The following is a 976,628-nucleotide window of genomic DNA, read 5'->3' as shown; positions in this document are numbered from 1 at the left end:
TTGATATATCTGGAAGGGTGCAAGGTCTGCTGAATTCCTCCTCTTGAAATCTGGCTTTCATGTATGACACAATGCAGTCTGTTAGTTCCATTCACCATCCATGGGGGGTTTTAGATGTGTCTTGCATAGTATTCATGCTTGGGGTGGATGAGGTTGGAGTTGTATAGTGGGCAAGCTGCTTGCAGCTTGTTGGAAAATTATGGCATGTTGGGACACTTGCCTCAATATTTTGCTGTGATCCAATCAATATGTTGTGACACTATACATGCTATTGGTGTTGGGCCCATCTTATGTTGTGACAGGGGTGGATCTTACTAGATGGACCTGTCCTTGTTTTATGGCAATATAAAAGATATTACTGAAGGGCCTGTCCATCCATTATGACCATATAAATAATACTGCTGAAGGGCCTGTCCTTATGTTGTGACCACATAAATGATACTGCTGAAGGGCCCTTCCATATGTTGTGATGCTATAAATGATATTACTGATGGGCCCATCTTTATGTTGTGACAGGGGCACATCTTACTAGATGGGCCTCAGCTTCAACCAACTTTGAAGTCTGAGGTGGAACTCCTTCCATTCATTATATTGGAACACTTACTTACCTACCTACAGTATATTCCTCTCTATAGGTAGTTAATTGTTTAGCTTCAACCAACTTGAAGTCTGAATATATTCCTCTCTATAGACTTGACAGTCCTGCAGCTCATCATCCTCCAAAAGGTTATGAGCCCTGCTTGCAAGTTCTAATCCTAGGAAAGTTGAACACATCAAGTCTGGTACAAAGTGTCTACTATGTCTGGTCTGTCAGCATCCACTTCCAGTCCCTCAAAGGTCCCAGTCTCCACCTCAACAGTAACCTCTACTACACCTTCAGGTAAAGCTACTCAAGCCTCCAGTCGACTCTATGACATACCATCCCTCAAAGACAATGGTTCAAACTTCCAGACGTGGAAGTACTGAATTATGATGATCCTAGATGTCTGTGGACTTTGGGAGCTCATAGAAGGAAAGTTGAAGGCACCTGATGCAGCAGCTGATCCAGTTGCATGTGCAGACTGGCAATACAAGGATAAAGAAGCAAGGGCTCAAATCATGCTTACTCTAAAGGACAACCCACTTAGTGGTGTTCTGCATGCCATGATGGCAGCAGAAGTCTGGAAAAAGCTATGCAAGTGCTATGAAGGCAAAGGGAAACAAACAATAGCCTACCTTATTGGCGAACTATTTCATGGTACCCTAGCAGATGACATCTTGATGGAGTCACAGCTTAATGCCATGTGGCAGAAGGCAACAATCCTAAAGTCTCTTGGACAGCCCCTTGAAGACTCTCTTGTTGCCATAGCCATGGTCATCTCCCTTCCAACCTCATACTCAACCCTTTGCACTATACTCATGTCATCCAATGAGAAACTAACTCCAGACTCTGTCATTTCCCAAGTCTTGATAGAAGAGAAGTCTTGCTGCACCTCTTCGGCACAAACTGCCCTTGTAACAAAGATGCCTAACAAAAAGGGAAAGAGCAATGACAAGAAAAAGAAAAAGGCTTGTGGCTATTGCAAGAAGATGAACCATGTTGAAGATGACTGCTACAAGAAGAAGGCTGATGAGGCAGCCAAGTCCCCATCACAGGCTGAAAAGGATAAGCCTAAGGAGGACAAACTTGTTGCTAAAGTTGTGCACATCTCACCTGCTGAAGACAGTGCCCCACAGCTCTTCATAGCCACTGACAATGGCAAGAATCTACACATGCACTGGGTCATTGACTCTGGTGCCTCTGTGAATATGTGCTGTCAGCAGAAATGGTTCACTTTGCTAAAGATGCTCTCACCCCTGCAGCCTGTAGTCATTGGAAATGGGAGCACAATTCCTGCTACTGCCATTGGACAGATCGAACTTTGTATGGATCTTCCAAATGGGAAGACCAGTAGAATCCTACTACAGAAGGTCTATTTTGTTCCAGATCTCAGCGCAAACCTCCTCTCAGTGGCATGCCTTGCTACTAGAAATGTCCAGGTCACCTTCATGGGTGGAACATGCTCAATCACTGACAGTACAGACACTGTAGGTGTGGGTCATCGTCAAGGCTCACTCTACATCCTTGCAGCAAGGACTCACTCTCTGAGTCATGGAGCACTTGTCGTACAAGGACCATCTCCACTACTTGACCCTACCCTTACTTTCCATGGTACTCGCAGCTGCAGCACCAAAGTCTGTAGCCACACTTGACTTGTGGCATCGATGACTTGGGCATGCAAATACAAAATCTGTGCTTAAACTGGTTAAAGCAGGAATGGTTGAAGGCATGGAGCTTACTGGCACTGAGCACTTGAACTCAGTATGCCAACCTTGCCTTGAAGGGAAGCAACACCATAAGGTGATACCCATCAGGTCAAACATTGAAAGCCCAACAGTACTCTACCAGACATACTCTGATGTATGTGGCCCCATGGAGACTACAGCCCAAACTGGACACTGCTACTTTGTAACCTTCATTGATGCTCGCTCGCACCACCTTGTGGTTAAACTAATAAAATCCAAGGACAAAGTCTTCCCCTCAGTGAAAGACTACCTCACTTGAGCTGAAGTCAAGACTGGTGAAAAAGCAAATTATTTTCAGAGTGATGGAGGTGGGGAGTATGGCTCAGATGAGTTCAAGGCCTACCTCAAGTCAAAAGGGGTCTACCACGAGAAGATGAATGCCTATTCCCCACAGGAGAATGGCATTGCCAAGCAGATGAACCGCACACTTGTTGAAAGTGTGTGGGCAATGCTAAAAGACACTGGACTGCCAAATAAATATTGGGGGGATGCTATCCAGTATGCAGCCTACCTAATCAACCAATCACCAACCTGTGCTATCTCCGAGGATGTCACACCATATGAAGCCTTTACAGGGATTAAGCCATCACTGGCCCATATCCAAACCTTTGGCTGCACCACACATGTACATATACCTGAGGAAAAAAGAAAGAAGCTAGATGCAAAGTCCTTAAAATGCATTCATCTGGGCTTTGCAGAGAACAAGAAAGCATACCTATGCTTACACCAGCCCACTGGTCATGTCTTCAAATCCCAGGATGTAGTATTTGATGAGGGAAGCACAGCAGCAGGCCTAGATCGCATCTGGATAGAAGAAGATCCTGCAGGCATGGTTAGTAAACCAGCAAACATAAGAGGGAATGCCCAAAAGGGCAATACATTGCACCTGGATACCATCAGGGCTTCAGGCATGGAAGGCCATGCTCACATGGAGTCTGATGATGGGGATCTCAAGTCTAGTGAGGGAGAGAGTGAAGATGTTATCCATGAGGTCAAAATTGAGTCAAATGATGCACCTGATCACTCAGGATCAAAGGTAGATCATTCCCCACAGCACTCAGAGGGTAACATGCCAGGCAGCAGCCAGAGTCCTAAAAAAGCGCTTGAAATGGCCTCAAAACCATCAGTAAAGCAAGCTAGGATGACACCGAAACCTACCATGCATAAAGCGACACCCCTGCAGCCCTATCCAACTCCAATTCTGCCTCGAGAGACCCGCAGGTCCACCAGAACACAAAAAGTGCCACCTAGAGATGATGATTATTGCTTTTTCATCAATTCCTATGACAGGACAACCTTACCTAGTCAACAGCTTGAGGCACCAGAGGGTTCAGGTGCAGAGAGTGAGGGGGGAAGCCCCATTGATGAAGTTGCTCGAGAGCAAGAGCATGCATGTGGCAACAGTGAGGCTGAGGTGGCTGAGACAAATGAGGAAGTGGCTTACAAAGCATCCACAACACATGACAATGAACCTCACTTGTTCAACAATGCAATGCAACACACCAATGCAGATCAGTGGTATGCTGCAATGATTGATGAATTACAGACCCTTAAGTCCATTGGACTGAACAAGGAAGTTGCCCTGCCTCCTGGCCATAAACTGATTGACTTGAAATGGGTCTACAAGATCAAGCGAGGGCCAACTGGTGAAATTGAGAGGTACAAGGCTTGTTTGGTAGCCAAAGGCTTTACACAGGTACACAGGATCAACTACATGGAGACATTTGCACCTGTCACCAAGTTCGCAACCATCTGCATACTCCTGGCACTTGCCGCTAAGTATAATCTTGAAATTCATCAGATGGATGTTAAATCTGCATTCCTAAATGGACTATTAGATGAAGAAATATACCTTCACCCCCCTCTGGGCTTTCCTCCTGACAGCAACAAAGTCTAGCAGCTGCTACGAGCACTCTATGGCCTTAAACAGGCCCCCGAGTCATGGTACTCTCATCTTTAGACTGTTTTCAAATCCCTGGGTTTCACTTGAAGCCAGGCCAACCATAGCCTCTTCTTTAAAGTCAAGAATGGCATACTCATTGTTGTTGCTGTCTACGTAGATGACAAGCTAATACTCTCAAAGTGCTGCACAACCATTGAGTGCATCAAGGCTCAGCTCTTGCAGGAGTACAAGATGAAAGACCTGGGGGAGGCACGTTGGATTTCAGGAATGGAGATACTGCATGACCATGATAAAGGTATCATACAGCTCTCACAGAAGAGATATGTCAAGAGTATTCTTGAGTGCTTTGGAATGAGTGAGGGGTGAGCCATCATGACCCCCATCGAGCCTAACCTAAAGCTCAAAAAACTAGAAATTCCAGAGGCTGACACCAAGTCATACCAGGGCACTCTCAGAGCCCTTATGTATGCAATGCTAGCAACAAGGCCTGACCTTGCCTTTACTGTAGGCATCTTGAGCCATCATGCTGCATGCCCTGGGCATGAACACTCTACTGCACTAAAGCATGTTTTTCACTATCTGTGACACACCCCTGATGTCCATCTTACCTATAAGTGAGACTCAAATGCATGCGCGATCAGGTATGTAGATGCAGATTGGGCAGCAGATATCAATGACCACCACTCTGTTACTGGCTATACTTTCATCCTTTCTGGTGGAGCTGTTAGCTGGTCATCGAAAAAGCAATCATCTGTTGCTCTCTTGAGTACAGAAGCCAAGTACATGGCCACATGTGCTGCCACAAAGGAAGCTATCTGGATTCGTACCCTAGTCCTCGAACTCAAGACTGTGTTGTCACATGAACCCACTCCACTCCTCATTGACAATCAATCTGCTATCTCACTGGCTCAAAATGTGATGTTCCATGACCGCATGAAACATATTGCAATCCATCATCACTTCATACGAGAGAAGGTGGATTCTGGAGAAGTAGTTGTCAACTATGTGTCTACCAATGACCAGGTGGCCAATGTGCTGACTAAGGGTGTGTCTAGGGAGAAGCATGTTCATTTCTCTGAAGCTATGGGTATTATTATCTTTTAATTCCTTCTTGACTATACTCATTGAAGGGGCATGTTGGAGTTTATCACTTTTACCTTAGTTGTGGTTCACTGAGCACAGCATTACATAATCCAAAAGCGGACACTTAGCAGTTTATTTTTTCCTTACTGCACCTCAGCTTCAACCAACTTGAAGTCTGAGGTGGGACTCCTTCCATTCATTATATTGGAACACTTACTTACCTACCTACAGTATATTCCTCTCTATAGGTAGTTAATTGTTTAGCTTCAACCAACTTGAAGTCTGAGTATATTCCTCTCTATAGACTTGACAATCCTGCAGCTCATCATCCTCCAAAAGTCTTTATGTTGTGACAGGGGTGCATCTTACTGGACAGGCCTGTCTATGTGCTGTGATGCTGTAAATGATATTACTGATGGGCCCATCTTTATGTTGTGACAGGCATACATGTTGCTATTGACAGGCCTGTCCATTGACAACTCTTTTGTAATTCAGCAAGCCTCCTTATTGGCCAATGAGTGTTTTACCACTGTTCACGATGCTTGTCTTCATGGTCTAGCACCAAGAGTAGCCTATACAAGGCATCCAACACTTATATATCCACTTGTAGTGCCACAGGTGTGGAAGGTGATTGAGGTCAGCCACAGAATTGACACAGATCTTCACTTTTACTGCAGTTCCCTGCTACATATCGAGCCAAAGGCACAAGCTTGACAACGGTAGAAAATGCAGCGGTGCTCTCGGAAACGAGAACATGGTATGATGATCAATCAGTGAGCAGTCGTTAACGAGCGGATCGAGCGATAGCCAAGCAATCAGAAGTCGGACTACCCGCATGAATTACAAGCCGCCCCAACATCCGAGTTACACCGACTGAACCTTGACCACCCTGATAAGTACAATTGTAAGGATGATTAGGCTGGGATAGGATACGAACAGAAGTAAGTATTGCTCGGGACGGAAGTGGCCTAAAGTAGCAATCAACGGACATGTAGATCGTAGTAAGAAGTGAGAACAGTGTTCCGGCAACGCCACCAACCCAACGTAACCTTACCATCATTGGTTCAGGTGCGCCTGAGGTGTCATAATGCAGTTGTTGGAAGAAAGTGTGAACTGCTCCATGAAAGATGTAATGCTTGAATGGCTATGCGCCCGTGAGGAAGCGCGCGAATAAGGATAAGGTCCTTTGATCTTTGCCACCAGAGGCGGTTCCGCGACGAGGACAGAGAGGGTTGATTTGATACGACGTAGCCCGGAAGGTGCTTCAACGCCGCCGACGTCAGTACGAAGAAGATCCCTCGTCTCCGCAATGCTGACGATTGGATCGCCCTTTGGGCGAGTAGAAGCCCAGCTGTATAACTCCGATTCTATGTCGTTCGGGTCGTGTCGTTCGTGATTCATGTGTTCCTGGACACCACGTCTCCCAGCACACGTCTCCGTGCCGTCCCCGCGTACGACACGAACATTTTCGTTATCAATATCGTGCTCAAGGCGTGCTTCGCAGATCCCTCCAAGGAGCTTCGGCGAGGGGTCTTGCAACCCGGAAAGCTTGAAAAAGACAAAGTCATGGCAGGATGCGAAGGCAGCATTCACCAAGCCTAGAAAAGGAAACGATTGGAAGACATGGACCTATGAAACAAGTATGAATGCAAGATGACAGTGTTGAAGGTGAGAAATTTACCGCGTCTTCGTATATTTCGTGTTGGACGTAAACGCCAGCCAGCGACGCCTTGTGCGCAAGGAGTCCTATTTCATCCCTCAAAACCTCCGCCTCCCCACATTGTATAAGTAACGGAGGTAGCCCTTCAAACCTGCCAAACAACGGGCTAGCATATGGGTGTGTCAGATATTGCTGTAATCCATCCCCTAGATACATCACCACCGGGTGCAGGTGTGCATCAGGACCCGGTGACGGAACTATGTCATACGCAGCATTTGTCTCCCAAGAGGGACAGCTAAGGGTGAGGTCTTTCGAGTTGTTAGGGCGGATGAGACACCAAATGCTGCTGGCCGCGCACTTACCAACCCAAGGCGAGAACAGAATTGCCCCGCCAGGCATGTTATACCCATTGTCTCGCAGATACAATAACAATGCCAGACATAAACCACCGCCTGCGCTGTCTCCTGCGACAACTATATTCCCCGAAGGAACTTGTAGGTCGTCAGTCAAGCGCATGTATGCACTGACCACGTCGTGCAGAGGGCCAGGAAACTGGGTTTCGGGTGCAAGGCGATAGTTGATAGCTAGTAAATGCACTTAGTATCAAGCTGAATCGGAAAACTGGAACTTACCAAACACGCGAGCATCCGTGTATTTCGACAGAGGTATTGAAATCATTCTCTGCGCAGCAGCGCTAGAATAACAATATGCACCTGCAGACGTTAACGCGTATGGACATGATCTGTCGAAAAATAGGAGACTGACCGCCGTGAATATACAGCATGACTCGCGAATGGTGTCGCCCAACAGACCCGTCACTGCTAATCGACTGCACCAGTATACTCTCTTCGTCGACTTGTCTCGTCGATCGATCGTCTGACTGCAAAGCCTGCCACAATTTCTTCCCAACAATCCACTCTCCAGAAAGCTCACGTTCACCGGTTTCCTGTGCGTCCAGGGCCTGTATAATACCGCGGAGGTTGCGTTTGTGTACTCGAAAGGTGACAGGGGTGACCAGTGCATCGCCTGGAAGAGGGACCAATCCGGATAGCCCCATTACCATACGGACCATGGCCTGCTAAAGGGTTCATCGGAGTAATACAGCAAGTTCAAGTGAGACACACTATGTCTGCAAGAGCCGAATGCCGGGAAACATCCCTCATCAGACTACTGATAATAGTCATTTCAATGCCCCATGTCCTCCTTCGGGGACCCCATATGCTATAGGCAACTATATCACGAGCGAGACAAGCCGCTAAAGGACAGGGGATGACTACAATAGTCGTGACCGTATAATTTTCAGAAATTCACCAACCTTTTCCGACCGCGAATGCGGGGTATTTCCACATATCCCAAAAGTTCCAAGGACGTCGGCTCTGAAGCTTGAGCGTACGGTCGATCCGTGCAGATGGAGGTAAGACACCAGGGGTTTCATAGTCACGCAGTAGAGTTGACAATGATTTGCAATCCGAAGGAGATGCTGCAGGAGAGGCAGAAGCGTAGTATAGAAAACGTAAGGAATCGCGAAGCATCGGAATGTCGTGCTGGGTGATAGCCACACCATGCAAGGGTTGCAGTCGAGAGGAAAGGAGACACTGACCTTGAGCAAGGGACTCAGGGGCTGCAGGAGCGGAGTTTCTCTTTTGAGACGTCGTACAAGCGCACATGCACGCTAGATCAGCCGACAGAGATGACGCACATCGCCAAACTGCGGGGGCTCGCATTTACAAAGACTGCTTGCTCAGCAACAGGTACCAAGATCACTGTTCCAAGGTAGAGAAATATATCTAACTTGGAAGAAACGCCTAATAGTCATCCCCACGACTGACGACTTCCTTCACTGTAGGTCGCAGAAGGATCGTGTGCTCCTATTTGTTGCAACGGGTCACTCGTCCACCACCGAATCATTCATGTGATAACTTACAAATTGCGCCGTCATTGAACCAATAGCGTCACAAAGGGGTGGATAGTCTTGTATTATGCCTTGTTGAACGAGGTGGTTGAGCTGGAAGGATCTGTCTAGCCGCGTTATTACTCGAAGAAGAGTAAACTAACCGCGAGCAGATATTTGCTTTCACCGATTCGGTCCAAGTATCTGCGGCAGAACGGAAGTGTACCGAAATTGGTGGAAATGGTCCTCAACAACGACTTCGCGGACGTCAACCTTGAAATCGTGTGTATAGTTGTTCTTCGCTGGAGAAAAAGGTAAGGCAAATGACTTACCGTATAGGAACTCTGGGGGCATTGATAATCTTAGCAAAATGAGAGCAATCTCCCTGTATGAGGCTGATGAGTATTGTTTAATAGTAAGATGAGAGTAAAACGAGTTCCTACATTGTCTACGACACGGCCACGTCCCGTGGAGCCGAACGTTTCAATGGCGAAATAATCGCCCTCCTCCATTTTTGTTGGATCTTCGTTCTTCACAAGCAATACCGACTTGCCACCATGTATTTGATACATGCCAATGGAATGGCCGCTAAGATTCTCTATCGGTTTGACTGTCAAACGCAGGATGAGCAGATGACACTCGCAACGTCGTCTCGAGTTCATACCGCGAAGAACCTTGCCCTTGACCTCGACTTCATATGATTCCATGGTTTCTTGAATATACCCTGCGAGTTCGCCGAGCCTAACGTCAATTCCAGCTTCCTGGTTGAGGATGAATTAGATGATATCCTTACAAAAATCGAAGCTTACCCTGACGCCAGTGTCTGTGGCGGCCTTAACAGCCTCGACAAGCCTATCATACGTGGGTTCCCATGTGAGGGTGAATGCGGAATCGAGGATTCGACCCTTGACATGCACTCCGAAATCAACCTTGAGAATATCACCACTCTGAAGGACTGATATTTGATGAGTAGTGTCGCTCGATAAACAGTGGTCGGCGTACTTGTTGTGTCCCCTGCATTGGGAGTAAAGTGGGCAGCACAATTATTCAAGCTTAACCCAGTAGGAAAGCCAACACCGCACTCCAAACCATTCTCTTCCACTAGCGCTCGAGTACCATTCTCAATATATTCAGCAATTTCGGTCAAACTCTGACCGGGGCGAATGTATTTGCGAGCGTATTGTCGTACTTGGCGGTGGACTTCTGCAGCTCGGCGAATGTTCTGATAGGTGACCTCTGGATCTTCCACGGCCATCTTTTCCAGATATCTCTTTTCCTCAGAGGTGGTTCTCCAGGCATTGCTAGAACATGGTCAGCAAGTCGACTTCATACACATTCCACGTGAACCCTACTCGTCCTTGTATGGCTGAATTTCGCCCTCGGGGTAGACGCCGTCCGTGAAGATTTTGGAAAGGCCAACACGGGGAGGGTCGCTTTGTTCGACACGCTTCTTCTTGGGTTTCTTTTTCTTTTTCTTCTTCTTCTTTGTGTCACCTACATACATTGGGGTCACCTCCAGCGTGGCAGGAGTCAGATGAAGCCTAGACATACCTGCAACGTTCACAGATTCTTCCACAGCCCCTTCATCACTATCCGCTTCTTCGTAATGCCCAACCACCACCTCCTTCTCTGGGGCAGCCATAGACATCTCTTCAGATTTGGTTATCATTAGGGCCTATTGGCGTCCCGTATTTCGGTGGATGTGGGCTTGACCTTGACCTTTGCTGTTAATTATGCCTCGTTATGTAGTCGGAAATCGGGTGTGGGACCCCCTAACTTGAAGTTATGATCAATCCTACTTGTCTCACCATCATTGAACGATGTCTCTACTCAGCGATTCTGCCCTCGATTTCTTACGCTCTGTGTTCTCATCTCGTTCGAAAGAAGATGCAGAGACTGACAGAACATTAGTCACGTTGACATTTGCCCAATCTTTGGATGCCAAGATAGCTGGAAAGGGCGGAAGGCAGCTCCTTCTAAGCTGCCCAGAGAGCATGCTCATGACCCACTGGTACTCGCCCTCGCGTCAATTCATTACTCTTTCACGCTCCAGCTTCACTATTAGGATGAGATCCATGCATGATGCAATCCTCGTCGGCATCGGGACGGCTCTGAATGACAACCCCCAACTGAACAGTAAGCATTACAGACTTGAGTTCTGGCTTCATGGATGTGGTCATGATTCACAGCCCGTTTAATTCCGGAGGCATCACGACCAAGTAAACTTCCTCGACCAATTGTCTTAGACGCCCATCTGCGACTACCAATTGATTGCAAACTTTTATCCAACTTCCGTCAAGGAGTGGGCCTCCAGCCCTGGATCTTTTGCTCGTCTTCAAACTTCCCTGAGATGAGTAGCCGACGATCTACTCTCTTGGAGGCTGGTGCAGTCATTTTCGACGTGCCGTGCGAAGATGGTGGGATCTACCTGCGGCTCGTAATTGTATATTTCCTTACACCCCGGAAGGGTTCCTCTCAATTCCTCAGGTACTTGTGGAACTGTATATACAAGGCATCAAGAGTTTAATGGTAGAAGGGGGAGCCACCATTATCAATAGCTTCTTGAAGTGCTCGCAACAATCGGATGGTTTTGGTGCTCCACCTGTGATTGACACCATTATTATCACTACTGCGCCGATGTTTGTGGGTGATGGCGGTGTAGGGTACGAGGTCGGTGGTTCAAAACAGGCTGAAGAAGCATGTCTGATTTTCTTTGGCTGAGTAATATGTTAACTAGTTCTCTTACTAGGCACCTGCGTTGCAACCCGTTCAGACCGCGCTTATGGGCATAGACACTGTTGCTGCAGTCAGGATCCTACGTCGCCAATAGTATTTGAAATGACGAAGAAACATATACCGTGACATCATATCGTGTGAAAGGTAAATATCCGCTGTAATACCAGAGTATCTACCAACTCAAGTATCACAATGTCTAAAGTAGAGTAGAGTCCAAGTCTCGGAAATAGTCTATATGGTCCTTGGAAACGTCTAAGTGGCATTTTGTATATAAGAGTGTCAAATAAGAGTGTCAAACATTGGTCCATTGAAAAGGAACAAGCGAGTCCTGTACCCTCAGTGAAACAAGCGCGAACGAATTTAAGTTGGGGTGCACAATTGTTCACCCGACTGAAGAGTGTATCCAGGTTGGCAAGACGTGGTAACACAACGCCCAGAGACACATGCGACAGACAGCGCGAGGGGATCAGCCCTACAATTGAACCTGACTCATTCCAATCAAGTGACCATATGTTCTGAATTAAGTTGACTTACCTATCGAAATCTTGACTCGAGCAGCCTCCACAATGGTCCAAATCCGTCATAAAGTCCACGCACTCATATTCAACATTCTCATCGCCTGAGAGCAGCCCAAATTGATTCCGAATAGGACAAGCAGAAAGCCCTGCGGGGCAGAATTCGGGGCTCGGGAACATCGGTATTTGGGGTGCCGCCTTGCTCCGCTTGTGGTGCGCCTGGCTTGGCGAGGGTACATGCGGACTAGAGTCAGCCGGTATATCGCGTTTACCAGGGTGGTGTTACGAAGGTGCAGCTTGATGAGTCTCGTGCGCAGAGGAAACTAAACGGCGAGCATACCTATCGGATGGAACCTCCTGGCGGGGTGTGTGCCGCGGTGAAGGGTCCACTTGACGATGCGTATGCACCCGGGACGGTGCAGCTGCAGCCTGACGAGGGGTGTGCGCCCGAGATGGTGCAGCCTGGCGAGGGGCGTGCACCCGGGACGGTACGGGAGCATCCTGACGAGGGGTGTGTGCCCGAGATGGTGCAGCCTGACGAGGGGCGTGCACCCGTGACGGTACGGGAGCATCCTGACGAGGGGCGTGTGCCCGAGATGGTGCTGCCTGACGAGGAGAGTGCTGTTTGGATGGAATGGCTTCGCGGGGACGAGCTGCCTGACGAGACCCAACCCGTCTGGACGGAGTTGCATCACGGCGAGCATCATACCTTCCAGAGAGGTCTCCGTAAAGGCCCTAATGTCGAAGAAGGATCAACATACCGTTTGGCTACCTCAGTAGTATCGAAGGACGAAACATAGCGTCTGGAAGGGGTAGCGGCATGGGTATTCGCAGAGTCGCTCAGAATCGCTGCGGTAGAAACGAAGCACAATAAGAGAATGACGAAGAGGTATTTGACATGATGTATCATCATGACAGAGAGGGAAGAGAACTTCGACCAACCCTCCTCTGCAGCCAGCAAGTTATATTACCACTCCTGACGGCGTTCTCTCCCCGGTAATATGACTTTGAAACTGGCTGTTCTGGTCGTAGTACTTGGCCCCCAACCAAGCTGCCTCCTGTGCCGTAGAGTATTTGTCTTCGTTTCCAGCAAAGGCATCATGTCATTTGTCAGAGCGGACTCATTGCTGTAATATGACATCATACCACTTAGGGGTCACAACAGTGGTATACCTTATCAACATATATTTATCGACAACTCCCAACCGTCTTCTAAAAAGTACGCTCTGGACCTGGATCGGAAGCAAACCCCAAACCCGATCTCAATCATCGGGGACGACGTGGTCAACCTGAAGGTGCATATATCAGGACATATATACGTTTCTTTTTTCATGCTTCCAGGTACCTTCGAATCGAAGGGGTCTAGCCCCGCTGCAACCCTGCAGCCAGCAATCAAAGCACTCCAGTCAAGAACGTCCCACTGCTGGGAGCTTGTTTGCTTTTGTCGTTGGTGAATGGCACGAGCAGTGATCATTCGCTGGTGGGCGACGTCAATAGTGGGTATGGGACAGTTAGTTTCTGCCGCCAAACGGCGGACGTGACTACCGAAACGATGAGGGTAACGACCGTGCTCAAATGATAAGATGGTGAACGGCGTACATTGAATCCTTTATGCCGAGGTCTATGGCGAACCCAGCACTGCCATCGAACTGATCGTTCACCATCTTGTCAGCGTAAGCCATGAGACTAACACCGGTGCATTAGTCATCACTACCAAAGGAAAACGACTATGGCGCACAGGGGTGCTGGCATGATTTCTGAATTGACAGTATGAGAAATTCGAAAACCAAGGGAAAGTTGGTTTTGCACCTTTCACGAGATTCTGCACCGTTTGAGCGCCTATACCCGACTTCTCTCCCAGGGTGAGAGTTTCTGCCAGTAGCTCGTTGGCACCCATGATCATTCCGTTGCCAATCAACTTGAGCGTAGGTGCTATTAGCAGTGTTTCAGAATACAACGATAATCGCATGTGACCGTATCACAGACCCTTTTCGATGTTCCCACCAAGGTCGATGACTTTCCTACCTACTCCTGGAAGCATGAGATGGGCAGCCTCCTGTTTGGACCGATAGTCGCCACTCATAGCGATCACTAGCTTTCCTGCGTTGGCTACTGCGGGGGGACCAAAAACGGGAGATGCAACGAAGTGACAATAAGCAAATTTTGACAGCAGCTTGTCGATTTCAGCTGGAAGATAAGTCCTTCAGTGTTTTTATCCGTTCAGTGCCATAAAAGACACCCTAACCTGCCAGCGATGGGTAAATCTGCGAGACGTCGGTGATCAGAGTACAGACTGAATTGCACCGCTGCGACTTACCGTGCTGGTGTCTACGAATATCTTTGATCTAGTAGGATGAGATGACTGATGGGATTTGTTCGTGATCATCTCCACGAGGGGTCGTAGCAATCAACGCACAGATAAGGTCTTATTGAAGTCGTTATACACGCTCTGCACAGCAGCGTCGTTGGCGAGATTAGTGAATATGACGTCGCAATCCGTGACAAGCTGGGCAGGACTTGATGCTACGACAGCAGCAGAACTTCCGACCTCGCTGACAAGCTTCTCTGCTTTCTCTAAAGTGCGATTGTAGACCAATATAGGTGACGCTGAGGCCGGGTGAAGTCTCTTTGATGTTGCGATGTTGCGGGCCATGAAATAACCCATGGCTCCGAGACCATACCATCCAATTCTGAGAGGGTGGGGGCCCGGAGTTGGAGGGCGAGAGAATGGGACGGCGTCTGGCAACATTGTGGTGGGGTGCGTATCGACAAAAATTTGACTTTATCAGGATTGATTAGGATGCAACGAAACGAGTGTACGGCCGACTAGAGGGCCAGATCGGAATCGGATGTTTACTAGTTACGAGCTGATATCGATCGACGCATCCAGGTATTACAAAGCTAGATACTTGAATAGGAGCTAGTACTTACTCGGTATTACCTCTCACGTGACTTGATGCAGTAGTGCTCACCTGTATCGAAACCTGAGAGAAGCAAGAAACGGTAGCGCTGCCTCAGTGGCAGCCTGCGCTTGTCTGCGGGTCTCCGTGGCCGTACATTTTTGATTTTTGCTTCAACTATGCAACAATCACTGTATCAGAACAAGGGAACCCTCGTCCCGGGTCAGACGATATCAGTCAACAAGTATACCGTGCAAGTCGAGAAGTACCTCAGCCAAGGTGGGCTTGAACCCTACCCCTTCCAGCCTTCAGCTCATACTGTATAAGGTGGCTTCTCTCATGTATATCTTGTGAGGACACCGGCTCCCATCTACAATACCACCCACCATGTCCTCAAACGCATCGCAGTCGCGAGTGACACCATGCTTGCGGAGGTGAAGAAGGAAGTTGATATCATGGCACGTACTTTGATCCAGAACCATGCCGGTAGACTTCACATCTTACTTTAGAGGATCCTGAAAGGCCATCCGAACGTTGTATACCTGATCGACGCTGCCTGGCATCGGATGTCCAACGGTCAATACGAGGTTTTCATCCTTATGGAATTCTGTCAGGGTTCGTATGTACTCGCGACTTTGCATGTATTTCCTCACCGTCTCCTTGATAGGCGGGGGCATCATCGATATGATGAACAGGCGGCTTCGCGAACGCCTCACAGAGGCTGAAATACTGCAGATTTTCGTTGATGTCTGTGAAGGAGTTGCCGCGATGCACAACTTGCGACCCCCTTTGTTGCACCGTGACCTGAAAGTCGAAAATATTCTTCAGTCTTCCTCAACTACCTTCAAACTATGCGATTTCGGTTCAGCAACGCCCGTGTCCCCTAGACCACCAGCTACAACGCAGGAAATCCGGATCCTTGAAGCAGATCTCAACCGTCACACGACGCTTCAATATCGGGCTCCAGAGATGATCGACCCTTACCTCCGTCGCCCTGTTGATGAAAAATCAGACGTATGGGCACTAGGCGTCTTGCTCTACAAGTTATGCTATTATACAACCCCATTCGAGGAACACGGCCCTCTTGCTATACTAAACGTGCAGTATCGTATCCCCCCGTATCCCGTATATTCTCCGCAGCTCAACGCTCTAATTGGTATGTGTCATCCCTCTTCAAAGGAACTGAGTTGACTGGTTCTCTCTTCTTGTAGCATCGATGCTGCGCGAACACGGAACACAGCGGCCTAGCGTGTTTGAACTTCTTGATCAAGTTCACCGCATGCGCGGTACCAAGTCCCGATTTGTATACCATATACCACCACCCCAACCACTTTCTCCGCGCGCCGTGCACCCTCATCCTACTACCTCCCGTGACAATTCAGCAGCATCGATTCGCCCAAAGTCTTCAAATGCACAGTCCAAACAGAAGGATGCTATTCCTGCAGTACAAATCAAAGAGAAGGCTTTGGACAATGTTGCTCTGCGGAGGGGCCGCCCTGGCCTCCAGAAGGAGTCGTTGTTGTCCTCGACGTCTCGTCCCGCGAGTCCAACAACAGGATCATTGTCAACATCAGTGAAAGTTGTGAAGCGTGACTGGCTGGCCGATGACGAAGACAAAGCATGGAGAGCCCTGAAGAGTAATACACCGAGTGCAGGGGATAACAGACCTCAGGGATCCGGCGATGCCGGTTGGTCTGCATGGAAGCCTAAGAGCGTTTCTTCTAGTAGCTTGGCCGATGAACCTTCGGTACCGAAACACACGGAACCAGGCTCGGCACTCACGACGTTCGGTGATAACTTCACAGAACCGTGGCGTACTAGTGACACCGTGGTGACGAGCTCTGCTCCGATTGCATCCAAAGTCAGGTTAACACCTTCAAAGCTTGCGTCACATCCCGAAGGCTCTCGAAATACGAAGCTTGTCATATCCAAGGGGAGGGACGCCTTCGATGGGTTAGGGTTGCCTACATCTGTACCTCAACCACCGACGTTGGGTGAGGCACGCAAGCTAAGAACTGGCTTGGCTACAATTGGTGATTATAGGCACCGCGTCTCTGTGGCACCAAATCCCTCAGTTATCCCTGTGATACCTTCTTCTGCAGCATCTCCTCGTCCCCCACTTCCTCGTACTGGCTCATCTCAAAAATCCAGTCCCTCCGTGAAACCCATGCCCTTGGTTTCTGCAAAATTATCAGAGGCGCTCCAACCACACGATATCCCCATCGAGGCGAGATTCCCGCCATTAGAGCAACTGGACCCTACCCTCGCAGCAGTGAATCCTTCTCGTCCTAGTTCACCGGCAGATTTATCTGTTCGGGAGAATATAATCGATTTATCTGAACCACCTTTATCACGATTCCTTCAGGCCCAGCGCTTAGCTCCTTATCCTCCTCAGCGCGTCGCCCATTCCCAAGAAATCTCAGGTGGTACAATTAGGGACACGAAAGCCGACCAATTGCGATCGCACGTTACACTGGGTGGTGTCAATGATGCAGCCCCGCACACACGTCTCAGTCGCTTAGGTGTATCTCCGTCGCCATCGCCTGGGAAGCATGCAGCAAGTGCTCATACACAAACAGAGCAGCCAAGCGGACTTCTCGATATTGGAAGCTCCTCAGCGCCCAGCCTGTCAGAGGTGCACAATGCTCAAGAACCTAGAGACTGGCTGACTGGAGATGTTGACAGTCAGCTATCCGCAGTAAAGGAGTCGCAGCTTGCAAATACCGATACACCGGAGACACCAGTACTGCGCGAGTTCACGAAGAAGCGGTCGTCCTTCATCGAGGAAAATACCGTCTGCATCCCATCGCCGCAAGAAGGCATTACAGGCCAACAGCCCCTACCTAAATCTGCGAACCCTCAATTGTCGACCAAGACATTCCCCCACTCCCCGCGTCCCGAGGATCGCCACCGAATTGGCCGCACTGCAGCTTCAGAGAGCACCAAGGTAGCTACTGTTTACTCTCATCTCAACGCTCCAGGATTTGATAACGGTCGTTATCAGGGTTCAACCACAGAACCTATCCGACCATCTCCAGAAAGAATAGGTGGCAGCTGGCAATATTCGTTCCTAGAGAGCGCACAGGAAGCAAAGTCTTCGAGTGATGAGGAGAGCCCTGAAGACGCTGCAGGGGTGATTCCAGGCAAACTAGCTGAGAAAGGTAGAAGTTCTGTACGGAAACGGAGAGGAAGACAAAGTTCTGTGCACGATCTCGTCGACCTTTGGGGTGGTGGGGTGGTGCAGACCAGGGAGAGGGTGAAGGATGCAATCCAGGACTCCGTCGTCCGCAACCCGAGTAATGATCTCGTGACACATTCGTCGAAGACTCGCTCGATAATTGCGCCGCTGGCCACGACACCCGGAACGCCACAGTGTGCACAGGCACGCTCGTCGGATGGTGGGGCGGTTGATGCGCCTCGTCCACCCAGCAGAACATCTGGCCGACGCTCCCCCGTGTCACAAGTCAAGCGGATGTCAACTTCAGCCTCGACTGCGTCTCCTGCACCTACATTGTCCCATACACGCCCCCAATCCCTTTTACTATTTCCGGTGTCAAAACCAGTTTCTGACGGGAAGTCGGAAACACCTAGCACCCCCACTGGGTTGAGTGTCCCGCAAGATGGGTTTCGGAAGAATGGGTCTCGGCGAACATCCATTACGGATATGGTACAACGATATGAGGCGATCAATGCAAACGTGAAGGCTACTGGGCACGGACCACCTTTGACCCTTCCTAAACCGTCGGGTTTGAAGATTTCTCCTGCAGCCACTTCTTCTAGCACTGGGACTCGACCGACACAGACCATTCGATCGCCTTCCATTTCTAGATTCAGTTCTTCGCGAGTTAGCGAGCACTCCTCACCGGACAAAGATGCTGATAAGCGGCCTTCGCCCAGTGGTTCGACCATGCCTAGTTCATATGAACTGTTAACTGGGTTGCCCAGTAGTTCTAGCAGCAAGTTTTTACCCTCTCCTTCTGAGCGTCATGGACCAATCGATGGGCTGCCCCCTGTCCACAGTACAGTACCTTCTGAAGAACATCGGCGCTCACCATCACCTGAGAAACCTTACCAAGGTGTTGGCAAACTGATCGATCAGTGGCAAAGGAAATCTGAGGAGGCTGACTCTGCACGCAATCCTTTGCCTCGAAGGGGATATGCTCCCAAGCGAGCCGGCCTCGTTTAGGACTGTTAGTCGTCTATACGAACCTGCGACCCTCATTTGCTATTTACTTGCTTTCTGTCTCGACGAACTAAGATTATAACATTGAAAGATACATCATCCGAAGTGGAAGGCTGCACACATTGACACGATGGCAGACACTCATCTCAGCTATGGCTGCTCCCTCCAAACAACTCTCTTGCAACAGTCCTACCATTACCACTCTCCCAGGTTCCATCATCCAGAAGTCTGTTTCCCTTAACCAACTCGGTATCGCCTGCGATGCCGAGTTCGAACGCTGCAGCATCTGCCCGGGCCAAATTTGAGTCATATGGGTGAATGAACATGGCAGTTGGCTTTGACTTGGTGCGAACTGTCCCACGAGGTTCTGCGGCATGCCCCAAGAGCGGCTCGCTAACGCTAAAATGCCACCATTAAAGAACAACTCGGTGGAGACGATATTATCGCTCACAGTCTCTCCGAGTTCACCATCCCCTCGTAATTGAGATAATACTCGACGAAGAATTGGCCTATTGACAAGGAGATGACCTGGCGATTGTTTTCTCAAATCGAGTAGCACCGAACAAGCTTGAGTATCTCACAGCAACAGTTATTATTCTGGCATCACTTCAGCTAGCTTTTGCAGTACAAACGTCATCAATGCCACTTACCCTGCTTGGTACGACATGATTATGAGCATGTACAGTCTGTTCCCAACATCCTTAACACGAGAAATATCGTAGCTCTGCAGATCGCTCACACTCTAAATAGGGTCACAAGTCCATACAACGCGGCATCCCAGCCCGCACAGGTAAGCCGCGAGCGGGATGCCCATCGTGGTCGGGCAATCTTGTTGGAAAACGCAGTCAAAAACCTGCACATATGTAGCATTCTCAGACTTGTCCAGTACACCAGTAAGAGAACAACCTCACCTTTCAACTAGACATATCACAACGACAAGAATGCTGCCCAAACAAAACGTCCAAAAGGAGTCCAGCCGAAGCGAATGGAAAAGAACATGTTCTCCAGAAAAGGAGACGTGGAGATAGTCCACCCATCCATCCATGTAGGATGATAGTAAGTACACAGACGTGTGACAGACCTGAGCAAGAAAAGTTTACTGGCAACGGTTGAAAGTTCATCGAGCTGTGCCTAGCCACTGATCAAGGTCGGTAACAACCCTCCATATTTAGCTACTATATATTGAAATGTCCTCTTAAACCAATAGTCCAATACATTATTCCCGGCTACATGCAATGAGTGTCCATCGCTAGGCAACTTGTTCGAGTCAGCAGCTAAACTGCCTTAACGTTCAAGTACATCTTACTGTCGCCTCCGTTCAAGCGCAGCAGCGGCTACCTCGGTGGCTTTTTCCTCCCTCCATTCACACGACCCTTGGTATTCACAAGTACTGAAGAGGGCTGAGTCGGACAAGCAAATAACGAGGAATTGTGCTCACAAGCATCGATAGGTATGGGCAACCGTGACCCCTCTAGGTTTACGGCTGCCCATCCACCATTGAAGAATGTCGGCAAGATGGGAGTCAAGCTGGGCGTCGTCCATTGGGAACTTCCTTGTCCCGATAATTGGTGACATTTTGGATACATCTGACTCTTGACCCTGGTGTTTCGTTTCAGTAAATACGGGCGCACTGGAGGAGCCGACGCCTAGAGATCTGGAATTATTCCCGATTGTCAGTGAGACAAAAATCATCACATACCTTGAGAAACGAGTTCATTTTTCGAGTGGTACCACGTCATCCTTGCTTGTTCTGCGCAAGACAAAAGAGAATCTTGGATTGCCCACTGAAGAGCAACATTCTCTTGGTCGGAACTAGCACCGATTAGCTCGGACCAGGCGGAAGGATAATGCTCTGGAGGGTAAGGAAGCTTAATCTTTTCTGCGATTGTGTTGGCGATGTTGCTAGCACCTTCTCCCTCCACACCGGATTCAGGTAGCTTCTCTGCAACAGCGCGGGCTATGACTAGCTGCTCTTCAAGCGCAAGAGCCTGCAACGGATCGTTCAGTTCCACGTGCTCCTTGCCTTGGTTATCAGTCAGGTTCAACGCCCGGCGGTAGATCAGTTCTAGTTCTGTATTTACTCCCTTCAGGCGGCCCTCCTCTGTTTTCTCTCTGTGGACAATTGCAACCCATTCGGATACCAGAGAATTCAAGTCCATGGAGAGCTCTCCACCTGACGTAGCATCCCCCAATTCTATATCGCATACAAACTGGCGAGAGAAAGGTCTGTTAGGATCGAGGTCCATGAGACTCCAGAGAAGAGGGAAATCAACCATCCCAGGAGTGAGCAGGGATGCCAGCATGCGGTGGTAGAGCATGAGCTGTAGTTTCGGTGAGCGACTATCCTCTTCGGGAGGTAAGTATTCTGCTCGACGCGTCTTGTAATCGATGAGCCCAAGTGTATAAGCGTCTTGCGAGGATGTGTTGGATAATTGCAGGTGTTCTCTAGGGTCGCCGTTGCTCGAAGGTGACTTTGCACCCCCACCAAATTTGTCCGCGCTTTCTGAAGCTGTGCGAACTTGGACGACCTCATCCTTCTTGCATTAGTCAGAAACAAGGACAAATTTTCTGGACGACGTACGATGACTCCAACAACAGGGTGTCCATGAATAATTCCAAAAACAGGTAATTCTCTCTAGTTATCGAACTGAGCATCAGACGCACAAGTAAAATCGAGGACCCACCGTTTTTCCACTGACGATGACCTCGTTAAAGCCAGTAATCAATTGTGCGATCCTGTATATGAAGTTAGTTTTGAATGTGTGAAATATGAGTAATGCTTACCGCAGTCCGAAGCGTTCTTCTGGTGTATTTGCTGCGACGATCACCTTCACCGGGTGTAGCTCATCTTCCAGAGCTTGATGAGTAGACTTGTACAACAATTAGTGCAGCTTCCAAGAAAAAGGATAAATTTGCAACCTTTCCTCGCTTAAGCCTGCGGTCACTTCTTGTAGCTCTATCGCATTGAACGTGCACCTGCTTGCCACTCCTAGACATGAAGGAAGAAGGTCGCAAATGGGGCGGCTTATCTTTCTTGCCGAGGAGGCCATATTCATATTGAAGCTCACACCTTGAAGAAAATTGGAAAACATATATAATGGCGTGATGTAGATTTGACATACCAGGCGGGACCGACCAAGTCAGTGACAGAGAACGCCTTTTTCCAAGAACGAAACTGGGAGTACGGACTATCCGCCGCTGGAGATATAAAAAGAAACGTGGAGCTGGCAGTCGTAGAGGCAGTCACCACGTTACTTTGCTCCAATGTTATTTGTATCTTTGGACCAGCAGACGAAGCAGGATGCTCAGGGGTGGAGCGCAGCATGTGAGAGACGTTGGCGTCCACGGCGGTTAATTCTTCTGATGTAAATTCGGAAAGGTCATATTCATCATACTCATCGAAAGTCATGAAGAATCAGTGTCCCGCAGCACACTTGAAGTTCGGTGAAGACTGCAATGGTTGAAATGTTCCCAAACGAGTAAGGGGTAAACGTCCACGGTGCCAAGTTATGTTGCTTATATAATCCAGACAGGAGAAGGTACCGAGTTGTGACAGAACGTCAAGTACGCAGCAGAAAGCATACGACTGCGCAAATCTCAATACAAAATTATGAGAAGCAGACCGTGCCACATCTTCCGAATCTAGAACCGAAGCTCTTTTCGATATTTAATGAAAGCTATCAGGTTGTCCCTCACTTCCTCTCCTCTCAGCTTTAGGTCGGTTTCTGTCTTCCGATTTATGGCGCGCACTGCTTTCCTAAGTCCTTCCACACTTTGAGCTAATCTGTCTTCGAATTTCCCTTCCCGAAAGTTAACGTCATAATGCAGGCTTTCGTCAGAATAGATGTCGATGAGCGCAGAGACTGCTTGGATAAGAGGCTCAGTGCCTTTGGGCGACGGCGATGTAGACGTTGGAAGAATGTCAAGAAGATAAGAAGAGATGACCTATTCGACATTGAACCCCCTGTTAGTGGAGACCAATGGACCAACGTACCCTGTTAGCATCGAGGCTGTTGGGATGCTGCGCAAGGCACTCCAGTGCACCTATGCATTTCACCTGTACCTGAGAATCCGTGCTTGCGTCGCAGATACTCATTAGAATGCGTACATGCTCCTCCGTTGGAACCTGATGAAAGACCGTGCAAGTTCAGAGGGGTTGGACAGGAGCAGTACAAAAATGTAGCAGGTCTTACAAGTTTCCCTTTCCAAATCTTGCCTACGCCCCACAGTACACCAACAGCAATTTCCCATATCACCTGCTTTTGTTCCTGACCAACAGCGATATCGACGCCAACTTTGGATAGCGACGTCCAGATCTCACTCCATATGGTCTGGGCAGCCGAATCATCGGCGCAACGTTCTGAGTGTGGGTGCGCAGCGAGTGATAGGAATATGTTATTAAGGCACTCGAAGGCACTGACATGGAGGGACACTCAAAGCTGACGTCGTGGGCGGATGGCACGATGGTGCAGATGGGGGAGGGAATGAAAGTGCGGTCGGTTGAATCAGGGTTAACAGAGGCCGTACAAGCGAGGGAAGAGAAAGAGATGTATGTAGATCGCCTGCCACTGGTTGCGAAGATTGGTCGAGGTCCATAGCGTCCTCCATTGGGGCATCTGACATATTTCCATCTCCATCTCCATCTGTGGGAGTTCAGCACAGGGGCAGTTCGGTAGACAGCTACCAACCTTCTAATTCTTCCCTGTCATCATTACCTAGTTCTGCCTCTGCGACAGGATCCGGTAGCGTCGCATATACACCTGTCAAAATCTCAAGTGCAAGCTGCACCGTCCTGAGACGGTTCTCTAACTTTTCGAGCTCGAGCTCCGTTGATAATTTGTGGTCAGATTTGGGTACATGTTTCAAGGAGAGTTTCTCGATCTCCAGAGGCTCGTTAGCCTATGCTAGGTATGAAGTTTAGTCTGAATAGAAGAATGTCTTTAACGGTACCTGGCGTGCGACGAGTTCTTGCACCCGCTGCACAGCTGCATCCAGGGATACGGAAGAGATGACAGGATGAAGACGAGGAAATATGAGATCCTTGCTCACGTCAAAATTTGGTGCGGAACTGGGCGGAGGGAGCGGAGATATGTTACCCAGGATGCCTGTCGAAGGTATCAGAAAGCCTGGTTTCCCAGGATAAACAAAAGCAACTCTACCACAACACAACACGTAGAGCATCACAAAGCGATCGTCAGATGTCTCGTTGTTTTGTTCGTTCACGCGGACGATGTCCAGGAGGCACGAAATGTAGTATCACCTCAGACCGTATTGCATCGATAGCCGGCCAGTTGTCATCCGTTAGAACGTACAGGCTCTGTGCTGCCGCCGGAAACAACCAGATAACGTTGTTACTAAGTGCAGAAGACAAAATCTCTACACTCACCTGCTGCAGTGACAGTAGCAGTAGGGAGCTTATCTCTTGCTCCCAAGAATGACATCAGGAAAGGAATCAAAGCCAATCGCATTAATCGCATTCAGAGCCTTGTTCGACGTCTCCCTGATTTTGTTTTGGCCAAAGGAGTGGCTTGAAAAGTTGGAGAGACATACTTACGACAGACACCAGAATATGGTGATTACGTTCTCTGCAAACTCGTACACTACTCTTCGAGCATTTTCAGGCAGAGATTTTGGTGAATCGATGAATTGTGAGAGGGCCGAGGATATCTGGCCCTGACCGTAAACAGGGCTACGCGCACGCAGTGTCAAAGATCCAGACCCACCCTCGGTACGAAAGCCTTCAAGGGGGCTAGTATGTTTTTGTTGTACATCTCGGCACAAATGTCGTACCCGCCGTCAATGCACAAATTTCTGTGTCTAATGGGTCAACGACTCTTCCGGAAGAAAGACGCCTCCGTAATTCACCGCAGAGCACCAGCTGCTTCTATCCAAACTTCTTCCTCGCTGTCCGATAGTCGAGTAATCAGAGATCCAACGACGTTTTTGCCTTGCAGCAGCCTCCGTGTCGATGGATCATTTTGAATGAGATTGGACGCTGCAACGCACGCCCACTTGCGTTCTGAACTATCAGGGCTTTCCATCTACGTGGATAGACACGTTCAGTCGTGCCTCCGAGCGAGTTATGTGCATACTTTCTGCATAATGGGCAGGACGGCCTCTTTTTTGGCGGAGGACTCTGCGGCAGATTCGAGACCTTTTGGAAGATGCGAGTCCGGGACTCGCATTGGGTTGTGTCTTCTCATCAACCGCTTTTTCTGGGACTTGCCCATGCTAGACGATTAGAGCAAGAAGAGTAATGAGAGGGTCAACTGCAAACCTCTTCCTTACTATTAGTAGCCAGAAGTCACCTAATCAGGGAATTATAGCGCAAAAACTGAGAGCGTGAAAGTTGATGGAAAGCTTGGATTATCAAGACAGTTGCACTAAGATACTTGTACATGCTACCACGTTAAGTGACCCATGAATGAAAATAAACCTCATCCCATAGCTGTCAAGGGTGATATGAGGGAGGTATAGCGTTCATTGCAGATGATGATGAAAGTCGCCAAGAAGACGAAGTACTGGAAGGTACTAGAGGATGCGAATGAGAGGTAAGAGCGTCAGTAATGAGATGGGAATGGTCACATAGATGATCATTGCCCTCATCCTCCAATGAGGGCGCGGATGGTTCCACAGGAAAGCGTTCATCAGGTGGGGCACTCGCAGTAAGCAGTCCGTCATCAATTGGGTCCATGATTGGAATATCCTGCCCTTTTAGCACGGAAGTTTTGGAGGGGGGTGAGGGGAAACAAGGGTGTGGGTCTGCTGAGTATGGCTCTAGCTCAGGGTATGCATCTAAGTCTTCCAGTGCCTCGTCGAACGTCGGCACTGAGGCCGCCATACGTGAGCTCCCAGCAATGATGATCTCTGGTTCTGGAGGTGCACTTGCTAGTTCGCCCAGACGTCCAAGCTCCCTCTTATCGTCTATAGAGATGTGTCCCGAAGTAGGTGGGGTATAAGGAGCAGGCTCTGCGTGTGGGGTAGATGAATGACTACCAGGGTCAGAAAGAAACGAAGTCCTCCGCGAGGTTGATGCATTCAAGTCAGCAGGGGACGATGGCCTGTAAGCAGGTGGAAGAGATTGTTCTGGTAGCCTCTGAGGATCCGGTAGGTGTAACCGAAGCCCGTTCGGCAGCATCCTGACTTTCTGCGTTTGCAGGAGATGGGCAACGAGATGGGTCCGCGGCAGATGGTTCATGATGCTCAGACGGAGCAGGAGAGTGAGAGCGAACACCTCGTGACATGGTGGACTGTTTCTTCCGACGGCGGCGAGCGGATTGCCGGACGTTTGCTTTCCACCGAGCGGTCGCCTTTGCCCAAACCCGCATCTTTCCCCGCACCTCCTTCTCCAGCTCCCCGTGCTCAAACTCGTCGTCCGATCGTAGCTTACGACGCAACTTGGCCTCGAGGTCATGCTTCGCGGCTTTCTTCTTCTTTCTCCTTTTCCAAATGGCACACGCGACGATGAAGACGAACAAGGAAACGGCAAGGATTATGGAGAGAGCGAGGATGATGGTTGGCTCTGCACCGGTGCTAGTCGATGTTTGCCAGCCGGCTGGGAGGGCAGCAGCGTCGAGTTCGTCGGGCGTCACGCTGGCAGAGGAATAGGTAGAGGTTGGTGACGGCGATGTTAGTACATCATTGACGTTTGATGTGCTCGAACAGCACTACGGACGGGGAATGTGTGAGGACAGAGGGGGGATCAAAGTAATGTGTGTCCATACCGTAGAGCCGAACAAAGTCCATTCATCCGTCTTTCGCCATTGGCTGTCCATGCCTTTGATGTACTTATCAGCTAGGCGACGACGGGAGGAAGACTGGGAAGTAGGGGTTGGGGTGGAAGCGCGGTTGTTAAACCGGAGTGGTGGTACGGGAGGAATGGTGGGTAGGGAGGGGAGAGTGTAATGGTGTTCGATGGAAGGGCAGAGGAAGACAGGAGGCGCGGTCTGAATTGGCAGTGGACTGCCGGAGACGGATGATTGCGAAGTGGCGATAAAGGCAAGGGCAGATAAGACCGCAGAAGAAGGGCTCGGCGCTGAGGAGGGCGTCGAAGCAGATGGGAGACGCTCGTCGTTGTGGTTGTCGTCGAGCCTACGGAGATAAGAGCTATCATGACGACGACCTTTCTTGTCAATACCACCCGCTTCGCTGTTTCTGCTATTGGCATGCTTAGGCTTGGCCGTCATCGCAGCTGCACCCACGGAAAGTCTGAACACGGCTCGCCAAGAGAGTCTCGTTCTCTCAGTGTGGCGCAAAAAAACTTGAGCCGAGAGCTGGTTTGGCTCAGAAACTTGTACCGGCGAATGAAATGCTCCCTGCTTGGTTTCCAATACGTCGTCCTAGACACACCGGGGCCCCTCGTCCTTGTCCTCGTTCTCGTCGCTCGCTGCGCAGCTCTCAGGGAAGATCTGTGTCTGAGTCGCGGGCCATAGACGGTCTCAACTTTTGGGCCCGCTTAAGTAATAAAAATTTGTATTTTTACCACTTATTAGTTTATTTGTTTGAGAGCTGTCCACCAGGGCGCGTCTAAAAATAGACCCCTTTCCCGATTGCCAGCCAAATATAGCGAACTATGACAAATTACAGCACACGTGATATTTTATTACCAAACCAGCCAACGAGATCGACTGCGCTCCTCGTTCCGTGCCCTTGCTCGTTCCCGAAGCTCGCGCTCTTCCTCCTCACTTCGTTCCCGCACCAGCACGTCTTCTGCGTTTGCCTCGTAAAGCAACTTGTATGTCCTAGGACTGATCCTAATTCGCATCGTATTCCACCCTGGCCACACCCGTGGCGATTCATCGGTCGGTACATGCCTATTTTTATATCAGCGATCACCACATCAACCGCATAAACCCGCCGTCATGATACTCACTTTCGCAGGAAAAGTGCATCGCTCCTCTGCCGCGTTTGGCTTGGGACCCATTCAGTCGGCTGCCGCAGCACATACGAGTCCATATATTCTTGCCACCGCCCAACTGCAGTCCGATCTCCTCCCACGCTCGGGTCGTCAGCGTCAAGCAGCTGGATGTACATCTTTTTCAGGTGGGGATCCTGATCCGTTCCGTCAGTCCCATACCATGCGCATGTAAAATTTAGTTCAACTCACCCACTCCACGCGATACAGGTGTTCATCCGACCCTACATGTTTCTCTGACTCTCGTCGATATCGGATCATGTCTTGATTAGTCAGAACACCAACCCGGCGCACATCCCTCAACAACGCCCATAATTCCTGACACTTGTTATCGGACACCACGAACTGGACCTGCGATGGGAAATAGGAGTCAGGCAAATGCACTTATCCATGAATAACTATAACAACTCGCACATGCTCACCTGTTTAACGAATGCTGCAATCAGTTTGTCCAGAGTAAACAAATAGAATGCCTATGGGAATGTCTCAATTTTATTCTAAGCATGAAACATAGGGGTCAACCCACCTTGTTTCCGAAAAACCATCGCATGTGTTCCTCAAATAGCCCAGGGTCCAGTTCATTATCGAACAATTTCTCACAGGCCTCCAGAAAATATAGATAGAAAACATCTGCGGTCTCGTTCGGTCGCCGGTCTCCCAGGGCTTCCATGGCCTGAACAAGAACCGCAGCAGGACCAGCAGGATCATCTAAACCGAGATCAACTGCGATCGGATTGCAGTCCGTGGGATTCAGCATTTTTGCTGTCTGTCGGGCTGCTTCCTTGCAAATCATGACCCGAGAATACATTAGCTATACCCGCCATTTTTAGAGACAATTCGCTTGGAGAAACAGACTGGGAAAATACCTGAAGCAGGCACAGCATCGTGTAGAAGGTCGTGTTGCAAAAGAACGGTTTGCATTTCCACTGGTTAAGACCTACACGTGTGTTCGTTTGCGATATGCGGATCCATACATTCTCCGAACCGCCTTCAAACAATACACTCTTGTTTTCGGTGTCACCTGGATCGCGAACAGATTTGGGTGAGGTTGGGCTGGACTGTATTGCATTGCAACCTTCCGTCCGAAGAGCCCTCTCTTGAGCCGCTCGCAGCAACTGTCTTCGCAGATCTCCCGCCGCGACCGGGGAGTTTTGGAGGGCGCCTCCACCAGCCGATCTACTACCGCTTCGTTGCGCGTGCAATACTTCGTGCTCTGTGTCATCGTCTCGAAGACCGTCGGCAAGTCCGCACACGGCGTCAAAGTCCGCGGTTGGGAACGTGCACAGCAGAGGCACAAAGGAACGCAAGAAACCCGCAATTAAGCGTCGCTCCTGGGCACTGTAGTGGGCATGAGAGTGGTCCAGGAACGAGTACACTAGTCGTAAAATATCTTGCAGCACCGATGTCTGACTCAGGTCGAATTCCAGTTGGTGCCCAGGTGATCCGGCAGCAAAGGAGGGTCGTTGCCGCTCACGTTCACGCTTCTGCATTTGCTCAGCCTTGATGGTCTCGATATTCCCGACGAAATGTTTAGCCGTAATGCACCGCTTGTCATTCGTCTTAAAAACGATCCCCTGATGATCGAGAGACTTGTAAAAGTTCTTCGCATCGACTTCGCGCCAGGTCTTGTTCCACTCCCTCTGGGCGCGCCGCCATTCCTCGTCCTTGGCTTTCAGCCGCGTAAAGACGACCGGAACAGCAAAGCTCGGGCATTCCTGGATAGCTTGGATAATCTCCGACCCCGCGTCGCGGCCGTAGACCTTCTTTAGTATCCTGTGATATATGCTTTTGCTGGGCCCGCCAAAATCGGCCTTTAGACGGAATGCTGCCCGCTCTTCGCTGGTCATCTCTTCAATGCGCGCATTAACTGGCTCGAAGAGTGCGATCGTGCGTGCGAGCGCTTCTAGCTGGACATGATACTCATGACGCTCCTCCTCGCTCTTGTGTAATTGTTCCTCGAATGCATTCTTCTTGTGAGAAATGAATCCAGCCTCTTCGGACGCCCAAGTAGGATGGGAAACCCAGACATCATTAAGAACGGATCGACACAGCTGGTCACGACCTGAACATGCTAGTCGAATTTCCTAAATAAGGGCGTCAAGTCGCGTAATTGCATGGAACGCAATACTGACGGTGTCTGGGAGCCTGCGATAGCTCGGTCCTTCCCCTTCGCCGGCGGGTTGTGCAGAGACCGGTTCTGGCGGCCCTGTGCGAATGCTACCGGGTGGCCCACGCTCGACATTATCTTGACAATCGTCGTACCCAGCAACTTCCTTGAACTGAGAGAGCAACTCTCCGTCTCCAAGGAAGGCTTGTGCCAGGTCGACGAGCGTCTTCGTGTCGATAATATCTTTTGAGTAGAGGTTGAGTAACTTCAAAAACTCCTCGTACGTGTCCTTGCTTTCGAGGGTTCGCTTTGCGCGTTCGAAGAAGAGGAGGTCATCGGGAGGAGACACAACGGAAGGATGCGCACCGGGAACGATGGGTTGCATGCCAGGGATAATTGGCAAGTGAGCAAAAGCGGACGCATGTGAGTGGATAAGCGCTGCTGAGTGACTGGGATGAGGGGGGGAAGCCGTGGGTAAGCCGTAAGGAGAGAAATGAGGTGACTCAGGTTCCCCAGGTCGGTGGGTATGCTTGATCTTCTTTGTCTACTGCTGTATGAGCCTGGACGGAGGAGATTGGAACGAAGCGCGTACTCGGTTGGTGGTTGACCTAGACGGGGGTATTGGGGTCGTGTCTTTATCTTGGGCTTTCCGCCTCTTCTTTCCCGATGGAATCGATGCTGCGGGAGGCTTTCTGCCGGGCTTATCCTTGTCAGACGACTGAGTGTGAGTAACGGTGCTTCAAATGGAGGTTGAATGCCCACCACATTGTTTGTAGCGGAAACGGCGATGGGTGCCTCCGGTAGGAAGTCTTTAAACTCGGCGAGAAGGTCTGGGGCGTCCTTGAAGAGAACCTGGACTTGCAAATAGACCTGTGACTGAGAAACAGGACATGAGCTGTGGTGAGTGCGATGAGAAAGGACATACGTCTTGGAGTTGACGCTGTTCCTTTTGGTATGTCTGAAGCATCTCGAGGAATTGTTTGTAGATGTCGGGGTCGTCAGCAAAACGGGCCTTTATCTTGTTGAGGTATTGGATTGCGTGGTTGAATTCACCTGCGGGCCTGTTTTCCAACTTGTTGTTCAAATTTCCGAGAAAGGACGCAGCTGCAGCTGCAGTAGTGGAGGGGGGTTGTAGACCGGATGTAAGTGCATCCATGGGGAGTTGTAAGTGGGCCAGCTGGTATGGAGTTGTGGACCGAGGCAATTGCGGATAGGGCAGTCCTGGGAGCGACGACTTGAGTATAGCTTCACGGGAGCGGGCTGGTTCGGACGTTGATTGAGTGGTGGTGCCCATGGGTGTTGTGACGGTGATCATGTTGGGATCTGACGGGTCTGAGGAAATTTCGATGCGATAGCCAGGGGGGAGGAAGGTATTGAATCCTTGGATGAGGGGGGGACTGCCGTGAAATAGCATGGAGACACGTTCGATGACGCCTGGGGTGTCGATGCTGGAAGGGAAGGGGTGAGGAAAGAGACGAAGAACCGCAGAGGGGGGCAACATACACTTCGCTCTTGAAGTCTTTCATGATGTCCAAGAAGTTATTGTACACGTCTGGTCTGTCATGGAACTGGATCTTGACAGCATCGAGATAGGTGAGGGCGTCTGTGACGTTGAGTGGGCGGTTGGGGTCGGTTGGTTTTTGCGGGTGGTATGGGTCGGACGAGTCGCCGGCGGTGCGGGGACGCGGTGTGGGTGGTTTGGGTGTCCTGGCGGGCATCTGTGCGGAGTCGGTCGCTCCGGGGTCTGAGGGCGGGGGTGGCGATGGCAGACCCTCTGAGGCCATCCTCGCTCAGTCCTCTCTCTGTCTGTCTCCCGGTTTACGGCAACCGCGTTTCACGGAGGCATTAAGCTCGTCGTGGGAAATATCGCTATCTTATCTTATCTGTGCAGGACCACCGTGGGAATGTCTGACACACCACGTGGATGTGTCTTCAACGTCGTCTCGTCGACTCAGCGACTCAAACATAACCTCGCCAACGACAGAGACCATCCCGCCGCCGACGATGCCTCCGCGAGGAAACGAAGGCCTCGACTTCACTCCCATCCTCACCCACTACCTCTTCCTGTTTACAACCATCCTTGCCGTGGTAAGTCCATATTCCCCCTCCAACTAGCCCGTCTTCCCCGCCAACCACCTCGATCCCGCCCAGCTCGCATGGTTCATCGCGTTCATCTCACAAGCTATAGCAACTGCCCAGAGTGAGTCGTCCATCTCCCCGTCGCTTCCCCCTCCCCCCTCTTACAACCCGTCTCCCAAGTCGGTTCTGTCAACGTCGCGTGGTTCGGAATATTCCTCCAACTCTTCCTCATCCTCGGTGTCATATATACCCTCGCAAGTGACTCTATCGCCATGCATCGCTTCCAGATATCTGTCTTCGGCGCAGTCGCCATCGTATTCGCCGTCATTGCCGTAAACGACAGCATATTCAGCGGTCGCGCCCCTCTCGATGCAATGGCCGCTGGCTGGCTTATCCTGGCTATCGTCGACATTCTTTGGGTGTTGTACTTCACTTCCGAAGAAGACTCGCTCGCTTGGTATCTCCTCAACTCTCTCGGAACCGGCGGTCTAACCCCTCCCTCCCGCCGCCGTAGAACTCGCGGCACTTCCGTTCACAATATGGGCACCAATGGTTACGCCCCAAATTATGGCGGAGGCATCAGCTCTCATGATGTACCCTATGATTCGGCCACAAAAACAACCCCTGGTATTGGCCCTGCTGGCGTCAGGAGCCAAAATAGCTTCGTCGGGGGTGCTAGCAATGATGGCGGTGCGCCGAGGAGTCTTGGCCCAGCAGCAGGCGCCGGCAGCATCCATAGCAACCAAAACGTCGCACCGAGCCCTCTCGCTAATCCCGAAAATAACCTGGGTGCAAGTTCACCCCTAATGGGTCCAGGTGCCGCAGGAGTCGGAGCTGGCGGTGGCCCAAGTAACTCTAGCCAAGGCGCACCAGAACAGACCCCCGAACAAGACGTGTACATGTACAAGGCCAAAGCCCTATATGCTTGTAGGTACCCACGCCGTCCATCCTTGGCATGCGTCATTGACAGGGCTCTGCAGACACAGCCTCGCCAGACGACCCTAACGAGATATCGTTCACCAAAGGCGAGGTTCTCGATATCATCGACAAGCAAGGAAAATGGTGGCAAGCAAGGAAGGTGGACGGTACCATCGGAAGTAAGTCATCCCATCCTCCTACCGCAACAGTCGTTCAACCCGGACCCCTCTAGTCGCCCCATCAAACTACCTCCAGCTCATATGATCAATCAAGCTGGTATCACCCATATGCACTTATCACGAATTCTCGACGCGTCCCAACGAGTTTGATGTCTTCTAGGTCACTTGGCTGTCACCAACATCGGTTCTGTTACATCACCCGGCCCTTTTTTTTCTATTTATTTTAGCAATTCGACGATACCATTTTCTGACATGACCTTTGCATGCCGTGTTCTCGATAGCGACATCTTTGTACTGGGGAAACCTAGGCACCCCTCTTGGTGTTTCACGCAGAGGTGTAGATACAGGTGCGGACAGTGGATTCACATTATGGTACACACATTTTTTCCTCACCCGAACGGACCGCCTCATAGCGGAAGTGTACGGCGTGGCGGGCGCGGGGTGGGACGGCGGCTGACGAGGTCGTAACCGCCGGTAAAAATGATCCATAGTGCGTATCGAGAAGCTGGAAATGGTACCTTTGAAATACTACGATTTTTTAGTACGCCGATTCGCTACCTCTATACTACCCTAGCAACATAAGCCTTGTACCCCCTCACGACACATAATTGTGCATGGCTCCTTTCTCTCCCTTTTTCGAGTTGTAAGATGTGAAGGCATTCATGGCATGGCACTTAAGACACGACGGAATTTTACCTTCCGGTGCCTACGAGCAGTTTAGTTCACTCATTCAACAAGGCCTGGGATGATCCGGGATTTGCCTATCATGTCCGATATCGGTACTATGTACAACAGTGGTACCGTACTCGAGTGGGGACTACGTACAGTTCTTACCTCCCGTCACTCGATGGCACCCAACTCGGATTGTAAACTCCCCCCGGAGCTGTGGCTAACTATCTTTCGCTTGGCAACACAACCAGACGATGGACAATTGACCGCCATATATGAGCCATTCGAAGGCTGTTTCGATATGGTCTCGGAGGTGGTCCTCAGAACAAGGAGGTCACTCGTGCAGGTCTGCCGTACGTGGCGGACCCTTGCCACTGTCTTTCTGTACGAGGATGTGAGGGTTAGGCCCGACGTGGAGGACACCCTGAAGAAGTTTCTAGAGAGCGATCAGTTCAGCTCGGAGGGCAAACCTTCCACGCCCGGAAGATGGGTTCGACGCCTCGAACTGCCTTACACCCTGACAGACCACAGCAGCTCTGGCACCGACGCTATCCAGATTTTATCATCCTGTCCATTCCTTCAAACTCTCGTCCGACCATATTTGCCAGAAGTCCGCGGGCAGTCCCCCGAGCCACAACTGGGGTTCCCCATGGGAATCGTAGCCTTGTCGTCCCTGACTCGACTGGATTGGTGGCACTGCCACACAGTTGCTGGATCTGGCGGCATAAACTCCCTCGTTGATGTACTTCACAACGCTCCGCACTTGCAGTATCTTACTCTTGGAGGGGAATTCCATACCGCACAGGAGCTGGACGCTCTGCACCTACCAGCGTTAACGACTCTCCGGCTGCGGCGAGTGAGCGCCTCATTCCTGCTGCGAATTTGTGGATGGGTGCTCCCTTCTCTCGCCCATATAATCCTAGACTTTCCAAGTGAAAGCTACGCAATCGAGCAGGTCTGGTCTACCTTTGGTCGGCAACTTTCCACAGTAGAGTTCGGACGGAATGTCGCCTTCCTCATCAACGACCAGATTACTCCATTCTTACGTGCTGGTGCTTCCTCCGTCAAAACTTTCAATTACTTTATCTTTTTCACCATGCCTCCTCAACACTGCTGTGGAAGTAGAAGCTTCGGTGGAATGCGTGGGCATCCATGCCTTCCCATGCAAGATGTCATCTAATAATTTGTGGGCACATCTCGACCGCCATTTTTGGTGGCTTGCTGGTCCATCGTTGCCTGCCCTCCAGCACGTAGTTCTCTACGGTAACTGGAGTGAGATAATGGAAGATCCGCGGTTTCCTCGGTTGCGACGCCGGCTAGAGGATAAAGGATGTAAAATTAAATTTGCAAGCGAGGGCGGTTGATTAGGTGGCCGTGATGTCAGGTAGACAGACCTGCATGATCATAATTCGTTCCCGCTGACAATATTTGACTCCGCTCTCGAACACTCGGATGTATTATGTCGTGTTCGGAGTGCTCGGTATTACTTTTTTGGTACACCGCATCAGTAAAGTGGGCAACTTCTCGCTTATAGTCGCTTGGGGTGACAGCAATTAACGGGGTTTACGTAGAGCTTACGACAAAGAGATCTCTATGACGCTATGACGCTGCATCTGTAACATTAAACAAACAAAAATAAAACAGCTGATTGCGCGACTTTTGCAGTAATGCGCAGAAAATTTGCAGGTGGCTGTGCCCACAGCTACTGACTAAGCAGGGCACGTGCACAGGGGAGCGAGTGAGTCAGGACTACACGCACTCCTCGCCCGTTCCTCGGGACTCGTTTCGATGCTACTGTACATAACCCATGTAATAATGGGTATTTTGCCAAGAAACGGGCCCAAATTCGCTAGGCCAGTGATGACTTGTGGCGTGGAGTGCGGTCACATGAATTTGCAGGTGGCGATGCCGTGGGAATTTCCCGAAGGAGCAATCCCGCCGCCAGGCGGGAGGGGCGGGGGAGGGGGTCGAGTGTTCGAGCGGGCCCTGTGGGGCATCACGGCCTCGTGGATTGGGCGGGATGACTGGGGAGGGTGCCGACGAACTGTGTTCACGTCCTGCCTACATTTATCTATTTTATCTGCCCTCCTAGCTAGTGCAAAGTGGTACAAGGTGGCTGTGTTAAAAATTATGCAGGGGTAGTATAAAAAGTTGCACAGGAGCAGTGCTGAAAAAGTCGCGCAATCAGCTGTTTTATTTTTGTTTGTTTAATGTTACAGATGCAGCGTCATATCCTCGGGGATTGGACACCGTTTTTTTTTTTTTTTTCTATTTGCATCATGCCCAACCGCAACGGAACTATAGACCCGTAAGACATTCCTGCGTTGCAGCTGTCGATGGAGCTCTCGCATGCCCGCACGGTCTACCTCGTCAGTGCTGGAATGTGTATATGATCGGATCGGCAGTAGGTGTTTTACTGCTTCGGGTTTTGTTCAAATCATCTTATAGTCACACTTTCGCCTTGGTAACTGACCATTCGAAGGGCTCAGGTTACTGTAACTTGCACCCATAGCACCCCTTTTTTGTATCTCGCTGGTGCAGAAACATGGCCCGAACACGGTACTCTTGGTATCAGTGCCAGTGGCGTACAACCTTCTCCCGGTCTCTTATCTTTATATTCTCATATAGGAATTCAGGAACAGATTCTTTCCCAGACAGCGGGACAACTTGACTTAGCTTCTGGTCGATGACTGAGTATATAATGCCACTCATACTTGAAGCTTGAAGATTCATCCCTTCTATCTGCGTCATGACGATTGAACTGCAAGCCACAACAGAACCGCAGACCCGAAAGGCATTCCTATGTTGCAGTCGTCGGTGGGGGGCTGTGTGGTCTCGTGTGTGCGGTGTACCTCGTCCGGGCTGGCATCAAGGTGGATGTGTTCGAGTCTGCAGTAGGTGCTTTACTGTCACGAGCTTTGCTCATTCATGATCTGCTCTCAGTCCAAGTTCGGAGAAGTTGGTGCTGGTATATGGCTAGGCAAGTCTATGTGATCGTTGAATAGCACACTTGCTAGAAGCGACTACCGCACTAGGACCAAACGCCTTGCGCGCGTTGGATGAGATGGGTTTGAAAGATGCCATCGTTGCCCATGCGGATGGAGCGGTTCCAGCGCTAACGCCGTTCACCTTCGTATCTGCAGAGCAGGGACATCAGCTCATTCACAGCGTTGGTTCCTCTCCAATAGCCCACTGGCACTAGCTGAATCGGTGTCCCATACAGTACCAACTCAGTGCAGAAGACGAGACATTGGGTATACACAGGTTTGTGCAACTTCCGGTGATTAAAGGAAGATTTCGATGGGATAGAACTTTAGAGCTGCATGCCTTGAAGCCCTCGCGGAACTCCTCAACCCATCTGCCATCCATTTTAATAAGCGATGCACCCACATTTCTCAGGAGAACAGTTCGCGACCAGTTATCCACTTCAAGGATGGCACGTCATATGCAGCTGACGTTGTTATTGGTACGGATGGGATCAAGAGCATGGTCCGACAAGCAATATCGGGAGAAACTGGTAGGCTGGGCGTGAGGTTTACGGGGACGGTCGCGTACCGCGCTTTATTCCATCTCGACGACGTGCGGCGCATAGGCATACAGACGGACCTGTCGTGTAACCCCCATTGCTTCGTAGGGGCGGCTAAGGTCGGGTTCTTCACCATCTCCGACATCGTGCAAAGTGATTCATTGTGTACATTCGTGCCCGCAGCATATTATTACTGTTCCCATCAAAGGCGGCAAGATAGTAAGCTCTTTCCAGTATTCTGCTCTAACCGTTTTGTTTGAGAATTGGCTTGTAGCTAAACGTTGTCATTTTCTATACCGATCGTTCGTTATTAGGTTCCGTGGAAATGCCTCCAAATGAATGGGTCACCCCAGCTTCGAAGGAGGAGGTCCTAGAAAAATTTTCGGACTGCGGTCCCGACGTGAAGAAGCTACTATCTTTGATCGAAACGTGTAATAAATGGTGCATCCATGCCATCGATCCTCCTCTCGATTACTTTGTGAAAGGACAGGTCGCGTTGGCTGGGGACTCTGCACATGGCATGTGTCCGCATCTCGGTTCTGGTTTCGGTCAAGGGATAGAAGACGCTCTGTTGCTCGGTCGTTTACTCAGGCATCCAAGCATCGATTCGTTCAACGTTCAGGTAGGCATTGTCACCATGTCATGCGACCAGGGCTAACGGGGATTATGCGTAGGAGGCGCTTCGGGTGTACGACCGCGTACGCTGTCCACGGGCAAACATGGTCCTAACCCGAAGCGCATGGGCTGGGGAAGTCTACGAGTCTTTGCCATGCAAGGCCGATGACAATACCAAGTTCGAGACTCTCCATAGTAGTTTGGCAGTTTTGTGGGAACCGGTTTGGCGTCATGACCTTCAAGAGCACTTAGCTACTGCAATGGATATGCTCAGGGTACTAGACGGCACAATGTTAGTTGAACAGTTTACGTAGTAACTTGAGCTTTGCGTTGACGGTGACCGAGCTAGTAGGACCTAGCGACCCTGGCCCCCCGGTCAGCAAGGCCCACGCAAGATGCACCGGTACCCATGGATAAAGACTTAACGGAAATATCGTACAGAGAGTAGATGGACGCAATACCCAGTCGACTAGTCTGGATACCGGACTACCAGTCAACGTAATATTACCGTGCTATACCAACCTCCTGATGGAAGTCTGATGCCGCTGACCTTGACATATGATTCTTAGCATACTTTGAACGCGTTTCTGTTAAAATGATTATGAACTCGCTAAATGTCACTTCTTTAAGTAATGTTATATGATCGGACCGGTCTGAGTAACCCGCCACAGTATTGAAAAATACTTGGTTAGTCGGGTGAATACGCCGAAGAGAAGTCGCAGTTATTATAGCCGTATTCCGACATAACGGGTAACGGCTGCTGTGGGAGAGCACCTGCGCCGAACTTGAGGCTCCGGTTCCGGGCGAAAGTGATATCAGACCAAGAGTTACCAACGGATGAGTGGGGAGACGGCAGATCCAATTGACCGCAAAGCTACAGGAAAGCATGACATACATGAGACGATACGTCGTTAAACCAGTCACCTAACGAAGAATGGTTATCATTCCTTACTCCTACGCGAGCACGATAGCCGTTACTTTCCAAGTATTCTGTGATCCAAAGTCCCCGGTCTACCGGCTGGTAGACATTAACGCATGTCCTGCCAGTCAGCATCGAGAACTCGGATTCCCCTTCGTCCAAGACGACGTCGCCAGTTCCGTAACTCGCCTTGCACACCGGTTTCCTGTGCACGGTTGGACATGCCCGGGTCAAGCCAACGCACATCCCTGATACGTACAGCCTTGAGACTGGGTAGGTAAGGTAGTAGCCGTTCTAGGACCCGCCAAAACCTCATATCTGGCCTGGGGATAGACACGATCTGAAGGGGGAGCGTAGGCAACGTTGAATCTGGTAAGGCGAGTTCCGGTAACGGATACTCCAGTGAGAGGTGGCGCAAATTAGGGCAGGTATGAAATAGTGTAGAGGGCGAGGGATGAAGCAGTGTCGGCCAGGACTTTGGGGTAAAGAAAGAGAGTGTGAAAATGGATTGTCCGTGGACATCCAGGAAACGCGATGTGCATGATGCAGGGTATGGGATATCGTCGTAGGGCGTGATAGACAACGCTCTCAGGCGTGGCAACCTAGTATCGAGGAGGGAAACCAACAAGGAAGAGGTCGGCATTGACAAAATGGTTAGACTATGAAGCTTGGGAAGGAATAATTTCACTGTTGAGGCTGGTTCTTGAAACAAAGCATCGGGAAAAGATTCAAAATCACTGTCAAAGCCCCTTCCAATAATTTCCAGGCGCTCTAGGTTATAGCATCTCTGAAGTAGCCGGACGAATGGATCGCCTCCGGTGGCGACGGGCGAGTGAAATGATGCATCATAGCATATGCCACCAAGAGACCGCAGGTTGGAATTCCCATCCCTATTCGTTAGCGACGAGAAAACCCGGCGGCTTAATGGCACAGCCGGAGTCAGGCATAGCTTTGTCAGGAAGGGAACGAGAGGGAAGAGATTGGTAAGGAGCAAGTCCACTGTATAGACTAGCCGGGAATCCACGGTGTCTGCCAACTCTGAGAGGTCAAGCACCTGCACCCAACGACCGGGTGTAGAATAGGGGATCCTGCGGATAGAGTCCCATTTTTGGTCGGCAGCACACAGACAAGTGGACAATTTATCGAGGCAGCTGACGGTACGGATTTTAATCCTCCCATACATGAGAGGTAGTGCCACGTCCTGGAGCGGGTGGTGACGGTCAGTCAAACATGTCGGACATATTACACAAAAAACGCAGCATGTAGCCTCCTCGAAACACACTGTCCTGAAGGATGGACGGAATTCGCTCAAGACCACACAAGTGCGGGTGCGAAGTCGCCACTGCAAGAACCAACGACTTGCCTTGAAACTTCTACAAACCATCACGAGGGACATGCATAATCGAGCTCTATCCGCCAACGGGTTTGCGGCAAGACTCTCTGAGAGGACAAATGAGAAAACCTCGGACCATATCTCGGATGGCAGAGGTTTCAGCGGAGGCCTTTGCGGCAGGAGTGGTAGGAGAAGAAGTCGCCCGGCACAACGAGCCAAGGGTCGGGGGCACAGCAAGAGAGTGTCACTCATGACTTTCACTTGGAGAGAAATATCGGAGGGTTTCTTCTTAACGTGCACGTCATTTATAAGTAAACGTAAGACATGATCGAGGCTTAGTGAGGTCTGCCCTGGCTAAGCCAAACGCATGCTGAGATTAATATTGCGCGTCTACTTTACCCCACCCACGTTGTCTAAGTGTGTCACAAGGCGATATTGGATTACAACAGCAGTATCAGTATGAATCGATGCAGTGCGCGTCTACCCATTGCACGGACTTATCATTCAGGCTTACCCAAAATGTCGCTCATTTCTTCTAGGAACTTCTGATAATCGTTCTTGGTTTTGGGAGCTGGTCCATGGCAAGAGGCTTCCCTAACCGGCGGTGGCGGAGCTCCGAACTGATTGCGCAGGGTACTTACGAGATCTGGTTTAGCCGTTGGTGGCGGCTCCCTGGATTCAGACCCTGCCCTACCCACAGATGGCGCAGCGTTAACCTTCGGTCCAGCAACCGAAGGCCCGGAAGTTTTCTTTCTTTTGAGAGATGAGGGAACGAAGGCTGTCGCCTCCTTCTTCAGATCGCGTAACTCTGGCCCGGCAGAGATTGTTGCAGAGGAACCTGCTGCGTGAGCAGGCAGAGAGGTGGAAACAGTGGTAGAGGGCTTGGGTGGTAACGACGGATACCCTGTGACTGCTCCATTAGAGTGTTGTACCTGATCTGGTCGATGAGAAACAGGAGAAAGGGGGTCATGCATCGTGGCGGCATTACGAGGGAAGAACCCAGGCGGAGGGGCCGGTAGTGGCGTTGGACCGGGTGGCGGTGGGAAAGTACCACGAGTACCGGCGGGATGAGGCGGGTAGAAATTCCCCGCGTATCCGGGAGGTGGTGGGGGTGGAACAAAGCCCACTGGAAGGAGTGAGGTGAAGGATGGTGGTGGCGGAGGCAGGGGAGGAAGTGGCGGAAGTGGAGAGGGTAAAGTTGAACTTTGATCTAAGTTACGTCAGCTTATCGGGTCTGTGAAACATATTCAGTCCATACTTTGTAAGGCGCTCGGGGGCGGACCTTCAGGCATAGGGATGTCATCGTCACTGTCGTCATCACTATTGACACCCGGTGGTGGACCAGCGGGCATCACGATATCATCATCAGTGCCTGAGACGTGTCAAGTGAGTAACAGCGGAAGGACGGAATTGATCACGCTACCATCTTCATCGCTGGCTACTTCATCTTCCCGCAAAGCTACAATCCTTTTACATGAACTGGAGGAAGTACACGGGTTCAAAATGTCACTCACGCCTCTCAATATAAGGCATACCAGGGGGTGGAACACCGTAAGGATTCATCACTGGGTCATAATAAATGCTGCGTTCAGGATGGCGAGGAAGACCACGTTTGTCAAACAAATTGCGCTTCTCTTCACCGAGCGGGACCGACGGCTGATCGCTACCCTTGTCTCTCCTGTGACGGAACACTAGCTTGCGATGTTCAGGATGTTCTTTCACGTATTCTTCCTTCTTTGCCACGACCTTCGCCAGCTCGGCTTTGAGTTCCGCTAACCGGGATTTATCTGCAGCGGAAAAGTCGGTTGCTGTTTCCAGCTTCTCGATTTCGTCTTCCAGGTCTGCAGAGCCTGAGAACTGCAGATTCAGAGAAAAACAATGAATGCATACCATGCGTGTCCTTCTTGACCAGAGCGAACTCGCGAGCCTTAGTCCTTTCTGTCTTGTTCTACCACATCAAGAGTACGGCGACGGTCAGCGACACAAGACAGAGAAACATGCGAAGAAACATGCCTTCTTAAGCTCTTTCTTCCGCAAGGCCTTGCCTATAAAATGTACGTTTATGCCAGGACATCGATGCAAGATAGAGAGACACACGATAGGCATCGGCAGGGTTTTGGCTCTTTCCTTTCGCCATCGTGCAGGCTGAGGTATCACCCGATAAGAACCTGTCGTAGTTCAAGGAGAGCCCAACTTGTACAATGCGCAAACTCACTGGGAGTCCCACTACGCGGTGGTGTGTGCTGTATCTGTCAAGGTCCCGTGCACGTGACCGAGACGTCAGAGTCATAAGGCGGCTCCGGCCAGTGCACGTAGGATCGGTCCTGTGTGGTTGGCTCCCCGCTTCGAGGGAACCACCCCTCAAGGGTCCTAGACGCACCATACTCTTCGGGAGTGGCTTGCTGACACGATAAAACCACCTATGTCGCCTCAGATGGCTAGTGAACCAACTGGACAAATGACCCCAAAACGACCTGCTAAGATGACTTCGACTCAGTCCTTGAATCACCTCTTGAACTTCACCCTTCCTCCCAGGCACACCCAACCTCAGAGCTTTCCCAGGCGAGGAAAGAAGTCTTCCGGCCATGGTGTATGGAATAAAGAGAGTGAGCATCCTCCCCTTGATCACAGCCTAATTCTAATGATATCACACCAAGGGTTCGTGAACGCACAGTATCGGTTTGTCATGAATCCTGCCGGTGACTATACAGCGCACTTCGCTGATCCCGATATGTAAGCTTCATGCGCTGGACCCTCTCGCGTTCTAATTCTCTTCAGCTTCTTCCAATGGCAAGATATCTTGCAGGTTATCATACCCCGCACATCAGCCTTCGCGCTAACCACACTAATAAGCGGAGAATCTCGTGAGCTTGAAGAAGGGCTGTCCAGCTGCCCCATTTGCCTGTCCCCACCTGTTGCTCCTCGCATGACGAAGTGTGGTCACGTTAGTAGTGCAACTCAGTATGTGAACTTTAGGTTGATGATACACCAGGTGTTCTGCTTTCCCTGTATCCTGCACTATTTGAGCATGTCGAAGACATCCAATTGGGCTCGCTGTCCGATATGCTTCGACTCGGTCCATGAGAAACAGCTCAAGAGCGTCAAGTGGCATGAGCCTCCGACCGGAGATCAGAAGCCTCTGGTTCCTGGCGCTTCTTCCCCGTCATCTGTTCGTGATGACATCGAAGGCTTACCCGCGACAGGTTCGACCCTACGTATGCGCCTCATACGGCGTCCCCATATCACTACGTTGGCTCTTCCTCGTTCGCCTACCTGGCCTTCGGACTTGCTTCCTCCTCATCAAGCGCCATTCCATTTCCTTCCAGATGTCTACAATTTTTCCAAGTTTATGCTTGCCACGCCAGAGTACTTGGTTTCTCATTTGTTACAGGATCTAGGAGCTCTCGCTGCCGAAAGGCTTTCCTTAGTTGCCATGAAGGATGAACTCAGTCTATTGTTTATAGATGCCGCAAGGGAGGAATTGTGTCACCAAATCTCACAGGTGTCCAGCCTAGAATCTCCTCAGCTCGCTTGTACAATCGCGAAGGCTCGAGCCCAGTGCGAAGAGCTTGAGCGTCGCAATATCCATGTAGTCAACCGTACTGAATCTCGAAAGAACTCAGGCAGCGTGCTATCTGATGTTCCGGTTGATTTCTTGGCTGTTCAACGCGTTCCGCCTGTTACTTCATCACCTTCACCTAATGCTGGCTCGCACGCTGCAACATCGGGACCAGAGGCCTCCCTTCTTGGCCGTACCCATAAACTCCGGCGGAATCTGAACCCGCCTCCCCCCACTACACAAACTTACTACTACTATCAAGCTGCATCTGGCCTCCCGGTGTTCCTCCATCCCCTCGACATTAAGATCCTGCATTCTCATTTCAAGAGTTACCCCTCGTTCCCGGACGGCATTACAATCCGCGTTGAATCTGCTGTGGAAGGCTCGGTAAATGAAGACCTCCGCAAGCGTTGCAAGTATCTGGCGCACATGCCTGAAGGTGCCGATGTCGTATTTGTCGAAGCTGATCTTGAGGGCGTAGTTGGCAAGGAAGGTTTGACGAATTTTGAGGGCCCGTTGAAGCAACGCACTGCGCGGCGAAAGGAGAAAGAGAGGAGGGATGACCGCGCGCGCGCGCGTGCAGAGGAGAAGGCGAAAGAGAGGGAAAGATTGTTTTCTCGCGAGTCCTCTGTTACTGTGCACGTCGATCCCCCACCTAGCGTCACCCCACTTCCCGTGGTCGAAGCTGAGATACATCCTGACGCAGAGCGCCATCCTACGTCGGGCGCGTGGGGTTCGAGAAGTTTCGCGTCTGCATTACATTCATCTCCTGCCTCGAGGCCAGCGTCAGTGAACAAGAATGCCTCCACCGAACTCAATGAATGGGATCTAGACGCAGCTTGGCACGAGCTTGAGCGTAGTGGCGGACGCAAGAAGCACGGAAAGAAACTGGTGTTACTCGGTGGGGGAGGTGGACGTCAGCGTTAGCTGTGGTATAGACAGAATACCAATAGCGGTTCGCAAAGCAAGTGTAACTTACATACTATCTATCACAACCTCAGGCTTCGAACACCAACGGTATAAAGAATGCAACCCAATATAATATCTACGGACATGAATCACCTGAAAGCTAGTTAAAGGAATTACTACCCATGCTTAGAGTCTGCCGTTGTTCGTTAATGTAAAGGGTTCACTGCACGGAACCATAACCCCGAGGGCAATTCTGTTGCGCAATGCTTGACGAGCCACTACGGATGTAACAGATTCTTGCAGTTACACACTCACCAGTGCAGGGCGGTGTGAAGACAGAGCCTTTGCCTTGGTAGGTGTTCCACACATCCTACGGTTGCACATAATTAAGTCACTACTCGGTAGAATATCAGCGCACCCTGACGTACCGATACTAATGATGAGTTTGTCTCCATTTCTGTGGACATGCGTGAGTAAACGGGATAGAATGTTAACACGGGGGGGCACTCAACGCTCAGTCACAAGGTGCCACCATGTTGCATTTAAGGGGTCATTGGCACCCCAGGGTATATTCCCGCCGTACGCATCACGAGCGCTGTATTCGAATTCAAAGGCGGGGCCGTACTGTAGCTGGGAGTCCAGTTGGCTATAGGTATCTACGGGGCTCTTCCAACTGTCAATGAGTAAGTATCGATGTGCAGACTTATCAGATTACTTTCAGCTTACGTGTAGGCGTCAAGCACCTCAAACGTCTGTTGGACGACTCATTTAATGTAGAAATATCCAGACATGGGAAGTTTGCACGTACCCCTGAGTCAACTTCGTACATTCGGAATCCAGAATTCAACTTGGTGAGAGGAGTGACAGAAGGCCCCATCTATTCAAAGTGAGCCGGAAGATGGGCAAAACCTAACTTTTAACATACCCAGGACACGGCTTGGGCCGTTTCTGCACTGATGTTCGTGCCGTTGTTGGTATAAAAGATCTATCGAGAAACGGTGAGCATGCAGCGCTTAGTCACATCGGAAAAGAAAGAAAGACGTACTGATAACTCGTCTTCGTGCATGTGGCCCCAGAAGATGTCTGCATGACTTCTATTAACGAGTTTAGTTTGAAACACACGCTGTAACACGTACTAGCAATTACATGTGGGGTATATCGGTCCACGCTACCTTTTTATGTCAGGGCATGAAGCGACGGCTCGACGATACTCACATTTGATAGACTAGATGTCGCCGAGCGTCATGGTAAGTTTCTTTGAGTGGAAAGAACACTCACATAGGTCAGTAGGGTTATAAAGTCCATTCGTACCGTCCCAACCACTAGGAACGTGCCCAATGATCCACGCTGTCTTGAGGTCAAAACATGAATGCCCAAGCCCTTAGGCTTTCTTACCGCGATCGCCTGCATCTTCCGCCGCTTGCAACTCGTCCGTAAGGAATCTCATCATCCCAGAGGTGTCAGGATGAGAAGCATTGATATAATTGAGGTAGTTCGCACTGCGCCCGTGAGGAAGAGCGAGGCAGAGATAAGTAGCAACTCACCGATACCCTGTGGTAATAAAGTGTAAGCCGCCGCCTTCATCTAATAAGTACGTCGAAGTGCTTACATAGATTGGTATTCAAACTGATGATCCTCAGTCCATCCGCCCGTTTAACCATGTACGCTGCGTAATGGGCGCGCGAGTCTTCCACTGAGGCAGCTGGCAACCAACCCTGGTATTCCCAGAGAGCAGTGACATGGTCGTATAACCTGATGGAAGACATCTAAAACTTGAGGTAAGGGCAACGGCGCCCAACTGACGTACCAACTAAACTGTTGACCGAGATCACCATCCATCGATAGGGGTGCTGCCTGATCAGTGGGATAGCTATCATGATTTCCGAGTGTAACGTATACGGGGCCCGGTCCCAACATGCGCTTGATAAGATCAAACAGAACAACCTTGTCTCGAGGTGAGAAACTGCTGCCATGAAACTGGACTGGCCTCTTTACCTCAGAATACTCATTGTAAGCCCTATCAAACTTGCTCAGCAAAATGAAAAAGTAGCGATGAATTCTCCAACCTAGACTGTTGGTAATCTGGGTCATGCGCTAGCATATCACCAGTGAACAGAGTAAAATTGAAACCTGTGGTTTCAGACCCTGTTAGAGGTGGAATAGCCTGCAAGACTGCAGCGATCAAAGCGTATGGCGAATCACTGTCTGTGTGTTGTAGCAACCAATGACAACGGTGCCGAGTTTTGGCTCACCACAAGAAGTACCCAAAGCGGGGAGCGGGTAGGATGGGGGTATGTGGGCTCTCAGAATTGTATGAATTCTCACGACAGCATAGTCCGCTTGTGCAATTGGCCTCAGCGTTGTTTGCGTACCCTGCATTATGCTTGAACACAGACACAGTTAGCAATTCGAGCAGACATCTCACGAGGATCAATGTGGAGATCTGATATATGTAACACCTTGAGGCGTTCCCCGGTGGGTTGCTTTGGAGGTGGGAGTGGGTTAGGTTTTGGTTTGGAAAACCAACCAGTCAAGTTAAGAGGCAGTGTGGGTGGGACCGAACAAAGTCCCAGAAATTCGGCACAAATGAGCTAAGACGACGTCAATACTGGCATGTCTGACGACTTCAATGCGTCGCCACTTACCTGGCCATCGTATCCTCCCACATCCGCATAAGCGACAACTTGGGTAAAAATGGGACCGAGGGCAAGCGGACCGTAATTGGCAGTACATGTGGAGGAGTAATTAAAGTACTCGCAGAGGGATACTGCGAGACTTGGACCTTGGTCGGGAGCACTCAAAGCAACAAATTTCGCAACTTCGAGAGAAGCTTGGCAGCGTGCACACTGACTATTTCCAAAGGCTGCATTGGCGGCTATTGATTGGATTTGCGTAATTGCTTGTTGCAGGATCTGTGAAGGAGAGGCAATAGGAGGGAGGGGATGCGGGTCGACCGTATCGTTCTGCCGGGCTAATGAGAGAGTACGTCGGGGACTGTAGTTAAAAACAATACTTGAGGAATATCATCAGGGTCTGTCAACGACAGCGGAAACACCTCGTGCTGATGACAACACACACATGGTTAGCGCGTTCATCTCTTATTAATGGCAGTCCCGACTTACTGTGACCGGATCAGAAATGACAGGCTGGGGCTGGGCAGTGGTAGCAGTTGGGCTGTTGTAGTACTTGGAGTAGAGCGAGGTTGGGAATGCACCAGGCACCGTGAATGCCGACTCTGACTGGCCATTCGCAGTGACTCCGAACAAGCAACAAACCACCCCAGCAACAACGTGGAACCCGGGTGCAGAATACACCATGATAGCGTTCTAACAGAGACACCGGCTCCACCACCCAGGGTCCTTCTTTGAATGGGCTGCCAGATCCTGGGAAGATATATAATCATTAGACACAACAAACGTGCATCCTTACCACCACATGCCGTGGCATGCATCTGGGCGAAGAACATGGCACATGCTTCCGTTCTCCAGCAGTAACAAACATCATAATCATTCATCATCTTGGGATAAATCTGAAGGTTACATAAACAGGGTAACTTCTTCTTGACGACCCATCGGACCGCAACATCGCTCTCGACCTGTCGACAGGCCTGCATTGACAAAGTAGAGATCATACTATGTGCGGGAAGATACATATCAATTCCTAACTCCGTCATGGGAGCATTCGGTATTATTTCGCCATGATAGGACAGATCATAATTGGACGATAAAATTCTTGTGGCAACGAGGATCAGCCAGCAGCCGCATTCCAAGTACCCGAGGAACACGCACATCGATTAATGGATGTAATCCGGAGCATGCCATGATTTGTGAAAGTTGTTTCTGCGACATAGGGTAGGTGCCAGGTGGTAGATTGATCTATCGCATAACCGCTCGTCGCTGATATCGTCATTACGCCGACTTTTGACAGGATGGGCTCCCCGTTGAGGACATGCGGGAAGGACAAAGCCACTTACCTGACGATGCTCCGTGCGGCATGCGGGGTGTGGATTGTCAGTCGTGCGTAGTCGATCTATGGGATTGTGGCGAACACGACTCGGGTTGCTTCCGCCATCGTGAAGCGTCTTCGACATCCCTACGAGCTGCCTTGTTGCGCGCTTTCTCCTCTGCCACTCTCCTAGATTCCGTCCACAGCCTGAGAGTATAGTCGTGGAGGGATCGAGAATATGACAGGAAGGGGTCTTTGTTAAAGTCGGCGCGAGACATGGCGAATGCAGTGGAAGCTGGTTCAGAGAGCATGATAACAGAGAATGAGAGAAGGGATGGAAGCGGGTTATAAATGGAGGAGACAACAGGTCTTTAAGCGTGTCGGATCAGTGAACTGCCCTTGTAATATGTATATGTATGTCATTCATTGCTCCACTCGGCGGAGGCAGTTTCGTACAATAGCCTCAGGACGCAACGTTTCACCCCCAGTCTGATTCCGAGACACGACCATGGCACCATTTCTGACGAGATCAGATGGCTAGCTCTTATATACATGTGGGAGGGATGACCAGATTGTCGATTTGCGGGACGCACATGTGCAAGAATGCTCACGCAGTGACACCATTAAGCTGCCAGTTCCCAAGCCATCCAGTGGATTGAATTAGATAAAGGATCCTGTGTCATTTGTTCTTTACTGACATACGGACCTGCCAGCAGACTCCACAGCGGCCTTCCGTTTTTGGGTATGTCTTGCAGGCCACGTGGCCTCGACTATCACGGCGAACTGGTTGCTCTGCAATTCATCTGCTGGGATGGTCACTCCTGCTTTCAAAAATGTGGGCTGGCATGCTCCCTCTGATATCATCTACTCATCAGGTCTCATAGGCAACAACAATTGCGACGCTACAAGAAGCGCAGACGGAGGCATTGCTCTCCCTCCTCAATCTAAATAATCCGCTTGAACAGGGCGCGGCTCCACCTGGCCCCGTCGCAACCAAATCTACACCAGCAGCTACCTCGAAACTCTCAACTTCGAGCGCCCCTCTTGTATGGAAGGTTTTAGTTCTAGATCAGCAGACGAAGGACGTATTTGCCACTGTCCTCCGTGTACAGGATCTCCGAGACGTCGGCGTGACATTACACGTGTAAGCATGGCAGAAACCGAGCTCAAATCGTGTATAACAAAGTTTCAGTCAACTGCATTCTACACGTCCCCCGCTGCGCGACGTACCTGCTGTATATTTCGTCTCCCCGACCTTAGCCAACATTCGCCGGATAGCTGAGGACTTGGATAAATGTCTGTATGAGTCATTCCATCTCAACTTCGTCGAGCCTTTGCCAAGAGCACTGCTGGAAGAGCTTGCGGCTTCTGCTGCCAGTGCGAGCACCGGAGAATTAGTGGAACAGGTGGGCGGCCCCTTTGGCAGACTTGTCATGTTCGCTCAATGCGGCTGTCATAGGTTATTGATCAGTATCTTTCGTTCATCGCTCCTTCACCCTCATTATTTTCCTTACTTTCACCGCTCCCCGTCCTGCTGCCTGGGTCTTCACAACCCAGTCGCCATTACTCTTACCAACTCCTCAATTCTCCCTCCTCGTCTGAGCAGCAAATCGAGGACGAAGTTGAACGCATAGCAAATGGCCTGTTTAGTGCGGTTGTCACAGCAGGTTTGTCGGTATTTGAAATATCATCTTGTGGAATTGTTTAGCTTGCTTACTCAGGGCATGTGCCCATCATCCGCGCTCCGAGAGGGAATGCGGCAGAAATGGTGGCAAAGAAACTTGAGCAGAAGATACGAGACGCGCTGCTCACCTCTTCGCGCACACATGGAACGACCACCCTATTCTCTCAAGACTCTTCCGGGCTCTCCAGCCTACAGCGACCTTGTAAGCGTTCCGTCGGTCGCATCTGCTACTGCAAAATTAAATTCTATAGTATTACTCATTCTCGATAGGAACGTCGATCTAGTGCCTATGATTTCACATGGCTGGACGTACCAAGCGCTTGTGTCCGACTGTCTGGATATGAAGCTTAACCGCGTTGTGGTGACGCAGCCCCAGAAGCGAGTGTATGATCTCGATTCAAAGGACTTTTTCTGGGCTAGGAACGCTGCAAATCCGTTCCCTCAGGTCGCGGAGGAGATTGATGCGGAGCTGAACAAGTACAAGCAAGACGCTGCAGAGATCACGCGGTCAACGGGTGTTAGTGACGTGAACGATATTTCTCAACTGTGAGTATTCCTACGAGTACGCTGTTCCTGACATATTGATCATGAACGTAGGGATTTAACATCGAACGCTGCCCACTTGAAGACCGCAATCACTCAACTTCCCGAATTAACGGCACGCAAAGCGACGCTAGATACCCATATGAACATTGCCACGGCATTGCTTGAACAAATCAAGAAGCGTGGTTTGGACGAACTGTTCAGCACCGAAGAAGCCATCAATAAACAGGTTCGTCTTCCGTACTCGCAGTCTGTGAACCAGAACTGAAATCATCGTATATTACTCTAGACTGTTGCATCGATCTTAGAAACACTGCGTGCGCCTAGACCGGACGGGCTGTTCACGCCTGAAGACGAGCTGCGTCTTGTTCTGGTCTTTTATCTTTCTTCGCCCGACCACGCCATATCCAAGGATGACATCGCCGAACTCGAAAAAGAGCTCAAAAGCGTCGGTGTAGACGTTGCGGCGTTTGAGTATGTCCGTCGCATGCGGGACGTTTCCCGAATGACGGTGAGTGCGGTTGTGGGGGGAACGTCGACACCGGTACTTGGCGGTGGGCAGGGCGAACTATTTCGGGGATTTACAGCACTCGGCAACAGAGTGAGTAATTGTTCTAGTACTCGTCACCGATGTCTAAGTCCTTCCCCCATGCAGTTGACAGACCGGCTGAAAGAGGGTGGCCTTGAAAACCTTATCTCGGGAGTAAAAAATTTCCTCCCCGCGAATAAGCTGCTTCCGGTCACACGCCTTACCGAAGCACTCATGGATCCTTCTGCCGCATCCAACCAGTCCTTAACCGAGACAGACGATTATGTTTTTCTTGACCCCCGTGGACCTCGACACGCTCAGACAGGTATGGGCGCCACTGCTGTTACAGGTGGGCCTTCTACTGGAGGTGCGTCGGGACACGGGCGGGCCAGGCGGATGGCTTTCGCCGAAGGTATGGTGTTCGTTGTGGGAGGAGCGAGTTATGTCGAGTACGGAAACCTCGAAGAATGGGCCGGGAAGACGGGTAAGCGGTTGACGTACGGTGGAACTGAGATTGTCGATCCACAAGGGTTCGTTGGTCTCCTTGGAACTTTGGGCAAGGCAAGTACATGACTACGAATTTCAACACATGGACGCTTGGAGTGTAATCAATGTGATCGGCACAACTAATACATGTGATGCGAAGTAGTAAAAAGGCAAGTCAGACGATTGAGCGACCATAAGCACGCTGAGAGATGCGAGAAAAACCTGTTATTTCCTGTCTGAGCGCATCGCGAGAACTTGCACCATACGGATGCTAGGAATTTAAGGAGACTCAGCAGTTATCACACTAGAGTACGGCCAACGTACAAAATGTTAATCATGTCCAGTTCGAGGGAGATAGCCTTCCCCTATGGGGTCTGGTGCCATTAAACCCATCCGCACGGCCCGCCCGTGCTGCAAGATTTTTTGAGTGCTAGTCACAGGCTCATCAGTACTACCTGATCACCAAAGGGAGCCCTTCCTTACTCATAAAGCACGAAACCGCTAAAGACAGCCAGGCCGCCATAGATTGATAGGGCTTCGGCAACGGCAAGGCCGCGTAGGCCTAGTGGGAGGGCCATAGGGGCTATTGAACTTAGGGCCACAACCGTCACTCCAGCCAGGAGTGGACCGCCCATATATAGGTATTTCTCGTTTCTGCCGGTATTAGAAAAAGCTATATAACAAAAGAAAAAGGGAAACGGACTTAGCGGTGGCACCAACATACGACAGAGCACCGACGACACCACATGTGTAAAGTGCAGCGCGAGCTAGTATGGCTGGACTGAAGAAGAAGATAGGACTCAGGGTAGCTCCTTGGCAGACGTTAAATGCCTGTAGTCCTTGTGAGCACGTATATACGCTTAGAATGCATGCCTTCATACCGCCCAGAAAAGGTGCTTCTGTGTGGACTTCTCTGGAGGGGTGTAGTACACTCCCATCATGGTTCCAATGCTTCCGAGCAGACTGACACCAAGCACGGCCCCTGTGAGGAGACCAGAACACGTTCAAGATGTAACCCTGGCTAGATGTCCATCGTGACTCACATGGATTGGCTAGCATCATCCTGTAGGGGAGACCAGCTTTGAACATGCTCCTTGCGGAAAGAGCAGTCAGGGCGAGACCCCCTGCAGTGTACTTGAAGCTATCATGAAGATATGATCGTTCGACCGGGTTCAGAACATCTCTTGTGTCCCTATTTAAAAAGGCTTCTGCAACAATTATAGTACCCGCAACAGCTGCCTGAACATCATATTAGAGTGGAAACGTGGCAGAATTACTCAGATGGAACCTACGGCCGTAATTCCAAACCGCTTCCACGCCTCTTGTGAAGAATTCGCGGTAACAGCATGAGCATCTGTGGTGACTGAGCGAGAAAGTATTGCAGGCGCAGACAGCAAAGAGCGCTTTTGCCCGACGTTCGCCAGCAAACCACGACCTACACTTGGACCAGTGGAGAACGCGGCAATCCTAGGACACGTAGCAGACAGAAAGCTGTTGCGACACACTGCTGGTCTAAAGGCGGACGACAATCCGAGAATCAACATTGCGGTGAAGGAAGAACGAGACGACAGTGGAGAGTTGTCGTCAGCAGGTATACGATTAAAACGGTCGACGTCACTTGGACCTTCCGGCGATCACGTCACCACCCGGCAAGCAGATCTATATTATGTAAGCAGCCCGCAGTAGAAATCATGACTGGTTCAGCAGAGAAAAACGCTGAAGCGCTAGATATACATGCTCACTAGCTGGAACATAGGCACTAACCTAGGTCTCATATTGTGAGTACTTAAACAGCACGAAACAACAGATTTTTGGGGTAATCTCAGAGATATGGAGAAGGCATCGCTGTGTCACATTTACAGTCCAGTCGTTTCTCTATAAGGCTTACTACACCGCAGTGCAGTCGCAGCCCAAGTTAAGGGGCGGGGCTAGTTGGAACTGTCCCGACTGGTACAAAATTTGCGAGTGAGCCACAGGTTACCAAGTTACTGTTTACGGGTATGCAGTAATTAATGGTGGCTGCCTGGGTTGAGAATCGAGTGTGCGATAGGATCGCCCTCTGCGGTCGCAGGCGAACGGCTGTAGCATAACTAAACGTGAGGGCGCACTAAGCCAGTTTATTCTTTTACTCGTTCTCAACGAATTACCTACGACGTACAGTAATCAGCACAGCTACATTGCGACAGAAGAATAGACAAAGTATAAAATATACACCAGTAGCTAGGCCTCACGTGGTCTTCTGAATAGCATGCAATTTCGTTGGATCGACGATGACAACTGCCCGGTGCTCCGTCGCAAGAGCAATACGGCTGACATCCCCCCATTTTCTCCAGTCTATCTCAAAATATACCCAATCGCATACCAGCAGACCAAGACCAGACTTTGTCGCCCGTCTTGATTATTATCAGCTTCCGCCGTCCTGGTACAAGCAGGCGACTCACTTTTACATCGTACAACTGCAAATAGCCATCAGCCGCCTCCAGTCGCCAGCTGGAACCCCTCCGGGCTAAAGGACAGAGAATAAACAGGTTTGCTATGGTCAGTAAGAAGTTGCAAGCAATCTCCGGTTACGGAGTCCCATAGTCGCACAGTCATATCAAATGAAGCCCTGCAAACGGGATGAGATGGCCAGAGAATAAACGTCCGCCTGTAAACTTACGTGGCAACAAGTTCGTGCGTTCCTGGATCGGTGTACGGGCACCATTTAACGGACGTAAGGCATTTCGTATGACCTTTCAGAACTACAGGCGCCGGCATCTTATCCATGAGAATGGCTTCTAGATTCCATACTCGTGCAGTAGTATCGTCTGAGCCAGAAATCAAACGAGTGCGTGACGGATTGCATCTGACCATGGTCAGCTCGGCCGTGTGACCCCTAGGCGAAGTTCAGGAAGCAAGGACATAGGTACGGTAGGCATCGATGGAACATACCTTGAGTGTCTGTAATGGTTTGGTGCCGCTGAGAGAAACGATGTGGGCCAAGCAGTCGCCCCCAGAGCTAACGAAGATGGAATCGCCGATCCAATCCACATCCAGGCAACATGCATCTAGCAGAGACCGTATGAATCCATGGGAAATTTGAAAATCAGAGTAGAACGTAACCACCATGGTTTCGGTATTGTCGGTGCAGTCTCTTGTCTTTCACGTCCCATACACAAGAGGTGTTGTCCAAGCTTGCCGTGACGATCCACTGACCAGACGGTGAGAACTTAGCAGCGAATATAGGGCCCTAGGACGCGTTAACTATTTGCCAATTCGTTGTGGCTAACTTTCACCTTATGATGGTGGTCTATCATGTATGTCTTGCCTGATGTATCGCATATTCGAAGGACGGAGTCGAGCGACCCAATAGCTACTAACGTACCATCTTTGTTCCAGTCCAGAGAGGTCAAATCCGCTTTTGCAGAATTGGTAAGACTGATCTTCGCGGTGGGCTGCAAAGAAGAAACCACCAAGCCGTCATGCGAGTTGGTAGGAATATCCCAATACATAATCGTAGCATCCCTTGCACTGGATAGAGGTGAGCGACGATCTAACATATAGTGTGTTCATACCCAGTTATCAGGCTCCCGGTAGAGGTTGGATTCCAGGAAGCGACGAAAACCTTGATATTCTTGTTGGCGAAGGAAGGTGGGCTCGAGTGACAGTCTTACCTCCTGACTTGTGTGCTCGCAATACGGTTACTGCTTCTGATTTAGGCAGAGTAGCTCCTTTCGTCTTATGCTTTTTGAACACACCCTCCGTAAACAATGGTTGCAGCTCAAGCGAGAGACTTTACCTCCTTGGGAATTGTCTTGGGCATGCCTGAGCGGTGAAGTTCAATAGAAAGAAGGCCGAAATATGGAGAACACGCACCATCAACAGCCATTGCAGATTCACTATCTTCATCCTCTCTCCTGGGGCGTTTCTCGACATGCCCATCCTCACTAGAGGGCGTGACAGACTTCCGCTTGCTCTTCGTATCTCCAACGATTGCCAGAGAAGTGAGTCCCCCATTTGGCTGAGTAGACGGGTGTGACTGCCCATCTGCATCAAACGAGCATACGTGGTGCTCAAGGAGAGAGAAGTTATTCTTGCAGTTGCTTGCAAGACCGTCTTCCTTCCAATGAGCCTCGACTTCGCTGTAGAGGAGTGCTTTGCTGAGGAGTTCTACCAATTCTCCGCGTGGAATGTGCTTTTTGATGTGGTGTGAGTTGTCTAGACGGCCCTCCATACGGAGAGTGAATGCTGAATGCTGAAAGCCTGGTTGGAGAATGAGAATGCGCGGGGAATAAACCAGATACGCGAACCTGAATCCTGGAAGTATGCATGGATGAGGCAATTAACCTCCTCAGCGGTAATGGTCATAGTGCCCGCCATCGTTCTGCCAGTCAAGCCTAATAGCGAGGAAGACCTCCGTCGGAGTTGGAAAGCCTGTCTGTCGTGTACACTACACAACCAAAAGTACTCAGGATGCCCCCCAAAGCACTGCTATCTGTACAGTATATTCCAATGCTGATACTGTGAGATCTCGGGTAGCAGGTAGACTTCAAAAATGACTCATGACGATGACAACAAGCGTGTCACCCTCTCACAGGGGGTTGGTCTGCAGGCTAAGATTATATATCAAGTCCCCTGAGTCCGTGCCGCCTCTCAGTGCACGCCATGGAACCCCAGTACTACTTAGACAGGCCTTCAGACGACGACGATGACGAAGGCTTTGAGGGTCCAGATGCTTATCTCGACGGTGAGGATCACGACCTCGAGCTGGAAATCAACAACGATGATATGTCGACCGCACCCGTCAGCGCTACCACTATATCGCAGCTGCTGCACTGTAAGTGCCCCTACTACATATGCTTTTCGTTCTCAACAGATCGTCCAGCCCTTTTTGAACTGCAGCACGGTGATTCTTCGAGGCCAGTTACACAGACAAACGATGCTGACGACGGACAACTGGAACCCGGAATATTTTCGTTTGGCGACCTTCTGCGATCGGGTAGTAGCGGTGGACCTTGCATCTGCAGTGTTCGATTTTGACGAAGAAGAAGAAGGGATGGACGACGACGACGACTATTACGATGATGATTTCTTTATTGCAAGGCGCTATGGTTCAGTTCCTCGGCATGAGCAGTGGTTTCCTCCACATAAAGAGCCTCAACGGGAGGGCTTAGAACTATTGAGAGGGGGTGAATTTGGTCGAGTTACGAAGAAGCGCATCATGAACATATCACGCGTCTTTCTCGATAGGTCTTCGAGGCAAATTGGACCTACAAGGGAGGAGCTGGCGGGTGTAAGTACTTCGTATTTCTGTGCACGAGTTTTGCGTACAGATTGCTTCCTGACAGGATCTGATACCAAACAGTAATGGAACTGCCGTCGCCTCTCACGGAGCAAACCTTTATGCAGGCCAATTCTCCAAAGGTACTCGTCGCTACAAAGAATCACTTCGGTCCTCCTTATCTCTTCTTCAGATTCCTCGTTCTACTATACATGCAGTCAAGGTTGGTGCGGAATAAGGTCCCATGAAGGATGGAGTGTCAACTTCGCGTTTTCTAGATTTTCGCCTTCACGTTTATGACATGACAGCACCACCGTCGAAATACATTAGGCAACGCCGAAGTGCCAGGCGACCTATTACATCAGACTGGGACACTGACGATCGAGACCATGAGACAACCCTGAAGGTTCTTAAAATTATTGAAGGCAGGCAAGGTTCTTGGACGATCACCGACTCTCACCTAAGTCCAGACAACGAAAGGTAAGTTAGCTTATCCACACAAGACCCCCGGATCCAACTCAGCCGCCTATCCTTGTAGGATAATTTACTCGTCAATAGTAAACCAGATATTAGCCTCGATTCGTCATCGTACTCACCCATCGTTGTAGACACCCACAGTATATATGGCCAGCACCTTGGATTCTTCGACCGCCCAAACACCTATACGGTTTTCTGATCAAAACCGCCGGTCTGACAGAGGCGGTTTTGGAATCTGGAGTTGCAGATTCTCTGCTGACGGGAACGAAGTAATTGCCGGTGGCTCTGGCCACATTTTCGGTGGGTAGGAACCTTTGACAGATTCTCGGATGGTTCTTGACCGCCTGTAGTGTATAATCTTCCTGCGGACAGGAAAACCGTTGAGATCCACGCGCATGATGACGACGTTAACAGTTGCTGCTGGGCAGACAGTGTCTCGGGGAACGTACTCGTTAGTGCGTCGGACGACACATTCTTGAAAGTCTGGTGAGTTGCAAACGGGACTAATTCAGTCATTCTCAGGACGTCCATAACAGGGATAGACGTTCTTTGGGGATGTCACAGAAACCATCAGGTGTCTTGGTGGGACACACCGAAGGTATAACCAACGTATCGGCTAAAGGGGATGGTAGGTATGTCATATCAAATGGCAAGGATCAGGCGCTTCGCCTGTGGGATTTGCGAAGGATGAGGAGCAGCGCCGAGTTCGACAGGCTTCCACATAGACGTTATGGAGCTCCTGGGTATGATTATCGGTAATGAAGCCACGCCTACTTTTTGCGTTTGCAACTAATCACCGCCCAGATATGGGGACTACCCGAAACCGAGAAGAAATGCACACCCTAATGATTGCAGTGTGATGACCTATCGAGGTCATGCTGTTTTGCGCACACTCATTCGCTGCAACTTCAGTCCCGCTGAGACCACTGGAAGTAAATACATTTATTCGGGTTCTGCTGATGGGAGGATCCACGTGAGTATTACCAGGGTCACGACGCAGAGGGCAAACTGATGTGAGTGACATATGTAGATATGGTCGCTGGATGGTCGCATCGTAAAAGGTCCTTGATCGCTCTGAAACCTTACCTATGTCTTACCACCCTTCCGGGCCTGAATTGCAACCGCTACCGCGATCTCATACAGTTGTCTGCGTTCGTGATGTCAGCTGGAGTTCGACGGTAGTACCATATGTTCTGATATCAGTCTGGTCTGAGCTTACGTGTCCATTAGGAAGCCCGTCATGATGAGCGTCGGATGGGAAGGCTCACGAGCTGGAGGAAGCATCGTCGCTCGTCACGAGTGGAAAGGTCTCTCTAAGATGTCGTATTCGTTAGAAGATTGGGTGGAGAAACAGCGAGCTGAGGAAAACACCTCGCGGGTACCAGAATGGGGAGACCCCTGATGTAGATGAGGCGTAGCAGATATACGCGTTTGTATCAACTTAGCCCTACCTTTTGTACTGTCCTGCGCCGCCCTTCGATTCGAGTTGCTGTATCTCCCTTACTGTAATCGTGCAAGTGTCCTCCCTATCGGAACACGGAAGCCGTCCGCCAAGTTTCATCCAGTGCTGACAGCTTTACTGCTGCAAACCCCTGAAATTCACCACCGAGATGACCACGGACAACGCGAACGCACAATTGTTCGGATTTCCGCCAGGATACTTTGTGATCCGATCTCTTGCGACTGGTCGTCTTTGGGATGTCAGTGCAGATGCAGTCGAAGATGGGACAGAGGTCATCCTTTGGCCAGAGAAAGAGCACTCCCTCATCGAAAGTGAGCGTATAAGCAGCTTGAATTCGTTATAGCATGACGAGACCCACACACTGTTGGTAGGTTTGAGGAACCCAGATGCGAACAATCAGGTTTGCTGCACCTCTCGTGACGGTCGCTTACTCCCCAGTCTTACATATACATACTCGCGGGACGGATCTATAGGTATTCTTTATCGATACTTCGGGTGCACTGTGCTCGAGAGCTTCAGGTCATGCTATTGATGTCGAAGGTAAGCTATCGGCCATCGTGCAGCTGGCGCGCTCATGCGTTTATTGGTGTTTAAGGGGTGGAACGGCTCGTCCTGAGACATAGGAGACCCATTTCCAAGCCATATCCAAACGCATACTCTCACCCAATTCCGCAATTTTCTTATAATCCGAAGACAAGAGAGATTTCGGTGACATTTGCACAGAATCCAGCGTATCCTCAACCACGCGATGGCACGTCGAGCGCCTGGAGAAGGAAGACATACATCCTTTCCGCGATCCCGATGCTGAAACCACGTTCACTCGCCGACAATGCTTCCGACTTTATATCGAGTGCTGTAGCAACACCGTTATCTTTCTTTTCCGGAAGCAAAAGCACGAGCCCCAAGGCGACTCCAGAGGATGTGTTCCACGAGGGAATCGATTTGACTGAGGATGAAGTGTTGGAGCGAGAGAGAGGAGAAGAGGGTGAGGCAGATGACTCTCCAGAACTCATGAGAAGACTTCGCGTTCTTACCATTGATCCCGGAGACCCTCAGCCTGACGGAATCAATGCCAGGAAACGGAGGCAGTGGGAAATCCTAACACTGCGAACTACTCCTGCTCAACGTCGGGTGTAATGTAATTTACGTCGTAGTGGACCCTTCAGTGACTTCGCTCGTACTACCTGTCAACGTTCATGTACTTTTAGAGCTCTTTCACATGGAGCTTATCTACAATTTTTGCCTGTGGCCTCGAGATAAGCCCCACAGGCAGGCTGTAGTGGTACTTCCAAAGCACACCTATGAAGGCAGCAGCATCGACATTTCTGCTCCTTATCACCCATAGCGTCCTGGGGCACAGCCAACATCACTTTGGAGACGGTCAAGAAACGTGGCTATCAAAGTACGGAAAGCAAGTCGATCAGCCATTCTCCGGGCCATTGACCTTTTCGCATCTGGCTTATGCACGATGTTTGGAGGACGAGTCGATCGATTTTGACATTGCGATCCTTGGGATACCTATTTGATACTGGAACCTCGTACCGCCCAGGTGCTCGCTTTGGACCATATGCAATTCGTTCAGGAAGCAGGCGGCAAAGAGAAATCCGTGCCTACAGCCTTGCATGGGGTAGCAACCCTTACGAACAAGGCTCTAAGATCATTGATTGCGGAGACGTGTGTCACTGAAGAAGCATGAAAGTGCTCTGATCCTCACTGGCTTTCCAGGTCCCCGTCTCACCGTTTGACAATGCCCTTGCAATAGACCAAATGGAAGTCGCGTACTCAACTCTTCTGGCGCGTTCGATTTCGTCAAAGGCCCTTTCTGCATGGAAGCATGGTGCTGTTCTTGCAAAGGATGGCCGCGAGCATCCAAGAATTATCAGGTATGATGTTGTACGTCTTCACGTTAATGTGCACAGACGCTGCATATGTAGGTGACTTCCTAGCATGGGCGGCGATCACACCATCGTACTTCCCATACTGCGCGCACTCTACAAGATATATGGTCCCATTGCTGTGATACATTTCGACGCGCATTTGGATACTTGGTCCGGATATCCTGGAGCTGTTACAGAACAATCCCGTATCACTCACGGAACGTTCTTCTACACCGCTAGCCAAGAAGGCCTTATCTCCAACAATAGCATCCACGCTGGTATCAGGTGCAAGCTGACCGTGAGTTATGCGAAAGCGCGCAAGTACTAGGCTGAGTATGCATTGGAAGGGTTTGGACGATGTTGAGAATGACGAGTCCGTTGGCTTCCATTTCATTACCAGTGATGACATCGACATCCATGGCGTCCCCGCGATCATCAGGCGTATTAGAGAGAGAGTTGGAGATAGCCCCGTGTACCTAAGGTGAGACACTTTCAGTTGGGTGATAAATGGACTGATTTGGTTCTACTTGGTCAGTCTGGACATTGATGTCATCGGTAAGTAGAAATTCTCTTGGACATAGAAGGCGCTGAGCCCCGCTTGAGATCCTGGCCTTGCACCTGGTAGTGAGTCTTCTCCTTGACGGGTATCTTGTCCTTTGAACGCCAGAACGTTGTAGCTGGCACCCCTGAAGCTGGTGGATGGACCAGCAGAGAACTAAAGAGAATCATACGAGGATTAGTGGGGTTGAACTTCGTGTAAGCCTTTCGCAGATCATTCTATGCATTGGAATTCATCCATGTTCTCAGTGGCGCTGATGTCGTTGAAGTTGCTCCAGCATACGATCATGGTGTGCCTCCTTTGTGCTGAATGAGTGTAGGTGTAGGCTGATGAAAGTCGCAGCCGAGGTAACAGGAACTACAGCAGCGGACATTGTCCATGACTTGCTGTCCTTACTCGTCTTCCAAATGCCGCCAACCCAACCCAGCCGTTCTGAAATGTGGCCAAGAGATGAGCTGTGACATTCGGCACATGTGTCTTTCACACCGTGGTGTCATGACCCCCACGGTGCTGTGAAGCTGGAGCGAACGCTATCTTCTGGAGCTTCTGGCAGCTTCTATGCCCTGCAACTACCGGCAATACCTACATTTCTGCCACTTCTTTCGGTGTTCAAGTTACCCTGTTCAGTCGTGGAAGAATGCCTTACGCTTCCAATGAAAGTTGATAATGCTGTTGTAAGCTTGTGGGGCTCGGGGAACTCCGGCAATCTTGGATGCCGCTGGTTCGATAGTTCCGACGTAGCCGAAGAGCTGGTAGCAAATATAACGCAGATGGAACATAAGTATGACGATGAGCACTTGGAATACGATACACAAGAAGGGAGAACGCGTCAGGGTATCCTCAGAGTCGCACACGAGTCATCATCTGGGCAGTCCGTAAAGGCCATATAAGACATAGAGCAGGATAGGAAATTGTCGTGTAATTGTTTTATTAGCCTTTTCTCCCCCATTGTCCAGCCATGCCTGAAAGACCAGCTTCATAATCTGGTGGATTATCGTTATGGGTTGAAGGAGGGGACAATACAATACTCGTCCTTGGGTCCCTCGGGCCTCTTACAGGGCTTGCGGTCGTCGACGGTGCTCGCAGGATGTTGGTGTCAACGGTAGGTGGTGAGGCAGTTGGTTGGGGCACTGTGTAAGACGAACTTTGATAGAGTCTGTAGGGGTCGTTCGTCTGTGCTGATGGCACAGCATTGGTGCCGTACGCACCCCCACCAAGAGCGTAGCTCTGTTCAGGCTGATTGCCGCCGACAGGTGTATAAGCGTCGTAGGGAGCGCGTGATGGGGGTGATTGGGAGACAGTTCTGGCAGCATACCCGGGACTGTAAGTGATCACATTTTGTGAAGGTTCTGCGTATTGAGACTGCGCTCGTGTGTCGTACGGATTGTAATATGAGTTGTCTGCGGGGGCATCTGTAAAGAGGGTCATCATCCGGGACCTTTGAAAACGATTGAATTACTGACAAGCACTGTCTCCTGTAACGTGTCGATGTGGTTGGATGCCATATGGGTCCTGGTTGTAGTAGTTTGTCGGTGAGGGTTCATGCAGCGGGGCAAGAGACGGGGCGGGTGCAGGAACGATCGACGGGGGAATTGCAGGAGCGTGCGTGTGATGACGACGGCGCATATGATGAAGGATAGCTGGATGCAGTAAGCTGAGTTTGCGTACTGCCTCGTCGTCGAGGCTGGGGAGGATAAGATGGCACGTTATTAAATCCGTCAACAGCGCGAGTGCCGACAGGGGCTGGAGCATAGCCGCTCCCCGGGTACCCACTTTGGGAGCCCCGGGGACTGTAGCTGTCTCGATATTGGGGTCCATCGTCCAAGTAAATCTCGTCCCCATCCATTTTTGCCTTCAGTGGTTGAGACTGCTCAAACTCTTGGAAGGCGGGTAGGCCCGTTTCGCCCTGTGCTAGGCGTGCTTTACGGTCCGCCTCTGCCTTGACGGCATCGAGCCGTACATGTTCGCGGTTTCTGAAGCCGTTCGCATCGTCGTTTGGTTGTCCGCCCCACATGTCCTTCCCTCGTCTTCGGATACAGCATCTTCCTATTCCATAGAAGCATCCGCTGAAGAAGAGAAGGAGTGCGGCCACTAAAGTAAGCCATACAGCATTTCCAATGGAAGCAGAGCCTCCGGAGACGGAATTCATTTGTGACTTCGCTACGAAGAAGATGGCAATGTCGAAGATAAAAGCGATGAGTGCGACGGTAGCGCCGAAGCCAGAGATGCAGCTACTGAAGCAGCTCATTGCCATTTCGCGTACATGGGCGAGCAGACCGAACAGAGCTGCCACGCCTGCCAATCCAAATGCAACGATGTGGAGGACCAGAGCGTAGGTGAGCCATTTGACGACGACGGTTGGAATTTGTAGGCTTGAGTTATCTCCTACGAGTGCGTTGATATCTTGGACGCAGGGGATGAGAGTCGGCATGCGCGACCAGAGAACGTCCTGAAAGCTCACCCAGTTCGTAGCCGACGCCGGCACTCGAGCACGAGGTTGAACCAGATATTGTCATACAATAGCCCAGCGTTCCGAATGTGATTGTGCCATCGATGTTCTCGACGGTTAATGATGCCTTGAGGAAGTAAACAGACTTGATAAGTGGGACGGAGAATGATACCACTGCGAGCAGGATTGCCGCCACGGAAGTTACGATGAAACCGGGCGTTGCGGGTCTCATGCACCCCATCTTCTTTGAGCAAGATGCACACTACTTCGGCAACGTTTTATACAGCGACAAAAAGGAGAAAAACAAGAGAGGGAATGTACCAGAAACGAGGCTGATGAGCCCCGAAAGCCACAATTTGCTGGTCGAACAAGGGGAGTGGCTGTACCTACTGATTAGTATGTAACACAGTGCCAGCAGGTCACCTACGCCGCAGTGCTCAGCCTCACTGCTGTTCGCATTTCCATTCAAGATAATTTAACCGCTTGCGTTCTCCCCTGACCGTCTTTCCGTTGTCCAGAACGCCCTTCAACACGAATCCGCTCTTCTCGAACACCCGCAGGCTCCCCGCGTTTCCCACAAAGGTATACCCCGACATATGTCGCACCCCCATCCTCGGAATCGCCCACGAGTATAGGACAAGCCTCATGGCCGCCGACATGATCCCACGGCCATGGTGCGACGGGGCAATGTAATCTGGGAAACCAGTCAGTGACCAGTTGCTTGGCACATAAATGGACTCGCCTCCGAACGTCCAAACAATGCTGGGATCTCCGAGCGGCTTGCTTTCATTAATCTCAACTTGTTTCCTTCTCTCCTCCGGATCTAGTATTTCTTCGAACGGTGCTCTCCCGATATCGATGTCTCCGAGGTACACATCCGTTCCGTCCGGTAAGACCTCTCGGATGTGTCGAACTGGACATCCGCCGACGAGTTTTAGATAACCTCCTGGTCTCAACGTATCCTCCGCTGTCAGTTCATCTAGGATAGCTTTACTTTGTTGGGTAATGATTTCAATCCATTCCGCTGCATGTTCATCCGTGTATGGGATAGGCGGCCCCTCCAGCCACTGCCAGACACGCGGGTCATTCAGAATCGGCGGGAAACATTGCGCGTCGGAGAGACGTGGAGGGGTAATAATGATGTTTTCATTGGGCTGGGGAAGACGGAGAAACGGTTCCGCCGTTGCAGGGTTGACCTCAAGAGGGTATAGCTGACTGTGGGTCATGGTACTTAGTCCGTACCGCATCCTCTGACCGTACAGCTTTATTAGACAAACGCAAATCGGTGTCAGTCATCACAAGTCGGGCCAGTCAAGGATCGAGTCAGATTATCTTCCCGGCGCCCAAAGGTCATCATTGGTAAGGTGGTCGTTGGCGCGATTGCGTACTGCACGTAACGATGTTCCCTGTGATTATGCGGTGTCTACTATGAAAAGAATATCTGGTATTGTCTCGTGTTATTACTTCCTGTTCAAGTACGCAGCTTCTGCGACACTCAATGCCTCCTCGACTTTGTCTACATGGACACCGACGCCCTGAGAGCCCTCCTCTTTGCCTCCAGCCTGCGTCGGAAATGAATCCCTGGATATAGGCACTGACGAATTTACGCACCTTTCCGCCCAAAATCTCAGTTACCTTCGAAGCCCATATCTTGGCGTCAAAGCCTTGTGATCGGACAATTTCGGGAAGGTAGTTGGCATGTGCAACTTTGCCCCCCTCGGTATCAGCGCTAAAAACGTACACGGCTTTGCCGAGTTTCTTGCCCTGTGCAATAACATTTTGCAGGATCTAGATAACGTACTCAGTAATTGTAAATGACCGGCAAGTTCGTATTCACCTTCGCATTTCCATTCACCTCCAAGATCGCAAAATATCCCTCGGAGTCCGGCTTCTCCTGGAAGTGGGCTACGAGCGCATCTACTGCCTGTAGGTAGGTTTTAGAGACAAATGCCCTAAGTCATGGAAGTTAGGCGTACCGCTTTATTAGCTGCAGCTTCCTTTTCCTTGATTTGTTTATCGAATGCCTTCCGAACTGCGGCAAGGCGATCCTTGAGCTCAGCCTTCCGCAAGACAGAAATGTCTGCTTGGCCAAGTTCCTGAAATGGCAGTTACGACCGGGTAAGGCACATTTCTAAAACATTTCATACTCACCACACTAAGCGTCTTCAGTCCTGCATCCTTTTCCTTACCGGAGACCGACTCCAGTGCGTCTAGCCGCGCCTTGAACTCGTCTGCAACACGTGCAGCTTCGTGGGCTTCCTGTCCCGTGACTGCGGTTATTCTCCGAATGCCCTTGGCAATGCCTGATTCCTCCGTGATAACAAAATCCTTGATATCTCCTGTCTTAGCGACGTGGGTACCACCGCAGAACTCGATGCTCGTGTTTCGCCACATGGGATTCTCGGCATCGTTTGCGATTTCGTCGACATCATACCCAAGCACGACGACGCGGACAGGGTCAGGATATGCTTCGCCAAACACCGCACGTACACCCGGAATCTTGTAAGCCGTTTTCAGATCCAGGTCTTTACTATAAACTTTGACGTTGCGTGTGATCCAGTCAATGCTCATTGATTCAACCTTAGCTAGCTCGGGTAACGAAATCTGCGCCTTGTGCGAGAAATCAAAGCGGAGCTTCGTTGGTGCAACAAGTGATCCCTTCTGATCGATGTGGTCGCCCAAGACTTCGCGGAGACAGAAGTTAAGGACGTGCGTCGCAGTGTGGTTGCTCCTCAATGGCCATCTCCGAAGCTCATCGTAGGATGAAATGACCTCATCACCAACGTTCAGTTGGCCATACTTGAGGTAGCCAGTGTGAAGAACATATCCGCTGTATGCCTGAACATTAGTAACCTCGAAGTCACAAACATCGTCGATAACGATGTTTCCCGTGTCGTACTCTTGACCGCCTGCTTCGGCATAAAAACTCGTGCGGTCCAGCAAAATGCCCAAGTTGGCACCCTCAGGTATACTTGACGTCGACGAAAGGAACTGACGGTTATAGAAGATGCCCTTGACCTGGGCGCTGATGTTGCCGGTACCTTGAGAACGTGTCAGAGTCCTCCTAGGCCAAATGATTATGAGGGCGCTCACCAAACTTTGCCGAGTCGTCCGTCTTTGGGATTGCAGTATTCTTCTCGAGCGCTGCCAAGTCATGGACGTCAAGCTTGAGTGCCTCTGACTTATCCTTCTTAAATGTCCCTTTGCTAGCAAGCTTGGACCGTTCCTGCGCCGCCTCAAACTCCTTTTCGTTAACTGTCATGCCGAGCTCTTCCGCCATCAGTCGCGTCAAATCAACCGGGAATCCGAAGGTATCATATAATCGCCACACGTCAGCGCCGCCGAGTTCATTCGAGCCCACCTCCTTCGCTTTGGAGGCATATTGATCAAAGAGCTTCTCGCCTCGGTCAAGCGTTCGAGAAAATGATTCTTCTTCCTCGTCTAGGATTTCCTTGATCTCATCTTGTTTCCGCTTGAGTTCGGGGAAAACATCACCCTGTCGACCTCTCAGTATTAGCACGAACGAAACGTCGCGCAAAGGGTAAGCCGACCATTTGTTCGACGACGACGAGCATCAACGACGAGAAGAAGGTCCCGATCGGTGCACCGAACTTCTTTCTGACGTACCGGCACCCCCGACGCAAGATGCGACGAAGGACGTAACCCCTGCCGACGTTATTTGGCATGCCACCGTCGCTCAAGGCAAATGACAGGGTGCGGACGTGATCGGCGATGACTCGGTAGGCGGTGTCGATGCCGTCTACGTCTTCCGCACCGAATTTGCCGGTGTATGGACGAGCACCCGTGAGTTCTTCTATCCTGGCCATGATGGGTGAGAACACATCGGTGTCGTAGTTGGACATCTTCTCCTGAAGTACGGACACAACACGTTCGAATCCCATGCCCGTGTCGACGTGTTTTTGTGGTAATGGTTTGAGCGTGCCGTCTGTTTCCCGGTTGAATTGGATAAAGACGTTGTTCCATATCTCGACGACCGTCGGGTCGTCACCGTCGACGAGATGAGCGACCTCACGGCCACCTATCCGGTCGACGTGTACTTCGCTAGGATACGTTAACTAGTTTCCAGAGGGACTGGAGAGGGGAATACCTGCAGGGTCCACAAGGACCGGTCGAGCCCATCTCTAAGGCAGCCGTTAGCGTATGCGACGTCCGAAACGAAGACACGCACCCCAAAAGTTAAATTTTGAGGGTATAACGTGTGTGGGGTCCATTCCAAGACTCAGCCAAGTTTGTTTTGCCTCGTCGTCGGAAGGTATGTTGTTTGGAGGATCGCCTGCGAAGTACGTGACATATAATCTCTCTTTGGGCAACTTGAATACATGAGTGAGGAGCTCGAAAGTGAACGTAATAGACTCTTTCTATGTCGTGGATGTGACATGAGCGGGTGGTTTCGGCTCTTGCGGCGGCCGAGGCGTACCTTGAAGTAGTCACCAAAGGACCAATTTCCGAGCATCTCAAAGAATGTATGGTGGTAGGAGTCTTTCCCAACATCCTCGAGATCTGGGTGAACTCGGGTGAGATCGGCAGTCGGTGGAGAAGGAGGAACATACCATTATGTTTGCCGCCAGCTCGTATGCATTTTTGCGTGTTGAATGCACGTTTGAGTTTTCCTCGCTCAGAATTGGCATCTACGGTTCCGAGGAAGATGGTTTTGAACTAATTCGAGTGAGTGAGGGAGTCAGATTGTGTCGATGGGAGTCAAGAGATGTGTCGCATGCCTGATTCATGCCGGCGTTGGCGAAGAGGAGGGTTGGGTCATCGTAAGGGATGGTCGATGACGAGGGTACGAATGTATGGCCCCGATTCCTGAAGTAATCGAAGAATTCCTGTCGTACTCTGCGAGCTGGCCAAGGACCGTTGTAAGTGGACATCCTGCGTAGCGGTGGTAGGAGAGATCGATAACGGATCATCCCAGTACCTTAATCTATTAGCAGAAGCAGTGACTCGATGCTTAGTAGCAATAGTGACTCGGTGCTAAGTACTAATAGTGACTCAATGCTAATCCCAACTACTATAAGACAAGAACGCGCCTGCCCTCAACTCATAGATCGATAAGGCCCCCCCAGAAAAAATCCGAATCGCAATCCCGCCGCGTCGTTGTTTTCAGCCGACTCTCATCTCGTTGCATATCTTCTCTGCCCTGTAGTTCAAGATGGTGTACGTTCTTCTCTCTCTTTTCGTTCCAATCCACTCTTATCAGTTCCCGTTCGATGCAGCAACTTCACAGTAGGTGTGTATATCCATCGCACGTCTCCTCATCATCCCATGAACTTCGCCTCCAGACCAGATCCGGGTCTTGATGGACCGGCCCACCAACATTCGTAACATGAGTGTCATCGCTCATGGTATGCTCTCTCCTATCGCTCTATCACTCATCTTATCTACATCCTCACCTTCACAGTCGATCACGGCAAATCTACTCTCACAGATTCACTCGTCTCAAAAGCTGGTATCATTGCTTCGGCAAAAACTGGTGAAGTGCGTTTTACGGACACCCGTGAGGACGAAAAGGAGCGTGGTATTACAATCAAGTCCACCGCCATTTCAATGTACTTTGAAATGGGCAAGGATGAGGTCGAAGTCATCAAACAAAAAACTGATGGCACGTTTTTATCACTCCTGTTCATTCTGCCCCTTTTCCTTATATTCCGTCGCAGGAAACGAATTCTTGATCAACTTGATCGACTCCCCAGGACATGTCGACTTCTCCTCAGAAGTCACTGCAGCACTTCGTGTAACTGATGGTGCCCTTGTCGTTGTCGACTGTATCGAAGGTGTCTGCGTTCAAACAGAGACCGTCCTTCGTCAGGCCCTTACAGAACGTATTAAACCCGTCGTCATCATCAACAAGGTCGACCGTGCTCTCCTCGAACTTCAAGTACAAAAAGAAGACCTCTACCAAACATTCCAGCGTACCATAGAAACGGTCAACGTCATCATCTCAACTTACCATGATGAAGCTCTTGGTGACGTTCAGGTCTACCCCGAGAAGGGTACCGTTGCTTTTGGCTCAGGTCTACACGGATGGGGCTTCACCCTCCGTCAATTCGCCGGTCGCTACTCCAAGAGATTCGGTGTGCCAATGGACAAGCTAATGGCCAAACTTTGGGGTGATAACTTCTTCAACCCTGTCACACGCAAGTGGTCAACGAAATCTGTCGACGGTGACGGTAAACCTCTCGAGCGCGCTTTCAACATGTTCGTTCTTGATCCCATCTACAAAATCTTCGACGCCGTTATGAACTTCAAGAAGGATCAGATCGCCCCCATGTGCGAGAAACTCGACATTAAGCTCCTTCAGGAAGAGCGTGACCAAGAGGGAAAGCCTCTTCTCAAAACTATCATGCGCAAGTTCTTGCCTGCAGGTGACTCCCTCTTGGAGATGATTGTCATTCATCTTCCTTCGCCCGCAACCGCTCAGCGTTATCGTGTCGAGACTCTCTACGAGGGTCCTATGGACGATGAATCCGCTATCGGTATCCGTGATTGCGATCCAAAAGGTCCTCTCGTACTATATGTATCGAAGATGGTGCCTACATCGGACAAGGGTCGGTTCTATGCATTCGGTCGTGTCTTCTCTGGAACTGTTCGCTCTGGTCCCAAGATTCGTATCCAGGGTCCTAACTACGTCCCTGGAAAGAAAGATGACTTGTTTGTCAAGTCCGTTCAGCGCACCGTTCTTATGATGGGCCGTTATGTGGAGCCCATAGAAGACTGCCCGGCCGGTAACATTGTCGGTCTTGTCGGCATCGATCAGTTCCTGCTCAAAAGCGGAACTCTCACCACTTCCGAAACCGCACACAACATGAGGGTGATGAAGTTCTCCGTCTCCCCCGTCGTCCAAGTCGCCGTCGAGGTCAAAAATGCGGCCGATCTTCCTAAGCTCGTCGAAGGTCTCAAGCGTCTCTCGAAATCGGATCCCTGTGTCCAGGCTTGGATTGCTGATACTGGTGAGCACATTGTCGCAGGTGCCGGAGAACTCCACTTGGAAATTTGCCTCAAGGTACGTGTGCCGTGATTTGTGTCAGAATTCTCTACTTAGCCTGCGTGAAATCAGGACTTGCAAGAAGACCATGCTGGCGTCCCGCTCAAGATTTCGGACCCCGTCGTCGGTTACTGTGAGACGGTGAAAGCCGAGTCGTCGATTGTTGCCTTGTCCAAATCCCAAAACAAGCACAACCGTATATACGCCAAGGCTCTGCCCCTCGACGAGGAGCTCACCAAGGCCATCGAGGGCGGCGTTATCAGTGCCCGTGACGACTTCAAGGCGCGTGCACGTATCCTCGCCGATGAGTACGGTTGGGATGTCACCGACGCCAGGAAAATCTGGTGCTTCGGTCCTGAGACAACAGGCCCCAACTTGCTGGTTGATGTTACCAAGGGTGTCCAGTACCTGAATGAAATCAAGGATTCTTGTGTTGCTGCCTTCCAGTGGGCGACAAAAGAAGGTGTCTGCGCTGAGGAGAAGATGCGCGGTGTTCGCTTTAACATCCTTGATGTGACGGTATGTTTGCCGTGCGCTCTATTTTTATTACAGTGGTTTTACAACGTGCCCCGTCCCAGCTACATGCTGATGCCATCCACCGTGGTGGAGGACAAATCATCCCTACGTGCCGTCGCGTCTGCTATGCCGCTTGCTTGCTTGCAACTCCAGGTCTTCAGGAACCTGTATACCTCGGTGAGCGTCAACCTTCGTGTTTGTTTGTATTTAAACTTAAGACGTGCGTGCAGTGGAAATACAGTGTCCTGAGAACGCTATCGGCGGTATCTACAGTGTATTGAACAGGCGTCGTGGTCAAGTCTTCAGTGAGGAGCAGAGGCCGGGAACACCGATGTTCACAGTCAAGGCATACCTCCCTGTCATGGAGTCCTTTGGTTTCAACGGTGATCTCCGCTCGCAAACCGGTGGACAGGCATTCCCCCAAAGTGTATTCGACCACTGGGAACTTATGAACGGCTGTACGTAAACCGATCGTCTTGGTGACGACGATGTGCTCATCGTTACTTTTGCCCAGCGCCCCTTGAGAAGGGCAGCAAACTCGAGGAACTCGTCAAGAATATCCGTATACGCAAGGGTCTCAAGGTGTGTTTGCTGGATGCCAGTGATGTGACCTTGCCTTACGCTTTTTATCACAGCCTGATATCCCGCCGCTCGACTACTACTATGACAAGCTGTAATGAGGATTGTTCTCGAAATCGAGAACTTACGTGTTGTAGTACCATCCACCAATTTTCATTTGTACTATCTTCTGGGCTGTGTTGCGGATTAGATCGAATCACAACCAGTGCCTCTATGACTCATTGGATCCGAAGTTGACTCTAGTGAGTCGGTTGCTAGATGTTCTGAGTCAGCCGAACTACTAGCTAGTCATCATCGCACCCGAAAGCGGATTATAAAGGCGATCTGAGAAGTGAGCAAACTGAGTGATTCGTTGACGATGTCAGATACCCCCGAGGCACTAGCTACCCCTGCCGGTGTCCAAGCCTATCTCGAAGACACGGCTTTTGCCTCACGCACAGTCGACCTTCTGAAAGGAGGGTATTCCGCCTTCACGTACAGGATTCATCTGCGTACACCTATCGATAGAAGATCGACCTTTGTCCTGAAATATACGCCTTCATATGCGGCTGCATCCATAGGCGAACGCCACACGGATGCTGCTTTCTGCGGAACGTCAGGTAAGTCTGATGAGATTCGTCAGCGTTTGTGACGGCAAGCTGACGTAGGTGCTGAACAGAAGTTCGAAGCCGAGGCATTCCGGCTATCTCGCCAGTTGTCGATACGAAGCGGTGAGATCACCGTGGAGGTTCCCGCCTTACGCCTCTATGACGAAGAAAAGCATGTCATGATAGTCGATGACGCTGGAACTGACGCGCGTACCTTGAAGGAGATCCTGATCAACGAGAGTCTTCCGACAGCTCTGCTCCAGGAGATGGGGACTGCACTCGGATATTTCCTCAGCCACCTACATGGATTGAGCGAGTGTCACGATGTCGACCTGAGCCTATTCACGAACAACGAGGTCGGGAAGATGATTACAGCTTGGATGACATACAGTCGGACTGTCTCCACGCTGACTGGTAAGGACGAGATTCCCGCGCTCTCGAACCCTCCTCTCGAGATCTCCGGCGAGAAGCTAGCGGCTTTCTCCAAGCTGGTGGAGATAAGATCGAGAGAGATTCACTCTTCGACTGGTTCGGACGTCATGACCCATGGCGACTTCTGGCCGGGTAATATAATGGTGTGCCTTCGACGAGGTGCGAACGGGACGGTAGAGGCCGTGGAAAAATTGTATGTTGTGGACTGGGAGGTAGCGAAGATGGGACTTCCAGGGTTGGATCTTGGCCAGCTCTGCGCGGAACTGTATCTCATCTCGAGATTCTATCCCCGTCGCAAGGAGTCTGCGGAAGCAGTGATAACCTCCTTCCTGTCAACGTACAGGCGGTGCAACAATAAAGTGGATCCTGCGCTCGCAGGCGTCACTGTGGGTCACATTGGCGCGCACCTGGTAACATTGGGTCCTCGCATCAGTTGGGGCGGTCGGGAGCAGACCAGGAAGGTAGTACAAGAGGGTGTAGAAATGCTTACGCTTGGGTGTACGGGCTCTGTGTCATCGTTACAGGAAAGCATCGTAGGACCACTCCTGTCTGAGTAGTAGGATATAGACTTACGTCGTCATCCGCCATCACATTACCCAAACCAGTCAATATGCCCTCTAACCTTGCGGAACTCCCATCAGAAATATACTCAGCGATTTTGACCCAAGTTCCCCCAGACGAGAGGCAGCAGGCAGTCTTATCGCTTTCTAGAGCCATCCCGCAGTCTCCGGTGCCCTTGCACCATCTATTCGAATGCATCCGCTTAAAGACGTCCGAGGGTGTTTTTCAGTTGTACCGCCGTGTTCGTGGTTCCCCAGAGGAGGCCGGTTGGGTGAAGTCATTCGCGTTGGAGACTTGGACGGTCGACGCAGATATAGTGGTCAACTTAGTATTCGTCCTCACTTGCCTTCGCAGGATCACGCTGTTTGTTGGACCGAACTTCGCACCAGAACATCTGGAGGAGATATTAAAAAAGCCGCGAGAGGACTTGCTCTGCCTATCGTTGCGCTTTCGACCCTAGTAAGCCACCTCATCCATCTGCGAGTTCAAGGTCCAACGTCCAACTGCCAACTACAGTACCATACTAGCGTACAAAAAGCCACTTATTATCAATTCCTCAAGGTACTTATGTCTCAGTCTTCTCCCAAACCCATCACGAAGCCAGTTGATGCCAAACACTAGGGTGCATATTTTGACACCACTCTGCAAGCACTCGCTCGATGGCCATCGTACAGCCTGCCTACATTATCGATCGTACAGGATCCTTTGGACCCTGAAATAGCTCGGGCACAGCGCTTTGCACAGCCCCTCGTATTCTTTCACCTCGATGTATTGTCGAAGCTGGTGTGCTCGCCCTGTTTTCGGTCAGCATCAAATTTTCGACTCCGGATCCCTTCGCGGCAGGTTGCACCTTTCTTGTTCAACACCCCCAGAACTGCTACGGCATTTGACCCTCCTGGACTTGTCGACGTGTCATGTTCGGTCTGTAGATGTAGAGGGGCTGCTGGTTCGGTTCAGCCATCTGAAACATCTAATCTTGGACGGTTGCACTATTGCGCAAGGGCAATCACACGAGGGGGATTGGGCGGCCGTTGGCAAGATGGTTGCGCTGGGGACCGTCAAGGCAGCTAAAGACCGGGAGAAGAAGCTGAAGACCTGGTTGGAGAGCAACGCAGCTCGTCTGCAGACCAGCGAAGGCGGTATTTCACAGCAGCCTATCGGCGAGCAGCGCACAGGAAGAAGAATTAGGCCCGGACGGCGCGGTCTGGCGACAGCTACAATTTCCCTCCGAGACTCTCCGCCAAGAGAGGCAGTTCACGTCGTTCACCATAACATCAGCGTCCCAAAAATTCGTGTCTTACCCGCTGCTCCTACCATCTGCTCCCTCAGCACCACTCTCGATGCCCACAACAGGGACATACATACCATTCGGACGGAGTTTCAGCAAGGGTGGGGGGAGGGTATTGCTCAATTGAATGCCATCCACAGACGATTGTATCAATCCTGGAAGAATGGCGTCAGAGTAATGTGCATTTCGGATGACCAAGACATGGGGGATGGGTTTGAAGGCTTGGAAGACATTGAAAGCGAGACTCTCTTTTATGATGTCCTCTGCATGGCCCCTGTCCTGTGTCTCGCAGATTCCAACGGGACAAACGAACATGCGGAGGGATGTGGCCATGCTGCGGCTATTCACATATGGGACGACGCTATCTAGACTGTAGACGGATCGGCTGGTCTGGTGGGATTACGAGCGACACGGCGAGTCTAAGACGCGGTACAATAGGTTGGAGGTTGGCGATAGGTAGATATATTTAAAAGCGTTTCCCTGTCCAACATTCGCTTGGTGACTTCGTGCGGCCGTCGCAGAGAGGCCCGAGTTCTATCGGGGTTCTTTGAAGTTTGGACACTACTCGATATTACGAATAGGTGACCAACGGCTGTTGGTTGCATTGCTCGTGACACGCGCGTTGAACATTTTTGCCACCTGTACCTTGTGCACTGCTGAGAACCGACACTAGTAGTGGTACTCGAATTACACACAAGTACTTCTAACATTAGCATGAATTTCAAAGTACTTGTCATGCTACGTAGACCAACAAAGACCAAAATCGCAAAAACCCCTGCCACGCTACCTCTATTCCTCCATTGAATCATCCCCCCCTCCATCCACTTCCTTTCTCATCTTAGGCACGTCCACATAAGGTACCCTGTCCTTAAACCACCTCCCGCGCAACCAGTCCACCCTACAAAGCCCTGATCCCGACCCAGATGCTAACAGTGATGCGTATCCAAGTCCATTTCCACAATTCCAAGTGACACGGTGGACGCCGATTTCTGGCGACCATACGCCCGTACTGCGGACGGAACCTGATAATGATTCGTCACCGACTTTTGCTTTCGTCTTCGCACTAGGTCCTTTCTCTTGGATTGCCTGTGGGGGGGAGGAAATTAGGAGATGGATCCGTGAAGACAGTTAAGGGTAACTGACTTGCGGGATAAAACGCTCCAACATACGGAATTCTCCCGTCTTACGACTATAATCCAGTTGATATATTTTGTGAATGTAAAACGGCTGGACGGCGTCATGAAATCTTCCATCCAAAAGCACTCGGGAGTCTTACCACTAGTCCACCCCTCCGCGTAGATTTGAGCAGGTTAGTCGTTGAACACGATCCGTCCGCAGATCCAACAACAAGTTGTGGATGGTAGTCCGAAGCATGGACGTGCTAATAGGGGGGAAAAATCATCATCTGCATAGCCAAGTGTGGCTTCTCTGTGCTAACCCAAACAGGTCCATCTGGTTCCATTAAAATGTGACCTCGCCCAAGCATGGTAGGCGAAACTGAATAAGCCTTCACAGTATTATCGTGGTCGATCATAATCGGACCAGCCGCAAAGACAGAATAAGTCGCAGTGGTGATCACATCTGCATATGGCGGCCCACTCGTCAATTAATATTTGGACACGGAGGTCATACACGTACCCCGCGTCCTGTTTATGACGTGTCCATGGAGTTCACGGATATCGGTGAAACATTCGACCCCGTCGTAACCGCCACTAGCGATCACCGTTGGGTCTTCGCTTGTGGTAGGGTCTCCTCGAGCGCTCTGCGGGGGAACCCGGATCCAAGTAATGGCGCGCACCGCGGATTGGTGGACGGATATAAAGTGCGTCGGGAGCATGTCTAAAGGTATAGTGAGATCATCACGTAGTGTGATGCACAAGCATCTAACTCACTTCTGCAGATTCCCCCATTAAGTGCATCGCTTACGTCGTAGATTGCGATGCAACCTGCCCACCGTTAGAATCCGAACAAAAACAGGCCTAATGGCGAACCGTTTGTGCAGCCTATCGCGAGAACTTCACTATTTGCCCAGTCCAACGACCAGCAGGACGTGTTCTCTAGCTCGACTCTCAAAGTTGGTTCAGATAGTTTCACTGTCCAACGCTCAGAACAGTCTATCAAAAAAAAATCGACGACATACCGAAAAGTGGAGAAGTGCCACTCTGCGTTGCATTGGTGATATCTACGGGATCAGGGACAACGTATATAGACAATGAGCCGTCCTCAAATGCGCCTGCTAGTACGCCCAACTTCCGGGGACTGCTAACCCTTTGTCTGTCGTCCCACTACATTGGGAAGCGTCAGGGATGAGGATAAATGACAGTACCGGGCAACCAACACGGTCATGAGCAGGTAATGGACACCACTTGATATCCTGGGCAGGACCTGCATCCAAACACAAAACCATCTCGCATCGTATTTCGCCAGGCTCGCGATCTTTCTCTGAGACGTCATCGTACTCCCCCACGTTATCCTTGGCTGTACGAGGTCGCAACGCCCATATTTGCACACAAGCTGGAGATGGGCGTTGAGCCTTAAAACCGATGTTCGGTGCATGGGCACGGGATGGAAATGGAGCAACAGCCAAGTATTGCTTGAACTGTCTGACTTGAGGAGACGAGGTTTAAACACGAATATGCCCCGTACATGGTGGGAGTAGAGTAGACTTACACGGTCGATCCGCAGGGTGAGTAGGACACCAATCGAGGCCCCAAACAGGTGAACCGACGTTGAAAATGTAAGAGCTACCGCCCTTAATAAACTCGGCTTCGGGGTAGTTGAAAGACACCTGGGAAAGCAAAGGAACAAAACATACATGTAGCATGACTATCGAACATTTCGAACAGAACGCGTGTTTGCTCCCCGAACAGACCCAAGTGACATGCAACTGGCGGGGGCGGTTTGAACATCCCATCGTCAGTCGTGGCAACGTCAGTGGGAAGATACGCAAGTGCGTCCCTAGCAGTCATTGAACCATTGTGCTCGAAAGCAGCGGCAAGGAAGGGGTATATTACATACCGATAATCCAGAATCGTCCATCCTGGTCGCACGGATAGACCCTGATAGACTCTAGGTCTTCGAGAAGCCTCGTCCCTCGGATCCGAATCCGAACGGACAGATTCCTTGAAACAAGATCTATCCTCCAAGAGCTCCCATACCGGACCCGGGCCAACATTATACCCCCATGCTTTGCTTATCCTTTCTGTAAGGAGTGGGTCAGCGGTCATACTGTTCGTCGATGTAATTTTGGGTTCATTAAAAAGGACCGGGTGTCGATCCAGCCTCTCAACTTGGTCTTTGCGGTGGTAGATGGGGATGGCACGGTGTCGATGATGTGCACTCGGGTTAGGCAATGCGTACATCTTTGCTGCTCGCGTTGCTGGTAGACCAGGAACTGGCGTCGGTGTTGGGGTGACGACCCCTTGAGTTTTCGACGATTTCCCGTGGGCCTTTTGCTTCAACTTCCTCCTCGATGGACCGAGGGATGACGTTTGGCTAGTAGGCGGTCCTGGTTCTGCACGACCGTCCCCGGTCTTTCGAGTTTTTCTCGGTTCCGCCACTTCCTCCTCTTCCTCGTCTACGTCCATGAGGTCGGTCAGACTAGATTCGTCACCATCTTCGTTGCCTTGCTGTGTGGGTACTTTTTTGGGCGCAAATTCGCTACTATTCTCCTCGGGGATTTGGGGCTGGGCTGTTGAACTTGAGGAGCCGTCGCAATTGTTACCCCCGTCTGTTTGATACCCTGCCAGCGTAGCATAACTCGGGCGAGACTTCCTAGAACGCAGTTCACGAGGCATAGCTGAGGTTTTTAGTGTCCAGTTGGATGGGATGATAAAAGGTTCGGCGATTATCTAGAACTCGAAAGTTTGGAAGTGGGTCGAGAAACAAACACAGTTAGAGACAACTGTCTACATATAACTATATTTCACTGGAAAGTACATACTCTTGGGTGTCGGGAATGGTCGCCGGGAAAGTGAGTTAATAGCTCATCATCACTCAGAACTAATAGTGACCGGGAGATGAACGAGTTCGTTGTACCGGTCCCCGAATTCCTTGATCGGCGTCAAAAGTGCTGACGTCACAGTGACGCTGTGACGTTGATCAATGACTGCACGACGACGATCCCACTCATACAGAGACGGAGAGCGGAAAGCGGATACAGGTGGGTGACAAATATCGGCACGGAGTCACGGACCGTCGTCAACAAGTTGTCGACGTCGCGGGTGAACGTCGGATGTGGCAGAAGGGGTAGGTACTAATGCCAATTGCCGGCGGGCCTCACTGAATCATAGCATTCTCAGTGACGGGCCGCACAAAACTGTCTGCGGATGGAGTGAACAGGTATAAGAAGTAGAAATGAGAATTGTCGTCCTCGCAAGAGAAGATCGGTCTCATCTCTGCTTCTCATACTGTCCAGTCTTCCGACTACCACAACACCACCACACCACCACGCTCCTTCCCTCGACTCAACGTTATGCGTTTGTCGTCTTTCTTTACTTTTCGATTGACATCCCTTGTTATTTCTGCGTTGAGTCTTCCCCCTTCTGCGAGCGCTCAGGATCGTACTACCGAGCAGGGAGAGGCTCAAATTTCAGGTGAGTTTTAGTTCAGCGTTCCATGGTGGGGTTGGGGGGGAGGGGCTACATGCTTTGCGGGGGCTTCTCCGAAGAAGTATGCCCGTCGAACCTCATAGTTCGTCGTAGCGTCGAGTTTCTTCCTGCCCTTGCCATGAATCGACGTTCCCTTGAAGTCCGGGCATCCTCTGTGCTGAATGCAATCCTCGCATGTCGTGTATTGCGTCTCGTTTTAAGGCCGCACTAGTCGAGTATTGGTTTTCCCGAACGTCCACTTATGTTGTAAAACAGATCCTACCGTAGAATGCTCGCCATATCAGTATCCACCGGTCGACAATGCCCAGAGCAACTTTCCATCGAGTTGGACAGTAGCTACCATTTTACCCGGTGACTCTGCCGCTCAAGCGAAGTACCAGAGTATCGAGAGTCTGATTCTAAACATCCCCCCGAAGGGAAAGCAGCCGGGTGCTTTAACAGGCAATTTCGCAGGCGTCAACTATGATTCGAGTGACCCTGACTGTTGGTGGACGTACTCGATGTGTACTAGTCCCAACGTTTCGGGTATTCCAAACGATATAGCAGAACTTCCAGAGGTCAGTATGCTATCTAACGAAAACGGTTGGAGCAGTTGATGTTCACTTCGCAATCGAAAACAGCCGAACATTCTTGGTTACGGCTTTGACGACGGTCCAAATTGCTCCCATAACGCTTTCTACGACTATTTACTGTCAAAAGACCAGAAGGCCAGTAAGTCAATTTCCTCGTTTGGTTTGTAAGAGTGACATCCCGACATCCCGTAGCTGTGTTTTATATCGGCAGCAACGTCCAGCAATTCCCTCTTGAAGCCCAGCGTGCGTTAACAGATGGACATGAGATTTGCGCTCGTAAGTAGCCTTGCTGTGCATCCGCAGATGTTCCGTGTTGAAACGTTGACTTTTGGCTCAGATACTTGGTCTCACCACTACAGTTCGTCATTTTCGTGAGGACCACAGCGCACTGTTTCAATGCATCTTGATTTACAGTGACCTCTCTCACCAATGAACAAGCATTTGCAGAGCTTTGGTATAGTGCGTGACTCTCCATTGCGAGGATGGCATTACACTGAGTTGTTCATTTTAGCCGTGCGCTCGAATCAGTTTTTTTGCGTGAATACTCCTGAAAATAATAAAATAGATGCAAATGATCAAACTAGTCGTTGGCGTGACCCCCACCTGCTGGAGGGTAAGTGCTTTTTTTTGGCACTATATCTTGCTTAGGAGCCTAGCCTCCCTACGGTGATATCGACGACCGCATCCGAACAATTGCTGATGCGCTTGACTTAACGACTATCATGTGGCAATACGACTCAGACGATTGGCGTGGAATTGGCAGTGAAACCGAGGTTGATAACAACTACATGAATCTTATCACTGCCGCACAAAATGGTACCTTCAGCATGGTGAGCAGCCACCGACTGATAAAGTATACTGCACTAATTTTTGTGGACAGTCTGGCACAATCATGCTTACTCACGAATTGACCAATTTCACCATGTCCGAGGCCGTCAAATTCTACGACCAGTTGGCTTCTGCGTTTTCTTACCTTGTCCCGGTCGGCGTCGCCCTCAATGTCACTACTCCTTACGTCGAGGATGGATACACGCTCCCCACCTTTGCAGAGTGTAAGTGGGCACCACCTTTGAATGTCGCACGCTCATTCACGACCTTATTTTTATCGTAGATATTGATGGTATACATGCCGGACCAGTTTCTGGGAGCGGCAGCGGCGACAGCAGCGATCCATCCACTAGCGGGTCTTCCGACGGTTCTGTGACTAATGGGACTAGTGGCAGTACCAGTGCTACATCCGGGAATTCAACAAACACGAGTAATAGCGGGGCTGCCAAAGTCTCGTTTGGTCACGTTGGCTCGTTCGCAAGTGCTGTTGTTCTCATTGCGGGAGTCCAGTTTATGTTGTGAATCCGCCCCCTGGCGCGTTTCTGTGGTCTCCGCCATTCTCTTGGCTTGCCGTTACGCCCTGTGATTCATGTATCCTCCGCACACTCTTCAATATGGTCTCCTTATTTCATACACGGGTAGAAAGTGTCAGTACCAGTTTCTTTTGGTATATTTGGACATTGGACAGCTGCATTCACAGTTCGGTGGTCTTGTTCTCCAACTGTACAATTTTGTAGCGAATAGAGTACTTACCTATCAAATGGACAACTTTATTCCTTAATTTGCGAGTAACCGGTCTACGGACTCTCCCTTCAATATTGCTGTTTAGCAAGACGACATCCATTTAGAAAAGAGGGATAGGAGGAGTGTATTGCTCGATTGAATGCCATCCGCAATCGACTGCATCAATCCCGGGAGAACACCAAGGCATGGAGGATAAGTCCGAAGGCTGGCAAGACAAACTTTGATAGAGACCCTCTCCCAACGTGCCCTCTGGTCAGCCCCTGTCCCATATCCCGCAGGCCCCGCATAGGGATGTCGCCGCGGCACGGCTACTCGCATACGGGACGACACTATCTAGACTGCAGAGGGACTATCCAGTACGTAGCCAATAACGCGTTTCACTCGTTCGGTTGATGTCGGGCAAACAAAGTCCTAAGCCAAGTAGCTTCCTTCTCCATTTCCTCCAAAGTTCGTGGTGGTCGGCTCTCATCGGCATCGACTCTGAGTGGTTCGTGTTGATGGTCTGATGCACCCCTTGACTCTAGGAAACTTCTGGGTAGGGACGCCTCAGATTTCTCTAAGGCAGGGTATATATCGTCCATCCGCTGCGAGAAAAAATCACCCCTAAATTTCCGGGGCAGGATATGGAAATGGACATGAGGTATTGATTGTCCCGCAGCCTTTCCGTCCTAGTAATCATTTAGGCGCGTCTATTTAATGGTGTCTCGTTGTCGTGTGCTCCATACCTGACATGCCACGGTGAGGGCGTCACCTCCGTATGCTTTCTCGATCACGTTGCCTACGGTTTGAACGGATGTGATGAGGGAGCTCAACTCAGGTCCAGAGAGGTCGGCTAGTCTAGGGACGACCCGCGTCGGGATCACAAGCACATCTATCATTCGTCATAAATTTGCAGGGATAACGGGAGTCCAGGGAAGACGTACGGCCCGGTACGATAGGTTTGAGGTTGACGATGGCATATGAAAGCGCTTCCCTGTAAAACACTTGCCTGGTGACCTCGAATGCTCGAAAACAATACCGGTGCAACCATCGCCAGTAGAGACAAGTTGACAGTACTGGTACACTTCGCCTACCGTATTGTCGTCTTACCTAAAAAGGAAATTAATTCACACCATCAGTGGCCATAACATGCTTATGTAATAGGACCGGCCTCATCTTGATACGCAAAATATACTGCAGTCCGCAGTTTCTACATACACTTTCAAACTTCGTCGAACTTTGGTATGTAGTTTTACTCGTCGACATAACAGTTTGTTTCAAGCATGTAGTTGTGTTGGGTCTGAATTTCGGCCACTTCCTCGGCATATCCCCTGACGCTCAGAGCTAGGGGCGGGCCTGTGGGAGTGACAGTTTGAGTTGTCGTATTTACATACTTGTTACATACATGACAGCCGTGTAACATTCGTGCTCGCTCGACACATATCCCATCCTGCGCACGAAGACCGTATCTGGCACTCCCTAATGTCGAGCCCAACTAAGGTCTACCTGCCTCCAGACCTGCCGTATCCCATCAAAGTCTCGTCACTGGACGTCAAACCGTCCGCATCAGTCCAGCGTGGTGTACGGCTACTCAGCTACTCCTTCAAATATCAACCCACAACTCCCGGGTCACGCTCGGAATTTCGCTTCGGAACATGGGACTGTTCCCTTGAAGGCATTGTTGATGCTTGGAAAATTCGAGTGGGGGAAGTGATCACCCTTCAGCGAGCCAAAGAGCCTGTCATCACCATCATCGAGCCCTGCAAGCACGGGATCCAGGTTGGAGGCCTATGTGGGCTATGCGGGAAGGACATGACAGTGTATGTCGATTCAAGCAGCCCAAGGCATCTTACTTACAATCATACAGTTATGACTACACAGGTTTCTCTGATGCGTCGCGTGCATCCATTCAGATGACCCACTCCGCCTTCGGGCCTACCGTATCCTTGGAAGAGGCACAGAGAATCGAACAGGAGACTGCAGAACGTCTACTGAAATTCCGGAAATTGTCTCTAATAGTCGATTTAGACCAAACTATCGTTCATGCCACAGTGGATCCCACAGTTGGCGAGTGGATTGCAGAGGGCGAGGCTTGGGAAGCTGGACAGGCTAAGAAGACAACTTCAGCTTCCACATCAATTGACTCGGATTCTGACACAGATGACGCAGAGGACGAGTGTAATCCGAATTGGGACGCACTCAAGGACGTGCGTAGGTTCCGACTCGGCCCTGAAGCTTTGGGTATTCCTCGACGTAGTGGTCCAACAAGGGCCGAGGGAAAACAAAAACATATTGAAAACCAAGGCTGTATGTACTACATTAAACCTCGGTGCGTGCTTCCGGGTAACACTAAATGACGCCACCGACACCCCACATAGTCCAGGTTGGCAGGACTTCCTCAAACGGCTATCTTACAAGTACGAGATGCATGTCTATACTATGGGCACTCGAGCATATGCCGAGGAGGTCTGTGCGGCCATAGATCCAGATGGTAAGGTATTTGGCGGCCGTATCCTGAGTAGAGACGAAAGCGGAAGTAAGTATGTCCCTATGTCGTTCAAGCCTTCTCTCATGGCATTCAGGTCTCACGGAGAAAAATCTTCAGCGCTTGTTTCCATGCGACACTTCTATGGTAGTCGTCATCGACGACCGAGCTGACGTATGGAAATGGAGCCCCAACCTGATCAAAGTGATACCTTGTACGTGCCGTTCCTGGGATGTAGTTAGTGATTGACATTCTGGCAGATGATTTCTTTGTCGGGATCGGGGACATTAATTCCACATTTCTTCCAAAAGTGGATTCTCTCGGCTATGACCAGAATTCTCAGAGTAAATTTCCCTTCACTTTTAATGTAGTTTGTTACTGAAATAATTTTCACAGACAAAACTGCCATTCCTCCAGCCGTCGGCGAATCTGTCGTACCAACAGCGTCTCTATCACCTCTTTCTGAGCCTGAAGAGAAAGAGCGAGCAGAGAGCGAATCTAAGGCCATGTTGACGCAAAATTCTCTTGCTCTGGAAGCACAGGTGGAAGAACGACCATTGGCAAAAAAACAGGAGGAGTTACAGACGAGTTCTAATGAAGCCAGCAGCTCAGGCAGTCAGAATGCTCCTTCAGAATCACTAAGCACAGCTGCGTCACAGCGTTTAAAGGGTGTACCACCGCGAAAAGCACTACTAAAGAATGATGATGTCGAATTAAAGCGTGTTGGTGATGTAAGTCAAGCTATTGCTAATCACATTCTTCCCTCGTAACTTCTTCGTTAGCTGCTGGAAGGTGTCCACCGATGGTTCTACACTGCGTATGATAACTATTCTGCGGAGGAACGCAAGAATAAGCGCACATTGGCGCCCACCGGAACCTCATCCGCCAAGCCATATGATGTTACGGTGAGTAGTCCGGAACGTAGTAGTTTCACTGTTTAAAAGGGTGACTTCTTGTAGCAAATTATCCCTCGAATGCGCGAAGCGAACCCTGGAAGGCGTGCACATTCTGTTTTCTAGTGTGATACCACTGGATACACAGCCAGACACAACGGAGGTATGGAAAGTCGCATGCATGTTTGGCGCCAGGTGTTATCAAGAACTTTCCCCCCGCGTAACGCATGTCGTTGCTGCCAAGGTTAGATTTGGGAATCCTCCCATCGTTTAGCTCATTGTTTAATACTTTTCAGCACGGAACTGCGAAGGTTGATGCAGCGAGAAAAAGAGGAGGTGTTAAGATTGTATGGTTGTCCTGGTTTACCGATTCGGTAGCGCTTTGGCAGCGACAAGATGAAACACCATATCTTCTTGACGCTCCTACACCCTCAGCTGCAAGTCTAAGTCCCAATCTCGACCCTAATCAGATATCGTCTGATCCGGAGCCAGACGCCGATGACTGGGATGTCGTACCGGTTGCTGAAAACCCAGCGCTCGAGCTTGACAGTATCGATTGGAACGATGTCAACGCCGAGGTGGAAGCAGCTATGAATGAAAGCGATGATGATGACGATGTAGCAAGTGAGCGCGGTAGTCTGAAGAGTGGCATGGCGACGGATGACGAGATGGCGACTGATGATTCGCGTAGTCGGATCAGGTCTGTTCATGCGCTCGTGCTCGAGTACATTCTTTCGCTCAACGAACTGCACACACAGCAGTACGAATTCCTCACCACGGCTCAAGCGTAAACGCCTCCGCAGTGTCACACCGTCAGACAGCGGCAATGGGCCAGCTGATCAACAAGACCTCCTGCGGTCCCCGCTTTCCAAGCGGAAGAAACTTGTAGCGAGTCGGACTGGGGCATCTAGACTGAAGGAGGCATTCACCGCTGAGCAGATTGCTGAGGCTACGCGAGGAAGGAGCCGCAGCAATAGCCTTCAACTACCACTGCCTTCGTCAGGTATTCCGAGTCCAGCGGATGAGGACGATGAAGATGAAGAGGATGATTTCCTGGCCCGAGAATTAGGGGAAGATTGGGGATAGTGCGTTCTTTGATACTAATCTATTCGCGATCCATTGTCGCCTTGTTTGTTTTCTCCACTACTTATCATTGTAGCTTCTACAGTTGTAATTACCACACTACTCGAACTTGCACGCGGGGGGAATCATCGGTTATACCTGTCCTTTCTGCCCATCGTGCTTCTTCAAATCCTGGCAGTAGGTGTTCCACAAGACGTCAACCGAATCCCCTGCGACAGCTAAGAACACCTTGGTGTCGTACTTCCTGTCTTTCAAAAATGCGTTGAGCTTGCGGATAGTGCCTCTGCCACATCGCTGCTCGATCCAGTCGAGGAAGTACGCCGTGGTATCGTATCCCTTATCCCATTTGTCGCCACCTGCAGGTTTCCAGTGAGGTGGAATGTAACCTGCATTCAGCCTCACGAAATCTAGTATCCGTCAACGCACTCGATCATTGTCAACGACGCTTGCTGCCAGACCTGCGATGCCCTCTATCAGTCCCCCTGGACATGTATCGAGGCCGTTGTACTGGTAGCAGTGTACGACCTCATGGACCAGGACGCCTTGAATCTCGTCTTTGGCTCGAGCTGCGGAGCCGGCTATGTAATCGAGGGAGAAGTGGATCTCCTTATCCACATGGGTGCCGGACGTGTACGCTACGCCATCGAATGATCGGAGGACAAGGGTAATGGTCTCCACGCTTGAAAGACACGAAAGATGAGAGCTTTCTTGGGTGAAATAGGCAGGGGAGCTTCAGCACGTACTGCCTAGGTGCTGTTAGTGGTGTATATAGCCAAGTGTATGAGGTCTCCACGGCGAGCTTGAGCGCTTCCTTGGGTTTGACGTTGTCGAAGAAAACGGATGCACCTTCGTGGTCAAGGTTCTCGACCCTCAGCACAAAATTAGGAATGTGCCAGTGGGGCAGCGAATTCAGCCTCTTTGCAGGTGGAGGCATGGCAAAGATATCGGACGTGATCAGTGAGAGTAGCAAGGGTACAATCGAGAGGCCATGCCAGCAGTAGGGCTGGATGGACGCGCACCGATGGTAACCAATAGCAACACTATTCGACGCCGAAACTAAAGGTTGCCAATTCTTTCAGACGATGCACGTTCACCATCGATGGCGATGGCTATTACACGAATATAGGCTACACATATACATTAATTCATATGCACGTTATACTAATACAATAAATTCACGCCCTGTAAATAGATTTAATGTAATAGTCATCGCAACTTTCAGAAGAGACTGACTGTCAAGAGCACAACAAACCGGCCGGGTGCCTGCGCCTTCAGTGCGGTGCAATGATCCCAGCTGCAGCCTCCAAGCACAAGACCTCTTCTCTGAGGGCATCTCGCCCTTCCTCCAGCCAACGACAATACTCCACAGCGCGGAACAGGACCCCGCTTTTGCCTTTAGTGTGACCTTTGCAGTTAGTCCCGCTGCCCTTAGGTCTCCCTCTGGATGGCAGGTCGATGGACTGTGCGCCAGCAGGAGCAATGAGTGATATCAGCTGGGCATATCCATCACGTATTGCGTTCCGACGCCTTTGCTCTGACATGATATGATTGAGTCGCTTCTGGGGAGTGGACAAGAGAGCTTTGGCTCTCGCAGGCTGCCGCGATTCAGATGTATCTTTCCGCCTGGCAGACCTCGTACGTGATTGTGATTTACTCCGCAGCGAGCCCTTCCCGGAAGTAAACTCGTCTTCCTCGTACTCTATGACATCGTCGTCCGCTGTGTTGGATGGGACTGTCATCGGGAGAACGGGGAGTACAGAGGGACAGTCAGCCACCATCAACGGCTGTGAGGGAGGGGCAATAGAAGCTGTAGAAGATGGTTGGGGTGGATTAGGAGCGTCCGGCAGCAACAGATCAGGTTCAAAGTCCCAGTTAAAGTTATCTAGGAACCCCAGGAGATCCGTGGTTTCTGAGGGGGAAAATAGGTCTGCAGATGATGGTAGCGGTGCTGGAAGAGGAGGAAACAGTTCAGAGAGCGCTGGATCAAATGCATACTCAAACTCTGAGAATGGCACCGGTGGCTGCGGCGATGCTGGACGCGACATGATCATCGATGATAACGAGCCCGTTGCGAGCGGGGACGGCTTCCGACAGGAACGTGGGATGTCGGCCGCCTGCCGTTCTTGGGAATGACGGCAGGTCGTTCCGGGAGTGCAAACAAGGACAAACCCCATGCCTCCTCCGAAGCAATTCCATATATACGCCTGCTGGACCGAACAGGCCACCGGAACCCCCCCGATCCGCAAACACCCATGTCGGCTCTCAGTGACGCATCTACACCGGCGCAGGACCCGGCGGCGGCGTCGGCCATTGACACGCAGCAACTTCATCAGCTGTCCCACCCCTCAGAAGTACACCAGCAACAACCACAGGGCGTAAACGGTGCAGGAGAGGTCACCACACGCAAAGGTCAGCTCCTGTCACCGCGTCATCAGGCAGCTTAATGAGACGGAACCTTTAGCCAAGGCACCGTCGGTAAGGCGCGCCTGCACTGCTTGTCATGCGGGAAAGACAAGGTGCAGCGAAGTACTTCCCTGCCAGGTGGGTCGCTTCCGAGGCCGCGTACCAATCCTATAACGACCTCGTGATCACTCGTGTGCCAGAGTTGTCTCAAGAGAGGCATCGGCGCAACATGTGCCTACCCCGACCCCGACCCCGACCATAATCCATCGCAGCCTAGTATGTCCATTGCCAACGTTCGTTCCCTACGCCACCCATAACCCGTGTATACAGCACCAGGCGTGTCGACTTTCGCACAGTCGACCATAGGGTACGTGCATGGAGCACCGACTCTCAGTCAGCATCAGTATTACGATTACAATGGCACGTTTACTGGTGCTTCCTCCTCCACGTTCCGTCCGAGTAAGCGGCCACGGAACCTGACTGAAGAGGAGGCTGCTGCTATAACACGGAATTTTACCCGTGGTGACTTCTTCGTAGGCACGAGCGCTCCGGTCCGCATAGACCCAAGGCTGCCAGTCCGACTTACATTGGGGGAGGGTGATCATGTACATTTTAGCATCACTGAAACCTTGTCGTAGTATATCTTCCATGGACCATTTACTATCTACTTTACAGTTGTCCTCGTAGTCAGTGCTTACACGTGTATCCTCTTCGCTGTTTTTGCTATGGAATGTCTCATCAGATTACGAACCATGCGAGAATGTATAAAAATGATCCAAAAAGATGTGACGAGAGTGGGATTCGAACCCACGCCCTTTCGGACCAGATATACTGTGGTCATTGAATGACCTAGTCCTTAGTCTGGCGCCTTAGACCGCTCGGCCATCTCGCCGATTCTTCATTCTGCTTTCGTTGCAAGATGTCCCATTGAGGCCGCCGGGGGGGGGGTCAGGAGGCGCCTCTCTCGGGAAAAGTGCAGCTCCCGTAGTCCGGGACAACAGACCATAACACTGTTGGTCACGCCGTGACAAAGGTATGTACTTACCCTTACGTAAGAGGTTGGTAGAGTGCGCAAATGACTAACTTGTGTTTGCTCGAGACTCTTGTCAACGCAAGAGTCGACGAGACACAAGGTGTAGTTGCGTGATGATTATCACACCTGCAAGCAAGGGTTCAGCGCTCCAACGATCGCGCGGATGACTCATCGGCGATACTTTGCAGCCCCTTGTAGTCGCGGAACAGCAGACAATTATTCACACACCGGTACGTTTACAATAACCAAATATCATTTAAACATCCAGATGGGGCCTGTGCTCCGGCACGGACCCACCGTCAAAGTTAGACACAGGGTGTGTGCAAAGTAAGTCCGTAAAATGTTGTCTTTAGATACCTCTCAGGTTCCGCCAAAACTTGCAACTGGTCTGAAGAGTGCGAAAACCGTGCCACTAAAAGAAATGATCTTGGCCGACCGAGAAGCCATGTCCTTCCATCCGAGCTTATGAAGGCGGACTGTGCCTGGATCTTGTTCTGTTGATCTGTCCAGGCAACAATGGGATGTCTGATGCAATTAACCCCAGTATCTGACGAAAACGTGATACAACGTATCACTGGGAAGGAACTTACTTCCATGCCGACACTAGACATTCTACCCGTCCCCCACTCATCCCACTTATGTCGGAAGTGTGCAACACGGAAGAGAGGAGTGTGCCCTCTCTTCCCTACTGACAACGCTGGTGAAGCTGCTTACCGTTACTCAGGTGTTGTAGACAACTTAATACCACTAGGTGACTAATTATTTGGTGCGACACACTACTATCACGAAGCGATCTTCTGGCCCATCTTCGGCGAGCGATGCTTCACTGCGGAGTTGGATTTATCTGATCTTGGGTACGATTGTCATTCACTTCACTACAGAAACACACTTGACTCGTTTCGGTGGGATGCACTGCTGTGCTCACCTGAGAACACATGTGCCTTGTGCCTCCCGTCCTCATCCTTCCAATGTTCAAGGCACCATTGACCACAGGTACAATCTTGTGATAGGCTGGCGTCCTGCTGAGCCCGAAAGTTGTTGTCAGATCAAGGGCGGTGAGCTCGTAGCATTATATATTGCAGTTGGTGTGGCATAACCTCCGGTCAGTGAGAATATTTCGTGTCATATCGAAGTGCCTGGTCTGTATGCTAGTCTGGTTCACAATTGGGGTCTGTCAACGGCCGCCTGGCAGTGCTTCTCCCGAGTTACATGGATACCAATAAACTGGCGATGTGCTAAAATTACGCTATATTACAAACCCACATCACCCGGGAACGAACAGGCCTTCTCCAAAAAGATGTGACGAGAGTGGGATTCGAACCCACGCCCTTTCGGACCAGATATGCTGCGGTCATCGAATGACCTAGTCCTTAGTCTGGCGCCTTAGACCGCTCGGCCATCTCGCCGTTAGAACCGAGGAAGAGCTGGTCTTCGAAAGGGGGAGGTATGAGGGAACTGCTCTCGTGCCGAAATAGGGGGCGTGTGATCATATCCGATGACTTGGTAGCCGAGAGTGTTTCAGCTGCGGGTCACAGCTACGCTGACTGTTCCAACGCTAAACGTCTCGTTGCGATGCTAAGAAACACCATCTGTCACTAACTGAGCTTGCACTTTCTCACCCTTTCTTTCCACTTGCTCTCATGCGTTCCTTGTCGTTCCCACCGGCGCTGGCCGCCCTGATTGCGTGCTATGTCCCGTTCTTGGCACTGTTGAGCGAATTCGTAGCAGCCTCTCCGTACACGCCAGGAGTTCGCCGAGCAACGACCTGTAACGGTAGCCCAGACTTGTGTGCCCGGTCGTTTGGGAATGTCACCTTCGTCGGCACTCACGACTCCTATGCCGTGGGCGTTAATAACCGTCAGTGGGCTACATGCATTCTTCAGAGGAGCCACGTGCTGATTAGCTACAGTGGCCGCCAACCAGGATTATAACAGTGAGCTCGACTTCGAAATTCTTGAGTAAAATCCTCACGAAGTCGCGGGAAACCAGTTTCTCAACAGTTGAAAGATGGTATTCGGATGCTCCAGGTACAGGCACACAATCAAAGTGGTACCATCGAGCTTTGCCACACTTCCTGTGTTCGTGAATATTCCGTCTGACCGGTTTCCAAGTCATCCAAGGCTCACCGTTCGCAGCTTTTGTATGATGGTGGTCCACTTTCGGCGTACCTCCAAACAGGTGGGCCGTTAACACACGGAAATGACATGCCTAACGCGTCACCGCAGTGAAATCTTGGCTAGACGCCAACCCCAACGATGGTAAGTTCCGTTGCGAAGGAGACCAGGCTCCAAATTCAGCGTACCTCTACATCCAGTGCTTTCGATTCTTGTTGTTAATTCCGACGGTTTCCCGCCAACCGCCTATGACAGTCTCTACAAGTCTGCTGGGCTTGACACTGTGTCATACTCACCCCCATCAGCATCGATGCCCGCCAGTCAGTGGCCTACCTTAGGCACTCTCATTGACTCTGGGACACGCCTCATTACCTTTATGGATACAAATGCGGATTTCGCCAGCGTTCCTTACATCATCAGTGGTACGTTGTACACCTGTTGAACGCTGGAAGCTACATCTGTCGTTGATCAGAATTCACCAACATCTGGGAAACTCCTTACGACGTTACCACGACATTTGATTGCAGTGTCAACCGTACTGGAGGGGATCCATCCACACAGATGTACCTGATAAATCATTTTCTTGATCAGATGCTCCTCGGGCAGCCCGTACCTGATCCAGGGCAAGCGAATGAGACCAACGCCGTCTCAGGTCCCAATTCACTTGGTGCTCAGCTCGAGCTCTGTGTTAGTGAATATGGGAGGAACCCAAATTTCATGCTGGTAGACGTTAGTGAGGACTTGCCTTTGTCACGAATACACGCTCAACTTTCCGCCCTAGTTCTACGAGTATGGTGGGGGCTCTGTCTTCGAGGTCGCCGCCGCCGCCAATGGTGTAACGTATAACCCATCCACACCGATTGCCACCCCTATACCTCAGACCAACTCTTCGGGATCTGGTGGATCAAATTCAAGTGCCAATAGTGCACCACTTTCTGGTTTTGGACCGGGGACGGTGGGGCTTCTCATATCTGGTGTCGTCTTGGGTAATGGCTACATACTTTGGTAAAAGATGGATCGACATGTGCAGAGCCAATGTTAGATGGAGAAACGGACATGGTACTCAGACGCTCATATATTATGGACCGAATGTCTTGATCTATTAGGACGTGGTACCTGCGTCAACGCATGACAGTTGAAGTTTTTTGGTTGCACTATACCTCATCGCTTTCTTTCTACACGCCACTTGTATATACGAGGTTTGTAGGTCTTTGGATTAGATTCTCGTACTGGCGTACGCTGATCGTTGTCTTCGTCGTCATCCTCGTTGTCGGCACCTATCCCCTATCTCTTCTACTCCACGGATCTTTCTACGGCCGCCCTTGCCAACAAGTTGGCGCTGCATCTCTAGCTCGCGTAGCGCGTACAGGAGTTGACTGTCTCTATTCAGGCGGGCAGCGAGTTCTTTCAGGAGACGTTTGCGGTGTTTCTAGACATCGTCGTCAGTGGGCATATATGATCACTCCGGGAAAGCTACTGGTACAATATTCCCTGCCTCCTCTTCGTCAACGTCACCAACTGTATCTTTGGTATCTTCATGGCGTGTCCGTCGTCGTCCGGCCCTCGTCGAGGTAGTGTCTTTCCAGCCTAGGTCAACTGGCTCATCCAACGGGGCGGGGTTTTCTAAATCTGCTGACTGGCTGTTTGAATGATGGAGGTCCAGGTATTTTTGTGCTGGCGTGCGAGGAACACGTTATTATCCGAGAGGTAATAAATGATACTGGGACTACCATCCGTTTCATCTTCTGCAAAAACTACAAGCCGCGGTGTGGCGTTGCGTTTTCGCTTGCCCTTGGATTTGGGCTCGGGAGGAAGCACCCCAGCTACGCGCAACGTCTCTAGCTCAGACTCGTCCAATGGCTCGTCGCCGACATCCAGATCTTCGTCCGAAAAGGATACCAGGTTTGCCAGTGACGTGAGCTGATTTTTCAGCTTCTCGATTTTCTGTTGCGGGAGTCGATGCATGCAATCAAATACGACAGGATGGCAAACCTTGAGCCCGGCAGCTCTCATAGTGCGAATATATCCCTCATCCTGGGTTTTTAAGAGTTTGACCATATCCATTGGTATGGATTTGTTTCCCCTGTCTTGAACGTGGACGCCCTCGACCGTTCTCTCCTTGTGCATGGAAAAATAGAACTCGTCTTTGTTCCTGTCTGCAGCCTTTTGGCGAAGACGGTTGAGATGGTCCTGCTTTGCATGGTAGTCTCTAGCACGGAGCACATAGTCCTTGTGTTTTTCGAGTAGCCCGAACCGGGCGCGGTGGGCGAGCTGCCCGCGCTCCTTGTGAGAGCGGCGATGCAACGAATTCCGGAGCGAGGAAGTCATAGCTGGGAGGAAGAGAACACGCGTGACACAGAGACCGCGTGACAGGGATGGGGAAACACGGTGTCACGTTTGAATTGCGCCTTGAAGCGGGCCAATTTTGCGCTGGTTTTTTGACGAAAAGAGGATGAGTTTCCAGCATTTCAGGCTGGGCCAGCTGGCCATGTCCCAGCCTTTGCCTCCACATTTGCAGCAGAACACGGCTTTCTCACAAAACATCCAGTCGGCCTCCACCCAGACGACCGCCCCGTCCATCACCAAACAGTCCTCCACCCGCCCGCCCTATGGCTCAGGCGACACCGACGACGGCTACACCCTCGTCTTCCAAGACCTCGCCGCCTTCCAGGAGTGGCGAACTCGCGAGGAGGAAACACAGATGGTCGAGTTTGTAAAGGGAGACACGCATGGCAGCAAAGCTATCCCTCCTCGCTTCAAGGACCACACCAAACTCGTTTGTGCTCGTCACTCCCGCAGCGGCCGCAAAAAGTACGTCAAGAAGCATCCGGAACGCGTCAGAAAGGTCCCCAGCAGAAAAGTAAGCCCCTAACCTCCCCCCTCCTCTCTCCTGCACACGTGTTGTTGACGTGTTGTTACCGCGGAAGCTGGAGGGACAGGGGTGTCAGGCGTCCATCAGCTACAAGACATACTACGACACCGAGGAGGTCCGAGTGTGCTGTTAGTTGCTTCCCGATGATACATAGCATATGCCTTGTAGTCCTTAACACATTTCTAGACGTATCTGAACACTCGCACCCTATCGGACCCGCTAATCTCCAGTTTACCCGTAGGGGCAGACGAGCTGCTGTCGAGGCTGAAAAGGCCAGAAATAAGCGTCAGACTGCACCCTCAGCTGGAACAGATTCAACTCCATCCACGAGCGCCGCGCCTGTTTCCGCCCCCGGGCCTCCTTCGCAACAGCCACCCATGCCCGGCTTCCCTGCAGCGACCCCCCTACCCAACCTACCGCATCCTTTTCCACACTACGCTGCGCCAGGCGTCACACCGTCCTACCCCCCGCTATCCGTGATAGCAACCGGCCCACAGGCGCACACGGTACAAGAACAGTGGGACCGCATGAGTGTGCTTTTCAGTGCCATCCGCGAACACGCCCGAACATACGATTACCCTGTCGCGAGCGCCGTCGCCCTTGAGAGCGTGCTCATTCGTCTGTACCTTGAGAGTCCGGTAGGTGTCGTAGGGGGTGGTGTTGGGCTCGCTGCCGGCATGCATGGACCCTGTCCGGTCCCACAGCAGCCGACGCAGACGCAGCAGCCCCATGTCCAAGATTCGCACTCTCAGACTACCATGGTTGGCACCCCGAGTACAGGGGAGCAACAACCGAGTGCCGAAATTGAGACCGGCATAGAAACCGGTTGAATCGCACCTTTCGCCTTCTTTCCGACCTATGCATCATTATGATATGGACTGAGAAACTATTGGGTGTCGAATTTCTTGCCGTCTCACTTCTCCACCTCTTTGGCCAGTCCCATCCTACCAATATGTAGCCTATTGTAATCTGCCAGTGACTTGACTTACATTCGAATTATGGATTCAGAGCTTCGTAGGTGTACATGGGTAATGGAAATAAATACCCCAAGGTCATCAGTCTGCAAAAGGGTCGGCAAATGGATCTTCCACATTTTCCGACTCTTCATGCCCGTGGGTATTCGAACTTGGTCCTGCACGATAATTTTCATGCAGATCCTCGCTTTCAAAATCGCTGAATTCAGAAAGATTTGCGCGTTGCTGATCCCACTCGTCGTCGGAAGATCCGTGCCGTGTAGAGGGTCTCATTGGCGGTGGCAGCGACCCTTGTTCATCTCCCAGAGAACCAAAGGACAGGTCCTGCAGATCAGGGTGGATAGTGCTGCCATTTCGTTCGTCTTCGTAACTGTTAATTTCTCGTTCATTCTGTCCCTGAAGCCTCGAGCGGCCGCCGGGGTGGAGCGACATAGCTTCTACCCCAGATTGTATGTCAGCAGAACGATCCTTCGAAGGAGCTCCTGCTGCAACGAGCTGCGGGGCTCCCGTTAGCTCTCCATTTGCAACGTGCGAAAGTGTAGACCGACGAACGTCATCATGCATTTGGATAGCGGCGATAACTTGTTCGTTTGCAGTGATAAGCGTTCCGATCATCTCCTCGTTTTCAACGAGCTGGAAAGGACATCGGAACGGTAAAACATATCACCGGAAGGAACCATACTTGGATATACCGCACAATAGTCTTGCGTGCCGCTTTCGCCTTCTCCAGACAATCTTTCACGTGGGAATTAGTTGCGACACTTTCCTTATCCAAGTTGACGAGTTTCATGGCGTTGATGAGATTACTACTCGCTTGACTGGCATTGGCAATGGAGTTGATAATTTGGGGTTTTTCCTGTCACAGGAAGGCGTCTAGTCATCACTGTTCCGATGAACCGTCAGGGTCCTCGTACTTTGTCAAAGTCAAAGCGCCTTCGCGACCGGTCTTTCGATCTCCGAGCTTCCTCTTCCGCCCTACGTTTCGCCTCTGCCTTCTCCTGTTTAGCTTTGCGCTTCGCTTCTTCTTTGGCTTCCTTTACCTCCTTATCCTTCTTTTTCTGTTCTGCACCGTCGGAGGACAACCAAGCATTGTGCAACATCTTATCGACCTCCGTCCTGTTCCCTCCTGGAGCCTGCTGCTGCGACGGGCGATGAAGATCCTCGTATTGTGCATACACACTCGCGATGTGTGACAGGAAAGGTTCGCCCTTGTACTGGACACTCCAGCCCGAAAGAACTTTTGCGAGCTTCCTGCGGACTTCGCTGTCTGCGTAAGGGTCAGAGGCGAGCTGCTTGAGGGCATCGACGAGTTGGTGGTCCATGCATTTGGCTATGACCATGTAGTGGTGTCATTGAGATCATTGTGGTTCATGGCGGAATCCTTACTTCGAAATGTCTGATCTCCGTTTGCCATCAAGGCGTCCAGTATCTGGTCACACGGGATATTATGTGGGACAAGGAGCACGTAATCACGTTACCCGAAGGATTTCTGTCAGTAGAGGGCAAGAGATCCTTGACAGTGGCGAGGGGACGCACGAACAGGGCTCTGTACTTCTGGTGTGAATCTCCGTGTTTGATTTTCTTTCTTAGTGCCCTGGACGCCTCAGCTGGTCTGTTTTCATGTGCTCAGCCAGCGGGCGCCTGAGGGAGGGCGATTTTCACTGTTTGCTCACCCGGTGGACTGTAGGCCTTTAGATTGCAAAGATATCGAGCTGGCAAGTTCTGGTAGGCTATGATGGATGGTTCATATGAGTGTCTGTCAGATGGGGGCGCCACGACTGGACGTACTCGTCATACGATTCTTTTGCGTGGTCCTGCCCGGTCAGGAGGTTGACCAGCTGTGTGATTGAGGACTGGATGCGACGGTCATATATTTCGGCATGTCCCAATTACCCGTGTCAGGGATATCCTGCCACTTACATGCGGTTTCTTCTCTTTGGTGAACATTGGCAGAGGTCGTCGGCCAGCAGCAAACTCTCGGCGCTGTCTTATCACACCCGACTCGGAGATAACCTGAGATAACCCATGCTGATTTCGTCCATTTATGGAAGGCACACTGGGCTCGTGTGACGTCACAGGACTTGGGGTAAATGCATGTCTCAGGGGGAACAGCACCAAGGCCGTAAATCAGTTGCGCACGCAGAGAACGGCACACCGCCAATGCGAGCGGATAGCAAGGAAAGCTCCATTTGCAAAAGAGACGCGCTCATGACGTCACACAAATACACTACAAACAACCTCCCTCTCCAACTTATCTCCTTCTTGCACTGTGGACATCATCCAGATCAACGATGCCAGTGCAGACACGCAGTGGAGGTCACAGGAGTACGAGTGCCCCCCACGAGAAGGCCGAAGTCAGCCCTCGCAGGGGGAGGAGGAGACGGGCCGCGACAGCCGAATCAACGAAACACACTGAGGAACAGCAACAGGTCGGCGACAAGCGAGAGGCCCAGGAGGAGGTAGAACCCAGGGACGACGAGGAGGAAACAGGGACGGGGGAAGCTCAGGCGAAGAAAGCAAGAACAGACGAGGATGAGGCAAAGAGGTATTCCTTTCAAGAAGGTTTGCATACTCCCATCTTGTTACTGTTACTCTCATCCTTTCATTCGCTAGGGGCTATCGAACGGGGTCACATCTACTTTTTCTACCGACCGAAAGTTCAGCATGAGGAGGTTCAAGATATTGACGATGTCAAGAACTTTCACATGCTCCTCATTCCTCGCCCACCGGAATTCAGTGTGCATACCGAGGGCCAACATCCATCTGAAGTGAAAACAGACAATCAAGACAGCGATGAAATGTCCACTATCGCTGAAGGGGCAGACGTCGTCCCGGCTCCGTCGCCTAAAGACCAACTGAAGACACACTTTCGGCTCATCACCATCGGTAAGAAGCGCCTACCCGATCCTGATGTTCCCAGTGGCAAGGGAGTCTATTGGGCGAGTGTAACTGCGGTAGGAGACGATCTCCATAGCCTCGAGAAGGGGCTTGGGGAGCGGTCGTACCAAACCAAGACACGAGGTACACATTTATCCATGTAAGACAAACAAGACAAAATTGACAGCACGACCAGGAGAACGCCATGAAGGCCCGGTACGTCTTGCGGGGCGCGGAGTCTATGCGATCGTGAACACTCGAGGCAAGACAGTCTCTAGGAACGTGACCCATCTCGGGTACCATCTCTCGCACCCGTCGGAAGCAGGGGAAGTCCAGTTAGAGCTGGGGATCCACACTGCGTCATCCTTTGTGCTTCAGGTTAAGAACCCGGAGGCGGAACCCACTTCATTTGGACAGCGCGTTGGGCTTCCTGCTGGGAGACGGGCAAGCTACCCCGAGGGGATTTTAAAGTATGTCTTTGAGAAGGAGACAAGGGGAAGGTCGTTCGGACTACGTTTCACTCCTTGCAAATGCATCGACTTGTTGGATTACGAAGGGGCGGAGCTGTTACTTATTGCGGCACGGTCAGGGACAGAAGGAACTGACGAGAGCCTAGGTGAGAACAGGGGCGAAGGTTGGTAGCACTCGCAATATTTTTAGCGGTACTGATCGTTCTCTACACGCAGCTTTGAAGACAGTTGGAGAGACAGAATCACAGGAGCCCACTGAAGAGATATTCAGAGAACTCGCGATCGAAAAGGATCATTTCCCCGCGGAACCGATTGAAGGGAAATGGATTTGACTGCGAAATCCTGTTATTTTTGCTCGTGCAGCAGTCCTGGAGGATATGGGGGTATGCGAAACTATTTTTCTCCTGTTATACATACATCAGGACGTGGATACGGTATCTGGTGTTGATCATGATTGGGGTTCAGCGTCTCCCTCGTCGTTTACACGCAACACCTTTATCCATTCCCTATAGTTGAAGTTGCCTTGTCGGTCGGTGAACGAGCCTTTGAGGAACTTGTCGATCTAAGAGGGGAATTGGATACAGGACGTGACGGAGACAGGAAAGGGCTTGCCTCTTGCTGATCCATTCTCTCGCCGACCTCTCCCATCCATTTTCGCATTTCGTCTACCTTGACCATACCTGTGTCACCTTCGTCGAAGCATTCGAATGCCTCTTTTAATTCCGCCTCCGGGTCAAATTCAAACAGTCGTTCGCTCATCATGGTCAGGAACATGGTAAAGTTTATTCCTCTATCGACAGCGGAGGGGACGTGGTCCTGTGGTGACAGTGTGGGGCGCGTATGAGGGGTGGCTGTGCCACCAGGACGTGCACTGAGCAACTCGTCCAGCATTTTCTTCGTCGGGGATATCCCTAGACTGGTGAGGGGGAGGGTGTTTCTTGCAGGGAAGGCACACACCTAGACTTGCAAAGACTTCCTTGAGATCTGATTCGGTCACCCAGCCGTCCTTGTCATGGTCGATGAGTTGAAAGGCTTCCTTGAATTGTTGGATCTGGGGGGCCTGGAAGAGAGAGAATACGCCCGAAGCTTCGCGTCTTGCACGCGATTTGGAGTGGCGAGGCGATACCGGGCCTGCAGAGAGGTGGTCCGGGTATTTTGACGACATATTCTGCTTGGAATCGAACGCGCATGAGCTATATTGAAGGATGGCCTGATTTGGAAGTTGGGTTTTCCACGCTGTGCCAAGAAGCAGCCCAAGTGAATTCCGCAGCAGAAACTGTAGTATTGCCCATCTGCACCACCACACAGCCGCTATCACCTATCACCTATCCACAGACAGCTATGTACTTGAGTTCCTTGTGTGTTGGTCACCCAGGAACGATGTGGCCGGCGGGAATTAGTCAGCAGAGCGAAGTCACGGAGGGACCACGTGGAAGAGGACCTCCTTAGCCCCCAACAGAGCCAAGGGATTGCCAAGATAGTCTCAGTACTTCTAAAATGTCATCGTGGGAGTGCTTGGCGATTTTCCCATAAAAGGAAATGTCTTGGCTGGGCAAGAGAGTGCCAAGTCTTGGCCAAGGACGGGAGACCATTGCAAGTGACGAGTTAAATTCGACCACACCGGTCAAAGCTTGGAGTATTACCCCTTCCACCATGGAACGACAGCCATCCCCCACCCAAGACAACGACAAGCAGGATTCATTTCCTTGCCAATGGCTCGACTGCACCTCCGCATTCAACGATCCCGAGTTGCTCTACAACCATCTCTGCAACGAGCACATCGGCAGAAAGAGCACCAACAACCTTTGTCTCACTTGCAAGTGGAAAGACTGCAACACGTCTTGTGCAAAGCGCGATCACATCACTAGCCATCTCAGAGGCATGTATATTCCTCCCCCCCCCTCTCCCGCTCATGCATTGCTCATCTTCCCCCCCGTTTCAGTTCACACCCCTCTGAAACCTCATGTTTGCGAGGTACCTCACATCCCCCCCACATCACCTTTCGTCCGTCTGCTAACCCTTGCTTAGATCTGCAAAAAGTCCTTCAAACGCCCGCAGGACCTCAAGAAACACGAAAAAATTCACACTGAAGAACATCATGCTCAGCACAAACACTCAAAGGCAATCACCGTCAGCGATCCAGCTTATCTCACTCGTATTCGTGGCGAGCACGCGAGAGGCATCCTCAACAAACCCTTATCCACGAAGCCTTCATCCGCAGCAGTAAACACGACCACACCTGCAAAGACTCCGTTTGCTCGCACTAAACCACCTTCTGATGGTACGTCCTTAGCCGACATTTTCCCGCCGGCCCACATTGACTGCCTGATAACAGCACCCCATTATGCTATCCTTCCTACTCCGTCCCCTGAGTTGGACCGCGACGTTCACCTCTCGCGCCACGTCTCTGCTTATGATTCCTTCTCTTCGAATCATACATCGTGGGATGACATCAAGACTCCCTCCGTCCCTGCACGCAATAAGCGTCCCATGGAGTACAGCGTAAATGATTTCTTCTCTGACATGAAGAAAAGGAAGGTCAGTCCTTCCTATGACTCCGGTAAGTGTTTTTTTTCATTTGTCTAACGATGACAATCCAGAAATTAAAGTCTTCCGTCGCAGACATGGCACACCGGCTGAATACCCTCGCCTACGGCCATGTCCCTCACCACGAGGATTCTTTCAACCCTCGATCGATATCCTTGGATATCCGGACGCCGGATGAGCTCGCCGCAGTCAACGAATTCCTCGTTGCTCTCGGACGCGACGTTACTGGCGTCAGTCACCGTGGCCAGGCACATCCCCTCGTTCCAGAACGCCTTTCTCCATCTTCCTACTTTGACCCCGATGGCCTCAATCAATTAGGCCTTGCTGGCATGCCAGGCCTCCCAACCCCGATGGGTTCGTTTGGCCAAGACCAAGGGTACACCCAGACGTCCACTCCGTACTCCATGTCGAGCTCTTATCCATCTCCCCCTGCTCTTGGCAGGTCCTCTTATCCGTCTGTTCAGCAGAACCAATATGGACAGGTGTACACAGTGCAGCCTTCTCAAGCGGACGCATTTGCACCTTCGCAGCAACGCACCGTTGCTGCTGTAACCCAAGACCACCCCATCAATCCTTCGTCGTACACGACGTCGTCCCTTTATCACCCTACTGCCAGTTATCATCACCCGACCCCACCGCTAGATCCCACCTCACCATATTCATCTAGCTCGACGCCTTCGAATGCTACCCCTCCCCATTATTCGACCATTGCAGACTCCTTCCAGTTCGATTACTCTCGACCTTCTCGCGGTGCCCAACCCCCCGTCCACCTGGAAGCACCCGACTTCACGAGGAAAGCATTGCACACGATGGTTCCGCTGAAGACCGCCTCGCGAAGTGCTCCAGAGCCGATGGAGCCCAAGCTGAACGGCCCTGGCTCTGCTCGTCCTGCCAAGCTGAGCCCTCTTACGGCACCCAAGGTCACGCTGTCTTCATTGAATAAACTTTATCCTCGCTTGCTTCCCGAGGACTCCGATCTTAAACTCCCCTCCCTCAAGCACCAGCAGGAAGCCGGGCCGTGCAGACTCCCACCCATTACGACGATGTACCCTCCCCGATCGCCACCTCCTTGCTCTCCGGACATGTCCCGTGGAACGACCCCGAGCTCATCACGGTCTTCGCCTACGGCATCGCACACCGTCCTGCCCAGCCTTCGCTCCATCACCGAGACTTCCGAGGGGAGCAGCGACGAGCACGAACTGGCACGCAAAGTAGGTGGAATCGAGCTTGACCATTACAATCCGGGCAAGGAAATCACAATCGAGCAGCGGAGAAAGCACGCAGAACTTATTCGCAATCTGCTTGTAAAAATTAATGTCGACTACAAGCAGCAGTATGGCACGCCACGCTTGACCACAGTAGTTAAGCGGGAGCCGATAGATTCTCCGCGGCTTCGGGACGTTGAGATGGCCATTGCGTGATTATTTGCCGCTTTTTTTTTTCCTTCTTTTTTGTAGTTTGTTTTTCATCAGATGGCTGGCTCCTGCGCATATGTGAATCAATCATGCAAATAGTGTTCTTTGCCTTGTAAATATGGTTACAGTATTCTAAGTAAGACAAAAGCGCGAACTAAAAAGAAACGTGAAAATCATGAACGCTTCAGAGTTAATTTTATCTTCGGCGCTGAACTTGACGGCGTTTCAACATCACGGTCCTCCATCGCTGACAGCGGCGGACTGGTCGCCAAGGGCGAAGGAACGGCAGCGCCAAACGTGAAACCAGCATTTTGCGTTGGTCGGTTAAACCCACTAAAACTGGGCATGCCAGGTGTCACAGCCGTTGGGTTTGTGGCAGAGTTGGGAGGCACGGGAAGAGGCGGAGTTCCGCTGTTGAATTCGGCCCAACGGGGACATTTCCGGTTCGTCTCTGTAGTTCCATTGACCGGGTCAGTGGGTCGCCCGATCATCGTACAGGTGGGATGATAACATACTCATGTGACCCATCTGCCCGCAATGTCCACAGCGCCTCTGTATGGGAAGAGAATATTAGCGCAACAAGTTTTCCCAACATAAATTTATATTTCCTCCACACGGACGAAACGTGTCCAAAGAACGTGTCGGAAAAAAGGCCTCACCGTCGTATCTGGCTTAAGTGGTCTGTCAATTTGCATCGGCGCACCTCCCTCCTTGACAAGCTTGGCATTCTTGCGATGCAGACGGCGTTCCTGGTTCTTCTTCATTCTGGCTATCCGTTCTTCCAGTCTGTTATTTTATTTTATTTTTATTTTTTTTGGGGGGTATGGCAGGTTAAATGACATCCGGCATGCAACATTAAGAACATGGTCCCATACCTCTTCTTGTACCGTTTGTCGGTGTCCGCATCGCCAGTGGGCGCCAAGTTATCGGCCAGAGTCGTCTCCTCCTCAATTTGTTGCCGCGCACGCACGTAGGCACGGATTACGGCGGGATCACGAATAATCTCCGTCCGCCAGTCACCATCTACCTGTTACGAGGGCTTCCATCAGAAACAGCGCCCGCTCATTCACTCAGAATAGCCCACCAGACGCTTTATCCGCAGTACCTTGCGGCTCCCGTCAGGGCCCATGCTCATTTCTCGGTCCCGGTCTAGCGAGGACCCACGACTGAATGCGGGAGAAGAAGGGCCAACAGGGGCTGGTGACACCGCAGCGGGAGAAAGGGGCGTGTCGAACCGATAAGATCCTTGTCTTTGAAGTTTTTTCGGCTCAGGAGGCACCTCGTCATCCGGCGAAAGTTCGGGTTCGTCCTTCCTGCTTAGAGAATCAATATTGAGCTTTCCAGATTCGCTCGATCTCAGACTTGTAAATCTGCTGTTGCTCAGCGACATTATATCTGTGAGCTGACTTTGGCCGATTTTCAGCCTCGGCTGATAGGACCAAGTCAGTTTGCTGAAGTATACAGCGTTAGGAATTATCACCATTACCTAGCTTCTGTTCATAGTCTTCTCCAGCCTTGACAAATATGTCTTTCATCGATATGCGAATGAAACTAAATGCCTCCCCCTCGCCCAGTTGGATCTCCTTCTCCGTGAAGTCGGAGCATTGCCTTTGCCTGTGTCGCGAACAGGAAATTTTTCGTCGTAATCCACGGTGCAAGCTGCTGTTCGATCGAGAGTTTGCTTTCGCCCTCCTCATCACCATCCACATCTGCGGTCTGAGTGTAGCCCGAATCCTGCAAGTGGCGCTGTCCAACCTGCATACTCTCCATGAGCACAACCTGCTCTGGACCAACCATTTTGAGCATATCCGATTCACTCGGTACTATTGTCGTAGATTTGAGCCGCCAGAAGCCTTGATGAGGTCCTCTCCTATGATACTCCATAAATTCCTTCAGCCTTTGTCGCATTTGCAACTCGTTTTGATCTGGGAAATACTTCATCAGGCGTGAAATCTTAAGACGCTCGTCTCGGCTTTTCTTAAGTAACTTGAACGCGATGATCTGGAGCCTGTGTTTAATAGTGCTTGTGATTTTTCGGGAGTGGGGCCCTGGGACCTCAGTAACCGGATAAGTTTGACCTATCACGAAGAGGTTCTTGATCTCTCTCAAATAATACTTGCTCTCCCCCTTGTTAGTGCTTCTGTTTGCGCTCGTCAGTAATATCAAAAGCAGCATCCAGGGAACTTCCGCACTTCACAACAAGAAAGTCTGTCAGATATGGCTTGTGACGGAAAAGAGGTGCTCGGACTAGATTATTGTACAGCGCCGGAAACGTCTGTCCGGGGTATACATAACCGAACTTCATGAACGGTGACTCATCTTGAGGTTCTAGTACAAAGGGCACACCAAGATCAAGCTGCAAAGGGTCGAGTCACTGCGATGTGGGGCTGTAGATAGCGAACCCCACCTTAGGCATATAGTCGTCTTTTTCGTCTTTCTTGCGGTAGTAATTGACGAGGATACTACCCATGCCGAAGTTCGGAATGATTGGGGGGTGTTCTTCCTGCCGCATACTGTGAGATTTCATTATAGACAGAACGAAATGTGCGTACAGAATATTCCCAAAGGACAAAATTGCTCGTGTCCTTTAAGGTCAGGTCACCAGTCCTACTGCAATCCTTCACCAACATTCCCGCCTTTTCCAAGCTTTCTCCCAGCCTTATCTTTCTTCTTCTTCTTCGCCGTACGTACTTTGCTGAAGCGAAATTCAATATTCGTAGGAAACTGTAAGGCTGGCCGATGGAACGAGCGCGCTTCGTGCTTGGAAAGGCGAGTTTTGTACTGATGTGGTCACTGTTTCAGTAGCTCTCATAATCGGACTACTTGAATGCTCACAAATGGCAGCTGAAGCTTTTGTGCAGGGTATGCATGTTCCACAACCAGTTGGCCGAACGTCTGGCGTACTCGGTGGCGGCCTCCTTCCTTGGCTACCTCATAGAGGTGGTCGTTGGATAGATTGAATTTATCACGAGGTTGCGTAGTGTCAGCCCTCATGCGCTTGCGTGGTCTGACAGTCTCGGCTGACACAAGATAAAGGCGTGTATGTCGATGAAGGCAAAAGACCTACTCTGAGGGCGTTCCTCGTGGGCAAAATCGTCCTCGCTAAGCTCGAGCTGAGTAAAATGGCGGAACGGTTGTCCGAAACCCCATATGATGCTTTGTGTCCATGCCCCAGACTCTAGTGCCTTGTTCACAGGGGTAGTCAGACTGTCAGACTCGGGAGGTGGGAATGCTGTTGTATCCTTGGATTCGTAAACAATCTTATCCTCCCAATTCGACAATAACACTAGGTCGAAACTTCTGTCATGCAAGGGAAGCGTAACTGGAAGTGCAGATTTCTCGCGTTCCTGCTCCTTGTGAGTCACAGTTTGATGAATAGCGGAGTATGCGTTACCTCGATGGCTCGTATAAGATCGTTCTCTATACTGCCAGCAGACATAGCCTCTTCAACACGTCTGTTCTCATTCTGGCGTTTGGCGTCACCGACAATTGCATCGAGGAAAGCTCTGGCGGTCTCCCTCTTGCGGGGATAGACGCTCTCAGCTGCAAAACTCGGCATTCTAGTCAAATGCAAACGAATCGACTCACCGGCAAGGGGACGTTTAGCTATGCGAGACTTCTTGGATATGTAACCCTTGAACAACTCTGAGAAGTCCAGAACCTTGTCCTTCTCGAAAGCTGGAAAGCGTTCGTAGACGCTCTTTGGTCTCTCGATCATTCGCTTCACAGTCCTGACGCGCTTTCGCGGGGGTTGCACAGCAGTCGGGGACTGGACTTCTAGTTTGACCACACCGTCGCCAGCCATCTCCTGCTCAAGCTCCCTGTCGACCTCATCTTCAAAATCTTCTCCCTCATCTGCTCCAACAGCTCCTTCGTCATCCCACTTGTCGTTATAGATCTGTGAGGCATCTATTGCAGGCAAACCGGAGAGACCGAGGGTGCTAGAAAGACCAGAAGCTGCAGGTAGAGACAGATCCGCGAGGACGTTGCTCAGAGAAAACCCTGTCAGAGTGGATATGACATCGGTTTCTTCCTACAAACTGCTTGACTATCGTTTGCTTGGTGATGGACGTGGCACGCACCTGGTTGTCCATTCCGGCCCAAGCTCTGTCACGAACGTCACTGAGACAAGCTTGAGCAATTGTCTTGCTGACAAATACACTTCCCCTTTATTAGTCGACTACGTACCCTCTAACCGTAGCACTACATCATGTCGTTGTCCAAAGAGGACTCAGAGAAGTTGGAGGTAAGGTGGCCGGCGCTTTGTGGGCTTATAGAGTTGCTGAGTGGAATTGCAGACATTTCGCACCAAGACAGCATCTGTTGCAAGTGACATCGTATTCCGTCTCTTCCCAGCCAAAGTAAGATTATCGTCTCTTCGAAGATTATATATCGGGCTTCTAACCGCTAGTGACACAGATTATGTACGAGTAATCTATGCGGTTCCGCTGCTCTCGCTGATTTGGCTTGCAGTGAGCTGACAACTTTGATCGAATCTACTAAGGCGCCGGACTCGCCGTTCAATATAGCCCATGCGTCCACTCTAACGGACGCCCGGGTGTATCCAGCTCCAAGTGACTACGTGGACTCAAATGGTCCAGCAAAGCGTAAGCGAACAGAGGACGGCAGTGTGCCATCACTCTCCAACAGCGACATCCCCAATGCACGGTACCCTGACCTTGTGCACGCGAACAAACATATCCTGAAATTGTCCGAAACCACTAAGTCGGAGTGTACACAACTGTCTGACTGTTGCGTGAGGAATAACTATTCAGCTTTTCTTCCTTTAGCTAAAGTTCTTCCGTCCAGGACAAAGTCAAGTTATGGGTCAATCTTACAATGCCCAAGTGCGTGCTCTCCTGCTCATCCTTGCTCCGTTTGTTTACGTGGTAACTTAGGATCGAAGAGTACGTCGTTGTGCTTGACCTGCTTGATTGTTTCTCAACGTATTTTTTCAAGTGGTGACAATTTTGGTATTGTTACTCATCTCATCCCCGGCTCAATGGCTAACCGCGACGATAAAAGGGGTTCAGATTCAGGAAGGTATATCCTTGTGTTTCAAGACTCTGTTTCAGGCACTCGACGTTCACGGAATTATCAGAGGCTTCTAAGCGAGCTGCTTCGCTCACAAGAAAGTGCCTATAACATCCGTGATAGCGTTCGACAACATCATCTTGCTCGCGCGAAAATATGCTCTAAGCTGATCAAGTATCCAAACGTCGAGGATTATGCTGTAAGACAATTGATTGCAGTTGCAAGCATGATTTTAATATCTGTAGCTTGCACTACGGGAGCACGACGAAAAGCAACTGTTCTTCGCACGCCAAAATCTCATCGACATCCGCAATATATATGCGGTTATAACTGACATACTTCACAAGAACATGGCCAAGGTGGGCCCTTGGGATTCGTTGAAATATGAAGTGTGCAAATCTAACTGCCCAATACCCATAGATACGTTCGCCAAGAGGCAACAATCGCGCGGGGCTTTACTGACCGGGCGTAGAATATTAACGCGCTCCTTCAACGTGTAGATAAAATCCGTGCTGGGACGCCAAAGTATATATTCCTTAGGGTACTTTTGTTCTCCGACGGCATACGCAGCGGTCTAATTCTAAACTGATATAGTTTTAAATATGTTGAAACCATCCAGCGCAGTGGTGATGACAGTGCCGGGGATCTGCGGATGCCAATGGACCTCCTTGACATCCTTTTGTCCTTGGTGGATAAAGAGCAGCTGAGGGGGGACTTCTTGGTCGCCGTCGGGCGTTACGTTCATTGCAGTACCCACGTCTTCATCGTCTTGCTCTACTCCGAGGTCCCATAAGGTGACTTGATCATCAGCACCAGAAGCGACGAAGACCGAATCATCTGTTGAATGCCACTCGATGGATGTGATCGGTGCCTTGTGCCATGTGAAGGCGGCAACGGGGCTAGAGACGCCCCCAGATGAACTGCAGGCATACTAAGTCGAGAGGGTGGAAGGAACTCGGAGAAACATACCCTCGCTTTTTCACGCTTCGCAAATCCCATACCTTGATTCCGCCTTCGTCTCCACCACTCAACATCAAGTAAGTCGTGTTTCTATTCCAGCTGATGACATTCACGTCGCTCTCATGAGCATGGTCGATGCCGGTCGCACTTTGACGACCTCTGGTGCGTACGTCCCATATTTGTACACTACAGTCTGCAGAACACGACGCAAAGACAGTGGGTTCGGTTGGGCTCCATTGGATGTCTTCAACACTGGATGTATGCGACACGAATGGCTGAGAAAGGGGATTAAAACCAGACGGTGTGGTTATCGTTAGGTAAATTTTCGAGTGGATATCTCCAGTGAGAAGACGGAGGGCGGACGGATTGGCTCCACCTGACGATGCCCAATCCATGGCAAAACCTTCCGCGTGACCATGTGAGTTGATGGAGAAGGTCGGTTTGTTGGTCCTTGTCTTTTCAAGGGAGTATCCAGGCGTGTCGAGTGATTCTATGAGCGGACGTATATCCCAAATGTGTACCTTCCCTGTTTCTGCCCACGTTGCGGCATAGTACGGTTGGGACACAGGGGGGAGACCAGAAGATGGCGGCAAAGGTTGCGCCCGAACCCGATTCACTCCACCGTCGTGTGGAACCGACCTGTACTCTAGTACAGGGTCTTCATCGAGGTCGTCTTCGTTATCCTCGCCGTCAGAGTCGGAGTCTTCTGTAGTAGGGATTCAATATACCACATCGGCCAAGCAGACAAGAGACATACCTCCGTTTTTTTGCGTGCGATAGAGCGAGCTCATCTTATAAACAGAGACCTCGTTGTTGCTCCCTCTGTCCGCCTGCGTTCCAGCCACGATGTAGGCAACTGCGGGATATCTCTGTCGTTCATCACCCAGATTGTCTCGTAGGACGTCAAATGAAAGACAAGGCCAGGATACGTTCATTGAATGGCGCATAATATATACCGTGTCGTCAGGTTCCAGTACTTCGTCTTTCCCGAGAACATGGGTGCCGGGTATGAATGCCTCTGGTTCTGACGGTTTTTCTTCAGACTCCTCGATAGCAGGCATAACCTCGTCAACATCCATGCCTAAACAAAGTACGTTACAACCTGTGAAAGATGTGCACCTGTGTCCTCGTACCGTCCACTCCTCCGTCAGCATCAGCATCTACTGCCTCTCCTTCAGACTCGATCTCGTCCTCCCATGCATCTTCAAATTCGCCCATCTCATCAGCGGTTGCATCGTTGCGTCTGGATGCATTTCCGGATACTTTTGTATATGCCTGGCCTTCTGTTTGACTGTCCGCTGCTGATCGTTTTGACATTTTTTTTCGGTACGGCGTAAGAAGCCGCTGTTGCACAGCGATTCGAGCAAGAACGACTGTGCATCAATTATAATCGAGATATCATTGCCATTTGTGGTAGGTGCCCTGGAAACGGATCCATCTGGCTATTACCCATTGAAAAGCTACTATCTGGCTATTACCATCGAAAAGTTACCAGGTGGCAGCTGTAGTCGATGTTGCTTGCAAAGTGCGTCCTCGGTCTCTATCCGATCGTCCCAAGCTCGGATGGGTTAAGATTCGACCATAGTACGCTGTGCCCTTTTTCCTGTATGCATCAGCCTACACGTCAACAGTAGCTTACGCATGCACACGCGTCGCAGTCATTTGAATCAAGTTATTAAATTAGTGATACAGGCCTACGTTGCCCCCTCGGCTGCTTACTGCTGCAGACTGTCTCGCTGTGCGTAAGGAATGTACTAGAATGCTTGGGTTGCCAGGGTCTCATTCATGATGACGCCTCCCTTCGGCACGTGCGAATGCTAATAGATGATACAGATCTCAGGTCTGCGACTATAAGTACCACAAGGTGACGAGCTTCGAATTGCTCAATATCCTACTTGAAAGCGCACACATTTTTCCCATCTATCGTAATATGTCACCTATCCCTGCTCCCAGAAGAGTGGGTGTTGGTCCGTCAGTGGCTGACTTCGACTAATGGTTTACACATTAGATACAAGTATGTCGCAGGCCCTCTGGTATCGCTGGGCTGGGTGCTGTTCTGGCAGGCGTTGCTCGTAGGTCGGGCTCGCAGACGGTCGGGGATAACATACCCTCAAAGCAAGTAAATGTCTTCGGTTGTAGCCTCGGCCTAACCTGTTCATTACAGTGTATGCCGAGCAGGCTGAATGCAAGGCGAATCCTGCTGCGTTGAAATTTAACTGTACTCAGCGTTAGTCGATTCAGAGTTGCCTGCACGAGACTTGTTGATCGACGTGTCATTTTAGGTGCTCACCAGAACACCTTGGAGTTCGTCCCTATTGTCGTTATCGGGTAAGTATCAAATGAGGTCCTGGTGTACCCACCTGCAGGGATCAATTGACACGGTTGGACAGAACATTGGTTACTGGTTTCAAGTGCCCCCTCCTTGCTACTGCTTTAGGTAGCGCATTCTCTGTCGGGCGGGTCTTATACACCTACGGATACAAGACTGGCGATCCAGCCAAGGTATGAAATGGAAAGCGTTTGATATCGAGCGTCGTAACCTTGTCCACAGCGTCTTCCCGGCGGTATAATCAGCAATGGTGCTGCAACAGGTGAGCCCCATGATCGAGATGCTGCACAATCTGCATTGACACTTCTTTGAAACAGGTCTTCTTTTGGGGGCGACCTATTCCGCTTACCAGCTCTTCCTTTCTTTGTGAGGCCGATCATCAGTGGTGGAAACCTATTACCGCTTGGGGGTTTGGATAGCGATGTTTTAGCTTGGAAGTAGTGCCCGACTTAGTCTATACTTACTATTGTACGATCGAATCCAAATTCCATATGACATTCGTCGTTGTCTAGAACGCACCACTCAGTACTAATTTCACTGCAGCCTCCGGAGTAAAGAGGAGTTTACTTCGTTGTCTGCTGTTCGGCTCTGGACCTTTAGTATTATTCCGTTCAGGAATGGGGGTGAATGGATGGATGCGTCAGCGTTCTCCATCCAAACACAACGATCACTGCCAAGCGCCAGGCTTCCGATCAGCACATGTGGTGATGTCGCGCTCTCCACGCCGTCTATCGTTTCCCTCTTCATCGCAAGATTTTGCTCTGCCATTGAGCTCGACTCTAGTAACCTCCCCCGAAGGCTCGCCCAGTCCTCTGTTTCTACGTTTCCGACGCCCATCACTTCTCCCGAGGCCTACTACCGCCTATGCTGATAAACACACAAGCAGCCCACTGGCCATATCGTTCTCAATACCCACACGTAGATATAGAAGTGTTGGCGGTGAAGAATCAGAGAGTGACCGAGAACGGATGTGCACCGAGAGCTCGCCGTCCAACAGCTCAGGCAACCCAACGCCTCCTATTTCCGTGCCGGCTTCCAAAGACGCTGAAAGACTTGGGGACGAGAGCAGTGAAGATACGTTGAACCCATCGACTCCACCAAATCACAACATTAGTGTCTTGGCACCGGCACCCCTCTACAGTCCCGCCGTGGTCAACTCAAGGCGTCCAACATACCCGGTAAGTATACAGTGGAACAGGAGACACGACGTGTAGCTGAGGACCAGCGCGTCCACAGCTCAAGCTTGCTCGCATCCTTAACATATTAGCCGAGTCAACCCGCCCCGAGGATGACGAGGTGAAGTCGGAGGCTGCATTTCAACGTCTAATAGCATCGTACTCAGAGCTTCCGGTGCGACCCCGCACTCCTCGTGCACCTTCAAACAAAGGGCGTTACCCGGAGGAAGCAGTTGATGAAGACTTTGACCGAGAGGATACGCCGAGTGACGAAGACGATGTGGATGGCATTTTCGCTTTTGACCCTCCTAGCGAGTCGGCCACAACCAAACCTTGTACGCCTGCGCAAAGCGTGAACGGTGATGATTTTGCAACATGTACCTCCGGAAGTCCTATGGTAGTAGCTATGGATGTGGATCCAGTGCGTATCTTGTGGCCGTAATTTACTTGGGGCTGATGGTTGTCACCAGCCGCTGACCTCACCATTGGTAACTTCCACACCTGCTGTCCAATGGCGATACACACCACCTCCAACGGCCAGTGCTGTTCGCTCCAACAAGCGGAAACGTGTGTATAGAGTGCATATCTGTCTAGTTGGTGATCAGTCATTCACGTGTCCCCTTCTTTCACAGTCGATGATCGTTACGATCCATATCCTACTGCTGCAAAGCGCCGAGCGGTTTCGCCATCGATATCTTACCTGAGAGAGGTACACCCTTCTCTGTCTTACCCCCGGACGCCAAATGGGAGACCCTCATTTCCAAACCCCCTGGCGATACCGATCTCGAACGGCGGATCGGCGAACTCGTCTCCCACAGTGACTAGCTACAACATGCCTATTTACACAACTTCTCGACAAGTAGGACTCGGATCGATGAGCGTTTCATCTAGCCCGATTCTACGGCCAACTCTAGGCCTTGCAAGTCCGATTCTCCGACCGCTCGCTAGAAATAGGCGTGGGATAGATGGCGACGAGAGGGACGTCGAAGGTGCCAATGAAGGTGTGAACGGTCTCACCCTCAGTTAGGGATAGGCTGGGATAGGGCTCTCCTTGTTATGGAGTACCTGTTCAAGATGAGATGACCCTGTGGATGTGAACAAGGATGCCGGAGTATGCCACACACGATGATGGCTACTCGATTCCGGCTTATCCTCGTTTGGTACACAATGGCCGGCGGTCGTTGCCGTATGTGATACTGTAATATGGATATGCCTAGGTAGCAAAACCTGGGCTGTATGACTCCCGTCCGGTGGCAGGGCATGTGTAGCTTGAAATTGACTTAGATGTAGCCATACACCTTGATGAGTAGCTCAGGTATTGGTGCCAGCAAGGAGGCGTAAGCCACGTATTTAAGGAGAAAAAATTCAAGAGCAAGATGGACACATGAGGCCTAGCGTAAGTAACGAGAAGGAAGTTTGGAAGATGCCATCACGTGATGATATATGTGATGTACACACTCGTGATGGAGGCTTCTTCCACACACACAGGCCCGGGGATGTTGAGTTACCGAGCCCTATAAATGTCGTCCTATGCGGAAGCTCACAAAGCGAGAAAAGAAGAGTATCGCTTTTCGCGACCGGAGGCAGGGCAAGAAGGGACAGAAAAGCGCAGAGTTGGAATTGGCAGATAACGATGTCTCCTGTCCTCGAAGATCAAATTCTTGCTGAGAGCGGGATTGGTATACCGCAATGTGAAGAGGGCGATGAACCGGGCGCGGGGTTTGTGGTCGACCACAGAACAGGGAACCCCAAGGCGGGAGCAACAAGGGTGGTGGGGTCGAAGAAGAGGAAGGGCGAAACTGGTGAAGAAACGCAAGGAACAGGAGAGCAGCCCGACAGGCCAAAACGCAAGAGGCGGAAAGGGCCTGATGGGGAGCCTGTCGTCGATGTGGAACAAGCTGTAGAAGGCGAGGAGAGTGGTGAGGAGTCGGGGAAGTCGAATCAACGGTTCATTCTTTTTCTCGGTATGGCGGTCCATTCGCAATTGGTTGCACCCCCAGGGTCTTATGTTGTCCTCCTAGGTAATCTCAAGTATACCACGACGGCGGAAACCATTCGAGGACATTTCTCCGCATGTGGTACGTCAGGAATTCCAATTGGCTTGTCGGAGATGTTCAACTCCAGTGCAAGATCCACCACCCACTGTACGATTACTTACACCCAAACTATCAACGAGCAAACCTCCGACAAAACTTATCACGAAATCAAAAGGATGTGCTTTTCTCGAGTTTGAGAATAAGCATGCCCTTCAACGGGCTCTTAAGCTGCATCACTCTGAGCTGGAGGGTCGCAAAATTAACGTAGAATTGACCGCAGGAGGCGGAGGTAAAGGAGAAGCCCGTTTAAAGAAGCTCAAAGATCGTAACAAGGGATTGGATGGGCAGCGAGTATGTGTACTTCGCCTCAGTTCTCTTGACTCGAACTTGACGATGTATCGAAGCGTAAAAAACAAGGGGGGCAGGCTCGCACCGATATCACGACAAGTGATCAAACTCAAGGCACACAGCGCTTTCTCCGCGACTTCTGGGGCGGAGCAAGTTCAAGTTAAGAAGCGGACTTGGAGCGTTGGTGACGTAGTAGAAACCGAGAAGCATCGTGGCGGTAAGAAGCATGCAAAGGACGGCCAGGGACGCAAAGCCAAGAGTTTTGGGACTGGTGTCAATGCCATACGAGTAGGGTAGTATCTGCGACGGTCGTGAGATTCGATCTATCTATGTTCTGAAACGCCATGCCCAGTAGTGATGATGACGATAGCTCGAAAACAGTGCCCAAATATCAATGGTCCGTATCAGGATACCAGAATAAATACAAGGAACTACGAGAGCGACTGGTCAACGTGGTTGCAACTTGAGGGGATGTCACTTACAAAAACGATTAAGATGCCAAATACTTTGAGCATTAACCAACGGTTGCTGGATATACTAGCGTAGTACTTCAATAGTTCTCTCTGTGCTCCACTGACGTTTGATGCAATGTCCATAGTGTCTGCGTCAATGCGCTGCACTGTTTCCCGCTGCTCCGCGACCATGTGTGCTAATTGATTGAATATTTGTCCTAACTCTGCTATCGTGGACTCAATGGATTCGATTGCTGTAGAGCGTGATTGAATGTAGGAGTCCTAGAGACCAATAAATATTAAAAGCGTGACGCAAGAAGCTAATACATGCCTGCTGTTCCACCAGTTGCATTTGCATAAAAGCACCTCCACCATTTGCAGCGAGACCGCCCTCTGCCAAATCTAGGTCCATGGCAAGCACGTCTCCAGTTTGAGGTGCCCTCCCTTTACCCTTTGAACTCGGGCGACTGCCACTACCGTCACCCATGGGATCGAAACGGCCGTTTAATAACACGGAATCTAACAAAGCAGTAAGTTCAGTAACAGTAAGTGGTGATACGACGGGGATGTACTCTGTGGTGCTTGATGGGCGGCGGCAGCCGTAGAGTGCATGAACTGCTCTGTTCGGTCTTTCGTCTCCTTCATGTTCTATTGACAGGGTTCGAGCGTGGCGTTCTCATGTAGAAGAGCGGGTCCTTACTTGGGTTCGAACTTCTAGTACGTCCTTGAATGTCATGCTAGTGTTGGCTAGTTTACTTTGGAGCATCATGACGACGTTGTGGTTGTGCTCGTCAATTTGCTTCCCTTCTGTCGAGCCTCCTTGTGCATTGCGCTGCTTCACGAAGGACTGGAGGGCGGCTATTTGACGGTTGATGCTAGCGATGTCTTGTTTGATGATAAAGGTCAATTCCTAACACATGAAGTTAGGATACGCAGAACGAGCGGTGGGAAGGACACGCACGCTGATCTCCACAGGTCTGTCATCGAAGAGCGTTTTGCGTTTCGCAACTTGCGGAGGTGATTAGCTGGGTGAACACAACAGCGGTATTGGTACAGACACCTACGTTGAGCAAGTTTCCCTAGTTTGACGGTAGTGGTGCTGATGTCCTTGGCAATTGCAGATGCCATACGCGAGAATTCGCTCTTTGGGGTGCCCTTTGCATGGGATTGCAGCAGGCGTTGTTTTGCCTCAGCCGGATGGGGCAGCGGGGCAGACCTGTTGCGAATTGAGTCGACACATGTGCGAAATTCGTTTGTCCGGTCCTGTATTGCCATGGAGGGGAAGGTGGTAAGTACACTCTGGCAGGTGTGTTAGCGGTGGTTGCGCAGCGGACGGAGCACCGGCCGGGAAGTACTGCCTAATATAGAAAGTGACCCGGCGCACGCGACGGTCGACGCGTTTGCGGTAAGCAGTGATATCATAGGCAGAATCTTAAATAGTCTGCCTCTCCACTCGGCCTTGCATGCTGGTCACGCGACTCTGCATCCCTGGCCACTGTCATCCATCGGCTTTGTCGCTCTATCGGTCGGTATTTATTCCGACCAGGACACCAGGACTGTTCTCTCGTCCTCTGTCGTCCCGCATGTCTTCTTCTCCCACACCCAAATCCAGAGTTCTTGTCCTCGGGGCAGGCAACTTTGGAAGCTGCCTTGCAGATCATCTCGGCGACTGTGAACACGAGGTATTTCTCTGGTCTCGCGACCCCGGCTTCGTAGAGTACTTCAACGTTCACCATCGCAACCCCAACTACCTCAAAGACCATGCATTCTCCACCAACATTCATGCATTGGGGCCCGAAATACCAAACAAGGAGACGGTGCAGCAGATGGAGGTCCTCCTCTTTGCGATACCCACCCAAGGAATCAGGTATGCAAACTATCCTCGACTCCTCTGACCAAGCCGTCATCGCCATCATCTAGAGAAACTCTCACAAAGCTCCAGCCAAGCCTCACTGGGGAAAAGTTACCCTTGATGATTTTCGTCAACAAAGGTATCGAGACCGGCACGCAGGCTCTTACTCTCGAAATCATTGCGGATACATGCGGAAGTAGAGTAGCTCGCGAGGCAACCTTTATCGTGAGTTGCTTCCTACTGCCCTTGGGATTGAAAATGCTCATGGCACGCAGTCAGGCCCTTCCTTCGCAAAGGAAAGTCAGTGCATCCCGTAGTCCACTCTTTGCCGCAGACTAGCTCACTCGTCTGGTCAGTCGTTCGCAGACAGCCTACTTCTGTTTCCGTTGCTTCCTTGACGGAGTCTCGAGCTGAAAAGGCTTCAGAGGTATTCCATCAACCTTGGTTTCGCTGGTAAGGCTTGTCAATGCCGTCTACCTTTTTATTTTGAACGATCGTGTTTTCAGTTATACAGGGCGGGATCCAATAGGACTGGAGCTGGCGGGGGCTTTGAAGAACGTGTATGCCATTGCCGCTGGGATGGCGGATGGTTTAGGCTTTGAAAACAATACGCGAGCAAGTTGAGTACATGTCAAGTCTGATAGGGGTTTTTCGGGCGCTAAATTACTTAAGTGTTGATCACCCGGGGCTTGGCGGAGATGACGAAGATCGGGACTGCTTATGGTGCATCTCCACTGACGTTCCTGGGTCTCGCTGGTGTGGGAGATTTGTTCCTCACGTGTAGCTCACCTAGCAGTCGGAATTACACTGTGGGCTATCGGCTTGGGAAAGGCGAAGCGCTGGAAGATATTATCAGGACGCTTGGTAGCGTGGCGGAAGGCGTTACGACGGCCAAGGGACTGAAGAAGATCATAGATGAGATGGACGTGAACGCCTCCATTGCGACCGAGGTGAGTATGTCTTCCCGGCGGATGTTCCCGATGGTAACCCGTGCCCTAGATATATCAAGTGCTTTATGAAGGTGCGTTATTGATGGAGGGGGCGTGTGTGTGTGGAGATGCTCATTCATGTACCAGGCAAGGACGTCAAAACAAGCGTGCAGGAGCTTATGAGTCGACCGCCTTCACGCGAACTGGATCTGCCAGAGAAGACGGGCGAACACGCAAAGGGTCTGCTGAAGAAGCTGGGCTTGGATACTAGCATTAATGGGGATATCGTAAAACATACTTCCCAATATGGACATGAGTGCCCGGTGCCTTGATGCTTAAAATCCGACATTACATAATGGTCATTATGCGTTACATAATCATCCACCTCATCTTTCCCACGCCTTTTTTTTCGTGCTGCATCCGAATTCCGACGGGACCGTCTGGGCTCTGCCGGGTTTTCTTTTCGCTTTTCATTTTGAGTGACGTTCTCGCTGGGTGTCCGCTTGTTCTTTTTATTGTTGTTGCCTGCCTTGTGCCCTTGTTTTCTCTGTTTCTTAAAGAATTCAAGTCATGGTCTCCCCGCTCTGGTCTGCGTGCTCTGAGGGGAACATCGAAGCCGTCCTCGGTTTACTCAGCCAGGCATCTCCGGTCGATATCGAGATCAAAGGTGGGTTGGCAGAATTCTATTTCATTAGCCTTTCTGCTGCTTTTATGTCCCTCATGGCCTCCTGCTCACCTCATGCACTCATCCCAGATCACACCGGTGCCACACCTCTCCTCGAGGCAGTGAAAAAGGGCCATCTTGACGTGGTGAAGGCACTCCTAGCCAAAGGTACTCATCCGATCTCCTCTATTCACTTGTGTGATCCTACGATCTCATCTTCCTCACCTCAAGGTGCCGACCCCTCTGTCGTTGCTGCTCAAAGTGGTCCCGAAGCGCACACTTGTAATCCCGAGATCATCCATCTTCTTAACAATGCCTCTGCAAAAACAGCTTCGGAAGAGGCTCAAGTCCAAGAACAAACCTATCCTCAGGATCCTAATGCTGATCCGTCAAAACCTTACTACCCTGTCGCCACACACCCTACGTACGGGTACTACCCGCCTGTGGCGACCCTTCCAGATGGATCCCCGGCATACTACCAGGGTCCCCCAGTGCCAGTAGGCGAGAACAACGGTTTCGGAAATCTCCCCCCTCCCGAGGTCGCGAGGTATATCCCCTGCCGGTATTATCCAGCCTGTCGCTACGGCTCGTCATGTATTTTCGCTCACCCGCAGGGACCTTACTACCCCGGGCCGCCTCCTCCTGCACAATATCCTGCCCGTTTCGATCCCATGACCCAACAGCAGTACGCTCACAGTTACTACCCGCCGCCACCGCCACCCCCAACATATCCCCCCGTGCCTGTTCCTCACATGAACCCAGTATCGCCCACTTCAGGTCCTACTCACACTTCCCCTCATCCCCCGATGATCCACACAAGGTCTGGTTCAGAGGCATTGTCCCCTGTACAAACACCCTTCAGTCCTCCTAGTGCCCCTCCTGCACCGTATCCTGCCATGTCTCCTGTTTCTTATCCTCCCCCTCCTCCTCAGCCTCTGCCACTTTCTATTCCCTCACTTCCCTCTTCCCATCAACCAACCACTGGGCATGGCCCTCAATCACCCCAGTCTGCTTATCCCAACGGGCCGACATCTGCTCCTCCATTCTCCGTCCGTCAAGATCCCTCGCCGTATCCCCCCCAAAGTGCACACGTATTCTCCGAGATAAACGGAAATCCCAAATCTCCTCGTACGCACCTACAAGCCGACAACTATGGTCCTCCTGCGTTCCGACAGGGTACATATCACCATCGTCGGGGAAGCATGCGCAGAGGGCCTTTCGCAGGAAGCAGGAAACATGCTCCTGCGTGCCTCTTCTATCCTGCTGGCAGGTGTAGAAATGGGTAGGTCTGTCATGGTCTAATGCGATTTGGCGTCTGACGTACTTGCCCAGTGACGATTGCCGCTTCCCTCATGTTATACCTGATCTGTCGGGTCAGCACCATGCAGGTGGACGCGCACCACGTCCACGAGACGGTCCCAATGGTATCAATACGATTGAAGAACAATTCGCTTCCATGACCGTTAGAGAAGTAAGTAGAAATGTCCTTTCTGGCTTGCTGCCATTTCTTACGTTAACATGAAAGGAGAATCAACCACGCAAAAATGGCACTACCAACTCTAGCCGTTCACAGTCCACCGATGCTGGTGCCCGCTCACGAGGCAACAAACCTATGTGGAACAAAGCTGATAGAAAACCTAGCGTGAAGCAACAGAGAGTGCCGAATGCCGATGACTTTCCGGTGCTCGGTGGTTTGACATCTTCCAAAAATCTAGTCAACGGCGGTCCAGCTACGAACGGGTCTGCAGGCCCAACTGCGGCGCAGGTACTGCAAGCTCCTCCGCCTGCCCGTAAAGACCCTACAAAAGAGTCCACTACTCGCAGCGCCTCTCCTGAGGAACGTCAGGTGAAGACTCAAGTAGTAAGTGCGCCCGAGCCTTCGCATGTAACAAGACACGTTCACTAACTTTCCTTCTGTAGGAGAACCGACCAGCTGAATGCAACGGCATTCAATCTAATGGGATCATCAACTCCACTGCATCCAAGTTTCCGGTCTCCTTTGCGGCCGCCACCACTGGCATTGCTGATTTAGCAAAGGAAGTGTCTGTTCCTGCTTGATATTGGAAGTCGTATCTGCATTGTAGGCATATTACATCGGTCTTCTTTCTCTGTCTTTCTATTTCCTTGTGACTTCCGGTTTCATTTATACTGCTAGTTCGTGCTCCCTGCATACACCACAAATTAGCTCCTCTTTCTTCTTTTTTTCTTGGTCGGTCATCATATATACACTGTGCGCTTCTGCAGCTTGGTCTTCCATGTTTGTTCCGCTTCAAGGCGTCATGTCCAACGCCGGTACACCTACTATTTTACACCCTCCTATTACTCAACCATTTCAGCTCTCTGTCTTGTTCACTAGTGCGCGCAATGTTTTCCTGCATAGCATAATAGCCACTGCATATGGACGATGCGTTCCGAAAAAAACAAAAACAAAATATGTAGTACTTCCCCCAGGTTGCCGGACTTGGAGATGCTAGTGCTATCTATCATATACATAGACATCTAGATTTTAGTTTGTTGCCCAGTACTCGAGATTCTTCATCTCAACTCCACTCTTGTCTGTTACCTCCCCGACTATGTAAACAGGCGCATTACTGCCCTGGCGTAGAAGGTCCAGCGTCCTTTCTACTTGGTCCTTGGCCACGATAGCAATGAGCCCAATGCCATTGTTGAAGGTACGTGCCATTTGCAAAGGTTCAACACTTCCATGCTCCATAAGGAAGCGGAAGACGGGTGGTAGCGGCCAAGTCGATGCGTCGATGTAACAGCCAAGCCGCTTGGGTAGGACACGGGGAATGTTCTCAATAAACCCTCCACCCGTAATGTGGGACATGCCCTTGAGGAGACCCGTTTTAACAGCTGGGAGGACCTGCTTAATATAGATGCGCGTTGGCTCCAGGAGGTGCTTTCCCAGCGAAATATTCTCGTCCCAAGGACATGGAGAGGAGTAACTGAGGCCGGATATGGACACGATCTTACGCACGAGGGAGAACCCGTTGGAATGCAAACCCGAGGAGGCTATTCCAAGCAAAACGTCTCCAGGGACAATATCCTGACGAGGAAGTATCAAATGCCTTTCAACAGCACCCACGGCGAAGCCGGCAAGATCGTAGTCGCCTGACGGATGTATCAGTAGCTGGGCAGGGTAATGCTATTTCTGAATGGGTTCTCTTACCTTCACGATACATGCCTGGCATCTCTGCTGTCTCCCCTCCGATGAGAGCGCATCCTGCCTCTCGACAACCTTGCGCAATGCCCTTGACCACCTCGGCTGCGGTAGTGACGTCCAACTTGCTACATCCGTAGTAATCGAGGAAAAAGAGGGGCTCAGCCCCCTGCACCAGTAAGTCATTGACAGACATAGCCACAAGGTCGATTCCTGAAACGTTATTGAAACCGATCCATTTGTCTGTCAGAATAGCCTGCCTGCTGACCTACGGTGTCATGAAGCCCAACCTCAATTGCGATGTGGAGCTTGGTACCAACACCATCGGTACCGCCGACAAGGACTGGGTCATCGTATCCAGTGGCCTTCAAGTCGAATATGCCTCCAAAACCACCGATCTCGGCATCGGACCCAGGGCGCCTTGTGGAATGTACATATGGCTTGATGGCAGTTACTAGGGCATTGCCAGCATCCACAGATACGCCAGCGTCTGCGTATGTCAGCCCTTGCGCAGTTTTTTTTGAGGCAGTCAAAGCCCTAAAATAGAATGAACACCGTAAGTTGGCGTGGGGATGAGAACTGACCTGTGAGCTATATCGCGGCGATAAGTCATTCCCTCAAAAGATATTTTGTCACAGGCAGTGTAAGCCAGCGTCAGCGCGTCCTTAAGTGCTGGGGCAGTAGCCGTCACTGCCATCACACGACCACCAGAAGTAACAAGCAGGTTGCCCTTTAGAGCCGTTCCGCAGTGGAACACGACTACGCCTAGCTACCTGGTCAGCACACGAGATATAGAAAGTGAGAGCCGTGCGTACCTGAGGGTATATCGCCGATCTCGATATGTTTACCCTTCGGATAAGGGCCTGGGTAACCCCCCGAAACCAAGACAACTGACACCGAAAATGCTTGACGAGTACTTATCTGGACGGAGTCTAGTCTACGCTCTGCACAAGCCTGACAAATGTAACCATGTGGTCAGGAGCGTGGATCCAATCGTAGACGCGTCTCATACCAGGAGAATCGCAGCAAGATCAACATCATCGCCGAGAAGAAGCATGAGTGCTTCCGTCTCAGGATCGCCGAACCTAACATTGTACTCCAGCACCTTTGGTCCAGCATCGGTAAGCATGAAGCCAGCGAATAGGAGGCCAACGAATGGGAAACCTGTCCGTGGAGGGTGAGTAATATCGTCTGCTGTGGGAAGTGGAAGATCACAAACCTTCTTTCCTCATCCCGTCTATGGTGGGTCGAAGAGTCTCCCTCATGATGCGATTCATAGTAACCGGATTAGCCACAGGTGCGGGAGCATAAGCACCCATTCCACCGGTGTTAGGACCGGTGTCACCTTCGCCAACACGTTTGTGATCTTGAGCCGCAGGGAGCGGGACGATAGTGTAACCATCGGAGAATGCGAGAACCGATATCTCTGGCCCCTCAAGAAGCTCCTCGATCACAACTTGATCACCTAAGGCAGATCCTCGTTTATGAAACAACACAGAATCCAGGTGAGTGACGAACCTGCGGCACCAAAGGTGTTCGCTACCATTATCTGCTTCAGACCCTCTACAGCCTCGTCGACGTTACTGGGAATCAGGACACCCTTCCCTGCAGCGAGGCCACTCGCTTTCAATACCACACGAAAACCACAATTGCGAACGTAGTCTACGGCGTCGCCCAACTGCGCCGACGAGAAAGTCCGGAATTTTGCAGTGGGTATGTTGTGACGCTCCATAAATTCTTTGGAAAATGCCTTGCTGCCCTCCATCCTCGCAGCGAGCTCAGAGGGACCAAAAACAGGGATCCCCACTGCGTAATAGGTTTAGTGCTCTGCACTGCGACGGGTTACGGAGTGACGGACCTTTTCGGAAGTGCTTCTCAACACCAAGCACGAGCGGCTCCTCAGGACCCGGTAGGACTAGGTTTATCTAGAAATTTTCTGGAATGTAGAGCTGAGTTCCACGAAGGGAACATGCGAACCTCGTTCTGAACGGCAAAGCATACTAAATCCTGATACGGTGGTGTGAGGGAGAGGCTGAGGTTTGTGGTCTTGGGGTTAGTGGCGGTTCCACCGTTGCCAGGGCAGACGTAGATGTGTTCGACGAGGTCTGACTGTGCAAGTTTCCACGCGAGTGCATGTTCCCTACCTCCACTCCCTAATACGAGGATTTTTGCACCCATGTGCGAGCAGTATTTGCTACTAGATGAAGAAAAGATTGTAGAGGAGGAATAGATAAGATAATCAGTCGGGGGGCCCATCAGGACCCCGCCCACCGACCCCCTGTCAGATGCAACCTAGTGAAGCTACGATGCCAGAGCAACCTCATCCTAGTAACTGTGTTCCATGATTAGATCCCTGTAGCCTATTACGCCTGCTGCGGGCGGAGTGGGATCAGAGCCATATACAGCAGCTGGTGCAGGGGCTAATCAATGGGTTAGCTTGGTAGGCTCGTTGTGGTGCGCGTGATCTGATCATCGAATTGCAAAAAGAGGGGCAGTTGCTTCGTCTCAGCGTCATCCACAGCAAGTCACCACCAACAAGTTGCTAGTGCAGAAGACGTACTGCCAGCTGCGGCAAGCGGTATCAAGCTCTGCTACTGTTTCGAAGTGAAGGGGTGAAGAGAGCCATGGCTAGTTTGGGCAGTCCGTTATTCCAGAGCATGCTTGAGCCGTTTCAGGAGGCGAGTAAATCTCCCGCGCTGTCGTGACATTTGCTGCGCGCAGTGTGTTGATACGCGAGCAACCACTGTTGGTTTGTCCGGCTTTGTGTTGCTTTTTTTTTTTTTGTTCTGCAGAGCCTAGGAACGAGCCCGTCGCCAGATGTGCTGGGAGGTGAATACGCTCAGATGTCGGACGAAAGACCTGTAGGTCAGCGTAAACTGTCGAGACGGAGCCCAAAGAACACCGGTGGGGGCAGGTCATTATGGCACAGACCGTCCTTCAAGAAGGCAACCGAGGGAGCCACTGCCACGCGAAACCATTCTTCCGCCCTCAACGCCGACAGCACGCACTCCCTCGTCAACATGGACTCTAACGGCGTCAACGACGCTGCTAGACCCTCCCAAGACGACGCCGACGACCAATTATCTATCCTTTTTTCCCATTCTATCATCCCAGACCCTCTCGGCGAACTTCCAGCCTGGTCCAAGAAAGAGAACGACATGGCTGCCGCGAACGTCTCGACATTCAGAATAAAGTTCCCGTTGCACAATCCACAAGGTCCTCGCTGGTACAAAAACCACCACTTAATCCCTCCGTCCGCTCTCAATCCTCCCCCTTCGTTTTTCTCCCCTTCTTTTCCCCCCGATGGCAGCCTCCCTCCACGATCGTTCGGAAGATTCGACGCGCCCTCCTGGCCCGAGCCGGAGTCCCTCTGGCACTCCTTTGCCAACCCCAAGCTCGTCTCAGGTGCGCATACCGGAAACCGGTGGCAAACCACGTAGTCGAAAGACCTCCCAAGACAACGTCGACTTGATGGATCTCAGCGACCCGTGGGGCACCCACTGGCATCACGAGTCCCCGTATGATGCAGGTACTAATAGTAGCCCCGTATCCGTAGATCACCCAGAGGTGTGTGTCCCTCACTTTCCCGTCTCTCACCAACCTCTCATGGACACGCAGACTACCCCGCGCAGTCGATCTCGCCTCTCCAGCCTGAATGCTGGACAACCCCGCCACAAGACCGTAAACCCCTCGCCGCTTTCACAGTCAACGTCGGCCGTTCACTTGCAGGCGCCAGAGCCTCAAGTAACACGCAAGTTAAGCAAACGACGCAAACCTGGCTTAGTTGGCCTATTTGGTCCCCACGATAAGGGAACCACCCAAGACGAGCCGACCTCTGCCATGTCTCCCAGCGCATCATCAGCCGCGAATCGTTCGTCTCTCGTACCGAGTAGCCTGCAATTCAGTACGGGTGCAAGACGTCATTCTTCCCTCTCGCCTGTGTCTATGCCACTTAATGTGTCCTCAGTGGCTCTATCAACTCACACAGCCAACAAGAACGAGAAACGCGGAAGTGTCCTTGGCCGCCTGGTGAGGAGGTTCAGTGTCTTGAGACGGGGTACTCAAGATCCCGGTGCTACTATCAGCGAATCCATCGAGAATGAGAAGCGTGACAATGCACCCCCAGCTGGTGAGGAAGGAGCCTCGCGACGCTCCTTCTTTTCTCAGAGGCCCCCGTCACCTGAGAAGCCTGGCGGCAGAGAAACGGCATTTTGATCCGTCCAAACGCGTTCCCCCTCCAAGGATAGACTCGGAGTTGTTGACACTAGCCGAAAATAGCGGGGGCGTCTCCTCCTGAGCTTGAGCGCGAGATCAACGATCACAGGTCATCTCTCTCTGGCGACGTGTTATTCTCTCCTCTAGGCAAGTTGACGATAACTAACCCGGATCTTCCGAACTCTGGAGGTACGACTCCCATAGGAGTTACCCTCTCTCTGCCGTCCGAGCATCCAAAGGATCATCTTCCCTAAACCCGATTGTCAGACACAGAATAACGGGCATCATCCTGAATTACTGCAAACGACTCCGGGCGACCCAGTCACAAGTCGGTAAGCGACTTTCGGTGCCGCACATTTCTGCTCCCGCCCCACTAGCGGCCGGGAGGTCATCACCTGTTAAGGGCCTACTAAGTCCCCTCACCGTTCCTCCTCCATCCCCCTCACCTCCGCAACTGGACCCTGCTAATTCATCGGCGCATTTCGTTACGAGGAAGGAGTCCCCCTCTGCGAAGGAGTCGGTGTCTGACCCTACATTATCAACAAGCGCTCCCGTATTCCTTTCCCAGTCCGTTAAGACCCTCATCTGAGTTGGCTCGTCCCATCTTACCGTACTTGACTTTGCATCAAATTGACGATTCTCCCCTTTCTCGGGCTTCCGTGTTGGTCAATCCCCCGACACCTTGCAATCCTGATGAGTCCCGCGCCAGACTACCGACACCTAAGGAACAGCCGAAACAATCGAAGGGTCCACATGCGGAGAAGGTATCATCACGTGATCCCTCTCCAGCGAAGTCAACTACTGAGGCGGTCCCCTTAACGAAGTCAAACTCGACCACTAGTCGGCAGACAGAGACTTTTAGGTTGGTAAGAAGTCCATCGGAAAAGAAGTCAATATCGGAGTCGATAATAGCGGAGGGTGAGCAATGGCTACTAGTCAATGCTGAGGATGCTCTGCGCCGCAGGCGCACCAGAGACAAAGAGGAGAAGGGCACCAAGCCTGAGAGGACAGAGAAAGTTTCGTCGCGTTCCAGAGACCGGGAGACTAGAAGAAGTCAGGGCAAGCAAGACAAGGGCGAGACGAGTGATAGTCGGCAACGGGCTACCAGTCACGCCAAGGTGAAGTCGCAGCCAGTCAATCAAGGTGACAACAGTCACATGTCCGTGCGCCCTTCGCGGGCCCTTAGCCTCGATGGGGTGCAGCGACCAGTCCTAATCCAGCCTATGGTCTTCACTCTTCAAGACCAGCCCCCCCGAGCTCGGAAAAGTGACGATAGGCGGCGCGACTCTGGTCACTCTAAGTCTACTCGCGCCGGTCCAAGCTCTATCGTAGCCGTTGCACGAATGGAGCGTGTACCATCTGGCTCTTCCCGACCAACGTCGGAACTAACGCCCTCTGCCGACATCAACTCTCTCAAAGCTCGTGAGGCTTGGGACATGGATCGTTTGTGGAAAGGAAGGAGCATGTATCACGGGCACCCAGAGACAACTTTCATTCCCACTCACTCTATTTCGACGTCGAAGAAAGAGCCCAAACCAGCGAAGGTCGAGCCTTCTCAGCAGGACGTTGTACCTTCGCACGGTGTAACTCACGGCTCCAGTCGCACATCATACGTCGTTCAACCACTGCAAGCTCATCCAGTCCCTGCCAGTGTCTTCTACGCCAACATGCCCTCCGCACCTCCACCGATTATCTACGCTTCTACCTCGCCGTATGGACAGGTTCCTCACCGCTCCCGCGATTACAAAACATTTCGGTCTCTACCTGATTTCTCCTTCCAGTCTCAGGACACATCTGATCCTCCTAGTCTTCCATCCAACCCACTCCCCCCACCTCCACGAGAGTCGAGTTACCAGCCAGCACCTTTTCCAGCCTTACCAGGCCAAAGCAGTGGATCTGCTTCAGAATATTGGACCAAATGCACTAGCGTACCCCTGCATTGATTTTATATATAAATACCCGGTTTTCTTTACCTATGCATTGGTGTGAAACAATGGTGTGTAGCAGACCGCATATTGACCTTAGTAGAACTTTTGTCATGCACATTCCCTTCATGTTCTTCATCTTGGGGCCTTGCGCTTCCGCACTGGTGTCTTCTACATCCATAAACCTGTGGACTTTGGACCGTTCTTGTACACGCTTCGATAATATGAGCAAAGGCAATTTGGCCTTTTATTCCTTGCATTCCGTAAATGTTGAAGCTCTCACTAGTTGGGTCTGAACGGCGTCTTGACGAGAAGATACACCACGTGGAAGAAAACAGCAGAAGCCTAGCGAACGTTTCCGAGCGGGCACTGACAGATATCACAGCACACCAGCCGTCTCGCACGGTCGCAACGATGATCTGAGTAACTACAGTAAAACCATAATACAAGGTATACGTTGTTTGCATCACAATGCACCATAATGCGGTAACTGATGAGACGGGGGGGCCAGTGGTACACAAAAGAACCTGATGAACGCAGTCCAAAAGAAAAGGATGTGGAAAGCTATCATGATGTGCCATATGCGCGATAATCCAGAGGAAACTCGGGAACAGGATAGTCGTTCCACTGTCGCTCGCCCCCATCAAGGAAGCGACGCAGCCTGGCGACCTGCGAAGACAAATACATGAGTATTATCTGCATCTTGATATCGAGCTTCAGCTTGAGTATATCCTCGCAGGTCTTGAGAGCCTGAACTCGTGTTGCTACAAACATGTTTCCTGAAAAGCCGAGCTCTTTGAGACTATCAATCATTTCTCCAAATTCCGAGCACCACGCCAGTACACCAAGCTATAGAGGATTTCAAATTTACCTCATGGAAATGAAAGAGAAACACGTACCTGGCCATACTGCTTGAAGCGCCCGTACAGCACGTTCGGCGCGGCCTTCAGAGCAAAGTCAAAGGCCTCATTTTGCCTAATAACCCCCTCAGATGGCACGTATGGTTGGACAACCGGCTGAGGCTACCCCAAATGGTCAGTCAGGATATTGATCACTCAGAGACTGGCTGGCCTACCTCTGGTCGTGGTGGAGGCTCTTGGAACCATTGGTAACTGGAGTAGTCTACTTCGCCGCCGAAATCAACGGCGTCAAAGTTCTTTGCAGTGTAATCCATTGCGGAACGTGAAAAGGAGTCTATAATACCCGACTGAATAAAGTATCCTTCAAGCAGTGATGCAAGGTCTTTCGGTAAGGGTGATGGTTTGACTATGGGAGAATCTCTCGTTTGGCGGGAAGGAATGAATATCGTTCGGTCGTCTGATGAGCTGTCGCTTTGGGCGTAGAATAAGCGAGCGTGAACTTTAGATCACAGAGTAGCAGGAACATACCCGGTTAACGGAGATGGTGGAACTTTGACAAGATGGACCTTTGCACCGCCACAGGGTGACTTGCGGGAGCAGATATCCTGCAGGCATGTCATATATATATAGCCGTGACTGTTGGCTGACAAAGAACCTCATTACCTTAAATACCGGATTTAGAGATGGCCTGTTCTCGGTAAAAGAGCGTCGTCGAGTACGAGGTGTGGCAAGACGAGCCTTCTTCGCGCGTGCTATCGAATTGCGATGACGTTCGACGTTAATCCGATCGAAACTAATTAGTCGGCGATGTGGTGCTTGTGAAGGCGAGGGGAAGGCAGTCGCAAAGACGGTCGTTGGTGTTGTGCTAGAGTGCGAGGAATAGAGCGTGCTCTCAGCTGGCGTAGGCGAAGTGACGAACGAATCCGTGTCCGTCTCTGGGCTTGCCGGTCGAATATCAGTCACAAGACGCTGTAGAGATGGCCTGTACGGTGAGGGGTGAAAACGACGTGAGTGCGGTGGTGGAACCGGGACAAGAGGTGGTGGAATAGGTAACGCTCGAGGTGAATCGGGAGCAAAGAGCGCTGACGGGAAGAATTTAACACTTTCGGGAACAAGCAAATGTCCCGATTCACTTAAAGCTGAAATACTGGAGGGAGGGCAAGCCAGCTGAGTTTCAGAATCGCTCGGGTCGAGGTGTCGAACGTTTCGCCCAAGCCAAGATGGGGACGGGAGAATGAACGAGGATCTGGTCGAATGTATGAGGAGACTTTCCACCAACGGTGATGGAGATGCAGTAAGCTGTGATGGATTGACAAATTCGTACTTGGTAGGGTTGAGTATACCGCACAGGAGCAGATGATGTCCTGCGCAGCGGGGGGGATACTGATATTGGTGGTGCAACAGGTGAAGGCGACCCTTGTATGGAAGTTGCAGTGGTAGAAGCGTTGCTGTTGACTGTGTGAACAACCACAGGAGATATAGACGTAGATGTGATACGCGAGGATGGGTGGGAGCGAGATGAGGCAGCACAAACCGTAGACTCGGTTGGAAACGGCTCCGAGTTGAGGTCACTGTTGTGAGCGTGCGCTTCCTCTACTACAGCAGTGTTAGGCAATGCCTCAGTCGAGTGGGATATAAATGATTCGCGAAGAATCTGCGAGAATGTTTTGAACCGTCTGAAGGATTCCACGAATCTGTGGCGAGGCTTCACGGGATTTCCCAAAAGTTGAGAGGAAACGACCGGCGGATGGGCTGTCACAGTAGAGTCGCGTGTGGGTTCTGGACCCGGAGGTGCAACGAAGGAATCCCGATGGCAAGCAGAGTTCGTCGTTAAGGGGTTTGACCCCGGAAGTGAACAAGATGAAGTAAGGTCGCGCGACGGAGAATCTCCCTGTGTCGATGTACTGGGCGGCGCAGCAACGTATACTGATGCTACAGGAATGTGGGTAGGTGGTTGTGGAAACGCGAGGTATAAATCTGATTCTTCGGTTGTGGTCCCGGTCGGGCAGGAGGAAGGATCGGTTGCAACAGAGAGATGGATGGAGGCCTTGGAAAAATTCTTCGACCGGAATAAAGAAGACTTAGTGTAGGAAACGGTCGGCGCTGACGGGGCGGTATACGTGAGAGGAGGGCAATCTTCCTGGCTGCAAGCGGTGTCAGGGAGTGTACCTCTACGGTCCGTTAAGTTCTCCTCCGGTTGTAAAGAAGCCTCGTCGTGACCGATGAGCTCGAAATCTTCGGAGCCTTGGTCAGGCGGGGGCAAGTCCTGTCGTTCAGGTTGGGTCTGTTTCTTGCCGAAAAGACCTGTCCTGGACGGACGAGCGAAAGCCCGTGCAAGGAGGCGGGCGGGTTGAGTCGAGCTGCGCAGGGAGCCACGAAGGCCGCGAGGTAGTCTCGACTGCAAAAAGTTGTGTGCTGACGACGTTGTGTCTTCGCAAGTCCTTCAAAACACGGACTTGTGAAGAAGGGAAATGCACACAAGCTGCGACCTTTGAGTGAAATCGGGCGCTGCACGGCGTGACGAGAGCGTGACAGCCAGAAATGCGGTGATAATGACGAGGTCGAATTCACTGACCTCGTGTCTCGGAACTCGTTCGTTTTTTGTGTGTCTCCCTCGAGGCAAACCTTCAATATGTGATCGACCACTCCCTTTTTGGGTCGTCTGCATAAGCATTCGTCGTCATGCTTCACACCAGGCCATCTGCTTCTATCAATGCCCATAGGCAAGTATGAGATCTCCGTCCACATGGAAGACGCCACTTGCTATCTCCCAAGCAGCGGCATGCGTGATGTTAGGCGCGGAAACCTCTACCGAGTGATGCTTTCCTGCGTACTTAACACCCGATAGCGACGTAAGGACGGAACAGCATTACCAGTTTACTATAGTATCATTAAATGGCAGTAATTTTTTCCGGTTCCGTGGCAACTTGCGCACGTACAACGGCATATTCGTCCTACATCCTGGGGGACACGTTGCGCGAAGTGATCAGGTGGCACATTTCCTTCATTTGCCATCAATAGCCTAGAAGGTGCCATTCCCTCGATGTCTTTGCGTGACCCCAGTCGACTCTCTGAACGATCATGCAACTCCTTCAGGGGATTGGTGTGGATCCTGGGTGAGTACGCCTCACATACATGCGCTGCACGCAATGACCATGTGTATACGGACATGAAGTGATCCCCGCTTCAGAACTTGTGAGCCGTCTACTCACCCTTCCCCCGCGACTCGTGGCTTTCTGTGCAGATATCCAGGAAGCCACTAGAGGCGCTGAACACCTGGCAATGTGGTATCTGGCGACTTCCTGCAGGCGTACAGGCACATGGATGTACTGGTCAGCAAGATGGTGGCGTCCGCATGTGCTCCGAGCGAGTTGAATGAATACATACATAGTCGTATGTGTGTCGATATCAGGGGCCAATTTTAATCTTGCTCACTGGCCGAGGATTGTCAACTCTAATAGACATGGTCAATGCCTCCTTCGAGTCAGTGCAGATGCGCTTCATGTTGTGCCGCAAATCATACGAGTGCCTCACCGAAACTGGTGGACGCCCGACTCGGTATTGATGATGAATAACCTACACGACACAAACGGCCGATATCCCCGTAATAACACAGGGTCGAAATAGCCTGTCAGGGTTGTCGCACGCTCATCGGTATTCTGAGAATGTCGACTTGTAGCCGGAATCGTCGAAGTCAGCATGTGACTGCCCTGCAACCTGCAGCACATCCCCGGCAAACCTACCATCAAGATCGTCGTCAGGGCCATCAAGGAGATGGAAAGGGAGACAAGCGTTCACGAAGAACAGGGTCCAATTGTAGCCATGAACGTTTGAATATTGTGCCATGCAGCCTCCTTGAGAGCGGCCACGCAGGATACTGGGACAGTCTCATTTGCAGCCGGCTCGGGGGGTTCGACTTGCTAGTTCAACCTCGATTTCAAGACTTCAACAATAGAATCACGTATGTACATCCAATACACAGCGGACACAACAGCAAGTTGCTAACATACACCAAGAGATGTCACAGTTCCATCAGGAAGCGAATATTAAATGGTTTAAACCTGTCACTGGCTGGTCGTGACCGCGATTTCGTCATTCCCTGTGCCTCTGATGCAGCCTATCCCAATAGACATTGACGCTCTGTATTTTCATCCGCATGATGTCCATCCACGCCGGACGTAGTTAGTGCTCGTCGGAGCAATGGGATCTTGTCAAATAGGAACGTGCCGCTGGTTAGCACCACAGTCGCGCGCTTGCCAACGTTGGTGACCAGATAGCGAGCAGCAACGTTGCTACCCATCGCAGCAGCCAAGACTACAAGAACAAAAAACTCTCCCACACTTGCATAGATGGTTCGCCTCTCATTGAATGGCCAAGGAGTTCCAATAGTCCTCTCCCACGAGCCCGCGCCGACTTGCATGATCTCCTCGATTCCCTGGCCTCCGACACCACTAACACCAGTAGTTCCACCATCACACCATAAAACCATACTTCCTTGTTCTGCCGCACGCATCTTTGCTTGCTCCCACATGGCAAGGCTCACTGTGGTCTCCCAAGTGCGTGCGGGGGCGAGTATGAGGGCCGGGCGAGATTCCAAACTTGTGAATGCTGTCGGGGATGCAAGGTCTAAACAAATTGAGGTTGTGAATGGGACCGATCGCGTGAAGTTGGGCGCTGGTGCCCATTCGGGGGCTGTCACGCCTTTGGGATGCGACAATTCCAAGTGATGTATTCTCGGGGGATCGACTGAAGGTATCTTGGAAAATGATTCGGTCACTGTTCTCTCCGTCAGTGATGGCAATTATACAAATAGTAACGACTTACGAGGCACTAGCCTCTGCTTATAATACTGAACCACCTCTTCTCCCGGACTTTGCTTGTGGTGGATTATGGCAAGCCCATTCATCGTGCGAGAACCCGAGGAAGGAACTGTGTCATCTGCAACATACTGCTCAAAAGCAACTCCAACATAGGCTCCATTTGATTGCTTGCGCACTCTCTCAAAGGCCGATTCACGTTCCTTTTCAGAATTGAAGATAACTGCGCTCTCGGGCCATAGAAGAAATTTGGCACCCGTCATTTTCGCTGTTTCCTTGACGAAATCATCCAGCGATGGATGACCGTGATCCAGCGGATGCGGCAACACGCATCCAACTTTCAGGGACGTTGCTTGCATATATACATCAGTACGAAGGGGTAGGTTGTCGTGTGCAAATGATGGAAGCATGAGGGCGAGGAGTAGCGTTCCGAGGCTAAAGAAAGCGGAACCCCTATACGAACTCTTTGATGTGTCGAGTGGCTCGTAGTTTTCGAAACCCATGAGCCACAGTGCAAACATCTCTGAGAGGAGACTTGCCCATGCTGCGACGAGCCAATCTATGGCAGTTGGCCCCATGAAAGGTGTGACCCAATTATACGAATGAGAGGCAGAAGCAGGACTCCAATTGAGCAGGCGGCCGACCGGTGAGACATGGGAGATGACACTCCAAGTGATAGCCCATAAGAAAGGAAACAGAGTAATCTGGCTCCAAAAAGAAGCAGATCGCCACTGTCTCTTGACGTGAATGTCTAGATAGATGGCTGCAACCGCAAAGAGATATGTGATCGACGACAGGATGACGATAGCGGAAAAAGACTGGGCCGGACTGGACAGAGCAGCTGATGTTGCATGGCGATGAGCGACCGTGGACCCGATAGTTATACCTATCCATGAGCAAAACAATTCCCTACCCCTCGTATGGCGGTAGGCAATCCTTTGTCCATGAATACGCAGCACTGATATAAGTAATACGAGAGGAATGAAGCGGGGGACAGGTCCCAGCGCAAGAGTGGATAGTGCACACTCCAAGACAGAGAAGAACGGAGTAGGATACTCGTTGAGCATCAAGTTCTGGACACTGGACACGACCATGATGGGCACCTGGTGAGGTGGGAGATGGGAACAACTTGGAGGGCTGGTATATATGCGTGGTATACGGGCGGAGTCCCAAACTTGCTCCTTTTATAGCCTCCACCAAGTACTGGAACGCGCGCATGGCTACCAGAAGACGGATTGGAGTTCGCGTTGCAACGACCGAGGCGGCAAGGCGCCAGTTGATGCAGCCAGTCGTATGCTGGGAAAAGGCCTGGGTCACACCAGAGCATGCCCCAAGTTCGACGATGCGGATATACAAATGGGTCAAGACGGAGAAGAAGCAGGTTGGTGCTATTAGCTTGAAAGTGGTCATTTGGACAGCTGTTTTGATTCACGAAAGCAATTCAGCGATGATGAAGAGGGTGCCGATGAGCCCCTTGCCCCCTTGCCTGATGAACCGGAAGTCATAGAGGGTGACGAGGACATGGATCAGGATGAACCGGCGGCATCCGTACCCCCCGAAACTGAACCTCCGACGTTAAATGCAACGGAAACCAACTCCGTGTTGCAATCAGAACCCCAGACCAAGCCCCCTTCGCCAACGCCGCCAACCCTCTCACTTGATCAAGCCGGCCCTTCGTTAACATCACTCGAAGGTGCTGACATGCTTGATGTCTCGTTGTCAGTACTAGGTGGATCTATGAATGTCGATGGCGGGGATGCGAACTCAGCAGATGTCGGAGGTTTGGACATGGGGATGTTAGGTCCTGACGGACCAGCGTTTGCGAATGTAGACAATCTGAATCAAATGACAGGCGATGATGCGCTCTTGGGTGGCGCGTTGATAGACGGTAATGGCGACCCGTTCTCCGAACCGGTGAACCCTGCGCCGTCGCATTCAGACGTAACTGGCTGACCAAGTCACGGATATTATTATCGCAATTCTCTGTAATTCCTCTCATAACATGGCAGGCAATTGATGCTTAACAACTGTCGTTACGCTGATGCAAGGGTGCATTCGATCGTAAATAATTGCTATATCTACAAGGTAAGGGTCTGGACACCAAAAAGCCCAACGGTTATGTGTGGCCTGTGATGCGGGAAGCTATGACTCGTGTTGCGTCTTTAAATCACTTCCTCCGCCCATCGTAGCACTTCGTCAGTAGTTATGGTCGCTCCCGATGTCTGACCGAGTCAACCAAAGTTAGGAACCACCTGTTCAACATGCGTACCGAAGTCTCATGTAGAGTGCCCGTATTCTGCTTTGGCACCATCTCCAGAGCAGTTGTACGAAGACCTTGCAAGCGAGATTCAAGTTCGTCGCATTTCCTTGAGGGGACTCCGTCAAAAAGAAGTGTGATATATTCAAAACGACTGACACGTGAATGGCTCTCGTTTCTTCTCGGCGCAGGTCAAGCTGACGTTGCATCATACGCTCAAGGTTCCCCCTCGCCTGCGTTACCCACATTAGCAACGAGACAATGCCAAAAACCGGGGCAATATACCTGGACCGGGCGTAAATCGTTTGCAGCCGCCATCAAATTTTGTGCCAGAACGGTGATCCACTCCACATATCGATGCCACTCCGGTGGAACTTGTGAAAATGGAGGAGGCGGTGGGGCGACGATAGCCCCGATGAGATTAGAGTAGGTGACCAAGAGTGAACGTACGATGGACAGAAGTGCGGGACGTCGATCTGAGCAACCGAAATGTGGACGAGCCACACAAAGGGAAGAGCAAGATGGCTATCCTACCTACACTGGGATCTGGTGGGTAGAGTTGATGACCACCAAGCTCGGCTAAGGATGGGATGGTTTCCTTGACCTTGGAGTCGGGGTGTAAGAGGACTCGGCTCGAGCAGCGAAGACATGATTCATACAAACCACGTGTCCCCGAATACACTGTAGTGGCCCTCTTCGAGAATCCAGTCAACCCTAGGTTTGTCCAACTGAGTCAGGGGCCATGGTGGGATATCAGCGAGATCTGAAAGGATTTCGTGCTGGTCGACGCTGGCAATGTCTGTGGTGTCTTTGACGCGATCTTTGAGTGTCTCCAAGAGTTTCAAGTTGTGGGACGTGTACTTGACATAGTGCGACGGCGGTGAGGGGAACGGATTCCTCAACTCTGACTCTTCCGCTTCGTCCATGCAGGGGAAGAGAATATTCCATTTTAATTATTTTGTGTGGATAAGAGAAAAGGAAAGGAAAATAAAATAAAAATAAAAATAAAAATAAACTGTTTTCCCTTGTCCCCCAAGATGGTACGCCGTATCGCGTCGCAGGTGCACAAGCAAGTGTCGCGTCTGATGCGCGTCAACTACATCAAGGACGAGCCTGTCTGGTACCAGGCTGTCCTCCAGTTCCCCCCTCTCCCCCTCCCCCCAAAGTCACCGCCATTCCGTCAGGACGGTGCCCGTCATTCCAAACTCGTGCCTCCAAAACACAAGCCCGTCAACATCGCTTATCTGGAGGACGAGGTTCGGCGGCAGTTCTTTCGTGACCACCCCTTTGAGGCGTTCAGACCAGTGTCAATCGTAGAGGGTGGCGTCGTCACGGAAGAACACCCGGTTCAGGGCAAGGATTGGATACGACTGAGCCAGCGGGGCAGGTGTCCTTCTCCGGAAGAGTGAGGCTATCCTCTTGCGTCCTTTCGTGTACTCAATTCTCGGTCTAGCGCGGTGCGGTTCGCAGTCAACCTCCACAAACATCACAAAGTGTCGTTGACTGTCGCATATACTCGGGCCGTCGCGGAGTTCCGTGCCCTCCGAGCGGAGCACGATATTGCCAGCTCCTTTTCTCGGATGGAAGCTGAGGCCTATGGCGCGGTTTTCCCCTCAGAAGTCGACAGGACGTTCCAGAAGGAAGATATGGTTTATAAGGCCCCAGAACGCAAACGAGCCCTCGATGAGGGTGCTCTTCTCGCTCGCAAACGCTGGAGAGCCATCCTCAGCATTGACAGCGGCATGGGCAACACCTGGAGTAGGGGTCACGAATATGCCAAACTACAAGATCAGGGCATACGCCCGAGGCACACATACCTTGACAAGTTATCGAATCCATCGTCGCTACAACAGGAAATCGCATCACCAGCAACAGATTCACAATCTGCTAACCCAGATTTTTTGCGAATATTATAGGCGGATGATAGATGCTCAGGTGGCCACAGGGTCTGCAGGATTGCAAGTCGGGTCTAGACGAATTCCACGAATACACTACTCTACAGATAGTAAATAGTCGCTATGCCTTTACCCGTGACTGGGCTGCCAATGCGGCATTCATGCCCATCCAAGTCTTCTCGGCCAGTCCCAATAACCTCTGCATATCTGAGCTCCAATCATTCATAACATCCTCCGTTGTCCGCTTGCTCTTGAAGTTGACAATACCGGCTGGTCGGTCTATCCGGGCCCAGATAGTTTTCGAGACCACTAAGCGGGCAAGGGTTTCTTCTGTCTGCTGTGGGGTAAGATCAAGCAGGGTCGTTAGACGAGACAAGGTGATGCGAGTATAGTAGTATGCTACGACGCGAATATTCTGCAGGAATCGTCAACAGACCATTTGATCAGTTGCTCCCGTACTCACATGTTCTATCACACGGGTATGGAGGTCTTCCCATTGTTTTGCAACAGAAAAGACAGGGGTCACTCGCAGGAAGGGTCCATACAACGCTTCAATGCCCGGCCATCTCATCAACTCGCGCGTCACAAATGATTTTACAAGGTTGCTTGGGTGGAGTCAGTGAATGTTCTCAGAGGTGAATTTCGGACGCACTAGTGAAGTTCGAGCTTCTCAAGAGCAGGGTTCACGAACAAATGATGCAACATATCTGACTGCTCGTTGTCATGGGGTGCGAGGACAACATAGTAGACGATGTGCTCCAAGGCCTATAATTGTGTGATTACAATGCTCTGTTGCAAGAGGCTAAAAGTGCTTACTGCTCGATTTTTGCCCTCGTCTTCTTTGATAGACGGTGTGTCCCATACTTTCTCGTAATGTTTCGCGACATCTAAGTACGCGGATCGGTGCAAGGCCAGTTGAATCATCAGCTCATAGAACTTGAGTTTGAGATCCTGAAGTGCACGGTTCAGACGCGCATTTCACAGGGTGATGGCCTGGAGAATGTCCTACCTCGTTCTCTTTCTCCTTGAGGAAAGTTTCATTGATCTTACGACCCCCAACTCTTGCCTTTACCCATTCAGGTTCCCCATCACCGAGGCCAATTTTCCCCTCCTTCCCCTTTGTTTTCGTCACTTCAGCATCTTTCAAACGCGCAAGTGCGATCAATAACCGGATTTGTTCCAAGATAAACTCTGTCTTCTCCCGCCGCTCCATGGAAGAGTATGTTTCTACCTGCAAGTCAGACAAGCAAGTCACACGCGGTCTGCAGCGATTCCTTGCTACTCGAGGGTGACGCTGTCGGTTGCTTCGCAAGTGCTTCATGGTACTGCGATAACACGAGGGTGACGCGCGCACGAGGCGTTTCCAGGAAGATCTGGTATAATAATTTAGCGCGAATGGCCATCCAACGTGACGACCTGGACCTGCCTTGCCCTCTGTAACTGTTCGCAGGGTTTCCGCCAGTTCCAGCCATATTTGATCGCCCTCACAGTCGTCGAATCTCCAGGAGCCACTCTGCGACCTGCTCGACGAATGCCTGTATTACGCCTTTGAGTTGGCCAGTGTTTCTTAGACAGGAGGTGAATCGTGGCATTCAGCTGCGTATAGTCTCGTGCTTCGTAACATAGATCCAATATTGTCTTTGCAAGTCGCGTCGTGGAGGAAAGGTCGGAGGCCTGAACGACACGTGTCAGTACAAGTATCCTCTAAAGATATTTCACCATACGTTTCTGGTCTGTTTCTCGAGGGCAAACAGCTTCTCCAATGCTTCCGAAAGCTTGCCCGCCTACGTAGGTCCAATCAGGCCAACATGTTGGGTGGGTGCACGAGACGAGTACGCACCTTCCCAAGCTCTGTTGCTTCCGGAATCAGCGTATCTACCTCTGGCGAGAAGTCTTTCTCTTGTTTCTTCACCTCCGCCATCGCTTGACTGTAGTGTAACCGTGAATATGGCCTGTCTGGCTTTGGCGTGAACTGACGCGTCCCCACAAAAATGTTTGGTTCTATTTTCCCTTCACACCTTCCTTCTTTGGAATGCCCCTGTGTGGACTGAGCGCTGCCACCATCGCACTGGGTGTCGTCAACTTCACTGCATTCAGAGGGTCGAGTCTGAGGTTCATCAGTCCACTGCTTTCCTTTCCAATCTGCGTTATAGTAATATTCGTGAAAATACCCCTACAACAAGTGCCGGCACCAGTGTACTATATGAGTAAAAAAGTCCATTGCGAAGTAGAGATCATAGACAAACAGGAGGGATATCATGGTCCAGAAGTTCCGTCGTCGTCGAGCATGATGGTGATTCTTGAAGTTCATGGTTTTCACGCGAAGGCTCATCACCATTCGCTGCTTTTTCTGCATGAAGCATAGAAAATGACCTGTCGAACATATCTTTGGGAATCGTGAGGGGATACGTAAGGAAAAGGCGGTATGCGAGGGCCACCAGCCCGGTGAAGACTGCGGGGAGAACAGAAGGGATTGCATGGAGGTCATATCTGTGGAAGAAGAGGCCCGATTTTTCGTCATAGTGTATATCCTCTTGGCGTTTCTCCGTCGGAGGAGGCGTCGCATCAATCCCTGCCTCAACTTTCATCAGGCTCTACCCCTACTGACTTGTGGCATACTTGTGGCGTGGCGTCGACCTGGGTCTCGACGCATCGCGGTGTGGCATCAACAAAGACGGAAAGCAAGTCAGGCTTGACTTGTGTCATCCTATCGACGAGGGATGGTGTCGACTGGACGGCCCTCTCGCTGGTCTTTGGCCGAACGTGTGCAAACTTGTTCACATATGTACGCTTGTCTGTAGCATCCACACTCTGGTCTTTCATCACCACTTCTGGCTTCTTCATTGCGGCAACTCTGCCCCTCTCCATGAGGCGAACGCCTTGGAGGTGTGGCAGCCAATCCGACACTCTCTGCCATCCGAGGGCATTGGCTTCCACGAAGCCGGGACGGTTTTTCTCGTGGAACCACTTCAATATCTCTAGATGAGGCGCAAGATGGCTGAGAAGAATGGAGGCGTGCAGCGGATCGCTAATTGCCGAATGACCCACGTGTAACCGGAGAAGCGACCTCGAGGACACTTCAAGGGAAGACAAGGTCTCTTCGGAACCCCTACGCGCATCTATTACGAGTGCAAGAGTGTGAAGCCGCCTGCAGTTCGTCGTGAGGACGGAAACACCTTCTAGGGTGAGACCGGGGCCCGAGGTTCCTGAAAAGCGTGCCATTGGGCACAGCCTCACCATCTCGATGTTCGGGCAGGCTTTCGCGAGGCATTGCAAATCCTCGTCCCGGAAAATGGTTGACTCTGGCAGGTCTATCTCTAGGCGGACCAAGCAGGGGAGGGAGGTGAGGTACCGGAGAGGGAGATGACGGGACGTTGGGTCGCCACCACGAGAAGTCGATCTGACAAGTTCGGAGAAACGTGACGACCCGGTCGCTGTTATCCGCAGAGAACGTAACGACTGGCTGAAGCGGTCGCAGATAATAAGCGAGAGATCCCGCCAGTCAGCCATTTCAGGGGGGTCTTCGATGACGAGTTCCAGAGAAGTGAGTTGACTGGTAAGGTGCTTCAGGAACACCGCAATGTTAGAGGTTTCACCTGTCAACTCTACATGCCGGAGGCCGACAAAGATACCACCACTGCGTAGGTCCCCCGTGAGACGAAGCGAAGATTTGCGGATTTCTGTGAAGTCAATCTCATCACCAGAGTGTATGCTGCTGTTGGATGTTGTGTCGCTGGGAGTATTAGCCCCTGACGGAATGATATCGTCGAAGAAGCCTTCTACCGCAGTCATTGAGCGGCCGGTGAGGTCAAGCTCGAGCGAATGGAGGGCAGGGAGCGAAGCTGCCCACTGTCCAACTTGAGATGACAACGCCCCGGGGGCGACCAAGCACAGTTTTTCCAAAGTATTTTGAGAACGCAGCAAGTCAGTGAAGTTTTGGGGCAGCGTGGTAGGCGACGTGAACGAGAAGGCGGTGAGCTGGGTGAGACTGCAGACCTTGGACAGGTATGCGTCGAGCTTTGGAATCCTGTTCCCGACTTCCAGCACCAAACTCTGCAATTCGGGGTTCATGAAAAGGATAGAGGCTTCCAATCCGGCAGCAGTTTCAACCTTCCAGACAAGCTCCTGCAAGTTGGGCAAGATATAGGTCACGGGACTGTGGTCGTTGATCGTCGCGAATATAGCAGGAGAGATGGCGGGAGACGTCTCGGAATATGTAATACGGCGAACACGTTGACCGTACTCAAGGAGCCGGTCCCAGTCCTCGGGGTTTGGAGCCTTGGCCTGTTGTAAAGAATGGTCAGCACCCAAAGGTTTTACGAGGAGGAACGACTCGCCAAGCCAAGCCCAGGGCGACGGGTTCGTTTCAATAGGTGGTTCGGGAACAACCCAACGAGTGGGAGAAGTGAGTCTAATTCCTTCCATAGAACATCCAAGGCTGGTTCGCATATGGCCTTGCAAGTTCGAGCAAGCCTAGAAATGGAACGGCGCCCACTTGGAGATTCAGCGATGGTGTCGAGCAGCTTCTTTGCTGCGTCTGGATCACGGAGGATGGTAGCAAGCATTTGTACTGGCTAATCAACGTAGGGGAATGTGAGAATGCTTTTGCCTGTGCAGCTACTGAGTTTACGAATTCGAGGAAGTAACGGTGGATAGAGGTCAGGACGTCGGGATGCAATAGATTGCAGGCGTGCGTGGATGGTTAAATAGTAGGCACCACCCACTTGCTGCGTTCACGCCACGCAATCTGGACCTGTGCAAGCAGGAGGAACAGGGCTGGCTGGAACAACCAATCATGTGTGGGCCATGGGCCGTTGGAGAATCGAGCCACGCTCCTGCATCGAGACACGGAGTCAAACACGCACAGGTGGTGCGCTCCAAGTGAGGCACAGAAGCGAGTGGAAGACGCCTAGACCATGCCCCAAGACTCTATCGAATCGTTGTTCAAGCTGCACTTACGCGCTGAGACATGTCGGGGTTGCTCATCAGCAGTGATAATTGCTAAGGATTGAGAGTGTCGGACAGCCGACGCACTGGAGAATTACCCCATCAACCACGTGGTATACGTGCCGAGTTCATTCCGGCGGTGCTTCCGGGGCTCATTCTGCAAAAGGCAGGGGTAAATATTGTGTGAAATACAGTGAGTTGAAGCACCGGAAATGTGGACGTGCCAAAGACAAAACTATCAAGTTACAATTCTCCGACTTCCCAGGGCACAGGTGCGCCTTCCCAATCATCCTCGGTGTCTGCATCACGCACACCGTCGTCCCACTCTCCGGCATCCCATACTTCGCCCCCTCTAGAAGGGTCGTAGTGGTCAACCCGCTCACCGTACAACAGGCCACGAACAACACGTTCCTCCCTTCTGTTTAGATCTTGTGATGGTGATATAGCCAACACATGGCGGAGCGTGTCAGGCAAGTCCACGCTGAACGCGCCAGACTCGTGACGATCTGCTTCAAGGTGAACCATGGTAATTGGATCGTGGTCTCGGGCATGGATATTCAATATTGGATCGAAATCGAGGTCATCGTCATTCTGTTGCAGTAGTCTGCCGTTGCTTTGAGCAATCACCTTGACAGTGATGCCATCTGAGCTATCATCTTCATCATCGCCCGGCTGAAGCACAACTCTCGGTTTTTTGCGACTCGAGCCAGATCCGCCTTTCAGCCTTCCCGGACCGGTCAAGTCTTCAGGAGGCGGGGAGGGAGGAACCAAAGAGTAGTGAGTAACCGGCCGAGTGCTACCCTTCGGCTCGTTCTCTTGCAAAGCACGCTTTGTCGTCGACCTCGCCCGACCCGACTCCAAGTGGTTCGCATTAGGCGAGAGTGTACATTCCGTTCTCTCAGCAACAGCGTCATTGTCACGATCTTGAGACGGCATTGAGGAGAAAGCTTTATTTAATCGACGAGCCGAAATCGAAGCAGTGGAAGGGGATTTTGTGCTGTCGAGCCATCCTCTTTTCGAGCTCCCTTGCGTGAAAAGATCTCGAGAATCACGCGCAGAGCGCGTACCTAGCGTGGTTGGTTTATTGTGAGGGGGAGGCACTGACTCGTCAACTTTCTTAGGTACACTCAACGCTGGTAGTGTATCGTCGAACAACAGCTTGAAAGACCTTCCCCCGGCAGGAGCCTTGACAGGGGAATCATCGACAGAAGAAACGTTCAGGTCACCAACACCTGCTGCGACATCTAGGTCGTTGTCACTATCTGAAGACACTTCCGGTTTAAGGGTGGGAACCTGAAGACCGATACGTTGACGTTTCTGTTTGTTAGGAGAGGGTGAAACAGGTTCGCCTCGCAAACGCTTGCGGGCGCGCGACACCGCTGGGTTGGCTGGTTGGTCATGGGGAGAAGTGTTTATGTGGGTCTGTACGATGGATGGAAAGGGATCTGGGGAAGGCGTGCGAGGATGCGTATGACTGGCCTTTTGCTTGGTAGGGGTGGTGAAAGGATTGTTGGGCGGCCTGGATATATGCAAAGTATCACTATCTTTTCCTTTGTTCTTGATAGGGGAGAATGGATTAAAGCCGGGCAGTGGAGGGACAGCTTCTGCCTTGCGGGATTCTGGTATGGCAGCTGAGGTTCGCGATGGGGACGGAGGAGTGCGAGGAAGGGTAGAAGGATTCTTGGATGCAGATGATGTGAGACGACTGGAGAACGAAGACGACGTGGTGGCCGACTTGGACAGCTTCTTGTATAGCTTGTACTTGTCGGCTGTGACGCGACTCGATGACACGGGCAGGACGCGACGAGCAAAAGGCTTACCTACCGATGTGAGGTTGGTCTCTTATGTCTTGGATCGAAGGGTCTCTGCCCCGGGCAGACCTGAAGTCGCGTTCCCAAGCCTTAATCTGCGCACGGACAGCAGCCAGTTCAGCCATGTACAGCGACAGTGTGGTGACTTCCGAGAGACAAACAAGTGGCAAGTCAAGCAACCCCCCACAGGACAAGCAGCCAGCCTCGATGGCACTGCGGCCTTTCATTTCATTCTCTCATCTCCCAGTGGTAAGATGGCCTGGGGTGTCTTCTATCGTCCACAAGGCTCAACTTGGGAAGGCAGCCCTGCCATCCCCGTCAGCAGTCACCAGCAGCCCGGCGGTTTCGTCAAGGAATACTACTCTTATCCCGTCTCATCTGCCAACTACACTCCACAGCACCCCCCGCAGAAGCCAGTTCTTCCCCACTTCAGAACACCGTTGTCAGAGGCAGTACTTAATGATCCAGCTTTCTCTGCAGACCCTCGCTCTCATCCGCATTTCCCCTTTACCGATGCCCGATCATACAAAGCGTTGCCCGCCAAGTCCCCCCGCAGCACCGTCCTTCCTGCCCCCACATTAAATGAGCCCACGACGCAACAAAGTATAAAGTATCCCATTACACCAGCTCCTGCGAAAACAGCAAAACGTCCATTCCCACCTGCACTCCCTGTATCACTAGAACATGAATTCCACGCACCGAAGTCCGTTGCTTCCACGCCGTCCACTGTATCATCAATCACCACGATTAGACCTCCACTTGTGCAGACTCAAGGTAGTCGCACTACTATACCTTCTGTATCACGAACGTCAACCTCTTCCGACCCACCCCCATATAATAAATATCCATCCAATCACAACGAGAGTTCTGGCGCTCCCACCCCAGGAACGGTCCGTCCCCCCATGTCCTACACTACGCCCTCGAAAATATTCCAAGCGCGAGTGAAACCACGACCCAAAGTCACTCCCGCACGTGCAGACACAAAATCAAACTTTGCGAGAATCTCCGCCAGCAAAGGCCGGATTAAAAACCTTGTCCGACGACTTACCACACGCCACCATCTTGACCGTATCGACGAGTTGGATGAGACGGATCCTTTCGGGATTGGTTTCCACCATAGCGGTCCTTACGAAGCAATAGCCAGCAATCTTGCCGAGGAAACTTCCCCACTTTCGCACAATCTTACAGACAAGTTCACTGGCCGGAGGAATAATTCAAAGTTTGAGGTAGGCAGCATGTCGGAAGCTGCCTCCGTAAGGACATACTTAATGAGAGTGGCGTAGAGCGATACTACTAAAGCTGCTCAACCTCCGCGTTTGGACACCGAGGTGGGTACAATGACTCGTTCTTTGTATTTTTGTTCATAGATGTATTTGCAACACAGCCTTCTCTGGGAAATCAAACATCAGTTGATACCGGCAGAACAGCGGATGAGATTTCGACTCATGAAGTCCAAGTCGGGACAATGTCCGCCGTTCCCCGAGAAACCACCACAAAGTCAATTCAGTCTGACTATACCAGGCTTCAGCCGCTCCCTAATCAGACGGTTCATCCTCCCCAATTGTACCCCGTCGTAAACCAAAGTCCGCCGCCCATACCTGCTCCTCGGGTGCACCATTTTGGTGATATCATACCTCGCATACCTGGTAAACAGACACCTTATATAAATCCCCCTCCTGCGCCCTATGTCCCTGAAAAGCCGCAATTAACGACCTATTCTCACGAATCTGTTCCGCACAACCCATCACCGCCGCGATCCCCCAAACGACTGCCGAACACAAACCATATGGCTTCTCAACCAGCTCAGTCTGACGGAGGGAGACCAGTAGCTGATTTGCAACCTCTACATTCCACGTTGCCCAAGAGCGCTTCTTCTTCGGACGTGTCTCATAGCGCTCCTGCTCGAACGCCGTGCGGTCATGGTAAGCCTCCGCGAGTACAGCACCTTCCGAAACGTCTAGTTATGCCGGCACCTCTACACATTCCGCAAGCCTCAGAGCAGCCCTCCCGACGACCCTTTCCTAATCCGGACGGTCGAACTGCTATCAACCCTGTTTCAGTGCCATCAAGGACCAACCAAACGCAAAAGTTGCGGCGGAAGAAGTCCGCTACCTTCCCTAGTAGTGTTCCGCTTCCTTTGCGGCCATCCACATACCAGCCTGACGTTGGTCAGACGATCGTCAAGAATTTGGCAAATGCAGCCGTTAAGGGGCAAGGAATCCATCAAGAGCCACGTCGCCGACGGCTCAGTAAGCGAAAATTTGACGTCTGAGGGGGAGAATTTTATCACTTCTTCAGGGCGGAAATTGACTGGCCAGATTATTAAGCAGCGGTCTTCTCCATCATTAAATGCATTATAGAACTGAGTCACATATCAGATACATATGTACATATCATATCACCTTGAAGTGGCTAAGTCAACGCAGTCGACTGAGATCCGGAAGATTTCCACGGGATAACAATAGTCAGGGCGTGGCCCATGTCAAGCCGCATACCTAGCGAAAAGTTCTCTCGTGTGGTTTTTTCATTTGTTGTACTACTCATCTGGCCGCACATCGAGAAAGTAATTGCTCCAACTAGATAGTGCGCTTTCACTTCCGTTCCATAAGGAGTGCGAGGCGGAAAACGGAACGTTCACGCAAACAGCCTCGATTTGCCAGAGATTGCGACATGCGGATGTGGGCCCTGTGATCCGTTCGTCAGGTGCGGACATTTATCGCCTCAGTCATCCCAAAAACGCGGAAATGTGCTGCCTCTCTGATCTGACGACGTCAGAACCGCCTTCATTTCCCTCCTGGTGGGTGATTGATTTCGCACAGGCCTCTGGTCGTCTGCCCGGCGCACGCTCCAAAATCTGAAACGTGTTGACTGATGAACCTAATCCCGTTTGTTCCTCAGTTTTCCTCGGTGTTTGGTCAGTAGTAACTGGTAGTCATAGGCGATCGCCATGCTACTTCTTGTACCCCGAAAAAAGAGATGTCCTTTGCCAATTACCCTCACGACCAAAACAATCCCGACGGCCAACATCCCCAGCGCCACTGCTCGGGTTTAATTTACATACGAGAAACTTAATGTGGCTAGCCGGGGACTGAACGCACTCCAACTCTAAATCGACGTTATCGCTTTCAATTCTCCGACATAAATATTTAACTTCACGAAGCCCCTTCTGAAATGAACCTCTTGTACCGTTGCTCACAGCTCATGGACGGGATAACTCTCTCCGCTTGCGCTCTCGCAGTCGCCCTGGCCATTGTAGTGGGGATCGATCGCACGCGTTGGTCAAAGGCATGTCGTGTTTCGTCTCTGAGTCCCTTTCCGTCGTCAATGCCTCTCTTCGCAGCTGGACTACATACCCTCCGTCGGGCCCTCTGGACACCTCACCTCGTACTACGGAGCTGTCAGGTTTATTCTGCATGCAAAACATATGATACGGAAAGGATACGAGCAGGTGGGTCACGTCCTCTTCATCATCACATTCTTTGGTGCCCCTGAACATGTATCAGAACAAGGAAGGATTCTTCAAGGTTCCAATGATAGACCGATGGATGGTAGTGGTATCAGGTCCACGTTTTGTGGACGAACTTTGCAAAATTCCCGACGAAAAGCTGTCCTTTGATCATGCTATGCAGGACGTACGTTGGCATGCCCGACTGTAGCTAACATGATTCGTAACTGTGGTCCAGATCCTGCAAGTGAAGTACACGTTCGGTCTCGAAGCACAAGAACATCCGTATCATGTTCAGGTAGTACGGGAGCACCTCAAACGCAACTTTGAGGAACTCTTCCCCAGAATATTTGAAGAGATACGCCTTGTCTTCGACGAACTTGTTCCTTTTCAAGAGCACGGTAAGCGATCACATGTTCGGCATCACAAAAAGCTCTTGTTAACCCATCCGCAGGTTGGGTAAGGGTAGGAGCATACTCCGCGGCAATGAAAGCAACGTGCCGTGCAAGCAACCGCGTCTTTGTTGGGTTCCCAATCTGTATGGTTTATCAGCACCCTCGCACCGCACACGTGTTGAGCGAAGTTTGCAGGCCAGTCGCCCGAATTTGAAAAAATCCAATTGAAATTTGCTTTACAAGTGGCAACGCGGGCCACTGTAATCAATATCTTCCCCAAGCTACTTCGTCCGTAGGTGTATCAGCTTCAACGACAACGCAATCGTGCAGACATACCTCGCAGAGTTATTGGTCGTTTGTTGACCAACACACCCAGCAGCCTAAGGCACTGCATGGAAGTGCTTCGACCTATCGTAGACGAGCGCTTGAAGAAAGAGAAGTTCTTTGGAAATAATTGGCCCGGAAGACCGGTACGTGTGTGGAGATGACGCGCCTGATAACATATCAAACTCGGCTATTTCGGAGCAGAACGATATGCTCAGCTGGCTCATCGATGTCTCCTCCCCAGAAGACCGCAACCTCCGTAGTATTGCGCTGCGTATTTTGGTGCTAAATTTTGCATCCTTACATACATCAGCGCAGGTGAGTGTGCATACATGCCACGTTTAGATAATCCCACATGTCCGTTCTAGAGCTTTGCCCATGCATTATTTAACCTTGCAGCCCACCCGCAGTACATAGAGCCTCTAAGGGAAGAGGTGAAGGGTGTGGTTGGTCAGTACGGTTGGACGCAGGACTCCATGTCACAGCTACCGAAAGTAGATAGTTTTTTGAAGGAAAGTCAGAGGGTGAGCTGCACCTGCTTAAGTACGATTATAGCCTCATTATTCCCTGTACCCGACTAACATTTGTATTGCCAGCGCCGGTGGTACGAAAGGCCATGGAAGACATCATATTTTCGGATGGGACTAGAATCCCAGCAGGCACTCACTTAGCCATGTCTCCAACGACCATGTCTCTCGACGATCAATACTACCCAAACCCCGATGAGTTTGAACCATTCAGGTTTTACGCAATGCATCAGGGGGCAATGACAAAGTCTGAACGTTTCTCCATGCGTTTGCCTGCCCTTAATTTTGGCCAAGGCAAACGAGCATGGTATGTAGCCTGACAGACGTCTGGAGATATGAGTCTGACCATTTGGTGCAGCCCAGGGCGGTCTTTCGCCACAACGACGATGACAGCCATGATGGCCTACTTGGTTCTCAACTATGACATGAAACTAGAGGACGGGGTTCGGCCCCCAGATGAGTGGCTGTTCGTGAATTGCTCTCCCAACCGAACCGCGGAAATTCTGTTCAAGAAGTGCTAAGAGGGGAGGAGGTTACGTATAAGTAGGTGTCCTGGTAAAAAGAGCTACCCTGCTCTTATTCCATTATGATCTAGCTTATCTATTTATTTTCCTCGGCGTGAAATAACCGAAAGTCAGGGTTGCACAAGCTGATGCCGGTGGCTGGGCACGACAACTTCAACGAGTACATGGTCGCAAGAGACCGATGGGAGTGACCGATGGGAGTGACCGATGTTGATCGTGTCGATGCAAATGCCCTGTTATGCGGCTTCTCTGCATGTGCTGTGTGTCTTCCTTCTGATCACCGCATGTATGGACTGCCAGAAAATTTGTCAACGCAGTCGCGGGTGCAACTCTTGCCATTTTTCATCGAGTGCGACTTGGCTGAACCACCCACGTGCGTCCAGGAAGACGAATACCACACTCACAACCATTTTCCAAGGAAGAAGACTTCAGCGAGTAGTTCCCATGCTACAAAGGGTTTTGTCCTATGAAGTCACCATGGTGGTGGTGCTCTCAGGAGTCAGACCCCCATGCATTCTCGTGTGTTCGTTCTACTATTGACCGCAGTCGTGGCAACCGCTTTGGTGCACCGCCGATCTGGTGGTTGTACTTGCGGTAACAATTATTACACCTCTACGAACATCTATGACGCCATCTCCCAAGCTGAGAGTGGTGGTGGAGGGTAAGGTAACCTGCTGCATGAGGTTATGAGAGACTCACAAGACCAATAGGGACTATCCCCACCAGTATGAAGACTATGAGGTTACAACGTCATACACAGGCCCAAGAAGCTCCATGACTGACTAAGCTTTGTAGGGTTTCTCCTTTCCGTCGTGCACCGGGGAATTCTTTGAGTATCCTTTGGAGCAAGGGTATGTTTATACCGGAGGTTCGCCTGGAGCAGATCGCGTCATTTACGACTCTTCGGGAGACTTTTGCGGTGAGAGATCTTCATTTCAACAGTAACACCATCCCTGACCGAGTTACCAGCGTGTCATACCCACACTGGAACATCTACATATGACGGATTTGTTGAGTGCAGCATGTAGTACAAACTCATTACACATCGTATGTATTACATTCAAACTTGTAGTCCCGTCGAGTACGTGGCTCACTTGGTCCTTAACTGTGACATGAAACTGGAGAAGGAGAGGAACAGGGCTCAGCCCGCCGGTGAACGGCTGTTTGTGAATTGCTCTCCCAATTGAACCGCGGAGATTCTCTCAAGAGGTGTTAAGAGGGGGGTCATGTATAAGTGGGTGTCCTGGTAAAAAGGAATGCGTTACGCTTCTTCCATTATGAATCTAGCTTATCTATTCGTCTTCAACAACGGTGGGTCGGGGGCTAGCACGACAAACTCAAAGAGCACATGGTTGCCAGAGATCGATGGGATCACAGCTAATCGTTTCCATGCGAATGCGCTGGTGCGCGGCTCCCCTGCACATACTCACAATGTCTTCCCTATTAGGCCTGCCGCATGTACGGGCCGTCAGAAAACCTGTCAACCCAGTTACGCGTGCAGCTCTTGCCAGTTTTTACCAGGTACGACTTGGCTGAACCACGCACGTGTGTCCAGGAAGACGGATACCGTACTCCCCCCTTTGCCGAGGGAGAGGAGACTCGAGGGAATAGTTCTCATGCTGTCAAGAGGGGTTGTCTAATAAATTCACCTGGTAGTACTTCCAGGAGCCAATCCCCATGCATTCTCGTGTGCTCGTTCTGCTACTGGCAGTAGTCGCGGCATCCGCTTTGGTGGACCGGCAACCCGGGGGTTGTGCTTGCGGTAGCAATGACTACACTTCTACAGACATCTATAACGCCGTCTCTCAGGCCGAGAGTGGCGGTGCGGGGTAAGTTGCATAAATGCTGTACACTTCGAGAGACACAAGGTCAATAGGGAATACCTCACTGGTACAAAGACTACGAGGCACAACGTCATAGGTCCAAGAGTTGCCATGACTAACCAAGCGTTGTAGGATTTCCCCTTCCTCTCGTGCAGTAGGGAATTCTTCGAATATCCTCTGGAGTAAGGGTATGTGTATACTGGAGGCACGCTTGAACCAGACCGTGTCATTTACGACTCGTCGGGAGACCTTTGTGGTGAGAAATCTCCAAGTTAATAGTCACACGGCATCCCTGAGAAGTTATCAGCGTGTCTTACACCAGAGCATCTAAGCATGACGGATTTGTTGAGTGCAACATGGAGTATAAACCTACTTACGTATTACATGAGAACTGGCAGCTCCATGAAGTACAACTTAGTAAGAGAGACGGAACATAAACTGGAAACTGTACTGCTTAGTGTCTGGGTCCCAATGTGACCAGTTCCAGTATCCAGCGTCATCTGCCTCGTCTTCGATCTCTCGAGCTGGAATACGGAATGCGATAGTCTCATACGGCTCCGCTGCGACCTTCGCGAAAGGATGAGCAACGTTCACAGTAGAGACATTGGCTAGCCTTACGATCAAGTATTGGTAGGCTTTATTGGGGGGTTCCCTCTTTTGTTCCCATGCGCTCATGAATCGCCGTCGGGGGATAACACCAGGCTTTATTTGGGGAAGGTGTACTTGCACCATCATGCCTTCTTTACCAGTGTCTCTGTCGCGGACCTTAGTCACCCGATAGCCCGGGCGACCGATTTTGAGGAAGACTTTTCGCTGGACACTGCTTTGAGTGGGTGCAACCATGAGCTGCGTCTCCTTAGCATCCCGGGCAGCACGCCTGGCAAGGTTGGTCTGATGTTTTTTACCTTGGGTATGAGCCAAGTAGGAACCTTCATTGGTGTGAAGCGTCAAGCAGAGTCGGCATTCGAGGGAACCGAGGTGATTGCGTAGAATGTATGGGTCCTGTGGACACATGAGAAATACATAAGTTTTGTTGTTGCATCGCGGGGATCACATACCTTTGCAAGGTCTATCGTTTCTAGGGCGAGCTTCCTCAGACGCTCCCTCCTGTCCACGTTAGTCTCTGAAGCACCTGCCACACCACCGCCGCCAAACTTGGAACCAACGCGATTCTGGAAGAAAACTCAGATTTAATGGGGAAAAGAGTGACTAGGACAGTATTATCCAACCTGGTAATCTTGGGAGATGCGTAAACGACACGAGTAGTAGAAATGGAACGGCAGACTCACCCATATCGTCTTTCAGACAGAGAAGTTGCAGGACAAGAGGGCACCCCAGGATACTTGTTACATAATACGGAGTTTTCAGCTTCCCGATTTGGAACGCAGCAGGCCGTCAGAAAAAGTTTGGGCTTGATATTAGGACCTGCACTCCTTGGCACCATACCATCAACATGGCAGGGAAAAAACGCGCACTAGAAGACGGCACCTCTAGTCGGAAAGCTAAGAAAGCCAAAGGATCGTCAGGAAAGTCGCATGAAAAATATCCAGGCGAGGATTCGTTTCCAGTGGATTCCACGGTGATGGCGGAGGAGGTGGATTTCCCTCGTGGTGGGGGAACTAACTTGACCGCTCTTGAGGAGAAGGAGATTCGGGCGGAGGCTATTAAAGGGGTAGACAAGGGACTACTTTCTGTGAGTGAAACAGATGATATACTTTGTCGAACCGTGGCGAATTCATAACGCGAAGAAGCCCAAAGTGAATCGGAGGAAGAGTAAGTCCCAACTCGAGCTCAAACCTGAAGGTTCCAAGAAGGAAGGCCTACGCATTGAACATCTCAATTACAAGGTAGTAGAACTTCTCTTCCCGCCTGACGTGGGTTGACATTGAGTTCGTAGCGTATGGTGCCAGGCACGAAAATTCTCGGACAGGTTGTCTCCGTCCAACCCCTTGCGCTTGTGGTCTCTTTACCCAACCAACTCGTCGCCCACGTTCCCATTACAAAAATCACGTCGCAGCTTAGTCGACTGCTAGAGTCAATGGATGTACGAAGTGATGCTTCTGGCGAATCAGATAATGACGTGGTAGCCGACAATGTGCCAGATTTATCCGAGCTGTTCCATCCAGGACAGTATGTACGCTGCGTGGTAACAAATGCGCACCCACCTGGAACTACAGACCTAACGGGGCTCGCGCGTTCGCGCGACGAGGTTGTCAGGGCGAGTCGTCGAGTGGAGCTCAGTCTTGTTCCCGAGGAGGTTAATGCTGGGGTTCGCAAGTCGGACTTGAAGGATGGCTACGTATGTGACAGGAGTCTCTGACGAAAGCCGCTTAATCATGACAGTTGTTAGACCATGTCCGCTGCGGTTCAAAGCACCGAGGACCATGGATATATCTTAGACCTTGGCATCTCTGGGGTGTCAGGATTCTTATCCTTTAGGGATGCACACAAGGAGGGTTCTGTCGAAAGATTCCGGATCGGCTGTCTTATCGATATCGTTGTGCTCCGCTTGTCTGCCAATGGAAGAACATGCAATGTCACCACTGACTCAAAGACACTAGTTGCTACATCGGTGTGCACAGGCATATCTTCATCGTGACCGGTATTGTTGATGCGATTTAGGTGTCGGAGGTTAGCGATGTAACCTCGGTGCTGCCAGGAATGCTGGTTCAATCTTTGGTTACTGCAGTAACAGCCAACGGTCTTGGCTTACAAATTCTGGGGTTCTTCGATGCAACTGCCGATGAATATCACCAGTCGCGGACACAGAAAACACCCAAGGTGGGCCAAAGAGTAAAAGCCAGGATACTATATAACATTCCCGGGACGTCGCCGCCCCGATTTTCCGTTACACTCTCCGATCATCATCTTGCTCTCGGGGTAAAATCCGCTGCAGTTGACTTGGATGGGTATTCTTTGGTTGATGCTTTCCCGATCGGCACTACTTTGGACTCAGTGAAAGTCAGACATGTGGAGCCCGAGCAGGGTTTACTCGTGGAGGTACAACCCACCGTGGATGGTTTTCGTACACGTGAGCCACGACCCTCGTCTCTTTGATATTCTGACCGAACAAGCTGTAGATATCCCAAGTGTCAGATGAACATACGCCTACCCTTTCTGGGACCTCAGGCCATTGGAAAATCGCCACTCTGCACAAGGCAAGAGTGATTGGTCACCACATGTTTGACGGGATCCTCCAACTTTCTCTTCGGCCATCGGTCTTCTTGCAGAAGTTCCTACAGGTTGGGGATATTCGAGTCGGGGAAGTTATCAAGGGGACAGTGAAAAGTTTGACAGATTCCGCCGTTTTCGTATCAATATCCGAGAGGTTGGATGGCGTTATATGGCCTAACCACTACGCAGACGTACCGCTCAAATATCCCGCGAAGAAATTCAAGGTTGGAGCGAGTATCAAATGCCGGGTAAGTCTCATGAAGTCTTATGATGTATATATTACCAACCAACACCTATGTGTGTCTCAGGTACTTACTGTTGAACCGGAGCGGAACCGCGTTATTTTGACGACTAAAAGGACGCTTTTGGATACTACCCAACCAATCCTGACTTCCTATGAAGATGCCAAAATTGGCGCTGTTACCCATGGGGTCATCTTCGCAGTTTCAGAAAAGGGACTGAAGGTGGAATTCTTCAACAACGTCAAGGCTACAATTCCCACCCGCGAGGCAAGGTTAGTTCTAGCGATCACGAACATTGAGCTTAACTCAAGCATTCGTACGTGCAGTGAAACTGGCGCGAAGTTGACAGACGCCTTTACCCCTGGAAAAGTTACGAGAGTGCGTATCATTGCCGTCCGCAAGGATACTCGGCGTATTGTCGCAAGCATACGACAAGCAACGTCTGCCTTTAGCCCAGCCGTCACCGACGTTTCTAGTCTTTCTGTCGGCGACACCGTTCAAGGCGCTATCGTAGAACTTCAAAAAGCCAACATCATACTAAGTCTACAGCCATCTGAAGCTCGTGCTCATCTTTCTTTTGTTACACTGGCGAATATCCGCGGAACCACCGTCCCGGAACTTAGAACATCATTGAAGCCGGGCACTATTATAGATTCCCTTGTGGTCACGTCGGTGGAAGAAGGTTTTGTTGTTGTCGGCGGCAAGCCGGGGTCGTTAACAAAACCCAAAACCAGTTTGTCCATGGGTACAGTTGCCATTGGCCAAATCGTTCGCGGAAGGGTGACTGGGCATGGCCGTTCTGGAACTACGGTTAAATTATTGGCACGCATCACTGGCTCCTTCCACCCTACGGATGCTTGCGATGATTATGAAGTTGGAAATCCTTTCCCCGCCGTGGGCTCTGTTTTGCAAGCGGTAGTCATAGGTATTGATGAAAGCGCCAATCATCTGACACTATCCACCCGACCGTCGAAAATTTCTCCAGACTCGGCCAATCCACCAGTGGACCGCGAGCTAAGTTGTTTTGAAGACTTGAAGATGGGCGACACCATCAGAGGTTTCATTAAGAGCGTGTCTGAACATGGCCTCTTCGTTACGATTGGTCGTGGCATCGATGCAAGGGTTCAAATCAGGGAGCTTTTTGATGAGGTAAATAGCTTATACGGACTGAAGTACACGCGTGTCTGACGCATTTGCAGTACATCAAAGATTGGAAAAGTCGTTTTGTCGCCAACCAATTGGTTAAGGGCCGGATACTTAGGTACGTGTGTTTGATGAACCGACCCCTCGAAGAACTCATGGTTTTCCAGCGTCGACGTCGATAACAAGAAAGTTGAAATGACGTTTAAATCGGGTGATTTAGCAAGGAGCCACTCAAAGATGATAACTTTCAATGATCTACAAGAAGGTCAGAAGGTGATGGGTAAGGTGAAGCGTATTGAGCAATATGGCCTTTTCATCGTGATCGATGGTTCCAAGGTTACGGGACTCTGCCACAAGTCGCAGGTGTGTTCTGGCTGTGTTTGCCATCGACGTCCGCCAACACTTTTGACAGCTATCTGACAACAAGGATGCGGATGTAACTATTGCGCTGCGTACTTTCAGGGAAGGCGATAGAGTCAGGGCCATCATCCTTTCCCGCGACTCAGAAAAGAAGCAATTGTCGCTGGGCCTAAAGCCATCTTATTTCGCGGGGGATGAGGATATAGAGGTCAAAGATGATCAAAGCTTGAAAGGGGATGGCAGTTCTGCAAGTGAAGCTGAGATAGAAGAAGAGGACGACCCTAGCCACATGTCCGACCAATCTACGGAAGAGAACTTGGAAGAGGCCACTGAAGACGATGGCGAGGACGATCAGCGGGGTATCGGTATCGAGAATCAACCCGAGGAACTGTCCGTTTTGAGTCAGAAGAGGCAGGTCCCTCTCAAACTCGAAGGATTCCAGTGGTTTTCCGGGGATGTGATATCAGAGGACTCCGGGCCTGGAAGCTGTAGTGAGGACGAAACCGAGTCAAGGAAGAAGAAACGAAGGAAGCGGAAAGAAATCCAACAAGACTTGACCACAGATATGCACACCAAGGTTCCCGAATCCTCCGCTGATTTTGAAAGGCTGTTATTGGGGTCTCCCAATTCCTCTTACCTGTGGATCCAATACATGTCCTTCTACCTGCAGATGTCCGAGATAGACAAGGCTCGGGCAATCGGCAGACGTGCAGTCCAGACTATTAACTTCCGCGAGGAACAGGAGAGGCTCAACGTTTGGATAGCTTTACTCAATATAGAGAACACTTACGGTTCAGACACGACGATGGAAGCAGTCTTCAAGGATGCAGCGCGACATAACGACTCGAAAACGGTCCATCTTCGACTTGCGGTCATTTTCGAAGATAGCCAAAGATACGAGGTTTGCTATCAGAAATTTGTGCGCGGAACTTGCTTGCTTACCTTTACACAGAAAGCTGAGGAGCAATACAAGCGGACGTGCAAGAAATTTGGGCAAAGCTCTAAAGCGTGGACATTATTCGCTGAGCACTACCTGCGACGCGGACAACTCGAAGAGGCTCGCAAATTGCTCCCGCGTTCCTTGCAAAGTTTAGAAAAGCAGAAACGTAGGTAGAGGGACCGATATTCCAGTCACCTTGCTCATACTCTCGCATATCAGATATCAAAACAATATCAAAATTCGCGCAAATGGAATATAAGCTCGGGGATCCCGAGCGTGGTAGGACCATCTTCGAAGGTATCGTGGATTCGCACCCCAAACGGTGGGATCTTTGGTCTATCTACATGGACATGGAAGCAAAACAAGAGGATATCCAACACTTGCGGTACTTGGTGCATCTTGAAGCTGAAAATGACGTTACTAAATTGAACATAGGAACATCTTCGGCCGTGTTCTCGCCATCAAGATGACGAGCCACAAGGCCAAGTACGTATTTCTTTGGGTTGATCTTCCATCTCGTGCTAACTTCACCAAGGTCCTTCTTCAAGAAGTGGTTAAACCTCGAGCACAAGATAGGTGACGACGAGGGTGCTGCTACCGTGAAACAGAGAGCAATTGAGTGGACACAGCGAGCTGCGGCAGCATCATAGTAATACCTCAACTTGACGATGACTTATTGCTCGTATAAATATATATATTAGTAAAGGTCAACCACGAACAAGACGAGCATGAGAACGAAATCCAAACGAGCGTGCAATGATGAGGAAACTAAGCAGTGTGGGTATAACAGATATATAGACAAACCGAGTATAGTATCACCTAGGACTATAATGATGTTATGATCGAGAGTTTATCCGACTGTGTCCATGGGGTGGCGACTCGATTCCACTCAAGGGTCGGCGCGTACTCATGGAACTGGCGAGTTGTCGTTGCCAATCATCTAACTCGTTCGAGAGGTGTTCGAAATTCTCTGAACTGGACATACTTGATGGTCTGTTGAACGGCGGTTGGTCGACCTCCAAGAGCAGATGTATTTTGTGCGAAAGTTGCTCATTCTCCCTCTTCAGGTTCGTGTTCTCCATGGTGAGCTGCTCCACGGCTGTTTCGTCCGAACCCTTCCGGTATATCGCCAATGTGGCATTAAGCCTTTCTATCTCATGTTCCAGTTCTTCGACGCGCGAGTACCGGTCATCCGACTCTCTTTGAGACATCATAAAGCTTTCCCTCATCGAGACAAGATCCTTCTCTAGCAACTCTATGCGTTGTCGCAGTTCCTTATTCTCAGTTGACAATCGCTGGGAATACTGTTGAGCCTCGGAAAGTTGGGAGCGGAGATCATGGCTGTCGTCCGACGGTGTGGTCCGGCCGTTGACACGCGCTCGAGAACCAGGCTCCGTACTTGATCGACCTCGTGCAGCGTCTAGCTCTGCCTGAAGAGTAGAATTCGCGGCCTTCTGCTTCGTCAGTTCATCTTTCATCCTCCGCATCATTTTCTCGGTGCCCCTGTTGGACAACCAGTAAGACAACGCATGCATTTCAGAGTGTATCGAACTCACTTCAAATAGTGGACAGCAAGCTGATAGTCCTCTTCCATCTGCTGCATCCTTGTTTTGTAGCTTCGCTCGGTTTCCTCCAATTTGCGCTCTGCTTCAGTAGCACGAGCGATCGCGGAATCGTTCTCTACCATGGAGTTTTGCGGAGAGGAATGCGTACGGTCTAGTTGTGACGTAAGAGCACTGAGTTGAGCTTCTGCATCGCGTGTCCGGCGTACCGCCTGAGCTAGCTCCCGTTCCGAATTCTCGTGAAGGCGGATACGTTCTTCCAGCTGCTTTTCAAGCTCAGCTACCTTAGCCGAGTTATCACTGATTGAGCCTGGAGCATCTTGGTCAGGGCTGATTCCATTTTCCGCGAGATAGTTGCGAAGCATCGCCAGTCGAACATTGGCGTCTGCAGCTTCCTTCAGTGCCTCCGAAAGCTCCGCCTCCTTGTCTGTATACTCCTTTCGCAAACGCCCGTTATCAGAGAGGGAGTTGGATAGCTGCCCACGAAGTCCGACAATTTGCGAACGGAGGAATAATTGCTCGGACTCTGTTTCTCGTACTCGGCGACGCTCTTCACTGAGTTCTGCTTGTACGTCCTCCACCCTCTGGGATGCCTCTTTGAGGATCCTACGCAGTGACGCAGCTTCCGTCTCCATGGCCTCGGTTTTCTCTGCGTAGCCACGAGCATGACGGTCCTCATCAGTCTTTAGGTCGCGATGGGAGTCGAGAAGTTCGCCGAGGCTACCAGTCGTTAGAGCTCTGAAGGCATCTGCCTCCTCGCGGGACTTGGCCCACGAATTCTCCACCTCCGCCAAACGGGCTCGCAATGACTCGACTTCCAACGTACGGGCCTCCAGGTCGCCTTTCACTTCGACCAGGTCCGTCTCAAGTTGGGCGATTCGTTCGCGGGAGCGTTGATGATTGCTATCCACTTCATCTGAACGGGACATGGCAGTTTGAACGGCAGCGCGGGCTTGCTCCAATGCACGAATATGTTGATCTTGGAACTGCGTAAGCTCCTGGACATGACTCTTGGCCTGCGAGCATTCAGCTTCTTTCTGTTCTAAGAGTGATGTCTGCGAGGCGAGGCGATCCGCGTGCTCCCGAAGAGCCGCTTCTAAAAGCACCTGACGATCCTGGAGCTCTGCATGAGCACGAGTATGTCGTTCATGAGATTCTTCCAAAGTGTCAGCACGTTTATTTGCATCCACCGCGCGCGCCTCCGCCTGTTCAAGCAATGTTGTCTGCAAAGCCAACGAATCAGTGGCTTCAACCACCTTGCGACGCAGGACATTCTGCTCAGACAAGAGCGTAGCTAGATGTCGTTCAAGGTCAGCAACGCGCTCCCGCTCGACGCGAGCTACGTCAGTTGGCGCATTCGCTTCCCAGGCGGTAAGCTTTGCACGGTAATATGCAGCTTCTTGAGTTGCACCGGTCTTCATCCGCTCCGCATCTGCCACACGGTCAGAAGCCTCTCTCGCCTGAGTTGCGAGAAGCATCTGGTGAACCTCAAGTTAGCAGGCCCGCGGAAGCGAAGAACAAGCGGACTGTACCTGCATCTGCGTCTTGAAATGCTTGAAATTCAATATCATATCTGCCAGTTTACGCTGGTCATCGCTGGTATCTTCACCAAGGCCGAGTCCCTCCGCCTCAATCGACTCTTCATCAAATTGGACAAACCCATTCCTGTGTGCCTTCAGGAGGGCGGTCTTCATCCACGCCTCCCGCTTACGCAACACCTCTACTTCGATCTCTTTGGCCTTGTAGTCGCGGATGAGGTCAGCTGCGACATTCCCCGTGGAGCCGAGTTTGGACCCTCCGTGAGTATGATGGGGATGGGCGTAACCGTTCGCGTGCGAAGAGCCGGATGGCGGGGGTTGGATCAGGCCGTCCGGGGGCGACTTGCTTCTGTCCACAACTGGAGATGGGCTACGTGCCGAGAGACCAGCGGTCAAATTCATGGCAACACTCGTCATGGATGGGGCGGCCTGATGTGCCTGTCGCTGCTGTGGATAGGCACCTCCACTCACTGGCGACATCGCGCGTCCAGTGGTACTGAGCAACGTGGGACTCCGCGCGCGTTGAGGCTCCGTCGGCGATGGCGCACGCGCAGTAGAAACGCCGAGATCGGAGGCGGTGCCTGTATCCGTCCCATGCCCATCGTCCGTTCCTGTAACATCGTCATCATCGCGACGCGGCCTCGTCGGTGCCTTGACCTTTCCATTCACGGCCATGCTAGTTACCCCGGGAGTACCCTGAATTATACTTCCATTCGGGGTACGAGTCCCAGGACGAACGCCAAGTGGTGAAACAGCAGTACGTAAATCATCAACGTCTGCGGTCCCAGGCCCCGTTGGTGACATAGCACGAGAGCCATTAGCAACATGGTGTTGTACTTGGGACTGCGGTTGTACTGGAGGCTGGGTGGGTGGTTGTTGGGAGACCGCTGTTTTGCGAGCAACGGCAGCAATGAGGCTGGGATTCGCGGGGGGTTTATTGGCGTCAGGATATTTGATATGTTCTGGATGTCGCAGTGATGAATAGTAAAATATTTTGCAACCAACATTCGTCAGGAACGTGCCTGAAACGAGAACAACGAAGACCCACTGGTATCAAGTACGTGAACGATTCCATGGTCGTCGCCCCTTGCGGGGGTGAATGATTCTCCGCCCAAAACAAACACCCTGCTCCCCATCGAGGCCATGGCATGACCAGACCTGGCAGTGGGAGCGGGCCCCATGTTCTGAAACATGTACCATCTCTGATCTGCAGAAACCTTGTCAGCTCTGTGGACTCACCCCCAGAAGCCCGCATAGCGCCTCATCTCGACTGCGAAACTACAATGGTCAACTCACTGCTCATCTTGAATGCGGCTAAATCCCCCAAGTCTTTACCGTCGACGCCCCGCCCACCAAATATGTATATCACATCATCCACTACGGCGGCTGCATGGCCCTCTCGCGGTGACGGAATGAATCCTATGCACTGGAGCTCCGTCCAGCGGCGTGAGTTAACATCATACGCCCAAGTATCGTTGTAGTGATATTGACCATCAGTCCCACCGAACCTAAAGAGGGGACAGGTCGGAGACCAGATAACCGCAGGAGAAGACAACCTACACGATAATTCGGTCACCATGCGTCACGCAGATATGACCTGTCCGCGGAGCAGGTTTTTCGGAGCCCGCAGGCTGACAAAGCTCCCACTGTGTCTGGGATCTCACTTATCCAGCGGGCAAAGAGCGGATTTTTCAGGTTAGTATAACCAAAAGAAATTGAGTTCTTCGAACAGCACAGGAACCGGTCGAAGCTTACGAGTGTTGAGATCAAATGACCACAAGTCATTGAGGAACTCTCCATCCACTTGACCTCCAAAAACAAAAAACCTGGTTCCAACCATGGTAACAGCATGGCCGTACCTGCCAGCTGGTGATGGACCGCACATTGTTACTCTTGTCCACTCCTTCGAAACTGCACGGTGTGGTTAGTTCGGTCAACCAGCCATCACATAAGACATCGAAAGTCGGTGATATCGGCACTTACCAAGATTAAGCAGATATAACCCATCATCTTGTTTCTCCGCCGAGTTAGTCGTCGGGTCTGTCTTGGTGTCCCCGCCCCAGACGATTAATACACTGCTCACAATTGCGCTTGCATGGCCTACTCTGGGAGTGGGAATTTCACCGGTGGTTTGTACCAGAGTTGCGCTCAGATCACGCGTGGAAAAGAGGTACAAGTCGTTACGGGCGGCTTCACGCACAAGGCCGCCAAAGAGGTACAGTTCACCGGCAGCAGTGGCGGTCGCCGGAAGAGCGTGACCGTAGCGCGGGAACGGAGGAGGGGAAGGCGTAGTTGGGGGCGCGACGCCTGGTTTGGGAAGGACCACGGGCGGTGGGAGGTGGAGACGGCGTACAGACCACGGGTAGGCAGGGCGTTGTTGGGGCTGCTGAGGTTGGGGCTGTTGTTGGGGTTGTTGTTGGGTGGATTGGGGCTGCTGGGAGGGAGGTGTTCCTTGCTGTTGCGGATGGGGTTGAGATGGTTGAGGGATGATACTAGGGCTGCCGTTCCGATTTTGTTGCTGGCGTTGCTGTGGCGCCAAGGAAGCAGGTCCGCTGGCAGTTCTAGACATTGAACGGAGTGAACAACGGATGATGTGAGGCTCAGCAACGACTAGAGAACTGAATATAATACTACCACTCACGCATCGTTTTCGCGGGGTGAACTGCCCTGCTGGGAAGTATCTTTGGCAGCGAGTTGAGCAAGAGCCTGGGAGGGAGTCTGAGCAACGGTCACATTGGAGACAAGTTGTGAAGCACTCGGATGCTTCTTCCTCGAGAAGAAGGACATTCTACGAGTTCTAGTTCCGAGGATGGACGGTATGGCTGGCTACGTAGGGTAGTGTTGGACAGCGCAGGGCGTGTTTTTTTTCTCAAAACAGCGACGAATGTGAGCTGGGGACGGCTATCGGATTGAGTAGACGTTCCAAGTTTGTTCAGAGAGGCTTTGAGGGGAGAAAAAAACGAAATGCTATGGAATAAAGTAGAATGGCTGGGAGGGCGTCGATGCAGTCGAGAGTGTCGATGCACACTGCTCTGGAGCAGTCCGATTCACTTGCTTTATCACTGTTTGCCCCGCTCGGCGTCTCGTCACACAGCGACACTCCCTGCACGAATATCAATATCTGTATCGAATCTCATCAAACGAACGTTGTCGCTAGCCAGTGCTCGCGTGCCGTCCTCGTGAACTCGATTCAACCATCCTCATCTCATGCAGCGCAGCCAAGCGGGTCTCACATTCCCCTCGTCAGGACATATGGGAAAGTAGCCTGAACACTTCTTCCCCTCGCTCCGACCTCCAAGGTTTCATCAACCCTGGGGCAGTGCAGAATTCTTCCACGACGTCCATCACGACAGTACACGTCGTTTCACTTGCGGATTTACCTGGACAGAGTACCGTACCGTGTCATGATCCATAGAGCAGCACGTGACCTGCGACGCGTTCTCTTCATATCGCTGAGCGCGCCAAGTCCAGCGACCGTGTCGAGACACGACAATGAAACAGAGCACAGACGCCATCCTCGACAACCCAACCCAACCAGTTCCATCTGTTCCTTCCTCCTCTGCTCGTGCTCTGACATCCCCAGATGTATGCGCCAAGTTCATCACCACCACCAGTGACGGACGTACAGAAGGTGTCCAAAACACCGCATTTACCGAGCCCCGTACTGATGCATTTCCACAAAGCACTTCTCCTGAGTGTTGGAAAACCTATCCTCATAGGCAGGAATCCGAACATCTGGTTGCCATGCATCATCACTAGCAAGGACGTGCATATTAACTGACATACTACTCTTGATCGCCGCCGCTAGCTCGTACGTCATCCCAGACATAGTCGTCTCCAGCCTGCATTGCAAAATATATGCGTCAGTATTTGTTCAGTCTCACCCATAGGGTGCTCATTCTTCCCAGCATTCAATCGAGCGCGGGAGCAATTCTCATTTCGTGCCAGGTACCATTCTCTCAGCTTCCTCCATTATGCCGTACAACCATGCATGACAGGACATGTCGACTAACGGCGTCGTCATCAACGGTTATAAAATTCGCAAGACCTCCGCTATCGTCATGCACGGAGACACGATCAAAATCCCAGCCTCACTAAGTAGACCAGCAAATACGACCTAGTCCATTTGCCTGACGTAACGTTAGCTTTCCAGTGCGTCCAAAAATGGAGGTGTCTCCCAGACAGGCGTACGACCCTCCTTGTCCCCTCACCTCATTCAATCAAGGTACGTTGCAACTGACTAACCATGCCAGGCAAAAATCTTCGATGGAGTCCCTTAGAACATGGGTCGATATCTTATCACACCACATTGCCTCGGGACGGGTAGTTACGCCACTGTTCATCTCGCCATCGATACATCTGCGCATCGGCAGGCTGCGTGTAAGATCATTAGGAGGAAAGAAGGTTCCGATCTCAAGAAAGACATGAAGGAGGCTACCATGCTAATGGCATTGCATCACGTACGTCGCACAGCTATCCCCTCCCACCCCACACATCCATTCAAATTCATTACGACAGCCGAACATTAATAGGGTATATGCGGTTGAATCCGACTCGGAATTCTTATACATCATGCTCCAACTCTCCACCGGTGGTGATTTATTTACCTACATTACTACTCATGTCCGGCACCGCCTTTGCGAAGGCGAAAGCAAGTATATTACGTATCAGCTACTCAAGGCCTTAAAGTACCTGCATGATCGGATGATCTCGCATCGGGGTATGCACGCGTCTCCCACGTCTTATACCTTGCTCACTTCCCTCCGTTCGCAGACCTAAAAGTCAGTCCGGCTACTACATATACCTTGCTCCTGAGCCATCTTTTTACGTCTAGCCGGAAAACATTCTTCTTCATACCCCCGGTCCATACCCGCGCATACAAATCGCGGACTTTGGTCTAGCACGTCCAAAGGCATTCCAGGAGACCCTGCATGTCTGCGGCACAATTTCCTACTTGCCTCCAGAGGCTGTCCGTGCACTGGACTGCCCTGATCTTGGCTACGTGGGAATGCCTGCAGACTGCTGGAGCACAGGCGTCGTGATCTTCGCTATGCTTTCGTGGGTCCTCTCGTTTCGACCAAGCGCACTTGTTCCACTCTACCCCGTGCTGACCTGTGTTCTTTCCAGAGGCAGTCATCCATTTGATTTTGAGGGTTCTCTATATGGTACCGAAGACTCCTCGTTTTCGGAAGAGGTAGGTTCGGACGGCCTTGGCACCGGCTGGTCACAGGGTTCGCACATTCGCGACGAACGAACAAAGCAACGAATTCTCGAGGGAAACATTACCTTTTGCGAGGTCATATGGGACCCTTTAAAAGATGGTGGGTACACACTTGTCCCGGCGATGCACTATGTGTTATTGTATCTCGCGAATCTATGACATGACGCTATGATTCATCGACACCCGGTCTTTCTTTCAAACTCTCGGGAAAACTGTAGCCAAACGTCTTGTTTGCGACCTCCTTGTTCCCGACCCTCGGAAGCGAGCAACGGTCTACGAAGCATTAAAAAGCTGCTGGATTTGCTCCGACCTCGAAGAACTCGAACGTGCTTACAGGGAACGCATTCGCGGGATGCCCTCGTAATATACAGTTCCGTCAGATGCGCCGGACTTTCCCACATTCACTTTCCCGTACGTGTTTTGACGACAGGTTTAATAGTACGGCACTCTTGTTTGTACTACTATCGTGTATTACACGAACCTTCTACGCCTTAAGGAATCCGGCATGAACTGTGTCGCGGGTACAGTTAGTTCCCTTTCCAGGGTTATGAAGCAAGACACCTCTCACACTTCACGTGTTCTGAAGCGAATGTAGAGACCTGCCGTGAACCGAGTCAGCATAGACCAAGTAGCTCGAAGCACAACACACAAAGTAGTAACCGTGATCATAGTCATCTTGGCCGCGAACCCGCACTTGCGACTCGTCGAATCCGGCTTTGCGCGCAGCGTCAGCGAACAGGTCCGGCATTAACTGGTGCTTGAATTCATCTGCAGTACCCTGTCGGGCACAAGCGGAAGCCGTCAACGCTCAAGGTCCATGAGGAGAGAGAGAGAGAGAGAGAGAGAAAACTCACATAATCGATCAATATATTGACGGGACCCTTGACTTTTCCAATGAGCGTAGTCGCATCGTACTTGTCTCGTCCTTCTTCAACGCCGCCAGCGAGGTACCCATTGAAACCCTTAATACCCCAAGGCACGACAGAGGGCGCACAGACGGGCGAGAACGCCGAACAAGAGCGATACGTATTCCTTCCAGAAAGAATGGATGTAAGGTATAGCACAAGGGCACCGTGTCCTCCCATCGAGTGTCCGAGTATGGACTGCCGAGAGAAGTCCTGGAAGATATGACAGTCGGAATTCCAAAATCATGTGCGAACCCAAGGTAAATCAAGAATATCTACGACAAAATCGGGAGAGATAAACGCACAATCGGAAGTCCCGACGCCTCGATGACCTGTGGCAATTCTTGCGTCACATGCGTGAACATCCTGTAGTGCTTGGCCCACTGCGGGTGGGTGGCGTCAACGTACCAGCCAGCGCCTGAAGTTCACGGTTATGATCGGTGGTAACAGAATGTGAGCGACGACTCGATATCAACGAGGCGGGATGAATTACCTGTCCCAAAGTCCCAGTGATCGTCTTCTCCTTGGATTCCGGCACCTCGCGGTGATGTGTCTGGAAAGATTATTGCAATGCCTTCCGCAGCTGCGTCGCGCATGAAACCACCCTTTTGTGCGCTGGGAAAAAAATTGAGTTGTATTTCATCAAGATCAAGAGAATGGTAATATGTTTGGTGATCGCACGCATAGTACTAGGTCAAAGGGGACGTACGCATTGTCCTCGGTGCACGTCAATCCTCCGAGGTACATCAGTACCTGTACTTTGCCATGAACAGAGTTACCGGGTAGGAAGATGTTGAGCCTGGCGTCAAGGTCGCCGAGAGCAGTGGACTGTAGCAAACGTAGTGTTTCAGTACGCCTCGGGGATCAGTTCACATCATACTTATTACGCACTCTGAACTTGTACTTGGTTAGCTTACCGCCGAAATGCTTCGAGCACGATAGCTGCTCCAACTTGGCCATGTTCAACTTCTAGTTGACCGTGGAGATATGAAAAGTGCGGGAGCGGTGCAGTAGCACAGAGGGCGCCCGGCAGCCTCCCATGACCAATCTTATCAGAGACGCTCCATCTCATATTTGGCAACTCGGCATGCCCCTTTCCAGTATTACAAATTGCAATGGGGGATTAGTTTGATGACCGGACATGTCTGAGGCAAGTTTCGTATTAGAAGATACTATGTAGTGTGACTCCTCTCTAGTGTGGTGCGGACGAAGCATTTATATACATACATTGTGTACTGTATGGTAAATCATATCAGTCGTTTCGCCGATCCATGTGGGCGCGAAAGCCCACGTATGCCTTGACTGTTAGTGGATGCCGCGAGTAAGTCGTGAATAGTGCATGTACATAGTGATGTGAGGAGGTGACGTGTGAAGCCGCTTGCCCAGGTACACGCACTCTGGCCACCGGATAAGCTTCGCGAAACAAGGGAGAGTGCGTACTACATGCCAGCGAATGTTGCGTTGGGCAGCGCAACCAGTATCATACCCTAAGCTAACAAGCAAGCAGGCTTGAGCTTGGCGCAGAACGGGAGAACTTGCGCGTGTTATGTGTCCGATCGTCCGTTAGACTTCGGCAAGCGATGGGGTGGCTTTAAGCATTGGCTGAGAACCTTCAGCTTCATCCATCTCTTCACCTTCGCCATCTTTGGATTCGGAAGGGGAGGGTGTTCGGCGCAATACTTCCTCCATCCTGGCTCTGGCCTTATCCGATGAACTCCGTTGGATGGGTGTGCCCTCAACTATGGGTGCTTCTCGTTCTCGGAACTTGTCTATGAGAGTGGCCCTCCCTCTCAACCCGACCCAAACACCATCCTTAACATAGCCCTCTTCCTCTTCGACCCCTGCTAACAAATCTGCTACACCCAGATAAAACCGCCCAGGGCTGAATCCGACCTCCTTCCCGCGGACCGCTGCTCGCATTCCCCGGATGTTTAGCGTAGGGAGACCAAGCCCACCCGCGATACCATCTGTCCAGCCGACGAGATCGAGGTGGTTCACGTCCTTCAGTGTACCGAGGTAGGTACCCCACCGCGCTGACCGCACGGAGACGAGTCCGTCATTTGGACCCTCCTTGGCGTATATGACGGAATGCGGATATCTTTGCCGAGATGGGTGAATGGTGTGACAAAAGCACAGAGGCAACGAACTCACTTCCACGTATCAAATAGTCCTGGTTCATAATCTGCACCCCAACTGAAATAGCGCACGCCTTCAATGTCGGGTGTGTTTTCGTTGAACTCTGCCATAGCTTCCAGTGTCAGACACTCAAATGCCTTGCCATCGCCTCCTCCGTTTGGAAGAAGTTCGAGGAGTGCGAGGACAGCCGGAAGATGGGCACTGGCCAAGGAAAGGAAATGGTTTGCAAAGGTGGATCCACGATGAGGAGTAGCGATGGTAGTGAGCGAAAGGACGGAAAAAGAACGCTGGGTAAGATGGGTGATAAGATGTCGGCAGTCAATACCGCCCTAGGAAGTGGGAATTTGAGGACGCAGGTCAAGTAATAGACAGTAGACGCACCATACTGTGTCCTGTTGCGTGTGAAACTGTTTAGCGCAGGACACAGAACAAGTACAGGAAATGCACACCAATGAGGTGAACAGCACGGCCAGGGTAAGTTTCAGATATCGTTTTCTCCAGGACTTTGGCACGGTCGACCGGCGAGCTCGTTGCGGGTACACGAGTGATAAGGACTTCGCACCCATTGTCTTGCAGTACTTCCTTGATGCCACGCCAATGTGATATTTGTAGGGGAGCGATAGCGGGGCCAATGGTGACTGAGTCGAAGCCCATGAGACCGTGACAGAACACCAGAGGAGCCTTTGGTGCACGGACTAGTGAGAGATTGTTATGACGCGTTCCTGGGAAGATGAATCGTAACCTACAATTCTTGGCGATGTCCTCTTTACTATCTTCTTCATCCAATACGCTTGCGGCTCTCTCCTTGCTGGCGGAATCCCAATCAGTCTGGAACCACCACCTTGAGACGGATTGAGATGTAGTGAATTGTGTTGATGTGGACGTGTGTATCGAACGAAGAGCATCCAGAGAAGTGCGCGTTGGGGAGGTGGGCCTTGCGGGTGTCGTGTGCGACGAGCTAGGGACGAGCGGGGAGTCGTGTGCAGGCGAGAGGGATGCGGTGGGATGAGTAGGGCGGACTGCGGTCAGCAGAGGAGGTCGTGACAAGACACGAGAAGGTGAAAAGGCAAGGGGAAGTCTTGCGGGCGGTGGAGGACAAGGAAGGATGCATTCCGAGAGGGCCTCGTTGAGAGCGGCAATGACGGGCGTGGGCGGCCGCGATGACGAAGACAGAAGAAGCTGACCTTCGGACTGGCAACGACTGCCAGCATTGTTCCATCGCACGAGAGGCGTTGAGGGCATCTGAGAGAACGTCGATGGGGGCAGTCGTGGCACCCTCGTTCGCTTCATGACTGCACGTGTGGAGCGGTCCATCCCCAGCATGTCCACCTGCGCAGCTGCAGCACTAATGCCAGTCTGTGGCTGGGTGGTCGAGAATACCGACTCGACTCGATCTGAGAGTGACTTCTGCGTCGCATCGAACAGCGACGGGCGTTCCATCCACCCATCCAGAGTCAGGGTTAGAGCCGTTCTCGGTGGCTGTGATCCAATCTCTCTCCAATGGACGGTCCCCGACTGCCTTCCATCCTCAAATCTGCTCCTGCAATGCAAGACAGTAAGAAACCTGACATGGACACCCCCTGCACACCTCGTTGATGTCCAGCGCAGCGACAAGCACCATTGACCAGATAAACACTGGTCATGGACGAGTCACGTTTCCCGAAGAGTATGTCCCCATCCCCCTGTCGATGCGCATCTCTAAATCGGCTTCGTCGCACACTAGGACGCCTATTTACATCTGCGCATTTCAAGGTAACTTCGTTCTGTCACACGTGTACGATTCATTGCAATGCGTGTCGACTCTCAGACTGCAACCGACTCTTTCCTTCTCGTGACCGCGTCATGCTTCATCGCAAACGCGACCACGACTCTGGGGATGACCGCGACATCCTCACCTGGAACGAGTAATTGTGAGGCATAGGACACGTGCTGAAGTCTTTGCCCATCATTGAATGATTCAGCGTGCACGGGCCAATGGACATCCCAAGTATCTGTAAAGTAACTAGTCGTAACCTTTTCCACTTCTCTGTTTTACCCTTTTCATTTTCTTATGGTTCTTCTTCCCATTTATCTCCCTTGCACCTGTGCCAACACCCCTTGCCCCCGGTGGTAGCAAACGTCCATCATCCCCGACCATGTTCTGGTGCGGGTACATTCGATTCCGCGTGAACGGCTGGCCGTGCTTCCCCGCACTCTGAACGAATGGACGCGAGCGCATTAGGTCATCTTCTGCAAAGAATTCTCGGTCTAGGCTCAATGATTTCAAAGATGACCCCAGATTAGTTGAAACATCCGACCCAGGTGCTGTTGGTAAGGAGGGCGGAACGAAGGTATCAGCACCCTTGCCAACCCGAGTCAGCGGCGCGCGTTTTTTTCCCGCCATCCGCTTTTGTGAAAGCTCGTGCGTGTGCATATTGAACGTGTCCTCAGATACACCTGGCGGAGGGTGGCAGAATAGTAGCTTGCCGCTGACATAGTCTTTGAGAATGTATCGGGCAGCACGAGCTTCATCTGGATTTCCTTGTCCCGAGCGCATAAACCCGCGAGCAACTGCATGGCGCGGTTCGTTAGAGATCCTTTCGTAGTGGAGAAGATGGTAACGCACTAGCGTATACGATAAGGAGGTCCTCTGCCGTGATTTTGCCATCTCCGCCCTCCTCTTCAAGTCTGAGTTTAATGCTTAGCCCGTACGTCGCCTCCAATACCTCCTTTGGAATCCTCTTTACGACAAGGGCAACAGGCCCCGTGTATTCCCGCATTTGATCTATTGGTAGGACGCCGTCGCACACCAAGGCCGCTTTTGTAGTGGCAAATTGGGGGAAGACCAACCCAGGGCAGTCACAAAGGACTATCGTAGAAGAGAGGTGGATCGTCTGGAAATGCTTGGTCCTTCCCGGAGTGGACGACACGCTGACCTTCTTCTCGCCTAGAAGTGCATTAATCGTGCTCGATTTCCCGACGTTCGGATACCCCACAAGGCCAACGACCAGCTTCGTTGGCGGGGAACCAGAGGAACCAGTAAATACTACGAACGAAAATTAGATGACGCCGACAACCCTTGATCGCAAAGCTTACATGAGGGGTCTGGCGCAGAACTGAGGAACAACTCTTCTAGTTCTAACACAGATAACACCTTCGTTCTTGGGTCCCTTCCATCTGGTGTATCTTCTTCTGTATGTACATACCCGTACTCATCATCTGAGGCGTCATGCTCCTCTAGGTCGGGAAGATCGGCCTCGCTATCTGATCCATCCGCGCTGCCATTGTCGTGAGGTGCATGCTGATCCCCGGTAGAGGATTCAGTGTCTTCATCTAAAGCTTGCTTCGTCTCAACGTGCTGAGTGTCAGGCTGTGAAGGTACGTCGCGCCGTAATTTCTGTAGGGCAGCAGCGTTGGCGGCAGAGAAAAATGCATATTGAATGCGTTGCGAGTCAAAGTGATCTGCCCATATCCGTCTTTGCATCAGCTTTAGCATAGCACCATCAATCATAAGGTTTGCGGGTACGGAATTGTTGCAAAATCCAACGCATCAACTCACCGTTGTGTCGCCGTTAACAAGTCTGCCTTATTAATTAATAGCAGATTTTTTCGCAGATTTTTTCCAGTTCCGGCTTCGCCTTCGGGGCCCTCTACATCCCTCACGTACGCCTCGAGATCTTCACAACGGAAGCGGAGGGGATTTCGGGCGTCAACAATCTGGACCACCAGATGGGATCGTTCAATGACTCTCCACAGCTGACGCCATACTTCGATGTTGCGCTCGAACGGGGTAAGTAAGAATTTTTCGCCCTCCTGTAGTCTTAATCCGTGAATATAAACACCCTAATTATGTCGGTGCACACAAGTCGTACTCACCTTGCTAGTCCTCTTCTCCATTCTAGAAATGCGTCTTTCTCTTGCCTGTCCAGCTGGGCAGTAGTGATCAACTTGGTCCAGGGCGGCCGACGTGGGACCCTTAACCTGGACTTGTTTTCTTGGTGTTTGACAAGCGTGGACCGTTCCTCTTGATCACTGAGTAGGAACGGGTTATGAGATGAGCCAGCAGGCGACTGGATGATCTTTATGTTTCGCCGCTCTGAGGGAAATCAAACGTCGGAACATACGTCATAGAGTTGTGAAATGGAAGAGAAAGAAGCGCACCCGCTGTAAATTCCATACCTGCCAACTGCGCGGTGTTTAGGAATTCGTCCAAGTCTTTCTCCTGGGTGACGGATCTGAGCCGGGAAGTTGGATCAGTGTCCGTCGTATACTACATGAGAAGTAAATGGCCATTGAGAAAGAATCGGTGAGACATAAAGTACTACTCACAAGCCCAGATTCCTGACGTTCACGAGTATCTTTGACCCTGCGATTGATGATGGCTCGCCCGAGGCCTGATGGATTTAGATTTTTCTGCTTTGGAGCCTGACATAAATCCGCGTATCAAGATAGCTTGTGTTAGGAATAACAAGGAGCTCACCATCGTAGAGTCCCGGTGAAAACTGGTTGTGGTGTGATGATAAGATTATAAGATTTCGGTGCGTCACCAAAATGTTGACATCACCGATCACAGCGAAAACCTAACAAGCATTTGTAGAAGTAAGGTACGTTTATATTTTCTTATAATCTACCACTACATCGTGCATTTCCTTGTCGTGTCTGTGCTGATTTACTCGTATATAATTTCATTGCACCCGAAAATGGTGCTGGATATTATTATATCTCCAACGCCGACCGCTACCCGCAAGACTTTATCGATCGCATATTCGACTTCAACGACGACATCCCCGAAGAATTCAAGGGGGTGCGCGAAGAGCGCGCATATCCGGGTAGATGTGGAGTGTGTCGAGGAAGTTGGTGTGAGGGCTTATGCCCGTCGTGGCTTCCGCTTGCGGAAGAGACCCGTCATGGAGGTCGGGGGAAGCTTCTATGAATGAGGACGGAGAAGGTTCAGCGTCAGGGTCAGGTTTAATGGTGTCGACAGCGTCCGGTACAACGTCCGAAGCGCTGGTACAACTAGGTTTGGGTGGCTCGTCGGACTCAGGTGTGCTGGTGGACCTAGGTCCAGTTTCTGCCCCGATTTTAGAGGGTTCCAGTTTAACATCATCGGCATCTATTTTTTTCCATTGCACTTTTGTCCATTTAGGTAGTGAACCGGGATTCGATGCGTCTAGCGTATCTCCTTCTTCGAGTTTTACCTGGTTTCATGAGCCAGAATCATTCAAAGATGGAAAGACATGCTTACTTTTTCTCCCTCTTCATTTTCTTTCTTTGACTTCAACTTAATGGGTATAACCCCCGGATCGTATATCTCTCCGAGCCCCAACCCCACGACTTTCTTCCGCAACTTAAATGCACGAACATCACCATCTTCAGCCTCAATGGCAGAGGCAGGTGCTGGCCTCTTTCGTTCCTCCACACTCCCAGAAGAAGCCATCGTTTCCTCAGTAGTGGGCTTGGCCTCTGTGTTGTTGGACCATGTCCATTCTCCGGGGATTCCCATCCCCTTCCTCCGTTCCGCTTCTTCTGCATCAGGATCAGTGATCCCCAACTGAGCCGCTGTGGTGTAGTTGGCGAAGGGATTCGTCGGCTTGACTCTAGTAGACGGGGGTGGGGCCGAGCGGGAGGATGATGCGATTGAAGACGAATGTGATACGGGGGCGCGACCGGATGCTACGTCAAGTGCATAAGCCACTTCCGCTGCCTAGAAGAATCGTTACGGTAAACGGCTATGCAGGACGAGATTGTCGACTACGGATGGGGCTAGGAGGAACATGTTGAATACTAACCTTCTTGACGCCAGCCATGATGCCTTTCTCCTCTTCTCTAGTCCCGGACGCGCTTCTCTCCCTCCTTGTAGAGCCCTCTTATGAACCGCTCGACATTGCCCTTGTGACGAAGACCATTTTCATGCTGAGTGCGCGAGGGTTTGTCGTCGGCAATGTAGATGTTGCAGTACTTGCAGTGGTAGCGTTTGTGAGAGACCCAGTACTCGGACATGGTTGTAGCCGATCAAAGCAGTTAGAAGCGATTCAACTTCAGCCTCAGTCAGGGGCTGTCTGTCTGCGGCCACTCCCAACAGCGCAGTACTTCCGGCTCCAACGATGTTAGACATGTCTCCTGGAGCGATATTCTCGATCTACCGCAAATATATTCGCGAAGTCAGAAGGCTTCCGCACATCTACCTTCGGTTTGAAGCATTACCCCAAGAATGTCGCATTTTCACTGATACACCGCAGCCAGTTCTACCAGATCCAGGGTTCGGATACCTTCCGACGCGTCCTTCAGACCGAGCCCGAGGGCATGAGACGCACGAAGCTCAAAAGAATATTGAAGGTAAAAATAATAGTAGCTATAAATCGAGCTACTCTGCTACTGGCAATATTCAGGGCCTACGACGGCTGCAACTGGCAAATACGGGCAATCACATTGCGTTTAACCGCATGCTCGATGTGGCCTATGGGAGGGTTGGGAAGCTACGATACGAATTGTTAGAGGTATGCGGCTAGTTTTAGCGTGCCACCCTCTGAACCTCATGTAACCTTGTGAAGCCGCTGCTCTCTGACCCTCGTGCCACACGTCCTCCTCCCATCATACCGGGGAATGAGAAATCACGGCCGCCTGTCTACTCCACGGAGCTCAAAGCTCTTCTCACATCCGCTTATTCTCGCAAAAACCCTCTGAAGGATAAAGACCTTGCATTTCCTCCCACATTACCCGAGCGTGCCAGACCCGGCTCTGAAGAAGCTAAGCTCTTAGGTCCCTTGAGTAAACGGCGCGAAGTGAACACGCGATGGCGCTTTTTCACCACAGAAGTGAACAAAGTCCTTCCGCCCCTTCAAATCTCAGTCGAACCTCCGTCGTCTGACAGCGGCACGAATGGCGATGCGACGCAGCCCCGGTGTTTCGGTTTTGAGGAAACTAACCTCCTCCAGCAAGTATTCGACTTAGCAGGATACCCCTGCATTTCACCATCGCCTACTATTAGGTGGCAACGTGGTCCTGGCACTACCCCAGAACGCTCTAGCAATCCCTTTGACGGTAAACTACCAGTTCGTTGGCTCCGGCGGCGTTACCGGGAGCTTCTGGGACGTCTTCCTATCTTAACTTACCATCCTGCCAAAAGCGAATCTCACAGCTACACGGTATCTATACCCAGGAATGCGCTGATGGGAGGAAAGTTGCAGACGTCGCGACTGCGTTTCGTCGATGGAGAAGACCTTGCATGGCTACGAGACATAACCTCACGATAGACAACATTAAATTATGCTCGGGACTGCTTATACTACAGAAACTACCTACTCGGCAGGTATCTCGTGAGGGGCTGAACGCTGGGCGTATGGTGTGTGTAAGACAGCCGTGCGACCACACGGCGCCTTACGGTCATGTGCTAATAGTTCGTCTCGGTCTCAGCAGAGTTCTCGAGCTCCAAGCCGTGCAATTCGATGGTATACATCCCGTGGTTTGGGTCGTTGGCTTTTGCTGCAGCTGCATCCCCCAGGCTCTGGTCCACTCCACACTGGAGATCCAGCATCACTTTGTATTCGTCGAAGGAGAATACGTTCTTGGAGCGGACGCTATCGAGCAAGCCCTGGAATGTGGTTACAATATGAGTCGTGAAGGAGAATTATCCCCTACCTGTGGGCCCAAGTAAAAGAGCGAATAATACAATCTAGCCCTCTCCAACTGTGCGCCTTGTCTACCACCCCCAACTGACCTTATACCTTGCTGTAACGCCAGGATGTTCCGTATTACCTTCGTGGTCCCAAGGTTGTTGGCTGATCGTATGAGCCTGGCGTTTGCGACCAAGAGATGTTCCACAAGATCTTCCAAACCACAGAAGACAAAGCTATCTCATATTGGTTATTAAAGAAATACCTGGTAAGAGAGAATGGACAGACTCTTGTTCTTCTTTGAGTAATGTGGAGAGCACGCATTCGTCAATTTTGCTGAGTTCTGTGTTCAAGTCAACAATGTAAGGATCCGGTTCCCCGACCTCGTGATCAATTTGATAGTTTCCCTGAAGAAATGGTGGGGAAGTCATGAATGCCATGGGAGCGGAACTTACAAGGCGGAAGGCTGCATCAAGATGATACATTGTCCGACAACGAACTTCTATTCTGATAGTATGAAGGATCATCTCAGCCAACTGAGTATATGTCTTCTGAAGTGCGCTGAATCGCCTGCATTTTTTCATAAATAAGATGTACACCGAGAGACGTGAAACGCTTACATTGCCATCTCTCTGGAGAGCGGCAAGTTTACTTCGTTTTGTTCAGAAACGGACGGGAAGACGGGGAGGAATGGTGACGGTGTGAACGGTGCAAAAACGTTGGGTAATTCCGAGCGTGGTGCGGTTCCTGGGGACAGAACACCGTCCCGTGCTGACTTCAGATTGCTTAATTGCTCGGTTATCCACGCCTGCGGGAGACGTTGGCGAAGTGAAATGAAATATAATATGCCACTCACAACGCTCCTATGCAGACTGCAAAGCGCCGCAATACCGCGTATAGAGACAACCAAGTCCTCTTTGCTTACAGTCCCCTGACCCAGCAGACTCATTTCGAGATGGATTTCTTGTCTGCAGAGTGATCGTCTAACCGAGCCATCCTAGTAGCACGAATAATAAGTTGGAGAATACACGCCTGAAGAAATCTCGTATTACGTACAGTTGACATAGAAAATTCCGACAAACACGCGTTCAACTCTGGTCTTTGGGCCCACTGAGCCGCTAGTGACACTCGCGGAATATCTCCATGTCGCTCTGTGGATACGAGGGCCTGTAGCCGATCACTACAACGTTGGTATAGTTGAATGATAACCCCGATGATCAGGCGGGAATAATTCTCTTGGTGAAATGGAGTAGTGCGAAGCATTATACACAGTGAATTTATGAGTGCCATGATCTGCGTGGTCACCTGGAAAATATGAGGATGAATATACGGAGATGACAATCCACAAGTACCTTTAGTAGTGGTTGAGGACTGAAGCGAGTTGACAGGATGTCGGGTTGGAATGCATCGGGGCCTGATCGCAGTCAGCTCTTAGACAAACATGAAAGAGGAGGAGAGAATATCATACTCGAGATTGCGTGGTGGAACAATAAAGATACTTTCTCTTCTAGCTGTGGCAAGTATACCTTGAGCACGAAATCATCCAATAGCTCAGCCATTGAGCGGGCATTATCCACGTCATTGGGAAGGACATCCGCTATTCGATTCAAGAATGTCAACGTGGGCTGGAATAACACGCTGACATGGAATGCGTCCGGTTTAATGAGCAACCGATGGTGCTGGCCCGGGCCAGCCGCATGGTCGTCGGCTGTAACAGTAGAAAGTGTTGTCTGAATAGTGCTTTCCGAGGAGCTTTGAGCTAATCCAGGCATGGTGTCGCGAAGAGAATGTAAGAGTTCGCTTTCATGTCTTCTAAGAACTTTTGTGGATGACCTGATATCGGAATCGGAAAATCGAAAGATAACCTGCAGATGTCACCAGCAATCAGAAGAAGAAAAACAAGATAGACGTAAAGCACAAGATCGACCTTCAGTTTGTCTCGCGTGAAGCGTCCTTCTCGAAGCACTTCATTGATGGAAGCGATTGGGTTTCGTCCTGCCACGGAGCTCTGCTCTTCGTCGGTTAGGTAATCATGCAGAAGTGTCCGAACCTATCAGGGCATTAGAGCAGAACCGGGAGACATTATGCGTTATCAGGTACTTCGGCCTGTACCAAACCCCAGACATCGGCAATAGGGAAAAGTGCACCAGTTTTAGCACCTGAGGAGTCCTTGAAGTCGCGACGCTAAATAAAAAAATCAAGAATATCAACGGCCATGTGAAGCACTTTCAGCGTACCGTTCCAATACGGTTTGAAACCTCAAAAACAACGCAGAGACCCTGAGTGACAGCATCAAGTTTCGAAAATACTGTCCAAAAGAGGTCCCTCAAAATTTCGTGATCGGCTTGTTTCGCTGGTAATTCCAGTGCGGCGAGGCGTAATGAAGATACCAACATAGCCGGCGCACCCACAGCAGGATGCAAGCAGGCTGAGTGCATGGCGGGCGGGGCGCTACAAGTAAAGATGTATCCACCTTCCGACTTACTTCCCACACTGGTGCTGAGAATGAGGGAGTTTCTCTTGGATTGTTCTGCTCGTTCCTCTACCTCGTTGACTGTTGCTTCAACCAAGGCATAAATTTCGCCAGGTAGACGCTGCATGACTGTATCCAGAGTATTGCCAAGCTTGCCTAAGATGGCAAGCGACTCCAATAGCATTTCGATATATGCAAAGGAATCCGCTTCCGGGTCGATATTTGCCTGCACCGCTTGGAATGTTGTGGAAGATATTGACATCGAAGTTTCCCGGGCCGCACCATGGCTAACGAGGTTCGCCCCATTAAGGTCATCGGGAGGGTCGTTGGGTCGCGAAGCCAGACTATTGAGATACCTCGACAGACGACTAGTTTGAGAGTTCTGAGGAAAGGATGTTGCGACAGGGCGAGCCACGGTCGGCATATCCGGACGGGCGGATTCGTCTTCAAAAGGAACCTTTGCAACTGGTTACGTTTGTCAGCGATGTAAAGCAATAGGCACGGATACATACGTGTCCTTTGATTTGGAGTGTATGCGGCCCAACGCGTCTCACAAAAGAAGGATTTGAGATAAAGGTGGTTATGCAACTCATCGACAAGAATTTCCCGAAGAGCCTATGCAACATTCAACGGCGCGTGACACGAAAAGATATATGACCCCCACATTCTCTTGGCCAGTGAGATAACTTCGCAAGTCACCAACAGCACCAATCTCCTGCATGTCTGGTTTGTTGATCAATTTAAGGCTCCGTATCAACAAAGCAGCTGCTTGTATCAATCGTTTTTCTGATATGAGAGTCTCCAACGCGTCAGGGATGGACTTGAGGTGTTCACTTTGAGTGGTTCAGCCACATCTTCACTGAAATGGGAATAAAATACTTACATGTCATCCAACAAGCGGATCATTTCTTCAAGCATTTGACCCCGCGACCATAGCTGAACTAGATCTGCGCGTCTGCTGCCAAGGGCGTCTTTTGCTTCTTGTAAGGAACTCCGCGTTCCCTTGACTTGCGTTTGGGCAAGTCCCAGGTGGCTCAAAATGGCAGCGTGGTGTGGCAATGCGTCTGCGAAAGCTTTGTAGTGTTCTTTGTGATCAATGCATGAGCGACGTTGCAAAGCGATGAGACGGTTGTGTTACTAACTGTCCACAGATCCTTTCAGCGCTTGGGATAGTGTAGCCTTGGTCCGTTTGAATGAATCCAGGCTTTTGCCGGTAGATGGTCCATCTAGGAGAGCTAGTACCAAATCTACGTTGTTAAACTGGGGAAATGGTTTGAGTACATTAGGGGGAAGAAAAGAAAAGATGCCGTTCATACATCAGGGTCGATAACAAACTCCCATTCGTCTTTGATTTCATCCAGGATCGCTGTGACCGGACTCAGTGACACACTCATACCCAGATGGCGCCGCTGTCGGAGGCTTTGTGGTTCTTGGCTATAAGATACTCACCGTCGATATCGCCAGCTTTGGCCTTACCGGTAGGCCTACGTCCAGGCATACGTTCCCTGATGCGTTCCTGTCTGGACTTTTGTCGCTCTATCTCTGCTTTCCTATCCCTCTCATATTCCTCGTTTCCCTCGTTCGTCATGCCACGTTTCCTAGCACCAGCATCTTTAAAAGCGGCCATGACAGGCAGAAAGCGCAGGGGATGTGGCGATAGAAGTTGGCGACGTCGTCCGCACATCATCCATCGAACTACGGGAAAGGTCCAGTCGAGGCCTGCTGTCGGCGAGAGACCCATTATGGTATCGCTGGGATGCGGATGCATCGGAACGTATGGTACTGGAGCTGTCCCTACGGTCTCTTCCGTTGTAGTCATGAGCGAGGCGCGAAGAAGACGTGGAGGCTCGTTCGGCGGTGGAGTAGTCAGATGGCTGCCGAGATCTCAGTTCCGACCGTTGGGGACGAACGGGGCCCTTTGGCGAGGAGAAGATGGAACCTTTGGGGGACGAGGGTGCGAAGGTGTTGTTACTTGGGGTGACTGGGCGAGAGGGCGGACGGGTAATCAGGAGAGGCCTGGTTGAAGGCAGCGACAATACTGGGGGACTTCCGTTTGAATTTGACACGGACGGTGCGCGATTTCGTCGCTGGGGGTCAGGGGGCACGCGGGACATGTCTGGTTTGTATGGCAGGACTCGCCGAACTGGACTTGGCAGTGTGCAGGTGTGACCAAATCAGGAAAGTAGTACCTTTCAGGGGCTAATGAGCACGTGACCATACTGACAAAGCGTGACCAGCCCGAAAACACGCTTGGGGACTTTCATCCGCGACCGTGTCTGTCCAGCCTCGACGCGTTCTGGGGGGTATCAGAGTCGTGGCGTTGCTGAAATGAATGCACCAGCAAGCCCAGATCCAATACTACTCAGTACCTCCCCTAAGCCTTCGGATTCACCACCCAGGTCCACTACCCCACCCCTGCCCGCCGAAGTGGCGGTTCATGGAAAACCTACTTTTTTCATCGAAATATCCAAGCCACCTTCCTTTGAGAGAGACCTATACGAACCCGTCCCAGATAGCTTCAACGACGGAGTCTCGTTTGGTCGTGACGATCTCAAAGCTATAGCAGGTGAATGGCGCGAGGGCAGGGCCTTGTATTATTATGTGCGCTTCTCAGATGGTCTTGCACACAAGGTGGGTTACGACATCGGAATTCCTACTGTAGCTTCTTACGGTAAAACCGTGCAGCTTCCTGCGGCTGCATTCAAAGCTCAGTACGAGGATCTCGTTAACGAATATGGTGGGTCCACAATCGTGCGGATGAAATGAAGCTCACTTAGCTGTTCAGAGCGGAACAAGTTGGAGGGTTCTCTTGAGGCATTTGATCCCTCCTCGAGCACTGTTCACAAGGACTCGCGAATCAAGCATATAGTCACAATAAACGGACACTCTGTCACATCAAAGACGTTCACCGGCAGCATACCTCAACTTTCAGACTCTGAACTTTCTCCGCTGACAGAAACGGATGATTCGGACGACGAAAACGACGACGATTTTAGCGAGCCCACTTACCGTCTCCCTACTACAAGAAGCACCAAGGCCCTCAAACAGAGCAAACTACCTTTCAGCCCCAGAAAGTTAAGAAGGCCACTCCGGTCATCACAGACAGTTTCCGATTCGGAGGACGAGCTTGGAGGCTATAGCGATGTTGAGATGGTCCCCACGAGACCATCGACTCGTGCTAGGAAGGCTGCACGTTTGAACCTCAATGACGACTTTGATAATGAAACCATGAGTACAGATGACGAGGAAGGTTCGGACCGCAGGTTTGCCAAGTTAGATGCTACGAAGAAGCCTAAGAAGCGGCGTCCCGTCCCATCTCACCCAGCTTACGGTCATTTTCGAGACATTAATGACCTTGACTTTGATCCATATGACGACGAAGACACTGCTTCTCTTCGTGCACATAGGGAAGTCTGTGAGAAATGCCACGAAGGCCCTGCTCATGAGTTGCTGAGAGCAGCAATGAAGCCCAAAAGGGGTCGCCACAGGAGGAACAGTGACGCTGACCTGGAAGAGAACGAGGAAGAGCAGATTCGGCACCTGGGTGGCTGGGTTCGATGGTATGGTCATACTACAGTTGTTTATATTCTTTCTAATACGCATTACAGCCTCAAGTGCCCTGTGGCCGCTCACTGGCGATGCCTGGCGAGCACCCAAAGGGATGAGATTACGAGAGCTGCTCATTCTCGTGATAAGGAGAGAAAAGATCACGAGCACATACAGGATATATCTGCTGCAAATGGATTGCCAGATAGAAAGGAGCTTGGTATCGACCAAACCACCGAGTTCATCTGTGGTGCTTGCATGAAAGGTGGCATATGCATGGGATGCGGCGAAGTAGCTTTGGAACCTCGGCAACATATTGGCGATCCGATTGCACCGAAGGAATCTAGTCCTTCAGCGCAACTGGTCGTCGATGTCACCGCTGAAGTTGAGAAGCCTATTGATAGCAATCATGCTACAGCTTCTGGCGCACTGAAGCCCTCAAGAGAGCTTCTATTTCGTTGCGTCTCATGCAAGAGGCTTGCCCATTATCAGCACTTACCCGATCCTGACAATGACGAACCATCGTACTCAGATGCAGAACGGGCAGAGCACTACCAGTCGAACAACGACTGGCAGTGTGCCGATTGCGCATCCTTCGTTTATCCTTTGGACAAGATACTTGCTTGGCGTTTCTTTCCGCCAGATGCGACGGAACCCAAGTCAGTGGACTATACGCCGGACATCAAGGCTTCTCTGCCTAGGGAATACTTGGTGAAATGGTCAGAAAGGAGTTACCGCAGAGTTCAATGGGTCCCTCACATGTGGCTTGTCTCTACCCATTTCGCAAAGCTCAAAAACTTTCTGGCCAGTGGCCCTAAAGTTGAGCTACTAGAAGACCCTGTCATGACTTCTGGGGATACTGAGACTGACAAAACCACCTTTGAGCCTGGGATTGTTACAGCGCCGAAAGTTCAACGCCGAACTAAACTAGATCATTTCGCACCTCAACCACTAAAGGACGCGGAACTTCGAATTCCACCAGTGTGGAAGACAGTCGACCGTGTTTTGGATGTGCAACTCTGGCATCCGCCCGCTGCGATGGAAATGCGCCGCCGTCAGCGTCAGTATATTGCAACTAGCGATGATGACGATACGGTCACCATGCCTAAGGGTCTTCAATTGCAATGGGAGCGTGCCTTCAACGACGGCGAGCAGCCGGACAACGCTTTACTGGAATCTGTCGACGAGTGGGAGACCAGGACCAAACGCAAGTTAGACAAGGAAGACATCAATCAAGTTGTATGGGCATTTATCAAATGGGAGGATCTCGGGTACGAGGAAGGTGAGTTGTTGAATGATTAAGTTGTGCGGATCGTCTCACTCTTTCACAGTGACCTGGGACTCGCCGCCCCGTCCCGGCGAGCCAGGATATTCCGCATTTGAACGGGCTTTCGTATCCTTCCTTGAGTCTCGTACTATTTCCGTCCTTAAATCCCCAAAGGAAATGCAGAGACTTGATAATCGACGCCGTGATGGTTATGCGTCGCATGTTATCGATTCAACAACAGAAGAACAGCCAAAGTTGGGACAGAGTGATCAGTTGAAACTGATGAAATTCCAGGTATGTGAACCCTCTGCCGTGAGTTGTTGACAGCTCGCGAATATCTCGCACTAGATCGATGGGCTAAACTGGCTCTGTGATAACTGGTGGATTCGGCAGCCATGCATATTAGCCGACGAAATGGGACTCGTGAGTGAAGTCGCTCCGTGCTACACGCCTCTAGCTGATGTTTTGTTTGAGGGAAAAACAGTGCAAATAGTAACTTTTCTAGGGAGGCTGGTCGGCGAATTCAAAGCTGCTCCGGCTTTGGTTGTCGTTCCCAACAGCACGATTACTAATTGGGTCCGGGAGTTCTCTCGTTGGGCGCCGAGACTCAGAGTGGTACCATTTTATGGCGAAGCTAAGTCGAGGGACGTGGTCATTCAGTACGAACTGTTCCATGGTTCGACCAAACGTGGAGCAGCGAATCCGAAATACCACGTGCTGATCACGACCTATGAGACTGTAACCAGTAACCGTGATTTTGCTGTCGTTTTCAGAAATATCCCTCGCTGGGAAGTTCTGGTGGTGGATGAAGGTCAACGACGTAAGTGGATTCTTTCCCACCTCATCAACAAGAAACGTCCTAAATACGGTCCCTTGCAGTCAAGAGCGACACGAGTTTGTTGTTCCGGAAGCTCAACGAGCTAAATGTCGTGCACCGCGTCATCATGACAGGAGTGAGTAACCCCGTATGCTGGACCACATACTTCCTCACACCGCCCTGAAGACCCCGTTGAACAACAACATCCGGGAACTTTTCAACTTAATGAATTTCCTCGATCCAAATCAATGGAACGACCTCGAAACCCTTGCTAAGGAGTACGAGGTCCTCAACGAAGACCTTGTCCGGCAACTCCACGCAAGACTGAAGCCATACTTTTTGCGCCGTATCAAGAGTGATGTCCTCCAACTTCCTCCAAAGGTTTGTGCCCGGTTCTAGGACTCGGCCACATTTACTTATTGTTGCTTAGAACGAGGTTATTGTCCCAGTCTCGATGAGTCCGTTACAGAAAGAGGTTTACCGTTCTATCCTAAGTACGACCCCTGTCCACGTCAACGCGCAAGACTGACTGATTGTTTTAGGCCAAAACCTGCAAATCCTCAGTAACCTCGTACGATCCTCGTCTGCAGCCGTGCAGCATGGCCGGTCGCTGTCGATCAAGGCCAATTTGAACAACCTATTGATGCAACTGCGAAAGTTAGCGTTCAAAATGCAAAACTTCACGTCTTCCACTCCACTGAGCCCGTTACGCAGATGCCTGCAACACCCGTATCTTATCTCAGATACCATAGAACCCGCAGGTCTACCCCTTGCTGAGGCTCACGAGAGATTGATTAGCGCAAGCGCTAAACTTCGACTGCTAAAGTGCTTGTTACCCAAGCTGAAAGCACGCGGTCATCGCGTCTTGTTATTTAGTCAGGTGGGCTCGATTCTTAATCTTACTTAACCTTGCCTTATGAACCCCTCCAAGTTTGTCCTGGTGCTCGATATTGTGGAGGACTTCTTGACAGGAGAAGGCTACAAGTTTTTAAGACTGGTATGTCACAACTCACTACATTTTGTACATTGTGCGATTTTTTTTCTTTCACTTCTAGGACGGGGACACGAAGCAAAGCGTTAGGCAGAAAGGCATGGACGAATTCAATCAGCCTGACTCCGACGTCTTCATATATATCCTCACTACACGTGCCGGAGGTGTCGGCATCAATCTCTACACGGCAGATACTGTGATCATATTTGACCCGGACTTCAACCCCCACCAGGTGGGTCTCCTTATACAGTCCCACCTTATGTCCCATGTCATTAATGAATGCATATGTGCAGGATTTGCAAGTTGAGAACATTTGATCGATTTTGTCAATGCGCTTATACGCAGCTTCTAGGCAATTTCCCGTTCGCATCGGTATGGTCAACAGAAGACTTGTCTTGTTTTCAAACTCATGGTCAAAGACTCTGCTGAGGGTAAGTTATTCCACCATCGCACGGAATCTCACGGAATCGGACATCATATTCCACAGAAAAAATAATGCAAGCTGGGAAGAAGAAGCTTGTCCTCGACCACCTGATCGTCCAGAAGATGGATGACGATGAGAATGGCGCAGGGGATTTGGAGTCAATACTAACTTTTGGTGCAAAGGAGCTTTTCGAAGAAAACGACCAAAATGCGCGTGACATAGTGTGTAAGCACTGCTTTATTTTCCTGTCGTAACACCGCTCCGACCTCGCCCAGATACCGACAATGACCTTGATAAACTCATCGAGAAGACTGAGGTTGAAGGGGAACAAGAAGAAGTTACAAAGGACGGGGGCTTGAAGTTCAGTTTTGCAAAGGTATGGGCCGCAAATAAGGGCACGTTCGAGGATATTGGCAATGAGACACCGGAACCTCACGATGATTCATGGGCCCAAACTTTACAACGCATAGCGGTGGCGAAGAATACATCCCAAGTACACGAAGCGACGGGCCGCGGAGTTCGTCGCAAGGCAGCGGCGTCTTTCCCTCAGGTGCGTTTTTGGCTTCATAATGGCATTACTTGTTGATTTACTCTATTTCAGCAACGGCTGGATCATATAGAGGGTTTGGAAGATAGCCCCCAGGCGAGCAAGAAGAGATGGAAGAAGGACCGTTCGTCCAAACCTGGCACATCTTCGGATTCTGATGCATGGGCTGCATCCAATCATGCTGAAGATTCTGACTCTTCTGTGGTATCCATGAATGCGGAACCAGACCCCTCCATGAAGCGTAAGAGGCGCGAAATCCACGGATTGACAACAGGTGTCCAGACTATCCAACGCGACGTTGGCCAGAAGTGTGGCCTCTGCGATAGTGTTCATGCCGGCACATGCACGATGACCGAAAACTCAATAAATCTGGTGGAATATCGCGCGATGCTGCTTCATTCAAATGATGAGCCAGCAGAAACAAGGGTAGGTAGACGTGCCCACTGCATACCTGTCTCCTTCATGACATCGCCTGTAGAATGCCGCAATCGAAGCGATAGACCAAGAGCTTCAACGACGTGGACAATGGCATTTGATAGTTGGTCAAATGCCAAGACCTACAAAGACGACCGCTAAGAAGAAGACAACACAGAAATGGGCTTCGAATCCCCCGCTTGCGGTGTCCTCGTCCCATACTCTGGGTGGTCTGTCATCCCAACCCCGCAAGTTTCCTCCTGTTGCAGTGCCACCGTCCGCTCCTGCCACTGACGTACGAGCCCCCGTACCCCGACTCCAACCACCGCTGTTTGCGAGCAAACCATCTACCCTGATTCCCTACCAGAACAAACAAGGGAAGGGAGCTGACCGTTTCCAAATGCTAAGCAACTCCCATCCTGATTCTTCCACTCTTCCGTCAAAGCGCGAAAGGTCGCCTCACGCCGAAGTAGGGATGGTCCCAAAGAAGCCCAAACCAGCCACATCAGTCCGGTGTGTGGTATGCCGAGGACCTTATCATTTGGTTAAGGATTGTCCAGTGGTCGCCGAGGGCCCGACAAGGTATGTTACTACGTAGGTGTGCTAGCAAGATCTCATTCCATCAAGCATTGCGAGGCAGATAGTGCGGTTATCTGAAGACCCGACTCACGGGCACACTGTCAGTGTTCTTAGGCACCTTCTAGAGAAGCAAAGACGATAATAAACCTCTCTAGGAAAGGGACGGCTCACCCCAGTCTTGACTCCAGTGTAATATAGAGCACCAGACATAGCGTACTGCATGTTATTAATTACAGGCGTCAATAAGCGAGTCACTGCTTTTGAAATATAGCAGGTGGTTGACAAATATGCCAATATATAGGTGGAGTTCTCTCAAGACTTGCGCAGAAGTAGTTCCGCGCCTCATTGTCTTGATGGTACTCACACCCCGACTCCGAAGTCATATCGCCGATCCATCAACTGTGGAAACCGATATGTCTTCAGAGCCCAACGTGAGCTACATTTCCCGCAAGCGACACCACTCCGTAACCTATGATGGCTTTCCGGGGCTCCCACCGCTGCCCAAACTCTCCGGCATGCCCGTGCTCGCGGTGTTTACGCATAAATCACTTCGACTCGCCTGCCACGCGACGTACGACGACAACGAGCGTCTGACTATCTTAGGACAACATGTTCTGGACATGGTCACCACACATTTGTTGTTCTCCAGGAAACCAAAACTCAAGAATGAAAACATCGAGGTGAGTCGAGGTGTCGTTAAGCATGGGGGGCTGGCTTGGTAATTCTTAGAAGGTCTTGAGACGAACGTTGCTATCCGACCAGGTCATCGATTTTTGGTCGAGGTTATACCGCTTACGAGATGAGTTGCGGTACGATCCTTCCTTCCGATCCTCGGTGGATGAGCCTGAGGTGAGCATCTCACCATAATCATCACAAGGATTAAGTTACGGAACATGATACCGGTATTAAGCATGGACGAACGTTATTTCTTGCGTATCTCGCTGCTGCTTTTGAAGAACATGGACTCCCCGACGTTCAGAAGTGGATCAGGATGCTTTTCCAAGTCACCGCTAACGTAATGGACGAATTTCCAGCCATTGATTTTGGATATGATGCTTCTGAAGAGCAAGCTGGAAAACGAATGAAAGTCGAAGGAGCTCCACAGGGGCCTTTTAGCTTTTCACCGAATTTTGCTCCTCTTGGCAAATCAAGTGTCGACATCCCAATGAAATCCATATATAATCCTTATTCTAGTCAACCTGCCCCGCCTTCCAGTGCTCCACCGCCGATACCGCCGCCGCCGCCGCCTCCTATACCCTCTATGCCACCTTTCCCCCCAAATCCTCTTGCACCTGCCCAACCGAGTCTGGCATTCTTACCATTGTTTAACCAAACAGCCGCACAGCGGGGGATGAGCGTTGAATATCCCGCCACGTTTGCTGGTCCTCCCCACGCAGGAAGATGGCATGTGATTTGTAAAGGTAAGCTAGTTACACCTCAGATCGAGTTTGTGGTTCTCAAAGTGACCGATCCACGAAGTGAACGGGATAGAAAAGGGCAAGGGAACTGGGTCTAGTAAGCAGCTTGCGAAAGAGCAAGCTGCTAGAACGGCATACTTTGCAATGGGCTGGGCACCCCGTGCGTACTAGTGATTCTATCTACGAGATAGTACTTATCCGCATGGCATAAGGAGGTTGACGGCGGGGATGAGGATGAGCCTATGTGTGAGTGTTTAGATGCCGGGAGGTTCCCATATTAGTTCTCTCCGAGTGCTTCGCAGTCTCGTTCTCTCTCACACAGGGAATGTGACTGCGGAATACCTGGAAAGCACCACTGTGCGAAAGGAAGGTTTCTGACATTCACGGATGAGTCTGTTGAAGCACAGTTACTAGTAGCGGGAGGATTTCACAGGGAAGGCATTTTACTAGTAATTTGCTGTACAGTGTATATACATACGTAGAGTTGCTGTGAACGCATGATCCGTGTATGTAGTCTGCTGACTCAGATGCGGCTGGGTCGAGGACATCCGGTAATTACACTTATACGGGTGTCGTTTATGCTGGACTTGGTACAAAGTTGTTGAAGCAGGTAAGAAGTCGGCCTCGTCATTAGCGCTGACACCACTGCAAGACCAGCTACCGCTAGTTCGCCCCACCATCCATGAGCAATGGCTACCGACGCAGCTTCGCATTCGGCGTCCATATCCAACTTGTCGCCTTTCAACCAATCCAATCACATAGACTTGACACTAGATGACGATGATCCGCGCCATTCTGCTGCTGGAACGCAGGGTTCTTCGTTGCACAGACAAGATTCTACCGCTTTGTCACCCAGGCAGACTACGTTCTTTGACCCGATACGCTCTGCAGTCCAGCAGCAGTACCACCAGCATACGCCTTTCCACACCCCCAAGTTTCCTGTGTCACCGTCCACATCCCACCCATCACAGCAACCTACTCAGTCGTACCCTTCGGGGCATCCATCGACCCCATTCCGACCGAGCTTTGCAGGCCCTTCGGCCTCGCACTCCTTTACTTCTCATGCTCCACGCTCACAGGGCCTCTTTCCTCCATCGTATTTTTCTCCGCCGACACCGCCCGCATTGTTAAACAATGTTCCTAGTCGACCGCCGCCCTTCACGCAACCTAATGATCACATCATCGACCTTACAAACTCTCCTTCTCCTCCTTTGTCCCCGCGCCTGCATCCATCCTTGTGCACCGCATTGTCTGATGATCTTCCGCCCAAGACCCCTGTTTGCATCGGACAGCTTACCGTTACAGCCCTGGTCCTTTATCCAGTGCCTTATATTCAGCTGCAGGACCCAGCCCGAACTGAAGGTGATTGGGCAAGTGTTCGTTTACAGTACGAATACAACCCACAAAAGGCTCCGGCTTCCGAAACCATCCATATCAAGACTCCGCATATCAGAGGTTCAAGCGAAGCACCCCAGGGAGAAGGTTTCGCTGTCGTCGAACAAAGGGTTGCATCCCAGCTTGGCCCAATGCTAGGCAAAGGCCTCATCCGACTGGATGCCAAAGTGCGCCGCGACTACGGTAATGTGAGTGTAACATAATCTTATTACGTGGCACCACTTAATTTTCTACCGACCAGCCCCCTATATTGCCCTTGCAGATGCTCATTTACACACCGAAAGGAAATATTACCGCCGTTGGCAATTTTCTGTCCCAATGCGGCCTGTACCTTGATCATCCCTCAGACCCCTCAAAGCTGGCCAACTGTCATTATTACAATCCGCATAACCCGCCGCTCGGAGGATTCCGCCAATCGCCCGTGTCTGGGCGTGTCCATTACGCAGGTCCTGGTGGTAGTAGTTCACGCTGGGGTACTCCGGCAGCGTCGGGAAAGACATTGGAAATTCAAAGAAGCCAGGTCGACGAGTTGTTCAAGAATTTAAAAAGTGGCGACGAACTCGCTGAAACTGAACCCGGTAAATTTTGCCACCTCCCTTTTTCCCGGTGCTCTTTTCAAACTTATCTATGCCCAAAATTAGCGTTCGAAGTCGGCACTCCACTCTATCCCCACCAGAAGAAAGCGCTTACCTTTCTTCTTGAGCGCGAACGGGAGAGGTGTTGTTCCGACGGACGGTACTCGTCCCTGTGGCAGCCCAGATTTGATTCCCACGCTGGACAGCAGTCCTGGTTCCACATTGTCACCCAAAAAGAGGTTTTTCAAGAACCAGTGGAAGCTAGAAGTGCTATCTTAGCTGATGACGTACGGTCGTCTACCTTGGGGTTTTCGATTTTACTAAGAACTTGGTGCAGATGGGCCTAGGGAAGACAATAACTTGTGTCTCCTTGATCGCTGCCACATTAGATTCTGCCGATGCATTTGCCTCTTCACCATTGGAGGTTCCCCCACCTCCCCCAGAGCGCAATCGGAACGAGGACATACTGTCCGTGGCCCATTTTGCCGGCAGCGTTTGGGGTATGCCCGATATTCCCGAAACCATCACTGTAACTTCTTCCAAGGGAAAGGCGAAAGCAGTGAAGGAACAGGATAAGGCTGAAGCCGAGTACGCGCGAGCTTGTCGCATCAAAGCGAAAAGTCGCGCTACACTTATAATTTGCCCACTATCTACGGTCTCAAACTGGGAAGACCAGTTCAGAGAGCATTGGCGAGGGGATGTATTTGTTGTTGGCGGAGGCGGAGTGAGCTGTTCAGCGGCTGTGTCAGTGTCTGCCTCGGGGAGTTCGACACCACCTGCATCCCAAACGCCTTCCACGCAGTTTGAAATGACTGGCAGCGCAAAATGTCATCGTCTGCGGGAGGGGAGGCCGTTACGGGTGTACATATATCATGGAAATGCTCGTCGGCCTGATATTGCTTTCCTCGCGGATTTCGACGCTGTTATCACGACATATGCTACCCTGGCTTCGGAATACTCAAGACAAAACCGTAAGACCGTCTCTACTGAAGCAGATGACGACGATGACGGAAGTAGCGATGGGGGTCTTGGAGGCAATGACACCGACCCTGGCGTCACGCGAGCTAAGCCCAAGAGGGCAGGCATGAAACGGAAGAAATCATGCTTTACTTTAGGTGGATCGACTGAAGCCACCAGTCCATTGCAGATGATTCACTGGTTCAGAGTTGTTCTTGATGAAGCTCAGTACGCGCATCATTTCATCTACTGTTCTCGTATAATAATAGCCTTGCAGTTCCATCAAAGAAACAGCAACTGTTGGCAGCCGTGCCTCGTGCGATTTAATGGCTCAACGTCGCCTCTGTTTGACTGGTACACCAGTTCAGAACAAGCTCGATGATGTGTTTGCTTTGATCAAGTTTCTGCGCTTAGACCCGCTCGATGACAAGAATGTCTGGACGGAGTATATCGGTACTCCGGTGAAGTACGGCCAGTCACTGGGAGTCGTACGACTGCAAACTATCATGAAGTGCATCACACTTCGTCGTACAAAGGACTCCAAAGCTTCTGACGGGAAGAAAATCCTCAGCCTCCCACCTCGGCGCGACGAACTTCGTTACCTGAAATTCGAGCCTCATGAACAGGTCATTTATGACCAGTTCTTCAGGGAATCCAAGGCAGAATTCAACGAACTCTCAAGCAAGAACGAAGTGATGAAAAACTACGTTGGTATTCTCCAGAAGATCCTGAGGCTGCGGCAGATTTGCGACCACTTCGAGCTTGTAGAGGGCAAGGGACTTGGAGAAGTTGCGTCAGCTGATCCTGGCAATTATGAGGACATCGTTGCCGCCATTGAACGTGATGGGCTGAATTCACATTATGCAGCAGCGATCGTAATGCTACTCCGCGAGGCTGGGACATCGCAATGTGTCGAATGCGGAGAGGAACTTTGTACCCATGGGGAACGTGAACAGATGACCGATGGAGGGATGGGCATGGACGTCGATGGTCCCTCAGCACCGAAGCGCGGCAAGAAAGCCAGAGGTGTCCTATCCCGTGCTCCTACAAGACCCAGCAGTCCTTCAACACCGTGTCTGGTCTTAACCCGCTGTCTACACCTGTTCTGTTTGTCATGCTTCCGGCAATGTATATGGCCTGGCTGGCCCGACGTCCCACCTGATGCGTACCACGGTTGCTCTGCCTGTCAAACAGAACTGTCGCCTCAAGATGTTATTCAGGTTCGTCCAGACTGCTCGCCACAAGACCCTGCACCGAGGAAGAAAACAGTAAAACGGGAAAAGAGACAGAAGAGTATTGGCATAGAGAAGTTTCAGCCGTCTACCAAAGTTAGAGCACTACTTGGGGATCTCATCCAGTTTTCGAAGATGAACCCCTATTCTGCAAATTATGACCCAGAGTCCATCGAAGTACAAATGGTGGATGGCGACGGAAAGCGTGTGGATGATTATGTGACAAAAACGGTCGTATTGTAAGTCATCCTTTGCCTTGTTGCTGAATTATGCGAATCACTGCTTGCATAGCTCTCAGTGGACCTCAATGTTGGACAAGTACGTATCCGCTCTTCGTGTCTGGTTCCAACTTAACCCATTATGCTTCAGAGTGGAAGACGCCCTAGAGGCGGCAAGCATTCGGTATGACCGACTAGACGGAACCATGAAACGTGACGAACGAACACGAGCAATGGATGCCCTGAAGTATGATCCAACTTGTGAAGTTCTTTTAGTTAGCTTGAAAGCCGGTGGCGTCGGCCTCAACCTTACTGCTGCGCAGCGTGTTTACTTGATGGACCCTTATTGGTGCGCGCCACAGAACCTCTTTATAGGCCGATACTCATTGTTTTGCAGGAACCCAGCTGTAGAGAACCAAGCTGTGGACCGCATTGTGAACCATTCGCTGCCTTGAAAATTACCTGCACTTCCTGACTGCTTCAACTTTTCTAGCATCGACTCGGACAAACGCGGCCTGTCACCACCGTCAAGCTTATCATAGAAAATTCAATCGAAGACCGGCTTTTGGAAGTTCAAAGGAAGAAAACAGAATTGGCCAACATGACTTTAGGTCAGACCGTCAGCAAAGCTGAGCTATTACAGCGGCGGATGGAGGAATTGCACCAGCTGTTTGGCACGTAAATTACTGAAATCGTCCTCCCCGCCCTTCCCAATACTCACTGGTAGCTAGTAATGTACGATTGTAATTCACTACATGTAGAGCAACGCTGCTTTAATACATATTTATACCAGAAACTCGTATGGATGAACTTCAGATTGCCCAGTAGTTTGAGATCCGCTCTGCGGACATATCACTTACGATGCCGAGCGCAGTGTCCGAGACCCGATGGATGCACTTGCACTTGACCACCGGAGCGACTGGAGCGTTAGAACTGTCGAACAGAGTTCACTCGACCGTCCTCTCGCCAGAAGGTTATTAGTTTACAATCGCTGTGGGAAATAATCACCGGGCCAGTGGTTCACTGCGACTATCGTCCCCGTTTGCCGTGAAATAACGACGAGCGGCGTGTCACATGTCAGTACTGAAGTATAATTCACATACACTAAATATATCGTTGGTTCCGAGTTGGCATACCCAAGAATGATAGGGATGGGCGGTTGAAAGAGTAGCCTCGACCATCTAAACACCACCTACTGTTCTATCCACCCTTAGGTGTAAGCTGCCAGTCAGTGGTGCAACGGCGAGAAGTACGTCAGATTATAAAGGCCTGTCTGCTCATGATTAGAAGTCCTCCGAGTTGTATATGCATGCATAACTTCTTCAAAACAATGACCGGGTATACGATAAGGTGAAAAGATACTGTATAAAAATGCCGCAATGGCAACATATGTGAAGGAACGGAAATACCAGGAAAGGGCGATCCCTCCAAATCGGGACACTCAGAATCGAACGGGGGACCAAGTACAACGAGGCGTTGGAGATTCACAGCGCAAATGAACATGGGTCGTAGCGTGAAGGTGTGGATGCCGCGCGTTTTCCGCGAGGCTTTGGTCCAGCGGGAGGGCTTTCGTTAGATCGAGTTAAGCGAGGTCGGAATTCATGCTGAGGAGCTGGCATCGCGTGATCGATCGAGTTCGGCCTTTAAGCTGCAGGGAAAACGCGTAAAAATCACAATACAAGGCCAGAGATGGATGCCCAAAGTTAGTAAAAAAAAATCGTGAATGAAACAGAAGGGCCATAAGTTAACGAAGACGGTGCATGTAATAATACACGAAAAGTATTCAAATGAAGTCAAATATCACGGCCAACGCGATAACTACACCGAACAAACTTTGAAGTCCAAAAACCTTCACATACCGAGTAATAGAGTCTTGACTTTCTTCTTGTTCTTGTTCGAGATACTGGATCTCCATGTTCCTCCGAGCGAGATCTGACTGTACCTCCTCCAAGCGGTTCTGAACTGTCTCCAACTCGAGTTTCACCCCTCTGACGACACGTTCATGCTCCGCCTGCAGGTCGTGGAGCTTTAGATTGTGCGCTTCGTGGGTCTTCTGGAGCTCCTCCCTGGTCACATTAGTTGTGGAGGGGAGGACAGCTCCATTGCTCCTTGGAGCGGCCGCTGATTCCGCGGCAGCAAGGCGAGCCTTGAGCATTGCGATCTCGTTTTCCAGGTCACCAAGTGAGCGCGATAACTCTGACTTTTGTGCAGCGAGCGTGCTGATTTCTTTCTCGTGCTCGGTACCGAGTCTAGTTACTTCCTCCACGCGGGCCTTTGCAGCCTCCTCAAGTTCTTTACTGTGATTTACCGACATCTCCGAGAGAGACTCTTTGGTCACTGCGAGGACATCGTTCAGCATGGCGTTTTCGTCACGCACGCTAGCCAACTGCTTGGAGAGTCGCTCGAGCTCAGCTGCTTGGTCTGCATTGGAGGATGCTACGATAGCGGCAGCCCGAGCATCTTCAACTTGGGCTTTGAGATTGTCGCACTCTGAGCGCGCAGCCTCCAAGGCAGATTTAGCCTTGGTAAGGTCGTCTTGGGTGGCACGAAGCTCGAGGCCTTGATTGTTAAGCTTCTGCTCCAGAGCACTACTCTGCGAATCGAGGGTAGTTTGGTGCTCAGCCTCGAGATCGTTAACAAACGACTGGTGCGCGTTACGAAGCTGTTCGATCGCAGCCTGCGATTCAGCTCGCAGAGCCTGAAGTTCTTGGCCATGGAGCTCTGCAGCTTCCCCCTACACACCATCGCGTAAGCCTGTATTCCAAAAGTCTGTATAGCAGAGGACACACTTTCGCCCGTTCAAACGCCTCCTGGAGATGTGTATCGTGTTCAGCCTTCACAGCCTCCACTTTTTCGTTGTACTTCGCCTCCTGTTGCTGAGCACGGTCGTCTTCAGTCAATGCACATGAAATTAAGTCGTCAACGCACCTCAAGCTCCGCACTGAGCCTCTTGATCTCCTCCGAGAATTCTATATGCTTCGAAAGATACGATCGCTCAGACTCCTCCAGTTGTCGCTCGTGCTCTTCAGCAGCAGTTTCGGTCTCCTTTTTCATCTCCTCATAGGAGACATTGACAGCTGCGAGTTGATTCTTCACGTCCGCGATCTCTGCGATTGCACTCGCCAAATCATCCTCGAGTAACGCTATCTTCTCCTCGTACGCTTGTTGGAGATCGGCGATTTCCCTAGCACTTTCTTCTTCCTTCGCATTGGCGTCCTGGATTTGTCCCTCCAACGCTGAATGAGCCTGTCCAAGGTCCGCCTCCGCCTTCTTGAGACTGGTGATAAGCTTATTGCGTTCGTCTTCAGCATTTTCTTGACTCTCTTTCAGCTCGAGAACTTCGACCTCCAGTTCGGAGATTCTATGGGCATTCTCCTCCCGTTCGGCCTTGAGGGCCTCGATCAAAGCAGTCAAAGATGCCACTTCGGATGCACGCTGTTGCGCTTCGGTCAGTTGGATAGCTGCATCTTGGAGAGCAATATCGTGCAGTTGTTCTGAGAGCCTCCATCTCTGCATGCACTGCGTCAAGGTCGGCCTTGGCACGGAGGAAAGATTCACGTTCCGCCTGAGCGGCTGCCGCGGCTTCTGTTGAGGACTGATCGCTTGTCACACGGAGGGACTCGAAATTCTTCTCAGCAACCGCTATCTCGGAAGTGAGAGTGTCAACTTGTCCCTGAAGCTTTTCAATGAGCGCTAGTTTGGTCATCGCCGGCCTGTTTCGTAATTTCGAGCTGCGCGAGACTGCTGAGACATTTCGCAATGGAAAGATACAAACACGTACTTGTTGTTTGAGAGCGTTGAGTTGGTTCAGGTCACGGGCATGCTCGTTGTCCAGGCGTTGCAAGCTAGCTCTAGCAGTAGCAAGAGCTGCCTCTGCAGACTGCTTCTCTTGTTCGAGCTGCTCAACAGCCGAACTTTTGGCCTTGGCATCTGCCAACGCGGTGTCCAAGAGATGATCGCAATTCTGATTTTTGTTTTTCCAGTTGGGATATAGGCCTCCGTCTTTTCCAGAAGGCTTTCATTTGCCTCCTTTAGCTATATGACCTGGTTAGTGCTATCTATAGAAATAGAGTGAGGTTGCGGACCTTCTCTTGGACATCTACAAGGGCCTTGTCGTCATGGGCCTCCCGAATTGAAGATATCGATCCAACGGTGCGCATGGCCCGCGTCGGAACGCCACCCCCCGTACTTGGAGGAGCTTGCTTGGACGATGTGGATGGTGTTCTCTTGACAGCTTCAGAGACCGAGGCACGTGGACGAGCCGGAGCAGGTGCTGCTGCAGATTTAATAGACGTAGTCGAACCCGAGGGAGAAACGACCGAAGGACGAGATGCATTGGCATCGCTAGGCGCAGGCTTAGATGACGCCGAACTCGCCCACCCAGAAAACAATGTGGATGTTCTAGACTTGGGAGGCAACGGAGAACCCGTAGCAGAGGGGGCTCTGGGCGGCAGCATAGATGACCGCCTACTCGGCTGCGGGGGAGCGGGTCTGGACGACATGGTTGTGGTCTTGGAGGAAGGATTCGTTGGGGAAGCGGGTGTTACCTTCTTTACTGTTGAGGGTGTAGTAGAAGTCGACTTAGAAAGAGCGGATGTGATAGATGTAGTGGCGGCCTTGCTAGAAGGGGCTGTCTTTGCCGTGACATTTGAACTTGCAACCTAAACGTGTGCATGGCCGAAATGAAAAAACTGCTGGAGGGTGTACTGCGTTACACACCTTTTTCACAGTCGGCGAAAGTGGACTTGGTTTGACGGGAGAACCCTTGGTAGGCTTGTCCTTACCAATTGCTGTTGAAACCTTGGCAGCAGCACCGGTAGGTTTCTTGGTCGTAGCGGTAACTTGTGCGGTCTGAGTCGGCATTTCGACATGTGTTTGTGCGTCATCAGCATTGTCTTTCACATTATCATCCAACGTGGTATCAGGCTGGACATGATTAACGAGGTCATCCTGTGCGTCCTCATGGTCGTCCACCGTGCCAGACGCCTCGTGTTGACTGTGAGGTGGGGCGTCAGCTTCGGATATAGCTCCTAAGGAGCCTTCGACGTCTGTCGTGGGGGACTGGAGCTCTGCGTTGTCGGCCATGATCACAAGTACTGGATCAAAGAGACACTACAGAGGAAAATAAAAAAGGACAGGCGTAGCCGAGGATTGACCTTTTTAACCGGCGCACTCCGTCCAACCCTTATGTACTTAAATTTACACAAGTATCTACACACCCTATGCTTCGTGTGCGTACAGATTCAATGCATCCAAGACAGGCTCATCAAGAGAATGATGATTGTATGACATGACTGCAACCTATCTCACCATCAGTCAACTGCTTTCAAGAATAGCAAGCGGCCTTACCCCTCCCGGCCCGACATTGAAGTGATTCCCTGAATCGCAAATCAGCCGCTGTTTGGGACAGTACATGGATCGCACGATACCAAGTGCAAGATCAAAATTGTTCCATCGGGCGATCATGGCACGGTTAAAGTGCCCGTGCGCAACGATGAGGACGTCACGGCTGCCTTCTCCTTCTTCAACCCATTTGCGGTGATAATCGCGGACCTGGCTACCGTCAGTAAAACGACGGGTCTGAAAACCACCCTCAAACCTTGGCAATTACACGATCAACACGGGTCTGCATCTCCTCGACGGATTCCCCTCCGGGACAACTGGCGTTGTTTGAGAATGACCTCACCCAACAAAATTCATACCCACCCAGATTTCCAAATGTCCCATCCAGGGCTTCTTGACTACAATTTCCTGCCTCACGAGGCCTTCGTATTCCCCGTAGTCCCACTCGCGAACATCTTCTGTGATCTGATGGTCTGGGAACTTGGGCAAATGCTCGAATAGGAGGTGAAAAGTTCTATGTGCGCGGATTCTGGGTGAAACTATAGCAGTGCAAATATTCTTCGGATCTATGGGGTCCTAAAAAGCCATAGCACGAATTATCTCGATGACCACTGACGGACGTCACTCACGTCCTTCTCCCACAAGGACTGCCGCTTGCGCTCTTACCTGCGCCTCTCCGTGGGGTGTCAAACAGATGTCAGTTCTCCCAGTCTACAGTAACTTAGTCGGGATCCAGTTGTGGTTACAATAATGCATGGATCTTACGTGGCGTCTAGGGCAGATCCATGAGAAAGGCGCACGTGAAAGCCAGCGAAAGAACTAACCCGTTGCGAGACCATTCAGTCTCGCCTGGGCAGAGGTCGAGTGCCTGTTAACTGGTGAATGTAATAGACTTACCATGACGAACGAGAAACAATCTGGGGGACAGCACGCGCCATTTCGGACTGTTTGATAGTGCGAGCCAGGAGTAAAACGTCATCGATCATAGAAGTACCAGCCACTTCATTACATAATGGTCAGGTCATCTACTTACCTTTGACCATGTTCGACGAATGTAAGTAAGTCTTGTTTCGTCGTGTCGCGCTCAGTGTCAATGTCGCAGTTGTCGAGCACGTCGCGCCAGCGACCGGATTCTCGCATGCAAAGTTGCCCCAAGTCCATTACGAAGGCTTTGAGCTTTCCCCCTCTGATGACGACGCCCTCGTCGAGGCACACGGTCTAGGGAGCGCGGTGAGCGTCGTTGTACAGTCTCGTTACTTGCCACTGAATGACTGCAGGACGACGGTCACTTCCCTAACTCCGAGTCCGCCGGCCAGCCGATATTCGACCTCTGTCCAGTCCAGTACACACTCCCTGCACCGCTAGTTTCCCTTGCCGTATCGTCGGATAAAATGGCTATGGGTCTTGCTTCCAACGTCATAGTACTCATTGAGCTTGCCCACCCGGAACAGATTCTTCAGATACCCATTCCCCGTAAGCCGACGGAGATGTCACTGTACAAGATATTCCTGGATCCCTCCGGTAGACATCTCGTCATTACATCACACCAGGGAGAGAATTGGTACCTTTTTCGTGGGTGGAGGAAGCCTAAACAGCTCAAGTCCTTCAAGATGGTTATCGAGAGCATCGCTTGGAACGAGTCCGCACTCCTCTCTTCCCCTCATTCCACGTCGACGAGGGAATTATTAGTTGGTGCTCGAAACGGCGGGATATATGAAGCTGTCCTCGACGCAGCGGAGGACTTCTTCAAATCTCAAGAACGTTACTTACATTTGCTTTTCACATTGCCCGAGAAAACTCCAATAACTGGGATTAGGCTTGACGTGTTCCCACCACCAGATCCAAAAACTGCCTTAATCATCGTAACGACTCCTACGCGGATATACCAATTTGTTGGTTCCCCAGACCGACGTCCAGAAGAAAGTGGGCGCATGTTCTTAACCTTGTTCTCCGCATACAAAGAAACCGTACCCAGTGAGTTATATCAAATTGTCCCAGGTTTTTGTGCTCACAAAGAAAAGAGATTTCCGAGTTGCCTGGAAATTTAATCTATTCGGAACTGCACTTTTTTAGGCCAAGCGACCAAGCGTTCTCCTTGCCCAAGTCCCTTGCATGGTTGACTGGTGAGGGGCATCAAATGGTGTCCATCATATGCTCATGACTACCCATCTAGCCCCAGGAATATATTATGGCACACTTAATTTCGAACAGAACGTTGACGATCACATCGATTCTACACAGTTGTTCCCTTATCCATCGTTGTCACAACATTCGACGTCGACAGCATCACCACCCCCGCCGCAAGTGCCGCTATCGATTGCACTCACAGAATTCCACCTGGTCTTACTATACAAAGACCGTCTCACGGGTATATGCACGCTTAATGGCAAGCAGAACTACGAGGACACTGTGTCCTCTGGTAAGGTAGCCACCTTGCCCTGTTGTCTTGATCTGATGGTTTCGCAGAGACCAAATGAAGTGGTCCGAGGAATAGCCGCAGATCCGGTGCGAAAGACATACTGGGTTTATACAGACCAATCCATATTCGAACTTATAGTCAGAAATGAGAGCCGAGACATCTGGCAAATATTTTTAGGACAGCAAAAGTTTGACGTTGCGCTTCAATATGTTCAGGTTAGTAAGAGACTATACAAGGAGATACAACCTTATCTACTTCTACCAGACTGCCTTGCAACGGGATCAAGTGCTCTCTGTACAGGCGAGAACTTTCTTCGACGAAGGGCGATTTTTCCAGGCAGCGCAATACTACGCACAATGTTCAGTCCCCTTTGAAGAGGTCGCTGCTCAGATTTTTGGACGCTGGCGAACGTGATGCCCTGCGTTCGTATCTCATTTCGCGACTGGAAGCGAACAAAAAAGACGGTGCGTGCACCCTCTTGGTAGTTATGTCACAAGGCCTGCTAATGCCTTGTCAGGACTTGACCCAGCGGATGATGCTAGCAACGTGGCTTGTCGAGTTCTATCTTAGCAAGTGCGACGAGCTCGATGACTTTTGTGCAGCGGAGACAGCAACTAGCGACGTGCAAAATGTGGAAACGGAACGGATTATCCTTGAAGAAGACCTACGGCACTTCTTCGAAGCATACAAAGTGAGCTGATGCATCTCGTCGTTCACCCGGCTCATGTTAACTCATTCATAGTCAAACCTTGACCGCGATACCGTATACGAGCTAATCCAAGGTCATGGACGAACAGATATGTTACTCTTCTTCGCGACGATCGTTGGTGACCATGAGTACGTCATCCAGCATTGGGTACTCGAGGAGGAATGGTCGAAGGCAATTGATGCTCTCAACCGTCAGGTGAGTTTCACGGTTGCGTTAACCAGCAAGTTTAATTACCAACGGCAGTCAGACCTCGAGTCGTACTATCGATTCGGTACTGTTCTCACGAGACACGCACCTAAGGAAATGGTGGATGCTTGGCTTCGGCAACCAGCTCTTGACCCCCTGCGACTTATACCCTCCCTCCTACAGCTGCAGCACGCCCCAAGGGATGCGTTGTCGTCGAATCAGGCTGTCAGATACCTTAACCATGTCGTATTCCAACAATCGAACACTTCCTCCATCATTCACAACCTTCTGGTAACCTTCCATGCAATACTCTCCCCGGCTCCCAGCGATGACGGTCCACTTCTTCGATTCCTGACTACGGCTCCTTGTGACCCGTTGACGGGAAAGCCATATTATGACTTGGACTATGCTCTGCGGTTATGCAAAGGGGCAGGCCGCATCCAAGCCTGTGTACACATCTACGCGAAGATGGAGCTTTACGAGAACAGTGTGGATCTCGCACTTCAGAAAGGCGACCTAGAGTTGGCCAAGGTCAATGCCGACATGCCGGAAAATGACCTTCCACTGCGCAAGAAGTTGTGGTTGAAAATCGCGCGGTACGTCGTACAGGATAAGAAAGATATTAAGTCGTAAGTCTTGCCATTAAGGTGAAATGTAAATGGTGACGTTGTTTGTACAGGGCTATGCGCTTCTTGGAAGACACGGACTTGTTGAAGATAGAGGATATCTTGCCCTTTTTCCCTGATTTCGTTGTCATTGACGACTTCAAAGAAGAGATCGCCCATGCTTTGGAAGGTTACTCGGCTCACATCGACGAACTAAAGAGGGAAATGGACGAAGCAACGCGCACGGCAGAATCCATCAAGGAAGATATAGCCGAGTTGCGCGGCCGGTTTGTCACCATCGCCGCCGAGGAAGCGTGTTCTGTCTGCGCGCAGCTGTTGTTGACCAGACAATTTTATGTTTTTCCCTGCCAGCACACTTTCCACACGGATTGCTTGGTTGGTTTGGTGAGCTGGCTGGTGCGACATTACCCGAGAAACAGCGCCACTAACGGCACTATTTTAACGCAGGCTAGGGAGTGTCTACCTACTCACGCTCTAAGGCGTGTTCTCGCACTACAAACGGAACTAGTCAAAGAAAGTCAGACAGGCGCAACCGAGCGTTCCACAACAGGAACCGTTGATGAACAAGTGAGACAACCTGTACGGCAACGTACGCTGCTATCAACCAATTTCGTGGGCCCTGCTTTCCAGAACGGTACAAAAGCAGTAGCCCCCCTCGGACGCAACATACTATCTGCAGGGGACAAGTTACGAGACCTCATTATCCCTGATGCGCTTGCGGCTGTAGCTACGGCTCCGGTTGGATGGATACCTGGCATGGGTCTTGCGGGAGGAAAGAAGTCTGGATCCGACAAGGATGCTGAGAAGCGAACTGAAAGGTTACGTGCTGAATTGGACGACATACTCGCGAGCAGTTGCCCCATGTGTGAGAGTGTCGTTGCTGGATTGGACAGGCCGTTTGTTGACCCTGGAGAGATGGACACGACGTGGGTATTGTAAATAGCCTCTTTTGATCATCGAATATCGACGCAAGTATGGTGAGTATCGACATGGATTGCATACAGAATAACCTGCGTAGATTACAGTAGCACAGTACATTGGGAGAGAATCAACCCTTGACTTTCTTCGACCGCCCTGCTTTTCGACGATGTCTGGCCGCTTTTCGGGCACTCATCTAGGAGCGGTGAAAACTAAGGCGGAAGATTGAGGAAAGAGGCCTTACCTTTGCCTTTTCTTCTTCCAATCTGCAACGTTCTTCCGCTGCTTTTTTACGTTCCGTGGTGATCTCTCGCCGTCTACGCTGAAACTGAGTCCCTCGGGCATCTCAACCTAGTGCTACCACTGACCTTTGCAGTTCAGCCCGCCTTTCTTCCTTGAGCTCATTTTCTAGCTTTTTGATAGCCTTCCCCCTCTTATTCCTTTCCATTCGCTCCTCCCATTTTGTCTTTTGATCCTTGGAGCATTGTGACCGACTGGTGGAGAACCGGTGCCGTGCATCAATAGGGTAATAACAAGGAAAGTAATTCGCTTACACAGTGGCTTTTTTCAATGGCTTCCATTGCTTTCCTGAGGCTCTCCCGTTTGATGAGGACCCCAAGGGGATGACATTGTTCTCCGCTTGTTGGTCTGCCATGCGATGTTTAGTTGATGCGAACAAGCCGGCGGTTCGATGATGTCGAGTGTGTATGGCCAAGGCACACTCGAGTACTACACATGGTATTTATTGCTAACGTCACGAGGATATGTCCCTACGAACTGCGAGTCGTGTATCTTCTCGAATCAGATCAAGTCGTAATGATATCTCAGAGATAAAGGAACTAGCTCATGACAAGGAAGGGTAAGGATGGGAAAAAGTGTAAGACCGACAGCAGACATCCAAATATTTCCGTTCCCTCCCGTCCCCTCCCCTTCGTGAGTGCTCGGGATCTGCCCGCCCCGTCTGCCAGCCACCATGTCGAGGCATGTCGGTCTCGATCACAGTCGTGGTCCTTTTGACGAAGCCGATCCTTGCGAACAAATATTTTATCCCGGTCACCACAGTCGACTCGGACCTGACGACGCCGCCTCTGCCAACAGCTCCCTAGGCTCGGAGGGCGACACCGATTCAGACGTAGAGGACATCGATTCCACCTGCAGAATCAGTGTACGAGGCCCAACAATTCGATTTCATTCTCGTGCTCCCTGGGAAACAAGTGACACTGAAGAAAGGGAAGAGTCTACCTATACACTGGCAAGACTGGCCGCAAAGGCGAAGGGGAAGTCCACTACGGCAGACGGCCTTGTGCGCACTCTAGCTCGGGCGTCTCCCCTCATAAGTAGACAAAGTGTGGAATCAGGCTACTCACAAGAGAGTCCAAAACCGTCGCTGGAATTTTCCTCAGACGGTAGCCCACATCGCGCAATATTGCGGTTAGTCTTCTTCTCGGCCCTCCGTGCAGGTCTTCTAACGCACTGCTGCTCACTCAGCCACGGCTCGGGCCACATGCCGGTATCAAGCACACTTCCATTAATACCTATACCCTCCCCTTCCCTCCCCCACAACACTGAGCCCTACGGCGAGGGAACTGGCTCGCTTTCCAGTTACCACTCTAGCACGGAGGACGGGTCGTCATGCACTACACGAGGCCACGGGGGAACATCATCTACCCATCATGGCTCTGAAGTCTCCCACTCCTCCACGGATGCGATCTCCGCCTATAGTCGCAGCTCCTCTCGTTCATCTCAAGAGTGCTTACCCCGTGAAGATTTCGTGCACCCTTATGCCAACCCTAACTTAATCGCTCCCTATTCCTCAAACCCCTCCCAACGATCCAAATTCAAAAGGAGCGACTCGATTACCACAGTGACTGACACCATCAGTAGCAAGTCAACCTCGTCGGCGATACCGAGGGACTCGTCAGAGGTTTCCCCCATATCCAAGGACGCTCAGAACAGTCAGCGTCTACGTAAAAAGGAAATATCCTCTCCGTCTATTATCCTTCATGGAACCGACATTAATCCTGCATACTTGGATCGGGACGCCAAGTTTTTATCGCTTCATCCCCCACTTCGCGGATCTGCGAGCCCTGGATGGATCGCTCATCACCACTCTCCTCCAGTAGCCCTTATTTCCCTCGAGGAGGCCCAAGCGCGAGAGAAGTCACGCACTGCTTCGCTTCATCCTGGGGCGGCGCACTCGAAAGCGGTGGATTCAACGTCACATGTCCCCTCGTCGCATCCAGGCGAGTTAACCGCCACACCTAATAATCCGAACAATCTGGGCCGCATGTCAAATTCGGTCAGGCGGAGGGCACGGTCGATAAGTGCTAGTGCCCGAGCGAAAACTGCTTTACACTCCGTAGTGGGGACTACGTCCCACTCCGAACGGCAAGACCCAGGTTTCTCGTCAAGCGGAACATCCGGGAGTCGCGCTCTTAAGCACAAAAAGAGTGGTTTTCTGCGATTATTCAGTGGCCGTGGCGAAGGGGATCAGCCTTCTCCGCCGCCAGTGCCTTCACTCCGTGACACATACGTACCGCAGAGTCTCTGCGGCCAGCTCTCCGAGGAATTTCCCGAGGGGCCGCTATCCAGGAGCCCTGAACTACATCCGGACGAAAACCAAGATCCTGGACGCGAACGAACTGTCCACACCACCAGTAAGCTGCTGCCGCCACCTCTTAACATTGACATCGGCACGTCCAGCCATTTTACCTCTATCCCGAATTTTGGTCCAGATGTACAATCCCGGCCACATGACAACAATCCACACTCGGGATTGTCGCTACCCTTAAATGTACCTCAGAGTGCTCCTTCCACTGCGTTGGACTTCCAGGCTCTCCAGTTGCGTCCAGTATCTTCGCTGTTTAGCTCCCATTTTGCGGAATATGTCGGCGGCTCTGATGCAGACACGTCTCTGGACTCAGCCACAACTAGTCCTACCAGCAATTCCGGAGCCGTGCTTTCACCACTCACTCCTCTTTCGAGCCGGCCGAGTAATGACGAACCACGTCATGGTGTGGGAGTATCTGGAGAAAACCCATCTGTTGTCAAGGCTCTTCAGGAACAAATGTTATCCGCTAATAGAGCATGGCAACGGCAGGTTCAAGATTTGCAGCAACAGGTCAGAAATCTGCAAGCCAAAGTGGAGGAACTTCGTGCTGCAGACGACAAAGGATACTGTGAAGTCTGTCGGCGGATTGTCCCCCTGCAGTGGCTTAAAGACGATGAATCCCACTAAAACTTCGGCACTTTCAGCCGACCTAGGAGCCATATTATCGCGTAATTTGCTTCGTATCTATTCGAGTGACCATTTGCCTTACTCGTCACGTTGTTTTTGCCTGACTATAGCTGAGATAACACCTTTCCGGAATATTTTGTTATGACTAGTATATTGTAGTTTATCACCGGCTTATCTTTATTCGATCACCCTACTGCGTGTACTTGCCACACTTGATACCCTTCCTTCTCCCACTCTGTTAGTGCTCGCTTCGTCCGAGTTTCAGCGCGGTCCGGGATGCAAAAAGTTCTTTGAAATGAACAAAACCGTCGAAGGAGCACAGTACTACAGCTACTTTGGCATTAGCTCTCATCTGCCCCAAGCAGCCAACCTATCCCCCTCTGAAGGACACGACTGGCGTGGGCCGAGACATCTTCACCGTTGAGCCCAAGTCTACTACCATCACTACTTCCTGCTCTTGTGTCGTCCCCTGACGCATTCGAGCGGCTTCGTCCACCCACCGTAAACGGAAGAGTGGAAGTAACGCGGTTGAAGGCTCTGCCCGCCAGCGCAGCTGCATCTTCTGCATTGATGAGAGGCGCCATTGGTAGATGGAAGTCTGTGAGTTTCGCTTGAAGAGAGGATACAGGCTTCCGACTTGCCACGGGACGTCGCTGGTGTGTAGTCGACCGACTGGAAATGGATTCACGACGAGTGTCCAAATCCTCCCTCTGGAGTCGGTGCCATGACGTAAGAATATTACCGAGCTTGTCCTCCGGGCAAAGCTCAAGAGCGCGACCTAAGACCACCAGCTTCTTCTCTACATCTTTGAATTCTGGATGTCTGCCGAGCTGATAACATGCCACCCAGCATACTTCGCATGCCTCGTGGACGGCAGGATCGTCTGACGAAGCCGGAGCCTTCGCGCGTAATCTTAAAACCGTTTCAATCATCCTCTGACTCGTCTCGTAAGCCCGTGTAAAGTCTTCTGCTTGAAGGGCGGTATCAGAAAGCATGGCGAGTGTTTTGACCTCTGCAACCACGTCGCCTTTGTAACCTAGCTTGTAAAGGAGATCGAGAACGACTTGCATGTGCTTGTAAGCATCAGCCGTGCCGGAAAGTATGCGCGAAATCAGGGAAAGACGGTCTTTGGTAAGGCGTATCTCGATGGGGGATAGCTTCACACCAGGTCGCGAATAAACATTGTAGGAGGAGATCCTTGAAGTAGCTTCGATGAAATCACGCTCTCTAGAGAGGCGCTCTGATGGCTGCCAGACGGCGAGGCTAGCACAACCCTCAGCTCTAGACCCTCAGCCCGAACTTCGAGACTCACCAGTCGTAGGCTAATTTCATGTCACCGATCTTGAAGTTTGTGGAACTTGCGTTATCATAAAACTCCCGTGAAACAGAGAGACAAATGTCCTCTACGACAGAAACCGGCAAAGAGAGTTTGCTAGGCTTTTTATGCAGAAATTCACGCGCAATATCAAACACTAAGGAAATCAGTCAATAACAGCATCCAGACTCAGAAAGGTGGTAGGACTCACAGCCGGAGCTGAGCAGACCAGTGAGGAATATCGAGGAAATATCCACTTCGGACATGAGACCAAAAGCTCCTTTAATTCCAGCCTTGCTCGTTTCACGTAGCTTGTACATATCATCCAGTAACCACTCCCAGTCATCTTTACTTTTCATCTCACCGGGGGAGCTTCCAGTGCGTCGCGCCATCCGATTGGCCCTTGCGCGCTGCTCAACAACATCACCTGCACTTTGAGGGAACCAGCGGAGGGGTGCAGGTACATTCCACCGTGAGAGTATCTCGCCACACATAAGATGGACATCCAAGATGTCCAAAGCACGTGAAAGAGAAACAATGGGCAATGGCTTGAAGAACAAAAGTAAATCAGCGGCTGAGCAATGGGAACTTGTCGTGGATGGTGTGACGAATGCCCCAAGTGAGGCGATGGTCGCATCTGCTTCGTCGGCTTCGTCCATTGCACCAGGTTGAATATCCCATGCAGGGAGGCACTCAAATATAGAACTCATAGTATGCCATGCGTCGAGACTATCGCTACTGTAGAGGCAAGCAAGAGCCAGCCTGGCCATATCTTCGTCGTTGCGAATTATCCTCTGCGATAAAGGTAGTGTAGGTTTTGATGCCTCAAAGATTGCAGCGGCCATTGGTAGGGGGGCACTAAGGACGTAGTCATAGAGCAGGTGTGTTGTAAGATCGGAATCGGGCTGACCAGCACGTTCTGCACGAGCATCCAATACGAAAAGGTACGGCATGACAATCTGCATCATGTCCCTTGCCACTGTTTCCCGGGTTGAGTATGCAAGATAAGCCTGGACGACTTGAGCGGGTTCCAGTGACTTCCAGCGGCTGAGAGTCCAATCTTCTACGTTGCTTGATCCGCTGGGCTGCGGAGCATCGTAGACCAAACGCGCAAGGAGACTAAGGTCTTCTTCTAATTGGTCTAGATCCGGCACACCCAAAGAAACACCATGCTGGACCGTAGCAAGTGCTACGTCAAGCATACCTGTTGAGGTGATGACATCGTCTGCACGCCGTGCATACCATGCGGTCAATTTCTGGGGATCCAGAGGGTCGTCTACAGGCAACGGCACCGCGCGAGTAATGTGTCCTGCGTGAGGGGGCGCCTGCGAACCTGTAAGAGCAGCCCTGACTTCCCCAGACTCTACCCAATCACTTTCGCTTCTCCAACTGTGTGAGCGAGGGACATGTTCTGCGCCTTGACCGACGTCATAGGCAGGTAAGACCTCAGAATATTCCGAAGGTAAAGCATGAGTGGGTATACTGTTCAGCACAGCGAAACGGAATGGCCATAACGAAGATGAGTGGTGAGTCATGAGAATGAAAACTGCAGGGTAAAGCTCCAGCGACGCAAAGAAACGGGCGACGTCCACTATGTCCATGACCAGGAATTCCGATAGAGGGATATGCGAGCTGGCAGCGGAAGAAAGGTTGAGTTTGTGTGTTTCGTCGGGATCATCGCCCCAAGGGTCATCCTCCCATTCAGAGTCGATGTCGTCAGGTCCCTCCGATTGAGGCTGCACAATCCTGTAAATTTCCACGAACGAAGATAGTCTGTCGAGTCGGTCCAGGAAAATGGCACGGAGCTGGCAAAGTTGAGTGTCGCCAGGGACCTGCTCAAAGTACGCGTTGAGGGCACCCTTCGTACACAAAGTCCTAGACTCAGGACCTTGCACCAGAGAAGTTTTGGCCCTGTCGACAGCAGAGGACGTACGACTCAAACCGAGTTCCAAAAGCTCCCGCTGCACATCGACGTCATTCACAAGCCTGTCCGCACAAGCGGCGGCTACCCAGAAATCGTCGTCGATGGCGTTAAGAATGTCGCGGACGATGTGCACGGTGAGTTCGTCGTCCCCTACGTTCTGCCAGCGGGCGTGAGGTTGGTGTGCGGACATCCTTGATGGGCATGTGTAAGATGGCCGTCCCGCCGGTTGGCTTCACTATTAGGTGTATGGCAATGTATTACATAATCTTCAACTGGCTATATTCATGTCAAGTTCTGAGTACTTTTATTCACGGAATTTGCTTGTCGACAATTTCCATGCATTTTCTTGACAGCCCCGTTCATCGTTTGCATATGGGTTGGGATAACTGTAATGAAAGTTTCGCCAACAACAGGAGTTGGAGCGAGACTGGCAGCCCATATCACCAGTGTGCCTTGTTTTCCAACTGAGGGCCAACCTAGTGCACAGGAGTCGGCCAAGATGACCGTTTGGGATTATTTTGATACGCACTGTATTTTAGAATGTCAACAGACGGAATACAACTTCATACGAGAGTATCCTGTGTCGATCGTCAGCTATCACAAAACTGCTGGGGTAAACTTGCTCGACCTCGTCTCGGAGATATTCTCCAACATCCCTAGAAAGCACGTCTAAGATGCAAGGGAAAAGTAAATACCATCATTGCACTCACGCTTGGTGGAATGCGATGATTGCTGTAGGATCTAGTTTTCGGGTATCCACTGTTGACCGTGCAGTCACGCCGAATCCCTGGAAAAAAATGTGCCAACGGAAAAACCATAGTCTAAACCTCTCACCAATGGGATATCGTTCATGTTAAACACCACGACGCCTTGATGTTCGGGGGTATCTTCAGTTATCCGGCCCAAGTGTGCTTTCAGGACGTGATTGCCGTACAAGAATGGCATTTCACCATTAGGTTTTATCCAAATCTAAGATGCCCCATCTCAGAGAGAAAAATAGCAGGGTTACAATAACACTGACCTTGTATTTAGCGTACTGGGCGAGGTAGTCGAGAGCAGTAACGTGTAGCTTGAACTTGCCACTTTTAGAGAATTTTCCGAAGCAAGTGCCCAGACTTATGAGATTTGGTCTGGCAACTGATATGCTCAGACGCATGTTTGCCTCTGAGGCATAGTAAACCTTGTCCTTGTGTAGCCTGAAGCAATACGGTTCGTCGTTGCGATCGATGAGGTGAACCAGATTCTTGCCCTGTTTGAACCATTGTCAGTGCAGTTAGTTTCACAAAAAGATAATTGAGAGTACAATGTAATTTGCAAGTTTTGTGAATACAGCCTTGCTCTCCTCCTCCGTCAGGGGACGCATGTCGGAATCGGTGAAGGGAAACTGCAGAAGTGCGATAAAATAATTAATCCGGAAGATCAGTGCCAAATATAGAAGCCTCCGTCCGGATTCACCGCCAGGCCGGTCACGGTGACCCATCGTCGTGCCTGCAGCTGTCAGACGGCCAACAGTATTTTCCCAGCAGTTAACAGATCGAGCGAGTCGATGTCTGCTCCCTCGCTCCCCTCGTTCACCCCCTCCTTTTCTTCCTTCCCAGTCCTACCTGATCCTGGCCCAAGCAAGCGCACCAGATCACCCGACCAGTTCGACACCACGATTGTACATCGAGACCACTCAAATGAGGCCTACCAAAGGAACAGAGAAGACAGGAGCGACTGGTGGGATCGTAGACTAGACAAGGAAAAGAAATCTAAACGAGAGAAACATATTTCACACTTCCCGGAGCCCACACGTCATAGTAGCTGGGTCAAGGACATAGTCCATCACGATGAGCGGAACAAACAGGACGAAGACCGTCGTTTTGCAGTACAGGACCACACCCAATGGTCTTTCTTCTCAGATCGTAAGGGAGATCCCCTCAACATCACTTATGGTAGCATACACGCAGGCGACCTTCCCAAATATCGTCCAGTGAACCGTAAGTACAGCCTCTGTGCTGTACTGGACAACTAACGATTTACAAGAGGGCAGGCATATCCTTGGTCTCGTTGGCAATTGGTCCGTCTCTCGCAAATCGGGAAAGGGGATAGAGATCGTGTTGGGTGGGGGTCGAAAAGTAAGCGCGCAATGATTCAGGTTCTTTTCGTCATTCTGATCTGCGCTGCATTTTGCAGCAGTTAGGATTGACGGACCCCGGCACTAGGGCGCTTCTGAATACTCCAGCCCGGCGTCTGATTGCAAATGCCAGCAATTACAAATACCAAGAAGTCAACGGATTTCTTCCTCTCCCATCTCGCGGGGGTCGCGTGCCGGGGGAATTTTACGGCTCTTTCCAGGACGAAACCGACACCGACTCAGAGTCTTCAGAAGGGAAAGAGGATAATTCTGATGACGATGAAGGGCTACTCGCTTTGCCGTCGGAGCAACTTGCTATCAAGGACCTTGAACAGAAAATCGCACTTCAACCGTCTTCTGTGGAAATATGGTTATCCCTTGTTACTCGTTCACTAGCGACTGTTCCCCCAGCGTCCAAGAACGCGTCAGCCGTTCGTGCTGAAATAACTTTGTCGGTTCTCGACCGTGCTCTCGCGGCTCACCCTTCCAATCGCACATCGCGGCTCCTCCGACTGAAATATCTCCGCGCAGGCGAGGAAGTCTGGTATGAAAGCAAACTCCAAGTCGAGTGGGAAGAGGCACTTAAATTGGGTGGTGTTGAGATTTGGATGGAATGGCTAGAGTGGCGGATCCGGAAATCGACTGAAAGCATCGATAGTGTTGTGACCGATGCTACACGTGCATTACACGCGCTGGGTGATTCATCGGATAGCGAGGTGGACAAACTACGAGTAGTGTGGCGCGTTGCTGTGACATTTCAAGAGGCAGGTACGTCCATCTGGCAAGAGCTGTCTGGCGATTTTTCTCTGATCACTTATCCCGAAAGGCTTCTATGAACGTGCAACAGCACTGTTCCAAGCTCAGGCAGAACTGTGAGGTCTATTTCAATCGTCTGCACGCTCAGTCTGACTGCTCTCAAGAACGTTCGAAGTCCCCCAATCGTTGTATGGATTACCGATTGAAACGCAACTGGAAGCACTAGAAGAGTTTTGGGAGTCTGAAGCGCCGCGCGTTGGGGAGGTCGATGCCAAAGGCTGGTCGGCGTGGACATCATCCGGCCGACCAGAGATAGGCACCATTAGCGAGGAAAGCATCCAAATGGACGTTGGTATCAAGCCGTCCGCGGATCCGTTCTCTTCGTGGTACAACGACGAAGCACGAGCTGATCGTCTCTTGCGTGCCCCGACACGTTCAATGACAGAGCGAGCTGCGTCTGACCCATACTCAACTGTACTATTTTCAGATATCCGCCCACTCCTGCTGTCGCTTACGACACAGCGAGCAAAAAGCATTTTTAGGCTTCTGTGGCTGGCCTTTCTAGGGCTTCATGTTCCAGGATTCTCGCGGTCTCTGGCAGATGATGCGTGGGACCGGTGGTCCTATACATTTTTCACGAGCCCAGCTTGCTTGTCGTCCATATTCCCTGAAAGAGGATCTGCGCGACAGTTTCTTGCGGACTCTTATTCTGGCGTTCTGGTCGGTAAAGAAAGAGAGTATTTGAGTGCTTTTGGGCCCATAAAGGAGTGGAGTTTAAATGTTATTGCGCCACTTGAATGGGTAGGGAAGGATCATTGGCGGATGTGGACAGAAAAAGACGTCGAAGGTGTCAACCAGGAGTTTGTGAGAGCGATATTTAGTCAGCTTCGGTGTGGGACAGAGGATCACGAGTGGGATATCTACGCGTTAGCCTTTGAGGCTGCGGTGAACGTGAAACGGTGAGTGGTGCTACTCGGTCACTATTGGACTGGTATTAATTTCACACGTTTAGCGCACTGAAGCTCTCGCGATCATTCCTCTCGACCGCTCGTGAGTCGCTTGCTCACTGGGCTGCACATGCCCGACTTGAACGTCTACGTGGACGCGTCGAGGATGCACGCAAAGTTTATCAGACGGCTCTCATTGCTGTTCGTCGTCCGCCTACCCACGCATTCGTTGGCCAATTATGGTGGGATTGGGCGGAAATGGAATGGCTAAATGGTGATCAAGAAGTCGCTCTGCGCGTGGTAATGCGTGCCGGCAATGTTGACGGCTCAGGGGGGATGATGGTCCTGAGGGCGAAACGCAATCTGGAGGATATCACCAACGCATCGCACGAACGATGGAAGGATCGTGAGGCGTGGATAAAGCTTAGAGCTGTGGTAGAGCTTTTGACGGCGTCCTCTCCAGCATCCGCTTTGGCAATTTTTGATGCACCACCCCCATCTGGTTTGAGGATGTCCGCTGAGCAGCAGGAGAGCTTAACGGTTGCGTCGTTGTTGATGTTGTATAATCATTCATCCACCCTCCGTAACTCTACACCACCTGCCTTCTTGCGGGATCGATTGCAGACCGCACTGGAGACGTATCCCAACAACACCATTATCCTTGGAATGTTTCTTGAAGCTGAAAAGGGGCACGGTCTGTGGGGACGAGTCAGGAATCAGATGGGCCAAGTTAACAAAGAAAAGGATATTACGAGAAGGATTGCCGAGGTATGGACGGCGGGATGGGAGAAAGGCCGTTGGGAAAGGGAAATCGAGCGGACAAGAGCGGGATTGTTCGCAGCGGCGGAGAGCGAAAGGTACATTTCAAGCTTGCTGAATACTGTTAGATCGGCACTGACGCTCCCAAAGGACAAAGAACAGCTCAATCATCTGGCGTGTCATCATGGAGTTCGAGATCCGTGCTGGCCAGACGCAAAGAGCCAAGGATCTACTTTATAGGGCTGTTAGTGAATGCCCTCTCTCAAAGGGTTGGTATCTGGCATTATAATTCGGTTCTGGACCAAGATTGATAACGCGACACAGAACTGTATCTACTAGCGTTTGGACCCTTAAGACAAGTATTCAAGCCTCACGAACTACATGGTTTTGTTGAAGTTATGGCAGACAGGGGGTTGCGGATGAGAAGAAGTTTAGAGGACTACACGCGGAACTACAGGGGGGTACGAGGGTCAGAGGACCCGAGAGGAGGTTCAGAGGCAAGCGATGATGAGATTGAAAGGGATGCAAGGGAGCGGCGACGACTCATGCCGTATTGACCTTAAGTGCAGCACGGTCACTTTTGTGTACGGAGTGTTTGTGTTAGATTGTTTGTGCACCGATTCACCAGCGCGTGACGTGACAGTCACAATGGTGTGGCGGCCAGCATATCCAAGCACGTTTACTTCGTTTACTCAACCCGACAGACGCCCGACAAGCCAAGCCTCGACGTTGGCCAACAAACGCAAGGTCAAGACAATCGTAGCTATTGTTCTGACTATCCGGAGGGGTACTTTGTAGGGGGTCTCCCGTGCGATTGTCCGCTCTTCAAAGCGATTTCGCACCGGATCTCCTCCCTACAATTCCCCACTTCCATTCTCTCCACCAAGTCTCCTGAAAATTCACCATCGCTCGCCCCCAGCACGGGGCATTTCTACACTACACTCTCTACTAGTCTAACATGACCACCGTCCCAGCACCGATCGCTCCCCAATCTGGGGAAGAATGGCCCGACGCCGACTTCGACCTTCCTGAAGGAGACCACATAAGGTCTCTCGTAGTTGAATCCGACAAAGAAGATGAAGATGAAGGCATGGACTGGGACACCGAACTGGACTTTGGGAAGACGGGTGGCGCAAAGGCTAACGCTGTTGTCTCCGCCCTGGCCGCTCGGAATGAGCTCTCCAGACTGAGTTCAGGCGGCATGGTCACGATCCGACCTCCCCTTACTTGTCAGGAGGAAGAGGAGGAGGATGAAGGTGTATCTACCATCAAAGTCGCCCATCTTCCGAGAACCACTGTCAACAAGCCGCCCCCCACCCCCATCGACGAGGACTTTGAGTCCGCTTTCGCTCTCCCGTCCGACCTTACACAACTTTCTCTAGCCCCTCTACCACTGAGCCATCGATCATCAAAGAATTCCCTAGAATGGGGAGACAGGGATCAAACCTCTTCCTCACAATCATCAGATGCCTACTCTACCCTTGGCTTTGCCGATGCTTGCTCCTCGAATTCAGCGTCCTCGATCTCTTTACCAGGGACGGAGGAAAGTGATTGTGAGGAAAATGAAAGCGAGCTCGAAGGTCTTGTCATTCCGCTGGGTTTATTTGAATCTGGACAGAGTGGAAAACATCTCAAGAGGTTGCTTGAGATAAAGAAGAAAACCCAGATAGCCGACCACAGGGTAAAACCAGCGTATCCAGACCCTGAAGATGATTTTGAAATGGGGCTCGTCATCGAAGACGATGACGACTTTAACCCCAGCAGGCTCGTCAGCGCAAAGCAGACGCAGCATCCCGCCACTCGCAGTAAGAGCGCTCCTGCCAGAGCTCCTCCCCCTGCACGACCTCCCTCTCGGCTGAGGACAGCTCGTGCCAAATCACCAATCAACCCTCCCGTATCGTCCGCTCGCCAGCTCCAGCGTATCAAGTTGTCCTCATCCCCTCCTCCGCTAGTCCCCACTTCCACACGTACATACAAGGAGGCCCTCACCACAGCACCTCCGACATCCACAAATACCCTTTTGTCTCCAAAGCCTGGCAGTTTACGCGGACAAAAATCACATTCAGGTCTCAAACCTCTGACACCACCATCCCAACGCAGAGGACTCACTCGCAAAGCCTCGTTGTCCTCATTAATGGAAACCAGTACATCCCAAGCAGCAGGCTCCGGGATAGTTTACACAACAGGCTCTTCGACGGTAGCGAAGCCTACGAGGTACGATGCTCCTACAGCTGCATCGCGTGCTAAATCACATACAAGTTCCACGAGTCGGATGCACACACTTGACTTTATGGTACCACCCACGCGACCATCAACTCCTTCATCAAATTCTGCTGCTTTACGTCTGACTATGCCCACCTCGTTGCGTGTAAAATCGAGACCCTCCCTGTCCTCCGTGTTTCCAGGCTCTTCTCCCAACCCCTCACCCCATCCAGCGCATCGTGCCACTTCTCCTATTCCTCACCGTCCTCCGTCAACGTCCTCGCTACGAAAGGGTGTAGCACCCACTCAGATGCCTTCTATCACCCCATCCATAGCACCCAAACTACTACGCCGCCCAAAGCGGCAAAGAACCTATGGCGACGGTACGGAGCTGGACGGTTTCGATGATCTCCCCACCGATCGGGAGAAGGAATGCAAGTTTCGAATACAGCCCAAGGCCATGGGCCGAGGCGTCGTTAACGGCGTGCTGAAGTCTTCTGACAAGGAGAAAGAGACGGGCACAATGCGGAAAAAGGGGCGAAGAGATGGGCGCAGTCCCACTCCAGGTCAGTACTTCCTCGATTGGGGCGTAGCATATTCTCAATGCCTCCTACTTAGATTCATCAGCCGCATTCACACCTTTTACTAATACTCTGAGGCGTACTGGTTGTTTCGAGCTTTCCAAAGTCAGTGCCCCAGTCGTGGAGCCTGTTCGAAAGAAAAAGGATGCTTCTTCGCAATCCCCAGTGCTCGGTCATACCAGAAGGAAACCAACGCTCATACGACATCTCGGTATACCCAGTGGCCCAAAAGGTATGTGGTGTGGTTGCTACCGGCCATAGGTGCTCAAGTACTTTCTTAGTGGTATGTGGCATGAAATGGAATCCATCATCTCTTCGTTGGGAGGGAAATGATCAAGTGCTCCGGGACTTTGATGCAGTTGTCGGCACATCGACCCGCCCGGCCTTAATAACGCATCTTACCGGTTCTTCTATTGGCTCGCCCGTAGGTTCCTTCGCTTCTGGAGCGCGAAAAGTTGGCAATATGATTTTCGACCCTGCTCGGATGTGCTGGATATCAACGCTGCCTCCGGGTGAGGAGGAGCCTGATGTTTTTGCTGACTTGGCTGATGATGAAGATGAGGAAGCATGGGAGACCAAGGGAGGAACGATACGTGCTAGCCAGCAGAGTTCCGCAGCTCATGCAACCCTCGATACGAGTGTGCCTTGCTCATCAACAATTGTAGTCACTGCTCCAAGTCCAGCGCGCAGCCGCACTCGAACAACCTCCGAGTCGGAAAGTGACCGAGGCTCGCGAGCCTCAATAGTCTATGATGTTGCGGACGATTTCGTGGAGGTTTGCCGCTCCGCCGAAGATCGACATCGTTCAGAAATAAGGGGCTGGCGTTCACTGGCGTCACGACAAACTGACCCTTTTGCTGAACCTGACAGGTCATTTTTGTACGAGATCCGCGCACTCGCAACGAGGAAGTACTGACTAGTAAATTCCTACCTTGTCTTCTCAACTTCATCCATGTCCTTTAAGTGGACCTTCCGAACTTTTTCGTTCGCAGTATAGAGCTTCGGTGACTCGACATTCACACTCGTTTTGTATCCTTTGTTCTTGCTATCTTATATTATTGTCTTCCATGTCACATCCTTGTCAGTTACCTTCGCTCGTTTCTTTTGTTTCTGCTGACACGTACTCGGCGTGTCTAGGGCCATGCATGTGATATGGAAATACTACGTGTTCACATAAATTGCGACTTGTAGGGAATAATTGATGTTCGTTAAAACCTTTTGGGAAACTTAACTTATTAACTTAAGACCGTGCCCGCTAGTGATTATGGTGCCAACGGTGGACGACCGCATTGCTCCTGGACATGGGAAGATAACCTGCTCTCTCAATGGTGTATCGGTTGTGTTCTCAGAACTGTCGTCGACATACCCTCTCAAGCTCCTTTCTCCCCGGGTGGCCGACAATGATGTAGCCATAGTGTATGTGATGAACTATGGGGGCGGTCTTGTCTGCGGAGATCGCATCAAGTTGCAGGTACGAGCGGAGGGTGGAAGCAAACTCCTATTGCTATCTCAGGTTTGTTGCTCTACCCTCCACCTCCATTGCAGACAACTCAACCCCCAGCCAACAGGGATCGACCAAGGTCTTTAAAGCGCGTTCCGCCAACCGGGCATCAGCTCGTTTGGGGAACTTGCCGACTGACGCCAACCTACTTAACAATGCCACGACGACGCAGCTGATGGACATATACGTTGCACCCACAAGTGCTGTCTTCCTCCTCCCGGATCCTGTGACATGCTTTCGATCTGCGTCATATACCCAAGTGCAGAGGTTTCACCTTTCAAATGGTGCCTCGTTGGTCCTTCTGGATTGGTTCACGTCGGGTCGCAGGTCACTAGGAGAGGAATGGGTATTTTCGCGTTATTTCAGCGTGAATGAAGTCACGGTTAATGGGCGACGCATCGCTAAGGACGTCATGCTACTTGAAGAGCCTCTACACGACGACGATGCAGCCGTTGTCACGCATCGGCCTAATAGGTCACGGCGTTCGCTAAGTGACAGGCTCAAGCCTTACTCATGCTATGCAACGCTCATTGTCTGTGGTCCCCTCGTACACGGTGTCGTTGCCCAGTTGAAGGACAAGTTAAGATCTTGCTACGTCTTGAGCATGGCCGCACCCCCACGCGTGCTGTGGGCTATGACCCCTGTGGATGATGGAAATACCTTCGTAATAAGAGCAGCAGGACTGGAGACGGAGGACGTGAAAGATTGGCTACGTGAATCCCTCAAACCCCTCGAAGAAGTTGTTGGCATCGACACATATCGCAAAGCATTCTCGTAGTCACTCCACATCAGACCTCCAAATATTCAAATAACACGTCAACTTCCACTTGCATGGCATGGTTCTCCGCCGCGAATATGATGATAACATTCCAAAGGATCAACGTGACGAGGTCGTTACCATCTGTCAACCCACCAGATACCCAGGTGTTACGATTTGCGGGTTCAGGCAGACAAGGCGCACTAGGTGAGCAGGACCAGGGGAAATTGAATGGAGCGGTTTTTTTTTTTCGGCACGAATTACAATAGAGTTTTAGTGTGTCGATGTTCACTGCGGATGATATCTAAGGCAGATGGCGGCTCTGCAACGCGAGACTGAGGTGGTTAGGTTGAATCTTTATCTGAGCCTGCAGTCACCTATCCTCGTATAAGTCACGACTGGCGAAGGCACTGAATCTCCAGGTGCTGAATCAGATTCCTCAATTGGAGGAGGAGCGCTACGCTCATGTCCACGGTGTTGATCGAGCCATTTGTCCATGTCATCCGCTTGGTTAGCAAAAGGGCGCTTCCCAAGAAGGTCGATCATATCTTCCCTGTCGAACTGTTCAGAGTTGCCGACCTAGTATGGTGCCGAGTGACTGACCGTGTAAGGACCTCTTTCTCCAAAAGTCGCTTGGCAATCTTCTCAACGTCCTCACGATGTTGAGTAAGGAGCTCTGTAGTCCGTTGATGAGCAGTTCTGCAGAACGGCGACATCAATAACACTACTCTTCGATGAGGCCTCTACACGCACATGATCATTTTCCGAACTTCGGCGTCCAACATCTCGCCAGTCTTCTCGCTGAAAGGCTTCGTCCAACTCTCCTTCTGCCCTTCTCGACCACCATAACTGACAGGGCCAATTATGTTGTTCATACCGTAGTTGGCGCATGCCTCAAATGCCATTCGCGTGATCTTCTGGAGATCATCTTGGGCGCCAGTAGTGATATTCCCGGCGCCAAAGAAAATTTCTTCTGAGACTCGTCCACCTAGAGTCATGCAAATACGATCCATCATTTGTGGTGTGGAAAGCAGGTAGCGATCCGGAGGAAGGTACTGTAAGCAGTATAAGCCAGGTCAACGTATTCCAATGCTATCAAGAAATATATACCTGTGCGTAACCCAATGCACCTACTCCACGGGGGATGATGCTGACTTTCAGGAGAGGGTCCGCATGTTGTAAAAACCAGCCACACACGGCATGTCCAGCCTCATGGTACGCAACAATCTTCTTCTCTTCGGGACTGAGCACCCTACTCTTCCGCTCGAGACCAGCTATAACCCGCTCAATGGCACTCTCAAAATCCCCGTCCGTGACGTATTCGTGGCCCTTCCGAGCGGCATGCAGTGCAGCTTCGTTACAAACGTTTGCAATGTCTGCACCAGAAAAACCAGGTGTGAGGACAGCGAGCTTCTGGGCAAGAACGGGCATGTCCGAAATGTCCGGAGCAAGGCGTAAGGGTTTGAGATGGACCATGAAAATACCCTTACGTCCCGACACGTCTGGCCTATCAATGGTGATGTGCCGGTCGAAGCGGCCAGGACGCATAAGAGCAGGGTCGAGTACATCAGGACGGTTGGTGCCAGCCAGCACTACGATGTGTTCTTGTGTGCCAAATCCGTCCATTTCAACCAACAACTGGTTGAGAGTAGACTCTCGCTCGTCGTTACCTCCGAAGCTTGCCGACTTCCCTCGCGACTTTCCAATCGCGTCGATTTCGTCAATGAAGATGATACAAGGAGCATTTTTCTTGGCAGACGCAAACAAGTCACGGACGCGGGAGGAGCCGACACCAACGAACATTTCAACGAACTCGGACCCAGAGACAGAGAGGAAGGGAACTGATGCTTCTCCGGCAGTGGCTTTTGCCAATAGCGTCTTCCCCGTGCCCGGAGGGCCAGAAAGTATTGCGCCACGAGGAATTTTGGCACCGAGCTTCTCGTACTTTCCAGGCTCCTTTAAGAACTTCACAAATTCCATAATCTCCTCCTTCGCTTCGTCCATCCCAGCAACGTCTTTAAATTTGATCTTGACGTCCGTATCCTGGTTAAATAGTCGGGCTCTACTTTTACCGATGCTGAAGATCCCTCCGGGTCCACCACCGGCGGACGACCCAGCTCTGCGACTCATGTAGAAGAGTAAGCCTGCAAAAAGGAGAGTAGGAGCAAAATTGAGAAGGGTATGAACTGTTGAGATCTCGTCGTGGTAGGCGACTGGTATTCGTTCGCTAGGGGGAATTCCGAGCTCATCCTGAGCTTCCTCGAGCTTGTGCTCGAATGCCTCTACGCTGCCGATGGAGAACCAGTAGTCGCTACCCCCTAGGGAGTACATACTGCCCGCTGCGTTTGAATGTAATTTGACCCGCACTTTCTGTCGATTGGCGACTATGAGTTTTTCGACCAAACCCTTGTCGAGAAACGCGGTTCTGAACTCTTGCCAAGTAATCTCCCTCGACTGCGACCCCGAGGAACCACTGAGGGCATAAAAGATGACGGCGGAAGTAACAAGGAGCGCTAGCTGATTAGGATTGAAGTTGTTGTTGCTCCCGCCTTGGGGTGGGGGTTTAACGCGAGGTTGTTCATCTTCCTGTGTATCCGACTGCTTAGATGACCATTGCTGCCTCTGTTTGGACTGCTGATAGCGCTGGAAAAAGCCCTCCAATCCTCTAGGTAGTTCCTGAGGGGCCTCCGCCCGTTTGTTATCTGCGTCGTCGGCCTTTGCCTTTCCTTTGTCGTCGTCAGTTCCCGGCTTCGGGACCTGATCCCTCTGCTCGTGATTACTCGAGGAACTAGCGAACGACCTCAATAGACGGGACCTGTTCAGCGAGGTCAGCCTACGTTCCGCAAGACCAGCGACACGAAAAGAACGCGATAACATGGTAGATGGAACAACTCGGGCTGACGGTTGACGGAGGCACTGCTAATAGGCCTTGGAGGAACGGAGGCGGCATTAGTCAGCAATACCTCGCCGGGCCGATGGCGTGCGCGTCGGTCGTCGCAAGCAAGGTCATATTCCTATCGTATGTAGATATGTACACGTCAACTGATCACATCGTCCTCGACTTCGAAGGCACAGCAGAAAGTATCTTTGTCCATCAATACCAGCCCCTTTCCATCCGGTGCCCATCGAATGTCCCTCGTTTCGTACATCACTACGGGAAAGTAGTGTCGAAGAAGCCACGAGCCAATAAACTACTTACTGTTGGTGGGCACTCCAATGCACTCGGCCATATCTTCCTCCTCGCCGCCTTCCCCTTGCCACTCATCACTCCACGTGTAGACACTTTGCGTGCCGCAACAAATCGCTAAATTGCCCTTACGCACGGGATTCCATCGTGCGCTTAGAACAGGTTTCTGGTGTTGCAGCACGCACCGCAGACGCGGAACAAACGGTTCAGAGGGCGTCGGAAAATCGTAGATATGCACCAGAGTTGGCACGTTCTCTGTTGGTCGTCAGCGCTGACTATGTGAATTATACGAAGCAGAGCTACCAAATCGCACTAATAAGAGAGTCCCTGTCTTATTCCATTCGAGCTGCACTGCACCTGATTTCTGATTTGGTTTTGTGAGATCCACCCGGCATATACTGACGCTCTGAGGACCCCTGAGGCGCTCATCTAGGTAATTCATATGTCAGTCGTTGCACGAACATGAGATAACGACTCACATGAGATGAACCCTCTGCCCTGCGTTGACTCAAGCCAGTCAGCAGGCTCTCGCCACAGCACCTGTCATTACTTGAATGATCAGCCTGTCACACAAATCGAGGTCACCTTACGACGCCATTAGGTATTCTGCTAGAAAGCTCCAGGGTTGACGCCGCTGACCATGTGAGGCTGTCAAGTATGTGAATCTAAAGGTGTCAGCACATATAAACATCGTCCCGGCAACTTCCCTCTACTTACCTTATCGTCCCATCCTCCAACGGCGATGAACATTCCAGTTGGATGCCACGCTGCATGGCGAATGCCGAAACCCGGGTCGGGAGTTGGAGTAAAAGTACCTTGGACGTCACCAGCAAGAGAAAGGATGTGTAACTTGTACTGCAGACGTGTACGCGTTACGGTTGTAAAATGGCTTGCAAGATCAACGTGCCTCTAGGATGCTTTCCCATACTGCAAGGTAATTTCCGGACGGGGACAGAGCAAGTGAAGATAGATTCGTCGTTGGGGATGGAAAGTGCTGTGTAGTTCCACTTGGCTTCCAGCATTTCCAGCAAAGCAGGAATAGTAACGTACCCGCACTAATCTGTAATTGCTGGAGGTATCATAGATACCCATGGTGTCCTTCGACTTGTGACGTTCAGCCAAAACGAAGTATCGTGCATCTGCACGGAAGGCATATCCTATGCTTCATAAGCAACTGCAAGATATCTATAAAAAAACATCTTATAACCACCTCTATCGGGATGAATTGGAAATTGTATATATGTTGCACTAGCTGTCAACAGTGACCATATGGTAACGCGAAGCTGAAGGAAGAGTCAAAGATGCTTGATGCAGCAATATTATTGACAATGCGCCGGCTTACACCCCATTCAGAGAAACAGAGGATATGGCGTCCGTCCGGTGCCCATTCTGCCTTTACCAAGCCTTCTGCGCCTGTCTCCATTCTGGCGTTCCAGTCTTCGTCTCTGAGTTTGAATACATGGACAACACCTCTCCTGGAAGAAGCAGCCAAGATGTACTCGGAGTCGCAGGACCAGCCCGCTTGTGATATCCACTGACTATTGGAGGTCGCTGTCCCATGAGACTTGGAATGAGATGTGATAACGACGGTTTCTGAGGGGGGGCCGATGGACCAGGTGCGGGTTACTTGGAGGGTATCAGTGCGACGGACGACGAGAGTGTCTTCAGCAGCATTGAGGATAAAATGAGCGCCAGGGCTGAAGTACACCAGATTACCAGTCTGTCTGTAAACTTCAGTGAAATCCATCTGCTGTGGAGTGTGTAGTGACATACTACTTCGGATGATCGTCATCGTTGATGACATAACATCGTCCTAATTAGGCAAATGGGTATGAGCCAATCGGTGCTGACACAGACTTGGTGAAATGCAATCACAGCTGCGACATCGCAGACTGGATGACTGAGGTTAGTAGTAATCCGTCGGAGACCTCTCCGGGCATATCGTTCGGCGTGCGGCTCATCACTATAAATGCGCGCCATGCGGGCCTCTGACGTCCTACCCTATACTTGCGTATCTCTCCCCTCGTTGGCTTTTGTCAATGCATGACCTTACAACTGTGCGTACCAACTCGACGGCTGCAACTACTCATGTAGTGCCACCGAAAATCCTGAAGGCGCTGCCGGACGAGCCAAATAAGGATGCCGATCCGTTCATGGTATCTTTCTCCGAGAGCGATCCCGATAACCCAAAGGCGTGTCTACGCGTGCTTTCTTTCCGTTGATAGTCCTTACAGTTGATATGTAGAACTGGTCGTCAGTCAAACGATGGTACCTAACAGGGATTGCAGGCCTCCTCGTCCTCAATGCGTAAGGATACCTTCATTACTACTTGTTCATTCAATCAATAACGTCACTTTCAGGACGTTCGCAAGTAGTGCCCCATCAGCTTTGGTTCCGACGCTGATGGATGAATTTGGTATTTCCCGAGAAGTGGGCAATCTGATGGTCTCCCTGTTCGTAGCCGGATACTGTGTTGGACCTCTCATCTGGGGCCCACTGTCCGAGCAGTATGGCCGTCGACCGGTCTTCATCTTAACTTTTTTTGTTTACATGGTACGACCCCTGTAGGAATCATTATCAATACATTCTCTAATCATTTTGATGCTAGTGCTTTCAAATTGGATGTGCGCTATCGAAGAACATAGCATCATTACTTGTTTTCCGCTTCATTGGAGGCACGTTTGCATCCTGTCCACTCGCCAATTCTGGGTAAGCAGGTATTACCCAGTCTTTTTATCTTTATTCAGACATGGTGTCAGGGCCTTGATAGGTGACATATGGGATGCGAAAAGGCTTGGTATAGCATCGGCTATCTTTGCTGTTGCTCCTTTCGCCGGCCCGGGTATAGGTCCGGTCGTTTCTGGGTATTTGGTGCAGAGTGAAGTATCATGGCGTTGGTTATTCTGGATTCTTACCATCTTTGTAAGTGAAGCTCCCACTTGTCATACATGTCCACAACTTCATGCCATGATAGGCTGGAGTATGTCTCCTCCTGATCGTCTTTACAGTGCCGGAAACCTTCCAGTAAGTTTTTTTTTCTATGCAAGGATAGTCAAATGTTTATATGATTCAAATAGGCCTGTCATACTCGTGAAGAAGGCACAAAAAGTGCGCAGGCAAACGGGTAATGAGAGATATTACGCGTCGTTCGAAACACGAAAGCTCTCCTTTGCCCAACAGATGGAGAATATACTGGCTCGTCCTTTCAAAATTCTTTTTAATGAGCCAATGCTCATTGCAATTACACTGTACATGAGTGTGAGTCCATTTCCAGCATCGTGAGCATTCTCGTCATATCGATATATCTTTCAGTTCGTGTACGGTTGTATCTACCTCCTGTTTGAAGCGTACCCCATAGTATTCACAGAGGGTCACCACATGGGGGCTGGTCCTTCGGGATTGACTTTTTTGCCGTTGCCAATTGGTGGAGTTATCGCAACGCTCGTGGCAGGTCGATTCCCTTGTCCATTTAAGCCATTCTGACCCTAAAATGCAATTGCAGTATATTGCCTTCTTCAACCCACGATACGAACGCAAGATTAAAGAGTTTGCACCAAAGCCTGTTCCTCCAGAGTACCGGCTGGAGATGGCCATGCTCGCGGGTCCATTTTTTGCCATCTCATTCTTTTGGTTTGCGTAAGTCGAAACGGATTTATACCAGCGCCCTTCTGACCTCTTTGGTCAGATGGACATCGTTCCCTAGTGTGAGCCTGTGGGTTCCGTTAGCATCCGGATTGTTGTTGGGGTGTGGTGTATGCTGGATTTTCGTGAGTATCTTTCAGAGTAATTACCGCTGGCGACTTAGCATCCCCTTAGCTCTCCCTTCTCAACTATATCATCGATGCTTACATGGTCGTTGCAGCCTCTGCGCTGGCAGCGAACACAGTTATTCGCAGTATCTTTGGCGCTGTCTTTCCGGTATGTGCAATAGCCCCACTCGATGTGTACGCATGTTCACTCGCGCAGTTGTTCGCCAATCAAATGTACGACAGACTCGGAGCCCAATGGGCGTCCTCATTATTGGGTTTCGTTGCTCTGGCTATGGCACCGATTCCATTTGCGTTGTCAAGATATGGGCCTGCGCTGCGCGTCAGGTCCAGGTATGCACCAACCGACCAGTCGATCTCGAGGGCGAGTTCACCGGTTTGAAACCTGTTGACTTGATGGACATTATAACAGCACCTATACATCTTTTATTACATAGTACATACCAGGCAATACGTGCACCTAATAAAGCTCGACGTCTGAATAACTAGCTCGAAAGAAGACAAGGTTCCCTGCTAATCAAAGATCTGTTTGTTTGTGTGTACGATTTGCATACGAAGGACCATGCAAGCAAGCATTATGTAATTGACCAACTGTGCTCTTCGTCACATTTAATACGCTCTGACAAAATGTCGCCCATGGCGTTCACTGGTACGGTGACCAAAGTCGGTTGCATGAATAAGACAGCGACTGTAACTGTCTCCCGATTCGTGATCCACAAAGTGACAGGAAAAGTAGGTTTCGTCGTTGAGGGTGGCCTCTGTCCTGAGTTTTCATGCACAGCGTATCGAGAGAAGTACTAAAATTCTGACTCATGACGAGCGCAACAGTACGTGTCCGTTTTGAGGGTAGATTTGGAATAAGCTGACGTTGCATAAGAACTCCGTCTGAACGACAGAGTGATCATCCGCAACTGTCCCCCCATATCCGCTCGCAAGCGCTTCAAACTGGAGAAGATCATCCAAAGTCCCGAGACAGAACGAGAATTGGCCCATTCGGCGTCAACGACGGAAAATACGACACGCTAACAGAGCTGCTGCAATGATTTCCCGGGTATGGGCTGCCCTTAGGTTCCGTGAGTTATCTTTTGTGGCGGAAACCCTGCTGCTGAAACTCTCGTCTCCTCGCGAGACCAATAGTGACCAGATGTTCCCACAGATAGCAAATGTTATTTGAAACATTACGATTGTCATTCACCGCATGATAGAGCTACCCTGCAATCTACAGACTTAACTCCGCACGGCCACCTGACCAAGGTGGACTTTCCCTTGCCCATATGATGCGATTCATCACGTCTGGAGAGTCACTAACCAGTGACTCGATGACGTCCGATCGGTTTCTGCGGACTGGTATACTACCCTCGGTGGCAGGAACCGTCTCGGGCCCGACGAAGAACGGAAAGCTGATGGGCACTGAGAGATGCAAATGTTAAAGAGCGAGGACACGGAAGCTATCGTTTATGTAAGAGGATTCAGGTTGTTTTGCCCAATAATAGATACCTGCAAAAGCCCGCCAATGCACATTTCTCAGAACCATTCTGAGTTGATTCGGCTTATGAGGCGCGCCCGGAGGCATGTTGGATGAGCGTGATAGTCTGTAGTAACTAACACGGAGCGCGGCCTTCCGGTGACAGGCCGAGCGACAGGCACTTCCTCTTATGGAAACTTACCCGCGTACTACCCCAGTGGTTATTTATTAGGCTCCTTGTCGGCTTGTTGAAACTTGCCCTTTTTTCTGTTCCTTCTCCCTCTCTTTTTTGTTCTTTCTCCCCTCGCCACGACGACCGCACACGATGGCAATACAAAAGGAACCTGGTCAAAAGGGCGTCAACTGGTCTAACATTGCCGTCGGTCAGTTCTAATACCGTTTGTTTACTGCTCCATGCTTAACAAAACTCCCAAAGGTGCTATTATGAACATGGTACTGTATACGTTATTTTCAATAGGACCAATTCTCACGTCTGGTGCTTCCGTGTGCTCCTTTCGTGTATTAGTTCGTAAGTCCTGTGTTACTGGTTTTCCAAATCGTTGCTGACCTAGGTCATCCTGCAGGAGGTATGTCCTCATGATGTGTCGCGCTTGCCGAAATAGCTTACATCCATGGCTACGAAAGGTCACTACCCTTGGTCAGCCTTTGGAGGTCCTCAAAACACAGATGGCTGCCAACCGGAGCCAGACTATGCTCGAGGCTACTAGGTCTGTATGGGCGCGTGGCGGTGTCGCCGGCTTCTTCCAAGGCCTTATTCCTTGGGTATGTATGGGTCTGATTTTGACTGCTTTCAGTACACTTACACAATCATTATCTCAAGGCGTGGATCGAAGCATCAACCAAGGGAGCAGTCTTACTTTTCACCGCCTCCGAGATCGAGGATACCTGTGCAAGAATGGGCGTCCATCCGTTCTTTGCTGGCCTTGCAGGTGGCTGCGGCGGTGGGATTGCTCAGGCTTACGCGACTATGGGTAAGTTTGTTGGTAATATATCCATGGAGCATATAATGCAAAATCATACACGAGGGCTCGCTCCCCTCCGCCTTTTTGCGTTTTGACCATGCCGTCCTGGGCTGGTCTCGGGTAATTTTATTGCAAGTACTGAGGCGTACTTGATAGGATTCACGACCTGCATGAAAACTGTCGAAATTACTAGACATAAGGAGGCTGCCGCTGGTGTGCAGCGCTCCACATTCCAGGTATTCATGGACATATACCGCAAGGAGGGAATCCGAGGTGTCAACAAGGGAGTCAATGCTGTTGCCGTGCGGCAGTGCACTAACTGGGGCTCTCGGTAAGTTTTCATCGGGTATCTAACAGGCTTCCGGAGTTTATGGTCCTTCCCCATAGTATGGGCTTCGCTCGTCTGGCGGAAAATTCCATCCGTAAGGCTCGTGGCAAGGGTGAGGACGAAAAACTGGGTACTATGGATAAAATCCTTGCTTCGACTATCGGCGGTGCACTCGCGACGTGGAACCAGCCCATCGAGGTTGTCCGCGTCGAGATGCAGTCTATGGCCAAGGCGACCGAAAACGTCAATCGTCCGCAGAAGCTCACAGTCTTCAATACGCTCGCCTTCATCTACAAGGAGAATGGTATCAAGGGTCTATATCGTGGTGTAACGCCACGTATAGGCCTCGGCATTTGGCAAACCGTGTGCATGGTCTCCTTTGCTGATTATGTGAAGGCTTGGTATGTTCTCCACATTGGCAAGCTGTCTATCGTCTGATTGAATGATCACAGGGTTAAGGGGCGTCAATGAGGGATTTTAGACAGCATGGTTTATAATTTAATATCCATAGAGATATCTTCGGTTGAGCCTAATAGAACTCGTTTATGATTTCCAGTTTCCTTGTCGCTGGCAGTCTGCACCGTACAATTGTACAGTAGAAACTCAAACAGACTACCATAGACACCGGCGACGCATTGACCGCTGATGCACTGATGAAATTGATCCTCCAAGTAGCGAGCAGTGCCTCGATGGTGAATGATATATCGACATTGATCGTTTGAGCACTGCCATAGCGCGATGTCCTGAATGGTAGAGCGTTGAAGGCAGCGTGCAACGAGTGAACGTGTTATTCGTCGAGATTGCTCTGTTCCTGTTGCAAATACAAGCATTTCTCTTCTGTCTTTCACACCGTATCGATCGACAATGAACACGCCTATTTCACATTCACCAAAGCTCCACCCACTGCTCGCACAGTACGCCCTGCAGCTGGCGGTTCACCCTCTGCGAACTAAAGCTCTAACATCCGGTTTGGTTCACCCTTACCATACTCCGGATCCAGACTCACATTCTGTTTAGCGACCCTCTCGTTCCTGCAGGAGGTTATCGGATCCAACGCAGCTGGTCTACCGCCCACTCCAACACCAAAAGATCCTTCCCCTCTCACGAAAATCCTTGCGAGATACCATATCGATGCCAAGGCTATAAAGATGGCCATCTACGGCTTCTTCGTCTCCGCACCTCTAGGGCACTACTTGGTGGGACTCTTGCAGAAAGCGTTCACGGGCAAAGTTGGAGTCAAGTACAGAGTAGCACAACTCGTAGCGAGCAACTTTCTTGTTGCGCCTGTCCAAACGACTGGCAAGTATCTCTCATTCATTGTTTCGTCCAGTACCTGTGCAACTTTTTATTTTTCAGTGTTCCTTGCGTCCATGGCTATCATTAATGGTGCTAAATCACTTGACGAGGTTATCCGCACTGTTAAGGGAGGATTCTGGGCTGTAATACGGGTAGGAACCGTCATCGTGGACATATGAACTCTATTTTTACTCCTCATCAAGGTGACGTGGATAGTGTCACCACTATCGATGATATTCGCGCAACAATTCGTCCCCACGGAGGTACGTCCTATCGTTCATAATCTGTGGGATTTCTTAACCAAGTCAACCTCCTTGATTCGCAGCTGTGGGTGCCATTTTTCAATATGGTACAGTTTACTCTTGGTGTAAGTGATTACCACCAGTTTTTGCGATCTGATGTTTCTTACGATCGGTTATGTAGACGCTGTTCAACATCAAGGTAAAGAAGATGCGCCTTGCGGCAGCGAGGAAGGAGGCAGAAGAACGGGATCGTCAAAGAGCGAAAAAAACTGTGGACCCGCCTTCAGACGATGAATAGGATACTCCATTAATGCTAACTCATGAAACCAGAAGCCTGACCATCACGTAGTTGGATGTCGACCATTGGTTCCTTTATTCTTTGGTGACACGGAGTTTTTGACTTGGACTCGCACATCACGACTGTCGGCGTTATGCGCTATAGGCTATATCCCTGTGTTTATGTTGATTCTACCCTAGACTAGGTGTGTGAACTATTTACGGTGAAGCATGAACAGTATTCTGCTGGTGGGCCTTGAACGTAACAGTGTCTCGTCTGCCAGAGTGTTTTACTTCCGTCCAACCAAGATTCGCCGACTTCCACCTCGGCTTCCCACCGGGAGAGTGCATACATTCCGGGGCAGGAGACCCAGAGGCGCGTCTCGACTGATGATGACTCGGAGGGCTGTAAAGTACCGCGGATGGTCAGCGGGCTTATATAGCGCGGTGCAAGTAGATTCCTGAACGTCGATTAGATCGTCATGTTTCGAATTTATTTTGCAAAGAGAGCTTACAGTGGGCCCACAGCAGCAATCTTAGAGAGACTGGGTTTGAATTTTAGTGTGTATCGTAAGGGATGTGTCAATGAATAATTCCTTAGGGTGAATGTAACATGAACTAGACAACCCCTGCATATCCGAAGTCAGCAAAAGCACCTCCGAGGGTAGTAAGAGGGAATAGGTACCCTTTGTCGAAGTCATGCTCTATGACGAGGCCGTCCTCTACTGAAACGACTAGGGGATTGGACACGGCGTTCCATTCACTGTTTCGAATCGACTCCAACATCTCCATCTTCTCTCGTTGGGTTTCCGCGTACATGCTTCGCTTCATTTTGGCCTGCTCCACGTCACTGATAATTTCTTGCAATCCGCCGTGACTTGAACCAAGAGTTAATGATGAAAGTAGCGTGAAACCACACCGCTGTTCTAAAGGTATTTCCCAGAACACCAGGATATCGAGGGAAAGTGGGTTATAGAACGGGAAGGTGCTCGAACGAGACGCCTCAGGAATATGAGGGTGTGAACGGGCTATCGAGCTAGCGACGACATTCCTTCTTCCACAAAAATACAGATGCGATACTGCTGGGTTTAGCAGCGGGAGATGATCTTCACTCTAAAGCAAAAAACAATTGACGGATAAATCGCAGAGAGGCGGACCACCTACATTGAAAGCATGGTTGCAAGACAGACGTAGTGGCGGAGGGTTACCCGACTCGACCTTGCGACCATTAAGGACATCGCCTAGCGTTCTTGCAACAAAGTCAAGCGTCTTCCTTATGCAGTCCTTGTCTTCCGAAGGAAATGCAGCTAATGACAAGTTGACGGACTGGGCGAGCTCCAGGGGCGCCCTGCAACAAGTGAATACTCTCTCAGCCAGTACTCACCCGGAGACTTACGAAGAAGATAGATGGAGTGGGCGACACTGCCAGATGGGACTAATCGTAACGACTTGGGTAAGACGCAGTGCAGTAGACGATATATTGGAGATTTCGACATTGACCTGGAATGGATGGAACTTGAGAGGAGTGGTATATGTCTTCGCAGAAACCGTCAGGCATGAGTTAATTTCGTAGTTCTTCGTTGCTTTCGTGCAGTAGAATGTGGAACCCCCTCTCTAAGTGAGCTCCATGTTAGCGATGCACGTTACGATAATAATCAGACCTACATCTCTATAAATGAACAACAAACAAATGCGCTGGCTGACACTACGAATTGGTCGCCAAATCAGAGTTGTTCCGATTCCTACAGAGGGTTGCAGATCCTCTTCGAGAGGGACGTTATAAGGAGTCCACTGGGGGAGTTTGTTGTCTGTGAAGAGAACACCTGCAAGGTCGCCTGGTCTCAGAGTAAGGCAAACACTCCAAGCGGAATACAGAATAGGAACTTGCGTGATATTTCTCCTGGTGGGCAATAAGGGGAAATCTGGTCTTCAGGACCAGCTAACAACCAGACCTCGCCAATTGCCCTTGATCCTACATTCGATAGCCTCACTTCCAGCCACCTGTATTCACCTTCCAGGACCAAAAGTGGCTCATCCGTCGCGAAGGACACGTCAAGCTCAAGATTATCGTGCTCTATTTCAGCTTTAATAAGAATATCGGGAGCATAAGTTGGGATCAGTCGCTGTTGCAATGTATCTTGTAGCCGCAGACCGCGCCGCGCTAGCGACTCCTTGGTCGGCAAAAGGCCAAGAAAATCGTATTTGAGGTCAGTAATAATAAGGGTGCTCGCTTCCGAGGCCCTGACAGCGAATGAAACCTGCAAGGGCGCATGAGAAAGACAATGTCTCAACTGTTGGTGAGTCACCCACCGGGCGGCTCTCTTTCGCACAAAGAGTAATTTCATCGATGTTTTCGACTTGGATGTTCCTCGACAGCCAATCGCGATCATGACCTTGAGCCTCTACGATCAACGTCAGGTTTGCGAGAGTCACTTCTGCGTCAAGGGGGTTGTGTAAAACCACCTCGACCCAAAAGCTGTCTTGTGAAAATCAGTTAGTCTGAGCCTGTGTTGTAGACCTTGCTATGATTACCTCCAACCACTGCCTTCCCGCTCCTCTCTAACGTTTCCTTCCCTCGTGGCTTCCAGAATGATTTCCATGTTTCCTCCATGTGCACCCATTCTAACTCCCCCGCGCCGACAACATCTCTACGCAAAATGAGTCGACAAGACGCTGGCACAGCAAATCTGATGGGTATAATCAAATCATTCAAGTAGACCTCTTGGCTAGATATGGACTTCAGATGCTGGCAATAACACCATGAATACACATGTCGCGGACTTCTCTATCGACACATACCGATAGCGCAACCGTGAAGTCCTCAAGATAACTTTTGTCAGAGTCCAGAGACTCTTCACTGTTGCCATCGTAACGGTTTTCCCCGTCTGAAACCGCAGAAGACAAGCGCAAAAGACCTAGAAATAGCTTGATGGCACCCTGTACCTCTCCCGTGGCATACAGCAACCTGCCTGCATGAGAGTCATGTGGACATCGATGGCACATTGAAAAACTCATACCTAGCGGATGCTCTACACCAGATACAGCCGCATTAAATCCCACGTTCTCTGAAGCGATAATTCCTTGTGATTCCCAGAATGATGGAGATAACAGCTTTCGTGGCTTGTCGCTGAGTATCTCATGTGCTCGACGAAGGAAATACATTGCCAGTGGTTTCTAACAGCTGTTGATTCGACCGGTCATTGCAAGGTGACTGATATGCCACCTACTATGCCACATTTCTGCAGTTTGCTGGCAGCAAAGAAATACCACAATGCAGCACGCCGCTTGGACTGCTTACGAACACTCAGAAGTGCAGCATGTGCCAGAAGCAGGGCTGACGGCGCTTCCTCTGACTTCAGGTTGCTAGCACGATCAGTTCTTCTCTCTGGAGAAAAAGAACTGATGGAAACTTACGTTACCCGCTGCCCACACAAGCCATCGTTCCCCTTCGAGGGTGTCGCTCAGAAAGTCGTTGGGAGAAATGCTCGTTTCCCAACGGATTGCGTATCTCAGAGCTTGAAGTTGAGCATGTGTGGGAAGCTCCGAAGCGGTTGGAAATATAGCCGCAAGCGAGTGAGTGATGTGCAGTGTTGTTGCAGGTGAAGGTGAAAGTAATATCGGTAATATGTCCTATTGAGAGTCGACCTACATCATCATCACGCAGGACGGGCGATGAACTTACTGAACCACCCTTTCCCTCTTTTCGCAGTGACTCCCAAACACCTATTGCAAGCTTATGGTCACCCAGGACTGTGGCAAATTCAGCTAGTCGTCGCTGCTGCGACGGTGGAGGGAGTAAGAAACTCGGGCCGGATAAAGAAGTCTGAGATGTGCTGTAGGTGTGTGAACGAACTGGCAAGGATGAAAGTGAGGTAGAGGAAGCATGAACAGGAGTCTGTGGAGTGGAAGTGCCAGAGCCAAACAGCCGGCGAGTTGATGAGAACAGCCGTGAGGGCAGTCGCCTGCTGGAAGAATAGGCTTCATTCCATTCGATTACACATTTTTCCATCCAGGGCACGAGACTCATGACCACAAATTCCCGCATGAACCGCACTGTTCGTTGAATATCCCCTTCGGACATTCTCAATGAATTGGGTCTGGCATCGAGGAATTCTCGGGTATTAGAGAGCGTGGATTTCGGTTTACCAGGGATATCATGTTGTTCCACGTCAACAGGTGGTGGTGGTAATTGCGGTGGGAGAGGAGGGATCGGCACTAGTGGTGGTGGTGGCGATGGTAGAATGAAGGGAAGAAGATACACGTGTACGCCATACTGTTTCTTGACAGCGTTAAACAACGCCGTTGCTCTGCAGAAATAGCGGGTCAGTCTTTCCACGGCCACGACACAGAATCGAAATCACGTACTCCTCGTCAGACAAGGTCGAGGTTGAGGGGTGTATGATGAGAGTGCACACGAGGTGAGTGGTGTCTACCCACGACGGGAATTCCAAGGTACGCGAATGCAGGGTGGTCACTGCTTGGAGAGGGTTTGGAGCTGTGGTAGATACCGCCAAAATAACTGTGATGCACGATGGCTGCTCAACAGCATGGATTTCTATGAAAACATGGTACTGACTTGACACAGGATGATTCCAACCCTCTGTCTTCGAGGGTATGTTATCGCCTTCCAGACAGCGTCGAAGTTCGTCCCACCATGGTGGCCTCTTACTGTCTCTGGCGGAATCCTTCTCCAAATCTGCGACCCATTTGGGGCATCGCTGGTTAATCCGCTCACCGATCCAGTCGATAGTTCTAGCGGATCGCTTCTCCTCATCCTCCATGCACGCATTCTCCACATCTACTAGATTAGAAAACCGGATAGCGAAGGTGTCGTGAGGGACAGTAATGAGACTAGTCGTTCGCGTCGTAACTGTCCAAGAGCTCGTATTCACATCGTCTATGAGGCAACAGTGCGACACACCTTGTGGCAATGGCGAAAAAGACTGTAATATATCTTCCAGTGGGGGGAGGAATGAGGCCTGTAAAAGCTGCTCCAGGTCTGGTGAGGAGACGACGCATACATGAGGACTCAAAGACGAGGGCAATGCGAACGCCATCGTCGAGCAGTACTTGCACAGGGGCAGACTACTAGCAACAGTCGATGTAGTCCAACCAGTCAATCAATAGTTCCCACGGCACAGCACACTACAATTTTCAAGTTCTTCAAATGAGCGTTATTGATGACGCACTCGACCTATGGCACTCGTGTTACACTGAACACCGACGTTTCAGTCCGTGCCCTATCTCTGCTCCAGCCTTCAACTTCGAAGGAATGTCCCAGACCGTGCAAGCGATTCAGAGAGGATAGGAGTAATAACCCCACCCAATAAATTCGCTGGCGGATGGGATAAAATCTCTCTTGGCCCGCAACCTAGACATGGCGAGGCGATCGCTACAGTATGGAGGAGGGCGTCGGACCTCCCTTTATACCTGGTGGTGCTGCTACTCCTCCAACGTACTGTCTACACAGACTGTTTGCTGCAGGCATGCCAGTCCAGACAAACAACGTAAAGAAAGGACATATATGCACACGTGGTTTTATGCGCTGGGGAAATAACTATCTCGATATGAGAGTCAAACCAAGAAATTGTCTTGCGTGATAAATCAGTGATCTCGAACGCGCACAGTAATTGTGTCAGTACCCAAAAAGGTCAGCACGAAGAAGTCAGCCTGGGAGAACCACGGAAGAACCGAAACGCTGTCCCAGCAGCGAGTCATGGGTACCGGTGTTGCGTATGTAGGGACTTGATTATCTCTCGAATTTTCCGGATCTTTTGCTCAGTTGGCATCTAACATTGGTAGTATTCGGAGAGTGAGTGAAACATCAATGCAACAAAATAAGATTTGACGGACCTGAAAGAACATATGCATCTGCTTTCGTCGCTCCTCACTCACTGCTTCTTGTCGCGCGATGCTATCAACGAAGTCGTGTGGATCGTCGTAGGTCCAGTGAGGGGCCGGGGTCTGTTCAGTGATATCCCAGGTCTCTGCGACATTCCATTCTGCATGATGGTCATGAGCTACCGTAGTCCAGTGTTTCGCCGTGTCCCAATCCTTATTACTTCTTCCGTCGGAGTCATGAATAGCCCAGTCCTCCACTATGCCCCACCCCTTGTCCTGTTCGCCCATAGGAGTTAAGTCAGAAGCAGCCTTTCGTGACGATCTCCTCTGGTCCGCTAGCAAATTCCACACATCGCTCGCAAGTGTCCACCCCCCATCCCCCTCCATCTTCTCAAGAAACTCCTCCAGTCGAAGTTCCTCACCCCGCTCTGCTGCATCGACCGCTTGGCGCCAGAATGGAACGAGATCAAAGACGTGGTCAACGTGCATATGCATGCCCCATTGCTGGAGACGTTCTGACGTGAGGCGATGCTCTGGATCAGTTCCCCCGGCTACCTCGTTCTCCCGACTGTTGTCACACCTGCAGTCGGTGGCCAGAAGCTCATTCTCTAGCTCTACCGCGGCATGAATATCGCCCTCAGCAGTTTGCTCATGCTGTGGCCCTGATATCTGGTGTCGTTTACGGTGGCCAGCATCCTGACCAGTAGCACAATGGGTAAGGTCTTGTAAAGCATATTGCAGACGTGAGTCAAAGGTGGCCCTGGTAAACCTGGCACGATGTCATGCGTACCTCGACCCTTTCTTTTAGACTTCGCTCCAGCAGGATGCATTGGAGTAATCCAGAGGGTTTAGTACAGCCGATCGCCTGGTATTACTTTTATATATTTTTCACAGCGGTCTAAAATGGGGAGATGTGTGCCTTCCACTCTCACCCAAGGCTGTGACCATCTGAAGTGCCTATATCTATTATCCGAGAATTCATGATTAACAACATTGCTACCGAGTCTGGTCTTTATAATTCAAGTATCAAACTGACAACTCTCCACCACGAGACGAAAACATCTGGCGCAATGTCAGACATCCTGACGTATGGCGGCCAATTCAGACGTTCCTCCTCAGAGCTCTCCATGCCTCCCTTAAGATCGTGGAATTCTGGGAAAATATCCCTCTCTATGAACGGCGTGCACGATGCTCCATCTGCAATGAAGCCACTGAGTCCTTAGAACATATCCTCCTTGACTGCCATCGGGGCCAGGCCAACAGCATCTAGACACTTGCAAAATCAATATGGCCAACCGATTTTGGTGCCTGGCCAGAACTCACTTAGAAACAATACTAGGCTGCAGTTCCGTATCCCCACCCGCCCCTCAGAATGACAACTGCCTGAACCCTGGGAAATCGCGCCTGCTACGGACTCTATTACTATCAGAATCTGCACACCTAATCTGGCTGCTCCGCTGCGAGCGAGTTATACAAGAAATACTCCATACAAACGAGCCAGCGAAGACATGATGGTACAACAAGATTAACCATTGACTCTCTCTAGGCTGATACATAACTTCAAAGTGGAAATAGAAAACCAGTCACACAAGAGACAGTGAAGAGGACATGGTATCCCTCATTCCTCCAAACCTCCCCAGATCTGACAGAGGACTGGATCACAAACTTGGATGTTTTAGAAGGTATCAAGCTGCCATAACCCCCTGCTCACTGGGGACTTTTGGCAGTGCAGGAGCCCTACACTACCCCCCTCACTAGGGATGTGCATAAGAGCATTTCCCCTCAGACTGATGGAGTAGGGGAGGCAGGACAGGGGTGTAGGACACAGCCATAGATGATTGGTCAGCAGGGACAAGGTGTGGGCATGGAGTGGCAGTAGAGATGTGAGGCTAGAACAACACTGTACAAGAACAGAACACATGAGGATGCATGAACAGGGTTCCACACTGTTCCATGTGGTGAAGAGAGTGGATTCAACCCAAGCACCATAACACTGCACCACAACACTGCACTGCAACACCATACCATAACACTGCACTGCAATACCACACAAACACAGCAACAAACTACCATGAAATGGATGCAAGGCAACCACACAGAGCACATGTGTAGAAGAGTACAAAAGAACGAGCTAAGTAACAAGTTTAGAAACAACCACCACACCACTACCAATCTGCCTAACAGAAACCAACCATGCAATGCATGGGGTTGCTTTGTGACTTTGCACATGCCTGATGTATCACCAATGTGGTCACTGATAGGAACCCCCTTCACCAGTGACTACTCACTTCCATTGGTCCCACAGACACCAGAAAACACACTGTCATCACCCCAGGAACAAGCCTCAACCCATGGAATTCCTCCAACCAGAACAAACTCCCCAGAGTACCCAGGAGAGGATGACTCCTATACAGTGTTCCCCACACTACTGCTACCAACCCCACCAACTTCATCAGCAATGATAATCTGCCAAAGGGAGAGAGTGCTCTCAGTCCCAGCCCTACCACCACCATACATGCCAACAACACTCCCAACTCCATCACCAGCAGTACCCCCACCCTTGTTACCCCCACCAGTCCCACAGCCAACACCATCGACAGGATGCCCAAGAGCAATGGCAGAAGCAGTTCCCCTCTTCTATGGGGACTGCACAGAGGCAGAAAACCCAAGTGACTTCATCAAAGCATTCAACTGCAGCATGCTATTCCTCAATCTGCTCTCAACTGACACACAGAAGATCAAAGCACTAGCCAACTACCTTGGAATGGGCTTGCCAGCTGAGCATTGGTATGAGGACCTCACAACAACACAGTTAGCTAGCTGGGATGGGCTGACTAAGGTGTTCAATGACAGATGGCCCACAATGAAGAGCGCATCCCAAACATCAGAGGAATACCAAACAGAACTACTGTCACACAAAATGCTTGAAGAAGACATTGGAATAATCCAGACAGTAGGCCAGCAGAAGGTATGGTCACATGTAAGGTGGGTGGATGAGGCCATGGAGCTTGCAAGACTAGCAAAGATTGAGGGAGGGTCCACATTAATATGGCAGGTCAAGAAGCAGCTCCCACAAGCAATCAGGAAACTACTAGATGATGAATACATGAATTGGAAAATGTTCATGGATGATGTCAAGAAGCTGAATACATTGAAGCTGAAACAGGAATGTGAGGAGATAGAAGAGAGAAAGAAGAGAGAGGAGGAGTGAGACCAGAAGCTACTACAGAAGCTGGAAGTGGCAAAAAGAGCAACAACAGCAGACATCACAGCACAACTACAATGCCTCACAATCAGGCAGGTTGCAGTGCCCTGTACTGTGCCAAGAACCTTGCCCTCAATGACATCCCCCAGCTCACGATTCACACTACAGCAGATACCAAGATGCAATGTGCAGTACACCCCACCAACTGTTATGCTTCCATCAGGGGTCTTTCCTTTTTTGACTTCTCTCAGCCATGTGTGTCACATGCCTTGTCACATCTCTCATAATTGTTGCCATCCTAGGGGCTTGAATGCTCCAGGGAATGTTCAGATCTCCAGCTGTCAAGGTATTTCCAATACCTGTTGAGACCATGTTGCCACTGTGATCCAGTGTTCCACTGCCCTCTCTGATGGATGACTTGTGACATTCCTGATTCTTTGACTCACCTTTATTGCTCGTATGTTGTACTATAGATCTGGTGTCTGGCTCCTCACTGTGCACTGATTGTGCCAGCCAGTATAGCCTTCGTTGCCTCCCTACCCCCATCATTGACACCATATGACTCTTATTTATTTCACTGATTGTTCTGTTGACTACTGTGGATACATGTCACAACTGGTACAGTACTTGTACTTAGGGGTATATAAACATATGTACTTTGACCTGTATCTGCAGTTTTTCAATAGCTTGCAACTCAGTTAACTTCCTTCTCACTCGTCCTTGTTTTCTCTCTGTGCAAACAACCTTAGGGACTCGCCAGCAGACAAAACCTTTGTTGGACTTTTGGGATAACTGAGCCATAGGGGTTATGACAAGTTCGGCCCATAGTCTCCCCCTCGCACGCTTCGTGCCTATTCCATTTGAAGAAGTCACCGTGCTTGGGCATAACAAAATTGAAAAATTCAACACAGCTTTTGGGACTCATTGACCTCTTCACGAAAGTCTATTCATCCCTGGTTACTGAACTTCAACAAACCATCTTCATTCAACCAAAGGCTTGTTGGTCTCCCTCAGTGCAAAGACTAACTTGCTTTTGTCCCTGCTCCTCAATGCATCAAAAAAAAGCTGCTAACAAAATTGAGAAGCACCCCTCTACCCTTAATCAAATCCACCACTCTACAGGCAGCCACTAGGCTTTAATAGATCACCTCCCTAGAGTCAGCACTTGTGTCTCCCTACATGTAAAGCCACTCATGCACCAATGCCCCTATGCTGACAGGTTTCTTTCGAGAAATAAATCCTCCCTCAGCCTTTGTTATCACTTCTCGTTAAAGTGCCTAACCCAAACAAGTCGAGACCACCAGTCCCTCCTCGTCCCAACCCCCTCGGACTTGGAAGGAATCCTCCTTTACCCCTGATCCCCTTAGGAAGATTAGGCCCCTCAGCTACTGCCACAAACCCTCACTTATCTTATCTGTCCCACTTTAGGGATTCAGAAGTTGTGCTTAGTTCAGAAGAAGAAGACGATCAGAAGTCTGATACTTCATTTGGATCAGTCCTCAAGGAAGAACAAGAAGCCTGTGAGTTACCCAAAATGTCCATGACCCTTGGTCACGGAGAATCCACTCCTGAAATGCCTCCTAGGAACATTTCCGAAGAGGAGCTGAGACAACAGTTGGAAGACCAATGGCTCGCTATGGCAGAAGAGCTTTGCAAGGCGATGCATGCCCAAAGTAGCAACCCCTTTCCAACAGGAATGCCTATGGACTTGGCATTATGTGAATGGTATGCCAGGAACTTTGGAAAGGTAATCCCCCCAGAGGTCCCCATTAGTGGGTCCAGTAAGGGTCAGGCCCCAGCTGATCCTGATGACCAGTATGATTGCCACCCACCCAATGGAGGTAGGGAGTTTAATGTTGGGCATCCCAGAGAATATGATGGAAGCCATAATGGGCTCCAGACCTGGGTTACACAGGTCGAAGGTTATTTGAACCTGAACAAGCATGTGTACAACATGGAATCACTCAAGATCTCCTTTGCACTTACATATATGACCAAAGGTGCAGCAGTTTCTTTTGCTGAAAATTACCAAAACAAAAACAAGCTTCTTGACAGCACCATCTATTACACCGACACCTTCCAAAGGTTCGTGGAACATCTCAAAGCTACCTTCGAATCTGGTGATCAAACTGCCCTTGCAATTCTCTGCCTTTTGGACATCTCTCAAGGCAAATGCGAATTGGAATCTTATATTGCCGAGTTTACCGGACTTGTGAACAAGGCTCAACTCAAGGAAGAATCGTGTGAAGCAGGGATCTTCTTCAGAAAAGGATTGAACAAAGAGTATCATGACTGGGTTCTTAACTCTGGGCACATGCCTTCCACAGTCATTGAGTGGATACAGTGTGCGGGAGAAGCTTGAACTGTGATTGTGATGAAGCATATCCTAGAAGGGAAGGAATCTTGGTATGAAAGAAAGTTCATTCATTACCATGGAGGTTCCTGAGATCCTGATGTGATGGACGTCGATAAATGTAAACAGAACATCTGATGTTCCAGATCAAAGGTCGTTTGTTTCAACTGTGGTGTCGAAGGCCATTTCAAATGAGAATGCAAGGCCCAAATCAAGCAACTTTCAGGAATCTGCATAGTCCTCAGGGAGGACAGCATGAAGACTGCCTATGTCGGAGATCGTGTGGCAACAGTGGATGAAAGAAAGACGTTTGGGTTGGATTTTTAAAAAGGACTGATGAAATTCCTGCTTCAGTCAGTCCTGTATCTATGTTGTCTGCTAAATGTACCTCTATAGATGACGAATTGACCATGTGAATCTGTTTGCCACTCGGAAGGGTTGTTCTACCAGACTTCAACACAGGAATTATGGCCTGTATCGACTCGGGAGCTGAAGTCTCCCTTGTATTGGAATGAATGGTCCAGAAACTCCAGATACCAATGTATCATGTCAAGAACAAGTTCAAGACCACATCATTTACTGGAAAGGATGTTGAATGGGTGACCTGCAAGGTAACCCTGAGAATGATCATCAAGAACAGGATCATTTGGGTCAAGTGTTACATTGGACCATTGGTAGGAAAGGAACATGTCCTCCTTGGAATGCTGTTTCTCAAGGAATTCAAAACACATATGGATTGGGAAACTGGAAAAATTACTTGCTGGGATGACAGGTATGTTCCTACTAGAGAATCTGACATGTATATCAAACAGGTAGTACCTTCATATGAAGGTGGCACCATCCAAACTTCTGAAAAATCTTCGGAAGAGGTAAAACCAGAGATGGGTGAAACCCCCATTGCTGTTAACAAAACCACTTTGTCCACAAAACTCAAGGTGGCCCTTGTGAACACAAAGGAAGAGGTAAAACTCCCAGAAATTTACAAGGAATTCACTCGAGTGTTCTCAGAAGACGATATCCTGCTCCCAGCACACTGGCCAGGATTGGATCACGAAATTTGGCTTTGTGAAGACTTCAAACCAAAGAAGGCTGCAGTATATCCAATGGCTCCCAATGAACTCAAGGTACTAGACAAGTTCTTGGACGAAAACCTTAAGTGCAAGAAAATTTGACCCTCGACATCACTGCAAGTGGCACCAGTGTTCTTTGTGGCCAAGAAAGATGGGAAGAAGCATCTAATTCAAGATTACTGCTATCTCAACTCCTTCACCATCCCAGATGCACACCCGTTGCCTAATGCCCAGGCCTTGTTTGACGAGCTGGTTGAATCTAAGTATTATGCCAAGTTTGACATTCATTGGGGATTTACTAACCTATGAGTAAAAGAAGGAGATGAATGGAAAGGAGCATTTATTATGCCTAGAGGGCCCTTTGAGCCCACAGTAATGTTCTTTGGCCAGTGTAACTCACCCCCTTTTCAAAGGTATATGGATCATACCTTCAAAAGTCAATGAGGAAAGCAAGTCAGATACATGGATGACGTTGCTATCCATGCCAAGACAAAGGAAGAACTCCATTCGTGGGTTCATGAGTTTTTAATGATTTGCGACTGAGAAGGACTACACCTCAAGATTAGCAAATGTGTCTTTGAGGCCGAAGAAGTAGAATTCCTTGGAATGATCATAGGAAAGGGGTGTATGGAGACTTTGCTGACAAAGACTGATGCCATCAGTACCTGGGAAGCCCCTGACAATCTTACAGGACTTTGATGATTCCTTGGCTTCTGCAACTTCTACTGAAAATTCATCCCTTCCTTCTCAAGTGTCACATGTCCCCTCCACAACCTCACCAAGAAAGGAGTGTCCTATCAATGGACTCCTGAGCGCAATGCCGCATTTGAAACCCTGAAATCTTTGTTATGCTCCTCACCAGTACTTGCCATCCTGGACTTCTCCAAACCCTTTGTGTTGTTCACCGATGTGTCAAAGCTTGGAACCAGTGCAGTACTCACTCAAAAGGGATCAGATGGTGAATGGCATCTGTGCTCGTACCTTTCCCAGTCCCTTGTCGGTGCAGAACAACAGTACCAGGTCTATGACCTAGGAATGCTGGCTGTCATCCATGTGCTCAAGGTGTTCCAACCCTACCTGCTATCCCTGGCTGAACCTATGGTGGTCTTTACTGACCACAAAAACTTGGAGTACTATTGTGATCCTCAACAGCTCACTCCCCACCAGGCCTGGTGGGCCACCACTGTCCAGTCTTATCCTATCAGGTTTTCCTGGCAGGCTGGATGGTTGCAGGTTCCTGCTGACACCCTCTCTTGCAAGCATCTCTTGGAGGAGCCTGCCCCTGTGGCCACAGTCCTTCTGCCAGACCTTTGGCTTTCGACAGGGGTGGACACTCAAGTTTGCCTTGTTTCCCCTTCTTTTTCTGTTACAAAATTACAAAAACAACTAAAAATTAATCATCTCTGCCATATAGGATGTCTCCTGGCTAGATGTGCATGTTCCAAAAACAACCTCAAACCTTATTCCTGCCCATCTGAGGAAAAGTCAAAAGGGAAAAGGTTGCCTGAAGCTCGCCCATCTGAGGAACCAGTCAAAGGAGCTCGGGGGGTTTATGCCATCTCCGCAGATCTGTATAATCAAGTCAGAAATGATGCGTCTGCAAGGTCTGCCAGTCTGGAACCCGAAAACAATGTCACAGTAGCAGAAGATGGAACAAAACGATTTGGGACTATGCACCTTTATATCCCTCCTGACCATCGAAGACACTGTATGCGCTCGTACCACAATCATGAGTCTGCAGGACATCCAGGGCAGAAAGCCATGTTTGCCAAGATGCGCAAGGAAGTGTGGTGGGAAGGTATGGGAAAGGATATCAAAGCTTATGTTGCAGGATGCCTGGCTTGCCAAACAACGAAGGTGGTAACTCACCCCCCAACTCCTCTGGTCATCCCACATGAAACACCAAAAACCGCATTCCCCTTTCAACAAATCTCTATGGACCTCATCACAGATCTCCCCATCTCGGGAGAACAACAATATGATTCTATTCTCACAGTTGTCAATCAGGGACTGACAAAAGCAGCCCTTTTCATCCCATGTCACAAGACTATAGACTCTGTCGGAGTTGCCCGGTTATTTCATCAATTCATATATTCCCAATATGGAGTCCCAGAGTCAGTAATCTCAGATCATGGACCCCAGTTTGCATCATCCTTCACCAAAGAACTTTACAAGGCAATAGGGGTCAAAGCAAAACTCTCAACAGGTTACCACCTGCAAACAAATGGAGAAAGCGAATGGGTCAATCAGGAGGTAGAAGGATATTTATGGCTGTACTGCACAGAAGCCCCAAACTCCTGGGCTGCAAAACTCCCCTCTGCTGAATTTGCCCACAACTCCTGAATCCATTCTGTCCATCAAATGACTCCATTTTCACTCATACTCGGATACGACCCCTCCCCTTACCCTGAGGTATGGCTCACAGCAGTTTCCTCGGTTGATGAAAGATTAGAAAGACTGGCCTTGAACTGTGATGTTGCCATTCTTGCACACAAAAAGGCACAAGACCTGATGCATTCATGCTCAAAAGGGTCTTATGTTGCACCCAAGGTTGGAGATCAAGTCCTCCTGGATACTGGGCACCTGCACATCAAAAACCAGTGTGACAAGATTGCACCCCAACAGCTCGGACTGTTTAGGGTGACTCAAGTCGTTTCACCTGTCACCTTCCGATGGAGTTGCCACCAACGTGGAAGGTACACCCAGTCTTTCATGCCTCTCGGATCTTTCTGTTCACTGAAAATGACACTTATGGAACTGCGCCTGCAGTGCCTCTACCCAAGCTAGTGGATGATGAAATTGAATGGGAGGTCGAGTCAATAATCAATCACAAAACTGATGGTCACAGAGGTAAACAACACTATTTGGTCAAATGGAAAGGGTTCCCCCATTCATTGAATACCTGGGAACCCGAAGAACATATAAAGGACCACATGTCAGAAGCCCTTGACCGGTACAAACTTGCCTGACATCTAAAGTAAACGGACTCTCCACGCTCCATCAATACTGAGAATGACTATGCCAACCTCTCCTATGCCCCCAAATCCGTTCATGACACCACAGACAACGGGCTCATCCCGTCTGTCACCATCTATTCACCAACCTCTCCCCCAATGTCCCCTGCCAGTTTTCATATCTCAGGATATTCGTTGCCCTTCTCTCAACCCCACTCGTTATCCCCTCCTGTCCCCAGAACTAAGGGCCCACATCCACTCATGGGGATCTCGGTCAGAAGATGTCCTGCACCTTTGGCCAGAGTCGCCCCTGGTGGTGACAGTAACCGAAAGGGAAAAGGACAAGGAGGTCCCTCACGATGACGCCAGTAATGCAAGAACCACAGCCAACCCCACCCATGCTCCCCAACCTTCCGACCTTCGCTCCACCTTCACCACCTACTCTGGTGGCACTCAACATGCAGCCCTCAATCTCCTTGCCATGGCCACCTCTGCCAGGCTTGACCAGCAATGACTACCAATCTCAGCAAGTGATTACTTGGACATTGTTAGGGTGCTTGACATCTTCCACGATGGGGACAACATTGATGGGTGCTCACCAGAACAGGTTGAGTATTTTGGGATGCTGTCTCAAATCTACAGAGCATCAGACATGATCAATGGCCTGGTCTCCAAAATTTGAACCAGGAAGCTTAGTGGAACTGCGCCACTGTCAGAAGTAATCATGATTGACATGTTGGAGAAGGCTTCTTCAGATCTTACCAAGGCTGTGACTGGAGGTGCTTATCACCACTTATGCAACCAACAGATAGGGGAATTCTTGGTGCCACCCACTTCTTGTATCCTAGATTGCATCAAACTGAAGCAAGAGGAACCATTGGCTTTGAGGTTAAAAATGGAAATCATGGATCAGGAGAAGGAGAAGGAGTGGCACACCATTGAGTTAGGGTATGTTGACTTGGGTGAATTGTTTAAAGAGGTTGGTGCACGACTTGGGACAGGGACTCACAACTCTGCTTGGGAGGTTTTACTACAGGATGTGTCATGGGCTGGCATGCACAAGAATCTTTTCAATGCCATCCACTCCTCCAACCCTCTCCCTGCTACTCCCTTTGTCCTCATCCCTACTGATCAACTTCAGTTCTATCTCAGAGGACAGTCTCCAGTCCCTAGCAATCATGTCCTGTACCAACACATGTGCTACCAATGCCATTACCTGGGACATTGGTCGTGCCGTAACAGATGTGGCTCCCGCTATACTCCATCCCTCAAGGAGCTGCCATCTCCATTGCCTCCATCGCCCCTGTCACCACTCGCACACATTCCTGCATCTATACTACTAGGCAACCCCTATCCTCCCATCCTGCCAACATGACTTTTGGCCTGTCCTCAAGGGTCTGAGGACCTTAGAGGGGGGAGACTATGGGCTGAACTTGTCATAACCCATATGGCTCAGTTATCCCGAAAGTCTGACAAAGGTTTTGTCTGCTGGCGAGTCCCTAAGGTAGTTCATGCGGAGAGAAAACAAGGACAAGCAAGAAGGAAGTTAGCTGAGTTGCAAGCTATTGAAAAACTGCAGATACAGGTCGAAGTATGTAGGTTTATATACCCCTAAGTATGAGTACCATACCAGTCATGACAGATGCATCACAACACGTATCTGCAATAGTCAACAGAACAATCAGTGAAATAAATAAGAGTCATATGGTGTCAATGATGGGGGTAGGGAGGCAATGAAGGCTATACCAGCTGGCACAATCAGTGTGCAGTGAGGAGCCAGACACCAGATCTATAGTACAACATACGAGCAATAAAGGTGAGTCAAAGAATCAGGAACATCACAAGTCATCCATCAGAGAGGGTGGTGGAATACCAGATCACAGTGGCAACACGGTCTTGACAGGTATTGGAAATACCTTGACAGCTGGAGATCTGAACATCCCCTGGAGCATTTGAGCCCCTAGGATGGTGACAATTATGAGAGACATGATGAGGCACATGATGCACATGACCGAGAGAAGTCAAAAAAGGAAAGACCCCTGATGGAAGCATAACATCACCCCCCCTCACATGCTTCGTGCCTATTCCATTTGAAGAAGTCACTGTGCTTGGGCATAATACCAACAGAAGAACTAAAGGAAACAGTACAGAAGGGACTGGAGCAGCTTCTGCACCACCCTGATGATGAAGAGGGCCAGAGGAGGTACCTGTCCCAACTGGCATCATGGACCATGAAGCATGGAGAAACTGCACAAGTTACAGAACACATGCCATACCCCCTCAAACCAGGAACTGCAATGATATGCTCCAGAGAATGTTTCAGGTGTGGAATGCATGGACATGGAAGTAGGGACTGCCTGGTGCTAGAAGGAGATTTGTCCAGGTTAAGCCACAATGAAACAGCATGGAGAGCACTATGTAACAGGGTCCTGGGTCCATTCAATAGGAGCACTGCATACAGTATCAGACTCATAGCACTAGATGACCAGGGAAATGAGACAGGGTCGTTGTGATGGACAGCACACCAACCCAGGTCCTTGACACATCTACTACAATAACACCAGCTTTGCCTGTACATCATATTGAGCCAACAACCATCAATCTATACTCTGTGGCAGTACATGAAGGATGAAGCGATGTAGCAGATAAAACAATTCAACCTGTCCCATTCATACACCCAGTCATGCTAAAAAATGAGGATGGCACAGGAACAACAGTACAAGCATTGTTCAATGATGGCACCATGACAGGAGCCATGTTGTCAAGCATGTTCAACACAGTCAAACACATGCTAAAAGGATGGAGACTGTTGTCACAAATCCTACACATGGCAAATGGAACCATCGTTCCATCAGAGGCTGTGTGGACAGGCACAATAAACATAAAAAACACAAAGGTAATGGGAACCTTCGAGGTCTTCGACAGTGCAGGGGGCTGGTCATTCCTATTCAGGAAACCACTACTACAAGCCTTCAAAGCAATACACAACTATGCAACAGATGAGGTAACAGTCACAGACAGCAACACCATGGCAGTACTATGAAACCACTTCATCAACACAACACGACCACAAAGAGAGATGGAATACAACAATTTAACACAAGAGGTGACAAAGACAGAAAATGGAACTAACGTGTTCACCAGGAAAACAAACCCATTGTGAGTCAAAGTGTGGTTCAGTGGTGAAAACCAACCAGAACCAACACAAAAGACAAAAAGAGCAAGTGGTGGTGTGCCTATGTGGTACCTAGATGGTAGAACCTGTTCTTTGGGAGGGTTTTTGTGAGCTACAACACTCAAAGACAAGTGCTGAGGGTTGGGGGTGCTCCTGATGAAGAAGAAGCAGGAATGTGAGAGAATGCGATAGGGTAGGCTGCTGTCAGCCTACAGAAGGATGGATGACAACTTAATTTGATGTCCTAAGCTGCACTGAGCTCAGGGAGGGCTTGGAGTGAAGTATATTGATGATAGACAAGGATAAGTGAAGTAGATGATAGTTAGACCCTTAATAAAGTCTCAACTATCAAAGCTGCTGAATGAATTACTGAGTGATGATAAAATGCGAGCAAGAGGGGCTCTCTGATGTCTTCTTTTTTTTGCTATTTAAGTACAGTGATTTATATACAGTACAGGGGTGTTGCCCTTGGAAAACAAGGTGCAAACACTTGGTAAGTGATTGGTAACTGATGAGTAAGGAATGTAAGCAATGGGTAATCATCTTGGAAAGCATTGGTAAGCATTGGTAAGGATTAGCAAGCCAAAAAGTGAAGAATCAGTAAGCAAAGTCAAAAGATTGGTAAGTATTGGCAATAGGTGAGTCAAAGACAGTCAGAATGTCAAAGTATGAGTCAAGTAATGTCAGGAACTGGGAAAGCACACTGGAATCACATTAGGGGGAGGCTGTGCATGTCACATCTTGAAGAGATCACTTCTAGGCCAAGGTGGGATGACAGAGAGGCAGTGCTGATCTGATGCTGATATAGTACATCCAAAAGTGGACAGGGTGAGTCAGATGTCAACAGGGGTCAAGCTTTGGGGGTCTGTGGGGTGACAGGAGCATAGGGGATCACAACTTTCCCCCCCAAACCATCCTCTCAGGGAAGCAAATAAAAACTTCATGAATGAGGCTCTGTTGGAAGAGAGGATGAAGGGGGAGTGTCTTCTGCTGTATCTTGCAACAAGGAGGCAAGATGTGCATCATACTTGTCATGGATGCAATCAGGGAGAGTGGAGAACAGTAGATTATACTGTAGCTGTCACAATCTTGGAAGAATGATGGATGAGACTGGTATGAAGACATTGCAGGGAGCAGGGAGGAAGGATCCATATGCTTCTTGGACTGGAGAGACTGAAACAACCACATAAGACCTTTCCAAGTGAATGACAGACCTGAGGCAACCAAAGAATGTCCTCCTAGAGGTCATACTGACAAAAAGAACATGCTGTCCAAGCTGGATGGGCTGAGAGGGCACAGACAAGGGTGGGATGTACCAGGATGCTTCAGGACAGAAGCTGGTAGGAACTCCTGGTAGATATATGTAGCCACAGTCCCTAGCAAAGGGGACAAGCAAAATGATTGATGTAGAGGCAGCCATATCAGAAGAATTTAGCAAAATGAGCATCTTTTGGAGGGAGTGCTGTAGAAACATGTGGAGTGTGCAAATCCTTTCCAATTTTGGAAGGTAAGATCATGTGGCTGAGCACTACAAGCGAGTGTGGGAATGGTCTTGGTATCTGCAGAAATGGCAGAGATATGTCAAAAACCAGAATGCTGTACACAGGTGCTTAAGAATTTTAGCCAGTGCTTAACTCACTCCCTTTCTTTTTCTCTGGCACTGATGACTTGTTCTTGTGTGAGGGATGACTGCTGACATTCCTGGCTGTCCTTCTTCACATGAGGGCTATGGTCTTCATCTCCATTCATCAGCTGTATCCATGTCCACCTCACCAAACACCTTTGGTGTGTGACACTGTCCATATGTTGTGATGCTATGCATGAGATTACTGACAGGCCCATCTTTATGTTGTGACTCTATTAAATGATATTAGTGACAGGCCTGTCTTTATGTTTTGACAGGGTACATCTTACTGGGGCTGGGCCTGCCCATATGTTGTGATGATATAAATAATACTACTGAAGGGCCTGTCCATATGTTGTGACTCTATTAAATGATATTAGTGACAGGCCCATCTTTATGTTTTGACAGGGTACATCTTACTGGGGCTGGGCCCACCCATATGTTGCGATGATATAAATAATACTACTGAAGGGCCTGCCCATATGTTGTGATGCTATACATGAGATTACTGACAGGCCTGTCTTTATGTCTTGTCAGAGGTACATCTTACTGGGGCTGGGCCTGTCCATATGTTGCATAATACTACTGATGGGCCTGACCTTATGTTGTGACTCTATTAAATGATACTAGTGACAGGCCCATCTTTATGTTTCAACATCCTTACCCACCATGGGCCCTCCCATATGTTGTGGTAATGCACTTACAGGCCCATACATATGTTGCTCTCACTTTAGTCCCTTGGGCCTGTCCATGTGTACTGGCTAATCTATTTAGGCAGGCCTGTCTCGGGGTCTATATGAGTGTTGGTGTTTTAGTGCACAGGCTGCCCATGTGTTGTGACTAAATGTGACTACACTATGTGGGCAGACCAGTCCCAGGGGAGTTCAGCACATGAAGACTATGTGCATTCATAGCAAGAGAAGGAACACAACTACATGCAGATCAACAAGAATACCTGGCACAACTACAAAGCACAGAAACAGAACAAGACATACCAGAAGGGATGGCAAGGGAAGGGAGAAGGAATGTGGATGGAGGAAGCAAATCAGATGGTGCAAGGAGTGAAGAGGATGATGAGACAGACACTAATGATGATGGTGGCAAAGGGCAAGCACCTGGAAGAGAGGAAGAGGCAGCATTGGGAGAAGTCAAATGGGGAAGAACAGACAGCATGCAGGAAGAGTTGGGTGGTGAGCTAACAGATGACAAGGATGTCATCATGTTTAAAGGGGGGCACATGGAGTAGGGGAGGCAGGACAGGGGTGTCGGACACAGCTGTAGATGATTGGTCAGCAGGGACAAGGTGTGGGCATGGAGTGGTGGTAGAGACATGAGGCTAGAACAACACTGTACAAGAATGGAACATGCAAGGATGCATGAACAGGGTTCCACACTGTTCCACCGAAGCTCAGCTGGGTGTTCAATATAGTTATTATGTAGAGCTTGACTTGTCATGGCTACATAATGTTTATCACTTGTCCAAAAAAAAGTATTAAACTGTGAACAGGGCTGCAGTCCAAAGTATGGTCATCAGGAAATTAACAAAATTCTATTCACACTATTTCGGACTTCTTTGAGACTTTTGAGACTTTTGAGACTTGCTGGATGATTCGAACAATGTAAATAGCTCAAAGTGTTCAAAAAAGTGAGAAAAGTACACAAGTCACACAAGTCACATTTGAGAATATAATTCATGGTGTTACATAAAGGTATGCAAAGATGCTTCCAGCCAGTCGTTCCTCCTTTCGAGTGGTTTTGGGGCCATTATTCTCATGGTAAACAAGGGCTGTGGGGGTGCTCGAGCAATGTGGAATCCATGATGAGAAGAACATTGGCTTCAAAGGGAAAAGGGAGCAGAGACGACAGCAGTAATGGTGGGGTTGTGGGAGTGTTCAAGCAACACACAGTCCATGGAGAGAAATGTGTCGGCTTGAAGGGGAGACAGGAGTGGAGACAATGGTGGCAATGGTGGGGTTGTGGGGGTGCTCGAGAAACACAGAGTCCATGGCAGGAATGGTATTGGTTTGAAGGGGAGACAGGAGTGGAGACAACAGCAGCAATGGATCTATGTTTGTGGGGTAGTCATTACTATGTGATTGAATGTTAAAACAAATTGCCTACAAGATGTCACAGGTACCATATACTGACTTGGAATAGCCAGACAAACAAAGAAAGAAAATACAATACAATAAATTGAGTAACCATGCAAGAAGGGAGAAATGTGAATGGCAGGGGTGAGGGCAGTACTTCCATTTCAATCTGCAACTCTAGGTCTCCAGTTCACATATGGCAAACACCATCAGTCGCCTTGCAGATGGATAAGCCTTCAATGGTGGTGTGAGTCATGCCAGGTCCATCACTGCTGTTTCTGACTCTACACCCCCTGTCACTGAATTCTTCATGGCCCATCATTTATTCATTTTTGTTGTGCATGTTAACAGATGATATCACATACCATTCAACCCCACCAAGCCTCCAACTCCAGTGCTGAGTCTCACTGCCCTGTGTGACTGCTTGATCTTTGCATATTTCCATGTTCTCATCACATGTCTCATGGCTATTCACAGTGTCACATTAGGTATACAAATAAAAAAACACTGACACTGACAAATGGTTGTGGAATAGGGATTGGGTGGTATTCTGTACAAGAAGGTGAGCAATGAAATGTTGGGGGATGGGAAATGAACACCATATGAGGAAACGAGAGTGAGGTGAGTTGAATGACTTCACATGCCATAACTTGTGGTTAGGATGCAATTTTGAATGCATGATGGTCAGCAAATTTATTCACATAGTAATGGAGAAACTTGTCATATGATTCATTAGGCTTGATGCTTGCTGGGTCAATTTGGTGGTTCGCATATACAGGAATGAGATGAGCTGTGCAATAGATAGTATCAATGTGGATGATAGTGATGTCTTGGGCATTGTGCACACAAACTATCCACATTCCTGTGCAGGTATCTGGGCCATCTCCTATATGGTCAAACCAACATACAATCGCACAAGGATACTCCGTGCCTAGGTACTTAAAAGAAAAAAAAAAACACAGGACATGAGCAACATCCAGACCAAGCATGCCCTCCACATGAGGATTAGTCATAACAAAAACACAGTCATAATGGGGGCCTTTGTTCCTCCATGTAGAGGAACAACATATGTGTTTGCAATGCATGCTGTGGAGGCCACTCATGTCACTGGGTGCATAGAACGTCAAGGATGCAGAGTTGTAGACACAGATACATCCATCATAAAAGGGACATTCATCCAAGGGGACATCTTCTGGATTGTGGTTGTCTTGCTGAAGCTGCGATTGAAGAAAGCAGCACAAGATATCAAGGAGCTGGGGTATGTTAAGTTCAGTTGCTAGGTCCCTCATATTCCTTGCTGTTGGAGATATATTCTCCCCTGTGTTCTGCTCACTTTGGTGCGATGTTTGGGTGCTTACATAATCACCTTAGAGCGCACATTTTACAGTAGTTTATTCACTGTTCCTTCAGTAGCTTGTTGCACTACTGAGGGTAAGCTCACTTTCACTACCAGTATTATACTTACTGATATCCTGTAGATACCTACAGGTTGGTCTAATACATTAGTAGCTTGTTGCACTACTGAGGATACCTATAGCATCCTTCAAAACTCGCATGTGTCCATTCTATGATTAACCAATTAGAATTCATACACATGAAGCCATGAGCAAAGGCATATGGTAGGTCTGGGCCAACAATACATGGGCCTCAACTGACATAGGAGAGTCATCCATATCACCTGGGTCTTCTTCGAAACTTGCTGTGGGTTCATCAGCACTGTCTTTGCAGTCCTGATTGTTAGACACATCATGGTCAGTTTCATTACTAGTTTCATTAGTATATTGTTCTAGAATACAGTGAGCATCAAGAACAATGTCTAAGAATGCTCACACCTAGAGTCACAAGCACATGTGACAGGCAAGTCCCTCTCAACATGCCATGCTTTTCAAAGTCTGCACACACTGCAGCAAATTTGTCAAGCCTCTGGTTGATCACAAGTATCTGTCCAAGAGCCTGAAAGCAGTTAGTACACTGATAAGGCCACTTGACTGCTTTGATATGTTTGGACTTGGTAATCAATGAACAGAGCCCATTCGGCATGCCAAACTGGCATATAAGATAGGGACAATGCTTCATAGCATGTTGCTGGGGTAATGAAAATGTAGCGACTACTTGAGCATTCCAGAAGACTTCACAATATGAGTGGAAGCATGCAAGTGCATCCCCAATCACAGCAAGAGTTGGTTTGGTGATAACATTTCGGTGGATGAGGTAACAAAACTTGAGAAAGGCACAAAATGACATCCTGTGGGACATAGCCTTCAATGGCTGCAATATATACCTATAGAGGACCAGTCAATCATCATATGGCATTTAAAAAGGATTGAAGAACCTTCATGAGGCCTTTGGAGTCATTGCCAGTCCATTGTTTAAAGTGTTGGCCTTGAGGGAAACATCACAGCCCAGTGAATGGGGCAATAGCTGCAATCCTGGAATTCAATGAGGTCAGTCAGTGCACAATGACAGAGGTCAGGCAACACACCTTCGATCAATATCATCCAGTATTTTTTCTGTGGCACTCCTTCCATGAGTATGGGTGAGATACCTTTCCACCCAGTCAACCAGATGATCTTTGAATCCACCCTTGATGAGTTGATGGAGAATGTCCAGTGAAAGCATTCTCTGGATGTCCACACATGGAAACCCACTTGTAAATGGCTGTCCTCAATCAGTCATGAAAAAAGAAAGCAGTATATTGTACATACCACTATATCTCCATCAATGCCATACTCATCCCAAAGTGTCAGAGCACCCAACTCCCTGATGATCAATTCAGTGTGCTCACAGTGACACCAGAGTGCATCTTCATCAAGATTCTCCTGATGTGCAAGACATTTCAGACACCATTTACACACAATACATGACAGGAGGACCTGCTCTTCATAGTCAGCTATGTAAGCTGCGAGTGCATGGATGATGTGTCAGTAGTACTGATCACCAAATAGTACTGTTTCTGGAGCTGTCATTGCAGGACCAAGTGACCAAAGAATGCTTGCCAGTGATGAATGAAAGAGCTGCTTCTTGAATTTACAGAACACTTGTGTATTAGCATGCTCCCTAGTCACTATTGGGCTATCAGCAGTGGTACGAAGTAATAGAATTTGAAGTGCTTACTCTTTGGCATTGCAAGAAATCCAATGAGCACTACCACATCACAGTGTGCACAACAAGCAGTGTTGCACACATTTCCAATGGAAAGATAGAGTGGGTAGTAATCTGTTTGCCCAGTTGCAACAGAAACAGTGGTCTTGTCACTGCCAAGGATGATGGGAACTAATGTTGCTCTGCCTACTGATGGGTTATCACTGATAATCTTGTCCTAGAAGTATGAGGTTAGTAGGACCTACATCAAGACAAACCTAGTACATACCACTTCATCCCAGGCCCAGTTGCCCAACATAAAATCCTCCCAATGCCTCTGGTCACTTGTGGCATCAAACTCCTGGTATGGTACAAAGTCCATTTCATCCTTAATGTCAGCATGTCCAAGGAGGTTGTGGATAACTTGACAGGGGTCTCAATACCATACATCATAGATGTCAAACATCCAAGGGGCCTCGGGTTCACCCTGGCCATCTTGACCATCCTGACCACCTGGACCACCCAGTTCAATCACTTTGTCCTGCTCATCCAGTTCATCCTGTCCATCCCGCTTGTGCTTGTAAGTGATTTTGAAGTTTTCCCACTTGACTGTGCCAACAGACATGCTGTCTATTACATGATAGAGATCCATGTGGTTGGTAAATAGTGGGTTGCCACCTAACTTGAGCAATGATGTGGCCCAGATTTCAAGCAATGTGTTGATTTGGTTTGCCAGCATTTCTGCATGTTTAAAAAGAAACTTGGCAAGTTCAAATTCTATTTGACTGCAGTACAGAGCCCAATCATCTGGCAATCCCTGTACATGAAGCAGCAGTGGAGCATCATCTGTTAGAAAATGGCCCTGGGAGTCACATCTTCATGCTGTAATAAAATGTATGAGTAGAGGCAGAATCATGTATATGTAGGCTTACTGTTAAGACCCACGTGATAATTACAGTAAACCTTGTCGCCAGGACCAACAAAATTTATGATCATTCCATCCAGTTCTTGATCCAATGTTGTGCTGTGGTTGAAGTCATGTGGACCACCATCATGATCTACAATGTGTTCAGCTACTGGGGGTATGGCATTTAAACTGTGGTCCTGTTTGCAATAACCAGGAGACCTTTGAAAGTGGTTGAGCTTGTGCAGATGGCTGCACTTGTGCTGAGTGAGCTCCAACTGGTTTTTGAACCAACAGTTGCAGCCTGGCAAGTTGCAAGGGAGATGGAGAGCACTGAATTTTGACTGTTGAGAGTTTCAGGTGCTGCCTCTGCACAGTGGCATTTTGATGCTAAACAAACATGTTTGGGGACCCTTGCATGATTGGTAAATGATTAGAAACCTAAGTTAGGTGGAACTTTGCATATTTGTTTGCAAGGAACAAGACTCTATAGTGCATTTATTTGGAAGAAAATTTTCCTGCATAAAAACAACAGGTTCAAACTCACCTTGTGCTGTCTTTGTCTCACCCCACACATGATAAGTATTATGTCAGCTTCTTCTACTAATCATCCATGATGAAAGAAAGCCAACTGCATCCAGGGAGGATCGTTCTCGAAGTGCAAACCAAACAGTGTACCCCAGCCCAGAAGAAGGCCGATGACTTGCATGTGCAGGAAGTTATCAATGCTCAGGCAACTGCTATCCAGCAGGCTCATGCCCAAGTCAGCAAGATGGAGACTGCCATGGAGGCTGGGCAGGTCATCCAAGACACTGCCAAAGCAAAGCCAGTCAGACTGAGACAGGTGCCTGCCAGTAGCAGGTCTACAAATACACCCATCCAACCTTGCATTGAAGGTAAGAACAATTATGTCAGTTGACCACAGAAACTGATAACATGACACTAGATACTCACCAGAGAATTGGTCCTCCTGTTGCAATGGAGGCCAGACAGGCAATCCAAGTCACTGCTAAAGTGAAGTCAGTCAGACCAAGACAGGGGCCTGTCAGCCTTCAAGGAAAACCTGGAAGTGTGGCCATCCAACCTCATGTTGAAGGTGAGGACATTTTGATTATGTCATCTGATCACAGACACTGGTAACTTATCAGAAGTTGCTGATATGGAAGGTATGGAAGTTGATGCTCACCAGGTAACTGCTCCTGCTATTGCAGACTATACAAGTGACAAGCCACAGAGTGGGAGAACAGCTACCCACATGTTGAGAAGGCAAGGTGCAGTCACTGATGATCTGCTGGCATGTGTGGCATTGACATGTGGATCCAATGAAATCTCCCAGCAAATGTATGCTCTTATTTTCCACTGTTTGATACCACAGATGCTGCTACTTACTGAGTCAACTTTGTTTTGGCTGAACCTCACCTGGAATGCTCTCAGTACCCCAAACAATCCAGGTATCAATTTGGACTGCCAGGTCCATCATTGGGTCAAGGACATCCCAACTGGGCTGATGCCACATTCCAACAGATTATCAACCTCTGTCCCTTCCTTGACAAGCAGAGCTACTACCACCATCAACTCCAATGCAAACCTAGCATACCAGGTATGTGCTATGTTATCAAGTAGGATCAGTCATCTTCAACACATTTGGTTAGGGAAAGATGCCTGTGCCAACCCACAATGTGGATGAAGAGGAATTAGAAGACCAACTGGCTTTCCCTGTCAAGGTTGTAGGTCATGACAAATTCAAGGTATGTCTCTTGATGCAAATCAACTGCTGTATTCTATATTGCTTCTAGGTGGTCACAAGCATGGCTAATGATGTAGAGAGCAACAATGAATTCAGTCAGCTCATTTTCAAGGAGGTGCAGGCTAGCTCGAAGCACAAGCATTTGGATTGTGATGATGCTGACTATGTCACCTCATATGAGGTTGAGGACTTTGATGATGAATACTTTGACATTGAGGATTATAATTTGAACTCTTGTATGTTGCCTGCTAAGGAATTGTGTGTCATGATGGTATGTTTTTAGTCTATTTGAACTGTACATTAATTCTTTTGGAATCACAGACCAATAATGGAGTGGACAAACCAAAGAAATCAAAGGTCAACAGGGATGTGGACCAAGAACCACAACAGACAAGCACCACAGAAGGTCAAGCATCTTCAATGAGGACCACAGGCAAGGCCAGCAAGCACCCTTGTTACTGAAACCAAGATCTGCATCTGTACTGACAGTGGGCAAGTTGTGGACAAAAGCCATCATACCCACTCTCCTTGTGTGGGCTGGAAGCTTAGCTGACCCTTGGACAATCTCAGATGATGAACTCATATGGTCACTGCAAATCATTATCCTAACTATTGCCCCAGATTTTGAGGACCTGAATGACATTTGTCCTGGGATGGCAATCTTTAATACTGTACTGTTAGTATTATTTACCTTGCTACCTGACTCATGCTTTCTTGGGCAGGTGTGTCAATGACTCTGCCAGTGGCACAGCAACTTTGGATCCATTGCAATTACTCTTATCACTCACTTCCTTGTCTCAGATCCAGAAATTGGCATGCTGTCTCTTGCCCAGGCTCAGGAGCTCTGTTCTAAGCTGTTGGAAGGCTTCACATTTTTATATGTAGACCAAGATTCTCACAAACCAGAGAACATTTTCCAGTCATACTTCATATTATTCCTCCTTGGCCACATGCATCTGTGACCCTGTGCTGATTCTCCTGATGTTCCAAAACTGAAGATCAGGGAACTGAAAAAAATTGGCATCAAGGGTGCACTAGCCCTCTGCTGTGCAGTGGTATGTATTGCATTTTAGCCCTAGACAGTCAGCTAAATCATTTTCTTTAGTTGTACCATACCCTTTCCCTGTTCAAAACCAGCAAGCTGCAAATTGATGTGAAGTACATGTCCTTCAGAAAGGCAGCCATCAAGATCCCCCTCAAGGTGAACAAGGTGACCAGGAAGGAATTGTCAGCTGTTTCAGCATTCTCCAAGCAGAATTGTGGCCCCTGCACCAGGCAATATGCTATAGCCATCGATAAGTGTGATAATGCTGTGCTCCATGACATCATTGTGGGAGCAACTATCCTCATTCCATGCAGTATGGATGCCATATCAGAGGAAGGGAGCTTTCAACATGGGGAGGACAATGTCAATGATCTAATTGCTGCTCTCTGTAAGTTATTTCATTGTTTATGCACACTACTGACAAGTCATTGATAGGATCTCATCATTTGGATGTGATCTCATTCTCTCCCTCCCTCTGTCCTGAGTCACTCATTGGCAATTACAGTCATTTAACTAATTGTGTTTGTTTTTGTGTTTCATCTTGAGTCACCTTCATTTTGGATTGCCATAGGGCTATGCTCATTTAATTTTTTTGTGTCACACTTCATCCCAAATGCATTGCATTTTATTTCCTACCTGTGAGCTGAACAAAAGCAAAAAATAGTGAAAATAAGTGCAAAGAAAGTTTCATTCAACAACAAGTTAAATAGTAGAAATAGTGGGTAAAATAGCACAAATAGTTGAAAAATAGCACAAAAAAAAGTATGGATAGAAAACGAACCTACTAAAATGACTATTATGTCCTTTTTGACTATTTTGGTGTGAATAGTACAGAAAATAGTAATGTCCTCTGGTGGGAGATGGACTTTCCCCTCACTAGACCTTGACAAGGTCCAGAGGCTTGGTGTGGTGGCTGCCCCACTGCCTAAGAAGTGAGTTATATGGGTGAAATCCCCATCAGGTGTTCAAAGTGAAACTAGTCCACCCCCTCCATCCGAAGGATGGGCATCAAGCTTCCCTGAGCCGATGCTAAAAACAATCAGTGAGCCTTTAGAGGTATGCACAGTCGGGGGTACAACCCCAGGGCACTAGAGGGAGTTGTTTGGTCTAGGCCCTTCTGCAGGAGGTTTCTGTTGGCACAGATATTCAGCCAGCCACCTTGCTTAATCCTGACACCTTTGTATACAAATTGGAGGTAATCCCCCAAAGAGGGTGGCAAAGGCGCACCAGGAAGCATGGTGTGCAGCTGTTTTGACCCCTCTGGATTGGCTCCCTGTGTGGTCAGCAGTCCCCTTGTCAGGGTCTGTGTTATTGACTGGGAGGTTTTTAGTCAGTCAGGCCCCTTCAACACCTTGAGTGCAATGCTGTTTCCCTAGCATGGGTAGCCCAACCTGACATCACTGGGGTTGATAACTGGTACTCATTCATGAGTTTTCCTCCTACCTAAACAAAAAAAAAAAAAAAAAAAAAATAGTTATGTGTGAATTTGCTGATGGTTGACTGGTCGACTGTCTGTCCTACGTGACTTGCACTGTAGAAGGGGATATTCTACTGTACTTCTCAGTTGATACTCTATACTGACCGAGGTCTATTCACATTTCATTACTGTAAACTGCATCAAGACGGTCCGGGAAGTGAATTGACCCGTATCCCGTTAGGCCACAACGTTGCAAGCATTGTAAAGTCACCTGCGGAACTTCCACTCGTATACTATTTATCAAAATGTCGCAACCATAATGCAGTACGATACCAGGAAACTCATAACCAATCTGAAGAAGTGCGGGAATCCTGCTTCCAACTCAGTGAGGGAATAATTTAGAGCATTTCTGGCGTATCGCTCAAAGTCATCTACAAAGAGTAAGAATCCGATCCACCCCTGAGTTACCAGTGCACTCGGCATGGTTGACCAGAAGACGGTCTGGTATCCCAAGGGTACCGAAGGGCGATAAGTGATCGAATTGGTAAGGAACTCGGACAGCGGTGATCCGGTAGGCCCGTTGGCCGCAAGTTGACAAGGTTTCAAACGCAACCATTGACACCGCGACGGAAAGATACTCACATCCGTCGCCGTTTGTAAGTTCGAGGCAAACCCGAAGGTTGCAACCCCGTTGAGAAACATACCGAGCAGAGAGCCTTGATATATAGCAGATGGACGTAGCAAGAACCCAGTGCTGGGGAGTAAGACCGTGGATCTAATGTAGTGTTTCAAACGGAATCGAAGTCCCGGGGAGAAATGCAAGAGCTATTAGGGAAACAAGCCACCACTGACATACCATCCAAGGTACCTGGGCAGCCAGCTAGTCTTTTCGATGACGCGCACCTGGTTCAAAACGAGTGCGAGAACAATCAAAACCATGATTATGAAGGCAGCCAGCCCTCCTGGCTGTTGTGTGATATCAGCAACGGTGAGCCGATCTATTGGTGTGTTCGCGATGGTAAGGTTGGTCGAGACTCCAGCGCAGTAGGATACGAGGTGCCAAACCATTGCCTCGAAAGGAGAATTTGCGAAAACGGGCGGCGTGAATCGCCATGACACTCTCCAGAGACCGTAATTGACAAAAAAAAAAGGGGGGGGGGGTAAGAAGGCATCAAAAGCCACGTCTAACGGCGGTGGATTTTGCTGAGGTTGCGAGAAAAGTGCAACGTCCCAGAAGCCAATGCACACTAGGAACCAATAAAGCACCACAAATATTGGACGGAAGACAACACAGAGAAGACAGGCTGCCGAGATGTTGACAACAAGCGCGATGCTACGAAGTCCGTACACTATCCGAGTGCGCTGTCCGTTCTCAAGCGGTAAGACATCGGAGAATGTTGTTTGAAATCAACGGAAGACAGCACAAAGGACGCGGTTAGTAAATATTCGGTGAGTTGTGCAGTAAGGTTTACTGTGGCACAACCACCGGCTGAGTCCTTGATGATACCACTGTGGTAAAAACATGTAGGTGAATCATATGTTTCACTATGAAGGGTGCAGCTTACGCTCAAACGGCTGGAGCGCACAGGAAACTGTCGGCCTGATATGTTTGTCAGGAAGTTCACATCCAAATCACCAACAATTCAAGGATGTTACAGTACAACAGAGCTGTACTGGGCTGGAGATCAAAAACTGAAAAATTAAATGGAGATAAATCCCCATTCAAAGCGCGACCTGTATCTTCAGTTCAGAGCACTGACGTTGGGATAAGGAGGCCTGGAGACAGCAAGTGGGGACACAGCCACATGATGCTTAGTCAGGTGGACGAGTACACTGACAGCTAGACAGATCATCAGGCCTACTGCTTGCCTCGAGCTCAGCTCATCGCTCGTGAGGCTCTCTCCTACTATTCCGACGTGCAATTGACGAAGGAGGATGCAGGAATGAGGTACCACCGAGAACTGACAATGAAAAGTGAAGATACGACGTATACAACAACGAAGACGGCTAACAGGGAAAGTGAAGTGAACGGACGGGTCAAATGCGAGGTTGCTGATTCGATTGTAATTTGTAAGAGTGATTGTATGGTCCCTGAATGTACAAGAGTGGTCAAGGAGAGGGGTTGGAGCGTAAGTAGGAGAACTGACCTGTAAGATCGATGTTGGGTCGTGGTCCACGGATGTAACTCAGACCTCTTAAACTTTTTTCGTATAGGCAGGGAAATCAAACCTTCAGAGGTCGTTGAAGGACGCTTCTCTTCCTTGCGGAGTATTCCGGCGCAAACATCTCCCCTAGCTCCGTCTCTGCATTCCGTGCGTCGTTACTCGTGCTTACACGACTAGACCGTGAGCTATTTGGTCTCAGATCACTCTTCACCGAGACTGAAGTGAGTACGAAGAAGTTCAAACTCCAAGAGCACGTGTCCCTTGGAAGCCACAACAAGGAAAATTAAATATAGAGAGTAGGCCCAGGTGTTGTTTCCCATGTCGATTGTCAAGGGAAAGGTAGCGGGAAACATGCGACATTCGGGTATGATGTAAGCGGTATAGATATCTTAGTTTGTCCCGTCTAACACGTAGGTCAATCTTATTGGTGAGATTATGCCAGGATGTGGTGGCTCTTACAATACTTGTAGGCAAGGCGAACGCAAACTGGACCATCTTTCTTGCCCGAAGAAGTGAGTGAGGTGAGCCTGAGATGCTGTCTTTCGCCGTTAACGAACTGGAAACCCCAGGTCTAAAGATCGACAACGTTAGAGAAAGTTGGTCACGTTAGCATCAGCATCGAGCATACCTGCTCCGCTGTCCACGTGTAACCACCGCTGTGGTTCTCGGGATCACTCCAAGCGACGGTATGAATGATACCGTCTGCAATGGTGTCCTCGGTCCAACCAGTCTTGAGGAATTCATCCTTAATTAGCTCTGGCGAGACTCTGCGCGTCTTATAAATCAACGGGCCGAAAACGTCGTCGTTGCAGGAGCGCTCCTGCCAGTCAAGGATGTGATTATCACTACCGCCAGGGATGCCACCAGAAAGTTTCTGGTCTGCGTCAATGTGCTCCACGCCATCATCATCTGTGTAGTGCTTGATAGAGAGTGTGAGGTTAAACATGGAGACAGCGCGCCGCTTGTACCACGACATGCCCTGCAGTCGAAGCAGTTCATCTGTGCTGTCGCTGGACTGCTTGTCCTGTTTATATCCAACCCGTCGTGAACGCCCAATGCAAAGAATAGACCATTCACGAACCGAAACGAACACACCGCTGAGGTTCTTGGTGGTTACACCGGATGGGGCAGCCATTAATACTGTATGCCACGTCGAGTGTGCAGGAGAGCAGACTCGTCCAGAGCAAGTGTAACATGCATAAAATACTCTTTCTGTAGTTGCGTATTTGCGGTAAGGGTTACCGTGGTCGTGTCCCACCGGCACAGAGCCACGTCGTTCGTACTGTCATTTCAATCATTCCCGGGGGGGAAATACAGTAACAACCCGCCACACCGCATCCTTACCCCGTTCCCAAGCCTGAGGACCTCGGGCCTCCGTTCCCTCCGAACTCTACCATGATACCTTCCTTGGACCACTCGCACCATATATTGATCGATTCCGATGATGGACCTGTCCCACCTCCTTTCCTACAAGGCTCTCCCAGCCAACTGACGAATTCTTTACCTGTTGTGTTTGCGGCTATATTCATGGAGGACTGTGTTGAGCCCTCGCCGTGCGCAGATGCTGCTCGAGGTATCCTCAATGGCAACAATGGGCATGGCGAGAAGGCGAGCGGTGCAGATCGACCGGGAGTCTCAGGTCTTCCGTTGTCAGATCGTGGCTTCAGCTCATTGTATATGTCAATGCCTTCCAGACCCAAACAGTCGTCCTTGAGTTGATCTCTCGCTAGCCCAGCCTTGGGTTTATATCCCCCTCGTGGTGCAAACTGTAGACTGATGCCGAGTCTGTGGTAATTGTAGTAAACCATGTCTGGATATGCCTTCACTTCTGGGATCAGGGCTTCGGCCCGGGGATCGATTTCCTTGAGAAAATTGGTGACACTGACTGCAGACGGGGAGCTGCCAAAAAGGTTTCTGGCATTGATATCCATGATCGTTGCAACGGGGGGCTGCTGTTACTTCGTGAGGGTTATGAAAGACAGGAAAACATGGTCGAAACTACCACTAATAGTGATATCGAGTAGTGTTCCGAAGTCAGCGTGGTTATGCTTGTGGTGACCGCGGTTAGAAGTCTTATTCGAGGGTCGCACCAGACACTACCGAACACAGAAAATTGTTGGCAGGGGAAATATGCCGTATTTAGACGTGATCAAGGGATAACAAGATAATATCAATGATACCCGAATGGCACCATCAATTCGATCCCATTCCTTATTTTCAAAATGCCCCAGCGATGCTCTAGTGCTTGTTTTCGGCTGAGGCGTGGGGGGTTAATATATTTGGGGGAATCATGTTAGGATGTGAAGTAGCACTTACAATAATCATAAACACCACGAAAGTGGAATGGACCATCTGTCTTGCCTGAGGAGGTGAGGGAGACGAGCCTGACATACCTCCTTTCTCCATCGACGACCTGGAAACCCCATACCTAGAGACAGGCGAAGTTAGAGAAGGTTAGTCTGTTAGCTATGATCGGACATACCTGCTCTGACTCCCACGTGTAACCGTCGCCAGAATTCTTGGGGTCATTGGAGACAATGTTGTGAATAACGCCGTCTACAACGGTGTCCTCAGACCAACCAGCCTTGAGGAACTCGTTCTCAATCAGCTCTGGCGAGACTCTGCGCGTCTTTACAGTCAACGAGCCGAAGGAGGAGTCCGTAACAGTGCGCTCCTGCCAGTCAAGAATGAAGTGGTCGCTAGCGGCAGTGATGCCACCAGCGACTTTCTGTTCCATGTCAACGTGTTCCACGCCATCATCGTCTGTGCGGTGCTTCATAGAGAGAATGATATTCAACATTTTGGCAATGCTGCGCTTGGCCCATGACAGACCCTGTAGTCGAAGCAGTTCATCCGAGTTGCCGCTGAATTGTTTGTTCTGTGCATGCCAACCGCCTATCAACATTCACCAGAGGATTTAAAGTAGACAATTCACAAACCGTAGCAAACGAGCCGCTGAGATTCTTGGTCGTTACACTGAGTGGGACGGCCATTCTTTACTGAGGTGAGTGTGCAGAAGTGCGATCTCACCCGAACAAGGACTGCTACTTAGGCGTAAGATACTTATACATACCTCTGCCCGTCTATTTACGTATTCAGTGAGATCGTGCCCTAAAGTCTCCGCCAACGAAAGCACACACCTCGAGGGGCAATTTTCGGTTCGGGTCAGTGTCTGTCGTAGGGTATCCTTTTATAGGCAGATGAACAATAAATTTTTTGGAGGACCGCACTTCAAGCATTCGGTTCAGGGGGATACTACTGCCACGCTGTGTCTGCAGTTCTGATGGAAAGAGAAGACTGTGAAGAGCCCTCGGATGCCGAGTGTTACTTGGGAGGCGGTAGTCCCTTAATAATGATACACGCCTGGTGGCACGTGATATTACCATCTGATGGATCGGTTAGCCGCGGTGATCCACCAACTCGACGATGGCGGCTTCGTCGCACCCCATCAAAGTCGAGCCGGGAGACGAAAAACCTGATCTGCTGTCCGCCCCACACGTGGGCAACCCCGCACCGCCCCCGCCTGTTCCACTGTTTATTCGTCTCCTGCGGCCCTTTGCCCCACAGCTAGTGCCTCTGTTGGTCTTCCTAGCTTTAATCCCCATCGTCGTTTCACTTTCCCTGTTCTCGGGATGGTACGTTTGGAGGAACGTAGCGGTTAGCTGGAAGACGGAGGTTTATCTACAATATGGGTGAGTACCACACCCACTCGATGCACCACCCTTGAACACCTCGCTCTGTCTGAAGTGACGGAGTTCCGCCGTATGCAGAGGTTTCTCTACCTCAGCTTTCACCTAGCCATCCATATGATATATCCCTTCATCTTTTGGTACCAGCGTCCGACGCCAATTTAGCGCTGGGGAATTTTATGGCTTCTCTGACCCTCGTCACGCCATCTAACAAGACACTTGCGACCGTAAGGAGACCTGTATGTTAACCGGCTTTACTCGTTCGCTTCATCTCTTATACGTCATTCAAGGCCATTGCATTACCACCACGTCGATCATACTTGCTCTCTTCGTCGCCCCCCTTGATCAGTTTGGATATTGTTCTTTTGACCTCCTATGCTCCTGGGACCTCCAGGGTCAATGCACGCGTTGAAATTGGGCGCCGTGATGAATGGAGGAAACTGGGAGGTGGCGAGGGCCGTGAATTGAGTGTCGCTACCGCTTCCTTGAAGGGGACCGTCCGGTACCAGGGTGTCAGGTATGACCGTTTTCCCGCCATTTTGTGTTTGCCTCACTCCGAACAACTACGCACTGTAGGGGCTTGGTAGCACGCTTTCCTCTCGTTTCGGCGATCTTGTCTCTTGCAGCCTTTTTCGTGTTGTCGGTGCTCGTCCTCACTGCTTGCATCTTGCCGACCATTAAATGGCAGCTACCTAATGAAGAGGATACCCTTCTCGCTCCACGCTCCCCGTCACCACCCAAGAGAACTCCAAGTCATGGGAAATCTTTCCGTCCTCGGAAACGACAGCGAATGGCATATCCCATGGAAAGTCGTTCGCAGAGCAGCGTCGGTCCCACCACGTCTTCAGTCGAATTTTTTACTGACGGTTGTCTGAACTTACAGGCTTTTAAAATAGAAGACGTCCCTGTTGATATCCCTCCCGTAGCTCATGATGAACGACCTTTGCGAAGACGTCGCTCACGCGCCACCGACTCACTGTACGATTCTGATCATTAGGACCAGGTCGTGCCTAATTCACCCCATACTACTTATCGGCGTCATGCCCACTTTATGCCTGCGGCGTGGCATGCTTCACTTCAGCCGCGTGCGGGTAGAAACCCTAAGCATTACATGTCTTTTGTACGTCGCGAGGCAAAGAACAAGATGGTGCTTGGGCAGGAAGTTTCACTTGGGTTGTGAACGTGTGATCAGCCCTATTTTGGCTTGAGAAGTGGTGATACCAGGGATGTGCGTGACAACCTCCCGATGAACTCCATCCGCAGCCGTGGAAACACCACTCTGGTTTCAACAGGATACGGCCCTGGCAACATTCCACCGTTGGCACATAGATTACAAGCCCTGTTTCACACTTTCTATGCGATCGCCAGTACATTTGCCTTCCATCGCAAGTCCCCTACTAGCCATCCTGTGTGTCCCCTCCAGCACCTTCCGCCGTCGGCTTCGAGGAGCTTCCATCGCCACCAAGACTCTTCACGATATCGGCTGCATCGTCGCCGCCGAGCCCAAGCTCTTCGACCAATTTCTTAAGTTCGTCATCAGTAACCCTTACTCCCTGAAGTCCAAATCCCTGCAGCTCTGAGCCGATGTCAAAATCGTTCCCTTTGTTCACGGGTTTAAGAGGGGAATTCGGATCTTTTGGGAAAAACTTGGGTTTGTGATGTTCTGGCGTCATTTGCGAAACTGGGACCGCTCCGGGAACCCCAACAGGTTTCGCTACAGGGGCGGGCCGGTCTTCATCTGCGGCTGTGTTCCATGTTTCCTTGAGTCTTAAGAATGTGTCAAGTTCCTCGTATTCGACTGCTTCTTCACTGATAGAGCCGATCAGCTGTACGGACGGTTGGACAGTAAAATAATAGCATACAACGCGTCGAAGTCCTAGACGTTTAGCATTCAGCAACTACGAAGCTAGTGAACGATAATGCAGCACACACCCCTGGGTACCTGCCTCCGACGAGGATGCCTGGAAGTTGTTGCTTATCTGAACGGGGCGGTGCATAGTGCTTGAGGAGTCTGCACGACTGCATCATGGTGTAACAACGTTCATACCGAGAGGAGCCTTGCGCTTCCAAAGTCTCTTCGCCTCTTCATCACAGGCTAAATCGTAAGATATAAACGGGATTTTCTTCGTCTGCAGAATCCGCAAGATGTACTCTGTTAACAAACCACGCGGTAGTATGAGATCGCCTCGCTGTAAGTCGGTGCTTTAACGCTCACATCCACAACGAGTTCCTACCTTGCCGCTTCCTGAGCTCTGGCTGAGATGCGATGGTCGTGAGAAAGACTTGGATGGGTGGGGAGGGCATGGTTGATTTGAAACCAAGGTAGATTGTGGTCCGGTACTACATGGTAGTGGTCACTATGCCTACCTATACGGTAGGAGGGCGGTCACCGTGGTAGTTAGTGTGACCAGACGTGACGAGACAAGATAAGATAAATTCGACTCATACTACGTATACACCAAACGTACACACTTACAATCTGATCACTAGATTTGCGGCTGCTTATCATCGCCTCGAACAATGACACTTTCGGTCTTGATCGTATGTCTTGGTAACATCTGCCGCTCCCCCATGGGGGAAGCCGTTCTCAAGCACGAAGCTGAGAAGCGGGGCATTGTAATCAAGGTGGACAGTGCAGGCACCGGTGCTTATCACCTCGGAAAAGATCCTGACGAGCGGTAAGGTATTCTAAGAGATTGTGATCCCACTGACTAACTATCCGTGAATCTACCAGCACAGTCAAAACCTGTAAGGAGGTGGGGGGAGAATCCACACTGTAAATATTTGCCTCTGAAGAGAATTTAACAAGCATAATGTTCCCATCAATCACTCCGCAAGGCAAGTTCAGCAGTCCGATTTCAAGGACTTCCAATATATCCTAGCGGCGGACGAGTCAAACCTCCGGAACCTCGAGGCAATCCGGCCTCGCTCTGCCACGGCACAACTCCGTCTCTGGGGATCTTACTTGGACAACAAGCCCATCCCTGACCCTTACTATGGTGGTATCGTACGTCTATCCTGTGCCCCTTGTCAGCGGAAAAACACTCACATTTTTGTCGTGCAGACGGGGTTCCAACGATGCTTTGAACAGTGCACGAATCTTTCTAACGCATTTTTAGACGAGGTTGTGGGGAAATAATCGGTCTTTCGTGTTGAAATGATACCCGTTGTGCGATGTATAAGTACAAAGTATTTACCGACCCAAGTCAATTCGGAAATAGATGAAGCCAAGCGCAACTAGTTCATCGTTGGCATGTTAACTGATGCCCGATTTCCGACGGCGTCTTCTGCTCGCCAGAGACTGGTAGTGGTCTGCGGCGGGGTCATCCATCTAGACAGTAGCCTCAGCTTTTTGACGTACCTTGTTCTGAGTGTAAAAATTGATCCCACTGGAGTCATGTCAAAAACTGCCATATCTCAGCTACAGTGCAAAGCTCACCTCTTGCCATAGAACCCAATATCTCCCAAAACACTGCCCTTGTTCCCGCTCCAAGCAAACATAGGAAGAGGTACAGGGATGGGTACATTGATGCCAACCTGACCAACATTGACCTCGGTCTCGAACTTACGTGCAGTCGCCCCTGACTGAGTGAAGATGACAGCGCCATTCCCGTACGGATTTGCATTGATGATATCGAGAGCATCGTCCAGCGTGTCGGCAGTAATGACTGTGAGTGCAGGTCCAAATATCTCTTCCCTGCACATGGGATAAATGATCGAAAAAATAAGGAAAAGCGAGTTATGTTCACCGGTAGCACCTCATAGTCGTGTCTGCCTCTATGATAGTCGGGCCGACGAAATTGCCATTAGGATATCCTGGCACCGAGATCCCACGGCCATCAAGGTGGATTCGACCACCTTCCTGCTCAACTGAAGATATGGTTTCTTCGACTCGTTTCTTGGAAGCAGGCGAGATCAAAGGACCGCTTTGCAATGACATGAGTTCGAATGATTATAGCAGACCCCAAGATAACTCACAGGTCTGCACCTTTTTCGAAACCTCCGTTTACTTGTAACTTCTTCGCCCGCTCGACAAGGTCAGGGAGCCAAGACTGAGCAGTTCCAACGAGAATAACTAGAAGGGACCAGGGTGATTTCACAAGGAGGCACTGTGGGGGAAAGAAACTAACCAACGGAGACGGCCATACACCGTTGCCCAGCGGCTGGAACACAATGGAGCCATTTAGAAAGGAAAAGGCTAGAAAATTGATATTGACCAACCGCCAAAGGCAGCTCCCAGTACCGAGTTGAGAGCAAGGTTCTTGTTGGCTTAAAGACGGTTAGTAAGCAGAAGATACATGATGGGCACGTTTACCATCGGACATCAGTACCGCATGGTTTTTAGCCCCCATATTAGCCTACCCAGTGTCCAGTAAAAACGGCTATTGAATACGTCGGTAAGACATACCTGCACTCGCTTTCCATTCCTGGTGCCTCTAACCGAGCACGATTAACCAACGAGGAACATAATTTAACAGAACAAACCAACCGTTCAAAAATGTGACGACCTGCCCTGTCCCCACCGACAAAGCTGATCGCCTTGATAGCAGGGCTATCGCATATGGCATTGACAATTGGAACAGTACCATGAACAACGTTGAGCACTCCCGCGGGAAGTCCTGTTGCATTGCAATTGAAGAACGATAGGGAGAATTAGCCGCTCACTAACCTGCTCTTTCGCAAAGTTCCGCTATTATCATTGCTGCGCCTGGGTCACGTTCAGAGGGCTTGAGAATGAGGGTGTTCCCAGTGACTGTTGCCATGGGAATTGTCCACAACGGTATCATTCTGCGGATATGGTCAAGGAAGGGAAGTTCGCCATGATCAAATTTGACATACGCTGGGAAGTTGAAAGGTGCTATGCTACTTATGCGTGAGTAAGCGGCGTGGTACAGAGGATGGAGTATTCACCTCGCACATACGCCGAGAGGGACTTTGCGAACCTCGGTGTCCATATCTCTGCTGACTACAAGGAGTGAGTGAAACTGAGGAGTTTGGAATCACCACGCAGACCTTCTAATTTCTCGCCCATTAGAGTAGAGGTAATTCCGATCGCCGTTTCCACGACCTGCAAGCCACGGAGGACGTCACCATGTGCGTCTACGGAGCGTTGAGGGAGACTTCTTGGAACGAAAACATGGAAACGTACCAGCGAGGGTTTTACCCTGCTGTAAAACGATGCTGTCAGCGAGAGCTTCGGCGTTTTTGCGGATCAAGTGCTGCAATCTGAACCGGAATAAGAGCCGGTAGACAGAGGAGTGACCAGAACGCCTACTCGATCACAAAACGTTGTCGTGCAAGAACGCTTGTTCTACTCCATGACTTGTAGGCGTGAGAGGCAGCCTCAATAGCCCGATCAAACTCGGATGGCGTTGTCTCAGGGACGCGTGTCAACAATGTCTGCGTGGCCTGTGCAGGGTGTTACTGACGTGCCAGGACACTGCACTGCAGAATGACGAACGGGATCAAGGACGTCATGCCATTTATCTGACGTGCTATCCACGAACTCTCCGCCGATGTAATTCCTAGTGCTGTTACCTGTTGCGCTGGTTCCCTTCCAGTCAGCAGATAGCTTACCGGCCTTTGCACGCGCAGTGGCGTTGAGAGTGGAGACAGACACATAAGAGCGGCATGGGAGTGTATACAGGCGAGCGAGACGGTGCCGTAGCAGCCATGGCCAGTGTAAGTGAGTGTGTGGGGAAGCTCCGTCTTACAAGTTGTTCCGAGACCACGTGGCTCATGTAACATACCCGCGTCCGAGAACCGCAGAACCACAGAACCACAACTTGCCATGAATATTAATGGCACGCACGTCCGCCCCTCAACTGAACCAGACAACGTGGCCTCCAGTCTGAAAAATCAGGTCCAGTTCAATCACGTGCCCACTGACCCCTCTAGGCTGCCTCCTGCCCAACAGAATATCCTAAACCCATCAATAATGTTCTCCCATCTCCCCCAGTCTGGCATGCCACCTCAGCTCTCTTCTCAACATGCTCAGCCTTTCGATCCTACATCCTTTCTCCCTCAGCACTTCATGCAGGAGTTCCTTCGGCTGAGCACCCCCGTCGGTCAAAGCCCCGACGACGATACTGTTCTTGCTCGGGCCCTGCATGATAGCAAACAGAACGGCAAGACTTACAGACAGGCCCTCGAGGGCCTTCACGGCGTATGTCAGGCGCGTCCGCATCGTGCAATTTCTGACCATCTCATTTGATGCAGGTTAATAACCATGCCGCTAACCTATGGAAAGACTACTACCTTGATCACCACGATCGTATCGAAATGCTCGTCTCTCGTCTTAGCCATCCACCTAAAACTGTCAAGAAACCATTTACCACCTTTCCCATTCCCATTGCCGAAGAGCAGTCAGGAACCAGTTCATCTCAAGCCACTCAGAAGCGCAAGGTGTCCCCCACTCCAGCTTCCAGTCGCCCCTCTCCCAAACCACGGGCTCAGCCTCCTAAACAGTTCCCAAGTAGACGTGTCTCCCATACTCCTCCAGTTCAGACTGCCATCACCAACCGCCCACCAAAACGCGCTAGAGCGACCATCAACAGCTTGTCTGTGGACTCTATATCGATGGCCAACAGCATGGTTCATGGCTTGACGCCCCCGCACGCAGATATTTTGGTTCCCGACCCGCCTTCGCGATCCCCATCACCTCCCACAAAAATACATGTAGGGACCCACGGAAACAGGTATACACTGGAAGACCGGGACTACTTCATCAAATTCATCACTTGGACTCTGAAACAGGACCCTTCATTGACAAAAAGGCAGCTATGTGACCTGCTAGCTGCCAAGGTATCCTGATCTCTCGTGGAAAGAAAACTTGTACTCAACTAAGTGGATACTGCAGGTACCCCACCACTCCAGTACTTCTTGGGCATCGCACTGGCATGCTCGTCACGACCTGGCAGATAAAATTCTGGCGACTTATCGGAGAAGAGCAGACACAGGGGAGGAGGATGCAGATTCCGAGCCAGAGTCAGCAGTGCATACCAGCGAACGTCGCTCTCTATCCTATTGCAGATGGTTGGCCAGATTGGAGCGATCATGATGCTGATACAGAAGACGACGAAGCCGACATGGGTGAACCGGGAACACCTTTCACACGTGGAGATTGGTGCATGCTGGCAAGATTCATAGCCCGGACTGACTGGCATAACATGACGAGCAAGGAACGGTTTGATACATTTTCCGAATCTGTTCGTATTGCTTCTGTCTTCCTATCTCTTGTGACGCTCACACCTACTCCAGTATGACACGGAACGATCTGCAAAATCATGGGCCGAATTTTATCGTAAAAACGAACATGGTACGCGTGAGATGCTCGCTGCCAACCATCCCTGCTCACCGCCATTTAGCGCTCTTAAACCTGGCAAAGAGATATCCAAAACAAAACAAAGATAGCGAAGATATATACAGTCGACGTGCATATCCGTCGTGGGCGCAGAAGTGTGCCGCTAGCGATAGAATTGCTCTATCAGATGAGGACGGCGACCATGAAATTGATGAGGCGACGACTGAGTACTGAGTCAAGTCTCGTGCATCCTCACGAACCCAGAGTCGTGTTCGATGCACTCTTAATGTCATCCGGGTTAGCATTGGTACTTACACTACATAGCGTAGTTTATAGACTCAGTGTAGGAGGTAAGCCCACACGTGGCTAATATGGAGTATATACATAAGTCACTGCGATATACTAAGTGCCCCACCACTCAGTGAGTGACTCCCTACGTCCACCCATCGTTCACCGTCTATCCTAGTACTGCCGTTTCCTTCTCTCATCATATATCCGACGATTCGCCATGGATGAGGAATACGATGTAATTCAACTCCTGATCTAATATACTAATGGCTCGATACCATTGACGCCTCTCGCAGGTCATCGTGCTGGGGACGGGTTTGACGGAATGCATCCTTTCGGGTCTACTGTCTGTCGACGGCAAGAAAGTCCTTCACATGGACAGAAACGATTACTACGGCGGTGACAGCGCAAGCTTGAACCTGACTCAAGTAAGTAGGAGTGAATGTTCCTCTCGCCCTGATCTGCTGACTATCATCGATACCAGCTCTATCGCAAGTTCAGGCCTAACCAGACACCGCCTGCAGACCTTGGCAGAGATCGTGATTACGCTGTCGATCTCATTCCAAAATTCATAATCGCATCCGGGGAGCTCACTAAGATCCTCGTGCATACGGACGTGACGCGCTACTTGGAATTCAAACAAATTGCAGGTAGCTTCGTGTACAGAGACGGGAGGATCTCCAAAGTACCAAGTACAGAATTGGAAGCCGTAAAGAGTCCCCTGATGGGACTGTTTGAGAAACGTCGGGCCAAGAAGTTCTTCGAGTTCCTCCAAGGTTGGAGGGACGAAGATCCGGTGACTCATCAAGGCAAGCATCTTTCCGCCTACGTGGGCATGATGGTTGATATAAAAGTGCCTTCGTTAACTCAGGCATCAACCTGGACACCGACAGCATGAAGGCTGTATACGAGAAATTCGGCCTCGAGCCCGGTACGCAAGACTTCATCGGTCATGCCATGGCCTTGTACCTCGACGACGAGTGAGATAGTCACAGCTTAACCTAAGCTCACCCATTCTTACCTTGCATACAGTTACATTGACAAGCCCGCTCGCCCAACTTACGATCGTATTGTGTTATACACTTCTTCCATGGCTCGCTACGGCAAATCGCCATACATCTATCCATTGTACGGCCTCGGAGAGCTTCCCCAGTCCTTTGCCCGTCTCTCCGCCATTTACGGAGGGACGTACATGCTCGACAAGAAAATCGACGAGATTATCACTGATGCGGACGGCAAATTTGTCGGTGTACGCAGTGGCACTGAGACCGTCAAAGCCAAGCAAGTTATTGGTGATCCAAGCTATTTCGGTGCTGGCGCGGAAGTCGGTGACGGCGGCAGGCTACGAGTAATCGAGGAGAAAAGGGTGATCCGAGCCATCTGCATCCTCAAGCACCCTATTCCTGGTACAGACGGTAGCGATAGCGTACAGATCGTCATCCCTCAGAACCAGGTCAACAGGCGGAACGGCGAGTACCTTGATCTCCAACACACTCTTATCCCTGACCTCGAGCTAGACATTTACATTGCGATGGTCTCGTCGACTCATAATGTCTGTGCAAAGGATGTCTATGTTGCGATCGTCAGCACCATCGTCGAGACCTCAAAACCGGAGCTAGAAATTCAGCCTGGTCTTCAGCTCCTGGGTTCCATCTACGAGAAGTAAAAGTTTCGCGGTTTTTGCATGGAACCATCTTCTAAATCCTGTTTATTAGATTTGTCACTGTCAGCCCTCTCTACATGCCGTTGTCCACTGGCGAAGCCGACAATATCTTCATCACTCGTTCTTATGACGCAACGTCGCACTTCGAGACCGTCGTTGACGATGTTAAAGATGTCTGGGGGCGTGTAACAGGCAAGGATCTCGTCCTAAAGCAGCGTAATCCAGAAGAAGCAGAGCAGCAGGAGTAGAGTACGGAGGTTATTATACTCGACCACGTCGTCTCTTAGGTTTCTGTGGATGGATCCCATCACGCAGTTGTACGATCGTTAAGCGTCATTTCCATTCATCGGTTAAAAAAAAGCGTTGATGTCGAACTCGGGTACTTGGGTGTCATGCTTCGCAGACTTTATCAAGCTTCCCAACCCAGCTTTCCGTGCAAGACGATCGGGCTCATCCTCTCTAACTATAGCTGGTGGCTTCGGGGTGGTTTGCCCTGACGGGGTGCGGGAATCGACATCCATGTCGATCACAATAGACGATCTCCTCCTCAGCAGGAAAGGATCCGTGGTAAGCGACCTGCGTGATAGTTGTGGGCTTGGTGGTAACTTCAAGTCGACCGTCGAAACTGCTGTTGGTCGCTCGAACGACCATGATCGAACTAAATCGAGCGCCAATGCGTGACAACCTTTCGAGGATTGATAGTATGTCCTAGCAGACTGATAGAACGATTGAAACCCACCCATACGACAGAAGACTCTAGCAACTTGAAGGACGAAGTTAAACTCGGATTTTCCAGAAATTTCACTGGTTCCTGTGGCTGTTTGCAATGACTTGGAGCGTAGTTGAGAGAACAACAGAGCAAGACTTGGATCGTCGAAATACGGTTCTCCGACATCTTTCACGTTGATGCCGAATGCATCGACGATGTCTTGCAGCGGGGTCTGAAAGCGGATCAGGATTGTACTTCGACGAGACTGCCGGAAAGCATTACCAGAAGTACCCTAACTGATAAATCCCTTCGGTGTAACATCCAAAAAGCCCAACTACACAACCATTTGTTCCCACCTTCGACCGCCATAGGGAGAACAGTATTCTTGAGAATGCCCTGGAATACTGGACCATCGTTACCCTGTTCCACCACACGGGCCAGAGCAATGGCAAGCTGGAAGTCAGAGAGCTGTTTAATGCAGACACTGACAGCGTCTTTCAAACTGCCTCCAAGAAGAAAAAAGGCGGCTGCGTATTCTGAGTGCGGAACCAAGCGTTAGTGGTCGAAAACCAAGACGAAAGACTGACCAAAACGCTGTTTGCTGAGTAAAACGTAAGCATTTTTCAGCGCTGCAGTTTTCCAGCGAGGTTTTGTGAAGTCGTTCGACAGAAACTTGAGCATTATTGCTTGCTCCTTGTGCCACACAGCTTGACGCCACAACCCATGCACGAGCTTGAACTTTCCCAGGGCGAAGTAGAAAAGCGAGCATGCAGCAGGATCCCGAAGGTCGCCAGACATGTATTCATTTCGAGCAATCGTTTCCATGTGGGATCTCTGGGAAAAGGATATTGCATGAGTCCCCCGAGACAATAAACGCGGGCTATGCACCATTACATCAACCGAATTGAGCCATATGAATACGCCAAGTGCCCTTGCATCAGACCATAACATCTTCCCATTGCACGCTGCGACAGATGCATTAAGAAGGATATCTTGGCTCTCACTGTGGAAGGCCCAAATCATGTCTCGATAACGAAGGCGATCTCTCCAGCCAGTCTTCCGCGCGATGTCGCCACTCGACTGGGGGCTATTAGGATCAGAAGCAATCCTACGGTTCAGAATGTAAAATGACCGCATCGACAGCACATAACGGAACCCGTTTGCATCTAACGCACGGCGTTGTTCATCGATCTGAAATTGTGTTTTACGATGGTTCGATGCGAGGGCAATCAATCACGGGCGACTCACCTCGAGAGTAGTTTGAATGAGAACTATAAGATGAGCATGCTCGTTTGGAGTGAGATGGGAAAGCGGATGGGTTTCCAGTCGCTCAATTAGTGATTCTACCAATGCGCGAGAAAACCTTTGGTCTTCTGCACTGGAATGAAAGTTTAGTAATACAACCCTGACGTGTCAAATAACTCACAGCTCTCCCTGATCCGTTGAACCAAGCAAAAAGTCATATGGTTTTGCCGGCTTCGCAGTCATCCTCAGTGTCAGATGACACTAGACACAGCACTGTAGTGTAAGCTTACACGGCGTGTGGTCCATTCTTCCCCGTAGTATTCTTCGATCGGTAATGGTTTCCAACGGAATTCATTTGAGCCTCTAAAGATTTGTGCCATCCTAACTATAGTTTGTTTCACAAGCAATATTTTTCCTGCTGACAGGTCAGAAACAGTTGAGGGAAGGAAGTCAGAGTATACCCCAAAGCAGGCACTGTAGTAGCATCTGCGGATGATAATCATCAAGAGGACCATTACTACGGGCAACACTCTCGAACAGACTACACGAGGAGGTATCTCTTGCCAGGGAAGAAGTTTGCGAAAATAGAAACATCTGATGGCCGGCTCCTATCAGGAAACTACCGTTGGCAAGCCAAATGGAGTCACTGATGGGGTAAGGAACGAAACTAGCCTCTGGAGTTAGTCATCTAGCAATGGGGTGCGGCTATTCGTCGCACTTTCCGATTTCAACTTTGCAGTATATGACCCAGGCTGGGTCATCGTCAAAATATGTCTTGCGTTGCTGGCACAGCAGTTCCACATGATGTGTAAACCCAACCGCAAGAATAGATTGATTGTCAGGGGTCGACGTCCAATCCAACTCGTGGATAGGCTCAGCAGCGCTTGGTAAAATATGAAAAAGTGATGGTAGACTCGAGACGATACCACACACCTGAAAATCCGCCTATGCTCAAGACCAGATGCGAACTCAGATTCATTCGAGTCCCAGATGGTCAGTTCCTGTCCTTCTGCATCCCTTGTGACTATAAAAAAAGTAAGCGCGAACGACGTAGGGATAGGTCAAGAACTATACCTAGTACGGACTTCTTAGCAGAGCTACACCTTGCATTTGTGAACTTCCTTCTTCCGGTCCTGACTTTTCCGGTGCACCGCCATCCTGAGTTCTTGCTGTGCTCTAGGATCCAGAAGCGCAGTTCACCATCATCCGAAATGCTGAGCAAATGATCGTAATTCGAAATGGTAGCCCGACTCCATGCCATTGGATCGACCGGAAGTATTAGCTTTGGTCTTTTTGGAAGAGGGAGAGCACCGCACGAATGTAAAACTAGTGTTGGACAGGGGGTAGTACTTATGTGAATGTGCAGAATGGACATCTCATCCGTCACACCGACGATGGATTCGTGCTTTGACTGCGACGGAGTCGAGAAAAGAGCAGAAATACGTGGAACGGTAAGTACGGATGGAGGACTCGAGTGCAGCAACAATTTGCTGTCGTCCGTGGAATACGTCGCTATCAACTTCCCTGCGAAGGGGTTTGAGAATATTCGCAAGACTTCGGAGAGACACCTACCACCGTCCAGAACTACGACATAATCTGCAGTGGACCAAGAATCAACCTGGGACAAATTTGCCCCGCTGTCTGTCACCATCCACGTCTCCCCTCCATTTGCACGCACAACACCAACGCCCCGTCCCGCAGGAGTTCTGACGAAATGCGTAATTTTACTGTCTTGCAGTGGCAGCTTGTCAGGTCCAGCGGCACAAAGCTGAAAGCTATCAGCCCGACCACTAAGCAAGCTCGACGCTGGCACTTCAAATGTGCGTAATGGTGGAGAAGTCACGAGTGTAAGCATGGTCAGCTCCGCACGAGGCAAAATATAGATGTTTGATGGCAGTGGATAGATCGTTCCAGGAGGAGAACGAGAGATCATGAAGTGACGGAGAAGCGTAGGCGGCTTGCGATCGATATTCTACGGTGCGGAATAAATAAACCCGTCATTTCATCCTCCATTTGAAAGACACTTACGGCGACAGCACTCAACACTAACGATCCATCGTCGAGGACTCTAATGAACAGGTCTGACTTTTCTTCATCGACTTCCCGCAACTTCTCCAATTCGATGCTTCGAGTGGCAGCTGGTGAACCTTCTAACAGAGTTTTGACTACAGGGCCAATAATCTCTTTGTCTAACCACATAATTTTCGATGTTGAGTAACTTGGGACTCCCAAGGTGTTGGAGGGTGTCAAAGATGTCAATGTGTCGATGGCAAGGTGCAATTGGAGGCGACGGGGAGAATCGACTACCGGTAAAAATATGCGGAGCACTGAATCAGATGTAATAGTGAATAGGACGGGGTCGTCACTGTGGATCGTAAATGGACTGTAACGTACGCGACTAGGAAGTAAACTGACCCTCGCGAGGTGGAAGAATGCCGCCACATCACGTCCGACACTGGGCGGGGATGTGGGATTACTTGACTCTCCACCCCAGACGTAGTGGAATATACCCTGACTTGAGTAGCATCCTAGTAAAATTGTCAGTGATGGTCGAATAAACAGATTCGGACCCACAAAGGTCGTAGTAGCAATATATGCGAGTGTGGGCGAGAATGCGACTGAACGCGGCGTAACGGCACTACATTCAGAGGCGTAAGCGATAGACTTAGGTCGACGAGGTCAACGTACCCTGTGAACCATTTTGCGGTCCAAGTCAATAGATCGTTTTCGAGGATCAACGTGAAGACCGATAGGCCCTTCTGGCTTCCTATAGCGAGCAAACCTAGCTAAAGTTTAGCTGAATAGCCAACCTTAGTTTCGCTATGATCACCTGCTCTACAGTCCAAAGCTGTCACTGGGTCATCATCAGGGAGAATTAAAGATGAGTGCACGCGAAAGGTATTGCTTTGTACGCCGGACAGCGACCAGGCGGCGATCCGTGTGCCTGTAGACACTACGATCTATCGTTGTGCGCCAAGGAAAATTCAGAGCGACGCAAACAAAGGAAGAGACGTACAACTTTTAGGGCTGGATCCACTGCGAAGCATGAGACAGTTCGTTGAGTGCCGGGAAAAACTTCCTTCAGCGCGAGTACACGGACCAACGCAAGACTGCTCGCATTGAGAATGATGATGGCGTCAGCAGAGGGGTACACCTGAAACTTTCGGTCAGCGCGGGACTGCAATGGACCTGGTACGCAGTTGACGTACAATGAGAGTCGCATGGGGCAACACAAGGTGCTTGAGGGGCCCAGCAGGGCATCCAGTGAAGGTTCGGGTGAGATGGAGCATCTGGCGGGCCCGATGTCAACCAGCCGGTCGTCACTTGTGCTCGTGGACGTCGTTAGGGTCACAATGGCCCACGTCCAAACGCTTCGCCGTGGCTGCGCCCGCCGTAGTCAACACACGAGGCCTGCAGTACTAAGAAGTACATAGCTGCACTACCTCGCCTTGCACCCCACTCCACTACCAGTACTACCACCACCACCACACCACCACCACCGTGTCTACATCGTTCCTCTGAGCTTTCTGTTACATACTGGGGATCTGAACGCACGCTGAGGCCATTAGCATGTGGCTCTGGCGTTACATCCCTCTCTCACTACTGGTGGCGGTCTGCGGGGTTTCGTCCTCACAGCTGCCGTGGCATTCTACATTGACCGACAAGCCCAGGACTCTGGTCGAAGTACTCAACAGAGACGACGACTATTCTCTCTTGCTCTCCCTCCTACAAAGGACACGTCTGATCCCGACCCTCAACAAGCTCAACGGTAGCACCTTCTTCGCACCCACGAATGACGCAATTAAACGTCGTTCTGGAAAGGATGGTCTTCTACAACGAGCGTTGGAAGGCGATGACCTCGGGGTTCCCGATAATGTGCAAGAAGAGCTCAGACAACAGTTATTCTATCACTTGCTCAATTACACCATCCCAGTACCCGTGGAGCAGGCCACCCAGACCCTGAAGACCTTGCACTTCCCTAGGCGATCCATAAGCCCACCTACCCACAAGCCTCCGCCGTCTCCTCCATGGCTGCCAATTCCGGAGGGTACACTTGGCGGGGAGCCGCAGCGACTGAGACTGACGTCACGAGATAAGTCCCTGTGGGTGGGTACCGATTCATTCGGTCAAGGAGGTGTAGAGGTGGTCAAGGAGAGGACGGTTGCAAGCAATGGTGTCGTATACGGGATTTCTGACATGCTCCAAGTGCCGCCAAGCCTGGGTATGACATGCCGTCGGCTTTCTTGGTCCTGACCTGACCGTTTGTGTAGCCAACATCGTTGGAAATGAAACGTCGTTGTCTTACCTTCGAACAATCCTTACACCAGATCTTGAGGATTTTCTGAACGACACCTCGTGCCTGTCTCTCTTCATGCCTGTGGATGCTGCCTGGGAATCTATCGACCCACTTGAACGACTTTACTTAGAAAGCGCGTTCGCGGAGGATGACCGTCGGCGGATCCTAGACATGCACTCCGTCGTTGAAGAAGGTGTCAAATGGTCTGAATCATTCTCATCTTCAACTAAGAGTGGGTGACATGCGAGCTGGGGAGCGCATTAACTAATTTACCCACTAGTGACCACCGAGTACGGTTCCATCCTTGATGTCGAGGTTTCGTCCAAAGGCGCGACAATAAACGGTACCAAGGTCGTCCAACCTGATGTCTACGCCAGCAATGGTGTCTTGCACCTCGTGTCTTCACTCCTTATACCTCCCGGTGCTCTTCAGCTCACTCCGGAGAAATACCTCCTTACATTGAATTGCACATCTTTCGTCTCGCTGTTACACTCCGTAAACCTCACTCACCTTGTTAACAACTCGGACCATCACTACACCATACTTGCACCAAAGGATGATGTGCTTTCATTCTTCAACGACGGATTGCCCAAAGCAGGAAGCGAAGAGTTGAAACAGATATTGCAGTATCACTTCATTCCTGGGATTTGGGCGCCCAAAAAGCTTGACCATGGGGCACTGCTCGAGACTGAGCTCCGTGAGCCAGGTTTGGATAATGGAAGACAGGTACTCCAAGTTGAAGTTCATAATGGAGAGAAATCAGCGGCCGATTCCAAGCATATTTCCTTCGGAGGTGCTGGTATTATTGGCGAACATGGTAGGTGTTGATTGTCTCTGCGGCTATTCTACTAAAGTGGGTCTGTAGTGGACTTGAACAATACTATTATCTATTTCATTTCGCGACCTCTTGAACCCCCTGTTGACCCCTTGCAAACCGCGTTGCCGTCCCTTGATCTGTCATCCTTCTTGGCAGCTGTATTCTCAACGTCGCTCGCAGACGTGATCAAAAAGACGCCCCGCACCACCTTTCTTATCCCACGCAATAGTGCATTCAAGCGTCTGGGTCGTTTGGTCAGCGATCACTTACTCGCGGCATCCTCGAAAGCCGACCTGGAGAATGTTATTCTACACCATGTGATCGACAGCGTGCGATACTCAAAGAGCCTTGTTAATGAATCTCAACACACGTTCGCCACTCTGGAAGGGTCTGACCTACAGCTGGAGCGGGCTGACAACGGTTCTGTCTTTATCCGTGCCAGCGGAGGTTGGACTGACACACAAAGCGCATTATATCCGCAAAACCTGCTTACCGAAACCGGTGTGATCCACGAAGTCTCTGACCTGATGATTCCACGTACAGTCGAGCTGAATGTCGGGAAATTGATGAAAGCAGCGAAAGCAACAACTATGGCAAGCATGATAACGAAGGCTGGTTTTGACTGGGTTTTGAATGGGACAGCTCCACCCGAGGATTCAGAGTGGACGGGTAGAGGCCTTGATGGCGCGAGCTGGACAGTGCTTTGTCCAACCGATGATGCTTTCAAGGAATTCAACTTGACAGAACTCCTCCAAGACCAGGAAGCCCTACGATCTGTCGTCAGCCAGCACCTTATTCCCACCCCCCCGTTGTCTATTTCCAGCGGTTCGGGCACCGTTGATCCGAACAACAACAACCGCCCACTGCCCCTTTACGACCTCGGCACATACTCGACGCTCTTGTCACCATCCTCTGCCTACGGTGACATAGTGTTCCGAACTCTGGAAGACAAGACAGGATCTGAGTACATGGTTGGGATCAAAGGTGCTCGAGGGACCGACGGCAAAGCTGATTGGGCGCGAGTGCTTGGCTGGGGACGAACTACTACTGGGAGTGGTACTGGTGGCGTCATTCAAGTCGACCAGTTGCTGATGCCATATCTTCCCAAGTGGTGGGTAGAGTATGGTCCACCATCATTCGTTGGTGCGGTTGGGGTAGTTCTCATCTGCTTATTCTTCTATGGAGTACGCATTGTTTGGAATCGGGATGTGACGGAAGCCACGTATGAACCCATGGGAGGGTTCGGTGATTGCGATGAATAGCCCGACGCACCAGTACAATGACTATCACTTAGACTACGTTGTATGCGTGCTGCCAGTGTATACATGCAAGGTGACTGTATATGTAGCTCACGGGGCTGATAAATGCTTGAATCCGTTGATCTCTCTCATCGAAGCAGTCGTGGAGATTGACCGGCCTAACCGTGTATGCAATCATATGAAAACGCGGCAATATATAAGTATCGTCTCCGAAGCACCTTTGGGAGGACAGTACCTCCACTCGTCTCTATTCTCTTAGGACGTTAGCCATGGTCAGTCGTATCGAGGTCATTTTCGCCAGGTCACGGTGCCGACCCTCACCCTATAGAGTGCCGAGGCGCAATCACCGGAAGACAACAAGAGCTTGGCAGGCGAAAATGTCAAGTCCTTCACTGCAGGAGGGTTTGGGGGTGTCTGTGCGGTACTAGTGGGCAAGTACATGCTTGTCATTCGATCCATCTCTCCGTTCCGAGTGATCGACGGCTACTCAAGGTCACCCCTTTGATTTGACCAAAACGCGTCTTCAAACCGCCGCAGCTGGTCAATATACCGGAGCAATTGATGTTGTCAGAAAGACACTCGCCCGTGACGGCGTTACTGGGTATCCTCCATCGCACATCACACCGAAGCCACACTTATGAAGTGCAATCTGTAGATTGTACAGAGGTATTGTGCCTCCGTTACTGGGCGTAACGCCTATCTTTGCTATGTCTTTTTGGGTATGATCGCTTCACCTCTAGAATTGTAACCGCTGCTTATGCTGTCCAAGGCCTACGATGCATCAAAGAGTTTGATCTACGCATTTACCCCAAATCGCACCAGCGGAACGCTATCGACTTTGGAACTTGCTACGGCTGGGTTTCTGTCCGCTGTGCCGACCACCCTAGTGACCGCGCCAGTGGAGCGGGCGAAGGTAGTGTTGCAGGTAGGCACTCATACATACGAATTCGATATACCTTCCGACCAGCGATAGGTGCAAGGGCAAGGGACATCGAGTACGCAATACAAGGGTGTCGTCGATGTAATGCGGCACCTTTATCGAGAAGGTGGTATCCGAAGTATATTCCGGGGAACCGGGGCAACCCTCGCTCGCGATGGACCCGGAAGTGCTGCGTGAGTGGTGTTCGGTTACTAATTTCTGACATTGCAATGAATAACAATGGGCTAAGGTACTTTGCTGCATATGAAGTTACCAAGAAATCGTTGATACCCAGAGAGTCGACATCGGGTGATCTCAATCTGGGAGCTATCATTTTCGCTGGCGGCACTGCAGGCGTGGCGATGTGGTCGTTGGCTATACCGCCAGATGTGCGTTTATTTTATTTTATTTTATTTTATTTTATTCATTTGTGTTTACTCTCCCATCCCACGCATCAAGGTCCTGAAATCCCGTTTGCAATCAGCACCCGCCGGAACCTATTCTGGCTTATTCGATTGCTTCAGGAAAACCGTAGCACAGGATGGTATCACTGCGCTGTGGAAAGGATTTGGACCGGCGATGGCCAGAGTGCGTATTAATTACGTGCAGCACTTCGGTAATTCATTGACACATTGCTCAGGCTTTCCCTGCAAATGCTGCTACCTTCGTATGTTTTTATTTTATTTTTGTGTTCCTTCTATCGTGCAATTAAGTTGCAATCGCAGCTCGGGGTTGAAGCATCAAGAAAGCTGCTGGATAGTTTATTCTGACCTAAAGTCTGTTACGTAACTAGATGTCTGTTATTGTTTCTGACGTGTATGCCACAGGTGGAAATTCCTTCAGGTTGATACCTGGTTGGCATCGCAGACGGTTGCGTCGATGCGGTGGTGACCGGAACTACTGCTCGATGTAAATACGTAATCGACTCTGCTCACAACATGTATTGGGTACACAAGGGTACACCATATTACTGGTGTAACACTATCTTTACAACGTCTACGTAGGTCATAATCAGTGACATTAACTGGCGCCGACGTGATCGACGATTCCAGTTTACCTGGTATATGATTTACGCAGTCCCCCCAGCGACCCCGGGGCGACCCGCTGGTTTACCAGGTTTGCATACGCTGAGTAGTTGACCTCAGGACTACCCATACCTGTGCTACGAAGTAGCAAGATGCGGTTTCACCATGTAAGTGAAGTATATCACATGCAACAGTACGGTACCGCATCTCGGTCCCGGTTCACCTGGCGTTGTCAGGTGAAATACTCGTATCTGCAATCTATATGTTACCTACCGTCGTTCATGTATCACTTCTTCATTGACCTCATTCAAGTCGCCAGCTAGAAGACTTGACTGAAGCTGAGCCATTCTGTTCGAAATAACGATCACTGGCACCGCACGTTCAGGTATTACTGAACCGTACTGTACCGCGGTCGCCAAGTGTCGTCCCCGTGGGGGATTCAAAGCCCTGAAATGCGGAGTGGAACCCGGGTACAGCTGTACTGGATGGGACAGTGGCATCACCCCTGGTATACACATTACTCTACCCACTCGATAGATACACTATACCAGAAATCAGCCAGAAATATACCCATGTTATTTCCATGCAGATGGGAGTTTGGTGACAACGTCTGCCCACTGTTCTAACCTCTCAGCTTCCCAGCTTTCAACGTATGACAACCCGGAGTCAGCACGTTGACTTTCCTCCCGCTTAAGTCTCTTCTCGGCGTCACACCAAAAAAGGACCCAGGAACCCAAGCGTATGTGTCCGGAGCTTCGATCAAAGTACCACTTATTGATTTTGTTATCCGCACGGCTGCGCCAAACTAAATCCCGACCTTCGCCTTTGCCTTGCTTTCCGCCATTGGGATTAACGGAGAATGGGTGTCCCAGACCATAAGTCTCATCGTGCAGAGCAACCCATAGGAAATCTACTGTGCCATCCCCCTGATGGCTCGGTAAAACGGCGAACTTGTCCAGGTAGGATATTGGCGGAAAACCTTGACCAGGACCAGGCTCGTTCGTAACGATGGCTGCTCCAACATAATCTCCAGCTACGATGACGAAGTCGAGGTACTTCTCCAGGCGTGTGTAGAATGGTGCTACATCCAGCGTCCGCCCGAATGAAGTTTCCAGGAGATGAGTAAGTTTTTTCCTATTGACATTAGCAAGATTGCGGATGACTTGTATGGGCTGACCACGACGTATTAGGGTTGGGGTTTCAGGCGTGAGTTTTCGGTTGCCTTGCAGTAGGGCGTGAGGTAGGCTGGATGAAACAGCTGGTTTGTTCGTAACAAGATTTGCTATGAGAGAGCTGGGGGAACGATGTGAAACCATGATAGCCGAAGACGTGGGTGGCATGTAAGACAAGCACATTCGGGCAAGTGCTAAATTCGAAAGAGCTGACGGTCTCTCCTTCAACCAGGAAGGTTCGAACGTGTCTCGGATGAAGTCGTATTCCGACGAAAGGTTTATAAGAAGATGGGGGTATCCGGAACGCGCATACGATGGCACTCCACCCTCGCGATTAATGATCATGAGCCTTAAAGGGATGAGGTTAATGTCTTCTGAGTAGTCTGCATGCGGGTCACGAGGCTGTCTGCCCTGAAGGCTGCCGTCAAGCTCAGCCGCCTGGACCATACCGCGTACGAGGGCGGCGATCACGTCATTGGCATCTATCCGCACGGAACGACAGAAAGAATCCAGGGCGAAAGGTGGAAGAACTGGAATTTCACCAGCACGGAGGGACGAACGGATTGGCACCAAATCAGGTGGAAAGACATGAGCTTCCGGAGATGGCACGTCATGAGAAGTGGAATCTTGATGACCGCAAGGCATCGGACCAAGTCGGACGACAGTGCCTAATACCGGGCGTGCTTTCGCGCCATGAGCCTCTAGGACGCCGACGACACGCATAGTTTCTTCGATAATAGTAGCTCGTTCACCTTCATCCCCTCTGGCCAGCTTGTCATGTTCGATGACCATGACACTGACCAAGCCCAGTTTCTCGAGATATACCATTCCCCTAGCGATGCTATCGAGTTGTTTGTCGGTGAAAGGACCTTGAAGTTTAACAAGAGCGGTCCGGCGATAAATAGGATTCAAAATTGAGGAGATGACGTGACTAGTTTTTAACGGTTCTGCGGCAATTTTCGGTAACTCGTTTTCTCGCCGATCAACAGGTGGAAGGATAGTGGCGATGTCAGGCAGATCTGAAGATTTTGCGCGTTCGGGTTCGCGATGTCCAAAGGAAGCAAGATATGACTTGGTGTCACGCAAGGAGGGATTTGCTCGTAGTATCGACAAGATGAAATCCTAATAGGCAGGTCAACCTGGACATCGGGCAAGAGCGTTCTGGTACGCACATTATCTGACGGGTCTATTTCATCAACGTCAGGTGATTTTGGTAACGGCTGTCGAAGGCCTCGTATGGTCTGTATAGTGATATGTTCATGGGTTCGTTGGTGTAAGTGTAGGAGTACCTACTGCATAAGAAGCCGTGATGCCGTATGACCGCGGGGGTTTCAGGAATACGGGGGAGAAGATCGAAGGCATGTGGAGACGATTGTGGGGAATCATAGTGGAGGCAGTCTATGAAAGTTCAAGAGAACAGAAGGAGGGCTAATAGGTGAGGGAGATATAGGTGGGGCGTTAACTTTTTATGCAAGGAGGCACGGGTAGATACACGGGGGAGGTCCATCGGAACATTCCACCTACTGGATGGCTCAACAGCAAGGTTGGAGAACGGAAGAAACGCCGTTGGCCAGGCTTGTCTCTGAGGTCAATCTGCCAGTTGCGTGCTCATCATCGTTGGCACAGCAGCAGAGGAAAAATAACCATACAGGAACTCCAAAAACTTCAAACACGAAAATTTCACATGAATGACGCATGACAAGTCATTTCGGCAGGTCACGACGTAATCGCACATATCGCTCAAGTCCATACGAAGGTAAAGTATCTAACGGCCTCGCGGTCGGCCATCTCGCCACCAGAAGGTCCGCGAAGATATCTTTGCACCGCGAGTAAAGCATCTTCTAATTTCGATCTCATCGGTGATATCCTAACAGTTGACGCGCCTAGAATGTCAGTAGGCGGAAATTACGATGTCGCGCCTGTGTGGGATATCTATCCATGAGGGCCGACTCAACAAGAGCAACGAGAGATCGTACATCGACCAAGATAATATTATCTTCGCTGCACAGTGCTTCTGCGAAGCGAAGCCAATGTTGCTCCTGCAAGGGAAGGTCTCGCCTGACAACCCGATACGGCAGGCTTGTGTCGATGTCCTCCAGAAAAACGCTATGTTGGACCAAGGAGTAGTCACAGTCATGCCATTCGATGTCAGGATGGCCCTCCACCTCCGTCGTGTCCATCACCCCTTGACATCTTTCTTTTTGCATACCAATAGCATTGAAATCCCAAACCTCCAGCGTGCGAACACGACCTCCAAGTTCGAAACCGCCATGCACGAGTGATACAAACTTTGCACCAAAAACGAAGCATACCCAGATCTGAGAGTGCGGTGGCGACTCCATTAAGCGAGTGTTCTCTGGCCCCCAATCCTTCCAACTGAAGTTATGACGGACGTTTTCAGAACCAAGCCCCTCAGCCAGAGACAACAGGGCTCTCGATAGGACGAAGAGATCGAACGAAACAAGTTCTTGGCCAATTGCAACGTACATCGTGATGACAAGCAACCTCAAGTCCCGATCTACGAAAAAAGGCACATCGGAAGACGCAGGTGGTACCCAAGGGGACATCGGATCTGCGCGGATTTGGAAACCGAGGGGGGTGACCCAGGGGACACATTGTGGATACGCGAACGCACAGCGGTAGTTCACGTCTTCCAGGGTAACTGGCTGACCATCGCACTTTGTCAGATCTATGACGTAGAGACGCGGCTCGGTAATCCGATCGCGGTCGTCAAAACCGCCCACGAGCATATAACGATTGGAAAGGAAGGAAATTGCCCTGAGATCGTGGCTGTGTATGTTCTGTTACAGGTATTGAGACGGGAACCAAGATGATCGACGGCAAAGATTGCCTACCAGTTCCTTCCGTCCAGTCTTCCAGTTCCAGACGACCAAATCTGACGGAACTGCTTCGTGAGACATAAAGTGCACCGCTACGCGATCTTCGCAGACTTGGACGACAAAGCTAAATTCCATGACACCCGCATCTACCGAGTGCTGCAGAATTGGAGGATCAGGTGCAAGGGGATGGCGGTTTCCAGTGGTCAGAGATCGCAAGTGTACCGCTGTTTCGAGCCGAGTGCCCAATGCGTGATGCCTTGGCCCAAGTAAGAAAGATCTGATCATGAACTAGCGGTTGACATACTGTCTCGGTCGTGCAATAAGAACCAGAAGATCTTGGGCCGGATCCATGGTGAAGTCACGCAAATCCACGTCGGACGTTGATACCGACCAAACGTACTCTTCGATTCCGCGGATTTGAGAGGGGAGACGACGGAAACGTAAAGTAAGATCGGAATCTGACTGGGCTAGGACCCCGCCGTACAGCTCCCATAATCCCCCGCGAAGCATGGGGATGTCGCAGGTATTGGCCCATTGCAACGCCCCCCAAGCAGCCTGGTGCTGTCGCAATACAGCGAGCTTCCGAGAAAAATCGAGGGAACTACGAGGATTATCCTGTTTTCCTGCAACTGCAAGCTCCAAAGTGTACTGAAGGAGGGAACTTTCTGCAATGAGCGTGTTGAAAAGGTAACACACCTTGTGTGGGTTGGGTGTGTGAACACGGCTCAGCCAGAGCCAGTAAAACCATACTCACCTGCTGGCAAGCAAGAAGGGACTGGTAGTCCAGCATCATAAGGATTCTAACGATGAGCTCTGTTGGCAGAATATGAGTGATAGATCTGGTGGTCATTGTTTTAAATGAGATCTATATGAGGGTGTGAGACGCTCGCTCCTATGTCATCAGACGATCCGGTACTGCTCTGCACGTGACCTTAGTGGCCTTCGCTTGCCATCATCACAGCCCTTGTTACCCGCACCCAGATGTCTACCAGCAACAAGACTATACAGACCAAGGTCAGTCTACCTTGGCCAGTTCGGTGTGTGCGGTAACACAAGAATGTCGCATAGTTTTACCAGGAAGACATTGTCCGGCGGAATGACTCGCCGAATGTCCTGGGGGTGGTATTGGTACGTGACACTGAGGGTTGTCTATTGGTTTGCTCAAGCATCGTCCTTAAGCGTTGTTGGCACGACCCAGAAGATCTTCCTATAGCAGGTCCAATCATGGATCCCCTCATGCGACCGCTGAAGCGAGGAGAGGTCGGTGTATCCTTCTTCCCTGGTGGTGTTCGCGAAATCGTCGCCGAAGCCGATTATACCTTGGTCGATCGTACATTCCAAATAGGAGATTATTGCAAGCGCAGCATCGACGATGTTTGTTCCGGAGTTGTGATTAGCACCAAGGTACAAGCGAAGCTTGTTCATGCTATCACAAACGAACCCGTGGAAGGCTGGAAAGACGTACAGGATCTCAGGCATTCCACCAGTATCAATGGCGGTGATTATGTGGTCTATGACGACTGGGTTGGCCAGGTGAGTGTGCCTCATATTCCAATCTCCTGCTCGAAACTCACCTTTAAACGAGGTCATCGAGGTATGCCTCCATGCACAATCATCTTTTTGTCTATTTATCCCATCAGCTTTTCGACGAACTCGTCGTTTCTACCTCTGGTATCTTGGTTCGAATACCGGAAATTAGCACTCGACTTACCGTTGGCGACAAAGGCATCGTGTGTTCATTCGTGCTTCGCTTGGTTCAGGCATGTATTAACGCATGGTCAGGATCTTCTGCCCAGCCCTATTGGTCACCAGACCATATACAGTGGGTGTCATGCGACGCCAATCCCAACTCCCAACGACACTGTTGTAGATGTCAAACATACTGTGCTTGCCATATGTTGGCTGGCGGTGAATCAAAGTGTGCGTTTTATATCAACACATTTTCATATCTCGTACCTACTCCTCTCAGCTTGATCCAGAAGTTGCTCAATCTAAACACCGCCCAGAACGATTCTGGTACGGTGAACAATTATCCAAGCTCACTGTCATTAGATCCAAATCAGGAGACATCCGTGTTGGTGATAAAGTTACCCTCGAGGGCGGTCGAAAAGTTCCGGCCACCGTGTACGACACAGGCAGCGATATCAACGATAAAATCATCGTACGAACGCTCTGTGTACGGGAAACCAGAACGGTAGCAACGGTATTATGGCAGGATGGTACCCGGCAAACCCTGTCCTCCACGGAATTAATTCCATACCTGAACATTGATGAGTATGATTGCTGGTGTGTAGTGTTCGCAGTCATTGCCTACGTAACTATAACTTGTGACTAAACAGGCCAGGCGACCATGTACTGTGGAAAAGCGAAGATCAAGCACAAGTTGCCGTGGTTCAGTCTGTGAGCTCTGCGGACAGAGTAGCTCTCATACGGTGTTTGGGCACAGGAACCCTTGAAACCGTATCTGCTCTTGAACTTGACCCTAACGGTGCCGGAGACCTTGGTGGTAATATACTGCATAACTACGGCCTTGGCGTACGGCGGGGTGATTCGGTGTTTATACATCGCGAAGGAACAACTAATGGCTTTGACTCACCGAAAGTTCCGAAGATCGGCGAAATCGAAGAATGGGTTCGCGAACATCCCGTAAGGAATGACGGGGAATTGGGTGGTTGGAGGCGCACTATGGCGGATCTGGGTGCAAGGCTAGCAACAGAGCACGGGACTTACAGGACCCAAGTCTACGATGTCAAATCACCGAAAGCGGACAGGTCTCTCGTGTGGTTTGGGGAAGTCTCAGAGGTGGGAGATGGTTAATCCGTCAAAGTTGTCGCAACTTAACCTGTCAACCTGATTCACAGCTCCGTCTTGACGGTTCGGTGGAAGTGACTCATCCAAACGGGGAAATTTCTGTTTTACCTCTGGAAAGATTAACGAGGCTATACGACAGCCTGGAACAAATTGAGGATGACGGCTGGGGTGATGAAATATCAAGTCATAATTCCCATAGTGATTATCCAGATGGTGTATGGTTGCAAGACGACAACGGCATTTGGCGGTACGACAAAGGCGAGGATGACGAAGATGACGAGTGGGAGGAAATGGACGAAATTGAAGGTGCAATGGAAATTGACATCCCTTGGGCGGAGGACGAGCCCTCTGCAGTAGTGGATGACGTGATCGATTCTCTGCCGAGGAGTGTGACCCCCGACATTGCTGATTCGGTCTCCCCGTTACCTGTGTCGCCGTCTACGACCACTCCAGATGCGAGCCAGGAAATAGATATTGGAGGTGACCAAGAAGATTCTCCCTGGAATCTCTTCGACATCCTACCCAGTGCCCCTCCTGACCACGCCTTCTACACGACTCCATGCAACCAGCCGTCGAAGGCTTTCCTTGCTCGTATAACGAAGGAATACCGAGCGCTCTCCAATAGTCTACCTGGTGTGTTATTCTGATATTCTCACCCGGTTAACTGCTGAGGTGTCGGTGACAGAATCCATCCTTATTCGAGCATATGAAGATCGAACAGATCTTTTACGGTCGTTGATCATTGGTCCAGAGAATACACCATACGAAAATGCGCCTTTCGTCATCGACTGGATGCTTGATTCCAATTTTCCGCAGAGCCCCCCGATTGCGCACTTTCATAGTTGGACAAATGGCAATGGAAGGATAAACCCGTGGGCCCAATCGCCAATTGACACCTGATGCATTGCCTAACTGCTGCTTTGACTAGAAACTTATACGAAGAGGGTAAGGTGTGCTTGTCCATACTGGGCACGTGGACGGGTGACCGCACCGAGACCTGGAGCCCAGCGAGATCAAGTCTTCTTCAGGCATTTGTTTCCATCCAAGGACTCGTTTTGGTCAAGGAACCGTGAGTGTCATCACTATTTCTTTCATAGACCTGGCTGATCTTTCCATGTAGGTGGTTTTGCGAACCTGCATACGACAAATTAAGGGGTACTGAGGAAGGTATGGTTAACAGGTACGCTTTTTCCCTTCCGGTTCTGCCATGCTTGCGCATTTGTCATGCTTGCAATAGTCGGCTGTACAACGAAAAGGCATACGTCCTCTCCCGTGGGTTTGTCCGCCGTGCGTTGGAAATGCCTCCGGGAGGACTACAAGCCGAACTCACGTGGCTATACTGCACGAAGGGGAAGCTTGCTAAGGTGCTCCGAGATTCCCGGCAGCTCATTGAGAAGAGCAAGCAGGCACACTCGTCCTCGACCTTAACATCTATGGACCACCAGGACGTTGCTGTACCTCGCTTGACGGCGGGAGGGATTATCACGCTCGAGCGCACGTTAGTCAGACTCCAAACTCTCCATGACAGTTGGCAAGCGAAAGACCCGAACCGGCAATAACCTTCTTCAGATTTATAAATATACCTTCCTGGGCGGTTATAGTGAAACTGATTGGGCAAATGCAGCGGAAGCACGATGGCATTAGTATTTGTATGTTCATCATATTACCACAAACGGATGTAAACATGGAACTCCCTTGATAGTTTGCGCCTGCCACAGTTGTGAAAGAGAGGTGAGGCCGCACAGCGAGCCCTCGGTCTATCTCCTTTAAACGACGTCAAGCGGGCAGAAATCTGAAGCTAAGCAAGGGGTCGACCTCTGCATGCTTGTAACGTTCCAAAACAAACACGTAAATCGTATGGGAGAATGCCACATGGTCGCGATGATAAAAACAGCGTAAGATATTTATAGATAATGAAAAAAGATCAATGCAAAAACGAAACCACCGATGAGTATTGCAAGACCATCCATGGAGAAGAGGCTTTGCTGACACAACGATCAGACCCTGCTTAGCACTGGTCCAGGAAACTGCTCTTAGGGAACGGTTGTCCGTAATCTCCCGTCCAGGTTGTTAGATTCGGGTTAGTATATGCTTCGATGTACCTGGTGGACGGGCCGAAATGATCAGGAGCCATTGACAATGAATGACATACACCACTCACTCGTCTATGTAGGCAGCCGTTGGGAAATCTTTAGGGTCGCAGCCGATGTTGATGGAATTTTTTGGTTGGTAGACGCGGATCCAATCCACTGTCATCACAGCCGGAAATACAAGGTCAGTAAAGTCGATGATCGCGAAATTGGGGGATATGGCCAAGTTCATGATTAAATACTGAATAGTGTTAGATCATCGGCCAAACCGCATTGGAAAAGAGAGAGCACACCATTGGTTCCTGAGGCACGGGTCTGCTACTAATATTCACCAAAGAATCGGCGGCCATCCCAGCCGCATCAAGGGTCCAAGCAACTTGGTCATTCGCTATCCAGGAGATATACTGTCGCATGTCGTGAGATAGGTTGTAGAGCCCCTGCAATTTACTTACTCCACCGTCAGATTGGTACCCTGTGAGTCAAGGATTAACTGAGGATCAAGCGATGGTTACCCAAAACGCTAACCTGGCTGATACTCGTACCCGTACGTTGCGAAGCACCCAGAAAGCCCTGTATAACACGACTGATCTGACGGCAAATGATTGTTTGAATCCTGTGTTGTTCTAATACCACCACTCACTCGTCTGCGTCACGCCTGATGTTGCCTGCTGGTAAACACCACCCATGTATGGATTGAGAGTAGTGACCGAAGGGTTTGGGATGTTGAAGTTGCCCGAAGTATTGAACCATTGGTAAGCGGCATTCATAGGCTGTTTTAATGTCATTTAATCGAGTTCCTATTAAATAGCAAAGACGACCGCTACGTACTGCCCACTGCGCGGATTGTGACACTTGACCTGTCAAAGGATCTCCAGTAATCTGGTTCAAGATAAGAAAGTGAGAAAGCAGGGGATATAAACAACATCACCTGGGCCTCAAATATATCTATTTCGGGGGCGGACCGGCCTACATATGTTCCGTCTGAATGAACGGGCCCGGGGTGTGATTCTCCTGGACATGTGCACCTCGACAAACGCTGTCCCGGTAGGTACGAAAGAACGTCGCCATTACTGGGATCACCATTGGTGAGAGCAGCTGCCGGTTGTCCATTATGTGTTTGGTTCGGCGCGGTACCCACGTCGCAACTGTCGTAGCTATATGGCCACTGGGAATTCCATCGTCGGCACGGGCTTGTTATCGAGCAAAAATGCGCCTACCATTCCTTCAAGACTTGCGCCATAACCGACGCGACCTAAGGGGGACGTCAGCATGATGCGAATGCGATGGGGCAAGGCGCGAGAGTCGCTGACCTAGATTGCCCATCGTCCAGACTGCACAAGGTCAGCACACCGTTGAAGGACCAAGGAATAGTGATGACAAGCGTACCTGCAGGCCAGAGACCTGTGTGAAGTTGTTTAACAAAAGATAGTCAACCCATGAAGGGGATACGTACCGGAGATGTCATTGGCTCCAGGAAGACTGACAGAAACAAGGACCATGCCACCAGTGAAGCAGAACTTGTTCCAAGAAGACATTAAACCGCTCGTGTAGTTGAGGTTGTTCATCGTACGCTCTGACATGGTGATTTGCAGGTAACCGTCTTTGGTAGTTATGGCGCCAGGGTAATACCACTCCAAGTCATTTGTCTGATGAAATGGGTAGAGGAATGCATGAGTGCGGGTAAAGACATGCATAAGTTTTGAAAGGCTCACCTGCCAGTAATGGAGATCGGCTGCTTCCCAATATGGATCGTCGCCGGGCCAAAAAGTCCGACCGTCTACGTTGAACTCGTCACTAAACACAAGTTGCCATTCTGAACCATCAGCGAAAGACGCGATTGTGTGTGCTGAGGAAGGAGTGTCGACATCGATGAGACCCCAGTTGTTCGGCATGCTTGGTAGCTGTGGCGCGATTAATGGTGAGAGGGTGGGCTTAGAAGGGAAAAGGTTGCAACAGACCTGGCCGCTTGCGTTGATACCGCCTAAGTTGAAACCGCTATTGAGGGATAAACTATGACGGGTGAAGTAGGATAACATGGGATAACCGGCGCTGCGAAAAGAATGAGTAGACGGCGCAGGTGGGGGTGTGGCACGTACAATAAGGCAACAAGGCCGGTCGCGAGGACAAGCAGGCAACCCAAGTTTGTTAGACCTCTGTAAGTGAGGACGTGACCACCACGGTCATGTTTCCTGTCACGACGAGGATCGGGGTTGTGTAGGTAGTCGTCTGGTTCGGGGTGATTTGGGGAGAGGTCTGCACCCCAGGTTCGTGGATCTGGCGAGAGGGAAAACTGGATAGGCGAGGACGTCAGCCGTTGTAGAGGGAGAGAAGGGAGAGACACGCCTTGTCTGATAAGGAGTTTACTACTTGCGAACCAGCTGCTGTCCGACCTGCGGCTGCGCCGGAGTAAGGAGAATCACTCTTGGCAAACATGCGTATGAGATCAATCGAGCAAAAAAAGACGCGAGGGATACGAACGAGTGAGTTTACGCTCGGTACACTCCGAAGGGGCTGCGGTGCTCTGGCAAAGGCGGCCTGTACTGCACTCTGGTTGGGACTTCTTGCCGAGGGGGGTATGAGACTTGCAGTCGACGGTGCATTTGAGGCAGGCTGCGCGTAGAAACGCCGCTGGGAGGCCATTTACAGGAGGAAGAGGAAGACAGAAATGAACGGAATGTACACAGCGAGACTCTCTAGTAGTAGCAATAGCAACAGCGGTGGAGTGGTTGTTGTATTGTGATCAGACATCGTGAGAAAACACCGGGAAAAGTCCCGCCCCTTCCAACAAAGACAGCAGCCCCCCGCGTCCTCCGCCAATCTCGCCTGCCGCCCGCTCCACCCGGTCAAGCCCAGTCCTGTCGCCGCCCTCTCCGCCTACCTCGAGTCCCTCTACCGCTGCTGCTTCATCCATCTTCCGCATGCGTCTCACCACCGCGTCGCTCGCACGTCGCAGTGCAGCCGACCCACCTGCGTCGTCCTTACCCAGCTCGGCCCACAACTCCGATTTGCACGTTCGATAATCGGAACGCGTCGCCACTGGTCGCTGCGACAGGAGCGCGTGTCTCGTTACCGTCCCACTGGTCTCCGATCCATTCCCCACATCATACGTTTGTTTTGTCTGATCGAGCCACTTACTCAGCGAGGCAAGAGAATCCTTGGCTTTCTTCTTTTTCTCTAGCTTCGAAAGTCGCCCCCTCTTCTTTTTTCCAACTTCTTCCACGACCAACTCGCGGGGAATTTCCCTGGGGTTCAAAGGACACACCTTAGAGTGAGGTAGGATTTGAAATGCGCCCGCAAGTCCCGATAGCACGTAGATCACATGAGGTCGAAGTCGCTCCAGAAGCTCAGTGTTCAGTGTGTCCGGAAGACACACGATAGTATCATAGAGATCTACCATGCACATATCATCTGAGTCGACAGTCGCGTAGTAATAGCACATCCAAACTCACCGCTGGTTACTTCTACATGCGAGACGGAATGCAATTTTGGAACGGACATGGATGGCTGTGTGTTCAAAAATGCGTACAGACCAAACAGGGCAGCCACACGTCTGAGCGGCGTCTCGGTCACGCTCATGTGTTCTGTAAGACGTTCAGACACGACGACGACCCATGACATATGACGCACCAGTAAAGATTCGCATCATCACTTTCAAGAAGGCTTCACGCGATCGAGCATCAAATATCTTGAAATGAATCCAGGTCCATCCCTGACTCACCCAAATGTCCTTGAAGAGCGTAAACGGGTGCAGCGGACGAAGACGTTCATACTGCTCAGCGTAACACTGGATCAGCAAAGAAACATCTTCGCGTGCAGGGTTGACAAACGCTGAGGACGTGAAATAAGACGGCTGTACGACGATCTGTCCACGACTTCCCGAAGACGGTGCCAGCGACATGTGGAACAGAGGAGACCACGCGAGGCTCTTTCCTTTCCCGTAAATTCGCAAACAAACACAAACATGCCCCCCACTCGACGGACAACTGCTACTTGGCACGTGGTCCAGACGATGCCATCGTTCATACGGAGGGCGGGTGCTGTGTCGTGTTTCTTCTGCCAATCACGGCTCTCCCCAAATGACCCCCGTTCTTTCCGCTGCACTCAGTGCAATTGTTGGAATAGATATGACGCCAACGGCGAAATCATGTCTGACGAACCTGCCATGCACGACGAGAAGCTGAACGCGACGTCATTCGCTAGGCGAGGTAAGCAGGCCCCTCGAACCACATTCACGCTTGCTGACTCTTCGTAGCCTCGCCGGACAAGAACCGCTTTCCATCGACCTACGCCACGGGACAGTTCTGCCATACATGTCAAACCAACCAAATGTTGCTCGTCAACCTGCTCTCAAATTATTTGCCCCATCCACAGGTACTAAGATGCTTTCCCTTCGATGACGCTCTCCTGACACTCCCCATGCAAGCATCCCGATTATGCTAGTCGTCTCGAGCAGCTCCCTGCTTACCGTGAATCGCTGCATATCCGGTACCCACCGGTTTGTGTACAGTGCTCACCCGCAGTCGAGGACGAGATAAAACGCAAAGATCAAATGGCACGGACGCAGGCATTGGCAGGTTTCCTCAAAGACACCAAGGGAAAGGACAGGCAACGCCGAGTATCTGCCACTGGGAAGGAGTGGGAAAAGCTCGAGTCCCAGTTAGCCATCTGGAGGCTAAGGGGAGTGTTGTGGTGGGTCACTTTGCTATGCGTGATGGCGTGTCATTCAGCCGGTTAGTACGCCACTCCTGCCTCTAATACCAATGACTGACTGTGGGGACCTGTAGTGATTCTTGGATACGACTTCCCGCATATTCTGGGGTGCATAGTGCCTTTTCTTCCTTTGATCGCCTTCCTGTCCCTACTTTACACTGCGTGGGATCCAACCTACTACTCCTTTAAAAAAGCGCGAATACAAGGGCGTGACGTCCGCGTCCGTGGAAAAGGTCGTTACATCGTAAGTAGATCGATCCTACGACTTCACGAGTATTTGAATGTCACAACTTCGCATACCCTAGGCGCTTCAGCTGACGGCCTGGTTCTCCAGACTGGTGACATCAGTCCTCCTCGCCTTGCCGCGTTGGCATCATTCTTCTATTTATTTTTATCCTTCGTCATATCACATTCACGTATACTGTTCGGCTTTGCTTACACTTGAGATCACGGTGGGCGTGTCTTCAATCTTCTAGAAATGCCTTTTAAATTGATCATTTGGCCAGATATTCGTCACATCCTTCGCTATGTTGCACCTCCAACGGCCACCGACCATCCGTCTCATCGACACGTCGCTATCCGATCACCTTCACCCCCATTCTTCCCGTGCCACTCCCGAGCATTCCAGTGCAACGACGATCACACGCTCATCCTCCGTCCCCGCGTTCCCCACACACACGGAGCCGGATCTTACTGCGCTCAGCCTCTCCTCCAACCCTGTTGTCCCACAATCCTCAAATCCCATATTTGGCATGCCTTCACTTTTGTCCACCACTTCCGGCCGTCCTGCCGATATGGACGGCTGCCCTGATGAGGACGCGATGGACTGGACACCAACTAACCCCTCACCACACAAACCAGGTAAAAAATCTGTCAACGACGAAGACGGGTCATGGCTTCGCCCGCAACGGTTCTTTCCACCAGAACAGCCGACGGGCCTTGAATCCCTCTTGGCGACTACGAAGCTCGATGACGCTGAAAATAAGTCTACAAGAGCGGGGGCTAACACTGGGGTGTGGATATGGCAAAACCATGGCGGGAATGCCAGGCTTGATATGAGAGGTTCAGTTTGGCGACGGCTTGCTGTTGTGACGGTTGCTCTTGTGGTGCTGGGCGCCATCGCTTATCAGAGATGGACGTGGAGACCCATTTCGACTGACAATCATGTCGTCATTAATGATGAAGGGTAGAAAGGAAGTATTACCATCATGATCACACAGTGCTTCTACGATCACGAAAATAGATAATTGATCGTCGTGAACATACGTGAGACCAATGATAAAACATGATCATGACGTGACGGTCAACGTCAGACGTGTCGCCTGGAGAGCAGAAGAACGTATGGAAACCAACGATACAATGCAATCTGATTGCAGAACGGGGGTATCCAAGAGTATCCACCGTATTATCTGTATGTACTATTCTGCCTGCGGCATCTAGAGAAAGGGATGCGTCATTGTGTCAGAGATGCAAGTCAAGCATGCACACCAACACGCCCCACCTTCAGAAGATCAAGAAAAAAAGGATGAAAAAAAAAAAGGTAGGGTTGCATCGTCCAGCAAGCAAACGGAAAATATGGTATAAATGGAACAGGATAACATGGATCCAAGAGCATCAGGGACGACCTCGTGAAAGTACAAGTGTCACCCGTCGCAGGTATTCTTCTCGCCAGCCCCGTTAGTAGCTAGGTGCGTTGTACCCATGGTGAAGGGGGACACCATATTGATCATATTGATACTGGTGATTGAGGCTCGGTGCACGGCCCAAAGCTTCTTGCATGGCAGGTTCGGAACCAGGGGCAGGACCGCGCGCAAGGTCCGCATAACCGCCAACAGGGGCGAAATGAACTGGTCCGGGGGTGAAATCATGTTCGGGGAGAGAAGAATGAGCAGCCGCGCTATGTCCGGCACTGTGTGTCTGGCTGTGGTCGTCAGCGGATTGGTGGGAGCCTGAGTGGAAGGAAGATGCGTTGGAGAGGGGACGGCGTGTGCCTGGAAGTCCACTGTCCTCGCCACAATCAGGCCGCCAGTCGATGGGTTGCATGCGGTCTTCGAAGTTGGAGGAAGGCTTGAACTTCCACTTGCGGATGATCGTCCAGACGATAATGGAAGCGCCGATGCTAACGGCGATGACAATGAGGACTGTCACAGCGGTATGAGAGAGGGTTGAAGCCGACTCGGGCGTGCTTGATTCGGTAGGTGTTGACGAAGCGCTGGAAGTGATGTAGTAGACGGAAGGTGACTGTTGCTGTTGCTGCTCAGATTGTTGTGAGGTGGGAACACTCCCGGCTGCAACCTGCGTCGTTGGTGTACCCGACGTGGTGGGGGTTGTAATTGCAGCAGAAGTTGCAGTTGATGAGGAAGCCGAACTTGACGTGGTTGGCAATATGCCACCAACAACACTACCCAGAAGACCTCCACTAGACGAGGTGGCACTCTGAAGGAAAATTGGCCACCGTCAACGGGGTGATCACAAGAGGTGGGTCTAAGCTTACCGCGGGAGAAGCCGAAGAAGAACTCGCAGAAGCGGCGGCGGGTGTGGTGGGTGTCGCCGCAGTAGAGTCGCTGGAAGAAGCAGCACCAGCAGCCGAAGGCAAGGCAGCCTGAGAGGACGACTGGACATCTGCTAAGACATTGCCAAGGCCTCCTCCTCCTCCTCCTCCTGATGACCTTTTTTTGATTAAGCGACTAAGGCTGCCATGGGACCGGCGGTGGGATTCGACCACGTTGATATTGGCGTAAACGGTTGCACAGAAAATGAGGGAGACGTAGAGAACGAGTAGGAAGCTGAGCCTCGCCATCTGCGGTCGAGTTGCGGAGCGCAGGGAGGTCGCTGATGAGGGGGGTATCTGACTAGTGACAAAGTGGGCCAGAGAGGCAGACAAGAGGCCGTCAGACTCACAGATCTAATAAAACCTGTTGGAAAACGACTTTCTGGAGAGCGAACGTGGGTCTTCAAAAGAGCGTACAGTGGACTCTAGAAGTGCACTCAGTGCAGGCGGGAATGACAATAATTGCATGGGCCAAGTCAACCACCACTGCCAAGGAAACACGTTTCTCACGACCATCACAACAACATACCAAAAACAATGTCCCCAACTACATACTGGTCTTATCTACAAACTACTGTCCCTCAACGAACAAAAAGTGTGGTATGAATAAGGGAGCGACTATGGGTGGCTAGTGAGCGACCACTGGCTCAATGGCACAGAGCTAGGTGTAACGTAAGATGTAGAAGACACTCCTGGCCACTGTGGCGTCATAAGAACTTCGAGCGTGTACGTTCCAGCCGGCAAACTAATCACAAGGACAGTGACACCTGGGTTGGGCTGGTCGGGGCTACCAGAAGGAGTAGCCGGATCCGTACTCAAGCGAACAGCGTCCATGGTGGAGAACTGAGCACCAGAAGGTGCATTCAAAAGATCAACATGTAAGGTCCGCGTGTCGATGGTAAGCGTCGCAGTTAGACCATTATTGCCGATGGACACTGTAGCATTCGTGTGCGCCCTCCACATCACGGACGCTTGTGCATTGATTTCATCCTGCAGGAGAACCTGGGTGCGCGAGTTAAGAAGGCGGATTCCGCGAGAGAAAGATGTCCTATTCGACACGTGTGAACAAGAAGAAAAAGGAATCGGTGCGAAAAGAAAACTCACACATTGAAATAGGCACTCGCAAGGTCACCAATGAAGTACGCATTCGAGCCGCTTGGAACATTGAAAACTGTGCTGGACCCTTGGGCAGTACCGGATGAATCGTACTGGATCGTGGGTGCAGCAAGCACGTTCTGATTCTCGCCACCAACGAGAATAGTGTTCTGTCCCTCCGTCCTCTTGCGATAATACAGCCATCGCGGACTGTCTTGTGCATCACTTTCGAAGTAGCCATAAGAAAGGTAATCCCCATCACCGAGTTCCCCGAACCAGCGGGTACCCAAGGCATCCATAACAAAATCACCACAGTCGAGGTCATTATGAGTTTGGTGACCTTGCAGCGTGCCAGCCTTGATGGCTACGAATAGCGCGTTCTCATCTGTCCAACTTGAACGCATAGATCCCCACTGATCGGTGTTGTTATTAAAGAAGTGGTCAAGAGCGAGGCCATCCCAGAAAGCGCCGGTAACGGTGGGATCGTACCAGAACATGGTCCATGGATCTGGGGCATCTGCCTGATCACGCTGGAAGAGCTGGTAAGCTGGCTGGTTGTAGTACCCGCCGTAAAAGAACAGGCCGTTGGCCGTGGCGGTGAACTTGTTTGGACCAGTATCACCGTAATTGAACAGCGATCCTGGGCCGGTGCCATACATGTGGAAGAGACTGCTGAGATTAAGGCCTGGGTTAACATCCAGCAAATCGTATGAGGACCCCGTAGCGGAAAGAAGGGAAGCCGACAGCTCCACGTGACCAGTTGTACCAAAGTACCAATAGTCGGACGTTTCAGACCAAGTACCGTCACTGGAGGGGGCCAAGGCACAGTTCTGAACAGCGTTCGAAACGGTCATGCCTAAGAGTTGTTGAGCGATACCAGAAGTATCGTCGCCTAGGATGGCAAGGGCTCCCATGGTCAAACCGTTATTGCAGACACAGTTCCAGTTCCCCATCGTGTTATTTGTCCACCAACCGTAGTACAATGGGTCGTTACTGCTATAACAGGTGACGCCGTTGTTGAGGCCGTATTCGATCATCGTCCAGATGATAGATGCCTTCTGATCGGAGGTCCACTGGTCGTACAACCAGTCGTATGCAATGGCATAGGCTGCTGTGAGCTCAGCAGTGTCGAGAAAGTGGCTAGGGTTCCATTTGGTGCTGTTGTCTGGTCCCCAACCACCCGTGAGATTACCTGCAGCATTCTGAAGGAGGTATTCAGAAGAGAGGGAAGGGAGGTGGAAGATTCGTTCACACCTGAAGTTCAGTCCACGTTCTGTCGACCCACTTGGTGTCGTTGGTCATTCGATAGACATAAGAGAATGCTTTGACACGTTGTTTGATTTGACGGGCGACGTCCAGGATACCGTTACCACCATCAAGGTAGTAGGCGACGGGAGGCAAGGCGTTATAAGTTGAAGCGTTTCCGAAAATAGAGTTGTTCCAGGATGCCATGTACGGATCATTGGCAATTAATTGTGGGAGAACGGCCCACTTGTAAGAGGGAGCGATGAGACGAGGTCTGTCTGAGCGGACTTGGGTGGGATTTGGATTAGAGGGTTGGAAAGGATCCTGAGGCCAGGCATAGTTTGCGTTGTTCGTCGACACGAAGGTGGGCGTCGTGAACGCTGCGGTATTGGTCTAAAATAAACCGTCAAAAACGATGGAAAGAGAAGCGGTTGGGTAGATGGGATACTAACAGTAGCGGGGTATAATGGCAGCATGTACAGGCTATCCGTGCCCATTGGAAAGATGCCCAGGTTGTTCTTGGCACCGATGGCCGAGGTTGCAGCAGCGGAGCTGCCGGCTGCGCTCTCGCTTGCGTTCTTGTTGGCAGCACGGGTCCCAAGGACGGCGCCGACGACAACGCCGACGATGACGACTATCGCCACGGGTATGCCAAACTTGATCCAGCTGCTGGTTTTCTTTACTGGCGGACGCTGCGGGGTGACATAGCCTGTAGATTCGTTGTAGTAAGGGTCACCAGAACCGTAGGGCGAGGTCTGTGTGTTATTGACGGTAGCATAGTTTGCTGCCATGGGGGGAGCAGAAGAACACAAACGAGGGACGAGAGTAGGCACCAATAGCGTTGCAATGAGTGACAGAAAAGTTTTGACACAATGACCTGGAAACGGAGATGACCTGGCCGGATCACATGAGTCTGGGTCACGTGCACGCCGCATGTCATATCCGGATTCAGACTGTCGTCATATGTTGCGAATGGACTGGCTCGCCGACGTGGCTGCCGTCGTCGGACTAGGCTGGTACGCCGTGCTCTGGGCTCTGGGCTTGCTGGGGTGCAGGACAGCGTAAGTAGCAAGCTTCGTTAATCTCAGTCGCCTGCCAGAGTCACTGCATTCGCCCCGACAGGCGGTCACGCTATCGCACCCGGCCGCGCTCCCCGCTCGCATCCTCCAGCGATGCTCCGGGTGTGTCCATCTTGCGTCCCCTCAAGGGTCTCGACACGAATCTATACGAAAACATAGAATCCACTTTCATTCAGGAATACCCCAATTTTGAAATACTCCTCTCCGTCGCCGATGAGCGTGACCAGGCCCTCGTCATCGTGCGGGATCTCATTGCCAAATACCCCCACGTCAACGCTAGAATCATCATCGGTTCGTCCTCTGTCGTGTGACATCATCCCCGCCCACTCATTCCACTCAGGTGAAGAAACCGTCGGAGTCAATCCGAAAGTAAACAACCTCGTTCGCTCGTATCGGGAGGCCGCTCATGATATCCTCTGGGTCATCGATTCTAACATTTCCGTCGCACCCGGCACTCTTGCCCGTTCAGTCGACATCCTCACCCGTAGCCCATCCCAAAACTCGTCTGGCAAACGCGTTGCCCTCGTTCATCACGTGCCGTTCGCAATTGTTCATGAAAATTGTCTAGGTGCCGCCGTCGAACAAGCTTTCTTGAACACTAATCATGCTAAGATGTATCTCGCCATAAACACTGTCGCCATCGAGTCCTGCGTCGTAGGTAAATCCAACTTGTACCGTCGCTCCGACTTGGAACGCGTTGATGGCTCGCTAAAGCCGAAAACCGTCAACGGTGATTCACTCGCAGGCGAACATGGCCTGCCTGCTTTTGCACCCTTTCTAGCCGAGGATAACATGATTGCCAGCGCCCTTTGGCACGAGCTCGATCTCCGTCACGACCTTTCCTGCGACACTGCCAACAATGCAATCGGCAGGATGTCCCTCGCAGACTACGTCTGGCGTCGAGTCCGTTGGATACGTGTCCGAAAACACATGGTCCTTGCAGCCACCATCGCTGAACCATTCACAGAGTGCTTCGTCGTCAGTTCGATAGCAGCCGCCAGCTTGCGCCATCTTTTCGCCATCTCCCCCTGGGCCTTCTTCCCAATTCATCTCATCGCCTGGCTGTGGATCGACTTTGACGTATATGAGTCCCTTGCCGGGCATCCAGTTCCTTCCGGGAAACGCGCATGGCAGTTCATGAGTGCCTGGTTCATTCGAGAATTTTTGGCACTGCCAATATTCCTTGTGGCCATATTCGGAAATGAAGTGGTATGGCGCGGCGAGAAGTATCGAGTTATGCAGGCAGGCCGGGTTACAAGTACTCGTCGCCGCGTTTCCTACCCGAGGGAATGGCTGTGGTGGACGGCAAAGGCGGATCTTACCAATGAGTATGAACCTCTACCAACGGATCAACTCATTTGAAAATGCAATACCTCTTTTTTATGAACCAGGTTCTACAGTATCGTGATTAAGCGTGAATTATGAATGATACACATGGATGGTGCAGTAATTAGGATGTACAGAAAAGAACCTCGATGTATACTTACAAAAGATGACTGAATGCTCATGTCAAGCGTGGGGGTGCATGTGTCGTGTCCGTGGTGCTAATGTTAGAACTGTGGAGAGCCGCTCTCGCCTCATCCTGACTGAGTTTAGCCAGAAGCCGAAAGTTGTGGATCATGACCACTTCATCAAAAAAAGTATCCGTCCAAGTCTCCGCGCTGCAGGAGTCAAGGGCCGACACCCTGACCCGCATCTCTCGGCCGTCACAGTTTATCTTGCATAGCGATGCTTCCAGGACACTGGTAGCAGCAAGAGAGGGGCTTTGCTGCCGTGAGTCCCGAGCGTCTTTCTGGCGCTGGTTGGAAAACCAGTTCTTCACTTGATGGTACTCCCTATGGCATTGCTGTGAGAAATGCAGACAACAGGTCGCCTCACACAATCAGTCACCTATTGATAATGATGCCCAGCTGAGAAACCCAGGCCTCATCAGGATAAGGGGTAATTTCGTCGTAAACCATCTGCATCACCATGCGTTGGCGCATGGTTGCGGGTGTCTTGCCGGTAGAAGGGATGGACAGCGCGCGGCTCTTCAGATCACGGACTCTAGCCTCCCTCTCGGAGGAGGTCCTGTGGGATACTTGGGGGCCAGTTTGTTTCTGCTTGTTGCTATCTTCTTCAGAAGTGCCACGGTTGTTGGACCGAGATCGGGAATTCGAGGTGGACGTCGGGATAGGTCTGAACCTGAGGGCGGACTTGTCAATGACTGGATTCCTTTTCCTCAGAGTTCTTCTTGACTGCTTTTCGGGCTGGGGCAGCGCGGGCGCTGTAGCGGAGCGAACGTTCCCATCCATGTCCATAGGGTGTACGGAGACATCTACAGAGACATCTCGCGAGTAGGAGGAGATGGGGCTGGTAGAACGGTCCTCTCGGGCATCGACAGACGAGAGAATGTCTTGGGACGACAGAGTGGAAGAAGAAGTGGTCGACAAACCTGCTGTAGACGGTGGCATGGTAGAAAGAAGGTGGGTATCAGTACGAACTCAAGGTGCGGAGCAGAGGACGCGAAATGGCTCGCCTAAGGAATAGCAAGGACCTTTGTCCTCAGGTGCAAAATCAAGCGGTACGGGCGGTTTTATTGTCTCGCTGCCGTGGCGGTGGTGGACCGACCACAAGGATGGATTATCTTCGGAGTGTATTATGTGCACAGCAAGACACGATTTGGATCTTAGAGTCGAGGACAGCGCCGTGTGTGCTTAGAACTTAGATCGACGGCGACATTCGCCTGTCGGTGGCAGTTAGTAGTTGCAGAGCTTATGGGTGAGCCCTTTTTAAATGTGTGGGGCTATGTATTGTATATTTACATACGCGCCCGCCCATGGGACGTATTACAAGTCATGGCAGACAACGACCATACCCGCCAGCGCATCATAACCTCCGTGTTTGACAAGCGCAATGCGGGTGCTGCAATCCAGGAATCCTATGTTGCCCATGTCAAGATCTGGGAGGACGCAGGTGAGGGTCAGGGGAAGAAGCCGCGATACATCTTGCTGTCTAGTGCGTCCCGCTCGAGCAACGCCGTACGCTGACCGTTGTTGATACGCCTACGCCCCAAGGGGCCAGCGATAGCACCGGTTTCATTCACAAATCTAAGCTGAACACGAACGGCTCGTTCTCTGTCGGAAAGACATGGAAGCTCGCCGAACTGCGAGGCATCGAAGTCTTCAATGTCGGTGAAACCATTCGTCCACAACTAACGATCCTATCCGCGGTTATCTGATGCCCTCGTTTTGCCAGCCCATATTCTTCAGCATCACTCTTGGTAGAACTTACAAGTGGCAGACGGAGAACCCCGTCGATCAGTCTGCGTTTATCCACGCACTTATCGATCTATTCCGGTCCCTGATAGGCAGCCACCTCCAGCTCCACGGCGTCAACGATCCGACAGTACCTACTCTCCCCTGTGAGCCGTCTTCTATTACTTCATTAACCGATCTGCTCACGCCCCTGGTCATTATCATAGCAAACCACGGGACACACCAGCGAGGCTCGGATGTTTCAGTGCAGAGTCGCCCAACTTCGGATGCACCCACTACCGGAAAACAGACGCCTGTTCCCACTACATCCATCCCTCAGGTCAGCCATGAACGCGCTCAGACTCCATTTTCACAATCACCCGCCCGTTCTTACCTCATAAATCCTCCCTCTCGTTCCGCCTCACCGGCAGACTCGTTACCTGGCCCCCCATCGCATGTAACAGCTACTCAAGTCACTGCAAATTACCGGTCTCCATCACCTACCACTGTCCAGCAGCATCAGCAACCACAAACAGCCCTCCCTAGTCCATTGAGGCCTAGAGTCACACGTCGGCCGTCCAACACAACACCGCCTGTGTCCGCACCCGCTATAGCGGCATCCCATCCATCCAGTCTTGTGCCTTCGCGCCAGCAGATGAGCAATCCGCCTTCCAGACAATCCCATGAAAGCGTTTCCAGCGCCAAACCATCCTTGGATCCGTCTCAAGGCCATAGTCCATTGTCAGCATATCCTCCAACGGCAGCGCTGCCACCAACTCGCGTCGATTCACCTGGTCTGACTCCGAGTACGAACCGTACAGAGGCTCTGAAACCCCCTGGGACACCGCTTGCAAGGAGAGAGCATAGCAATAGGGTTTCCTTCTTTGACCCTGCAAACCAAGCTGCGATCGGTAGGCTCGTGGCTGGTGGCCTCGGAGAAGAGGAAGACATTGAAGGCGGTCAAGAAACTAGTCAGGCAGCGATGCTTAGCGTGGAAGAAATGCTAGAAGGTTATGATTGGGCCAGCGACGATATGTTTGATCGCAAGTCGACAAGAGGGGCTGCGGATTTAGTGGAAGCCCGCTTGCTGGACGAGTTGACGGCATTGGAAAAGGTCCTTTTTTAAATCAGGTTTATTCCCTCACTCGCTCACGTGCGTCTTGAAGGCAAATATCCATTCGTTCTTGGAATCGGACGACCGGGTCAACCTTGTCATCAAATATTTGGATGAGGCCTTGTCAGAGGTAGATGCCATTGACAGCTTGTTATCGTCATATAAAATCCATTTGAATGTACGCGGGATCTCGAATACTCCCGCACATTACTGATTTGTGTCAGGCTGTCGGAGATGACATTTCTTTTATCCAGTCGCAACGACGGGGCCTGCAAGTGCATACGCAAAATCAAAGGGCATTGTTGAACGAACTCGAAAACTTACTGGTAGGTAATAGTCGATAGGTTCACTAATTGCAAGACTAACTTCGCCCAAGCAAACGGTGCAAGTGAGTGATGAAGCTCTGCACACCTTAGCCCAGGAATCTCTAGAGAAGCCCGCTGGCGTACAGCGACTAGAGGAAGCAGCAACTGAACTTTACAAGGCGCTGCAAGCAAGTCAAGATACAGGCGAGGGCTGTCCATAGATAAAGCACCGATGTGCCACTAACAAGTAGACAGAAATGGCTGCTACGATGGAGAGGTTGGACGAGTATCGAACATACAATACGCAATTCTGCAAGCGCGTATTTGATTACCTTTCTATCATAATGGTCGCCAAGGTAAGCTGTTCTCACCAGGCAGTCTACCGGACGTCGATGACATGATTTTCACAGTCCAAGACCATATTAGAAAGCAACAATGGCGTCAGTCGAGAAAACGCGCGTGCACGACCCACTCTAGTAGATCATGGAAGTATGGAAACATACCTTGGTCGATATGCTGGTCTAGTATTGTATCTCAAGGAAATGGATGAGGTAGCGTACTCGAAGCTGTGCGCTGTATGTATGGTTTTATTTTTTCCTTGAACGAGGCCGCTCATTGTTCGCAGGCATATTTTTCCGCCGTCAGCGACTTGCACGGAAAGCAAATGCGGACCGTTTTCTCAATCTATTCAGGTTTGCTTAAAAAAAATTCCGAAGAAGAAAGTGAACAGAGTATGCATCCCGAAGTAATTCTGTTGGGCGTTTTCCTGACTCCTCGCTCAGGTTTCGCAGCTGCGGGTAATACTGTGAAGGCAGGGGCCATCCGGCGCGCAGGTACCATCATTCGGTCACCAATGGAGTTACAGAAGCGTGATCGCGATAAGCGGCGTGATGATGACTATCAACCATCAGAAGTTCGTCCTTCTCCTAGTAGGTTCAAACCTGTGTACTGATCGCGTAGCAGGCGTTCGGTTTTATCCTGGAAGAAATCGCGCCACTAATCAGTCGGGAAGGGGATTTCATCGCAGATTTCTTGCAGATTAATGATGCAGGCCTCACATTTGCGGACTACGCCGGTCTGGAAAACTACTTTAGGCGCCAGGCGGCGCGAAGTGCAGGCCTTAGCCAGTCCACAACGAAGCTTGTCCGGGGTGCTATGGATCTTATATTTGGTTTCCTCCCACAGGAAATCAAGCAGTGGGTCGAGATCGCGATAGCGAAAGATACTCTGTAAGACCCGTGCAACCGACTGTATGCGAATACTCACACCCGATTAGACAGGTAGTAGGTGTTATCGTCTGCTTGGAACGCTTTTTAGACGAGGCAGGAGAAGGTGATAACACGTTCTTCCTCCAAATGCTGGACAAACAACATCTTCGTTTGAAGGGAACCTTTGATCGGCATGTCGTATGTGTGCTGAATACCGTCAGTGACCGGGTGACCGAACATCTTTGCAGAATCAGCAAATAAAAATGGTGGAAGAAACGAAACTGACGAGTAAAAAACGTAAAGGTGTTGCGCAATTTATCAAGTATTTCCCGGTGTACGTCAACCGTGTGGAACAGCAGCTTGTTGGTGCGGACGGACTTGAAATCCGGACAAGTGTCGATCTTGCGTACGAGAAAATCGTGCATAGCATGTTTGAATGCTTAAAACACATGGCTACGCTGGATGGCGATGGCGAAGACAAGGGACAACTCAATTACCATGTGTTGCTAGTCGGTGAGCGTCGCCGCTTGGACCCTTTCACCGTACCATTTGAGTTACCGTGGTTCCTATAGAAAACATGCATTACTTCGTTGCCGAGATGTCTCAACTGGGGGTCGGCTCCGTTACTGGGTTCTTGAAGCAGGCAGAGGCTATGTACAACGAGAATCTGAGCGCCTACGTGAAGATCGTGTTGAAGCGGCCCTTTGCTAAGCTGATTGTGAGTTCCGTTGACTCTGCCTTTGTGCACCGGGACGCTGAGGTCTTCCGCAGGACTTTTTTGAGGGCGTGGAGCGCCTGTTGAAGACAACTGCACCATCGGAAGTTCAAAAGAATAGCAGTTACAACAAGCCTGCACTCAAACGGGTTCTCAAGGAATATGATGGGAAAGACGTCCGAAAACACATCGATGTCCTGTTCCGTCGAGTGGAGAAGCACTTCACGGAGGCGGAAGAGAAAACGACAAGAGAGGAGAGCAGCGGGATTGCACCTGGGACAGTGATGGTAGGAGTGTGGAAAGCTTGTGAGGAAGAGTTGCAGAGGATGACTGAGAATTTCAACGCAAAGCTGTCGCAATGTTACTCTGACAGTGGGCTGTCGCTGGAGTACAGCTCCGGTGATGTCGATACTGCATTCAAACGCCACCATACATGATGCATGAAGTACCGTCCATCTATCCTTTACCACTAAATATTAATGGAAATGTATCAGCCAGACGCTAATGAGCCCCATGCAAGGTAGGATATCGACAAGTGTGTAAGTATTTCTAACATGGACAACGGCTTCAGTTCAGTGCGCTGGTATTGTAGGCCCTGTTAGATTGAGGCGGCAGGGTGACGGGTGTTTTGTTTAACAAGCTGAAGATGTCAGTCACGCTGGCAAGGCGAGACTGGAAGAATTCTAGGATGCTGCCGGTGGCCGACGCGATCCCAGCATCAAACTCAGCTTCATTGATTCGGCAGAACGGTTCAAGGTAGGTTTTGTAGACATAAGTCGAACCCTTTTGGAGGGGGTTAGCGAAAAGGGGCGGGCACGAACCATGGTACAAACCTGGATCTGGGGAAGCGACAAGTAGAGTAGGAGCAATGTCCTGAGTTCCCAATAAAAGGGGAGCCTGCGAAAAGCGTTGAGAGGGGGTGAAGTGATGAAGACCACTGACAGATAGATACCAGGATATGAAAAACCCGAGTATGTTTTCGACTGCGATGAATGCGCCGATAACTGCCCAATACATGCACCATACTTGGATCTGGTCACCGTGCGGAGGTGCATGGGAGAGGGTCTTGAAGGTGGAATAGCACGGTAGCAAGAAGACAAACCACGCGCTGGGCAGCAGCAGTGAGAAAGAACGCTTGCGAGCAGCTGACAGACGGTACACACCTCAGCAAGTGGGATGCCAGCTGTGCGAGCATGATGGGGGGAGGAGGCAGTATTGACTGGTGTTTGTGTCGTATACACGAGTGGGTGTGTTTAGGCGCTGCTCTCTCTTTTGTAGCCTACCGACTCGCTTGCGAAGTGCGGCTCATTCCAAGCGGCCGTCGCACCGACGCAGTGGCCAACCGAGTCCAGTCCACCCACAGCCCGGGCGAGCCCAGCTTCGTCCTCGTCATGGATTCCAACATCTCCCCAGTCAAGAAGGTCGAGGATGGCCCCAGCGATCCTTCCAAGCTTCCCCAAAAGCCTGATGTCAAGCCTATCGCAAAGACGCTCAACAGAGTACCCCGTATGCCATCCTTCCTCCTCTCCCTGGTGCCATCATGCTCATCGATGCACCTTTTTTTCAACAGGCGCATGCGTAATTCCTCATCCCTACCCTCCCCGAGAACAACCGCTGATCCTCCTTTCCATACAGAACGCATGCCGAAAGCAGAAGATGCGCTGCGAAGGAGCCGACAATCCACCCTGTCGACGCTGCCGTCACGCTGGTTTAGAATGCTTGTTCGAGAAACCCTCCAGAGAGGCAACCCTCACCGGCGAAGCCGGGCTGGAGTAAGCCGACCAAAGTCATCTCAGAAATCTCAATCTGATATACTCCTTCCAGGCGCATTCGCAGCCTCGAGGCTCACGTTGCAGACATTAAGACCTCCCAGGCATCAATACAAAACTCGCTGCACGAGATTATGGCTCATTTGAGGGGCCCAGGCTCATACACTAATCGCTCCCCGTCTACCTACCAACAGCCTCAGTATGCCCACTCACCCACAACCCAATCCATGGGTACTCCCCCGATGCCGTCGGGCTCTAACGGATCACACCCTCCCGATCATTCAATAGCTGGCGCAGCCACTTCAACCACCTACCAGTCGAGTCATCACACTCTCCCTCCAATGCACAATCTGACCTCCCGCCATTCACGAGCTTCAATCTCCCAGAGCTCTCTCGTGTCTTCAAGCCAACAACAGGTCGTGGGGGATTACCACTCACCTCAATTGCCCCCTGTGCACTCGGCTCATGGTTCAAATCAACAGTACACCTACGTAGTCCCTTCTTCTGGTGCAGTCCTTCCCCCCTTTTCAAGTATCGGCGGAGTGGGCACTGGCGCCACTCACGGCCACATGCCTGCGCGTTATCCTGCTGATACAGCCCAACGCTTTCATGCAAGCAGGAATTACAGAGCGCCGACACCGTCAGGATCGAGGCGTGCATTACCATCATCTTCGAATGTTACCAGTGCTGACTCCTCAGATGTCGACGACGAGGACAATGGGGAACTGCCCGCGTCCGGCTTAGTGGCTCCGTGGGAAGTCTTACGAGGATTGGCTGATGTTGCTGTCGAGAGAGCTACCAAGGTGTGTGCGATGCGAAATCGTCCTTCCGTGGTAACCTCTGTATCTGGCATACACCCTAGGAAAATGGTGAAGCAAGCAGTGAACCCCAGAGTAGAGCAAGAACGCCATCTCCAGAACGACAGACCCGGCCAAGTAAGAGGAGAAAGATTCGCCACAAGGCAGCTCGCAGTCCAGTGTTCCCTGATGGTAAGTATATTTACCTCTGAGTGATATATCGAAAGAAAATGAACGGTTGCGTGCATCCCCAGTTGTCACGCAAAACCTGGTTTCAGAAGAAGAGGCTCGCGAGCTATTTCGGATGTGCGCTTGTTCCTTTTACCCCTTGTTCGACTCTTGACCTCCAATAGCTTTTATGCGGGGTGCTCCACATTCCTTCCTGTGTTTGACTCTCACGTCGATTCCTTCGACGCTCTGCACGAGCGTTCGCCGTTTGCAGTGGATGCTATATGCATGGTTGCTGCTCGTGTTCGTGACGGTGGAGGTCAGTGTAGACTGCATGCATCTTCGCAACACACCGACACCTTACCAGGTAAAGCGAGCGAAACGTACACCCGTTGCTTGGAAGCAGTGCAAAACATATCAAGAGCTACACTTTTCGCACCTGTTACGCGTGTAGAGGCTGTTCAAGCTATGAGTGAGTCTTCCTGTTTAAATTTCCTTTAGTGGGACGGCTTTTCACCTTTCGAAGTTCTTGTCTCAGGTTGGTCTGACAATGGTTGGCTTAGTGGTGGTCATGCCGTCCGTATGGCGATGGAACTCTGTGAGTTACGGTGCTGCTGCTATGCTACTATAGCTCTTACATATCTTCTCAGCATTACATAAGGCGTGGCCCAGACTGCTCAGACGGATGCAAAACAGAAGCTCCAACTATGACCCGAATGACGATCGTGAGCTTGTGATTGCGTCGCGAACCTGGTTCTGCTTGTATCTTTTTGAGCACCAGTATGGAGTTGTCCAGTTCTCCTGCGGTCCGCGTTTGCTGATCTCTTTTTTTATAAGGTTATCCTATGGCACTGGTCGGCCTGCAATCTTGACAGAGGACGAGAGCATCTGCCAAGGCCGCTTATTGTTGCAACACCCTCTTGCCATCGAAGACGACATGCGTCTCGTGTCAACTGTTGAACTCATGGCAATACGCGAGAGAGTCCATAACAAGCTTTCACCATTTGATCGCCCTGTTGACGAGGTCACCTTTGCTGTCATTGATCAAGCAGACACAGATTTTCGCAATTGGTACAACACTTGGGATGAAGCCTTTTCTCAGAAGTATGAAGACGCGGGTGTGTATATGCTAAAGCGATATCAATCGTTGCTAAAAAAAAAATTGCAGCTTTCTACCGGCAAAGCCTGCAGATCCAACAACTACACGCACAGCTATTCCATAATGCAACAGCTCTCCGCGGTATCAACAGTCCAGATGATGTGCAAAAAATGCCGAAGGCGCAGAGGGAACTCGCCATCCGTTCGATAAAGGTCGCTCGTCAAGGCCTTGATATTACGGTTAATTCACCGTCCTACAGCGAAGGAATGAAATACGGTTAGTAGTCCTTCAACGACCGTCTAGCAGCTGACAAACAATACGGAAGCCGTCCACTACACTCATGCAACTGCCACATTCGCAGCGTCTTTCCTTCTGAGGTTGGCTCGTCTCTTGTGAGTTTTCATGCTTGCCCAACGGTACACTAAGTTTGACTGCAAGGGACTAGCCCGAACGATTGCGATACACAGGAAATAAGAATGCAAGTTGAGCGACTGGTCGATATGATGTCCCACAGTAAGTTGAAGCCGATGTTAGGTTGTGTTTCTTACACTCTCCAAGTCCCTGGAAAACGATATGCCATTACTCTCCAGCTCATGCTCAAGAGAGCCAAGAAGCGCAAGGCTCCGTCCACCTCTCGATCCCCGAATATTTCCCGGGAGGTGCCGCGCACGATTCCTATGGCTGTCGAGCAGCATTCAGGCATGCACGATACATTCTCTCCTACGTACGACCCCTCGTTCTCCAGTCCTGAAGCGGTGCACCGGACGCAGATGGGCATGGTACCCCAGTCTGGAGCGGACGCTGATACCATCTGGCGAGGATTTGAAATGACTTCGAACGAACAGTTACCCTTCTGGATCACTGACCACAGTCTGGGCGGAAACACATTCTCGCAACAAGGAATGGATGCTTTCCTGCTACCTCCGGATTACCGTGCGCCCCAGATATGGTGAATGTCTGACGTATGTAGTGTGAACCTTGTTGTAATCCAACTGTATGAGTTATACCAATTGTCATGTTGTATCATACCACCCAACGTTCCCGAGCTTGTTTCGGCCGTGCGTGTGCATCAGCGAATGATGTGATGGGGAGTACTGTGTTACTGCAAGTAGTTGAACCCACGTGAGGTAAGCAGATAATCAGGAGCTTTGGTTCGATTCGTTCGCTCTCAAAATCTAACCGCTCGCAAACTAAATCGTTAAATCAAGACAAAATACATCAAAGAGTTTTCTTATTTCCAGGTTTGTATTCGGCAGTACGAGCGGCTTCCTGATTTTTTGGAGCACGGGTTCTAACCACTCGAGCTCAAGGATCAATCCTACCCTGACGGCTCCAATTTCTCAGAGGGGCACAATAACAATGACGGGTGACAATTCCGTTTTCGTAATCGTTCGTAGCTATCACGCTTAAGTTATAGCGTGGTTTCCATTGACGATCTTTTTAGGCTCACCATGGCCGCCTGCAAAAGTACTTCGACGCGAAAGGGATTCGCTACGGTGTTCAATGGCAGATAGCGCGATTGGTCACGATGGGGCATATGTCATATGAAGATGTTGCCATCCCTGAGCTAGACAGACTCAAGGGTCCCAATCAGCTTGCAGCCCCGCTGGTAGACAATCTTTACGGTGGAAGCAGCGGTGAAAATGTTGAAGTATCAGAGGTTTTTTTTAGCAGGGAGAGGGAAGCGACGGTACATAACTCTTCATACTTCAATGCAATGACTTATCAACATATTTAGTCACCTTGGAAAGAACTCGACCACGAGTACGAACGTGCAAACTCGCAGGAGCGGTTTCACAGACATCCGGATGGATGGTATGGCGGCAGAGTTCACTTCTCTGCATCGCTGAAGCTGTACAACTATGTATTGAAAGGCTCGGAGTCCAGCAACTACAAGATTGTCCTCAACAGACCTGAACTCGGCTGCTCAACGCGTCTCTCCCGCCAGTTTGGCTCTTATGCAATCATCCGGGTCCGTGTAGCACGCAAGGTGATGAACAAGGCGCGCCCCGCACTAATCGCTTTTTTTTCTCAACGCTTCTTGCTATGCGGCATCGTCTATCGTGCGTTTTATGCGAAGGATAGTAGCGTCTTCCTTGGCGCAACCAATGAACTCCTTGAATCATTACCTTGCCTGCCTCTGCATGCATGTCCCCCTCCCCCATCATTCATGAATTTCTTGAATTGGCATAACCCCATCGAAGTCAATAGCTCACAGGTGAGTCGTGTGGAAATTCTGCATAGATTGTTTGGTTCACTAAATTTCACCCGTCAAGTCAATGGCTAAATGGGCATCTCGTTTTGCTCTTGGGTTGTCAAACTCCGTCCCTGGAATTGACCTGAACCCAAATGACATTTTACCCGCTGACGACATAGGTAAGGTGGGTTGGTCACTGGTGCAGGGTATTATTCACTATTCCACAGTTGCTGGTGACTCGGTCATGACTGATGGTTGTGGTTTCATCAACTTGGCAGCTATGAAGAAAATGTGTGCCATTTTTAATTGGGATACTTGCCCCACTGCAATACAGTGCAGGATAGCAGGTGCAAAGGTATGAAATAGGAAAGCCTTGTTGACGACCATCCTACCAATGCATCATCAGGGACTCTTGATTGTCCACCCTGACTCATTTACCAATAATTCTGAGCCACCCTGTGTCTGGCTTCGGCCATCACAGATCAAGATAAAATATCCTGTTGGCATTCCACTGCCAAAGGCACAGGTCACTATTGATGTCCTAAGATCATCCCACTTGTGCTGCCCTTCCTGCTTATCTGCTGAGATTATTGTCAATTTGGCTGAGAATGGAGTCCCTTATGGTGTCTTCCTTGACCTAACCAGGCAGAACTTGGATGACATTGTGGACAAACTTCTTGCATGGGATGGTCCATCTGCAATGTTTGAACTTTGGTGTCATGTGGCACAGGCAGGAGGGGTAATTGGTGCAAGGAAGGCTCGTGAGGCAGCAGGTGAGGCAAGGATGAGGGGTTTGTCTGAGAAAGGTGATGAGGAGGATGAGGAGGATGAGGATGACCTTGAAAGCTTTGGGTATTCTCCACAATCAGCTGCATGGTGGGCAGATGAGCTAAGTGGATGTCCCTCATCCATAGCTGAAACCATTCTGGTCATGCTTGATGCTGGGTTCATACCACAAGATTGTCCTTATCTTGCTGACAAGATCAAGAATTTTGCCAGGAGTTCTGTGAAAACTTATGTCAAGCACCCCAGGTTGGAAGTGAGCATGTCATGCACAGCCTGGATGGTACCAGGTACATGACTCCATTTTGTCTTGGGATCCTGCCCTGAATGAGTTTTGCCACAGACCCCTGTGGGATCCTAGCCCCTGATGAAGTTCAAATTCTCACAAGGGATGCCAAGTTTCTCCAACCAGATGGCACTGTCTCCCACTTTGTTGTGGGAGATGTTTTGGTATGCCTTTTTTGGTTATGCCATTATGCATTCCTGGTAACATGTGTGTGAAGCTTGCACGTTATCCTTGCAAATTGCCAACAGATGTACGAAAGGTTAATCAGAAGAACACTGCAAGAGGCTGCAGATTTCTGATTTCTGGCAGGTCACAGCAGTAGTCAAACCAGAATTGAGCAATTATGTCGATGTCATTGTTTGTCCTGTTCAAGGATCTCGTCGCTTTGCAGATATCCTTGCTGGTGGTAAGTCATGGAAGTGATTGAAATGTATGGGTAAACCAAGTGACCTGCTCATTGTGTATTATCAGGTGACTATGATGGTGACAAGGCTATTGCAATATGGCAACCCACCATTGTTGCTTCTTTCAAGAATGCATCTCTTCATCACTCTTTTCCACCAGGAGACCTACTCAGCAACTTCAACAAGGATGGTTGTTCTGTGTCTGATTTGATCAAGGAGCATGAATTCCATCCCTCTATGACAGGAGCAAGGATCCAGTCTTTCCTTCTTGGTGGTTTGCAATCAAATACACTAGTTGGAAAGTATTCCAACTTCCATGATGTGGCTATCTACACACTAGGCTACAACCATAAGGAGACTATCCGTCTTGCATACATGTGAGTTGGCTGTTCTATCACTCACCATGTCAACACAAGTTCATGCCTGTGCAGGTTTTGCCATGTTCTTGACTCCACAAAGTCTGGCTTAACAGTGCTACCTGAAGTCCTGCAAAGGGATATGCACAAATACCAGAAACGTGCTCCTTCATGGAAGGAGACAGATGAAGAGGCCACTCTGCACGAGCAGAATGAGCTCAATGTCAGTCGTCCTCATACACTCCCAGAATTCATCATGGATGCTATCACAAGAGAGGCCAGGTGCTATGGCAATATCAAGTTGTCAAAAGTGCAATCGGTGGTCCCTGAAGCAACTTTCAAGGATACCGCACTTTTGAAACCTTGGGACGATGCTAAAGAAAGGGTAGCCAGAATGCGGTTATTGGATCAAGATCATGCAGCTCGAATGGACTTAGAACTTTCTCGCATCCAAGCCCACGTGGAGGAGATCTTTCCAGAGTACAAGGTCAAAGTCCGCTCAGGAGGCTTCACGATGCACAAGATTGAGCGCCGTCAGGATATTCTTCGCGGTCTCACACGGCAGTTTGCCAGGAACCCCACTCCAGAGTGCCTGTGCTTCTCTGAGTACGAATTGGCTCACCTGAAAGCATCATACGCATACAAGATTGATCCAGAGGGAAAGTTCCCGTTCTGTGTTGCAATGAGGGATATGGGGTACATCAAGGCTCGGAGTCGGGGTCCATCAAAAGCAGTATCGCACGTGTTTTACGATAAGTTCACCATCAAAAAATCGCTCTTTCGTTAAAGAAAACACTTCGTGTTGATAGCAACTTGTCTACACCATAACTAGGCTGGTGGATTCTTCAATTGAGACTGCCGTATGTTCGTTTGGATAACAACCAGCTAATATATTGAATGCGTCAGTCAGTTGTCGCTACTACAGTCGTGTATGACGTGCCTCGGCTCGTTTCTTTTCTGTTTGCTGTTCTGTCTCTTTTATTTGAGACTCGACTCGTTTTCTGCACGCAGTGTTTACGGAGCTTGTGAACAAGAGGAGTGAATTGAGCTTACATTTCTCCACGAATGAACTCCAATCGTGTTTCTACATTGCTCTTAGCTTCGGCCTGGTCTTGGGGAACAAGGACAGGCCCAATGAATTTGTAGATGGTGTTGTTTGCAGTGAGGTTGGCGAACTCCTGTTAGTAAGAATTCAGCAGGAGCACTGACGCGACAGTAGCGTTACATGTGGACTGATTTATCGAAAGAAGTGTGGAGGTGTTCACCTTTTTGACCATCTCGTTTTCAGAAAGCTGGGCTTCTAGTCGAGTTCGTTTATCGACTAGGATCGTCAAATCCGTTTGCAGCTTCTGGTACTCTGCAGATATTTCTTGAAGTGTCGACTCCATAGTACGAACGGGATGGATGATCGATGCTGGAGTCTAACTTGCAATTTCTGTGGATCACGGCAAGTTTAATCAAGTTTCTCTACTCTGACTGTGCGTCCGGGACACCATATGTTGATCGTTCGGCGCACGGTTCCAAGTCACGAGTTCCGGTTACAGTAATCGCTGTGAATGACGATCTGCTGAGATTGGGATTAGCACCTTGCCATCTGTCGATGCAAGAAGTTGCCCACTTGGTAAGCTCTTTCACAACTCGTAACACATATCTCATGCTAGTCTGGTATCCAGACTAATCTCACACCATCTTGTCCTCGTTTCCGTTGGTCGCACCGACGATGCCCACAGTTACATTGGATTGGGAGAAGATTAATCAGCCCGACCTTGTGTTCCAACGATTCCCCAGTCGTCGCCCTCAAATATATAGTACGAAAGGGATCGTTGCATGTTCTCAGCCCCTGGCAGCGGAAGCTGGCCTGGAAATCCTTCGCAGGGGTGGAAACGCAGGTCAATTCTAATACCTTCAGTCTTGGCCCGAGTCTGATGTATCGGGCAATGCAGCGGATGCAGCTGTGGCCACAGCTGCAGCACTGAATGTCGCTGAGCCGACTTCCTGTGGTATTGGGGGGTCGGTGACTTTTTTATATCATGGCAGTGACACTGATTACTGTCAAGTGACGCATTCTGTCTATTTTACAATGCTGAAACCAAGACTGTGAGGGGTTTGAATGGGTCTGGTCGTGCACCCGCAAAGTTGACTTTGAACCTCCTGCGCCAACGTGGGATCAGTGGCAGCCAGATTCCGCTTACTGACCTCAACTCTGTCACTGTCCCTGGTAGGCTCGGATCTAACGCACCTTCCGTTCTCGCTGATTGGGCGTCGGAGGTGCTGCCGCTGCTTGGGTTGATACCGTTCACGCTTTTGGAAGTCACAAGTTATCCGTGGCAGAGGTACTCGCACCGGCCATACGGCTTGCAGAAGAGGGGTACGTTTGATCTTCCACCTAGAAGAACTATGTGTGGACATTGCATCACAGAGTCCCAGTTTCAGAAGTCCACAGCTTTTCGGTATAAGCAAGAGTTTCACTCTGGCTACTCGCCTGTGCTGATGATGGCCTGCATAGTGGCAGCGTTCGGAACAACTCATCAGGGATGCATCTCCAAACGCGGAGGAAATGCTGTTAGACGGGGTAGCTCCACTGCCCGGACAGATAATGAAATTTCCCAATTTAGCCCACACCTTCCGTGCTGTTGCTGAGCGAGGGAAAGATGGCTTTTACAAGGGTGAGGTTGCCAAAGCAATTGTTGAGCTGATCCAAAGCAAGGGCGGGGTCATGGAAATGGAGGACTTAGCGACTCATGAAACCACGTTTGTCGAACCGATTAAACATACCTACGGCAATGAAGTCACAGTTTACGAAGTAAGATAAGATCAGCCGACGTTGGACTTTGCCTACCTGAACCCATGATAGTGTCCCCCGAACGGCCAGGGTGACTTTTCATCGCCCCGTCATTGCAGGGTCATATACTGAATACCCTTGCAGGAATTACTGCTCTCGTCGCTCTTGGAATCTTGGAACAGATTCAGGAACAAGAAAAAGTGAAGCCCTTGATAGAAATGGAACACAATTCTCCTGAGTACCTCCACACCCTCATCGAGGCATTGCGGCGAGTATCTGGCCTTGCTTATCTAAAATCCTTTTACTCATGCCCTGAGCAGGTTTGCATTCGCTGGTAGCTCTGTGCAGTAAATTGTCTCCGTGGTGGTGCTAATCAGGCTCCTTTCGTCCAGACAGCCAGTATTATGTTACGGATCCGGAGTTCCATCATATCCCGGTCGACAAGTTGCTAAGCGAGGTTTTTTTTTTCGACTTCCTACACACCAATAATATACTGATGCAAGTTGAGAACAGGATTACCTTGCCGGCCGAGCGCGTTTGTTCAACCCAACCAGAGCGAATCCTAACGTTATCAATGGAAATCCCGTAAACTCTTCGGACACTGTATACTTCACTGGTACGACTCTCCATTGGTGTGTATCTTGCCTTGACACGCTCGTAGTCGCGGACCAGTGGGGGAATGCATGCAGTTTCATTCAGAGCAACTATGCAGGTTCGCTGTGATATCTATTTGTATTAAACAGCGTTCTGACCTTGGTCACCAAGGTTTTGGGACAGGTGGTACGAAAGACGCCGGGCATTTCATACTACATCATTGGTTCACACTTGTTCAGCCGTGCCTAAGGATTGTGGTTTCACACTCCAAAACCGAGGCGCGGGTTTCGTTCTGAAAGAGGGACATCCGAACTGCGTGCAAGTGAGACTAGATACTCCTCAGCAGAGTTACACGCTTCTGAAACGGAGTTTAGGGTGGCAAACGCCCCTACCACACGATTATCCCTGCCATGGCCCTCAAGGGCGACGAACTTTTCCTGTCATATGGCGTGATGGGAGGTTTCATGCAGGTAATGCATACAAATTAGCACGATTGTGAAGTCTCATTCCCCTTAGCCCCAAGGGCATATCCAAGTTCTGTTGAATATACTCCGTGGTTTCACGACGCAGGCTGCTCTTGATGCGCCTCGCTTTTGCATTTCCCCAGGTACACCAGAGGCAGGCGGTCGGGACGAGTTTTCAGTAGTCAACGGTGAGATCTACTTTGAAGAGACCTTTGCACCTGCCACAATCAATAAACTCAGAGGTGAGCTACCCATTCGGGTATGTTGGGCGCTGCTCATTACATAATCTCTCTACCCTACCAGAGATGGGCCATGATGCTAGGGTTGCAAGCGGCTTTAGTAGAGGGATGATGGGCCGCGGTCAAATTATCCAGAAACTTGTGGATAAGTCTGGGAAATTTGTCTGGGCAGCAGGATCTGACCCTCGAGCGGATGGCCACGCAGTCCCCCAAATATAAGTGGCAACGAACGTCCTTGAGGGATTAGTACGATGTAGAGTAGAAAACGGATACGACAAGCAAAGGTGGCAGGAGGTGGCAGGATGTATATGCCTACATCCTCCTTTGTCGTTCGCTTCCGACTATAAAAAGAGCTTGAAACGACATCTCAATTAGGATAGTGAGCACTAACCTGATTGCTGCCGACGGAACTCCCGCAATGCCAGAGTTCTGTCAGGTCCGCGGATCTCACCCCACCCTACGAGAGGAACGACGATAGCGGTGGCATTATCTTCACCTCCCAATTCCTGAGAAAACGCAAGTATTCGGTCCGCAGCTGCCTTTGGCGTCGGCGCTTCTCGAGCTAGGTCGACAATCTCATCGTCTGAGAGGATGGATGATATGCCGTCTGAAACCATAACCATGTACGCCCAATCCTTGCCTGGAATGTTACATGGTCAATGGGCAGGACTTATAATAGCGAATGCTCCTGGTATCAATACCTTCTAGAAGTTTGGCACGCACTTCAGGTTCGGGGGTTACACCGTACGGTTTGTATCTGAGATCACCAATCCTGGAAAAATGTCTGCAAGCGAGGATCCCACTCGATAAATTTTACTTACGCTCTTGTATTAGCGAGGGCACCCATCCAACTGACTTCGTGTAAGTATTTGTCGGAAGAGGTGATGACCTGGGAATTACCGAGACTCCCCGAACGAGTCAGTGATGAGTGCTGAGCCCATCACACGTCGGAGGCGTGTAGCCTCGACTGGGGTATCGGGATGATGATCTTCCGTCATTGGATAAACGAAACCTCCGTCTGTTGAACACAGCAAAACACGGGCATCACTTTGTACAGTGTGAGTTGCTAGATGTTAGAGGCCGAAAGCTGCCTCACCCACAGTGCGCCACGGTAAGGGCGAGCTTGCGGGAGGAGAAAAAAGGACGTGCAGGATTGTCTATAGAATGAAGGATGGCAACAGATGCCGTGGCACCACATACTTTGGCCTGACTTTCGATGGACAGAAGTTTGTCTGGAGCATGGTCAGGCATACCAAGAGACACAAGATCGGATTGGGCCTTACCGACTTCGAAGAAGGCTTGTGTGGCACGAGCCTCCAGATCCAACGGTGGAGAGTCCCCGGCATGGTGTATCCAGGGAGCGAGAACGCCACCAGTGAACCTCTTAAAGTAACCGCCTTGATGCTTGATCCACAGGAACAGTTCAGGGATGTGGGATTTGTCGACAGACTCAAAGAGGCCGTGTAGTTCCTGGCGCAGAAACTGGGATACCGTTGAACCACCATGTCTGTCGACGGGGACAAACACTAAGCCATTGGCGTAAAGCTAGCAGACTATGGAACTGACCCATCATAAAGACCAACGAACACCACTTGACGGGCCACGCGATCTTTGGGATTCTCGGGTACCCAGTCGAAATTCAGAGTCTTCTGTATACTCGAACGAAGTCCGTCGACATCCAAACAAAGGGCAGCCAAGGCATGATAGTCCGCCTGGTGACTAGATGGAGGAACGCGTCAAACGACCATGGAAACCAACTGCAAGCTGCAACACCTGCCTTCTGTTGCCGCGAGAAGATGCTACGCCTGTGATATTGGGAGAGTGCAAGGGGATGCGACCGACTCCACCTGATGGAGAGAGAGAATTACGGATGAGACACGATACGATCCGGAAAGAATATGGATTGTAGTACCCTGTGTAGAGAACCGGACATAATCATGATAAAGTCGACCGTGACGAGGCCTTGAGGGGAGGAACCATCTCCAAGACTTGGAGTAGTGCAAGACAAAAGACATTAGCTGCGATGGGAAGCATTGCCTATGGGAGTGACTTGGACACAACTACACTGCACATACCAAGTATCTGTGCCAATCTACTCCTTACTGTCAGCGGCCCACTTGCTGTGAGCTGCCATGTGCACAGGCCGGCATCTATTAATAGGTACCATCAGCACGCAGCATTTCCGCGTTGCATCCGCAATATAGAAGGATATGTGTGGTCCATAACCGGAACGGCCCATCTATCGCAACCATTTAATCCAGCCCCTGCCAGGGCACAGATGTCTCCTGCGTCAACAAACTAGCTATGAGTGACCAATTCAACGTCGGGGTCAGGGTCGGGATGGCCATCATAGTCCTAGCGTCTGCTGCGTCAGCATTTGCCGTCGGCGGTGTGTTGCTTTACATTGCGGTCAGTTTCTAGTTTCAACTTCCTCCGCCGCCGTCAGGCAGCCTGATTTTCACGTCAGTATAGCGCTGTCACTATCCATCGAAATGCTTCGCGGAGGTGGACCACCGACACCCATATACACTACTATTTCCTCAATTTGATGTTTTCGGACCTTATCCAGGCTGTGGGTCGGTACATACTACTTTGTGGTTTCTGTTGACGACTGACGAGGTACAGGTGGATTGCTGAACATCAAGTGGATCATAGAAGCGGTGAGCCTACCACGCATTTTCGAAACCTTGCACCCGTTCATCCGGCTGCCAGGCCGTGTATTCCGGTCCTTTTTGCACTGTCCAAGGTATCTCTACTTTCCATTTTCCTTCGCCCCCGTCTGTCATTGTATGCAGGTTTCTTCAAGCAAGTGGGTGATGTCGGAGTCGCTTTTAGGTACGTGTCAAAATTGGGAAGAAATCCCCTTTACGTGTTCATAGACTTCCGTTGCCAGTATAATGGTACGCCGGTCACATAAACCATGGTGGCAATAAGTTGATTCGAGATAGGCCATTGCCTTGCACATGCTCCAAGTATTGGTGCTTGAATGGAGATCTCCACCAAAATTTGCGCTCCTTGTGCTGGCAGTAATTTGGCTAGTCATCCTTATTCTGGTGGTCGTGCCGAATGTGGCTGAACATAATATCTATGGTCCCACCGGCCATTGTAAGTTTTTATGTTCCAAATCTTACCTTTGATATATCCTAAATCGACACTGTCGTTCAGGGTGCTGGATTGAGGAAAGCACCATGGAGCAAATTGGCTTCGATTATATATGGATGTGGCTAGCTGCCGCACTGAACATCATCGCATACCTATTCCTTGCACTTGTTATCAAGCGAGTCGTTCTTGTGGATGGCAACAGATTCCGATGCTGGTCAAAGCAAGAGAGGAGAACCGTCTCGTCTGGAGCAGAGACGTCTGCAGAGGGTGTCAAAGCAATTCAGATGATTTTGTAAGTGGCTCTTGGTCTATAATCTGTGGCTTCTCCGGACGATGAGTCACTCTGCAGTTACCCCCTGGTGTACATTATAATTGTGGGTGGTCTTCCGTATCTTTGATATGATTGTACTGAACGAGTGATAGGTGTTGCCTATATCAGCGGCTCGGTTTTCTGAATTCAGGGGTCAGGATGTTCCGTTTGCAGTGACGGCTTTCGCAGACACGTTGTTCGCATCGTCCGGTCTGTTCAACACGATCTTGTATGCTCTTACTCGCCCAGGGTTGATGCCACGTAGACCTTCGCACGATCCGCAGTCAACACTCCTAGCACGTGTGACGATGCATGCGCGCGATCGCTTTCCACAGGATTATATGATGGAGGACGGCAACTTTGTTTTTGGGAATGGCCAGCCCAGGTCCCATGACACGCATTTTCTACAGTCACCAAGGTCTGCACGAATATAGCCAATTGTCCGACGTAGTTGTCGGTTGGCTCCTTATTGTAAATCTACTACTTGATGTAATCGGAATACATACATAAGCACTCTGAGGGACAAACATTGGTCGGTCACTAGGCCCACACTGCGGCCGTCATTCATAGACAAGGACTCGGACTTATTGCTGACTGAGTTTATTATGGGCCTGACCCAGTCTGCCCCAAAGATCACTGCACAAGACCGTGCAGTCCTCGAGTACGCACGCTCTTTGTTACATCCGCTGACACTTAACTGGCGCGCCCCTCATACAGTCTTAAACTGCAACGTGACAAGTTGAAACAATACCAGAGAAAGGTAGGCTCCTTTTATCCAGTCCTCAGTCTGGCACAACTAACACACCTAGATCCAAGTAATCCTTGACCGGGAGTATGAAATTGCGAAGTCCTACCTCGCCGCGGGTGACAGGGACCGCGCGGTCATAGCTCTCAGAAGGCGGAAATATCAACAGAGCCTCCTTTTAAAGACCGACGGTCAACTCGAAAATCTCGAGCAACTGGTTTGTGCGATCCCCACAACGCCTTACATCGCATCTGAACTCCAGTTTCTGGTATGGCCATAGGTATCAACGATCGAGTTTTCCTTGGTGGAAATGTCTGTCCTACATGGTTTAAAGCAAGGCAACGAAGTTCTCAAAGAAATTCATCGGGAGATGAGTATAGAGAGCGTTGAGAAACTCATGGGGGAAACCCAGGAAGCTAGAGAATACCAATTGGTGTGTGCCCTTGTGTGCTCTAACTTCATCCGATCTCCTATTCACATTTATACCAGGAAATCGGAAATTTACTGGGTAACCAACTGTCGGTCGATGACGAAGAAGCTGTACAAGAAGAGCTAAGGCAGTTGCAGGTTCAGAGCGTAAGTCTTCTACCGTGGCTTCGCGAATGTGACACAATTTTTGTTGGTTAAATAGACGCAACCCGAATTCCGCGTGAAGCTGCCTTCAGTACCAGCTGAGCAGCCCGTTGCCATCGAGATACAGGGTACGTATAACGCTCATCCACCGTTCCTGGTCTAACCCTTATTGGCTTGTCAGACACGCAACCCATGTTGTCCAGAGAAGCGAGGGAGCGAGTCCCAGTGCCAGGCTGACATGATTTCACTTCTCTACCATTGCAATGTATTCGTCACTGTACGCTACACACTCATGTATTACAATAATCTAGGGACATGCATTTGTTGCACTCCACAAATGCTACCAGTTGTCGAAGTTACCGAAACCAATGCGCCTTTTCTTTTTACTCTCGTCGGCTGTCTCGCTGGAAAGGTCTTTTCGAGGTGTCAGCTCATCGAGTTGCCTCTTAACCCCAAGGTATCTTCCAACACCTCTCTCAGCATCTCCATTTGCAGCATCTGATTTTCCTGTCCCGACTCTGACGCCAAACCAATTACTGTCATCCCCCGGCTTCTTCACAACAGGCTTTGCTTCATCCGCTCCAGACTCTACGCGTTTCGCTAGCTTCTTGGCAAGGCGTGCCTTATAATCGCTAAAAGGATCTTGGTGTCTAAGTGAAAGAAGCCCGCGTCAAATATATTCTTCAACTTGAAAGTGTAACATACATAACAACTTGTGTTATTCTCACTGGTTTGGCAGGCCGTTCGGTCCCATCTTTTAGGGACAGTTTCTCCAGTGCGTTAAGCACGTCTTCACCTCCAACCAACTTACCGAACACGGTATGCTTGTTGTCAAGGTGCGGCGTTGCTCTAAATGTGATATAAAACTGTGATCTATACCCTGATGAGGTCTATCATTGGCAGACTTGAAAGGGGATAACACTAACCCATTTGTACTGGCACCTTTATTCGCCATCGCAACAATACCTCGACTGTCATGCTTAGCCGCTCCCTTCGCATTGTATTCATCGCGGAATGGCGTTCCCCAGTAGGATTCCCCGCCTGCGCCAGTACCCGTGGGGTCTCCAGTTTGAACCTGCCGGAAAAACATTCATAAGTCATCATTTAGTTGTGAAACATGCTTACCATAAAACCTGGAACCAATCGGTGGAAGAGGCAGTTATCATACTTGCCGGCCTTAGCGAGCATCAGAAAGTTATAGCAAGTTTTTGGTGCCTAAAGAACCCATCAGCGTAGGACAGAGATGACACCTGCGGGCTACTTGCCTTTTCGCAGTATAACTCGAGGTTCAATGACCCACCGAGACTCGTGACCACTCGTACGTAGGCCCGACGCTTGCCAACATCTTTCTCTTTCCCTTTGCCTTTTGGCGGGGTGGATATTTCCTCAAACATCAGTTCTTCCTGAAGGGTGTGGTCATTATATCGTCAACCGGAGAACGGATTTATTTACCTCGTCCCACAGGAGGTTGGTGGACTGAGTTTGCGGGTCGACAGACGTGGATGTGAAGGAGGCACCGGCTGCTCCGGAGGAATACGGTGAGATATTCCCTGGAGAAACAATGGCCTTGAGTATAGATCTAGGCAAGGGAAATAACGTACATGGTGTAGGTTTCTTGGTTTCTGTGATAGGTTTAGGTGCTATTGCCTTGGGCTTTTCGACCTTTGCCTCAACCACCGCACTCGCTGCTCCGGTAAGTGCGGTGGGTTCAGAGATGCCATGAGGATTCTGCAACGTGATGATGTCCTCTCTATAGATAGTCAGATGTAGGGTTTGAGGAGACACTCCGTCTTACTTGGAAAACTTTTTGTCTTCAAGGAGGTCTTTACCGCCTTTAATGCTATCAGCGAGGAAGACGTTACCAGTAGTTGCAATGGCGATGATGTGGGAGTGTTCTGAGAACGGTTTGAACGAGATGGGGTCATGTATTTCCCCCGAAGGCTTCCTTGAATAATGGAGAGGGATGAGGTCATTCGGTTTCAATGTCTCCTTAGTGATTGGGTTGATATTATTATGTTTCCTTGGAGAGAAACGTATAAGATGATGACATGTGGCCCAACGGACACTGAGCGTACTTTAACCAAGGGATGATATTCACGAGATCAAAAACAAAGCCAGTCCCGTCCTTGTTACGCGCGCAAACAGGGTGCTCGAATGGCTGGAAAGAGAGTGCACAGCAGTCGAAAGGTGTCTGGGCCCGTGCGGTCGGTACAGATGCCTTGCTACTGTTAGTTAGTCACATCGCTTGGGAGAAGAATGACCAGCCACACGCACGCTCTGTATCCCACCGACGCAGAATGCTGACCCAACTCACCGGTGTGTTCAGCATGGGTGATATAGAGCTTGTTCGAGTTACCGTGACCCATTGGTTGTCGTCGTGCTAGTCGTGCACAGTCACTTATGTTATGTATTAGCACTCGCAACAACCTCAAACAAACACTATACCCGACCGGAGTCGACGCAAGCATGTCAACGCTATGCTCAGACAACTTTCCTGCCGGCCCCCGTGGACTAGGAACGTCCGTCTTTTCGACTCCCTCCCACCCGCCATCCGCAGTCACCAGTATGCCGGTGCCAGCAGCCGACCGGTGAAGCTCAACGCATCGCTGATGTCATTCCAGACCACCCGGAACACCGTCAGCCTCTTTAATGGACTGGATGGTGCCATTCCGGATGCAGATGTCACTTTCTTCAATGAAAGTGTTCTCAGGCTTCGGCGTGCTCTTCATATCCGTGATGTAAAGCGCGTATGGGAGTGTTGGTCGCAATTGAGGGACAGGAAGCTCCTGAAGCTACTCGGACCAGAATTACAGAGCTACTCTCTGCAACTTTCCAAGCTCTGCCCTCGCACAGCGGAAGTGGGACAGGCGCAGAAACTCAAAACCATCGAAACTATGGCGTTGTACTCCGCAGGGCGGGGTGCCGTTGCTGCTCTTGCAGCTTGTATGACTGCATATTTGCAAGTAGGCAACTCTCGCGCAGTTATGGACCTCTTCGACAGCTATCTGAATGAGCTCCACGAGTGTCGGGGAAATCCTTTGCCATCCGACGTCCTTCCTGCAGAAGGACAGGGAGAAGAAGACTTAGAAGACTTCACCTCAGGGCCTTCGTCCGATGCCTCCCGGCAAATTCCAGTTCCCCACACTATCCTCCTCGCGCTGATCACTGCTTTTGCCATTGACAACGCTTTTCCCGCTGCCTTGCACGCGTATCTGCAATTTCCGAGGAAATTTCCGAAAGATATGGTAAAGCAATTCCTGTCGCAATTCTCCGATTCGTCTCTTTGCTCCAAAGTGGAGAGTTATGTCCAACGGCTACATATAGCAAGATATCTGTCTCAGCCTCGTCTTCTCACGTATCGCACGTCTCTGCTTGCAAGCAACTCGGACGATACAGGGCTTCAGAGGCTGTATAACCAGGTCATCGATGGGCTCGGTGGTGAAGAAGCGTACATCACTGTCCGTCCAGCCGAGCTCACCGAGCGTAAGCCCGTTGCACTAGAGGAAATAAACTGGGCAGCATTCTTGACAGCCTTTCTCAAGTGCAATCGTAGGGATCTCGGCGTATCGTTATGGAATGACATGTTAAGGTTTGGCGCCAAACCGACCGCCATATCTTGGACGGCACTGCTGGATGGATATGACGGCCTGAAAACGCCGGAGGACGCAGAAAAAGCATGGAACGTTATGACTGCCCATGGTATGGAGCCATCCGCGACGACCTATCGTGCCATCATATCTACGTTTTTCAACGCTCATGAACCAGCCGGTGCTCTCCGATATTTCCAGCTTTTTCAACAGCGGCTTTCAGAAGGGTGGGAGGCCGACATAGGGGATTGCGTAGCGGTATACAACACAGTTCTCCATGGCCTTCTTATCAATGGTCGCAGTGGGGATGCCCATGCGCTGCTACAGCACCTCCGGGAGAAGGGACCCAAACCTGACATTGTCTCATTTAACACAGTCCTGCGCTACCATGGTCGCCGAGGTGAATTCCGCCATGTGTCTCGTATCCTGGACCAAATGAGCGAGGATGGCCTTACTGGTGACGTCTACACCTTCTCGACTGTACTTTCGTCGCTGCTTAAGATTGGGAGGACGGACGCGACGGACCTCATTCTTAATCTTATGCGAAAACAAAACATTGAGCCGAATGCTGCTGTTTTCTCAGCCATCATCGACCACCAAGTTCGAGAAGGAACGGAGCAGGATTTACAGGCAGCGATGGAGCTTCTCCGGCGCATGGAGCGGTCTCCAGAAGCGCGGCCAAACGATATAACGTACACGAGCATCTTGGCAGGATTGCACCGCCAGCATTGGGTGAACACAACATTTACACACGAGTGTAAACGTTATGTTCTTGGGCGGATGAAAGAACGGGGAATTCAGTTTAACCGTACGGTCTACCACATCTTACTCAAAGCGTGTTTAGAAAACCCGGCGCCGGAGGGACTCCAGGAGGCAATGGGGTATTACAAGGAGATGGTGAAGAAGAAAGTTTCATTGAGCTACGATACGTGGTATGTGCTATTACGAGGGCTTATCAGCAGGGAGGCGTGGGACGTTGCAGATGAGTTGGTGCGAGACCTCAAGCGACAGATGATACTGCGTGGGTCATTGGAAAACTTGGTTTCAAGGGTCAGAAAGCGAACGGCTTGGAGGAAGAGGTTAGGACCTAATGTATATTTATGACTTGGTCATCGAGTGCCTCTGAATGATGTTCATGATGAAATAGTGGGATGCGTCACCGAGGAAGAACGTCCTCCCCAAACCGACCCGCTTGTAGCGGTCGTACACTGAAGGGGTCGTTCAGCCAGGCGGGAGACAAAAAAGTGTCAGCACGCACGCCAGTAACTGGTTTTTCTTCCTAAAAACTTGCCCACCCAAGGCAAAAGCAGAACGAGGGCGAGTTGCTGCAGTTCTTGCATGCTCTCCTCCCACTCTTGCTGGGCGAGCCGATAGTCCTCATCTGACTCATAAGACAAGTCAGAGGCTGAATCCAAGGATGTCTCCGAGCGAGGCATGAAAGCTAGTCTAAAGGGGGTCTCTCTGTTGGTTTACTACCGTACAGTCGACCAAAACCTGTTCAGCGCCGTCCAAGTACTTACGAGGGTGTATAGCCACTGTTCGCTGATGGCTGTGGCGCGGCGGGAGTTTGGTTTGCCAGAGACTCCACCCAAGTGTTTTAGTACTTACTGTCAACGGATCGCGTGTGAGAGAGACGCCGTCCCCTTCGTTTGTCTCGCCCACTGCCAGTAACGACAACTGTCGCATTGTAGATGCCATCATGTCAGACTTGTCGCCTCCCTCTTCTCGACCTAGGCTCGTCGGGCAACCCCTACTCTATGCAATCTCAATCTTCGCTAGCCTGGGTGTCTTCCTCGTATGTCGTTTGTACTCTCCTGCTTCAAGCGCCCTAATCTTCTTCGTCCTCAGTTCGGTTATGACCAGGGGTCCGTTTTTTCTAGGCCGCCTGCTGACCTTCGTTAAGCTCACCTTCGCTCATCCAGTGTCATGTCCGGCATCATTACCGGGCCCTACTTTAAGCAGTTTTTCAACTCACCTGGTCCGATAGAGGTTGGGACTATGGTAGCAGTGCTAGAACTCGGCGCCCTCAGTACGTAGACCCCTCTTGTGTGCACTCTAAGCACTCACCACCTCGTAGCCACGTCCATCGCTGCTGGTCGCGTGGGCGACATCATCGGAAGAAAAGGAACGCTTTTCATAGGCGCCTTGGTGTTCACCATTGGTGGTGCCATCCAAACATTCACTACAGGATTCTATGTCATGATTATAGGTCGAGTCGTCAGTGGGTTCGGTGTCGGGTTGCTATCGTGTGTTTGTCGCATCTGTTCTCTCTCGCGTGCTCACAATGGTCCGTAGCACAATCGTCCCAATATACCAGAGTGAAATTTCGCCCCCGGATCATGTATGTAGCGTTTACCTCTGCCTACTTCGCCCCGCCAGCTAATGACTCTGTAGAGAGGTGCCCTTGCTTGTATGGAGTTCACAGGCAATATCGTCGGTTATGCGTCCTCAGTTGTAAGGGTACTATACAGCGGTGGTTCATCAATGGGCTGATACTGTCTGCAGTGGACGGATTATTTCTGTTCTTTCATTGATTCAGACCTTTCTTGGCGTATTCCCCTCTTCATTCAATGCGTAATTGGTGGAATTCTTGCAGCTGGTAGCTTGGTCATGCCCGAGAGTCCTCGGTAATGAACAATCTTGCGTCGGGATCATCTGCTTATCTCCTCTCGTAGATGGCTTATAGACACCGACCAAGATGAGGCTGGAATGCGGGTCATCGTCAATCTACATGGAGGTGACCCCAACGATATCGTGGCGAAGGCCGAGTTTCAAGAAATTAAAGATAAGGTGATGGAAGAGGTAAAGTCAACGCTGTTAGTGTTATGGGCAAGTGACGATATTAGTCAGCGGGGTGAGAGTCGGTCCTACGCAACTATGTGGAAGAGGTACAAACGTCGCGTTCTTCTTGCCATGTCCTCCCAGGCTTTCGCTCAACTGGTACGTTCGCTTCTCCGCTAATGTATATCTATCTAATATTTGTTTGGTTTGCGCAGAACGGGATCAATGGTACGTTCTTGCACTTTGTTTTCTTCCATTTCCCCCTGACATTCATTGTTGTGCAGTCATATCTTATTACGCTCGTAAGTTCGATTATTACTATGTAAATGTGCCCGCCGCTAATGCACGGGTCAAGCTTCCGTTTTTGAAGGTGCCATTGCTCATGTACGGGTTGGAACTCGTAACTGACTTGTCTGGTAGAGGCTGGATGGCTCGGTCGGGACGCTGTACTGATGACTGGCATCAACGCCATAATCTATGTCCTGAGCACAATCCCTACGTGGGTCGTCTCCATACGTTTTAGATAACTTACACGTTTCACATAGATGGTACTTGGTGGATCGATGGGGTCGCCGGTTCATCTTGCTCTCCGGTGCAGTCACTGTGTGTCATTTGCTATCGCACATTCATCCGTATTCTCATTCTATGCCCAGATGGGCATCGCACTTGCTTTCACGGGTTGGTGGATGTATATTGATGTCCCAGAAACCCCGCAGGCGGTAGTCTTCTGTGTCATTGTATTCAATGCTGCATTTGGCTATAGGTATGCCCATTGAGGTTTTTATAGTCGTGTTGACTCAATTCTGGCGAAGTTGGGGACCTATTCCGTGGTTGTATCCCCCTGAGGCAGGTCGACGTGCACATACACGATGTTTTGTCCGAAATTAATGGGAGTTACAGATTATGCCGCTCACCTTCCGCTCCAAAGGTGTTTCACTTTCTACAGCGACAAACTGGTGGGTACGGCGGCTTGATGAATGACAGCGATTTAATGTAGTCTCAGGGCATTCAATTTCATTGTCGGAGAAACCACCCCTTACCTACAGGAGGTTATCACTTGGAGATTATACCCCATGCACGGGTTCTACTGTGCATGCAGCTTCATTTTGGTTTACTTCCGTACGTCTGACAAGCGTCTTATTGATTCATACTAACCGAAGGAAGTTTATCCGGAGACCAAGGGTGTACCCTTAGAAGAAATGGACGCTGTTTTTGGCGAAGGTGAAGTGGTCATCCGTTCTGTATTGTCGCCATCTCAAGGCATTTTTCAGAGGAGAGACTTGATTATGAATCCGAACGGGCCTCTCTCATGTCCAACCATTCCGGCCGAACGTCTGTTCGCTCCCGCGGATCTGCCAAGAGCGCCAACCGTGGGCGACTTAGTCGGTTGTTGTACGGCAACGACAGGAGCACGTATCAGCCCATTGGGGATCATGAAGAATAGGAACTCGCGAGGATGGAAAGCAAACCCGACGATGAGACCGATGAGATCGAAACAGCTCATGATGCGACGGAGGAATTGATGATCCCTTCCTCGTCGTCACAGGCAGATGCTTCCAATGAGCATGCTGCATAGTCATTGGCTTTATGACCTCGTTCATCGTCCTGCTACCGTGTGCCGACGTTGCCACTGTGGCGTTATGTAACGCAACACCTCGCTTTTGCTTTGTCCCTGTGTGCGTGGTCTCCCCGCGCTTTCCATCCTCACGGTATAGTATAATCTGGCTATCGCGGTGGCTGGCATATGTATTTTCCTGTTTTGAATTGTTCATAGTCTGTATCTTTACACCGTAGTTGAAGTCAAGTGACGATGCTCAGTTCTCGAGATTTTCGGACATGGGGTGCATCGTGAGCCGAGTTCATAAGCTTGAGTATGTAAGTTGGCATATGTGTACTGCACCCAGCGCGGTCACGTGGTCATCCAATGCGTTTTCTTCTCTCTTCACCGACAAGATATCCAGGCAGCAGCTGGGCATGTCGACATTGTCAACAGCGATGTCACAGGGCCGTTCTGGCGCGTTATCTTGGATCATTCCGTCATTCAAATCCCACTGGAGAACAGGAGACGGACGGTTTTGAAGCAGCTGGCATACGGCCCACGGTGGCTTCTTCGCTCCGTGCTGCGTTTCCGAATGTAAAGCACCCGACATTAATGCAGAAGAAGTTGATTTCAGCGATGCTTGAGAAGAACGATATCGTGCTGCAGGATTATACTGGCAGCGGCAAGTAGGTGTTGCTATGCCTCATAATATGTTTTGAATTTGGACCAACTATGTGACAACACATAGGTCGTTCGCGGTAATGCTTGCGCTGCTGAGCAAACGCCGGGTCTTCGTTCGCGATTCCGAGGATGACAAAGAAAAATCAACGAAGAAGGGCATTACTACCCTCCTTATTGTTCCTCATCGCGATCTCGCATACCAGTACCTCCATTGGATCCACAGTATCGTCACGGCAAGGGATAAGTTGTCCCTCTCGACAGTACCATCTATAGCAAAAGTTCTTGTCCGTGGATCTCATTCGGAAAGTGTCTACAATGATTTTAGTCACCTAATCGTGTCCCCCTCATCGGACCTGTCACCGCTTCGCCGCGATCCGCCACATATACTCATTGGAACTCCAACTGCGATAATGGACGTGATTCTCCGCGCCCCCGAGTTCTTGCATTTGGACACCTTGTCCACGGTGGTCGTGGATGAGGTAGATTCGCTCCTTGAGTGGGTTCCCTCACACACGTCACTGAGCACTCGCAGGAAGATCGAGAAGAAGTTCGCGAAACATCCCATGGTGCTGCGCCAGGTCATGGATGTTATACTTGGTAAACGGGAGGTGGATCATTCTCCTAGTTATCGCGACGACCGTGTTCGACAGCCCCAGTTGGTGTTCCTGAGCGCGACCATGCGAAGCAGGCTCCGGAAGGCGTTGTACGACTTCGAGTGGTTGAAATCAAGACGTGTTGTCTCGTTAGTGAATGCGCCCTCTAAATCGCTTCCAGCTCATGCATTGAACCGAGTGGCGATTCATCATGTGCTCGTGGTTTCCGAGGATGGAAGTATTAAGAATCTCCCGGGGGCCCACTCACGAGAAATAGATGAAAAGATTCTTGGCATAATGTCCAACCAGGACACGGGCTTTACGGAAAACGAAAATGATTTTCTATATGAGGAGGATATGATGGTAGTCAACGAGGCTGATGCAGGTGGGCGTTTGTGCGCTAGACTATGATCCGTGTCTCACCCGGTACAGATATTCTGAATGCTCCGCTTGCGATCAACCCCGCCATGCTCGAAGCTGTTGCAACTACTTTCGCACTGGATGTTCCGCAAGTTGCGCTTCTCGTTTTACCTGCAACAGCTTCCTTGCGCAAGGTTATTTTCGAGCTGCGTCAACTGGGCGTGAATGCCCACGCCTTAGATCTCTTAGGAAATGCAGCTGATTTTATTCACCTCCGTTCTCAGGATGGTGTGGTGACTGACAATCCGACGTTACTCGTCTCTACTCTATCTACCACGCGTGGTATTGATTTTCCAGAACTGTCACACGTCTTCTTGCTCGGGATACCAGAAGGCCGATCGGGGGACGCATATTTGCACATCGCAGGAAGGGTTGGTCGATTTGGTAGACAAGGTAAGGTCGTCACCATACTCGAGGGACAGAAAGAGGAAGGGAAGAAAAAGAAGGGCAAGGTGATGGTCAAGGACGAACCTAAGAAGATGGCCGTTATATTGAAGCAGATGGGCATTTCGCCGACTAGGCTGGAGCACTTCGAGTGACGAACGAAAGTGTAATTGACAGTTTATGTAAGGGGTACTTCTGCAAATGCTTGCATCGATGCGATCGTTGTGCGGCTCGCGGTAAGTAGAGGGCTGTAGTATACGTTATGAATTACAAACGACCGCAGTGGAGGCCAAGGCATGCCCCCTCCGTGCGATGCAAAGTAGTGTGCATATCGCAAGCATGCTGGAAACGCAAGGCCGGTATCTTCAATACCTGCAGAAAACAAAAAAAAACAAAACAAAAACAAAAAAAAAGGGAGAACCGAGATATGATTAAATGACGATTGGCGCCAGGCCCTCAAATGCAATAGTAAATGTCCGTCTTGACGACGCTCGTTGGAGGGGTGCCTTCAGAACTGATTTGATGACGTTATTTCTGGCTTCCCGCGGGCACGTTCTCCCGCTCCTCTCATCTCGGCCAGCGTGTCCCCTCCCCGGCTTTTTGGCCTCTCACGTCGTCGAGGTGCAGTCGACGCTTATACCCCGCTGCTACCAGCACCGTCAGCGGTTGAATGCCTTCGAACATGGTTCCCCTTGCCATCAGACTGGGTCTCCTGTCATGTCTTCTCCTTTTCTCGTCTCTCTTTCGGCATGTTTCAGCGCAGTCGACGTCGATTCCAACCACCACCACTTCGGGCCAAGCAGCGTCCACTTCGTCTCTCTCATCAAATCTTACCACTACTACCGCTACTATTACCCCAAATATTACCATCTTCCCTGTTACTACTTCGGCCACTCTCACCTCGGTTAGCCAGTCTGGCTCTCAGAACGTGACCATTGCAACTGTTGTACCCACCGCCTTTAATGTTACCAGTACATTCGCTTCACCTACTGCAACTTCATCCACTACTTCGTCCGCCACCCCAACCCCCATAGTGCTTGCAACCAAAATCACCCCTGCATTTGGCGTCCTTGGGGCTATTCTCGTTTTGACAGGTCTACCTAGTGCCTTTTGGGGTCACAAGAACCGATGGTAGCAGGTCATTCCCTATCTTGTAGATGGTCTACTAATATTGTGCTCACAGGACTTCGTTCTTTCTCATTGGTTTCTATACCTTCACGCTTGTGTGTTTCGTTCTCATCGCCAAGTTTGGTATTCTCCCTGCCGTGAATCCCCCGAGTGCCACGCTACAAGGCATGTTTGTCTTGTCGTGCGCAATATCTGGTATCATGGGTGGTGCCATCAGCATATTCTTTTGGAAGGCTACCAAATATTTCATTGGCGCCTGGGGAGGTTTTGCCGTCGCCTTGTGGATCCAGTGCTTCAAGGATGGCGGCCTCATAACTCCCGTTGGTACCCGCTGGATAGTATACATTTGTAAGTCATGCCGGGGCTTTGTTGCGCTTTGCACTCATACCAACTATCACCGCTCAAGCTTTGGGAGTGGTTGGCTTTGTTTTGTGTACGATCCCAAAGATTCACTGGCACATCTTACTACTTGCTACTGCATTCGTTGGTTCCTCCGTCTTTATGCTCGGTGTCGACTGTTACACTACTGCGGGCTTGAAGGAGGTCAGTGTAATTCCCTCGTCATCCCCTTGTTCTGACTTTTCCTCGCTAGTTTTACGTGTGGAATCTTGGATTCACTGGACTTTTCCCCAAATATACCGACAGCGGCATTGCTTTTCCCGTCTCCCAGACCATGCAAATCGAACTCGGTCTTATTGGTGCGGTTGCACTAATGGGTGGCTCCGTGCAACTGCGCATACTACGTGTCCTGCAGCGCAAACTCAAGGAAATCGCCGAAGAACAACGACGTAGAGACGAAGAAGCTGAACTCGATGCTTCCGGCCGCTTTGCCGACCTGGAAAAGGAGAGAAAGGAATGGGAGAGCGATCACCCGCCACTTCGTATGCATGCTCGGACCGGAAGTGGATACTCCGGCACCCCTCTTATGAACGACTTTCCTGCGTCTAGTTCCAACGAAGGTCCTTCGTCTACCAACACGCTCATTGCTGGCCGTGGCCGATACACCTCCGGCGTTTCTGATTTCTTGGCAGCGCCAGTACCGGATGACGATGTGCGGCGAACGGCGAAAAGTCACCTCCAGAAGGGACTCCTCCCTAACTTGGATCTTGGTACCGGCATCCAGGATGATGTCCCGACCGGCTTCATCACAGAGACGGAGCCTGAAAGCAAGGAGTCCAAGGCGGCCAAAGAAGCGAAGAAGGCCGAAATTTCGGCAGAGCTGGAGGCGTTGTCCCGCAAAGAGGAACTGCTCACCGAGATCCAAACTATAAGGCGCTCCATTGATGCGCTGCGTTCCGACACACCCGGCGTGGATTCCGATGATTCCCGCTCTCGCAGAATTTCGCTCAGTTCCAAACGCACACTGAGCTGCGACCTCGACACCGTCACTGGCACTCGTCTGCACGCACGACCACCGAGACAGCCTGATCCCCGCGTCCGCACCCATTCTATGGAGTTCTCCAAGATTATTGATGCTCCCCCCTTGGGCGCGTCCATTAGCCGCCCTACAAGCGTGCCTCTTAAAAATGAGGACTGGGATTCATATGTCCAGGATCGCAAGCTGTTGCAGCCTCCTTCCGGCGTGACTGCACCTATACCAACGACTCCTGTGTCTTCACGACTGCCCATGCCGGCTGCTGTGAGCGAGGCGCTGGCTCAACGCAAGCGTCGTGAAAGCAGTTTACTTGATTTCGGTGGTATTGACATTACGCTGAAGGACGTTTCTGAAGAAGACATCCCGATTGGTAGTCTTGCGGGCATGAAATTACAGCCGAAGCAGAAGGGACCGCATACTAGCGGTAGCATACCTCAAGTGCTACTTCAACAGCCGGGCTCTGCATCAGCACCGGAACCACCTTCAAACAGCGTCCCGTTGATTGTGACACGCCCCAGGCCAGTCAAGGCTACCTCAGTCGAGGCCACCAACAGTAATATTCCGATTGTGCTCCCACCTAGCCGACCATTGAAGGCGGCGGCCCTGGAATCGTCAAACAGCGCACCCTACATCGCTTCTCGAGGTGGAACTGCTGTCCCCCTGAAGCCTGAACCCCAGCGTGTGGCGACGTTTGAGGAGCTGGAGGAACGTCACCGTCAGAAGATGAGGGGGTTGCAGGCACCACTGACACAGGTTGAAAAGGAGCATGCCGAAGTTGAGGCGGCGAAGAATCGCTGGGAGCGATCGCGGGCTATTGAACGGGAGGTGGTGAATAAGAGGCAGGCTGAGAAGGCTGCACAACTCGAGCGAGAGGAGAAGGTTCGACGGAAGTCGCAGGATGGGTTGGGAAAGCGCGGGTCCACCCTTCTTGACTCTGGCAAGACCGGTGATAGGAGCTCAAACGTGCTGAACGCGGAGAAACTTGCAGTTGTCGGAGGAAAGTCTTCGCCGTCGTCGAAGAGACAATCGATAATGCGGGTGGAAGATTGGCAACGTCACCAACAGGATGCGGAGATAGGTATTCGTCCTGACGCGAGTGGCTCGAAGCGGGAGTCTCGTTCGATGGCTCTTGCGACGGTCCCCTTCCCTGGACAAAATAGGGCGCGCGAGAAGGGGAGCGATAGGCGACGGGCGTCTGGCTCCCCGCGCGACCCTCCCAATTGAATCGCTTCTTTTGTTTTTAAGGACGAGATTGTCTGCAACACATATCCATTCATTTCATGAACTGGGACGACATTTTTTCGACTCATTCGGGGACGGTACTGAAGGCAAGAGTTTATTTTCTTCGCTTTTCTTGTTTTGTCCTCGACATATATAATATGTGATTGTTAGAGATATCCGTACAACATTTTCATCTTTCATTACACGGCTGCGGACTTTGAAAAACTGTCGAATCTTTGGGGAAGGGGTGGAACCATTGATGATGGTATGGGGAGGCAGGGCACTCTCCGTAGATGACTACGATGGCCCTGCGCCGCTCCAGGACGGCGCCAAGCTCGCTGCTTGAGGAGCATGACAGAAAATGCGTCGGTTTGACGCGAGCAAGGACGGAAGGTGATATACACGCAGGAGCATCATCATTTGATAGGGACGAGAGAGGGGATCCGTTCAACCTTGCGGGATTCTTTCCGCCGACGAGCTTTGCAGTGGAGAGGAGCCTATGGACGGAAGATGGTGGGCACTCGTCGTTCTCAGAGTCAGACAGTGACTCTCCACGGACGCCGGAAGACAACGATGCGATCGCTACAGGAAGTGCACTGCCAGGTCAGTCGGTCGTCATGGTCAGCTGTCTGCATATGTGTTCGCTGAAACTGTATTCTAATATTCCACAGGGAAGGTGATGCGGTGGTTGGTGGGACTGCTTGAGCCGGGGTCTTTGTTTTGACATGTTTGTGCCGTATTTATAATGCGAGTTCTCACGGGCCTCCTGTGTGTGTGTTTTTTTTTCCCACCTCTCGCTCTTCGTTCCCACAGCTGGCAGTGAGCACGAGTGAGCTTGTTAAGTGATCCCTGGCGGGAAGTTTATTATGAGGACGTTCCACCCCTTCGCATCCTCCCCACACGGCCAGATGCCCGACTCAGCACAGCTCGACGCCCACGTACAACAGCCTCAGCCCCTCCACAACAAGAGCGAGTCCCCCCACCCGTCCTCGCCCTCCCAGCTCTCCCCAAATCTACTTGTGGACTCGTCCCCCTCCGCTAACACCGAACAGCAGCAGCACATCCCCCAGCCGTCCACCTCCAATGGCACCCCTCAACTCCCTCACCCCTCTCTCGCGGCCGCTCCCCCTTCCGTGCTCTCAAGTCCAGATCCAAACGCGTCCATTCAGTCCATCCTCGCTGCAAATTCAAAGGACAAGGTCCTGCAGCAACAAGACCTCCACCACTCATGGGTCATCCCCTCCGTATCCGCACCTCCCCAACACACCACCCTCGTCTCCCAGGTATGTCCATCCTCCGGCGCTTAATCATCCGAAGCGACCGCTCACCTGTCACCGCGTCTCCAAGTCCCAAAGCACCAAGAACGGCAAGCGAAAACTAGACGAGTCCGAGCAGAACGACCCCCATCCAAAGATTCGCCGTACTGTGCGCAACCATGTCTCCCAAGACCCGACTCGCGTCATGCCGATGACAACGGTCATGTGTCTTCACGCGGCAGTAGCCCAGAAATCATACGGCAGCGAAAAACGCTTCCTCTGCCCACCTCCAGTTGTCCATATCCAGGGCCCTGTATGGCAGATGCGTTCCCAGCAACTGGCCATGGCAGTCGTCTCCGAACAAGGGGACCGCTCCCATGATCAAAAGACCGTTCTTGACAACAACATGACTGGCAGTTTCAAGTTTCTCCATGTAACCGGTACTGCTAAAGCCAAGAGTTTCTTGCTTTCTCTTGATATCGTGGATCCACCCCCGTCTGTGTCCGGGGATAGCAACGAAGCAGCACCCGGCCGAGTTTGGGCTACCTTTGATTCAGCTCCTGTAACAATTATATCTAAGCCATCAAAGAAGACTGCCAAGACACGTAACATTTCTTCGTGCATCCTTGCTGGTGGTCCAGTTTCCCTCTTCAATCGCATCAACTCTCAGACCGTTCGCACGAAATACATGACGATTGAGTCCAGTCAATTGTGTGCCAGTAACTCTGCTTGGTCGGCATTCAACGTCAACGTCGTTCGGCGCCCAGATGATGCCCCGCCACCACATGGTACGTCCTCACGTGACTGGAACTGTATCACACTTCGATGCTTACGATCACTTTCGCGGACCGTTGGCCATACCAGGCGGCCCACAGCCAGTGACGTATGGCTGTGAAATCGTGTTATCCGATTCACTATCCAACATCGCAACATCTCCCCTTATCATACGCAAGGTCGACAAGGGTCGGGTCTCGCCCGAAGATGGAGGGCCCGTTAGTCAGATGCAAAAGATAGCTCTTCAAAGAGTGAACGCTGACGGTTCTAGACATTATCTGTCCGCCGCAGGGCCTATCCCTGGCGCTCCAGGTGTGGTATCCCCATCTACTCCTGGGGTCACCTCGCAAGGCGGAACACACCCTCTGATCTTCCAAGCGCCTCGTGTCAGAGAAGAAGTAAAAGAAGGTGTGCGGATACTGTCCGACGAAGTCGACGACTATTTATGCTGGACCATAGTCGGCATATGTATGTTTTTGCCATCAATGCGAATCTTGGCTAATCTACTGTTGTGTAGCGAAATTTCAGTACACGTTCTTTGATGCATTTGGTCAGAACAACTCTATACCTGAAATGCCCATAACTCCTTTCCCCACACTCTTCACCGCGCCAGTTTATCGTGCTGCCAACAATTCGTTGGAAATGGCCGTCTCGCACTTCTTTTATGATGACCCTAAGACACATTCACAACAACCACTCGCTGTTTACCTTGGCAATATAGGTCCGCTGCGAGCCCGATTCTTTCCAGCATCTTCACCAGGTCCGCTCACGAATGTCGCATCATTCGGTGGTGGTGTCCCTGGACACTCACTAGAAATGCCTTCCACAAGTGAAGCAGGTGTTGCTGTACCTGCCCCAGTGTCCCCCGGGAGATACGTCACACAGCCACTGCATACGATCGTCACTGTGGATATGCCATCGTTAGCCGAAGTTATAAAGGCGCTGCAAGAAGATGTCATGTCGCCGAATGGGCTGACTCCAGGCGGCGGCGGCCCTCACATGTCGCCACCGGGCATGGATGCCAGAAGTGGTGGGCAAGTGGACGGTGCGGCTGCGAGCGGTTCGCAAGTTTCAACAAGTGCCCCATTGCCAACGATTGCGGGCAGAAGTCTTCCCCTGTTGTTTATCAGAGCGTATGACGGTGTGGGGTACCACTCCGGGCGAACGATTACATGTGAGAACGTGTTTCAATCAATGGATCTCGGCGTCATGGCTCCGGGGCACGTTCTGTCACCCCCTGGTGGAGCTACAGCGGACCCTAACTGGCTAGCTGCGGCCCAGGCTGCTGCGACGGCTGCGACTGCGGATGGCGGTCTACACGGCTGGACGTTGAGAGTCATGTGAAGATATTTGGTTCGTTCCATTCGGGTTATCATGTCGCTTTTCATTCTTGTTGTCAGTGTCATCGTGTTGCTTTGGACACTGCTAAGCTTGATAGCCACCTCAGTGAGAATTGTTTTGTTGTGCACATCCTATTATTACTATCTGGTTCTTGTTTCATATACTTTCATACCTCGGCGTGGATGATTTTTTATTAGTTGCCAAGCAGATTTATGTCGTATTGCCGTTACACTACCGCCGATGAGTCTGCCCGTGGAACGTGTGATGGGATGGAACGTTGGGGTGTCAACTTGGCAGATGACAAGTCAACACAAATTAAATGAAAGGATTGGATGGCTGGTCCAACGTTTGGCACAGGCCTTAATTTGCGCTGATCCATCCGACGTTAGTACGGAGGTACATAGATTTGATAACAATCTTACGCTAATCTTAACTTGTCCTGGACCACCATCATCGTCGGGTAAGTACTAGCGTCCCTTCCCGTCCCCAACCAAGCGTTTCGAGAGAGAGGTACTGGTATATGTATATCTTATATATGACCTTCCTCCTTTCTTTTTTCCACTCCGCAGTTCGCACCAGAGCTGACTCCCTTATCCATCGCAGTCTCCATCTCACCCAGCTGCATCGTTCCGCTCAAAAATCATCCACCATGTTCACCTACGATGGCACCCGATCCCAGCTCGAGTGGTTCTCCACACTCAACATCTCGAAGGCTCCAGTGCCAACCCCAGAGACCAAGTTCCTGCGCAAGGTGTGTCCCCCTCTCCTTATCCCAGAACAAAGAGCCGCCTATGCAATGTTTGTTTGTCCCAGACTTCAATCATCGCCACGATTGGTGCGTATATGGACGCCGCTAGACCATCTGTCCACCCTCATCTCCCCTGCAGGTCCCAATACCAATTCAGTGGAGAAACTCGCGGCCCTCAGACGGGCGGGCGTCAATGTTGGTTAGTGCGATCCCAATCTGACAGTGGTGATCCGCCACTGACAGCGCGATGATGGTTGATATGCATCAATAGTTCGCATGAACTTCTCTCATGGCTCATACGACTACCACCAGAGCGTCATTGATAACACGAGGAAAATGGTGGCCTGTAATGTCTTATCTTGTTTTCGCATTTTACGTTTCACTGACTGTGTTACCAGCGGAGCCAGGACGTCCTGTCGCTATTGCTCTTGACACGGTTAGCGGGATTTTTTTTCGCGTTCCTTGCGCCGGCCCTGACGACCCACGTCATATTTTAGAAAGGCCCTGAGATCCGAACTGGGATGATGAAAAATGGAAAAGACGTACGCATGCATGTATGCGTCGATTCTACTCCGATTGATGTCCGAGTTTTCCTAGATCCCCATCAAGGCGGGTCATGAGTTCATCATCACGACCGACGACAAGTATAGCGAGTGCTGCGACGATAAGATTCTCTGGCTCGACTATGTATGTTTCCCGGTCCCGATTTCAGGTGCTCTGCGGGTTATACTCAGTTGCATATAGAAAAACCTTTCCAGGGTGATCTCCCCAGGAAAACTCATCTACATCGATGATGGTAATTAAAGCTGTCTTGTCGTGCCACACTGATTCACCACTCCATCAGGTATTCTGTCCCTCTTGGTTCTTTCCATCGACGGACCCACCGTCCACGTCCGTGCTGTGAACAATGGCACCCTATCTTCTCGCAAGGGTGTCAACCTTCCGAAGACCGACGTTGATCTTCCGGCGCTCTCTGAGAAGGACAAGAAGGATCTCCAATTTGGTGTTAAAAACGGTGTCGATATGATTTTTGCCTCCTTCATCCGACGGGCGCAAGACGTCAAGGATATTCGCCAAGTTCTCGGCCCAGACGGCGCCAGCATCAAAATCATCGTTAAGATAGAAAATGAGCAGGGTGTGGAGAACTTCGATGAGATACTCCGAGAAACGGATGGTGTCATGGTTGCCCGTGGTGACCTTGGCATCGAAATCCCTGCTAGTCAGGTGTTCCTTGCACAGAAGATGATGATTTCCAAGTGCAATATTGTTGGCAAGCCCGTCATTGTTGCAACACAGATGCTCGAGGTAAGCGTCTTGTGCTTGTATTGGATTATTCGGGAGCTAATGCTTCCCTCAGTCGATGACGGTAGGCCAGGATGCTTCGCCTGAAACATAGCTATTGAACCCTATTAGTACAATCCCAGGCCCACCCGTGCGGAGGTCAGCGACGTTGCCAACGCAGTTCTTGATGGTGCCGATTGTGTTATGTTGTCCGGAGAGACTGCAAAAGGAGGTTATCCTGTCGAGTCTGGTATGTGAATTACCGTGCCTTTTCTTGTTTCCTGGCTGAGGGAAACACTAGTTCTTATGATGGCTGAGACTTGTCTCATTGCCGAGTCCGCTATCTGCTACCCACCCTTATACAACGAATTGAAGTCCGTCCAGCCTCTCCCCACGGATACGGCTGAGACGGTTGCAATTGCTGCCGTTGCAGCTGCATCGGAACAGAAGGCCAGTGCCATCGTTGTGCTATCCACCAGTGGCAACACCGCCCGCCTGGTGTCTAAATACAGACCCGTGGCACCTATTATTTGCGGTACGTTCAGCTCAAGAGTATTTTCTACGTCGGTGACGGGACCCTTCTGCAGTCACACGTAATGAGCAAACCGCGCGTCAAATCCACCTGCACAGGGGGTGCTACCCATTCTGGTACCCCGAACCCCGTGGCGTCCATGAGGGCCAATGGCAAAAGGATGTAAGTGACACTCTGTACAGTTGGGAGCTATTCCACGAACGCTTCGACAGGTGGACAACCGCATCCGGTTTGGGTTGAAGAATGCGCTCGCTTTGAACATCATCAAGACAGGCACAACCATCATCGCCGTCCAAGGATGGAAGGGTGGTCTCGGACACACCAATACGCTTCGTATATTGTCTGTGCCCACCGATTCGGCTGACCTGGAGATGCAGCCGCTCGGTTCGCAGTGAGCTGGGAATTGTATGAAGATGAACGCATTTTTTCTCCTTAGAAGCCTGCAATGATGTACAGTCTACCATAGTTTGGCAGAATAGATCTGAGACCCAACGGTTCGTTGGGGCCGCGATTAAGTTTCAAACATTCCGACGATGATGACACGTACTTAGGGAAAAGTGTATTGGCTGTGCGACTGCGGCGAAGTAGTTTGTTCGCACGATATTGTCGGTCTTACACTTCGGTTAGCAACCAGATTTTACGCCAGGTCTCCTTTCACCGCACATACGACGGTGTCCTCGCCGTTCGCTGGGCTGAATGGCCATCTCCAGCTACTTCTCTACCCCGCAACGGGCCAATGGTTATCCAGAGAAAACCCGTCTTTCCAATGGCCTTCCCACTTATTCTTCGGCAGTCCAGGAGAAAATGAACAGACACGGTCGGTCTATGTCATGGGTGGTCCCCGTTACTGTTGCTATCCCCGGCGTTCGCACCCGCCGTCTGCGTCTTTATATGCCAAACCTCAGTCGCGTCCACCATCTGGGTATTTCTCGCTTCGTCCGCAGACGCGGTCCAATGGTACTTTGCTTCCTTGTCATCATCTCCGTCTTCGCCGTCCTCTCATTTGCACGGCGGTTCGGACCTGAGGAAAAGCAGTGGACGCCAAACTTTGGTGAACCATCTACCCTCGTCTTTGGTCGCGAAGATTTGCAACGCATATGGAAGTGGGAAATTTCCGGTGGTCACTACCCAAGCAAACGCGAGAGTGAGTCCCATGACCTTCTTGCACTATCACCACCTCAACCAACTGATTTCCACAAGTTCCCGAACAAATAGGGCTGACGGAGCCTCCCCTCAATCCTGCCCTCCCCCCGCGAAAAGCTCCATCCCTACCCTCACGCTTCAGACCTCCTCCGGGGCCCGTGTCCACTACAACGCGTGGTGATGGTCCGCGACGCGTCTACCTTGATTTACAGGGCCAACCTCCCGGTGTTGCATACCCCCCTCGCCCCGTTCCTGGTTCGGTTGCTGACTTGGACAGTGTCATGGACCATTGCGACTTTTCGCAGAACAAAGTAGGTCCTACAGGCTTACAACACTGATACACCGTGCTCATCACAATCAAGTATGTGCGTGATTGTCTAGAAGTCTTACGAGTGGGCGCTGGCCTCGATAATGGCAATCATGTCCGGCGAGGAAAAATGGACGAGTGGAAATACATCTATATGGAGCAAGATCGCGAGAATTTCACCGAGCCTGCTCAGATGTCCTTGGGTAACGTAATGGCACCTCGACCCCTCCAGTCCACGGGCATCCAAGACCCCAATGCGGGCCTCATCAAAAAGCGTGGTGTAGAATGGGAAGCTCCACTAGAACTTCGACCTACTTTACAACATACCCCGTACTCGAGTCTTCCATCGCCCTGCGACCCAGAGAACCCTCGCGTTTTCCATCTCTTTTGGACTGGTCCGTTTACCGACAAGCCCTACCTCGCTCTTCTATCTTTCCTCTTTACTCAGAACCTTGGTCTTCACCTCAAAGATGGCTCGGAGCCAAATGTCTGCAGACCGGAGTTCTGGCTATGGATTAACCCAGGCCCTGCAGCTTCCATACCCAATCCAAATGCACTCGGCGATATGTTCGATCAACTCAAAACGAATCCTTGGGCAGCTCCCTTCTTGCACCCGCGGTTTAAGGACGTGATTAAATTCAAACTTTGGAATACCACGGAGCAGCTCGACGGAGTTCCAGAGATCAAAAACGAATGGCGCGAACTCAGAGAAACGCTATTTAATTCCGGTGGCCACATCATCAACGTTCCCGTCGAAAAGCAGCAAACTTCCTCAAGTATAGTCGAGGAAGCGAGCAACGCCACGAACGTTGACGCCAAGCCGTCAGCTACTGGTGGTGATAAGTCAGATGAAGACGACATGCTAAATCGCTTGGGCTCCAAGTCCTCGTCTTCCTACGACCGCCTCTCCGTTATCTTGTCCGATATGGCGCGGTTCGTCTTATGTCACAGGTTCGGTGGTATCTATCTCGATGCAGATACCATCTTTTTACGAGACTGGGAGGAACTGTGGGGCTGGAAAGGTGCTTTTGCTTATCGATGGTCCCGCCTGAAGAAGTACAACACCGCTGTGCTTCGCATGAACAAGAATTCAGCCCTGGGGTCGTTCCTTTTCCGTACGGCTCTTAGGAATGGTCTTGACTTCCATCCTATGACGGTTTCTCGGTACACAAAGGATGCACACCTTGAAGGACTGTTGTTACGCCTTCCAGATGCACTGTTTGACTCAGCATGGCTTAACACCGAAGTATTCCAACGCGAGAGACCACCCCAGCCTTACTTCACTGAGTAATACCTCGTGCCTTCACAGTGAGCCACCCGCTAATTTATTCGCTTCAGGTTTGCCGACTTCTTCGACACTCCAGCGCAGTCGAGTGCACAACCCCAGGCACTAGGGTTTGATGGTTTCTTCCGTGGGGCGTATTCCTATCACTTCCATAACTTCTGGTGCGTATCGATCCAGATTCATGAGTACATCATCCAATTGGCACTGTCAGGTGGAAGCCTTTTGATCCTTCGCGCAATTGGCCAGATCTTGGCCCAAGGTTTTCTGCTGGCGAGAAGGCAGCCCGTGCTGCTGCAATGCCTGATATCGATCCCGAAGAATGGGCAGACAAAGTTGCTGATGATAAAAGAGACCTCGATTGGGCGACTGTTCTTAAGCGGACCTTTGAAGCATACATCCGAAACGAAAGACCAAACATGTACGGCGAATGGCTTCAATGGTAACGTTGAACCCAAGCTCCGAGTGCTTTTGCTTCGTGCTTTCACGTTTGGTCAATCGATCTTGGCCCGATATCACTGTTCTTCAATATCCTTAAGAACACAGAATTTGCCACTCTTTCTATTGTTGGATTAGGACCTCAAACAGACCGCGACGTATACCTTTCAGATGATTATAACTTGTCGTGTATATCTTTGCGGACCGTCATAGACAGCCGGTGGAGGATGCCGAAACCATAGGACTTGCTTAGGTCTTAACGTAGCCGATTTTAATGGTCTTTAGCTTTACGCACGAGCATTTGAAGGCTTGAAACGCGACGCTGCATGTGCAACACTAAACAGATAAAATAAAAAGGTGGTCGCGTAACTTGTGTAGTATGACGCTATGACGCTGCATTATGACGCTGCATCTGTAACATTAAACAAACAAAAATAAAACAGCTGATTGCGCGACTTTTGCAGCACTGCTCCTGCGCAACTTTTTATACTAACCCTGCATAATTTTTAACACAGCCACCTTGTACCACTTTGCACTAGCTAGGAGGGCAGATAAAATAGATAAACGTAGGCAGGACGTGAACACAGTTCGTCGGCACCCTCCCCAGTCATCCCACCCAATCCACGAGGCCGTGATGCCCCACAGGGCCCGCTCGAACGCTCGACCCCCTTCCCGCCCCTCCCGCCTGGTGGCGGGATTGCTCCTTCGGGAAATTCACACGGCATCGCCACCTGCAAATTCATGTGACCGCACTCCGCGCCACAAGTCATCACTGGCCTAGCGAATTTGGGCCCGTTTCTTGGCATCACGGCCTCGTGGATTGGGTGGGATGACTGGGGAGGGTGCCGACGAACTGTGTTCACGTCCTGCCTACGTTTATCTATTTTATCTGCCCTCCTAGCTAGTGCAAAGTGGTACAAGGTGGCTGTGTTAAAAATTATGCAGGGTTAGTATAAAAAGTTGCGCAGGAGCAGTGCTGCAAAAGTCGCGCAATCAGCTGTTTTATTTTTGTTTGTTTAATGTTACAGATGCAGCGTCATATACTCAGTCCACAATTATCAATCAGACGGAGTTGTTTGCCTGTGCGGTAATAACGGCATTCTTCAAGGCCGTAATGACTTCTTCCGGATTGCCAGCATGGAAGATAGCAGTCCCCGCTACTATGACGTTGCTTCCTGAGTGCGAAGTGAACTTCGTTGCCAAAGCCTGTCCAAGAGATTAGGCAGACGTACCTGCCTCTGCGCAACTCTGTACAGTCTTGGGTCCGACCCCGCCATCAACCTCAATATCCTTGTTAGGAAATCGGGCACGCAATTCTGCCACTTTGGGCACACAGCGATCCAAAAATTTCTGCCCGCCACGCCCTAATAACCCATGGTTTGTGCATGAAAAGACCTGAACGTATCGAGGTTCTACACACCAGGATAGACCGTCATGACTAACAACATATCCGCTGCTAGACCTATTTCGTCTGTTATGGCAGTCGAAGGTGTATCAGGGGAAATCGCTACCCCTACTTTCATGTTTTTTTCACGGACGAACTTGATGAGGGACAGGGGATCGGCTTGGTCGGACGTAAGGGTGTGTGAATAAATCGAGCAGGAAGACCATATTGAACGTACAGGTTGCCTCGATGTGGAAGCAGTACAAAGAACCGCCAGCTGCCGCAATGTCATCGACCCACTAACAGCAGATCATGAGTACATGGTAACTCCGAGCAGTTATCCTGTTCCCCACCTTTTCTGGATGTTCAACCATCATATGGCAATCCATGAAAATGCCGGGAACGCTTTTCGCCACGCAAGACAGTACGGGGGCGCCTGTTGCAAAAGGGTGAGGGAGCTACTGAGACCGCTGCCATAAGAATAACCTATGGTAATGTTCGGGACAAAGTGACTGCAATGCGTGTGAGCGTCACCGACCTCGGCAACTACACCGAATACGCACCCGTCCATGACATCTGAGCGGGACAAGCAGGTAGAGGTGTCCAGCTACATGGTCATTTAGCTGAGATAAGATTGCGCACCCATGTGGAGCCATTCCGCTCCTCCTTTGATCATGCGCTTGCATTCTATAGTCAACTGGCCGAAATCTGAGGCGAGGACGGACGGGGAGATGATGGGACGAGGCATGTCGTCTTGTGGAGTGGGAGGCAAGCTCAGACGGTGTGCGGATTAAATAGTGACAGTCTGACAGGAGGCGTCCCTTCCTTTCATGGAGCTGTATTTCTCATTGGATCGATATCAAAAGGAAGACAGGCGAATCGTGCTCTTGGACGGTCCGTGCAGATCCTGTGATAGCACATCTCACATCGGTCGTGTCACCCGGCTACGGAGGGACAGAGGCCTAACCTACCATCGGACGGTGCACCGGCACACCGTTGTCTTTGGTTGTGATATCCTTCTCGTGAATATTCTGCACCGACTCACCGACAGTTGTCAGGCGGCTTCTTGGCACACCATCAGTGAGCGCCAGTTGAGCGTCCACTCGGACGCAATTCCACAGCACCCATGTAACGATCGAGACTACGAACGTATCTAATGCTAACCCGCACGGCTCACACCTCAAGCCAGTGGCTTCCACTGGCGACGAATTTAATCGTACAGCTGCGGTGGAATGGCTAGAAGTGTCAGCGCTTCTGCTGGCGGTGCAGCCTGCACATTTGCTACCAGCTGTACCGGCGTCACCACTGCCGATCACAGCTCACGCTCACGGTTATACCAATTCCACGAGACGAATACTAGAATCATCGCAAAATGCCATGCTGGTCAATGTGCTGCTCTTCATAGCCCACTTGCCCGACGAGAAAGTACCTTTTCAACCTGATACATAGTCACAACAAGACCGAGGATCTGACTGTGATCAATATTGGCATGTCTGTTGGTGGTTGACTGACGTTCTGACGGAATCTCCATCTACTAAGATGATCAAGAAAGCAGCATTCGAACGATTCAGGGCTGTCTTCTAATCCAACGTTGATTATTTACTGGCGCCAGGGATGCATGTTCGATGCAATATATTGACCGACAAGTTACAAAGCAAGGTCGGTCGAAATCCCAGGGGCGAGCCACATGTTAGGGCAGGAATAGAAATCCACATCTACCTGTATGGTAGTCGTCACTCTTCCTGGTTCATGTCCTTGTTTACCTGGGAAGTAATGTCAAATCGCATCCCATATTCAGTGTATTACACGCTGCGTCGACGAACCTCTGCTTTGAAGAAAAGCGAGTTGTTGCCCCAAGGGAAAGGTTTCACCCGACGGTTTAGGTATTCATAAGCAGGAGGTTCAGGTAGCTTCCCGCCATGCAACTCTTTCTCATGCTCTTCGTGGGCGTGGTGCTCATGCTCGACGTTGTATACCCATGCCATACACAGAACGACTAAATTAGGCGTTTGGTGAGTGAGATGATATTGATCAATTGCGCAACGTACTCGACGGGAACGCAACATAATAGCTACAGAGAAGGTCAGCAGAAGATCTCGTCAAGAACGATTAGTACATACCTGATTTTACGCCAAAGTTCAGTGGATGCTTTGGCAATGTAAGTCAAGTATGAAAAATTATTGAGCTTTGTGGTCCTTGCCTTGGGCATGTTCTTGAACAGCCTGTCGTTTGGCAAAATAATCGCCTCCTGTTGCATCAGCTGCGAATCTGCGCGAGCCTCTTGGTATGGCGCGAACGGTTGCGCGAGCAGCGTTCCTGGCCAGGAAGTTCATTGTGGAGAATGAAGCAGTACTCTGGATTGCGGACGGCATCGGGAAGGCATGTCGAGTAGATTCAATGTCCGACCATCTCCGCTTGAAAGACTTCAAGTCTATTATGTAGGAAGGTGACGCGTACGCCATTGGCAAGTCCTCCACATTCGTGATTATGGTCGTTCGTGCTCACTCATCAGCGGCTGGCGCGCTCGCATTGCTCTCGGAACCGGACATAGTGTTCAAGCAGCATGCTCTGAAGGCTTTAAACCAGCTTGTTCCTCAGTTTTGGGCGGAAATTTCAGAACACATTGCCCTCATGTGCGTGTTTCACCAGAGACATGTTGTAACTTGTCTGACTCCCGTTCGCAATTCAGCGAGAGCTTGTACGAGTTTGAAGAGCTCCCAAAGGAAGTCCGTGACATCGCTGCTCTGCTTGCAAGCAAGGTGTACTACTACCTCGGCGAGTACGACGAGGCGTTATCGTTTGCCCTCGATGCAGGCAACGCGTTTCAGGCAGAGACTCGAACATATGACGCAAAGGAGTATGTGGAAACTGTTGTTTGTAAGTCGCGATGCTACTTTTCTCTGATAATTCGTATACATGATAATTGGCTCTTAGCCAAGGCAATTGACAGATACATTCACTTGTGCTCGAACTGAGGTTTCTTCCGGTTCGAAGATTGAGGCTCGATTGCAGTTCATTATAGAAACCATATTCCAGCGGTGCATAGATGAAGGGGAGTACAAACAGGTGATACATCACCCTGCGTCTCTATACCCATTTTCTCATCGCGCTATTAGGCCATTGGCATTGCTTTGGAATCCCGTCGGCTCGACATAATTTCCCAAATTTACAACCTCACCGGCGATGTTTCCCTCTTATCTTATGCCATGGGAATTGTTCTTGATACGGGTTTCTCCCTCTCCTATCGTGATCAAGTTCTTAATTTCTTGTCGCCACTGTTCCCGCTACCATCGCAAGCCAATTCTACACACATGCTTGCGCTTGCACGGCTTCACGTGACGTTGAACAACCCTTCTATAACGGTCTCCCTACTGTCTTCACTGGTTCCAAAGGAGAAGCTCGTTGCCTATCAATTCGCATTCGATTTGGTAGAAGGTGGGGCAAGAGATTTCTTGGAAGGGGTGCGGAAGGACCTTCCCCAAGGTAAAGATGTGAGATTCGAGTTTTCGATTTGTATGAATCTTGCCACTAATGCGAAGTAGGAAACCAAGGAAATCCTTGAAAACCTCCGCAACATATTAGGAGGGGAAGAAACTGTGAAACTCTACCTAGAGTTCTTGAAACGGAACAACAAAGTGGACATGCTCATCTTAAAGCATAGTAAAGTAAGTGTTGACGTCGAATCAACTGAAACCTCATTTCATTAGAATTACAGGATGTACTGGAACCTCGGTCCTCCATATACCACACAGCACTTACACTGCAAAATGCATTCATGCATGCAGGAACAACATCCGATATATTCCTCAGGGAACATCTAGAGTGGCTAGGAATGGCTACAAATTGGGCCAAGTTCTCCACTACCGCAGCACTTGGTGTCATCCACAAGGGGTACTTCCAACAAGGGATGACCATTCTAGGTCCTTACCTTCCTCAAACTGGCACCGAAAGTCAGATACAGGGTGCAATGTATTCGGAAGGTGGAGCATTGTACGCTTTGGGTATGATCAATGCTTATGGAGGCGGCCAAACCGTGGATTATCTCCGGGAAGCTCTGCGAAGCTCTCAGAACGAAGTTGTTCAACACGGTGCCGCCCTCGGACTTGGCATTGCTGGGATGGGTAGTCGGAACACTGATGCTTATGATGATTTGCGGGAGACTCTTTTTTCGGATTCTGCTGTTGCTGGAGAGGCCGCTGGTTATGCCATGGGCTTGATCATGCTCGGTTCTGCCAGCCAGGCGCGTGCGGAGGAAATGATCACTTATGCGCGTGAAACTCAGCATGAGAAGATTATTCGGGGCGTGGCGATGGGATTGTCGTTTGTGTTTTATGGACGGCAGGAAGAAGCTGATGACACCATCCGGCTACTATTAGCCGAAAAGGTTGGTGGCATTCGTTCACAACACGTTTTTGTGCCTGACGACTGTTCCAGGATCCGATCTTGCGCTACGGAGGTGTTTACACCTTAGCTCTTGCATACGCAGGAACTTCAAATAATGATGCAGTGCGACGCTTGTTGCATATTGCAGTATCGGACACATCTGATGATGTGCGGAGGGCTGCCGTGATTTCGCTGGCATTTTTACTATTTAAAAATCCCGGCCAAGTTCCTCGAATTGTGCAACTCCTGAGCGAAAGTTACAATCCGCACGTGAGATGTGGTGCCACATTAGCTCTAGGTATTGCATGTGCAGGTACCGGTATGCAGGTAAGACGGTGAATTCGGATCTAGCTGTATAGCTCAACGCCAGCTTGCAGGATGCCGTTCAGATTCTGGAACCAATGACTAAGGACGGCGTGGACTTCGTCCGTCAGGGAGCTTTTATTGCTCTCGGCATGATCCTTGTCCAACAGTCTGAGTCGACTCCTTCTATGGCATCGACTCGCGCCCTCTACGCGAAGGTGATATCCGATAAGCATGAGGACCCGATGGCACGTTTTGGTGCTGCCCTTGGTCAAGGTCTTATTGATGCGGGGGGGCGCAATGTTACCATTAGCCTTCAAAGCCGTGCAGGTACCCGCAATACAAGTGCTATTGTGGGGATGACACTATTCTGTCAATTCTGGTATTGGTACCCATTGGCTCACTGCGCGTGCCTTGCCTTTGAGCCAACTGCTATCATCGGCCTCAACGAGGACTTGAAGGTCTAGCATTTCTCTCTTGCACAGGTTAGATCATCATTGAAATCTTTCAGGTGCCTAAATTTGAATTTGTGTCGAATGCGCGACCGAGTTTGTTTGCCTATCCTGCGCCAGCAACACCACCTAAGAAGGAGACGGCCGCTAAGATGGTCACTGCCGTGCTTTCTACCACTGCGAAGGTGAAGGCAAGAGAGAAAAAGAAGGCTGCCGCCGACCAGGAGAGTATGGACACAGTGAGTGCTTAAGCTCGAGTATCGACGGTGAGCCCTGATTCCTCGGAAGGACGAGAAGGTGGAAGTCAGGAAGGACACAGACGTAGAAATGAAGACCGAAGAGGCCCCCTCGTCGTCAAGACGGAAGTCTGAACCTGCCTCTGAAAAACTGGCCAATTTTTCTCGTGTTACCCCTATTCAGCTGGGCTACGTCAGCTTCCCATCTGATGGTCGATACCAGCCCGTCCGCCCGGTAACGTCCAACACACTAATTCCCAAGGGTACCAAGGGAGCATCCTCTCAGCCCACTAAAAAAGGGCTGGTATCAGAACGGTACGCTGGTGGGGGCGGCATCTTAATCTTGGTTGATGAGCGTCCAATCGAGGAAGCCGAGTTCATCGAGCTCCAACCCCCGGCTCCACCGGGCGGCGGTCCCACCGGAGGTGCTGTGCCAAACGGCCATGCGGACGTCGCAGACCGTCAGTTGCACATCGACCTGAGTTCAAACACAGAGGCGGACCCGCCTGAGCCCTTCGAGGTGCGTGACGATCTCCCCATCGTGAACAATGACTGACTAGCAGCTGCAGTATCCATTTGATAGCTGAAGTATTACCTCGGGAGTCGTATTACAGTAAACGAACGCCCCTCAGACTGTTGTAGTTTTGACAATTTTTGTGTGGAACTTGCCACTGAGAGAGTGCACGTGACTTGCTGTGACCTTGCGTATGCGCGATCTCTGAAAAGACGCGAGTGGCCGGTCGCTCGCTTTCATCTTTTTCATCTATCTTTGTATCCCCGCGCGAAAGATCAAACTTATCGGCCATGGAGTCACGCACGATGGAACATCGGAGAGCCAGTACGTGTTCTGATGCGACCCACAATAATATCAGTGTCCAATCCGTCCATCAGCCTATAAGAACAAAGGTGGCCTGAAGCAGGATGATCTTAGGCGGCGTCGCGAAGAGCAACAGGTCGAAATTAGACGACAGAAACGTGAGGAGAACATCGCGAAAAGGAGGAATTTCCTCCCGACATCCTCTCTCGACTCTGATGAAGAGCCAACGACGAGCTCTTGGGAGCCGCCAGTATGTATCCGAACATCTTGCTTTATCTCTGTAACTAATTTTGGTTAGCTTGCGGAAGAAATGATCTCGGGTGTGTTCTCAAACGACCCAGATCGTCAGCTAGACGCGACGACCAAGTTCAGAAAGTTGTTGTCAAAGGAGAGGAACCCTCCCATCGACAAAGTCATCGAATGTGGTGTAGTCCCCCGATTTGTAGAATTTCTGCGAGGCGGAAATTCTATGCTCCAGGTGGGTGGTGTTTGTCTCTTTGCATTGCTGGAGTACTTGATACGAAGCACATTGATCGCAGTTCGAGGCAGCCTGGGCACTGACAAATATCGCCTCAGGAACCGCAGAGCATACCCAAGTCGTCATTGCTAGCGGAGCTGTCCCTGAGTTCATCAATCTCCTATCTTCCCCAGTGTTGGACGTCCGCGAACAAGCTGTGTGGGCCTTGGGAAACATTGCTGGTGACAGCCCGCAATGCAGAGATTATGTCTTGCAGCAGGGTGCACTGAGGCCCTTGTTACAACTCCTGAGTGAGAACCACAAATTAAGCATGCTGAGGAACGCTACATGGACCTTGAGCAACTTCTGCCGAGGAAAGAACCCGCAACCAGATTGGGAACTGGTGAGTTCCGTTCACTCAAGTTCCCCCCTCCTTTAACGGGCACTGATACTTATTCTGTAGATCTCCCCTTCGTTGTCTGTCTTGACGAAGCTAATCTACTCGATGGATGACGAGATTCTGATAGATGCTTGCTGGGCTATCTCCTACCTCTCAGATGGCTCTAATGATAAAATCCAAGCCGTCATCGAGTCGGCCGTGTGCCGAAGACTGGTAGATCTTCTCATGCATCCTTCAACTGCTGTGCAGACCCCTGCTCTCCGTTCCATTGGAAACATCGTCACCGGGGACGATCTTCAGACTCAAGTGGTCATTGCATCCGGCGCTCTCCCTGCGTTACTCTCTCTGCTGTCTTCACCGAAGGAAGGCATCAGAAAAGAGGCTTGTTGGACCATCTCCAACATCACAGCAGGATCGCCTGCTCAGATTCAAGCGGTTATCGACGCCAACATTATTCCACCACTTATCAACATCCTTCAAAATGCAGATTTCAAAACCCGCAAAGAAGCCTGTTGGGCCATTTCGAACGCTACGTCCGGTGGCCTCCAGGAACCTGCACAGATCCGTTATCTTGTTTCCCAGGGTTGCATCAAACCTCTTTGTGACCTGCTGACCATGATGGACAACAAGATTATCCAGGTGGCTCTTGATGGACTCGACAACATCTTAAAAGTCGGTGAGATGGACAAGCAGGCTGCAGGACCGGGTGCTGTCAATCAATATGCCGTGTATGTCGAGGAGGCTGGTGGGATGGTGACCATCCACAATCTTCAGTCGCATGACAATTTGGATATCTATAAAAAGGCATTCAACATCATGGACAAGTACTTCCCCGACGAAGAAGAGGTCGACGCAGCTATCAGTGCTCCTAGCGTCGACTCTTCCGGCGCTTATGCTGTGAGTGATCGTGATCTGTGTATGGTTGATTAACGCTGATCTTTTGAATGTATAGTTCCACTCTGATGTCAGTGCCCCGCAAGGTGGCTTCAGCTTTGGCCAACAGTGATTCATGTCCTCACACCCACACTGTTAAACTTTCTCCTCTTCAATCGCCGTTCTGCGTAATGAAATGTCACGTATTCCCTGCATACAGCTAGTTGTAGTTGGTACCTATCTGTAGCGACACGCGTCTAACGGACGCTCTGCAGTTCGCAAGTAACGAAGTTTGTATTGTCCATGAAGACGTACTCGTAGTGGATTGGTAATTGGCGACGATTATTTGATTTTGCCGTACTTGTAACTTTTGAGGGGCGATTTACCGCAAGTTGACCAGGAATCAGATTAAGAGTCAACTAGTCACGGCCACCCCGTGCAGGGTCAACTTATGGCGTCTCAGATCCTCCCCCTCGGTGAGCGTGAATTATGGTAGAACGATGGTGACTGCTCATAGCGGCGCGTTTTTTTGTAGAACTCATTGATAGATGTATCGGATCGCGCATATGGGTGATCATGAAAAATGACCGCGAGTTCACCGGGACCCTCTTGGGTTTCGACGACTTTGTCAGTGAGTGGAGCCCGCAATATTCTACTGTACCTAACAAACTTCCCATGTCCGCAGATATGGTGTTGGAGGACGTGACAGAATAGTGAGTCTGAGCCTCCGATCGGGGCTCCACTTGCGCATCGATTTTTGCAGCGAGACGACTCCCCAAGGCATAAAGCACGCGAAACTCAATCAGACGTTGCTTAACGGGAACAATATTTGCATGGCACGTATCTGATGTCCTACATCCGTATGGACCGCTACTCATTCGAACCACATAGCTGATCCCTGGTAGCTCGGGTCCGGATTCGTGACGAGCCTCAAATCGGAATTGAGTATTCACTGCACACTAGTAGGATCCACGATTCGGGTGATTCTAGTATTAAGTTCATCATATGCGAACCAAGGTCGCGCTTTACACCGAATTTACATCTGGACTTCTACATACTGTCCCTCCCGATAAATTGCTAGTGTACTAGTTGTCCGGACCAAACAGAGTCACAACACATGCGAGTGTCTTTCACTTAGCTGTTCTTTGACAAAGCCAACCGACCACGATGACCGTCCGCCTGCGCATGGCTCTCCACGGCACCAGGCACAACCGTATTTTTCATTTGGTCGCCATAGATCATCGTAGACGCCGCGATGCCAAGCCCATAGAGCTCTTGGGTGTATTCGAGCCATCCCCGAAGTTGGACAAAGTCGGGGAGCATTCGTATAAGACCATGAAATGGAGTGTCGATAGAATCAAGTATTGGTTGGGCGTCGGAGCCGTTCCAAGCAAACCCGTAACACGCTTTCTGGAATGGGTGGGTATAGAAGTTTTGGACTTGGTTGTGTACTTAAGAGTAACTCCAGGGGGGAATCATACCGCCGGACTCAGGATACTCTTCCAAACCTCTTTCGCCGCAGCATCTGGGAACCCATCCGAATCCTCAATCATCGACACAATGCGGATCATAGAGTGAGATGCCGTCCGGATTCGAGTAAGTATTGGGTTCCTTCTACGCAACCACACCTAGGTACTTCTGTTAGCCTTGCTTTCCTACTGTCCATCACTAAGTGCCTGACTCAGACGACGTCTGTGGTAGTTGTAAAGTGCCACCCATTCTATACTATGGTACTGCCTTCTCGTAAAAGGGCAGAGAGCTTGCTGTGGCCTGCAATCTCAGCCAATTCCGCTGCTGTCAAGTTATCCGGATCCTAAAGCCAGATGAGCAACTGAAGCCGACAACAGGTACAAAGTACCTTGAGCAACGGGTCCCCGCCGTGCTCGAGTAGCACTTTAGCTGTAGGCAAATTTCCTCTATCAAAAGCAAGGTGTAACGCCGTATATCCCTGATGGTTGACATGCGTTTATCATCGGGCAAGGAATCGGCACGGTCAGGAACCTACGAATTCGTCACGTTCATTGATATCCAGTAGTGGGTGTGCCTCCAGGAATCGAGAGACCTTGTCTGGATCTCCTTCAATAGCTAGTTTGTGCAGCGTCTCTGCTCCGTCCTGAGTTATGGGCCGCGCTAGAGCACTGACAGTTGTGCCCATGCCTCCTCTATGATTGCTCGCAGAATCGGAGACTCTCATGCCTAGCTCATCATCCCACACCTCACCAGGCGATGCCTGATCCGAAGGGCTAATCAGTTGAGTACCTGCGTCACCAGGTATCCACCCGAGTTCGCGCGCGATCTCCAGATACCTCTTCTCAGCGTCTGCCTTGCGATCGTTGTACGTCTTTTCCGTGCTAGTCCAAGCATCCCATTTCGCGCGTCCTGTCATGTCAAACAGCGAGGGTCGCGAGGTCTGCGGCAGCGGGGAGACCGTAAGAAACTTGTACAACCCATATAACTGTAGATTGCACCAAGTCAGGCCTCGCTTACAGTCAAGAAATCTCGGCCAACCTCGAGCTTTGTGCTATTTGGTACGCTGGAGAGTGATGACCCACGCGACAGATAGGCTGCTGCCTCCAGCAAAGCCGGGGACGCCGACCCGTCCATAGTCGTAGTACACAGGTAACGTGTCTTATGTAAACAAGAGAACCCCAATGTATCTACGCATCTACCTGGGTATACTAAGGAAGGTGTATGGAACTCGTTATCTATACGAGACCAGCCGCTTTCATAGCCTGTATAGGTGAACAGCATTTGTAAGTGTGTTTTGCTTTCGCCGGAAACAACAAACCTTGAGCATTTCTGCACCAATTTTTGCTGGACTATCGGTGACAATGGCACCAGCCTTTTCAAGTGCGGCTACTTTATCTGTAGCAGCGCCTGGAAAGGGATCAGGAGAACGTCGCCGCAGGATAATCGTACCACTCACCTTTTCCACCAGAGATGATGGCACCGGCATGGCCCATACGACGTCCAGGTGGAGCAGTCCGACCAGCAATAAAGCCCACGACCGGTTTGGGATTCTTGCGTGTTTTGTTGTACTTCTCCAAATACTCGGCGGCCTCCTCTTCCATGGAACCACCGATCTCGCCAATGATGACAATTCCTGGCGAAGAATTAACGACAACGTTCGAGATGAATGGAAAAAGAGCTAAAACTGATTACCTTCTGTGGCGTCGTCCTCAAGGAAGACTTTGATAACGTCGATGTGTCGTGTGCCAGGGAATGGGTCACCGCCGATGCCCACACAAAGTGACTGTCCGAGTCCAACGTCCGTTGTTTGAGCAACAGCTTCATACGTCAGCGTGCCGGACCGAGAAACGATACCTGGGTGAGGTGTTTCAGGCCAGGCCTCCCCCTACTTGTAACGGAAGACTTACCGATTTTGCCGGGCTTGTGTATGTGGCCGGGCTGGATACCCATCTTGCAGCCCAGTGGGTTGATGACACCAGGGCAATTAGGCCCGACAAGGCGTGACTTGGACTGACTCTCGAGAACATTCACCACCTGCAAGGCGGGTGTTGGACAAGTAACGGAGCAAAATGCAAGCAGTCTCACCCTTATCTCATCTGCCTGTGGAATACCCTCTGTGATACAAACAATCAAACCAATCTCGTTCTCGACGGCCTCTATGATGGCATCTGCGGCCGTTGGTGGTGGGACATACAGGACAGTAGCATCGGGTTGTGTTTCTCTGACGGCCTGATACAAGGAGGGTCAACCTAAGCGTCACCACGACGGGAGTACACATACCTCCCGGACGGAGCCAAACACAGGCAGACCGAGATGAGTTTGACCCGCCTTGTTGGGAGAAACACCCCCCACCATTTTGGTACCGTAAGCTAATGCCTCCCTGCAGTGGAATGTGCCCTATTGCGGCACTCAGTCAAGGTATTGCTCTTCTGGGGCCACAAAATGAGTTGGTCTGCTCACGGTTTTGCCAGTAAAACCTTGGCAAAGCACCTTTGTATCCTTGTGGATACGCAAGTTCTGGATAGTATCACTATAGCTCCTGCGGGCGGTCGAAGTGGAGAACGACCGGAGACCTGCTATGGTCAAAATTAAAACACAATATCAGCTTCAAGTTCCTCGGTGTACGTACCATTAGAGGCGGTGGACCGACCAAGGCAGCGAAGCATCGTGGATTGAGTAGCAGGAAATGCGAAACAGCTTTTGAACCCTTCCGTTCTCGACCGGCAGTGCCGGTCTGTCGCACCAAATCGGGAAACTCGGACTATGGTCCATAGCAATGTTAACAACCTATCGAAGTTACACAAGTCTCGTATATCATTTATTCATTCAGTGGTGCTACACGTCGCCGGTCTCGAGCTTTCCTAGAGGCTCGGTTAAAACTAAGAACTGCGTACTTCACTTTATCAAATTGCCGGGTGTCAACTGCGCTGTTGAGAGTCTTCAGTCGACGTCCTGCATGTAGGGGCAAGAATCAACGTACTTGGACACATCTACCAGAAACTGCTGTTTGGCTTCGTTTGGTGCGCTTGTCGCAGGTAATTGCTGCAGAACCACCGGCAGCCACACCAGGATCTGGGAGGGAAGTAACGTGGATAGGGAGCGAAGGATGGAGATAACGCATGACGCAGAATCCTCAGGAAAGTCGCCAACCAAACCACTTAATAAATAGCCAACAAGATCAAAGCCCTCTTTCTCTAGCACCGCTTTGATAGCAGCGGCGTAGAGACCATTCTTGGGGTTCGGGGGAACAGACGAGAAACAGTCGTGGGTCACAATGTTTCGGAACAAATCCAGCGCTGCAAAAGTTATGTCAGAGTGGATAAGGCCAAGTGTAGCCATCGACACCCGAAATGCCAGTGGAAATGCAGAGGACTGGTAGAAAACATCTGGAACCACGTCTTCAAGTTGCAAAAGCATTTGCACGTAGTCTTCCAAAACTGCCGATAACCACGACTTCAGCATCATATGCAATACCAGGTATGTTACTGACCGTCTGGTATGTCTCTAGCCGCTGTCGATTGCAGTAAGCTAACCAGTTTGTTCGTAGACCGCTCGAATAACTCCTGAAAAGAGCGCTGGAGGGCTGGTTCGGATTCCCGACCAAATCTCCCAACAATCTTTCCTGCAATCCATAAGAAAGCAGAAAATCCAGTCGCCTCAAAAGACGAGACCATCCGTGACAATAAGGCGGGCGCAATAGGGAGCGCCGATCGGCCAAAGAGCGCCAGTGCAGGGCGAAGTACACGAGTTGTTCGTTCCGTAGTGTCATAATCAAAGGCAAACTTGGCAATAAAGACATCGAAAACAGACCAAGCCTCTCGGCAACTGTTTTGGCAAGCCGCGGGTAAATGATCTCCAAACGGACCGACGACATGCAACATGACTTCCAGATTTTCTAAACCATCTGTGGAGGAGGGGTTGATCAACGTGGATATTACAGAACCAGACGACGTACGGCCTATGTCCTTAAGTTCCTGTTTACTTAGGGAGGTGACCTGGCCAGCGGCCGTGTGGATTTGCGACAAAATGTCCAAGGAGAATGTTTTCAGAGACTCAGCTGCCTTCTCCATAGGCATGGCAGAGATAACATATGCAATAGCCTCATACACTTGCAGTCTGTCGTCTTGAGCTAACTTGCGCCCGGTCGTTTTCAAAAACGCATGCAGGGTTGGAAGGAAGTCTGTAAGATGCTATAGAGAGGATAAACGTGAACTTCAATAAAGCCTGGGGCGACTTACCTGCTTACAGTCCTGGCAAAGATGTTTTAGGGCTTGACCTGCCGCGGCGTTCACATCGTCATTGGAATCCTCAAATCCTGCAGAAATATACTGCAATTGGAAAGATATGTAGTCGGGGTGGCGATTGACCCATTCGGTATATCGAGATATGATGAGCAACGCAGCATACCGAACCCTTTGATGGCTTGGGAGTGATGGTATAAGGTCCATGATCTTTGGGACAGTGTTGTCATCTGATGGGTCTACCTCGGCACCCATTGAACGCATAGCGAACAACGGTGCTTCAATCTCTTGCCACGAAACGGAGCCACCTCGCGAGAGGGCGACGGTGACGAGACCGTACGCGTTCAGTAGGCACGCATCTGCACCTAAGACGAGACAACAGTCTTTCAGCGTATCGCCCATGACGTGCCTGAAGGAACGGAAGTTATCTGCTTCTTGACCCGTCATAGTAGTCGCATCAGGGGGGAAGTGGAGATGGCGGATGATGACATTCGTGAGAGCTTTGTACGCCTCCAATAGTAATGGCTCGACCGAAGCCTTCTTCCCAATAGTCTGAGCCAGACGCATCCAGAAGGGAAACGTAATAGGAACGATATCCAAATCCGGGTAGGCGGAACATTGACCAATAGCTTCGACAATTGGGTAAAAGGTCTCAGTGTGACGGATAATTAGAAGCCGATATGTCTCCCCCGCCTCTGCGAAGATCCGCGCGAACCCCCTAATTTTCTCGGGATCATCTTTACATTCTTCGAGCTTGGGTCTCAAGGCAATGATCCGCGGAACGATGAGTTCGATGACAGACATGTTATCATCCGCTTCCTGCGTCTCGTGAATCAGCTCGCAGATAACGTCCACAGCCGAATCAAAAAGTTCATCCGACGCCAACGCTTCAAAGACGCCGTCGAAGAGCAAAGACTTGCAAAAGGCTTTAATATCGACCTCTCCAGCTATGGTCCACGTGCGTAAGCACTCGAATATCTGGTTTTGCACCGCGGGAGTAACACCTAATGGCAACTCGATGACTGAGTATTGTCATGGGAAGCATGACATGTTTGTGGGCGTACCAGATGCATTATTGTACATGGACAAGAGATCAATAACTCGTCTGGAGTTTACCGTGAGAATCTTGGCGGATCTGTCACGGTACTCGTCATCCTGCGCGAAGGCGTCAGAAGGTAATGGAACGTAATTGAAGTACTCACAGTGACAGGTATTCTCGTGTTGCTAGTCAACTCTTCGGGAAGAACTTTAAGAAATTGTAAGAGGACAGGGACGGTGGCCGGGTTTGGCCCAAATGTCTCGATCATGGTCTGGACGGCGTTGTCCCATGCAGGGAGCTGTAAAGCCAAACCTGCAAGAGCGAGACAGAGCTGGGTGATTATGGCCTTTGGACCGACGTGATACTTGTCTAATGCTGTGATCAGAGTGTCACGCAACGGAAGAAGATTGGCGGCATTGACTTGGTGAAGATCGTAGGTGACCTAGGTCTGGTGAGAGGGGGATGGAGCCACAGCACAGTGACCGACGCTACCTTGGAGCGGAAAGTTTGGGCAGCGAATAATTTCGCGGCTATAGGGGCATCAGGGGAGAGGAGGAGGACATTACAAGTCGACCAGGCCTCGGGCTAGGACGGGGACGGAGGACGAAGTCAGATGTCCTTGTTGCAAGACTGGGCCAAGGGCGAAAGTGGATTTACAGAATGCTGAAAGTCCTGAAGCCAACTATTTGCGTTTTCCAGGGACACCTTGTCTGGTGCGCGGGCGAACACGTCGAGGGCAGAGAGGAGGGCCTGTATACTATCCATGACGCTGTCAAGTGCTTTGTCCTGTGGAGATCAAAAAGTCATCGCTCGCATTATCTGTTTGTCATTGTTTGGGTCGGGACACACCACTAGCACTTGGAGGGGTATAACATCGATTCATTTCGTTAGCAACTACTGGAAAACAAGAAAATCAACGTCCTGGAGACGTGGATTGGTTCCTGGTCGTAAGATAAAGGAAATGAAAGAGACGCTAGCCGGATATCAATTCAAAGGAGTGTAGAAGATATTTCCAGACTGAGGTGTAACGAGTGGGAAGCACGAAGACGATTTACGCAGGCAAATGTACTAAACGGCAAATAAGAACCAACGGGCGCTGCTGGAGCAAAGATGAGGAGAGCTGTGTCCATCACCACGCGGCCTATATGACACAGGTGAGACCCTAACGAAGGAAGCGACGGTTCTTGGTCTGCAATAGCGTTGAGACAGGATGACGGGAACTCGTGCTCGAAGTGACTCACAGCATTCTTTTCGGGAGTAAGCGGTCGACCACTCTCGATCCTCCGCTTCTTCTCCTCCAAATCGCCACGCTGCTTTTCCAGTGCGTCTTTCATCTCTTTGTGTCGAGAGTACAGCTCCTCCTCTGATTGCTTCAATTTGGATTCCTTTTCCTGCACCTTTTGCTGGAACACCATCTTCATTTCGGCTTCCATCTTGGCCAACTTGGCCTCGTGCATGATGCGCTCTTCCTGAATCTTCGCAGAAGGGCTACCAAAAGACATCAGACCGGAAGAAAACGGCTTGCGCGAGAGTATCTTACTTGATCTCGCGGAAGACGCTCGAGTCTTGTGCAACACCCATGCTGAGAAGCTTTTCGGTTCTCCAGTTTTCGTAGAGAACGTCGTTGGTGTACTCCCTCAACTCTTCCATATATGTACGCACGAGCATCTGGCGAAGCTTGACAAAGTCACAGTGGTCTTCGTTATCGACTTCGACGACACCCCATGGATAGGCACGACCACGGACTTCGCGACCGTCAGCAGTTTCGACCAGACTATCTGAGCCGACAACAGCGAATGGAATCTTGCTTGCAATCTCCGCGGCTTCAGCAAGAGTTTCCTCGTCTTCGTTTTCGTATGTAGGAGCCTGGAAAATGTGGATTTTGTGATAGGCAATATCAGCAAGTATCTAATGCCAGAGGGTTAGCTATGAGGAAGGCAAACGTAACAAACAACATACCCTGGCCTTGAAGTCGCGCACTTCCTCATCAGTCAACGTGTCAGCTTTGGCAATGATGGGAATGAGGTTAACACGCGTGTGCAGGCGACGCATGAATTCGATGTCAATCTGCTTAAGACTAGGAACCGAAGTTCGGCGTTAAGGAGAGGAACAACTAAGAGTCACTTACGAGTGTCCTGTGGGTTGGATGAAGTACAGACAGGCATGGACACGGTTGTCCACAATCTTCTGCCTGTTGACACGGTTCTCTTGCTCGAGGTACGAGTCAAAGCGCGACTCGATATTCTCCACTATGGGCCGCCAACTGAATTATGTTTGGAGTCAGACAGAAAATTTACGCAGAAGAAGACGAATACCTCTCGTCGTTGTTAACAAAATCACCGAAGCCAGGAGTGTCAACAACCGTTAAATGCAGACGAACGCCATTCTCCTCGATGTCTTGAAGGTGTCAATAAGCATTCCCTGATCAAAATGAGAGTAACAAACCTGCCCCAATGCTTTCAATGGCCACCGTCTTTGGACGCTCTGCGGAAGGAGGCAGAGAGTCCTTGGGTGGGTATAGAGGCGTATTGAAAAGGGTGTTGATGAGAGTGGACTTGCCCAAGCCCGACTCGCCTACGCAGGAACTAAGAATGAAAGACAAGGGGGTCACACGAGAGACGTACCAACTACCATGGCGGTAAACTGGAAACCCTTGCGCACACTCTTCCTATGAACCTGATTGGGGAGGTTTGCGAAACCAACGTAGCCTGCCAGCTTTTTGCGAATGACAGGCATGGTCGCGTTAGACTGAGCGAGGGAATGCGTAGTACTAGTTCCGTTAGGGTAACCGTTGGAGTACAAGTCAGCCATGAGCACGACAGTCAGTTGTACCGGGTTGAGGAGGAGCGGACGAAAATTAGTTTGGGTGTTGGCCCGCAATGGGGGAAGCGACTTGTCACGGCTTTGTGCTTGTTTGGCTGGGTGGCGGACACAAATAACCGAGCTATTAGCATTTTATTACTGACACATGGAGTCCAAGTATAAGTAAGTATGTAGTAGAAAACATTCAATCATCCCATACATTCGTCCACCCGGATGTACATGTCAAACATCTCTCTAACCGCTGTGTCGTCGCCCTCTCGTACCTGCGAACCAGTCGTGGGGTCGTCGTCATTCCAAAATAATACCCCCTCCTGAGTCAGATATCGGCCTGAACATGCCGAACACCCTGTAAACAGCTCCTTTCTCTTTGTCTCCTCCGCGTCAATCTTTTCCAGCTGCTCTAACGCCGTCAGACTAGACATTCGGCCCATTCCTTCCAACCAGCCACTGCGAGTACTGTCTGAACAGGTGTCTGTGTCGACACCAGAGGGCACTAGGTTGGCGTTGTATATCGTTCTGCCCCGCACTCGCATTGCAAGGCCCCTGTCCAAAGAAAGGGGGGCGTCGTGCCCCTTTGTTGCCGGCTTTGGTGATTTTACCCCATCCGGTACGTTTACGTTCCGTCGCTGCAACGGCAAATGCGATGTAACCGGTTTCATTCCCGCCTGCGGGTGTGGATATCGCGAAAAATAACTTGCCATCAAGGCAGTACGGGCATCCGCAGAGTCATAAGCCGTCATGGTCAGCACAAGGTAATGAGAATAGGCGCGGAGCGGTGGGACCAGCCGCCAAGTGTAGAGGGTGAAATGCTATGATCTGAATCCATCCGTCCAGACTCGCCTTATATCCCTTGCAGGAGACCATGCGCTTTGAGTTCGACATCCGACGAGATAGTGGAATCAGCAATAAAGGCCCGTGATTGCTCTTTATTGAATAGCCCACTCTGTCACATCAAAAGTTGGTGATATCGTTCTCAGCGATCCAGACATTGGCATCCAGTCTCATTGGGTGTGGTGGGCTGGCAACAGTGGAAGGTGGCATCACGCCCACCGAGCAGCCTACTAGCTGTTCCGATCGGACGTGGTCACCAACTTTGGACCACGCTTTGACTGCAAGTGTCCACCAGTAATTGAGAGCTTCAGTAGGATCACCTGAAACAAAGAACCACCTTGCATTATCATGAAACATACCGGTCCAGAATGCTGTAAAGTACACCGCGTGTGCCACACGACAAAATGACATGCAGAAATATCAAAGACAATGTCATTATAAAGGTCTACGAATTGGTTGTTGGCTGCACACTTTGAGATACCGATCGCGCAAGCCATTCGGTAGGGAAGTCCTTTATGCTCGGTCGACGATTTCTGCCTCGTGCGTGTTCACCTTCCTTAGCTTTCATGACCTGCGCTTCTAGGTGTCTCGTGTCGAGGGGCAGATCTTGGTAAGCCTTGTGATTTTCGTCCTGGAGAAGACAATGAAAATGCGAACATGTAGGCAGAACAAAAAGCTCACGTTGGCTTCGGCAACGAGCCCGTCGATCGTGTCACTAATCCATTTCAAGTTCATCGATGGTCGAGGGAAGTCTTCGCACGAAATTTTTATGTAGCCATGCTTCCCCTCTTCGCTGTTGCATTGCACTCCAGAATTCTTCGGCGGCTCTATCGACCAACGCACTCCGGCAAGTAACTTGGCTCTGTGTACAGCAGCCTCATTCTTCAGCGGTAGTTGCGCGACTGGGACCACGACACTACGCTTGACGGTTGCCGGATGACTCTCACCGGCATAGTCCACAGACCGGACGACGAGGGGAGTCGAAGCCGACGGTGGGACGAAAGGCTTGCGGAAGGCTAGAACCTCATTCAGCGATGATGTCTGACGAGTCACTCGCCCTACTTACCAACCAGTTCGGGCAATTCATTTTCGATGAGGCGTAGGTAATGGGCGACCTGTCGCTGCTGGTCCAAGTACATGTGTCCGGTAGCGGGTATATCATCACCCTGAAACTCTGAGAAATCCGCTTCCAAATCCCATTCTGCCAAGTCGTCTGCTAGTGGAATATTGCGCGAAACCCTTTGTCGTGTTCGAGCGACTGAAGAACTGAAGAACCTGGCCGTGCTCAGCAGGGGATTAGCTTGACATCGCAGGGCTCGCCACATTTTTGGGCCAGTGCACCTTCGATTTTGGCTGACATTTCAATGTCTGTGACACAAACAAGTACAAACTTACGTGTTGTAGATAGCTATTAGTGTCACTGTAGCAGTAGTACCACTTGCCATTGATCTCGATCCTATAGGCCGCAGTTCGCTGGTCATGGTAGTAAGTACCTGTCCACGGACTTCACCACCAGAAGGTGCTTCCATCTGTACTTCCAGCGCTTGAAGTTGGAGATCCAAGCAGACCTAGAGAATGTCACGGATCTGAGACCCTCTTCCAACGATTTTGATTTCTTCTTCAAGGTGTTTCAGTCTGATGCCCTTACAGACAAGTACCGTTCATCCATCTATTCAATAGGTCACCTGTACTTCTTGTCATGAGATGCACCCAAAGCCCGTGTCGGTTAATCGTGCGGTGAGTCCCCCCCGTCCCGCTATCTTGATTTGTCGGCCTAACCTCCATTGTCAAATCCTGCTTAGCAAGAGCGCGAGGTTAGCGGAGGCAAGCACGCCACCGCCCATTTCGTTTGGCGTTGTGGAAACTGCAAACGAGAAAGCTCTGCAAAGTTTGACCCCTCCGCTGCTGTTCGTCCCTATAGCGATTCTGGTAACTTTGCGGAACTTCTTGTGATCGAGTGCAGGGGTTTGGAATTTGTTGGTTTTGATCCTGTGAGTTGCGGAGCTCTATCAGTTTTCGACCTAGTTGATGGACCAGCAGAGGGGGACTTGGGCATGCAACGGCACTAAGGGCCAATCATTTGAAGTGGAATTCCAGGACAACGACTGGGTAGACTACGACGAGAACGTGAGTACTATGACATCTGTTACATCCTTTCGCTTATTTTCCGATCCTTCAGGCACGCCTCCCTGTCCAGATCAATTTCAAAGGGAGTCGATGGAGTAGGGCGTAAGAGCACACTGGTTCGTGTTACCCCGTACCGTCGGACATATTGCCCGTAAAGAAATCATCATTCTCATGCAAGCAAAAATGTGAAACTGAATTCGCGCACCAGCGCCAGTACTAAGATCATTGCTATCAATACATCCTGAATTATCGCTAAGAACAGATGAAGCAACATGACCCAAGCATTTGGAAGATAGATGAGGAAGAATCTGGAACCGATCACCTAGTTGGATGGGGTAATATGCAAGATTCAATTCTATGGGTTCACTTGAAGTCGTTGAATGTCCAGCCCTCCGGGAGGATCAGGTATGGATGTTTAATTAATTCAGCGGCGTTTGCACGCAGCTCGGGGTCCCTATATCCTAAGGTGAGTGCCACAAGAAGAAAACAAAGCTGGCTGACACTCACACTGCGAAACACCTGTCTTTGAAATCTCGTGCCAGGTCAGAGAGGATAACGTCCGACGGTATAGGCGGAGATTCTCCGTTGTGCGAAACCTATTTTCGGGGTTGTTAGACATCCGGAATGAATGACAAGCCCGCATCCTTACCTTGTACATTACCGTGAAGAAATCTTCATCCGGCCATGGTCGTCTGCCAGCCCACATTTCAAGGACGACGCACCCAACACTCCATATGTCAACCTTGGAATTGTACCCTCTCCCCCTCTGGCTACCAATTACTTCCGGGGCCATCCAAAAAACGGTGCCCTGCATGGCGGTGAAAGCACCTTGATCATCGTCGGTGCGTTTGGAAATCCCGAAATCAGAAATCTTGCAGATACCAGTCTTTTCGACCAGTATGTTGTCTGCTTTCAAATCCTGCCAAAGAACAAATTTAGACGAATTCAGATATAGGAGACAACGACATGCCCTGTGGATAATATTCTTCGAATGCAAATATGCCAAACCGGAAAGGATTTGAGCGGTAAATGATTTTGTAACGCATTCGTCAAACTTTCCGTGATCTCGCAAGCAGCTGCCAACTGACCCTCCGGGAACGTACTCCAAGAATCTGGAAAATATTGACATTTCTGGTCCGAGAAAAATCAAGAACCTTACATGCTCAAGAAGTTCGGTGTCTCCTCGAATCCAAGGTACGCGACAATATGGGGATGATCGAGGTCCTTCAGCGTCTCACTTTCCATCTTCAGTGCTTGCACGAAGTTGACCTGACGACTGTCGTTCTTGTCACTGGCAGTGGTTGGAATTTCTACCTGTTTCACAGCAATCATCTCGCCGGTGGTAGCATTGAGAGCAAGGTAGACACGGCCATAGGTTCCCTTCCCTATGAGTTCTCCGCGCACCCATTTGAAGATTGCTGTCACGAGGAATTAGGATGGAATCGGGTAACCGAATGGAAAACATACGTCTTGGACCACCAGATGGACTTTCGGGTAATGACTTAGCGTATGTCGGCTTTTTCTGTGAGGTTGTCACTTCTTCAAGACGACCTCCCCAGAGCTTGGTGCTTCTCTTGCGGATCATGTTACTACTGTAAGTAGATTCCACCCTCGATGTGCGATCGATGCGCCTCTTGTGTTCTTCCGCGACAATACGAATGGACTTCTTACCCCGCATGCCTGTTAACCTCTCTCTATCATCAGGAGGAATGCCGTATGCGTGTTCTGTGGCAGTCGGGGACGTTCCGCCCGAGTTCGCATCAATGACCGGTTTGTCAAGGTCATGTTCAGGGAAGAACTCTTCTAGACGGTCGAAAACGTCTTCAGGCGGAGGACGGCGAGCCCAAGTAGACTCTTCGAAGGTGTTACCCTTAAGACCTGTACGAGGACGTGCTTGTCGAGGTTGTGGTTGAAGTTGGGGGATGTAGTCTGGGGGTGGAGGAAAGTTCGGGGGAACGCCGCGAGTATTGGCAATGTGGCTTTGCGTGATGACATTGAGTGCTGGTCGGGGGCTGGGTTGGAGGCTCGCATCTAAACGATTCTTATCCGTCTCGTGCACCATCTGGCTAATTGGCCTACGAGACCACAAGTCTTCAGTCGCGGTACCATAGGAGTCGTTGGAACCGATGCTGTCTTCTTGCAGACTGGAGTCAATCTGCTGAGCGTTTTGCGAGGCAACTAGACTTTTCAGGTCCCAAATCAGCTTATCTCTATCATCTGGCCGGAAAGTTGATTCGGACAAAGTATCTTCCCCGGTTGAAGAGGATAATTGCCTAGATGGAACCATAGTACCAGAAGAGGAATATGAGCCTATGCTGGAGCTTGTGGAAGTGTTCCTCGGACCCGAAGCACCCACAGGGCTGCGAGGAGTGTCTGGGGAGTCACACGAACGCGCTGCTATATTGCTGTAGGCTCCAGGACGCAAGGACGCAGGCAATGTAGGGACCCCATAGCCTTCCTCTCGGAGTGGTGTCTCTCCGAACTTGGAAAGGGACCCAGTGGAGTGAGACGGGTTATGCATACCAGTGTATGCACGTTGAACCTCCCGCTCGCGGGGGGAGTTCTGCAACCGAAGCATCAATCGGCTTGAGATATCTCTGTTGTGAAGGAGATGTGGTTTGTGGTCCCGAACATGACTCCTGGGAAAGTGATGGATAAGCAGCGCCCGAAACATTCGCAGGAGGAGACTGCAAGAAAGATCGTGTGGATTGCCCGGGTTCCGAACTTGCGGGCTCAGCAGCAGACGCTTGGGTGAGCGGAAGAGGCCTGATGGGGATAGGAAGACCAGTACTCGCCGAAACATGCAGTTGCGGGCGACTCGGTGAAGTGCGAAGATGTGGAGCGCCTGTTGGAATTACTTTGAGCATATCCATGCTCTTTGCACTCTTCAGGGGTTTGTCTGATGCCTTCCAGGCGACCATGTGACCAGCTGGTGCAGGTTGTCCACCGCTTCTGCGCGGTGGTTGACGTGGTCGAGGTACAGGAGGTCCATCCAACCTAGGCACCTTCTTTTTAAACGAGGACGATCTGGTCATCACTGTGGAAGACTTATTGTTTGCTGAATCTTGTTCCTTGGGGGGCAGGGCCCATCTCTCGCTGGTCAGGTCATCTGAAGTAGACGGACTGCCTCGACGGCGTTGGTTAGATATTTTCCATCTGCTGAGTGCTCCGAGAGGACTGGGCTGATTGCGTGACCACTCCTTATCCGCATGATCAGTGCTCCGGTCGTTCTCACGGGGGGTTTGTTCAACGTCCCGTGCGTTCGAGCCTCTGCGGACATGCTGACGCGGAGGGGTTAATACATCTTCCGAGACCGGAGGAGAGGGAGATGCAGGTAAAGCTATTCCTTGATTGTGATCAGCCTCAAATTTTCTGCGCCTGTCACCAGAATAAGACAGTTTGGCGGAGGCAGGTGACGGGGGTTGACGATTGTCGTAACGTGGACCCTGGGAAGGCGAGACAAAGCTCCTCGGGAAATTTGCAGCGAACTGCTGAGGGCGTATCGTACTCCTATGCTCGTCCTCAAAATCATCGGATACTGCTGAAGGCTCATAGCCGGTGTCTGGTGCGGGGTCCTCAGAAGAAATGCTCTCTTGACGAGAGGACTTGGATGGTTTCGATCGAGGGACAAGCGGGCCGAAGACAGACGGAGGCGGAGGAATTGACAATACTGGTGAGGTAGGTAAGGAAGATTCCTGTACTCGCGCTTGCGGGTGGCACACGAGAAATTTTAGACTGCCTTCCGCATCTCCGTGGTCTCGGACCAACCGGAATAAGCTCTCGTGGCTCAAGGCTTCTCCCAGAGCTGCCTTGCTCACTTGTGTTCGGTAAATAGCAAACTCAGATGACTGATCTTCGTCTGGAATTTTGAGCTTTGTAGCATAGGTCAGACGAGTAATATCCATAGGATAGGAGTCAAACGTACCTCGGTGAAAATTCGCTCCCAGATGAATGCAGCACTCTTTGGGGATGTTACATCGACAGCCGTATAAGCATGGCAATCGTACGTGACCATGATAACAACAGCTCGGTCCTGTGACTTTGAATTGGGCAAGCGACACGAAGAAGACTACAAGTAAAACTAGTAAGCATTCGGAGAGCAGATACAGAACGATGATTACACACGTTTCCAGATGACTCTGGTTCGATTGGTCGATGCGAAGATGGCCTACGAGACTTCCAGATCTTATCCGAAAGCTTTTGCAAGCGGTTGGGGTGGTGCACTTCTGTGCGCTCATTTACGGAAGAACCGTCATCATGAGTAAACGAAGGGGCTGCGATGTCTGGCGGCACAACCTGACCAGGTGTACTGGGCGGCGGAGTGGATTCGACGGCGTTAGAGCTTTGGCTAGAAGGAGAAGAGAGGGTGGGGTTTGAATGGGAAGACGTGATATGACGAGGGAGGTCCGTTGTTAGGGGCGTGGGGGGCCCCGGTTTTATGGGGCGATAAGGTGACGGCGGAACAGGCGGAGGCGAAGGCTGGTGTAGAGAAGAGTCGGATGTCGGGGGCTGCGGGCGAACTCGACGACGGTCGTCTTCGCTACTGCTTGAGTCGCCTGGATCGGGATTTGAGAGGACGAGTACACGTCGACCTCTCGCGTGGCTGGACCTGTTGTCCTCAGACATGAGAGGGGGAGGCATGCGCTGCTATGCAACGTCGCCTGATCTCCAGATGAACGGATTGCTCGTCAAATCGGGTGAAACGCGCACCAGCTACTATTCGAGGGGCCAGACGGGAAGCTTAGAAGGGTTGGCAGAGTGTGCCAGAAAGAAGGAAAACAAGCTGGGCTGAACTAATGCAACAAAATGCCTCTCGCAGACGATGAGCAAGTGAGAGATCAGCGGACGGCTGACATAAGCAGAGACATGCATGGCCTTAAGACGCTAAGAAACGACGACCACGATGGGTCCACGCGACCCAAGACCCGGCAAGGGCGTGTCCTGGCATGTCCAATCAATTAATCATACATGAGCTCACTGGTCAAGTGACACCCTCTGCATTCCATGAGGAAAACACCAACCATGTGGTGTAACACGTCCACATATCCTAACAGAATAGACTATACGACACTGGCATCACTCGTGCATCGATAACTCCTCGCTCCCTTCCACCTTCTTCCCGCCTCTCCGCAAGTCAATCTGTACCGCAATGCCCTCAGTAAATCCCCAAGATGATAGCATATTATGGCGGGACACTTGCCTTTGGAAAGTCAGCACGCTCCTCAAGCATGCTCTCTCCCCAACAAAGAAGCTTCAGCAGCTGCACTAACTTAACCTCTTTTCCCTGACTAAAACTCTCTAAAATAGCGGCATTCACCTCGCCAGCCGTCTTCATTCGTTGAGCCGGTGACAACAAATCAGTGATCGCAGGCGGTGGCGAAGATGTAGAGTCAAATGCCAAGAGTGCCATGGTCCGTTCCAACTCAGCCAAGAATTCCGGGCTCTCCTCACCCCTCGGTGCCAGTTCATCTTGAGCAAACCGTAAAGCCTCGGCGATGCGGCTCTGTCGTATCAGCTCTATTAGTCTCTGCTGTTGTAGGCGAAAATACAATGCTGGATTTGTATCAAGTATCTGCCCACAACTTATCAGCATCATGCATGGTCACATATCAACAATAATAAGCGGAGGAGCATCATGTTGAAGACTGAAGATTTCGTTTACAGATTTCATCACCGACTTCTTAGAAGTCTGAGAGTGGTGCATGAAACGGATTAATCCTCTGCCACCACCCGCTATGCAGTGCCTCGGTAACGACAAGCTTACCTCTGGATTCAAGTCGTTGACCCGGGTGATCGCTTCCTCGACGTCACCGCGTTGCAAAGCTTCGCGAATTACCATCCTGCTCTCGATACTTTCGAAATCCACGGGGGGAACCACGCCCGCTTCACTACTAAACTCTTCAGCAGCTGACCTATATCCTTCAATGACGAGATAGTCCATAATAAGACGGTTGAGATCACTGGAGAAAACGCTGGCATCAGAATTCTTGCGAACGAAGGAATAATCAAAGGAACAAGACGAAATCAGATAATACATGCAATTTGACACATCAACGTACTCTCAGAGAGATTCCCAATGATGTGTTTCATCCAGTCAAGTACCACAAGGGTTGAACACTCACTCTTTCGTCACATGGACTTCGTGAAGGCGCCGCTCCCATTCCTCCTTGCGTATCGATATCTTGGGAGGCTAAAAGAAAAGGTCACCACACGGATCTCTAAGTGCCAGTTCATCACAGGCGGAAAAGGAAGACAAACCATAAAAACCTACAGCAAGAGATGGTCGCGAAATTTAAACAGCCAACTTATCTTTAGGGCAGGATCCACGGTTTACCGATTGGATTACATAATACATAGGGGCTAATACTATACTTTTGACACCAGTGTTCCACCAGATCTAATCAGGTCGAAGAAACTGTCCTTGTCCACAGCAGCTTTTGGTGGTCGCGTCAGTTCGGGAGACGTATGAGTTGCGTACGATGTACATACACTCTTTGCCTCTCCCTATCAAGTTATCTTTCTGCTTGTTTTTGCGCTTTCCCTTGCCATGGTTGTCCAATGTAGGTGCAGGCAGCGCTGGTTTGCCGGTGCCACGAGCCCCCAATGCCTCTGCTTCTTCCGCTGCCGCTGCCGTCTGTGATTGCTGTATCGAGTTGAAAAGCTTGACAACTGATCCGGGGACAGTCGTTAGCAATACGGAGTAGATTTGCTTTCAGACCTACCTCCTCTTTGCGCTACTTTGCGGAGAGATCGTTCGCTTTCTGCACCCCATCCTTCGATGACACCCCTTATCCGACCTCTATCTTCCTTTTCTTTCCTCTCGACTTGGATCATCTTCCTGGCTTTTAGTTCTAACTTTGCATCATTGCGTCGACGCGCTATGGAAGGCTTTAGAGAAAGCGGGAGGGCAGAGGGTGTCTCCGTCTCCAGGAGAGACTGGAGAATTGTTCCAAACTGCGACGGCCCAGTGGCGCGCCTCTTGCGTTTTAGCGTCCCCTTTGTTTTACTTGCGCTTGCACGAGGAACTTCGTCGTCTGTATCAACCCGCGAGCTGCATTCTTCGGTGCCTTCGCCCTCGGCCGCAGACGAAAAAGCCTCTGACACGACGGATGCACCAGTGTCGTCATCTTCCATCGAGGTTCCCATCTTTCTGACGATGTGTAGTGGTAAAGAGTGAAAGTACGTGGTAACTTATTCCGGTAAGCTCCATGTGACGGCGAAGTGGACTATTAGTGTACTGTCACCGACTCCGAGAGTGATCAGACAAAACAGATCACTAGGGTACCAGAGGGCACCTCACTGTAGTATCCTATTCAAGGTCTTTGTACAACTGTTTCGTTACTGTCCAACTTCCGCGATTTCTTGCAAAAAGTATAACAGCAACCGTTCACTCTCACCCCGACGCGCTCGGGCTGCTTTCTTCCTACCACGACATCTTGTTCGGCCTGCATGGCTGAGCTCCACCATGGGACGCTCCGTCCTTTAGACCTGATCCCAGAACCAGAGCTGCACCCATTGTATCCGAGTCCCAACCAGATTCCTCCGCTGTTATCAACAAATTCCGGGTTGAACCCCTCACAAAAGGCCGAACTCGTCTCCCATTGTCTGTCGCGTGCCTGTCTGTTCAGCGATCTCAGTCTTCTTCAATATCTACTATGCGACAAGCAGGCTCGGTCTTACGTCGATCTCGATTCGCGTGATGACGATGGCCTTGGCCTCCTCAGCCAGACTATACAGGGGTTCGGTGCAGAATCCGAGAGAGACGTTGAACGCGAAGAATGCGTTCGTCTTCTCATCGCCCAAGGTGCTGATGTGCACAGCTATGATCAAGGTACGTAGTTTCGTTTGTTTCTAAGAGCTCTCTCATCTCTCCGGCAGCCGGCTGGACACCCCTTCACCACGCTGCATTGCTGGCACCTCCAACTCTGGTGTCCCATTTGATGACACACGGATGTTCACCGTTCTCGGTGACGCAGAGGCAGTTGACGCCACTTGACATAGTGACAGCTCATACCCCTCTCCCCGGACGCGAGGATATAGCTATTTTGTTAGAAGAGGCCATGCGCAGCGAAGGTTGGACCGGGGGCCGAATGGAGCAGAGACGCAGAGCACTTGATGAACGGATTAAACGGAGAGAAAGACGAAAAGGCATACATCAGAACATAGCCAAGATAATAGAAGTTCCTCCTCAGTGGTGGGGAGATGACGAGACCGAAATGTCATTCGACGAGTCTGACTCTGAAGAGGATGACGATTCCAACGACGAAATATATGTGAGTGGCGAAGGCTCAACTGCTCATGCACAAGGCTGATATCCGGCACAGACACCGTCTTTGGACTTCACGTCTATGCTTGCTTGGTCTCCTCAAGACTTACACGACATTTTCGAAGCGATCATAACAAACTTCCGTGCAACTGCACGGAATACTGAACCTGCCAATGCGCTTTATTTGATGGCGCGCTTCGCGTACCTGATGTGCGATTCAACCTGGTTGGAGGATCTAATCCTCGGGGCCACTGATGTTATCGAGGAGAAATTCTTTGTGAGTGTTGGCTTAGAGTTTCGTTTTCTTACTCCATGGCCTTGCAGAACAACTCAGAAGACGTCACATGTTTGATTTTCTGGCTACACAACGTAGTCATATGGCTTCACCTTATGCAATGCGACAATTCGATAAACGACGCTTGTGAAATGCTGGGATCATTTGAGCTCCTAGAACAAGTGATCAACTCTGTATTTGGTGAAGAGCTTCCTGGCGTCTTCTTGACTCGTGCTGAAAACGTCGATTCCAGTCTTTATCATTCGTTTTGCGGAAAGGAAGATAGACCAATTGTTGGATGCTGCGCTATTGGAGAATTCCTTGATACCTGCCGATACGGTGCAGTTTGAATCCGAGTGGTCGTTTCTGCGGCCGTTCGGCACTAAGAAGAAGGCTCCCAATTCAACCCCAAATGCTTCTATCCGCAACGGAATATCATCACCGCCTCCGCTTCCTCCACCACGTCCTCCATCTCCATCCGTCCAGTTAATCAATGGCCCTCCTACCACTCCGAAGACATTATCTTCACTTCGGCACACTTTTTCTCGTGCGAAGGTGCCAGCCACCCCCACCAGCACAGACAATTTAGAGAGTTCAGCGCCCAACGGTCTGCGGGAGTTGCTTGCTTTCCTTACGGCATTGCATGTACTATTGACGTTATCGGATATCAACCCAGCGCTGACCACGCAATTCTGGTCACAAGTGATGTATTGGACATCAAGTGAGTTGATTGTCATCGAGTGGTGTATACAAATGACCGACTGATTTATGTAGGTGAGATGTTCAATCGTATGCTGACGCGGAAAAAAATTCTATGCAGGTGTGTATTCCATGACCATGTACTTGCGCTACAATCTGAGTAGGTGAAGATCTCGGGCCACCCAGATTGGCATGAATCTGAGCGCGCTTGAAGATTGGATTGATGCCATGGATTTGCCCTGTGGGATTAAAGCACATTTTTCTCCTGTCAAGAACCTTATTACATGGCTGCAGGTATTGGTAGTCTGGTGCTCAATTCCATAACAACTAATAGTTCCTTCTAGCGGCTGTCGTCTATCAGTGATTTCTCAGATCTGGTTGCAACGATACAAGTTATGAGGAACGTCAACCCCCTCCAGGTCGCTAATGTTCTTACTCTTAATTCTATTGTGGTTGATGTTTTCGACTCTAGATGCGGCGTGCCGTTCGCGACTACAAATATGAAGTCAGCGAGGGCCGCATGGATGATGAGTGTATCCAATATCTGACGCAACTACAAAAGGACTGGGAACGGCATCGAGTGAAGATGGGCGTAGAAGCGTTGCGCAAGGAGGTAAGTCGACGCCGTTGATCATCCAAAGTAAGCTGACCTCTGCGAGACAGATCGGCGAACGTGAGCGCGAACACGACTTTGATGACAGTTCTGTTATTAGCGGCAATCCTGGAAACCCCAAAACTCCTAGCGTCTTCACCACAGAAAACACCGCGGATCGACACGGCATCGACCCTCTGTTTAATCGAAGCTTTGACAAATCTACATGGGAGCCCCCGAGGGCTCCTCAGGTATTGGGAGAACTTCTGGACTCTCGCCATATGTTGCCATTATTCCTTCCGTCCGACCCTCGTCGGTTGTCCGCGACCTCAGACAAAACGCATGTTGCGGAGTATGCGAAGCGGCTGGCTGGCTCTCGTCTTGATGCCCACAGTACTGGTCATGCGAGCACACAGGGCCCAATGGGATGGAAATGCCGGAGCTGTAAGGTCCGCAATGTTAGCATCCAAACCCTGCGATGGATCGACAGGTTGAAGCCGCCTTCGAGCTGGGGGAGATCAACTGGTTTGCATCACGCTCATTACGGCGATGACGAGTTGTCGAGTCCAATTAGTGAAACTGAAGGCCTTCACATTGATACTAATGTTCCGCGTGCGACTTCTCAATCTACGCCACTCACTCGCAAACCATCTGCCCGGAGCAGGGGTCACCGTCTGAGCTTGGGAGGGGATCAGTTATCACCGCTCTTGGCTTCATGATGTATTCAAACTCGAGCCTCTTGGGTTCTTTTTATCTCTACCCAATTCACAGACTGGCCTGTATCACATCGCTTTCTTGCATTGTGTAGATCATGTAGATCATGTAAGTGTAGACAGTTGCACCACAGATGCTAAGCTACGGACGAACAATACAGTCCCGGTTACGTCTGTCGCGTTTCTGGTTTGCGTAGGGGAGACTATATCTAAGGCTGTACTCAGACCTGCTCAGGGCAATCTTCCAATGGAAACGTGGAAGTGCAATGTGGCGGTTGTGTGCTTGGATGAATGTATTAGGCTGTGGAGCCCGATGGCAGTGCTGTGACAGCCAAGCCCTTGTGCCTCCTCAAATACAGCACATATCAACGACCTGCCCGTTGCTTAACCTTCTCTCTCACATTTCGCACGGCGCCCCATCAATGGCGCACTCGATTCGGTACGATGACCGCCCAGCATCCCAAGGGTATGCAGATCCCTTCTCAGATGATGCACGAGATGAACCTTTTCGACCTCCTGACTTCTTGTCGCACGGCGAGGCGGATATGTTCGCGACGTCTGGCACGAGTGGTCTTCCTGCCATTGGATCTCCAACCCCCCTTCCTAATACCTCAGACATGACAGAGGCTCAGTTGGTAGCCACTGGTTACCGCCAAATGAACACAACGCCCGCTCCATCTGTAGGACAGCACCTTTCGGTATCGCATCCTGATGTGCCTCCTGCGAGCCCCGGAAATTTAAATGCTGCATACCCCGACGATGACTTGTATTCAGCTTTCCGTCAAAGCTCGATAATGAGCAAGGGAGATGAAGCGTCATTGATCGAAAATTCAACACACAAGGGTCAAACTGTACATTACCAGGACTTAGGTAAGTTCCTGCCACCAACACGCTAACTTGTGTCCTGAAATCGGCTGGCCAGATTATGCAGAGCCAGATCACAAAGAACCAAAACGTGTTGAAGAGAGTCCGGATTCGTGGCAAAAGCTTCTTGGCACCGGGAAGTACCCATTAGAGCAGAGAATCGAAGACAAGAAACGGGGAATTGGTCGGCAGAAATACCCGTTCGTCGGTAAGTCCTGCATTCTGTAGCGTATTGCGCGTACCAATTGATGCAGTATGGGCCTTGACGATTGCCATGGTCGGCGTGTTTATTAATGAGCTGGTGGTGAATGCTAGAGCACAAGGGTCACCTGTGTCACTCAAGGTTTGTGGACTAAATATTCTATCGTTATAGGCAGCGGTTTACAGCTGTTGTCCAGCCCGTCGTGAACCCCATGTTAGGACCATCGGAGAGCGCGCTCATTAATCTCGGTGCTCGCTTCCCGCCCTGTATGAAATCTGTCACGAACATCTCTTCGTCGACTTTAATGCCATGTAGGAAATAACTTGTATGGCTAGTTGTCAATGCTCAGCGCTATTGCTTTAGGCTTGAACGATACTGCAAACCCACCGACGAGCTTATGCACTATTGAAGACGTGTGCGGCTTCGGAGGATGGGGAAACGGAACTCCCAATCAGTGGTTTCGGTGAGAAATTATCTCTGCGTCCAAAGGACTCGTTTTTGACCACAAGAGTACTTAGATTCATCACTCCGATATTCTTGCACGCGGGCATCATTCACATTGCGCTGAACATGCTAGCGCAATTAACTGTGTCTGCACAGGTAGCACATGTGGCTGCTGCTGTGACTAGATGAACTCAACTTATCTTACTAGATTGAGCGCGAAATGGGCTCGGGAGGATTCTTCTTAACTTACTTCGCCGCTGGCATTTTTGGGTATGTTGCAGCCCGTCACACGTCACACTGCTCACACGTTCGATAGCAATGTTTTGGGTGGTAACTTCTCACTAGTTGGTGCGCCATCCGTGGGTGCCAGTGGTGCAATTTTTGGCACAGTTGCAGTTTGTGGTCTTATTCGTGTTTTGTTCTGTGGTATCCTAACACCGACAAAGGTGACGTGGGTGGATTTGTTTGCACATTGGCGTTATCATCATCAGCCACGGAAGAGGGTATGGTTGGACATTACCTGTAGTTCGAGATCTCACACTTGGCGCTTAGCTTGCGTGGATGAGCGTAGAACTCGTATTCGGCATTGCTCTTGGTTATATTCCCTGTAGGTTTCCACTTGCCCCGCGCTTTAACCAATTGACGAACTTACCGGAATCGAGATGTTGATAATTTTGGTCCGTGCTCTTTACTTCGTGTTTGCCACGAGTGCTGACGCCACTTTAGCCCACCTCGGAGGGCTTTGCATGGGTCTTCTTGTTGGAACGACTTTTTACCCAGTCATTAGTCCGACGCGTCGGCACAAGGCTATCATGTGGGCCTTCAGACTTGCGGCTATTCCATTGGCAGTTGTCCTGTTCGTAGTCCTTGTACGCAACTTCTACACTTCAGATCCGTATGCCGGTATGTGCCCTGTGCAGATTGCCTGCATCAACTCATGAACTGTCACTAGCATGCTCTGGCTGTCGATACTTGTCTTGCATACCCTTGTCGTCCAATGACTACTGCCAAGGGACTGGTATGTCTGAAATTTAATTTTTCTGCTGGCCTTTTCGACAGATTATTCCAGGTTTCACTTACTCAACGACGACCACCGGAGGGTCTAGTATATAGTCTTTTTGCCTTTTTTCTTAGAACGGACTTGCCAGTAAGGCATCATCGGACACTCATGTAGTGAAGGACGATGTTTAGGTGTTGTTCAATACTTACATAATTTGCAAATGTTTTTGCGAGTGTATACCGTAATGAATGAATTAACTTAACGGACTTCTGTGGCCGTATCACCTTTTCTTGCAGTTGCAGCCTCACTTTTCATGATCGCAGGCAACTTTTAAGCTTTTCTCAACCTCATGACAAGAACGAGACTGGGACCGTTATGGCACGACCATCTGGTCCTGCTCATCATCGTGTTCTCAGTTCTGTTAGGATTGCTGCGGTTGTTTCTGTTTGGTATCTGTACATGGGCGAATATATCTCGTCTTCTGCTCATACATCGTTTCAGACCAACTGGACCCCACCCGTTGCGATGCACTATTAACAAAGGGAAGTTGGTTAGACGATGCCCATCGCAACTGGCAGCCAGAAGGCGAGTACGAGTCCTGCGTTGGCCTGCGTTTATTCATCTCTAGTACCCTAGGTTGTATGTTACATTTCTACAAAGCCGCAGAAGCCTCTCGTTGTCTTGCATCTCGACATGTCGCTTTTGTGGGTGACTCCGTAACACGGACATTGTACTTCCAATTCATCCACATCGTTGACCCCAAACTACCGAGTGCACCCCCTCAAGATGATCGGAAGCATACCGACTTTTCCTTTGTCGCGGACTCTAATGTTACTCTTGACTTCGTCTGGGATCCATTTCTGAACACGTCATCTGCCCTAGCCTTAATCAATCCCCATGAACACCACAGTTGGAAATTCGAGCCCCCAGGTGCCTGCTCTTTTAGTCGTTGGGTCGGGCCTTTGGTACCTTCGCTACGCTAATACATCCGGAGGCCTGCCTGCATGGGAGGCAATGGTCGACGAACATATTACGGCCGTATCTGCAGCCCCAGTCAAACCTGCAGAAACAACGGTTTTTCTTCCCGTCGAAGATGTTGTTGCCTCGAAACTGTCACCGGAGCGGTACAGTACCATGCGTTCGCCGGACATAGATGCAATGAACTCCGACCTCTACCATCGCATTAAACCATCACATGTTGGCTCTCTGTGGCAGTTCTCCGGAGCCATGGAAGCTGCACCGGTCTTGTTTCCTCTCGTTTTTAATCAAATGCTAGACGACTCTCAAACGGAGGATGGATTACATTTCTCGGATTCCGTGGTCAAAACACAGGCCAACATTCTACTTAATCTACGCTGTAACAATGAGTGGCCCAAGATTCCCCCCATGGATAAGACTTGTTGTCGGGCGTACCCTTGGCCATCGACGATGCAATTCATCGTTCTTACTATCATTGCGGTGCGGACCTGCATCTCTGTTCGATTATGTAGGTGTACTCCAAGTTAATGCTTCATCCCGAACCAGTCTTACCATTACTTAGGGCTTCAGAGTGCTGGCAAGGGTGGCGTTAACAGCAAAAACTACCTTGCACTAGCAGTGTTCGGAGCCACTGTTTGCATGATATACCTCGCGGACCGCACTGGATTATGGCTTAAGGAGCAGAAAGAATTTAGCTCCTTGCCCTTCGCCTTCCTTTTCTTGGCATCCCTTCTCGTAGGAATGGCGACCCTTCATCGAGCTGACAAGGATTTGGGCTTCTTAAACCGTGATCAAAGTGACGAATGGAAGGGATGGATGCAGAGTGTGTCCTTCTGATCCACCTGTTTAATGGAGATCTAACATGTTCCTAGTCGCAATTCTGATTTATCATTATTTTGGAGCATCCAAAATATCTGGTATTTATAATCCGATCCGCGTCCTAGTTGCCGCATACCTGTTTATGACTGGTTATGGACACACTACCTTTTACCTGAAGAAAGCAGATTTCAGCTTTCTTCGTGTCGCGCAGGTAAGTGCGGAGTGTTATGTCCAAGACGGAAACATATGTTGACGTTGCTTTTCTCTTTGCAGGTTATGGTTCGATTGAACCTCCTCACGCTTGTGCTGGTGTATACCATGAACACGAATTACCTTTCATACTACTTCACGCCGCTGGTTTCTATGTGGTTCATGATCATCTACGGCACGATGGCGATCGGTTCCCAACTGAACGGCAACAGCCTTTTCCTCGTTTGCAAGATCCTGTTGTCCATGGCCATGTTTGCAATTTTCATGCGCCAGAACTGGCCGCTGGAGTCGCTGTTCACGGTGCTCAAGCAGTTATTTAACATCGACTGGTCTGTGCGCGAATGGCATTTCCGAGTGACGCTCGACCAATACATAGTTTATTGGGGGATGTTGACTGCTGTCGCAGTTGTGAAAATCCGTGAATATCACCTCACCGACCATCCTTTGTGGCCCGCGCTGGTCAAGGTGGGATGTGGCTGTTCCGTCCTCACCTTACTCTGGTTCACTGGCTTCGAACTTCTGCAAGAAAGCAAGTTTACATACAATTCATGGCACCCTTACATCTCATTTCTACCGATAACCGCATTCGTCATTCTGCGCAATGCTACACCACTCTTACGATCTTCCTCGTCCCGCGCCTTTGCGTTCGTAGGAAAGTGTTCGCTGGAGACCTTCATCATTCAGTTCCACCTCTGGCTCGCTGGAGACACGAAGGGCATTCTTCTCGTTATTCCCGGTACCAGATGGCGACCACTGAATTTCGTTCTCACATCCCTCGTTTTCATCTACGTGTCGCATCAAGCTGCATGGGCTAGCGGGGAGATCACGTCGTGGGTCTGCGATCCACGCGACCAAACGCTACCGACGAGCAATCGGGAGGTGCCTGGGCACGGGTATAGCGAACATGCTACCAGTGAGTGTGTAGAAGCTGTCCGTCTGGTGCGGCCAGGTGAGGATCCCACGAGTAGTGGGGAGGACTGCCCTGAAACCGACACCTCTGTACACTCCCAGCACTGGTTAAAAGATTTAACACGAGTGGCGCAGTGTCAGTCAACTATTATCAAGGCCTGGAATCACAGCCAGCTCGAGGTGAAAGTCAGAGTTGGGCTTGCCGTCGTGTTTATGTGGATAGCCAACATGTTATGGACAAACTCTTAACTCGTAAAAGAACGGACTATAGACATGATGGGTCCTACAATAGTATTATACGATAGTTAATATTCGCCCGATATCCCTATACCGTGCTTCGTGTACGTTGGCATTCTGTGGAAAAGCAAGATTAGCAAGAGTTCGGAATCTCGATGCGCAAGGATCAGTATTAGCATGGATGCTCATCAACGCTTGCCCCAAGGACAAGGTCAGGGCTTGACTTCTATTTTATTGCATCACATGGAAGTAGATTGGTTAAATTAACCCACCTCTAGGAAACTTGACGCAGATGGGACTAATAACTTCGTTGATTAGTGACATGAATTACAATGGAACAGAAGAAGCTCAGAAATTTGGGTATAAGAGATGACTCACAAGCCCATATGGGCTTCGACGTAGCGATTCATTGGCTCGTCACAGCGAGAAGTCGCCACCGGGAAGCCGTACTCACCTCTGAAAAGCGCCAGGACAAAGAAAAAGAAAAAAAGATGGGCTTGGGAACAAACTACCAATTTTTATAGCACGTGATCATGAATGAGGGCCGGTCGGCTTTGTCGTGCCGCGTTGCAACGGGCTGGACAAGGATGGTACTCGTACTCGTATACCGACATTACATCCCTCAATATCAACCATTCCTGGCCATCGCTCACCACCATGGCGAACGTTGTCCACCCACAGTTGGACTTTCTTCATAACCCTGCCAGCCACCCCAGCTCACGGTTTGGGTTTGGCTTCGCACTATCTGGCGGTCCGCCTTTTATGAATCCAGGCAAGCAAGAACCTGGACACAAACAACCAGTTGCCTTTCAGCAACTTACTTCCCACATGAATATCCCCCATCAAATTCAACGGGTACAGAAACGTCGTCACGAGCCGGATGAAGAGCCAGACTCATTTCGCCAGGCGGGGAGGGATGTCACAATGGACCGAAGCCCCACGCCAGAGCGACCGAGACGTGCGGTGCCAAAGCGGGCAAGGGTGGCAAACCCTACCGATGCAAACGGCGAATCTAATACAAAAGAAAGCAAGCAACGAAATGAAGAGGAAGACGTGGACGTTGGCATTCTACTTGGTATGTTCATGCATGTGCTGGGCGTCCCTGGTTCCCTGAAATTCTCTCCGCAGCTAGCTTACCTCCCCAGTCTCTGCTGCCACTCTTGAACGCTATGCTCAATGCACAACCCTCGCTCAAGTCACTTATTTTACCCCTGATACCACCTCCAACACTCGAGATCACGTTACAAGCTTTGGACCACTCCGCCAGAAAATTACGAGATGCCTATCCATATTCTAGTACGCCAACCTTCACACCTGTCTCCACCACACCCTCCCTAGGGTTCGGATTCGGATTTGGGTCGCAGAAATCGAATCTGAACAATGTTGATCATCAAAGCGTAACTGATGGCAGTCAGATGCGAGAATCTTACATTTTATCTCGGCTGCGACCACATATCAATGACTTTGTATCTGTCTGCATGTCTTACGTGCCTTATTTCTCCTATGTTCGCGCTGCTGAAGCTTCTGCCAATGGCTCCGGCTCCTCTTCCCGAAGCCACTCGACAACCCTGCAGTTGCAACATAAAGACAAATCGCATCCATCCGAAACTTTCCTATTTCTCTCTGCCCTCACAACACACATTCTTTCTCAACCGCCTCTTACGCAGTCTTCGCTTGTGCCACTATTAATGCCCCGTCTATCGCAAGAATGGATGACTTGGATAGACAGGATAGATGAAGTAGTTAACAGCGAGGGAGGGATGTTCGGAGGAGAAACTGTCCGCGCATGGGAAAGAACATTGGATGAATTCGCAGATGCAAGGGGCCCTGACGGCTGGAGTGTCATGAAGGACATAAGGGATCGTTGGGTAGCCAAGGTTGGTTGGTTGGTTGGGCGGAGTGTGCAGCAGGCAATGGACGAACTCTAATGACTATAGTGGTTTATTTCCTTCCTTTATTCACTTGGATCTTCGGAGGGTCAGATACACATCACACGTTCTATCTGTAGCACAATACACATGTCTGTTCATGCCAAGCTGGTGTCCCCGACAGGAGTAGTTGATGACTGGTTATAGTATATCGTTTGGCACTGTTTGGTCTAAACGTCAACACTTCTGAAAACTACGAACACAAGTTTCCTGGTCGCAGCAAAGCTTCGAGACTGCTGTAAGTACAAAGAGGCCAGTGTTTGAACCAAGTAATCAATGGATTTTCAGTTGCTACTCATGCATGCTTCATCATGCCGCCCATTTGGTCTCTACTCCAAGTGTGACACCGTTGTCATCGGTCTTGCAGTCCGCCGCTGCCCGTGCATGGACTCGACGCGCTCATATCAGCGACATCCGCTTGACTACCAAGAGAAGGCTGGATACGCCCGGTTCTAGTCACCGCGTCCTCATTCCCTCTTCGCGCTTCCTTCACAAACCCAGGGTAACTGAGCTTCCTCCTATGCAGGGGCCCACCGGTGTCCAGTCCATTGATCCAGACACACTATCTGAGCACGATATGAACTGGACAGACCCAGGGAAGGCAGATCCTATGCGTTACCTAGACCCTCCTGCAGAGAGCACGCCCCTGGTCACCTCAACCTCCCGAGAGAATGTTTTAATTCCTCAGTTTCTTGTCCCAACGTCGCAGAAGTCACTTTATCGAAACCTTTTGCGGATCACCGCGTCCAATTCACACTCCATGAAAACTGCAATAAACTACCATTTTCGTTACCCTAAAGCTTTCCGGTCTGCACGTTCCTACAACTTTCTTATCAACCTAGCAATTCGACATGCAGCATTCGGAACAGCGATGCGCCTTCTTCTTTCCATGCGAGAGGAGCTCATACCCGCAAATATGGAAACGTGGAAATTGATTGTTAGGTGGCTAGTACGCACAGGCCGATGGGATGAAGCCCGGGAGCGCGTTTCCCGCGTTTCCCGACGGTTATTGGGCCGGCAGCCTACAGTTAAACAATCCGCATCCTCATACCATTCCACTGCCTCTATGGCTGGAGCTTTTTGGCTCGCAGAAGCGCGGTGCTCTTCGATACTACGATAGACGTAGGGTCTCAGCCGCCGTCAGATATGAGAAGTGCGGTTCACGGGGACCCTCGCGGATAAATCTACGACCATGTCCATCCCATATATCACCGGTTGCAGCCATGTTTCATTACCAAGTGCTCATGAAGGCCTTTCCCTTACTTACTTCTGAAATTCGACCACGGATTATTCTCATTCTCTCACGCATAATGATAGAAACGGGCCATCGACAACTTGCATGCTCAATGGCCTCCTCTTATCTGAAGAACCTTCCATTGCGCATCAGGCCCTGCCATCGACGGACGATTCTGAACATCATTCATCTACATATGTGTACCCTTCCCATCAAGCACGGACTCTCACGTCATTTTACCCAACGCCGCATTCTCTTCGACTTTCTTGGTGTCTGCCCTAGTTTCAAACCGTCACCGATGTCGTTATTCCTGTTGTTAGGAAGTTTACGCGGTTCCCGTCGCTGTGGGACGCTAGCTCTCCAGTGTTTGCGAAAATTTCGGCAACAGTGGGGACCACATATCGAGTCTGGCATGGTCAGGAGACGTGTTGTCAGCCTTGCTTTGAAAGAAGGCCGTTTAGACATTGCAGAAGATATCCTTCGAAGCGAGAAAACGGCTCGCATGATTAAGCACGGATGGAGGTTGCAAATCGAAGTATTTGGAGATCCCCCTTCGTGGTCCTCGTACAAGGCGCAACGAAGATGGCCACTTCGAAGTTATTTTAGTCGTGAGGGTGTAGAGAACCGGAGATGGTCGTTGCTGGAGAAGAAATTCCTGCGGATGAAGGAACGAAGCGACAGCCAAAAACAACCATTATTATAGCCCTCTGTTTTTACCCAAATCTTGTGGTAGTCGGAGCCGTTTACCCCCATTTTAGAGGTCGCTCGACTCAACATGTTACAGAAGTGAGATAGCGCTCAAAAGTAGATACCGCAAGAAGGTGCACTTAGTATTGTTACAGCATAGGTGGTTGTACAATATGGACCAATGAGCAAGCGTTCATTTCGACAAGGTGACGAGAGGTAAAAGAAGTAATTGGACAGTTAGAAGCACGTTACAGATAACAGCGGGAAAAGCTACTTGGTGGAAGGGAGCACGGCCAATTGCCTGCTGAGACCTCGCCCTCCCACTCAGGTGCAACGGTGCGGTATAAATCGAGCGCTGCACGAGAGTTTTCCACCTGTGAAAGTAATGGTGTTTAGCAATTCCGTGATCCGGGCATCAAAGACAACTAGACGTAAAAAAAAAGCCTTTAAAAGACCTACGGGATGTAAATGACCGTCTTGGCAACGGCGACGCATGAGATGCCACATGAGGGTTTGAAGCCCAACCACTTGATTTGGAGAGCGAAGTGCATTCTTAAAAGGTTGATACAATGCAACATCCCTCGTGCCCACGGCGGGATGCGCGATACCTAGGACTATAGCACTGTAAGCACAGAGAGCTGTAGGAACAATCCATGGCCCTCACCTGACAGGTCGTGCCAGAGACTGTGGCCGACAATTATCTTTCCTTTAATAAGGTCCGCAATGTGCTGCTGGACTCGATCAAACGACGGGATTTCAGCTATTTCGCAGAACATTTCGTATTGCATTGTATTCGAGAGCAGACATCGTGACTTACGGGACAAGAGATGTGAAGGTTCGATCCCCGTTGTTGTAGTCCTATAGTCACTGACCTCCATAGTTGGAGCTACGAAGGTGTTCAATACGACGTCGCCCTTGTAGTCAACAATCGCGACGCGACTATGAACGATGAATGAGGCACCGGACATCACAGCTATCAGAACACGCACGCAAGCATAGCTGTCGTCCCCCCGGGACCTACGCCCACGTTCGTACAAGAGAGAGCGAGAATCTGATCCGTGGTAGGGAGCGAAGTTAGTTCTGACTCCATTTCGAATGGGGAGCACTCACTAGTTGGGAGAGGATATTTAAGGGGTAGGATCAGACCCGGAAATCCCATTCGATTGGGGCTAGATCCACTTCAAAGATCGTTATCCGCTTGAAAAAGAATATATATATATATGTAAGATACCGCTGGACGACGATTTAGTTCCACTAGGGGAAAGATCTGTGGGCCTAAGCAGGCGTGAGCGTCAGGGCAGACGAGGTTTCCGTTTAAATCGAAAGATGGGCCTCTTTCATGGTCGATTAAGCACTAGCGAAGCACTTCAGCTTGGCCAGGGCGGGGATTCCCGAGTTTATTCCAAAGAGCCGATGGGGAAACGGACTTGGTCGACAACGTTAGCTTCAAAGTAGGTCCATTTTGATCTAAAAACAGGAATAAGTACCCGTAACGCTCCGCCCAGGGGGTCTTCGCACCTCAAGACCACTGGTAGTATTCTGAGACTTGGTTCTTTGCCGACTTGGCGGGGAATAAATGACTGCACTTAACTGGCGTAATTCCCAAAGGTCTATCCCAGCTAAAGTTCATGTCGTGCATGGAGAAACTCCGCTCTTACCGGTGTTTTGTGAAATGGGGTGCAGATCAAGTATGGAAAAAAATGTGCCATCACATATGATTGACTGCTTCGACCCCGAAGACAACCATACTTATCTGCGGCGGTAGGTACCCCGATCGTCTGGAATGATGTGATCGTTGTCAGAATAAACCTCCATGAGTTTGTAGATTTACTCTCAATATCATGCCAGTCATCGCTGTCAGAACGAACCTCCGTCAGTAGACTGTACCTCAGTGCCATGTCAGTCAGGCTGAGTTCGTCATGGAGATACGTACCACAACACTTTGGCATTAGGTGCTCCCAAACTACATTTTATTCCGTCTTACGGTGAAGACGCTTCGTTAAAGCGCCAAAGAGCGGCACGCGTTTTACACGACGGCTTGCTAGCTGCAATGCGGAAAACATTGTATCAACCGATCAATAAGCATAATAAAAAGGAACAGTCCCACAGCACAGGCTAGCCTGAGATATCCAGCGGAGCTTACCTTTGAAAGGGACCATCGACTGTCATAAAAGCCTGTGATAAGAATATGCAGCAGGGTTCACCAGGAGCGACGCCGCTTTTCCAGTCGGATCAAACCCGAATTTGCCGCTCTTGTCGTCCAAAAGGTCAAGCTCAACGCAAGATACAGAGCAAAGGGAATGAAACCAAAAGCGGATATGTGCCCATGCATATTTGTACAGGGCACGAAAGCACATCCAGATCAACCGGTAGGGGTGAGGTGGCACTCGATGCTGGCGTCCCAATAGCAGGGGGCAAGTGTGCAATGCTGCAGACCACGAATGAATCGGTGTCAGAGTGGACCTCTACCCGCACGTTTTACTTGTTTAGCACGGGCCATTGTCCGACATGGGGTGCGGCAGGAAAAGTACCGTTGGAATGCCGAGATAATGAGCAGTACAGCAGACGTAAAATGATGCTCTGGCCCCATTCACGTTTCTGGTGAACGCGATGGTGAGTGCAGGGTGGCGTGAAATAAGGATGAGCGATCTAAAACGATTCCTGGTGAGACAGAGGCGTGAACTGCGGCCAAGCGAAGTTCCGAGTAGCCGGGGTATGAATTTCCAGCGTACGTGTGGGCACGTTGAGCAGGAGCCCAACAGAAACAGAAAACAGTCCCATTCCAAGTCCCCTTTCGACTCACGTCAATCATATGTCGGAGCGGCATGAGATTACATAATGGAACATCACTACATTGACCATATTTGGTTTGGCGACTGCCGTCCTGCCCACACTTGAATAGCATGCAAGACGACAGTCAGTCTCGTGACAAACCCCAGCCAACCCAGCAGGACAAGACCTGCAGGATATGCTTCGACGGAGAGGATCCAACACTGGGTAGACTCATCAAACCCTGCCTCTGTACTGGTTCCATAAGCGTGAGTATTCAATATGATGCTATTTCATCCAAAACTCATCACTATTTCAGTATGTCCACGTCAAGTGCCTGCAGAGATGGAGAACACAGTCCTCAGGGGATAACGCGTTCTATCGTTGTCCGCAATGCAGGTTCCACTACCGCTTCGCCCGCACCGAGGTTGTGGGGCTGGCAACAAATCCGCGTGCGTGACACTCCGCGGTTATCGTGCTCTCCTTTGTTGCTCACATCTTCACACAGTGGCAATCGGCATTCTTTCATCCCTTTTATTCACCATACTGGTTATGTGCTCATCATTCATCACCACATACTTTCTGAGCTACATTGAGGAACAGCCAACCTTCGGGTCCACCTACTTTTTCATATCCCCAATCGACGTTGGTCAGGACCTGATGCGTGCGGCCATTCGTATACTACGTGACCAGGGTATTTTGACCACTGAGGACTATCCCGTACCCTTGAATTCGAGGGTCACCTTACGCGCGCCAGAAACCCCTGGTCTACTCAAACGTTTCATTCGCAGATTTGTCTTGGGTCTGCCCATGATAGGAGCAGGGTCCTTGATCCACATGTTGTTCTCTATGCCCGTTCTCGCTCCTTTGCAATGGGTTGCAAGATGGAGAGGTAACAGAAGCAGAAGAGGAAGCAGTAGAGACATGGCAGCTGCTATCATCGTGGCATTCATCGTGATCGGAGCTTTAAGGTAGGCAGCAATGAAATCTGTGGTGTCTTGTTACTCACTCATGTCTCCAGAGCATTGTACAAGGTATATTGTTTGACAAGGAAAATGACAGAACGCCTTCTGCTTTACGCAGAGAATGTCATCCTGGAAGTAAATTGAAGTGTTGCCGCATTCCTGACTCGAGTCAGGTTGAAGTGGGATATAAGCTCAGGGACTTCCACTACTAGGTATATTTTCTTATCATTGTAACCTAGTTGACAGCTACTTCACCAGTTTCGCCGAAGTTCTCGTCTAATACCTTCGTAGACCATCTTGGTATCTGTACTACTAGAGTCCAGCTCGCTAAGGTATTGCCCGATCCCTGCGTCTATCCGCCCCACGGGCAGTTCTCGGCGTACAACCGATGACTGGGGTCGTTTGGCTTCTTCTACCCAGTCTCTCAGTAGAACAGCGATGTCGGAAGATATAGCCTGGACACTCTTTTGCTGGTTGAATGGCGGAATCTTGTCTCATAGGCATTGAGCTATGGTCTTGATAGCGGAGTCAAGGAGCCACTCACATGTGATTCATACATGTCATGCAGTACTTCCCATACCTCAGAGTATGGAACATCACATTGTACCAAAACTCGGGGAGTCCAACCTTTAGGAAGCTGGGCCAAGTACTTCAACGAGAACCTCATGAGCGATGACGCAATATGTCCTGTACCGAGAAAGGTTGGAACGAGGCTGTAGCGCTGAAAGTGACATAGAACTTACGTAACGGGAAAGCATATTCCGACGGATAGAACCGTTTCCCAAGAGGTACAACGTTTGCTACGAGATGATCCGCATTCGTTTCGGGATCTGTGTCCTTTTCCAAAGCTGACGAAAGGCATTAGGTTGGCACAAACAAATAGGATCACCCATACCATCTTCAAATATCCTGTCCCAAATCGAACAGACGAGATGGTCATCCCGGTGCTCTGATACGTGGAGTATGAGAAGTTTCATAACAGGTAGGTCGAAGGGTTCCGCATATGATTGGTAAAGCTACGCTCGACAGCCAGAAAATCTAGACAGCTCGACAACATTCCAGAAAGTCTTACCTGTGACATTGTCAATAAGTGCTTACCCAGGTGGCGTATCTTCTCGCCATCTTCCCCTGGGTCATTGATATGAGGAAGAAGGGAATTGTAGATTTCTAGTTGCACTTGAGCTACATCGAGTTTCTCTTCAAGATCAGTCAAGAATGCGATTGCCGTCTCGTGTCTGCCATTCGCAGTCACGGGGTGCGATTTTGCATTGCCAACAGCAAGGATCAGGGACTCCAATCGTGTATCCAGGGTGACGTCAAAGCTGAAGTGGTAGAGTAAATAGAATCCAACAGGAGTAAACTTTGAACGTACTTCTGAGACTCCGCCAAGGCAGCGAGGACTTCAGCTGCCCGCAGCGGCTGTCCATCTTTGACATAGAATTGCCATAGCAGTTGGTATTTTGAAACAGTCGCAGGCTCTCGCCGAAGATGGGCCTCAAGGAACATGGGCCTCATCTGTACGCGTTTCCTATGAGGCACCGGAGGGACGGAGCGGAACGATTACACATACCGCCAGCAAATCGTCGGTATGGCCCTTCTCAATCAACCAGTCGTAAAGCGTCGAGTGGAACATTTCGTCTTCACTAGCAAATGCAAGTTCAAACGCATGATCCCTCACGGTTTCAGGACTTTCGGCGGAAACGACGTTTGACGAGGAGTGCTGTAAAGCCTTCTCTTCAAAGCCATTCAGGGACTCCAATACGAGTTGGTAACAATTGCTCCGTTTTTTTGCAAGTTCCGAACGATCGTCATTTGGCGGACAACCCGTTAACCAGTATTCAAGCCCGATACCGTCGGGATCAAGGGCCAATGCGCAATATAACGGCAATTCAACGGCACCTAAAAGGCGTTAGGACAGCCTACAACTTCAACCCGAGCGACACACCTTTTGCATAACCCAACTGTTGATACTCGGTACAGACCTCCCGGATTTTGTCGAATTCTAAGACCCGGGCACCCTTGGCAAACAACCTACCAGTCCTTTAGATCAAATACAGACTAAGACATATTTTCTCACCTCAGCGATTCTCCGAGCCAGTTCTGGCGCTCAGCGGGATTGCGAGATTCCACAGCTTTGCGGACATCTTCTCTCGCCTACCAAGCTATATCAGAAAAGTCGGAGTGACATTTGCAATAGGGCTATATACCTTGTATAGCATAACGTCATCCGCGCTGCAGAAGGAACCACACCTCTGTTGCAGAACTTCACTGATAGTATCAACCTATGAAACAGGTCACGATTGCTGCTACAAGCGGTATAACAGACTTACACTAATTTGCTGACCAATTTGTTGATCAATAACTACGTTGACAAGTGCTCGGGATACATTCAATCCGTTCTGGGTGGTTATCAGGTCTTCGTAAGTCATAGAGGTGATGAGCTTCTGGGTATCGGAGTCGCATCTTGTACGGTAATCAAAATTAGGCCCTTGAGGCGGGTTGTCAGAACTCACCTCGTTATGAGTTCGCCTAATCGATAATCGTTCAGTAGCAACACGAATGAGATCGCCTCGATCGTTCTCGTTAGGAGTGATAGCAATTGAGCTACCGAACTTTGCTCTGCCTGCGAAAACGGTTAGGACATTCCACGAGGATGAAAGAATGAGTGAACCTTCCATGCTTCTTGCTCATGCCCCGCTGGGCTGCGCGACGCTGCAGGATCGCCGGGCGTGGAGTGGAAAAGATGGGGGTTCTTTTCCAAAAACTCCCTCAGCGCATACAGATTCTTTTGAATTGTTGCCAGCAGGTTGTCCTGAACGTTTAGTTCATGTAACCCTAAAGACCTGCGCGAACGATAAGAGTCATTCACAGATGTAGACGAAGGCCATATACCCAGATTTAGTGATCTTATCCTTCCAGATGGGCCTGACTAGACGAGCGAAGTAGATCGCAAACCCTTCTCTGCGACCACTGAAGATAGCACTTCCCGAAGCTTCGCCTGAAGGTAGGCGGTCACATACCCACACCCAGATGAGGTGACAAGCTGACTCACTCGTACCGTACGTCACTCTCTCCGTCCATATCGGCCGCTCCCCAAAATCATAGAAGGCTTGCTTGGCGATATTCGCGACATCAGGACTGGGCGTATATAGAGTACCCACTGTAGCTTGGTCACCACTGTCCAAGAAGGTATTTCCGGAAGCGAGGCCAAGAAGCATAGCACACGTCTGATCTCTCCCGAAACTTTTAGCTGTCAGTCAGTTTCATGAGCATTCGGAATGTACCACAGAACCCACCTGTCTCTGAACTCAATGATCGGCTGTACCGCGCCTTCAGACAGGACTTCCTCTACAACGGCTTTCAGGTAGTCCAGTGACCGCCTTTTAACAAGGAAAGTCAGCCCGACATTTGTAAGGATCATAAACTGTCGCGAGGGCTCAGAAAACTGCGATGCAAGTTCGTTTATAGTAGAAGGAGAGGGAGACAAAGATGACGTAGATGGCGACCTTGGAACACTAGCCGTCGCCCATGTCCGACCAGGGATGGCTAGTAACGTTGCATACTCTACCAGAGGTGGGCGCTGAGTCCCACCTGAAGCATATGATGCACCATATACGGAAGGCTGAGAGGCGGCAGGATACTGATGTTGTGCGGTCTGTACCTGCCCGAGAGCGCCTATTCTTGTCAGGTCTGGGGCAGTACACAGTAAAAAGTCAGTCCCCTCAGCATCCCCGGGCTGCGCCGAAATCATCAAGCCATCCACATAACAAGAATTTTCGATCCCCGACACAACAAATGGGCGGGAGGGAGGTGGAGGAGGCACTCCCCGGGCAGGATTGTACGAAGAAGCAGTGGGGCGATATGGATGCGACAGCTCGTCAGGATGATATAGATTCGAGGGCGGGAGGCGAACGTGGGTGAGCTGCAAGGGACGGAGGGACTCTCTAAGGTTTGAACTGGGAACGTGCGAAAATCCGTAGGTGGCAGGGGAGAAGTACAATCGTACACCATTCATTGTCACACCAATGAGCTGTACGCCCGTCCGGGACTCGTCGGGGTTGACTACATGCAGAGAAACGACTTGGAAGTGTGATGGGGCAAGTGCGGGGGAGCTAGGAGCTTTGTCTTGTGCAGCCTTGTAAAGATTGGACATGGTTTGTATGTGGTGGAGAGTCTTTTCGCCACCTAGCTGATAAACAGAGATTGAATTTTTCGCCGTGAGCGTATATAGGCACTTGCGGTTCACGTCGAATACTACTGACAAGATACGGTCTGACCCGCCGTTGGAGTTAGCCAATTTGGAACAAAACTGTTGCATACCTTCATGTTTAGATGAAGTAAAACGAGGGAATAAACTTTGCACCCCTCCCACTGAGTGGTTGATGAGCTGCACTCTCTTCCCGAACCACGACTCGCTCTGTTGATAGTGCAATTCGTACAGGCAGCCATCCTGCGAGCCGCACATAAATATTCTGCCGTCATGGGATCCAGCGACAGACGACATTTCTACATCAGTCGATATGGACATGTCTGTGGCGTACATCCTGATCTCTTTACGCCGTCGGTTATTTGGTCCTACAACAGACGATGCCGAGAGGCCGACGAGAAGGATAGATACGGGGGTGCATATTACCATCACTGAGGTGATTTCGTCGACGAATACACCTGGTGTGGGTTTGACGACGGCCACGCTGGTGATGACGTCTGGCTGGTCCACGAATGAACTAATGTCTTGCCTATAACCAGAAAATCAGCGATGATCACTGAGTTCTGCTTGACCTACCCCTCAATGTAGTCCCAGAGAAATAGTTTGTGGTCTATGGATATCCAAACGCGCTCGATTTCGGGTAGAAGTCCCATGTGTGAGGTGACATTGGTGGCTATGTACAAGTCAAACCCGGGCAGCAGCATGCAAAATAAACGTCATACTGTTATAGTATTGGAACAAAGCTTCCGGGATACCGACGAGTCTCCGTTTTTGAAAAGGGACCCGGTAGTCGTCAGGGAACACACTGTATGATGCGGAGGAAGCTCCTCCAGCTGTTTCGTGGAAAGATTAGAAAATGAAGGAGAGCGGAGGTAGAAACGTACCCAACAGCAATTCGCCGAGGTCAGGTATAATTTGAGAATCCTTTACAAGTTGCTCGTGCAGAACGCGACTTGCATCCTGGAGGCTCGATAAGTCCACTACTGAGCTTGGCTTCGATGCGACCTGGTCGGAACTAAACACGGTAACGTGTTTGGCCTTGGTTGAGACTGAGGTGGTGGGTGGAAGGGCGAGCGGCATGGTCATCGACAAGACGAAGCTGCAACGCGTCGATGGGGCCGTGCCCAAACCTCACAGCCACCCTAACTTCTTACCTTTTATGGCAGTTGATCGGCCGTGAATAATATTGCTGACGTGGGTCAGTCCAACAGCCTCTACCGCAATGAGCTATCGATTTTGAAAATCGGATCGGGCCGTAGAGCGTCATGGGCGGCACTCTGCAGTCTCAGATCCGGTCTCAGTCAAAGTTCTCATCTTCTCTCATCTTCTCTCTTAGTTCCGATGAGCCCAGGAGTGTTAGCCATGATCAAATCTTGGTTCCGAAGGGAATTCCTCACTCCCAGGCGTCTTTTTTTCAATGTCCTTTTCTACGGCACTCAATTGGCTATATTTGCTGTGGGCTGGTACCTGCAGGTTCGTCGGAATCCTCACCTTTTGCACTCTCGTTCCTCATCATCTCCAAAGGAAACTGACAAACGGTTGGCTGCGCTTAACCAACTAACCTACTCAGTTTGGGTTTCTCGGGGTGCAGGGTTGACTCTTGCCTTCGATGCCGGCCTTCTGCTCATACCGATGCTGCGCAATGTCATCCGCGTCGTCCGCCCCAAGCTCAGATGGCTATTGCCTATAGATGAAAATATCTGGTTTCATCGCCAGGTCGCCTATTCCTTAGCATTCTGGGCAATGGTGCATACTACCGCACACTATGTCAACTTCTTCAACGTCGAGCGAACGCGTGAGTGCTGTCGCTATTTTCATTCGTGTCCTTGACGCCCTGCTAGAGGTTCGTCGCCTGTCTGCCCTAGATATCCACTACACCCAAGCGGGTGGTATCACTGGCCATTTCATGCTGTTCATCATGCTGTTGATGTACACCACTGCTCACCACAAAATTCGCCACCAGTGCTTCGAAGCCTTCTGGTACACTCATCATCTGGCATTCTTCTTTTTCCTTGCGCTTTACTCACACGCAACTGGGTGCTTTGTCCGCGATTCTGTGCAACCGGACTACATCAAGTCTTTTCCTTTTTACTCAACTCAGCACTGCCTTGGCTATGAGAGCTGGAGGTTCATTATTTGGCCTGGAATCGCATACTTTGTTGAGAGGATATATCGCGAGTATCGTGCCAGGAGAGAAACAACACTATCTAAGGTGCTCGTGCACCCGAGCGGCGCCATGGAACTACGGATAATCAAGCCTGACTTCAAGTACACTGCCGGCCAGTGGCTTTTCCTCCAAGTCCCCGAATTATCTAGATGGCAATGGCACCCTGTATGTCAACTTCGGGGATGCAGATCGATTGTTGCCGTTCACTGATGTGTCGTGGTAGTTCACCATAACCTCCGCGCCTGAAGACCCATACGTATCTGTTCATATTCGTCAAGTAGGTGACTGGACTCAGGCCCTCGGCGAGCGCCTTGGATGTGGTCCGCCAGTTGTTGCTGCAATGACAAAGGTAGCTATGGACGGAGTCGAGAAAGAGGACGGGTTCACAGGAACTCGCCGCGACTTCGTTGAGTTAGACACAGACTCTGTCACTCGTCCTTCGCCTCGTGTCCGTATTGACGGCCCATATGGTGCGCCTGCAGAGGACGTATTTGATAACGAAGTGGCCATTCTGATTGGTGCGGGAATTGGTATGTTTCCAGAATCTTTGCTTTTTTTCTGCTCATCAACATTTTTCTAAGGAGTCACGCCGTTTGCCTCGATTCTTAGACACATTTGGTATCGGCAACAGAGGGGGAGCGTGGGCTCACTTCGCAAGGTGGAATTTTTCTGGGTTTGCCGCGACGCACCTTCGTTTGGATGGTTCCAATCCCTTCTTCACGAAATCGAACTCTCTCAGTCCGACCGTACGTTGCTGAATTGGTCATGTGTCTATCTACTCACGTTATTTTCCTGATAGCAAATTTCCTCCGCATCAACATCTACTTGACACAAAAGGTCAAAGAGAATATGTTCTGGAACATAGTAGTTAATGATCCTGGTGCGGAGTACGACCCTCTCACCTTGCTTCATACTCGCACTATGTTTGGACGTCCCGACTGGAAGCGCATTTATCGTCGCATGCAAGAAGCCATCGAATTCGGGCAGTATCTTCCTGGTCGCGAAGCTCAATTAAGGACTAGAGTCGGTGTGCGTCCGCCCTAAATGTCATTAGAAGTTTCTTCTTAATACAGATCCAGACATACTTCTGTGGACCCAGCGCTCTCGCCGCAGCCATCAAGGAGGCTACCCAGCAACGCACCACTCAGAGTGTTGCATTTTCCTTTTCAAAGGTAGGCATCCACACCTATACCTAGCACAGCCAAGTGCAGATAATGCGACATTACCTAGGAGCATTTCTGATTCACAATCTGAATCTGTGTAATGTTACTGTTAATTACGGTCGTCAAATGTATCTCTATACGCTGCAGCTTAAGCTGCCTGATGTATTGATAATGTCCTTCAACGTCTAGACCGCCAGCTTACTAAGGAAAACCGTAGATCAGAGGGCATACACAGTGCTTAAGTTATGTAACCACCTTCAAGCAGTGAGAAAACCCGACACATTGATGGCGGTGTTTCTGTCTGTTCGATGACCAGTTAAATTAGCATTGAAAACCCGTTGATAGACTACACGGACGTAGTTGTTTTCAATCCAATACAGGGGCCGCGATGCACTTATGTAATATGTTGTTTTCAAGTGGTCTCCTCAACTTCATAGCGAGTACAACGCGCTCATATGTCGTCTAATACGCCTGCCCCGTCTTCCACAGGGGTTTCTCCGTCCACCGCAAACGCAAACGCTCAAGATGCCGCGCAGAGTGCGAACCCAGTTGATCGACTCGTGCTGGAGTATCTGCGTGCTCGTGGTCACAAAAGTGCAGAAGCTGCGTTGCTCGAAGCAATCGAGAGTGGAAGCACTGAAGTCTCCGGGAATACACTGTCGTCCGACGATTTGATTAAGGGTTTAGCAGTGTTTGCACAGAAGCCATCGCGGCCTGGCGAAAATGTCTTGAAGGACAGCTCAAGCGTTCTCCAAGAGTTGAGCACGATGGGAAATCCTTCGAGTATTCAAACTCTGATCGCAAGCCTCGGTACTGCTGGCGCCGAAGAAATACTCTCACTTGACCCCACCGATAAACACGAAGGGTTCAGAGAACTCGAATCATGGGTGGAAGGGTCGTTGGACATGTACAAGGTGACATCACGTCGGGTCCGGAATTCTGCATGGTCTGATTTCTTTCCAGCCTGAGTTTCTTCCGATGCTTTTCCCGATATTCTGTCACTTCTACCTTGATTTAGTCCAAAAAGGCTTTAAGGAGGCAGGTCCGTTTCCTGCTCTCTTTCTTGTGAATTGTATTGAACGTCTCCTCAGCACTTCATTTTCATGCAACTTTTTCCCCATCCTTGGCACCAACCCATAATGTGACTTTACATCACCTGTCAACCTTGATGTTGCCGTCGCACGTCCAAAATGATGACCTAGCACAGCGTTTTCGCAACGAGAAATACGTTATAAGGATGAGCCGGTCTGGTTTCAGCCTCCTAATAGGTTGGTTAACGGAAGGTGTGGGTGGAGAAACACCCGGTGCAGGTGAGGGCTTTTCCGGCGAAAAAGGGAAGCGAGGACGGGCAGCAGTCATGCGCGTTGTAAATAACCATTTGCGCTTTGACGGTAAGTTGTGTTTGGCCTTGTACTTGCAATGCTTATGCACCTCGCCAGTCACAAACGCGAGTGCGACGTCGGTATCTCCCAATGCATGGGAGGAATCCACTGGGCTCCTGTCATCGCTCATTCCTGCAATCGCTCAGCCGAATGGTTCATCGGCTGTGCCGAATCCACACACTTTTAACACTTCCAAAGGTGAACTGAAGCTCGGTCCAGCTCCTACCTCTGAGGAGCTTCGAGCGGAGGCGGAACGCATCCTCCGAGAACAAGCGATGCTAGATCGTGATCCCAGTGCCCAATATGACGCACATTTCACTCGTCCACAGGCCTTGCCTGGTATTGTTTCACCCACCGAGGCTGATTTACTCCCACACCCCCCTTCGTTTAAAACGATTGATGTGCAGAGGGAGGTAGAAAAAGTGCGTGATGCAAGAAAGCGGATACGGCTTGACCCCTCAGCTATGAGCTCGATGGATATGAACTCTACCCAAAGCACGTCCGCACGGTCGAAAGCCTTACCCAGTATCTGCGCCTACACCATGCATGATGTTGGAGAAGGGTACGTGTCGGTAGCTCATCGGGTTTTCTCTTCTTTGGTTCATTCCATAACAGAGTACCATGCTGCACTTTCTCCTCTGACATCAGCCTGATGGCAGCGGGATTCTCTGAAAGTTACATTCGATTATGGAGTCTGAAGGGCGAAAAGCTGAGGGGACTGCGTAGTGATGCCTCACCGGACGTAGCAGACTGTAAGATGGTAGCATGGTGTGTCCCCACGAATCTGACCACCTTGCTCTTCAGCTAGTGGTATTTCACGATTGCTAGAACCGGATGGGAGCAACACACGGAAGCTGATCGGACATAGTGGTCCTGTATACTCTCTCTCATTCGATCCCCTCGGTGGTTCTGCAGCGCCCCCAAAATATTTACTCTCTGCATCTGCTGACGCAACCACCCGACTCTGGTCCCTTGATACTATGACAAACGTGGTCGCCTACCACGGTCACCAAAACCCAGTCTGGGACGTGCAGTGGAGCCCCATGGGTACATATTTTGCAACTGCTAGTCGAGATCGAACAGCAAGGCTGTGGTCGACGGATCGTACCTCTGCCTTGCGATTATACGTTGGACATTTAAGCGATGTAGATGTAAGTGCAGTCAATGGGATGACGTATTGCCTTGTTAATCCGTCAAAAGTGTGTGCGCTTTCATCCCAATTCGTTGTACCTAGCCACTGGCTCTGATGATTGGACCGCCCGCCTTTGGGATGTCCAACGCGGAACTTGCGTCAGGGTGTTTATTGGCCACCAGGGGACATTATCCGCCCTAGCCATTAGCCCAGATGGCCGGTACCTCGCGAGTGCGGGTGAAGATCTGGCAATTAATCTTTGGGATCTTGGCTCCGGTCGCCGCATCAAGAAAATGACTGGCCATGCTGCTTCCATATACTCTTTGTCATTTAGCGCTGAATCTTCGTTATTGGTCAGTGGGGGTGCCGATTGGACAGTGCGCTGTTGGGACGTGAGGGGCGCTGGAAGTCAAGTGAAACCTCACGAAAATGGAGTGGATGAACCACAAACACTCCGGCCGGCGGAGGAGAGCAATGAAACGTATGAATCATCTCCTTCACTGAAGCGGGGTCTCTCACCTCACAACAGCACTGACCTACTTGCAACTTTCCCCACAAAGCGGACTCCGGTAATCAATGTTCACTTCACGCCACGCAATCTTTGCCTTGCGGCCGGTTACTGCCTTCCCCTCGAACCGAGATAGTGTATCAATCTTCCGAGACATCTGGATTTTCCGGACCTCGTTAACATGAGATTCATGACATACAAGCATTGCACTGTAACATCCTAATGCTTTCATGCCCTATTAGGCCACAACTTTAGTTGCTCTCGATTTCGTATGATCCACCTATCTACCATTTCCATCTCTCCCACCGTCAGTCCATAAAGGATTGCGATTAGCGCTTTCGCGAACCTCCGTCGATCTGGGCTGAGGATTTCATGAGGATCCTGGTACAGCGCCTTATGGATTAATTTTATCTTCTCCCTAGTTATTTCTTTGTCCTCACAAAGAGCCTGTTCCGGAGTGCGCTGATCTACGGGCGCTGGGCTAGCACGGCCCGAAGAGGAGCCCTCCGGAAAGCTGTCGGTCTCCATTTCCGAGTCCTCTTCTTCGGTGGAACCAGCGCTTCTATACATTCCAGAGAGGCTGCTGTCGCTGGAGATGTCTGTGCTTTGAGAAGAGCCCTGGTTATAGAGTTCCTGTGGATCGAGATAGAAATCGTCATCTTCTTGGTCTCGCTTTTGGAGCGTGAGTGATTTTTTGGTGAACAAACTGTATGGCCTCACTTTCTTCTCGTGTGCCTCAAGGACCTTGTCATCTTTGATGATCTCATATCTTTGAGCGTCCACCTCATCTTCATGCGCGAGCTGGGACGAAGTTAGCTCGAAAGAACTCCCGGAGGAGTCTACGGTCAGTGGTCGAGGATAGCAAGCGCGGATTGTGGTCGTCCTCATAATGAGCTGTCAGATCATTCCCCCCCGACTCACCTTCTTATACATCTGCTAAGTCTTTCATCGATATCGGTGGCTCAAAGAACGGCAATATTGTTCCATGCGAGAAAGAGCAACGCGTTGTAGTCTGCTGATTGTGATGAACACAAACGCAACACAACACTCTGCCCTTTGACTAGGAAAAAGCACCATTGAGCACTCGGCTATGTAAAAGCGAAATCATTAGCTATGGTAGATTCCGCTTAAGTACTGAGTTTGAGTTCCACATACCATACAGGCTGTCACGTGGTGTAAACGAGCTATCAAACACCTGGGTTATAATGGTGGCAGGGTGTTAACTACGTCTTCTGCCACACTTCTTGGATATAACCCAGACACCAAGTATGCCTGATTTAGGCCTGCATATTAGTGTCATCGTGTCGCTGATACAGTTTCGCACAGATGGACGAAGACGCTGTAATGGCGGATACCCCATTACAAGTATCCGAGGGTCAAGTAACGGTGACCTATGACAAGCCTGCAGGCTGTACGTACCGATACTTTCAGCAATATAGTGGCACACTAACATTTCTCCACGATCATTGAAACTTGTGGTGTCCGTCTCGCAGCAGTGGCACAGCCTAGTCGAGAGTTTAAAGACATCCAGGTCAAGGTCCATGTCAGACGACCGGAGAGGGACTCGTGGGTGTACTTGGGACGTGCGCTGGTCTCCCAAGAGTTCATGGGTCAAAACTCCCGAGTGGGTAAGTGTGGAGACGATCTTGTACTCCGCTATGTCTACATGTCCTTCTAGTGGTGCGGTCCATGTCTTCGGGAAAGGTTCTCGTAGTCTTCGGAGAGGTCAAGGTGTATGTTCGGATTGACCAATCTTGTTCTAAATGGAAACCCTTAGGTGTCCGATCTGCAAGCTGAAAAACGCGGCAATTTTGTCGTGATCGGTTGTATCGAGGGCGGCAGTGTCGTTTCTTGGTCTTTGAATGTTAGTGCATCACTTGTTGGTACTGTTTTGGTCGGCTTCTCACAGCTATGTTAGGCATTGAATAATTCGGAGACACTCCGTCTACTTGCAAGTGTCGAACTTGCGTGTTACAAGTGCAGCCTAGCTGTCATTGACCCTAGAACCCATGCCAAAGTCCGCCGGCGCATTGAGCGCACTATAAAGGAAGACAGACGGAGAAGGCACAAGCGACGCAAAGACCACGACGCCATGATTGATGCCTTTTCTAGACAGCACTTGGATGAAGATGTAGAGTCAAATTCATGAAGGTTACCTCCGACTGGTGGCTGAAGTATAGTCCCTCGGAAAGTATTTGGGGGGATGTGAGGCCAGCCCTTTCACTAGGGGCCTCAGTGCAGTTGTTATGTATTTCTTACAGACTTTCATTTCTTCGCTGTCCTTTACCATGCTATATTTTTAAGGAGCAAAGGAAATGTAGGTATGCACCTGTGGAGATTCTGCTGAGTGTGCGATCTTATCGTTCTCCCCGCCTAATTGGCCTGCTAAGAGTACATAGTGAAATAGCAAAGCCGCTAGGAATGTCCACAAATATCTGCGAGGGGAACGGGAACGAGCGTGGGCTGAAAACTATGGAAGAGAACGGGAGCCCAATAAGTTAGCCAGAAAGAAGCGCTACGCTATGTATCCAAATAGTCCGGTTTTTTCTGAATGTAAGTAAGGTGGGCATGGCTATGGTGGCGAGTGAGGTGGCCGAAAATCGGAATTTGCGTCTATGGCGTTCGACGCATAGGCAAGCTCCGTGTCTCCGTACTCAGTTCCTGACGACAGAGGCCGTGATTGTGATTGTTGCAGTCCGGACCCTGGCCTTTCTGAGTATTGTGGTGGGAGTTCGATGACCTGCGGTGCGGCAGGCGGAACGTCTTCTGCATCCGTATGAATAATGAAGCGTGTGGGAGCACTCATAACAGTCATGGAACCCTTCCCACGAGCAGATGACGGCACCGACGACATGCCTGTATCACTATATGGCGCAGAATTGGGGGAGTGAGCGCCGATGGAAGAGTCCCCTTGCAGGCTTGTCAAAGTGCGGGGTAAACTGTGAGTGTCCTGAAGAGCACGGTGGGACATGCTGGGTGTAGTCTGACCTGACGGCACGAAGGAACGAGCGTGGTCTCGCTGGTATGGAAAGGGGTATACGGTCGCATTCATGGACGTATCCGGATCGTGATGAAGGTCCCCCGATGAATGTAAAAGAGGCGCATTACGTGGTGTGGCAAGGGAGTACATGGAATAGTTCCTGCGCCTCTTTCGGATAAGGAACAATCCAAGGAACACCAGCGCGGCAAGGGCAACCACACCTCCACCAGCTATTCCAATGATAGTGGCAGTAGAAATTTTTGTCGAGCTAGAACCAGTTGGGCTAGTAGACGGAGAGGAAGACCCCGATTGTGATGACTGCGGGATGCTCGCAGTGGATAAAGGGGAAGTGGAACTTAGGCAAGAAGCATCGTTTGAGAGCTGCACTGTCTCGAGGTCAGAACTGCCGCCTGTCCTATTTTGAGCATCCAACATTGAAAATATAATCGAGGTCCCGGCCTGCACATTTGTCGTCCAGGTGTAGCTGCTGGTTGCCACACCAGACTGAAGGACAAAGGCCTCCCCGCCAGGAATGAGCCCCTGCATTTAATCTGAGCGCGAGGAGGCGTGCAAAGCAACAAGTTACTGACCACAAAAGTAACAGGCAATGCCGCTCCTTGGTATCCGTTGAAGACGTAGGGTCTAGGGTGGAGTGGCGCGTCAGCGAGAACGTCCATGACGGGCACAGCGCTACGACTTACGCGCATTGCTGAAGAGACGATGGTAAATTGTAAGTGTAGCTAAGGGCCGGAGTAGTAGTGTTGCAGCTGGAGCTACTGGTGGACTCCGCCACCTGTATCACATCAGTTGCACCCCCGGTTCCGAACCCGGTAGCATCAGATACCGTCAACACGAACTTAGTCCCCTGTGCCAGTGGCAACTGAGAAATGGTATAAGATCCTTGGTTTCCATTGTATGCCGAGGATGGCACAGAGTAGAATCTCGGGACGTCGAAAACCTTTGTAACCGCTGTCTAGAGAACAGGTTACCTGGTACGCAGGAGAACTCACGGGGAAAATAGAAATCTGAAAGGGGCTTTGGCCGCCTGTGCGCCAACACACGTGAGGGCACCAAGAAGAGCGGGGTACATAAAGGACTTACCTGTCCAAGAGACGGTGAATGAGGCGCATTCAACAGCGGTTCCCACCGACACGCTGAATGCCTTCGCCATCAATATGGGCGGGAAAAGGATGAAAATGGACCGCAGGAGGAGCGTCGAGCGCATCCTCGCGAACACAGAGTCAAGGAAACAGAAAAATAAGCGCCAGATTGGGAAAATTCGGTGATGGTTATCCTGACAGCGGTGGGATATATCGTACATGCCTTGTTCACTTACATAATCCCACATGCTGACGATGTGGCTATGTTAACTTAAACCTCGTTAAGCAAGGTCTGCGGCGATTTTGCGACCGCTGGTTGTAAACATACATAAGTCATTGATCGGGCCAGCGGGAGCTCTGATGTGCACAACCAACGGCAGTGTTCGCAGGGCCAAAAAGGTCGTTAGCAAGGAGCGTGCTTCCTAATGAACGGCGGTACTAAAGACTTCGCAACTGTTATTGGGAATAGAGTTCATGCCGAAAAGGCTGAGCTATTAATGGTATTCAAAGTGCACTACATCAGTAAATCACTTTTGCTGGCCAGAGCTGTCCAGAGCTGTCCAGCACTGGACAGATTCCTTAGGACTACCAGCTCACAAAGCGGTCTACTGATGTAAGCTGACAACTAAGCTGGCAAACTTTGCTTGCTAAACCCTACTAAACTTTTCCTAAGATTTTCACCATGTACATCAGTAAATCACTTTTGCTGGCCAGAGCTGTCCAGAGCTGTCCAGCACTGGACAGATTCCCTAGGACTGCCAGCACACAAAGTGGTTTACTGATGTAGATAATTCAAGCAGAGTTTTAAAGCATGCCTCCCCTCCACCCAAACCTTCAATGTTTTGCTCACCTACAGGTCAAGTCTGTAACTATCATGGCCAGGGCCTCCTCTGTTGCTAGTACAAGAAATCCCCCCCCCCCTGTCCATCCCCCAACCCTCCCCCAATGCTGTGTCATCCAAGCCCAAGCAGAGGGCTTCTGGGGGTGAAACTATTTACTGGGAGAGGTATACCCACCTTACCAGAGAGCTACTGACTTGGCTATGGGAAAATCCAGCAGATCATGCCATCCTATTCAACAAGAGGAGAGATCAGAGTGCCCTGGGGAATGCAAGGCCCCATGCCCATTGCAAAAAAGCGATCAATGCTGTTATTGCTCAAGTGATCTTCTCTAAAGATCTTGTATATGGGGCAGTTTATGTGACCCAGACTGAGAGGTTTGCTTCAGTGGTTGGTAGCCACCTGGCAAGGTATGTCTTATCACATTGTTCCAAGAGATTAATCGAAATCCTTGTTACAGCTTGAAGGCCAAATATTGGCAACAAGCATCAAGGTTTGAGTCCACCAGTGAAGGCATTGATCCTAACAATCCAGCTTATTCCAACCTTCTGGGTGTGTACCATGGTCCTCCTCTGTACACCATGTGGTTGATCTCACACATGGTTTCTATTTTAGAGGAAGTTGTTGTTGCAGAGTTCCCATTCTGGGAGGAATGCAATCACATGTGGCATGGGAACCCTACTTATGATGCAAGATTATTCAATCCAGCTCCTGGCACAAACAAGACAGGCGACTTTCTTTCCATCATGAATCAGGGTGGTACTACTGTGACTGTGACTCCTAGTGGCTCTACTGCAACCACAACTGTGACTCCTACAGTTGCTGGTGTGCAAGTCCAACAACTGACCAACCAGAACAATACAATGGCAGGGGGCAATCTGGAGGTCGAACCTTTTGGGAGTTTTACACTAATCAACCCTCAGGGTACTTCTGGACCTGTCACAGGTGAGGGCACAAGTATCAATGACTTTTCTATGGGTGGGATGGAGCAGGGGGAGGTATGTGAGGGAAGGGGGCCTGGGGAACACCCTCAGTTCATGTCAGTTAATTCTGAACTAACATTCAATGATGGTGCAGTGAATGACACCCACCACATGAGTCACTATAAAACTCCTCACTCATGTTACTAATGGGAACATTAGCCTGTTGATTCTACCCATACAATATTGCCATTCAACAAGCCTGGCCATCAAACACTGTCATGGGACAACTGTTCAGCATTCCAGATGTCTCCATATGCCAGATCCCCCCCCTCTGTTATCTCTACATCTACAATGACCTCTGCTGTCAGTGATGGTGCTAGCCAGCACCAGGTGGAAAGCTCTGAGACCTCTCAAACAAAGGGGAAAAACATGCTTACTCAGCTCAAGGTGGATTTCAATGAGCAGCTTGGTGAGTTAAATGGAAATTCCTTGGATCAGTGGTGCCAGTTAGCTGTGCTCAAGACTGAATGCAAAGTGGTCAAGACCCAGGCTTATATGCATGACAAGGAGATAGCTCATTTGGAAGCAGAGGGTGAGAAGGAGCACAGGGAGGCTCAGAAGATCCACAAGCATTTCATGGAGAGAAAAAAGTTAGACATACAATACCTCAAGGAGGAAGGGGAGAATCTCCATCTCAGAGTCCAACTGGCAATGCTCCAAGCTCAACCAACCTCATCTTTGGACCCCAAGTCCCAAGTTTTCAATGGCACCTCATCCACCACCACCACTGTGCCATCTCTTTATCCCACCTTGCCTTTCACTGCCTTTGATGATCTCATTGCAGATGCCTGAATACCAATCAACCTCATACATGCTGTATCACTCTTCCCCCCAATCCCCTTTGTTCCTCTATTTTCCACAACTATAACCTATGTACTTGCTAGTACAATGTATGTGTGCATGTGGAATGAAACAGTCATCTTTCCTGTGATTCAAAGTGCTTTGTACATGCACATGTGGTGTAGTCTACATGTGAATCCCATGTTGCTCAAACAGCCTTTCCATCAGCATGAGGTGATGTTGCTGCCCCAGTGTCCCCTGTTGTTCCTCACCTACATCCTCATCCCCACCACCATCCAACTCCTTGCCTTCCCTTATTGCCCAGTGCATCATTCCTTTGCCAAGCATATCCCTCCATTCACTCTCAAAGTGAATGACCATGTTGTGTAGGATCATGCAGCACATGATCCAATACATGGTAACATGTAAGTCGCTGTCCTTATTCACCTTGAGCTGAAGCTCTTGCAACAACTGAAAGCAGCCTTTGAGGGCTGCAAATGCATGTTCCACCCTTACTCACACCTTTGAAACACTGAGAATGGTATTTCTGCACAACTGGCCTGCAGGTGCACACCTTTGATAAATATTGATTGTATATATTCTGTCTACACATCAGGCTACCTCCCCTTGGCTTCTTGAAAGGCACAACACACCACTTCTCCATTGGATAGGCAGAGTCTGCCCAAATCCAGTGATGTGGAGGGATGAAGTTCACAGGATCCTGGTACATTCTTGTTCCTTGGAAGGCAAATGTGTTGTGCACACTACTGGGTTGCCCCAAGGCATAATCCACTATGCTGAGGTTATGTGTCATGATTACAGCCTTTGCATTTCAGGTGAGCATTCATTCCCAATCTGACATTTAAACCTACTTGACAATTTAGTGAAAAATGCAATTTCTGATGATAAAATGCATCTCCAAACATTCCTGGCTGTGCATGAAAGTTTACTGAAGTCCTATCAGCCATGAACACCCCATTTCTCCATGCATGGCAAGTCTGACTCCATGAATGTCCACACTTGATGCATTTCCTCCAAACAGACATGTGGGATGTAGATGAATCTATCATGCTGATTGAGAATTGCAGCCATGATGTGGTGCATACAGTTCACCACTGTCCCAACACTGACACCAGCCCATTGCCCAATATCTTCAGGGGATCAAGCATTGCCATAATGACCTGCATGAAAGAGGAAGATCATGAGTTGGATAGACACCGGTAACTGCTTGTTATTTGATTGGTTATGGAAGACAGGGTGGTGTTGGAAATATGATAATATGTCCAACATCTAGATTCATCTAGATTTACACATTTTGATACACATGTTATGTCACATGACTTGCCTTAGCAATCAGCTCCACAATGACATCAGAATGACATCACTTATTGTGTCATATTCCATAGCATTCTCTGCTATTCCTTACTATATGTAGTAACAGTTTCCTTATACATTACTGGTCCATGCATACAGAAACATGTATATATACTCAGGGATTTTGACCCTAGATCTACATTGAATTCTACATTTGTTCTACTATTCTATCAAGAACAAGAGCCCCAGCAACTAAAATTCCAATCTACTGATTAACTCAAGCATAAAGGCAAGTGCTCTTGTCTTTGCTCTTCATACCATAGCCCATCCTCTGCACAATAGGTTATGAGCCCCACCTTCTAGGTGAGTACTATTTACATGGTTTGCATAGAATAGATCACTGCTGATGGGCAAATCACTATGGATCATGTAGGCCTAGATGCACTAGAGTTAATGGTAGTCACTTTCATTTTGTTGCTTCTTGCAGGCTGTCAACAGTCTGTTCTTTTACTATATTATGGAGCTTATGATCCTGGTGACTTGCATTGGCTCTTTGTGAGCTTGACAGCATTCTGGATGATGTTCTTAGGTCTCTCTGCATGGTGGCATTGTCACCAACAATTGCTTGAACAAGCAGTTGTGTGCCATGCTTTATTACAAGCACTGGTTATGTGCCCACCTACTCCTCTGCCTCACTATTTCCATTTCCATCTTCCCAATGTTGACTTCAACACTGACCTAGATCCTGTACCTCCTTACACTGAGAATGGAGCAGTTGACCCTGCACCTCCTTGTCATGCTCTGATGCCTTTGGCTGAGGAAATTGAGGTACTGAATGAGTTGCTCAACCTAGAGCCCATTCTTGCCATCATCAAAGATGATGTTGCTGAGTTTGATCTCCTTTAAAAACTTGTTCATCCTCTATTTATTCAATTACAGGAACTAATCTACTTCAAGAATGTCTTTGGTCATCACTAAGTGTTTGCAAACTCAAATTGCTGAACACTGTGACAGGATGTATGAGGGGGCTAAGTAGAGGAAGTACATGGTAAAAGAGATCATAGAGTTTATGGAGATGCTATATGTATGAGATTGTAGTAGTTGGTGTGAGGCTGTGCCCTCTTCCATGGCATTCTTCAAGCAGCTGAACCTGGACACTTATCTTGTTCCACTCACGGTCATGGGAACAGTGTGGCAACTTATGCCCCACTTTCCCAGCTTTGATTTGCCTTACTTCTGTCCTGGGATTCATGTCACTTATCACAGCTATTTTACCAACTTCATTCCAAAGCTAACCCACTCCTCTTCTCCTCATGTGATAGCTCATTTCAACAGTTGTGATCTTCCATCTCTAACATATGAAGATCCTTTGCTCTTCACTGTCCCTGCCTCAACCATCACTCATGACACTTTTGTCTATGTCACCTATAATGCCCATTTCCATTACAGTCCCAAGTTCTGCAGGATGATCCTGCCTCTTTGGCTTTGGCATGAGCATCTTGAATGCTCTTTCTAAGGAATTTGGGCTGATGGTACCACTGACATCAGATGCATCCCAAGGTGGTTCTGTGAAAGACAAGTCAGTGGAGATCGGTTCAATGAGAAGTTGTTCACCTTTATCTGTGAACTTAAAATTCAAGGAGAATTGGGTAATAGCCTGCAATACTCATCCTCTAACTGCCATCTTGGATGGGTTAACTCAGCCAGTAGATGAGAATACACTTACTGGCCATCCCAGGAGGATGTTTTTTGAGATCTTGAACATGCCATGGAGAAAGATAATTTTGACTATCTTGCACAGCCCAGAGGCTGCCCAACACCTGCTACTGCTCTTGCAAGAGCTTTCAGCTCTTGTGCCACTTGTGCACTCCTATCCTTTCCCCAGTACAATGGATGTACTGTATGCATCTGGAGGCCACTACCATGATGCTTCTGACAGTTGTAGTATTGGGGATTCATATAGTGCTTTTGAAATTATTGTACAATCAGGATGTCTGGGTTTCCAAAATTTGCAATTCTTTCCTTTTCCATATAGTTGTGCCAAACCTTACTTAGGGTTCACAAGGAATGGACTTCCACTACATGACATAGCATGGAGCTCCTTTGGGTACCACTATTTTGGTCCCTTAGAATTTGATCTCCTTGAGAAAAATAACTCTCACATTTCCTTATGGAGATTTGCTGAGAGAGGCACTCCTATCATAAAGGAATGGCAAAATCCATGTCCCCATATACCCAAGCCTTGTTGTAACTGAAAATCACAATCTGCTAGAGCTTCTGCTTGCAGACTGAAATGCCAAGCCAATCATTTATTGAATCCTCCTTCCTATTCAACTCATCCTGTCAAGTTGTTCTTGTATGAACACTTGCTAATGGACTTCTAAAAAGATGTACAAAGGCCTTTCTAAACAGATCCCAAAACTTAATGGCCTTAATTATGCCTCTTGGTCAGTTCTTATGAAAGCTTATATGCAAACACTTGGCATTATGGATATTGTCTCTGGGGAAAAACCTATGCCTGCAGATGTCACTCAGCAGGAACCTTGGTGCATATCTGATACTCAGGCCCAAGGAATCATTATGCTATACTGCGATTCAATGATCACTATGTCTATTGATGGACAAGATACTTTGAAAAAGAAGTGGGATGAACTTAAGTCCAAATATGGTGAAACTTCTGCCATGACCATGTTCATGGAATTTCAAAGGTTGATCTGTATTCAGATCAAACCTAAGGATGACATCATGGTTAAGATCTCAGAGATCACCATGATCATGGCCACTATCCAGGGCCAGGACATCAGTCTCAATGACAAAATGAAGGCCCTTATTCTTGTCCATTCCATGTCCCAAGCCTGGGAACAGGCACCTGTCAATATACTTTCATCTATTCCTGCCGATCAATTATCTGCTGATACCATCATACCTCATATGAAAGAAGTCTGATCTCACAAATCTGGAAAGTCTCTTCTCCCTCAGCAGGAGAAACCTTCAACCTCTGGCACTACTGTAAAGCAAGAGTCAAATTCACTTCTTGCTTGAATGAATAAGCCGCCACTCTGCAATATATGCCATGGCAGGCACAATACCCAAGATCACTGTGGAGGTGGTGGATCTGGATTGGGTTTCCATGGAGTCACAGAGGTCATGGAGGTCAAGGAGGATCTTGCAGAGGTAGTGGACATGGCAGTTATACACCTTACCCACAACAAAACCAGCAGCAACAACAACAGTCTGGTTCCTCAGGCTGTGGCTGAGGACAAAGCTGTAGATGCAGCAAGGGCAAAGCCTGAGCTAACAATGTTGAAGTTGAGGGTGCTGAAGCTGTTGAATCAGCTTACATTGAAGAAATCCCCAACTATCAACAGTTTGAATATGCTGCTGATGATTTCAATATCACTGCTATCAAAATACCTCACAATCAATCTCCTGAATATTCTCCTGAGCAACCTGCTCCAGTTGAGAATGTTTACTCAAATGACCTTAACACTTACATTGGTTCTCATGTCATTGGTGAATCCATGGCATATGACCCAGATCTCACCAGACAAGATATAACAACTGCTATGGAATTAGTCAAGCTTACTCCTAATCTCCCGGTTGATGCCTCCACAGGCCAACTAGCTTCATGGTATCTGGATGAGATTCAGAACCATCAACCAGATCTAGTTGAGTCAGTCAAGATTTGTATTAAAATCCCTCAAACTGATTTGCCTTGCACCTGTTCTATATGTCACCAAGCAGCCCTTGCTCTGCAGTGAGTGGTCTCACCCCTATGGGAACTCTGGGAATGGGAGACTTCAAACTCTCTTCAGAGGCAGATTCCCCCTCCCATTATTGGGGAGGACAGGATATGTCCTTGTAGTCCCAGCTCACCCTCAAACCAAGTGGCAGATTCCCTTTTGGCTTGTGAGGACATGGTGGTGACTAGGGATGTTGAGGGAAATGGCAGGTCATCTCCAAAGGCAGATGGGTATTCTAGTAACCCTGCTGGAGATGTTCAAGGACATGATCATTGCAACTGAAGATCTGTCCGAGTTTTAAAGAAAAACCACCTGATGTCCTTAAAGACATTTTATGAATCTGTGCCTACACCTGTGCCATGTAAACTTTTCTGTATTAAACACAATCCAGACATTGAGTATGACCCTAACGAATCAGCTGCAGGATATTTCCCTGGTGAATTTGATAGGAATGCTTATGATGCTTTTGACTGCTACCCTTTGGATGTGCACACATCTTTCAAGAACCTTTGAAAGGGTGAGTCAATATGGATGCTAGATTCAGGTGCTTCACATCATGTGACACCATTTAAAACTGATTTCCTCACCTTTTGAGAATTTAAAACTCCTTCCCTTGCATCAACTGCTGGGTTAAGTTGAGTACAATTGTTAGGTGAAGGAACAGTGGTTATTCACCTTGAAAATGGGCAGAATTTACTGCTCCATAATGTTGTTTACAGTCCTCTCTTCTCAAAGAGACTGTGTTCAAGAAATGCACTCCTTAAAAATGGGTATAGGAGCACTGCAACATTATCCAATGAAGTGATCTGAGCACCAGACAGCCGGATTGTATTAGAGGTGAAATTAGCCTCTCCTACTTCACTGCTACATTGGTTTGTGGGCATACTGCTTCCACCTACCAATGCATACACAGTCCTTTGCCCTTTGGTTAGGACTTTGCTGGAACAATTATGGCATAATTGACTTTGCCATCCTGCCCAAGCTATTCTTAGGCACCTCTGTTGATTGGGTCTTCCCAAAATACAAATACAGGGGGAGACATCTTCCTGTAAAGGATGTGCTCAGGGGAAGTTATCCTCTGAAGTTTTCAACCCTTCTTGGAAATGTGCAACTAAACCTCTCAGATTGGTCCATGCTGATTTATTGGAGTTACTGGTGGAATCATACTTCTGCTCCAAATACCTCCTTACTTTTCTTGACAATTATTTGTCATTCAGCTTCTGTCTCTACCTTCACAACAAATCTGACACTTATACTGCTTTTGCCAATTGGATGGTTTCTGTCCAGTACCAAATTGGTCACCATCTTCTTGCACTCTGTTCAGATCAAGGGGGAGAATTCATGGGTTCTACTTTCAAAGCACTCCTTTCTACATGCAGTATTACTCATCAATTATCTATTGCCAATCAACCTCAACAGAATGGTCATGCTGAAAGATTTAACCAAACCATTTCTGAGAAAGCCAGTACTATTTGGCATCATGCATGTGTTCCAAAACACTTCTGGAACTTTGCCTTTGATTGTGCCTTACACATGTACAATCAAACTCCGCTTAAGTGGATCTTATTCAAAACTCCCATGGAACTATTCTTAGGAAAAGTTCCCAACATATCCTATTTTCACACCTTTGGCTGCAAAGCCTTTGTATGGGTTCCAAAAGAACAAAGAAAAGATAAATTGGAACCTCATGCTATCAAGATGGTTTTCCTAGGCTACAAGCCAAATACAAAAGGTTACCATTTTCTAAATGGTCAAAAGATCATTTTATCTCATACAGCAAAATTCATAGAAGACTCCTTTCCTTTCTGCTTGGATAACAAAAAGACTGAAACCTTTGACCCTGGTTCCAAAAGTGACTCATCATCTGAATCATCATCCAACTCTGAAAGCCTACATTCATTACCAGATCCTGATCAGATCCAACCACCACCTCATCACTGGCAACCACCATGTCCAATCACACCACCAAACCCACAGCAAGGAAAAGCTGCAGACCAGCCTAGAGCTTCCAGTTCAAATCAACCAATTAGAAGAGCACCTGCTGCTGCACCATCAGTCAACCCTCGAGTTCTTCATCATCCTCATGAACCTTATTCTGTTCCTGGAAACTCCCAAAATGTTTGGAGAGCACAGCCACAACAAACTGAAGACCGAGAACCATGTGCTAAATGTCATTTTATCCCTGTTTCCTGTCCTGGAAACATTTATGGAGATAGACCTCCAGTCCAAATTGAAAGGGATATTCAACAAAATCATGATCAGGCTCAACAATGGATTTGAAATGCAGAGCATAATATTGGAGAGAGAGAAGAAGCTAGGAGATGTTATGATGAGGAGCATAGACCACCTTCACCAGTCTGGCCACCAGCAATGATACCTCCTCAAGTTCCTTGTCAGTGGACTGAACATCCACAGGGAACTACTCCTCCTTCTCCCTTATCTCCTCTTGCTGCTCACATCAAAGAATCTCCAGAACACTACAAAGATGTTCTAAAATTATCTCCTGATTTGCAGAAGAAATGGTTTGACACCATGAAGGACGAATTAAAGTCTATTGAAGAAAGACAAGTCTGGACCTTGGTGGATCCTCCCAGAGATCAGAAACCTGTAAAGTGTCAATGGGTTTTCACTATTAAAAGTGATGGTTGCTACAAAGCTCAACTTGTGGCTAAAGGCTTTACACAAGAATTCAGCACTGACTTTGAAGATACCTTCTCTCCAGTTGCCAGATTCAAAACCATGCAAAGCTTACTCACAATTGCTGCCCAAAAGAATTGGGAAATGGAGGTACTGGATGTAAAAACTGCTTTCCTCTATGGAAACCTCAATGAAGAAATTTATATGGAGCAACCAGAAGTTGTTCAAGTTAAGGGTCAAGAGCACAAGGTTTATCAGCTGCTTCAAGCCTTATATGGCTTAAAGCAAGCAGTGCTTGCATGGAATGAAGCCCTACATGCTTCCTTACTTTGCATGGGCTACATATGCTCAAAAGTGGATGCTGGAATCTACATATACTCCTCAAAAGCTGGCATTGTCATTTTCCTTGTCTACATTGATAATGGACTATTTTTAGGATCAGACAAATGTCTTCTCAAAGCCAAAAAAGAAGAATTCATGAAGAAATGGGAATCCCATGACCTTGGAGAAGTCAAAGAATATCTCGGAATTCAAATTCACCAAGATCAATCAAAGAAAGAAATCTATCTTGATCAGACTCCCTATGTCAAAAAGGTCATTAAAAGATTTGGAATGGAGACTGCTCGAAATGTTCACATTCCACTTCCCTCAGGATATCAACTGGAAAAAGCCCCTTCCAATTATCAAGCAACTTCACAGATCTGTTCCCAGTACCAGTCTATTATAGGGTCTCTACTCTATATGGCACTTGGAACTTGTCCAGATATTGCCTTTGCGGTGTGAGTTGAAGTGAGGTTCAGTGGTGAAAACCAACCAAAACCAACACAAAAGACAACGAAAGCGAGTGGTGGTGTCCCTATGCGGTACCTAGATGGTAGAACCTGTTCTTTGGGAGGGTTTTTTGCAAGCTACAACACTCAAAGATGAGTGCTGAGGGTTGGGGGTGCTCCTGACGAAGAGGGAGCAAGAATGTGATGGAAAGCGATAGGGTAGACTGCTGTCAGCCTACAGAAGGATGGATGGTGACTTAATTCGATGTCCTAAGCTGTACTGAGCTCAGGGAGGGCTTGGAGCGAAGTATATGGATGATAGATGATGATAAGCAAAGTAGATGATAGCTAGACCCTTAATAAAGTCTCAACTATCGAAGCTGATGAATGATTTACTGAGAGATGATAAATTGCGAGCAAGAGGGGCTCTCTGATGTCTTCTTCTTTTGCTACCTAAGTACAGTGACTTATATACAGTACAGGGGAGTTGCCTATGGAAAACAAGGTGCAAACACTTGGCAAGCGATTGGTAACTGATGAGTAAGGAATGTAAGCAATGGGTAATCGTCTTGGAAAGCATTGGTAAGCATTGGTAAGGATAAGTAAGCCAAAAGGCGAAGAATCAGTAAGCAAAGTCAAAAGATTGGTAAGTATTGGCAATAGGTGAGTCAAAGACAGTCAGAATGTCAAAGTATGAGTCAAGCAATGTCAGGAACCAAGAAAGCGCACTGGAATCACATCAGGGGGAGGCTGTGCATGTCACATCTTGAAGAGATCGCTTCTAGGCCAAAGTGGGATGACAGAGAGGCAGTGCTGATCTGATGCCGATATAGTACATCCAAAAGTGGACAGGGTGAGTCAGATGTCAACAGGGGTCAAGCCTTGGGGGTCTGTGGGGTGACAGGAGCATAGGGGATCGCAACTTTCCCCCCCAAACCATCCTCTCAGTGGAGCAAATAAAAACTTCATGAATGAGGCTCTGTTGGAAGAGAGGATGAAGGGGGAGCGTCTTCTGCTGTATCTTGCAACAAGGAGGCAAGATGTGCATCATACTCGTCATGGATGTGATCAGGGAGAGTGGAGAACAGTAGATTATACTGTAGCTGTCGCAATTTTGGAAGAATGATGGACGAGACTGGTATGAAGACGTTGCAGGGGGCAGGGAGGAAGGATCCATATGCTTCTTGGACTGGAGAGACTGAAACAACCACATAAGACCTTTCCAAGCAAATGACAGACCTGAGGCGACCAAAGAACATCCTCCTGGAGGTCATACTGACAAAAAGAACACGCTGTCCAAGCTGGATGGGCTGAGAGGGGGCAGATGAGGGTGGGATGTACCAGGACGTTTCAGGACGGAAGCTGGTAGGAACTCCTGGCAGATATATGTAGCCATGGTCCCTAGCAAAGGGGACAAGCGAAATGACTGATGTGGAGGCAGCCATATCAGAAGAATTAGCGAAATGAGCGTCTTTTGGAGGGAGTGCTGTAGAAATGTGTGGAGTGTGCAAATCCTTTCCAATCTTGGAAGGTAGGATCACGTGGCTGAGCACTACAAGCAAGTGTGGGAATGGTTTCGGTGTCTGCAGAACTGGTGGAGATATGTCAAAAACTGGAATGCCATACACGGGTGCTTAAGAACTTTATTGGTGCTTAACTCGCCTCCTCCTTCTTCTTTGGCATTGACAACCTGTTCTTGTGCGAGGGATGACTGCCAACATTGCTGGCTGTCCTTCTTTGCATGAGGGCTATGGTCTTCACCTCCATTCATCAGCTACATCCATGTCCACCTCACCAAACACCTTTGGTGTGTGACAGCAGTCATTCACATGTCTCAATATATGGCAAATCCTACAAAGGATCATCGAAATAAAGCATTGCACATAGTTTGCTATGTTGCTTCAACTCCAAAGTTAGTGCTTTATTATTCTGGACTCAAATCACAGATATTTGGTTTTGCTGATTCTGATTGGGTGTCAAAAAAAGACACACATCATTTGACAACCAGTTATGCTATGTTCCTCAGAACATCCCTCATCTCTTGGTGATCACATAAACAGAAGACAGTCATGCTCTCCTCTACAGAAGCCAAATATATGGCTCTCTGTGATGCTGCACATCAAATCAAATGGCTTCATATGCTATTTGATGAACTCAAACTCAAAAACAAAAAGACCATACTCTATTGTGACAATATGGGTGCTCGCTTTATAGCTGAGAACCCAGTCTCAGATGGACACTCCAAACACATTGACATCCAATGGCACTATGTACGTGAATGTGTACAAGATGGTTTGTTCAGTATTGAATATGTTCAAACTGACAAACAAAAAGCTGATGGTCTTATGAAATCCTTGATGTGGCAAAAATTTGAAACAAATCACTTGTTGATGGGACTTGTTAATCTCCCATTCTAGAGCAAGGGGGAGTGTTGGAAATATGATAATATTTCTGACATCTAGATTCATCTAGATTTACACATTCTGATACACATGTTATGTCACATGACTTGCCTTAGCAATCAGCTCCACAATGACATCAGAATGACATCACTTATTGTGTCATATTCCATAACATTCTCTGCTATTCCTTACTATATGTAGTAACAGTTTCCTTATACATTACTGGTCCATGCATACAGAAACATGTATATAAACTCAGGGATTTTGACCCTAGATCTACATTGAATTCTACATTTGTTCTACTGTTCTATCAAGAACAAGAGCCCCAGCAACTAAAATTCCAATCTACCAACTAACTCAAGCATAAAGGCAAGTGCTCTTGTCTTTGCTCTTCATACTGTAGCCTGTCCTCTGCACAATAGGTGGTGACTGATTTGATCAAGGATATCATCAAATATCTCTGGATTAATGTGCAACTTTTTATGAAAGAGGTCCAGGTGATGTTCTGCAAAGTGTTCCAGAAGGTGCAGCTGAGGCACTCTCAGCATTGGTTCCACTGGGCATTCAAGTACCCTGGCAGCCTCAATCTCATCACATAGGGCTTGGATCACACTCAGCAAGTTTGTATAAGGTGCGGCAATCATATCCATTGTGTTATGCCTGAGCATGGTGACTTCTTCAAATGGAATAGGCACAAAGCATGCAAGGGGGAGTCTATGGGCCAAACTTGTTGTAACCCCTATGGCTCAGTTATTGCAGTCATCCAACAGAGGTTCACTCCTTCTGGTGAGTTCTTCTGAGATCACACAGAGGAGGGAACAAGGATGAGAGCAAAGGGATGAAGCTGAGTTGCAAGCTATTGAAAAACTGAGGATACAAGGTATAGTACGTGAATTTATATACCCCTAAGTACAAGTACCATACCAGTTGTGATGGGACACATTGCGACACATATCCACAGTAGTCAACAGAACAATCAGTCAAATAAATAAGTCAGAAGGAGTCATACAGTGTCATATGATGGGGGTAGACAGGGGAAAGGCTATACTGGCTGCGCAATCAATGCACAGTGAGGAGCCAGACACCAGAGCTATAGTACAACATATAAGCAATATAAACAAGTCAGAAACAAGTCAGAAAAGTAAGAACATAACATGTTGTCCATCAGAGAGGGCAGTGGAACACTGGATCAAGTGAGAGGTGCAGTCTTGACAGGTATTGGAAATACCTTGACAGCTGGAGATCCGAGGGAGCCTTGTAGCATACGAACCCCTAGGATGGTGATGATTATGAGAGACATGACAAGGCATGTGACACACATGACTGCAAGAAGTCAAAGAAGGAAAGACCCCTGACATGGGCATAACATCACCCCCCCTCTAAGGTCCTCAGACCCTTGAGGATGAGCCAGACACATTGGTGGGGTGGGTGGAAAGGGGTCAGCAAGTAGTATAGATGCGGGAACAAGTGCAATTGGCAATGGGCAATGATGGTGATGGAGACAGTGGTTCCTCAAGGGCTGGAGTAAAGTGGGAGCCATGTCCATTGTGGCGTGACCAATGTCCCAGGTAATGACACTGGAAACACACATGTTGATAGAGTACATGGTTGGTGGGGACAGGGGACTGCCCTCCAAGGTAGAACTGGAGTTGATCAAGAGGGACAGGGACAAAGGGAGTCTCAGGGAGAGGGTTGGTGGCATGGATGGTGTTATGATAGTGCTTGTGAATTCCAGCCCACAATGCATCCTGTAGGAGGACCTCCCAGGCAGAGTTGTGAGTCCCTGTCCCAAGACAAGCACCAACCTCTTTATACAAATCTCTGGAGTCAACGTATGTCAACTCCATCACCTTCCACTCATCAACCTTCTTTCATTCCTCCTCCTTCTCTTCTTTTTGTTCACAGGAAACCAATGGTTCCTCTTGTTTCAGGTGAATCTGATCAAGAAGATGAGAGGCAGGTGGGGCAAGGAAGTTGCTGATCTGTTGATGAAGAAGATGATGGTAGGCACCTCCTGTGATGGCTTCCAGAAGCCCCAATGAACTCTGCTCTAACATGTTAATCATGATCACCCCTGACAGCAGCACAGTTCCAGTGAGCTTCTGAGTGTGTATCTTCAAGATGGCAGAGTTGACTATGTCTGTCACTCTGTAGATTTCAGACAACAGCCTAAAATACTCAACCTGTTCTGGTGAGCACCCATCAATGTCATCCCCATTGTGGAAGATGTCAAGTGCTCTAACAATGTCCAGGTAGTCACTTGCTGTGATTGGTAGTCGAGGCTCATCATCCCAGGCAAGGGCAGCCAAGGCAAGGAGGTCAAGGGCAGTGCAGTGGGCTCTGTCAGAGTAGGTGGTGAAGGTGGTGCATATGTTGGGAGGTTCGGGAGCATCAGAGGGGCCAGTCTTGGCTGCTCAACTATTGGAGTCATCATCAACCTGCACCTTACCCTTTCCCTTTCCCTGCTGGTTACTGTCCCCACTAGGGAGGACTCTGGCCTTGGGGGCAGGGACCCTCTTGACCAAGAAGGACATGTGTGGATGCAGTCAGAGAGGGTGGGCGACAGGGGGCAATGTTGCATGAGGTTGCAAGATGGGGGACAAGGGGTACAAGTCAAGAAAGCTGGAGGCAGTCATTGGAGGTGAGGTTGGGGCATAGATAGTGATTGGGGGGGATGAAGAGGTCATCCCAGTCAGCTGCAGGGTCATAAAGGGATTCTGTGAAGGGGAGATCGGCATAGTCATTCTCAGTGTTGATGGAGTGAGGGGAGTCCATTAATTTCAAAGATGGCGGGCAAGTTTGTACTGGGAGAGAGCCTCCACAGTGTTGTCTTTTATGTGTTCTTCGGGTTCCCATGTATTGGATGAATGAGGGAATCCTTTCCACTTTACCAAGTATCTTTGTTTACCTCTGCGCCCATCGACCTTGTGATTGATTATTGACTTGACTTCCCATTCAATTTCATCATCCACCAGTTCCAGTAGTGGTGCTGGCAGAGTTCTTCTGTAGGTGTTGTTTTCTGTATAAGGATAGATTCAAGAGGCATGGAACATGGGGTGGACTTTCCAGGTCAGGGGGAGTTCCAGTTGGAACACCACTGGTGACATGACCTGAGTCACCTGGAATGGTCCAAGACATTGGGGTGCAATTTTGTCACACTGGTTCTTGACATGGAGATGTCCGGTGTCAAGGAGAACTTGATCTCTGACCTTGGGCGACACATAAGACCCTTTTGAGTGCAAATGCATCAGGTCCTGTGCTTTCTTGTGTGTGAGGATGGCAATATCTCAGTTTGAGGCCAGCCTTTCTAATCTTTCATCCACTGAGGGCACTGTGGTTAACTGAACTTCTGGATAGGGGGACAGGTCATAACCCAGGAGCAGCAAAAACAGTGTCATTTGATGGACAGAGTGGACACAGGAGTTGTGAGCAAACTTGGTGGAGGGGAGTTTTGCTGCCCACAAGTTTGGTGCTTCAGCACAGTACAGCTGAGGGTATCCTTCCACTTCCTGGATGACATGTTTGCTTTCTCTGTTGGTTTGCAGGTGATATCCTGTTGAAAGTTTAGGAGTTACCCCTATCGCTTTGTAAAGTTCCTTCGTAAAGGAAGACATGAACTGCAGGCTTCAATCAGAGATTACTGATTTGGGCACTCCAAATCAGGAATAAATGAATTGATGGAACAACTGGGCAATCCCTATGGAGTCAATAGTTTTGTGGCATGGAACAAACAGGGTGGCTTTTGTAAGACCCTGATTGACAACCATGAGAATAGAGTCATATTTTTGTTCTCCTGACACTGGGAGATCTGTGATGAGATCCATAGATATTTGTTGGAATGGAAATGCAGTCTTGGGTGTATCATGCAGGATGGCAGGCAGTGTTGGTGGATGAGTCACAACCTTGGTCATTTGACATGTTGGGCAACCTGCCATGTAAGCTTGTATATCCTTTCCCATACCTTCCCACCATACTTCCTTTCACATCTTTGTGAACATTGCTTTCTGTCCTGGATGTCTGGCAGACTTGTGGTCATGATACGAATGCATGCAGTGGTGGCAGTCTTCTGGGGGAATGTAGAGCTGCATTATTCCAAACCATTTTTTTCCATCTTCTGTGATAGTGACATTATCTTTAGGCTCTGGACCTGCAGTGTCCTTTGGCATATCATTTTTGACATGCTCATACAGGTCCATGGATATAGTGTAGATTCCCCACACTCCTTTTACAGGTTTCCTCAAAGGGCAAGTGTCAGACAGCCTATTCTCCTTTGGTTTTTCCTCAGACAGGTGAGAATATGGCTTTGAACTGGACTTGGAATGCTGGATCTGGGCAGGTAGACATCCTATGCAGGTTAGACAGTGGATTTTTAGCTGTTTTTGTATTTTTGTAATTGAAAAAGATGGTGAAACAAGGCAAATTTGGGGACCCACCCCCTCCAAAAGCCAAAGGTCCAGGGGAAGGACCATGGCCACCAGGGTGGGCTCCTCCAGGGTGCCTTTATGAGAAAGAGTGTTGGCCAGGACCTGTAGGCAACCAGCCTGCCAGGAGAACCAGATAGGGTAGGACTGAATGGTAGCAGCCCAGTGGGCCTGGCAAGGAGTGAGCTGTTGAGGCTCGCAATAGTACTCCAAGTTCTTGTGATCAGTAAAGACCACAGTCAGTTTGATGGGGGAGAGGAGGTAAGGATGGAAGGCCTTGAGGGCTTGAATGACTGCAAGCATTTCCAAGTCATAGACCTGGTAATGTTGCTTGGCCCTGACCAAGGACTGGGAAAGGTAGGAACAGGGATGCCACTCATTGTCAGCTCCTTTTTGAGCAAGGACAGCCCCAGTTCCAAGCTTCAAAGCATCTGTAAAGAGGGCAAAGGGCTTCGAAAAGTCTGGGATAGTGAGGACCAGAGAGGAGCATAACAAAGATTTTAACTTTTTGAACACAGCATCATGTTCCAGAGTCCATTGGTAGGAAACTCCTTTCTTGGTGAGGTCATGAAGGGGACATGCTGTCACACACCAAAGGTGTTTGGTGAGGTGGACATGGATGTAGCTGATGAATGGAGGTGAAGACCATAGCCCTCATGCAAAGAAGGACAGCCAGCAATGTTGGCAGTCATCCCTCGCACAAGAACAGGTTGTCAATGCCAAAGAAGAAGGAGGAGGCGAGTTAAGCACCAATAAAGTTCTTAAGCACCCGTGTATGGCATTCCAGTTTTTGACATATCTCCACCAGTTCTGCAGACACCGAAACCATTCCCACACTTGCTTGTAGTGCTCAGCCACGTGATCCTACCTTCCAAGATTGGAAAGGATTTGCACACTCCACACATTTCTACAGCACTCCCTCCAAAAGACGCTCATTTCGCTAATTCTTCTGATATGGCTGCCTCCACATCAGTCATTTCGCTTGTCCCCTTTGCTAGGGACCATGGCTACATATATCTGCCAGGAGTTCCTACCAGCTTCCGTCCTGAAACGTCCTGGTACATCCCACCCTCATCTGCCCCCTCTCAGCCCATCCAGCTTGGACAGCGTGTTCTTTTTGTCAGTATGACCTCCAGGAGGATGTTCTTTGGTCGCCTCAGGTCTGTCATTTGCTTGGAAAGGTCTTATGTGGTTGTTTCAGTCTCTCCAGTCCAAGAAGCATATGGATCCTTCCTCCCTGCCCCCTGCAACGTCTTCATACCAGTCTCGTCCATCATTCTTCCAAAATTGCGACAGCTACAGTATAATCTACTGTTCTCCACTCTCCCTGATCACATCCATGACGAGTATGATGCACATCTTGCCTCCTTGTTGCAAGATACAGCAGAAGACGCTCCCCCTTCATCCTCTCTTCCAACAGAGCCTCATTCATGAAGTTTTTATTTGCTTCACTGAGAGGATGGTTTGGGGGGGAAAGTTGCGATCCCCTATGCTCCTGTCACCCCACAGACCCCCAAGGCTTGACCCCTGTTGACATCTGACTCACCCTGTCCACTTTTGGATGTACTATATCGGCATCAGATCAGCACTGCCTCTCTGTCATCCCACTTTGGCCTAGAAGCGATCTCTTCAAGATGTGACATGCACAGCCTCCCCCTGATGTGATTCCAGTGCGCTTTCTTGGTTCCTGACATTGCTTGACTCATACTTTGACATTCTGACTGTCTTTGACTCACCTATTGCCAATACTTACCAATCTTTTGACTTTGCTTACTGATTCTTCGCCTTTTGGCTTACTTATCCTTACCAATGCTTACCAATGCTTTCCAAGACGATTACCCATTGCTTACATTCCTTACTCATCAGTTACCAATCGCTTGCCAAGTGTTTGCACCTTGTTTTCCATAGGCAACTCCCCTGTACTGTATATAAGTCACTGTACTTAGGTAGCAAAAGAAGAAGACATCAGAGAGCCCCTCTTGCTCGCAATTTATCATCTCTCAGTAAATCATTCATCAGCTTCGATAGTTGAGACTTTATTAAGGGTCTAGCTATCATCTACTTTGCTTATCATCATCTATCATCCATATACTTCGCTCCAAGCCCTCCCTGAGCTCAGTACAGCTTAGGACATCGAATTAAGTCACCATCCATCCTTCTGTAGGCTGACAGCAGTCTACCCTATCGCTTTCCATCACATTCTTGCTCCCTCTTCGTCAGGAGCACCCCCAACCCTCAGCACTCATCTTTGAGTGTTGTAGCTTGCAAAAAACCCTCCCAAAGAACAGGTTCTACCATCTAGGTACCGCATAGGGACACCACCACTCGCTTTCGTTGTCTTTTGTGTTGGTTTTGGTTGGTTTTCACCACTGAACCTCACTTCAACTCACAACGCGACACTTGAGAAGGAAGGGATAAACTTTCAATAGAAGTTACAGAATCCAAGGAATCTGTGAAGTCCCATAAGATTGTCAGGGGCTTCCCAAGTACTGATGGCATCGGTCTGCATTGGCAAAGTTTCCATATGCCCTTTTCCTATGATCATTCTGAGGAATTCTATTTCTTCAGCCTCAAAGACACGCTTGCTGATCTTGAGGCATAGTCCTTCCTTGTCACAGATCTTCAGGAACTCATGGACACAATTTCAGAGTTCTTCCTTGGTCTTGGCATGGATGGTGACATTATCCATATATCTGACTTGCTTTCCTTGTTGGGATTCAAAGGTTTTATCCATATACCTTTGGAAAGAAGGGGGTGAGTTGCATTGACCAAAGAACATTACTGTGGGCTCAAACAGCCCTCTTGGTGTGATAAATGCTCCTTTCCACTCATCTCCTTCTTTGACACAAAGGTTAGTAAAACCCCACTGAATATCAAACTTGGCATAATACTTTGATTCAACCAACTCATCAAACAAGGCCTGTGCATTAGGCAGTGGGTGTGTGTCAGGGATGGTAAATGAATTGAGATAGCAGTAATCTTGAATTAACCGCTTCTTTCCATCCTTTTTGGCAACAAAGAACACCAGTGCTGCTTGAGGCAAAGTTGACAGTCAAATCTTCTTGCATTTAAGGTTCTCATCCAAGAACTCATCTAAAACTTTAAGTTCATCAGGGGACATTGGGTATATGGCAGCCTTCTTCAGTTTGAAGTCTTCACAAAGTCAAATTTTGTGATCTAATCCTGGCTAATGTGCCAGGAGCAGGATGTCATCTTCAGTGAACACCTTGGTGAACTCCCTGTAAATTTCTGGAAGCTTGACTTCCTCTTTGCCTGCCACCAAGGCAGCCTTGAGTTCTGTGGACAAGGTTGTTTTGTTATTTTTACTTTGGGGGTTTCACCCAAACCCTGTTTTACCACTTCTGGGGACAAACTGGAAGATTCCTTTGTATTGTCCATGTCTGAAGACACTACCTGTTTGACAAAGTAATCAGATCCTTCAGGATACACATACCCATCATCCCAGCATGTAATTTTGCCAGTTTCCCATGTTCATTCTTGGTTTGAGCTCCTTGAGGAATGGCATCCTGAGAAGGACATGTTCTTTTCTGATGAGAGGGCCAACATAACACTTGACCCAGATAATTTGCCTCCTTGATCTCCATCTTCAGGGTTACCTTGTGGGTTACCCACTCTTCATCTTTTCCAGTGAATGAGGTCATCTTGAACTTCTTTTCTACCCTGATATGTCAGGATCCTGCACACTGTATCCACTTGATCACCATGGAAGGGGCATGTCCAGAATTAAGAACCCAGTTGCAATATTCTTTGTTTAAGCCTTTCCCAAAGAAGATCCCTGCTTCACATGATTCTTCTTTAAGCTGAGCCTTGTTAACAAGCCCTGTAAACTCAGCGATGTATGCCTCAAGTTCTCATTTGCCTTGTTGAATGTCCAAAAGATGTAAAATTGTGAGAGTGGTTTGATCACCTGACTTGAAAGTAGCCTTCAACCTTTTGACTGAACCTTTGAAAGGTATCAGGTGTAGTAGATCAAGCTGTCAAGTAACTTGTTTTCATTTTGGTAGTTCTTGGCAAAAGAGACTGCTGTGCCTTTGGTCATATATGTGAGTGCAAATGAAATCTTGAGGGACTCTGTGTTGTAGACATGCTTGTTCAGGTTCAAGTATCCTTTGACCTGCATAATCCAGGTCTGAAGCCCATTGTGGCTTCCATTGTATTCACCAGGATGCCCAACATTAAACTCCCAACCTCTGTTGGGTGGGTGGCTTGAGTAGTCATTGTCTTCATCAGCTTTGGCTTTCCCCTTACTGTTACCACTGATGGGTAACTCTGGGGGTATGGCCTTTCTGAAGTTCCTACAATACCATTCTCTCAAAGCTGAGTCCATAGGCATACCTGTTGGGAACAGGGTCACTTGCACTTGCATGCATAGCCTGGCAGAGCTCCTCTACCATAGTGAACTCTTTGTTCTTCCAACCTCTGTCTCAGTTCCTCTTCTGAAATGGTCCTCAGGGGCATTTCAGGAACTGAATCTCCATGACCAATCAGTCATGGACATTTCTTCTTTATCACATGCTTCTTGTTCTTCTTTGAGGACTGATCCAAAAGAAGTCTCAGACTTCTGATCATCTTCTTCTTCTGAACTAAGCACAATTTCTGACTCCCTAAAGTGGGATAGATAAGATAACTGGGGATTGGTTGCAGTAACCAAAGGACTGAGTCATCCTAAAGGGATGGGCAGTAAGGGTGGATTCCTGTCCAAGTCCAAGGGGATTAGGTCGAGGAAGGGACTGGAGGTTTTGATTTCTGTGGGTTAGACACTTTTACAGATAGTGACAAGCAAAGGCTGAGGGAGGATTTATTTCTCAAAAGAAACCTGTCAGCATAGAGGGGTTTGATTTGTGTGCAAGTGACTTTACATGTAGGGAGACACGAGTGCTGACTCTAGAGAAGCGATCTATTAAAGCCTAGTGGCTGCCTGTAGAGCAGTGTATTTGGTTGAGGGTAGAGGGATGCTTCTCAATCTTGTTCAAGGAAGCAAACAAAGGCAAGTTAGTCTTTACATGTAGGGAGAGCAATGAGCCTTGTGCTAAGAATGGATTTGGTTTGTTGAAGTTCAGTAACCAGGGACAAGTAGACTTTCACAAAGAGGTTGACGAGTCCCAAAAGCTGCATGGAGTTTTTCAATTTTGTTATGCCCAAGCATGGTGACTTCTTCAAATGGAATAGGCATGAAGCATGTGAGGGGGAGTCTACAGGCCGAACTTGTCATAACCCCTATGGCTCAGTTATCACAGTCATCTGACAGAGGTTCACTCCTTCTGGTGAGTTCTTCTGAGATCACACAGAGGAGGGAACAAGGATGAGAGCAAAGGGATGAAGCTGAGTTGCAAGCTATCAAAAAACTGAGGATACAAGGTATAGTACGTGGGTTTATATACCCCTAAGTACGAGTACTGTACCAGTCACAATGGGACACATTGTGATGCATATCTGCAGTAGTCAACAGAACAATCAGTCAAATAAATAAGTCAGAAGGAGTCATACAGTGTCATATGATGGGGGTAGACAGGGGAACAAAGGCTATACCAGCTGTGCAATCAATGCACAGCAAGGAGCCAGACACCAGAGCTATAGTACAACATATAAGCAATATAAACAAGTCAGAAACAAGTCAGAAAAGTAAGAACATAACATGTTGTCCATCAGAGAGGGCAGTGGAACACCAGATCAAGTGAGAGGCATGGTCTTGACAGGTATTGGAAATACCTTGACAGCTGGAGATCTGAGGGAGCCTCATAGCATACAAACCCCTAGGATGGCAATGATTATGAGAGACACAACAAGGCACATGATGCATGTGACCATGAGAAGTTGAAAAAGGAAAGACCCCTGATGCAGGCATAACACATTGTGGAAATGGAGCTGGTAGATGCTGATTCTGAGTCAACTGACATGGATCCCAGGGCTGAAAGGATCAGCAATTCCAGGGAGAGGGGGGAAATTGTTATGCTTCCATCAGGGGTCTTTCCTTTTTTGACTTCTCGCAGTCATGTGCATGACATGCCTTGTCATGTCTCTAATAATCGTTGCCATCCTAGGGGCTCGAATGCTCCAGGGAATGTTTGGATCTCCCACTGTCAAGGTATTTCCAATACCTGTCAAGACCATGTTGCCACTGTGATCCGGTATTCCACTGCCCTCTCTGATGGATGACTTGTTCATTTCCTGTTTTCATGACTTGTCTCTGACTTGTTTATATTGCTCAGATGTTGTACTATAGTTCTGGTGTCAGGCTCCTCGCTGTGCATTGATTGCACCAGCTGGTATAGCCTTCATTGCCTCTCTACCTCCATCATTGACACCATATGACTCCTATTTATTTGACTGATAACTTTGTTGATTACTGCAGATATGCAGTTGCGAACACATCTGTCATGACTGCTACTGGTACTTGTACTGAGGGGTATATAGACCTACATACTTCATCCTGTATCTGCAGTTTTTGGATAGCTTGCAACTGAGCTTCATCCCTTTGCTTTATCCTCATTCTCTCTCTGTGCAAACAACCTTAGGGACTTGCACCAGCAGACAGAACCTCTGCCGGATTACTGCTGATAACTCAGCCATAGGGGTTATGACAAGTTTGGCCTGTAGACTCCCACCTCATGCACTTCGTGCCTATTCCATTTGAAGAAGTCACCACGCTCAGGCATAACAGAAATGATCATCGGGCTCAGTGCACTAGGGGAGAGTTAGACAATGTATCCATCCAACTGGTGAGCTCTGAATCCATCTCATCAAATAGTTGTGCTCTAATCTCTTCATTTTGCATTTGGGTAGCAGTGACTGCCATGACATTGAGAAGTTCCAGTATTTCTACACAGAGGGATACCCTCAGCATCTTGATGGATGGGTGGACAACCTGATCTATCACTTGTTCCATTTTTTACACTACCACATGTATACTATGCTTCGAAGCACTTGTATGATAATTTTGGACTTAGAAAACTCAGACATTGGATATGTAGAATGTGCCAATTCGGAGCTTGAACTCCCTCTCGGCCACACAAAGTTTAGTAGGGTTTAGCATGCAAAATTTGCCAGCTTAGTTGTCGGCTTAGTCGGCTTAGTGCGCTTTGAATACCATTATTACCTCAACGAGCCCACATGCTGGCCGCCCATCGCCAAATTCGGAGCACATTCGGTAGGGAATTCTGTCACGTGACGAGAAATGAAGCGGCGCATCAAAGTCAAGGAAGTTGCCGTGCACTCAATATTCTCGTGCAAGTAAGGCGTCCTCACCGTCTGCAGCGTCAAGAAAACCCCCCTCAAGGTGAGTCCTGCTGTCTAGTTTGTCTGCGACTGCCGTTGGCATGGATGTATGCTTGCAAAATCGAAAATTCACACCGTCTCACCTGGCATGCAACGATGGATTTGTTGTGGCTCCTCTGGATGACTTGATGTTCTATTGCTAACCACGATCGCACAGATCTAAGACATGGGTTTCCGCCACAACAATGGTATGCACTTTCGCACTTCATTGGAGCCACTTTGACCACTGAATCCAACAGTTCTTCATGCCAACCATTTCCACAAGGACTGGCAGCGCCGGGTGCGCACTTGGTTCGACCAACCTGGACGTAAACTCCGCAGACGCAACGCCCGCAAGGCCAAGGCCGCCAGGCTCGGCGTTCGTCCACTCACGCTTCTCCGCCCAGCTGTCCGCGGCCAAACCGTCCGTTACAACCGCAAGCTTCGGGAGGGTCGCGGCTTCACGTTGGCAGAACTGAAGGAGGTTGGAATTAATCGTAAGGAGGCTCGTGGTATTGGTATCGTCGTCGACCACAGGAGGAGAAATCTGAGCGAGGAGGGCAAACAACTTAATGTTGAGAGGTTGAAGGCTTACAAGGCCCGTTTGATTGTCTTCCCTAAGAAAGCAGGGAAGCCGAAAAAAGGCGACTCCACCGTGCGGGTTTCAGGATTTACTTTGTGTGTTCAGCCAATGACATTTGCGCAGGGTGACGATCTGCAAGCTGAGACCACGCGGACGAACCTTCTCATTGCTGACCCCTACGTGCACGAAGCCCCCCGCAAAATTACCGATGAGGAACGGTCTTTCGAGGCGTACAGAACTCTCCGCATCTCTCGTGCCAATGCTCGGTACGAAGGCATACGCAAAGTACGCGCTGCCAAGGTTCGTTTGTTCTCGGTGTCTCCTGCCCACAAACTTAGCAATCAACCCCACGCAGAAGGAAGAGGAGGAGGCAAACAAGAAAAAATAAAGCCTTGTCCGCCCCCCCTGATGATCTTTTTCTTTTTCTGCTTTCGAGTGTATACTCTCAAAATCGACCCTCCATATGTTCACCCATAGGTTATTGCGTGTACCGCCATGCCACATGCATACTTATGAACGCATTTTTTGTCCTGAACAGACTGAGTATTCCTCTGTTAGGGCGCGCCATCAGGGGCGCACGGGTATCCAACATAAGTGTCCGGATATATATCTAGTCTTCAATGCACCTTCTTCATTGCCCCCTGTATCTCATTCTCGGCAACTGTCCCCAATATCCGTGCCTGCTCTGCAACTGCCTTGAGAACACCCAGTACCGCTCGATTACCTCCGATGAATCCGAACTCAGCATAGGAAAGCCCTTGTTCCCGAGCGAACTGCTTGACCAAGACGCTGGCTTCCCGCAAGTTATGACGGGGAAGTCGTGGGAACAGATGGTGTGTGACTTGAAGGTGCAAACCTCCATGCAAAAAAGCCAGATATGGAGGACATATCACGTCGGTAGTGGTTCTAAGCTGGCGGTGCGGGAACGACTCTGTGGGTCCGAGATCGTCAGTGGACATGGCAAAGTGTGACAGGACGATCTGTGGCCAGCAATGTTAGTTTGCGAAAGAGTATCATAGAATGCAGGCGTGCCTGTACGTGTAGGGGGCTGGTGACCAGGTGGGACGTGAGGAGATAGGCGAGGGCCATCTTCCATGAACCACATCCCCTAAGCAGGGCTCCAAACCAACACCAAAAAAAGGCGACGCCAGTTACCTCCAACCACCACGACCACCTGCCACCTTTGGCTTTTCGATGATCGAATGCCTTTCGAAGCAAAAAACCATAAGCGTTGGCGTAGAGGTTAAACCGTCCAAAGGCCATTAAGATATAGAAGAGTTTGTGTTGTAGAGACAAAAGGAATGCGGAGAACCGGTCAAAGGTCATTGCACGTTTGTAGTAAGTGGACCATAAAGAATTGAAGAATGCAGTCGAGATGGCAAAAAATGGCAGATGTTCGATGTCAGGGTCGCTGAATATCCAAGGAGATTAGCAAGAGTATTCGTTTGTAATAGGGAAAGACTGACTGTGAGGGGTGATTGGTAACAACTGGGAAGCAAGGTGAGGGGTGGGATGCATCATTAAAAACAAACTACTCACGGTGGTGCACGTTGTGATTCTGGATCGAAGACCGGTCGGGACACATCACTAACTTAACGGGAGACGCGAAGAGACGGGAGTGAAACTCACATCCACCCACCATCCTACACTCAAACCGCCGATGAAGTCAGCAAGGAATATGGCAAGAAGTCTGTCGATATTCCAATCATGGGTGACGCCCATATGGCCTAGATCATGAACGGTGAACACGAGTTGATGCCATAGGAAACCAAGGCAAATGGCGCTTGTAATAAGCCAATTGTTGGAGTACGCATAAGCGGAAGAGAAGGCCAAGAAGAGGTATCGGGCGATTTCCGGACCGTAGCCGGAGAGGTAACGAGTCTGATATAAACCTGCTTTAATGATGCGTTCGTGGAGCTGTTTGTAAGCAGCGGAATGTTGGGCCTGAACTTCAAGGGATAAATTCGAGGGAGGGGGAATCAGATGAGAAAGTGATGGGCCGCCGGACTGATGTTGTTTAGTGCCAGGAGTATGGTTGGGGACGAGAAGGGTCCCGGAAGAGAGGTTTGAGGCAGGGATGGCGGATGCTTCGTGATGCCACGTGAACGAGCCATCAGACGCCTGTTTGCGGATCCAGCCCGACATAACGGGTGGCAGGAATGGCGCCCAACCATAAGGTGAAGTCTCTACGGTTCCGACACAGAACATATTAATTTTACGCATCGCGTCCTGTGAGTGGTACGCGTCGATTTCGTCGGTTGCATCACGGCCGACGAAGTGCAGGATGGCAAGAGAACCGCCGGGGTGAGCGTTCAGCCATGCTTGGGGGATGCGGAGCAGCCGGTCGTTGTATACGACGAGCGTGTCTCCGGCGAGGATACGGTCGGCGACCTCTTGTCGAGACCACACCATGGTCGACGCTGAGACAGGCCGTGCAATGTTTTATGTAAGGGGGGTCGTGTTCATGTCATTACGTAACCGAGGGGGGTGGCTGTGATGGCCCAAACTCCACAGGGCTTCGGGCGACATGCACGGTTGAAGACGGACGACATCCAAACGAGTTGTGTTGTGCTGGTTTGGTGACACTCTTGCCCGTACTCTGGTGCCGTTGTTTGCGTGGGAAGAAGACGATGTCAAGACAGCCAGTTCCATCCGGAAACAAGCCGTCAAAAGTTGTCCATCCACCTCACAGGTCCCGCCACAGGTCCTACTCTGACCCTTTCTCTGACCCAATCTACCCCGCCTCAAAGCCCGTCCCCCGTCTCCCTCCAGATCCCCCCCAGAAACACCCCCACTACAACCCCAAAGTCCTTCCTCCCCAAAAGCCCACCCATCACCGCGATCACATGGCAGACGCCCTCAGGGACACAGTCCAATACCGCCAATATTCTGATCAACCATCCCGCTCAAGGACAGGAAGAAGTCAGACTGTCGTTCCGTATGTCCTACTGTCCTTTTTTTTCTCATCTCCTCTCAAGCCCTTCCTCCCCTAGCAGTTCGTCCGCCAACGCTACCCGCCCCTCAGCTCGCGGCCGTCGCTCCCAATCACAGGATTCAGGCTCTTCGCGCTCCAAACATCATGGAAAAGCCCAAACCAAAGCCTCACGGCAAGAAAGGTTCGATACATGCCGATGTCATAGACAGACTCGATTTTACCGGCGTCGGTCCGAGTACGTATATCTTCTTGTCCACCTCGTTACCTCCCCACTAATGCATTACTTTGTCAGTGTTCCACCATGACGGCCCCTTCGATGCTTGTGCTCCTTCTCGCAATCGTCATCGTGCGAAGGCCCCTATGCTCGCTTGGGGCAGCAACCCTGCAGAGCAATATGCGTTGGCTTCCGGCGGCCCGTACCCATCCCCAGATGCTTATAACGGAGGGTTTACTCCCATCTTCGATGCCCCCAAGAAAAAGGTCGATGCAATCGCAGAAGCTTGGGGCATCCACGAACCCGAACCTTACGAAGAATTTTTCGCCGGTGGTGGTGCTACACGCCGCGACGGGGGGACACCCGCCAGTTCCATCTATGGTGGTCGTGAGGGCCAATTTTCTCGCAACGCTACTCCACAGCATTCCATAGGCCGACGCTCAAAGGACGGTCGTGATCTTCGCGAAGTGTACAGGGAATACCTAGACGATGACACGAGGCAGACGCAATCACGAGATAAAGATCGCTCCGATCGTCGTGCCAAGCGTGGTGTCCTGCCCCCACCACAACCCATCCTCGTACCAGAAGCGTACCATTCCGACGCCGAGGGTGGAATGATCTCCCCCTCCGGTCAGCCCAAGCGCACCAAATCACTTATGCAGCGCTTCCGCAAGTTACGGGAGAACCCGAATATCCCCGCGGATGGCCCAGCGGCTGACCCTCCCTCTCCTACCGGAAGAGACCCTCAAGGCACTACCCGCCCCACTCATCGTTCCCAAAACTCCTTCCTGGGACGGCTGGCACCGGGCAGCGGTGAGCGCAATGACCGCCGCGGGTATACGAATGAGAACACGTCGCCGCTCTCGGATGCATCTGAAGCATTCGTTTATGTCGATGATCCACGAAGAGAGAAGCGACTCCCTGCCACACCTCGTACACCTACTGCTAACCGCCCATCTTCTGGCGAGGATAGGTATGGTTACTTTGACGCTACCCCCGGTTCTCCAGGGAACGGGGGTGCCAATCTCGGCCGGAAGACCAGCCTTCTGAAGAAGGTCAAGGATGTCGTCAGGGGCCCGAAATGATGGATGTTTTCCCATCTTTCCTTTGTTTTGGTCGTATTTTCTTGTACCTTTTTCCTGTTCCAGGTCTGAATTTCGTCTTCTTTTTGCTTTGACCTTATCTTCCCCTGTCTTCTTCCTTTATTGAAGCTAACAACATGCTCTTTGTATCCATCTCGGTGTTCCATTATCTAGGCATACCCGTCTCCTTTGAGACGTATGTAGGTTAAAGATCGTGACAATTTATCCAGTACTGTATTACGTGCTCACTCTCTGTGAGCTGATGTTGAGAGCTTGCCTAAGAGCATGAAATGAAAGTTCGCGAACACCGGAGTGTTTAGTTGCATTGGTGCCTGTTCTACACACCTACTTCATTCATTTATAAATAGATGTGCTTGTCAAGTAATCCGGGTATTAAATCCCTCGCATTGTAGCGCGGCCTTGACATCCCTAATGCTAACTTCGTCTCGATGGAATATCCCGGCAGCCAAAGCTGATTCTACGTTCGTCTCCCTGAAGACGTCCACAAAGTGCTTCGTCGTGCCTGCGCCACTGCTCGCCACCACAGGTATGGTGACGGCACGCTTTATCATTCCAATCAAGTCGTGGTCGAAGCCGAGGCCTGTCCCGTCTCGGTCGATACTGTTTAGCAATATCTCCCCTGCCCCGAGCATCTCCGCGCCTCTGGCCAATTCTACAGCCGACACCGGCCGCGTTTCGCGACCTCCCGAAACGGTGCACTGGTACCACCATGCCTTGCCTCGTTCAGCCATTGGACCATCATCCTTCCCGAAAACTAGTTCGTCCTTGTAAGGTCCATCATAGGTGGATGGGTCGACATATACCCGCCGGGGGTCAACGGAAACGACAACAGCCTGCCTGCCATACATCTTTGATATTGTCTCTATTGCACTTGTACCGTCTCCGGACCCGGCAGCCCGTAGTTTCTCGACCGCATAAACAGCCTCGGACCCTATGCTGACTTTGTCAGCACCCACGCGGAAATAAGCACCTGCGACCTCGACGGCGGGACGTTTCGTGCCGTCAGGGTCAACAGCATCCTTGATTCCTCCGCCAATTGTGAGCGGGACGAAGACACGTTCCGCTGCGGCCCGGACGACGGCTAACATCGGCTGATCATGCAAGGGAGAGTTCCGGAACGAGGTGATGTTTAAGAGGCAGAGCTCATCTGCCCCTGATTCAAAGTATTTTGAAGCAAGTGCAACGGGCTTCCCAAGGTTTCGAACGGCGCCAGCGGCGTCGACTGTCGAGGAGTTGGGTGCAGCCTTTTCACGTACGTCATACTGATCTCCTTTGGTAACAACTAGGTCACCTTCATCGTTTGCACGGACATCCATGCAAGCGATAATTCGCTTCGTGAAGCCGTCTGCTGGCTTTGGGAGTCTGGGTACACGAGTCACAGTTGCAGTAGGGACGCGTCCAGCCAAAGACTGTTTTATCCAAGCATCCAGATTGGCCAGCCCTGCAGCTCCGGACTTTTCGGGATGAAACTGCGCTCCGAAGACATTCCCCTTTCGGACGGTCGATACAAAGACATCGTTCCCGTACTGTGTGGTTGAGTGGGCCCACTCTGCAGCCACGGGATTCCTTTCTGGGTCGTAAATAGCGCAATAAGAATGAACGAAATAATAGTGCGATGTTGCCGAGAGTCCTTCAGTGGACTGTGGATCTGATGAGGGGTCAAGGCATTCGATAGTGTTCCATCCCATGTGAGGGACCGCCTTGTCTGTATCATCAAAGCGAACGATATCACACGGTATGATGCCTAAGCCGCGCACGGACGGGGATTCGGCGGACGATGCGAATAGGACCTGCATGCCGATGCAAATACCGAAATACGGCTTTCCGGAGTTGATGTAGTCCAAGAGTGGATGCAGCAAGCCACGGGCTGTCAAACATTCTATTGCAGTATGGAATGCACCCTGCCCTGGGAAGATGAGAACCTATGAGAAATATGAGACGAGCCTGTGATAATGAGAGAGAAGCTTGCTCACGGTTGCCTTTTGGAAGTCCTCTGGAGTGGATATCCACGAAAACGGATAGCCTAGCCGTTTTATCGAGTTAGCGAGGCTCTGGACATTGCCCGCGCCATGGTCGAGAAGGAAGAGGGTCATAGGGAAAGGATGCCAATCCACTTGTCGTTTGGCATATTAACCCGGCTCGTTCGGAGTCAATCAATCAATGTCTCTTTCCTTATCGGGAATGCCAAATTGATTTCGGACGAAGGTTGCGTGCTCGTTCGTCAATAGCAGTCAGACAGACCCGGTTACATAAAAGCATAGCGACAGCTATGAACCACCTTGTATACTTCCAAACGCCCACCATGGCACCCCAGCCCATCGCCATCCCCCAAAAGTCTCCTCGAGTCGTCGCTACGTCGATTTCTCCTCCTACCCAGACCCTGCACGACAGGCTAAGGCACAGGGAGTCTCATGCATCCTTCGGGGTAATTCGCCAGCCCAAAGTTTTGCATCCAGTCGACAACGAGGGCTTGAGACTCCTCCTCCTGGAAAATATTAGCCAAGAGGCTGTTTCGTATCTCCGGGCACAGGGGTTCACAGTAGACCATTATACCAAAGCATTGTCAGAGGACGAACTCGTGGAAAAAATCCCACATTATCATGCTATTGGCATCCGCAGCAAGACGAGAATCACCGAGCGTGTAATCAAGGCTGCGTCAAAGGTATGCCCGTACAACCATTTGGAAAAATCCCTCCTGACCGTACCTTTCTCAGTTACTTGTCATTGGCTGCTTCTGCATCGGTACCAACCAGGTCGACCTCGCCACTGCGGCAAAGGCTGGCATTCCGGTCTTCAACTCGCCATTCTCGAATTCCCGCTCCGTTGCGGAATTGGTCATTGCCGAGATCATCGCTTTGTCCCGGCAGCTGTTCCAACGTTCGTTTGAACTGCGGGCAGGTATCTGGAACAAGCAATCCAAGGGTTGCTGGGAAGTTCGTGGGAAGACCCTTGGGATTGTGGGCTATGGCCATATTGGTTCTCAGCTGTCTGTCCTTGCAGAGGCCCTTGGGATGCGTGTCATCTTCTACGACGTGATCAATTTGATGCCTCTCGGGTCAGCTCGACAGGTCGACCCTCTTCAAGCGCTTCTCGCCGAAGCCGACTTCGTGACACTCCACGTACCGGAACTGCCGGAGACTGTTAACATGATCTCGAAAACGGAGCTCGAGCAGATGAAGGAGGGATCATATCTTATCAACAACGCGCGCGGGCGCGTGGTGGACATTCCAGCCTTAATAGAGGCCCTACAGTCAAAACATCTCGCAGGTGCTGCACTAGATGTATTCCCGGCCGAACCGGCGTCCAATGGTGCGACTTTCGACGACAGCATTAATTCTTGGTCTAGTACTCTCCGCAGCCTCCCGAACGTCATACTTAGTCCTCACATCGGTGGCTCGACAGAAGAAGCTCAGCGGAATGATCGGAGAAGAGGTTTCCCAAGCGTTGGCACGGTATCTGAACTATGGTTCAACCGTAGGAGCTGTCAACTTCCCGGAGGTTGACCTTCGCTGCTATAACCGCTGAGCAAGGCGACCACGTCCGTGTTTGTCACGTACACAACAACCAACCCGGTGTGCTGCGGCAGGTCAATGACATTTTATCACCATACAATGTGGAGAAGCAGTACTCGGATTCCAAGGGCGACGTGGCATACCTCCTCGCTGACATAGCCGATGTCAGTCCGACGGACTGTTAATAAATTGAGGGAGCAGATCAGTAAGACTCGCGCAAACATCCTAACGCGTTTGTTGGCGTAGCGATAAAGCGCATGGTTCCCTGTGTAGCGTTATTTTATGTATATTCATAGCCTTAACGGCTCAATCACCACTCAACTGGTTGTACTCCATTCCTTGACGAGATTTATCTTCGCTACGCTTTTTGCAATATGAGTACATTCATCGTGGAACTTACAGGAAAACAGTGCTAGTGCGAAGGCAGGGCATCGATCATATCTACGAGACAAATGGAATAATCAAGAGTCGTCACGATTCCTCTTCGGGGTCTCCGATACCACTAGGAAGAATAGCAAATTGTGTCTCCATCTCAGGAAGGCACGGTGAATCATATATTTTACATATTCGCGTGTTTCCGCGGCCTTTCTTAAGCTGCAAGCTGGATGAAGAGAATTAATATGCGAGCTTTATTTCGCCTACATGTTGAAAGGACCGACCGTGTAGTAGTGGCATGGGCCATTATATTCCCGCCTATGGGTTTCTTCTCGTTTGCAGCATACTGGGCCAGCAGATGCGTCCGGGTTAGACATGACCTGATTCGTCACGACAACAGCGACGCCAAACTGCTGAAGTTCTCAGAGAGTCCCACTCAAGCAATAACCACGGATTCGTACCTCGTCCGCCAAACGCTGAAGAGTGCGTAGGAACTTTCCCAGGTGATTCTGACGGGCAGATAGCTCGCTCCGGCCACTAAAATCTGTTCGGTATAAAGCAGTGCACGAATCCACGATGAGGAGGCAAAACCTAGTCGCCATCATCAACTTGCGACCCCAACGCACGTGCAATGGTTCTGTACCTCGACTCTGCCATGAGAGCACTCGCACTTATTAACAGGCTATTTTGGTGGTCTGCGTTGTAGGCTCGCGCATATGCAACGTTATCAAGAACTTCCTCCCCATTGAGGCCATACCTCTCTGCAACGGCAAGTAGTCGGGCAGGCCGGAAGGTGCCCTCGGTATCGATATACAAGCATTTGCCTTCCCCGCCACCCATACTAACGGGTAGTTGACACGTCACCGAGAGCGTGTGGCACAACTGAGACTTTCCGGTTCTAAATTCGCCAAACAATTCTGTGATGGCACCTGTCTCCATGCCACCTACATGCGCTCACTATCACGAGTTGACGGGGGGAATGCGCCAACACTCACCTCCTAGCAATGCGTCGAGTTGCTTCGAACCAGTAGTGATGTGAACAAGCTCAGAGCGGCGCGCATGAACTTCCGTAGCACTCTGAAATCCAAGGGGAACAATTTTATGTGCTAAACAGATGAGGAGTTATTCACGGACGCCGTGCCAGAGGTGTATTTGCAAGATCCCGACCTTCGGTAAGGATCTTGTCGGCCTTGGCTTCTGAGATGCCTTTGATGGCGAGTAAGTTCTTCTTTGGTGTGAATGCTACGGCTTCAACAGTATTGAGGCCAGCGTCTGCAAGTTTCTTGATATCGTTAGCGTGTATGCCGGCTTCTTCCAGTTTTGAAACCAGAAGTGGGCCAGACATAGAGTACTCTTGTTGGGGATCTTCTGTCTGAGACATGGTTAAGCAAAGAAAGCGGCGAAGGAGGTCGGATAGCTTAAACTTGAGCTTGAGGACTGATAGCGGACCTCGGCCTTAGACCGACCCGATGAGTCAAGGCAGCAGCCGCGTGCGCACCATTGCGTGGGACGCGTTCATCACGTGGACGTGCAGCCCACCACATGGACCGTCGTATTAATTGAGTTACAGAGAGACGATGTCTCTCGTTGATGCAGATGGGCCCCCACCGCCTGTATCCTCCTCTCTGCGTGCAACGATGGTTAGATCAAGTCTAAAGATAATGCAGGTCTGTCGCTCCTATCGCTCCCGACTCCCTGTGTCGTGGGGTGATCCAAGAACATGCATACTAATGGGTCGAAGCACTCGAGGCAAAGACAGGACACTGTCAGATAAGGTTTGGAGCGTGAGTAAGCACGCCGACTCGGACAGGTACAGAAAGGGACGGCGACTAGGGCAGCGCTACGAAGGAAAAGTGAACCTGGTAGAAATACAGATTGGTAGCCGAAATGCGAGAAACGACAAAACTGGGCCCCCTTGAAAGGCGAAAAACTCAAGACGCTGAGAAGACTAAAAGTACATGGACGAGGACCGATAGACCGGATAGCTGATAATGATAGGATGAAGAAAATTGACTGTAGTCCATGTGCGTGTACTCCAGTACTATCATTCAGCGAGCTGCCTGTGAATACTAGTGCTGTATTACTCCCACTGCCTGAGTATCTGTAATCAATCAATCGGCCGCTGGTTGACCCATATATGGTCGTGGGAAAATTGACTGAACTCCATCCTAAGGCGACACACACCAAGTACCCGCCATCCCGACTCTCTTCAAGGTTTACTGAGGGTAAGTGTGGTCTACGGAAGTGTCCAAGTTGTTTCTTTGAGTTCCTGGAAGGGGAGGCATGATGATTTTGGTTGGATTTGATGGGAACGAGCTGGATGCGTCTGTGTGGACTTGGATGACCCATGAAAGCTTCTGGTGACCCAAAACTAATCTGTCACGATTCTAGTCGAACTCGCTCGACCATTTCGTTTTCATCCGCAAAATGTCAACCAAAGCTGTCCAGACGTTCGGTAAAAAGAAGGCACGTTCGATATTCGACATGCGTCCGATATGCAATAACTCTTTCTTAGACCGCAACTGCGGTAGCCCATGCTAAGGAGGGCCGTGGACTCATCCGCATTAACGGCTCACCCATCAACCTCGTCCGACCAGAGATCCTCCGCTTCAAGATATATGAACCTGTTCTTGTTGTTGGCGAGGAGTCTTTCTCACTTCTGGACATCCGCGTCCGCGTAAAGGGAGGAGGTCACACCTCGCAGATTTATGCTATCCGCCAAGCGATTGCAAAAGCCGTCGTTGCTTACTACTCCAAATACGTCGACGCTTACAGCGCGATGGAGTTGAAGAAGAAGTTGATCGCGTATGACCGGACGCTCCTCATTGCGGATCCTAGACGGATGGAACCCAAGAAGTTTGGCGGTCACGGTGCACGCGCTCGCAGACAAAAGAGGTATGCGTGTGCAATGCTTCGATTTCTCCGCTCCACTGATAACGATGCCTTGCAGCTACCGGTGAAGAGTGTTGGATATTTTCTTTGCGTTGCTATGTTACACTGCCACTCTTGTTATGCCGTACATACGATAAAAACCTTTATGGCTATGCATCCTTCTGGAGAAAGGCTTCCTCTGGCTTGGAGCATGTAAACTGCCGCTACGTTGGCGAGCTGTATCGAATTTGAGTTCGGGTTTGACTCGCTACACTACTTGAATAGCTCAAGTATTCTACGTCAAAGTATGCACAGCATGCATGAGAAAAACATGCCCGAGCATCGATTGCGGAACAATATAGCACGCCAACCATGCATGTCACGTGACGATGGAGATGTGTCATGTAGGCGTCATGCTGTTAACCGGCTGGCTCATGTTCAAGGCAGTAGTTGCATGGAACTTTCAGTACCATTGTCGCAAGATTCTGGCGGTCAGCCAAACCCAATTTTCGTAGATGCGCATGGAAACGCTTGCAAGGTGAACGTGCAAGCGGTTGAACTCGAAGGTCGTCCGAGGCTGGTGCGAACCCTGAAGGTCAGCCCACTTTGCTATGGTGCACGCAGCTCATTAAAACCACCCATTTTAACGTAGAGTGCGGGTGCCACAGTCATCAGTAATACAAAAGACGCAGATATCATACTTGTTGACCCTTCGACAGAATGTGGACGACGTCTTATTCGAATGTGGGGAAAGGATCTCTCAAAAGTCGTTCTTCACCGCGAGTGGGTCAAACTATCCATAAGCAATGGTCACCCATTACTTCAAGCGGACGGGTGGGGCGGTATGCGGGCTGTGGATGATGGACTACCTGTCAGGATAGACGGTGTCACTGTGGACGAGGAACCGGTAGAAGACCTGATTAGCAAGTCAGTGACTAGTTACTTCCTTGCCGCACGTCGCTGATCTGTTGGACCAAGAAGTCCATTGCCTACACCAAGAATCACACCTGTCGACTCCTCGATGCCGAGCCCTGAAGTTACAAACTTGCCCCCACGCACCACTGCTGGGGCTTGGCAGTCGTCCACGTCTTGTGCAGCAACAGCCCCACCATCCGTAACTACATATACCAGCCCTTCGGCATTAGAAGTCCCTCCTTCGAGTCAAGATCAGTCTCCTTTCTCACTATACCAAACGCAGACTGGCGCATCCTTCCCATTTGTAACCGCTCAGACGCAACCCCATGTATCACCGATACCAAACTCTTACGGCTCTCTCATCCCACCCCCTTCCGCATTTCAGCAGGCCATGACACTTTCTGCACCGTCATTTTACACCGCGTTCATGACGATGTTGGAGGTTGTGGCCCGCAGTGGGGCTACCGCCAACCAGGCTCCTCGCTGGGGCGGAGATACGCCTGAATCTCAAATGTACTCTAACATCCTCCGACCAACACATCCTTCTCAGCCAACTCTAAGCACTCCGTCGTTTCCACTTTCCTCTCAGCCAACTTCAGGTGTCCCATTGTTTCCACCTTCTCACTCCCAGATCGCAGCCGAGCATACAGTTACCAATGGGTCCGAAGTCTTGCCATCGCATGATCACAGTGCAAATGATGATGAGCATAGCTCCTCCCTAGGTATGGATGTGACCAATAGCCATCCTCCGTTCGTTCGAGATGCCCCCCTTCATTTATCGCCTCGTCAATTGTCCACCGAGCCCCCTTCATCACATGTGTCTCGCAAGCACGCTGCGACCATCAAGGCGGCCCTACCTCCCCCATCGATAACCAAGAGAAGAAGAATGGCTGCCGCGCCCTTGAACTCTGATGAAGCTGAGCCCCACACCGACGCGTCGCCGAATTTACAGGACACTCCTGTGCAACCATCCTATCCCTCCACTCCCCCGGAACCTGCAAGAATTGTTATAGATCGCAGAAATCCTTGTGAAACTTTCTCATCTGGAGGGGAATCCGTGAACTTCTATGTTCAAGTTGACCTTCATAGACGCCATAATGTAGTTTCAAATATTAAGGTACATATTCTTCCACGTGATGGGGTAGGCTGGTAGCTTATTCTCTCCGATTAGAAACACAAAGGCAGGATTGTCAACAACATTCCTGATGCCGACTACGTCATCGCCTCCACTCGGGCGAAGTCGTACGATTGGGTGCTCAAGGAAGCTACTTCCCTCGGGAAGATTCCTATACAGAGTGCTTTCGTAACTGACTGTATAGATGAAAACGCTATCCTGGATGAAACACCTTACGCCCTGGAAGCTGAAACGAGTATCCGCTATGTTAGGCGCGGCCGACCTGGAGCCTTTTCCGAAGTCAAATGGGAGAAGTCAGCCGACAAGTCTAATAAAAAACCTAGGGCTTCGGTAGTCAAAACAGAAAAGCTGGACAGTCCATCGAAGATACTGCTGGAAGATGATGATTTACAACAACGTTCTACGCGTGGGAAGACTCCGCCGCCGCCAGGAACTTGCCAACGTATGTCCGGGGGGAAATACTACTTTACAGCGGAGGAGAATGAGTACTTTTGTCAGTTTGCGCAATACCATCTTGGTTGGGATCCGTCAATGCCCACCCATGCACTGATACAGAGGTTGTGCGAAAAGGTACGCGTATGGTCATACAAGGGGAGTTGGTTATTGACGCATACCTTTTGCAGATGCCTCACCACACTAGTGCCTCATGGCAAAACCATATTTCCCAAAAACTTAAGACCAAACTGGAACATATTCGAAAGAGGGCAAGCATCGCTAAGCGCAAGGGCACAACAGACGATGATCAGCCTCGTTCTTTCGAAGGTACCAGTGGTAATCGTGTGCCTTCTGACGCCGTGCCGTATAAGAGACGTAGGATGAGTTCAAGCCCCTCGATGATCACCCAGGATGATCCGTTGCCGCCAACGGTGGACTCAGACCAAGATCCAGAGAAGGATGACTTTGATAATATATGCTCCTTCTTTGCTTTGGGTGGAGGAGATGATGACGATGACGAGCGTGTTTGGCAAGCGCTGGCAGGACAAGTGAGTTAAAGTTTCTCTCAAAACTTGAAACTTGCTTTACGAAGTTCTATCACAGCGACCCTGTAAAACAGCCAAATCCTGGCCTGAATATTATGCAGCGCACAAAGAGGCGGTCTATGCTCGTATCGAGGAGCTTATGGCTGGACTGGCTGCGAGAAGGGACAACTCGTGATCTTACCCACAGATCATAACGCGACACCGTGCATTTTGCTGTTACAAACGCAACGCGAGTTATTGTAGAACACGCCTCTCACTAATTGTTAATTTTGGGTCGAGTATAAATGTACTTTCCAAGTATAAGTATAGCTGGTTCACTCAGACGGGGGGTTACGCTGGAGGGAGATTGGTAGAGATTTGAAGAACCGTTTCTGTTTTTCCTCCCTAACTTGCTTGCGTTCACCAGCGAGCTGCCCAGCATAGTCGAAGGTACCCATAGCAGCGCCGGCCACGGCGCAAGAGCCAAGAGCCATCGGAAGGGAACGTGCTGCCGCCAATGTTAGAGAAGTAAATTGGGTAGAATGTGAAGTGACCGTACTCCGTATACCCGCCAAAAAGCCAGCAGCACAACCACCAACGACTCCATTGAAAGCATCGTCCTTCTGCCGCTCGTTGGCCACGGTTGCCTCTGTGAATGCAAATATGGTACCCATTGCAGCTTCGCAAGGTAATAAGCATGGGTGAGAGAAGAAATGGCGGAAAGGATGCTCACTGAACATGCCGATGGTTCCCCCAGTCCGGGTGAGGACACCCAGTGCACCAGCCTTGTGAGATGACAGAGCGTTCTGCAGAACGCTGACAAGTGCACCGACAGCGGCTGCCTGGTATGCTACCGTGGTTGCATTACGAATCGGGGATTTGGGTTCATAGAAATTATCTGCAGGACTTGATGGTACATCTGCCATCGAGGGTATCGTTTAGCGACGTTGACTGACTGCAGTCAGAAGGTATCGAATGCAGGAGCAAGTCGCAGGTTTGTTCCCGACTTCCCTTTTCTGGTCATCGACACCAAGTTGTCTGTCACTAGCCATGCAGACACGGACACACCAAGCATCTAGTAAATCATACAGTCCAAACATGAGGCTCAACAGCACTGTGGACGTTCGTGCTACTCCAGGTCACCTAACCTCGTCTTACTCTGGACCATCTTCAGCTCCAGTTTCTTGGTACATGTCACTCGATGGCATTATTCCCCTGGGACTATCAATCCCTGGAGAGCTTGTGGTCCGGAGACATGAACAAACCCGATATACGCGAAGGCTGGAAGTTGATGATCGACCACTTTCTTGGAGCTATCGTCGTCGGTGGTACAAACGCATTGGCTGTCTTCACTTCAAGGGGTTCTCCAGGGGGGTTTTGTTTACGGATCTCCGATGATAAAACCCCTGTTCGCATTTCGCGACACGTCGGTCTTCACCTACTTATGACTCCGGTCAACAGGGCGAGCTCCGTGCTGTTGCATGGGCTCTATCGAACGAGAAACCCTTGGAACCTTTGATCGTCTGTTCGAGGGGAAGCATGCTTTATGTACTCAACGCGAAAAACAAGCAAATAATTGGCCAGTTGAGAGGGCATGGTGGCGTAAGATGTCCTACGTGACGAGATGTACCTTGCCCCAGGCTGACGAAAAGAACCAGGAAATCACATCGATTGTCGTGCATCCGTCCTTCCCTTACCTTGTCTGCACTTGCTCGAGAGACTTCTCTGCAAGGATATATGATCTTACTATGCCTCCACGGGACAAACCCAACAACCCTCATTGGCCTCCCTCCACAGCACCCAGCCTTGGTGGAGCGCCACATGGCTTTCAATCCAGCGAACCTGAAGGGATTGGAATTGGCCGCTGCCTAGTCGTCTTGTGCGGAGGGCCGTCTGGGGGTCATGAAGCCGCCGTTCTTGGTGCGGTACGTAGCGTGGGGCCACGGTTGGGCGCGCTCTTATTTTACTTATAGGCATTTCATCCTACACATCCACTGATTGCAACTTGCGGAGTGCGTCTTCGTGGTTGGGGTTAATGTTTGAATCTCTTACACTGCCCTTTCCCATAGATGGACAGAGCAGTCAAGATATGGAGATTGCCTCGGATGTCTTTTGACCACATGGCTCGCGAGGATAAGGCTCTGTTCAGTTCGACACGAATACACAAGGCTAGAATCTTATCGGTGAACTGGTAGGTGCCTTGCGTATTCACTGACCCCCTTTTGACGGTCAATAAATTAATGGTTGTATCAGGCTGGGGCTGGATGTACTCGCTACGTCTAGCGCGCCGGCTCTTATGCGCCGTAACGGTGATCAGAATGACTTGTATTACGAGGACGGTACAATTGGGATATGGCGCTGGCTCGGTTTCGATCGTTTTTTTCCTGCAACTCGGCCAAAGCCGTCCAAAGTTATGCGAGGTTGTGCTTCGGTTAGTATAATCACGGCCTTCAGCTTCGTTTGTTCATTCACGCCTCGCGCAGGACTATCAAGAGAGTTGTAAGCCCATCTACGCGTCTACATGAAGCTCTCTCAAGTGATTCGTGCTGTAGCATCTTTCAAGCTTTTATCGGTGGTCCCGATCTCGCAATCTACAAGGCATTTACACATTGCCCAGGCACACACTAATGACTATGTGATCGTCGTCACACTTCCAGACCGCGTGTGCCTCCATAACGTCAGCGACTTCGAGCCCCGAGCACCACCCAGTTTCCCCCTAGACCAAGATTTAGTCACAAGCTTGAGCAGTAAGTTACACCTGGACGACGATGGCGATGAAGATGTACCGGTCGTTCTTACAACGAATGTCGAGAAACCGCTTCTGAAGGGGACGGAGATCACAGTGCCGAACGTTACAGACAATCTACAAGCCAGCGTTCTGGGGTTCTACGGACTACTGCTTGGTATATTAGACAACAAGGGACGCGTGTGGGTTTGGACAGACACAACACAGGCTTGAATTGTTATAATTGTGTATATCTTACACGCATTCTCCGGACTGCAGTTTCCAAAATGTTTATCAAGAACTCTTCCTAAGAGATCTTGGCTTTCGAGAAGTCCAACTCTGGGTGAGCAGCCTGGAATTTCTTGAGGGCCTAATCACGTCACGGTATGATTATTGTTCCACGCCCGAGCAATACTGAAACGCACCTCCATCTTCTTGAGTTCGTCAGAGGTTGGCTTTCCCAGATGCTATAAACACAAAGACCGGGTAAAGAAGCGCGAAAGGAAAGGATCTATATTTATACACATACCCTTTGCTGGTTGTCAAACTTGAGGATGGTGTGCGTCAGAATAATTGCGGAGTAGTGAGAAACGGGAATTCACCATCATCTTCTCGACCAAACCCCTGCAACAAAATCAGTATCACATTACGCGCATCGGGCTCATTCCTACCTAGTTTCTCCATCCAAGTCGCTTAATTTGCTGTTCTCGGGCTGAATCTTGCGGGTGTCGATCTTGGGGTGATGTTGGAGGACGTTCTCCCACCACTCCTGTTTGTTGACTTTCTCGAGATGAATAAGCACCGATTGCTGATCTTCTGAAATGTAATAAGTACGGCAGGGGCGGGGGAGCAGGTCAGTGTTGTATCTACCCAAGGTCCAGGTACTTTCTTCAACCTTGATCTCCTTGCACAAATCGCCTGCAATAATGGGTTCCTTTCCCTTGAGACCTACGCTAAGCTTTGTCTTTTGTATAGCTACTAGAAGGTCTCTTCCACGTGTTCCCTTGGGCACGGGAACGGTGATATCGACTTCGCCGAGCTCTTGAGCCCATCTGTACGGCAGGGCTGTCCATCTGCGTCAGATGGCGCGGCCTGTCGTGTGTGACAGTAACCATACCTGCCTGTTCTTTTTGTTCGCGTTCCCTGTCAGCCCTGTCGCGGGCCTCCTGCTCTTTGTTGTCGTACTCGTCGTCAGACATGATCAAGAAGGCGATTAGATATCCACGTGATCACCCCCGGAGGGGCTCGTCTTTGTTTACACATGTGTACAGTCTTTCGTAGTTCAGTCACAAGCCAATGGAGGGCTGCCGCCTTGAACTCAGCCTTCTGCCTTGTCGCATTCAAGGTCACCGCAGATGATAAATGGCTGCCAACGATAGCTGGGCTGATTTCGAAGTAAGTCGCGTGTGACGTCATGCCCTTTGCGTTGGTTAATCCTCTTCCAGAACTTACGCCATACCGTGAAACATAATACTGTCGATAAACTGAAGCAAGTCTTGACCGGCTTCAATGAGCAGTGCAACACGTCGTTCCACAAGTCAGGAAAGAAACAGGATCTGATAGATAGAATCGTTCTCCAGATGGATTCTTGGCGTCAAGCCAATAACGTCGATAAATGGACAAAGGCGCAAGCAGTTTTAAGTCAGGTCCGCAATACAGGAGTGTACGTCTGTTCTCTTCTGGTATCCCCCCTCCACCATCGTGGTGTCCCCTGCGGTCATATTTTCTGGGGAAATACGATTATCCGTGTCGTTGATCACGTTTTGCCGTTCACAGTTATTCCCAAAGTCGAGTCGTCGGAGCATCTGGACAGCAACCTTCTCAGCCAATGACCAATCCTTCTTATGGGGTCACAACCATCGGTGGTGGGTTCACTAACCAAATGGGCCGTTACGACCCGTATGCGCCCCCTCGTGTTCCTCCGCCTCCAATTGGCGCCTCTTCCTCATCTATGTCCAAACATGGTAAGATTCTCACTTGACTTCCTCCAGATCTTTCCTCGAACATTCCCCAGTGATCAACTTCAAGATTTCGCCCTTCTTTCGGATTGAACGACCTATTTCTGCCATAGTAGAATGTCCAGGTCTGTGGTCTGTCAGGAACTTTCATTCGGGGCTAACCCTCCCTTAAGAGTCGACCAGTTCGACGGATCGAAAGCAACAGACGTTCTCGTTTACCTTGACCAGCGAACATGCTTCAAAACTTAGCCAAACTAGGTATGTTGGCGAAACCTCTTGGTTCGGCAATTCCTCAAGACAGACGACAGTCCCAAATACCAGCTACGATTGTACTGTACGACTTCAACGTTCTACACTCCTAACCATATGGGACTTCGGGTACCTGGTCCGTGTCCGATTGAATTTCCACCTACCTGCGAAGTGCGCGTGAATGGCGCGGTGTTGAATGCGAACCTGAAAGGTATGAAGAAGAAACCTGGTACCGCCCAACCTGCGGACATAAGCAAATCAGTGCGGCCGACGGGCCAGAACCGCATCGAAATGGTGTACGTGAATAGTCAACAGCCCGTCCAGCCAAAGGTTAGTTGTCGATCGAGTACGACGAAGTCCAGAATTAACTGAGCGCAGAAATATTACCTGATGGTGTTCTTGGTCGAGGTTACGACGGTAGCACAATTAGTCGACAGGTTGAGGAAGGGCAAATATCGGAGCTGCGAAGACATTATGGCACCCAGTAGGTTTGACGACATGGTGATAATCTATTTCCCCGTTAATTCCTTCTGTAGTGAGAACCAGGGCCACAATTGACGACGACGATATTGTTGCAGGGCCGCAAAAAATGTCACTGAGATGTCCGGTAGGCGTTAATTCTTGTTGCTCCTTTCGTCACCGCTGAGCAGGATTTTCTTATGGTTAGCTGACTCACATGCGCGTTGAAACGCCGTGTAGATCGGCGCTTTGCGTCCATTCGCGGTGTTTTGACGCCACGTCGTGGTTTTCCTGCATGGAACAAACTCCAACGTGGCTTTGCCCTGTTTGCGACAAGGTTGTCAATCCTGACGATCTCATCATTGACGGGTCCGTTTGGATGCCAGCCATGTCGACTTCAACTGATGAAGTGTTAGGTACTTTGACCAGATCCTGCGAGAGACGCCAGAAGACATAGAAGAAGTTATAGTTGAGAACGACGGGCAATGGCACACCAATGACAACAGATATGCTTCTGTCGCGTGGCGCGCTGCCCACCCGTGCACCGCTCCTTGTGATCCCTCACCGCCGCGTCCATCGACGCCAGGTTCAGATGGGGAGGCAGAAGCTAAGGGGCAGATAAAGGATGTAGAGATTTTGGTGTTGGACTCGGATGATGAAGATGAAGGACGAGTGAAGAGGGAGTTATCCGAGTCTCACAACCCCTTGGCCAAGCTAGCATCGCCTCGCGCTCCACCGGCAGCGATTCGACATTCTCGTCGTGATGACGTGATAGACTTGACTGCAGATTCTGATGAGGAACAATTGCAGCTTGCGCCATGCGCGGGTGAGAAGCGCAAGGCGACGCCTGGCACTCAGTCACCAACCGAGCAAATATGGAAAAAGTCGCGGTTAGAATCTGTCGTTCCCCACGCGCATTCGAATCCTGGTACAGCACAGGTTTCACCAGCGTCGCCGACTACGGCGACGTTACCGCGACCGCTTCCTTATGGGGGGTCTAGTGCTGTCTCGTACCCGGGGCCGACGTTACCGCCACTACGTCTTCCGTCCGGGACGTATGTTCCTCAGACAGCGCCAGTGTTTAGACCTCCGATAGCTCCCGTTGCACCCCCTCGCGACAACCCGCGTAGTGCCTATGACCACACAGGCAATTATTTCACCGCTCGGCCTGGTAGCTCTACATCGCGATCTGTATGGCCCTAATCACCGTATTACACCGTCAGTACATAGTCGCCTAGTTTATGTGGACGTTTTTAATACACCGCATGCCTTTTCCGAACAACAGAAGGCATTGCATTTCTGTTGCGACGCTAAAACCATCGGAGAAAAAGCCGCACCGCTACATCAAGAGCGTGGGAATATCACGGTTCCGGAAAATTCCGCTCGCCGTCAAAAACGCGCCAAATTTTCGACCATTGCTTTCATCCTTAGACTTCCATCTTCCACCACTCAGTCTTTTCGTGGTCCACCCGTCCTAAAAAAAAACATGGCTGAAGCTAAGAGGGTCAAGACTCCCCAGGAGTTCATCAGTACGCTTCAGTCTCGTCGTCGTGGGACCGTGTTCATGTTTTGTCTTTGCATAGCTGACTTTCTGATGGGCGGTGTCTCAGCTGTTAGCACTCCACCTTTCTGTGGTCGTCACGCTTTTACTGACGTACTTGTAGGCCGTCGCAAAGACTTCAGCAGCACCCTATTGAACGCATCAAGCTTCTAGTCCAAAATCAGGATGAGATGGTATGTTTGCAAGCGTATTCGTTGTCCCACCGCCCCAAAACTTGGATTTTCCTCTGTAGATCAAACAAGGTCGTCTTGCCACCCCCTACAAGGGTGTCACCGATGCATTCGCTCGGACGTACAAGGAGGAGGGTCTCGTCTCCTTGTGGAGAGGTAACACTGCCAACGTTATCCGATACTTCCCGACACAGGCCTTGAACTTCGCCTTCAGTGCGTCTCCCACTTCTGTTGCGGGACTTCCCTTTCTTACACACCTAATATAGAGGACTACTTCAAATCCTTGTTCGGGTTCAAGAAGTCTGAAGGGTACTGGAAATGGTTTGCTGGCAACGTTGCATCTGGTGGTGCTGCTGGTGCTTCGTCACTTCTCTTTGTTTACTCCTTGGACTACGCCCGTACTCGTCTTGCCAACGATGCCAAGTCAGTGAAAGGTGGTGGACAGCGCCAGTTCAATGGTCTCGTTGATGTCTACAAGAAGACACTTGCATCTGATGGTATCGCCGGCCTCTACCGTGGCTTCGTTCCATCAGTTGTCGGTATCATCGTCTATCGTGGTCTCTACTTCGGTGTCTACGACTCGTTGAGTACGTTTTTTTGACTTACTGACGCTGGACATGCCTGATTAGCTCTTGCAGAGCCCGTCGTCCTTGTGGGTGCTCTTGAAGGCTCATTCTTGGCATCCTTCTTCCTTGGTTGGGGTGTCACTATTGGTGCTGGTCTTGCGTCGTATCCTCTTGACACCATTCGGTACGTGCTTTGTGCAGTGGATCACTACTTGCTGCTAACTATGGGACAGTCGTCGTATGATGATGACTTCGGGTGCTGGTGTTCACTACAAGTCCATGTTTGACGCTGGTTCGCAAATCATCCAAAAGGAGGGTGTGAAGTCACTATTCAAGGGTGCTGGTGCCAATATTCTCCGTGGTGTCGCTGGTGCTGGTGTGCTTTCGCTCTACGACAAGCTCCAGCAGGTGATGTTCGGCAAGGTCTACTCCGGTGGCTCTGGCTGAGCATTTGTGGTCCCCTCTCCATTTTATATCTCCATAGAATGTCTTATTCCCTTAATCTCTGGTATTGGCTGTCGAGTATGGACAGTTCATGCTGCATGCGTACACTACTATACCGAATGCATGACTTACTGGCCAAACCCCGTAAACTGAGTGACCTCAGAGCAACCAAACTGTGAGCGACAAGGTGGGTACACTGGCAAGCTATGGTACTTACGACCGATCGTTGGGGGCGCGTCGATCGTGACATCCATATATGATTAGGTTGCGGCCCTACCAGGAGGCTTGCTTGGAGGCATGTCGGGCTGCACTCGCAGCTGGTAGGCGTCGCATTGGCGTGTCGTTGCCCACTGGCGCTGGGAAGACGACGGTGTTCCTCACTCTCCTCTCACGAATTGCCCCGCCAGAACAGTCCCCCTCCGCCGCCAAGTCCCTCATCATTGTCAACAGCATCGAGCTCGCTCGCCAGGCAGCTGTCCAGGCAGCACGTTTGTTCCCCGATTGGCGAGTAGAAATTGAACAGGGTGCCAAACACAGAGCATCGGGATTGGCAGACGTGTAGGCCTTGAGACCGTGCACACCGATACCCACCACTCAAATTATCCCAGCACCGTCGCGACCATTCAGACACTCCTCCAGCCGCAGCGGTTAGAAAAGTTTCGACCGGAAACTCTCAAGGCCATCGTCGTCGACGAAGCCCACCATGCCGCTGCCCTCTCGTAATACCGTTGTCCTGCTCACATAATAGATATTGACCACCGTCCTCTAACAGTTATCGTCGGATATTGTCCCATTTTGACATGGCCATCAAGAACCCTGGGGGAACGTTCCCGAAGTCTATTCCGCCACACCCAATCCCGGTCATTGGCTTTTCAGCTACATTCAGTCGCCACGACGGACTTGCTCTCGGCTCGGTTTTTCAAGAGATTGTGTATCACCATGACTTCCTGCAGATGATCAAGGAACAGTGGTATGTCTGGCTCAATTCCGAGCGTAAAGTATGCTCAGTCGATGTACTAGGCTCTGCGACGTCAGGTTCACCACCGTACATGCGAACATCGACTTGCGAGATGTAACTATCAACACGAAGACTGGTGACTTTAATGCATCTAGTCTCGCCCATGTGGTCAGCACAGACACAGTCAACAACCTGGTCGTGCGAGTATGGATGGATCGTGCAGGTCTGTCATACACGTGTCGTATCCTATGTATGTATTAACTTGGGAAAACAGGGGACCGCAAATCCACCCTAGTTTTCTGCGTTAACCGTGATCACGTTCGGCGCCTAACACAGACCTTTCGAGATTTCGGGATTGAAGCTCATTACGTCCATGCAGGCACGCCGCCCCAAGAGCGACAAGCCTTGATCACAGATTTCAAAGCTGGCCTATACCCTGTCCTCATTAATTGTGGTTTGTCAAGTTGTTTACCTTTCCTCCAGGGGGCTTATTGGCACCATGCCAAATAGCAATCCTCACAGAGGGCGCGGATATCCCTAACATAGATTGCGTGGTCATCGCACGTCCGACTCGTTCACGGAATCTCTTTGCTCAGATGGTGTGTTTGATGTTTGTTCCAAGCACGCGATGCATTGAGTCTGCAGATCGGCAGAGGTTTGAGACAATCTCCCACGACTGGCAAAGTCGATTGTCGCATCATTGACTTCATCGATACCAGGAACCGTATCCCAGGGGTGTTCTCAACACCGACGTTGTTTGGTCTCGACCCTGCAGAAGTCATAGATGGTGAGCCTTTTTTCCCTTCGAAGTTCTTCTGTTTTGACCTAGCATCCGGACCAGATAAAAGTCTCAGTGAATTGGAAGCTAGCACCAAATCCTCCAGTACCAGCGATGCCATCATCGAATCGAGCAGTATCAACACCGAGCTACCTGATCCAAAGTCTGTAACTTATATCGACTACGAGGATCCTTTTGCATTTGTGGACAATTTCTCTGGGGCGCCCCACGTCTTGAAATTGACTTCCAATGCGTGGGTAGGGTGTGGAGGTGATGTCTACGTCCTGGAATGTCTCGGCAGGGGATACGTACGCATAGAACCTTTCGTCGCAGAAGGTAAAAACTATTTGCGTGTGCTGCTCTATTTTGTTTTCTCTACTTGTTTTATAGGGGACCCTGCTCGATATCGAGCAACGTTCACGGAGGCGACTATGGATGGATCCTCTGCAAGAGCTATGAAGCTATCACCATACATGCGAAAGAGGGTCATCATGACATCGGATTCTCTGAGTAACATTTTCAAGGGTTGTGACACGTACGTAGCCCGGAAAGTGCTACCGGGCGGTCAGAGTATCAGGTAACGCACTTAGCTCCATATCCTTCTGTCTCTCATTCCGTAGTCTGCTTCGGACCGCGCCATGGCGCAAGGCGCCCGCATCACCGAGTCAGAAGACAGTAATCCTCAAGAGATGGGGGAAATGTCGCGATGATACCATACAAAAACTCGAAACTCTCTCTAAAGGGGAGGCAGCAAATATAATCACCAGATTACGCCACGGTGCTCAGGTGCCGGTTTTCAATCCTGATCCGGAAATTGATGTCTTACATTATCGTAGGCATACTATGAAAAGAAAGCTAAGGAGGCGCGCAAGCAGTCTCTCATCGCAGAGAAGGAGGACGAGCGGAAGAAGCGCGAGCTCGTTCGAGTGGGACCCCTCTGAGTACATTACACGTTTGGGAGATGTAAGGGAAGTCACTGCAGAGGTTGCATTGATAGCGATGAAAGTAATGGGGATACTGCAGAGGAACTCTGCAGTGTCAATGTGGCAGCCTGCTGAGAAATATCTATGGCATTCCTTAGAGCCACGACGTCCAGGAACGTTTTGGGGTTTCGGACCAGCATTGCCAGCAGTGTCCCGACCAATGTATCCCCTGCCCCAGTGGTATTCACCACTGTGCCTGGCGGAATATGTATTGGGGGGAAATGTTGTACGACAATTGTTTCGGCTGAAACTTGCGAGTGAGCAACAATATATCTGCCTTGCAGATTGCTGCGCTCCATCGACCAATTGCCAACGTTTGCGTCCCCAAGTCGCATTACGACTACTACCCCATGTTCCCCGCACTTGATTACGAGGTGCTGAAAGAAGGGCAAGAGGTTGATAGCCATTTGAACAACGCCCTTGTTGACAAGGAAAGATAAGTCGCCCAGTTCGGGAGCTTTATCGGAGACTGGCGCTCTTCCTAATTGGTCTAGTTCCATTCGGAAGCTAGAACCCAGGGAAAAACCGTCGATGACTCGCCACCAGTGGTCGTGGGACATGAGGTCGAATGTAGTACGTGCTTCCTCATACAAGTGGCCGAGTTCCAGGAGGTTAGGGGAGGCGTATGAGATGAGGGATCGTGGCGTCCGACCGAGGTTAGCGGCTATCGCTGGAAGAATTCGGGTGGATTTTGTGACAGAAGTAGGCTCGCTGGAAAGAGTGAATAAAAGACGAACACTGCAAAATAAGTAGCACTGACAAAAAGACTGTCGGGAGTCAGCCTTCCTCCGTATATGTGCGCTAGAAAATCTCACCTTCGATGTTAGATGTTGTAGCTTCGGCGACGACCGCACTCATTGTTTCTGAAGAAATGTTACCATCAAGAACAAGAAGCCGCGGACGGTGATGACGCAAGACTGAGAAAACCTTGACGAAGTTGTGATTATTTTAGGTGCTCGGAGTATGGTTGAGCTTACCTCCGACCCTTTCCACAATTGTGAAAGATCCATATCCGCGATACCGGTCTCAAGTCCCCCTTGAGCGTCAAGAAGAACATTGCAAACGGCACTTTGCTGACCTGGAACTAATGATAATCCATCTGTTCTCATGCCCATGGATCGTGTCAAATCCGTAATGAGTCTACCAAAGATATCCTCGCCAACCGGTGCCATAAGAAGAGTGGCGGCATTTTGGTTTTTGGACCCAGCCAAAACCCTGTGTGCGGCTTCTGCGATATTACGAGCCACACCCCCGAGAGTTAAAGTGAGTTTTCCCGGGTGGGTGGTCTTCTGTGAGAAAGTCGGTGTCTGCTGGACTTTCGATGTAATATCCACAGCAGCACATCCGACCACTACTATAGATGCCTTTTCATCATTCAAAGCCTCCGAGGGTCCGGTGTGTATCTCGCCCGTCGTATTGCACACGTTTTGGACACAACTTCGGGCAGAAGAGGAGCTTGGTTGGAAACCGGGATAACGAAGCTAGATATATTGAGCATCACGATGGGCACTGACGGCAGGGAACGTACGTCAGTTTGCTCATTTTCCCAGGCTAGGTTGGCGTATTCTCGTGCAATCTGTCCGCCTGACAAGCAGTTGGTGGTAGTTTATGCTGATACACATGAAGGATATTACCAATTAAAGCAGTGTTCCGAACTAAAGCAACGTCTAGGCACTGGTCAGATTTCACAGGCAGATTAGTTCGGGAGACAACTTACTGCTTTCCAATGATCTCCCTTGTGTGAGCTCACCCACACGTTTAAGCAGCCAGGGTGTAACCTCTTTCCCAAGCTTTGATATTCCAGACTCCTCCGACTCACGCACTGCAAGCTCTACGGCCTCCTGTATGACAGCACCATTGGCTTCATACTTCTCGGGGATTGGAACCGCGAATAGTGCTCCATTTGTCATTCCTAATTGCCGATGTGTGTCTATGTTAGGAAGATCAGTAAAGAAATAAGGACAATTGTTCTTCCTTACAAAGTACTCGAGCTGCATCAATAGCATTGGTGACATTCCATGGCGCCTGTTCAACCTGAGTCAGTTGAGATAGCCAACGTTGTGTGAGATCCTCCACCTGGTGGCCACTTTTCCGACTATAGAACGCAGGAAAGTCTTTGGTTTCTCTATAGGATATAACCGGCACCCCAAGTGTTTCCTATTGAAGGCAACACCGTTACGCTAAAGATCTGGTGGGCATGACGCTGACGAACAACTGACAAGGTATTCAAGTGTCCTGCAACACCACAAGATTGGTTAGTCTTAACAAACAATTACGGGGTCTGACCAATTCACCTCCCAATATCCAGTATTGATTTGACCCCGGCACACACCAGTCCTACAGAACAACGAGTGAGCTCGTGCAAGTCGGCCGAGACATCCAATGCTGTTGAATTATGAGTTCCGAGGGGATGATCAAATTTAGTGATACAGACTATTCTCTCCTCCTCGATGCACGCCACCCAGACTGGACTATGTTGTCAGTGTGACATTGGTATCAAGAGCACCCGCAAAAGCTTACCCTCCAGTGGCAAAGACCTGTATTGGCAGTTGCAGTAAGGGAAAGGATGTCCAGGAATAAACAAGAGGGCAACTCACCCTAATTCCAGCCAGTGCAGCAAATATGAGAGTTGAACTACAGGTAGTGCCGCCATCCCTCTCGGATACGATGGCAGCACTTATGTCTCGCCTGGATATTTTCAACGGGTTACCGCTGCGGCTTGCCAGCCGTTCAAGTTGACTAGGCTCTAAACCGATCTTTACGCGACCATCTATAATTCCTATGGTTGCAGGGATACACCCTGTAGACCTGACGGTATTCTCCACCGACCGTGCCATGTCGATAGAAGTGGGGTATGGCATTCCATGAGTGATGATGGTGGACTCGAGGGCTACTACCGGTTTGTTATGGCTAAGTGCCTCTTCCACCTCGGGATGGATGTCAACTGGTGCTCCAGTTTCCTGAAGACTGCGAAATTGAGACGTCAGGAATCTTCTGCATGGATGTGTTTCGTGACTGAGGGACACCCTCCTCAGGGCACTTGATACTGTGCAACTGCCAATTGGCATCTTGAACGGGAATGGTGACATGAAGACGTCCGCTTAAACCCGGAGTGCGGTAATTGCTAGCAATCAGGGGCAACAACTACATAAAAGTGATCTTGACGTCTTGGGACCCATACGATTCAGATGCCTACGTCGACTCCAAGTACGTCCGTCGCATCAAGGGAAGAATGGGGAAGAAACGTCTGCGTGTTGACTTATGACGAGCTGGACGTCCAGTCCATCACACGCTCAGTGGAAGATGATGGTGCTGGTGCGACCGTGGTCTTCGTCGGGACCACTCGTAACACTTTCAAAGGCACGACCATTATTTATCTACAATCCATCAACTTCAAACCGAGACATGACATACAGGCAAGGTCGTGGCACGACTGGAGTACCAAGCTTACAGCAAGCTTGCCATAAAAACAGTGGCAGAGGTTGTCCGAAACGCACACGACGATTCGGTCAGGCGGGCGAGTAACTCGACCTCCACGTCCCATGTGATATCCTCCGCCGTTCACCATCGGCTAGGAGCGGTGCCTGTGGGGGAGGCATCCATAGTAATTGCCGTGTCCTCACCCCACCGCCAAGAGGCATTCGTGGCATGCGAACAGATACTCGAAGGTGTGAAGCAGAAAGCGCAGATCTGGAAGAGGGAATACTACCAAGGGGAGGACGAGGAAAAGGCGGTGTGGAAAGCAAACTACTCCTAACGCAGTGAGCGTGTAGTGCCATATTACACACCCAACCGTCTCCGTAAAACCTACTCTACCTTCCATTTCACAGAGACGTCATCCCCGTCCGGGCTGACGGTTAGTTCAACAGACCACAAAAAGAGGGTGAACATGATATTCGCCCAGCGCCACCAAACCTGAGAAGCAGGATCGAGAACTAGTAAGAATTTCATGAGAGCAGTTTGCATCTGCAGAGGTCGAACCACTCACGTAGCAAGTGGGAATATACCATGACAAAAATTGACTGTCTGTATGTCAGTAGTATGCGAGTCATGATGGATGTCTGACAGATATGGCGAGCATAAATCGTTGGGACTGCAAACCGCAAACGCAATTGTTAATTACCGGTCGTCCATCCCACCCATCACCAGACTCGTCGGCCTCCCACGCATCCGCTCCGATAGTGGGAAGTATGCGAGAAGCAAGCTGAAGAATTGCGAGCCTGTAGACTAGTGCGGCGAGCACCGGCTTTGGCAGGGTATTGGTAATAAAGTTCACCAGTGTCTGCAGGTGTGGTAGAATATTAGAGAGTAATGGCGCACTTAAAACCAAAGTGAGAAGTGAGCGGAGGCGACACGAGCTTTCACGCACTAAGAAGATGCGGGATCCGTGAACGACGTTTGATCGAAACCGCAGAGCCAAACGTTATATGCGAGAAAGAGAGAGAGCATCGCTGACTCCACGATATTTGTTCGTCGAAGCCGGAAACCAATGACAGTCAAAAACAAGAAAGCTGTCAATGCCACGCCCAATAACGTAGATGAAAGCGGCGAAGTTGCTGCAGCTGGATACGCCTGAGCAGATGATCATCAGTGCACAACCGGACCAACGAACGTGTCATCCACAGACCACGACAATCCACCAGAAAGCCATCACATAGGCAGCTGCTGAAGCAAGAAGTATAGCTAACTGGTAACTCTCGGCCTCATCGGCTAGTGCTTTCCCAACCTGGCCAACCTTTTGCGCAACCAGCAGGCTCGATAGACCTTCCAAAGCAACGAAAGAAGGCCCTGAAAATGTCAGGAATTTCCCCCACCACCTGGTCGCAGTTGCGAGCAACGGATGTGTGATTTGTGCAAACGCGTTGAAAGAGACGAGTAAGAGGAATGGGTGCATGGGGACTTGCAGCACAGATAAAGCCGACGACCCCCACAAAAGAATGAGCGTTCCATGGATAAGTGAATGTATCGACAGCAGGAGAGAAAGAAGAAGAAAGGCTGAAGTAGAGAGCGTTGCAAGCGTCAGTGGAAGGTATAGTAGGATTTGCAGCACAGTTGAGAGCCTGTGGCATGGTAAGCTGGTAAAACGTTTGGAGAGACGGGCATACGAACCTCGCCGTGTGCGATAGTGCAGACCACAACAACCAAGGATTCATGATGTTCAGGGCCACAGGCAACTTGACACGCAGGCGGACTAACCACTAGCAGTGGCTGAACGTGGGTCCTCGGGGTGAGTTTCTCCGCAAGTCGTATTTATTTACAATTCTAAAAAGTACACCTCTCGGGAATGCAAAAGGAAAGCGAAGTCTTCAAAGGTACAGACTTCAGCCACGAACCACACGAGGTACGAAGTACTGAGACTATATAACTATCTGAGGTGCAGGTTCTCTGCCTTGCACGGGGGCGAGGGAATTCCGGGGACTGAGGAGACCTTTGGCGGCGGCGAAGTCCGTTCCCCTGTTAAGTGCCGCCGGATCGGAAGGTGAGACGTAGAACTTGTCAATGATCGGTATTTGCAGAAAGTTCATCTTGGGTGTGATGACCACCATGTTATTCGTCCGTATTTCCATCCAATCAGCTTACGCTGCTGTGTCAGTAGAGCGCTTGCATCAGGTTTTTGCCCTGACATTTACCTTTCTCGAATGTCAGCGGCTCGCTTGCAATCTGATAAACGGTTAGTATTCCCAGGTGGCACTCAAATCATAACACCGACCATGATAATGTTTTCACGCTTATCAGCCTTGGTCATTTTATAATGGCCTCCCGTCATATATTCACTGAAGGTAGTCCCAGAAGAGAACCACTGTAGATGCCATCAACGAGGAAATAGTGTCGACGAAGTTCTAATTCTGATTACCAAAGAAGCAGCTTCGTCCTGGCGGGACGAAATATATCGCGTGGCCACCACACTTTCGCCATCGGTTACGCAGAAGTTCATAAGGCTGGGCTTCGGAAGGTGCACTGACAAGTCATTCGCAAGCGAATTCACATACCTCGGTGATACCAGCCTCTTCAGCGTAGCTGTTAAGAGCTGAGATCGTGTTGAGCATGGCTTGCTGTAGCACCTGCGGCGTGAACGATTTGGCATGAGGGTTGGGAAGCTGACAACAAATCAGCCTTGAATTTCCACAAGGAAGCCCTCTTGACTACCTTAGACAAAAACAGTGCGAAGGCCCATTCCGAGTCTGACAAGGGTGAGTAATCGTGTGCGGGTTGGTGCAATAACGATAGTCTAACCTGTATTCCCCTGCACTGTATTGAAAACTTCGTCAGATAGGCCCGACTGCAGCTTCCGCTTTATGAGATGGAAATCTGCGATTCCCCCGTTATGCATGAACTGCGATTTACTGCGCACAAGTTCATAGGAAGGTGTGGAAACAGTTGCGCACCATAATCTTTCCAAACACAAATGGGTGGCAATTATCTAGAGATAGTGATCCAGCCGTAGTGGCTCTTACGTGCCCACTATGCCGGTGAGTGAAGATAAGTGACTGCCGGAATGCACCCAGGGGGCCGACGCACAATACAAGGGGAGATTTGATCTTCTCGGCGAGCCGGATAAGATTAGCGTTGTTCCATGCCTATTGAGAAATGGCTCGGGCGAAATTATATCGTCCGAAGCAGTGGTAAACTGACCGGAGTCACCGAAGTGAATATGCAGGGCTGACTACCTAGCTCCTCGTCGTATACTGTGTCATACCAACCTTAAGTGACATCCGGTTAGACACCTGCTAGTGCGTTCGAAAACGGAGAGAGACACACCGACACCAAAGCCGTCTCCGTTTATGGGTCTCCGGCGGTCTAAGCGTAGCCGGGAGTCAAATGCCTGATTGATGATGGAATGGCACGGCCGAGTCAAAAGCTGGGAAATGCGAGTCAGAAACTCCGCCCTGCACGCGTACAACTTCAGTTTCAGAGATTTCACTCACATGGGATAATTGTACGGGGGAGGTACCCTTGTAGATGACGAAGCGGCACATAGGCAACTACCGTGGCTGTCAAAGTTCTCAGAAGTTACGAGGAAGGCAGTGGGAGGTGTGAGGGGACAGTCAAATACAGCTGATGTTCTACTTGCAAACCTACACCCACTTGCGCGAGGATTGCGACCAACCACCACGACCAGTCGCAATATAAGCGGCTGGCGGCAGCAGCCTTGTCCCGGCAGTTGCCGAAGGGCACGCCATGTCGTCATTGCAACTTTGCGGTATTACAGGGTACAGTAAGAGCACACAAATTCCGTTCCTCGTCACAAAAATTCTTTAGGTCGCTGAGACCGATCACCACCAGCTTCGTCATACACCAATCCCGCTACGCGGAATGCAAGATCTACAGCGAAAAACGTCAGTTCTGGTGGTTGGCGTTCCAGTAGTCTCCGCTATACCATCTGTCTGTCGCCTCGTAGTCGCTTCCGCGTAAACTCTGACAACATCTTCCGTCCCACTAGGCCGAACAAATGATCGCCCTTCGGAATACTTCGTGACCAACTCGTCGATCTTGTTCTGCAAAGCCCCTGGGCTAACCAAACGACGCTCCGCATCTACGGTCTTGAAGATGTTCCTATCTGGAACCACAACCTTCACCAACCTGTTCGGCAAGTCAGTGTACAGAGAATCCCACTCAGCTCCTCCGTAGGACTTGTGAGCGAGTACAACTTCGACGAGTAACATGTCAGAAAGGGCGTCTCCGACAGTCTGATTAATAACGTTCAAAATGTTTTGCAGGTGCGTCAGTGCTGTCAACTGCGTAGGGGTGGATGGTTGATGAGAGAAGATTAAATCTTGCGCTGGTTGAGAGAACACCACAGTGCCGTGGCCATTTGCCTCGAAGTACACCCCGATGTCATACTGCTCCGCTGCGTGGTGCAAGTGTTTCACCCCCGTTGGAACGCATTTGACAGGTAACCTCTGTGGGGGATAATTCAGACAATGTCCGATTATATCACACTCCCCACACACCTCGGAAAGGTACTTCGTGGAACTTCCATTGGCATACGCAGTTTGTACGACGCCGACTTTCAATTTTTCGCTTAAGCCAACGGTTTTCACGAGTTCAACGATGAAGCTGGCCACAAGGGTGGTGATTTTATCCCCGTCAAGCATGTGGAATTCGCGGTGCTCATCGAGATAGAAATAGATAAGTCGATCCGCATCTCCATCCAAGCTACACCCCCGTTGGCAGGGCCCCAACACATCTGTGAGAGAGGGTGGGAGTTTCTGGTTCACCTTGACAAAATCAGCTCCGCATGAGTTGTTTAGTGCTCCTGGGGTATCGATTGCAGTGTTCTCCAGTTCAACAGGTAAAGAATTCACAAGGTACCGGCTGAGGGCCCGCGCAGCAAGAGCACCGACGCCGTTCGCGCAGTCGATGACGAGCGGAGGTCGTGGTGGCCTTCCGACCTGTCATTTCATTTCCACGTTACGGTAGGTCCCATCTATTATGCTTGCACGTACCATGAGCTTGTTAAAGGCACTGCTGAGCTTGGTGTAATATCCTTCCTCGGTGTCGGTCCCGTAAGACTCCTTACTTCCTTTGGTATTGATTGTTCTGACCAGATAATGAAGGATGGGGGTCGTAGTAACGCCGGCATTCCTACCCTCCGCGCTCATGGCTTTCAAACCATCTTCAAGGGCGGCCACCAGCGCAGGGCCAGATGGGCGCGTATCGCGGGCGTATACTACTCTGGCAGGTTTGGAAATGTCTATTTTGGTCGTTTTGACGAAATCCTGGAGCGCGGAAATAAACTCATCGGTCGATGGCGTATTTGCGAGAACCGTGGCATGAGACTCCCAGGAGCTTTCTAACATTTCGCCTCGGGGGTCGACCAGCTTGACCCCGTTATCCTGCGCAGTCGGGTGATGCGTAATCTCGCGCACCCAACATGATGGACATGCTTACTGGTTCAGGATTGTGAGAGGCGGTGACCATTACACCGATAGTTTTTCCATCCAACTTCTTGCTCCTGAGAGCCGCTAGGATTCCGACTCTAAAGAGCACTGAGTCGAGTACCTTGCCCCTGATGGATGGGCGGATAAGCTGATTTCTGGATGGTACGATAAAGGACGCACAAAGTCCTAAATCCTGCGGTCCCATACTGATAGTTGATATGCTGTGGTTTGGGGTGGAGTTCTGATAGCCTGCGGATGTCGTTGACTGGGAGGGACATTTCAACAATAGTCGAGGCAATTATTGGCGTCGCGATTGAATATTGTTATCCGTAGCATAGTCACGTGACTCCCAAGACTAATTCACTGACTGCCGACTTTATGTGACGTGCTAGGAGCCACCATGCCATCAAAATCTCCTGCTCAGACGCTGCTGGAGAGGGCCGACAAGAAAGCTAATTCTTCTACTGGATGGTTCAGCTCAACGTCTACGAAGTTTGAGGAAGCCGGCGATCTCTACCAGCAGGCTGCAAACGCTTTCAAGCTGGAGAAGCAATTCAGGGAGGCTGGTGATGCGTATGCAAGGGAAGCTGAGTGCAGGGAGAAGTGCAAGGAAATCAACGAAGCTGCAAATGCGTGGTGGAATGCTGCCAAAGCGTACAAGAGAGGTCATCCTGGTTGTACGCCCACTGTTCGTTTTGTAGATCAGGGCCATGCAACTCAATTTTGACATCCACAGTGGCTGTCCAAGCATTAGGACAGACCGTTACACACTTGACCTCGTCCGGTCGTTTTCGACAGGCCGCAGACAGAGAGAAAGAGATCGCCCAGATATATCAGCATGAACTGAGTGATCTTCGGAGGGCATGCGACAGTCTCGAGCGTGCGGCGGATTGGTATGCTCAAGAAGATGCAACTGCGTTCGTGTCCTTTTACTCTCATGTCGTCGAATATCCTCAGCTTCATCCACGCCAGCACTGCGAACGCATGTTTTAAAGACGCTGCGGATTTGCATGCCGAGCTCGAGGAGTATCCCGCAGCCATTCAACGTTATGAACAAGTAGCAGACCAATCCCTTACGTCGGCGCTCACGAAGTACAGTGTCAAGGACTATTGGTTGAAGGCCTGTCTTTGTGCGCTTGCCATGAAGGTCGTATTGCTTCCGCCGCGTCTACCCCCGTTCTTTACTGACTTTTCCTAGGATTCCATTACCGCGAAGCGTAACATTCAGAAGTATATGGCACAAGATCCTACTTTCGCGTCCACCCGCGAGTGCAAATTTGTCAATGCTATAATCGACGCTATCCAAGCTGACGATCAGCAAGCATTCACTGGATGTGTAGTGGAATATGACCAAGTCACGAAGCTGGATAATTGGAAAACTTCCATTTTACTAAAGATTAAGAGAACTATCGAATCAGAACCAACTATTCTCTAGTTGACCAACAATGCTAGTCATTTGTAACTACTACATACCTACGTTCCCCTGGACAGTGCAAAAGGCTCAGAAATCCGCAGTGGACGACGTGGACACGCAATACGCCGTCACGTGACCTTAACACATACATTATGGGGGGAACGTCTCCAAGCAACTGACTTTTTATGTGTCTCCGATGCCCCCTCACTGGACCCTGCGTCTTGTCCACAGCTTCTATGTCGTAGCGGTCGCGGTACTAGCTCAGATGCAGAAGTGGAGGCAGCAACAGCCGTCTGCGCCAAACGTCCATCGCAACAAGGTTCCGATGCACCTCTGCTTGAATTTGGTGGGCAGCAATGAATTCACCTCAGAAGAGGTTGAAGCAGCTTTCCTCGAGTGTCTCCAGAGAACCACAAGATGGTGTAGAGAGGTAGGTATTGCAGTGCTTACAGTTTACGATCGCGACGGTGCGTATCCACTTGGTTCTAGCTTACCTTGTTGCAACGAGCTTCCCTATCAGGTGTCCTTGTCTGGTGCCAAGAGAGTGTGCGCGAGTGCATTTCTCAGCTGGAGATGCCGGGTGAAGACAGTTGTGAGTCAGAGGTGGAATACCCCCTGACCCCTCCACTGTCAGAGCCTTCTATTTCGAGAAGCCAGTCACCCGAGTCTGCCAAGTTACATCAAGGACTTGCTGTGATCACGTTCAAGACGCCCTTTAGCGGACGTTTGCACAAGCGAAGACACGTTGCTGTTCGCCGACGCCCAAAAAGTGAGCCTTGGCGGCGTGCTCCCTCCAACTACTTCTCATCACAGATCATAGAAGATTCGACCTCACGGTTGAACAGTCTCACTATTCATATGGCATCGCGTAGTTCAGGGAAACCCGCCATCGCATGTGCAGCCCGCTCATTACTGAAGGGTTATGTGCAAAACAGGGGCGCAGCAGGGGGTGTGCCACCAGAGAACCGTGTGTTTCAACTGTCATCCTCTGAACTTGGACCGTTGTTAGAAGGTGGGTTTCATAACGTGGTAAAGCACTGCTGATGACTTCACGTTGCAAAGGTTTCTTGCCGCCACCGGACCTTATGATTGTTCACAGCATTGGAAAAACTAAGTCACCGGCACCACCCCTAGAGATACATGGATTCCCACCCTGGCAAATTATGCTTACAGAATTCGAGTGAGGACCTCCCTTTGCGACTCTCCCACCGACAGTCATCTAACCTTGCTCGTCCCTAGTTACACTCGTCCAGAAGACCTGGGAGAGTCCAAACTACCAGATGCCGAGTCACCATGTACTCCTATGCTCATATCTGAAACAGCTTTTCGTCGCGCGTTGGATGAATATGCCGATGCACAGTTTCGTTTAGGACGATAGTAGTGGTACAGCAGTTTACAGCTTACATTTTAATTTGCTGTATCACTAATGAAACCGCGGACACTATAAATACATCAACAGTGCTTTCCATGATCTCGGCGAGGCCCATCAGATGAACCTCCAAGCCGAACGCTCGTGTGGCAGTGGTCGTGGACTACACATGCTCTGGTCGGCTCTGGGTTGCCCCCTTTCCGACTACATGTGTGAGTACAAGTTCTATATTTACACACCAACGTGTTTCTCAATATTGGCGCCAAAGGAGGGGCGGGAACAGGAACGCATTATATTCGGAATGCCGGGAGATCAATCGATCACTCAGTACTGCGTCAGCATTTGGCTGAGTGCCATGCTGCGCGATGCTGACATTGCGTTCCACACGCGGTGTGGATTTCGGTGGCTGTTTATGCATATATTAATGACTTCAGTCGTTTCATCATGTCCTGGCAACCCCTCCACCTCATATCGTGTCTAGTATCCAACGACCATCGCAAATCCGTTTACCATGACCAACAGCATCAAGAAGAGAATCGTTGTTTGCTGCGATGGGCTAGTATTCCATCCTCATCTTCGTCTAAGTCTTATGTTGTGATTCGCGAATTCTATAGAACGTGGCAAGACGGTATAATAGTCAAGGAACGCTGGAAGTATACCAACATCCTTGTCCGTGCCTTGGACGCCACCCTTGTTTTTGGAATGCTTACGAGGAGATCTGCAGAAACTGTCCCGAGCACTGAACAATGTCGATGTGCGAGGGTCCGTGGATTTTCGAGCCCCTGAGCCTACTACTCATCGAAAACGGTAGAGAGGTCCCCGTACCCCAAATCGTGTTCTATCAAAATGGGATAGGAAGCTCGCCTAATTTCTACTCCGAATACGTGCAAGGTAATTGATCGTTCTAAAATGACTCCATGGGGCGTTCGCTTACGTCGAGACCGCCAGGAGCAACGGGTTCCTCACTTGGTAACTCAAATTTGATAGTTCACTACGTATCTGATTACATGGATGCTAAATGTACAGGAGAAAAAATCCAGGAAGCATATGCGTTCGTCGCACAGTAAGTCATGGAAGGTGCCACCTACAGTCTTAAACTCACCCGGCCTGTGTTCTCAGAAATTACTCTCCCGGGGACGAGGTGCGAATTTTATGTCTGCACGAAAATATTCAATTAACGTTCACCAAGATTTTCCTCTTTGGCTTCTCAAGGGTGCGTTTGATAGAACACAAGCTATTGTTACTCATTATTGACGCGACCAGGGAGCGTATACGGCCAGAATGGTCGCCATGTTAATTGTAGGTGACTAACATTGCTGATACCACCTATCTACTCAACTCTTGGTGACAGGGCGTCATCGGCCTGTTGGACAAGACCAACATGGACCATTTTGGAGAGATATTCGTTACTTGTCAGAAATTAGGAAGAACCACAGACGCGGCTGGTTTGTTCAACCGTTACGAGGGGCAGAGTCACTATTAAGAACCTTTGCAGAGATTGCGAGACTGAAGGCACAGCTCGAACCCTGGGACTCCCCTGCATTTGACGGAAAAGGAAGGACGAAACTTGCGAGTAATACCTCAATCAAGTGAGTCTCCAAACATCATGTTGGGGTGTCTCGCTTCCAGTCCTTGATAGGTGTGTCGGTGTGTTTGACACCGTCGGTTCCGTTGGCTTGCCAGAAGAGATCACACATAAGTCCCCTTCGACTACGTCCATTTTTGGATTCCCAAACACAAGGCTTGGAGATCATATTGAGCGAGCATATCAAGCACTCGCCATCAACGAGACTAGAGTTGACTTCGTATGTGCGTTCCTTGTTAGATTAGACCACTGCTAATTTCTAGTGGACACCGGGAAGGACTGCACCAAGTTTGAACAGACTGAGAGTGGTCGCAGGAAGGGGCAAGTTCTAAAGCAGGTGAGGAGTTAAAAGGTCGTATATGGTACTTTACGGTTTGACATTCTTCGCAGTGTTGGTTCGCTGGTAAGTGCTACCCTACCACCCGGAACCCCAGATCACAGTGATTCTGTTTGGTAGGATCACACTCTGATGTCAGCGCACTTCGTTCGTAACTGCGTGTAGTTCACTGATGTACCCAACGCAGATTGGAGGTGGTTGGCATGAGCACGATCTTTCCGACCTAACTTTGACCTGGATGATAGTCTGTCCCAGCTTCTATGCAGTCCAGTGTACAGACTGACACGGTATTTTTTAAGGCGAACGTCGAAGACATGTTGTCTGTGGACTTTAAATACGTTGCTTCCCTTCCTGACCCGGTGGCGCCTTGGGGACAACAGCGTCCCCATGAGTGAGTGTTTCGAGAGACTAACATTCGTATTCCCTTGTTGACGGCGGGAAAGTCCTTGCACTGGAATCTTTGCCCTCGCGAAGGAACACACTCGCCAGCTTCCCAGCAAGACCGACGAGGTTACTCATGAAACTGTTCATCCTTCCGTTCTCAAGCAAGTCCATCTTGTTCCGCAGTTAGTCAAGAGCATACAAGATAACCCATCTCTGGTCTGCGGGCTCCTTCCTCTGGAAGTGAGGATGAAAAGAGATTGGGCTTATGATCCCAAGAAAGGCAAGATCGTAGAACCTGAATGTGAAGCCCCGACCAACTTCCAGTGGAGAATTTCCAAGAGTGTTGTCAGCGTTCATGCGGAATTGGAGCAAGGGGTAAATGAACAGATTAAAACAACCAAGGTCACCACAGACATGTGTAGTAATGGAACACAGAGTCTGGCTGTGACTGACTCTGGGCTTGATGGGTGGCTAGCGCGGCTCACTCACGAAAGTCACGTCGGGACGATGTTGAGGGCGTGCCAGGATTTAGTTCATTCATAGCAAGGCCTTTGGCAGGGGGCGATATGACCGTACTGCTGTATACATGCCAATCTGTACTTATTACCATGAATCTACTTATTGTTTAGCGACAGGTACTTTGATGTTGGACTGGACGCCCAAAAAAGGTTAACATTCACACACTAGCACGTACACTGCGTGGTGCTTGACACATGTATATGCCCATGTCGCTGCAATATCGTGGAGCCGCCCTGTCATTCCAACCCACTGTTTCTGTTCCTTATGACTGCCACCCACGTCTCGTTCGGTGCTGCAGATAGCCAGGAAGCCAACCACGATATCTATCGTGGGGACCGCCAGCATATCTCTGGCCCAATGGATGTCCATTCAATACACTCGTCATTTTCCTCAACGTCCTCATCTGGTTCGTCCCCGGCATCAGGTGTAGGCGCTCTAGCGGCCGTGGTCGAGCATGCTATCTCCCGCTGGGCACATAGATACTTGCCGGCTTCGTTGCCCTCTGGTTCATCGATCTCTTTATACACTCAACGCTCCTCTGCTTATACTCACTCCCGCCGCCATGGTTGGCGACGCAAGGGACGACCAGTCTCTCTCGACACGACAATTGCCTCTGAATTCGACATGAGTGCACGTGTCCGGGCCCGACGGGAGTCGCGACGTGTTCCACGGGAATTTGCTCTGTATTTACCACCAGAAATGACCCGTGACAACTCAGCTTTCCCTTCCCTGCATACCCAACAAGCTGTATTTCGTGGGATGTCGCTGCCCCGTATACTCAGTCGACTCGAGAAGGCACGGAAGAATGCTGCACAACCTAGGAAGGGCAAGAAGGTCTACTACCCTACCGGTCTTCCTTTGACAATTGCAGTTCCCTCTGGGCAATCGGAAGGACCCAGTCGTTCTGTCTCGTTGATGGACGTTACAGCTGTTCGACCGTCGAAGGGCAAACAGAGGGCGATGCCAGCTCCTACACCTGTTCCAAAGGAGAAGGCATCCAAGGCCTGGTGGCTTGACGTTGCAAACCCTAATTGGGACGACTTGCGCACGATCGGCAAGGTTTGTTAATTATTTCCGGGAGTGGGACTGTTACCAATAAAATACTGTTAGTTGCTCCACTTGCATCCATTGACGCTTGAGGATATTCTCCAACGAGATATGCGAGAAAAGCTTGAGTTATTCCCTAGGCTGGGTTATCGATTTATCGTGTTCCGGGCCACGGACAATGCTATCACTCGCGAGCCGTTTGGACGGCAAGGCGATGAAGGGTTACTTGGGGAAGCAAGCATATACTTGGTTGTATTTCGGGATGGAATATGCACGGTTAGTCAATCGGGCATTTCGCGATCATCTGTTGTTAAATCTTGTAATAGTTCCATTTCACCGACATATCCGGTAAGTCCGACGGGCCCTGTTACCCAGTGAATGGGTTTACAGTTGTAATCCATAGATCATATCGAGCGTATACGGAACAGAATAGAGCTACTCGAGGACAATGTTCACACGACCAGTGGTTGGTGCCAATTCTGACATCATTGTGATTATTACGAACAGAGATCACCAGACTGGATTGCTCATGGCTTGTTGGACTCAGTGGTGAACTCCTTTTTCCCGATTCTGCGGGAGATCGAAAAGGAGGTCGCTGCTGTAGAAACTATCCTATTTTCTAACGGGGAATGTGCTAGCAGCCCATCGGCTGGCAGCTCAACCGCCTCCACTACCACTGTGGAAGAGGAGAAAGTAGAGTTATCATCCATTCCATGCTCTGAAAAGATTGAAATCATCGCTGGGGAGGGTTCCCGCTTCTCAGCTCCTCGTTTTGCGGTCCCCTTAGCCTCCCGCTACCTGAAGCAAAAAGTTAATCTTTTCTTGAACAGCGTCTTCTCTACTCCCAAGGCAAAATTCGTCTCATCACAGGCTGCTACTACAGCGACCCTCAGGCGTATTGCACGTACCAGACGACTCGTTACGTCTTTGACTCGATTACTGGCATCCAAGTCTGAGGTATTGTCACGGGTTCGTAAAAGGTACCTCAATGGTACAACGGTCGTGCAAAGTGATGACGTGGAAATTGCTATGTATATGGGTGATGTCCATGGTACTTGTTCTGAATCAAATTTGGTCTTTCCTAGCTTATTGTTTCTAGATCACATTCTTGCTTTACAGCAAGCTCTCTCTCATTACGAGCATATTCTTAGTCAATCGCATCCCATATACCTCTCGCAGCTGCGGATGAATGTATCAAATGCGAGAACAGGTTCTGACAAAGCTATCCTGATTCTGTCGCTCGTCAGCTTTGGGGCGATGGTTCCTGCACCAATTATCGGTATGTCGATTTGGTAGTTATGTTATACGGAGCTTGTCGTTCTCAAACCCACCTAAGGAGCCTTTTCGATGAATATACATACCCCACGCAATACTGTTAACAATCCGATACCATCTGGAGATTATTATTGGTTTGGAGTAGTACTTGCGGTAGTCGTTTTTGTGGAGTGCGGCTTTGTAGCTTTAGTACGATACTGGTGGGTGCGAGCGAAGCGGCAGCGGCAATCAAAATTGATTTAGTGCAATGGGATTATGTACCGTATCTACAGAACTGCATAGACATAGAAAGCACTGTGTCAGGGTATACAGTTGCGGTATCACATGGAGAAAGCCTTAACAAGGAATTATGGATTGAAGTAAGGTCATCATGACTCTCCGCTCCGCTTCGAACCACAAAGCGCAAGTACTTGCTCGGTTTCATGTAAAACAGCCTTGACTAATTTCAAAAAAAGGATGTCAACATTTGAGACAATTTTCATACATGACAGCACTACCTTGTGTCTGATACTGGACATGTTTTTGCTCCAGTTGCTCGAACCCCGCGCGTAACTTTTCTTCTTGGTCGCGAATAACTTCATCTTCACGCTGCAATCTCTCAGTCTCCAATTTTAGCTTGGATAAAGTCTCTGTGACACTACGTCGCAGGACTTTCAGGCCTGCCAGCTCGTCCTTGCACTTGTCACGAATTACCCCCCATTCCTGGTCTGTTAAGTTGCTCAGTACAACATAAATTGCGAAGTAAGAATGACCCACCGACATATCCCACCTGTTCAGCGGCAGCATGGTACTGGGATATTTGATGAGACCAGTCGCGATCCATGGCCCAGGACACCGTCTTGCTTGAATAAGCCATACTCATGCGCAACTCAGAGTTGCTGCGTTTCAGGCTGCTTCGTCTCCGTAGGGCGTCCGGACGAGGCATGCCATCCGCATCCGTAGGTTCCTCCTCTGAGGGAGGAGACTGTGAACCATTTAATGGAGAGTGCCTTCCTTGATCACGGGAGTCATTCATGTCCACCGGACTCGTGACCGTGTCTTTGAAGGCAGCCGATAAGGACCCGTTATATGGAATAGGAACGGGATCTGGAGAGACGATTGACAGGCGACCAGTCGACTCCACGTCGTGGCGGCTCTCCGATGCGGAGCGAATGCTTGAAGTAGCACTGTGTTCATGAGGATCTTCAGGGATCACATGCATATCGCGTTTCTTCCGCTCCAGGTTGGTCTCCGCTAGCAGCATACTCGCTTCGACTGAAGTGCTCCGATGATCGGAAGAATGGATTTGGAATTCTTCCAGGCTCAATTCTCGACGGTTGGTATGTCCTGCTCCAGTTGATTCTCGAACACTGTCGTGCTCGTGGACGTACACATCGTGAGTCCTGCTCTCTTGCGATCTGAAGTCATGTCGAGCGACAGAACTGGATGACGATTTGCTTATGACTTCGTTTTGATTACCTCTAGAGGCTTTCGCGTGTTTAGAGACCGAAGGACCGGTCAAGTGCGCCCATTCCGACGCTGATGATGATGATCGACGAGAATGCACAGAGTGCGAGGAAGCACGACGGTGTGACACGGTATGATTGTGTGGAACCAGATTGGCGCAGCGATCACAACAGAATGAAGGGCGCGACTTGACACCATCTGGAGAATTTTTTTTCGTGAACAATGAATCCGACCCCTCCTGAAAACGAATCCACTTTTCCATCTCTTTGAGCCGGAAGTCGGGTGGGGCGTGGAGGGTAAGAAATGGGACACGGGCAGCCTGGTTATTGACTGAGTATGCTTGAGCGAGGCGTTGGCATTTCCTTATCATGCGGTCTTTGAGACGCCGGATGTCGACGATGCGGTCCCAAGAGGCATCACGCTTCTTGGCGAGTTCGTTGAGCTCCGCCTTTAAAAGAACGGCATAAAGTTGGGCTGTACGGGGAGGGAGTAGTACCTTTAAAACGAGTGTGGTTACTATGAGATGAGGGATGATTTGGTTACGGAGCAGGACGAACCTTGAGTTCGTTGGGAGTATCTGTGCACTGGAGAAAACGCCAGCCCGACTTTTTGGTTACCTCGTCATGAGGCTCGAGCTGTCCTCTGACTGGACTTGCCTGGAGGTAGTCAAGAGGGGGCAAGGAAACGGTAGTGGGCGACGGCTCTCCGTGCATCAGACTTGGTTGAGGTCTGGGACAAAAGCGACAAGCCACGAGTCCCTTCCTCGTTGCTGCTTGCCATAACCTTTTAGCCGACAAGACAGTCCCATTGTCCCTCCCAAGGGAGATACACTGTCAGCGAAGACACACAAAGTACTACGGCACTGCTCTACTACGATTTGGGTACATTGGACGTGAGAATTGATACTGACAACCACCTCAGCGTCCCTCAATACCCATGTCGTCGGCATTGGCGAGATATGAAGACTTTCTGGTCAAAAACGTTTCGACCATCTCTTCGGTGGAGTCTACTCTCAAGTCCATCACCTGGCTCTTGCCTGGAAGGTTCAAAGACGCTGAACTTGCATCAGAAGCCTGTTCGTCACATTCTCATTGATGCGCATCGTGTATTCTCAAGCAATAGGGTCTACAACAGTGTCTGCCCTGCTCAATGTAACCAGCTTGTATCACGATACGTTGCTCGCTAAGATTGCTCAGAACGACACGAAGCGGAAACCCATTCTCCCCCTACCTCTCCACACCAAGTACACCCGTGCCTGGTGCGAGAAAGACAGAAAATACAAATGGACTGCTAGGATACTTGAGCTCGTTCGCTTCACCCAACTTCTCGTTGAGATGGGAATGCGGCGCAAGTTCTCTGAGAAGAACAGGTGGAGAGGCGTTGTCGTTATCGAGAGTATCAAGTATATATCTCCAGCTACTCCGCATGGGCTTGTGCTAATTACTACATTCTTCAGGGTCATTCTCCGCCTCGTTATGCTCAGGATAACTCGCAGACCCCTCGTTTCGCCCGCTATTCCAGAGCGCTACTTTGATCCTGCTTCCCTTCCGCCGTCCTCAATCCATTCTTCCCCTACTCTCGTTCCGACCACTCCGCCTGCTTCTCCACCTGCGACGCCGGACCATCTGAAGAACAATCATGTACCATTACAACCCAGCTCTTTAATGCTGACTCCTCCTCCCGGCCACTCGGATTCTTCCATCGAAGATTATCTCCTTCCAAAGGCGTTGACCACTTCGTCCGTCCGACCTTCTCTTCAACTTGTTGCCCCACTTGCATCCATCCAAGACTGGCTGGCTGAGGTCATATACGTCGCCAGGCCTCTAATATACGGTGTGGTCGTGCTTCTACCTGCGGCGCTTATTGAACTGATCCATGTACCGTAGTCTCCATGTTGAGCACAAGCAGGCATAAAGACCGCGCTCTCCTAACTGCCCTTGGGATTGACATTTTGTCCCGCAATCTTCGGAGGGCGCCCTCATGCTCTGCGTCTGTCGAGGGAAACGAATATGCACGCAGGGACCGTGACTTGGTTTGGTATCTCTTCAGGGGGTCCGCCTGGGAGCTGTACACACGGTGCGTCACAGGTACTTTCCGCTTGCGCTATCTGAATGTTGTCCATTCAAGGCCAAAACTCGAGTCGCTGGTTGAAAAGGCAGCCCATGTACCAGGTTTAAGTCTGATAAGCGCAGTAGTGAAAGACTGGGTACCCCTGATTGACGAATACTACTATTGTGAGGGGTGGTCTCATTTTTCCCGGCCTCGGAAAGCTGATGGCATGGCCCAGATACTGCACTATGACTTCACCTAGTATGGTCACGAGCCACAAGATAAATTATCCCCTTTTTTCACGTCGAAGGTCAAGTTGATCCCTTTTATGCCTCACCAAACAATAGTCGGATGGGAGATGAAGTCAACGCTGGGATGATGGCGTTACACAAAGACAATTTCTAGGCATTGTCACTGCTGTAGCTTCCACCTTCAAAGTTGATATGAACTTGTTGGATATTGGGAACTTACATCTGGAGGTTCTATGTAAACTGTCGACAGAGTTGTAATTTTGCAAGCCTCCATGGTGACTGAGTCCTCACTGCAATTGTGCACACAAGGGCTCCTCGCCTTGCCAGCATGTCTGCTCGATGAACATTGTGCGCAGGGCTGAGAAATTGTGGCCTTGTGTGGCTGTGCTGAGTTCGAAAGTTTTCGCATGCTAGCTGTGCTCCTCCGACACCCCACCCACCGCACTTTGAGCGAGGCACAATGTCCAGCACCAACGGTAGGATGGACGTCGACACTTCGCCGAATAGAAAGTCGTGCGTTTTTGTAAACTTGTGTCGCATGCAACCTGTGATGATTCACTGGTCTACAGCTCTCGGAACCACTCGACGGACACCCACCGCACAAGGCGCTCTCACCGGTCCTACTCGAGGGACAGACGAGAGCGCCATAGGGAAAGAGACAGGGATATAGATGAAAGGCGACGGAGAAGTCGCGACCGCGGCAGCGAGAGGGATTACAGAGATAGAGAGAGGCGCAGCCGGTCTCGCGAGAGGTCTCACAGAGACAAAGACAGAGACAGGGACCACAGGGAGAGAGATCGTCGCCACCGTGGCGATAGGCGGGATGAACAGGGTCGCTACTATGATCATGAGGACAGAGAAAGGCGTCGCAAGAGGGAAGACGGAAACGAGTCTCCAGAAAGGGACCCTGAACGATCCAAGAGAAAGAGGCATGAGGAAAGTGACGATCCTCATGCTCCCGCCTCCGTCAAGGACAGTCCTCGAAGCAGGATCGCTGACCGGACAGACCGCTCACGCGAACGTAGGTACGACAGGAGAGTGCGCGACCCCCGCGACGAGTTCGACGAACCACTTCGGCACCAAAGAGACAGGGATCGTCGTGATTCTAAGCGCGCTCCATCTGACGAAGGTACACTTGAAGACGAATTTGATAAACGGTCTTTGCGTCCCAGTCCCACCAGACAGTAAGTATACGTTGTAAATGGCGTTGCCTTCTTTTCATCCACACTGTGTCAGACGTCCTTCTCCGACTTATGAGGTTCCAGTTGAAGACTATAACCCCGAAGAGCCCAAAGAAGACGATTCGGAAGCTCGGTCTGTGTTCGTTTCTCAGCTCGCTGCTCGTCTTACGGCACGTGATCTTGGGTACTTCTTCGAGGACAAGTTAGGCGAAGGTACAGTTGTCGATGCTCGCATCGTTACCGACAGAATCTCTCGTCGGTCGAAAGGGTAAGTCATGAGACTTGGCGCGGTTCAAGGCTTAATAGTCTACTAGCATTGGTTATGTCGAGTTCCGCTCCGTCGATCTCGTTGAAAAGGCCATGGCCCTCAGTGGCACGATCGTAATGGGTTTACCTATCATGGTGCAGTTGACTGAAGCAGAGAGGAATAGGCTTCACCCAGGAGACGGGTTGGTACTTGCTTATCTCACCCATATGTTTATTAATCCATTTTCCCAGGAACCTGAACCTTCCCCCCGGTGTCAATACATCACACGGGGCAATGCAGTGGGCTTTCCTTATCGTGATAAGTCCTGTCGCGCTGACACGGTATTGCTGCAGACTTTATGTTGGTTCCTTGCATTTCAACCTCACCGAATCCGATATCAGACAAGTCTTTGAGCCATTTGGTGAACTGGCATTTGTTGATTTGCACAGGGACCCGATGACGGGCAGGAGTAAAGGTTATGCATTCATACAGTCAGTGGTCACCCCAATGCCGGTTGCGACCTTGAACTAGCGAATTTTCCAGGTACAAAAGAGGTGAAGATGCCAAAATGGCTTTGGAGCAAATGGAAGGCTTCGAGCTCGCTGGAAGAACAGTATGTACTGTAGTTGTTATCCCCGCATATCCCTCACTGTTGTGGCATCAGCTCCGCGTCAACACTGTGCACGAGAAAGGTAGCGTGAGGTATACCCAGCAGGATTCCCTGGACGAAGCTGGCGGTGAGCAGATTTATCTAGGCAATAACTACTCTCATGCCGTTCCTTCGAAGGCGGTAATTTGAATGCAGCGTCACGTCAAGCGCTAATGCAAAAACTTGCCAGAATCGAGCCAACTCCGAAGCTTCCAACTGTGTTCGTCTTGTCGATTTCGGATTCGTCGTGCACTACTGATGATAACAGTAACAAACCAAACATTCCACAGACAATGCAATCACGTTCAGTCCTACTGAAGAATATGTTCAATCCGGAAGAGTGAGTTATTCGCTCCGTAGTTGACCGATGTGACTGACCAAGAGGGATTAGGGAGACAGAACGCGACTGGGATAGGGAATTAGCTGACGACGTTAAAGGCGAATGTGAAGAAAAGTACGGCAAAGTTGAGATCATCAAAATCGAAAAAGACAGCCAAGTATGTTCTCGTTATTGTTAGGGTGCACTGGCCTCATGATAGTGCTCAGGGTGAAATTTATGTCAAGTTCGGCTCAGTTGAATCTGCCAAAAAGGCTATTCAAGGACTGAATGGGCGGTGGTTTGGGGGACGACAAATCTCAGCTGCATTCATTTCGGACGCGATCATGATGGCACACCAATGAGCTTGATTTTTTAAGGGTAATCGAACTTCAGTGAACCGTAATAATTTCCACGTGCAGCAGGTTTCCTCACGTCGTCTTGGTACACCCGAGTTGCGCATTTTGGCGCCAGATCATGCAGAGGCAGGTCCAACAAGCGACTTTCCATCTTTGCTGTACTATGCATCATCCCCTCAAAGGTTTTTTTCTTGTAGATTGACACAAATACAAAGGCCGTTCTTCACTTCTGGCAGCAGTGGGAGCCATTGATAGATATTGTCTTACATGCATTCACCTTCGTGTTTAAGTAAGTGCCAAGTTGATCCCCGGGAAGCTTGAGAAGTGCTGTCAGGTTTTCGATACTCCGCTACCATGACACGTATTCACGTATTGCGTCGGCCATGGCAAGAGGTGAGTAGGACGGGTATTTCCAGCAACATGCCTTGATTGTTGTCTGAGTGGTTATTAATTGGTGTAGTTCCCCATGACATGCACTTGCCAAGGGACCATCGATCACCAGAAAAGAAATCCTTGTAGTCCGCTCACCCACGACTTGCCCAATTTGTTCTTCACACATCGATTGTGTTAATATACGACGTTGCCGCTGCCACGACTGCTTGGCTTTTGTGTGACCCCTGTACGTTGACAGAACTCCCATTATATTCCCTGCTTCTCCTGTTGGTTAGCATGTACTGCATTCCGGGCGGAAAATTATTCAATCAACACTTAGTAGCATGTCGTTAGCCCTTGGGTCACGGATAAGTAATTGGTTCGGTTGCGGTGGGTTGCGGTGGCTGCCGCAGTTTATCCGTGTAGAAAGCATGGCGTAGACTCGTCGCTGATGTTGTGGAGTAGTACGCGCGAGGGAATAAACAATTGAGAGTTGGCAGCTATTGCCCTACTGGGGGTTCTGTATGAATATGACATGCAACTTCTGCCAGAATTTCATGTGGAAACGAAAGATAAGATACCATTGCAACTCCCACTGAGTGGGTTACCACTTTCCTACCTCTTATAGTAGTATGCTTGCAATGACGCCACTCCTACAGACGAATACTCCCTGGGGTTTCCTCCCGGTTGACAAGGGTGCTCTGGTCAAGGAATTCGCTGGACAACCTCTCGATGCACTCCGAACACCGGCCTTCGTCGTAGATCGCACTGCGTTTAAGGAGAACTGTGCCAAAATGCACCAAAATGCTAAGGACTGGGGTGCTAGCTTCAGAGCTCACTTGAAGACGCACAAGGTATTAACTACGGTATTATATAGCTTTACGCGCTATGACATTCAGGAGCAGACCATCGAAGGTACAAGATTGCAACTCGATTTCAGTGTCGCTAAGAGCAGCGCAGTGATCGTCTCGACGATGATGGAGGCATGGGGAGTCGTCCATGGTGGCCTGGTTGAAGATGGCACCGTCAAGGATGTCAGTTCACTTTTCCGGCCATACCTATTCGTTGCTTGATATCTACTAGATATTGTATGGCCTTCCGGTGGGACCAAACAAACTTGACGATCTGTCTGTACTGCACGAAGAAATGGTCAAGTACGGTGGGACCGTCCGAATCATGGTGGATAACCTGGAACAGGTTAAGTTTCTGGAAGAGTACGAAAGACAACGCCAACAACCAAAGAAGTGGTCTACGTTCATCAAGATGGACGGCGGTCAGAAGTGCGTCCGATAATGTTTCCGAAATGGATATAAATGCGTTGACAGGGATCAGACGCGCTGGTACATCTCCAAAGCCAGAATCATTCAAGCCATTCATGAAAACTGTGTTCGCATCGGCCGCCATATCTGTCTTTGGTTTCTACAGCCATGCAGGAGATTCCTATGGGTCGACATCTCGAGAACAGGCCGTTTCTTACTTGACGGGCGAAGTACAGCTGGTTAACGATGCTGCACTGATGGCTCAAGAGGTCCTGGCAGAATACCAAAACAAGAGCATTCGCTCCCAACCTTTTGTGCTGTCTGTGGGATCTACACCAACTGCCCTTGGCGCAACTGCAAAAGCAAAGATCATATCACAGCTCTGTGGGTATTCTTGAGCTACACGCAGGTGCGCACAAGTAAACGGAATGTGCTACGTTCTTCTCTCCTGACAGAGGAGTTGAAATCACAGGCAACTACCCAATGCTTGACCTTCAACAACTGCACACGACGCTGATCGACCGATCTAGTATTTCGCAACGTGTACTCGCAACGATTATCTCGTATTATCCCGGTAGAGGAAGAGATGGCCTAGATGAAGCGCTGTGTGATGCCGGAGCAATTTCAATGAGTAAAGACGGCGGACGGATTCCTGGTTTTGGAGAAGTTGTCGGCAAGTTCTGGAGGCTAGGACGGATTTCCCGGAACATGGCGTCCTTGAGCAACTGCCAACTAATGCATCGCCTGAGAGCAAAGCTGACCCAGTACTGACGATTGGGGAAAGGATTGAAATTGTTGGACAGCATGCATGTCTCATTGCAGCGGGACATCCGTGGTATTATGTGGTGGACGGAGGATCAGAGAGAATGGTTGATGTTTGGGTGCCATGGAAGGGTTGGTAAATAACAATTACTGCACAGTCACCGTGAGAATATGCTGTGGACACGCTTTGTCGTCGTGTTACTGCAGGTCTCATTCGGCGATCACTATGCCACTCGACGACTATGAGGTCGATGCCACGGAGCTCTTAGAAACTTACGGTCGGTTTCTCTTGGTGTTGTCCTGGCTGTCGCTCATCTAGTAGGTGTTAGATTTCTTGATGAAGTATATCATAATCGGTTAGCATGGATCACTCTATGTTGAGGGCGAAAGTTGAGAAACATTGTTTACCGCAGGTGAAGCCGGCACGGGTAAATCGTGTCTTCTCCACCATTTCATACACAATGCTTGTAGGCACTTCTGTTCTTCGCCCTGAGAACCATCGCCTAAAATTCCCCAAGTCAAGGATCACTCCCAACACACGATCGGGGTGGAGTTCTCTAGTCGGACAGTAAAGCTTGGAGAGAAGAGAATTAAACTTCAGGTATGTTCTCTCGGTGATTCTTAATGTACTTTTTTGAAAGGTACCACAGTTATGGGATACCGCGGGGCAGGAACGATTCCGGTTCGTGTCACGCATGCTACGTTCCCGCCATTTAACTCATTGTCATCCAGGTCAGTTACGCGCAGTTATTACCGCGGCGCAGCGGGAGTAATACTTGTGTATGACATCACAAGGTTTGTATCGTGATTTAAGGTGTCCGTTGTAGCCACTGACTGACTTTTATCCAGTCGAGAGTCGTTTCTCAATCTGTCTCGGTGGTTAGCTGATGCCAGGGCTCTTGCAAGCCCGCATTTGGTTGCTGTTCTGGTTGGGAACAAATCAGATAGAGAAGAAGAACGCGAGGTTGAATGGGCGGAGGCTAGTAGATGGGCTGCTGAGAATGGCAAGCTTTTTTTTTTGAAATGTATGATTGGCGGTTGCCTAAACCCTTGTCCCCTAGATGTTCACTTTCTGGAGGTATCTTCGTTGTCAGGAGAAAACGTTGAGACACCATTCCTACTCGCAGCACGAGCCATCCTATTATCCATAGAGTCTGGAGTGCTCGATCCGGAGAAAGTAGGGAGTGGCGTTAGCTACGGTGATCGAGCACTGCGGAGAGTAACCAGTTCTAGCCATCTCAGTTTTGGAAGTCTGAGTGGGGCCCGCAGAAGACGATCAAATCGGCTGAAGAACTGGATACCAACAGGCAAATGTTGTTAGGACTAGCGCCAGTCACCACAGACATCTCCTGGAGCCTCTCAAGTGGTGCGGCAAGGTACATTTTGTCTATTGTTCTTTACACAGCATGTTATCAGTACCATTTATTCTATCGTTGCAAGCACATTCTTCTGATCGGAGTCACCTGCCCAATTTAGATATATCTGTAGCGACGTCTTTATGTTTTCTTTCTGTCACCGCCGTTCTTGGATGTCTGCTAATATGTACCATCTATTTTCCATGTGTCTGCTTCAAATTACCCCCGTTGATAATCGTACGCGTTTATTTAGGCATGAACAAAGGCTTGCATGGGTATAGATATGGTTTGACAAGTATTATGAAGCTCTCATGTCGGGCTGGGTGGTTTCGGAGTCCCCGCTTGAATGATTCTTGTTGTATCCGCCACGAAGCCGTATCAACACAGTAAATCAGAGGCGACGCACATTTCCCGTGTTATATGTGACGCTCTCTAGTCCACCAGAAGGTGAGGTAGTAGTAATGATGTCTTTGACGAGCATACAATATCTATAGTGCCCCAAACACACCAATAAACATAGGTGACAATATACCCTGCAAACGGTCGCCTGCGGACGTGTTAATCTCACCTGATTAGCACTAATTAACGGTGTGGTGATGCTGTTCCGAAAGTACAGATCCAGCACACTTCGGCATCCCCATAGCCCGCTCATTCTCCGTTGTGGATTTGGCACTCAAAAGTCAACCGGTCAGCACGCACGATGGCTGTATTGGTGTTTGAAAAAAATGTACACCCGTTTTTGCGAATCCAGAGGTCACCCCCAGCCGGTCGGCCTTTGCAGAGGCCTATATGATTCCGAGTTATATTCCCCGCGCATCAGAAGCCTCCAAAAACCACCTCGAAGTTCTGACTCAAAGCCGCCTTCCCTGCCTGTTCTGAAACTGCGTACAAGGAGAAATTCATTTCAACTCATGGTCAGTAAGTCCCCAGTTACTACATTTATAGTCAATGACGCTGCATCGGAAGGCATTGGATACAACTTACACCCAAAGTATCTTCACTCCCAACTAGCGAAGGGCAGAAAGCACCTTTAACAGAGGGGCGACGCACTTCGGGCCCGTGGAATGATCTCTCAGTTGTGGATGCAGGCGGAAGTCGTGGCACTTGTGTGTCAAATCTGGAAACCTATTGAAAGACGAGGTACTTCTGCATGCCGACAACTGCAGCTGCGGTGGCAGTTCTGTTGGCCCTGATGACGCGATCGCTGTCGACAGCTACCTCGAGTTGGGTGGAGCACAGGGGGGGACCAGGGTGAGAACGCTTGGCAACGTGTTGAGTGCGAGAGATATCAACAAGATCGGATGACTCCACCCAGAAAGATGCTGCGTTACTGTATTCGACTGCACTAGATACTCTCGGCCAGCGGATCATGATAATCAGCTTGGGACATGAAGGATTTGAGTGGGAGGGCCCCGTGTATATCCCAGCAGAGGGCTTGGCTTGATATACAAAAGGCATGGTCGTACTACGACCTAACCATTGGCTGGCCACGATATACAGATGCTGCTCTCATTCCGCAGCATGTGGGAGGTGGAGGACATGCAATCAACGCGTGATAATATTCTGTCAAAGCTAAGACTACGTGCAAGTTTCCTGTCTGTGGCGTCCATGTGAATCGCGAGGTCAAAATGCAGAACAATGCAGTATATAGGGATACAACCGCGTACTAAGATAAGTGTCCGGCATTCAAAAGAATGTCCATCTGGCCTCCTGCATTTGTCATCGTGATGCAGATGGGAGTGTGTTTTGAGTGAGAGTATATGGGTGATTGCATAAATACGAGGGCAAAATCATATCGAGTGTTCACTGAGTGTATCAGGCATATTGCGGACCTGCTGGATGTTCAATACATAAACTGCATGAAGAAGACACCACGTACTGTTAGAACGGGACGACTATAATCCTCGTCATCCCTGAGGTTAGCAGTCCCCAGACTATTCGATCTTGTTCGCTTGCGTATATCCGGATCAAGCCGGTCATCCGTGCTTCTATTCGAAGACTCATCGTCAAGGACGCGAGAACCTCGATTGGGTGCGCTGGACGCGTCGACGAGTCGTTGTGGATTCCGTGGTGGGGGAGTAGGGGGGGCATTCGGAGCCGACTCAGAGGCCTGTCCATAGCCAGACAGTAAGGGTTCGAAACTACCAGCACTATATGTTGGCGTATGACCATAAGAACTTTTGCGGTCACGATTAGAGCCAAATTCGTCCGTGCCCATAGCGGAGAGTGCGGGTCGTTCGGCACCAGGAGGAGGACTTGCAGTGCGTGTGGGTATGTAACCGCCAGCGTGCCTAGGTCCCTGTCGAGAGGAAGGATAGTCCGCATAGGGGTTAAAACCTCCTTGACCGTCGTCAAGCACTGGCGGTCCACTTGGCAAAGAACCGAATGTGTAACTCCCGCGTTGGCCCATTTCCGTGGAGAATTGCGAATGCGAATAGGGCGTTCTACCATGCCCATCGTCATCATCATCTAGTGGAACTCGATTGAAACCCGCAGCGGCGACAGCAGCCTGAATTGCGCTATCGTGTTCAATCTGGCGCATGCGATACCGTCGGCGGAGTGCAAAAAGAATCCAGAGTATTATGGAGGCCGCGGCTAAGCCAACGACAACAAAAACACCCGCTACGGCGCCTGTATTTGAAAAGAAACTAGATTGGTGTTAAATGTGAAGCATGAACGGTAAAGAACGGTCTCACGAAGAGGCTTCGTTCGTGCTATTGTTCGAAGCAAGCGTCGGGTTCACCACAGCTTGAGTCACTGTCGTGACAGAACCAGCCCCGTTGGTCGATGTGAACAATTGGGTCACTATTGCCGGAACACTGGTTATCGTCTGACCCTCGACATTGGTAGTCGTGACAAATATCGTGGTATGTCCTGTCACAGTAGCTCTGCAAAGCATTCAAGGAAATGGTGGTGACATAACATATGGAAAATCTTACACCGGATTACTCGTTGCTGCTGGAGGTGAACTACTAGTTTCTTGCGTCTCCGCTGGCGTGCTTGGTGAAGGGGATGACGAAGTGCTTGGGGATGTGCTTGAGGAAGTACTTGACAAACTACTTGGAGAGGAGGATGTACTGGTGGAAGGTGATACAGGTGTGGTAGACGTGGTACTGGGAGAATTTGTTGAGGATGTCGTAAGAACGGACGTCTGCTCGGTTGAAGAACTCGATGACGTAGGAGGTATTGTTGAGGTGGTAACAGGCTGAGAAGTGACTGGATTGGAAGTCGTCGTGACGACATTAGAGGTAGATGACATCGTGGATTGCGCGGACGTGCTGACGGAGAAGGTGGAAGGAGATGACGGACTGGCCGTTGCAGAGCTTGAGGTACTAGCCACGTTTGTAGTTGCACTGCATTACCGGTGACAGGCGTGCGACACAAATGGTTGTGAGCTACTTACGAAAGCTGCGACGCAGACTGCTGTGTAGAGGGTGTGACGGCGGAAGTTGAGGGTACCGTCGAGGGTGTGGTAACGGCGGAGGATCCGGATATTATTGATGAGGCCATTAAGGTTTGGGTTGCGGGGAGAAAAAAATAAGTGAGAGGAAGATCAGAGAAAACTTGAACAAGAACATGAGAACACGAAGGAAAGTAGAAAAGCAGGATAAGGCTGACAATGCCGTAGAGGAGTGTGATACTCTCCACCTCCGAGTGTGGTGAAGCAACGGTATCGAAGAGGGAAACACTACGCAGACGACCCGATGTAGTCTGAATGACCAGACAGAAGTTCAGGGAAACGGCGAGAAGAATGAACTCACTTCAAAGTAGCTTGCCCTGGATGGAATTCAATGGCGATGACGGTTCTGACAAAGGAACCAAATGGGCATGGTGCCTGACCTGACCAATGTTGGGAAGGGTGGTTTTTGCCGCCTAAAGTTGGCCTAACGCTGTGATTTCAGCAACGAACAAGCTTCGTATGTAAATAAAACTGCTACCCACCGACACGCAGCTGGCGGTGTGGATGGAGACGTGACTGTGTAGAAACCTCGTCAGTGGTCTGATTACATAAGTCAGCGCCTGGTCTTGGACGACGACGATGGCCATCGGCATCATTGACGGTCCCAATCAGCGAGACCAACAGCCGGAGGCATCTGCCTCGTCCGCGCCTCCTCCGTTCGAGGCGAGTATGTCAGACCCGGTTCTGCAGGTCTCCAAAAACGAGGTGCTAATGCCTCGCGGGGGTGAAGACCCTCCTGCGTTCGCTCCCTACGAAGCCTCTTGCTTCACTTCCAGCGACGGATCATTGATCTCTCATGATCCGCACTTGAACGAAGATGGTGCGCTGCTTCAGCCAGAGTGGTCAACTATATGGTAATCAGTCCCTTCCAAAGGAGAGGCTCTTTACCGCTTTCTACTGTCCCAAGTTTCTATCCCACCTACACTGGTCCTTCACTGCAAGGGCTCACACGATGAAACTCACACTCGTTTTGTCACCTACCATGACAATGGCAACAACAGAAGCACAGAGACGGAGCAGTACACTGAGAAGGTTGTCGATTTCGACTTTAAGATAGATGTAGGCCAACACATCATCGGAGACCCAACACATTGGTCAGTGGCAGACTCCGCCCCAGGCTACCGTGGACGTATTTTCCACGAGGTGGGAGTGGGCGATGACAGGCATAAGGCCACCAGAGCAGAGAGGAAGGCGGCCAAGAGTTGGGACGATGAACGCTCTCGTAAAGGCTTTCCTCCGTGGATCAGCAGCAACTATACGTGGAGACAAGGGCAGCCATCCGTCATGCATTCTGATAGCGTTTTACAATCATCCTGGACGCTTCGTCGCTGGGCTGACGATTACTGTTCCAGCAGCAAGTACCTCAAAGAGTTTGACTACGAGAAGGTCTGCTAGCCATTATCTTATTCACACCTCACTAGACGAATTCCACAGGTTGTTTATGGATGGAATTTCGATGCCATCGTAGCTGCTACACGATCCTTGATAAAGTCTACATACTACAGCGGAGACATTTACGTCGGCTTCGAAACTTCTCGCTCCCTGATTTCCGTTCGGTCGGAAAATCGACTCTCTCGAATGCTTTCTAACGGGTGGATCAAGTTCTTCCTCATTATCACCTTTATATACCCTTTTTTATGGCTCTTCAAGCGATTCCATAGCCGAGGCGGTGGAACCTGGAAAGTTTGTGGCGGCGCATACGCACTTAAACGAATTGTACAGGCCACTGAGCAGCCCATGGACATGAAGCACACAGAAAGTCGGTTACGAGGTGCACCCGACCTTTTAGAACAGTATCCCAGATCGTGGCATACACCAGCTGCGATGAGAGTCGAAGGATTAAGGGAGGGGGTATGGTTCCAACAATGGGAGGGGACAATTCGGCGGGCTGTTCACAACCGACTAAGAGATATGGAAGCATTGGTAAGACCTGATAATCATTCAACTTCGATATCTCAAGCTGCCCTGCTGGATGGTTATTCTCTGCTTTAATCATGTCAACACTTATTAATATGCTCCTGGTTATATCTTTGCAAAGTGGTATCACAAGGTCCGATATGTCCAACACGGCGCATGGGTGTTTCGCATGCCACGTGAGACAAAGTCAGCGAGCGGATCCTACGACAGAGAAAGTGTGTTTCCGTGAGAGAGCGTAGTGCTGTCTGTCCACACGCTGGAAGCGCTGACGTTCAACGTCTCTCGGTCTGCCGTGGGAAGACTCTCGAGCTCGAAATCGGAGTAATCGTCGGCTTCTAGCAATGCTAAAGCTGTCTCCAAAAACCACATATGTTTCTTGATGAAATGCACGACGACTGTTCCTCCGACCCGCCTATTCTGGTAGTGTCTGAGGCGACCTTCTCGGTGACGCCAGGCATATGCGACGTCTGCAGGTGCGCCTATGGACAAGTCAGCCATACACCCCCGACAGTCATCCATGCAAACCTTCGCGTATTCTCGACATCTCACTTCCCTCCACAAGAGCTTCCACGCTCTCCGCCGTGGTGAGATCTTGCAAAGGCGCTTGATAAGTCACTCCAAATGTGGAAACGCTCGACTGCGCCCATGATAATGGTGTCGGAATACCAAGCCCATAAATATTGCCCTGCATCGGAGAGGTAGAATCATTCTGTGAAGCCGCCTCGATGTAAGACAAAACGGAGCGTTTGATCCGTTCGACGTGAGAAGGAAACAAAAATCCATGAGAATAGCTGTAATATTCGTCTGAGTGTGAGAAGAGAGAATGAAAACAACAGCTGGGGTACCTACACAGTGCTGGCACGAGGGTGGTCATATATCCAACAACGTTCACTTGCCCAGCGGATTTCACTCGCTTGTGGATGTATGGTCATCCATTTCGCAGTCTGCTTGTCCTCGGCGCCCGTGATATAGCCCCTGACGGCGGTGCTAGTCGACACCCAATCGACCAGTCTCCAACTCAAACCATACATTTCACCTGCCATGAAGCGTTCTTTTACAAGATAGCCCCAGTAGACAAGCGGATCTCGGGAGGAATTTGGAGCCGAGTCGCCGTGCGGACCTTCTTCCCGAACTACACTGCCACTCGGTTTGAGCTCTGGCTGTTCGCCAACGGAAGACGTTGACGTAGTGGTGTTAACCGGAGTATACGGTTCATGCCGAGTAGCGTACAGTTCCAGTCTCATGCGAGACTCGAGCTCTGCCAACATGACAAAGGCGTCGTCATCTACTTTAGCAACATAGTCCGGGCGCACCCAAGGCCGAGGATGGCCAGACGCATGGTCAATCCAAACGAAATGAGAATCATGGGGTGCAGGGCGAGGTGATGATGTGGATTGATTGGAATAACTAAATCGGGGCACTGATGCTGAGCTATTGAAGTATGCTGGAGGCACCCATGCATTTTCGGCAGCCCAAGTAAAGTAGGCATGAGTTTTGCCGGAATTCATATTCTCGGGACAAGGCAAGATGATGATGTCATTGTACACTTAGGCCAAGCGTTCGTCAGTTTGCTTCTCCTTAGAAAAAAGTACGCAAACACGGGGTCCGGTACTTACTTTCCATCTCTGTTTGTATGCGTCTTTCCCACCCCTTGCGAGGCTGCCCTAGAATAAAACGCACAACTGTTCGTGATGTGCCACGCCCGTCATCTCCTGCGCCTGCACCGTTGCGACTTCGGGGATGGGTAGCCCATGTGGTCCTTATGAGCATCCGACGTTCCAGTGACATATCCGTGGAAAAGACACCGAGAAAAACTCCTGCAGGCGGAAGGGTATCTAGATCGTCGGGGGGAAAACTTGGAGGCACTTCCTTTGGAAGAGGGTTAATATAAGGATAAGGTAGTGTCTGGCGGAAGTGTGGAGGGAGCGTGGTGGTTGGAGGGATCGAACAGTATGCTTGCCAAGGTAGGGGTTCCTTGTCAGGATTTAGTATATACATGAGAAGAAGAGTGAGCGAAATTGCGAAAAGCGTGAACAACAGCAGGGCGAATATCTGAGTGTCTGTGAGCAATTACACTACATGGGAGAAATGAGGTTATGTGTCCTCACTATTGTGAGCGGTTGTCTCGGAAACAGTGGATGTCGAACGACCCTTCTCGCTCCCTTCTTTAATGTCCTCCATATCTTGCGTTCGCGCGTCCTCATCCTCCGAGGGTTTGGATTCAGGTGCCACAGATTACGAATTCCATCTCGGAAAGTGTATGCTTCCCCTTGACTGGGTAGTAATGGTGACGTTGGACCATCATCTACTTCAGAGATGGACGAGGACAGACGGTGCGACGGGTACGTGGGAGACGGTGACGGTGTACGGAAGGGAGTCGGCGTGGCGGTTGATTCTGAGGACGAACGTTCCAATGCAGTTTCGACATCACTGGAAACGCGATCATGCGCTAACGCCCAGGGTGGGGTATCAGTGGTTACATCCTCTTGCGCTGTGGATAGGAATTCGTATGCTTCGTTCGACGGCCGAGGTTGCCTGGAGATGCCCAGGAAACCAAGCATTACGCCGCAAACTGTGCAAGCAGAGATTGAATCGCGTCAACGAAAGTAAATGAGCCTTGCCGTTCTGGTTGGGAGTCGAGTTTGTGCAAACAAAACGAGAGAAATCGCGCAGACATGCGAGGAACATACCTAATTGGGATGACCCCTAATGCATCGACCAGTGAGACATTCGTCAAGTGTTTTAGAACCAGAAAGACTCCAAGGAGCACAGCAGTCCCGAACAGAAATGTCTCTCAGGCGATCCAGTCTATATACATAAATAGATGAAGGAAGTGGGGACAATATTGATCGCCAGGTGAGATATGTAAGTCAGCCAGCAGTGTCGTTCGTCAATACCTTAGTCATCCACCCCACGACAATTCGGTCAGCCAGCACCGAAGGAACGGTGTTTGGGTGATTAATGAGATTGCTCCATGCTCGCCAGACGAGTTCACTCGAGAGTATTTACGGTACGAACAGACCACGGGGGAGTTGCTAATGACTCACGTGACTGTCAGCACTGGAACTTTCTTGAGATATCGGACAGGGGGCTCTGCACACTTGCATTCTACAACGATCTCTTACCATTCAATTCAGCAATAGCCATGAGCCTAAGGAATGCCTGTCATTTTTTTTTTCCAGCTTGACTACTAACACAGAGCAGGCACGAGTTCTATGAGACAGACGAGGCGCTGACAATCGCCATATTCGATCGAGGGGCCGATCCAGAACAGGTGTCTGTCAAACTCGAGCCTCGCAAGGTACGCCTTGATTTGCAGTCTCTGGCCCATCTGTGGAGCTCAAGCGATTCAAGTTGACGTACCAAAATGGCGACAAAGTCTTAACCCTGCAGCCTCTGAAGGGTCAAATCGATCCCGACAAGCGTGACTTTGTTGTTGGCAAAATGAAAGTCGAAATAAGACTCAGCAAGGCCACATATGGACGATGGGGGGCACTAATAGGTGATGCGCCCGATAGTGCGTGCCTTGCCATGATTTGCGTTACGCCGCTCACCCACCTTCTTAGTATTAGCAAACTATACGATACCACCCACGCCATCAGTAACGGGTACCTCTAAGAGGAAGAACTGGGAAGGAATCACTACGGAGATCCTTGACAGCGAGAAGGAAAAAGATTCTCAGGAAGATCCCAACGTCGGTGGGGACGCTGCCGTCAACGCTTTCTTTCAGAAAATCTTTGCTGACGCCGATGATGACACGAGACGCGCCATGATGAAGAGCTTCCAAGAAAGTGGCGGCACCACACTCAGCACAAACTGGGACGAAGTGAAGAAGGAGAAAGTGGAGGTCAAGCCACCCGCTGGAGCGGAGTGGAAAAAGTGGAATTGAGTAGCCTTAAACATTTTCGCCCCACGGTTTAGGTTTTGTTGCAGTTGTGTGTAGCAGAGGGCGTGCTCATCTCTTAAAAGTATAATGACCTGCCGACTTCCAGGTGCTTAACATGTGAGATCGCATTTTTTGTATCCAGCCTCAAATTGTTCTTTAGGCCAACTGGGGATCGGAAATTTTCTGGTCAATGCGCTTTCCGCGCACATCATGGTGTTCGCCGGACAGTCGTTAGTCACTAGTTTCAACGACACTCCCATAGGTGAGTGCTTGGAAAAATTGCTTGTTCACTGGAACACAAAAGAGAAACGGCAGGGTGTGAATGACAACATGGCTGCAAATCTACATTAGGGTAGATGCGGTGCTCAGCAAGCCCTTCGAACCGAGCGGGTGTACGCTCAGCCCTGGCGCTAATGAAGTGTTCAGTTTGAGGTTGACAAGGACTATTTACCACATACCTGCTTGTGTTTGGGATTCTTGGAGCACACGACATAGACGCGGCCTTTTCTTATGACGATGCTACAGCCGTCACACATAACTTTGACCGAAGAGCGAACTTTCATCCCCCTGGTGAATGTCGGAACGGCAGACTCGACACGAGTAACGGTGGATGGGAGTGGGAGGCTGATACCCGGGAACGTAGCAGCGCGTGCCCGCGTGAGTAGCGGCCTGCTCGATGTCAGGAGCCTCCGGAGCATTAATGATGGCTATTGCGGTGAGGATGATGAAATCGAGTTTTTGGGACGGACCCACATTTTGTAATCACGTGGTCTACGTTTTCTGCGGTATGTGAGTGTCGGCTCGAAGCAGCGGTGGAGGAAAATGTGGCCTGTCGGGTGACGTATTATTGGGCTCGCTCACAACCATCTCCACCTTGCTAGAAAGTGCTGCACAAGACGTCCGGGATGCACGAGTCCATTCACGCACCCAACCTAGGTGGCAAAAGCGCAGTTGCAGTTTTCGTCGCAGTTCTGCTGGCCTTTGTCGTGGAGACTCAACTCACGCAGGTTCTTATCTCTGATACCTCTGTTGTGCCCGATTATTGATCTCACTCTTTTCAGTACCTACAAACGACCCTGGAGTATAGGCAGTCATATTTCATCTTGTTAGTCCACGGGCTCCTCCATGGTACCTTGAGAGGCTAAATCTTGATAGCTATATCGTCCATTCCTGTTTCTCGCTTTCTTTTCCAATCCACTTGATCTACCTGCTCTCCACAACCGAAAACGAGCTACTGCCGGTAACACTCGGGCTCCGCTTCGCAATCATGCGGCAGTTGACTTCCAGATCCGAAGGACATGTAGACATCCGGCACAGGGCAATTCCCTTTGCCAAGACAGCATTCCTGATCGTTTCACTCACTGTTTTCTATAGTTCACCCGCTTTACTATGGTTTGTTGCGGTTCCCCTGGCTTCGTACGGCTTTCCTCCTTTTCCCCGTCGCGTGCTGAGCGTCGTGCAGTGTCACCGATGTAACTGCTATATGGAATGCCAACGCATTCTTTACGTATGTTTTCAGCGTGAAGTTACTTGGCCTGAAATGGGGAACCTTTCGGCTACTGGCAGTCTGCCTCGCAACTTTGGGTGTCATCACTATTGTATATGGTGGTACCGCAGCATCTTCACCTGGTCCTGGGTCAGCCGTAACGAGCGCAGTCCACCAGCCTGCACCCTTCGTTGGTGACATGCTGACTCTCGTGGCATCTCTTCTCTATGCGCTCTACCAAGTGATCTATAAGAAATACATCGCATTACCCACAGATTCTGATCTGACCTCCGAGCCCGCGAATTGTCAAGGACTATACTCTGCAGACGATGTCGATAATGAAATACAGTCTTGTCCTTTGTTGAAGGATGAGATCGTATATCCGCCGCCGTTCGGGCTGCACCCAAACCTGATTACAGCTTCCATGGGAATGTGCACCTTACTTGTCTTGTGGATACCCATACCCATCCTTCACTATTACGGACTAGAAGAATTTCGGCTACCAACTCGCCCGGACATTCTAACGGCTATAGCCGGTATCGCCGCATCGGGTGTAATTTTCAATGCTGGCTTTATGGTAAGGCGGGCTCCTCTCTCTGCCTCGTTTCCCCTGACTCTGGCTAATCTTACCACCACGCAGATCCTTCTAGGAATCTGGGGTCCAATAGTAACATCAGTGGGGAGCCTCATGACCATAGTCCTCACCCTTTTCTCGGACATGTTCTTTGGGACAGTTGCGTTGACATTCGGCGGATTGGTGGGAACTGGTATGATAGTTGGAGCATTCGCCATGCTTGTATTTGACATGTCATAACATCCACTTGTAAGTACATTGAAGCCCAACACTAGATATAGATGTACGGGACAACGTTGCCTACAACCAGTTGTCTTTATAGTGCCAGAGCCCACGCTCCACCAATACTGTATATCACAGACAAAACAAATATGCGATGGGTTAATAAAGATCCTAAGACCACTGACAGAGGTGGGTAACCAAGAGAAAACACAAGAGAAAATATAACTGTACGTTAGGAGGGAAACGAGAGTGAATGAGGATGTAGTGAATTACAAATTTGTACCTCCGACATAAACGAGCGTGCAACGAGAAGCCGGTTCGGAACGGATGCGTAGCTATTAAGCCGCGTGGAGCCTAGCGCAAGAGTGCGAAGATAGAATCGGTGAGCAACCAAGCATCCGCCGAAGCTGTACATAGAGACACGTGGATATGTAGAACAGTCCAACCAGCAGTATGGACGACTGTCGTTTAGCCGTCCTATTGAAGTGACTTAAAAGCAAGCCTCTAACGATCATGTTGCGGTCGCCATTAAGCTAACGAACGACGGTTCATGTCAGGGTTCCCAAACGGAGAGTGAAAGAGTACGCACCTCTTCCGTTTGGCCTTGGTCATCTCCTTCCGCAAGGCATGACCATCCAAAGGTTTCAACAATTCGAATGCACATAGTAAGTCCTCCGATACGCTGCGAATCAAGCATAAGAGATAGATCGTAGAAAGCAATATCCGACAAACCTCATGCATGCACCGTAATTGTCGAACTCTGTACATTTCGAGGTCATTGCCTGTGCTGCAAAGGAGAGCCAGAACTTACCGCCACAGTAATTCGGAGCGCTGAAAACGGTGACCAACGTCCGATCATTCCAGAATTCATAACCATCTTCTACGACCATGTGTGCACGACAGATGAGATCCATGTCGTATCGCACAAGGAAATCATTGATGACTGCCTTCCCAAAGCAATAGCTGACACCACGTTCATTGTCCTCCCAATCTAGAGCGGTATCTGATGGATCAGACCATAGTAAGTCGTTCAGAAGACCATAGTCAGGCACATCCGTGGGTCGCTGTATGCGTTTGATGTCGTCCATGGAGTGTAGTGACGGCGATAGACCGCCATGTACGCAAAAGATTTTGGAAGCGACCACAGCTGCGATAGGCAGACAATTGAAGACGTCTATGAATGTTTTCCAGGTCTTGATATTACATCTTCGCTTGCACTCGTCGTAAAACCCATATACTGCATTGGAACCGATTAGGCATGGCAGTGTGTCACAAAGTATGAACAAACCTCGCGTGACGTTCGCACATTCATGATTCCCTCGAAGGAGAAAAAAGTTCTCCGGAAACTTAATTTTGTAGCATAGCAGCAGCAAAATTGTTTCCAGGCTTTGCTTCCCCCGATCCACGTAGTCGCCAAGGAAGAGGTAATTAGCTGCCGGAGGAAATCCGCACATTTCGAACAAACGTATGAGGTCGGAGTACTGTCCATGAACATCGCCTACAATCTTGACGGGTGGGGATAACTCGATAAGGGTTGGCTGGCTAAGAAAGATCTCGCGAGCTGTTTGGCAAATAGCAACTATCTCCGCGTTTTTTAAACACAGAGACTTGCTAACTTTCCCAGTGTAACCCACATCTAGAAGACGTTGGATCATGTCGTCGATGTCCAATTGTTTCACTTTATCCTTTCCTCCGTTGCCTGTAGGGCTTAGAGAATCGTTTAAAGGGAAGCTGCTTGCAGTCGACCCAGGAGTGAACGATGAAGAGATAGTATTTGAGAGTATAGTCTGTGTGGAAGGTATGTCAAGGGGTGCGGGAGATGGCTTCATGGACGGGCTTAAGGTCGGAGGCGCCGAGGTGGACAATGGTAAAGAAGGTGGTGCACTGTTCGGGGGTATGGATATGTTAGAGCTCTGCACGGTGGGTGAACCGGACGGCCCAGTAGCATTTCCGGAACCTGCGTCATCTTCCTGCAAATCTGTGGGGATGTTTGCTTCGCTACGCACAGCATCATATTCGTGCAAGGCACTCTGGGAAAGACTGGGGTGAGCAGTCGTGCGAGTGGGACCGCCATGCGGGGTTGGATCGGGCAGGTCAGTTACAGCACTGTCCTGGGTGATGTCTCCCTCCCTTTCCTTGCCGCCCTTTTTGGCCTTTTTGGACTGTTGTTGACCCATCGATTGGGTCTGGGTCTGGGATTCGGGTAAGGCTGACCGAGACTGCAAGGACGGTGGCTTTGACCTGGAAAGCTTTGAGGTCAGGACAGCGAGCAGTGTTGGAGCCAGCTTGGACGACGGCGGAAGGGCAACCGAGGACGGCGTTTCCTCTGACTGACAGTTGAGTGACTTGGGCCACGCGATCGCTTGCTGTCGTCGTGTATCACAAAACCGGCGCCTTGTTTGTCCACTTGTTTGTCCCGTTCAACCACATCTCGTTTGCATGCTGTAGACATAGCATAGTGCGACACGGAATGAAAAGGACAATCATATATATGCTAGATGCTATCATAAAGCCCGTCCCTGGTGTCTCAGAATTTCCCAAAGGCTTTCGCTGCCGCCTTGTTCTTCGCCACCCGCAACACGTTGAACCGCACGGTTTTTGACAGCGGTCGACATTGACCTTGGCAAGACAACTCAATCACGAAACCGGTGCGGGGTGACAGTCATACGTACCGACTGTTACAGTGTCGCCAACTTCAACGCGGAATGCGGGTGAAACGTGAGCAGCCAGGTTCTTATGTCTCTTTTCGTAACGGTCTGGGAATCAATCAGCATCCGCAAGCCATTCAGCATCCCACGGTGACATACTGTACTTGGGAACGTAGTGTAGGTAGTCCCTGCGGATGATAATTGTCCGTGTCATCTTGGTCGAGATAACTTTACCCGTCAAAATACGACCACGGATAGAAATGTTCCCCGTGAACGGGCACTTCTTATCTAGCATAGGTGCTCAGGCTCGCCGTACATAGACAGCAGGGCACGTGTGGCCTACCGATGTAAGTGCCGTGAATTGCCTCTGATGGGGTCTTAAAGCCAAGACCGACATCCTTGTACCATCGCTTGGCCTTTGTTGTCTTGCCACCTTTTATCGCCCAACATAGCAATATGAGGCTCCACGCACGAACGAACGAAACATGCACTCGTACCCCGCGCTTTGGCATTTTGGAATAGGTGTTGCTTCTGGAAAGCCTTTTCGATCTACGAACAGTCAACAACTCGGAAAACTCGGAAACAGATATTTGCAAACCTGCTCGGCCATGCTGAAGTGTGTCTTGACGATGAATTGTACGCGCTGCCCTCGCTCACCGCTGCTTTGCTTGTTGGCGGTAGGCCAGGGCAAAGCCACAAGTCTGAAAACTGCACAGTCCTCGGCAAACGCCGCTGCCGCTCTTCATTTGGAAAGATTGTCCCACACCATCACGCGCCTTGTGACAGTTGTGATGTGTGACAGGCGCGTTCATGTTCGCCGCGCGCCACATTGGTCGCGTCATGGGAAGACAACAGACACTAGGTACTGGTTTCTGCCTTTCTCAACATATTTTTGTAGTTCAATACCCTTAGGCAAGTTCTTTGAGATGCCAAGAGGCATGAAGCCTGCTCCTCCACAACAGTCAAGTCTCTCACAAATGTGGGGAAGGTCGAAACCAAAGGAGTTGGCATCAAATGTGGGTGACCCTAAACCGGAAGTTGGGGAGGAGAATGTGGAAAGTACGTTCAGTTCACGGTAACGTGCTCCTGGGTTCTAACAAGGAATGCTGGCAGATTCAAAGCCAAAGCGCAGAGCGCCAGGTATGGTTCTGGACTGCGCATCCATTAAGTGTTACTCAAGTCGATTCAAGTAGGTGGCTCGCCCTCCCCTGGACCTTCCACTTCTAAGCGCCGGCGAGTCGTTCACTCTGACGATGAAAAGGATGTGAAAGATGAGGGACCCCTGCATATCCCGTCAGGTACGTCTCGATGGTCTGGCCACGGATATTAGTACAAAACGTACATACCAGCACCCCCAAGTTCCAGGAGCATAACCCCACCCGCAAGACCACCCAGTAGTGGAGGTAAAGGCAAAGCAGCCATTTTACCACATCCTCCCCCGGAAGATGAGGGGTTGTCGGGTAGTGAAAGGGAGGAAGGAGTGGGTGACGATGAGGCAGCTGGCATTGAGGACGATGCGGATGATGCCACCCAGAAGTGAGCGCCGATTTCTTTGCACCTGACGTCGAAAGCACTGATTCCGGCGCGAGTGCGGAAGCAGCCCTCTCGCGAGTAGCTGACGTGGATGTTAAGGGTGGCTGGAAATCAGGAGATCCGTATGTGGATCGATCTATCCGTGTTACATATTGCTCAGTCTTCTGTTCAGTATACCGTATGCCGCTCTAGCCAAGACCTTTTCCCTCATCGAAGCTACGACAAAGCGCTTGGAAAAGACGTCCATCCTCACGAGTTTTTTCTTCCTTGTCATCCAGCGAAGAGCGAAGAGCGACTCAAGTTCCCTTTTGCAATCCGTCTATTTGTGCATCAATCGGGTAACTCGTGACCCTTATATGTAGATGATATAGAACTGACTATATTCAAGCTGAGTCCGGATTATGTCGGCGTGGAACTTGGAATCGGCGAGAGTCTCCTCATCAAGGCGATCAGCGAGTCCACGGGTCGCAGTCTCGTTACTCTGAAAGCGGAACTCAAGAAGGAAGGAGACTTGGGTCTCGTAGCAACGGTTAGTTTTAGCGGAATTGTTCGGTCCACTCAAATAACGATGCAATGAGAAGAACTCCAAGAAAAGCCAGAAGACACTTTTCAAACCAAAGCCTTTGACTGTCCCCTTCGTTTTTACCAACCTACGAGAAATCGCTCTCTCCACCGGTCATTCAGTAAGAATATCAGTTAATCCGACAACTTTTGAATAACCTATCCTATTAGTCGCAAGCAAAGAAAGTCTCAATCATAACTAAGCTTCTTGCAGCTTGTCAGGAGATGGAGGCCAAGTATATTGTCCGTAGTTTGGAAGGCAAGCTTCGCATAGGAAATGCAGAGCGAACGGTGCTGGTTGCCCTGGCTCACGCGGCTATCTTGGCGGAGAAAGAGCAGAGTATGTCTTCCGGGATCCCTGTAAGGCTGTAGCTCACTCTACCTATAGGTGGAAAGAAGTGGAGCGAAGAGAAGCTGGCAAGTCGACTCGAAGAGGCTACGAGTATCATGAAATCTGTTTATAGGTTCGTACGCTGCATGCAGTGGAGGCGAACTCATCTCTTTTTTAGCGAACTTCCAAGCTATGACCTAGTCGTTCCAGCCCTTCTGGATCATGGAGTGATGAAATTAAAGGACGTATGCCGGTTAACACCAGGCGTACCTCTGAAACCTATGCTTGCCAAACCAACCAAGGCGATTGGCGAGGTTCTAGATCGCTTTGAGAACAAACACTTCACTTGTGAATACAAATATGACGGGGAACGTGCACAAGTTCATAAGCTGGCAGGGGGATCCGTTGCCATTTTCAGCAGAAATTCCGAGGACATGAGCAAGAAGTATCCAGACCTGGTCGAACGCCTTTCGCACGTAAATTTTCCGATTTTGTGGTCTTATGTGATTCCTTAATTGCTGGGTATTTGCTGTCTAGTGCATCAAGCCAGAAACGAAATCGTTTGTCCTCGATGCAGAGGCTGTTGCTGTCGAGAACACGACAGGAAAGCTCATGCCGTTCCAGGAGCTCGGCAGGCGGAAACGCAAAGATGTCAAAGTGGAGGACATTCAAGTTCTTGTTTGCTTGTTTGGTTTCGATCTCCTGTACTTGAACGGGGAGGTCCGGCTACTAATTAAGTGCTTTCATTGCCTTGCTGATGTACGTTCCAGCCCCTCCTCCAAAAACCCCTCCGGGAACGACGAGAACTTTTGCGGAAACACTTTCAAGTTGTCCCTGGGGAGTTTGACTTTGCCAGGTCATCTGATGGAGAATCGACGGAAGAAATACAGGCGTTCCTGGAAGAGAGCGTTAAGGATGGGTGCGAAGGTCTTATGATCAAGATGCTGGAGAGTGATGCAAGTTACTACGAGCCGAGCCGACGCAGCGTTAATTGGTTAAAGGTCAGTTTCAACACTGTTGCGCACGCGTCGCTTGACATTTGCCTTAGCTCAAGAAGGATTACCTTGCTGGTGTTGGTGATTCACTTGATCTAGTTGTTGTGGGAGGTTACTACGGCAAGGGTAAACGTACCAATGTCTATGGTGCCTTCCTTCTCGCCTGCTACGACGCTGACGCCGAGGAGTATCAAACTATTTGTAAAATTGGGACCGGCTTCAGCGAGGAGGTATTGCAGAACCATTGGGATGCCCTACGACCGCTGGAAAACCAGAAGCCGCGTGGGGATGTGAAGACTGGTGGTGCCAAACCTGATGTATGGTTTGAACCGAAGGTTGTGTGGGAAGTGCTTACAGCCGATCTCAGTCTCAGTCCTGTTTATACCGCTGCTCAGGGCCTGGTGAGAATGGAGTTTCGTACTTTCCGATGGCATCTGGAATTTATTATTTTTAAGGTTGACGAAAGGGGTATTTCGTTGCGTTTCCCTCGCTTCATTCGTGTAAGAGATGATAAGTCGGCCGAGGATGCCACAGGAGCAGAGCAGGTAATCTTCCGTTATAAATCTGACCACCATCTTCTAACAGCACCAGATTGCAGAAATGTACGAGCGTCAGGTCCTTGCTCAGAGTAGAGGTGGCAAGAATAAAAAAGCATCCGACGGAGATGATGGATTTTGGTAACTTTCGAAGTATACTACCCACTAATGGTATCTTGCACTGGTTACCGTCAATTTCAGTTTGGTCCCATCACCAAAGAGGAGCTTACAGGACGGTCTATTTAGTGCTGGAAACTTCGTTGCTTTGTTGCTTTGTTGCCTCTATTGCCTCTGTTACAGGTCTGTTTGTATTGTTGTCCGCGAGGCCATACTTTTTCTCCCGACCACCGAAGTACCAGTAATTGACGAAGCGGGCATCTTGAACCGACTGAGCTGTTGCGTTCGTTGCGTGACATGCAAACAGCAGGTAATTCCGGGGTTGTACTCTCCAAGCTGTGGGGGCATATCAAAAGACGTGATCACCTGCGGCTGTAACATCAATTACCAAAACGCATGAAGACCATCCTAAAAATCGAGTGTAAATCGACTCGAGAAATCTACCACTAAGAAAGAATTGGGCATACGAATAACATGCGAGAGCAGTTGTCATCGTCCCAGAAATAACTTCCTCGTCTTTGCTCAGGTCAGCGATGGCAGCCAACGGAAGACCCCAGTTTGCAACCTAGAAACACCGGTTGGACACGAAGTGCACATACGGACAGAACACCGACCGGTCCCCAAAAGTGAGTACCTAAGTGAAGGTGAGATCTGCGTATAGGAATAAGGAGCAGATGAGACGCTACTCACTGAAGAAATACTCGCGAGCTGCTGGCGACCGCAACCAGGTGAAGAACGTCGAAGCCATGGAAAAAGTCAGAAAAGCGTAATAACCGTCTGACTCGTAATGGCAGTAACTTTAAGCTAATGGATGTGCGATCACGTGACAGATCGAAAAGGACCTCGCTCGTACGACACACCCTTTCCGTTTTCTTTTCTTACCTGCGGTCGGAGGGGGGACCCCCGAGATATTGGGTGAGTTTCCAATTCGTGGGAGGGCGAAAGTACGAGCAGCGGTCCGAATCCGACAGCTCATAAGTGGACTGGCACTTCGGCATTTCTGTATCGTCCTACAACGCATCTTGTGGCGGGAAAAGCACCCTTTTCACGGGAGTAGTTGGAACGTTTATACCACCGTTTCCGAGCCTTGGTGGCAATTCACGTACGACTCCCGGCTTGTCCTTTCACTTTCTCGTAGGGCGGTCAGAGGTGATCAGGCTATAATCGCAATGCTCCCTAGGCACGAGACAATGATGCTGTTCTTATGGGTGTATACGCCAATGGTAGGAACATACAGGTCGCAGAGCAGATCATGCGGACCAGGGACGCAGGCTTTGAACCAGAAGCGGTCGTGCACACGGTGCTTATTGCTGGTTACGGCCGGCAAGGTAAGTCCGAGCTAGCTATGGGGCGTTCCATCCTATGATATCTACCGGTGTCACGCCTGTGCCGGTGATCGATGCCTCCTTTTCGGTCGGTGCTTGCAAGGTCTCGAGGCGCGTTCTCTTGCAATTATGGACACAGGTCAAGCCGGTTTAGCACGAGTTACAGGGTGCTACATTGAAGCAGTTAGCATTTCAGCGAGGGTGAGCAACCACTTGCATAGGCGTCGGTGAAACGCCACTGACACATGTGATTGTGCGCCCTCGAATAAATATAATAATAACGAACAATAGAGTCCACGAAATCCTGTGGTCGCGCATGAATTTGGAGTCTAGCATTCCTTACTCCATCTGCATTCGCTTCATGCAACCTCCTGCGGCCGCTCTCAGTCAGAACGTTCTGGGGTACAAATCGCGGTGGGGAGTTATGCTGATGGGGATCCGTGAGTAATACAGACTGGATGTCTTCAGCCTCGCCTTCATTGTGAAGTCCAGCTATACGTTCTGGAGTGATGGATCCCGGAGCCGGAGATTGACAACGCGGGATCCTGTACACTTCGACTTACGTGCCACCCCCTCAGCCAAGAGCGTCAAATCCACGAAAGCGACATGGGGATGTGATTTGAACTAATGTCATGCATCATCCGTTGGTGTGGTCTCAGAACCATGCGAAGGGTTGGTTGAGGAAATAATGGGCGCAATTCCCCAGGAACCACATTTACTGACATCCACACAACACTCGCCTACCAAGATCTTGTCGGAATGATTGCTTCGCCGAGAACAATCAATGCATGGTGCGGATGACACAGTGGATGATGATTTGACAGAGCGCTTTCCCGAAGGTATCGTCTGTGCATGCCATACAATCATCGGGGTCACCAGAACATCTAGGGATGGTTGTGGACGATGACGATCGCAGCGGGATGAGTGTTGGATCCATCTGACAATGCGTCAAAGTGGTACAGTCGCATAGTAAGAGGGTAGGTTGTCAAATATGCTTAGATGAGCGGGGGCATCTAGAACGAGTTGGCTGAAGGGAGAAAGAACTAATGGCCGATTCAGTTTATCGAGCGGCAACTCCAACGCAGAAGTGCCGACAAGTACTCCATTCGTTACTTGTTGGAGAACAATCTCCCGACCACGGCAGGGGGCGTTTGGACTACTTAGGATGCACTAGAAGGAGTCGACGGCACTTGATCCGGCAATTGCTGCATAACCAAGTACGTCATCAGCAGCTGGAGGGGCAGGTGTCGAAAAGTGGGCTGAAAGCGCCTCGCGGGCAGAAGAGAAATCCCGGCAGGTTCAAGGGACGATGGTACCACAGCAGACGGGGGTGTTCCCAACTTGTCGCCCGCTCTAGCCCTCTCTCTCTGGGATTCATTAGAGGAACCGTCGTACGACCTTGCGGCAGAATCACTCCTGGTTCGTCTTGTATGCATTTCGATTTTCTCCTCCAGCTGTGCAATCTTCTCCTTGAGGATAAGATTCTCCCTCCGCAGCTGCTCATTCTCCCCTTTCATTTTCTTCGCCACGTCTTGTGATGCGACATTGCGTTCGGTTCCGTCGTTCTTCCCGGTGACTTATGGGTGACAGCAAAGCTCACCATGAAAGAGGCCTTCGAATCAAATCTCAGTGCCTTCGCCGCGAGGAACAGAAATCGATTGAGAGTACTACCGCAGCGGGGTTAAAAACTCGGAGACATACTTACTGAACAATACAGAATGGCTGGCAAAGCGGCACAACTACTGGCATATAGCTTGCTCAAGCTGCCTGGAACGGTCGACGAAAGGACGAAACAAGTCCCCCACGGGCGACCCAAATGCTCTTCTTATGCCTACCCTTCGACACAATATTGCTGGGACGAAACGGTTCAATCTAATCCGTAAGAGAAGTGAAGTGAAAGAATGTCTGTGGAAGGTATTGAGAATGCAAATTTACATGCCTTGAAAGCTGCAGATACGGGACCCAGCAATGCCTGAACTTGGCTCCTGTCGACGATATCTTCGGCGACCCCACTAGCGGAGTTTGAAACTTGCGATGAGTTTATTTATTTATTTATTTTTCTTCGTGGCTTGTAAGGACAAGTCCAGCCTCCGGTGCAAGCTCGATCCTCTCAGTGACTTCGTTGTCGAATCCGAATTCTTTTGCACCTGTGGGGGAAGAGTGTACAAGCGGCATGCCATGGCCAATGCTTCATGAGCGATGGTCGTAATTACTCCCTCGTCTGCCAGGAATGGCAATGAACATCACCCACGTTGCGGGTGCACTACTAGTTCCTTAGTCCGCATGTCGTTCGCTGTGCTGCATTATCGCAAGTCCGATCTTCTCGATATCTTACATCCCTCCCAGTCGCATTTTGATTCTCGCCATGTATGGTGCCTATTCAAACGTCAATTACCCTTACTATGGTCCACCGTATCATTTTCCCCATGGATATCCCCAGCAGCCACCGCGGTCAGATTTCCCCAGCGCTTCTGGTCACATGAATCCTTCTGCTGCAGATCCATGGTCGAGAGAGAAGGTTTCGTTTCCCCAACCAATGGGCATGCTGCCCCCTCGACCACCGACCACCGATCAAAGCCCTCCTTTCATACCCCCGGACCTGGACATACAAAGCGCTGGCCGCACCCCGCGCCCGCGACCAAAACGACATCACTCAGTTAATCCTTCTTCATTCACTGAGAAGCCTTTGAAGTCTGCTTTGAAGCAGAAAGGTGTAGCACGCTCTGACTCTGTCTCAGTGCCTATCCAGAGGGTCAGGACCAACTCAGACGTTCGTCAGAGGCTAGCACCAATGACTCGCACGCGTACAAACTCCAATCCCTCCTTTCAACCCGGTAATTACTTCTTTTTCAGTCCGTGACATGCCTGGTTTATTTTCGCTCTCGATAAAGACCACATGTTTGTCTCGTTCCATGGCTCAAACGAACTCCGCCTGGGAAACGTAGCTTACCAGGACACTCTGGATGAGATACGCGAACACTTCATACCGATGTGGCCTCATGGGGTATCTAACGAGGTAACATCGGGTCATTCGTGGCGCGTGACCCTCTCGAAAAATCCATGGACTGCAACGGGATCGGAGGCCACCATGTAAGGGAGCATCGTCAGTTATGAACTTAACTGACTCCTCTCAAGTGTGTACAGGATGATATCTGAACTTTTCACTCGTCTGTCCCGTCATGTTCGTTCCGCCTCACCATGCCTCGAGGATACTGACTACTGCACCTTCCGAATAGGGGTATCGGTACCTAACTTCGTTAAATACTGGATATGCAGTAAGAGTGTTGCCAACGCAGCGAACTCCCAGCTAACACTCGTATCAGCATCCACAACTCGTCTTTAAAGATGCCCAAAAAGACGAAGACTCAGATTTCTTCGTGGCCTATTTGTCGCGCTCGGGACGTAAGATTACTCTTGTCCGACCACCTCATCGCATCGGTGATCAGCTAGGTTCCCGTTTACGTAGCGTGTGGCCATACAAGATTGCCTCTGATAGGGCGAGTGAAGAGGAGATATACACGATCGAGCTGAAGCGCAACGCAATTGGAGGTTTGCATGCGCCTGCATCCTTTGATTTCTAACCTTATCTGTTTCTTCAGCACACAACGTTGACAGAGATATATTTGTTTCGCATTCTCTGCAAGAAATTAGTCTGATGGGATTCAAGCTGGAAGCTACTGTGATGTTACCGCCAACTGGGATTTTTGGATTCGGGGACAAGAGAGAGGTGTGGGTCTTCCGGGGAACACGAATGCGTACTCGAATCAATTCACGGAGTGGCCCGGCGGGCTTGAACGCCTCGGAAGCTGGGACGCGGTCAGGCCATTAATAAGTAGTTTTGACTGTTCGGCTTGTTACACAAGGATATCGACGCCAACTGCGTTGTTAGGACTCCATGGGAGTCGGAGTAGTCGAGCAGTGGTCACCAGGGGTCTACAATAACCACAGAGTTCGACATCTTGTACTACATCTGCAAATCGTTCTCTACCTGAAACTAGTAGGATTGTGTTGGGATGCCCATGCAAAAGCACTACGTCATCTTGATAACTTTCGAGCCATCCACGATACCCGCAAGACTCTTCGCATACACCAGTCCATTGTCTCCCTTGCGTTTGAGCAACTCATCCCACCAGCTGAAGAGGTAATCACGGGCAATTAGCTTGAACCACGGCGTGAAGGAGTTGGCTGCACAGGGATCTTCCATCAACACCCAGCGTGAACCTTGGATCCAACTCACCACTGTCTTCAAACATGTTTTGCAGCTCGACCTTGTCAACCCATTCGTAGTCGCGAATTTCGTTCAGGTTGGGGTTGACGGTGACGTCAGCCGTCAGGAATAGAATGTAGTCGACTTATCGGAAGTTTCAGAAGGAAGTCACCGGCGGTGTGATGATTTTTACCTTCGTGCTCGCCCCATGTGCCATTTGAAGGCGCGAGGTAATGTATCCTGGTAAGGTACTGAAGTTGGTCTACGGGTGTTTGACTCCGCGGAATCCCCAGTTCATGTTCTAATTTCCTTGACGCAGCATGACGAACACCGAGCTGGTCCTTCTCCACCTTTTCCACTTCGAAATCATACAGTGGATGGGAACAGCATGTGTTTGTCCACATGTCCGGGAATGTTATCTTCGAACTTGCGCGCTGTTGCAGGAGCAGTTTCCCATCCGATGGCCGAAACACGAAAGCAGAGAAGGCACGATGAAGAAGACCTTTATTGATGTTTTCCATCAAATGACCTGGAAAATGACTATCAGACTATCGCGCAACTTCCTGGATAGATGTAGTACATGTCTTCTTGTCCATAGGTCCGATCGCATTATCCTGTTCATCGACGAGGATACATCTTTCGTCCATCAGCCGGGACTGTTCCGGGTCATAGTTCGATAAGTCAATGCTGGCCAGAGCTGCACGAGCGGCTAAAATCGCTGGCGAAGACATGGCGGGAGAATATGTGTAGGGTGTCGAATGGGCGGAGAAGACAAGCAGCGTTGGGGGAGGCGTCCAGCGATTTGGGCGGCAGAAAAGTCGGCTCCGACAGGAAGTAGTTACTCCCAGTGGTGGTACGATTTAAGGCAGAGCTCTTAATGATACCATGATAGATCCGAACCTGTGTCTTAAATTACTCAAGAAGTACTTAGAACGTTTGGAACACGTTCCATCAGTGGCAACGGATAAAATTCGGCTCGCTCAGTAAATCGGTAGCACGAGGAGTGGCTAGTGTGCACTCTCGTTCACACCTCTGACGACAACAGACATCAGGATTACAGTCACCATTCCATAGAGTTTATGCTATTTTATCTGAATTGTAATCGGGCCATATGATTCTTCTTGTTGCAGGGCTAATAAATCCTTCGTTGCCAGTACTAGACCACAGAGAAAGCATGAGATAAGAACTAGTGGAATCGCTGTGGTAATTCTAGCTTACCGAGGCAGTGGTACATCGCTGCAGCGGCAACATGTGAAGTACTGCTTGCCCTTGGTACCACATCATCAAAAACGAGGCGTGATGATAAGCCGGAAAGAGATCGGTACTGCATCCGGGCGTACCTACGAGGGGTCAGATAAAGGACCAGCGAGGAACACCTGCACTGACTCCAAGAAGTTGAGGGAGTTTTTTTCTAGCTTGTGAAGACTGGCTTGACTATCCGATCCATCAGATGCGGCAGGGGGACCATCCGCGGGGACTTTCGCATATGCATGAGCCAAGGGTGATTCTAACACAATCAAAAGGGACCCCGACCGTCAAACATGAAGTCATCGTCTGTTCCAGAACCTCGGAGAAGTGCAGGTGGTGATTCGACTCCAAATTGAAGGCTTTGGGGACGACTGGGTATCGAACTTGCTTTGCGACTCGAAGAATCTCTCGTAAGTTTCGTCTCAGCATAGTCTACGTTCATTCTGTCGTCAAGCCCTGCTCTGAAGTTATCATCGAGTCCGGGGGAGTTGTCCCTTGCGTTATCCCAGGGGAATAACGTGCTTCGTTGTGAATTCCCGGAGATCTGGACATCGATGCCCAGCAAGTGGGAAGGGGCGGAAGAACGGCGAGAAACCTGACGGCCTTGCCCAGGTTCCTAGGAGATTTTAACGTTACTTTTCGCTATGAAGGGAAAAGCTGGTACCTCTGACGAGCGCAACTTGCTAGATTCCACGCACTCGTCGGCATGTACTATCAATTGTTCAAATACAGCTGCAACCCGAATTCAGCAACGACGTACTCTCGGTCCCATAATCGAATGCAATGTCCAACTCGTTCGTTTCGAAGACTGCAGTTAGATCGGCATCCGGCCATTCGACGTCGGTGACCATGGGTATACTTGGGATTCCCTGTGCGACATTCACTTGGTCGGGGGGAGCGGTTGGCTCGCCTATTCCTTTTTTCATGTAATCGAGTGAAGGATGCTTGTCTGCATAACGACGGTCAAGCGTTTGAATAGGTGCCCTCCTCGCGCACCCAGATCAGGGAATAACAAACCTGATCTGGCTTCAATCCTTGTTTTGTATTGACTGACCCAAAATTCGACAAGTTCTTCAGCCTGCACTGTAGGAGTTTATCAGACGACGAAGACGTCGCTTTTGTGCACAACTACCGTTGTCGGGGACGCCCCAAAGCAGATCGTTGATGAAAATGGCACGTTCCCTCTCGAATTTTTTGATTTGTAGCTCCCGTCGGATTGTACCCTGGTTTTCCACGTAATGCATGCGAATTACCTTGACGCATCATATGAAATGTTAACTGACTTGCAGTCATCCTTGAAGTGCGTACCTTCAACTCTGCGTCGGTTAATTCTGTTCGGGCGTCAAATACCAACCTCGGGCGTTTATTCCTCTTCGGAAGGCAAGCTTTCTCTTCTAAAGGTTCGCTTGCACCTACTTCATCAGGCTGGTTGGTGATCGGGTAGAGCGATTGCACAGATACATTGGTAGGTGTGGGAAGGAATCCAACTGGTAGTCGGTATAGCCATAAAACATACGGAAACAGATCGGCAGCAGGATAAAAGCTGACCTGGTTGATCATGTGTGTTTGGACGGGAAGTAGCAGCGTCGTCGGGTTGCAAGGGATCTTGCACGATCATGTCGACATTTGGGTCGTGCGTCTCATAGTCCATGTCGGCGGCGTATCCAAAGTCCTCGAGCACGGAGGATTTTCTGAATCGACATTGAAGTAAGTTCACTATGGGTGAAGGACAACAAGCTATTACTCTTCGGCTTTCGACTTCGCAGGGCTGATACCCCATCCCTCCCCTAACTCCTTTAGTAGGTCGTCTCCAATACCTTCGGTAATGTCCAGGCCATCGAAAGCGCCGAAAAACGCGTCGTCAAATCCAAATCCGCCTAATTTGGAGGAGGGGATCATCGCGGCACTTCCACATGAGGACCCATCAAGCGTGTGTGGAAAAAGGAATTCATGACTTTCGTCAAGTGTATGCGTGTTTGCACGGGCTGCCTCGGCAACGCTCGAGGACGGCATACCTGAATTTCGACCTTTTGTTTTCCGCTTCTGTTTCTGGGCTCTCGGATCATAGTCGTCATCGGACGAAACGTCGGGAACTGTGGGAATTTGTGGGGACATGCGTTGGAGGATCAATATATCTGCATTAAGGGACGAACCTGGGAAGTTCAAATATTCGTCCCAATTCTGCACCACAAGCAATCGTTGGGTGACCAACAACATGTATAGCCTCTTAACTTACCACGACCACATTATCCAGATTAAGTGAAAACGCTGCATTCGGATCAACACGCAGAGTGACGGCGGAAGGTCTTGTTTAGTACCGGGACAAATATCCTGAGTATGTAGCACATAGTTGAACCGGTTGACTTACTTCACGCTGGGCTGAGCCATCTGAAGCTGCGCCTCCGACGTTGCAGACGAGCGGAAATCTTCCACTAGGCGCTTCAGAGAATTGAAGCACGTCGTGAGGTCTGCGATATAGATCTCTTGCTTGGCTGTAGAATTGTTAGCTGAACCCATCCCGCGGGACGACGAAGTTCACCTCTATACACGCTACATCACGGATAGAAGTTAGACTCTTGTTTACCGCTGCAGTCAAAGGACATCAAACAGCTCACCGCGCGGCTCCTACTAACAGGTTACTTGAGAGGCGCAGTGCCAGAGGTTCGGCGGGTGTGGCGATAAGGTCACATAGTTGAGTGATGTCAGCGGATATGACAGAACGCTTTGGCAATTTTCTGAATGAAGACTTGGAACCCAGCGTAGCAGCGAGCCTACCCCGGTCCCCTCAGCCACGGCGGTTGACTTATACGAGGGAGGGGGAGCTATAACTACCATAAAAGACCGAATCCGCTGTCCCTCTTGGAGAGCAGGTCTGAAGAGAAAAACATAGAATAACTTGGCTATTGGGCATAAGAGGGAACGTGAATACGTTAGCGAGACATGCACGTACAAGAACGGGGACTTGTCGGACGATTGGAGAAAGGGAAAGGGTTCCTTATAATACTCGGTATATAACCTCTGGAGGCAAGAGCACCGGAATTGTCCGAGTCCCGACTGGCCTTCTCGCAAGCTACGCGCGAAGCCTGCCACGCGCGACCGGCGTCGATCTTGCTCTCGTCAACATCATAACCTCATCCAACGTCCGCCATCACGTCCGAGAAGCCTTGCAAACAGTTCGTCTCGGTCCCCCACCCAGTGAAACCTTTCTTCCCTCACTACACCTTCGGTATCTTGGTCCGTTGGTGCCCAAGCAATGGCAAGCCCCTTCATGAGACCTGTCTTTTTCACACTGCGGAGCTGACTATAAGGTACAACAAGCTTTGCCTGCATCGCCGTGAGGGACGTGAAATATATCGTCGTAGAAGTTAGTGTGATCAAACCGAGAGCCGACGTATGTTGAGCGGGAAAAGCTGGTGGAATGCTTTAGTTTCAGCACACACACAAGTGGAATGTTACCGCTCACTATGGACCTGCTCGAGTTGGGAACTATAACGGTCCGGCTGCGTTTGACGGGGCAGTTTGTCGAATAAAGACTGTGGCACTGAGCCATTCTTTCGCATGGATGAGCAAGTAAGACAACTTACACGGCTAAGTGACGAGATAGACTTGTTTTCCTCCAACAAGGATTTACCTTGAGCAATTCGTGCACCCCACTTCTTCCAGCTCAACCCTTCCCTTTCTTCAGTCTGTTCACTGTCGATCGATTCAGTCACTGTCAGATCAAGCCCACTGCTACTGGGGTTCGCCACGCGGTCACGAGTCTTGCTACATGAAGTCAGCTCTGTGCCACTAGCGACACGCTGGCCGATTAGTTCTATAGCATACTCTACATCTGTAGGCGCATCTGCAAAAAGAGGGGGAATTCTGGGACTCACATCAGGTCACGAGTAAATATAGAGAAGACTTGCCTACCTAGCTCTATTTGCGGGGGATAATGCCGCGACGACGGGAACCAAATGCCAATAAACAATTCCCAAAAGCATACACATCAATTTAGGGACGTATTGAGCTGGAAGAACGATAACAGACAGGGCCGCGATGGAGAGCAACTGGAGGCTATGTTTAGCGAGGTTTGCGGAAGAGCTACAAACTTACAATACAATATCGTCTTGTCACGGCCGGCCGGCGCCACATAAGAATGCTATTCCGAGGGTCAGCGGCGGTCGACTAGATTGCTAGATTACCTGTGACTTACTTGTTGATGCGTTCGTGAAGGTCAGCAACCACGTCCAGCAGGTGTAGCAGATCGCGCTTCAGACTTTGGATTTCCTCACTGTCCTCAGCACCTTCAAGGATAGTGTTTTCGCCGTCAGACTCCGAAACACTCGTGGAATTTCCGGTCGTCTCATCAGGCCGAGACCGGAACCCGCCCTTCGGTAAATGCTTTGTCTTGTCGTGAGAGGAGGCTCTATAAGCTCGGAAAAGCCTCCATATCTCTACTGGACCCAGCGTTGATACCGACAACCTCTGCTGTACTTCATCCCCAAACCGACGTGCCCGGGTGGCATTCCGCCGTTTTTCTTGAAACTCAGCGAGAGATGGATATGGCAGGAAACGGCGTCGTAAGAGGCACCAAACGATCCGACACAAGAAAGCAGCAAGTAGTCCATCATGGTACCAAAGAACCCAGAAACACTGAAAGCGATCAATGATCGGTGCAGCTCCTTCGGAAGATGACATACTGCGCAGTACAACAGACTTCGTTGTTTGTCCTTCCACAGAGCCAAAGAGGCCAAATCCAACAATAATGGCTGATAAGTGGGAACGATGGTAAGGTACAACCGTTGACTCGCTAGTCTAAACCGCCTAGTCGTGAAGGGTGGTGGAGTAGACCTGTCTAGCGGCAAGTAAGGCAGAACTAAGTCCTACGGAAGTTGAGTAAGGAGTGAGTGCAGCAGACTCAACGCTCACGTTTGCAATATATTCTGATATGGGTCGATTGCCTGGATTGCTTAGACGTGGGGGAAGTGGAGGGGGAACTGGGTTGGAGGAACAGTGGTTGCTGGACTCACGGTCAGAGGTGTCGGGGAGTCTCACTTCTGTGACATACTACATAGACAAGTTTAAGACATTTCTGCCAGGGCCAAGGGCGACGGAGTACCCACAGCTGAAATGAGATGCATGAGCCGTTCAGCCTCCTCCTCGTCATATAGGCGTCTAAGTTGAGCTTCTGAGAGCTGCTGGGGGCTTATTGATGACTCTCCAGCTTGAGAGACTACGTTTTCCTCACTCTCCGGCTTCGAAGAAAGCTCGCAGGGCGAACCAGAATGCGACATTTTGGTGGTTCAAGTGCTCGACGGGCAATTAATACGGGTTGGCACTGCCACAGTCTTCCGGAAGTTACGATCACGTGCCAAAAGATGGTCGTCGCGCCACTTGGTTGATTTTTCGTGACCTTTTCGACTCCCCCAGGCATCCTCGCACCCATGTCGCAGAAAGATGGAAGCGGGATCCAGGCTTGGACAACATCCATACGAGTAGCTATGGCGAACGATCCTTGTCGACAGTTATTTGAGGATCAGATTCAGGTTCACGCGTTCCTATTTCTTGAGGATTATTTCGAGAGTATAATCTCGGGGCCTCAGCAAGCGTATGTCTCGCTCTGTCCGATTTAGCTGTCTACTGATGAAAAACGAAGTCCAATCATCGATCTAGTTAAGACGCCAAGTCGGAAGAAGAAAAATATCCCCCGAAACACCAGGACGGTTACTGCGGACCCTATCTCACTTTTGGAGTTCCAACCCATTACTAGTGACGACCGAAGTCAGAATTCTTCACTCCCGCTTCCTTCCCAAGGCCGTACCAACGAGCTTTCTGTCATCGCCGAAGATGACGAGTCCCCCGAGCGCAGTCATGTTCATACCATGCCTCCACCGACCGCATCTCCTGGGCACAGACACCTAGAAACGGGGACACCTGTTGTACCTAAGGATTCGCTGACTGATTCCGGTATCCAACCACCTGATGTCGTTGATGTGGGCTCTGGTGCAGAGGAGTTGCTTACCTCGGCGACGGACAGCAAAACCACTGTCACACCCATTAAGACTTCGCATCATGTTTCCCTCGTTTCGTCCCATCCGCCGCACCCTTCGAATACTTTCATAGGCGACGACGCGCCTTCGTCTCCTCAGCCAAGCCATACTGCGAGCATAGTTCCTCATGACGCTTCTTCGTTGGTTCCCTCGTCACTGCTTTCCAACCTGTCACCAGAACCAATGACCGTTCTTCTTGACAAGCCCGAATCCGCTAACAGCGCCCATACAAGCGGTGGGTCTCATTATCCTGACTCTGCCCGCTCCGTCGCCGCTGCGTAAATCCATACGTGCGCCTGCGGAGATGACCATTTCGCTTCCGTCTATCACCCCAGCTCCTGCACCTCTTGGCAAACGCACCTCTTGGCTTGTAAAAGCGCGAGAGGCTAAAGCCATGGAAGGCGTTGTGGCACGTTCGGACACCTTGCATAATACTGGTGCTGCTGCGGAACCGAGTGCACCAGAAGTTTCCGTTGTATCTGTCTCCGTGAAACGCAAGAGTGGAGAGATGCTAGGAAGTGTCTATCACCCTCGGAGGACCGGAGAGAGGGCGTCCAAAGTTCCGAAGATGAACGGGTCGGACACAGTGTCGACTATAAAAGATGACGGAGAGAAGTCGGCTGGCCACGGATCGGTAGATGCAAAGGGAATGGGTGAGGAAGGTTTCATTGGTCAATTTAAGCGAACTGTCGAAGGTCTTGGGGTCCGTTCTGGTAAGAGTATGACCAGATCGCTAGGAGGTGCCGCCGCCGCCGCTGCCCTTGCCGAAGCTCGCGCTGCAGCCGAGGCGAGAGTAGCTGAGCGAAATAAAGTCACAGACGCGAGCAGTGATCTGACCAATGTCCCTGCACCCACCGTTACACCTCAGTCTCTCTCTCTTCACCAGGACGACCGCCCGACCTCACCACGATCCAAGCCTGACGATGTCGAGCGACCAAACCTTGTCGTCGACTTGGTTTCCGACACTGCGAAGCTCCAAGGCACACGAACACAGGGAGCTTTACAAAGTCAGAACCACAATGCTCATGACAGTGCATCGACCACACCTCCCCACTCCCCACGTCAGGAACACAAGGTTGTTGTCCAGCACACCGGGCCAGTATTCACCAAACCAACCGCCCAAACCACACTTGCACCTGCGAAACCTCTTACTTCGTCGATGCAGCTCAAAGATTTCTCCAATTTGTCATTGGGTACATTCACGCTGACTACCCCGAGGACTTTCGGGGTAGTTCCCCAGCTTGATTCACGCACCGCTATCCTCACAAAGGGTTTGGAGGACGAAGGGAAAGCGTCGGATGCACTGGCAGCTGCAGAGAATGATGACGTAACCGAGCTTGACCACATCGATGGCCATGAGGAGGATGCTGTCGATTCTCTGGATTCGGAAGGCTCTATGATGGATATATGTGAACTTGGTGATGTCTCTGAACCGGCGCAATGCACAGCTAATCAAGGCGAGGTGGGTTATCATATTTCAGCACGATATTGCACTAAACCTTGATCCCTCGAAGCGGGCTGGTGTGATACGAAGTAGCAGCCAGTTATCCATGACGTCAGTGACTTCTTCATCACAGTCAGAAACCGGATTTTTCGGCCAAGCAACGAAACTCGTCGCGAGCATGCTTGGCGGAGGGAAGAAGGAAAAGCCAGAAATCAAAAGCTTGCAACGGGCTGCTGCCATGGCAAAGAGGGTCCGTGGATTCTAATGCTTCACCTTCGTCCACTTGCTAAAACGAGCCGCTTTGCAGCAGCAAGACGAAGCCGATAAGAAGGCCTTGCGCCTCAAAGAGATGGAGGTACGGCGACAGGCTATACTTTCCAGGAAAGCGGAAGAGGAAAAGGCTCGAATTTTGGAGGACGAGAAGAAGACCAAAGAGAACAGCGAGAGGCGCAAACGAGAACGAGAGGAAAACACCGACAAACGACCCGTGAAACTTCCGACAGTAGCCGTCAAGAAAATGGAGGATGATTCGACCAAGAAGCGAAAATTTGTAGTGGAGACCCAGAAGAAGGTGGAAGCCAAGAAACCGGTGTCCAAGGACAAAAAGGAACCTGTGCCGTTCAAGTTAGTGAAACCGAGTGTGCCGACGCCCACTGCAAAACCGGCTCGTCCTCCGAAATCTGTGAGAAGCGTTGCATCTGCTCTGGTATCATCCGCAGCCTACAATGTGTCACAGAACTTGCCGGGAGGGTCCTCTGGTTCCAAACCAGCCATCCCGGAGGCAAAACCATTTAAATTGGCACCTAACCAAAAGGACAAGGGCAAAGCCGTGGCACAAAATGACGGAAGTGACAAATTGCCTTCTGCCATGATCCAAACTCAGATGGCCGCTCGCGCAAAAGCGCAGATAGAAGCTAGCAAGCAGCAAGCCACCGAGGTCCCCAGTGAATCCATTGAGCTACCGGAAATCAATAGTGAATACTCGGATTCCGAAGACGAGAACCGAGTCCGCACGTTTGATCCCCCCGATTGGGCCCAGTCACCCGAACTACGACAAGCGTTGCAGATGCAAAGCACAGTTAATCCTGATGATATCTTCGGCGCCATCCGACCCCTGCGGATGGAGGAGATGTTCCGCACCAGGCAAAGTCGATTTAGAGCTCGCACGAGCTCTGCAAACTGGTCTGGAGCGGACAGGCTTACGATAGAGGAGGTTCGAGAGTACGAGCGCAGGATGGGCTTCCAATCACAAGCATAGTGACAATGAAACAAGGGGCATCACATTTGATCATTGTACTTTACAGCAGTATATTTACTACTACGGCATCAGCAACATGGACAGATCCTTCATACACGGCTCTGCTCTATACAACTTCTCAGCAGGAAGCTTATGCCTTTGTGACTGGTGGCATTCTATCACACTGAGTCTTGCTATGGTCGTGGATTAATGGCTTCCTACAACAAATACAGGAAACGTCGTCACAAGCGGTTTCGTGCAACCGATCCACGGATTCAGGAGCTCCTTGTTTTGATTCTGTAAGTGCTCTGATTACTGAGGATGACTGTTTGTACATATTTGGCGCACGGTTCCGTGCGGCTGACGAGCGGTTGGGGTGTCCATACATACGATGCTGGGTATCATAGCCTCCACTGCAAACACTCCTTGTTCATACAAAGATCGTCACTAAGCCTGGCACCCTGACTCTCCTTCGACTTTTTGCTTTTCTTTTACAATGACGTCTTCGTCTTCCTCCTCCCCAGAAATGCAACCAGCACCGACAGCGGATACAACAGAACGCTTCACCTACAAGCATGCTACACATGAAGAAGTTCTCGAAGATCTTTCGAGGTTTGTCTATTATCCAGTTATTGACTGCTGGCTCACGGTGGCTCAGCCGTTTCCTGCTCAACCTGCCCGAAGAGGAGCTCTCTTCTCTTGAGCGGATATGTTTCCAGGTGGAGCAAGCGTAAGTCATTTCCTCCCACCTCTTCACAGCTCACTCAAAATTTCATAGCCACTGGTTCTACGAAGATTTCGTCCGCGAGCAAAATCCCAAGTTCCCTTCGTTACCGCTCAAGAAATTCTCCGCAATGCTTTTCCACGCTTGTCCACTGCTACATCAGTGGAGCCACGATCATGAACAAGCATTCAACACATTCATGCAATACAAAACAAGAGTTCCTGTGTGCGGTGCCATAATGTTGAATGAATCCTGGGAGAAGGTAAGTTGCTTAATCGGATGCAGAGTGCGCATAGCGACTGCTTTCCTAGTGCATTCTTGTCAAGGGTTGGAAATCATCTTCAGGCTGGGGCTTTCCTAAGGGAAAGATAAACGAGCACGAACCCCCGCACGAATGTGCTATTCGTGAAGTAGGTTGTCATCCCCCATTACATGGCTGCTGCATGACGAACTATTGGTCTAGGTCCTTGAGGAGACGGGTTACAACCTGGCTGGGAAAATCAACCCGGCGGACGTTATAGAAATGTCTATTAAGGAACAGTTGATCTCTTTGTTCATTGTTCCGGGTATTCCAGATGACTTCCCGTTTAAAACTCGCACAAGGAAAGAAATCAGCGTAGGTGTTGTCCACACGTCTTAGCAAACCTCGGTACTTACTCGCTGTTCAGAGAATCGAATGGTTCAAGCTAACGGATCTCCCTACATGGAAACGTAACAAGGCTTCGCCTGGCAAATTCTATCTGATTTCTCCCTTTATCGCGTGCGTCTTGTCGGAATGTTGTTGCAACTATCACTGATCACGTAGCGTATGGGACAGTGCTTTGAAGGCTTTCGTCACCGCACGCAAACCTAGTGGGCTGGGCGCAAGGAACATAAAAGCCACCCCAGAAGCCGCCATAGAGAGCAGCCCACAAGAATCTGGCTCATCATCCGTGGATAATGGTGAACCACACACCCCATCATCACAAAGTAGCGAGGGGGCACTTGCCAGCAACAAGCTTTCCATAGCGGCTCATCCATCAGACGACGATTCACTTTCCCAGCCGGTGGATCCACACGTTGCTAGGCTTCTAACATCTTTGTCTCTTTCGGCCAAAAAGACCGACCTCAAGCCAGCGTCCACTGTGCCAGACATCCGCCGATCTGTGGAGATCTCCCCTAGGCTTGCGCACAATGGCACGCCGCCAGCAACACATTTGCGCCACACTTCCGCGAAATTTGTAGAAGCCACCCATCGATTCCAACATTCGGAAACCACCTTATCAGTTCATGCCAATGATCCACCCTTCTCCAAGCAAGGTATTCTCCAGGACACTCGCACGTCGAGCGCTGCAGTAGCCCCAGCTACTTCTTCCCTACTATCGTATGGTGCTTCTAATGAATCATCGAGTGTGGTCTTGCCTACTTCATCGGCCCCACCACTGGCTCCATTGCAGGCTGGTGCTACTAAACAATTACCCTCTTCTCGTCGAAGTTCAAGCATTGCTGATATTTCACCATACTTGACAACCCCAACCGAAGTACCAACTTCAGGCAAGAGGTTGAAGCAGCTTGCGCTTCTGGAATTAGTAGCGGACGAATCATCGAAGATGACGCCTACTCTGGTGTCCCGTGAGCTACCCACTAGTCGGGCATACGATTTCCCTCCCCTTAGACATCCCGGGCCGTGTGCTTCTGTCCCGCCTTCAACTACCTATGAATCCTTGGGTCAACGCCAGTTCCAGCATGACTCCATTGGCGGGGTATCTGGGTCACTTCTTCCACACTCTCGGGGAAACAAAGCATCTTCACCTCTCAACCAACTTCAACATTCCTTACTACCAGATCCTTTCCACACTCGATCGCAGTCCAGTCACCTTGACTGCTGCAACCCGGCGTATGCACCCTGTTTTCAAGCACATCGAGTTGTGCATCAGGGCCAACTTCCTCCTTTGTCAGCTGATTATTCTCCATCTGGACGGGCCGAGCGGCGCGCTTCCCAACTTCCCGTGTCCCAACATTCTTACTCTCTACCTTCAGTGGCTTACGCGCCGCAATACGCCACGTCAGAGGTTAACGTGCTCCCAGCCGGTTGTCCATCTCGTGTTTCACGGTCGCCGTTGGCGATGCAAGCTACGTTTCCTCCGCTCCCTCGTCCACCACCACCTGGTAGCGCCCAGCTGCTGTCCATCCTAAATAGTGGTGGCCAAGCTGGTGGCCGGGTTCCTCCGACTCACTCCCACCCTTCCGGATGTTCTGCACGTGTCGGCTAAGTAAACCCCCTGCATACTCCTCAGGAATTCACCTACATTGTCTGCGTTTGTCGTCCCCTTTCTCGCGATAGACTTTTTGTTTTATTCTTTGCGTTCATGACCTTTTCGGTTTACTATAGTCCATTCGAGTTGCTCTTCAGGGTTTCAGGGTGAGCTAAGTCACTGCAGCTTTTCGCCTGTCGCTATTTCGTTGTCATAATTCTTTTTCACTGCCCACTTTCTTTCATGATCGCTTCCCCCGCTGTTCCCCCTGTTCATTGTGGCTCCGGGATCTTACAGTACTAGTACAATGTACATCCAACCATTCCTCAGCCGTCAAATCTCATAGTATGTTCTTGCAATACCGACCTCTGTAGTTTGTAGCGCACCTTCCTTCTTATTACTCAGTCCCCTACCTCTTTTATTATTGTCGTCGCCTCTGTACTATATGTGCACATTTGAGTGTGGTCTCGGTATATTCTTATTGCGTGTACGTGCTGCATCGCAGCACTATGATATGTGTCGTAGCAGACAAATCCCTTGCAGAGACGTATCGTTGTGCTTAGTCAGCAAATTTTGGCTCATGTTTGTGCCACGTGCCCCTCAGCTCGTAATCCCGGTTTTTATCTTTGTCCGGGTATATACTTTTTTCTTGCTGTTTCATCAGGTTCATGGACATTTCTCTTTCTTGACCCTCCTTGTTTTTATTTCTCTTGTTAAGTTAAACCACCATGTTAAATGGCACTGGAGTCAAAATCTTTACTGGTGCGTAATGTGACGTCTATCGGTCTTCAAGAACGGAGGCTGACTGTAGAGCGATCCAAGGGACAAGCCATCCCGAGCTCGCGGAGATTATTGCACGACGGTAAATTCAGAACGGTATACTAGGATTGGGTGCTGTTTCACCCATGCGACGATGTTCCTTCTCTAGCCTTGGTCTGTCCCTAGCCAAAGCTGAAGTGACAAAGAGCGGCATTGGCGAGACGCAGGTGTGCATCGCCGAGAGCGTGCGTGAAAACGATGTATACATCATCAACACCGGCTGCGGGGCGGTCAACACGGCGCTGATGGAGCTTTGCATTATGATCCACGCTTGCAAGATTGCGAGTGCAAAACGCATCACTGCGGTCGTGCCGCTGTTCCCGTACGCTCGGCAAGACAAGAAGGACAAAAGTCGTGCTCCAATTACTGCGAAACTCGTCGCAAACATGTTACAAAAGTCGGGGTGTGATCACGTCATCGTAAGTTGTCTTTTCACCCAATTGATGATCGTGTCTGATGCATGGAGAAGACGATGGACCTTCATGCCTCACAAATCCAAGGGTTCTTTGATGTTCCCGTGGACAAGTGGGTGTTTTCTTTTTTGCACCGGTGACATTTCATTTGTTCACCTAACGGTTGCCCACGGCCGTCCCGTTTTGGTCGGATGCAGCGTAAGTGCTGTGTTGGGCGATAAGATCGAGTCTAGACCTCACCTATCCGCATTAGCTGTACGCCGAGCCTTCATCGATCCAATATATCCGCACGCATTTTGACGTGAAGAACGTGGTGATCGTTTCGCCCGATGCTGGAGGTGCCAAGAGGTGGGTTAAGTGTATCAGGGTTGGATAGGAGTGTGACTGACGGCAATGCGAAACGGCAGGGCGACGTCGATTGCGGACCGACTGGCCGTCGACTTCGCACTGTTTCATAAAGAGCGGAAAAAGGCGAATGCAGTATCTCGAATGGTGTTAGTTGGACACGTCAAAGACAAAGTAGCGATTTTGGTGGACGACATGGCGGATACGTGTGGAACGCTATGTCTTGCAGCGCAGCATCTTGCAGAGGCAGGGGCATCAAAAATCTATGCGATCGTGACACACGGAATACTGAGTGGGAACGCGCTGAAGAATGTGGAGGAGAGCGCGCTGGAAAAGCTGATAGTGACGAATACGTTGCCTCAATCGGCAAACCAGGCCAAGTGCAGCAAAATCGAAGTGATCAATATCGGGCCAGTTCTCGGGGAGGTGATCAGACGGAGTCACTATGGGGAGAGCGTGTCGAAGCTATTCCACGAGGTGCCATACTGATCTAAGGAGACGATATGATAGATAGACCAGTGGTGTACACATATGTACTTAGTGCTCAGTTTCGCCGTGATTTAGACATTGACAGACATTGATGGGGGATTGGATATGTGTGATGCCCGCAAATAATTAATATGGGCGTGGGCGCCCACAACTTGACAGATGGGTACGGGAGCATTACATAACACATTACTGGAAAGTGCCGGTGATTGTGTGGGACGAGTCACGTGGTGAGCATCAGACTGCGTTTCAGAGACTCCGTGTTGGTGGCAGCTGGGTGGGTGTGCAGGTGGGTGGGTACACGGTGAGGGCGAGTCCCACTATGTAATGAAGTGCGGGCGGATCGTCTTCGGTGGAAATACTTGCTTTTTAAAACGATAATGAAACTGTTGCTTCGGTTGGGTCGGTTAGCACGGGATGACTTACCAAACTGGTGCTGGTATGGCGCTTGTCCGATGAATGTTCTGGCGAGGACTTCGTCTGATGCTGAGTCTTTTGCTCCTTGCATGTCTTCCTAATAGTCCGCCCCTGCCGCTTTCCCTTCGCCCTAAGCCCTCTCTCTCTTCCCGGTCGTACAAGGCGATGCTCTGTGTGTCATGTTCACGCCCTCGAATCATGCAGCCCAAAGCAACGCCGATCCAAACAGCATCCCTGTCCCGAATAACCATCAACCTTGCCCAAAACCCTCCTCACAGCCAAAAGAAACCATCCACGTCGTCGCCGTTCCCGCCGTATCGATACAGAACGGAAAGCTCGTCGTCGGTGATGCGAATTCAAGTATGTCTACCACCACCTCCTTCTCTTTGCCCCGCACACGCTCATCTTCCCCTCCGTAGGCTCCAGCCGCTCATTCACTCCAATCAAGACCCTGGGCGACGGTTCCTTTGGTACCGTCCTGCTATGTGATTGGCACGGTGCCCTGCCTCCCAACACTCCCCTCTCTCCAATGCAATGTGGTGGCGGCGCTCGACCTGAGTGGGTCGGAAAACGTCTCGTTGCAGTTAAGAAGATGAAAAAGAAATGGGAAGGCGGGTGGGACGAGTGCAAAAAGCTAAAGGAACTTGAGGTGCCTCCACTCTTGGCTTGTTTTCAGCGTGCCTCTGACACGCATACAGTCACTTCGCGCAATTCCTTTTCACCCTTGCATCATACCGTTGTACGACTTTTTTCTCCTACCAGATACCAAGGAGCTATATTTCGTTTTCGAGAGCATGGAAGGAAATCTTTATCACCTTATCAAAGCTCGCAAAGGCAGGCCACTTGCAGGTGGTCTTGTCGCCTCCATATTCCGTCAGATCGTGTCTGGCCTGCACCACATCCATTCCTCGGGCTATTTTCATCGTGACATGAAACCGGAAAACGTCCTGGTCACCACAACCGGTCACTTTGAATATCGCTCCTTGTCTCCCGTCTCACCACCTGGTGTGGCCGAAAAGGATGTCGTAGCCATCATCAAGCTGGCTGACTTCGGTCTCGCAAGAGAAACACTCAGCGCCCCACCTTATACGACTTATGTCTCTACGAGGTGGTATCGCGCGCCCGAGGTCCTAATGTCCAGCAGAGACTATTCCAATCCTGTTGATATGTGGGCTTTGGGGACCATCATGGCTGAACTCGTCAACCTCCGACCTCTGTTTCCTGGTTCTGACCATGTCGATCAAATACATCGCATGTGCGAGATACTTGGTGATCCTGTTGATTACGGTACTGATTCTCGAGGCAAACCTCTCGGAGGTGGAAAGTGGAATAAAGGTCTCAAGATGGCCAAGCAGTTCAACTTTGCTTTCCCCAAGGTCGGCGTTAGCAATGATGCCTTTTAACGCGGATCACTTATAAGCTACCTCACAGAGTCAACCAAAAGATTTTTACTCGTATTTTGAACGGAGCGTCCCTAGGAAGCTCATCGAGTGCATATCTGATTTGCTCAAATACGACCCGGACCTCCGCCTCACGAGCCGGCAGTGTTTAGAACACCCATATCTTATAGAAGCGTTGCCGCAAAATGTGCCCCCGATGCCTCCAGCATTGTATGTACAGACGGCGGCCTCCACACCTGCAAGGCCTCACATCAACGGCGCGCCCTTTCTCACGCCTTCTGCTTCTCCTCGTAGTATCCCTCCCTCACATTCTCACAATCCACCACATCTACACCCACTTCATATACCAGACGCTTCTTCTTCTCACCGCACTGCGTTCGTTCCCTCCATTGCCACCTCGGGTACCCATACCCCGGGATCGCGAAGAGTCGACGATTCACATGGACCCCCACCTCCGTCCTACTCGCAAGAGGAGGCTCGAATACAAGGCGCTGCCCTGCCGTGGCCGACCAACCATCCACGAAATGGCTCGCACTGGATGGGCACTCCGCCCTCACAAGCCTACCCGTCTCTAGAGGACCAGAGAATGGTCTTCCAATCTTCAACAGTTGCCGAAATGCGTACTGAATCCGAGCCGATGCATGTTCAGGAAACAGTCCAGACGCCAAGCAGCAAACTCAGCAGGCTCGGCTCTCTTGGTTTTGGCAAGAAGCATTCGAAGTGGGGCCTCGGCATGTTCGGGCATGGGGACAAAGTTCACCAGCATTCACTGCCGCCCGTAGACGAGGACCCGGGGTCAAGCTCCATGCCATCGCTTAAACGATCGCAATCCATAGGTTCGGATACGCCGTTGGCCGGCGAGGGTACTGCTACGAATGTGCGCAAAGATACCAAAGCAAACAGGAAGGAAGCAGAAAGATTACAACGGGAAGCTGAGAAACAACGCCGTGCTATGGTGGAGCGGGCACACAGAGAGCAAGCACGTGCGGTTATGCAAAAGCGTAAGATGCTCGTGCAAACGACCGCGAAGCATGAGGTGGAGTGGAAGTGGGCACACTCGGGCAGTTTGCTCAGTGTCAATTCTCGTGCCATATACGCTGCTGACCTCGAGAAGAGCAAGGCTGCGGCTTCTGGTCCAATACGGCAGAACCAAAATGGCTCTGCCAAGGTCAGTTCACCCACTTTGAACGCGGCTTCGGGTCGGTTTTTGAAGCCTCCAGACGGCACTCTTGCACCTGGTGACCGGTGGCTGCCTAGAGATGAGCGGTTAAGCAAGGTTCGGCGGCGAGACTTCGACGACGATCATTCCATGTCGTCGTCGGACATCCACAGTACCGGACGGATGTCTGCCATATCATTTGCTACAGTCGATAGTGATCCAGGGCCCGCTCGAATTCGGCGACCCCCAGCGGGCGGCGTAAACCGAATGACATCCACTTCTTCGCTCCGAACTGGAACGACGTCATTCGACGACTTCCCAACCTCGGCGCGCTCGTCCAATTCGATTTCCCTGGATCATCAGTTAAACGAGTTTCATATTCGTGCCTCCGTCGATACGACCTCTTCCGTCTCAGGGACATCCTCGCCCCCACCCATCAATCTCTTGTCCTTGTCCCCGTCGCCCAATTCATGGATGCACTCGCATAATTCACACGATTCCACTAGTCCACAGCACACTTCTTACATAGGTGCCCCGATGATTCAGTATCCCTCGTCTTCCCATACGACATACGAATGTAATGGCAAGATGTTTGGTCATCCTCCAAGTCCTGGAATAGATCCGCATGTAGCAGTCAACCCTATATTCAAAGTGGTGGGTACTAGAAAGCCGGGGTCATTATTCCAACTGATGCAGTTTACGCAGGCGCCGCTACCATCGTCACTACTTGACCATCCGTCGCCACATTCGCTCCCGCCATTTTCGCAGCTCGAAGCAGTCGCAGAAGGGGAGTATCCCCCATTATCTCCTATGTCCTTTACCTCGCCCGACGATAACTAACGGGTGGGCGTCCGCGCGTTCCTTTAACATTTTTATTTATTTATCCTCTCCTTGTTTGATATTACCTCATGGGTTTTGGGAACCACTCTCCTCACGATACTTCAATTTCAATGGACCCAGTGCCACTAACACCATTCATTGTTACATCCGTCTGCCACTGCTATGTCCTTTGTCTCCCCTATTTCGTACATGACGGTAGCTGTCTCGTATTGTCTCATCCCCGAGCGAGCGATAGAGGGACCTTCCAGGCTTTCGAGTCTCCGAGCGACTTTCTTACCCTCTTACCCTCCTTATTCCTTCCCGCTGTGGCTCGGTGTCTTCGAAGGAGCTTCGCCTGCTCGTGCTTATCCTCGTGCTTATCTTACTCATCACCCATAGTCGCATTAATTAGGATCAACTAGGCGTTGCAGAGCGCCACAGGAATTGTACTCTTAAAACCTGCTAACCCTTTATGATGCAAGTACCAGTCCGACTTGATGCTCAACAAGGCAGAGTACTGGTTGAAATTGGCAAGGTAGTGACAAGGATAGAAATCATGAGGCTTCTGCTACGCTGCCTATGCATTTGGGGTGCACTTCCATAGCTCTAGTGCTCATGTCCATGGTGTACAGCTTGTTCAAACTGGATCCCGCTGCAGTATTGTGAGCCGGGGCCCCCATTCGGTGAGGCATCAACTTACCAATAGCTGAGAAGGGCGCCAGGAGAAAAAACAGACGAAATGTCAGTGCGTCATACGGGCGGTGCTTATAAGCGACATACCCACATGCATGTGGACCAGGTTTATCCTGTAAAATACGTTCAAAGATTAGTTCGACGGTAGTCATAACATGATGCACACCAAGTTTATGAAGATTTTGGGGTGACCTAGGGGACCTCCACCTAACAGCATAGATCACAATCTTAGGACAGAATAGACTTGGACACACGACATACCACCATCACAGACGGCCTTGCGACCTTGTACAATGCGCGCGGGCTCACTGGCTATGAGCTCCATGGCACTGAACGGATTCGGTTGAAGGTCCATGATAGTTTGCTCAAAGCGGGGACCAGAACGCGCAGCAGGTCGGGGCCGCTGGTTCGTTGACCATGGTGTCGGATAATTGGGAGCTTGAGGTGCGATGCCGGTTGGAGTATTTTCAGCAGGAATTGACTGTAAAGAGGTAGTAGCAACAGAGGGTGCTTTGGTTGAGGATGGGCGTCTTGAGCAAGGCCGGAGGGTTCGTAAGACGACTCGACGACTAAACATCGCAGTGTTATGATCGACGAACGGAAAACCTCGCAAACACTTCACAGGTATGATTACATAATTACAAGTTGTGTGCTCGCTAACGATACAATGTGTTGCAACAAACGATGAGTACATGGAACCTCCTTCAGTCAATCTCTTCAATCTCAATATCATCATCCAATCCGTCCAAATCCATACCTTCCACCCCTTTTTCTGGGTGATTCGGTATGATGACTAACCTGTTTCCGGGGCCGTCGAACTTGACATGAACAGTTTCGTTGTCTTGTATCTGCCCAGAAAGGAGGAGGACCGACAGTGGGTTCAAAAGTTCGCTCTGAATCGCCCGGTTCAACGGGCGAGCACCGAAAGCTGGATTATAACCAACGGAAACAAGGTACTGCTTTGCCTCGGGTTCAACATCGAGGGTGATTTTTCGATCTGAAAGTCGGTCTTCCACCTCTTTGAGACGCAAGTCGACAATTTTGAGAACATTATCCCTTGACAGTGTGTGCTGTAGCGATACGGTCAGTCGAGATGCACTTTGTCACGAATAGAGTTGCTTACGAAGATGATAATCTCGTCAATGCGATTAACAAATTCCGGAGGGAAGTGGGCCTGGATCGCACCCATGACTAATTGGCGTGTGTTGAAGTCCACTCTCCCTTCCGACATGTCGTTGAGATAAGCAGCACCGAGATTCGAGGTCATGATGATGACTGTATTCCGGAAGTCTACTACCCGACCCTGGCCATCCGTAAGGCGGCCATCATCGAGGACTTGCAAGAACAACGTCACAAATTCCCTAGATGCCTTCTCGATTTCATCGATAAGCACAATACAATATGGTTTGCGGCGAACGTATTCCGTAAGCTGACCACCTGCGTCGTGGCCGACATACCCGGGAGGCGCACCGATCAAACGTGCAATGGAATGTTTTTCCGAGTACTCAGATCCATCGATGCGTATCATGGCATCTGGGGAATCAAAGAGAATGGTTGCAAGCTACCCACGAGTCAGTCCAGGCTACAGGTCCATGAAGTACAACCAAACGTACCGTTTTACTCATCAACGTCTTGCCCGTGCCGGAAGGCCCAGCCATCAAAAAGCTAGCGATTGGCCGGTTTGCGCTTGCCAACCCACTTCTCGACAACCTGATGGCATTAGCCACAGCCTTCGCAGCGTCAGGTTGGCCAACGACACTATTGGCCAGAATTTTCTCCATTTTGAGTAACTTCTCCTTCTCCGTTGACATCAGTCTTGTGACAGGGATGCCAGTCCAGCGCGCCACGATCTCGGCAATTTGTTCAGGGGTTACGTTGTCAGAGCCTGGTTGTCCGTTCGTTTCCTCCTCCGCCTTCTTAGCTAGCAGTTGTTCAAGGCGACTCTGCAGCTCTGGCAGAGCATAGTAACGCAGGTCCGACGCAGTCTCTAAATCGTATCTGCCAGTGTGATGAGCACTAGGGGCGCACTTGCAATTCACGAACTTACCGTCGCTCGGCGTCATCCGCCTTGGCCTTGAGTTCATCTATCCGTTTGCGGACGTGATTAATTTCATCACCAATCCTTTTCTGTGCCTCGTACGCAGCCTGCAAAGGCCGGAGTTGATCATCAACCTCTGCGATAGCTTTGCGAGCAAGAACGAGGCGCTCCTTGCTGGCCTGATCTTTCTCGCGCTCAAGGGCATGTACTTCAACTTCGAGTTCAAGTCTGCGTCGCTGCAATTTGTCAATTGCTTCAGGCGCCGTCTCCCGTGTGACTCGGACGCTAAATTCGACATATTAACATTCTAAAAACCTCGATCAGTGATGCACGACTTACCTTGCGCAGGCTTCGTCGACGAGGTCGATCGCAGCATCCGGCAATCGACGAGATGTCAAGTAGCGATGTGCTAAGGTCGCCGCGGAAATCATCGCACCGTCAAGAATTCTGACACCATGATGGACTTCATATTTCTCCCTGATACCACGAAGGATGTTGATAGTCTCGCCAACGGTTGGTTCGTTAACGATGACTTGAGCAAACCTTCGCTCCAGCGCCGCGTCCGTCTCGATGTACTTTCTGTATTCAGCGAGTGTAGTAGCACCAATGCACCGCAGCTTGCCTCTGGCCAAGAGGGGTTTGAATAGGTTACCAGCATCCATGCCGCCACCTTCGGCACCTCGCCCTGCCATGATAAGGTGAAGCTCATCAACAAAAAGGATAACCTGGTTTCCTTGTTCAACAGATTTTTCCACTTCATTTAGAACGCTTTTGATGCGCTCTTCGTATTCACCCTTATACTTGGCACCAGCCATCAAGGCACCCATATCCAAAGAAAATAGTCGTCCAAGGAGGGATGCAGGGACATCGCGATTCACGATGCGCTGAGCAAGGCCCTCTACAATGGAGGTCTTCCCAACACCAGGTTCACCGATAAGAACGGGATTATTCTTTGTCCTGTAGAACTGTTAGCAACATTCCGAATATATTTTTGACGAGGCAATCCCACCTTCTGCACAGAATACGGATAACTCTGCGGATCTCGTTATCTCGCCCGATGACTGGGTCAATCTTGCCTTCCTCCGCAAGTGCTGTTAGGTCGACTGCGTACTTTTGCAGAGCCTCGAATCCAGCCTCCGCGTTTCTGCTTTCGATGCGCCGGTTACCGCGTATCTGTTGAATCACCGTCTTAACAACAGCCTCCGTCAAGCCAGCTTCTTTGAGGACAGATTGGATCGTGGTGTCTTTGATGAGAGCGAGAAGAAGGTGATCTTGCGCAACATAGGAATCATGCATAGTTTTCTGTAATTCTACTGCCTCTCGCAGCACCTTCAATGCCATTCCGGTGAATGACACTTCTTCTGGAGGTGGTGACTGTGATGGTAATCTGATGATGATTTTCTGGAGTCCACGCTTTACGGTAACCTTCAGAACCGAGGCGTCAGTAGACTAAACAATCAAGCACGACTAGCATCTCACCTTGTCGCCACCAGCTTTCTCGATGACCGATGCAAATAAGGATGCTGTACTCTGGTCTCCTTGCACTACACCGTCTGGTCCTGTGCCCTCATTTAGGAGGGCGGCTCCAATATGAGCAGGATGTACTATAAAGGTCGATCAGCGCGAACCAATGGCACTAAAGAAGATGCACCAAACCTTGCGCATTTGCATGATCTCTTGCTAGTTGGATAGCAGCAGCAATTGTCTGTTGTGACCTTTCGGTTAAGGTGTCCAAATTCATAGTCGAAGTCTTGGGTTAAGTCCTGAAGCAAGGTTGTCAGGTCGCGGACAAGGCTTTTATGTGCGTACACCACTGAATCGACGTCTGTCGATTCCCCCAGACGAACGGAGCACAATCGAACTGGGCATTTCTCCTGTGCGCTAGAACGCCGTCGAAAGTTTGAGTGACATCACGTCACGTGCCTACTGCACTTGCATCACCTTCGTGGGTTTACACTATTACTTATGGCCGTCTCGGAGTCGTACGACACCGTGCTGCCAGCGGACTCCGTCGAATTCTGTCCTCACGAAGATTCTCGGGATATCTTTGTTTGTGGAACATACAAGCTGGAACATGAACGGGCCGCCGATGTTACCGTGAGCCCGAATGAAACCGCGTCGGAACCAGAGAGTTCCGGCCAGTACCGTTGGGGAAAATGCTTCGTATTCAAAGTGACAGATACAAAGGCCAAGCTGTGGTCAGTAGTCTTCCATAATTTCCGTCTGGCTTCAAAACATGGGGATTCAGCACCTTGATCCAAGAGATGACCTTGTCCGCAATCCTCGATCAGAAATGGTACCTCTAGGGAATGGATTCTCATCTTCCTCATGCTCACCCTTTTTTCAGGTGCCATAGATCACGAACGAGTACTGCAATTTTAGGCATTGCCGATTCAGAGGGGAGAATATCTGTTCAGGAGTGGCAATCTCAAAATGTATCACGTTTGTCTCGATCTTTCCAGTCGACATCTTAATCCTGTATTGCAGCACGCTTTTCGCTGCTTACAGAAGATATCCTGCGCTTCCGCGGACGTTTTATGCTTGTCGTTGGATTGGTCCAATAGGCGTTATCCAAGTGATCATCTGGGATCGTTAATCGTGTCTCTTTCAGATGGATCCCTTTGTCTTCTAAATCCTTCCTCTCCACATGGCCTTGTTGTATCTGATGTGTGGAAGGCACATGTTTATGAACCTTGGGTCGCTGCGTGGAATTATTGGGAGAGTTCCGTAGTGTATTCTGGTAGGTGCCCCGTGAGTGCAAGGCGAGATGTTTGACCGCGACTCTTCAATGCATGATAGGTGGTGACGACCTGAATCTGAAAGGTTGGGATGTCCGTCAGCCCCTGCACCGCCCAATATTTGCCAATCGATCGTACGTGTCGCCGACGTGAACTTCAATGATGTAGTCTGTCAACATATCTAAGAGCAGGTTCGATGCCGGAGTGACTAGTGTTCAAAACCATCCATACGTCGAGCATCTACTTGCAGTTGGCAGGTGGGTGAACTCTTTGGCAGCTATTATCACGGACCAACTTTCCTCAGTTATAATAACGCCGTCCGGCTTTTCGATATGCGGAAGCCCTTGTCGGCCCTCATCACCATGGATGTTGGTGGGGGTGCTTGGCGTGTCAAATGGCATCCATTACCAGAGCGCAAGAATGATCTTCTTGTTGCATGTATGCACGATGGTTTCAAGGTTGTCAGCACAGACCTCAAGGAAATCACGATGTCCTACGGCATCGGAAAATGCTTTGATCAGCATGAATCACTGGGTTATGGTGTAGACTGGTCTTTTCACGAAGATGTCCACGAGGAGACATTGATTGCAAGTTGTTCGTTCTATGATCATAAGTTGTGCCTGTGGTCTGGGTAATAGCAGTGTGATATGTCACGATCGTTAACATAGGTGTTGAGTGCCAGTTAATTTTAGTTTCGGTGAACATTCCGAGGCTGCTGGACATCCGTTCTAGGGTCATCAGTGGTACTCTGTTTGCGCTTCCTCCAGGCAGTGGCATTGAGTCCCTTCATGATGAAAGCTGCCATCCACCCTGCAAGGCCTCTTAAGGCATCTGGCCTGTATACCGCAGTTGTCGAAAGAGCTGCCATCGAAAACGTGAATATTGCACTGCCAGACGTGTTTTTCATTATCAGCTGCCCGTTTGACCAACTGCTAGTAGATAGTGACTATACCATTCTACAAACTTGGCGGCGGGAGACTTGATCCAGTTATTGGGTATAGAAGCCCTTAAACCTTTCGGTAAGACGTATAAAGCCATGTCGCCCCTTCTCTTGGCACTTTCGATGAATATACTAGTGCCGCACACGAGTGAACCAGCGAAGGCACCACCATACGGTCCATCCCATGTATCGTGGGATATATTGGGGAGTAGTCGCGCAAGAACTAACGTCCGTGTCATACAGACTGCGAACCAGTAAGAGGATATAAATGCGGAGAGGAAGGCTGCACTGCGCATAGCAGAGGCAACACGAGGGATAAAGCAGCCAGGACGTAGAAATGATCTCGGCTGGGTAAGTAGAAGGGGAGTGAAATATACCTGACCATGCGACCGAAGAAGAGAATGAGACTACCTTAAGGCTTGCAAACAAAACTCACGGGAAGATATATGACGAATGCCTCCATCAATGCGTGAACAGCCCTGAATATCGCATTGGCAACACAGCTGTCTGCAAGACCAAACCAAGCAACCGCCCGGCCATGGACGAGCTGGCATGGTAAACCGCCGACACTATCTCTGCCATTCACTCCGAGCGCCGCCCACGCTCTACTAGCTGTTTGTCCACCGTGGGCTGGGAGAAGTTCGGGATTACCCCAGGACGTAGGATACCCAAGGTCAGAGGCCAAGGTTGAGGCGAGCCCATGTTGGTCTGACCCGTGAATATATGACCAATTCCCTTGTCTCACTGCACGTAAGAGTTCTAAAAGTCGCCAATCGACGCGAGCAAGTCTGTCTATCCTGGGAAACTTGCATTATTTACCTAGCAACACGCATCATATTCATTGGTTTTTCCATACCATCTGACATAGGAACGCGGCAATCTGCCGCATTGGGGTTGACACTTAGAAGATTCGAGACAACAGCCATGAAGAATTAATTACCTTTGCGGTTCGTAGAAGAAGCACCACATAATCCTGGTAGGACAATGACTAAGAAGGTCAACTTCAGGCCGCTATTAACAAACCTTGCGCTACATGCCCAGAAGAGCAAACTGTCAAACCATGCATTGACTCTTATGCGCTCCTTGGAAAGAATCTCAGAGGTAGCGATATCGTTGCTCGGCTCCCCTTCTGAGGAAGGACCTCGAGTCTGCACATCTCGCGTAGGAGCACTCACACAGCGAGAAGTGGCTTTATTCTTCCCCGACAGCAATCTTGACTGTACGAGTGCGTCCAGTGCATGAACAAGCAACCACAGGGTCAAGTCTAGAGTGGAGGACTTCGTACCGGAACGCCGGTGCGACGATGAATACGACCGATCCCTCCGGTGTAGGACGGCTGCACCTACACCAGAGGCCATTGCATTCATCGCGAATACTTTCTGGTACGCAGTGAGTTTAGAGTCGAGAGCTTGGATGGAACCCCTAAGGGTATGTTTGAACAACAAGGGGAGAGAATGAGAGGAACGCCGACTGGCGGGCGCAGAAGACTTGGGTTGCTTCTTCAGGGTTTCCCACAAAAGTTTTAGACACTGGCCACCCCCAACGGCGACGGCAAGGGCAAACGGCAAGCCCCTTGAGCATAGTTCCTTGGATAGTGCGAGCTTCAGAGCACCTAGCCTGTCCTTCAAACCTTGAGGATCCCTGACAAGTGCGGTTGCAACTGGGAGAAGAGAGGGACCAAGCAACAATGAAGAAGCCAGGATGTAGGTGCGTAGGGTGATCTGCACGGCGAAAGAAGCCTCGGGAACACTCTTGTTGTGCTGCTCAGTTCTTTCGTTTGCAGGGTTCGCGACAACGTCGACATCCCAGGTGGCCTTTGATGAAGACATCTCCCCGTCATGTAGCACTTGTTACTTGCGTAAGGAAAGAGAGCGAAGAAAAAAGACAATCCACGTGTACATGTGCCATTGCAAATGGAAAGGACCGTCGGTTGCCAGGACGAAGTTGGGACCCACGATAGGCTTCGTGATTGGACATGATATGTACTGCTTGTATCACAGCTGGTACTTCACTATCTACTCATCATGGTTTCATGGGGGAGATCAAACACTACTCTCTAGGAATTTGTTGAAACCACCTGCGTAACTCCAGAAGTCCACGACCTCAGGGTATATATTCTCCATTTTTCTGAGGTCGTCCAATAGTCCAGCAAGCCTTAGCAACTCGAGGAACTGTGCGCGAGAGTCAGGAAAGACAAACATTCGAATAATGGAATTCGCCTGTGATAGCTTTTCAGAAGTTGTACTGCAGACATCAACGATGGTCAACGCACGTGGCTTTGAAGCATCGTAGACAGGTACGGCAACGGGGGCGGGTTTCCCCTGAGTAGCTGACTGTTGCAATGCATTGCCTTGGAGGGACAACATGACTGGTCTCCATTACTTTGCTTACCCTTGCCCTTTAGGTCGCGAGTGTCTTGGGTAATGTAGGGATCAAGCCAGGTGCGCCAAAGCTCAAGTTTGCGTCCGTCGGAGCCAAGATGCTTCATCAAGCTATAACAATGCTGCCAATCTACTTGCGGAATTCCCTGCCATAGAGGACCTGCCTTGTGCTCAAGGGAGTCCAGCGTTGTCTCCGAAGAACGTGCGGCAGGAGGAAGCAGAGACGCCAGACCCTCAAAGTGATTGTCGGCCGACCCGAGGAAGTCTGATTTCCAATTGGCTGGTCGCATCATAAGTCTAATCCACCTTCTGCGTCTCACCCACGCGCCGGCGCTGAGGGGTCCAATCTCCGCGCGCCAGTGCTTTTCGCGGAACGACCAGTTGTACTCAAATCCGTCGTGCTGCACCTCCCCGAGATCCGTGCGCATGTCAATCAACCATGCCTTAGACACCCAATGCCATGTTGCATCGGGAAGGGGATAGTTACTGAGTGAGACATTCGGCTGCTGCGAACGTTTTGTGCTTGCCTTGGGAATAGTAAAGGGAAAGGGGTCAGTAGGGAGAAGAAATAGGCTAGAGTAATAAGGCGACGAGAAGATGGTCAATCTAGAGTATGTGAGTGAGAGGCGATGTGAGAGGAACAAAGACCTACCCTCTCTGGTTTTCATATAGGACAGCCCAACGATATGTATCCTGTTCTTCTGAGGAGTCTGGAAGTCTCTCTGCACTTAACGTTATGCTCCGAGTGTCATCTTCAGATTGCGACAGTAAACGGTTATCCTTCAGAATGGGGGGTCCCTTAAGGTGCGGATTGAGCCTCTTCTTTGAGCACACTCTGCGCAACGAAGCGAACAAGTGAAAGCGGGATTTTGAAGCTAGTCGACGACGTGCAGGTTCGGCGTTTGCTGGGTCGTCTGGCTGTAATATTGCATGGGAGGGCTGGAGTTGGGAGGTACTTGCGGGACAGTCATCGTAGTAGTACGTCATGATATAAGTTTAGCCGCCTGTCGGAGCGGTTACATTATTACATATCGATTCCACCTGCACCATCCGGCCATGTTGCGTCTCTCAGCGCACTCGCTACTTGTCAGCAGGGTTGCCCACAGCCCAGTTTGTCTACGAGGCAGGTTCCGCTCAGACCTCCAATCGTTGAGACTGGTGTCAACCACGCACATCACCTCACTGACCAGGACATGTCCTTCATGCGGAGCACTGCTCCCTGCACGGCTACCCGTCTGTCTGTCCTGCAACTGGATTTCCGGAGTTCACAATTCGATCCCTTTCCATGAACTGATGGGGCTGCCGTATAGCCCGAACCCGTTTGTGGTGGATACCGCTCTCCTCAAGCGTCGCTTTTTGGAGGCCCAGCGGATATGCCATCCCGATGCATGGGCTACGAAGACCGAGGTATTCTCTTGACCATGGATTTTATGCGCATATGCATCTGACGTACTGAAGCCAGAAAAGGAGGCAGCACTCGAGCTATCCAATACTGTAAACGCAGCATACAAAACCCTAACTTCCCCACTTCATCGAATAGAGTATATCCTGAAGCGCAATGGTGTAGAATTGGAGGAGGCGGACCAATTAAACGATTTCGAACTCATAAACGAGATTATGGAAGCCAGGGAGGAGATCGACAACGTGCAACCTGGAAATGCAGACCGACTACATGGGTTGCGGGACGAGAACAACGGTACCGTAGCCTGCGTTCAGTATAATGCTAATCCTGCTAACAGTTCTTGTACCAGCTAAAATATTGCAACTGGTGAAAATGATAGAGAGGCTGGTTGCGAAGGCTGACTGGAGGGAGACAAAGAATGCCGCCATAAGGCTGAAGTACTTGGACGGAATAGAACAAGCAATACGGCGACGACTGGAGATTATGTAATACTACAACAAACTATAGATTCTAATAGTGGTGCTCAAGGTGGCACTGGATGGCTCTGGAAGCACTCTGGAAGCACTCTGGAATTGGCAAATTCATGAGCACTGCCAGGATGGAGTTTGAAAATTATGCCTCCCTTTTGGTGATGCCCTGATGGTCTGTTTGCTTGCAGGCCCTCTTATCATGACCCATGGCTTCATCAAGTGGACATGCTTGTCAAGGAAGGCCTCCCATAAATGCAATTGCTGGTGATGGACCATCCTCACAAGTATTTCCTGTGAATCTCACTGGGAGAAGGAGTAAAGGGAAGAGCCCAGTGCTCAATGAGCATCAGACAACCACCTCTGCTGGCAACTCCTGCACTGAGAATATCCAGCCAAAGAACATCAACTGGGATGCCCCTCATACTGAGATACTTGTTCAATGGCTTCTTAGCCATCCTGCCAACTGCAGGGTTCTGTTCAGCAACAAAAACACAGGAGAGTTTCTGTTATGCTCCAATGTGGTGGCTTCATCAAATGGACTAGACATGAAGTGAAGGAGGGACACACTGTGGGCCAAACTTGTCATAACCCCTATGGATCCACTACTAACCCTGACTTTGATAGGTTCCCTCTGTTAGGAGTTCACACCCAATGCAAGGAGAGAGAGAGAGAGAGGGAGAGAGAGAGAATGGTTGAGGGGATTTGCAAGGTAGCAAAAAACTAAGGATACAGAGTACCATACTCTAGCTATATACCTCCCTGGAGAGGGCTCACAATAACTCTGTAACTGGTTAATCACTGTAGACAGTGGCATGGTGGTTCAAATAGCATTGAAGTAGATGTTGTCACAACCTACCCAGGCAGCATTGTGGAGTAAAGCCTCCCAGTTGCTCACATAATTCAGTCAACCACAGTCCTGAAACTGGGACACCTGAAATGTACATTTTCCCTGAAAGTAGGACTAACCAATGTCAGCCAACAGCCCTGAAAGTGGGTTGGCCCCTGGAAGTGGTGTCAGCTGACACAGCCCTCAGCATGAAGGAGCTCCCTGGAAGGGGTGTTGGCTGACATCACCTAAGCATGGATGAGCTCCCTAGATGTGGTGTTGGCCAATGTAGCCTCAGCATGAGGAAGCCCCCTAGAAGTGGTGTTGGCTGACATCACCTAAGCATGGCCCAGCCCCCTGGAAGTAGTAGTGGCTGACCTAGCCTCAGCATAAGGGAGCCCCCTGGAAGTGGTATCAGCCATCACAGCCTCAGCATGAGGGAGCTCCTGGAAGGGGTGTTGGCCATATCACCTAAGCATGGATGAGCTCCCTAGAAGTGGTGTCAGCAGATGTAGCCTCAGCATGAGGGAGCCCCCTAGAAGTGGTGTCAGCTGACATCACCTAAGCATGGCCCAGCCCCCTGGAAGTGGTAGTGGCTGACATAGCCTCAACATGAGGGAGCCCCCTGGAAGTAGTATCAGTTGATGCAGCCTCTGCATGGCCAAGCCCCTGAAAGTGATATCAGATGACCTAACCTCAGCATGGGCCATCCCCCTGGAAGGGGGTCAGCCAATGTAGCCAAACCATGGCCCAGCCCACCAGAAGTGGTGTTGGTGGACCTTACTTAAGCCCAACCCAGCATCAGCAAAGCATGCAGCAGACATGCAAAATTATATATGCATATCAGCTGTGAAACCTCCAGAATAAACAAGGATCTGTTTCTTCTATAATTTTCAACATATTTTCTTAGGAAAGATGGGACATTCTTACAGTATGGGCCATATCATTGGATTCATTCTTTATAAACAGCCCATTTTTTATGTACTGTGTACTTTGGAGGTATATGTATTTTACAAATTTTCTACCAACCATGCAGATGACTTTTTTCCATCTGGTAATTTTTTGGCTCCTTGAGGCATAGAAATGGTATAAGTTTTGGGTGGCAATGCAGTCCTCTCCAAGTCCTTCCCACAATCAGGATACTGGCTCTGATAGGAATAAGTTGAATCAGCACTAGCAGCCAGCCATTCTTGTATGCTCCCACACTGAGGGCATTGAGCAGGCAAGTTCTGACCCCAAGGTTTGATGAACTTGTCAGTCCAAATGTACCTTTCCACCAATACCCTCCCTCCTTGAGACCCCCAAAACATGAGGATGATGTTTGAGTGTTTACCCAGCACCCCAAAGTCCTTGAGGGCAGCCTTGACTGTCTTATCCATCTGTTGAAAGCCTTGGATGATGGTAAGGTCCAAAACACTCATGAGGAAAGGAATGGTGTTGACAGGGAGTAACCTGTCTGCATCAAAGAGGAGCATTGACCTTGGCTTGAAGCTGGAATGGTGGTGAGTGACAAATAAGTGCTCAGATAGAGGACACTTACTGGTTCATGGCTGACTTGAGGTCTTGGAAACTCTCCTGATGCTTGACCAGATATCCACACACCAGGAAGATGAGGTCACCTCCCTCAACAACCTTGGAGAGGGGTGTGAGGAGAGCCTCTAAAACCTGGAAATGGTGAGGTGAGAGTAAAGATTGAGAAATGGTGACTCACCTCAAAGACCTTTGATACAAATACCTGCCCATCCCTACTTCCAGCAAAGAGATCCCCACTTTGTTCTTCACTGTGGGTAGTGAAGAAGAGAACCACCCTTGCATAAGGGGCCAGGAAGGAAGAGAGCACTTCAGCTGCAGTTTCATAGGCAGCCCTAGATTCCTGAGTTCCCAAGTCATAAGGCAACTGTGCAAAACTGTAAGTGCCCTCTGGTTTGAAATACCCTTGTATCATGGATTGGATGATATGGACTGGGTCAGGGTCCAGGGTCAAGCCATCCAGGTGAAGGTGGTTGATGGCTGTGGAAAGGGTAGCCACTTCAGAGGTGGTAGCATGCTGGAATGTGCCCATGACAGCAGGGGGCTTGCTGAGGGCATGCTTGTCACCCAGATAGAAGCCCTGTATTTGGAATTAGGTTGGATGGGGGAAGTTTGGATGGACTTACATAGTAGGGCTAAGGAGTTCCATGTCTGGTCCTCTTCCAATGACAACTGACATACCTGAGGAGAAACAAAAGGACTTGAGGTGATGAAATAGGGTGGTGGGTGAACATACCTAAAGGAGACACCAGGCTGGGTGATCTGTTGAAGGGAATCTTCTGGAACCACCAGACACTTGTTGCAGACCACCCTCCAGCAGCCCATGACATCACACTCCCATAAAGTGCCCCCATCCCTACACATGAGACAGAACTGAAAGAAGATATGAGTATCATGATCAGAGGAAAGAGTAAACTCACAGATTTCCTTATCCTCCTCTTCTTGACTTGAAGTGGAGCCCTGATGGCATTGGCAGTGGCAGCCTGGGCAGCTTGTTGCTCCTTGGCTTGTAAATTGACCAGAGAGACTCTGCCAGGCTTGTCACCAACATTCCTCTTGGAAGTTTGCTTTGTCCTTGCCATGGTAGTCTAGCAGCACAAGGTCAGTACCATGCAACCAAATACTTGGGGGAGGGAGACAATGACAGAACATGGGTAGACCCCAGCTGACTTGGAATATAATGGAACAAGGAATGGAATTATCAATATAAATGTGTACACTTCTAGACAAGGAAGACAGGGGAAAAGTAGGTAGGATGATTTATGTTGTGTATGACACAGAGGGTGGTGGGAGAGGGAGGGATCAGCCAAGAAGACCTGTCAGCAACCTAGGATGAATGTGAGAGGCAGCTTAGAACTTACATACCTTGTTTTGGCTTGGAAAGAGTGGGTGGGAGGAGGGGGGGGAGATGACAAAGCTAGATGGAAAGGAAAGTGGTTAGTAGGGGGGGAGATGCACCTGGAAAAAAAAAATCATGTACTTTTGTTTTTGGGTGGACAGTGCTGAGAAGAGGAGGGGGGGGGGGGGGGGGCACCAACACCCAAGAATTACGAAGCTAGATGAAAACAAAAAAGATTAGTGAAAGGTTGTGGAGAAAGAAATTATGTACCTTTTTTTTGGTTTGGAAAATGAGGAGGGGAAGAAGGGGAAGGGGGGGACACAGCACCAAGAGCACACAGCTTTTTTTGGTGTGGAAAGGTGGCAAATGGAGGGAGGGGGACAGTCAAAAGGGAAACAGTATTTACAAAGCTTGGGTGCAGCCACTCAGGCTGTTGTGGCATGTTTGGTGATGTCACATGACAGGTGAACAAGGGAATGAGACACTCATGGGGATGTGTGGGGGATAAGCAATATCATTGCAGAACCAAAGGTCAGATGTTGGGTCAACAAGACAGCTGATTGGCAGTGGGGCTGATGTTGAATGCTCATTGGTGGCAGCCTGGTACTTTGGCTCATTCAGATCACATTGTGCCTGTCCTGGTAATTTGGATCCACCAATCTTTGTTCACAAAAAAATGTGTTCATCCATATGTAACTCCTACTGGCAATAGAAACTATGTAGATTGTTACCAAAAATAGTTATTATCTCATCCTAGGGGATCTGCTACATGCAGTCTCTGCTCCAGTGAACATGGGGGACAAGTGATTGAGTCACTGCTGATGGTCAGATGGGCCAGGCCAATGGGACAGCCAATGTCACAGTAAAGCCAACATTGAATGTGGATATGTTGGTGGCAGCCCAGTGTTTCAGCTCATTCAAATTACATTGTGCCTGTACCAGTAATATGGATCCACCAATCTTTGCTTGCAAAAACTGTATTCATCCATATGTAACTCCTACTGACAATAGACACTATGTAGATTATTACCAAAAATGGTTATTATCTTGTCCTAGGGGATCTGCTACATGCAGTCTTTGCTCTTGCAAACACAGGGGACAAGTGATTGGGCCACTGGGCAACAAATGGTTGGATGCCAGGCCAATGGGACAGCCAATGTCACAGTAGCACCAACATTGAATGTGGATGTGTTTGTGGCAGCCTGGTATTTTGGCTCATTCAAATCACATTGTGCCTGTACTGGTAATTTGGATCCACCAGTCTTTGCTCACAAAAGCTGTATTCATCCATATGTAACTCCTATTGGCAATAGTAACTATGCAGGTTATTACCAAAAATGGTTATCATCTTGTCTGAGGGGATCTGTTACATGCAGTCTTTGCTTGAGTGTCCCAGACACACACAGGACAAGGATAAAGTGATGTCAGTGAGGAACCAAATGCCTGATTTGGACCCTGAGCAGTGAATGTGTCACACTGTGACACATGGTTGTTGACATTGAACTCCTTTGTACAGCCCCTTGGGTAGTTTTGCAGATTAGCAGTGGAACTGTATAGTAATCAATATTGATTGATCTGAAATAACAGCCTTTCTGCTCTGCAGTGACACATGCCACCAGCCCTTGGCAAGTAATGACAAAAATTGTATACAACTCCAGCAATCCAGATGGCAAGTGACATTTGGTTGTTCAGTCACCAATTTTGCATACCAAGTACAATAGCTATTTAGGGCATTACTTGTCAGTAATAATGGTATGTTGATTAGGAGATCTAGGCTAGATCAGCCAGTATTCATTGAGTCTATTCTTGGAACAAGAATATGCTTAACATTGTGTTGTGAATGACAGATTGACATTGCTTCATACTGAATGGTGACACATGACACATGATTTCACAATCACAATGGGCAGCTGAGAGCCACACCTGCAAGTGGTTGTTTGGTGATCTTGGCATGTACATATTGGGAATTGAATGTCTGGTGCAATACTGAATATTCAGTACAACAGCTGGTGGCTAATTCACTCACAACTGACAGCATTTACCAATAGCATACAATGGCACAGCAAATAAACACAAACAACATGTTCCCTTATAAACCTGGCATGTGCACCAAAACCACATGTTCATCACTTTCTCTCCCCCCAATGATCCCTCCTGCCTTGTTGCTACCTCCAACCTCCCCTCCACCCTCCTTGTCAAGTCCCTCATTGCATCTTTGCTCCAAAGGTTCATCATTTTGTGTTCTTTCACTGATCCACCTTGCCTTTGCAGATTACCTCCCCCTTGAAAGTGTGCTGCAGGCACTGGACAGGGGGGGGAAGTCCCTCAGTCATCTGTTGTGCCTGGCCAGCATGACATCTGACTGGGGGACCTCTTGGGTTGTGGGGGTTTTCATCTATGCTCACTCATTTGGGCTAGCAATATGGGAACTGGGGGACTTTTCATCTGTGCTCACTCATGTGGGCCAGCTTCTCTACTTAGGGTACTGGGGGATTACTGATGTTTTCTATTAGTTGTGCTGTTTCTGTGATATCAGGTAAATGAAGTTCCTATTCATTTTTTTATGTTGCACAATTGACTGTCTTCACTAGTTTTTATACTACTGTGGTTTTGGTGTTTTTTTACTTGAGGTATGTGTTCACCATTCTTCATTGAAGGAACTGACTCTATTGTACAGGTTACTGTGCAATTTTTGGGGTTTTTGGTTGCATTTGAGGATGTTGTTCTAGAGATGTAACTGTACTCCTTGGGGAGGGCCCCCTCTGGATGCAGGAAAGTCTCAGTTCCACTTGGAACTTTTGTCTATGTATATTTTTTGCAATGTAACTTAGATTCATAGGTAGCACAATATTAGAATTGATTGTCTTTCTTTAAATATGGGGATTTCAGGTCTCTGTCAAATTTTTTTGACCCATCACTGCTCTAACCCTAACCCTGATGCAAATTGCCTAACTGGAGGTATAGGATTGGTTTCTTTTATGCAAGTCTTCTTCTAACCCTAACCTAACCTAACCCTAACCCTAATACAAATTTATGGTGTTGATCTTTTTGCAAGTCTTCTGAGTCTTTTAAGTGCATATGCTGTGGATATTTTTCCAAGTTGTGCAGTCTTTTTGCCCACTGTCCACTGTAAACACCTCCCTGTAATGTAATTAGTACCTTTTCCCTTCTAAATTAAAAATTGGGTATCAAGTACCAGTAGTGTGGTGCTGGTACTGCAGACCTAGAGACAAAGGCTTTGAGTTGATCAGATTCCAGAAGATGTGTCTAGTGAGTTATTTCACAATTTGGGGTTTCATGTTCATATTGCATTCACTGCATATCTGCAGCACCCTGTTTCAATCTACATTTATGTTCAAGCCCTCAGGACTATTCATAATTGGCAGAACCAGAGGCTGGTCACTGCCACAAACCAAGTGCCAGGGAGTGCCTTCATGTGGGAAGGTTATGCCTGGAGACTGTGTGACTTCTGGATCCAGATAATAAATATTATTTTGATGGACACTGATAATACCCTGGGGCCTCAAGTCTGTTCATGAAGAACTGTATTCTTCAGTTTTGAGGGTATGATTGTTTGATTACAGAGTCAATGTGCCATAAACCTTTGATACTCAGTGCAACAATAAGAGGTGGGATACAGACCACATTCACATGATTCACTCAACTGTAGTCTGCATTTTGGCCTAAAGCTGACCTCTGTAGCTGCCATAGAGAAGTAAGAAAAGAAAGGAAAAGGACATCAAGTGTAGACCTCACACATGGGTGGGGGAGGTCACTTGGTGATGATGCCTGCCCTCATTGGAATCTTTCTGCAACTTTCCATGTCTTTCCCACCCTTCAATTTTTTCATTCTCCACCTTTCTTCCTTCCTTCCTCCACCTAACCCAGTTCCCCTCATGGATCTCCAAATGTCTTTGACTGCTACTGTTGCTTCCATGCTTAAGACTGCATTTGGGGCCATCCCCAACTTCTCATCTGGCACTGTTCTCACAAGGGACCATCTCACCAAGCCTAGGTCAGCTCCCTGCCTCTTCCTATCTCCAAAGCTTCTAGTGACATCTTCATAGACTCCAAGCCCTCTCCCTTTTGGCCAATGCCCAAGCAGCCCTCCAACAACCCAATCTTCCTGATGATACCATCACTTCCCTTGAAGTCAGATTGGCTGCTGCTGTCATTTCCCATGCAATCCTGAATCCATGTAGGGTGACTTTCCCATCCAAAACAATTCACCTCTCACTCCTTGCAGATGTAGTTGATAGGGATGTTGATCAGTTTTCAGATCCTTTGCCTGGTGCCAAGGACAAGTTTATCTATTTTGAACACCCCAACATTGGCTCTCTGGATGCTCCAGCCACAGTTCTAGATAGGCATGGCAGGCTCCTGGTATGGTATTTGCCAGGAATCATCCATGGTGCAAGGATTGTGTGTGTTTTCCCCTGCTATTGGCCTGTCTTTCACCTCTTTTCATACAGCAACTTCTCAATGAACTTCACCTTTCCATCAAGAACTCCCTCAGGTCAAAGCACAAGCACAAGCACAAGGACCTGTCCAGGGTTAACAAACATTATGGTCATAAACATCAACCTGCAGACTCTCCCACCTATGGCCATGGCAGGATCTCCATGTCTCCAGCCACCTTTGTGCAGGCTCACCAGGTTGGCTACTCCCTCTCATCTGTTAAACTGTCACTGAGATCCCTGAAGAGGCTTGTGGACAATCTGCACCAAAGTGCTTCCCTCAAGAGGAAAGCTACAAGAAAATGGCTCCAGCTGATTGCCTATGTTGAAAAGTTCTGGAGTGACATTACAACAGTCACTTTGCCTGACCTTGCCAGGGCTGGCTCAGAAGTTGTCTCTGCAAAGACTGGCAGTGTGCTGAATGAGGATCCCTTGGACTGGCCATCTGTCCTGTACCAACATTGATGTCATTGTCAACCAGGAAACTCCTCTCCATGAAGATGCTGGCTCTGCCCCCACCCTTTTGGATTTGTTGGTCAGCTTGGGCTCCCATGATGCTAATTTCTTGGTGCCAGACTTGGGGGAAAAAATTTGTATTTGCCAGGCACCATGATTTTCTTGGCTGGCAAAATTCTCTCACATCCAGTTCCAAAGTGGGGAAGGGGTGAAAGGATTGCCATTGTACACCACATGAAGGACAGGGTGCATGACAGACTCCAGGTCACCAGGCCTACCTGGACTGTCCAGAGGGACATTATGTCTTCTGTTCTTAGCTACAACTAAACCTCCCTCCTGTGGTTCAGTATCTTGTTGTGTTCTATTTGCCCAATGAAGTTTTTAGGCCATGTGTATTTTCCAGCAGTCCCCAACTCCTCTTAGTTTTCTACCATTATCTGCTTTTCACATGCATAGGAGAAAGTACAAGGTGCTGGGCAAATGGTCTGGCCAAAGTTCATTATATGCTTTTGAACCAACCAGGACCAGGAGAGGAAAGCTTACATATAAGGAAGTTGATGCCAGGCACCTGTACCTCCCCTCTCAGAGTGGACCTTCAACTCCAAGAACCCCAAGGACTATAGCCTCCCAGAATGTCAATTTTTCTGACTTCCCAAACTCCCTTGAGATTCCTGGCTCAGACTGGAATGAAGGGGATGATGCCTTGAAGACCAGGAGGGTCACCAAGGTAAGTAGTCTTACTTAGTGGTACATGGGCTAAATAAAATTTAACAGAGTCAGAATGACTTTATCAGAGAATGGCTGCCTTGGAGAACAGATTATATCAAAGTCATTCTGGAAGGAGAGCAACTGGCTAAGGCAGGGATATGTGAGCAGTGCAGACAGGCAGAAGGAAGTATCCAGTGCATGTCCTGTTCAGGCATGCATGCCTGGTGTGGCCCCTGTTCTGTGGAAGCTCACTGAAATCTCCCCTTCCACAAGGTACAAAATTGGAATGGTACCCATTACCAGACCACTTCCTTGATGGAACCTTGGATTCCTTTGGCACATTGGCCATGGGGGAAGTCCATGCCCTTGCAATGAGGTGATTCCCATGCCCAATACAGATCCAGAGGATTTGGGCTACCTTTCTGGGGAAGGGCTGCCCAATTACAGGTCAGTGGCATTCATTTCCTGCAGCCTTCTGATAACATTTGGTGCCAGGAGGTCATCTTGGTCACAAATGACCATTGTGCACAACAAAGGAATTTTCACCCATGAGTTTTGCTGGTGCAGCTGCCCTGGGTCTGATTCTGCAGACTGGCACCTTCATTTACTCAGGGAAAGACTCTTTCCAGCCAGCATAACAAAGCCCAGAACTGCTTTCACCTTTGATGTCCTCAATCACTTTCTTATTGATGCTTTGGAGTGCAAGACCTCAGCTATGAGTTTCTATCAGAAGCTGAAGAGGTTCACCAATAATGCTTTTCCTGACAGGGTACCAGTTGAGTGCTATTCCCCATTGAGTGGCTTGCATTAATACTTTCCTCTCCATTCAGGACCAGTACCAAGAGCTGATGTGGGTGTCCCAACTGTGGAGGGATTTGAAACATAGGAAATGGTTTGGGTTTGGTCATGATTCTGAGCAAGATCCTGTGCAGGGAGGACTTGCACTCTTTTGCCCTGCTTGCCCAGAACCAGGTATTAATTTACCTCCAGATTGGAGAACTTGCTACAGCAGGTAAGGGGTTTTAATCCATAGGCATTCTATTTCTAACCCCCTTCAGTGACACTGTGATGAGGCAATATGTGATGGATGGCAACTTCACTGTACAGCATATGAAAATGAACAAGCCAGAGCTGGATGTGTCATTATCAGATGGAAAAGGCTACATGGTTTCTGAGGCACCCTATCAGACTCATCTCCAGCAGTCTTTGGATAACAAGGAGGTAAGTAATTGGAGGCTTGAAGGCCCTGGAATATAAAAGACCCACCATACTGTTAGAGATCCACCTGCAGCAATCACAGGGCCATCAATGCTGCCAATATCAACAAGTCCAATCTCTGGTCCACTGGCATTGGTGCAACAGCCTGTGCAAGACATGGTTGCTTTGTTCCCCATTCTGTGGTGGATTTTCAAAGAGGGGAAAGGTGAGTTGGCTTATCAGGCAGAATGGATGAGTTGGAGCTCACTTTGGGCCAGGTATATGAACACTGACTACTCCATCTGCAATGCTCTTGATTACCATTCCCAAGGCATCCAAAAGGCCCTTGTCATTTATGATGTAGGGTGCCAATGGAGTATCAACTTCTGGAGTCAGGTAAAGTCCAGCTGCTCTCTCACTCTTCCACCTGGTCTCCAGATCATTCCTGCTGTGGGGAAGTTTCATCTGGCTGCCCACAAACTCTCTTGCTTTCCAAGATATAGCCTCAACTTTGTCAAGGGTGCTGGCCACCTGGATGGTGAATATTTGGAGACATTGTGTGCTCCATTCAATAAGATCTCTCCAACTGCAAGGTCTATGACTCAAGCCCACAGACAAGAGGTGTATGATGATCATACAAGAGATTCTAACTGGAAAAAAATTGTGGGCATAGGCAAGAGATCTCCTCTTCAAAGAGAAGTGAGTTTACATTGTTCTTCTTTTTGGAGGATGACAAGCTGCAGGATTGTCAAGTCTATAGAGAGGAATATACTCAGACTTCAAGTTGGTTGAAGCTAATAGGTAGGTAAGTAAGTGTTCCAATATAATGAATGGAAGGAGTCCCACCTCAGACTTCAAGTTGGTTGAAGCTGAGGTGCAGTTGGAAAAAATAAACTGCTAAGTGTCCGCTTTTGGATTATGTAATGCTGTGCTCAGTGAACCACAACTAAGGTAAAAGTGATAAACTCCAACACTTCTCAGTCCCTTCACTGCTAAAAAAATACAAAACTTCAAACAAGTGTCTGGAGGAAATGAATCAGGCATATGAGCAGTTGACAGCTGTCCTAGACCCTAGTAAGGCTACAGGATGGGAATTGGATGCTCTAGAGGCAGAGGCAGACAGAGGGGAGGCCCTAGATATTTATTTGTTGAAAGGGGAGAAAGGTCAGTCAGTTTATCCCAACCATGGGCCTGTCTGATGATCTGTAGCCCCTACCATGGGTGAAGTGCAGTTAAAGCTCATGAAAAATCCACCTTCATCCTCAGGAAACCTTGGTTCTGTGGCTTGGCTTGCAGAAGGAATCAGCATAGAGGATGCACAGTCTCATGTCTACCAGACAAAAAGTCAAAGTCTCTGAGAAGAGACAGAGACTTTCTGCCAGAATTGAGAAATTCAATGGCAGGGGACAAGCTTTTCTTGAAGGTTTGGAGGTAGATGATGTTTTAATTTCCCAGGATGATCCAGCATTCCTTGGGCAAGAAGAAGTGGAAGATGAAGAAGAGTTCTGGGAAGATGGAGAGGAGGACTGGGAGGCTGCAGAAGAGGAAGGAGACTTGGCTGCTGAAGTCATGAGTATATGGATGCCCTCATCCATTGGAGCAGCCAAACTGACAGAGCTTGGCCTTCATGCCCTTCTCAAAGAAGAAATGGAACTCAGGATTGGGCAAGCTAATGATTGTTTAGAGGGGCTTCAAACTGACCTGGGCAACAAGGCAATGTTATATTGGCAGAATTTTCAGAATGCAAATTCCACCAGGGAGGGTACCAGAACCACAAAGGAGATCCAAAAGGTGGTGTCCAGAATAAACAAGCATGTCAGAAGTTATCAAAGGTCTAAGGCAGGCCATTCTTTCGACTGGAACCTGATGTTAGCATCAGAGAAAAATATCAGGAAATTCTTCCTCAGGACCTTGCATGTGAGTAAAGAGGTGACAGAGGAGAACAGGTTTGGTCAAGGGACCAGTAAATTGGCATGGTTTTGGATGATGGAAGGTGAACAGGGTCAGAGGAATGTGGACAGTGGGGGCTCAATGGAAGAGTGTAAGTGTGAATATTGCATGGAGACATATTACTAATATATTGCATGGCAGTTTATAGGATCAATTGGCTCAAAGCAAGGGCAAGAAGGGACAGATGGAAAGAAGAATTGTCATTGGTCAGGCATGAGATGCTTTGGACCACCTTATGGTTCAAGTTCCAGAAGAAACATATGGGAGAAAAGGGCAGGGCAATCCATTGAGCCAGGGATGGAAGCTTATGCTAATAAGCAGATGGGGTTGTGTGGTGACTTTGCCAAAAAGGCCAGGTTGATGTTCCAAGGTAAAGAAATAGGATTGTATTTAGAACAGGGGTATATTTCAGGTCTACATGTTGCCTTGGAACTTGGTATCTGGTTCAGGAGTGAAAAGTAAATATGTCAAAACAAACATTCCAACATGGTAGTTTCCCTGAATGAGTGATGGCTGGCAACAGCCTGACATTTTCAACCTCCTTGCCTAAATTAGGAAGGGCCTGAAATTTTCATCTTGCCACTGCACTCCACAAATCCTCTACTGCCTTATTCACCTCCCTGTGATTTGACAAAATGGCTGACTGGTCTGAAGTCTACTCTGATCTCCTGTCTTCCTATGTAGGCAAGTTCAAAGATGCCCAAGGAAATTCTGACCTCAGGGCCAAGATCCTGGCCCAGGTGAAGTCCAAGATCCTTCAGCATGCATCTGAGGGATCTGTGGCATTGCCACAGAACTTGAGAGTGGTATGATAATAGTTTTATCAAGTTTAACATATCTCAAGCTTATCTAGGCCATCAGAAGGAAGTTTCTTCCAGAACTGGACCCCAATGACCAAGATGATGAGGAGAACATCATCCAGCACATCCTGGCTGTAGCAGAAAAGAGGAAGGAAGAGACTGGTGGGGGTGAGGATGCCAGAGAGGAGAGAATGAGACCTTTGAAGGCAGGTGACTACAGAAAACCCTTTACTGAATTTACTGCAGGTCAGCAGCTCTTCAAGGAGGACATAGATGCCTATGATAGGGAGAGGAGGGACACCAAGGACCCCAAGACCATAGGCCAGAGGACCAAAATCATCCAACAATGGTGGGAGTCTGTTTCCAATGATAAAAAAACTGAAGCTGGGAGGGCTGCTGAGAAGTGGAATAAGTTGGGTGGTCCCAAAGGGACTCATGAATCATAGGTGTCCCTCTGGTTTGCAGGCCTTACCCTAACCTTTCAAAATCACAGGTACTGGAGAAAAAACTTCCACAGCATGGCTAAAGAGTTCACAGAAACACTTTGGAGAACCATGGGGGTGCATGTAGTAATGTTTGCTTCCCATGAGACCCCAGATGCTCAGATCAAGATGGCTATGTAAGTCCCCCTTCCCCTGGTCTATCCAATGCTCACAAAGAGATGTAGTTTGGAGACAGCACCCCCTGATGGCAAGAAGGCCTTCTCTGTGTCTTCAGAGCCCACCAAGGATTGGGTGCTGAAAGGGGAGCAAATGTTAACAGATTATCTTTTGACTGAACCTGGGAAGTTTGGAGCATTGTCTATCAAGATATGTACCTAGTTTGATCCCATTCTTAGGTGAAGAAGATTTGAATGACAAGAAGCAAGCAGTGGAAATAGCCCTGGATGATGAAGGAAACCCCCAGGTGCCAGCTTTTACTGGGCAGAAGCTGAAGGCCCAGCAGAGTTTGGCTAGAGCTGTCTTCCAAGCAGCCTATGGTATGGTCTTGATCCCCCCATGCATTTTCAGTTGCTGATTGAAGTTGGAATAACAGCAAAGTTTACCAGGAAGCCAAAGGCCAAGGTTCCCTGGGGCTTGCTTATCAAGTCCCCTTTGGAGTATCTGGACTCAACATCCATCCCAGATGGATTTGTGATGAAGGATCCTTCAAAATGGACCAAGGCTGACCTTAGGTTGCTTTGGAATCATTGGCATTCCCTAGAGAATGAGGATAAGGTGATCACTTCATTTATCAATTGCAAAAAGGATGACAAGCCTTTGGGAAGGCCCTTTCACCAGAAAACCAGCAGGAAAAAAAGAGTGTGGGTGAGCCCTGATGATGACAATGAAGCTGGGGGGGAGCCCAGTGGAGTGGCTGGGGCATCAGACTCAGAGGCAGAGTTGGAAACTGGTGGGGTAAGGCCATCCAAGGTAACTCCAGTTGTCCAGGAGGATAGGCTTGACTCTGGGGCCTCCTCATCTCAAAATACCCCTCATGACTCCAGTCCTGCTTGGCATGCCAATGGGGACCAGATGAAATTTTTAAAGACCCTTTCCATCATGCCCAGGTACCAGGATCTCATTGATCTTGGATATGCCTTACCAGAGACAGTAAGTGCCAATCTTGCATCAAAGACTAGGCTAACAAACATATTGCACAAGAACCTGATATGGAACCCAGGGTAGGGTTGCCTGAATGGGCACCATGGACTTGGAGTGCCCAGTATCTGCCCCAAGAGATCCATGCCAATGGGGGTTCCTTCTGGAAGGCACTGGGTCAATTGCAATCTCAGAGGTTTACTTCCAGGGTGAAAGGTCTTCCTGTGGTACTTGGATTTGGTATGTTGTGGAGGGAGTGTAAGAGGGCACAGGAAGTAGAAGAGGATGACCCAGAAGTTGCTAATCTGGGTTTCTTGCTGGACTCTAAGCTTGATATCAGCAGAGGCAAAGATGTTATGGCTGCAGTGGGGGTGGTAATTGCAAGGTTGGTGCAAAATTCTGGTGACTCAGAGGAACAGGGAGGCTCTGGGAAAAAAACTGGTGGAGATGCAGAGCACTCTGGTGACAGTGGGAGGGGTGGTGAGGAAAAGGAACCAGAGGATACACCCCAGGAGAAAAGGAAAAGGAAAAGGGGAGGCAGTGGGAATGTTGAGAGGAAGAAGAAGAAGACAAAGGGGGGTTCAAGGGAAGATGGGGTTCAGGAGAAAGAGGGCAAGAGACCAAGCAGATGTCAGCAACCAACCAAGAGAGCTCTGGGACAGGGTTTGTAGATACAATTTAGATGTTGTAACTTCCAGGGGGTTTGCTGGAAATCAAAGCTTGCTTCACAGCTAACCTAATCTCTGCTGCTGATGGATATACACCCCCATCAACTCAAAGGTTGCTTCCAGCCAACCTAATTTCTGGCCAATCCCACATCCAATGGGGAGGTTGGTCAATTTCATGTCCAGGGGGTGGGAACCTCCAGTAGTGAGGTTGGCCAATCCCACTTCCAGGGGGTGGGAACATCTGCCCCAGAGGTCAGCCAATCCCACTTCCAGGGGCTGGGAACATCTACCCCAGGGGTCAGCTGATCCCACTTCCAGGGGGTGGGAACATCTACCCCAGAGGTCAGCTGATCCCACTTCCAGGGGGTGGGAACATCTACCCCAGAGGTTGGCCAATCCCACTTCCAGGGGGTGGGAACCTCCAGTAGTGAGGTTGGCCTATCCCACTTCCAGGGGCTGGGAACATCTACCCCAGGGGTTGGCTGATCCCACTTCCAGGGGGTGGGAACATCTACCCCAGGGGTTGGCTGATCCCACTTCCAGGGGGTGGGAACCTCCAGTAGTGAGGTTGGCTGATCCCACTTCCAGGGGCTGGGAACATCTACCCCAGGGGTTGGCTGATCCCACCTCCAGGGAGTGGGAACATCTACCCCAGAGGTCAGCTGATCCCACTTCCAGGGGGTGGGAACATCTACCCCAGAGGTTGGCCAATCCCACTTCCAGGGGGTGGGAACCTCCAGTAGTGAGGTTGGCCTATCCCACTTCCAGGGGGTGGGAACCTCCAGTAGTGAGGTTGGCCAATCCCACTTCCAGGGGCTGGGAACATCTACCCCAGAGGTCAGCCAATCCCACTTCCAGGGGGTGGGAACATCTACCCCAGAGGTTGGCCAATCCCACTTCCAGGGAGTGGGAACATCCACTAGTGAGGCTGGCCAATCCCACTTTCAGGGGCTGTCTTTATCCTCCAGTGAGGTAGGCCAGCCCCACTTCCAGGCAGGGGGTCCATCCACCAGCATGTTCAGCCAACTCCACCCCTACATGTTGGCCTACCCCCCCTCACCACCCACCAGCTGGTGTTGGTTAGTCCCACTTTCAGGGCAAATATACACTTCAGGTGTCCCAGTTTCAGGACTAAGGTTGACTGAAGGGTCTGTGTGTGGGAGGAGAGTTAGTGTGTGCACAGGAGGTCTGAGGGATGGGGGGGGAGCAACTGACCTGTTTGAGTCCAGACTGTATGTCCCTGGTGTCTAGGTCTCATCCTATGTCTGCTATCAAGTCTTCATTTATGGTGCTGATGTTTTATGCTTGGTTTCAGGCAACTTTGTCATGCCAATCTTGCCTTACTTTGGATGCATAGTGCAGCAGCACTCTCTCTCCACAGTCTCCTGTTGGAACATAAAGTGCCCCTGTGGTACTTGACCACTGTGCGATGTTTTGGCTGATTACATAAGCTGAGATAGCACACCTACTTGTAGTATTTTCTACTAGTATTCCCTCAGTAGTTTGTTCACTACTGAGGGTAAGTCTGTTTATATTACAAGTATGCTACTATACTGACATCCTGTAGTAGCCTACAGGTACATTAATACACTCAGTAGTTTGTTCACTACTGAGGTAGCCTACAGATATTTCTACAGTACCACATGTGAATGAACCTGAAGGCCTCTATTTTTTTTAGAGCATACTCCACTGGTTGCATTGGGAGATTGGACAATACCATGGTGTCTGGGTTGAAGGTGGGGGGATTGGTTTCAGTGGGACATTGTGGGGGGTGTTCAGGGCCTGCAGCTGGTGGTTGGGCTGGCAGGCATGGGGGTTCCTTGAGGGGATTCTCTTGGTCTCCTTCCTGCTGGTGTTCTTCTGGTGGGTTGTCCTGATCCCAGTGTCATCCTAACTCTTCAATGGCTTCCTCCTGAAACATGTTTGCTCCAGCCATCACTAGTTGTACCATGCCTTGGAAAGCAGGTAGGTAGAAATCAGGTCATTGTGGCCACTGGGGCTGTTGGGCATCCATTCCTGTGGCATCAGGTGTGTGTGGTTGCTCACAGTCTTGGCTTGTGTGAGAGGGATGTGAGTTTCAGGAAAGGTAAGGAGTGACTTAATAGTTGGAGGATTAAAGAGCAACTAGAAAGGGAATGAAAACTGAACAGTGAGAGGCCCATGCTGTGGGCTGGTCTCTGATGATGATGGAGGAAGGAAGAACAAGGGGCGCAGCAGCACAGCCACTCACACAAAGACACTATTCTATTACTGGTCATGCCTCCTATGTACTAGAATTTCTAACTGTAACATGAAGCTTAGGACTCTGACACTGAGCTGAACAGGGCCAACTTCCATAGTAATCCCATGACTCTTAGATTGTCCCCTGTACTCTTCATCTTCAACTTCATCACATGCACTCAACTCATGTTTTGCACTGACAGCATGTTCCTCTCCCTGTGGGTGTTTCCAATGTGTCAAACATGCCCTCAGCCGTTCCCAGTCTGTCTGTGGCCTCTGCATCCACTGTGCTCACTAACCCTCCTCCAGCTCCTACCCTCACCATACCAACACCTCCTATTGGCACTTCCCCTGCAGTTGCCATGCTACCTCCCCCAAAGATCCCCCAACCCCAATCTGGAAATTCTGGAAGTCAATGTCAGCAGATTTTGGCCACATATATGCTATTGTCTCCCTCCTCTAAGGCTTCTGTTGACACTTTCATTGATGCTGAGTACAATCACTTGTCTGCTTCTCACTGGTCTATAGTCAAACTTGCCCTTTGCTTTGATTTGGATGAGCAAGCTCCAGTTGTCACTCCTGATGGCAATACCATATCCATTTCCAGTCTTATCAATGATTTGGCAGATGCAGGATATCATGTCCCACTCTCACTCTTCACCCTATGAATCACTTTTTAAGCTGTGGAACCAGTGTCACCCTGTGAAGATTAGAAAATTTACCAGAAAAATCAGAAGGTCTACATTCTTGACAGCAGCCAGTTTCCAAAGGAAATTGACATCTGCCCCCTGGATTGGTATTTGGCTTGGGATCACTACCTAGAATGGACTGGTAAACAGGACACCTACAAAGCCATCACAAATCAAACCTTGAGCACTCATGTGGTCTGTGAGTCCTGCCATGCAAGGGAGTTGATGGGTCAATAGCACAATGGGTGGTCTATACATCACAATGCAATGTCATTACTCAGCAACAATACATCCATACAGACTGGTGTGATGTAAATCAATTGCAAAATAATGGCATCAGCATTGTCTGGGGTGGAGTGGAGAGCCATCAAGCCATCGGTACAGGATTTCAGCTCCTCTACCCTGTGTACTCCAAGATATTGCAAATGGCATAGTTCCTAGGTGGGGACTGAGCTTGATCACATCACATTGAGTGTGGTGTGAGTCAAAGTGTGGTTCAGTGGTGAAAACCAACCAAAACCAACACAAAAGACAAAAAGAGCGAGTGGTGGTGTGCCTATGCAGTACCTAGATGGTAGAACCTTTGATTTGGGTGGGTTTTTGTGAGCTACAACACTCAAAGATGAGTGCTGAGGGTTGGGGGTGCTCCTGATGAAGAGGGAGCAAGAATGCGATAGAAAGTGATAGGGTAGACTGCTGTCAGCTTACAGAAAGATGGATGGTGACTTAATTTGATGTCCTAAGCTGCACTGAGCTCAGGGAGGGCTTGGAGCAAAGTATATTGATGATAGATGATATTAAGCAAAGTAGATGATAGCTAGACCCTTAATAAAGTCTCAACTATTGAAGCTGATGGAGGATTTACTGAGTGATGATAAAATATGAGCAAGAGGGGCTCTCTGATGTCTTCTTCTTTTTTTGCTATCTAAGTACAGTGATTTATATACAGTACAGGGGTGTTGCCCTTGGAAAACAAGGTGCAAACACTTGGTAAGTGATTGGTAACTGATGAGTAAGGAATGTAAGCAATGGGTAATCATCTTGGAAAGCATTGGTAAGCATTGGTAAGGATTAGCAAGCCAAAAAGTGAAGAATCAGTAAGCAAAGTCAAAAGATTGGTAAGTATTAGCAATAGGTGAGTCAAAGACAGTCAGAATGTCAAAGTATGAGTCAAGTAATGTCAGGAACTGGGAAAGCACACTGGAATCACATTAGGGGGAGGCTGTGCATGTCACATCTCAAAGAGATCGCTTCTAGGCCAAGGTGGGATGACAGGAGGTAGTGCCAATCTGATGCTGATACAGTACATCCAAAAGTGGACAGGGTGAGTCAGATGTCAACAGGGGTCAAGCTTTGGGGGTCTGTGGGGTGACAGGAGCATAGGGGATCACAACCTTCCCCCCCAAACCATCCTCTCAGTGAAGCAAATAAAAACTTCATGAACGAGGCTCTGTTGGAAGAGAGGATGAAGGGGGGGTGTCCTCTGCTGTATCTTGCAACAAGGAGGCAAGATGTGCATCATACTCGTCATGGATGCAATCAGGGAGAGTGGAGAACAGTAGATTATACTGTAGCTGTCACAATCTTGGAAGAATGACAGATGAGACTGGTATGAAGACACTGCAGGGAGCAGGGAGGAAGGATCCATATGCTTCTTGGACTGGAGAGACTGAAATGACCATGTAAGTCCTTTCCAAGCAAATGACAGACCTGAGGTGACCAAAGAACATCCTCCTAGAGGTCATACTGACAAAAAGAACATGCTGTCCAAGCTGGATGGGCTGAGAGGGTGCAGATGAGGGTGGGATGTACCAGGATGCTTCAGGATGGAAGCTGGTAGGAACTCCTGGTAGATGTATGTAGCCATGGTCCCTAGCAAAGGGGACAAGCAAAATGATTGATGTGGAGGCAGCCATATCAGAAGAATTAACAAAATGAGTGTCTTTTGGAGGGAGTGCTGTAGAAACATGTGGAGTGCACAAATCCTTTCCAATTTTGGAAGGTAGGATCGTGTGGCTGAGCACTACAAGCAAGTGTGGGAATGGTCTTGGTATCTGCAGAAAGAGCAGAGATATGTTGAAAACCAGAATGCTGTACATGGGCACTTAAGAATTTTAACCAGCACTTAACTCACTCTCTTTCTTTTTCTTTGGCACTGATGACTCATTCTTGTGTGAGGGATGACTGCCAACATTTCTGGCTGTCCTTCTTCACATGAGGGCTATGGTCTTCATCTCCATTCATCAGCTGTATCCATGTCCACCTCACCAAACACCTTTGGTGTGTGACAGTGGGCTGGCATACCTTTGCTTGAAATGTGTCACCAATGCCTGGGGGTTCTGTGGACATGCCTGTGATGATTCTAAATTGACACTATGGCAGTGGGTCATTTGACTCAGTGTGCTGTTGGATCCCCCATAATAACTTATCTGGCATACTGGCTACTATCCACATCGATGGAGGTCACTTGCAGTACATGCATGTTATGGTTCTTGTCCTTGTCCATAGTGGCCCCTGGCACTGACAAGACCTTAATTCCTGAAAGAGCAAACTGACTTGAGGTGTTCTTGATGGTCAGAGCTGTGAGGTTGTCTGGGTTGTGGTAGAGGATGAACACATGCTCACCAGGGTGGCTAGGAAGTAATGACAGCAGAGAGTTGTTGGCATGGCAATATTGGATGTTGATGTGGGCAAGTACACTTGAGGGTTGTGCAGATGTGCTGGACTGGAGTGTGTTGTGAGATGGTGGTGCACTCAAAGAGGCTGTCATTGCAGTGAAGTGTTATGTAATAGCGACTCAGCATTGGCCTTCTTTTTGACTCTTCTGAGCAGAGATTCTCTCCCTTCTGTGTTGGGATCCTTTCAATATACTCATTGGTTCTTCCACAGATCACCTTCTTTCATTGCCATGTTATTTCATTTTTATGTGTTGTTTTATGCTGAGATCATGAAACTGCCTCCAGCATGGACATTCATGGGCCATATAGAGCCTTGCTCATGGGATGGGGAAATTGTCTGGGGAGACTCTTTCTTGTCAAGAGGGTAATGACTATTAGGAAATATGTCATCCACTATGATGTGCAAGGAAAAGGTGACCCCTGTAGTGACAGGGTCAGATCTGCACCACTGGAAAAGCATGGAAGTCCTGCACACAGATCATCTTGAACATGCAGATGGTAAGCAGAATCCTTTTGCTGACCTATACTCAATCACTGCACCCCCTACAGAATCTACCACCAATCTGCCTCCTGCTCTCAATGGTCAAGCCCTACAATCTCTCAGGCTGCGGCACTCGAAATGTCTCCTGTGGAGGTGGAGGGGCACCTTCATGTCACTTCTGTACAATTGTTTGTTTATTCCCAAGGTTTGTACCTAGCAGGCAAAGCTGTGGGGATGCTGTCAGTACAGCAGCTTTTCCTTATCCTCTGACCTAGATTTCACACACATAGTTTTGCTCTCATGGTGCTCAAGACCAACCAATTGCATCACTAGCCATATGCCCTCTGTACATGTCCTTCCTACTTCTGACTATGTATGTTATTTTGTTTTTGTGTTGTTTCCTGTGTCCATATTGTGCATATCTATACTTTAATTATATTTTCACACATGCACAGGCTGGGTGTGTATGCCAATCTGATATTGACACCCACTTGGTCATTCTGTTTCATGCATTACTTCATTTACCTTGCTCTCGCACTTTGATCAGTACTGGAATGCATGTTTTCCTTGTGCAAACATGGCCTTCTGCTTGCCTGTTTTTTCCCCTTTGTCTCATCATATGTGGGAGTACATGCAAATATAAATCTGGCGAATCAAATGCCTAGCTCACAATGTGGCCTTTCAAAATTTCAATGATGGCACACCATTGCAGGGCAGTCTCAAATGTGCTCAGCCCCCCCTGAAGCCTTGCACCACAGACAAACACCACCAGCAATGCAACATGCATATAAACTAATCCAAAGAATAGTATGCTCCCAAGTTGAGATTTGCCCCAGTGGTAGGCAATGTTAGGAAGGTATTTACTTAATAAATCATCTTCATTACTTGTGTCATTGCCAACTTGCACTCCAATGGTCAAAATGGGCCCATTATACAGCATTCAGTTCATATGTATTTATGGGTCCACCTGCAATATTTCATTACAATGCAGAATTTGTGTACTCTGTAGCCATCCTCATTAGGCCATCACTTACAGGTCTGTCTACCAATCTGGTGTCACACACCAAAGGTGTTGTGGACATGGTTACAGCTGACTCTGCCTAGCTTGTCAATGAGTTGTGCACAACACCCATGCCATGCAGATGAAGACTAAAGGCCTCATGTGTAGAAAGACTGCCGGACGTTAACAGTCATCCTTTGCACAAGAACAAGTTGTCAGTGCTAAAGAGAAAAGAGGAAGTGAGTTAAGTGCACATTAAAGGTTTTTAACACCCATGTATGGCATTCCAGCTTTCATTGTATCTCCACCATTTCCTAAGATATTGACTCTGTTCTCACACCCACTTAAAGTGCTCAGCCACACAGTTCTGCCTTCCAAATTTGGAGAGGATCCTTGCACCCTGTGTGTTTCTACAGCACTCCATCCATCAGATGCTCATTTTGCTAAGTCCATCAATCATGGCCACCCCTTCATCAATTGTCTTGCTTGTCTCATTTGCTAGAGACAGTGGCTACATATATCTGCCAGGCATTCCCACCAGCTTCTGTCCTGAAGCCCCCTGGTTTATTCTGTCATTGTCAGCCCCATCTCATCCCATGCAGCTTGGTCAGTGTGTTCTCCTTGTCAGTATGACTTCCAGAAGGACATTCTTTGGTCACCTCAGGTCTGTCACTCTGTGAGAAAGGTCTTATGTGGTCATTTTGGTCTCCCCTCTTGATGAAGCATATAGACTGTTCCTCCCTGCTCCCTGCACCATCTTTATTCCAATCTCATCTGTCATTCTTCCTGCATTGCGACAGCTGCAGCATAGTCTACTGTTCTCCCACCTCCCTGATCACATTCATGACAAGTATGATGTGCCTCTTGCCTTCTTACTGCAAGATCCAGCAGAAGATGTCCCCCCTTCTCCTCCTCCTCTGTCAGAGCCCCATTCATGAAGCTTTTGTTAACTTTGCTGAGAGGATGAAAGGGTGGGAGACATGATTGCTTATGCTCCCATTGCCCCACAGACCCCCAATGCCCTAGCCCCTTTGACACCTGACTCATGCCCTTCAATTCTGGAATTAATACTTCCCTATCTGGAAACACCATCCATCTGTCATGCCATCTTTGGATCTAGAGATGTCTCCACTGAGATCTGACTTGCATTGCCACCCCCTAATGTGATATCAGTGTGCTTACTCAGTTTCTGACTCCATTTGACTCATTCTGTGATATTTTGACTGTCCTTGACTCATTTATTGCCAATATTTACCAATCTTCTTTGCTTGCTTACTTTTCATTTCTTGCTTACTCATCATGATTACTCAGTCTTTACTCATTACTTACCAAGTGTTTGTGCCTTGTTTGTCACAAGCTGAGCTCCCCCCACAGTATATAAACCCCCATGTACTTGGCTACACCCCCCAGTGAACCAGAAGCCATTCACTCAGCAGTCAGTTCAGCTCAGCTCAGCTCAGCATAACTCATTGTTGACAGTTGAGGCTCATTTGGAAGAGTCTATCTGTCTTCATTCATATCATTGGTAGTTGAGGCTCTACAAAGGGGTCTATCTACCTCCATCATTATCTGAAGCTTCATCCACACTTAGTCAGCAGGTGTGCTTAGTCATCCATCCACTCCTGCATAACTTGTCATTGACTTGTGCCAGGAGCATATTCTATCAAGGTCCATTACTCCCAAGTACTTTTGGCTGAACACCTTCACTCTGTTCAGCATCCCCTTCTCAATCAGCATTCATTCATCTTCTCCTGCATAACTTGCCATCAACTTGCACTAGGAGCACCTGCCATTGAAATTTCCCCCACTTTAGGTTCCTCTGCCCTCCAGGTTCTGCAGGGGTAAACCACCGCTTGCTCATATTTGTCTTTGGTGTTGGTTTTGGTTGGTTTTCACCACCTTTCCACACTTTGACTCACACTGGACATGTATATGCATGCACCCCTACAAGATATGACCAGATGAAGGAGAACTATAAGTAAACAGCAGGACAATGTGGATGTCAATACCAGATATCATAATGTCATGGCTATCTAAACAATATTGAATATCCAAATTTTGCTTTTCAGAATGCTGGCCTGGTCTTTGGGCTGAGCAGTAATGCAAGTAGAAGACATGATCCTTTTGTGCTCATTATGAGGTAGTTGACTCAACAGAAGAGCATTAAATAGCCTCTCAAGTGTAGAGAGCAGCTGTTCTTCAGTCACAGCATCTAGTTCAGCAGATGAACCAGGCAACTTTGAGTGCCAAGGGCAAACAAGTTGCAGAGAACCTTGTGACTGCATTTCATCTTCTAGCTTGTTTGGCAGTGTGATCTCAACTGGCCTCACACTGGTGTCACACACCAAAGGTGTTTGGTGAGGTGGACATGGATACAGCTGATGAATGGAGATGGAGACCATAGCCCTCATGCAAAGAAGGACAGCCAGAAATGTCAGCAGTCATCCCTTGCACAAGAATGGGTCATCAGTGCCAAAGAAAAAGAAAGGGAGTGAGTTAAGCACTGGGTAAAATTCTTAAGTGCCCATGTATGGCATTCTGGTTTTCAACATATCTCTGCCATTTCTGCAGATACCAAGACCATTCCCACACTCACTTGTAGTGCTCAGCCACACAATCTTACCTTCCAAAATTGGAAAGGATTTGCACACTCCACATGTTTCTACAGCACTCCCTCCAAAAGATGCTCATTTTGCTAAATTCTTCTGATATGGCTGCCTCCACATCAATCATTTCACTTGTCCCCTTTGCTAGGGACTATGGCTACATATATCTACCAGGAGTTCCTACTAGCTTCCATCCTGAAGCATCCTGGTACATCCCACCCTTGTCTGTGCCCTCTCAGCCCATCCAGCTTGGACAGCATGTTCTTTTTGTCAGTATGACCTCTAGGAGGACATTCTTTGGTCGCCTCAGGTCTGTTGTTCACTTGGAAAGGTCTTATGTGGTTGTTTCAGTCTCTCCAGTCCAAGAAGCATATGGATCCTTCCTCCCTGCTCCCTGCAATGTCTTCATACCAGTCTTGTCCATCATTCTTCCAAGATTGTGACAGCTACAGTATAATCTACTGTTCTCCACTCTCCCTGATCACATCCATGATGAGTATGATGCACATCTTGCCTCCTTGTTGCAAGATACAGCAGAAGACACTCCCCCTTCATCCTCTCTTCCAATAGAGCCTCATTCATGAAGTTTTTATTTGCTTCACTGAGAGGATGGTCTGGGGGGGAAAGTTGCAATCCCCTATGCTCCTGTCACCCCACAGACCCCCAAAGCTTGACCCCTGTTGACATCTGACTCACCCTGTCCACTTTTGGATGTACTATATCAGCATCAGATCAGCACTGCCTCTCTGTCATCCCACCTTGGCCTAGAAGCAATCTCTTCAAGATGTGACATGCACAGCCTCCCCCTAATGTGATTCCAGTGTGCTTTCCCAGTTCCTGACATTACTTGACTCATACTTTGACATTCTGACTGTCTTTGACTCACCTATTGCCAATACTTACCAATCTTTTGACTTTGCTTTCTGATTCTTTGCTTTTTGGCTTGCTAATCCTTACCAATGTTTACCAATGCTTTCCAAGATGATTACCCATTGCTTACATTCCTTACTCATCAGTTACCAATCACTTACCAAGTGTTTGCACCTTGTTTTCCAAGGGCAACACCCCTGTACTGCATATAAATCACTGTACTTAGATAGCAAAAAAAAAAAGACATCAGAGAGCCCCTCTTGCTTGCATTTTATCATCACTCAGTAATTCATTCGGCAGCTTCAATAGTTGAGACTTTATTAAGGGTCTAACTATCATCTACTTTGCTTATCCTTGTCTATCATCAATATACTTCACTCCAAGCCCTCCCTGAGCTCAGTGCAGCTTAGGACATCGAATTAAGTCATCATCCATCCTTCTGTAGGCTGACAGCAGTCTACCCTATCACATTCTCTCGCATTCCTGCTCCTTCTTCATCAGGAGCACCCCCAACCCTCAGCACTTGTCTTTGAGTGTTGTAGCTCACAAAAACCCTCCCAAAGAACAGGTTCTACCATCTAGGTACCACATAGGCACACCACCACTCACTCTTTTTGTCTTTTGTGTTGGTTTTGGTTGGTTTTCACCACTGAACCACACTTTGACTCACACTGGATGCCTGGATATTATATGTGTAAATCAGTGCCAATGGATCTGACCCTTTCAGATGAACCACTTTAACACAATGAGCAATACATGGTAGTATGAGATGGGGATTGAGAGAACGTGGAAGGGGCACCCTAGTAAGCAAGTGTAAGTCATACACATCACGTGGTGTGTACAAATCTGGAGTGTGAAGTGGGATCACCAGAAAGTGCTGGGTAATGCCTGATGGTGTTTGGGGTCAGCCAAAAAGCTGAGGGAGGTGTGATGTAGTGAGTGAGCCATGCAACCTTCACAGTACTCTGAATGGTAACATAGACTGTGAACTCATTGTCAACAATTGTTCATCTGCATTAGGTTGGGCTGGAGGCAATGGTAGCACTCAGTAGGAGTTGATGTGAGCAGGGAAACAGCTATGAAATGGTGATGGTTCCCAACCCAATCCAGAACTGAGACATCCCCAGACTGTGAAATGATTTTGCCTAGGAGACACCCAAGCACTTTCTCAGCAGATTCACCATACAGAACAGGAAGGTGAAGATTGAAGATCCCAAAAAGTGAGTAGGTGATGTCCTCAGGCTGCATGGTTCAATTCAAAGATGCCCATTGTAGTCTCGAGCACACATCATCCATGCCAGGATAAACGTTGGACAGGAATCAGGACTCTATCCCAGTTGCCATCATTAGTTCTTCCAGCACAGCGACATCAGTTTTATGGTTCAAGGACACCAGGTTCTTGTAAAGTGACCAGTTTGGGGTGTAGAATAGTATGCATTTGGGAGCCAGTAGTTCTTGGAGGGTCCACCCATGCTTGAACCATTCACTGCACTCAAACAAGCTGGTATCAGAAATGTCAGCAAGGTTTATGATGGTCAAGGCAGACTGTCAATACCATGCAAACATTGATCCAATCATTTCTTGCACCTTGGCACTGCTGTGTCTGTCAATGTAGCACATGTCGCTCCATGCCCATAAGTAACCCCACTCCAAAGCAACACAACAGAAGCCTTGGAGCTTTCCAAAGCTCCCCTTGGCTGACATGCCATATATTGGGTGGCCCTCAATGTTGCACAAAGATGGCTCTGTTTCTTCATCCCAGTGGTGTGAAAGCATGGCATACTGGAAGTATTTCAGGACATCAGTATGGATGAGGTCCATTTGCTGGTCCTGGCTGCATGTTGTGCATAGTGACACCAGCTGTTTGCACTGTTGGCTGTTCATAAAATGTGATACCTGCACATCATGACTGCACAAGATGCCAGTAGGTGTGTACAGCAGCCTGATTGGGGTAGTTTTGAGTGTTTCAAATGCAATGTTATGGGTGATTTGCTTAACATCAAAGAGGGTAATATGTAATATGTGAGGCATCTGAGGACACCATAGCAGCTTGTGGGTTAGATTTCATTTGGAGGCAGGCTGTAAGACAGCATCAAGACACCTCATGACCCAGGTCTTCACATAGGAGTAATTCCAGGGCTTCTTGCTCAAGAGCAATAGCCTCATTCAGATCCACTGTGGCAGGTTGTTGACAAAACCGGTGTGCTAGACACTGTGCCAGGCTATGCAGGGGCAAAGCACAACCAGGATGGTCAGTCAGGAAGGATTGCAATACATATCAACACAGTGTTATGTCCTCATTCAGACCAACAATTGCATGTTGATTGCCAGATCTATGCCCCACAAAGTAATTGACCAGAGCACCTAGATTGTCTATCTCTCGACCAAGTATGACAGGTTCATCTGAGTCAGTGGCCTGGACTGGCCTCTGAACCCAAGCTCCCTCATAGTGGGAGTCTCATGGTAACCAAAGTTCCAGAGCATATGTTGCACAGCAAATGGCATTGTCAAAGTCCATCATCACAGCCTCCTTCAGGAGCCTGTCCCAGAGGTGGAGTGAGAACTTGAGAAGTGAGGATGCAAGATCAGCCATGCTTGTTGGATGGACCGCCAACACAGCTTCATGAAGAGAATTCACACTGTACAACCCAGGCATGTCAAATTGTTTCTGAAACTTTGTCCAGAGGTCACAAGCAAGGTTGTAAAGATATTCACCATGATCTGGATGCCCTAGCAGACTGAGCTCTAGTGCTGCACATCTGAGCAAGATGGCTTCCTCCAAGTTGCCAATGGCAGCCTGTTTGTCAAACCTGCACTTGAGGTAGCCAGCAAGGCCATGGAGAGTGGCATCACGATCAGGATGCCCTGGCAGACAGAGCTCTAGCACTGCACATGAGAGTGAGATGGCTTCATCCAAGTCACAGATTGCAGCTTGTTTTTCAAACTTCTTGTTGAGGTAAAAAGCAAGATTGTAGAGAGTGAAATCATGATGAGGATGCCCTGGTGGATGGAGCTCTAGTGCTGCACATGAGAGCAAGATGGCTTCCTCCAAGTCACAGATTGCAGCCTGTTTTTCAAACCTGTTGTCAAGGTAGAAGGTGAGCTGGTGGAGAGTGGCATCACAGTTGGGATGCCCTGGTGGACAGAGCTCCAGTGCTGCACATGAGAGCAAGATGGCTTCATCCATGTCACAGATTGCAGCCTGTTTTTCAAATCTCTTGTTGAGGTAGAAGGCAAGATTGTGGAGAGTGGCATCACAATCAGGATGCCCTGGTGGATGGAGCTCTAGTTCTGCATGTGAGAGCAAGATGGCTTCATCCACATCACAGATTGCAGCCTGTCTTTTGAACCTCTTGTTGAGGTAGAAGGCAAGATCATGGAGAGTGGCATCACAATCAGGATGCCCTGGTGGACAGAGCTCTAGTGCTGCACGTAAGACTGAGATGGCTTCCTCCAAGTCGCCGATGGCAGCCTGTTTGCCGAAGCTGGTGTTGAGGTAGGCGGCGAGATTGTAGAGAGTGGCATCACGATTGGGATGCCCTGGTGGACGGAGCTCTAGTTCTGCACGTGAGAGCGAGATGGCTTCATCCAAGTCGTCGACTGCCCTCTGCTCGTCATATCTATCCGACAGACAGACAGCGAGGTTGTTGAGTGACGTGGACCGATCGCCTTTCTCGTTTTCGACTGGTCGAAGTTCCATAGCAGCTCGGTGGAAATCGATTGCCTCGTTCAAGTCATTGATTTTACACTCTTTTCTGTATCTCTGGTGGAGTTCGCACGCCAGGCGGACGAGGGCTACAGCCCGGCCAATTTCCCCTGGAGGACAACGTTCCAAGTTTTTTCGTTCGCGGGAAACGTCGTCTGTTGAAGCCACCGAATGTCATTGCACCGGGACGCTATACACGACGGAAATGGTTCTGCCTTTGCGCTAGGTTCGGTGATCACTTACAACAAGACAGGGACAGTAAAGTCATACCCTTTGAAACGGGAAAGGAATCCGGTGAGCAATATTGAGTGTCAGCTGAATGCTGCTCAAACCAGCGAGGCTCACCAAGCAGCGCAAAAGAACCCACAGTAAAGACACGAAGTCTCGAGCTGGCAACCTCGGGTGTCGGTAAGAAGTACAAACTGTGGATAAGGTTACACGCAGGTCAACGCACATAACGCAAGGATGGTCCGATAGGAACTCACCAATAGATGCGAAAAGTGCAACGTGGTTGGAAAAGCGAGAGAAAATCGGGATTTGCTGCTTGAGTGAGTCACACAACTTGAAGAACTGGGGAGGCGCTCACTAGTACAGCAACGGTTAGTGGACGTTTGTGGGAGAGAGAGGGCACGAGGCTGCGCCGTGCGAAAAGTATAGGCTTTGCCTCTCCCCTAGACGCTGCCCGCACACGTTCCCGTGTGTCTGATGCTCCCCAAGTACTTGAGCTTCTTAGTGAGTCCCCCTCTGTGACCATCGTAACGGCGATACTCTGCGATACTTTATGTCCGCCTGATCTCGCGATGCGAGGCCCTTCCCGAAACTGGTCTCGTTGGTGAACCTCAAGCTACTTCCAATGCCAACCCATAGCTGATCTTGGTCACTCGCTAACTTCGTTGCTGGTGGGGACCCTTGTTGGCGAAAATCACGTCTGCGGAACAACCGATGGCTTTCTTCAACGAAGGGCACGAGCATGCTCATAGTGCTGCTGATATAACGTCAGTTGCCGTCCATAACTGCCTCGTGCCACATATGAAATGAATGGGATGGCGCTGTGTCTCCCAGGTTGCACTCAGATCTACCGCGCATGACGTCGCATTTGTTCCACTCGAAGAGGCTTTCTACGACCACCCCAAAATCGTACCACACGCACCTTGAATGCAGAGGAAGTGAATTATAAAATATATTCCTATTTTACCCAACAAGTACAACTCAGCGACTGGGGAGCATACGTACTAGTGTTCACAAACATGAAAATTCTTGGATGATCTCTTGCTAGAGTTAGTACTCGGGGAACGACTAAGCATTGCTACCAGTTTCTCAGTGGGAGTTGGAGGGGCGCGTTGTCTCATGGATAGTTTCCTTTCCCAGCTGTCTTCGTCGTCATCTGGTAATCGACTCCAATGCTCGAGATGTGAGTGATGACGTGAGGCATCAGTTGCGGCGTTACATGGCAAGGAGGTGGAGTGTGTTAGAACAGTAGGACGGGGAGAACGAGCAATATACACATTGCAGTGACCGTGATTAAGGAAGTCTGACTGGCTGAGGAAGAGGCGGAGGTGGCAGTCGTAGGTGAGTCGGATAAGATGTGAAAACCAAGCCGATTCCGCACGTCTCACTTTGACCCCAAACATGCACCGGACGCCCTGGACATCGTCTGGATCCCTTACATCTGACCGTATACCAGCGCGACACCTCCCCGCAAAGCAACAAGCAAAAGGAAGGGGGCAAGGGCCTCCCAAAAGCAAGGCCGTCTTAGCACTCGAAACGCGCCTTCACAACCTAGAATACGCTTCTGGGAAGGAGAAAGACCCCAAAGGCGGTTGTTTCTGTTTAGGTACGTATCCGATCGCTCTTCTTACCACTGCCGGGACAATACTCAGTGTGTCTGTGTGTGCGGGCCGCCAACTGTCCAGCCAGGGAACACGATCTATCTACCTACGTTCCCCTTTGCTATGGCTGCGGCCTCGTTCTTTGCAATCTCAACTTACCGCACTATGCCTGCCCACATTGTGGCGAGTCGTTCCTTGACAATAGCCGTCGCCCGGCGTTAGTCGGCCAGATACAAGAGGAGCTGTGTATGCAAGTCGTGAAAGAGGACGAGGAACGGCAACGAGCTATCGTGGAGGCTCGCAAGGCAGAGGGCGCATTCCCCATGCTTCCCGGTGCCGCCGGCGGTACACAGGGAGCACGCAAGGGCACGGCTGCCGGTCCCCAGTCAAGCCATAAAGTCATGTCGTTGAACAACACAACGAAGAAAGTAACCGTGTCGTCGTACACTGACACACCCGTTTCCTCGCGTCCACCATCTCCCGCTCCGGAAGAACCCCGTAGGGTCCCTCCCCCTCCAAAAGAAATAAGCTACGTGAAACAACCTCCAGATCCAGCGCACACTTGGAAAAATATGCAATTTCCCGACCTGCAATATGTTCCTCCTCCCAAAGACCCTAACACGCACGGCAAACAGCAGCAGAAGAAAGGCAGGGGACAATAGATACTATTACCACGCCCAGATATGCTACATTGACGCCGATACGCAAAACAGATAAGTAAGACAACAAGTCCATATAGTAACAGAATACGCAAGGGAATATGACGGGTGGATAATCACGAAAGCAAATGGATAGCCAAAAAGAGGGAGAGAGAGATTTACATTCACAATTCAAATATCATGCCTCCCTGTCCTGTGGTGGACTGGGGAGCTGTATTTGTCGTCGCAGATCTTCGACTTCCATCCGCAACTGAACTAGTGCATTTTCTTTCTGCGCTAGATTTTCTCTAGCTGTCGTAAGGGCATCTTCCACTCGCTGTATATCGGCAGGGGTAGGACTCTGTGAAGAAACAAATCGAGGCGAAAAAGTCGGAGAAGACGTTCGCACAGGGGAGAAGGGCAATGGTATAAGAGAAGGGTCGATTGGCTCTGGTGGGGTATTGTGATTCTGCATGGATAAAAGCATAGTAGGTTGAAGAGGTGTCGCAAGTTCCATACTTTCTTCTGCTGTACTGGCATCGACGGGGAACAGTGGCTGTAATACGTGAGTCTCCTAGATTCCAATAATTTAGCACAAGTACTCACAGAAGACGATCGCCTGGCCTGAGACTGTAAGAGTTCAATCTCTTTCAAAAGCTTTTCTTCACGCGATCTTGCGTCAGCCTTGGCCTTGTCCATCTGCTGTTGAAGGTGGCAGACCTGAGCTGACAATCTGCCTCGGAATCAGTACACGATAGTAAGGCACAGAAACGAATATGAACATACCGGACACACTCGTCTTCTATGCGTAGAATATCTTCCATATTATGCGCCTTCATGCCAGACGTTACCTGCCTTAGGATGAACCACACAACAGTGTCATGAGAACGTAGAAGCATACCCGTTTTTGTCTTGCCGCGGCCGTGACAAGGGCCTTTCGTTCAGCTTTCGAAGCCTCAAGTTGCGCAGACATTTCACAAATGTGGTCATCTAATTGAACGATGGCCAACATGGCCGAAGGGGAGTTAGGGGAATGTGTAGTATATGGACAATCATGCTGCGGTTCTCCTTCACTTCTGGACGGTAACGAAGGGGGAAGGTTTGGAGTTGGTGCGGCTGGGGCACACGGGATCCGTGTTTCGGGACTCGCACAACGTACCAAACGATCGCCGTGAGATAGATTACCATTACTCGATAGCGCGCTACGTTGGGGTACTTCGGGACGATAGTCAGGTCCACTCGGCGAGGGCACCGCGAGTCTAGCCTCCTCCAACTATCCCTCGTTACATCAAGCACTGTGACAATAAGGGTAGGGAACGAATGGCTTACCTTGGCAAGTATGCCACGGATCTCGGTTTCCATCGATCTATTTCGCGCACTATTACTCTCCAGAACACGAAAGCATTCCTCGTGCGAGAGCGTCTTCGGACATAAACGTACGTTTGTCGGTATCTTTCGTACGGTTAAATGACTACCGGTGTCACCTTCAAATACTCTTTGACTTGGCAAACGAATACGCGTCTCCAGTTCCGTCTCCCTGACGGCGACCTGTGCTTCGAGTTCTTCGATACGATGGTTAGCTTCCTCGACTGTATTCCGATGCTCGCGACGTTCAAATTCAAGTTCACTCCGTAACCTGGCGATAATCGCAGATGCGTATGCAAGAAGGTCGTCGTTGGGACTCTTGGCTGTAGATTCCAGTTCATTGGCGGGCATATAGGGAAGTTCTGGAAATTCCTAAGTTCCGAAGTAGGCCCGAGTGGGTAGGGAACTCACCAGCAGGTTTGGAGATGTGCAGGCGACTGCAAGGCCACGAAGTCCATTCGTTGGATATCTGAACTATGTTCCGTCAGAACTTGAGAGAATAAACTCAAAGTTGGTTCTACACACACTTTTCTCGATAAGATCCTCCACTACATCCTTCATCTCATCTTTTTCAACTTCCAATGTTTTGGAGACGGTACGCCATTGGTCAACGTTGTGTGTAAGTTTAATCTTCTCCTGCTCTAGAGCAGAGATTTCCGAAGCATGTTGTGCCCTCAGCGAGTCTAGGACGTCCACAGTTTTGAGTAAGCGAATGTGAGTCGCAGATGCTCGAGCACTGCAAGCTTCCAACTGGCGTTCAAGGGCTACTATCTTGCGATGAAAAATTGAGCGGGCGGTTGCAGTGAACTATTAGACGTACTTGCTCGTCCTTCTCTCGAAGTAGCGCTTTCAGTTGTTCATCTTGGTTTAGCTTTCGACTGGGTCCCATAGGTGTTCGTGTTCGATAAGTACAATGTCAGTCTATTCACGCAGGTCGACGTGCTGAAGCTTCACGAACATGCCCTCCGGGTCGACGGTCGCAGTGGTCGATATTGCGTCGGGGCCACTTTACAATTACCGCACAGGCTCATCTGCTATTGGCATCCACACCAACAGTGGTTTTTCATGTCTTTTTCAGCATACTACACATTACCCATGCAGGTGAATTGGCCATAACACTGTAGGTACCATAACTATTTACTCAACCTGCAGTGTCCTAACTTTGCATTGCAAAATGTTGTCTGTATCCAAAGGTTGAGCAATAATAGAGGTAGAAGATGCATTCCTTCTGTACTCGTTGTGGGCTAGCTCGATCAATAAAAGAGCATTCAACGGCCTCCCCAGTGTAACAAGTAGCTGCTCTTCAGGAGTAGTGCATATCATCTCGGTGGATGAACCAAGTAGCTTCGAGTGCCAAGGGCGAACGAGTAACCAAGCACGTTGCGACACTGTCGTTTTCAAGCTTGCTTGGCAGTGTAATTTCGAGCCGTCTCAGACAGGATGCCTGCATTTTGTACGTGTGGCTCCGTCCAGACGGATTTGCCCTTCTCTGCTGAACCACTGTAACAACGTAAGTGATGCACGGCAGTGTAAGGCGGGTGACGACAACGCGGGCTCTTCTCTCAACCTCGATGCAAGTCTTGTTGTCGCACGTTCTTCTGCATCTGGTTGGAGTGGAGACAACGGTAGCTTTTGGTACGAAGTAATGTGGGCGGGGACCTAAAATGGGTAGTACGGTCATCGACCCTTGCTTTTATACTTACTGCAAAGCTATCTACGACACCCACATGGCTAAAATTTCGGTTTTTTTAAAGTATTCTTGCTGCCCTACTCGCCTTCTATTATTCTAAGCGCCAAAAATTAAACCGAAAGCGTTCTCCACCCAGGTGCCATCGTAACGCCGCAAATGACGTTTCGCGTCGTCGCTCGCATCTTGAGCCTTGGGGTCGCTTACCAGATGTCAATGAAGATCGTTGGGAAGGAAAATTATCCATGAGACAACGTCTCATTTCAACTCCTATTGAGAAACTGGCAACAATGTTCAATCGTCTCCCGAGTACCACCACTGGGGAGAAATCATCCGAGGGCCCTCATGTTTGCCAATCTTTTCACTCATTACAACCTTTGAGAAATACCATTCTGACTTGGCTGCTGAGATGGCTTCGCAGGCTGCTATTGCAGAACCAGATGCCGAGATCATGAAACTGCTTCCAGCATGGACATTCGTGGGCCATGTAGAGTCTTTCTCATGGGACGGAGAAACTATCCGGGGAGCTCTTTCTTGTCGAGGGGGTCACGACTATTAGGAAATATGTCGCCCACTACGATGTGCAAGGAAAAGGTGACCCCTGCAGCGACAGGGTCAGATCTGCACCACTGGCAAAGCGCGGAAGTCCTGCACACAGATCATCTAGAACATACAGATGGTAATCAGAATTCTTTCACGGACACCGTGGCCGTTCCGCCGAAGAGGGCGGCAAGTAACCCCTTCTTCAATGCACAAGACAAGCCAACCAAACGGACGCTGCTTCTGGACACTACGGCAAATCCTTTCGCTGACTTATACTCAATCACTGCACCCCCTACAGAATCTACCACCAGTACGCCTCCTACCAGCAATGGTCGAGCCCTACAATCTCTCACTGCAACACTCGAAACGTCTCCTGCGGAGGTGGAGGGGTGTCTTCGCGCCGTTTCTGCGCAAACGTCTGTTTATTCCCGGGGTTCGTATGTAGCGAGCGAAACCGGCGAGGATGCCGTCATTATAGCAGCTTTTCCTGATCCTCCGACTCAAATTTCGCATGCATGGTTTTGCTGTCGTGGTGCTCAAGACCGACCAATTGCATCGCTAGCCGTACGCCCTCCGTGCACATCCTTCCTACTTCCGACTACGTATGTTATTCCGTTTTTTCGTGTTTCCGTATTGTGCATATCTATACTTTTATTATATTTTCACACATGCACAGGCCGGGTGCGCACGCCGATCAGCGATGCAACATGCATATATACTAATCCAAATAATAGTATGCTCCCAAGTCGAGATTCGCCCCAGTGGAAGATATTTACTTACATAATAAATCGTCTTCGTTACTTGTCATTGCCAACTTGTGCTCTGATGGTCAAAAAGGGCCCATTGTACAGCGTTCGGTTCGTATGTATTTATGGGTCCACCTGCAACATTTCATTACAATGCAGAACTCGGGTACTCCGTAGCCGTCCCTGTTAGGCCGTCAATTACAGGTCTGCCTGCCAATCCGGCCAATGACGACGCGAACGCGACCAGTCAGACTGCGATTCACTGGACATGTGTATGCATGCACTCCTACAAGATATGATCGGACGAAGGAAAACAAAAAGTAAAGGGGAGGACAATGTGGATGTCGATACCAGATATCATAACGCCACAGCTATCTACGCAATATTGAATATCCGAATTTTGCTTTTCAGAATGCTGGCCTGGTCTATGGGCTGAGCAGTAATGCGCGTAGAAGACGCGATCCTCTTGTGCTCGTTATGAGGTAGTTGACTCAACAAAAGAGCGTTAAATGGCCACTCAAGTGTAGAGAGCAGCTGTTCTTCAGTCGCGGCATCTAGTTCGGCAGATGAGCCAGGCAATTTCGAGTGCCAAGGGCGAACAAGTTGCAGAGAACCTTGCAGCCGCGTTTCATCTTCTAGCTTGTTTGGAAGAGTGATCTCAAGTGGCCTCAGACCGAATGCCTGGATGCTATACGTGTAACTCGGTGCCGATGGATCTGACCCTTTCAGATGAACCACTGTGACACAATGGGCAATACATGGTAGTATGAGGCGGCGATTGAGAAAACGTGGAAGGGGCACCCTAGTGAGTGAGTGGAAGTCGTACACGTCACCTGGGGAGTATGAATCCGGGGCTCGCAAATGAACCCCCGGAACGTGATGGTCGATATTGGATAATGTAAAGTAACGACTGAAAATGTCTGGCAAGAGCGGCGCCGCGAGTGAGCCACACAAGTTTCGCAGTGCTTCGAATGATATTGGTGAGGGACCCTGACTTATCGCCGCTGAGGGCTTTTCTGCATTAGGCTGAGGTCGGAGCAACGGTAGCGTTTGGAACGAGGTGATCTGGGCAGGGAAACAGCTATGAAACCGCGACGCATCCCCAACCCAATCCAGAACTGAGATATCCCCAGACTGTGAAATGATTTCGGCCAGGAGACGCCCAAGAGCGTTCTCAGCAGATTCACCATACAGAACGGGAAGGTGAAGATTAAAGATCCCAAAAAGTGAATAGGCGATATCCTCAGGCCGCGTGGTACGACGTAATGACGCCCATTGGAGTCTCGAACGAGCGTCATCCGTACCTGGGGAAAAGTGAGTGAGAAACCGGGACTCTATTCCAGTCGCCCTTTCCAGCTCTTCCAGCACCGCGATATCGGTTTTATGGTTCGAAGATGTGAGGTTCTTGTAGAGTGACCAGGATTGAGTGTAGAATAATATGTTTCCGGAGGCCAGTAGTTCTTGGAGGGTCCACCCACGTCTGAACCATTCGCTGCTCTCGAACGAACCGGTATCTGGAACATCAGAGAGATACACAATGGTTAGGGAAGATCGTCGATACCACGCAAACATCGATCCTATGGCTTCTTGCAACTCAGCACTGCTGTCTTTGTCTATGCAGCACGTGTCACTCCATGCCCACAGAAAACCTCGCTCACAGGCAACAACGCAGAAGGTTTGCAGCTTTTCAAAGCCCTCCTTTTCTGACATATCATATATCAGGTGGCCCTCGATGTCGCGCAATGATGGCTCGTCTTCACCCCAACGGTGAGAAAGCATGATGTACTGAAAGTATTCCAAGATGGCCGTATGGACCAGCTCCATTCGCTGATCTGGGTAGCATGTTGTGCAAAGCGACACCAGCTGTTTGTACTGTTTGCTGTTCATAAACCGGGTCAACTGCGCATGCCGGTTGCACAGGACACCAGTATGCGTGTGCAGCAGCCTGGTCGGCATAGTTTTGAGGGTTTCAAATGCAACATTACGGATGAGTTGCTCGACGTCAAAGTGGGTAACAGGTGAGGCATTGGAGGATGTCATGGGAACTCGTGACTTGACCTTCATGCGGAGGTAGGCTGCAAGGGAGCACTGGGATATGTCGTAACCGGGATCCCCAGGCATGAGTACCTGCAAGACTTCTTGCTCCAACGAAATAGCCTCGTCGAGATCTGCTGCTGCGGATTGTTGACGAAACCGGTGTGCTAGACACTGTGCCAGGTTATGCAGGGACGAAGCACGACTGGGATGGTCAGTCGGGCGGAAGTCGCAGTACATATCGACACAGTGTTATGGCCTCGTTCAGACCGACAAATGGGTGTTGATTACCACACCTATGCCTCACAAAGTAATTGACCAGAGCACCTAGATTGTCGATCTCTCGACGAAGTACGGCAGGTTCATCTGAGTCAGTGCCCTGGGCTGGCCTCTGAACCCAGGCTCCCCCGTGATGGGAGTCTCGTGGTAACCAAAGTTCCAAAGCATACGCTGCATAGCAAATAGCATCGTCCAGGTCGGTCATCGCAGCCTCCTTCTGGAACCTGTCCCAGAGGTGGAGTGAGAGCGTGAGAAGCGAGGAAGCGAGATCAGCTGTGCTTGTTGGATGGTCCACCGACGCAGCTTGATGAAGAGAATTCGCACCGTGCAACCCAGGCATGCCAGCCTGTTTCTGAAACTTTGTCCAGAGGTCGCAAGCGAGGTTGTAAAGATATATGCCGCGGCCGGGGTGCCCTAGCGGATGGAGGTCTAGTGCTGCACGTCTGAACGAGATGGCTTCCTCCAAGTCGCCAATGGCACCCTGTTTGTCGAACCTCTCGTTGAGGAAGATGGCGAGATTGTGGAGAGTGGAATCACGATCAGGATGCCCTGGTGGATGGAGCTCTAGTGCTGCACGTGAGAGCGAGATGGCTTCATCCAGGTCACCGATTTCAGCCTGTTTTTGAAACCTGTCCTTGAGGTAGTTGGCGAGATTGTGGAGAGTGACATCACGATTGGGATGCCCTGGTGGACGGAGCTCTAGTGCTGCACGTCCAAGCAAGATGGCTTCTTCTAAGTCGTCGACTGCCCCCTGCTCGTCAAATCTATCCGACAGACAGACAGCGAGCTCGTTGAGTGACACGGTCCGATCGCCTTTCTCGTTTTCGACTGGTCGGAGTTCCAAAGCAGCCCGGTGGTGATCGATTGCCTCGTTCAAGTCGTTGATGTTACACTCTTCTCTGTATCTATGGCGTAGGGCCCACGCCAGGCCGAAGAGGGCATCATCCCGGCCATCTTCCCCTGGAGGATAACGTTTCAAGTTTTCTCGTTCGCGGGGAACGTAGTCTGTTGAAGCCATCGAATGTCGTTACACTGGGACGCTATACACGACGGAAATGGTTCTGCCTTTGCGCTAGGTTCGGTGATCACTTGCAACAAGACAGGGTCAGTAAAGCCATACCCTTTGAAACGGAAAAGAAACCCAGCGAGCGATCTTGAGCGTCAGCTGAACGCCGCTCAAATCAGCGAGGCTAACCAAGCGGCGCAAAAGAACCCACGGTGAAGACACGAGGTCTCGAGCAGGTACTCTCGGGTGTCGGCACGAAGCACAAACTGTGGATAAGGTTACACGCGGTTCAATGCATATAACGCAAAGATGGTCCGATAGGAACTCACCAATAGATACGAAAAGTGCAAGTTGGTTGGAAAGGCGAGAGGAAATCGGGCTTTGCTGCTTGAGTGAGTCACACAGCTTGAAGAATTGAGGAGGCGCTCACCAGTACAGCAACGGTTAGTGGACGTTTGTGGGAGAGAGAGAGCGCACGTGGCTACGGCGTACGAAGAGCATGGGCTTTGCCTCTCCCCTAGACGCTGCCCGTACACGTTCCCGCACGTCCGATGCTCCCCAAGTACTCAAGTACTCAAGCTTCTTGGTTAGTCCCCCTTTGTGAGCAACGCAACGGTGATACCCTGTGATACTGTATGTTCACCTGATCTCGCGATGCGAAGCCGCAGTTCGTGCGGGAAACTGGCTATGCCCCCTCTCAAAACTGGTCTCGTTGGTGAACCTCCAGGTACTGCATATGCCAACCCATAGCTGATCTTGGTCACTCGCCAACTTCGTCGCTGGTGGGGACCCTTGTTGGCGAAATTCACGTCTGCGACACAACCGATGCCTTTCTTCAATGAAGGGCATGAGTATACTCATATTTGCTGATATAACGTCAGTTGCCGTTCACAACCTGCCTCGTGCCACATGAAATGAATGGGATGGCACCGTCTCCCAGGTTGCATTCAGATCTACTCCGCATGAAGTCGCATTCATCCCACGCGAAGAGGCTTTCTACGACCCCCCCAAAGTCGTATCACCCACCTTGAACGCAGAAGAAGTTATGAAATATATTCCTATCGTTGCCCAACAAGTACACCTCAGTGACTGGGGAGCATGCGTACTGGCCTTTTGTGGTGTATGCAGAGAAGGACACAACAGTATGACACCAGGGGCTGCACACAGTTAGAAGAAGTCCACGACACGTATCAGCGGATGGTCTACCGGTAGATCGTTAGGTGTGCCGCAATTCCTCGGTATTGGTATACTGTATATACTTGTTATATTGCTCGTCACAACATGGTTTCCAATGTATATCTCTCTCCTGCCTTGTGATGGTGTGCAACCATTCAGAGGCCGTACAATGTAGTACCCGATTCACCAGATATGTGTTTGCATGCGCTCCTATAGTACATAAGACGGAACGAGAGGTGAAGAAAAGGCAAGTGGAAGGACATACTTGCACAAGGAAAATGCAAATTCCATTGTCGATCAAAGTGCGAGAAAAAGACACACGAAGCAATACATGAAAGGGATGACCAAGTGGGTGTCGATGCCAGATCGGCGTGCACGCCCGGCCTGTGCGCGACACAATATGGAATCACGAAATGGCACATAAAAACGAAATAACATACGTACTCGGAAGTAACGAAGATGTGCAGGTATGGCTAAGGATGCCATTGGTCGGTCTTGAGCACCACGAGAGTAAAGCTATGAGCGCGCAATCTGAACCGGAGGGTAGGGGAAGGCCACTACCTAACGCCATTCTCGCCGGTTTCGTTCGCTAGATACGAACCTCGGGAATAAACAGACGATTGCACGGAAAATGACGTGTAGATATTCCCCCACCTCCGTAGGAAACGTTTCGAGCGCCGAGATTGTAGGGCTCGAGCATTGCCGGTGAAGAGCGGATTGGTGGCACATTCTATGGGAGGTGCGGTGATAGAGGATAAGTCAGCGAAAGGATTTGCAGTAATGTTCGGAAGTAGCGACCGTATGATTGGCTTTTCGTGCGCATTGAAGAAGGGGTTACTTGCCGCTCTCTTCAGCGGAACAGCCACGGCGTCTGCGAAAGCATTTTCTTTACCACCCGCATCTTTCAGAGGACTTCCTCGCGTTCCCAGCGATGCAGATCGCTGCAGGGGTCATCTATTCATCGGAAACCATGTTGGGGGACATACTTTCTGATAGTCGTGGCCCTCTCTACAAGAATGAATCAATGCAGACAGCTTCCCCGTCCCATGAATTAGACAGTACATGGCACACGAATGTCCGTGCTAGCAGTGGTTTCATGATCTCGGTATCCGCCTCGGCGACCGCAGCCTGCGAAGCCATCTTGGGGGCCAAGTCGGACGGTGTTTCTCGAACGGTTGCAACGTGTTCACGAACATGAAAATTCTCGGATGATCTCTCCCTAGAGTTAGTACTCGGAAAACGACTGAACGTCGCTGTCAGTTTCTTAGTAGGAGTTGAAGGGGCGCGTTGTCTCATGGATAATTTCCTTTCCCAACTATCGTCGTCTGGTAAGCGACCCCATTACTCGAGAAGTGAGTCATGACGTGAGGCATCATTTGCAGTGTTATATAGTAGGACGGGAAGAACGAGCAATACAAACGTTACAATGACCGTGATTAAGGAAACCCAGTGACTGGCTGAGGAAGAGGCGGAGGTGGCAGCCGTAGATGAGTCGGATACGGCCGTGGTCGAGGTTAGCTCGGAGTTATTTGAGGTCGCGACGAATGGTATGCAGTTGTGAAAACCAAGCCGATTCCGCATGTCTCATTTTGCCCTCAAACATGCACCGAACGCCCTGGACATCGTCTGGATCCCTTACATCTGATCGTATACCAGCGCGACCCCTCCCTGCAAAGCAACAAGCAAAAGGAAGGGGGCAAGGGCCTCCCAAAAGCAAGGCCGTCTTAGCACTCGAAACGCGCCTTCACAACGTAGAATACGTTTCTGGGAAGGAGAAAGACCCCAAAGGCGGTTGTTTCTGTTTAGGTACGTATCCGATCGCTCTTCTTACCACTGCCGGGACAATACTCAGTGTGTCTGTGTGTGCGGGCCGCCAACTGTCCAGCCAGGGAACACGATCTATCTACCTACGTTCCCCTTTGCTATGGCTGCGGCCTCGTTCTTTGCAATCTCAACTTACCGCACTATGCCTGCCCACATTGTGGCGAGTCGTTCCTTGACAATAGCCGTCGCCCGGCGTTAGTCGGCCAGATACAAGAGGAGCTTGTGTATGCAAGTCCGTGAAAGAGGACGAGGAACGGCAACGAGCTATCGTGGAGGCTCGCAAGGCAGAGGGCGCATTCCCCATGCTTCCCGGTGCCGCCGGCGGTACACAGGGAGCATGCAAGGGCACGGCTGCCGGTCCCCAGTCAAGCCATAAAGTCATGTCGCTGAACAACACAACGAAGAAAGTAACCGTGTCGTCGTACACTAACACACCCGTTTCCTCGCGTCCACCATCTCCCGCTCCGGAAGAACCCCGTAGGGTCCCTCCCCCTCCAAAAGGAATAAGCTACGTGAAGCAACCTCCGGATCCAGCACACCCTTGGAAAAATATGCAATTTCCCGACCTGCAATATGTTCCTCCTCCCAAAGACCCTAACACGCACGGCAAACAGCAGCAGAAGAAAGGCAGGGGACAATAGATACTATTACCACGCCCAGATATGCTACATTGACGCCGATACGCAAAACAGATAAGTAAGACAACAAGTCCATATAGTAACAGAATACGCAAGGGAATATGACGGGTAGATAATCACGAAAGCAAATGGATAGCCAAAAAGAGGGAGAGAGAGATTTACATTCACACTTCAAATATCATGCCTCCCTGTCCTGTGGGTGGACTGGGGAGCGGTATTTGTCGTCGCAGATCTTCGACTTCCATCCGCAACTGAGCTAGTGCATTTTCTTTCTGCGCTAGATTTTCTCTAGCTGTCGTAAGGGCATCTTCCACTCGCTGTATATCGGCAGGGGTAGGACTCTGTGAAGAAACAAATCGAGGCGAAAAAGTCGGAGAAGACGCTCGCACAGGGGAGAAGGGCAATGGTATAAGAGAAGGGTCGATTGGCTCTGGTGGGGTATTGTGATTCTGCATGGATAAAAGCATAGTAGGTTGAAGAGGTGTCGCAAGTTCCATACTTTCTTCTGCTGTACTGGCATCGACGGGGAACAGTGGCTGTAATACGTGAGTCTCCTAGATTCCAATAATTTAGCGCAAGTACTCACAGAAGACGATCGCCTGGCCTGAGACTGTAAGAGTTCAATCTCTTTCAAAAGCTTTTCTTCACGCGATCTTGCGTCAGCCTTGGCCTTGTCCATCTGCTGTTGAAGGTGGCAGACCTGAGCTGACAATCTGCCTCGGAATCAGTACACGATAGTAAGGCATAGAAACGAATATGAACATACCGGACACACTCGTCTTCTATGCGTAGAATATCTTCCATATTATGCGCCTTCATGCCAGACGTTACCTGCCTTAGGATGAACCACACAACAGTGTCATGAGAACGTAGCAGCATACCCGTTTTTGTCTCGCCGCGGCCGTGACAAGGGCCTTTCGTTCAGCTTTCGAAGCCTCAAGTTGCGCAGACATCTCACAAATGTGGTCATCTAATTGAACGATGGCCAACATGGCCTGAAGGGGAGTCAGGGGAATGTGTAGTATAGCGGACAATCAGGATGCAGGTTCTCCTTCATCTTCTGGACGAGTAACGAAGGGGGAAGGTTTGGAGTTGGGGTGGCTGAGGCACACGGGGATCCGTGTTTGCGGGACTCGCGCAACGTAGCCAAACGATCGCCGTGAGATAGATTACCATTACTCGATACGACGCGCTACGTTGGGGTTACTTCCGGACGATAGTCAGGTCCACTCGGCGAGGGCGCCGCGAGTCTAGCCTCCTCCAGCTATCCCCTCGTTACATCAAGCACTGCTGACAATAAGAGGTAGGGAACGAATGGCTTACCTTGGCAAGTATGCCACGGATCTCGGTTTCCATCGATCTATTTCGCGCACCTATTACTCTCCAGAACACGAAAGCATTCCTCGTGCGAGAGCGTCTTCGGACATAAACGTACGTTTGTCGGTATCTTTCGTACGGTTAAATGACTACCGGTGTCACCTTCAAATACTCTTTGACTTGGCAAACGAATACGCGTCTCCAGTTCCGTCTCCCTGACGGCGACCTGTGCTTCGAGTTCTTCAATACGATGGTTAGCTTCCTCGACTGTATTCCGATGCTCGCGACGTTCAAATTCAAGTTCACTCCGTAACCTGGCGATAATCGCAGATGCGTATGCAAGAAGGTCGTCGTTGGGACTCTTGGCTGTAGATTCCAGTTCATTGGCGGGCATATAGGGAAGTTCTGGAAATTCCTAAGTTCCGAAGTAGGCCCGAGTGGGTAGGGAACTCACCAGCAGGTTTGGAGATGTGCAGGCGACTGCAAGGCCACGAAGTCCATTCGTTGGATATCTGAACTATGTTCCGTCAGAACTTAAGAGAATAGACTCAAAGTTGGTTCTACACACACTTTTCTCGATAAGATCCTCCACTACATCCTTCATCTCATCTTTTTCAACTTCCAATGTTTTGGAGACGGTACGCCATTGGTCAACGTTGTGTGTAAGTTTAATCTTCTCCTTGCTCTAGAGCAGAGATTTCCGAAGCATGTTGTGCCCTCAGCGAGTCTAGGACGTCCACAGTTTTGAGTAAGCGAATGTGAGTCGCAGATGCTCGAGCACTGCAAGCTTCCAACTGGCGTTCAAGGGCTACTATCTTGCGAAAAAAAAATGAGCGGACGGTTGCAGTGAACTATTAGACGTACTCGTTCGTCCTTCTCTCGAAGTAGCGCTTTCAGTTGTTCATCTTGGCTTAGCTTTCGACTGGGTCCCATAGGTGTTCGTGTTCGATAAGTACGATGCCAGTCTATTCATGCAGGTCGACGTGCTGAAGCTTCACGAACATGCCCTCCGGGTCGACGGTCGCAGCGGTCGATATTCAGGGCCACTTTACAATTACCGCACAGGCTCATCTGCTATTGGCATCCACACCAACAGTGGTTTTTCATGTCTCTTTCAGCATATACTACACATTACCCGCATGCAGGTGAATTGGCCATAACACTGTAGGTACCATAACTATTTACACAATCTGCAGTGTCCTAACTCTGCATTGAAAAATGTTGTCTGTATCCAAAGGTTGAGCAATAATAGAGGTAGAAGATGCAATCCTTCTGTACTCGTTGTGAAGCTAGCTCGATCAATAAAAGAGCATTAAACGGCCTCCCCAGCGTAACAGGTAGCTACTCTTCAGGAGTAGTGTATATCATCTCGGTGGATGAACCAAGTAGCTTCGAGTGCCAAGGGCGAACGAGTAACCAAGCACGTTGCGACACTGTCGTTTTCAAGCTTGCTTGGCAGTGTAATTTCGAGCCGTCTCAGACCGGATGCCTGGATTTTGTACGTGTAGCTCCGTCCAGACGGATTTGCCCTCTGCTGAACCAGCGATGCACGGCAGTGTAAGGCGATGACTGAAAAATCGCGGGAGGGGCGACGACGACGCGGGCTCTTCTCTCAACCTCGATGCAAGTCTTGTTGTCGCACGTTCTTCTGCATCTGGTTGGAGTGGAGACAATGGTAGCTCTTGGTACGAAGTAATGTGGGCGGGGACCTAAAATGGGTAGTACGGCCATCGACCCTTGCTTTTATACTTACTGCAAAGCTATCTACGACACTCACATGGCTAAAATTTCAGTTTTTTTTTTAACTTTCCTGGGGCCTCTACGTTGCTGGTCGCTACGAAGGCACAGTAATGCTCCCAACAACACCGTTTCACCTTCCATCCTTCGTGCCTCATCTCAACTCACATTCGCCCGGGTATGGGTCTTGACAAGGTGCTTGCCACCAACACATGGAGCGTGGGTGCGTAGATGGTATACGAACCGGCCACCTGCCACCTCAACGGTGGGGAAGAGACGGCGAGTATCGGGTGAGAGAACAGCGTCTGATATCTTCTGATCACAATTCACGATAAGCGTAAAGATAGTTCTACAACTGGGTGGCCGTAACTTTTATCGCTGCCAGTATACTTCGTACTTTTCTCTGTCCTCCCTCGGTATCCCTCACATACTGTACTAATCCAGAGAAAGACGTGCGCCAGGCAAATGATTTGATGATGTCCACCGTCCCCGCATTCAAAGCTCGCTAACTAACGTCAAGCACGTTCTTGATCACCTGAGTGGGATGACATCTAGGACAAGCACCCATATATCTATGCGAAAGTTATGCCATCCGCCCAAACTGTGTTGATCCTTGACACGGGTTGTGGAGGGGCATCCAACAATCACTGTATCGGGGTGAAAAGTCTGAGAGAATTCCTTCGAAACGGTCGCCGTCGAGGAAAATGAGAGAGCACCTCTGAACCCCGGAGGGCAGTTGGCGTACTGATCGTCGTACAAAGCCACTGCCACTATGATTATATACGTAGGTGTCTAGAAAACGTCCTATCAGATGACGCTGAATAAGAACTTGTACGCTCAGTGGGGATGGAAGCGTTTGCTTCGGACAGCGTGATCCTTGGCTCCGAACATGATCCAACCTTTGCCTCACCAGAAAACCTCCCTGCGCATTCGCTCTGTGAATCCCTAGGTATCAGGACACCGTCTTACAAGCTTGAAACTTGTCCCCCATCTCCACGACATCCTTTCCGCCAACAATGAGGTATCCCTAGGAGTCACGGTGTTGCATACTCCCGGACATACCCCCGGATGAACTGGCACTCTGGGATGCCAGGGAAAGCATGCTCTACGTCGGCGACACCCTCTATGAGGACGACCCCATCATTTTCCCAGAAGAGGGTAACCTCCCCGACTGGTTTTCTACGGTTGATGACCTGCTCGCCTTTGTTAGCAAACAGTCGGATCCCAACAATGTCAAAATCAATTGTGGTCATGCGACAGCTATGAAGCCGGCAATTGAAGTCCTTCGGGCAACGAAAGAATTCATGATAGGACGTGGTATCGGGGACGGAATCGCCTAGAAGGCGTTTTAACAGGAGAGGGCAGTGGGTGGTCGAATATAAACAGATGAGCGGCCGATTTTCTCTGATATGTCCAGAAAGACTAGTATCACAGGCCAGGAAGGCCATGTCAATCTGAAAGTATCAAATATTTAGGGTCCAACGGAACTTACAATGTGATGGCAAATATTTACTGCTACCTCCGTTTCTTACGCACTTCTTGTTCTAGCTGAGCCAAAAAGGCATCCGCGTTTGCCGTCGTCCCCGCTTGTGAACGAGCTGCTGCTCGCTTAGGTTCAGGTAATGGCGGTTTAGGTACCTGCTGCTCCAATGTAGCGAACGGATCCCTAGGTGGAGTGTCAACAGGAGTCTGTGATATCGACTTTAATCGTGCATTCGGTGGCACGTCCCCGTCGGTTTTCAGTTTCTTCCATTTTACGTCGAGAAAAGCACGCCTCTTGTGTTCCTTGAGTGCTTGACTGCCCGGGCTGCTCGAACCTTCGGCATGCACACCCTCTACCTCACCAGGAACCACGGCGATCGCACCCATATCCTCTCGCATATTCTTCGTCTCTTCGCGAGCGGAACGAAGTTCCTCTATCTGCTGCCTCCTGGTTTCCTCGCCCGCAAAGAACTGGTAGAACGCAGCACCCTCCGCGTGCACTTCTTTCGTTGCATGATAATGCGTTTCCGGACGTTTCTGCCCCTCGGTTACTCCTCTGCCACAGCCTTGATCGGCTCTGCAGCAGGCCCTTAAACGGGAAAGAGGTCCATAGGATTGTCAATGGGGTCCTTGTCTCGGAACTTGCGCAACATACCAAACGATTGCCGTGAGTTAGATTACCATTACTCAATGGCGTTCTACTTTGAGATACTTCAGGAGGACAGACAGGTCCACTCGGCGAGGGCGTCGCGAATTTAGCTTCCTCCAGCCACCTCTCGTCATAGCAATAAGAGGTGGGGAACGCATGGCTTACCTCGGCAGGTATACCACAAATCCCGGTTTCCCTCGACGTATTTCGCTCACTATTGCTCTCCAGAACACGAAGGCATTCCTCGTGCGAGTGTCTTCGGACATAAACGCACCTTCGTTGGTATCTTTCGTACGAGTAAACGAATACCGGGGTCACCTTCAAATACTTTTTGACTTTGACTTGATAAACGAATACACGTTTCCAGTTCCGTCTCCCTGATGGCGACCTGTGCTTCGAGTTCTTCGGGTTCTTCGATACGATGGTTAGCTTCCTCAACTGTCTTCCGATGCTCGCGGCGTTCGAATTCAAGTTCGCTCCATAATCTGGCAATGGTTGCGGATGCGTATGCAAGGTCATCATTAGGACTCTTGATTGTAGATTCCAGTTCACTGTCGGGCATACAGGGAAGTCCTGGGAATGCCCATGTTCTGAAGTAAGCACCAGCAAGTAGGGAACTTGCCGGCGGATTTGGAGATGTGTAGGTGACTGCAAGGCCACGAAGTCCACTCGTTGGATATCCGAACTACGTTGCATCAGAACTGGAGAGAATAAATACTAAGTTCTACACAAACTTTTCTCGATAAGATCCTCCACCACATCCTTTATTTCGTCTGTTTCAACCTCCAATGCTTTGGAGACGACGGTCATTGATCGAAGTCATGCGCAGGTTTAATCTTCTCCTGCTCTACAAGGGAAGATTCGGAGCCAACAAATTCACGAAACTAATTTCAAGGCTATACCACTACACCTGATACTGGCGACTTTCCTCTCGGCAGACCAATTATTTGTTCTACTTCGCTTCGGTGTTCAAAATCGTTCAAGTCGAAGCTACGTGTACCCAGCGGCCATTCCTTCAGCAAGAACAGTCACCTAGTACGCTGTCGCTGGCAACCATGCCGCTCAAGTAATCTTCTCGTCACTCCGTCGTTCTTTCTGTTGAATTGGGAGATGCGTTGAGCAGCGGGGTCAGCACGTTGACCCCAGTATGGGCAACGGCGATGGTGATCTAGTTTTTGCATACTTGCACTAACCTGTTAGCATCAGTATATCCCAGTACGTCCGTGCTGAATCGACCCAAGTAGTCAGGCCGCTTCAGTAATGTGCAACAACAAAAGGCGAGTGAAGACAGCAAGCCGAACAAGTCTCGCCGAAGTAGGAACCACTTAAGGGTGCCCTGCAAGCCCTCTCACAGAGACGCTGGGTAAGACGCAATAATATAAAGTTTAAAAAGGTGTTGGGTCCCAATAAATGAGGAATGAGCTAGGAGGCAACTAGGAATGCACGACGCGGTAAGCATATTGAAGTTAATCTCTGACTCTGACCCTCGCGGCTGCTGTAGCTCGAGCCATCCGGAAAGCGAGGGATCTGAGATAAGGAAAAGTGCAAGTTAATGGACGGCTATAACCTGGCCTACACTTGTTACTCGTGCAGGTGAGCTGGTTATGGCACTGTGGATGTTATGACACCATGACTATCTACACAATGTCAAATATCCTAACTTCGCTTCGCCGAATGTTGGCCGAACCTAAAGGGTGAGCAATGATGGAGGTAGAAGACGCGATCCGTTTGTACTCGTCGTGAGGTAGTTCGATCAACAAAAGAGCGTCAAACGGCCTCCCCAGTGTAAAAAGAATGTGCTCTTCAGTCGTGGCGTATAACTCGGTCGGACCAAGCAGTTTCGAGTGCCAAGGGCGAACAAGCTGCAGAGCACCATTTTCTAATTCGTTTGGCAGTGTGATCTCAAGTGGCCTCAGACCGGATGCCTGAATTTCGTACGTGTAGCTCGGAGCGTGTGGACTTGAGCCTATCAGCTGTACGGCTGTAACGCAATGGCCAATACATGGTAATGTAAGGCGGCGAGTGACGAATCGTGGAAGGGGCGCTCTAGCGAGTGCGCGATACAGCGCTTGTAGTGCTGCTGATGATGTGGGCCGCTCACTCGCCACCGGCACATGTCCTTCTACGTTAGGTCGGTGTGGAAGCAATGGTACCGTTTGATACGAGGTGACGTAGGCAGGGAAACAGCTATGATATGGTGATGCCTCTCCGACCCAATCCAGAATCGAGATATCGCCAGACTGCGATATGATTTCGGCCAGAAGCCGGCCAAGCGCGTTCTCAGCGGATTCGCCATACAGAACGGGTAGGTGGAGGTTAAATATCCCGAAAAGCGAATAAGCGATATCTTCAGGCCGAGTGGTACGACGCGATGATGCCCATTGAAGCCTCGAACGTGCGTCATCCATGCCAGGAGAAAAGTTGGTGAGGAACCGGGACTCTATTCCAGTTGCCCTCTCCAGTTCTTCCAGCACGACGACCTCGGTCTTATGGTTAGAAGATGTGAGATTCTTATAGAGTAACCAGGTTTGAGTGTAGAATAGTACACATCGGGGAGCTAGTAGTTCCTGGAGGGTCCACCCACGTCTGAACCATTCGCTGCTCTCAAACGAACTGGTCGCGGGAACGTCAGCAAGGTACACGATGGTCAAGGCAGACCGTCGATACCACGCGAACATTGATCCTATCGCCTCTTGCAACTCGGCACTGCTGTCTTTGTCTATACAGCATGTGTCGCTCCATGCCCAAAGGTAATCCCACCCCAAAGCGATAGTACAGAAGGCTTGGAGCTTTCTCAAGCCCCCCCTGGATGGCATGTTATATATCGGGTGGCCCTCGATGTTGCGCAATAATGGCTCGCCTTCACCCCAGTGGTGAGAGAGCATGACGAACCGAAAGTATCTCGAGACCTCAGTACGGATAAGTTCCATTCGCTGATCCGCATTGCACGTTGCGCACGAAGACAACAGCTGATTGCACTGTTGACTACCCATGAAATGGGATACTTGTGCGTCCCGGTTGCATAGGATACCAGTAAATGTGTGCAGCAGCCTGGGCGGGGTGGCTTTGAGTGTTTCAAATACAACATTACGGATGATTTGTGTAATGTCGAATTTGGCAGCAGAAGGTGCGTCAAGTGACGGCATAGGAATTTGTGACCCGATCTTCATTTGGAGGTAGAATGTAAGAGAGCGCCGAAATGAATCGTAAAAAGGATCTCCGGGTTTGAGTAGCTGCACGGCTTCTTGCTGAAGCGCAATGGCCTCGTCCAGATGAACTGCGCCACGATCAGGATGCCCAGATGCACGGAGTAATAGTGTTGCACGATCTTGCGCCGTGGCTTCTTTGAAGTCAATAGCTACCATTTGTTTGTCATATAAACAGCGAGCGAGGCTGTGGAGTGATGGAGATCGATTAGGATGTCCCGAGGGACGTAATTCCAAAGCTGCACGGAGCAGCTCGATCGCTTCATCCAAGTCATGCACCACAGCTCGTTTCTGGAACATCTTCCAAAGATGGTTAGCAAGACTGTAGAGATACACACTACGATCTGGATGCTCTAGTGGACAGAACTCCAGTGCTTCACGTCCAAGCGTGGTGGCTTCTTCTAAGTCGACCTCTTCCCCCTGATTGTCATATCTAACGGAAAGGCAGATAGCAAGTTCATTGAGTGATACGGACCGACCATACTTGTTGTGTTCGACGGGTCGCAACTCCAAAGCAGCGCGAGACAAATCGATCGCCTCGTTCAAGTCGTCCATTTCACCCTCTTTTTCGAATCTCTCGTAGAGGGCGGACGCCAGTTTGCTGAGGGCATCAAACCGGCGATGATGACCTGGAGGGCGACGTCTCAGCCGTGCTCGCTTGCGGGAAACGTCGTCTGTCGATTCCATCGAACGCCGATACACTGAGAGGGTATACGACGTAGAAATGGTTGTGCCTTCAGGTCAGGTTCGGTAACCAGTTGCAATAAAACAAGGAACAGTTGAACCCTACGTTATCCCTGGAAACGAGAAACAATCGAGGTAAGCAATCTTAAGTGTTGAACTACTACCCAAATCAACGAGCCTAATTAAATGGCAAGAACGGACCCACGGCTAAAGACACAGAAAATGGAGGCAATCTTAGGTATCGGTGAGAACAAAGCACGGACAACACTATTTGGAGATCAATGGATATAACGCAATCATACACCAACATGAACCTCACCGATAGGCGCGAAAAGTGAAAATCGGCTAGAGAAGCGAAAGGGAATCAGTTGTGCTCCTTCAGCAATTGGAAATGGGCTCGGAGGTGCTCAGAAGTCATCCGCGGCTGGCGAACGTCTGGGAGAGAGAGAGAGAGAGAGAGAGAGAGAGAGAGAGAGAGAGAGAGAATAAGAAGCACGGACCATGCCTACGGCACAGCTGATGCGCTCATAGGCTCTGAACCGATTAATACTGCTATGGCAACTTCCAACAAGTTAGGTAACTATTTATCATGGTCACTCGCTGATTCCGTCGTCAAGGAATTAGTGAAATTCAGAGTTCAGGAACAGGAACCACCCTTCGCCCTGAAGCATCTTCAGAGTACTGCTCGTACAATCCGCTTGCCAAGTCCGTCGAGTTGATGGAGTCCACAAGACTTCACAACCTACCTCGTGCATGTAAAATGAGCTGGACGCGGGTCTCTTAGGTTGCGCTCAGAGCTGCTGCATACGACGTCGCAGTTGTACCCCTGGAAAAGCTTTCTACGACAGTGCCAAACCCATATCATACGCATATCTCTTGAATGCGGACCACGTGAATTCTAGAAGTTGCCTACCAGGCGCATTTCAACGACTTGGGGGCATGCGTACTTGTCTCGTGCAGCATAAGCGGGGAAAGGCACGACAGGGTGAATACCAGGTGCTACGCATAGCTAGAGATGATCGAAAGTCCGTTAGCGTTCTACGATTGCCTGGATTGGTATATATACATACCAGTTGCATTGCTTGTCGTGTTTGTCCGCAGTGTGGTTTCAAATGTACACACTTGGTTCTCCCCTTCCGACCTGAGGGGCCACATTGTGAGGCACTCGATTTACCAGAGATGTATTTCCATGTACTCTTACGAATGACGGGACGACGGAGGGAAAAAAAAATAAGTGGTATGGAAACACGAGACGATACGGAAACGGTAAAACATGCGTACTCAGAAGATGTGCTTGGAAGGCGGTAACAGCCATGGATGCAACCAGATTCTCTTGAACACTAAGAAAGCAAAACTATGAGTGCGGAATCTAAGCCAGAGGGGAGGAAAAGGCCGTCATACTGACAGCGTTCTCACCATTCTCACTTCTTAGGTACGAACTTCGACGCGATTGTATAGAAACGACGCGGGGGCACTCCTCATGCCTGCGGGGAGCATTTCGAGTGCTACAACAAGAGATTGTAGAACCCAGGCACCGTTAGGAGGGGGTGGATTGGCGATCGATTCTGGCGGAGGAGCCGCGACAAAGTACGAGTCAGCGAGGGATTTGTTCAGTAGTCGAGCCTTCTTGGTTGGCTTTTCCTGTGCATCGAATAAGGGAGTACTCGTCGCCTTCTTCAGCAGAATACTTGCAGTGTCCACGAAAGCGTCCCATTTACCATATACAGGCTTCGGATGATCTGCGTGCAGAACTTCCGCACTTTCCCAGCGATGAAGCTACTCTATTGCTGCGGGTGTCGTCTCTTCCTCGGATATCATGGTTGGCGACGTAGTTGTACCCTCTCGACAAGAAGGAATCAATAAGAACAATTTCCCCGCCCCGTGATATAGATTGTAAATGGCCCAGAATATTCGTGCCGGAAGTGGTTATGACCTGGGTATCTGCTTCTGCGACCACAGTTTGTGAAGTCATCTCCGCGACCAAGTTGGGGTGGTACTTGTCGTAAGGCTGTTGTGTACCGAGAAATTTGCGAATGGAGGAGGCACAATTGGTACTCCACGTGCGACGGAACATCGCTACCGGATTCTCATTAGGGTTTGAAAGGGAAATGAGCGTCATTGTATGAATAGTTTTCCTTCCCGATCTTTGTGATTTGGTAAACGACCCCAAGCCTCGAGATGTGAGAAGCGAAGCGAGCACCATTATGATGACGGGAAGACGGAGAACATTGGTTGCTTTACCTTTTGACACTTCGATAGGTGGCATGGTGGGTTCAACTCCAGTGAAAACTGGTTATGTCGGCGTGGGTCTAACTCTCTGACTGACGTTATCCTAAATATATTTCTGCTTATGTAATCAGTTTCTCCCCTCCCACTGGTTGCCAATTTTCGTGTAAGATTGAAGAAGGCCCCCCATCGCTGAACCTGCAGATACTACCTGTGGCAAGCAACAATTTATCATGGTCAATGGCTCCCTGCGCCTGAACCGTCTTTGCTCAGTATTCTCTGTAGGAATACCAACCTGCCGTCACACCCAAATAAGGAAACGATGACGCGTAGAGAGCGCGGGACACATGTCATAACCCCAAAAAGGGGACAAGCAAAATGAAAAATATAAAGGCGGGAGTAGGGGTGGACGCGCCCCAACAGACGAGATATCAAATGTACGACGTAGATATAAGGTAGCTACCGCAGGGGAAAGAATCCCCATGAGACGAGAACGTCACCTCGTCGACCCACTTCCCTGACTTAACGCACTGAGTCCTGAGCCGGCTATCCTCGCACATATCTTTGCTCGCACCTAATCAGTCTCACGTCAGCCACTGCGCACACATCATCCCCGACATTCTCATAGCGCTTCTCATACATTCCGCTTGCCAAGCCCGCGGCGCCGATTGAGGCCACGAGACTTTACAACCTGTCTCGTGCGTATGAAATGAGGGTGACGAGTATCTCCTAGGCTGCGCTCACGACGTCGCAGTTGTACCCTTGAAGAAGCTTTCTATAATAGTGCCAAACTCGTATCATATGCATATGACATATCTCTTGAACTAGGACGAATCCTAAGTACACCGCTAACGTTGCCTAGCAGACATATCTCAGCTACTTGGGAGTAGGGTACGGTGAAATAGATTGTCGCCCGGAATTCACCGGTTATAATTAATTAGCAACGGCTTTTTGGCGCCTCAAATTCACACTTGTAAATTAGTGCTAATTTCCCAAGGCGTTAATTAACGTTAATTAACAGTGAAAATGGTGTTAAAATGGTGAAAAAGCGTCGAATAGCACCAGTCTACAATAACAAAGTGTATCTATGGCCATTCCTCCCAGGCAGTACTCTCAGGATTGGTGCCCACAGCGCCAGCTGACACTTTAATTGGAGCAGTAGAGGGAGGTTGTTGTGACGGCCTAGTGGCTGGATTGAAAATCTCACGAAGGTATAGTGCTCGCAAATCAATCTTGTCACAGCCCGAAAGTGTGAAAGACTGTAACGCAGTACTGTAAAACGCAGTGGGGAGGCCACGAAGGACCATCCAGCTACTCGGGTTCATCAGAACTCGGGCCCATTTCGGAACTGGATGGGAACACCGGGCCTGGCGGCGTGTTACCAGATGGCAGAAGGTCATCAACATCGTCCATTGCTGATGCCTTGTGTTTGCCCAAAATAGTAGTTTCCATATCACGCCAGGAGATGAGAGGCTTGTACGCTACCTCTGCAAATTTCTCAGTTGTGAATGGGTGCTTGATTAGCAGACTGTTAGGGATGTGGAACCTCATTTCTCCAACTCACTGCAGGTTTGTAACAATGCCACTGGCGAATTTTGATGTGATCTTGGAGTGTACCAACTTGTTGATGGTTCCAGTTGGGTGAATTTGGCCAGGTGATTGTAGACTGTGTGCGCTCATCTGCCATGGACACGGGAACAGCGGAAAAAATCTTCTGAACGAGTGCCTGGGTGCAGCAGTGAGTTCCATGCAGTTACTCCACACTGTAGGCTAGACTTACAGAGAGAACATCTGAATACTTGTCCCTTGCTACTGCATTCCACCAGTGGAGGGGCCCCTCATGCAAGCACATTTTGTGACCAATGGGTCGTCACTACAAATGTATGCTTTGAATTGATCCCAAAGTCATTCCAAGGCCTGTGCTGGTGTGTACTTGGAAAGGTTTGGATTGTGAACCTTCATCTCTGTGGCCGAATCTGAGGACCCACTGCATCGCTTAGTTGCAGGGTCAACAAGCGGAATGGGGGCCGGGAGATTTGCAAGGTAGCGCTGAAGACGACCAATGTTAGCTCTTGTCTGGTCATCCATGTGTCAGCAACACAGTACATGAGTTTTTTTTGTCCGGTGATATTAATGTAGCATAATACTTCACAAGTTGACAGCTGTCAGACCTTCAGACAGGCAGCTACCTATTTCACCCTGTTTAACATGGTCCATTCAGCCCTGTGCTATTTAACATGCAAATTTACACCCCCCTGCTTCACCGTACCCTACTTGGGAGCATGCGTACTTGTCTTGTGTCGTAGTTGGCTAACTACGAGAGTGGGTGGTATATACAGAGAGGGGCACGATAGGATGAACATTAAGGGGCTGCACACAGCTAGAGACGACTGCATGGATTAGTTTATATACCTGTTGCATTGCTTACCGCGCTCGTCCACGATGCAGCTTCAAATGTAAATACTTGACTCTCCCATGCCACACTGTGAGGCATTCGAATCACCAGAAACATATTTGCGCGCACTCCTAGTGACTACGAATGATGGGACCCACGAGGAAAAAAAGGTAAATGGTACAGAAACACGATATCGCGATCGAGACGACACGTAGAGACGATATAGCATACGTAGATAAAGGACAGCAACAGCTAGAGTGCAGTGGAATGTCTTGAACACCACGGAAGGAAAACCATGATTGGCGGCATCCTCGCTAGCATCACTTGCTAGGTAAAAACTTCGGGAATAAACAGACAATTGCATGGAAATGATGCAAGGGTGCTCTCGCCTCTGCGGAAGACGTTTCGAGTGCCGCAAAAAGTACGAGTCAGCGAAGGATTTCAGAAGGCGAGTCTTGTTGGTTGGCTGTTCCAGTGCATTGAAGCAGGGGCTGCTCGCCACCCTCTTTAGCAGAACATCGGCAATATTCGCGAAAATAAGAGTCAGGGTTATCTGTGTGCAGGACTTCCACACTCTTTCAGTGACGATACTACTCTGTTGCTGTGGGTGTCATCTGTTCCCGGACAGCCTCTTGTATACAGCTCGAGCTACACAGAAAGCGGAAGACAAGTAAGAAGAAACCAGAATGGGGCTGAGTGCGAATTAATGGACAGCTGTAGCCTGCCCCACACCTACGTTTTACTCGTGCAGGCGATACGATAATAATGCTATGGATGTTGTAGCGCCCTGACTATCTACACAATCTTCAAAGTCCTCACATGGCTTTGCAAAATGCTAGCCAAGTTTATAGGCTGAGCAATTATGGAGGTAGAACACGCGATCCGTTTGTACTCGTTGTGACGGAGCTGGATCAACAAAAGAGCGTTAAACGGCCTCTCCAGTGTAAAAAGTAGCTGCTCTTGGGTTGTGGCGTATGACTCGGTAGTTGGACCAAGCAGCTTCGAGCACCAAGGGCGAACAAGCTGCAGAGTACCACTTTCTAACTCGCTTGGCAGTGTAATCTCAAGAGTTTTCAGACCGGATGCTTGGATTTTGTACTTGTAACCCCGCGCGAATGGTTCTGCCCTTCTCCGCTGAACCCCTGTAACGGCATAAACGATGCATGACAGTATAAGCCGGTGATTGACAAATCGCGGGAGGGGCAACTTAGTGAGCGAGCGATACAGCGTCTGTAGCGCTGTAGACGACGAGGGCTGCTCTGCCATCCTCCACGCAACTCTTGTTGTCACATGTTCCACTGTACTAGCTTGGGGTGGGAAAAAGGGTGGCTTTTGATACGAGGTGATGTTGAAGGGAAAACAACTATGAAACGGTGATGCTTCTCCGGTCCAATCCAAAACCGAGATGTCTCCATAGTGCGATATGATTTCAGCCAGCAGACGGGCAAGTGCATTCTTGGCAGATTCACCATACAGAACGGGGAGGCGGATATTAAAGATCCCAAACAAGGAATAGGCAATATCTTCAGGCCGAGTGGTACGACGTGATGATGCCCATTGAAGTCTCAAACGTGCGTCATCCACGCCAGGAAAAAAGTTGGTGAGGAACCGGGACTTTATTCCAGTTGCCCTCTCCAGTTCTCCCAGCACGGAGACGTCGGCCTTGTGGTTCAAAGACGTGAGGTTCTTGTAAAGCGACCAGGTTTGAGTGTAGAATAGGATGCGGCTAGGAGCCAGTAGTTCTTGCAGGGTCCACCCACGTTCGAACCATTCGCTAATCCCAAGCGAACCGGTACCGGAAACGTCAGGAAGGTACACGATGGTCAGGGCAGAACGTCGATACCATGTAAACATTGATCCTATCGCTTCTTGCAACTCGGCACTACTGTCTTTGTCTATGCAGCACGTGTCGCTCCATGCCCAAAGGTATTCACACTCCGAAGCGACAGTACAGAAGACTTGGAGCTTTCTCAAGCCCCCCTTGGCTCGCATGTTATATATCGCGCGGTCCTCGATGTCGCGCAATAATGGCTCGCGTTTACCCCAGCGGTGAGAGAACATGACGAACTGAAAGTATCTCGAAACTTCGGTACGGATGAGCCGCATTCGCTGATCCGGGTCGCACTTTGCGCACGAAGAAAGCAACTGATTGCACTGTTGGCTGCCCATGAAACGTGATATCTGTACGTTTCGGTTGCATAGGGTGCCAGTACCTGTGTGCAGAAGCCTGGGCGGCATGGTTTTGAGAGTTTCAAATGCGACATTACGGATGGCTTGCTTAAGGTCAAAGGGGGGAACTGGTGAGGTATCGGAGAAGGGCATATTAGCTTGTGACTTGGTCTTCAGTCGAACGCAGAGTATAAGAGAGGACCGGCATATAGTGTAACGAAAATCTCCGGGTCTAAGTAGCTGCATAGCTTCTTTCTCAAGCGCGATAGCCTCATCTATATCGGCTGTACCACCATCAGGATGTCCAGGTTGACGAGGCGTTAAAACTGTTCCAAGTAGAATGGCTCCTCCGTAGTTGGCAACTACCCGATATCTATCCGAAAGACATCGAGCGAGGCTGTGCAGTAATAGAGACCGATGAAGCTGTCCAGGGGGACGTAGTTTCAATGTGTCGCGGAGCAGCTCAATCGCTTCGTTCAGGTCAAGCATATCAGCTTGTTTCTCGAACTTCCTGCGAAGGTCCCTAGCCAGATTGTAGAGAACTACATCACGACTGGGATGCCCTGGTCGATGGAGCTGTAGTGCTTCACGTCCAAGTCTGATAGCCTCTTTCAAGTCGTCGACAGCCCCCTTCTCGCAATATCTATATGAGAGACAGAGAGCAAGTTCATGGAGCGACCGAGCCCGACTGTCATTCTTGAGTTGTCGGAGTTCCAAAGCATCGCCGTGCAAAGTGATTGCCTCATTCAAGTCGTTGATTCTACGCTTTTTTTTGAATCTCTCGTGGAGGACCCACGCCAGGTCGAAGAGGGCATCATCACGGCCACGGTGCCCTGGAGGACAACATTTCAACTGTGCTCGCTTGTGGGAAACATCGTCCGTCGAATCCATCGAATGCCGGTACGTTGCAGAGGGTATACGCAGTAGAGAAGGCTGTGCCTTCAGGTCGGGTTCGATAATCAGTTGCAGGAACAGTAGAACCGTACGTTACCCCTACAACCGAGAAATAAACGAGGTAGGAGCAGTCTTGAACATCAGAATACTAATCAGAGAGGCTACGTAAACAACCCGAAAGAGCTCACTGATCAACACAGTATAGAGGCAATCCTGGGTATCGACGAGAACAAAGCGTGGATAAGACTACATGGAGGTCAACCCAGATAGCGCAACGATGGACCGATAAGAACCTCACCGATGAATGCGAAAAGTGCAGATCGGCTAGAGAAACGAGGGAGACCAAGTTGGCTATTCTCATCGAATAAATCACGCCCGTCGCAGATTAGAGAAGGGAAGGAGCTCACCAGTGGGCCGATTGTAGACGTCTATGGATAAGAACGAGCTATGCCTCTAACCCAGCCCTGACTGAACCTGATGCGCCACTGACCCCAAACAGTAGCTAGTTCCCCCCTCCTGAACCCGCGCTACAAAGGTGTAGCTCCTGATTGTCGTGTAAGAGGGCCCGATCTGCCCGTGGCGACCAATAGGTTATCATAGTCACTCGCTGATTTCGCCGCTGGTAGAACTCTTGTCGGCGATATTCAATGCTGTGGAACAAGCGCCGTTCTTCGCCTGAAGCATCCTCATAGCGCTGCTCATAGTTGCTCATACAACCCGCTCGACAAGGCCATCGGATTGATCAGATCCACAAGACTTCAATGCCTGCCTCGTGCATATGATCTGAGGGCGACGCGGGTCTCCCAGGGTGCGCTGGGAGCTGCGACGTGCATTGTTGCAGTTATACTCTTGAAGAAGCTTTCTAGGACAGTGGCAAACTCGTATCAAATGCACGTCCATTGAACGCGGACGACGTAGATTCCGGGTATATTCCCGGTGTTTCCTACCCGGCGCATCTCAGAGAATTTGAAGCATGTGTATAACGCATTTGTCTTGTATGGCGTTACGGAGAATGGCACAACAGGGTGAACACTAGGTGCTACGCACAGTCAGAGATGATCGGAAGTCCGTTAGGCATTCCGCGATTGCCTGGACTAGTATATATACATACCAGTTGCATTGCTTGCCGAGCTCGTCCACAGTGTGGCTTCATATGTACGTATGTACATGGCTCTCTTCTGCCACCCTGCGGTGGCGTGCTGTCGTTCAGAGGCCACATCATGAGGAGCTCGATTTACCAGACATATATCTGTATGTAATCCGTACTACGAACGGGAAGCGAAAGTGAGTGGTATGGAAACCCAAAGTGACGCATAGAAACAACATAACACACGTACCCGAAGGTGGGAAAGACGTGCAAGGAGGGCGTAATGGCGAGGGATGCAACTGGACTGTCTTAAACACCCAGCTTCACTTGCCAGGCACAAACTTCGGGAATAAACAGACGATTACATAGAAACGACGCGGGGGCGGTCCCCTTCTACAAGAGACGTTTCGAGTGCTGCAATGAGAAATTGTAGGGCTCGAGCACTGTCAAGAGGAAGACAGATTAGCGGTAGATTCTATCGGAGCAGTGACAAAGTACAGTCGGCGAAGGATTTATTCAGAAGTCGAGTCTTTTACGTTCGCTTTTCGCGTGCATTGAAGAAGTGGGGGGACCTGCCACCCTCCTCAACGGAACGCTGGGCAGTGTCCGCGAAAGCATTTTGCCATCTATAGGATCAGAATGATCTGTGCGCAGGACTTTCATATTTTTCAGCGATGAAGCTACTCCGCCGCTGTGGGAGTCAAGTTTTCCTCGGAGGAGGTCCCTCAGACGATTTCTCCCCAGATTTGAAAACCACTGTAAAGAAACAATTCCACGTACGAGTGACTCAGCATCGTTGCTAGAAACAATAATTTTCCTTCCCGATCTTTGTCGTCATCTGATAAGTGATCCCAAGGTTCGAGACGCTGAGAAGCGACGCGAGCGGTGTTACGACGGCGAGGAGATGGAGGGCTTTTTGGTTTGCGTTTTGGTGATAGGCATGCAACTGCAAGGCCACGAAGTCCATTCGCTGGATATTTGAACGATATCGATCCGTCAGGACTTGACAGAATAGACAAGGTACCACCCACACATTTCATTTTTTAATGGAACTGTCTACCACATCCTGAGTCATCACAGCTTGAGTGCTTCGGACACAATACGCCTTTACTTGACTTAATACGTACGCAAGTTCAATTTTCTCCTGCTGTACAGCGGATATTTCCAAAGCATATTCTGCCCACAGCGAGTCCGAGGTTTTGGGCCAGCAAATACGAGTGGAGCACTGCAGCTGGATCCCAGGCCCCAAATGGGATGACAGACTGGGACATGCGGTTCTTAAACTCTTCTACCCCGAGCACGCCGTTGGTTGCACGTGGGTTGATCATCCTGAGATCAACCTTTCTCCCGAATCTCAGACTCGCTCGATGTCAAGGCTATACTACCACCCCATCGGCGACTCCCCTGTTGGCAGAACCGCTGTTTGTTCTACCTCGCATTGGTATTTAAGATCGTTCAAGCCGAAGGTACGGGTGGGTAGCAGTATTGACGTGCCGGTGTGCATACTTGCAAGAAGGGGTTAGGCCATCAGCATATCTCAGAACATCGTGCTCACTCGACCCAAGTGGTGGGGTGTCGAGCGACTTGGAGAGCGTAAAACAGCGGAGAAAAGTGAACACTGCACGCCGATCGTTGAACAGGTCGCACCAGAATCGGAAGCACTGAGGGTCCCTTGCAAGTCTTCTTACGGCTGGTCTCCCCTAAGCAAACCGAAGACTCGACGGAAGACAATCATTCCCTCCCCACTGTGCCCACGGCGACTCTGGGATAACCGCGATGGCAGGAAATTCAGTAAGGTGCTGGGCACCAATAAATGGAGAAGCTAAGGGGTGGCGCTTACCCTCGCGAGCCTCAAACCACGTGAAATTGTCCTCAGCGATTGGCTACGTCCTCTTCCGGAAAGCTATAAGAAAGGGATTGAACGGACGGCCGAAACCTGCCATACAGTTATTACTCGTGCGGGCGAACCAGCTATAGCACAATTGTGGATGTCACACTAACACCATGAGTATCTACACAATATCGAATATCCTAACTGCGCTTCGCAGAATGCTGGCCGAATCTACAGGTTGAGCAGTGATGGGGGTAAAAGATGCAATCCGTTTGTACTCGTTCTGACGTACTTCGATCAATAGAAGAGCGTTAAACGACCTTCCCAGCGTAAAAAGCAGCTGCTCTTCAGTCGTGGTGTACAACTCGGCCGATGGACCAAGTAGCTTCGAGTGCCAAGGGCGAACGAGTTGCAGAGCACCATTTTCTAACTTGCTCGGCAGTGTAATCTCGAGCGGTTTCAGACCAGATGCCTGGATTCTGTACGTGTAACTCCATGCAGATGGATTTGTCCTCCTCCGCTGAACCGCTGTAACAGCGTAGGCGATGCATGGCAGCGTGAGCCGACGACTGAGAAATCGCGGAAGGGGCGATTTAGAGAGTGAGCGATAGAGGGTTCGTAGCGCTGCGGGCGACATCACGGGTTGGTCTGTCAGCCGCGACGAAGACTCCATCGGCACATGAGGCAATGGCGGTTCTTGATACGAAGAAATCTGAGCAGGGAAACAGCTGTGGTACGACGACGCTTCTCCCGTCCAGTCCAGAACCGAGATGTCCCCAGACTGTGATATGATTTCGGCGAGAAGCCGGCCAAGCGCATTCTCAGCAGATTCGCCATACAGGATGGGGAGGTGGATATCAAAGATCCCGAAAAGTGAATAGGCGATATCCTCGGGCCGGGTGGTACGACGCAGCGATGCCCATTGCAGCCTTGACCGTGCGTCATCCATACCTGGTGAAAAGTTGGTGAGGAACTGAGACTCTATTCCAGTTGCTCTCTCCAGTTCGTCCAGCACAGTGGCATCGGCTTTATGGTTCGAAGATACGAGGTTCTTGTAAGATAACCAGTTCTGGGTGTAGAATAATATAGCTCGAGGAGCCAGTAGTTCCTGGAGCGTCCACCCACGTTTGAACCATTCGCTGTTCCCAAACGAACCAGTATCGGGAACATCAGAAAGGTATACGATAGTCAAGGCAGACTGTCGATACCACGCAAACATTGATCCTATCGTTTCTTGCACCTCCGCACTGCTGTGTTTGTCGATGCAGCACGTGTCGCTCCACGCCCATAGGTAATCCCACTCGCAAACAACAGTACAGAAGGATTGGAGCTTTCTCAAGCCTCCCTTTGGTGGCATATCATATATTGAGCGGCCCTCGATGTCACGTAATGATGGTTCGGCTTCACCCCAGCGGTGAGAAAGCTTAACGAACCGAAAGTATCTCAAGACTTCGGTATGGATGAGTTTCATTCCTTGATCCGGATCGCACGTTACGCACGAAGACTGCAACTGATTGTACTGTTGACTGCCCATAAAATGTGATATCTGTGTGTCTCGGTTACACAGGGTGCCAGTAACTGTGTGCAGTAGCCTGGGCGGGGCAGTTTTGAGTGTTTCAAGTGCAACATTGCGGACAATTTGCGTAATGTCAAAGCTGGCGACAGGTGGGGAATCAAAAGACGGTGTAGGAGCTTGTAACCGGATCTTCTTTTGGAGGTAGGATGTAAGTGAGCGCCGAAATGAGTCGTAAAAAGGATTTTCGGGTATGAGTAGCTGTACGGCTTCTTGCTCGCGCGCGATAGCCTCGTCCAGATCAGCTGTGCCACGATCAGGATGCCCAGGTGGCCGGACTACTAGTCCTGCACGGCCAGCCGTCTCGGCTTCTCTGAAGTCAGCGACTACTCCCTGATTGTCAAATCTGTCCACAAGACAGAGAGCAAGTCCATGGAGCGATAAAGGCCGATGCGGATGTTTAGGGGGACGTAGGTCCAAAGCTGCACGGTGCAGCCCAATTGCTTCATCCAGGTTATGCATGTCAGCTTTTTGCATGAACCTCGTCCTGAGGTCGCATGCCAGATCGTAAAGAACTGCGCCACGATCGGGATGCCCTGGTGGACAGAGCTCAAGTACTGCACGTCCACGCATTATAGCTTCTTCTAAATCGTCGATTTCCCCCTGCTCGTCATATCTACTTGAAAGACAAACAGCAAGACTGTTGAGTGGGACGGCCCGCTTGTGATTCCCTAGTGGTCGGAGTTCCAAAACATCACGGAGTAGTGTGATGGCCTCATTCAAGTCGTCGATTCTATGCTCTTTTTTGAATTTCTCGTAAAGGACCCACGCCAGGTCGAAGAGGGCGTCATCCCGGCCACGACGTCCTGGGGGACAACGTCTCAACTCTGCCCGCTTGCGGGAAACTTCGTCTGTCGATTCCATCGAATGCCGGTACGCAGTAGAAACGGTTGCACCTTCATGTCAGGTTCGGTAATCAGGGGCAATAAGACAAGAACAGTAGGACTATACGTTACCCTTAGAAGCGACGAACGAGCGAGGTAGGCAATTTTGAGGGTCAAAATGCTACCCAAATCAGCGAGGCTAACTAAGCAACGCGAAAAAACCCACAGGTAAAGACACAGAGCATACAAGAGGCAATCTTGGGTATCGGTGGGAACAAAGCGCCGGTAGCACTACTTGGGGGTCAGCGCATATAACGCAGCGATGGTCCAGTAGGATCCTCACCGGTAAGTGAGAAGCAAGTTGCTTGGGGAGGCGAAAAGGAATTTGGCTGTGCTTCTTGAGCAAGCCATGCAGATTGGCGATGGGGAGCAGTTCACCAGTAGCCGAACGGTTGGCGGACGGCTGTACGAGAGAAAGGCAGCAGGCGGCTACGACGTGCGAAAAGGGATCCGTGTTCCCGCACGCCTGACGCCGCCACTGATCTCAAACAGTAGCGAATTCCTAATCGGTTCTCCTCTCAGATCCTGCGTTCCGAGGCTGCAGTAGCCGATTTCCGTGTGAGACGGTCCTCATTACTGAGCCCGCAGGCGCTAACTTTTCATGGTCACTCACTGACTTCGTCGCTGATTGAGCTATTGTCAGCGAAATTCAAAGCTACCGAATAGGCGCCGGCCTTCGCCTGAAGCATTCGTTCAGCATTCTCATAGTGCTGCTCATGCATGGCGCCTCCCCGGTTGCACTTGAAGCTGCTGCATATGAAGTCGCATTCGTCCCCTCGAAAATGCTTTCTATAAAAGTGACAGATTCTATATACTCTTAGCGTTGCCCACCATCTCAGCGACTTCGGAGCATGCGCACTTGCCTTGTGCTGCATATGCAGAGAAGGGCATCATAGGGTAAATACCAAGGGCTGTGCACAGGTAGAAGAGGCCACCAAACATATCAATAGTATGCCGCAATTGCTTGGATCGATTCATATACCTGTCGCAGTGCTTGCCGTCTTAAATGCCCCTGGCCTGTGATTGTGAGGCACTCGATTCACCAGACCTATATTATTTGCGAGAACTCTCACCACTAATCACCACCTTGTTTACAAGGTCACTCCACCCCGAAATTCGTAACGTTTTTTTGGTCAGCCGCGATTATCATATTTTGGGTCTCAGCACTGTACTCCGCTGCTCCGCAACTCCGAAGTACCGCCATGTGCAATGTCGCGGGACGGACGCCCTCCGATTTACAAGGTGAACGGGCTCGATTTCGTCAGACAGTCCAGCACTTTCCTGTCTGTTGCTTTACGTATGGGCGCGAGCGCGATAAATAAGGTGCTTGCCGTGCAAAACGGCCTTATTCTAGTGAGATAGAGGAGAACAAAAGTAAGTGACAAGAAGACACAAAAACAGTATAGCGTACCTACTCAGAAGTAGGGAAATGTGCATTGAGGGCCCCACGAATAGGGTTGCGATTGGCCTGTCTTGTGCACCATGTCGGAGGGTAGGGAAAGATTGTTACACCGACGACGTCTCGCCAGTTTCACTGGCTGCGTACGAAACCTCGGGAATAAACAAATGATTGCATGGATATCACACGAAGACGCTCCTTCACCTCTACAGGAGATCCTTCGAGTACTACAAAGAGAGAATGTAGGGGTCGAAAATTGCCAATAGGGAGCAGATTGATAGTAGACTCTGTCCGGGGAGCCGGCGAAGGAATTTGTTCGGAAGTAGCGCCTTTTTGGTTGACTTTTCCGGTGCATTGAAGAGGTTGCCACCCTCTTCAGAGGAATGCCGGTAGTGTCCATAAAAGTATCCCATTGCCCAAATGTAAGGTCCGCGTGGTCTGTACGCAAGACTAGTGATTACGCTCGGTGGGCATCATGGTAAGCTACACCCTCTTCCCAAAATGGTGCATTGTGCAGAGAGTAAAATACCTCCAATGGTTCCTCCTCAGAATTGATACTGGCTGAACGATTGAACGTCATTGCCAGCTTCTCAATAGGGCTTGAGGAAGAGGTTGTCTCATGGATAATTGCCTTCTCCGCAGTCGTCGTCGGCATCTGGTAAGCGACCCCAAGGCTCGAGACGTGAGTGACGATGCGAACAGCGTAAAAATCGCGGGAAGGTGGAGAAAATTTTCATGCGACTGCAAAGCCACCAAGTCCATCTGAACTATGTAAACGGATCCGTCAGGAGGCCAGACATTAGGCAAGGATGCCACACACATTTTCTCAATGAGATCCTTTACCACATCCTCCTAGGTCTCATCTTACTCGACCTCCAATGGTTTGGAGACGGCATGTCATTGGTCGACGTCACATGCAAGCCCTGCTCGGTAGTGTGAGATTTCCAGAGAACGTCGTGCCCGCAGCAGGTCTAAGACGACCACGGTTTGAAGTAAGCGAAAGTGTGAGTGGTAGGTACCCACTGCCCGAGCACTGTAAAGCCTCTAGCACAGCTAGCGTCCGAGGGCTTCTATCCGCAAGAAAATGAGCGCGCGGCTGGAGTTGCGGCACTATTACACGTACTTCGTCGTCCTTCAACCAATGTAGCATGTTCAGTTGTTCCACTGTGTCCCGCAGGTGTTCGAGTTCGTTCGATGTGCCAACTCGCACATGCGTGCTGCTTCACAAACTGGCATGCTCGGTCACTGCGGGTCGATATTTATAGGGCCACTTGCACCTTTTCCGCACAGGCTAATAGTCTAATGATACTATTATCCACTCACTGGCGACTGCAGCGACGATTCCTGGTGTGTTCATGTTACTTCGGCGCGCTACGCGACTATGACGTCGCAGTGTAATCTAAGCCCGGGTGGGAATACCTTGAACAAATGACCGACGCCGGACGCAGTCCAAACGAGTTGCAGACGTGCTTGGAGATGACATGGGCGCAGGTTTAAGCACACTATTCTATACACGCAATGATCCTGGGATTACAGACTGGGACGTGTCGTTCCTAAACCCATCTAACCTGGACGCACCGCCGGTCGCACGCGGGTTGATCATCCTAAACCAACCATTCTCCCGGGATCTACTGGACACACTATGGAACGTTTGTTCGTGGCATTGTTGTGCAGACGGAGGTGCAAACCGAGTGTTCGATCTCATTCCGGACGATCTTCGTTGCTCGTGGGTTTTGCTATTGTTGAACCACTGTGATTCCTTCACCTGACAGGATCGCAGGTATGTTCCGGACTTGATTAAAGGTGACCTGGACTCCTTGCGGACCGACGTACGGGATTACTATATCTCCAAGGTTTGACTATCGATGTTGAATTCTTAGTCTTCTTCACGTCTCGGTGTCGCGTAGGGCGTTCCGATCATACAAGACCAAGACCAAAATTCGACAGACCTAATGAAATGTGTTCAATCTATCCAAGAACTGGAGAAACCAGAATATCTGGTGGTGGGCTTTTCTAAGTTGTATTGGACAAAATTTGCTCAATTGCAAGACTGTTACGCAGTACGAAATCATCATCCTTGGTGGGCTGGGAGGGAGATTGGACCAGACGGTACATACTCTCTCGTACTTGCACAAACTGCGGCGGACGCGAAAGAAGGCGTTCGTGGTCACAGATGACAATATTGCCTGGGTACTTGACGAGGTATGCATTGTGTGATCGTGTAGCGCTAGTACTAACAAGCGCCCCAAGGGGCAACATCGTATTCGCATTGATCACGACATACTGGGTCCTACGTGTGGACTGCTACCCGTCGGAGTCGAGTCCACGATATTGACGACCACCGGTCTTCGCTGGAACCTAAGTACGCGAAGACGATCCTTGCTATGGTGCCTTTATTGACTTCTTCAAGCTGAGGCCGAATCATCGTTAGATGGGTTGGTTTCGACGTCGAACCATCTGGTCCCTGGGGAATTTTTCGTGACGATCAATACTTCAAGACCGATCTGGTGGTGTGTGGAGCTTCAGAAGGACTGACGTATCTTGTATGGCGTGTCTGGGATTAGGCACCGAAAATGGACAATATCGTCGTCGATACTTGCTACATACTGTAAAACTATCTACTACAAGTAACGACATGGCCAAAATTACAGTTCTTTACTTTGCTGGGGCGTCCACCGCTACTGGTCGCTACGAGGACACGGTGACGCTCCCAATGACGCCGTTTCCCCTCTCATCCTTGGCGTCTCACCTCAACTCACTTTACCCGGGTATGGGTCTTGACAAGGTGCTGGCCACCAGCACATGGAGCGTAAATGAAGAAATGGTATACGAACCGGCGGCCTGCCACCTCAAGGGTGGGGAAGAGGTGGCAATCATCCCACCAGTGTCAGGTGGATAATATTTGGCGTGGTGAGAGAACAGCATCTGATATCTTCTCATCGCAACTCACGATAAGCATAAAAACACGATGAAGTAGTCGTACGACTGCGTAGCCTTAACTCTCATCTCTCCGAGCATTCCATGTGTTCGCCAATTAACGTCAAGCACGTTCTCGACCACCGAGTACATAGGATGACATCTATAGCTAGCACCCGTTTATCTTTGCGAAACCGTGTCGTCCGCCCAAGCTGTCTTGACCCTTGACACAGGTGTGGAGGGGCATTTAACAACCCTCGTATCGGAGTGAAAAGATTGACAGAATTCATCGAGGGAGTCGCCATAGAGCAAAACGAGAACACCTCTGCCTGCGTCGTTTGGGAAAGTTCGTCATCGATTCGTGTTCCCTCGCATTCCCAATCTGAAAACGGCGCGGAGGTGTGGAAGCTCGGTAAACGAGGCTAAGGAATGAGCCAAGTGGTAACCAAGGACACCCAACACAGCGAGTAATATATTGAAACTAATATAACCCCTGTGACCATTCTCGTAACCCGACCCACTCAGAAGGCGGGAGACGAGTAACAAGAACGGGGTCGAGTGCGAGTCAAGGGATAGCTGTAAATAACCTGCTACACACATTACCCGTACACTGTGGATGTCATAACGCCATCACTATCTACACAATCTCCAATGTCCTAACTTCACTTCGCAAAATACTGGCGGAGTCTAAAGGCCGAGCAATGATAGAGGTAGAAGATGCAATCCTTCTGTACTCGTTGTGAGGTAGTTCGATCAACAAAAGAGCATTAAACGGCCTCCCCAGTGTAAAAAGTAGCTGCTCTTCAGTCGTGGAGTATAGCCGGGTTGATGGACCAAGCAGCTTCGAGTGCCAAGGACGAACGAGCTGCAGAGCACCATTTTCTAACTCGCTTGGCAGTGTAATTTCGGGTGGTTTCAGACCGGATGCCTCGATTTTGTACGTGTAACTCGGTGCAGATGCATCTGCCCTTCTGCGCAGAACCGTCGTAGCAACGTAGGAGGTGCACGGCAATCCAAGGCGGTGACTGAAAAATCGCGGGAGGGGTGACTCAGCAGGTGAGCGGTACAACGTCTGTAGTGACGACGGCGTGGGTTCCTCTCTCATCCTCGACGCCAGTCTTGTTGTCACATGTTCTTCTGCAGCAGGTTGGAGTAGAGGCAATGGTAGCTTCTGGTACGAAGTGATGTGAGCAGGAAAACAGCTATGAAACGGCGACGCTTCTCCTGTCCAATGCTCCACCTCGAAGTCACCTCGCTTCGATGGTAACACTAGCCCACATTCACTGACGTCCCACGCCACCGCTTCCCTTTCTCATTCGGGAGAGGAGTGAATTTAGGGTTAGGGTTAAGGTCACGTGATCCCGCCTCGTTCGGGAGCCCTCAGCACCTGTCGGGTTGGCGCTAAGATCACGTGTCCGGGCGTCACCTACCTGCCGCATGGGGCCTGCACTGCCACTGCACTGCTTGTATATTTCTATCTTCTTTGCTTGAGTCACTCACTATGGAAGCCACCAGCATATCACATGAGTCACATGATGTGTTGGGGGTTGGTTGACAATTTGACAGTCACATACAGTAATGGACCAGCACTTGCACCAACAAATTCTAGTTGGCTCATATTTCATTACAACACAAAATATACATAAATCATGAATGGGGAATACATTATTATATACTTTGGCAACCTCTGTATGAATTTTGAAGTACATCAGGAATGTTTTCTGTGCTGTGGAAGGTGGTGAAGTTTTGGTTTCTTATCACCTCTGCACCACCACTTGTGCCACACCAAAAACAGTAAATCTGTATTATGTAATATATAGCTCTAAGTGACACTGATTATCCCATTGCTGATTATCTAATGTTTGTCCTTGCTCTTGCTGCCTTCATTGTTGTTGACTTCACTCCCATCCCTGCCCTCACCATTGTCTCTGCTCTCAGCTGTAGGCTTAGTTAAAGGTGTTTCAAGTTTTCCTCATTTTGGTTGATTCCAACAAGGCTGCCATTTTTCTTCCCACACTAAGTCCCTCTCTGCTTTCCAGCATTCAAGTTCTGCTTGGTATGCCTCATTGCAGGCCTTGTTATGCTGTTGCCACTCCTTATCTGCCTTTCTCCACACCTCCAGTGCCTCAGCTTGACTTTCCTTCTGCCTTTTCCTGTTTTCTCACTGAACTTCTTCCTCTGCAGCTGCCTTTTCAAACTCAAGAACCTGGTTGTAGAATGCATCCCCAGTCAGTAGCCTAGGTAACCCATCACCCATAAGTTTTCCTTTCTGTTTTTTCTTCTCCTTCTCCTTTTCTTCCTGGGCAGCTAGTTGACCCATAACTCTGTTGCAGTGCATGGGCTGTAGCACAAGCACAGATTGCATCTCAATAGTGGATGCCTTGTATTGGTCTTCCTGAGCAAATGATTGGTGCAAGGCTTCTTGGTACATGTGCTCCAGTTCACTTTCTGGCTCTTGATCTAACAGTGCATGTCTCCACTTTTGAATAGGTGTCAATGGTGAGGGCTGGTACATGGGCAGCTGATTTTCTGAGGTAAGGAGTGTTTTGTCCACAAGAAATGATGCTGATGTTGATGCAAGTGCCTCCATAGCTTCATGAGCCACTGGATGCCACTGTGCATCTGGTGATTCTCCACCTGATGTGCACTGTTGAAGTTGATATTCATAGATGGCCTTTGATACTGCATGGACAGGACTTGACTGTGGGAGGGGCATGTGGCTGATGGCTGATGTTTTGTAGCTGTGTGCCATCATTTCCATTGACACAACATTAGGGTTTAGTGGCCAAACCCTGGTTTTCCAGAATGCTGCCTGAATTGTTTCTGGAGTGAGGGCTTTTTGGTGAGCCCTGGAGTAGATGGCCAAGATGTTTCCCTTTCCAACTTTCTGACATGTGTCTTTCATATACTGATCACATTCAAGGGTCCAGTAATGCTTCAGCACTCTGAAGATACCTACATCTAGTGAGTATGTGAATGTCGTTTTCCCTGGCATAATCTAAGAATTCTTTTGTGTAATGTGAATTGTGTCCATCAATAAGCAGAAGATGGGCATGGCCATTTGCCTTGGCATGGGTTTTCTGATCAAAGTCCTCAATCCAGAGATGCCCAATTACTCCATCTGTCCAGCCTTTTGGGGAGTGTGCAATGCTGAGAAGGCTTTGAGTCAGTGTGATGCCACTAGAATAGTCTTTGACACTACTAACCTTGCATTCAAGGTATTATTTTGGTGCCATTCTGTTGAGAAGTGTTGACCTCTATAAATCACAGTAGGTGGTAACTCCTCTCTGTTGGCACAGATTTTCACCATGACAGTAATATTTTCACAATTCCCATCATGTTGCTGGTGTTGTAGTTTAGCCCCTGCAGGACCCAACACCTGCTCTTTGTCCCCTCCACTCAGTTGGAAGCCTGTCTTGCATCAGTAAATCACTTTTGCTGGCCAGAGCTGTCCAGAGCTGTCCAGCACTGGACAGATTCCCTAGGACTGCCAGCACACAAAGTGGTTTACTGATGTGTCTGCTGCCCATAGGCAATCATGTTTGATTTGGTACATCTCCATTGTGTCCCTGAGAAGTTTGAACCATTCCTGGTGTGTGTTTGCATTGACAGCATGACAATGATTGGAATCAAGTGATGAACTCCAGTATTGACCCAACTGGGCAGAATGTCATTTGACAAAGTGATTTGTCCAATTCAGGCCAACCCCTGACTCTGGGAATCTCTCTCCAAGGTGTGTATGCAAGATCATGTTGACATGGAGTTGTAGTGAATCATGATTGAGTGGGAAACCTCATGCTGCATAGTCAAGACAGAATGTGACCATGTTCTTCTCCTCTTCATCAGTAAGCCAGGCATTTGTTTCCATGTTGAACTGATGGGAACTCCTTCCACCCCACAGTTGTTGCTGTACTGTGTCCCTACTTACCCTTACATATTTCTGTTTCTGTCTCCATTCTTCTTCTACTTTATGGCAGATTGCACAGACACTCACCCTTTCAGCATCTGGTTTCTCCTCCTCTTCCTTGCATAGCTGGACAGCCTGGGAAATGGCTTCCTCCCACAACTCAGATTGGATCTGCTTCTTCTTTGTTTGAGACAATGCATGGCCTGGCATGCTGGCAGATCAAAAACTTTTCAGCTCTATTGCATGACTTGTGGATGTCACTTAATTGCTTGTCACCATTTTAAGTTTAGTGCCCTGATAAAGGTGTGATACAAGCATAAAGGACATGCTTCACTGGTGTAGGGAGCCATATACTCCCTGAGGCTGGAACAGGAATCTGTCACTAAATTCCACAGGCCTCTATGACAAACCCATTTCAGAATTTCCTTGTGTTTCCTCCCGACCCCTGTCACCTTCGGAGTTTCTACCACCCTTCAGCATGTTGCTCAGTCATCAAAACACTGATCTGGAAATTCCATGTTTGTGCAGAGTCACCCAGAATTCAGCAGCTGTGCCACTGCTCAGCCACGTCACTGCTCATCTGTGCCACTTACCTCTAATAAACTCTGGTTTCCCCTGTTGCCCTAAATTCTGCAAGCTGGACTTCATGCCAGTATGCTATGCTCTGCCCTCCTGTGCTGCTCAGCTCCACCTCCCACTTGTATGCATACTCTTGTTCTGTTGGAAGATACCCCTTACTGTTGTTCCATTCTTACTCTTGTCTACTACCCACTGGACTATTTCATGTGCATCTGTACTTTGCTGACATCTGATGTCCTTTCCTTTATTTTCTGGTCTTTTAGTTTTTCTGCCCCACCTTACTCCAACTCATACCTACTTCCCTTGTACTATATAATTCCACCATGATGTCAGAAATATACCCACCCATCTTTTGGAGTCACTATCTGAGTCATTTGCATGTCTAAGTGTGCAAAGTGTCTGCCACATACTCTGTGTCTACTGTGTCTTCTGTGTTTCTGTGTCTCACCTCTGTGTCTCATGAGTCTCAGAATTATTTCTTTGTGCCAAGGTCATAACTCAGAATTTCATATACAAGTCTACTTGTTCCCAATTTGCCTACATCTATGCAGAATTAAATTCCATGCCCCATATTCGACTCCTTGATCAACCCTACCACTGTATTCTACATCTCCTTCCTACTCAGCACCCCTTGGGTCAAGCCTAGGGATTGCCCTACAGCTTTCCCCCTAATTGCACACTACCTGGAGGTAGTGTCCCACACTGGCATCCCTCTGGCAAGTCTCATGTGTGCAGATCATATGTAGTTGTAGCACATGCTTGTAGGTGATACTGTAATGAACAACATATGATAATTCCAGAGTAGTGTGACAAGTGCTGGTACACCCACCAGTGATATACTCAAAAAACTGCAGATTTTACACTTTGATTTGAGCATTGTGAAACATCCTGCAATAAAACATTCCATTTCTTTGTATAACATTGCTCCTTACTATAATATATCATTGCTACATACACTATACAGATGTTTTCATGTGTGTGGTGTTGTATTTCATGCTGACACAATTGCTGGTGGGTGGCACAAGTGCCAGTCCATTACTGTATATCTTGAGGTCTTGCACATGCAGCATACATTTATAAGGGTAACAATGGTGATACAGCCAAATTCTATGTTACGGTGGGAAGCCTGGCATTTATCAATTTACTGATGGAATCTCCAATAAAAATGCTTTATACACCTCCTCGTCTTCTTCCTCCCGAAGGTCTCCGAGTGTGTTGAGTGTGTTCTGTGCAGTGGCTTTAACAGCATCTGAAGAACGTGCATCTGCCAGCCGTCGTCGAGCAGCTTTTTCAGTTGCCTTGCGATGATTATGAGCGTTGAGTCTCTGCGCAAGGAAGATCATGAGATCCATCACAAGATCGTAGTTGTCGACGTCTTCAGGCACTTCATGGAGAGCCAGGAAATGGCTCTTCTTCTCCGAACATCCACGGGCATCGACTTTGGTCCATGAATCCAGGGGTCCTGGCTTCAGCGAGATGCCGTTCTTGTACTGCAGGGAAATCCAGATGAATATGTAGACGAACGATTCCATATCACGGCGGTATAGGTGCTCCACTTTGCCATCCAGGCCCTCTTTCTCGAGGAGATCGATTGCCATGAACGGCATTGTTCCAGTCCGCTCGTCACCCATCGGGTTGTCAAAATCTGTTAAAGACGAAAGGTCGTAATCATTTAAGACGCCCATCACCTTGCTGCCATCCCTATAGTACATCAGGTTTGAGTGGCTCACGTCACGATGATGGATCCCCTTGCTCCAGAGAGTATAGTGACCTAGAATAGAATGACTGTCAGAACCAAGACACTGCAAAAACAAAGCGGAGCTTACACAAAACGCACTGCCGCCATGTGTCGAACATTTCGTCACCTGGGAGCTCGTAGACTGGCGAAAGCTTCTTTGATACGAGCAGGACGAGCGTCTTGCTGCCTTTGTCAGGGTTCTCGAGGCCAAGAGCCTCCCTAATTGTAGATGTGGAAACCGGAAACCTCTTCGCAAAGCACAAATCCGGCACATGTCCTCTGACGGTGGGATCCGCAATTGCCATGACGCGGCGCAAAATACATTCCTCTGGGACTCGTGCCTCCTCCGCCCAGTAAATTTTCGCCGCCAGCTCGTCGGCCTTTTCCTTCGAATTGCCCGGCATTAGGCCTTCGCAGGTGACGTCCATAACATTAGTCCCACGTCCTGCCAACACCATGTGGGGGTCACTCTTCCTGTAAAGTTCCAGTGTGTATCCATCGACCTCGAGGATGTAGGACTTGACGCGGTCGCCTTCGAGCTGCGGTTCAAAGTCTGTGTTTCGACCCCAGTCCTCCAAATTGAATCGCTGGAGAGCGTATAACAACACCAGAAAGCGAGGGAGATCTTGAACAAAATTGAACCCTGCCACGCTGATGAGGCCTTGGTGGTCGTAATACCAAATCCAAATGTCGTCGCCTGAAAGGTGTCCAGCGCAATCCGCTCACTAGCGAGAAAAAATACGCACCTATGACAATGCAATTGAGGGCATGCTTCCCCGCAATATTGGCGGTCTGCATCTCAGCAGCGTACAGCGCTGTCTGAATTGTTACGTGCGCCCTAGGTCGCCTGCTCGAGCGAGGCTCAGGTTCGGCCCCCGCCGTGCGTTTCCTGGATGCCATTCCAGCGCCTCCTGGAAGGTTGATGCGAGGTGATCTGCGTACTATTGGCCGCATGTTAAACCTGACTGGACAGTGTAGTTCCATTACTTACCGTCAACCGGCTTTGAGAGTATCGCTCGCTCGGCAACAGAAGCCACTTGCGGCTCTGTTTCTTCCAGTTCATTTTCGTCCTTGCCAATCTTCAAAAACTTTAGTTGGGAAGCTCGGTACTCTGACACGGAGCATTCATCGGGAGGAGGCTTCATTCCCGACTTGGCTCGCTTGAACTCGAAGACGCCGAGCACATCGTTCCACGACCTTGCTGCGAGTGTCTTACCTTGACCTATCGCCGATATATGCTCGTCCCAGCTGCTGGATCTAGCTTTTTTTAAAATATTCGGCGTCGTTCACGAATGGACAAACGATGACATCTGGTTTGCGTATGGACTTATCCTCTGCGTGATCTTGATGGATGACCTTTGGATCGTTGCGCTGAAAGAACATCTGTACTTTCTCGCTCTCCTTTACACGCATACCATCGATCTTCAGCTCTTTCAGGTGCGCGAGAGCGATGTTGGACGCCACGACGAAGGGCCGGTACAAGCCATCCTCCTGTTTACACGACGCGCTGGTACAAGACATTAGCAAAGAACGCTGACATCAACACCGGCATGCAAGTCACGAAACTTACTACTCTTTGAGAGTCTCCTTGATCTTCGAGGCCGGGTGTCTCGGTTCCTTACCTTGAGATTGCCCATTACATATGGGCAGAACTGCATTCATGCATTTCTTTAATACGGGACGGTTCTCCAAGTCGATACGGTCACCTGGCGAGTTCGAAGCTCGGCTCAATATGCACTCGAGCATGTTGTCTGCCTCGCATTGCTGTGCTTTGCGGACGTCTTCCATGACCCAAGGCATCAGATCTTTAACATTTGATTGGTATCATGAATCAGGTTTATTTCGATGAGGATGGAAGTGGACGAACGCACCGAGTGCCGTAGATGTCGAGCTGTCCGCTGACTGCAGCGAGGCATTGGCTGATTCGAGTCGAATGACGATTACCTAATTGTGGCGTGGAAACATCCATTGCTGCGCCACCGGAATCAACCATGGTCACTGATCCAGGATCGAGATGTCCCCAGACTGCGATATGAGTTCGGCCAGGAGACGGCCAAGCGCATTCTCGGCAGATTCACCATACAGGACCGGTAGGTGGATATTACAGATCCCGAAAAGTGAATAAGTGATATCCTCAGGTCGGGTGGTACGACGCAACGATGACCATTGCAGCCTCGAACGTGCATCATTCACACCGGAGAAAAATTGGTGAGGAACGGGGATTCTATTCCGGTTTCCCTCTCCAGCTCTTCCAGTATAGCTGCATCGGCTTTATGGTTTGAAGACGTGAGATTCTTGTAGAGTGACCACGTCTGGGTGTAGAGGTATCGGGAACGTCAGAAAGGTAGACAATGGTCAGGAAGGAGTGTCGATACCACGCGAACATTGATCCTATCGCTTCCTGAAACTCGGCGCTGCTACCTTTGTCTATGCAGCACGTGTCACTCCATGCCCATAGGTAATCCAGCTCGCAGGCGGCAGTACAAAAGGCCTGGAGCTTTCTCAAGCCCCGCCTTCCTGACATACCATATATCCGGCGGCCCTCGATGTCGCGCAATGATGGCTCGCCTTCGCCTCAGCGGTGAGAAAGTGTGACGAACCGGAAGTATCTTGAGACTTCAGTATGGATAAGGTTCATTCGCTCATCCCGGTTGCAAGTTATACACGAAGACAGCAGTTGATTGTATTGCTGACTGGCCATAAAATGGAATATCTGTGCATCCCGATTGCATAGGACACCAGTAAGCGTGTGGAGCAGCCTGGGCGGGGTGGCTTTGAGGGTTTCAAACGCAATATTATGGATGATTTCCTTAATGTCACAGTGGATGGCAAGTGAGGTATTGGAGGGTGGTGTAGCAACTTGTGACCTGGTCTTCACTTGGAGATAGGTCGTGAGACACCGCCGAGATATGTCGTGACTAGGGTCTCCGGGTGTAAGTAGCTGCGCGGCTTCTTGCTCGAGCACAATAGCCTCGTCCAGATCAGCTGGGTCACGGTCAGGTTGCCCCGGTGGACGGAATGCCGGTGCTACCTGGCCAAGCGCCGCAGTTTCCCTCGAGCCAGCAACTACCCTCTGATTGTCATATCTATCTGAAAGACAGAGAGCAAGGCTGTGGAGCGATGAAGACCGTTGAGGATGTCCAGCGGGACGGAGTTGCAAAGCTGCATGGTGCAGCTCAATCGCTTCATCCAACTCGACGATGTTCGCTTGTTTCTGGAACTTCTTCCTGAGGGCGGTGCCGAGACTACTGAGACAATTGCCACGATCGGGATGCCCTTATGGACGGAGCTCTAGTGCAGCACGTCCGAGCGTCACAGCCTCCTCTAGGTCGGCCACTCTTCCCCGACTGTCATCTCTGCTCGACAGACAGATGGAAAGTTGATGCAGTGATAAGGACCGTTGAGGATGTCCAGGGGGATGTATGGTGCACTTCACCTAATCACCACTACTTTTGTACAAATGTTATGGCACACACAAATCTTGATGTATGCCTTCGTTGCTTAGTGAAAACACCCTAATTGATCATTAGAACAACTCCACTAACCCAATTTTTGATTATCAAAAAAATGAAGAAGTTTATAAATTTCTACCTTGACCAAATTTGCACTGTGGCATGTGAACAATCTAATTAGGAAGGTGACCCTTTTCAAGTACCATATATGGTTAATGACCCTCCACTGCTTTTGCCAGTGTGACTTGTATCACCTCGAGCTGAATGCTTGCACCTGAAATTGTGCATCCCATGCTCCCAGTCCAGTTCTATAAGCCTCCATCCACCACTTTGTCTGATGTTCCCATTTCCAAATGGTGTGAACATCAACTGATGCCAAAGCTTGTGGCATGTTTATCTGAAGTGAAGTGAATGTATAGTTGCAATGACTGTGCAGATACCATTTTGTAGCTCCCCAGAAGTACTCAATAAAGTTCAGTTCACAGTGAAACTTGGGAAGGAAGATACATAGGTGACCAGCTGACTCAACAACTTCCTCAATGAGTGACTTTTGTTCTTGGAAGTCCAGTTGATGATTGAGCACTTGTTTTGCACAGCAATGATCAGATGTGTGTTACACCCACATCAGGGGTCTTTCTGTTTTCAACATCTCATGGTCATGTGCATCACATGCCTTGTTGCATCCCTCATAACTGTTGTCATACTAGCCTTGTCCATGCTTGAGGGACAGCTCAGATCTCTGGCAGTTGTGGTATTTCTGTTACCCTCTGATGCTGTGGATCCATAGAGATCCAGTTTTCCACCACCCTCTCTGATACTGTGGACTATTTTGTATTTTATCTCTGACTTGTTTATATTGTTCACATGTCTCTTTCTTGCTCCAGTGTCTGGCTCCTTGCTGTGCATTGATTGCACAGCCAGTCTAGCCTTTGTCCCCTTGACTATCCCCATCATGTGACACCATATGACTCTTTTCTATTTCATTGTTTACTGCTGTGGATACTTACCATTGCCTTGGCATGACCTGTATGGTACTCATGTCCTGAGGTATTTATACAGCTGTACTGTACTCTGTATCCTCAGTTTTTTGATAGCTTGCAACTCAGCTTCATCCCTTTGCTTTTGTGCTTGTTCCCTCCCCATTGTGATCCCAAAACAACTCACCAGTGGAGCAAACCTCTGTTGGACTTTCACAATAACTGAGCCATAGGGGTTATGACAAGTTTGGCCCATAGACTCCCCCTCACATCACTCATGACTAGTCCATTTGACAAAGTCACTCAACCCAGGCATAACAAAATGAAAAACTCAATGCAGCTTTTATTGGACTCATTACCCTCTTCTTGAGAGGCAACTTGTCCTTGGTTTACTGAACTTCAACAAAACCTGCTTTTACTCCTCACAGAACTTTTCTAAAGGCTTGTTGGTCTCCCTTCACAAAAAAAATCTGACTTGCCTCATGTCTTCCACCATGTAACGAACACAGAAAGACACCCCTCTACCCTCAACCAATTTTACCACTCTACAGGCAGCCATTAGGCTTTAATAGATCACCTCCCTTGAGCTCAGACTTGTGTCTCCCTATGTGTAAAGTCACTCATCCAACACCACTTTTGCTGACAGGTTTCTTTCAAGGAATAAGTCCTCCCTCAGCCTTCATTGTCACTATCTGTTAAAGTGTCTAACCAACAAAGGCCCAAACCCCCAGTTCCTGCTAGACCACCCATATGTAAAGGTCTCAGAGTAAATCCTCCTTTACCTCCCTTATGTCAACCAGGACCTTCAGCCACAGCCACAAACCCCTGTTTATCATATCTCAGTTGGTTCCAAGAAACTGAAGTCATGCTTAGTTCAGAAGAAGAAGATGATCAGAAGTCTGATACTTCTTTCAGATCAGTCCTCAAGGAAGAACAAGAAGAAGCATTAGGAAGTATGTCCATGACCGAGGGTCATGGAGAATCTGTTCTGGAAATGCCCCCTCATCAATACTCTGAGGTGGAGGTGGAACAGAGGTTGGAGGATGAATGGCATCATTTGATGGAGAATTTCCATTGGTCTATAATTTCACAAGATCCATTCCCTCAAGGGCCACCCACTGATGAAGCATTATGACACTGGTATTGCATCAACTATGGTAAGCATGTTGTAGGAAAAGTCCAAGTAGCTGTATAATATGAGCTAGATGGCTTAGATAACAACAATAAAAATGAAGGGAATGAATTGCTTGTCCCAAGGGGTTCTGGACTGTTGAGACTAGAAGGTGAGACCCAGTGCTTTGTAGCAGTAGTGATTCATGATGTGGGTGGTGTGGTCCATGGAATGGTGCTGGCAGTGCAAGCAGTATATGCAGTTCATGTGCAGCAGTATGCAAGATGTGCAGTGTAGGCAAAGTGAAAAGGTAACTTGTGGTGACCTTCCAAGTGCCAAAAGGTATCATTCTGTACCTAAGTACAGGGCTTTATAGTCTGGGCAAACTCAGAACCTAAGTAAGACTGAATACAAGTAAGGAAAAGGGCACATGACAGTGCCTACACATAAGACAGGGCAGGCCAGAACAGAGGCCAAGGGTATACTACTAACAAAAGGGGAACAGAGACTGTGTTAAAAGAAGGAGTTCAAAGGAAGGGAGGTGGCCAAAGCACAGCAGCTATGGGTATAGCTTTGAACAAGAGGGAGTGAGGGCATGGGAAGATAGCATGCAAACAATGGTGGATGTGAGTGGTCTGGGAATGTAATGATGGTCATGGAATGGTTGATGATAGGGGCTTATGTGTCCAAGGAATGCAGATTCCTTACACCTGTGGGGGACTTTGATGCTGACCATCCCTGGTCAGCCATGTGGCATGGAGGACATAAATAGCTTTGCCACATGGTGGTAGGGAAGTAGGTGGAATGCAGCAAAGCAGAGTCTAGAGATAGAGCCATCCAACTCAGCCAGCAGGTACAAACCCCCAGTGGTCCAATGAAGGATGACCATGGGGTCAGTGTACCATGGCTTTGTCTTCCAGTTCAGTTCTTTCTCTACACAGGAGTTGCAAATGAGCATGAGGGTGCCAGGAGCAAAGTCATGGTCTTTAATGTGGTGCTGAAAGGCAGCTTCGAACTGCTGGATAGACTGGAAACATGTGCAGAGGACATTATTGTGGACCTGGTCCAGGTCATCCTGATGCTTCTGTAACTGGCACATGCACCATGTGATCAGTTCTGTGGTAGTTGGCAGTGTCACATCATCATGGGATAGGGGTAGGAGGAATGTAGCCTCAGCAAGGTCAAACAGGAACAGTGGCTTGACACCATGTACCATGAAGTAGGGGGATAGGCCTGTGGACTTCAAGATGGTGACTCACTTGGCCCAGAACACAGAGTGTGTAATGGTGTGCCAGTGGCAGTCATCATTCTCACAGCTCTTCATGATAGCCTTGTGCACATCATAGTGGCAATGCTCTACAATACCATTAGCCTGAGAGTTGTAAGGAGAGATACAGATGTGATGGATATGATACTGCATGGCTAGGGCATCTAAGGCTTGGATGAATGTGGGACCCTTGTCAGTGACAATCTTGGCAAGCAGACCCCAGCAGCATAGAATGTTCTTGAAGACAAAGGACACAAGCATGGTACTATTTTCTGCACACAACATGTGCCATTCAGGATATGAGGTGAGCATGCAATGAGCCTGTACTATGTAGCAGTAGCCACTGGCTTTGGTCATCAGCATCATGTCAATGTGAGCTTTATGAAACAGGCCCCCTATCATGGGCACAGTGGGAGGGATATGAAGCTTCTGCATCTGGCAGATCTGACATTCATGACAAGTGTGAACATACCACTTCACATCCTCAACATGAAGAGGCCACCAAAAGTGGAGGAGAAGGTGCATGCAGACCGTGAAGACACCTTTGTGTCTGAGGTTGTCATGCACTTCCTTGATGAGGTGATACCACTTGGACTTGTTGACAGCTAGCTGGTACTATCTGTGTGGTTCCCTACACCATAGGTTGCCATCCAGGAGGAAGAAGCAGCTGGCCAAATTAAAGAAAGATGAGTACTGCACATCAGTAAGGTCAGGAGGTTGCTCATGGGTCGCACAGAATGCGCAGATCATTTCTATCTTTGCCTCATGTGCCTGAGCTTTCATGGACTGCAGGATGGCAGGGTCATCAGTATGGGCAGTTGCAGAGAATGAGAGATAGAAGGATGCAGGCAGTGGGAGGCATGCCTGATGGTAAGTGGGTGGCAGTAAGGAATGATGATCTTGATTGGAAAGAGATGTAGGAGGTGGGCTGTCATTGATGGTTTCTGTAGAGAATGAGTAAAAATGGTCTAGCCAATCCTTGTGGTTGTCATCCTCAGGCAGGTTGAGTTCTGACCACAGACAGCAGGACAAGCTGTCAGGACCAGCATGCCTGTCCACAGGAATGTGGATGAGTTTGAACAAGAAGAGGAGGACACCAGCAATCCACCAATTGATCATCACATTAGGCTGCAGATCTGGGTTATTTATCATACCCTTAATATACTTCACATCTACCTCCACAGTGAAGTTAGTGAGACTGAAGATGTATACATGTACTGCACACAATGCATGGAAGAGACCATACAACTCAAGCTTAGCCTGGGAGTAGTGACTTTCCACTTCATTGAGGGTGATGGATCCAAAGTGACTAGGGTACCATTTGCCATCGTCACTGAGCTGGTAGAGGATGTAGCCAACTGCAATGGCCAAAGTGTCAACTGCCAAAATTACTTCATGACCACACTCATAGTCAATCCTTTGGAGTGTGGGGGACTTTACAATTTCATCCTTGAGTCGTTGCATGGCAGCAGGTTGCAGTTCATCCCATGTGAATGGTATGTCTTTCCATGTGAGTGTGACTAGCAGCTGCATGATCTTGGTGAAGTTTTTGATGAAGATGTGTAGTACACTGCAGACACCAAGGAAACTGTGAACCTGTGTCAGGTTGCAGCACTTGGGCCAGTTGTGGATCTTCTGCACTTTGCTTTCTTCAGGAATGCAACCCTCAAAGGTGCACTTGTGGCCAACAATCACAGTGAACAGAGTGGCAAGCACAAACTTCTTTGCCAAGACAGTGGCTCCAATGTTCTGTAAATGCTGAAGGATGCAGTTAATGACTAGACAGTGATTCCAGATAAATTTCCGAATCCCAGGATTCACTGGGATAGTCTCATAGGAGCTGTCTGTGCAATGATAGTGGGTGGTCTCAGATTTTACAGGCACATCATCTATGAAGGGCAAGGTATGATGTGGGATCTCATCCTGGAGAACAAATGCAGTATCTCCCTGGTATACCTGTACCACATTCACATGACCTTGCAGCAGAGTAGTAAGCCAATGTGGTCCAAGAGGGGTACCAAAGGTGGTGAGGTCACAGGAATCAATGTGAAGTGCATGCTGGTCATACCTGGAGTAGAGATCTATCATCACATACACCACATATCCAGCAAAGGATTCCATGAGATGTTCTATGAAGGGTGGGATGGACATGTCACAGATGGTCACTGCATTTAGGGGCTGTAAGTCATGCACCAGGTGAAGAGACTTTCCATCCTTCTTTACTATGCAGAACCAGTGGGAGTGGTAAGCCATGGTAGAAGGTTCATACATGCCAGATTTGATGCAATCTTTAATCATATCAATGACTTGGGCATGTATTGTGCTTGGGATAGGGATATTGCATTGGACCCAAGGCATGTGCAGGATTGTGGGAATCTTTACAGGTGGGAAATAGCATTCATCTAGGTGTCCACACTCTGTGATGTCCCAAGCAAATGCAGGCTCATGGACCAAAATGAGCCAAGTCATGAGTTTGAGCTCTTCTGGCTAAAGCCAGTCTGCAGGATTGAGGTCAAGCTCTGCAGCCTGTTCAGCAGTGAAGCAGATGCCTGGAGTGAAGTCTGGTGGATGTGTAGGAAGTGGTTGAAGACCAGCAATGTCACACACCAAAGGTGTTTGGTGAGGTGGACATGGATACAGCTGATGAATGGAGATGAAGACCATAGCCCTCCTGTGAAGAAGGACAGCCAGAAATGTTGGCAGTCATCCCTTGCACAAGAACAAGTCATCAGTGCCAAAGAAAAAGAAAGGGAGCAAGTTAAGTGCTGGTTAAAATTCTTAAGCACCTGTGTACAGCATTCTGGTTTTTGACATATCTCCACTGTTTCTGCAGATACTGAGACCATTCCCACACTTGCTTGTAGTGCTCAGCCACATGATCCTACCTTCCAAAATTGGAAAGGATTTGCACACTCCACATGTTTCTACAGCACTCCCTCCAAAAGATGCTCATTTTGCTAATTCTTCTGATATGGCCACCTCCACATCAATCATTTCACTTGTCCCCTTTCTAGGGACCATGGCTACATATATCTACCAGGAGTTCCTACCAGCTTCTGTCCTGAAGCATCCTGGTACATCCCACCCTTGTCAGTGCCCTCTCAGCCCATCCAGCTTGGACAGCATGTTCTTTGTGTCAGTATGACCTCTAGGAGGATGTTCTTTGGTCACCTCAGGTCTGTGATTTGCTTGGAAAGGTCTTATGTGGTCATTTCAGTCTCTCTGGTCCAAGAAGCATATGGATCCTTCCTCCCTGCTCCCTGCAATATCTTCATACCAGTCTCATCTGTCATTCTTCCAAGATTGTGACAGCTACAGTATAATCTACTGTTCTCCACTCTCCCTGATTGCATCCATGATGAGTATGATGCACATCTTGCCTCCTTGTTGCAAGATACAGCAGAAGACACCCCCCCTTCATCCTCTCTTCCAACAGGGCCTCATTCATGAAGTTTTTATTTGCTTCAATGAGAGGATGGTTTGGGGGGGAAAGTTGTCATCCCCTATGCTCCTGTCACCCCACAGACCCCCAAAGCTTGACCCCTGTTGACATCTGACTCACCCTGTCCACTTTTGGATGTACTATATTGGCATCAGATCAGTGCTGCCTCTCTGTCATCCCACCTTGGCCTAGAAGCAATCTCTTTGAGATGTGACATGCACAGCCTCCCCCTAATGCAATTCCAGTGTGCTTTCCCAGTTCCTGACATTACTTGACTCATACTTTGATGTTTTGACTGTCTTTGACTCACTTATTGCTAATACTTACTAATCTTTTGACTTTGCTTACTGATCCTTCACCTTTTGGCTTGCTTATCCTTACCAATGCTTACCAATGCTTTCCAAGACAATTACCCATCACTTGCATTCCTTACTCATTGGTTACCAATCACTTACCAAGTGTTTGCACCTTGTTTTCCAAGGGCAACACCCCTGTACTATATATAAATCACTGTACTTAGATAGCAAAAAAAGGAGACATCAGAGAGCCCCTCTTGCTTGCATTTTATCATCACTCAATAATTCATTCAGCAGCTTTGATAGTTGAGACTTTATTAAGGGTCTAACTATCGTCTACTTCACTTATCCTTGTCTATCATCAATATACTTTGCTCCAAGCCCTCCCTGAGCTCAGTGCAGCTCAGAGCATTGAATTAAGTCATCATCCATCCTTCTGTAGGCTGACAGCAGTCTACCCTATTGCTTTCTATTGCATTCTTGCTCCCTCTTCATCAGAAGCACCCATGTCCCTCAGCACTCATCCTTGAGTGTTGAAGCTCACAAAAACCCTCCCAAAGAACAGGTTCTACCATCTAGGTACCACATAGGCATGCCACCACTCACTCTTTTTGTCTTTTGTGTTGGTTTTGGTTGGTTTTCACCACTAAACCACACTTTGACTCACAGTGAGCAGATCATGAGGCAGACTGTGCACAATGTGGTATTCTTCCACCATTGGAGCAGGTACTGTCCAAACCTTCTTGGTAACTGGCTTGTAGATGAGAGTGTGAACTGCAGGATCTAATTGGTAAATGTTGCTGAAAGCAGCTATAGCAGAGGGGTTTAGTATGGTCTGAGTGGAGGAGATGAAAGTGAAAGTGGGTGAGGGTATTCCTGCAGGTATGTTCTGTGGCACAAGTGCCATGGGTGAAGGGAAGTTCATTGAAGTGAAGGCTAGAGATGAGACTGTGGGACTGAGGAATGGATAACAGCAGCTGAATAGGAAATAGGACATCTTAGTAGGCTCTCCCCAACTGTTTGGTGGATCATCAATACTCAAAAACCCCATTTGACTATACTCTGGTGACTATGGCAGTGCTTGCTGCACTTACAGCATGGGCAGAGTGTACTTGTGGCCATTGTTCAGGTCTCAGAGAGTGATCTGCTGTCCACTGTCAGGATAGTCATTTGTTACTGCACTCACAAGGCAGATGAATGGGTGACTGAGCAGCATGTCAAAGTTGGCATGTTCAATTACCTGTACTTGGAGCATGACTGGCCCAGCTCCAAAGTTGAGTTTCAGATTCTCTAGTATGCCTACAGTAGTGTCTTTAGATGTATTAGCAGATGTCATGGCCATGAGATGATTGCAGCACAATGGAAGCCCAATCTTTTCCCAAACATGCCTGGGCATGGTGATGATTTCTCAACCAGAATCTAGTATGCAGTTGATTGTGACATCAGTCCTGGGGACCTTGGCTTCGATGCAGCAGAGTGGTAGAGTGTGGTGAGCTATGATGGAACTGTTGTCACCACAGATAACACAGTCCCCATATTCATGTGCAGTTTGTTGAGGGTTGCAGCTGGTCAGTTCATTCACTTGTACTCCCTCCTCCTCATCACTACGAATTACCTCAATCTTGTTTGTGGTGATGCATTTCACCATGGTGATGTCTCTGAACTGTTTGTGAAACTCTGGGGCTACTGCAAATAATTCTTTGACTGGCAAGGCAACACTGGATTCAAGTATGCACTCCATGATATGCTTGGGCATGGCTTCATCTCTGAGAGGGCACAAGTAATGGTACTGGTTTTGATTGCAAGCTGCTGTGTATGGTGTTTGTGATGGAACAATTGCTGCAGGAACAGGATCCTTGCATGCAGGCATTGGAGCAGGATTAGCCAGAGGAACATATGGTTTTGCAGTGGTGGACATTGGTGCAGGTGCAGAGGGCTCAGATGCCTGGTGAGTGGCATGTGAACTTTGAATGCCAGGGGAGATGATTTCCTCTTCAACAGTGGCTGCACAAGGGTCAACTTGTGGAGGGTTGGCAGGATGTGCTGCAGGTCAAGCTGTCATTTCAACTCTGTTGAAGCAGGCATTCTTTCCATGGGAAATGACTGCTCCCTTGTTACCTTTATCCACTTGGTAGGTAGCCCAAGCTTGAGCAACATACACTTGGAAGTTGGGGTCAGCTAAGTCTGCAACAGGTTCATTGACAACAGTGTTTAAGAAGGCAGAAGGCAGGATCTCCAACTGCATGTCAACTTTGGGATGAGCAATGCAGAAAAGGTTGGTGGTGCCTTGCACAGCTGTGTTGTGCAGAGCAGCAGGAGTCACAGCATGTGTGCTGACCTGGTCTCTGTCAGCCATGACATGGTCAACAGCCTCTCTCAGTGAGTTACATTCAGGGAAGTGTGGGATTTGGCTTCTGTCCACAAGATAGAGACAGTTGTCTGTACCTCTTGTGATCTTACTGGCATGGATATAAATTTCAACAAGTGTGCACATTCTTGTCCAGTGGTTGGGGTCCACACAGAAACCACAGCTGGGTCTGCATTGCTGTGGCAGAGGCTGCATCTGGAAGTTGTACTCCTGTTTAACAACAGTACCAGCAGGTGGTACTTGCAGCATGTAAGCTGATGAGGGAGGCACAGCTGGCGAGGCCATGGTAGCCATCATCAGTACCACACTATGGAGAGCAGATCCCATCAAAGAGGAACTTGGCAGCTTTGATGACTTCTGCAAGTGGGTAAGGGTCATCTGGGTGGAGGTTGGTGCAGACAATGGAGAGTCAATGATGAATACTATCTGTGATTGCCCTCAGGAAGCCATTCAGGAACATGGAATCCCATTCCATCTCTGCAAGCTTTTTAGTTTTAATGAGCAGGGCAGAAATCTTAGCAAATTTCCACTGGTATTCTCCAAGGTTGTCCTGGTTTTGCATGGGCTTAGACTGATATTCTTCAACAAGGTACTGCAAGTCTGTGTGGCAGTAGCAGTTGTCACCTTCACAGCCAGGGTACAAACCCTTAACAGCAACTATGAAGGCATCCCAGTCGTTGGCCACAGGTGCAGCTTCCAGAAGTGTTTGCCAGACCTCAGCTTCTTCAAGGTCAGCATAGTGGATTGCAGCTCTTATCTTGCCATGGTCATCAAGAGCAGCAAGAGTACCAAGGAAGTTGATGTCTTCAAGGTAGTGTGGAAGCTGCACAGGAGAATCTCCACTAAATTTAGGTGAGTTTTGTGTACTGCAGAGTGGCATCTGAAATTGAGGATTAGCCATTGGTGGGTTAACCTGTGGTGGTGGTGCTGGGTTGGTAATGGGTGGAATGGGTATTGGATGCAGATGCAGAGCAGTTGGTATAGTGCATGGCTGGACTGGTGGAAGTGTAGGTGGGTTACTAACTGACTGATGGGTGGTCTGTGACCAAGTGAGTGGTCACAGCAGTGTAGTGGATGGATCTGAGAGTATGGGTATAGATTTGGAGGTGTCAAAGAGACAGGAAAATGAGGGTGTCAGTGATGATGAACCAGATGATGTGATGGGTGTTAAAGGTGATGGTGGGGTTTCAGGCCTTTGGGGAGTTGAGTGGATAAAGCCACCAGGAAAATCAGGGGCAGTGAGATCTAGGTGGTCTGATGCAATGGATATCTGATCTGCTGAAATATCAGGAGGAGTGATTGTGGGTAGTACCCACAGAATGTCAGCAGGTAATTGTGCATGATCTGATGTTACAGGTGAAACAGGGCAGAAGAGGTTGGAGTCTTCTGACAGGTTGAGATTGCAAAAGTGAAGGCATAAATTTTCTAGTTCAGTGCATTTGGCAGTGTGCCTGAGTGACCTTATGGAAGCAACAGCAGAACCCCTCATGGTGGGCTCCAGTTGTAGGAAAAGTCCAAGTAGCTGTATAATACAAGCTAGATGGCTTAGATAACAACAATAAAAATGAAGGGAACAAATTGCTCATCCCGAGGGGTTCTGGACTGTTGAGACTAGAAAGTGAGACCCAGCACTTTGTAGCAGTAGTGATTTGTGACATGCACAGCATGGTCTGTGGAATTGTACTGGTGGTGCAAGTGGTGCAAGTGGTATACATAGTTCATGCACAGCAGTATGCAAGATGTGTGGTGTAGACAAAGTGAAAAAGAAACTCATGGTGACCTTCCGAGTGCCAAAAGGTATCATTCTGTACCTAAGTACAGGGCTTTATAGTCTGGGCAAACCCAGAACCTAAGTAAGACTGAATACAAGTAAGGAAAAGGGCACACAACAGCACCTACACATAAGACAGGACAGGCCAGAACAGAGGCCAAGGGTATACTACTAACAAAAGGGGAACAGAGACCATGTTAAAAGAAGGAGTCTGAAGGAAGGGAGGTGGCCAAAGCACAGTGGCCACAGGTATAGCTTTGTACAAGAGGGAGTGAGGGTGTGGGAAGGTAGCATGTGAACAATGGTGGATGTGAGTGGTCTGGGAATGTAATGATGGTCACAGAATGGTTGATGATAGGGGCTTATGCATCCAAGGAATGTGGATTCCTTACAGTGTTGATCCCCCAGAGCCTTCCACTGGTGGAGGCAGTAAGGGAAAGGCTCATTTTGATGATGACAATGATGACCACTGTCATAGGCCTCCCAATGGAAGTTGGGAATTTAACATTGGGTGACCTGGTGAATTTGATGGAAGCCATCAAGGGCTTCAAACTTGGCTCACCCAAGTGGAAGGCTACCTAGCCTTGAATCAGCATGTCTACAATACCAAATTGCTAAAGATCTCTTTTGCCTTGACATATATGACAAAGGGAGCAGCTGTTTCATTCGCTGATAACTATCAAAATGAGCACAAGCTTGCTGACAGAAGCATCATACACCTTGATGACTTCAAACATTTTGTTGAAAGACTCGAAGCCACCTTTGAGTCTGGCAATCAAACTGCACTGGCTATCCTTCATCTGTCAGATATCAAACAAGAGAAAAGAGAGCTTGAAGCATATATTGTGGAGTTTATGGGCTTGGTCAACAAAGCCAAAGAGGAATCTCATGAGGCTGGAATTGTCTTCAGTAAAGGACCTTAATAAGGAGTACTGTGACTGGATCCTCAATTCTGGTCATGTCCCTACAACTGTGATTGAATGGGTCCAGTGCACTGGAGAAGCCCATACTGCTTTCGGCCACCAAACATATCCTGGAGGGAAAAGAATCATGATACAAGCAAAGGTTCATTTCCTACCATGGCAATCACCAAGATCCCAACATGATGGACATAGACAAATGCAAACAAAACATGTGTCAATCCAGTTTGGAGATTAAATGCTTCAACTGTAGGAGAAGCTGGTCATGTCAGGTGTGACTGTAAGAAGAAATAACTTTCCAATGTTCATGTAGTGGTTGCAGAAGATGGTACCAAGACTGCCTATGTAGGCAACTGGGAAGCTAATGATGAAGAAAAGGCAGTTGTTGGGTTTTTAAAGGGGACTGCTGGAATACCTGCTACAGTCAGTCCTGTTTCTGTGTTGTCTACGTAAATGTACTTCCATAGATGACAAATCAAATATGTGAATCCATTCTCCACCTGGATTGGTCATTTTACCAGACTACAAAGCAGAAATTTGGGCATGCATCAACTCAGGCACTGAAGTTTCCTTAATCTCAGAGAAGATGGTTCAGAAACTCAAGATCCAAATGTATTGGGTTGAACAGAAGTTCAAAACCACTTTGTTTACTGGGAAAGATGAAGAATGGGTTACCTGCAAGGTAACTCTGAAAATGGAAATCAAGGAGCATATTGTATGAGTTAAGTGTTACATCAGACCCCTCATGAGCAAAGAACATGTTCTCCTTGGAATGTCCCTTTCTCAAGGAATTCAAACCATATATGAACTGGGAAACTGGGAAGATTACATGTTGGGATGATGGGTATGTTTATCCAGAAAAGGAGAACACTAACATTTCACAGGTAGTGTCTTTGGAGATTGGTAGTATGAAGGAATCTTCTGGTCTACCCCAGAAGTGATAAAAAGGGATCTGGTGCAACCTCTGGATGTTACTGTTAACAAAGCTACTCTGTCTACAGAACTAGAAGCAGCTCTAGCCTCTAGTAAGGAAGAGGTTACTCTTCCAGAAAGGTATAAAGATTTCACCAAGGTTTTTGCCAAAGAGGATATCCCACTCCTGAAGCATCACCCTGGACTGGATCATGAGATCTGACTGAAGGATGATTTTAAGCCAAAGAAGGCAGAAGTATACCTATGCCTCCTGATGAGCTAAAATTTTTAGACAAATTCCTGGATGAAAACTTAAAATGCAAAAAGATTTGACTGTCAACCTCACCACAAGCAGTGCTGGTATTCTTTGTAGCAAAGAAGGATGGGAAAAAGCAGTTAATTCAAGGTTACCACTATTTGAACTCCTTTACAGTTCAGGATGCACATCCACTACTGAATGCCCAGTCTCTATTTGACAAGCTGGTTGAATCAAAATATTATGCTAAGTTGACATTTGTTGGGGTTTTACTAACCTCTGCATTAGGGAAAGTGATGAATGGAAAGGGGCATTCATTACCCCTAGAGGATTGTTCAAACCTATGGTAATGTTCTTTGGACAACATAACTCACCCCCAACCTTCCAGCAGTATATGGATTGAACCTTTGAATCTCAATGTGGAAAGCAAGTAGGGTATATGGATGATGTCATAGTCCATGCCAAAACCCTCGAAGAACTCTGTAAACAGGTATGGGAGTTCCTGGAAATTTGCATGAAGGAAGAATTGCACCTCAAGATTAGCAAGTGCTGCTTTGAGGCCAAAGAAGTAGAATTCCTTGGAATGGTCATTGGGAAAGGCTGTATGGAGACTTTGCTGATGAAGACTGATGCCATTTCCATGTGGGAAGCCCCTGACAATCTTATGGGACTTCATTGTTTCCTTGGATTTTGCAACTTCTACTGCAAGTTCATCCCTTCCTTCTCAAGCATTGCAAGACCCCTCCATGATCTCACAAAGAAGGGAGTGTCTTACCAGTGGACCCCCAAACAAAATGCTGCTTTTGAAAAGCTAAAAACTTTGTTATGCTCCTCCCTGGTCCTCACTATCCCTGACTTCTCAAAGCCCTTTGCCCTCTTTACAGACACTTTGAAGCTCAGAACTGGGGCCATCCTTGCCCAGAAGGGAGCTGACAATGAGTGACACCCTTGTTTGTACCTTTCTCAGTCCCTGGTAGGGGCTGAACAGCACTACCAAGTCTATGACCTCAAAATGCTTGTGGTCATCAGAGCACTGAAGGCTTTCCATCCCTATCTCCTCTCCCCTGTTGAGCCCACTGTGGTCTTTACTGACCACAAGAACTTGGAGTACTACCACAAGCCCCAGCAGTTAACCCTGAGACAGGTGCAGTGGGCTGCTACCATCCAGTCCTATCCCATCCATTTCTCTTGGCAAGCCAGATGTTTACAGGTCCTGGCTGATACTCTCTCCCAGAAGGGAACCCAAGAGGAGCCCACCCCTGTTGCCACAGTTCTACTGATGAACTTTTGGCTTCTGGAGGGGGGTGGATCCACAAATTCACCTTGTTTCACCTCTCTTTTTGCTTACAAAAATACAAAAACATCTAAAAATTAACTGTCTTACTCAAATCAGACATCTTCCTGCACATCTCAATCACAGCACAAATAACTCAAAGCCTTATTCTCACCCATCTGAGGAAAAACCAAAGGAGAACAGGCTGCCTGATGCTTGCCCTTTGAGGAATATTGACAAAGGAGCATGGGGAGTTTATGCAATTTCAATGGAACTGTATGAGCAGGTCAAGAACCACACATCAAAGGACTCTACAGGACTGGAACAAAAGGATAACATAACCATTGAAGATGATGGAACAAAAAGGTTTGGGATGACTAGGCTGTACATCCCACCAGAGGACCATTGCCATTGTATGCACTTGTATCATGATCACAAGTCAGCCAGACACCCCAGACAAAAAGTGATGGCCACAAAAATGAGAAAAGAAGTATGGTGGGAAGGTATGGGAAAAGATATCAAGGCTCACATCACAGGTTGTCCTCTGTGTCAGACCACAAAGGTCGTGGCTCACCCACTGACACCCCCTGTCATACCCCATACAACCCCAAAAACAGCTTTCCCATTCCAACAAATCTCCATGGATCTTATTACAGATCTTCCCATCTTGGGAGATCAGAAATATGACTCTATTCTCACAATTGTTGATCAGGGCCTTACAAAGGCTGTGCTGTTCATTCTGTGTCACAAGACAATTGACTCCATTGGGGTTTCCCAACTCCTCCATCAATTCATTTATTCCCAATATGGTATCCTGGAATTGGTAATCTCAGATCAGGGACCCCAGTTCACATCATCCTTTATGGAGCAGTTATACAAAGCAATAGGGGTTACTCCAAAGCTCTCAATCCAGATACCATCCTCAGACCAACAGGGAAAGTGAGCAGGTAAACCAGGAAGTTGAAGGATACTTATGTCTCTATTGTGCAGAAGCACCTAACTCTTGGTCTGCCAAGTTGCCTTTGGCCAAGTTCACTCATAACTCCCAGATACATTCTGTGCACAAGATGACCCATTTTCCCTTCTCCTTGGCTATGACCCCTTGCCTTACCCAGAAAAATGACTTACCCCAGTCCCCTCAGTTGATGAAAGATTAGAAAGGCTGGCCTTGAACCATGATGTCACCATTCTTGCACACAAGAAAGCACAGGACCTGATGCATTCACACTCAAAAGGGTCCTATGTACCACCCCAGGTCAGAGATCAAGTGCTCTTGGAAACCAGGCATCTTAGGATCAAAAACCAGTGCAACAAGATTATGCCCAGATGGCTCAGACCTTTCAAGGTGACTCAGGTAGTGTCACCAAGTAGCCTTCTGATTGGAGGTCCTGCCCACTTGGAAGGTTCATCCTGTGTTCCATGCCTCTCAGATCTTTCCATTCACCAAAAATGAAAGTTATGGTGCTGTGCCCACAGCACCACTCCTGGAGTTGGTAGATGATGAAATTGAATGAGAGGTCAAGTTGATAATCAATCACAAGGTTGACAGGTGCAGAGGTAAACAAAGATATTTGGTTAAATGGAAAAGGTTCCCTTATTCATCAAATACCTGGGAACCTGAGGAACATATAAAAGACCACACTTCAGAAGCCCTCAAGCAGTACAAACTTGCCTGTCACCTCAGAATTTAATGGACTCCCCTTGCTCTGTCAATACTGAAAACAACTATGCTGACTTCCCCTCAGAATCCCTTTATGACCCCACAAGCAACTGGCCCAAGTTACTTGTGCCCCCCATCACTGTCTATGCACCATCCTTTCCCCTAATGACTGACACCTGTTTTCCTGAGTTAGTCCCCTTGTCCCCCATCTTGCAGTACCATCCAATATTGCCCCCTCTCTCCTGCACTTTCCAACCATGTCCACTCCAAGGTTTCTTGGTCAGAAGAACCCCAGTCCCAAAGGCCAGAGTCCCCCATAGTGGGGACAGTAACCAGTTGGGAAAGGGAAAGGCTAAAGAGATCCCTTGTGATAACACCAATCATCAAGGAGCCACCATGGGTCCCTCCAATGCTCCCCAGTCTACCCATGTATGCACCACCTTTGATACCTACTCTGATGGTGCACACCACACAGGCCTTGACCTGCTCACCTCAGCAGCTGCTGCCAGGGATGATGAGCCATGACTACCAGTCACAGCAAGTGACTACCTGGACATTGTTAGGGCACTTGATGTCTCCCATGAAGGGGACAACATTGACAGGTGCTCACCAGAACAAGTTAAGTATTTTGGGCTGCTGTCTGAAATCTACAGAGCATCAGATGTAGTTGGATGCTGCATCAGCAAAATACACAGTCAAAAGTTGTCTGGAACTGCTCCCCTTTCAGAGGTCATCATGAGCAATATGTTGGAGCATGGGTATTTGGGGATCTTGGAAGCAGTAACCAGAGGAGCTTATCACCATCTTCTTAATCAACAACTCAGAGAGTTCCTCATGCCACCCACTTCTAAACTTCTTGACTGCATCAAACTGAAGGAAGAGGAACCATCACCCTCAGTCATAAGTGACAAGAAGCCTATGACCCTGGATCAGGAGAAGGAGCAGGTCTGGCAGGACTTGGAGTTGAAATACATTGATGGTGCAGCAATATACAAAGAGGGTGGTGAATAATTGGGAACTGGGACTCACAATTCCACCTGGGAGGTTTTACTGCAGGATGCACAAATGGTATTTCAATGCTGTCCACTCCTCTTACCCTCTCCCTGCAACTCCCTTTGTCCCTGTCCCTCTTGATCAGCTTCAGTTCTACCTCAGAGGACAGTCCCCCATACTGGAAGGCCACATCCTTCATACACATGTGTGCTTCCAGTGCCATTACCTGGGACATTGGTCATGCCACAATGGACATGGCTCCCATTTTACTCCAGCACTTGAAGAACTGCCAACTCCATATCATTGCCTGTCACCTCTTGAACCTGTTCCTGTGTCTATACTACTCACCAACCCCTTTCCACTTGCCCTGCCAATATGTCCACATTGTCCTCATGGGTCTGAGGACCTTGAGGGGGGGGGGTGATGCTACACCCACATCAGGGGTCTTTCCTTTTTTGAATTCTCACAGTGTAGGAAGAGGATTTAAATGAGGAGAGAGGTTGAGAGAAAGATGAGATCTGAGGGGACAAGTAGGCCAAAAGGAGCTTCTATAGCCTGGGACTGGATCCTGGTAGTCATCTGAAGACTTCTAAGGCTGTCTGGGTGCAGGGAAATGACCTGCTTGATTTCATCTCTCATCTGTGGTAGCTCATCTATTTTTTTTAAAGAAAAAAAACTGTACACAAGTAGAACTACTGCTGACTCAGCAACCAAAGAAGTGAAATCTAAGTATAACTTGTAGAAAAAGTATCTAGGAATGAAAACCAATTAAATCAAGGAAAATAAACCAATTCCCCTGGTAGGGAAATTACATTCCCTACAGCAGTCACATGTGTCATGTGCCTCATTGCATCCCTCATAACCATCATCATACTAGGCATGTCCATGCTCGAGGGATGGCTCAGATCTCTGGTAGTCATGGTATTTCCATTACCCTCTGATGCTGTGGATCCATAGAGATCCAGTTTTCCACCACCCACTCTGATACTGCAGAATATTTCATATTTTATCTCTGACTTGTTTATATTGTTCACATGTCTCTTTCTTGCTCTGGTGTCTGGCTCCTTGCTGTGCATTGATTGTGCAGCCAGTCTAGCCTTCATCCCCTTGACTATCCCCATCATGTGACACCATATGACTCTTTTCTACTTCATTGTTTACTACTGCAGATACTTACCATCACCTTGGTGTGACCTGTATGGTGCTCATGTCCTGAGGTATTTATATGGCTGTACTGTACTCTGTATCCTCAGTTTTTCAATAGCTTGCAACTCAGCTTCATCCCTTTGCTTTCATCCTTGTTCCCTCCCCATTGTGATCCCAAAAGAACTCACCAGTGGAGCAAACCTCTGTTGGACTTTTGCAATAACTGAGCCATAGAGGTTATGACAAGTTTGGCCTGTAGACTCCCCCTTGCATCACTTGTGACTAGTCCATTTGATGAAGTCACTCAACCCAGGCATAACAATGTGCAGTGGGATTTGCACCATGCTCAAAGGTTATCCTGCCACAAACCACATTCAGTAAGGACCTGTTTCATGCCCTTTGGCATGTCAGGGAATTCAGGATGATTCTGTGGAAAGATCATTGGCTGTATGATCTTTTCTCCATTGCACACAAACCACCCATCCTGCATGTGGGCTTGTTTACCACCTGGGTTTACATTCATGTGTGATGCAAGAAGGGCATCCTTTGCATATGCAGAATGGCCCTGTGAGTTACCAACCATAAGTAGCATTTGATATCCTGGGCCATGAGCTCTTTCAAAGGCTGGGATTATTTTTTTTTGTGGGTAGGGGGAGAGCAGAAGGCTACTCAAGTTAGCCTAGACACAAAACTCAGACTTGAAATGATGAAGTCTTTATTAGATACTGACCTAGACACAAAACTGTGTAGGTAGTGAGTAAAGAAAAGTATACTGTAGTGGTGAACAGACACTGTACCTCAGACTTGAAATGACAAAGTCTGAGGTGTAAGGTAAGACAAAGTGTAAGCTAAGTACCTAACATATTACCTAATCAACTCAGTGCAAACAGGATGGCACACTGTGCACCAACATTTTTTCCTGCAACTATTGATACTGCTGGTGAGCATTGGAGTCCTACAAATCAAGAAAACCAATACCTGTTTCACAAAGAGCTCCCCCATCTGATATCCATCATAATTTTTTCCATATTCCAATGTCTGACTTGCCTCCTGCAGCCATCCAACTGTCAGACAGATTACATCACTCTGATGCAAGCCATGCCCTGCCCCTTTCTTTTGTAGTCACTGCTCTTGGACCCAACCCTCCCCACCATCGTCATTTGCCTGGACTGCCATTTCATCATGTGCTGCAAGCACAAGGCATTGCCCAACAATGTTCTTGGTACTTCATGCTCAACATCCCCAACAATATATTCCACCAGCCATTCTTCATACTTTGCCATTGCAGGAAGAAACAATTCTTGGCAGTCTGCAATGACATCTGGTCATTCATGACCATCATAGTATAGTGATTTCTTGTACTTCTGAAATTGGAATCCCTCACATTTTAAAAAAAATGGCATGCAGTTGCCACAGAGATCCCTTTACTGGGTTTCAGTTGAATGTGAGGGAACAACTCGAGTTCCATATATTTTTTAAGACCTTGAGGCATCTCAATTGCTCTGCTGCTGCAGGGACCATTTTTTCTTTGCTGAACTCCACAAGTTTTTCCAGATTCATGGCCCACTTGTTTGAGCATAGAAATGATCATAATTCTTCACAGATTGCAGGGTCATTGTACAGTGAAAATGTCTTTATGTGACACCCTCAGAATGAAACTGGAAGCTTGTGCACATAAACCCACTTTCTGACCCATTGGTGCACCATATGTCCACCCCATCACTTGGCAAAGCCTTGGCTCTTGGCAGCCTGTTCAGATGCTTCAATGCGATTCTTCTTATTGTGGACAACCATCCACAAGCAGCTTTGGATGGCTCATGCCTGGTATGCCTGTAGTCCATGCTGACCAACATTGAAGGCATTTGTTTTTGAGCAGATGGTTTTCTCAATATCTTCAGGAGCTGACTCTAGCTCTTTTTCTTGATGTATCTGAGCCTGCTGGAAAGATGTGCATGCTGGAACTTCAAGTTGACAACATTTCAGGGGTGGGGCATATTGTACAGGAGCTGATTGTTGGTCTTGAGCATTCAGCATGCTCACATCTGTGGAACTGTGCTTGGTAGGGTCTTGCTCATCAATGTCACTGCCATCAGACACTGAGTCGGACAGATCAGAAAGGTAACCATTGAAAACATTGTCAGTTATCACTCCACTACTGCCAGTGGCATTGGCAAGATTTCCCACAGCACTGGATCCTGATCCCTTGGGTGTCAGCATGCTGGAGCCACATTGATTTGTCATGTGTGTCTGTGGTACTCTCCAATTGAAGTATGAGCACATCAACCCAGCAGATTCACTAATTTTATGTGAGCCTCCATACTCAACTTGTTCAATGGTAACTTCATGGGCTCATCTTTGGCACAGCATGACATCTGTGGCATCTTTTTCATGTGCCTTCTGTTTGAGCCCATGTACCTAGTTAGGCTGTGTGACACAGCCAGCAGAGGTTGACAATTGGTCATGTGACATGGGCCAGTGGAGGTCGAGCTGACCTACAAGTTGTCACCATAACATAGGGATTGGCTGTGATTATGTTGTCATGTGTCATTCAGGATCAGCTACAATTGTATTGTCATGCATGACACCAGAATCAGCTACAATTATATTTTTAGGTGTCACATGGAGAGGCTTCAAATAGATTATCATCATGTCATAGGGACATATATAGCATAGCCCAGACTAGATCTGCATTGTGTACATAGGGCAGCCCAACATGACAACACAGTACATCCAGGGCATACAGTGGCACACAGCAGCAACTCCCAGCACATGGTAGAAACATGATATGCCATTGCACCAAATGCTGGGTGGATTACTGGAGTGGCAAGTACCAGTGGCAAGGACCATCTGAGCATAACTGAGGCAAAAGTGGCATTTTCTTGCATCTGACAGTGTGGTAAGTGGTAAGCTGGTGAAGATGCAAAAGCATATGGCTGCATACACTAGTATGCATCAGCATAGTTTTGCATATAGAGACAGGGTGGGGTAGTGAGGAGAGTACAACATGCATTGCCAGCAGAACTCACTGGCATGACACAGCAGTAGCAAGCAGGGAGTGGTAATCACTAGTGTGGAGCAGAAGCTGGCAGGATCATGTGGCATAGATGGGAATGGGGTGGCAGCATGGATATGAGGTACTGGCAGGGGTCAACAGCATTGGGCAGCATATGTGGGAATGGGGTAGCAGTATGTATATGAGGTACTGGCAGGGGGTGGAAGTTGACAGCATCAAGTGGCATAGACAGCAATGAGCAGCAGCTTAGTTGGGAATGGGCTGGTGGCATGGATGTGAGGTGCTGGCAGGGTCAGGTGTCAACAGCATCAGGGGGCATACATGGGAATGGTAGTAGCAGGGGTCAGGTGTCACCAGCATTGAGTGGCATAGACAGGAATGGGCAAAGTCAAGTGCTATTCACTCACAGCATCAGCATTCAGTGGCATAGGCCATGATTGCATGGCCACAACCTGGGTCAGAGGGTTAAACACTTGCAATTGTGCAGAACATATGTGGCAAGCACCATGCATGATTTGAGGGTGCTGCTAGTGTGCACTAGCTTAGTGGTACCAGTGGATTTATAAATTGCAAGGCCAGTCACCTGGCCAGACTCAAATGGGATGGCACACACCAGAGAGACCATATCTGCACCATGTGAAGCAAAAGTGGGCAGGGATGATCATTCTCAGGAACAGTGACAATGAAATGGTAATAGTACATTCTATGGACATGTTAATCTACATCCATCCAATTAGCGGCATCCTCATCATCAGCATCATCCCCACTGGCATGGTCAGCAACTGCCCCCAAAGAGACATAGATAGGGGGCTGGGCTTCTCCTACACCAGGGGTGGATGAGTATGCAAAATGGTGGGGGGCGGCAGCAGGAGAGTAGAAGAGGCTAAAAGCATATCACCCAGGAGGTTCTGGAGGATGCTGGTATCAATTGCAACCTCCTGGACCATTGTAGTGGGTGCAAGGTCAAGTATCCTTGCACCATCAGTGGGAATGACTGCTTGATGACTTGTAATTGCAAAGCCAATGGGGGAGGGGTGGGAGGGTCCAGGTGCATTGGGTGAGGAGTGTGGCAACAGGTACAGATGCTGGTGTAAGGCCTCAACAACATCGCAAAGTGTCTGCAACTTGGTCTGGGTATCTGCAAGGGCCCACTGGGTATTGGCAAGCTCACAGCAGGTATCTAGCAGATCATGTGCTGTCTCCATATGCTGCTGCTGCAATGCTGCAATCTCCTCTTCCATACACTCCATTGGGGTGGCATTGGGGGTCACTGGGTGGGATGGGGTAGTGAGATGGCTTTGGGATGTTGCTGCTGTGAGTCAAAGTGTGGTTCAGTGGTGAAAACCAACCAAAACCAACACAAAAGACAAAAAGAGTGAGTGGTGGTGTGCCATGCAGTACCTAGATGGTAGAACCTTTTCTTTGGGAGGGTTTTTGTGAGCTACAACACTCAAAGATGAGTGCTGAGGGTTGGGGGTGCTCCTGATGAAGAAGGAGCAGGAATGCGAGAGAATGTGATAGGGTAGACTGCTGTCAGCCTACAGAAGGATGGATGATGACTTAATTCGATGTCCTAAGCTGCACTGAGCTCAGGGAGGGCTTGGAGCAAAGTATATTGATGATAAACAAGGATAAGCAAAGTAGACGATAGTTAGACCCTTAATAAAGTCTCAACTATCAAAGCTGCTGAATGAATTACTGAGTGATGATAAAATGCAAGCAAGAGGGGCTCTCTGATGTCTCCTTTTTTTGCTATCTAAGTACAGTGATTTATATACAGTACAGGGGTGTTGCCCTTGGAAAACAAGGTGCAAACACTTGGTAAGTGATTGGTAACTGATGAGTAAGGAATGTAAGCAATGGGTAATTGTCTTGGAAAGCATTGGTAAGGATTGGTAAGGATTAGCAAGCCAAAAAGTGAAGAATCGGTAAGCAAAGTCAAAAGATTGGTAAGTATTGGCAACAGGTGAGTCAAAGACAGTCAGAACATCAAAGTATGAGTCAAGTGATGTCAGGAACTGGGAAAGCACACTGGAATTGCATTAGGGGGAGGCTGTGCATGTCACATCTCAAAGAGATTGCTTCTAGGCCAAGGTGGGATGACAGAGAGGCAGCACTGATCTGATGCCAATATAGTACATCCAAAAGTGGACAGGGTGAGTCAGATGTCAACAGGGGTCAAGCTTTGGGGGTCTGTGGGGTGACAGGAGCATAGGGGATCGCAACCTTCCCCCCCAAACCATCCTCTCAGTGAAGCAAATAAAAACTTCATGAATGAGGCTCTGTTGGAAGAGAGGATGAATGGGGAGTGTCTTCTGCTATATCTTGCAACAAGGAGGCAAGATGTGCATCATACTCATCATGGATGCAATCAGGGAGAGTGGGGAACAGTAGATTATACTGTAGCTGTTGCAATCTTGGAAGAATGAGAATGATGGACGAGACCAGTATAAAGACATTGCAGGGAGCAGGGAGGAAGGATCCATATGCTTCTTGGACTGGAGAGACTGAAACAACCACATATGACCTTTCCAAGTGAATGACAGACCTGAGGCAACCAAAGAATGTCCTCCTAGAGGTCATACTGACAAAAAGAACATGCTGTCCAAGCTGGATGGGCTGAGAGGGCACAGACAAGGGTGGGATGTACCAGGATGCTTCAGGACAGAAGCTGGTAGGAACTCCTGGTAGATATATGTAGCCATGGTCCCTAGGAAAGGGGACAAGCAAAATGATTGATGTAGAGGCAGCCATATCAGAAGAATTTAGTGAAATGAGCATCTTTTGGAGGGAGTGCTGTAGAAACATGTGGAGTGTGCAAATCCTTTCCAATTTTGGAAGGTAAGATCACATGGCTGAGCACTACAAGCAAGTGTGGGAATGGTCTTGGTATCTGCAGAAATGGTGGAGGTATGTCAAAAACCAGAATGCCATACACAGGTGCTTAAGAATTTTAGCCAGCACTTAACTTGCTCCCTTTCTTTTCTCTGGCACTGATGACCTGTTCTTGTGCAAGGGATGACTGCCAACATTCCTGGCTGTCCTTCTTCACATGAGGGCTATGGTCTTCATCTCCATTCATCAGCTGTATCCATGTCCACCTCACCAAACACCTTTGGTGTGTGACACCACCCCCCAGGATGCTGGGCTTGATGTCTGCCAACCTGACTGCCACCAGGATGGAGTGATGATGACCACTCCATTGAAAACTATGTTAGGCTCAAATAAGAATAGCAGAATGAAAGAAATGGAGGACTTACTTTGCCTGTGGGAGCTTGGAGTGGCTGAGCTGGTTGTCTTGCCAGTGGTGGGTGTCATACTTCTAGTGGATGCCTGCCACTTCCCGGTCTGCTGCACAGGAGCGGTGGGTTCTGAGGATATTGCAGCTGATGGCCATGGTGAAGGGCTTTGAGGATGGCATTGGCTGGGGTTACAGGTGGCTGCAATAGTTTGGGGACAGTCCACTGCTCCATCAGGTGCCTCAGTTACAGTGTGACTGTGGGGTTGCCTTGACTGTGACCATGCAGCCTTCACTCCAGTGAAGATACTACACCTGTACTTCTGGCAGCTACACTGCCAACATGCAGGCCCTGGCTTAACCATGCATGGCAGATTTTTCTCCATGCACCTATTGCATCAGTCTTCTTTGGCAACAGGCATATAGCCAGTGGCAGGGGTTGCAAGAGTGGCAACTGAGTGGCCATGACCAGCAGATGCTCCAGCAGTTGCTGTCAAAACATCAGCATCACTTGCTGCCACCAACCTTGTATGCTTCTGTGGCCTTTGACTTCTAGGACTAGTGCCAGTAGGAGCAGCGTGACTGGTTGATCAGCTGCAGGGTTCTTCCAAAGTCTTGGCAGCAGTGGCAGCATTGTCACTTGTCTGAAGTGGGTCTAATGGAACTGCATGCCCTTTACCCTTATTGACAGGCCTTCCAATCTGGTACCATGGATGGTCCACAACATCAGCATCCATTGTGTCTCTGATCTTGTCAAAGTTCAGCCACTCCTTCAATGCTGTAAGCACCACCAGATCTCTCATAATCATTTTGGCAGCGATGATGTGGGTAGGGATGGTGAATTTTGAGGGCAGTTCCTCAACCAAAGGGCACACACGGGTCTGGAATGTTGTAAATATCACAGGATAAATAGATCAGCATGCCATGAACCAACTGTTCCCAAATGATGTGCATAGCTCTTTTCCAGTATTGCTTGTTCCTGTGGTCATGGAGTGTCAGAAGCTCTGCCATGACTATGTCTGCAGCATTAGTGACTATTTCATGTGGGAGAGTGATGGAGGGAGCAGCAGCAGCAGCAGTTTGGGATGCTTCAGCATGTTGGGACATTTTTGTGGAAGTGGGGTACTGGTGCGAGAGCAGTGCAGTCAAGTGATAGTTGACAATTGTGTCAGCAGCACAGCCACATTTTATATTTTCATGAACCATTGTGCCAGCATCAACACTGGCCAGTAGGCAAACAAGCCCAAATAGCCAAATCCAACACTGCGACACAACTGAACAATATTTCAATCAACTTATCAACATTTTACAGATTGCTGAATATCACAGAGAAAAATTCAGTAAGGTGGAGGCCAGGCAGTCTGGACACTCGATGTAAGTAGTTGTTATGAGATACAACTACCAATAACCTTCACCAGTCATCTCCCCATGTAATAAACTGTGGGTATTGCCAGGTGCCAACAATACAGATATGGTCATAGATGAACCAGAATTTCTACCATTTGGTGCAGCTGTGAATGCCACAGCTTCAGGCCATCAGCTAGGATCACCATCATCCTCCATGCTGCCAAATGCTGGCCCTTCCTGGCCATCACTCAGCATGCTTGTGCCATCTTGGGACTCACCACCACTTTCACCAGAGTCACAGCCATCTGCTGCTGATCAACAATGGGAGGCATGGCAAGCAAGTCATTCCATGCCATCCTTGGCCACCATTGTGCCTAGCTGGGATTTGCCAACATCTTCCCCAGCAGTCTCACCCCCACCTAGATCATTGCTGGCATCTGCACAAATTCCACAAACTGTGGCATCTCCTGTGGTTCATGCATATATGGATGAGCAGTTAGATGGTGTGGCAGCCTCCAAGCCACAGCCCATCCTGCCTATATCATGGCAACCATCCCCCCAGCCTATGGCCACCAATGCCACTGCTGGTGAGTGCCATGTCATCTCTTGTTGCTGCCAGTATTAAGTGTATTAGCTCACTTTTGAGCACTGCAATGTTTCTCCAGCAACTTGGGTATACAAGGACTTCATGACAAAGGGCCAATTACAACATGTAAGCTGTTTTATGATATCCCTCACATATATATCAATCATCCAGCAGTGGAAAAAGCATGGTGGCTTGCAGTTCTTCTTGCAGGACTGACTGATGAGCACCCACCCTGTCTTAACACCACTACCGATGGGCCAATTGTTGTGGCCTACAACCACTACAGCAATATATTGGTAGAATCAAGCATCCAGTTTTGCCTGTTGCTTGCAAGGAGAGAACAGCTGGAAAGGACTCAGCAATATATACAAGATTTGATGACCAGCAATTGGAATGGCAAGGATGAATTGGAACTGGATGAGGATTAGTTGTAATGTAGCCATTGGTTGTTGAAATGTAGTATCACATTCCATGGCCATGTAAAATACAAATGCTAACATTGCCTACATTTCTTGGAGGGACTAGGAGTAGGAACATTGTCATCAGGCTGCTTTGGTGCCTTCCACACCTGTTTTGATTGCTGCATACCCCTTGCATTGTCTATGCTGGTCCTGTGCATGGGTACTAGGATTGAGAGATAAATTGAATCCACAATTCAGTGACCACAGCACAAGTACTGACTCATCAATGGAATGGGCAACTTGTGCTTTGAATCTTCCTGTTTATGGTCTCTCCTGATAGTTGTTGGCACTGCCAAAGGATCTGCCAGGTGGACTGAATCAGGCAAATCAATGTGGTGGGTGTCAGGCACAGGTTGCACAGGGCTTGTGATGCCGCCCTCAACCTGCTGCAAGGCATTTGATGGTTCCTTGCTGATGGCTGAAACATGTCAGCCATTAATGTTAACAATATTCAGCTGTTGTGATCCTGCTGGCTTACCAATTGGCTGGCAGGTGTTACCCTCAGCCACTTGGCATCTGGCAATCTGCCACTGGGAATCCAGCAATGGTACTGCCTCTGCAGCATCTTCATCCACCATGCTTGTGCCTGTACCATCATTTCTGTTTGATGGCAATGTTGGTGGAATTTGACAGAGATTGGATTGATTGTCAGAATCAGACCCTACAACTTTGTTCCCCATTAGATAATATTGCCACACATTTAAGTTCCAGTTGCATCCCTTCATACCCATTTGCCATTGCAGCTTCCTCCTACCCCACATCATTTTATCCATCATCCTTTTGCCTGCCAAGTGTTCTGGTCTCCCATCCAAATCCTGCTTCACACACATCCTCACTCCACTGCTGTTGGCCTCTGCCACCAGCATTCAGAGGGACCCTCCAGCATCTCTCCACTTCTTGAAGCTGAATATATTGTTTGGATGCCACTCTTTTCTCTCTTGCCACCATTCTAAGATTGCTGTCAACTCGTCCTGGGTAAGTCAACTTGGCTCTTTGAAGGGGGCCTCAGGTGGCAGAAACTGTGGTGCAATATAAAGTGCAGTGTTGGTCATTATTGCACTCCATGGAACAGTCACCTGTGAATTCCCACAGGCCTGCCCTGTAATGCATTTCAATGAACAGTATTTCCCCTATTGTTATACATACAATAGTGAAATGTCACAAACATCCACATGATATCCTTCAACTTTGGTGCCCACATGTCCAATATGTTTGGGATGTATGGTGTGCCATTTCTGCTGACTGGCAGGATGGTTTTAGGTTTCCCATTGCTCTTTCTCTGCCTTGACTGTGGAGCAGCATCTTCATCTGGTGACTCGGCATCAGTGCCACCATTCCCAAATGCCATTCATGCATACTTTACAAATTTATCCTGGCACTCATCCAACTCCTCAAATAATTTGCCATTACCCAATTCATTGTTGAAATCATGTCTGGATGAGTTGGTCAAAATCTGGCAGTACTCATCTGCACAAAGAACAAATTTCTCATGCTCCAACTATCATCTCTCCATCAGCATCTTCCCATGCTGCCATCACTACCACCCTGGCACCACACCACTTCCACATTTCCTTAGCAAATTCCTCAGCATATTTACAGCCTTTCTTCTCTGTGGTTCTGTTTCTTGTGAGTGATGGGCAGCATTGCCAAGTGGTATGTACTCTGACTGAACATCCTGAGGTGGCTGTCGCTCATTCCATTCTTTGGCCAATGCCTTGGCCTCCTGTATCTCCTTGGCAGTAAGGGACTTCATGATGGTGTCAATGGCCTTCTGATAAGACTTGATCATTTCTGCAGATCCCTGCTTGATACTGGCTTCTTCCAACACTTTGTTGATTGATTTCTTTTGATGGTGCATGACCACCTTCCTCAGTGTCTAACTGCCACCATATTTGATCAGAGCCTGTTGACTATGGCTCTGGCCATGGTTGTACAACCAAGTGCTCACTCTCATCAAGACAAACTTTGGCAACTGCTGATGTTCACCACAAGAGTTTGGAGGAGCTGTCATCAGAGGGCTCCTCAGAAGAGGAGTTGGAGTCCTTGAGTAATAACCCATTAGACACAGAGGCTGGCAAGGTCTCCAATGATGAGTTTGACAAAGATGAGGACAATTCATTTGGATGGGGTGCAACAAATCTTAGGCAATCAACTCATCCTGGTATGCATCAGAGGTTATTATGGTATTGGCTCAACATACAGATTACTCACTGGCAAATGCCTTGCACTACAACATGGCAGGCAGCAACAAGGTGCTCTGTTTCTATGACATAAATTGTTCTTACATGAAAAATCTACACATTTGGGTTGGAAAGAGCTCCTTCATTGAAATCCCATGATTGCTGCAGATTATGCCTGGGATTGGAATCCAGCATGTGCATGGTCACAAGCAGGAATGCTATGCATGATATGCCCTCTTATTTATGAAAGGTGCTGGCTGGGTAGACAGTGAAATCATTGAAACCTTGTGGTCATTACTGAACATTGTATCCACATCTGTGCAGGGCATGGGTTCCCCACACTGACAGGAGCTGTTAGATTTTCAGATTGTTGGAGTTTATCACTTTTACCTTAGTTGTGGTTCACTGAGCACAGCATTATGTAATCCAAAAGCGGACACTTAGCAGTTTATTTTTTTTCCCTACTGCACCTCAGCTTCAACCAACTTGAAGTCTGAGTATATTCCTCTCTATAGACTTGACAATCCTGCAGCTCATCATCCTCCAAAAGGTTATGAGCCCTGCTTGCAAGTTCTAATCCTAGGAAAGTTGAACACATCAAGTCTGGTACAAAGTGTCTACTATGTCTGGTCTGTCAGCATCCACTTCCGGTCCCTCAAAGGTCCCAGTCTCCACCTCAACAGTAACCTCTACTACACCTTTGGGTAAAGCTACTCAAGCCTCCAGTTGACTCTATGACATACTGTCCCTCAAAGACAATGGTTTGAACTTCCAGATGTGGAAGTACCAAATTATGATGATCCTAGATGTCTGTGGACTTTGGGAGCTTGTAGAAGGAAAGTTGAAGGCACCTGATGCAGCAGCTAATCCAGTTGCATGCACAGACTGGCACTACAAGGATAAAGAAGCAAGGGCTCAAATCATGCTTACTCTAAAGGACAACCCACTTAGTGGTGTTCTGCATGCCATGATGGCAGCAGAAGTCTGGAAAAAGCTATGCGAGCACTATGAAGGCAAAGGGAAACAAACGATAGCCTACCTTATTGGCGAACTATTTCATGGTACCCTAGCAGATGACATCTTGATGGAGATGCAGCTTAATGCCATGTGGCAGAAGGCAACAATCCTAAAGTCTCTTGGACAGCCCCTTGAAGACTCTCTTGTTGCCATAGCCATGGTCATCTCCCTTCCAACCTTGTACTCAACTCTTTGCACTATACTCATGTCATCTGATGAGAAACTAACTCTGGACTCTGTCATTTCCCAAGTCTTGATAGAAGAGAAGTCTCGCTGCACCTCTTTGGCACAAACTGCCCTTGTAACAAAGACACCTAACAAAAAGGGAAAGAGGAATGACAAGAAAAAGAAAAAGGCTTGTGGCTATTGCAAGAAGATGAACCATGTCAAAGATGACTGCTACAAGAAGAAGGCTGATGAGGCAGCCAAGTCCCTGTCACAGGCTGAAAAGGATAAGCCTAAGGAGGACAAACTTGTTGCTAAAGTCATGTGCATCTCACCTGCTGAAGACAGCGTCCTATGGCTCTTCATGGCCACTGACAATGGTGAGAATCTACACATGCACTGGGTCATTGACTCCAGTGCCTCTGTGAATATGTGCTGTCAGCAGAAATGGTTCACTTCACTAAAGATGCTCTCACCCCTGCAGCCTGTAGTCATTGGAAATGGGAGCACAATTCCTGCTACTGCCATCAGATGGATCAAACTTTGTATGGATCTTCCAAATGGGAAGACCAGTAGAATCCTACTGCAGAAGGTCTATTTTGTTCCAGATCTCAGCACAAACCTCCTCTCAGTGGCATACCTTGCCACTAGAAATGTCCAGGTCACCTTCATGGGTGGAACATGCTCAATCACTGATGGTACAGACACTGTAGGTGTGGGTCATCATCAAGGCTCACTCTACATCCTTGCAGCAAGGACTCACTCTCCAAGTCATGGAGCACTTGTCATACAAGGACCATCTCCACTACTTGACCCTACCCTTACTTTCCTGGCACTCGCAGCTGCAGCACCAAAGTCTGTAGCCACACTTGACTTGTGGCACCAACAACTTGGGCATGCAAATACAAAATCTGTGCTTAAACTGGTTAAAGCGGGAATGGTTGAAGGCATGGAGCTTACTGGCACTGAGCACTCAAACTCAGTATGCCAACCTTGCCTTGAAGGGAAGCAACACCATAAGGTGATACCCATCAGGTCAAATGTTGAAAGCCCAACAGTACTCTACTGGACATACTCTGATGTATGTGGCCCCATGGAGACTACAGCCCGAACTGGACACTGCTACTTTGTAACCTTCATTGATGCTTGCTCACACCACCTTGTGGTTAAACTAATAAAATCCAAGGACAAAGTTTTCCCCTCAGTGAAAGACTACCTTGCTTGAGCTGAAGTTGAGACTGGCAAAGAAGCAAATTATTTTTGGAGTGACAGAGGTGGGGAGTATGGCTCAGATGAGTTCAAGGCCTACCTCAAGTTGAAAGGGGTCCACCACAAGAAGACAAATGCCTATACCCCACAGGAGAATGGCATTGCCAAGCGGATGAACTGCACACTTGTTGAAAGTGTGTGGGTGATGCTAAAAGATGCTGGACTGCCAAATAAATATTGGGGGGATGCTATCCAGTATGCAGCCTACCTAATCAACTGATCACTGACCTGTGCTATCTCTGAGGATGTCACACCATATGAAGCCTTTACAGGGATTAAGCCATTGCTGGCCCATATCTGAACCTTTGGCTGCACTGCACATGTACATATACCTGAGGAAAGAAGAAAGAAGCTAGATGCAAAGTCCTTAAAATGCATTCATCTGGGCTTTGTGGAGAACAAGAAAGCATACCTATGCTTACACCAGCCCACTGGTCATGTCTTCAAATCCCAGGATGTAGTATTTGATGAGGGAAGCACAGCAGCAGGCCTAGATCACATCTGGATAGCAGAAGATCCTGCAGGCATGGTTAGTAAACCAGCGGACATAAGAGGGAATGCCCAAAAGGGCAATATGTCACACCTGGATACCATCAGGGCTTCAGGCATGGAAGGCTGTGCTCACATGGAGTCTGATGATGGGGATCTTGAGTCTAGTGAGGGAGAGAGTGAAGATGTTGTCCATGAGGTCTAAATCGAGTCAAACGATGCACCTGATCACTCAGGATCAATGGTAGATCATTCCCCACAGCACTCAGAGGGTAACATGCCAGGCAGCAGCCAGAGTCCTAAAAAAGCGCTTGAAATGGCCTCAAAACCATCAGTAAAGCGAGCTAGGACAATGCTGAAACCTACCATGCATAAAGCGACACCCCCACAGCCCTATCCAACTCCAATTCCACCTCGAGAGACCTGCAGGTCCACCAGAACATGAAAAGTGCCACCTAGAGATGATGATTATTGCTTTTTCATCAATTCCTATGACAGGACAACCTTACCTAGTCAACAGCTTGAGGCGCTGGAGGGTTCAGGTGCAGAGAGTGAGGGTGGAAGCCCCATCAACAAAGTTGCTCAAGAGCAAGAGTGTGCATGTGGCAACAGTGAGGCTGAGGTGGCTGAGATGAATGAGGAAGTGGCTTACAAAGCATCCACAACACATGACAATGAACCTTGCTCATTCAACAATGCAATGTGATGCACCAATGCAGATCAGTGGTACACTGTGATGATTGATGAATTACAGACCTTTAAGTCCATCAGACTGTACAAGGAAGTTGCCCTGCCTCCTGGCCATAAACTGATTGACTCGAAATGGGTCTACAAGATCAAGCAAGGGCTGACTGGTGAAATTGAGAGGTACAAGGCTCGTTTGGTAGCCAAAGGCTTTACACAAGTACATGGGATCGACTACATGGAGATGTTTGCACCTGTCACCAAGTTTGCAACCATCTGCATACTCCTGGTGCTTGCTGCTAAGTATAATCTCAAAATTCATCAGATGGACGTTAAATCCACATTCCTAAATGGACTATTAGATGAAGAAATATACCTTCACCCCCCTCTGGGCTTTCCTCCTGACAGCAACAAAGTCTGGCAGCTGCTATGAGCACTCTATGGCCTTAAACAGGCCCCCAAGTCATGGTACTCTCATCTTCATACTGTTTTCGAATCCCTGGGTTTCACTCGAAGCCAGGCTGACCATAGCCTCTTCTTTAAAGTTGAGAACAGCATACTCATTGTTGTTGCTGTCTATGTAGATGACAAGCTAATACTCTCAAAGTGCTGCACAACCATTGAGTGCATCAAGGCTCAGCTCTCACAGGAGTATGAGATGAAAGATCTGGGGGAGGCACATTGGATTTTAGGAATTGAGATACTTCATGACCATGATAAAGGTATCATACAGCTCTCACAGAAGAGATATGTTGAGAGTATTCTTGAGCGCTTTGGAATGAGTGAGGGGCGAGCCATCATGACCCCCATTGAGCCTAACCTAAAGCTCAAAAAACTAGAAATTCCAGAGGCTGACACCAAGTCATACCAGGGTGCTCTCAGAGCCCTTATGTATGCAATGCTAGCAACAAGGCCCGACCTTGCCTGTACTGTAGGCATGTTGAGTTGTCATGCTGCATGCCCTGGGCATGAACACTCTACTGTGCTAAAGTGTGTTTTTTGCTATCTGTGACACACCCCTAATGTCCATCTTACCTATAAGCAAGACTCAAATGCATGCATGATTGGGTATGTAGATGCAGATTGGGCAGCAGATATCAATGACCACCACTCTGTTACTGGCTATACTTTCATCCTTTCTGGTGGAGCTGTTAGCTGGTCATCGAAAAAGCAATCATCTGTTGCTCTCTCAAGTACAGAAGCTGAGTACATGGCTGCATGTGCTGCCACAAAGAAAGCTATCTGGATTCATACCCTAGTCCTTGAACTCAAGACTGTGTCATCACATGAACCCACTCCCCTCCTCATCGACAATCAATCTGCTATCTCACTGGCTTGAAATGCAATGTTCCACAACCACATGAAACATATTGCAATCTGTCATCACTTCATATGAGAGAAGGTGGATTCTGGAGAAGTAGTCATCAACTATGTGTCTACCAATGACCAGGTGGCCAATGTGCTGACTAAGGGTGTGTCTAGGGAGAAGCATGTTCATTTCTCTGAAGCTATGGGTATTATTTTCTTTTAATTCCTTCTTGACTATACTCATTGAAGGGGCATGTTGGAGTTTATCACTTTTACCTTAGTTGTGGTTCACCAAGCACAGCATTACATAATCCAAAAGCGGACACTTAGCAGTTTATTTTTTTTTCCTTATTGCACCTCAGCTTCAACCAACTTGAAGTCTGAGTATATTCCTCTCTATAGACTTGACAATCCTGCAGCTTGTCATCCTCCAAAACAGATGAGTGACTGTAACTTCATGAAGATGATTTGAATGGATAAGTAATTCTCTTGAGCCATTCACATGGCTGATGTGGTGTGCATAGTGGATAGTCTATCCAAGAAGCTTGCAGCTGCACAGGTGGAAGCAGATCTGGCAATGCAGGCATTCCAAATGCTTCACAAGGGAGTATCCACTTCACAACAATATTCCTGGTGCAATCAAGAGGAAACTGCATTCAAAGACTGAATTTACAATGCCTCTGCTATGGACATCTTCAAAGTGCAAATGAAGAGGGGTGTGGTCTATGGAATGCTTTAAATTTTCCATCCATCCTGACATCCAGACAGCCCCAACTGTACATTCCATTGAACTGGAATTGTTGGAAAACACCTTGAATGTCAGAATGCAGCATGGCATGGGAAGTTGGCTTATGCAGGGTCTCCAGCTTGAAGAGGCAGCAATCATGCTGCAGATTAATTGTCACCATGTTGGTGCACATGCCCCAGAATTGAAATGACTAGCCATTGCTCATCAGATGGAGTGTTTATCTTCTGAGTGGTCTGCATTCATTGCAGATGGAGCAGTATATTTTGGTGTACAACATGAAGTGGGAGGTATTTCACCTGTGGAACATGGACAGGATGGCTCTATGAATGACCTGTGGGGTATATCTGGCAAATTCACATCTGATACTGATGGGCTGAATGAAAGCACAGATGGATCACTGACTGCAGATGCTGCTTACCTTGTAGGTAGCATTGCACTGCTGCTCCCATTGAACTTGGGAACTAATCAATGCATTGCTTCTGGACTAGATGGCATCTGGGACATCAAACTGGAACTGCAGATCAGCCAAGCAAATGAGGCACTGCATGGGCTTTGGCTTGCCTTAGTGGATAAGGCAGTAGTCTTCCAAAATGTGGTGTGGCAGGCAAAAAGCTATGCTATGAAAACATGGGCATGGGATATGATCCATACCATCAACAGCATGGTTCATAAGCAAGCCACAATTTACATGCAATGCTGAGCAGTGATGGTATCTCTTGGTGCAACTGAAGATACCCTTACAAGGTTCCAGGAAGTGCAGAAATTGCACCTCACCATCAATACAGCAGCCATGAGTTGGAATACATGTGACCACCAGGGTGGCTGATTACTGTGGCTTGGTCTATCAACATGCTGAGGAATACAGAATCAATTACATGGATGTCAGAATGTAGGTAACTCATCTATCACCATAGACCATCAGGAAATTCACACATTACTATTTTTGTCCTATTCTCATACTATTTATATCCTATTTGTACTATTTGCACTAAAATAGTTGTAAAAGACAGAATAGTCATTTTAGTAGGTTCATTTACTATCCACACTATTTTTTGTACTATCTTTTGACTATCTCTCAACTATCTATGCTATTTTCTCCACTATTTCTACTATCCAACTTCTCACGAACAATAACTTCATTAATCAGGGAGGCTGGAAAACAGTAGATTATACCACAGCTGTCACAATGTGGGGAGAATGATGGATGAGATTGGAATGAAGACAGTGCAGGGAGCAGGGCAGAAGGATCCATATGCTTCATCAAGTGGGGAGACTGAAATGACCACATGAGACCTTTGTAACTGAGGCAACCAAGAACATCCTTTTGGAAGTTGTACTGAAAAGGAGAACATGCTGACCAAGCTGCATGGGATAGGACAGGGCTGATGATGATGGAATGAACCAGGGGGCTTCAGGACAGAAGCTGGTGGGAACACCTGCCAGATATACATAGCCACTGTCTCTGGCAATCAAGACAAGTGAGATGATTGACAAAGATATGGCTATATCTGATGGACTTAGTGAAACAATTGTCTGATGGATGGAGTACTGTAGAAATGCATAGGGTGTGAGGATCCTTTCCAAACTCAGAAGGCAGGATGGTGTGGCTGAGCACTTCAACCAAGCATGGGAATGGAGTCAACATCTTCAGAAATGGTGGAGATATGATGAAAACTGGAATGCTATACATGGGCACTAAAAACTTTTGATGGGTGCTTAACTCACTTCCTCTTTTCTCTCTAGCACTGATGACTCATTCTTGTGCAAAGGATGACTGCTAACATCCAGCAGTCCTTCTACACCCAAGGGATTTAATCTTCATCTGCATGGCATGGCATGCAACTCATTGATGAGTTAGGCAGAGTCAACTGTGACCATGTCCACAACACCTTTGGTGTGTGACACCAGTCAGTTTCCCATGGTCCTGGCCTTGACACCAGACCTCTGGACTTGGCCCCTGACTTCTGGCCTTGACTCTGGTCAACTGGACTAAGCCCCTGTCACCCAGACTTGAAGCCCAGTCACCCAAGGGTAAACCAATACCTGACAGCAACCTTGAGGGCATCATATGTTAGTGCCCATGTGCCATCTCACATGCTTTTATACTACTATGGAGGTACAGTAACTGGAATTAGAACTGACATGCAGAGCCTTGTAAATTTTTGAGTAAAACTTTCCTGGATGACAGATGAAGTGCAGATGGAGAACATATGATGGGTAACACAGAACAAACCAAAAAGGAAACAGTCCAGGTGCCAAACCATGAGGTGTGTGTGCTGTGGAGTACCTGCCTGTGCAAAGTCAAGGAGAAGTCCAAAGGGTGGACAGGTAAGAGTCACATGACCTCTTGGGGAATGGTCTGCATGGTCTGATGATAGACTGGCACAAGTCCAATAGAAGGCAGAGGAGAGGAGACTCATAAATAGTAGAGTGTGGGCAGAGTTGGTGCAGGGTGAGTGAATGACCAGCAGAGTAGGGTGCAGAGCAAGTAGGGACTTAGGATAAGCACACAGTCATGACAACCATGCAGTGAACTGTTGTGAGAGATCAAAGTGCAACATGCAAGGGCAATGGCCATGACTTTGCCTTGGGTGTGCACAAGGGTGGTGAAGAGGTCCCCAACAACAAACTCATCACCTTGAAGTAAATTCCCAGACTGCATCCCACTGTTTCTCTTGTTGACAGGAGAAAATCCATGCACACAGAGGAGATGGTCATGAGATTTTGTGGTAAAATTTGGTGATATGATGACACAGCAGATTGCAGACTTGTGAGCCCATTTCTTCTCACACCAAAGATAATCATTTGGGCAAATCCCAGGTCCTTTGGACAGATGGTTGGGGGAGGGCATGTCATTGTTATTCTGGTCAACACTCTTGCCAAATGCATCTCCACCCAAATGATCTCAAGGGAATTGTGTCACTTTCACACACAAAAGGTGTTGTGGACATGGTTACAGCTGACTCTGCCCAATTCATCAATGAGTTGTGCATGGTGCCATGAATGCAGATGAAGACTAAAGCCCCCATGCATAGAAGGACTTCTGGACATTAGCAGTCATCCTTTGCACAAGGATGAGTCATCAGTGCTAAAGAGAAAAGAGGAAGTGAGTTAAGTGCACATTAAAGGTTTTTAGTGCCCAAGTATGGCATTCCAGTTTTCATCATATCTCCACCATATCCAAAGATATCAACACCACTCTCACACTTGCTTGAAGTGCTCAGCCATGCCATCCTGCCTTCCAGTTTTGGAAAGGATCCTTGCACCCTACACATTTCTACAGCACTCCATCCATCAGACACTCATTTTGCCAAGTCCATCAGATACAGCTGCCTCTTTGTGGATCATCCCACTTGTCTCCTTTGCCAGAGACAGTGGCTACATATATCTGCCAGGCATTCCCACCAGCTTCCATCCTGAAGCCCCCTGGTTCATCCCATCATTCTCAGCCCCATCTCATCCCATGCAGCTTGGTCAGTGTGCTCTCCTTGTCAGTATGACTTCCAGAAGGACATTCTTTGGTTGCCTCAGGTCTGTCACACAGTTACAAAGGTCTTATGTGGTCATTTCAGTCTCCCCACTTGATGAAGTATATGGATCCTTCCTCCCTGCTCCCTGCAACATCTTTATTCCAATCTTGTCCATCATTCTCCCCACATTGCAACAGCTGCAGTATAATCTACTGTTCTCCAGCCTCCCTGATTCCATCCATGATGGGTATGACATCCATCTTGCCTTCTTACCACAAGACCCTGCAGAAGGCATCCCCCCTTCTCCCTCTCCTCCATCAGAGCCCCATTCATGAAGCTTTTATTAACTTTGCTGAGAGGATGAATGGGTGGGAGACACAATTGCCTATGCTCCCATTACCCCACAGACCCAACAACACACCTGACTCATGCCATCCATTTCTGGATTTAAGACTTCCCCATCTGGAAACACTGTCCATCTGTCATCCCATCTTTTGATCTAGGGAAGTCTCTGCTGAGAACTGATGTGCATTGCCACCCCCTAATGTGATATCAGTGCACTTACTCAGATCCTGATGTTCTTTGACTCATACTGTGATATTTTGACTGTCCTTGACTTGTTCATTGCCAATACTTACCAATCCTCTTTGCATGCTTACTTTTCATTTCTCACTTACTCATCATGATTACTCATTGTTTACAGTCCTTACTCATTACTTACCAAGCATTTGTGCCTCATTTGTCATAGGCTGCACTCCTCCCACAGTATATAAACCCCCCTGTACTTAGCTACAACCTAAGCAATCCAGTCAGTTCAGATCATCTCAGACATATTGTCAACAGTTGAGGCTGCCCAAATGGGTCTATCTGTCATTGATCATCATCCTTGGTAGTTGAGGCTCCTTGAGGGGGTCTATCTGCCTTCATCAGTTCTATCTACACTTAGTCAGCATCTCTTGCTTAGTCATCCTCTTGCTCATCAACATCTGCTGCCAGGAGTCCTTTCTGCTGAATACCTTTCCTCTATTCAGCATCCTTTACCTTCTCATCACTCACCCATCCACTCCTGCATCATTCATCATCCACTTGCACCAGGAGCCCATTACATTGAAGTTCCTTACTCCAGTCAGCTCCCCCTTCACAGTCTTCATTCATTTACCCACTTCTGCAAGATTATTCTGCCCTCCAGGTACCACAGAGGCACACCACCACTTGCTCTTTTATTTGTCTTTGATGTTGGTTTTTGGTTGGTTTACAACACCTTTCCACACTTTGACTCACATTGCCTCTGAAGCCATGCTGTTGGGAAATCACAATGACCTGCAATAATATCACCAACCCAGTGATGGCATGTGATGTGATCAAATCTTTCTTTGTGCAAGAGGTTGAGATGACAATGGCCATGAGACAAGTCTGGATTGTGAGAATATATCCCACCAATGTCTTGAGCTGCACTGAGGTGATCTAAAACTTGTCAATAGTTGAGGCCACTGTTATGGTCACCAGTATGAAGGAAAGCAAACAGTAACTCAAGGTGATTATCACCTGATCAAGAAGACTGAACTGCTCAAATGGATTCAGCTTCTGCTGTTTTGCAATATTGATCACTACTGCCTTGACCATTGTTTGCAGGTCATAATAGAGGTAATGTGGCATCAGATGGCAGCACTGGTCACAATAGCTTGCATATGGGAGATGGGCAACACAACAGCTGAGGTGGATGACCTGTTCAGAGAGTGAGAGCTGAATGGAATGTTGATATAGGGGTCAATCAGGCACTGGAGAAGTTGGCTCAGAAAGTGGAGGGCATCCACATCAGTGGTGGTGTTGATGTTGAGGTCATGAGGCTGAGTCATATTACCAAGTTTGATGAGAGCTGTCATGAGTTCAATCACATGAGGAATATTTTTCTGATTGATGCCCAAAATGTACTATCACTTACTACACAATTTGCCTCCTCATTAGTTGGCCAGTTTTTCAAAATGATGGCTTCTTCCCTAACAACACATTTTCTGTTGGGTCACATGTCATGAAATATGCATCCTTAGGTACTACAAAGTTGAATGACATCAATCCACTGAGTATTTGTTGAGGTAGCAAAAACAGCATGACCAGCAGAGGAATCACACCTGTGATGGCCAGACCTGAAACTTTGCAGTGTGATGATGTGTTACTGTCTGTGACATTTGTGACAGCCAACTAGTGGGAGGCAAACTGTGTGGTAGGCAATAGTAGTATCTAGGAGCATGTTTATGCTGATAATGCTTCACTTTTGTTATGACTTAAAGCTGCAATTATACTGTTCTAATGTGCTATACAGACTTAAAAGTTTGGTGCTGCAAACTTGGCCACTGTGGCTGAAATATGGACCCCAGACACTGATTGGGGGAGGACAGAGATGACTTAGTGTTTCGGCATTTGCCGATCGCCCGCCTCTTGGGCATAGGCGCCAGATATGAGCCACCCTATTTAAATGGAGCTCTCTCGGCGGCCTCTCTGGAGTCCCTCGTCGAATCTCTATCTATCTACACGACACGATCGTATATCTCAGCTCGCTTTCCGTTTCATTTCTGGATTCAAACAATAGTCTGTCGTTCAGTTTCTTTATGATTATCCTCATACTAACCATTTGTATCTCGTTTTCCGTCTCTTCGTTCAGTGCTTTCTGACGAAGGGTTCGAAAAATACAACAAATCCCCAAGGTTCCACGAAGCTCAGAGATCTGTGGATGATGGTCTCTCCCCGACCATCTCCTCTCAGGGCCTGGCCGACGCCACCGCGTCCCGCGCTATTTCCTTCACTCCTGATCCACACACTGTCCCTCTTGCGGAAGCCCTGTCGTACTATTCAGGTTTGCCTTCTGAGCCAACGCTGCTATACCGAACGGGCAAGGAGCAGTGGTCTTCGCCCAAGGGGCCAGAGGCCCAGCGCCGAACGAAGGAGTTATACGAAATCTTCGATCATCCCATCGCCCAGTGCTGGAACAAGGACTTGGGGTGGAAGGTTGTCGCCATCATGGACGATCACAGTGCCAGTCATGATATCCTATCATATCATAGAATTTGCTAACTTGGACCTCTAGATCCGCTTTACAACCATAGATGTCGTTCGTTTCAAGAAGATCGAGGTCGACGAACCGAATGACGACGAGGAAGACGACGAGGGTGAAGACGATAACGAGGACGAAGAGCCGACCAAGACCAAGAAACGGAACGTCGGTCCTGTGACTATCTGGATTGGTGTTTTCCCCGACACTACCACCCCTACGGCTGCCTGCAACGCGGCTCAGGAAGTCCTAGCCCTTCTCAATCACTACCGTATCACCGATGTCGACGTCGACTTTCGCGAATCTTTCTACACGCGCGAGGCTGGTCCTCAGCTTCTCAAACCAGTCGAGGATCTGCACCCACTCGTCGACGTCATTAGCCCCCTTACTCCAGCCCTCGGTCTCGGCATCTCCACCAAGGCCTGGCCCGAGATTCAGGGGACGATGGCCCTCTACCTCGCAGAAGGTGGAATCAGAAACAGATTCCTGGGGCTTTCGTGCCGCCATGTTCTGATTGGGCAGCAGGAAGGCAACGCCGACTACAGGTACAACCGCAGTGCACCTTCCAAGGACGTCCTCCTGCTCGGTGATAGAGCATATGAGGATCTGTTAGATTCGATCAAAGTTGAGATTGAAAGACAAAGAATTTTAATCAATCGCTGGACCAAACAGCTCGCCGGGTTCTTGGAGAGGGAGAGTGGCACAGACCAGGCCGACGTTCGGCGGGCGGCGGCATCACGGATTTTTACTCAGATGTTACTGGACAGGGCCAAGACCGCTAAGGAGGCGCTTCCAGCGTTGCTTGAACGAGTCAGTACTGATTGGAAAAATCTTGACGACCGTGTTCTTGGCCACGTCCTCCGCTCCCCTGCCATCGCTCTCGGTGTCGGGGAACATCGTTTTACGGAAGATTGGGGAATCTTCCAGGTCGACCGGGCTAAGCTTGGTGACGGTTTCCAGGGTAATAAGTTGGACCTCGGTGCGTTTTGACCATTCATCCGAACAAGACCGTCTACTAATCTACCTAAATATTTGTTTTGTTGATATCCAGGAACGAAGATGTCGCCCGACGAGTTTGTGGAGAAATGCTTCCCTCGCGGAGACGCTGACTGGAAATTCGAGTTTCCCCTTGATCGTCTGCTTCCGCTTAAGGGTACCATCACCGACGAATTGATGCGCGCTCCTGACATGTGGGACGCGGACGGCAAACCGTGCTTATTGGTCGTCAAAAACGGTAATGCCACTGGCATCACCATCGGCCGCGCCACCGGCGTCTTCTCCATCGTCCGCGAATACTCCACGGACATGACCAGCAACCAAACCTCGATGGAATGGGCAATCATCAACTACGATAGCAAGTCCGACGTCTTCTCGGAACCGGGCGACTCCGGCTCCATCATTGCCGACCTCCATGGTCGCATCGGGGGGTTACTCACGGGTGGTTCCGGCAAGACCAACTCCTCCGACATTACTTATGCCACGCCGTTCTGGTGGCTCCTCCAGCGCATTAAGGCGAACGGATTCCCTGACGCGCACCTCGACGTCCTCGCCTAGGGATCTTGTCATCAACAACGACCTCGACATCAAAGATCAGTTCTTTTTCTTCTGCGACTTCTATGCTTTCTTCTACGCTCCTGTATCTATTGGCTGGTCATTATTGCAGACGAGTGCTTGGACCGGCGGATTGCTGTTTAGGTTCGTCTTCATTTTCATTCTCCGTCCCGTCCTTTTGTACTTACAACTGACTTGGTACCTTCTCTAGGACTTGGACTATTGGACTCGTCCTTCAGGCATACTTTTCCCTTCACGCAACTTGACGGCCTTGACGTCCAGGTTCCATACGACTCGACGTGGTTCACTGGACTATCGGACAACACGCTCGCCACTTTTCGAGTGGGATCTGGTAGGCATATGCAGGTGTCGACGCGTTTTTACATAGCTTCTCGTTGTTTCGGACACTCGCGACTTCGTCGTGTACAGCATATCCCCCCTTCCAACTCACCTATGCCCATCGTTCGTCTATCTTCCCTCGTCTAGCCCCAGTTGTGTCGTCTACACCTTCCCCTTCATATATCGTCCCCCCTCACTCATCCTGTAAACGCCCCCTCCTATATGTTGAATGGACATTGTTGATTTTGTTGTTAAACTGCGCGTGATGAAATGAAGTTCGATATTGTGACTTCGAGGCGAAGTGTCTGTGCTGTCACCCAACGCCCCTTGTCTGATTGGGAAGGTCTTGTAGCCACCACTCCTATGTTCCTGCTTTCATCAACCTTGTAGTAGGCAAACCTTGCCTTTGACTTCACCTCATGGCTATATGATATTTGGGGATGTCTGGAGATTAATGTTGGCAAGTATCTCTCATACCTATGTACATTGCCTCTACATTTCATTCTATAATTTCTACCAGTTCAGATACTTACAACCCCAGTCATACATAGCCACTGCATTTGCATATTTTGCACACTAATTTAAACCTTCTGCTTTTGTACAACAAAAACAATGTGGCAATTTTGTGATGACCATCAGACTCAGGAAGTGCTGCCTGCATCAGCACTAACCTTGCTTGTGCCTCTTTCTTACCTGCCTCTTTCAATGACACAAACACACAATGACAGGAGATAAGTTTCATGTCCATCATCCCTTGTGCACAGTCAGTGTCCTGGTGGATGAGTACTAATGGCAGTGTGTAGTCTATGGTACACTCCCTACCAATAGTATCCATTGTCCATAGCATCCAATGAGTAGAGTAGTAATGTCCTTGTGAGTACTCTACCCTGAAGTCCATAGCAAGATGGCACACATGATTGGCATGATGTTGCAGTCTAGAGCTATGCCACTGAGTGCTCAGACTAGAGCCAAATTGCAACAGTTCTGGAAGATGGGCAAATATCTCATCTTGCATGAAATGTCAATGCTAGGAAAGACATTTCTCACACAACTGTCTTGGAACATTGATATAGGGAAAATGGTGGTTGGGCAATGTGCCAGTGATCATTTGTTTGGTGGCATTAGTGTTATCATGTGTGGAGATTTCCATCAATTCCCCCCCATTGCTGTAGGACCCACTGAGGCTCTCTATTTTCCTACAACAATGCAGTGTGACTGCACTCTCCCCAACTTTGGTTGTGCAATTTATGAAGAATTTCAAAAAGTAGTGGTTCATCAAGAGCAGATCCAGGTGACAGATGCCATCTGGCATGACTTTCTACAATGCTTGTGCTATGGCCAAGTCCAAGCACATCATATTGAGATGTTATGCTCTCTTGTACTCACTAACCCCAGATGTATGCCCACCAATTTCTCCTCTGCACCTTGGACTGATGCCTGTCTGGCTACACCCTGTCATGATGTTAAATGGCTCTGGGATGAGATTGCAGTTCTAAATCATGCACAGAAAAAACAGATATGTATTCATTAGTACTGTGACAGACACTATCAAAGGTCAATCATTGACATTGGTTGAATGCTTTGCTCTTGCCACATGAGGGATGGCAAGGGGTGATCATACATGACAATGGAGAAGTGAGTTACCAGACGATGTGGATATGTCAGTGGGCATGAAGGTGATGGTCACAAAAAATGTGCAAACTGACCTTGACATCACCAATGGAGCATGTGGCACCATTCACTTCAGTCAACCCCCTTTGGAGACCTATTAGGTCTACATATTTCTACAGATGTATATACCTATGAGGTCTCAACAGGTCAGGTATCCCCAGTCACTGGTGGGGAAAATATTTTCTCCAGCACTATGCTTGGGGATTCTCCACACCTGCCATTTTATAGAGGAGGGAGAAAAGGATTTTGCCATAATTGATATACATTATCCTGAATATGTCAGGGTGACTGGGGTCCAGATGGACCTTTCTCCAGCTGAAATTGGGCCTCAATGGGACATTCTCCATGCTAAAATGGACCCAAAAGAAGCTTTCCCCAGCTAAAATAGGGCCTCAGTAGGGGATTTTCCATGCCAAAAAGGATCCAAATGAAGCTTTCTCCAATTGAAATTGGACCTCAATGGGACATTCTCCATGCTAAAAAAGACCCAAATGAAGCCTTCTCCAGGTGAAATTGGACCTCAATGGGACATTCTCCATGCTAAAAAGGACCCAAATGAAGCCTTCTCCAGGTGAAATTGGACCTCAATGGGACACTCCATGCCAAGGACCACACATTGTTTTGGTTGGGGTACATGGTGCATTCAGTAGGTGAATCTGGCATAAAACCAAGTCATGAATGCTGCCCTGAAGGATCTCAGAACTCCCAAGGTGGAAAATGTTAAGTCCATGTCAATGATGTGTCTCAGCACCCCAGCTGTTGTTGATTGAGTGCAACTTCCTCAGTATCAATTCCTCCCCCAGTTTGTTGGGACCATTGGTTCTGACACAATGTACTCATGTTCACAACTGCACTGCTTTCAAGATGCTGGTGAGATGACACAACTGAATCTTTCCCCTGAATTGGTTGTGATTGTGCCAACATCTGCCAAGTGGGTGTTCCAACCATGGTGTGGAGATTTACCAAGTAAGCACCTAGATGCATAATTCCAACCACTTTACTAGGAGATCCTTCATGCCTATTTTTGGCATTTCCTGCCAATTCCTCAGGGATGTGCTTGTAATTTTTGCACTTTTCAGTAGTTCCATTAACATATTTACATTCCTGATGTGAATGTGATCACATATTACAGCCATTCAATGTACATCTCCAAACTCTAGTATCTACATCTTTTTGATGGTAATTGAATTGGTGAGGATGGCAAGTAGCCATTTTCAAGACCCTCCAACCACCCATCTTCTGTGAATTCCTCTTCATCTGTTTGTCCAATATCATACTCTTCTGATAGTGCCATCTCTCCAATGGCCTCCAATAGTTCATCACCTTCTGATGTCAAATTCTCCCACTCACAGTCATAGTCTTCTGGCTGTTGCTCAGCTGCATGGTGCATGGCAGGCACTCCACATGGCTTGTGAGGGGCTGAATGAAATGCTGCTACCTCTGCTGTGGGTCCCCATGGCCTTGATGGAGGCCAAGCATGTGGTATATGTCAAACCTTGGCTTCCCATTTAGTATATGTTTCCACCAGACTATCCTTTTGTGATCACACATGATACTTGTAAAATGCATCTAGAAAGTGACAAACTCAGAAACCATGTGATATCAATAATAACTCTACTCACCAACATTGTTCTGAGCAACCTCTACACTTTTCCACTCCACAGAAAACCACTCCTGTAAAATGGTCTGCTCTCTTGACAATCTTCTTTCTTCTTCATTGCAATGATCAACCTCCAACATAAGTCTTATTCCCTTGCACACACCCTCATCAGCAAGCCAACCAGGGGGATCAGGGTAACCCTCCTCAATTCCAACATCCTGCCAAATATCACTATCAACATACAGTTGAAAAATACCCTTAGATGGTATGGGAGGAGGAGCAATAGCACCAGGAGGTGCTTTCTGCAGCCAAATCATACCCTGCAATTCACCACAGAGATTATTATATGCTGTGACTAGCTTCAGTACAGTGGGTTCTCATCATTTGATGGATGACTCCACACATGATTGTAAATGATTTTCTATGGCTTGTTATTGGCAATAGAAACCAAAAACAAAACACCACTCACCATTGACAGAGCTCCTGTATGATTGTTCCAACCTCTCCAACTCAAACTTGTGTTGATGAAGCCACTCTCTAATTCAAATCTTTAAGGCTTGTGTATTTGTTTGGGTCTGTAGTCACTTATTGTTCCTCAACAGGTGTAGGTCCACATGTGCAGAAACTCCCAATGCTTTCTTTTTTTGGCTAAGAGCCTGAGTTGCCTTTGACAGGGAGGCTTTTGCTGCAGCATGCTGGAGATTGTAGTCAATGAGGTCATTGACATGATCATTGACAAGATCCTTCTCCAATTGATCCACATGGCACTGGTAATCTTCAACAGTCTTTTCCAGTGCAAGTATATGTGCCAACTGTTCAGCACCCTTGTTCTTTGACTGCCCTAGATATCTGATGAGAATATGATTGCAAGCACAAGGAAAAGACTAACTGGGTAAGGGTTGAGTTTGTGGATGCACCTGTGCAGCCCACTGCTCTCTCAGTATTTGCATGTCAACATGCCATGCATGGAGGGCTGCCAAAGCCAACATTTTCTTGCTTTTGCAGAGGGTCCATTTCTTGTTCAACCACTGGCCAAGAGCAGCAAAAGACTTTCTTATCCAGGTGAAGAATCTGATTGTCAAGAACAAATAGTCTTTGATGATGCTGAGGAGGAAGTTAGCACCTGAACTTTGCAGTATATTACAGAAGCAGAAGATCAATACTTACACTGGAAACTTGGAGGGTGGGAACGAGTATCTTCAAAGAGCTCCACAGCTGCCCACACCCTTCACCATCTGACAAACCAAAGCCCACACATTTACATGGGTAGTATACCAACTGGCAAGGCCACTGATGACCATTAGCATGGAAAACTGAGATACCAAACTTCAACCTAGATAATATTCCATCATCCAGGAGCTTCCACTTGTGGCAACTATGCTCCAGTTGACAGCCAATGTCATACAAGAGACCAACAGTCATGGTGGCAGGGAGATGCTCAAACAAATGTTTCACTAGCACTAGAGCATAGTGCTGCCTTTCCTCTGCTGATTTCATATTGACCAACCAGAGAACATGATCATGATGACAGAGAAAAGCCATAAGCCCTGTGTCTGCAAAGAAAGAGGTACTTGCTTTTTGCCTCTTCTCATCTGCTGCCTGGAAAGGTGCACCACATCCATCCAACACAGAAGTAGGAACTTTCATCCCATCCTCCAGACTGTCCTCCTTTGATTGATTTTGAATCAGGGAATATTAACTAGATGGGAGGGACTGCTGTTGCCCAATGAAAAGTTCCATAGCCTTCACATCTGACTCAGGGATGAAGACAGTACTGGTAGGGTTAGGAGAGTCATTTGCAGCAGAGTTATGGGGATTATGGGTTCACTTTGGAGTGAAACATGCATCCAAACAGACAATGCACCCCAAACTATTGGCAGTCAGCAATCAAGTCACTAGTAGTGTGCCTGTGAACTCACTCATCCTGAGCAGCACCAGTTCTCTGCAAATCACCTCCAAAACAAAGAAGGCAATGAGTTTTGAGAAGGGACCAAGGTTGCAGGGTGAACTAGAGTGTGAAAACTCAGTCTTCAAAGTAGGACAAAGTCTATATTATTAACCAACCTAGAGTGTGAAAACTACTCAAGCTGGTAAGTAACAGCAGGGTATAATACAAGTAAGGAACATTACCTCAGTCTTCAAAGTAGGACAAAGTCTGAGGTACAAGGAAAAATGAAGTGGCTAAATTGTATGGAAATATTATGTAAGCAGTGCTTGCTGTACACAACAGCAGTATGTTCCAACAATGAGCACACAAGTAATCACTTGCTCAAGAACTACCTTGTTTTTCAGAGGCTGAGGGAAAGGAGTGTACCAGGGCAGCAATATATTCATCAGAGTATATTCTCAACACTGTATACCAATGATAAGCATTGGTAGATCATCTTCAAAGAGTGTCCTGGTGGTTTTTGGTCAGTACACTTGTCATGGAGACACTCAAATGCATGCATGTGTGCCATAGGATATACCACTGCAGCAAGAACAGTACTCTACAGTAATGTACATGCAGGGACATGTCATACAGTAACATAGGGGTACAGAGTGGGTGAAATGTACATAGGATGAAGATTAATATCATGAAGCAGAACATACCTTTGACTGCATCTTGTACCCTTGGGCATCCAAAAAACTTTCAAGTGCCTCACACCATGCAGTTGTGTTGAAGGTCAACTGCACAAAAAGTGTTTTCACAAACTCCAGGACACAAAGATCTACAGCAAGAGTTGGAGTAATTGGTGAGCATGCAAACAGGCCATGCCCTATGAGCTGTACAGTGGCTGGAGTGCATGTGCAGTAGCTGATCTCAATATCCTCCAAACCTGATACATGTAAGCCCAGTGCTAGGGGGATACAAAAGCTACATATAGTCAAAGAAAAGACAACAGACACTGAGCTGATGCACAGCACATATGGCATAAAATCTGCACATTTATTTTTCACAGCTGCACTGCCACACTACTGCACCCATTCAACTGCGTCATTACCTTTTGCAGCTGCACCACCACACCACTGCACCCATTCAACTGCATCATTACCTTTTGCAGCCACATTGCCACACCACTGCACACATTCAACCATGTTTTTATGTGTTGTGGCTGCACAACTGCACTGCCACACCCACTTGATTGCATCACTGTTACCTTGCACAGCTACACTACCATGTTATTGTATAATATATAGATGATATTTCCTTTGTAAACTCAACTACTATACCATGTCCAATTACATTACTGTGCCACAAAGCACAGAAAAATATTTCCAGGGTGTAACACAGGGAGGAGGCAATTGTGCCACTACACTTGGAGCACCCCATCCCATCCTATGAACTTTTGATATGTTGTAGGCACACATGGCCCCTTTAAAGGGATATAATAACTAGATAGATATGTCCAATATATCAAAAAGGTGTCAACTTTGTCAGTTTTTCCCCCATCACACTTTCCAACCATTTATGCCCATTAGGATGGGCAGAAAAGCATTTATTTATGGTCTAATACAATTATAGTACATTTAACTATCATATGCAATGCCCACAGGGCAGGGACAGAGCACAGGAAGGAAGGGGAGGCTGGGGGCAATGAGGGCAGTGTGTGGGAATGTTGGATATCAGGCACATGCAAAATGAGGACATGTTTTGGGAATAGTGGCTGTGCATTGTGTGACACAACTTCTGGGAAGCATGTGACTAAGGGGAAAGCTGAAGGGAATTCCCTAGGCTGGTCCCAAGGGGTGCTCAGTGGGAAAGGGAATAGAATATGACTGTAGAGGCAAGTAGGTAGTCAGGTGTAAGTTGCAGAATTTAATTCTGGGGGGCAGTAAGTGCATGAGACACAGAGAAGCTGGGTATATGAAATTCCAAACAGTGTTCTTGACTTGTTGGCAGTATTTCTGAGATGAGGGTTATGCAAGTAGGGACTTGTGAATGCAGAGGATGCAGGAGGCACTGAGGATGCTATCGACACTGTAGAGGAAATAGACTCTTTAGACTCTGGGAACTCTTAGACTCACAAATATTCCAACATCAAGATGGAATTATATAGTACATGGGGTATAGGTATGAGTCAGAATAAAGTGGGGTGGGTAAACTAAAATCCCAGAAAATAAAGGTGGACATGTCAGACATCAATGATGTACAGGAACATATGAAATTGGACTGGTAAGTAGTAAACAAGGGAGGCAAAGGGAAGGATGGGCATCTTCCACAGGATGAGGGTATTGCATATTACAGTGTGAGATGTGAAAGGAAAAGTTTGTAGGGAGAGGCAGTGGTGCTGAAGGGAAGAGCATATGAATGTGAAGTAAGGTTTGCAGAATTTGGGGCAACAGGGGTAACCAGAGTTTTTTACTGACATCTGACAAGACTGACTGGTAACATGGTGGGGCAGTGGCTAGGGTGACACAATTGCAGAATTGCAGATCAATGTTCTGATGGCCCTGGATGGCATGCTGATGGCCAGGGGAAATTCTGAAGCTGACAGGGGATAGGAGAATACATGTGGTGACAAGCAGAGAGAATTCCAAAGGCAACAAACTGGGTAACACTGATAGGGGCTTGCCTTGGAGGTGGTGGAATTAACTGATGGTATCCTGCTTCAGCCTCAGGGAGTATACAACTCCCTACAGTGTTTTTATGCTTATGTAATCACATAAAATGCAGAGGAGTAATGAAAATTACCTGTGGGGATTTGTGGAAAAGAAACTCCTAAGGGGAGGGGGGAGATCTCAGATCTGCATTACTAGTACATTGATGCATCACTACTGGTAGGAGGGAGTTGGGCAGTCTTGCATCACAGTTAAGCTGCAATTATCATAATTGATGCACCAGGAAGACAGGGAATGGTGACTCAAGTAGTTCAATTATGTTGCTATATATGTAGTATGAAGTCATACCTGATGTCATAGCCATGTCTTGACCCTGGCCAGACTCAGCCTCACATTCACCCAGTCTGGCCTCAGCCTTGCCAAACCTCTACCCCCAGTTGGTCTAGTGTGGTGTAAGGAAAATCCAAGTATTCTGGACTGCTGAAACTAGAAGGCAGGACTCAGCACTTTGTAGTGGTAGGGTTTTGTGGCATTTTCAGTGTGTTCCACAGTGTAGTACTGGCAATGCAAGCAGTATACATAGTTCATGCACAGTGGTTTGCAAGGCAGGCAGCATAGACACAGACCATGGTAGAAGAAAGAGTCTGAAGGAAAGGAAGTAACCAGAACAAAGTGACCACAGGTATAGCAGTGTGTGAGAGGGTGCAAGGGTGTGGGAAGGTAGCATGTGAACAGTGGTGGGTGCAAACAGTATGGAGACATAATGATAGCCACAGAATGGTTGATAATAGGGGCTTACACATCTAGGGAATGCAGATTCCTCACAGTGGGTGGCACTACAAAGCAGTGCTACTATGCAGTGTCATTTTGGTTGAGCCTGACCCAGCCTCATCCCTGGTCCACCCTCATCTCTCTCCCAGTCTCTGGTCACCTTTGTCATGCCTTACTAATACTGTTCTTACCAATCATATTATCAATCATTGTGAGACCAGCACTACCAATCTCTGAACTATAGCTAACTCTAGTATATAAGCTCATAGATACTTGGCCTGTACTTCTTCAGTCCTGGACTCTCATCTTGGCCTCAGACTCAGACTGCAACCCCTGCAAGGGAATAGCACTGTGTCTCCAGTCACTATGTCCAATCAGTCCACCATCCAACTGCTGCCCCCTCTCTGTTCCCAACTTCTTGGCCTTGCACTCTCACCAGTCTCCAGTCCAGTCTTGAACCTGGCCACCCTGGACTTGACACCTGATGTGAAAATCTTGAGTCTACCTTCCACTGAGTGGTGCAGTGTACTATTACATGTTTTTGATATGATTTGAGAATCTGCACAATTCTTTGTGCCTTTTCGAATGCTTCCTGAGTGACTATTTCACTTTCCCAGTATTCCCCCCTGCAGGTATGGACTTGGGGATGTTGTAGGGGCTTCTTCTGAGTATTCCAAACCTTTCTAGATGGTTACATTGGCAATACATACCCTGGAACTTGACAAAACTCCTAAATACCAGAAGGAGGAGATTATGGCATAACACCTCAAGGAATCCACCTGATGTAATGAGGTATTGGTATGTTATAGGTACAGAGGCCCCCTCCAAGGGGGTGCCTTTTTTGAGTGCCCACATCAGGTGTATCAGAAATGCAGACACTTCTTTGTTTAAGCCTGACATCCTTTCCAGCTATTGTGGGACCCTTGGATACTTGATAGCAGGTCTAATTATGCGCCAATATACTCAGTGGAACTACTATACCATGTACAATTACAGTCTTAGCACCAGAATGCCTAGGAAATCATTTTCCAGCTGAGATTGTGTCACTGTACCTGAAGTACCCCACCACAGCTTATGAGTTTTGAATATGTTGTAGGCACATATGGCACCTTAAAGAGGACACAGTAGCCAGGTAGAAAAATCAAAAAGTTGTCTGCTTTTTATTTTATTTTTCCGCTGTCACACCTGCCATTATCAGAACTGATGCATAGGGAAGTGGGTGTTGGAACATAAAGTGCTCCTGTAGTACTTAACTACTGTGCGATGTTTTGGCTGCTTACATAAGCTGAAATAGCGCACATACTTGTAGTATTTTCTATTAGTATTCCCTCAGTAGTTTGTTCACTACTGAGGGTAAGTCTGTTTATATTACAAGTATTCTACTATACTGACATCCTGTAGTAGCCTACAGGTACAGTAATACACTCAGTAGTTTGTTCACTACTGAGGTAGCCCACAGATATTTCTACAGTGGGAAGGGCAGCAGAGAGTAGACATATTGTGTAGGGTTTGTACTGAGTTTACACAGGAAATATCATCTATGTATTATACAATAACATAGTTGTGTAGCTGCACAAGGTAATGACAATGCAGTCAAGTGGGTGCAGCTGCAAAAGGTAATGATGCAGTCAAATGGGCATGGCTGTGTGGCAGTGCAGCTGCAAGAAATAAATGTGCATATTTTACACCATAAGCACAAGTACATTGACTTGGTGTAGCAACTTGAGGCTCTACCACTATGTGCAGGCTTTGTGAAACCTCAAGGTACCACAGGTACAGCTTGACAAGGACTGGGATAATTTCTGACCACTGCCACCATTGCTTTTGTCAATTCTGCAAACTGCTTGGGGGAAAAGTACTCTGGATGACTGAAACCTCAGGCATGACATCAAAGATACCAAGTTCACACATAGGATGTTGTTGTTGAGGTCATTGTGGTATGGCATCTGCATGCTGGGCAAGTCATTGGTGGCCAGGAAGGACAAAAACAGGAGGGGGGCAGGAAGGTAGAGCAATTTCATACCAGGAGGGCAGCAGTGACAGGCTAGGGGAGGGGGGACAAACAAGGCCTGCATCAGGCCCTAGTCAAGGATGAACTACATACTGATGACTCTAGTGTTATAGACCAACTACTCAAGATCATTACAATTGCAGGATACAAAGAATGGGGCAAATGATGTACCACATGCAAGATACTGTGGTTACAAGCAATGGCAACAATGACAAGGATGCAAGTGACAATGGCAACAACTGGAGCAACAGCAATGACAATGACAACTAGACCTAGCACAGGTCAATGGCCAGTCAAGATTGACTGTGCTGTGCAATGGGAACAAGGCACTACAAGCATGGGTACTGGGCTTGGCAGCCCAAGGTTTCATTTTGAATTCATAGTGTTTTACTCACATTAATTCTACACTAGGGAAAACTGGTTTATGCCACAAGGTATGAGTGACATCCAGGCAATTGCAAGGCAAGAAAGGATGTCAACATCACTGAGAGCAACAGCAATGAAGAAGAAGACTAGACTTACCACAGATCAATGGCTGTACAAGACAGGAAGAGCTGTTCAACAGAAACAGGGTGCAACGAGCATGGATACTGAGCCCAATGGCTCTAGGGTTTGTTTTGAATTCAGAATGTTTTACTTACAGCTATCCTACTCTAGGGACAACAGGCATATGTGATGAAGTATGACCAAAGTACTAGCAACTGTGATTCAAGAAACTATGGTGATCTATGAGCAAATGTTGTGCAGATGTATGACAAGATTAGTATGATGACTACAGTTCAAGCTACAACCACAACTATCAAGGACACAAGATCTGACAGGCACAGATACTGAGCCAAATGGCTCAAGGTTTTGTTTCAGTCTTAAACTGTTTTACTTACATCTACTCTATTCTAGGAAAAACAGATGTGTGAGATGACACTTGAGCAACATCCAAGCTGCCACAATGCGAGGAACTACAAAGATCTATGCAGAAATACAGTGGACCATTGAGGAGAAGCTGTAAGCATATGCTTACTACTCATGCATGTGCCACTCATGTGCCACTTGCATTTCATATCACACTATCACATCTCCTATCATGCCCTTGCCTTTTGTCTGGGCATGCAGATCCCTACTGTGTTGTACTGTTTGGATCCTGGGGTATATATATCAGTGCTGCATGTATGCACAGGCACATCTCTTCTTTCCCTCTTTCTCCCTTGATCATCTTGTATCAGCATATGTGCTTGGTTGTCTAATCCACATGCCTGTCCATGTTCTGTTGTTGTTGTGATCTGTCTTGAGTGTGCTCACCCCTCCTGTGATGAGTTCCACTTTTTCTGAACATGCCATAGTGTGTGTTGATGCCTGATAAAGGTGTCAAGCTGCCATCTGGTCGCATTCCCTCCATCCATGTGCCCTTGACTACTCATAGTCAAGGGAATCACCCCCTGCCAGTGACATCATTGTCATCTCCACTGTCCTCATCTTTGTCTTTGCTGTCTCAGTCCTGCACTGCCTCTCTTCCACTACTGTCTATACCACCACCTGTGGCCCCATATAGTGCCAACCAATCTCCATCTTCCTCTCCTGCAGGTGTTCCTTCCCCACACACCCCTTTACCAGTGTCTCCTGCTTCCACAGACAGTTCCACAACAGTCTTCCCTGTTATCATAATGTCATTGACACAGTTCCACACAGCATGATGCAAGAATACTGTGCCCAGTAAGAACCCCCCCTTCTTGACAGTGGGCAATATCACCCTGGAAGGTTTGTGGAGTTGGGAACTGGGCTGCAAAAACTACTTCCAGTTGAAGAGTGTAGCAAAGGATGTTCAGGTCACTAAGGTTGCTGGCCACCTCCTGGATCCTTGCATGCAAAATTGGATCAGTAACAATGGCAGTTGACTGACTGCTCTGATCTTATGGATGAGGTTTGTATGTATTGGCTCCCCAGCAACTGTGCAGAAGCTATCCAGCAGAAGATGTTGTCATCAATGCAGGGTAGTAAGGCCTTTCATCTGTGGGCCATTGAGGTGGAGAGCCTGAATGTTCTGTTGCAAGGAAGTGAGTTCCACCTTACCAAAGTCCATCTCCACTTTCATTTAGAGTCACACATGCATCTGGACCTTACCACAGAATATCATCTGACTGCTGCCTGTTGCAAGAAATGATTCCATGCTTGGCTTGATTTGGTCCATCTCCTAGACAAGAAACATGTTCATGATGCTGCAAAGCTTGACACAGCTCTTCATAAGAAGCCCTTTCAGCCTAGTTGCTCAGCCAACACTACTGCAACTAGCTCAAAGGCACCAGATGGCCATGCTTGTACTCATCCTCCTGCCCTTATGGTCAAAGAGTGCCAGCTTCTCCATGATAATTCTGGTTGTTTCAAGTGCCATCATCTCTTCCAAAACCACACCACACACAACTGTCCAAATGATTTCCCAGATGCTAAGAACTACAAGGTGCTGACTGCAGCTGATGTTGAAGCTGCCATCATTGAAGAGGAGCCAGTGGCGAAGCATGCCCATATTACTGAAGTAGATGATGACACTGATGCCATCACTGTTGTTATGCCTTCAGCCACCCTTGGAGATGGAACTGACTCAGGTGAAGAGTACATTGCACCTCTTTCAGTTCCTCACCTTCAATGATCCTGCCATCTTGAAGAGCCTAATTTGACCTTCTCCTTGCCTGTAAAAGCACTGATTGACAGTGGTTCACATTTAGTTCTGATTGACAAAAGCCTTGTCTCAAAGCTGGGCCTCCAGCACCATCAGCTGCATAAGTCCCTTGATGTTTTGGTGGCACTTTCCTCTGGTGACCAGGAGGTCATGTCTTTACAGAGTTATGTTGTGCTGTCCTGTCTCTCTTCAGATTCACATTTTCATTGGAATTCTGTTCACACAATCAGTGTGCCCCATTTGTGTACATCACTTTTGTTAGGGCTTCCTTTTCTCTTGCATAATGGGCTTGTCATCCATCATGCTCTCCATACATGTGTCAATAAAAATACTGGTTACAATTTAATGAATTCTCCCCTGGTTTCTGTCCCCAACCCCTCTCAACTGGTGACTCCTACTGTTCAGGCTGTCAAGTAAATGAAGAATGCTGTTCTTGAAGAGCTATGTGGTGTCTTACCAACATATTGCAAACTTGCTGAGGTGGTGGTTACTCTGGTTTGTGCAGTGGATATCATTGGCATGGTACAGCACTGCATTGAGGTTCTTGTTGCTGCAGAAGAGCTGACAAAGCATGATGCATGACTCAAGGATGAGTTCATCAGCAAAACACAAAAATGTGTTAGTAACTCATAGCTGCCCATAGTATTTGCAAAATTCCATATTAGTCCAAAGCAATGTCAAGCATCCTAGCAACTCATAGTGCCAGAGTAGACTACACCAGACTTGCCCAAAGTAGTGGCCAGCATCCAAGCAACTCATAGCACCTGAGTAAGCCACACCAGTGATACCAGCAATCCAAAGACCAATAGCTACCTAGCATACAAGGGAACAGACACACCTGGCTAATACAGCAACCTAGATTCCCACTGTAGTAGAGAACTTGGTAGATCTAACTTTGTTCCTATGCATGAAGGCAACAACACACAGACATAACATACAGCATTTTTCAATAAGTACAGGAAAGTAATGGATAGTACTAGTCTAGACAAATGGCAAGTATTCAACTACCAGCATGCTCAATAACTGTGCCTATCAAGATCTGGCATAAGTAAAATAGTGGCTAAAAAGAAAAGAGCAAGCATGGCATACCATTGGACTTGAGAGATGGCTGCAGCTCACCAGCCAGAACACTAACGTCAAAAATAGGCTCCCCCAGTCCACATTTTTTCATTGCTACACATAATGAGCTAACCTCCATATCTTTTTCATGGACTCTTGCCTCGCCACTGCCCACCTTGTACTTGTACAACTTGGCTATCGATTTGTATTCATGGGTGATGCATGTGGCCAGAGCTTGTTCCACATGAAAGACTTCATGTTGTGCATGTGCTACATCAAGAAGGAGAAGTGCCTCATGATTCAGCTGACTCTTTGATTCATGCTGCAGATTGAAAACCTATCAATGAGTGGTTATTAGGAAGGAAAAAAAGAACTTACTGTGTGAGTGGATGACTCCAATATTCCATACATCTCAGCTAAGACACCAGTCATCTCCACTTTGACCTCAGCACTGCTAGAAAGGCTGTTGCAGGAAGAGAACCCCCCATCACGAGGCTTATGGGGCAGTCCTTTGCTGCCCAGGCAACACTTGACTGTGGGCATGGTCGATCCAGCATGAAGGTGTGTGTGATTGAGGTTATAAATGGACATGAGTGACTATGTTTGCAAATGGGATGTGATTGGGTAGTATATGAGAAATACACTCTGTAGCAATCTGAACAACATCCTGATTTGCACTGAAGTGATTGTCCAAGTTGCAGTAAAGGCAGCTTCCAGAGTCACAGCACTGTTGCAATGCACATGAGCCAGCCATCCTCTGGGTGCAATACCTGGGTCAATAACTTGGTCCATCTTCATGAGCCTCTCCAACCTTCAAGCTTGAACATTCATAACTCTCAACACCCAACACACTTAGAAGATGTCCTGATGAGCACTGACCCCAATGACTATGCAACTCATGATTACCAAGATTTTGTTCATATGGCATTTGACACATGGGGGACAACCACAGATGACTTTGAGGGTGCAGCTAAAACATTTGGACTTGGCCCAACATTTATGGACAAATTTAATGGCGACCAGTTCAGCAACCTATGGGTATCAAATCTGTACTACCCCTTCAACTCCCACAATGAATGGGAGCTGGCATCATGGTTACTTCATTCAGGCCTGAGCATGAGAGCTATAGACTCTTTCTTGTCATTGTCAATTGTAAGCCTGTCCCTATTCTCTCTGAAGATCATTATTGACATGTGCCAGATACAGCTACTAAACATTTCCTTTCAAACAGCCAGAGCACTTTGTGGGCTGGCTGAGTTACTCCCTGGCAGGCTGTGCTGGTGCTCAATGGAGATGACTCCTTTGCAGCCAACCAAACACCCTGTGCACTGGTACTGGCACAATCCCCTGGAATGCATTGCATTGCTCCTCAACCACCCTTTGTTCTCTGACCAGCTCAATTTCATTCTGGGGTGTGTATACAAAACACCCAAGATGCTTTGTAGGGTGTATACAGAGTGGATGACCACTGATGATGCTTGGCATATGCAGGTATGTTTCCACTGCAAGCTATAGATCCTTTTATTCAATTGACATACCCCAGTCACGGCTTCTGAGAAGAGCGACTCTTCTTGGCACAATACTTTCTTCAGATGAGATGAATATTACTACTTTATGTGGTGGCAGAGTTGCTCATCCACTTCTTGTCAGCCTAGCAAATATCAAGATGTCCACATGCCTAAAATTGTCATCCAACTCATTTATGCTTGCCACTCTCCTCCCCATCCCCAAGTTTGTGCACAAGAACAAGTGTATCCACAGCCTCCTTGAAGATAGGCTCATTCATGAATGCCTGGATATCGTACTTGAACCTGTCAAGCAAGCTGCCAAACTTGGCATTATATTACCAGATTCTCTGGGGCAAATGCAGTACTGTTTCATGCCAATCGTGGGTTATATCACCAACACTCCCAAGGCTGCCATGCTCGCAGCTGTTGGGGGAAAGACTTCCCCAATCACCATGGCAATGTACAAACAGTTTGGAGACCCATTCTGACATGAGCCACAAACCACATCCACCACTTTGGCTCAGCTCGCAGTGGTGAAATCAAAGGTCCACCCTACAAACATCCAAGTCTTCTTTCATGAAGCACAGCACTTTTGCCTCAGCAGAGTTGGTGACCCATTTTGGAGGGACATTCTGCTTTCTTGTCCAAGTACTTTTATAACTCTGGAGCCCCTTCACCACCTGCACAAGGAATTTTGGGACCATGACATGAAGTGGTGCATAAATGCAGTTGGTGAAGCTGAAATCAACTTTTGCTTCTCAGTTTTACAGCCTACTGCAGGGTTCTGTCACTTTAAAGGTGGTGTTGCTAAGCTGAAGCAGGTGACTGGATGCATGCACTGTGATGTCCAGCATTACATCATCAGTGTTATCGCTGGAGCAGCCCCTCCCAAAATTATTACTGCTATTCATGTGCTCATGGACTTCCAATACCAAGTCCAAGCTTACTGCATTGACAATGATGATCTTTGTATAATATAATATCTTCTGCACTGGATGAGTTTCATGCACACAAGCAGTCGATACTCAATCATGGTGCATGATGTGGTAAGGGAAACAAGCCCATTGACAATTGGCACATCCCCAAGTTAGAACTCATGCAACGCATTGTACCAAGTGTGAAGCATGTCAGAGTCACCATCCAATGGACTGCTGATGTAACTGAACACACCCATGTATTGGAGATCAAGACACCCACATCAGCTAGCAATAACAATAACTATGATCCTCAAATTTGCCAGTACCTCGATCGCACTGAAAATTGTAGGATGTTTGAACTTGCGACATCATTATATGAATTGAAGACTCACTCCCATGGTTGTGCAGAAGAAAAGTCCTTGGAGGTTGAGGATGGGAGTTCTGATGATGGCAACAGTGAGATCAGTGATCACAAGGAGGTGACATCAGTAGACCACTTTGTGAGCTGGTAGTCCTAGGGAATCTGTCCAGTGCTGGACAGCTCTGGACAGCTCTGGCCAGCAAAAGTGATTTACTGATGGAATCTAGTTTCCAAGACACCAGGTCCTGTGCAGCCTGTCACTGATTACTTTGCCATCTCTGTGCACCTCAGGACCCAGGATCCAGACTCCATTCCCTTCCCCTTGCATAGTTTTATCACAGATGGTACAATGATCAACCTTTCCTGCAACCCACCCTTGTGACACATTAGTGTTGATGGTGCTGCTGAGAAGTTTGGACTACTTCACCTCTGAGCCACCCTTGTCAATTTTCTAAATTGTGAGAAGGTGTATGGACCAAGCTCTGTGTACACTATAAGTGGGCAATGTCAGGGATCAAGCTCTTCAACCCTGCCTTTTACCAATCTGCAGGTTTGGTACAAGATGGGGCTGCAGAACATGGCAATACATGATATCATGGACATCCTCCCTGCCCAGACTCTCTTCTGTTCTCCACCTTGTGAGACCTGGACCCTTGGCCACTATGATGCAGCTATCATCAATGTGGACCCCTGTTTCAAATGGCCAGAGAGCGGCCTGAAAGGTTCATGGTCCACACAACTTTTCCATGTCACTCACAAGAGTATCTTAGGTCATGTTGTTGGCCAGCTCCATCTCCTGATGCACCCTTTTGGCAAGAGGGGGGTAAGATGGTCATGGACAGACTGTTTTTTGGTGTACATACAATGTTTTGACATAGCAGCTGAAGATGCAACACACCTACATATCCTTAGGCACACAACAAGAGCAAATGGCCAATGTCTTGGCGATGTCATCCTGCTCAGTGAGGTCTGGGCATTCACACATCTCATACCTCGCTTCAGGCAAACTGCAGATAATTGATTGATGGCATACAACTCCTTTGAGCATTCTACTGAATTCTATCTCAACAAATACTTTGACAAAAATACATACTTTTCCCTAAGTTGTTTGGACTCTCCTCCCATCTAGTCAACATACATGTTACCTTACCATATACCAGAGCTTATTACATGTTAATGTTGAAATGCATCAGTATTTTGAGTGGTGGCACCATTTTCAAATGTGTGACCCTACTTGTCAACAACCCTCAGAAATGTCCAAAGACTCAAACAAAAACAGATATCAAACAATAGTGGCACTCAAGGTGGCTTTGGAAGTGCTCTGGAATCGCACTCTGACAGGCCACTGCTGCTATAAAATTTGACTCTGATGTGCCATGCCCTGTGGCACTGCTTGACTAGCAATACATGGTAGTTACTTATCCTGGAAGATACATGTCAAATAACATATCAAACTCATATTAATGCATTGTACATGATTGATAAACATCTACCCATCATTTAAGAGCTACCAGATGCCCTGGAAATCTGTCCACCAAGATCTGCTCAAACAGCTGGATGAGACTGGCCTTCATGTTGCAATAGCAAGGCTTGAAAATGCATGACATGGAGTTGATGGTAGCAGCTCAGAATCTATGTCAACATTGCTGAGTTCAGGCTCCAGCTCCCCCACAACTCTCTTCTTCATCACTCCACCATCGCCAGTCACTCCAATCCTGTCAGATTTCGAATCCAGAACCTCTGATGACACAGACTCCACAGCTGAGCATGATGGGCATTATGCTTGGCTGCTAAATGCAATCATGGCTCTCAGAGATGAAGTAGAGCATGTGCATATCCTTGAGAGACCTGAGATGCCAATGATGCAGGCATCTCAGCTGTGCCTCCTTGAACATTTTGCAGATCATTGGCCCCACCTGTTTCAAAAGCACCTTCATGTAGACCCACCAATTTTTGATCACATTCTGGATCAGATTAGTGGACTCACGATATTCCAAAGCAATTCTGAAAACCATCAGCTGGCAGTTGCAGTCCAGTTGGCAATCTTCCTTTTCTGCACAGGGCATTATGGAAATGTGGCATCACCTGAGGATGTAGCACAGTGGGCCTGGTGTTAGCATTGGCTCAGTTGTCAATTGGATGAACCATGTGATGGTAGCTATACTGGATGAGCACAATAGATTCATCAATATTCTATCTGAAGACTCACAGGACATGGAAAGAGCATTGGTTTTCACTGAGTCACACACCTGTTCAGCCTGGAGGAATGGCATGTTTGCCACTGATGGTTCAAGTATTCCCCTCTTTGAGAAACCACATATCTTTGGGGAAATGTTCTATGATAGAAAATCTAGGTACTTGTTGAACTGCCAGGTGTGTACTCAAATGCTGAGTGTGAACAGCAGAAGAAACTTACCAAGATAGCTTATTGTTTTGCTGCACAATCTTCTTGTCATGGACTACAGACTTGGTCATCCAGGAAGCATCCATGATGTGTGGGCCTTCCAGGGGACTTGCATTGCTTCAAACCCTATGCAGTTGATTCCACATGATCATTGGATGTGGGCAGACAGTGCATACCCATCAGAGATGTGGTGTGTTGTCCCCTTCAAAAAACCTAAAGGTGGGAGATTATCTCGAGATCAGGATGTGTATAACAAGTACCTTTCAAAGGTATGCACCTAGTTTTGCCACAGTACATGGGCTGACAACTTTGGAAGATCTGCATACAAGTTGAACATGCATTTGCCACCTTGAAAGGGCACTTTCAAAGCCTCCATGAAGTGCACGTGAAAATCCAGACAGAGAAGGATATGAAAGTCATGATTTACTGGGTGCTTTGTTGCATCATCCTACACAACATGATCATCTGGTTTGAGGAGGAAATGGATGATACAATTGAGCATTCAACTGACTGGGTGGTCAATGAAGGAAGTGGCCTTGATGATGGGGATGGAATTGCTGCAGTGGAGGCTGTGGAGACTATTGGTCAGCGATTTCGAGCAAAGCTATTGGATCAGTTGTTTCAACATCTTGGATGGGAACAAACCCATTAATGGCAGTTGTGGGAGACAGTAGTATTAGCAAGATGAAAAAAATACATTCACCATATGTACATCTTGCAAGAGAATAGCAGAAACATGAATATGATGTGAGTACATAGTGGGAACATGCCAGAGATGGATACAGTGGGGAAGTGTGGGTAAAACCTTGGCCACAACAAGATAAACCTATGCAGTGGGAGGGGTTGCATCTGAACCAGCCTTCATGAGTTTTGTGAGCTCGATTTTGAGGCAAAGTGTCTCTGCCTTGCTGTTGAAGGTGATTTCCTGGGCCTCCATCAGCTGGATGTCAAGTTTCTTTGCCTCCAATTCCATCTTAGTCACCATTTCCACCTGCTCTTTCATCAATTCCTCCTTCCTACAAAGATATTCCATCTTGATCATATAGTGTTTAGTCTTCCCAGAAGAAGAAGAAGCCACTAGTGACTCAGCTTCATGACTCAAGGCAATGACCTGGTCTTGAAGCTGAGACTTGCCACATTTAGTTAGCATCGAACTTGGCTTCATCAAATGTGTCTTTGATGATGAGTCCCAGAGGGACTGGCTAGGTTTTTGGGAAGAGCTACCAGAGGAGTCAGATGTTGTCATAGAGGTGATACTTGCAGATGAAGGAGGAGGGTGAAGGATATGGCAATGACCAAGAGAAGGCAATTTGGCTATCTGATGAGGGCATATGACCCCTTTGCAGGAGGGAGAACCTAGAGGAGAAATGAGTGTCACTTGGTGTTGAAGGCCATTGTAACTGGCAATAACTTATCAATAAAATTTCATTAACATTGCTCTGAATGAACATGAACATACCTCGTCACCCTGCACAGATGTGGAGTCCATGTTGATGTTGGGGTACTCATCACCACCAGTCTGCTCATCCCCAAACCCCAGCATTGCCTCATCAAACCCAGCTCCACCATCTTCTTCACCCTCATTAGTGACTTCACCACCAGCTTGAGATGGCACATCCTCCTCAGCTTCCTTGAGTTCCCCTGCTGTCCCCCCCACACCCATGCAGTCACCTGCAATCTCAGCCCTGGAACCCAAAACATTCTTCATACCAAGTGTCTTGTTTTGGATAACCACTAAGAAGCCCTCTGCATGGTTGTTGTTCAGCTCAGAGTTGAAGGGCTTGGGATTGAACGATGGGTTCCCCTGCCAAATTGAATGTAAGTCATCATACCAAGGAAAACTGTTGAGAACAACGTCTGTATGTACACATAAGCCCCTGCATTCTTGTACATTGGTCATGTAACATACCATGAAGGTTGGCAAATTTTGGATGGCCAGGTATGATGCCTTCCCCTGACTGTTTGAATTGTGCATGGCACTTTCAATAGCTCGCTTTCAGCCTAGATGATCATTAGTGAATCCTGGGTTTATCAGATGATTGGAGACTCACATATTGAGATGGTTGCCCACACTGACTTGAAACTTGGCAGCACTCACTGTGTACATGTCCTTGTAGACACTGTCATCCTCAAAAATGGCTTGGGCAATCATCACTTGGACCTCCTTCTTGTTGTGGCCCACTGGTCTCTCAGTCGAAGTAGATGATAATGATGGGGGTAAGTCGCCCTAAGTTTTTGTCACTGAAAAGAATCCTGCAGTTAGCAGGATGGCTAAGAAGCCACTGGACAAGTATTTCAGTATGAGGAGTATCCCAATTGATGTTTTTTGGCTGGGTACTTTCCATCGAGGAGTCAGCCACTGGCTGCTTGTTGGATGCTGGGCCCTTCCCTTTACTCCCACTCCCAGGTACTTGTGAGGATGATCCACCACCAGTAGTTGCAGTTACAGAAGGCCTTCCTCGACAAGCTTGTCCACTTGATGAAGCCATGGGTTTTGATAAGAGTGACTGCAGGCAAGCAGACTGTTGAGGGATGTCGTTGATAGGGAGGCATAATTTTCAAACTCCATCATGGCATTGCTCTCAAATTTGCCACTTCCAGAGCACTTCCAGAGCCACCTTGAGCACCACTAATAGATGGTACCTACAAGCTGATTGGTTCTCTCCCCCCACCCAAACATGGCCACACAGTTCATGTTATGGACAAGTTCACTGCTTCAGAACTTGAGGGCACCATCATCCATGAACCACAGATACAAGTTAGCTCTCCTCAGAGCCTTGGTTATGTTACAAATATTATCTTCAAGTCCTTCAGAGATACATTCACCTCCATAGCTCCCAGGTCCCTGATTGTCCCTCTGAAAACAATTCCTGCATGTGTCCATAGCTATTCCACCTCCTTCAACCAGGGTGGCTTGTCAGAGGACAGCCTGGTCAGCCTATATGATGACAATAGAAAGTGCTGGAACTGGGAGCTTTGTCCACCCCCAGGCTCTGATTCACCTCCTGAGCAACCTGGGCCACTTGCCTCAGAGCTGCTGGTAGAATTGGAAAAGCTCTGCTTTGAAAAGCAAGTTGCTCTGTTTCTCAATGCTATCAGAACTGCCACAAAATCCATGATGCCCAGTCTATCCAGAAAACCCCAGCATCAATGGATGGCAGACTGGAGCAGAACCAGCTTGTGGGGTTCTACAGGTTATTCCTGAAAGCCCAACCTCATCCTTGTCAATAGCACCCCAGTATCCCTTGACAAGATTACATGGTTAAGTCCCAAAGTTATTGCTGAGTACTCAAAGGAGTCTTTCAAGCCAGCATCCTGCCTTGGGAAGATGATGGACACTAAGGCATATCTAACCCTCATCAACCAGCCCTGGAGGCACTATGTCCTTGGATTATCAATTACTGATAGTGATCTTCTTCAACTTCACTTTTACAACCACTTTGGTGGTGCAATCTCACCCTCTATCAATATCCACACTGATGCAGAAGTCTTCATATACATTGTATGTGCCATTGCATTTGGCTCCTGCTCAACCCTTGGCTTCAATTCGACCATAGAGATATCCCCCCATCCTGCACACAGCCACAAATGCAGAGCACTCATGATACCTCTCTCCCCTTTCCCCTCTCCTACAATGCCTTCTCCTCACTCAGAGTTGGGCATCCTCCCCAGTGCAAACTCACTCCTGACTCCCACATCACCTGAACACATCCCAGCAATCAGGAGGATCCAAGTAAACAAGACCTTCTATGAGGTGCTTGATGTATTATTCTCAAGCACAGGCTTTCTAGGAAGGGGTACTGTTTGTTACCTTGCATGCTACAATGGGGAATACTACATCATCAAGGATTATTGGGTGGAGGAGTCAGAGCAGAGGACAGCCCTGCATGAAGTCAACATGATGAAGCTGGTCCAGGACATTGACAGAGTTCCCAAGTTGCAACACTACTGGGTCATTGAGGTCGAGCCAGGCATTGTCGATAAAACTGAACGATATTGTGATGAGAAGTGGCAATTGTGCATGAAGTCTTGGAGAACTCATGTGCAATTGGCTATGAAGCCATGTGCAAGGCCAATGGTAATGTTCAAGACAAAAAAGGAACTCGTTTCATGCATCCAAGATATTTTACAAAGTATGTATCCTCTTCCACTTGTAAAATCAATACTAATTGCTTTAACAGTCCAACAGCAGGCTCTCGAGAGGGGTGTCCTCCATCGAGATTGTAGCATCAACAATATGATGATCAAGGACTTCACAAATGGATTGTGTGGCTTTCTCCTTGACTGGGAATTTGCTGTACAGGTCACATTACAGAGGCAATATGACTTGGGTAGCACAGTAAGTACTACACAAAACATTTTGGAACTCAAAGCTGATAGTACACAAAGTGGACAGTCCCCTTCCTTTCAGTGAATATCCTTTGCCAACTCAAAGAAGCCATCACTAAAAGTGGAAAGACTAATGTCCCATCAATCTGGAAAAGTGCCTCTCTCACCTGCATATTCATTGATCACCCTACTACTATACACCATACATTTGTGGACAATATCGAATCCCTGTTCTACATTTTCATCTGGATCCTCATCCTTTATGATGGGCCACTTGGCCATGAGCATCACGATATCAGTCATGAAAAGACACTTCTTGGCTTGTGGAGTGAAAAGGCAGCCAAAGATCTCAAAATTGCCAGATGCACCAAGTTCACATTCCTTAATGACCTGTCCAAATTGAGGCTGGATTCCAAGGTCTTGCAATATTTTCAAGATCTAATCCCTCTGGCTAACAAGTGGTGCATATTGCTTGGGCAGCCCCTGCTGAGTGGAACTGCAGTGCAGTTCTCTGATGTTATCTCCCTTTTTGATTGTTTCTTGGCCAGCATGCCATATGTGAAACCACTAGAGATGACAAATGCATTCCAGCAGATCATTGCCCAGCACAAAGCCCTTAATTCAAGCATGTGTCCGAGTCAGGAGAATGATATGGATGTTATGTCTTCAGCAATTATGTCTTCTAAACACCTTTGTGAAGAGGTAAGGAGCATGGATAACCCTCCTATACCCAATAAATGCTTCACAGGTGTGTAGTCTTAGCATGAATTTTATGTTTAGTTCACATTCTGTACATTACATGTAAAGTGTTTCAATTCATTTGCAGCAGGTAACTGTCTCCATGTGTTGTTTTGTTTTACATCTTGCAATGAACCTGTCAATGTTCATATGGATTCACAAGGTGTCATTTTGTCGTGGTCCCCAGGCTTCCATCTTATACTGTTCTCTGCTTAACTGCTTGTACCTTCAGATGTCCACCCAATCTGGAACAATCCCACCAAAAAAGAAGGATAGCAAAAAAGCCAAACAATGACCAGAGGCCAACAGAAGCACTCGACCCACAAAACAACAAGCATCTAGGAAGCCCACCCATCAATCTCAAAGGGTCTCAGTCTGTTGCCACAGTGGGACTCCATCATAGTGGAAGGGCAGGGGTGGGTTCAGGTGGAAGGGCCAAGCAATTGGAGTGGATTGGTACTGCCCTTGAAGGCCAAGCTACATGGCTGTGAAAGTCAACAGATCTCCCCAACAATTCCATTGTAAATCCTCTTGCACCTCTGCCCACTTGGTGGAAAAAGGGTGGGGGCTGCAGTGCTGGCCAGAATGCACAACCAAAGGTCAGTTCTAGTTATTTGCAAATACCAAGCTAACTGCTTGCAAAGTCCAATGTCACTGCACCACCCTATGCACCTCCCATTGTGAATGGTCCTAGCCCAGTTGATATGCCTTCAGTGTCTTTTCATACTGATATTCAATGTTCATTTCAGAATCCTGTCCCTCAGTCTTCAACAGCAGTAGCAACACCTGTCTTCCATCAGCACCCCACAGACTCCCATCACTTTGGTTTCAGTGTTCTGGCTCAACAGCCAAGTCATATCATGCCTTCTGGGATGGAACCTGACCTTCAAGTGCTCAATAATAATCCATATATCACCATGATTCATGGAGACCAAGTTCCCAGTAATACATCTCATCCACCAACACCCCAGCCCAACTACCAGTCTCAGTTGATCCCCCACCAGCCACCTGCTACCATCCCCAACTCTTGTATCAACCCCTCCCTTGATAGCTCACTCTCATTGAGACAAACTTTGGCAACCGCTGATGTTCACCACAAGAGTTCAGAGAAGCTGTCATCAGAGGGCTCCTCAGCAGAGGAGTTGGAGTCCTTGAGTAATAACCCATAGGATGCAGAGGCTGGCAGGGTCTCTGGCAATGAGTCCAACAAAGATGAGGATGATGCATTTGGACGGGGTGCAATGAATCTTAGGCAATCAACTCATCCTGGTATGCATCAGAGGTTATTATGGTATTGGCTCAACATTCTTTGTTAGGCTTCTCCCAAGAAATGATGACAAGCAATCCTATTCACCACAATTCCTTACCCCCTGACCACAAGTTTCAGTACTCATGCAACAAGGATGACAATGTGGCTCTGTGAAGCTTACAATCCAAGGACAAGGCTCAGCCAGAGGTATGAAAATGCCATTCCTGCTAGCTTTATTTATTCAGATTGCTATTTTAGGGTTCCCAATGTGGTGCTGTTGTTGATGTTCTTGAATGCCACCATCACACTAATGGCCATCCTTCTGTTCCTGATCATGATCTTCTGACCCTTGTGCACAACTTGGTCAACAAAGTATCTCAGCACTGTCACACACCAAAGGTGTTTGGTGAGGTGGACATGGATACAGCTGATGAATGGAGATGAAGACCATAGCCCTCATGTGAAGAAGGACAGCCAGAAATGTCAGCAGTCATCCCTTGCACAAGAACAAGTCATCAGTGCCAAAGAAAAGGAAAGGGAGTGAGTTAAGCACTGGTTAAAATTCTTAAGTGCCTGTGCATGGCATTCCAGTTTTCAACATATCTCCACCATTTCTGCAGATACCAAGACCATTCCTACACTTGCTTGTAGTGCTCAGCCACACGATCTTACCTTCCAAAATTGGAAAGGATTTGTGCACTCCCTCCAAAAGACACTCATTTCACTAAATTCTTCTGATATGGCTGCCTCTACATCAATCATTTCACTTGTCCCCTTTGCTAGGGACCATGGCTACATATATCTGCCAGGAATTCCTACCAGCTTCTGTCCTGAAGCATCCTGGTACATCCCACCCTTGTCTTTGCCCTCTCAGCCCATCCAGCTTGGACAGCATGTTCTTTTTGTCTGTATGACCTCTAGGAGAATGTTCTTTGGTCACCTCAGGTCTGTCATTCACTTGGAAACATCTTATGTGGTTGTTTCAGTCTCTCCAGTCCAAGAAGCATATGGATCCTTCCTCCCTGCTCCCTGCAATGTCTTCATACCAGTCTCATCCATCATTCTTCCAAGATTGTGACAGCTACAGTATAATCTACTGTTCTCCACTCTCCCTGATTGCATCCATGATGAGTATGATGCACATCTTGGCTCCTTGTTGCAAGATATGGCAGAAGACACTCCCCCTTCATCCTCTCTTCCAACAGAGCCCCATTCATGAAATTTTTATTTGCTTCACTGAGAGGATGGTTTGGGGGGGAAAGTTGCAATCCCCTATGCTCCTGTCACCCCCACAGACCCCCAAAGCTTGACCCCTGTTGACATCTGACTCACCCTGTCCACTTTTGGATGTATGTACTATATTGGCATCAGATCAGCACTGCCTCTCTGTCATCCCACCTTGGCCTAGAAGTGATCTCTTCAAGATGTGACATGCACAGCCTCCCCCTAATGCAATTCCAGTGTGCTTTCCCAGTTCCTGACATCACTTGACTCATACTTTGATGTTCTGACTGTCTTTGACTCACCTGTTGCCAATACTTACCAATCTTGTGACTTTGCTTATTGATTCTTCACTTTTTGGCTTGCTAATCCTTACCAATGCTTACCAATGCTTTCCAAGACGATTATCCATTGTTTACATTCCTTACTCATCAGTTACCAATCACTTACCAAGTGTTTGCACCTTGTTTTCCAAGGGCAACACCCCTGTACTGTATATAAATCACTGTACTTAGATAGCAAAAAAGAAGACATCAGAGAGAGCCCCTCTTGCTTGCATTTTATCATCACTCAGTAATTCATTCAGCAGCTTCAATAGTTGAGACTTTATTAAGGGTCTAACTATCATCTACTTTGCTTATCCTTGTCTATCATCAATATACTTCACTCCAAGCCCTCCCTGAGCTCAGTGCAGCTTAGGACATCAAATTAAGTCATCATCCATCCTTCTGTAGGCTGACAGCAGTCTACCCTATCGCATTCTCTCTCGCATTCCTGCTCCTTCTTCATCAGGAGCACCCCCAACCCTCAGCACTCATCTTTGAGTGTTGTAGCTTGCAAAAAACCCTCCCAAAGAACAGGTTCTACCATCTAGATACTGCATAGGCACACCACCACTCACTCTTTTTCTCTTTTGTGTTGGTTTTGGTTGGTTTTCACCACTGAACCACACTTTGACTCATAGCAGAGCACCCTGTCCCCATGCGATCACACAAGCCCAGAAAGCAGCAGGTGAACCTCTGCCTATGGATGATCAAGAATGGGAAGATGTGGAAGATATCAAAGAAAACCCAAAGCACCTCCATCCTCCAGCAGGGTCAAGATATCTCACCATTGTGGATGTCACAGGTGTTCATTTCATTGTAGTGAATTGGTGTGAATGTGAGACTGCAGAAACCCAATACATACAGTTACTCAGAGCCAAACTATTTCCCTCAATGTTTGAGAAGCCAAGCACTGCATTCACATTCACAGTTCTGGATGACTTCCTGAGGGACAACCTGGAATGTGGAATGTCCAGTATGAACTATTACAGCAAGTTGCATCGGATCACATCCAGTGTGTTTCCACACCTCATTCCAGTAAGATTTGGTAGTTTGGTTCCAAGTGTTGGAATGTCTGAAGGGTCAATCAGGATAGATACCATGAGCTTCTACAGGTTGCACAGAAATGGCAATACCTCAAGCTACTTAAATGGAATGGATTCTGTGGGACAACCAGGTCAGCAGAGAAAGGTGGACTGGCATTATTTTGCACAGCATGCCCCCAGCCTGGAATAAATGTTGATACTAATGAGGATTTGGACCAGTAAGCAGCTCCAATAATGCAATCCTCATATGCTGACCTTCTCCAGCTGGCAGTTCACCCGCACAGTAGTAATGGATAGACACTTTAAAGTGGAACACATGCATGAGTGGAAATCCGAAGATCAAGTGCGGTTGATGGACAGACTAGGTTATATGGTGACCAATCCACACTACATGGACTATGTGAAGGCCACTCCACATATTGTGGAGGTATGAATTCATTCAACCCATGCAAAACATGATCTGAGCTCAGGCACAGAAATCCACCTGCAACAACCACAGAGCTATCAGTCAGGCAAATGCAGCCTGGGGAAAGCTTCATGTGACCAGAATGGTATGAGGTTGAATTGTCAATTTTGACACCTGCTGATGGTGCTGCAGACAGTTGAACATGGACTACTCTTTGGCAAATGCATTGGGATACAATATGGAAGGGATCAAACAAGTGGTTTGCTTCTACAACATTAACTGCTCCTACATGATGAATCTGCAGAAGCATGTGGGTTGAAGTGAGATGATTGATATCCCATTGTCACTTTGGATTATCCCTGGAATTGGCATATGGCATGTGCATGGGCACAAGAAGGAATGTTATGCATGGTATGCCCCACTGTTCATCAAGGGGGCCAGATGGGTAGATGGAGAAATCATTGAAATGTTGTGGTCCATCCTTAATGTGGCATCCACATCTGCACATGGGATGACCTCACCACACCACCAAGAACTGCTGGATTTCCAGATGAATGATTCCAACTTCATGAAGATGATTCAGATTGGTTAGTCTGAGGATCCACTTGCAGCACACTCTCTGACATCCAAGATTAAGTGGATAGCCTATTGCAGAAGCTCAAAGTGGCTCAAGCAGCAGTGCCATTGGTGAGGCAGGCATATATAAAGCTAGATGAAGCCTTGACTGCAGAGCAGTGAAACAGCTGGCAAACACAAGAGATTCATGCACTGCATGATTGCATTGATGACCCATCTGTCATGGACATCTTTGAAGTTCAATTAAGGGTGAGTATGGCATCCACCTTTTTGGATAAATGCAAAATACTGACATATCATGAGAAGCACCAACAGTGCATGCCATCAAACTAGCATTATTGGAGGAACCAAGACCCAGCAGAAGCCTACATGGAGCAGCTAGTTGGCTAGCACATGGTTTATGCTTAGAAGAGGCCATAACCTCACTTCACATGGACAGAAAGGACATCAGGGAATGGGCATCAGAATTGAAAAAATTGGATATGGCATGCCATGCTGATCGCATTGCATCTGAACAATCAGATTTTATCACAGATGCTGTGATTTACTTGAAGCTGCACCTTGAAGCAGGCTCCAACACTTCCACCAGTGAATCTGCACAGCAGACCATGTTTCTTGATGCAAATTCAGAGCAGGATTATGCTTCAGATGATGGTTGGCTGAACAATGTGGGGGATGAGTTGCCTGCTTCAGATGGAACCCTGGCAGGACTGCAGGACAAATTGCCACTTCCATCTGCTCTTGGCATTGATGCATGTCAAACTTGAGGGCTTCAAAATCTTGCAGAAATGGAGCTGAAGCTTCGCACAGGTCAAGCTAATGATGCACTACATGGCCTCCATCTTACATTGGCAGACAAGGTGGCTGTCTTTTGGGGGGTGGTGTGCACAGCTAAGAGCTATTCTGTGAAAACATGGGCCTGGGATATGATCCATGCTATCAATGTCTCAGTAAAACAACAGGCCATGATTTATAATTGATGCAGAGCTGCCATGGTTGTACTTGGTGCAGGTGCAGATATCTTAGGACATTATCAAGAGCTTCATAAAGAAGACCTGGCTGTGCAGACAGCAGCCTTCTCCCAACATGCACAGGAGCACTGCAGAACCCATCTTCCATGGTTTTGGTCAACTGATGTCCCACAGGACACAGAATCAAAGAGTTGGATGTCTGAATGTATGTTGACATTACTGTTCAACAGTGCTTTAAGGTTGATGAACTTTCTTCAATTAGTTTATCACATTCATTGGGGCACAGACAGGTGATGGTGTGCTGGGAGTTGCAGTGGTTGTGAGTTGGATGGGTGCTGCTGTTGTCGATGGGTGGGTGTCTGCTGTGAATACAAGGGTTAACTGCAATAATTAGTGTAAATGTGGATTGATTAAATGTACCTGCTGCCATAGATCCCTCTACCTCCTGTGCAATGGATGGGCCAGCCTTGATGATTGAATCTGCTCATACAGTGGCTGGGATTGGGCAGGAATCCCTGCATTTGAATGCAGGAATATGAATCTCTAAATAAAATTTGAGTCAGCATAAATACATGAAATTGTGAACATACTGAGTGAAGATCCCTTGGGGATTGTCTCTCCCTGGTTGGAGGGCCCAACCTCAGTGTTGATGGCTTTGGAAGCCATCGAAATGTGTTGCTTTGGGGGACGTTCCTTTGGACTTTTGGATTCTTGGGCCTCCATCATTGGGGACAGACTTTGAGCTCACTTTTTTCCCCTGGCTTGTGATGGATTCTGTCAAGTTGGAGCAGCAAGCCTGTCTTTGGCATGGCTACATTGAATTTTGTGACTGTTGCACAGGAAGCAGGACTTCCCAGGGTTCTTGTAGCATCAGACCTTGTGTCTGTGGCACAAGTTGCAGGAATGAGGGTCAGGGGAAGGCATCCTTCTGGCAGCTATGGCAGCACAACCATATAGTCTGTCCAATTGTGGATGAGGCTTGCATTTCAATTGGCCTTGAGTGGGAATGTCTTCGTCATCATTGGTTTCCACTGTTGCCTTCCTAGAGCAGGATTGACATCTGGATTGATGGGACATCATTTTCATGGCAGCTTTGCACTTCTGCCTGCCTTGCACTGGTTCTTCCTCATCATCCTCCTTCTCTGGCACCTCATCTTCACCCTCATCATCCACCTCCATCCTGTGTGAGCTATCTGCTATCATTTGCTCCACCTCTGCCTTGGTCACTTTCCATTTTCCTTTGTCACTCATAGGCATTTCAGTCTCTTGAGTGGGTGGTGTTGGTGTTGGCACAATGTGGGGCATAGGGAGGCCCAACTGGTGGTAGTTGTATCGACACTCGATGATGTCAAGCCACTTGTGGTTGGCAACATCAGTTTTGGAAGGGGATAGGGCAGTCTTCCACTCAGGCCATGGGTGCTCAATTGAGCCAAGGTCTTCATGCCACTTTAAGAATGTGTCAACACTGATGAGGGTCATTGGAATCTCATCTGTCCTAGTGATGAGGTCACATACAGTGTCCTGAATGCATCAGTTAGTGAAAAAAATGTGATGATGTTATGATGCACTAGTTCATCATTTATCACCTTGATGGCACCTCTCCACTTCACAATCTTGTCCACCTTTCCCAGCTTGCTGCTTTCCACAATATCCTCAAAGTAAATTTGAAGGACATGGTTGGCCACAGCATCAAGCTCAGGCAATTTCTTGAAGAGCTTGCAAGATGATGATGATGACATGTTTCTGATGATGAGATGATGGAGTAGTTTGATGGTGAGAGTGGTGATGGTGATTGGAGAGTGGAAGAGTCAGAGGTTAAAGATGGATGATGAGATATGCAGATGTTGCATTTTTTATCCTGCCTATGAATGATTCCCATGGCATGACAGCAATACTGGTACAAGTCAATAATCCTGAATGCATATATGAAGCAGAAGCTCAGATAAAAGTAGGATGCATTGTTCTGGAATAGCATTGCTGTTTGTTTTGCATGTTTCCCATCTGCTCCAATGGCAGAGCCTGGCTCACAGCTACATAGACCAGTGCCTGAGATTCCAACTAAATAGGCAAATCATCCAATGTGAAACACAATTCTGGTAGTCAGTCCTCACTGTTTGATGACTATTGACCATGATAATCCAGGTGATAACCACATACATCTTACATGCAACACCTCAGATTTCTGAATGGGAGTGATCCTCTCTTGGTGACCTACCTGGGAGACTGCTCAGCAGGTTGCCTTTGATTTGACACCTCTTCATGGTGCTGAACTCAATTATCTGGTACATGAGAAGGAGCTCCAAATAGCAAGCTATTGGATCACAGAGAAGACAGCTCAAAAAGGAAAGATGGTCCAACAGATCAGACTCAAGGTAAATGTACAGTGAAAAGAGAGAAAATAGGGGTGAAACATAACAGCTGCTTGGTGCTCCAGTGTTGGTATATACTGATCATCATACCCTTCAGAGTTTTGCCTTACAATGTGACCTCTCCCAACACCAGGCTTGCTGGCAGGAGTACATGTCACAGTTTGATCTGACCATCTGTTATGTGCAGGGCAAGCATAATGTCAGAGCAAATGCATTGTCTCATCACTTGGACAATGTCCTTCTGGTTGCTGTGGTGTCAACAGTTGAGGTAGACAAGTCATTAACAGTGGAGATACTGAAAGGATATATGGAGGACCCCTTCTGTCAGCATCTCTTCTCACTCCTTGACTCACTACTCAGCCTGCAGGAATGCAATGGTCTCTTGTACCTCACAGGTTGTCTGGTGGTTCCCCACATGCACTCCCTTCATGGATGCTTCTTTCACCTTGCCCATGATGCCCTGGGCCACTTTGGCACAGACAAGACATACACAGCTTTACAGGACTCATTCTACTGGCCTAATATGCAATGCAACCTTGCATCTGCATATATCCCCACTTGCACCCACTGTATATGCAACAAGTCCCCAACTATGGCACCTGCAGGCCCTCTGCATGCTTTACCTGTTCCAGATGCTCATGGTGACTCCATCACTATCAACTTCATTGGTCCTTTGCTGGAGGATCATGGCTTCAACATGATCATCACCATGATGGACTGTCTTGGTGCAGACATGTGTCTTGTATCCTGTTGGAGTTCCATCACTGCCACAGAGTTTGCCTCTTTATTCTTCAACCACTGGTATTGTGAGAACAGTCTCCCCTTGGAGATTGTCTCAGACCATGATAAGCTTTTTTGTGTCTGGCATTTGGAAGTCACTTCACCAACTGACAGGTGTCAAGCTCAAGATGAATTGCCTGGAAATGGTAAGGACATGCCAGGTAATCAATCACAGGTGTGGCACACCTTCTTCTTCCAAACCCATTCATGCATTTTCAGCATCACATTTGCATCAAGGTTCTTTATCTTGTTTCTGAGGGTTAACATGATGGAGCTCCTCTTGTTTTGGTCAGCATTTTTCCATGACTCTAGCTTGGCCTCAAGAATCTCAATTTCAGCTGGCTGAAGACTGGTTCCCTTTTGCAGCAGGGAGGGTTCAGTGTTGTTGGAGAAAGAGTCACTTTTGTAGTCACTGGATGCCATTGATGATGGAGGTGCTTGTGTGCAAATTTTCTGGGGACAGCTAGTATGATGTCTGTTGAAGAGAAATAGACTTCTCTGGCATTCTCCCATGTCAATGAAGGTTACATTTCCATGTCTAGTCCATTCTTGCATGCCAGTTGATCAGACAGTTTCCAAAGATGGCTAAGGTTGTTAGTCAATCATGAGATTTCCATCCCTGAGCCATGTGCAAAGGTGGTGCCTCTCAGACTGCATGGATCCAAGATCTTTGGTAATTGGGCAATGTGCATTGAGACACTGTGGATGGTATAGTCACTATGGGCATGATGTAGGACAAGGCTTTTTGCAAGTGCTCATTCATTTCATTGATCTCTAGGCAATGTGCAGGTGCCAGCACTGAAATCATGTGCCAGATCCTAAGACAGCATTACCATAGTCAGTGGTCAGACCTTGCTAGCTGGAACTTACCGCTGCAGGGTGAGTACACTCAGAACAGCTCACGACGATGATAGAATGTGGACAGGCATGTGGGGATTAGACAATCAAGTGTATATGCTGATACAAGATGCTCAACAGAGCAAGTGAGAGGAAAGAGAGAAAAAGAAGAGACGACCTGCGCATACATGCAGCACCAGTATATATACCTCCAGGGTCCAAACAGTACAACACAGCAGGAGGGATCCACATGCCCAGACAAGGGCACGATTGAGGGAATAGGAGATGTGATGACGTGAAGCAATAGCATGAACAGTGCATACAGTGCGTGAGTGGCAAGCAGTAAGTGGTAAGGTAAGCAAATGCTTACACCCTCCCAGCCCATAAAAAAAAAGGCAACCAGGGGGAGAGGGAGCATGAGTGGGCGTGAACCCTGCATCTTCTTCAGCATCTTCCTTGTCAACCTGACCTCAACTCTTCTTCATCAACCTCAACATCTTCTTTGTCAACCTGTCCTCAACTCTTCTTCGTCAACCTCAATGCCCTACAGCAGGTGCTCCCTTTCCCAAACATCTAATGCCTCACAATCCTCCAGATCCTTCTTCATCAACCACTCATCATCCTCCGGTCCATACCCTAACCACTGCACCAAATACTTCTTCATCCTCCCAACCTGCTTCTCATCCAAGATCTGCTCAATCAAGTTCTCCAACTGACCATTCTCCATGACCACAGGGCCCGGGCGAGGTAGCTCACGAGAGGGGAAGAGTGTTGTATCATTAGGCATGAAGGTGTGTAGTTGACTGACGTGGAATGTGGTGCATGCGTTGGCTGCATGAGGCATGTCTAAGACGTAGGAGGAGGTTTCGGGCAAAGCTGACAAGATGGTGTAGGGGCCATCATACTGTGGCATAAATTTGGCTACACAATTTGTTCCATTAGTAAGATATTCATGACAATGATGTTTCGTAGACAGCCAAACCTTGTCCCCAACCGAAAACCTTGGGTCAGGGACACGGCATCAATTAGCTGCATGAGCTTGAGCCACCTTTGCCGTGAGTAAGTTGTCACGCACTTCGAGGACATCCATCTCTAGATGAGCCAAAAAGGCAGCAGCATCTGCATGTTCTGTCATCTCAGCATCCAAAGTGGAGATGGGGGGTAAGAGACATGGAGATCGACCAAGGTGGAGCTGAAATGGGGAGAATCCCATACTATTGCTAACAGTGTTCATAATATGGAAATGTATGCAAGGCAGGGCCTTGACCCAGCCTTTCTGGCTACATTCAACATGGAAGCGAACACATTGGTTGACTGTCTTGTTGGTGTGCTCGCTTACCCCATTGGTCTGGAGATGGTATGACGAAGACATCTTGAGTTTAACTCCTGTCAACTTGTGAAGGGACCTCCAGAAGCGAGATAAGAAAAGCTTATCTCAATCTGAAATGACCTCCAAGGGAAGGCCATTTTCACAATACCAATGATCGAAGAAAAGTGTAGCAAACTCTGAGGCGGTGATGGAACTTCGACAAGGCACAAGGCATATGTCAGCGCCAAGGCGGTCTGTCATTGTGACGATCATATTGAAGCCGTGGTCCTCTGGTAAGGGACTGATGAAGTCGATGGCCACAGAGTCTCCACAAGCATCAGGGACTGGCAGGGGATGTAATGGGCCCACTGGTGCCATAGTCAGAGACTTGTTGTGCATGCAATGAGTGCAAGCTGGGATATATGCAGATGCAAGGTCACGATGCATGTTAGGCCAGTAGAATGAATTATGGAGAGCCACATAGGTCTTGTCCGTGCCAAAATGGCCTAAGGCATCATGGGCGAGGTGAAAGAAGCATTCTCGTAGTGAATGTACACAGGGGATCACCAAGTGATCCACAAGGTACAACAGGCCATCTTGTTCCTGTAGGCCGGGCAGTGAGTCAAGAAGAGAGAATAGTCGCTGACAGAAGGGATCTTCTGTGTATCCTTTCAATATCTCCACTGTCAGCGACTTGTCCACCTCGACCCTGGACACTGCAGCCATGGGGGGGCATCATCCGAGCATCACAACAGGGTGTCAGCACCCACATTACGCTCGCCCTTGAATATAACAAATTGTCAGATCAAACTGGGACATGTATTCTTGCCAGCAAGCTTGGCGCTGGGAGAGGTCGCATTGTAGGGCAAAGTGCTGAAGGGTTCAATGATCAGTATACACCAACACCGGGGTCCCAAGCAGCTCAACCCTCCGCTTCTTCAAGGCATGAATGATGGCAAGGAGTTCCTTCTCATGCACAGGGTAATTGAGTTCAGCACCGTGAAGGGAAGTGGAATTGAAAGCAACTGGCCAAGCCATCTCCCAAGTGGGTCCCCAAGAGAGAATTTCCCCAGTTCAGAAGTCCGAGGCATCGCATGTAAGGAAAATGTGGTTGTCACCTGGATTATCATGATCAATCGTCGTCAAACAGTGGGGACTGACCACGAGATCTTTGATGGCCTGGAAGGCCCACTGATGGTCATCATTCCAGACAGGGAACTTGAGTTCTGCAGCCTTGGTTGTCAATGCATTCAGAACATGCATGTGCTCTGTGAGATTGGGAAGATGATCTGCAACATAATGAACAAGGCCCAGGAAGGCCCACATGTCCGTAACTGATCATGGTACCAGCCAATCAAGGATCCTTGCAATCTTGGAAGAGTCAGGCTCGATTCCATGAGCAGAGACGTGATGGCCAAGAAACAGAACTTCAGTACAAAACAACTAAGTCTTCTTAAGAGAACAATATAACTTAGCATCACGGAGAGCCTGGAGGACCACACAGACATTGTGTTCATGTTCCTCGAGTGTCTGCAACCAGATAATAATGTCATCGAGATACACATGGAAAATGCGACTGATTAGATGACAGAGGGCAGCAGACATCTGACACTGATGAACCACAGGGGCATTCCACACCCCCATAGGCATGACAGTCCACTCGTACAGGCCCCAAGGTGTGTGCATGGCTAACCATTTAATGTTGTCTGGATGAACCTTGGTCTGAAAGAAGGCATTGGTCATATCCAGTTTTGCGAAATACCTGCCTTTAGCACAATCACGAAGGATCTCATCAATGCAGGGTAATGGGTGGTTATCGGGGATTGTGTTCAGATTGAGTTGTCGAAAATCGTTGACCCAGCATGGCAATGCGGCAGGATCCGCCTTTGGAATAATGAATGCAGGTGAAGAGTGAGTACTATTGGAAGGCTGTAAACGCCCTGCATCCAGATGTTGTTGTAGTAACATTTTCCACGCTTTGCGATACTTCTTTGGACAATCGTATGACTGAAGCTGGATCACCTTGTTGGCATCCTTGGGCTGGACCTGGAAAAGCACACCATCAGGCAGGGCATCCATGGGCAGGATGTCACTCGGGAAGCAATCAGCAAACTCAACCTTGAGTCATGCATCGCACTTTGTCAGCTCCTCAGCAGCCGTGAGGACCTTAATGCGATGCTGTACCGCACCAATAACATCCACCCCACAGACCGGGGTGGATGCCACCTCCACAAGTTCGCAATATGCAGGCAGAACGCTATGTAGCTCTGCAAGAACCGCACCCTTAAGTTGCTTGACAGCCTGAACGGTAGGGGTTACTGGTGAGGGGACAGGAGCTGGGACAGGAGTTGGAGGATTCAACAAGTCATAACCAGTATCTTTATTAATACATGTACAGAGAGCATGATCGATGATGAGCTGATTATGTGCAAGGAATGGGAGTCCTAACAAGAGTGGTGTACATAAACAGGGCACAATGATTGCACGGACAGACCAAGAACGAAAGCATGCATCCAGGGAAAGACATGATAGAACAACATAACTCTGCAGAGACATGACCTCCTGGTTACCAGAAGAAAGTGCTACCGAAATGTCGAGGGACTTGTGCAACTGACAGTGCCGTAACCCTAGCTTCGAGACAAGGGTTTCATCAATCAGAACTAAATGAGAACCACTGTCAATCAGTGCCTTCACAGGTAGAGGGAAGGTCACATTAGGTCCTTCCAGGAGGCAGGACCACCAGAGATGGGGAATGGAAAGAGGTGTGATGTACTCTTCACCTGAGTCAGTTCCATCCCCCAGTGCAGCAGAGGGCATGACAACAGCAATGGCATCTGTGTCATCATCCACTTCAGTGATGTGGGAGTGCTTTGCTGCAGGCTCCTCTTCGATGATTGCAGCAATAGGTTTGGCATGTTTCTTATGAGCGGCCTCAACATCGGCAGCAGTCAGCACTTTGTAGTTTTTTGTGTCAGGGAAATCATTCAGGCAATCATGTGTGGTATGGTTTTGAAAGAGACGGCAGCATTTGAAACAGCCCAAGTTGTCCCAAAGGAGCTGGCGTTCCTCAACAGTGAGAGCAGGAGGGCGAGTGCAGGTGCGACCATCTGGTGCCTTCAAACCCGATGCTGCAGTGTTAGCTGAACAGCTAGGTTGAAAAGGCTTTCTACAAAGAGCCACATCGAGTTTTGCAGCATTGTGAATGCGTTTCTCATCAAGCAAGCGGACCAGGTCGAGCCAAGCATGGAACTGCTTCTCACAGCAGCCACCAGACAAGCGATATTCTGCAGTGAGATCTGGGTGCATGTGAGACTCTAGGTGAAAATGAAGATGGTCTTCAGTGAGGTGGAACTCGCTACCCCATAACAGAACATTCAGACTCTCCACCTCGACAGCCCACAAGTGGAAGGCTTTGTTACCCTGTGTTGACGAGAGCATTTTCTGCTGGATAGCTTCCACCCAGTCACTGGGAAGCCAGTATGTACAGACTTCATCCATAAACTCCAAGAAGGAGAGGGCAGTCAGTCGACTGCCATTGTTACTAATCCAGTCCTGCACATGAGGATCCAGAAGGTGACCCACAACCTTGGCAACCTGAATGTCCTCTGCTACACTTTTTAGCCGAAAGTAATTCTCGCAACCTAGTTCCCAGCTTCGCAACCCTTCTGGGGTGATGTCACCTGCTGTTAAGAAGGGAGGGGTTTTTCCAGGAGTGGTATTTTCGCATCGCGCTACCTGAGACTGTGTTGAGGACATTGTGAAGACAGGGAGAACCATTGTGAAGCTGTCAGATGACGATGAGCTATCCGTGGAAGTCGGAGACAGTGGAAGGGATGCTGGTAATGGGATGTGTGCAGGGGAGATAGGTGGAGACAGAGCAGTGCTGGGTGGGGCCACAGGCAGTGGCGTAGATGGCAGGGGAGTAGAGGCAGTGTGTGACATAGACAGTGAAGATGAAGATGAGGACAACGGCAATGACAACGATGTCACAGGCGGAGGGTTATTCCCTCGACTACAGGTAGTCAAGGGTACGGGGATGGAGGGAACACAATGGGACGGCAGTTTATGGGATGGCAGTTTGACACCTCTAGCATGAAATGGCAGGGATCCCATACAAGTGCAGAAGATGCTGGCCCTGGGGAATTAGTGTTATTCTGTCTGGCCTGTCCTCAGCCCAGCATCAACATTCCTGAAGATGAAACAGATTATTCCCAGTGAGTGATAACATGAACACCACTAGCCATTTATATAATGTGTAATCCAGTTGGACACTGGCAAGAAGCTTGGTCATGGATGGGAATTTCAAGGCAGAGCATATGCATCCAAAGGATGCTGGCAGAAAAGCCTGGTTGATGGATGGAAAGGGGTACATGGTTGCATCACAGCCATACAAGGAATATTTGAGCAGCACTAAAAATGTGGTTGAGGTGGGTGATGTGTAGGAATGTATTACCCAATGGACTGATCACACTACAAGATCTCAGATTGCAGCAATCATTGGGCAGTTAATCAAGCAAATGCCAACCAGCAGCAGCTTGCATCTACAGGAATAGGTGGATGTGCCTGTGCATGACATGGCTGTTTTGTGCCACATGCAATGGTTGACTTCCAGAAGGGCAAACAGTATGAATAACCTTGTAACAATGTATGACAATATTGACATCAACATCACAGGCACATTAACATGGACTATGTGCTTGTGCATGCTGTCAGGCATGGCACAGTCCCTGGCTAGCAAGTGATACATTTCTATGATATTAACTGCCAGTATAGCAAAGGTTTAGAATGACAGCTACATGCCAATGCCTATATATCCATGCTGGATGGCATGTGGATCTGCCCTGGCATTGGGTTGTGGCATGTTCATGGCCACTGCACAGAATGCTTTCCACAATATGCTCCCAATTTCATTGTGGGTGCTGGCCAGGTGGATGGGGAGATCATGGAAACCTTGTGGTCCTCCCTGAATATCATTTCCCCATCTGCTAGATGCATGGATACTCCCCATTGGCAGGAGGTACTTGATTTCCAAATGAATGATAGCAATTTCCTGAAAATGGTCAGAATGTGTAAGTCTAGTGCTTGTACCAGACATGGTTGCATGGCTAACAGGCTACAGCAATGAGACTCAAGTGGAAACTCAAGGTTGCTGAGGAATCTTATTTAGTGGTTGAAGGCAGGTTTGCTGATTTGAATGGTAATGTCCAACCAGCAATCAGCCAATCATGGGGGGAAGAAGCAGCAGTGGCATTGAAAGACCAGCTGTCAATGCCACAGGCCATGGATATATATGAGGTCAGGCTGCAGAAAGGTAGGTAATGAAGGTTAACCTGGACAGGATTTGCACTGAGTGGTATTGAAGCTCCCTCTGCAAAGGCAATCAAGATAGATTTACTGGCCATCCCCCAGCCAAGGCATTTGCAGGGTATGGTGACCTGGATTGCAAAGGCATTGAAGATAGAGGGAGCATAAATCCAGCTTACAGTGGCATGCCAGCACATCACCTCAAGAGCAAAAGAAGCTCAAAATCTCACCATTGCATGTCACCATGATTGTCTCCAGTCCCATATACATGGCATTTTTGACACTGCCAAAAAACTATTTGGGGACAGATTTGAGGATGCCAAGCTGTGCCAGTCATCTAACCTGCATGATCCAGAAACCATTGCATTGCTGCTGCCATCCAATGTTGGCAAAGATCATTTTGAACAATCTGGCCTGTGGTATGTGACAATAATGGAGCTGCAACTGTGGCAAGGACAGGCCAATGATTGTCTTCATGAACTGCAGCTTGTGCTTGCAGAGAAGGTGGTCATCTTTCGAACTGACATTCACCATGGAAGTAATTACCACATGGCCACACATGCCTGGGGAAGGGTGGCCAATGCTGAAGCAGCAGTGCAATGTCATGCCACTGTGAACTGCTGGTGCTGCATTCAAATGGGCAGGTTAGGGGCCAGGCTGGATATCCTGGAACAATACAAAGAGTTGAATGACTCCAACCTAACTATCAGCATGGCAGTATCTGACCCAAATGCCAGAGGTCACAGAGACAATACCCTACCTTGGATCTGGACAATGGATGTACCAAGGGACATGGCCACCAATGATTGGATGTCAGAATGTGAGAGGAGCAATCACATGGAAGGAGGAGGTTCAGCTGTTGAAATGTGAGCAGGAGTGGACTAAAAACTTGTTTGAAAACAAGGTAAGATTTTGGACCAGCAGAAAGGCTGCTGCATTGGCAAAGGGATAGGCCAGGCTGGCATGCTATGCTGCACAGCAATGCCAGATGTATGGCAGATTAGCATGTCTTCTGTGAACAATTTCCATCTAGAGACCACTAGCTATCTGCAACGACATCATTTTTGAGATCTCCCAAATGATGCCAGGGTTATGGATCACATATTGGTTGGTGTAGTTGAATGCAAGCTGAGCATTTGCTAATGAGTGCTGCCTTAACAGCAGATGCATGCCACCATGCAAAGCCATGGGAAAGTTGGCCAATGCTTATATAGTATGACATCTCATCTTTCATGCCAGTAAGTCATGTTGTCAATGTTCACCATGGCCAAACTCTCCATGGCCATACAGTACTTGGGAATAAGGTTTCATCACCTTGTCACTGCCATGAAGAAGCCAGATTGGTCTGAATACCAGCACACTAGTTGGTATCAACATTTCCTGGCAGAAGTGGTAAGCCACTGTTCCTGTGGTGGTGCAATGGTTGATAGTGGTACAGGGTACAATGGAGCATCTGATGGGCATGGCATCTCACCATCCCATTACCCTGATTGTGCTGCTCACAGCCAACAGGCTGTTAATGTACCTGAACAATGGCGATTGGAGTCCCCATGACATTTTAGCTTTCATCAGAAGCTTGAATCCCTGCCTGACTAGGATTAAGGAGTGCCGTGTCAAACTGGCCACTACTATGTCCCATGCATGGTGGCAGAATGACAGTGGCAAAGTGGAATTGGGATATGAGAGGAGACCTCTGCAGAATGTAATTACAGAAGCCATGGAATTTTTCACAGGAGTATTGGTAAGTGGTGGCACACCTTCACTCACTTCCAACTTACCCATTGTATCAGAATGGTGGCATCTCACTACCACTGCTTATTAATTCACATCCATCACCCACTGCCAAATGTGCTGCACTACACATGATGTGCACAGAAGGCTTGAAGGATATTGATCAAGAGTTATTGTATCTTTCCAAGTTAATCTTACATTCACAGGAGCAGATGTCATCACTGGAAGCTGTTACCTGATCTAAACTTGCTTTACAGGTTGTGTGGGTGGAGTCAGTGTTGAACATGTGGGAATGAATATACAGCCTCTGTACATATTATCAACCATCTATAATGAGTTTACTTTGGGGCTGGTAGCTTTACCTTATCAGAATCTATGCCAGTAAATGAATAGGGGCATTCCCTTGATCAATGGGTCTTTTGTGTACTCTTCTCCCCATGGCCCCAATCATGTCAACATCATCCTTGGGCTGGCAGTCCACAAAGCTATCCACCAGGTTCACAGTCAGAGATCCATGATGTGCCAGTGCCATTGAACCATCTCTGGCATGGTGCTCGAAAACTGCCCATTCAAAGATGCCACTAGCAAAACTGGCTGGTCATCTGGACCTTGATTCATGTTGCCAGCAGTATCAGAAATGTGCAACCCCCAATTGGAACATGTGGAAGGGGCTAATATCTTCTGTAATGTATACTTCAGCAGCATTCATGGTTGTTCAAGGTTGTGTTCTGGCCAGGCTGCATTCCAAAATGCCAATGAGGCTGTGTTCTCATTGCTGCAGAGAGCTTCTATGCCACAGTTAGTTCAATGTTACCACATTAGTCACTACCATTGCCAGCAACATTGGCCACACAATTGCCATGGCTGGAGGGATCCATGCCATATGTATTCCTCACATCTCCAGACAATATCCTCCTTGTTGCCAGTGGATTCCCTTAACTTCCCCAACCTGATCACATTAGAAATGTCTGGTACCAGCACATTCCCATCCAACTATCTACTTTCTGACCAGCCTGTGGAGTACATGTGCTGCCAAGTTCTCCATGAGATGCATCCTTGCACTGCTGCTGTCCTGCCACAACCTCTTGAACTTGAGATTCAGACATGTATTGCACTCAATCAAATGGTGGCAACACTGGCCCAGGCCTATCATAATCCCCATATGCCGTTTTAAGAGAGCTGCCACATGTCCCACTAACATTTATTGCAGTTCCCTCCAGCATTGAATTAATCAGGCTGTCAGAAAGCTTATCACCTTGAGAAACAGGTTTCAATTTGAACCAGGAGGCCTGCATCCTTTCCACTCACCCACCATATCTGAGTGGGTATTTGGATGTTCCTGCAATCATTTTGGGTGAAGGGGATGCAATTGCTTTGTGGTATCTGCCCAGTGCAATGTCACAATCAATGCAGGTAGGCATTGTGATGTATCCTGCTGTCCTCAGTTCACAACCCTATCAAGGACCAGATGATGGGAGCTATTCCCCCACTTTCCAATATGTTGACTTGAAGCATATCCCATGGTTCCTGGCAAACATCACCCAATTACTTTCCAGTGGATCACTGTTTGCTGGTGGGCTGCTTAGAGCTTTCACTGGCCTGGCATCAACTTGGTCATGCTGTGAGGGCCATCCTCATGCTTCATCTCAAAACACTCATTGCTAATGTTGTAGACACTGGCACACCAGCCTTCCATATCTGCTGACCTTGCAGCTCCAGCCACTTGGCAATGGATCCATGCTGTCCAAATGCCATTGGCAATTCTCTCTGCTACACTTTCAATTATGCACCCTCCTTTGCACAATGCTGGTTGCCAAGCCATGCAGCAGCTGACTGAGTGGTCTGCCATGAATGATCCTGAAATGTCAGTAGTCCTCTGACACTGGCCAATGGTTTATACCAGCATCTCCATGATTGCTAACCAGTCAGCTCCCCTCCATCATGACCCACAATCCCATGCCAACTGGTATGACATGCTCATTAGTGTCAGCAATTATTCTGAATGCATTCTTGACATTCCCTCTCTTGGTCTTCAATTCAATTACCAGCCTGGCACTGTTGTAGCCTTTTCTGGCCAGCTTTTGCAGCATGGTGTGAATGATGTGAGCAACAACCATTGCTCACTAGCATTTTACATGTGGGACAATATTCACAACTGGCTTGGAGTCCCTCAAAGTGATTGGATGCACGTTCCATTGGTGTGGCAGGCTCTCACAGGCATGTAATGCACCCATGGCACCCTGTATTGTATTGTATTGGTCCTTATTTAATGCCCCAGGTGTCCAGTATTTGATCAGCACAATCCCAGTTTGAATGAAATCTATGAAATCAATGCAATATTACTAGCCACCCTTCTGTGATCATATGAAGTATAGGTTATGATCTTATACTGGTGGTAACATACGCAGTATACTGACAATTCATGCTATACTTCATGTCCATATCTATAGCACCCTAGCTGTGTGCTGCCATATACAGAACTATCCATGCTGGATGCCATGCACTGACATGAATCCTACTCAATCTGGATGTGTGCTGTGGTATGTTGGGTCAATGCCATCAGCTGCTGAGAACTGCTGGTTTATTCTTCTGCATCTAACCATGTGCTGCTGTATGCAGAACCATCCATGCCACACATCAAACCTTGATGTGGATCCTAAGGCAGTCAGGTGTTTACCACTGTTTGCCATGCCCATGCTGCCAGCTGCTGCCACATTGCCAGCATGTGCCAAGCAATATCTGCCAGTTGCCATGACCCTCCAGAGACTCCTGGAGCAGGTGCTGCCAGGTGCCACAGTACATGTTGCCACAACTTCCCCATGAATTATGCTGCATGCTGCAATGTGCCATAATGTGGAATGCCATATCTGTTAGATGCTACTGCTTCCAAATACAAGGTGTTGCACTGCTGAGCTATCCTGAAGCATGCTGAGGTCTTGTGCCAACTTCCAGTGCTAATCTACACATGCTGCAGCATGCCACTGGATAGGTGACATCTCACACTAGGCTACTCCAGGTACTACAGGGACAATTTGATTGTGGCCTACTCATGTGTTATTTGATAATAGAAGCTGGGCTGGTCCATACAGCAGGGGGATGACTCAATGTAGGGCTCAACCTCTGCTGGCCCATGGGACATGGCCAATTGTCAGCCTCTGCTGGCCCTGTCATATGGTACAATGTAGGTACATTATGTGTCTGTTCTTGCCACTGCCTCATCTGTTTCAACAGCCCATTGTACCCAAGATGCCAATTCTTCACCACCTTTGCTCATGCACTTGCATGTATGTTTTTCAGCCTCTCAAAGGGTGTCAGGGTGGTGAGAAGCTCCTGTTCCTTCACAATGCATCATCCTAAGCTTTGCAAGAGTTCCCCCCCCCCCCCCTCCAGCTCCAAAATATCCACCTCTGACTCATCCAAACTGGCTTCTGACTTCACTCCCAGTGCCTCCCTCACCAGAAAACTGTAGATCCTCTGGCTGATGGTTGACACTTCCATCCCAGTCACATTCAAATGTTTCCACCTCATCAACACAGTCTGCTTGACTGACATCTTCATTTTCAGGTTCAGAATCTGTCAGAAGCTCGATAACAGGGTTGCCAGCATTATTCAGAGAGCTTTTGCTTTGGTGAGACTTTCCAGCACGAGCTGCTGTGGCAGCTTTCGAAAAGCAGTTTCTAGTGCGACTCAAGCAAGGCATGGCCTTCAAGTTCCAGTCATCGAGCAAAGGTTTGTCACAAATTTATTTGGTCCATTGTCACGTGCCCCCATTGTAAGCAGCATGTAATGGACCACTTGCCATTATAATGGTCAGGTTTGGCTAGATTATAGCAAATATGTGATATTTTATCTAAGATATAGTGCAAATGTGTAAAATATTATGTACAAATACCCATTTTTGGCAATCTTTCAATGACACATGGGTGGCATTGGCATGGCTTATAACAGAAGTGTGAACAGCCACCCTTAACATGTATTATAAGGTTCTTATCACGTGCCCAAGAAATTTGCGACATTACTTTACTTTACTCCATTAGCATGGAAAAAGGCAATGTTGAACTTCGACCCTTCGCTTGGCTGCCAGTCCAACTTTCGGAGCTTCTCAGCGCCTACTGAACCCCTACGCCGTTCGTTCGCTGGCTGATTTTGCGTCTGTACCAAAGTGGCGGTGACTAAGTGAAGTGCACCATAGTTCCAAAACTGCACGATGCAGCTCAATCGCCTCCCCTAAGTCGCGTGTGTCAGCTTGCTTCTTGAACCTCGCCACGAGGTTGCAGGTGAGGTTGTATAGAGATACGACACGACTAGGATGTCCTGCTGGACAGAGCTCCAGTGCGGCACGTCCGAGCGTCACAGCTTCTTCTAGGTCGGTAACTGTTCCCTGATTGTCGTATCTACCCGAAAGACAGATAGCAAGTTGATGGAGCGATGAGGACCGTTGAGGATGTCCAGAGGGACGTAGTTCCAAGGTTGCATGGAGAAGCTCAATCGCCTCCTCTAAGTCGCGTATGTCGGTTTGCCTCTGAAACTTCTTCCTGAGGTCGCAAGCGAGATTATGGAGAACTTCAGCACGGCCAGGATGTCCTGGTAGACGGAGCTCCAGTGCGGCGCGTCCGAGTGTCACAGCTTCTTCCAGATCGGCAACTGTGTCCTGATTGTCGTATCTACTCGAAAGACAGATAGCTAGTTGGCAGAGCGATGAGGAGCGCTGAGGATGTTGAGAGGGATGTAGTTCCAAAGCTGTACGGTGCAGCTCGATCACCTCCTCTGGGTCGTGCATGTCAGCTTGTTTCTGGAACCTTACCAGGAGGTCGCAAGCGAGATTGTAGAGAGAAGCGGCGCGATCGGGATGCCCAAGTGGACGGAGCTCTAGCACTGCCCGTCGAAGGATGATGGCTTCCTCCAAGTCACTAAGTACCCGCAGCGCGTCGTATCTCTTCGAAAAACAAAGGGCAAGGCAGCCGAAGTGACAAAGCCCATTGTCATTCTCGAGGGGTCGGAGTTCCAAAGCAGCACGGTGGAAAGTGATCGCCTCGTTGAGGTCGTCGATTTTACGCTCTTTCTCGAATCTCTCGTAGAGGGCCCTGGCGAGATTGGCGAGGACAATATCACGGACATCATGCCCTGGAGGACGGCGTTCCAACTTTGCTTCGCCAGCGGGAAACGTCGTCTGCTGAAGCCATTGAGTATCGTTACACTGGGATGACATACTCGGTGGGAATCGTTTCGCCTTGGCGTTAGGTTCGGTGATCAGCTGCGATGAAAGAACAGCGGAGCCATACTTTATCCCTCGAAACGAGGAAAGGTAATCTTGGGCGTCAGAACACTACGACCTACATCAGCGATGTCGCCGATACTAACTGAGAGAGTGTGATTGAACTCACAGTTAAAGCCAAAGTATATAACAATCTTGAGCGCTGTCGGTGCGAAGGGATAACACTGGATGGAGGTCAATGCATATAACCCAACGATGAGCTGATAGGAACCTCACCGGTAGACGCGAATAGTGGAAATTGGGTGGAGAAGCGACCGGAAATTTGGCTGCGCTCCTTGAGTAAGAGTAAGTCATGCAGACAGCAGACAGAACATGGCGGGAGCTCACCCGCAGCCCAGCAGTTGGTGGACGTCTGTGGGAGAGAGGGCAGATGGCTACGACTTACAAAAAGTACAGGACATCATGCACATGTCTCTACCCCATAGGGCGCTGTTCGGTCACGTTTCTAACATGTCTGATTGGCGCCACTGATATATACTCTTGAAGAGGCATCCACGACAGCGCCAACCCTGTATCATATGCATACTATCTCTTGAACGGGGACGAAATAAGCCCTAAATGTAACTTTAGCACTGTCTGCCAGGTGCATCTCAGCAACTCGGGAGCATGTGTACTTGCATTGGGTCATGGGTAGTGTATGCGGAGAAGGACACGACAGGGTGAGCGCCATGAGCTACACACAGTTAGCGAAAAGGCCCATCAAACGTATCAAGGAAAAATCAGAAGACCACTAGGTGTGCCACGATTTGGATTGGTATACCTACATGTTGTATTGGGTGTACGGAAAGCGTTCTGTATCATCAGATGATGTTGATGAGCACTTGCCTGCCACAAAAGTAGAATGTATGAAAGTTGTGAGACGTATGTAGCTTTGGACTTGTGCTGTGTAATAACAACTATTTCATGTTGGTCCGCCCGGTGGGAGTGGAAACGTTTGCTTCGAGGGGCGTGATCCTTGGCTCCAGACATGAGTACCTAACCTTCGCCTCACCAGAAAACCTTCCGCAGGGGCTCATTCGCTCCATGGTTTCCCAGATATTAGAACGCCGCTTTACAGGTTCCATCTTATGTCCCATCTCCATCACATCGTTTCCGCCAACTAGGTATCCCTGGAAGTTACCGTGTTGCATTCTCCTGCACACACTCAGGATGAACCGGCATTCTGGGACGCCAACGAAAGCAAGCCCAACGTCGGTGACACCTATGAACACGACGCCATCATTTGAGAGCAGCTTCCCCTGACTGGGGTGTTACGGTTGATGACCTGCTCGCCTTCGTTAGCGAACAGCCGGACCCGACAATGTCCAAGTCAATTGCAGCCTGTGCAACAGCCATGAAACCGGCAACCGAAGTCCTTCGGGTAACGAAAGAGTCCGTAATGGAGGTGGTATTGGAGGGTATCGGGGGCAAAACCGTTTAAAGGCGTTTTAAGAGAAGGGGACAGTGGGTGGTCGGATATAAACAGAGGAGCAGGCGACATTCTCTGGCATGTCCAGAAAGACTAGAAGCCAGAAAGGTCATGACAATCTGAAGGTATCAACTATTTAGAGTCCGACGGAACTTAAAGCACGATGGAAAATACCTATTAACCGCTACTTTCGTTTTTTAAGGACTTCATGCTCTAGCTGAGCCAAAAAGGCATCCGCATCCGTCGTCTTCGCCGCTTGTGAACGAACTGCTGCTCGCTTAGGTTCAGGTGACGGCGGGTTAGGTACCTGCCGTTCTAATGCAGCGAAGGGATCCTTAGACGAAGTGGCAGCAGGAGTCTGTAAGATCGACTTTGGTTGCGAATTTGGTGCCACATCCCCCTCAGTTTTCAGTTTCTTCCGTTTCGCCTCGAGTAAAGCACGCCTGTTTTCAATTTCTCTCTTGCGTTTCTCAAGCGCTCGACTGCCAGAATCCTCGGCACGCATACCCTCCACTTCACCAGGAATCACGTCCACCGCACCCGTCTCCTCTCGCGTTTTCTTCGTTTCCTCGCGGACGGATCGAAGCTCTTCCATCTGCTGCCTCCTGGTTTCCTCATCTGCAGAGAACCGGTAGAACGCAGCACCCTTTGCGCGCACTTCTTTCGCTGCATCGTAATGCATTTCAGGACGTTTCTGTGCCTCGGCTAGCTCCTCTGCCACAGCCTGGACTCGCTCTGCAGAAGGCTCATAAACTGGGAAGAAGTCCACAGGGTTGTCTATGATCAGTGTCAGCAATCAGTCATTTGTAATATTGTAAAGCCCGCATATACATACATATGACGTCCCTAGAAGATCGCCATCAGCAATTGTGGTTACGCAGTAATGAAGTTAGGTCAACTCACTCGTCCCCTATTTCTTGGTCTTTAGAAGTGGGCAACAGATGTCGGGGCACTTCGGACCTGCGTGCGGTCCGTATGCGACCAAATTCATCCTCGTATTCGATGACTGGATCATCCTGAAAAATGTGTGAAGCGGCGATGATGAACAGTGTTCTAGATGAACTTACATCATACTCTTGTGCTCTTGGAACGGTGAGAGACTCGTCGACGTCGTCGCTATCGGATTCATAGCGATCCATGGTCTTCGAATCAAACTGACACCGTAAAGCCAAATACTCAGTATCCGCACCAACAGCAATCCAACTAACCAATGTCACTCACATCCACCAGCAGCGCGTCATACTGCTGTTCGCTGAGACCACCAGACTTTCCTTTCCTCAGCTTCTCGTACAGCTGAGCTTTGCGCTCGAGAGCAGCCCGCGCCGATTCCACTGTCGACCTGCTGACCTCCTCCAGCTCAATGTCTCGCCTCGCCCGAGCCTCAACACCCTTGTTAGGACCGAGCCCATGTCGTCGACTTGCACGCGCACACAGCCTACATTAGTCGTCTCGGCAAAACTCGAACACATATTGCATACCTTGGTCTTCTTGGCTTCGCTGAGATACTTGGCGCCAGTTGTAGCTTTGTTCTTCGTAAATTCCTCGGCTTGCTTTGCGAGCTCAGACTTCAAATCAAAAAAAGACGTTGCGCTGACACCGCCGGCCTTACCCTTAGTCGCGGGCGCCATTGTGTGCTGATAATGGGTCGGGTATACGTTGAAAGGTTCGCGGGCAAGCGCCTAATGAGCTCACGTGACCAAATCGTCTAGGGGCATACCAACTAGAGACGGACACCCATTCAAATTTTGAAATGCATGTGCATAGTCCGATAAAAGCAGGTAGTCAAGCAGTCTACATATGTCACGATGCACAATGGTCACAACTACAGCCTACAGATATCTGAAACATATTCCCAAAGTCAGCTACGACATCACCACCAAGGAAAGGGTGAGGTACCCACGTTGCATCGATCTGAGTAAGATGTGGGAGAGCTAACCTTATCTTTCTCATATAGTTCGCGCCCTCAGTGCTTTGACAAGGGTTTGCTTCAAGATATATTGTTTCAAGTGCGGAAATGTGTCTGAGCTGGGGTTCAAGCGCATGTAGATCTGGGATCTTGTTCCCTCCCAGCTGAGTAGAGGGTACGATCATGTCAGCACCGGTCCGTGCGGCGTAGGCATAACCCACCCAAAGGTCCTCCAACGACGTAAGATGGGAGACGTTCTCAATGGCTGAAATGAAGTTCGAACCCACATCTAACATCTTGAGTTTCGTCTGGTCATATTTGTGTTAGGGCACGTCACATATGACGGTGACTTAGAAGTTCTCTCACATTCCGTTCAAGTCCCTCCAACCTCTCTATACCATTGTGGCTGAGAAGCAGCTGCTCGAGGTTTTCTAACTTCTCCAAATTCTCAATCTTGGTTATCCGGTTCGATTGGAGCGACAAAATTGTCAACTGCTTCAAGTTGTCCAAATTCTATGCGAAGGTTGGTAGTAGCCCACAGACAAGCTGTACTCAACGACCTTACCTCGATCCGGGTGATCTTGTTCTTTCCCAGCCAGAGTTCTTTCAGGTTGACAAGTGCGTCCAAGCCCTCTATCCGCTGGAAGGGGAAAAACGTGTTAATACGAACCAGATTTACAAAAAAAAGAAATTGTCATAGCTACCCTGATACGGTTTGCTCCCAACTCGAGGGAGGTGAGGGTTGCACCGAGACCTTGCAACCCAGTGATATGCGATATCCGGTTTTGCACAAAGAACACTATTTGTAACGCCGTCAAACGGGACAGCGTTTCTGGAATTTCCCGCAGGACGTTAAAGGAAAGGTCCAAGTGCCTGAAAGATAAGAATATCGCGTTCCACTCAGAACATCCGCGAAAATTCTGGCAATCAGACCAGAAGCCCACTCTAGTGAAATCAGGTTGTTCAGCGCATCTCCGACATGCTTAATCTTGTTATCGTAGAGGTCCAAGTGTTCTAACTTGGTCAAGGGTTGAAAGATTTCTTGATCGAGCTCTTGTATCAGGTTTTTCCGCAGGACCAATCGAGTGAGGTGGCCGGCGAAGCGTTGAAGCCTCAGAGGGGCTAGTGAAGTGATCCGCATGTCCCATAGATCCAATTCCTGTACGGGAGGCTCCTCGTAGGACAAGTGGGGCTAATATGAGAGATAAACCTATCACTTACAGTCGTTTCATCGGGGTAATTCTCCAGAAAGTTCTCGTCATCAGCGTCGTCAGCGTCCGCTACTGCATCACCCGCTTCGTCATCGTCCCGATCACCGGCATCGTGGTCATCTCCAGAAGTTAACACCACCCTCGCGGTCGGGCTAATAAATCAATAGGAAGATACGAGCATAGGTTAGGTCTTAACCGAAGTTTCCACTCTCGCTTACCGTTCCTCGGTGGCGGGTACATTGTTCGCGCCCGAACTCTCGGCATTTATAGCGGAGCCTGACATGGCCACCAGTTTATATGGCAGTATGACGGTCGACTCGATGTTAAGTCGTTCCCTCCCTGGCTGGAAGTGGGAGCGCCTATATAGGATACTAACCCTGTGTACCCCAAATTTAGGTAACAAGGGTATGATTGCTCCGGTGGCTGTACACATCGACATTCGGTTACGAAACAACACCGAAACCTCGTGTAGGGTCACAATATTACCAGTATGTAACTTCGTACCTTATAAGCATCACCCCGTCATTCCCCCCAACACTTCTATAAAAAAAGACCAAGTGCTGACCTCATGAAATGAACGAAGAGCCAGTGCCATCTAGAAACCCGGCATTTTCACAGGGTCCCCCTCAGGTTTGGAGGTCCAAGGGGATCTCCGCTCATTTCGACCTGGCCAGTTCAATCTGTTTTATTAGACGTCCAGTAGTACGATAGAAATACACTTTGAGACTAATAGAATACTATTTTTTCCTAGAGGGTCCACTTGTCTGAGGGAAGAGTGTAAACGGCTGACCATGAGTGAAGTGGATAGATAGTAAGATACCACTGCGAAATGAAAACAAGCATGCGCTAACTGGCTGAAACTCATGGCATCTCACTACATGCACGCAACAAATAAACCTCAGAAAACGAATATCTGCATAAAGATGCGCTTCAGCGCTGCATGGCCATCGTGAACCTATCATACTTGGCCTCCGAAGATCCAGGTGGAGGTGCCAGGTATCGATCATCGACCTTGTCTCGTTCAAAGGAAGGCAGGGGGGTAAGAGTCCCCACTGGTGACGCATTGGCAGAGGTTGTCGAACTGACGTAACCGCTGTATGGTGCAAACCGCGAGGAAAGGGGAGTCGTATCTTCCCGATTCCTATAGCTACGGTGCGTCTGTTGGGTTGCCAGTGGAGATGGCGCAGCCTGGAACGAGCCACTTGGTTGGAACGATGACCGTCGATCGCTTCTCGGTTGGACACCACGAGCAGGCGGGGGATGCGAGTAATGTACAAAATTAAGGCTGGGAGGCGATGGCGACGCCTCTGTCGCCACGGGACTGTGTTGTGAGTAAATCTCGCTACCAGATGCAGAGCCAACCGAACTACTCTCGAAGGCGGTAGATCGGGCAGTGGCACCGGCAATCGCTATTGGCGGAGACTGGGGATGAATAGAGTCCTCTTTGAACCCCACAGACGCGGGCTTCTCCTTTTTCCGGCGCTGTCCCGTCACCACGTGTCCCTCCTTTTTCGCACGGGAACGGGCGTAGCGGAGACCACACCTGTGGCACACGTGAGGGAATTGCTCGGCAGATAGCAATAGACGACGTACGCATTGCAAAGTTCTTTCCGTCCGCTAGGACCCTTCCGCCACTCAGGACTTTGTGTCGTCTTACAGCTGGTGCACTTCAGTGTACCAACAGGGCGGTTGCCTGGGCGACTGTACACATCGCGTATTACTCCGGGGCTACCGCGACGTCTTGGGGGCGGAACGCCATCTGGGAAAGAGCTTGACAGTCCAGGAATGTCACTTCCGCGCCTGTCGATGTACTCTGCATTCGGGTTTGCTGGGGTTGAATACCCGTGTTGTGGCGCACGCAAATCACCGAAAGTCGGGGAGTCGCCGGGCCTGCATGGAGACGGAACTCCGTACGTTGCTTCGCGGACAGGGCATGACCCGGGAATTGACGCCATTGGTGTTGAACTACTGTTGGGCCACCTGTTGTAATTCAAAAGCGAAGAGCACTCTGTGTGTCCCGTCCAGGACTGAGATGGATATGGTGATGAAAGAGAATTACTGAGATGGTTGTAGGTTGGGATTGACGCGGATACGGGTGGAAAAGTATAAGAATTCGCTGACATATCATAAGCATGTTGAGGCGTCTGGGATACATGACTTTCGTTGGTTCTTGTTGGATACTGCGGATGTGACGGCGTGCCGACTCCGTTGCGAGGGTTGGGCTGGATCGTATGACATGCGAACATGATAGCTCCTACATTGGCAGTGAGAAACACATGGCGCGAAACGTGACGCTAAACAAACCACGGACCATGAGGTATGAAGACGCTCTCCACTTCGCCATTGATTGCAGGCATTGTGCCACCAATTCTCCATCTCTTTGTGCAGTTCGTCTTGACATTACCGTCGTGCGAGGATGGCAGGACACCTTCCGCTCTCCTGGCAAAATCCTTCGCAGACGGCTTGTTGGAGTATTCATGGCTGGTGTCCGGCGGCCAGGTGAACAGCAGCTGGTAATCTTGATTGCTAGAATTGGTCAAGATCTGGAACACCTTGCTGAGCACTCCGGGCTGCGGGCAGCAGCAATGCAGCCGTTGGTAAAGAAGTTGTAAATGGCTCGAGTTCATCATCGGCGTTCCGCACCAAGTGGCCCAAGGTGACTTGGGGTGTTCATTATTATCCGCGAGGTCGAGTTCAGGTACTGCATGTATGAAACACAGGACTAGGCCTTCTGCGGCCCAGCTGATCACGATATCGACGGGCATGTAGTATTCATTGGACGACGCTTTGTCGGCGTCGTTCCATGACTGGTTCATGCCGACGTACCCGAGGATGCGACGGACTTTGGGTAGTCGGCAATATCTTACCCTAAAAGGGGGGTGTATGAAGTTCTTGACATGCTTGGCAATAAAGTGGACGGACCTTGTCACGCTGCCGTGCATAGTTTTTTGCTCGAGGGCATCTGTCAGGTCGTTGCGAGCGGTCTCTTGCTCGTCGGGATGCACGAAGTACAAAAGGGACTTTCCGAGGAGTAATGGCGCCTGATCGTCGAGATGATTAGCAAGGATGGGATCAAGATAGATGAAAGAGAGGTCTGATGATAGCAGGGACCAGTCTGAAATACAAAGAGAGTCAGTGACGTGTTCCGCAGAAACCGGAAGACGACGATCGGGGGGGCCGCCGGGACAGGCGGCGCATAATCAGGAAGACATGACGAGAGCTTACAACAGCGCGTTTCCCCTAGCTTTGGTAAAGTGTGTGCCATTGGATCTGGAGGCAAAGGAGGTAGAAAGCAAGTATTTGAGGCGGATGGCATGCCCTGGTGAGGGTGAGGATACCCTTGAAAGGAGGAAAGGGGCAATTGCGATCTGTCTGGATGGTTATGTACTGAAGGGAATTCAGTTAATGTTTGTTGGACCAAGCCTCGTTGCGACGGCACGAGGAAGCTCATGACTGTAGATGGAACGTTGACGCTGTCACCGCGACCGACATGGGGGTACCACAGCCAGATCCAAATCGTCACTTACATTTTCTCGTCATCCACCAACGAAAATGTTTGTCTTCGATTGGTACGGCTTACCTTTTCAGGAAAAGTAAGATAACTTGATTGATCGAAGCCCATCACTAGTTGGAGTGCGCCACCGATGCCCGTCCCAACAAGAACACAAGAAAAAAACATATGGATAGCAGCAGGTGACGGTGACTTGCTCAGAGTCCAGGTTTGACCCCTTAGATATGCGATCCACTGCTGGCTTGTGCTGAAATCTGTTCCAGGAACTCGTAGAACAACAATGCACGTCTCTTCTTCCCTTCACCCGGCATCATATATACCGTTTTAACCGGGATCCTACACAGCGATCTCTCCGAACGCTCCTGATCCATTCACTTACACTCCAATGCATGCAGCTGCATCTTATGGCCAACACCAAGTGTTGTCCTATCTCGTCAGCAAGGGTAAGCCAGACGGGTGATCTTCACAGCCCTGAACGCCTCTTCTCTAAAGCACCTCTTCAGGTGGCGATGTGAACGTCACCGACGAGGACGGTGATACACCCTTGTACACAGTCGAAAACGTCGAAACAGCCCAGTGGCTTATCAGTCATGGCGCAATCACCGACAGACGTAATAACGAAGGCGTCTCGGTGAGTAACGATCTCCTCCAGCGCGACCGATTTACATGTGATAGCCGAAAGCCGGCGGACCATTTGGAGGAGGATTTTCCCGACGTCGCCGCGTTTCTGAGGTCACAGTTGACCGGACATCCGGTCGTGCCCAGCGAAATCCCGATTTCACAACCATCCCAGCACCAACAAGATGCAGCATCAGAAACCCTAACCTCAGCGTTGATGCAGTCGGTACAAGATATCATGCAGCGGGTCGAGACAGATGGCAGGAATCCAGACGAAAGAGCTCAGACAGGTTGTCAGCCGGGCTGTTCTGGAGGGTGTCTTGACAGGTTACGAGATGTCAAACCAGCAAAACCGGCAGGAACAGGATTCCGACTCCGAATCCTTCAAGCGCGCCAGGACGGAAGGGGGCGGCGACAGCGGTGGGGATTGAAATATTGACCCGCCGCCGGTACCGCTTACGACCTGATACATAGATATGCTTAGTCTACGTGTGTATCTGCCAGCGCCTAGTTATGATCTATTGATCAGATTACTGTTGTTTTGATCATGATCGATCAAGAGAGCTGTCACCATCGCAAATCCTGTACACTAAAGTTAAGTTACCGACCCCCAAGTCAACCACTAGTGTGTAGCGCGCGCTCCCGTGGCCCCTCGGACCAGAACCACATGGTCAACGGGACATGTGCACCCCCCACAATAAGGAAATGCGGCAACCACAAACGTCGTGTTCTTCGTGTGTGTCCGGCTGTCCGCAGTGAGTAGAAATTATTGTTGACCAGACAACGTTCGGAGCCCATCATCGTGCGATGGACATGTTCACCACTGGTCTGGCTGCCGCCAAATTAGCACATTTTCAATTCGAAGCTGGCTGCAATAAACGGAGTCTAAAGGATGACCAGCTCAAGGCCTCATGACTCTCAAAAGTGGTTAGGTTGAACCAAAAACAACTTCTTCAATCAATCAGCGGACCGCAGTGTAGTGACCCTCTGCCTCGGTGAACCTGTGCTGCTTGACAAATACTATTACTGTCCATTGCGCACCTTTGAGATAAGGACACCTGAATCTCTACGGACAGGATTGGTGGAGTCCTTTCGAGGCCCGAGTGGTTATGGAGCGTAAATGGGACGTTCCGTCCGCAACACCATGGGTCCATTTCCAAGATTTTGCATAATGGCTCAAGAGAGATGGTTCGGAAGAAGAGGCAGTCCTTTGCTACCCAAGAAATGCTGGGCGCCCGAATGGACAACCAGCAGGTCAAACATGCGCACAACACGCTGCTAGCTGGAATTGCCTTTTTTGGATTTATGTGATGCTTTATCCACCACATCGTCTCGCCATCTGTGCCGTGTGCCGCGTACACTAGTCCTGGAAGGAAAATGTCACCGTTTGCGGCTCTGGCGACGACAGTCACGCTTGAGGACATAAAGAATAAGGCCGTAGGAGATTTCAAACCTCATGAGACGGCAGTCCTTGCCCTTTCTGCTGACTGCCGATCCCAAGGTTATCAGGCGATGTGTTTGCCACTAACCACTACGAAATGGCAGGAGCGGTGGAAAAACATGTGCATCGTGCCCTCTGTAGAAGATGCTGGAAACGAAGCGGCCATAGCAGCTGACAAAGAAGCCGAGGCTTGGAGGAAGTCTCCTTCATTCCTACTTGATGAGGTGACGATTACAAGACTAGGTGAGATATCAATTATTACGCGGCGCCCGTCCGATGTGCCATTAAAGAAATGAAAATGATAGATGAGGCGGAGTTCGTGCTCGCAATGGCATCTGAATGGCTGCGCCTCGATTCCGACGATGATTGGGTCCGCCATGATTCAGGCATTGTAAGTTCCCGACATTTACATGGTGATTCGTCTGTGCTGCGACTGTCCGTCGCACGTTCGAGCCAGTGACCCCGTAGAGGTGCTCAGGTATCACATCGGCAGTTACTGACTGAACTCACCTTTCGTACTCAGGCTTTGCGACAGGAAGTGGCTTATGCATCCTATCTCAATGTCCATACAATCATCCTGCCCCCACCTCGAAACCGATCACAGGTCGCCTCCTATGCACGCGTCATCAACGAGTGTCTAAAAAGCATCCCATATATGCAATTCTCCGTCCGGCTGCCCATATATGATCCCGCTGTGTTTCAATCCAAGGAACCTTCTTCACCTATGTCTCACGGCGATCACGGGTGGAGTGGAGCGTCGTCGCCTCCGCACGCACCAACTACACCACCGAAACTTGCCACCCCAGGCTCATTTCCACCGGGATCTCTTAGATCCACCAAGGCGCCCGAGGGCGAACTCAACGCTACTTGGGAGATGTGGGATATCATCCGCAACGTCTGCGACTACAATATACGGTTGACCCTCGGTGAGTTCACCATTACTGGCTTTAACCACTCATGTTCATGTCATTCATTAGCCTTGGATCTGACTCCTCCGCTCCCGGCCAACGCCGGAGTGCTTGGCCGCTGGGCGGCCGAGCCTGTGACGCACATCTTTTTGCCTGCATCGGCATTCATCGCTAACGTGAAGGGATATCCAGTTTTGCCAAAAGGTACTCAGATGTTTCTCCGTCAAAGCATGATCGTGAGTTCGTCATCGTGTGGTTTACATTTACATACGTCCAACTCGGATGGGCTCAGCATCGGCCCACTTTTATCCTATCTGGCGTTAGGTGCGGACTGCACGCGCAAGGAGGCGAATCGGCGTACGCGCAATATGTGAAATACCTCGAGAAATCGAGCCCGTCCGTCCAGGCAATGAAGACAGAAGGAACCGTCGAAAACTTTGGACAAGGTTACCAGGATTATCTACAGAATCCATTACAGGTAAATCCAATCAACCATCCTTCAGGGCCAAATTCTGATGATCCTGCGTGGCCGTGATAGCCGTTGATGGATAACCTGCAGTCGATTACGTATCAAACCTTCGAGCAGGATCCCGTCAAATACCACAACTACGAAGAGGTGCGCGGGGTCTGACAGGATATACTTTGTGATCAACGTTGAAGTAGGCCATCTACCGCGCACTGGTCGACCTGCCTGATAGTGACCGCATGTGGGTGCTCAGTGTTTTCTGCCAAATGGAGGAGTTTAAAATTGAACCACAGTGTGATATGTGTCGCTGGTGCGGGGCGTGGACCCCTCGTGGCCCGTAGTCTTAAGGCTGTCCGGCGGTCCAACAGGCAGGCTTTCATCTACGCGCTGGAAAAGAACCCGACTGCGTGGATTACGTTCGTCCTGTCGTATTTCATCTCCCACGATCTAATCGGACTTCGCAGTTTGCAGGAACGTAAAGCCAAAGACTGGGGCTCCCCAGTAGAGCTCGTTTTTGGAGACATGAGACATGTCGAACTGCCCGAGAAAGTAGACATTCTGGTCAGCGAGCTGTTGGGTTCGTTTGGCGATAATGAACTCAGTCCTGAGTGTCTTGACGGCGCAATGCGTTTCTTGAAGTGTAAGTGTGCACGACGTCGATGCAACGTGACTTGTTAGTGACAAGTCGCTTAGCGGATGGAATTTCTATACCGAGTTCGTACACCGCGTATCTCGCCCCTCTATCTTCTTCGAAGTTATACAACGCGGCGCGGGAGAGCAGGGAGTTGAAGGGTGTAGAGACGCCGTACGTGGTGATGTTCCAAAATGTCAATCTGCTGAGCGGCGATGGTGGTGGTGTTGGGGGGCGATGTGGTCCCAAAATCCAGGAGTGCTGGGATTTTGTGCACCCTAGAGGAGATGTGGCGGTCGATGATGGAGGTCAGATCTATCACCCCTCTGCGTACCTATGCCTATGAAGTGGGGCTAACAGCGGGTTGTTACAGGACTTCCATTTACGAATAGTCATAACGTCCGTGCTGCTAGGTTGTGTTTCCACATCCCACATGCGGGTGTGATGCACGGATTCGCGGGGTATTTTGAAGCTGTACTCTATGGCCACGTTGGCTTGAGCATCCACCCACAACGAAAGGATTACATATCCAAAGACATGCTGAGCTGGTTTCCACTGTTTTTTCCACTACGTGTGCGTCGTGCAATGCAAATCCTTGGCAATGAAGGAAACTCATGGATTGCATCTATACACAGGAGCCTCTGTATTTACCTAGCAACTCAGAGGTGCAGGTGTCTCTATGGCGATTGACCAACGACCGACAAGTGTGGTACGAATGGTTTGCAGAATCGTTTCTTCCGGTGTTCAATTCGCCGTCGCCGGTGGATCAATCTGAGGACGTTTTGGGTCCAGACGGGTCCTTCTTCGCATCGACTTCGACACATGTTGCGGTACCCAGCCCGTTGATTGATGCGATAGATGCGTTCCCGTTAACCCCACGTTCTGTCGGGCCAAGAACAGGGGCGGAATCGGCCAGGTCGGCTTCTGGTGTGGTGAAAATTGGGCAGACTGCCCTCCACAACCCTGGCGGGCGGAGTAGTTGGATAGGGCTGTGACGAGCGCTGTCAGCTGACACACCACCTGACACTACCGACAATAGGTACGCACAGCAGACTAGATACAAATTCAGTGCTGCAATAAACTGGTACCGAGATGACTCTGCGAGTGAGCGTGGCGAGCTACTAACCCTAAACCTTCATCCCCAATAGTACTGATAGCTCCGGCAACTCATCAAGCTCCGCTGCCACATTCGTAGTTCGTTCACTTGCATCCAGGGCCTTCTCAGCCTTGTGCTCTGTTAGATTTTTTTTTTTTCAAATTGGTAGCGCTCTGCGAGCTAACTGCGGGGAGTCTCCATCTTGTCTTGGATGGTCAACAGGAAGATTATTGATACCCAACACGTACCAGTACTTGTGGTGCTCCCCACGAGCTGATAGCTCTCATGTTATATCACCACACCCATAGGCTCGGATACTGTACCCCGGGTGCTCATCCATGGATTGTGATTGTGATGCAATCCGCGAAGACAGGCGTGTCTTCTTTTTGCCAGTCCGCACAGTCTTGGAGGGATTTTTCTTGGGAGTGTTGTCGACGTCTAGCTCAGCAATAAATGTCACGTACGGCCTGGAATCTTTTTGCACTTCCGTAGAAGCCCCTTTTGGCTATGTAGTAAACACCTCGTTCGGGAAAAAACCGAGCATCTTCTGGTCGATTGTGTGCACTGAGATGGCCTGCCTACCGCCGTCGCCTCACTTGAATGAAAAGCGCCGACATCGAGTGCTCTTCTACTTTATCGTCTTTGTCAAGTAAGATGGGGATATCGATATCGATAGCCTTCTGATGATCATGGCAAATTATGCGGCACCCCTCACAAAGCCCGAAACCATCAAACCCTAAGCCTTCATCCCCAATTGTATTGATAGCTCCAGCGAGTCCTCCGCTGGGGCCCACCCCCACATTTGCAGCTTGTTCATTTGTATTCCCCGAGCTCCTCGGCCTTGTACCACGTTATACGCTTGTTCCAGAATGGCCGCACTTTGCGAACTAACTGCAGGGAGTTTATCTTGTTCAGGATGCTCAACAAGACCCAACGGTACTTGTGATGCTCCCCAGTGCCCACAACCTTCTATGTTGGGGTACTACACCCATAGGCTCGCAAGCTGTACCTTGGGTGCTCTGCCATGGACTGCGCTGCAAGCCGCTGAGATTTGCGGGTCGCCTTACCCTTATCGTTAGTCCGCACGGGGGGGGGTTTGCTTGGGGGAATCACCGACACCTAGCTCGGCAACAAGGGTTACGTATGGCTTGGAAGTCCCTTTTAGTTGAACCCTGTTAGGGGGAAAGCCAAGTGTCTCCTAACCGACGGTGTATGTATAGAGATAGCCTGCCTGCCACCGGCGCCTTACTTGGATGACAATGGCAGATATCGAGTGTTCTTCCAGAGGATCGTTTTTGTTAAGTAAGATTGGGATAGCGATAGCAGCATCCTTCTGTTGACCATGGCAAATGTATGCGACATCCCTCAAAAAGCCTGGGACCATAGACCTTGATTGCACGACAGATTCATCCGAAACTACGTTGTTGTCTGGGGTAAGACGGAAGCATCGGAAAACAAGGCTGTCAAAAAGTGGAGGAAACCACAACCCTTGCTGAAGTTCGCTTCGGGAACATCAATATGTTCAGCGAGAATGGCATGGATGTATGCCATCCAAGCGCACGACGACTTCATCCCCTCTGGGGGAGGTTGATCAGCCCAGAAGCAAACTTCGGCTGCAGATATTCGATCATGGAAAGTTTCAAACGCGTCAAGTAGTAGGCCATCTGGCACGATGCGGCCACCGCAAGGAAGGGTTCGGATGGATATCCAGAGCGGATGTAAAGGTGGCGCTCTAGAACATTCGAGCGGGTGTTCCCATTTTCTCCCAGGTGAATTGTATTGAGACATTCAAGGTTGTGAGCACCGCCATGTCAGTAGGTTTGTCCAAGACCTTAACGGTACAAACGGGTTTCCTGCGAGCCAGTGTCATGGCATCATTAATGAGCGTAGATCTATCTTCTCTGCCCGCAGGGGCTTCAATCATTATCCGAAACCTGCAGCACCAATATTAGCAAATGCGAAGCCTGGTGGACCAGATCTTGTACAACAACCACCCAAAGCGTGCCAGAAATGACAGCTCCCCGAGGTCTTCCAGCGTGAGTCGTACGGGCCTAAGCGGGAAACTAGGGTGGTGTTGCCGTAATAGGCCGAGGCAGTTGTGTATTTTGCTGTCGAACTGACCGAGCTAGTGCAGCAGACGGAGCTAAAAGGGATGAGGAGAATTCGGTTGGGAGGAACAAGGTAAAAATAGTGGCCCGGACATGAACGCGCGGGACTAATGTGACTACCCATAGGCTGCAGAGATGAGAGCTGGTCCGTACGATGCGCTGAAAGTCGATGACTTGCATTTGAAGTGGCTTAAAGCTGTCCACGCAGCGCCGTACAATGTCTTTTTCACCTCGCTACCGGAATTTCATGGTCAAGTTCGTGTGCCTCATTGAAATACAACATAACCCAAATATCGTCCAAGGTCCTAAGCAATTTTGCGGACTGCGTCCGCAAGTCGTAGAATATTAGATCAAAGTCGCCACTAAGACGACCTTAGGAGGGGGGGATCGTAATAAGATCAGAAACAAGCGGGCATCCACCATACTGACCCTGTCTTCCTCGCATGCTTTTATGATTTTTTTTGCATATACTGTAACACATATCACATTTTTTGCGAACAGATGTTCCCTCCGGAGCGCCCCGAGGGCACCTGGACGTAGCTTTGCCAATTTCCAATCCCGAACATCTTTGTGATTTCCTCGTGGCCTGCGAAAATAGGAGAACTGAAGAGCAAGGTCGCGCGAGCTTTGTCATGCCACACTCTCTCAACGGCGGACACACTGCAGGGATACTTCCAGACGGCCTCATCTGAGGGCGGATAAGCCCAGCCTGACAGTAATGAAAGCAGTCAGCACCACATTGCAAGGCGACACGAGAAGGACCCTCCTTCACGCTCTGTCGGATTGCGAATATTGATGGGAATTATGAAAACTAGGGCGGCCTGCTCGTGGACCATACGGGACTTTCCTGTGCTAGAACTCTGGATTATCTAGGTAGAATTGACATGGAGCCCGTTACGATTCATGGACTTGATATTCCTTAACATGGCCGTGACAATTGCCTTGATATGTAGCATTCCAGGCCAAAGACGCAGCTTTCCGGAGTCGCGGTCAGTATAATTTGTCCGTTAAGTCAGGAAACGACTCGCTATCTACACATCAATCACGAACGCGAGCACATACCATCAGAGACAAGACGACTGACCAGGGGTGGTTGTTACTCACTTCCAGTGGTCGTAGAATTGACAGGGGTGCTGCGTCCTGCATCCAAAGTCCTATAGTGACCACCTCTCAGAGCAGCTGACAGAGATGATGGGTGAAATGGGTAAAATAACAGAAATCTCTGAGCTGCCTACGCAGGGACAAAGACCTCTTCATAGCGACCGGAGTTGATGGGACTTTCCAAATTTTGCGCAACATCAGTGTTACGTGCGATCAACTTCGCACACTCATTAACGTCTGCAGACGGCCGTGTGCGTGCTTCGGCTGGTAGTGGTCACTGCGAGTGCTCAGGCTAGTAGCAAGCTATGTCGACTCTATAAACGCCGGACCAGAAAATGTATACCCCCATTTGCTATTGACCTGCTCTGGGGCGTTCGAAGATAGGAGGCTGACATAATCAGTTGTCGTACTACCATAAAAGGCAACCAATTCGAACTCCGAGGGTGTTTTAACTTTGACAAGGCGTCGTGTCCGAAAATTCACCCGGGTCTCCTCGTTTCTAGTCGCTCCTTCTGAGTCTTCCGTATTGCCATTTCGCCATGAAATTCATCATCACCACCCTCGTTGCAGCTCTCGTTGCCTCTGCACCCGCCGTGCTCGCGCAATTGACCATCAACACTCCGTAGGTGTTCTTCCCCTTTATTCGGTCAACCACCCTCCCCGTACTGAATGAAATGTTAATGTTCACACACAGAGCCAACGTCGTAGAATGTGGTCAGTAGACTTGGAGAAATAAGAAGAAATACCATGAGAATCTGATATAGTTTCTCATAGAACCCACGCAGCTCACGTGGAGTGGCGGTCAAACCCCTTACTATCTGTCCCTCGTCCCTGGTACGTATTTCTCGCGTCTGACACGGTGTGTATGCGTTGAGCAGGCTGTATCCATCTACAGCCGGACAACCATCGGCGACACCCGTGAGTATTGTGAATTTTTCCTGTCGACAGGGTTAACGTTATGGCGTTTCCAGCTTATGCAGTTCCCTAACCAAAACGGAACTTCATACACTTGGATGGTCGACCTCCAAGCCGGAACGAACTTGTAAGTCGGTTTGTATTCTACAGAATGGGTCCCTAAGTTCACGGACTCGTCAAAAAGCAATATTGCTCTGAAGGACGGTACTGGCGCGACGGCGTATTCGGATATCATCACCGTTCAGGCTGGAAGTTCGACTAGGTAAGGCTTATTTGATCCGGAGCATGCATGGAGCGATTCACACAATTAATGTCTCACGCCAGCTGCGCGACCGCTAGTGTCTCAGGAGCCAGTGCAACTTCGGGTAGCACTGCGGCCGCCACCACTGGTGGCAGCGGAGCTACTGCGGGTTCCACCTCGGCTACATCCAGTGCCTCTAGCTCCGCTGCTAGCTCCCAGACAACGGCAACCGGCTCCAGCAACGGTGCTGACCGTGTCAGCATCTCGACCGCTTTCGGTGTTGGTGCTGTCATGAGCCTTGTCGGTGCTGCTCTCTTCTGAGTGTGATCGTAAACATAGCACGCCGTTCGTTTGGACCTTCTTCCGCTACGTACGAGATGATGGATAGATCCCTTGGACTGCCTCTTTACGCTCTCGGTTACACGTGCCGTTGTGACGTTCATTTCCCGATAGACGCGACCTCTTGGACACTGGCTCGTAAAGTACAAATCTGTTTAATCTACTGTGTGAAATCACTGTTGTTGAGAGTGTCCAGCACCCCAAGTGTGCACGTTCCGCAATGATAGTATTGTTACAAGAGTATACATATGAAAGGGAAGGCATTGCTATAGGATGTGCAATGGAGATGCGTGTATATAAATCCACGTCCGGTGCAATCCACTGTCGGGCGATCTTGCCCTCAGTACTTTACCTCCACGAGAATATTAACCACCATAAGCACCACATAGGCAACCACCAAAAATACACCCCACTTCCTCGTCAAATGATACCCATTCAGGGGTACACCCACCAGGGTAATGAGGAGCAACCCGAGCAGCCCAAATGCGCTGCTCATCAGGGAAGGCGTGAAGTGTAGACGGTAGGGATGGGCATTTGGAGTTTGAGAAATGATATAAGATCCAGAGATTCCGACTCCGAGAAGGATGTTGACTAAAGGTCCGCCAAAGCAGGCGGAGAAACCCATTATAGGGGCGAAGACCTAGCGAAAGGGAGGGGATGAAGTGAGTGAGAGGGGGAAGGAGAGGAGGAGATAGGACGTCGTACCGCGACACTCATGTTAGCAACGAGGTCAGCGAGAGAATTCCCCACAGCGAATATTGTCAGCCCGATGATAGCGTCCGACAACCCAAATATGAATCCAAATGTCTGAAAAATATGTCAGTATACCTTAGACCGCGAGGGGGGAGGGGAAGGACAAGACACACTTGGAGAACGTTCACCACTTCGTCGGCAATGGCCATGATCCAGACGATCGCGACGAAGAACCCCATCGAACACCGCGCCATACGCGCAGTCGGGTGGAACCCATCGTTGGCAAAGATCAGTACAAGCAATCCCGCCGCGACACCTCCGACCGCCGTCCCACCGAGCAACCACAAAAGATGATCTGTTCTACCTGCCCATCACGTTTAGATTCGCGCCTTCGAAAAGAGAGGAGCGAAAAGAAGGAGACCTACTGAACAAGACGGCTACGCAAAACAGCGGACCGAACACGCATTGAGCGGCCATCAACCACTTATTAAACTCCATCTCGTGAAAATCCTCCTGTATGACTTCTTCGGCCATCAACGTCCTCTCAACGCCTTCTTCCTCAAACTCAACGAGTCGCGATTCTGTTTCGGTATCATGATGGTGATGAGGGTGACGATGATGTGATGGCTTCTCTTCGTGCGTGCCGTCATTACCGTAGGGTATTACCACAACAGGAAGAGTGAGCGTCAATGCCATAACGGCGGGCGCTGCGAGAAGTGCAACGATCTTCCTGAGCAACGACTTTGACCAGAAGTGGTGGAGAGAGGGAAAGAGGATATGACACGTCCTCGCGAGGACGTGCCTTAGGCGTTCACCTTTCGTGGGTGGGACGTACCGCTCGACGTCCGTCGACGCATCAGAATCAACCGGTGACGCTGGGGTGCGGGATATCGAGGGTATTGCCTCTGGGCCTGAGAGAGGCGTAGGGAGGAGCTGAATACCCTCATCGAGTGCACTGGGTCTTTCGCTTTCTTCTCGATCACGGTCTTCAGCGATAGACGAGCGCAGGAGACGCGGCGAGCGGTCGTTGAGGGGAACGCCGAGTTCTGCGTCCCATGGATTGATTTCTGGTCCGGCGCGAGACGGGCTACGCGATTCTGAGTGACCACGAGGGCGGTGGTGGTGCTGGTGGTAGTGTCCCCCTGCATAAGGGGTGAGAGGGGCATCGAACACGTCTAGCGAGGAACTGGCAGCGTGGGTCCTCAGTGATTCGACCACTTGGCGGAATTCAAGTGCACCGACAAGGGAGAAGGAGGGCATGTGGGCGAGGTGGGGGGGTGTATGAATTGGCGAGGGTGATCGTGATTTGGGACGTGATGGTAGCTGGGTTTGGATGGCAATTCTGGGTGGATGTTGGCCGGATATCGTTGGTTTTGGAGAAGATGCGACAGGGACTGCGAGGGTATCGGCGGAGACGGTTGCTGGCGGAGGTGCTAGGTCACGAGTGAGATCGGGTGTGTACATATATCAATGGATAGCTCACGTTCGTCACTGTACGGCTCTTCGTCTGTGTAGGGTTGCGTGATGGGCTCGACGACATCCTCTCTTCGCCGTACACGTTCCATGCGTCTTTCGATCCAGCTTCCGACGACGACTACAAAAGCATAGCAGATGTACCACAGGACCAGCATAGCCGATTCCCAAGCTTGAATGAGACCGTCTCTAAGAATTACGAGCAGCATAATGACGGCGATGGTGAAGAAGCCGACGTCTCTCAGGAACGGGAGCGGATCAACCTTGAACGGACGAATGATGCACATGGACCCGACGACGCAGGAGACGATGAAGGAGGCAGCGCCGAGAAGCTCACCTATCGCCAAGCTGCCTGAGTCTGCGCGCATGGCTGAGAAGGTGGAGAAGACGTCGGGACTGGCATTGCCAAATGCGAGGAAGGTGACGCCGGCCACGTTTTCGTCGAGGCCAAGGAACTGGGCGATGGTAGCGAGGTTTGGGGTGAAGAAGTCGGAGGCGGATATGCCAAGGGTAGAGAAGAGGAAGAAAAGCCATAGCAGCAGGGCTGTGAAGACGAGCGGGCGTACGCTTGGATCTGAGCAGAAGTAGGTCTGCAGATACGGAAAAGACAGGACGGTGTCTGAGATGGGACACTCTTGCTGGACATGGTGACACTGGGCAGCATGGGCCCCGAAATCCAGCGGGTGACACTGCAGCTGGACGTTAGCCCCGACGAGGTCTGCAGTACGAGTGTGGCAGCCATGACTTGCCTGGACTTGCTGGAGTTGCCTGGAGAGCGCACTGGCCAGCTGGTATTCCATTTCCTGGGGCACCCGTGCATGTCTGCTTCGTCGAGACAGCAGAATGCACTGAGCGAACAGACAGACGAACAGAATCGCCGTTGCAGTCCTCGACGACATTGGGACAGGTCGCAAGTCAGAGCCAACGCAGCAGGTCTTTCAATAATCCACCAAATCCGAAATGACATCACTCAGGCAGTACAGTATTTACGATGCTCGTCATCGTTGCACACAGGGACGGCTGTCGGACGGACGGGCCCCCTTAGTTTCGCTGTCGGACAGCCCAACAGCGCACTAAACCAAATCGATATCATATATCGTATATCCCCGACGACGTTCCCTTGTCTTTTTCCACCACCAAGCCCACCATGAAACTCGCAGTACTCACTTCGGGCGGCGACAGCGCTGGCATGAGCGCAGTCGTGCGTGCCGTCGTCAAAGCAGGAATACTGAGGCAAGTAGTAGTGGACTTTCTCACATCACCTCTCCTCAACGGTTACTCAGTGGCTGCGAAACCTGGATCGTACGTGAGGGATACGAGGGTCTCGTCCGAGGGAACACAGATACACAGATACCCCCCACTATCGAAGAACCCTTTGCCGATCCTGCCGCTAGACAACGCGTGCGCAGTGGAAAAGCCACCAACCTCGTCGAAAACCTCCGATTCGGTGATGGTGATCTCCTTCGCGATGGTACAGGCGACCATGCTAGGGGAAGGACTCTCAAGGGCAGATATATCGTCCGTGCAGGCTGGGACGATGTCAGGGGCTGGTTTGCAGAGGTGCGTCTGACGAACATCATTCGTACTTCCCCTGCCATTGACTCCGATCACAGGGCGGCACTCTCATCGGCACGGCACGCTCAAAGACATTCCGTACCCCAGCCGGTCGACTCGCAGCAGCCTACAACCTCATCAGGGAAGGCATCGACGCACTCGTCGTATGTGGGGGCGATGGATCTCTCACTGGGGCAGACCTCTTCCGCTCAGAATGGCCCTCCTTCGTCACTACTCTCCACTCCGAGGGTAAAATCACAGACGAACAACTGTCGAAACATGGTCATCTGCGCATCGTCGGACTCGTCGGCTCGATCGACAACGACATGAGCTTGACTGATCTTACGATTGGCGCCCCAACAGCATTGCATCGGATCTGCGAAGCGATCGACAACATCAATTCCACCGCGGCATCTCACTCGAGGGCCTTCGTGCTCGAGGTCATGGGTAGACACTGTGGGTGGTTGGCCTTGTTGGCAGGCGTGAGGTCCGTCTTTCCTTGTCGTCGTGGGCACAAACAATAGGTTGACGCGTTATGTATGTAGTGCTGGTGCAGATTTCATTTTCATCCCCGAGCGACCACCCCAGACAGACTCATGGGAGGACGAGATGTGCGACGCCATTCAAATGGTATTTCCTCACTTATCCATACGATCTCTTTCACTTACCATCGTCTCTCTCAGCACCGCGAAGTGGGAAAGCGCAAGACGCTTGTGATCGTCGCCGAGGGCGCTCACGACAGCAACCTCAAACCCATCCGTGCAGACTACGTCAGGGACGTCCTTACCGAACGTCTCGGTCTCGATTCGCGTGTTACTACGCTTGGACATATCCAACGTGGTGGACGGCCATGTGCCTACGATCGCATTCTGGTGAGCAGGCCTGTGCGGTTCAAGTGCTGTTCACGGCTCATTCGGTCGTCGGTACATAGCCGACTTTGCAAGGTATAGAAGCTGTCAAGGCGGTTCTCGAGGCTACCCCAGATACCCCGTCTTACATGATTGGCGTGAGCGAGAACAAAATCACGCGAGTGCCTTTGATGGAGGCTGTGGCGATGGTATGTATGCCACTCTCTGTTTACCGGTACACTGTTCAAGGGATCCGTTGCAGACACGAGCTGTTGCAGATGCCATTGCCGCCAAGGACTTTGCAAAGGCAATGTCCTTGCGTGATCCCGAGTTCTTGCAGAGTTTGGAGGGATTCATGACCACATCTCTGCTGTACAAGGAGAAGATGCTCTCCGAAGAAAAGGTAATCCTACTCTTCGACGGACTGTTCAATTTGACTGACACCCCTTGTAGCGCATGCGAGTAGCCATCATGCAGTAAGTTGAGCCATCCTAGCATATACTCAATTTCCTCACCTCCTCTAGCATCGGTGCGCCCGCAGGAGGCATGAATGCCGCTACCCGCGCCGCAGTCCGGTACTGCATCAAACAAGGACATACCCCTCTCGCCGTTCACAACGGATTCAAGGGTCTCCTGGACGACGCCATCCACGAACTCTCCTGGCTCGGTGTTGACGGCTGGACATCACGCGGAGGCTCCGAACTCGGTACGAACCGTACCTTGCCTAGCGTCGATCTCGGTGCCGTCGCAGCCCGTTTCCAGCAACACAACTTCCACGCTCTGATGCTCATAGGTGGATTCGAGGCGTTCAACGCTTTATTGATTTTAGAGAACGGAAGGAGCCTGTATCCAGCGTTTCATATCCCGATGGTGCATCTCCCCGCGACGATTTCGAACAATGTCCCCATGACCGAGTTCAGTCTTGGAAGTGACACGAGTTTGAATGCGCTCGTGGATGCGTGTGATGCGATCAAGCAGAGCGCTAGTGCGAGTAGGAATAGGGTGTTTGTTGTTGAAACCCAGGGTGGACAGTGCGGGTATATTGCGACGATGGGTGCGTTGGCGGTACGTACTCCTTTGCGTGCTGTAATTTATGATGCTGACGGACACTTTCTTTTTGAAAGACGGGAGCGTCAGCTCGTGTATACACCTGAGCAGGGGATGGATCTCGATATGCTACGTGCGGATGTCAAGTTCCTCAAGATACGATATGGACTAGGACGCCAAGGGCAAGAGCGAGGGACGTCTAGTCATTCGGTGTGTCTCGTTCCTTCCTTCCTTCACTCCCTCTCATCCCCTGACACATACATCGACAGCATTTCTCCCCACCAAGAAACGAACTGCGCCTCCTGAAGTATACACCACCTCTATGCTCACAGGACATGTTCCGTGTAGAAGGCGGCGGCCTCTTCGACTCGCGTTTCGCCTCGCTCGGACACATCCTCCAAGGCGGAGTACCCACCCCAATGGACCGCGCCCGCGCCGCCCGTCTCTCCTTACGATGCATGGCATTCCTCGAGGAATATCATCAATCTCTTCTCGCTCAACCACTTAAATCGCGATGTGCTCCCCCTGAGAGTGCAGCTGTGATCACGATTCAGAGATCAGCACTGAAGTGGGTACCTGTGACGGAAATGGTGAAGCATGCCGATATGAAGAATAGGAGGGGGAAGGAGGTGTGGTGGGAGTCTGTCAAGGTTTGGGTGGAGGCGTTGTCTGGAAGATCGGAGTTAGGTGTAAGGAGTCACTTGATGTGTGGGGGAAGATATAAGGAATAGAATTTGGAAGTACAGTGTGTAGAATGTCTTGGATTATATAGATCACCTATCTCTACTCTATAAGCTGGCAGGCCAAGTGTATGTCGTCTCGGGAAGTAACCCTTCTGACTACTTGTCTCTGCGGCCGAAACCACCTTAACTTAGCCCATTAGTTAGGGCCTTCGAACTCATCGGCAGAAATCTTGTTTATAAAAGAACTGGTCGACATGTACATTTGATGATGTTTGTTGCCAAGTATGACGGTGGATCCGAATACAAGGGGCTTGCTGGCAGCTATGTCCATACTTATCAGCGCAGCGTGTATGGGTATCACGTATACCTCTGGATGGCCGGGAACCGAGAGCTCACACACCAAAGAAACTTGCAGGTACCGTTCATCAAGTCCAGCCCTATACATGGATATAGCTTTACATAGCTTTACAACGTTTATATAAAGCAGTGACAAAGGTGAACCAAAGCAAGGCCAATGGAAAATCAAGGAATGAGTTCATCTTTAGTAGGTACTTCGCATGTAGACAGCTCACATAAATTTCGTGCGCTACATTTTTTATATTGTATGGAGTGGACTCAAACATGTACACGGTACGCGAGAAAAAACGCGCAGTATGTTCTATATTGTGTGAATGGTCTCCGAAAATATGCATGATAGACGAAAAAAAACGCGCAGGGTAAGAGAGGATGTGCACAGTACCTACGAAAAATATGCGGGGGGCATCGGATAAACGTGCATCAATTTGTTAGTACAGATGCAGCGTCATATCACACACTTCGTCCTGAAAGGTCTGCCAAAAGATGTCATCTCAACAGATCTTCCAATATGAGGGTCGAGCTTCACGAATGGCGCTTCGGAAATTACGTAGAAAAATCCAAAAGGTTGTCCGAAGACTGATGGAAAAACTAGATTGTCGACGACAGACAGACATGGCGAGCTGCAACGACACGAAGGCGGAGACAGGAGAAATCAAAAAAGAAACATTTTGCCAAGGATCTTCGTGAGACTTCCTCTCTGTCGGCTCCCACGCGGCAGGGTGATGCTTAGCGAGTTACTGGTGTCTAACTCGATTAATGACTCCTTCAATGTACCGAGGTCAGCTGTGAACGGCTATGAGTGTTTGAGTCTGCTCGAGGATGGACTCTGGTCACTATGGCTTGCAGGCCAGTAAAAGTGTAAGTCTGATGACTTCTGCGTACGCTCCTCAGGTGGGTTTCACATTATGTTGGTTATTAGGCGCGACTCCATGAATGTATTGTAGACTGCAGTACCTGGTACCTGTAACCTTTTTCGCATCCAACCCAGTGTACTTCCACGGTCGTCAGCAACACCGCCGTGGTTGGGATCCATGCGTCAAGTTTCGTACGTGCACGGTGAACGTGTTATTACTGTACGACTCACTACTGTTGCTGCGACAAATTTCAACTCGTTCCTCACTCCCGTCTGGGTGGCAGTGAAGATTTTTGGTATGTTATATGCAGAACTTCATTTAATAGGGTTGCTCAGAGTTGGCGCCTACGCCGCCACCACCGCCTACGCCTACAGCTAATTTGTGGGTAGTCTTGCTGTAGGCGTAGGCGGCGGCGGCGGCGGCGGCATAGGCACCAACTTTGAGCCACCCTAATGTGGGAAGCACAGATTAATCATTCCAGTGTTATTCCACCAGCGGTTATTCCCTTCTATCCCATCTCCCACCGTCGCAGAAGAGTCGACAGCCAAACGAGATCTGTTATAAGAACATGGCCGATCAGTTTGTGAGTTGTCTTCCTCCTTGTTATGTAGGTTTCACTCTTGTTCATCGTTATGGACGCTTGTGACTTTGCTCAGTCCGAAGGTGGGATGTCCGCTTGTTTTTTGGGTCGTAGTTGCTAACAGCTAACATACAGAGCTAATCTCCAGTAAGTATACCCGTTGTTGTTGTTTACCCGTCGGACGTAATGAATGCGGCGATGTACAGAGTTCGAGGAAGCCTTCTCTACCTCCGATCAAGGTACTTTTTCTGCATTAGACGCGCATTTCCTTTGTGGTCGTGGGATTAGGAGTTCTAATATAATGTTTTGGCAGACGGCGATGGGAAGATTACTGCGAAAAAGCTTGGAACTGTCATGCGCTTGTTAGCACGGAGTCTTACCGATGCTGAACTTGAGGACATGGTCAATGAAGCTAATGAAGACGACGAGGCGGTGGCTGATTTCCCAGAATTCGACGCCTGGATGACGCGGAAGGTGCATTGTACGGATAGCCAAGAAAAGAGCAGAAATGCATTCAAGGGCTTGGATAAGGACGAGAACGGTCTTATCAGCATGGCTGAGTTGCGGCGCATCATGACATACCTCGGTACGCAATCCTTACCGTTTTCTAAAAGTGAACCAAGACGTTTGATGTTGAAATTGTAGGCGAGGAGTTGACCGATGGAGAGGCCACTGAGATGGTCCGTGAAACCGACGTTGCTGGAGAGGCTCAGATCAGTTACGACGGTGAGTCTTCCAATTGAGGAGCTGTTCAGCCTTCTGATCGTCGACTGGGCGGGGTTGCAGAGTTCGTCAAGGTGGGTTGTCACCTTTACCGGTTTCGTTTATTAGCGGGTTCCGGGATTCAGTTATTGACAACATTGTATCTAGACGATGTCTTCGAAGTAATCAACCTTCTTATACCCTTCACCAGCAAGAATGTCTTCTTTTCGCAGTATGTTTTTCTCTACGCTTTAGAAAGTATGTCCTAGGAAGAGACCCATATAAGCCGCAATGACTACATCCCAGGCTGTCCTTGTAATCGTTTTCGTTGACTCGATCTTGGAAACCACTGGCCTGAAATATGCAGTATTCGTAGTGCTAGGTGCTCTGAGCCATCGTGCATCAACTGTGATCACCACTAAATTTTGCACCTTGTGCTTCCCAGTATGTAGGTTACATACCTCGCAAGGTCCCCTTGCCCTGGCCAGGGCTCTATCGACCTGGGAGGCACCGCCTGCATGGTAGCAGACACCTTGCTTGTTGATGGGGATATGTGATGTTGCTTTTCCTCCCCCTTTTGTCAGGTAACCCGCACCAGGAATGTATATGCGACATGCAATACATTGTGTTTACAGGAGCATGAGGCCCGGCGCATACAGTGGGCCAGACGTAGGGCGGTTGGGCTGCTACACCGCTCCCAACAGCCCTGTCCGCGATCTGCCGAATCGATGACCACGATTCGACACATGTGCTCCAGTCTGCCTACATCTCGTGCTCCTCGGGGGGTTGGCTTGACGTACCTGCGGGAACTCCGGGTTGCTTTCTGAGGCACATGAACCCGAGTGGGTATCTGAGTCTCATATGACTGTCACCGGGAACGGGACTGGGGAAGATGGGCGGGCGATGGGTGCAGTACGACAGGCCTGCGCAACTGAGAGAAGATGAAGGTACCACGTTGGAACGGTGGAAGCAATTGTGCTGACCTGGTGAAGGAAAGTTGACATCCGTGAGACGCAATAACTAGTGCGAGTACATTGTTGGAAATATCCTATTAGTTCCGACATCTAGAATTGCACGTGTATCAACATGTTGTTCGTCACATGACTTTTCTCAGTCATCAGCTCCACAATGATGTCATGGTGACATCATATTATATGTCATATTCCATGACCTTCCATGCTATTCTTTACTATACTGAGTAGTAGTTTCCTTTTACGCTACTGGTCCATGCATACCTACTCATGTATATAAACTCGGGACTTTCGTCCTAGGTCCCTATCAAATTCTACATTTGTTCTTCACTTGTCTATCCGACAACTGAACCCCTCAACTTATCGTTACTTTCTCAAATGCTACAACCGTTCTAATACAAGGCAAGTGTTTGTGCCTTATTGCTCTTCATTTCTCCTGTTCCTCTGCACAATAGGTTGTGAGCCCCTGCCTTCTAGGTGAGTGAGCTATTTATGCATCTGCATCGAGCAATCACTGCCGACAGGCAAATCACAATGGATGTTGTAGGCCTAGATGTGCTAGGAATGGTTGTAGTTGTCTTCACTGTGTCGCTAGTAGCCAGTCTTAATCAGGCTGTTCTTTTACTCCATTATGGAGGACATGACCCTTTGTTTCTGTGGGAGCTTTTTATTCACTCTACCGCATTTTGGTTGTCTTTTCTAGGTCTCTCCGCATTGTGGCGAAGGCGGCAGATGCTGCTACAAGAACAAGTTCTTCACAGGATGCTTTTACAGTGTCTTGTTCTTCGTCCACCGACTCCGCCCCCTCATTGCCTTCATTTTCATCTTCCCAACATCGATCATGACACTGATTTAGATCCTATACCACCATATCATGCGGTTGAGGCACTTGACACACCTCCTGCAAGGCGAGCACCTACTCCTCTTCCGGAGGAAGTGCAAGCTTTGAACAAATTGTTCAACCCAGAGCTCGTTCTCGCTATCAGTCCCTGACGATAATGCTGAGTTCAATCTACTTTAAATTCAGTTCATGGTTATTTAAATATATTATGGGAACTAATCTACAGCTTTCGCAAGATGTCTTTGATTGTCGCGAAGAAAACTGAACTCCACATCGCTGAACAGCAAGATGGGATGTACGAAGTGAAGTGGCGGAAGTATGTGGTAAAAGAGATTATAGAGTATATTGAGATGTTATATGTACGCGGATGTTCCACTTGGAGAGAGGTGGTTCCTTTGTCAGTGGCTTTCTTCAAGAAGCCAAATCCTGCAACATACCTCATTCCCATTGACACGGTGGAAACAGTGTGGCAGCAAATGCCCCACTTTCCCGGCTTCAAATCTCCGTTCTTCTATCCTGGCCTCCATATAGCGTTTCATGGATATCTAACTGACTTCTTCCCTAAGCTTTCTCACACGTTGACTCTGCACGCCATCGCTAATTTTAACAGTTGCAATCTTCCATCTGCTTACTATGAAGATCCTTCCCTTGACACTGTTCTGGCCTTCTCGGTCACCCATGATACATTTGTCTACATCTACTATAACATCCACCCTCTCTATGACCCATGCTTCAATGGGGTCGTCCCTACTCTCCGCGCTTGGAACCAGCATCTTGAGTTCCATTTCCAAGGAGTTTGGGTTGATGGGTCCACAGACATTTGGTGTGTCCCAAGATGGTTCTGAGAACAGCAACACAGAGGAGACTGCTTTGATAGCGGTCTCTTTAGGACTATTCGACAGTATAGGGACGAAGCAGATGTGGGAAGTAGCATGCGATATAACACTGCTAACAGGCATCTTTCATGGGGTACAGACCCCATTAACGCTAACTTCACTTACTGGCCTGGAACAGCAGAGATTCTTAGCGATCTCGAATGTGTCATGGAGAAGAGTACTTTCAACTATCTTGCAGAACCCTGACCTCGCAGAATATGCACTACCGCTCTTAGCTGAGCTTGTGAAGCTCGAGCCATATGTCAGAAATTATCCTCTTCCAAGTATGCTGGATGTACCATATGTATCAGGCAGGTGAAACCATTGGGGGACTAATACTTGTATCATTGATGAGTCTTACAATTGTCTTGAAATACTTTGTAAAGATCTTCACTTTCGTCATTCTCCTGCTATCAATGTACCATATAGTTGCACTGATCCATATCTTGGATTTTGTTTGGATGGAATACCATTGCATGATTGCAACTGGAGCTTTTTAAGCTACCATTACTTCCCTCTGCTAGACTTTGAAAGTCTAGAGCACAATAACTCTCGCATCCCTGCAAGGCGATTCACTGAGAGAGGTACATTGGTGTTAAAGCAATGGAGAAATCCTCATCCCCATATACCAAAGGTTTGCAAGCACTGTCCATCTCAATCTGCTAGAGCATCTGCTCACAGACCTAAAGGCACCAAACCACATTTGTTGAATCCTCCATCCATTAAAACTCATCCAACTCATTCGTTTTTATATGAACATCTGCTTATGGACTTTTGACACTAGATGTCCGAAGGTCTTTCCAAGCAGATCCCAAAGCTTAATGGCTTAAACTATGCCTCTTGGTCAGTTCTTATGAAGGCTTACATGCAAACTCTTGGCATCATGGGCATCGTCAGTGGCACTGTTGCCAGACCTGGTGCAGGTGTGGCAGCAGCTGATATCGCCGCCTGGGACACTTCCGATGCATGTGCACAAGGAATCTTAACTTTGTATTGTGATCCAATGATCACAATGTCAATCGATGGGCTGGCAACGTCCAATGAAAAATGGGTTGCCTTAAATAACTCATATGGTGCTCCATCTGCTATGACGACTTTTATGGAGTTTCAACACCTCATATGAATTCAAATTAAACCAAAGGATGATATTATGGTCAAAATTTCGGAGATTACCATGCTCCTTATGGCCATTTCTGCTCAGGGTATTACCCTGAACGACAAAATGAAAGCACTCATCCTGGTTCATGCTATGTCCCAAGCCTGGGAACAAGCACCCATCAATATCCTATCATTGATTCCTGCTGCACAGCTTACTCCTGATGCCATCATACCATGCATGAAAGAAGTCTGGGCCCACAAATCAGGCAAATCTATGCTTCCACAAATGGAAAAGGCTGGGTCTTCTTTGACTCATATCAAACAAGAATCAAATTCTTTACTGGCATGCATGAATAAACCACCCCTTTGTCAAATTTGCAGAGGTGGTCATAATACTTCCGATCATCAATCTGGATCAGGTTCTGGATCCTTTTGTGGTTACTGTGGAGGTTGTGGAAGAGGTCATGGAGGTCGTGGATGTGGATGTGGAGGTTATACTCCCTATCATCAGCAACAGCAGCAGCAAGGTTCTGGTTCTCGTGGCCAAGGCCAAAACTGTTGCTGAGGCAAGGGCAAAGCCCGAGCCAGTAATCTTGAAATAGAAGGTGCAGAAGCAGTCAATTCTGCTTATATTGAGGAAATCCCTGAGGATTCCTACAATCCAAACACTTGCTCTTATGCTGGAGAGTTTGGTGATCACTATGATCAACCCACCTTCGAGAACTATCAAAATGCTGCTGATGAATTTGAACTTGATGCTATCAATGTTCCACACAACAATTCTCCTGAATATTCTCTCCTGGAGGTAACTCCGGTTGAACGAGTTTATTCTAATGACCTCAATACATACCTTTGGATCTCATGTCATTACTGAGGCTGAGATATATGATCCAGATCTTTTCCACCAAGATTTAGTCATGGTGATGGAAACAGTTGGCAGTAATGCCAATTATCCAGTTGATGTTACTACTGGAAATCTTGCTCCTTGGTATCTGGAGGAAATTTCTAATTTCCAACTGGATCAAGTTGAGTCAGTCAAGATTCATGTTTGACTTCCTAACTCTAATACACCATGTCTATGTTCTATTTGTCACCAAGCAGCCCTCTCTTGCAAGCTGCTGGACTCGTCCCTTCAGGAACGGTCTCAATGGAAGAACTCAGACTCTTATCTGAGGACAATTTCCCTTCCCCCTGCTAAGCAGGATGGGACACGTCAGAGTGGTTCCTGCGAACCCTCAGTACAAATGGGAACTTCCATTTTGGTTGGCGAGAACATGGTGGAGAATAGGAATGTTGAGGATAATGGCAGTTCGGCTTTGCCGAAATGGATTATTGATCAGTCTGCCTCTTGATTTCGAGGACATGATTGTGACAACGGAGGATCTCTCTGAAAATCTGTACTTATAAAGAATCAGAAAAAGAAAAACCACTGGACAATGTCCTTATCACAATTTCACGAATCTGTGCTAGATGTGCCTGTATGTAAACCTTTCTGTGTAAAGCATAATCCAGACATCGAGTATGATCCAAATGAATCTGCATCAGGATATCTCCCTTCTGCATTCGATGGACATGCATTCAATTCTTATGACTGCTACCCCTTGGGTGTGCCTTTGTCATATGCAAATCTTAAAAAGAACCTACCAAAGGGTGAGTCTTTATGGATGTTGGATTCTGGAGCATCACATCATGTGACTCCATTTAAAACTGATTTCTTGACTTATCGAGAGTTTAAAAAACCACCTTTGGCCTCTACAGCAGGCACTAAAAAGGTTCAACTTCTTGGTCAAGGAATTGTGGTTATTCACCTGGAAAATGGCAGTAACCTTGTTTTACACAATGTGGTCTACAGTCCTTTGTTCTCAAAGAGACTTTGTTCTCGTAATGTGCTCCTCAATAACGGGTATAGGAGCACTGTGACACTTACAGGTGAGACAATCAGAGCACCAGATGGCTGGATTGTCCTTGAAGTGAAAATAGCTTCTCCAACTTCACCTCTTCACTGGTTTGTGGGCGTACCACTTCCACCTACCACTGCCTATGGGGTCCTTTGCCCTTTGGTCAAGGAATCTCAAGAGTCTCTATGGCATAATCGCATGTGTCATCCTGCTCAAGCAGTTCTCAGACACATTCGCAGATTAGGCCTTAAACACAATATACAAATACAAGGGGAGCCTCCTTCTTGCAAAGGTTGCGCACAGGGCAAATTGTCTTCTGAAGCTTTTAAACCATCATGGAAATGGGTTACCAAGCCTCTCACATTGGTCCATGCCGACCTTCTCAAGTTACCTGTCGAGTCCTATTTTCAGTCCAAATACATCTTAACCCTCTTGGATGATTTTTCATCTTACGGTTTCTGTCTCTACCTCCAGAATAAATTCGATACTTATACTGCTTTTGCTGATTGGATGGTGTCTGTTCAACGTACTACTGGACATCATTTACTTGCACTCCGTTCAGATCGAGGGGGAGAATTTATGGGTTCTACCTTCAAAGTGCTCCTTTCTTCGCACGGTATTACTCATCAATTGTCTATTGCTGACCAGCCACAGCAGAATGGTTGTGCAGAGTGATTTAATCAGACCATACAAGAAAAAGCAGGAACTATTCAACATCATGCTTGTGTTCCGAAACACTTCTGGAACTTTGCTTTTGATTGTGCACTTCATGTGTACAACAGAACTCCTCTGAAAAGGATTCTCTTCAAGACTCCGGTTGAACTCTTCTTAGGAAAAGTCCTGGATATCAAGTATTTTCGCACCTTTGGCTGCAAAGCTTTTGTATGGGTTCCTAAAGAACAAAGAAAAGATAAATTGGAACCTCATGCAGTTGAAATGAATTTTCTAGGCTACGAGCCTAATACAAAAGGATACCATTTCCTAAATGGACAAAAAATCATACTCTCTCGAACTGCAAAATTCGTAGAAGACTCTTTTCCTTTCTGCTCTGGTCATAAACAAAAATCCGATACCTTTGACCCCGATACTGAAGACAACCAAGAATCATCTAATTCCAACTCTGAAAGCCTTCATTCATTACTGGATCCTGATCAGATCCAACCGCTGCTTCATCACCGGCAACCACCTCGTCTTAATACTCCTCCACCACAACAAAACCCACAGCAGAGAGCTGCAGACCAGCATAGAGCTCCTCAACAACAGAGAAGAGCACCTGCTGCTGTACCACCAGTTGACCCTTGTCATCTAAGGCATCCTTATCAACCAGAATTTATTCAAGGAGACTTGCATAATGTTTGCAGAGCTCATCCTCCAGCCGATGACAGAGAACCTCATCCTAAACATCGATTTATACCTGTATCTCATCCTGAAAATATGTATGGAGATAGACCTCCAGTGGAAATTGAATGAGATATTCAACAAAATCGGGATCAAGCACAACAGTGGATTCGCAATGCTGAGCAGCATGCTCACAATTCTAGAGAAGATATTCAGAGATATGCAGAAGAGCGCAGACCTCCTTCTCCGAGGTTACCTCCTGCACTCATACCTCCTGAAGTTCCTCATCAGTGGACTGAACATCCACAAGGAACTACTCCTATCTCTCCTGGTTCACCACTTACTCCTGTTCTGGATATTCCTGATTCTCTGAAGGGAATGCCTGATCAACAAGCAGAAATGCATCCTTTCGAGTTTGCATTAGCTGCATGGGTAAAAGAATCTCTGGAACATTATAAAGATGTGCTAAAACTATCTCCCAACTTACAAAAGAAATGGTTTGACACAATGAAGGATGAATTAAAGTCTATTGAAGAAAGACAAGTATGGACCTTGGTGGATCCTCCTAGAGATCGGAAACCTGTGAAGTGTCGATGGGTTTTCGCTATCAAAAGCAATGGTCATTATAAAGCTCGTCTTGTGGAAAAAGGCTTCACACAAGAATTCAGCACCGACTTTGAAGATACCTTCTCTCCAGTGGCAAGATTTGAAACTGTGCGAATATTACTCGCATTTGCTGCCCAAAGAAATTGGGATACAGAAGCCCTGGATGTTAAAACTGCCTTCTTATATGGCAATCTGGATGAAGAAATTTATATGGAGCAACCAGAAGGTTTCAAAGTTTTGGGTCAAGAACACAAGGTTTATCAGTTGCTTCGAGCCCTCTATGGCTTAAAGCAAGCTGTGTTGGCATGGAATAAAGCCCTTCATCAATCTCTACTACAAATGGGCTATGTTCGATCAAAAGTGGATGCTGGAATTGTCATTTTCCTCATCTATGTCGACGATGGACTCTTTCTAGGATTGGACAAATGTCTTCTTAAAGCCAAGAAAGAACAATTCATGAAGAAATGGGAATCCCGCGATCTTGGTGAAGTCAAGGAGTATCTTGGCATTCAAATTCACTGGGATAGGTCAAAGAAGGAAATCTATCTTGACCAAATACCTTGTGTTAAAAAGGTTATTAAAAGGTTCAACATGGAGACTGCTCGAAATGTTCGCACTCCATTACCTTTGGGATATCAACCAGAAAAAGCACCCTCAGATTATCAAGCCACATCTTCTCTTTGGTCACAGTACCAGTCAATCATAGGGTCATTACTCTATATGGCTCTTGGTACTCGTCCAGATATTGCCTTCACGGTTATTCGCATGTCTCAATATATGGCAAATCCTACCGAAGATCACCAAAACAAAGCTTTGCATATAGTTTGCTATATTGCATCAACTCCAAAGTTGGCTTTGTATTATTCAGGACTCAAACCTCAAATCTATGGCTTTGCAGACTCTGACTGGGCTGCTAATAAAGATACTCGTCATTCAACTACTGGCTATGCCATGTATCTTGGCAATTCCCTCATTTCTTGGCGCTCGCGTAAACAGAAGACAATTGCACTCTCCTCTACTGAAGCTGAGTATATGGCCTTATGCAATGCTGCACAACAAATCAAATGGCTGTCAATGCTGTTTGAAGAACTCAAACTAAAGACCGAAAAGACTATTCTTTACTGCAATAATATGGGCGCTTGCTTTATAGCTGAGAATCCTGTATTGGATGGTCGTTCAAAGCATATTGACGTCCAATGGCACTTTGTTTGCGAATGTGTTCAAGATAGTTTGTTCAGTATTGAATACGTTCAAACTGACAAACAAAAAGCAGACGGTCTTACAAAATCTTTGACGTGGCAGAAGTTTGAAACTAATCGCTTGTCAATGGGATTGGTTACCTTACCATTTTAGAGTGAGGGGGAGTGTTGGAAATATCCTATTAGTTCTGACATCTAGAATTGCACGTGTATCAACACGTTGTTCGTCACATGACTTTTCTCAGTCATCAGCTCCACAATGATGTCATGGTGACATCATATTATACATCATATTCCATGACCTTCCATGCTATTCTTTACTATACTGAGTAGTAGTTTCCTTTTATGCTACTGGTCCATGCATACCTACTCATGTATATAAACTTGGGACTTTCAGTCCTAGGTCCCTATCGAATTCTACATTCATTCTTCACTTGTCTATCCGACAACTGAACCCCTCAACTTATCGTTACTTTCTCAAACGCTACAACCGTTCTAATACAAGGCAAGTGTTCATGCCTTATTGCTCTTCATTTCTCCCGTTCCTCTGCGCAATATACATGAATAAGGCGAAGCGTCAGTTTCCTCCTCCTCTTCCACGTCTGACGGCTGGATGCAGGAGAATGCGAGGGTAACGGGTGATATCAAGGGGTTTCGAGGAAATTGGATGGCATTGGCTGCTTGGATACGCGTGTTTCTGCGGATACCGAGGGTAATGACACAGGTTTTCATATATTTCGTTAGGTGCAACCTGCACGGCATCGATAGGAAGTACTTCTGGTTCAGCTCTACTTGCCAGCTCACGAACGGTCTCGCCGATGACACACTGGCTACATTCTATTGGTCGATATAGGGCAAGAGTAGGTTCAACTGGCGGACTGGCGGGCGTCGGATGTGACGACGGCCGGACGTGCGGCTGCAACGGAACGAAGGCGAAGATAGGAGAAACCAAATGACGAAACATTTTACCAGGAATCTTCGTGGGACATCCTGTCCTCGCTTGATGTGTTCAATGCCGAGGGTACCAGGTCAGCTGCGAACGGCTATGAGTGTTCGAGTCTGCTCGAGTACTGACTTGAGGTTGTGCCCTGCTCAATCACGATTCCATGAATGTATTGTAGATTGCAGTACCTGGTACCTGTAACCTTCCTCGCATCCAACCCAGTGCACCTCCACGGTTGTCAGCAACACCACCGCAGTTGGAATCCATGCATCAAGCTCAAGTTTCGTATGTGCGCGGTGAACGTGTTATTACTGCACGACTCAATACTGTTGCTGCGACAAATCTCAACTCGTCCCTCACTTGTGTCTGGGTGGTAGTCAATATCGGTTCACTCGCCTTTGAAGCGGTGACAAAAGTATCATTTGTAACTTGTTCCTCCCCGTTGCGCTCCTCTTTCTCTCTCGAGGTTGGGTTGTGATGCATGTATGGAGCGACCATCAGTATCTTCATCGACTTCAACAAAGGGAAACGGCATCGTATCGTATCGGCTTGGGGCAGGTACCTCTCTTCTCTCTGTGATTCCGTTCGACCATGACCTCATGCAAGGTAAGCTATTAGTTGCCATCGGCAGCCGTTGCACTCGCCGATGATAGACTAGTTCGTGCAGGGTGTGGCCGCTTTCCTCTTATGCGAAAATTAGGAACATGCAGTGTCGTGGAGTACTGCCGCTGCGTCACGGGGGCAACTAACTAAGAATTCCCGCTGTTTGGAATGACTCAGACTGTGGAGCATCATTAACAGACATGCAGAAATGTGGACCCATGCTGTTCGTGCGCCGTAGTCTCTGTCTCCCACAGACGTTCATCGGCCATTGGTGCATATAGCCGCTAAAGTAGCAAGGCTGAATAGTTTCCTCTCGGCTTTACAACCAACTGTGGGTTCTCTTGCGCTGTTTATTTAGCCTCGCTGATTCGGGTAGCATTCTGCACACTCAAGGTTCCTTAATAACCCCGTTTCTTTGTCGTTCCCAACGCATAACGTATGGTCCCTACCATTCCTGTTTTATTGCAGCTGATTACCGAACTTGGCCTTCAGGCTCAATCATTTCCACCGTACATATCCTCCTAGTATAATTGTGTTCAATGGCTTCGACAGATGATGTTTCCCGCAGCCGAGCAAAGCTGGAACGCTGTCCTCCAGGTCATAATGGTCGGGATGTTGCCCTCAGCGAATTGGCGGAGGTTCTCCGCGATAGATTCCGGAGAGAGCATAACATCGACGACTTGAACGGGGCGATCACTTTGTGCCGCGACGCCTTGAAACTCCGACCAACTGGGAATCACAAACGGCCCATCTCTCTCATCCATCTGGCAGCCTGCCTTTCGAAAAGATATGAGAACCAGGGGGCATCTGCTGACTTGGAAGAAGCCGTGACGCTTGGGCGTGCGGCGCTAGAGCTCCGTCCACCAGGGCATCCCTATCGTGCCTTTTCTCTCTACAATCTCGCCTGTGACCTCAAGAAGAGGTTCCAGAAACTAAATGACATGCGCGACTTGGATGAGGCGATCGAGCTGCATAGGGTAGCTTTGGAACTACGTCCCTCTGGACATCTTCATCGATCTTCATCGCTCCATGAACTTGCTATCTGTCTCTCGAATAGACATGACAAGCAGGGAGTAGTTGCCGACTTGGAAGAAGCGATCACACTTGGACGTGCAGCACTAGAGCTCCGTCCACCAGGACATCCCCATCGTGGCATACTTCTCCACAATCTCGCTTGCGATCTTAGGACGAGGTTCCAGAAACAAGCTAACGCACGCGACCTGGAGGAAGCGATCGAACTGCATCGTGCAGCTTTGGAACTACGTATTGCGCAGAGGAACGGGAGAAACGAAGAGCAATGGCAAGAACACTTGCCTTTTATCAGAACGGTAGTAGACTTTGAAGTAAAGCTTGTGATGCTTGAGGGGCTCAGTTGTTGAGTAGACAAGTGAAGAACGAATACTTGATTCGATAGGGATTGAGGAAGAAATCCTCGAGTTTATATACATGAGTAGGTACGCACGGACCATGAGCGTAAAAGGAAACTACTACTCAGTATAGTAAGGAATAGTGCAGAAGGTCATGGAATATGATGTATAATATGATGTCATTCTGACATCATTGTGGAGCTGATTGCTAAGGAATGTCATGTGATGAACAGCGTGTTCATACACGTGTAAGTCTGGATCAATCTAGATGTCGGAACATATAGTCATATTTCCAACACTCCCCCTCGCTCTAAAATGGTAAGGTCACAAGACCCATTGATGAGCGATTAGTTTCAAATTTTTGCCACGTCAAAGATTTGGTAAGACCGTCTGCTTTTTGTTTATCAGTTTGAACGTATTCAATACTGAATAAACCATCTTGAACACATTCGTGAACGAAGTGCCATTGGACATCGATATGCTTGGAACGACCGTCCGATACAGGATTCTCTGCAATAAAGCGAGCTCCCATATTATCGCAGTATAATATAGTCTTTTCGGTCTTGAGTTGAAGTTCATCAAACAGCATTGAGAGCCATTTGATTTGACGTGCAGCATCACAGAGAGCCATGTATTCAGCTTCTGTGGAAGAGAGTGCGATTGTCTTCTGTTTACGAGAGCGCCAAGAAATGAGGGATGATCCGAGGAACATAGCATAACCGGTGGTTGAATGATGAGTGTCTTTATTTGCAGCCCAATCAGAATCTGCAAAGCCATAGATTCGAGATTCAAGTCCCGAATAGTATAAAGCCAACTTTGGAGTAGATGCAATATAGCGAACTATATGCAAGGCTTTATTTCGGTGATCTTCGGTCGGATTTGCCATATATTGTGACATGCGAATAACCGCAAAGGCAATATCGGGACGAGTACCGAGTGCCATATAAAGCAATGATCCTATGATGGATTGGTACTGAGACCGAAGAGAAGATGTGGCTTGATAATCTGATGGTGCCTTTTCCGGTTGATATCCCGAAGGTAATGGAGTGCGAACATTTCGAGCAGTCTCCATGTTGAACCTTTTGATAACCTTTTTGACATAAGGTATTTGATCGAGATAAAGTTCCTTTTTGGATTGATCACAGGTGAATTTGAATGCCAAGATATTCCTTGACTTCACCAAGATCACGAGATTCCCATTTCTTCATGAATTGTTCTTTCTTGGCTTTAAGAAGACGTTTGTCCGATCCTAGAAAGAGTCCATCGTCGACATAGACGAGAAAGATGACGATTCCAGCTTTGGATATGTGGATATAAATTCCAGCATCCACTTTTGAACGAATATAGCCCATAGCAAGTAGAGACTGATGAAGGGCTTTATTCCATGCCAATGCAGCTTGCTTTAAGCCATAAAGGGCTCTAAGCAACCGATAAACCTTGTGTTCTTGACCCGAAACTTTGAAACCTTCTGGTTGCTCCATATAATTTCTTCATCAAGATTGCCGTATAGAAAAGGCAGTTTTAACATCCAGGGCTTCTGTGTCCCAATTTCTTTGGGCAGCGAACGCAAGTAGTAATGCGAACAGTTTCGAAGCGAGCCACTGGAGAGAAGGTATCTTCAAAGTCGGTACCAAATTCTTGTGTAAAGCCTTTTGCCACAAGACGAGCTTTATAACGACCATCGCTTTTAATAGCGAAAACCCATCGACACTTGACTGGTTTCCGATCTCTTGGAGGATCCACCAAAGTCCAAACTTGTCTTTCTTCAATAGATTTTAACTCGTCTTTCATAGCGTCAAACCATTTCTTTTGCAAATCAGGAGATAACTTTAGCACATCTTTAAAATGCTCCGGAGATTCTTTTATCCTGGCAGCCAATGCAAACTCGAAAGGATGCATTTCAGGACCTGGCATTTTGCATGCTGGTCTGGCATGCCTTTAGGCGAAGAAGGAGTATCCAGAAGTGGAGTAAGAGGAGAACCAGGAGAAGTAGGAGTTGTTCCTTGTGGATGTTCAGTCCACTGACGAGGAACTTCAGGAGGAACAAGTGCAGGAGGTAACCTCGGAGAAGGAGGTCTCCTTTCTTCTTGTTGTGAACGAATAAACTCTCTGGTTTGTCGAGCATGTTGCTCAGCATTACGAATCCACTGTTGTGCTTGATCCCGATTTCTTTGAATATCTCTTTCAATGTCACTGGGGGTCTGTCTCCATAGAGATTCCCAGGACGAGAGACTGGTATAAAATCGACGTTTTGGACGAGGTTCTCTGTCATCTTGTAGGAGGATTGAGCTCTGCGAACATTACGCGAGTCTCCTTGAATAAATTCAGGTTGATGAGGATGCGCAAGATGACGAGGGTCGACTGGTGGTACAGCAGCAGGTGCTCTTCTTTGTTGTTGACCTCTATTATGATGGTCCGGAGGTCTCTGCTGTGGGTTTGGTTGTGGAGGAGTATTAGGACGAGGTGGTTGCCGGTGATGAGTCGGCAGTGTTGGATCTGATCAGGATCCGGAAATGAATGTAGGCTTTCAGAGTCGGAAGTATCTGAATCATGGTCGTCTTCAGTATCGGGGTCAAAGGTTTCGGATTTTTGTTGACCAGAGCAAAAAGGAAAGGAGTCTTCTACGAATTTTGCAGTACGAGAAAGAATAATCTTCTGTCCATGAAGGAACCGATATCCTTTGGTATTTGGTTCATAGCCCATGAATACCATTTCGACTGCATGAGGTTCCAATTTATCTTTTCTTTGTTCTTTGGGAACCCATACAAAAGGCTTTGCAGCCAAAGGTGCGGAAATAATGTGATATCCGGGACTTTTCCTAAGAAGAGTTCTAACCGGAGTCTTGAATATAATCCTCTTGAGAGGAGTTCGATTATACACATGAAGTGCACAGTCGAAAGCAAAGTTCCAGAAGCGTTTTGGAATACAAGCATGATGTCGAATGGTCCCTGCTTTTCGGAAATAGTCCGATTAAAGCGTTCTGCTCGACCATTTTGCTGTGGCTGGTCAGCAATGGATAGATAATGGGTAATTCTGCGCGAAGAAAGGAGCGCTTTGAAAGTATGACCCATAAATTCTCCCCCTTGATCCGAACGGAGCGCAAGTAAATGATGTCCAGTAGTATTTTGCATAGACACCATCCAATTGGCGAAAGCAGTATAAGTGTCGGATTTGTTACGAAGGTAGAGACAGAAACCGTAAGATGAATAATCATCCAAGAGGGTTAAGATATATTTGGACCGAAAGTAAGATTCGACAGGTAATTCCATTAAGTCGGCATGAACCAACTCAAGTGGTTTAGTTGCCCGTTTCCAAGATGGTTTGAAAGCTTCGGAAAAAAGTTTTCCTTGAGCGCAACCTTTGCAAGAGGTAGTCTCCCCCTGTATTTGTAAATCTTGTTTCAGACCTAATCGGTGAATATGTCTGAGAACTGCATTTGCAGGGTGACACATGCGATTATGCCAAAGAGACTCTTGAGATTCCTTGACCAGAGGGCAAAGGACCCCATAGGCAGTGGTAGGTGGAAGCGGTACGCCCACAAACCAATGAAGAGGTGAAGTCGGAGAAGCTATTTTTGCTTCTAGGACAATCCGGCCATCCGGTGCTCTGATAGTCTCGCTTGTAAGTGTCGCTGTGCTCCTATACCTGTTATTGAGGAGCGCATTTCGAGAACATAGTCGCTTTGAGAACAAAGGACTGTAAACAACATTATGTAGTGGAAGGTTACTGCCATTTTCTAGGCGAATAACCACTGTTCCTTGACCGAGAAGTTGAACCTTTTTAATGCCTGCAGTAGAGGCCAAAGGTGGGTTTTTAAATTCTCGAAAGGTCAGGAAATCAGTTTTAAATGGAGTCACATGGTGTGAAGCCCAGAATCCAACATCCATAACGACTCACCCTTTGGAAGGTTCTTTTTTAGATTCGAATATGACACACCCAAAGGGGTAACAGTCATAAGAATCGAAGACATGATCATCGAACTGCATGGGTAAATACCCAGAGGCAGATTCATTGGGATCATACTCGATGTCTGGATTATGCTTTATCCTAAAAGGACATACAACAGGTTTTTCTGGCACAGATTCATGAAATTTAGATAAGGACATAGGCTTAGCTCTCTTTTTAGAGGCTTTTAATAAAACGGATTTTCGGAGAGATCCTCCGTCTCTACTATCCTGTCCTCGAAATCGAGGGGCAGAGAGATTAAAAGTCCGTTGTTGCGTCGCAGACGCATTGCCATTATCCTCAACATTCCTGTTCTCCACCAAAGTCTTGCCAGCCAAAACGGAATTTCCCATTCGTATTGAGGGTTCGCAGGAACCACTCAAACATGTCCCGTCCTGCTCAGCAGGGGGAAGGGAAATCTTCCTCGGATGAGAGTCCGAGTACTCCCGTTGCTTCGGTTCCCGAAGGGAAACCTCCAGCAGGTTGCAAGTTGTGGCTGTTCAGCGACAGATAGAACATTGGCAGATATTAGAGCCGGGAATGTTTACACGAATCGGTACTGACTCAACTTGATCCGGTTGGAAATTCTGAATTTCCTCCAGATACCAAGGAGCAAGATTTCCGGTTGTAGCATCAACTGGATAATTGGGGGTATCCCCAACAGATTCCATCGCCATAGAAAGATCTTGGCGAGACAAATCAGGATCATACATCTCAGTGTCGGTTATAACATGAGACCCGAGGTATGTATTAAGGTCGGAGGAATAGACTCGTTCAACCAGAGTAGGATCCAGGAGAGAATATTCAGGAGTGGAATCACGAGGTGGAATATTGATTGCAGTGACATCAAAGTCTCCTGCATCAAAAGCAGCAGCAGCATTTTCGTAAAATTCCTGACCCTGAGCAGTATACTCGGGTTCATAGGAATTTTGGCCATAGTAGGAATCTTCGGGAAGTTCCTCTATGTAAGCCGCGTCGATAGGCTCAGCACCTTCGACTTCTAAATTGTTGGCTCGGGCTTTGCCCTTGCCTCGGCGACGGTTTTGGCCTTGGCCATGAGAACCAGAACCTTGCTGTGGTGCTTGTTGATAGGGAGTATAATTTCCACGTCCACGTCCACGACCTCCGCGACCTCTTCCGCGACCTCCACGGTAACCGCGAAAGGATCCTGATCCAGATCCAGATTGATGATCGGAAGTATTATGTGCGCCTCTGCAAACTTGGCAGAGTGGCGGCTTATTCATGTGTGCCAGAAGTGAATTTGATTCTTGTTTGACTGTGGTCGACGACGACCCAGCCTTATCCTGTTGAGGAAGCATACTTTTGCCCGATTTGTGGGCCCAGACCTCTTTCATACGAGGTATGACAGTATCGGGAGAGAGTTGATCGGCAGCAATAGATGATAGAATATTGACCGGTGCTTGTTCCCAAGCCTGAGTCATTGAATGGACTAATATTAGCGCTTTCATCTTGTCATTAAGGGCGATGCCCTGAGCGCTGATTGCGGATATAAGCATTGTGATTTCCGCAATTTTCTGCATTATGTCATCCTTTGGTTTGATTTGAATGCGGATGAGCCGCTGGAACTCCATGAACGTTGTCATGGCCGAAGGAGCTCCATATGCAGTTCTGAGAGCTTCCCATTTGTCGTGAGAAGTCGCATGTCCATCAATTGACATTGCGATCATCGGGTCGCAATAAAGGGTCAAATTCCTTGTGCACGTGTGTCAGAAACGTGCCATTGATCAATTGCCGCTTGTGGTGCAGCAGGTAGAGCCACAGTGCCAGTCAACGATTCCCATTATGCCAAGAGTTTGCATGTATGCCTTCATAAGAACCGACCAAGAGGCCCAGTTCAAACTGTTAAGTTTGGGGATCTGCTTTGAAAGACCTTCGGACATCTAGTGTCAAAAGTCCATAAGCAGGTGTTCATATAGGAATGAGTGAGTCGGATGAATGGAAATGGATGGAGGATTTAATTCATGAGTCTGATTTCCTTTTGGTCTGCGAGCAGATGCTCTAGCAGCTTGAGATGGTCGGCGTCTTCGTGTACATGTATTTTTGTAGTAAGGACGGGAATTTCGTCATTTCTGCATTTTTGTCTGTGGTGCCATAGTTCCTCTCTCAGCGAATCTCCAAGATGAGATGCGAGAGTTGTTGCACTCTAGACTTAAAAAGTCTAGTGGAGCAAAGTAATGATAAGCCATGAAACTCCAATTACAATCATGTAATGGAATTCCATCGGCTCGAAATCCCAAATAGGGATCAGCACAAGAATATGGAACGGCAAGACAATCAGAATAACGAAAATGTTTGTCCTTAACTAGAATTTCGAAAACATTGTATGATTCGTACAAAGTACACGTATTAGTTGCCGAATGGTTTCGGCCGCCTGATGCGTACGGTACGTCCAGCGAGTTTGGAAGAGGATAGTTTGTGACGTATGGCGCGAGCTTCACGAGCTCGGCTAAGAGCCGTGGTGCGTATTCCGCAAGGTCTGGGAGCTGCGAGATAATCATAAGTAGTGTCGTCCATGACACGTTCGAAATCGCGTAGAATCTCTTCTGTTCCGGGCCAGTAAGCGAAGTCTGTGTCAGCGGGTGAGACACCCCACTGAAGATGCCGGTTAGAAGAGTGATATTGCAGGGAAGTTCCCACATCAGCTTCATCCCTATACCGTCGTATAAACCTAAAGAGACTGCTATCAAAGCTGTCTCCTCCGCATCGTCGTTCACGATACCACCTGGGTACACATCGGACGTCCGTTGATCCGTCATCCCAAACTCCTCGGAAATGGTATTCAAGATGCTGGTTCCAAATGCGGAGAGAAGGGATGAGGTTGTTGAAACACGGATCGTAGAGGGGATGGACGTTATAGTAGATGTAGACGAATGTGTCGTGGGTAACGGTGAACGCGGGAATAGAGTCGAGGGCAGGATCTTCATAGTAAGCACTGGGAAGATCGCAACCGTTGAAGTTAGCTATTGCATGCGGAGACGAGGTATGGGAAAGCTTGGGAAAGAAGTCGGTTAAATAACCATGATAGGCAAGATGTATCCCTGGATAAAAATAGGGCGATTCGAACCCGGGAAAGTGGGGCATATTCTGCCACGCTGTTTCCACGGTGTCAATTGGAACGAGGTAAGTCGCAGGATTAGGTTTCTTGAAGAACCCGATGCTCGACGGAACGGCCTCTCTCCAACTGGCGCACTCTCATACATACACCATCTCAATGTATTCTATGATCTCCTTTACCGCGTACTTCCTCCACTTTACATCATACATCCCATCTCGCTGTTCAGCGATAGCGAGTTCAAGTTTCTTGGCAACGACAAGAGACATCTTTTTATAAATAGTTAGTCTCTGTTCTGCGACAAAGCAAACGAGTCAAAGCAATTCGAACTCAGCGTTGTCATCGACAGCGAGAACGATCGCAGGATTAATTAACTCGTTGACAGCCGCAACATCCTCAGGAAGAGGAGTCGGTGCATGTCGAGGAGAAGGCGGGTTACATGCTTCAAACTCGTCGTACAGCGGAACAGGGTCTAAATCTGCGTCATAGTCGATGTCGGGAAGATGAAAATGTAAATAATGAGGAGGAGGAGTTGGCAGACGAAGTACAAGGCGCTGTAATAGCAGCCTGCGAACAACTTGCTCTTGTAGCAAAAGTTGTTGCCTTCGCCACCAGGCGGAGAGACCTAGAAAAGAGAACCAAAAGGCTACGGAGCGAATAGCGAACTCCCGTAGATAAATCGGATCATATCCACCATAATGAAGTAAAAGCACAGCCTGATTAAGGCCGGCTACAACAGCGACAGCGAAGACTACTACTACTGATCCTAGCGCGTCTAGGCCTACGATATCCATAGTGTTATGCCCGTCGGCAGTGAATGCTCTATGCAAATACCGCAAATAGCTTGCCACCTAGTTATAGGCAGGGCTCATAACCTATTGCGCAGAGGAACGGGAGAAACGAAGAGCAATGGCAAGAACACTTGCCTTTTATCAGAACAGTAGTAGACTTTGAAGTAAAGCTTGTGATGCTTGAGGGGCTCAGTTGTCGAGTAGACAAGTGAAGAACGAATACTTGATTCGATAGGGATTGAGGAAGAAATCCTCGAGTTTATATACATGAGTAGGTATGCACAGACCATGAGCGTAAAAGGAAACTACTACTCAGTATAGTAAGGAATAGTGCAGAAGGTCATGGAATATGACATATAATATGATGTCATTCTGACATCATTGTGGAGCTGATTGCTAAGGAATGTCATGTGATGAACAGCGTGTTCATACACGTGTAAGTCTGGATCAATCTAGATGTCGGAACATATAGTCATATTTCCAACACTACGCCCCACGGGACACCCTCGTCGGTCTGCATCGCTCCATCAGCTGGCTGTCTGTCTTTCGAGCAGATACGATAATCAGGGAACAACTGCAGACCTAGAAGAAGCTGTGACGCTCGGTCGCGCAGCTCTGGATCTCCGTCCACCTGGACATCCCTATCGTGCAGCAGCCCTCCACAATCTTGCTTGTGACTTCAGGAAGCAATTCCAGAAAGAAGCCGACATGCACCACTTAGAGGAGGCGATCGAATTGCTCCGTGCTGCTTTGGAGCTACGTCCCTCGGGACATCCTAATCGGTCTTCATCGCTCCACGCCCTCGCTCTCTGTCTTTCCGATAGACATGACAATCAGGGGGCAGCTGCCGACTTGGAAGAAGCTGTCACACTCGGACATGCAGCGCTAGAACTCTGTCCACCGGGGCATCCCGATCGTGTTGTAGTTCTTTACAACCTTGCTTGCGATCTCTTAAAGAAATTTCGAAAACAAGCCAACATGCCTGCGACAAGTTCTCTTCATCGAGCTACGTCGGTGGTCTGTCCAACGGGCATGGCCGATGTTGCCTCCTCGCTTTCTGAGCTCTCGTTGCACCTTTGGGACAGGTTTCAGAAGCAGGCGACAACGTCTGACTTGGACGATGCTATTTGTCTTGCAACATATGCGTTGGAGCTTCGATTACCACGACGATCCCACCATGATATCCCTGTTGGAGCATGGATTGAGGGGCTAGCCCAGGGGACAAACTCAGATGGACAAGTCATACTTGGTCGCGAGGTAGACAATCTACGTGACCTTGCGAATTACCATCGTGCCAGATTCCAACGCCAGGACACATTTGTCGACCTGAACGCGGCCATCGAGCTGTACCGAAGTGTGCTGCAATTCCACCCAACTGGGCATCCTAGTCGTGCTTCCTCTCTCCACGACCTTGCACAGTGTCTAGCAGATCGGTTTCGTCAACCACTCGCAACAAGTGATCTGGACGAAGCTATTGCGCTTGAGCAAGAAGCCCTGCAGCTGCTCATACCCGGAGATCCTAGTTACGATATGTCCCGGTGCTCTCTTACAGCCTACCTGCAAATGAAGATCGGTGCACAAGGTGCTATAGCATCGTCCAATCCCCCATCTGTCGCCCACTTTGACATTAAACAAGTCATCCGTAATGTCACATTTGACACCCTCAAAGCCATGCCTCCTAGGCTGCTGCACACGTATACTGGCATCCTATGCAACCGGGAGGCGCAGGTGTCGCATTTTGTGGCCAGTCAACAGTACAATCAGCTGCTGTCCTCTTGTGCAACCTGCGACCCGGCTCAGCAAATGAAACTCATTCACACTGTCGTCTCGAAATACTTTCAGTTCGTCATGCTTTCTCACCGGTGGGGTGAAGGCGAGCCATTACTCCACGACGTCGAAGGCCATCCGATATATGGTATGTCGACACGTGGGGGTCTTGGAAAGCTCCAAACCTTCTGTCTTGTTGCTTGCGAGCGGGATTACCTGTGGGCATGGAGCGACACATGCTGCATAGACAAAGATAGCAGTGCGGAGTTGCAAGAAGCAATAGGGTCAATGTTTGCGTGGTATCGACGATCTGCCCTGACCATCGTATACCTTTCTGACGTTCCTGATACCGATTCATTTGGGAACAGCGAATGGTTCCAACGTGGATGGACTCTACAAGAGCTGTTGGCTTCCGAGCGCGTACTATTCTACACCCTAAACTGGACACTTTACAAGAACCTCACGTCTTCTAACCATAAAGCCGATGACGCCGTGCTGGAAGAGCTGGAGAGGGCAACTGGAATAGAATCACGGTTTCTCACCAGCTTTTCTCCCGGTATGGAAGATGCACGATCAAGACTGCAATGGGCGTCATTGCGTCGTACTACCCGGCCTGAAGATATTGCATATTCACTCTTCGGGATCTTTAACCTTCACCTGCCCGTTCTGTATGGTGAACCTGCTGAGAACGCGCTTGGTCGACTCCTGGCTGAAATCGTATCGCAGTCTGGGGACACCTCTGTCTTGGATTGGGTCGGAGAGGCATCACCCTACCATAGCTGTTTTCCTGCCCAGATCACTTCGTATCAAATGCTACCATCCCTTCCACTCCATCCGGACACAGAGGAACACGTGACGATGAGAGAGCGGCCCGCGTCGTTGCCCACAGCACTACGAACGTTGTATCGTTCACTTGACAAGTCACCCCTTCCGCGATTCCTCAACCGCCGCCTTACCCTACCATGTATCGCCTATCCCGTTACAGCGGTTCGATTAAAAGGGACGGCTCCGAAATACACGTACGAAATCCAAGCATCTGGTCTGAGAGCACTTGAGATAACACTCCCGAGCGAGCTGGAAAATGAAATATTGCTGCAAGGTGGTCTGCAGCTTGTTCGCCCTTGGCACTCGAAACTGCTTGGTCCATCCGCTGGGTTACACACTACGCTTGAAGAGCAGCTACTTCTGGCACTGGGACGGCCATTTAACGCTCTTTTGCTGACCGAGCTCCCTCGTTCGGAGTACAAAAGAATGGCGTCTTCTACTCTGATCACTGCTCAGCCCGCAGACTTGACCAGCATTCTACAAAGTGAGATTAGGACATTCGATATTGTGTAGCCTAGTTATTCTGCTATGATATCTACAATACTAATGTTTACCCACACACCTGGTTTAAATCGCATCAATTCTGTTGCATCCTCATAGCTCCTGCAAACGCTATCGAAGTACGACTATAAGCCTTTGACACCTTTGTGGCTACCGTTGACTCAGGTAGAGCTCGTCGCCTACGTTGCACTACCGGAAAACCTGGCACACGACTGACGTACTTGTCACACCCTGCACGCCATCTGCACCGCCTTCTGGAAGTCATCTGGGGATGCTTGAAGATACAATTCTCAGTATTTACCAATTATTAATAGATGGAGGTGTTGGCTGGGAGGCCGTATTTGGCGTCACCGTGTTGGGATTAATCGACGTTGATTTTTGAAGAGGGGGGGATTTAAATATAGGTATGGGTATGGAAATTGGGGTTATGTACAAGTCATCCTTGCATAAACTGACGAGCAAGTATCAGGACCAACCTTCGGGTGATCCTACCAGGCGCGCATACCCTCCTCCGCCTTCCCAAACACACCCTCGAAGTACCGCGCCAATCCTGCTGCACCATGCACAATCGCACCGACCACCCCATCCGGACGTACGACCACGACCTTGACTTCCTGCTTTTCGACGATATACCCTCGGTACGCATGACCCGCCTGATCGACGAGTACTTCCGCGTCGATGCCTTGATTTTCCTCAAAGGTCCTTCCAACCCGCCCATCTGCTTCGGAGGAAGGTTCGGGGAGTACAACTATGCGCCTCACCAACTCCTTCCGGACACTCTTGTCTAGTGCCACCAGTACCGACCGCAAGTCAGGGACAGCCAAGGACGGTACAAACATGATAACAGTGTGATGTGTTGACACGAAGATATCAAATAGGCGGGTACTCCCAACCATTTCGTTTGGCTGAGAGCCACTCGAAACGTTGGGTGAAGCACGGCCAAATGAGATGACAGGCACAAGTTCCGGAGCATCGGGTGCGCGATCGCCCGCTCGCAGAACACCTTCCTGGGTGTCTCCATACGCGCTGTGTGCGACCGCGACTCCCGCCATAGGAGTGGGGGCGAACTCGTCGACGACGATCGGGCTGGTACGGTAGTTCACACCCAGCATTTGCAACTTCCCTCCGCGATTCATTACACGTTCAAAGTTGGATTTCACCGGCTTTGGGTCACCGTTTTCATCGGCGGTCGACTGTGGGGTATGGTCGGTACTGAACTGGTCAAATGTGCGGTCGTGAAGTTCGGTGGTAAAACCGAGCATTTCAGTGATCACGGGGAGCCGTTCGGCGGTGTAAGTGTCCAGGAGGGATGCTGGCGATACGCCTTTGTAGACCAATGCAATTTTCCAGGCGATGTTAAACTGTCCACGGTATGTTAGCCTGAGTTTGTGATTTAGAATGAGTCAGATCTTACTGCATCCTGAACACTTGAGTTCAGGCCTTGTCCGCCAGTTGGACTGTGTACACTAATTAAAAGATCAGTTGGAGTGGAAGTTGTTTCCGGCGAGTTACTGACTGGGCAGCGTCTGACATGGGTGCATAACACAGATGAGAATCATGGAATTTGAATACATGTCAGATCCGTACCTCCAGCAACAAAAATCCTTCCCACTCCAAACTTATTCACAAGTCGTATGTTGGGTCTAGTCCGCGAAGGCGTCAAAATCCACGCCAAACTAAGATTACCTATAAAACAAACGAGACCTACCTGAACTCTGAGACCCACATCACCTCTTTGATCTGAACATCGTCTCCGAGGCCCACGAAGTCTTTTATACAGTTCACCAGAGCCTCTTCGTCTTGGGCGAGCCCTTTCAGGTCAACTGCGCTACTTGTCATGATGAACTGCCATCCATCCTTGCCAAGTTCATCAGTGGGGCGAAGTGCGACCCTGCCAATTGCAATCCGTCAGCTGGCGCTATGTTATAGATCGAACGAAACCTACATATTTTGCGACATCGGGCCGAAAAAATGCCAGTGCTGTAAAGACGAGTCAGTTGTCTCACTCGTGTCGTCCGTAATGGAGTGTGTACATACGTCCCGATCGAGGCCCTTGGCTTCCAAACGGATGTCTCCCAATACAATAAAATTGTCTTCCCGAGTGGTCCCAAGAAAGGTAAGCCCGAGTTGCTTCCTTGTCATACCCCTCGCTCCATCAGCACCGATCAGGTACGCCACCTCTATGTCTTCTTCGACTTCTTCCCCGTCCTCGCCGCAATGCTTGGCAATTTTCGCTCTGACGCACTTCTCGTCTTGGGTGAATGAAACCAGTCGAGTGCCGAACTCGATGGTGCAACCGAGCTTGGAGAGGTGCTGGAGCATGATTGCTTCGAGCGTAGGTTGACCCATTAATTTGCTGTTATGCTGTGACGTTCCGTTAGTGCATAACTCCCAACCTCTGCACAGGCTAAAAACAGGGGCCTAAAAGTAAATGTACGCACGTATGGGATCGCCGGAGTGGGTTCAGTATAAGGAACCATGGCGAAGGTGTTGAGAGATTCCAGCGAACCCTTCTTGTGCTCCTGAACTGGGGGAACAAAGGTTGCGCGTTCATGGATCTCGGGAACACGCAGGAAGTGGAAGGCTTCGAATGTGCGAGGCTGGGTTGCATTAGCTCCGTAGATGAATTTGAGGCATGCGTAGCTTACGTGGATGCCCGTGCCGCGTTGGCCACGTCGGCTTTTGGGTTCTTTCTCTATGATGCGCACTGGCACATTATTCCGGGCGAGCGTCAAGGCCGCGGTTAGGCCGGCTGGACCTGCTCCCACCTAGAACCCAGATTTGACGGTCTGCGAGGGTGGGTAGAAAGGGTCAAACATACCACAAGTACAGGAGTCATGCCACTCGTCATCATGTGTCCTTTGATAAGCTTCTGAGGGTTACGTGGGGCGACTAGTTGTTAGGAATGCGAATGTAGATGGGATGCTAGCCAGTCACTAGGGCCCTATATATACATCCTCTATAACAATATAAACCCAGTTCGGGGAATATCCAAGGAGCAGTGCAGGGTTGAGACCAACTTACTAATTAGGGTTACTGCAGACATGTTCCATGGTTTGGACGCTGCGTCAAGTCCTCGCATAAATCGAAGTCCACCGCTCGTCATAAAAATTTGTAAACGTGATTTCAGCGTTTCTCAGAACTCCGACTACATAAGTAATCGATGAGTCATCGAGCTGGCGTCAACCTCCGCTCGCCTGCAGAAGGCAGATGCAACTTGGTCATAGTGCATGTAGGAAGTAAGAAAGGGCCGGAAGCAAGCCGGAAGGCGGTTTGCAGGATGCTGTACATGTAGTTCCCAAAATTAGAAATGTCCTGATCCGGTGACCAAACTACTAACAGGCCAGAATACTTCGTCACCACAAGCCGAGAGCGGTACACGTCCTCACTCAATGCCGCACACGCCACATCGTCTTCTGCCGAGTATTTCGCTGAATTTGTCCCACCGGAGGCTGCTTCTACGGAGCAAATATCTAAACACCCTCGGCTTTCTCATGCGCCGCCCGTCGCGTTCCGGCGGTTCGGCTGTGAACACGAGAGAATTCATACACAGCTCGACCTTCACTGACTCATTAGGGCCTGAGGGCATCCGATTCCGCGGTTTCTAAGCTGTTGTATGATACTACCACGTATCCCCCGTCGCTTTACAGCCTCTCAGGTGAAAGAGCCATCGTGCACCGATGTACACATAAAACATCCAGGCATTTGGTATGAGGTCGCTCCACATCACACTGTCAGCCAAGCTGAAACATGACATGCAACCTAGTGGCCAGCATTCTGAAAAGTAAAAGCAAAATTCAGATATTGAATATCGTGTATAGTCACGGCGCTATGATATCTGGTATTCACATCCACTTGGTCACTCCTTTTCATGCGTTGTTCTGGCACTTAGATATGACGCTGCATCTGTAACATTAAACAGACAAAAATAAAACAGCTGATTGCGCGACTTTTGCAGCACTGCTCCTGCGCAACTTTTTATACTACCCCTGCATAATTTTTAACACAGCCACCTTGTACCACTTTGCACTAGCTAGGAGGGCAGATAAAATAGATAAACGTAGGCAGGACGTGAACACAGTTTGTCGGCACCCTCCCCAGTCATCCCGCCCAATCCACGAGGCCGTGATGCCCCACAGGGCCTGCTCAAACGCTTGACCCCCTCCCCCGCCCCTCCCGCCTGGTGGCGGGATTGCTCCTTTGGGAAATTCCCACGGCATCGCCACCTGCCAATTCATGTGACCGCACTCCGCGCCACAAGTCATCACTGGCCTAGCGAATTTGGGCCCGTTTCTTGGCAAAATACCCATTATTACATGCATCAGGAAGCGAAAAAATGGTTTAAACCTGTTTAAACCCGTCACTGAAGTACTGACTGGTCGTGACCGCGATTCTGTCATTCCCCGTTTCTCTGATGTGGGTTATGTACAGTAGCATCGAAACGAGTCCCGAGGAACAGGCGAGGAGTGCGTGTAGCCCTGACTCACTCACTCCCCCGTGCACGTGCCCTGCTTAGTCAGTAGCTGTGGGCACAGCCACCTGCAATTTTTCTGCGCATTACTGCAAAAGTCGCGCAATCAGCTGTTTTATTTTTATTTGTTTAATGTTACAGATGCAGCGTCATACTTAGAATGCGTGCTTTCCCTATGCACGGTCGCTCCTATTTAAATGGTCGCATTCGACTCGCTATTCACTGGGCACTCTGGTAGAACTGGAGATTTCCTGATCTCGAGACTGTTGGATGCCATCTCCGTCTTTATGAGAACCGATCATGCACTCTAATCATCTAAGATCCCGAAGGCTCAGTAGATAATCGGAGCATAACTTGAGAGTGAGGCGAGTAACGAAGGCCGTTTAGCTAGAACAGCTGCATTGAAACCCAAGCATCCTCCTATCTCCGAGACCGCAGTACCGCCGCTCCTCCCTCTCCTCTTCGCTGAGTTCGTTGTCTGACACGTCGCCCTCGCGCCCCCACGGTTTGAACGGAGAACACGCCATCTAAACAGCGATTCATGACAACCAGTCAGCAAACCCTATGAGCTACTTACCTGCATGACTTTTGCAAGAATGTGCCTCCCGGTCGTGGGGTCTGCCTCGACCTTCTTGATGACCTCTTCAAGCAACCACTGCCTGAGCACAAAGCGAGGGTTTGCAGCTATCGCAGCCCTTCCCCGCGCCTCGTCGAAATCTTCCCTAGCCCACTCTTCGCCGGTTTTCTCATATTCGATGCGAGCGGCATAGGTGTCAAGCCATGCGAGCCATTCTTCTGTTGCCTTACCCGTGTCTAGGCGTTCCGACTCCGGTGCTCCCCTGAGCAGTTCTGCAATAAATGCTTCCAGAGTTATTGTGCCACTATTGTCCTCCCCACGGAGCATCCTCGGCCGGAAGAATGCCAGCTTTCTGAATGTGCCATGGAAATCTAGTCTCTGGTTTTCCATCATATCCAACAGGGGTTGGAAGATCGTGCGCTGATCCGAGGGATCTTCGCGACGAAGTGCGAGACGCCGGCGGAGGGTCACGCCATATTCGATGGTGTAAGTTGACTCGATGATTTGGTTCATCGTAGACCCAACCTCCTCTATCCCCGCGGTGCGCCATTCTGAGATGGTCTCGTCATTGACGTTGTCGGCCCAGCCCTTCTGTACCGCTTTGTTACCATGGGCAATTTCAGCGCCAATCAGAGGGGCGAGCGCGTTAAGCAGGGCACGGCAAGCATAGCCACTGCAAAGGATCAGTAGATGTCAATCAGTTCGTGATATGCGAGACTAACATCATGTTAGGTTGTTGCTGCAGAATACCAATTAGGCAAGATAGCAAGGCTGAAAGGGAAGGTAACACTCACATTGTAAGCATACCGGCCTTCTTGGTCGGAGTGGTTGCATATGTGATGGGGGTCAAAAACATCCATAAACGCGTACGGTCCTAAAACAAAGTGAAATGCCAATCCAAGTTTGACGCTACGGCCTTACCATAGTCTATCGTAAGTCCAGCAATTGATACACTGCGAAGGATCAGATAGTTGCATCGCACAATGACATGGAGACTTGCTTGTCTGTATTGATGACGCCGTGCATGAAGCCGTACGCCTGCCATGCTGCGACCATCTTAGCATTTCTCCGGGCCACTTCAAAGACCAGCTCCTTCCCCCATGCGTCACCAGCGTCTAGATCGACATTGCCCAGTTTAAGAATGCGCTTGACGGTCCATTCTCCAAGGATGCGAAGAGCTTCGTAGTCTGCATGTTGCTGCCCTCCACCAAAGAAAAACATTGCCCGTGAGGGAGGAGAGAGTGCTTCAAAGTTTCCTATCCGAATGAAAGTTTCCGCGACTCTCGTCGTCACACATGCTTTCTCGACTCGTTCGCGTATGACGGGCAGTTCAGGTAGATACACCAAAGCAAGAGACCGAGTAGTGGGAATGCCCAATGCATGCATGGCTACATGAGGATGACGTCACTGGCGCGGGCGACAGTAATGAAAGGGTGCATACCTTCTGAGCATAAGTACTCACGAATAGACGAGCGAAGGACGGCAAGGCCATCAGCACTCCGGGAGAACGGCGTGCGGCCAGCTCCCTTCAGCTGAACCTCATATGTTGTGTCAGGGTCAGATGGGTGAGGCGTGACGACTAGAAGACATAAGATCTGGCGACAACACAAAAATCCATGCACTCACGGATTGAGATAGCTCGTCCGTCACCGAGTTGGCCTGCCCAGTCGCCAAACTGGTGACCGCTGTACCTAAGAGACCAAGGAGCGCATCCTTTCCCGCCTAATTGGTCTGATCCGTCAGGGGACATAAGAGAGACATGACCGCCAAGAATATCTACAAGCTCCTGACGGGCATTCCGAGCCTCGACAGATGACGAGACCTTTTCATTGTCCAACTTGGAAGGCACGAAAGTGGGTTTCAGAGTGTCAAATGCGTCCCCACAGTCTAACAGCGGCAGACAATCGTTAACGCACGTCTCGGACAATGCGATGAGCTCTCTCCGGTAGTTTCGCGACTTGGAGACGTATTTATGCAAGTGGAAGTTGCCGGACAGTGCAGACGAGGCTTCCGCTGGGATCTTTGCTTCATGGTCACTCAGCCACTGCTCGATGTACTCGGCTTTGTCTGTGACGACCTCAGGCGGGTCCGGCGGTGCAATTTCGTACGGAAACTCGAGAGGCATCGGGTTCACGTACGAAAAATGTGCTTCTGGAGACAAAAGTCTCGCACGGCGCTGGACGCTCGGTGTCCTGGCAAGTACATCGGAGAAAAACGTCGCAGGGTCTGGAGTGCGTGGGTCTGGCGTGAGGTTGTGTGTTAGGAGATGTGAAGAAGGCGGTAATGGCAGCTTCGAGAATGGTACTTTATTGGAATTCTTCGGCATAGCGACAGTCTCATTCAAGATGCTCCTCAAAGCTCTCATGTTCCTGGACGCCGTTAGGCCCAGGTCTATAAACTCTTGTGACCACCGATCATACCGGACCGGAGCCCCAGTCACGTGCGTAGGCCTCCTTTGGCTCTCGGTAGGTTGGGGTTTTCCACTCCTTACACTATGCATCATCGTGAAAACCACCTGGAAGCACATATAAGTGGTGCTCAGAGTAGGCTATGGACGCGCTATGGACAGGCTATGGAGTGCTATGGTTGTATTAGTAGTTGTGCTATGGACAAGCTTGGCCATGCTTATGAAAGACATCCATTTATGGAATTTTCAACCTCCACCCACAGGCCCGCAAGGTACTGCTTCTCTCGAAGTCTGTAGCCTATCATACTTCATATAACAATAGCATGCTGCGTAAAATTTCAACTATGTGCATATATCAATTCCTTCGTAATCTAACAATCAGTTATCCCAATACCCTGAGGATGCCCCACAAGTCTAAATGACAGCAGCTGCTCAATGACCTTGGCAGGTTAGCAGTGGAAGTTGCCCACACTCGACTTGAGAACATGCAGGGCTCTGATGTGGAGGAGTCACTGTCAGGATCGGAGATCATTAGCCCCATTATAATCACACCACTGACTTCACTTACCCAGTCCTTGTCATGTTCTGAAGATACTTTTGACTTGATCTCTGACTCTGTCAGCTCGGTCACCAAATGGGATGCACATTGTGCTCATCTTCTTGATGTGATCAAGGCCCTTAGTGAAGAGGCCCATGTGGCATGTGTCTTGTTCAAGCTGGATGCATCTCTAATGCATGCTCCACAAATACAGCTCCTGCCACACTTTGCAGATCATTGCTGTAAGGAGAGAAATCTCCTTACTATGGGATTGGGTATTAATTTCTATTTTATTTGTTTTATGGTTTCTTTACTTACTGTGGTGGGTACTATACTTGAGTACCATAGTTCGCTTTTTATGTGCTTAGTCAGCACTTACTTACAGTTTGTTTGTACTGTAAGTTTTTACCAATAGATGAGTTACCCCCAAAGATGAGAACAAGAGAAAGACTTCCCCAGACAGCCCTAGACAGTTCCCTATCCCTTTATTCCCTTGCTCAGGCTATAGGAGCCCCTTTGTCTTACTCTCTCCCTCTCAGATTCTGGTCCTGGATCATCAAGCACCACTATTCTATTTCCTCACATCACTTTGCAAGAAGCTTCATGTTGACCCAAATACTTTTGATTTTATCCTAGATCAGATTAGCAATCATCCAATTTTCAAGAACAACTCACAAAATCAACAGCTTCCTGTTGCATTGCAACTTGCAATTTTCTTGAACCATGCAGGACACTATGGGAATGCTGTCACACCAGAGGATGTCAGGCAGTGGGCAGGTGTCAGTGTAGGATCCATCATCAACTGTACTCACTGGGTCATGATTGCACTGCTTGACCAGCATGACAAGTTCATATATTTTCCAGATGTGGATGACATTGAAATGGAGAATGCAAGAATGTTTGTGGAGAAATGTACTTGTGCATCTTGGTGAAATGGGGTCTTCACAGTTGATGGCTCAGCTGTAAAATTAATGTCCAAGCCCAGCATATATAGTGAGACATTTTATGACAGAAAATGCAACTACTCACTCAATTGTCAGGTGCATGCACAGACAATACAGGCTTGGCCATCCTGGGAGTGTTCATGATGCATATGCCTTCCAGGTGATGAGGCTAGTGCACAAATCCAACTCTGTTATTCTGGAAGGGCACTGGGTGTGGGTGGACAGTGCTTATCCATTGGAGCCTTGGTGTATATCACCCTTCAAGAGACCCAGAGGGGGAAACCTGTCATGAAGTCAGAGCATTTATAATAGGTATCTTTCAAATGTGTGTTTTACCTCTGATAAAAAGAAAAAATGTACTCACTAACAAATTGATTGGCGGGTTCATGTTTGAATTGAGCATGCATTTGCAGCACTGAAGGGGAACTTCCAATTGCTGCAAGAGCTCCAGCTGAAGATTAGGAAAAAGGAGGATTTGTATGTCATGATCTATTGGGTGGAATGTTGTTTGATTTTGCACAATACAATCATATGGTTTGAGGATGGAATACAAGGGGTGGAGTCATCAGCAGGCTGGGCTGTGCATGAGGGTCAGGATTTTGTGGATGTTGAATGAGGTGAACATGTCATTGTGAGTGAAGCCAGTGGCTCACCTGGGCAGTGTTGCTGTGCCACACTGATGGAGGAAGTACTTAAAGTCCAATCATGCTAGATACAACACAAGCTTGTAGATTTGTAGAAGGTACATTTTACCAAGTACATGGTGTGGATGATATGGAGTACAAAAAAAAAATGCAATGACAACACTGGGGGATATTTGAGGGAGGGGGAAATGACTACACATCCTGAGATTCAGACACATTAACACTTTTTGACACAGCCTCCATTTTTGCCAACTCTATCCTGAGGTGAAGTGTTTCAGCCTCTCTCTCAAGCCCAGCTGCTTGTGCATTTGTGAGTTGGATCTCAAGCTGCTTGTCTTCTTTTTGGCATGTGTGAATCACCTCAGCCTTGGAGCACTGGTAAATAGCTTTGTCCTGGCAATATACCAACTCCTTTGAAAGTATGCCATACTCATACTTGCCAATATTCTGTTGTGTCTGCTCCCCCTTGAGTGATTTGACCTCAAGTTTGAAGTTGTCAAGATGTTCTTGTAGGTCTGACTTGATGTGACTTGCTGACAGCTTGTGAGAACTGCCCTTTGTTGAAGGTGTTTCTGGTGACCAAGAGTATGGCGACATGAGCTGATGACAAGTGTGACTGTGAGAGCTAGTGGATGATGGAGGGGCAGTGGTAGATGCACAACAATGAGATGTATCTGCTGATTTAAAGGCCTCATGCAAGTCCCAAGATGCTGTGTGATGCCTCATATGGGTGGGTCTGGTCAGTTTGCTGGATAAAGGAACAGTTGCCTGTTGGAGAGTACTTTTGAGCTAGATGACATGCATTTCATAGTGAAGTACTTACCTGCCATGTTCAGATGGTTGAAAAGGGCAGGTCTGGCTCTGGGGCATTGCCATCATCAAAATGCTCCCTGAGCATGTTATGGTCTTCATCCCAGGTGCCCAATCTCCCCTGATCACCTCCATCATTTTCATCCTCTGGGCCACAGTAAACAAACTCATTATCACCATCAACACCATCATCCCTCCAATATCCATCAGGCACCATGAAATCTCCAGTATCCTTGGCTACATTGTTATCAACATCCATATCTGGTACAACTGGCATAAGTTGGTAAACATGCTGCAAGTGCAGAGTGATAAAATACCTTCAACATCTGGGTTGTCCCCAGGGCAAGATCCACTGCCCCACACAAGAGCAAGCATTTCCTTGGCATGGTCTTTTGTCTGGTTGGATGTAAACAGCCTGGCATCAAAGGAGGGATTCCCCCTCCAGATCAAGTTGAGATTGTTGAAGTATGGGAAGGTTTTTGCAATTGCTTCTACAGGCATTTCAGTCCACATGGATGAAGTCTAAGATAAAACATATGGTCATACCATGAAGATTAGTGTCTGTTCCAGGCACAACACCTGCACCCATCTGTTTGAGGCTCTTGGCATGCTTGTGGTATTTATCTTTCAATCTGGTTTTGTCAGTCCCATAGATAACATAAAATGATTCAACTGACATACATGCTGAGGCAATTCATGACACAGAGTTGGAACTTATCTGGATTTGCTGTATATTGCTCAGAATATGTAGGATTGTCTGCAAAGATGTGTTTTGTGATGGCTAGGCAGACCTCCTTTTTGTTTTGGCCAGATGGCTTGTCACCTGTAGTTGCTGGAGGTGCACTTGAGGATTCTGCATTCTTATCATGGAAGAGAATGTGACAGTCAGCAGCATGACTGAGAGGCCAGCAAATTAGTCATTCAGTATGAGTTGGATTTTGGTCCCAGTGAACTTGAAGTCCTCTACTGCCAACAGATTCCCCACCAGGGGTTGGAGCCTTCCTTCCTGCTCCCTATCTACCTACAGAGTTAGCAGATGGACCAGGGCCTCTGGCAACCATCCCTCTCAGGGTTACCCCACTATCTGCCCCAATGCCTGTTAATCCCTGTTATGCCAATGACTCATATCATGTCACAAATCAAGTGCAATGTAGCACAAGCACATGACTACACAAGAAGTGATGCATAATTTAACTTTACTAGTGGTGGGACACTAGTCTTGGCCAACCAAAGTCATACTGTTGAGTCCTCTTGGGTGCAGTGAACAGAGCTAAGGGTGGTTGCAAAGTAGATTTTGAATGAGGTAGCAGTACAATACAGGCAGGCTTATATACATCTATGAAGTACTGCATAACAAACATTTGAAAATGTTCAGATGTACACCCAGGTTCCCATTACAGCACCACCAAGTCATAGTGAGTCACTGTGCAGCAGGACTACATGTACAACTGAGTCTCCAGTGCAAGCACAACCAGGGTAAATGTACATCAGAGGAAGAGCAACCATGTATATGACATACAGGGGTAACCATGTACCTGGGGTACACAGGTCACATGACCATGTGGATCAGGGCCACCAGTGGATCACAGAGGGAAGGGTAAATGGACATAGTCCAGCTATAGTACAATGTGGGGTAGACAGGGGCAAGATATAAAGGGAAACATATGGAATGCAGGTCCTACCACATAGATGGTGGCTTGCAGGCAAAGGGAATGTCACTCAAAGGCAGTGACAGGTGTGAATGGTATAGTATGAAGTCTGTAAAGGGAAACAATGTGAGCACAGTGTGACATCACCCCCCCCCCCGCCCAAAGGCCTGAGGTCCTCTGAAGGTGGGAAGAGGCCCTTGACTACCCAGGAGTGGATATCATGGTTAGTTGCCACTGCAAGCTGGGCAGTTAGACAACCAATGTCCAAGGCATGAACATTGGTAGCAGGTGAACTGATGCAAGGGATGCTGCCAATTGAGGGGTACAAGCCCACCAGGTTTGTGTTTGCTGAGGGAGTCGATAGGAACTGGGGTGAAGGGAGAAGCTGGCAGAGGTTTTGATGTCTTAGAAGTGTAGAAGAGGGCCCTTCCAGTGGAATCTCCCTGAGCCTGAGCAAAAAAGTCAAGCCAGTTGCAAGGGAGTCCCATTGAAGGGGACTTTGGCAAGGGCATCTGTGATGGCCTGGAAGTGTTCTCAGCCTTAGGCCTGGTATAATCTTCTCCCAGCAATTGTGACACCTCATGTTTGACATCTCCTCCAGCTTCTGGTACTCCTCCTCATCTATGTTCCTAATGAAGGTATGAGTTTCTCAGTGTATGAAGTAGTCACTTTATTAGTACCTAACAAAGTTTCTACACTATGTCAGTACCAAGTAAACAAGTGGGAATCTAGCTATACTCACCTCGGTGTACAAAGTAGTCACTGAGGTGGAGAAGAACGGTGTGGAAAATTTATAGTACTGTAATTAGTAAGTGCATTGACATTGGAATTTAATTCTGAGGGTCAGGGGAACAATTCCAAGCCCTCTGGGTGAAACACCTAAGACACTACTGTAATTCTGGATTGTATTCTTGACAGTTCCACACTCCCTTGGTTATTGGCTTCCTTTCTCATGATTGCCCATGCTTCTTTTCAGTCAGGGTCTGAAGGAAGGCTTGATCTTCCAGGCACTGCTTGACTCGCTGGAGAGAAGAGCCCATGGACCATGATGTTGAGGGGGAGTTGGTCAAGAAAGGAATGAAAGGAGGATATGAGGGAGGGGCCATAGTCTTTGTGGACAATTTTGATGATGGCCTCCTGTGTCTTTAGGGCCTCCTGGAGGATGGAAGAGTTGCTGCAGTCAAGTTTTCATACATATGGGCCTTGAAGCTTCCATCCATGGTCCCTACCTGGTCATAGACATGTTTGCTGATCACTTCTGAGCTTTGGAAGACTGTAGACAGCATCCATAGATGCTTGTGGTGTTCTCCTGCTCTCCAGCCATGTGATTCCCAGTGCTTGAAGTCATTAAGCAGCTGCATGTAACCAAGGAGGAGGCTTGCCTCAGGAGCCAACCTGTTTGTTGTGGTGGCAGGAGCAGAGGGGCAACTGTAGGGGCCTGGAGCATGGCCAGTGTGCAATGCAAGGCTCTGGAGCAGATGAGCCATGGATGAGAGGCTGGGGTTAGTGATCTGTAAGTGGCTTGGGAGAGAGGGGGCATGTTACAGGATCAGAAAGAGGTGTCATAACAGGGCTTGGATGGTCCCTCATGAGCTCTGGATTTTCCCTTGTGGGCATCCTTGCAAGCTCTCTGGGAAGAGGGGACTGAACAGATGACCAGGTATGGGTATGGGCATGTGGCAGAGGTGATGGAGTCATGAAGGGGTTGGTAGGTGCCATCACATGTGGAGTTGGTGGGTATTGATGGGGATAGGGAGCATAACACTCCAGGGGAGCATACCAGTGGTTCTGAGAGGCATGGAGGGGTTGAGGCATAGCAATTGAAGTAGGGATGGGAAGGATCATATGGTTCATCAATGTTGGCATGGAAGTCATTGTCAAAGTAGGCAGAGCCAAGGGTTTTCAGTGTTGGGAGTATAAGAGATGGAAGCTCAAAGGTTGTGAGTGTGCTTGTACTCCCCAAGAACCTCTGGGGCATTTATAAGATTGTCTTTGTTCTCCCAGCTGTTCTGGGAATGCAGGTAACTGAGCCATTTGATGAGGTAGAGGTATTTTTGCTGTGGGGTCACACTGGACTCTTTGCATGCACATTTGTGCTTAAGTATAGCCTTGACCTCCCATTCATTCTCATCTCCTACCAATTCTGGTGGAGGTGGGGGTTTAGCCAGGCCATACTCTTTTGTTTTAATGAAAGGAGTGAGCTTGGAAGCATGAAAGATGGGGTGTATACACCAGTTAGGGGGAAGCTGGAGCTTGTAGGCAACTGGGCTGATCCATTTGGAAATTATGAATGGTCTGTGATGTCAGGGTGCAAGCTTCTTTGACAGAACATCCCTTTTTAGGTCAGAAGCATCCAACCAAACCTTATCTCCTACAGAGAACTCTGTATAGGTCCCTTTTGATCACTGTTTCATTAACTCCTGTGCTTCCTTATGAGTGATAATTGCAGTGTCCTGATTGGTGGTGTGAGTCAAAGTGTGGAAAGGTGGTATAAACCAACCAAAACCAACACCAAAGACAAATAATGTGTGAGTAGGTGGTTTGCCTCCACAGAACCTGGAGTGTAGAAAAAATCTAAATGTGGGGGGGACTTCAAGTGGAGTGCTCCTGGCACAAGTTGATGACAAGTTATGCAGGAGTAGACAACAAGTAATAACTGGATGGGGGATGCTGAACAGAGTGAAGGTATTCAGCCAAAAGTATATTGGAGTAATGGACTTCAATAAAAATGTGCTCCTGGCACAAGTTGATGATGAGTTACACAGGAGTGGGAGGATGACTAAGCATGACTGCTGACTAAGTGGGGATAAAGCTTCAGACAAGGAATGGAGGTAGATAGACCCCTTTTGTGGAACCTCAACTACCAATGATATGAATGAAGACAGATAGACTCTTCCAAATGAGCCTCAACTGTTGATGACAAGGTATGCACTGAGAGAGCTGAACTGACTGACTGAATGACTTTCTGGACTGCTTCTTCACTTCTTGATTGCTTGGGGTGTAGCTAAGTACATGGGGGTTTATATACTGTGGGGGGAGCACAGCCTATGACAAACAAGGCACAAATGCTTGGTAAGTAATGAGTAAGGACTGGGTAATCATGATGAGTAAGCAAGAAATGAAAAGTAAGCAAGGCAAAGAGGATTGGTAAGTATTGGCAATAAACAAGTCAAGGATAGTCAAAATATCACAGAATGAGTCAAATAGAATCAGAAACTGAGTAAGCACACTGACATCACATTAGGGGGTGGCAATGCAAGTCAGATCTTGGTGGAGACATCTCTAGATCCAAAGATGGCATGACAGATGGGTGGTGTTTCCAGATAGGGAAGTATTAATTCCAGAATTGAAGGGCATGAGTCAGGCATCAAAGGGCTAGTGCATTGGGGGTCTGTGGGGAAATGGGAGCATAAGTGATCACATCTCCCACCCTTTCATCCTCTCAGCAAAGTTAACAAAAGCTTCATGAACAGGGCTCTGATGGAGGAGGAGAAGGGGGGACATCTTCTGCTGGATCTTGCAGTAAGAAGGCAAGATGCATGTCATACTCATCATGAATGCAATCAGGGAGGCTGGAGAACAGTAGATTATGCTGCAGCTGTTGCAATGTGGGGAGAATGATGGATGAGTTTGGAATAAAGATGGTGCAGGGAGCAGGGAGGAACAATCCATATGCTTCATCAACTGGGGAGACCAAAATGACCACATAAGACCTTTCTAACCAAGTGACAGACCTGAGGCAACCAAAGAATGTCCTTCTGGAAGTCATACTGATGAGGAGAACATGCTGACCAAGCTGCATGGGATGAGATGGGGCTGACTAATGACAGGATGAACCAGGGGGCTTCAGGATGGAAGCTGGTGGGAACACCTGGCAGATATACATAGCCACTGTCTCTGGCAAATGAGACAAGTGAGATGATCAATGAAGAGGAGGCCATTATTGATGGACTTTAGTGAAATGAGTGTCTGATGGATGGAGTGCTGTAGAAATGCATAGGGTGTGAGGATCCTCTCCAAATTTGGAGGGCAGAATCATGTGGCTGAGCACTTTGAGGCAAGTGTGAGAATGGAGTTGATATCTATGGAAAGGGTGGAGATATGACAAAAACTGGAATGCCATACACAGGCACTAAAAACCTTTAATGCTCACTTAACTTGCTTCTTTTTTTCTCTTTAGCACTGACAACTCATTCTCATGTGAAGGATGACTGCTCATGTCCAGCAAGTCTTTCTATGCATGAGGCCTTTAGTGTTATGTTTCACCCCTATCTTTTCTCTTTTCACCATATGTAATTGCCTTATGCTTGATCCTTTGGACTCTTTTCCTTTTCAAGCCATCTTCTCTCTGATCTGACAGCTCTCTGTTTCCACCACTAGCATTATGTTCTCACAACATGCTTAGGACATGTGTCATCATTGTTCAACCAATGGTGTAGTTACCTTGATACATGCAGGACACCTCATGGTCCATTCTCTTGTAGTATTTAGTTTGCCTGGCTCAAGTCCTGGAGACCCAGACTTGAGCTGCTCAATCATACACAGCATTCTCAGAACTTTCACCCTCAGTGTCCCTAACTTGGACCACTCTTACTGGCTGTTGCCCAAATCCTTTGTCATTTATGAAGGTTACTGCAGCTGTTGCTCAGTAGAAACCAATTGTCTGTGTTTGAGCTCTCCCTATGTCTTGACTTCAGTTGAGTGTAACAAAAGCTCAAGTCTACCAGCCTTTGGCCAAAATTGGTCACTGTTTAGTGCACCACCACAAACCCCTGAAACAATCGACATGTTGGGCACTGTTGTGAGCCACTCGTGAAGAATTGTCATCTGATGGCGAAGAACAGGAGAGCACTGTCACAAACACTTCCTCCAATGAACCAGAACAACCAGATAGAGGCTTTACCTCAGGTATCCTCTCAAACCTCTTTAATCAGTCGCTCACCACACTTGGTACTCCCATCCCACCAGTACCCACCACTACACTTCCTACACCTCTGCCCCCACCATGAATTATAATGTCTGGTTCATCGTCAAAGGGAACAACTGCCATTACCGGAGTTAAACCCACCAAATTGAAGATTGGTGCCCCATCTGGCTTTGATGGAAACCAGAAGAACACTATGAGCTGGCTGTACTCAGTACAGACCTACCTCCTAGTAAATGAAGAGATTTATGACTTGGACACCAAAAAGGTGGTCTATGCCTTGTCATATATGAAGAAAGGTGTTGCCATGTCCTGGGCAGCCACCTTCCAGAAAACCTCTCTGGAAAAGACACCCCCAAGTTTTGGCACCTTTGCCGATTTTACAAAAGCTTTCAAAGAATCATTCACCTCCATTGGACACCACTGGCACTGCAATCACCAAACTATGTACCTTGAAACAAAAAGATTCAGTGGAACAATACATCACTGACTTCCAAACTGCCACTGCCTGACTCCACCATCACATGAAGATGTTGCTTTGATCGAGTTCTTCTCTCAAGGACTCAAACCTTTCATTGCAAACAGAATCCATATGATGGAAACCACCCCCACCAAGGTTACTGAGTGGTATACTCAGGCACAGAAGTTCAATGCTGAATGGAGAAAAGTGAATGAATTCTCTGGAAAGAAAGAAAAGAGAGCATTCTACCCTAAGAACAATCTCACTGAAGAAAAAGACCCCAACACTATGGACATGGATGGAGTGAAACTCTCCAAAGAAGAAAGAGACCAGTCACATCAAAGAAGGAAGATGTTTCGGTTGCAGAAACAAGGGACATCTCTCTTGAGAATGTCCAGATAAAGGGAAGACTCCCCAAAAGAAAGTCAAGAAGATCTGCAAAATTGTGGAGGTTGAAGAAAGCAATGATGAAGAAAAAGTTGCTGGTCCATCCATCACCTTAGTAAACATTGCTAGGGCTCTTGGGAAGGATCTTTGAATGGGAACTCTGAGTTGACTAAAGGACTCTTCGAACCCACCATGCCATGTTCTTCAGGGTTGTGCAACTCCCCTGCCACCTTCCAATGATTCATGAACAACTCCTTCAGAGACATGATTCGCAGAAGGATGGTTAGTCATCTACATGGATGACCTACTCATATTCTCCACCAATCCTGAAGAACACAAATGAAGAACCCATGTCATGTTCTCAAATGAATGAGGGAACTCTCACTCCCTCTAAAATTAGAAAAATGTCACTTTGATCTGACCAAGGTTGAATACCTTGGAATGATCATAAAAGAAAACACCATCGCCATGGACCCTGTCAAGGTCCAAGGCATTGCAGAATGGCCCATTCCTGAAGAAGGTCAAAGATGTGTGATCCTTTCTTGGATTCACAAACTTCTATAGAAGATTCATCCCCTACTATTCAGACATCGCCCGACCCCTTATTGACCTCACCAAGAAAACTGTTACTTGGGAATGGTCAAAGAAATGCCAGACTGCCTTTGATCTCCTAAAAAGGATTTTTATGGCACAACCAACTCTTTGAATGCCCAATACCTCTTGGCCATTTGCAATTACCACTGATGCATCCAAATATGCAACCAGAGGTGTTCTCCTCCAAGAAGACTCTAATGGCCAGTGGCAACCCTGCACCTTCATTTCTCAGTCATTTAACCCCACCGAACAAAACTACAACATTTATGACAGAGAATTGTTAGGGGTTATTCAAGGACTAAAATCCTGGAGACATTATCTCCATGGATCCCCATTCCCAGTTGGGGTCTTCACTGATCATAAAAACCTGACCTACTTCAAAGCCCCTCAGAACCTGAACCACCACCAAGCCTGCTGGCTTCTCAATCTTGCAGACTTTGATCTGCAACTAGAACATGTCCCAGGCAAAGACCTGGCTGCTCCTGATGCACTCTCCCACTGCCCCAACCACATCCCTGATGATGATGAAGACAACAAAGGGGTTACCCTCCTCCCACAGACTTTGTTTGTCAACCTCATTGATACCAACCTCACCCAGAAGGTTGCATCTTCTTCTATGAAAGACCCTGTTGTTCAGATGGCACTTTGTGCCATTGAAAACATTGATATTCCACTCCCATTCAAATCCCACCTTTCTGACTGGTGATTTGATAACAGAGTGTTACTTTATAAAGACTGGGTGTACATTCCCAATGACCCTGCCCTCTGATGGACCGTCATGTCCAGTCACCATGATCACCCCTCTGCCAGACACCCCTGGTGTCTTGAAAACCTGACAACTTGTTTCCTCCAAGTTCTGGTGGCCTGGACTTGTGTCCTTTGTCTGAAAATACATTGAAGGCTGTGCTACTTGCCAGCAAAATAAAGCAAATACTCACCCAATGACACTGCACCCCTCACACCTATCCCCTCCACCTTGACCTGTCCCTTCCAACAGATCTCCTGCTGATCTGGTCACCAATTTACCTCTTTCTAGAGGTTATGATTCCCTCTTGGTCATGGTAGACCATGGGCTTACTAAAGGGGGTAATTTTAACACCAACAAAGAAAACTGCCTCTGCTGCTAGATATCACAGCATTATTTTTCAAGAAAGTCTACTCCCACTTTGGATTGTATGACAAAATCATATCCAATCAAGGCCCTCAGTTTGCCTCTGCATTCACAAAAGAACTTGCTTCCATTTTAGGGTACTCCCTTGCCTTGTCCACAGCATATCACCCTCAGACAGACAGAGAAACTGAACATGTAAACCAAGAAGTGGAGACTTATCTCTGCACCTTCTGTCAAAACAACCCTGCCTCATGGGTAGACAATCTCCCCATGGCAGAATTCACACATAACCACTGCCCACATTCTGTCACCCATCAATCACTGTTCTACCTCATGTATGGGTATGAACTGAAACCACTTCTGTCCCTGATTGCAGACACCCACCTTCCCACCACTGAGTCTAGACTCAAGGAACTCAGGAAAGCTAGGGAAGAAGCCCTTGTGGCCCATGATCTAGCCCAACAAACAATGAAAGACTGCTCATCATGACCCTTCACCCCATTCCAAAAAGGTGATAAGGTTTGGCTAGAAGCATGAAACTTGAAATGCTCCTATGAAAATAGAAAGCTTGCACCCAAATGAGAAGGACCTTTTACTATCTCTGACATCCTATCTCTGATCACATATCACCTCACAATCCCTGCATGATGGAAAATCCATAACATCTTCCATGCTTCTCTCCTATTGCCCTATCATGAAAATGATGTTCATGGACCAAACTTCCTGGCTCCACCACCTGACCTTGTCAATGAGGAGGAAGAATACAAAGTTGAGGCAATAGTTGGCCATAAGAGGTCTGACCATGGACATGCCTTTTTAATCAAGTGGAAGGGTTACCCTTCTTCCAAAAATTCTTGGCAAAAAGAAATGCACCTAGAACATGCAGATGATACACTCTCCACATATAAGAAATGTTTCCCCAAAGGCTTCCCTCCACAGAAACAACCCACTCAACATTCCTCTTGTACTGTCAGACACATCACTATAGAAATGCCTCCTCACCATTACACCTATCCATGTGAACCCTCTCACCAACACACCCCATTTGCTCATCATCAGCGACAGCCCACCAGCGATCAGATGATTACTTCTTACTGCCTCTTCATCGCTGATCCTGCCATTGTTGGCACTGTCTATCATGAGGTGGATGAAAACTCCCCTCTTGATCTTGTTTATCACACCACCATCCAAGCCCTTCACCTTGAAGAGCTTTCCTGTTATGTTAACTGCCTGAACCCTCTCTTGTCCCCCACATGTACCATCCTGAATGAGATCGCTGTTCAGCAGGTTCCCCTGCTCCTCAAACTTTTTGATGTTCTTGGAGGCAGACCTCATCTATAACATCCATCAGTATCCAATGTTGATCACACCCCCTCCTCCTGGGTCTCAAAGACCCTCAACTGCAACCTCCCCTCTGGCTTCCTCCGTGTCATCCTCCCCTCCAGCATCATTGCCATCATCATCCTCCCACTCATCTCGCTCTTTCAGAAGAGCTGACAGACCTCATGCCTGTTGCCTGTCAGGCCCTAACCATCAACCCTGCAAGTCTCATGACTCCCTGTCTGAAATAGATCCCAAAACTGCCTTCAGTGTCTCTCATGCAGAACTTGACTACATGTTAAATATCATCAAGACTCTTGCCCAGCTGCCCCCATCCCCTGTGCTGAATGCTATGACTGAGTTTGATAGATCTCTTACTCCATCTGACCCATGCTATCATCAAGCATGTTATGTCTGCTGCTGTCTTGGCCATATTTGTGTCAACTGTGGACTCTACAAGTGCCCTCTTTGTCACACTACTCATCCCAGGCATACCCAGGCCCAATGCCCCTCTTTACATCCTCATCGTCTGTTACAGGACAGAATTGCCACCTCCACCCTGGTGGATGATCATACCCTTGTTGGGAGCAAGGATAACAATTTATATGATAATGATTTTGACTTTGATGACTCTGCCATCAGCAACATGGCTGGAGAGCCTTATGGAGATTAGTTGAAGTCAGGGACTTCAATGCTTAGAAAGGGGGTAATGTTATGTTTCACCCCTATCTTTTCTCTTTTCACTGTATGATTGCCTTATGCTTGATCCTTTGGACTCTTTTCCTTTTCAAGCCATCTTCTCTCTGATCCAACAGCTCTCTGTTTCCACCACTAGCATGATGTTCTCACAACATGCTTAGGACATGTGTCATCATTGTTCAACCAATGGCATAGTTACCTTGATACATGCGGATGCCTCATGGTCCATTCTCTTGTAGTATTTAGTTTGCTGGCTCAAGTCCTGGAGACCCAGACTTGAGCTGCTCAATCATATGTAGCATTCTCAGAACTTTGCCCTCAGTGTCCCTAACTTGGACCACTCTTACTGGCATTGCCCAAATCCTTCATCATTTATGAAGGTTACTGCAGCCATTGCTCAGTAGAAACCAATCATTGCGTTTGAGCTCTCCCTATGTCTTGACTTCGGTTGAGCATAACATTTAGTCTTCATCTGCATGCATGGGCATTGCGTGCAACTTGTCAACAAGTTAGGCAGAGTCAGCTGTAACCATGTCCACAACACCTTTGGTGTGTGACAATGTGTATGGCATTCCAGTTTCCAACATATCTCCACCATTTCCAAAGATATCACTTCCATTCTCACACTTGCTTAAAGTGCTCACCCATGCAATTCTGCCTTCCAAATTTGGAGAGGATCCTTGCACCCTATGCATTTCTACAGTGCTCCATCCATCAGACACTCATTTTGCTAGGTCCATCAGAAATGGCTGCCTCTTCATCAATCATCTTGCTTGTCTCATTTGCCAGAGACAGTGGCTATGTATATCTGCCAGGTATTCCCACCAGCTTCCATCCTGAAGCCCTCCAGTTTATCCCATCATTGTCAGCCCCAACTCATCCCATGCAGCTTCATCAGCATGTTCTCCTTGTCAGTATGACTTCCAGAAGGACATTCTTTGGTTGCCTTAGGTCTGTCACTTGGTTAGAAAGGTCTTTTGTGGTCATTTTGGTCTCCCCAGTTGATGAAGCATATGGATCATTCCTCCCTGCTCCCTGCACCATCTTTATTCCAATCTTGTCCATCATTCTTCCTGCATTGCAATAGCTGCAGCATAATCTACTGTTCTCCAGCCTCCCTGATTGCATTCATGATGAGTATGACATGCATCTTGCCTTCTTACTGCAAGATCCAGCAGAAGACATCCCCCCTTCTCCTTCTCCTCCATCAGAGCCCCATTCATGAAGCTTTTGTTAACTTTGCTGAGAGGATGAAAGGGTGGGAGACACAATTGCTTATGCTCCCATTGCCCCACAAACCCCCAACACCCTAGCCCCTTTGATGCCTGACTCATGCCCTTCAATTCTGGAATTAATACTTCCTTGTCTGGCAACACTGTCCATCTATCATGCCATCTTTGGATCTAGTGATGTCTCCACTGAGATCTGACTCACATCGCCACCCCCTAATGTGATATCAGTGCACTTACTCAGGTTCTGACATTCTGACTCATTTTGTGATATTTTGACTGTCCTTGACTCATTCATTGCCAATACTTAGCAATCATCTTTGCTTGCTTACTTTTCATTTCTTGCTTACTCACCATGATTACTCAGTCCTTACTCATTACTCACCAAGCATTTGTGCCTTGTTTGTCATAGGCTGCACTCCCCCCACAGTATATAAACCTCCATGTACTTGGCTACAACCCCAGTGAACCAGAAGCCATTCACTCAGCAGTCAGTTTAGTGCATAACTTGTCATCAACAGTTGAGACTCATTCAGAAGAGTCTATCTGTCTTCATTCATATCATTGGTAGTCAAGGCTCCATGAAGGGGTCTATCTACCTTTCATATACTGAGAAACCCATGGTTCGGTCTTAGGTTCTGAATGCTGAGTCAATGCCGAATGCTGAGACAAGGTCTGTTTTCTTACTATACTTTTCTAGTTAGTCTTTGCACTGCCCTCACTTGTGCCAAGGCAGTGTCTGTCTTCAGGCTCTCTGATCCCTGCCTCCTTGTTTAACCTTTAGTTAGTTCCTTGCACAGCTATTTAGTTCTTCACCAGTAACCCTGGCCTTCAGGGTTGCTGGTCTTTGGTATATATAACTCTATGTACATTGTACCTAGTTCCTCAGTCTGAATATCAACTTAGTTCACCCCAAGCTCCCAGCTTAAGCCTGAGTTGACTCTCAGCTTTTGCTCCTGACCCCCCTCAGCTTTCTCTAACTTCAACCCAGCTTGTGCAAGGGTCTAGTGCACGAGCTAAGACCAAGGGTTGTTGCACCTGGTGCTTGGCCTTCGGCCTTCGACCCCCAACCTAGTCACGAACTTAACAGTATATTCAGACTACCACTTGTGCAAGTCACTCACCACCCATGACCAGAACCTGCACCCAAGCTCAAGCAGACCATGCTTTAGAATCTGCCTCTGCCTCGAGACCAACCCAACCCGAAAACCTCAGATGACCCTTGTTGCCAGTTCGGCCCTTAGTTCCCTCACCAGTCACTGCCAGGACTTCTGTGATCATGCAGCAGTTCCAAGGATTCTCAGCCCATCGTTCCAGTACTACACTAGCTTCCAATGATCAAGGTACACCAACACCAGCCTGGTTGTTGGCCTCCTGCTCCCTTTGGTGACCCTGGAGGTGATGGTGATGACATGGCCCAGATGACTCTGACCATCACTCCAGTGATGATGACAATAACAACAATGATGATCCTTTCAGGCCTAATCCCAAGGAAGGTGAACATGAGGAAACTGAAGAAAATCTGCAAATGAGGGTCTTAGATAGTCTCACCAGGGCCATACAGTCTCTCACCCTGGTCTTCCTGCTGAGACACCAAAGGAAGCTCAGGATCAGCCAAGGTCCAGGAGCCAGACACCTTCGATGGCACTGACCTGAAGAAGCTCTGACAGTTCCTTGTCCAGTGCAAGTTGACTTTCCAGAACAAACCCTGAACCTTCTGTGAATGACCACCAAAAGGGTAACGTTCACTCAATCCTACCTCAAGGGAATGGCACTTGAATGGTTCGAGCCAGACCTTCTTCTCACCGGTGAACCCGAGGACCCACCCCTGTGGATGGACAGCTGGCATGAATTTGTCATCAAACTCCAGTTGACCTTCAGCCCCCATGACCTAGGTAGCAGAAGCCAAGAACCAGCTCAACAACCTAACCATGAAAGAAACCCACCATATCACCAGATACATGGTCGAGTTCAACAGGCTAGCTACCCAGGTCCAGGGTTACAGCGATGGGGCTCTCCACCACTTCTTCTATGCCAGTCTCCCCAACTGAATCAAAGACAAGATAAGCTGGGTAGGCAAACCCCACACCCTTGAAGACCTCTTCGCCATCTAGCTCAGGACATAGATGCCTGCTACTGGGAATGATGTGAGGAGGTCCAATGCCAGAACTGGTCTTCCAGTAACCAGAACTTGTCAAAGACCAGCAATAGAGACTTGAACACCAACAAAGGGAAAACCTCAGCATCCAACACCTCCCAACCCCCCTGCTGCACCAAAGACCAGCAGTACCAACACCAGGTCTTCAAAGCCTGAGCCAGCCAGCAACAAACTCGGCAAGGAAAGAAAGTTAATGGCTGCCAAGCAAAAGTGACACTTTGACCTAAAGCTCTGTATGTTCTGCAGAGGGGAAGGTCATGTAGCCAAGGAATGCCCCAAGAAGGTGGCCAAAGCTAGAGCAGCTGTGGCAGCTCCAGAAGCCACACCGGAGGCCTCCACCAAGGCAAAAAAATAGTCAGTGGTCCTCAGAACCTTGCACACCCCAAGGACCACACTTGACTCCAGTGGTGTGCTCTCGGAGGTTAAGCTCAACATGTCTGCTCTTTGCAACCCAAATAGTCTTATGCCTACCATTTCTCTAGTATCCTACGACAAGCCAGTGTTCCCTGGTACTCATCGACTCTGGCTCTATGCCCTGTTTTATAGATACAAAGTTTGCAAATAAAATCTCTGTTCCCCTTTACTCCATCCTGCTGGTCCAGCTTCAGTTGTTTGACAGGCACATCCAACTCAGTCATCACCCAGGCAGCAGATCTCATCTTCATTTTTCCCTCTGGTGATGCAACCCCAGTCACCCTCTATGCAACACTGCTGGACTCTGAGTGCAAAGCAGTCTTAGGATACAACTGGCTCACCCAACACAATCCATTGATTGATTGGGTCTTGAAGCAGTATTAGATTCCAGATGCCTGTACAACTGAGTGCCAGACCCCCCTGACATCACCCCCTGACCCTGAGCCTTCGGCTCCCAACACAACCACCCTCGGCTCTAATGAGCATCTGACCCCACAATTAGAGAGACTGGTTGCACCGGGCTTGACTTGCCCACCTATCACCTTCATCAATGCTGTGGCCTATGTCTGGGCATGTAAACTTGAAGGGTCCTCTCAGTTCAGCCTTCAGCTCCATCCCTCAGCCCTCACCTCCCTTTGGTCTTCAAAAGTAGAAGACACACCAAACCTCTCCAGCATTCCACTGGAGTACCATGAGTATGCCAACATGTTCAGTAAATCCAAAGCCACTACCCTAGCACCCCACCAAGAACACAATCTTAAGATCAAGCTGGAAGGAGACTCATCACCACCCCTTGGCCCTATCTACTCCCTGTCACTGGTAGAGCTTGAAGCTCTCCAGGCCTTCCTAGATGAGCATCTGGTTATCAGGTTCATCCAACTGACCTCTTCCCCCCATGGAGTGCTGGTCCTCTTTGTCAAGAAGAAGGATGGCTCCCTTCAGCTTTGTGTTGACTTCTGGGGCTTGAACAAAATCACTAAAAAGGACTGATACCCACTCCCCCTCATCACCAACCTCCTGGACTCACCATCCTGGGCCAAGGTTTACACCAAAATCAACCTCAGACATGCATATCACCTGGTCCAGATCACTGATGGTGATGAATGGAAAACTGTGTTCCACACTCGGTATGGGTCCTTTGAATGGTTTGTCATGCCTTTCGGCCTGTCCAACACCCTGGTGGTGTTCCAACACTTCGTCAACACAGTGTTTGCTGACCTCCTAGATGTATGTGTCATGGTCTACCTGGATGACATACTCATCTACTCCAATGATGAGAACATGCACTGGCAGCACATTAAAGAGGTTCTGCACCGACTCCAGAAGCAAGGCCTGTATGCCAAACTGGAAAAATGTGAGTTCCACTCTGAGTCAGTAGAGTACCTAGGCTACTGCCTTTTGCTGACTGGCCTCACCATGTCCGGTGAAAAGATCAAAGCCATCTGTGACTGGCCCGAGCCCTGGAAGGTCAAGGACATCCAATCCTTCCTAAGCTTTGCCAACTTCTACTGGCATTTCATCTATAACTACTCAGACATCGTTGTTCCCTTAACCTGCCTTACACTGAAAAAACATACCCTGGAACTTCTCCAAGGAGTGCCTGATTGGCCTTCAATGAGCTCAAAGAAGCTTTCACCACTGCTCCTATCCTCACTCACTTCATTCTGGGTGCTCAACTCACAGTGGAGACCAATGCTTCAGACTATGCCATCACCAGCATACTGTCCATCACCAGTGAAGACAACCAACTTTGCCCAGGTCACCTTTTACTCCAGGACACTGTCTGTGCCTGGAACTCAACTATGACACCCATGATAAGGAGTTGCTTGCTATCTTTGAGGCCTTCTGGGCCTGGAGACACTACTTGGAGGGTGCCCCTCTACCCATTGATGCAGTCACTGACCACAAGAACCTCAAATATTTCTCAACCTCTAAGGTACTCACATGCTGGCAAGCCCAGTGGTCTGAGTACCTGTCACAGTTCAACCTCATCATCCATTTCCACCTGGGTAAGCTCAGTGCTAAGCCTGATGCTCTCACTAGACAATGGGATGTCTACCCCAAAGAGGGGGATAGGGGCTATGCCCAGGCAAACCCCCACAACCTCTGACTAGGTGTTCACACAAGAACAACTGGTCTCAGGCTCTCCACACCACATGCTTGGAGTACCCCTGTACTACATGCCAGCCTTCTAATGGACATAGAACAACTCCACAATGAAATACTTGCTGCACTACCCTCAGACCCACTGTCCCAACACCAACTCACAGACACCTCCAACCCTTGGTGGTTGGTCGACAGCACCAGTCTGCTGTGCCCTTGATAACCTGGATCTATGTACCAGATGCCAATGACCTCCAGCTCAAGGTCCTTCGGTACAAACATGATCACCCTACTGTCAGGACACTTTGGCCAGAATCAGGACATGTGGAACTGATCCAGCGAGAGTACACCTGGCCCAGTGTTTGCACCTTCAGTCAAGGAGTATGTGAGGTCCTGTACTATGTGCGCTGAGAGCCAAAACACCCAGACACCTGACCATATGGCACCCTGAAACAACTGCCGATACTAGAAAAGCCATGGCACTCCATTTCTATGGATTTCATTGAGCACCTTAACAGTGTCCATGGTGGTCACACTGCTATCCTGGTGGTCATGGACCGACTGTCCAAGCAGGCTATATTCATACCCACCCACAACACTATTACCTCCCCCTGAGCTTGCTAAGCTCTTTCTACTCCATGTCTTCTCAAAACACAGGTGTCCCAGCACATGTAACCTCTGACTGAGGCTCTGAATTTGTCTCACACTTCTTCTGGTCCTTGGGTAAAGTGCTGGATATGTGCCTACACTTCACTTCTGGATACCACCCTGGAAGGAGATGGCCAGACAGAATGAGCAAACCAGACCTTGGAACAGTACCTCCAGGTATATTGCAACTACCAACAGGACAACTGGGCTGAGCTACTTCCATTGGCCGAGTTTGCCTACAACAATGCCCCAAGTGCTACCACCGGTGTTTCCCCTTTCTTCGCCAACAAGGGTTACCACCCTAACCTCTCAGTCTTCCCCAAAAGGGACTTATCCTTGGCACAGGCTAGGGACTATGCTGTGGACCTAGACGAGCTACACCAGTTCCTATGAGAAGAGATGGCACTAGCCCAAGCTAGATACCAAGGTCTGGCAGATGCGAAAAGGCTACCAGCACCTGAGATCAACCTTGGCGATCAGGTCTATGTCAAAGCCAAGTACTTCTGGACCACAAGACCATCACAGAAACTCACAGACAAGAACCTAGGCCCCTACTTGGTAATAGCCCAGCCCAGTACCCACTCATTTACCCTTCATCTCCCAGACTCCACACATGTGGTACACCCAGTGTTCCATGTATCACAACTAGAACCAGCACACCCCAATGTCATCCCAAACTGAACACAGCCACCACCACCACTGGTCGAGGTGGATGGTGAACCAGAGTACGAGATCACTGAGATCCTTGACTCAAAGGTAGACCAGTGATGAAAGTGCAAGCTACAGTACTTGGTGTGCTGGGCTGGTTATGAGGGCACTGACGAAGAAACATCCTGGCTACCAGCCACTGAGCTGAGCAATGCCAAGGATCTAATCACCACTTTCCATGCCAGTTACTCTGGTAAACCTGGACCACTCACTAGCTAAACATACCTTTCTCTTCTTCTCACTTGTTTCCTTACTCTTATTTTGCTTACTATACCAAGAACTGTTAGATGCACTAAATACTATGTACATACATCAGCGTTTGACCCCAGTCAGCATTTTACTTGGAGTCCCCCTTGAACACCTCCCCCTCGCTTGTCTGGAGCTCCTTCTCCTCCCCACTCTCTGACCCAAACCACCGACCCTTCATGCACATGTCCTTGGGCCAGTGCATGATTCCCTTGTCCAACTCCATCCCCACTCTCTCATGCTCTGACTGGAGGCTCTTGAGCTCCAGGTCTGCCATGTCCAAGTGCAGCTCCTCACTGGACTCAGACACCAGAGGGGTTGGATGAAGAATGAACTCGAACTCACCCAGCAGATCACCCAGCCAACTGTTGAATCAGCACTGGGTCTCTCTCCTGGCTCGCATTTCTGCAGTCTGATGGTCTATGGCAGCTGCAACCAGTTTGAAACCCTTGGTCACTGCCACAACCAGGGGATCAGTAGAGGTGGTGGTGGATGCTACCACCCCTGAGGGACCAGCTTCCGACTCGCCAGGCACCCCAGACCTAGTCTGGATGACCTTCCTCTTCTCCCCGGCCCTTGGCAATGTAGCATCCTCTGGTGCTCATTTCTTCCCTGACTTCACCTCAACCTCCTCAACCTCAGGTTCAACCCCCTCAGGCAGTTTGCACTTGACCTTCATCTCAGTACACTGGTCACATGTCCTCTTCTTGTGCTTACTCTGCTGTGCATGACTGAAGGTACATGGTACCTGCCCCTTCTCACATTGTCAGCATGACATGGTGCTCACAACACCAGTGCTCATTGCCCACTGTCACACACCAAAGGTGTTTGGTGAGGTGGACATGGATACAGCTGATGAATGGAGATGAAGAACATAGCCCTCATGCAAAGAAGGACAGCCAGAAATGTCAGCAGTCATCCCTCACACAAGAACGAGTCGTCAATGCCAAAGAAAAAAGAAAGAGAGCAAGTTAAGCACTGGTCAAAATTCTTAAGTGCCCATGTATGGCATTCCAGTTTTCAACATATCTCTGCCACTTCTGCAGATACTGAGACCATTCCCACACTCGCTTGTAGTGCTCAGCCACATGAGCCTGCCTTCCAAGATTGGAAAGGATTTGTGCACTCCACATGTTTCTACAGCACTCCCTCCAAAAGATGCTCATTTCACTAATTCTTCTGATATGGCTGCCTCCTCATCAGTCATTTCACTTGTCCCCTTTGCTAGGGACCATGGCTATGTATATCTACCAGGGGTTCCTACCAGCTTCTGTCCTGAAGTGTCCTGGTACATCCCATCCTCATCTGCCCCCTCTCAGCCCATCCAGCTTGGACAGTGTGTTCTTTTTGTCAGTATGACCTCTAGGAGGATGTTCTTTGGTCACCTCAGGTCTGTCATTCACTTGGAAAGGTCTTATGTGGTCATTTCAGTCTCTCCAGTCCAAGAAGCATATGGATCCTTCCTCCCTGCTCCCTGCAATGTCTTCATACCAGTCTTGTCCATCATTCTTCCAAAACTGCGACAGCTACAGTATAATCTACTGTTCTCCACTCTCCCTGATTGCATCCATGACAAGTATGATGCACATCTTGCCTCCTTGTTGCAAGATACAGCAGAAGATGCTCCCCCTTCATCCTCTCTTCCAACAGAGCCTCATTCATGAAGTTTTTATTTGCTTCACTGAGAGGATGGTTTGGGGGGGAAAGTTGAGATCCCCTATGCTCCTGTCACCCCACAGACCCCCAAAGCTTGACCCCTGTTGACATCTGACTCACCCTGTCCACTTTTGGATGTACTATATCAGCATCAGATCAGTGCCACCTCTCTGTCATCCCACTTTGGCCTAGAGGCGATCTCTTCAAGATGTGACATGCACAGCCTCCCCCTAATGTGATTCCAGTGCGCTTTCCCAGTTCCTGACATTACTTGACTCATACTTTGACATTCTGACTGTCTTTGACTCACCTGTTGCCAATACTTACCAATCTTTTGACTTTTCTTACTGATTCTTTGCATTTTGGCTTACTTATCCTTACCAATGCTTACCAATGCTTTCCAAGACAGTTACCAATCACTTACCAAGTGTTTGCACCTTGTTTTCCATAGGCAACACCCCTGTACTGTATATAAATCACTGTACTTAGATAGCTGAACAAGAAGAAGATGTCAGAGAGCCCCTCTTGCTCACATTTTTCATCATCACTCAGTAATTCATTCATCAGCCTTGATAGTTGAGACTTTATTAAGGGTCTAACTATCATCTACTTTGCTTATCCTCATCTATCATCAATATACTTTGCATCCAAGCCCTTCCTGAGCTCAGTGCAGCCTAGGACATTGAATTAAGTCATCATCCATCCTTCTGTAGGCTGACAAGTGGTCTACCCCATCACAATCTATCGCATTCTTGCTCCCTCTTCATCAGGAGCACCCCCAACCCTCAGCACTCATCTTTGAGTGTTGTAGCTTGCAAAAATCCTCCCAAAGAACAAATTCCACCATCTAGGTACCACATAGGCACACCACCACTCACTTTCATTGTCTTTTGTGTTGGTTTTGGTTGGTTTTCACCACTGAACCACACTTTGACTCACACCACACCTTGCCCTTTGGTTCTCCTGCCTTCTGTTGGGTGTGGGTCTACCACTCCTGGCACTTGGCCTCCAGTTGCTCCCACTCCTGCCTTTTGGCCTCCAGCTGCTCCTGCTCCCACCTTTTGGCCTCCAGCCTGTTCCTGCTCATGTCTCTCAGCCTCCAACCTCTCTTGCTCTTGGTGCTCAGCCTCCAGTCACTCTCTCTCGAGCCTTTCCACCTCTGACCGAGTGGCCTCTTCCCTCAATGCCTTGCATCACTTGCACTTGGCCATCTTAGCCTGGATGTTGGCCTCCTTGTTGTCACTGGTGATCTGGAGTTTGGGCATGGTGGCCTTCTGAAAGCCAGTTGGGTTGTTGGGTATGCATGGGGAAGCTTGATGAGTAGAAGACATGATGATGGGGTTGGGAGAAAACAAGTCTTTGCAAAGATGCACCTTTTTAACCCTGGGGAACACATGTTCTGTTGGCACAGCAACTGCTGACCTTGTGTACCTTAGGGCAGGTCTCAAGGGCTCAACCCTAAGGGGGGGATACTGTCATATACTGAGAAACCCATGGTTTGGTCTTAGGTTCTGAACACTGAGTCAATGCCGAACACCAAGACAAGGTCTGTTTTCTTACTATACTTTTCTAGTTAGTCTTTGCACTGCCCTTGCTTATGCCAAGGCAGTGTCTGTCTTCAGCTCTCTGATCCCTGCCTCCTATGTTAACCTTTAGTTAGTTCCTTGCACAGCTATTTAGTTCCTCACTGGTAACCCTGGCCTTCAGGTTGCTGGTCTTCAGTATATATAACTCTACATATGTTGTACCTAGTTCCTCAGTCTGAATATCAACTTAGTTCACCCCAAGCTCCCAGCTTAAGCCCTGAGTTGACTCTCAGCTTTTGCTCCTGACCCTCCTTGGCTTTCTCTAACTTCAACCCTGGCTTGTGCAAGGGTCTAGTGCATGAGCTAAGACCAAGGATTGTTGCACCTGGTGCTTGGCCTTCAGGCCTTTGACCCCTGACCTAGTCATGAACTTAACACTACCTCCATCCTTTATCTGAAGCTTTATCCACAATTAGTCAGCAACCCTTGCTTAGTCATCCATCCACTCCTGTGTAACTTGTCATTGACTTGCACCAGGAGCACTCCACTTGAAGTCCCCACCCCACATTGGATTTCTTCTGCCCTCCAGGTTCTGCAGAGGTACACCACCACTCACACATTACTTGTCTTTTGTGTTGGTTTTGGTTGGTTTCCACCACCTTTCTACACTTTGACTCACACTGAAGTCAAGGCACAAGGGGAGCTCAGCTGCAGTAACCTCTGTAAATGACAGAGGATTTAGGCAATGCCAGTAAGAGTGGTCCAGGTAAGGGACACTGAGGGCAAAGTTCTGAGAACACTGTATGATTGAGCAGCTCAAGTCTGGAGTCCCAGGACTTGAGCTGCCAGCAGTCTAAATACTACAAGGAAATGGACCATGAGGCATCTGCATGTAACAAGGTAACTATGCCATTGGTTGAGCAATGACAACACACATCTTAAGCATGTAAAGAGGTAACAATGATAGTGGTGGAAATAGAGAGCCATCAGATCAGAGAGAATATGGCTCAAAAAGGAAAAGAAGTTCATCAGAATGAAACATGAGGTAAATGTACAGTGAAACAAGAGAGCACAGGGGTGAAATGTAACATTACCCCCTTCCTAGGCATTGAAGTCCCCAACTTCAACTACTCTCCATAAGGTTCTCTGGTCATATTGCTAATGGCAGAATTGTTGAAGTCAAAGTCATTATCATACAAGTCATTATCCTTGCTCCCAATGAGGGTACAATCATCTACCAGTGCAGGGGTAGAGATTCTGTCCTGTAAAGGCCAATGAGGATGTATAGACAGGCATTGAGCCTGTGTGTGCCTGGGGTGAGTGGTATGACAGAGAGGACATTCATAAAGGCCACAATTGACCCTAACATGTCCCAGGCAGCAGCAGACATAGCACACTTGATGATAGCATGGGTTGGATGGGGTGAGAGGACAATTTGCCTCAGTAAGTGCATTCAGCACAGGAGACAGTGGCAGCTGGGTGAGGGTCTCAACCTGATTCATGGTATAAGCAAGTTCTGCTTCAGACATGCTGAAGGCAACCTCAGGGTAAACTACAGATGGCAATGACAAGCCATGAGACTTGCAAGGTTGGGGGTTAGAGCCTGATAGACAACAGGCACAAGGTCTGTCTGCTCTTCAAAGGGAGCCAGACAAGCAGGAGGATGATGGCAATGATGCTGGAGGGGAGGATGACATGGAAGAAACCAGGGGAGACATAGCAGTTGAGGGTCTTTGAGACCCATGGGGAAGGGGAGTGATCAATGTGGGGTATTGATGAACATTGTAAATGAGGTCAGCACCTCCAAGGATGTCAAAAAGTCTTAGGAGCAGGGGAACCTGCTCATATGCAATTTCATTCAAGATGGTTCTTGTGGGAGATAGAAGAGGATTCTGTCAGTTCATGTAGCAGGACAGTTCCTCAAGCCAGAGGGCCTGGATAGTGGCATGATAAATGATGTCAAGAGGAGAGTTCTCATCAACCTCATGGTAGACAGTACTGATGATGGCAGGGTCAGCAATGAAGAGTTGGTAAGATCTGATCTCTGGTCACTAGTGGGTTGCTGCTGGTGATGGGCAAAGGGGGTATGGTGACAAGAGGGTTCACAGGGGTAAGTGTAGCAATGAGGGGGCATGCTGATAGCAATAGTTCTGATGGTGCAAGAGGAACATTGAGTGGGTTGTTTCTGGGGAGGGAAGTCTTTGGGGAAGCATTTTTTATATGCAAAGAGCATATCATCTGCATGTTCCAGGTCTGCCTCCTTCTGCCATGAGTTCTTGGAAGAAGGGTAACCCTTCCATTTGATTAAAAAGGCATGCCCACAGCTGGTGTCACACACCAAAGGTGTTTGGTGAGGTGGACATGGATGCAGCTGATGAATGGAGATGAAGACCATAGCCCTCATGTGAAGGACAGCCAGAAATGTCATCATCCCTCACACAAGAATGAGTTGTCAATGCCAAAGAAAAAGGAAGGAAGCAAGTTAAGTGCCAATAAAAATTCTTAAGTGCCTGTGTATGGCATTCCAGTTTAGTCTGTCCTATGCTGTTTGACTCACTTCCTCCATCATTGCATCACCTCTCAACACTCCCCTTGGCCATTGTGATGAAGGACCAACACCTGTGACAGGTCCCTGGTCACCTGTACCCACTCCCTTGTGCTTTTCAGGTCTGCTCTACCAGTTATGTAAGTGCCTTTCTGTCAATCTTACTCTCTACTTGTTTGCTTCCCTTTGGATCACTTTTGCTCACTTTACACTAATCTTTCCTTTGATTGCCAATGCTAGACTGGCCTCATGGCCATCATTATGTCAATCTCAATTAATTCCCATCATTTCTTGTTGCTCCTTTAACTTTCAATGTCACTTATTTCATAGTTGCATACTTCACATGTAGCTACTCATATATCTGTCATCATTGACAGGAAAAATAATGATTTTGAAGCCCCCAAATTGGAGACAGAGAAAGAGAGCAAAAATAATGATGTCAATACAACCCCTTCCCTATCCCCTGCCTAGTGCTGAGTAGCAGGCCTAATTGTGACAATTTCTACCCTAGCATGACACTCACTTAATAATCTGTCATTCTTTTCATTTACAGGTTGACCAACTCACTCAACTCCATTGAGTACATTCCCTGCTGCCTTCCTACAGCTAGATCAACTCCCCTTGGGTCAAACTGACCCCCTCAGATCACCTATCCCTAGGCTGGAGCCCACACCCCCATACTAGGTAGCAGATACCTGCTCTCCACAACACTATCATTTTTGCTGCACCTGTGTTGAAGCCAGGACTTTCCTCCTTGAATGGCTTGCAACCTCCCACAATACTGCTGATGTCCTCTCCAAGGCTTTGCTGTGTCCTTCCTTCTCTCACCACATTGCTGGCCATTCACTCATGCCCCATTGAGGGGGTGCTGCATCAGGTTTTTCAATGGTCACTCTGTTCATTCTGGTGGTCTTCTTTCTTTCTCTTTTCTTCTCTCATTTTCTTTGCATGGGAAGGAACTCATAGGCATAGGTCCCAGAAGTCATACATACAAGTCTCACTTTTACTTAGAAAGCTTATGTCTGTTTGTGTTTTTCTTTGCTGTTTTTCCTCTTCATCTACACATGTCCCACTGAGGGGGCATGTTGGCATCAATGGTCATGTGGCTGTGCATGATTGTGTTGCTTTGCACCTCAGCCATTGTGTCTACAGCACTGAGCATGTCTGATCAGTTCTCTACAGGGGAGAGCTGCATTTCTGATGTAGCTAGTGTATAAATAAGTGAAGTGAGCAGCACCTCTTGCCTCCACTCACTTTGCTGCCTGCAGCAGGGGTAGCTCCCTATCTAAATGGAATCTTCATCAGCTGCACACCTCATTCCTAAGATATTTCATGTCCAGACTATTGGCCCACAATACCAGTCTTAGTCTGACCCTGAAATGATGCCACATTCATACTAAGTCTACATTACCAGACAGCTGAGAAAGACAGTTGTAGTTACCTTCCATAGACAAATCCTTATCTAGAACCCCAATCATCTTATCAGTTCTGTGGAACAACTTCAGAGAAATCAGTCATGAACTTCCTTGAAAACTACCTCTCAACTCGTGTCATCTTCAGAGGGGTCATCATCAAGTCTTTTCCTAACTACCTTAAACAGGTCACGAAAACTGAAGCGTATGAAATGGTCGCCCTATGTGAGGATAAGGAACCCATCCTCAGGTGATCACTGCAGAAACAACCACAATCTCCAGATGTGTCTAGGATCCGGTACTTGATTCCTCTGTCTATACGAAAAACATATTTTGTGATTAAAATAGAGCACACATGGCAGACAGAGAAATCCATACATACGGAAGTAAATATGACATACTATTCCATGGGAACTGCACGAATACGCCCGGCAGTGGCCATCTTCGTTGCAAGGGGTCCAACAACTTTGTCATATAACTCCAAGTCGCTCGCAGGAAGATTTTTGATAGCGACGTGGTTCGTTACAAGCTTGCGCAGCGCTCGTATGACCCACCACGCACACGACCAGACCTTGCCTTGTGGCAGGAGATATGCCCCTTGCTCCGCAGGCTCGTACTCGAGCAAGGCGAACACAAAATCCGTTACAAGCCTCAAGGATCCGAGATCAACAACTCCATAATACCGGGTACTTTTCTGTAGTTCGGCACCACTGTAGTCGTCGACGATTTTGTGGAAGAGCTGATAGTCGCTACTATTGGGCACATGCACGATCTGGTAGATGTTCACTTTGCCAACGAGCGTGTTTTGTCCTGGCTGGCTGACTACCAGCGCCCAGTGACGGCCTTCGCCTTCACGAATAGGAGAATAGAGTGCAATACCGAACCGCAAGATAGCGCTCATTGCAATTCTGAGGGATGTGAGCAGCGATCTCGTGGTATCTAGGAAAATACGAACGGCTATGAATTGGCGTATCTGTAGGACAAACGAATGGGGGGCTTTAAGGGAGAAACGAGATGCTCGCCCAAGCATATCCAAGGATGCACCTTGATCTTTATCTGTGCAGCAAACTGACGGGGGATTCTGTTTGGGATTGGTTGCATGCTTTTGGATCAGACCACTGCCTCTGTCGCACACAGTCTCGGCCAACTCGCCCTAAATGGTAGGAGCATGCGCAACGCTGGCGCGTATGGGCAGTAAACAGTTGGCGAGTCCATTACAGGGTTTCAAGAGGGTTATTTGTGGTATGCCTAGGCCCCACCATTGCCTGATATGTTGGCTCCCAATACTGATGCATGTTGCCGTGAAAGGACACGTGGCGCCAGCAAATACGAGACTACGGTGACGTCCGTATTTGAAAAAAAAAGACGATAGTAGCCACCTGAGGCCCCAAAGGGGATGCTCAAGATGGAATCGATGGGCAAAGAGCAACGGCAACGGACTGGGCTCCAACCCGGAGGTTAAAGAATATAAACTCGCTGGACAATTGGTAATACTCGACTACACACCCGGATGCAATGGAAATACAGTTCGTTGACTCAGTGTCCTCGCTTTTCATAACGTGTACAACCGTGTGAGAAAGGCTCAACCGCTGCTAGCCGCAGCTTCATCGCTTGGAGCCGGCAGATCTAACACGATGTCAGGGTCACCGATACCTTCAGCTGTTGTAGGGAGTGCATGGGGGCTGCGATCCGTAGTAACTACTGCTTCATCATCTGGACCACTATAGCACAGCAGTTGAGAACACCGGTGAGAGGACAGCGCAAGCAGCTTACCCGATGATCCATCTCAGAATATCGTGACCCCAATCTTCACCACTACCCGAACTCAGAGCCAAGACGGGACTCAGATGGTCATGACCTTCAAGAACGAATTCCTCGATAATGCCTCCTCTTTTCTTGAATTCCCGAGCAAATGTCCGCATCGAAGCCGATATCGCACGCGGTTCGCTTTCTGCCATAATATTCCGGATCGGAGGGAGAGAAAGAATGTGCGAGTCATTTGCCTGACGAAGCAAGCTCAGCGGATGATTGGCCACAACCTTTTTAGCATTTCCGTAATACGATTGTGCGACAGCGTAGAACCGAGGGCGAGACGGCGAGATTTCGCAAGGAACACCCATCAATATGACACCACATACGCAACCGAGTGCGGAAGAAGATAGGAACAGAGAGGGCAGGAGAAGATAAGAGGCCAAGTGCAAGCCACCCGCAGAATGACCGAGAAGAAACACACGGTTTGAGTCACCCTCGGCAACATTCTCAATCGTCCATCCAATTGCGTCACGCACATCTTCTGAGCCCTGAGGGAATATGATCCCAGGAACGAGACGGTAGTCGGGAATCACGACGAGAATGCCTCTGGATGCAAAGAAAGCGCCAAGGTTGTTATGTACAAGGTTGGAGGGTGGGGAGGAGCGTGCTCCACGAACCAGTCCGCCACCATAAAAGAAGATAAGGATCGGTGGAAGCCCTTTGTCGGATTCTGGCAGCGGGGGGTAGTAAGCATCGAGCTAATATCTGTCAGCGTACTCTCCCAACAACAACGGAACACTAAACACACCTTGTGGATGTCCGAGGACCCGTACGTAAAAGTTTCGCGTCTGACAGATTCGATAGCTGAGCGGTTGGCCTCCAGTAGAGGGTAAGCTGAGCACAAGGATTGAGGAACTCTATTGTCGTAGGTCGAAGTTATCACGCACTAGGGTCAATTATCTCTTTTGTACGCGGTGGCCTTGTCGTCTTGGATGGGCTAGTGCAGGTCGTCGCAGGCGATGGATTCATATGTTGACGAGCTCAGTGCACCCACACCTGTCCTGGCAGCTCGACCGCCCCCCGAAATGGTGGAGCCACAGACCACACCATGGCAGTGGCGGTAGATAACACGTTCTGATTGGGTGAGGGTCACATGACATGGCAGTAAACAACACAAATATTGCACTATACTTCACCTGGTGCTCATAAAACTCATGAATAGCACAACAACAACTCAATGATTTTTAGTCTAATTTTTTGTGGCAACAAGATTACCCTTGGGACTGGTACCATGAAGATTTTGAGAAGAAAGAATGATGGAAAAGTTGTGAATAGTGAGGATAAAAACTGTAGGTCTGGATTCACCCATATCCTGTGCTGTCCAGCAGCAGATTCAGGGTGAAGAATTAAAGTTCCCTATCAATTTTTGTACTATCCAAAGTTATCTATGGGAATTCTGTGGCTGGCATAGATGTGAGCTAGCTGATTAGTACCCACTCAATGGATCATCAGACAAGTTCTGTATCACTTTTCATCAAACAAAGTAGACAGAGTTACATTTACACAGTACTCTCATCATGCTATCAAATTCTTGCTCATCATCTTCACCCCCTGCATCAAGCTCAATTAATTCATACAGCTAAGACCAATTCTCTCTGTCATCTCCATCCAGCTTTTGTCCTGAAAGTTGAAGAGTGAAGGGAGAGTTTCCTTCTTGAATGGAGGAGTGAAATCAACATCACCCTCATCATCTGCATCTGACCATTGGCCAAGGACATCCACAATTTCAGTGAAATATTCTGGCTCTCCACTTTCAGCACCTGAGCTGGATAAGGTTTGGTCCCCAGGATCACTGGAAGACTCCTCAGAACTATCAGTACCCAACTGGGTGTACTGGGGTTGTACAGTGGAGGGAGGAATTGCTGCAGTGGGATCAGGAAAAATTTTTCATTTATGTATGCCACAACCTGTCAATGGCCCTCCCTGATTGAGAGTATTTATCCCTAAGGTGAAGGAATAGTTGGGCTAGATTTACAAGGTTCTTGAGGCCAAGTCAATAGTGAAGGCATGTGAGAACAAGTCCAAATCTGCTGAATAGGCATTCACAAGAAGCAGAGTTGGTACAAATGGAAAATACTTGTTGTGCCAACTTCTGTAAGGGGGAAGGTTGCTGATCAGGGAGTGATACACTCTCATTCATCTGAATAGGATCAGAATATTGGTGCTAAATGCCACCAGGCATATGTCAGCCACTGTCAAACTGATAAGAATTCCTGAAGTGATACTTACATATATTGGTGATAGATATTTGAACTTGTCATAGTCACATCTTGACCCTGGCCAGACTTGGCCTTGCATTCATTCAGTCCAGCCTTGGCCTTGTCAATCACTTACCCCCAGTTAGCCTAGCATGGTTAACACTGCTTTACAGTGCATGTCACTTTGGTTAAGCTCTGCCTGGTCTTGTCCCTGGTCCACCCTGTCCTGGTCTCCATCACCTTAGTCATACCTTACTAATACTTGTCTTACCAATTGTCTTAGCAATCTTTGTGAGACTGGCATTACTGGTCTCTGTACTATAGTTACTTCCAGTATATAAACCTGTAGATACTCAGCCTGTAGCCCCTCAGTCTGAAATCAACTAAGTTCACCCTGTTAATCCTGCATTGGCCTTGGACTCAGACTGAGACCCATGCAAGGGAATAGTGCTGCATCCTCAGTTGCTAAGTCCAATCAGTCCACCCCTTTGTATCTTTGCATTTCCTCCTGATCCCAACCCTTCAGCCTTGTGCCCACTTTGGTCTCCAGTCCAGCCTCAACCCAGACATCATGAACTTGACAGTATTTCAGACTCACTACTTGTGTGGGTCTAACACATCATGGCAACAAAAACTCATTTCCAACCTCCCCATGGCCATTCTGCCACCAACCCCAACTCCACCTCCACCAGTGGAACTCACCATGAGACAGCACTAGCTGCCTTGGGCACCACTAGGCACTCTCCAGATCCCATTAGTCCTTTCAGGGGCTTTTCAGCCTAGACATTCAATACTCCTACCCCATGTTGCCCCATTGCTCTCATCCCCAGTGATGATCCTGGGGATGAAGGGCCAGATGATGATGATAACAACAATCCCAAGGATGATGACCCTGGCAATGGTCCTGGTGATGATGGGCCTGGTGATGATAACCTGGATGAAGATGATCTGGAGGACAAACCAGACTTCCCAGACCCAGACACCAAACCCACAATTATGGTCCTGGACAATCTTGCAGAGGCCATCAAACTATTGGCTCACAATGCCTGTGGTAGCCCTGAGTCCTCAAGTAGGACCAAACTGTGTGAGCCTGACACCTTTGATGGTACTGACCCCAAGAAGCTTCATGCCTTCTTCATTCAGTGCAAGCTGAATTTCCAAGACCAGCCTTGGGCTTTCAGGACTGACTGTGCAAAAGTCATCTTTGCCCAGTCCTACCTCAAGAGCATGGCTTTAGAATGGTTTGAGCTGGACTTGCTTGGGGTCGAGGACCTTGATGACTGGCCTCTCTGGATGGACTCCTGGAGGGAGTTCATCCTGGAGTTGCAAACCACCTTCAGACCTCATGACCCAGTCACTGACACTGAGAGTCAGCTCGACCATCTGGATATGAAAGATAACCAGCACATCAACAAGTACATAGTTGATTTTAAACAGCTTTCTTTGCAAGTCTGAGGCTATGGTGATGGTGTGCTGTGCCATCACTTCTACTCCAGGCTCCCAGACCAGATCAGAGATGAGGTCTGTTGGGTTGGCAAGCCCCAGACTCTTCACAAGCTCTGCTACCTCACCCAGGAAATAGATGAGCACTATTGGGAGCACAAAGAAGAAATCCAATGGGCAAGTAAGCATCAGGGCTTGTCTGCCTCCAACAACAAGTCTAGTGGTCTTGGTAATAATAGCCAGTCCAAGACTGCTCAAGACAAACCCAAGACTAGCAGCAACAGTACTAGCTCTACCCAGTCCAAAGTGGCTTCATTGAAGCCAGGCAACAATAGTAATAACCACTTGTCTAAGCCTGAGCCTAGCAAGCTTGGCAAGGACAGGACACTCACCCTGGAAGAACACAAGTGTTGCATAGACAGAAACCTCTGCATGTTCTGCAGAGGGTCTGGTCATTTCACTGACAAATGCCCCAAGAAAGCCAGTAAGGCCAAGGCTTGTGCTGTGGCCACCACTGAGGCTGCACTGGCATCAGGCTTGGGTTCTACCCCCAAGACAAAAAAATAGGTAGCAGCTCCCAGGACTCCACACAATCCAGGAGCTGTGTTGACTCCAGTTGTGCAAACTTGGAGGCTAGACTCAACATGTCCACTCTTTCCAGTCCAAACTCTTTGACCCCATATATCACTATAGAAAACCCAGAATTACCTTGGCTTTGTACTCTAGTGGACTCTGGTTCCACTCATTGTTTCATAGATAATCACTTTGCTAATCAACATTCATTTACCCCATACTTGGTCTCCCCAATCTGGCTCTGGCTCTTCAATGGAACATCCACTTTTACCATAACTCAAGCAGTAGATGTCAATATCCACTTCACATCTGGTGATGTTACCCCAGTAACCCTGTTTTTAGCCCCATTGGATTCTGAGTGTAAGATAGTCCTCAGACATGACTGGCTCACCTGCTACAATCTGTTGATTGATTGGGTACTGAGCAGTCTAACATTGTGGACTCCTGCACAAGGAATGCCAACCCCATCAACACCCCCTGTAAGCCCAGTTCCCACTGGCCTTCCTGACCCCAGTCCTAGTGACCAACCTGGCCCTGTGACATCTGTACCAGTCTCCGACTCCCTGGCTTGCACCCCCCTGAAGGCCCCTCTTGTCTCCCTAATCAATGCAGCTGCCTTCATGCACACCTGCAAACTTGAAGGGTCTGTCCAATTCCAACTTCAGCTCCACCCCTCAGACTCAGCTCAAGCCTGATCAGCCTCAGCCTCATCTTCCCCAGCCTTACCCAATGTCCTGGAGGAGTACCATGATTTTGCTGATGTCTTCAGTAAAACCAAGGCCTTGGCACTCCCACCTCACCAGGAGTATGACCTGAAAATAGAGCTTGAAGAAGAGACAACACCATCATTAGGCACCATCTGCTCACTATCCCTGGTTGAGCTGCAAGCTCTCTGGACCTTCATCAATGAAAACCTCACCACCAGATTCATTCAGCCAACTTCCTCCCCCTATGCTGCACCAGTCCTCTTTGTCAAGAAGAAGGACAGCTCCCTCTGGCTTTGTGTAGACTTCTGCAGCTTGAACAAAATAACTAAGAAGGACCACTACCCACTACCACTCATCTCCAACCTCTTAGCTTCACCAAGCCAAGCCAAGGTCTATACAAAGATTGATCTTTGGCATGCCTACCATCTTGTCCAGATTGCCCCAGGCAATGAATGGAAGACTGCCTTTCAGACTAAGTATGGATCCTACAAGTGGTTAGTAATGCCTTTTGGCCTCACCAATGCCCTGGCTGGCTTCCAATGCTTCATGAATACCATTTTCATGGATATGTTGGATGTCTGTGTGGTTGTCTACCTGGATGATATTCTAATCTACTCCAGAGATAAGGAGTCCCATAAGCAGCATGTCCAAGAAGTACTCCACTGGCTTTGGCTTCACAGCCTTTATGTGAAGCCAGAGAAATGTGAGTTCCACTCAGACTTGGTCAACTCAGTTTCCACCTTTCCCCTGCCAGCCTCACAATGTCAAAGGAAAAGGTCCAGACCATCTGTGATTGGCCCAAGCCTCACAAGGTCAAGGACATCCAATCTTTCCTTGGCCTCACAAATTTCTATCACTGGTTTATCTTTAACTACTCAGACATCATCATACAGTGGCTCAAAAAACTGACCACATGTTTGGACATTTTTCACTAAAGTCAATGCTGCCCCATATCCCCTAACCTAGGCCCTAACCTATAAGTGTATAAAACAAAGCCCTTACCATTGGCTCTCTATTGGTGCAGGGGTCAAGGGCTTTGGATAAGGTTTGATCAAATGGCAGCCATTTCAAAATGATGACTCATGTGGTCAGTTTTTTGACTTTAGGTTTCAATTACATATATTAAACCCTGGCATACTGTAATATTAGTACATACATTTGGTAATGGTACTATTATGTCACCTTTATGTAATTGAGTGTCAGACACTATAAATAAACCCCACCATCACTATGAAACCCATCTCTGCATCAACATGTCTCTCTCCTCTCTTGATCTTTCCACCAGGAAAATTGCTTCCCAAACTGGCTTAGGGCAGTCTACAGTATGCCAGGTCCTTCAGAAACTCCAGCCAGAGAGGACTAGGCTTTGTGGTGGCCATCCATTAAAGCTTACCCCTACCAACAAAAGGGCTATTGTTCAGCAAATCATTACTGACAAGGCCAAAAATGCTGTCCATGCCATTCAATTCATCAATTCTCTTATCGATACTCCTGTCTGCCACAGACTGTTAGAAATAGTCTCAAAGAAGCCTCTGTAAAGGGTGTGGTCAAGAAAAAGAAGCCCTTGCTTTCTAATGGACACAAGAAGAGAAGGCTAGCTGTTGCTCTCAAGTACCAGAATTGGACTGTGGAGGGCTGGATGAGAGTTATATGGTCAGATGAGACCTAAATACATAGGACTGGGTCAGATGGGCAAGAGTATGCGTGGAAAAAGAAGAGTGAAGGGCTAATTGCTAGAGAGGTCAAGGGTACAGTTAAGTTTGGAAGTGGTTCACTGATGGTATGGGGCTGCATAAGGTGGAATGGAGAAGGGGTTTTGAGTGAGGTGGAAGGATGGATGGATGCTGAACAGTATGTGGCCATTTTGGAGCAGGGGCTGCTGCAAAGCTTGGAAGATTCTGGAATTCCAGAAGGTCATATAGTCTTTCAACAAGATAATGGCCCCAAGCACACCTCTAGGAGAGCCCAAAGTTGGTTGGAGGAACAGGATATCAACCTTCTGGACTGGCCTGCACAATCTCCAGACTGTAATCCCATTGAACATACTTAGAATCACCTCAAGAGATGCCTCTCAGGTTGTGAGAGTGCTCCTACAGTCATTCACTGACTGTGGGAAAGGGTGGTGGAAGAGTGGGGGAAGATTGATGAGGAGCAGTGTCAAAAATGGATAGAAAGCATGCCTAGAAGGATTGAAGCAGTTATTAGGGCCAAAGGAGCTCATATGAAGTACTAGATACTTAAATTGATATAAAGTCAAAAAACTGACCATATGAGTCATCATTTTGAAATGGCTGCCATTTGATCAAACCTTATCCAAAACCCTTGACCCCTACACCAATAGAGAGCCAATGATAAGGGCTTTGTTTCATACACTTATAGGTTAGGGGATATGGGGCAGTATTGACTTCAGTGAAAAATGTCCAAACATGTGGTCAGTTTTTTGAGCCACTGTACCTTTAACCCAGCTTACTCGCAAAGGTGCCCCTTGGAACTTTCCCAAGGAGTGCCACCAGTCATTCAACAACCTCAAGGCCACCTTCACAACCATGCCAGTCTTAACTCACTTCATCCTTGGGGTTGTCATGACTGTGTCCAGACTACTCTAGGCCAGCTCTACCCCAGTCTCAACTGGTCTCATCCAACCCTTGCCCTGGTCCTGGCCTTAACCCTTTGACCCAGAAACATGTTAGCTCATGAGGCAGTGCTAGGCAGTACCCAGTCAAGTTGTTTGCTCAGTTGGTACTGGGCCAGTGTAATACCCAGCCCAGCCACTAGTCCTGCCCTGGTTCCCAGTAATCCTTTGTTCATAGTCTTGCTTGATAATATTCTTTGTAACATTACTTACCAATCAGTTTACCAACCATCACTGTACCAGCACAAACTGGTCTCTGGTGCTACATTACACTTAGGTTACTTCTAGTATTTAAGCCATAGGGTAATCCTGTTTAGCCTCAGTCTGAAATCAACCTAGTCTTGTCTTAACCCAGTCCCTCCTGTTCTCTGTCTTCTATCTCTCAACTGGACTACAGCCCATGCAAGGGAATAGCACTGTGCCATCAGTCGCTAAGTCCAACAGTCCAAATCCCTTTAATATCTTGTATTATCCTCTGACCCCCAACTGGACTCCAGACTGGCTTTGGACCAGAGAAGACCCAGACTTAACAGGGGTCCCCATTATTGTGGAGACTGATTTATCTGACTATGCCATCACCAGCATTCTATCTGTCACCTGTGGCAATGGCCAGATACATCCAGTTGCCTTCTAGCTCCCAGACTCTGACTGCCCCAGAATTGAATTATGATACTCACAACAAGGAATTGCTTGCTATTTTCAAAGCATTCTGGACCTGGTGCCACTACCTTGGGGGCTCAGCCTCACTGGTCAATGTTGTCACTGACCACAAGCACCTAGAGTACTTCTCTACCTCTAAGGTACTCACTCACTGCCAAGCTCACTGGTCAGGATTCCTGTCCCAGTTCAATATGATCATTTGATTCAGGCCCAGTAAGCTGTGGGGCTAAGCCTGACACCCTAACTAGATGATGGGACATCTACCCTAAAGAGGGGGATAGTGGCTATGCCTGAGTGAACCCACAAAACCTGAGACTGGTCTTCACCCAGGAGCAACTAGTGGTCTCCCTTCATGCAACCTACCTCAAGTACCTGGTCTTATGAGCAGTTGCACTAATGGATATAGAGAAACTCCATAATGACATCCTGACCATACTGCTGGATGACCTGGTCTCACAGGTCCACTTGTCTGACATGTCTGATCCCCAGTGGTCAGTAGATGACACCAGTTTCCTTTGGCTTGATGGAAGGATCTATGTGCTGGACTCAAACAATCTTCACCTTAGGGTCTTGTGCCTCAAGCATGACCACCCCCTGTCCAGCCACTTTGGCCAAAACCACACTTTAGAACTCATCTGGTGTGAGTACACCTGGCCTGGCCTCAGGACTTTCATCAAGGACTATGTCCAGTCCTGCACAGCCTGTGCTTGGGCTAAGGTCCCCTGCCACCAGCCTTATGGCCTTCTCAAACAACTTCCAGTGCTGGAAAAGCCATGGAATTCCATATCAATGGATTTCATCAAGCAGCTTCCAGTCTCATCTGGCTTCACAGCCATCCTTGTAGTAGTTGACTGGCTCTCCAAGCAGGCCATCTTCATCCCTACTCATGACACCATCATGGCCCATGAACTTGCCAAACTCTTCCTACTCCATGTCTTTCAAGCAGAGTACTGGCCCAGTGTAACCTCAGACTGAGGCTCAGAGTTCATGTCTCACTTCTTCTGGTCACTCAGTAAGGCCTTAGATATGTGCTTACACTTCACCTTGGGCTACCACCCTGAGGGTGATGGCCAGATTGAGGGGACTAACCAGACACTGGAACAGTACCTCTGAGTCTACTGTAACTACCAACAGGACAACTGGGCTGACCTACTGCCTCTGGCCAAGTTTGCTTACAACAATGCCCCTAGCACTACTACTGGTTTTTCACCCTTCTTCACTAAAAAGGGCTACCACCCCAACATCTTGGTATACCCAGAGTGCAATCTTACCTCTGCTCAGGCTTGTGATTATGCAGTAGACCTAGACTCACTGCACCAATACCTATGTGAGGAGATGACCCTTGCCCAACCATGGTACCAAGGCCTGGCTGATGCCAAACACATGCCAGCTCCAGACTTCAAGGTTGGTGACCGAGTATATGTCAAGGCCAAATACTTCCAGTCAACTCAGCCTTCCAAGAAACTCTTGGAGAAGAACCTTGGGCCATACCTGGTCATAGCTCAGGCCAGTACCCACTCATTCACTCTGCACCTGCCAGACTCAATGTGCACAGTCCATCCAGTCTTCCATGTATCTCAACTCGAGCTGGCTGTCCCTAACACCATCCTGAACTGGACTCAGCCACCACCCCCACCAGTTGAAGTCAATGGTGAACTAGAGTTTGAGGTGGCTGAAATCCTTGACTCCAAGGTTGACCAGCATTGCTGGTGTTGGCTTCAATACTTAATCCATTGGACCAGCTATGAAGGGACTGAAGAAGAGACCACTTGGGCACTTGCCACTGAGCTGGACAATGCTTTGGACCTGGTGCAAGAGTTCCACTCTCACTACCCTGGTGAACCCAGCCCATACAAATGAAGACCAGTATCAACTGACCTTGACTTCTTTTCTGTTTCTCTACCAGTATCTAGTTTCCTTTGACCTCTTACTTACCCTGTTTTCCTTTTCCTTGTTCTTCTCACTTTACTATACAAGACCAAGACTGGACCCCTGGCATTGGCAGAAGGGAAAACTAGACCATTATGCTATGATGACTACTTGGCTTCAGCCATGTTTTCATCTTCCCCCTTGGCTTCCTCTTCCTTGCTGTCACACACCAAAGGTGTTGTGGACATGGTTACAGCTGACTCTGCCTAACTCATTGATGAGTTGTGTGCAATGCCCATGCATGCAGATGAAGACTAAAGGCCTCATGCATAGAAAGACTGCTGGATGTGAACAGTCATCCTTTGCACAAGAATGAGTTGTCAGTGCTAAAGAGAAAAGAGGAAGCAAGTTAAGCACACATTAAAAGTTTTTAGTGCCCATGTACAGCATTCTGGTTTTCATCGTATCTCCACTGTTTCCAAAGATATTGACTCTGTTCTCACACTCACTTAAAGTGCTCAGCCCCACTGATTCTTCCTTCCAAATGTGGAGAGGATCCTCACACCCTATGCATTTCTACAGCACTCCATCAAGTCAGACACTGATTTCACCTAAGTCCATCAATCATGGCCACCTCTTCGTCAATCATCTTGCTTGTCTCATTTGCCAGACACAGTGGCTATGTATATCTGCCAGGTGTTCCCACCAGCTTCCATCCTGAAGTCCCCTGGTTCATCCCATCATTGTCAGCCCCATCTCATCCCATGCAGCTTGGCCAGCATGTTCTCCTTGTCAGTATGACTTCCAGAAGGACATTCTTCAGTTGCCTCAGGTCTGTCACTCAGTTAGAAAGGTCTTATGTGGTTGTTTTGGTCTCCCCTCTTGATGAAGCATATGGATCATTCTTCCCTGCTCCCTGCACTGTCTTTATTCCAATCTTGTCCATCATTCTTCCCACATCATGACAGCTGCAGCATAGTCTACTGTTCTCCAGCCTCCCTGATTGCATCCATGATGAGTATGATGTGCATCTTGCCTTCTTACTGCAAGATTCAGCAGAAGACATCCCTCCTTCTCCTCCTCCTCCATCAGAGCCCCATTCAAGAAGTGTTTGTTAACTTTGCTGAGAGGATGAAAGGGTGGGAGACATGATTGCATATGCTCCCATTGCCCCACAGACCCCTAATGCCCTAGCCCCTTTGATGCCTGACTCATGCCCTTCAATTATGGAATTAATGCTTCCTTATCTGGAAACACTGTCCATCTGTCATGCCATCTTTGGATCTAGAGATGTCTCCACCAAGATCTGACTTGCATTGCCACCCCCTAATGTGATATCAGTGTGCTTACTCAGTTTCTGATTCTATTTGACTCATTCTGTGATATTTTGACTATCCTTGACTTGTTTATTGCCAATACTTACCAATCCTCTTTGCTTGCTTACTTTTCATTTCTTGCTTACTCATCATGCTTACTCAGTCCTTACTCATTACTTACCAAGCATTTGTGCCTTGTTTGTCACAAGCTGTGCTCCCCCCACAGTATATAAACCCCCATGTACTTAGCTACACCCACAAGCAATCCACAAGTGAATCAGAAGCCATTCACTCAGAAGTCAGCTCAGCATACCTTGTTGTTGGCAGTTGAGGCTCATTTGGAAGAGTCTATCTGTCTTCATTCATATCATTGGTAGTTGAGGCTCTATGAAGGGGTCTATCTACCTTCATTCATTATCTGAAGTATCATCTGTGCTTTGTCAGCACACCTGCTTAGTCATCCATCTACTCCTGCATAACTTGTCATTGACTTGTGCCAGGAGCACATCCTAAAGATCATCATGCCAGAGCACTTTTGGCTGAACACCTTCATTCTGTTCAGCATCTTCCTTCCAGTCATCATCCATTCATCTACTCCTGCATAACTAGTTGATGACTTGCACTAGGAGCACCTTCCATTGAAATTCCCCCACTTTAGGTTTCTCTGCCCTCCAGGTTCCACAGAGGTAAACCACCACTCACTCATATTTGTCTTTGGTGTTGGATTTGTTTGGTTTATACCAGCTTTCCACACTTCAACTCACACCATCCTTTTTTTTGACAAAGAGGACTGGTGCAGCATAAGGGGAGGAAGTAGGCTGAATGAAACCAGTAGTGAGGTTCTCATCAATGAAAGTCCAGAGAGCTTGCAGCTTGACTGGGGACAGCAAGTAGATGGTGCCAAGGGGCAAGGTTGTTCCTTCTTCAAGCTCTATCTTCAGGTCATACTCCTGGTGTGGTGGGAAGTGCCAAGTCCTTGGCCTTGCTGAATACATCAGTGAAGTTGTGGTACTCTTCTGGGACATTGGGTAAGGCTGGAGGAGAGGAAGTTGAGGCAGATCAGGCTTGAGCTGAGTTCAAGGGGCAGAGCTGAAGTTGGAACTGGACAGACCCTTCTAGTTTGCAGGATGTGCAAAGGCAGCTGCATTGATTAGGGAAATGAGAGGGGCCTGAAGGGGGGTGCAAGCCAGAAAGTCGGAGACTGGTACAGATGGTGCAAGGCCAGGTTAGTCACTAGGACCAGAGTCAGGAAGGCTGGTGGGAGCTGGGCTTACAGGGGGTGTCAACAGGGTTGGCATCCCTTGTGCAGGAATCTGGAAAGTTAGACTGCCCAATACCCAATCAATCAACAGATTGTAGCAGGTGAGCCAGTCATGTTCAAGGACTATCTTACACTCAGAATCCAACAGGGCTAGATACAGGGTTACTGGAGTGACATCGCTGGACACAAAGTGGATATTGACATCTGCTGCTTGGGTTATAGTAAAAGGGGACATTCCATTGAAGAGCCAGAGTTGGATTGGTGAGACTGAGTATGGGGTAAAAGAGTGTTGATTAGCAAATTGAATATCTATAAAACAATGAGTGGAACTGGAGTCCACTAAGGTACGAAGCCAAGGTAATTCTGGGTTTTCTAATGTGACATGGGGTCAAAGAGTTTGGACTGGAAAGAGCAGATGCACTCAAGAAGTGCAAGATCAGTGCATAAAAATGTGATTCACAGTTTTGCTTCAATCTCTGCCTGATACCTAACCTCTTGGCTTTGTCATTGAGCTGCCCACCCCAATAGTGAGATGAGTTGAAGAATGTCACAACATGAGTGGTCTTCATCATCACTTTCTTCATCAGAGGACAGGCAACAATATCACCAATCAGTGTGTTGAGACTGTGCAAGAAGCATGCAAAAGTCTACATAGTTCATCAGAGGATGTAATCTGAGACTTATGCAGGCACTCACAAGAACCCACAGATATATTTCCTGGAATTTCTGGTGGAATGCTTGCATTACTGTCAGGTTATCAGTTGTGACAGCAATGAGGTTCTTCCCATCATTGATCTCCAACTTCTCTATGGCCTTCTGTGAGACCACAATGAGATTGTCAGCTGTTCCTTGGCAACCTGTCATGTCCTCCAGTATGAGAACAATTGGTTGGTGATTGACTTCCACTGCAACTGAGCCATAGAAACTCCACTTCAGCTGATCCTTCCACCCATCCAAGAGTAGTGTAAGCTTCTTTTGAGGCTTTAGTCTGAGTGGGTCTTCTTCCTGTACTTGAACAGCTTCACTATCAAGAAGATTGTGGGACAGTACATATCAGGATGGTGACTTGTATGAGGAGCATATACATAGCATACAAGAAATAATGGAAGAACTTGTCATCTGCAGCCATGAAGGGTATATTGGCATGAATAAACCACCTGGACTGTCACCACTAAACTGTGAGTCAAAGTGTGATTCAGTGGTGTAAACCAACCAAAACCAACACAAGACAGTAGAAGCAAGTGGTAGTGTGCCTCCATGGTGCCTAGATGACAGAAGGTCTTATTCAGGCAGGTTTTTGTAAGGTACTACACTCAGGGATGAGTACAGAGGGTTGGGGATACTCCTGACAAAGGGGGAGCAGGAATGTGAGAGGAAGCAATGGGGCAAACTACTGTCAGCCTACAGACAGATGGATGGAGACTTAATTTGATAGTCTGAGCTGTTCTGGGCTTAGGGAGGACCTGGAGCAAAGTATATTGATGATAAGCAGCAACAAATGAAGTAAAAAATGGTAGTTAGGCCCTTGATGGAGCCTCAACTACTGAAGATGATGAATGAATTCACTGAGGGACAAAGATATGCAAGCAAGAGGGCCTCTCTGATGTTGTTTTTCTTCTTTCAACTATCTAAGCACTGGTTTATATACAGTATGGGGGCATTGCCTATGGAAAACAAGGTGCAAACACTTGGTAAATGATTGGTAACTGATAAGTAGGGAACATAAGTAGGTGGGTAACCAACTTAGAAAGCATTGGTAAGAATTGGTAAGGATCAATAAGCCAAAAAGTGAAAAATCAGTAAGCAAAGTCAAAAGATTGGAAAGTATTGGCAATAGGTGAGTCAAAGATGGTCAGAATATCAAAGTATGAGTCAAGCATTGTCAGAAACTGAGTAAGCACACTGGAATTGCATTAGGGGGAGGCTGTGTATGCCACATCTCAAAGGAAGTGCTTCTGGGCCAAGGTGGGATGACAGAGAGGCAGCACTGATCTGATACTGATATAGGACATCCATAAAGGTACAGCAGGTGTCAGGTGTCAAAGGGGCTCAAGCTTTGGGATCTGTGGGGTGACAGGAGCATAGGGGATCTAACAACCAGGGAATAGGTGTCTTTGTAATCCATTCCCAGGACCTGTGAATAGCCCCTAGCAACCAATCTCACTTTGTATTTTTGGAGTACCACATCCCTGTCATACTTTTGTATAAATACCCATTTATTTGACAAGGGCTTATACCCTTCTGGTGGGTCTACTAGTTTCCACATTCCTTTAACACACAGCTGCTGTAGCTCTGCCTCCTATGTCTTTTTGCCATTCTGGCCATTCAGGCAAAGCTTTAGCCCCTTGCAGCATCTTGGGATGATTCTCTCCCAGGGTGCTCTCATTGAATGCCAAGTAAACTTTTTCCACTGATGAGAGTTCACAGTTCTCTGATGTTTGGTCATCAGCTAGTAATACTTCTAAATCAGGTAATGGATTGTTCAATACATTGTAGTTAGTGTGACATCTGCACTCAATTGCTTTGCCTCATGGGCTCATCATGTGATTCAGTCTGTTTCCATTTTGACTTCATCCTATTGCTGATCTCTTCTTGCTTCTCACCTCTTTCCCCTCCCCCTGCAAGTGGCAAGGCTGGGGGTAGTTTCTTGTCATCACTGCAATGGAGCTTACAGTTCCATGAGGTGTGTATTTGCCTCACATGCATGTCATAGTAACAAACAGTATGCAGCCCATCAAGGAAGCCAATGAATGAGAAGGCATGCAATTTCACATCAAGCTTGGAGATCAATTGGTGTTCATTGAAGATCCACACACATGAACCAAATTCTTCAAAGTGGGATATATCAGGTTCTTCCCCATACCACCCTTCATACAGTGTCAGATTGCAGGTGCATGTCCATGTGCAATTGTAGATACACAGCATGACTGATTGCCTCACACCATAGAAAATTTGGTAGATTCTTTTTGAGGAGAATCACCTGCCCTAGTTCCATGATGGTGCAATCAAATTGTTTGGCAATGCCATTCTGCAGTGGTGAATATGGTACTGTGGGTTCCAGTAAGGTCCCCTTTTCTTTGCACCAAGAAGTCAGTGAGTTATTGACATATTCAGTGCCATTATCACATCTGATTTTCTTAGGCAGGATGTTCCTCTGTCATTCTAGCATTAACACATATTCTTTGGCATGTTCAGTAGCCTCTCCCTTCTGTTTCATGTAGTATGTCATAGCATACCATGTGACATCATCAATAATCAATACATAATATTAATATCCCTCATCAGCAACTTGACAAAATTTCTGAAGTTCTGATTTCATTTCTAAAGCTCTGATTTCACTTCTGACATTCTGGTGATCTGAAAAACCTGATATCTGAAATTTGAAAGTTCTGATTTTATTTCTGACATTCTAAATTTTGGTCTGACAATCTGAAAAAATCTGAGAATTTCTGGGAATTTCTGACATCAGATTTTCTCAAGTCATAAGAATATTAGAAGCAAAATCAGAATTTCAGAACTTCAGTCTCTCTGATCATCAGCATGTCAGAAGGCAATCAGGCCTTCAGAAATTTTGTCAAGTTGCTGATGTTGTATGGATGCCATTTGCAATGGACCCCACACATCAGTGTGAATTAACTCTCCAGGCATCAAGGCATGATGAGTAGCCTTGGGTGGATGTGGCTTGTGTGTCCACTTGGCAGCAGTGCATGCCTCACAATTGAAATTGGGTGAGTTCAGATCTACCTTGAACCCTCTTTTGAGCTTCTTTTGGAACAAGCAGTGCAGTCTGCTTAACCTGATATGGCTGAAGTGCTTATGCCAAGTCTTCCACAAGCATTTCTTGTTTGCAAAGCTGGCTTGTTCTAATGTCATAGCCATAGTAAATTGTAATTCATATAGACGATTTTTCCACTCTCCCAATGCAATGATATCACCTGAGGAATTGCACAACTCTATTTGGCATCCTCCACTGATGGAGCAGCCACCTTGTGCATCTAAATGGCCAATTGAAAATAGATTGTTAGGTGATGATGGCATGTGTAGTACATCACATAAATTAATGGTGACTGTTCCATGTCCAAGTATGACAGCAGGCTTGGCACCTATCCTACAGACTGTTTTGTCCAGTAGTGTTTCATATGCAGTGAATGCCTCTCTTTGCATGCAAATGTGCAATGTTGTAGCACTGTCAGCCAACCACACATACACAGAATAAGCCTCTGATTTGGGTGACTTTGTATCTACACTTTCAGTAGAAGAGAATGGTACATCATCTTTGGAGTCCATATTCTCCACTGCATGATGCACCTTATCTGATTGTCCAGAGTGTTTACTAGATCACTTCCTATCCCAATCTCTATCTCAGTCTCTTGACCTCTGTCTCCATCATTTATCTTTGTTATCTGGGTTGGTGCAACACTCCTGAGTGATGTGGCCAAACTGGTGGCAGTGTCAGCATTTAGGTTTATTCTTGAAGTGGCACCTGGATGTTTTGTGATTGGTGCAACTACCTATGTCACATGGGCTCAGATGATCAGCCTTTTGCTTATTACTTCTGCTACTCTTGGCATAGTATCTACTCTCTCTGTTATGCCTGAGCCAAGTGACTTCATCAAATGGACTAGTCATGATGAGCACAAGGGGGAGTCTACAGGCTGAACTTATCATAACCCCTATGGCTCAGTGTTATTGACAAGTATTCTGGCAGAGGTTCCTTCTGGTGACTGCAACAGAGTCAAGGGACATGGAGGAACAAGGATACAAGTCAAAGAAATAAGCTGAGTTGCAAGCTATCAAAAAACTGAGGATACACTGTATGGTGTGGCTCTATTTATATGTAAGTATCTGCATACCATAGCAGTCATGCCATCAAGGTGGTAAGTATCCACAGCAGTAAACAATGAAACAGAAAAGAGTCATATGGTGTCATATGATGGGGGCAGTCAAGGAAACAAAGGCTATACCAGCTGTGCAATCAATGCACAGCAAGGAGCCTGACACTGGAGCTAAGAAGTAAACATATGAACAACACAAACAAGTCAGAACAGACAAGGAGGCATAAATGAAATACATGTCCATCATCAGGCAGTGTTATGAGTCAGTATGACATGGCACATGCAGCATCAGCAGGTATTGGAAATACCTCCACCACTGGTGATCCAAAGGCTCTGGGTGCCAACAGACTGAGGACAACCACAGTGAGGACAAACAACATGATGAGGCATGTGACACATGTGACTGAGACTTGGCAAAAAAGGAAAGATCCCTGATGAGGTCGTAACATCATCCCCCTTCTAAGGTCCTCAGACCCTTGAGGATGAGGCATGGGCATTGGTGGGAAGCGAGGATAGGGGTCAGCGAGTGGTATAGATGTGGGATCAGGTGCAAGAAGCAATGGGCACAGGTGGTGATGGAGACAGCAGTTCCTCAAGGGATGGGGTGAAATGTGAGCCATGGCCATTGTGGCAGGACCAATGTCCCAAGTAACAACACTGGAAGCAGGTGTGCTCATAGAATGGATGTCCCTCAGGGACCTTGGACTGTCCTCCAAGGTAGTACTGAAGTTGATCAAGAGGTATGGGGACAAAGGGAGTTGTAGGGAGAGGATCAGTGGAGTGGATGGCATTGTGATAGTGTTTATGGAGTCCAGCCCATGACGCATCTTGCAGCAAAACCTGCCAAGCAGAATTGTAAGTCCCTGTACCAAGATGAGCACCAACCTCTTTAAACAGAGTCCCTTGATTGACCAAGCCTAACTCAAGAAGGCACCACTCCACTTCCTTCTGTTCTGTCTCAACAGCCAGAGACTCTTCTTTGGGCTTGATCTGATCAAGAAGCCAGGAAGTGGGCAGTGCAAGGAAGTCTTCTACCTGTTGATCTTTTAGGTAATGATAGGCCCCACCAGTGACTGCTTCCAGGATCTCAGCATATCCATGCTCCAACATTCTGATCATGATTACCTCTGACAATGGGGCAGTCCCAGCAAGTTGGCAGTTCCATATTTTTCTGATGACAAGTCTGACTATGTCTGACACTCTGTAGATCTCAGACAGCAGCCCAAAATACTTAACTTGTTCTGGTGAGCACCTGTCAATGTTGTCCCCACTGTGGAAGACATTGAGTGCCCTAACAACATCCAGGTAGTCACTTGCTGAGACTGGTAATCATGGCTTGTCATCCCAGGCAGTGGCAAGGTTTGCAAGGAGGTCAAGGGTGGCACACCTGGCCCCTTTGGAGTAGGTTGTGAAGGCAGTGCAAATGTCAGAAGGTTTGGGAGCATTGCCAGGGTTCTGGGAGGCTCCTCCATGATTGGCATCATGACAAGCTGTCTCTTTACCCTTTCCCTTTCCCTGCTGGTTACTGTCCCCACCATGGGGGACTCTGGCCTTGGGGACTGGTACTCAGCAGACACTGAACCCCTGGTGTGGACGCAGTCATAGAGGGTGGGAGACAGAGGTCAGTACCTTGAGCTGGGAGATGAGGGAGGGGAGTTGCAACAGATGGCAATGGGGGGCATGAGTAGCTCTGGCCAGTCACTTGTGGGGTCATAAAGGGATTCTCCAATGAGGTCAGCATAGTTGTTCTTGGTATTGACAGAGTGGGGGAAATCCATTTAATTTCTGAGGTGACGAGTGAGTTTGTACTGGTCAAGGGCATCCAAAGCATGGTCCTTTATATGTTCCTCAGGTTCCCAGGTATTTGACAAATGTGGAAAACCCTTCCACTTGACTAGGTATTTGTGCTGCCCTCAGTGGCCATCTGTTCTATGGTTTAGTATTGCCTCAACCTCCCATTTGATCTCATCATCCACTAATTTGGGCAAGGGTGCTGCAGGCACAGTCCCATAAGTGTCATTTTTGGTGAATGGGAAGATGTGAGAAGCATGAAACACAGGATGAACCTTCCAAGTAGGTGGGAGCTCCAACCAGAAAATGACTGGTGAGATGACCTGAGTCACCTTGAAGGGTCTGAGATGTTGGGGCACAATCTTGTCACACTGGTTTTTGATCCTAAGGTGTCTGGTATCAAGGAGGACTTGATCTCTGACTTTAGGCAGTGTATAGGAACCCTTGTGGTGCAAATGCATCAGTTCCTGTGCTTTCTTGTGTGCAATTATTGTGACATCCTGACTTGATGTGAGTCATTCCAGCCTTTCATTGACAGACAGAACAGGGGTGAGCCACTTTTCTGGATAGGGGGATGGGTCATAACCAAGTATGAGCAAGAACAGAGTCATTTTGTGGATGGAGTGGTGTCTGGAATTGTGAGCAAACTCAGCAGAGGGAAGTTTGGAGGCCCAGGAGTTGGGAAACTCTGAGCAGTAAAGGTGGAGATACCCTTCCACCTCTTGGTTTATGTGCTCACTTTCTCCATTCATTTGTGGATGGTACCCAGTAGACAACCTGGTTTTGACCCCTATAGCCTTGTACAGTTCTCTAGTAAATGAGGATGCAAACTGCAGTCCTTGATCCAAGATTACCAATTCAGGGACACCAAATCTGGAATAAATGAATTGATGGAACAACCAGGCAATCCCAATGGAGTCAACTGTCTTATGACATGGAACAAACAGGGTGGCCTTGGTGAGGCCCTGATTGACAACCATGAGAATCGAATCATATTTCTGTTCTCCCAAGATGGGGAGATCTGTGATGAGATCCATGGACACTTGTTGGAAGGGGAATGTGGTTTTAGGGGTAGTGTGGGGGGTGACAGGTGGCATAGGTGGATGTGTTATGACCTTCGTAGTTTGGCAAAGTGGACATCCTGCAACATAAGCCTTAATGTCTTTTCCCATACCTTCCCACCATACTTCCTTGCACATTTTGTTGAACATTGCCTTCTGTCCAGGGTGTCCAGCAGACTCATGGTCATGATAGGATTGCATACAGTGATGATGATCCTCAGGAGGGATATATAAACAAGTGGTTCCAAATCTTTTTGTTCCGTCTTCCACAATAGTGACATTGTCCTTTGGCTCTGGACCTGTTGAATCCTTTGGCATATTGTTCTTGACATGTTCATACAGGTCTGTGGATATCACATACACCCCTCAAGCTCCTTTGACAGGTTCCCTCATGGGGCGAGCTTTTGAGGCCAAACTCTCCTTTTGGGATTCCTCAGATGGGCAAGAGTAAGGCTTGGGTTGTGAAGAATGGGGAAGTTTAGCAGGCAAATGTCCTACATGTGCAAGGTGGTTGATTTTCAACTGTTTTCGTATTTTTGTAAGTGAAAACAACAGTGAAACAAGATGAATTTGGGGTTTTGAAGGGTCCACCCCCTCCGAAAGCCAAAGGCTCTCTGGGAGAACCATGGCAACAGGGGTGGGCTCCTCCAAAGCATTTTTGTGAGAAAGAGTGTCAGCTGGGACTTGTAAATGACCAGCCTGCCAGGAAAAGCAAACAGGGTAAGACTGGATAGTGGTGGCCCACTGAGCCTGCCACAGAGTAAGTTGCTGTGGCTCTTGGTAGTATTCCAAGTTCTTGTGATCCATGAAAATGATGGTAGGTTTGGTGACAGAAGGTACAGGCAGGAAGGCCTTGAGCACCTGGATAATGGCCAACATTTCCAAGTCATAGACCTGGTAGTGCTGTTCAGCACCAATGAGGGACTGAAAAAGGTAGGAACATGGGTGCCACTCATTGTCAGATCCTTTCTGGGCAAGGACCACACCAGTTCTGAGTTTCAACACATCAGTGAAAAGCATGAAGGGCTTGGAAAAATCAGGGATAGCAAGGACCAGAGATGAACATAACAAAGTTTTTAGTCTTTCAAAAGCTGCCACTCTCTCCAGAGTCCATTGGTAGGAGACCCCTTTCTTTGTCAGGTCATGGAGAGGGTGCACAATGCTTGAGAAGGACAGGATGAACTTGTGGTAAAAGTTGCAGAATCCAAGGAAATGATGGAGCCCTGTAAGATTCTTGGGGGCTTCCCATGTTGAAATGGCATTGGTCTTCATTGGCAAAGTCTCCATACACCCTTTTCCTATGATCATTCCAAGGAACTCCACTTCTTTGGCCTCGAAACAACACTTGCTGATCTTGAGGTGAAGTTCTTCCCTTTCACAGATTTCCAAGAACTCCTTTACTCTTTTCCAGAGTTCCTCCAACATTTTGGCATGGACAACGATGTCATCCATGTATCTGACTTGTTTTCCTCATTGACCTTTGAAGGTTTTGTCCATATATCTTTGGAAAGAAGGGTGTGAGTTGCATTGTCTGAAGAACATTACTGTAGGCTCGAACAACCCTCTAGGCATGATAAAAGTGCCTTTCCATTCATCCCCTTCCTTGACATGAAGATTAGTAAAACCCCATTGAATGTCAAACTTAGCATAATATTTTGATTTGACCAGCTCATCGAACAAAGCCTGTGCATTTGGTAGCAGGTGTGTGTCCTGGATGGTGAAAGAGTTGAGATAGCAGTAGTCTTGAATCAACCACTTTTTCCCATCCTTTTTGGCTATGAAAAAACACTGGAGCCACTTGTGGCAAAGTCAGTGGTCAAATCTTTTTACACCTGAAGGTTTTCCTTGAGAAATTCATCTAGGACTTTCAGCTCATCAGGAGACATTGGATATACTGCAGCCTTTTTAGGCTTGAAGTCTTCCTTCAACCAGATTTCATGATCCAATCCAGGACAGTGTTTCAGTAAAGGAATGTCATCTTCCACAAAAACCTTGGCAAATTCTTCGATATTGTTCCAGGAGGTGAACCTCCTCTTTTCTGGAGGCCAACACAGCCTCTAATTCTGTAGACAAAGTAGTTTTATTAATACAGACTTCCAGCATCCTGGAATCTGGCTCCATAGAGACTTTCTGAACATTAGCTTTTTCCAGGTAAACAAACCCATCATCCCAACACATAATCTTACTGGTTTCCCAATTCATATGCAGTTTGAACTCCTTCAGGAAGGGCATACTCAAAAGCACATGTTCCTTTCCTACAAGAAAGGCCAACATAACACTTGACTTGAACAATGCACTCTTTGATTTCCATCTTCAGGGTACATTTGCAGGTGACCCACTCTTCATCCTTTCCAGTAAATGAGGTCATCTTGAACTTCTGGCCTACCTGATACATTGGGATTTTTAGCTTCTGGACTATATGTTCTGAGATGAGGGAAACTTCTGCACCTGAGTCAATACAGGCCCATATTCCTGCCTTAAAGTCAGGTAAAATCACAAGTCCCAAGGGTGAATGGATTTGCATATTGGACTCATCATCTATAGAAGTACATTTAGCTGACAACACAGAGACTGGACTGACTGATGCTGGAATGGATTCAGCAGTCCTCTTTAAAAACCCAGCAACTTCTTTTCCTCATCATTCACTTCCCTATTTCCTACATAGGCAGTCTTCATACTGTCTTCCAAAATTATGATGTGAACATTGGAAAATTGCTTCTTCTTACAGTCACTCTTGTAGTGACCTTTCTCTTGACAATTATAACAGGTGATGTCAGTGGCAGATCAACAAATGTTCTTTTTTCACTTATCAACATCCATGGCATTTGGATCTTGGGTATTTCTGCAGAAATGAATGAACTTCCTTTCATACTGAGATTCCTTCCCATTCTAGGATATGCTTCATAGCAATTGCCATTTGGGCTTGTCCCACAACCTTGATCCATTCTATCACAGTGGTGGGTGCATGACCAAAATTGAGGATCCAATTACAGTACTCCTTATTCAGGCCTTTTCCAAAGAAAATGCCAGCCTCACATGACTCTTCCTTCAACTGGGCTTTATTAACAAGCCTGGTGAATTCTGTGATATAGGCCTCAAGTTCACAATCTCCCTGCTCGATGCTCGAGAGACTGAAGGATTGCAAGAGCAGTTTGATCCCCAGACTTGAAAGTAGCTTTGAGATGGTCAACAAAAGTTTTGAAGGTATCAGTGTAGTAAATTGTTCCATCAAGAAGCTTATTTTCATTCTGGTAATTTTCCATGAAGGAAACTGCTGACCCTTTAGTCATGTATGTGAGTGCGAATGAGATCTTGAGAGCCTTGGTGTTGTAGACATGTCGATTAAGGTTAAGATAACCTTCCACCTGAGTTACCCATGTCTGGAGCCCATTGTGACTCCCATTGTATTCTCCAGGATGCCCCACATTGAATTCCCTTCCACCATTAGGAGGGTGGACCTGGTAATCTTCATCATCATCATACCAGGACTTTCCCTTACTGCCACCACCAGCAGGCAGCTCTGGGGGTACATCCTTTCTGAAGTTTTCAAGTGTACCAGTCTCTCAACATTGTGTCAGTAGGTGTACCTCAAGGAAATGGATCACTTGTCGAGGTGGACATAATTCAATGAGCCTCCTCCATCATAGTGATTCTTTGTTCCTCCACCTTCTGCCTCATCTCTTCCTCCATGTATGTACTGTGGGGGCATCTTGGGGGCAGACTATCTGTGACCTTGAGTCATGGACATTATGTTAGTTTGATTGGCTTCCTGTTCTTCCTTGAAGACTGATCTGAAAGAAGTGTCAGGACTTCTGATCATCTTCTTCTCCTGAACTAAGTGTGACTTCTGACTCCCTATAACAGGACAAAAATGATAAATGGGGGTTTGCTGCAGTTGCCTGAAGGTCCAAGCCTTCCAAGAGGGACAGGAGGTAAAGGGGGTCTCCTTCCTAGTCCTAGCAGGTCCAAACAAGGTGGGACTTGGGGCTTCTGCTTCTGCAGGTTAGACACTTTAATGGATAGTGACAATGAAGACTGAGGGAGGAATTATATCCCAAGGGAAACCTGTCAGTTTGACAACAGAGTAGTGGCCAAGTTACTTTTCATGAATTGAGCAATGAGGCCAGGCTCTAGGGAGGTGATCTATTAAAGCTGGATGGCTGCCTGTAGAGTGAGTAGAGTTTGTTGTTGTAGAAAGGTTTAGTTGAAGTTCAGAAAACCAGGATGAGTGACCTTTTGCAAAGAGGGTAGCAAGTCCTTGAAAGCTGCACAAGTTTTTTGATTTTGTTATGCCCGAGCTGAGTGACTTCATCAAATGGACTAGTCATGGTGGGTGCAAGGGGGAGTCTATGGGCCAAACTTATCATAACCCCTATGGCTCAGTGTTATTGACAAGTATTCTGGCAGAGGTTCCTTCTGGTGACCGTGACAGAATCAAGGGACATGGAGGAACAAGGATACAAGTCAAAGAAATAAGCTGAGTTGCAAGCTATCAAAAAACTGAGGATACACTGTATGGTGTGGCTCTATTTATATGTAAGTATCTGCATACCATAGCAGTTGCACCATCAAGATGGTAAGTATCTACAGCAGTAAACAATGAAACAGAAAAGAGTCATACAGTGTCATATGACAGGGGCAGTCAAGGAAATGAAGGCTATACTGGCTGCACAATCAATGTGCAGCAAGGAGCCTGACACCGGAGCTAAGAAGTAAACATATGAACAACACAAATGAGTCAGAAGGGACAAGGAGGCATAAACGAAATACATGTCCATCATTGGGTGGTGTTATGAGTCAGTATGACATGCACAGCATCAGCAGGTATTGGAAATACCTCCACTGCTGGTGATCTGAAGGCTCTGGGTGCCAACAGACTGAGGATGACCACAGTGAGGACAAATGACATGACGAGGCACATGACACACATGACTGAGACTTGGCAAAAAGGAAAGACCCCTGACAAGGTTGTAACACTCTCCACCCTCACACTTGTGGCATTCTTACTCAGTACAGAGGAGTGATATTATCTCTTGTGTAGATATTCTTGTAGTCTGTGAATGTAACCCTCTGAGAAAGCAGAGATATAGCTATCCCACAAATTGGGGAGCAACAATAATAGCACAGCCTGTCTTCACTATCTTCATCTCTCCCTGTTGTCCTCTCTCAGGACCTGGCTCTGCCTTTCCCCTTTGAAATCACTGTTATCAATGTCAAGGACCCACCTATGACTGGGCTTGATCCCATCAGGTGTGACAAGGGGTTTCACAACCATGCATTTATCCCAGGTCCCTACTCGCTCCACACCCTACTCTGCCAGTCATTCACTCACTCCACACCAACTCCACCTGCACTCTACCATTTACAAGCCTCCTCCACTCTGCCTTCTGTCAGACTTGTACTGGTCTACTGTCAGACTGTGTGGACCATTCTCCAAGAGGTCATGTGACCCTTACCTGTCCAGCCTTTGGACTTCTCCTTGACAGTGCACAGTCAGGTACTCCACAGTGCACACACCTCATGGTTTAGCACCTAGACTATTTCCTTTTTGGATTGTTCTGTGTTACCCATCATATGTTCTCCATCTACCCTTCATTCATCATCCAGGAAAGTTTTACTTGAAAATTTACAAGTCCCCATATGTCAGTTCCATTCCTGATTGCTGTACCTCCATAGTAGTATAAAAGCATGTACAGTACTTGGCTGTTCTTCAGTATGAATATCACCTAAGTTCCTACTCCATATCTCTCCATCTTCTGTCTGTTGGAGTTATCTCCAAACATCTGTCTGGTCTCCACCTCTGAAATACAAGGGCAGAGATTGTGAAAGGGGGTGGCACACAAGCTAAACCTGACACCCTCACTCTGCTCCACTTCTGTCCCAGCAGACTTCATCCCCACCAACCCTCCACTAGTCAGAGTTCCATTCATCCATGTCAGACTCGCTCCCACACCTCTCCACCTCTCCCCAGACCTTGTTAAGTGTCAGAGTTGGTTGGAGTAGGCCCAGACTTGACAAGGGACCTGCCACTGTGGACAAAACAACTGGTGAGTTTGACATTACTTGGGGTGTCCTCAAGACAGTGGTTGACATCATTGGGTACACAGGAGGTGACAACCACATTGGCTCACTGGTCTGTGTGTTAGGGGCAGTATCCCCTTTGAGCAATGAGCCTTGCAGATTGGTTGGCACCCTTGCTCTCAACATCTCTCTTCTCCCCCCTCAGGCAGATAAGTGAGTAGATCTTCTTGGCTCTATGTTGTGTTACAACCTCATCAGGGGTCTTTCCTTTTTTGCCAAGTCTCAGTCATGTGTGTCACATGCCTTGTCATGTTGTTTGTCCTCACTGTGGTTGTCCTCAGTCTGTTGGCACCCAGAGCCTTCAGATCACCAGTGGTGGAGGTATTTCCAATACCTGCTGATGCTGCACACACTGTGTCATACTGACTCATAACACTGCCTGATGATGGACATGTATTTCATTTATGCCTCCTTGTCCCTTCTGACTTGTTTGTGTTGTTCATATGTTTACTTCTTAGCTCCGGTGTCAGGCTCCATGCTGCACATTGATTGTGCAGCCAGTATAGCCTTCATTTCCTTAACTGCCCCTGTCATATGACACTGTATGACTCTTTTCTATTTCATTGTTTACTGCTGCAGATACTTACCACCTTGATGGCATGACTGCTATGGTACATGGATACTTATGTATAAATAGAGCCACACCATACAGTGTATCCTCAGTTTTTTGATAGCTTTCAACTCAGCTTATTTCTTTGACTCATATCCTTGTTCCTCCACATCCCTTGACTCTGTTGCAGCCACCAGAAGGAACCTCTGTTGGAATACTCATCAATAACACTGAGCCATAGGGGTTATGATAAGTTCAGCCTGTAGACTCCCCCTCATGCCCATCATGACTAGTCTATTTGATGAAGTCACTTGGCTTGGGCATAACATGTTGATGACTTGGCAACAAGGTAAGTTACAAGCAGATGGAGCTCAAAACCTCCTAGCAATGATGTGTTTGTGGAGGCTGACATAGGGTCTTTCAGGCAGAGGTACGATGGCAGGCAAGTGCAATATCTCCCAAGCTCAGTGTGGTCAGGCCAAAGTGCAGATCAACAAGCAGATGTTCTTGTCTCATGGGGATTTCCTCCCATGCAGTAGTTACCTTTTATCTGTGTTGTATATTTGAATACTCATTCATTGGGGTACATCTACCCTTGCTCCCACTATGTGTTTTACTCACCCCCTTTTGGGGCATGACATACATCTCACCTTCAGGCATAGCTTCACTTCCTTATTTGGGTGTGATGTTGACTTGTAGTTTCAACAAACTCCAATCCCCCTTGTGAGTAGGATTCATTGCCCTCCTAGATGGTGGGAGCCAAGCATCAGCCCATCACATCAGGCAAATCCCTCCTAACACCTGGGATCCACAGCTAACACTCATCTCATAGATCACCACTTCACCACAGCCAGAAGGCACTTTGCACCTTCACCCACTCCCACTTAAGCATTTACAGCAGAAATACAGAGTTATGATTAACACATGAAAGGTCTATTCCAGGGACACCAGCCTAGTGCCATCTGAGTTCATCTATGAGGTGTAGTACCACATCCTTATCCGCTGCACGCTCCATTTCGTATGGGGTTACAATTTCCTTGATCCGATCTCTCCATTCATGTTCCTTGTCATGCACAGTTGGTACCCAATGTGCTTTCAGATATTCCCAATGAGCAGGGAACCACCCTGAAGCCTCCCAGTCAATCAACGCCACGACCTTATCACCCTTCACCATCACGTTGCGCAGATCGATGTCTCCGTGTGTGAATACCAGGGGGTGTGATTGTGAGTGTGACTCTGCAACGTTTGGTGGAAACTCGGACACGTCGTGCTGTCGACGAAGGGCCGAGTTCAGTTCTGACTCATCCGCGTAGGGCCCGCTGACTCCGGCCTGCTCATCCGTAGGCCAGCCCTGCGCAAGTCGATCATCGGAGACCGGCAGACCAGCCACAGAGCCAATCAAGGTGCCAGGAGGTGGTGTCAGCGACCTGAGCTGTGAGATATAATTATGGAGTTGAGTGATAATCCGGACCCGCACGGGATCGTCGAGGGAAAGCCAGGTCTGAATATCCAGGGACTCTCCATCGACCCTTTCCATGAAAATGAATGCGGTGTCCGGATAGCGCCGAGTCTTTCCCCATTCCCAACCCCTTCGCCACCAAAGGATCCATGGTGGCAAACGAAGAGCAGCATAGACCCTTGGAACAGGAACTGACGTTGCTCGCCTGACGAATGTCATGTTGGCTGACTCCTCGTAGGCCATACGGGTTTGCTTGATGTAAACGTACGGACCCAAAGTTTCTTCGAAGCAAATACATCAACGTTACCGTGCATGTTAGAGAAACATAGCAGGAACTACTTACTTTTCCAGATGTAAGAAACCACAGTAAACGTGGGCAAGAAGGCCCATTGCTCGAAAAATATTTGAAATCTTCTCCACAGAGTCGAATGCCTGCGACGGGTCTGTGGACGTTCCATAGTGTAGTGCCGCAACACAGGAAGGGAATGAAAAGAACGACCACAAGTTAGTTCCCTTGCTCAACCGCGCCCCCGCCCGACGTGTCACATGATATCACGTGATGTACGCAAACCCAGCCTCCGATACATCACGTGATTCATGTCACAGGGACTCGAGCGAGGAATACATTAAGTTCCTGTTTGACCATCCCATTTCTTTTCATTGTTTAACCATACCCGGGTGATACATCGGCGAGGAAAAGACTCAACCTTCAGTCCTGCTTTACTTCTATCCCTGATTGCTCATAGCAATGCAGTGGGTTCATCCCAGCTTCAATAGGTGCACTAGTTATGCCCCTGGTGAAACTTACTACTGATCTTCGCAATGGCTTTGTGTTTCTGAGCCCATCCCGTCCTTCACACCAGGCACTGCCACATAGTGGGGCTTCCCCAACTGCCCCCAAAAAGATTGAAACTTCTTCCTCAATACTCTGCCATGCAGTTGGGAAATCCACAAGCACCATGTCTCTTTGCTAACCCATCCTAGCATTAGTATGTGGGGTATACATGATCAGTGACCTGACCAAGGTGCCCACATAATCACAAGGTCAAGATCTGAGCCATGAACTGACCTACTGTGACCACATCTGCTGGTAGTGTTGATGATGACCATTGTTGAGCCTGCCAACTCTATTGTCACCCCTCCACAGTACATGACCTAAGCACTGTCTCCAAAATGCATCACCAGTAAGTGCTGTGTTCTGGCTACTGTCTTATCCCCATCCTTCACACTGTGGTGACTAGCCATGGAAATGGCAGAACCTCTTGTATAAAATTTGCATAACATTCTAATGGGACAGCTATTACAGCAGTTTGTGAAAATAATGTCAGCAGCAAAATATTTTGAGCATGTCATGAGCCCTGCCCAATAAGGAAATGTACCAAGCTGGCATGAAAAGACTAGTGGGACCAACTACCATGTCACCCCAACTCACCAAAATCTCACTGGTGATGTGTCAGAACTTGTGGTTGTTGACAAAATCAGTGAGAACAAGTGCATGCTGTCAAGTATGGGTTTACCCTCAGGTGACCAGGACTTCAAGTCTGGGTGACAGGGGCTAAGTCTGGTTGACTGGAGTCAAGGCCAGAAGACAGGGGCCAAGTCTGGAGGTCTGGAGTCAAGGCCAGGAGCATGGGAAACTGACCAGTCTCAGAGTGCACATAGGGGGAATGCTAGTCCAGGGTTGGATCTACCTCCCTCAGTCTCAGCTTATGTGCTGCACCCTTATGCAAGCTGGGGAGAGGTCTGGGGCAGGGGCAGAGGATAGACTAAGGCTCAGCCTTAGCTATTGAGTAGGCTCAGAGGGTGATACAGAGTTGAGGGTAACACTTAGTTGATATTCTGACTGGAGTGCTACAAAGTATGTACAGGGGTTAAATACATGAGGCCAGTCTGGAGTAACAAACATAGAGCCAGACTTGTTGGTAAGCTATTAGCAAGATGATTAGCAAGGTGTGGACAGCCATGGAGGCTGTGCCAAGACTAATAGTCAAAGTCTGGGTGACTGGCATAGCTGGAGTTGGACACAGATTTCATACAGTAAGCAGAGATCAGGCAAGAGGACTAAACTAAATATAGCACAAACATCAGAAAACAGACTGGAGTTATGTCCAGGTGACCTGGACATGGACCTGGGAGGACTGGAGTGATGCAGTGCAGGGCCAAGAGGCTGGAGTGGACCAGAGAGAGGGGTAAAACACAGGACTTGAGTTTTCTAGGTTGGAGTAGGTCTGGACTTGACTGGAGGTAGGGGCTAAGGGTCTGGACTGGACTGGGCTTGAGTCCAAGAGTCATGTATGTGACACATGCTCACCCAACATCATGGAGGAACAGCATATAGTCACTGTGCACAGCTAAAGGATGTGTTTGTTTGAGATGATAGATACCATGTGCTGCAATGATGGTGGATGGGTACATTGCGGCACAGGTTGAGGGCCCCTTCAATGCAGAGCAGTTCTAGTTTCATTGCAGAAGAAGTGGTATGAATTTAGGTGCCATTCACCCTGCAAATGTGATGTCCAAGTTTTTGACTTCAGCTTCAGTCAAGAGGGTCACATGCATCCACATGAGGTATGCAACCATTGTCACCCAGTTACTGTGATCATTGAATGTCTGGCTCATCTATGGGATCAACCTGCTTGTTGCACTGGCATGGCCTTACAATAAATCCTCTAGACCCACAGAACCCCCTGCCTCCCCCCAGGACCTGCAAGAAAGCTGTGGTATGGACAACAGAGGAGGAAGGTGCATTACTGGATTTTTTGGCCTCTCATCTTTCACAGCCTGGTGATGGGAACTTTAAGAAGGTTATGTGGAACACTGCAGCAGCTCACATGGCCAATAATTATCCACTGGGTCCAGATAATGGTGATAAGACAGCTGAATTGTGTGAGCAGAAGTTCAAGGTGGTAAGTCATCATATCATTCTTCTTTTTTGCCTTGCTAACAATTATCCAGCTTAAAAAGTCCTACTACACCATCACCAATCTTAAATCAGTGGCCTCTGGCTTTGCTTACTACAATGAGCATGGTGTGATGATCTTGCTGGACAATGCTGATCTTTGGGATCACTATGTAAAGGTAATGTAGTTTTTTCTTGTCAGATCATCCACTAACATCTAGTCAGGTGCACAAAGATGTGAAACCATTTCGCAATTCCAGGTTCCCCCACTTCACAAGTGTAGAGCTCCTTCTCCCCTTGCATGGCCAAGGTCAGTTTATCTACTGGCCACATGCCACTACCACACCTTCTACAACCACAACCTTTGCCTTTGATACTCCCACCTCTACTGCACCCCCCACCACTTTGACTATTCCTACCCCCCTCCCTCCCTCTCCTCCTCAAGATGACACATGCTCTCAATGCACACCATCACAAGGACATGCAGTATGTGGATCCAAATTTCATCCCCCCTTCTGCACCATCAAGCTTTTTGTCACATGCATCAGCTGGGTCATCATCATCATCTGCTGTCACAGCATCAGTTGTGGAAAAAGGAAAGCTGAGTCTGTTGCAATGTCTGAAGGTGGATCAAAGCACTCTCAGCCCCCATCAGCCAAAGCACATGCAGAAGAAGATCACAATTCATTCATCACTGCCATCACCTCCAAGCTCAATAACTTCACACATGTGATCACTGCCCCATTGCCCCTGCCACCCCCACCACCCATTACCAATCCCCTCATCAACACTGCCATGGACTACATCAACAACATGCCACAGCTCTCAACAGACAATCAGATCAACATCAGCAACTACTTCCTCAGTGCAACCCTGGATGAAGTGAATATCTTCCTCAAGCATCAGGAGCTGGTGAAGCAGATTTGGGTGCAGCATCAGCTGATGAAGTACTGGGATGGGCAGAAATAGGTGTTTATTTTCTTTTTTTTTTACAATACACAAATGTACTCTCCCTCCCCACTGCATATCTTTTCAAGTCCCCCCCCTCCCCCCCTTTATACAAATATGTACATAATAAAATGTACATGACTAGCTTCCTTTTGACAATGGATGTTATTTCCCTACATGAGTGTGAAACAATTGTAAGAAAATATATTTGTACACCATGAAATCTGAATGTTCAGGCTCAGAGAAGGCCCCTAATTGTAAGCTGGTGCTGATAGTCAATCCACATCTCCTCTGCAATGCTGTCACGCCTATTATCAGCCCTTCTCCTCTCTGCAGCATCTGCTGGTCCATCACCAAGGCTTCCAATACCATCATCCTCTACTATGTCCATGGCAAGTTCAGGGTCAAAGAACTCTTCTGGATCATAGCACCATATGAAATTGTGGAGGGCACAGAGAGCAGTGGGTATTTGAGTTTTGAGTTTGGGTGTGGATGCTATATTCAGGGGGAATTTGAAGAATTCTCCACCTGCATTTTATAACACCAAATATCTGTTCAATGGCATTTCTAAGTCCAGCATGGTGAAGGTTGAATAACTCCTCTTGGTTTTGAGGTCTATAAAATAGAAGTTACAGGCACACTGAGCAGGATGGAATAGCAACTTACCTTAATCCAGCCTGGTGCCATTCTTTCAGATGGTAATGAACACCTTGATAGGGAACCAGAAGTGCATCACAGGTCCCAAACCCTGCATCTGCAAGAAGGTACTTCCCAGGTGGCATGTGCAAGTCATTCCTGTGTGCATCACACCACATGGTTGCATCTGCAGTTGACCCATCAAAGCCAGTGAGGGCATATGTGAAGAAGAAGTCAAAATCACAGATGAAGAGACAGTTTTGAGATAGGTAGCCCTTCTGGTTCCTCATGTAAGGCTGGTCCTCAGCAGCAGTGAATGCTCAAATATGAGTGCCATCAACTGCACCAATACAATCCTGGAAAAATCAGAAGCATGGGTCACTAGTAATTGTAGTTGATATGGGAGTGTTGTTGGTGGGGAATTGCACTTGGGATGCATAAAATTGTCCCCCAGAAAAGAAAGCCAACATTGCATTGAAATATCTAAAAAATTGTGAGAAAAATATCAGACAGTCCAATGAACTCCCTACCTAGTGATGGTCCCTAGTGAGTGTTGGAATCTCTCAGCAACATGCTGGGATGACAACCCAGTAACACAGGTGTAGAGGAATATCCCAAGTTGTTCCTCCACAGAAATTCCATTGCAAAAAGGCACAAAACCATGGTGGGTGAGCACCTGCATCAGGTGATCAAAAACCCCATGGCTGACACCAAGGCAAGTCTGTATCCTGTCTGGATGACCATTCAGGAGCTCTAGCATCCACCCCTCACCAGTCACAATTGAGGTATGGTAGGGGATTGGTTCTGAGTCAGAATGAAAAAGGAGATCATAGAGGCATAGCACCTGGATCATCACTGCTACTACAAGTGCAGCAAGACAGCAACGATGATGGTGCTGGAGCTGCTGTGCTTCAAGATCCATAGCAGAGTTGTTCAATCTGTTATCACAATGTTATCTATTGAACTACAAGTTGCATTGTTGTCTTATATAATCATCACATGACTACATTACTGAAGCAGAAGCCCAAAACTTGGACTTTGCATTCACGCGGGCGTGCACAGCTTATATAATCATCACGTGACTACATTGTCGAAGTAGAAGTCGAAGTTTTCGACTTCGACTCCGGAGAGTGAACGGCGCCGAAAACTTGGATTTCGCATTCGCAGGGTGAACGGCGCCTAAGCGTACAGCAAACCCAGCTCAACCAACCCCCGACACATCACGTGACTCACGTGACATGCCGGCGGCTTCCCTACATGGCAATGTGAGCGACTCCAGCGAGGACGTGGATGAAAAAAAAAACTACTATGTGCAGCTGTTGCAGTGCAAGGTGCGAGGACTCAGATTTTCATTTCGTCTTTTGTTTTCTAATCTATTGTCTCGCTCTTTAGATATATTTCCCTTTTGTTCTAGTCTTTCCCAGGCGCTTTTAGATCTAGTTATAGTATGTGTTTCTTCCTCCTTCTCGGGTCACACACTGTGTCTCGCTCGTTTTCACACTGCGTCTCTCTCTTTTCGGCATGTCGATACTCCTTGACAATAGCTCCCTTTTAATACCTGTTTCACCTAAATGTGCCCAGCGATTCAAGAGATATTCCATGTTTTGTAAGAAGGGCCACCCTTGAGGCCATGTTATCATATCTCGTGCATCTCTGCGCCGGGTCTCTTGCGTGTGCCGTCAAACATTCCCCCCACTGACCCCTCTCTGGGTACATCTCGTTCGTCCAATCCCGCGCAGCGGTTATCGAGATATGCCCATTTCTGTGTTCAGAAGGCCTATGAGGTGTTTTGGCGCATAATTCGTGATTGGGTGGTCTGATCATTATAATCTCTTTTTTTCTGTGTGCGTCTAGGTGTTCCCTACAGCCCTCTGGAGTTTCACGCTGGTTGCCCAAGTCATTGATGCTCGGGGGACTCCCCTCTACCCCCAAGTGTACCTTGTGAAATTGCAAGTGTCATATCTCGTCTGTTTTGTCACCAGCCCTCTCGCTTTTGGTGGGGTGCGGTACTACCCTTTGAGGGCTTTTGAATGGTATATTGGACGTTGTGCTTGCTGCAGTAGGTCTGGAGATATGCTCTGTTTTGTAGTCAGAGGCACCTTCGGACAATTTTGCGAATATCTTAAGGCTGGGTGCATGCATTCGCCCAGTTCTTTTTGCCCCGTGCTCCTCAAGTTCCCCTTCATTATCTCCTCTAGTTTCACACTGTTTCGAGCACCCGTCGTTGTCTGGCACTCCCCCCTTCTCCCCATTTGGTGCCTAATAATATGCATTCATTACATCTCACCCGTTTCATCGGAGGATCTCATTTTTTTGGAGTCTTGTATTACTCTTCTGGGGCGTCCGAACAGTATATAATACATTGTGCTTGCTGCCGCAGATCCAGAGCTATTCCCCATGTTGCAATTGGTGATACCTATGGATTATTTTGCGAATATCTCGAGACTGAGTTTGCGCATTCACACCATTCCTTTTCCGCCCTGTTCGCCATGTTCCCCTCTGGTTGAGCAAGGGGACTCCAAGCGTACTATTAATTCTGCAGACGCGTGCCTTCGTCCCGCCGACGCCCAGCAACTCCTCGATTTCGTCGCTTCCTATTACTTTACTTTGGCCTAGCGTCACAGGCGTTGGCGAGCTCACAACTCGTGGACTGTCCGAGCATTGAATGACGTGGCACGGAGGTACGAAAGTCGTCTCAGCTCGCACACATTACGTGTAAGCCAATTGAAACCCGTGGCTTTCGCAGCTCATCGATAGCCTAGATATTAGAACATATGGTTTCCGTCCAACCCCTATCAGATGCAAGTCCACCGGTAACCTGACACATCGCCGTCCTCCTGCTGAGTGACTCAGTCGACTGCGTATCTACGGCACCGCACGAACTGTGAGTCAGCCCGACATCAATTCCTGCATTCTCCCAACAGCGCATAAAACACTTGGTTGTTCAGACGTTAGCTTATCAGCATCCCCCAGCTTTGCATCTCTCACACCTGATCAGTCTCTCTTACTATGGCACCTTGCACGGCTCCCGTACTCGTGGTATGTCGACCTTCATTTCCTACCCTCATAGATTGATAAACATGGTCACTAGGTCGGAGCAGGTCCAACGGGCCTCACCTGCGGCCTTGACACTTGTCCAGAACAACGTGCCGGTTCGCATTATAGAGAAGGAACTCCACCACCGACGCGGCCAGCGTGGTCCTGGCATCCAGGTAAGTTACCTCGCCTTGCATGCTCCTACTACGGCACTAATTCTACACAGCCCCGCACATTTGAAGTCTTCCACTTTCTGCATGTCCCCGAGATCCATGAACGTGCAACGTTTCTTCCTCTACTTCAGGAACACAACAGGGGTTCACTCGAAGCCCGCAAAACGTTTGCTATGTCACCCTACACAGAGCCCACGCCCTCGATTCCATATGTGTGTACTTCTCCCTTCTTCTCATTTTCTCTTGCTACATGGACAGTGCAGATGGGTGGAATGATGGGTTAACGGAATATTGCAGTATAATCCCAAACTCATGGGCCAGCATACACTTGAGGAAATCTTGCGTGAGCACCTCGCCAAGCTTGGCTGCACCATCGAATTAGGCACTCGACTGGTCTCGTTCACGCAAGATGACAAGTTCGTCACGGCCAAGGTTGTCAAGCATCGCGCCGATGATGATAAGGAGATTGAGGAGGAGTTGGAAGTGGCATATTTGATTGGTGCCGATGGCGCGAGAGGTGTGACAAGAAAGCAACTCGAACTTGCGTTTGTCGGCTCCACATGGGAAGACACCTACATTGTGCTGGGCGATACTCGTTTAGAAGTTAAAGGACTCGATCGCGAGGTACGTGTTGACCTTTTTATGGATGAAACAAGTCAACTAATCTATCCCTTTAGTACTGGCACCATTTTGGCACGATGTCGCAAGACATGTACGTTCTCGTGTAACCTTTTGTGTCGTACGTCAGCTAACGCATTGCAATTGGCAGGATCTCGCTCCGCCCAACTGATGAACTTGGCAAGGACGGATACCAGTTCCTGATCACTAGTCGTGTACGCGACCTGAAAGGCCTCGTCCTGGACGAAGAGGCTCTATTGAACTGTATCAAGGATTTCATCGGCCTTGATGATGATGTCAATGTCAAGGAAGTGATGTGGGTTTCGGATTTTAGGTATGTTTAAACTCGATGAGTTGGAGCAGCTGTTGATGTATTTGGCTACTAGACCCAACATGAGGATGGTGAACAAGTTTGGTGTGGGGAGGGCTTTCATTGCTGGAGGTAAGAGCTCTTGTGCGTGTTGAACGTGATGTATTGCTCACTTCCCCCCCTCCCCTCTTCTCTGAGTTTAGATGCTGCCCAGTAAGTATACACATCTGCTGGGATGCAATGAAGCTCGGCTGACTCCATTTGTCAGTGTACACAGCCCAACCGGTGGGCAGGGTTTAAACACGAGTGTCCAAGACGCAGTAAGACCATGTTACTCTCTTCGAGGATGTCATGCTTACTTACGCTCAACAGTTCGGCCTTGCTTGGAAACTTGCATTAGTCTACAAGGGCTTATCTCCAGCTTCCCTCCTCGATACTTATACCACCGAACGACTCCCTGTCATCACTGAAATGCTCGGCCTCACCACTGAGATCGCCAAACGCACATTCGGCGAGTCAAAGGACGCAAACGCCCATACATCAACTAGCGATAGCGACGACACAAAGAAAGTGGAGTTGAACCTGGAACGTGCTAAACATCGTGGCAAGAATATGTATATGCTCGGCGTGAATTATCGCACGAGCCCGATTGTAGTCGACGAGTTTGCGCCCGCGTCGACCCCCGGAGTCGCAGTCGTACACAGTGCATATGGGAGCATCCAAGAGGGGGTTTTGCGAGCTGGTGATCGTGCACCCGATGCGCCAGGACTCTTACAGGTCCTGCAGATAGGAGGATCTGGGAACGCTCGTCTTTTTGATATCTTCACACCAATGTATCATACCGTTCTCATATTCGCACCTTCTTTGGCCGTCCCCATCGTATCGTCCGTCCTTGCGACTCTAACGCAGGCCGTGCCCAGGAACGGGATAGTGAGACCCCTGCTCGTGATTCCTGGCCATCCCTCTGTTTTAGAAGGGGGAGTCGAGACGTCTTCCTTACAAGATCAGGCTAGCGGTGTGGAAGTATTCGTCGACCAAGCAGGCCATGCGTACCGAGGGTACGTCGTCGAGAAAGACGAGACTAAGGTCGTTGCCGTACGCCCAGACGGGGTGGTTGGTGCGATTGTGCATGGCGCGGAGGGGTTGGGACGATACTTGGAGGGCATGTTTGTGGAGAAGTTGAAGGGTGTGAGTGCTGAGGTGGAGGTGATGTAAATGGAATCGTCTGTCGTCCGTTCCGAGTGGTCGTGTTGCCTCTGGATTTACACTGTACCAGTAGCTTTTGGGTCTCATATGTTCCTATTGCAATCACAAGTTTGTAAAGCGTAGCGTGCATTTACCCAGGTAGAGAATATAATGGTGTTTGGAGTAAATCCAGCAGAGAGACAGAAAAGTTGAGACACATTTCGACAAGCATGCATCTGACCCACGACTGCACGAAGTACGCTGATCGAACAACGTGCGACAACCATCGGAAACTTCCTTGTGGCTCCTGAGAAAGACCCTACCAAGGCGAGACTCCGGCCAGACTAGAACCTGAAAGCCGGCAGTCGATTGTTGCCGTCTCGCTGATGGCTTGATGATGTTTACCTCTTTCGTTGGTCAGTGTTTCATTTGAGGTGTAAATGCATCATACAAGCAGGTCCTCCCTCCGAGGTGGAGTCAACGTCACCGGGTATCTTCTGGTCCCCGACATCACTTGACTAGGTCGAGGCGTGCCCCACTGCTCAGTCACAGTATCAGTCATCTGCACCTGAAGCAACGCCTAGTTGCCAGTGTTTCTCTTCTCAATGACTCATTTGTCATTTTTCTGACTCGAGTCTCGACACCAGGGAAATCAGTGAATGCTTGAAATCGACGTTACGAATGGCGAGCTGTACTGGCCCCAATATCCTACCGAATTGGCTGCGATCCTGTGCTGCTCCCTTAATAAGTTCCAGGTTCAAGTGGGGTTTTGTATATAGGGCCCTAGGTCGCGTGCTAGCACCTTGTCTAGGTTCGCATTCCGGGCAATCATCCACTTCCACGGCACCCACAAAAACTTATCATCAGACACAAGATGACAACTCGCACAACTCCCGTACTTGTGGTCCGTTCAATCTTGTCTGCCTAACTCCGCCGAGTGCCAACCAGAATTCCAGGTCGGAGCAGGTCCAGCAGGCCTGGTCGCGGCCCTGACGCTTGCGAGGAACAATGTGCCAGTGCGTATCATAGAGAAAGAATCCCAATACCGACGCGGACAGCGCGGTGCGGGCATTCAGGTGATTTGCGCATTCTTCAAATTCCTCTCTACGAAGCCAATGTAACCCAGCCTCGCACATTCGAAGCTTTCCACTTCCTACGTGTTCCCGAGATCCACGAACGCGCATCCTTTTTCCCTCTCCTTCAGGAGCACAACAAGGGTTCTCTTGAACCTCTGAATACGTTCCCCATGACACCCTATATGGAACCCACACCGGCGATCCCATACGTGCGTACCTTTACCTTTAGGTCCCTATTATTAACCTGTGCGGAGACCGGGAATTATGCACTAATGGAACTTCACAGTATAACTGCAAAGCAATGGGTCAACATGTACTCGAAGCAATCCTGCGCGAGCACCTCGCCAAGCTTGGTTGCACAATCGAGTTAGACACTCGACTAGTATCATTCACCCAAGACGAGAAATGCGTCAGAGTGAAGCTTGCAAACCGTCGCGGCGACGACGGGGAAGAAGTCGAGGAGGATATAGAAGTAGCGTACTTGATCGGTGCAGATGGAGCGAAGGGTGTGACGAGGAAGCAACTCGGGCTTACCTTTCTTGGAACTACCAGGGAAGATGATTTCATAGTACTAGGGGATATCCGTTTGGAAGCCAAGGGCCTTGATCGGGACGTATGTGTCCACTTCTTTACGCACGACACAAGTGAGAAAAGTGACTCGTCTTTACAGCACTGGCACTTTTTCGGCACAATGTCGCGAGCTATGTAGGTTTCGTGCCACCTGCGACATAGGACCAGCTGACGGGTTGCAATTGACAGGATCACACTCCGCCCTACCGACGAACTCGGCAAGGATGGATGGCAGTTCGTGATGAGTAGTCGCAAAACTGACCTTAAAGGTCTCGTTCGAGACAAAGAGGCTGTTGTGAACTGTATAAAAGACTTCCTAGGCCTCGGAAACAATGTGCAGGTCAAAGAGGTCATTTGTGTTTCAGAGTTCAGGTGCGTTTTGTTTGCTTTGTTGGTAATCTTGGTTTGGTGCGGATTTTGACGGCTTCGTGGACTAGACCCAACATACGGCTTGTGAACAAGTTTGGAGTGGGAAGGATTTTTGTTTGTGGAGGTACGGATCTGGCATGTGTTCGAGTTTCACATTGCTCATCTGTTATTCAACCATGTCAGATGCTGCTCAGTTAGTCACTTAGTAGGAACAACCATCCACTTTTACTGACGCTTCAACCAGTGTTCACAGTCCAGCTGGCGGACAAGGTCTGAATTCAAGTGTCCAGGATGCAGTAAGGTGTAACCCGCTCCAAATCACAAGTTCGAGCTAACATACCCTTGACAGCTTAACGTGGCCTGGAAAATTGCATTGGTTTACAAAGGCCTATCCCCAGCATCCCTCCTCGACACTTATACCACCGAACGGCTGCCCGTGATTACTGAAATGCTTGGTTTCACCACCGAACTGCACGATCGCACGTTTGACCAATCCAACGGTGAAAGCGACAGCTCAAAACAAGTAAAATTTAACTTGGAAGATGCAATGCGTCGCGGAGGGAAGTTGTACATGCTCGGCGTGAACTATCGTAACAGCCCGATCGTCGTTGACGAGTTCGCGCCCGTTCCTGCTTCGGGAGCTGAAGGAACACGTAGTGCGTATGGAGACACCCAAGAGGGCGTCTTGCGGGCAGGCGACCGTGCACCTGATGCACCGGGACTCGTACCCACTTCACTGAACCGCGCATCATGCAGCATTTCGAGTGGTTATCAGTCAAATGGAATGGCTGAGAGCACCCGTATGTTTGATATGTTCGCGTCGACGCATCACACCGTTATCATCTTCGCACCAGCCTTCGCTGACGCTGAAGTGCGATCGGTACTGGTGACCCTGGATCAGAGTCTTCGGAAGAAGTTGGTAAGGCGCGTAGTTGTGCTACCTGGACCTTTTCCCGAAGCGGATGGGCCCGTCGATATCTCTTCTGGGGAAGGCCAAGCCATCGACGCCGATATACTCGTCGATCAGGCTGGTCACGCGTACCGGGGGTATGTTGTTGAGACGCAAGAGATCAAGGTTGTGGTCGTACGTCCGGACGGGGTGGTGGGTGCAATTGTGCGCGGTGTGACGGGGTTGGAACAATACTTTGAGGGCGTGTTTGGGAAGACGGAGGGTATGCGCGCCAAGTAGGATCGATTCTCGTACTGGCTCGTCAATTTCGGCAGGGACAACATAACCCCACTTTCTATACCCATACTCATATCATCCCTTCCTCAAAGACTTCCTCCAATCGTACGCGGCGCCTGTGTAGTGACTGGATGATTTGTGTCCATAGATTTCTATATGTACTCAGACATTCCATACACAACATCAGGAAATTAACACATTGACTATTTTGACTTGATGCTTGGGGTGGATGAGGTTGGAGTTGTATAGTGGGTGAGCTGCTTGTGTCAATATTTTACTGTGATCTGATCAATATCTTGTGATGCTATAAGTGCTATTGGTGTTGGGCCTGTCTTATGTTGTGACAGGGGTGGATCTTACTAGATGGACCTGTCCTTGTTTTATGGCAATATAAAAGATATTACTGAAGGGCCCATCCATATGTTATGACCATATAAATGATACTGCTGAAGGGCCTGTCCTTATGTTGTGACCACATAAATGATACTGCTGAAGGGCCCTTCCATATGTTGTGATGCTATAAATGATATTACTGATGGGCCCATCTTTATGTTGTGACAGGGGTGCATCTTACTGGACAGGCCTGTCTATATGTTGTGACACTGTAAATGATATTACTGATGGGCCTGTCCATGTGTTGTGACCATGTAATTGATATTACTGACAGGCCTGTCCTTATGTTGCAACAGGGGTGTGTCTTACTAGACAGGCCTGTCTTTATGTTGTGATGATACAAATGATATTGCTGAAAGGCCCATCTTTATGTTGCAACATGGGTGCATCTTACTAGACAGGCCTGTCCATGTGTTGTGACCCTGTAAATGATATATATTGAAGGGCCTGTCTTTATGTTGTGGCAGGAGTGCATCTTACTGGATGGGCCCATCTATGTGTTGTGACACTGTCAATGATATTACTGACAGGCCTGTCCTTATGTTGTGACAGGCATGCATCTTGCTATGGATGGGCCTGTCTATATGTTTATGTTGTGACAAGAGTATATTATCCCAAAGACAGGCCCTTCCATATGTTGCCAACTCTGTAATCTATCATAGAGGGGCCCCTCTTTATGTTGTGACCCTATAAAGCATATGATGGGCAGGCTCATCCATATGTTGCAGCATCCTTACCCTCCACAGGCCCTCCCATATGTTGTGGCATTGCACTTGCAGGCCCATATGTATGTTGCTCTCACTATAGGCCCTCAGGCCTGTCCATGTGTCATGGCTAATCTATTTAGACAGGCCTGTCTTGGGGTCTGTATAAGTGTTGGCATTTTGGCATGCAGGCTACCTATATGTTGTGACTAAATGGACTACATGGAGTCCCCTTTGACACCCTTGCTGATCCTGCCCATATCATGATTAGCCATCTAAACATTGACAGTGTCTTTGGTGGCCCAGATGACAAAGGGGAATATGGAGAGGATTATGATGGCATAGCAGATGCAGAGGGTGAAGTTGATGAAATGATGCCCCAGGACAAGACCACAGGAGGTGCCAGGGATGCTGCTTTGTAAGCAAGTCTTACACAGAGGAAGGGTACTTTGTACCCTGGAGGAGGGAATGTAAGGACTCAGTCCAATGCTGTTGACCATATGCTCAGATGGTGAATTCTCTATGACAGACTTACTTATTTTCTCATTTCTCTCTTGATCCTACTTTACCCATAACAGTGCTCTGACATATTTTGTGCCTGTTCCCCAACCTATAAAATGGCCTATGTAGCATGCTGTACAGGGACTCTCTTTTCTACCTCAAATCAAACAGACCTTTCACTCTGGAAATGAGTAGTACATAAAAGAAGAATCCTGGTGTGGTGTCATTGCAAGTCTTACAACTTCGCATCGCCATTACAGCAATCACGTACAGAATATCCGAGATTGAAATCCATGAACAGAAACTATCCTGTGACTACCGTGCGGTCGCAGAAAATTCTCGAAGAGGGGGTCGTGGGGTACGAGTATAGAAACTGGGGTTATGTAGTCCCTGCCAAAATTGCCGACCCAGTATGAGGATTGATCCTACTTGGCGCGCATACCCTCCGTCTTCCCGAACACGCCCTCAAAGTATTGCTCCAACCCCGTCGCACCACGCACAATTGCACCCACCACCCCATCCGGACGCACCACAACTTTGATCGCCTGCTTCTCGACAACATACCCTCGGTGCGCATGACCCGCCTGATCGACGAGTACTTCCGCGTCGATGGCCTGGTCGTCCCCAGAGGGCATCTCGACACGTCCATCTAACTCGGAGGGAGGTCCAGGAAGTATGATTACACGCCTTACAAATTCCTTTCGCACACTCTGGTCTAGCATCACCAGTACCGATCGCACTTAGGTGTCAGCCAGGGCCGGTGCGAAGATGATAACGGTGTGATGCGTCGACGCGAAGATATCAAACATACGGGTGCTCCAAGCCATTCCATTTGACTGAGAACCACTCGAAATGCTGCAGGATGCACGGTTAAGTGAAATGACGGGCACGAGTCCCGGTGCATCAGGTGCACGGTCACCGGCGAGCAAGACGCCTTCTTGGGTATCTCCGTACGCGCTGTATGTTGCTTCGGCTCCCGATGTAGGAGTGGGCGCAAAGTCGTCGATGACGATCGGGCTGCTACGATAATTCACGCCGAGCATGTACATCTTCTCTCCGCGACGCATTGAATGTTCCAAGTTGGGTTTCACTTTCGCCAGAAGTTGATCGTGGGGTACGCTCGACACTGGAATGATCAAACGTGCGATTGTGCAGTTCGGTGGTGAAACCAAGCATTTCAGTAATCACAGGGAGCCGTTCGATGGTGTAAGTGTCGAGAAGGGATGCTGGGGACAAGCCTTTGTAGACCAGTGCAATTTTCCAGGCAATATTAAGCTGCCAAGAGTGTGTTAGCTCGAGCTTGTAATTTTGACTGGGTTACGTCATACTGCATCCCGGACACTTGAGTTCAGACCTTGTCCGCCAGCTGGACTGTGTGCACTAGTTAAAGCGTTAGCAAAATTGGTGGTTGTTCTTGGCAAGTTACTAACTGGGCAGCGTCTGACGTCGGCGGATAACACAGATGAACAATGCGAAACTTGAGCACAGGCCACATCCGTACCTCCACAAATAAAAATCCTCCCCACTCCAAACTTATTCACAAGCCGTATGTTGGGTCTAATCCACGAAGCCATCAAACCAACATTGCCAACAAAACAAACTAGACCCACCTGAACTCTGAGACCTACATCACCTCTTTGACTTCGACATCGTCTCCGAGGCCTATGAAATCTTTTATATAACTCACGAGAGCCTCCTCGTCTCGGGCGAGACCTTTAAGGTCAGTTGTGCCACTACTTATACCGACCTGTCATCCATCCTTTCCAAGTTCATTAGTAGGGCGGAGTGTGATCCTGCCAATTGCAGTCCGTCAGCTGGTGTCTTGGCACACGCAGTGCAAAACCTACACATCTTGCGACACCGTGCCGAACCAGTGCCAGTGCTGTAAAGATGAGTCAGTCCTCTCACTGGTGTCGTCCGTAAAGGAGCGGACACATACGTCCCGATCAAGGCCCTTAACTTCCAAACGGATATCCCCTCCTACCAGGAAATCATCTTCCCTGGTAGTTCCAAGAAAGGTAAGCCCGAGTTGCTTCCTCGTCACACTCTTCGCTCCATCTGCACCGATCAAGTACGCCACTTCTATATCCTCCTCGACTTCTTCCCCGTCGTCGCCGCGATGCTTGGCAACCTTCACTCTGACGCATTTCTCGTCTTGGGTAAACGATACCAGTCAAGTGCCTAACTCGACGGTGCAACCAAGCTTGGCGAGGTGCTCGCGCAGGATTGCTTCGAGTGCATGTTGACCCATTGCTTTGAAGTTATGCTGTGACGTTCCATTAGTGCATAATCCCCGGTCCCTGTACAGGTTGACAATAGGGACCTAAAGGTAACAGTACACACGTATGGGATCGCCGGTGTGAGTTCCACATAGGGTGTCATGGAGAACGTATTCAGAGGTTCGAGAGAACCCTTGTTGTGTTCCTGAAGCAGGGGGGAAAAGGTTGCGCGTTCGTGGATCTCGGGAACACGCAGGAAGTGGAAAACTCAGAATGTGCGAGGCTGGAATATATTTACTTAATGGGGCCATTTGGAGTATGCGTAGCTTACCTGGATACCCGCACCGCGCTGGCCGCGTCGGTATTGAGGCTCCTTTTCTATGATACGCACTGGTACACTGCTCCGTGCAAGCGCCAAGGCTACGGCCAGGCCGGCTGGGCCTGCTCCGACCTGCAATTCTGATGGGCACTCGGTGCGAGTAACCAGACAAAATTGAACGTACTACAAGTACGGGTACTGTGCAAGTTGCCATGCTGTGTCCGATGATAAGTTTCTCTGAATTACGTGGAGGGGGTTGATTGGTCCGAATGCGAACGTAGTTGAGGTGCTAGCCAGCGACTAAGGGCCCTATATACAACAAACCGGGAACTTATCAAGGGAGCGATCCAGCATTGCGGCGGTTCAAGGTCCAATATTGCTCACCATTCGTCATGACGATTTGAGACGTTCACTGTTTCCAGTGTGGCGGCATTCTGACTAGATAAACGATTGAGCGGGTGGTCAATCTGAGACCACCAACCGCGGCCTTGCCTTAAGTGCAGGCGACTGATACTGTGGCTGAGCTGGAGCACGCCTCATGGGCCTAGTGAAACGACGGCGGGGACAAACGATACCCAGTGACGTACAGTCATCGCCCCGACTGCGAGATGAAGTCGACTCCACCATGGAGGGGGACCTGCTCGTGTGACGAGTTAGTTCATGTATACGGCCCATCACTACTGGTCGTTGCATTTGGCACGGTTGCTCCGTAGGTTCCGCGGTACGCTGTCTCGAGAGATGTGCAAAGTAGACTGCTACTTTATTAGGGGGTTGGGTCGCGTGCTCACATGTGTCACAGTTCATCACACATACTGTCACTACTGCATGATTCTCATGATGTAAAAAAAATTGGCTGCCCAACTGCGAAGTCTGCTGTACTTTGTGCAGTCATCGTGCCCGTCGGGCATGTGTCTCGACTGCTCTCTCTCTGCTGAATCTATTTTGAACACTTTCCGCCTGGGTAAATGCGCGCTACGTCTTACAATGCTATAATTGCACAATGGAACATGCGAGGTCCAAGATCAGTGTAAATCCAGAGGCAACACCATCACTTGGAACGGGCGACAGACTCGTCTGAGAGTTTTATCTACATCACCTCCACCTCACCACCCACACCTCTCTTCTCCCCAAACACGCCCTCCAAGTATCGTCCCAACCCCTCCGTGCCACGCGCAATCGCACCGACCACCCCATCCGGACGTACAACAATGACCTTAGACTTGTCTTTCTCGATGACATACCCTCTGTACGCATGGCCCGCCTGGTCTACGACTATTTCCGCGCCAGCAGCCTGATCTTGTACAGAAAGTGTTTCGACTCCCCCATCTAAATCAAAGGGACGCCCAGGAAGTACGATCAGAGGTCTCACTAACCCGTTATTCGGGACGCCCTGTTTTAGAGTCGCAAGCACGGACAATACGACGGGGACGACCAACGCAGGTGCGAATATGAGAACGGTATGATACATCGGTGCGAAGATGTCAAAAAGACGAGTGATCCCAGGTCCTCCTGTCTGCAGGACCGGTAAGAGTCCTGGCGCATCGGGTGCACGATCACCAGCTCGCAAAACCCCCTCTTGGATGCTCCCATATGCACTGTGTACGACTGCGACTCCGAGGATCGACACGGGTGCAAACTCGTCGACCACAATCGGGCTAGTGCGGTAATTCACGCCGAGCATGTACATATTCTTGCCACGATGCATAGCACGCTCCAGGTTCGACTTCACTTTCTTTGTGTTGTCGCTACCGTCAGCAGATATCTGTGCGTCTGTGGCCTTGGACTCGCCGAAGGTGAGTTTGAGGATCTCAATGGTGAGGCCGAGCATTTCAGTGATGACGGGGAGTCGTTCGGTGGTGTAAGTATCGAGGAGGGAAGCCGGGGATAAGCCCTTGTAGACCAATGCAAGTTTCCAGGCAAGGTTGAACTGTTGAGCACAAGTGACCATGACGTTTCGGACGTTGATGAGAGTAACATGGTCTTACCGCATCTTGGACACTCGTGTTTAAACCTTGCCCACCAGTTGGGCTGTGTACACTGTCAAATGGGGTCAGTTGATCCTCATCGAATGTCACCAGACATGTATACTCACTGCGCAGCATCTAAAATCAGAGAAGAAGAAACAGCGGAGAAGTACACAATGTTGAGCACGGGCAAGAATTCGCACCTCCAGCAACGAAAGCCCTTCCCACACCAAACTTGTTCACCATTCTCATGTTGGGTCTAGTCGCCAAAGGCATCAACAACTGTTCCAACTCATGGAATTTAAATGCACCTAAATTCCGAAACCCACATCACCTCCTTGACGTTGACATCATCACCGAGGCCGATGAAATCCTTGATACAATTCAACAGAGCCTCTTCGTCTTGGGGGAGGCCTTTCATGTCGCGTACATGACTGCCGATCAAGATCTGGTATCCGTCCTTGCCAAGCTCGTCAGTAGGGCGCAACGAGATCCTAACAATCGCAATGCGTTAGCTGGTGCGCGATACTGAAGGTCACGCCGCAACGTACATATCTTGCGACATCGTGCCAAAATAGTGCCAGTACTGGAAGGACCGATTAGTTGACATGTTTTATCCCCGCAGAAGTCAACACGTACCTCGCGATCAAGACCTTTAACTTCTAAACGTATATCGCCCAACACAACATGGTTTTCCCTCAATGTGGAGCCGACAAACGCAAGTTCGAGTTGCTTTCTTGTCACACCTCTCGCGCCATCGGCACCGACCAAATACGCCGCCTCCATCTCTTCCTCTAGCTCCTCCCCATCATCGGCGCGATGCTTGACAATCTTAGCCCTGACGCACTTGTCATCTTGCGTGAACGAGACCAGTCGAGTGCCTAATTCGATGGTGCACCCAAACTTGGCAAGGTGCTCGCGCAAGATTGCCTCAAGTGTGTTCTGACCCATAAGTTTGGGATTATACTGCGATGTTCCGTTAGCCCATTATCCCACCCATCTGCGCTGTCCGTGGAGCAAAAGAGAATGTCAAGGAGGTAAAAGTACACACGTATGGAATCGCAGGCGTAGGCTCCGTGTAGGGTGACATAGCAAACGTTTTGCGGGCTTCGAGTGAACCCCTGTTGTGTTCTTGAAGCAGAGGAAGAAATGTTGCACGTTCATGGATCTCGGGGACATGCAGAAAGTGGAAGACTTCGAATGTGCGGGGATGTGTAGAATTAGCGCCGTAGTAGGAGCATGCAAGGCGAGGTAACTTACCTGGATGCCAGGACCGCGCTGGCCACGTCGGTGGTGCAGCTCCTTCTCTATAATGCGAACCGGCACGTTGTTCTGGGCAAGTGTCAAGGCCGCGGTGAGGCCCGTTGGACCTGCTCCGACCCAGTGTCCGTGTTCATCAATTCGTAAGGGTAGGAAATGAGGGTCGACATACCACGAGTACGGGAGCCGTGCAAGGTGCCATGGCAAGAGTCTGATCGGTTGTAAGAGGTGCACACCTGGGGGATGCTGATAAGCTAACGTCTGAATAACCGAGTCTTTTATACGCCGTTAATGGGGACATGCAGGACCGATATCGGGCTGACTTACAGTTCGCGCGGTGCCGTAGATACGGGCAGGAAGATCAGATGGACGGTCATGTGTCAGGTTACCGTGGAACTCACATTTGATAGGGGATAAACGGAAACTATGTATATCTTCCATGCGCATCACTAGGTTATTGATGAGTGGCAAAGCCCCGGGTTTCAATTGGCTGGTGTGCGCGGACTAAGACGATTTTCGTATCTCCATGCCAGGTCATTCAATGCTCGGACTAGCTCATCACTTGGCAGCAGTCGTAGGTCGTTGATGTTGGTACATAGCTTTGAAGAGGACACATGCATGGGCAATCATGGCCTACAGGCATCCTCTTCAAGGTCATGCGTGGGTGGTAACTCTACATAAGAAACGAGGATACATGGAGTACAACGGCTGAACACGGTCACGAAAAAAGAATTAGGTGCGGATGTACTAATATTTGTTTCTAATTCGATGAGGCATTGTTGAAGATGAGTTTGTTGGAGCTGCCGTCACCAGCGTTATTGATGGGGTCCTTGGAGGACAGCTTACGGAATGCGCACTTAAGGGCCTAAGGTGAGGGACGATAACGTCGTCCGAAGGAATAGGCGCAAGGAATTCAGGCGGCGGGAGGCAGGCCACGATCCAGCGAGGAAGAGCCATGTACGCAATGGTGTATATCGAAGGATACCGGTCGTTCCAGTCTGAAGGTGCAGCATTCTTTAAGAGTTGAATACTGAGCAGGGAGACTAAGTACGCCATGAAGCCGGCAGTGTGGGGGAGAAGCCATAAAGGTACTCGAAAAAGCAGCAATCGCATGATGACTACCCTTGCAGGTAGACAGGATGTTGATGCCTTTGATTGATGTTAGCTAGCTTAAGGCGTAATAACTCTGGTCAGCGTTTCGGCAGGTTTGGGCCTCGCACCTGTAGGAAGACTCACCGAAGTTTCCAAATGATGGATGTCCGGAATGGTCCCTAGGGAAAGGCCGGAACAATAAAGAAATAACACAAAGCTGGCAAGTGCGGACTGACCGAGCGCAACACTTTGACATATTTGCCGTAGTTTGAGAAGTAGGCTCTTTCACTGAGAGTAGAAGCACCAACGGTGACTGCCTTCTCAGCACCGGCAGGAGAGTGTATGCAAGCCTTCCGATCGCCGTTACCTAACTAGGGTGTTAGTAGGTCGACTGCGCACACATAGCTAACTAATGGGTACGTACCTGTAACGACAGCAAAGTGAAAGCCCTGTTCACTGTGATGTCCAAATCAGTCGATTTGCCACTGCTAAGATTCGTCATGTTCCCAACGGAGCCCCTGTGCTTGCCTTTTCTGGTTGCAGCACGCTCGATGCATGCTTCCTCGGCCTTCGCGAGAGCTGACTTACGAGCCCATTTCTACTCCAGTAACGACGGCGGACGCGGATCCACTGACTTTTCGAGCCAAGGACCTTGACTGCAATCACTCATGCTTTCTTAACAGCGCAGTACCTTGCAGAAGCGATGGTGCCGGTACAATGAGTACCGTGACCGCTCTCATCAGTCTGTGTCGCCGCGAAGCACGGCTAATCCCCAGGCTACGAGGTCCCAGAACTGTGCATGCTCGACAGGGATACCTGTGTTGATAACATAGGCCTCTACACCCTCTCCTGCCACATCATCATAGACATACTTTGTGAAAATCGAGCAAGTCAACTTGGGTCGAAGGCTTATCCGCACCAAACCCTATTGTCGCGTACCCGAGTGAGTACGTGAACGAAATAAGAGATGAGAAACGCACCCACTGAAAAATATCGCGCGGATAACTGAATTTTCTCCACGAGGTTGCCCTCGGGTATCCTGTGGATTTGTCCCACGACTCCCTCAGTGAACTTGCCTACGTATCTCTCGAGCCCGCCGTCACAAGTATGACGAAGGCTGTCAACCACGTATCTCCACGGAGGGAATCTGAGGCACGAGTCATCTGCAAGAAGTTGAGATAGTTGCCCATCAGAGCAGGGGACACGTCTTCCCTGAACGCGACGATATAAGAGTTGTCGATCGCGCCGTGGGGGTGGTCCCCGGCATGGAGGGGCGCGACGGATAAATGGGTCCGCGTGGGTGCATAGTACCAGGGGGTGCAAGTGGCACCACTGGCGATGAAGCAGGACATGGCGGCGGGTAGGATGATGGAGAGACACTCTGACTCACAGCTCGTGCGGTGTGGTAGATAGTCATCCACTAGGGGGTCCGAATGCACGGTAATGCACGTATCAGGTTACCGTTGAACCCCAGGGAGAAGACACAAGTATCCGACGAAGCGCGACCACTAGCTCACCAGCTAACACCCTCGCTTTGATGAGAGCCAATTTCTTGTGTGATGTATTGCTATACCACACACATGGCACTCTCATGCAACATCCACGATCAACTCACGTACCTGGCAACTCTTTCGCGTAAAAATATCGATATCAGTGGGATACACGCGGTTCACGACTCACCCCACAAAAGAAAAGACCTGAAAGGAACATAGCGTGAATGGGTACTAATAATCAACGCCTAGACCAGGGGGTAACGTCCGTTCTGTGAGTCCGTGTTGGTCGGGGGATGTGACGCGTCCCTACCATGCTCTTCATTGTAAGTACTTCTGTCCCCCTGACTGTGTGACCAACTCGTCTTACAGAAAGAACTCACCCATGCAGTCCTCCACCCTTCGTATTTCGCAACCCGCATCAAACCCGCATGCTCCAATTTTTGGAGTCGAATTGTATGCAAACATCGACGGTACATGCCCCGGCCAGGGAATCTTCTTCAGCGCTCAACCTTCTGCAATATCGATTATGGTTTCGAACCTCTATCGCACCTCCATATCGTGCAGACTCGATCAACTCGACGTACGTGACACCTCGTTCCCCAAACGCTCTGCAGGCGCATCATAACCCACCCGGATAGCCAAGGTAGTTGAATCGACGTCACCAAATTGTAAAGGTGCAAGCGGTATTACAAGTAAGTTGTTTGCAAGGTCACTGGGAGGAGGAAATTGTGGCTGTGGCGGTCGCGTTTGTTTTGCGTTGTGAGAGCTTCTCACTATATTTACTACATAGTAGCACTATATTATTATTAATCAGTTAATACTAACTTCATGCTCGAATTGTAAACAAAGTTTCCGCGGAAGGAATTCGGTGCTTATATCTAGTAGGATTACTGATGGTACATTACTTGACCCGGTTTCTGAATGTGTTTGCGGACTACACAAGTGTATGGAAAGCCGGAGCATCATGCTCCCCCGGACGTTGGACTTCGGCGAATTGCATTCCGCATTTGGGAGTTTGGCATTTGAAGACCTCGAGTACTGCAAACTACATATTCAACTTCGATAAATTACACTTCGGACTTGGGAGTTTTGCATTTTGGACTTTGGAGTTTTGCAGATCATACTTGGGAGTTTTGCAGATTGTACTTGGGAGTTTTGCAGATTGTACTTGGGAGTTTCCCACATCATTCTGGGTAGTTCTGTGTACTGTCCTTTGCATTTCATACCAAGTATGTATTGTAAGGAACACCATTCCCTGTCCTCTTGATGTCAATTGTGATAATTGTAGCATTACTGTGATGCAAGACTGCCCAGCTCCCTTATACCAGTAGTGATGCATCAATATACTAGTAGTGCAGATCTGAGACCCTCCCTGTTGGAGTAGTAATCTGCACTAATCCTACAAGCACCATTGAGTACCCAAGGCCAGGTAGCTCAGTGGTTAGAGCACCTGGGTATATGCCAGGGGGTCCTGGGTTCAAATCCTGGCTTGGTCATATTTTCCTTTAGTTGTTCACTGCTTGGCAAGTGGTAGTGTAGTTGGCCCTGAGGTCACATGATCTCAAATTCAACACTCCCCCCCCTTAGGAGTTTCTCCCCACAAATCCCCACTGTTTATTTTCATCACTCCTCCACATTGCAGAAAATTGCAGGGGCTTTCAAAACATATCAAAAAGATGAAATAGCACACCCCACACAATGTATAGTATCCAATGGATGGTAGTACTGAGATTTTTTCATATGATAGGACCTCCTGGGACTATATTAGACCAACTTGAGTGTGACACAGCCTCAGAACTTCAGACTTAGTGTTAGTCTCCTACACCTTGAGTAGTCAAATGTACATATCCATTGAATCACAGCTCACAGTGTATCACTTTTCACATTTTTTGGGGTTTAATGGGTGATGAATATAATATGTTACATGTATGTATATCTCATCACCAAGGGAAACTGTAGGAGTACCAATCTGCTGTCACACCCAGATAAGGAAATGATGATGTGCAAAGGGTGCAAGATACATATCATAACCCCAAGAGGGGGTAAGCAAAAACAAAATACAAAGGTGGGAGTAGGGGCAGACATGCCCCAACAGATGAGATATCAAATGTATGATGTAGATATTTCTGAAGGGGTGTTTCTGAGTAGTGACAGACTAACAAGAGAAGATACTCAGGCTTCTATTGGGAGAAGACTAAGGTACAACTAACCTAACAAGAGAAGATACTTTATAGTTTCAGTAAGATAGCTGTAACTCATAATGAAGGGAACCTCACCTCAGGCTTCTATTGGGAAAAGACTGAGGTGCACAAAGGAAAAACAATGTGCTGAAATGACTGTGCTTATGTAAGATATTACCAGTGTAAGAAATATAATTAATGTGCATCAACAGATATAAGGTAGCTACCACAGGGGAAAGAATCCTCATGAGATGAGAACATCACCTCATTGACCCACATCTCTGCCTGAACATACTGAGTCCTAAGCTGGTCATCCTTGCACATATCATTGCTTGTACCTAGCCATTCCCATGTCAGTCACCACACACACATCATTCCTAACAGAAACTCAGTACTACCATCCATTGGATACCATACATTGTGTGTGGTGTGCTAATTCATGTTGGAGCACAGTATGCCATCCAGTCTACACTGAGTTGATTACATAATATGTTAGGTACTTAGTTTACACTTTGTCTTACCTTACACCTCAGACTTCATCATTTCAAGTCTGAGGTACAGTGTTATTCCACTACTAAAGTACACCTTTCTTTACTCACCACCTACACAGTTCTGTGTCTAGGTTAGTAGATAATATAGACTTTGTCATTTCAAGTCTGAGTTCTGTGTCTAGGCTAACTTGAGTAGCCTTCTGCTCTCACCCTACCCACAAAAATTCATCCTTTTGATATGTTTTGAAAGTCTCTGCAATTTTTTTGCACTTTTTCCCATGCCCTCTGGAGGATTGTTTCAGTCCCCAGTGCTCTCCCCTGGAGGTATGCACTTGGGAATGTTGTGGTGACTGCCAATCAGTATTCCAGTGCTACTTAGATAGTCAGCACAGCAGTATACAGCCTAGAACTTGATGAAACCCCTAAATACCAGCAGGAAGAAATCATGGCACAACACCTCAAGGTTTCTGCCACACATAATGAGTGGTTGATATGTTGTAGGTACAGAGCCATCATCCAATCTGATTCCTTTTTTAAGTGCCCATGTCAAATATATCAAAAATGCAAACACTTTTTTGTTTTAGCCCCTAAGATACTTTCCAGTTTTTCAGAGCCTTTCAGACCCTTCATGGATGATCAAATTACATGTGAATACACTCATTATGACCACTACACTGTGTCAGATTACATTACCAGTGCCACAAAGCACAGAAAAATATTTTCAGGGTGTAACACAGGGAGGAGGCAATTGTGCCACTGCACTTGAAGCACCCCATCCCAGCCTATCAACTGTTGATATGTTGTATGGTGTTGTATGGACACATGGCCCCTTCAAGGGGACACAATAAATAGATAGATATGCCCAATATATCAAAAAAGTGTTTGCTTTTTCTGTTTTTCCCCCTATCACACTTTGCAATCATTTGGGCCCATTAGGATGGGCAGAAAAGCATTCATTTATGGTCTAATACACTTATAGTACATCTAACTATCATATACAATGCCTACAGGGCAGGGACAGAACCCAGGAAGGAAGGGGAGGCTGGGGGCAATGAAGGCAGTGTGTGGGAATGTTGGATATCAGGCACATGCCAAATGAGGACATGTTTTGGGAGTAGTGGCTGCGCTTTTTTATGCTTATGTAATTACATAAAATGCGGAGGAGTGATGAAAATAAACTGTGGGGATTTGTGGGGAGAAACTCCTAAGGGGGGGGGGAGGTCTCAGATCTGCACTACTAGTATATTGATGCATCACTACTGGTATAAGGGAGCTGGGCAGTCTTGCATCACAGTAATGCTACAATTATCACAATTGACATCAGGAGGACAGGGAATGGTGTTCCTTACAATACATACTTGGTATGAAATGTGAAGGACAGTACACAGAACTACCCAGAATGATGCAGGAAACTCCCAAGTACGATGTGCAAAACTCCCAAGTACGATGTGCAAAACTCCAAAGTCCAAAATGCAAAACTCCAAAGTCCAATATGCAAAACCCCAAAGTCCAAAATGCAAAACTCCAAAGTCCAAAATGCAAAACTCCCAAGTCCAAAGTGTAATTTATCGAAGTTGAATATGTAATTTGCAGTACTCGAGGTCCTCAAATGCCAAACTCCCAAATGCAGAATGCAATTCGCCGAAATCCGAAGTCCGGGGGAGCATGATGCTCCAGCTTTCCATACAAGTGTGTATAGGCAGCCCGAGTTATAAAGTTCGGTTCTGGTTCCGATGAAGGTGCCTGTCAGACAGACACGATGCAGGTCACATTTGATGTGACTCCTAGCCAATGGGGCATGCTCATGTGGCTGACTGATCATAGGATCAAACTCGGGAGCACACTAGGTTCTTGTCAATCCCTCGGAGGTTGCGCGGTGCCAATACCTGACGCACGTGTGTAGCTATAATATCGGTATATCGGATTTAGGCATGCTGCCTGTCCACAGATCACGATGTCTACCCCACAGGTTCCCCAGCCTGTCCATGTCTTGTCCTCTGATCTTGTCGGTGTACTCAAAAATCGCCGTAGAGGCTACATGGGTAGCTCTTATCAAGAAGAACAAAGACACCCGTTGTTTTTCCGAATCTCCTGTCTTTACGGCATTTCACAGTGCGATACGCAATTTTGGGAGGGATGATGATGATGGCATCTCGGATGGTAGTCCTTCTGGATACCTTTCGCACCACAATCCCGTTAACGACGTACGACTCTTACGAGCCATTCGCGGCTAAGTTCCTTGCGGAAACTTGTCAGGAGGACGATGTTCGAGACATGTTTTCGCCTGGTTTGCCTCATCACATAGCGGTCACGAGTTCGACCTCGGGTTCAAAACCAAAGCTTTTTTGCAAGTATCAGTATCCAGGCTCAGTACACCATCTCATTGGTGACGGAGGGGAGACCTTCCGGATCTTTTCCCTCCACTGTCGTCAGTTGGTGAAAATCCAAAATCAAAGTGGAGACATCATTAGGACAATCTCTGTCGGTTTGGGGTCATCCGGAGCGATCCGCGCGCAGTATGGTTTGGAAGTGGAGAACGATCACTTGAATATTAAGTCAGCGGGTACGTCTCCCAACTGCAAGTTCAAATGATTGTATTTTACAGTAAGCTCGTCGCTCACCAGGAAGTTGGTCTACTTCTCCGATCGCCGTCGGCTTCATCCGCGATTATCGCACATTCTTGCTCACGCACACACTCTTCGCACTCGCGAATAGCAAGGTTGAAACCATATTTATAAACTTTACTACGTCCGCAGTCGATATGATACGGTACATGGAAGACGAGTGGGAAGCCCTGATTGCTTCCATCGAGACAGGTGAACTTCCCCCCTGGGACGGGATCAAAGATGTCCGGGAATACCTTCAAGTAACCCTCTCCCCACCAGTTGACATTTATGGCAAGCTGAGCCGGATATTCTATTCAGCCCCATTTCCCTCCACGCCCAGAGCGTGCTGCTCAGCTTCGCGCAGTCGGTAAAGCAAACGACCAACCTGGCTGGCTGTTGAAAATTTGGCCGATGCTCACGCGTACTATCTCTATCGGTAGCGGTGTTTTCTCTGTCGCGGTTCCGAAGGTCAGCTTCATTACATAGACAGACACCCTCACGCCTAGCTTTTGCATTAGTTACAATTCTACTTGGGCCCTGTGCAATTGCGTAACCCCGGGTTTTTCAGTTCCGAAGCCAGCGTTGCTATAATCTACGACCCTGCAGACCTGAACCTTTTCAAAATGACATCACAAGACATCTTCGAATACCTTGACGTAACCAAGGAGGAAAATGCGTCTAGTGTCGTGCCCCCTGTAAGCCTGTTCCCCTCTTCTTTTACCCGGTCCAATCTGATTCAAAGGAAAGTGGCTACTTGAGGTCGGGAAACATTACGAGATCGTGTGCACCACTCGTGACGGTTTGTGGCGCTACCGTCTTGGAGATATCGTCGAAATTGCAGGTTTTGATCCAACAGATGGCTCACCTATCATTCGTTATTTCGAACGACGAAAGCAAGTATGTTATTAACCTCACTGAGACTCTTGACTAAAGGGAATGTGTAGTGTCATTACGTGGATGGCAGGGGGTGTGCTGACCGAAAAGCATATCACCACTGCTATTTTAGCGGTGCAAGATACCCTTGCCCCAATAGTTGAGTTCACTACCATCATCGATAGCCACAGTGGGGTTCCCACTCTTGGATATCTTGTGGAAGTTCATGGCGAACTTCGTACGTGATTGATATCTCCCAGTTAGTTCGTGATGGTTCTTACTACCACCAATTTCAAAGATCCCGAGGCCGTCAAAGCTCCCATGAAGCTCCACAGCGAACTTTGCCGCCTGAACGAAGAGTTTGATCCAGAAAGAATGCAGATACCGACTATCCGGGTGTTGGAACCTGGGACGTTCGGGGAGTACAGACGATGGAAAGTTGAAGTGACCAACTCTGGTTCCGGACAAGGGAAGGTCCCTGTGTCGATGAAGGACAATACGGCCCGAGAGTGGATGTTAGCGCGGGTCCGGAGCGAATTGGGTATAGATTCGAACGACGGAGCCTTGCAAGGCTGACTGCAAGACCGTCGACGCTATCACTGACTAACGTGCTCGTAGTATAGTAATGTACAGGCGCTTGAAGTTTTTCTAAGAGTGGTGAAGCCAGCTATTACATAGTGTGTATATGAGTAACAGCGATGTCCAAACCACATCATGTACTCACGAGATGGCGTAGTAAATACATACCACTTCTTCTGAAATGAAACTGTAAAACTTCTCCGCATCGAAGGGGCCTTCGACATGTGCTGCAATGTACCCATCCACGGTCATTGAGGCATATGGTATCTATCATCTCGAACAAATACATCCTTTGGCTGTGCACGGTGACGATACGCTGCTCTTCCATGATGCTGGGCGAGCGTGCGCTCGTTCTTACTCGTTTCGTCGACGACCGCGAGTTCTGACCCGTCGCCGGTGAGATTTTGGTGAGTCGGGGTGACGGTAGTTTAGTCTCACTAGCCTTGTCTTCATGCCAGCTTGGTACATTTCCTTATTGGGCAGAGTTCACGACGCGCTCACGAATATTTTGCCACTGACATTATTTTCGCAAACCACTGTAATCGTAATCAGTTAATACTAACTTCATGCTCGATTTGTAAACAAGGTTTCTGCCGGAGGAATTCGGCGCTTATATCTAGTACTTAGGATTACTAGTGGTATATTACTTGACCCAGTTTCTAAATGTGTTTGCGGACCACATAAGTATGTATAAGCAGTCCGAGTCAGACAGACACGATGCAGTTTATATTTGATTTGACTGCTAGTCAGAAAAATGGGAAACTCATTGTAATGTCACGCTGGGTGACTTTTTTTCTATATTTGGCAAGTGTTTCTTGCTAAATTGCTGCAACCTTCGTAGCTAGGTGAAAACGCTAGGAGATATGACTAACAGAAAGGAAGGCACAGAAACAGAAATACGCTAGAGAAAAGAGGGACGCATAGGAAACAAGTAGATCGTGTGTGAGACGAGTGTGAGAACGATCTATCAGGTGTGGGGGGAAGGCCGCGAGTCGCTGAGCACACGAAAGGCATAGCGACCGAATCCCGACATGCCGAGATGCCGAGGCACGTGGCGCACGTGGAAGGGGGGTCACGTGATCTGAAGCTGGACGGAGGTACATGATTGGGGTCACGTGATCAGCCCACGAGGTGATACGAGTAAGATCGTGCGCGCGAAGGATCGAAGGGCATAGGGAGCGGCCTTCTGAGCGTGAGTGAGCGGACGAGTAGAAAGAGAAAAGGCGGGAGGCCACCAGACCGACCACTCACGCTAAGGGTGTATGAGTGTGAAGAGGGAGGCGGGAGGGAGAGCAAAGTTCGAAAGGTATATGCGCGAGAAATCCGACAGGACGAGCGCAGATGATGAAGTCGAAGACGAAGAGGCGAAGACTCTCAGGGGATAATCTAAGATTCACGTGATCGCTACGAAGGCCGAGTTCACTCTACACAAGATCGCAAGCTCACTAGCTACTAGTGAATGGCCATGAACCCCAGTGAAAACTTGACATGTCCAGGCATAGCCAGAAATGCTTGTGTTATGAATTTCCTATTTAGGACTATTACCCATTCTTAGTTTTTGTTACTCAAGCTGATAATGCAACTTTTTTGTGATGTGAAGTCCACATTGATGCAATGGTTGATAGCAAAAATGCAAAGCAATGCTTTACTAGCTTTACTTCACATGCATGTGAAGCTTTTCTTTGCCTTGTCCTCCACAACTTTCCACCAACTGTTGTATTCAGCTATGGACCAATACAGTTGTGTCTGCACAAAATATGGCTTCAGGCACTTGCACAAGGTGTCCACCCATACTACATGGCCACAACATCTCAATGAAGCACCAACAAAATGAAGAAAGGCAATGTATACATTTGGCAAGACTCTTGGGAGAGTGTGTTTCCAATATACTGGCTGCTCCAGGCACACCAGACTCACCACAGGCTTTTGATGATTCTGTGTCCCCCAGTGTTCATAGGGCTGAGGCACACTGTGGACTAGCCAAGTGAGCCAAGGAAAATGAGGACCCTAACCATTTCATAGGACAGCACAAGCATGCCAAAAATGCCCAAGTGCATCCAGAAAACAATACAGAACTCAAGGTATGTTTTATCTTCAACTTACTGATTGTACAATGTAACTTCTACCATTTCAGAATCTCCAGCTGCCTGATGGTGATAGACCTGCTTGCACCTTCTCATTTTCCTGACAAAAATATGCCTTCCTTGCACCTCATCATTTTCCTGATGAAAATATGCCCAATTTGCCTCCTCATTTTCCTGACAAAAATTTGCCTGACTCACCTCTGTGTCTCATGCAGGTCGAAATCCACTATGAACATCACCCACATCCCACAATCAACCTTTCAGAATTGCAGGAGAAAGCAGTTCTTCAGGTACTAAAGGATACACTTCATTTTATCACAGCTCTTTCCCAAGCAACTTTAGAAGATCCTATTGTGAAGCTGAGTATAGAGTCATTGATATGCCTTTGTAATCCACCCCACCTTCCCATGTCAATCAATAATCCTGGCCACCAGCACAGCATATCTGTATATCTTGCTATGGAGCATTCATCACAGGAGACATACAAAAAAGTTTGCCAGTCGACAATTTGAAACTTTCCTACTGCAAATGGTATTGATGACATACTATCATTCTACAAGGTCAAAACTCTCATAGCATGTCTTACAGGTGTTGAGCATGTCCAGCACAACATGTGCCCTGACAGCTGCATTGCATTCATGGGGCCCTATGTTAACCTCAAAGAATGTCCCATCTGTGGGTCTTCTTGCTGGAATCAACAGCACTTGCAGGGCACCAGTGGGCATAACAAGATCTCTGCCAAGAGATTCACTACTATTCCTTTAGGACCACAGCTACAGGCACTCTATCACAATCCTGCACAGGCTTGTGACATGTGCTATCTGTATGAGTGCACTCAGCAGGTTCTAGCAGAACTCCAAGAGACTGGATCAATATCAATAATCAATGACATCACATCATTGCAGGTAAGTTCCAAGAAATTACATCCACATCATTAACTGATGATTTCACTGCAGGGTGGGACTATCTCAGCATCATTCTGGATGGCAAAATCCAGGAGAATGACATCATTCTCTCAGTGTCACTCAATGGCACTCAGTTGTATGAGAGCAAACAGTCTGACTGTTGGCTCTATATCTGGATCATCCTCAATCTGTCTCCTGACAAGTGATACAAGAAAACACACAGTCTTCCTGGTGGGTTTATACCCGGACCAAACAAACCCAAAAATCTTGATTCTTTTCTCTTCATTGGCATGCATAATCTCTCTGTGCTTCAATCTGAGGGCCTTCACATATGGGACTCATTGTGCAATACCAAGTTTCAGGCAAATTTATATCTCCTGTTCACAACAGTGGACAGGCCAGGGCTCATTTATTGGGATGGAATGGTTGGTCATAGTGGCAAAAATGGATGCTGCATGTACTGCCCAACACCAGGCTGACAAAAGACTCACAGAACACACTATTATCCCACACTTCTGTGACCATGTGACAATTGCCCTTCTGGAAGTAACCACCCTGACATTAATGTCTTTCACCTTCCTCTTGGTGGCTCTGGTGACTATGCAGAGAACCTGCACCTTATCATCAGTTCTCCTAGCCAACAACAGTGGGATAAGCATAAGACTGAGACCAGGATTACCAAGCTGCCTCTCATCTTAGGCTTGAAGCCAACACAATTGCTTGGAGTGCCACTGTGTATGACAATGGACCTTATGCATCTCTCCAGTAATCTGTTGGACCTCTTTTTATCCCTGTGGTGAGGTACGATTGAATGTGCTCCTTCTGACACCAAGGAGTCTTGGGATTGCACTATCTTTCATGATGAGGACACGTGGTCTGTGCACAGACTGGTGGTTGAATGGGCTGGCTCCTACATCCCAGGCTCTTTTGATTGCAAGCTGCAGAACATCACAGAGAAACTCAGTGCCAACTACAAGACCTGGGAATTCCACTTGTATATATTTTGTCTCACACCTGCACTTCTTTACCAAATACTTCCTGAGCACTATTGGACCAACTTCTGCAAGCTTGTTCCTGGCATTCAAATCATGTCCCAGCACTGTATCAAGGAGGATCTCAAGCATGCTTTTGTGCTCTTTTGCTGCTGGGAGCATGACTTCGAACTTTTGTACTATAAACTACAGGAGAACTGTCTGTATTTCATATGCCCATGTGTTCATCAAGTCCTCCACCTTGTCAATGAACTAAGGTAAACACATTACTTGTGAGCATGCTGGAGCTTGATGACAGTGGCACAAGAGGTCCTTCCCACCTCTCTGTACAGCTAGGCAGAGGATATGTGCTACTCTTCAAATGAGACAAACAACCATGGCTTCCTGAAGGACAAGATGCACTTGTCATAGCCCAATTCCTGGGAGGTCTACAGTGGTTCCAGCAGTGGGCTCACCTACAGCTCCCCAATGGCCAGGTCATGTGATCACTGTGGTGAGAGCAATTGAAACAGCCAGAAAAACTTCATGTGTCTTGGAATGTCAAGGTGAAATCATTTTCTTTCATTCAAGAATGATTTTAACAGGATAAAAGTTTATACATGCAGGTGAGGAACATTTTGGTGAGGTCCAATATTTCACAAGGCTGGCTACAAGAATGCCAGTCAGTGGACAAATGCCAGATCATGATGGATTTGTCAATGTTGTGCTCATTCAACTCTACACTCCTCCTGAAGGCTTATGCTTGTAAGTGTCAGGGGGCACATTCAGATTACCCAAGTGTCTCGGAAGGATTCTGCATGGAGAAGTGGAGATAGGTTCAAATCTTGAAAAGAAAATCAGTTATAAGTCCTTGATGATATTAAGAATAGACATACCTTGGAAAGTTGCTCTCAGTTTTCAGGTCTTGTGAAGTGGCTCCAGCATCAGTGTGTCCAGCACATCACCAAGTAAGCTCATTGCAGGCCTCATTGAGCCTACTGTCTGCTTCACAGACTCAGAGATATGCCTCTTGGAGTCTGATAGATCCCTCATATGCTTGCATAAAGATTCTCTGCACAATGTTGAGTTCAAGACTAGCCTCCTTGACTTTGTTTAATGCAATCTCTTCTGGTGCCAAGTCTGCATCAGCTGGCTGACTGCAAAAATATCTTAGTGACCCCTGCTTAATTAAAACTGAAACTAAGATTTACTTGTCTTTTGTGGGCACAGTGGTAAGATCCTTCAAACAAAAGACAATTTTTTGTGGGCCAGGTGTTGCAATGTCAATTGTAAAACAATGGGTGTTCCAATCAGACATGAATCCATCGACCTTGAGGTATATAACGTCCTGCACTGCATCGAGGACATGTGTCAGGGACTCGGATGACATGGTGAAGGTTAAGGGACACTAAACCTGGGCATGTGACTATATGGGTGTCACACATCTGTGTCTGCATCTTCGGCAGTCTACCATCTGCTCGTCTTCCCATCACATTGCCTGATGTGTCCAAGCATGACTCTGCACACAATGGGAATGATGGGAACTCAAACAATGCTTCTAAACAACTTTGGTCAAGTGGACACCCTGACAATACAGCTGGATCACTATAGTTTCTCACAGTCATTAAATGACTTCAGCATTTTGCTGATGGTGGGTGAGGCAACCATGTCTGCACTGTCCCCATTTCATAGTGTAAGTTACACATTTCTTGAGTCAGTTTGACTGATCACTTTGTTTTAGGGTGCATATAGTCATCCCAGCTTGAAGCAGATTGCAGTACTACAAGAGTGCAACAAAGTACTCAAGTCACAAGTTTTCAAGTTGACTGTCAAAAATAATACTCTATGGTAACATCTAACTGACACATCTACTAACTTTGGATTGACAGATGCAGGGGCACATTTCAGCACCTAGCAGGTGCAGTTGGCTTATGTGAAACAGACCTGGCATGGTTTGATATGATGATGGTCCCACAGTCATCTCCAAGTGATTTTACATGCCCAACACCTGAAACTCATCTGAAAATCCATTTCTGGGATCAAAGCGATTGGAACACCTTCCTTGAGTTGTCTGAGGGACAACTTAGCACATGTGGGACACTTGGATTCCTCAAGGAAGACAACAGTGATCCACCATCCAACAGCACAGCAAAGGCTATCTGAAAGACACTTTGAGGGGGGTGGGCAGAATTAGCTAACTGCAAACTGGCTCCAAAATCTTGGGGTCAGTTGTGTGCAAGTGGTAGGCAATTAACTCATAACCTCATGGAGAGTGCATTCCTGCTTTTCAGATTTGCAAAGAATGGTTGGAGGCTGGACTACTTAGCAAGCAACTCATACCCAGCATGGTGGAAGACCCATTTGGACAGTGAGGGGAATTGGAAGATGAAAAAATCTCAGGACTGTGAAGATGACAATGAGGACATGGAGATGGACAAGAAGGACAAGAAATGGAAACTCCTTGAAGCTAATGTCAAGTCAGAAACACCAGATAAAAGAATGAAAGGTGAGTGTATTCCATACAATCTCAATGAACCACAGTGAAAGCCAGTTTTTAAGAGGACCACAAAATTGATGACACCGGTTTGGTGGTGTCAAACCTCTCTCCAATGTTGTCATCATCTCCACCTGTCAGCAAGACAACCCATCTTCCATCTATTGCAGAGGGTGCAGCCTTGATGGTGTTACTGTCTCCACCTGTCAGCAAGATGACCCATCTTCCATCTATCGCAGAGGGTGCAGCCTCAATGGTGTTACTGTCTCTGCCTGTCAATGACACATCCCATCTTCCATCTATCACAGAGGGCACAGCCTCAATGGCATTACCATCTCTGCCTGTCAATGACACATCCCATCTTCCATCTATCACAGAGGGCACAGCCTTGATGGCATTACCATCTCTGCCTCTTAGCAACATGTCCCATCTCCCTTCTGTTGCAGAGGAAATGACATGCACAAATGAGAAGGAGATTATGCCATGCATGCCCCAACCAGAGCCAGAGCTAGTCACTGTCATTCCTACCAAGATATCAGTTAACCCACTGTGAGTATACATGTGAATAGGAACCTTTTCTGATGATGTTTCTTAGAGCATGCTTGGCGATTGCTGCCAACAAGGCTCGGGAGTCCCTACCCAAGCTCCCAAGTGACCTGAATGGAAGCAAGATAGAGAATGAAGGATTGGTGATTCCATCAATGACCACCAAGTCTGCCAAGGGCAACGTGAAGGTGCCTGGGAGGATGTGACCTAGTCCAACCAAGAATGGACAGTATGTTTAAATTGTTACTATTTTTTGGTCTGACATATTGGATTATCAGAAACCTCTGCACACTTTGATGGCTCAAGAGAATTCAACCAAATGGAACCACAGAGGACTTCCAGAAATACTACAATTCACTTTCTGCTGACAAAGTCAAGGTATCATCTACTTCTTCCAACTGCCCTCACCACTAACAGAGGTCATATTCTAGTCCTATGTTGACAAGGCTGCAAGTTTGGTAAAGTAGCTGTTAGTTGTGATGATTTTGCACTAACAGAGTATAGGTTAAAAGCAGTGGCTGGGACCCAAAGACTATATGCAATGGCACTGTCTACTGAGGACAACTCACATTCATCTTGCATTCAAGCACTCAAGCTATTGCTATATCACTTTGGACTTGCACTCCACATCACTCACATTTGGTTCGCTTTCATGTCTCTGCACTCACACACTTCTCGCACCTGCCCATCTCACTTTCATGTCTCTGCACTCACATTTGTGTCACAATGATTCCCCCACATGTGTCTCACTTTCAAGGCATTTTCATTAATTTATTCTGCATTCATTTACCCATGTTAGACTTGCTCTCATCATTCTCTGCTCTCCTATAGTCATCTCCATGGACAGCTGGTAGGGGGTAATGTGTACTAGTTATCATAGCAATGCAAATGATATTGGTGCATGTATGGCAATATTTTGTATAAACTGCAAAGCCAGTAATAACCATATCTAGTGAGATTCAAGTAGATTTCATGAGCATGCAGCATGCACTGAAGAATATGTTGGAATGTGACAATTTATTTTGGTGGGAAAATTCTAACATATGGTCATGCCAAGTGCTGCCCCAACATTTTGCAAATATAAGAATCATCCAGTTTTCTTTCGGAACATGTTCCCTCGTGGTATAATTCCGACGTCCGCTCCGACTCATATTTGGTCATGTCTGGCCACGCCCGGACGTGTCGAGTTTTCACTAGGCATGAACTTTGTGACCTTCCATGACCGTGGCAATTGCAAACGTTGCAATACGATCACAAGATGTTTCAATGAACAAGCATACCAAATATGGTAAAAGACGTGACAGAGACGTGACGTTAAAATCCATTGAAATGAATTTTCAGGTTTTCCGACATTTTTTTAGCTAATGGGGCATGCTCATGTGGCTGACTGATCATAGGATCAACCTTGTCAATCATGTTTCTTCCAAAACTCCTCGGAGGTTGCGCGGTGCCAATGCCGGCGCATGCGTGTAGTTATAATACCAGTATGTTGGTTTCAGGCATACTGCCTGTCCACAGACCACAATGTCTACCCCGCAGGCTCCCCAGCCCGTCCATGTCTTGTCCCCTGACCTTGTCGGTGTGCTCAAGAATCGCGTAGAGGCTACATGGGTAGCTCTTATCAAGAAGAACAAAGACACCCGTTGTTTTTCCGAATCTCCTGTCTTTGCGGCATTTCACAGTGCGATACGCAATTTTGGGAGGGATGATGATGAGGGCATCTCGGATGATATCCTCCTGGATACCTTTTGCACCACAATCCCGTTAACGACGTACGACCCTTACGAGCCCTTCGTGGCCAAATTCCTTTCGGAGACTTGTCAGGAGGACGATGTTCGAGATATGTTCTCGCCCGGTTTGCCTCATCACATAGCGGTCACGAGTTCGACCTCGAGTTCAAAACCAAAGTTTTTTTGCAAGTATCGACATCAAGGCTCAGTGTACTATACCATCGATGATCGAGAGGCCTTCCGGATCTTTTCTCTCCACAGTCGTCAGTTGGTGAAAATCCAAAATCCAAATGGGGACATCATTAAGACCATTTCTGTTGGTTTGGGGTCATCCGGAGGGGTTCGCGTGCGGTATGATTTGGAAGTGGAAAACGATCACTTGAATATTAAGTTGGCCGGCACGTCTCCTCACTCCACGTTCAAATGTTTGCATTTTACAGTAAACTCATCGCTCACCAGGGAAGTGGTCCACTTCTCCGATCGCCGTCGGCTTCGTCCGCGATTATCGCACGTTCTTACTCACGCACACACTCTTCGCACTCGCAAATAGCAAGGTTGAAACCATATTTATAAACTTTACTACGTCCGCCGTCGACATGATACGGTTTATGGAAGAAGAGTGGGAAGCCCTGATTATTTCCATCGAGACAGGTGAACTTCCCCCCTGGGACGGGATCAAAGATGTCCGGGAATACCTTCAAGTAATCATCTCCCCACCAGTTGATAATTGTAGCAAGCTGAGCTGGATATTCTATTCAGCCCCATTTCCCTCCACGCCCAGAGCGTGCTGCTCAGCTTCGTGCAGTCGGTAAAGCAAACGACCAACCTGGCTGGCTGTTGAAAATTTGGCCGATGCTCAAGAGCACTGTGTCCATCGGTAGCGGTGTTTTCTCTGTCGCGGTTCCGAAGGTCAGCTCCATTACATAGACTGACGCCCTCAGGCTCAGTTTTTGCGTTAGTTACGATTCTACTTGGGCCCTGTGCAATTGCGTAGCCCCGGGTTTTTCAGTTCCGAAGCCTACGTTGCTGCAGTCTACGACCCTTCAGACCTGAACCTTTTCAAAATGACATCGCAAGACATCTTCGAATACCTTGACGTAACCAAGGAGGAAAATGCGTCTGGTGTCGTACCCCCTGTAAGCCTGTTCCCCTTTTCTTTCACGCGGTCCAATCTGATTCAAAGGAAAGTGGCTACTTGAGGTCGGGAAACATTACGAGATCGTGTGCACCACTCGTGACGGTTTGTGGCGCTACCGTCTTGGAGATATTGTCGAAATTGCAGGCTTTGATCCAACAGATGGCTCACCTATCATTCGCTACTTCGAACGACGAAAGCAAGTATGCTGATAACCTCACTGAGACTCTTGACTAAAGGGAATGTGTAGTGTCATTACGTGGATGGCAGGGGGTGTGCTGACCGAAAAGCATATCACCACTGCTATTTTAGCGGTGCAAGATACCCTTGCCCCAATAGTTGAGTTCACTACCATCATCGATAGCCACAGTGGGGTTTCCACTCTTGGATATCTTGTGGAAGTTCATGGCGAACTTCGTACGTGATTGATATCTCCCAGTTAGTTCGTGATGGTTCTTACTACCACCAATTTCAAAGATCCCGAGGCCGTCAAAGCTCCCATGAAGCTCCACAGCGAACTTTGCCGCCTGAACGAAGAGTTTGATCCAGAAAGAATGCAGATACCGACTATCCGGGTGTTGGAACCCGGGACGTTCGGGGAGTACAGACGATGGAAAGTTGAAGTGACCAACTCTGGTTCCGGACAAGGGAAGGTCCCTGTGTCGATGAAGGACAATACGGCCCGAGAGTGGATGTTAGCGCGGGTCCGGAGCGAATTGGGTGTAGACTCGAACGGCGGAGCCTTGCAAGGCTGACTACGAGACTGTCGACAGTATCGCTGACCAACATGTTTGTAGTATAGTAATTGAAGTTTCTCCAAGAGTGGCGAAGGCGGCTGTTACATGGTGTGACTGTGTGAGTACATAAGTAAGGAGTAGCCAAGCAGGTTGTCGGGTAAGTCTCCTCATCCGCCCTTCCACTCACTCCCGCCCCCACACTCCTTCTCAGCGCCAACTATCGTCGATACACTCTCACTCCCATCCAACCGACGCGTCCCACTAGGTCGCCATGTCCCTCAATGACAGCACCCCTCCTCCAAGTCCTGCACGTCAGGAGACAACCAACCTCCTGCCAAAGGACATCTCTCTGACCGTCAACTACCTCCCGTCCAAGTTTTCCAGCGGCCTTCTCTCCCCAGGCGCTAGGAGACGTAAGCCAAAAGTCGACTTATCCCTCCCTAAACAAGGCGGAGGCAGAGAGGCGTTCAAGAGCAATGAACCACGCATGGCTGGGGAGGGAGACGAGGACTACGATGGCGTCACGGGTGATTGGTTTGGTGGAAAAGAAGGCGGACGCACGCGTCCCCGTATGCGTTGGAACAAATTCAAATGGACTCTTTTCGTGGCTAACGTATGCGTAAGTCCATCCGTTCTGTCTGCGTCCATTCAACAATCTCATGCAACCCAGTTGTCCATTTACGCGCTCACCGGTCTTATCTCTTGCCTCCTGACATGGTTCGACGTCTTCGAGCACGCCGATATCGTCCGCGTAGGAAACCGTACCGAACTCGTTCTTTCCACCGTCGCAGCAGCAGCCGCGACCATCACATCCGTCTTCGGCTGGGCAGGCATCCTCCTCAACAACCGCTCCTTCCTCGCCTACTACACTTTCTTCCTCTGGATCTGTTTTGGTCTATTGGTCAGCCCGGGCTACCTCACTTACAAGCAACGTACTTTCAATCTGGAGGGCAAGATCAATGCTCAGTGGTCTCGTAACCTCGGCGCTGCGGGCCGTTTACGTATCCAAAATCGTCTTCACTGTTGCGGATACTACTCTCCCTTCGTCGAAGCCACCGTCTCACAGACATGTTACGCTCGGTCGGTTTTGCCCGGGTGCAAGGCGGCTTACCTGCAATTCGAAAGACGCGTACTCGAGATTTGGTATACAATCGTCTTCTCTCTCGTCCCCCTTCAGATCTTTATTATGCTCGCTGGACTGCTGTGCTCGAACCATGTCACCTACCGTTTCGGAAAGGGTATGATGCCCAAGGCGTATCGTCTCAGTTTGAACAGCATGGCCGTCATCATGGATAACTATGCCAGGTGAGTTCTTTCCCCTCTCTTCCGGGAAAGAACGCTTCATTGACTCCTATGCTCAGTCAACTCGCAGAACAGTACGGGTCGGATGTCGCTTCAGATATTCTTGCCCGCTCCAGGTCCAATCTCGGAGTGGAGTCGTTACCCTATACACCTCAGACAGCGAGCGTATCCTCTGGGAGCGGTGGTGGCACTGGACGTGCTCACGACGGTATTGGGATGTAGTAAACTGTTTCTTGGTCTTGAATGTTCCTCCTCGTGTGCCGTTGCTCCCTTCATTTGTCCCCACCATTCTTATTTTTTTTATTATTACATCGACTCTACTGATAATGATACAACCACAGGACATGGGGATCCGTGCTAATTGTTAAAATGCTTGGCTATGTGCTTGAGTGTTTTGGAGCACAGCGCTCTCGCGTTTATAGTCTATAGCAAGTAGGGAGCTCGTGAGGCCAGACATGCCCAGTGTCCTATAGCATGCGGTGAAGTTTGTTTGAGGACTGTAGAAGGCCAGCTAGTTCACCTATACTACATGATGCAGCAGCATCAGACACAAGGACATCCATGTGGTATTTTACGACTCCCTATTAACTACGCGTGAACCCTCACTTGAACTCGGTGGCACGACTGGAATTCCCCAACCCACCAAATAAACCTACACCACATCCTTCACGGGATGCACACCCCCCTTCTTCCCAAACACTCCCTCAAAATATTGTCCTAAACCTTCCGCGCCGTGCACGACCGCGCCGACCACCCCATCCGGGCGTACAACCACAACCTTGATTTGCTCTCTTTCAACAATATACCCTCGATATGCATGACCTGCCTGATCGACAAATACCTCCACACCGATAATCTGGTCCTTGATGACACGGTCATCTGGTTCAGAAAGTGAACCGGCAAGTACGACCAAACTTCTCACAGATTCACTCTTCGCGATCGACTGTTCTAGCGCCGCAAACACCGATCGGACGGCAGGGAAAGTCAAGGCAGGTGTAAACATGAGAACGGTATGATACGTTGGTGCGAAGATATCAAACAAACGAGTGCTCTCTGGAACTTCTTTCGATGGCGTTGAACTCGTGGGCGCTGCGCAGTTGGGTGTAAAAACGGGTGCTAGATCCGGAGCGTCTGGAGCACGATCGCCCGCTTGCAAGACGCCCTCTTGGATGTCCCCATATGCGCGGTGTGCGCCCGCCGAAGTAGGAGCGGGGGTGAACTCGTCGATGACAATTGGGCTAGTACGGTAATTCACGCCAAGCATGTATAGATTCTTTCCGCGATGCAGTGAGCGTTGAAGTTTGGATTCTGCTAACTTCGAGCTGTCGTTGTCTTTGTCGTCCGTAGTCGATCTGGGCGCGTGTTCGGACTGCGACTCGCGGTAAGTGCGCTTGTGCATCTCAGCGGTGACACTGAGCACTTCGGCAATCACAGGAAGCCGTTCAGCGGAGTAAGTGTCGAGCAAGGAAGTCGGGGATAAGCCTTTGTAAACCAATGCAAGTTTCCAGGCTAAGTTAAGCTGCGAAAGGTATTGTCGGCTCTAGCGGTATGACTTGGAGTGGATTGGGTCTCACCGCATCTTGAATGCCGGAGTTCAGACCTTGTCCGCCAGTTGGACTATGTACACTAACAAAAGGGTCAGTAGGAATGAAGGTTATCCCCAGTAAAAATGCATATTCACTGAGCAGCGTCTGAATTCGGAGGAAAACACAGATGAGCGACGTAAAAGTTGAACGCAAGGTATGTCCGTACCTCCAGCAACGAAAGCCCTTCCCACACCAAACTTGTTCACCATCCTCATGTGGGGCCTGGTTACCAAAAGTATCAACAACTACTCCAAACTACCAAGTTTGCCGAGGAAATAAAAAAATGAAACCCACTTAGATTCCGAAACCCACATCAGCTCCTTCACGTTGACATCGTCTCCGAGGCCTACAAAATCCTTGATGCAATTCACAAGAGCCACTTCGTCCTGGGCGAGACCCTTCAGGTCGCGTATACGACTGCCGATCATGAATTGGTATCCGTCCTTGCCAACTTCATCAGTAGGGCGGAAAGAGATTCTGGAAATCGCAATTCATGAACTGGAGCACGATAGTGGTTAATGTTGTGCGGGGGAACGTACATATCCTTTGAAAAGTGGCCAAAATGGTGCCAGTGCTGAAAGGACGGGCTGGTTAGCGTCTATGCTCCGTCCGCAAAGCCGACGTATACCTCGCGATCGAGACCTTTAATTTCCAAACGGATATCACCCAGCACGATGTAGCCGTCTTCCCATGCTGAGCCGACAAAGGTGAGTTCGAGTAGCTTTCTTGTCACGCTCTTCGCGCCATCAGCACCGATCAAGTATGCTGCCTCCATCTCTTCCTCGATTTCCTCCACATTCCCAGCGTCGGTGCGACGCTTGACAATCTTAGCTTTGACGCACTTGTCATCTTGGGTGAACGAGACCAGTCGGGTGCCCAACTCAACGGCGCAACCAAACTTGGCGAGGTGCTCGCGCAAGATTGCTTCGAGCGTAGGTTGACCCATGAGTTTGGGATTATACTACGATTCTCTGTTAGCCATCATTCCATCCATCTGTGCCGTTTATGTAGGCAGGTAGGAACCGAACAGAGGACGAGCTGAGGGTAAAAGTACGCACGTATGGAATCGCTGGCGTGGGCTCGGTATATGGTGACATGATAAATGTTCTGAGGACTTCGAGAGAACCCTTGTTGTACTCGTGAACCGGGGGAAGAACGACTGCACGTTCATGGATCTCGGGGATACGCAGAATGTGGAAGAGTTCGAATGTTCGGGGCTGAGTGGAATCAACGCTGTAGTAAGAGTAGGATGCGCGACGTATGTGACTTACTTACCTGGATGCCAGGACCACGCTGGCCGGGTCGGTGTTGGAGTTCCTTGTCTATGATGCGAACGGGCACGTTGTTCTGGGCAAGTGTCAGGGCCGCGATTAGGCCCGTTGGACCTGCTCCAACCTAGTGTCCGTGTTCATCGCTTTTCAAGGGTAGGAAATGAAGGTCGACATACCACGAGTACGGGAGTCGTGCCAGCTGCCATGATAAGTTGCTTTAGGGGTGTTCAATTAGTTGCCTGGGAGATGCTGCTGGTAGGCCGACGTCTGAACACCTGATTCTTTTATCTTTGCAGGTACTGGAAGAGCCCAAAGAACACTGCAGCATCGAAATCTTTGGCGGCAGATCATTGATGAAGATCAAATGTGGCCACTATATGAGCGGCCAGCCCGGGCAAAGCGAACAACAGTCCGACCGGTGGTGAGGCCGGTGAGGAATAAAGCCGGCCTGTGAAACGCTCTCCCCGGTAATCAAAAGAGTCCTGGTCAGACCACCGCTGCTTGTGATTCTACAAATCCATGCTAACATCCCATCAGATACGCTACTCCCCCTGCCGAGTTTAAAGTTTTTATAGCGACGCGGTGTCGGAGTTTGAACTGTGTGGCTGTGTCGCGTTCTGTTGAAACGTGGTTCGCCCATTTGTGCCCATCACCCGTTGCACGCTGCACGCTCGTCCCCTTTCTCGCTGGTCTCTCGCCATACCACACTCCCATTAGCGATGCCACAGCGACCAGATCTGCCCACAAGACAACTGAACCCTAATCTCAAGTTTCGTACGTCGTTTAGCCCACAGGAAAACCAAAATTCAGGCTTAATAGACGCCCGTATCTTGAACCAGTCGAACCCAGCAAATTGCCCCCTGTTAAATATCAATCGCTTGATCGCGACGGACATGAGGTTCTGGTACTGCACATCATTCTTTCACAGGTTATATCACCCAAACCCCTAACATCCATCTCCCTCTTGTAGGTGGGCCGTTTGAAGATCCCAACAGTACGTACCTTGCCTCGTCGTCTTGCACAACACATTCTCACTGTCCACCTCCAGCAAGGTGGCCATGCCTTCATACTACGCCGCTACGACACCGGCGCTATCAGTCTCACAACCATGTTCCGCGCAGCCTTCCCAACCGCCAGTGAAGCTGACGAGCGGAAAGAGACTCAGTGGGTAAAGGAGACCTACGACTTGGCTGGCAACAACGGTTCCGTTCGGGAACCCCACATCGTCCGTCTCGCCGGTACCTGGGTCAGCCCAAGCATCGCCCTACTACCCGAGTTCGCTGAATGCTACAGCCTCGCCGACGTTATCGCCCGGGTCGCGAGCTCAAACCCAGACCCCAACATAAGCTACCGCCGGTCGACGAAAGGGGGAACGACACCCAAAGCTGGTGCTCCCACATCCCCAGCTGGCGGTTCGACGATGACGGTGTCTGCCACTTTGGCCCCAACGCCAAAGAGACGTAGAGAGTCGTCGCCTGTGTCCGTGCCAACCCCACAACCTAGCCTACCGCCCCCGCGCAGGTCAACGCGCACGAAGAGCCCTGCTGCTGTTCCACTTCCTCTGCCAACCGTTAAATCACCCAAATCAGTCAGAATCGCACGGACCGTCCGTGTAGCTGAAGTCACCACCCCAGGGGGTTCGGACGAGACAGTAGTGGACGAGGAAGCAGAAACGATAGAAATGGCGAAACCTAGCATGTCGCAAGATATTGCGGAGCAGAAGGAATTGATCGACAGGCTAAAAGCCGAGCGGGACGCACAAAATATGGAGACAGACCAGGTGGTGGCTCCACTGAAGAGAGTGCGGGAGGACGAGGAGGAACCTGAGCGTAATTTCAACCCTAAGGAGCCAGAGCTCGAGGAGCGGAAGATAGCAACGAATAAACGCGTTTCAAGGTTCCATTTGGAACCTCGACAGAAATCTTTTGCATGGGGTGTCGCAGCTTTCGCGATTGGCATGGGTGCTATGTAAGCCTTGTCCACGCATACTGTACCACGGACCACGAACTAATCTTGCTTTTTGCAGGTCTTTCCTTCCAAACTTTTTTTAGTCTTTTTGTCCAACCCTCATTCCTGTCGCGATTATGGTTACTCCCACAGTCGGAGACGCCTTGTTGTATGGTTGTGTCCTAACACATCTTCTCTCGCGATAACTGTAACGGGTACAGCGACACCTCCTTCAAATCAGCTACATACATATTTCCTAACCATACAGATGTTGTTGCCACGCGGTGGCTTTGTCGACTGTAAATGTTTGGTAGGTATTTACTTTCGTTGGAATACATATCGTACATAGTTCAGCTGTTAGGAGGAACAAGGGAAATCAGTCAGGACAAGGAACGGCGACTCGTACATTGAAAGTGACAGTTACCTATCACTCTGGAATATGGTCTCGACCGCATCCGCGACGAAATGAGCACGATCATCGACACTGATATAGACATACAATAAGTGAGCAAGACGGATGGAGTGTCACGTATCAGTGTATTGGGGATCGCGCGCTAGCTCGAGTGGCTCATCTATTAGTGGCATAAGACGAACGCCATGGGGAGGGCAGATTCGGACAGTAGACGGTGTAATACGCCAATATCCACGCATCCGTCCTGGAAGACGGCCAGAATTGGATCAGAACATATCGATAGAGCGAACCACCCACCTCCTGGTTCCGATGTGGCGCGCTGAGAGATGACTGGCAGCCATTCCTCACCTATGCATCCGTATGTACCTCTCCGGCGTTCTCGTAGGTGACAGATCTATGATATTGTCCCTGGGAGGTCATTCGCATCTTCCAAATTATCAGCACTTGCGGGCCCATGGACTCGATCCGTGGCACACAGCATATCTGCGATTATAGTCCTTTCCTGTATGCCGTGCTCTGGTTTTCGTCCATCACTACTGGCCTTATACCTTGATATTCCTTGATTTTCCATTGGCTGTGCTTTGGTTCACTATTGTAATGGCTTCATATAAACAATATTGTAAAGATATGCAAAGCTACACGGCTGGACTTGATGTCTGTCCGTTTTCACTTGTTGCAATTTACAAGTGTCACTGACACATCCAACGCAATATCAATATCCACATCACTTGCTATGGAGTCCAGTCCCCGTGGTCCTATTAGTCCGATAATCCACACCATTCCTACATATAACTATTCCAGAGGACAGGATCGTGGTTGGGATGTGAGCACGTGAGTACTTGCAAGTGGTCCTTGTGTCAGTAATGGCAATATGGCGCGGCGGTTTGCAACGTGTCTACAGCATTTCCGCGCCTACTGCAGCCCCAAGCGCTTTCCTGTCACATCCTCAACATCAACCCCACCCAGAAAAGTTTGAACGAATCACATATTGATTTCTCAATGGCTCGTCGTATTTTTAGATGGGGAAAGCCATCTGGCTCTGCATCCAACTCTGTTTCTGTAAGGAGTTCGTTTACCTGCAGGCGATTGTAGTTGCTGATTCACCGAGAAACAGTCACAAGGTGGTGTAGCCTCGCATGCTGGAACGTCGGGCAATGTCTCCCGGATGACATTTGTAAGGATGAGGGACATCTTCCATCGGTCGAATCAAGGCTCCATCGTAGCACAGGCTACTGACACAGGCACCAGTGGGGGCGCTCAGGAGCAACGGGAACAAAGCCAAGTGGCCCCAACTCAGGATGTGTGTGATCTACCCCATCCAGTTGTTGCAATAACCTTAAGTAACAATCGTGTTGGACAGACTCAAAGGCCAACCCACGGCTCAGAAACAGGGGCCATGCCGGCTGGGCCTGATGTCGATGCTGTAGTCGAGCCATTAGGCGACACCAACGAAGGTGCTGCTGACCCCGCCAGTGGCGCCAGTACCGCGCTTGATCCGGTCTCGGCATTGGTAGGCAGTGAAGTCGACGCTGCTCAACAGGCCCTGGATTGCATGATGCCCATCCCAGGCTCCGGCCAATTAGCTATCGAGCTTGTGGCACAGGCTGATACTGCGGCTGCCAGCGTCCAAAATTTCAGTAACACATACCTCCAGCCTCTCAAAGCCTTTAATTCCGTCGTTACTAGTATCGCCAATGTACGCTCATTGCCCTACATCTAATCACGAGTTCTGATGGAAGGGTGCAGGTTCACCCCTATGCCCAGATTGCGCTGGGAATCTTAACCGCTGCTGCTCAGGTACGTGTTTACGCCCCGGCTGTATGCGCTGTGCACCTCACACGTCCCTCTGTAGTCGCTCATTAATCAAGCTAACCTGGACAGGGAAGTGTTCGGCCTCCTTGATACAGTCAGGGCAGTCTATGGATTCCTTCTGGAAGACGATACCCTTCGAAAAATTGATAGTATGAAGGAAACTTTGGTGAAGATTTCGCAGGTGATTAGCGATGCGGCCCGATTCATCAAGAATTACTCGGAGACGAAAAATTTCTGTACGTTGGTTGCACCATTTATCTCAAGTCCGATTCAAATTCTCCTCAGGGAGGAGACTAGGAAAGAACATAGTGTCGGAGACTCAGACCACGACTGATGGTTACGCCAAGTTGCTGAACGACTTGATGCAACAGTACCGGGACCTTGCGATTCGGGATATTCACACTAATGTGCACCACGTACTTGAAGACCTGAACTTCGCGCGCGGCGAACTGGACCTCGTACGCGGGGATCTGAGAGAGATAAAGTTGGAAGGCATGGCTTATGCAGGAGGTGCGGGTGTCAACAAGACGAAGAAGTGCCTAGACGGCACCAGAACTGAGATCCTCATGGAGATCTTCAGCTGGATCCACAACACTGACGAAGATGCTCCGCGTATTTTCTGGCTGTATGGGCAGGCCGGCAGAGGGAAGTCGGCCATCGCGCATACCGTTTCCCTGTGGCTCAAGGATACCGGAGGGTTCGGGTCGTGCTTTTGCTTCGCCCGTGATAGGCAGGCCGAACGTCGCGAGGAAAAGATATTTACCACCATTGCACGTGATCTGGCGGACCGCGACCGTGCATTTCGGCGAGCTCTGGCTGACGTACTTGCAGAGGACCATTCCCTTAAGACCACATCTGACGTCACGCTGCAGTGGGAGAAGCTGATTTTAGAGCCGTTGTCGAAGACATCCACTACTATCATTGGAAAGATGGTCGTGGTCATCGACGCGCTGGACGAGAGTGGCGCGGAAAAATCTCGGAGCGACATCTTGTCTGTGCTTGCATCACGGGTGGACGATCTCCCTGCTAACTTTCGTGTCTTCATAACATCGCGCGCATTGCCGGACATTGAACGTGTGTTGAGAGCCGCTCCACATGTGAAGGCAACTTCCTTGGACGACGTTCTTGCAGGATGGACAGAACGCGATATCCGTCTTTATGTTTCCAAGCAACTTGGAGACCTTCCAGACATCGAGGACACTGAAGTTGAGAGGATTTCCCTGAAGGCGGACTGCCTATTTGAATGGGCACGTCTGGCCTGTGATTTCATCAAGTCAAACCAAGCCGGGACGACTATGCGGGAACGCTATGATGAGGTGATCACTCTCGAGTCCGAAGAGGGAAGAGCACTCCTCGATGCCACTTACTTGACCATCCTGAAGAACGCTATCCCCGATTCTAGAAAAAAAGCTCTTCAACGATATCGCTCGGTGATGGGTCAGGTTCTGATGACACTTGAACCTCTGCCTATGGTGGCCTTGAATCACATGCGCAGGCAGTTCCCAAACGAGGAGGATCACTATGATGTTGTTGTCATCCTTGCGTTCATGTCCCCAGTACTTGGGGGCATTACAGATCGCTTCTCTCCTGTCCGACCCCTCCATGCATCCTTTTATGACTTCCTAACTGATCGTTCACGGAGTGGGGACTACTTCATTGACACCTCTTGCCCATATAACCTAGCTGTTGCCACCTTGCGAATCCTCCATGGTGACCTTCGGTTCAACATTTGTGGACTGGAAACTTCCTACTTGAGCAATGCAGAGGTTGCTGATTTGCCAGAGAGAATCAACAAAAACATTCCACCCTGTCTATCCTACTCTTGTCAATTCTGGTCCCATCATCTGCAGAAGACTAGATTTGACTTGGCCCTGACACAGTTGGTAAAGGAGCTCGTGGGAAGTGAAAAAATTCTATTTTGGCTTGAGGCTATGAGCCTGCTGGGTGGAGTTGGAAATGCTGCTGCAGCACTTATCTCTACCAAAAGATGGCTCTTAGTGAGTTTGTCATAGTTGTTTGCATTTCATTTTGTCTGACTTGACATTGAAGAACCAAAATGATATCAAGAATACAATAGGTTTGGTAGAAGATGGAATCAGGTTTATTCAGAGCTCTGGTGGTGCAATTTCTCACAGTGCACCACATGTGTACATCTCTGCACTGCCATTTATGCCTAGGAAGACAACACTATCAATAAGGCTGATGACAAACTTTTCTTCCCTTCCTGGAGTTGTAGGAGGTCTAGAACATTGGTCAACAACTCAACTGCTTGGCTTGGAGGGGCATACAGATGCAGTCTGGTCAGTTGCATTCTCCCCTGATGGAAAGAGGATTGTGTCAGGCTCAAGGGACAAGACTGTGAGGGTCTGGGATGCTGAAAGAGGTGTGGAGATTGGCAGCCATCTTGAGGGGCATACAGATAGAGTCCTTTCAGTTGCATTCTCCCCTGATGGAAAGAGGATTGTGTCAGGCTCTTTGGACAAGACTGTGAGGGTCTGGGATGCTGAAAGAGGTGTGGATATTGGCAGCCATCTTGAGGGGCATACAGATGCAGTCCTTTCAGTTGCATTCTCCCCTGATGGAATGAGGATTGTGTCAGGCTCAAGGGACAAGACTGTGAGGGTCTGGGATGCTGAAAGAGGTGTGGAGATTGGCAGCCATCTTGAGGGGCATACAGGTCCAGTCATGTCAGTTGCATTCTCCCCTGATGGAAAGAGGATTGTGTCAGGCTCATGGGACAAGACTGTGAGGGTCTGGGATGCTGAAAGAGGTGTGGAGATTGGCAGCCATCTTGAGGGGCATACAGGTCCAGTCATTTCAGTTGCATTCTCCCCTGATGGAAAGAGGATTGTGTCAGGCTCAAGGGACAAGACTGTGAGGGTCTGGGATGCTGAAAGAGGTGTGGAGATTGGCAGCCATCTTGAGGGGCATACAGATGCAGTCATTTCAGTTGCATTCTCCCCTGATGGAAAGAGGATTGTGTCAGGCTCAGAGGACAAGACTGTGAGGGTCTGGGATGCTGAAAGAGGTGTGGAGATTGGCAGCCATCTTGAGGGGCATACAGGTCCAGTCTGGTCAGTTGCATTCTCACCTGATGGAATGAGGATTGTGTCAGGCTCAAGGGACAGGACTGTGAGGGTCTGGGATGCTGGAAGAGGTGTGGAGATTGGCAGCCATCTTGAGGGGCATATAGATGGAGTCTCTTCAGTTGCATTCTCCCCTGATGGAAAGAGGATTGCGTCAGGCTCTTTGGACAAGACTGTGAGGGTCTGGGATGCTGAAAGAGGTGTGGAGATTGGCAGCCATCTTGAGGGGCATACAGATAGAGTCCTTTCAGTTGCATTCTCCCCTGATGGAAAGAGGATTGTGTCAGGCTCTTTGGACAAGACTGTGAGGGTCTGGGATGCTGAAAGAGGTGTGGATATTGGCAGCCATCTTGAGGGGCATACAGATGCAGTCCTTTCAGTTGCATTCTCCCCTGATGGAAAGAGGATTGTGTCAGGCTCTTTGGACAAGATTGTGAGGGTCTGGGATGCTGAAAGAGGTGTGGAGATTGGCAGCCATCTTGAGGGGCATACAGGTGCAGTCTGGTCAGTTGCATTCTCCCCTGATGGAATGAGGATTGTGTCAGGCTCAAGGGACAAGACTGTGAGGGTCTGGGATGCTGAAAGAGGTGTGGAGATTGGCAGCCATCTTGAGGGGCATACAGGTGCAGTCTGGTCAGTTGCATTCTCCCCTGATGGAATGAGGATTGTGTCAGGCTCAAGGGACAAGACTGTGAGGGTCTGGGATGCTGAAAGAGGTGTGGAGATTGGCAGCCATCTTGAGGGGCATACAGATGGAGTCTCTTCAGTTGCATTCTCCCCTGATGGAAAGAGGATTGTGTCAGGCTCTTTGGACAAGACTGTGAGGGTCTGGGATGCTGAAAGAGGTGTGGAGATTGGCAGCCATCTTGAGGGGCATACAGATAGAGTCCTTTCAGTTGCATTTTCCCCTGATGGAAAGAGGATTGTGTCAGGCTCAGAGGACAAGACTGTGAGGGTCTGGGATGCTGAAAGAGGTGTGGAGATTGGCAGCCATCTTGAGGGGCATACAAATAGAGTCCTTTCAGTTGCATTCTCCCCTGATGGAAAGAGGATTGTTTCAGGCTCTTTGGACAAGACTGTGAGGGTCTGGGATGCTGAAAGAGGTGTGGAGATTGGCAGCCATCTTAAGGGGCATACAGATGGAGTCTCTTCAGTTGCATTCTCCCCTGATGGAAAGAGGATTGTGTCAGGCTCTATGGACAAGACTGTGAGGGTCTGGGATGCTGAAAGAGGTGTGGAGATTGGCAGCCATCTTGAGGGTCATATAGATCCAGTCCTTTCAGTTGCATTCCCCCCTAATGACAGGAGGATGCTTTCAGGTTCATTGGATGAGCAGTTGATGTTTTCTATGTCAAATTTGACCAATGAACTTCAACTTTTGTCTGACACAGCAGATGGTAAGCAAAATCAACCTGTGATGTCTTCTGGTGTAATAACAGCAATTTCAGTGATTAGGTCATGTCACATTTGCTTTTCAGTTGTCCCTTCACATGCACTTTGTGATAGTGAACAACTTATTTATGGGGTCCTCCAGGGAGATAGGGATAGGCTGACATGTGCTGAACCAGTTAGGCTTCACCATGATGGTTGGATCAAAGATCCAAAGGGTGAATTACTGCTTTGGATACCTGTAACATTGAGGTCCCCATTGTACACAATGAGGACTAAAGTGGTCATACCTAGAGGTTGTTGCATAGAGTTGGACTTGAGCCACATGGTTCATGGGCATCAGTGGCATAAATGCTACAAGCCAATTGCAAAGGTGGCCATTTAACTCTAGCCTGCATGGCTGCATCCTCATGTATATATCTTTCCTGTACTATGTTGTGCTTTAGCTTTGTCTGTATGTTTTGACTTGCTGCTATTTACATCTGTCACTGACATATCCTGTTCATGACACATCCCTATATATGACTACTCAAAAGAACAAATGGCATCAATACAGCTTAAAATCCCCAAGCCACATGCTGCAGCTACTGCACAAATCACCTTCCCTCACCACAACTTAGCTGTGATGTTCACTTTCTGGCAAGGGATTGGACAGTTGAATTATGACATTTACTATGGGCAAACACTACACATAGTTGAGCAAATAAACAACCTGTCTTCCCTTTACAGCCTTTGCAGTGGGTTTTCATGTTGTTTGAAGGGGTCAGCATGTGGTGACTACAATCTGGCATTCTTTGGCATTGCTCTTATTGCCTGTTGCCCACCAAGATTGCCCAAGACATCTTCAGCTGGGGAGGTCCATTTGTAAATCATAAATAGTACAATGCAACACAATTCCTTACCTCCTCTGAGATGGAAATCAAATATGACAGTGCAGTAGCACTGTGCTGTGGTTCACACTATGTTTGGAGGAATTCAGGAAGGGACACTCACATGTTTTCCAATAGGACTTGTTCATCCAAGCAGAGCTAGAAATGCTTATAAAGGAGGTTCCCAATGTTGTTAGCACTTACCTTCAGCAGTTGAAGGGTGGGCATGAGTGGTGAGTACAATATCATCAGTGGGGTATGTTCATTAATCAGTGTTCCTTGATGAACTCCCTTCCAAAAGTATTGTACCACCAATCAGCTGATACACAGATATGCCTGCCATGGTCTGCAGTCTGCCACAGAATAGTTCTCCTTATGACAAGGGAGACCATCCACTCTTGTCTATGAAATATCTGCTGGTGTTATTTGACTGACAAGAGCAGATGGTACAGGCCCTTTACAACACCCACCTCTTTGATTTCACAGAAGCCTATTAGCAAAACACCTTTTTTGGCCCAGTGTGACAGCCACCAGTGTCACACAGTATCACAGGCCACCCTAAAACATGCAATGTCACTCAAAATAACACATGCACTGCTACACTAATGACACAGGCAGGTTATTTGGCATATATAGATTCCAATTAAATATATTTGTGATCTAAAATGCAGTATTTTGGTGTGCTGTGGTCAGTGGACAGTGGGGGACCTTCCTGTGGTACTGTGGCACCTGTAGGTGGCTGTACAGCACTGAACAGCAACTTTGGGTTTTGCTGATGAAGACTACCACATAACACCCCAGCACAAGCATGTTCAAAATTTCTGGTGACTTCACTCTCTATTAAGTACACTATCTACTTACAAAAAGGTGTGTGCCTGTTTTGCTCCTCAAGACAAGAGTGTATCCTTCTCTTGTCAACATCTGCCCCATCAGATGTGTGACTACTTCTGCTTCTGTCAATTATATGTCCCACTCCATCCCTATACCAAAGCTTACATGCACCAGGTTCTTTGAAACACAATTTTGTGTTAATGTAGTGTACAGTTAGGTCTTGGAGCTCAACCCCCTACTGTGCACTATGCATTACACACTGACAGTGTCTGTCTATCTTGTTCTGAGAGATCCTACTGTTCTTCTCCTTGCCCTTTCCACGCCCCAATCCGAGCCAATGATCAGATGTGCGACCCCCCATCCTCGATTATGCCAACTAACACCATCCCTCTTCTCAAGCTTACTAACATTAGCTACCGAGAGACTAGGCCTTCGAGCTGAACCTCATTCCAGCGGATCCCCCACCACATCACTGGTATTCACACCGCAGGACAGGTAGGCTTCCGACCTCCTGAATGACGAAAGGGAAGCAAAGCTGAGGGAAGTTGACCAAGTGTTACAGATGGTGATGGCGGCAAATTTGTAGTGTTTGTGTTAGGGGTTTATGTAAGGATACGCGAACTTTGGATACACTGGACTGACGGTTGCGTTTGCGACCCCATGGGGGATGATGTCGGCGAGGTCGTAGTAGCACCCCACATAGTGGTGCCGAGATGATATTCGTTTAGAAGTCAGAAGTCTTTGCTGGGTGTGAATATAGGCACAACCGCTCGGACTTTTCCTTACTCCTGGGACATCGACCACCCCGATATCCACATTAGTGACATTCCACTTCATGTTCCGTTCCTTACTATGCTATGTCATGTCGCCGATCGAAGGTGAGATCGTTGCCTTTACGGTCAGACAGGAGGGTCTGTGTAATCGCGCACGGTGCAGAGGGTTTGGGACGACACTCGGATCTCGGCGTGTTTGAGAAAAAGAGAGGCGCGGGTTTTGGGGAAGGTACAAGTTCGTCTACTGTCCGTTTCCATGAATGGCAAACCGCCAGCAAACTCGTACATTGATGAAAGTGATAGGTACCTATACATTTCGTGGTTCCGCATAGCACACCAACAACCCATCCTCGTACAAACCTGTCAAATAAAACGTACCAGTGCGGCTATCGACCAAACCGGTTGTCGAAGTCCCATACACAGACCCATCACTCTGAAATATAGTCTCGACGTCATCCGTTAACGAAGCAGGTGCGATGGCCGAGGCTGACAATGGTGCGCGAGAATCGTACCCGGTCATTTTCGAATACGAGTTTCTGTGACCTTCCGACTCCCCGGACCCGCTTGTTGCAACACTGGGGCGGATGGAGACAGCCCAACTCGGTGCCTTGACACCAGGCTTGTTCTCCACGACAGCAATGAAAGACGGGTAGTGAGGGTGGCCGGCGACGATGAGCACGTCTTCATCATCATACATCACGTTATCGGGTGCGAATGGGACGGTGACCTCGCGATCTAAAGTGAGGTCGTTGGTCGATGGCTCACGTCTGTAGAAATAGACCTTGGCCAAACTGCTCGATGCTACTGCGAGGTATAGTCCATCGTGCGAAAGGGCGACCCCGTTGGCGAATGCGATACCGAACGCAACAACTTTGTGTTGGATGGCGCCATCCGGCAGAACTGTAACGTGTGCGACCCAGGTCAAGGGAAGTCCACCGATGGCTTCGACGCTGGGCAAAATACTGCCGAAGAAACCTGGCAAACGACGGGTCATGAGGTGGTCGTTAGTTAAGTAAAAAGAGGTGGGGGAAGTCAGGGCAAGAGAGTTGGGAGCGACAAAGTAGGGAGAGGTGAGCGTGCGGACGTAGGTCGCTACGGTTGGTTGAGCAGGGTCGAGAACAAACTGCTCAACGGTGGAGTTTTCACGGGGATGGTTGACCAGGAAGAGGGTGGATGGGGCGCCTGCCTTCGAGGGAAGCACGTCCATGCCGAGAGGGTGGAAATCACGGCCTTCGGGATAGTTGGCGAGCGTCACGGGAGACAACGACCGGGTCTCGGTAGAGTATATCCACAAGTGGCCGAGCGGGTCTGGATCGTCCATGGGACCCATGACAGTGTTCCACGCTCTGCGTCCGGGATCACATGAGAGGAAGATGAACCGGTCGCTGACGTTGTCTTCTTCGTCGAGGTGGTCCCAGAAGATAATGTGTTCGCAGTGGTTGAGCTGATCGTCGATCTCGTCCTTGATGACCACGCAGTGGTCCTTGTAGTCACCACCTGCGAAGTATCCCTTGGGAAGGGCTGGGGCTGTGAACACGTGATATAACAATGCCCGGCCACTTCGATAGACGTATATCGCCTATCACATCTGTCTCAGTGTCGCTCAGTAAAGGTAACCCGAGCTCCGAAACGTACCAAGAGCGTCGTTAAAACTGCTGCAAACTTGTAGAACATGACGGTCTGTTGCCTACGTACAATTTAACCGCCAGGGCAGTGTATCCGACGGAACACTCGAGAATTGACACCATCAGTATGACATCAGCCCCGGTGGATGCGAACTTCTAACAGTAGATGCCGACAACAGCGTTGGAGTATAATCAATCGAGACACTAGTACGATGCTGAGCCAACGACCGTTAGTGCGGCTTCCCCTGATTAGCGTCCAGCATCCCTGACAAGGCCCTGCAGACGACTTAGCCTTAAACAACTGACTTGGCACGCATAATGGATGACAAGGTTCGCGCCGTTTCGCTCGGACATTGGACGGCAGATTCACGAGGTGACTCTCCACCTCGGTACAGCCTGTTGGCCAGACTTCGTTCCTCTCCTTGGTACATACCTACCCGACATGGTCTTATGCTTCTTGTTATTCCCATGAGGTGTTTCATCCGCTGGGAGCCTGACATGTACTAAACGCAAGTAGACAAGTGAGAGAAGGTAATCGGTGATCTTTCCTCTTGGCCCTTAAAAACCTCTCCGAACGTGGGGGCTGGAGCTTACCTTGGAAAAGCCTGGTAGAAACCACGGATACGAAGAACGTTAAACCTGGTATCTCGTGCCCGAGGTTCGTTTCTGCAGAGCGCCTATGACAATGGGTTTGGAGTACTGATCCGGGTCCATCGTACTAATCCGAGGGCAATTTATGGTCGGATCGCGAAAACTTGTTAGTACTTAGTTACCATAGTTACCGCGCAGCACCGTGTGCAGTGGTCCTAGGTCGCACTTTAATAGCGGACATAACTTTCGTCGTGCACCTGTGCCGGAAACCGCAGGTAAATTGTGTTGCCGGTGCTCCAAGAACGGGACAGTAGTCAGCGAGTCCGGTTCCATAGACAACGGGGACGGATCGTTCATTGGGTGGTAAGTACGTGGTGAAGTTTGAGCCTAGTCTCGTTGCTCCCAGGGCAACGTTAATGGGCGCAGTGATCGCCATCAGTTTTTTAGTGTGTTCCGTCGATAATCAATGCTTCAATTGAACAGCCAGCAGAATGCACAAGGTGAAACGGCTCCAGGGCAGCTCACACGGGCAGATGCAGCTGATATAATCGAAACTTGAGAATTCTCTTCTTACGCTGGGAACACGACGAACACGGAACTGGTGAGTGGCGTCGCCCGTAAGCATGTAGCATATTTTCCAATCCGTGCTCATACGGGAATTGATGAAGACTTCGTCGCATTCCTATTGGCCTGTGTGTTGGCAATTTCATCGCCCCTATGATAGGCGCCCTCGTCATCCATACGTTGCCCGACTAAACGACTGGTCACAGCCCCCTATGGTGGACCGGAATCAACGATTATGGTATGTATGCACCTGCGCAAAATGTTGCCTTCTTCCCTGAGATTGGACAGATAGTGTATTGTCTGATTTGTATCCCTGATTAGGCCCGTAAAGCTCTGGTGCCATGTGCGGACCGCCTATAGTGTCCACAGGAGCATAAAAGGATGTGGACCAAATTTCTCGTCGTTCCGCCCGCTCCTGATCCCATACTCACTATTATAATATATCATAACCGACACTCCATTGTGCTATCTACATTATATATAAGGTGGGTCTGCGTACAACTACCAAACATCCTCTGATTTCCTCCCTCCAGTCATGTGTAATCTTGTAGTGCCCATCCGAACCTGTTCAAAGTGCCACCGAAAGGAGCGGTTGTTTGGGGACGGTAATACCTCCAGCAGTGACAAGATAGACAGCCAGGGGGTTGGTCGTTCACTGGCTTGAATCTTTTCGATCGTGACGATGACGATTCCGACCTGGTCCATAGCTGTTGGGATACATGGATCCCGCTCAAGATTGCTACTCCCGCTGGTGTATCTTTAGCAGCGAACATCCGAAGTCCTGCAGTCACTGCTGGATTACGTGCAAGCATTCGTACGGTTCTTCCTAGCGTTCGTCAGCGTAGAAGCATTTACCCTTCACCCAGGCACGGAAAGACGAGGGAGATTCAAGGTGGTTCGCCTTCCTACGTCTGCTACGGATGTGCCCCTCGTGAAAGAAAACGACAAACATGGAAGCCACCACGACCCGTGCACACGAAGACGATGTCCCCTCAAGTTCCTTCCCACAGTTTCCTCGGCGTCAGCAAGCTAGTAACTGCACTCGCACGATAGCAAGCCGCACTGCCATCCAGGGCGACGGCTGCGTTCCCTTGCCTCTGTTCGTGGACTTTGACCGGACGAAAGCTTCCCTTTGAGCTGTTGGGTAACACTCCCCATCCTCCCATGTACTTCTTTCTTGATAGACTACATGCTGGATCGTCTTGGGCAAATGTACAGTACAGTCGTCGCCTTCAGTCCTACGTCGCAGATGTGTTGCAGTGCCAAATGGAAAGGAAGTCACACGATGGCTGTGAGATCCACAGCCGCAGTGCCAGAGCAGCGAGGCAACCACCCCGCCAAAAATACATCCATTTTCAATTATTTTTGTTTTTAATTTTTGTGTTTTCTTTTTTTTTTCCACACTATCTCTGCCGCACATATCCGTTTTGCCGTGTCCGTATCTGGGGACCGTGTCTGTGAAACCGAAGCTGTAAGCTGAGCGCGTAACCCCCCCAAGTTCATGGACAACCCTCAGCAGTATCAACCTCTTTCACATGCGTTGAACCCGCCAATCGTGCCGGCCCCCTACGAGGACGAAGAAGACGAGGAGGAGGAGGGCGAGGAAGGCGAGGAAGAAGTCGCGGTTGAGAACCAGCTCGGAAGGGAAGACGAGGATGGAGACGGGGTCGCCGGGTAGGTGACATGCTTTTATGCAGTGACGCCTAGATGAACGGCTCTTGTATTCGCTGCCTCCATGTCACGTACACACAGGCCAAGCAATACGCCTCATCGGACGCTGAATGCCACAGCTAGCAGTGAACATCGCGATGCCCCTTCGTCCTCTAATCGGTTACAATCGAATGGTCGCTCGGCGCCTGACGATACTGACCGTAAGCGGCGTCCTGGTAGGCCTCGCGGCTCTAAAAATCGACGCCCGCGCGGTTCAGGCGACCGACGCGTCGAGTACACAACCAGCGGGTCCCTCGAGCTTCATCACCTGCTGGTGCTAGCCTTGGATTTCATCGATACCAGACTTCGGCGGCCCCCGGAGAAATACACCCACATAATCAGCAGTACTATGAGTTCAATGGCGTGTACTGAACCTCTGTGCTGAATTTTATGGCGCTGCTGAAGAGCTTGTCGTGAGTTGCGCCGCGCCGAGTGTGGTATGGATGCACATTGATTTCTGGTTTTATGTACTGCTGTCCAGAAAGCGACGCCGCCGCTAGGTTGTTGCTCAGTGCTACCAGGTGGGTTCCGCGGTGAAGGTCGACCCTTTGACCATGCTTAGTGAGGCCAAGAAAATATGTGATGCTCTGGTAAGTTTGCCCTCGCCCTCGCCCTGTTACACAATGAGGAGTTCACGGGTGTCACCCTTTTACAGTTAGCTTCTCCAGCCCAGCTGACCAGGCACCCACCACCACTGCCCCTGACGTTTATACCAAGTTGCACACCAGCAACAGCTCCCTCAATACCATCGTCCAACGGAAAGGCAACTCCGGTTACCCAATCCACGACCTCTGTGATCACCAATCCTCAATCATTTGTGGTACCAATGAGTCACTCTCAACAATCTTCGCAGCAGTTCGTTCCGAGCGTGTATAATAACCCTGCATACCCTACAGCTCCCTATTACGGCTATGGAGGATACGGTGGATATTATCCGCCAGTTCCGCAGGCGGGACCTAGCACAGGCAGCTCTACGCCGCCTGCTAGTGCCAGCGCAATAAACAGCAACAGCGCCGGAAATCAGGGCGCATGGTCCGACGAAGAAACTGAGAAACTAAAAAAATTGGCGGAAGAACACCGAAGCAATACCGGAGATATCGCATGGGATGCTCTGTGCGAAAAGTGGGGCAATTCAAGGACCAGGTAACTGTCGCTGGATTGATGTCATGCACGAAGGAATTCATTGCTAATGGTTGTTGGCAACAGACACCAAATTCTTATAAAAGCAACGTCTCTCGGGTTGAAGGAATCATCTTCGCGAGGCACTAAGCGGAGACGAGATACAGATAGTCATACCATCCCTGACCGCCAACCACCACCACCGCCCACACCTTCTGCGCCACCCAGTAATACCAACCAGATTGTTGCTCCCGTCCCCACTCCGATGTCCGCCCCGTCACTACAGCAGCCAACACAACCCGCACACGCCACAGTTTCTCCCGCTTCATCCACACCAGGGCCATCGACGCACCCTTCTCCTGCCATTCGACATGCTCCTCCACAGCAACAAGTACAACAAACCACATCGCATCAATCTCCACGTCAACAGCCCCAACCACCACCATCTACCCCACGATTTACATACCCGATGCCAACTGTGGCAGCTGCAACTTCGCCAGTCATCTCACCCAGCGCCATTCAACGACCCGATGGACAGAGTGCCGCCAACCCCTACTATCGTCGGCCAAACCCTTCTGCGCAACCATCCGGACCGAAGCAGCCGTCCCAGCCACACGGACATCCTGGAGTCGCAGGGGCAGCTCAGTACATATACCAGCACAATGGACGGCGAGAATCCTAGCAGCTACAGCCCTTTGGAGGGGAAAAGACTACTGTGTCGTGGGTGATTTTATGCTTGTACTGATTTCGTGGGTGCTGTCCTATTATGTCGATTGATGCCGTTTGTGAGTGTATTTTGGCCATTGTTGTATCGTTCCGCCGCTACTGTTTGTGTAGTTTACCCGACATAGATTATTCTAATACCAACTTTTATTCCTTGGTGGTAAGAGATGTTGGCTTGGTATTGCTTGCAAGAACACATCTATTGCAACGAAGGCTGGCATGCCATAAGCCCTCAATCAAATGACAGAACCCCAATACTCGATGGACGTGAACTGGACAAAGGGAATGAACATAAGTTTTCTGCACGATTTCCGGGACGTCCAACTTTCGTTCTCAAAAGACCTACAAATTCGCCGCCATTTCCTTGACGGCTGCCACCGTCACCATAGGGGAGGAGCCATACGAATATAGAAGGAGGCAGTCGCGCATCTCATTGTCGACTCGGGCTCGGGTAGAGAGGTAGATGAGAAAATGATATGTTCTCATCTCGACGAGCGAAATGGGTACACGCCTTTTGCAGATGACGAAATAGGTAATGATATCAGATCCGTTGGCACGAATGTACTGGGGTTTTATTCGGTAGTCCTCCAAAGGGTGGAAGAGCTCGAACAGGAGGGTGTTGAAGGGTCCATACCAGTCGCCCTCTTAAGCGAGAACTGAAATGTGACGGCTTAAGACCAAGGCATATCTGTGTACCGTAGAGAATACGGAGACGAAAAGAGTACAATGCCTGGGAGCGGTGCCGAAGGTCAACGGTCAGAGCAACGTCAAGAGCTCGGAGCCCCTTCCCTAAACACCCCTAACTTGCCTCCTAACTATTGTGCCCTTCAGCGGGCCGGTTGAACCGGAGCCCGAAATCACCAAAACGCTGGAGAGAAGGGCCCTTCAGTCCTGTTCCAAGCACTTAGATGAGAGTGTGTATTAGATTGTTCGGACAGGTAAACAATATTCTGACGACGTTTGGTTCGGTGGAAAGGTAGAGTGCCACTGATTGAGCGGGTCGACCCAACGCTGACTGAGCGCCCCCGAGCCGATGTACTTGCCGTTTTCTTGTTCTCAGCCATGCGCGTCCCTACTAAGTCACTACTAGCGGGTTTGTGGCCGTACAAGGCGATCGATATCGGCGTGAAACCAGGCTGTGCGTGGCATGAAATGAATCTCAAACCCTGGCTTGTGTACGGATCATGTTGTTCCATTCCTCCGCTTTGATCTCTGCGTACTATATACATATGACCTTGTCCCGCGATAATTTGTTCTCGCTCGCATCCCGATCGTTCTTCCCGGCGCCCTCCCAGCTTCCAGTGAGTATTACATTCCCAGTACGCTCCATTGGTCTCCTAACTCACATCCGTAGCACTATTCTCGGCAGATTCCATATTTATAACGTTCTTCATGGCGCTGAGGGGGCTGAACGTCGTCGAGGTGTGTGTGTTCCAATCGAGCCGCGAGTCCACTGAGACAAATGCACGATCAGTTTGCTGGTCTTGCACCTGGACCATTCGCTGGACTTGTGCTCGCGCATCATGGTGCATCCGTGATTCGTATCGACAGACCGTCTTTGCCTAATAGCGATGTTCTTTGCGCTGGGAAACGTTCCATTGTCTTGGATCTCAAGAGCCCAGCTGGCTTAGCTGTGGCAAGACGGCTCATCGCACGTGCTGACGTGCTTATCGACCCATTCAGGCCTGGAGTGATGGAAAAAATGGGTCTCGGGCCGGAGGTCTTCCACAATGGTGAGGGCACTATAGGTGTTAATGATAGGCTCATCTATGCGCGGGTTGCAGGGTGAGTGGAAATTGCACCGGCCTGTTCAGGCGTAATGAAACCCTTCCTAGTTTCCCTGCTGATGGTAAGCACGTTCATCATGTGTCAAGATCGATAATTGACGGTGTCAAGGCGCATACAAGTCTATGGCCGGTACGTTGATCCTATTTCCAGTCATTATCATCATAGTATCTTATGTTTGTGCAAGGCCACGAGATAAATTACCTCGCTTTAAGCGGAGTTCTTTCCGTACGGGCTCCCCCGGTACATAGCGGCCGCCACTGACCCATGAGATCTCTAGATACTGCCAGGGACCCAAGATAAACCTACCTTTCCCCTAAACCTCCTGGCTGATTTCGCAGGTGGTGGTCTCATGTGCGCGACAGGTATCTTGTTGGCCCTAGTTGAGCGTTGTAAAAGCGGCCGAGGACAAGTCGTGGACGTTAATATGGTAAGGTCATGTGTCTGGCCCCTTCATCGTCTAGTCAATCACGAGGCTGCAGGTCTCGGGTACACGTTATGTTTCATCATTCCCATTATTGCATGCCACGAGCACGTCATCCTTACTCGGCGGCCCGCGCGGCACGAATCTCCTTGATGGGGGTGCGCCGTTTTATGACGTCTACACGTGTTCGGATGGTAAATGGATGAGCGTGGGATGTCTGGAGCCCCAGTTTTTCATAACCTTCATCGATATATTCAAGAATGCTTTATGCATGAACGGCTTGAAACCTAGCTGGGTCCCTACCCCAGAGTCGCGAACTCGTAGGGAGGACTGGCCGAAGCTGCGCGCCTACCTGGAGAACGGATTCGATATCAAACCACGAGACTATTGGGCTAGCCTTTTTCATGGTGAGTTTGTGCTGTGCAATTAAGATTGTAAGACAAGCGATCGGGTGCGTTTTCCTTGATCCTTTAGGTTCGGATGCATGTGTTGCACCTGTGCTCACTCCCGAGGAGGCCGCACTTCTTGATCCTTCGAGATCAGTCCGTCCGTCTCCACACCCACACCTCAGCAGGACGCCACCGCTGTCTCGTTCCGTGGCGAAATCTGGCATGGTCCTCGAGCCAGGTTTCCACACGCAAGAAGTTCTCATGGAAATTGGTTTGTCGAGAGGGGAGATAACAGAACTCATGTCAGACGGTGCGTTCGGCGACGAAGCCAAGCATGAAGTTATATCCAGCTGCAAGCTCTGAGGATGTAGATGTATGTAAATAACTATCACGACGAAACCCCAAAGCATCCGTGGGATAATGTAAATTAAGTCCTTATCGTCTAAGCTCCATTATCAACCAATCCGAATACCACTGAATGAAGAAAGAATTTTTCTGCAGTGACGAACATCATAAACATCGGGGTAATACATACTCGCCTCCCAAGGTGCAATCCGATATCACTTGGGCGTCATGTTATGTCGGAACACCTAACCTGCGCCGTAAATGCTGGATATTAAAATTCGGTGGTAGCACTGGTGATATCTGTTGCCGAATAAGAGACATTTGAGCTAGAAACTGTCTCAGCTGTGCACTGTATGCGTCCACCGAAGCGCCCCAATCCGCGACATATCCGCCATCGGCTAGCATAGCAGGCATTGGGCTCTGGACTACTTCTGTGGCGACATACTGCTTCATTTGGGTTAGTCCCCACAGAAACTCGTTATTGAACGGGCTAGCGTTGTGGCCTTTGAAGCGAAGGACTGAAATGGGTTTACCGAGTATGTTCCGACACGCGACGAATTCCTGGATAAGCGCCATTGTTGGAGATGGCTCGTTCAGTGGTACACCCGTACCGACGACGTTCCCTGTGTAGCCTTGCGTATGTAATGTGATCGTGCGGAGATTTGGCCACATAGGGGGACACCCACACACGGCGGCCTGTTTATCGCTGTTGGTAAGCAAGCGGATGAGGCGCATGTGTCTGTCAACCGAAAGCACGAGGTCCGAGACCGCCGGCGTCGCTCGGAGAAAGTGTACGTCCATATCCACACCCCCAAAATCGCATCGAATATATCGTAGCGTGTGCAACGACTGGAATGCATGGGGGTAAGCGCATGCGATATAGCGGTGAATCCAGGCGAGGGCATGGGCTTTCACGTCTTCCAGAACGAGTATTTCCACATTCGGCGCGGAGATGATGTCGAAGAGACGGAGCCCATTGGCAAGCACACGTCCGTTTACGATCAACTCACGTAAATGGGGAAGATGTACGGGGAAGACTGGTGTTTGACTGGCAAGTTCGACGAAGCCACGAAGGTGAAGAGTGGAAAGGGACGGACAAGCTGACAGTGTCCGATAAAACCCCTCCCTAGTCATGGGAAACTGAGGCCCAGGATAAGCGGAAAAGGATAGCGTCGTTGCTACAGGGCTAGGGAGGGTAACTGCGACATTATCCAAACGGACGTCCGTGAGTAAGGGAGCTCCTTTGCTGAAAATGGGGGCTCCCGTCAGTGGCCCGGGTGTGACAATAGTGCCCCTGCACATGACCCTCAATCGCCGCAATGCGGGAGCCGATTGATCTTGGAATGCGCTCAGCAACGTGGTGAGGGTTTCGCGTGAAATGGCTTCTAGGACGAGTTGTTGAAAACGGCGGAGATGAGGTATAAGCACTGTCGTTAAAGCCCGTTCCAGATTGGGATATTTGGCCCAGGGCCCTAGGTATACATCGAGAAGCCCACCCCTAGACCGTTCGAGATACTCGATCAGGGAATCCTCCCTCTGTTCGAACGGGAATCGTATAGACGACCAGAGAGACGGAGTGGCGAGCGCGACCTCCCGCCACTGGCTTGAGACATGGGACAAGCGCACCTCGATGGGAAGCTGGCCGAGGAGACAGAGGACGCCAGTCCACTGAGGGTTTGACTGGTGACATTCTTCGAATATTAAGGATAGCACGTCCGAAGGTAGTCGCGACACAGGAGCTTTGGAATTTTGGATACGCGCAGCCGTGACCTTGAGATTCTTTAAAACTCGTGCCATGTCATCATGGGCGGACTGAAGGTCGCTGATCCGCACGGCGAGGTGCGAGAGTTCATGTGCTGTGTCGTCTTGAGTGCCGGCGTCAAAATATTGGAGCGACATCAGGTGCTGAAAAATTATTTAGGAAAATAAAAATCAGTAAAGCGCGAGAATACCAGGAGTCGGGAACTTACCTGGTCGATGGAGGAAATAACGATGCACATATCCTGGGAGTTAAAAGGAGACTTGAGAGGTACCTACACGCCAATTCCACGTTTTAAGTAGGATGGAAGCATGTCTGCAATGATATGTCAAGGAGAATAGAACCTACCTGGTTCGGAAGTGGAGGTGAAGGTACGACGAGGGTGTGATGTGGCAGAGCCACGAAGCAACCGGAGAATAATAGACTGCGTTCGCCTTTGTATCCCTGGATAGGGCACGAAGTCGGATGATAGTGGCCACTCAAGGGTCGTCATAAATGGGAGGTGTCATTGTGGTTGTGTTTTAAATCTGCTCCCGCCGAATAGCGCGAATCTAGTGTAATCCAATACAGACGGTGGCTGTGTCCCTCCATTATACCACAGAATGACGTCGACAACATAATTACTGTACAAGACGAGAACAAAGCGCGATAGCAAATGAACCAGAAAAAAACTGCCGGCTATGGTGAGAGTGGGGATCCGGGACCTCGCGGAACTGACCCCCAATGAAAATGATGTTGTCCATGAGGTCCGGACTGCATCTTCCGATATAAGTGGGCTCGATATTCTGATCCATAAAAAAGGCCCGAGTAAGCCCAGTCGCCGCTACTTAATAGTTGTGAATCATTACCCGGGGACAGGCCCGGAAGAACTTCCATATTCACTTGGAGCTGCGATTTCATCAACGCGAGGGCAAGGTCATCGTGGAATGCTCTAGCGTGAGGACCCTCCAATCGCAAAAGCTCCAGTTCCGCTCCAACCGCCTTCCGCAGTTGAATGACGTCAAGCAGCAACACAATATCGGGTGGCAGTTCATCCTCCTCGTCCGACTCAACATCATCCCTATCCTGCGACCAGGGCGAAGCGACATGAAATGTCAGAGTACGTAAACGGGGCCATAATGGTGCGGTCCTGTGCAATGCAGCCTGTTTGTCACTGTTTGAAAGGAGTCGCATGAGATGTGTGTGACTGCCAAGCGAGACAGAGAGATGTGTGAGAGTAGAAGTCGCATGGGGAAGGTATATGTCGAGATCGTCGTCCATGTCGCAATCTATGTAGTGCAGGGAGCATAGACCATGGAACTGATCCGGTGAAGTACGGGTCATGAACTTATGTATCGAGGACAACGCCTGCCGCTTGAGAGCATATAGCGTGAAGAATCGCAATGAGGGAGCAGAGATATTGCGGAAGACATTGAACCCGTGAATCATAGCATGATCGTGGACGACCAATTCCCGAAGAGCAGGGAGTACAACGGGGGCGCTTCCAGGCTCTTCATGGAAGCCACTCACGAATCCTTTCAAATAGAGCACGGTGAGTGATGAAGCGACAGGGGTGATTATGCTGAGTAAATGACTCCGAGGAAGGGGTATTCCAGGTCCAGGAAGCGGGTCAAAGTGGAGTGTAGAAACCGCAGCCTGAGGTAAGGTGATGGGAAGGGCACTGAGGCGTACATCCGAAAGCAGTGGAGCGCCTCGTTTGAATATTTCTATGGGGGGATAAGATCCCTGACCACGCACAGGGTCATTACTGGTTATCTTTAGCCTCTGAAGAGAAGGAGCGGCCGTGTTTACGAGGTGAGAAAGCAACACGTGAAGTTCTTGACGGTCCTCGGTGTCCAAGATTAACTCGCGGAACTGGCCGATGCGCGGCATTAACTCGGAAGTGATGACGTCCATCATCCGACGATCTGATAGTTGGGGTCCCAAATGGACGCTGAGAGGGCACTGGTTGCAGCGATGTAAATAGGTTCTGATAGCGCTTTCCCTGTGAAGGATCGGGATCCGTAGAGTGTTCCATAGAGAGGGTGTGTTCAAAGCCACTTGACGCCATCTTCGACATACGTGCGATAGTTGCACTTCGATGGGGAGAGGTCTGCGGAAGCCCGTCCACCGGAAAAGCACACGACGGCTCTCGTCAAAAATGATCTCGAGGACATCTGATGGTAAGCGAGAGATTGGCACCGCATCATTCTTGATTTGAGCAACCCGACTTTGAAGTGAGCGGATCGTATGATTGACACGACGGAAGTTATTTGTTAGCTCCTCCCTCTTCACCTCTAGTGCGGTAATTTGTGTGGTAAGTTCTTCTACCTCTCTTTCGGCGGCTTCGTGGAGGCAAGAGGCTGAATTCATGATCTATAACCTAAGTAGCTGCAGCCCAGATGAGCTGAAGCCATGAAGCAGCGTGGATGACATGGGAACCACTGACATTGCAACAGCTAGTCCTAGTCGGAGAATGTGGAGGAGCGGCCTTCCTGTAATGAGTATCCTGATTTCGCGTGCGCGACCCGCAAGGAGATTTCGTTCGTCTCCCGTAAGGAGAACTTCCAAGTGTCGCTAGTACGCGCTAACTTGGTTGGACTAAACTTTTTCAATAGAGCAAAAATGTAACCCGCGAATTATAGCACAGTCAGCCCGAATAAGGCAACTCCCGCGATCTAAGGACGTGGGCGATATCACGTGACTACCCGGCTTAGTCGATTTCACGTGTGACGCCAGCGAGGATGTCTTATGAGGACGTCTGCAGCTGTTTAAATAGCGTCCTCACAACGACGCATCAAGTGCCAAATCACACCTTACCAACGGATTTTCTTCAGGCTTTGTAGCTGAAATTATGGCTGCAAAAGAATTTAAGGAGTTTACCCTCGAAGAGGTTGCACAGGTAAGTGTCCCCGTCGTAGGAGTATGAGGTCATCCGAGTTCTTAGCCTCTATAGCATAACAAACCCGGCGATCTGGTGCGTGTTTTATTGCTGCGGTGACTTCGCGAGAAAAGTCTGATAATTGGGTAGTGGGTCGTCATCGACTCGAAGGTGTACGACCTGACGCGATTCAAGGACCTCCACCCTGGAGGCATAGCCGTGCTTATTGATGAAGAAGTCGGTGAGTTGTCGGCTAGGACATAGCGTGCCACGTGTACCATATTCACGGACACCATCAGCCGGGAAGGATGCCACAGACACTTTCTATGGGCTTCACCGGCATGAGGTGTTGGAGCGTCCACAGTACAAACGTCTCCAGGTTGGCACAATCAAAGCGCAGAAAAGTGTCATATTCGGTCGCAAGATTGGTGAACTGAGTCAAGTGCCTTATGCCGAACCCACTTGGCTTTCTCCAGGATATCACAGTCCGTACTACTCAGACGTACGTGTGGAGCTTAGCTGAACCAGATTATTCCCGTTAATCCCAACCCTCCAGAATCATCGACAGTTCCAGAAGGCTGTCAGGCTGTTCATAGATGAAGTCGTATATCCCGATGCTCAGGTATGAGGTTTCCATTTCAATCTGCGCTACGCTCTTACGTATACCGCTGAAAGGCTCGGGAGGAAGACGGAAAACGACCGAGTCAGGTCGTCTTTGACAAAATGGCGTAAGCCTACTTTGGCCCAAAACTACTGTTGAATAACAGTTTGTCATCAGGGAAATGAACTTGCATGCAATGCGACTTGGTCCTGGCAAACATCTCAAGGGCCGTGTGTTGATGGGTGGTATCGTCAAACCAGAAGAGGTTGGTTATACACCTCTGTTCACATTTTGAGTTTTGACATGACTGAAATCCGACATAGTTTGATTACTTCCATGAGGTTAGCAGTAGCTGCGACACAAGGCATTATCCGCGTATACTCATCGGGTGCGTTGCAGTTGATTATCACACAGGAGCTTGTGAGATGCGGTGCACGAGGTTATGGCGATGGTGAGTTGTCGCCTATGGTGCTCGTGCTGAACTAACGGCTCTATTTTCAGGCATGCTCGGCGGGCAAGTCATCGGTCTGCCTCCAGTACTCAACTTCGGCTCTCCAGAGCTTCAGGCTCGCATCGTACCAGATATTTTGACTGGCAAGAAGTTCATTTGCCTCGCCATCTCCGAGGCAGCGGCCGGCAGCGATGTCATGGGACTTCAAACGACAGCTGTACTAAGTGAAGACGGCAAGGAGTGGATTATCAACGGAACAAAGAAGTGGATTACCAATGGCACGTAAGTGCCGATTTCCGGCTTTTTGGTGCTGCGCAGCTCACGCAAGTCTCCGTTGTCAGGTTCGCTGATTAGTAAGTAAATACGTAGGCTACTTTGAGCGCTACTTGATCTTTTGTTAGCTTCACGGTGGGATGCAGAACCGATGTGCGTGCTATTCGTCCGTTGTACCGCTTCCTTTGACTTGCTTTCTTTAAGGATGGGCTCACCGTCATATTGGTCGAGCGTGGCCCCGGCGTCGAGACGCGCCAAATCAAGACAAGTTATTCTACTGCTGCAGGAACGGCATACATCACCTTTGACAACGTCCGGGTGCCGATTGGTAACACTCTAGGAGAAGTTGGTGGTGGTATCTTCGTTATCCTTAGGTGAAATTGCACCGAAATATCACAAGTAAAGCCCAATTGACGTGACTTCTCGTTTCCAGCAACTTCAACCACGAGCGATGGGTCATGTGCTGCAGCTCAGCAAGAGCTCAGCGCACAATGATTGAAGAATGTCTGAAGTGCGTACATATCAGACTCGGCATACCTAGTACCGTGTTGAACGAGTTGTACAGGTGGGCAACACAACGGAAGGCATTTGGAAAGCCACTCGTCTCACAGCCGGTCATCCGTGCTAAGATCGCAGCGATGATCGAACGGACTGAGAGCGTGCAGAGCTGGCTAGAGAACATCACATATCAGATGACACATATGGTTAGTGCTCGACTCGTCTCTCGCATACCATGATTGACTTGATATTGATCGATGACTGTTCAGACATACAAACAGCAATCTCAGAAGTTGGCTGGGTAGGTCGGATCTCTGATCGCTGGTTCGTAGCGACTGGTGTTGATGTATGAGATAGGCCGATAGCATTTTTGAAGAGCTACAGCACACGGTGCGCACAAGATACCGCTCGGGACGCTGTTCAAGTCTTTGGTGGCCGCGGCATCACCAAGACAGGCATGGGCAAATTTGTCGAGCATGTGGGTGGTCCCTTTCTAAATCCTCTGAACGCAGTGTTGACAAGAGCACAGTACTACCGCACCGTCACGTTTGATTCCCTTCTCGGAGGAGGTAAGTGGTCATTGTGCATCACACTATGATTTACAAACGGTCCTTCGTAGCCGAAGACGTCTTGGCCGATCTTGGTGTGCGACAAGCAATAAGAGCAATGCCAAAGAATGCCAGACTGTAGTCACCACGCACTGACTCCAAACAACCCACTGTAAAGGGAAGACGAGCTGATCATTTACTCGACTACGGGTAATGTTACCCTGTAATAAATTACATTATGGCTCAACTGCCCAATCCCTTCCTGGGAAGTGAAGATCACAGCTAAGTTGTCGTGAGGCAAGGTAATTTGTGCAGTAGCTGTGGCATGCAGCTGGATTTTAAGTTGCATTGATGTCATCTGTTCTCTCAAGCAGTAGTATATGGGGACAAGGTATGCATTGTTGTGGATAGATGTAAATAACAGCAAGTGAAAACAGAGAGAAAAACTAGAGCACAGCATAGTACAGAAGAGGTATGTATAAGGGAATGCAATTGTGCAGGCTACAGTTAAATGGCCACCATTGCAATTGGCTTGTAACATTTATGCCACTGGTGCCCATGAACCATGTGGCTCAAGTCCAGCTCTATGCAACAACCTCTGGGTATGACCACTTTGGTCCTCATGGTGTACAGTGGAGACCTCAATGATACAGGAATCCAAAGTAGTAATTCACCCTTTGGACCTTTGATCCAACCATCATGGTGAAGCTTAACTGGTTCAGTGCATGTAAGCCCATCTCCATGGAGGAGCCCATCAATAAGTTGTTCACTATCACCAAGTGCATGTGAAGGGACAGGTGAAAAGCAAATGTGACATGACTTGATCACTGAAATTGCTTTCAATAAACCAAAATAAATCACAAGTGTGTTATGCTTACCATCTGGTTTGTCAGACAGAACTTGAGGTTCATTGTGCAAATTGGACATGGTAAACATCAACTGCTCATCCAATGGGCCTAAAACAATCCTCCTACCATCAGGAGGGAATGAAACTGAATCAACTGCATCAGTATGCCCCTCAAGATGGCTGTCACCCTCCACACCTCTCTCAGCATCCCAGACCCTCACAGTCTTGTCCTCTGAGCCTGACACAATCCTCTTGCCATCAGGGGAGAATGCAACTGACAAGACTGGATCTGTATGCCCCTCAAGAGGGCTGCCAATCTCCACACCTCTTTCAGCATCCCAGACCCTCACAGTCTTGTCCGCTGAGCCTGACACAATCCTCTTGCCATCAGGGGAGAATGCAACTGACCAGACTGGATCTGTATGCCCATCAAGAGGGCCACCAATCTCCACACCTCTTTCAGCATCCCAGACCCTCACAGTCTTGTCCCCTGAACCTGAGACAATCCAGTTCCCATCAGGGGAGAACACAACTGGCATAACTCCATCTGTATGTCCCTCCAAGCCAAGCAGCTGAGTGGCTGACCAGTGTTCTGGACCTCCTATAACTCCAGGAAGGGAAGAAAAATTTCTTTTGAGTATCATTGACAGTGTTGTCTTCCTAGGAATAAATGCCAGTGCAGAGACATAGATGTGGTGCACTGTGGGAAATTGCACCACCAGAGCTCTGAACAAACCTGATTCCATCTTCTACCAAACCTAAGGTATTCTCAATGTCATGTTGATTCTTCAATGTCATGTCAGACAACATGAGATGCAAATAACTATGACAAACTCACCAAAAGCCATGTTTTGGTAGAGATAAGTGCTGCTGCTACATTTCTAACTCCACTCAGCAGGCTCATTGCTTCTAGCCAAAACAGAACTTTTTCACTTCCCACAAGCCCCTTTATTAACTGTGTAAGGGCCAAGTCAAATCCAGCCTTCTGCAAATGTTGGGACCAAAATTGACAAGAGTAGGATAGATGGGGTGGAATGTTCTTGCTAATTCTCTCTGGTAAATCTGCAAACTCTGCATTGCTCAAGTAAGAACTTTCCAGGCCACAAATGTTGAACCAAAGGTCATCATGGAGGATTCGCAAGGTGGCAACAGCTAGGTTATATGGGCAAGAGGTGTCAATGAAGTAGGCCCCGCTCCGTGAATGATCAGTTAGGAAGTCGTAAAAGGATGCATGGAGGGGTCGGACAGGAGAGGAGGGATCTGTAATGCCCCCGAGCACTGGGGACATGAACTCGAGGATGGCAACATCATAGCGATCCTGTTCATTTGGGAACTGTCTGCGCATGTGATTCAAGGCCCCCATAGGTAGAGGTTCAAGTGTCATTACAACTTGACCCATCACTGAGCGATATCGTTGACGAGCTATAGTAGAATCGAGGATAGCGTTCTTCAGGATTGTCAAGTAAGTGGCGCCCAACAGTGTTCTTCCCTCTCCGGACTCGAGAGTGATCACCTCATCATAGCGTTCCTGCACAGTTGTTCCAGCCCGGTGTGACTTGATGAAATCACAGGCTAGACGAGCCCACTCAAACAGACAGTCCGCCTTCTGAGAAATCTTCCAAACTTCAGTGTCCCTGATGTCTGGAAGGTGTCCAAGTTGCTCGGAAACATATAGACGGATATCGCGTGCTGTCCACCCCGCAAAAACGTCGTCCATGGAGGTCGCCTTCACATGCGGAGCAGCTCTCAACACATCTTTAATGTCGGGCAATGGGCGGGATGTTATGAAGACACGAAAGTTAGGAGGGAGATCATCCGCCCGTGATGCAAGCACAGACAAAATGTGGCTCCGTAAGTGTTCCTCGCCACTCTCGTCTAGCGCATCGATCACCACGACCATGTTTCCAACAATAGTACTTGACGCCTTCGACAACGGCTCCAAAATCAGCTTCTCCCACTGCAACGTGATGTCAGAGGTAGTCTTGAGGGAATGGTCTTCCGCAAGCACGTCAGCCAGAGCTCGCCGGAATGCACGGTCGCGGTCCACCAGATCCCGAGCAATGGTGGTAAATATCTTTTCCTCGCGACGCTCCGCCCGCCTATCACGGGCGAAGCAAAAGCACGACCCGAACCTTCCGGTATCCTTGAGCCACAGGGAAATGGTATGCGTGACGGCAGACTTCCCTCTGCCAGCCTGCCTGTACAGCCAGAAAATACGCGGAGTATCTTCATTGGTGTTGTGGATCCAGCTGAAGATCTCCACGAGGATCTCAGTTCTGGTGCCGTCTAGGCACTTCTTCGTCCTATTGACACCCGCACCTCCTGCATAAGCCATGCCTTCCAATTTTACCTCTCTCAGATCTCCACGTACGAGGTCCAGTTCATCGCGCGTGAAGTTCAGATCTTCAAGTACGTGGTGCACGTTGGTGTGAATATCCCGGATCGCAAGGTCCCGGTACTGTTGCATCAAGTCGTTCAGCAACCTGACGTAACCGTCAGTCGTGGTCTGCATCTCCGACATTATGTTCTTTCCCAGTCTCTTCCCTGAGAAGAATTTGAATCGGACTTGCGATAAAAGTCTGGGAGCTTTTCTGTATGAAATCCAGACTTCATGAAATCCACTTGAGCCTTGGCAAAAATCCCAATGTATGGTTTGGAGACAGATCATGTGTCCATACCAAATCTGTCATCCAAACAGATCAACATGTGTTATGTCTACACCATAGCATCAGGAAAATAACACTTTACTATCTTTGACTTTTTGTGACTAATGTGACTTTTGGGAAGGAATCTACTATCATTACCCATGTCCTGCAGGCATGGCTGCACTTTTCTTGCTGATTTTGGTCTTGTTCAAACCACCTAATTCATAGCTTTCAGTAGATACTACATACATTCAAATTGATGGAGGTTCCAAAGAGATATTGTGATTTTTCTCTCAGACAGTGTGCACCACACCAATGGCTGAATATCTCTGAATTTTCAGACATTTTCTAGTCTTCTTGGCTTAGATATATCATCACTTAGTTGTCTCAATAGATTCTGTTCTCTTTTCATTCTTCAAAATGCTGTATATGGTCAAAAAAAAAGTACAGATAGTAGGTTCCTTCCCAAAAAGTCACAAATAGTCACAATAGTCACAAAAAAGTCAAAAAAAGTCACAAAAAGGTCAAAAATAGTAAAATGTTAATTTCCTGATGCTAAGGACTTCTCATCTACCTGGATGCTGACTGACTTCCAGACAAGGGGATGGCTGGTTTTCTTGATGTCCAGACAATCTTCTGCTTGACTGTCTGTACACCATGACACCTTCTGGACAGGTTGTCAACACTTTGCAAAAATTTCAACCTCAGCACCAGCCCATACCATACCATGACCAACCTCATATCATTCCAGCTCCCTATAACACACCCTGGAACCTATTGTGTCAGTTTCATGCTGCCAACATCTGGTGTTGTGGTATGTGTTGAGAATGCATTCCAGAGTTACAGTAGCCTCTCAGAGTTTTGCCCAGAGGGCTTGGAGTTTCTCCCCAACCCTTGGAATTAAATTCCAATGTCAACATGCTTACTAATTACCATACTATAAATTTTCCACACCATTGTTTTCCACCTCAGTGACTACTTTGTACACTGAGGTGAGTATAGCTAGATTCCCACTCATTTACTTGGTACTGATGTAGTGTAGAAACTCATACCTTCATTAGGTACTAATAAAGTGACTACTTCATACACTGAGAAACTCATACCTTTGTTAGGTTATGAGCCCCACTCTCATGCTCTAATTCCAAAAGAGTTATTACACAGCAAGAATACCCACTATGGCAAAAGACAATCATTCCTTACAAGTCCCAACCCTAAATGCAGATGGAAGCAACTGGCTATATTACAAGGCTCGGGTTGAATGGGCCATCAGTTCAAAAGGGCTGATTGGACACCTGACTGGCTTGGATGCAAAACCAGAGGACCCTTCAGCAGGGAAAGATGCCTCCTGGAAGCCCACAGCCACAGAGCAAAAACTTGTTAATGAATACCCAGAAAAACTCCAGCAATGGGCTAAGGATGATGGATATGTCAAGCAAGTGATTGCTGTGTCACTCCCAGAATCATTTTTCCTTCGAGTTCTGAAGGAAGAGACTGTGAAGAGTGTGTGGGGTGTCCTCACTGACCTTTTCCAAAACCACTCTCACATTGTTGCAATCAATCTTCAGAGAAAACTCCAAGAATCCCACTGTTCAGAAAAAGGTGATGTCCATGCTCATTTTGACAAGATGCACACACTGTGTGAACAACTTGCTATGCTTGGACAGTCAATCACAGATGACAACTTCACAGCCATCATTCTCAGTTCACTTCCTGCTTCTTACAACTCCAACCTTGCAGCTATGACATCTTCAGCCCTAGTCATGCAAAAGGACCTATCTCTGGACTTCATCATTAAAGTAATTTCTGATAAATATGATAGGTGCCAAATGCAGATGAAAAGGGGCAACTCTGGAAACTCCAGAAATTCTGAAGATGCAGCTTACTCAGCAAAGGACAGAAAGAAGCTGAATTGTGAAAACTGTGGAAAGAAAGGCCATATGAAAGACCAATGCTGGGAAGAGGGTGGTGGAAAAGCTGGGCAAGCACCCAAGTGGTTCCAGAACAAAGGCAAAGGGAAAAAGAAGGAGAAAGGCTCCAGAAAAGCAGCCACTGTGGCCAGTGCATCAGCCAGCTCAAGTACACAGACTAGTGCTGACTCTGAACCTGATGGAGTTTGGCTAGCACACCCACAGGATGATGACTGGCTTACAGAAATTGTGGAGGAAGAAATTCTGAACCCCCAGGACATCATTAATGATGAAGAAGATGCATACATGAACAACTATGACCATGTTCTCCTTGCAGGCAAGAACCTAAATTCTGCAGAAGAGACCATCCTGTTCGACTCTGGCACTTCACATCATATGTTCTCCTACCACAGCAAATTCCTCAGTTACAAGCCAATCATACCCAAACCTATCACTGCAGCTGACAACCACACCTTCCATGTCATCAGGAAAGGTGACCTCGCAATCTCACTCCCAAACAGCACTGCACAGACCCATATTTGACTCAAGGACATGCTCTATGCTCCCAAGATGGGAATCACACTCATTTCTGTCAGCAAACTTGATGTTGCTGGGTATGTGGCATTATTCTGAGACAAGCATTGTCAAATTTTTGATGCTCAGAAAAAGAAAGTAGCTGAAATTCCTATGCAAAAAGGCCTATACTGTCTCAAATGAGCTCATTGCACCTTTGCAGGCCTAGCTAAGGCCACAGAATCCCTAACCATGGAGGAGGTACATATCAGGCTTGGTCACATTGCTCCCAAAGCCATCCAGCACATGCTGAAGGATGGCACAATCAGTGGAATTAAACTGGATGAAGCACATTCCACCATGGGCACATGCAATTCATGTGAATATGCCAAAGCAACTTGGAAGCCCATTGGGAAGGAGTGTGACCCACCCCACCATGAACACCTTGGTGACAAGGTCCACACAGACCTCTGGGGACCTTCTCTGGTCCAAACCCCTGGCCACAGCCAATACTATGTGTCATTCATGGACAACCACACTTGTTACACCACCACCTTCAAGTCCTACAAAGCCTATGAAGCATGGCTGAACACACAATTTGACACCAAAGTCAAGCAACTTTGCTCAGATCATGGGGGAGAATACCTTAGTGCAGAATTTTTGGAATATCTGAAATCCCGAGGCACAGAACAATGCATAACTGTCCATGATACCCCTGAACACAATAGAGTTGCAGGATGACTCAACAGAACACTGGTTGAGTGCATACATGTGATGATTCACACCAGTGGCCTACCCAAGAACCTCTGGGGGGAGGCCATCATGCATGTGACCTGGCTCAAAAACTGCTTGTCAACTTGCCATCTAGGCACAAAAACTCCCTACAAAATGCTCTACCAAAAACCACCTGACGTCTCAAAAATTCCAGTCTGGGGATGTCATGTCAAGGTCCATGACACCTCTGGCTCCAAACTAGACATGCAAGCCTGAGACAGACACTGGGTAGGTTTTGACCCTGAGAGTGATGGCCACTGCATCTACTGGCCTGACACATGAGCAATCAGAATTGAAAGATTCAAGTACCAAGATGTGTCTGTGCCACATGGTGTGCCACTCGAGGGGGAGCAGGGGAATTCCGAAGCCTCAGAATGAAATTCCGCAGCTTCACAAGGAAATTCCGAGGCCCCACAGATAGTTGAGTGACCCACTGAAGCAACTTCAGAAATTCTGAAACTCATTCCAGACCCACTTGGAGAAAATTTCGAAACACCTCCACCTCAACCTTGTTGTTCCACTTGCCAGCACTTTGAATCAGACTTTATGAGGCACCTACATGCAGGGGAAGGCACTTGTGATGGATGCATCCCTCTTGACTTTGTAAAAGAACTCTGAGAGAGTGACAGCAACCCTAACAGCCCTAAATCCTGAGAGAATGCCACCTATGTATTCAATGAAGAACTAGCTACTGATGAAGATGACACTAACATTGTGTATGCTATGGTGGCAGGGATGGCTGAAGCTGAAGGGCTGGATCCATCTACAGTACATGAGGAAAAATCCCAAGCTGACTGGCTGAAGTGGCAAAACACCATAAATGCAGAATTAAAGAGCCTAGAGGAAGTGCATACCTGGGATGTCATTGAGTGCCCCAAGGGTGCAAATGTTGTAGGATGCAAATGGGTCTTCAAGATCAAACACAATGCTGCTGGAGAGATTGAGAAGTACAAGGCCTGCCTAGTTGCCAAGGGCTACTCTCAGATCCAGGGTGTTGACTATGATGAAACATATGCTCCTGTTGCAAGACTCACATCTCTCCACACCATACTTGCAATCACCACATGCAATGACTGGGATATCGACATATTTGATTTCCACTCAGCATTCCTCAATGGCAAACTTGGAGATGGTGAAGACATCTACATGGAGCTCCCTGAGGGCTATGCTGTAGGGCGGAATTTTTCCCATCCAGTTGGGAAGTTAAACATAGCATTATATGGCTCAAAACAAGGTGCACTTTGGTGGTACCAGAAGCTGTGTGCAACTCTTGCAGACCTTGGCCTTACCAGGGACACACAGACTGGGGGGTATTCTATGGTTGCATAGGATCAGAAATCCTCATCCTTGCCAGCCACATTGATGACTGCACTGTAACAGGCAGTTCCTCATTGTTAATTTGCTCATTCAAACAGGAGATAAGCACTCATTTCAAAATCTCCAACCTAGGGCCCATCAGTTGGCTACTCAGAATGAAGGTGATGTGGAAAAGAGAAGCCCACACCATATCCCTGTTGCAGCAGTCATACATCGAGGCTATCCTAATGAAATACAACCTCACTGACTGCAAGCCAGCCACAATTCTGATGGACCCTGGCATAAAACTCTCCTGCAGAGGGATTCTGCAGCCAGCTGAAGAAGCTGCACACATGAAAAATGTACCCTACCATGCTGCTGTTGGCTCCCTCATGCACCTCACCATTGGAATGTGCCCTGATATTGCATTTGATGTCTCCACAGTTGCACAGTTCAACAACGCACTCAACATGACTCACTGGGAGGCTGTGAAATGAATCTACAGGTATATCTCAGGCACAAAAGCACTTGCTTTGATGTTTGGAAATTCAGAACGAGGCCTTGAGGGCTATACTGATGCAGATGGAGCTTTGCAGGAGCATTGATGTGCTATAAGTGGATATGCCTATCTACTGGATGGAGAAGCTGTCAGTTGGGCTTTGTGGAAACAAGAACTTGTAATGCTCTCCACTGCTGAAGCAGAGTATGTTGCAGCAACTCATGCAGCCAAAGAGGGCCTGTGGCATCAACAACTCATTGGGGAAGTTTTCTGCCCACTCAAATACCCAATTCCATTATATTCCAATAGTCAATCCACCACCACACTTACCAAAGATGGCAGCTATCACACTTGCACAAAGCACATCAACATATGATACCATTTCATTCATTTTGCTGTGGAAAACCATTCCTTTCATTTAATTTATTGTCCTACTGACAACATGGTTGCTGATACCCTTACCAAACCCTTACCAAGCATCAAGGTGAAACACTTTGCATCTGCACTCAGACTTTGTTCTGATTGAGGGGGAGTGTCGAGAATGCATTCCAGAGTTATGGTAGCCTCTCAGAGTTTCACCCAGAGGGCTTGGAGTTTCTCCCTGACCCTTGGAATTAAATTCTGATGCCAACACGCTTACTAATTACTGTACTATAAATTTTCCACACCATTGTTTTCCACCTCAGTGACTACTTTGTACACTGAGGTGAGTATAGCTAGATTCCCACTCATTTACTTGGTACTGATGTAGTGTAGAAACTCATACCTTTGTTAGGTACTAATAAAGTGACTACTTTGTACACTGAGAAACTCATACCTTCATTAGTATTTGGCTCATTGAATGATATCTTTCATGTAGACTAATTTTTCTTCTCCAAGACTCTTGAGATAATGACTGTACTTGCTGTTGAACACAAAAGCACTCAAGTCCAAACTGATCCCATCATGGATGTCAAGCAAGATTCAGGTGAGTTCATTAACATGGGTACCTATTATTTTCATCTAGTATTTCTGACAGTAATGCTCAAAATCTCTGAATTCCTGAAATCTATGGCTCATGACAAACAACCCATGTGCACCTCTGAATGTGGTGAGAAATCCATTTTTTCATTGTTTTGTAATACAACATTGAAAGCTATGTTGAAGGATGCAGCAGGTAAGTCCATAACATCAATTTTTTCAGTCAACTAAGGCTTCATGTGTCATGCAGCATGCTTTATTACTATTAATAATACTTACCAAGGACTGGCTCAGTGGTCTTGTGAAGCTGAAATCATTTTCAAGCTGAAAATTGACTGGGGAAGGCATGTTTTGGGTCTGCTCACTCATTCCTCCAGAAACTGACATTCACCCCAAAACTGGGTTTAGGCTCATACTTTGGTGTCCCCTAGAGGCACTACAATCTGTTGAAGACAATAACAAGCCACTTTCTTGCATACTACAGGAGGAAGACACATTTTGTGACCCACCCAGCCCACCAGAAGCTGATGCTATTAATTGGCTGAAGCTCATGTCCACACTCATGTTACAGGACTGCTCAGGCAGCCCATGGTTGGGGGGACCCTGGAACATGTTCAGGAAGGAGCTGGGAGGGCAGGGGATGTGTGGGTGGTGAACAGAAGGAGTGGTATATGTGGGATTTGCAGTAGGGAGGGTGCCCAGGGAGGGATTTGCATAGCGATTAATTCTGTATTATGCCTGCAGACAAATTTGAACAATCCTATACTATAACTGTACAAACAGACTATCTGGCTGGATGATGACTGGAGAAGGGACAAGTGACATGGTGTCTGTCTGTACTACATGCTGTATGAGCTGCTGTCTGCCAGAACCATGGCCACCAAGGCTGGCTGGACTCCAGACAGTGTCAGAGAAGTGCAGCATTACATAACCTACCTCGACAAAGGTGGATCACCTGTTGAAGTACATTCTATCTACAGTCCTATTGTCTGCCTGTACAATACCCAGTACCAGACAAAATCTCATTTCTGCAGTGATTATTCCGACCATTTTGTTGAACACTGTTTGTACCTACCTGTTTACCATGCTCACACCCATATGCAAAGCAACAGACAGGAATGTACTGGACTTTGGAGTTGCGGAGCAGCGGAGTACAGTGCTGAGACCCAAAATATGATAATTGTGGCTGACCAAAAAAAAGTTATGAATTTTGGGGTGGAGTGACCTTGTAAACAAGGTGACCTACTCTGTTGAACCCACAGGGGCCACACACATGTGAACAACTTATATTGTGTCTGATGTGAACAGGGGTCTCAGGGCAGGTATGACATCACTAGCTGTGTGGCATGCCACATGGCTTCTGAGTGCTGCATGTGATTGCTCCTTTGTGTTGGGGATGCAGGTGAGACTGTCAGCAGTATCTGTGCAAGGGGTTTATGAGATCCTTCCACATTGATCTCTCTCTGATTTTAGTGGGTACAAGGGTGGTGGGCCACAGCTTCAGTGGTTGGGGATGGTTGCTGCTGATTCACCCCCAAAGATATCATGTGGGTGGGGGTGCAGGTGAGTACATCAGTGGTATCTGTGCAAGGGGATTCATGAGATCCTTCCTCCAGCAATCATCAAGGCCAGGTGTCATTGAGTTGAGGTCATTTACTTGTTTCTGCCATATTGAGCTCCTAACCTCCCCCAGTTCTGTAATCTGGCATTGAGAAATATGGGCACTGGTGCAGTTTTCAGTTTCTGAAACTCCTATCTGAGCTGCTGGTCAAGGCATGATGGACAGGATTCATGGAAGTCAGGGAAAAATGGTGTCATGGCCATACATGCCATTGGCATGTTGATGCACATTAATTATATTTCTTACACTGGTAATATCTTACATAAGCACAGTCATTTTGGCACATTGTTTTTCCTTCATGCACCTCAGTCTTCTCCCAATAGAAACCTGAGGTGAGGTTCCTTTATTATGAGTTACAGCTATCTTACTGAAGCTACAGTGGCTCACAAAAATTGTCCCAATGTTTGCATGTTTTTTGTTAATCCTGGTGTAGCAAGTGAACTATCATTATTGAGTCCAAGGTGTTGGTGGAAGGATCAAAGCAGCTGGTAATGGCTCTCTGATGAGCCATATTACATAATATTTGGATACAAACTGATGACAGAATATCCAAATGAAAATGAGAGCTCATTGGGACAATTTTGTAACTTTGTGATATATATGGGATGTAGTCCTCAGGAACACATAAAAAACATGGTGAGATGCTCACCAATGTTTACATAATGTATCACATGGTCTACTGAATGATTTGTCAACAAACAAACAATGCCAGACAGTGAGTTTGCACCACTAAGCCTCCTTGCTGTAACACAAGTCAAGAAATCACCATTCTGGCTCATCAGGGACATTCTCTCAGGGCAACCTCAGCAAATGCTGCTATACACTGTAGTATAATCAATAGAATATGCTATCAGCAGGATTAATCTCTTCAGAAACCTGCTGGATGTCATCTCCTGTGCTGTTTCCCCACCAATGCCCCATGCAGTCCTGGAACTAATCAGTACTGTGAGAGCTAAGAATGATGTAGAGGTCCAATCTGGCATTCATCCTATCATAAACAAACCAATCACCCATTAACTAGTGCATTTCTGTGAAGGGGGAACTGGTATGGAGGTCAGGGTGAAGCTAAACCCTCTCTCACTCCAGGTACCATGGGAGGGATATGCTGCTGAGCTATGAGGTTGCACTTTCCTGGCCTTCTATGTGGCACTGGATATTTCCTTTAGTCTTATATGACCAAATAACTCCTTCCCAGTGATCCCCAGTTCAGCTCAGTGTACAGTCTGGCCAACCCTTCCATGATACTGGGAGTGCCCAGGAGGGTTGTGCTTCACCTGAGCCTTCAGACAGGCTTTTCTTCAGCAGTGATGTAATAGTTAGTGGGTGATTGGTTTTTCCATGATAAGATGAATGCCAGATTGGACCTCTACATCATTCTTAGCTCTCACAGTACTGATTAGTTCCAGGACTGTATGGGGCATTGGTGGGGAAACAGTGCAGGAGATGACTTCCAGCAGGTTTCTGAAGAGATTAATCCCACTGTTAGCATATTCTATTGATTATACTATAGTGTATAGCAGCATTTGCTGAGGTTGCCCTGAGAGAATGTCCCTGATGAGCCAGAATGGTGATTTCTTGACTTGTGTTACAGCAAGGAGGCTTAGTGGTGCAAACTCACTGTCTGGCATTGTTTGTTTGTTGACAAATCATTCAGTAGACCATGTGATACATTATGTAAACATTGGTGAGCATCTCACCATGTTTTTTATGTGTTCCTGAGGACTACATCCCATATATATCACAAAGTTACAAAATTGTCCCAATGAGCTCTCATTTTCATTTGGATATTCTGTCATCAGTTTGTATCCAAATATTATGTAATATGGCTCATCAGAGAGCCATTACCAGCTGCTTTGATCCTTCCACCAACACCTTGGACTCAATAATGATAGTTCACTTGCTACACCAGGATTAACAAAAAACATGCAACCATTGGGACAATTTTGTGAGCCACTGTATTTAGTATCTTCTCTTATTAGGTTAGTTGTACCTCAGTCTTCTCCCAATAGAAGCCAGAGTATCTTCTCTTATTAGTCTGTCACTACTCAGAAACACCCCTTCAGAAGGTTATGAGCCCCACTCAGCTCTAACCACTGCTGTTTTAATTCCAATCACTCTCTAGTTCTACAAGGTCATGCTAAACAATGTCAAATCCAACTCCATCTATCTCAGTTGGCCCTCAGATGGGTCCCTCTACTGCTACAGTCACTACTCTGTCATCATCTAGCAAGGTTGCTGCTCCCTCAAGTCAGCTCTATGATATTCCATCACTTGCAGATGATGGAGGAAACTTTCAAATGTGGAAGTTTTGGTTATAGAAGGTTCTCAAGATTTGAGGCCTGTGGGAGGTGGTTGGTGGCTCAGCCACAAAGGCTCCTGATGCTGCCACTCACCCAGACAAGCATGTGGAGTGGATGATGAAAGATAGGGAAGCCAGTGCACAGATTACCCTGACACTCAAGGATGAGCTTCTGAGTGGTGTCATGTATGTGAAAACTGTGTTGGAGACCTGGAAGTGCCTTAGCAAATGGTATGAGGGCAATGGGAAACAGACAATTGCCTACCTCATTGGAGAACTTTTTTGTGGAACCCTTGTCAATGATAGCCCAATGGAGACTCAGCTAAATGCAATGTGACAGAAGGTGCTCATACTGAACTTGCTTGAACAGACTCTCGATGAGTCACTGGTTCCAATTGTGATGGTGGTCTCCATACCTGCTTCATACTCAGTCCTTTGAACCATTCTCATGCAACAAATGACAAGTTGACTGTGGACTCTGTAATCCTACAAGTCCTCATAGAGGAGAGGATGTGCCAGGGATCACAGGGTCACTCAGCCCTCACAGCCAGAACTGGTGTGAAGTCAAAGTCTAAAGGGAAAGGGAAGGAAAAGTCAAAGATAAAGTGCTACAACTGCAAGGAGGTTGGGCATACAAAGAACAACTGCCCAAGCCTGAAAAAGAAGGCAGATGATGAGAAGACTCCATCCTTGTTGGAGAAGAAAGAGAAGGGAGCAGACAAGGCCAATCTCACAGCAAAGGTTGCCCAGGTAGTTGAGGATCCAGCTCTTCAGCTGTTCATGGCATGTGCAAGTCAAGAAACCAGCCCCTCAGAGTGGGTGGTAGACTTGGGTGCATCAGCACATACAGTGGCTCACAAAATTGTCCCAATGTTTGCATGTTTTTCATTAATTGTGGGTTGGTGCTCTGTATCACCATCAGACTTCTCAGAAATGTCTGCAGGGTGAGAGGAAGGTGGGAAGACAGATGAGATGAGGTGAAATAAGGCAGGTGAGAAGGGCATGGATGGAGTGGGGGCATCCTCCACTGCATTGCCTCTCAAAGTTGATGGACATGCCTGGAGGAGAGCACCTGTCACAGAAGACTTAGAAGCAATCTGCATTGGAAGGCTGGTTGAGTTGACCTGATTACAAGGATCAGAACCTGGCACCACATCAGAATCAATGACTTTGCATCTAATAGCTGGTTGGTCTTGTGATCCTTGTACTGTGCCACAACATTGGATACAACATGGGGTGCCTTATTGGTCATATATTCCTCTTGAGAGTTAATGATGGAAGGACACAGAGAAAACCCAAAACATAATTGGGATGTGCCATTGTTGATGATGAGTGGGGTGTGTCCATGGTATACATTGTACAAGCCAGGTAGCATGGCAGCCAGAAGGGTCAGTGTTGGGACCTGAAAGACCTCAATGGGCTCTTGTTCTGACATCCTCTGCAGGGTGCTGCCTGTCTGGACTTGGTTTTCTGTTCACTTTCATTGACCAAACAACATTTAACAACTCTATCTGAAAGCATGAATATACCAGCATTTCTGGCCTGGAAAAAACTCATGGGACAAAACAGTTTTCAGACCTCGACCAGGATGTGACCAGGAAAACCTCCACTACCAGAGCAAAGCCACACATTGTATCTACTGGGTTGTTCCCAGAGGGTGAGGGTGTGTTCCTGTAATACACTAGGGTGGTTTGATAATCCAATTCAAACTACATCCTGGGCTGCACAGAGGGTCGGTGTAGTCCAGTCTAATATAATACTTGAGTACTTCAAAAGCTTGAATCATAGTGGGAGATATGAAACCAGTCAGCTTGGCCAGCTATGTCTTTGTGGCAATCCTCAACTATTGAGCCACCTACCTGCCATCACTGTGAGTTGGAAAGACTGCATTAGTGAATGTAGATGACAGACATCAAGACTCTCCACTGCCAAGACCAGCTGTTGGCCATCATGCCCAATTTTGGCCACTCTCGTTTGAAGATTCTGACTGCAAATGTCTCAGGTCAATCAATAATCAGTTCAGAGCATTTATTTTTCAGTGTAAAACAAAAAACCTGAAGGGGTCCTAGAGTAATGTAGATGGTAAATGCACATGTTTTTCAGCAGCACTAGAATGCAGCAAATTCTATCCCAGTGATTGCCATTATTGGACATTTTGAGGTTGTAATGTGATTGTGTTGAAGTTGTTGTTTGTTGTTTGGCCACCCCCCATGCCACCCCTTTTTTCTTAGTTGAAGGTGAGCTGGAGCCCTACAGTGAGGTTGGTGACCTGGGACACTGCTGGAAATTGGGTCCAGTGGAAACATTTCAACAAACAGTTGGTATTTGTGATACATAGTACTTGCACAAAATCATATACCTATGCACCATCTGCTAGGAGTGCTTATACTGAACCAACAAGTAACTAACACTCCCTATTATAACCAATTGGCCAAGTAGGGCCAAACCTTCCAGTGTGGTGGAACCTCTGAATGCCAACAGTAAGTGCATCAACAAGAGCCTCCAGTGGCATGCCTTCCACCAGACCAACACCTGTCACCAGCGATCTCAGCAGCTCCATAGTTTCCTGAAGCTGGTCAAGGCCAGAATATATCCCAGCCAAATATCATGCAGCAGCTGTGTAATAATGGGCAACATCTTTGAGTGCTTGCATCTGGCTGTCTAATCTTGAGATGTGCTGCCTGTTCAGACCCACCACTGTAAGGATGTCAGCAAGTACATCCAACTTCTCAACCATCAAAACACTAGCCTCCATCACCACCAGGTTGTGAACAACCTCCAAATGGGACTCAATGCTATCCAAATTGCCTTGGATCTTGACTGCATGCAAGATAAGTAGTGACAATGAATGCTGAAACTGAAACAAGATCCAATTGAATACCTGGGTGATGTGAAAATTTGAAGAAGAGCACTTGTCAGAATGCAACCTATTGCCAATAACATGACAATACACTGCTTTGATGGACAAAGGAGAGAACTGATTCCAAAGCAAGTTAAGCAAATGGTTGTTGACTGTCAACATGCTTTCCATGCTCATCAGCAAGTGAACTTCAGAGAGTAGTGGATGGGAAGAAACATACATGTCCACTGTGCCATGAACCTGTGCCAGAAGTTTCTGAAGGTTCTGAGATGCCTCCTTTGTGTCCATTGATATGGCTGCAAGTTCTTCTGCAAGCACCATGGAAGAGCTCAAGGAACTTGCTCTCACAGTGCTAGCAAGATTGCTGACCAATAGATGGGATTCTGTCAATGCTGAGACAAGCAGAGTAACCTCAGACATATCATACAACAACCCCTCCAATGCTGAAAACTATTTCTGAATGGTGGATGAGAACAGGGTTGTGGAATCACCAGCTGGCATGATGAATTGACAGAGCAAGTCAGGCAGTAAACCTAACCTGCAGGTCATGCTAGCAATGGGTTGGACCATTTTCAGAACTTGGGCAGTGATGGACAACAGGATGATGCCCAAGGCTAGGTGTCTGAGTGGAAGGAATGACAGGAAGGATGCAAATAAAAGTATTGCATGATATGTGAAATACATGGCCTGGCTGATAGAGGGGAAGTTTGCTCTGGTGTAATGCTGGGCAGAGGTGTACATTTATCTTGAAGAAGACAAAGAACCAGAGATGCCATGTTCCAGGTGTCACTAGGGAGAAACCATAAGTAATTTCAACAGGGCCATAAACTTGTACTTTATTGTGAACCTGCAGGGGGGACACCTGGCAGATCACAGAAACATGCCCTTTGGTATCATCATTGTCACAAAGCCTGAAATACATGAGGTAATTAGGTTCTACATAAATGTCAGACAAATGGAGCCTATAATCATTCCCAATACTAGGACATTTAGTCCTTCCAGACCTGGAAAAGGAGGTGAGCAAACCAAATAATGATTTGTGATTTGTTGGAGGTTGTGTGCAAGTAAGACAGCCAGAAAACAGGCCAGATAGTTGGTCGAGGATTGTTAGAGGACTGTTGTGTGGGAACCCTGTGTATGATGAAGCTATCCCAGTGATTGCCTTTATTGGACATTTTGAGGTCATAATACAATCATTTCATCTGTCATTTGTCATTTGGCCACCCCCTTCTGCTTCCTGAAACATGTCCATGTATAAAGCAAATGATGCATGGTGTCAGGGGATTCTCTGGTAGGTTATAATATATATATATAAGCAATGAATTTAGCAAGTAGGCCTTTGTGCATGGAGATAGCACACAAAGACAGCTTTGTATCCTCAGTTCATAAGAGACCTCATTCCATCAAAAGGGAGTTTCTGAATTCCCAAATGTCTGGTTATGAGACTAGGTCATTTCTCATCATGCTGAACTTCTGTGTTGCCAAGTTGGTATCAGGCTATAAGGAAGTGGTGCTCAGAAACAATAGGGGTGAAGCTTCAGCATCATGCATCACAGCAGCTTCCTACCATATACATATGTGTAATAAATGTTGCAAAACTGATTTTGCAGTGGTGGCTGGCTGGACAATTTTATGTTTGATCCTTGGATTTGTTGGACTGTATCACCTTCAATTCCAGGATGCATAAGCAAGTCCTGGTCTGTGAGGACTTTTGTAATGCTCTCCCATTCCAGACTGCTGGTCCTGAGCATGTCTGGAGGTAATGATTGGCAATGCATTTGCATGATTAAGATTTACAGTGGTTTCTCTCCATTTTCAAAATGTTTAGTTTGCATTCAATGTGGGATTGTTGGCAGCTGGGATTGTTCTTTCAGTTTTCATCAAAGCGAGACATGGTAAGGTGATTTTCACTGGTTTCTGTGGTTTATTTCCGAGATTTTCCCAAGATTTTATGTAACTCCTGGTTACAGATGTCTTTGTTGACTAAAAGCGATGACTGTATCATGGTTTCTTGGAGCAATACAGTGTTTATCCAGGGTTTCCAACAAGTTGTCAATTCTTACATAAGCAGAAAAGTTGCAGCCAGTTACTGCAAGTACCATTTCATAGGAGGAAACTCACCATGTGATGTGACCAGGTAAGTATTGGCATCGCTGTGCTATGATCGCTCTCATCTTGCATTGTCCATTTTATTTGGTATGAGTTTGTTTCTGGTTCAACTGCTCTCACTGACTGGTCTGTGTTCCAGTACTCCCTCAGGTGATGATATCGCCTTGCAAATGCAGGCTTCCAAGAAGTTAAGGGATTAGTTGTCACTGACAATGTTCTTTGAACTGAATGTAGATAAATGTTGGTTTCCTCAGTCTCTTTGTGTATTTGTTTAGGATCTACACATGTATACCTACCCCAAAAGACATATCTATTCCCAAGCAAGGTTTTAGCTGCAGCAGGCAGCCCTTCCTGAATACTCAAGTATTAGACTACAACAAGGCCATTGCCAATGCTGAGCACCTCATGTGCCAAATTTCAGATGCTCAAATTTCAGGCCTAGTGCATGGGGCATACCATGCCATGCCAGAGACAGCGATCAAACCATCACTTGTGTATCCAATGATTGACATGTTTCAACCACAATTAAAGAACAATGCAAAAACATATGCTATTGATTGGTTGATGTCAGACAGAGGGGGAATGTTGTTATGGAAGAATGTGTCATGTGTCATCTGCTAAGACTGTACTGGTATGTATTGTCCTTGACATCAAAGGGTAGCAGCAGCTGGGGGCATCGGCAGTCATGTGAGGTGTTCACCAAGGACTTGGGGACTAGGGATGGACTTCAAGTGAATAGAGGTGAGGTGAGGTAAGGCATGGGTATGGAGTATGGTGGAGGAAGAGGCACTGTCAGGACACCATAAAAGTGCTTCCAATAAACCACTGGGCAGTGTGCCAAAGATGCTGACATGTTCAGGACTTCAAGTGAATAGAGGTGAGGTGAGGTAAGGCATGGGTATGGAGTATGGTGGAGGAAGAGGCACTGTCAGGACACCATAAAAGTGCTTCCAATAAACCACTGGGCAGTGTGCCAAAGATGCTGACATGTTCAACAGCTGGGTACCAGGCCAATATCTCAGGCCAGGTTGCCGGTGCTACCCTGTCATTCCAAGACAGGGAAATTTGACAGTGCAGACTTTGCATGCAGGGAGAAGATAGGTGATACCAGAGCCACATAAAGGCATTGGCTGCAACAGCACCATCTACAGTGGCAAACCTGGATCCAGTCCACTCTGCAGACAACATAAATATGTGCTGATCACCAGAGGCTTCATTGTGCAAGAACATCTTTGGAAGCCCTACCACATGGACAGACTCTTCATCACAATATATTTGCATCATGCAATACATGGTTGACTGTACCTTGGTCCCAATTAGTGAGAAGAAGCAGACCAGGTCTGCAGAATCTGTCTGCATATGAAAGGTTCAAGAAAAGACTTTTAAAGTCTTAAGATGGGATACATCAACTGCTTCCAATAAATGGACAGTGTGGGCCACTGGTGCTTCAAGGGCAAGAGTGGTGAGACATGGGAAAAAATGATGTGGCAAGTGATTTCAAAGAATGGAATCTTGCAACACCTCGCACAGCATGAGGTGTTTGAGACAAGGCAGCTGCATTAAGATCATCATGACCACCTCAAGAGATGGCCTGGAGCTCTCTGGGAGATGGTAGATTTCAAAATGCCTGAGGTTCTGGAAATTGCAGGCATCAAGTCATCCCCACTGCATCCTGAGCCTTCAAATGTGCAGTGTATGAAGATGGGGTGTGTGGAGCTCAAAGATCTGAGCTGGCAGTTCAGTAACCTGGTCAGTTCCTTCATCCTCCAAGCTAATGAGAACAATGGTTTTGAGATGTGGTGCAGACGAGGGACAACATGTCATGCCCCTGTGATACTTTCTGGTGGCACATACAAGTGAACCTTGTGGACTTGGTGGAGGAATCTGATGGCATGGCAAAGATGGTTCGTGATCCTCTGCACATCTGATTCAAGGTTAAACCAGTATTCCAAGCCTATGTCAAATACATGGGGTGTTGAGCAATCCAGTGTGGTCACCACCCAGTCTGCACTGCAACCAGTGAAATCCATAGCATGGGCCCAGAGGCGAGGGGAATTAACAATAACCTTTTGCCAGACCCTGCACATGTGACTGCAGACCATCAAAAAGCGACTGCCATCATTTGTGTTGGCAATGTTATCAAAGATCTCCAAAAGCAACCCCACTGGAAGTTTCAAGAAGGGGGAAAGTATGTTCAAACACTCATTGAGAAGCCACACAATTGAAAGCAATGCTGCAGCATGTCCTCTCATGAAGGCAGGGTCTGAAAGCATGCACACTTCATGGTGGCTCCCTGATACCTTGTTTGTGGCAGCAACCAGCCTCTGATTCCACCAATTACAAATAGTCCTGAGAGCTTGAATATAAATGTAAATCAGACTCCAGTGTTGCAGATATGCAGTGAACACAATATGAACATAAAACCCCCAGTGCCACTAGTGAAATGAAGAATACAATCATTGCGAGCATCCAGCTACACTGGCATTGACAAATAAGTAGGGCTTCCAAAGGAAAAAGGTAGACAAACAGACCTGGTGAGTAAAATTACACTGAATATCCCATCAACACTCACTGGCCAGCCTCCCACCACCTTGAACAAAGGACTCGAAATTCCATTGCCACTGCCCTCACTGAAGGACTCAAAATGTGGAAATAAATCACAGGCTTGTGTCGAAGCCAGACACATCTTCTGGAATCAGATAAACTCTAGGGGACTAGCTTGTTAATGTTCAAAAGAAGATCACAAGTAGACCCCTACTGCTGTGACACCTTTATAGCATATTTCACTCTGCCTTATGTTTAATACAGTGATACCTTGAAGCCTTTGCCTCTAGGTTGGCAACACCTGCATGTGGCTGTTCTTCAGCCTGACTGGATGATTGTCGATTGTTGATTCAGACTACTACATGAACTTCAAAGAAGGGAACCCTGAAACCTTGCAAATGAGGATCAGTTGAGGTCCAATACTTATTATACATACCATAGCAAAGGCCCTCTGGATACCCCTTGTCACTAGGGTGTTAGGACTCCAACTGAGTAATGATCAGCAGTGATGCCAACACAGCATTGTATGCTTTTACTGACTAGTTGGACCATTCACATCGACAGGACAGAGTACAAGAGAGCATGGTCCGATAGCACATGGTCAGATGAATCTGCTCCAAGCACCCAGGGAGGTGGAGTGAAGCATACAGACACAGAATAAATATGTCAGCATTGAGATGAAAAGGACAAAAAGATCTGCAGTACTCTGTTTAAGAGGCCAGGTATGCCATGCAGGTTTCAAAGACATTCATTCCAGCAGGATCTTCATGACCTGTCAGACTCAAGGGATAAAGGTATGATCGCAAGTATGTGAAAACAGACCAAAGACCAATGTAAGGCATTTCAAGAAGTTAGCAAAAACTGACCATCTTTTAAGGCTGAATGAGAAGCCCAAGTGGCACTAGACTTCCTCTGTGTGAAAACCAAAGTCAATGAGATTCTTTATTACCTTTGGCAGCACTCCACAACTCAAAGGCAATGGCATGTGGCCATTGGGAAACCATGACAAGCAGCCTTGAGTTTTGTGTCGAATGGGTGCAATGCCATTTTCCCATGTGCAGGTCTACCAGTCAGTAAATTGATGAACTACTGCGAAGGGTACTTACCTCAGCATCATGACAACTGCTACTCACCTGGAACTGAATGTGATGGCAGGAGGCAAGATAAAATCACAAGACCTAATAAATCTCACTGGCAAGGAGGTAAACTCAATTGTAATGATTACATAATTATCAACATCATCTGATCAGTGATCCAGCAATGATTGCCAGTTGTGGCAGTATGTCTTCTTGGTTGGGTTGAAACCTGTGTTGGTGGGCAGAAACAACACCAATGGCAGCAGTGGATTGTATTGGCTAATGAGAGTAATATCAGGGAAGATACACTATTGGCTCTCCAATTCTGGATGTTGTTCCTATTCTCATTTAGCAAAATGTATGTATATGAGTGACAACAAACAGAAATGTACATAGTTAGGGGGCACTACAAGTGGCTTTGTGCATTGAAGGTCCTTTGTGCCTCTGGAGTTTGTTGAAAAGCAAGATGCTCAGCTGTGTGCATTTTCTCCCTACTTTTTAGTCCCATGTAGCTCACCACCACTGTCACTCCTTCATCACTATCAGCTCAATGCTTTCTGGTAAAGCAATGTCAGAGCCTCGCTGCCCCACTACCCTCCTTGCAGACCTTCCTTCCCTTCCTGGCATCTATCTTGAGCGAAATGTAGGGTAGCATCATGGCACCAGTCATTCAAGGATTCATGCATGTTCACCTCCCTGCAGGACACACCCTTCTTGCACAAAGCTTTTCCTATCCACCACTCCAAGGAGCATTTGGCATGGCCAGGTGTATCCAAGTAGGTTCCATGCTAGTGCAGACATCTTGCACTGACCACCATCATACAGCTACATCACTTCTGCTGCATGTTGTCATCATCATGTGCCATCCAGGTGCTTAATTGATGAGCCCAGTACCCTGCTGCATGGCCAGTAGGTCTTTCAGCCATCTGAGGTTGAGCAATTTCCTATGAAATATGTATAGGGAGCACTGTCCCAGATCTGTGGATGATGCTAGTGTGGGTCCAGTATTATCTTCAGATAGCTCCTGACTCAGAACAAACATACATACAATGCCCATGAAATGCCACTTCAATGTGACTCAATCACACTTGTCTAATCTAACCTCTAACAACTGTTCCCTTGTTATGGACTCCTTGAATCATAGGGCACCCACTCCCCCTGTTATTCTATGCACTACCACTCTGCAGGATTCCGAATTCAATTGGGTGACTTCATTACCAGTATTGCCCTCCAACAACTGCCCTCATGTTGACATTTCCTTGGATCATAGGATGCCCACCCCCCTTGATGGTGCACCCACTACTGCTCTGTGGGATTCCGATGCCAATTGAGCAGCTGTGTCACCAGTCTCTCCATCCGAGCCATCATTGTGGCCTCTCAAATGCATGAGGAAGGCTATCTGAAGTTGAAAGGAATGTGTTACCTTTTACAAGTCAAGCACATCTGGGTCATTGGACTTTCCCCCTAGTGCTCCTGAGGCATTTGAATATTGCCCTAAACCTGCAGATATATATGTCCATTGTGATGAGGCATGCAGTATAACACAAGTCTGGATTTGGTCTGGAGACCAGTGGACCAAAGCAGGGATAGATACTTGCCATCCATCTCTACCTGGCTATTGCTTGAAGCTGTTATGCAGTGGGGAGCCCTCCTGGGTTACCAGGAAGATGATGGTTGCTGACCAGGGAAGGGCAAAGAGAAAGCATCAGGTTTGACTCATTTGATGCTGAAGATATCTTTAAAAAAAATAGCGCTGTTACTACAACTACACAATATATTTCTCACACAGTGTTGATTGTTTCATTGTAATGGGAATGGTGATTTGTTAGTTGATACATAGGTCAGAACTTGGCAATTCTTGGTGGCAAACACATGTAGCATATGGAGAACATAGTCTATGTACAGGAATGCAGTTAGCTTGTTGCTTCTCTTCTTTGCACTCCTGCTTGTGCCTCAAGAGTCTGTCCAAAGCAGCTGAGCTAACAGCTCTTTGTCCAACACCTTGAACTCAACATCCCACTCGAAGCTGACCTGTTCATCACCCAGCCCACCCTCACAGCTCAGCTCAACAACTCAGGTCTTACTCACCCAGGGTCCATAACCATTTTCTTGACCTCACTGGTCTCACTACCACTGGCCCCAGCCTCACTGCCCTTCCTGGCCTCAGCCTTGTGCTTTCACTTGGCCTCCTTTTCCTCCTCAGCCCTACACCTCTCCTCCTTGGCCTCCTGTGCTACTCTCTCAGCCTCAAGCTGAGCCTGTTCTTCCCACCAGGCTTGTTCAGCTGCCTTTCTTCTCTTCCTCTCCTTCACCTTCACCCTCATCACCTCCTCTTTGTTGTCAGTGTTGTACCTGATGTCATCATCAGGGACTTAGGCCCAGTTGATGATGACTTGGCCTTCATTGTTGTTGTTGGCAGCAATGATCAGCCTTGAGTCAGACATGATGAAGAAGATGTGAATGAAAGACACAAAGGGCTTAGCAGACCACAAGTATCAGTTTTTTGAACTCAGCCAAATTTCAGACTCAGCCTACCACTCTCATGGGGGTCTCATGGGTTTGACCCCTAAGAGGGGGATACTGTCATGGTCATGCCTTGATCCTGGCTGGACTTGGTCTCACACTTGTTCAGTCCAGCCTCAGTCTTGCCAGTCCCTTACCCCAGATGTCCTAGCACAGTGAACACTGCTTTGCAGTGCATGTCACTTTGGTTAAGTTCTGCCTGGTCTTGTCCCTGATCCACCCTGTCCTGGCCTCTGTTACCTTAGTCATACATTACTAATACTTATCTTACCAATTGTCTTAGCAATCTTTGCAAGACTGGCATTACCAGTCTCCATACTATAGTTGTCTCTGGTATATAAGTTCATAGCTACTCAGCCTGTACCCCTCAGTCTGAAATCAACTAAGTTGCCCTGATAATCTCACCTCAGCCTCAGACTCAGACTGAGACCCATGCAAGGGAATAGCACTGTAGCCTCAGTTGCTAAGTCCAACCAGTCCACCCCTCTGCACCTTTGTCTTTCCTCCTGACTCTGACCCCTCAGCCTCATGCCTGCTTTGGTCTCTGGTCTGGCATCAACCCAGACAACAATGAACTTGACAGCCTGGCTGAGAATGGGCTCATGTCAGGTTTGAAATTTGACCTGTCAAAGGATGAACCTACTTTATGCGAGGCCTGTGTCTACACAAAGGCCACTAGAAAACCCATCACCAAGGAGTGCACTGGCAAACATGCCACAGAATTTGCTGCTGAGGTCCACACTGACATATGGGGACCAGCTCCTGTTGAGACACACAGAGGAAGGCATTACTACATTACCTTTACAGACAATAAGACTCATCTCACATACATCAACCTCCTTCACCAGAAAAGCAAAGCCTTCATGGCTTACAAGGATTTTGAGGCCTGGTGTCACACCCAACACAACACTGTTGTCAAAGTCTTGCACTCTGACTGTGGAGGTGAATATCTGGGAAAAGAGTTCATCATGCACCTCAACGAAAGTGGCACAAAGCAAAAACTTACTGTTCATGACACCCTGCAACACAATGGCATCACTGAATGCCTCAATCATACCTTGCTGGAAAAGGTCAGAGCTATGCTGCATGAGAGTGGCTTACTGCATGCTCTATGGGGTGAGGCTGTTCATCATGCTGTCTGGTTGAAGAATTGGACACCCATGAAAGTGCTCAAGGGTGGAACCCCTCTCAAAGCTGCTACAGGAAAGAAACCAACCTTAGTTGGGTATGCACATGGGGCTCACATGTATGGGTGCACACTGAGGGAGGAACCAAACTGGGTGGGCATGTTGCTGAGGGTCATTGGGTTGGAATCAACAATAACAGCCCCAATGGCTGCTGAGTGTACTGGCCTGAAAGGAAGTCAGTTACAATTGAGAGAAATGTGTATTGGGACCCCTCCTCCACTGAGTCATTACCTCATGAGGGGGAGGAAGAAGAAGGGTACTTACCAAATGCAATGCTAATGCCTCCAGCTCCCATCGCAGTGACCAACACAGCCCCATCACTCTCATGTGTTGCATAGTATGGTTCAAAGCTCAAGTCATCACTCAAGGCTTCTCTCAAGTCAAAGGCATCGATTATTTTGATACCTTTGCCCCAGTTGCAATGCTTGCATCCATTTGAACTGTCCTTGCCATGGCAGTGCAATCAAACCTAGAACTCCATCAGATATGGGGAGAAAAGCATTCATTTATGGTCTCATGGACTTATAGTACATGTAACTATCTTATACAATGCCTACAGTGAAGGGACAGAGCCCAGATAGGGGAGGCTGGGGACAATGAGGGCAGTGTGTGGGAATGTTGGATATCAGGCACATGCCAAATGAGGACATGTTTCTGGGAGTAGTGGCTGCGCTTTTTTATGCTTATATAATTACATAAAATTCAGAGGAGTGATGAAAATAAACTGTGGGGATTTGTGGGGAGAAACTCCAAAGGGCAGGAGGGGGGGTGGGCAGATCTGATCTGGGTCATGGAAATCAGCTCCAATTCATGTCGGAATGGTGTCCATGGAAAGCTGCTGTTGAGCAGATGCTGGGGATACTTTATCAGCTCAATATGAATGGGTGGATGGCTTGCAATACCCTGATTAATGGGACTTGCATCCAAGGAGCAACTTGTGAGATCTGGATGACTCAAATCAGGTCCGATTCATGCTGGAATGGTATCCATGGAAAGCCACTGTTCAGTAGGTGCTGGGGATACTGCATCTGCTGAATGCAGATGGGCAGATGGCTGGCAATAGTCAATAGTCTGATTAATACCAAATACATCCAGGGTGCAGCTTGCAAGATCTGGGTCACTCAAATCAGCTCTTATTCATGCTGGAATGGTGTGCATGGACAGCCACTGTTCAGCAGGTGCTGGGGATACCACATCTGCTCAATACAGATGGGCAGATGGCTGGCAATAGTCTGATTAATGCCATATACATCCTGGGTGCAGCTTGTGGGGGCTGGGTCACTCATATTAGCTCAGATTCATGCAAGAATGGTGTCCATGGAAAGCCACTGTTGAGCAGGTGCTAAGCATACTGCATCTGCTCAATACAGATGGGCAGATGGCTGGCAATAGTCTGATTAATGCTAAATACACCAAGGGTGCAGCTTGTGAGATCTGAGTCATGCCAGAATGGTATCAGCCACTGTTCAGTGGGTGCTGGGGATACTGCATCTGCTCAATATTGATGGGTGGATGGCTGGAAATAGTCTGATTAATGCCAAATACATCCAGGGTGCAGCTTGCGAGATCTGGGTCACTCTAATCATCTCTGATTCATGCCAGCATGGTGTCCATTGAAAGCTGCTGTTCAGTGGGTGCCAGGGATACCTTATACATTAGTGATGGGCCCATCTTTATGTTTCAACAGGGTACATCTTACTGGGGCCAGGCCTGCCCATATGTTGTGACAATGTAAATAATACTACTGAAGGGCCCATCCATATGTTGTGATGCTATACATGAGATTACTGACAGGCCCATCTTTATGTTTTGTCAGAGGTACATCTTACTGTGGACAGGCCTGTCCATACATTGCAACAATATAAATAATACTACTGAAGGGCCTGCCCTTATGCTGTGACTCTATTAAATGATATTAGTGACAGGCCTGTCTTTATGTTTCAACAGTGGTACATCTTACTATTGACAGGCCTGTCCATATGTTGTGACAGAGGTATGGCTTATTATGAACAGGGCCATTTATATGTTGCAACACCATAAATGATATTCCTCCCAGGCCTGTCCTTATGTTGTGACCCTCTCCATGTTATGATAGGCAGGCCCACCTTGATGTTGTGACAGGGGTGTAACCTACCAGGACAGGCCCATCCATGTCTTATAGCAGCTCAGTATTCTTAATTGGTCATGGCCCCATCTAAATGTTTCAACATCCTTACCCACCACAGGCCCTCCCATATGTTGTGGTAATGCACTTACAGGCCTGTACATATGTTGCTCACACTTTAGTCCCTCAGGCCTGTCCATGTGTACTGGCTAATCTATTTAGGCAGGCCCATCTCAGGGTCTATATAAGTGTTGGTGTTTTGGTGCACAGGCTGCCCATGTGTTGTGACTAAGTGTGACTACACTATGTGGAGTGGGACAGGATCCAAAGAAGATCACTGTCCCTGATGAGGAATAATCTCAATAGCTCCACAATGGAAGGTGATGAGCCACTGATCACAGGAAATTGCAAGGGAAAGGGACCTGACCCAAGGAACTGGGGGGGCTTGGACCTTAGTGATAGAGAAATGGATCCAGAAGCACAACATGCTACTCTTGCATCCTGGAAGATTGCAAATAAGTTAGCTTACAAAGTGAATGATGACCTACCCAGACCCCTGCAGAAAACTGACAAGGAGGGCACAGTATCAAACAAAGAGGACATTCCCCAGAGCCCAGCTGATGACTGAACCTTTAAAAAGAAAAGGTCAAAGTGTAAAGATAATAAAAACACACCCAAATTGTCCAAGGTCTCTCCCAATCCTGTAAAGGATATGGTCGATAGGGTTGTGCATCAGGACCACAAACAGCATGAGCAACAAAAGACTCCAAAGGCTATGGAACCAGTGAAGCAAATCAACCCTATTGGATTAGTGTTTAAACATCATGAAAAGAACAAAAAATGCGCCAAGAGACACAAGAAAAATAAGTTGTCCCAGTAATGTGGATCATCAGGTGATAACAACTCTGATCCTAGTTCAAGTGGTGATGCTGGGGATAGCCACTCAGATGAAGATTAGAGCTTGGACTCATCCATATCTCCAAGCTCAGGTTCCAGCTCCTCTGATGATGACAAATCATTGACAAGCTTGGGTGACTCACCAAGTACATCTGATAGCTTTTCCAGCTCCAGCAAATCCTCCACCAACTACAGCAGGTCACAAGGGCATAGAAGACAAGGAAGGTCTAAACAGTGAAAGAGTCAAGGCCACTGACCACACAAATCCAAGAAGAGATCCAGATCACAGCATAAAATGATGCTGAAACTGATCCCACCCATGAAGTATGATGGGTCAGACAACCCCCATGCATTCCATCACTTCATGACTGAAGGAACTGCATATGTGGAGGATGGCCATGTGGAAACAAAGAAGTGTGCATTCATCTTGTTGCACTACCTAACAGGAAAGGCACATGAGTTTTATGTGCACAAAGTGTTGGGAGTCCCTTACAGGTGGAGGCTATCTGACTTCTTCATGGAACTATTTAACTACTGGACCCTACCAAGTCTTGGATGACTTTGGTAATAATTCCTATTGCATTGTGCTGCCCAATAATCTAAAGCAAAGAGGGATTCATGATGTGTTTCACACATCACTGCTGAGAATACACATACCTAATGATGACCAAAAGTTCCCTGGCCAGATGGATGATCAGGTCCCAGAACTTGGAGGAACAAACCATGAGTGGGCCATTGATCAAATACTAAGACACTGTGGCAACCACTCAGATGCAAGATTCGAGGTTTAGTGGACAGTGGGAGATCAAACGTGGCTACCATATGATGAGATTGCGCATCTAACAGCACTTACCGATTATTTCAAGGCCAATGGGGTTGATGAGATTGAGAAATTGAGGGACACAGGCAACAGGGGTTCATTGGATGATGACTCTCAGGTGTTCATAGGACACTTGGCACCGCATATCTGCAGGACCCATTTAAGCCACCCTTGTCCCAATTGTAAAACTCGACCCACATACTGGAATCCCCCTCTGGTCAAATCATCACAACCTCAAAACCACCATGCCAACACCAGCACTCAACCTTGCCCATGCTGCCACATTTGCCCTCCTGACCATTGTGCTCATCTTTGTCAACCCTTGTGCTCACCCCAAAATTGCTCTTGTCATGTGGGTCCTTGTGCTAATCATTGTGCTGGTCTGCACAGAACCCATACCTGCCACAACTACTGTTGTACAACCAGTTGCTATCACCAGAGATTCAGCAATAGACACCCAAACTCAAATAACCATTGGCATCACACCCACTCTTGCTGCAGGAGCTACAACCCTTCTCACCATTGGAACAAGCAAGCTCATCAGTCATGTACTCCCCCTCTGATATCCCAACCCTCAAGGCCACAGGACTTAAGCCCTGACACTGTAGAGAAACTCCACCACACACTGTGTGACATTGTTAGTGACCTCCAGAGTCTAGCTATCAACTCCTTACCTGACATGAGACAACACTGTGCAGGTAACATGTCAGATGTTGATGGAGATAATTCAATCAAGTGGGCTAACCCTGATTTCTTCATCATCTGGGGCAACCCTAGATCAGGGAACCCAGAGGATCATGTCCTGGCCCATTGCAAGCAAGTTTGCTCCTACTTCCAATATGATAAAGCCTTGCATCATAAAACAGGAGACCCCCTCAACATACCTGCTGGATACCTCCAGTTTAGAGAGGCCTACAACTGCAATGCTAGCACATGGTCACACTTTGCATACTATGAGCTGGGAGATAATGCTTGCATAGTCATCAAAGGCCCAGCTTCAACCAAGAAGGAGGGTTTGGGAGCAGATGTGGACTTGTGTAGTAAGGAAGAGAGGGAGGGAGGACAAGTGCTTAATGGTGCTGAGATGGAGATGCTCAATAGTATGCTCTGGGATGTGGCAGAGCAGCTCAAGCACCAACATGAGCAATTCCAATGAGGGTACCAGGACCACCATGGTCACAGAGAGGATGATTGTCACCCTAGGGGACCCCTGGGTAACCACCCTAGTTCCTTGACATTTGAGGATCATTGTGCTGAGAAGTCCAACTTGAGTAAGTGATGGGAGGCCACTAGGGTGAGAAGGTTCCAAGAAAGTCCCCAGACACATACCCACTCCCACTTGCCTACCCCTGTTGCTAGCTCTTCAGCCATTACCTTGGATGTGACCTCACCCTATAGCACTCTCAACAATCCCCTCAGGTTTCAGGCTCATGATCCCTCTAACATCATGGTTGGCTTGGTAGGCATTGATGTCACCATCAATGACCTTGAGGAAGAAGGATACAAGGAAGGGTACAATGGAACAGCTGACACAGAAGGCAAGGATGACATGATGGAACAGGGTGACAATGTGGAGAATACCAGAGGTGTTGCTGAGTAAGCACTCACTTCATGAAGGAAGGGTACTTTGTACCCTGGAGGGGGAATGTAAGGATTCAGTCTGACACTGTCAACCATTGTCATGCACCAAAGGTGTTTGGTGAGGTGGACATGGATACAGCTGATGAATTGAAGACCATAGCCCTCATGTAAAGAAGGACAGCCAGAAATGTCAGTAGTCATCCCTCACACAAGAACGAGTTGTCAATGCCAAAGAAAAAAGGAAGTGAGTTAGGTGCTGTTTAAAATTCTTAAGTGCCTGTGTACAGCATTCTGGTTTTTGACATATCCCCACCATTTCTGCAGATATTGAAACCATTCCCATGCTCACTTGTAGTGCTTATCCACACAATCCTACCTTCCAAAATTGGAGAGGATCTGCACACTCCACATGTTTCTACAGCACTCCCTCCAAAAGATGCTCATTTTGCTAATTCCTCTGATATGGCTGCCTCCACATCAATCATTTTGCTTGTCCCCTTTGCTAGGGACCATGGCTACATATATCTACCAGGAGTTCCTACCAGCTTCTGTCCTGAAGCATCCTGGTACATCCCATCCTCATCTGCCCCCTCTCAGCCCATCCAGCTTGGACAGCATGTTCTTTTTGTCAGTATGACCTCTATGAGGACATTCTTTGGTTGCCTCAGGTCTGTCATTCACTTGGAAAGGTCTTATGTGGTTGTTTCAGTCTCTCCAGTCCAAGAAGCATATGGATCCTTCCTTCCTGCTCCCTGCAATGTCTTCATACCAGTCTCATCTGTCATTCTTCCAAAATTGTGACAGCTACAGTATAATCTACCATTCTCCACTCTCCCTGATCACATCCATGATGAGTATGATGCACATCTTGCCTCCTTGTTGCAAGATACAGCCAAAGACACTCCCCCATCATCCTCTCTTCCAACAGAGCCTCATTCATGAAGTTTTTATTTGCTTCACTGAGAGGATGGTTTGGGGGGGATAGTTGCAATACCCTATGCTCCTGTCACCCAACAGACCCCCAAAGCTTGACCCCTGTTGACATCTGAGTCACCCTGTCCACTTTTGGATGTACTATATTGGCATCAGATCAGTGCTGCCTCTCTGTCATCCCACTTTGGCCTAGAGGTGATCTCTTCAAGATGTGACATGCACAGCCTCCCCCTAATGCAATTCCAGTGTGCTTTCCCAGTTCCTGACATTACTTGACTCATACTTTGACATTCTGACTGTCCTTGACTCACCTATTGCTAATACTTACCAATCTTTTGACCTTGCTTACTGATTCTTCACTTTTTGGCTTACTTATCCTTACCAATGGTTACCAATCACTTACCAAGTGTTTGCACCTTGTTTTCCATAGGCAATGCCCCTGTACTGTATATAAATTGCTGTACTTAGATAGCTGAATAAGAGGAAGATGTCAGAGAGCCCCTCTTGCTCACATTTTATCATCACTCAGTAAATCATTCATCAGCTTTGATAGTTGAGACTTTATTAAGGGTCTAACTATTGTCTACTTCACTTATCATTGTCTACCATCAATCAGCTTCACTCCAAGTCCTCCCTGAGCTCAGTGCAGCTCAGGACATCACATTAAGTCATCATCCACCTTTCTGTAGGCTGACAGCAGTCTACCCCATTGCATTCTATCGCATTCTTGCTCCCTCTTTGTCAGGAGCACCCCCAACCCTCAGCACTTGTCTTTGAGTGTTGTAGTTTGCAAAAACCCTCCCAAATCAAAGGTTCTACCATCTAGGTACCACATAGGCACACCACCACTCACTTTCATTGTCTTTTGTGTTGGTTTTGGTTGGTTTCCACCACTGAACCACACTTTGACTCACACCATATGGTTAGATGTTACTTTCTTTATGACAGATATTTATTGGTTTCTCATTTATTTTGTTTGATCCTACTTAACCCATACTGATACTCTGACATATTTCATGCCTAACCTCTATGCTATAGAATAGGCCTTGTAGCATACTGTACAGGGACTTCTTTTTCTACCTTGAGATAAGACACTACTGTCTGGAAACCCAAGTGGACTGAAGAATCCTTCTTTTTTTCCTGCCATTAAAAGTACTGCACTTCTTATCAGAATTACACTTCAAGACTGTGGTTGGTAACTTAACATGAAAGATTTGCAGGTGGTGATGCCATGGGAACTGCCTTAAAAGGAAATGCTGCCCTCAGGTGGGTGGCCAGGGAAGGGGGTCAAGCACTTGGGCAGGCCCTGCCAGGCATCACACCATTGTGGCTTGGGCAGAATGGCTCAGGAGGGTGCCAAGGAACTCTGTTCATGTCCTACACATGTTTATCAATGCTCTTAGCTAATGAAAAGTGGGAAATTTGCATTGGAACAGGTTGTAAAGTGCAAAATCCATTGTAAAGTGTGCTAAGTCACTTTCAGAAGTCATGCTTAGTTTGGAAGAAGATGATCAGAAGTCCGAGACTTCATTCAGATCAGTTCTCAAAGAAGAACAGGAAGCTCGCAATCAAGAAGAAATGTCCATGACAATTGGTCACAGAGATTCGGTTCCTGAGATGCCCCCGAGGACCATTTTGGAAGAGGAACTGAGACAGAGGCCCTCATCTTGGAATGGATGGTTCAGCAACTTGGAATCCCGATGTATCAGGTGGAAAGAAAGTTCAAGACCACCTCATTTACTGGAAAAGATGTGGAGTGGGTGACCTGAAAGGTAACCCTGAAGATGGAGATCAAGGAGCGCATTATATGGGTCAAGTGTTACATAGGTCCCCTCATCAGAAAAGGACATGTCCTTCTTGGGATGCCATTCCTCAAGGAGTTCAAACCAAGAATGAACTGGGAAACTGGCAAAATTACTTGCTGAGATGATGGGTACATATATCCTGAAGGATCTGACTATTTTGTAAAACAGGTGGTGCTGGTTGGCATGGATAGTATGAAGGAATCTTCCAGCCTGTCCCTGGAGTGGTAAAACAGGGTTTGGGTGAAACCCCCAAAGTTAAAATTAACAAAACTACTCTGTCCACAGAACTTGAAGCTGCCTTGGCAGCAAGTAAAGAGGAAGTTATGCTTCCAGAAATATATAGAGAGTTCACCAAGGTGTTTGCCGAGGATGACATCCCACTACCAGTTCACAGGCCAGGATTAGATCACAAAATCAGACTTTGTGAAGACTTCAAGCCAAAGAAAGCAGTGGTATATCTGATGTCCCCTGATGAACTCAAGGTATTAGATGAGTTCCTGGACAAAAATCTCAAATGCAAGAAGATTCAACCATTGACATCACTGCAAGTGGCACTGGTGTTCTTTGTTGCGAAGAAGGATGGAAAGAAGTGGCTAATCCAAGACTACTGCTACTTCAATACATTTACCATCCCAGATGCACACCCATTGCCAAATGCCCAAGCTTTGTTCAATGAGTTAGTCAAATCCAAGTATTATGCCAAGTTTGACATTCATTGGGGATTTACTAACCTCAGGGTCAAAGAAGGAGATGAGTGGAAAGGAGCATTTATCATGCCTAGAGGGCTTTTTGAGCCCATAGTAATGTTCTTTGGTCAATGTAACTCACCTCCTTCATTCCAGAGGTATATGGACAAAACCTTCAAATCTCAATGCAGAAAACAAGTTGGGTATATGGATGATGTTGCCATCCATGCCAAAATGAAAGAAGAGCTTCGAACTCAGGTCTGCAAGTTTCTGAAGATCTGCAAAAAGGAAGGTCTATGCCTCAAGATCAGCAAATGTGTCTTTGAGGCTGAAGAAATAGAATTCCTCAGAATGATTATAGGAAAGGGGCATATGGAGACTTTGCCAACGAAGACTGATGCCATTAGTACTTGGAAAGCCCCTGACAATCTTACAGGGCTTCGCAGATTCCTTGGATTCTGTAACTTCTACTGCAAGTTCATCCCTTCCTTCTCAAGCATCACCAGACCTCTCCATGACCTTACAAAGAAAGGTGTGATTTTCCAGTGGACCCCAGAATGCAATGCCATGTTTGAAAAGTTAAAATCTTTGTTATGCTCCTCTCCAGTCCTCACTATCCCCAACTTCTCGAAGCCCTTCGCTCTTTTCACAGATGCTTTGAAGCTCAGAACTGGTGTGGTACTCACCCAGAAAGGAGCCAACAATGAGTGGCATCCATGCTCCTACCTTTCGCAGTCCTTGATAGGTGCTGAACAATGGTACCAAGTCTATGACTTGGAAATGTTGGCTGTTATCCATGCTCTCAAGGCTTTCCACCCTTACTTGTTGTCACCCATTGAACCTACTGTGGTCTTTACTGACCATAAGAACTTGGAGTACTACTGCAAGCCTCAACAGCTCACCCCTTGTCAGGCCTGGTGGGCTGCTACAATCCAGTCCTACCCTATCTGGTTCTCATGGCTGGAAAGGCTGGCCTTGAACCACAATGTCACCATTCTTGCACACAAGAAAGCACAGGATCTGATGTGTTCACAGTCAAAAGGGACTTATGTGCTGCCCAAGGTTGGAGAACAAGTTCTCCTTGATGTTGGACATTTTCACATCAAAAACCAGTGTGACAAGATTGCACCCTGACATCTTGGGCTGTTCAAGGTGACTCAGGAGGTCTCTCCAGTCATGTTCCAATTGGAACTCCCACCGACCTGGAAGGTACATCCCATGTTCCATGCCTCTCACATCTTTCCGTACACTGAAAACAATGTTTATGGTGCTGCACCTGCAGTGCCTCTCCCAGAACTCATGGATGATGAAATTGAATGGGAGGTTGAATCAATCATCAATCACAAGGTTGACAGGTGTAGAGGTAAACAAAAGTATTTGGTTAAATGGAAAGGGTTCCCCCATTTGTCAAATACCTGGGAACCCAAGGAACATATAGAAGACCATGCTTCAGACAACCTCTCCCAGTACAAGCTCACTTGTCACCTTTGTAACTGATGGACTCCCCTCACTCTGTTAACACAGAAAATGACTATGCCAACCTCCACTTTACAGAATCTGTTTATGACCCCACAGCCAACAGGGATGACCTCCTCATCCCCCCCATCACTGTCTATGCCCCTACCTTGCCTCCAATGTCCCCCACTGGCTTTTCTGACTCATACTCCTCGTCCCCTGTCTCGCAGTGTCGACTGACTTTGCCCCCTCTCGCCCTCCCTTGCCAAGCATGTCCATACTCATGGTTCTCAGTCAAGCGAGCCCCCATCCCAAAGGCCAGAGTCTCCACTAGTGGAGACAGTAACCAACAGGGAAAGGGGAAGGCTAAAGAGAGGACTGATGATGATGCCAATAGTCAGGGAACCTCAGCCAGTCCCACCCATGCTCCCAAACCTACCCACCTACACACCACTTTCACCGCCTACTCCAATGGTGCTCAATGTGCAGCCCTTGACCTTCTTGCCACTGCAGCCCTTGCCAGGGATGATGAGCCATGACTACCAGTTGCAGCAGCTGACTACCTGGACATTGTTAGGGCACTTGACATCTTCCACAATGGGGACAACATTGACAGGTGCACACCAGAACAGGTTACATATTTTGGGTTGCTGTCTGAAATCTACAGAGCAACAGACATGATCAACTCCTGCATCTCCAAAATCTGTACTTGGAAACTTAGTGGCACCACCCCATTATCAGAGGAAATAATGGTTAATATGTTGGAACAAGAATCATTGGAGCTTCTAGAAGCCATCACAGGTGGCACTTATCATCATCTCTGAAATCAACAGATCAGTGAGTTTCTCGCTCCTCCTGCTTCTCATCTTCTTGATTGGATTCACCCAAAACAAGAGGAACCATCAGTTTCCTGCAAACAAAAAGAGGACAAGGAAGCAGATCAAAAGAAGGTTGACGAGTGGAAGGCTATGGAACTAGGGTCCATTGACTCTGGAGACCTGTTTAAAGAGGTTGGTGCTCACTTGGGGACTGGGACTCACAACTCTGCCTGGGAGGTACTTCTGCAGGATGCATTGTGGGCTGGAATCCATAAACACTATCATAATGCAGTCCATTCCTCCAACCCTCTCTCTGTGACTCCCTTTGTCCCCATCCCTCTCAATCAGCTTTGTTTCTACCTCAGAGGGCAGTCTCCTGTTCCTGCAAACCATGTCCTTTATCAACACACATGCTTCCAATGTCATTACATGGGACATTGGTCTTGCTGCAATGGACGTGGCTCCCACTTTACTCCAGCCCTCGAGGAGCCGCCATCTCCATCACCACTGTTGCCCATCGCTTCACAAACTTGTTCCCACATCTATACTACTTGCCAACCCCTTTCTGCATGCACCACTAATGCGACCGGCTTGTCCTCAAGGGTCTGAGGACCTTAGAGGGGGGGTGATGTTATGCCCATGTCAGGGGTCTTTCCTTTTTCAACTTCTCGCAGTCACATGTGTCACATGCCTCATCACATCTCTCATAATTGTCACCATCCTAGGGGCTCGTATGCTGCAAGGCTCCTTCAGATCTCCTGTTGTCAAGGTATTTCCAATACCTGTTGAGACCACACCTCCCGGTTGATCCAGTGTCCCACTGCCCTTGCTGATGGATGACTTGTTTACTTCTTGTTCCAGTGACTCGTCTTTGACTTGTTTATATTGCTCACATGTTGTACGATAGTTCTGGTGTCTGGCTCTTTGCTGCACATTGATTGTGCAGCCAGTATAGCCTTCATCCCCTTGTCTACCCCCATCATATGACACCATATGACTCTTTCTCATTGATGTATTTGTCTGATTGTCTTGTTGATTACTGCAGATACACATCATGTCATGACTGGTATGGTACTTGTACTTAGGGGTATATAAACTCATGTACTTTACCTTGTATCCTCAGTTTTTCGATAGCTTGCAACTCAGCTAACTTCCTTCTCTTTTGCCCTTGTTCCCTCCTCCATGTGATCTCAAAAGAACTCACCAGAAGGAGTGAACCTCTGTCAGGCCTCAGAGATAACTGAGCCATAGGGGTTACAACACGTTTGGCCCATAGACTCCCCCTCATGCGCTTTGTGCCTATTCCATTTGCAGAAGTCACTGCACTCAGGCATAACAATGTCTGGTGAAATCTCCTACCCACATCATCCTGTTGCTTTCCTCTTTCCTGATGTCCCTTATGTTTGCCAACAGGAAGGTCCCCATTCCTTCCACCATGTGGTCATGCTTACAGTCATTGTATTCATTGAACAGCATGTAAATGCCTTTTGTCATCCTTATCCTCATGACCACTAAATCTGCAGATGGGAAATTGATCTGCTCCCAGGCATTAGTGCTGACCTTCAAGTTTATTAGGGTTACTGCCCAGGGCTTTTTGCCCTGTGCTAACTTCATCAATGGGGGTATGCTACCCTCCAGCTGGCATTTTCCCTGGTGTTGCTGAGTTGGTCAATCAGTGGTTCTTGTAGCACAATTATGTCCCATTTTTTGGCTATTTGGCTGTTGATTAGTGAGTGTAAGGCTATGTGAGATGTATTAAGGTTCTGTTGCCATATGTGTAATTTAGCTAGTGCATTGTCTTGTGTGTGGTTTTCAGGCATCATTGGGGGTAGGGTTAGGGAGTGCTTCTGCTGGAAAGGGTACTGCCAGAGCAGGCTGGAAGGCAGGGCAGGGTGGTAGGGGGTGGAGTAGAGTTTGAGCATGAGGGGGCAGACCTCCTCTTCTCCCTCTTACCATGCATCAGTAAACCACTTTGTGTGCTGGCAGTCCTAGGGAATCTGTCCAGTGCTGGACAGCTCTGGACAGCTCTGACCAGCAAAAGTGATTTACTGATGTGTGTTGGCCATGCTTGAGGGCATGGTTGCAGATGCTCATGGCCTTGCCTGGGGTCATCTGTCTTAGTTGTCCCTGGGTGGTGAGTTGATTTGGGGGGGGGGGTCTGGTCCATTTGATGGGATCTAGGGGATGTTGGGGTAGTTCAACTTGTGTCCACTCTTCCACAGTGGGGAAGTATGGCATTCTGTTTTCTGGGGTATGGTCATTTAGTGCATTGCAGCATTTGATGAAGTCAGGGCATTACCTGTCATTGCTGGTGTGGCAGTCATTTTGGCAGTAGACACAGAAGACCATGGAGGAGCTGCAGGTTTGTGTGTGATGGGACTGGGCACATACAGTGGCTCAAAAAAGTGTCTGCATGTTGCATGTTTTACACTAGTTATGACTAAATACAATAACCCCTAACCCTGGCCCTAAACCATCAGTGTATGAAATAAAGTACTTACTCTTGGCTTTCTATGGGTCCAAGAATTAAGTGATTTGGATAGGAATTGATAGAATAGCAACCATTTGAATATGACATGTCATGTGGACAGTTTTTTGACTTTATAAAAATCCAACTATCTAGTACTTGGTATGAGCTCCTTTGGCCCTGATAACTGCTTCAACCCTTCTAGGCATGCTTTCTATCCATTTTTGACACTCTTCCACAGAAATCTTCTCCCACTCCACTACCACCCTTTCCCATAATCGATGAACTTCTGTAGGTGTTCATATTAGGTGCCTGTGCACCTCAGATTGCATTTTTCCTTTGTTTTATTTCTATCTAACCCTACAGACATGTAGTGGACACTTAGCTTTGCTCTAAGTGTCCTTGGTTTGCTTTTGTTTATTGTTTACATTTGTTTATCATCTTTGTGCACTTACTGCTGTGTGCCCAGTGAAATTTTCTTCAGTCTCTTACACTGGGCACAAGTGGCCTCAGTTTGTGGTTATCCTAACAGTAGGAGCACTCTCATAACCTGAGGGAGATCTTTTGAGGTGATTCCAAGTGTGTTCAATTGGTTTGAGGTCTGGAGATTGTCCAGGCCAGTCTAGAAGCTTGATATCCTGCTCTTCAAACCATTTCTGGGCTCTTCTAGAGGTATTCTTGGGGTCATTATCTTGTTGAAAGATAATGTCATCTTCTGGAATTCCAGATTCCTCCATGCTTTGAAGCAATCCTTCCTGCAAAATGGCCACATACTGTTCAGTATCCATCCTTCCCTCAACCTCACTCAAGAGCTCAACACCATTTCACCCTATACATCCCCAAACCATGAGTCAACCTCCTCTAAACTTGACTGTACCTTTAACCTCTCTGGAAGTAAGCCCTTCACCCTTCTTTTTCCACACATACTCTTGTCCATCTGACCCAATCCTGTTGATTTTTGTCTCATCTGACCATATAACTCTCCTCAAGTCCTCCACAGTCCAATGCTGATACTTGAGAGCAAAGGCTAACCTCTTCTTCTTGTGACTAGTAGAAAGCAATGGCTTTTTCTTCTTCAACACAGCCTTCAATGAGGCTTCTTTGAGGGTATTTCTCACTGTCTGAGAAGAAACAGGACTATCTTGGCTTGAACAGCATTTTTGGCCTTGCCAGTAAGGATTTGCTGAACAACAGCTCTCTTGTTGGTAGAGGAAAGCTTGGAAGGGTGACCACCATGAAGCCTAGACCTCTCTGGTTGGATTTCCTGAAGAACCTGGGATACCATAGACTTCCCTAGACCAGTCTGTGAGGCAATCTTCCTAGTGGACAGGCCAAGAGAGGCAAGAGAGATGATGTTTTGTCTTTGAGAGATGGAAATGGACTTCATGGTGATGATGAGAAAATGAGCAGAGGGTGATGGGGTTTATATATGTTGGATCATACTCATTACATAAAGGAAACATAATAGAACCCTTGATGGATGTATGTAACAATATAACAGCATGCCAGGGTCAATATATATAATCAAAACTTTAAGTCAAAAAACTGTCTGCATGACATGTCATTTTCAAATGGCTGCTATTCTATCAATTCCTATCCAAATCACTTGATTCATGGACCAATAGAAATCCAAGAGTAAGTACCTTATTTCATACACTCATGGTTTAGGGCTAGGGTTAGGGGTTATTGTGTTTAGTCATAGCTAATGTAAAACATACAAACATGTGGACAGTTTTTTGAGCCACTGTATTTGTCTTTGGTATTGGATTTGGTTGGTTTTCACTGCCTTTCCACACTTTGACTCACATTGCTCTCACTGCTAAGTACAATTTGGAGATCCACCAGATGCATGTAAAGTCCACCTTCCCAAATGGAAAACTTGAGGAGGAAATATATCTCTGTCCTCCACCTGGTTTCCAAGACTCAAGTGACATCATTTGGCACCTCTATTGTGCTCTCTATGGACTAAAACAGGCTCTGAAAACTTGGTACAATCAACTATGAGAAGTTGTTGAATCTCTCAGGTTCACATGCAGTGGTGCTGACCACAGTCTTTTCTACAAAGACAAAAATGGAATTCTAATTATAGTTGCTGTCTACATTGACAACAAACTAATCCTCTCAAAGAGCTGTGAGGCCATTGACCACCTCAAAGTCCAACTATCAGCTGAGTATAACCTCTCTGACTTATGCAAGGGTCAGTGGATCCTCAGTATGGAGATTATATGAGATCATGACACAGGAACCATAGAGTTATCTGAGCATCATTATATAGAGCTCATTCTCATAGAAGGCCAGGAAAGTGCAACCTCATAGCTCAGCAGCATATCCCTCCCATGGTACCTGGAGTGAGAGAGGGTTTAGCTTCACCCTGACCTCCATACCAGTTCCCCCTTCACAGAAATGCACTAGTTAATGGGTGATTGGTTTGTTTATGATAGGATGAATGCCAGATTGGACCTCCACATCATTCTCAGCTCTCACAATACTGATTAGTTCCAGGACACATGGGGCATTGTTGGGGAAACAGTGCAGGAGATGACTGCCAGCAGGTTTCTGAAGAGACCAATAGTGCTGATAGCATATTCTACTGATTATATTATAGTGTACACCAGCATTTGCTGAGGTTGGCCTGAGAGAATGTCCCTGATGAGCCAGAATGGTGATTTCTTGACTTGTGTTACAGTGAGGAGGCTTAGTGGTGCAAAATCACTGTTTGGCATTGTTTGTTTGTTGATAAATAATTCAGTAGACCACTTGGTACATTATGTAAGCATTGGTGAGCATCTCACCATGTTTTATATGTGTTCCCAAGGACTACATCCCCATTATATCACAAAGTTACATAATTGTCCCAATGAGCTCTCTTACTGCAAGACCCAGCAGAAGACATCCCCACTTCTCCCTCTCCTCCATCAGAACCCCATGTATGAAGTAGTTATTGACTTCACTGAGAGGATGAATGGGTGGGAGAAATGGTCACCTATGCTCCCATTACCTCACAGACCCCCAATGCCCAAGCCTTTTGACACCTGACTCATGCCATCCTTTTCTGGAATTAATACTTCCCTATCTGGAAACACTGTCCATCTGTCATGCCATCTTTGGATCTAGTGATGTCTCCACTGAGATCTGATTTGCATTTCCACCCCCTAATGTGATATCAGTGTGCTTACTCAGATTCTGACATACTTTGACTCATACTGTGATGTTTTGACTGTCCTTGACTTGTTTATTGCCAATGCTTACCAATCCTTCTATTCTTGCTTACTTTTCATTTCTCACTTACTCATCAGGATTACTCACTGCTTACAGTCCTTACTCATTACTTACCAAGCATTTGTGCTTTGTTTGTCATAACTGTGCTCCCCCCCACAGTATATAAACCCCCTGTACTTAGCTACAACCAAAGAATCAATCAAGTAATCAGAAGCCATCCAGTCAGTCAGTTCAGTTCTTCTCAGCATAACTTGTCATCAACAGTTGAGGCTCATTCAGAAGAGTCTATCTGTCACTGTTCATCATCCTTGGTAGTTGAGGCTCATTCAGAAGGGTCTATCTAACAGCATTCATTATCTGCAGTCTCATCCACACTTAGTCAACAAATTTGCTTAGTCATCCATTCACTCCTGTCCAACTTGTCAACAACTTGTGCCAGGAGCACATCCCACTGAAGCTCATCACTCTACTCAGCATCCCCATCCAGTCATCACTTGCTCATCCACTCCTGCACAACTCATTGATGACTTGTGCTAGGAGCACCTGCCATTGAAATTTCCCCACTTCAGATTTTTTGCCTTCAAGGTTCTGCAGAGGTACACCACCACTTGCCTTTTATTTGTCTTTGGTGTTGGTTTTGGTTGGTTTACACTACCTTTCCACACTTTGACTCACACTGTTACCATCTCCATCATTGTCAGGGGGTCCTCTGTCTTCTGGAAATCCACCACTGATTGTGTCCCTCCAGCAATAGCATGGTCTCATGCCATCTGATGGAGGATAGCTGTTCCTCTCCTAGTTCCATACATATGGTGAATGATGTCTGAGCTTCACCCAGACAGATACATATGCTGGTCAATTTGGCATGCTGGGAGTATGGCTCATCAGAGAGCCATGACCAGCTAGCTGCTTTGATCCATCCACCAACATCTTGGACTCAATAATGATAGTTCACTTGCTACACCATGATTAATGAAAAACATGCAAACATTGGGACAATTTTGTGAGCCACTGTACATCACAAAGAGTCTCAGTGCACCACTTGTCATTTCAATCTGCCAGAAAATGCCTGTTGCAGATGAAGAACACAATGGCAATGAACACTCAGAGCAGGAGGAATCTAGCAATGTATGTTGGCCAGTGCAGTTGCCACCATCAGTCACAATGTCCAAGTTCCTTGCACTGCCCACTACAATTGAAGAGGTGGAGGAAGACATTGAGGAAGATCCCACAGCTCAGGTTCTCTCACCAGAATTCAAGGCCCATTTCCTTGTGCATCCTCCATCTGTCCCTCCACCATCTTTGTGTCACATACCTGTGCTTTGCATGGCCACTGAGGAGCACCTTCCAGTGGTGATGACCAGTCTACTCTACCAGTGATGTGTATGGCACATCGAGGGCCCATTGATTGGAATAGAATTCTCAAAATATGACATGATAATCCATCTGTACCTTGGATGGCTAGAGGATGCCACTCCAGACCATATCCTTGTGAGCACCTAGCATTCATCTGACTCCCCTGAAACTGACCTCATGTTGAGCCACATGTGCATCTTGGCAGCATCAAAACATCTGTCACCCTGGATTTATCATCACTGCTCATATCTCTTGTGGTCTCATGGCTGTTCATGAGCCCAGAGGCACCCATATTTAGCATCTGTGATGCAGTTAGGAATGTTGTGGGCACCGTTGCTGCCAAGACCCACACCCACATGGCCTGTTCTTAGTGGATTAGTTTGGATGTTCAGGAAGAAGACACTGTTTTCCCTTCAAAGATGGAGATCATGTGGGATAGGATTATAAAGTGGCAGGAGAGCCAGGAACATTCAGAATTTGTTCTCTCTTTTTCTTTCTCCACCCTCTCCAACAGACCATTAGGAATATATTGTCAGGAGGCTGTGAGCATGGTACAGATCCATCCCCTCATGCACCCATCCCATGAGTGTTATCTCACAGTGGTGTCATTTTGTAATCATTGGCCACCTAGGGTAATCATTACATCCAATGAAGGCAGGGACAAGGCAGGCCCACCTTCCAGTGGAATGTCTGATGCTGTTCCAACTTTCCTTTGGCCACTGGCATGCTCCCAGTATGTATTTTCACAGGCCACTTTTCATCCTTGATGAGCATTTTATTGGGTAGCTTTGTGAACACCTTGGAGGCCACTGATAACAGGATATTTGGTTGGCTATTCAAGCAACAAGTAGCACCACAGTCTCTCTCATCTTTGGATGAGCAGTTCCATTGTGAATACATCGCAATGATGGGCTTGATTTGGCTGGAGATGTGGATTGACAGAGTGCATCATTGTATGTTGTGTATTTCCATTTTTTTCATTGTTACCTGCAGAAAGATCTGCCACCCATTGACACTGCACTTGAGCCATGTGTCCAAGAAGTATTCACTACTGTTTCTGCTCTCAAGTCCAAAAATGCAGTGAAACTTTGGCATCCAGATGAATTCCCAGTTGACCTGTGAATCCTTGAAGAGAGTTTCTCTGCAATCTTCCAAATGTCACACTGTTCCCATGAAAAGAAGGATAATGGTGATCAATGTAAAGTATTGTGGCATCATGGCCCTGATTGTCTTCTGTTTGACTTCTTCATATGTCTTGTTAAGCACAATGGTAGAACTTTCTCAGGTGATGCCACATTCACTGCAGATCTTGAAGATCAACAAGTTTGCCCAATGTATGTCATTGTTGACATAAATGCATTCTAGTCTTGAAACTACCCTCTGCTTTCCCAAGAGTGCTCTGCTGCAACCCATCCCAGAGGACTTTAAGGAATCAATGGATACCCTACTTCCTTCTGATTTTCATGCCACCAGAGAGTGGCTCACAGCACATCCTAGTGTGAGCACCACAACAGAAGAAAGGGCTTGACCTTCCACCATCAAACTAGCTGGTTGGACCTACACTGCTTCCCAGTTTCCGCACTGGGTGACACAAAGGGAGACAGAAAGAATCTGACATGGTGATAAGACTTGGAGGGTTTCCAAAGGACAGAAAATGTGATGCAATTGGGCATTTGCAGGTGAGGCTCTCAGATGTATCAGCTGAAGATCTTGGCCAGTTCCCACTCATCTGTGCCCCTCCATCAGATGGGGCTGGGGCCAGTGATGCAGCAAAGCCTTCAGGTGGAAAGATGCCAGGCATTACCAGCATGGCAATGCCACCGAGACTTCTGGTCACAATGGCAGTGGTGCCCACTGTAATGAAACCCAACAATTTCCACAGTGGCATTATCTTCCCTTCAGGCTGTGGGGGCCATAGAAACCTCCATGGACACCATAACTTCTCAGTTAAAGCTTTCAAAGATTAAGGGAAAGGGTCTGCTTTTAGATTTGCCCCTGATCACAGTGGAGTACAAGAAGACATCAGGTAGTCTGGTGCAAGCAATGAACCAGCTCAGGATGTACCTCACTGCGTTGGTCAAGTTCTTGCAGGCCATGGGTGTCATGGACTTCCCTGTATATGGGGTTGAGGCCAATGGTTCTGTTGTGTCCCTGCCTGTGGCAGTCCTACAAAGTGATGAGAATGTATGTGGCATACCAAGCACTTGATTCCTGTTTGACTTTTTACTGGCCTGCAGATTGTCCATCTCTTTGAATGGCTAGTTGAAAAGCTGGATATATCCTCACCATTGGGAGCATGGCACTATGCAACAATCCTTTGTAAGCTCACAACAATTCATGCTGGGGTCCTTGAGGGGAAGTTTGAAGATGTTGAGAAGAATCTGATCATGTCATTGCTCAACAACAGGGATACAAGTATGGGGGAATGGACAATCACTGACCGATTTGCTATGCTGGCAGTGTCACACACCAAAGGTGTTGTGGACATGGTTACAGCTGACTCTGCCTAACTCATTGATGAGTTGTGTGCAATGCCCATGCCATGGAGATGAAGACTAAAGGCCTCATGTGTAGAAAGACTGCTGGACATGAACAGTCATCCTTCACACAAGAATGAGTTGTCAGTGCTAAAGAGAAAAGAGGAAGTGAGTTAAGCACACATTAAAAGTTTTTAGCACCCATGTATGGCATTCCAATTTTCATTGTATCTCCACCATTTCCAAAGATATCAACTCCATTCTCAAACATGCTTAAAGTGCTCAGCCACATGATTCTGCCTTCCAAATTTGGAGAGGATCCTCACACCCTACACATTTCTACAGCACTCCATCCATCAGATGCTCATTTTGCTAAGTCCATCAATAATGGCCACCTCTTCATCAATCATCTCACTTGTCTCATTTGCCAGAGACAGTGGCTACATATATCTGCCAGGTGTTCCCACCAGCTTCTGTCCTGAAGCCCCCTGGTTCATTCCATCATTGTCAGCCCCATCCTGTCCCATGCAGCTTGGTCAGTATGTTCTCCTTGTCAGTATGACTTCCAGAAGGATGTTCTTTGGTCACCACAGTTCTGTCACTTGGTTAGAAAGGTCTTTTGTGGTTGTTTCAGTCTCCCCTCTTGATGAAGCATATGGATCATTCCTCCCTGCTCCCTGCACTGTCTTTATTCCAATCTTGTCCATCATTCTCCCCACATTGCAACAGCTGCAGCATAATCTACTGTTCTCCAGCCTCCCTGATTGCATCCATGACAAGTATGATGTGCATCTTGCCTTCTTACTGCAGGATCCAGCAGAGGTCATCCCCCCTTCTCCTCCTCTCCATCAGAGCCCCATTCATGAAGTTTTTGTTAACTTCACTGAGAGGATGAATGGGTGGGAGACATGATTGTGTATGCTCCCATTGCCCCATAGACCCCTGATACCCTAGCCCCTTTGACACCTGACTCATGCCCTTCAATTCTGGAATTAATACTTCCCTATCTGGAATCACCATCCATCTGTCATGCCATCTTTGGATCTAGAGATGTCTCTGCTAAGATCTGACTTGCATCACCACCCCCTAATGTGATATTAGTGTGCTTACTCAGTTTCTGACTCTATTTGACTCATTCTGTGATATTTTGACTGTCCTTGACTCATTCATTGCCAATACTTACCAATCCTCTTTGCTTGCTTACTTTTCATTTCTCACTTACTCATCATGATTACTCAGTCCTTACTCATTACTTACCAAGCATTTGTGCCTCATTTGTCATAAGCTGTGCTCCCCCCCATGGCAATGAATGAGTCAAGGACAGTCAAAATATCACAGAATGAGTCAAATAGAGTTGGAAACTGAGTAAGCACACTAATATCACATTAGGTAGTTATAGTTGGTAGTCTGTATAGTTGGTATTTGCAGTTATTACTTGCTACCAGATAGTGCTAGGTAGTAGTGAGTTGGTGGTGATTTACAAGTAGAACTTCTTTTGCCTGTAGCTCACTCACCTTTGTGAATCATGACAAGGCAAGCACATTGTTGTGATCATCCTGTCAGGGGCTACAAGTTTACTTCTGATGTCACCACAATCTGATGACATAATGTGTTGAAAGACTTGTGATTTTCCCAGTATTTTGTGTTTTTCTCATGCATTTTTACACTTAATGACGAGGTAAGCAGAGTCTCATGATCTGAAAATCAGGCACTACATCTTTCATTAGGACATCATCATTATGTGACTACTTCCTGTGGCTCTACATTTTGTGCTACCAAAAAGTAGTGGTTTGTTGGGTAGTGTCCGCTTTTTTGATTACCTAATTAGTGTTGAGTTGCATAGTGTCTGCATTTTTGAATACTGGACAAGTCAGGTGGTGTTGTGTAGTGTCACATTTTTTATTATAAAAAAAGTGTAATGTCTGCATTTTTCATTACCAAAAGAGTGTGGTGTAGTGTAGCATTTGTTGTGTAGTGACCACATTTTTGCTACCCAAAAAGTATAGTGTGGTGTGGTGTTTGTAGTGTTCCTGGACACATCCTGGTCCAGGTCTGAAAACTGTTTTGTCCCCTGTGTTTTTGCCAGACTGGAAATGCCAGTTCGTCCATTTAGGGAAAGCATGGGAGTTATGGGGGTGGCTTGATATTTGGGGGATCTTTCCATGCACCAGTGTCAATGATGTCCTGTGATATGCTGGTGACTCAGGTCCAAGTGGACAAGGACAGTGGCATGCACCACATGGTGGTTAACTCTGGGGACTTGGATGGTGCATGCAATGTTTCCTATGAGTTTCTTCATTGGGAATATTCTTTTGATCATCTTACAGTTACAGATGTGATAAACTAGCTCTCTGAGAATCCCTTAGGTCCCTATCTCACATGCATTCCTTCAAGTGTGCATGAATTGATTGAACAGTTTCTGTTTTTTTTGGTGGCTCATCTGAGGGCAATTGTGGAGATTCATGGTGTGTAACAATGTTGCACAGAAGGTTGCAGCAGAGGATGTGTAAAGATGCTCTATGCTTGCATGACTGTGGAGGATCCTGTCCTTGTGTGATGTATGTATTTCATGCCCTAAAGTGTCCACAGCAGAATTATATATTCATGCCTGACCTGTATCAGCCATGCAACTCCTATCCCAATGAGTGTTACATGAAAGCGAAGGAAAACACTAAGATGCAATGGCAGCAACATGCAGCAAATGTGCTAGAGGGTCTGGCTCCAGTGGGCACTCCTGCTGAACCTCCTCTGTTCTCCATGTTCCCACCTGTACAATCATTTGCAGCAAAGCATGAGATTATTTGAGAGTGGCAGGTGGAGATGTCCTCTCACCATTTGCAGGAGGGGGGATGCACTGTCTGCACTCAGGCTTTTGCTGCTGAGTTGCTTGTTGATGTGGTTCTGAGTAAAGAGATGTTATTGACTCTCAACAATAATTGGTTGCACACAGAGACACAGCCACATACATATGATGTCACCAAATATGAGGATGCAATTCTGTGTTGTCATGGAATGCTCTGCCTTGATGACATTGGGGCCCTTCATATATGTGCCCATGCTGTTTTGCAGATCCTTGAGCAGACTGAAACTGAGGCAGCTGAAAGATGTGATTGCAAACTTTCAGTACTATGGCCTTAGTGAGCAACCTGTGGATGTGAAATCTGCACTGGCATGTACCAGTCAATTTGAGCTACAGCTGATTGTGCTGGCTTGTGCAACCATGATTACCCATCATTATCAGACAAAGGGTGCATGTGGAGGTCATTTTCCAGAGGGAGTGAGCCAGCACTTTAATAGAGGAAATGTTGCAATACTGCTGCAGGATCCTGGTGCCTTGCAAACAGTACTCCCCCCAACCACTGCTGAGATTGAGGGCATGATGTGTGTTGTGTTTTCTGGTGGTGCTTATCATCCAACTTTGGATGCTTTACACAAATTTCCTCTGGTGCTTGTGGGTAAGAGCAGGGTTCAGACATTAATTGAGTGGCTTGTTGCTCACAACATGTGGTATAAGGCCAATGGCATCACATTTTCACAGGATATTTTGGAGTCCTTGGTGGTTGGTGCCAGTGAGGTGGGTTTGTTGGTTGGGATGCAAATTACACACCTGCATGATGCAGGTGCAATGCCCATGTCATGGAGTGTGTGGCCTATACCCTGGGTGATCACTTGGAGCATTCATGTCAGGCAATAAAGGCAGGAGCCCTTGCCCATGCATTTCAAGGTGAGAAGTTTGTTGTTAGTCATTCAGGTTCCCAATTTCTTGGCAATGATTCTCCATGTTTTCTGAGTGCACTGTTTCCTCATTTGGATCTGCAGGGTATCAGGGGCTTCAACCATCTACCTTGGGAGCCAGGCCAGCATCTGTCATTCCAATGGCAGGTTAGAAATCTGTTACACCAGGTTGACTTGCCTTTTATGTGAGATCCTTCCTTTGCATTCATCTGTTGGAACATTATGCAGAAATGTGCAGCAAATAATAACACCAAGTTTTGCATTCCATCTGCATGTCACCACCCTCTGGTCAAAGAGTTGCATGAGAACAAGGGTTATGTGTGCTAGCTCATGCAGAAATTCAAGTGCAATGCACACACCAAGGTTGTCTCACCAGGTGAGCATTGGGTGTTGCAGTTATTCTGTGAGCTTAGCATCATTTCCAGAACCTTGCCTGGCAGTGATGCCTACAAGTTATGTAGATAGAAAGAGATACATTGCTCATTTGCAGATTAGGTACACCTGCATTTTTTGTGATGTTAAACCCACATGATCTCACCACTGTTCTTGTAGGGCATTTTGGGGGGATGGAAGTGTCTTGCTGGTGTTCCCTTTCTGCATATGATCATACAAGTTTTGTTGCCTCCCATCCAGGCACTGCCACACAGGTGTTTGAGTGCATTATTCAGGGCTTTCTTCACATTGTGGTCAAACACAGCAGGGTGGTTGGACTGTTTGGGGAATGTTCAGGGTTTTATGGAACAGTGGAGGCCCAGGGACATGGTACACTTCATTGCCATATGTTGTTGTGGGTAGATGGAAATCCAAATCCAGAACATCTGCAATCTTTGATGCTGGAGAGCCCCACATTTGAAGAGGAAGTTTTGCAGTGGTTGGAGGATCTCATCAAATGTGAGCTGCTGGGGACAACCATCAAGAACATGTTTTTATTGTGCAGCAACTCAAGAAAACCCCATTGTTGGGAGGACACAGAGGATCTGTGGTTGCTTGCCCCCCCTTGTGTGGATGACATAGATGAGGACTTCTTTCACTTGCAGTTGTCAAGTCCATGGTGTCTGGGTTTGGGACTGGACTGGAGACTGAAGTGAGTATGTGAGGCCAAAGGGTCAGGATCAGAGGGTGAACTGATTGGATTTAGTGACTGAGGATGCAGCACTATTCCCTTGCATGGGTTTCAGTCTGAGTCTGAGGCCAAGAAGAGGATATCAGATAGGGCTTATTTTATTTCACACTGGAGAGGTACAGGTCATGTAACTATGGGTTATATACTAGAGAAAAACTACAGTATGGAGACAGGTAATGCCATTCTTGCAAAGATCACTAACACAATTGGTAAGAATAGTATTAGTAATGTATGACCAAGACAACTGGAGACCAGGACAGAGACAAGGGTGGACCAGGGATAAGGCTGGGTTGGGCTCAACTGAGATGACACTTCATACCAGCATTGCTTTGCAGTGCTAACCATGCTAGACCAACTGGAGGTAGGTGTTTGGCAAGGCTGAGGCCAGACTGGATGAGTGCAAGGCCCAGTATGGCCAGGGTTGAGGCATGGTTATGACAGCAGTATGACATGTTGCATGCACATTGACAGATCTGTTTGAGAACATTCATATGTTGATCCAGAGACAGAAACTATTTTGCTTCACCATCTGCCCCCTCACATGAATAATTACAATGTCATTGTCTCATTTCTGCTGCAGTGCAATATGGATATTAAGCATATCAGGTCCAGTACCACTGCTAAAGCCCTGACATACTACATCAGTGACTACATCACCAAGAATGACCTTCAAGTGCATGTGGGCTTGCAATATGTGTACAGGTGAGAGGTGGAGCTGGTGGGAAGGTGGAAGTGCAGGAGGGCAGAGCCTACTGGCACAAAGAATGGCTTGCAGAATTTGGGGCAACAGGGACAACCAGAGTTTTTTAGAGGTGACTGGCACAGATGAGTGGAGATGTGGCTGGGTGGTGGCTTGGCTACTGAATTCCAGATGACTCTGGGAGAATGTGGAATTTCCAGATCAGCTTATCAATGACTGGCCAACATGCTGAAGGTTGGGAGGAAACATGAGGCCACAAGTGGGAAGAATTCCAAAAGTGTAGAGTGATAGTGATTTGTCACAGAGGCAGTGGAATTTACTGACAGATTCCTGTTTCAGCCTCAGGGAGTATACAGCTCCCTACACTGTCTGTTACTATGTTCAGATATCCTGGTACAGGTCTTACAGCTATTATGTTGTGCATGACTATGCCATCTCACCACCCTGCATGTGTGGCCAAGATTGAGCTGTTGGACAGGATGTCTTTTAGTGCTTTGCAGTCAGTTTCAATTTCTATTGGGTATCCCCAAATTATGTCTGCAACAGTCCAGGCCATATTTTAGTGCTGTGAATTCTAACAGAAATGGTTTGTATTTTTGCTCAGCTGATGAGGTTCTTTTGGACACAAATGTGATGGGTACTGTTTGCTCTACTGTTTTGCCATTTGGCACCTGAACTTCTGTTTTTTGTGTTAGTACTGCCATGAATCCTTCTCATGGTTATAATGAACAGTGTACTGTTGTAATGCAGTGCATGTAATGTTGGTTGGCTTGTCAGAACAACTTTCAGCCTTAGGAAGGTGTCAGTGTGTTTCTGTTCCCATTGTTAAGTCTGTGGCTGGACTGGAAGACTGAGGCCTGAGTGCTGAAGGTCAGGCACAGCAACCCTTAGTCTAGCTTGTGTGCTAGACTCTTGTGCAAGCCAGGTTGAAATTGGAGAGTAAGCCAAGGGGGGGCAGATGTGAAAGCCAAAAGTCAACTTGTACTTAGGCTAAAGGTTTCAGGGGGAGACTAATTCAATAATCAGACTGGAGAGCTAAATACAGAGTGCATAGAGTATATATACCAAGGACTGGTAACCCAAAGGCCAGGGTTACTGGTGAGAGGCTAAACAGTGATGCAAGGAACTAACTAAAGGTTAAGTGAGCAATGTAGAAAGTAGAGGCTGGAAGCCAGTGACAGACACTGCCTTGGTATAAGCAAGGGTGGCACAAGATCTAACTAGAAAAGAACAACAAGGAAACAAAGTGACATCAGCATTTGGCACTGACTTGGTATTTGTGGTGCAAGACTGAGACATCAGTCTGCCTGGTATATGACACCCATTTATCTGCCAGCTTGTAGTTAGTCATTGCCTTTTGATATGTAACTTTAGAAATGGGCTTAGGGATGTCCACCTGTTTTGTTAGGTCACATAGTGGTCCTTCCATTTTGGAATATCCTTTGATGAGGTCATGGAAGTGTCCTGTGAGTGCTAGAAATGATGTTAGATTGAGTGCATTGTCAGGTTGTTTCTAGTTCATGATTGCTGTTAGTTTTGATAGGTCCAGCTGTGCAACCTGTGGGCCTACTGTAGCTCCTGTGAACATTGTTTCTGTCATGAAAAGTTGGCATTTCATCAAAAATAGTGATAGGCTGTGTTCTCTACACTGTTGTAGTATTCACCTTAGTTGTGCTACCATTCCTCTGAATGTGTTGTTGCTGCATCCTACATTGTCCACAAAGAGTTCTAGGGTGCCTTCTGCAAGTTCTTTTTCTACCCATTGCCATTCTTGTGTACCAAAAGTAGCTCCTTCCATCAACAAAGAACATGAAGTATGACTGCCATTTATCTGGGACTTCAATCATGTAGAACATGGATGCAAAATTGAACACAGACATGTGCCTGTGCCCACTCAGTTGCTGTTGTTTTGCTCTAATGTCTCTTTGGAACATTGGTGGTATTTGTGAGGCCTTGTTTAGTTCCATGAAGTTTTGCATTACCCTCCATTTTGGTGCTTCTCCTGTTCCTTTTGGCATGGTTTGCTCTTTTTCTTGCATATTCATTTGTTCCTTGAATAGTTGTGGTATGTTTGCTTCCATGCATTGACAGTTCAGTTCTTGTTGTATGTTGTCAAGTGTCATGGCCTCTGTGGCATTTTTTGTGGCAGAACTGTGGGTGCAATGTGTTTGATCTGGGGGATGTTTGCATGTTTGATTAGTCTGGCCTCAAGCATTTGGTCAACCAATTTGTTCATAAACTGCTGTTGTGGGGGGTTCATTGGTTGTTGGCATACAATGGTGTTGAACAATGCATTGCCCAGTAGGTTCAAGTTGACCCACACTACAGGGATTGGTGATACTTCACTGAGGGAGCATGTGAATACATCTGCAAATTCAGTCAGTAGTTCTATGACCTCTTTTCTGTTCATTTGGTGTTAGATTGTTGCTGATCTTGACATGTCTGATGATGCAATTGATGTGCTTGGGTGTGAATGGGTTTGTGTTCCTGGTGAACACATTCATTATTTGGAAGGCTCTGCTGTACTGGTTGACATTGTCACCAATCATAAGAACCTGCAGTACTTCTCCACCTCAAAGGTGCTTACCCAGTGCCAGGTGCATTGGTCTGAGTTTCTGTCCCAGTTCAATATGATCATCTGGTTCAGACCCAGCAAACTTGGGGCTAAACCTGATGCCCTAACTAGACAATGGGATGTCTACCCCAAAGAGGGGGATAGTGACTATGCCTGGATCAACCCACAGAATCTCAGACTGGTCTTCACACAGGAACAACTAGCCACTTCCCTGCACACCACCTACCTTGAGTACCCAGTCCTATGTGCAGTTGCACTAATGGACATGGAGAAACTACATAATGCTATCCTCTCAGCTCTACCCTCAGACCTGGTCACCCAAATCTGGTCCTCAGACACATCAAATTCCCTGTGGTCAGTTGATGACACTGGCTTCCTCCACCTAGATGGAAGAATCTATATACTGGACTCAAATGACCTTTATCTTCATGTCTTGAGGTTCAAGCATGACCACCCCTTGTCCAGCCACTTCAGCCAAAATAGAACCTTAGAGCTCATCTGGTGTGAATACACTTGGCCCAGCCTAAGGACATTTGTCAAGGACTATGTCCAATGCTGTACTACCTGTGCCCTGGCCAAGGTACCCTGCCACTGGCCTTACAGCCTACTCAAGCAACTCCCTGTTCCAGAGAAGCCATGGAACTCCATTATGATGGATTTCATAGAACAACTCCTGGCCTCAACCAGCTTTACTGCCATCCTCATTGTGGTTGAGCAGCTTTCAAAGCAAGCCATCTTCATACCCACTCACAATACCATCACAGCCCCTGAGCTCACCAAGCTTTTCCTGATGCACATGGTCTCCAAGCACAGTGTACTGGCCCATGTAACCTCAGACAGGGGATCAGAATTCATATCCCACTGCTTCTGGTCTCTTGGTAAGGCTCTAGAAATGCATCTAAACTTCACCTCCAGGTATCACCCAGAGGGGGATGGGCAGACAGAAACCAGACCTTTGAACAGTATCTCTGGGTCTACTGCAATTACCAACAGGATAACTGGGCCAAGCTACTATCATTATCTGAGTTTGCCTACATCAATGCATCCAGCAATATGACCAGGGTATCATCCTAATATCTTGGTCTTCCCTGAGTGTGACCTCACTTCCAACCAGGCCCATGTTTACACAGTTGACTTAGATTCACTGCACCAATACCTTCATGAAGAAATGGTTCTCACCCAGCAATGTTACCAAGGACCAGCAGATGCTAGGCACATGCCAGCCCCAGACTTTGAAGTGGGCAATAATGTCTATGTAAAAGCCAAGTATTTCTGGTTGACCCAGCACTCAATGAAATTGAGTGAGAAGAACCATGGGCCATACCCCATAACAGCCCAGGCCAGTTCTCACTTGTTCACCCTGTGTTTACCAGACTCCATGTGCACTGTACACCCAGTCTTCCATGTATCCCATTTTGAACCAGCCATCCCAAATACTATACCCAACTGGACTCAACCTCCACCCCCACCAGTAGATGTTGATGGTGACTTAGAATTTGAAGTAGCAGAGATACTCAATTCAAAGGTCAACTGGTGCAGGAAGCATTGGTTGCAGTACCTGGTCCAGTGGACCAGTTATGAGGGAACTGATGAAGAAACCAACTGGGTATTAGCAACAGAGTTAGACAATGCCTCAGAACTCATTCAAGAATAACATGACCAGTACCTGGACAAACCCAGTCCTTTCAAGAAATAACCATGAACCAGTCTCAAGTTTTTTCTCCTTATCTGTTTCACCTGTCTTGTAGTTACCATGTTTTGTTTTCCTTACTTTTCTTTTCTTTGTCTCTTCACTACCTTAGAATCAGAACCAGGAAATGGCATTCACAGGCATATAAGTACAAGAAGAACACCACATTATGTGTGTGCAACTTCAGGCCTGGGATCTCTCAGAACTGTCACTGGTCTGGTCACTTGACTCAGACTGGGACTGGCCTTCCTCCTCCTCCCTCAGCACCTCCAGCTCCTCTTCGCGCCCCTTGATGTCCCTGTCCTCCTTGTCAGTGGTGTCCTGGTCTGAAGGCATGTCTGGCACAAGGAACTCATAATGTTCATTGGCTGCACTGAGAGGACAATTGGGGGGGAAAGTTGTGATCCCCTATGCTCCTGTCACCCCACAGACCCCCAAAGCTTGACCCCTGTTGACATCTGACTCACCCTGTCTGCTTTTGGATGTAATATATCAGCATCAGATCAGCACTGCCTCTGTCATCCCACCTTGGCCTAGAAGTGATCTCTTCAAGATGTGACATGCAAAGCCTCCCCCTAATGCAATTCCAGTGCACTTTCCCAGTTTCTGACATTACTTGACTCATACTTTGACATTCTGACTGTCCTTGACTCACCTATTGCCAATACTTACCAATCTTTTGACTTTGCTTACTGATTCTTCACTTTTTGGCTTACATATCTTTACCAATGCTCACCAATGCTTTCTAAGATGATTACCCACTGCTTACATTCCTTACTTATCAATTACCAATCACTTACCAAGTGTTTGCACCTAGTTTTCCATAGGCAATGCCCCTGTACTGTATATAAATCACTGTACTTAGATAGCTGAATAAGAAGATGTCAGCAAGCCCATCTTGCTTGCATTTTATCATCTCTCAGCAATTCATTCAGCAGCTTTGATAGTTGAGACTTTATTAAGGGCCTAACTATCATCTACTTTGCTTATCATCATCTATCATCAATAAGCTTCACTCCAAGTCCTCCCTGAGCTCAGTGCAGCTTAGAACATTCAATTAAGTCATCATCCATCCTTCTGTAGGCTGACAGCAGTCTACCCTATTGCATCCTCTCACATTCTTGCTCCCTCTTCATCAGGAGCACCCCTAACCCTCAGAACTTGTCTTTGAGTGTTGTAGCTTGCAAAAACCCACCCAGACAAAAGGTTCTACCATCTAGGTACTGCATAGGCACACCACCACTCACTCTCATTGTCTTTTGTGTTGGTTTTGGTTGGTTTTCACCACTGAATCACATGTTGACTTGCATCAGGCAAGAGGTCTTGATCATAAGGCATTTGGGACTGGCAAGTAGACATGTCAAGATGGGGGAACCAAACCTGAGGTAGACCAGTCTTAAGTTCACCAGTTTCAAGGCCCAAAAATTTGTTCTCAGCATTGTCCTCATTGGAGCCTCATGGGCTTGGCTCCAAGAGGGGGATACTGTCATGACCATGTCTAGACTACCCTAGACTGGCTCTACCCTGGTCTTGACCAGACTTGCCCCACCTCTACCCCAGTCCCAGCCTTGACAATTCAACCCAGAAATGTGTTAGCTTGTGAGGCACTGCAAGGCAGTGCCCAATTGAGTTGTTTGCTTGGTTAAGACTGGACTGGTGTAATACCCAGCCTGTCACTAGTCCCACCCTGGTTCCTGGTGAACCTTTGTTCATACCATGCTTGATAATATTCTTTGTAACATTGTACTTACCAATCTGTTTACCAATCATCACTGTACCAGTGCAACTGGTCTCTGGTGCTATGTTACACTTTGTTTACCTTCAGTATTTAAGCCATAGGAACATCTGTTTAGCCTCAGTCTGAAATCAATCAGGTCTCATCTAACCCAGTCTCCTCCTATTTCTGCCTCTTGACCAGACTACAGCCCATGCAAGGGAATAGTGCTGCTCCTCAGTCACTTAGTCCAATAGTCCAAACCCTCTAGTATCTCATCTTCCCCTCTGACCCCTGAGCAAACTCTGGACCAGCTTTGAACCAGTGATGAAGCAGACTTAACAGTGTGGGGAACACCACATAGAAGTTGTCCCCTCCTGGCATAGGGAATGTAATTTCCCTGCTGGGGGAATTGTTTTATTTTGATGATTTTACTTTATTTTTCTTCTAGCTATCCCTCTGCTACTTGTTCTTAGAATTTCGCTTTTTTGTTGCTCAGTCAGCACTACATAGAGACTGGCATAGTTAGTTTTCCTTAAAAATAATAGATGAGTTACCCTAAGAATGAGAGACAAGTTTGAGCAGGTCATTCCCTGCATCAAGACAGCCTTAGAAACCTTCAGATGACTACCAGGATCCTTGCTCAGGCTATAGAAGCCCCTTTGGCTTACTCACTCCCCTCAGATAATCCAACTACCCAGTCTTCCCATTTTGTTTTTCTCTTTTTCTACACTGGGTACTCTCACTTCAGGTCACCATTTTTCACAAGCATTTAGGCTGAATAGTTTCTCCAAACCATCCAGCCTAATAGCCTCCAAGACCAAGGTCTGCCCAGGGATATCTGGTCATGTCCCAGGGCTATGCAGATTTTTAGGCCCTGGGACAGATGGGATTTCCCACATAGCCATCCATTCAAATGCAATTATTTGGGATGTCCCAGGACTGCCTTGGGTGGCAGGGGTCCCTACTCCTGAAAGTGCAGCTTATGTTAGCATTGAAATAGCTGCAGAAATCCTAGCCCCCTTGCTCCTCTGACAGGTTTAATCTGCAAAGTACACTTTGTCCTATACATCCCCTCCCATCCCACTCCACATAGTAGTATACAATAGTACATCTTTGCAATGTGATTCTGCTGTATTGGGACATCTCACTAGTTGTCAGGGGGATGACCCACCTGGGCCTCCACATTTTCCATGAAAATTGCAATAATAAATTCAATCAATTTGTGTCTATACTTCAAGCGATTTGTACTGTATGAAGGAAGAAGTAAATGGTTTTTGAACATTTGTGTGACAAGCCAATATCTCAAAGTCCCCCACATAGACCATGGTGTTGGTCACCTTTGCAACACCGTCCACATGTTATGCTCAACTGAAGTCAAGGCATAGGGAGAGCTCAAATGCAGACTATGGTTTCTACTGAGCAAACAGCTACAGCAACCTCTGTAAATGACAGAGGATTTGGGCAACACCAGTAAGAGTGGTCCTGGTTAGGGACACTGAGGGCAAAGTTCTGAGAATGCTGCATATGATTGAGCAGCTCAAGTCTGGGTGTTCCAGGACTTGAGCCAACAGACTAAATACTGTACAAGAAATGGACCATGAGGCATCCACATGTAATGAGGTAACTATGCCATTGGTTGAGCAATGGCAGCACACGCTCTATGCATGTAACAAGAAGATAATGCCAGTGGTGGAAATAAGGAGCTGTCAGATCAACGAGAAGACAGCTTGAAAAGGAAAGACAGTCCATCAGATCAAGCACAAGGTAAATGTGAGGAGAAAAAGAGTAAACAAGGGTGAAACGTAATATTACCCCCCTTTTAAGCCTTGAAGTCTCCAACTTCAATCTACTCTCCATAAGGTTCTCTGGTCATATTGCCAATGGCGGAGTCATTGAAGTCAAAATTATTGTTGTATAGATTGTCATCCTCACTCCTGATGAGGGTATGATCATCAACCACTCCAGGAGTGGAAATTCTTTCTCATAAGGTGTGACAAGGGTGCAATGATGGGCATTGGGCCTGAGTATGCCCAGGGTGAGTGGTTCAACAAAGAGGACATTTGTAAAGTCCACAGTTGACATGGATATGTCCAAGAGGGTGGCAGACATAGCATGCTTGATGATAACAGGGATCAGAAGGAGTAAGAGGATGATCAGCCTCAGTCATGGCATTTAAGATGGGGGATGGGGGCAGCTGGGTAAGGGTTTTGACAATGTTTAGAGTATAGTCAAGCTAGGCTGTTGTGGGACATCCCACTGGTTGGCAGGGGGTAGGGTGGGATGTCCCACAACAGCCTCTAAGCCTACACTGGGACATCTCACCCCCCCCCCCCCCTCTGGCAACCAGAGGGATGTCCCAAAGCAGCCTCTAAGGTGTTGAAGTAGTAATGTGCACTAATCCTACAAGCACCATAGAGAATCCAATGCAAGGTAGCTCCATGGTCAGAGCAGCTGCTTGACACTGAGAGGGTCCTGGCTCCAAAGCCTCAGAAATGCAAATGGGCACATCTGAACCCCAAGTCTAGTAGTGATTTATAGCTTTGTGATGAGTATTACAAAGTGTACCATTGGACCTTGTCACATTTCTGTCACTTTGAGGGGATGCAACTGCAAGGCACATGGTACCAATCTGATGGGGAAGGCCCCACCATGTCAGGACATCCCAAGTCCCCTTATGAAAGTCAGTGGGATGTACCATCCCAGCCTCAGGGGGCTATGATGGCACATCCTCCTAAGTTACCTTTGCAGATCAGCACAATGCCCCATGACAACCTCAGAGGCTCATCTGGGACATTCTGCCCTCTGCAGATGGTGTTGCAAAGGTGACCAACACCATGTTCTATGTGGGGACTTTGAGATATTGGCTTGTCACACAAGTGTTCAAAAACCATTTACTTCTTCCTTCATACAGTACAAATCGCTTGAAGTATAGACACAAATTGATTGAATTTATTATTGCAATTTTCATGGCAAATGTGGAGGCCCAGGTGGGTCATCCCCCTGGCAACTAGTGAGATGTCCCAATACAGCAGAATCAACATTGCAAAGATGTACATGAAAAGTACTATTGTATACTACTATGCATGGTGGGAGGGGAGGGGATGTATAGGTTGAAGGATACTTTGTGGATTAAACCTGTCAGAGGAGCAAGGGGGCTAGGATTTCTGCAGCTTTTTCAATGCTAACATAAGCTGCACTTTCAGGAGTAGGGACCCCTGCCACCCAAGGCAGTCCTGGGACATCCCAAATAATTGCATTTGAATGGATGGCTATGTGGGAAATCCCATCTGTCCCAGGGCCTAAAAATCTGCATAGCCCTGGGACATGACCAGATGTCCCTGGGCAGACCTTGGTCTGGGAGGCTATGAGGCTGGATGGTTTGGAGAAACTATTCAGCCTAAATGCTTATGCAAATTGGTTACCTGAATTGTCAATGTTCCCCCCCTGTCTTCCATCTTTTCTCTGAGTTTGAGAATTCATTAGAGTAAGTGCATGGATTGTAAAACCATTGATGAGGCATGTGGCACTACCCATTGGGGCACCCAACAGAATCTCTCAGGAGCAACCATGTTGTGCAAACACATCTACAATTGCCTGTATGAGATGACTCTTCCCAGATCCTCTGATTCCAGTGATGAACATCAACATTTGTTCCAGGTCATTCCACCTGTGCTCAATTATTATTGTAAAGGCATGTTTTTGATCTTCATTATTCTGAAGTGTCCACTTTGAAATCATTTGTGATGGGAAGGTTTCTCATTCAAGGTCATTAGCCATGGCCTGAATAGCAGAATGCACACTTTCCACTGTACCGACAGCAAGGGTTGGAGACCACCTGTTGAGAGAGGTTCAAGGACACTTTCTACTCATTGATGTCCTCACTAAGGGCAGATCTTTCAGGTCATTTGCATTTTTGCTGCAAATTCATGTACATATTATGGAGAGAAATCTTATCTTCCATATCAAAACTGACTTCAAGGATTCAGCCATCAAAGGTGTTCAAACACTCACACTGCTTTGGATTCCCATGAAGTGCCTGTGACATGGCAATGATGTCCAACTTGCCCTGAGGGAGGACAGTGCTTCTCTGGTCATCTAAGTCACCAGAAAGCTGTTGGAGTAGTAATCTGCACTAATCCTACAAGCACCATTGAGTACCCAAGGCCAGGTAGCTCAGTGGTTAGAGCACCTGGGTATATGCCAGGGGGTCCTGAGTTCAAATCCCAGCTTGGTCATATTTTCCTTTAGTGGTTCACTGTTTGGCAGCAGTAGGGTAGTTGGCCCTGAGGCCACATGATCTCAAATTCAACAAAAGCAGGCACTCCAACTCATGCTGGTCCATTTGGTCCAGGTCCAAATCAAGAATGAGTGCTTCTTTTATGAGTTCCACATCAAATCCACTGGCTTTCTGCACACAGAGATCAGAAGAGTCTTTCCCCCATGGCATCTTCTCATGATACTTGTCCTGCATGGCATCCCTGGCATCTCTACACTCCAGTTCAATGAAGAAATTTGATATTATGCTGGAGGCAGAAGCTCCAAGCTGGTAAGTATCAAATGCTTCAGTCCAACACAAATATCCACAGAGCAGATCAGAGGGTCTTTGCCATGCACAGAAGAGAAGTAACATCGCCCAGCAGAACTCTTCCATGCACCAGTCCACCTTGTGGGGCAAAGGAATCAATTCTCCTAGCAAAATGGGCCTGACAATGGTGTTGTGCATACACAGTTTATGAGTGCTGAATTGGGGATTCATGGGATCTGCAAATGGTGCTCGAAATCTGCACAAATATGCTGGACATTCAGCAGCTGAACCTGTCATGTCATTTTCATGCACTGTGCATTTTTCTAGTGCCATATCTGTATTGCTTGCTGTCTGTTTAACTTTTTGCATTTGTCCCAGAACTGCCATAAACACATGTCCTCGAAAGGTGCTATGGAGGGATACATCAAGTAATCCAAAGGTTCCAACACCACAGACAGTGTACCATTGGACACATGTGCCATACACATTGAACCACACACATTTCCAGGACAATCCACACTGGCTTCTGTTCTGCAGTCGCAATCACCATTAATGTGAAGCTCATGCAGCACTGCTATGTTGATAAACTCATGAAATTGTATGGTGCAAAACTCATGGCTAGTGTAATAATCACCACCTCCAATTAAATAGCTCATAACCTGTTGATGGGAGACCTTGCACCTGCCCATCATAGCATTGATGGCTTTTGTCAAGGCATGTGACAAATTCATAAAATGCATCTTCGAAGACACTCTGCTCACACTCAGCAATCTGAGGTGGCTCCTGTAAACAAGGATTGGGCACATCCCCTGGCCAGGCAGGTTTTGATGAACCTGTATTTCCAATGCTCTCTATTGTCATTCCAGGAAGCTTACACTGGATAACATCCTCCAACCAGCAGAAGAGCAAATCTTCAAACTGTTCATCATTGATCATCATTGACTGCAACCATTCCAGGTTTGGATGTCCATTGATCCACAGCAACATATGGCAGTGAAGGGTCCCTCTTCCCTGTGCCTCCACCATTCCATAGTATCTGGAACATCTTCCAAACAAACCACAGCCATTGTTATATTTAATAATGACATCTACAAAACCCTGGATGAGAACATCAAATGCCTTAGCCACAGTGGCTGGATGTGAGGTGACAAAGACAGCCCACTCATATGCCCCAAGTTGGCACCACAGAGATATGTCCAGACCCCCAAAGTGAGCAACAGGAACATTCATCAGGTCATGTAGATTTAAAGTCAGGAAAAAGGCCAGGGTACCCAGTTGTCATGTCAGTGAGTGAATTTTGTTGCACCAACATAGCTTGTACCCATCACTGCTGGGCAGTGAATGACGGATTACATTTAGCTCTTGAAACAATCAGAGCATGCTCCTCTTGCTAACAGTCACAACCTTTGCCCTTGGGTCCTGTTCCAATTTCTCAGCCAAAGATGTTATGAAGGACTCAGCCTCATGAATATCACTCACAAGGCTGTGGCATCATGCAGATGGTATGGAGAATGCCACATTCTTGCTTGCCACCAGTTTCTGCAAAATATTCCAGCATATGAAAGGAAAACTTGGGTCTTGTGTGAAGGGCAAGTCCACTTGTCACAACAAATTCTTCAGTTGACATTGGAAGGACATGTGTTGTTTGGGTTGTCAAGCAGGATGGTTAAACCCACCAATCCCCAAGGATCGAGGTGGGGGAACACTGTGGTCAAACAGGCAGGCAAGTTGTCATTCATCAACTTGGAACCAGCACAACTGACTAGAAACCTCTTGTGATCCAATGCATGGGCCAGTGCAGTCGCTTTCATAGCCTGGCATGACTGCTTGGAATGATCCCCATCAATATATGCAACCATTTCTGTAACAAGATCAGCAGTCATTGCAGACCAATTGCTACTGTCACTAGCATTGACTGTCTCATTGCTGTCTTGAAGATGCATCAGTAAACCACTTTGTGAGCTGGTAGTCCTAGGGAATCTGTCCAGTGCTGGACAGCTCTGGACAGCTCTGGCCAGCAAAAGTGATTTACTGATGTGAGTGATCTCAACTCCTTGCAGAACACCTGTATCCTCTTCACCATTCACTAATGCCACCAAGTTCTCTGCACTGAATGTGATTCCATTCTTCAAATACCACTCAATGTTGGAAACCAACCACTCAATTATGCACTTCACCCTTGATTTACTGATGAGAACAGGTGGGAATTTGTGCAAAGCATCTGCACTGGGACAAAAGGTACCACCTGAAAACACCACACACACAGCCCCCTGCAAATCACTTGCTGTCAGCAGAAGGCCATTCAATAGAGAAGAAGGATCCTGAAGCAAGAGAGCAACATTCCCTCTGTTAAACTGCTGACTGGCTTCTTCAGGACCCCCCCCCCACTGAAATGTTCCTAGTTTGATAATGATGAGTAATGATAGTAGTGCAACAAGCAATGACAACCATCAGCTCCACCACACTACTAGTCTGTATACACCACTGAATGTCTTGGGGCAACTCACTCAACACATAATATTGAAAATTAGCTATCACATCCTTTGGTTGTCACAGCAGTTTTGCCATAAGAGCCTTTCAACATGAAATGCACATCTGCACCTTCCTGATCTCATCCAAGCAATGCATCCCTTGAGGACAAAGTATGGTGCCATGGTACTTTTCTAAATCATACAACTGGGGTCAACAAAATATTTACAGTAGCAATGGACATGTGATACCACACTCATGAATACGAAGAGCATCAATACACATCACATGCCACAGCTCACTACTGAGAACCACAGCATGAAATTCTGCAATAGCCATTAGGTTGTTCACTGTAAGAAATGGGTACTGTTCCACACACTCACAAAGTGAGTGACTTGAACACACCAACAATGACCCTGTTGGATACAATGAACCCACACTCAAATTGTTATGCACAGCAGCACATTCAAATGTGAACTCCCAATGTAAAATCTCATAGCTAATCACACTAACATCACTGACCCCAGCAATGTCAACACACAAGTGGTGAATGCCACTATCCATGTTATTATGCACTCTCTCAACTGTGTGCTTCCCAAAAAATGTGCACAATGGTGCATTGAGAAAGAGGCACCAACCCCAAAGGAAACCCACACATGTGACTGGACCTGGTGGCCCAGTATGATTTGTGGTCACAAAGAGTTTGAAACCCATGCATGTGACTGGACCCAGCAGCCCAGTATGATTTTCAGTCACAAAGAGTTTACAAACCTGGGCCTAACAGCATCCAGGAATATGCACGTAGGGGTTCATGTATAAGTAAACATCTGATAGAAATAAAAATACAAGGTGAGTCAAAGGTGAGTTGGGGAAGCTGTCAGTGTAATGCCAGTTTTGTTGAGAATGCATTCCAGAGTTATGGTAGCCTCTTAAAATTTCACCCAGAGGGCTCAGAGTTTCCCCCCAACCCTCAGAATTAAATTCCAATGTCACCACACTTACTAATTACAGTACTATAAATTTTCCACACCATTCTTTTCCACCTCAGTCACACAAACACATTGGATGGAATGGCAGAATCAAAAACAGAGTTGCTTCGTGTAAAAGCTCTACAGACCCACCATCCTCCGACAAGGCAAGGGCATCTTCCATTTCCTGCGAAGCAGTGGAAGAAAGATGATTTGGAACTGATTTTCACGAAAACAGACTTGTTTCTCCTGGGGGATAACAAGGCGACATGGGGAGATGCACCAACCAACACCAATACCAGCATATGTATGTCCAAGATATGGAAAATCATTCTATTCAGTGGCTATCGGATATACCATCCCACAAACGTCTTGATAATCAAAGTACATACATTAGACTGAAATGGGCGCGCCCTGAGACTGAAGCGCTTGGCATAAAAGCTCTCCCGACCCTCCGTCCTCCGCTAAGACTCCCATGTCTCCCATGTCTCTGAACGTCTTCAAAATATGCTCACCTGCACCGGAGAGATGGGCAACCTTGGCACAAGCAGCATGAATAGCAAGGTAGGTTGAACTGGGGAGGGAAAGCTCCGGATCCGTCGTTGAAAAGGTAACAGATCGTGGGATATCACGAAGCAGGAGATCCTCGACTGAATCAAGTTCGTATACATTGGGTACGTCCTACAATGCGGGTCCTTGCTTGAAATCGCTCAGAAGAGGGCAGAGGAACTACAATTCGCACCGTTTCACAAAACCAAATCTGCAGCGAATCAAACAGCTTGTGAAGGGTTAAATCCATCGTCATGACATTTTCGAGTCGATTTATACCGATACCATTGAGCTCCTGCTGCAGGTGTCCGTAGCCGAAGCGGTCAAGTACTGCCCAAACAGAAGCAGCATAGTGCTCCTAAAACAACGATCAACAAGGAAAAGTGTATTTCCAGTGAAAAACCAACTTTATTTGAGCCTGATGTGGTATTTGCATTGATAGACTCCGGAAAGGTGTGAGCACACTCAGTGACTCCCATGCGCCCTCCATCCGTCCTAATGGAACCTAGCAACTCTGTGTTGTCCTTGACGTACGACCAGTCATAAACTTTGGTGATAACACACCGATAACCATCCCTGGCGAGGGCCTGTTTACATAAAACAAACGTAAGACACAATGATAACAGGCTAAAACGGATGATACGAACGAGCCTCTTAGCCATTTGATGATTTGGAGGGGGCCCGTTCAATCTGGCCTTCATCTCCTTTACGGATTGGTCAAAGGACGGTCTAGACGGGTGAGATGTAGGCGTCGGCGTGCGCCCCTTGTTAGCTGAGACTGGACTGGTTAAGTATGTCCGGAGAAAAAGCTGTTAACTTGGAGAACGTACACAGCTTAACGAGAAGCTGATAGAATTGCTCCCCTAATTCCAGTAGTTTTTCGTCGTCGCCATTGATCGTTATGATCTCAGTAGTGAATCTACCATTCAACTGGAGACCCGGAAAATGGTGGAAGAGGAAACCAAGTATTCGGCATCTCATCAACTTCTTCTCCAATGAATCGAGAGTATTCGTCTTCTTGTCCAACTTGTCCTTCTCCGAGTCAATCTCGCGTAGAATTCTCCATTCAAGTCCGAGAATTATGTTGTATGCGCTGACGATACCGGGTTGGTTGTCATAGCCTTTCAGCGTAGGTGGAAGTTGGGGCATGACGATTGAGTACTGAGTCCCAGTGAGAACCCGTCATATCCATACATAGGTGTAGATACATATTTGTATGTACCATAGTTTATATGTATGTGCAACTATGCTTATGGCATGCAGCGACTGAAACTAAGTTAGAGCATATTTCCCCATAGAAATCGCTACTGAAACTTTCTCATTTGGATTCCTCAAGTCGTCGTGATTATAAGATTTCAATGAAGATTTTCCATTGAATTCATTCCATTTCACTGACTCTACAACATTACAACCTAGGTGTGCTATCAGACCTGTTGATACAGATTGACTTACATCGTACCACAGATATGCCAGATCTCGAAGGTGAAGTATATTGGTGTACATGCAGAAAGTACTGTAAGGGCACCCGGAAGCCTCTGAATACCCTTGCTACTTGGTGGCGTCACTTTCATGATGCAGGCGAAGATGAAAAACAAGACATTCATTTAGCAAGATGCTCTGACACCTTCCATGCCTTTGTTGCAAGTAATAGACTTTCTGGTTCCAAGCATCTTTCTGAGAATGGTCCCGATGGTGACTGCAACTCCTCCAAGCGTCTCCATCTCTCCAATGAGGATGACTTTGAGGTGAGTTCATTTTATGTATTTGTTATATTCCTATAAATCAAGACTACCAGGTTCTCCAGGTGCATGAGCATTCACCTTCACCTGCGTCTCCCAATAGCATGCCTGAAGAGATGCACAAAGACTTTCCCCCTCCTGACTCTCCCCATAATTCACCTGGGCAGACATGTGAAGACTTTCCCCCTCCTGGCTCTCCCCATAATTCACCTGGGCAGACACACAAAGACTTTCCCCCTCCTGGCTCTCCCTGTAATTCACCTGGGCAGACACATGAAGACTTTCCCCCTCCCAACCCATGGAGAAATCCTCTTGTTGATCTTGACTTGAATGAACTCACAGATTTCGCCTCTACAAATCCCAAGCACATGTGAAGCATGGATTTCATCTGGTGGATTCAGAACACTTCACTTGGTGATGGGATGGGGCTTGGAGGAGAGTCTGTTGACTGGCTCCGCAATCCTCCGATGGACGTCCTCAAACTCATTGATCCTTGTCAAAAACTTGCCATCCAAATCTTCATTGCTCTCGAGCACTCATCAGAGTCTGCATATGAGAAGATATGCATTGGCATCCATGCCTGTTTTCCAGGCTCTGAACTTCCCTCGTTCTACCAGGTCAAACACCTCCTTGTGGACCTAACTGTTGGAAATATTCTAATAGTTCCGACGTCTAGAGTCATCCAGACTTCCACATGTCTCAACATGTTGTTTATCACATGACATTCCTTAGCAATCAGCTCCACAATGATGTCATACTGACATCATATCATACGTCATATTCCATGACCTTCCATGCTATTCTTTACTATACTGAGTAGTAGTTTCCTTTTATGCTACTGGTCCATGCATACCTACTCATGTATATAAACTCAGGGATTTCTTCCTCAATTCCTATCGAATTCTACATTCGTTCTTCACTTGTCTACTCTACAACTGAGCCCCTCAAAAACTTACTCCAGTTTAACAAATCTACTACTGTTCTTAACAAGGCAAGTGTTCGTGCCTTTTGCTCTTTGTTTCTCCCATTCCTCTGTGCAATTGGTTATGAGCCCTGCTTGCTAGGCGGTGTGCTATTTACACATTTGCATCGAGCAATCACTGCCAATGGGCAAATCACAATGGATGTTGTAGGCCTAGATGCACTAGGAATGGTAGTAGTAGTCTTCACTGTGTCGCTTGCCGCTGGTCTAAACCAGGCGGTACTTTTACTTCATTATGGTGGTTATGATCTGATTTATCTACACGAGCTGTTTGTACGCTCAGTGGCCTTTTGGCTTTCTTTTCTAGGTCTCTCCGCTTGGTGGCGAAGGCGACAGTTTCTGCTACAAGAGCAGATTCTTCGCAGAGCGCTGCTACAGTGACTCATTCTTCGACCTCCAACTCTGCCTCTGCATTACCTTCATTTTCATCTTCCCGACATCAACCATGACGCTGACTTAGATCCTGTTCTGCCCTATGATGAGGTTGAGGCGTTTGATCCGCCATCTCCACGTCAGGCACCAACTCCTCTTCCTGAGGAGGTTGTTGCTTTGAACGAGTTGCTCAATCCTGAGCTCGTTCTCGCTGTCATCAATGATGATAACGCGGAGTTTGATTTACTCTAAAAAAAACTTGTTCGTGTTTATGTCTACAAATAATGGGAACTAATCTACGGTCTCTACAAGATGTCTTTGGTTGTTGCTAAGAAGCTTGAGCTCGCTATCGCTGAGCAGCAGGATGGAATGTATGAAGTAAAGTGGTGGAAGTATGCAGTGAAAGAGATTATAGAATATACCGAGATGATATACATACACGGTTGCTCCACTTGGAGAAAGGCAGTTCCATTGTCAGTTGCATTCTTCAAGAAGCCAAATCCGGCTACTTATCTCGTCCCAATCGACACGGTGGAAACAGTGTGGCAACAAATGCCCCACTTTCCCAGTTTCAAGTCACCCTTCTTCTATCCAGGTCTCCATCTTGCCTTCCACAGTTATTTAACCGATTTCTTCCCAAAACTGTCTCATATGTCGACTCCTCACATGATTGCTAACTTCAATGGTTGTGATCTTCCTTCAGCATACTATGAAAATCCTTCCCTCGACACTGTTCTGGCATTTTCGGTCACCCACGATACATTTGTATACATCTACTACAACGTCCACCCACTTTACGACCCATGCTTCAATGGTGTCGTCCCTCCTCTCCGCCTTTGGAACCAACATCTTGAGTTCCATTTCAGAGGAACTTGGGCTGACAGAAGTACCGACATTGCCTGTATCCCAGGGTGGTTCCGAGAACGGAGACGTGGAGGAGACAGCTTTGATAGCAACCTCTTTAGGTCTATTCGATGGTATAGGGATGAGGCAGATGTGGGAGTTACCTTGCGATATAACTCTGCTAACCAGCATCTTTCATGGGGTCTCAACCCCATTAATGCAGAATTCGCTTACTGGCCCAGATCAGAGGAGATTCTGCACGATCTTGAACATGTCATGGACGACTCTATTTTTGATTATCTCACAGAACCCTGACCTTGTGGAATTCGCACTACAGCTCTTAGCCAAGCTCGTGAAGCTCAAGCCATACACCAGAAACTATCCTCTTCCAAGCTCTCTGGATGCACCATACATATCAGGTGGCTGAAGCCATTCAGGAACTAATACTTGTACTTTGTATGAATCATACAATTGTCTTGAAGTATTAGTGAAGGACAAACATTTTCGCTATTCTCCTGCCATAAATGTACCATATTCTTGCGCTGATCCCTACTTGGGATTTCGTTCGGATGGGATTCTGTTACATGACTGTAACTGGAGCTTTATGAGCTACCATTATTTCCCTCTGCTAGATGTTTTAAGTCTAGAGCACAATAATTCTCACATCTCATCCTGGAGATTCGCTGAGAAAGGTACTATGGCACCACAAACAAAAATGGAGAAGCGAAGAAATCCTCGTCCTTATTTCAAGAATCAATGTTCCCATCGTCGCCAGCCATCTCAATCTGCTAGAGCTTCTGCTCGCAGACCCAAAAGGAATCAGATTCATGAATTGAATCCTCCATCCATTAAAATCCATCCGACTCACTCATTCTTATATGAACACCTGCTTATGGACTTTTGACACTAGATGTCCAAAGGTCTTTCCAAGCAGATCCCCAAGCTTAACGGCTTGAACTATGCCTCTTGGTCCATTCTTATGAAGGCTTACATGCAAACCCTTGGTATTATGGGAATCGTTGACAGTACAATTGCAAGACCTGCTGCTGGTGCTGCCACCACAGACATTGCTGCCTGGGTCACCTCTGATACACGTGCCCAAGGCATTCTCACACTCTATTGCGATCCGATGATCACAATGTCGATTGACAGGCATGCTACTGCTCATTTGAAATGGAATGCGCTTCTTACCACATACGGAACTCCTTCAGCGATGACAACTTTCATGGAGTTTCAACGCCTAATCCATATACAAATAAAACCCAAGGATGACATAATGGCTAAAATCATGGAGATCAATATGCTTCTCGCTGCCATTAGTGCTCAGGGCATTGCCCTTAATGATAAAATGAAAGTGCTAATTCTTGTCCATTCAATGACACAAGCCTTGGAACAGGCTCCCATCAATATCCTATCATCTATTGCTGCCGATCAACTTTCTCCCAATACCATCATACCTCATATGAAAGAAGTCTGGGCCCACAAATTGGGCAAAACTATGCTTCCACAACAGGACAAATCTGGATCATCTTCGACCCAGATCAAACAAGAATCAAATTCTCTTCTGGCACAAATGAACAAGCCGCCACTCTGTCAAATATGCAGAGGTGGTCATAATACTTCTGATCATCAATCTGGATCTGGATCAGGATCCTTTCATGGTTACCATGGAGGTCATGGAAGAGGTTGCGGAGGTCGTGGACGTGGAGGTGGAGGTTATACTCCCTACACTCCACAACAACAGCAGCAAGGTTCTGGTTCTCGTGGCTGAAGCCAGAATAGACGCCATGGCAAGGGCAAAGCCTGTGCCCATAATCTCAAAGTAGAAGGCATGGAAGCAATTGACACAGCCTATATCGAGGAACTTCCAGAAGGTTCCGATGATCCAAACTCTAGATCCTGGGATGTCTACCTGGATCAAGAATACTTCGAGAATGCTGCTGCTTCTTTTGATGCAGGAGATTTTGATATCACTGCAATCAATATACCTCTCCATGAATCATCTCCCGAGTATTCTCTCCCGGATCCTACTCCGGTTGAACGAGTCTACTCTAATGACCTTAATACATATCTCAGACAACATGTCATAACTGACACCGAGATGTATGATCCTGATCTCTCCTGCCAAGATCTTACTATGGCGATGGAAACTGTGGGGGACTCCCCAAATTATCCAGTTGATGTCACTACCGGAAATCTTGCTCCTTGGTATCTGGAGGAAATTCAAAATTTCCAACTGGATCAAGTTGAGTCAGTCAAGATTTGTGTTAACATCCCTGGCTCTAATATCTGCCAATGCACTATTTGTCACTGATCAGCCACAACTTGCAACCTGCTGGTGGTTTCCCTTTGAGAACCAAAGCAATGGAAGTACTCGGACTCTCATCTGAGGAAGATTTCCCTTCCCCCTGCTGAGCAGGACGGGTCATGTACGAGTGGTTCCTTTGAACCCTCAGTACGAGTGGGAAATTCCATTTTGGCTGGCAAGAACTTGGTGGAGAACAGGAATGTTGAGGACAATGGCACTTTGGCTTTGCCGAACAAATGGACTTTTGATCTCTCTTCCCCTCGATTTCGAGGACAGAATAGTAGAGACGGAGGATCTCTCCGAAAATCTGTATTAATTAAAAATTCTTCTAAAAAGAAGAATTGCCCAATGTCCTTATCTCAATTTCATGAATCTGTGCCAGAAAAACTTGTATGTAAACCACTCCGTATAAAGCACAATCCAGACATCGAGTATGATCCCAACGAATCTGCCTCTGGGTATTTACCCATGCAATTCAATGGTCATGCCTTCGATTCTTATGACTGTTACCCTTTGGGTGTACCATTGTCATATACGAATCTAAAAAAGAACCTACCAAAGGGTGAGTCTTTATGGATGTTGGATTCTGGAGCATCACATCATGTGACTCCTTTTAAAACTGATTTCTTGACTTATCGAGAATTTAAAAATCCACCTTTGGCCTCTACTGTGGGCACAAAAAAGGTTCAACTTCTTGGTCAAGGAACAGTGGTTATTCGCCTGGAAAATGGCAATAACCTACCACTACATAATGTTGTTTACAGTCCTTTGTTTTCAAAGCGACTATGTTCACGAAATGCGCTCCTCAATAACGGGTATCGGAGCACAGCGACACTTGCTGGCGAGACTATCAGAGCACCAAATGGCCGGATTGTCCTTGAAGCAAAAGTAGCTTCACCGACTTCACCTCTTCACTGGTTTGTGGGCGTACCGCTTCCACCTACCACTGCCTTTGGGGTCCTTTGCCCTTTGGTCAAGGATACACAAGAGTCTCTTTGGCATAATCGCATGTGTCATCCTGCTAATGCAGTTCTCAGACATATTTGCCGATTAGGCCTTAAACAAGAACTACAAATACAGGGGGAGACTACCTCTTGCAAAGGTTGCATGCAAGGCAAACTTTCCTCTGAAGCTTTTAAACCATCATGGAAATGTGCTGTTAAACCTCTCCAGTTGGTCCATGCAGACCTTCTTGAATTGCCTGTTGAATCTTATTTTCGGTCCAAATATATCTTAACCCTCTTGGATGATTATTCGTCCTATGGTTTTTGTCTCTACCTTGGCAACAAATCTGACACCTATACTGCTTTTGCCAATTGGATGGTGTCTGTGCAGAATACTACAGGGCATCATTTACTTGCACTCTGTTCAGATCGAGGGGGAGAGTTTATGGGTATCACTTTCAAGGCGCTCCTTTCTTTGCGTGGAATTACCCATCAATTGTCTATAGCTGACCAGCCGCAGCAGAATGGTCATGCTGAATGCTTTAATCAGACTATTTCCGAGAAGGCTGGGACCATTCGACATCATGCTTGCGTTCCTAAATGCTTC

General features: G+C 48.9%; 319 protein-coding genes and 4 non-coding genes across 323 annotated transcripts; 160 read left to right on the top strand and 163 right to left on the bottom strand.

The window, feature by feature from the left end:
* Nucleotides 1-6,095: 6,095 nt before the first annotated feature.
* On the bottom strand, nt 6,096-8,638 carry F5J12DRAFT_920978 (Alpha/Beta hydrolase protein; the record flags this gene model as incomplete). The annotated part of the gene is made up of 8 exons (XM_051749279.1): nt 6,096-6,230; nt 6,512-6,940; nt 6,993-7,555; nt 7,604-7,684; nt 7,737-8,046; nt 8,096-8,226; nt 8,287-8,451; nt 8,572-8,638. 8 exons carry the CDS (start codon nt 8,636-8,638, stop codon nt 6,096-6,098), a joined length of 1,881 nt encoding a protein of 626 aa, XP_051600714.1.
* Nucleotides 8,639-8,671: 33 nt separating this feature from the next.
* On the bottom strand, nt 8,672-10,615 carry F5J12DRAFT_828606 (peptidase M24A methionine aminopeptidase). The gene is made up of 10 exons (XM_051745633.1): nt 10,414-10,615; nt 10,215-10,356; nt 9,865-10,163; nt 9,672-9,817; nt 9,527-9,623; nt 9,306-9,472; nt 9,195-9,247; nt 9,027-9,135; nt 8,896-8,976; nt 8,672-8,839 (listed from the first exon to the last, which is right to left on the bottom strand). The coding sequence occupies exons 1-10, from the start codon at nt 10,529-10,531 to the stop codon at nt 8,777-8,779; spliced, it is 1,275 nt and encodes a 424-aa protein (XP_051600713.1). The 5' UTR covers nt 10,532-10,615; the 3' UTR covers nt 8,672-8,776.
* On the top strand, nt 10,616-11,925 carry F5J12DRAFT_828600 (dihydrofolate reductase-like domain-containing protein). Its single transcript, XM_051745632.1, has 6 exons — nt 10,616-10,873; nt 10,928-10,998; nt 11,052-11,279; nt 11,330-11,559; nt 11,612-11,742; nt 11,801-11,925. The coding sequence occupies exons 1-5, from the start codon at nt 10,683-10,685 to the stop codon at nt 11,690-11,692; spliced, it is 801 nt and encodes a 266-aa protein (XP_051600712.1). The 5' UTR covers nt 10,616-10,682; the 3' UTR covers nt 11,693-11,742; nt 11,801-11,925.
* Nucleotides 11,926-11,958: 33 nt separating this feature from the next.
* Nucleotides 11,959-12,758, bottom strand: F5J12DRAFT_720088 (uncharacterized protein; the record flags this gene model as incomplete). The annotated part of the gene is made up of 3 exons (XM_051741213.1): nt 11,959-12,082; nt 12,133-12,315; nt 12,454-12,758. Coding segments are annotated over 3 exons (612 nt in total), but the record flags the coding sequence as incomplete, so codon positions are not given.
* A 435-nt stretch (nt 12,759-13,193) lies between these two features.
* F5J12DRAFT_828591 (NAD(P)-binding protein) lies at nt 13,194-14,995 on the bottom strand. The gene is made up of 9 exons (XM_051745631.1): nt 14,530-14,995; nt 14,431-14,475; nt 14,359-14,377; nt 14,100-14,300; nt 13,923-14,045; nt 13,852-13,870; nt 13,713-13,799; nt 13,459-13,654; nt 13,194-13,402 (listed from the first exon to the last, which is right to left on the bottom strand). The coding sequence occupies exons 1-9, from the start codon at nt 14,860-14,862 to the stop codon at nt 13,376-13,378; spliced, it is 1,050 nt and encodes a 349-aa protein (XP_051600710.1). The 5' UTR covers nt 14,863-14,995; the 3' UTR covers nt 13,194-13,375.
* Nucleotides 14,996-15,091: 96 nt separating this feature from the next.
* On the top strand, nt 15,092-19,236 carry F5J12DRAFT_76559 (uncharacterized protein). The gene is made up of 6 exons (XM_051742178.1): nt 15,092-15,292; nt 15,341-15,471; nt 15,523-15,628; nt 15,681-16,169; nt 16,225-17,960; nt 18,018-19,236. Exons 1-6 carry the CDS (start codon nt 15,193-15,195, stop codon nt 19,197-19,199), a joined length of 3,744 nt encoding a protein of 1,247 aa, XP_051600709.1. The 5' UTR covers nt 15,092-15,192; the 3' UTR covers nt 19,200-19,236.
* Nucleotides 19,237-19,270: 34 nt separating this feature from the next.
* On the bottom strand, nt 19,271-20,352 carry F5J12DRAFT_76377 (uncharacterized protein). Its single transcript, XM_051742159.1, has 6 exons — nt 20,108-20,352; nt 19,936-20,049; nt 19,847-19,882; nt 19,778-19,793; nt 19,648-19,724; nt 19,271-19,595 (listed from the first exon to the last, which is right to left on the bottom strand). Exons 1-6 carry the CDS (start codon nt 20,239-20,241, stop codon nt 19,343-19,345), a joined length of 630 nt encoding a protein of 209 aa, XP_051600708.1. The 5' UTR covers nt 20,242-20,352; the 3' UTR covers nt 19,271-19,342.
* A 1-nt stretch (nt 20,353) lies between these two features.
* On the bottom strand, nt 20,354-22,707 carry F5J12DRAFT_828583 (exonuclease V). Its single transcript, XM_051745630.1, has 8 exons — nt 22,319-22,707; nt 22,116-22,266; nt 21,981-22,066; nt 21,881-21,932; nt 21,778-21,831; nt 20,896-21,730; nt 20,635-20,842; nt 20,354-20,586 (listed from the first exon to the last, which is right to left on the bottom strand). Exons 1-8 carry the CDS (start codon nt 22,603-22,605, stop codon nt 20,499-20,501), a joined length of 1,761 nt encoding a protein of 586 aa, XP_051600707.1. The 5' UTR covers nt 22,606-22,707; the 3' UTR covers nt 20,354-20,498.
* F5J12DRAFT_828566 (ARM repeat-containing protein) lies at nt 22,692-25,531 on the bottom strand. Its single transcript, XM_051745629.1, has 14 exons — nt 25,289-25,531; nt 25,062-25,237; nt 24,920-25,007; nt 24,751-24,863; nt 24,636-24,696; nt 24,583-24,610; nt 24,457-24,518; nt 24,356-24,398; nt 24,147-24,301; nt 23,885-24,095; nt 23,628-23,839; nt 23,390-23,602; nt 23,191-23,322; nt 22,692-23,141 (listed from the first exon to the last, which is right to left on the bottom strand). The coding sequence occupies exons 1-14, from the start codon at nt 25,424-25,426 to the stop codon at nt 22,839-22,841; spliced, it is 1,935 nt and encodes a 644-aa protein (XP_051600706.1). The 5' UTR covers nt 25,427-25,531; the 3' UTR covers nt 22,692-22,838.
* Nucleotides 25,532-25,537: 6 nt separating this feature from the next.
* F5J12DRAFT_828565 (uncharacterized protein) lies at nt 25,538-27,644 on the bottom strand. Its single transcript, XM_051745628.1, has 3 exons — nt 26,921-27,644; nt 26,315-26,863; nt 25,538-26,292 (listed from the first exon to the last, which is right to left on the bottom strand). The coding sequence occupies exons 1-3, from the start codon at nt 27,380-27,382 to the stop codon at nt 25,648-25,650; spliced, it is 1,656 nt and encodes a 551-aa protein (XP_051600705.1). The 5' UTR covers nt 27,383-27,644; the 3' UTR covers nt 25,538-25,647.
* F5J12DRAFT_828557 (uncharacterized protein) lies at nt 27,634-32,059 on the bottom strand. The gene is made up of 11 exons (XM_051745627.1): nt 31,721-32,059; nt 31,143-31,665; nt 30,980-31,093; nt 30,810-30,923; nt 30,243-30,761; nt 28,977-30,194; nt 28,637-28,921; nt 28,533-28,583; nt 28,303-28,461; nt 28,069-28,247; nt 27,634-28,009 (listed from the first exon to the last, which is right to left on the bottom strand). The coding sequence occupies exons 1-11, from the start codon at nt 31,999-32,001 to the stop codon at nt 27,799-27,801; spliced, it is 3,654 nt and encodes a 1,217-aa protein (XP_051600704.1). The 5' UTR covers nt 32,002-32,059; the 3' UTR covers nt 27,634-27,798.
* A 162-nt stretch (nt 32,060-32,221) lies between these two features.
* On the top strand, nt 32,222-33,478 carry F5J12DRAFT_720126 (uncharacterized protein; the record flags this gene model as incomplete). The annotated part of the gene is made up of 5 exons (XM_051741217.1): nt 32,222-32,305; nt 32,369-32,417; nt 32,477-33,223; nt 33,277-33,393; nt 33,447-33,478. The coding sequence occupies 5 exons, from the start codon at nt 32,222-32,224 to the stop codon at nt 33,476-33,478; spliced, it is 1,029 nt and encodes a 342-aa protein (XP_051600703.1).
* Nucleotides 33,479-34,023: 545 nt separating this feature from the next.
* Nucleotides 34,024-35,489, top strand: F5J12DRAFT_828550 (uncharacterized protein). The gene is made up of 3 exons (XM_051745626.1): nt 34,024-34,154; nt 34,219-35,114; nt 35,185-35,489. The coding sequence occupies exons 2-3, from the start codon at nt 34,241-34,243 to the stop codon at nt 35,424-35,426; spliced, it is 1,116 nt and encodes a 371-aa protein (XP_051600702.1). The 5' UTR covers nt 34,024-34,154; nt 34,219-34,240; the 3' UTR covers nt 35,427-35,489.
* Nucleotides 35,490-36,328: 839 nt separating this feature from the next.
* Nucleotides 36,329-38,818, top strand: F5J12DRAFT_920969 (uncharacterized protein). The gene is made up of 9 exons (XM_051749278.1): nt 36,329-36,466; nt 36,874-36,956; nt 37,006-37,042; nt 37,098-37,231; nt 37,286-37,326; nt 37,380-37,707; nt 37,772-37,807; nt 37,863-38,210; nt 38,263-38,818. Exons 1-9 carry the CDS (start codon nt 36,412-36,414, stop codon nt 38,515-38,517), a joined length of 1,317 nt encoding a protein of 438 aa, XP_051600701.1. The 5' UTR covers nt 36,329-36,411; the 3' UTR covers nt 38,518-38,818.
* Nucleotides 38,812-40,727, bottom strand: F5J12DRAFT_828519 (uncharacterized protein). Its single transcript, XM_051745625.1, has 2 exons — nt 40,486-40,727; nt 38,812-40,323 (listed from the first exon to the last, which is right to left on the bottom strand). The coding sequence occupies exons 1-2, from the start codon at nt 40,705-40,707 to the stop codon at nt 39,232-39,234; spliced, it is 1,314 nt and encodes a 437-aa protein (XP_051600700.1). The 5' UTR covers nt 40,708-40,727; the 3' UTR covers nt 38,812-39,231.
* A 50-nt stretch (nt 40,728-40,777) lies between these two features.
* On the bottom strand, nt 40,778-42,672 carry F5J12DRAFT_828515 (WW domain binding protein 11-domain-containing protein). The gene is made up of 7 exons (XM_051745624.1): nt 42,553-42,672; nt 42,469-42,500; nt 42,346-42,403; nt 41,970-42,296; nt 41,879-41,914; nt 41,714-41,827; nt 40,778-41,665 (listed from the first exon to the last, which is right to left on the bottom strand). The coding sequence occupies exons 1-7, from the start codon at nt 42,590-42,592 to the stop codon at nt 40,956-40,958; spliced, it is 1,317 nt and encodes a 438-aa protein (XP_051600699.1). The 5' UTR covers nt 42,593-42,672; the 3' UTR covers nt 40,778-40,955.
* A 106-nt stretch (nt 42,673-42,778) lies between these two features.
* Nucleotides 42,779-45,065, top strand: F5J12DRAFT_828509 (uncharacterized protein). Its single transcript, XM_051745623.1, has 4 exons — nt 42,779-43,061; nt 43,113-43,188; nt 43,234-43,399; nt 43,448-45,065. Exons 1-4 carry the CDS (start codon nt 42,878-42,880, stop codon nt 44,939-44,941), a joined length of 1,920 nt encoding a protein of 639 aa, XP_051600698.1. The 5' UTR covers nt 42,779-42,877; the 3' UTR covers nt 44,942-45,065.
* Nucleotides 45,015-48,156, bottom strand: F5J12DRAFT_937750 (Metallo-dependent phosphatase; the record flags this gene model as incomplete). Its single annotated transcript, XM_051749641.1, has 19 exons — nt 45,015-45,293; nt 45,352-45,380; nt 45,436-45,596; nt 45,650-45,675; nt 45,732-45,800; nt 45,849-45,908; nt 45,969-46,006; nt 46,060-46,095; nt 46,196-46,270; nt 46,319-46,422; nt 46,468-46,474; nt 46,533-46,675; nt 46,731-46,889; nt 46,990-47,124; nt 47,176-47,296; nt 47,349-47,514; nt 47,569-47,886; nt 47,937-47,984; nt 48,046-48,156. Coding segments are annotated over 19 exons (1,956 nt in total), but the record flags the coding sequence as incomplete, so codon positions are not given.
* Nucleotides 48,157-48,457: 301 nt separating this feature from the next.
* Nucleotides 48,458-49,589, bottom strand: F5J12DRAFT_828495 (uncharacterized protein). The gene is made up of 4 exons (XM_051745622.1): nt 49,480-49,589; nt 48,897-49,409; nt 48,712-48,819; nt 48,458-48,654 (listed from the first exon to the last, which is right to left on the bottom strand). Exon 2 carries the CDS (start codon nt 49,177-49,179, stop codon nt 48,934-48,936), a length of 246 nt encoding a protein of 81 aa, XP_051600696.1. The 5' UTR covers nt 49,180-49,409; nt 49,480-49,589; the 3' UTR covers nt 48,458-48,654; nt 48,712-48,819; nt 48,897-48,933.
* Nucleotides 49,590-49,679: 90 nt separating this feature from the next.
* Nucleotides 49,680-52,197, top strand: F5J12DRAFT_892371 (Sec1-like protein; the record flags this gene model as incomplete). Its single annotated transcript, XM_051747569.1, has 9 exons — nt 49,680-49,703; nt 49,753-50,012; nt 50,061-50,274; nt 50,328-50,535; nt 50,590-50,754; nt 50,804-51,098; nt 51,150-51,324; nt 51,385-51,696; nt 51,751-52,197. The coding sequence occupies 9 exons, from the start codon at nt 49,680-49,682 to the stop codon at nt 52,195-52,197; spliced, it is 2,100 nt and encodes a 699-aa protein (XP_051600695.1).
* Nucleotides 52,198-52,440: 243 nt separating this feature from the next.
* F5J12DRAFT_892370 (Bax inhibitor family protein) lies at nt 52,441-53,654 on the bottom strand (the record flags this gene model as incomplete). Its single annotated transcript, XM_051747568.1, has 6 exons — nt 52,441-52,540; nt 52,594-52,764; nt 52,814-52,941; nt 52,992-53,092; nt 53,154-53,349; nt 53,403-53,654. 6 exons carry the CDS (start codon nt 53,652-53,654, stop codon nt 52,441-52,443), a joined length of 948 nt encoding a protein of 315 aa, XP_051600694.1.
* Nucleotides 53,655-54,209: 555 nt separating this feature from the next.
* F5J12DRAFT_828486 (WD40 repeat-like protein) lies at nt 54,210-56,735 on the bottom strand. The gene is made up of 11 exons (XM_051745621.1): nt 56,400-56,735; nt 55,966-56,352; nt 55,889-55,914; nt 55,756-55,833; nt 55,665-55,714; nt 55,386-55,620; nt 55,213-55,339; nt 55,042-55,157; nt 54,770-54,969; nt 54,608-54,718; nt 54,210-54,546 (listed from the first exon to the last, which is right to left on the bottom strand). The coding sequence occupies exons 1-11, from the start codon at nt 56,467-56,469 to the stop codon at nt 54,450-54,452; spliced, it is 1,497 nt and encodes a 498-aa protein (XP_051600693.1). The 5' UTR covers nt 56,470-56,735; the 3' UTR covers nt 54,210-54,449.
* On the top strand, nt 56,736-59,383 carry F5J12DRAFT_828467 (WD40-repeat-containing domain protein). Its single transcript, XM_051745620.1, has 11 exons — nt 56,736-57,382; nt 57,438-57,513; nt 57,564-57,593; nt 57,649-57,850; nt 57,909-57,927; nt 57,979-58,147; nt 58,198-58,333; nt 58,384-58,602; nt 58,652-58,820; nt 58,909-59,025; nt 59,082-59,383. Exons 1-11 carry the CDS (start codon nt 57,146-57,148, stop codon nt 59,247-59,249), a joined length of 1,542 nt encoding a protein of 513 aa, XP_051600692.1. The 5' UTR covers nt 56,736-57,145; the 3' UTR covers nt 59,250-59,383.
* A 74-nt stretch (nt 59,384-59,457) lies between these two features.
* F5J12DRAFT_720159 (uncharacterized protein) lies at nt 59,458-60,446 on the top strand (the record flags this gene model as incomplete). The annotated part of the gene is made up of 4 exons (XM_051741220.1): nt 59,458-59,620; nt 59,681-59,709; nt 59,783-59,849; nt 59,905-60,446. The coding sequence occupies 4 exons, from the start codon at nt 59,458-59,460 to the stop codon at nt 60,444-60,446; spliced, it is 801 nt and encodes a 266-aa protein (XP_051600691.1).
* Nucleotides 60,447-60,608: 162 nt separating this feature from the next.
* F5J12DRAFT_75297 (Ureohydrolase) lies at nt 60,609-62,302 on the top strand. Its single transcript, XM_051742106.1, has 9 exons — nt 60,609-60,983; nt 61,035-61,192; nt 61,256-61,484; nt 61,534-61,667; nt 61,722-61,741; nt 61,790-61,810; nt 61,864-61,942; nt 61,994-62,034; nt 62,088-62,302. Exons 1-9 carry the CDS (start codon nt 60,771-60,773, stop codon nt 62,204-62,206), a joined length of 1,014 nt encoding a protein of 337 aa, XP_051600690.1. The 5' UTR covers nt 60,609-60,770; the 3' UTR covers nt 62,207-62,302.
* Nucleotides 62,303-62,675: 373 nt separating this feature from the next.
* F5J12DRAFT_892365 (pali-domain-containing protein) lies at nt 62,676-64,176 on the bottom strand (the record flags this gene model as incomplete). The annotated part of the gene is made up of 3 exons (XM_051747567.1): nt 62,676-63,157; nt 63,209-63,385; nt 63,414-64,176. 3 exons carry the CDS (start codon nt 64,174-64,176, stop codon nt 62,676-62,678), a joined length of 1,422 nt encoding a protein of 473 aa, XP_051600689.1.
* A 461-nt stretch (nt 64,177-64,637) lies between these two features.
* F5J12DRAFT_905434 (acyl-CoA N-acyltransferase) lies at nt 64,638-65,420 on the bottom strand (the record flags this gene model as incomplete). Its single annotated transcript, XM_051748659.1, has 2 exons — nt 64,638-64,888; nt 64,937-65,420. The coding sequence occupies 2 exons, from the start codon at nt 65,418-65,420 to the stop codon at nt 64,638-64,640; spliced, it is 735 nt and encodes a 244-aa protein (XP_051600688.1).
* A 234-nt stretch (nt 65,421-65,654) lies between these two features.
* On the bottom strand, nt 65,655-69,086 carry F5J12DRAFT_905433 (tRNA synthetases class II (A)-domain-containing protein; the record flags this gene model as incomplete). The annotated part of the gene is made up of 12 exons (XM_051748658.1): nt 65,655-65,756; nt 65,806-65,982; nt 66,032-66,118; nt 66,171-66,290; nt 66,346-67,235; nt 67,288-67,690; nt 67,746-68,256; nt 68,303-68,336; nt 68,384-68,573; nt 68,633-68,715; nt 68,766-68,871; nt 68,934-69,086. The coding sequence occupies 12 exons, from the start codon at nt 69,084-69,086 to the stop codon at nt 65,655-65,657; spliced, it is 2,856 nt and encodes a 951-aa protein (XP_051600687.1).
* A 174-nt stretch (nt 69,087-69,260) lies between these two features.
* Nucleotides 69,261-72,642, top strand: F5J12DRAFT_828431 (P-loop containing nucleoside triphosphate hydrolase protein). The gene is made up of 10 exons (XM_051745619.1): nt 69,261-69,372; nt 69,432-69,445; nt 69,498-69,560; nt 69,617-69,817; nt 69,873-71,218; nt 71,273-71,719; nt 71,779-71,893; nt 71,947-72,174; nt 72,231-72,298; nt 72,352-72,642. The coding sequence occupies exons 1-10, from the start codon at nt 69,368-69,370 to the stop codon at nt 72,391-72,393; spliced, it is 2,529 nt and encodes an 842-aa protein (XP_051600686.1). The 5' UTR covers nt 69,261-69,367; the 3' UTR covers nt 72,394-72,642.
* Nucleotides 72,643-73,886, top strand: F5J12DRAFT_828423 (kinase-like domain-containing protein). Its single transcript, XM_051745618.1, has 2 exons — nt 72,643-72,894; nt 72,943-73,886. Exons 1-2 carry the CDS (start codon nt 72,654-72,656, stop codon nt 73,869-73,871), a joined length of 1,170 nt encoding a protein of 389 aa, XP_051600685.1. The 5' UTR covers nt 72,643-72,653; the 3' UTR covers nt 73,872-73,886.
* Nucleotides 73,887-75,841, top strand: F5J12DRAFT_828420 (uncharacterized protein). Its single transcript, XM_051745617.1, has 4 exons — nt 73,887-74,334; nt 74,403-74,436; nt 74,497-74,778; nt 74,813-75,841. Exons 1-4 carry the CDS (start codon nt 73,925-73,927, stop codon nt 75,530-75,532), a joined length of 1,446 nt encoding a protein of 481 aa, XP_051600684.1. The 5' UTR covers nt 73,887-73,924; the 3' UTR covers nt 75,533-75,841.
* Nucleotides 75,842-75,844: 3 nt separating this feature from the next.
* Nucleotides 75,845-79,411, bottom strand: F5J12DRAFT_75092 (uncharacterized protein). Its single transcript, XM_051742105.1, has 13 exons — nt 79,107-79,411; nt 78,182-79,020; nt 77,979-78,121; nt 77,834-77,929; nt 77,502-77,770; nt 77,304-77,448; nt 77,155-77,256; nt 77,056-77,109; nt 76,802-77,002; nt 76,602-76,744; nt 76,440-76,544; nt 76,307-76,390; nt 75,845-76,249 (listed from the first exon to the last, which is right to left on the bottom strand). Exons 2-13 carry the CDS (start codon nt 78,958-78,960, stop codon nt 75,953-75,955), a joined length of 2,418 nt encoding a protein of 805 aa, XP_051600683.1. The 5' UTR covers nt 78,961-79,020; nt 79,107-79,411; the 3' UTR covers nt 75,845-75,952.
* A 226-nt stretch (nt 79,412-79,637) lies between these two features.
* F5J12DRAFT_937669 (carbohydrate esterase family 4 protein) lies at nt 79,638-81,695 on the top strand (the record flags this gene model as incomplete). Its single annotated transcript, XM_051749640.1, has 11 exons — nt 79,638-79,758; nt 80,029-80,330; nt 80,394-80,484; nt 80,538-80,621; nt 80,683-80,703; nt 80,760-80,804; nt 80,857-80,858; nt 80,911-80,958; nt 81,002-81,175; nt 81,226-81,397; nt 81,484-81,695. 11 exons carry the CDS (start codon nt 79,638-79,640, stop codon nt 81,693-81,695), a joined length of 1,272 nt encoding a protein of 423 aa, XP_051600682.1.
* Nucleotides 81,696-82,294: 599 nt separating this feature from the next.
* Nucleotides 82,295-82,947, bottom strand: F5J12DRAFT_905427 (HIT-like domain-containing protein; the record flags this gene model as incomplete). The annotated part of the gene is made up of 4 exons (XM_051748657.1): nt 82,295-82,585; nt 82,643-82,788; nt 82,841-82,913; nt 82,936-82,947. 4 exons carry the CDS (start codon nt 82,945-82,947, stop codon nt 82,295-82,297), a joined length of 522 nt encoding a protein of 173 aa, XP_051600681.1.
* Nucleotides 82,948-83,378: 431 nt separating this feature from the next.
* Nucleotides 83,379-86,360, top strand: F5J12DRAFT_905426 (uncharacterized protein; the record flags this gene model as incomplete). The annotated part of the gene is made up of 10 exons (XM_051748656.1): nt 83,379-83,716; nt 83,764-84,225; nt 84,275-84,432; nt 84,479-84,595; nt 84,642-84,725; nt 84,778-85,112; nt 85,164-85,286; nt 85,366-85,518; nt 85,571-85,974; nt 86,033-86,360. 10 exons carry the CDS (start codon nt 83,379-83,381, stop codon nt 86,358-86,360), a joined length of 2,502 nt encoding a protein of 833 aa, XP_051600680.1.
* Nucleotides 86,361-86,398: 38 nt separating this feature from the next.
* F5J12DRAFT_828394 (uncharacterized protein) lies at nt 86,399-87,295 on the bottom strand. Its single transcript, XM_051745616.1, has 3 exons — nt 87,101-87,295; nt 86,816-87,036; nt 86,399-86,764 (listed from the first exon to the last, which is right to left on the bottom strand). The coding sequence occupies exons 1-3, from the start codon at nt 87,289-87,291 to the stop codon at nt 86,490-86,492; spliced, it is 687 nt and encodes a 228-aa protein (XP_051600679.1). The 5' UTR covers nt 87,292-87,295; the 3' UTR covers nt 86,399-86,489.
* Nucleotides 87,296-87,440: 145 nt separating this feature from the next.
* F5J12DRAFT_828388 (uncharacterized protein) lies at nt 87,441-88,465 on the bottom strand. The gene is made up of 2 exons (XM_051745615.1): nt 87,591-88,465; nt 87,441-87,539 (listed from the first exon to the last, which is right to left on the bottom strand). Exon 1 carries the CDS (start codon nt 88,400-88,402, stop codon nt 87,629-87,631), a length of 774 nt encoding a protein of 257 aa, XP_051600678.1. The 5' UTR covers nt 88,403-88,465; the 3' UTR covers nt 87,441-87,539; nt 87,591-87,628.
* A 38-nt stretch (nt 88,466-88,503) lies between these two features.
* Nucleotides 88,504-89,519, top strand: F5J12DRAFT_828385 (uncharacterized protein). Its single transcript, XM_051745614.1, has 4 exons — nt 88,504-88,766; nt 88,819-88,898; nt 88,961-89,036; nt 89,091-89,519. Exons 1-4 carry the CDS (start codon nt 88,610-88,612, stop codon nt 89,396-89,398), a joined length of 621 nt encoding a protein of 206 aa, XP_051600677.1. The 5' UTR covers nt 88,504-88,609; the 3' UTR covers nt 89,399-89,519.
* Nucleotides 89,520-89,546: 27 nt separating this feature from the next.
* F5J12DRAFT_t108 lies at nt 89,547-89,652 on the bottom strand. The gene has a single exon. It is a non-coding gene; the product is annotated as a tRNA-Leu (tRNA).
* Nucleotides 89,653-91,093: 1,441 nt separating this feature from the next.
* Nucleotides 91,094-91,199, bottom strand: F5J12DRAFT_t107. The gene has a single exon. It is a non-coding gene; the product is annotated as a tRNA-Leu (tRNA).
* Nucleotides 91,200-91,433: 234 nt separating this feature from the next.
* F5J12DRAFT_719688 (PLC-like phosphodiesterase) lies at nt 91,434-92,916 on the top strand (the record flags this gene model as incomplete). Its single annotated transcript, XM_051741184.1, has 8 exons — nt 91,434-91,650; nt 91,703-91,726; nt 91,783-91,871; nt 91,929-91,971; nt 92,019-92,051; nt 92,108-92,329; nt 92,380-92,636; nt 92,689-92,916. The coding sequence occupies 8 exons, from the start codon at nt 91,434-91,436 to the stop codon at nt 92,914-92,916; spliced, it is 1,113 nt and encodes a 370-aa protein (XP_051600676.1).
* F5J12DRAFT_828366 (u3 small nucleolar RNA-associated protein 11) lies at nt 92,780-94,263 on the bottom strand. The gene is made up of 7 exons (XM_051745613.1): nt 93,900-94,263; nt 93,638-93,851; nt 93,391-93,581; nt 93,210-93,336; nt 93,068-93,184; nt 92,964-93,006; nt 92,780-92,900 (listed from the first exon to the last, which is right to left on the bottom strand). Exons 1-5 carry the CDS (start codon nt 94,233-94,235, stop codon nt 93,069-93,071), a joined length of 984 nt encoding a protein of 327 aa, XP_051600675.1. The 5' UTR covers nt 94,236-94,263; the 3' UTR covers nt 92,780-92,900; nt 92,964-93,006; nt 93,068.
* A 64-nt stretch (nt 94,264-94,327) lies between these two features.
* F5J12DRAFT_74818 (uncharacterized protein) lies at nt 94,328-95,722 on the top strand. Its single transcript, XM_051742095.1, has 3 exons — nt 94,328-94,767; nt 94,835-94,907; nt 94,966-95,722. Exons 1-3 carry the CDS (start codon nt 94,360-94,362, stop codon nt 95,607-95,609), a joined length of 1,125 nt encoding a protein of 374 aa, XP_051600674.1. The 5' UTR covers nt 94,328-94,359; the 3' UTR covers nt 95,610-95,722.
* Nucleotides 95,723-95,834: 112 nt separating this feature from the next.
* F5J12DRAFT_768192 (uncharacterized protein) lies at nt 95,835-97,768 on the bottom strand (the record flags this gene model as incomplete). Its single annotated transcript, XM_051742214.1, has 8 exons — nt 97,674-97,768; nt 97,542-97,606; nt 97,427-97,483; nt 97,290-97,365; nt 97,140-97,182; nt 96,668-97,083; nt 96,436-96,609; nt 95,835-96,386 (listed from the first exon to the last, which is right to left on the bottom strand). Exons 1-8 carry the CDS (start codon nt 97,698-97,700, stop codon nt 95,835-95,837), a joined length of 1,410 nt encoding a protein of 469 aa, XP_051600673.1. The 5' UTR covers nt 97,701-97,768.
* Nucleotides 97,769-97,862: 94 nt separating this feature from the next.
* On the top strand, nt 97,863-99,514 carry F5J12DRAFT_937645 (uncharacterized protein). The gene is made up of 4 exons (XM_051749639.1): nt 97,863-98,315; nt 98,367-98,774; nt 98,827-99,264; nt 99,317-99,514. The coding sequence occupies exons 1-4, from the start codon at nt 98,045-98,047 to the stop codon at nt 99,430-99,432; spliced, it is 1,233 nt and encodes a 410-aa protein (XP_051600672.1). The 5' UTR covers nt 97,863-98,044; the 3' UTR covers nt 99,433-99,514.
* Nucleotides 99,515-99,548: 34 nt separating this feature from the next.
* Nucleotides 99,549-100,265, bottom strand: F5J12DRAFT_905417 (uncharacterized protein; the record flags this gene model as incomplete). Its single annotated transcript, XM_051748655.1, has 3 exons — nt 99,549-99,662; nt 99,713-100,011; nt 100,058-100,265. The coding sequence occupies 3 exons, from the start codon at nt 100,263-100,265 to the stop codon at nt 99,549-99,551; spliced, it is 621 nt and encodes a 206-aa protein (XP_051600671.1).
* A 410-nt stretch (nt 100,266-100,675) lies between these two features.
* Nucleotides 100,676-103,166, top strand: F5J12DRAFT_828314 (uncharacterized protein). Its single transcript, XM_051745612.1, has 5 exons — nt 100,676-100,979; nt 101,043-101,074; nt 101,129-101,381; nt 101,436-101,660; nt 101,723-103,166. Exons 1-5 carry the CDS (start codon nt 100,754-100,756, stop codon nt 103,066-103,068), a joined length of 2,082 nt encoding a protein of 693 aa, XP_051600670.1. The 5' UTR covers nt 100,676-100,753; the 3' UTR covers nt 103,069-103,166.
* Nucleotides 103,167-107,232, bottom strand: F5J12DRAFT_828306 (TAF1 transcription initiation factor TFIID subunit TAF1). Its single transcript, XM_051745611.1, is given in 17 exon segments — nt 103,167-103,513; nt 103,578-103,614; nt 103,722-103,848; nt 103,938-104,089; nt 104,147-104,375; nt 104,425-104,491; nt 104,549-104,670; nt 104,690-105,202; nt 105,255-105,418; nt 105,470-105,565; nt 105,615-105,725; nt 105,754-105,843; nt 105,898-106,082; nt 106,130-106,409; nt 106,457-106,605; nt 106,651-107,095; nt 107,145-107,232. 17 exon segments carry the CDS (start codon nt 107,154-107,156, stop codon nt 103,236-103,238), a joined length of 3,057 nt encoding a protein of 1,018 aa, XP_051600669.1. The 5' UTR covers nt 107,157-107,232; the 3' UTR covers nt 103,167-103,235.
* Nucleotide 107,233: 1 nt separating this feature from the next.
* On the top strand, nt 107,234-108,573 carry F5J12DRAFT_828299 (proteasome activator pa28 REG alpha beta subunit). The gene is made up of 7 exons (XM_051745610.1): nt 107,234-107,308; nt 107,361-107,423; nt 107,540-107,865; nt 108,022-108,040; nt 108,164-108,295; nt 108,342-108,455; nt 108,517-108,573. Exons 1-7 carry the CDS (start codon nt 107,273-107,275, stop codon nt 108,556-108,558), a joined length of 732 nt encoding a protein of 243 aa, XP_051600668.1. The 5' UTR covers nt 107,234-107,272; the 3' UTR covers nt 108,559-108,573.
* Nucleotides 108,169-110,451, bottom strand: F5J12DRAFT_828294 (WD40-repeat-containing domain protein). The gene is made up of 7 exons (XM_051745609.1): nt 110,191-110,451; nt 109,816-110,138; nt 109,067-109,764; nt 108,691-109,017; nt 108,517-108,637; nt 108,342-108,455; nt 108,169-108,295 (listed from the first exon to the last, which is right to left on the bottom strand). Exons 1-5 carry the CDS (start codon nt 110,371-110,373, stop codon nt 108,633-108,635), a joined length of 1,536 nt encoding a protein of 511 aa, XP_051600667.1. The 5' UTR covers nt 110,374-110,451; the 3' UTR covers nt 108,169-108,295; nt 108,342-108,455; nt 108,517-108,632.
* Nucleotides 110,452-110,959: 508 nt separating this feature from the next.
* Nucleotides 110,960-111,879, top strand: F5J12DRAFT_74464 (glutathione S-transferase). The gene is made up of 7 exons (XM_051742066.1): nt 110,960-111,027; nt 111,082-111,171; nt 111,221-111,283; nt 111,339-111,384; nt 111,447-111,558; nt 111,608-111,647; nt 111,703-111,879. Coding segments are annotated over exons 2-7 (315 nt in total). The 5' UTR covers nt 110,960-111,027; nt 111,082-111,170; the 3' UTR covers nt 111,756-111,879.
* On the top strand, nt 111,670-114,021 carry F5J12DRAFT_828280 (uncharacterized protein). The gene is made up of 5 exons (XM_051745608.1): nt 111,670-111,787; nt 111,850-112,563; nt 112,622-112,981; nt 113,031-113,127; nt 113,193-114,021. The coding sequence occupies exons 2-5, from the start codon at nt 112,003-112,005 to the stop codon at nt 113,585-113,587; spliced, it is 1,413 nt and encodes a 470-aa protein (XP_051600665.1). The 5' UTR covers nt 111,670-111,787; nt 111,850-112,002; the 3' UTR covers nt 113,588-114,021.
* On the top strand, nt 114,016-115,241 carry F5J12DRAFT_768170 (uncharacterized protein; the record flags this gene model as incomplete). The annotated part of the gene is made up of 3 exons (XM_051742213.1): nt 114,016-114,524; nt 114,582-114,638; nt 114,691-115,241. Exons 1-3 carry the CDS (start codon nt 114,194-114,196, stop codon nt 115,239-115,241), a joined length of 939 nt encoding a protein of 312 aa, XP_051600664.1. The 5' UTR covers nt 114,016-114,193.
* A 107-nt stretch (nt 115,242-115,348) lies between these two features.
* On the bottom strand, nt 115,349-116,671 carry F5J12DRAFT_905410 (t-SNARE; the record flags this gene model as incomplete). Its single annotated transcript, XM_051748654.1, has 7 exons — nt 115,349-115,375; nt 115,427-115,678; nt 115,728-115,915; nt 115,969-116,044; nt 116,097-116,306; nt 116,358-116,404; nt 116,461-116,671. The coding sequence occupies 7 exons, from the start codon at nt 116,669-116,671 to the stop codon at nt 115,349-115,351; spliced, it is 1,011 nt and encodes a 336-aa protein (XP_051600663.1).
* Nucleotides 116,672-116,979: 308 nt separating this feature from the next.
* Nucleotides 116,980-118,509, top strand: F5J12DRAFT_719722 (6-phosphogluconate dehydrogenase; the record flags this gene model as incomplete). The annotated part of the gene is made up of 8 exons (XM_051741188.1): nt 116,980-117,263; nt 117,317-117,473; nt 117,524-117,548; nt 117,605-117,701; nt 117,755-117,867; nt 117,921-118,198; nt 118,248-118,269; nt 118,325-118,509. The coding sequence occupies 8 exons, from the start codon at nt 116,980-116,982 to the stop codon at nt 118,507-118,509; spliced, it is 1,161 nt and encodes a 386-aa protein (XP_051600662.1).
* An 89-nt stretch (nt 118,510-118,598) lies between these two features.
* On the top strand, nt 118,599-120,998 carry F5J12DRAFT_74300 (uncharacterized protein). Its single transcript, XM_051742046.1, has 6 exons — nt 118,599-118,844; nt 118,932-119,009; nt 119,073-120,123; nt 120,174-120,312; nt 120,367-120,702; nt 120,762-120,998. The coding sequence occupies exons 1-6, from the start codon at nt 118,748-118,750 to the stop codon at nt 120,897-120,899; spliced, it is 1,839 nt and encodes a 612-aa protein (XP_051600661.1). The 5' UTR covers nt 118,599-118,747; the 3' UTR covers nt 120,900-120,998.
* A 199-nt stretch (nt 120,999-121,197) lies between these two features.
* F5J12DRAFT_741831 (phosphoribosylglycinamide synthetase) lies at nt 121,198-124,252 on the bottom strand. The gene is made up of 10 exons (XM_051742034.1): nt 123,982-124,252; nt 123,863-123,929; nt 123,523-123,810; nt 123,224-123,469; nt 123,017-123,168; nt 122,820-122,958; nt 122,589-122,769; nt 122,273-122,541; nt 122,014-122,217; nt 121,198-121,955 (listed from the first exon to the last, which is right to left on the bottom strand). The coding sequence occupies exons 1-10, from the start codon at nt 124,180-124,182 to the stop codon at nt 121,348-121,350; spliced, it is 2,355 nt and encodes a 784-aa protein (XP_051600660.1). The 5' UTR covers nt 124,183-124,252; the 3' UTR covers nt 121,198-121,347.
* F5J12DRAFT_828250 (uncharacterized protein) lies at nt 124,253-128,471 on the top strand. The gene is made up of 8 exons (XM_051745607.1): nt 124,253-124,682; nt 124,797-125,220; nt 125,315-125,571; nt 125,623-126,133; nt 126,204-126,261; nt 126,329-126,425; nt 126,542-126,772; nt 126,810-128,471. Exons 1-8 carry the CDS (start codon nt 124,629-124,631, stop codon nt 128,160-128,162), a joined length of 2,985 nt encoding a protein of 994 aa, XP_051600659.1. The 5' UTR covers nt 124,253-124,628; the 3' UTR covers nt 128,163-128,471.
* A 2-nt stretch (nt 128,472-128,473) lies between these two features.
* Nucleotides 128,474-129,318, bottom strand: F5J12DRAFT_741826 (uncharacterized protein; the record flags this gene model as incomplete). Its single annotated transcript, XM_051742033.1, has 3 exons — nt 128,474-128,993; nt 129,044-129,166; nt 129,208-129,318. 3 exons carry the CDS (start codon nt 129,316-129,318, stop codon nt 128,712-128,714), a joined length of 516 nt encoding a protein of 171 aa, XP_051600658.1. The 3' UTR covers nt 128,474-128,711.
* Nucleotides 129,319-130,388: 1,070 nt separating this feature from the next.
* F5J12DRAFT_912820 (uncharacterized protein) lies at nt 130,389-132,175 on the bottom strand (the record flags this gene model as incomplete). Its single annotated transcript, XM_051749075.1, has 2 exons — nt 130,389-131,402; nt 131,963-132,175. Coding segments are annotated over 2 exons (1,227 nt in total), but the record flags the coding sequence as incomplete, so codon positions are not given.
* Nucleotides 132,176-132,985: 810 nt separating this feature from the next.
* On the bottom strand, nt 132,986-134,979 carry F5J12DRAFT_74074 (uncharacterized protein). The gene is made up of 2 exons (XM_051742020.1): nt 133,829-134,979; nt 132,986-133,780 (listed from the first exon to the last, which is right to left on the bottom strand). Exons 1-2 carry the CDS (start codon nt 134,913-134,915, stop codon nt 133,122-133,124), a joined length of 1,746 nt encoding a protein of 581 aa, XP_051600656.1. The 5' UTR covers nt 134,916-134,979; the 3' UTR covers nt 132,986-133,121.
* Nucleotides 134,980-135,055: 76 nt separating this feature from the next.
* F5J12DRAFT_828238 (uncharacterized protein) lies at nt 135,056-135,833 on the top strand. The gene is made up of 2 exons (XM_051745606.1): nt 135,056-135,226; nt 135,259-135,833. The coding sequence occupies exons 1-2, from the start codon at nt 135,101-135,103 to the stop codon at nt 135,772-135,774; spliced, it is 642 nt and encodes a 213-aa protein (XP_051600655.1). The 5' UTR covers nt 135,056-135,100; the 3' UTR covers nt 135,775-135,833.
* F5J12DRAFT_828237 (MED7 protein-domain-containing protein) lies at nt 135,834-137,006 on the bottom strand (the record flags this gene model as incomplete). Its single annotated transcript, XM_051745605.1, has 6 exons — nt 135,834-136,043; nt 136,091-136,187; nt 136,238-136,311; nt 136,364-136,554; nt 136,613-136,682; nt 136,738-137,006. Coding segments are annotated over 6 exons (761 nt in total), but the record flags the coding sequence as incomplete, so codon positions are not given.
* A 109-nt stretch (nt 137,007-137,115) lies between these two features.
* Nucleotides 137,116-137,994, top strand: F5J12DRAFT_720107 (mitochondrial ribosomal protein S25-domain-containing protein; the record flags this gene model as incomplete). The annotated part of the gene is made up of 2 exons (XM_051741216.1): nt 137,116-137,483; nt 137,532-137,994. 2 exons carry the CDS (start codon nt 137,116-137,118, stop codon nt 137,992-137,994), a joined length of 831 nt encoding a protein of 276 aa, XP_051600653.1.
* A 50-nt stretch (nt 137,995-138,044) lies between these two features.
* F5J12DRAFT_73693 (uncharacterized protein) lies at nt 138,045-140,222 on the bottom strand. The gene is made up of 8 exons (XM_051742003.1): nt 139,814-140,222; nt 139,698-139,757; nt 139,400-139,647; nt 138,983-139,346; nt 138,790-138,924; nt 138,626-138,738; nt 138,437-138,578; nt 138,045-138,388 (listed from the first exon to the last, which is right to left on the bottom strand). Exons 1-8 carry the CDS (start codon nt 139,892-139,894, stop codon nt 138,095-138,097), a joined length of 1,437 nt encoding a protein of 478 aa, XP_051600652.1. The 5' UTR covers nt 139,895-140,222; the 3' UTR covers nt 138,045-138,094.
* F5J12DRAFT_828225 (uncharacterized protein) lies at nt 140,039-142,880 on the bottom strand. The gene is made up of 3 exons (XM_051745604.1): nt 142,311-142,880; nt 140,572-142,257; nt 140,039-140,549 (listed from the first exon to the last, which is right to left on the bottom strand). The coding sequence occupies exons 1-3, from the start codon at nt 142,536-142,538 to the stop codon at nt 140,208-140,210; spliced, it is 2,256 nt and encodes a 751-aa protein (XP_051600651.1). The 5' UTR covers nt 142,539-142,880; the 3' UTR covers nt 140,039-140,207.
* F5J12DRAFT_828224 (uncharacterized protein) lies at nt 142,881-144,923 on the bottom strand. The gene is made up of 2 exons (XM_051745603.1): nt 144,745-144,923; nt 142,881-144,689 (listed from the first exon to the last, which is right to left on the bottom strand). The coding sequence occupies exons 1-2, from the start codon at nt 144,854-144,856 to the stop codon at nt 143,164-143,166; spliced, it is 1,638 nt and encodes a 545-aa protein (XP_051600650.1). The 5' UTR covers nt 144,857-144,923; the 3' UTR covers nt 142,881-143,163.
* F5J12DRAFT_768140 (uncharacterized protein) lies at nt 144,924-147,143 on the top strand. The gene is made up of 4 exons (XM_051742212.1): nt 144,924-145,957; nt 146,015-146,059; nt 146,116-146,980; nt 147,030-147,143. Exons 1-4 carry the CDS (start codon nt 144,986-144,988, stop codon nt 147,089-147,091), a joined length of 1,944 nt encoding a protein of 647 aa, XP_051600649.1. The 5' UTR covers nt 144,924-144,985; the 3' UTR covers nt 147,092-147,143.
* Nucleotides 147,144-147,932: 789 nt separating this feature from the next.
* F5J12DRAFT_905397 (cytochrome P450) lies at nt 147,933-149,943 on the top strand (the record flags this gene model as incomplete). Its single annotated transcript, XM_051748653.1, has 11 exons — nt 147,933-147,983; nt 148,072-148,179; nt 148,235-148,363; nt 148,415-148,577; nt 148,631-148,714; nt 148,767-148,863; nt 148,915-149,041; nt 149,100-149,213; nt 149,264-149,438; nt 149,492-149,729; nt 149,781-149,943. 11 exons carry the CDS (start codon nt 147,933-147,935, stop codon nt 149,941-149,943), a joined length of 1,449 nt encoding a protein of 482 aa, XP_051600648.1.
* Nucleotides 149,944-150,455: 512 nt separating this feature from the next.
* On the top strand, nt 150,456-150,974 carry F5J12DRAFT_720171 (ribonuclease T1; the record flags this gene model as incomplete). The annotated part of the gene is made up of 4 exons (XM_051741222.1): nt 150,456-150,607; nt 150,657-150,687; nt 150,742-150,865; nt 150,916-150,974. 4 exons carry the CDS (start codon nt 150,456-150,458, stop codon nt 150,972-150,974), a joined length of 366 nt encoding a protein of 121 aa, XP_051600647.1.
* A 195-nt stretch (nt 150,975-151,169) lies between these two features.
* F5J12DRAFT_828196 (uncharacterized protein) lies at nt 151,170-151,716 on the top strand. The gene is made up of 2 exons (XM_051745602.1): nt 151,170-151,404; nt 151,436-151,716. The coding sequence occupies exons 1-2, from the start codon at nt 151,312-151,314 to the stop codon at nt 151,658-151,660; spliced, it is 318 nt and encodes a 105-aa protein (XP_051600646.1). The 5' UTR covers nt 151,170-151,311; the 3' UTR covers nt 151,661-151,716.
* A 377-nt stretch (nt 151,717-152,093) lies between these two features.
* Nucleotides 152,094-153,185, bottom strand: F5J12DRAFT_828190 (uncharacterized protein). The gene is made up of 4 exons (XM_051745601.1): nt 153,059-153,185; nt 152,999-153,006; nt 152,828-152,941; nt 152,094-152,771 (listed from the first exon to the last, which is right to left on the bottom strand). The coding sequence occupies exons 1-4, from the start codon at nt 153,060-153,062 to the stop codon at nt 152,184-152,186; spliced, it is 714 nt and encodes a 237-aa protein (XP_051600645.1). The 5' UTR covers nt 153,063-153,185; the 3' UTR covers nt 152,094-152,183.
* F5J12DRAFT_828189 (uncharacterized protein) lies at nt 153,186-158,304 on the top strand. The gene is made up of 15 exons (XM_051745600.1): nt 153,186-153,462; nt 153,518-153,616; nt 153,667-154,068; nt 154,120-154,341; nt 154,392-154,781; nt 154,850-155,191; nt 155,252-155,457; nt 155,512-156,334; nt 156,385-156,446; nt 156,496-156,691; nt 156,741-157,589; nt 157,641-157,794; nt 157,848-158,013; nt 158,064-158,114; nt 158,164-158,304. Exons 1-15 carry the CDS (start codon nt 153,223-153,225, stop codon nt 158,276-158,278), a joined length of 4,317 nt encoding a protein of 1,438 aa, XP_051600644.1. The 5' UTR covers nt 153,186-153,222; the 3' UTR covers nt 158,279-158,304.
* On the bottom strand, nt 158,305-163,748 carry F5J12DRAFT_828184 (uncharacterized protein). Its single transcript, XM_051745599.1, has 9 exons — nt 163,370-163,748; nt 162,712-163,289; nt 162,484-162,639; nt 162,289-162,391; nt 162,025-162,236; nt 161,777-161,935; nt 160,723-161,690; nt 159,185-160,668; nt 158,305-159,131 (listed from the first exon to the last, which is right to left on the bottom strand). Exons 1-9 carry the CDS (start codon nt 163,513-163,515, stop codon nt 158,465-158,467), a joined length of 4,473 nt encoding a protein of 1,490 aa, XP_051600643.1. The 5' UTR covers nt 163,516-163,748; the 3' UTR covers nt 158,305-158,464.
* A 981-nt stretch (nt 163,749-164,729) lies between these two features.
* F5J12DRAFT_720024 (kinase-like domain-containing protein) lies at nt 164,730-166,108 on the top strand (the record flags this gene model as incomplete). Its single annotated transcript, XM_051741208.1, has 6 exons — nt 164,730-164,826; nt 164,874-164,953; nt 165,009-165,188; nt 165,247-165,448; nt 165,502-165,509; nt 165,563-166,108. The coding sequence occupies 6 exons, from the start codon at nt 164,730-164,732 to the stop codon at nt 166,106-166,108; spliced, it is 1,113 nt and encodes a 370-aa protein (XP_051600642.1).
* F5J12DRAFT_828156 (carbohydrate esterase family 1 protein) lies at nt 166,106-167,887 on the bottom strand. The gene is made up of 8 exons (XM_051745598.1): nt 167,746-167,887; nt 167,564-167,682; nt 167,348-167,469; nt 167,160-167,272; nt 166,804-167,067; nt 166,518-166,727; nt 166,284-166,459; nt 166,106-166,222 (listed from the first exon to the last, which is right to left on the bottom strand). Exons 1-6 carry the CDS (start codon nt 167,812-167,814, stop codon nt 166,521-166,523), a joined length of 894 nt encoding a protein of 297 aa, XP_051600641.1. The 5' UTR covers nt 167,815-167,887; the 3' UTR covers nt 166,106-166,222; nt 166,284-166,459; nt 166,518-166,520.
* A 116-nt stretch (nt 167,888-168,003) lies between these two features.
* F5J12DRAFT_828150 (alpha beta-hydrolase) lies at nt 168,004-170,456 on the bottom strand. Its single transcript, XM_051745597.1, has 4 exons — nt 169,737-170,456; nt 169,438-169,685; nt 169,006-169,319; nt 168,004-168,952 (listed from the first exon to the last, which is right to left on the bottom strand). The coding sequence occupies exons 1-4, from the start codon at nt 170,428-170,430 to the stop codon at nt 168,418-168,420; spliced, it is 1,791 nt and encodes a 596-aa protein (XP_051600640.1). The 5' UTR covers nt 170,431-170,456; the 3' UTR covers nt 168,004-168,417.
* Nucleotides 170,457-170,678: 222 nt separating this feature from the next.
* F5J12DRAFT_720236 (uncharacterized protein) lies at nt 170,679-170,898 on the top strand (the record flags this gene model as incomplete). The annotated part of the gene is made up of 2 exons (XM_051741226.1): nt 170,679-170,742; nt 170,798-170,898. The coding sequence occupies 2 exons, from the start codon at nt 170,679-170,681 to the stop codon at nt 170,896-170,898; spliced, it is 165 nt and encodes a 54-aa protein (XP_051600639.1).
* Nucleotides 170,714-173,452, bottom strand: F5J12DRAFT_937483 (uncharacterized protein; the record flags this gene model as incomplete). Its single annotated transcript, XM_051749638.1, has 8 exons — nt 170,714-171,540; nt 171,596-172,015; nt 172,066-172,445; nt 172,529-172,789; nt 172,846-173,065; nt 173,131-173,239; nt 173,299-173,335; nt 173,400-173,452. The coding sequence occupies 8 exons, from the start codon at nt 173,450-173,452 to the stop codon at nt 170,993-170,995; spliced, it is 2,028 nt and encodes a 675-aa protein (XP_051600638.1). The 3' UTR covers nt 170,714-170,992.
* A 419-nt stretch (nt 173,453-173,871) lies between these two features.
* F5J12DRAFT_828138 (uncharacterized protein) lies at nt 173,872-174,992 on the bottom strand (the record flags this gene model as incomplete). The annotated part of the gene is given in 4 exon segments (XM_051745596.1): nt 173,872-174,167; nt 174,215-174,673; nt 174,759-174,788; nt 174,808-174,992. Coding segments are annotated over 4 exon segments (947 nt in total), but the record flags the coding sequence as incomplete, so codon positions are not given.
* Nucleotides 174,993-175,082: 90 nt separating this feature from the next.
* F5J12DRAFT_719708 (uncharacterized protein) lies at nt 175,083-176,222 on the top strand (the record flags this gene model as incomplete). The annotated part of the gene is made up of 4 exons (XM_051741187.1): nt 175,083-175,159; nt 175,209-175,305; nt 175,359-175,466; nt 175,521-176,222. The coding sequence occupies 4 exons, from the start codon at nt 175,083-175,085 to the stop codon at nt 176,220-176,222; spliced, it is 984 nt and encodes a 327-aa protein (XP_051600636.1).
* A 137-nt stretch (nt 176,223-176,359) lies between these two features.
* F5J12DRAFT_719694 (Sec8 exocyst complex component-specific domain-containing protein) lies at nt 176,360-181,169 on the bottom strand (the record flags this gene model as incomplete). The annotated part of the gene is given in 19 exon segments (XM_051741186.1): nt 176,360-176,560; nt 176,608-176,818; nt 176,871-176,989; nt 177,038-177,152; nt 177,203-177,390; nt 177,439-177,579; nt 177,639-177,887; nt 177,935-177,996; nt 178,051-178,447; nt 178,510-178,632; nt 178,683-178,766; nt 178,820-179,520; nt 179,568-179,670; nt 179,720-179,888; nt 179,939-180,140; nt 180,198-180,315; nt 180,372-180,421; nt 180,505-180,666; nt 180,686-181,169. 19 exon segments carry the CDS (start codon nt 181,167-181,169, stop codon nt 176,360-176,362), a joined length of 3,879 nt encoding a protein of 1,292 aa, XP_051600635.1.
* Nucleotides 181,170-181,326: 157 nt separating this feature from the next.
* Nucleotides 181,327-187,891, top strand: F5J12DRAFT_828125 (SNF2 family DNA-dependent ATPase). Its single transcript, XM_051745595.1, has 21 exons — nt 181,327-181,686; nt 181,741-181,792; nt 181,841-182,615; nt 182,664-183,883; nt 183,933-184,162; nt 184,217-184,291; nt 184,343-184,688; nt 184,748-184,821; nt 184,872-185,066; nt 185,116-185,179; nt 185,228-185,342; nt 185,400-185,565; nt 185,617-185,682; nt 185,741-185,908; nt 185,970-185,978; nt 186,029-186,107; nt 186,164-186,325; nt 186,376-186,650; nt 186,702-187,073; nt 187,126-187,643; nt 187,689-187,891. Exons 1-21 carry the CDS (start codon nt 181,384-181,386, stop codon nt 187,780-187,782), a joined length of 5,358 nt encoding a protein of 1,785 aa, XP_051600634.1. The 5' UTR covers nt 181,327-181,383; the 3' UTR covers nt 187,783-187,891.
* Nucleotides 187,892-187,946: 55 nt separating this feature from the next.
* Nucleotides 187,947-189,624, top strand: F5J12DRAFT_828118 (uncharacterized protein). Its single transcript, XM_051745594.1, has 5 exons — nt 187,947-188,320; nt 188,373-188,489; nt 188,551-189,061; nt 189,120-189,218; nt 189,271-189,624. Exons 1-5 carry the CDS (start codon nt 187,994-187,996, stop codon nt 189,276-189,278), a joined length of 1,062 nt encoding a protein of 353 aa, XP_051600633.1. The 5' UTR covers nt 187,947-187,993; the 3' UTR covers nt 189,279-189,624.
* Nucleotides 189,625-194,207, top strand: F5J12DRAFT_828116 (SNF2 family N-terminal domain-containing protein). Its single transcript, XM_051745593.1, has 9 exons — nt 189,625-190,641; nt 190,695-191,031; nt 191,095-191,315; nt 191,366-192,213; nt 192,263-193,456; nt 193,509-193,535; nt 193,587-193,784; nt 193,833-193,869; nt 193,929-194,207. The coding sequence occupies exons 1-9, from the start codon at nt 189,748-189,750 to the stop codon at nt 194,115-194,117; spliced, it is 3,945 nt and encodes a 1,314-aa protein (XP_051600632.1). The 5' UTR covers nt 189,625-189,747; the 3' UTR covers nt 194,118-194,207.
* A 1,011-nt stretch (nt 194,208-195,218) lies between these two features.
* Nucleotides 195,219-198,744, bottom strand: F5J12DRAFT_937441 (uncharacterized protein; the record flags this gene model as incomplete). Its single annotated transcript, XM_051749637.1, has 7 exons — nt 198,155-198,744; nt 197,521-198,096; nt 197,217-197,450; nt 196,956-197,108; nt 196,364-196,870; nt 196,225-196,311; nt 195,219-196,169 (listed from the first exon to the last, which is right to left on the bottom strand). Exons 1-7 carry the CDS (start codon nt 198,518-198,520, stop codon nt 195,219-195,221), a joined length of 2,874 nt encoding a protein of 957 aa, XP_051600631.1. The 5' UTR covers nt 198,521-198,744.
* Nucleotides 198,554-199,757, bottom strand: F5J12DRAFT_828101 (histidine phosphatase superfamily; the record flags this gene model as incomplete). Its single annotated transcript, XM_051745592.1, has 9 exons — nt 198,554-198,736; nt 198,785-198,813; nt 198,865-198,988; nt 199,035-199,084; nt 199,138-199,344; nt 199,408-199,489; nt 199,544-199,550; nt 199,603-199,627; nt 199,676-199,757. The coding sequence occupies 9 exons, from the start codon at nt 199,755-199,757 to the stop codon at nt 198,656-198,658; spliced, it is 687 nt and encodes a 228-aa protein (XP_051600630.1). The 3' UTR covers nt 198,554-198,655.
* Nucleotides 199,758-199,803: 46 nt separating this feature from the next.
* F5J12DRAFT_828092 (Pep3/Vps18/deep orange family-domain-containing protein) lies at nt 199,804-204,088 on the top strand. The gene is made up of 12 exons (XM_051745591.1): nt 199,804-199,832; nt 199,881-200,008; nt 200,056-200,752; nt 200,800-200,901; nt 200,952-201,202; nt 201,245-201,412; nt 201,462-201,575; nt 201,715-201,888; nt 201,940-202,101; nt 202,150-202,721; nt 202,772-203,102; nt 203,166-204,088. Exons 1-12 carry the CDS (start codon nt 199,820-199,822, stop codon nt 203,655-203,657), a joined length of 3,204 nt encoding a protein of 1,067 aa, XP_051600629.1. The 5' UTR covers nt 199,804-199,819; the 3' UTR covers nt 203,658-204,088.
* On the bottom strand, nt 203,712-204,450 carry F5J12DRAFT_72813 (uncharacterized protein). The gene is made up of 4 exons (XM_051741863.1): nt 204,191-204,450; nt 204,005-204,130; nt 203,881-203,953; nt 203,712-203,832 (listed from the first exon to the last, which is right to left on the bottom strand). Exons 1-4 carry the CDS (start codon nt 204,289-204,291, stop codon nt 203,767-203,769), a joined length of 366 nt encoding a protein of 121 aa, XP_051600628.1. The 5' UTR covers nt 204,292-204,450; the 3' UTR covers nt 203,712-203,766.
* A 690-nt stretch (nt 204,451-205,140) lies between these two features.
* On the top strand, nt 205,141-206,874 carry F5J12DRAFT_719980 (uncharacterized protein; the record flags this gene model as incomplete). Its single annotated transcript, XM_051741206.1, has 1 exon — nt 205,141-206,874. The coding sequence occupies one exon, from the start codon at nt 205,141-205,143 to the stop codon at nt 206,872-206,874; it is 1,734 nt and encodes a 577-aa protein (XP_051600627.1).
* Nucleotides 206,875-207,044: 170 nt separating this feature from the next.
* F5J12DRAFT_72803 (secretory pathway protein Sec39-domain-containing protein) lies at nt 207,045-210,332 on the bottom strand. The gene is made up of 3 exons (XM_051741848.1): nt 208,401-210,332; nt 208,187-208,346; nt 207,045-208,137 (listed from the first exon to the last, which is right to left on the bottom strand). Exons 1-3 carry the CDS (start codon nt 210,301-210,303, stop codon nt 207,216-207,218), a joined length of 2,985 nt encoding a protein of 994 aa, XP_051600626.1. The 5' UTR covers nt 210,304-210,332; the 3' UTR covers nt 207,045-207,215.
* A 316-nt stretch (nt 210,333-210,648) lies between these two features.
* Nucleotides 210,649-211,476, bottom strand: F5J12DRAFT_719796 (uncharacterized protein; the record flags this gene model as incomplete). The annotated part of the gene is made up of 5 exons (XM_051741194.1): nt 210,649-210,769; nt 210,824-210,900; nt 210,948-211,082; nt 211,135-211,362; nt 211,417-211,476. 5 exons carry the CDS (start codon nt 211,474-211,476, stop codon nt 210,649-210,651), a joined length of 621 nt encoding a protein of 206 aa, XP_051600625.1.
* A 183-nt stretch (nt 211,477-211,659) lies between these two features.
* F5J12DRAFT_741765 (NRDE-2, necessary for RNA interference-domain-containing protein) lies at nt 211,660-215,328 on the top strand (the record flags this gene model as incomplete). Its single annotated transcript, XM_051742032.1, has 8 exons — nt 211,660-212,092; nt 212,139-212,230; nt 212,289-212,997; nt 213,056-213,101; nt 213,150-213,944; nt 213,998-214,789; nt 214,842-214,960; nt 215,016-215,328. 8 exons carry the CDS (start codon nt 211,660-211,662, stop codon nt 215,246-215,248), a joined length of 3,219 nt encoding a protein of 1,072 aa, XP_051600624.1. The 3' UTR covers nt 215,249-215,328.
* Nucleotides 215,329-218,813, top strand: F5J12DRAFT_828081 (uncharacterized protein). Its single transcript, XM_051745590.1, has 5 exons — nt 215,329-217,459; nt 217,512-217,706; nt 217,756-218,554; nt 218,612-218,677; nt 218,734-218,813. Exons 1-3 carry the CDS (start codon nt 215,650-215,652, stop codon nt 218,388-218,390), a joined length of 2,640 nt encoding a protein of 879 aa, XP_051600623.1. The 5' UTR covers nt 215,329-215,649; the 3' UTR covers nt 218,391-218,554; nt 218,612-218,677; nt 218,734-218,813.
* On the top strand, nt 218,509-219,975 carry F5J12DRAFT_72849 (UreD urease accessory protein-domain-containing protein). Its single transcript, XM_051741885.1, has 4 exons — nt 218,509-218,554; nt 218,612-218,677; nt 218,734-218,987; nt 219,043-219,975. The coding sequence occupies exons 3-4, from the start codon at nt 218,739-218,741 to the stop codon at nt 219,751-219,753; spliced, it is 960 nt and encodes a 319-aa protein (XP_051600622.1). The 5' UTR covers nt 218,509-218,554; nt 218,612-218,677; nt 218,734-218,738; the 3' UTR covers nt 219,754-219,975.
* F5J12DRAFT_72893 (ATP-dependent metallopeptidase Hfl) lies at nt 219,922-222,671 on the bottom strand. Its single transcript, XM_051741924.1, has 4 exons — nt 220,843-222,671; nt 220,486-220,787; nt 220,336-220,431; nt 219,922-220,285 (listed from the first exon to the last, which is right to left on the bottom strand). Exons 1-4 carry the CDS (start codon nt 222,607-222,609, stop codon nt 220,090-220,092), a joined length of 2,361 nt encoding a protein of 786 aa, XP_051600621.1. The 5' UTR covers nt 222,610-222,671; the 3' UTR covers nt 219,922-220,089.
* A 51-nt stretch (nt 222,672-222,722) lies between these two features.
* F5J12DRAFT_828068 (WD repeat-containing protein 8) lies at nt 222,723-224,679 on the bottom strand. Its single transcript, XM_051745589.1, has 10 exons — nt 224,262-224,679; nt 224,130-224,202; nt 223,970-224,076; nt 223,827-223,913; nt 223,637-223,774; nt 223,510-223,584; nt 223,399-223,459; nt 223,223-223,348; nt 222,932-223,174; nt 222,723-222,883 (listed from the first exon to the last, which is right to left on the bottom strand). Exons 1-10 carry the CDS (start codon nt 224,664-224,666, stop codon nt 222,771-222,773), a joined length of 1,428 nt encoding a protein of 475 aa, XP_051600620.1. The 5' UTR covers nt 224,667-224,679; the 3' UTR covers nt 222,723-222,770.
* A 106-nt stretch (nt 224,680-224,785) lies between these two features.
* F5J12DRAFT_828058 (major facilitator superfamily domain-containing protein) lies at nt 224,786-227,292 on the top strand. The gene is made up of 12 exons (XM_051745588.1): nt 224,786-225,111; nt 225,165-225,226; nt 225,280-225,472; nt 225,528-225,628; nt 225,679-225,841; nt 225,894-225,943; nt 225,997-226,177; nt 226,232-226,366; nt 226,422-226,555; nt 226,605-226,686; nt 226,736-226,837; nt 226,886-227,292. The coding sequence occupies exons 1-12, from the start codon at nt 224,959-224,961 to the stop codon at nt 227,066-227,068; spliced, it is 1,539 nt and encodes a 512-aa protein (XP_051600619.1). The 5' UTR covers nt 224,786-224,958; the 3' UTR covers nt 227,069-227,292.
* Nucleotides 227,293-227,313: 21 nt separating this feature from the next.
* On the top strand, nt 227,314-227,712 carry F5J12DRAFT_892303 (uncharacterized protein; the record flags this gene model as incomplete). Its single annotated transcript, XM_051747566.1, has 3 exons — nt 227,314-227,418; nt 227,468-227,513; nt 227,564-227,712. 3 exons carry the CDS (start codon nt 227,314-227,316, stop codon nt 227,710-227,712), a joined length of 300 nt encoding a protein of 99 aa, XP_051600618.1.
* A 562-nt stretch (nt 227,713-228,274) lies between these two features.
* On the top strand, nt 228,275-230,158 carry F5J12DRAFT_828038 (mitochondrial carrier). The gene is made up of 8 exons (XM_051745587.1): nt 228,275-228,534; nt 228,588-228,604; nt 228,666-228,669; nt 228,795-228,934; nt 228,993-229,143; nt 229,291-229,465; nt 229,522-229,863; nt 229,915-230,158. Exons 1-8 carry the CDS (start codon nt 228,477-228,479, stop codon nt 229,931-229,933), a joined length of 906 nt encoding a protein of 301 aa, XP_051600617.1. The 5' UTR covers nt 228,275-228,476; the 3' UTR covers nt 229,934-230,158.
* Nucleotides 230,159-230,173: 15 nt separating this feature from the next.
* Nucleotides 230,174-231,393, top strand: F5J12DRAFT_72438 (uncharacterized protein). Its single transcript, XM_051741533.1, has 6 exons — nt 230,174-230,429; nt 230,480-230,761; nt 230,819-230,910; nt 230,962-231,021; nt 231,084-231,125; nt 231,182-231,393. The coding sequence occupies exons 1-6, from the start codon at nt 230,327-230,329 to the stop codon at nt 231,296-231,298; spliced, it is 696 nt and encodes a 231-aa protein (XP_051600616.1). The 5' UTR covers nt 230,174-230,326; the 3' UTR covers nt 231,299-231,393.
* Nucleotides 231,394-231,478: 85 nt separating this feature from the next.
* On the bottom strand, nt 231,479-236,333 carry F5J12DRAFT_720078 (ER-golgi trafficking TRAPP I complex 85 kDa subunit-domain-containing protein; the record flags this gene model as incomplete). Its single annotated transcript, XM_051741211.1, has 17 exons — nt 231,479-231,737; nt 231,792-231,905; nt 231,962-232,389; nt 232,411-232,624; nt 232,673-232,890; nt 232,942-233,111; nt 233,150-233,534; nt 233,587-233,756; nt 233,809-234,022; nt 234,076-234,245; nt 234,294-234,450; nt 234,504-234,629; nt 234,691-234,906; nt 234,959-235,583; nt 235,642-235,795; nt 235,853-236,146; nt 236,198-236,333. The coding sequence occupies 17 exons, from the start codon at nt 236,331-236,333 to the stop codon at nt 231,479-231,481; spliced, it is 4,050 nt and encodes a 1,349-aa protein (XP_051600615.1).
* Nucleotides 236,334-236,656: 323 nt separating this feature from the next.
* F5J12DRAFT_828023 (uncharacterized protein) lies at nt 236,657-238,060 on the bottom strand. The gene is made up of 4 exons (XM_051745586.1): nt 237,908-238,060; nt 237,698-237,839; nt 237,130-237,632; nt 236,657-237,065 (listed from the first exon to the last, which is right to left on the bottom strand). Exons 2-4 carry the CDS (start codon nt 237,720-237,722, stop codon nt 236,991-236,993), a joined length of 603 nt encoding a protein of 200 aa, XP_051600614.1. The 5' UTR covers nt 237,723-237,839; nt 237,908-238,060; the 3' UTR covers nt 236,657-236,990.
* A 102-nt stretch (nt 238,061-238,162) lies between these two features.
* F5J12DRAFT_719931 (uncharacterized protein) lies at nt 238,163-238,387 on the top strand (the record flags this gene model as incomplete). Its single annotated transcript, XM_051741202.1, has 1 exon — nt 238,163-238,387. A coding segment is annotated over one exon (225 nt), but the record flags the coding sequence as incomplete, so codon positions are not given.
* A 15,857-nt stretch (nt 238,388-254,244) lies between these two features.
* F5J12DRAFT_905371 (uncharacterized protein) lies at nt 254,245-257,665 on the bottom strand (the record flags this gene model as incomplete). The annotated part of the gene is made up of 13 exons (XM_051748652.1): nt 254,245-254,526; nt 254,554-254,885; nt 255,181-255,213; nt 255,421-255,808; nt 255,831-255,869; nt 255,921-255,970; nt 256,069-256,246; nt 256,294-256,487; nt 256,527-256,625; nt 256,703-256,907; nt 256,959-257,104; nt 257,183-257,531; nt 257,615-257,665. The coding sequence occupies 13 exons, from the start codon at nt 257,663-257,665 to the stop codon at nt 254,245-254,247; spliced, it is 2,346 nt and encodes a 781-aa protein (XP_051600612.1).
* Nucleotides 257,666-258,189: 524 nt separating this feature from the next.
* Nucleotides 258,190-260,282, top strand: F5J12DRAFT_892293 (uncharacterized protein; the record flags this gene model as incomplete). Its single annotated transcript, XM_051747565.1, has 8 exons — nt 258,190-258,469; nt 258,520-258,592; nt 259,098-259,173; nt 259,226-259,321; nt 259,370-259,591; nt 259,642-259,726; nt 259,810-259,991; nt 260,064-260,282. The coding sequence occupies 8 exons, from the start codon at nt 258,190-258,192 to the stop codon at nt 260,280-260,282; spliced, it is 1,233 nt and encodes a 410-aa protein (XP_051600611.1).
* Nucleotides 260,283-261,982: 1,700 nt separating this feature from the next.
* Nucleotides 261,983-265,082, bottom strand: F5J12DRAFT_905370 (uncharacterized protein; the record flags this gene model as incomplete). The annotated part of the gene is made up of 10 exons (XM_051748651.1): nt 261,983-262,075; nt 262,116-262,334; nt 262,425-262,607; nt 262,635-263,144; nt 263,195-263,374; nt 263,710-263,873; nt 263,930-263,982; nt 264,412-264,518; nt 264,576-264,971; nt 265,029-265,082. 10 exons carry the CDS (start codon nt 265,080-265,082, stop codon nt 261,983-261,985), a joined length of 1,959 nt encoding a protein of 652 aa, XP_051600610.1.
* A 159-nt stretch (nt 265,083-265,241) lies between these two features.
* F5J12DRAFT_905369 (uncharacterized protein) lies at nt 265,242-265,878 on the bottom strand (the record flags this gene model as incomplete). Its single annotated transcript, XM_051748650.1, has 2 exons — nt 265,242-265,319; nt 265,342-265,878. 2 exons carry the CDS (start codon nt 265,876-265,878, stop codon nt 265,242-265,244), a joined length of 615 nt encoding a protein of 204 aa, XP_051600609.1.
* Nucleotides 265,879-266,185: 307 nt separating this feature from the next.
* Nucleotides 266,186-266,940, bottom strand: F5J12DRAFT_892291 (uncharacterized protein; the record flags this gene model as incomplete). Its single annotated transcript, XM_051747564.1, has 4 exons — nt 266,186-266,202; nt 266,264-266,375; nt 266,430-266,825; nt 266,887-266,940. The coding sequence occupies 4 exons, from the start codon at nt 266,938-266,940 to the stop codon at nt 266,186-266,188; spliced, it is 579 nt and encodes a 192-aa protein (XP_051600608.1).
* Nucleotides 266,941-267,340: 400 nt separating this feature from the next.
* On the top strand, nt 267,341-269,107 carry F5J12DRAFT_827994 (putative adipose-regulatory protein-domain-containing protein). The gene is made up of 4 exons (XM_051745585.1): nt 267,341-267,639; nt 267,695-267,875; nt 267,927-268,153; nt 268,213-269,107. Exons 1-4 carry the CDS (start codon nt 267,374-267,376, stop codon nt 268,631-268,633), a joined length of 1,095 nt encoding a protein of 364 aa, XP_051600607.1. The 5' UTR covers nt 267,341-267,373; the 3' UTR covers nt 268,634-269,107.
* F5J12DRAFT_892289 (SH3-binding, glutamic acid-rich protein-domain-containing protein) lies at nt 269,034-269,940 on the bottom strand (the record flags this gene model as incomplete). The annotated part of the gene is made up of 5 exons (XM_051747563.1): nt 269,034-269,445; nt 269,499-269,512; nt 269,569-269,615; nt 269,684-269,788; nt 269,871-269,940. The coding sequence occupies 5 exons, from the start codon at nt 269,938-269,940 to the stop codon at nt 269,034-269,036; spliced, it is 648 nt and encodes a 215-aa protein (XP_051600606.1).
* A 150-nt stretch (nt 269,941-270,090) lies between these two features.
* F5J12DRAFT_71746 (phosphotyrosine protein phosphatase I superfamily) lies at nt 270,091-270,903 on the top strand. Its single transcript, XM_051741059.1, has 4 exons — nt 270,091-270,314; nt 270,371-270,392; nt 270,446-270,643; nt 270,701-270,903. The coding sequence occupies exons 1-4, from the start codon at nt 270,157-270,159 to the stop codon at nt 270,773-270,775; spliced, it is 453 nt and encodes a 150-aa protein (XP_051600605.1). The 5' UTR covers nt 270,091-270,156; the 3' UTR covers nt 270,776-270,903.
* Nucleotides 270,623-273,408, bottom strand: F5J12DRAFT_827982 (methylmalonate-semialdehyde dehydrogenase). The gene is made up of 18 exons (XM_051745584.1): nt 273,282-273,408; nt 273,098-273,217; nt 272,912-273,045; nt 272,786-272,862; nt 272,650-272,736; nt 272,548-272,602; nt 272,476-272,499; nt 272,306-272,424; nt 272,126-272,255; nt 272,045-272,072; nt 271,952-271,994; nt 271,858-271,905; nt 271,767-271,799; nt 271,615-271,711; nt 271,386-271,562; nt 271,076-271,333; nt 270,998-271,025; nt 270,623-270,948 (listed from the first exon to the last, which is right to left on the bottom strand). Exons 1-18 carry the CDS (start codon nt 273,375-273,377, stop codon nt 270,874-270,876), a joined length of 1,629 nt encoding a protein of 542 aa, XP_051600604.1. The 5' UTR covers nt 273,378-273,408; the 3' UTR covers nt 270,623-270,873.
* Nucleotides 273,409-273,479: 71 nt separating this feature from the next.
* Nucleotides 273,480-275,336, top strand: F5J12DRAFT_827967 (uncharacterized protein). Its single transcript, XM_051745583.1, has 6 exons — nt 273,480-273,802; nt 273,856-274,440; nt 274,496-274,646; nt 274,669-274,844; nt 274,897-274,954; nt 275,004-275,336. The coding sequence occupies exons 1-6, from the start codon at nt 273,575-273,577 to the stop codon at nt 275,171-275,173; spliced, it is 1,368 nt and encodes a 455-aa protein (XP_051600603.1). The 5' UTR covers nt 273,480-273,574; the 3' UTR covers nt 275,174-275,336.
* F5J12DRAFT_71820 (GDP dissociation inhibitor) lies at nt 275,314-277,189 on the top strand. The gene is made up of 7 exons (XM_051741099.1): nt 275,314-275,465; nt 275,524-275,655; nt 275,712-276,036; nt 276,099-276,207; nt 276,260-276,696; nt 276,745-276,889; nt 276,943-277,189. Exons 1-7 carry the CDS (start codon nt 275,448-275,450, stop codon nt 277,136-277,138), a joined length of 1,362 nt encoding a protein of 453 aa, XP_051600602.1. The 5' UTR covers nt 275,314-275,447; the 3' UTR covers nt 277,139-277,189.
* Nucleotides 277,009-282,274, bottom strand: F5J12DRAFT_71969 (RAVE protein 1 C terminal-domain-containing protein). Its single transcript, XM_051741185.1, has 19 exons — nt 282,054-282,274; nt 281,861-281,998; nt 281,675-281,804; nt 281,533-281,626; nt 281,419-281,482; nt 281,260-281,372; nt 280,873-281,209; nt 280,417-280,816; nt 279,919-280,368; nt 279,778-279,868; nt 279,563-279,727; nt 279,306-279,511; nt 279,135-279,259; nt 279,026-279,075; nt 278,848-278,977; nt 278,187-278,790; nt 277,882-278,135; nt 277,630-277,831; nt 277,009-277,575 (listed from the first exon to the last, which is right to left on the bottom strand). The coding sequence occupies exons 1-19, from the start codon at nt 282,132-282,134 to the stop codon at nt 277,241-277,243; spliced, it is 3,969 nt and encodes a 1,322-aa protein (XP_051600601.1). The 5' UTR covers nt 282,135-282,274; the 3' UTR covers nt 277,009-277,240.
* Nucleotides 282,275-282,414: 140 nt separating this feature from the next.
* F5J12DRAFT_905362 (uncharacterized protein) lies at nt 282,415-286,906 on the top strand (the record flags this gene model as incomplete). The annotated part of the gene is made up of 13 exons (XM_051748649.1): nt 282,415-283,066; nt 283,116-283,373; nt 283,422-283,958; nt 284,007-285,112; nt 285,546-285,648; nt 285,710-285,818; nt 285,873-285,936; nt 285,987-286,142; nt 286,191-286,330; nt 286,387-286,525; nt 286,596-286,724; nt 286,777-286,803; nt 286,862-286,906. 13 exons carry the CDS (start codon nt 282,415-282,417, stop codon nt 286,904-286,906), a joined length of 3,465 nt encoding a protein of 1,154 aa, XP_051600600.1.
* Nucleotides 286,907-287,610: 704 nt separating this feature from the next.
* On the bottom strand, nt 287,611-289,990 carry F5J12DRAFT_71785 (mitochondrial amino-acid acetyltransferase). The gene is made up of 3 exons (XM_051741089.1): nt 289,627-289,990; nt 289,506-289,574; nt 287,611-289,455 (listed from the first exon to the last, which is right to left on the bottom strand). Exons 1-3 carry the CDS (start codon nt 289,717-289,719, stop codon nt 287,737-287,739), a joined length of 1,881 nt encoding a protein of 626 aa, XP_051600599.1. The 5' UTR covers nt 289,720-289,990; the 3' UTR covers nt 287,611-287,736.
* Nucleotides 289,991-290,139: 149 nt separating this feature from the next.
* Nucleotides 290,140-292,048, bottom strand: F5J12DRAFT_827899 (uncharacterized protein). Its single transcript, XM_051745582.1, has 4 exons — nt 291,928-292,048; nt 291,478-291,869; nt 291,189-291,429; nt 290,140-291,134 (listed from the first exon to the last, which is right to left on the bottom strand). Exons 1-4 carry the CDS (start codon nt 292,021-292,023, stop codon nt 290,217-290,219), a joined length of 1,647 nt encoding a protein of 548 aa, XP_051600598.1. The 5' UTR covers nt 292,024-292,048; the 3' UTR covers nt 290,140-290,216.
* Nucleotides 292,049-292,113: 65 nt separating this feature from the next.
* F5J12DRAFT_827887 (uncharacterized protein) lies at nt 292,114-295,674 on the top strand. The gene is made up of 13 exons (XM_051745581.1): nt 292,114-292,187; nt 292,242-292,301; nt 292,353-292,706; nt 292,759-292,767; nt 292,814-292,903; nt 292,956-293,093; nt 293,143-293,459; nt 293,513-293,975; nt 294,035-294,617; nt 294,670-294,856; nt 294,913-295,053; nt 295,105-295,164; nt 295,222-295,674. Exons 1-13 carry the CDS (start codon nt 292,155-292,157, stop codon nt 295,541-295,543), a joined length of 2,757 nt encoding a protein of 918 aa, XP_051600597.1. The 5' UTR covers nt 292,114-292,154; the 3' UTR covers nt 295,544-295,674.
* A 318-nt stretch (nt 295,675-295,992) lies between these two features.
* Nucleotides 295,993-298,714, bottom strand: F5J12DRAFT_720063 (glycoside hydrolase family 16 protein; the record flags this gene model as incomplete). The annotated part of the gene is made up of 17 exons (XM_051741209.1): nt 295,993-296,086; nt 296,146-296,315; nt 296,368-296,478; nt 296,527-296,546; nt 296,600-296,662; nt 296,715-296,844; nt 296,903-296,953; nt 297,003-297,239; nt 297,292-297,326; nt 297,385-297,405; nt 297,461-297,475; nt 297,528-297,720; nt 297,787-297,975; nt 298,033-298,123; nt 298,171-298,364; nt 298,442-298,495; nt 298,553-298,714. 17 exons carry the CDS (start codon nt 298,712-298,714, stop codon nt 295,993-295,995), a joined length of 1,830 nt encoding a protein of 609 aa, XP_051600596.1.
* Nucleotides 298,715-298,814: 100 nt separating this feature from the next.
* F5J12DRAFT_720190 (uncharacterized protein) lies at nt 298,815-299,972 on the bottom strand (the record flags this gene model as incomplete). The annotated part of the gene is made up of 3 exons (XM_051741223.1): nt 298,815-299,464; nt 299,524-299,655; nt 299,702-299,972. 3 exons carry the CDS (start codon nt 299,970-299,972, stop codon nt 298,815-298,817), a joined length of 1,053 nt encoding a protein of 350 aa, XP_051600595.1.
* A 22-nt stretch (nt 299,973-299,994) lies between these two features.
* On the top strand, nt 299,995-302,036 carry F5J12DRAFT_827863 (Ima1 N-terminal domain-containing protein). The gene is made up of 6 exons (XM_051745579.1): nt 299,995-300,279; nt 300,327-300,445; nt 300,498-300,804; nt 300,859-301,028; nt 301,090-301,236; nt 301,291-302,036. The coding sequence occupies exons 1-6, from the start codon at nt 300,036-300,038 to the stop codon at nt 301,972-301,974; spliced, it is 1,671 nt and encodes a 556-aa protein (XP_051600594.1). The 5' UTR covers nt 299,995-300,035; the 3' UTR covers nt 301,975-302,036.
* On the bottom strand, nt 302,037-303,832 carry F5J12DRAFT_827861 (uncharacterized protein). Its single transcript, XM_051745578.1, has 4 exons — nt 303,686-303,832; nt 303,279-303,636; nt 302,286-303,220; nt 302,037-302,220 (listed from the first exon to the last, which is right to left on the bottom strand). Exons 2-3 carry the CDS (start codon nt 303,582-303,584, stop codon nt 302,462-302,464), a joined length of 1,065 nt encoding a protein of 354 aa, XP_051600593.1. The 5' UTR covers nt 303,585-303,636; nt 303,686-303,832; the 3' UTR covers nt 302,037-302,220; nt 302,286-302,461.
* On the bottom strand, nt 303,833-306,542 carry F5J12DRAFT_920887 (chondroitin AC/alginate lyase). Its single transcript, XM_051749277.1, has 4 exons — nt 306,128-306,542; nt 305,685-306,068; nt 304,440-305,632; nt 303,833-304,383 (listed from the first exon to the last, which is right to left on the bottom strand). The coding sequence occupies exons 1-4, from the start codon at nt 306,464-306,466 to the stop codon at nt 303,954-303,956; spliced, it is 2,346 nt and encodes a 781-aa protein (XP_051600592.1). The 5' UTR covers nt 306,467-306,542; the 3' UTR covers nt 303,833-303,953.
* A 102-nt stretch (nt 306,543-306,644) lies between these two features.
* Nucleotides 306,645-308,378, top strand: F5J12DRAFT_71289 (glycosyltransferase family 21 protein; the record flags this gene model as incomplete). Its single annotated transcript, XM_051740795.1, has 3 exons — nt 306,645-306,736; nt 306,798-307,045; nt 307,095-308,378. 3 exons carry the CDS (start codon nt 306,648-306,650, stop codon nt 308,114-308,116), a joined length of 1,359 nt encoding a protein of 452 aa, XP_051600591.1. The 3' UTR covers nt 308,117-308,378.
* F5J12DRAFT_709049 (uncharacterized protein) lies at nt 308,328-308,931 on the bottom strand (the record flags this gene model as incomplete). The annotated part of the gene is made up of 3 exons (XM_051740609.1): nt 308,328-308,452; nt 308,498-308,589; nt 308,645-308,931. Coding segments are annotated over 3 exons (504 nt in total), but the record flags the coding sequence as incomplete, so codon positions are not given.
* Nucleotides 308,932-309,323: 392 nt separating this feature from the next.
* On the top strand, nt 309,324-313,834 carry F5J12DRAFT_71313 (exocyst complex component Sec3-domain-containing protein). The gene is made up of 17 exons (XM_051740810.1): nt 309,324-309,514; nt 309,590-309,751; nt 309,811-309,923; nt 309,992-310,157; nt 310,218-311,104; nt 311,157-311,282; nt 311,329-311,430; nt 311,481-311,613; nt 311,665-311,765; nt 311,820-311,984; nt 312,035-312,140; nt 312,192-312,322; nt 312,370-312,638; nt 312,686-312,815; nt 312,866-313,130; nt 313,190-313,335; nt 313,389-313,834. Exons 1-17 carry the CDS (start codon nt 309,511-309,513, stop codon nt 313,767-313,769), a joined length of 3,387 nt encoding a protein of 1,128 aa, XP_051600589.1. The 5' UTR covers nt 309,324-309,510; the 3' UTR covers nt 313,770-313,834.
* A 65-nt stretch (nt 313,835-313,899) lies between these two features.
* On the bottom strand, nt 313,900-314,439 carry F5J12DRAFT_720166 (TB2/DP1, HVA22 family-domain-containing protein; the record flags this gene model as incomplete). The annotated part of the gene is made up of 3 exons (XM_051741221.1): nt 313,900-314,115; nt 314,166-314,229; nt 314,285-314,439. Coding segments are annotated over 3 exons (435 nt in total), but the record flags the coding sequence as incomplete, so codon positions are not given.
* Nucleotides 314,440-314,592: 153 nt separating this feature from the next.
* On the top strand, nt 314,593-318,254 carry F5J12DRAFT_827827 (uncharacterized protein). Its single transcript, XM_051745577.1, has 15 exons — nt 314,593-314,838; nt 314,903-314,910; nt 314,968-315,104; nt 315,157-315,904; nt 315,964-316,090; nt 316,153-316,204; nt 316,252-316,385; nt 316,434-316,538; nt 316,593-316,664; nt 316,717-316,846; nt 316,904-317,184; nt 317,235-317,441; nt 317,491-317,557; nt 317,611-317,678; nt 317,724-318,254. The coding sequence occupies exons 1-15, from the start codon at nt 314,724-314,726 to the stop codon at nt 318,116-318,118; spliced, it is 2,646 nt and encodes an 881-aa protein (XP_051600587.1). The 5' UTR covers nt 314,593-314,723; the 3' UTR covers nt 318,119-318,254.
* A 270-nt stretch (nt 318,255-318,524) lies between these two features.
* On the top strand, nt 318,525-321,978 carry F5J12DRAFT_892271 (RNA dependent RNA polymerase-domain-containing protein; the record flags this gene model as incomplete). Its single annotated transcript, XM_051747562.1, has 11 exons — nt 318,525-318,554; nt 318,610-318,855; nt 318,904-319,383; nt 319,442-319,541; nt 319,590-319,717; nt 319,769-320,435; nt 320,489-320,595; nt 320,649-320,690; nt 320,741-320,837; nt 320,903-321,212; nt 321,267-321,978. 11 exons carry the CDS (start codon nt 318,525-318,527, stop codon nt 321,976-321,978), a joined length of 2,919 nt encoding a protein of 972 aa, XP_051600586.1.
* Nucleotides 321,979-321,998: 20 nt separating this feature from the next.
* F5J12DRAFT_70974 (prefoldin subunit 6) lies at nt 321,999-322,812 on the bottom strand. Its single transcript, XM_051740619.1, has 4 exons — nt 322,457-322,812; nt 322,245-322,369; nt 322,132-322,192; nt 321,999-322,076 (listed from the first exon to the last, which is right to left on the bottom strand). The coding sequence occupies exons 1-4, from the start codon at nt 322,577-322,579 to the stop codon at nt 322,020-322,022; spliced, it is 366 nt and encodes a 121-aa protein (XP_051600585.1). The 5' UTR covers nt 322,580-322,812; the 3' UTR covers nt 321,999-322,019.
* On the top strand, nt 322,445-325,634 carry F5J12DRAFT_71142 (gamma-glutamyltranspeptidase). Its single transcript, XM_051740704.1, has 17 exons — nt 322,445-322,812; nt 322,865-323,080; nt 323,135-323,201; nt 323,249-323,559; nt 323,625-323,641; nt 323,698-323,994; nt 324,046-324,064; nt 324,118-324,241; nt 324,294-324,307; nt 324,366-324,430; nt 324,487-324,589; nt 324,635-324,685; nt 324,739-324,753; nt 324,807-324,889; nt 324,942-325,037; nt 325,084-325,273; nt 325,335-325,634. Exons 2-17 carry the CDS (start codon nt 322,912-322,914, stop codon nt 325,487-325,489), a joined length of 1,776 nt encoding a protein of 591 aa, XP_051600584.1. The 5' UTR covers nt 322,445-322,812; nt 322,865-322,911; the 3' UTR covers nt 325,490-325,634.
* Nucleotides 325,583-327,285, bottom strand: F5J12DRAFT_905340 (phosphatase 2C-like domain-containing protein; the record flags this gene model as incomplete). Its single annotated transcript, XM_051748646.1, has 10 exons — nt 325,583-325,611; nt 325,662-325,910; nt 325,972-326,042; nt 326,092-326,121; nt 326,171-326,317; nt 326,367-326,502; nt 326,554-326,777; nt 326,837-326,989; nt 327,048-327,117; nt 327,183-327,285. The coding sequence occupies 10 exons, from the start codon at nt 327,283-327,285 to the stop codon at nt 325,583-325,585; spliced, it is 1,212 nt and encodes a 403-aa protein (XP_051600583.1).
* A 289-nt stretch (nt 327,286-327,574) lies between these two features.
* On the top strand, nt 327,575-329,116 carry F5J12DRAFT_719952 (uncharacterized protein; the record flags this gene model as incomplete). Its single annotated transcript, XM_051741204.1, has 9 exons — nt 327,575-327,679; nt 327,738-327,846; nt 327,896-327,930; nt 327,983-328,016; nt 328,066-328,109; nt 328,219-328,375; nt 328,436-328,664; nt 328,722-328,746; nt 328,796-329,116. 9 exons carry the CDS (start codon nt 327,575-327,577, stop codon nt 329,114-329,116), a joined length of 1,059 nt encoding a protein of 352 aa, XP_051600582.1.
* F5J12DRAFT_71046 (Snf7 family) lies at nt 329,031-330,673 on the top strand. Its single transcript, XM_051740650.1, has 7 exons — nt 329,031-329,343; nt 329,400-329,442; nt 329,492-329,644; nt 329,708-329,860; nt 329,917-330,003; nt 330,059-330,128; nt 330,182-330,673. The coding sequence occupies exons 1-7, from the start codon at nt 329,288-329,290 to the stop codon at nt 330,235-330,237; spliced, it is 618 nt and encodes a 205-aa protein (XP_051600581.1). The 5' UTR covers nt 329,031-329,287; the 3' UTR covers nt 330,238-330,673.
* F5J12DRAFT_905338 (peptidylprolyl isomerase-like protein 2) lies at nt 330,341-332,366 on the bottom strand (the record flags this gene model as incomplete). Its single annotated transcript, XM_051748645.1, has 9 exons — nt 330,341-330,650; nt 330,706-330,873; nt 330,927-331,075; nt 331,126-331,215; nt 331,266-331,403; nt 331,453-331,750; nt 331,796-332,020; nt 332,076-332,222; nt 332,275-332,366. 9 exons carry the CDS (start codon nt 332,364-332,366, stop codon nt 330,341-330,343), a joined length of 1,617 nt encoding a protein of 538 aa, XP_051600580.1.
* Nucleotides 332,367-332,477: 111 nt separating this feature from the next.
* F5J12DRAFT_892265 (uncharacterized protein) lies at nt 332,478-334,678 on the top strand (the record flags this gene model as incomplete). The annotated part of the gene is made up of 2 exons (XM_051747561.1): nt 332,478-334,577; nt 334,637-334,678. The coding sequence occupies 2 exons, from the start codon at nt 332,478-332,480 to the stop codon at nt 334,676-334,678; spliced, it is 2,142 nt and encodes a 713-aa protein (XP_051600579.1).
* On the bottom strand, nt 334,465-335,129 carry F5J12DRAFT_70908 (uncharacterized protein). Its single transcript, XM_051740610.1, has 4 exons — nt 335,108-335,129; nt 334,846-335,059; nt 334,675-334,795; nt 334,465-334,624 (listed from the first exon to the last, which is right to left on the bottom strand). The coding sequence occupies exons 2-3, from the start codon at nt 335,021-335,023 to the stop codon at nt 334,686-334,688; spliced, it is 288 nt and encodes a 95-aa protein (XP_051600578.1). The 5' UTR covers nt 335,024-335,059; nt 335,108-335,129; the 3' UTR covers nt 334,465-334,624; nt 334,675-334,685.
* A 157-nt stretch (nt 335,130-335,286) lies between these two features.
* F5J12DRAFT_719774 (general substrate transporter) lies at nt 335,287-337,812 on the top strand (the record flags this gene model as incomplete). Its single annotated transcript, XM_051741192.1, has 18 exons — nt 335,287-335,382; nt 335,436-335,452; nt 335,510-335,616; nt 335,665-335,833; nt 335,883-335,928; nt 335,982-336,041; nt 336,093-336,214; nt 336,263-336,394; nt 336,434-336,527; nt 336,584-336,646; nt 336,791-336,867; nt 336,914-336,971; nt 337,022-337,131; nt 337,181-337,244; nt 337,269-337,324; nt 337,372-337,487; nt 337,533-337,604; nt 337,640-337,812. The coding sequence occupies 18 exons, from the start codon at nt 335,287-335,289 to the stop codon at nt 337,810-337,812; spliced, it is 1,632 nt and encodes a 543-aa protein (XP_051600577.1).
* Nucleotides 337,813-338,255: 443 nt separating this feature from the next.
* Nucleotides 338,256-340,285, top strand: F5J12DRAFT_741676 (P-loop containing nucleoside triphosphate hydrolase protein). Its single transcript, XM_051742031.1, has 3 exons — nt 338,256-338,594; nt 338,657-339,567; nt 339,615-340,285. The coding sequence occupies exons 1-3, from the start codon at nt 338,293-338,295 to the stop codon at nt 340,139-340,141; spliced, it is 1,740 nt and encodes a 579-aa protein (XP_051600576.1). The 5' UTR covers nt 338,256-338,292; the 3' UTR covers nt 340,142-340,285.
* A 114-nt stretch (nt 340,286-340,399) lies between these two features.
* On the top strand, nt 340,400-343,858 carry F5J12DRAFT_70793 (uncharacterized protein). The gene is made up of 4 exons (XM_051740593.1): nt 340,400-341,117; nt 341,170-341,462; nt 341,521-341,657; nt 341,707-343,858. Exons 1-4 carry the CDS (start codon nt 340,657-340,659, stop codon nt 343,711-343,713), a joined length of 2,898 nt encoding a protein of 965 aa, XP_051600575.1. The 5' UTR covers nt 340,400-340,656; the 3' UTR covers nt 343,714-343,858.
* Nucleotides 343,859-344,490: 632 nt separating this feature from the next.
* On the top strand, nt 344,491-347,344 carry F5J12DRAFT_827726 (uncharacterized protein). The gene is made up of 4 exons (XM_051745576.1): nt 344,491-344,993; nt 345,058-345,754; nt 345,831-346,208; nt 346,258-347,344. Exons 1-4 carry the CDS (start codon nt 344,577-344,579, stop codon nt 347,082-347,084), a joined length of 2,319 nt encoding a protein of 772 aa, XP_051600574.1. The 5' UTR covers nt 344,491-344,576; the 3' UTR covers nt 347,085-347,344.
* A 181-nt stretch (nt 347,345-347,525) lies between these two features.
* Nucleotides 347,526-350,153, top strand: F5J12DRAFT_827713 (pyruvate kinase). The gene is made up of 15 exons (XM_051745575.1): nt 347,526-347,591; nt 347,685-347,832; nt 347,895-347,916; nt 347,969-348,028; nt 348,101-348,175; nt 348,228-348,265; nt 348,327-348,371; nt 348,427-348,516; nt 348,574-348,625; nt 348,674-349,134; nt 349,187-349,195; nt 349,243-349,360; nt 349,412-349,645; nt 349,698-349,804; nt 349,855-350,153. Exons 2-15 carry the CDS (start codon nt 347,731-347,733, stop codon nt 350,035-350,037), a joined length of 1,596 nt encoding a protein of 531 aa, XP_051600573.1. The 5' UTR covers nt 347,526-347,591; nt 347,685-347,730; the 3' UTR covers nt 350,038-350,153.
* Nucleotides 350,154-350,240: 87 nt separating this feature from the next.
* On the top strand, nt 350,241-353,217 carry F5J12DRAFT_827707 (uncharacterized protein). Its single transcript, XM_051745574.1, has 5 exons — nt 350,241-350,786; nt 350,843-351,096; nt 351,148-352,379; nt 352,431-352,538; nt 352,589-353,217. The coding sequence occupies exons 1-5, from the start codon at nt 350,339-350,341 to the stop codon at nt 352,818-352,820; spliced, it is 2,274 nt and encodes a 757-aa protein (XP_051600572.1). The 5' UTR covers nt 350,241-350,338; the 3' UTR covers nt 352,821-353,217.
* Nucleotides 353,218-353,787: 570 nt separating this feature from the next.
* On the bottom strand, nt 353,788-355,104 carry F5J12DRAFT_827699 (uncharacterized protein). The gene is made up of 7 exons (XM_051745573.1): nt 354,760-355,104; nt 354,683-354,708; nt 354,550-354,632; nt 354,435-354,495; nt 354,233-354,376; nt 354,045-354,176; nt 353,788-353,987 (listed from the first exon to the last, which is right to left on the bottom strand). Exons 1-7 carry the CDS (start codon nt 354,765-354,767, stop codon nt 353,875-353,877), a joined length of 567 nt encoding a protein of 188 aa, XP_051600571.1. The 5' UTR covers nt 354,768-355,104; the 3' UTR covers nt 353,788-353,874.
* Nucleotides 355,105-355,998: 894 nt separating this feature from the next.
* On the bottom strand, nt 355,999-356,529 carry F5J12DRAFT_719684 (COX6A, subunit VIa of cytochrome c oxidase; the record flags this gene model as incomplete). Its single annotated transcript, XM_051741183.1, has 4 exons — nt 355,999-356,192; nt 356,245-356,267; nt 356,317-356,381; nt 356,416-356,529. The coding sequence occupies 4 exons, from the start codon at nt 356,527-356,529 to the stop codon at nt 355,999-356,001; spliced, it is 396 nt and encodes a 131-aa protein (XP_051600570.1).
* A 128-nt stretch (nt 356,530-356,657) lies between these two features.
* F5J12DRAFT_827685 (26S proteasome regulatory complex non-ATPase subcomplex Rpn2 Psmd1 subunit) lies at nt 356,658-360,311 on the top strand. The gene is made up of 11 exons (XM_051745572.1): nt 356,658-356,829; nt 356,886-357,073; nt 357,147-357,262; nt 357,313-357,687; nt 357,739-357,861; nt 357,912-358,580; nt 358,631-358,906; nt 358,957-359,343; nt 359,394-359,573; nt 359,623-360,090; nt 360,140-360,311. Exons 1-11 carry the CDS (start codon nt 356,684-356,686, stop codon nt 360,155-360,157), a joined length of 2,946 nt encoding a protein of 981 aa, XP_051600569.1. The 5' UTR covers nt 356,658-356,683; the 3' UTR covers nt 360,158-360,311.
* On the top strand, nt 360,298-362,474 carry F5J12DRAFT_827681 (ARM repeat-containing protein). The gene is made up of 6 exons (XM_051745571.1): nt 360,298-360,408; nt 360,462-360,637; nt 360,686-360,865; nt 360,927-361,247; nt 361,308-362,141; nt 362,197-362,474. Exons 1-6 carry the CDS (start codon nt 360,375-360,377, stop codon nt 362,248-362,250), a joined length of 1,599 nt encoding a protein of 532 aa, XP_051600568.1. The 5' UTR covers nt 360,298-360,374; the 3' UTR covers nt 362,251-362,474.
* An 18-nt stretch (nt 362,475-362,492) lies between these two features.
* On the top strand, nt 362,493-363,274 carry F5J12DRAFT_827678 (like-Sm ribonucleoprotein). The gene is made up of 5 exons (XM_051745570.1): nt 362,493-362,593; nt 362,653-362,748; nt 362,803-362,830; nt 362,881-362,953; nt 363,009-363,274. Exons 1-5 carry the CDS (start codon nt 362,569-362,571, stop codon nt 363,039-363,041), a joined length of 255 nt encoding a protein of 84 aa, XP_051600567.1. The 5' UTR covers nt 362,493-362,568; the 3' UTR covers nt 363,042-363,274.
* On the top strand, nt 363,255-363,953 carry F5J12DRAFT_70331 (ribosomal protein S16 domain-containing protein). Its single transcript, XM_051740535.1, has 3 exons — nt 363,255-363,536; nt 363,586-363,713; nt 363,819-363,953. The coding sequence occupies exons 1-2, from the start codon at nt 363,285-363,287 to the stop codon at nt 363,688-363,690; spliced, it is 357 nt and encodes a 118-aa protein (XP_051600566.1). The 5' UTR covers nt 363,255-363,284; the 3' UTR covers nt 363,691-363,713; nt 363,819-363,953.
* Nucleotides 363,838-364,721, bottom strand: F5J12DRAFT_905355 (acyl CoA binding protein-domain-containing protein; the record flags this gene model as incomplete). Its single annotated transcript, XM_051748648.1, has 4 exons — nt 363,838-363,930; nt 363,976-364,065; nt 364,123-364,572; nt 364,626-364,721. 4 exons carry the CDS (start codon nt 364,719-364,721, stop codon nt 363,838-363,840), a joined length of 729 nt encoding a protein of 242 aa, XP_051600565.1.
* Nucleotides 364,722-364,822: 101 nt separating this feature from the next.
* Nucleotides 364,823-366,253, bottom strand: F5J12DRAFT_892255 (succinate-CoA ligase; the record flags this gene model as incomplete). Its single annotated transcript, XM_051747560.1, has 9 exons — nt 364,823-364,849; nt 364,906-364,994; nt 365,044-365,220; nt 365,280-365,441; nt 365,495-365,621; nt 365,673-365,816; nt 365,868-365,984; nt 366,048-366,163; nt 366,217-366,253. The coding sequence occupies 9 exons, from the start codon at nt 366,251-366,253 to the stop codon at nt 364,823-364,825; spliced, it is 996 nt and encodes a 331-aa protein (XP_051600564.1).
* A 152-nt stretch (nt 366,254-366,405) lies between these two features.
* On the bottom strand, nt 366,406-369,632 carry F5J12DRAFT_719896 (armadillo-type protein; the record flags this gene model as incomplete). The annotated part of the gene is made up of 9 exons (XM_051741200.1): nt 366,406-366,514; nt 366,568-367,024; nt 367,078-367,491; nt 367,543-367,777; nt 367,826-368,832; nt 368,893-368,983; nt 369,031-369,309; nt 369,360-369,452; nt 369,525-369,632. The coding sequence occupies 9 exons, from the start codon at nt 369,630-369,632 to the stop codon at nt 366,406-366,408; spliced, it is 2,793 nt and encodes a 930-aa protein (XP_051600563.1).
* Nucleotides 369,633-369,949: 317 nt separating this feature from the next.
* On the bottom strand, nt 369,950-371,770 carry F5J12DRAFT_70225 (Septin-domain-containing protein). Its single transcript, XM_051740520.1, has 8 exons — nt 371,492-371,770; nt 371,313-371,441; nt 371,183-371,264; nt 370,996-371,130; nt 370,827-370,944; nt 370,408-370,775; nt 370,109-370,355; nt 369,950-370,056 (listed from the first exon to the last, which is right to left on the bottom strand). The coding sequence occupies exons 1-8, from the start codon at nt 371,676-371,678 to the stop codon at nt 370,030-370,032; spliced, it is 1,293 nt and encodes a 430-aa protein (XP_051600562.1). The 5' UTR covers nt 371,679-371,770; the 3' UTR covers nt 369,950-370,029.
* Nucleotides 371,771-372,836: 1,066 nt separating this feature from the next.
* F5J12DRAFT_767964 (mitochondrial ribosomal subunit protein-domain-containing protein) lies at nt 372,837-373,849 on the bottom strand (the record flags this gene model as incomplete). The annotated part of the gene is made up of 3 exons (XM_051742211.1): nt 372,837-373,152; nt 373,203-373,537; nt 373,588-373,849. 3 exons carry the CDS (start codon nt 373,844-373,846, stop codon nt 372,967-372,969), a joined length of 780 nt encoding a protein of 259 aa, XP_051600561.1. The 3' UTR covers nt 372,837-372,966.
* Nucleotides 373,850-374,000: 151 nt separating this feature from the next.
* On the top strand, nt 374,001-374,754 carry F5J12DRAFT_892252 (DUF866-domain-containing protein; the record flags this gene model as incomplete). Its single annotated transcript, XM_051747559.1, has 6 exons — nt 374,001-374,006; nt 374,063-374,146; nt 374,202-374,258; nt 374,324-374,512; nt 374,562-374,648; nt 374,701-374,754. The coding sequence occupies 6 exons, from the start codon at nt 374,001-374,003 to the stop codon at nt 374,752-374,754; spliced, it is 477 nt and encodes a 158-aa protein (XP_051600560.1).
* A 257-nt stretch (nt 374,755-375,011) lies between these two features.
* F5J12DRAFT_905354 (kinase-like domain-containing protein) lies at nt 375,012-376,935 on the bottom strand (the record flags this gene model as incomplete). The annotated part of the gene is made up of 6 exons (XM_051748647.1): nt 375,012-375,102; nt 375,156-375,244; nt 375,298-375,567; nt 375,619-375,760; nt 375,808-376,066; nt 376,116-376,935. 6 exons carry the CDS (start codon nt 376,933-376,935, stop codon nt 375,012-375,014), a joined length of 1,671 nt encoding a protein of 556 aa, XP_051600559.1.
* On the bottom strand, nt 376,862-379,612 carry F5J12DRAFT_69911 (uncharacterized protein). Its single transcript, XM_051740477.1, has 3 exons — nt 378,774-379,612; nt 378,574-378,717; nt 376,862-378,520 (listed from the first exon to the last, which is right to left on the bottom strand). Exons 1-3 carry the CDS (start codon nt 379,287-379,289, stop codon nt 377,162-377,164), a joined length of 2,019 nt encoding a protein of 672 aa, XP_051600558.1. The 5' UTR covers nt 379,290-379,612; the 3' UTR covers nt 376,862-377,161.
* F5J12DRAFT_827602 (CTLH/CRA C-terminal to lish motif domain-containing protein) lies at nt 379,587-380,909 on the bottom strand. The gene is made up of 4 exons (XM_051745569.1): nt 380,771-380,909; nt 380,413-380,608; nt 379,849-380,220; nt 379,587-379,787 (listed from the first exon to the last, which is right to left on the bottom strand). Exons 2-4 carry the CDS (start codon nt 380,587-380,589, stop codon nt 379,725-379,727), a joined length of 612 nt encoding a protein of 203 aa, XP_051600557.1. The 5' UTR covers nt 380,590-380,608; nt 380,771-380,909; the 3' UTR covers nt 379,587-379,724.
* A 105-nt stretch (nt 380,910-381,014) lies between these two features.
* On the bottom strand, nt 381,015-381,782 carry F5J12DRAFT_719843 (Rrp15p-domain-containing protein; the record flags this gene model as incomplete). Its single annotated transcript, XM_051741197.1, has 3 exons — nt 381,015-381,082; nt 381,138-381,317; nt 381,371-381,782. 3 exons carry the CDS (start codon nt 381,780-381,782, stop codon nt 381,015-381,017), a joined length of 660 nt encoding a protein of 219 aa, XP_051600556.1.
* Nucleotides 381,783-381,973: 191 nt separating this feature from the next.
* On the top strand, nt 381,974-385,431 carry F5J12DRAFT_69962 (DIL domain-containing protein). Its single transcript, XM_051740481.1, has 10 exons — nt 381,974-382,479; nt 382,527-382,921; nt 382,973-383,191; nt 383,239-383,389; nt 383,442-383,909; nt 383,963-384,008; nt 384,058-384,181; nt 384,232-384,306; nt 384,360-384,500; nt 384,551-385,431. Exons 1-10 carry the CDS (start codon nt 382,098-382,100, stop codon nt 385,196-385,198), a joined length of 2,649 nt encoding a protein of 882 aa, XP_051600555.1. The 5' UTR covers nt 381,974-382,097; the 3' UTR covers nt 385,199-385,431.
* A 417-nt stretch (nt 385,432-385,848) lies between these two features.
* On the top strand, nt 385,849-387,737 carry F5J12DRAFT_719658 (uncharacterized protein; the record flags this gene model as incomplete). Its single annotated transcript, XM_051741181.1, has 13 exons — nt 385,849-386,062; nt 386,115-386,264; nt 386,311-386,399; nt 386,455-386,569; nt 386,622-386,721; nt 386,777-386,858; nt 386,911-386,972; nt 387,019-387,097; nt 387,149-387,205; nt 387,255-387,309; nt 387,365-387,379; nt 387,429-387,605; nt 387,655-387,737. The coding sequence occupies 13 exons, from the start codon at nt 385,849-385,851 to the stop codon at nt 387,735-387,737; spliced, it is 1,278 nt and encodes a 425-aa protein (XP_051600554.1).
* A 227-nt stretch (nt 387,738-387,964) lies between these two features.
* On the top strand, nt 387,965-391,321 carry F5J12DRAFT_827549 (10 TM acyl transferase domain found in Cas1p-domain-containing protein). The gene is made up of 7 exons (XM_051745568.1): nt 387,965-388,151; nt 388,204-388,287; nt 388,339-388,570; nt 388,626-389,188; nt 389,243-389,503; nt 389,553-389,710; nt 389,773-391,321. Exons 1-7 carry the CDS (start codon nt 388,052-388,054, stop codon nt 390,865-390,867), a joined length of 2,493 nt encoding a protein of 830 aa, XP_051600553.1. The 5' UTR covers nt 387,965-388,051; the 3' UTR covers nt 390,868-391,321.
* Nucleotides 391,322-391,448: 127 nt separating this feature from the next.
* On the top strand, nt 391,449-392,924 carry F5J12DRAFT_741617 (uncharacterized protein). The gene is made up of 2 exons (XM_051742030.1): nt 391,449-391,930; nt 391,984-392,924. Exons 1-2 carry the CDS (start codon nt 391,513-391,515, stop codon nt 392,781-392,783), a joined length of 1,218 nt encoding a protein of 405 aa, XP_051600552.1. The 5' UTR covers nt 391,449-391,512; the 3' UTR covers nt 392,784-392,924.
* A 469-nt stretch (nt 392,925-393,393) lies between these two features.
* F5J12DRAFT_719801 (uncharacterized protein) lies at nt 393,394-394,720 on the top strand (the record flags this gene model as incomplete). Its single annotated transcript, XM_051741195.1, is given in 2 exon segments — nt 393,394-393,788; nt 393,805-394,720. 2 exon segments carry the CDS (start codon nt 393,394-393,396, stop codon nt 394,718-394,720), a joined length of 1,311 nt encoding a protein of 436 aa, XP_051600551.1.
* Nucleotides 394,721-394,952: 232 nt separating this feature from the next.
* Nucleotides 394,953-395,794, bottom strand: F5J12DRAFT_719771 (ribonuclease H-like domain-containing protein; the record flags this gene model as incomplete). Its single annotated transcript, XM_051741191.1, has 5 exons — nt 394,953-395,078; nt 395,164-395,318; nt 395,369-395,464; nt 395,522-395,643; nt 395,694-395,794. The coding sequence occupies 5 exons, from the start codon at nt 395,792-395,794 to the stop codon at nt 394,953-394,955; spliced, it is 600 nt and encodes a 199-aa protein (XP_051600550.1).
* A 1,768-nt stretch (nt 395,795-397,562) lies between these two features.
* On the top strand, nt 397,563-398,645 carry F5J12DRAFT_69607 (uncharacterized protein). Its single transcript, XM_051740437.1, has 4 exons — nt 397,563-397,742; nt 397,793-397,925; nt 397,982-398,444; nt 398,495-398,645. The coding sequence occupies exons 1-4, from the start codon at nt 397,608-397,610 to the stop codon at nt 398,580-398,582; spliced, it is 819 nt and encodes a 272-aa protein (XP_051600549.1). The 5' UTR covers nt 397,563-397,607; the 3' UTR covers nt 398,583-398,645.
* A 44-nt stretch (nt 398,646-398,689) lies between these two features.
* F5J12DRAFT_719942 (nucleoporin) lies at nt 398,690-403,725 on the bottom strand (the record flags this gene model as incomplete). Its single annotated transcript, XM_051741203.1, has 20 exons — nt 398,690-398,926; nt 398,983-399,125; nt 399,182-399,286; nt 399,334-399,454; nt 399,511-399,760; nt 399,811-399,953; nt 400,009-400,337; nt 400,384-400,469; nt 400,516-400,592; nt 400,646-400,720; nt 400,769-400,901; nt 400,952-401,061; nt 401,110-401,281; nt 401,331-401,436; nt 401,491-401,681; nt 401,735-402,710; nt 402,759-403,174; nt 403,222-403,318; nt 403,368-403,478; nt 403,530-403,725. The coding sequence occupies 20 exons, from the start codon at nt 403,723-403,725 to the stop codon at nt 398,690-398,692; spliced, it is 4,074 nt and encodes a 1,357-aa protein (XP_051600548.1).
* A 197-nt stretch (nt 403,726-403,922) lies between these two features.
* Nucleotides 403,923-406,162, top strand: F5J12DRAFT_827533 (ferric reductase NAD binding domain-containing protein). Its single transcript, XM_051745567.1, has 8 exons — nt 403,923-404,118; nt 404,170-404,440; nt 404,487-404,977; nt 405,036-405,342; nt 405,394-405,558; nt 405,612-405,841; nt 405,892-405,984; nt 406,043-406,162. Exons 1-8 carry the CDS (start codon nt 403,987-403,989, stop codon nt 406,052-406,054), a joined length of 1,701 nt encoding a protein of 566 aa, XP_051600547.1. The 5' UTR covers nt 403,923-403,986; the 3' UTR covers nt 406,055-406,162.
* A 229-nt stretch (nt 406,163-406,391) lies between these two features.
* On the top strand, nt 406,392-409,179 carry F5J12DRAFT_69472 (TFIID and SAGA subunit). Its single transcript, XM_051740420.1, has 8 exons — nt 406,392-406,889; nt 406,939-407,017; nt 407,067-407,366; nt 407,415-407,919; nt 407,973-408,109; nt 408,162-408,508; nt 408,558-408,970; nt 409,019-409,179. Exons 1-8 carry the CDS (start codon nt 406,431-406,433, stop codon nt 409,131-409,133), a joined length of 2,355 nt encoding a protein of 784 aa, XP_051600546.1. The 5' UTR covers nt 406,392-406,430; the 3' UTR covers nt 409,134-409,179.
* Nucleotides 409,180-409,225: 46 nt separating this feature from the next.
* On the bottom strand, nt 409,226-409,885 carry F5J12DRAFT_892242 (uncharacterized protein; the record flags this gene model as incomplete). The annotated part of the gene is made up of 2 exons (XM_051747558.1): nt 409,226-409,669; nt 409,718-409,885. 2 exons carry the CDS (start codon nt 409,883-409,885, stop codon nt 409,226-409,228), a joined length of 612 nt encoding a protein of 203 aa, XP_051600545.1.
* Nucleotides 409,886-410,096: 211 nt separating this feature from the next.
* On the top strand, nt 410,097-411,358 carry F5J12DRAFT_69531 (uncharacterized protein). Its single transcript, XM_051740427.1, has 5 exons — nt 410,097-410,408; nt 410,491-410,625; nt 410,676-410,722; nt 410,775-410,861; nt 410,916-411,358. The coding sequence occupies exons 1-5, from the start codon at nt 410,324-410,326 to the stop codon at nt 411,144-411,146; spliced, it is 585 nt and encodes a 194-aa protein (XP_051600544.1). The 5' UTR covers nt 410,097-410,323; the 3' UTR covers nt 411,147-411,358.
* Nucleotides 411,359-411,569: 211 nt separating this feature from the next.
* F5J12DRAFT_782445 (uncharacterized protein) lies at nt 411,570-413,148 on the bottom strand (the record flags this gene model as incomplete). Its single annotated transcript, XM_051742735.1, has 5 exons — nt 411,570-412,517; nt 412,568-412,619; nt 412,679-412,950; nt 412,988-413,022; nt 413,079-413,148. 5 exons carry the CDS (start codon nt 413,146-413,148, stop codon nt 411,570-411,572), a joined length of 1,377 nt encoding a protein of 458 aa, XP_051600543.1.
* A 354-nt stretch (nt 413,149-413,502) lies between these two features.
* Nucleotides 413,503-415,691, top strand: F5J12DRAFT_782444 (uncharacterized protein; the record flags this gene model as incomplete). Its single annotated transcript, XM_051742734.1, has 7 exons — nt 413,503-413,690; nt 413,771-413,847; nt 413,960-414,326; nt 414,377-414,468; nt 414,532-414,840; nt 414,862-414,914; nt 415,059-415,691. The coding sequence occupies 7 exons, from the start codon at nt 413,503-413,505 to the stop codon at nt 415,689-415,691; spliced, it is 1,719 nt and encodes a 572-aa protein (XP_051600542.1).
* Nucleotides 415,692-438,148: 22,457 nt separating this feature from the next.
* F5J12DRAFT_827503 (60S ribosomal protein L13) lies at nt 438,149-439,370 on the top strand. The gene is made up of 4 exons (XM_051745566.1): nt 438,149-438,450; nt 438,502-438,896; nt 438,948-439,124; nt 439,180-439,370. Exons 1-4 carry the CDS (start codon nt 438,429-438,431, stop codon nt 439,210-439,212), a joined length of 627 nt encoding a protein of 208 aa, XP_051600541.1. The 5' UTR covers nt 438,149-438,428; the 3' UTR covers nt 439,213-439,370.
* F5J12DRAFT_827499 (fatty acid desaturase-domain-containing protein) lies at nt 439,371-441,338 on the bottom strand. Its single transcript, XM_051745565.1, has 5 exons — nt 440,454-441,338; nt 440,364-440,382; nt 440,291-440,312; nt 439,857-440,235; nt 439,371-439,804 (listed from the first exon to the last, which is right to left on the bottom strand). The coding sequence occupies exons 1-5, from the start codon at nt 441,234-441,236 to the stop codon at nt 439,442-439,444; spliced, it is 1,566 nt and encodes a 521-aa protein (XP_051600540.1). The 5' UTR covers nt 441,237-441,338; the 3' UTR covers nt 439,371-439,441.
* A 6-nt stretch (nt 441,339-441,344) lies between these two features.
* F5J12DRAFT_827497 (uncharacterized protein) lies at nt 441,345-443,331 on the top strand. Its single transcript, XM_051745564.1, has 3 exons — nt 441,345-441,762; nt 441,876-441,994; nt 442,052-443,331. Exons 1-3 carry the CDS (start codon nt 441,455-441,457, stop codon nt 443,056-443,058), a joined length of 1,434 nt encoding a protein of 477 aa, XP_051600539.1. The 5' UTR covers nt 441,345-441,454; the 3' UTR covers nt 443,059-443,331.
* F5J12DRAFT_827495 (uncharacterized protein) lies at nt 443,332-445,264 on the bottom strand. The gene is made up of 2 exons (XM_051745563.1): nt 445,050-445,264; nt 443,332-444,998 (listed from the first exon to the last, which is right to left on the bottom strand). Exons 1-2 carry the CDS (start codon nt 445,167-445,169, stop codon nt 443,433-443,435), a joined length of 1,686 nt encoding a protein of 561 aa, XP_051600538.1. The 5' UTR covers nt 445,170-445,264; the 3' UTR covers nt 443,332-443,432.
* Nucleotides 445,265-445,280: 16 nt separating this feature from the next.
* Nucleotides 445,281-446,968, top strand: F5J12DRAFT_827493 (uncharacterized protein). Its single transcript, XM_051745562.1, has 4 exons — nt 445,281-445,738; nt 445,791-446,466; nt 446,504-446,574; nt 446,603-446,968. The coding sequence occupies exons 1-4, from the start codon at nt 445,346-445,348 to the stop codon at nt 446,771-446,773; spliced, it is 1,311 nt and encodes a 436-aa protein (XP_051600537.1). The 5' UTR covers nt 445,281-445,345; the 3' UTR covers nt 446,774-446,968.
* F5J12DRAFT_827490 (Rad51-domain-containing protein) lies at nt 446,969-448,775 on the bottom strand. The gene is given in 7 exon segments (XM_051745561.1): nt 446,969-447,189; nt 447,248-447,291; nt 447,311-447,373; nt 447,425-447,554; nt 447,607-447,907; nt 447,959-448,069; nt 448,131-448,775. 7 exon segments carry the CDS (start codon nt 448,342-448,344, stop codon nt 447,060-447,062), a joined length of 993 nt encoding a protein of 330 aa, XP_051600536.1. The 5' UTR covers nt 448,345-448,775; the 3' UTR covers nt 446,969-447,059.
* A 378-nt stretch (nt 448,776-449,153) lies between these two features.
* F5J12DRAFT_827483 (ribosomal protein S9) lies at nt 449,154-450,186 on the top strand. Its single transcript, XM_051745560.1, has 3 exons — nt 449,154-449,429; nt 449,479-449,858; nt 449,914-450,186. The coding sequence occupies exons 1-3, from the start codon at nt 449,391-449,393 to the stop codon at nt 449,921-449,923; spliced, it is 429 nt and encodes a 142-aa protein (XP_051600535.1). The 5' UTR covers nt 449,154-449,390; the 3' UTR covers nt 449,924-450,186.
* A 53-nt stretch (nt 450,187-450,239) lies between these two features.
* F5J12DRAFT_69100 (uncharacterized protein) lies at nt 450,240-453,351 on the top strand. Its single transcript, XM_051740383.1, has 6 exons — nt 450,240-450,429; nt 450,487-450,761; nt 450,813-451,866; nt 451,921-452,454; nt 452,508-452,867; nt 452,923-453,351. Exons 1-6 carry the CDS (start codon nt 450,289-450,291, stop codon nt 453,037-453,039), a joined length of 2,481 nt encoding a protein of 826 aa, XP_051600534.1. The 5' UTR covers nt 450,240-450,288; the 3' UTR covers nt 453,040-453,351.
* Nucleotides 453,179-453,769, bottom strand: F5J12DRAFT_905303 (uncharacterized protein; the record flags this gene model as incomplete). Its single annotated transcript, XM_051748644.1, has 3 exons — nt 453,179-453,351; nt 453,403-453,522; nt 453,577-453,769. The coding sequence occupies 3 exons, from the start codon at nt 453,767-453,769 to the stop codon at nt 453,179-453,181; spliced, it is 486 nt and encodes a 161-aa protein (XP_051600533.1).
* Nucleotides 453,770-454,044: 275 nt separating this feature from the next.
* Nucleotides 454,045-455,802, top strand: F5J12DRAFT_892225 (WD40-repeat-containing domain protein; the record flags this gene model as incomplete). The annotated part of the gene is made up of 8 exons (XM_051747557.1): nt 454,045-454,251; nt 454,305-454,445; nt 454,502-454,768; nt 454,817-454,855; nt 454,913-455,034; nt 455,097-455,274; nt 455,327-455,342; nt 455,396-455,802. 8 exons carry the CDS (start codon nt 454,045-454,047, stop codon nt 455,800-455,802), a joined length of 1,377 nt encoding a protein of 458 aa, XP_051600532.1.
* A 73-nt stretch (nt 455,803-455,875) lies between these two features.
* On the bottom strand, nt 455,876-456,767 carry F5J12DRAFT_720204 (nuclear movement protein nudC; the record flags this gene model as incomplete). Its single annotated transcript, XM_051741224.1, has 7 exons — nt 455,876-455,938; nt 455,994-456,035; nt 456,098-456,115; nt 456,171-456,192; nt 456,240-456,384; nt 456,439-456,633; nt 456,686-456,767. The coding sequence occupies 7 exons, from the start codon at nt 456,765-456,767 to the stop codon at nt 455,876-455,878; spliced, it is 567 nt and encodes a 188-aa protein (XP_051600531.1).
* Nucleotides 456,768-456,770: 3 nt separating this feature from the next.
* Nucleotides 456,771-459,514, top strand: F5J12DRAFT_827446 (PINIT domain-containing protein). Its single transcript, XM_051745559.1, has 10 exons — nt 456,771-456,963; nt 457,014-457,231; nt 457,345-457,532; nt 457,583-457,651; nt 457,700-457,784; nt 457,835-458,105; nt 458,154-458,259; nt 458,312-458,382; nt 458,443-458,603; nt 458,651-459,514. Exons 1-10 carry the CDS (start codon nt 456,931-456,933, stop codon nt 459,435-459,437), a joined length of 1,989 nt encoding a protein of 662 aa, XP_051600530.1. The 5' UTR covers nt 456,771-456,930; the 3' UTR covers nt 459,438-459,514.
* Nucleotides 459,515-459,663: 149 nt separating this feature from the next.
* Nucleotides 459,664-461,252, top strand: F5J12DRAFT_827439 (mitochondrial carrier). The gene is made up of 8 exons (XM_051745558.1): nt 459,664-459,763; nt 459,818-459,846; nt 459,921-459,968; nt 460,028-460,178; nt 460,232-460,552; nt 460,604-460,715; nt 460,765-461,131; nt 461,191-461,252. Exons 1-7 carry the CDS (start codon nt 459,721-459,723, stop codon nt 460,976-460,978), a joined length of 918 nt encoding a protein of 305 aa, XP_051600529.1. The 5' UTR covers nt 459,664-459,720; the 3' UTR covers nt 460,979-461,131; nt 461,191-461,252.
* On the top strand, nt 461,145-463,668 carry F5J12DRAFT_69050 (P-loop containing nucleoside triphosphate hydrolase protein). The gene is made up of 11 exons (XM_051740373.1): nt 461,145-461,533; nt 461,584-461,694; nt 461,748-461,945; nt 461,996-462,156; nt 462,208-462,387; nt 462,444-462,532; nt 462,579-462,720; nt 462,775-463,047; nt 463,102-463,288; nt 463,332-463,497; nt 463,548-463,668. Exons 1-11 carry the CDS (start codon nt 461,232-461,234, stop codon nt 463,650-463,652), a joined length of 1,914 nt encoding a protein of 637 aa, XP_051600528.1. The 5' UTR covers nt 461,145-461,231; the 3' UTR covers nt 463,653-463,668.
* A 16-nt stretch (nt 463,669-463,684) lies between these two features.
* F5J12DRAFT_720080 (indigoidine synthase A-like protein) lies at nt 463,685-466,762 on the bottom strand (the record flags this gene model as incomplete). The annotated part of the gene is made up of 13 exons (XM_051741212.1): nt 463,685-464,449; nt 464,544-464,621; nt 464,672-465,097; nt 465,172-465,278; nt 465,329-465,361; nt 465,412-465,624; nt 465,674-465,719; nt 465,771-465,851; nt 465,914-465,929; nt 465,989-466,079; nt 466,129-466,160; nt 466,215-466,231; nt 466,292-466,762. 13 exons carry the CDS (start codon nt 466,760-466,762, stop codon nt 463,685-463,687), a joined length of 2,376 nt encoding a protein of 791 aa, XP_051600527.1.
* Nucleotides 466,763-466,814: 52 nt separating this feature from the next.
* Nucleotides 466,815-467,645, top strand: F5J12DRAFT_69121 (molybdenum cofactor synthesis 2). The gene is made up of 3 exons (XM_051740386.1): nt 466,815-467,054; nt 467,111-467,455; nt 467,525-467,645. Exons 1-2 carry the CDS (start codon nt 466,883-466,885, stop codon nt 467,449-467,451), a joined length of 513 nt encoding a protein of 170 aa, XP_051600526.1. The 5' UTR covers nt 466,815-466,882; the 3' UTR covers nt 467,452-467,455; nt 467,525-467,645.
* Nucleotides 467,382-469,160, bottom strand: F5J12DRAFT_68958 (uncharacterized protein). The gene is made up of 6 exons (XM_051740364.1): nt 468,804-469,160; nt 468,322-468,754; nt 468,064-468,266; nt 467,818-468,013; nt 467,683-467,755; nt 467,382-467,629 (listed from the first exon to the last, which is right to left on the bottom strand). Exons 1-6 carry the CDS (start codon nt 468,845-468,847, stop codon nt 467,502-467,504), a joined length of 1,077 nt encoding a protein of 358 aa, XP_051600525.1. The 5' UTR covers nt 468,848-469,160; the 3' UTR covers nt 467,382-467,501.
* F5J12DRAFT_720015 (N-terminal nucleophile aminohydrolase) lies at nt 469,052-470,671 on the bottom strand (the record flags this gene model as incomplete). The annotated part of the gene is made up of 12 exons (XM_051741207.1): nt 469,052-469,269; nt 469,325-469,355; nt 469,405-469,494; nt 469,549-469,638; nt 469,685-469,792; nt 469,842-469,876; nt 469,929-470,028; nt 470,081-470,156; nt 470,214-470,272; nt 470,328-470,395; nt 470,454-470,553; nt 470,621-470,671. The coding sequence occupies 12 exons, from the start codon at nt 470,669-470,671 to the stop codon at nt 469,052-469,054; spliced, it is 1,026 nt and encodes a 341-aa protein (XP_051600524.1).
* A 174-nt stretch (nt 470,672-470,845) lies between these two features.
* Nucleotides 470,846-472,909, bottom strand: F5J12DRAFT_827414 (phosphoacetylglucosamine mutase). The gene is made up of 6 exons (XM_051745557.1): nt 472,757-472,909; nt 472,587-472,704; nt 472,142-472,531; nt 471,647-472,087; nt 471,073-471,595; nt 470,846-471,017 (listed from the first exon to the last, which is right to left on the bottom strand). Exons 1-6 carry the CDS (start codon nt 472,852-472,854, stop codon nt 470,938-470,940), a joined length of 1,650 nt encoding a protein of 549 aa, XP_051600523.1. The 5' UTR covers nt 472,855-472,909; the 3' UTR covers nt 470,846-470,937.
* A 13-nt stretch (nt 472,910-472,922) lies between these two features.
* F5J12DRAFT_68629 (soluble NSF attachment protein) lies at nt 472,923-474,165 on the top strand. Its single transcript, XM_051740315.1, has 4 exons — nt 472,923-473,253; nt 473,313-473,493; nt 473,549-473,723; nt 473,775-474,165. Exons 1-4 carry the CDS (start codon nt 472,977-472,979, stop codon nt 474,009-474,011), a joined length of 870 nt encoding a protein of 289 aa, XP_051600522.1. The 5' UTR covers nt 472,923-472,976; the 3' UTR covers nt 474,012-474,165.
* Nucleotides 474,166-474,255: 90 nt separating this feature from the next.
* On the top strand, nt 474,256-475,368 carry F5J12DRAFT_905292 (uncharacterized protein; the record flags this gene model as incomplete). Its single annotated transcript, XM_051748643.1, has 5 exons — nt 474,256-474,457; nt 474,480-474,523; nt 474,558-475,002; nt 475,053-475,170; nt 475,230-475,368. The coding sequence occupies 5 exons, from the start codon at nt 474,256-474,258 to the stop codon at nt 475,366-475,368; spliced, it is 948 nt and encodes a 315-aa protein (XP_051600521.1).
* Nucleotides 475,369-475,473: 105 nt separating this feature from the next.
* On the top strand, nt 475,474-478,298 carry F5J12DRAFT_827392 (uncharacterized protein). Its single transcript, XM_051745556.1, has 19 exons — nt 475,474-475,571; nt 475,628-475,914; nt 475,974-476,028; nt 476,084-476,121; nt 476,171-476,250; nt 476,308-476,328; nt 476,386-476,422; nt 476,479-476,500; nt 476,549-476,572; nt 476,623-476,658; nt 476,711-476,804; nt 476,855-476,948; nt 476,999-477,164; nt 477,222-477,281; nt 477,335-477,347; nt 477,402-477,415; nt 477,469-477,525; nt 477,581-477,672; nt 477,725-478,298. The coding sequence occupies exons 2-19, from the start codon at nt 475,871-475,873 to the stop codon at nt 478,206-478,208; spliced, it is 1,431 nt and encodes a 476-aa protein (XP_051600520.1). The 5' UTR covers nt 475,474-475,571; nt 475,628-475,870; the 3' UTR covers nt 478,209-478,298.
* Nucleotides 478,299-478,369: 71 nt separating this feature from the next.
* On the top strand, nt 478,370-480,760 carry F5J12DRAFT_741555 (uncharacterized protein). Its single transcript, XM_051742029.1, has 6 exons — nt 478,370-479,243; nt 479,295-479,507; nt 479,558-479,579; nt 479,635-479,697; nt 479,749-480,510; nt 480,568-480,760. The coding sequence occupies exons 1-6, from the start codon at nt 478,449-478,451 to the stop codon at nt 480,747-480,749; spliced, it is 2,037 nt and encodes a 678-aa protein (XP_051600519.1). The 5' UTR covers nt 478,370-478,448; the 3' UTR covers nt 480,750-480,760.
* F5J12DRAFT_827376 (uncharacterized protein) lies at nt 480,761-482,785 on the bottom strand. The gene is made up of 4 exons (XM_051745555.1): nt 482,510-482,785; nt 481,263-482,448; nt 481,004-481,213; nt 480,761-480,945 (listed from the first exon to the last, which is right to left on the bottom strand). Exons 1-4 carry the CDS (start codon nt 482,663-482,665, stop codon nt 480,875-480,877), a joined length of 1,623 nt encoding a protein of 540 aa, XP_051600518.1. The 5' UTR covers nt 482,666-482,785; the 3' UTR covers nt 480,761-480,874.
* On the top strand, nt 482,786-484,572 carry F5J12DRAFT_827375 (peroxisomal membrane protein PEX16). Its single transcript, XM_051745554.1, has 6 exons — nt 482,786-483,027; nt 483,087-483,354; nt 483,409-483,785; nt 483,839-484,028; nt 484,080-484,186; nt 484,240-484,572. The coding sequence occupies exons 1-6, from the start codon at nt 482,889-482,891 to the stop codon at nt 484,251-484,253; spliced, it is 1,095 nt and encodes a 364-aa protein (XP_051600517.1). The 5' UTR covers nt 482,786-482,888; the 3' UTR covers nt 484,254-484,572.
* Nucleotides 484,573-484,574: 2 nt separating this feature from the next.
* Nucleotides 484,575-487,150, top strand: F5J12DRAFT_68040 (uncharacterized protein). The gene is made up of 10 exons (XM_051740237.1): nt 484,575-484,765; nt 484,822-485,436; nt 485,489-485,701; nt 485,748-485,882; nt 485,932-486,171; nt 486,224-486,293; nt 486,345-486,417; nt 486,468-486,669; nt 486,721-486,826; nt 486,876-487,150. The coding sequence occupies exons 1-10, from the start codon at nt 484,713-484,715 to the stop codon at nt 487,008-487,010; spliced, it is 1,842 nt and encodes a 613-aa protein (XP_051600516.1). The 5' UTR covers nt 484,575-484,712; the 3' UTR covers nt 487,011-487,150.
* Nucleotides 487,151-487,889: 739 nt separating this feature from the next.
* On the top strand, nt 487,890-489,576 carry F5J12DRAFT_920826 (uncharacterized protein). Its single transcript, XM_051749276.1, has 7 exons — nt 487,890-488,072; nt 488,139-488,230; nt 488,282-488,410; nt 488,460-488,656; nt 488,709-489,019; nt 489,108-489,348; nt 489,387-489,576. Exons 1-7 carry the CDS (start codon nt 488,009-488,011, stop codon nt 489,535-489,537), a joined length of 1,185 nt encoding a protein of 394 aa, XP_051600515.1. The 5' UTR covers nt 487,890-488,008; the 3' UTR covers nt 489,538-489,576.
* Nucleotides 489,577-491,092, top strand: F5J12DRAFT_827342 (ras family-domain-containing protein). The gene is made up of 8 exons (XM_051745553.1): nt 489,577-489,675; nt 489,727-489,753; nt 489,811-489,864; nt 489,916-489,998; nt 490,048-490,079; nt 490,130-490,192; nt 490,247-490,401; nt 490,459-491,092. The coding sequence occupies exons 1-8, from the start codon at nt 489,624-489,626 to the stop codon at nt 490,716-490,718; spliced, it is 726 nt and encodes a 241-aa protein (XP_051600514.1). The 5' UTR covers nt 489,577-489,623; the 3' UTR covers nt 490,719-491,092.
* Nucleotides 491,093-491,877: 785 nt separating this feature from the next.
* On the bottom strand, nt 491,878-492,123 carry F5J12DRAFT_719975 (uncharacterized protein; the record flags this gene model as incomplete). The annotated part of the gene is made up of 1 exon (XM_051741205.1): nt 491,878-492,123. One exon carries the CDS (start codon nt 492,121-492,123, stop codon nt 491,878-491,880), a length of 246 nt encoding a protein of 81 aa, XP_051600513.1.
* A 314-nt stretch (nt 492,124-492,437) lies between these two features.
* On the bottom strand, nt 492,438-494,752 carry F5J12DRAFT_68074 (uncharacterized protein). The gene is made up of 7 exons (XM_051740244.1): nt 494,695-494,752; nt 494,514-494,636; nt 494,371-494,463; nt 494,156-494,315; nt 493,692-494,105; nt 493,449-493,640; nt 492,438-493,400 (listed from the first exon to the last, which is right to left on the bottom strand). The coding sequence occupies exons 4-7, from the start codon at nt 494,260-494,262 to the stop codon at nt 492,596-492,598; spliced, it is 1,518 nt and encodes a 505-aa protein (XP_051600512.1). The 5' UTR covers nt 494,263-494,315; nt 494,371-494,463; nt 494,514-494,636; nt 494,695-494,752; the 3' UTR covers nt 492,438-492,595.
* A 39-nt stretch (nt 494,753-494,791) lies between these two features.
* On the top strand, nt 494,792-496,443 carry F5J12DRAFT_937011 (uncharacterized protein; the record flags this gene model as incomplete). Its single annotated transcript, XM_051749636.1, has 3 exons — nt 494,792-495,032; nt 495,087-495,598; nt 495,647-496,443. 3 exons carry the CDS (start codon nt 494,792-494,794, stop codon nt 496,202-496,204), a joined length of 1,311 nt encoding a protein of 436 aa, XP_051600511.1. The 3' UTR covers nt 496,205-496,443.
* On the bottom strand, nt 496,331-498,690 carry F5J12DRAFT_892210 (glycosyltransferase family 31 protein; the record flags this gene model as incomplete). The annotated part of the gene is made up of 5 exons (XM_051747556.1): nt 496,331-496,608; nt 496,655-496,920; nt 496,979-497,675; nt 497,746-498,181; nt 498,238-498,690. 5 exons carry the CDS (start codon nt 498,688-498,690, stop codon nt 496,331-496,333), a joined length of 2,130 nt encoding a protein of 709 aa, XP_051600510.1.
* Nucleotides 498,691-498,966: 276 nt separating this feature from the next.
* F5J12DRAFT_827279 (SGS-domain-containing protein) lies at nt 498,967-500,351 on the top strand. The gene is made up of 7 exons (XM_051745552.1): nt 498,967-499,139; nt 499,188-499,283; nt 499,332-499,430; nt 499,484-499,646; nt 499,696-500,121; nt 500,176-500,277; nt 500,331-500,351. The coding sequence occupies exons 1-5, from the start codon at nt 499,104-499,106 to the stop codon at nt 500,016-500,018; spliced, it is 717 nt and encodes a 238-aa protein (XP_051600509.1). The 5' UTR covers nt 498,967-499,103; the 3' UTR covers nt 500,019-500,121; nt 500,176-500,277; nt 500,331-500,351.
* On the bottom strand, nt 500,282-500,767 carry F5J12DRAFT_827277 (ribosomal protein L36-domain-containing protein). The gene is made up of 2 exons (XM_051745551.1): nt 500,474-500,767; nt 500,282-500,425 (listed from the first exon to the last, which is right to left on the bottom strand). The coding sequence occupies exons 1-2, from the start codon at nt 500,711-500,713 to the stop codon at nt 500,414-500,416; spliced, it is 252 nt and encodes an 83-aa protein (XP_051600508.1). The 5' UTR covers nt 500,714-500,767; the 3' UTR covers nt 500,282-500,413.
* F5J12DRAFT_67757 (uncharacterized protein) lies at nt 500,765-502,422 on the top strand. Its single transcript, XM_051740215.1, has 5 exons — nt 500,765-501,022; nt 501,077-501,120; nt 501,171-501,431; nt 501,478-502,078; nt 502,142-502,422. Exons 1-5 carry the CDS (start codon nt 500,921-500,923, stop codon nt 502,313-502,315), a joined length of 1,182 nt encoding a protein of 393 aa, XP_051600507.1. The 5' UTR covers nt 500,765-500,920; the 3' UTR covers nt 502,316-502,422.
* A 139-nt stretch (nt 502,423-502,561) lies between these two features.
* Nucleotides 502,562-504,689, bottom strand: F5J12DRAFT_67726 (Metallo-dependent phosphatase-like protein). The gene is made up of 5 exons (XM_051740214.1): nt 503,586-504,689; nt 503,109-503,534; nt 503,030-503,057; nt 502,887-502,979; nt 502,562-502,830 (listed from the first exon to the last, which is right to left on the bottom strand). The coding sequence occupies exons 1-5, from the start codon at nt 504,472-504,474 to the stop codon at nt 502,809-502,811; spliced, it is 1,458 nt and encodes a 485-aa protein (XP_051600506.1). The 5' UTR covers nt 504,475-504,689; the 3' UTR covers nt 502,562-502,808.
* Nucleotides 504,690-504,707: 18 nt separating this feature from the next.
* On the bottom strand, nt 504,708-505,625 carry F5J12DRAFT_827254 (ribosomal protein S17-domain-containing protein). The gene is made up of 6 exons (XM_051745549.1): nt 505,544-505,625; nt 505,443-505,494; nt 505,289-505,378; nt 505,105-505,233; nt 504,970-505,053; nt 504,708-504,916 (listed from the first exon to the last, which is right to left on the bottom strand). Exons 1-6 carry the CDS (start codon nt 505,553-505,555, stop codon nt 504,825-504,827), a joined length of 459 nt encoding a protein of 152 aa, XP_051600505.1. The 5' UTR covers nt 505,556-505,625; the 3' UTR covers nt 504,708-504,824.
* Nucleotides 505,626-505,768: 143 nt separating this feature from the next.
* F5J12DRAFT_827250 (DNA ligase I) lies at nt 505,769-509,355 on the top strand. The gene is made up of 17 exons (XM_051745548.1): nt 505,769-505,807; nt 505,858-506,004; nt 506,059-506,085; nt 506,136-506,243; nt 506,295-506,481; nt 506,535-506,600; nt 506,651-506,816; nt 506,867-507,007; nt 507,060-507,161; nt 507,211-507,379; nt 507,428-507,503; nt 507,549-507,846; nt 507,908-508,090; nt 508,141-508,371; nt 508,419-508,766; nt 508,821-508,910; nt 508,957-509,355. Exons 1-17 carry the CDS (start codon nt 505,786-505,788, stop codon nt 509,044-509,046), a joined length of 2,451 nt encoding a protein of 816 aa, XP_051600504.1. The 5' UTR covers nt 505,769-505,785; the 3' UTR covers nt 509,047-509,355.
* F5J12DRAFT_67427 (UPF0041-domain-containing protein) lies at nt 509,040-509,803 on the bottom strand. The gene is made up of 5 exons (XM_051740213.1): nt 509,709-509,803; nt 509,633-509,652; nt 509,486-509,583; nt 509,407-509,426; nt 509,040-509,354 (listed from the first exon to the last, which is right to left on the bottom strand). The coding sequence occupies exons 1-5, from the start codon at nt 509,764-509,766 to the stop codon at nt 509,140-509,142; spliced, it is 411 nt and encodes a 136-aa protein (XP_051600503.1). The 5' UTR covers nt 509,767-509,803; the 3' UTR covers nt 509,040-509,139.
* A 1,495-nt stretch (nt 509,804-511,298) lies between these two features.
* On the bottom strand, nt 511,299-512,092 carry F5J12DRAFT_927119 (uncharacterized protein; the record flags this gene model as incomplete). The annotated part of the gene is made up of 3 exons (XM_051749402.1): nt 511,299-511,908; nt 511,944-512,010; nt 512,049-512,092. The coding sequence occupies 3 exons, from the start codon at nt 512,090-512,092 to the stop codon at nt 511,504-511,506; spliced, it is 516 nt and encodes a 171-aa protein (XP_051600502.1). The 3' UTR covers nt 511,299-511,503.
* A 375-nt stretch (nt 512,093-512,467) lies between these two features.
* F5J12DRAFT_67413 (uncharacterized protein) lies at nt 512,468-514,419 on the top strand. The gene is made up of 6 exons (XM_051740212.1): nt 512,468-513,177; nt 513,235-513,433; nt 513,479-513,524; nt 513,580-513,618; nt 513,667-513,892; nt 513,943-514,419. Exons 1-6 carry the CDS (start codon nt 512,709-512,711, stop codon nt 514,170-514,172), a joined length of 1,209 nt encoding a protein of 402 aa, XP_051600501.1. The 5' UTR covers nt 512,468-512,708; the 3' UTR covers nt 514,173-514,419.
* An 87-nt stretch (nt 514,420-514,506) lies between these two features.
* On the bottom strand, nt 514,507-515,599 carry F5J12DRAFT_827215 (NUDIX hydrolase domain-like protein; the record flags this gene model as incomplete). Its single annotated transcript, XM_051745547.1, has 4 exons — nt 514,507-514,528; nt 514,581-515,079; nt 515,131-515,391; nt 515,581-515,599. The coding sequence occupies 3 exons, from the start codon at nt 515,597-515,599 to the stop codon at nt 514,667-514,669; spliced, it is 693 nt and encodes a 230-aa protein (XP_051600500.1). The 3' UTR covers nt 514,507-514,528; nt 514,581-514,666.
* F5J12DRAFT_827213 (uncharacterized protein) lies at nt 515,563-516,581 on the bottom strand. Its single transcript, XM_051745546.1, has 5 exons — nt 516,463-516,581; nt 516,084-516,414; nt 515,937-516,027; nt 515,769-515,890; nt 515,563-515,706 (listed from the first exon to the last, which is right to left on the bottom strand). The coding sequence occupies exons 2-5, from the start codon at nt 516,238-516,240 to the stop codon at nt 515,633-515,635; spliced, it is 444 nt and encodes a 147-aa protein (XP_051600499.1). The 5' UTR covers nt 516,241-516,414; nt 516,463-516,581; the 3' UTR covers nt 515,563-515,632.
* F5J12DRAFT_67305 (Rec8 like protein-domain-containing protein) lies at nt 516,474-518,983 on the bottom strand. Its single transcript, XM_051740211.1, has 13 exons — nt 518,749-518,983; nt 518,631-518,698; nt 518,414-518,569; nt 518,338-518,348; nt 518,167-518,290; nt 518,035-518,104; nt 517,952-517,979; nt 517,543-517,891; nt 517,347-517,489; nt 517,107-517,285; nt 516,931-517,051; nt 516,559-516,881; nt 516,474-516,509 (listed from the first exon to the last, which is right to left on the bottom strand). The coding sequence occupies exons 2-12, from the start codon at nt 518,684-518,686 to the stop codon at nt 516,721-516,723; spliced, it is 1,398 nt and encodes a 465-aa protein (XP_051600498.1). The 5' UTR covers nt 518,687-518,698; nt 518,749-518,983; the 3' UTR covers nt 516,474-516,509; nt 516,559-516,720.
* F5J12DRAFT_719762 (uncharacterized protein) lies at nt 518,922-521,074 on the bottom strand (the record flags this gene model as incomplete). Its single annotated transcript, XM_051741189.1, has 8 exons — nt 518,922-519,208; nt 519,292-519,662; nt 519,711-519,847; nt 519,894-519,939; nt 519,994-520,433; nt 520,481-520,663; nt 520,710-520,847; nt 520,904-521,074. The coding sequence occupies 8 exons, from the start codon at nt 521,072-521,074 to the stop codon at nt 518,922-518,924; spliced, it is 1,773 nt and encodes a 590-aa protein (XP_051600497.1).
* Nucleotides 521,075-521,201: 127 nt separating this feature from the next.
* Nucleotides 521,202-522,112, top strand: F5J12DRAFT_936881 (uncharacterized protein; the record flags this gene model as incomplete). The annotated part of the gene is made up of 2 exons (XM_051749635.1): nt 521,202-521,388; nt 521,437-522,112. The coding sequence occupies exons 1-2, from the start codon at nt 521,225-521,227 to the stop codon at nt 522,110-522,112; spliced, it is 840 nt and encodes a 279-aa protein (XP_051600496.1). The 5' UTR covers nt 521,202-521,224.
* F5J12DRAFT_67195 (uncharacterized protein) lies at nt 521,987-523,478 on the top strand. Its single transcript, XM_051740210.1, has one exon. It carries the CDS (start codon nt 522,135-522,137, stop codon nt 523,332-523,334), a length of 1,200 nt encoding a protein of 399 aa, XP_051600495.1. The 5' UTR covers nt 521,987-522,134; the 3' UTR covers nt 523,335-523,478.
* On the top strand, nt 523,381-524,532 carry F5J12DRAFT_720138 (inner centromere protein; the record flags this gene model as incomplete). Its single annotated transcript, XM_051741218.1, has 2 exons — nt 523,381-523,524; nt 523,582-524,532. The coding sequence occupies 2 exons, from the start codon at nt 523,381-523,383 to the stop codon at nt 524,530-524,532; spliced, it is 1,095 nt and encodes a 364-aa protein (XP_051600494.1).
* A 475-nt stretch (nt 524,533-525,007) lies between these two features.
* On the top strand, nt 525,008-527,410 carry F5J12DRAFT_782415 (Dcp2, box A domain-containing protein; the record flags this gene model as incomplete). The annotated part of the gene is made up of 8 exons (XM_051742733.1): nt 525,008-525,123; nt 525,170-525,241; nt 525,290-525,497; nt 525,547-525,645; nt 525,699-525,851; nt 525,904-525,995; nt 526,041-526,846; nt 526,890-527,410. 8 exons carry the CDS (start codon nt 525,008-525,010, stop codon nt 527,408-527,410), a joined length of 2,067 nt encoding a protein of 688 aa, XP_051600493.1.
* Nucleotides 527,411-528,091: 681 nt separating this feature from the next.
* On the top strand, nt 528,092-529,647 carry F5J12DRAFT_827182 (phosphoribosyl pyrophosphokinase). The gene is made up of 6 exons (XM_051745545.1): nt 528,092-528,231; nt 528,292-528,331; nt 528,398-528,707; nt 528,758-528,817; nt 528,955-529,049; nt 529,109-529,647. Exons 1-6 carry the CDS (start codon nt 528,198-528,200, stop codon nt 529,533-529,535), a joined length of 966 nt encoding a protein of 321 aa, XP_051600492.1. The 5' UTR covers nt 528,092-528,197; the 3' UTR covers nt 529,536-529,647.
* A 481-nt stretch (nt 529,648-530,128) lies between these two features.
* F5J12DRAFT_720091 (Pkinase-domain-containing protein) lies at nt 530,129-533,348 on the top strand (the record flags this gene model as incomplete). Its single annotated transcript, XM_051741215.1, has 5 exons — nt 530,129-530,309; nt 530,369-530,598; nt 530,648-531,325; nt 531,381-533,162; nt 533,214-533,348. 5 exons carry the CDS (start codon nt 530,129-530,131, stop codon nt 533,346-533,348), a joined length of 3,006 nt encoding a protein of 1,001 aa, XP_051600491.1.
* A 609-nt stretch (nt 533,349-533,957) lies between these two features.
* On the bottom strand, nt 533,958-534,610 carry F5J12DRAFT_827173 (uncharacterized protein). Its single transcript, XM_051745544.1, has 4 exons — nt 534,282-534,610; nt 534,187-534,227; nt 534,108-534,133; nt 533,958-534,033 (listed from the first exon to the last, which is right to left on the bottom strand). Exons 1-4 carry the CDS (start codon nt 534,595-534,597, stop codon nt 534,024-534,026), a joined length of 393 nt encoding a protein of 130 aa, XP_051600490.1. The 5' UTR covers nt 534,598-534,610; the 3' UTR covers nt 533,958-534,023.
* F5J12DRAFT_827167 (P-loop containing nucleoside triphosphate hydrolase protein) lies at nt 534,611-537,995 on the bottom strand. The gene is made up of 8 exons (XM_051745543.1): nt 537,715-537,995; nt 537,538-537,662; nt 537,068-537,483; nt 536,398-537,015; nt 536,068-536,343; nt 535,634-536,018; nt 535,144-535,581; nt 534,611-535,090 (listed from the first exon to the last, which is right to left on the bottom strand). The coding sequence occupies exons 1-8, from the start codon at nt 537,797-537,799 to the stop codon at nt 534,725-534,727; spliced, it is 2,709 nt and encodes a 902-aa protein (XP_051600489.1). The 5' UTR covers nt 537,800-537,995; the 3' UTR covers nt 534,611-534,724.
* A 28-nt stretch (nt 537,996-538,023) lies between these two features.
* Nucleotides 538,024-539,431, top strand: F5J12DRAFT_719652 (WD40-repeat-containing domain protein; the record flags this gene model as incomplete). Its single annotated transcript, XM_051741180.1, has 7 exons — nt 538,024-538,253; nt 538,307-538,354; nt 538,406-538,493; nt 538,546-538,798; nt 538,858-538,930; nt 538,985-539,053; nt 539,101-539,431. 7 exons carry the CDS (start codon nt 538,024-538,026, stop codon nt 539,429-539,431), a joined length of 1,092 nt encoding a protein of 363 aa, XP_051600488.1.
* Nucleotides 539,432-539,484: 53 nt separating this feature from the next.
* F5J12DRAFT_719820 (uncharacterized protein) lies at nt 539,485-541,565 on the bottom strand (the record flags this gene model as incomplete). The annotated part of the gene is made up of 6 exons (XM_051741196.1): nt 539,485-539,683; nt 539,749-540,113; nt 540,173-540,533; nt 540,593-540,616; nt 540,677-540,709; nt 540,760-541,565. The coding sequence occupies 6 exons, from the start codon at nt 541,563-541,565 to the stop codon at nt 539,485-539,487; spliced, it is 1,788 nt and encodes a 595-aa protein (XP_051600487.1).
* A 171-nt stretch (nt 541,566-541,736) lies between these two features.
* Nucleotides 541,737-543,112, bottom strand: F5J12DRAFT_66821 (uncharacterized protein). The gene is made up of 3 exons (XM_051740209.1): nt 542,770-543,112; nt 542,009-542,723; nt 541,737-541,955 (listed from the first exon to the last, which is right to left on the bottom strand). The coding sequence occupies exons 1-3, from the start codon at nt 543,102-543,104 to the stop codon at nt 541,779-541,781; spliced, it is 1,227 nt and encodes a 408-aa protein (XP_051600486.1). The 5' UTR covers nt 543,105-543,112; the 3' UTR covers nt 541,737-541,778.
* Nucleotides 543,113-543,129: 17 nt separating this feature from the next.
* Nucleotides 543,130-544,071, top strand: F5J12DRAFT_827140 (uncharacterized protein). The gene is made up of 3 exons (XM_051745542.1): nt 543,130-543,524; nt 543,576-543,813; nt 543,869-544,071. The coding sequence occupies exons 1-3, from the start codon at nt 543,174-543,176 to the stop codon at nt 544,006-544,008; spliced, it is 729 nt and encodes a 242-aa protein (XP_051600485.1). The 5' UTR covers nt 543,130-543,173; the 3' UTR covers nt 544,009-544,071.
* Nucleotides 544,072-545,825: 1,754 nt separating this feature from the next.
* Nucleotides 545,826-547,427, bottom strand: F5J12DRAFT_892190 (uncharacterized protein; the record flags this gene model as incomplete). The annotated part of the gene is made up of 5 exons (XM_051747555.1): nt 545,826-546,306; nt 546,371-546,480; nt 546,527-546,925; nt 547,027-547,218; nt 547,266-547,427. The coding sequence occupies 5 exons, from the start codon at nt 547,425-547,427 to the stop codon at nt 545,826-545,828; spliced, it is 1,344 nt and encodes a 447-aa protein (XP_051600484.1).
* A 4,078-nt stretch (nt 547,428-551,505) lies between these two features.
* Nucleotides 551,506-552,606, top strand: F5J12DRAFT_892189 (uncharacterized protein; the record flags this gene model as incomplete). Its single annotated transcript, XM_051747554.1, has 4 exons — nt 551,506-551,699; nt 551,752-551,882; nt 551,931-552,106; nt 552,157-552,606. The coding sequence occupies 4 exons, from the start codon at nt 551,506-551,508 to the stop codon at nt 552,604-552,606; spliced, it is 951 nt and encodes a 316-aa protein (XP_051600483.1).
* A 1,213-nt stretch (nt 552,607-553,819) lies between these two features.
* Nucleotides 553,820-554,732, top strand: F5J12DRAFT_905265 (uncharacterized protein; the record flags this gene model as incomplete). Its single annotated transcript, XM_051748642.1, has 4 exons — nt 553,820-554,080; nt 554,136-554,317; nt 554,364-554,526; nt 554,583-554,732. 4 exons carry the CDS (start codon nt 553,820-553,822, stop codon nt 554,730-554,732), a joined length of 756 nt encoding a protein of 251 aa, XP_051600482.1.
* A 2,355-nt stretch (nt 554,733-557,087) lies between these two features.
* F5J12DRAFT_892187 (uncharacterized protein) lies at nt 557,088-557,698 on the top strand (the record flags this gene model as incomplete). The annotated part of the gene is made up of 2 exons (XM_051747553.1): nt 557,088-557,258; nt 557,306-557,698. 2 exons carry the CDS (start codon nt 557,088-557,090, stop codon nt 557,696-557,698), a joined length of 564 nt encoding a protein of 187 aa, XP_051600481.1.
* A 72-nt stretch (nt 557,699-557,770) lies between these two features.
* Nucleotides 557,771-559,503, top strand: F5J12DRAFT_892186 (uncharacterized protein; the record flags this gene model as incomplete). The annotated part of the gene is made up of 5 exons (XM_051747552.1): nt 557,771-557,871; nt 557,920-558,065; nt 558,091-558,231; nt 558,288-558,844; nt 558,874-559,503. 5 exons carry the CDS (start codon nt 557,771-557,773, stop codon nt 559,501-559,503), a joined length of 1,575 nt encoding a protein of 524 aa, XP_051600480.1.
* Nucleotides 559,504-561,962: 2,459 nt separating this feature from the next.
* Nucleotides 561,963-562,388, top strand: F5J12DRAFT_892185 (uncharacterized protein; the record flags this gene model as incomplete). The annotated part of the gene is made up of 1 exon (XM_051747551.1): nt 561,963-562,388. One exon carries the CDS (start codon nt 561,963-561,965, stop codon nt 562,386-562,388), a length of 426 nt encoding a protein of 141 aa, XP_051600479.1.
* Nucleotides 562,389-564,834: 2,446 nt separating this feature from the next.
* Nucleotides 564,835-565,179, bottom strand: F5J12DRAFT_719849 (uncharacterized protein; the record flags this gene model as incomplete). The annotated part of the gene is made up of 1 exon (XM_051741198.1): nt 564,835-565,179. The coding sequence occupies one exon, from the start codon at nt 565,177-565,179 to the stop codon at nt 564,835-564,837; it is 345 nt and encodes a 114-aa protein (XP_051600478.1).
* Nucleotides 565,180-565,470: 291 nt separating this feature from the next.
* On the top strand, nt 565,471-566,111 carry F5J12DRAFT_782408 (uncharacterized protein; the record flags this gene model as incomplete). Its single annotated transcript, XM_051742732.1, has 4 exons — nt 565,471-565,585; nt 565,637-565,773; nt 565,859-565,941; nt 566,024-566,111. 4 exons carry the CDS (start codon nt 565,471-565,473, stop codon nt 566,109-566,111), a joined length of 423 nt encoding a protein of 140 aa, XP_051600477.1.
* Nucleotides 566,112-571,364: 5,253 nt separating this feature from the next.
* F5J12DRAFT_892184 (uncharacterized protein) lies at nt 571,365-571,865 on the bottom strand (the record flags this gene model as incomplete). Its single annotated transcript, XM_051747550.1, has 2 exons — nt 571,365-571,545; nt 571,600-571,865. 2 exons carry the CDS (start codon nt 571,863-571,865, stop codon nt 571,365-571,367), a joined length of 447 nt encoding a protein of 148 aa, XP_051600476.1.
* A 637-nt stretch (nt 571,866-572,502) lies between these two features.
* On the bottom strand, nt 572,503-574,997 carry F5J12DRAFT_927110 (uncharacterized protein; the record flags this gene model as incomplete). Its single annotated transcript, XM_051749401.1, has 6 exons — nt 574,529-574,997; nt 574,337-574,469; nt 574,236-574,311; nt 574,096-574,172; nt 573,994-574,021; nt 572,503-573,860 (listed from the first exon to the last, which is right to left on the bottom strand). The coding sequence occupies exons 1-6, from the start codon at nt 574,726-574,728 to the stop codon at nt 572,503-572,505; spliced, it is 1,872 nt and encodes a 623-aa protein (XP_051600475.1). The 5' UTR covers nt 574,729-574,997.
* A 337-nt stretch (nt 574,998-575,334) lies between these two features.
* On the top strand, nt 575,335-576,241 carry F5J12DRAFT_767811 (uncharacterized protein; the record flags this gene model as incomplete). Its single annotated transcript, XM_051742210.1, has 2 exons — nt 575,335-575,584; nt 575,664-576,241. The coding sequence occupies exons 1-2, from the start codon at nt 575,380-575,382 to the stop codon at nt 576,239-576,241; spliced, it is 783 nt and encodes a 260-aa protein (XP_051600474.1). The 5' UTR covers nt 575,335-575,379.
* A 175-nt stretch (nt 576,242-576,416) lies between these two features.
* On the bottom strand, nt 576,417-578,471 carry F5J12DRAFT_892181 (uncharacterized protein; the record flags this gene model as incomplete). The annotated part of the gene is made up of 8 exons (XM_051747549.1): nt 576,417-576,773; nt 576,824-576,950; nt 577,004-577,068; nt 577,119-577,490; nt 577,547-577,944; nt 577,994-578,056; nt 578,110-578,353; nt 578,403-578,471. 8 exons carry the CDS (start codon nt 578,469-578,471, stop codon nt 576,417-576,419), a joined length of 1,695 nt encoding a protein of 564 aa, XP_051600473.1.
* A 3,179-nt stretch (nt 578,472-581,650) lies between these two features.
* Nucleotides 581,651-582,382, bottom strand: F5J12DRAFT_720072 (heterokaryon incompatibility protein-domain-containing protein; the record flags this gene model as incomplete). Its single annotated transcript, XM_051741210.1, has 1 exon — nt 581,651-582,382. A coding segment is annotated over one exon (732 nt), but the record flags the coding sequence as incomplete, so codon positions are not given.
* Nucleotides 582,383-582,604: 222 nt separating this feature from the next.
* On the bottom strand, nt 582,605-583,889 carry F5J12DRAFT_719907 (TPR-like protein; the record flags this gene model as incomplete). The annotated part of the gene is made up of 2 exons (XM_051741201.1): nt 582,605-582,797; nt 583,024-583,889. Coding segments are annotated over 2 exons (1,059 nt in total), but the record flags the coding sequence as incomplete, so codon positions are not given.
* Nucleotides 583,890-584,647: 758 nt separating this feature from the next.
* On the bottom strand, nt 584,648-585,941 carry F5J12DRAFT_827070 (uncharacterized protein). The gene is made up of 3 exons (XM_051745541.1): nt 585,498-585,941; nt 584,820-585,437; nt 584,648-584,755 (listed from the first exon to the last, which is right to left on the bottom strand). Exons 1-2 carry the CDS (start codon nt 585,622-585,624, stop codon nt 585,094-585,096), a joined length of 471 nt encoding a protein of 156 aa, XP_051600470.1. The 5' UTR covers nt 585,625-585,941; the 3' UTR covers nt 584,648-584,755; nt 584,820-585,093.
* A 661-nt stretch (nt 585,942-586,602) lies between these two features.
* F5J12DRAFT_827067 (uncharacterized protein) lies at nt 586,603-587,239 on the top strand. Its single transcript, XM_051745540.1, has one exon. The coding sequence runs from the start codon at nt 586,655-586,657 to the stop codon at nt 587,051-587,053; it is 399 nt and encodes a 132-aa protein (XP_051600469.1). The 5' UTR covers nt 586,603-586,654; the 3' UTR covers nt 587,054-587,239.
* Nucleotides 587,240-587,366: 127 nt separating this feature from the next.
* F5J12DRAFT_66539 (uncharacterized protein) lies at nt 587,367-588,593 on the bottom strand. The gene is made up of 4 exons (XM_051740208.1): nt 588,397-588,593; nt 588,282-588,346; nt 588,102-588,228; nt 587,367-588,051 (listed from the first exon to the last, which is right to left on the bottom strand). Exons 1-4 carry the CDS (start codon nt 588,505-588,507, stop codon nt 587,680-587,682), a joined length of 675 nt encoding a protein of 224 aa, XP_051600468.1. The 5' UTR covers nt 588,508-588,593; the 3' UTR covers nt 587,367-587,679.
* A 2,156-nt stretch (nt 588,594-590,749) lies between these two features.
* F5J12DRAFT_905262 (Metallo-hydrolase oxidoreductase) lies at nt 590,750-592,027 on the top strand (the record flags this gene model as incomplete). Its single annotated transcript, XM_051748641.1, has 6 exons — nt 590,750-590,788; nt 591,125-591,257; nt 591,306-591,353; nt 591,411-591,531; nt 591,663-591,801; nt 591,881-592,027. 6 exons carry the CDS (start codon nt 590,750-590,752, stop codon nt 592,025-592,027), a joined length of 627 nt encoding a protein of 208 aa, XP_051600467.1.
* F5J12DRAFT_827046 (uncharacterized protein) lies at nt 591,833-592,937 on the bottom strand. Its single transcript, XM_051745539.1, has 2 exons — nt 592,866-592,937; nt 591,833-592,814 (listed from the first exon to the last, which is right to left on the bottom strand). Exon 2 carries the CDS (start codon nt 592,448-592,450, stop codon nt 592,085-592,087), a length of 366 nt encoding a protein of 121 aa, XP_051600466.1. The 5' UTR covers nt 592,451-592,814; nt 592,866-592,937; the 3' UTR covers nt 591,833-592,084.
* A 1,358-nt stretch (nt 592,938-594,295) lies between these two features.
* F5J12DRAFT_66280 (uncharacterized protein) lies at nt 594,296-596,927 on the bottom strand. Its single transcript, XM_051740207.1, has 3 exons — nt 596,910-596,927; nt 596,769-596,857; nt 594,296-596,703 (listed from the first exon to the last, which is right to left on the bottom strand). Exon 3 carries the CDS (start codon nt 596,591-596,593, stop codon nt 594,338-594,340), a length of 2,256 nt encoding a protein of 751 aa, XP_051600465.1. The 5' UTR covers nt 596,594-596,703; nt 596,769-596,857; nt 596,910-596,927; the 3' UTR covers nt 594,296-594,337.
* A 1,091-nt stretch (nt 596,928-598,018) lies between these two features.
* Nucleotides 598,019-598,856, bottom strand: F5J12DRAFT_927103 (uncharacterized protein; the record flags this gene model as incomplete). Its single annotated transcript, XM_051749400.1, has 2 exons — nt 598,019-598,277; nt 598,309-598,856. 2 exons carry the CDS (start codon nt 598,854-598,856, stop codon nt 598,019-598,021), a joined length of 807 nt encoding a protein of 268 aa, XP_051600464.1.
* Nucleotides 598,857-599,798: 942 nt separating this feature from the next.
* F5J12DRAFT_827028 (uncharacterized protein) lies at nt 599,799-600,966 on the bottom strand. The gene is given in 5 exon segments (XM_051745538.1): nt 599,799-599,825; nt 599,836-600,313; nt 600,381-600,542; nt 600,597-600,865; nt 600,923-600,966. The coding sequence occupies 3 exon segments, from the start codon at nt 600,666-600,668 to the stop codon at nt 600,128-600,130; spliced, it is 420 nt and encodes a 139-aa protein (XP_051600463.1). The 5' UTR covers nt 600,669-600,865; nt 600,923-600,966; the 3' UTR covers nt 599,799-599,825; nt 599,836-600,127.
* A 979-nt stretch (nt 600,967-601,945) lies between these two features.
* Nucleotides 601,946-604,575, bottom strand: F5J12DRAFT_65921 (uncharacterized protein). Its single transcript, XM_051740205.1, has 4 exons — nt 604,573-604,575; nt 604,463-604,520; nt 604,372-604,406; nt 601,946-604,319 (listed from the first exon to the last, which is right to left on the bottom strand). Exon 4 carries the CDS (start codon nt 604,269-604,271, stop codon nt 602,007-602,009), a length of 2,265 nt encoding a protein of 754 aa, XP_051600462.1. The 5' UTR covers nt 604,272-604,319; nt 604,372-604,406; nt 604,463-604,520; nt 604,573-604,575; the 3' UTR covers nt 601,946-602,006.
* Nucleotides 604,576-606,035: 1,460 nt separating this feature from the next.
* On the top strand, nt 606,036-607,132 carry F5J12DRAFT_782397 (uncharacterized protein; the record flags this gene model as incomplete). The annotated part of the gene is made up of 6 exons (XM_051742731.1): nt 606,036-606,137; nt 606,218-606,280; nt 606,442-606,484; nt 606,517-606,827; nt 606,885-606,972; nt 607,002-607,132. The coding sequence occupies 6 exons, from the start codon at nt 606,036-606,038 to the stop codon at nt 607,130-607,132; spliced, it is 738 nt and encodes a 245-aa protein (XP_051600461.1).
* F5J12DRAFT_65835 (uncharacterized protein) lies at nt 607,078-610,005 on the bottom strand. The gene is made up of 5 exons (XM_051740204.1): nt 609,933-610,005; nt 609,816-609,880; nt 609,717-609,770; nt 607,202-609,661; nt 607,078-607,123 (listed from the first exon to the last, which is right to left on the bottom strand). The coding sequence occupies exon 4, from the start codon at nt 609,627-609,629 to the stop codon at nt 607,374-607,376; it is 2,256 nt and encodes a 751-aa protein (XP_051600460.1). The 5' UTR covers nt 609,630-609,661; nt 609,717-609,770; nt 609,816-609,880; nt 609,933-610,005; the 3' UTR covers nt 607,078-607,123; nt 607,202-607,373.
* Nucleotides 610,006-612,529: 2,524 nt separating this feature from the next.
* Nucleotides 612,530-613,583, top strand: F5J12DRAFT_720206 (thiamine pyrophosphokinase; the record flags this gene model as incomplete). Its single annotated transcript, XM_051741225.1, has 6 exons — nt 612,530-612,778; nt 612,821-612,901; nt 612,956-613,048; nt 613,098-613,250; nt 613,299-613,410; nt 613,459-613,583. 6 exons carry the CDS (start codon nt 612,530-612,532, stop codon nt 613,581-613,583), a joined length of 813 nt encoding a protein of 270 aa, XP_051600459.1.
* F5J12DRAFT_66183 (uncharacterized protein) lies at nt 613,456-614,274 on the top strand. Its single transcript, XM_051740206.1, has one exon. The coding sequence runs from the start codon at nt 613,594-613,596 to the stop codon at nt 613,945-613,947; it is 354 nt and encodes a 117-aa protein (XP_051600458.1). The 5' UTR covers nt 613,456-613,593; the 3' UTR covers nt 613,948-614,274.
* Nucleotides 614,275-614,601: 327 nt separating this feature from the next.
* On the bottom strand, nt 614,602-615,069 carry F5J12DRAFT_892170 (uncharacterized protein; the record flags this gene model as incomplete). The annotated part of the gene is made up of 1 exon (XM_051747548.1): nt 614,602-615,069. One exon carries the CDS (start codon nt 615,067-615,069, stop codon nt 614,602-614,604), a length of 468 nt encoding a protein of 155 aa, XP_051600457.1.
* A 4,422-nt stretch (nt 615,070-619,491) lies between these two features.
* Nucleotides 619,492-621,295, bottom strand: F5J12DRAFT_65792 (uncharacterized protein). Its single transcript, XM_051740203.1, has 4 exons — nt 621,180-621,295; nt 620,935-621,122; nt 620,277-620,885; nt 619,492-620,221 (listed from the first exon to the last, which is right to left on the bottom strand). Exons 2-4 carry the CDS (start codon nt 621,086-621,088, stop codon nt 619,587-619,589), a joined length of 1,398 nt encoding a protein of 465 aa, XP_051600456.1. The 5' UTR covers nt 621,089-621,122; nt 621,180-621,295; the 3' UTR covers nt 619,492-619,586.
* A 2,595-nt stretch (nt 621,296-623,890) lies between these two features.
* F5J12DRAFT_720152 (uncharacterized protein) lies at nt 623,891-624,160 on the bottom strand (the record flags this gene model as incomplete). The annotated part of the gene is made up of 1 exon (XM_051741219.1): nt 623,891-624,160. A coding segment is annotated over one exon (270 nt), but the record flags the coding sequence as incomplete, so codon positions are not given.
* An 18,218-nt stretch (nt 624,161-642,378) lies between these two features.
* On the bottom strand, nt 642,379-643,154 carry F5J12DRAFT_719681 (uncharacterized protein; the record flags this gene model as incomplete). The annotated part of the gene is made up of 2 exons (XM_051741182.1): nt 642,379-642,656; nt 642,992-643,154. Coding segments are annotated over 2 exons (441 nt in total), but the record flags the coding sequence as incomplete, so codon positions are not given.
* Nucleotides 643,155-645,759: 2,605 nt separating this feature from the next.
* On the bottom strand, nt 645,760-646,295 carry F5J12DRAFT_892164 (uncharacterized protein; the record flags this gene model as incomplete). The annotated part of the gene is made up of 2 exons (XM_051747547.1): nt 645,760-645,866; nt 645,944-646,295. The coding sequence occupies 2 exons, from the start codon at nt 646,293-646,295 to the stop codon at nt 645,760-645,762; spliced, it is 459 nt and encodes a 152-aa protein (XP_051600453.1).
* Nucleotides 646,296-647,998: 1,703 nt separating this feature from the next.
* F5J12DRAFT_782391 (uncharacterized protein) lies at nt 647,999-648,749 on the bottom strand (the record flags this gene model as incomplete). Its single annotated transcript, XM_051742730.1, has 3 exons — nt 647,999-648,213; nt 648,306-648,431; nt 648,605-648,749. 3 exons carry the CDS (start codon nt 648,747-648,749, stop codon nt 647,999-648,001), a joined length of 486 nt encoding a protein of 161 aa, XP_051600452.1.
* A 543-nt stretch (nt 648,750-649,292) lies between these two features.
* Nucleotides 649,293-650,432, top strand: F5J12DRAFT_782390 (uncharacterized protein; the record flags this gene model as incomplete). The annotated part of the gene is made up of 5 exons (XM_051742729.1): nt 649,293-649,432; nt 649,596-649,657; nt 649,738-650,217; nt 650,296-650,342; nt 650,388-650,432. The coding sequence occupies 5 exons, from the start codon at nt 649,293-649,295 to the stop codon at nt 650,430-650,432; spliced, it is 774 nt and encodes a 257-aa protein (XP_051600451.1).
* Nucleotides 650,433-650,871: 439 nt separating this feature from the next.
* Nucleotides 650,872-651,543, bottom strand: F5J12DRAFT_782389 (uncharacterized protein; the record flags this gene model as incomplete). The annotated part of the gene is made up of 2 exons (XM_051742728.1): nt 650,872-651,095; nt 651,156-651,543. 2 exons carry the CDS (start codon nt 651,541-651,543, stop codon nt 650,872-650,874), a joined length of 612 nt encoding a protein of 203 aa, XP_051600450.1.
* A 621-nt stretch (nt 651,544-652,164) lies between these two features.
* On the bottom strand, nt 652,165-652,535 carry F5J12DRAFT_782388 (uncharacterized protein; the record flags this gene model as incomplete). Its single annotated transcript, XM_051742727.1, has 2 exons — nt 652,165-652,294; nt 652,339-652,535. 2 exons carry the CDS (start codon nt 652,533-652,535, stop codon nt 652,165-652,167), a joined length of 327 nt encoding a protein of 108 aa, XP_051600449.1.
* Nucleotides 652,536-664,481: 11,946 nt separating this feature from the next.
* F5J12DRAFT_767781 (uncharacterized protein) lies at nt 664,482-667,003 on the top strand. The gene is made up of 5 exons (XM_051742209.1): nt 664,482-664,593; nt 664,667-665,037; nt 665,090-666,032; nt 666,105-666,748; nt 666,816-667,003. Coding segments are annotated over exons 1-4 (1,818 nt in total). The 5' UTR covers nt 664,482-664,592; the 3' UTR covers nt 666,608-666,748; nt 666,816-667,003.
* Nucleotides 667,004-667,886: 883 nt separating this feature from the next.
* F5J12DRAFT_905256 (uncharacterized protein) lies at nt 667,887-668,715 on the top strand (the record flags this gene model as incomplete). Its single annotated transcript, XM_051748639.1, has 2 exons — nt 667,887-668,473; nt 668,580-668,715. 2 exons carry the CDS (start codon nt 667,887-667,889, stop codon nt 668,713-668,715), a joined length of 723 nt encoding a protein of 240 aa, XP_051600447.1.
* Nucleotides 668,716-670,157: 1,442 nt separating this feature from the next.
* Nucleotides 670,158-672,548, bottom strand: F5J12DRAFT_905259 (uncharacterized protein; the record flags this gene model as incomplete). The annotated part of the gene is made up of 13 exons (XM_051748640.1): nt 670,158-670,183; nt 670,237-670,573; nt 670,616-670,635; nt 670,684-670,751; nt 670,800-670,909; nt 670,940-671,055; nt 671,104-671,242; nt 671,265-671,318; nt 671,382-671,854; nt 671,915-671,988; nt 672,043-672,084; nt 672,134-672,222; nt 672,495-672,548. 13 exons carry the CDS (start codon nt 672,546-672,548, stop codon nt 670,158-670,160), a joined length of 1,602 nt encoding a protein of 533 aa, XP_051600446.1.
* An 8,639-nt stretch (nt 672,549-681,187) lies between these two features.
* Nucleotides 681,188-681,808, bottom strand: F5J12DRAFT_782384 (uncharacterized protein; the record flags this gene model as incomplete). Its single annotated transcript, XM_051742726.1, has 3 exons — nt 681,188-681,235; nt 681,399-681,602; nt 681,644-681,808. 3 exons carry the CDS (start codon nt 681,806-681,808, stop codon nt 681,188-681,190), a joined length of 417 nt encoding a protein of 138 aa, XP_051600445.1.
* Nucleotides 681,809-682,739: 931 nt separating this feature from the next.
* Nucleotides 682,740-683,261, top strand: F5J12DRAFT_719793 (uncharacterized protein; the record flags this gene model as incomplete). Its single annotated transcript, XM_051741193.1, has 1 exon — nt 682,740-683,261. One exon carries the CDS (start codon nt 682,740-682,742, stop codon nt 683,259-683,261), a length of 522 nt encoding a protein of 173 aa, XP_051600444.1.
* A 108-nt stretch (nt 683,262-683,369) lies between these two features.
* F5J12DRAFT_720089 (uncharacterized protein) lies at nt 683,370-683,753 on the top strand (the record flags this gene model as incomplete). The annotated part of the gene is made up of 1 exon (XM_051741214.1): nt 683,370-683,753. A coding segment is annotated over one exon (384 nt), but the record flags the coding sequence as incomplete, so codon positions are not given.
* Nucleotides 683,754-690,089: 6,336 nt separating this feature from the next.
* F5J12DRAFT_892156 (uncharacterized protein) lies at nt 690,090-692,691 on the top strand (the record flags this gene model as incomplete). Its single annotated transcript, XM_051747546.1, has 4 exons — nt 690,090-690,588; nt 690,637-690,794; nt 690,845-691,486; nt 692,272-692,691. The coding sequence occupies 4 exons, from the start codon at nt 690,090-690,092 to the stop codon at nt 692,689-692,691; spliced, it is 1,719 nt and encodes a 572-aa protein (XP_051600442.1).
* A 14,207-nt stretch (nt 692,692-706,898) lies between these two features.
* On the top strand, nt 706,899-708,783 carry F5J12DRAFT_782381 (uncharacterized protein; the record flags this gene model as incomplete). Its single annotated transcript, XM_051742725.1, has 5 exons — nt 706,899-707,036; nt 707,402-707,678; nt 707,729-707,920; nt 707,948-708,039; nt 708,172-708,783. 5 exons carry the CDS (start codon nt 706,899-706,901, stop codon nt 708,781-708,783), a joined length of 1,311 nt encoding a protein of 436 aa, XP_051600441.1.
* Nucleotides 708,784-709,176: 393 nt separating this feature from the next.
* F5J12DRAFT_782380 (uncharacterized protein) lies at nt 709,177-709,883 on the top strand (the record flags this gene model as incomplete). Its single annotated transcript, XM_051742724.1, has 3 exons — nt 709,177-709,305; nt 709,352-709,654; nt 709,704-709,883. 3 exons carry the CDS (start codon nt 709,177-709,179, stop codon nt 709,881-709,883), a joined length of 612 nt encoding a protein of 203 aa, XP_051600440.1.
* A 3,799-nt stretch (nt 709,884-713,682) lies between these two features.
* On the bottom strand, nt 713,683-715,320 carry F5J12DRAFT_65683 (TPR-like protein). Its single transcript, XM_051740202.1, has 5 exons — nt 715,247-715,320; nt 715,136-715,193; nt 715,029-715,083; nt 714,927-714,970; nt 713,683-714,874 (listed from the first exon to the last, which is right to left on the bottom strand). Exon 5 carries the CDS (start codon nt 714,851-714,853, stop codon nt 713,765-713,767), a length of 1,089 nt encoding a protein of 362 aa, XP_051600439.1. The 5' UTR covers nt 714,854-714,874; nt 714,927-714,970; nt 715,029-715,083; nt 715,136-715,193; nt 715,247-715,320; the 3' UTR covers nt 713,683-713,764.
* Nucleotides 715,321-716,511: 1,191 nt separating this feature from the next.
* Nucleotides 716,512-717,955, bottom strand: F5J12DRAFT_905254 (uncharacterized protein; the record flags this gene model as incomplete). The annotated part of the gene is made up of 7 exons (XM_051748638.1): nt 716,512-717,072; nt 717,170-717,173; nt 717,231-717,343; nt 717,395-717,481; nt 717,549-717,696; nt 717,728-717,744; nt 717,806-717,955. The coding sequence occupies 7 exons, from the start codon at nt 717,953-717,955 to the stop codon at nt 716,512-716,514; spliced, it is 1,080 nt and encodes a 359-aa protein (XP_051600438.1).
* A 65-nt stretch (nt 717,956-718,020) lies between these two features.
* F5J12DRAFT_826934 (uncharacterized protein) lies at nt 718,021-719,876 on the bottom strand. Its single transcript, XM_051745537.1, has 9 exons — nt 719,663-719,876; nt 719,455-719,596; nt 719,178-719,392; nt 718,938-719,106; nt 718,799-718,873; nt 718,600-718,746; nt 718,455-718,541; nt 718,228-718,397; nt 718,021-718,166 (listed from the first exon to the last, which is right to left on the bottom strand). The coding sequence occupies exons 1-9, from the start codon at nt 719,725-719,727 to the stop codon at nt 718,157-718,159; spliced, it is 1,080 nt and encodes a 359-aa protein (XP_051600437.1). The 5' UTR covers nt 719,728-719,876; the 3' UTR covers nt 718,021-718,156.
* A 236-nt stretch (nt 719,877-720,112) lies between these two features.
* F5J12DRAFT_826930 (uncharacterized protein) lies at nt 720,113-723,055 on the bottom strand. Its single transcript, XM_051745536.1, has 5 exons — nt 722,670-723,055; nt 722,367-722,559; nt 721,756-722,312; nt 721,038-721,698; nt 720,113-720,987 (listed from the first exon to the last, which is right to left on the bottom strand). The coding sequence occupies exons 1-5, from the start codon at nt 722,893-722,895 to the stop codon at nt 720,375-720,377; spliced, it is 2,250 nt and encodes a 749-aa protein (XP_051600436.1). The 5' UTR covers nt 722,896-723,055; the 3' UTR covers nt 720,113-720,374.
* Nucleotides 723,056-723,088: 33 nt separating this feature from the next.
* On the top strand, nt 723,089-724,004 carry F5J12DRAFT_905252 (uncharacterized protein; the record flags this gene model as incomplete). Its single annotated transcript, XM_051748637.1, has 5 exons — nt 723,089-723,143; nt 723,300-723,398; nt 723,459-723,586; nt 723,638-723,820; nt 723,846-724,004. The coding sequence occupies 5 exons, from the start codon at nt 723,089-723,091 to the stop codon at nt 724,002-724,004; spliced, it is 624 nt and encodes a 207-aa protein (XP_051600435.1).
* An 872-nt stretch (nt 724,005-724,876) lies between these two features.
* Nucleotides 724,877-728,094, top strand: F5J12DRAFT_826918 (PRMT5-domain-containing protein). The gene is made up of 12 exons (XM_051745535.1): nt 724,877-725,257; nt 725,320-725,405; nt 725,538-725,940; nt 725,992-726,158; nt 726,215-726,400; nt 726,461-726,538; nt 726,586-726,629; nt 726,682-726,804; nt 726,853-727,028; nt 727,082-727,327; nt 727,393-727,592; nt 727,655-728,094. Exons 1-12 carry the CDS (start codon nt 724,951-724,953, stop codon nt 728,012-728,014), a joined length of 2,376 nt encoding a protein of 791 aa, XP_051600434.1. The 5' UTR covers nt 724,877-724,950; the 3' UTR covers nt 728,015-728,094.
* Nucleotides 728,095-731,785: 3,691 nt separating this feature from the next.
* Nucleotides 731,786-732,623, top strand: F5J12DRAFT_826907 (uncharacterized protein). The gene is made up of 5 exons (XM_051745534.1): nt 731,786-731,946; nt 732,019-732,038; nt 732,099-732,158; nt 732,220-732,242; nt 732,296-732,623. Exons 1-5 carry the CDS (start codon nt 731,864-731,866, stop codon nt 732,368-732,370), a joined length of 261 nt encoding a protein of 86 aa, XP_051600433.1. The 5' UTR covers nt 731,786-731,863; the 3' UTR covers nt 732,371-732,623.
* A 418-nt stretch (nt 732,624-733,041) lies between these two features.
* Nucleotides 733,042-735,958, bottom strand: F5J12DRAFT_65436 (Sodium/calcium exchanger protein-domain-containing protein). Its single transcript, XM_051740201.1, has 6 exons — nt 735,735-735,958; nt 734,996-735,674; nt 733,934-734,945; nt 733,686-733,872; nt 733,525-733,626; nt 733,042-733,459 (listed from the first exon to the last, which is right to left on the bottom strand). The coding sequence occupies exons 1-6, from the start codon at nt 735,882-735,884 to the stop codon at nt 733,160-733,162; spliced, it is 2,430 nt and encodes an 809-aa protein (XP_051600432.1). The 5' UTR covers nt 735,885-735,958; the 3' UTR covers nt 733,042-733,159.
* Nucleotides 735,952-739,648, top strand: F5J12DRAFT_826901 (phosphofructokinase domain-containing protein). The gene is made up of 14 exons (XM_051745533.1): nt 735,952-736,218; nt 736,269-736,545; nt 736,599-737,026; nt 737,085-737,169; nt 737,223-737,411; nt 737,471-737,596; nt 737,650-737,790; nt 737,841-737,863; nt 737,912-738,452; nt 738,519-738,575; nt 738,607-738,646; nt 738,704-738,741; nt 738,767-739,121; nt 739,237-739,648. The coding sequence occupies exons 1-14, from the start codon at nt 736,133-736,135 to the stop codon at nt 739,302-739,304; spliced, it is 2,454 nt and encodes an 817-aa protein (XP_051600431.1). The 5' UTR covers nt 735,952-736,132; the 3' UTR covers nt 739,305-739,648.
* An 891-nt stretch (nt 739,649-740,539) lies between these two features.
* F5J12DRAFT_65277 (uncharacterized protein) lies at nt 740,540-742,084 on the top strand. Its single transcript, XM_051740200.1, has 9 exons — nt 740,540-740,623; nt 740,824-740,911; nt 740,985-740,991; nt 741,044-741,055; nt 741,115-741,147; nt 741,222-741,494; nt 741,554-741,634; nt 741,695-741,705; nt 741,779-742,084. The coding sequence occupies exons 2-9, from the start codon at nt 740,897-740,899 to the stop codon at nt 741,794-741,796; spliced, it is 450 nt and encodes a 149-aa protein (XP_051600430.1). The 5' UTR covers nt 740,540-740,623; nt 740,824-740,896; the 3' UTR covers nt 741,797-742,084.
* Nucleotides 742,085-750,862: 8,778 nt separating this feature from the next.
* Nucleotides 750,863-751,607, bottom strand: F5J12DRAFT_826870 (uncharacterized protein). Its single transcript, XM_051745532.1, has one exon. The coding sequence runs from the start codon at nt 751,398-751,400 to the stop codon at nt 751,014-751,016; it is 387 nt and encodes a 128-aa protein (XP_051600429.1). The 5' UTR covers nt 751,401-751,607; the 3' UTR covers nt 750,863-751,013.
* A 448-nt stretch (nt 751,608-752,055) lies between these two features.
* F5J12DRAFT_65257 (uncharacterized protein) lies at nt 752,056-753,370 on the top strand. The gene has a single exon (XM_051740199.1). The coding sequence runs from the start codon at nt 752,522-752,524 to the stop codon at nt 753,359-753,361; it is 840 nt and encodes a 279-aa protein (XP_051600428.1). The 5' UTR covers nt 752,056-752,521; the 3' UTR covers nt 753,362-753,370.
* An 8,244-nt stretch (nt 753,371-761,614) lies between these two features.
* On the top strand, nt 761,615-762,742 carry F5J12DRAFT_719852 (TPR-like protein; the record flags this gene model as incomplete). The annotated part of the gene is made up of 2 exons (XM_051741199.1): nt 761,615-762,346; nt 762,416-762,742. Coding segments are annotated over 2 exons (1,059 nt in total), but the record flags the coding sequence as incomplete, so codon positions are not given.
* Nucleotides 762,743-763,303: 561 nt separating this feature from the next.
* Nucleotides 763,304-764,424, top strand: F5J12DRAFT_826861 (uncharacterized protein). The gene has a single exon (XM_051745531.1). It carries the CDS (start codon nt 763,484-763,486, stop codon nt 764,261-764,263), a length of 780 nt encoding a protein of 259 aa, XP_051600426.1. The 5' UTR covers nt 763,304-763,483; the 3' UTR covers nt 764,264-764,424.
* A 192-nt stretch (nt 764,425-764,616) lies between these two features.
* On the bottom strand, nt 764,617-767,499 carry F5J12DRAFT_920798 (FAD binding domain-containing protein). The gene is made up of 10 exons (XM_051749275.1): nt 767,073-767,499; nt 766,900-767,019; nt 766,693-766,851; nt 766,289-766,615; nt 766,197-766,231; nt 765,960-766,142; nt 765,839-765,894; nt 765,768-765,777; nt 765,666-765,717; nt 764,617-765,612 (listed from the first exon to the last, which is right to left on the bottom strand). The coding sequence occupies exons 1-10, from the start codon at nt 767,103-767,105 to the stop codon at nt 764,740-764,742; spliced, it is 1,848 nt and encodes a 615-aa protein (XP_051600425.1). The 5' UTR covers nt 767,106-767,499; the 3' UTR covers nt 764,617-764,739.
* Nucleotides 767,500-768,191: 692 nt separating this feature from the next.
* On the bottom strand, nt 768,192-768,758 carry F5J12DRAFT_927085 (uncharacterized protein). Its single transcript, XM_051749399.1, has 2 exons — nt 768,599-768,758; nt 768,192-768,544 (listed from the first exon to the last, which is right to left on the bottom strand). Exons 1-2 carry the CDS (start codon nt 768,649-768,651, stop codon nt 768,235-768,237), a joined length of 363 nt encoding a protein of 120 aa, XP_051600424.1. The 5' UTR covers nt 768,652-768,758; the 3' UTR covers nt 768,192-768,234.
* A 129-nt stretch (nt 768,759-768,887) lies between these two features.
* On the bottom strand, nt 768,888-771,703 carry F5J12DRAFT_826853 (uncharacterized protein). The gene is made up of 8 exons (XM_051745530.1): nt 770,926-771,703; nt 770,741-770,878; nt 770,300-770,687; nt 770,221-770,252; nt 770,094-770,173; nt 770,022-770,038; nt 769,300-769,972; nt 768,888-769,249 (listed from the first exon to the last, which is right to left on the bottom strand). The coding sequence occupies exons 1-8, from the start codon at nt 771,662-771,664 to the stop codon at nt 769,106-769,108; spliced, it is 2,211 nt and encodes a 736-aa protein (XP_051600423.1). The 5' UTR covers nt 771,665-771,703; the 3' UTR covers nt 768,888-769,105.
* Nucleotides 771,704-802,200: 30,497 nt separating this feature from the next.
* On the bottom strand, nt 802,201-803,212 carry F5J12DRAFT_720242 (Alpha/Beta hydrolase protein; the record flags this gene model as incomplete). The annotated part of the gene is made up of 3 exons (XM_051741227.1): nt 802,201-802,941; nt 802,992-803,077; nt 803,131-803,212. The coding sequence occupies 3 exons, from the start codon at nt 803,210-803,212 to the stop codon at nt 802,201-802,203; spliced, it is 909 nt and encodes a 302-aa protein (XP_051600422.1).
* Nucleotides 803,213-815,321: 12,109 nt separating this feature from the next.
* On the bottom strand, nt 815,322-815,661 carry F5J12DRAFT_679022 (uncharacterized protein; the record flags this gene model as incomplete). The annotated part of the gene is made up of 2 exons (XM_051740223.1): nt 815,322-815,549; nt 815,599-815,661. Coding segments are annotated over 2 exons (291 nt in total), but the record flags the coding sequence as incomplete, so codon positions are not given.
* Nucleotides 815,662-830,099: 14,438 nt separating this feature from the next.
* Nucleotides 830,100-831,182, bottom strand: F5J12DRAFT_826846 (kinase-like domain-containing protein). The gene has a single exon (XM_051745529.1). The coding sequence runs from the start codon at nt 830,920-830,922 to the stop codon at nt 830,173-830,175; it is 750 nt and encodes a 249-aa protein (XP_051600420.1). The 5' UTR covers nt 830,923-831,182; the 3' UTR covers nt 830,100-830,172.
* A 7,060-nt stretch (nt 831,183-838,242) lies between these two features.
* On the top strand, nt 838,243-840,514 carry F5J12DRAFT_905245 (uncharacterized protein; the record flags this gene model as incomplete). The annotated part of the gene is made up of 8 exons (XM_051748636.1): nt 838,243-838,374; nt 838,425-838,583; nt 838,669-838,995; nt 839,049-839,083; nt 839,141-839,291; nt 839,350-839,431; nt 839,615-839,619; nt 839,672-840,514. The coding sequence occupies 8 exons, from the start codon at nt 838,243-838,245 to the stop codon at nt 840,512-840,514; spliced, it is 1,734 nt and encodes a 577-aa protein (XP_051600419.1).
* A 638-nt stretch (nt 840,515-841,152) lies between these two features.
* On the top strand, nt 841,153-843,722 carry F5J12DRAFT_64917 (FAD binding domain-containing protein). The gene is made up of 11 exons (XM_051740198.1): nt 841,153-841,295; nt 841,352-841,388; nt 841,441-841,560; nt 841,611-841,769; nt 841,847-842,173; nt 842,231-842,265; nt 842,320-842,502; nt 842,568-842,623; nt 842,683-842,692; nt 842,744-842,795; nt 842,849-843,722. The coding sequence occupies exons 2-11, from the start codon at nt 841,359-841,361 to the stop codon at nt 843,686-843,688; spliced, it is 1,812 nt and encodes a 603-aa protein (XP_051600418.1). The 5' UTR covers nt 841,153-841,295; nt 841,352-841,358; the 3' UTR covers nt 843,689-843,722.
* Nucleotides 843,723-845,493: 1,771 nt separating this feature from the next.
* Nucleotides 845,494-847,534, bottom strand: F5J12DRAFT_936607 (uncharacterized protein; the record flags this gene model as incomplete). The annotated part of the gene is made up of 10 exons (XM_051749634.1): nt 845,494-845,998; nt 846,095-846,409; nt 846,453-846,558; nt 846,612-846,663; nt 846,714-846,723; nt 846,785-846,840; nt 846,912-847,016; nt 847,131-847,165; nt 847,223-847,437; nt 847,483-847,534. The coding sequence occupies 10 exons, from the start codon at nt 847,532-847,534 to the stop codon at nt 845,709-845,711; spliced, it is 1,236 nt and encodes a 411-aa protein (XP_051600417.1). The 3' UTR covers nt 845,494-845,708.
* Nucleotides 847,535-847,722: 188 nt separating this feature from the next.
* F5J12DRAFT_826799 (uncharacterized protein) lies at nt 847,723-848,227 on the bottom strand. Its single transcript, XM_051745528.1, has 3 exons — nt 848,006-848,227; nt 847,834-847,953; nt 847,723-847,785 (listed from the first exon to the last, which is right to left on the bottom strand). The coding sequence occupies exons 1-3, from the start codon at nt 848,033-848,035 to the stop codon at nt 847,771-847,773; spliced, it is 165 nt and encodes a 54-aa protein (XP_051600416.1). The 5' UTR covers nt 848,036-848,227; the 3' UTR covers nt 847,723-847,770.
* Nucleotides 848,228-848,844: 617 nt separating this feature from the next.
* On the bottom strand, nt 848,845-851,138 carry F5J12DRAFT_826793 (FAD binding domain-containing protein). The gene is given in 9 exon segments (XM_051745527.1): nt 848,845-848,888; nt 848,907-849,748; nt 849,807-849,858; nt 849,973-850,044; nt 850,097-850,279; nt 850,337-850,371; nt 850,425-850,751; nt 850,837-850,995; nt 851,046-851,138. 7 exon segments carry the CDS (start codon nt 850,873-850,875, stop codon nt 848,909-848,911), a joined length of 1,548 nt encoding a protein of 515 aa, XP_051600415.1. The 5' UTR covers nt 850,876-850,995; nt 851,046-851,138; the 3' UTR covers nt 848,845-848,888; nt 848,907-848,908.
* Nucleotides 851,139-851,805: 667 nt separating this feature from the next.
* F5J12DRAFT_905242 (uncharacterized protein) lies at nt 851,806-853,489 on the bottom strand (the record flags this gene model as incomplete). Its single annotated transcript, XM_051748635.1, has 9 exons — nt 851,806-851,901; nt 851,925-852,059; nt 852,097-852,210; nt 852,374-852,508; nt 852,562-852,735; nt 852,829-852,870; nt 852,901-853,062; nt 853,122-853,223; nt 853,250-853,489. The coding sequence occupies 9 exons, from the start codon at nt 853,487-853,489 to the stop codon at nt 851,806-851,808; spliced, it is 1,200 nt and encodes a 399-aa protein (XP_051600414.1).
* A 1,564-nt stretch (nt 853,490-855,053) lies between these two features.
* On the top strand, nt 855,054-855,126 carry F5J12DRAFT_t109. The gene has a single exon. It is a non-coding gene; the product is annotated as a tRNA-OTHER (tRNA).
* A 3,332-nt stretch (nt 855,127-858,458) lies between these two features.
* On the top strand, nt 858,459-860,356 carry F5J12DRAFT_719768 (GH3 auxin-responsive promoter; the record flags this gene model as incomplete). The annotated part of the gene is made up of 7 exons (XM_051741190.1): nt 858,459-858,868; nt 858,930-859,167; nt 859,226-859,375; nt 859,426-859,602; nt 859,655-859,808; nt 859,872-860,018; nt 860,079-860,356. 7 exons carry the CDS (start codon nt 858,459-858,461, stop codon nt 860,354-860,356), a joined length of 1,554 nt encoding a protein of 517 aa, XP_051600413.1.
* Nucleotides 860,357-868,883: 8,527 nt separating this feature from the next.
* On the top strand, nt 868,884-871,055 carry F5J12DRAFT_767728 (GH3 auxin-responsive promoter; the record flags this gene model as incomplete). Its single annotated transcript, XM_051742208.1, has 7 exons — nt 868,884-869,514; nt 869,549-869,790; nt 869,849-869,998; nt 870,049-870,225; nt 870,278-870,423; nt 870,475-870,641; nt 870,702-871,055. The coding sequence occupies 7 exons, from the start codon at nt 868,884-868,886 to the stop codon at nt 870,977-870,979; spliced, it is 1,791 nt and encodes a 596-aa protein (XP_051600412.1). The 3' UTR covers nt 870,980-871,055.
* A 64-nt stretch (nt 871,056-871,119) lies between these two features.
* Nucleotides 871,120-872,820, top strand: F5J12DRAFT_741391 (uncharacterized protein). The gene is made up of 3 exons (XM_051742028.1): nt 871,120-871,580; nt 871,632-872,266; nt 872,323-872,820. Exons 1-3 carry the CDS (start codon nt 871,233-871,235, stop codon nt 872,483-872,485), a joined length of 1,146 nt encoding a protein of 381 aa, XP_051600411.1. The 5' UTR covers nt 871,120-871,232; the 3' UTR covers nt 872,486-872,820.
* F5J12DRAFT_927075 (FAD binding domain-containing protein) lies at nt 872,820-875,652 on the bottom strand. The gene is made up of 10 exons (XM_051749398.1): nt 875,297-875,652; nt 875,125-875,244; nt 874,908-875,066; nt 874,478-874,810; nt 874,389-874,423; nt 874,144-874,326; nt 874,016-874,071; nt 873,945-873,954; nt 873,838-873,889; nt 872,820-873,782 (listed from the first exon to the last, which is right to left on the bottom strand). The coding sequence occupies exons 1-10, from the start codon at nt 875,324-875,326 to the stop codon at nt 872,916-872,918; spliced, it is 1,845 nt and encodes a 614-aa protein (XP_051600410.1). The 5' UTR covers nt 875,327-875,652; the 3' UTR covers nt 872,820-872,915.
* A 129-nt stretch (nt 875,653-875,781) lies between these two features.
* Nucleotides 875,782-877,378, top strand: F5J12DRAFT_64571 (uncharacterized protein). Its single transcript, XM_051740196.1, has 5 exons — nt 875,782-875,889; nt 875,940-876,024; nt 876,091-876,114; nt 876,169-877,088; nt 877,147-877,378. Exons 1-5 carry the CDS (start codon nt 875,840-875,842, stop codon nt 877,169-877,171), a joined length of 1,104 nt encoding a protein of 367 aa, XP_051600409.1. The 5' UTR covers nt 875,782-875,839; the 3' UTR covers nt 877,172-877,378.
* Nucleotides 877,379-886,201: 8,823 nt separating this feature from the next.
* F5J12DRAFT_64501 (uncharacterized protein) lies at nt 886,202-888,047 on the bottom strand. The gene is made up of 3 exons (XM_051740195.1): nt 887,875-888,047; nt 886,372-887,818; nt 886,202-886,321 (listed from the first exon to the last, which is right to left on the bottom strand). The coding sequence occupies exons 1-2, from the start codon at nt 887,911-887,913 to the stop codon at nt 886,547-886,549; spliced, it is 1,311 nt and encodes a 436-aa protein (XP_051600408.1). The 5' UTR covers nt 887,914-888,047; the 3' UTR covers nt 886,202-886,321; nt 886,372-886,546.
* Nucleotides 888,048-890,368: 2,321 nt separating this feature from the next.
* Nucleotides 890,369-892,729, top strand: F5J12DRAFT_826686 (uncharacterized protein). The gene is made up of 6 exons (XM_051745526.1): nt 890,369-890,693; nt 890,772-890,890; nt 890,989-891,092; nt 891,230-891,319; nt 891,385-891,872; nt 891,936-892,729. Exons 1-6 carry the CDS (start codon nt 890,521-890,523, stop codon nt 892,528-892,530), a joined length of 1,569 nt encoding a protein of 522 aa, XP_051600407.1. The 5' UTR covers nt 890,369-890,520; the 3' UTR covers nt 892,531-892,729.
* Nucleotides 892,730-893,529: 800 nt separating this feature from the next.
* On the top strand, nt 893,530-895,639 carry F5J12DRAFT_64228 (CoA-transferase family III). Its single transcript, XM_051740192.1, has 10 exons — nt 893,530-893,547; nt 893,632-893,872; nt 893,926-893,993; nt 894,046-894,356; nt 894,407-894,420; nt 894,468-894,488; nt 894,544-894,584; nt 894,637-894,786; nt 894,839-895,187; nt 895,255-895,639. Exons 3-10 carry the CDS (start codon nt 893,964-893,966, stop codon nt 895,530-895,532), a joined length of 1,194 nt encoding a protein of 397 aa, XP_051600406.1. The 5' UTR covers nt 893,530-893,547; nt 893,632-893,872; nt 893,926-893,963; the 3' UTR covers nt 895,533-895,639.
* A 23-nt stretch (nt 895,640-895,662) lies between these two features.
* F5J12DRAFT_64240 (uncharacterized protein) lies at nt 895,663-897,817 on the bottom strand. The gene is made up of 2 exons (XM_051740193.1): nt 897,485-897,817; nt 895,663-897,419 (listed from the first exon to the last, which is right to left on the bottom strand). The coding sequence occupies exons 1-2, from the start codon at nt 897,512-897,514 to the stop codon at nt 895,746-895,748; spliced, it is 1,704 nt and encodes a 567-aa protein (XP_051600405.1). The 5' UTR covers nt 897,515-897,817; the 3' UTR covers nt 895,663-895,745.
* On the bottom strand, nt 897,800-899,880 carry F5J12DRAFT_826658 (uncharacterized protein). Its single transcript, XM_051745525.1, has 2 exons — nt 899,702-899,880; nt 897,800-899,643 (listed from the first exon to the last, which is right to left on the bottom strand). Exon 2 carries the CDS (start codon nt 899,623-899,625, stop codon nt 897,952-897,954), a length of 1,674 nt encoding a protein of 557 aa, XP_051600404.1. The 5' UTR covers nt 899,626-899,643; nt 899,702-899,880; the 3' UTR covers nt 897,800-897,951.
* Nucleotides 899,881-899,979: 99 nt separating this feature from the next.
* F5J12DRAFT_826645 (acyl-CoA dehydrogenase/oxidase) lies at nt 899,980-902,664 on the top strand. Its single transcript, XM_051745524.1, has 17 exons — nt 899,980-900,154; nt 900,209-900,229; nt 900,284-900,374; nt 900,433-900,635; nt 900,690-900,755; nt 900,809-900,861; nt 900,912-900,999; nt 901,058-901,075; nt 901,134-901,185; nt 901,236-901,467; nt 901,587-901,611; nt 901,663-901,832; nt 901,892-901,969; nt 902,024-902,166; nt 902,310-902,434; nt 902,486-902,525; nt 902,576-902,664. Exons 1-17 carry the CDS (start codon nt 900,107-900,109, stop codon nt 902,644-902,646), a joined length of 1,524 nt encoding a protein of 507 aa, XP_051600403.1. The 5' UTR covers nt 899,980-900,106; the 3' UTR covers nt 902,647-902,664.
* A 15,806-nt stretch (nt 902,665-918,470) lies between these two features.
* F5J12DRAFT_892097 (uncharacterized protein) lies at nt 918,471-919,046 on the bottom strand (the record flags this gene model as incomplete). Its single annotated transcript, XM_051747545.1, has 3 exons — nt 918,471-918,746; nt 918,819-918,888; nt 918,946-919,046. The coding sequence occupies 3 exons, from the start codon at nt 919,044-919,046 to the stop codon at nt 918,471-918,473; spliced, it is 447 nt and encodes a 148-aa protein (XP_051600402.1).
* Nucleotides 919,047-946,014: 26,968 nt separating this feature from the next.
* On the top strand, nt 946,015-946,329 carry F5J12DRAFT_782346 (uncharacterized protein; the record flags this gene model as incomplete). Its single annotated transcript, XM_051742723.1, has 1 exon — nt 946,015-946,329. The coding sequence occupies one exon, from the start codon at nt 946,015-946,017 to the stop codon at nt 946,327-946,329; it is 315 nt and encodes a 104-aa protein (XP_051600401.1).
* A 1,902-nt stretch (nt 946,330-948,231) lies between these two features.
* On the top strand, nt 948,232-948,815 carry F5J12DRAFT_936555 (uncharacterized protein; the record flags this gene model as incomplete). Its single annotated transcript, XM_051749633.1, has 2 exons — nt 948,232-948,489; nt 948,543-948,815. The coding sequence occupies 2 exons, from the start codon at nt 948,232-948,234 to the stop codon at nt 948,813-948,815; spliced, it is 531 nt and encodes a 176-aa protein (XP_051600400.1).
* Nucleotides 948,816-951,910: 3,095 nt separating this feature from the next.
* On the top strand, nt 951,911-952,669 carry F5J12DRAFT_782344 (uncharacterized protein; the record flags this gene model as incomplete). Its single annotated transcript, XM_051742722.1, has 6 exons — nt 951,911-951,919; nt 952,024-952,059; nt 952,105-952,163; nt 952,321-952,356; nt 952,403-952,506; nt 952,602-952,669. The coding sequence occupies 6 exons, from the start codon at nt 951,911-951,913 to the stop codon at nt 952,667-952,669; spliced, it is 312 nt and encodes a 103-aa protein (XP_051600399.1).
* An 11,217-nt stretch (nt 952,670-963,886) lies between these two features.
* Nucleotides 963,887-964,078, bottom strand: F5J12DRAFT_701726 (uncharacterized protein; the record flags this gene model as incomplete). The annotated part of the gene is made up of 1 exon (XM_051740512.1): nt 963,887-964,078. A coding segment is annotated over one exon (192 nt), but the record flags the coding sequence as incomplete, so codon positions are not given.
* A 406-nt stretch (nt 964,079-964,484) lies between these two features.
* Nucleotides 964,485-964,557, top strand: F5J12DRAFT_t110. Its single transcript has one exon. It is a non-coding gene; the product is annotated as a tRNA-OTHER (tRNA).
* A 227-nt stretch (nt 964,558-964,784) lies between these two features.
* Nucleotides 964,785-965,024, bottom strand: F5J12DRAFT_700751 (uncharacterized protein; the record flags this gene model as incomplete). The annotated part of the gene is made up of 1 exon (XM_051740502.1): nt 964,785-965,024. A coding segment is annotated over one exon (240 nt), but the record flags the coding sequence as incomplete, so codon positions are not given.
* Nucleotides 965,025-968,626: 3,602 nt separating this feature from the next.
* On the bottom strand, nt 968,627-970,017 carry F5J12DRAFT_826633 (uncharacterized protein). Its single transcript, XM_051745523.1, has 5 exons — nt 969,664-970,017; nt 969,481-969,611; nt 969,241-969,420; nt 969,027-969,191; nt 968,627-968,965 (listed from the first exon to the last, which is right to left on the bottom strand). The coding sequence occupies exons 1-5, from the start codon at nt 969,980-969,982 to the stop codon at nt 968,678-968,680; spliced, it is 1,083 nt and encodes a 360-aa protein (XP_051600396.1). The 5' UTR covers nt 969,983-970,017; the 3' UTR covers nt 968,627-968,677.
* Nucleotides 970,018-976,628: the final 6,611 nt, after the last annotated feature.

This window comes from Pisolithus orientalis, assembly GCF_024613125.1.
Source record: "Pisolithus orientalis strain OTSU chromosome Unknown F5J12scaffold_12, whole genome shotgun sequence".
Lineage (NCBI taxonomy): Eukaryota > Fungi > Basidiomycota > Agaricomycetes > Boletales > Pisolithaceae > Pisolithus > Pisolithus orientalis.
Note: the sequence above shows the minus strand (reverse complement) of the source record. Positions and strands in the feature narration are given on the sequence as shown.

What these genes read in the sequence shown, in the direction of transcription:
- F5J12DRAFT_66821 (XM_051740209.1), bottom strand. Translation starts at nt 543,104, where the DNA reads ATGACGTACTACTACGATGACTGTCCCGCAAGTACCTCCCAACTCCAG. An exon ending in CTATATGAAAACCAGAGAGG is followed by an intron (nt 542,724 to 542,769) that starts GTAGGTCTTTGT and finishes CACATACTCTAG; the next exon opens with ATTGACCATCTTCTCGTCGC. An exon ending in CTACGATGCTTCAAAGCCAC is followed by an intron (nt 541,956 to 542,008) that starts GTGCGTTGACCA and finishes AAGCTATCACAG; the next exon opens with GCGAATTCCATTATTCGAAT.
- F5J12DRAFT_827887 (XM_051745581.1), top strand. Translation starts at nt 292,155, where the DNA reads ATGTCTACCAGCAACAAGACTATACAGACCAAG. An exon ending in ACAAGACTATACAGACCAAG is followed by an intron (nt 292,188 to 292,241) that starts GTCAGTCTACCT and finishes AATGTCGCATAG; the next exon opens with TTTTACCAGGAAGACATTGT. An exon ending in ATGTCCTGGGGGTGGTATTG is followed by an intron (nt 292,302 to 292,352) that starts GTACGTGACACT and finishes ATCGTCCTTAAG; the next exon opens with CGTTGTTGGCACGACCCAGA.
- F5J12DRAFT_826907 (XM_051745534.1), top strand. Translation starts at nt 731,864, where the DNA reads ATGAAATTCATCATCACCACCCTCGTTGCAGCTCTCGTTGCCTCTGCA. An exon ending in CAATTGACCATCAACACTCC is followed by an intron (nt 731,947 to 732,018) that starts GTAGGTGTTCTT and finishes GTTCACACACAG; the next exon opens with AGCCAACGTCGTAGAATGTG. An exon ending in CTATCTGTCCCTCGTCCCTG is followed by an intron (nt 732,159 to 732,219) that starts GTACGTATTTCT and finishes ATCCATCTACAG; the next exon opens with CCGGACAACCATCGGCGACA.
- F5J12DRAFT_74464 (XM_051742066.1), top strand. An exon ending in AGACTGGCGATCCAGCCAAG is followed by an intron (nt 111,559 to 111,607) that starts GTATGAAATGGA and finishes CCTTGTCCACAG; the next exon opens with CGTCTTCCCGGCGGTATAAT. An exon ending in CAGCAATGGTGCTGCAACAG is followed by an intron (nt 111,648 to 111,702) that starts GTGAGCCCCATG and finishes TCTTTGAAACAG; the next exon opens with GTCTTCTTTTGGGGGCGACC.
- F5J12DRAFT_69531 (XM_051740427.1), top strand. Translation starts at nt 410,324, where the DNA reads ATGGACGAAGACGCTGTAATGGCGGATACCCCATTACAAGTATCCGAG. An exon ending in CTATGACAAGCCTGCAGGCT is followed by an intron (nt 410,409 to 410,490) that starts GTACGTACCGAT and finishes TCCGTCTCGCAG; the next exon opens with CAGTGGCACAGCCTAGTCGA. An exon ending in GGGTCAAAACTCCCGAGTGG is followed by an intron (nt 410,626 to 410,675) that starts GTAAGTGTGGAG and finishes ATGTCCTTCTAG; the next exon opens with TGGTGCGGTCCATGTCTTCG.
- F5J12DRAFT_67305 (XM_051740211.1), bottom strand. Translation starts at nt 518,686, where the DNA reads ATGTTTTTCTCTTCAGACCTGCTCTCCAAGAGGGACAGCGGATTCGGT. An exon ending in CGAATATTTGAACTTCCCAG is followed by an intron (nt 517,892 to 517,951) that starts GTTCGTCCCTTA and finishes AAATTCCCACAG; the next exon opens with TTCCCGACGTTTCGTCCGAT. An exon ending in TTGGGGCGTCCCCGACAACG is followed by an intron (nt 516,882 to 516,930) that starts GTAGTTGTGCAC and finishes AAACTCCTACAG; the next exon opens with TGCAGGCTGAAGAACTTGTC.
- F5J12DRAFT_741676 (XM_051742031.1), top strand. Translation starts at nt 338,293, where the DNA reads ATGCGTTTTCTTCTCTCTTCACCGACAAGATATCCAGGCAGCAGCTGG. An exon ending in GATTATACTGGCAGCGGCAA is followed by an intron (nt 338,595 to 338,656) that starts GTAGGTGTTGCT and finishes GACAACACATAG; the next exon opens with GTCGTTCGCGGTAATGCTTG. An exon ending in AGTCAACGAGGCTGATGCAG is followed by an intron (nt 339,568 to 339,614) that starts GTGGGCGTTTGT and finishes CACCCGGTACAG; the next exon opens with ATATTCTGAATGCTCCGCTT.
- F5J12DRAFT_69121 (XM_051740386.1), top strand. Translation starts at nt 466,883, where the DNA reads ATGCCTACGTCGACTCCAAGTACGTCCGTCGCATCAAGGGAAGAATGG. An exon ending in CACTCGTAACACTTTCAAAG is followed by an intron (nt 467,055 to 467,110) that starts GCACGACCATTA and finishes CATGACATACAG; the next exon opens with GCAAGGTCGTGGCACGACTG.
- F5J12DRAFT_827046 (XM_051745539.1), bottom strand. Translation starts at nt 592,450, where the DNA reads ATGCGAGAGGATATGGGTGCGATCGCCGTGGTTCCTGGTGAGGTAGAG.
- F5J12DRAFT_72893 (XM_051741924.1), bottom strand. Translation starts at nt 222,609, where the DNA reads ATGTTATCGCGTTCTTTTCGTGTCGCTGGTCTTGCGGAACGTAGGCTG. An exon ending in GTGCATTGGGTTACGCACAG is followed by an intron (nt 220,788 to 220,842) that starts GTATATATTTCT and finishes TACTGCTTACAG; the next exon opens with TACCTTCCTCCGGATCGCTA. An exon ending in GAGAAAGAGGTCCTTACACG is followed by an intron (nt 220,286 to 220,335) that starts GTCAGTCACTCG and finishes ACAGTTCGACAG; the next exon opens with GGAAGATATGATCGACCTTC.
- F5J12DRAFT_68074 (XM_051740244.1), bottom strand. Translation starts at nt 494,262, where the DNA reads ATGGCCTCATCAATAATATCCGGATCCTCCGCCGTTACCACACCCTCG. An exon ending in GCAGCAACGAGTAATCCGGT is followed by an intron (nt 493,641 to 493,691) that starts GTAAGATTTTCC and finishes AATGCTTTGCAG; the next exon opens with AGCTACTGTGACAGGACATA. An exon ending in AGCACGAACGAAGCCTCTTC is followed by an intron (nt 493,401 to 493,448) that starts GTGAGACCGTTC and finishes ACACCAATCTAG; the next exon opens with TTTCTTTTCAAATACAGGCG.
- F5J12DRAFT_828515 (XM_051745624.1), bottom strand. Translation starts at nt 42,592, where the DNA reads ATGGCGAAAGGAAAGAGCCAAAACCCTGCCGATGCCTATC. An exon ending in AAACCCTGCCGATGCCTATC is followed by an intron (nt 42,501 to 42,552) that starts GTGTGTCTCTCT and finishes TACATTTTATAG; the next exon opens with GCAAGGCCTTGCGGAAGAAA. An exon ending in TATGCCTTATATTGAGAGGC is followed by an intron (nt 41,915 to 41,969) that starts GTGAGTGACATT and finishes AAAGGATTGTAG; the next exon opens with CTTTGCGGGAAGATGAAGTA.
- F5J12DRAFT_72803 (XM_051741848.1), bottom strand. Translation starts at nt 210,303, where the DNA reads ATGTCCGCACACCAACCTCACGCCCGCTGGCAGAACGTAGGGGACGAC. An exon ending in TGGTCTGCTCAGCTCCGGCT is followed by an intron (nt 208,347 to 208,400) that starts GTGAGTCCTACC and finishes TGATTTCCTTAG; the next exon opens with TGTTTGATATTGCGCGTGAA. An exon ending in ATGAAATTAGCCTACGACTG is followed by an intron (nt 208,138 to 208,186) that starts GTGAGTCTCGAA and finishes GGGTTGTGCTAG; the next exon opens with CCTCGCCGTCTGGCAGCCAT.
- F5J12DRAFT_827994 (XM_051745585.1), top strand. Translation starts at nt 267,374, where the DNA reads ATGGCGGCTTCGTCGCACCCCATCAAAGTCGAGCCGGGAGACGAAAAA. An exon ending in GAGGTTTATCTACAATATGG is followed by an intron (nt 267,640 to 267,694) that starts GTGAGTACCACA and finishes CTCTGTCTGAAG; the next exon opens with TGACGGAGTTCCGCCGTATG. An exon ending in GTCCGGTACCAGGGTGTCAG is followed by an intron (nt 268,154 to 268,212) that starts GTATGACCGTTT and finishes TACGCACTGTAG; the next exon opens with GGGCTTGGTAGCACGCTTTC.
- F5J12DRAFT_828566 (XM_051745629.1), bottom strand. Translation starts at nt 25,426, where the DNA reads ATGGGCAAGTCCCAGAAAAAGCGGTTGATGAGAAGACACAACCCAATG. An exon ending in GCTCTACGTGTTGTGTTGTG is followed by an intron (nt 24,302 to 24,355) that starts GTAGAGTTGCTT and finishes TACCTTCGACAG; the next exon opens with GCATCCTGGGTAACATATCT. An exon ending in AAGAACTCGTCGCACGCCAG is followed by an intron (nt 24,096 to 24,146) that starts GTACCGTTAAAG and finishes TACCTAGCATAG; the next exon opens with GCTAACGAGCCTCTGGAGAT.
- F5J12DRAFT_65921 (XM_051740205.1), bottom strand. Translation starts at nt 604,271, where the DNA reads ATGGATTCGACGGACGATGTTTCCCACAAGCGAGCACAGTTGAAATGT.
- F5J12DRAFT_827254 (XM_051745549.1), bottom strand. An exon ending in AATTCACGGCACTTACATCG is followed by an intron (nt 505,234 to 505,288) that starts GTAGGCCACACG and finishes CACCTATGCTAG; the next exon opens with ATAAGAAGTGCCCGTTCACG. An exon ending in TGGCGACACTGTAACAGTCG is followed by an intron (nt 504,917 to 504,969) that starts GTACGTATGACT and finishes TGTCTTGCCAAG; the next exon opens with GTCAATGTCGACCGCTGTCA.
- F5J12DRAFT_927085 (XM_051749399.1), bottom strand. Translation starts at nt 768,651, where the DNA reads ATGACAGAATCGCGGTCACGACCAGTCAGTACTTCAGTGACGGGTTTA. An exon ending in TCAGTGACGGGTTTAAACAG is followed by an intron (nt 768,545 to 768,598) that starts GTTTAAACCATT and finishes TATTTTGCCAAG; the next exon opens with AAACGGGCCCAAATTCGCTA.
- F5J12DRAFT_767781 (XM_051742209.1), top strand. An exon ending in CCATCATGGACGATCACAGT is followed by an intron (nt 665,038 to 665,089) that starts GCCAGTCATGAT and finishes TTGGACCTCTAG; the next exon opens with ATCCGCTTTACAACCATAGA. An exon ending in GGGTAATAAGTTGGACCTCG is followed by an intron (nt 666,033 to 666,104) that starts GTGCGTTTTGAC and finishes GTTGATATCCAG; the next exon opens with GAACGAAGATGTCGCCCGAC.
- F5J12DRAFT_920887 (XM_051749277.1), bottom strand. Translation starts at nt 306,466, where the DNA reads ATGGCAGCAAACTATGCTACCGTCAATAACACACAGACCTCGCCCTAC. An exon ending in TGCCATTATACCCCGCTACT is followed by an intron (nt 306,069 to 306,127) that starts GTTAGTATCCCA and finishes GGTTTATTTTAG; the next exon opens with ACCAATACCGCAGCGTTCAC. An exon ending in GAACGTGGACTGAACTTCAG is followed by an intron (nt 305,633 to 305,684) that starts GTGTGAACGAAT and finishes TACCTCCTTCAG; the next exon opens with AATGCTGCAGGTAATCTCAC.
- F5J12DRAFT_828388 (XM_051745615.1), bottom strand. Translation starts at nt 88,402, where the DNA reads ATGTCGCGTCCAGCATCGCCGCAGCCACCGGTGCCATTCTCAGAGTTT.
- F5J12DRAFT_70908 (XM_051740610.1), bottom strand. Translation starts at nt 335,023, where the DNA reads ATGCCTCGCTCGGAGACATCCTTGGATTCAGCCTCTGACTTGTCTTAT. An exon ending in AAGAAAAACCAGTTACTGGC is followed by an intron (nt 334,796 to 334,845) that starts GTGCGTGCTGAC and finishes CGACCCCTTCAG; the next exon opens with TGTACGACCGCTACAAGCGG.
- F5J12DRAFT_828420 (XM_051745617.1), top strand. Translation starts at nt 73,925, where the DNA reads ATGCCCTCTAACCTTGCGGAACTCCCATCAGAAATATACTCAGCGATT. An exon ending in TCGTTGCGCTTTCGACCCTA is followed by an intron (nt 74,335 to 74,402) that starts GTAAGCCACCTC and finishes GTACCATACTAG; the next exon opens with CGTACAAAAAGCCACTTATT. An exon ending in CATTTGACCCTCCTGGACTT is followed by an intron (nt 74,779 to 74,812) that starts GTCGACGTGTCA and finishes GTAGATGTAGAG; the next exon opens with GGGCTGCTGGTTCGGTTCAG.
- F5J12DRAFT_64917 (XM_051740198.1), top strand. Translation starts at nt 841,359, where the DNA reads ATGACAACTCGCACAACTCCCGTACTTGTG. An exon ending in GCACAACTCCCGTACTTGTG is followed by an intron (nt 841,389 to 841,440) that starts GTCCGTTCAATC and finishes CCAGAATTCCAG; the next exon opens with GTCGGAGCAGGTCCAGCAGG. An exon ending in ATTCAAGTGTCCAGGATGCA is followed by an intron (nt 842,796 to 842,848) that starts GTAAGGTGTAAC and finishes TACCCTTGACAG; the next exon opens with CTTAACGTGGCCTGGAAAAT.
- F5J12DRAFT_828385 (XM_051745614.1), top strand. Translation starts at nt 88,610, where the DNA reads ATGTCGGCTCTCAGTGACGCATCTACACCGGCGCAGGACCCGGCGGCG. An exon ending in AGAGGTCACCACACGCAAAG is followed by an intron (nt 88,767 to 88,818) that starts GTCAGCTCCTGT and finishes CGGAACCTTTAG; the next exon opens with CCAAGGCACCGTCGGTAAGG. An exon ending in GCGAAGTACTTCCCTGCCAG is followed by an intron (nt 88,899 to 88,960) that starts GTGGGTCGCTTC and finishes CTCGTGTGCCAG; the next exon opens with AGTTGTCTCAAGAGAGGCAT.
- F5J12DRAFT_75297 (XM_051742106.1), top strand. Translation starts at nt 60,771, where the DNA reads ATGCACGATGTTTGGAGGACGAGTCGATCGATTTTGACATTGCGATCC. An exon ending in GTATCAGGTGCAAGCTGACC is followed by an intron (nt 61,485 to 61,533) that starts GTGAGTTATGCG and finishes ATGCATTGGAAG; the next exon opens with GGTTTGGACGATGTTGAGAA. An exon ending in TGCTCCAGCATACGATCATG is followed by an intron (nt 62,035 to 62,087) that starts GTGTGCCTCCTT and finishes TGAAAGTCGCAG; the next exon opens with CCGAGGTAACAGGAACTACA.
- F5J12DRAFT_828189 (XM_051745600.1), top strand. Translation starts at nt 153,223, where the DNA reads ATGGCAGGGAAAAAACGCGCACTAGAAGACGGCACCTCTAGTCGGAAA. An exon ending in CGGACTTGAAGGATGGCTAC is followed by an intron (nt 154,069 to 154,119) that starts GTATGTGACAGG and finishes GACAGTTGTTAG; the next exon opens with ACCATGTCCGCTGCGGTTCA. An exon ending in ATGACGAGCCACAAGGCCAA is followed by an intron (nt 158,115 to 158,163) that starts GTACGTATTTCT and finishes AACTTCACCAAG; the next exon opens with GTCCTTCTTCAAGAAGTGGT.
- F5J12DRAFT_827028 (XM_051745538.1), bottom strand. Translation starts at nt 600,668, where the DNA reads ATGTGCTTGCATGAGGGGCCCCTCCACTGGTGGAATGCAGTAGCAAGG. An exon ending in AGTATTCAGATGTTCTCTCT is followed by an intron (nt 600,543 to 600,596) that starts GTAAGTCTAGCC and finishes TGCTGCACCCAG; the next exon opens with GCACTCGTTCAGAAGATTTT. An exon ending in GGCATTGTTACAAACCTGCA is followed by an intron (nt 600,314 to 600,380) that starts GTGAGTTGGAGA and finishes TTCACAACTGAG; the next exon opens with AAATTTGCAGAGGTAGCGTA.
- F5J12DRAFT_827863 (XM_051745579.1), top strand. Translation starts at nt 300,036, where the DNA reads ATGCCCCCCACTCGACGGACAACTGCTACTTGGCACGTGGTCCAGACG. An exon ending in GACGTCATTCGCTAGGCGAG is followed by an intron (nt 300,280 to 300,326) that starts GTAAGCAGGCCC and finishes GACTCTTCGTAG; the next exon opens with CCTCGCCGGACAAGAACCGC. An exon ending in ATTATTTGCCCCATCCACAG is followed by an intron (nt 300,446 to 300,497) that starts GTACTAAGATGC and finishes TCCCCATGCAAG; the next exon opens with CATCCCGATTATGCTAGTCG.
- F5J12DRAFT_65436 (XM_051740201.1), bottom strand. Translation starts at nt 735,884, where the DNA reads ATGTCGTCGAGGACTGCAACGGCGATTCTGTTCGTCTGTCTGTTCGCT. An exon ending in AGAGCCGTACAGTGACGAAC is followed by an intron (nt 734,946 to 734,995) that starts GTGAGCTATCCA and finishes CTCGTGACCTAG; the next exon opens with CACCTCCGCCAGCAACCGTC. An exon ending in GTAGCCGTCTTGTTCAGTAG is followed by an intron (nt 733,873 to 733,933) that starts GTCTCCTTCTTT and finishes ATGGGCAGGTAG; the next exon opens with AACAGATCATCTTTTGTGGT.
- F5J12DRAFT_927075 (XM_051749398.1), bottom strand. Translation starts at nt 875,326, where the DNA reads ATGGCAGCTGGCACGACTCCCGTACTCGTG. An exon ending in TTAAAGGTCTCGATCGCGAG is followed by an intron (nt 874,424 to 874,477) that starts GTATACGTCGGC and finishes CCGTCCTTTCAG; the next exon opens with CACTGGCACCATTTTGGCCA. An exon ending in ATGTGGGTTTCGGAATCTAA is followed by an intron (nt 874,072 to 874,143) that starts GTGGGTTTCATT and finishes TTTGGTAACCAG; the next exon opens with GCCCCACATGAGGATGGTGA.
- F5J12DRAFT_827497 (XM_051745564.1), top strand. Translation starts at nt 441,455, where the DNA reads ATGTCAAGACAGCCAGTTCCATCCGGAAACAAGCCGTCAAAAGTTGTC. An exon ending in AGAAGTCAGACTGTCGTTCC is followed by an intron (nt 441,763 to 441,875) that starts GTATGTCCTACT and finishes TCCCAATCACAG; the next exon opens with GATTCAGGCTCTTCGCGCTC. An exon ending in TTTTACCGGCGTCGGTCCGA is followed by an intron (nt 441,995 to 442,051) that starts GTACGTATATCT and finishes TTACTTTGTCAG; the next exon opens with TGTTCCACCATGACGGCCCC.
- F5J12DRAFT_828068 (XM_051745589.1), bottom strand. Translation starts at nt 224,666, where the DNA reads ATGGATTTCACTGAAGTTTACAGACAGACTGGTAATCTGGTGTACTTC. An exon ending in TCCAATTCATCCCGATAGAG is followed by an intron (nt 224,077 to 224,129) that starts GTGGTTATAAGA and finishes TATGAAGCATAG; the next exon opens with GATATGCCTTCCGTGCAGAT. An exon ending in TCTCTTATTAGTGCGATTTG is followed by an intron (nt 223,175 to 223,222) that starts GTAGCTCTGCTT and finishes GACGACCAACAG; the next exon opens with AGAACGTGCCAACTCTGGTG.
- F5J12DRAFT_827277 (XM_051745551.1), bottom strand. Translation starts at nt 500,713, where the DNA reads ATGCTCCGGAGGCTCCTGACATCGAGCAGGCCGCTACTCACGCGGGCA.
- F5J12DRAFT_70974 (XM_051740619.1), bottom strand. Translation starts at nt 322,579, where the DNA reads ATGGAGTCGACACTTCAAGAAATATCTGCAGAGTACCAGAAGCTGCAA. An exon ending in GAGTTCATTCGTGGAGAAAT is followed by an intron (nt 322,193 to 322,244) that starts GTAAGCTCAATT and finishes CACTGCGTGCAG; the next exon opens with AAAACGAGTCGAGTCTCAAA. An exon ending in CAGAAAAGAAACGAGCCGAG is followed by an intron (nt 322,077 to 322,131) that starts GCACGTCATACA and finishes TCAATATATTAG; the next exon opens with CTGGTTGTTATCCAAACGAA.
- F5J12DRAFT_74074 (XM_051742020.1), bottom strand. Translation starts at nt 134,915, where the DNA reads ATGGTCGTGTCCAGTGTCCAGAACTTGATGCTCAACGAGTATCCTACT. An exon ending in TAAGCAGAGGCTAGTGCCTC is followed by an intron (nt 133,781 to 133,828) that starts GTAAGTCGTTAC and finishes CGGAGAGAACAG; the next exon opens with TGACCGAATCATTTTCCAAG.
- F5J12DRAFT_828314 (XM_051745612.1), top strand. Translation starts at nt 100,754, where the DNA reads ATGGAACGACAGCCATCCCCCACCCAAGACAACGACAAGCAGGATTCA. An exon ending in CACTAAACCACCTTCTGATG is followed by an intron (nt 101,382 to 101,435) that starts GTACGTCCTTAG and finishes GCCTGATAACAG; the next exon opens with CACCCCATTATGCTATCCTT. An exon ending in CAGTCCTTCCTATGACTCCG is followed by an intron (nt 101,661 to 101,722) that starts GTAAGTGTTTTT and finishes CTTCCGTCGCAG; the next exon opens with ACATGGCACACCGGCTGAAT.
- F5J12DRAFT_71313 (XM_051740810.1), top strand. An exon ending in ATGACTATCAACCATCAGAA is followed by an intron (nt 312,323 to 312,369) that starts GTTCGTCCTTCT and finishes CTGATCGCGTAG; the next exon opens with CAGGCGTTCGGTTTTATCCT. An exon ending in GGCCCTTTGCTAAGCTGATT is followed by an intron (nt 313,336 to 313,388) that starts GTGAGTTCCGTT and finishes GGTCTTCCGCAG; the next exon opens with GACTTTTTTGAGGGCGTGGA.
- F5J12DRAFT_828038 (XM_051745587.1), top strand. Translation starts at nt 228,477, where the DNA reads ATGGCAATACAAAAGGAACCTGGTCAAAAGGGCGTCAACTGGTCTAAC. An exon ending in TCCAAGGCCTTATTCCTTGG is followed by an intron (nt 228,935 to 228,992) that starts GTATGTATGGGT and finishes CATTATCTCAAG; the next exon opens with GCGTGGATCGAAGCATCAAC. An exon ending in TCAGGCTTACGCGACTATGG is followed by an intron (nt 229,144 to 229,290) that starts GTAAGTTTGTTG and finishes CGTACTTGATAG; the next exon opens with GATTCACGACCTGCATGAAA.
- F5J12DRAFT_827446 (XM_051745559.1), top strand. Translation starts at nt 456,931, where the DNA reads ATGGCTGCCAACGATAGCTGGGCTGATTTCGAA. An exon ending in CAGGTCCGCAATACAGGAGT is followed by an intron (nt 457,232 to 457,344) that starts GTACGTCTGTTC and finishes TGCCGTTCACAG; the next exon opens with TTATTCCCAAAGTCGAGTCG. An exon ending in TGCCATAGTAGAATGTCCAG is followed by an intron (nt 457,652 to 457,699) that starts GTCTGTGGTCTG and finishes CCCTCCCTTAAG; the next exon opens with AGTCGACCAGTTCGACGGAT.
- F5J12DRAFT_64571 (XM_051740196.1), top strand. Translation starts at nt 875,840, where the DNA reads ATGCCACAGCGACCAGATCTGCCCACAAGACAACTGAACCCTAATCTC. An exon ending in CAACTGAACCCTAATCTCAA is followed by an intron (nt 875,890 to 875,939) that starts GTTTCGTACGTC and finishes CAGGCTTAATAG; the next exon opens with ACGCCCGTATCTTGAACCAG. An exon ending in GCCGTTTGAAGATCCCAACA is followed by an intron (nt 876,115 to 876,168) that starts GTACGTACCTTG and finishes GTCCACCTCCAG; the next exon opens with CAAGGTGGCCATGCCTTCAT.
- F5J12DRAFT_826918 (XM_051745535.1), top strand. Translation starts at nt 724,951, where the DNA reads ATGTCACCGTTTGCGGCTCTGGCGACGACAGTCACGCTTGAGGACATA. An exon ending in TCCGCCATGATTCAGGCATT is followed by an intron (nt 725,406 to 725,537) that starts GTAAGTTCCCGA and finishes TTTCGTACTCAG; the next exon opens with GCTTTGCGACAGGAAGTGGC. An exon ending in CACTGTTTTTTCCACTACGT is followed by an intron (nt 727,593 to 727,654) that starts GTGCGTCGTGCA and finishes ATCTATACACAG; the next exon opens with GAGCCTCTGTATTTACCTAG.
- F5J12DRAFT_827173 (XM_051745544.1), bottom strand. Translation starts at nt 534,597, where the DNA reads ATGTTTAGTCGTCGAGTCGTCTTACGAACCCTCCGGCCTTGCTCAAGA. An exon ending in CAAGGCCGTCTGTGATGGTG is followed by an intron (nt 534,228 to 534,281) that starts GTATGTCGTGTG and finishes CTATGCTGTTAG; the next exon opens with GTGGAGGTCCCCTAGGTCAC. An exon ending in CCAAAATCTTCATAAACTTG is followed by an intron (nt 534,134 to 534,186) that starts GTGTGCATCATG and finishes CGTATTTTACAG; the next exon opens with GATAAACCTGGTCCACATGC.
- F5J12DRAFT_826793 (XM_051745527.1), bottom strand. Translation starts at nt 850,875, where the DNA reads ATGTCACCCTACACGGAGCCTACGCCTGCGATTCCATAC. An exon ending in TTAAAGGTCTTGATCGCGAG is followed by an intron (nt 850,372 to 850,424) that starts GTACGTGTTGAC and finishes CGGTCCTTCCAG; the next exon opens with TACTGGCACTATTTTGGCAC. An exon ending in GGAGGTGCGAATTCTTGCCC is followed by an intron (nt 849,859 to 849,972) that starts GTGCTCAACATT and finishes CCCATTTGACAG; the next exon opens with TGTACACAGCCCAACTGGTG.
- F5J12DRAFT_64228 (XM_051740192.1), top strand. Translation starts at nt 893,964, where the DNA reads ATGGCGCTGAGGGGGCTGAACGTCGTCGAG. An exon ending in CGCATACAAGTCTATGGCCG is followed by an intron (nt 894,489 to 894,543) that starts GTACGTTGATCC and finishes TGTTTGTGCAAG; the next exon opens with GCCACGAGATAAATTACCTC. An exon ending in CTTTAAGCGGAGTTCTTTCC is followed by an intron (nt 894,585 to 894,636) that starts GTACGGGCTCCC and finishes TGAGATCTCTAG; the next exon opens with ATACTGCCAGGGACCCAAGA.
- F5J12DRAFT_70793 (XM_051740593.1), top strand. Translation starts at nt 340,657, where the DNA reads ATGCCTTCGAACATGGTTCCCCTTGCCATCAGACTGGGTCTCCTGTCA. An exon ending in TGGGGTCACAAGAACCGATG is followed by an intron (nt 341,118 to 341,169) that starts GTAGCAGGTCAT and finishes TTGTGCTCACAG; the next exon opens with GACTTCGTTCTTTCTCATTG. An exon ending in CCGCTGGATAGTATACATTT is followed by an intron (nt 341,463 to 341,520) that starts GTAAGTCATGCC and finishes TCACCGCTCAAG; the next exon opens with CTTTGGGAGTGGTTGGCTTT.
- F5J12DRAFT_741391 (XM_051742028.1), top strand. Translation starts at nt 871,233, where the DNA reads ATGTCCCTCAATGACAGCACCCCTCCTCCAAGTCCTGCACGTCAGGAG. An exon ending in TTTTCGTGGCTAACGTATGC is followed by an intron (nt 871,581 to 871,631) that starts GTAAGTCCATCC and finishes CATGCAACCCAG; the next exon opens with TTGTCCATTTACGCGCTCAC. An exon ending in ATCATGGATAACTATGCCAG is followed by an intron (nt 872,267 to 872,322) that starts GTGAGTTCTTTC and finishes TCCTATGCTCAG; the next exon opens with TCAACTCGCAGAACAGTACG.
- F5J12DRAFT_828299 (XM_051745610.1), top strand. Translation starts at nt 107,273, where the DNA reads ATGTCGTTGTCCAAAGAGGACTCAGAGAAGTTGGAG. An exon ending in CAAACGTCGAGGATTATGCT is followed by an intron (nt 108,296 to 108,341) that starts GTAAGACAATTG and finishes TAATATCTGTAG; the next exon opens with CTTGCACTACGGGAGCACGA. An exon ending in TTCACAAGAACATGGCCAAG is followed by an intron (nt 108,456 to 108,516) that starts GTGGGCCCTTGG and finishes CAATACCCATAG; the next exon opens with ATACGTTCGCCAAGAGGCAA.
- F5J12DRAFT_828366 (XM_051745613.1), bottom strand. Translation starts at nt 94,235, where the DNA reads ATGACTTCCTCGCTCCGGAATTCGTTGCATCGCCGCTCTCACAAGGAG. An exon ending in AAGAGGAGGCAGGGAATATT is followed by an intron (nt 93,337 to 93,390) that starts GTACCAGTAGCT and finishes GACGATGTCTAG; the next exon opens with AAACACCGCAAACGTCTCCT. An exon ending in GGGCGGCCGTAGAAAGATCC is followed by an intron (nt 93,185 to 93,209) that starts GTGGAGTAGAAG and finishes GATAGGGGATAG; the next exon opens with GTGCCGACAACGAGGATGAC.
- F5J12DRAFT_828550 (XM_051745626.1), top strand. Translation starts at nt 34,241, where the DNA reads ATGGCACCCAACTCGGATTGTAAACTCCCCCCGGAGCTGTGGCTAACT. An exon ending in TACTCCATTCTTACGTGCTG is followed by an intron (nt 35,115 to 35,184) that starts GTGCTTCCTCCG and finishes CTGCTGTGGAAG; the next exon opens with TAGAAGCTTCGGTGGAATGC.
- F5J12DRAFT_827495 (XM_051745563.1), bottom strand. Translation starts at nt 445,169, where the DNA reads ATGACCCTCTTCCTTCTCGACCATGGCGCGGGCAATGTCCAGAGCCTC. An exon ending in AGGACTTCCAAAAGGCAACC is followed by an intron (nt 444,999 to 445,049) that starts GTGAGCAAGCTT and finishes TATTTCTCATAG; the next exon opens with GTTCTCATCTTCCCAGGGCA.
- F5J12DRAFT_828224 (XM_051745603.1), bottom strand. Translation starts at nt 144,856, where the DNA reads ATGGCTGAACTGGCTGCTGTCCGTGCGCAGATTAAGGCTTGGGAACGC. An exon ending in AAGAGACCAACCTCACATCG is followed by an intron (nt 144,690 to 144,744) that starts GTAGGTAAGCCT and finishes GTCGCGTCACAG; the next exon opens with CCGACAAGTACAAGCTATAC.
- F5J12DRAFT_826861 (XM_051745531.1), top strand. Translation starts at nt 763,484, where the DNA reads ATGGAAGATGCACGATCAAGACTGCAATGGGCGTCATTGCGTCGTACT.
- F5J12DRAFT_828081 (XM_051745590.1), top strand. Translation starts at nt 215,650, where the DNA reads ATGACCACCGTCCCAGCACCGATCGCTCCCCAATCTGGGGAAGAATGG. An exon ending in TGGGCGCAGTCCCACTCCAG is followed by an intron (nt 217,460 to 217,511) that starts GTCAGTACTTCC and finishes CCTCCTACTTAG; the next exon opens with ATTCATCAGCCGCATTCACA. An exon ending in TATACCCAGTGGCCCAAAAG is followed by an intron (nt 217,707 to 217,755) that starts GTATGTGGTGTG and finishes GTACTTTCTTAG; the next exon opens with TGGTATGTGGCATGAAATGG.
- F5J12DRAFT_828280 (XM_051745608.1), top strand. Translation starts at nt 112,003, where the DNA reads ATGGGGGTGAATGGATGGATGCGTCAGCGTTCTCCATCCAAACACAAC. An exon ending in TAGCTATGGATGTGGATCCA is followed by an intron (nt 112,982 to 113,030) that starts GTGCGTATCTTG and finishes GGTTGTCACCAG; the next exon opens with CCGCTGACCTCACCATTGGT. An exon ending in TCGCTCCAACAAGCGGAAAC is followed by an intron (nt 113,128 to 113,192) that starts GTGTGTATAGAG and finishes CTTCTTTCACAG; the next exon opens with TCGATGATCGTTACGATCCA.
- F5J12DRAFT_71785 (XM_051741089.1), bottom strand. Translation starts at nt 289,719, where the DNA reads ATGATTCCCCACAATCGTCTCCACATGCCTTCGATCTTCTCCCCCGTA. An exon ending in GCATCACGGCTTCTTATGCA is followed by an intron (nt 289,575 to 289,626) that starts GTAGGTACTCCT and finishes ATCACTATACAG; the next exon opens with ACCATACGAGGCCTTCGACA. An exon ending in AAATAGACCCGTCAGATAAT is followed by an intron (nt 289,456 to 289,505) that starts GTGCGTACCAGA and finishes CCTGCCTATTAG; the next exon opens with GATTTCATCTTGTCGATACT.
- F5J12DRAFT_827067 (XM_051745540.1), top strand. Translation starts at nt 586,655, where the DNA reads ATGCACCGAACGCCCTGGACATCGTCTGGATCCCTTACATCTGATCGT.
- F5J12DRAFT_827439 (XM_051745558.1), top strand. Translation starts at nt 459,721, where the DNA reads ATGGCTGAAGCTAAGAGGGTCAAGACTCCCCAGGAGTTCATCA. An exon ending in CGGTGTCTACGACTCGTTGA is followed by an intron (nt 460,553 to 460,603) that starts GTACGTTTTTTT and finishes TAGCTCTTGCAG; the next exon opens with AGCCCGTCGTCCTTGTGGGT. An exon ending in TATCCTCTTGACACCATTCG is followed by an intron (nt 460,716 to 460,764) that starts GTACGTGCTTTG and finishes ACTATGGGACAG; the next exon opens with TCGTCGTATGATGATGACTT.
- F5J12DRAFT_827827 (XM_051745577.1), top strand. Translation starts at nt 314,724, where the DNA reads ATGGATTCCAACATCTCCCCAGTCAAGAAGGTCGAGGATGGCCCCAGC. An exon ending in CCGTATGGCGATGGAACTCT is followed by an intron (nt 316,665 to 316,716) that starts GTGAGTTACGGT and finishes ATATCTTCTCAG; the next exon opens with CATTACATAAGGCGTGGCCC. An exon ending in TTGTATCTTTTTGAGCACCA is followed by an intron (nt 316,847 to 316,903) that starts GTATGGAGTTGT and finishes TTTTTTTATAAG; the next exon opens with GTTATCCTATGGCACTGGTC.
- F5J12DRAFT_828092 (XM_051745591.1), top strand. An exon ending in GTCCCTTGCATGGTTGACTG is followed by an intron (nt 200,902 to 200,951) that starts GTGAGGGGCATC and finishes CTACCCATCTAG; the next exon opens with CCCCAGGAATATATTATGGC. An exon ending in GTTCAGTCCCCTTTGAAGAG is followed by an intron (nt 201,576 to 201,714) that starts GTCGCTGCTCAG and finishes ATGCCTTGTCAG; the next exon opens with GACTTGACCCAGCGGATGAT.
- F5J12DRAFT_827549 (XM_051745568.1), top strand. Translation starts at nt 388,052, where the DNA reads ATGACAAGAACGAGACTGGGACCGTTATGGCACGACCATCTGGTCCTG. An exon ending in ATGGAAGGGATGGATGCAGA is followed by an intron (nt 389,504 to 389,552) that starts GTGTGTCCTTCT and finishes ACATGTTCCTAG; the next exon opens with TCGCAATTCTGATTTATCAT. An exon ending in GCTTTCTTCGTGTCGCGCAG is followed by an intron (nt 389,711 to 389,772) that starts GTAAGTGCGGAG and finishes TTCTCTTTGCAG; the next exon opens with GTTATGGTTCGATTGAACCT.
- F5J12DRAFT_70331 (XM_051740535.1), top strand. Translation starts at nt 363,285, where the DNA reads ATGACCGTCCGCCTGCGCATGGCTCTCCACGGCACCAGGCACAACCGT. An exon ending in TAACACGCTTTCTGGAATGG is followed by an intron (nt 363,537 to 363,585) that starts GTGGGTATAGAA and finishes GAGTAACTCCAG; the next exon opens with GGGGGAATCATACCGCCGGA.
- F5J12DRAFT_827967 (XM_051745583.1), top strand. Translation starts at nt 273,575, where the DNA reads ATGTTCTCCCATCTCCCCCAGTCTGGCATGCCACCTCAGCTCTCTTCT. An exon ending in TTGATACATTTTCCGAATCT is followed by an intron (nt 274,845 to 274,896) that starts GTTCGTATTGCT and finishes CACCTACTCCAG; the next exon opens with TATGACACGGAACGATCTGC. An exon ending in TTATCGTAAAAACGAACATG is followed by an intron (nt 274,955 to 275,003) that starts GTACGCGTGAGA and finishes ACCGCCATTTAG; the next exon opens with CGCTCTTAAACCTGGCAAAG.
- F5J12DRAFT_828125 (XM_051745595.1), top strand. Translation starts at nt 181,384, where the DNA reads ATGAATGCACCAGCAAGCCCAGATCCAATACTACTCAGTACCTCCCCT. An exon ending in GGATCTCGGGTACGAGGAAG is followed by an intron (nt 183,884 to 183,932) that starts GTGAGTTGTTGA and finishes ACTCTTTCACAG; the next exon opens with TGACCTGGGACTCGCCGCCC. An exon ending in CTATTGATGCAACTGCGAAA is followed by an intron (nt 185,343 to 185,399) that starts GTTAGCGTTCAA and finishes CCCGTTACGCAG; the next exon opens with ATGCCTGCAACACCCGTATC.
- F5J12DRAFT_826853 (XM_051745530.1), bottom strand. Translation starts at nt 771,664, where the DNA reads ATGAGAGCTTTGAGGAGCATCTTGAATGAGACTGTCGCTATGCCGAAG. An exon ending in GGCGTCATCAATACAGACAA is followed by an intron (nt 770,253 to 770,299) that starts GCAAGTCTCCAT and finishes GATCCTTCGCAG; the next exon opens with TGTATCAATTGCTGGACTTA. An exon ending in TGGACTTACGATAGACTATG is followed by an intron (nt 770,174 to 770,220) that starts GTAAGGCCGTAG and finishes ACTTTGTTTTAG; the next exon opens with GACCGTACGCGTTTATGGAT.
- F5J12DRAFT_65792 (XM_051740203.1), bottom strand. Translation starts at nt 621,088, where the DNA reads ATGGCATCCAGGAAACGCACGGCGGGGGCCGAACCTGAGCCTCGCTCG. An exon ending in CCTCAATTGCATTGTCATAG is followed by an intron (nt 620,886 to 620,934) that starts GTGCGTATTTTT and finishes GACACCTTTCAG; the next exon opens with GCGACGACATTTGGATTTGG. An exon ending in ATGGCGGCAGTGCGTTTTGT is followed by an intron (nt 620,222 to 620,276) that starts GTAAGCTCCGCT and finishes ATTCTATTCTAG; the next exon opens with GTCACTATACTCTCTGGAGC.
- F5J12DRAFT_827503 (XM_051745566.1), top strand. Translation starts at nt 438,429, where the DNA reads ATGGGTTTCCGCCACAACAATG. An exon ending in GGGTTTCCGCCACAACAATG is followed by an intron (nt 438,451 to 438,501) that starts GTATGCACTTTC and finishes TGAATCCAACAG; the next exon opens with TTCTTCATGCCAACCATTTC. An exon ending in CGAAAAAAGGCGACTCCACC is followed by an intron (nt 438,897 to 438,947) that starts GTGCGGGTTTCA and finishes ACATTTGCGCAG; the next exon opens with GGTGACGATCTGCAAGCTGA.
- F5J12DRAFT_70225 (XM_051740520.1), bottom strand. Translation starts at nt 371,678, where the DNA reads ATGGCTGACTTGTACTCCAACGGTTACCCTAACGGAACTAGTACTACG. An exon ending in GTTTACCGCCATGGTAGTTG is followed by an intron (nt 371,442 to 371,491) that starts GTACGTCTCTCG and finishes GTTCCTGCGTAG; the next exon opens with GCGAGTCGGGCTTGGGCAAG. An exon ending in TTTGTTAACAACGACGAGAG is followed by an intron (nt 371,131 to 371,182) that starts GTATTCGTCTTC and finishes AACATAATTCAG; the next exon opens with TTGGCGGCCCATAGTGGAGA.
- F5J12DRAFT_826846 (XM_051745529.1), bottom strand. Translation starts at nt 830,922, where the DNA reads ATGGCCTACGAGGAGTCAGCCAACATGACATTCGTCAGGCGAGCAACG.
- F5J12DRAFT_69100 (XM_051740383.1), top strand. Translation starts at nt 450,289, where the DNA reads ATGGAACTTTCAGTACCATTGTCGCAAGATTCTGGCGGTCAGCCAAAC. An exon ending in GTAGAAGACCTGATTAGCAA is followed by an intron (nt 450,762 to 450,812) that starts GTCAGTGACTAG and finishes TGTTGGACCAAG; the next exon opens with AAGTCCATTGCCTACACCAA. An exon ending in ATGTAGTTTCAAATATTAAG is followed by an intron (nt 451,867 to 451,920) that starts GTACATATTCTT and finishes CTCTCCGATTAG; the next exon opens with AAACACAAAGGCAGGATTGT.
- F5J12DRAFT_826799 (XM_051745528.1), bottom strand. Translation starts at nt 848,035, where the DNA reads ATGGCAACTTGCACAGTACCCGTACTTGTA. An exon ending in GCACAGTACCCGTACTTGTA is followed by an intron (nt 847,954 to 848,005) that starts GTACGTTCAATT and finishes TCAGAATTGCAG; the next exon opens with GTCGGAGCAGGCCCAGCCGG.
- F5J12DRAFT_75092 (XM_051742105.1), bottom strand. Translation starts at nt 78,960, where the DNA reads ATGCCTCGTGAACTGCGTTCTAGGAAGTCTCGCCCGAGTTATGCTACG. An exon ending in TGGCACTTCTCCACTTTTCG is followed by an intron (nt 77,257 to 77,303) that starts GTATGTCGTCGA and finishes AGCGTTGGACAG; the next exon opens with TGAAACTATCTGAACCAACT. An exon ending in TAATGGGGGAATCTGCAGAA is followed by an intron (nt 77,003 to 77,055) that starts GTGAGTTAGATG and finishes CTATACCTTTAG; the next exon opens with ACATGCTCCCGACGCACTTT.
- F5J12DRAFT_827982 (XM_051745584.1), bottom strand. Translation starts at nt 273,377, where the DNA reads ATGAGCCACGTGGTCTCGGAACAACTTGTAAGACGGAGCTTCCCCACA. An exon ending in CGGCACCGTCTCGCTCGCCT is followed by an intron (nt 273,218 to 273,281) that starts GTATACACTCCC and finishes GCGCGTGCAAAG; the next exon opens with GCCGGTAAGCTATCTGCTGA. An exon ending in GGTCGTCACATTTTTGAACG is followed by an intron (nt 272,073 to 272,125) that starts GTTGGTTTGTTC and finishes GTGCTCGGTTAG; the next exon opens with AGGCACCAGGAATGGAAAGC.
- F5J12DRAFT_76559 (XM_051742178.1), top strand. Translation starts at nt 15,193, where the DNA reads ATGCAACAATCACTGTATCAGAACAAGGGAACCCTCGTCCCGGGTCAG. An exon ending in AGAAGGAAGTTGATATCATG is followed by an intron (nt 15,472 to 15,522) that starts GCACGTACTTTG and finishes ATCTTACTTTAG; the next exon opens with AGGATCCTGAAAGGCCATCC. An exon ending in CCTTATGGAATTCTGTCAGG is followed by an intron (nt 15,629 to 15,680) that starts GTTCGTATGTAC and finishes TCTCCTTGATAG; the next exon opens with GCGGGGGCATCATCGATATG.
- F5J12DRAFT_741617 (XM_051742030.1), top strand. Translation starts at nt 391,513, where the DNA reads ATGGCGAACGTTGTCCACCCACAGTTGGACTTTCTTCATAACCCTGCC. An exon ending in GGACGTTGGCATTCTACTTG is followed by an intron (nt 391,931 to 391,983) that starts GTATGTTCATGC and finishes TTCTCTCCGCAG; the next exon opens with CTAGCTTACCTCCCCAGTCT.
- F5J12DRAFT_66280 (XM_051740207.1), bottom strand. Translation starts at nt 596,593, where the DNA reads ATGGAATCGACAGACGACGTTTCCCGCAAGCGAGCACGGCTGAGACGT.
- F5J12DRAFT_827342 (XM_051745553.1), top strand. Translation starts at nt 489,624, where the DNA reads ATGCCACTCGACGACTATGAGGTCGATGCCACGGAGCTCTTAGAAACT. An exon ending in GGAGCTCTTAGAAACTTACG is followed by an intron (nt 489,676 to 489,726) that starts GTCGGTTTCTCT and finishes AGTAGGTGTTAG; the next exon opens with ATTTCTTGATGAAGTATATC. An exon ending in AGAAGAGAATTAAACTTCAG is followed by an intron (nt 489,999 to 490,047) that starts GTATGTTCTCTC and finishes AAGGTACCACAG; the next exon opens with TTATGGGATACCGCGGGGCA.
- F5J12DRAFT_827279 (XM_051745552.1), top strand. Translation starts at nt 499,104, where the DNA reads ATGCTCGCCAGACGAGTTCACTCGAGAGTATTTACG. An exon ending in TCAAACTCGAGCCTCGCAAG is followed by an intron (nt 499,431 to 499,483) that starts GTACGCCTTGAT and finishes AAGCGATTCAAG; the next exon opens with TTGACGTACCAAAATGGCGA. An exon ending in AATAGGTGATGCGCCCGATA is followed by an intron (nt 499,647 to 499,695) that starts GTGCGTGCCTTG and finishes CCACCTTCTTAG; the next exon opens with TATTAGCAAACTATACGATA.
- F5J12DRAFT_67413 (XM_051740212.1), top strand. Translation starts at nt 512,709, where the DNA reads ATGTATGGTGCCTATTCAAACGTCAATTACCCTTACTATGGTCCACCG. An exon ending in ACGGGATCGGAGGCCACCAT is followed by an intron (nt 513,434 to 513,478) that starts GTAAGGGAGCAT and finishes ACTCCTCTCAAG; the next exon opens with TGTGTACAGGATGATATCTG. An exon ending in TCACTCGTCTGTCCCGTCAT is followed by an intron (nt 513,525 to 513,579) that starts GTTCGTTCCGCC and finishes CCTTCCGAATAG; the next exon opens with GGGTATCGGTACCTAACTTC.
- F5J12DRAFT_68958 (XM_051740364.1), bottom strand. Translation starts at nt 468,847, where the DNA reads ATGAATCCTTGGTTGTTGTGGTCTGCACTATCGCACACGGCGAG. An exon ending in GCACTATCGCACACGGCGAG is followed by an intron (nt 468,755 to 468,803) that starts GTTCGTATGCCC and finishes ACCATGCCACAG; the next exon opens with GCTCTCAACTGTGCTGCAAA. An exon ending in ACGGATCCCGCATCTTCTTA is followed by an intron (nt 468,014 to 468,063) that starts GTGCGTGAAAGC and finishes TTTGGTTTTAAG; the next exon opens with TGCGCCATTACTCTCTAATA.
- F5J12DRAFT_69050 (XM_051740373.1), top strand. Translation starts at nt 461,232, where the DNA reads ATGATTAGGTTGCGGCCCTACCAGGAGGCTTGCTTGGAGGCATGTCGG. An exon ending in CACCATGCCGCTGCCCTCTC is followed by an intron (nt 461,695 to 461,747) that starts GTAATACCGTTG and finishes GTCCTCTAACAG; the next exon opens with TTATCGTCGGATATTGTCCC. An exon ending in CCCTGCAGAAGTCATAGATG is followed by an intron (nt 462,721 to 462,774) that starts GTGAGCCTTTTT and finishes CATCCGGACCAG; the next exon opens with ATAAAAGTCTCAGTGAATTG.
- F5J12DRAFT_920826 (XM_051749276.1), top strand. Translation starts at nt 488,009, where the DNA reads ATGCTTGCAATGACGCCACTCCTACAGACGAATACTCCCTGGGGTTTC. An exon ending in AAGATGGCACCGTCAAGGAT is followed by an intron (nt 488,411 to 488,459) that starts GTCAGTTCACTT and finishes GATATCTACTAG; the next exon opens with ATATTGTATGGCCTTCCGGT. An exon ending in AAGATGGACGGCGGTCAGAA is followed by an intron (nt 488,657 to 488,708) that starts GTGCGTCCGATA and finishes GACAGGGATCAG; the next exon opens with ACGCGCTGGTACATCTCCAA.
- F5J12DRAFT_827726 (XM_051745576.1), top strand. Translation starts at nt 344,577, where the DNA reads ATGAGGACGTTCCACCCCTTCGCATCCTCCCCACACGGCCAGATGCCC. An exon ending in ACACCACCCTCGTCTCCCAG is followed by an intron (nt 344,994 to 345,057) that starts GTATGTCCATCC and finishes CGCGTCTCCAAG; the next exon opens with TCCCAAAGCACCAAGAACGG. An exon ending in CTGGACCATAGTCGGCATAT is followed by an intron (nt 346,209 to 346,257) that starts GTATGTTTTTGC and finishes ACTGTTGTGTAG; the next exon opens with CGAAATTTCAGTACACGTTC.
- F5J12DRAFT_828467 (XM_051745620.1), top strand. Translation starts at nt 57,146, where the DNA reads ATGGACGACGACGACGACTATTACGATGATGATTTCTTTATTGCAAGG. An exon ending in CTGCTGATGGGAGGATCCAC is followed by an intron (nt 58,821 to 58,908) that starts GTGAGTATTACC and finishes GCATCGTAAAAG; the next exon opens with GTCCTTGATCGCTCTGAAAC. An exon ending in ATGTCAGCTGGAGTTCGACG is followed by an intron (nt 59,026 to 59,081) that starts GTAGTACCATAT and finishes TCCATTAGGAAG; the next exon opens with CCCGTCATGATGAGCGTCGG.
- F5J12DRAFT_827376 (XM_051745555.1), bottom strand. Translation starts at nt 482,665, where the DNA reads ATGCACGGAGAGCCGTCGCCCACTACCGTTTCCTTGCCCCCTCTTGAC. An exon ending in TGAACAGGTGGGATATGTCG is followed by an intron (nt 481,214 to 481,262) that starts GTGGGTCATTCT and finishes GCAACTTAACAG; the next exon opens with ACCAGGAATGGGGGGTAATT. An exon ending in TGTCCAGTATCAGACACAAG is followed by an intron (nt 480,946 to 481,003) that starts GTAGTGCTGTCA and finishes TTTTGAAATTAG; the next exon opens with TCAAGGCTGTTTTACATGAA.
- F5J12DRAFT_828294 (XM_051745609.1), bottom strand. Translation starts at nt 110,373, where the DNA reads ATGTCAAAACGATCAGCAGCGGACAGTCAAACAGAAGGCCAGGCATAT. An exon ending in ATGCTGACGGAGGAGTGGAC is followed by an intron (nt 110,139 to 110,190) that starts GGTACGAGGACA and finishes GTACTTTGTTTA; the next exon opens with GGCATGGATGTTGACGAGGT. An exon ending in TATCGCACGCAAAAAAACGG is followed by an intron (nt 109,765 to 109,815) that starts AGGTATGTCTCT and finishes AATCCCTACTAC; the next exon opens with AGAAGACTCCGACTCTGACG.
- F5J12DRAFT_828394 (XM_051745616.1), bottom strand. Translation starts at nt 87,291, where the DNA reads ATGCCTCCACCTGCAAAGAGGCTGAATTCGCTGCCCCACTGGCACATT. An exon ending in CCACTAACAGCACCTAGGCA is followed by an intron (nt 87,037 to 87,100) that starts GTACGTGCTGAA and finishes GTGTCTTTCAAG; the next exon opens with CGTGGAGACCATTACCCTTG. An exon ending in ACTGATAGAGGGCATCGCAG is followed by an intron (nt 86,765 to 86,815) that starts GTCTGGCAGCAA and finishes GACGGATACTAG; the next exon opens with ATTTCGTGAGGCTGAATGCA.
- F5J12DRAFT_828156 (XM_051745598.1), bottom strand. Translation starts at nt 167,814, where the DNA reads ATGGCCAAGTTGGAGCAGCTATCGTGCTCGAAGCATTTCGGCGGTAAG. An exon ending in TAACCAAGTACAAGTTCAGA is followed by an intron (nt 167,683 to 167,745) that starts GTGCGTAATAAG and finishes CGTTTGCTACAG; the next exon opens with TCCACTGCTCTCGGCGACCT. An exon ending in AGGCGTCGGGACTTCCGATT is followed by an intron (nt 167,068 to 167,159) that starts GTGCGTTTATCT and finishes CATATCTTCCAG; the next exon opens with GACTTCTCTCGGCAGTCCAT.
- F5J12DRAFT_828150 (XM_051745597.1), bottom strand. Translation starts at nt 170,430, where the DNA reads ATGGAACGCCCGTCGCTGTTCGATGCGACGCAGAAGTCACTCTCAGAT. An exon ending in GTGCTGTTCACCTCATTGGT is followed by an intron (nt 169,320 to 169,437) that starts GTGCATTTCCTG and finishes CCCACTTCCTAG; the next exon opens with GGCGGTATTGACTGCCGACA. An exon ending in GGACTATTTGATACGTGGAA is followed by an intron (nt 168,953 to 169,005) that starts GTGAGTTCGTTG and finishes ATCTCGGCAAAG; the next exon opens with ATATCCGCATTCCGTCATAT.
- F5J12DRAFT_72438 (XM_051741533.1), top strand. Translation starts at nt 230,327, where the DNA reads ATGAACACGCCTATTTCACATTCACCAAAGCTCCACCCACTGCTCGCA. An exon ending in GATTCTGGGCTGTAATACGG is followed by an intron (nt 230,911 to 230,961) that starts GTAGGAACCGTC and finishes CTCCTCATCAAG; the next exon opens with GTGACGTGGATAGTGTCACC. An exon ending in AACAATTCGTCCCCACGGAG is followed by an intron (nt 231,022 to 231,083) that starts GTACGTCCTATC and finishes CTTGATTCGCAG; the next exon opens with CTGTGGGTGCCATTTTTCAA.
- F5J12DRAFT_826686 (XM_051745526.1), top strand. Translation starts at nt 890,521, where the DNA reads ATGGACAACCCTCAGCAGTATCAACCTCTTTCACATGCGTTGAACCCG. An exon ending in AGAAAATATGTGATGCTCTG is followed by an intron (nt 891,320 to 891,384) that starts GTAAGTTTGCCC and finishes ACCCTTTTACAG; the next exon opens with TTAGCTTCTCCAGCCCAGCT. An exon ending in TGGGGCAATTCAAGGACCAG is followed by an intron (nt 891,873 to 891,935) that starts GTAACTGTCGCT and finishes TGTTGGCAACAG; the next exon opens with ACACCAAATTCTTATAAAAG.
- F5J12DRAFT_828118 (XM_051745594.1), top strand. Translation starts at nt 187,994, where the DNA reads ATGGTACTCACACCCCGACTCCGAAGTCATATCGCCGATCCATCAACT. An exon ending in TCAAGAATGAAAACATCGAG is followed by an intron (nt 188,321 to 188,372) that starts GTGAGTCGAGGT and finishes AATTCTTAGAAG; the next exon opens with GTCTTGAGACGAACGTTGCT. An exon ending in ATGGCATGTGATTTGTAAAG is followed by an intron (nt 189,062 to 189,119) that starts GTAAGCTAGTTA and finishes CGATCCACGAAG; the next exon opens with TGAACGGGATAGAAAAGGGC.
- F5J12DRAFT_827861 (XM_051745578.1), bottom strand. Translation starts at nt 303,584, where the DNA reads ATGGCGAGGCTCAGCTTCCTACTCGTTCTCTACGTCTCCCTCATTTTC. An exon ending in CTTCTTCGGCTTCTCCCGCG is followed by an intron (nt 303,221 to 303,278) that starts GTAAGCTTAGAC and finishes ATTTTCCTTCAG; the next exon opens with AGTGCCACCTCGTCTAGTGG.
- F5J12DRAFT_920798 (XM_051749275.1), bottom strand. Translation starts at nt 767,105, where the DNA reads ATGATGACGAGTGGCATGACTCCTGTACTTGTG. An exon ending in GGCCCGATGTCGCAAAATAT is followed by an intron (nt 766,143 to 766,196) that starts GTAGGTTTCGTT and finishes TGCAATTGGCAG; the next exon opens with GGTCGCACTTCGCCCCACTG. An exon ending in ACTCAAGTGTTCAGGATGCA is followed by an intron (nt 765,613 to 765,665) that starts GTAAGATCTGAC and finishes TACCGTGGACAG; the next exon opens with TTTAACATCGCCTGGAAAAT.
- F5J12DRAFT_826870 (XM_051745532.1), bottom strand. Translation starts at nt 751,400, where the DNA reads ATGTTTCGTCATTTGGTTTCTCCTATCTTCGCCTTCGTTCCGTTGCAG.
- F5J12DRAFT_71046 (XM_051740650.1), top strand. Translation starts at nt 329,288, where the DNA reads ATGGGCCTGACCCAGTCTGCCCCAAAGATCACTGCACAAGACCGTGCA. An exon ending in GGCAGTTGCAGGTTCAGAGC is followed by an intron (nt 330,004 to 330,058) that starts GTAAGTCTTCTA and finishes TTGGTTAAATAG; the next exon opens with ACGCAACCCGAATTCCGCGT. An exon ending in CGTTGCCATCGAGATACAGG is followed by an intron (nt 330,129 to 330,181) that starts GTACGTATAACG and finishes TTGGCTTGTCAG; the next exon opens with ACACGCAACCCATGTTGTCC.
- F5J12DRAFT_828423 (XM_051745618.1), top strand. Translation starts at nt 72,654, where the DNA reads ATGTCAGATACCCCCGAGGCACTAGCTACCCCTGCCGGTGTCCAAGCC. An exon ending in TGCTTTCTGCGGAACGTCAG is followed by an intron (nt 72,895 to 72,942) that starts GTAAGTCTGATG and finishes AAGCTGACGTAG; the next exon opens with GTGCTGAACAGAAGTTCGAA.
- F5J12DRAFT_827493 (XM_051745562.1), top strand. Translation starts at nt 445,346, where the DNA reads ATGAACCACCTTGTATACTTCCAAACGCCCACCATGGCACCCCAGCCC. An exon ending in TAATCAAGGCTGCGTCAAAG is followed by an intron (nt 445,739 to 445,790) that starts GTATGCCCGTAC and finishes TACCTTTCTCAG; the next exon opens with TTACTTGTCATTGGCTGCTT. An exon ending in GAGCTGTCAACTTCCCGGAG is followed by an intron (nt 446,575 to 446,602) that starts GTTGACCTTCGC and finishes ATAACCGCTGAG; the next exon opens with CAAGGCGACCACGTCCGTGT.
- F5J12DRAFT_827713 (XM_051745575.1), top strand. Translation starts at nt 347,731, where the DNA reads ATGTTCACCTACGATGGCACCCGATCCCAGCTCGAGTGGTTCTCCACA. An exon ending in AGATTCTCTGGCTCGACTAT is followed by an intron (nt 348,517 to 348,573) that starts GTATGTTTCCCG and finishes AGTTGCATATAG; the next exon opens with AAAAACCTTTCCAGGGTGAT. An exon ending in ACTCATCTACATCGATGATG is followed by an intron (nt 348,626 to 348,673) that starts GTAATTAAAGCT and finishes CCACTCCATCAG; the next exon opens with GTATTCTGTCCCTCTTGGTT.
- F5J12DRAFT_69962 (XM_051740481.1), top strand. Translation starts at nt 382,098, where the DNA reads ATGGCTGAGCTCCACCATGGGACGCTCCGTCCTTTAGACCTGATCCCA. An exon ending in AGTGATGTATTGGACATCAA is followed by an intron (nt 383,910 to 383,962) that starts GTGAGTTGATTG and finishes TGATTTATGTAG; the next exon opens with GTGAGATGTTCAATCGTATG. An exon ending in CGGAAAAAAATTCTATGCAG is followed by an intron (nt 384,009 to 384,057) that starts GTGTGTATTCCA and finishes GAGTAGGTGAAG; the next exon opens with ATCTCGGGCCACCCAGATTG.
- F5J12DRAFT_828058 (XM_051745588.1), top strand. Translation starts at nt 224,959, where the DNA reads ATGCATGACCTTACAACTGTGCGTACCAACTCGACGGCTGCAACTACT. An exon ending in TGTCCACTCGCCAATTCTGG is followed by an intron (nt 225,629 to 225,678) that starts GTAAGCAGGTAT and finishes ACATGGTGTCAG; the next exon opens with GGCCTTGATAGGTGACATAT. An exon ending in ATCTCATTCTTTTGGTTTGC is followed by an intron (nt 226,556 to 226,604) that starts GTAAGTCGAAAC and finishes CTCTTTGGTCAG; the next exon opens with ATGGACATCGTTCCCTAGTG.
- F5J12DRAFT_828495 (XM_051745622.1), bottom strand. Translation starts at nt 49,179, where the DNA reads ATGCTCTCTGAACCAGCTTCCACTGCATTCGCCATGTCTCGCGCCGAC.
- F5J12DRAFT_68040 (XM_051740237.1), top strand. Translation starts at nt 484,713, where the DNA reads ATGTCCAGCACCAACGGTAGGATGGACGTCGACACTTCGCCGAATAGA. An exon ending in ATCTCTCGTCGGTCGAAAGG is followed by an intron (nt 485,702 to 485,747) that starts GTAAGTCATGAG and finishes ATAGTCTACTAG; the next exon opens with CATTGGTTATGTCGAGTTCC. An exon ending in AATATGTTCAATCCGGAAGA is followed by an intron (nt 486,670 to 486,720) that starts GTGAGTTATTCG and finishes AAGAGGGATTAG; the next exon opens with GGAGACAGAACGCGACTGGG.
- F5J12DRAFT_73693 (XM_051742003.1), bottom strand. Translation starts at nt 139,894, where the DNA reads ATGGCGGAGGTGAAGAAACAAGAGAAAGACTTCTCGCCAGAGGTAGAT. An exon ending in GAACAGTTACAGAGGGCAAG is followed by an intron (nt 139,347 to 139,399) that starts GCAGGTCCAGGT and finishes TTATTATACCAG; the next exon opens with ATCTTCCTGGAAACGCCTCG. An exon ending in GAGAAGCTCGAACTTCACTA is followed by an intron (nt 138,579 to 138,625) that starts GTGCGTCCGAAA and finishes ACTCCACCCAAG; the next exon opens with CAACCTTGTAAAATCATTTG.
- F5J12DRAFT_71820 (XM_051741099.1), top strand. An exon ending in GCCTTGTACCTCGACGACGA is followed by an intron (nt 276,208 to 276,259) that starts GTGAGATAGTCA and finishes CCTTGCATACAG; the next exon opens with TTACATTGACAAGCCCGCTC. An exon ending in CTGGGTTCCATCTACGAGAA is followed by an intron (nt 276,890 to 276,942) that starts GTAAAAGTTTCG and finishes CCTGTTTATTAG; the next exon opens with ATTTGTCACTGTCAGCCCTC.
- F5J12DRAFT_827140 (XM_051745542.1), top strand. Translation starts at nt 543,174, where the DNA reads ATGTTGCGTCTCTCAGCGCACTCGCTACTTGTCAGCAGGGTTGCCCAC. An exon ending in CATGGGCTACGAAGACCGAG is followed by an intron (nt 543,525 to 543,575) that starts GTATTCTCTTGA and finishes GACGTACTGAAG; the next exon opens with CCAGAAAAGGAGGCAGCACT. An exon ending in GTTGCGGGACGAGAACAACG is followed by an intron (nt 543,814 to 543,868) that starts GTACCGTAGCCT and finishes TTCTTGTACCAG; the next exon opens with CTAAAATATTGCAACTGGTG.
- F5J12DRAFT_72813 (XM_051741863.1), bottom strand. Translation starts at nt 204,291, where the DNA reads ATGGCAGACCAACAAGCGGAGAACAATGTCATCCCCTTGGGGTCCTCA. An exon ending in AGGCGGGCTGAACTGCAAAG is followed by an intron (nt 203,954 to 204,004) that starts GTCAGTGGTAGC and finishes GTTTCAGCGTAG; the next exon opens with ACGGCGAGAGATCACCACGG. An exon ending in TGGAAGAAGAAAAGGCAAAG is followed by an intron (nt 203,833 to 203,880) that starts GTAAGGCCTCTT and finishes CACCGCTCCTAG; the next exon opens with ATGAGTGCCCGAAAAGCGGC.
- F5J12DRAFT_828583 (XM_051745630.1), bottom strand. Translation starts at nt 22,605, where the DNA reads ATGACTTTCGATGAGTATGATGAATATGACCTTTCCGAATTTACATCA. An exon ending in GCAGGCTTAAGCGAGGAAAG is followed by an intron (nt 22,067 to 22,115) that starts GTTGCAAATTTA and finishes TTGTTGTACAAG; the next exon opens with TCTACTCATCAAGCTCTGGA. An exon ending in GAAGAACGCTTCGGACTGCG is followed by an intron (nt 21,933 to 21,980) that starts GTAAGCATTACT and finishes CTTCATATACAG; the next exon opens with GATCGCACAATTGATTACTG.
- F5J12DRAFT_828116 (XM_051745593.1), top strand. Translation starts at nt 189,748, where the DNA reads ATGGCTACCGACGCAGCTTCGCATTCGGCGTCCATATCCAACTTGTCG. An exon ending in ACTCGCTGAAACTGAACCCG is followed by an intron (nt 191,032 to 191,094) that starts GTAAATTTTGCC and finishes GCCCAAAATTAG; the next exon opens with CGTTCGAAGTCGGCACTCCA. An exon ending in GTTGTTCTTGATGAAGCTCA is followed by an intron (nt 192,214 to 192,262) that starts GTACGCGCATCA and finishes ATAGCCTTGCAG; the next exon opens with TTCCATCAAAGAAACAGCAA.
- F5J12DRAFT_828184 (XM_051745599.1), bottom strand. Translation starts at nt 163,515, where the DNA reads ATGTCCTTCTTCTCGAGGAAGAAGCATCCGAGTGCTTCACAACTTGTC. An exon ending in CGTTCACGTACTTGATACCA is followed by an intron (nt 161,691 to 161,776) that starts GTGGGTCTTCGT and finishes TGCGACATCCAG; the next exon opens with AACATATCAAATATCCTGAC. An exon ending in CTTGCTGTCCACTATTTGAA is followed by an intron (nt 159,132 to 159,184) that starts GTGAGTTCGATA and finishes GTTGTCCAACAG; the next exon opens with GGGCACCGAGAAAATGATGC.
- F5J12DRAFT_71142 (XM_051740704.1), top strand. Translation starts at nt 322,912, where the DNA reads ATGCCCACAGTTACATTGGATTGGGAGAAGATTAATCAGCCCGACCTT. An exon ending in ACTTCCTGTGGTATTGGGGG is followed by an intron (nt 323,202 to 323,248) that starts GTCGGTGACTTT and finishes ATTACTGTCAAG; the next exon opens with TGACGCATTCTGTCTATTTT. An exon ending in TGATGGGAGGTTTCATGCAG is followed by an intron (nt 325,038 to 325,083) that starts GTAATGCATACA and finishes CATTCCCCTTAG; the next exon opens with CCCCAAGGGCATATCCAAGT.
- F5J12DRAFT_67726 (XM_051740214.1), bottom strand. Translation starts at nt 504,474, where the DNA reads ATGGGTCAACAACAGTCCAAAAAGGCCAAAAAGGGCGGCAAGGAAAGG. An exon ending in CGCTCCGAATTACTGTGGCG is followed by an intron (nt 503,058 to 503,108) that starts GTAAGTTCTGGC and finishes CGAAATGTACAG; the next exon opens with AGTTCGACAATTACGGTGCA. An exon ending in ACCAAGGCCAAACGGAAGAG is followed by an intron (nt 502,831 to 502,886) that starts GTGCGTACTCTT and finishes GTCGTTCGTTAG; the next exon opens with CTTAATGGCGACCGCAACAT.
- F5J12DRAFT_827899 (XM_051745582.1), bottom strand. Translation starts at nt 292,023, where the DNA reads ATGACCACCAGATCTATCACTCATATTCTGCCAACAGAGCTCATCGTT. An exon ending in CCCTTCTTGCTTGCCAGCAG is followed by an intron (nt 291,870 to 291,927) that starts GTGAGTATGGTT and finishes AACCCACACAAG; the next exon opens with GTGTGTTACCTTTTCAACAC. An exon ending in CTTATTGCACGACCGAGACA is followed by an intron (nt 291,430 to 291,477) that starts GTATGTCAACCG and finishes ACTTGGGCCAAG; the next exon opens with GCATCACGCATTGGGCACTC.
- F5J12DRAFT_64240 (XM_051740193.1), bottom strand. Translation starts at nt 897,514, where the DNA reads ATGTGCATCGTTATTTCCTCCATCGACCAG. An exon ending in TTATTTCCTCCATCGACCAG is followed by an intron (nt 897,420 to 897,484) that starts GTAAGTTCCCGA and finishes ATAATTTTTCAG; the next exon opens with CACCTGATGTCGCTCCAATA.
- F5J12DRAFT_827499 (XM_051745565.1), bottom strand. Translation starts at nt 441,236, where the DNA reads ATGGTGTGGTCTCGACAAGAGGTCGCCGACCGTATCCTCGCCGGAGAC. An exon ending in GTTACCAATCACCCCTCACA is followed by an intron (nt 440,236 to 440,290) that starts GTCAGTCTTTCC and finishes TTGGATATTCAG; the next exon opens with CGACCCTGACATCGAACATC. An exon ending in CCAGCCCCCTACACGTACAG is followed by an intron (nt 439,805 to 439,856) that starts GCACGCCTGCAT and finishes TGCTGGCCACAG; the next exon opens with ATCGTCCTGTCACACTTTGC.
- F5J12DRAFT_828431 (XM_051745619.1), top strand. An exon ending in TCAGGAACCTGTATACCTCG is followed by an intron (nt 71,894 to 71,946) that starts GTGAGCGTCAAC and finishes ACGTGCGTGCAG; the next exon opens with TGGAAATACAGTGTCCTGAG. An exon ending in CTGGGAACTTATGAACGGCT is followed by an intron (nt 72,175 to 72,230) that starts GTACGTAAACCG and finishes ACTTTTGCCCAG; the next exon opens with CGCCCCTTGAGAAGGGCAGC.
- F5J12DRAFT_828509 (XM_051745623.1), top strand. Translation starts at nt 42,878, where the DNA reads ATGTCGCCTCAGATGGCTAGTGAACCAACTGGACAAATGACCCCAAAA. An exon ending in TGGTGTATGGAATAAAGAGA is followed by an intron (nt 43,062 to 43,112) that starts GTGAGCATCCTC and finishes TATCACACCAAG; the next exon opens with GGTTCGTGAACGCACAGTAT. An exon ending in GCATGACGAAGTGTGGTCAC is followed by an intron (nt 43,400 to 43,447) that starts GTTAGTAGTGCA and finishes ATGATACACCAG; the next exon opens with GTGTTCTGCTTTCCCTGTAT.
- F5J12DRAFT_826633 (XM_051745523.1), bottom strand. Translation starts at nt 969,982, where the DNA reads ATGCCCCAACTTCCACCTACGCTGAAAGGCTATGACAACCAACCCGGT. An exon ending in TCAGCTTCTCGTTAAGCTGT is followed by an intron (nt 969,612 to 969,663) that starts GTACGTTCTCCA and finishes TAACCAGTCCAG; the next exon opens with TCTCAGCTAACAAGGGGCGC. An exon ending in AGATTTGGTTTTGTGAAACG is followed by an intron (nt 968,966 to 969,026) that starts GTGCGAATTGTA and finishes CCCGCATTGTAG; the next exon opens with GACGTACCCAATGTATACGA.
- F5J12DRAFT_827167 (XM_051745543.1), bottom strand. Translation starts at nt 537,799, where the DNA reads ATGAATTTGGACACCTTAACCGAAAGGTCACAACAGACAATTGCTGCT. An exon ending in AGATCATGCAAATGCGCAAG is followed by an intron (nt 537,663 to 537,714) that starts GTTTGGTGCATC and finishes CGACCTTTATAG; the next exon opens with TACATCCTGCTCATATTGGA. An exon ending in TTGACGAGATTATCATCTTC is followed by an intron (nt 535,091 to 535,143) that starts GTAAGCAACTCT and finishes GTATCGCTACAG; the next exon opens with CACACACTGTCAAGGGATAA.
- F5J12DRAFT_827375 (XM_051745554.1), top strand. Translation starts at nt 482,889, where the DNA reads ATGTCGTCGGCATTGGCGAGATATGAAGACTTTCTGGTCAAAAACGTT. An exon ending in GTCGTTATCGAGAGTATCAA is followed by an intron (nt 483,355 to 483,408) that starts GTATATATCTCC and finishes TACATTCTTCAG; the next exon opens with GGTCATTCTCCGCCTCGTTA. An exon ending in CGCCAGGCCTCTAATATACG is followed by an intron (nt 483,786 to 483,838) that starts GTGTGGTCGTGC and finishes CATGTACCGTAG; the next exon opens with TCTCCATGTTGAGCACAAGC.
- F5J12DRAFT_74300 (XM_051742046.1), top strand. Translation starts at nt 118,748, where the DNA reads ATGGTCTCCCCGCTCTGGTCTGCGTGCTCTGAGGGGAACATCGAAGCC. An exon ending in GGTCGATATCGAGATCAAAG is followed by an intron (nt 118,845 to 118,931) that starts GTGGGTTGGCAG and finishes CACTCATCCCAG; the next exon opens with ATCACACCGGTGCCACACCT. An exon ending in GTCAGGTGAAGACTCAAGTA is followed by an intron (nt 120,703 to 120,761) that starts GTAAGTGCGCCC and finishes TTCCTTCTGTAG; the next exon opens with GAGAACCGACCAGCTGAATG.
- F5J12DRAFT_76377 (XM_051742159.1), bottom strand. Translation starts at nt 20,241, where the DNA reads ATGGATGGATGGGTGGACTATCTCCACGTCTCCTTTTCTGGAGAACAT. An exon ending in CTTGTGACCCTATTTAGAGT is followed by an intron (nt 19,883 to 19,935) that starts GTGAGCGATCTG and finishes TGTTGGGAACAG; the next exon opens with ACTGTACATGCTCATAATCA. An exon ending in ATGGTGAACTCGGAGAGACT is followed by an intron (nt 19,596 to 19,647) that starts GTGAGCGATAAT and finishes GTGGCATTTTAG; the next exon opens with CGTTAGCGAGCCGCTCTTGG.
- F5J12DRAFT_66183 (XM_051740206.1), top strand. Translation starts at nt 613,594, where the DNA reads ATGGCGTGTCTGGGATTAGGCACCGAAAATGGACAATATCGTCGTCGA.
- F5J12DRAFT_827685 (XM_051745572.1), top strand. Translation starts at nt 356,684, where the DNA reads ATGGTCGTTCGTGCTCACTCATCAGCGGCTGGCGCGCTCGCATTGCTC. An exon ending in GTATGTGGAAACTGTTGTTT is followed by an intron (nt 357,074 to 357,146) that starts GTAAGTCGCGAT and finishes GGCAATTGACAG; the next exon opens with ATACATTCACTTGTGCTCGA. An exon ending in GTGCAGGTACCGGTATGCAG is followed by an intron (nt 358,907 to 358,956) that starts GTAAGACGGTGA and finishes GCCAGCTTGCAG; the next exon opens with GATGCCGTTCAGATTCTGGA.
- F5J12DRAFT_71746 (XM_051741059.1), top strand. Translation starts at nt 270,157, where the DNA reads ATGACACTTTCGGTCTTGATCGTATGTCTTGGTAACATCTGCCGCTCC. An exon ending in GGAAAAGATCCTGACGAGCG is followed by an intron (nt 270,315 to 270,370) that starts GTAAGGTATTCT and finishes TGAATCTACCAG; the next exon opens with CACAGTCAAAACCTGTAAGG. An exon ending in CAGTCAAAACCTGTAAGGAG is followed by an intron (nt 270,393 to 270,445) that starts GTGGGGGGAGAA and finishes GAATTTAACAAG; the next exon opens with CATAATGTTCCCATCAATCA.
- F5J12DRAFT_827213 (XM_051745546.1), bottom strand. Translation starts at nt 516,240, where the DNA reads ATGAACGTAGACTATGCTGAGACGAAACTTACGAGAGATTCTTCGAGT. An exon ending in CGATGACTTCATGTTTGACG is followed by an intron (nt 516,028 to 516,083) that starts GTCGGGGTCCCT and finishes CATATGCGAAAG; the next exon opens with TCCCCGCGGATGGTCCCCCT. An exon ending in AACTCCCTCAACTTCTTGGA is followed by an intron (nt 515,891 to 515,936) that starts GTCAGTGCAGGT and finishes GACCCCTCGTAG; the next exon opens with GTACGCCCGGATGCAGTACC.
- F5J12DRAFT_828023 (XM_051745586.1), bottom strand. Translation starts at nt 237,722, where the DNA reads ATGAGCTTCTGGCCACCGACTGCAG. An exon ending in CTTCTGGCCACCGACTGCAG is followed by an intron (nt 237,633 to 237,697) that starts GTGTGACAACAG and finishes GCCTCACGTCAG; the next exon opens with AACGTCTCCAGCAATGGGGC. An exon ending in AGATGCATATGTTCTTTCAG is followed by an intron (nt 237,066 to 237,129) that starts GTCCGTCAAATC and finishes TACCAATGTTAG; the next exon opens with ATGCCAACTGAGCAAAAGAT.
- F5J12DRAFT_828600 (XM_051745632.1), top strand. Translation starts at nt 10,683, where the DNA reads ATGTCTCTACTCAGCGATTCTGCCCTCGATTTCTTACGCTCTGTGTTC. An exon ending in AGCATGCTCATGACCCACTG is followed by an intron (nt 10,874 to 10,927) that starts GTACTCGCCCTC and finishes CTTCACTATTAG; the next exon opens with GATGAGATCCATGCATGATG. An exon ending in CGACGTGCCGTGCGAAGATG is followed by an intron (nt 11,280 to 11,329) that starts GTGGGATCTACC and finishes ACACCCCGGAAG; the next exon opens with GGTTCCTCTCAATTCCTCAG.
- F5J12DRAFT_65257 (XM_051740199.1), top strand. Translation starts at nt 752,522, where the DNA reads ATGGCTTCGACAGATGATGTTTCCCGCAGCCGAGCAAAGCTGGAACGC.
- F5J12DRAFT_827182 (XM_051745545.1), top strand. Translation starts at nt 528,198, where the DNA reads ATGTTAAATGGCACTGGAGTCAAAATCTTTACTG. An exon ending in TGGAGTCAAAATCTTTACTG is followed by an intron (nt 528,232 to 528,291) that starts GTGCGTAATGTG and finishes GAGCGATCCAAG; the next exon opens with GGACAAGCCATCCCGAGCTC. An exon ending in ATGTTCCCGTGGACAAGTGG is followed by an intron (nt 528,818 to 528,954) that starts GTGTTTTCTTTT and finishes TATCCGCATTAG; the next exon opens with CTGTACGCCGAGCCTTCATC.
- F5J12DRAFT_828225 (XM_051745604.1), bottom strand. Translation starts at nt 142,538, where the DNA reads ATGCTTGCTACCATCCTCCGTGATCCAGACGCAGCAAAGAAGCTGCTC. An exon ending in GTCGCCCTGGGCTTGGCTTG is followed by an intron (nt 142,258 to 142,310) that starts GCGAGTCGTTCC and finishes TCTTTACAACAG; the next exon opens with GCCAAGGCTCCAAACCCCGA.
- F5J12DRAFT_828238 (XM_051745606.1), top strand. Translation starts at nt 135,101, where the DNA reads ATGCAGCCAGTCGTATGCTGGGAAAAGGCCTGGGTCACACCAGAGCAT. An exon ending in GTGCTATTAGCTTGAAAGTG is followed by an intron (nt 135,227 to 135,258) that starts GTCATTTGGACA and finishes GATTCACGAAAG; the next exon opens with CAATTCAGCGATGATGAAGA.
- F5J12DRAFT_768140 (XM_051742212.1), top strand. Translation starts at nt 144,986, where the DNA reads ATGGCCTGGGGTGTCTTCTATCGTCCACAAGGCTCAACTTGGGAAGGC. An exon ending in CTCCGCGTTTGGACACCGAG is followed by an intron (nt 146,060 to 146,115) that starts GTGGGTACAATG and finishes TTTGCAACACAG; the next exon opens with CCTTCTCTGGGAAATCAAAC. An exon ending in GCCACGTCGCCGACGGCTCA is followed by an intron (nt 146,981 to 147,029) that starts GTAAGCGAAAAT and finishes TCACTTCTTCAG; the next exon opens with GGCGGAAATTGACTGGCCAG.
- F5J12DRAFT_67427 (XM_051740213.1), bottom strand. Translation starts at nt 509,766, where the DNA reads ATGGCTTCGACGTTCTTCACCTGGTTGCGGTCGCCAGCAGCTCGCGAG. An exon ending in GTACTCACTTTTGGGGACCG is followed by an intron (nt 509,584 to 509,632) that starts GTCGGTGTTCTG and finishes CGGTGTTTCTAG; the next exon opens with GTTGCAAACTGGGGTCTTCC. An exon ending in GATGGTCTTCATGCGTTTTG is followed by an intron (nt 509,355 to 509,406) that starts GTAATTGATGTT and finishes ATGCCCCCACAG; the next exon opens with CTTGGAGAGTACAACCCCGG.
- F5J12DRAFT_827699 (XM_051745573.1), bottom strand. An exon ending in TGGTTGAACATCCAGAAAAG is followed by an intron (nt 354,496 to 354,549) that starts GTGGGGAACAGG and finishes ATCTGCTGTTAG; the next exon opens with TGGGTCGATGACATTGCGGC. An exon ending in AGTCATGACGGTCTATCCTG is followed by an intron (nt 354,177 to 354,232) that starts GTGTGTAGAACC and finishes ATGGGTTATTAG; the next exon opens with GGCGTGGCGGGCAGAAATTT.
- F5J12DRAFT_826930 (XM_051745536.1), bottom strand. Translation starts at nt 722,895, where the DNA reads ATGAGCTTCCTCGTGCCGTCGCAACGAGGCTTGGTCCAACAAACATTA. An exon ending in GCTAGGGGAAACGCGCTGTT is followed by an intron (nt 722,560 to 722,669) that starts GTAAGCTCTCGT and finishes TTTGTATTTCAG; the next exon opens with ACTGGTCCCTGCTATCATCA. An exon ending in ATGCACGGCAGCGTGACAAG is followed by an intron (nt 722,313 to 722,366) that starts GTCCGTCCACTT and finishes CCCCCCTTTTAG; the next exon opens with GGTAAGATATTGCCGACTAC.
- F5J12DRAFT_64501 (XM_051740195.1), bottom strand. Translation starts at nt 887,913, where the DNA reads ATGTTCTACAAGTTTGCAGCAGTTTTAACGACGCTCTTG. An exon ending in CAGTTTTAACGACGCTCTTG is followed by an intron (nt 887,819 to 887,874) that starts GTACGTTTCGGA and finishes CAGATGTGATAG; the next exon opens with GCGATATACGTCTATCGAAG.
- F5J12DRAFT_827250 (XM_051745548.1), top strand. Translation starts at nt 505,786, where the DNA reads ATGGGAAGACAACAGACACTAG. An exon ending in TCCTGTACTTGAACGGGGAG is followed by an intron (nt 508,091 to 508,140) that starts GTCCGGCTACTA and finishes TGTACGTTCCAG; the next exon opens with CCCCTCCTCCAAAAACCCCT. An exon ending in GCAGCGTTAATTGGTTAAAG is followed by an intron (nt 508,372 to 508,418) that starts GTCAGTTTCAAC and finishes CATTTGCCTTAG; the next exon opens with CTCAAGAAGGATTACCTTGC.
- F5J12DRAFT_828486 (XM_051745621.1), bottom strand. Translation starts at nt 56,469, where the DNA reads ATGGCGGGCACTATGACCATTACCGCTGAGGAGGTTAATTGCCTCATC. An exon ending in ACCGGGAGCCTGATAACTGG is followed by an intron (nt 55,621 to 55,664) that starts GTATGAACACAC and finishes ACCTCTATCCAG; the next exon opens with TGCAAGGGATGCTACGATTA. An exon ending in CTGTCCTTTAGCCCGGAGGG is followed by an intron (nt 54,547 to 54,607) that starts GTTCCAGCTGGC and finishes TGTAAAAGTGAG; the next exon opens with TCGCCTGCTTGTACCAGGAC.
- F5J12DRAFT_828606 (XM_051745633.1), bottom strand. Translation starts at nt 10,531, where the DNA reads ATGATAACCAAATCTGAAGAGATGTCTATGGCTGCCCCAGAGAAGGAG. An exon ending in AGAATCTGTGAACGTTGCAG is followed by an intron (nt 10,357 to 10,413) that starts GTATGTCTAGGC and finishes CAATGTATGTAG; the next exon opens with GTGACACAAAGAAGAAGAAG. An exon ending in CAAGGGCAAGGTTCTTCGCG is followed by an intron (nt 9,473 to 9,526) that starts GTATGAACTCGA and finishes TGCGTTTGACAG; the next exon opens with TCAAACCGATAGAGAATCTT.
- F5J12DRAFT_828196 (XM_051745602.1), top strand. Translation starts at nt 151,312, where the DNA reads ATGGGATCACAGCTAATCGTTTCCATGCGAATGCGCTGGTGCGCGGCT. An exon ending in CCCTATTAGGCCTGCCGCAT is followed by an intron (nt 151,405 to 151,435) that starts GTACGGGCCGTC and finishes CTGTCAACCCAG; the next exon opens with TTACGCGTGCAGCTCTTGCC.
- F5J12DRAFT_826658 (XM_051745525.1), bottom strand. Translation starts at nt 899,625, where the DNA reads ATGAATTCAGCCTCTTGCCTCCACGAAGCCGCCGAAAGAGAGGTAGAA.
- F5J12DRAFT_68629 (XM_051740315.1), top strand. Translation starts at nt 472,977, where the DNA reads ATGCCATCAAAATCTCCTGCTCAGACGCTGCTGGAGAGGGCCGACAAG. An exon ending in CAAGAGAGGTCATCCTGGTT is followed by an intron (nt 473,254 to 473,312) that starts GTACGCCCACTG and finishes TGACATCCACAG; the next exon opens with TGGCTGTCCAAGCATTAGGA. An exon ending in TTTGTGCGCTTGCCATGAAG is followed by an intron (nt 473,724 to 473,774) that starts GTCGTATTGCTT and finishes GACTTTTCCTAG; the next exon opens with GATTCCATTACCGCGAAGCG.
- F5J12DRAFT_66539 (XM_051740208.1), bottom strand. Translation starts at nt 588,507, where the DNA reads ATGTTGGCCATCGTTCAATTAGATGACCACATTTGTGAGATGTCTGCG. An exon ending in CCGCGGCGAGACAAAAACGG is followed by an intron (nt 588,347 to 588,396) that starts GTATGCTGCTAC and finishes ATCCTAAGGCAG; the next exon opens with GTAACGTCTGGCATGAAGGC. An exon ending in AGGCCAGGCGATCGTCTTCT is followed by an intron (nt 588,052 to 588,101) that starts GTGAGTACTTGC and finishes CACGTATTACAG; the next exon opens with CCACTGTTCCCCGTCGATGC.
- F5J12DRAFT_741831 (XM_051742034.1), bottom strand. Translation starts at nt 124,182, where the DNA reads ATGGGTGCAAAAATCCTCGTATTAGGGAGTGGAGGTAGGGAACATGCA. An exon ending in ATCTTGCTGCGATTCTCCTG is followed by an intron (nt 122,959 to 123,016) that starts GTATGAGACGCG and finishes TACATTTGTCAG; the next exon opens with GCTTGTGCAGAGCGTAGACT. An exon ending in GATCGGCGATATACCCTCAG is followed by an intron (nt 122,770 to 122,819) that starts GTACGCACGGCT and finishes CCAGGTAGCTAG; the next exon opens with GCGTAGTCGTGTTCCACTGC.
- F5J12DRAFT_827533 (XM_051745567.1), top strand. Translation starts at nt 403,987, where the DNA reads ATGAGCCCAGGAGTGTTAGCCATGATCAAATCTTGGTTCCGAAGGGAA. An exon ending in CTTCAACGTCGAGCGAACGC is followed by an intron (nt 404,441 to 404,486) that starts GTGAGTGCTGTC and finishes ACGCCCTGCTAG; the next exon opens with AGGTTCGTCGCCTGTCTGCC. An exon ending in CGAACTCTCTCAGTCCGACC is followed by an intron (nt 405,559 to 405,611) that starts GTACGTTGCTGA and finishes TTTTCCTGATAG; the next exon opens with CAAATTTCCTCCGCATCAAC.
- F5J12DRAFT_741555 (XM_051742029.1), top strand. Translation starts at nt 478,449, where the DNA reads ATGACTGCCACCCACGTCTCGTTCGGTGCTGCAGATAGCCAGGAAGCC. An exon ending in ACTTGCGCACGATCGGCAAG is followed by an intron (nt 479,244 to 479,294) that starts GTTTGTTAATTA and finishes AAATACTGTTAG; the next exon opens with TTGCTCCACTTGCATCCATT. An exon ending in TTCGGGATGGAATATGCACG is followed by an intron (nt 479,508 to 479,557) that starts GTTAGTCAATCG and finishes ATCTTGTAATAG; the next exon opens with TTCCATTTCACCGACATATC.
- F5J12DRAFT_827483 (XM_051745560.1), top strand. Translation starts at nt 449,391, where the DNA reads ATGTCAACCAAAGCTGTCCAGACGTTCGGTAAAAAGAAG. An exon ending in AGACGTTCGGTAAAAAGAAG is followed by an intron (nt 449,430 to 449,478) that starts GCACGTTCGATA and finishes ACTCTTTCTTAG; the next exon opens with ACCGCAACTGCGGTAGCCCA.
- F5J12DRAFT_67757 (XM_051740215.1), top strand. Translation starts at nt 500,921, where the DNA reads ATGCACGAGTCCATTCACGCACCCAACCTAGGTGGCAAAAGCGCAGTT. An exon ending in TGGAGACTCAACTCACGCAG is followed by an intron (nt 501,023 to 501,076) that starts GTTCTTATCTCT and finishes CACTCTTTTCAG; the next exon opens with TACCTACAAACGACCCTGGA. An exon ending in TTTTCAATGCTGGCTTTATG is followed by an intron (nt 502,079 to 502,141) that starts GTAAGGCGGGCT and finishes ACCACCACGCAG; the next exon opens with ATCCTTCTAGGAATCTGGGG.
- F5J12DRAFT_920969 (XM_051749278.1), top strand. Translation starts at nt 36,412, where the DNA reads ATGCCCGCACGGTCTACCTCGTCAGTGCTGGAATGTGTATATGATCGG. An exon ending in TGTATATGATCGGATCGGCA is followed by an intron (nt 36,467 to 36,873) that starts GTAGGTGTTTTA and finishes CCTATGTTGCAG; the next exon opens with TCGTCGGTGGGGGGCTGTGT. An exon ending in GACATCAGCTCATTCACAGC is followed by an intron (nt 37,232 to 37,285) that starts GTTGGTTCCTCT and finishes TGTCCCATACAG; the next exon opens with TACCAACTCAGTGCAGAAGA.
- F5J12DRAFT_69472 (XM_051740420.1), top strand. Translation starts at nt 406,431, where the DNA reads ATGTCGTCTAATACGCCTGCCCCGTCTTCCACAGGGGTTTCTCCGTCC. An exon ending in AAAAGGCTTTAAGGAGGCAG is followed by an intron (nt 407,018 to 407,066) that starts GTCCGTTTCCTG and finishes ACGTCTCCTCAG; the next exon opens with CACTTCATTTTCATGCAACT. An exon ending in GACATTTAAGCGATGTAGAT is followed by an intron (nt 408,509 to 408,557) that starts GTAAGTGCAGTC and finishes ATCCGTCAAAAG; the next exon opens with TGTGTGCGCTTTCATCCCAA.
- F5J12DRAFT_74818 (XM_051742095.1), top strand. Translation starts at nt 94,360, where the DNA reads ATGAGTTTCCAGCATTTCAGGCTGGGCCAGCTGGCCATGTCCCAGCCT. An exon ending in GAAAGGTCCCCAGCAGAAAA is followed by an intron (nt 94,768 to 94,834) that starts GTAAGCCCCTAA and finishes TTACCGCGGAAG; the next exon opens with CTGGAGGGACAGGGGTGTCA. An exon ending in CGAGGAGGTCCGAGTGTGCT is followed by an intron (nt 94,908 to 94,965) that starts GTTAGTTGCTTC and finishes ACACATTTCTAG; the next exon opens with ACGTATCTGAACACTCGCAC.
- F5J12DRAFT_65835 (XM_051740204.1), bottom strand. Translation starts at nt 609,629, where the DNA reads ATGGAATCGACAGACGAAGTTTCCCGCAAGCGGGCAGAGTTGAGACGT.
- F5J12DRAFT_828250 (XM_051745607.1), top strand. Translation starts at nt 124,629, where the DNA reads ATGGCTAGTTTGGGCAGTCCGTTATTCCAGAGCATGCTTGAGCCGTTT. An exon ending in TGACAATGCACCCCCAGCTG is followed by an intron (nt 126,134 to 126,203) that starts GTGAGGAAGGAG and finishes GCCTGGCGGCAG; the next exon opens with AGAAACGGCATTTTGATCCG. An exon ending in CCAAGGATAGACTCGGAGTT is followed by an intron (nt 126,262 to 126,328) that starts GTTGACACTAGC and finishes CAACGATCACAG; the next exon opens with GTCATCTCTCTCTGGCGACG.
- F5J12DRAFT_826934 (XM_051745537.1), bottom strand. Translation starts at nt 719,727, where the DNA reads ATGTCAGGCTCCGCTATAAATGCCGAGAGTTCGGGCGCGAACAATGTA. An exon ending in AACAACCTGATTTCACTAGA is followed by an intron (nt 719,107 to 719,177) that starts GTGGGCTTCTGG and finishes CTTATCTTTCAG; the next exon opens with GCACTTGGACCTTTCCTTTA. An exon ending in TGGGAGCAAACCGTATCAGG is followed by an intron (nt 718,874 to 718,937) that starts GTAGCTATGACA and finishes TTCCCCTTCCAG; the next exon opens with CGGATAGAGGGCTTGGACGC.
- F5J12DRAFT_827681 (XM_051745571.1), top strand. Translation starts at nt 360,375, where the DNA reads ATGGAGTCACGCACGATGGAACATCGGAGAGCCA. An exon ending in CGAGCTCTTGGGAGCCGCCA is followed by an intron (nt 360,638 to 360,685) that starts GTATGTATCCGA and finishes AATTTTGGTTAG; the next exon opens with CTTGCGGAAGAAATGATCTC. An exon ending in ACTCTTCCGGCGCTTATGCT is followed by an intron (nt 362,142 to 362,196) that starts GTGAGTGATCGT and finishes TTGAATGTATAG; the next exon opens with TTCCACTCTGATGTCAGTGC.
- F5J12DRAFT_828519 (XM_051745625.1), bottom strand. Translation starts at nt 40,707, where the DNA reads ATGAGTGACACTCTCTTGCTGTGCCCCCGACCCTTGGCTCGTTGTGCC. An exon ending in TGGTTTGTAGAAGTTTCAAG is followed by an intron (nt 40,324 to 40,485) that starts GCAAGTCGTTGG and finishes CACCCGCTCCAG; the next exon opens with GACGTGGCACTACCTCTCAT.
- F5J12DRAFT_827392 (XM_051745556.1), top strand. Translation starts at nt 475,871, where the DNA reads ATGACCAACAGCATCAAGAAGAGAATCGTTGTTTGCTGCGATGG. An exon ending in GGAAGTATACCAACATCCTT is followed by an intron (nt 476,029 to 476,083) that starts GTCCGTGCCTTG and finishes GGAGATCTGCAG; the next exon opens with AAACTGTCCCGAGCACTGAA. An exon ending in AGCAACGGGTTCCTCACTTG is followed by an intron (nt 476,329 to 476,385) that starts GTAACTCAAATT and finishes CTAAATGTACAG; the next exon opens with GAGAAAAAATCCAGGAAGCA.
- F5J12DRAFT_65683 (XM_051740202.1), bottom strand. Translation starts at nt 714,853, where the DNA reads ATGTCATCCCAGTGTAACGATACTCAATGGCTTCAGCAGACGACGTTT.
- F5J12DRAFT_71969 (XM_051741185.1), bottom strand. Translation starts at nt 282,134, where the DNA reads ATGCTCCATCTCACCCGAACCTTCACTGGATGCCCTGCTGGGCCCCTC. An exon ending in TGTCGTAGTTCTGGACGGTG is followed by an intron (nt 280,369 to 280,416) that starts GTAGGTGTCTCT and finishes ACCCCTTCGCAG; the next exon opens with GGAAGTTGATAGCGACGTAT. An exon ending in TATCAGTTAGGGTACTTCTG is followed by an intron (nt 277,832 to 277,881) that starts GTAATGCTTTCC and finishes ATCCGCTTTCAG; the next exon opens with ACCCCGCTGCAAGACATCGT.
- F5J12DRAFT_827602 (XM_051745569.1), bottom strand. Translation starts at nt 380,589, where the DNA reads ATGGACTATCTCGTCATTGAAGGATATAGGTCAGCTGCTGAAGAGTTT. An exon ending in TCAACGACTTGAATCCAGAG is followed by an intron (nt 380,221 to 380,412) that starts GTAAGCTTGTCG and finishes AGTTGTGGGCAG; the next exon opens with ATACTTGATACAAATCCAGC. An exon ending in AGCGTGCTGACTTTCCAAAG is followed by an intron (nt 379,788 to 379,848) that starts GCAAGTGTCCCG and finishes ATTGCGGTACAG; the next exon opens with ATTGACTTGCGGAGAGGCGG.
- F5J12DRAFT_827414 (XM_051745557.1), bottom strand. Translation starts at nt 472,854, where the DNA reads ATGTCCCTCCCAGTCAACGACATCCGCAGGCTATCAGAACTCCACCCC. An exon ending in GTGCCTTTAACAAGCTCATG is followed by an intron (nt 472,088 to 472,141) that starts GTACGTGCAAGC and finishes ATGAAATGACAG; the next exon opens with GTCGGAAGGCCACCACGACC. An exon ending in CCACGAAGTACCTTTCCGAG is followed by an intron (nt 471,596 to 471,646) that starts GTGTGTGGGGAG and finishes TATCCCCCACAG; the next exon opens with AGGTTACCTGTCAAATGCGT.
- F5J12DRAFT_827707 (XM_051745574.1), top strand. Translation starts at nt 350,339, where the DNA reads ATGGCCATCTCCAGCTACTTCTCTACCCCGCAACGGGCCAATGGTTAT. An exon ending in CTACCCAAGCAAACGCGAGA is followed by an intron (nt 350,787 to 350,842) that starts GTGAGTCCCATG and finishes GATTTCCACAAG; the next exon opens with TTCCCGAACAAATAGGGCTG. An exon ending in GCGACTTTTCGCAGAACAAA is followed by an intron (nt 351,097 to 351,147) that starts GTAGGTCCTACA and finishes ATCACAATCAAG; the next exon opens with TATGTGCGTGATTGTCTAGA.
- F5J12DRAFT_828190 (XM_051745601.1), bottom strand. An exon ending in AAACGATAGACCTTGCAAAG is followed by an intron (nt 152,772 to 152,827) that starts GTATGTGATCCC and finishes ATGTGTCCACAG; the next exon opens with GACCCATACATTCTACGCAA.
- F5J12DRAFT_826645 (XM_051745524.1), top strand. Translation starts at nt 900,107, where the DNA reads ATGGCTGCAAAAGAATTTAAGGAGTTTACCCTCGAAGAGGTTGCACAG. An exon ending in TGCACGAGGTTATGGCGATG is followed by an intron (nt 901,186 to 901,235) that starts GTGAGTTGTCGC and finishes CTCTATTTTCAG; the next exon opens with GCATGCTCGGCGGGCAAGTC. An exon ending in TCAGATGACACATATGGTTA is followed by an intron (nt 902,167 to 902,309) that starts GTGCTCGACTCG and finishes TTGATGTATGAG; the next exon opens with ATAGGCCGATAGCATTTTTG.
- F5J12DRAFT_69911 (XM_051740477.1), bottom strand. Translation starts at nt 379,289, where the DNA reads ATGCCTCCCCCTCTCATGTCTGAGGACAACAGGTCCAGCCACGCGAGA. An exon ending in AACCAGAGTCATCTGGAAAC is followed by an intron (nt 378,718 to 378,773) that starts GTGTGTAATCAT and finishes TTTTACTTGTAG; the next exon opens with TCTTCTTCGTGTCGCTTGCC. An exon ending in GGGAGCGAATTTTCACCGAG is followed by an intron (nt 378,521 to 378,573) that starts GTACGTTTGACT and finishes TATGCTACAAAG; the next exon opens with CTCAAAATTCCAGACGAAGA.
- F5J12DRAFT_827678 (XM_051745570.1), top strand. Translation starts at nt 362,569, where the DNA reads ATGGCGTCTCAGATCCTCCCCCTCG. An exon ending in GGGTTTCGACGACTTTGTCA is followed by an intron (nt 362,749 to 362,802) that starts GTGAGTGGAGCC and finishes CCATGTCCGCAG; the next exon opens with ATATGGTGTTGGAGGACGTG. An exon ending in TTGGAGGACGTGACAGAATA is followed by an intron (nt 362,831 to 362,880) that starts GTGAGTCTGAGC and finishes CGATTTTTGCAG; the next exon opens with CGAGACGACTCCCCAAGGCA.
- F5J12DRAFT_937645 (XM_051749639.1), top strand. Translation starts at nt 98,045, where the DNA reads ATGCCAGTGCAGACACGCAGTGGAGGTCACAGGAGTACGAGTGCCCCC. An exon ending in GTACCAAACCAAGACACGAG is followed by an intron (nt 98,775 to 98,826) that starts GTACACATTTAT and finishes CAGCACGACCAG; the next exon opens with GAGAACGCCATGAAGGCCCG. An exon ending in AGGTGAGAACAGGGGCGAAG is followed by an intron (nt 99,265 to 99,316) that starts GTTGGTAGCACT and finishes CTCTACACGCAG; the next exon opens with CTTTGAAGACAGTTGGAGAG.
- F5J12DRAFT_827070 (XM_051745541.1), bottom strand. Translation starts at nt 585,624, where the DNA reads ATGGCGTTAGGTAGTGGCCTTCCCCTACCCTCCGGTTCAGATTGCGCG. An exon ending in CACATCTTCGTTACTTCCGA is followed by an intron (nt 585,438 to 585,497) that starts GTACGTATGTTA and finishes TGTCGCGCACAG; the next exon opens with GCCGGGCGTGCACGCCGATC.
- F5J12DRAFT_828306 (XM_051745611.1), bottom strand. An exon ending in AGCTAAACGTCCCCTTGCCG is followed by an intron (nt 106,606 to 106,650) that starts GTGAGTCGATTC and finishes CGAGTTTTGCAG; the next exon opens with CTGAGAGCGTCTATCCCCGC. An exon ending in AAGACGACTATATGCCTAAG is followed by an intron (nt 105,419 to 105,469) that starts GTGGGGTTCGCT and finishes GACCCTTTGCAG; the next exon opens with CTTGATCTTGGTGTGCCCTT.
- F5J12DRAFT_65277 (XM_051740200.1), top strand. An exon ending in CTTCTCTACCTCCGATCAAG is followed by an intron (nt 741,148 to 741,221) that starts GTACTTTTTCTG and finishes ATGTTTTGGCAG; the next exon opens with ACGGCGATGGGAAGATTACT. An exon ending in GCGCATCATGACATACCTCG is followed by an intron (nt 741,495 to 741,553) that starts GTACGCAATCCT and finishes TTGAAATTGTAG; the next exon opens with GCGAGGAGTTGACCGATGGA.
- F5J12DRAFT_826901 (XM_051745533.1), top strand. Translation starts at nt 736,133, where the DNA reads ATGAAACTCGCAGTACTCACTTCGGGCGGCGACAGCGCTGGCATGAGC. An exon ending in AGATGCTCTCCGAAGAAAAG is followed by an intron (nt 737,791 to 737,840) that starts GTAATCCTACTC and finishes CACCCCTTGTAG; the next exon opens with CGCATGCGAGTAGCCATCAT. An exon ending in AACGAACTGCGCCTCCTGAA is followed by an intron (nt 738,742 to 738,766) that starts GTATACACCACC and finishes CTATGCTCACAG; the next exon opens with GACATGTTCCGTGTAGAAGG.
- F5J12DRAFT_828591 (XM_051745631.1), bottom strand. Translation starts at nt 14,862, where the DNA reads ATGTTGCCAGACGCCGTCCCATTCTCTCGCCCTCCAACTCCGGGCCCC. An exon ending in ACTTCAATAAGACCTTATCT is followed by an intron (nt 14,476 to 14,529) that starts GTGCGTTGATTG and finishes AAATCCCATCAG; the next exon opens with TCATCTCATCCTACTAGATC. An exon ending in TAGACCCCTTCGATTCGAAG is followed by an intron (nt 13,403 to 13,458) that starts GTACCTGGAAGC and finishes ATGCACCTTCAG; the next exon opens with GTTGACCACGTCGTCCCCGA.
- F5J12DRAFT_67195 (XM_051740210.1), top strand. Translation starts at nt 522,135, where the DNA reads ATGACCATTTCGCTTCCGTCTATCACCCCAGCTCCTGCACCTCTTGGC.
- F5J12DRAFT_827490 (XM_051745561.1), bottom strand. Translation starts at nt 448,344, where the DNA reads ATGTCTCAGACAGAAGATCCCCAACAAGAGTACTCTATGTCTGGCCCA. An exon ending in CGACAAGATCCTTACCGAAG is followed by an intron (nt 448,070 to 448,130) that starts GTCGGGATCTTG and finishes TCATCTGTTTAG; the next exon opens with CACATAAAATTGTTCCCCTT. An exon ending in GCTCTCATGGCAGAGTCGAG is followed by an intron (nt 447,555 to 447,606) that starts GTACAGAACCAT and finishes GATGGCGACTAG; the next exon opens with GTTTTGCCTCCTCATCGTGG.
- F5J12DRAFT_72849 (XM_051741885.1), top strand. Translation starts at nt 218,739, where the DNA reads ATGGTGCCAACGGTGGACGACCGCATTGCTCCTGGACATGGGAAGATA. An exon ending in AACTCCTATTGCTATCTCAG is followed by an intron (nt 218,988 to 219,042) that starts GTTTGTTGCTCT and finishes CCCAGCCAACAG; the next exon opens with GGATCGACCAAGGTCTTTAA.
- F5J12DRAFT_828557 (XM_051745627.1), bottom strand. Translation starts at nt 32,001, where the DNA reads ATGGCCTCAGAGGGTCTGCCATCGCCACCCCCGCCCTCAGACCCCGGA. An exon ending in AAAGACTTCAAGAGCGAAGT is followed by an intron (nt 31,666 to 31,720) that starts GTATGTTGCCCC and finishes CTTCCCTTCCAG; the next exon opens with CATCGACACCCCAGGCGTCA. An exon ending in AACAGCGTCAACTCCAAGAC is followed by an intron (nt 31,094 to 31,142) that starts GTATGTCCTTTC and finishes CCTGTTTCTCAG; the next exon opens with TCACAGGTCTATTTGCAAGT.
- F5J12DRAFT_69607 (XM_051740437.1), top strand. Translation starts at nt 397,608, where the DNA reads ATGCAAGACGACAGTCAGTCTCGTGACAAACCCCAGCCAACCCAGCAG. An exon ending in TCTGTACTGGTTCCATAAGC is followed by an intron (nt 397,743 to 397,792) that starts GTGAGTATTCAA and finishes TCACTATTTCAG; the next exon opens with TATGTCCACGTCAAGTGCCT. An exon ending in ATCGTGATCGGAGCTTTAAG is followed by an intron (nt 398,445 to 398,494) that starts GTAGGCAGCAAT and finishes TCATGTCTCCAG; the next exon opens with AGCATTGTACAAGGTATATT.
- F5J12DRAFT_828565 (XM_051745628.1), bottom strand. Translation starts at nt 27,382, where the DNA reads ATGACGGCCAAGCCTAAGCATGCCAATAGCAGAAACAGCGAAGCGGGT. An exon ending in GGACTTTGTTCGGCTCTACG is followed by an intron (nt 26,864 to 26,920) that starts GTATGGACACAC and finishes CCCCGTCCGTAG; the next exon opens with TGCTGTTCGAGCACATCAAA.